General features: G+C 32.5%; 75 protein-coding genes and 3 long non-coding RNA genes across 166 annotated transcripts; 38 read left to right on the top strand and 40 right to left on the bottom strand.

Moving 5' to 3' along the window:
* Positions 1-2,628: 2,628 nt before the first annotated feature.
* Positions 2,629-7,522, bottom strand: Got2 (glutamate oxaloacetate transaminase 2). The gene is made up of 8 exons (XM_085482848.1): positions 7,319-7,522; positions 6,579-6,735; positions 6,249-6,377; positions 5,943-6,164; positions 5,448-5,604; positions 5,014-5,112; positions 4,511-4,827; positions 2,629-3,865 (listed from the first exon to the last, which is right to left on the bottom strand). Exons 1-8 carry the CDS (start codon positions 7,405-7,407, stop codon positions 3,743-3,745), a joined length of 1,293 nt encoding a protein of 430 aa, XP_085338974.1. The 5' UTR covers positions 7,408-7,522; the 3' UTR covers positions 2,629-3,742.
* A 1,527-nt stretch (positions 7,523-9,049) lies between these two features.
* Positions 9,050-11,944, top strand: thoc6 (THO complex subunit 6). Its single transcript, XM_029299977.2, has 5 exons — positions 9,050-9,331; positions 9,566-9,793; positions 10,209-10,376; positions 10,475-10,637; positions 11,024-11,944. Exons 1-5 carry the CDS (start codon positions 9,216-9,218, stop codon positions 11,342-11,344), a joined length of 996 nt encoding a protein of 331 aa, XP_029155810.1. The 5' UTR covers positions 9,050-9,215; the 3' UTR covers positions 11,345-11,944.
* A 537-nt stretch (positions 11,945-12,481) lies between these two features.
* Positions 12,482-28,602, bottom strand: LOC146723219 (uncharacterized). The gene is made up of 9 exons (XM_085482925.1): positions 28,592-28,602; positions 28,289-28,439; positions 28,016-28,091; positions 19,007-19,140; positions 16,723-16,978; positions 16,098-16,276; positions 15,094-15,363; positions 14,197-14,470; positions 12,482-13,853 (listed from the first exon to the last, which is right to left on the bottom strand). Exons 1-9 carry the CDS (start codon positions 28,600-28,602, stop codon positions 13,498-13,500), a joined length of 1,707 nt encoding a protein of 568 aa, XP_085339051.1. The 3' UTR covers positions 12,482-13,497.
* On the top strand, positions 26,301-27,034 carry LOC114928683 (uncharacterized). Its single transcript, XM_029299947.2, has 3 exons — positions 26,301-26,410; positions 26,560-26,644; positions 26,751-27,034. Exons 1-3 carry the CDS (start codon positions 26,301-26,303, stop codon positions 27,024-27,026), a joined length of 471 nt encoding a protein of 156 aa, XP_029155780.2. The 3' UTR covers positions 27,027-27,034.
* On the bottom strand, positions 27,944-34,534 carry LOC114928666 (dynein axonemal intermediate chain 4). 4 transcript variants are annotated; one of them, XM_085482852.1, is made up of 7 exons: positions 34,322-34,534; positions 33,913-34,196; positions 33,211-33,675; positions 32,015-32,408; positions 31,161-31,730; positions 29,637-30,476; positions 28,077-28,439 (listed from the first exon to the last, which is right to left on the bottom strand). In XM_085482852.1, exons 2-6 carry the CDS (start codon positions 33,936-33,938, stop codon positions 29,670-29,672), a joined length of 2,262 nt encoding a protein of 753 aa, XP_085338978.1. In that variant the 5' UTR covers positions 33,939-34,196; positions 34,322-34,534; the 3' UTR covers positions 28,077-28,439; positions 29,637-29,669. The 4 variants fall into 4 exon arrangements, with proteins under 4 accessions (XP_029155755.1, XP_085338978.1, XP_085338979.1 ...); XM_029299922.2 differs by having other exon boundaries at positions 27,944-28,439; positions 33,913-34,534; XM_085482853.1 differs by having other exon boundaries at positions 33,887-34,534.
* Positions 34,397-39,421, top strand: LOC114928667 (E3 ubiquitin-protein ligase RNF185). 5 transcript variants are annotated; one of them, XM_029299926.2, is made up of 6 exons: positions 34,397-34,590; positions 34,698-34,780; positions 36,791-36,957; positions 37,040-37,171; positions 38,106-38,275; positions 38,652-39,421. In XM_029299926.2, exons 3-6 carry the CDS (start codon positions 36,803-36,805, stop codon positions 38,747-38,749), a joined length of 555 nt encoding a protein of 184 aa, XP_029155759.1. In that variant the 5' UTR covers positions 34,397-34,590; positions 34,698-34,780; positions 36,791-36,802; the 3' UTR covers positions 38,750-39,421. The 5 variants fall into 5 exon arrangements, with proteins under 5 accessions (XP_029155759.1, XP_029155758.1, XP_029155757.1 ...); XM_029299925.2 differs by having other exon boundaries at positions 34,397-34,619; XM_029299924.2 differs by having other exon boundaries at positions 34,397-34,780.
* LOC114928702 (selenoprotein M-like) lies at positions 38,873-42,033 on the bottom strand. Its single transcript, XM_029299971.2, has 3 exons — positions 41,721-42,033; positions 41,410-41,480; positions 38,873-41,086 (listed from the first exon to the last, which is right to left on the bottom strand). The coding sequence occupies exons 1-3, from the start codon at positions 41,814-41,816 to the stop codon at positions 40,909-40,911; spliced, it is 345 nt and encodes a 114-aa protein (XP_029155804.1). The 5' UTR covers positions 41,817-42,033; the 3' UTR covers positions 38,873-40,908.
* Positions 41,842-45,596, top strand: Prp19 (pre-mRNA processing factor 19). The gene is made up of 8 exons (XM_029299970.2): positions 41,842-42,077; positions 42,557-42,706; positions 42,788-43,065; positions 43,339-43,533; positions 43,955-44,110; positions 44,176-44,406; positions 44,578-44,918; positions 45,155-45,596. The coding sequence occupies exons 1-8, from the start codon at positions 42,059-42,061 to the stop codon at positions 45,297-45,299; spliced, it is 1,515 nt and encodes a 504-aa protein (XP_029155803.1). The 5' UTR covers positions 41,842-42,058; the 3' UTR covers positions 45,300-45,596.
* LOC114928682 (sulfotransferase 1C4) lies at positions 45,585-49,371 on the bottom strand. Its single transcript, XM_029299946.2, has 6 exons — positions 49,249-49,371; positions 48,545-48,792; positions 48,053-48,152; positions 47,481-47,809; positions 46,720-46,814; positions 45,585-46,570 (listed from the first exon to the last, which is right to left on the bottom strand). The coding sequence occupies exons 2-6, from the start codon at positions 48,750-48,752 to the stop codon at positions 46,271-46,273; spliced, it is 1,032 nt and encodes a 343-aa protein (XP_029155779.2). The 5' UTR covers positions 48,753-48,792; positions 49,249-49,371; the 3' UTR covers positions 45,585-46,270.
* Positions 49,372-50,987: 1,616 nt separating this feature from the next.
* Positions 50,988-57,220, bottom strand: LOC114928687 (uncharacterized). Its single transcript, XM_029299954.2, has 3 exons — positions 56,738-57,220; positions 55,040-55,183; positions 50,988-54,465 (listed from the first exon to the last, which is right to left on the bottom strand). Exons 1-3 carry the CDS (start codon positions 56,870-56,872, stop codon positions 52,552-52,554), a joined length of 2,193 nt encoding a protein of 730 aa, XP_029155787.2. The 5' UTR covers positions 56,873-57,220; the 3' UTR covers positions 50,988-52,551.
* A 1,000-nt stretch (positions 57,221-58,220) lies between these two features.
* On the top strand, positions 58,221-60,986 carry Ufd1-like (ubiquitin fusion-degradation 1-like). The gene is made up of 5 exons (XM_029299965.2): positions 58,221-58,378; positions 58,493-58,613; positions 58,680-58,834; positions 59,057-59,608; positions 59,704-60,986. The coding sequence occupies exons 1-5, from the start codon at positions 58,376-58,378 to the stop codon at positions 59,773-59,775; spliced, it is 903 nt and encodes a 300-aa protein (XP_029155798.1). The 5' UTR covers positions 58,221-58,375; the 3' UTR covers positions 59,776-60,986.
* Positions 60,113-62,205, bottom strand: Vps29 (vacuolar protein sorting 29). The gene is made up of 4 exons (XM_029299966.2): positions 62,054-62,205; positions 61,275-61,466; positions 60,752-60,987; positions 60,113-60,472 (listed from the first exon to the last, which is right to left on the bottom strand). Exons 1-4 carry the CDS (start codon positions 62,054-62,056, stop codon positions 60,355-60,357), a joined length of 549 nt encoding a protein of 182 aa, XP_029155799.1. The 5' UTR covers positions 62,057-62,205; the 3' UTR covers positions 60,113-60,354.
* A 185-nt stretch (positions 62,206-62,390) lies between these two features.
* Positions 62,391-65,306, top strand: Rad9 (cell cycle checkpoint control protein Rad9). The gene is made up of 6 exons (XM_029299962.2): positions 62,391-62,580; positions 62,945-63,147; positions 63,215-63,379; positions 63,609-63,765; positions 64,032-64,203; positions 64,495-65,306. The coding sequence occupies exons 1-6, from the start codon at positions 62,547-62,549 to the stop codon at positions 65,186-65,188; spliced, it is 1,425 nt and encodes a 474-aa protein (XP_029155795.1). The 5' UTR covers positions 62,391-62,546; the 3' UTR covers positions 65,189-65,306.
* Positions 65,307-65,952: 646 nt separating this feature from the next.
* EndoG (endonuclease G, mitochondrial) lies at positions 65,953-68,316 on the top strand. The gene is made up of 5 exons (XM_085482900.1): positions 65,953-66,579; positions 66,863-67,056; positions 67,178-67,414; positions 67,562-67,742; positions 68,033-68,316. Exons 1-5 carry the CDS (start codon positions 66,313-66,315, stop codon positions 68,129-68,131), a joined length of 978 nt encoding a protein of 325 aa, XP_085339026.1. The 5' UTR covers positions 65,953-66,312; the 3' UTR covers positions 68,132-68,316.
* On the bottom strand, positions 68,308-104,494 carry crb (cell polarity complex component crumbs). Of its 3 annotated transcripts, none has more exons than XM_029299949.2 (20): positions 104,447-104,494; positions 102,897-103,257; positions 86,064-86,434; positions 85,464-85,644; positions 84,379-84,552; positions 83,047-83,374; positions 82,193-82,653; positions 81,688-81,929; positions 81,260-81,482; positions 79,649-80,112; positions 79,144-79,415; positions 78,286-78,688; positions 77,458-77,934; positions 76,577-77,320; positions 75,472-76,291; positions 74,848-75,220; positions 74,124-74,439; positions 73,163-73,486; positions 72,663-72,761; positions 68,308-71,677 (listed from the first exon to the last, which is right to left on the bottom strand). In XM_029299949.2, the coding sequence occupies exons 2-20, from the start codon at positions 102,919-102,921 to the stop codon at positions 71,450-71,452; spliced, it is 6,525 nt and encodes a 2,174-aa protein (XP_029155782.2). In that variant the 5' UTR covers positions 102,922-103,257; positions 104,447-104,494; the 3' UTR covers positions 68,308-71,449. The 3 variants fall into 3 exon arrangements, with proteins under 3 accessions (XP_029155782.2, XP_029155783.2, XP_029155784.2); XM_029299950.2 differs by lacking the exon at positions 104,447-104,494 and adding an exon at positions 103,680-103,704; XM_029299951.2 differs by lacking the exon at positions 84,379-84,552.
* Positions 104,495-104,712: 218 nt separating this feature from the next.
* On the top strand, positions 104,713-113,250 carry LOC114928689 (uncharacterized). Of its 3 annotated transcripts, none has more exons than XM_085482776.1 (6): positions 104,713-104,855; positions 105,727-106,773; positions 107,086-107,263; positions 107,348-107,641; positions 107,906-108,148; positions 108,924-113,250. In XM_085482776.1, the coding sequence occupies exons 2-6, from the start codon at positions 105,728-105,730 to the stop codon at positions 110,505-110,507; spliced, it is 3,345 nt and encodes a 1,114-aa protein (XP_085338902.1). In that variant the 5' UTR covers positions 104,713-104,855; position 105,727; the 3' UTR covers positions 110,508-113,250. The 3 variants fall into 3 exon arrangements, with proteins under 3 accessions (XP_085338902.1, XP_085338900.1, XP_085338901.1); XM_085482774.1 differs by having other exon boundaries at positions 108,921-113,250; XM_085482775.1 differs by lacking the exon at positions 104,713-104,855 and adding an exon at positions 104,864-104,937 and having other exon boundaries at positions 108,921-113,250.
* Positions 113,251-114,624: 1,374 nt separating this feature from the next.
* Positions 114,625-268,110, top strand: sick (sickie). Of its 6 annotated transcripts, none has more exons than XM_029300007.2 (23): positions 114,625-114,945; positions 126,350-126,447; positions 165,631-165,748; positions 166,275-166,327; positions 181,877-182,046; positions 196,709-196,872; positions 213,656-213,809; positions 214,138-215,695; positions 216,036-216,409; positions 224,726-225,044; positions 231,708-232,076; positions 232,325-232,552; positions 232,796-233,213; positions 233,413-233,554; positions 236,122-236,360; positions 237,129-237,280; positions 262,019-262,102; positions 262,303-262,962; positions 263,098-263,636; positions 263,829-264,359; positions 264,497-264,699; positions 265,030-265,397; positions 265,727-268,110. In XM_029300007.2, exons 1-23 carry the CDS (start codon positions 114,648-114,650, stop codon positions 265,874-265,876), a joined length of 7,389 nt encoding a protein of 2,462 aa, XP_029155840.1. In that variant the 5' UTR covers positions 114,625-114,647; the 3' UTR covers positions 265,877-268,110. The 6 variants fall into 6 exon arrangements, with proteins under 6 accessions (XP_029155840.1, XP_029155842.1, XP_029155839.1 ...); XM_029300009.2 differs by lacking the exon at positions 114,625-114,945 and adding an exon at positions 116,015-116,090; XM_029300006.2 differs by lacking the exons at positions 114,625-114,945; positions 126,350-126,447 and adding an exon at positions 148,114-149,139 and having other exon boundaries at positions 213,659-213,809.
* LOC114928685 (glycosaminoglycan xylosylkinase) lies at positions 266,789-271,842 on the bottom strand. The gene is given in 6 exon segments (XM_029299952.2): positions 266,789-268,871; positions 269,068-269,294; positions 269,515-269,783; positions 270,028-270,328; positions 270,685-271,065; positions 271,739-271,842. Coding segments are annotated over 5 exon segments (1,407 nt in total). The 5' UTR covers positions 271,739-271,842; the 3' UTR covers positions 266,789-268,642.
* Positions 271,843-272,250: 408 nt separating this feature from the next.
* LOC114928670 (pre-mRNA-splicing factor 38B) lies at positions 272,251-276,153 on the bottom strand. Of its 2 annotated transcripts, XM_029299931.2 has the most exons (6): positions 275,847-276,153; positions 275,116-275,399; positions 273,879-274,030; positions 273,315-273,719; positions 272,791-273,021; positions 272,251-272,579 (listed from the first exon to the last, which is right to left on the bottom strand). In XM_029299931.2, the coding sequence occupies exons 1-6, from the start codon at positions 275,875-275,877 to the stop codon at positions 272,507-272,509; spliced, it is 1,176 nt and encodes a 391-aa protein (XP_029155764.1). In that variant the 5' UTR covers positions 275,878-276,153; the 3' UTR covers positions 272,251-272,506. The 2 variants fall into 2 exon arrangements, with proteins under 2 accessions (XP_029155764.1, XP_029155765.1); XM_029299932.2 differs by lacking the exons at positions 275,116-275,399; positions 275,847-276,153 and adding an exon at positions 274,327-275,004.
* A 978-nt stretch (positions 276,154-277,131) lies between these two features.
* Non1 (nucleolar GTP-binding protein 1) lies at positions 277,132-280,536 on the top strand. The gene is made up of 9 exons (XM_029299959.2): positions 277,132-277,367; positions 277,480-277,754; positions 277,846-278,083; positions 278,149-278,391; positions 278,460-278,714; positions 278,799-279,083; positions 279,159-279,437; positions 279,635-279,778; positions 280,029-280,536. The coding sequence occupies exons 1-9, from the start codon at positions 277,320-277,322 to the stop codon at positions 280,182-280,184; spliced, it is 1,923 nt and encodes a 640-aa protein (XP_029155792.1). The 5' UTR covers positions 277,132-277,319; the 3' UTR covers positions 280,185-280,536.
* LOC114928692 (uncharacterized) lies at positions 280,523-283,103 on the bottom strand. 2 transcript variants are annotated; one of them, XM_085482778.1, is made up of 4 exons: positions 282,845-283,103; positions 281,976-282,384; positions 281,596-281,768; positions 280,523-281,297 (listed from the first exon to the last, which is right to left on the bottom strand). In XM_085482778.1, exons 1-4 carry the CDS (start codon positions 283,086-283,088, stop codon positions 280,921-280,923), a joined length of 1,203 nt encoding a protein of 400 aa, XP_085338904.1. In that variant the 5' UTR covers positions 283,089-283,103; the 3' UTR covers positions 280,523-280,920. The 2 variants fall into 2 exon arrangements, with proteins under 2 accessions (XP_085338904.1, XP_029155793.2); XM_029299960.2 differs by having other exon boundaries at positions 281,976-282,342.
* A 404-nt stretch (positions 283,104-283,507) lies between these two features.
* LOC146723218 (uncharacterized) lies at positions 283,508-285,065 on the top strand. Of its 4 annotated transcripts, XM_085482777.1 has the most exons (3): positions 283,880-284,055; positions 284,140-284,270; positions 284,350-285,065. In XM_085482777.1, exons 1-3 carry the CDS (start codon positions 283,979-283,981, stop codon positions 284,592-284,594), a joined length of 453 nt encoding a protein of 150 aa, XP_085338903.1. In that variant the 5' UTR covers positions 283,880-283,978; the 3' UTR covers positions 284,595-285,065. The 4 variants fall into 4 exon arrangements, 1 of the variants encoding a protein (XP_085338903.1); XR_014924689.1 differs by lacking the exon at positions 283,880-284,055 and adding an exon at positions 283,508-283,587 and having other exon boundaries at positions 284,140-285,065; XR_014924687.1 differs by lacking the exon at positions 283,880-284,055 and adding an exon at positions 283,594-283,840 and having other exon boundaries at positions 284,140-285,065.
* A 2,084-nt stretch (positions 285,066-287,149) lies between these two features.
* Positions 287,150-289,470, bottom strand: LOC114928671 (fidgetin-like protein 1). Its single transcript, XM_029299934.2, has 3 exons — positions 289,287-289,470; positions 289,010-289,186; positions 287,150-288,935 (listed from the first exon to the last, which is right to left on the bottom strand). The coding sequence occupies exons 2-3, from the start codon at positions 289,174-289,176 to the stop codon at positions 287,183-287,185; spliced, it is 1,920 nt and encodes a 639-aa protein (XP_029155767.1). The 5' UTR covers positions 289,177-289,186; positions 289,287-289,470; the 3' UTR covers positions 287,150-287,182.
* Positions 289,471-290,682: 1,212 nt separating this feature from the next.
* Rae1 (ribonucleic acid export 1) lies at positions 290,683-292,644 on the top strand. Of its 2 annotated transcripts, XM_085482761.1 has the most exons (7): positions 290,683-290,823; positions 290,936-291,250; positions 291,390-291,563; positions 291,629-291,700; positions 291,807-292,103; positions 292,196-292,390; positions 292,476-292,644. In XM_085482761.1, exons 2-7 carry the CDS (start codon positions 290,993-290,995, stop codon positions 292,560-292,562), a joined length of 1,083 nt encoding a protein of 360 aa, XP_085338887.1. In that variant the 5' UTR covers positions 290,683-290,823; positions 290,936-290,992; the 3' UTR covers positions 292,563-292,644. The 2 variants fall into 2 exon arrangements, with proteins under 2 accessions (XP_085338887.1, XP_085338888.1); XM_085482762.1 differs by having other exon boundaries at positions 290,684-291,250; positions 291,807-292,088.
* A 667-nt stretch (positions 292,645-293,311) lies between these two features.
* On the top strand, positions 293,312-299,483 carry Oseg6 (intraflagellar transport protein Oseg6). Its single transcript, XM_029299903.2, is given in 20 exon segments — positions 293,312-293,509; positions 293,715-294,094; positions 294,188-294,398; positions 294,496-294,608; positions 294,701-295,118; positions 295,191-295,421; positions 295,509-295,631; positions 295,727-296,024; positions 296,150-296,348; positions 296,424-296,521; positions 296,591-296,873; positions 297,016-297,244; positions 297,326-297,578; positions 297,685-297,995; positions 298,077-298,226; positions 298,390-298,486; positions 298,561-298,767; positions 298,853-299,139; positions 299,217-299,293; positions 299,366-299,483. Coding segments are annotated over 20 exon segments (4,098 nt in total). The 5' UTR covers positions 293,312-293,494.
* Positions 299,484-301,078: 1,595 nt separating this feature from the next.
* On the top strand, positions 301,079-304,771 carry MSBP (membrane steroid binding protein). Its single transcript, XM_029299905.2, has 3 exons — positions 301,079-301,829; positions 302,447-302,596; positions 302,992-304,771. The coding sequence occupies exons 1-3, from the start codon at positions 301,493-301,495 to the stop codon at positions 303,150-303,152; spliced, it is 648 nt and encodes a 215-aa protein (XP_029155738.1). The 5' UTR covers positions 301,079-301,492; the 3' UTR covers positions 303,153-304,771.
* Positions 304,772-308,754: 3,983 nt separating this feature from the next.
* On the bottom strand, positions 308,755-309,663 carry LOC114928700 (uncharacterized). The gene is made up of 2 exons (XR_003819104.2): positions 309,302-309,663; positions 308,755-308,807 (listed from the first exon to the last, which is right to left on the bottom strand). It is a non-coding gene; the product is annotated as an uncharacterized LOC114928700 (long non-coding RNA).
* Positions 309,664-309,742: 79 nt separating this feature from the next.
* LOC114928669 (histone lysine acetyltransferase CREBBP) lies at positions 309,743-332,301 on the top strand. Of its 7 annotated transcripts, XM_085482886.1 has the most exons (25): positions 309,743-310,956; positions 312,458-312,601; positions 314,597-314,802; positions 314,889-315,263; positions 315,349-315,637; positions 316,180-316,443; positions 316,597-316,914; positions 317,617-317,832; positions 318,006-318,411; positions 318,627-318,799; positions 319,101-320,935; positions 321,039-321,196; positions 322,334-322,447; positions 322,534-322,668; positions 322,945-323,421; positions 323,546-323,711; positions 323,976-324,152; positions 324,249-324,479; positions 324,557-324,787; positions 324,864-324,983; positions 325,078-325,379; positions 325,593-326,033; positions 326,208-326,514; positions 326,611-327,046; positions 327,140-332,301. In XM_085482886.1, exons 1-25 carry the CDS (start codon positions 310,878-310,880, stop codon positions 327,619-327,621), a joined length of 8,082 nt encoding a protein of 2,693 aa, XP_085339012.1. In that variant the 5' UTR covers positions 309,743-310,877; the 3' UTR covers positions 327,622-332,301. The 7 variants fall into 7 exon arrangements, with proteins under 7 accessions (XP_085339012.1, XP_085339011.1, XP_085339007.1 ...); XM_085482885.1 differs by having other exon boundaries at positions 318,048-318,411; positions 326,611-332,301; XM_085482881.1 differs by having other exon boundaries at positions 318,048-318,411; positions 319,032-320,935; positions 326,611-332,301.
* A 3,858-nt stretch (positions 332,302-336,159) lies between these two features.
* Positions 336,160-341,626, top strand: LOC114928708 (daughter of sevenless). The gene is made up of 8 exons (XM_029299975.2): positions 336,160-336,258; positions 336,348-336,977; positions 337,435-337,563; positions 337,638-337,818; positions 337,902-338,183; positions 338,256-338,984; positions 339,068-339,210; positions 339,381-341,626. Exons 2-8 carry the CDS (start codon positions 336,897-336,899, stop codon positions 339,624-339,626), a joined length of 1,791 nt encoding a protein of 596 aa, XP_029155808.1. The 5' UTR covers positions 336,160-336,258; positions 336,348-336,896; the 3' UTR covers positions 339,627-341,626.
* Positions 341,627-343,347: 1,721 nt separating this feature from the next.
* LOC114928727 (uncharacterized) lies at positions 343,348-410,978 on the top strand. Of its 8 annotated transcripts, XM_085482895.1 has the most exons (12): positions 343,348-343,769; positions 368,941-368,998; positions 372,557-372,752; positions 376,465-376,693; positions 377,894-378,044; positions 380,894-380,980; positions 381,419-381,502; positions 381,958-381,993; positions 382,792-382,857; positions 405,338-405,398; positions 406,202-407,616; positions 407,980-410,978. In XM_085482895.1, exons 3-12 carry the CDS (start codon positions 372,569-372,571, stop codon positions 408,415-408,417), a joined length of 2,751 nt encoding a protein of 916 aa, XP_085339021.1. In that variant the 5' UTR covers positions 343,348-343,769; positions 368,941-368,998; positions 372,557-372,568; the 3' UTR covers positions 408,418-410,978. The 8 variants fall into 8 exon arrangements, with proteins under 8 accessions (XP_085339021.1, XP_029155847.1, XP_085339020.1 ...); XM_029300014.2 differs by lacking the exons at positions 343,348-343,769; positions 368,941-368,998 and adding an exon at positions 371,134-371,814; XM_029300012.2 differs by lacking the exons at positions 343,348-343,769; positions 368,941-368,998 and having other exon boundaries at positions 371,860-372,752.
* GCS2beta (glucosidase 2 subunit beta) lies at positions 410,300-413,640 on the bottom strand. The gene is made up of 2 exons (XM_029300017.2): positions 412,557-413,640; positions 410,300-412,372 (listed from the first exon to the last, which is right to left on the bottom strand). The coding sequence occupies exons 1-2, from the start codon at positions 413,485-413,487 to the stop codon at positions 411,708-411,710; spliced, it is 1,596 nt and encodes a 531-aa protein (XP_029155850.1). The 5' UTR covers positions 413,488-413,640; the 3' UTR covers positions 410,300-411,707.
* Positions 413,641-414,248: 608 nt separating this feature from the next.
* LOC114928679 (histone lysine acetyltransferase CREBBP-like) lies at positions 414,249-414,918 on the top strand. The gene is made up of 2 exons (XM_029299945.2): positions 414,249-414,478; positions 414,617-414,918. Exons 1-2 carry the CDS (start codon positions 414,460-414,462, stop codon positions 414,898-414,900), a joined length of 303 nt encoding a protein of 100 aa, XP_029155778.2. The 5' UTR covers positions 414,249-414,459; the 3' UTR covers positions 414,901-414,918.
* A 956-nt stretch (positions 414,919-415,874) lies between these two features.
* Rnf11 (Ring finger protein 11) lies at positions 415,875-419,220 on the top strand. The gene is made up of 2 exons (XM_029299920.2): positions 415,875-416,347; positions 417,097-419,220. Exons 1-2 carry the CDS (start codon positions 416,216-416,218, stop codon positions 417,478-417,480), a joined length of 516 nt encoding a protein of 171 aa, XP_029155753.1. The 5' UTR covers positions 415,875-416,215; the 3' UTR covers positions 417,481-419,220.
* On the bottom strand, positions 419,137-424,117 carry lin (protein lines homolog). The gene is made up of 2 exons (XM_029299912.1): positions 423,181-424,117; positions 419,137-422,850 (listed from the first exon to the last, which is right to left on the bottom strand). The coding sequence occupies exon 2, from the start codon at positions 422,779-422,781 to the stop codon at positions 420,838-420,840; it is 1,944 nt and encodes a 647-aa protein (XP_029155745.1). The 5' UTR covers positions 422,782-422,850; positions 423,181-424,117; the 3' UTR covers positions 419,137-420,837.
* A 552-nt stretch (positions 424,118-424,669) lies between these two features.
* Positions 424,670-430,703, top strand: su(w[a]) (suppressor of white-apricot). Of its 3 annotated transcripts, none has more exons than XM_029299906.2 (8): positions 424,670-425,003; positions 425,955-426,124; positions 426,219-426,421; positions 426,507-426,729; positions 426,987-427,066; positions 427,836-428,009; positions 428,113-429,413; positions 429,505-430,703. In XM_029299906.2, exons 1-8 carry the CDS (start codon positions 424,810-424,812, stop codon positions 429,659-429,661), a joined length of 2,502 nt encoding a protein of 833 aa, XP_029155739.2. In that variant the 5' UTR covers positions 424,670-424,809; the 3' UTR covers positions 429,662-430,703. The 3 variants fall into 3 exon arrangements, with proteins under 3 accessions (XP_029155739.2, XP_029155741.2, XP_029155740.2); XM_029299908.2 differs by having other exon boundaries at positions 424,702-425,003; positions 429,502-430,703; XM_029299907.2 differs by having other exon boundaries at positions 424,939-425,003; positions 425,263-426,124; positions 429,502-430,703.
* A 908-nt stretch (positions 430,704-431,611) lies between these two features.
* On the top strand, positions 431,612-445,769 carry Miox (Myo-inositol oxygenase). Of its 2 annotated transcripts, none has more exons than XM_029299914.2 (6): positions 431,612-431,782; positions 433,892-434,072; positions 434,275-434,483; positions 434,691-434,827; positions 435,541-435,771; positions 445,628-445,769. In XM_029299914.2, exons 1-6 carry the CDS (start codon positions 431,765-431,767, stop codon positions 445,659-445,661), a joined length of 810 nt encoding a protein of 269 aa, XP_029155747.1. In that variant the 5' UTR covers positions 431,612-431,764; the 3' UTR covers positions 445,662-445,769. The 2 variants fall into 2 exon arrangements, with proteins under 2 accessions (XP_029155747.1, XP_029155746.1); XM_029299913.2 differs by lacking the exon at positions 445,628-445,769 and adding an exon at positions 435,948-436,391.
* A 4,230-nt stretch (positions 445,770-449,999) lies between these two features.
* Positions 450,000-480,944, top strand: mav (TGF-beta domain-containing family member maverick). The gene is made up of 3 exons (XM_029299911.2): positions 450,000-452,169; positions 470,227-470,347; positions 479,059-480,944. The coding sequence occupies exons 1-3, from the start codon at positions 451,123-451,125 to the stop codon at positions 479,856-479,858; spliced, it is 1,968 nt and encodes a 655-aa protein (XP_029155744.2). The 5' UTR covers positions 450,000-451,122; the 3' UTR covers positions 479,859-480,944.
* Positions 480,945-483,591: 2,647 nt separating this feature from the next.
* On the top strand, positions 483,592-484,649 carry RpL36 (ribosomal protein L36). Its single transcript, XM_029299921.2, has 4 exons — positions 483,592-483,676; positions 483,867-483,993; positions 484,136-484,270; positions 484,501-484,649. The coding sequence occupies exons 2-4, from the start codon at positions 483,868-483,870 to the stop codon at positions 484,582-484,584; spliced, it is 345 nt and encodes a 114-aa protein (XP_029155754.2). The 5' UTR covers positions 483,592-483,676; position 483,867; the 3' UTR covers positions 484,585-484,649.
* Positions 484,650-485,691: 1,042 nt separating this feature from the next.
* Positions 485,692-490,407, bottom strand: Wdr24 (WD repeat domain 24). The gene is made up of 12 exons (XM_029299910.2): positions 490,096-490,407; positions 489,765-489,881; positions 489,277-489,499; positions 488,850-489,063; positions 488,275-488,523; positions 488,028-488,188; positions 487,752-487,935; positions 487,511-487,679; positions 487,265-487,412; positions 486,593-487,097; positions 486,299-486,460; positions 485,692-485,957 (listed from the first exon to the last, which is right to left on the bottom strand). The coding sequence occupies exons 1-12, from the start codon at positions 490,190-490,192 to the stop codon at positions 485,829-485,831; spliced, it is 2,358 nt and encodes a 785-aa protein (XP_029155743.1). The 5' UTR covers positions 490,193-490,407; the 3' UTR covers positions 485,692-485,828.
* Positions 490,408-490,650: 243 nt separating this feature from the next.
* On the top strand, positions 490,651-492,728 carry LOC114928662 (CREB-binding protein-like). 2 transcript variants are annotated; one of them, XM_085482766.1, is made up of 4 exons: positions 490,651-491,012; positions 491,510-491,792; positions 492,005-492,141; positions 492,454-492,728. In XM_085482766.1, exons 1-4 carry the CDS (start codon positions 490,952-490,954, stop codon positions 492,687-492,689), a joined length of 717 nt encoding a protein of 238 aa, XP_085338892.1. In that variant the 5' UTR covers positions 490,651-490,951; the 3' UTR covers positions 492,690-492,728. The 2 variants fall into 2 exon arrangements, with proteins under 2 accessions (XP_085338892.1, XP_029155751.2); XM_029299918.2 differs by having other exon boundaries at positions 490,652-491,012; positions 492,005-492,162.
* On the bottom strand, positions 492,415-493,302 carry LOC146723217 (uncharacterized). Its single transcript, XR_014924685.1, has 2 exons — positions 492,814-493,302; positions 492,415-492,669 (listed from the first exon to the last, which is right to left on the bottom strand). It is a non-coding gene; the product is annotated as an uncharacterized LOC146723217 (long non-coding RNA).
* A 772-nt stretch (positions 493,303-494,074) lies between these two features.
* Positions 494,075-501,719, top strand: l(3)80Fg (dnaJ homolog subfamily C member 16 l(3)80Fg). 2 transcript variants are annotated; one of them, XM_029299969.2, is made up of 13 exons: positions 494,075-494,710; positions 494,818-494,884; positions 494,966-495,159; positions 495,235-495,515; positions 495,615-495,805; positions 495,894-496,228; positions 496,645-496,948; positions 497,050-497,198; positions 497,459-497,683; positions 497,812-498,025; positions 498,088-498,195; positions 498,273-498,405; positions 499,633-501,719. In XM_029299969.2, exons 1-12 carry the CDS (start codon positions 494,448-494,450, stop codon positions 498,396-498,398), a joined length of 2,457 nt encoding a protein of 818 aa, XP_029155802.2. In that variant the 5' UTR covers positions 494,075-494,447; the 3' UTR covers positions 498,399-498,405; positions 499,633-501,719. The 2 variants fall into 2 exon arrangements, with proteins under 2 accessions (XP_029155802.2, XP_085338893.1); XM_085482767.1 differs by having other exon boundaries at positions 494,076-494,710; positions 498,273-501,719.
* Positions 501,025-504,946, bottom strand: LOC114928711 (sorting nexin-25). The gene is made up of 11 exons (XM_029299979.2): positions 504,544-504,946; positions 504,127-504,437; positions 503,883-504,052; positions 503,407-503,801; positions 502,898-503,321; positions 502,507-502,805; positions 502,184-502,441; positions 501,967-502,097; positions 501,651-501,890; positions 501,188-501,470; positions 501,025-501,113 (listed from the first exon to the last, which is right to left on the bottom strand). The coding sequence occupies exons 1-11, from the start codon at positions 504,778-504,780 to the stop codon at positions 501,042-501,044; spliced, it is 2,820 nt and encodes a 939-aa protein (XP_029155812.2). The 5' UTR covers positions 504,781-504,946; the 3' UTR covers positions 501,025-501,041.
* Positions 504,947-505,362: 416 nt separating this feature from the next.
* On the top strand, positions 505,363-508,785 carry Rsf1 (Repressor splicing factor 1). The gene is made up of 3 exons (XM_029299983.2): positions 505,363-505,582; positions 506,253-506,850; positions 507,569-508,785. Exons 2-3 carry the CDS (start codon positions 506,264-506,266, stop codon positions 507,594-507,596), a joined length of 615 nt encoding a protein of 204 aa, XP_029155816.1. The 5' UTR covers positions 505,363-505,582; positions 506,253-506,263; the 3' UTR covers positions 507,597-508,785.
* Positions 508,786-510,600: 1,815 nt separating this feature from the next.
* On the bottom strand, positions 510,601-514,818 carry Zw10 (Zeste-white 10 kinetochore protein). Its single transcript, XM_029299999.2, has 10 exons — positions 514,503-514,818; positions 513,779-513,981; positions 512,880-513,684; positions 512,657-512,805; positions 512,488-512,588; positions 512,142-512,317; positions 511,870-512,076; positions 511,657-511,794; positions 511,451-511,584; positions 510,601-511,009 (listed from the first exon to the last, which is right to left on the bottom strand). The coding sequence occupies exons 1-10, from the start codon at positions 514,537-514,539 to the stop codon at positions 510,797-510,799; spliced, it is 2,163 nt and encodes a 720-aa protein (XP_029155832.1). The 5' UTR covers positions 514,540-514,818; the 3' UTR covers positions 510,601-510,796.
* A 1,057-nt stretch (positions 514,819-515,875) lies between these two features.
* CycK (cyclin K) lies at positions 515,876-518,887 on the top strand. Its single transcript, XM_029299958.2, has 8 exons — positions 515,876-516,039; positions 516,396-516,624; positions 516,713-516,844; positions 516,955-517,060; positions 517,171-517,228; positions 517,313-517,485; positions 517,578-517,724; positions 517,810-518,887. The coding sequence occupies exons 2-8, from the start codon at positions 516,406-516,408 to the stop codon at positions 518,211-518,213; spliced, it is 1,239 nt and encodes a 412-aa protein (XP_029155791.1). The 5' UTR covers positions 515,876-516,039; positions 516,396-516,405; the 3' UTR covers positions 518,214-518,887.
* Positions 518,523-519,928, bottom strand: PSMG1 (Proteasome assembly chaperone 1). Of its 5 annotated transcripts, none has more exons than XM_085482878.1 (6): positions 519,849-519,928; positions 519,487-519,595; positions 519,313-519,392; positions 519,064-519,227; positions 518,807-518,999; positions 518,523-518,709 (listed from the first exon to the last, which is right to left on the bottom strand). In XM_085482878.1, the coding sequence occupies exons 2-6, from the start codon at positions 519,582-519,584 to the stop codon at positions 518,525-518,527; spliced, it is 720 nt and encodes a 239-aa protein (XP_085339004.1). In that variant the 5' UTR covers positions 519,585-519,595; positions 519,849-519,928; the 3' UTR covers positions 518,523-518,524. The 5 variants fall into 5 exon arrangements, with proteins under 5 accessions (XP_085339004.1, XP_085339002.1, XP_085339003.1 ...); XM_085482876.1 differs by having other exon boundaries at positions 519,775-519,923; XM_085482877.1 differs by having other exon boundaries at positions 519,845-519,923.
* Positions 519,929-520,680: 752 nt separating this feature from the next.
* LOC114928720 (uncharacterized) lies at positions 520,681-528,614 on the bottom strand. 6 transcript variants are annotated; one of them, XM_029299995.2, is made up of 8 exons: positions 528,322-528,614; positions 528,063-528,286; positions 526,103-526,208; positions 524,135-524,454; positions 523,101-523,276; positions 522,421-522,835; positions 521,181-521,370; positions 520,681-520,978 (listed from the first exon to the last, which is right to left on the bottom strand). In XM_029299995.2, the coding sequence occupies exons 5-8, from the start codon at positions 523,147-523,149 to the stop codon at positions 520,910-520,912; spliced, it is 723 nt and encodes a 240-aa protein (XP_029155828.1). In that variant the 5' UTR covers positions 523,150-523,276; positions 524,135-524,454; positions 526,103-526,208; positions 528,063-528,286; positions 528,322-528,614; the 3' UTR covers positions 520,681-520,909. The 6 variants fall into 6 exon arrangements, with proteins under 6 accessions (XP_029155828.1, XP_085339000.1, XP_029155829.1 ...); XM_085482874.1 differs by having other exon boundaries at positions 528,326-528,614; XM_029299996.2 differs by lacking the exon at positions 528,063-528,286.
* LOC114928718 (juvenile hormone epoxide hydrolase 1-like) lies at positions 524,945-527,552 on the top strand. Its single transcript, XM_029299992.2, has 6 exons — positions 524,945-525,372; positions 525,486-525,678; positions 525,986-526,334; positions 526,444-526,652; positions 526,745-526,985; positions 527,196-527,552. The coding sequence occupies exons 1-6, from the start codon at positions 525,190-525,192 to the stop codon at positions 527,413-527,415; spliced, it is 1,395 nt and encodes a 464-aa protein (XP_029155825.1). The 5' UTR covers positions 524,945-525,189; the 3' UTR covers positions 527,416-527,552.
* Positions 528,615-528,788: 174 nt separating the features above from the next.
* Positions 528,789-536,956, top strand: LOC114928717 (protein HID1). Of its 2 annotated transcripts, XR_003819106.2 has the most exons (13): positions 528,789-528,984; positions 529,629-529,988; positions 530,102-530,155; positions 530,239-530,462; positions 530,625-530,866; positions 531,324-531,554; positions 531,926-532,051; positions 532,430-532,686; positions 532,976-533,219; positions 533,356-533,504; positions 533,577-533,746; positions 534,098-534,376; positions 534,756-536,956. XR_003819106.2 is itself a non-coding variant. In XM_029299990.2 (12 exons), exons 1-12 carry the CDS (start codon positions 528,919-528,921, stop codon positions 534,318-534,320), a joined length of 2,346 nt encoding a protein of 781 aa, XP_029155823.1. In that variant the 5' UTR covers positions 528,789-528,918; the 3' UTR covers positions 534,321-536,956. The 2 variants fall into 2 exon arrangements, 1 of the variants encoding a protein (XP_029155823.1); XM_029299990.2 differs by having other exon boundaries at positions 534,098-536,956.
* Positions 534,129-540,591, bottom strand: LOC114928719 (uncharacterized). Of its 2 annotated transcripts, XM_029299993.2 has the most exons (7): positions 540,263-540,591; positions 540,037-540,170; positions 539,158-539,387; positions 538,636-538,764; positions 537,993-538,242; positions 537,573-537,771; positions 534,129-537,458 (listed from the first exon to the last, which is right to left on the bottom strand). In XM_029299993.2, exons 4-7 carry the CDS (start codon positions 538,721-538,723, stop codon positions 537,093-537,095), a joined length of 903 nt encoding a protein of 300 aa, XP_029155826.1. In that variant the 5' UTR covers positions 538,724-538,764; positions 539,158-539,387; positions 540,037-540,170; positions 540,263-540,591; the 3' UTR covers positions 534,129-537,092. The 2 variants fall into 2 exon arrangements, with proteins under 2 accessions (XP_029155826.1, XP_085338999.1); XM_085482873.1 differs by having other exon boundaries at positions 540,037-540,591.
* LOC114928716 (GTPase Era, mitochondrial) lies at positions 540,352-542,221 on the top strand. Its single transcript, XM_029299989.2, has 3 exons — positions 540,352-541,069; positions 541,247-541,684; positions 541,797-542,221. The coding sequence occupies exons 1-3, from the start codon at positions 540,839-540,841 to the stop codon at positions 542,157-542,159; spliced, it is 1,032 nt and encodes a 343-aa protein (XP_029155822.1). The 5' UTR covers positions 540,352-540,838; the 3' UTR covers positions 542,160-542,221.
* Positions 542,222-542,552: 331 nt separating this feature from the next.
* DNAlig1 (DNA ligase 1) lies at positions 542,553-548,038 on the top strand. Of its 3 annotated transcripts, XM_029299986.2 has the most exons (16): positions 542,553-542,634; positions 542,834-542,905; positions 543,071-543,154; positions 543,287-543,384; positions 543,559-543,860; positions 543,971-544,184; positions 544,335-544,455; positions 544,537-544,709; positions 544,837-545,060; positions 545,438-545,566; positions 545,621-545,760; positions 545,876-546,077; positions 546,228-546,434; positions 546,560-547,012; positions 547,200-547,397; positions 547,726-548,038. In XM_029299986.2, exons 1-16 carry the CDS (start codon positions 542,615-542,617, stop codon positions 547,894-547,896), a joined length of 2,808 nt encoding a protein of 935 aa, XP_029155819.1. In that variant the 5' UTR covers positions 542,553-542,614; the 3' UTR covers positions 547,897-548,038. The 3 variants fall into 3 exon arrangements, with proteins under 3 accessions (XP_029155819.1, XP_029155818.1, XP_029155817.1); XM_029299985.2 differs by lacking the exons at positions 542,553-542,634; positions 542,834-542,905 and having other exon boundaries at positions 542,912-543,154; positions 543,290-543,384; XM_029299984.2 differs by lacking the exons at positions 542,553-542,634; positions 542,834-542,905 and having other exon boundaries at positions 542,912-543,154.
* A 322-nt stretch (positions 548,039-548,360) lies between these two features.
* Tsp2A (tetraspanin 2A) lies at positions 548,361-550,634 on the top strand. Its single transcript, XM_029299972.2, has 5 exons — positions 548,361-548,666; positions 549,255-549,452; positions 549,905-550,081; positions 550,168-550,353; positions 550,463-550,634. The coding sequence occupies exons 1-5, from the start codon at positions 548,580-548,582 to the stop codon at positions 550,538-550,540; spliced, it is 726 nt and encodes a 241-aa protein (XP_029155805.1). The 5' UTR covers positions 548,361-548,579; the 3' UTR covers positions 550,541-550,634.
* Positions 550,635-551,408: 774 nt separating this feature from the next.
* Positions 551,409-574,891, bottom strand: LOC114928743 (uncharacterized). Of its 3 annotated transcripts, none has more exons than XM_029300070.2 (10): positions 574,831-574,891; positions 560,155-560,235; positions 559,571-559,741; positions 558,117-558,355; positions 557,522-557,665; positions 555,286-555,670; positions 554,679-554,838; positions 553,956-554,547; positions 552,938-553,743; positions 551,409-552,846 (listed from the first exon to the last, which is right to left on the bottom strand). In XM_029300070.2, the coding sequence occupies exons 1-10, from the start codon at positions 574,847-574,849 to the stop codon at positions 552,519-552,521; spliced, it is 2,925 nt and encodes a 974-aa protein (XP_029155903.1). In that variant the 5' UTR covers positions 574,850-574,891; the 3' UTR covers positions 551,409-552,518. The 3 variants fall into 3 exon arrangements, with proteins under 3 accessions (XP_029155903.1, XP_029155904.1, XP_085339052.1); XM_029300071.2 differs by lacking the exon at positions 574,831-574,891 and adding an exon at positions 573,638-573,700; XM_085482926.1 differs by lacking the exon at positions 560,155-560,235 and having other exon boundaries at positions 574,831-574,879.
* Positions 574,833-576,769, bottom strand: Tsen2 (tRNA splicing endonuclease subunit 2). The gene is made up of 5 exons (XM_029300076.2): positions 576,602-576,769; positions 576,370-576,526; positions 575,578-576,249; positions 575,111-575,265; positions 574,833-575,000 (listed from the first exon to the last, which is right to left on the bottom strand). The coding sequence occupies exons 1-5, from the start codon at positions 576,767-576,769 to the stop codon at positions 574,833-574,835; spliced, it is 1,320 nt and encodes a 439-aa protein (XP_029155909.2).
* A 1,374-nt stretch (positions 576,770-578,143) lies between these two features.
* Positions 578,144-584,499, bottom strand: dare (NADPH:adrenodoxin oxidoreductase, mitochondrial). The gene is made up of 5 exons (XM_085482929.1): positions 584,433-584,499; positions 579,856-579,994; positions 579,512-579,730; positions 579,209-579,424; positions 578,144-579,011 (listed from the first exon to the last, which is right to left on the bottom strand). Exons 2-5 carry the CDS (start codon positions 579,973-579,975, stop codon positions 578,184-578,186), a joined length of 1,383 nt encoding a protein of 460 aa, XP_085339055.1. The 5' UTR covers positions 579,976-579,994; positions 584,433-584,499; the 3' UTR covers positions 578,144-578,183.
* Positions 580,293-584,498, bottom strand: aft (cap methyltransferase 2). 3 transcript variants are annotated; one of them, XM_085482927.1, is made up of 4 exons: positions 584,433-584,498; positions 582,225-583,821; positions 581,342-581,885; positions 580,293-580,933 (listed from the first exon to the last, which is right to left on the bottom strand). In XM_085482927.1, exons 2-4 carry the CDS (start codon positions 583,644-583,646, stop codon positions 580,839-580,841), a joined length of 2,061 nt encoding a protein of 686 aa, XP_085339053.1. In that variant the 5' UTR covers positions 583,647-583,821; positions 584,433-584,498; the 3' UTR covers positions 580,293-580,838. The 3 variants fall into 3 exon arrangements, with proteins under 3 accessions (XP_085339053.1, XP_029155905.2, XP_085339054.1); XM_029300072.2 differs by having other exon boundaries at positions 582,225-583,785; positions 584,433-584,496; XM_085482928.1 differs by lacking the exon at positions 584,433-584,498 and adding an exon at positions 584,136-584,422 and having other exon boundaries at positions 582,225-583,785.
* Positions 584,500-584,771: 272 nt separating the features above from the next.
* Positions 584,772-684,030, top strand: LOC114928736 (uncharacterized). Its single transcript, XM_085482880.1, is given in 9 exon segments — positions 584,772-584,813; positions 585,165-585,290; positions 585,384-585,670; positions 586,224-586,288; positions 673,470-673,661; positions 674,046-674,802; positions 677,036-677,638; positions 677,640-678,512; positions 678,514-684,030. Coding segments are annotated over 4 exon segments (3,579 nt in total). The 5' UTR covers positions 584,772-584,813; positions 585,165-585,290; positions 585,384-585,670; positions 586,224-586,288; positions 673,470-673,661; positions 674,046-674,649; the 3' UTR covers positions 680,464-684,030.
* Gasp (Chitin binding Peritrophin-A domain-containing protein Gasp) lies at positions 586,121-597,385 on the bottom strand. Of its 2 annotated transcripts, none has more exons than XM_029300064.2 (4): positions 597,202-597,385; positions 593,421-593,822; positions 591,657-591,870; positions 586,121-586,385 (listed from the first exon to the last, which is right to left on the bottom strand). In XM_029300064.2, exons 1-4 carry the CDS (start codon positions 597,239-597,241, stop codon positions 586,325-586,327), a joined length of 717 nt encoding a protein of 238 aa, XP_029155897.1. In that variant the 5' UTR covers positions 597,242-597,385; the 3' UTR covers positions 586,121-586,324. The 2 variants fall into 2 exon arrangements, with proteins under 2 accessions (XP_029155897.1, XP_029155896.1); XM_029300063.2 differs by lacking the exon at positions 586,121-586,385 and adding an exon at positions 589,012-589,888 and having other exon boundaries at positions 597,202-597,384.
* On the bottom strand, positions 619,266-622,448 carry LOC114928678 (uncharacterized). Its single transcript, XM_029299944.2, has 5 exons — positions 622,295-622,448; positions 621,476-621,850; positions 621,041-621,183; positions 619,552-620,429; positions 619,266-619,401 (listed from the first exon to the last, which is right to left on the bottom strand). Exons 1-5 carry the CDS (start codon positions 622,446-622,448, stop codon positions 619,398-619,400), a joined length of 1,554 nt encoding a protein of 517 aa, XP_029155777.1. The 3' UTR covers positions 619,266-619,397.
* LOC114928739 (protein obstructor-E) lies at positions 635,538-647,124 on the top strand. The gene is made up of 3 exons (XM_029300065.2): positions 635,538-635,730; positions 643,744-644,148; positions 645,646-647,124. Exons 1-3 carry the CDS (start codon positions 635,682-635,684, stop codon positions 645,957-645,959), a joined length of 768 nt encoding a protein of 255 aa, XP_029155898.1. The 5' UTR covers positions 635,538-635,681; the 3' UTR covers positions 645,960-647,124.
* On the bottom strand, positions 647,030-651,760 carry Cpap3-d (cuticular protein analogous to peritrophins 3-D). Its single transcript, XM_029300069.2, has 5 exons — positions 651,620-651,760; positions 650,284-650,502; positions 648,863-649,130; positions 647,877-648,011; positions 647,030-647,720 (listed from the first exon to the last, which is right to left on the bottom strand). The coding sequence occupies exons 1-5, from the start codon at positions 651,672-651,674 to the stop codon at positions 647,705-647,707; spliced, it is 693 nt and encodes a 230-aa protein (XP_029155902.1). The 5' UTR covers positions 651,675-651,760; the 3' UTR covers positions 647,030-647,704.
* LOC114928740 (protein obstructor-E) lies at positions 654,514-658,749 on the bottom strand. The gene is made up of 3 exons (XM_029300066.2): positions 658,308-658,749; positions 655,706-656,123; positions 654,514-655,350 (listed from the first exon to the last, which is right to left on the bottom strand). The coding sequence occupies exons 1-3, from the start codon at positions 658,570-658,572 to the stop codon at positions 655,323-655,325; spliced, it is 711 nt and encodes a 236-aa protein (XP_029155899.1). The 5' UTR covers positions 658,573-658,749; the 3' UTR covers positions 654,514-655,322.
* Positions 660,674-664,052, bottom strand: LOC114928741 (protein obstructor-E). Its single transcript, XM_029300068.2, has 5 exons — positions 663,841-664,052; positions 662,858-663,052; positions 662,360-662,544; positions 661,363-661,595; positions 660,674-660,861 (listed from the first exon to the last, which is right to left on the bottom strand). The coding sequence occupies exons 1-5, from the start codon at positions 663,887-663,889 to the stop codon at positions 660,825-660,827; spliced, it is 699 nt and encodes a 232-aa protein (XP_029155901.1). The 5' UTR covers positions 663,890-664,052; the 3' UTR covers positions 660,674-660,824.
* On the bottom strand, positions 666,155-669,582 carry Cpap3-b (cuticular protein analogous to peritrophins 3-B). Its single transcript, XM_029300062.1, has 4 exons — positions 669,452-669,582; positions 667,683-667,997; positions 666,875-667,271; positions 666,155-666,386 (listed from the first exon to the last, which is right to left on the bottom strand). The coding sequence occupies exons 1-4, from the start codon at positions 669,486-669,488 to the stop codon at positions 666,260-666,262; spliced, it is 876 nt and encodes a 291-aa protein (XP_029155895.1). The 5' UTR covers positions 669,489-669,582; the 3' UTR covers positions 666,155-666,259.
* LOC114928724 (aquaporin AQPAn.G) lies at positions 682,204-693,469 on the bottom strand. Of its 3 annotated transcripts, XM_029300002.2 has the most exons (6): positions 693,152-693,469; positions 687,854-688,111; positions 686,849-687,133; positions 686,322-686,531; positions 685,306-685,345; positions 682,204-685,194 (listed from the first exon to the last, which is right to left on the bottom strand). In XM_029300002.2, the coding sequence occupies exons 2-5, from the start codon at positions 688,109-688,111 to the stop codon at positions 685,307-685,309; spliced, it is 792 nt and encodes a 263-aa protein (XP_029155835.1). In that variant the 5' UTR covers positions 693,152-693,469; the 3' UTR covers positions 682,204-685,194; position 685,306. The 3 variants fall into 3 exon arrangements, with proteins under 3 accessions (XP_029155835.1, XP_029155834.1, XP_029155833.1); XM_029300001.2 differs by having other exon boundaries at positions 682,204-685,345; XM_029300000.2 differs by lacking the exon at positions 685,306-685,345.
* A 5,991-nt stretch (positions 693,470-699,460) lies between these two features.
* On the top strand, positions 699,461-732,150 carry LOC114928712 (aquaporin AQPAn.G). Of its 3 annotated transcripts, none has more exons than XM_029299980.2 (5): positions 699,461-699,867; positions 702,518-702,644; positions 713,703-713,896; positions 728,940-729,083; positions 730,727-732,150. In XM_029299980.2, the coding sequence occupies exons 1-5, from the start codon at positions 699,766-699,768 to the stop codon at positions 731,123-731,125; spliced, it is 966 nt and encodes a 321-aa protein (XP_029155813.1). In that variant the 5' UTR covers positions 699,461-699,765; the 3' UTR covers positions 731,126-732,150. The 3 variants fall into 3 exon arrangements, with proteins under 3 accessions (XP_029155813.1, XP_029155814.1, XP_029155815.1); XM_029299981.2 differs by lacking the exon at positions 699,461-699,867 and adding an exon at positions 701,492-701,701; XM_029299982.2 differs by lacking the exons at positions 699,461-699,867; positions 702,518-702,644 and adding an exon at positions 711,291-711,611.
* A 77-nt stretch (positions 732,151-732,227) lies between these two features.
* LOC114928705 (protein-lysine N-methyltransferase SMYD4) lies at positions 732,228-737,030 on the top strand. 2 transcript variants are annotated; one of them, XM_085482897.1, is made up of 8 exons: positions 732,228-732,329; positions 732,398-733,167; positions 733,379-733,934; positions 734,645-734,967; positions 735,252-735,460; positions 735,611-735,735; positions 736,006-736,215; positions 736,439-737,030. In XM_085482897.1, exons 2-8 carry the CDS (start codon positions 732,858-732,860, stop codon positions 736,758-736,760), a joined length of 2,055 nt encoding a protein of 684 aa, XP_085339023.1. In that variant the 5' UTR covers positions 732,228-732,329; positions 732,398-732,857; the 3' UTR covers positions 736,761-737,030. The 2 variants fall into 2 exon arrangements, with proteins under 2 accessions (XP_085339023.1, XP_029155807.2); XM_029299974.2 differs by having other exon boundaries at positions 732,228-733,167.
* Positions 737,031-737,795: 765 nt separating this feature from the next.
* Positions 737,796-745,361, bottom strand: LOC114928732 (RNA-binding protein 1-like). Of its 9 annotated transcripts, none has more exons than XR_014924695.1 (6): positions 745,189-745,361; positions 744,043-744,258; positions 743,715-743,807; positions 742,218-742,265; positions 740,697-742,157; positions 740,447-740,541 (listed from the first exon to the last, which is right to left on the bottom strand). XR_014924695.1 is itself a non-coding variant. In XM_029300025.2 (6 exons), the coding sequence occupies exons 2-5, from the start codon at positions 744,249-744,251 to the stop codon at positions 742,121-742,123; spliced, it is 387 nt and encodes a 128-aa protein (XP_029155858.2). In that variant the 5' UTR covers positions 744,252-744,258; positions 745,189-745,360; the 3' UTR covers positions 740,447-740,905; positions 742,115-742,120. The 9 variants fall into 9 exon arrangements, 8 of the variants coding, with proteins under 8 accessions (XP_029155856.2, XP_029155854.2, XP_029155855.2 ...); XM_029300025.2 differs by having other exon boundaries at positions 740,447-740,905; positions 742,115-742,157; positions 745,189-745,360; XM_029300026.2 differs by having other exon boundaries at positions 742,115-742,157; positions 745,189-745,360.
* A 618-nt stretch (positions 745,362-745,979) lies between these two features.
* LOC114928731 (RNA-binding protein 1-like) lies at positions 745,980-757,898 on the bottom strand. 2 transcript variants are annotated; one of them, XM_029300020.2, is made up of 5 exons: positions 757,778-757,894; positions 753,291-753,506; positions 752,657-752,749; positions 747,092-747,178; positions 745,980-746,760 (listed from the first exon to the last, which is right to left on the bottom strand). In XM_029300020.2, the coding sequence occupies exons 2-5, from the start codon at positions 753,497-753,499 to the stop codon at positions 746,757-746,759; spliced, it is 393 nt and encodes a 130-aa protein (XP_029155853.1). In that variant the 5' UTR covers positions 753,500-753,506; positions 757,778-757,894; the 3' UTR covers positions 745,980-746,756. The 2 variants fall into 2 exon arrangements, 1 of the variants encoding a protein (XP_029155853.1); XR_014924697.1 differs by lacking the exon at positions 745,980-746,760 and adding an exon at positions 748,349-748,941 and having other exon boundaries at positions 747,126-747,178; positions 757,778-757,898.
* A 2,055-nt stretch (positions 757,899-759,953) lies between these two features.
* LOC114930221 (uncharacterized) lies at positions 759,954-761,928 on the bottom strand. The gene is made up of 6 exons (XM_029301972.2): positions 761,826-761,928; positions 761,514-761,646; positions 761,017-761,229; positions 760,743-760,929; positions 760,467-760,645; positions 759,954-760,248 (listed from the first exon to the last, which is right to left on the bottom strand). The coding sequence occupies exons 1-6, from the start codon at positions 761,871-761,873 to the stop codon at positions 760,028-760,030; spliced, it is 981 nt and encodes a 326-aa protein (XP_029157805.1). The 5' UTR covers positions 761,874-761,928; the 3' UTR covers positions 759,954-760,027.
* Positions 761,929-762,959: 1,031 nt separating this feature from the next.
* MED18 (mediator complex subunit 18) lies at positions 762,960-764,466 on the bottom strand. Its single transcript, XM_029299967.2, has 3 exons — positions 764,146-764,466; positions 763,804-764,060; positions 762,960-763,663 (listed from the first exon to the last, which is right to left on the bottom strand). The coding sequence occupies exons 2-3, from the start codon at positions 764,007-764,009 to the stop codon at positions 763,204-763,206; spliced, it is 666 nt and encodes a 221-aa protein (XP_029155800.1). The 5' UTR covers positions 764,010-764,060; positions 764,146-764,466; the 3' UTR covers positions 762,960-763,203.
* Positions 764,467-764,618: 152 nt separating this feature from the next.
* Usp30 (ubiquitin specific protease 30) lies at positions 764,619-768,851 on the bottom strand. Its single transcript, XM_085482856.1, has 6 exons — positions 768,320-768,851; positions 767,768-767,920; positions 767,380-767,543; positions 766,770-767,201; positions 766,277-766,612; positions 764,619-765,821 (listed from the first exon to the last, which is right to left on the bottom strand). The coding sequence occupies exons 1-6, from the start codon at positions 768,417-768,419 to the stop codon at positions 765,570-765,572; spliced, it is 1,437 nt and encodes a 478-aa protein (XP_085338982.1). The 5' UTR covers positions 768,420-768,851; the 3' UTR covers positions 764,619-765,569.
* Positions 768,852-769,490: 639 nt separating this feature from the next.
* On the top strand, positions 769,491-771,691 carry LOC114928748 (uncharacterized). Its single transcript, XR_003819109.1, has 3 exons — positions 769,491-769,560; positions 770,377-770,767; positions 771,426-771,691. It is a non-coding gene; the product is annotated as an uncharacterized LOC114928748 (long non-coding RNA).
* Positions 771,692-781,115: 9,424 nt separating this feature from the next.
* Positions 781,116-830,041, top strand: Mhc (myosin heavy chain). Of its 13 annotated transcripts, XM_029300049.2 has the most exons (27): positions 781,116-781,171; positions 783,704-784,107; positions 788,168-788,311; positions 790,041-790,197; positions 791,138-791,367; positions 791,773-791,836; positions 792,468-792,566; positions 793,160-793,263; positions 800,065-800,202; positions 800,606-800,875; positions 804,721-804,891; positions 808,337-808,516; positions 808,722-809,140; positions 810,633-810,750; positions 812,797-813,060; positions 816,287-816,496; positions 820,671-821,044; positions 821,281-821,509; positions 821,857-822,140; positions 823,223-823,301; positions 823,673-824,402; positions 824,535-824,896; positions 824,989-825,384; positions 825,842-826,186; positions 826,441-826,689; positions 827,204-827,271; positions 829,090-829,239. In XM_029300049.2, the coding sequence occupies exons 2-26, from the start codon at positions 783,901-783,903 to the stop codon at positions 827,243-827,245; spliced, it is 5,865 nt and encodes a 1,954-aa protein (XP_029155882.1). In that variant the 5' UTR covers positions 781,116-781,171; positions 783,704-783,900; the 3' UTR covers positions 827,246-827,271; positions 829,090-829,239. The 13 variants fall into 13 exon arrangements, with proteins under 13 accessions (XP_029155882.1, XP_029155878.1, XP_029155867.1 ...); XM_029300045.2 differs by lacking the exons at positions 793,160-793,263; positions 810,633-810,750; positions 827,204-827,271 and adding exons at positions 797,584-797,687; positions 811,710-811,827 and having other exon boundaries at positions 829,090-830,041; XM_029300034.2 differs by lacking the exons at positions 793,160-793,263; positions 827,204-827,271 and adding an exon at positions 797,584-797,687 and having other exon boundaries at positions 829,090-830,041.
* Positions 826,450-836,450, bottom strand: Cyt-b5-r (Cytochrome b5-related). 4 transcript variants are annotated; one of them, XM_085482866.1, is made up of 7 exons: positions 835,282-835,428; positions 833,947-834,200; positions 832,562-832,829; positions 831,594-831,885; positions 831,035-831,250; positions 830,477-830,787; positions 826,450-827,333 (listed from the first exon to the last, which is right to left on the bottom strand). In XM_085482866.1, the coding sequence occupies exons 1-6, from the start codon at positions 835,325-835,327 to the stop codon at positions 830,511-830,513; spliced, it is 1,353 nt and encodes a 450-aa protein (XP_085338992.1). In that variant the 5' UTR covers positions 835,328-835,428; the 3' UTR covers positions 826,450-827,333; positions 830,477-830,510. The 4 variants fall into 4 exon arrangements, with proteins under 4 accessions (XP_085338992.1, XP_085338993.1, XP_029155776.2 ...); XM_085482867.1 differs by lacking the exons at positions 826,450-827,333; positions 835,282-835,428 and adding an exon at positions 836,179-836,450 and having other exon boundaries at positions 829,484-830,787; XM_029299943.2 differs by lacking the exons at positions 826,450-827,333; positions 835,282-835,428 and adding an exon at positions 835,435-835,629 and having other exon boundaries at positions 829,484-830,787.
* Positions 836,451-841,068: 4,618 nt separating this feature from the next.
* yellow-b (L-dopachrome tautomerase yellow-b) lies at positions 841,069-854,089 on the bottom strand. Of its 2 annotated transcripts, none has more exons than XM_085482863.1 (6): positions 851,433-854,089; positions 845,240-845,507; positions 844,295-844,707; positions 843,528-843,705; positions 842,711-842,922; positions 841,069-842,362 (listed from the first exon to the last, which is right to left on the bottom strand). In XM_085482863.1, exons 2-6 carry the CDS (start codon positions 845,502-845,504, stop codon positions 842,042-842,044), a joined length of 1,389 nt encoding a protein of 462 aa, XP_085338989.1. In that variant the 5' UTR covers positions 845,505-845,507; positions 851,433-854,089; the 3' UTR covers positions 841,069-842,041. The 2 variants fall into 2 exon arrangements, with proteins under 2 accessions (XP_085338989.1, XP_085338990.1); XM_085482864.1 differs by lacking the exon at positions 851,433-854,089 and adding an exon at positions 849,273-849,383.
* Positions 854,090-855,327: the final 1,238 nt, after the last annotated feature.

The following is an 855,327-nucleotide window of genomic DNA, read 5'->3' as shown; positions in this document are numbered from 1 at the left end:
GACCTGCTCCTTTAGGTGCCTATATGTGTCACTCTGACGATAGGCACGTACCTGCGCATCTGAGAGGAATTGCCAGACATCGATCGCGAGATTCCTCGGATCGACATCCTTACCCAACCCCTCCCAGGTAATGGTCAGCTCGATCAGCTGACCCTCCACGTCCTTCTTCGGCTTGATCCTCGGCGCTGTCGCTTTCCAATCCACGGACCCAGCCGGCAAATCCGTGGACGACCTGTCGTCTGTTGACGACATGGAGGGAGCCAGGCCTGCACCCCCCCCCCCCCCCCCCACGCCGGTTCCTGGTATCCGAACCCAGGACGTTCGCTTTCTTCTCGGAACTACTCATATCTGAAAAGAAAAATTGGTTTTTTCTGTCGGGGGTTTTCCTTCCCCTTAGGAGATTGCCTTGCCTGGCTAACGGGGCCTCCCCCCCGGGTGTTATCTTCGGTGTTTTCCTTCACCTAGTGCAGTGGACAAGTCCTTTTTAGGGCCTGCACGCCCATCGCACCTTGTTCATCCGTCACCACACACTCCAGCTCGGGTACCTCGGGATTGCGACACCCGTACACTACAGGGATGAGTCTGTAGTGCCCCTGAGGGATCGGAAATCACAATCTACCTTCGTCATGCTAGACGCTTATTTATTTATTTATTATTTTGTGTCACCGGTCGACCTTAACACTCGTCGCTTGTCATATATTTTTTATTTCGTGTACATTTTATTTTATATATATTTTAATATTCTTGTGGCATTTATCGCCACAATGTAAATTATGATTCTAAAGTAATCACAAAATTAATTATCACAATTAACGATATAAACTCTTCAAAAAGTAAAAGAGTTTGGTAAAAAATATAAAAGATATTAGCAGAATAGCCCTCTTTTTGATACTTAAATATATACTGAAATAAAAATCATGATATTATGTTCATTTAAAGTATTTACATGCTAACTTTAAAGTAATGACAGAATTAATTATCGCAATTAGCGATCCAAATTTTTAAAAAGTGAATAGGACGTTCAAAATATTACAAAATATTAATAGATTAGTTTTCCCTTCGATAATAAATATATTCACAAAACACATGATCAAACGTTACAATATCAAATAGAGACTTTAAAATAACAAAAAATGTTTTATCGTATTTAACGGTTTAAACTTTTTAAGAAATAAAAAAGCTTGGTTAAACATAGAAATATCACAATAACCGTCTCTTCCATTTTAGCGTCTCTTTCGCGCGTCGCGAACTGAATATTGTAAGATATATTACGAGATATATCTTGCATAGTATAACTATGCCTGCGTGCGGATAGGCGCGCGCATCCTGTAGATGCGCGCGCAGTGGCGCAAAACCTCGTGGTCGACGAGGAAGAAGGCGGCGGTCATGACGGTATCTTTAGCTAAAGTACAGCGAAGGAGTGTGGTCGGGCGCGCGACGTTCAACTACGTCGCAACAACTTGTATGGCATAAGCCTTGTTAGAATATAGAGTCACACGGCGAGAACATGGTATTTGTAAGTACCATGCGCGTGAATAAAGATCAGTTCAGTTAAACGTGGTGTGATAATTATTACAACCATCTCACGAGCAAGACCCCTTTGTTCGCCTCTCCCGCGGCTTTCCTGACACCCGCGAATCCAGGCATCCCAACAAAGAGAGTCCTCTCATTAAAACATCTACCTCCCTCACAATATATTCTTCAATGTAAACGGTACGCGTGAATACATAAACTTGATTCGCTCGGATTAATAAAGTAATGCGTCCGTGCGCGGCGACTATCGAAGACGGTATATCTCGTTATCTAAAAATCTCCTATTTATACCTTGCCTCAAAAACGCCCTTCGCTAGGCTTCAAGAGGCTTCGCGAATTTTCTATCTATTTTTACTTCTTTGTTTCTGTCCTACTCGTCTTTCGTCTCGTCTGTAATATTTTATTTATATTTATTTGTGCCTTTGTCCTTTTCGTATATGTCAGTGTTCGTATTCGTATGCGTGTTTTCCTTATTAATCTCAGGGAAGTATGTGACGATGTAATCGCCACACCATAATAAAAAATATTACAAAACACGTGACCAAACGTCTAAGTTATCTAAATCAAAACTTTAAAGTAAGGACATAATTAGTTATCGCAATTAGCGATTTAAACTTTTTAAACAATAAAAAGAGCATGGATAAAAATATAATTAAGTATTATCAGAATTGCCTTCACTTTGATAATAAAAAAACGGAAAAACACGACCTAACGTCAAGTTAAGATATTTAAATGATGATTCTAAAGTAATGACAAAATTAATTATCGCAATTAGCAATCCAAATTCTTTAAAAAATAAAATGGCCTGATTAAAAATATAAAAAATATTAACAGAATAGCCCTCCGTTCGATAATAAAAAATATTGGAAAAACACGTGACCTGATGTCAACATATGTAAATGGGGACCCTAAACTAATGTAACAATTATAATAATCGCAATTTCTCTTATGAATTGCAATCGATTGTCGGTTAACCGAAACAGGATAGAAAAATCGACGAAGTTAAACTGATTATTTATAATTACAGTTTATTACTAAGATTTTAGTTACTGTAATGTGGGAAAACGCGCAAAAAACATGTTACACATTACTATATATTTTATATTTTGAAATATTTATATTTATAAAAGAAACCTAAGTTTCCATATACATACATATATATACACTATACAATATATTTTTCTTCATATAAAGTTCTTTGGATAGCTATACAGAACAAAAATATATATATATATTGTATAAAATACAGTCGAATTTTTCCACTTCAAATTCACTATTTGCCATTTTATTGTGTTCACAATTTACCTCTCTAAACAATTTTTTTCTAAATTGCTATTTACATTCTAAATCATCACATAATCATTCAAATAAAAAAGTGAATAACAGTATACAATATTTTCTTATGGAACGTTACAATAAAGGTAAGAATTGAAGTAATTTGAAATAAAAATAATGCTCAATTATTGTGACTTTAAAATAGAAGTTATTATCTTATAATTATAAATTTTACAAACATATTACAAATCAATGCGCTTTCTACTAAACTCTATTTTACACAGCTGCAATAAATGTTCGCTTTAATGCAACTCAAGTGGACGATTCATACTAGTATAAGCCAAAGAACACAATTATTTCCACACAGCACAGATATATAATACAAAAAAAACTTTTTTTTTTTTAATAAAATCGATTGTAAATTTTTATGTTCGAATTAACAAAAGTATCCAAAATATTACAAAATAAACGTATTTTTTCATTATATTCCGACCTGCAGAACTATGTAGTACATATACAATATATTGCGTTAAACATATATATTGTATAATCATAACAAAAACAAATTTGATATAAATCTATTTACTGCTATACCAAGAAAATCAAAAATGTTACTTTGTACAATAACAAATAAAATAATCTTATTTTAACGATACGATCAGAACATTACAAAAAATATTTATAAATCTTTACATAAAGATCCAGGTTGCTTACTGAATATCAGAAAACACTTATTTTTATCCATGCTGTGTGATTTCTGATAGATTTGCTATAATATTATACAAGATCCCGATTCAATGCTACGATTGTTCATTCTGATTATAACATTGCATGCGTAAAGTACAAAATATAATTGATTATAAACAATTTTTTATCATTGAGTATTGTATGAAACAATCTCAGATATTAAAATGTTTCATAAATTTATAAAAAATTACTTCGTAACTTCATGCATCGCATGCGCCAGATATTCTACATTCTTCGATGTCACACCGGCCATAGAAATGCGACCATCCTTGGTAAGATAAATACTAAAATCTTTTGTGAGCTGTTCCACCTGTTGTAAAATTAACAACAAAATTAAATAGAATTGAATTAATAACATTGCATTCTTATTTAAAAGAATAATATCAATCCTTACTTATAACTTATAAATGTAGAAATACAAATATATATATATATATATATATATATATAAATGTATTTAATATATCAATGCCAATATACAAATTATACAAAAAGTTATAAACAATTTTTTTTTAATTTTTATCATTGAAAAAATAAATAACATCTAAATTTATATTTTCAACTATTTTTCTATAATCTCCTTTCGACATATTTTTTCCATCGTTCTAAGACTTTAAAGATGCCTTTGTGGAAAAACTTTATTCTTCTAACTGTCCAAAGCGAAAGCATCTTCAAACTGCCAGAACAATGGGAAAAAAATGTGTCGAAAGAAATGAGCATAACATAGAAAAATAGTTCAAAATATTGGCAAATTCATACACACACACATACTACTTCAAGTTTGCTATTTAAATACATTCAAATGTGTAAAAAATAAGCTGGTTAATAAGATATAATTTTTAATATATAATATCTAATATAATTTTAAATATACTTATAACTATAATATATTTAGCTATAAACATAAAAAATATACAACAATAAATTAATCCATATTTTAATGAAAAAAAATTACCTCTTTTGGCTTCAGGCCAGTATAACAGAACATTCCAATTTGATCGGTAATGTGAGACCAATCACGAATGCTGCCATTTCTCTTCAAATTATCACTGAGCTTTGTGCGAACCGAAATGATGCGATCGGCCATACCTTTAACGTCGCGCAACCATTCCTTTCGCAATTCCGGATTGCCGAGAATTTCATTGACTATACGAGCTCCGTAGATTGGTGGATTCGAATACATTGGCCTAATGACAATCTTCAATTGCGACAAAGTACGAGCAGCCTCCTCCTTGCTGTCTGTTACCAAACTGAACGCACCAACGCGTTCGCCTGAGAAAATAAGACAATTTTGCAAAAGTTGTTCTTTTATCTATACATATTTATAAAATCTAAAAATTATACATACATATATATATATATATATATATATAATTACTAAAGTTACTTAACAATTTAATATTTAATCCTATATAACATTATTTTTTGTATTTGAGTCTAAAAATTTCTTATACATACCATAGAGACCCATATTTTTTGCATAAGATTGAGCCAAAGCGATTTTGTGTCCCTCTTTAATGAACAGTCTGACTGCGAAGGCATCTCTTGTAAGATCGCCTGTAGAAAAATAGATCAAGATAATAAAATAATAATTACAATAATGTGTTAATATCTTTAATTTTAGTTTACAATTTTTTAAAGAAAGTTTTCTTTTAAATTTTATTTAATTCTACAGTTTTATGTAATAAATATACAGTTACATTTTATATTAAAGAAAGATCTTTAGACACTAGTGTATTAAAAAGAATTTTTATTTTTATTATATAAAAAAAAAAAAAAAAAAAAAAATTATATTTATAATTTTTGCGCATTATTTTCATTTATATATTTATTTATGTAACAATGCATGAAGAAGAAAGGAATTGTCAGTAATTTTTAAAGTTTAAAAATACCTGAAGCAAAGCCTTGATATGCCATGTCGAAAAATGGAAATAGATTTTTTTTCTTGATCAAAGTGGACAATTGTGCCCATTGCTCCGCTTTAGGATCAACACCAGTGGGATTGTGAGCACATGCATGCAATAGGATAATCGATCTCTCAGGAATGCTCTGTTGATAGACACATCGTATTAATAGTAAAATATTAATTCTTTCAGAATTCTTATAACATTAATAATATGATGTAAAACACTAATATTAAACATGCAACATTTCTTGTAAGTTTCTCATTATTAATTATATATACATTTACATTTACGTATATTTATATATTTATTAAAAAGAAAATTAATATTCAACATGTTTATTCTTGTATTAATCAATATTAGTTATTGTAATTTTATAATGCCAAATTTTTTGGGACTCTGATATTTATCTTTTAAACATTCTCTGTTAATGCAAGTGTATATTGGGAATCTATTTATTAGAAATCTTGTGTGTGTACTAACAGATATGTCTTCAACTACTCCTTTAAAATCCAAGCCACAAGTTTTTGAATCATAGTAACGATAAGACTTTACTGTAAGTCCAGCAAGCCTGAATAAAGGACTATGATTTCCCCATGAAGGAGTTGGAAGATAAACCTCTTTATTACCAGGAAAATGATGAGATAAAAATTGTGCTCCGACAAATAGAGAACCAGTACCAGAAATTCCTTGAACCGTCGCATTCTAAAGAAAGAAGTTCGTATAAAGAAAAAGCTTTATATTATTGCTTTAATATTTAAATAATCTTTATTTTATTGTAATATTTACCAATCCATTTGTAACAACTTCATTTCCATCTCCAAGAGCCAGATTAATACTGTGCTCGCAAAATTCAGCATTGCCAGAGATTGTAGAATATTCCTTGTCCATTTCTTTAATTCGAATTTTTTCTTCTGCCTATCACGAAAAATATACTTTTATTATATGTTATAATAATTTTATTTTATTGTGTTTAATATTTATTATTATATTGTTATTATTTATAATAGATAATGTCTAATGTTATCTTTGTATACATCTGTATTTGCCAATGCATGCAAATGCATTGGCAAATACATTTTTTTTCTTAACACAATTGGAATATTATTTATAACTAACCTTACGAACACTAGGAAGAACATATGGTTTGCCATTGTCATCCCTGTAAGCGCCAGCACCCAAGTTGATCTTTTTGGGATTTTGATCTTTCTTAAATGCCTCAGTAACTCCCAAAATAGCATCTGGTGGTCCCATCTCTACATGAGACCACCATGAGCTACAACATATAAAATTATTTTCTTTTTCCTTTCTCTCTCTCTCTCTCTCTCTCTTTCTCTCTGTCACGTCTTACATATTGCCATTATCTTCAATTTTCTATCAGAAAAATAAGATGCTTATAAGAGCAAATTACTAAAAATCAAACGACACAGATATAGTTATTAAATTAAATAATAAATTTACAGATCACTATAGAAATTATAAAATGATAAAAGTACAAAAATTTTTAATTTTTAACCTCTAATTTAAATTAAAAATAAAAATGCATTTGTACTTATTAAATTCTTTTTTTTATTCTTTTAGATATAAAACTAAATGTATATTTAGTTACTTATAAGAGAGAAAAAGTGAAGAAATATGATAAAAATAGGAACAGTACACTTTTAAAAAAAGAAGTTGAAACAAACATCTCTCAATAATTAAATCTTATATTGTCAAGAATGTAATTAATTTAAATCGTAGATGATCAAAATTCCAAAATAACAAATTTAATTTGATTTTTAAGAAAAACATTCAAAAAAAATTATTTTGCAAGGTCGAAAGGTCATTCGTCTTGTATATCGAATGTTAAACGATTTTACCTAGAGAATCTCACAGCCATCGGCTGTAGATTACAACCTCCCTTCAGAAACTTGCCGGTCATCACGAGGAATCTCGTAGTATGTGCCATTTGGAATATTTTTCACAATTCTGTTAAAATTTCTTTTAACCTAAATATGATTTAACCTCGCAACGTCGAATGCGAACTGGATTCTGCACTAATGTTATCTCTAATCTATGCTCAAGATTAAACTCTATGGCAGAGTTTCCATGAGCGCGTCACGAGTCGCGTCAGCCATCCCATCAACGATTAACCAATCAAAACATCTCATTGTCTGAATTTGTCCGAATTTTCGGACCGAGAAATATGAAATATGTAGTCAATAAAGGTACCTTTTCATGTATCGCTCATTGCTCGTTTTCGGCGATATTGGCCTAGTTTAACATCAAACACTTGATACGCGTATCAAATAGTCAATTACTAGTAAATTGGTTCAGTTATTAGCTGACCAGTTCAAATACACTAATTATATACACATATCAAGTGCTTGATGTAAACTAGGCCATTAACAAGTGTGAAAGACAACTTTGAAATTTATGAATCAAATGGATAATGAAAGTGTAACATATTCAATCTACAAAAAATATTTAATTTAATGAAAAATTATTATTCGCTCGTGTATAATGTTTAAACAATCCGCATATAAGTAAGCGAAAAAATTACGAAAGGATATCTTTTTTAACATTTGACTAATTAATAATTGTATTAACCACTCACAGTGCACACCGAAAATAACAATAATTTCTCGCAAACAAACGATGAAATTTCACAGGATAATTTTTCAAGAACGATCTCATCATAGCGAATACGCACGGATGATAAATCAGACAGGACACAATAGGTTTGTTTTTTGTTCCTGCACTAATAAAATAGTGCACACTGGTGCAATAAGTTAGAGTGAGACAAAATATACTTCTCTCATTTTAACTTATTGCACCAGTGTGCACTAGTTCATTAGTGCAGAAACAGAAAACAAGCCTAAAGGTGCCTTTTCATACGCAGCATGCTGCAGCAGTAAATCAGTTACGTGATCAAAATTTATTAGAGCATATTTCTTTGTTCTCTTATTATTTCGAGGTTAAAATTACAATTTTTGTTTTTATATTCTCACAATAATCTATTTTATTCTTAAAATCTATTATTTAACTAATATAAGAATAACAATAATTAGAATCAACTAGTTGCGTGTTCTTTTGCTTTGCTGCCTTTGCTGTTCGTTCAATTGAATTTCACCAATAGCAACAAACTGCTGCGGCAGTATGCTGCACATAAAATGATACCTTAATGTAATAAGCATAAATTTTCCAACATTAAGATACTCGATCCGAAATAACGTAGTAGTAATAATAATTGTTAAGAATTATGTTTAATTATATGTAATTGTAATACTGAAGAAAACTGCGTGCAGTCTTTCACTTGTTTATCGCTTGTAGTTAGAAAAATCCAACTACAAAATCATGTTGCCAGCGATTACGTGACGTCATTATATCGCCAAAAACGAGCGATGAGCGATACATGAAAAGGTACCTTGAAATTGCTCAACTGTTAATCTGCGAAATGTGGCCAATCAGAATTCTTTATCATTTCTATCCCTAGAAAGAAAATGAACGACTTTGATTGGTCAGTGAACATCAGTTAGGCATTTACTCTAGTTACAATTTGATGATTTCAGCATATTACCAAATTATATTTTTTTCCTTCCAATCACTGACGAGGTACTCCTCGTTAGTGTTTCAATCCAATGTCGAGCAAAAGAGACAACCTCTGACAAGAGTGCAGTCAACACAATAAGCAGACCTATAGTATATACATTATATATGGATCAAACAATTCTGTATTTTTACTATGTGCAAAAACATTAATAAATTGTGGAAAAAATGATAGAAACTTCCGACAAGAAGTTACTTTATAATACTGTATTATCACAAACGTTTTCTCCCGATGGAAATTATCTTTTGGCTGGCAATATTTATGGAGACGTGTCAATATTTGAGTAAGATTTTTATGATATATATATATATATATATATATATATATATATATATATATATATATATATATATATAACAGAATATTACACTAATTTAATAAAAAATAATTATTAATATTAATATATGAATATATAAAATAATTTTTGGTGCGTGCATCGTTATTTTTATAAACTTAAATGAACAGTTTAATTTTTCGATTTATTAATAAGAATTTTTAACTTAAATTTTTTAAATAGTCTATCAAAGACTTTAGGACCTAACAAGATAGAAGAAAATGAATTACAAGGACCTAATTATCGTTTTGCCGCGCATCCAGAACAGGAAATTGCATGCATGCTCTCCATGGAAAATTTCCTCGTAACAGGAACACGTGGTGAAATATCAGGATGGGACTGGAAGACAATTACCTCGAATAAAACTCCTAAGAGTAAAGCTTCTTGGAATGTTCAAATTCCTGCTAATAAGTAAGTAAAAGTGAAAGAATATAATTAAAGTGAAATATATGTCCTAATAATTACCAAATTTACATAAATAATATATTTAAATCTAAATTAAAAATGATACAAAAGATGTATGTTGTTCTATTATTGTTTTACTGCTTTATTATATGCAATGCTTAACTAGTAAATTACAGTTATTAATATATAATAATTTATTGTCAAGTATTATTATTGCAAAATTACTCTATAATTATTAATTTTCACATTTATGTACATGCACACATACATTTGTTTTTCTTTGCAAATTTTAAATTATTAAATACAAATTATGTTAATGAAAATTAAATAATTACAATTATAAATTTATATATATATATATATATATATATATATATATATCTTTTAACTATTGCTTATACAAACATTGCTTATTTTTCAGAAATAATTATGATAAACCAGACATAAATTACATGGTGTATTCGAAAGCAAATAATTTATTACATGCTGGTTGTGGTGATAATAACATATATATGATAAACTTAGAGGATGGGAGAATTTTGAGAAGCATGCAAGGTCACACCGATTACATACACTGCCTTGCTATAATGTAATTACAATTATCTACATTTAATAATAACAATATGTAAAAAATATTGAGCACTTAAATAATTTAATAATTTAAAAAAAGTTTTTTTAAATTTTCAGGGATAATCAACTTGCATCCTGCAGTGAGGATGGTTCTGTGAGATTATGGGATTTACGTAAGAGAGAGAATACAAATGTATTAACACCCCATTTAGTAGATAAAGTTGCTCGACCACGATTTGGAAAGTGGATCGGTGCCGTTGATTTCACAGAAGATTGGTTGGTATGTAATAAAAAATTTAAAAAATTATATTTATAAAAAATATTTAATTTGCACATTTGTGCGAAACAAAAATTTATTGTTTAATTTTAATTGAAAAATATAAATTTCGAAGTATAAATATAATTATTAAATAGATACATAATTAAATATAGAACCAAACCATAGTTGATAACAAATTTTTACTAGAAAAAGATTAATTATTTAATTAGGATTAAAATTAAAGAGGATAAAGCAAAATTATATTTAAAATAATTAAATTTAATTAAGAAGAGATAAAGAAGAATCATAGCGAATGTTATATTCGTTGCAATGTTCTACATATGCATTAATTAAGACTAATATCTTTGGATATTATTCAGGATATTAATTATTCAGATTAATTCTAGCTTTGTGGCGGTGGACCTAGTCTATCATTGTGGCACATGCGGACGATGGAGGCAGCGACAATCTTTGATCTGGCTGATCAGGGAATACATGTAGCGGAAATCTACGAGGAACGCGTGATTGCCGGTGGTGCGGCCACTCATGTTTATCACATGACATACCAGGATGAGATATTGGCTAAAGTACCAACCTCGAGTCTCACTGTATATAGTATAGTGCATCAAGAAACACCGCATAAAGTACTTTGTGCTGCTGGTTCCTCGAATTGTATCGATGTTAGTACGAATTTCAATTATCGCGAGATGACGCTCAAATTTGCATAATATAATATTTATTAGAATATTACAAAATAGGTATTGCGTTACAATTTTATTTTCTTATTGATTAAATAGATGGAACAACAGGTACGATTAACGCTAGAAGTGTTTTTTTGTTTGTAATAAATATATTAATAAAATATACATCTATTTTTTATGATACAATTCTTTTGTACAAATATACAAAGGATACTTACACGACTTCTCTCTGTGCAGCAAAATTAATTTTTTAGTATATTAATTTCTTGAATAACATTTTTTTAAATTTATTTTTTTCCTTCTTTTCTCCAAATCCAAAATATACTATCTGCTTTATTTCGACTTTTTTATTGAAATCTATATTGTATTAACACATTCACGATTAGTAAATGCCATCGATGACCCATACGGTTATATAGTTTTTATTACAGATCAAATGGTTATTACCAAAAATTTGACTAAAGAACAACTAAAGTATAAATTCATAAAAATTAAAATTTAGCTCAGGAGAACACTAGCTTTTTATATAACGTCGCGAACACCGTGTGTTAAATACATATTGTATAAAAAAAATACAAAGAAAAATGTAATTTTTGAAATAATAAAAACCAATATTGTATAAATAAATGCGGTTAAAATTTTCAATTTCAGAGGAATATTGTGAAAATATAACTTAATTTAATTTAGAATTTATTTGTGCATGTATGAGAGTTATTTGATTATAAATTTGAAAATTTTAATTTAAGTGCACATAACTTCGTTTTAATTTTAATAATTAATTATTACTGACAAGTCATCTCGCAATGAATAATTCGAAATATAAAAGTTTAATTATGGATCAAATTTAACTCTATAAAAAACATTATCCATTGTAATGATACATGAAAATATTACAGAAAAAGAGAGAAATCAGATTATTATATTATTAACTCGAATTAAATATCTTCGAAATAGTACCTTAATAATTATCAAAGATTTATTTCACTAATGAATAATTGATTTTATATTTTATTTCTAACTTACAATAAAGAAGAGAATTAGGTAAATTTTAACTTTTCAATGGACAATTCATTACATTGCTAAAATTAAAAATTAATTGAAAAAAATAAAAAAATATAAATTTAACAATGACAATAACAATTCAAATGAATAATAACATTCTAGATTGACAATGCATGAGACTTTATTGTTTTATGTTACATATTTAATGTAACTTTTTTAATAAATTTCTATAATTTCTATAATTAACTTTTTATAATAAATTTCAAAAGTTTGTACTTAAAAAATTTTATATACTTTGATGGTTAATAAGAAATAATTATTTTTCATCAAATGTAATATTTCTGCAATATATGTATGTATGTATGTGTATATATATATATATATATATATATATATATATATATGTGTGTGTGTGTGTGTGTGTGTGTGTGTGTGTGTGTGTGTGTGTTCTATTTTAATTGTACACCCCCGCGTAATATCGCGAAAAGTGGTCGGATGAAAAAAGTTTCAGGCAAAAGTTGTTGGATTTTGAAGAGGACATCCGATGGTGACCCTGATCTTATCGTAGATAACCTTGATCAAGGTGATTTAACGTTAACTTTAGTTCTTCAAATGGAATGATCTAATTTTGATATCGGAAATTGATAGAGCGTGAAAATTTACGTTAAAAACATTTTGCTTTGAAATCACTTTGATCAAGGTCATCAACGATAAGATTAGGGTCACCATCGGATGTTCTCCCAAAATCTAACAACTGTTGTCTGAAACTTTTTTCATCCGACCACTTTCTACTTGATGTAATTGGGGGTGCGCAATTAAAATGGGACACCCTGTATATACATACACGTATTATAAAATCAAAACTGAAAATGTGATTTCGCTCAAAATTACAAATTAAAAATATAAAAAATATTACAAAATTATTAAAGTATAATTTTCCAAAAAGACTAATTCATTCTTTATATTATAGTTATATGAAATAATTTATTAATAAACAATAATTTGGCAATTACGGTACTATTACGAAGATATATATACTATTTCGAGAAAACGATATGCTACACACACACACGTATATGTATGTACATATACATGTGTAATCCTTTTGTGCATTTCATGTCAATAAAAACCGTTATCACGCGCACGCGTTACATAAATCTCATCGGATAAAAATAGTCTCAAAGAAAGCCATGTCCAGCAACAACAGCAGGAATGAATCCCTCCTTACCATCCCTAGAGCGTACCCAGAACCAGTCATTTATATGATCGCTCAGCAAAGCGACTACGTCACCCTTGAAGACAGTCAGAGCATTCGCGGATCCTGCCTCGTAATCACTCCTGATCACTAGCAACGTGTGCCGGGAACCCTTGGTGCGTGCATTTGCCGCCGCCCTTAGATACAACCGATCGACACTACGCTCACCGCATGCCGACAATGCATCTCTCGTACATCGTCTGACCCTACCGCTACGCCCGCGGCTTGCTCCACATTCCGATCTGGTGTCTCGCAACTTCTCTGTATCCGTCATATTGCCTGAGAAAGATGAAAATATTAATTAGGGAAGTTAAGAAATTAAGAAAAATCTAATAATTTAAATTTCTTTGTATAGATCTTAAATTAGAATTATAAATCAAATTAAAAATGAATTAATTCTATATTATTATTATTATTATTATCATTAATATTACTAGTATAAGTTATTTAGAATAATGAATACATTTAAACATGACTTTACATGTAATCTAATTAAATTACACACACACACACAGTATATGCGCATGTGTGTAATTTGATATTCTTACAGTAAATACACATATATAACTTTTTGCATCGTCAAAGTTTCTTTTACTTTTGAACCTTATGAAATTTTGCTTACCGAGAGGTCGGGGAAAAATATCGGTAGAATCCTCCCAACAGGGTCCTCGCGTAGGATGAGGTAAGATTCCTAAAGGCAAACAAGCGGCGTAACCGACGTATCCTTCCTGGCCGTGAGGTGTTTGGACATACAACCAGGCTTGGTTCTTAAAAATAGCATTTACGACTGTACCCAGAGGAAGAGCCATTTCATCTTGAATACCGCCCTGAGTTTGGTATAATACTGATGGAGAAGATAGGACGACTGGAATGTTTGCCGGTCTTTCTATGGATGCCTAAAAGATTATGAGATTTTATAAATGGTATATTTTTCTTATATCTCGTAAAACATGTAAAAGTAGTAGAAAACTAAAAAAACTTTTTAGAGGAAATTGAATTATTCTATTATTATTATTCTAATAAATAAAGAGTTAATTATACAAACTGAATATACATATACATACATACATACACACACACACATACACACACACACACACACACTCACTATTTATCATTTCAATTGAATTTGATTTGTTTTAATAATTCTAGAATTATAAGTAATTGAAAATGTGTGTGCGTATGTGTAAATTTTGTGGAAAAGATAAAAGATAGAAATTTTTTAATTTTATTATTTTATATATTTTACAAATTATATATATTTCATCAAAATTTTATTAATACTTAAAATTTTAATTTAATACTTAATTTCCGGCGTATAACACTAAAAATAACTAATATGTCGATCAATAAATCTTTATCATATTTTCGTTGAGGAAAAAGATTTATATTAAATAACTTTTTATTAAATTTGTCTTTAACATTTTTATGAAATGAATACATTTAATATATTAATTTTAACGCTGCAACTGTATTAAAAAGGATAAAAGTTAAGATTAAGATAAATGATAAAAACCACCTTAGTCAAGAAAGCGTCCAAATCGGCGATCTCGTAACCGAATCTACTGGGTAATCTAGGCTTGTACGAACGTTTGGTTCGTCTATGCCGGTGCTTCTCTCGTCCACTGGATGTTGACATTGACTCGTGAGATACTAAAGAAGGTTCAGATATAGCTCTTTTCACTTTCTCTTTTTCCTTTATATCTTTCAGACCGACAAATTCTTTATCGAAATACTTTTCCAATGTACTGTCCAATCGTCTGTCGCTAATTGGTTCTTTGTTGATAATCTTGAAAAGAAATATTTAAAAGAAAAATATTAATAGTAGAAAAAGTAATTATTATATTCGGAAGGAATAAAATCAGATTAACAAAAATATGATAACATTATAATAAATATCTCTAGTCGAATCATAAATTTTTAATAGATATTTAATAGAAACGATAAAACTAATATATGTATATATTTATGTAACACATGACAAATACTTGAATTATTATTAAATATAAATAATAATTTCCAGATATAAAATTTGCTAATTGTTATAGTTTATGCAAGAAAGATGGAATTTATTAATCCCCTAGAGACATTTATTTTTAATATTTTGATATTGGAGGGGAGGGGAGAGAGAGAGAGAGAGATTCAATACAAATTATACTTAAAAAAATTATTTAATATTAAAATTTTAGGATAAATAATTAGTAGATGTTAAAATTATTCTAATTAAAATATATAAAAAAAAACATTGCTTTTTTATAAAAAAATAATTACTAATAATATAAACATTCTTCTACAAAGAAAAATGTTTATCTTAAAAAACTTTACACAAATTATCCGATACTTTTTGAAAGGAATAATGTATGTGTAGAAGCTGGAATAAATTTTTTAAAACATGAGAAATATCGTTGAACGTTGAAATCACTGAACACTCGAAAGTTTTTCTGCAAGAGAAAAACAGTTTATATATTAAAAGAAAATTTATTTAGATTTAGATCAAAATTATATATGTATATGCACAATTACCTCTTCGATTCTTTCTATCTTCTCGAGTCTATGGAGAATTTTCTTTTCACGCTTTTCAACATTCTTCCTGTTCTCAATATTCTCCTTATTAACGTCTTTTTCTTTGAAGCATTTAAGGCTCCTTCCTGAAGACTTCTCTTTGCTACCGCGCGACAAAAGATCTCGATCACTGTTTGCATCTTCACGAACAAGAATTTGTGTCATTTTATTATTAATATATACATATACACACATATTATATATTTATACACACACACACATATATATATATATATATATATGTATATATTTATACACACGCCACACATGTACACATATAATGTGCAAAAAATAAATTATTATATACATATACACAGGATAATACAATATTACAAAAGATGAGATTTTAGTAATACAAATTATTTACAAAAGTTTAATTTTCTTTTTAAACATTATCAATATTGTTGTTTACATCAATTTAAATTATATAATTTGCAGTTGTGTATGTGTGTGCGCGAATATGTGCGTGCGTGTGTACGTAAAATGTATTTTTTATTTTTTCCTCTACAATAACAAAATGAACTTGAAAAATGTAAAGAATAAAGAAGTAATAAAAATAACGAAATAAAATAAAAGGATTTTTTACTTCCGTTGCCATTAGTGGTTGAATAGGTGCCGTTGGATCCAGATTGCTGTTGACCACGTAGGACCCAGGTCAGCGAAATTTTTGGACGCAATAGAGCGCTTGATCGTTGTCCCATGCTCGTCGCCGATGTAGCAAACGTCGAAAACGGCAAGAACGTAGACAACGTTGAGGATGACAGGGATCTAGAGCTATCTGTTATAATTTGCAATGGGCAGTCCGCCACCAAGTCCACCGTCTGCAACGAACGGCCATGTTCCTAGAAAATGCGTTTTCTGTCAACCAATTGATAATGTGAGACTAACGTAAAAATATATGCATGCCATACATATAAGCTATAATTTAAAAAAAATATGAAGTGTAAATATACAAATAATTTTTAAATCAATAGAAAATAAGTTTTTCTTTGATTTTTACAATTTTTAATTAATCCATAATATTTAATCAAAAGATTAAAAAAGACGCTAAATAAAATAATAAATACAATATAATATGATAAAAATAGCAGAAATATTCTGACAATTTTTTGTGATAATAGTTATTTATCTGTTTCGAGCGCGTAAAGAGAAAATGTTACATGTATATTCAGAATTCACATATAAAGATCACACGTCTCTATATGTTTTCTCGGAGCTTCATCACGAAATGGAAGTTTCTCTTCGTGGAATATTTAACCCCATTGACCTCCTGAGTACATCCTCGCCTGCCACTTCCTCCGTGTATCCTTCCTCTTCGTGCCGAAACGTCCGAAAGTTTACAGTCTTAACTTATCTCTCATTTCCTTTTTGTTCCCCTCCATTTCATTCTTCATCGACCTTTATATCTACCTTCCTTTTCTCTATTTCATTTTTTTCTTTCGTTCTTCCTTTACTTCCGCTCCTTTAATTCACTTTTTCATCTTCTTCAAGAAATTTTTTCGATTTTTCTCAACAATCGATGAACAGCTATGCTGTTCAAAATCTCGGAATTTCACCGCTGCACTGTTTATACTTCCCCCCATCCCCCTCAAATCTACACCATTTATTCAAACATGGACGAAAATAATTATTTCGAATTTATTTATAAATAATTTGCAAATGTAAGTATTATATATTATAGTTATATTTAAAATATACGTACATATAGTAACAATTTGAATTTCTTTTAAGTCCTGTGTAGAAAGTATATATATATATATATATATAATTTGATCCTCTATAATTAACATGCAGTTATATGTATCAAATAAAAATTAAATTTAAGTAACTTTACAAATTATAAATTAAATTATACTTTATAAATCAAACTATATATCGTCTGAATATTGTTCCCATTGTCATTATAAATAATAAAAATTAAATAAATCTTTCTAGAATAATTGCATAACCGGCATTGCATGCATGCTTGCATTTGGCTTTTCCATTTATCTCTTTCCTGTCCCCCCTCTCTCTCTAATATTTTGTTCTGAATTATAAACATCTTTTTACCGTGCATTTGTATAATATAATTTATACTACACAATTCTAGAGTGACGGTTAATCGTAAATAATAATAAAATGTACATTTAAAAAGATAAACAAAAGAGACGAGAAGAAGAAAAATGCTGTGACTTCTTAGCTATTTAACGCAGAATATATCTCAAAATAAGCTATATATATATTAATTTATACAATTCGCACTTCTATTTTATACTATTATACGATCTTTCACCATATTCTTGTCTTACGAGATTATACGCGGGCGTTGCGCGACATGTATAATTTGCATGCCTTGTTTGTTCTTCTTTCAGGAATCAACGATATCTCTCGTTAAATAATACAACAATAATCCATTGGAACTACATCATTAGAGCAGTAATACAAATACAGCTGGTGTAATAATTCTCGTAATACTTGAATAATTGACGCGATTACTTATGTTACATTGCGTTTATTCTATTATACAAAAAATATGTTTCTTATATATAGATAAAGAAAAACTGCGAACTATTGTAATAATTTTTACATTTTTTCATCAATTTTGACAAATGTAAGCGCATTTTATTGCTTTTTTAACATTATTTACGTGCAAAACGTACAAAGATAAAAAAAAAATAATAATAAAAAAATGTATTTAATTAAATCTTCAAAGAATTGTAAGTAAAAACAATTATTCATAGGAATTTTTAATCTTTTTTTAATTTTTAATTCTTAAAAATTGTTTAAACATCAGACACTAATTGTTTTTCAGACAAATTTAATAGATAAATGAAAATCCGACCAAAATATCAAATTTGCCCCAGCATTTTTCAATTTGAAAAATAAAATACCTTGTAGGAGATTCTGTTGTTTTTCGAGAAAACTAAGGAACTCGTAGAGTCTCCTCCCACAATATTTGCAATTTCTGTTCCAACAAATTGATAATCGGTTTCGCTGCTCCAGGAGTGTCGCTTCTTCAGATCCTCTATAACAAATAAATTTAAAATGGATTAAAAGAAAACAGATTTAAAAAGATTAGAATAAAGAAAATTTCTCAGAAAATGTAGAAAATAAATAATATTTACTACTCTTTCACAATTTTTCTCTTATACATATAATAATTATTAAATTAAACAGTAAATAAAATAGAAGAAATCGTCAAAAAGATTTTTTTGAGAATATATCGTATAAAAAAATTAATATAAAATGCACAATACACACATCGATAAAACATTGTGAATCATTTACGTTATATATAGAAACAAAACATACACAGTACTCTCTAATTAGTTTTTAAATTAATATCAAAGTACTTAATATAGGACAAAAATATTTTCCGTATCGAAAAATTTCGTTGACAGTGCAGATATTATCACGAATATGTACATTTCAAATATATTTATATATAAATATTTAAACGATACATAGTCGGGCGACGATCAATTTTCACGTGACAAACACGTGCGCTGCCAAGTAGCAGCCTATATAGTGTGCAATTTTTAATAGAATCGTATATGAACATATATTTTTTATGAGAAAGATTTCTTACGCGTGTATATATGTATATGTATATAATATATATTATTTTGTGTTTTAATATTTTGGAAATTTTCTCGAACAATTGTGTCTTTGTGTATAAATTATATGTATAATTATGAGGAAAATTATAATTATTGTTATTTGCAGAAAGAAAAATTAGATACTTGGTATTTTTAGATTATAAATTCACGAGTCGAAATAAGTCATGATATTATAATTGAAATGCTGACTTTTTATCTTCTAGAAACTGCACTCTCCAAAACAACCCCCGTCGAGAACAAAAGACAAAAATAAGAGCAAGCTACTAGTATACTCTAATATATAATACATTTCATGTAGTCATTTTAATTTTCGTTATTAGATAAAGCTTATAAGATTCGCTTACTCTAGAAGTAGAAGAATAATTGGTGAATAATGAACTCTTCCAATGGCAGAAAGTAATAAATCTTATTATCGAGAAACATTATATATATTTCTGATAATTCTGACATATTTTCTGCGATAAATTATAATTAATAATAATTATAACAATTCTCAGGTCCGATAGATTTCAATGTCATTTTATGCAACCAATATTCTAAAAATCTTCTTGAATTTTCAATTTCCTGATTTGTCTATTTTGAATTCCTTTATACTTTTAAGAATCTTTTTAAACTATATTTTTCGCGCGTTAACGTTTTTGAACGATTCATATATTACACTCGCACTGACTAGAAATCACTATCTTTAAGTAAAAAATATAAAAAACTGAGAGAACAATAACTGTAACTAAAAAACTAATATCGCACTTCGCCTGCACTTTTCATCGATCACAGAATACAGATGGTAAAATTTTGCAGATGCGCTACAGAATCACCTACAGCTCTGACTAGACTAAACGTGCTCGTTGTAGCACGTCGAGTATAGTACTCTAGGAGAGGAGAAGAAAACGAGAGGAGAGAGAAAACGAGATGAGGAAAAAGAGAGAGAGAAGGTCATACCCCGATTGGTCCATGTTTCCCGCGAAAATGAATCGGCCAATCGCCGTGACCATGTAATTGTCGGCTATCAGACAGCGTAAAAACGACCCTGGGCTTGAGAGCTCCAGTCTCACGAAACCTCGTCGTAAACGCCTCTTCGACCCATGCGCGCCTTCGCATCCTGCGTGCTTTTATATCGACCAAAGAAAAATACTATATAGTAATTCTTCTTCCCATAAAATAGAGATCAATGGAAATATAGACGTCGCGCACATATATACGGTGCGTATGATAATAAGATCTCGCTTTGCTAAATTTCAGATTAGAAGCATCATATAACGGGACATAATTTACCCCATTAATGTACGCGTGTTTCAAATTTTTCTTATATAAATTCAAATAAAATAGATATGTAATTTTGTTAATTTGCTTTTATCCAATTTTATTCTCATTTTTCCATCTTATCGATTGAAAATCTCTGTTAAAAAAATAGTGTAAATCAAATTGTTTTAAATTTACAGATATTATACTTATATGTATACATATTGAATTTATTATATTTTTTGAACTTTGATATTTTGTTTCTCTCTCTCTCCTTCCCTTCCTTTTTATTCTAATTTGTAATTTCGCAATTTTTGCAAAAATTTACTCCGACGCGACGCGACGTCTCTCGTGTCATGTCCGAACGAATGAATAACTCTTTCGTGAAAGAAGAAGAAAGGGAGAAGAAGATGGGCGGTTCGTAAGTGGCGGGTCGAAGAGCGGCGGAATGAGGAATCGAGGCGGAGGAGGGCCCACCGACCTCTGACCCCCTTGGGAACCATGAAGAATCCGAGGGCCGCGCGGCCGAGAAAGGGACTCGGGAATCCGGTCGACGAGACCCACCCGGCCGAAATACTTGCACGCCGATTACATCGTTGTCGGCGCAACTACTACTGGCGAATCTCGATCGATTGCGAATTAATTCATCGCGAGAAATCAGTACATGTGTATATGTATTACATATGCATATGTGCGTAAACTATCAATTTCAATTGGGACACATACACATACAAAAGCAATATTATAAAAAATGGAAGATACATATCTATGTCTATCTTTTTTAGTTAATTCGAAACAGTTGGAGGATTTAATCCGAGAATGAAACGAGTGGCAAAATTCTCACGGTTTGTGTCATGATTAGCATGTATTTTCTGGTTGGCGTGTATTTTTTATCTTAATCTCGAATGAGCAAGGATTTAAGAGAAACGAGTGATCGAGGTACAGAAAGCACGTGAGCGTGTAATGGTGATTGAATGCGGCTAATGGCCATTCCGTACAAGACTCGCCAAACCCGCCGAGATATACGTTATGATCGCGGCATAATATTTACCGGGTGGTAAACAGGCGCGTATAAATGTCGAAAATACTTGAGAGAGATAGAGAAGAAAGAAAAGCAGACAGAGTTTGCGTCGCGCTTGCGCACATGTCCATCGCTAATCTAATCCTCCGTCAATTTGAACCGACTTGAAAAATTTGTTTTATAACAAATTTAATTTCTTCTTTAACTTTCAGACAAAGATTAGCAATGCGGTAAAAATTCAAAATTTATTTCTATTTTTTCCAGAAAAACAACCTTATGCAACCTCGAGCGACCTTATTCTCTCATATGACGGAATCAAAATGTAATCCAATGTATAGATACCGATAAACAATATATTATAGATTATAGATGAAGAAAAATTTGTCGCAAAAGAAAGATATTTATATGTATATTTCTCGACATTGAATTTATCGTCGTAGAAAAATTCCACGACGCGGCGTAGCTGATTATAATTAATACGCGATGCGCATTTTACGATTTAATTGCGTCCGGAGTCTAGATGCAATGCGGACCGGTACCCTTTGATTTATGACTTCACGCCACTTAGGTCGATATGTTACGGCGTTGCGAGTTCTGTCGCCATTACGTCCTGACAATTTTCCAGTTTTTATTTTTTTAACCCGAAAAAATATTTCTATATAAATTGGACAATTTTTTTCGAGACAAATTCAAAATTAGTCGCGAGGACTTTTTCGATCTGCGAGTTAATTACTTCGATATTCTTCGGTGGTTTGATTTATCGAAATATTTTCGACAATGGTAAAATGAAAAAAAATCATAGATTAAGAAAAATCGAAAAGGAATTGGTAAGGATGGAAATAGAAGCGAGAGAGGGAAAAGGAGGGGAAGAGGAGCAAGATTGACCCATGACCTGAGAGTTTCCAACGCGAGTCTGATTCCTGAAATGTTTGCGCGTACCCTATAATCACGACTGCGGGGCTGGGACCTTGTCCAGACCCCTTCACTGCCCTATTTCATTCTCTCTCTCTCTCTCTCTCTCTCTCTTCCTTTTAGATTTCTCTTTTCTTCTTTCTGATCCACGCAATGGATATCTATAATTTAAATCTCGCTCGCGCGGGCATAAGTGGCAGGAAATGATTGTAATTAATATGGCGTACATGCACGTATGCCCGTGTAAGTACACAAGAATATGTGTGGCTTAAGTTGAACCATCGAAGCAAAACCAGGACCAGGAGAAGAGCCGGGTAAAGATAATCAAAATTGATCCAAGGAAGAGAAAGAATACGGAAGCTCTTGCAATATTTTGTTTTTCTCAGCTCAAATATTTTTGTAGCTTTTATATTTAGATATATTTTATCGACAATTCAACAACGTTGAGCAGATCGTGTTTAGTTATGTGTGTGTGTGTGTGTGTGTGTGTGTGTGTGTGTGTGTGTGTGTGTATATATATATATATATAATTGAATACACGTGCGCACGCGCGACAGGAGAAATGGGAAATAATTTCCCTTATTTTCTCTCTCTTTTTACGGCTTGATTCGCATACCAATAACTACTTTATAGACGGTATAAATCACGGGTATGTACGTGAGTATGAGTGGGCGGAAAACCACACGGTATACCACACAACCGCACGCTATAAATTTTATACATGTTCATTGTGGTTCGCTGGAACAGCATGAACATGAACCCGACATGAACCAGACGATATAGTTTCTGCGTTCAGTGGCCTCCTCCTTCTTATATAAACTTTCTCTTTATCTCTTTTTCTCTTTCTTATTCTTTTTACATTCAAAATATATTAATATATCATTCAAGTTGATTCCTCCCTCTTCCTCTCTCCTCTTCGAAATATACAATACATCTTATATATTTTGATAATTATAAAATCAGCATTAAATGCATTAAATGAATTTTAGCAATCTATTGCAAGAGAGCTCAACTATTACTATTTGTGATTTAGAGGTCCCTATAATATAATACCGAAATTTAGACGCAATTTAATTTGCAACTTTTTTGCCATACTAACCAAATAAAGAACTAGAGAAGAATTTGAAAGCTGTCCGCAATACTAAAACTTTAGATCCATGGCTAGAAAATCTTGGATTAAACGTATACACACGTAATAGGTTACAGATAAATTTTGCAATTCTCTAGACCAGTTCTATAAATCTTAGAGATTTATGATGCGTATCAAATTTAAAAGTATCTCTCGATATAGAACGATAGTTATTCTAAATAATAACTGGTTTATTCAAGTAAACAAGCGTTAATTAATTGTTATGGAAATTATTATGGAAAAATTGTTAATAAATAAAACTACAAAATTTATCTACTTAATAATCTTCTGATCGTATTTGTGAGATTTAATTAGATGGACGATATACAGAGTGTTAAAAAAAAGCGTAAAATATTTTAAGAGGATTTAGTATGCCTATATAAAAACAAGTCGAAAAGTCTTAATAAACATGAGTCCGCAAATAAACCGTTTTCGAGATATTTTTAATTTTATTTTTTTTTAATATTTTCTTATAATTTTTATTGTTATTTTGAGCATCTTCTTTAAAATAAGATAAAATGCAAACTTATTTTTCTGCATCAATTATAATAAAAATAAAAATTTCAAACAAAAAAGAAAAATTATAAAACAATATAAAAAAATTAAATTAAAAGTATCGCAAAAACGGTTTATTTACAGACTCATGTTTATTAAGACTTTTCGACTTGTTTTTAGGCATATACTAAATCCTCTTAAAATATTTTACCCTTTTTTTAACACCCTGTATATTGCATCAGAACGGAAAAATTCGCATAAAGTAGCGAATATAACCCTTGATTATAAAATATTTAAGATAATCTCATTGAATTAAAACATGAACTTGTATAAATCAGATTTTTTTAGAGCTTACCGTGTAGAGTTTATCTGTAGAGTCTAGCGAACGTCGTTTAGTTTGTGAAATAGAACCTCTTCCTAAAAGAAAAAATTACTTTATGAAATAATACACATATAAATACAAACACAATTTTTACAAAAATTACAAATTATAAGTTATAATGTAGTCATTTTAATTAAAATTTTTTGCTTTTTTTAACTTTAAAGAATATTTTTACAAATTTAATCCTCTCTCGCACGCGCTAATAATTTTGCTATAGATAATATAAATAAATTATATTATAGAATTTATATATTATTAAAATGTAGATTTATAAATGCAAATCCGTGCAATATTCACGCACTATATGTACAAAGTACCGTTACATGTACCATTTCTTTCACGGAATCTTATAGAAACAATTCATTAATTAAGAAATTCTTTAATCTTATCTCCTATTTGATAACTCACAATCAGTTTCAATTTTCAAAGTTTTGATAATTCGTGTTTTCCATTATCATTGTCATCATCTTCAAAAACTATTTAAAATTGTATCCTCTCTCTCTCCCCCTCCCCCCCCCTCTTTCTTATCACGATCAAGCCCACAGTGTCGTAATGAGCAGACTGACAAGAAAGGAAGGATCGATATTAATTTTATTTTTATTTATTTTATTAAGAAGAATTTTTAAGATTATATACTTTTTAAGATTATAGAGTTTGTAGATTATCTTTTTTCAATTGTTTTTATTGATTATTTTTATCCTTATATTATTAGATTCTATATATGTTTTATTATATTTTACAATTAATAGTTTAATATTTTTAGATGTTTAGGTTTATAATGAATTGATTATACATACATATATTTTTATTGTATATATTTTAAACCAGATTATATAAAAATAGTTTTATCTAATTTTTTTAAAACATTGTTCCTCTCTAATGTTTATGTGAAATTTATTCATGAAATTTATTCACTAGAACAACACAAGCGCGCGCTATTCCTCAATTTTATATTTAAAAAATTTATATTAAAAAAATTAATAAAATTTAAACTTCATTAATCTTTTGACAGAAATCAGCTATATTAATAACTGTTATAAGATATAAATGAAATTTAAATAATATATTATTAAAACATATTAATATTTTAAAACTTATTAACAAATTAACGCCTAACATAATTAATGATACGCATCGCATATTTGAAATTATTCAACAAGAAAAAAACAAGGCATTTTTGGCACACGATACTTTGCTTAAATTTTATCCACAATACAATTCATATCACTTAAAAATTTTCTGTTTACTCCGAAAGACATAAGTTAAGAATTTCAATATTACCGCGCGATAACTATAGCAACAATCCAAAGTATCGAACAAACCTCGCGCATGTTTTAGTCGAATTCATTATTAAAGGCTGCGTTCGTCGCATTTGAATACTATCGGAATGTCTGCAGAAAAGAAAGATAAAGAGAGCAAAAAAGTGCCTGAAAGAGTGATTCCTATAAATAAACGTGGTGATTTTTTCAGAAACGAAGTGGTCGTTGATAATATTCGGTAATATAATATACGTATCTGTCATATAGAAAATATGAAAATAATAATAGTTTTAAGTTGATCGTACGCAGAATGAATAATTATATGTATATAAATTCATTATCTAACATACGTCACATTAATTGAGATAATCATTTCGTTAAATTCAGCAAAGAAACGAACTTCCTCGAAAGCGTATCGCAACGGTTATGGTCGCAGAAGTACGAGCATTTGAATGGGCAATTTTTCAAAGAGGTATCTTAAAAAAAAATATCGGCTCTTTGAGTACGGCAGAAAAAAATAACAAACGATCGCGACATAGACAAATTCCAATGTGTTCGATGCGTGTCACTGACCATAGGTGTTGGCGGAAGAATGCAGAAAAGCGGGACTTCCGGTGAATACCTTCGAGCATGACCCGCTGGAAGACGCGATGGAACGTTCACCGATTCCTTTGAAAGCTTCTCCGGCCTTCCCGAGAACGACATCCGCTCAGATCGGTCACCGTTCGTCTCGCGCGGAATACAGCTTGGAATTTGCGGGTCGTTTATTTATCTCGCCAAAGTGGACGATCGAACCCCCCACGAAAGCTGACGAATTACGCGTGACGCAACAAAGATTTATTTTTCTAGGTTGACGCTCCGATTATTTCTAAATTATGTCATATATATTTCATAGTTCAAATATAACGTCTAAATCAAACAAGTCTAAACGAAACAGTGAAAATAAGATAAAAAGTAATGTATACATTATTACAATACGATATTATTTCCCTAGTAATATTTTCATAAGTTAATCCCCCCCCCCGTATTAAAAAAGTATATCATATTTTTTAAAGCAATAATTAAATAGCAATTTTGTATTTGCTTAAAAAAATAGTTTTTATCGAAACATTTTATAAGGGTTAAGTATGTTTTGAGTAATGTATATATTGGAGTTCAGTTAAAAAAAAGTTTTCGACGAAGTATTGAAGGCCGACGGCCTTGCGACATTTTCGCAATTATCAAGCAGCAGTTATCGATGAATGTTGATATTATCGATTATTCTTAGCTCACGGAAATATACAACATTACTGCGTTTGTAAACATAAATAATAAGCTATATACATATATGTTATAATATATATATAATCTCTATAAAGTAGATAGTTGGAACAATCTTATAAATATAACTAGTAAAATTAATAATATAATATAGAATAAAGATTATACACATATAAATAACACAAAACTGTTAACAATAGTTGCTTTCTATTTACATCAAAACTCAGATCAACGTCTATGTAAAAGAAAGACAGAAGTGAGATTTATCTGAGTTTTGATGTAAATGAAAAGCGCAACTAATATCAAGCATACACATATACATATACATATATGTACATATATAAATAATAAGTTATGCCGCCTCTTGAAAATAATTAAAATGATCAAGATCAATTATGATCTAATTTAAATTGACATAAAAACTGGTAAAATTGTAGACAGACTAGCTATTTAAAGCTATAAAAATTCAAAAATCCAATTCAGTAAACAAAATGTGTTTTAAAAGAGTGAGTAGAATAATATTGAATTTTATTACGAAAAGTATCGGCGCAGCTAATTACAGAACAATGAACATTCAGCCTACCTGGCGTGCATAAATTGCACTTTCGCAGCACCTCTTTGCTGCGAAGAGAAGATAACGTGAAAAATACGAAGATGTGCTTTCAATGTAATCCATATCCAGGCAATTCACGCAAATCACGTTGCTCCATAGATATCCGTGTAGGTGTATAACAACGGCACTCGCGTTTAACACAAATGTTTCGAACGCCCGACACTTACGAGAAACATTCGTGACACTCGCGCACAAGATTCACTTTTGGAACACTCACAATTACACTCGCAAAAAATACGGAACAATTTGAATGCGACTTTGATGACCGCGATTGCGACCCGCAACGCGTTTCGCGACTAATGGCGGCTCGAAATATATCGATATGCAATGTTGCGATTCTCGAAATATCGAAGCAGTAGAGACCCTAGCGATAATTTCCTGCCGTGGCAATTTTCTAGAAATAAAGAAAATCAAGACATTCATATAAATATCGCAGGAATAAATGGTCGAAAATATGTAACAATAAATTTACACAAAAATCAATATGCGATCAATTAGAGAATAAAAAAAAAATATATATATATATACATAATGATAATTACGCACCTCTTTCCCATGGTTTATATGATCAAAAAGTAAAAGTGAAATATACGAAAGAGCAATCGCGGTACGCGGATATCACCGATGCAGAAGGGCCCATTGTTATTTGCAATATACACACGGTTTAATATTATTTCTATGCCCGAGACTTTGCGAGAGACATTCGCGATAATTATTCGCACACGAGATTCACTTTTAGACACTATACACTCGTGATAAATACGGAACGGTTTTAAGTGCGACCAAACGATCGCCGCGGTGCGGTGGATATGAACTAAGATGGCGGCTAACGATGTATCGATGTGACGCAAATTGCGATTCTCGAAATATCGAAACAATCGAGACTACTGTATAATGGCAGTGACTATACTTTACGCAAAATAAATAAATATAAATAAATTAGACATTTAAAATGATCAAAAATCGAAATGCATGATAAATTATTACATAAAAATATACTCAATACAATAAAAATTGCAGAATGAAAATAGACATACACAACGATAATTACCTGTTCCCTGCCATGGTTTATTTTTCGAAGATAAAATGTATATAAAAAATAGGAAAATAAAATATACGAAAGAGCGATACACCGATATAGATTCCTATATTGTAATAATGATATAATCACGATGTTTAATATAGTTTCGACGAATGCCCGACACTTTATGAGAAATACTCGCGATAATTTTTCACGTATGAGATTTACTTTTAGACAAAATTCCACAAAAAATACGGAGCGGTACGAGCATGTCTTGCAGTCGTCTCGACGCATTTCTCGTAATAGAGATTCGAGATCGATATGTATAGTACGAGTCGCTAACAATAAGTATCGGACCAATTAAAAACAATAATAATACAATAATCATTCTATCATTATTTTATCTCTACAAGAAATAATGGCCTTCGATACATTTGAGAATCGACTTAACGTGCCTTGTTTATAAAAAGGATATAATCTTTTAATTATAGAAAATTTTTAAAAAATAACATATCATGAAGATTAAACGCAAATCTCTACTTTAAATCTGTTTTGTTTCTTGACACTTACCTCGTTATATACATTGCGTCGAAAATCAAACAATCAGAATGACGAATCAAGCTTTCTCAACTTCCTCAGCAATTCTGGTTTGGTCACTAATGCCTTCTGGATGGACTCGATTAATACTTTTGCTTGATTATACGGCGGAAATGGCATGCCTTCAAGATTATAGACATAAATAACTCCTTCGATATCAGCGACTATCAACTGATTCCCGTTCGCCGTGAATTCAACGGCGACCAATCTCGTCCCATTCGTTGATATGGTCACCGACGACGGAATGTGTATTTTTCTACGAATATCCCACACACAGATTTGGTCGTTGACAATGCTGGCGATGATAGTGGAACATGTAGGACTCCAGCAGGCGCTTCTCACACATGCCATCGCCGTCGACAGAATAATAAGCGGTTCGGTAAGGCCTTCGGCCCAGATCCTGATGCACCAATCGGCGCCGCAGGTTAAAAATAATTTCCGGCAAAAAGGCGAAAACTCGAGAGAATAAATCGGGCCGTCATGCGCCAGAAAACTGTCCACGTGTTGACGTAAATAATTTGTGGAGCATCGATAAACGCAACCTTCGTCGGAGCCGACAAAGTAAATGTTATTGACGATGGGATGCCTTCGAAGAACAAGAGCGCTCGGTTGACGGCTGATGGGCACATCATAAGCCACGCAATGGTCAGTTCTAGAAACTCCAGCCACTTTACCTTCGACTCTATACAAGCGCATGATTTCTGTGGCAAAGAAATCTTCGCTAAAACGATAGCAATATATTCGACCGTCTTGATCACTAGTGTAAATTTGCTCTTGAAAATCGAACTGCTCGTCGCCGCTCCACCACTGCACCTGTAAGAAAGAATAAAGAACATTATCAATGTTATTAAGCAAAATATCCGGATGATGTCCAGTACATTATGCATAAATGTCTAAAAATGTATTATACTGCTTAAGAAATTAAATTCGATGTTTTTAATAATAAAAAAAAATTACAACATATATCACAAGTATTAAAGAATAATAAACAAAATATAAAATATATTTTTATACATATATATATGATATATATCCGATAATAAAATCGCCCATCTATCGCGTGAAGATATCTTTGCAATAATTAATGAGAAATTAATTTAAAAAGATTAACTAATCTGCGCGAGCACGAAGCGTTGGGATACTAATCAAGTTTTTAATTATGTATCGCATCTAGCAACCGTGTAACAATAGGATGTTACTCCTGCGCGCGATGGATAGAACGATTATTATCGTACTTCCTGCATGCATGTGTGTGTATATATATATATATATATATATATATATATATATATATATAATATAAATATAAATTGCAGAATAGAAGCACAATTTTAATTATTCATTAGCGATATAAAAATAAAAATATTCGTCTTCAAATTCGATATTTTGATATAAAAATTAAGATTCGGTGCTTGTACAATACAAAATTAAATAAAATTCACATTTACATAATATCGAAATTAAAATAATGATAATTAACAATTGACAATTTTTTACCTGCCAGTGTGGTGAGCAAGCCACCGATGTCTCCCTGCAACTCTGCCTGATGACATTCATCTTCTTACTGCTGACATCAATGACCTTGACACTTCCGTCATAGAAACCGATCGCTAAAAGATTTGGTCGCTCCTTACTCCAATCGATATCGGACAGCGGACTATCAAACGTATATTCGCGACCAGGCTGACTAGGGTTCTTAGCACACCAGATTAGTAAGAGTCCATTCGTCTTATCGGAACTAATCTTGGCATCGTAAGCGACAGCGAGGAGATGCGGATTGATCGGACTACAACGAAACGCTGCTACAGGACGATCATGCGTCATTTCACACGCGTATGTCCACAGTAGATCAAGTCGATAATCAAACTCCAGATCTAGGGCGCACGGATCACACTTAGTCAAGCCTGTAAAGCGCTTTTGCGCCATTGCGAACACGTTATTGGCGATTATGCGCTCCATCACGCACGCGGCATCTAAGAAACGTGTTTGTCGGCAAATGTGAGACAATTGTTCTTCGGGACTCGCATCTGGGATTGCTTCAGATTCAGGGAGCTTGTATTGAAGTTTCTGTCGCAAACATAAAAAAATTATTATTTTCTATTGACGGATACTTTTCTCCTTTTCTTACTCACCCCCCCCCTCCTCTCACACTCTCTCTCTCTATCTTTCTCCACATTCTCTTCTATTATATATATATTGCAAATGTTAAAATTCTATTAAATATTTTATGTAAAGTTTTTTAATAGTTGTAGAAGCAACATTTTTAATTAAAAAAAATGGCAGAATTTTTTAAGTTATTCATTTTAATTTATTAATCTCTGAAAATATAAATATGAAAAAAAATTTTTTACCTGCGCTTCTCGCATCCGGCTCATCGATTCTCTTGTACGTACAATCATACGCCCATTCTTTTCTGTCATCAATTCTGGTGATGCATAAGTATCATGAATCACCCAATTGTTCACAAATATGCCCTGATTTCTACGAGGTCTCATGCCTAAATAGGTGCCACGCGATTTTGTCAACACGCGTATTGTTTGCGTTTCAGCATCCAGTAGCTTCCGATTGGAACTTGGTCCTATTGTCACGTATTCGTAATTCTTATTCTCCTGTTGAATTATCTTCCCCTCGGGCGTTCGCAAATCTTCGGTCATCTGCGGCATCTCGAAAATGAAGTATGTCTGCGTTTCCTTCAACGTGATCGTCACGGTTTCTGGACGATCCGCAAATATGGTCAAGTCATCGCTATAAGCAAATAAAATCCCCATTATCAGATATTTTTTTAATAATTTTATCTACAAATTTCATAGTTCAAATCTTCATATTCTTAGTAAGTCAAAGAATTAAACATGTATTCTATTTCTATTCTACTTAACTAACTTTTTCTTAAGACTCTAACCATTGACTTCTAATAATTGACACACATGCACAAAATAATATGTCGTTTTTAATCTAAAATCTAAAATGAGAAAGTGAATAAAAGATGGAAGATCCATAATTTTACTATATTTACTATATTTTAAAAATATGAATGGTATATAATAGTGACAAAGTGTAAGACAAAGAGTAAAAATAAAATAAGTTATGCAGTTTGTTAAAAATAAAAATAAGAATTAATAGAACTCGAAATATTAAACATTTGACAATTTGTTTATATTTCTGAAAGCTAGTTATATAATTTTAGAATTTTTCTATAATTTTCTATAAATTTGTACAATTTTTACAAATTTCTATGTATAATTTTATATTCATAAATTTTTAAGTTTTAAATTTAAAAAATTTAGATCCCAACAAAGCAAAAATTTGTGTAATTGAAGTTTTTAATGTAAAACTTTTAATTTTTAATTCTAACTTATCAATTATTCATTTTTATGCTATTTATTTAATAAATACGCGTGTGTCTTATATAAAAAGAGCTATCATAAAATAATCTTGTAATAATCTAATACCTCAAAAATTAAATTAGTTTTATTTCCAACTATATGTCAAAACGTTAAACTACACAGATGTTAATCGTTAACAATAAGTGTATATGTATTTATAGTACCTAGACAGAAAAAATGGCGACGGCGCGACATCCTCGTCCTCCTGGACGGGCAAAGACTCGGAAATTTGCGTCGAAAGCAAACTCTCCATTTGCAAATCGTCGGACGGCATCGAGGAAGATCTGAAAAGAATGGACGAACTAGCTCTAAGACTACTGATTCTCGAAGGAGATGCCATCAGTTGGGAACCGCTTCCCATCTGGAATAGTCCGGTGTTCTCCAAAGCGGTTGTCTGGTTCTCGTCAATGACGCTGAAGGCCGTATGAATTAATGGTTTCGGCGTAACATCGATGTTTTCGTGAACGACACGAAGCGCTTGCCGTTGCTGAAGAAGCACCGAAGCGACATTCCGCTCGCATCCAATTTTCCGAGCTCGTCCAAATGCACCGAGCTTTATCTTGGACGAAGTAACACTGGGAATTCTGGAGGATGTCCTATACGAAGATTCAAAGTCGTTGGCTTTCATTCTACAAAATTTTTGATCGAATTGCAGATATTGAAATTTCTAAACAAGTTTTCTAGTATATATGAATGTTTTTTCATCGCCATTTTCTATAGTTATCCTTAGAGATGTTTAATCAATATAATGATTGTATGTGTGTGTGTGTGTGTGTGTGTGTGTGTATCAATATATCTATTATAATTTATTGTAATAAAGGCATGTTATTATTAACTTACCTTTTTTACTAAGTATATATAGATACCTATTTAGCACCTTTTTATATGTCATGCAATCTTTATTATTCTCCTTCTTCTTTTCCTTAACAGCCTCTGTTTTATAAAAATATTTGGAATCACACGCACATGTACACAATTTCTTTCCTCTTGCAAACTAATGTAAGTTGTTTTTCTTATCACAAATATACTTTTAAAACGTCATTGACATTTCACGTTTTACATTCATCTCTCATCTCGAATTGCGCGAACAAAACTGATCATTGATCGAGATGGAGCCAGTGATCGAACTCATTAGCGTCATCTAACGCGCCTAACAGAAATTTAGATAACATCATAATATATTATCGATAAGGATGCTACCTGTTTTTCCCTTTCGCGTCGCTATAATACTCTTCTGATACTATGTTATACATATATATATATATATATACATACATATATGAACGTTACTACGCTGATCAAGCATTCTCTCAATTGCCATCGATTACCGCAATTATTGATTGTACCTTTCCACATGTAGAAATCGTCACGTCACTATTAAACTTCTTTCGCCAGAAAAACGTCAACCGCGACATTGCCACTTGCCGCTGCTAGATTTCTTACGTGTCTCTATCTCTATCTTTGTCTCTCTCTCTCTCTCTCTCTCTCTCTCTTCTCTCTCTCTCTCTCTCTCTCTCTATTGCCCGGCCAACATCCAACATCCTGTTCGTGGAATTATGCGTCTAGCACGCACGTAACGCGCTGTTCTTGCAGATCATCGCTATTGAATCGTTCAAAAAGCGGATTTTGTGATACTTTATTCTATTTGCAGCAGAAATAAAGACCGTGGTGACAGACGAAGGATCACGATTTCATCGCGCGAGAGGGCCAAGCCCGCCCTCCTCCTATCAGAAAGTGAGTGATGCTATTTTCATCCAGTTGTATGTAGTTGTGAAAGGGAAAAGGATAACATATCAAATTTATCACAAAATATCAAGACATACAGATGAATATAAATAATGATAGAAATAGAGAGGGGTTATGTTTGGTTAGGGAAATTGAGAATTGGATGATGTGTAAATGTGCGAATGGATGATGAGCGGAATGACGTTTGACGTTTGACCAGTTTGACGTACGAGATAGACGAAGGAGAAAGAGAGGAAGAGAGAGAATTAGGAAAAGAGAAAAAACAATATACATAATATCGTGGGATTAAATATAAATATATTAAGTACAGAGAAATATAACATATAGTTGTATAGTCAAAAAAGTGGAGTGAAAGAGAGAGAGAGAGAGAGAGAAAAAGAGGCAGGAAAACGGAAAAAGAATTGAATAATATTAGTAATGTTATATGGAAAAAATTAAAGATTGAACACACACACAATATGTAAGCGTAGAAAGGAATGGATATGAAATACGTATGATAAGAATGACGTAGTATTATTTGCAAAGAGGTAATTGTATTTTGATGCAAGCGTGTATGAGTGTGCATGTATAGTGTCGTATGGGTGTATGTCATGTGTTTTTTGTGTTCAATAGATATCTAACATTACAAAACTACTAAAACAGGTAATTTAGAGATTAGAGAAATAAATTAAACAAAAAAAATCATAAAGGTTGATAAAACAGGCTAATGAGTGGATTAGCGTACATCGATAAAAATTGGAGAAGTGTATATATGCGCGTAATAATATGATATAGTGAGGTTATAAATAAAAACAAAGGAATCGTAATTATTTTTAGGTAGATTTATTGTTGAAATAAAAATTGCAGTCAATTATATTTCGAAAAGATATAGAACAATGACAAAATTATTGTCGATAAAAATGTTAAATAATATAATAACGCATAAATATGTAATGGTGCTTAATGAGTGTTGCAAACAAGATGACGTGGTAAGGTGTATTGTGTGTGTGTGTGTGTGTGTATATATATCGATACATTTATTTATTTCCAATCTTTGGCGTGTTTATTAATTTTTAAAAAAATCTCATCAAATTAATTCAATATCATGAAATTAATATTTTGCATTTTTAAAAAAACTAAAAAAAGTTGTACAAATTAATAAATTTTTGTACATGCCGATTATATATTATTAATTTTATCATTTAATCACATGTTTAATGAAATATGATAAATGACTTAATTTTTTTCAACATTAAAAAATATTTTCTGCATGACTGCATGTGTTACGCCTATAAGTGTTTACTATGATACTGGGTTGATAATTTGACCCTGATATCTCAGAAATATAAAATGAAGGTTTCTAAGTCTGCTGAGTATAATTCTACTTTAATTTTATTTTTGTAATCTACATTTTTTGCATATTTTGATGTTTTTTCTCATCAATGCTGTGAAAATTTTAATCTATATGTTAGAGAAACGTTCTTCTCTCATCAATAATTTTTTCTTACGAACGTATACACGTTCATTAACAATATATTACATATATATATATATATATATTATCTATTTTGTGTACCTCTAGCATTAAATATTTGCATATAAAATGGATTCAAAGATTTTAAAGATTACATAATAAAGTCGAGTCATGCAGAAAATAATCTTTGCATTTTTATCATGTGCATTTATAAATACACCTAAAGTATATATAATTACTATATAATTTATATATTATTTCAATCAAATTACAAATGATAACAATATAGAGTATAGAGCTTTATTTCTACCCATATTACTCAATGCAGTATTGCATATTTTTGCAAATTATATGTACATTTCATAATTATGAATTTCAAACTGTATAACTGAGAATTATGCAAGCTATATAAATATGTTTCTTTTGTTACAAGTTATAATTATGCAAATTATTGTAGACAAATATTTGACGCATCAAACAATTATTCCGTCATCTTTTTGTAATTATGAGGATATTTATGAAATAAAGAACAAATGTGATTACAGAAAACTTGAAAAATGAGTAGAACAAGGGAACAAGCAGGCCCGTCTAAATCGTCGGGATCCGCGGGCTCCGCGGAAGAGAAGGAGAAGGATGACAGGATGTTTGAGTGCAATATTTGTTTGGACACTGCAAAAGATGCGGTAGTCAGTATGTGCGGCCATCTCTTTTGGTAATTATTCATCTGATAACATACAGTGGAAAACAAAACATTATCTATGATAATCTGGATAATACAAATGTTAACGATGCAGTTGGCCATGTCTACATCAATGGTTGGAAACTAGACCCTCCAGACAGGTCTGTCCAGTATGCAAAGCTGCTATAAGCAAAGACAAAGTCATTCCATTATATGGACGTGGTGCCACAAAGCATGAAGATCCGAGGTATAATTTATTCCTTTTGTTAAAATTAGAAATCAGTTATAGTTATTAATTTCTCAATAGTAAGTTGTATTAATTATACTTACAATTAATAAGATATAAAAATTATCCTGTACAATTTTGTTTATTTAAAAATTATATACATATATAGAGTTATCAAAATAATTCATCTGATTTCAATGATTATATATTTTTGAGAAATTTACAAATACATAATGATACATAGTACATACTGATAGATTAACCATAAGAAAAACTGTCCAAGTTTTGTCTTACTTTATAAGTGCTCGATGTAACTTTCTTTAGTTGCACTAATAATAGTCATTCTTTCCATATCCTAGCATATCTTTGTCGTTGACTTCACAACTGTAACAATGCGATTTTTTAATTCATCCAAATTTGTAGAATGTATACAGTTTCTTTTAAAACTATCCTCAAACGAAAAAGTGATAACTTATGATATGCTCTACGGCTAAACCCTTAAATTATTGGAACTTACGTCATACAACTTTTTCTATTGGAACTATATAAAGGATGCTGTGTCATCTTTTTATTATATATGTATTGTGATACTGTGTATGTATCACAATCTTCAAAAATCGCATTGTTACAGCTATGGAGTCAGTGACAATGGATATGTTAGAGCGAGTGGAAGAAGGAATTTGATTATTGTCTCAATGTTATTCATAATTATTGTAATTAAGGGAAATTTCATCAAGCACTTACAAGTCTTATAAGGTGAGAAACCAAACTTAAAAAGTTTTAGATTTTAGTTAATGGTTAATGCATCACTAATCATTATGTATTTATAAACTTCAAAAATATAGTCATTTGAAATCAGATGAATCATTTGAAATAACCCTGTATAATAGGAAAATTAGAGATGTCAAGCTAAATAATATAATTTAGATTTAATTAGTGAAACGGATTATTTCAGGAACAACGTACCACCACGTCCAGCCGGTCAAAGATCAGAACCGGAGGCCAATGTCGGTTTCTCCGGTTTCGGTTTCGGCGATGGTTCCTACATGTCTTTCGGCATTGGCACTTTTCCGTTTGCTTTTTTCACGTCAACCTTTAACTTCGGAGAAGCACGACCAAGCGCAGGTAATATTTGCCAAAAGTTACATAATGTAAAGTCAATGCAACAATGCACAATAGATAGGCATGCATAATATATGCATAACTGCATACATAAAATAAATTGCAATTTTATTTTTAGTTTTAATTTATGTGTAATATTTAATTTCTTATTAGTTTTTGTACATTTATACATATATGTGTGCGCGCGCATGTGTGCGTATAATACAAATTTTCCCATAATTTTTTTTTATATAGAATTCAAAAATATATTAATTAAATTTTAATTAATAAATGAAAAATAATTGTGTAATCCAATATTTCAATAATAATTAAAGTGAAAAACATTTTAGTAAGAATGAAAATATTGTTAGAGAGGCAATTTAAAATTATTTATTTGCAGCTCCTAGAGGTACGCCGCAATATGAAGAAGAGCAATTTTTATCTAAAGTATTTTTATGGTTAGCAGTAATATTCATCTGCTGGCTGCTGATGGCATAACATTGCTCCTAAATTTGAAGACATTAATTAATAACTTGCAATAATTTGTCTTATTTATAATATCGTTTTCTATGATAATCCTAACGCTCCAGTGGTTTCTATCTTCACTTTTTGGAAAAAAAATTTATGTATGTTTCAAAAAACCATCCAATTAAAATTTCTTTCTCTCCACTTTTTCTCTAAAAAAAGAAGAAAAAAAAGATGTCCATATGAGCAGCTTGTTCATGCAAATTTTTTATAAAATTTTGTTGGCATTTGCATATTTCTAACTATGAAATAATTTCTCTCCAATTTTAACAGCTCTGATATTTCAATGTCTCTTTGTTACTTCTCTCCAATTTTAATAGCTCTGATATTTCAATGTCTCTTGTTTTATTTTATTCGTACATGTATATATTATATATAAATATATTATTTCTATATAAGAGAAAGGTGCGCATAAATCGCTTCAATATATTTAATATATTTAAAGCATATACAACGTATAACTTAAACGAGGATATAGAAAAGAAATAATTAATGTACATCATTGAAATATATTATGACGCGGTTTTGCGTAAAACTGCGAATTTGAACAGAATGTGTATATAATCTAGAGTTAATATATGAATTAAAATAATTATATGTATATTGTAATATATGACACTATATAAAATGAATTCTCGCATCAAATTTTTGAACTAGCTGTTTATCCTTTCTTCCATTTAATGATTCTCGCATTTTCACTTCAAGTTTCCATTTTTTATTACAAGTTTGCACAATTTTTACAGATGCTTCGAAATTGTAAATTATTAAATTATATTTGAAAATAACCATATTCTAACATAATATAAAAAAAATCCTTAATTAACAGAAATGTATTTTTGCACGTTATTTTTAATTGTCGATAAAAAAGAAGAAAATAATTTAAAACTATCATTAATTTATACATATACATGATTAGATAAATTATAATTAAAAAATTTTTTTAAATAAAATTATATGGAAAAGAAAAGAGAATTAAAAAAGAAATATATATATATATATATATATGTATAATTTTTTTATATTAAATATTGAAAAATTGAAGAATATATGAAATAAAATATATAATTTTATTTACCATTTATTGTATGTGTGTGAATATATATATATATATATATATATATAAATAATTGTTTTAATTGCAAATTATTGTGTATTAAAAAGTACATTTTGTTTATTATTAACAATTTGGAATTTTTTCTGTAATAATTGCTAAACAATATTATTCTAAAGCTTATTTGAAGTTCAATTAAGATATATTTTTTTAGGTAATTAAGATTTTTTAGAAAATCAACCTTTTAGATTGTTATTTAATCTATCACATACTATATTATATGTATATTATAGTATGTGAAAAAATTAACAAAATCTAAGACAAATATAGACACACACAGTTATAACATGTCACTTCTTTATAAATCCAGTCTCTGCAAAAAACCAGCTGTAATATACAATGCCAAAGATTTGGTACATTATAAAAAGGCTATAATCAGATATAATTTTAAAAATAACCTAAAAATAACTTAATAATAACATACACGTGTGTTGAGGACTAGTTGAAAGATGCTTACTATTGTAAAAAAAAATGTACAGTAAAAAAATAATTTTAATTTCTTTGAGATATGATAAAAACTTTATGAAAATTTGAAGAATTACTAGAAATAAAAAATATAGTGTAAATAAAGAAAGCTTAGAAAATATTCTGTAATATACAAATGTTATTTCCTAGATGTAGTATCATTATCCACAAATTGTAACTTGCAAACGTTAACATTCTCCCTTCTTCCTTTCCTACTTCATTAATGTACTATGGAGATAATAACAATTAAAGGAAGAAAACAATTTGTCAAAAGATTCTAATATCTCATTTGTCACTTTTTTTATCATATATTGCTTATTTTCTTAATACTATGAAAATGATATAAATTTTTTCATATTTTAAATATCTATGTGTATCTCTTCTAAAAAACTATTCTAAAAATTATTAAATATAGTAATACAGACATAAGTTATAAACAAAAGTTGCACAAGCTTTGAAACTGAAAATAACTTTTTTAACAATAATTCTTTTTTCTAGCATTATTTATGACTAGGCTAATGTTTCTTACGATAAGTATACACATATATTTGAAGATTTACATTTCGTCCTTATTGTCTTTAGATTTTTTAACAAAACCTTTAGAGACTAATAGCTCATTACATTCTTCTCGTGTCAATCTAGACAACACCAATCGCTCCACTTCCTCTTCATATTCGTTGAACAGTACAAGCTCTGGTATTGCACCTTGTATATGTTTGAATTCTACATTGTTGCTGTATACTGATTAAGGATAATTATTAAAATTTCCCATTGCAATATAAATAAAATAATTAAATTCAACAGAAATTTTACAAATATGTCTTTCATTCACTATCTTTTCTTTTATGTGCTAATTTTCAGTTAACTTATTTTTAATTTCTTGCATCAAAAAAACAACTTGGCTAATACTTAATTAAAATTAGAAATTGAGTGTTAAATGTCTGCAACAGATATTTATAATTATATATATATATATATATATATATATATATATATATATATATATATAAAGTAATATATGATAAAAAATAAAAACTACACATATTGTAAAGGATACTACTTTGGCAAATCTTCATTGATAAATTGTTTGACGTCCGGCAATCGATTGAGTGAACAACCACTACAACTCTAAAAAATGAACAATAAAGATTGTACTAACATTATAATGCATCGATCTATAGAAAACACAATTACACAATCACAACTTCTTGATATGTAAAGTTCACTTTAAATAATAAATACTTGTGATGTAATAATCACATGTGTGATTATACGTATACATGCAAAAAATGAGTTCGCATACGGTGCATTTTAATGAATGATTATGTCGTTCATTATTAATCGATCTAACATAAACATGAAATTTACCTCGACTCTCGCGAACGCATAATAACTATTCGCGGCATTCGCGAGAAAAACAGAGAAAATTGCAAGTACGAAAAAATAGCTAACAGCGGACGCCATGTTGTTTATCAAATTTCAACTTTAATTCAAAGCAGGAGCAACTGTAGGAAGCAGAGCCAGAGCCGTAGCGGTCTCGGTTTGTTGTGCTTTGAGTGCTTTCCGATTCGATCCCGTGCGCAACAAATCGCGAGCATTCCATTGTTGCCTATTCCCTATTATCCCTCTTTCGCTGCCGCTCCTTGGGATAGCACCCTAATGCTTGTTGCCGGTTGCCGGCAACTTCACTCGTTACAACGAGGAAAATGGCGCTGTCTTGTGCTAGTGAGTGTTTGTGAACACGCAAAATTATTTGTAATCTCTTAAGCTAACTTATCTTTCATTCTTTTGCATGATATCTCAGTTTCCTTGATAATGATTAATAATAAAATTAAATTTATTGTTAAAAAAATATCGCAGTTTTGTGAACGGCAGAATTGACAAACATAACCTAAAAATATTTTTATTCCTCTGTAGTGTATACTAATAAAAATTGGAAAACATAATGAGAATATAAAATATAATATATAATAAGTAGTTTTAGCTATAAGAAGAAAATTTTACAAAACAATCGAATTTATCATACTGTAGATATTATTTTATCAGCATTAATATTTATATTAATATTTCTAATGAAAATGTATATGTTTATATTTTATATATTATTTTAATATTTAGGAAATTTAGACTATATTTAACATATCACAAATTATAACATAATAATTTTTGTGAAAAGTATTAAAAATTATTTGTGTAATTTACAGTTTCTAATGAGGTGCCGGAGCACCCAGTAGTATCGCCTGTCTCTGGATCGATATTCGAGAAACGTCTTGTGGAAAAATATGTGACTGAGAATGGAGTGGATCCTATCAATGGCAAAGAACTTACTATTGAACAGCTTATTGATATTAAAAGTACTGTTAAATTTTATTTAATATGTTAAATGTTCTAATAATCTTTTATAACTAATTATCAAAATCTACTGTTTGTTACAGCAACTCCAATTGTCAAACCTAAACCACCTAGCGCAACTTCCATTCCAGCGATATTAAAAAACCTACAAGATGAATGGGACGCTGTTATGTTACATTCATTTACATTGCGACAACAACTTCAGACTGCGAGGCAAGAATTATCTCATGCCTTATACCAGCATGACGCAGCTTGTCGTGTTATTGCTAGATTGACAAAGGAAGTTACTGCTGCTAGAGAAGCTCTAGCCACTCTCAAGCCACAAGCTGGAATTGTTCAAGCCGCTACAATCCCTCAACCTGTATGTTATCAGATATTATTTATGTCATATATTATATCACATATATGTACACAGACAAACGTACGCGCGTGCACGCACATACATACACAACTACTTTACCACAAATTATTTTAAATGTCAAAAAACGTAAAAAAGTTACATCTGGCATTTTATATATTAATAATTGTAAACGTTCACAGTTTTTTTGATTAATTACTTTTTAATTAGTTGTGTGTGTGTGTATATATATATATATATATATAGAATATATATATATATTTTTTTTTTTTTTAGGCTGTGGCAGTTGAAGCTGGTGGCACAGCAGCTCAACCAATGGAACAAGCTGGCATCACCGAAGATGTAATTCAGAAATTACAAGAGCGAGCAACCGTTCTCACTCAGGAGCGAAAGCGACGTGGACGCTCAGTACCAGAGGATCTGATGCCTCAGGATAGTATCCGATCATTCCAGACTCTCGCGTCGCATCCTGTAAGAATCTTTTTTTTAATGTGTCTTTAAAAATTTACTACCCCCAGTTATTATCTCATTAACACAACTGCTTGATACACAAATATTTATTTGCACTTTATGGATCATGCTACAACTGGCAGGCTAATTTACCTTTGATGTCTTGTCTTTGCCAATAATCTTTTATAGTTCTAGTCTTTAAACACTGTGTATGTTTTTTACATGTTACATTTATGTAAAAAGGATAATGGCAATCATTTGTCATACTCATTTGGCAATGTTAAATATTATGTTATAAATGCATTGATAAACAGTTTTAATAAAAATAGTATTTAATAATACTTATTAAGATTCTAAGAATTTTAATAGAACATAAGTATTATAGAAATAAAAGTACATGCAGAGTATTATTAATAATTGAATATTATGTAATTATTTGCAGGGACTGCATTCTGCTAGTGTACCTGGAATCTTGGCACTTGATATTCATAGTGCAGACACTAGCAAGATCTTAACAGGTGGTGCTGACAAGAATGCTACCGTTTTCAACAAGGATACTGAACAAGTAGTGGCAATTCTCAAAGGTCACACAAAGAAGGTAAGTAATCTCATTTCATTGATCCCCTTCAAACTTATATTAATTTTTTTTCGTTATACTTACAGGTTACACGAGTTATTTATCATCCAGAGGAAGACATAGTAATGACCGCATCACCTGATACTACGATTCGCGTGTGGAATGTTGGCACCAGTCAGACGACTTTGTTATTGAAGGCTCACGATGCTCCAGTAACCGGATTATCTTTACATCCGACTGGCGATTATCTGTTAAGCTCATCTTTAGATCAGCATTGGGCCTTCTCGGACATACGCACCGGCAGATTATTGACTAAAGTACACTTTAAATAGACTTTGTAATATAATTATATATAATAATTCGCAAAGTTGCTCTAAATCCAAAACAAAAAAAAGAAGAGAAAAAGAAAACGATTCGTAATTTCGTAATTAAAAATAGATTGAAACATGCATCTCGATATAAAAAAGATATGCTTAAATTGTTTAAAGGTGGCAGGACAAACAGGACAACCGCTGACCACGGCGCAGTTTCATCCCGATGGTCTAATTTTCGGTACTGGCACGGCAGATTCTCAGGTCAAGATCTGGGACTTGAAAGAGCAATCTAATGTTGCAAATTTTCCGGGCCACACCGGCCCGATTACAGCGATCAGTTTCTCCGAGAACGGATATTACTTGGCGACCGCCGCAGAGGACTCGTGCGTCAAACTTTGGGACTTGCGCAAGCTAAAGAACTTTAAGACTCTACAGTTGGAAGAATCTTACGAAGTGAAGGACATCTGCTTCGATCAAAGCGGAACTTATCTAGCTGTAGCAGGAACGGACGTGAGGTAAGTTTTTTATTTTTGATAATGTCACTAATTATTCTACAATGATAATAATAATGATTGAGAATTAATTAATTACATGTATATTAAGTAATAATAAATATCGAATGTGTCTTATTTTTTTGAAGAATATTTTAATAATAGATTAAATTTGCAATGGAGATATTACCATTTAATATAATACGATTAAATTAATTTGAAGTAGCTCACATATTATATATACATTTTATTATTTTTAGAGTATATCTCTGTAAGCAATGGCAAGAACTGAAAGTTCTGAACGATCACACGGCGGCGGCTACTGGCGTTCGTTTCGGAAAACACGCACAGTACATTGCATCCACCAGCATGGACAGAACTCTGAAGCTCTATGGATTGACATAAATAGAGAACTTGAAATATATATTATAAATTTCACATATTATTTAATATTATATTAGATAATTCTAAATGTATCTAATGGAACTGAATCAATCTTGATTTAATGACTCGATTTGTTGAATTTCTTTTATACGATAAAGTCTCCTTAAAATTAATTTTACTACACAATAATCTGCTGTATGTTTGTGTACGCATCTATATCTGCGCGCGCTTGATTGTTCGTAGAACAAATACTAATCTGCACACTTGGGACGACAGCTCCATATGCGCATAAATACACAATTGGTCTTTGCGCTATAACTAAGATATATTATTAAATTTTTCTTTTCCAGACATTTTCCACTTTTTTCATCCCATAGGACTAACATTAACGAAACTCTGTTGTATATTGACATAAAAAAAGTAAACATGTGCAAGTAATATAAGAATCTATTTTGAAATTTATATCTAAAAAAAAGTAAACTGCAAGTTATAAATTTGTCACATTTTTTCTTTTCACAAACATACACGTACACGAATGAATTTAAATAATTTGACTATTTGAAAAATTCCTAAATTCCTCGCTTTAGACGAAAATTCAAAATATTGCATTATCGCATATTTTTCAATAAGTGATTCTTACTTGTAAATTGATCATACCAAATAAAATATATTTTCAATTATTAAATCATACATATGCGCGACTTATGAAGAATAAATATTTTATACAATTATAATAAAAAAACTTCTCGTATATTTTCCATATACGTATTTTTTTAACACATCTGTAAATATATGAAAACAAAAATATGTCAAATTTGCGAATATATACATGTAATAAAATAATGAAATTAGAGAGAGAAACCTATATTATATAATCAATAAAATTAAGTTAATTGAAGTTTTTTGATAGTCTTTTGATAAAAATCACACATAAAAAATATATATTTATTAAAACTCAAGACTAACATCTCAATTTATTAAATGTTATTTCTTCAATTGTTATTATTGAAAAATGGAAAACGTAGATCGGTATTTTTGAGATTCTTTTGAATCCACATATCTGCTCTAACATCCAGTTCTGGTGTAAAAACGTCTTTCCATCCACCAATGCCACCCTTTCGAATAAAATTTTCCTTTTCGATAATCCCACAAGCTCTCAATTCAGACATATTAACCATGTCATTTGTGCGAAAATTTTCGATGTCTAAGAACTTTGCAACTTTGTTTATTTCTTCGTCGCTGTATGTTTTGCCCAAAAATTCCGCTATTTTTTTTATTGTCTTCGGAAAATCCTAGAAAACATTTAATAATTTTATCTTAGATTAGTAAATGCATCGCACACATAAAAGTTAGGGAAACATTAGAGAGAAAGTGAAAAGGGAAGAATCAAAACTAATAAAATATACTAGTATGATAAATAAGAAATTAAAAATATGCTTACATTCTGCATTTCTTCGTAAAATATAAATAAAACATTAGGATGATCTTTCAAATCCCAGGCTTCAAGAACATGAGCCCAGTACGGAGACCATGGCGCTAAAAAAACAAGTTAAAAGTTACATTAAAAATTCTCGCCACATTTATTGACAGGAAATTATTTAATAATTAAACAAAAAATACATGACGCAATTTTTTTTGTTATCAAATAGAGTAAGATATATGCGTGTGAAAATAGAGAAATTATATTTATACAATATTAGCGATTCTTAACATCTCAACCATCACTCATTTGCCTAATATCTCGAAATATATGCGGTCTTGAAACTAAATTTTCTTTGTGATTCCGAATTTTTTTTTAGAATTTTTAAAGGTTTTTTATCAATTAACTATTATTAATTAACTATTTCTTTTCAAAGATATTAGACAAATATTCAAATAGATTTCTTTTTGTATTTAACACGTTAACTTTATCTAAAATATTGTTATGTATATTAATAAAAAAATATACATAAAAATATTTAGGAGTAAACACAAAAATTGTACACATTTTTTAAAATTATGTAACACAAGTTATAACATGCACAAAAAATAATGACAAAAAATATAAATAGCTATCTTTAAAAATAGAAAAAGAATTTATCTTTTGCAATCTCTTATATAACTATGATTTAAAAAATTTATATAACTATAAACTATTTAAAGACATTTATGTTATAATGTAAAGATCATGATTTTCCGTATTTAATTCTAAGATCTACTTACTAAGGTCGTTTTCAAAATAATTCCAGAATGTTGCAAAATCGCCAATGAAACCTTGGGTTCGAATTGCTTTGTTTAAATTGTACCAGGATACAGCAACGTCTTTCGGATTTCGAGCCACATAAACAATTTTGCAACCAACGTCTAAAATCCCAGGTAACAAGGTGAACGGAAAATGAGTTTTGATGAATCTCGGAGTCGTGAGTGGAATTGAAGCGATAATTTCATAACCAGGCTTAGCTATGTCTCGACATAACTGCTGTTTCATGGCATCTCCTTCATTCATGGTAATAAACTCGCAGGTCACATCGGGATGATTAAATAAACTAAACCTGAAGGGTAAAGATTTGATAAAAATAAAACAAAATTATAAAATTTAACACATCTACATATAATACATATGTATATATTATATATAGAGAGAGAACACAATTTGACGAAATAAAAAGATTATAAAATCATTATGCAATTGTTATACTTTAATCTTTTATCGCAAGATTATAATGCACAAGTGCATGTATCATTAATTTATGTTAAAATTTATGCTAAAAATGTTTCACCCAGTCACCACATACTCTAAAAAAGGAAATCTCTCTGATAAAAAATTCTTTTCGGCTGTCTGAAAATCCAGATCATTTTTTAAGAGCCAAGTTAGTTCCATTGTTAACGTAGTGCCTGCAAAAAGCAAATAATTTTTCATTTTTTTATCTTTATTAAAAATAATAATATTTAATTTAATAAGATAAAATAGAGAATAAATTTAATTAAGAAACACTTAATAGCACACATATATTAACGAAAAATTGAAAAATTAATAAAAAAACAATGGAGAAATATTAAAATGTTAATTAGAGGATAAGAAGACAGAACTTTTTAATCTAAAGATTTCTGTAAAGTAAATATCTTTGCAATGTCTTTTTTTCTTTCTTTTGATTTTTAATGTTTGAATGTATAAAAGATATTGCCACATTAGGTATGTATCAACAAAGCACTCATAATTATAGCTCGTAACAAATTATGATAACTATAAATTATGATACACTTAATTACTAATTGTGCATATTTACCGCTTCTAGGGTATGACATAACAAATGTGTCATTCGGCCTTATTTTAAAATTATAAAAGCCACTACCCTGCTCTACATATCTAAGAGGAAAGACATATTTTTTGGGGCCAACCGAAATCCATCCACTTCTTTCTCCTCGAAAGTGCTCCAACATTTCCTTAATTTTGACCTCTGGCAAGAGTTCGTATTTTGGAATCTGCTGAGTCATCTTCGTCTTTTATTTCTTTGAATTCTTGATCGATTTAACGCTACAATTAGTTACAAAATTTTACAGAATTGCAATTAAAATAAATCGATAAAAAAACTTGATAATTATTATTCGGTATGCGCAAAAAAATTTCAAGAATCTCCGAGTCAAATATGTCAACTCACGGAGAGATCCGATCATGAGCTTTCTTTGCTTTTTGTCAGCGATATCTGTGTTCTGTTCTTTGACATTGTTGATTATGGCTCTTTATTGTTTTTCAATTAAAATACTATTGACATTTGCGCGGAAACGCGTTGCGAAATCTGGCAATAAAATAAATCAATACACACAAGTTTTTCGCGTTTTTCAATCAATGTATTGACCGACTAATAAAGTAAAGAGAAACACTTTTTTTCTTACAATACATATAAGCGACAATAATATTGATACTCAATTATATGCAGAATGAAAATATCAATATAATTTTCATTAGTTATGATAATTGTTTTCTACTCACCGGCGTGTTAAGATATCAATAACTTTCTGACAGCCAGCTAGTGAATCGAAGAGTCTACTGGTAATGACCTCAAATCAAAATTCAGGCCAACCGGTTTCTCCAATTTACTGTGTGCCTTTTATACTTTCTTCTTCCTTTTCAATCTTATTATCTTTTTTCTTTTTCTTTCTCTTGCCTATTTTTTTAGAATTTTTTATAAAATCTAGTTAAACAAAAATTTTTAAAAGTATTAATATACTAACATCGATGATGGACGAGTCTGTGTTGGTCAAATTTGTTTTTTCCTCAAATTTTTCGATAAAATCCTTATTTGATGTTTTAGATTTTATATTACTCTTTGGTAATATTATGTTTTCTTTGTCCTCAACGTTATTATCGTCATTCGTCTTCTCCTTTCAACGAAAAAATTATTTATTAATCGAGCATTATCGAAAAACAGAAAAAAATTATTTATTTTAATCATTCAATTATATAAATTCTAATATCATTATAAAAGTTTTGTTGTGTGAATAGTATACTTACAGTAGTACAGCAGATGAGTTTCTTCTGAATTGCATGGTAGTTGACGTAGAATACACACGTGAAATTTAATAAACTTATTTTCAAGGCTAACAATAAGCCAATTTGTTGCGACATATTATCATCTTCTTTGATCTGAAATAGTTCAATAAACAATTTTAATAATAAATTAATAATAAATATATATCAATTAATAAATAAACTTGCAAATCATTGAAGAAAAAAATATCAAAATTATTACATTTTATCAATATTAATTAGCGTAAATTTGTAATAAATAATAATAATAATAATAATCAAAATAATAATAATAACTTTGCCTTCACATTAATTTTATATTATAATTTAATATGTATATATATATTATTTTATAATAGCAGCATCATTAAAAGAAAATTCGTATTAGGAAAATGCCACAAAATATTTGTCAGATTCAACAAAGAGCAAAAAATAAAAATTGATAATCCCCCCCCCTTCTCCCTCTAACAATACAAATTATTAATTTTCTTACAAAATTAAAATAGATATTAATATGTCGATAAAACTCGCATTATATAAATGCATAAAAATTGAATGCGTTATAAGTAAAATTGATATTAATAACTATAATTTATATTAACTATAATTATTTTATAAATTTATATCATTAATAATTATATTTATAATACGATAAATCTGAAGAGAGAGAGAGAGAGAGAGAGAGAGAAAATTTTATATATATAAATATTTATAATAAATAACATAATATAAAAACGATAAAAAATACATACACACACACACAAATCCATATACAAAGCTATATTCTCAAAAATTTTACTATAGATATGAAAATATTTTTCGGTATAATTTTTTAGATTTACCAATGTCCTTAAATTAAATGCAAAATACCCGAGCCTTTTAAAAGAATAAAGTTTTCCTATTTCTTTAAAAGCTAAAAATAAAATATTACAAAATATTTAAAAAATTACAAAATACTATAAAAGAATTCGATTGTTATTCTTAATACTTTTTTAAAAATAAATTATAATTGTTTTTCATGGACCATTTCGTATAAATACAATAAACATAATTGCTCATAATAAAATTTAATTGTAAATTTAATTATGCTTAAAATTAACGAAATATAATTAAACCTTATATATGTAACACTAAAGTTATTCATTTGATTTTAGCTTAATTTGCTTAAAGTTGCGTGTAGTAGAATAAGATGAAACAAGATGTCCCAAAAATATCGTACCTTTATTGAGGCAACGGTGGAATCGTTAAACAAGCTTTTTATAGGAAATTTACAACCTTACATATGTATATACATATATAAGGTTGTTGAATCACTTATCAATTACGCTTAATTAATATATAAACATTCGTCGATATAGAAAGAGTATCACCTTCTAATTATACACGTATATATAAAATCGCGCGTATTGCTTAATAACTCAACTAAGAATATAAGAAAAATAGTACAGTTAATTATATAAATATCTCATCATAATGCGCACGATTGTATTGTATAATATAATCGTACAATAAAAAGATTTCTCCTTTTAATAACTCATATCTAGAAATGTCTATCCTCTCTTGTTTTATCGCCATTTATTTTTAAAAAATATCGCTTATAACGCTTGCAGCTTGTTTGTATATTATTTTTTATCCAAAACTTGGACCAAGGCACTTGCATCATATTTTTTTTGTACAGTTTTGTATCGTTGCTATTTGTAAGAAAAAGAGAAATATACTATGTACACATATGCATACATTATACCAAAAATATGTAACATTTTATCTAACATTAGTCTGTATTTATAACATGTTTATATATGTTTAACATTTGTTGTAAAACGGACTCCAAAAGATAATGAAACGCACAGATTATCGCAATTTTGTGTTTTTCCATGAACACACTATGTGTAAAGATGTATAGAAAATATCTGCCCTTGTTGTGGGATTATTGATTTTGGAAGCCCTATTTCTAATATATTTCGCGTGCAAACACACACACACACACATACGTACATACATACATACATACATACACGTACACACATACGCATACAACAAGTCATTAAATTTTTAATAAAAACTATGCAATTATTCGAGTAATATTTTTGGCCGTATGACGGTAAACGTATTGTCTATATTACAAAATAGAGTAAGCTTTGCTCGAGTACTCGCTGTACTCGAAAAAAAGGTATTTTAAAAAATCAAGTATGCTTTTACAAACTATGCATCACATTTTGAAACAAGATCGATATTTACTAAAGATACCCCAATAGAAGAAAGATAGAAAAGGTATCATAATGTTCACGAAACTTGACCCGATTATTCAAAAATGGAAAAAAAAACTACAAAAGTGCAAAGATTTATATAAGAAAAGATTATTCATAAATGTTAATTAATGAAAGAAAGTTGTATGTGTAATTTCTAGAAAATAAAGAATTAAAATTAAAAACAATCAACTTTTCCTAGACAAGAGACGAAACGTTTTTCACTATTTTATTGCTATGCGCGCAGGAGCGTCAGCGTCAGGAATGACGTCGAAAATTAATCGGAGCACCAAATATACACAATACGCAATAATCGCCTTCCCTTGAGCAATGTTCCATCATGGATAATACTCTTTCCGAGTATTGAATCTCGAAATTTTTTCTCCTTCGATCTTCCGTGATTTCTGTGATTCAGTCAGTCTATTAGAAAATCTCTCTCTATCTTTCCATTTCACTTCCTCTCAAAACCGACGAGGATCGGAGAATCGTTCGTCTTGTTTCGAATGCTAATTCTTGAATGTTATTTTTCATTAATCAATGCGATCGTGGACGCGACGGAATCGTTATCGTTGGAGGTGCCCTTTTGCTTGCCGGCCGCAGCAGTCTTTTTCTCCTCAAAATGCCGTTTCCGATGCACTTTCATATTGTCGCGACGGTTAAACTTTTTGCCACATTCCGGACAGGCGTGAGTCTTCTCGCCGTGTACGTGACGATGAGCGGCTAGATGACTCGCTTGCGCGAAACTTGCGCCGCATTCCTGACACACGTGCTTGCGCAAACCTTCGTGTTTGAGCAGGTGCTCGTTGAGAAATGCCTTGGACGCGTAACGATTGTTGCAGATATGGCATGCAAACGGTTTGGGATTGGAGTGTTGCAGCACGTGCGCCTTATACTTGGAAGCAACTTTAAAGGTCTTGCTACATGTCTCGCACGTGTAGGTGGTTGCGTGACGGGTTTTGATGTGTTCATTCAACACCGACAAGCTGGAATAGAGATTATAACAAAAGCGGCAGCGAAAATTTCGTCGTTTTTTCATATGAACGCTAGCAATATGGCCAAGTAATCGCGTGCGAAACGGAAAGACTTTACCGCAGTATTCGCATGCGAGATTCTGCGGGGGTAGATGCGACTTCATGTGGATCTGCAACGAAACCTTGTGATGATAGCTCTGTCCGCAATCCGTACAACTATACGGTCGCACGCCTTTGTGAACATTGTCGTGTTCGGCTAGATAAAATTTAGATTTAAATCGTTTTGGGCACTTGGGACATTGTATAGGTCTGGGATTTGTGTGCGAGCATCGGATATGCTTCATCACGTCGGATTTGCAAACAAATTTGGCGTTGCAGACGACGCACGTATACTGCTTGATACCGAGATGCGTTTTTACGTGCACCGTGCATTTGTCTCGACGCTCGTAAAACTTACGGCAGAGTTTGCACGCATAACCGTTCTGCGTACCGTTCACCACATGCTCCACGTTGTCGTCCACTTTAATCTCCTCGCCGTCTATCTTGAAGAGTTCCTCCGGATTCTGCGTCGCCTCCAATTGTTGCTCCAACTCCGCCAGATCTTTCAGCTTCGCCGCTGCACTGCCGTTTTTTGTGGACGTGCCACTGAGGATGCCATTGATAATGCCATTTATCTCCACGCTGTTGTCGTTCTGTAGTAGATTCACGATCGCCGTGTCGACGAGACAATAGCTTTGATCGGGAAAGATTCGTGCTCGCACTGTCGCGACATCGTCATTTTGCTTCTGACACAACTCTACGGTAAAACTGATATCCTCGGCATCGTTATTTCGATTTCTCATCTCTTTTACAGAGACCTCGATGTCGGGTGAATTAGAAACGATGGTCAATAATTTATTCAATGTCGAGGTCGGCAACTGAATCGTCGCTGATGAGTCTTGCTGTTGTTGCAAATGTTGCTGCTGCTTAGGACTCTGTTTATCCGTATTCTCGTTGTTGCTATTACCGTTGGCCGAACGAGCGTTGATATTATTTTCTACATTATTGTGACTTCTCAGCCTATTCGCGATCGGAATCTCCTCGTTGTCCACCGCGAACAACGATGATGAGTCCGCGCTTTGTCTACTTCGAAGCCAACGAATTGGCGATGTTTCTGTTATATTTTGATTGTGTACATTTTTCTCTATATTAGTTTCATCGCTGTATTTGGAAATTTGTTGTTGTTGTTGTTGTTGTTGTTGCTGCTGCTGACTGCGAAGGCTTCTCAAAGTCTTTGAAGCGGTGTTTCTCTTCTTTTGTTCAATTGAGTCCTTGACGATGACAACGACGCTAATATCACTCTGGCTCTGACTCTTCTCTGCTCGACTATCTTTAGTGGAATTAAGATTTGTTTCAATACTGTTGTTATTATCCGTCGACGACGCACCCGCCGGGGAAGTTGGTTCTTCGTTCTTTACTTCCGCCTGGAGAGAGATCGAATTAAAAACGTACAAGAGTGGGTACTAGAATATGCCTCTATAATTCTGATAATAACGCGAGTAAAAGCGATCGTAAAATTGAAAAAAAATTCTTATCTGGATTTTCATTAAGATTTAATCATAAATATTTCTATAGATCATAAATATTTTTTCATTAAGATATTTTGTATTAAATCATATATTTGTCTATTATAATGATATTTCTTAATAAAATAATAGAGTAAGTTTAATAATCGAAAGAATTTCCAGTTGTATTCAAAAGAATCGTAATATAGTTTATTAATATTTTTCAGTAAAGATAAAAACCTCAGCAGTTGCTCATAAATTGCAAAATATATTTTATTTATTCATGTATATATATTCTGTTATATTGCATTTATTATTTTGTAGTACTTAGTATTTGTATTCATTATATAGTATTATATATATTTTGAGAGAGAAATTGAAAAAGATATAAGAATCAAAGGATAAACTGATTATACGATCTAGACTAGAAAAAAGAGCGTGATAAAAGAGCAATAGAGCGGTAGATGAAATATAAATAAATACAGAGACTTACAGACTCTGTTAAGGGCGGTAGATTGTATCGATCGCGTAACACTTGTTGGGTGCGTAGACACTCCTCTTGGAAGTCACAAACGAATTCGAGCTTGCCCAGACATTGAACACAGATCGCCTTGGGCAGAGGATCCCTCTCATCTATCTGTGATTCATAAACAGAAGCAATCTAAATACTAAAAGATGATTGTCTGAGAAAAGACGACATATTTTTATTGTATATCTCGTTGTAATTTTTAAATAAATTCTTATTTTCTCTCTTCCTGTCGTTTAATTTACAAAATATCAATCATATGTTCAAGAATGCAATACTACCGCTCTGCTCTATAGATATAACCAATTTATGACATATATTTACATTCTAGTACCCAACTCTAGTACTAAACTCCACGATAACATCAAGATTGGACTTATCAACAAACTTATAATTTATAACAGTTACATTGTTACATTGTTTGTTACTTACAATTTTAAATAAAGTACACTATATCCTTTTCTCCAAAGAATATTCACATAAATTATTTGTACAAATATACAAATAATTTGTACAATAATCATAGTACATTTATGCACACTTGCACATTTAAAAATAAACACATTTTTGTGTGTATATATGTATATATAATTTCATAATTACTTTACAATCAACAGTAATAAGGATCTTAAAGATTTTATTTTTATAGAAATTTCATTAATAAAGTATTTCGCATAAAAGATAACATCTATTATAGATTGCAATATATCCAAGTAAAACATTGAAATTATGTGATAATGAACAAAATAAATTTTCAATATAGCAACAAAATTATTACTACTAACAAAAAAATTAAATCAATTACTTTTGATATTACAATGTTACCCAATTTTCTCTTAAAACTTTGGTACTAATATTATCTCATTAAATATATTGCAAATATATATTTCTTTCATTAAAGCACACCAAATAAAGAGTACAATTTGTTAATGATGAAGTCTCTTATTTTGTAATGAAGAAAGCAGAGAATGTGTGTGAAGAAAGCTCGACGAGTATACAATGACAAAAGCAAGTTACAAAATTATTTAAATGAATTATAAAAGCCACACAAGTTTCAATGTTTTATTTTTAATTTATTATTTGCAAAATATCAAAAGCTCTGGGTGTATGTATGTGTTTTTTTATATTGTATATATATTACTCTTTATATTTATGTGTAAAGTATATGTTGCGTTATTATATTTTTCTCTGTAATTATTTTAGAGTAGAACATTGAAGCTGAAAGCAATTTCCAAATAGCAAATTAATTTTAATTTGTTATAATTAAGATATAAAAACCTTGCTCAATTACAGATTGCAGTTTGATAACCTTGATATTGCAAACAAATACCTTTTTGTACATATACAACAGTGAAATATACAATAGTAAGATATAAAATAAGTAAAATAATAACTGCCAAGCAAGCATTGTGCACAAACATACAAATTCTGCAAGTTTTGAGGGGGAAAAATGGAGCGAAGAAAAAATAAACGAAAAAAGTATAAGGAGAAATTAATTCTTTCTTTTCCTCCTCGTATTTTTCTTTTTGTAATTTCTATTAAACTATTTTTTCTAATCCTCCAAAAAAGTATGATGAACGATGAAAAATGAACAAAAAAGAAAACAGAGACAAAACTGAACAAATATAAAAAATCCGTGGGATGGTGCAAGATTTAGGAACTTACCAGGATGTTGATTTTCCTGTAGATTTTATGGCCCAGGTATCGTTTGACGCCCTCCTCACCAAACACATCGATGTAAATTCTCTCATACTGGCCGCAAAGCCTGCACATTTTTGCCTCCCCCTCTTCAACATCCATTCTGGTTGATCTTGTCAATAAATGATACACGCTTGAAAATAGGAAACGAGGTAAGAAATGACAATAAAGAAGTTGGGCTCGCCGTTATGTATTGTACCGACGCCACCACACGGATGACGCGATGTCCACACTTTTCTTTCACGAATATTCGTTTCTTTATTTATTTTGCGGAGGACACGGTACGATTTGTTTCAGAGCAAACAGAATTTGACGTTAGAAACGAAAGTTAAAACGCGCGTGAACGGGAAGCTACATAAGGAAGGGGCAAAAATGGAGAATACTACATTGGCGTTACTACTTGCTAAAACGATATCCAAAGCCATGAAAAACTCTCGGAGAATAACCGCATTCGAGCCAGACTAGCGCTTGCGGCGCTTGCGCCACGCACGGAGCATTCACCAATCAGCTGCGCCACTGCGCTCAAACTAAGGGCGGATTCACACCTTGGCAGAAAAGCAGATGCCAATCAGAGTATCGATTCTGGAATTTTTTCCAAAGGTGCCTTTTCATACGCAACGTGCTGCAGCAGCAAATCAGTCACATGATTAAAATTTATTAGAGCATATTTCTTTGTTCTTTTATTATTTTATGGTTAAAATTACGATTTTTGCTTTTATATTCTCATAATAATCTATTTTATTCTTAAAATCCATTATTCAACTAATATAATAATAATAATTAGAATCAACTAGTTGTGAGTTCTGCTTTGCTGCCTTTGCTGTTTGTTCAATTGAACTTCATCAATAGCAACAAACTGCTGCGGCAGCATGCTGCATATGAAATGGTATCTTTACGGTGGAAACACCAATAACCCTATCCTATAATTTTATAGTAGTCGTAGAGTCTTAAGTCGTAGAAATTGACTAATTACAGTCGATTATTCTTCTGAACTTCAACTGTGATTGGTCAATTTCTACGACTTACTACTCTACGACTGCTATTTGTAAACCCCGCATAAAGCTAAGTCTATATTGATCGTAGAATCGTAGATTGTAGAAAATTGATCCAATCACAGTCGATTATTCTCCTCATATTCAACTGTGATTGGATCAATTTTCTACGATCTACGATTCTACGACCAATGTAGACTTAGCTTAAGGCCGGATCTACAACAGGTGTAGTAAGCTTTAAGAAATTCACCAATCACAGTCAAGAATGAGGGGAATAATTGACTGTGATTGATCAATTTCTTAAGGCTTAGAACTTACATTGTAGACCCGACCTAAGACCTCGTTCAACCAATCAAGAGATGTTATGCGGCCATTTGATTGGTTGAACGAGGTCTTGACGATCTTAAATATAAGAACGGACTATGAATACCGCCCTATGAATATCAGCCATAGCGTCAAGGCGTCAAACGTCAGGTGAAAATGCATCCTCATTCACAGTCAAACGTTGTATTCTCTCATATGTTTATCTCTACATTTCAAAATAAATTTATTTATTCCCATAGTGAAAGTTTCATAAAACAGATTACCAGGAAAATTAATTTATTGCACAAACATGGTAAGAAAGATACGAGAAGAAAAATAACCGAGATTAGACAAATGTTTATTACAAAATTTGTTCTTTTGAACAAACAAATCGAGGTTAATGATTTATACTAAAATAACTTTTCAGTTTCAATTCGGGTTTAACATGTTTCCGGAAATTCCGCGGCCTTTCAACACTCAGTACAAATGTTTTTCGGTGTCGATGTTACCCGGGACCTATCGTCAGGATGTTGAGCGTGGTGGCAAGAGTTAGTGAAAATTGCCAGTTATATAAAAACGAAGAAATACTTTGCATTGACTAATTTATTTTTCAGTTATCATGCCGCCGTCCGCTCTTGAACAACTCACCAGACTCAATATTATTTATCCGATGCTGTTCAAATTGACTAATAAGAAAACAAATAGAATCACTCATTGTGGTGTATTGGAATTTATTGCTGATGAAGGCAAAGTCTATTTACCTTACTGGGTTAGTGAGCGATGCAAATTTTACTTTGAAGCCATAATAAGACTTATACTATATTGCAATTAAAATATTAAAATGTTTGTTTTATCATTAAAGAGCAAGTAAAAAAATATTCTTTTTATCTAGCATTTGTATAGCTATTTATGATATATCGGTAAAAAATATATAATAACTAACATAATAAATTTAAAATAATATATAATAATATTTACTATTTTTTTTTAGATGATGCATAATCTTTTACTGGAGGAAGGCGAGTTACTAAATGTAGAGAGTGTGTCGTTACCAGTTGCAACATTCTCGCGCTTTCAGCCACAGTCGGAAGATTTCCTAGATATTACAAACCCAAAGGCTGTGCTAGAGAATGGTTTACGTAGCTTTGCCTGTCTGACTACAGGCGACTTAATCGCTATCAAGTATAATCAAAAAATTTACGAGATGTGTGTTTTGGAAACTAGACCTGGTTCGGCAGTCAGTATCATTGAATGTGACATGAATGTAGAATTTGCACCACCAGTTGGTTATAAAGAACCAAAGAGAGAAATGAGAAAGGAGGAAAATGAGATGGAGGATTTAGCTGATTTGATGCCAGTACCGACCGGTTTCGTGCCTTTTAAGGGTGAAGGCGTCCGGTTAGACGGCAAGAAGCGCAAGGACATACCAAAGCAGGAAACTTTGATTGCTAAACCAACTTATGTTCGAGGAATACCCGATTACGATTATCAGATAGGTACTCTGCGATTTCTACGCAACATGAAACCAACAAATAATAAGGAGGTAAGTATTAAAATTTAAATGATAAAAACAATTTTGAGTTCATTAATGAGATCATTAATTCTGTGTACAAATATATGATTAATGTTTTATTATAGATAAAAGATTCAGATGAATTTAAGGCGTTTAGTGGTGAAGGATTCACCCTTCTGAGAAAATCTAGAAAATAAAAAGATGACACACACATACACAAGCGTTTATTTTCTTTAATTTATAAATTTTTTATGACTGTTTTGAATGAATATTTCTTGTAAGAATGTTCTATTGTGGAATGTTTCTTATTTGTTATAAAAATGTGATTAAATAGTCAATTTTTTACAAGACATTCTTTAAGTGTTAAAATTATATAAAATAGATAGAGAAATAGAGCGAAAGTGTGTTTAAAATCTTTCAAATGTTTTTATTTCAGAGAATGTTATGAATGTAAAGATTGTACCATGATGTTTTGACACTGCATATAAAAGAAATTTCTTTCAGTTATTAATGACAGTTTTTGGAATTTTTCCATTTCATCTACTAATTCATTTTATATTCAAGAAAAAATCTATTTTTACATAATATATAATCCATATTATTTTATTTACAACAAATATACGATTCTGTAATTATGTTTAAACCTTATTTAATTAATTAATTAAATACCTCGAAATGAATTGCAAGCAAATGTTACATGTTTGTATGCGATGTTCGTTTGAATTTTGAGTATAAATCGCAATGATTGACACATGCTGAATATTTTATTTTGAGTCTTAACTTTTTTTATATTCAATTCTCTCCACTTTAACTTCGTCTCCAACCAATTGATACACATAAGTGACCACTGTTGAACTCTGGATGTCCATCAACACAAATGAAGGTATGACTGATCTGAAAGAAATAATAAAAATTAAGTTTTTTTTACAGAAACTTGTATTAAATTAATTATTCGTATAAATTATATTTCTAATAAGTAATAGGATCTTTAGTCGTTTTTTTTAAAACATTTTAATTATAAATTTAAGAAATAATAAAACCTAAAAAAATTTTAGAATAGATAAAAAATATAGTTTGTAAAATATATATAGTTTGTAAGTAACTGGTGTTTTTTTATTTTTAAGAAATACTTTTATATAAAATTTTTGTTTCTATAATTTTTCTCAGCCTTACGTGTCCAAGGGATTATAAGCTCCAGTAGCCGATCCAGGGTTGATGTAAAATTTATTTTCATGTTCATATGCTTCAAATTTATGGGTATGACCAGATATTAGAATATCAACGTCCAACTGCCTTTGTATTAGTGCTAAAGATTCAGGATCACCCCATGGTACCACTTGATGCCCATGAGAAAGCCCAATTCTGAACTGGCCTACAGTAACTACTTTCTGTTCTGGATAATTTAGATTCTGTAATAAATAAAATGTGTCTTTATATTTTATCTTATATATATATTTATATATTTAAAGATGCAATTCTTTAATCAAGATAATTCTTAATAAATATAATCTGTATACTTTAAATGCAATTAATTTCAATATTTATAACTTTGCTTAATTATATTCATTACATTTTATTATAGTCATTTAATTATTATTATTATATATATATATATATTATATTACATATATGTCTAATAATATATATTCTTTAATATTATATTTCTATATAATTATTATTGGAACTAAATGCATACCTCATCAAAATCTCCTCTAACTACATGTACATCACTGGCTAGTGTTTTGAGATAATCGTAAGATTCCTTTGTACAAAGATTGCCAGTGCATAAAATATGCTGTATTCTACCAGGTACTAGCAATTTTTTGAATTTACTTGGAAGACTGCTACATCTGTGTGGAATGTGTAAGTCACCCAATACTAACACAAGCTACAAAAAAACTCGTTTCTGTAAATATCTATTTTTAAATTAAATCATTATAAAAGACTTTATGAATTTAATTAAGTAACACTAAGACTAACTCAAAGCTCTTTAATATTAAATATATAAATACAATAAGAAAGGCTTTAAGAGTACATCAGGCTTAGTACATCAAAAATAATTCGTGCCTTGTGCACAATTGTTTATTTTCAACAAAGTTAATTTTCGTTGAAATGTACGCAGGAACATCCGCGTATGGCTCTTAAGGCCCTTTTATTTAATTAAGTAATTTTTGTTGAATATATATATATATACATTTCAATAAAAAAAAACTATAGGAGAAATTAGCATTTATACTAAGTAAAAATTTAATCTCAAATAATTAAAAAAAATAGAAATAAAATGAAAATAATTTATTACAAAACATTGTGTACATATATACGTATAAACTTGTTTTGTAAAGTAGCACATCTTTAATCAATGGCCTAGTGTGCAAGATATACATATATAAAACTGCTTTTATGGTGAGGTTAGAATATTAAAACGATTAATTTTCAGTTTTTAGTAAATTTACAAATTAATTTCTTATTACTTACCATGATTTCCTTAATTAAATTTTTATATTAATATATTTCGATATATTTATAATCTTTTCTATATCAATAATTATTCTAATGAGTCATAGAAGAGGCAGAAACGTCAAACATCAAAAGTGTATGTACCATGGACACCCATGGATCTCAATATCAATGGTTTAGTTTCCATCGAAGTTTTCAATTCGTAGTTAGTGCAATGTAAAACCAAATTTAAATCAATGAAAATGTGCTTATTGGTCTAATTTATAGTAAATAACTAGTAAACTGGTTTAGTCATTGGTTACAGCAAAAAGTTACGGCCAGTATAAACCTGCCTTTATTCATTCATTTATACAATATTTTCTTTTCTATAATTTTTGTGCTTATGACCGCGCGAAAAAGTATGAACTCTGTAGCAAATTTTTTCCAGGAAGTTATTACAAGGAAAGAAAAAAATTTCTTACAAATATTTTTTATAAATACCAATATTATTTGAAATAACAAGGACATAAATATGAAATGCGTTGTACCTGGAGGAAATGTCAAGGGTATTTAATTCTTTTTTCTTTCATTTTAGGTTATATTTTGTACTACTACTTATTATGTATAATGTAAAGAATTTATCGCTGCTATTTATAATTTATTTTAATTATTTATTTCATGATTAAATTTTTTTTTATTACTTATGCTTTATCTAATATATCCTTTTTCTTTATATATATTATTTGCAAATATACATAAACATACATATATATATATATATATATGTATATATATATAATGAATATTATACAAGTGCTTCTTACGATTTAAATAAAATCTTGTGAAGAATTTAATGTATATGCATATCAGAATTTTTTTCGAGTAATAAATTTATAATGCTTTTGTTTAATTCTTAATACTTCTCAATAGTGTTGGCAAAAGCGATACATATGCTTGCAAAAATTGGAGATGAGATGTATGTAAATCCACAACAGGAATTTATATCTTTTTGCACAGTTAATATGGCAAAATCAGCATATTCCGACATTACATTTCACAAAAATTTCTTCTCTTATTATACACTGGAGGATGTTGAAGAAGAAGAGGCACAGAAGTGTAAAATTTCAATGAGAGTAATATCTTTTCTTCTATTTCAGCATTATGTATTTAAATATCTAATATTTTTTCTATAATTTACAGAGTGCTATGACTGTCTTTAAATCTGCGCACACATTGGACAAACAGATAGAGAATTGTCACATTCATTTAGAGGTAGATTCCTGTAATCTAATATTTATCTTGAAATATAAGAATGGTGTCAACAAATCTCATTTGTCACCCATCCTGGATCCTGAAAAGTTGCAAGTACATAAAAAATATTTTCCACATTAACTTTTGGCATATAAAACTTGTGTATAGTTTTTTTATTTAAATATAACATTAAAGTATGAGTAATTTTTAGTAAAATACTAAAAATTCGGATAGATGTGACTTTTCAATATTGAAAAGAATGCTGTGTGTATCTTATATCTAAATATTTTGTATTATAGTGTCTAATTAATCACTTATTAATAAAGTTACGTGAATTAAATAGGCATCATATTCTAAAGCTGGTATGACCAACGAATTGACATCGCGAGCTCGAACATTGGTGGATGCTCTGCAAAATTTTCCACAAAACCTGATTGAAATAACGCTTGAGATAACACAGCATAAGTTGTTGCTTAGGAATTATATAGATGATGCATCAGGTAAATCAAGTATACATCAAGTGTAATTTCTAACACACTATGCAAAAATCTAATTTAATATAATATTAATAAAAACAAAATAATATAAAATATTAATAAATTGTTGCTTACAAGTTGATTATACCTTAACAAATAATATTCATTCAACAATTTGGCATACAATTTGGATAAAAATATAATGATATAATTATTATTTAAATAATTTAATAACAATTGTTTTTTGTTTTTATTTTTGCTCCTAATAATGTTATTTGATTTTTTTTTAGTCATGGTAAATACAACACGCACTCAATTGGCTTTTGGCATTGGAGAATTTGATCGCTATACAGTGGGCAATGAGACAACCATCACATTTTGTTTAAAAGAAATCAGAGCATTACTCAATTTTAGCGAAAGTATAGGAGTCCCAGTCAATATAAGTTTTGAGACAGCTGGAAGGTATGCATTATAATATATAGGCACTATAAACTTCTCTTTATTAGATATATTTTTTTTAATTCTTTTAGATATTCTGTTAGATAGACAATTAATCACATTAAAAAATAAAATTATGCTTATGTACAATATATTTTAAGCAATTTTACCAAAGAAATATTCTAATTAGTCTTAGAATTTATAAATGTTGATTTTATATGTTAAATAATAATACAATTTTGTTTGTGTATGCCTGTGTGCACATATTTAAATTATATTTTAATAAATATCTATTTTACATATAACATTTTTCAGACCAATGCTGCTTACATTAAAGAATCAGGGATTTGAAGCAAATTTGTTATTATCAACTTTAAGCCCGGACAGTTGTAGTCAGTTGGATTCGTCGACTGTCAATAGACAGGTGCAACCTCGTCGAAGGAAAAATGCTTCTTCGAGAAGTACTTCCAGATGTGTCAATAAATCTTCAAATCGAAATAAAAACTCCACTGTTTCTGCCGAACATATGATGAATAATACATTTAAGAATAAATTAGAGAAAAAGACAAATCAGGCGGACAAGAATCAGACGCTCAATCAGGCTACTTCTATAAGCACTGTTTCTGCAAAAACGAATAATTCCATAAATAGTGCTCGAGAGAAAAATCAGAACTGTTTGTTATCGTTTAATCCTGGCAGCGCAATGTCTTCGACAATTGGTAAGAAAATTCCAAACGATCAGCGAAAATTGGTGAACTCGGTGTTTTCTAACATTGCAAAACGGAAGTCGACAAGCAACGAGGAAGATTGTAGATTGCAGGAGCAAGTCACAGAAGAGTGTGTAAATATGCAAGAAAGTGTGCCGCGTTCACCGCCGCCGTTACGTCAGGCGACCAAAAGAGCCAGGTTAGTGTTCCAGAAATGTTTTCAGAACACTTTTGATCCTCGAATGTTACCTGGTCACGATACCATCTTGGTGGAGGACTCTGACGAGAATAACAGCGATTGAATTATTGTCTCCACATGTATTATATATGTATACAAATCGGAATTGATCAAAACTGAAATTGATTTGTTCAGTATTACAACTGTGTAATTACACGACATTAAAATTTCTAGACAATTAACTGTAATGTTTTGTTAAAAAAAAAAAAAAATTATTCTTTTTCAATTTAATTGATTTTTTTGAACGATTAACAATTCTACTTTTTCACTTGGAAGATAAGAGAATAATTATTTTTCTTTCATAAAAATTTATAATTTATCAATTTTAAAGTATATTATGCTAAATACAAATGAATTACATAAGTATAAAATATATTATTTCTTTAAATTTTTATTTAATTTTATTTATTTATAGAGATTTTTATAGAAAAAAATGTTATAAAGTGTTTCAAAGTTCATTACAATTTTTTTCAATATTTATTCCACATGCAGACATTAATATTGTTATATATTATATGCATATGTATATTTAAACACAAATCTTTCATATATATTATGTAGACAAATTCTAATTCTTGCACTTGTACGAACTTTATTAAATCTAATTTTCAAATGAATTTAAATGTATTATATACACGCATTTAAAATATACACACACAATCAGCAGAGAATTATTTTCAAAAAATAAGTCAATGGAATTTGAATTATTATAAATAAGACCTTTTGCAAGAATTTTGTACCTGTAAATAAAGAAAGTCTTCATATATGATTTAAAATCTAAAGAGTGTGGGTTCTCTTCTTCCCTTATTTTGTTGCTTCACTCTTCTCAACTTCTCACAAATGGATATGTATATTTTATTTTATATATAAATATATAAATATCACAATTACATAAAAGATAATTTCGTAAATTTAAATTATATTAATTTTCATCTGTAATAACAATAAAGATAAATCTTTTTTGTCGAATTTATAGTAAAAATCCAACTCTCGACTTTTGTGCGCGTGATTCCACTCTAACCTTGTGCAACTTTAATCTCGCGCGAAGGATGCCTCTTGAATGCATTTTCTGGTCAAGAGTCAAAAATTCATTGCGGATGCAACTACAATAAAAAAAAAATATATATATATATATATATATAGATAGATATACATAATATAAGGCTAAGGAAGGTATAAAGGGAAAACATGAACGTTCTAAGGCAAGTAACGTTTAACCTGGCCGCCCTGAGCAGCGTAGGTCTAGGAGGCTGGTATCTGGGCAAGTTCTCCGAACAGAGGCGATATTCGAACGAGAAAGACAATGAAACGAGCATTTTATCGAAGATGACAATTCGAAATATGCCAGGATTGCCTTTGTTTGGCACTGTTTCGGCGGCTACTTCTTTGACATCCGCTGAAAGCAACCGCGAAATGGGTTCCAAAGTGTCTTCCACCGCTGCGAGAGTGTCGCAGGTACGTATACATACAGAGTCGAACAAATTTATTCAGTGACATCTAATTTACATAATTTAATCATAATTAAATGACAGGAAGGGGGGAAATATATATAAATATATTAAAAGGATAATGTAAAAATAGTTAAATAATTATACCGATACATAACAATTATACTTAAATATAATTTTGTCATAGTGGTATATATAATAATATAGCGATGTTTAGAGAAACATTAATGATTAAAACCTCATGATAAAAAAAAGTAATGGTAAAAATATTTCACTGAACATTGTGACAGATTATGAAATTTGGTTTTCCTGGATTGGATCATGTCAGATCGTATGAGGATTTTGTGTTGTCGTATGACAGGAAGAATAAAGTTGCTCACTGGGTATTTGAACACTTGGCTAAAGACAGACTACAGCTTAAAACTGAAGTGAATCGTTCAAAGTGCGAGTTCAAGTCTGATCAGAGTATACACCCTTTTTTCAGGTAAACGAGAGAAATAAAAGCACAATTACTTAAAATAATTTTTACATATTAATTGCACAAAAGAGAAAGTTCACTAATTTAATAAAGTAATTGAATCTTCCTTTTGATGAGATGTCAATAGATCAGAGAATATAGATTACAAGGGAAGTGGTTACGATCGTGGTCACTTGGCTGCAGCTGGAAATCATAGAATGGAGCAAAAACACATGGAAGAAACCTTCTTTCTTTCCAATATGGCACCGCAAGTTGGTGTGGGCTTCAATAGAGATTCTTGGAATAGATTGGAAAAACATGTTCGAAAATTGACAAACATCTATAAAGATGTTTATGTATGCACAGGGCCATTGTATCTTCCCAAGTGCGTCTGTTTTCTTGTAATTTCTAAAATTTTGCATTTATTTGTTATAGAACATATTATGATGTAACAAATATTTTTTTTACTATTTTAGCCTGTTTTCCTTAAAATATTAATTTTAAAAATATATTTTATTTTATTTTTTTATAGAAAAGAATCGGATGGAAAGAAATATGTACGTTACGAAGTGATAGGCGCAAATCATGTTGCAGTACCTACTCACTTCTACAAGGTAGTTGTTGGTGAAACGAACGATGGCAAACTGGATATGGAAGCCTTCGTGATGCCAAATGCTCCAATCGACGATAACACACCACTCACTAATTTCCAGGTATGTACATATATGTATTTAAATGTCCAAGTATGATAAACAATTAAATCGTTAATACAATCAATCGGAATGTTAAAATTAAATAAATAAGCTGTAGTATCTATTGCTGTGGTATCTCTATTAATATCTTGTGTATATTGTATCTTATTTATTTAATTCTTTTTATTATTCTATTTAATTTTAATATTCCGATAATTAAAATATATATCATATACTATATTATATGATATAAAATGTAAGAAATGAATTTATGAGAATATAATAAACAAGAACATAATCAATTTTAATAGGTGCCACCAGAGAGTATCGAACGCGCTGCCGGACTCTTATTCTTTGACAAAATATCGCGCAATAAACTAAGTAAAGTAAATGGCAAAAGCACAAGCTGACTTTTGAATTTTCTACAATCATAAAGATTCTTAATTTCTAATACATCGTCAAGTATAGGTCTAGTCAATTAAAAATTCCTATTGTACATATAAGTTTTAAAAGTTTTATCAATTATGACGTCTCTTACGATATATTATTTTAGTTATATTTTATCAAAGTAATAAATATGGAGCTGTTTATTAAATTATGTATGTATTTATTGATTTTGTACATTCAGTTATCCACTTGGAATAATTATATCTACTTATACAATATGCTCTATTGAAGTACCCTTATCGTTTCGACTTGTCATGATCACATTGATTAAGATGCTCGTGTTCGAATTTATATATTTATTCCCTTGTCTCTTTTGTCAGAAGAGTAAGCAAATCTGAATTATTTATACAAGATATGTTTATGAAAAACTCTTTACACAGAGAAATGGAAAAAAGATACTAATTTTCTTGAATTATACATATTTGGACAATTAAACTTTTTTTTTTAATTTTGGCATAACAAAGTAATAAACTTAAAAGATGGATTGATTTAATTAATTTTTATGGAATATATTTATATTTCTTCGTTTCTTTTTATTTCATGTTAAAAATTCAGTCTTGAATAAACGCTTTAAAAAAATGAATAAGATATGAATAAGACATGCTTATAAAAAAAGTCGTTTATATAATAAATTCTTACAACTTAAAATCATCTCGTCGCTCTACTTTGGTCGTGGTAATATAATTACGTACCGATTAATAAGTACTATTCGTTATCATTAAATAATACTAATAGCCATACAAAAATTCTAAGTATGATAAAATCCTTAAGAATCTTCTCGATTTATAAGCTAATCTATGTACAAAATTAACAGGCGCAACGATATGCGTGCGTTTGGAGTTCTTTTTTCTCTTATTCGCATCGAAATTGGGAAACGCTCGACAATGAAATTGTCATTTCTTCACAGTAAGTCTGAATACGTGTCGTTGCTTAATAATATTTAGGATATACCTAGTATATATAATTCACGCGTAAATAGGCAAATTCAAAGAAATTCCATTATACATGATTTATTGAAAAAAAAAAAGAATAAATTTAAAAACAAGAAAAGATTAAAATCGCATTTTATAAAATCAAATTAAAAAATAAAATTTAATAAAACAATACAAAATGAAGAATATTAGAAATAAACTAGAACGAAAAAAATTATATATATCATTTTTGGGAAACGATCTTATTAAAGCTAAATTAAAAAAAAATTATTACAAATTATTATAAATTTAATTAATATTGAACTCTATATGTAGAGGAAAACAAAATTTAATTAAAATTAAAAAATAGCATATATGTGTATAATGAATAATTAAAAGAATGAATAGTAGAGTAAAATGGATAACAAAGAAATATGAAATTTTAATACACAGAAATCCTTTAGGATTTTGAGAATTAAAAATTTGAATTCGCAAATTTCTACATTTCTTCTAATTCGCCTATTCTTTCGCAAATGTAAGAACATCTATACATATTATTCTCGGAGATCTTTCTTATGTTTTACTCGCACGCTTTTTTGGAATGTTGTCTAGTTTTCTCCTTTAATTTTTTATTTTTTTAACAATATTGCATACATCGCGGCTTATAAATATCTCTTTAAGAAAAATTAGGCACTAAAATGGACGGGTTTGTTTGCTTGGATTTGTCTCCTTCGAGTATTGCTTAACATCTTAAGGACACTTTTGAGAGCTTTAAGTACACTTCATTATAATCTACATAATCTAGTATTTTATGCGTATCATCTACAGAGTGTATCTCAGAAAAAGAGAAAGAAAGAGAGGGAGAGAAACACAATCACTCTCCTTACTATTTATAAAACTTTTTTTAGGCGAATACATCATTGAATTCTCTAATATTTTTTTTCTCTTCTATTTTACTTTTAATATTTATAAATTTACAATTTCTTGTATCGTTTAGATACTGAGCTTTTTAAGCTTATTTTCTAGGATTTTTGGATTCATAAATTTTCAAGTTTTCAAATAATTGCGTTATTATTGGTCCCTCGGATTTATTTAAAGAAATTCTCATTCAAGATTCTTACTTTAATAATGATCACTTCCGAAATAGAAATTATTTAAGAAATATGTTAATGCACGTTATATTTTTCCTTAGAGCATTCTTTACGCTATTTAATAATCTCGAAACAACACAATGTTTTCATTTCATTCCAACGTGACGCGGAGTTTTCGAAATCTATAGACAAAACTTGATCAAGAATTATATTTTCTAACGGCAAATATGCCATACGAAAAGTATGTTGCGCGCGAGAATGTTATTATTAAATGAATTATTGATAAATATGCATATATATATATATATATATATATGTATGTATGTATGTAACATTATATACCAATCATCTTAATATATTCGAGATATATTCTATTTGTGATTATTAACATAAATGCTTATAAAAAATGTTAGACATTTAAGTTGCTCTAAGATATACCATGACTTTTTTATTTATCTAATTTTGTATCTTTTTTGTCTAACTTTAATCTTTATTTCATTTAGAATGCTACCTCGCAATATCTCAAAATTAAAATGATTGGTAAAGGATAAGATTTTATATGCATATTTATTTTATTATTAATTTTGAAATCCTTCTTTTGCTCATACAGTTGTCATATAAGCAACCAATGAATTAAAAGGATTTCACGAAAATTATTTAACTAATCTCAAAAGTTCAAGATTTTATCTGTTATATAGTAACTTTTTTCTAATTTCATTTATATCTTTTTGTTTTATAATAAAATTAAACGAGGACTAGAAGACGCGATGAGTAACCGTTTCGATTTGGTCGTTCATCGAGTAATCTGTATTCTTTAAATTGAGAAACTTTGCAATCAAATAATTCGCGTTTTCGAAAGACTAGGCTATACAAACGTATTCCTCGATATATGGAAAGATTTGCTGCGATTGCAATTATATATTTTATAATTAATTAATTATAATTAAACAAACTTACAAATAAAACACTTAATCAATGATATTAATTGTTAGTTCATCATGTTAATAGATATACTATATATAAATTAATAATTAAAATATTATAATAATAAATTCAATTATTTTAATTTATATGTATATATCATAATACAAATTTAATTTTAGAAAAATCTTAAATCTCATAAACTTTATAATCAAAAAAGAATTTTATTGCAAAAGCAATATTTTATCCTTTTTTTGCTGTTATAAAATCTGCTCTTTGGAAAGAAAAAAAAACAGTTTCCACATATCGAGATTCGCCGTCCGCATTGCTTTAATTAAATTCAATTACGTGTCTTTAATTAAATTAATCTTTCTTCTGGTGGAGGTTTCATCACATTATCCATTTCCACTCGTGGATTGCTGAATTCTTGAGCACTGGGACTGTAGGTGCCACGTGTTGCACGCTTCTTTCTCGCCATCATGAAAAACGCAACAAGAGAGCCGATAGCGATGAGGAAAAGACAGCCCATGATCGGGCCCACAATTACCGCTATGTTAAAAGCTTGACTACCTAATAAAGTTTCTCGCTAAAAAATATTTAAAGAAATTTTTAATATAATTATAAATAAATTGTATATATATTATGTATACTCTCCGCAAAAAATGGGTCACCAAATTTTAGCAATTTGTGCTTACATTTTTTATCTTGTGGATTATTAAGAGGAATGTTCAAGTTTTAATTTAAGTTTTGGTTTCTCTCAATACATTTTTTTACTGAGTTATCGCAATTCAAAGATGTCAAAAAATTGTTAAAATTGTTGCTAAAATTGATGGCTTATTTTTTGCGGGTGAATGTGTGTGTGTGTGTGTGTGTGTAAATTATTTACATTGTAATTATTTCAATCTATAAACAAGGAAATGTTTTTTATAAAATAATAGATAATAAAATACATAATGTAAAATATGTTTTAGTTTGTACAAACAGCTTTTTTATAAAAAAAATTTTACCTTCGCATAAAACGCCGATTTTTTGCAGAAATCGAGAAGAAGAAACTTAGACTTTTTTTTTTGTAAAAAGATTAAATTTACAAATAATCTGCGACATGCACATTCATATGCACACATATATTTATAGCAAAAAAAATAGAAAATAATATTTATAATTATTTATAATATAACGATTTGATTTTTTTACAAATAATGGGATAATATTCTAATATAAAAATAATAAAATAGTAAATAATGTTCATAAATTCTAATGTTCATAAAAAAAATTTATATTATAAAAAAGTATAAAAACTTGTATTAATTATTAAATAATACTAATGATATAAATATGTTCGTTCATACATATCGTAAAAATTCGAGAAATAAATACTTGCTTCTTGTTCGAATAACTATTATATAAATGTAATGTAGAATAATGATGACATACATTTCGTGTATTCTTACTGTGTTTATCACGTTACTGACAATAAGAGATAAACTAATTTTTATCTCTTTGTATCATGTATGCGTATATATAATTTTGTATTGTGTACATAATCTAATTTTCTCTCAATTTTATCTTACCTCCAATGTACAATTTTGTCCCATGTATTCAAGAGTGCATTGACATGTATATCCACCATTTTCAGCACATTTACATGTTCCACCGTTCTGACAATAATCCTAAATACAAAACAAGGATAATTAATAAGCTTATGTATACATTACATATATAAGCAAGTAAAAACAAAATTAATGAATATAAATGTTATATTATTTCACTTTCTTATTTTTAAATTTTTATTATAGTTTTATATATAGATATTATTTTATTATTATAATTTTGAATTTTCTCGAATGAGAATCGTAATTTAATAAATCATTATCAATTCCATATTTTTTTCAATTTTCTAAAAGCTTATCTATGAATTTCTTAAAAACAAAGTTTTTGTTTTTTATTCATTAAATTTCCCCAGCAATATATTTTTTTTCTAAATATCTATTATTTATTATTTCTACCATTATGTTTTCTTTCAATTATTATTTTTTTATTTTATTTTATAACAGCATGTTGAGAAGCTTACCTCCTGACAGGGATCCATCATGCCACAATTGTGCCCGCAATAGCCGGGATCGCAAATACACTGATAGGTACCAGGCAGATTCTCACATTTACCGTGTCCACAATCAAATTTGACACTTGGATTTTGACATTCGTCCACGTCAATGGAGCAATCGGAACCGGTGTAACCGGTGCCCTGGCAGTCGCATGTAAAGCTGTTCACTCCGTCGTAACACTTGCCATCGTTCTTGCAAGGTACATTACCCTCAAAATCCGGCGCGCAATCGTCGATGTTGGTCTCGCAGTATATGCCCGAATAACCGAGAGTGCAGATGCATCTTGGCGTCTGTTTTATAACAGTATTAATTACACAATAATTAGAAAACATGAAATTTTAAGAATTTAAACCTGTAAAAATTATATAAAATTTGAAATAAAAATTTAAATTTAAGAAATTAAAGAATTGGGAAAAAATCTTAGAATTTTCAATAGGAATTAAATAAATAGAATTTAAAAAATTTAAGAATTTCATATTTTAGAATTTAAAACTCTTTACAATTTAAAACTCTTTAGAATTCGAAAAAAAACACTTCAAGAAACAATTATATGATTTATACCTATATAGTTCTAGAGGAAATATTGTAAATTTCTTTAGAAGCTCTAGTTTTAATAAATAATTTTAAGAAATTAAAGTGTATTAATAATTAAATTTTTACAAAAAAAACTATATAAGAATTTAAAGTCTCAAATTTTCAAACTTTCAAATTTTTTTTCAAATAAATTTAGAATCCAAAAAAATTTGAAAAAAAATGTTTGAACTTCAGAAATTCAATCCTAATTTCTACTTCTATATAATTACATAATTGCAAAACTTTTTCTAAATCAAAAAAATTAAATTGTATAATAATTTGTGCGTGCGTGCGCGCACACGCAAGAATTTTTAATCACGGATTCTAGAGTACTACTGAAATGCAAAAGATTACCTGATATAAAAATTCACATCTGCCGCCGTTCTGGCATTTTTTATTAATGCAGTAGGGCGTGTCGCAGGTAGGGAGTTCGTAACCGGGCATGCAATTACAGGTAAAGTTAGTGTTCGTCTTCGTATTTGGTATGTCCACACAAGTACCGCCGTTCTTGCATGGTTCGGTCTCACAAGTAATTAGCCGTAAGCTCTCGCATAAGACGCCGGTGAATTGATCCGGGCATTCGCATCTAAAGTGACCTGGCAGATTCACGCAGACACCGTCATGCTTACACGGACTCAACGTCACGCACTCGTTGATGTCGCTGTCGCATCTGTGGCCAAAAAGAAGTCGATGAAAGACAGTGCTCTTTATGATTGTTGAAGAACAGTTTTACTCTATTTGTAGGATTTATCTGACATTGTGATCATATGATATGAGGTTAATATGTGATATCAAAGTGATATGATAAGTGAAGATTGATAAGAATGTTTTAAAGATTGTAGTTGTTGTAGAAGATATTTGATTTGTCTAATATGACGTATGCGTGTTTCTTTATATTTTTAAAAAATTTAAAGTTTTTAAAGAGATTATAGGAGGTCTCATATACAAAAAAATCTTTAATTATAGAAAGTAAAATTATTTTAATATCTTTAAATTTTAATATAATGAAACTAATGTTGCCGAGAAGGAGATTTCCTTTATGCATGAGAGCTAATAATTAAAAAAAAAAAATACTAACAGCCATCCCTGCCAGCCAGTTTCGCATACGCAGGTGTAATTTGCGATACCATCGATGCAAGTCGCGTTGTTCTGACATTTATTGCCAACACACTCGTCGATATTGAAGGAACAATCATCTTCGGCATAACCAGCCGGACACTCGCACACATAACTGTTAGCCTTATCGAGGCAATAGCCATCGTTCTTACAATCCGTGTCGAAACATAGCTGGCAGCCGACACTATCACGATGAGTGGCATTGCCATTATCCTGCAATGCTAAAAATTCTAGCGGCGTAAAGTTTGCATTCTGATATACCTCTTCGTACGTAAAATAATGTAGTAATATGCTGCCGATACGCACTTCGCCCAAGCAGCCCTTAAACGGTTCTCCTGTTTGACAGAGAAGAAAAAATAAACATGATTTTAAGAAAAAGTAAACTAAAAATATATTGGTAGTTTCATAGTAAGAATTATAAACAAATTAAACAAATTGAAAATTAATAATAAAGTACAAACGATTAAAAATTAAAAAGATCTCAAATTTTGAGAATGAGAGGATTCTAGTACACGCTTCGCTATGCATTTTAAAAATTTTAACATAAGTTCAAAAAATTTAAAGACTATTAACAGACCGCACTCACCGGACATCATATCATGCGCCGGCATAGCTGTTGTCAGCTTATGTTCATTGTAATCTACATTATTGCCCTCGATTCCATTTTTTCTTTCATGTTTGGATCCAACAGTAACATAAGTATGTACATTGGACAAGCCACTAGAAAGTCCACCCAGAGTGACCGTTCCTGCCACTAGGAGATCGTACCACAGTTGGAAACTAAAGTTAGGACTTATGTGAGGTTGTTCTTCGGTAGGATTGACGTAACCACATTCTACAGAATTATTGTTCAATTTAATAAGAAGCGAGGTCCAATTTCCATCAGGTTGGCTTTTGCCAAAGGAAACAGTGTTCTGATTTTGCTTATCAAGTCGCCAAGATACGGACACAATATCCTTGAAAACGGATACAGTGAAGTGTTGGTCGCCCACGCGAGGTGCCATATGGAACATCGTGCCGCCAGTGTTGGATCGATAAGTGATCTCAATGGTATCAAGAACAAGGTCATCGGTAACCATAACATCGGCGCGTCCATATACATACATGAAGGCAGTGGAGATTCCATCAAAAGTTGCGTTGGCGATACACTCGTAACCGTCGTCAAGATTCTGGCAGCGTGAACCTGCAGGACAGTCCTGCAGTTGACAAAACTCCATCTCTTGGCAAGTCTTGCCAGTATAGCCGCGCGGACACTGGCACCAAAAATCGTTCCATGTTACGTGACACGAGCCATTGTGGTTGCACGGGTTGCTTATGCATACGTTGTCCGATACCACACCCTCGAGGACTTTCTCATGGTCGAAAGAAACATTGCCGAATTGAACGAGTGTGGGAATGTCATGTGCCTAGAAAAGAAAAGAAGCTGTAAAAATCCTAAAGGTGGAAATACAACGATAATAAAAGATGTTGAAGAATGATGAAAATAATGATTAAAATAATGCAAGATTTAAGATTTTAAAAAATATTTATTTGTGTATTTAATAGAAAAAGCTGTATGTAGATAAAATATATCGTAGAAATGAGAGCGCTTGACGAAAAGATTTTCAAGATCATTGAAGCATAATGGAAAAGATGAAACGACATATGAATGCGATAGTGTAGTAAAAATGAAGAAGAAAATTTTCAATTACCTTTAACGGAAAGAATTCCACGACCATCGTTTTTGTTCCATTCGATACTTGCACGTCTTGGATGACTCCCTTGAAATTAAGCTGCTGCATTTCCATTGGCTTGTTATCGATTTGGCGAATATATCGTGACGTCTGTGGTAGTCCTCCCAAGTAGAGAACGGTCACATTCAGATCTCCTGTAGCGCTGATGGTTTTGCGGAAGTATTCAGTGCCGTTGATCTTTACCTGAACGAGGGTAACGTTCCTCGCTACTTGGATCAGATGATTGTTTCCGTCGTTGAGTTTCACGCCACCGACAGTGTAAGCCTCCGTGCCATTGAATTGAATCCTCACGCGCAATTCTCCGCCCTCCAGCTGCGCCGCTATGTAAGTTTTCTCTTGTGACTTTTGATCATCCTGAGAATCCGGCTCTGTACCTAGGTAGAAGATATCACCACGACTCTCTCTTGTGCGAATGAACATCGAAATATCGACGACCGAGCTGACGGTTCGTCTAGCCGCATCGCTGACTTTTACGGACACATAACCGTCGGTGATATTCTCGTAACCAAACGTAGCAGCCGTCATATTGTACTGGCAGGTGTGACCGAGGTAAGGACGCTCGCACTTGCAATAAAAATCGCGCCAACGATCGGTGCAATGGCCGCCATTCTTGCAAGGATTCGGCGAACACTGAGCTTCACGAGGACAGCCTGGTTCCACGTCCTCCATGTACACAGTTTTCGATGTTGTACCAGAGTAGACCTAAGATATAAATTTAAAGATGTAAAACATTGTTGTACAAATTTTGAAGATGGCTTAATTTAGTTTGATAGTTTAACCTATTGAGAAATTATTTTGATAATTGTAAATTGAAAAAAATAAGTAATCAAAATATATACCCATTCGCCATTAATGACGACATCTTCCATGCAGCCAACGAAGAAAGTGAATGAAGGTAAACGAGACAATCTTCTTAGAAAGCTAAGAGAGCTGATGTGGCTACCGCCTACGAAAGTGGTAGGAAAAGACGTATGATTTGATGAGTTAGAACCCTCGTTAGGACTGATGGGATAGATAGTTTGCTCCTCGTTGGCCGAAAGAACGAGATGAGTCGCATTGATCGCGACGAAGGCTTTTTGCCAATTGGAATCATTGAGTCCACTACCTACGAAAACTCCGTCCCATTTGTTCAATATGCTGGAGTGTATGTTGAGCTTGCCATTTACTAACTGAAGGATATAAATGGTCACCCCTCTGCCGATCGCCAGAAGACCGTTCGGCAGAGTAGTTCTAAAGCGAAATTGGATATCGTAGCCTTCATCGCGTGTGGTATTCACCAGGACATATGAGCTGCCACTCAGAGACATCGTCGTCACCTGTAAATTTTAAGATATTATTTTTAATAAAAATATCAGCATATTTATGTGTATCTTTCTTGACAATTAATCGGAAATATTTTGGAAAGAATTCAACGCGATTGCGATAAAGCATATCTAATTAAGTATATAAATATATATAATTATGATTATTTATTATATATTTTATTGATTGAGTTATTTTGATTTTCACTAAAACAATTATTGTTATATTTTTTATAATTTACGTTAACAACAATTTTTATACATTTTATATTTTATTATACTTTTTGTCATAAAGTCTTTTATTATTACAAGTCTGTTATTATTACAATTAATAAAGGAAAAAGAAAAAATTACATAAACACTTACATAATTGCAGACTTCGCCATGATAACCATTGGGACAGGTACAATTGAATTTGTGAATGGTTTCGTCGACGAGGTAAGGCCAGCAAGTGCCACCGTTTTGGCAAGCATTGCCTTGACAGCCAATCAGCTTTACCGAGCAGTTTTTACCACCGTATTCCGAATCGCAAGTGCAAAAATAGTCAGCTCTGCCATCGATGCATATTCCATGTTCGCAGGGATTGTACTTTTTGCATTCATCGATTTCGTGCTGACAATGATCTCCCTCGAAGCCTTCGTCGCATTCGCACGTATAACCACCGATACGATCCATGCAGGTGCCCGGGCCACAGGGATTACTATCGCACTCATTGATATTTATCTCACAATTTTTACCGGTGACACCTTGCACGCAAAGACACTCATACCTATCGAGATTTTATTAACTCTTAGTCCTAGTTTTGACAAAAGGAATGGAATATAAAAGAATACAAAGATATTTAAAGTCGCGAATTTTAATAATTCATAATCTTGTAAATTTTAGTATTATGTTTGTTATGAGTATCTTAAATATTTTTAATTTGGAGGTAAAATAAAAAGTCATCTCTGTTCAAAATTAATGAAATTAATAAAATTACAGAATTATTACTAGAAAATAATTTCACATATTTCATTGTTGTAAAATTAAAATTAGAATCTTGTGCAAAGTTAAAATAATAAAAATGTCAATATCTTATATATAATACACATAAATATGTATATTCACTGAATGTTAATTCACAGATATTTACACACAAACGGTTTTATATTTATTATATTATAATAAAAATTTAACGTTTTTGCAAAAAGAATCAAAGATTAAAAGATTTATTTAAAAACTCACCCGCTGGCATTGCTATAACTAAACTCCTGATTGAAAATTGCAGGTAAGTTGAGGAGTTCGTTCTTGTAGAGTTCCCTATTTGACCGTTCAAGACAAGTGCCATTGTACTGACAAGGCGAGCTCTCGCATTCATTTACGTCCACTTCGCAGTTTCTACCAGTGTAACCAGCGTAGCATTGGCATTTGTAATTCTTAATGTCATCCACACAGTTACCGCCGTTTACGCACGGCTGCGAGAGGCATTCGTTGATATTCTCCTCGCAATGTGGACCCTTAAAAATTTATAAAAGAATTTTAAACATTACAAAATTATAAAAATTTATAAATAATTTAATGCTTTGCACAGACTAGATACCTATTGATGCGACTAAAAAAACATTGTATTTTAAAGTGACTAAGAATAATATTATCTTTTACAATATTCTATAAACAGGTGATATTTTGTACAGATGAATAACAAAATAAATCTTTTTTCATTGTTATAATAGAATATAATAAATCCTACCTCGAAGCCGGTATCACTGCAATCGCAAGTATAACTGTTTATGCCATCGATGCATTTTCCCAAATTCAAGCAGGGCGACGATTTACACTCATCGATGTCAATTTCACAATTGGCACCCAGAAAACCTGCCGGGCATACGCACTTGTATGACGCTATGCTATTTATGCATCGTGCTCCGTTTAAACACGGGTTGCTATCACACTCGTTTACATCTACTTCGCAGGTTTTGCCGGTGTAACCGGGTTGACACAAACACTGAAACGTATTGATGCCGTCGAGGCACGTGGCATTATTTTTGCACGGGCCACATAGGCACTCATCGATGTTAATGTCACAGTGATCGCCGGAGAAACCCGGCCGACAGAAACAATTGTAACTACCCTCATTATTAAGGCAGATGCCATTGTTGCATAAAGAATTGCCATGTAAGTCGCATTCGTCCACATCAAGATCACAGTATTTGCCTGAAAATGAAGTTTAATGTTTATCATTTGGTTTTTGTCACAGAAGAATGTATATTTTTATAACATATATTTTTTATCTTTCTATTCAGTAATAATAAAAAAAAGACTTATTTTTCAATAAACAAAAGTATTTCTCGAGTTATTTAAAAAAATATATAAAAAAATAAAATAATAAATTAATATAAAAATATTATAACATAACATATATTAAATGTAATTAAGAAAGTATCTGGGATTGTTATACTTAATTTTAAAAATTAAGTATAACAATCCCAGATAGACATATTTCAGTAGATTGCCTGTGTAATGACAACATTAAAATTGAAAATGCTTGCATAACATTAAAAGATGCGTCCTCATATGACATGAGTATTATCAGCAAGTGAAAGGATCCTCTAATGCTGTGAAAATTGCGAAAATATGCTGCTTATTTTGTCAGAAATAAAACTCACAACTACATTATAATAGAATAATGTTAAATTAACATTTTGTCAAATAGCTTGTTGCAATTATTGTTTCTACAAAAGATTACAATTATAACCTAATTTAATATTATAATTTTTTAACATTTTTTATAATAATTGCAGTTGTGCATTTGTAACAAAGTGAAACAATAAAATATACAAAATATATATGTTAACACTTATAGAAATTTAATTATTACTAGTAAGTCCAAATAATCACTTATTTCGAGTACTTAAATTACTGATATACAGTAATTTAAGTACTCGAAATAAGTGATTATTTGGACTTACTAGTGATAAATTTCTATAAGGGAATATGACATAATGCACAATTAAAATTTATTAAAATGATTCGTAAATATATGCTGTTCTAACTACATTACAGAGTATACATAAAATGTTTGCATACCTGTCTATTTGAGATATTATTCAGAATAATTTAAGTTATTATTTTTAATAAAACTCATAGAAATAATAAGTTAAAAAGAAAATACAAATTAAATTGTGTTTTGTAGAATTAATAATAATAAATAATCGAAGAGGTTAACGAATTAAAAAAATTAATGATTAAAAATAACATAATACATGTACGTAATCTAACTATAATATTTTTTCAAATTCCGAAATATTTTTGATCGGTCTTGCAATGGTGTAAACAATTGCTTGGATTTGATAGATGTTACCTTGAAAACCGCTTGTACACTTGCATTCAAAGCCACGTTCGCCGAAGTCGATGCACGTGCCGTTGTTACATGGTTTCGTGGCACAGTGGTCTACAATTAGTGTACAATTGGGATCTCTGTACCCTTCGCGACATTTACATTCGTAAGCTGCAACACCGTCGACACAAACCTTATCATCAGGACACACTACACCTATACAATCGTCGACGTTCACGTCGCATACCTTGAATCATTATCACATTATAAATGTGTTATTATGTATATATACATCCTATATATTATACATATATGTGTTCAGACGGTATTTTCTTATATTTTTTATGTTTATTATGTATGTATTATTATTTATATACGTGTATATTTTACTTATATATTTTATAATTATATTTTTTTTATACTTATAAAAATATCATCATGCTTTACGATACCTTGCCTTCGAAGCCATGTGGACATTCGCAAACGAAATCTCTCTTCGATCTCGATATCAGTGTACAAGTACCATTGTTTTGGCAAGGATTTACAGCGCATGCATCATATTCCCGTTCGCAATTATCACCTATAAAATCTCTAGTACAATTACAGATATATCCATTGACGCGATCGATGCAAATACCGCCGTTTTGACACGGCTGTGACAGGCACTCATCTACATTCAACTGGCAGTTTTTTCCTGCGAAAACATTGCTTTAATTATATCAACTCCAATATTTTATTATATTGATATTTCACTTTTGTTTTTTTTCTCTGAATTTTTAGTTATAATATTAAATTTCTAAAAGAAGAGTTTTCTCTTCAAGATCTACCGAGTGTTTGCTTTTCATTTAGCTAAAAATTTTAGTATTAAGATGAAAGCTAATACTTCACAAAATTAAAGGAGCAAACAAATATGGTTAATAAGATGAGAATGAATAACTTTATCTTTGATATTCTTACCTCTCCATTCAGGTAAACAAGTACAGTCAAAATCATCCCTGGTACTGGTGCAAGTACCACCATTGGCGCAGGGATTGCTGGCACAATAATTGACGGTACAATTGGGCGGATTACCCATAAAGCCAGGATTGCAGACGCATTGGGGTCCATGGGTGTCTTCCACGCAGATACTGTTGGGTGGACAGGCCGCATTCTCGCAAAGACCTTTCAGTTCGCAATGGCGGCCTGTGAATCCTGGGAGACATTCACAGTGATAAGTGCCAACGTCATCGATGCACTTGCCACCGTTGGCGCAAGGTCCGGATAAGCATTCGTTTAAATTGAGTTCACAATTTTGACCTTCGAAACCTCTCGGGCAACTGCAAATGTAGGTGCCATATAAGTCGAAGCATTTGCCATTGTTCAGGCATGGATTTGCTTGACATTCGTCGATGTCCTCTTCGCAATTGATACCCTCGTAGCTGAGGAGCGAGAAATAAAAATTGCATGTGTGTAATGTAGAAAATCGAAGATGGAGAATATATAAAACCAATCTATATGTATAGCGCTTCGTTTCTGCAATTTAAAAACTTTGGAATATTTTGAAATCTGTAGATATCGATAGATCTATATATCAAAGTTTAAAAAAAATAGACATTTAATTAAAAATTTTAGAATATATAAATATCTATTGTATTATGTTTCACGATTTCAATATTACATATTTGAAAAAATGATAAAATACGCAAACAGAATGTGTAAAATAAAATATAAATCGAACAACGATCCGATCATTCGAATTGTACAATAGATCGCAATTAAATTCATTGCCATTATTAAATATAAAATAATTTCTCAATTTGAAAGAGACTCACCCAGTCCTGTCGCATTTACAGGTATAATTATTGATCCCATCAATGCAGATACCACCGTTCTTGCATGGATTCGAGGCACATTCGTTAATATTAATTTCGCAATTTTTTCCAATCCAACCAACTTGACATTCACATTTATACTCGCTATCTGTCAGCGATATACAAACGCCATCGTTTCTACATGGATTCTGCTCACATAGTCGCACTCCTAGCTGAGATTCACAGAGGTTACCAGTAAATCCGGGTTTACAATTGCAGACAAAATCACCATCCTCGTTTTCGCTGCAAATGCCGCCATTGTGGCAGGGTTTGCTCTCGCAAGGTGGACCTATGAAAGACACGCGAAAAGATTCATTAATTTGATCAATGATAATTTTGAAAAAGTCTATGAAAGAAGATACGAAATAACACTGATTTTAATTGATGCTAATATTAATTAATTGTACGCGGAAAAAAGTGAGATTGTACATTTTTAATTATTCATGGTTAATAAAATAATTATATAAATATAGATAAAAAAATTTACTTGTTAGAAACGTTAAGCGTATTTTATATTCCGTTTAGAACAAGAATACAGACTGCGGTATTTCTTTATGCACGCAGTAACACTGATGTGTTCAATTGTGCAACTTCTTATGAAGTAATTAGCTGAACTTTGATTTAAGGCGATTTTCTTGAGAAGCAACATTGATAAAAGCAGGGAAGAGACAATACAATAATATTTAAAATCACTGAGCATGACTTTGAAGCAGATGTCTTCTACGCCTGAGAGTGTTTCTATGATTTTTATATACAAGAATTGTTTCAAAACAAAATAGATCTACAGCTACACAAACGCAAATCAGCAAAGAACGATGCAAATTTCATACCCATTCTATCACACGGTAGTGTATCTCCTCTTAAAACTTTAATCTCTTATAAAAATGTAAGTACTATGTATTTTAAAATTGTATGTGTATATGTGTAAATGTGATAATTAACTATTAATAAATAATTTGAGACTTAATTATGTTACACATACGTATATGTAAACATACGCGTTTTACTATACTATATTTAAAATCGCTATTAAAATTTGCTATTTAATCTTTTTTAGTTAGATGTTTCTTTAATCTAGATTTAATTTTCACTTTTTATAATTCATATAGAGTTCACAAGAAAAGTTCGTGTAATAACTCTACAGCAGGATGATATATTTTCTCATCGTGCGATCATGTAATTACAACGTTGTGACATAATATTTCCGTTTAACGCGCGCGTTGGGTATGAATCCGCTCGTCCCACATAAATGCCGCATAAACCCCACGTAATCGAGATATCGACGAGGTCTACCATTGTCGATCTGGCAGTTGTTGCCGGAGTACCGGGCGTAACAGTGGCATTCGTAACGATCCTGCCGCGACACGCATTTACCATGCATCATGCATGGTTCGTGGTGACAGAAATCCATGGTGGAGGTTGTAACGGAAGTTGCTCCCGTACCACTCGCGGGACTGCTCGTTCCACCTGAAAGTTTCTTGTTTTTCACACAACTCGCATGCAATATCTCTCTCTCCTTCTCTTTCTCTCTTGATGCGCATCTACATATAGCTATACATATTCTACGAACTTTGAAAACAGCAAACATATGTGTGCTTTACTCGGAAAAAAGAAATGTGCCACTACTTTGAACTCGCAATCCAATCTTAAAAAAAAAAAATTATGGTAAAAGATTTTAAGAAACTATCTTAAATAGACTGTCTCTGAAATGATAAAAAAATCTTTCTCCATCCTAATTCTGAAATAAATTTTTTATAACTGATTGTAAAATCCAACACAAACAATTCTATAAATATGTGATTAATATATGTTTATAATTAAAATACCAAAACGACGATATGTACTATATGTACATTAAATGGAAAAAGAAGAAATAATTAATATAATATAATAAAATAAAGTTAAATAAATGTAAATATTCAAATTTTCTAGTAAAATGTACAATAGAATTTTATATATGTAATACAATTAAATCTTATAGTTTATAGTCACTGTTAAATTTTTCTTTAAAAATTCTCCTCATTTATAAATATTTGTTATTTCTCTAGCTCTTGATTTTATTCCAAGATTAATTGATGTCTTATGGTTATCAATTCGTTACTTGCTGCAACTTATTTAAGAAACTAACAATAAAAATGTTCAATTTTCGTCGAGCGCGATATCAATCTACTTTATTACAACATGTTATAGCTTGATAGCTCCAACTAATTTTCCGATCTAAGGCTGTTCTACTTATTCGTGTGATGACTACGTTTATCGATCTATCTTATTACTGAGCGTGCTTATTCAACGTTTTTTCAGTGCAGAAGAATAATCTACCATGAATAACTTGAATAACTTGATTGAGACAAATTTATAGACAAATCATGTATCCTTACATCCTTTGATAGTCAATGGGCAAGGTCCAAAAACTGCTCCGTTATTGATGCTGTCGTTGAATAGGATTCCAGGTCCATGCAGAATGCATCCTTTAAACTCTTCGCCAATTATGAGTGAACTGTTTACGTCGTAATCGGGAAGCGTCAGAATGGCAGAATTATAAGTCGCGTTTGCAATCACCTAAAGAAAACAACTCCTATATATCTATCTTGCTTAAAAATTAAAATTGACTTTTTTATCATATTTTTTCGCATATTTTTCAATCAATAATAATTAAACAGCTATAAAATATGTATATAAACTAATCTTAACAACATTACACACACAGTTTGAAGAAAAAATGTTTAAATGTCGCAAATTTGAAGTTAACAAAATTAAATGTATTTACTTATAATTTTACTTTTTTAAATGTATTTAATTATTATTTTTATCTCATGTACAAAATCTAATGCAATATTATAATGCGTTATTGAATTAACAAGTTATTTAATATTACGTTTATATTCAATTAAAAATGGAACATTCGAAATATAAAATTATTTTATAATATTTTCTTATTATATGCAATTTTTATATTATTTTAAGTAATGTGTATTTACTTGAGTATGTCCTGCGGCATTTAAAGTGAGATTGCCCAGTCTGAAGAAAAGATTGACGTTGTGCCAGATATTGTTGAGCAATCTGGCGTTCAGTCTAGCCCAATACCTTTGCTGATCGACTACAGCAACAAAGAGTAGTCCCTCGGGCGTCACCTCGAGACTGATGGAATCATCGTTGTACTTTTGCAGAAACAACCGACCGGGATCGCATGTGCGAAAGCTGAGACCACTGTGACGATGCACGGACACGAAAGAATTCAGCTTCAGGAACGCTGAGCCATTGAAATAGGCTTCGCGCGGATACTCTTCGTAGTTTCGACGTCTGAGATTCTGGGGAGCTCCCTGAACGATAGCCAACAAAATGGCTAGAACTGTAACAGAAACCAAAGATTCTTTTAGAAAACTATAAGTCATTTTCATACTTTTGGATTTTATGTCACACACTTCACTGTCTCATAAATTTTGAATCCTTTTTAATTTTGATATCATAGTTGTTGCAAAAATAAGTATTTTGTTTTGTAGGAATATTACATATAACAATTTTTTATATCAAAGTCTGCCTATTATCTCGATTATATTAGGGAAATTTACTATACGCATGGATTTTTGCTTCAATTTTCGCTGTCATTTCTGGTTGCAACATGTTACAAGTACTGACATGTGCATTGTTGATGAGAATATATACAATTTTTTTTGCTTTTACTGCAATAATCGCGATAATCGATAAACACGATATTTGTTTTGTGCTTGCAACATGCTGACACAGTTTTAGAATCTTCACAAATATATAATAAAAAATATTACATCTTGATTTAAAAAATGAATTTAAAACTAGAGAAAAAAGTAGTTTCCCTTTTGCTTATTATACTCTTCTTATTAATATTATATATGGTATTATATATAATAATATAATAACAATTTTAATCTTTATCAATATTATTATCTATTTTATTATATAATAAAGTTTTATTAAAATAATTCACAATAATGCAATATATAATTAATAATTTTTATATTTTTATATATAGTATAATCTATTTTTTTAATAAAAATAAATACTATAACTTGAGATAAATATAAATACAAAATGTACATAAGAAGTTATTATTTTAGGAAATTCTAAAAATTATTATTATATTTTTATAATGTTATTCTAAGAGAGGATATTTTCTTTTTTAATAATTAAAGACTGACATCACGAAAAATAAGTAGGTGAAAGAGTAATAATTGTGTAGATAAAAGAGAATGCACTTTCATCGGAACAATTCTTAAAGATGCAATTTTCGTCTGACGACGGAGGCCACTTTCGAAAAGAATATCTCTTGAAAGATTTATTCTTTGCTTATTATTGTTTGCAAAGAAATGCCATATATTTAGAACAAGATGTGTGACGAAATGTGTGATCAAAAGATATTTTTTGTCAAAGATACAAATCTTGCGACGATTGACAATAAGATCAAGCGAACAATTTATGAATCTCTTCTTCCGAAAAGTATAAACTTTGCTGAAAAATTGGAGTAAAATTAAATAAAATTAAATAAATAAAGAAATATAATTAGAATTACATAAAGAAACAAATTTTTTTAAATCTTGCACTTATATTTTTGAACAAAAAATTAGATTAAATAAAAATTGAAATAAACATTGAATAAAAAAATAAGAGAAAAAGCGAAAGAGAGAGGGAAGGGGGGGAAGAAAAGGAAAAAATTAAATAAAAAATTAACAAAGATTATTTCTATTAAGCTTGTAATTATATGCATATAATATGTTTAAGACTTTTTACAAATATTTTAAATCTCTGCCTATTCCAGAGAGAGACTTAAATGAAGCGATTTGTTACTTTCTCGTCCAATTAAAAAAGAAAAAAAATTGAAAAAAAAGAAAATAAAATTGAAAAAAAGATTTAATTGTATATACATATATACATAACATTTCTTTTTAATTTTAATTAGTTGATAAAGCTATTTATTTTAACTATTCTTTGAAATAAGTCGGCATTTGTGAACAAGACTTGCGAGAAAAATGCAGTTTCACATTGTGATACATGCCAAATTACATAACGCTTCTCTCTTGTGTGCCGTTATCTTCAAGGATAAATTAGGATATCATCCCAAACGCTTACGTTTACATTTACGTGAGAAAAGAATCGCTCATATATTCATTCATGCACACAATTTATGTACACATAAAACTTTAATCTCTGCTAACATTGGTTCTTGAAGATTTGTGTTCCTATAAATATAAATTTTACAACATTTCATTCTTAACTTCAACATCCTTGTGTACTTTTATATGTCTAAAATTAAAGTTTCATTAAATTTTACTAAAATTCGATAATTTCTTTATATTAAAATTTATGGACTTTTTCGTACAATTTTAGTTTATTCAAGTACATTCGGTTTCAAGGCTATTGAATGTTTTACGATTATACAGATTTTTGTTATTAAGATTCTATAAATATTCATCCTTGTTATTGTGAAAGAACACGTACAAAATAAAATTGTTTTAGTATAAATTTTTTGCACTACGAGAGCATTTTATGTCGTGTGCGTGTGAATTGAATTCATGCATTATTTATCGGTCATCATTTTCTTCCACTGTCAATACAATACATTTGGTCGCAAACACTAAAAAAATTATGATTAATTACAGATCCACAAGAATTCGGAAAACTATATATATATATAGAAAGAGATTTGGGATTTTTTTAAATTTGAAATCTGACAGTCCACAAGTAATGGAAAAAAAATCATAGAAGGTGTAATAAAGTCTTGAGATATATCGTCAAGTCTTGCTAATGTTTACGATTAAGATCAGAGTTAGTTTTATTTCTCGAGATTTTACAATATATTCCTCTACTCCTTTTTGCGCGATTACTCGAGTAGATCCTTAAGTTGATAAATTCTCAGTACTGTAGATTAAGAACGATATAAATAATTAATTTCACACAATCTTTGGTTTCATAAATTCTACCTCATTATTTGTGTAGAAAAATTGCACAATTGTAAATTTTAATTCAAGTATGATTACTCTAGCTGAACGTCATTAATAGACATACATATAAAAACATTTATATACAATTGCTCCATTCAACAGTTAGAAATAGACTGATTAATCCATTAGTGTCGCTATCCTGTTTTCGTTTAATGCAATCTAAAGTACATAAACGAGAAAAAGTAGTAAAAATAGAGTAATGATTTTTGTTGCGGGCCAGAGATCGCTGTGAGGAATCAAAAAATGTGCGGACCTCGATTCGACAAATCACGAATATACTGCGCATTCTATTCAAAGCAATTTCCCAAACTGCCGTTAGAAAGCATAATTTAATGTGTAATCCGTAAGAATACCGCAGGTGTACATTTACGGGACATCTGCGAGATATATATAATCACGAAAAAATATGCTCAGCATATTATGCTGTGTATTTCAAGTATAAAGATACATTAAGAAAAAATTATGCTTTATGCTTATAGCGGAAATGATGTAATTAAATTATCTGTTAATTTTCTTCTGATTCTTTTCTTCATCTTTATTTTAAAAAAAATTTCCATTTCGTGAAACAAGCAGCTTATAATTACACACGTCCTTTATATTAAAAAAACGTAACAAAGTGTAAAATATTATACTTATATTGCAACAAAATGTAAAAATTTTCAATTTCAATTCATGATTCAATATCACTTATATGATTGACAGTCGTTGGAAATAAAAATGAGAGAATTCACATATTATATAACATCATCTTCAAGTAATCTAAAATCTAAAATTAAAAAATATGATATATTATATAATTTTCACAGCAATGTACCTACATATATTTTCCGTACAATATTCTAAGTAATATGAAAATATGAAATAAATAATACAAAAATAAAATATTTTTGTTTTTTTCTAAAATTTAAAAAATGTGAGATTAATAATTCTTTTATACAAAAATGCGTAGATATAAGATACGTATATACATATATAAACGAAGTTTTTCACTAATTGTAAGAAGCAATATGCTCTCTTTGCACTCCTGTCATATACATATATTGTTTTTTCCTTCAATTAATGGAAAAATATTATTAACAATTTCTTTAAGAAAAAATTTATCAATATAATTAAACGGAAATGTCCAATCCAAACCGCGTTTATTCTTTACAAAATACAAAAATAAAATTCTCTTATATATGGATTCCTCTTCGCCGTTTGCAATAAATTGTTTATTTTACATGATTCATAAAATTTAGAATGTATTTCTATATGTAGAATTTATCTATACGGAATTCTCTATTTATTAGTTCCATATGTATCTCATATATTTTATTTTTTAAAACCTATGTACCAATTATAAATGACAAAATATATGCATGTGACTATATTATACATACATATACATATATATATATATATATATATATATAATAAATTAAAGAGAATCATCAAGTGATTTGCGTATCAAATGATCTACGCGACACTATTTGTGATACACACATAATAATTATAATAGCTGCAATACCTATTAATAATATACTATTCGAATTTCTATTCTGTTAATTCTGACTGTCAAGTTTCTAGTCTAATAGCGAGATCGCAAAAAACAAGACTGTTTGAAAAAGCGGTGTACAATGCAAAACAAAGAGAATTGTGCTCGCGAGGCTCGACGAAGGCGTGGCGATTGTGAGTTGTGAGTCAGTTGATTCATATAACTTGGCTCTCGTAGGTGAATAAGGTGAATATACCGACGAGTTCTGGAGAACGCTCTCAAACTTGCGCGAAGCGACTTAATATGACTGCTGCCATGTAGTACGGAGACGATAAACATCAGATTCCGTCACTACATTGAAAACGATACGAAAACCATTCGTTTGCTAAATGAAAAACAGATTAAATGTAGATTTTAATTTTGTGCGTATACGTGCAGGCACTGATGTACATATACAGGAAATTATATATATATATAAATAAATCTTTAAAGTAATTAATGTACATCATTATATGAAATATCAGAAATAAAATAAATAACACACATTTTTAAATTGTAATTATAATCATATAAATCTTTAAAATAATTAATAATTTTAATAAAAAATTTGTCCAGAAAATTAAAAAAAAATGTTTATAATTGCAAAATATTTTCACACAGAAATGGATATTGATTCTTATTGTTAGAAGAAAAAAAAGAAAAAAAAGAGAGAGAGAGAGAGAGAAAGAGAGAGAGAGAGTTCTACAACTAGAACAGATCGAATCGTTGCACGTGGCCGAGTTAGTTGCGACGCTTTCGGTTCACTGACACGTGGGAATTCAACGATCGTGTTATGCATTGCGTCGTCTATAAACGTGCAACGATCGCACGCGCACATCGTAATAAGAAGTTTCTTTGTTATTGAGGAATGTGATGAGACTGACATGAGTCGTCATGGCAAAACTATGTGATTCCAGAAAGAAAGAAAAATTTTTCTTCATTTTTCTTGCAACTCCTATTTTTATGTCATCAATTCTTCAAGTTATATTATTAATGTCTTTATGCGTGTATATTTAATTTTTTCTTTCATAAATTAGACAAGTTATCATTTTGTATTATATAGGCTATATATTTATGTGAAAATGATAAATTAATCAATTATATAAAGGTTTTATATTTAAATTACTTTAAATTTAATAATTATCAAAAATATTTTATGCAATTTGTACACATAAATTCTGTAAAATTACATTACATATATAAAACAATCTTTCTATGCACATTTAAAATATAGTAGGTTAATAAAAATTATAAATTGTATCTTACAAAGTTAAGAGGTGACAACGAGTCTTATTTTGCCATATGCAAAAATGAGAAAGTATCCGACGATCTAGTTCGCTATATAAAGGCTAATTTTCTCACCCTAATCAGTAGACACTTTTTCCATACTGTAAAAAGTCAGCTTGACTCGTGAGAAACGAGATGCATATGAAAAATATGACACATATGCATTTAGAATTATATACATGATAATATGCTTCGCGCTCTATGCAATTGACTAACAAGTCAGGATATGATAACTATATTAATAATTTCCTACATCTGCATTATTAGTAGCAGTCGACATTTTAAATTCATCTTATGCATATAATAGTTACATACATATGTTGTAATAGTTACATATACATATGTATGTTGTATATCGATATGCAAAATTCAAGTTTAAAAAAAGACGAAAAATATATATACACGCGGCATATATTAATACGTTTGATACTGCAAATAAGAAAATTTGAAGAAAAACGAGAAGAATGCATATTTTGCTTTCCAATTAAATGTTGTCTCGCTATTTTATATATAGCTGCGCGTTTATTTCTCGTGTTTTCAATTTGGACATTTCGTTCTAATGCGAAAGCAAGATACCGCGATGGAGAAGCGGCAGGATGCGGCTAGTTAGATCGGCTCGCAGAAAGTACCGCAACTTGGTACATAATGACGGATAACTGCACAACTGTATTGCATTCTCCTAACGACGGTAAATACGGTGTTCCGCCTTGAAAACGCCAACGCCTCCCTCTCGCTTTCCCACATGTTTTGCATACAGATACATTATGCATAATCGCATATATGACACGATTCTTCCTTTATCACCTTTTTATTATATATCATGTCTTTTTGTTTTCTCATCAAAGTATTATTCCATCATTATGCACATTTCATTTTGATAATATCGAATGATCGAGTTCTTCTTGATTTTACGTCGTCCTAGTCTCGAAATCCTCGATTGTGGATTCTCGTAGGCGAGTCTCGTGACCCGCATGTCTAACGCACAGAATATCGATCGTCTTTAAATCTCATTGTAATATCGTGTTCCACTTGACGACATCGTCGAGCGAGCCAGGCTCGAGGCTTTGTCGGGAAAAAATGCTCGATTTAATTATCCGAACACAATTATCGTACAAGTGCAATCTCCACAGCTCTAGCAAGTTCGGTAATTAGCTCGACGACATGAAACTCTCAAAAGCTGATGGGAGTAAATTAGATATGCAATATACAATATATGTATACCATATCGCTTCTCCCCTAAAGATCTGCGCATAATAGAACAAATTTAAATATTAGGAATATTATACAAATTCATATAGATATAAAGTGTGCTCCCACTTGTTTATTAATCTTTACTAGTCGTATCAGAATCTTGTCGATTTTATTATTTCCAAAATTCTTACTCTTAATATTTTCTCTATATGTGCGCATATGGCCTGAATCATATTTCTCTTGCTTTTTTTATCTTTATAACGAATAGAATTGAATAGTCTTCAAGTATCGTTTATACCTTGTACTTTATCATAATTGTTAAATGTCATTAAAAAAAAGAAAAAAAAACGTATTCTTCTGTAATTATTAAAACTTTGTACTAAAAATAATTTCACAATGATTAGAATTTTATCATATTAATTTTATGTTAGAAACATTACATATTTTGGAAAAATGAAATGAAGAAAATTTCAATTTGAATGATTTGACTTATTATTAGAAAGTCATCACACTTTTATGGCATCCTACATCTCTTGTTGCTTATAGCATATACATTTATACCTCGAGTCACAGCTCTTTTGTTATAGAGCTGTCGTAATAATGTACTGACTCGAGCTCGAGCTCGCAGATGGAAGCCATATTGATACATCAATGCTAGTCTCTCGCTTCACGCTCAGGTGCGTGCCTTGAACAACGATACGCATATGCACACGCATACAGTCGCATAGAAAGAGAAGATTACAACGTTCGTCGTTACCTGTCGGCCGGAAACGCCGAAATCGCCCTTAACCATTTTTCGTTTTAGCAATTTTAGCATCGTGGATAAAACAAGAGCCACCTGCACTTTGTGTTTAGCATTTTTAGTTTCGCAAAAAGATTTCCAAAGTAGAAATTTAGAAATAATAATACAATAAATAGAAATAATAAGTAGATAAGAGTTTGAAGTAATAATAATAAACTCATAAAGAGAAGGAAAGTGACTTTAATAAGCAGACGCTTTCAAGGTAACATGAAATTTTCGAAATCAGATTTATGCTTGATAAAAATGATTGGAAAATGTATAGAACAAAAATATAAAAAGAGACAAGTGTCTTTGATATTTATAAATGCAACGAAAAAAAGTTAATTTGAGTTTTTCGCCAATTGCGATAAATTAAGAGATTTCAAATTAATATTATGTATGATAAAGTCTATAATAAACGTTCGTCGCAACGTTCAAATTATAAACTATAGAAAATAATTGTAATTCATAATTATCTCTATGGTTTAATTTGTACATGAAAAAAACATTGACTACACATTCCATGAAAAATAGTATTCCTCTTTATACGTTAGTTACGCAAATCATTCGTGCGATTATTATGAGAATTATTTAATTTCCGTAAATTTCTTTATCTATACAGGATTACATCAAACGAGCACATTTTTTGGAGAGATAAGAGAAAGCAAACCTGATATAAGTATTAAATAAAATTAAATATATATAATTGTCTTGAATCCAAGATGAGAACAAGGACAAGATGGAATAAGAGAATATTTTCAGTGCAAATCGCTCTCATTTTACGTCAAAAGCTTTGACAAGAACATCTAGAATAAACAGAAGACAATTCTAGCATCGAAATCTTCTTTTCTTTCACATCCCGAGCTATCAGAATTTAGGATAAATTAGCATGTCAATGTATTCGTCATTATTTAATTATTCAAGTCGATGACAATTTTCGGAAAATCTAATTTTTACAGGAGATTTTTGGACAAAAATATAATCCTTGTTAATATTTGTCTATAATTGGAATTATTATATATGTTTGTTTTCTCTTTTACCAAATGTCGTTTATATATATATATATTTGAGATTAATTTTCTTCATTATTTTGCATCTAAGAAAAACTATATGTGTATATAAAAGATGTAAACTATATATAGTTGATTTTATGAACTTTTTACTTCGCTCTAGATTCTTTACGATCTTTTACATTTTTTGAATCTCTAATATATTTTATTATCGTCATCAATCATCTTTTATCGCATTTTAATCGCTTAAATATTTCACGTTGAATTAACTTTCTAATGAGACATTTCTCTCATGAATCTTCGTAATTGGATCAAAATATACTGAAACGCAATTTAATGAACTAGTGTGATTTCGCTTATCACGTACTGTCGCATTGGGAATTTATATACATGCATGTATATGGATATATACGTAACAAATGTACATATATATTATATGTATATATGTACAATCGCTGCGGCATTCCGTGGATAAGCAACATATTTTTCGCGCGTGTATAACGTATGCCTTGTATTCTCTTATTGGTATTGCGACATACATGGTGTATACGTGGCTAATTTTATAGATCAGGCAATCATTGATTACGATATACGAACACACATAATAAATTAATCTTAGGTCATTGTCGTTTATCTCTTTCTCTCTCTCTCTCTTTCTCTCGCTGAATACATTTCTTTTCTAATTTTGAATTGGTCTGTATATAAAAATGAAACAAGATGTGCAATATCAAAGCAGTTCGATTTTTCGATAAATTGATTTTATTATCGATGATGAAAATTTTAAATAAAACAGAAAAAAGTAGTGGCTCGTAATATTGATAGAATGGGTCATATACAGTGGCATCTCTGTTGAGATTATATATCAAATAACGAGAAATCTAATTTGATTTTCTCGTTAGAAACGCAATAATAACACAAGTAAAAATATTACGAACGATTTAGATAATAGAATATAATAATAATTTAATTCAAGAAATCTAAATTAAATTATTATGGGAAAAAGATATAATAATGGTTTACCAATAATCGTTAATTATATCCGTTTAACACTAAAAAGCTTTGTTCTTTTTTTACAAGATAAAATCGAAATAGTGTAGAATAGAAATTGTTATCATATATGAGACTAGTGTGTAAAGTAAATTTTGCAAATAGATAATTAAAAAACACTGTACGCTTTACATTATTATTATAAAATTTAATATATAATTGCAGCCTTAAATAATAAAAAAAATGTTTGGAACTTTTGCATAATAAATCAGTATAAATTTTTTCAACTATGTGTGTGTGTGTGTGTGTGTAAACACACATATATTATTTTTAAGTATAAGTAAAAAATATACGTAGAGAGATTAAATAAATATAAACAATTAAATCTTTCAAAATATCAACTGGAAAAAAAATAAATAGTATTTAATTTTTTTAACGACTTTTTCGATAAATTTTTGTATTTAGGAAAGAATATAAGGAAAACGAAAAGGAGAAGCAAGACTAGGTTTTATTCTGAAATATATCAATTCACCGAGAGAATTGTTAGTTATATAGAAATAGTCCAAAGTTAAATTATAGAATTCTTTGATTTTCATTATAATAAATCATTTCATTAATTAATAAAAATAATAAAGTGCGATGTACTTAATTACCGTTTGCTAAAAGTGTTATCTCAGTGCGTGTTAAACTTGTCGCTTTATTTGAGAAATTAAATACATGGAATTCGAGTTGCAAGTCGAAAAAGGTTCTGTTAATTGTCAAAATTAGACACTCGAGAGTGAATCCTCGGGACCTGTGAAATGTCTTTGGTGATGAAAAAATACTGGACTCCAGGAGTTCTGGCGCCACTCAAGGCAGCCATGTGCCCTCTTTTTACTTGCGACTATCATCTCGAGAATAGTTAAGAGACCTTTATTCTTTCCGAACTAACAATAAAATATTGTATTTCACAGCAAGATCAATCGCTTCTTTTCATTTCTAACTTTTAATTATTTTTCACCTATACTTTTATCTACTCTTTAATATTACACTTTCGTGGAGAAACAATAAGAAGTCATTTTTGTCAAAATAATTATAAAGAATTTACTTATTAATTTTCTTAATTATAAAATATCTTGAAAATATTAAGAGGAAATATATATATATATATATATATATTTAATCTAGGCAATCAGAATTGATTTGAAAAAATTGCGCACCCAAGTTTTGCAGCAATTATAAATAATTTTCCGGCGACTCATTCCGTGAAATAATGACGCGTTTTATTCGACTTTACTGACGAGTCGGAAGGGGCGTCGGAATTTATTTTTCACATTCGGATTTCGCGCGAGCGAGCGAAGCGTAATATTACGCAGCGCGAACCGGCTCTGTAATTTAACGCCGGTATCGTGCACACTCGTGCGGATGCAACTTTCGTTCGATTCGCTGCGTTTTCCAACGCGACCGCGCTTTCGCAATCGGTCGAATAGAAATACTCTCTTGTCTTTATAATTCAGCATTTAAATTGTTTCATACTTGTATCATATGCACATAACACCATATACATGTATGTATATACATATATATAGATGAGAAAGAAAGAAAGATTCTCTTATTTAATCAAATTCAAAAGTATTCATAACAAAACTCATTTATCAATAACATAAATTAAAACTACTACCACTATACAAAAAATAATGTATAACGTAAAAAAGACTTTGCAAATGTAACATGTACAAAAAATATTTGACATTTATACATATCGTTCGCTTTAAAAGCTTTCGAAACTCTTATTTCATGCCCGCTTAAAGATCCGTCCAAAATCACGATAAAAATGCAACTAATAATGTATAGAGCGAGGAGTATTACGCTTGTGGCAGAAACGAGCTTAATATGCTCGAAATATTTCACGGTCGTGGCAAATTATTCGCAGAATTATTCGGGACGACGCGACGCGACGCGACGAGGCGTCGCGTCAAGTACTCGGCATGCTCGATATAAATTGACAGGCGACACGTGGAACAATTGCGTCACACACGTCCGCCTCCACTCTCACGCGAGATGACGTTCCGGTAAATGCTTTTTCAGAGAGGAAATGACGTCTGTTTATGAAACTATCGATCTCTTCTAGTACGGCTATTGATATTGCGTATATATACGAGCGCGCAACAAAATCTGAAAATGTCTATATCTCGAATCCTCTTCTCTACTCTGAAATACTACAAAAAGATACAAAACACAGAGTAGTGTTTGAAAAATATATAAAAATATTATATTTTTCTTCTAGTTTAAAAATTCTCCGATTAATAAACGTTTCCTCATTACGTCAACATTTTCATAATCTACGTTTTTTATCATTAATTTTATATTATAATTTTAATAAATATATACGTCATCATCTTTATCTCTTCTTTTATTATATACGCATGTTATATATTATTCTTCTTTAAACGCGGTTTCTTCAAAAGGATGTATTAATAATATTTTGAGAGACAACATATTCACAATATTCTTAGAAAATTAGATGCATTTCATATATACTTAAAAATTAGTCATTAATTGAATGTATGTGATTTTCAGTATATTTTCTAAATTCTAAGAGTATGAGCTAAGTTGTACATGAACATTATTATACGATGCTTTTACGTTTTAATTTTATTGAAATAAACTATTGTCATTATTTTCAATTAAATCAATTTCAATTATTTATTGCTATTGATTCTTAATAAATCTAGGATTCTAAATTTATTTTAAACTCATGTTTTTATAACAAATATTTCGAGTTTTTAAAAAATTGAATTGACTTGTAACACGAATGGTATTCTCGTACTTTGGTATTCGTATTTCCATACGAAAAGAATAAACGATTTCTATGACACACAGAAATTTCTGAACGGCGATAAGCCACTCGTCTAAAGTGCCTTTCATCTTCTTTAGAGCGAACAAAAGATATTTTCCTGAGCCTTTACCTTGGAAAAATGAAACGATGCCTGTGGCAAGAATCCAGCGAATATATGAAGATTCAGTCACGAATCACGGACAAAGAATTTCCAAAAAGTCGCATTTCTCTTTCTTTACAACTCGACACATTCGTGACATTTTAAAATTTAATAACCAACTTTTTCAATTTTTTTTTTTAATTATTGCGGTTATACAGGATGTTATAAAAGTACCGGAACAGCAAAATAACTCGAAAAATATGAGTCCTAGAAAAAATGCTTAGTACTGGGTTTTATCTAACGTTCAGATAGCCAGGAAAAAATCAGATAACAACCCAGTACTTAACATTTTTTCTAAGACTCATATTTTTCGAGTTATTCTGCTGTTCCGGTACTTTTATAACACCCTGTATATAAGTATACTATAAATTGTATTTTTTTCCCCCTTCGCTAATGATTTAATATCATATCTATCTCTCTCATCTATTCCTTCTTCTTAAATAATAATTGTTATTACAGTAAATTTGGTAGCGTACAGTAGCGGATAAAAAACTCGAAAATTTAATGACTATTTTTGTAAATTCTCGTATAGAGAGAGAGAGAGAGAGAGAGAGAGAGCTCTATATGTATAATATTTAGAGAGAGCTCTATATGTATAATATTTAGCAAAATATTTGTTCTCCCGCGATTGTCCGAAGACGATAGGTCATCATAGTGGCTCTCGGGTCGGTCACTGATCTACACCGGTGATCCCCGAGAGGTAAAAGTTTATACCGTTACGAAAGAGCGCCGTCTCTCTCTCGTGTACGTTCACACGCGGTCAATGCGCGACCGGAAAGATGCGCATAAGAGCGGAAGCTCGCTCACAGCTACGTGTTCAGACGAGAAAAATCGTCTCGGTTGTAACATGTGACGATCGCATATATTTACAAAAGTTATTATACAGAGAGAAAGAAGTATTCTCTCTTTTTCTGAATAAAAATTCCGACTTGAGAAAAAACCCGTGCTGCATGTATTGTTGGCAGTATGGGAAAGTCGCCGGATGTTTCGAGCGACAACATAGAATGTGAATATCTGAATATCTTTTTCTTTCAGAAATGCATTCCAAAAATTTGAAAATAGAATACAATTCTATTAAGTTCCACAGAAACTCTTAAAAATTTTTGAAAAGAATTCATACTTGTATAAAAATATAAATTAATAATTATGATATATATATATATATATATATATATATTTTACATATATATCATAAATTCTTAATATATATTTTTATACAAAAAAGACTGTAGATATAATTTAAAATTTTTATCATTAAATGACGTGAAGGGCAAAGAAATAAAATAGTATAATTAAATTATATGCACAGAGAAAATTTTCTCTTAAAATTTATTCTGAAAATCATGGTAATCGTGGAACAATATAGTATTGGAAGAATTTTATGAGTTTTTCTGATTTATATTTACCACGATAAAAAATATTATTATTTACTACAATAAGATATAAAACTATGTACATAGTAAAATTAATCGAGGATATTTTATATCTTATTGTGGTAGATATTTTTTATTGTAAATATTAATCAGAGAAACTCTTATAAAATTTTTCCAATACCATATTGTTTCACTACCATATTATCCATTACCATGATTTTCAGGATAAATTTGTAAGAGAAAATTTTCTCAATGTGAAACCGATTATATGTATATATATATAATAAAGATTTTAGAAAAATAAAATAAAATTTCATATAAAAAAATATAAAAGAGAGAAAAACTCGGACATGAATAAATCCGTGATACAAAAATAAATCTTCGCTTTTTCATTAGTTAAAAAAAAAACAAGATTTTTCATGACTGCGTCGTGCTTTCAAGAATTCAATGTCATAATCGCTGATTATTTTAATTACTCAGTTTCTTCCGTTTTTGGAACTGATTCCAAATGTCAGTGATAAAATAGTCAAAGTTTGTGTTTGTGTGTGTAACAATAATCATAATAAGAATCGAAGCCAAATAACAATCATTAATAACAATCCTGCGATGGATTTGTAAAAAATGGAGCATTAAAGGCGTTGAAAACAAAAATGGCAAAAGTAAATATTATATCTCTATATTCATTAACTATTTTTTAAAAAGAGTTAAATATCGTGAAATATACAAACAAATTTATTTGAAAAGAAAATTAATAAATTTGTTTGAAAAAATTTTAACTTAAGAAAGACACAGACAGTATTTTAAGAATGATACTATTGTACACAATTATTTATTATCCTTACATTCCTGTACCTTTATTTTAAAAAATTGAAATTTTTTCAAACAACTTTTTTTATTTTTTCAAATAAATTTCGTAATATATTTCGCGATATTTAATTTTTCAAATTTGTCTCTAATTTTGTCACTAAATGTGCGCACGCACGCGCACACACACACGCACGCACACACACACACACACACACACACACACACACACACACACACACACACACACACACACACACACACACACACACACACACACACACAAATGATGGCTTAACATTACCATCGCTTTTTAAAAAATACAAGTTAATGAATAGAAATGTAATATATATATGGATATTCACTTTTCTGATTTTTATTTTCAACGTCTTTAAACGCTCCATTTTTTTGTAAATCCGTTGCAAAATTTATTGCACCAAATAATATCGATTAATAACATCGTATCATATGCAATTAAAATTGTTCATTTTTACAATCATTTGTTTATGATTGCATTAAAAGAAAACGCCCAACTGTGCGTTATCGTATTTTATCGTGTATATTATTCCCTACTACTTGAAAAATTTTAATTGAGAATAGCCTTGTATGTTATAAACAATTAAATAAATTTTAAATAATTGGAAATGTAAATAAAAAGGGAAAGTCTTGAAAATACCATACACGTTGAAAATGATATATATTTAACAAAATTAAATATTATATGTATAATTAAGTAGAAGTTAATGTATAAAATAATAATGTATAATCAATGTGTAATAAAATTCTATCTCAACGCGCTAAGGAAAAGTTTTCTTCGTTAAAGCATCTGGTATCGAACTCACTCGCGGGAGATTTCAATAGATTCAGCATGCTCCGTCTCGTTATCGTGTTGCGGAACATATTGTGTGGAGAACCAAGCAATATCTAAATCTAATAAAAAAACTCGCATAATGACAAAATTGAGAAAATCTGTCGATATAATTTGTAATATTCGAGAATATCTACAAAAGTTTTTAGTTTGAAGCATACATATAGAAATTTGTAATAATTTTTAATTTTTAACTCTCCTAATTGTTTCTAAATTTTATCTAATTTTTCTTCCAATTATCTTTTTTGTTGAATTCTAATTTAAGCAGAGATTTTATTTCTGTTTGACTTTCCCTTAGTGAAAAATAAAGGCTTTAAAAAATATTATTTTCCTAGATTTTTCCACGACATTTTGGAATTTATGTGTCGGCTCTATCAAAAAGAGCTTCTTTATTGACTATATAGGGTCGGAATGCCAAACTCTTTTGGAGAATGCGCTCCCTTCATAACAATGTCAGGTAAAAGTAAGGTGCATGTTTTGTTGTAGGGTGAATTCGTTCCTTCACCTGTCACAATCGTCCCTCGCTCGAATTACTATATGGTTACATAATCTTCAATTCTGATATTTTTAACTTGCAATTTGTTTTATTGTTAAAATGTTGATAAAAATTTATAATTTTTTATAATATGATTCATCATGGGACAAAAATATTTCCACATATATGAATATATGAATCAAATTAATCACAAAGGTTGCTCGAATTTCGTATTTATATACATTCAAAATTTATCATATGAATCAAAACTCTGTGCCAGATCATTATATATAGATTTCTATTCAAATTATAATTATCGTTTTCGATTGAGAATGAAGGAATCGGGATCCACAGTCTAAAAACTTTAGTCATATGGATCAAAATATATATAATAAGTGTGGGTTTGCGTGTATGTGAGTGTGTGTGTGTGTAAATGAATGAAAATAATTGGAAATATTTGAAAATATAACTGGCGTCTAGACGCTTTCAGAGTCCGCGTTGTCTGTGGCTTTTGTCAGCGACGCTTATACAGCGATGGCGACCGCGATGACTCGGAGGGGAACCTGACTCACCTGCTACGACGTGTCGCGACCGCATTTTCCGGCTCCAGATCTCTCTCGACTCCTTTTCGTCGTACTTGTTATCTTTTCACGCATTCAGCATTCTAAATTCTTCTGTATTTTCTCGCTCACTTTGTATTGCACTAAAAAATGTCGTTTCCCGCTTCAGGTTTTCTCTTCTGGTCACCACTCTCACCTTTACACCCTCGCGCCTACCACCAACTTCGACCGACGACGAACGCCCGCCGAACGAGACTGCGAGGTCTGCGAGCCGCATCGCCGCCGCCGTCCACCGTCACGACAGTGGCGGAGAACGCTGCCATCTCGCTCGCTCTACCTGGCTCTCCCTCTCCTTTTGCTCGCATGTTCGCAACTGGAAAATATATTACTGTGTAAGTTCGTATGTATAATCACGGTTACCTGCTCCTCTTGCGCCTCTTAAATTGTTAGGTATATATATAATATATACGAACAAAATATACAATCAGCCGAAATTGTAATCTTATATATCAATATCTTATCGAAGCTTTTGAAAAGTTTGGAGATTAAAAGAGAAAAATAATTTTGAGATATTTAAATTGAATACCATCGAAAAATAATTTTAAATATATTTAAAAACTGAAATATATATATTTTATAAATGTAAAAATTTCGCAATACAAAAAGTATAATAGATAAGGAAAACATTTGATCAAATAGAAAAATAGTAAACAAATAAATAAATAAATATTATAAAATCTAAACTATATTTTTGTACCTTTAAAGGTTAAAAACTATAATATATGTATAGCATACCGAGATTGCTTAAATTTTGATTGTTTGAGCAGGAACGAGCAACGGAATTAAAAGATGTTAATAGTTTTAATTATTTTACGTTACAAGGAATAACTTTTTTCACCAAAATTAATCTGTGAAATCTACAAAAAAGAAGAGACAAACTTTTACCGTAACAATGGCGTCATATAATACTGCAACTTTTAATATAACCAAATTTTACGTGATGTATGGAACGGCATTACACTGCCCTCTATCGAGATAATTGTTTTTTAAAAATTAATTTACCGATAAATGGTATTTGTTCTCGTCGGATATATATTTTACACTACGAGGACGATACAAGCAATTATCACGCAATTAGATTAATTACTTTAGCCTTTTCCTATTTTTGAACAAAACTACTCACATCTGTACTTTATCAGTTTGAATATTTTGTACGGTTACGCTGCTTATATATGTATATAATAATTCTTCGGAAAGTTTGTATGCATGAGTATATATATATATGTATTCGTAATGATTGTGTTGCCATAGATTTGAATTTCCTATAATAAATTATTACGCAAATTCAAGGCAAACAAAATCTTTATAATATATAATAGATGTGTACATATAATATTTCGTAATAAAAAATTTGTGAAGAAACATGATCTCAGTTCATGAGAGACAGTTAATTGTGTAACAATAAATGTCTATACCTTAAAAGTTCGCTCGTATTGCGCACGTTTAACGTGCCTACTCAAACCTATAAAATTCTTTATAAAGTATTATTAAAAGCTACGTACACATATATTCCGGCGAACGTTCGGAATCCCGCGCGAGATGACAAATATGATATGCGACGACTGCAACGACGCGAATAGAAGCGAATATAGAAGCGAATCGATTCGCACGAATCGTATGACGCGCATCGCGCATGTCCACGTTGACTAATTCGCATTTTTTTCGCGCCAAATGTGATATCCAATAGATACATTCTAGTGATTCTCCCTAGTAATATTTTGTGAATCTGCAGCTCGCATCTATGTATTTTGTATGTCTATGTCGAAGCAGCCGCTAGCTTGACTGCCACGAAAATGTCAGCTCGTTCAAGCTCGATGGTGATTCACGCTCGGTTTATAACATTTGTGTAAATTAGCTTCTCGTCTCGTGTTACTGGGACGATCGATCGCGTTTCGCTCGACTTGCGAGCAGGTGAGTGAGAGTGGACGCATGCCGACATTGAGCAGCTCGTATTGTTTCGGATCCACTGATTTTAACTTTCAACAACGAGCAGGTTAAATGCACACTATTGTCGCGAGAGCCTGTCGTCGTCCTCTCCTTGCGATATTAATGTCGAATATTAAACATGTCGCGAATTAACATCTGTGTGCTTTTGACAGTCGAGAACGATTTGACAAGCGTTCAATCAAATTCCGCTTTCGTTGCATCTGTCAAGTACACTTTCTAAAGTATGACTCATCTTGCTGCTAATGAAGGTGTAAAAAATACTGGAATGCCATTCTAGAGAATATCTATCTAATTTATCAACAGTAAGAATTTGCGATAATTTTTAGATGATTTTGTAATGGAACCTGATAAGAATCCGATATAGTTTACAGTTTCATTAGTTTATAATTAATGTGTGTTAGAGAGAGGGAGAGAGGAGAGAGAAAGAGGGGGGAAAGAGAATGTACGTGTAAATCAAATTAAAGATATATTAATAATAATTTAAGATATAAATGTTTGAAATTAAGATAAACATTTATACACTTTTAAATAGGCTACTCTATGTAAATGTAATTCTATTAAACATATATAAACGTAAATTACATTAGGAGAAACAATATATTGAAAAATATAATGAAGGATTATATTTTATATGTAGTTTACGTATAATTGAAAAGTCATATAAACTAATAATTAAATGTTGAATATTACTTATTTTTACAAGACGACAGGTTCTATTACACTGAAGTTATAATGAAAACTAAGGTTTCTATTATTCGATATTTAATGTGATATTTAAAGATATGAAATAATAGTTTGTCATGTGAAAGAGAAGAATAATTTGTGCGCATTACAGAATGATGGAGGAACCACTGAATCAAGACGCTTCGCCGTCCAGCGGTGGCAATTTCTCGGCAAGTGGTAGCGGTGATCTGAATTCGTCTACCATAGCGAGCTTGGACGAAAGAATATTGGATATCACGTCGCGACACACTTTAAACGTTCTCAGAACACCACCCACCAAAAAGGCCAAGAGAGTCCGATTCTTTCGCAACGGAGATAAGTATTACACGGGCGTGGTAATGGCAGTGACGCCAGAAAGATATCGCAGCTTTGACAGTCTCGCGTCTGACCTGACACGTGCCTTGGTGTCGAGTGTAACTCTACCGAACGGTGTTCGTTCGATCTATACCATGGACGGTCGTAAGGTGCAGAGCGTCGGTGACTTGGAGGATGGTAAATGCTATGTGGTATCCGGTCAAGGTGAGATCTTCAAGAAGGTCGAGTATTCGGCGTCCAAGGTCCGGCGGGGGAGCTCTTTGTCCGGACTACCGCAATCACCTGCGGCTAGCAGCAGCGCCGGTGGTACCGGCAGGCAGATCAGCGCCATTCCGCTGTGCGTGAAAGCGCGCATCGTGACGCTGATCCGCCACGGTACTAAGCCGCGCAAAGTGATCAGACTGTTGCTGAACAAGCGTAATGCGCCGAGTCTCGAACACGCGATGGAGGCGATCACAGAAGCGGTGAAACTTGACTCCGGAGCGGTAAGGAAGGTGTACACGTTGTCGGGTCAGCAAGTGACTTCGCTCGAGCAATTCTTCGAGAACGACGACATCTTCGTGGCGTATGGACCAGAAAAGTCTATACAAGAAGACTTTGAGCTAGACTTCGAGGAGAGCAAATGCGTGCAGAGTTTTCGACGATGTCCGTGGAATTCTAAGCGACAGAGCGGCCCGATGCCACGTATGCCCAGAAAGTCCGGCAAGAAGATGCTCACCACCCCACAAGTCAGAACTCCCAGTCCGTCGTCTCTGATACTGCCTCAACCGCTGAGGTTACACTACACTGTGGGCCATGTTATTGGAGATGGAAATTTTGCTGTCGTCAGGCATTGTATTCACAAGTGAGTATAAATACACTTTATACAAATTTTCAAATTTTTTATTCAAACTCAAAAAGATGCGTGTAATTATTATTTTATGAATAATAATTAAATGTGTAGAATGTAAAACATGATTTAATAAGGATTAGTGACATAAAGGCGGAACAGAGAGGAATATCATAATTATATAATTGATATAAAATATAATTTAGTTAAAATATATTATCTTAAATCTTTTTATTACTTTATTGTTAATCAGATATATTTTTTTAACTTTTCTGCTTCAGTTAAGAAATTATATATATATATGCAAAACATGATATATATTTATAGAACTACTGGTGCTGAATATGCTATGAAAATTGTGGATAAATACAAGTGTCAGGGGAAAGAGACGATGCTAGCAAGCGAGGTGGCGATCCTGAGGCAAGTCTGCCATCCCAACATAATCAGTTTAATTGCCGAGCAAGAGACTGCTGATCAGCTGTTTTTAGTCATGGAACTCGTCAAGGTGCATCATCGAAATTGAAAGAAACTTAATAAAACATTTACATTTAATTTAATTTAATTTTTAAGTTAATTAATTGTTTTTTAGGGAGGAGATTTATTCGACGCAATCGCAGCTGCGACGAAATTTTCTGAATCAGAGGCAAGTGTGATGATCGGTCATCTGACTTCCGCTTTGGCTTATTTGCATTCGCATCATATTGTACATCGCGATGTTAAGCCGGAAAATCTCTTGGTTGAAATGGATGGTAGTCACGTTAGATGTTTGAAACTAGGTGACTTTGGACTCGCGCAAGCAGTGCGAGAACCTTTATACACAGTTTGTGGCACACCCACTTATGTGGCACCGGAAATTCTCGCCGAAACCGGATATGGTTTAAAGGTACATTTATTTATTCTAATTTTAACTAATCAAGAGAGAATGAAGAATTATTAACTTGCTTTTTAAATTAATTCAATTCAACACAATTCGCATTCTTATTTTATATACATACATATGTATATATGTAAGAAATATTTACATGAAACAATTTCAAAAGAAATAAATGTATATTTTTGATCACGCAATCTAATATTATTTAGTGTATAATAGATTATATATTTTTTTTCTTTTGAAAACATTTTGTAATATAAATCTTGCTTTCAGATTGATGTGTGGGCGGCTGGAGTGATTCTTTATATTCTCCTGTGTGGCTTTCCACCTTTCGTATCGGTAGATAATGAACAGGAGGAATTGTTTGAACGTATTTTGAGCGGCCAGTACGAATTTACGTCACCGTATTGGGACACGGTGTCGGATTCAGCGAAACAATTAATTTCAAATATGCTGCAAGCACAGCCAGAACTTCGCTTCAGTGCCGAGGATGTGTTGGATCATCCGTGGCTCGCGGTAACTGTCACTAGTATACAATATTATTATCGTATCTTACGAGTTGGAAAAATCAATTTGGCCTGTACCTATGCATGGCTTAAAATCCTTTTCTCATTCTCTTGCAATAACCGAAAATAAGATTAATATCGAATAATTTTTACCTGTATATAAAAAACACGCTATCGCATTTAGTATTTTAAGCACGATTTCTTTAACTCCCCGTTGTGTCACGCTACATGAAAAGATGAGATACACACAGCACATCTGATTACATATATCATGAATAGTATTATCTTTAATATTTTTTAAAATAATTTTAAAATAAAAATATACACAAATTTCTATTTTTAATTAAATAATAATACTTTATTATACAATATAGTAACATATCATCTATATGTCAATTTTTTAATTAAATCCTCGTTTGGAAAATTTAGTTATTTTGAAAGTGATGAATGATTTTACTATACAAAGATGATATATTACTTATGATTACTATACAAAGATAATATTATACTTATGACATGATCTATAAATGTGTGTATATACACACGCATAGTCACACACACACACACACCTTTTTTTTTTTTTTTTTTTTTTAGAACAGAAAAATGTTATATCTCTCTTTTTTCTTTTTTAAATTTGTTGTGAGCGAAAATCTATTCGTCGCAATTTCCCTCGCACTTCCCGCAGCTTCATCTTATTTACAAGTCTAAGAAAGCTTCCGTAGTGGTTTGTTGTATCTGTAGCAGTGCTTTTTCTTTTCTTTTGCCCCGCCTCTGTATATCAGCAGAGCTTTCTAGGAGGCGAGCAGACCGCAGCAGCAACAACCACCGACACATCGACGGAGCAATACCGGAATCAGCAGTGTAAGCCGATAAGATTGGCTACCTTTGAGTTCGACTTCAAGAAGCAGCGCAGTCAACGACAGGAAAACGAGCACGTCAAAACAAGAGTTGAGTGGAAGAACAGAGTGTCGGATCATCGCGACAGACTAGAGCTTATCGCCAACCAGAGAAAGCAAGATAAACAAGATTGTGACGAGATCGATTTCGCTAATGGCAATCACAACGAAAATGAGCCAGTGTTTCTTAGTTTTGACTGTCTGAAAAATATCCACAGTTTAAGTCAATCGATGCACGATTTGATAGATAATTTGAACGACAACAGAAGGTCGCGATGTCGTCTCAAGTCGCAAAGCGCTACTTCATCGCTCAACAGCATTCCGGAAAATTTAAAGACGTATAATTATCGCAGCAGTTCATCGACTCATTGCGATGAAGTCAACGTAAAGACTCCCATTAACCATCGAGGCAAAGAAGAAAAAAATAAAGACTCATCGAAGGAAGCAAAGCACCTAGACTTGAATTGCGAGACACCCAAGTCGAATAAATTTGCTGTCGCGAATCGGCAAAATAAATGCAATCGAAAAAACTTGTACGATATAACTCGCGACGATAATGAGAGCAGATTCAACAATGATGATTTCCGCAACAGTAACGCGACCGTGTCAACATCGAACGACAGCTTAACCGGTGACAGTTCGACCGGCAACGATATCGAGACTTCCGACAGTTTCGTAAACATTCAATTTGCGCGTTTGACACACGGACAAAAATCAAGCTCGACGCAAAGCATGGAGTCGACTGACAGCTTCGAAAATGTGAGCTTCCAATACGTGCGCCCAAATAATTGTATTGTAAATCGTTACTTGAAAATTTCTTCGAAACTCACAGTTAATCAGGATCAGAATAAGTCGACCACGAAGATACTACAGACCCAAATGCAAAATTCAACTGCGCTGACTACATTGAGGTCGCCTAAGCTAAACATTCAGCCTGACGAAAAGGGCTGCAATAGTTTAAGTATTCAAGAAACAGAGAAACACGTGAAGAACGAAGCGGTAAAACTGCGACATGAAAGATATATTAATAGAAAAAACCCGATAGATTCCAGAAATGTTAGAAGCAAAAGGTATAGCTGTTACTCATCGTGCACGACAAAAAGATCGCCCGAAGAGGTGCGCGACAAAGTTTCGACGCGAAAGTTTAGCTCGACGGATGAATTGCGCGATGAAGTGAGGCAGAAGCCGACGACGCGGACCAAGCGGTTTAGCTTATTTTACACTCCACAGCCATCGAGAAAGACGTACGAGGGCGAGGCAAAAACTGGGAGGATCGCGTGCAAGTCGTCGGTGAGTCGCGCCCAGAAGTCTGAGAATAAGAGGAGGGATGGAGAAGAAGCGGAGAAGGAGAGATTAGATAAGAGTCGAAGATCGGTGATTGACGCTTCGACGGTCGCCAGCAGAAGCAAATCCAACAGGCAGAATGTTCACGTGAGACCGAGTGCTTTAGTGAATACAAACAGGACAAAGTGATGACGAGTGATGGTGAAGGATTCAGGTGATTCGTACCGAAAATATGCGAACGTTTAATCGCTGATGCGTGACAGAATCCAAAGTTCAATACAAGCGCTTTAAAAATGAAGCACTAATTGCAACGGCAATGTTGGTTAAAGAAATTGAAACTGTTAAACTGGCCAATACTCTCCGGCGCAAGGCGACCGGAAAGGCAAGTCTCATCTAAATCGATAATTATCTTTCTAATATGTATATGCGCGTTAAAAAGTTTTGCATTATTTTCAATTCGATTGAATTGCTGAAAATCCTGAAATTATGGAACAATAGCTAATATTAATAATCTTTATTTAATCCTTTAAAATATTAGATAAATATCAACAATGTCTAAAAAAAATATAATTATATTTTTATTGACGTGTAAAAAAGGATCTTTAAGATTCATAGATAATATATGCAATATGGAATAATTTGAGTTGATGCAAAACGTTTCAAATGCACATATATTTTCATAGAATTCCATAGAAATGTTGCTGTTGAAAACTGAATAGCTAAAAGAGACCAAAGACAGATATACTTATAATGGCAAAGTGCGAGATTTTTAATAACAAATAATTAGACCAGACTAGATATACTACACGCAAAAATTACACTTATCAGTGTTAACTTTCGGGATTAATCTGGAGTTGCTAACAATTATTCCCGGTTGCAATACGTCCCTTTTTAGAAATATCCTTAATTATAGAATATAAGAATAAAAATATAATATAATTAATATTAATTTTAATGCTAATTATAATGTTCGTACAATTAGTCTTAAATTATCCGGGATTGGAAGGTGATTGTAATAAAATATTATTAAAATAGTAATGGGTCTGGATAGTGAGAGTAACGATGATGATAGAGATTGAAACGGGCGAGCTTCGAATTAAGAACAAAACATGCCAAATGCATTTAAGTAGATTATTTTGTATCGGATATTTGCATACGTCTAGCTGTAAGTAAAACGCATATGAATAGAATATTCTATCAACCCTCCCGCTTTTGTGACGCGAAAGAAATTTTAAGAGACTCTTTTCGTGTAAAAATTAATTTTATGACAGTCTCTAGTGTGATTGTTTATATTACTGATTGCATATTTCGTTTTAAATTAAATTCATCTTGAGTAGGAATGCGAGTTTAGACTAAAAGATATATCGAATAATCTCTTGATAGGTAAAATATAAGATCGAAAAAGTTAAGAAAAGATGCTAAGGATTTTTAAAAAATTTAGAAATGCTAAAGTTTTCAACTTTAAAAGAGACGCGATTGGTATTAATAATAACGCAAGAATTTTCACAATGAAAGACAAAGGGCGATGAATTAGGTGATTTTGAAATACTGTGTAAATGTAATGCATATTAAACTGGAAATACTGCGCAAATGTAATGCATATTAAACTTGTGCTTAAGAAAGAGTGAAAAGAGAATTATTTTTGTAAAAAAGAACAGCGAAATTATATTCTACTAATAAAATGACACTAAATAAATTGATAAACAAGTGTATGCATTGCAAGAAAGGAAGGGAAGAAAGATACTATTATTCAAATTATTTTTATAGATGTTATACATAAAGTGAAGATAAAAATTAACAGAGTCATTTTTATTAAGTTAGTGGAAAACATACTTTAGTTAATTTGAAATTAAGTTTACTAAATTAACGAAACGTATATGTTTTTTAATAAAATAATTAAGAATTTTATGCTTATAACATATCGATTTCATAAGTTATTGCACACAAATTATTTTTACATTTTTATATTTTGTATAACTCATGAAACATATTAATATATTCTAATTTTAAATTTAAATAGTTACAAGTGCATATATTTTAAAATTAAATTATATTAAAATCAAACAAGATACAAAATAAAATTTTTGGAATTTTTGGAAATTTAAAAAAAATAATTCTAATAAAAAGGTAAAAAAGATTTTTTAGCAATATTAAAAAGTAAATTCTTGGAATAAAGATTCTATAAAATTTCTCTAAATAAAGATTTTGGCAAAATCTTTCTTGACTCAATTTAATTTTAATTAAGAAAATCAGGTATTATTGTAACATCGCGCCCTTTGTCACTCAATTGTTAATCTATGGTTTTACTTTGCTGCAGTGATTCTCCGATTACAATTTTTGTAACGCGCTCGTGTGATATTTGTGTCTCGATAAATTGTGTATATAATTGTGTTGACATGTATAAGACTTGGTTACTCGTAAAATAATAGAAATAATGTCGTTACTGTGATTTGTTTGCTCGTCATTTGTTTACTCGCGGAATTCCGTCTTCTAGAATCTAGAATTTATATTTGCAAATTTCTTCATAATTGATAATAAGTATTTTTTTGTTTTTTTGTTCATATTTCATTGTTTTGTCCTTAATATCGTAATGAGCACATTGTGCACAATTTACGGTAGTTTTAAACGTGATTCACGCCAAATATGAAGATGCATACATATTGTGACTCTAGCTATTTATATTTTATTATTATTATTACATATATATTAATAAATATAAATATGGTATTCGCACAAAAGTCTCGTATTAATATCACATGACTCTTTGTGAATCAGTGTACTATCTTTACTTTACAGGAACACAAATTAAGAAAAAAAATACAACACCTTATGTTAGGAGGATTGCAATATTAATTTTGGGTTTCTTTTTTTAAAATACGCACTCTGTATAAATATGATGAATAAAATTTTGATAACTACATTTTTCATGAAATATGTTTCAGTATATGAGACTGCCGATTAATTTTAATTATCCAATTAATCGGAATTTAGCGAAATATACATATTTAATACTTTTTTGCGAAATATATATATATATATATATTATTTTTATGTGAACATTATACTTTCTCTTTAATATGTTTAAAATTTCAGTTGGCATTAAAATGTTCAATAGAATTAAATTTTTGAATTATATGAAACTTTAATTTGTCAGATTTATCGAGACGAAATTACGAGAATTTTCCGTATTTCTAGTATACATTAGCTAATATACAAGCGAATATATTACAACATATATATTGTGCAATCGATTGTATCAATTCGCATATGATGCTTCAGGGCATCAAAAGAGAATTTCTACTTTATTAATATTTTAGTTATTCGAGATTATTAATTAACACACACATACACATACATTATCATAAATGCATTTGCAATGTATTTAATGTACTGCCACACAAAGCTTATTACATATTATATTGAAAAATATAATTATAGAGTTTCACATTTATTGCATCTTGTATGTGTGTGCGAATCTCTATTTACATTATTCTTCCAATCATTCTTTTCATCATTTCCACATTGATCTATATCTATTCTATTGCACAAGCTTTCCCACATTCCAAATACTCTCATATAACAATATATATATATATACATATATAAGTTAGATACAGATAATAATAATTAAACTTTTAAAATTGTTACTGTTTTATTTGATTAATATATTATTTGTCAATTATGCATACATATTGAATAATCAAAGAGTTTAAAACACGCATTGAAACAACATGCATATATTTTTATAATCTAAATTCGATTAGTATGATTAATGATGTACTAGCCAAATTAACAATACTGACAATAATTATTTTTTTCTTATTATCAATATATAACACTAATATTATTGCCCAATTAATTTTATTAATTATAATCGAACAAAGCATTTTACTGTCATAATAATAATATTCAAAATTATAATGGCATATAGTGTTAAAATATGAATATATTGATCATTAAAATCAACATGATAATCATATTATTATATTAATAATTCGTAATAATAGACATATTATATATAAAGATACGTAATTAAAATTAATTCTTAATATGATATTACGTTCAAATATACAGGATAAAGTTTAAAATTAAATAAGTAATTAAAATATGGTTTTCACGAAGATTAACATAAAAGATCATCGGTAGAATATTTGAAACAAAAACATGAATATGTTAACATTCATTGATTTTTCTAGTCATTCTGACAATGAATATATAAAAAAAAATGTAAAAATAATTCTATGTCTTTGATTTTCTTAAAATTCTCAATATACAGGCATCGTGCGCATAATTAAAGCTTCGAAAAGTCGCGGGCAATCGCGATTACGCATGCGCGCGTTCCCCCTCCACTCATACCCCACCTGTCCGGCTCCGGCGCGTGACGGGCCACGGGCGACACAAGCAGCCGGGTTAGGCGCAGTCAACGTTTGCCGCTCGTCGTTATTGGTATGTCGCGGCGCGGCGTGTGAATCCGTCCCGATTTCCTTTACATATCGAGTGCGCGAATTATTTCTTTTTAAACATATCCGTAAAAGTGTACTTTTGTCCATCAAGAATCGTGGGATACTGCACGTATCAACGCCAAAGAAAATCACGCATCGCAAGCACGGCGTCGCGCCTGGATCAGGTGAGTCCTACTTGGATATTGCAATGTTTTTATAGCGATCGTTGAATGACTTTCGATATATTATGTATGTATGTTCATTCCGTGCTCTCTGATTTTGCTGAAACTTTACATCAGAGAGTAGAGGATGGAGAGCTCTTCTTTAATATTACTCCGAAAACAATACCTATAGCGATGCCTTCACGCGAGCGCGTTTTTTTTCGCGCGCTGCGTTATGTCACACTTGCAAAATTAAAACGTAAGAGAACGTGTAAGAAAAGGGAGGAAGACGAGACTGTGCTCAAAAGGTAGAAAATACAGCTCGGAAGAAGAGATTTTGCGTATTCGTAAATGGCGCCATACATTATGAAAGAAACATCAGAATTGTGTTCGAAAATATATTTACCAAAGTGCAAAATTTGATCGACCAATCGAAGATCGAGGATCTCTTGGTCCTGATTGGCCAATCGAGCGCCTCACTCTGAGTGAACATATTTTTGAACACAATCGAAAATACTTGCTGCCCTCTGGTGCACTTTCATATTGTTCGTGATGAAACGTTCGCGCGCTCATCGCCGGTTCCCGGTTCGGTCCGCGAAAGTATACCAGTGTGAATATTAATAAGCGTCTTTACGTCGTTAATAATCGTATAAATCCGATCGCGATCGCACGCGCGAGATTGACCTCGTCGGCCGCGAATATCCCGTAACTTTCGTTCCTCCGAAAGATCGTGTAGCACAGCTCCGACTCGAGCCGCCAAAAGTTCGCGTGCACGAATTTATGAGAGCGGATCGCGAGAATCACCGGGCGCCTTCGACGCGAAAATTTTCCGAGTTTTTCGACGATAAGCGGGCAATTGCGCGTTTCCGGTCGTAATTTCACATCGCGCCGCCATATTTCTGTCATTAAATATCGACGACTCCTGAAGTGCAGCGCGGGGAAAGTCGCCATCGCCGGTGTTGATAAGGCCCTTCGATATATGTAAGTGGGCCTTGAAAAAAGCGGCGCCGCGAAAACGGAGCATCGGTTATAAGTTAAGTTTTATTCGCGCGCGAATAAATTCTCGCGTTTCTCGCATTTTATCGAAATGCGTCGCGCGTCGTGAACGAAAAAAGTGACGCGAGTGAAAAGTGTTTCGAAGCTTCTACAGGACAATTCTCGACGCAGAGGTTAGAGTTTTGTATATGAAATTGTAAAAATATATCTTACTCATATGTCAGAATATTTCTATATCAGGCAATTGATCTTTTTATTATTAAAAAATAAATATACTTATTTTATATAACCATTTATTAATTAACTGATTGTAAAAAGACTGATGTGATTGTCAAATTTGGCATTCGCAGTTTTTTCATGCTGTTATTAAGAATCATTAAGTCAATTGGTGCGTTATTAATTGTCCCGCGTGTTTGATCAGAGAAAGAAAGAAAGCAATCCCTTTTATTCTTCGAGAATCATTAATCTTACCTACATTTCTTTGGACAAAACACTTAACGATCGTAATTAAAAAAAACTCACGTGATACATGCTCGGCATTTCGATTACACGAATTTCAATCATTTAATTTCTAACATATTATACGTTCTATACGTGTTGTACATAATTCAAATTAGTTGAAGTTAATTGCAAATATTAAACTCAATTTTTTTTTAATTACACGTAAATATTAAAATTATAAAAAGTATTAAGAGTGTATTAAAATATTAATTCTTCAAAGATTTATTTTTTCCAATTAATTTTTTGATCAAGTTTCTACATTAATTCATTCAGTAAACGATATTGTATTATATTTTGACAACTTTCTTCCTTTGAGAAAACATTGATCTTGATCTTGAAAAAAATTTGTATTTATTACCGATATTTAACGAAGTATTTTTATGCGTAAATACATATTAATTACCGTCTTGTGCAAACATTTTTATTGCTATTACGGATCATAATAATATTGCCAACGATGCTTTTTTATCATCGCTCGTCTACGGCCTTGTACATTTATATACATATACAAGGTATATATTTTTATTATCTATTCATATGACTCGCTTTTAATTTTTAGTGATCAAATTTTTCCTCTGTTGATTAGAATTGCAATAAAACAGAAATATAACTTGCTAAATATAACAGAATTATTGCGATTTTATATTTTATCGCAATTTAGTTTAATTGCAACATTAATAATATAAATACTTTTATTTTAAGATTTTTAAGATGTAAATTTCTATTTTATCCGATTTCTATTTTAACCGAAAAATATCGTTTTTTAAGATTTTACAAAGATATTTGATATTAAAAATGTTTCTCGAGTTTTTTTTACAAGTAAACAATTAGATTTTCAATTTCTAAATATATACACTGTGTACGTGCGGGTACATATGTGTATTCATAGAAAGTACTAACTCTCATTTGATAAAATTTTAATAACATATTTAAAATATTTTTCTCTGTATATAACTCATATGTAATGATGTAAAAATCAGTAAAAAAATTGTTTATTTTTCCGCAAACAAATTTCTCGATTTTTTTGAAAGAAAAAAATTTTTTTAATGTTTCTGTTGTAATCTCTAAATAGTAGAATTGTATTCTTTATTTAGTTTTATTTACAAGTATATAGAATATTTTAATATAATACATATACTAAAAAATAAAAATTAAAAAATTCTATTTCGATATTTTTGATACAAATCGACTTTAAATTTTTCAAAAAGTTTCTACTTATTTGACCACATGATTCCGAAGCTTCTTATGAATTCATAAACTCAGTTTAATATTCGCAGAAATGAAGATTGACTGATAAACGTCACGGAAATGTACCAAGCACCATGTGGTGCATGTCTTTGTGAATGTGTTGAACATCCCTAGGTATTATAGGCTAACGGGATTCACGCGGCATGAATTGTGACCCCAGCAAAAGATCACAGTATTTTATCCCGATCACGATTATTCCCCGTAGCTATATGTATACATATACGTTTCTTTCCTATAGTTTTTTCTTCCACTTGTATTTATATTACGCAAAGGAAAATTTTTTAAAGATATGTATAGAGCGATTATAATATTTAGAGAGCGGGGGTTACAATATCTTGAGCAAGATTTTTAAAACAGATATAAAATACAGTCACAATAACGCGTGCGTTTGGATAAGAATGATGAAGTATTTGCTAGTGTTATATGATACAGAAATGCAAAAAGACAGATTAATTTTATCACGCTTTTTATATCTTCAGAAATGTCTAGATAATTTGTTAGATACATAAATTAATTATGTAATTACATAGATACTGTATAATTATAAATAAAATAATAATTGTTCTAATAGAGATTAAATAATTCTTGAATTATTTTTTTAATTAAATTTTTTAACTTAACAATAAAGACTTGAACTTTTTATATTTTTGTATATTAAAAATTAAAAATCCGTCGAAAAAGAAGAAATAACGCATAATCATTTTTTCTGATATATTTTCATTTTTTATATACTACAAACAAATAAACAAATAAATAAATAAAAGAAAATATAAAAGATTGATGAAGCAAAGAAGTGATATTGGTTTCAAAATATAGATGAAAAATGAAATAAATTCGAATCAACGAAGTGTCTGATTTTCCCTAAATGACATGATCGGAGTTTCCACATTGGGTTTCGAAATTATTATTATTTCTTTCTGTACGAGATTCATCTTGATAAACAACTCCATTATAATCAACAGCTGGTACTACTCTTGTGCCATTAATATCATGTTTGGAACTTTTTGAGAGTGCTCTTTAGTCATCTTATCATCCTTTTTAAAATTCTTTTTAAGCGAGGCTCTATGAATCAGCTTTCCATTTTTCGTGGCCCGTTAAGATAATATAATAGTTATGTATCTATAGAATTATTATGCATACAGAATAAAATAGGGTATTTAATTTTATTTTAATCTTAATTTCATATTGATTTTAATTTTTCTCTTAATGATAGATTTTTTAAATCTAAAATTTGTTTTTAGAATGTAAATTTTTTACAGAATATTCAGGTATTTTTTGATAAAAAATGATACTCTAAATTTATAGAATAAGTTATTATTAAATTAAAATTGAAATTATGTATAATTTAAAAAATTAGAATTAATATAATAATTTAATTAAAATTGAATTAAAAGTTAGACTTCCTGAGTGTTATTCTACATAGTAATTTTATTATAAAAATAAACATTATATATATGTATGTATGTATTATAATATATTAATACATTATAATTAATAATTTAAAAATGTATTTGTGTTGAAAATATTGAGTATGCCAATAGATAAAGTTCTATTTGAAGAGAGTTGATATATAAGAAAATGCTGTAGTGTATAAATCTTTCAGCAAGACTCATAAAATACCACGTCAAAGACCACTTTACACGTAAAACATCGTGTGAGTAGATCTTTATTTCATCGAGAAATCGACAATAACGGTACATCTAATGAGACGCATAAACAATAGTGACCATGCTTTTCCTCTTTCTCTCTCTCGTGTCAGAGATACACGAGCACACTACTGGCACTTTACGGGTCTCATAAAGCGATAAAGACATCCGTACAAGATGCACAGTAAATAGTATCGCACAATAGTCCCGATGTCGAACAAGTCTCTTTAATGCACGTAGTGTCTCTTTAAGGACTCTGTGACCAAGTCTTTTAGCTGATAAAAGCCATGTCTTTTCTTCACTTCTGTATTTAATGTATAAAACATAAAATTTTATATATATAAAATATATATACTAATAATATTAAATTTATATATTTATATTTATAATTGCTAAATTCTTTTCTTTTAATGAGAAACGCAAATTGTAAATAATTAAAATTTCTGTTTAATTTAATTTTTATTTTATTAATTTATTTTTTATTTTTAATTGATTTAAAATTGAATAAACAATACTGTAAAAAATTGAACTAATTATAATTAGTTGAATGATTAATTTATTACTATTATACGATTCATCTGTTATATTAATTTCATTGTTATTTTTATTATCATTAATTGTTGTTAACAGTTGATTTATAGAATAGTGTTAGTTATTATAATCACTTTCTTAAACAAAATTATCTCTAAAATTATTTCTTTAAAGTATAATTTTTTGACGAAGTTTTTTTTATATTTAATAATTATAAAGTAGAATGTTTAAACTTTAAACTTAACCAAATTACACAAATGTTCTCAATTTTTCAACTCGCACCATAAGTATCATTAATCCTGAAATGATCTTCAGAATCTTCGGTCAATTAGTCTTTCCTTTCCCTCCATTAGAACGATCGAATTATGTAAGTGCATACTGTGTGGTACATCGAGATCGACTAAAACAGAAAGGGAGAGTGATAGTCCGGGGGAATTCATTAGAGAGCCCTGTTTCGTAAACCATCGGGAGATCGGAGGAATGAAGGCTAAAGGGTGTCAAATCAAATTTCCCCGTCGAGTAGGGAAAGGGAAAACGACATCCGGCGCGCGCGGATTTAATTCTCTTTTTCTCATCTTCTCTTTTTTTCTATTTTCGCACTGCTCTCTCTCTCTCTCTCTCTCTCTCTCGATACACTGATTTCACTACCCCCTAGAAGGTCACCGACTGTTAAATAAACTCCGAGATTCTGCGAGCGGACATTCCTGCAAGCAGGAAAAGGAAGTATAGGACGAAATTGGCTTCTGGGGCGGCTACTCTCGCACGGTACCTAGATAAATGGTTTGCTACGTTGAACTTCTCTGATAGAGATATTAATCTTTCTCAGAGGATCCTCTGCTCCCCTCCTCCTCTCTCTCTCTCCCTTTCTTTTTCTACCCGTTATCTTCTTTTGCAAATATCTCCTCTTCACTCTTCAATAGTGTCCTTCGTCTGAAAAGTTTCATCTTTCTCTGCTGCTTTTTTTCCTTTTCCTCTTTACTTGAGTTATTAATACATATTATAGAATTATTTTTATAAAATTATTTTTAATAAGATAAAAGTATTTATATAAATATAAATACTTAATAAAATACTTATTAAATAAATACATTAAATACGTTTTGATTAAATTTAAAAAATGAGTCACAATAAAGTATTTTCAGTTTAAAGTTTTTTCTTTTCTCAAACTCTTTTCATTTGACATATATATGATTTTCTGTTATAATATTTTTATTTCTTAATTCTAATTTATTTTTTCGTGGTCTCTTATATTACAAACATTTTATTTTGGCAATATTTAAATCAAGATATTAAGTTAAGCTTTTTTATTCTCTCTTTATGTTATATATATTTATTTTAATTAAATTATATTATTATAAATAATTAATGAACTCTTTCTTATTCAAATAAATTCTTAATTTTTATAATTAAAGGTTTTCTAAAATATTTAATGTTAATTAAATTAATTCCAAGTATTTTTTTTTCAAAAATATCTTCCGTACATTTTTCCGTTTTTCTTCCTTTTTCTTTATTTTCTTTTTTTCTGGTGCTATAAAAAATGGAATATTATATGTCCATGTCAGAGGGATGGAAATCGAGATATGTAGACACACAACTCTGATGAAAGTCAATTTTCTCCGCGAACTTTTCGCCCTGACAACGTGAAAATAACTTTTGACCTCTCAATACGATACATTGTGTAGTTTCCTTTTTTTCGCATATTACACGTCGGTTGTTCTCGCAGCAAACATATTCTAGCGGATTATACGAGAGAGAAAGGGTGAGAACAGAGAAAAAAGAGGAGAGGAATACACGAGAGCTCTCTTTTCGGTTTTAAGCCGATATACGCCGATAAACAAAGATTTCGCTTTATGATTTGTATCTTTTTCAGGGGAGAGAAAAGGTTTAGTTCCTTTTTTAGTTGTAAAAAGATGTTATGTTTTTGAGATGACTTGTTTTAAAAGAAACATAAAAAATCTTTAACGTGAAATAATTAACCATTTTTTTCTGAATTTTTAATAACAATATGATATAATATTTTATAAAGTTTATAAAATTAAATTTTTTAGAAATTACAATAAAAATACATAAATTAAAGTTTTTAATAAATGTATGTGATTATTACATATTATTTATTATTTATTTAATCTATTTTTAAATTTTCAACGGATATTCACTTTTTACCTTTTTTCTCTTTTAAGAAAATTTATTTTGTCTCAGAAAGAGATTTAATATCTTATCTTGAAAACGAATATTCCTGTAAAATGTCCTTTTATGAGAATATTTAAATAATTTTGTCTGTGTTACTCACAGGTCAAAGATTTAACTAAATTATTTACTTTTATGTATTGTTTGTCTTTAGGCAGGAAACTTGTTAAAATCCTATGTAACTTGTTAAATTCCTATGTAACATTAAAGTCAAATAATATCAAAGTATCAGTAATATTAAAATATCGATTTATTTTTAAGAAGATATACATATATAACAGTAGGTAACAAATTTTCCAAAATTAAACAATTATTAAAATTTTTTTAACCGTTTAAATGGCAATAAGTTGATTTGATTTTATAGATACACAAATTAATATAAAATATAAAATTATATGAGATTTCTTGGAGAAATTTATATTTTTAAAAATAAAAGCAGCAAATCTCTTTGACCGTATAATTGTGAATACAGTTATAAACAATAAAAAAACTTACGAATAGAGATTACTAAAACAATTTTTTTAACAAATATTTGTTTATATAATTTTTTTTATTTTAAATAAATTAAAAAATTTTAATTTTGAAAAAGAGCGTAAAATAATACACCATAAAAGTCTTTGAAAGAATTTTGAAGAATAAAAATAAAATCACATTTGCATATTAAACACATGTTGAAAAATTGAAACGATATCTTCTCAGGAACGAAGCATCGATATTTGTTTGAATATTCCAGAGAAATGAATACTTAAAATATTTGTGCTATTAAAAGTCCTAAGCGTGTCTATCTTGAATAACGCAAATACGACATACCTCGATATTTATATACGCGCGAACGAGTGAGGACAATATGGAGTTTCATGGGGTAGAGAGCACACGGTGTGCCACGGTGCGTAGTATCGCCACTGAGGTAGGGACAGATCGATAGCATAAGGGGCCCTCCAGACCTTATGGTGCCTCCTCCTTCTCTTCGTCCTCTTCCCTTTCCTTCTTCTCATTTCCCTCCCTATACTTCTCTTCGCTTTATTTAGGCCGGCAAAATTAACGCGCGTTTTGCATTACGTGCTTTCTACGGCAGGATGAAGAGCTTCCTGAAAAAAGCAGAAAGAGAAGACTAAGAGAACGCTTTATCCTTGCGCTCTTTTTTATTAACGAGTCATAGTTTGAAACGATTTTATAGAAAATTTTCAAAGCAAAATTATGAGAGACTGATATCTCTCTCTTCTCCCTCTCTCTTGGTACATGGCACTTTATTTTGCGAACATATTTGAGAATATTGATCGAATGAGACGTTTAATTCTTTATTGCAAGATATTTTATTACGGAAAATAACAGTGTTGATTTTGTCGCATATAAAGAACGAATTAACTATTTATATATCTATAGTTTTCAATTCTCTTGCCCAACTTTTCAATATTTACGTCATGGAACAAATCGTGGGAATTTAATAAGTGTGTAATAAGAATTGCTGCATAACTTGTTAAAATTATTGAAAACAAGTTTTTTTTATTGGTAGTTTTTAATAATATTTTTTTCTATAAAATTTTATATATTACATTAATGTGCGCGATATAGTTATTTTAACTATTATATATTTAATTATTATAGTTGTTTTATGTAAGTACGTTATATTATTTAAGAAATCATAGCTAACAAATTATTAAAAAAATATGAGAAAAGTCAAGAAACGTCACAAGTATATATTTTGCGCAAAAATGACATTGCAAAAATGCATAACCGATATTTTGGGTTCCGCGCGAGAACGAGAGACGCAGCTGGGGGAGCCGGTCGGATATAGTGATTAAAGCGATACTTCCGGTGGTCGTTATCGAGCTGCAAAGATAACATCACGGCTTTCGATCACTGTCACAAGGTAAGCAAGTGCTTACTAGAGGAGCAAGCCGTACTGATACATCGTCGGAGGGTCGCGACAAATCCTATTCTCAATTTTCTCTCTCTCTCTCCCTCACCTTTTTTTCTAGAAATATTGCTAATTAGATGCATGATTACATCGACCAGCGATAGACAAAGAATAATTAACACGAGAGGGAAATGGTTCTGTCTGGAGATGATAAGACGTCGTGGTGATAAGAAACTTTTCGAGAATCAACCGTGAAAGATTTCGAAATATAATTTACTAAATTTGCTAAAGAGAGAACTACTGGACCAGATTTTGGGAATGGAAATATAATAGCGGAATATTCTTCTCTTTGTTTAAGTGTGTTTGTTTTTATTAGCCTGAAATATAATAACTGTGTAAATTTCGTAAGTAATGTTTGTGAAAGAAGAGGAAATTTTTCTTGAGTGTTCTTTATATTATATAGAAAAATTGAAGAGCCAAAGTGAGACGGAGATAGTAACGTAAGGTCGTTAGTTTCGTTTCAACCAAACGTTATTCGTAATGTCAAAAGGAGAATATGAATTGATCACGATATACGGAGTATCTATTTGTGAGCTATTTATTGAGCCTCGACACCGTTGAACTTCGATACTCGACGTTCTCGCATTTTAATGCACTTCCTATCTTCTTCATATTACATCGCCACAAATGAATTAATGATACATATGCCGTATGATTAGTTACAGCATTGATTTTATATATATTATTGTCTTTCGCATTATAAATTCAGGAAAGATCAATATAAATTCGGTTTAAGAGTCTATGTATTTATTTTTTACACATTCAACAGACTAATACAATAGTTCCAGACAATTAATAATCCTATTTTAAAATTTGAAAAATAATTTCTATCTCTATTGCATTAATAAATATTTATTTTGCACCTAATATAAAGAATCTATTTGATTAAAAATTATAATAAGAACTATTAATAACAATATAAGAAAATTACTTTACAAAAAATAGATTTGTCTAAATAAAAATGTATATTTAATTGCAGAATAAAAGCTACTGTTTTATTAAATTAAAAATTGAAATTGATAATATTACTTGTTGTGCATTAAAGTTTAAGATTCGTAGAATGTTATATCGATCGTATAATAATGACAAACGGATGCGAGAACAATCGTAATCGTGGATGATGTGCGAATATACGTGAGTACCGTATGTCCATTTGTCGCGCATTAACGGTGCTTATGCTGGTGCAGCCAGCGGGGACAATTCGCGTGCATCGTTAATCACGATGAATTTGCCGTGATTAATCATGCTTTTCGTCCGATTAGCCTCCCTCCCATCTCCTGTCGACTTTTCTCTCTCGCTCTTCTCCATTTTTTCTCTTTCTTCTGATTTTCGTTTCACAATATAATGTCGGACACATGAAATTTACAAAATTAAACATTGAAAAAAAAATTACCTTTAATTTCATAATATATGAAAAAGAACTATATATATTTATTATATATTATATGTTATGATGATTTTTTTTATTCTTAATATGTCTTTTTTTAACCGCGTTACAATTTTTATTTTATTCTAATTAAATTTTGATTGAAAGAAGCTTTTTTATTTTATAATGTTTCAAATTTTCTTTTATTAATTAGAAATAAAAACAAAAATTTAATTTGAAGTATTATGATGAAGTAAATTTGCATAATTATTTTTCCAAATTTTTGGAAATATTTGTTTTGCGCACAGATATAATGTACAATAATATAATAGTTTTTTCGAAAAAGTTTGTTCAATTTCTCTGAATTTGATATACATATATCATAAAAATAATAACTTATAGATATTTTGATGATGAAAGAGGATAAAATTTTTGCTCGATAGCCAACAAAAATAGCTTTAGAGGCTCACATATACACGGTTTCCTGGGAAAAATGTCGGCGGGAAACGGGGTGGATCTTGAAAGAGAGATCGAAGAATGGAGAGAATGGGGGAAGTAGAGAGAGAACCGCCCGGCGCGGCGTCCTCCCTTCGACCGGATATGTCATTTGGTACCTGGGTCACGTACCTCTTCGTATTGACAGGCCAACCAGCAGCCAACCAGGAGGCCTCCATCCCGCTGCTTCTCGTCACTACGCGCGATTCTCAGTTCGAGAGATACCGACATCCTGAAACAATCGCGAAAAACTGTTTATCGACCAAAAATACGTCTCAAAATAGATAGCGATGAAATAGAACAAAGAGAATATAAAATATTATCTATTTTATTTCAGGAATATTTTATTTCATATATTTTTTGCGAAATGTCTTTGCTATATATAATTAATTAAATTTTACTGGATTTTATCTGATTATATATTAATCTTTGTAAATTTTATTTTTAATATTACATATTGCACAAAAGTTGGAGACTAATCTATTACATATTATTGTAGTTATTAATTTATATTAATAGCCAATGTTGCTTTTGTTGCAGCATATCAGGTGTCTCGCAGTGATGGTACAGCGATGAGCTTGCCGGCACAGGCTCCAACTAAGCGATCTGCGAGGTGCTCCCCTCAGGAGACCGTCAAGGTAAGTCTACATTAAGTGTTCTTTAGAATTGTCCAGACGTTTAAGGCAAAATAAATCATGCTACATTCGTTATATTTTAACATTATATATTGTTATTTTGTTATTTAATTATTTTTGCAATCAAGATTTCTGCTGTATTTATAACATTTGCACAAACTTTTTGCATCGAATTTGTTGAAAATTTCAGAAATGACTATAAACGATCGTTTTACATAAAATTCGACATTATGCAACAATATAAGCAGAATTTATTTTTCCTCTTTTCGTCAGACGATAATTAACAGCGGAATTCGTTTTCGCGGTGATAACGTAGTCGCGTGGACTACGTTACAATCTGTCCATGTCGAGATTAATCCCTCACGGCTGACTGTACACAGCTTGTTTCACTTAGCACCCGCGCCATAGAGAACGAAAAAAAAAAAATAAATAGAATTTTATATATATACAATAAAATATTAATTTTATCTTCGAAGTCAAAAGCAACAATTAAATGAAAATATATGAGATCAAAATAAAAAGGATGATTAATGACATATTGATAAATTGGATGGAATTGACATTCTTATTAGAAAAAGTTCCCAAATCAAGTCAGGAAATTCAAAGATTATACAGCTCACATGTATAAATTACACTTTCAAACTATATTAACATATTTAACATAATATGTTTTGAAATTATTGATAATTTAGAGAGTAAATTAATACTTTTTTACACATAAATATTTATTAATTTGCAAAGCGCGATAGCGAGATGCAATCGCATAATTTTTCACGTGGATATTTATTCACACATTGCTATTTCTTAATTATCTTGATTAATATATTCCTCATATCACATATAATTTTATTCTCTATGTGATCGGCTTGCGAATAATTTTCCTGCTTATCGTTGCTATATTTATTTAGTCTCTTTCTGACATTTTTATTGTCCTTTTTGTAAAAGAGTTACCTCATAAATAGAGGATTTCTGATAAGAAATATTTGATTTCCAAATCATATTTGTGATGATAAAATAAGAAACTTGTGTCTTTATAATTAAGTTATTATTATCAATCTTATGCTTATTGGAAAATAATAAGGCTATGTTAAAAGAAAAATTTGTATACATTTTTTATTAAGAACACATACACATACATATACATATACGCACAATAAGAATATGAAATACAATAAAAGTGAATAATATACTTACATGAAATACTAATTATTATGTATATTATTATTTTTATAATTATGTTAATTTTATATAAATAATTATAAATGACAAAAAAGAAAATTTTTGAAAATTATGATTATTGCAGCTACCATTATCGGTTACTTCGTGTGTTTTTCAATCCTTTTCGATCAGATTTACTAAAAAAGAGAAGTCGCGAATAGTTGAAAATTTAGTAAGGTCGCGTGGAAAATTCGCAAGATACTAGGGTGCGGTAAGATTCTGCAGGCGTAAGCCAATTTAGCGCGTGCTAACCTTCTTTTCCCCATTTTTCTATCTTTTCTTGTAAAGTTCAATTTACACTATTCAATTTTAAAAATCATTTCTAAAGTTATTATTATTAGATATTTATTCAGATATTTTTTCTATTGAGAGATTCAACAGAAATAAACTATATTAATATAATATTTAATGTATAATGTGTATGTGTATGTTATATCATCAAGTTGGATTATGTAATATTGCATATATACATAAGTATGATTCATCACAAACATGATCTAAAAACACTTTTTAATTTTTTGAAAAAAATTGAATTAACTAGAATAATGTTAATTTGATTTTATATAAATGATTTTAATTATAAAATAATTCTGTTTATATATATCTCACATTATCTCTATAAAAACTTGATTATTTATACTTATATATAAAAGTTCAACAATAAAATAAGACATTGCAATCTATTTTGGATGATATAGATTTTTATTATGTTATTTCTAATTACTTATAAAATTATTATACTTTTTTGCGAAACCGATATAATTAATTTGTTTATATAGTTTATTTAAAATAATAGAAATGAATCGTATAAGATGGGCTTAATTTCACGTATCGTTGTAACGCGCGTCGAGTTAGGCGTTGTATCTTTAATTACCCACGTAGTCGAGGGACGAAGGAGGACTCGAGGGATACTGCGAGAGCCACCCAGAGGGCTGCAAAATGGTATCATCTCGTCCTCATGGTTGGGGCGTGGTTTTCTCTCCTCCTAGCTATGTCCCGAAAATGTCTTCTTTCTTTTGCTTTTTCTCACGAAATATTTATGTAGAAGACAAGCGTCTTTATTAACATTTCAGATATGACTATATAATAAACGTGCAACAAAATCATATTGCAAAATTTTGAATTTCTTTAGATTTTTTAAAGTTTGGAAAGTTTTGAGAGATAATATTATTTACAAAAGCAAAAATTTAATTGAAAAATAAGCTATAAATGCACAAATGGACATACGAGTTCGTACATTAAAAAATTTCAAATTATGCAAAAATTAGATGACAAAATGATTAAAACTCGTTTTTAGAAGAGGAAAAATATCCTAATTCTTATTAAATTTTTTCTTGAAATTTGTTGAAAAGAATGATTCTGATCGAAAATTGTTTCTAATTGAAAATAATGTGAAAATATATCTGCACTGTTTATGCCTCGAATTCCTTGACACGCAAGAATGCGTGTCGTAAAAGATCCTAGTTTCGGAACAGGAAGCCACCCTTCGGAATTGAGCGGGTGTCAACGCGGAAGTTATTGCGGGAGGACAGAGGGAGTTGGAAAGCAGTCGACTCGAGGGTCGGTACTCGCACGAGAATCTCCCTCGGGCATATTCTCGCGCGCGCGAGCATCGATTAGCCATTTGAGGATCGAGTCCGTATCGTTCTTCCTCCTACCATCGATATACCATCGCGATTTTCTCTCTGTCTTTCTACAACATATTGCGCTCGACCGGAGGGCGGTTATCGCCGATATCGCGTGAAATGAGTTCCGAGATATCGTGAGTCTGACAATGAGTTTTTTCTTTCTTTTGTAAAAGGTCGATTAGGCAATCGAGACTATTTTGTTTTATTTTAACCTCTGGAATATATATGTATATTAAATTATACGTAATTAACATTAAAAAATATTAATTACGATTTAAAAATTAAAAATATCGACAAAGGAAACTCTTATAAATCGTTAATATGTACTATGAATATGCTTTTCGTGGTATTTATGAGCTCAAAACTCCGCAAGCAGTCTTGCGGTTGATTTAACAAGTTTGACTGGCGAAATTCGCGGTTATCGAGGGACGATCGGTCGTTGGTTACCGCTTAGTCCCTTAGAATTATTAATTAGATATGTGAGAAGAGCTAATTTACACTTGCTATTTCCGGAGATTGCAGACCCGCTTATGTACATCTTTATAAGTTTTCTCAATAGGATGATATGATTTAAATGACATTTGTTTTAACATTAAACAAAAACGACGATCTATTATATTATTGATGCACTCTACCTGTGCATTAAATATTTTATTATAGATGTATTATAGATTTAAAATATATCTCGATAAATATTTATACATATTTGAGATATGTATGTACTATTATAGATATCTCTAAGATTTTAATTAAATATTCGGATTAGAGAATTTCTTATAATATATTTGATTATCGATAATGAAATATTTTTTACATTAATAAATTAAATTTGTTGGTAATTTGATATGATAAAGTGTTTAGAATATGTAGAATATTTTGACAGCACGATAAACTTATTATAATATTTTAATATTATCAGAATTTTTTTATAACAAATAGAGTCAAAATATTCGTTTTAATATTTGAGTTTTGATAATAAAGGATGCAAATATTTTGAAAAAAATATATAACACTCGCAAATTAGTGCATATTTCATATTTGATTTTTCTTATATCGATGTTTTAAAAAAAAAAAAGCAATATCAAAATTATCAAGTTATAATAATACATATTATAATTGCGACAACTGAGATTTATTCATGAACCCATTACATTTTCTCGGAATGTTTATACTGTCACTTGAATTAATCGTTTATGAAAGATTACAAAAGGTACATTGTATACCGACGTACACACAGGGCTACATTAAGACCCGTAAATTCGCGCTCGAGATAAGGGGCAACTTCGGAGTTTTTCGCAGCCGAATTTTCCGCACCCTTGGCCACGTGGCACACGATAAGCCTTTAATCGAAGATTAATATTAGCGGGGTTCGGTCGTGGAACCCTCTGTGTTGTCACGCATTGCGATCGACCTTACGTGCCACAGGCTACTACTTTTCTCTTTTTCGTTTATCTGTCTTTTTTCTTTCATTCTTACCCCTTTATTCAATGGGAATATCTGTAAAGAAATCCGACGAATGAAGAAAATAACTGTCGCTTTCGAATTGCGACTTTTTTTTCTGCACGAAGGGGAATGATAAATTATAAACTTCCGCGAGCAATAGCTGGCTAAAAGATGATTGTAAATCAACGAACTTTTAATTACCAGCGATGGAAGAAGTTTACATATGCATCACGAATAAGGCGCGCGCTAATTTCTTCTTATATTAAACGCATTGCAAATAGTTATTGTTAAAACAACTTTGTTCAAACATATGTACATTTATAGTCTTTAATTGGGGATGCCGGATTTTTATCTTCAATGCAATCGCGATATAAATTAAAATGAAATATTATAAATTGAACTATTCAGATTTTCTGCAATTTTCGGTAAAGAAAATGAGGAAATATCGATTAAAAATACATTGAAAGTCTAAAATATAATAATTTGGAAGTACATTTCATAATTTTACGCAAACATATATATAATATCAGATAATCGTGGAATATTTTCTGTTGAATTAATTAAGATATATTTTTTTTATTTTGACATTATGTATGTATATAAACACATGTTATTTTCTTGATATAATTGAATAATTATTAAAAATATTGTAGCTCAATATAATTTCTTTTCTTCTACTAAAATAAAACAAAGTCATGAAAACAATTTGGGAAAAAAGAGGAAGAAAGAGAAAAGCATGCAAACAGTGCAGATTTTCGAGTTTGCGTTTCCTGTCGCGCATTATATGCTTCGAGACTTTTGCAATGGCATTCAGAAATTATTAGTTTAGAGAACGTAAAGTATATGTATAATGTATAATGTCTAAGACGGTAGTGATTCTCTGTCAGTCGGTCAATTTTCCTGTTGCGCCTTTAACCCTCCTAGAAGCTAACAAGTTAACGAGTATATAAGGGATCATTTAGAACACGAAAGTCTTTTCTTAATCAAAAAGTCGAACATCTTCATGTGATTATTATTTTTGTTTATGTTTCTATCACGCATATGAGGCAAAACAAGATACATGCTTTCACATTGTTAATTACTTTAGTATGGACAATATATTTTGCGAGACGCTAAGTAACTACAATATCTCTTAATTATTTATTAATTATTTGTTGGTATATTTAAAATATCTTGTTTTAAACAAAGATCTAGTTTACAAACAAAATTCTAATTAAAAAATTACTTAACATTCGTACACAAAATTGTTTTTTTTATGGGAAATAATACAATGTATTTTTTCAAGTATCAAAACTAATAAAATTATCAACAGTTTATGCAATTCTTTTTTTACGTATATTAAGATATATTTTTCTCATCTGTAAACAAAATTTTATTACAATTTTTTTATTTAAGAATAATTTTATTGTTATTTAGGAAAGCTCTTACTTATACTTATTATACTTGAAGGAATGTAGTGTGTTATATTTTTATCATTTCTAATAAAATAAAAATTGCAAAATTGCGATTAAATTGATAATTTAAAAATGACAAGTTATATACGTAATATGTATAGACATTTCGTTCGCGACTTAAACTTACACATCTTTTCTAATCCGAGCAATCGCATACCTAGAAATCGCATAGATGCCGCAGAACAATCGACAGATTGTCATGCGGAAGGTGTCCCGCGAATGCGTACGATGACGACGCATGTAACTCAGAGAAAAAGTTTTTGTCCTTTAACCCTGCCACCTCTAAGAATTGAGAATCGATACCACCGCGGCGTCGCTCGGTGCTGTGGCAGAGTTTCTGCAACTTTGCTCTGGGAGAAGGTGCGAGGGGTTGGAGAGCGAGGGAGCTGAAGGAGACCTTCAAAGCCTCCAGAATTCAGGGGTTTCGCGATATTTATGTGACAGCAGCTGTAGGCGCTCCAGCCCCCTGGTTCGGGGCTGTTTCAAGGCACGGCCTGTTTCAAGTTCTATAAGCTTCTTCGAGGCTAGGTGTAGCTCGATGAGTACACGAAGAACGTCGGCAATCTGAGAAGTATCACTTATACGGCGCAAAAATTTACGCGAAATCCAACTTCTATTTTAAAGAGAACGAGTCACAGAAAATGGATCCGTTTCGATTCGACTTTAATATTTAACCAAATTATATATTAATTTTAACGAAGATTATTTACTTATAAATCAATGAAAGTGGCTTTTAAAGAAACTTTAATTTTATTTGTTTTTAGACGTTATAAATTGTTTGAGAGTTTATGTCAGTGTTCGTATTACATGTCGTAGTGTGCATTTAAGTGAAATGTAATTCCTTCAAAAAATTGACGAAACATTTTTTTTTATAAATTAATGTAGTCTACATATACATACCTATATTTTATAATGTTAAAATGCGCAATAACAATGTAAACATGCGTTTAATACTTTATTATTTTTTTATATATCGCTAACACCTTATAACATTTAATATTGAATCTAATACCTTATTTAATATCGAATGGGATACGCAGAATATCGTATATATTCTGATTAAAAGTAACGAGGAGGAAGGTAATTACCAGAGTTTGCACTTTGTTTTCATATATGATATAATACAAATTTTAGTGGTCCCACGTGAGAAATAAATAATTCAAGCTTAACTTTTAATCCTCTGCTCTAGGGAAAAGAAAGATTTAATTATTTAAAAAAATTATTTGTTATTAATTTATATAGACTTTTGTTATATAAACAATTGTTGTAGACTTTCATAGTCAAAGTATGTTCTAAGATAGAGAGAGAGAGAGAGAGAGAGAGAGAGAGAGAGAGAGAGAGAGAGAAAATAGTTTCTCGATAATTAAATCTTGGGGATTGAATTCTAATTTTGAGAAGTCCAATGAATAGTACTGTGGAAGCGAGTTACACACGAGTAGAACGCAAGTTATAATAATACAAGTTACGAGTTAATAATAATTTTACAATTTATATAATCTCCAATACGCGCGCTGATAAAATCTGAGAATTTTATTAGTAAAATTCTCAGCATAATTAAAAAATGTTCTTGCTCTCTGCTAATCAAGATAAAAATTTCGAGTAATATATTCCCATGACTTGCATCTTAACGATGTTTGATATATTTTAATTAGCTAGACATGTGATACAGATTAAGAAAAAGTAATTAATAATGCGTCGGGACGTATGTGCCAATGTAATGTATGTTTCTTTTTTGTCGTAAATATTTAATTAGAATGCTTAATAGGAAATTATTAAAATTAATTTTTTTCTTCTATCGTGGATTAAAAATAGTACATTTGCCCACGATTGAAGAAATAGTTTAAAATATAGTTGAAAATACTTACAATCTTTGTAAAGAGTTTAAAAAATTAAAAGTGCCTTTCTCACAATTTTTACGCTAAATTTTATATTAGAAAATATAATATCAATCTGTTATACCAATAATACTCTACTAAAATTAAAGCGATCATTCCTCTAATATTTATCAATGATGATCAACGCATGTGCTTGTGTTTATAACTGCATATGTGGCATTACTTCCAAAGTAACCAGATCGAGACTAATAATAATCGATTGCTTTCAACATGAACAGCGTTATTATTGCTCAGTAAGCTCACAAGATTGATTAGAAACCTTTATACAAACGTGTTTTCTCATTAAAAGAATAATATAATATTTTAATTAAAAAATGTATATTTCCCAATAATGAAGATTATGTAAAATAATATATACAGCTAAGAAAAGTCGTTTGCAAAAAAGGATAATAATCGATTGAAAGGATCGAAACGCTACTCGCGTGTTCAAAAGGACGAAGGGTTCGTATTATTATCACCGATCGCGGATACACGGTTATGCGTTATCGAACCTTGACTCGCGCGCGCGATATGTAACCGGTGACATGCAAAAACTGGTCTGCATGCAAGCAGTCGTGAAAATATGCGTGATAGTATGTGACGTAAGAAGGGCCTAGAGACATAAAAGTGAAGAAATGAAGAATTAAATATTCCGTCGGTAGATAAACACGCAATCGAGATTAATCGAGTTCCTTTTATTTTGTGACAGCGTTGACATACGCTTATTTCAATTTGTCAACATGTTTTAGTCATTCAAATTTGCCCTTTTCTTTTACAAAAGACTGCATTATATCAAGTGTATAAAGATTAAAGTGCATTTAACAATTTTAATTAATTAATTAATATTAGAAAATGTAATTATTATGCAATACAGACACCTAAATTAATTAATTAATTATTTAGGGGCTGAAACTTTTGTTTATTATTATTAATAATTGGTGATTTAAATTATTCAATTTAGTTAATCGCATAACAAAAATGAACAAATTGAGACATAACATTAATTTTTTAGCGTGATGAATAATAGAAATTACTTTAAGTCGAGTTTATCTCGCTTAACTTCATCATTCTCTATTTGATCAGTCGGAAATGATTGGGCATGAAATTGACGTAATTCGATGAAAGTCGTGCGAGGGAAAATTCTGTCTTAATATTGATGATTTTCTCTCGTTTTATAGAAAATACAGACAATCTGGTTTCTCATTGCTGTATTTTTTTGATATTACTACATTAATTTGAATTAATTATTTTGAAAAATAAAATTATTACTGAATAAAATATATATAATTTTTAATTTATTATATTACTAAAAATATTGACTTTTATTTATTATATAATAAAAAAATTACACTGTTCACAAAGTAAAGTATGTTGAATTTTTTTATATAATATTCTAAATGGTACAAATATTGAAGAGTGAGAAAGAGAGATTGATTATGAAAAATGAAATTGACAGAGAAAGCAAGTAGGAAAGCATCCCCTTGAAACTTTAAAGTCAACTTTCGCTTTTCCATCGTCGATTCACTCTCGCAGCCCTCTCGCTCCCTTTCTGGTTTCCCTCTCTACGATCGTTCTCTAGGAGTCAAGGTAATGTTCGGCCGCAATAAACGCGGCTCGTGGACAAAAGTTTCGCCGATGCGGGATGCGCATGATCTAACGGCCACGTGGGAAAATTCACCCCCACAAACATGAGAACGTGGTCGGGGGGTGGTAACCGTTTCCCGCTATCGTGTCGAAAAGGTCCGTTTCCGTTTTTCGATGGCAAACATTGTTACGTCGCGAACCTTCGTTTCCATTTACTCTCCTCACTTGTCATTTTTCAACAAATTTTTTATTTGTTTCTGGCTCAAAACAAAATTATATACCTACAATTTTTTTCTTGAGCCAGAAACAAATAGATCACAAGTCGAATTTGCGCATTGTGCGAAATATTTTTGGGATACTGGAAAATGAATAAAATTTACAATTAAACATTTATTTTTTAGATATACATATAATATAAAGTTTAGATATCTTTTAATGATATAATGTAGCCTTGATTGTCGGTATTAAGAGTATAAAAAACACGAAACATATTATCGTAATTTTATTAATTAAAGAGAGTTAAAAGATATAATTAATTAAATTTAATACAATATATACTTATATATGTATATCTATATTTATTCGCAACTGTGTGTATTATATATATATATATATATATATATATATATACAGTTGCGAATAAATTTTTTCATTAAAAAAATGTAGTTATTCAGAGATCGCGCTGATACAAATCGCGTCGTTGAAGCGTCGTTATTATTTACGAATGTCGCTACGAAAGAACGACAATGTGCTTCTTCTTTTTCCTTTTTTTTATTTTTTTTTTTTTTTTGGAAAGCCGCAGGTAGCTCGCAAGAAGGGTGCAGGACAAAAGTTTCTCAACGACTGAAATTAATGGCAAATCCATAGTGGAGTACTAGCTCGGTTTCCACCCTCGCTACCCTACGCAATGTGCCTCCGAGGCTCCATCTTTTGACGGGGTTGCAACCCTGACCGCTTTGACCTGCGGCTGTTACGTTCATTTCTGACAAACGCGCACGTGTTTACTTTGATTCACTTTTGAAATTTTAAACTTCATTAAATGCAAATATTTAAGGAAATGCGAAACGGAACAATCTGACAAGAAATATTTTTATTTTATATTTCTGAGTTGTTTCAAATTCTTCTTTTTGAAAAAGATTGCAAGATTTTTTATAAATTAAATGTTTATATTTTTCTTTATTATAATTATCTTGTATTTTGCAAATATGAAAATTGCATTTAAAAGATAAGATTATATAATTTTATAAAAAGAAAAATAGAGTATACATATAATTTGAAGCATAAATGTTAATTTCTTAAAATACGAAAACGAAAAAATAAGTTTCTTTTTACATGAAACAAGAGATAAGATAACCTTCTCCTTTTTTTCTCATTATATATTAAATCAAAATTTAATGTTAATGAAGGAATCTTGATACATTACATATTATATAGAAGCAGATAGAAGTTTGAACCACCATATCGAACTTGTCAGAGTTTCATCTACCGAGAAGTTTGCTACAGTCGATAAACTCTTATCCAACCTACTGATAATTATAGAGATGCCTGTCGAAATTGCTTATTATAATTATATTATTATATCATGATCAACGAAATCAAAATATAATTTTTTCGAAATGTTGAGCGATTAATTTTTTAATTATATTTATTATAATTCTAATTATTTATATGTATATATACATATTTATATGAGTAAATATAAATTATTTTATATAATTATATCAATATCAATGAAATAAAAAATATAATGCTTTTGAAATGTTGAGCGATTAATTTTTCAATTATATTCATTATAATTAAAAATTATTATTTATATTCTATATACATATATTTATATGAGCAAATATAAATTATTTTATATAATTATAAAAGAGGAAAAATGGTTTTTAAAAAAATATGCTTATAATTATAATTTGAAATTTTAATCACACTCAATATATGTATTATACTTTTTTACCAAACAACAGAAACAAAATAATTATTTTATATATTTTTTAAGGGTTTCGCACTTTTCATAGTTTCTCACTATTAAGTCGAAGCTTAAAGCCTAATCTGATCAGTCTCGCACATGCAATATTGCGTAGTTGTTGTGCAATCGGCTAAATTATGCGTGCAGTTTGCAACTTAATCCGATACAGACGCAGGATTCGAAATGCGTGCAATGCGGTGGTGTGCAGGTTTAATCTTCGGGTGCGCCACGAGAGGGATGAGAGGGAACGTGGAGTAAACCTATAACGGGATATACCAGGATTATAAGTTGTAATCCTTTCTGAATCGTAAAATCCCATTCGTTAGCAATGCGGGAGCTTGCGGCTGGCTGGAAAGTGGAATTTTGTTGGTTAGAGACAAAAACTTCTCGAGTTACAGCTACGTATTAAGTAGTCAATTTTACACTGTCATTTTTCCTATAATAAATATAATTTTCACATTTTTATAGCCTTGTAATATCTTTGTAAGAATTACGCCAGATTATTTAATACAATATATGTCAAAAAGGAAAATAGAAAAAATTATTTTTTTTTCTTTATATAAAGATATTATTTTCTCAATCTTTGATGATACTTAAGGGTTGTGATACTTAGGCGTTGTCATGTATGTTGTTTTTCAAACCTTTTATATTCGAACATTAACTAATGTTTTATTTTTTATTAAATTGCATGTAATAATTTTCTAATTAAAAAATATTTTTTGAAGAAAAAGATCATTTGCTCTTATGCAAGAAGCATTTGGACTGGGGGAATTATTAAATAGTTGTATAAGTTAAGTTACTTTTTTATCTAGTGATGCCTTCTGCATTTCCATTATTTATTTGAAAATAGTAGTTGTTATCCCTAAACAATCGCAATTTCGTGACGGTTGATTTGCATGAGGGGGGATTTTTACCCTATCCCTTGCCGCCGGCTAAAGCGATGAGATTTTATCCAAATGCTATTCATGAAGCGGTAGTCGGATAAAGCGACAGACGTTTCTATTATCACGAGAAATTACTGATAATACGTTCACGCTTTTCTCATTTGCCCTTTTTATTCGAGAATTTTTTTCGTAAAACCGCGTTATTCAAATATGTATGCTCTAATAAGAAGTAATTTTTTTGGAGAATTGCTGAAATTATAAATATAAATTTAATAATAATTAGGAAAATTAAAACAATTGACTTGCCACAAACGATTCCGTTCATTAATCAAACAAATATAATATTATATTAAAGAATAATAAAGAAAAGTTTTTATAATTTTTGAATGATTTAATAATGACATAACACACACATAACTTATTTAAGATATTAATTTAAAAATTTTGGATTCAAAATTATGGCTGCTCCGCGTGATTGTTTGCGAATGTTGTCAGATAAGGGCGGCATTTTGTAACCATGGGCATTTTAAGAGTTCGTCTCACGGAATTTATGCAACCACATCAGCAGGGCACACTTGCAATATGGTGCGATCATATACCAACCCCGTAGCCAAATGTAATTGGTTTTCGGCTCCGCAGCTATGATACGCGTTTGGGGTTGTCGTAGGTACGGGGGACCACTCTATATAGAATAGTGTACATACACATACACGCGCTTTTCGTGCCTAGTCAGGGTGAGTTCAGTTTGTCTCAGACACCCTTGGCAAGTGCATGGCTATTGTTCGAGTGCAAAAACCCGAAAATACGCTTATATGGTTCGCGGTGTAATTTCCTTTCGCAAATATACAAGATTTTTCCAGAATATACATAGTAAAATAAAATAATTAATCAAACATGTATGATTAAACATAGTTTTTGAAAATGTAGTGAGTGTAAAGTATTATGATAATAGAAAAAATAATATGAAAAATAAAAAGTGCAAGAAAATAATGCGAACAATTTTTCTTAATAAGAAAATGTACAATAATACGAAACGATATCGAATATCGTATATAATATCGTTTCTAAATAATATGAAAATGTATATATATATATATATATATATGTATATAATTAATGTATATTGCGATTGCTATTGCACGCGAATGAATCGATGTCAGGGTTGAGAGGAAAATGAGATGGCCTCGAAGCGAAGGACGTTCCACGTGGATTGGGACTCTCCCAGCCACGAGACCGGCACGGTAAAACGACGCCCGGCATCACTGACAATGAGTGCTTCCTTTTTAACATTGTCAAACAGTCCTTTCGAGAATATTGAGTATTACGAGCTTCGTGATAATTGTGCCGGTGGTTACGATTTGAGGCATCTGGAATTGATACAATCAAAATCCGAGGGCGAAAGCACGACTAAAGATGTTTGCGAGGTGAAGGACGAGAGAAACGCTATCGTTAAGAATAATGGAAATTGCTTCAAGTATGCCCAATCGAAGTACTCTCGTAGAGAGAACACGCCCCGTGACCCGGACGACGGTTCTGAAAAATTCAAGGCGTCAGCGCGAGCGAAACGAGCGTTTGTGGACGAACAAGAACCTTCTCAAGTAGACTCGAGAAGTTTTGGAGTTGAAGGACGGAGGAAGGACTTTGTAGACCATTATCCCGTGAAAAATCGCAACTTTCATATCGAGAAAGAGATCAAAGACAAAGCTGATAAAAGATTGGAAAATGCCGAAGGGATTTGTTTGCACGATTTATTCAACGAAGAAGCAGAGGCAAAAAAAGACTTCGGCTTGAAGTTGTACTGTGAGTCGTTCGAATGGAAGTCCACTGTTAACCGAATGACTAAAATTCGCCGATCGGAATCTTTAAAGTCTAAAAGTTTGATTCCCAGACCAACGGTGGTGAAATCTTGCACAACTCGTAGTTTAGTGAGTTCGAGTTCGGAAAGCTCGGGATTCGGTTCGCCGTTATCGCCATTATCGCCGCATCAAGATTCGTCGATCGGTACTGGTATTACGAAAAACATTATCAAGACCAGCGACAGCAAGAGTTCCGGGTTAGGATCACCAGGATCACCAAGTTCACCTTTATCGCCGGAAAGTCAAAAATATTCGGCTTTTTGTCTTATTCAACTGCAACTGGAAAAATTGCGAAACTGTCCTTGCGAGAAACGCCAGGCCGAGGTAATTTGTACAATTTATTCAGTTTAAGCGTATTGCTGCATAATTTTGAGAAAAAATACAAGATAAATTAAAGTATGTGTGTGAATGTTATTATAATAGAAATAAATTAGGATAAAATTAAATAAGGGGATAAGGTAATAATAATACCTACAATAATTATCAAATTAAAAAAATATATTGTATATTATATATATATATAAAATATTATAATGATTTATACAAATATTATGAAATATTTAAACAAATAATAAGATATAACAGAAAATAATTTGACAATATCATAAAAGTACTTATTATTTTTTGTCTTAATTTTGATAATAGTTACTGTGTGTATGTGCGTAATCTTAATTTTTAATTACAACTGTTCTGCATTTATATTGCTTAAAACTTGTTCACTTTTATTTTTTTTCTTGAATTTTAAAATTTTGTCAAGTGTCATTGTATTCGAGAGCAATCTCGCAAAAAGTAGAGTCCGTAGTGAAAGAGCTATAAATCTTATGAGTCATGAGTTGCGTAGAGCGAGCAAGGCAAATCCCATGGGTGTGCGAGCACGTGGTGTGCGAAGGAATTACGTTCACCCTCACTTGTACGCAGACATGGCGCTCGTGGCGCCCTATTGCATACTATGCGCCACTCATTCATGAAGAAATACCTCTACAGCAAACTTCTATCTTGTACATTTCTCTTCTCGACATTCGATGCTGATTTTCCTTTCGCACATAAAAGTGCGTATCGCTATAATTAAAACATTGATTTTAAAAATATAATAACATTTTATTATTTATTTAAAATTAATTTAATTCGATTATATAAATCGTGAAAAATATAAAATAATATTTTTAATTATATAATTTAATGAGCATTGATATATGTATATGTCATAGAGTCTTTGTAAACTCAGCTTCTAGGAAATGCCTATATACTTAGGCTTCTTTATAAAACGTCAATCTACCAGTACTTTGAAAAGATTAAGTTATTTTTGTAAAAAAATTACAAAAGAATATTTTACAAACAACTTGCAACATATGTAAAGAGAAGCTAGAACGTTTTTATATTATATAAATCTAAAAATAAAGATTTAAGACTTCTAAATCAATTCTTATCCATGTAAAAGCGTATCAAGTTTCTTTTCATTCCGTCTGATGGCGACATATATACATACCAAGAATATAATTTAAATATATTTTCACTAAAATATCAATAAATTAATAAATATCGCAACCGAGATTTAAACAGTTTGATTTTGATAATGGAGTCTTAATCAAATTTCATAAACGGTTCAAGTTATTATAATATGTATATATAATCTGTAAAGAAATCTCTTATGTCTTACAAAATATCTATAATTCTCTATAATCATTTATATATATTTTGTTTCATCTTTATCATTATCAAATATTAATGATTTTGTTATTAATGAATTAATATTTTATTATTCAAAGATATTGGGAACATTTTTTAAAAATTATTACTAGAAAAACTTATTTGTGAAAAATTATTTATGAAAGTAAATGTGTCTGACATCATCAGCGAAGTATTATATTAAGATCTTTTAAAAAAGTTTTACAATATATATATGCTATTGAGAAGATTCGCTGATCAGAGCGATTTTTCTTGAAATTAACGACGGATTTATGAGACATCAAACAGGCCGCAAAATAGTAGGCGGATCAGTCTGGATATAAGGAAAGTAAGGAATCGCTTTTGTATCAATTTTTTGAAGCACGTGTGGAATCTCTCTGACTGCTTATTCCACGTGAATCGTCACCCCTCTGTACGCAATGTATTTTTTTCTTTTCAATCTCTCTTCCTCTTCAGAAATAGGTAAATTTAGTTTCTTTCCAATTCTACTTTTTAATTATAATAAAAATAATATTTTAGAAAATAATATTAGAAAATATAGTCTTGTTTAGTGTTGAATTAAAATTATATAAAAGCATGTGTTATAGCCAAAAACGGATATTTCGTTTTTAATATATAAAGTATTGTAAAATTAATATTAATACCTTATTTTTAAAAATCCTCTACTTATGAGAGCATTTTTTAAGTTTTGTCTTTCTGGTCATGAATGAACAATCTTAAATACTATAGCCGATATCTTGTTAAATGAAATATCTTATTTGATCGCCTGGTCGATCTAATTGAATCGTGATTGCTGATAAGAAAAATAAATGTTTATGAAACGTTGGTGTCTTAAATGGCACTCCTTCAATACTCGATGAAGCGTCTGATTGTAAGCCACATATACAGTTCTCATATGCACATATAATAGTTGAGATTAAATTATTCGGATTAAACATTCGAAGTGTTTAAAAATTAAAAAATAACTTTTTGGGTATATATTTTTGATATATTTTATTTACATATTATATAGATTTGATTAATATTGAGATGTGTATTGAGTTTTAATATAAAAAGTTTGAAATGATTTAATTTTTGTTTTTGCCACTGCAAAATCCTTTTATGTATTTGAGAGGGTTTCACTTTCATGTGGAAAAAAAAAATGATTCGCAATAATCCCGAAGCCAGTGATATAGCAATATCATTTTCCCTGAGCTACCCTTCGCAATAGATTCGACGAATGAGGTTCTTCTTCTTTCTATTTAAAAATGTCTAAATTAGACATATCATATTTTTGAGTTTTATATATATTAAGATTGTATTATATATTTTATTATATACAATATTTAAAAAGAATATAATAGAAACTTTTGTGGTAAAAATGGATATAAACTATAACTTTGCTCTTTATATACATATGTATACATGATACAAATGTATATGTACATAATACAATCTATAATCTTTAAAAAATAATCTTAAAGTTTTTCAAGGAAAAATTTTAGAAATGGATGGTTAAAGAAATTTAAATTGCATCTATGATAATTTTTTTTGCTATTTTTACAATAATATTTAATTTAATCTTATAATTTTGATAATTATTGGCTGAGAACCTCTGGCCTAAAATACTAAGCCAGGCCCGAGAGCGCGGGTGCATTATTATATTGAATTCGTGAAAACGGAAAAGTAAGTCGACAGGAAGACCGGAAAGCGAATGGAAAGCGAGGAGTCGCGACAGCGTTAAGCCCAATGGTGCGGCTTTATTAATTATTGCGACGACCCTTTGGCTGCCATCACCCTGCCACTTCCTACTCCTTTTCCATTTGTGTGTTTGTTTGCGTACGGGGTTTCATATCGATTCGACCGGTTTTGCTAATAAAGAGACATTATTCGTTCGGGCTTACGCGATATTGAGAGCGCTTACAATTTTTTTAAAGCCTTTATTATTTTTCCAATGTTTTATTTTTTTTCAAAAATTATTTTGATTGAAATAAATTATAATTAAAGGGAAAGCTCTATTGTTTTCATGCATTTCATTCTCATAGAGTAATTATTTATTATATGTGTAATAATATGCCATATAATTTACTAATTTATATTGTAATTTATACTTTGTTTAAAACTTATCTTTACATTGAAGCATAATTTTTAGTTTATAAAGAAAAGAAATTTTAAAATCTCTTATATAGAATGTCTAATCAATTTTCTACGAAATGTCACATACTTATCAATTTTATTATATTAATAGTTTTCGTCGAATAAAATTTCATATATCAATGGATCGCGAAGAAAATAATAAGAAATCACAGAATACACTTGGAATGGGCCACTTATGTAGACTTTTAAGTCTTAAAAAAAAACAAATCTAATCGCATATTTTAGCGAGCGGAAAATCTTTTTCGAAAAGAGGAAACTCGAAAATATTAAGTTATTGGTCGAGTAGAATCAAATTAAAAACTTATTCCCTAGTAATTGAGTGATGCGTCCTCGTTATGACGGATTCCTTGTTTCTCTCTCTCTCTCGTCAGTACGCATATCCCCTTCCATGTTGTTCGAAGGGTTATTCTTTAGGGTGATTATAAGTCAGTGAGTGTCACGTTGAAAGGCGGACTAGAAATTATTTCCACCATGAAATTTCGCAATTGATCTTTGCTTTAGGGATTAATGTTGAAATGAGGGTTCTATTCAGGAATGAATTGTAGAAAAGCTATAGTATAGACGAGGAGAAGAGAGGCAAAAGAATTTTTTATATCAAGAGTTTTCTTAAAGTTTTCTTATCTTTAAATGTGTAAGAATCAATATCACAATTAGATATTTCACTATTAATGATTTAAAATTCCAAAAAACTTGTTCAAAGTACCATACCATTATTATATCATTATTGGTCCATTATTATTATTATACTGTTATTATATGCAAGATCTTTGACGTTGTTTTCCGGTTGTTTCTCATCCATACCCTTATCCTACTATCTCAACATCAAACTTACATTAATTAACATCACCCTCAATCCAGCCATGCTTTTACTATGACCCGGACAAGCAGCGTGAACTTATTAGTTAGCATGCATTTGAAATCTTCTGGTGCGTCAAACACTCACCATAAATATGTAAATTCATCCTGGAGGGATTGCGGGAGGCTGCAAGGAGTAAAGGGTGGTTGTGCCGGCACTCGTCATACGGTGTTGCCGAGAGAGGGCTGCTTTTTCGAAGGGTGACATAGCATGGGTGGCATGCCTTTTCCTTCATCACGATGGCGCTTTTATAATATTCACCCCACGTGTACACACGTCGGGTGATTTTCAGTCCCGGTATCGCCGCTTCCGCCATTCCCATGCCAATGTCGGAAAATACCTTGGCAGCCAGCGATCGAAATATCGAATAAGAATTTCAAGAACGCGCTTTTCTTCTTGTTATCGCTCGAGAAACCTGTTTTCTGTCATGCCTCATTTGATCCTCGATGACCCTCGAAAATCTGTGCAAAACGAGATATCGTCGAGGATAGACTCTCTTGATGGTTTCTCGATTGTTGATATGTTTTCGAAGCACTACAGAAAGAAATGTTTGTTCCTCTCTATAGAATAACGTTTCAATCTATTACATAATCGATACACATTAAATAAAATTAAACATTATTTTTTCAGAAGAAAAAGACACTATAATAAAAATTACAATAGTGTTTTAAAATGATATTAATGTGACGTTTTATCTCATTATTTAACGTGATGCATTATATGCGAAAATAGTATTTATATTTCAATAAACTATTTTCTTTCAGAAATCAAGTAGTGTGGTACTGGGATACTAGAAAGAGTTATATCTCTTATTTGCTGTTATCTTTTTGACCTTTTTGATGTTTAATGGTTTTTGTGATCGAGAATACAGAGATCGACGATTATTGTGATTCTCTTTCAAGTATTACTTTTCAAAAGAGATCAATCAAATTTTAGTTGGACACACAAGACCAAGTTTTAATTTATCACAAGATAAATTTTTTTTATAAAAAGAAAATAATGAAAAATAATATGAACTTGAGAGGAAAGTAATTCGGTAATCTCAATTACAGAGTCCCTTTAAATCGTTCATCGTCACGTTTCCTGCTCAGATTTCTCTTCTCCCAAAATGTCGCGCCCGTACATAATCCAAATACGCTCGATTTCCATTAGTATCCGGCAATTAACGACGGTAATCCAATTTTACAGCCAGGTCTGCAAAAAGCTCTCACGCCTCGAAGCAGCCAGCGCGGCGCCGCGACGCGCCACGACGCGCACCACGCATATAACTCGACTGTTCGCCAAATTTACGGCCGGCGTACTACGAGTGAAATAATCGCCACCCTCTTCTCCTCCCTCTCTCCATAGAAGCTTCTCATTTCATTCATCGTATATATAGTGTTTTTGAAAAACGTGTAATAAAATCTTCAATAGATTTTTCAAAGCTAATCGCGAAGAGCCCTTTTTCTTTAGGATTTATTTTGAGCAAATTTATATAATAAATATTAATGTGTCGCAACACACGAGCCTTTCTTTAAAAAAAGGCATGTTAACTGAATGAATTTAATTTTAATTCAAGTATTGAGGACTCTTTTCCGCGATGCTCGTTGATTGTCTTCAAGTTTATCGCTTCGCAGCTTGAATCACAATCAAGTCGTTTGACAGTTTGTTGCGGTTTGCGGAATTAAACTTAATATTATTTTAATTTGCTGAGTTTTCATTATGCACATAATTTTATGTTTATGTCATCAAATTTCTATTATGTATATAATTTTAATTCACCGAATTACTATTATATGCATAATTTTAATTTGCTGAATTTCTATCATGCACATAATTTTATTGTGTGTATACATAATTTATTCTTGAATTTTTATTGTGTACATAATTTATGTGTACATAAAGGGAATTACTGCAGTGACTTCTCTTTTTTCAATTAACTAATATTAAAAACTAATATTAGGGAGAATAAAACTAATCTGAGGAAAAATAAAACTAACCTGAGAAAAAGTAATACTGCTCTGAGAAAAAATAATAGGTACTAATATTATGGGAAAAATAATGCTAATCTTAGGAAAAATAATACTAATATTAGGAAATACAAAACTAATTTTAGGAAAAATAATACTACTTAATATTAGGAAAAATGTATTATTGGCAAGTTCTAATTCTAAAGTATTAAAAGTTAATATAAAATTCGAGAAATGGCGCGCTTTCGTTGATCTAGTATTTATTTAAAAATGCGTGATACGCGCAATAGTAAGCTTGATATTTTAATTGCGAAGAGGGATAAAATGATTTTATAAATGTAGTGCTCTTGTCGAGTAACTGATAATGAGTTTTCATAATATCAAATTCAAACGTAAAATATTCTGATTAGTTTCTTTTAATTTTCAATTAAATTACTCGTTTAAATAAATTTATTAAGGAGATAAATAATTTAACAAGTTTATGCATTATTAGTTGACTATAAAATTACATTGTTTCTTTTAAGAAATTTTATCTTTCTATGGTATACATATTAGAAAATGTATAATGAGTTACTCGTATGCAATTATAACAGACAGGCAGACGAACGTATGCCCGATTATCTCAATACATTTCAAATAATATTTCATTATTAAAAACATTTCGCCATATGTATATAACGGATATTTAGGTGGCAAAGTAAGGGTTGTGTAAGTTCATCCAATATAATCTCAATTGTGCGCTTGCGCACGTTCGTTGTCGCGACGCTTCGCATCGTCCTGCAATGGGCCGAACCGTCAGTCCTGCCGAGAGAGGATGGTCGTATATTCATCTTCCTGTGTCGGTCCGTGATTTCGAACTTGGTCAATGGATATCGATGAAATTTTTCGCGAAAATGACTGATAAGTGCGAGAATGTCGTGCATTAAAATCATTAATTGCTTCTTTTTATCGTTTCGATAATTCTTTAATAATAACAAACGATACTTTTATTTTATCATTACATTCTGTTAAAATTAAGTGTGTGAAATGAAGAATTTATTATAATAATTTACAGACTATGCCATTTTTATTGATAACAGATTCTGGAAATTTCATATCGTGCGCTCGTTGACAAATTTTTATCTATATTAAAAATTCTTTTTCTTTAATAAATCTAAAAAGAAATCCAAAAATACTAATAAAATAAAATAAAAAAAGAATTCATCATTATCATTAAATCAAAGACAAAGAATTCTGTGAAGAATGGTTGTGAATCGCATATCGAATAATGTAATCACTTTTTCTCGCAATTGTTCTCCGTCCGTCGTAACGTAAAACTAGAATTTTCCATGAAATCTAATTAGAAGAAGCGAATGCGATCCACTCGAATCATCAACTCTGCGGATCTTTTTGAATCTCTCCGGATACTTGAAGATATATTCGAGGAATCGCGATTGCGTACAGCGTCTCGAAAAATGAAAAAGAAACAATGTCGGGTCTCAAGATGCCCGCGGGCTATTCACGCACCAGCAATGGAACCAAGCCGAAAAGCAGAATTTGTCGATTGAAATCTTCGCGATCGCTGATACCCTCTTTAGCGGGAAGTATCCCGGAAAAGACCCTGGAAGTAACAGAATCCTCGTCATCGAGCCCAAGTAGGTCATCCACATCGCCGCGAAGAACTTTCAGCGACCGAAAGTCGCCCAAAAGATCGTTGACGGAAGAACGTCAACAGACATATCACAGTCCTAAGCGTTCGCCGAGGAAATTTTTGCCATCCTTGGATGACGATTCGTTCGAGGACGAGATGGGTCTGGGACTCGAAGTATCGTCGACCACGTCAACATGCGTCGGCGAAAAATCTGGTATGTCCTACCTGGAGTTCGAGACTCTATACACCTTGGAGAAAGAGATGTTGACGCAATCGCGATGCAATCAAGATCAAGTAGCCCAGCTAAATGACAAGTGCATGATAGCGGGATGGTTTGGCGGTAGAAGGGGTGTCTACACGGAACTTCCAGATCCCTTGCTGTCCCATCACATGTGCATGTGTGGTGCAGTTGCACCTCAGCTCTCTAACTCGCAGGCGCCGATAGAAGGATTCAGTTTTGCACCCGGATGGTCTTTAAATGCAGATCATTTTTATCAGTGGCAGCATCGCGGAAAAACTACACAGCAGGTAGTTTGTCATTAGATTTGTAATTTCAAGTTTTTAGGAAATTAGGAAAATTAATGAAGTGCAATCAAGTTTGAAAAGGATTAGGCGCATATAATGGAGTATTTAGCGAATTGAGCCACTGATCAAATTTATCTGTAATACTTGTAATGAGTACACTGTTTTACATAATTATGCATAATTTATATTGATGCATAATTCATAATATATTTTATAAAAAGTTTAAAGGATCGATGATTTATGTGTCAAGAAATATTCTTGGGAATGCGCCGATATATCAGATATTATGGATGCATTTGATTGTACAATCATTTCATCGAAATTATTAATAGCAAATTATAACAGTGAAATTTAATTATTTATTTAAAGGCTCCGCAATCGCACACACACTAAAATACAATTCAATCATATATTCAATTATTAAATTATACGATATTGCATATTCGCGGAAGAGATTATATTTTAAAATTGCATTTAAATCAAGTACAAAATATCACATATTTTGTCTTTGCACATTGAATAGACGAAAAATTATATCTAAAGAGAGGTTTGTAATGTTGTATTATTTTTTAATTATAATTATTAAATCATGAATCATATACTAAACATATTAAAATATACAATATTGAATTATAAAGAATTAAATTATATTTTAATACCAATCAAGGAGATGATAAATTATGTAACTATCCTGAAAAAGGCTTTACCAACGCATTAAATTATAATTTTAGTAACTACAATATTGAAAGTGACAAAATTATATTTTTCAAATCTTTAATCGAATACGTACCATTTAAGTATTGGTTTTTTTTTCTTTTACGATTGAAACGGACGATAGCGACATTCAGGCGGTGAATTAATCCTCACCTGGAAATTCGGGGAAATTTGGGAAATTCGGAATTCCGAATGCAGATCTCGAAATGAACTGTCAGCGGCACGCTCTCTTGCACGCGTTCGCTCACGTTCTCGAATTAATCGAAAAACGGAAGCAATTTTGCAAGCGGACGCGGTGAATCGTCGTATTTAACGTGGACTATTTGTCCTTCTTCGTTTCGATAACGTTTCTCTTTCGTCCTATCCTTTCCCCTAAAGGCTCGTAATATTCACTATACCCCATGACCGGCCTCGTCATCCCCTGAGGCGAGCTGATTTTCCTATACACCCTCTCGACGAGCTAATTTTGGAAACCGAGCCGCAAATTCGCGGCGCTACGCATATCGAATTTAGCTCCATTTCGCCGCTGGCGATTCGCGGATTTCACGCAATCGTCTATTGCGAAAATAATCGCGAAATAATCGTTGTAGCGCAGTAATACGACTGCAGCGCATATTGGACAAATAGAGCGCATATTACAAATAAAGTAAATGAAAAGAAGCAAAAAAAAATATTAATATAGGTACAAAATATTTTATATAAATTAAAGTATATATATTCTGTCCTTTTACTGCCCTTCCTTAGATACCCCTATAGATTGTCAAATAATATTATCTTAAAAAGTGCAAAATTATAATAAGTTATGTAAAGGAACGATTCTCTGTAACAAAGTGCAAAGAATAAATTAATTCGTCAAAATTTATTATACATTTACAGAATGCTTTCCTAAAGACAAATAATTTCTGAAAAATTGATCAAAAGTGCATTATCTTTTACGATATGTTGAGGTCAAATTAGTTGAAAAAAATGGAGCATTCTGTGTTGTTCATTTTGCTTTTTTTCATTCTCATGTCGTCCCGTGGCGTTCGTGTTTCGCTTGTAAAGGGCTCTCGAGATTTCTCTCAACGAGAGGATCGATCCTCGCGAAGGCTATCAAATATGCTGCCCGGGGGTGTGAAGGCACTTTGATCAACCCTTAAGAAGTCCCTTGCCGTCCTTCGGCAATGTTTACTTTAAGGGATGCTATCGGCTACCAGCATCCATGACGCAAGGTGCACTGTCGTCTTCTTGTTCCTTATGCGGATATATCGCCAAAGGATTAGCCCTCGGCGAGACGAAAACAAGGATGTTCATTAGATTGCGATCAAAGCGAATGTTGACTTTACTCGTCAAATTTGCACTCAAAATAATATTAATTCTTAATTAAATGATATTTCGAGTCACATCTCGAATTGAAGTTTTTTTTAGACAAAAACTTTATAAAATGCAGAAAATTAATTAATAATGTTTATGTAACAAAAAACACGTGTAATACTATTCGCACCTGGAAAGTGAGAAACATAATATATTTATTTTTTTTTATACAATTTATTTATACATATATGCGTAAGTAAAGTCTAAAGTCTAAATAAAATTACTTGTCTTATATATAGGATGCTTCTATATTTTTATCGTTAGACAATTTACTTAAGGATTAAAATATATTTTTTTAATAATTAAAAAATATGAAATTAAATATGATATATTGTTTTTCTATTTTTTCATTCTGCAGCGCACTGCATGTGTTATCATAAATAAAAATAAATGTTATAGAAAACGTAAACGTAACGTCATGATGATTGATTTTGGTGAATACAGTTCGCGTTTCTTTTCTTCATTTGTCCTTTTGTGATATTTGCCTTGGGGAATAGCACCAGCGTCTTCTTCTTGCAGGAAGGAGGGTGATTCTGTTTCCCTTTCCCGTTACTAAGGGACAGATTGACTCATGCTCTTATTCCTTTCGACAAAGCAAACGTATTCGCGTCATTATTACGTCTCACGTAGCTCAATTATTCGTACGGAAATAAGCGATCTAATTTTGTGTCTTATTGGGTATATCATATATCTCTCTCTTCTCGCGTGTAATTTATACCATACGATGAGAATGAATCCGATATTGAGATGCATCCGATATTCAATGTATATTTACAAAATGAAAATGCGTTCTCAACTTTTAAAATTTACAGATTTTGTACGTTTTTTTATTATATAATATAAGATACGCACGCACACACAAAACGTATATAATTGAAAAATTAAAAATATTTAGACATTCTTATTTTATTTAGAAACACCGTTTGTAATATTTATAATTTCTCTTTAAATTTTATTGTAATAAAATAATCAATTGTTAATATTTTTTTAATTAAAGTTATAATGTCTTTTTTATATTTGTTTTTCGCAAATGGCACACGCAATAGAATTATTGATTTTTCTTTCGGAGAAAAAAAATGTTTATGGCTGGTGAAAATTATTACTGACATCAGCTATTGTTTAGGTATCACGAGTCGATGAGATTTGACATATGTCGCAATATATCCATATTCACAAATCAGCGATCCGCATAGATTGTTGGGGATGATATTGTTAGCCGTATAACAAGTTTATATTACTGAAAATATCGAGGCATTTGCGAGAAATTGCAGCTCTCGTAAAAAAAAAAAAAAAATATGAGCGATAAACGAATTGAAACGCGCTTTTATATGTTAACAAAAAAATATTGTGACATTCAATTTTTAAATATTTTAATTAAATTTGAATCAATTAGTCATTTAATTTTGGTTTAATCTTGTTCAATTTTGTGTTGTATTCCTCTATTATGATTATATATCGTTTTATTAAGGCACGTGGAATCGATAGAGAAAGGAAAAGTTGTAATAGCGCGAAGGGGACGCGCGAAAGAGGGCGCACAGTCTGACAAGAGCAATTTTCGTGGGGCTGCAAATTGGCAATCGGACGATAAATGATTTAGGTCGTACTCACGAATGTCGATACTCATATACTGTACGTACATGCGTTTGTATTTGGCTTGCGATATTCGGATATACGGAGACGAACCTACCCCAAGGCGAAGCGCATATTTCCGCTTATCGAGTCATCTTACCGAGAAAATAGATCTTTAATCAAATCGCGAAGTGAGTCATAGATTCATACGCGTGCGTGAAATACATTTGTAAGCGTACAACGCGTTCTATAAATCGCGAACTGTTTCACCAAGCAAATAAGATTAAAGAAAATTAAATTTTAAATATTAAAAAGGCCGCGTAAAAGAGGAAGAAACAGTCTTTTTGAAATTCTTTAATTTTTACTCGTTTGAAATGAATTAGGAAGAGAGAGAGAGAGAGAGAGAGAGAGAAAGAGTAATAAAATTACATGATTGAATTATAATTATGAAATATTATTGATTAATATCATTAAAATAAAAATGTAGCGTTTCAACTTAGAATCTTGATTGAAAAGAGGCTGGATATCTCTCAAGGATGTAGCTCACATGATAAATATACAGGAACACAAACTTTCCAAATTTTCAAATCATCGTATATTTTATTAATGTTGTGTGTCGCTACATACCGGAATAAATATTTCTCTTTCGAACGCTGTTCTCTGAATACATAAATACTCATAATCCGTTTGCGTGGCAGGATGCAGCAGGATGCTAAAAAAATAATCGAGGTAGACGCGTTTGCAGCAATGGTGTTAAATAAATACGTCGACACAGCGTTGCACCTGGATTATCACGAAAAAGGGATTTCGTAGCTCTATCGGGTTTCGCTTTGCGCGGATTTTTCACTGCTGTTTTGCAGCTCAGCTTCCGTCCGAAATATTCCGCACGTTATTTGCCAAAAAAAGAAAACCAAACAAATTTCGTGTTGTTAAAATTTTTCTAAAAAAAGATTAAATTATATATAAATTATACATTTAATAAATTTAATTTATAATTGAATTAGGATTTTGAACATAAAAACTTAATTTTTGTTTCTTATGTTACGTAACGGATTAAAATAATGAGTTTTTATATTATTTAAAATGTATATTTTTCGTTTTGCATATTTTTTATAGCATATACACGAGTAATATAGAAATAAATTATTGCATATTTGAAAAAGAAAGTGAGAAAGCATACACATTTCTTTCTCTTTTATATATTTGTTCATTATTTCTTATTATATTATCTAACAGTCTTCGATAGCCGTTTTGTGTGTGTCATGCTCGGAAGAAGTTTTGGTAAGCCGTCCGCGAAAGGACACCCGACGTGCAAAATCAATATTCCCCGCGTACACTCTCGGACCTTCCGGAGTCTATGCCACATTGCGTCCACATCAAATGCCACGTGGAAATGCCACATCACACGAATATCGTACTGATACGTTTCACGCGAGAACAAACGTGCCGAACTACATCGCAGAATGTGTCGCAGTTGTCGCCGCCGATGTTGAACCGCAATTATATAAGCCCATTCCGGATCAGTTATTTTCCTTTTTTTTTAATCAAGTTACTCGTCAAATTAATATGTTAATTATAATTCGCGTTATATAACAAATAATATAAAATATATAAATCATATATTTTCTTTTGCTCTTTTTTATAAAAGGCTATAAGTAATTATTATTTACTCGAGAGGTAAAATTAATTCAACGATTTTAGATATTTATTAAAAATATATGTACAGAAAATAATTAGCATTTAGCTGTAATTTTCAGAAACTATTTCTAAAATAACATGTAGTAAATAATATTTAGGTGATAGTATATGGAGTAGTAATTGTCAGGTGTGTGTTATGAAAAAAAGAGAAAGAAAAACGACAAAATATGACTAACACGTTTGAGATACGAAGAGAACCGTCTTGCTCCTTGGGGCAAAAGGATACTGCTTGGGAAGATGGGACTACTCTCGAATCAGGAGCGCGACCCCAAGTAAACGTCGAAGCTCGTTAGAGTGAGTTTCGAAGAGCGAGTTAGTGGTCTCCCGCGCGCTATACTACGTGAGCCGAAAGAATTATAGCAATTTCGACGTGACGAAACCTGAATTCGTAATACGCTTTCTGCGAATGACACGCGTCTGCTGTACAGATCTTGTCGAAAGAATAGAGATTTTCCTTAATGATCGAAGGGAATTCCTTCTTAATTTTAAGATATAGTTTTAGAAGAGTAATCGTAAACTCTCCTAGCATGAATTTAGAAATCTTGACGTACAAAAACATTAGGAAAAATAATATTTTTTTAAAAACATTAATTTATTGAGTTTCATACAATTATGCTTTGATAACATATGCTTGGAATAAAAATAGTAAAAAAAAGCATTCCTTCTTGGGACACGTATTTGGGTATAATAATTCACGTGCTTTATATGTATAATAGTTATTTAATTTTTGTAATACTCTAATTATATATATATTATTTCCCATATATATTTTGGAAAATTATTACATATGTATTTTAGCTTTGGAGATATAGGCGTTTGTATTATTTAGATTCGATGTATGTATAATATATACTAAAGAAAATTTTTTATTCTTTTAATATTTTTTTAAAATAAAATCCCGTAGAATTTTAGTAAAAACTTTGGTAAAACTAACTGTTATTGTTGCATAGTGCATATTTAAATGTTGTACATACATACACTGTACTGTTGACAAAGTGCGTGTCGCAAGATACGTAACTGCTTCAGAAAAGACAAACGAGTGTTGTTATGCAAGGCATCGCTACAAGGCGAAAGTTTTGTTGCACGTGTGCATTTGTGAGTTTCTCTAAAATCATTCTAAGGTCTCATTGTCAGTCTCTCACTTTGTCTTGTGTGGGCCAGTTAGCGTATGCAAAAGGATGCCCACACGAAGGGAGAGACACACAATGGCAGGGTTGGGCCCGGTTACATCGCGACTCAGGTAAATTTAGCTCGTTCTCGCGAGAGTGCGTGTGTACGCACGTGCACCCGTCGTAAATGGTGTGTAGGTGTGAGCCATTCATTCATAAAACATAACCCACGTGGCGCCGACGACGGGCAAACTATACGAAAAAACAAGTTGCGAGCATCCCAAAATGGAAGTTAAAGAGACGAGCAAAAGGAAAAGAATTAAGTTTTTAGCGATCCCATTACACGAATTTTCGCAGAAAATCTTTTTATTCAAACAATTACATAATAATCATTTTATATGATTAATTTAAGTATGATTTATTTTGCATTTTTTTTTCAATCGTTATTTTGTTCAACTTTCATTTACATATCTGTGAGAAACGTTTGTATGTATTAAATTTAAAGATGTTTAGACAGGCTTTAATTTTAGGGAGAAAGATAAAGAATGCTAATCAGATCTTATCGGAATCGTAATGGCGAACGCGCAAAAATAACTTTGTTCCCGCAAGAGAGAGAAGAGAGTTTGGTAGTCATGACGACAACAGAGTTTTCTCGAATTTCGCGAGGGTGTGAGAACATAGGACATGCTTGTTGCAGGACACGTACCCTTCTGAGAGAAGAGGGTGCATGCATCCTCTACCTAGTTCTTGGGGGAATGATAACTCGGTTACAATGGTTCTCAACCGCGTATGACTTTCATCGTCACTCTTATCAATTCCGATCAATTTTTATACAAAGTGCTCATGTTTTAAACAAATTTAAAATTTGTGAAAATAAATATTTAAATTTTATTCATTATCAGACAGATACAATTACAGTAAAATTTGATAGGTTTTTTCCCTTTATATCTTTATTCTATTCTTTTTTACATATCATCTGCATGTTTTTAAATATAAATATTTTTAAAATAAAGCATTTGCAGACATATTACGAGGAGAAAGCTTTTTAATTTTGACATTTCTAATTTAAATTTTAAATTTGATGATTTAAACCAGAAGCACTTTGTATGTATAAACTTTAATTAAATATAATTTTTTTATCACATTTTATTGTATATTGAAAGATGATAAAAAAATTTCAACGAATTGATTAAAATAAAAAACATTCGGATGTTTGTTTAGTCATTAAATAAAAATTTTAATATTAAATTCTGCAGTGTAACAAAATAATTATTTTTCAAGCGTAAATGATTTTTAGTTTGTAATTTCTAAAATTTCTTTAAATGAATTTTTAACTTATTTCTTAAAATTAATTTTTTAAATTATTCATATATTGATTTATTATTGATTATATAATTGATATAAATAATTTAAGATTTAATTTAATTTACTGATTAAATTTCTTCTGAACACATATCTATATTTTATATACATATTCTTTTCCGATATATAATTATGTTTTTATATAACTCGTTAGATGTAATGAAGTTACATCCCATCGCGGTTTACAATATAGATACTATACTATTTCGCGATAGAGGCACGATCTATATTTACGTATCTTTAACGATTCTCACTTGAAGTCGCGCTTTGCCGATCGGAAAATTGACCGCGGGAGATTTTGCTGCGTAACTAAGTGCAGAGTTAATGTGCATCTCTCGAAGTAAAGAGGGTGAAAAATGCAGGGAAGAGAGGGTGTCGTGGTGGCACACGGATCGTTTGTAACGGCGAGGAAGAGGGATAGTCGGGCAATGACCGGCGAGAGAAAACAAAGCGATTCGTATGAGTGCATCTGCTGCATACATTACGCTAGTATATTATCGATAAGTTGCGCATTTTTCGCGCTTATTGTTCATTGACTATATTTTCTCTTCAATCTCTTCAAAAGCTAGACACTGTATAAGTCAGTGTTATTATATGTGTATGTTATCGTTATTAAATTTTTGACGAGATGGGAATAATATCTTACAGTTATTAAAATTTATTAATAATATAATTGTACTTAATTATGATTCGGTATCATAATTTTAATAAATGACGAAAATTTATTGCGCATTTTGTTGTTTTTTTTTTTCTTTTCGACGGGACTCTATTAAATTGAGGAGATCATTCTGATCGGCTTTGATTGGATTATGCGCTTAAGATAGTTTCCCAATTTCGAGGTTTCCCTTTCGTTCTCGATTTTCTCTCCTCCCGTTATCCCTGATACGTCTCGATATCGTTCGAGTTAAAGCACACCTAATTCCGTCGGACCGTTCCATGGTCGGTGGTGTCCGTCGAGTCTCGCTCGCCATAATTGCGCGACAAAGCCAAGGCTCTTCACCCCATTCTCGTCTCTCGTCCTCGCGAGACTCGCAAAATTGTTGCGCTGACGTAATCCAACCCCTTGTCATCATTGGAATAAAGTGAAACTCACTTTCTCCCGCTAGTCGATATGAATTAGTTTCGCAACTTTCGACTTGACATTTTTGTCAAATGAAAATGTATCGAAGAGATTGGAAGATAAAAAGCGACGAAATTGAGGTAGAATATACACATATATATATATATCTATATATTTTAATTATGAAATAACATAACTCTATATGGTCTTATATGTTATACATTTTTATAAACTTTTCGCAAAATAATAAGAATAAAGGCGTTAAAGGATGCAATCAGAATGAGAATTAATAATTTTGCCATGAGAAAATAAAGAGTACAAAAGTATGTATTTACCATAGTCGATTTCGGTCGGCGATTCACCCTCTTCTCTTTGAAAAAAAAGCATATGAAGTTTACCTTTCATCTCGTCCCTCTCTTTTATTCGTGGAATCATCCTCTCGGTTGCATTATCTCACGCAGGATGATAAAAAACGGGCAGGATTACGCGACTAACGAGCCGTCAGACTGCCGTCGGCCATCAGGAGCGAATTAATTATTGTCCTTTAACGGTTTCGTTTCCGGCTCCTGAGCTTTCGGTGTCGCCATCGTTCCGGAGGGATCTGTTGCAATATTCAATTTCATGCACCCCCTTTGCGCTATGGACCTGCCATCCCTGTGCCGAAGGACAATTATTATCGTTTGACTGTTCCCTCTCGAATTTCGGGATGCAAATCATTGTGCCGGAAAAACGATCGTCAAACGACCATCAGAAATTAATTGCCAAAATTTTGCAAACGCGAATGTTTTCAATTCAAGATTTAGGAGATCACGGTCAATTTACATGTGTAAATATATTAAAAATTTCCTATATACATGTATATACTTATTACGGGAGACTGAAAATGTCGTTTCAATGACGAATGAACGAATGAATGGCAGCAGAGACGCGAATAATAACAGACGCATTCCCGACAGGTGCACGGATCGATTGTTATTCCGCGCGACTCGCGTACGAGCAGCATCATTAATTGTAATGCCGTCCGTGGCGTTGCCTTTTAACGCGATGATCGGCGCCAAGTCGAATATCGATCAGAGCGCGTACACGCGGTTCCCACCGGCTTTTATCAGTGCCGCGATGCATTGCGATTCCATGTGACGTCCTCGCGGCTTGACATCTAGAATGGCAGGGATCGGAATAAAGAAGAAATTGCACTCTCGGTCGAACCACCGAACCAAAATTATTGCTGGAAACCTTATTGAGAAACAGAATTACGTAGAGAAATTGCTACACACATCTATATAATTACGGTCAATTCATTTGTTCAAGATGCGATTTGTTTTATAATAAAAAATAGTTGATGAAAAAAAAATAGTCGCCATAACTGCAATGATATATTTTAAATGAAATGATTTAATGAAATTTTCGATTGTTGGAAGATTAGTTTGGATTGCGCTATCGTGTGAAAAAGTTTGAGAGAAACTGTACTATATAGGATCAGCGGTAGCTCGCTGCAACAGAATGACTTGGCGACCTAATCAACGAGACGAATCGGTCGCTGATGAATTTACGGCCTTTCGTTTGATTCCGTTAATTCGTTGATTCAAACGAAGACGCCCACGCAAACGACGACGCTCGCTGATCGCTTTACTCATCGTGCTCTATTTCGACTGTCGCCGTCGCTCGCTCTTTCCTCCCTTTAACCGCCGAACCGCGTCTCTCGTTTTCTATTTCCATCCCCCTTTACGTGTTATTTTCGCCCGCGGAGGAAAGATATTGTCTTCCCGGAACATCGTCGGACGTCTAGCAATTTTTATTACTTCTTCTTCCTCTTTATATTCTCCCTCATTCTCTCTCTCTCTATATCCCACGATACATTATTATACAATTTGCTTACCTCTAAGTAAGTTTAAGAGAGACAATTGTTGCAAATTCTAACGCACATTCTACATTTATTATAAATCAAAGATAGTCGATATATTAGAGAGAGGTATTTAAACTTTGGATGTATACATACATGTATTATGCAATCAAAATGATTACTCTAGATGCTTTCATAATTTTCTTCGCACGTACAACTTTATCAATGTTTATTGAAATTTTTATTTTTAACAGAGGTGACTTATCAGAGAGATTTAACAGAGATGGTTTTTATTTTATTTTATATTTATTATGTTTTGCATAAAATATCACAAAGATATATGAGGCACTTTTAATTAATGTTATATACATTTCTCATTATAAATAAAAATTAATACTTCTTTCTGAAGATTACACAATTCTTTATACATATATATGCAATTTTCTGTTCATTTCTTCTGGTTTTTATTAAAGTTATTAGATAACAGCATTGAAGAATTGCCTATTACATATATTATTAAATTGACGCTGATTTGTTTATATTATTGAGAAATTTTTCTTTTAATTTAAAATTCTTCTGTCATTATTTGACAGTTCGATGCAGCTTCTCTTCGTCGTCGTAAATGCTTAAAATAGCAATCTTAAGATGTGTCACACTTTCTGATGCATGCGTCATCATCATGATTCTTAGTCCTTAATTTCTCGCGAGACTTTTGTATACATAAACATTTTTCATCAGAAGATAAATCTTGCATAATTTTACCATTAAATTAAAAATATGCGCGCAAAAAAAGATTAACATAATTTTATTATACAAATTGTGTATGTGTGTATGTAAAATTAATATATGTAATTTATAATTCTTTTTAAATCCAATATTATTTTGATATATGACTTTGACATTAACTTGAAATTATATTTATGATTAATAAAAATTGATTTGATTTTAATTAGATTGATTAAAATTAAAAATTCGTTAGGTTAGGTGAAAATTAAAATTTGATTTGAACAAATTTAACATAGTTTCCAACATTGTAACAAAATTTAATTTATATAACGTATAAATTAATTTTAATAATAATAATTGAATAAGTGAAAGAGAAATGTAATTATTTTATTCAATACTAGATACATACATTATTAGAAAATATATGATAGTATTTCGAACATTATACATTTCAAAATTTATAATAAACTTGAAGTTTCCATAACTACTCCGAAATTTGAAAACACAATTGTATCAAATGCAAGGACGTAACTTGTTGATATTCTATAGGTGAACTTTTGTAAATAGAGATACAGATATATAGATAGAGAGAGAGAGTGGCAAAACAGGAAAAGGAGGGGGAGATGAAAGAGATGACGAGAAGGAGGGAGAAAATGAGAAGGAGGAGAAGGCACGAGAGATTGTATACCTACGAATAGAGAAACGTGCGCTTCGTCGCTCGCGTATTCAGTTACGTCCGATGCGTCGTGGTGTCGAGGCGCTTCTTCATGTTTCTCTTACAATGAGTCGCGATGTGCAAATCGTCACGTTGTTCTGGAGATCGATCCAGAACGAGAACGGTTCTCTCTTGATTGGCAAATCGAACATTTCAATTACAATATAACAATTTCGATAAAATATATAAAGTGGATAAAGAAATTTTGCATAGCGAGACGATTTTTTTAACAATATTGAGTAGTATGAATGAAATGAATATCAAACTTGTTGAGATTCCGATAAATATCTTAATATTGTTATACAACATCTCGATACCATATATATTATTAATTTAAATGTCGTAGAAAACTAAAATAAAGCATTTTAGAAAAAGAAGAAAAATAAAATCAACGTGCGTGTTGTAGCAATTTCAGAAACGTTTTTCGAAAGAGACAAAAGTGAAAATCCACGAGGTCAGAGATGTGTCAAGGATTGCAATTATAACTGTAGTGCGATTAGAGCACGATCGCAATTATGCGTTATTGTGCGGCAATTCGGTGCAAAGTGCAGAGTACAATTACGATTCGCGAGAGATAATCGCAGAGTGCATTCGAATGACGCTGGAGCATCACGTTGACCACCGGCGGCGTCATGGCGTGTATCAGAGCGCCGAGATCCGTGCGCGGTTCCGTCGACGATATTAAGGCCGATTCCACGCGTAATATCGTGCAGGTAAAAACTTGCTCCTTTTTGCTCGTAATATCTCTCTTTCGCCCCAACAGACGTCTCGAATCTTTATGCGATAATTTATGCTTCCAAGTATTTCTGTCCTCTTTACAAATTCATTTTTAATCATGGGAAGAGAGAGAGAGGTGTCTTTAATGTAATGAAGTGATAAAGTTTTGATTGGACACTAGTATCACGTTACTAAATTTATACTTCCATTCGTCCACTCACAATCAGTGTATATAAGTATGGCAGATAAAGCTTTTATAAACACTCTTCTTATGTGAGTATCGGGCGGGACAAGTCGCAAGTTCATCTCTTGGATCAGACAGGTAGAATGAAATAAAAAAGAAAAAAAAATCAGATTCTTTTACGGGTTAAATTTGCGGAACTCTGGAATGTAACTCTAACAATATAAGGTATAACGCAAACAGACGCAAGATAAAATAAATGGGTTATATTTAAATGTTTAAAATTTTAAATATTTTCAACGAAAGAAGTATAATTTACACTTTTCTCTAATTATTGTTTTATACATATATCTATTATTATTATCATCTCCGCAAATAATAAACTATATTAAATAAAATGTATCTTTTATCTCGCAATCAGTGAGATATATACTTTAATATATGCGTTTCGATATCTTACTTCTGCCTCTTTCTCTCTCTGAAATATCGCGGGAAAGTCCTGCGGGATTTAATCGGAAAAGCGCGAAAAGATTGAGAGAAGCGACGACCCCATCATCGTGGGGCCGCCGTAATAATGGCGACCTGAAATCATGAAGCGAGCCTTCGCCCGCTTCCCTTCCGTTCGTCTCTTTGCACGCTTAAAAATAGTACGCGATGACTAACTCTCTCCTCTCCTCGCTCTGTAGCTCCTGTCTTCCTCTCTTTCTCGTCATGCACCACGTTTGTCTTTCCTTGTGCCTTCCAGCGTCCAGTGTGTTCTCTCTCTTTCTCTGCCTCTTCGGACAGACTCTCGAGAGTCGTTTGCTCGCACGCTTGCACGCGCTGAAAAGCCTGGCGCTTCGCCAGCATGGTAAACGCGTCGGGACAATTCATGCTTCCTGGCGTGATTTATGTCCCCCGATGTTCACTTATGAAAATACGGATAAATACAATTTCAACAAAAAAGATTTCTCGCGCAAAAATTGTTCAAATAATTATTGGAGATAGCTAATTAACGATGTAACGCGAATCAAATTCAAAATGTATGCGCTCGACGGAATGTAAACGTCTGAAATAATATATTGATTTGATTTTTGAACTTGCCAACAAATTTATCAACGTATCATTTCACTCTCGTTTTCTTCCTCTCTTTTCTCGTTCTCTTTTTTTTTCTCTCTCTTTGCCATCCGTTCAAATATCCGACAAATAAATAACACTCATAGTGACAATCGTGCACCTGCGGCACTATAAAATAGCGGGTGAAAGAAACAGAGAGAAGATAAACGGGGAGAAAGGATATCGCGTGTTAATAAACGTAAGTATACATACGAGTATACATACGAGTATACATGCCATCAGGGTTGTTGCAAATAGTAGGAGATAACACCTGTGATGTGACATATATGAATCGCTACGTATATGATGAAAATGCATTGCCTGACGTGTTGTTTTTGCTGAACAAGAAAACGATGAGAAAAGAATCGACAATCAATTGCAGTCGATTTTATTGAATACGGATACCTGTCATATATTACACGAGTGTGTATGTATGTATGTATGTACATTTTTCTCGTTGAAATTCCAGTTGAAACGTTATTAACAACTACACTAATTAAAATTTTGCATCGATTATTTATCATCCGATTGTCTGACGCGATCTATAAGATGAATATAGGTAATTAAATGATATAATAATCGGAATTGTTCTAATTGTAGATATTTATGAAGAAGATGTTGCTTAATTAAATTCTATATATTTAATTAGAAATATAAAGATGCGGGAATTTAAATTATAATTCATTGCATTGAAATAAAGAAAAAGGAATGTTTCGGTAACAAACTTAAACACATTCTTCATCTTAATAATATAAGATAAATTGCGATAACGATGTAACATGTTATGTCAAAGTGCATTTTGCTCATAAGTGCTTGTTTAATGTACTTTTCTGTGCTATCATCTCTTAACAGATTGAAACAATTATGCACGAGATGTAGAATTTCTTTATGTCATACATACGCGACTCTTTAAACATATTTTTTATTGAAAATTTTTTTATTTTTTCTTTATTTTTCCGTAGCTCATTGGAATTTTCTTTATTAAAATTTAAGAAAAATTATTTGCTTATATAATATATAATTTTTTAGTTTAGTTATATTTATAATATTATTTTATTTTATCTGTAACATTTATTGGAATTTTTTCAATATTTATAAAATTATATTAATATTATACTTTTTTCTCTGGAGATTTATAATTTTCTTACCAGAGTTTTTTCAAAAATGTTAATTGCATTCAATTTGTTATATTAAATATTATCACAAAGAAATTTTTGAGATACAAAAAATCGAAGAGCTTAATTAGGGCTCGGCGCAGAGTTAATATTTATGCACATATGTATGGATTAAAGGCGAGACAGACATGCCAGAAAGGCGAGAAGCGAATAAGGAAACATCTCGCGAGAAGATTCTTCGACGTGGAAAGATTCCTATCCCGCCAATTGGCATTCTTCACTTTACTTCTATTATTTCGAGTAGCACAGAGTCAACCGTACAATTTACACAAGTTTGACTAACTCAACATAATAGAAATATTTATTCAAAGATTCTTTTAAAAGTGAAGAAAGAAACTCAATTATTAATTGCAAAAATTTTATTTTATTTTTTTTTTTTTTTTTTTATATAAAAGAAAATTTTTATTTTTATTCATAAAATTCAATACGTATGTGCGTGCCGTATTTTAACAGAATGACATTACTGTAAAATTAATTTCAAGGAATTTTCAATGTGAGAAATAAAAAATTGCGTTGCAAAATATTTGTGCGCACAAAATTTTGTGTAATTATTTATTATTTTTACAATGTAAACGTTTGTAGAGCTTGAACAAGTATAACAGACAAGTAATAATTGGCGTGCAATTGTATTGCACGGAGAAATAATGAAATCGATCTATCGACCATTGAAGTCTACAATATGTTTGCTCTTTACGAACTGTTCTTTATTATTCTCTTTCTTTCTCTTTCGCGATTGCCTTTAATTCACCGAGCTGATCCTGAGAGCCAATCGATCAAACATAATCATTGCCATGAAACAGGACGCAATAATTAAGGGCACATTGCAATTTTCCGCATAGTAGTATTGTGATGAATAACTTCAATTCAATTTACTTTGTGTGTTTTCTCTTTATGAAGACGATGAAGGAAATAAGTCTAATATGAACATAATAATTATATATAGAAATAGATATAATTATTTTTAACATTATAAAATACTATTTTTTTAAATATAAAAATAGATTTTCTTTCTCTATCTCCGATTCTCTTAGATATATTTTTTGAAAATATGAGAGGAAAAAATGTGCTAATTTGAGAAATATCATTAATTTTATTTATTTATATAGTACATATATGCGTGCATGTTTATGAAATAATTTATTCCTACTTTATTTAAAATAATACTTTTAATTTGTTTCAGATCTATACAGATTGGGCGAATTATTATTTGGAACGAGGAGGTTGCAAGAGGAGAGTGACCGATCTTCAGGCTGATTTCTGCGACGGTGTCCTTTTGGCCGACTTGGTGGAGGCAGTTAGTAAGTGTCCCCTCGTCTTTCTCTCTTTTAAAGATCCAGATTTGTCCAGATATATATAAAAAAATTAATATAGTAATATAGTAATTTAAAAGAATGTGTGTTTGCGAATTTGCAAACTAAATTCCATGTTCATAAATATTATAATTTAAAATTCATGTATTTTTAATTTATTGTCTCGATAGAAAAAAATTAGAAAAATGTTTATATATAAAATAAATAAAAGATTTTAGTTGCGGTACATTTTATTAATAAAGTTCGATGCATGAAACTGGTCGGTCGATCGACGCTAGCTAACGAGTCGCTAAATCGGCGATTCGCTTAACAGTACCGAATCGTTTATGGCATTCGACAGTTATTCATAACATAACGCACAAATTGGCAGTAAAGTTCTTACCGCATAGAATACGAGAGTCATGTGCTGTATGTGCGTGCCGTATACAATTCGTCGGGATGTTCTTTAGTCGGTTAAATAAAGAAAAAAAAAAATGCTTTCTAATTTAATTCACGATTATCTCTCTTGTTACAGCTAATCAAAAAGTGATCGACGTAAACCGGAAACCGAAAAGCGTCCAACAAATGGTGAGTGTGTATATATACTCTTTGAAATTAAATATTATATATCAACCGGAAAAGATATAAAACATATGTCGATATTATAAAACATATTAACATTTATACAACATTAAAAAGATGGCTCAATTAATTAATATTGTATGTTATCTATATTTGTCAAATATAGTAACAACGATTACGATTAAATTTCAAATTAATTGCATAATAGAAATGTATTTTATCTGTTTTATTGTTGCAACATATGGATAAGTTTTTATATTCTTACATGAACAAAATATTAATAACCGATCATTAAATGCCCTTTATAATCAAATTCGAGAGAATGCTGATTGCGCTTGCTCATTAATTATATGAGAGGTGAAAAGCTCACATTGTAGATGAAAGCCGAATCGACTCGAAAATTCGTATTCGAAAGATCGTATTTGATGCGCGGAGCTTATTCGGAGAAGCAAATTTAAGAACTAACCGTCCTTTAAAAATAGAGAGCTTACACAAGCTCTCGACGCTTAGGATATGCAGATAAAATCAGTGCAACCGCACATACGATGCACCATAGATCACCGTCCGCGCTCTTCCTCGGTTAGAATAACGCACGGAAAAAATAAACCAAATTGCATCTTGCGGCACATTTCGATTTTTTCCTCGAAAAATATCAAGTACGAATAAGTACGTCTCTAATTAAGATAGTTATCTATTAATTTATTTACATTTTATTTCTTTTAAAATTTCAAGTTTAATTAATATTTTAATTAATTTAATATACAGAGACTAAAATCGGTTTTCAAACTTTTTTCATTTCTTTACAATCAATGATTTCAAATTTAAATATATCACAATACACTGAAACATCTTGATATCGACAATTTATTTCGGAATAATAAATTTTTGAAGCCATGTATCTTTGAAACTATACGTTTTACTATTCTGTGACTTAACACAATATTTTTTTCGTTATAATATATAATATAGTTATGTAAATATTGTCAATTAGAAATTTGCGTTATCATATAAATATAATAATAATCGTATTTTGCAATAATATTGTACTATAAAATAAACGCTTGAGTCTGAGAAAAACGATCGCTTGGATCTCAGATTGGCATTTTACGGAAGTGCTACGGCAAAAGGATTCGCTTGGAATCGCATTTCGCGTAACCTTTGACACGCGCGTTTTATATCCGCGATTAAATGTCTGGTTTCTCTAGGGACTTTAGGGATTCGCGCGCGGTTAATTAAAAGTCATTCGTTATAACGTCTCGTTACATCCTTGCTCGTAAATTACGTCAACTATTTATTGTTTTTTCTCCTAGCGAATACGATACTTTGTTTGAGTTTTTCACATAGGAAAAATTCTAAACTGTCCATATTGTGCTTTCAACAGATGTTAACTTTTGCTAATAATATTTTAGTGTCCTCTGAAAGGAAGATGGTTTAGTATAGCATATACAATACAATATTACTTTAAACAATTTAGTGTTTAATAAGAATTAAAATACAATTGGCATTATACGTGTAGGTACATACAAATTATATTTACATTTTAAATTTGAAAAAGTATTTACTATATTTCTCGCGATTTTTTTCTATTAACCGAAAATATTTTAAAGAATTCAACTATTTTTTACTGCTACAACATTTAACAAAATGTTAGGAAACATGGAATAAACAAGATGAATAGCTTTCTGTCCCATAACATTATAAGAACTCCATTCTTGGAGCCAATCCTTCAATTTGTATCCTTTGAGGAAGAGCATCACACGTTGACTCAGGATTATGCAAATTGAGAACACGAAGAGGTATCACTCTATTCGAGAAAAAAGAGAAATGGAAAGGGGATAGAAGGGAGAGAGAGAGAGAGAGAGAGAAATGTAACTCAACTGCGCGTTCGATCTATACATCCGGATGTGACGTGGCTCGTTTTCTTAGCGAGATGCACTTAGAATCCATAAAACACGCATTTCTCCCCTCTCACCTTGTTTTGTCTCGATCGTTTTCTCTCCTCCTTTTTCTATTCAAATATCTACTATTCAATCTCTCGTAATAAATAGTGACGAATCAAAAATTACAAGTATTCATGTATCCTTGTTGCTTTTAATACAGTGAATTTATTCGTGTCAAAGATTATAAATGAAACTTGATGTACACACACGTATATACACAAAGATATTAAAAATATATAAAATAATTAAATCTTCTAATAATATATTAGTTTATTCTATATTACATTTTATTATATATTTAAAAATAAATATAGAATTTTTGAATATATAATAAAATATAGCTATAAAAAATTAGATATGTAAAAAGCGTATATGTAAAAAGTCACAGCAAAAATTAATTTTATTTTGAATTGAATAGAAAATTCGAAACATTATTTTTCAGTTGTTTGACGGAAACTCGAAAATTAAGTAAGACTAGCAAACTTTGCACGTAACTTTAATAGCTACATAGTACCTACATACTTTATTAAGTGTGCTTCGTATTACTTTAGAATTTAGTTGACGTTGGCACTTTGACAGCATAGACTGATGTAGAGCTCCTCTCGAACTCTTTCCTCGAGTTTTGTTCTTACCCTCAATCGAATGAGTAGCAGAAACAAGCCTAGATAGGTAGTCGAGAGAGAGAAGTCGCCTTTCCAATTTCGCGGTGTCGAGGGTGGACGCTAAGGAAAGGAGAAGGGCTCCGGTCTATAATTAAAAGCAAGCCAAGCACACGCGCCATATGTACACGGTGATTCATAGTGATAAGTGAGGATAATCTATCGAGGCGGAGAAACAAACCCATTATTAAGCGATGCGATGGCTTAATCGAGGCTTTAAGATTTTTCAACATTCAAGAATATCTTTCATGGGAAATTTTATCTCGGTTACTTAAGAATTAACTTTATATAATTTGGGGTAGAATTTTTACTTTTTTGTTTTTTACTTTTTTTTTGCGTCGATTTCGTTGATGCTTTCAGTAATTCGTGAAACAATCTATAACCGGCGCGTATCACAATGTTTTCCTTTCTGACCCGCACGCGACTTACAATTCATCGTTGGTTTACAACTCGTACGCACTCCTGTGATACATACAATAACGTATAGAGGAAAACGTGCGTTCTCCGTGCTTCGCTAAGCAAACCGGAAACGTGATGGTTGCATAAGTCAGCAATATAGCATTATGCGCAGAGATGCGGTCCATTCTCTTATTATCAACCAGCCATATCAATCCTTTCACTTGTCAGTGTCTTCATTTATTGAGAGAAAAAGAATTGAAAATATATTAAAAATATAGTGAAAAGAATCGAAGAAGGAAGAAAAAAGGATTTAATTTTTTAATAAAATTCAGGATCCAATAGTGACCGATAGAGATAATTATAGAGTTCTTTTTCTAAATCTTTTGAATCGGTCAATTCCGATTTAATGATGGTGGCTCGAAAGCGTTAATTTTTCTCGCCAAAAGATTCGCGTTTCCTTTCCAATTTCCATAAATTTGTTACCTGCGACAGAATCCAAGAGTTCGCATCTTCTTCAGTCATGGACGTTGTTTTAATGATTAAAGAGCCGGCTAAACTCGAATTTAAACCGGAACTGACATTACCTCTACTGGCCAGCGTTGGACCATTGCGATCTATTTCTATTTCGCGGAGAAATTCACTCTCTAGAGATAGCAAAGATGAGTCATTTCGTATATATTAGTCAAGCATCGCCCGATCTATTTAACCGAGTATTTAACGACGACTCTTAATTGAGAAATAAATTTTATTTCCAAATAATTTTACAGCGCGTGTGTTGAATAATACACATTAAAATCTTTTTAAATATCTAAAATTATACGAATTTCAAACGTGGAGTACGTATAGAATCGTGGGGTAATTTGTATATTAAGTAAACGCGGCTCGAGCGGTTAAAAATCGATTATTCGTGTGTTTAGATTAGGAAAGCGTGAGAGCAAGTATTAGGGGAGGCATATTGGGTGTTGAACACGATGAAAATGCCGCAGGTGTCCTAGATACGAGTTAGTTACACATTTATATACTATGCGAGTTAAAAGAGGAAGAGCGAAGTGAAAAGGAGGAAATATATATATGTATATATATATATATATATATATATATATATATATATATATACAACACACACACACACACACACGTAGGCGCGGTTTCCCGGTAAGATCGCTTTGTGAAAAAAAAGAAAGAAACGTTCTAGGTCGTATTTCCTCTTTCGGAGACTGAAAAGCCTATTGTATATATTGGGTGTCCTTAAAAACTCGCATTTCTGCCATATCCGAACATAAGTATTTAAAAATAAAATTTTTACTTCTTCGATTATATTAAATTTCTCTTTTAGTTTAATTATAATTTAAAATTGTAATTTACTTTTTTATTATATCATGCAAATTGATTTTTTTAAATAGAATTCACTTTTAAATTAAGAATTAATTACTTTACATTGTAGGTTCTTTTTCTTTACAGTGCAAATATATTCTTTTTCTTATCTCCGAATTAGTCATCAAGTATCTGACGACAATTTTATTTTCTCACGCAAGAATTCTTGTGCAAAAATCATCTCGTTATTCGATTATCTCGTTATTCGATCGTACGTTTTTAGAATAATTAATATCTGCCGTTCATTCATCAAGCTTAAATATAATCATTATCGAGCTTTTATATTTATCGTAAATCAATATAACGACCAAAGTAGCAAAGAGATAAAAGCGGACAACGTGTAATGTGTACTTTCTTAATTATACGGTCGAGTAGAATTGTTTCTCGTGATGAAAATCGTCCAGCGCAATTTCATTGATCGCGGGGATGTCCACGAGTGATTCGGAATGCAATTTTCCCCTGACGTAGCAGTGCATTCTTCACCCTTGCACGTTCGACTCATACTTGATTTTAAAATAATAAATATTTATCTTTCCGCAATTAGAAAATGATAATATCTGCTGTTATGTATGAATTAAAATTAATTAACTTTCACTCTCTTTTTATTTCTTTAATTATACAAAATTATTTATATAAATTAAATCATTAAATAAAAATTGCAAAACAAATATTGTATATATTTTACAAATAATAATCTTTTTAAACAATTTTTTTATTATATTACATTATACATATTTTGAACATTTAAAAATTCATTATTTGATTAACATAATATTAAATTTATTCTCTTATTGTAAAAGTTTTTTAAACTCAGTTTTGATTAAATTTTTATATATAACTTTCTGTCTCTCTTAGTAATTTGAATCATTTTAATATATACTTAATAAAACCAAACATGTTACCCTTAAACCACGGGACTTTAAAATAGTGCATTCTGGAGGGAGTATCGATACTTCCGGTCGTTTGTCAGCGCACGAGCGAGCGGGTTCGTTTTCAAAAGTTAATGAAGTTCCCGTGAAAGCCGATAAATTGTTACATTGTCGACCGACAGACTGGTGTGTTTGTGAAAGATCAGCAATTCGATTCGCGGTGTCTTGGTGAATGAGCCGACCGCGGGAAAAAAAAGCCTCGCCCTCTTTCGGATCCTGTCAGTATAGTAACCTCCTAAATACACAATATGCCGAGTAAATTGGATGGAAATACACAGATCAATAGTGATCAAGTGCGGTCTCTTTTCTCTGGAAAAGAATGCTTTTTTAATCGTGGAATCTCAGATTGAAAAATATTGTAAAAGAAAGCTAACTTTTTTTTTAGATAATTAAATTTCTCGCACGCACGAATACTTAAATCTTTGCATCCTTAAAATTATAGCATTTTTTGACTGACGCAAATCTGGAAACAATTAAACATGACTATGTTTATTTATATATTTGGATATAAGTTGAGGCTGCGACATGTATGTTTCGGAGCAATTTCTTTTAAATTAAAAATTTGTCAAGTTTTGTGGCACTTTGAAATTTGAAAAACTTGAAACTTTCAAAATCTTAGTATTCTGATCTTGACAATTTTAAATCTTTAGATATTTGTGCTTTTTAATCTTTTGTTATCTAATCAATGATAATTTATCAATTTATTCTAAAAATTGTCATACGGGTTAGCAGTATCGTTTGATCGAGGAACGTATTGTGTTGTGTGTAAAATAAATTTGTTATAAAACATTGTTTCAATGACACATCGATAGTTACATAAATGCGATACGATCTGACCACGTGGATACCTGGACTCTCTAGGCTCCCACACTTGGAAAGTGCTCCCACTACCACTTGCCGATTCCTTCCTTTTTCCTTTGGCCTTCTCCGCGGCCTGTTAACGTAGTCTCTGTTCGGCCAATTGCCGCTGTAGCTTACCTCGACCTCGTGTATCCGTGTATGCTCTCTCTGTCTCTCATCGCTGTTAGTATCCCACGAGTGGTCCAGCAGTGCGGATGCTGCACCGATTCTCGCGTCAGAAAGCGCGCCAAATATAATGTGTGCCGATAAAGGAATCGATTCATTTTATCGCAGGGTGGAATGCCGCGATGCTAATTAGCAAATTGGACGATAATTGTTGTGCGATTTATATTTTGTTTTTGTGTTTCATGAGAAAACAAGAGTTATTATTTCTCATAATAAGAGGTAACATTTTCAATTAAAACGATATTCATTTCTAACTCTCTTATATATCTATGTATAAGAATTTCATTCCTACACTCTTATGCTCATTTAAATCTTTTATTTTATTTTTATATTATTTATAAACAATTAAACAGTATATTTTTAATATTAAAAATCGAATACTGCTGACAAACGTGATTTTCATCGAATCTTTTCTAAAAAAAAAAAAAAAAAAGATTAATTTTGAATCGAGCGACACATCTCTCATTTATCGCGATATTCCCTTTAAAAAACTAATTTGCCTGTTTGAAATATAAACAGATTCAGAATACACGGGTATTATCCAGATACGCTGCATGAACATGTGTCTTCTATCTTTTCTCAGTCAGTTAATGTTTCGTAAATGTTCGAGTATAGCACGTGCTGGCAATAGACGGGAGATCCTCGACACCGTTTTACCTTTTATAATCTTCTGTCCCTCTTTTCCGCTTTCTTTCTCTTTTATATACCAACATTCTTGCTGAAAAAAATTATAGATAGATTAATTATTCGACTTGACCATGACGCGCATTAACTTTCATCTCCGCGAATAATTATTGAAATATTAGAATTTATAGTTGGCCGGTGCAGCTGACACAGATAACGATATCCGGGAAATATCGCGTAAATTAACCATGAATTTATTTCTGATGTGAATTTATATAAACAAAAATTCGATGGGACAATCTCTACTTATACATATAATAATAATAATATCTATACCAATATTTTTCCTACAAATATACGAATAAATATAATAATATATTATTACATTTATAAATATTTTTTTCATCAAGTTTTTAATTCCAATGATTTTGAGATTCGAGTTCAATTGAATCTAGACGAGGAAGCTAAAATAGCGCACCATCATCGAATTCACAAAAGATCGATTTGATCGCGACGAACAAACAATGATCCGAGTTGTCAATCAAAGCAACAATGATACTCGCGTACAGTTAATAAAGCGGCCGTTAATCGGCAACGACAACATACCATAGTAAATTAGTGAATTCCTCTTAACTAAATCGGACCCCTCGACACATTCGAAATCGTTACATTCGCTGCATTTGCCGAGTAAACTCTCATCTTCTCTCGTGCAAATGCATTTTCGACAATATACGCAGAAATATTCGAGATCTGTTGAAATACCAGACAAAACCATTAATGAAAATCCTTGATTGAAAGATAATTGCATTAATATATAATACGAATACAATTATACACATTATACACATTATTAATATACAAGGTAAAAAAAATGATGAATAATAAAGTTTAGAAAACTGAAAAAACTCCATGAAAAATAAAAGAAATAAATAATATACATAACTTGTAGATTTAATATAATCAAACTTGTTTACTCATACTTACGTGTTCAGATTCATATATTCTTCAATGTTGAAATTTTTGTTCGAGTTTAACGTGTCTCTGATACATATCTTTCGTCAATTTTTGATACCTGTAGGAATAATAAATTTGAACGAGGGAGAGGAGCATTACCGTATTGTTATATTAAAAAGGCGACGAAACAAACCGTGTGAGCAAATAAAGATTGAACGACTTGGTGTGACCCGCGGGTGCCCGTTTTATTAAATTATTATCAGCATTTACGAGTCGAGCCTGTTTGGGATCGGGCAACGTTAATAAACGACCGCGAGAGATCGGCCGCAATGTCAAATTGCCTCTTAAAACGAGCATACAGCAAATTGCATAAGTGGCAAGGTACCCGCCGACCAATCGTAACATCGTCCCCGCTACTGTGCATGTCGTATGCGCTTATGTATTATTCTTTCTTCATGCATTTCGCATACCTGCTTCCGACCGGGATCTTTCGCGTAAATCGTTGCCGACTTCCGCCGTCGCGGAAAATTGCCAAGTCTTATTATGACGCGGCCTTGGGCTGGGAAAATAGACAATTATTACCGTCGGGTTGCGTTTTTTTTTTTTTCAAAAAGATTACATGATATAATTATATAAATTACCAATAATTACAATAATAATTAGGCTGTCACGCGGCTTTCACAAAAATTTATTTATATATTATTAACTTGCAGCGCGAAGCGCTATTTTTTATTATCATTCAATTTCAATACAATAACGATAATCATTTTCTTTTTCATTCTTACTTCTACAAGACTTGTTGCAAGAAACGGGTAAAATAGAGAGAGAAAGAAATGTTATGTATCTCGTATAAAGAACATTCCATTTAAAGTCAAATCATCACAGACATTTCTTGTACAACTATTTCAACTATTCGACCTCGTAAATTATTCCGCACAAGCATTCCACGCACGTCAAGCAGCGCTCACAAGCATTACTTCGCAGTGTTCGCATTATTCCGTTCTCGATATGCATCAAACGAACTGCAGTCCCGCATTGTCCGGATAGACGTGCGATCGCGATTGATGTATCGCCAATGGCGATTTATAATACTTCCTGGGCAAGCACCGTATTTCGATTTCGATTCGAATACTCGCTCGTTTGCGAAATTTACTCACCCGTTACGTTGCACACGCGCATCTACAATTAGCCGAATCGTTAACTCGGGGCATTTCGCCTATGTGAATTTGTCGTTTGTATCTCGTTGCTTGTGATCGTATTAGATTATTATCGCCACAAGCTTTATCGAGAATCGTGCGGTTTCATCCGATTTCACGGGAATTAACGACATACATTCGTGATATGATCGGCTAATGATACCATAAAAGTGAATAAATTAATGTAGGTATATTAAAATAAATCGATTAAAACACAAATCAATAAATTGGCATTAAAATTGTATTGCGCGATTAACGGTACGAATTAAATTCCGAGAGAGTTGCGAATAAAATTGATAGCTCGCAAATCTTTTTCTCAGATACCGCATATCGTTAGACTTGTATATATGTACATTAGTTTGAACAAGTTCTGGCGAAGAGTTGGTTTTTCGCTGAAAGATCGAGTCATCCGCGCTCTTGCGAATTTCAACGCACGTCCGATCAAATTATTGCGGTGAGAGACCGGGGATAGAAGGGTACAGGAGTAGCTTCTTAACGGTACCGAAAATGGAAAAGACGAAGGCGAGATGTGTCGGCGAACCTTCACTCGCAATCTCTGCGAATCTCTCGAGTATTGTACTTTTGCATACGAAAGTAACGCTGCGTAGATCAGAATTTATATCAAGACACTTTCATGTAAGGAATTACAAGCGAAAGATCTTCAAAATTATGCGAGTGCAAATTATATGCTTTATATGTGGAAATTTAAATAATATTGTTTAAAAAATATCTCTTTGAGATTCGTCTGAAACAGTTTTTAAATGCAAAATTAAAAAAACAAAATATATCCCGATGAGTTTTCAATCGATTAAGCTCGTTTTAATTACAAATAACTTGAATTAATTTTGTATTATATACAAATGATAATTATTTTTGAATAGTTCATGGCGAGAGAAAGAGAGATCTATAACGAAATGAAATGTTTATCGGCACGAAACAGATTCTTGCTCTCGCCATCGCGAGTGCACTATTATAGTTCTCTAGAAAGCAAGGACCCAGCTGAATGACACGTAAGTGCATACGTTGCAATTCGCAACTCGCGGAGTCTTGGTACGGCGAATTGCAGCTTCTGCGATCGCTATCGTTGCTTATTATGCGCGCGGTGCCATTTTCATTGACGTGCAAATTTTTGCCGCAAATCGTGTCGGTTCGAAATCAAACTCAAGGTGAACTTCGATTCGAGAGCACACGATACGACTCGTTTCGGAAGGCAATCTTCCGAAACGAATCTGCGAGCGATTATTGCGTGGGTCCAGAGTCGGAATATCATTCTTATATCTTGCGTTCTTTTCTTTTCTCTCGAAATACACGAAGAAAAGGTTACCGCGCTTTAAATTACTCGATTTCTTCGTAGTCAGATGTCGAGCTTGGCTTGAAATTTTAATATTTGGTTGTGGCAAATTAGATGATGATTATTCTCGAGAATTCAAGAATAAGTATCATTCTCGAAATATTTAAAAATCCGGAAGTGTCGGAATTCCGATCTTGAAAAAAGGTTAAAAGAAAGAATCGTAGACTTCAATATTTGTCATCGTGAGGTCAGAATTTCACGGAATCCATTGAATCTTGAGATCTGAGAATTTTAGATCTCGAGAATATTTCGGAACTTGTATGAATCATACAAGGATTTCTTATAAAATTAATTTTAATCGCACGAAGAGATGAAGATGGAATTTTAATTCTAATTTAGAATATTTTTGTATTTTTTGCTTCGTATTTCTCTTCCGAAAATTACACATTTTCTGGGTGAACTCGGCCGAGTTAATATACGTACCAAGGATTTATGGGCGATTATTACAAGATCGTTCATTTTCGAAGCCATTCGCGTGGACCGTTCATTTTTTGCCACAGATTATCGTGCTCCCGTTATACATTCCGCGAATTCTGCCGGTCGTTGTAACCATTAAGCTGACTTGTTTGGATCTTACCGTGTTACATCGGGTGACTCGAAATTTCAATGAGATTGCGTTTTTCGCACCTTAAGATTCTACATCTTTGAATTTTGATATCTCACATATACTTGAATAAATCTTCGGAATTCAAGATTTTTAAGTCTTTACATTTTTCAAACATAATATGTATTCTATACAGCCTCTAATTGTGACGTAATAAATTTTTAGGTGAATATTCAATACTCTAGATTAATTTTCTAAATATGTATTTCTTCTTCACACAATCGAGAAACGTGAAATTTACATACGAATGCAAAAAAGGATTCTCTAATGCTATCATAATTATTGCTTTATTATGTTTCGCTTGTTTGTAATTTTAATACCGCTTTAGTTTGCCAAGAGTCGAAAAACGACGATTAATTCTTGTGGACAAAAATTGGCATCAGCGATTTTAATTAAAGCCTGCGGGGCGAACGATAATCTATACACTAATCATATAAAATTGATCCGCCACGCTTCAATTCTGCGCAATCTTTAACCTCTTTCTTTCCTTCGCTTCGGACAAAAAGGCCATCGACCTGGCTTTCCGAAAATTTTGCCTGAAAGACTTACGCGATAAAATGCGGCGTTAATTAAATTCCCCTGTAACGTTGTAAACCAATCAATTAGCATGAACGTCACAAGTTTCCGATCTATATAACTGTATTTAATCGAATCGAAGAAGAAATCAAAGAAATATAGTTCAGGTCTCGAGTGTCCAAATGTTTAAAGACAGCAAATTGTATTCGAATTATTATTAAGGTCTACTTTTATCAAACATTTTTTCTTGTCTAAATATTCATATTTCGAGTACAATATGTTTTGCTCAGATTTTATCTTTATATCTTATTGATATCTCAAAATATCTATTTGACGCTTTGAAAGAATTTCGTAATGTTTACATCGTACTCTTCATACGGGTATGATGCTGAATGTTATGATAGCAAAGTTAGCCCGACGGGGTTTAAAAGATATACCTATATACATTTTCGCAATTCTGAGCTCGCGCAGATGTAATTTCGGAATTGCTATGTCCAATTGGCCAGTAGAGTCAATTGAATCCGTTGACCAGGGACTGAATTCGTTTTGAGGCTGAGGGATCGCGCTAATTGCGGATCTTAACGAGCGTCGGTCTGTCCACCTGCTGCTTCCATTTCCGGGATACCGTGCGAACATTGTGCGTCTTCTCTATCTCTTCTAAAAGGTGTCTTAGAAAATCAGGTTAGCTCTTTATGTAAGAATTCCTTTCATTTTCTCTCTTCCGAGCACGAGATCCTGCCAAAGAGCTTCCAACAAATTTACTCCTTTTCTCGCAACCAATCGTGTTTAATTAGCAAATGTATATTTTTAAAAAATCTTCATTCAAACTAGCTTCAATTTCTCTTATTCCGCAAGACGTTTTTTTCAGCATTATTCGAAAAAAATATTGTAATAAATTATTATTACGCTGGTTGTTTTTTAATTAATTAAATTATATGTCTATAATATGCGTTATATATCGTGTAACTTTTGGGAAGTTTTTATTACATGTTTCGATTATTATATTGCGCAGGTTTTTTTTAATTAATTGCAACAACAATTATATTGGAGAAATATTTGTAAAATAAATTTGCGGGATAAATTATATATTATTGCTATTCATTAGCTTCTATTGAATTAAGTTAGAAAATACATATTTAAAAATGATTGGCAAATAATTTTCCAAATTTCTATATATTTCCGAAATCTTTGATATAATCGGAATATGAGATATCGATACACGTGCGGCCTATGAAAACAGCTCGTTTGATGCAGATAAACGCGATGACTGTTTAGATATTAGGTGGAAAAAGTCCGGAAGGCACGAACCATCTAAAAATAATCGGTCCGTTCATGTTGTCTGTTACTACTTTGAGATTGCGGCATTTCCAGAAGATATACATGTACATATATATACACACTTTCTTGCTGTTTTCACCGGACATTCCGCATTTAATTCTGTCAATTTATTGCATGTCATAATTTTTATATACTGTTAGCTTTCTCGCGATTAATTTATTATTTGGCAAGAAAATTTCATGAAGAAGCAATAATGAAACTATATCGTAATTATAATAATGAGAGAAGAAATCTGATTAATTAAATTTATACATTTAATTTTGATATTATATTTAATTGTAATTATTATACATAATATAATATTATAATTATAACAAAAAAGTAGGAAGAATCTGAATAATAATTTAAAGCAATATCTAGTCAAAGTTTTTTAGTAAACTAACGCCTAGTTTTATGTAACATCTTTTATTTCTTTCTTTTATTTATTTTTTATATTATATTTCTTTATTCAATCTTATGATATTAAAGAGAGAGAAGGCATATAAAGAAAAAAAAGGAGAGAATCTTCTCATGATGACACTCCTTTTCTGTTGTTCTGTTTTCTCTTTCGAGAACCGCAGAAGCGAAGACGTTACCATAAGAGGACATCTCTCACCATCTCTGGATCTTTCTTTCTCTCGTTCTCTCTTTCTGTCTCTGTCTCTCTTTTGCCCCCTTCCTTTCTTGTTTCCTTTACTTCTTTTTATTCTGGGACCGCAGATTCGCAGGTCCTAGATGTGTTTCGAAGAAAATTGTCTTGCGGATATTTCGTAAATAATGAAATACAATTGCATCAGCAGTCGGGTTTAACTAATTTCGATTTAGGGCAAACTTGTTTCATTCACTAAATTATATTTTTTAAGCCAATTGTTCAAAATTTCAGTATTTATAAACGCACAAATTTGGACAAATTAGTAACACAAGTAATACAATTATATTTATTATTTTTTTTAAACATTAAATACAATAGATTTTATTTTACACGATTGATATAATTGAAATAAAAATCGAAATTTATTTTTTTCATTATATGTATTATATTAATAAAGTTATTTTAAACAAAAACTTAATTATTTGAAAGTTGTGCTCGAGAATTAAGGTCAAGGTAACTAATTAAATAATTTAATTAAAACAATTTAATTTCTAACTGCTATCTATACAAACTATGTCATTTAGAATGATTGCTAGTGTAGGATATAATTGTTCAATTAATATAAAAAAATCAATAAAAACAAACAAGATGAACAAAAGCATGCTAAAGCTAATTAAGAAATGTGCAGCTCGAGATTATTATAAAGCATGATCGTGTATGCGATTCTTTATCGGTGGCGCTTCTTCTGATGGCAATTCTGCAACGAGGAGACAACGGAATGTATATTAAAAAGCACCATCGCGCCATTTACGGCTGTCATCTCCAGGATAACTCGAAACCGCGAACGTCGCCTTTTGCGGCTTACTGCGGCTTCTTCTGGAGATATCCTTTCTCGAGTCTAATAGGGAGAGCTGAATCGTGATAAGAATTTATTTTCGATAATGCATTCATAGTGTTGCGTTCGATATCTGTCACTTAAAAAAAAAGTACAAGTACATTACTTTCTGGTGTGATGTGAGGCATTTCGATTAAGTTATCAGAAGCAAAAATGTAAACGATTTATATGAATAACGCAGATAATATTGTGTATATCTTTTACTTGATGCAATTTGTACATCTAAGGGTTTATTAAATTAATTTAATTTAATTTTATTTCTAAATTAATTATTTTTTTATTCAATATCTTTGATTCGTTTAATCTGAAATTATCTCTTACTTGTTATTTTCTTTTCACGAAATGTCTAGAAAAATTCTTTCTATTCTTCTGTAAATATACATAAATTAGATACGTTTGTCTCTCCAACTTGATCTCTTTCTAGTTCGCTTACACGACATTTCCCAACAAGATACACGTATAGGGTAATACCTATGCTCTCGTGACTCATCGGCTTTCTCATGCCACCCTGTCGTACCTTGGCGCGGTTCGTTTTCTGGGCAAAAGCTGGGGTCGAGAACAATGGAAACGAGAGAAGTCGGTGGGCACGCGTGTGCAAGGTAGACACGGCTGCGGTGGTCACGTTTCGTTCTCGTCTCATGTGTGCATCGTGGTACACATTGTATAGAAAAGTACTTTTAATCCATTGTATGCACCTCTCACGAAGACATTCTTCCCGTACTCTTCCGCCTTGCCTTTTTCCCTGTTTTACAGCAGGAGAATATCTATTCGCGAGCCCTAATCACACATCGTACTGATTCTCCTTAGATACCAGAAAATGCGCCTCTTCAATGGCCAATTATGCCGCTTTCGGTGAATTAATATAGAGAAATCATTAGAATTTTCTCTCTCTGATCTTGATAAAAAAATCAGACATGTATTATTTAATTATTTTATAGATGAAACGGATAAATGTAAGAATTTAAAACGCAAAAATTAGCTTGGAAATATTAATTTTTCTATACTGGTTAAGTATAAGAGAAATTGCGTACATAATTTTAATTTACTGATTCTAAGATTATTAAGAATGGAGGGTTATAAAAGCAACTATTAAAAAATATAAAATATCGAAGGAGCGACGAGAATTGTATTTTTTTATAGCGAAAAATGACAAAATTTGGCTTTTGTTGTATGTTGCAGATTGAAAACGTGAGCTTGTGCGTGGGAGCACTGCGGGCTCTAGGAGCGGACGTGGGTGCTGTGAACCCTGGGGAATTGGCAGCAGGATCAACCCTTTGGCCAATCCTGGCCTTGCTTTTCGCCCTGTCGCGATACAAGCAACGAGCCAAGCAGCTACAGGACATGCCCAAGTAAGTGGATTATTCTTTTCGGAAAATCACAATTCACATAATGATGAATATTAACAAGTAATTGCAATTTTGGCAAATTTTGAAAATATCTAGTATATAATTCTGAGATGGATGATTGACACTCATTAAATGAAAAATTTTAGAGTGTCAGATCTTTGGATCTACATACGTATACATATGTATACATATGTATACATATGTATGTAGAATATTAAGACTTTAAAAACTATAAAACTGAATTTTTATGAGATTACCTTTTGAAATGTAAATTTTTATCGATTGTGAGAGAGAGTCTGCAAATTTTTGGGAAGTCTCGAATTTTTTTTCTTTTAATTTTGATTTTTAAATTTTTAGATCTGCAGAAATTGTAATACATGAATTTTTATTTCGCAATCAAATTAATTTTTCTCGCATCTTCAAAATATTTGTACCCTGTTCTCCCCGTTATACCGGTTGTGGACAACCAAAGTAGAAAGCACTATAGTTTCCTGTAACAGTTTCACGTCGGTAAAATGGCGTTTCATGAATTCAGTACAGAATTCATGGATACCAAGAGCAGATATCTGAAAGCTCTGCTGTAGTAGGTGTTGGTATCCATTTGTCGTTATCATATTTCGATAAACTATACTCGTAGCTTTTTGTCGACAATCATGATTTTGACAATAATGATACATGGCAACATAAAAGTTTCTCATCCTAAGCATAATTTATATCAGCATATTGATCAGCGACTAGTCTATAAAATTACGACTCGGTCAATCTTTTATGTAGCAGATTAATTTTAACGAGCCAACGAGGATGCATCTCATAATAATTGCGAACAGACATATTTAATGAAAACGTCGAGAGAGGGCTTTGAAGCGGGATTCGCTCATTAAATAAATTAAATTATATTCAGCCCGAAACTCGTTGTTGGAAGAGTTTCCGGGAGTTATTATGATTCGATAAAATCAATTAAATAAAATGATTATGCGCCATCATATGAATTTTTTATTGAAAGTATTATTAACATTCACATACGGTCAGTTTTGATAAGTCACGATAAATTGACGATTCTATACTTGTCAGACACACATATAGACAGATTAGCAGATGTTTTAAAATTTTATTTTAAAGAGAAGATTTTTTTAAATTTAACTATACCTACACTAGTATAATTCAATGTTAAATTTTTCAAATATCTCAATTAGTATTTGAATCATCTATCACATGTTGTAATTGTAATTTTTAATTGCACACACACATATTTTAATTGAATAATTAATAAATGCATTAAAGTAGTACTATATTATATTTAACAGTATAAAATTAGAATTATATTGACTTAAAATTACATTTGAACTAGAATTGATTAATAAATAAAGTAATATAATTTGCATATATATTGTAATGATTTTGGATATTTCGTATTATCAAAAATGAAGAATTTCCATATTTAGTTTAATGTTTGCATCTTAGCAATTCGAGATCCATGTCGAGAGCTTTGTTTCCTGTCGCGCAGTCGAATCGATACCGACGTCCTGTCGGCCTGCAGCAACGGCGTTCATTAACGTCTGCGTTAATCAACCACTAGCATACCTCTCTCATTCTTTCTCCTTGCCTCTTTTTCGCCTACTATCGACATCGAGTAAAGCACACATACTAGTTTTACCAGTATTTCGGCACGCAGAAAATGTGCTTTACAACCGGGAGCGAGGCAAATTTAAATATTTTAATTACTCCGCGGTTAATTGCAGCAGTCGAGAAGAGAGAAAGAGGGAATAAGAGAAGAAAAATGAGAGGAAATAATATATATTTGTGTTACAAAAAAATTGAAAAGTCAGAACACAAATTAATCTAAAAATAATATCTTATTAAAGTATATTTTATTAAATTAAAATAAATGAATATAAGTGCAAAATTAGATAAATAAAAACAAGTTTGAAGTGTAAAGGATCGATAAAAATTAATTTTGCGTAACAATGAAAAAAGATACACGAGAAGCAATAGGATGAAAATGTATTTCTTGAAAGCTAAAAGTCAGGGGTGACTGACTCCACATTCTTATTAATCGCGGTACATGTGCGATCGTACATGCAAGGATGAGGCACGTGGCGAACGTTTCAGCTGTCAAGGTCGATATTTTTAAACCACGGTACCTTCAACTGGGGGATAAATTGCTTGGATGTGAGTAAAATTTCGAAACTGTAACGATTCAAGTAACGCGCAGTGTTGGCGTCTATACCGAAATTATTGCATTTTCGCAGCCCCATTCACAGAAAAAAAGGAATCCTTGATTCAAGTATATTTTTATTCTCGAACGCTATTTGATTGATTTAAGCATAGAATGCTCTTTGTAATCACAAATTTTCATTTGCCTTAATAATAAATATGTTTGTGTAAAGTATATTTTATTCTTAAGATATATTCTTGTTTTAAAAATCGCATATGGTAAAAACAAACTTAGTCACATTTGAACTAAGAATTATTATATATACTTGTCCTTGCAATATTTATAAGTAAATTTCAGCTTCAAGCAAGAATATTTTGCACTTTGTTTTAAGGATAAATTATCCAAAATTATTTATATTTGGCGCTATTATAAGGATAAAATATACTTGAATCAAGGCATATTTGCATTCTTTCAAGAATACTGTGTTTTCAGTGCAATTAAATGATTTTTCACTTGAAATTATTATTAGGAAATGTGGAAAGAATATGTTTAGTTCTAGTTTTTACTTCAATATTTGTCTAGCTCTTTATTACGAAACTAGTACGAGATATATCATTCTAGGAATTGTAGGGACAGAATGTTTGCACTTGAACTAAACAATTGGCCATTTACGAGAGTCGAAATAATGGAGACGAAGAAAAAAATCTGTTTCGAGCAAAAGGGGAATTCGGATCTAATGGAGCGCGTAACGATTCTTCGAGCGGGAGAAACGCGAGGCCGGGCCCTCGAACGGGCCGCGCGCGTACATTAACATATTAACAATGCTCCATTATGCCCGAGTGTATACCTAGTCCCCGCGTAGGCGTGTTATGGACCGTTCTCGAGACCGCGGAACGCATATTCGGAGTCTCGGAACGTATAGACAGCGTTCGAAATGAAAATGCTTCAACGAATGCGGAGTTATTTCGTGTTTCGAATCAAAGTTTTATCACGTTTACACTGTTTTCCTTTATATATATATATTTCTGAATCTTTACCACACTTGATAAATTATTGAATTTATTAAGTGGACTATATAAATTAAACATCTTTTTACGATAATTTTATTGGACTAGAGAGATATTTCATTGAAATTGGTTGAAAAACAAGTTTATCGATTTACAATGTTGATGTTTATTTTGCCGATAAATTTTGGAATTCGCAATCGTTCGTTGTTGAGAAATTATTCAAAGCTCTCTATTGAAATCAAAACTAATTGTTCCAATTTTGCCGTGTACGTTATATGTAATCGAATACCTACATTCTAAAATACAATATATACGTACCAAGAGCGAGAAGAAAGAGAGCACGATTCGATATTCGAATTTTAATTTAGAAACACGAGGTAACATTTGTGGGAACGAGCAAAGGTAAAGAAGGACGAGGGTCAAAGCTGACGAAAAAAATTTCTCATACACTTGCCTGCATGCGCACATCTCGTTGGAGTGTACGCACAATATGTCCGTGGCACACGATCGTGCATGCACGTGCACATCGGGACATTAGCATAAAAATGGTTTAAAAATCCGTCGAGCGTGCTATCGGCATTGGCGGGCTCCCGGGGAAAACTGGGTTCGCCATTGGTTAGCCGCGTACGCGATTGAAGGGAAGAGGGGTCGAAGAGAATGGGCTTTAGAGAGGCTGCGAGAGCTAAAACGAGCGAGGGAGAAAGATGAAGCTGGAAAGGGAGAGAGAGACAAGGACCGATCCTGCGAGGGTGTATTCGAAGGAAAGAGAAAGGAAGAGAGAAGAGGGGATATATGAGGGTGTGAGAAGGTGCTATAGTCAAAGCACAACAGCATTGGAGTGCGCGGCAGAGAGAGGTCCAGCTTAAACGGCAAGAAGGTGCGAGAGAAACAGACCAACGAGATAGAGAGAGATGAAGCAAAGCAGCATGTATCTGCATGGGGAAAGCAGCGTGAACCGAAAGGGGCTAGAAGGTGAACAGCGGAGCGACAGAGACACCGATGGCAAACGAAGAGACGCAGGGTGAAGGACCAAAGCGGAAAAGGGGAGATAGCAGAGCGAGAGAGAAGCACGCACCACGTGCTATGGGAACGGGAATGGCTCTCTCTTCTCGCCGGGCCTCTCGGCGGTTCAGTTCGAAACGGACCATCAACGATGCCTACACACCATCATGACCATCGCGACCGAGTGTAGTGGTCGCCCATGGTCGCCATGAAGCGTCGTCGTCACTCGAGTCGATGACGCTCTTTCGAACGGTTTCTCGGACTCTTATCCTTTCCTCGTCATTTCGCTTCGTTTCGTTTCGAGAGTGCGGAAAGATCGATGGATCGCATCGATCATGCGCGGAGCACAATGAAACGTTGCTCTTCGGCTTCGGGTTCCGCGAAGAATCGATAGTGATCGCGCCTATGGAAGTGATATTATAAGAAAGAGGAGAGATGGATCATGCTTTATGGATTATGTTTGAACGCGTGGATTTATTTAGACGCGTTTGATGCGAGAAGATTGAGCTGCGCAAAAAAGAAGAAAAAAAAAGATTTCATTGTTATTCCTACTTGTCTCAAGAGTTCATTTGATATGATTTGATATGAATAATTATTATAAGATAAATTGTAAATTTTGATACTTAATTTTAATGTAATAAATCGATGGCTGCAAAAATGTAATTAAATTTAAGATTTAATTGCGATATCAATATTCAATATAAAGTGAGAATTTAATGTGATTATGATAGATTAAGAAGTGAGTATATTAATTGTTGTTGAAATAGAAAACCTTTGTCAAAAATTTCAAATTTAGTATGTTGCTTCGAGGAAAAATCTTTATTTTCAAAGATCTAATCTTGTCTCGCAATTAATGGTAAGTAGAGTAAACCGAATTGATTCGCGATAAAAGTGTCAGTTGACATATAGGTATCATCGAGTTGCAGGATTTTCGAAAAAATCCTTATCCTGTTATTCTTTGCGATCTTGGAGCGCAACTTGTTGCAACTGCACGTCCTTTTCTGTCACGTCATAGACAAGGATTGCAGTCTGAAAATATTTTTCTATAATGCTAAGGAAAATATATATCAATTGAAAACACACAAATCTGTGAATCAACACAGTCACAATAACGAGGATTCGAGGATGAGGTAAAATTGATGAAATATACATGAATTTGGAGAGTGAATTATTCAGCGAGAGGCACGAAGAGTGCTTTTGATTTCTCGAGACGATTTTCCCGCGGAGCAACATATAGGTTGAAACTTTTGACAAAATTTTTGTTTTTCAATAAACATAGATTATATATTCGCATTATGAAAAGCAGTAAATATATTGCATTATTAGTAAAAAAGTAAAAATATATCGTTATATCGATAGGACAATAATTGTGAGAAAAGGATGAAACTAAACATGAATTTAACAATTTCTGAATAATGTGTGAAAAATAATAGTTTATTTTCAATAACTTAATTTGTGAAAGTGAGATAGATTTGTATCTTGAATCTTATATACTGAAACACAGATATTGCGAAATTATCAATCACATCGAATAGTATGAGGTCAAGAGGTTCCTTTCTGTAAGCGTTCCATACTGAGTTTTCCACTCTGGAATTTTTCTCATTCAGATTGATCTCGCCTTAGCTTGAAAGATTGAAGAGATCTTGGCCCGAAGCGTGAATAAGATTAGTATAGTAGACAAGAGACGGATAAAAGTACAAGATAAAATAGGATCTGGAATCTGGCGAATAGAAAACGCTGTTCGGTCTAAACAATAAATTCTCCGCCATTCGATCGACAACGAGGATCAACGAAACGATATCGAAAAGCTGAACCGAAGAATTCTTCTATCTTCTATATCCTCTTATTTTACGAGCCTTTATTATAGCGAGGATAATAAAAAGCTCGAGAAGGAGAAGATCAAATCCGTCGAGTTAACTCGATTATTAATTCGTGGCCCTGAAGAAAAGAAAATAAACAAGATTATATTTTGGAATATTTTAATATAATACATTTTAATAAGAGAGAATATAATCGCAATAATTAATATATATTCACCATTGATTTGTAATACACATTTGATAAAATAAAAGTCACTGTAAATCAGCAAAAAGACAAATATGTTAATGATGATATAATATAAAGTGCAACATACAACTGATCGCTTTCGCCAGTTTGAGAAGAAATAAGTTATCTGTGAAAACGTGAAGGAAAAAAAAGGAAATAATCGTAACGGCATCATGGGAAACAGCGGAAGTAGCGGGGGTGGCAACAGCAGGAAAGCACGAAGCTTGCCGAATTCGCCGGAAGCACACAGGTATCCCGACATTTATTTTGCCGAACTTGCATAGGTATATAAAACGAGATCGAGATACGGTAAAAAATGACTAAAAACAAAAATTAAAAATAAAAATCCAATTATATATGTATGATATATTATAAATGTCAAACTGTGCTGGGGAAAGTCACTTTTATCCATGCAATGCTTTTAATTGAATAGAAAATAATTATTAACTTGAAACAGTAAAATTGTGTTATATATAAATAACAGAATTGTTAATTTTTCAATTAATCATTTATTTAATCAGATATATCGAATTGATTAAAAATAAAATGTACAACCTATACGCGTATCTGCTATTTATCTGCTCCTTATATCAACATTGTAGATTGGTTTATCGTGGGTGGGATATTTATTCTTCACTCCGATATATTCCTATTCTTGTACATTATACTCTATCTTGATCTTTATTCTTTCGCTCGTCTTGACAAGCGACGACGAAACCGGTTATTCCGTATACATATTTAGGATTTCCTGGATCGTCCCTTACGTACATTGTTACTACACGCAAGTTGTTCGAGGAAATATATTCATCTAGGTCCTCTTACATTTTCATTTCTTTACATTGATTCAAATTAAGCATGAATTATTGAAATAATAATAAATAATGAAACAAGAATGAATATTTTATTATATTTAAGCAAGAAAATATGATATTTATTTTAAATATAAATAGGCCATTTTATGGTTGAAAATTGGAATCAGTGGCGCTTACTCGCGTATTAACCGAGCCAAATCATCACTAGATTCCATTTTTGTCATATTTTTCTGCGCAAAGTCGAGAGAGCTGCTCGATAATGTTTGATCGCGTTCGCAATTCGAATCGCGTGTCGTAGGTTGAAGGTGTCGAGGAGAACTCGCGCGACCTGTGAAGCGGCATCCAGGCGTTAACCGGTCTTCTCGAGTTCTCGTAGTTGATCGCAACCGACCGGGCGAAAGGATCTGGTTTTGCATTTTTCCATTCTCGATATAGATCGCCGGCGAGCAGTCGACTCGCGATACTTTTTTCTTTCTCTCTCTTTCTCATTCTTCTTTGTCGCATAATTACATTCTTTCGTGTACATGAGGAATCGCAGGAAATCGAATAATGGGGATCGCGGAAGATAAAGCTGATAACGTCTTTTAATAATACTTTTGCACGCTACCAAATGAGAATACAAAGTAGACCAAAATTTAGATTCTTATATTTTAGAACCATAGAAAAGAAATATAGAATAATAACATATTCTTTGAATTATAAACAAATAGATTAATTATGTTTGTAAGAATTTTTAAATTGAACTAGGAAAATAAATATTATTTATCATGAGTATTATTCCTGTAGGTGCAATATTTTTCGCAGAGCTATTGGCGATTGCTCGCAAGGGAACACTGTAAAGAATACGAAATTTTAGAGGCGGAACTTTTAACAGCGATGAAATGTGAAGAGTAATAGGATCCTTTAATTAAAGTGGCTTAAAAAATTCATTCCTCGTCACCAACGCGTGCAGAGAAAGAAAGAGGGAGGCTGAGTTCCCCTCGGACATTTTTTCCAGACATTCTCGACCACCCTTAGTTAACCCACAACGAGAATTCGCGAAAAAGCGAAACTCTCTTTAAAGTCGATAATTATAATACGGAATCGTTGGGGCAGCCGTGTCTTTATTTTTAGGATCGTGGCGAAAAATCGCGATTCGCAATACCGTGTCGTTGATAATCCTCGTGGGTGGACCGGTTCACCATTCGAGTTTCATTTGCATCAAATTTCAACGTAACAAGTGATCGTATGTAAAGTGTTTCCCTTAGGATTTTGCAGACTTTATTGTCCAACTTTATAAACGACTAATTGAACAATTTTTATATTTTTATATCGAAAAATGAAACTCCCATTTGAATAGTTTACAATATTGTATACGTCGTTTTGTGCAATTTAAAAATTTCTCGTCGAATAATTTCCTGACGGTCTTTCATTTTGATTTTTTTCGAGGTTCCTTCCATTCTTTATTTAGCGAACGAGTTCAAAGACATCCTCGGGTCGACGAGTGAGTCAATGTTTTCAATGTGAATGGCCGCAGAAATAGATCCTCGGGCAAGCACGTTTTGATCGCGCGATTCGCAGGCTAAATCCTATGCGCTGACGTTAGTGGAACGAGAGCGTCGTCTCCTAAGTGTGCGTATGTGTCACTGATCGTGCGTATCAAGAGAAACAGAGAAAAACGAAAATTCGCCGTAGTATGTATATAAACAGGGATTATCCCACGTTACCCTCGTGTGTAACGATTGAATCATTTGGACAGCTCATTTCGGAAACTGAGCCAAGCCACTTGTAAATCATCATTTCCAATTCATAGAAACCAAGACCGATATCACAGATGTTTTAATATTATATATGTAAGAAACAACCGAATGAATTATAAAAAAATAAAAAGATTAATTTTATGTAGAAAATTCAAAGTTTAAAAAAATGTAAAGGATTTTTTATCAATTATTTGGAATATCCGAACAACTTTGTTTCAATAATTTTTGTATAATTTATTCAATCATCTAACCGTTGTAAAAATGTTTCGATGAAAAAGAACGAATAAACAATCGTATCTCGTATTCCCCTAAGAAAGATACTCTTACCAAGCAATTAATTAGAATGCTTCGATTAATTAGAATGGCACATTGTTTCCCACTGTATCAGCAATAATCCGTCGTGGCAAGCAGAGCGAAGGTTACGATACCGTTATGCATCGATTGTTTCGGACGTAAAAAGACCGTGCAAGATTAAGTCTACTTTATTGAAATAAGAAAAAGATACAAAATAATTTTATTGAACGCTATTGACTCTAAAATTATTTAATATTTCTTTTACTAATCATTATACTCGTAATCATATTGACAGATTTTCTAGACTAATTTTTATACTTTTGAAAATTTGCATTGTTTATCATTTTTCCTTTTCTAGAATGCATAAGTTTTAATTTTTGTAAATACGTATTTTATATAGATGATTTTTGAAGAGAGTTGAAAAGAATCGAGTATCTTGGAAAAAAATGCACCTCACCGGTCATTTAAGTAACGGCATGCATCCGCGTCCTTGCGTGCACATCGGCGATAACCGGTGGTCGTCTCGAAGAGTCACGATAATAATATCGCCTCGCGGGGAAGAACGGTTCTGGTCGTCATCGTGCTTCTTCCTGGAAACGACCGTTAAGTCCTTCTTCTCTCGAGACTCTCTAAATTTATCCTCTGAAACACCAGCATCGCTCTGCTTCGCGTCGATGCGCGAATTCTCTCTCTTTCTCCCTCAGCTTTTTTCTCCTCTTTGCATAAGATCCGGCAATTACCTCTAATACTTGGAATGAATTATTCGACTCGTTCCGACGAGTCTTATATACGCGCACCTATCTCTCGCTTCCTCTTCCCTTTGGTCTTCGTTAACGCGACTACTCGCGCGCGACGTCATTGTCAATTTGCAGCGATTTATATTCACGCACGAATAATGTCGAAAGTATGGAAATAGCAAAGAAGACGAGATTCGTGGTGATGGCATTTTAAAAATTATAGTAAAATAATACGCATCACTTTTACAAATCTTAAAGCACAATTTTTATTTAGTTTAATATATATTTTATTACATAATTCAACGGCTTGTAAATTACTGTCGGCAAAAAACAAAGTTCGATAATTAACATAATAGCTAATTATGACTTATTTTACAGCGAAGGAAATTTTAAAGTTTCAGTTTTGAGTTTAAATACAATATATTCGTGTAATATTTTCTGGACATTTAAATGCGAGAACTTTCTCTTATCTGCTTGTCTAACTAACGTCGGAGTTTCTGCTTGATTTCACGTCAACGCGTTCGTGCACTTTCAGGATAGATAAGAGCACAGGTTCTGTATTCTTAATCGCAGTCTTATGCGTAGTAGCTTTATCTGAAGCTATCGTGCTTTGCTTTGAAGAGGTAAAATGTTTTTAAGTGTATCGATGCACTAATGGAGATTTCAAGATGCAGTTTCTTGTACGGTCTTTACTAAAATTTCAAAATCGAAAATTAAATACAAAACTTTAATCACATTTATTCGGATATAATAATAATAATAATCAATAAAAAATGTGAGGTAAGAAGGATTGAACTGTACTTAGAATAAGATAATTGAGATGATCATTTGTATTATATTTGGTACGAGTGATTATATTAGTAAATTGCTTTGGAAAGAATGATTCAGTCTCGCAGAAATGAAATGTTGTTTTGTATAAATGATCGCTTTTTATCTTGGCAAAACGGGGGAATCTTGTGATGGCGAGAACATTCTCTCTCTATATCGCGGTGACGGGATCTCTAATTGGCAAGACCGTTCGAAAAATTGCACCGGCCGATCCGATCCCGGCAGTTGGCAATTAGAAGGAATGTCGTCCTGACCGATATGCATCTCCTCGTTGCTGGTCAGCCAACCTAATCACGCGCTCTTGTAGCTCGAGGGCGTCGAAGGGAGCCCCCAGCAACTCTCTTCTTCACTCATTTTGCAACTAATTGGGCATATGGCGCTCTTTCGCGTCTAACAATAAGCTGTTCGCTTTCTTTTCTCATACCATTTTTCGCGAATACCAATTTATCGTACAAATTTCCGATTTAGTAAGAATCTAATATTCAAGCAAAGTAAATGCTTCCTTAGAGATTTTTAAAAATATTTATTTATTGTTGGCATAGAGAAAGGGAGAGAGAGAGAGAATCTGGAGATATAATAGTTAGAAAGAAATGAAAAATGATATTTGGCAAAATTATTATTATTTACAGAAAATAAGAGCTTGCTCATCAGTTTGTTACTTGTAATCTGATCATCGGACATTAATAAAATACATTTCGATTAGATAATGAAAAATTGAGAGAGCTGTCATTTGTAGGAAAAAAATGGAGTAGGTGTCATAAATTACGCCGACGATTAATGAAACGACACGATGTCGAACAAATTGCGTATACCTACCTTACGAGAAATTCGCTTGCGTGCAATTTGTTCTTATAATAAAGGCTCTTATCGAGCGATCATCGAACGCAATTAATCAGACGTCACGATAATAATGGTTCTCGTGTTTTCTTGTGGAACGCAAACATGCAGTAGAAATTATTTAATCCGACGCTGTCATAAATAACGTAACATTACCATGAAACAGAGAGTGCACTTGCAACTTGAAGCAATAATGATCGATGATGATGATGTGAAAATTGCGATATTTAAGAATTTACTTCTATCCATTTGATTATTAATAATACAACTCAATTATTAATTATTTTATTCATGATATTTGTATACAAATTACATTTTCCTATCGTCTGTCTTTCCTTATTACGTCTTCAAAATTTGTTTATTCTTTACAAATTTTTTTAAAAATCGTTTCTTTTTCGTTCAATGATTTGCAATTATGAAGATAGCGCGACATTTAAACACAATTAATGTAAAAGAAAATAAATTGGAACTTTTGGTTCCAGTGTTTTCCGAATATTCGTCGAGCATATTTATCACCGAATTAATTAATAAGAGACGGGTATAATCAGTGCAAGTTAGGGCGAAACAAAGGCGCCGTAGAGGCGCCGTCTGCGGCCGCGAGGCGGCCATCTCGCGCGATATTAATACGTTTGCCGAGGATAAGACGTCGCGTCGCGGCGGTGGCAGTTGCAACACGCGCCGCGGCGCCCAGCCGTGGCATTAATTTTCGATATTGCTGTCGTAAATATTCGCGACTCGCCGTAGAGCATCCTCGTCGGTGATTGAAACATCTCTCTTTTTCTTCGATTCGACATCGCTGGGGGGAAATGCGCGCATCCCCCGTAAGAGGGAGTCATTTTTTATATATTGATCCTCAGGGCCGTAGGTTGCCTTCTTCAACAAGGATCGGATGTATGCATAAAAAATGAATTGTACAAAGTTGCACAGTTGCGAAATTAAACGAGTCAATTAAGAGTTTAACAAGGCTCTGTGTAATATATAAATATAAATTTTAAAGTGTAAGACAGGCAATAAGAGCCAAATCGCGGATGACAGTGCGTTATCCCAACGCGAAACTAAATTTTTTCGTTAGAATTAAATACCTGTGCACCTGTGCACTTACCAAATTTTACTTGGTCACGGCCAAGATTTAAGTAGAGATTATTCCAATTTTAAATCTTGGCCGTGACCAAGTAAAATTTGGTGCCTTGTGCACAGGTATTTAATTCTGACGAAAAAATTTAGTTTCGTTGGGATAACGCACTGTCATCCGCGATTTGGCTCTTATTGCCTGTCTTACACTTTAAACAAGTCTAGAAAATTATTACAAGAGAGGGAGAAATAATCATTTTCTCTCATTTTTTTCTTGTCGCAACAAATTCCATCATGTCTTTCCTTTCTTCTGATGTTTTAGAAATTTTTGTATTCTTTATAAATTTTGTTTCTTTTATAGAGCAAGATTCTAGGATCGTTCTTTAGATACAGTCCTGTAACTCGTGTTTCAATATATTATGGGAGAACTTGGAATAGAAAAGATATCCTAAAACGCATCTGTGCGGCAAATCTGCATTTTGTCACGCGAAATAATGGCATTTCTCTTTCGATAAAAGACTTTTATTAGGAAAAAAACATAACTAATACACAAAATTCGCATGATGATAATTTATAACTCATTTTGATAAGTATTACGAGAGAAAGAGACTTGTCGAAATGATGTCTGTACGTATATATATTTTATTAAAGCACAGATCTTAATCTTCAATCATATATTTCAATCACGATCAGAGGCTGAACGAAAAAAAAAAAATTGAACTAAAAAAATGATGAAGTAGCGTATTCAAAGCGTTTTGATGCGAATCTCGCGACTCATCGTGCAGTCATCGCACAAACGAAATGGAAATTTCTAAAACGGCTTTATGCGTGCATCTTCCCGCGTAAGCTCGCATCTCGCCGCGCATAATTTAATCTCCCTTATATCTCGCTTGCATTGTGCCTTCCTCGGGCATTATTGTGTCTCCGCACGAAGGATCGCATCTCTCGCAGCCTCTCGCGGTTCGAAGAAAGAAAGGACCGCGAGGTGTGTCGCACCAAGTTGCAAGTTGCATGTGGGTGTGCGTGCAAATGGATGCTCAAATCCAGTATATAAATCACAGAGCGAACCTTTTTGAGGCGCGCAGCTTACAAAGTGTGCATTTTCAATTGTATTCTTTTTATTATTAAATATTTCAATTGATTATATTTTATATGCTATCTCAATAGCAGTACTCGATAGCATACTTTATATAGTTATATATTGTGATGCTTGCATATATTTAGCACTATTTCTATTTAATATTATATTATGTGATCTCCAATATGATCTGGATGTTTTGTTTCCCTATTTTTGTTTGCATCTGTCGAAAATATGATTGAGTTTGTACGAGAATTTTGAAAAATTAAGAATCGAAAAGTTGCGATACGAGAACCAAAGGTATTAATTTTTCGCAACATTGAATTGCGGTAGTATTCTGTAGGTTTTGAATTGACAGCCGCATTGTGAATGAACAGCTGCAATGATTTTTATTGCAGCGAAATAGTGGATAAATTTAGGACAAAGCGCGATGATTTACGCGAAATGTGGATATCGGATAGCCACATTTAACGTTAAACGCGTTGTAGGGATACGAGTCAAAGACCATTTCTCTGCCAAGTCAGTTATATTCGTGGTTTATAGACGGTACTCGGTAATTCGAGCACAAGCGTGTACAGAGTACTATATAGCGAGGGTATACATATATGCATTTATACGTATGTCGAAAAGCTGCTGGTTGAAAGGAACTTAACGATGTATTTAAACGTTGATTTACGCGTTTGCTGGATCAAATTAAGTTATTCATTATTTAAAGAAGATATTTTATGCATGTACAATGTATACAATTAAATTTAATATACAAGTGTCCGATAATTCACCTTATTTAGGAAAATCAAAATCTTGTACCGTTTTGCGATCCTTCGCAGCGATGAATGAGAAATCAATTTATACTAAGTTTGCGACGAAGCGTTGGAATTGATTAAAGTTTAATTATATATAATTTTTGTATAATTTGTATAATTTTTTTTTTCAGTTTTCATTACATTGAATTTTTGTCAATATGATAAGATATAAACGAATATCCAACTAATTCTAAAAAACACGAAATCGAGAAGATGGAGAAAAACGTTGAAACGAATGATTCCCCTCTCATTTCAGACTACCATCGCCTTACAACAAACAATCGTCGGGGGTTGGCGGCGCTGGGGGTGGTCCAGGGGGTGGCACGAGCATACCCCTGCCCGCGACCGTCGCTGCCACCAGGAGATGCCCTCCGGACAAAGTCAGACCGGCTCCAACACCGACACATCAATCACAACTCGGTAAGTTCTCCGTCAACTCATCTCTCTTACTCTTCCCCTTGATACAAACTTTTCGCGCCGCATTTCACAGACAACTCCGTAAAAGCTTTGCTCTTATTGCGATCAAATATTCCTTTTATATTATATAATATAATAATTATATCATGATGATTTTTTAGGCTAATTTTTCAGCTGACAAGTTTTTCAATCATTTCTTTCATATTTTAGATATTAAAAATGTTAATTGTGAAAACAATTTATTGAATATAAATTAAACACGTAACAGTAACAGAAGATCTTTATGCGAATTTTGAAATTGTTTTAGAAACTTTTTTCACCTCTTGATATCAAAAATATAAAAAATTCAACAGCGTCTTTTAATCAAGTTTCAATCAAGTAATTTGTGTTTAATATTCTCTTTCGATAATTAATATATTATATTATACACACAGATTTTAAACACTTTTAATATTGATTTAAGTAAAAATTCAAACAGATATTAAATCAAAATTGTTACATAAAATTCAGTTATACTTGCTTAAATAATAAAATATTGCGGCAGGTGGAAGATTGTCAGATAATCGTCCGGATGATCTGATATTTTACATTATTTATCTAAAATTTGTTATTGCATAATTAATGAACGATAAAATATCGTAAAACTCTAAATTTTTAAAAACTCTAGAATTTGAAACAGCAAATCAATAACTGCAGCAAGCAGACGAAATGAATTATTCGTTTTGCGGTACGATCCTGACGGTGTCTGCGCGTTCCGCATTTTTGCGAATGAAAATTCATTAGCGAACGATATCCTTTAGCTAAATCGATCTTTCCGCGGCCGGTTTCGCCAGCCGGTTTCCATTATTTTTTCATCGGGTAATATCGCCTCCGGAATTTTATTGCGCCGATCGTTAGCACCAACTTTCTGCACGGATATATATGGAGTATGCCAAAAGTACTGCGCTTTCTCTTACTGATAATAGTTATTGAAATAATTCAAGAAAAAATTATATTAACATTTCCATTTATTCAAAAGCGAAAAAAATTTTTTCAACGTGAATTCTTTCATTTATTAAGAAAAAATCTATTTGAATTTCTACACTTCATTCTAGATACCTCTATTTTTATATTGTAAGTTTAGAAAGATCTCTAGCTCTATGATTAAAAACATTTAAAGGAAACAGATTAATCGGGAGTATTGCTTGCGACTATTAATTTGAGGTAGATGTGAATTTAAACGTCGGATGATGGATTACCACGATAATATGCAAATTGTAGAAAGATTTTCTTCGTATGAAACAATTAAACGATTTCTTCTTTGAAGTGACGTTTCTTCCGAGACACAAAGAAGGACTAAAGGGCGCGACGAACATCCGCGCGTTAAAAACACCCCATTAGCCATTAGCTTGGTGAATGGCTTTTAGCAACCCTTTGCACATTTCTAACTGTCACGGGAGATCCCGGACCGCTGTGGGAACTAGTCTCCATGGGGCTCTCCTGTTCCGCGAATACACACGGTGGCTTGTACGATCGTATCTACCCTGCGTACGCTCTTGTACGCATTCGTCTCTCATTTATCCCTTTTGTACGTATATGTACTTTTGTATGTACATGTGTGCACGTGGGCAAACTTTTGATATATATATATATATAAGATAAATTTGATTAAGCATCGATTCTCATTTCTTAGCATTTTTCCTGAAACTTCCATCTTCTCTCGTCATCATTCTTTCATGTCTCTCTCTCATTGAACTGCACTTATTTTCCTTTGAAGTGATAAATAATCTTCTTGGTTCCCTTTATATATATATATATATATTTCTCTCTATCGCCTTCTCGCATACGTGCGTACACATTCATCTATTCTCTCTCTATTGCGTGCGCGCTACGCATACGTATGGCGATATTACATACGAAGGGAATGGAGGGTAGAGGTGGTGGAAACTCGAGGGAGTGTTCTCCACCCCTGCGAGATGATGTGGCACCCCATAGTTTATATTTTACTCTCAACTCCCGAGTTTCCACGAGCCAGATGTGCTCGGGCACCCGATTTACAGAGGCGCTCAACTTTGAGCCTTCCCGCGGGATATGACGCAGGGCAGAAAAGGAAAGTGAAGGAGGAGAGGACGTACATATGTATGTATGTATGTACACGCGAGTCTTTCTCTCGCTCGATTGCCTTCGCGTCGCGAAAAATGCAACCGGTCCTCGTCGTCGTCGTGCCATTATTTTTTTCTTAGGGGATCTCGGACACTGCTTGTGCTCGCCATTACGGTAATCAACGGGATTATAAAGTGTCACTCCTTTGTACAGTTGTTTTATTCATTCAGTTCTCGCCGTGCCTGAGATTTTCTTTGAAACATCTCAAAGTAGAATATGATCGAGCGATAATAAATACTTGATGTATTTGTTATATTACGCTTACATCTGCGCTCATTTTACATACCAGGAAAAAATAAAGAAATATTTATCATTTCTCGAATATAACAGATATATTTGATTTCGGAATATTTATGATCACGGTTGTGAGATTAGTTTGAATATTATTTTTCTATCTTACTGTACTTGTACTTTTTCCTGGACAAAATTTGCATCCCCTTATCGCTTATTTACACGGTTGGGCACCGCTGATGTGCGCCTTTACAAGGGGATGCTTTATACTTTCTCTTTCTCCTTCTCTCTATTTCGTCACTCTCGCCACTCTATATATCGCGATATCAAAACGCGCACGTTCGTATATGTCTGGATACAGAATGCGTTTCTCCTTCGTTCAAAATAGACTTTTACGTCGTATGTATGTAGACAAACTAGCCGGCCGGCTATAATGCATATGCGTGCACGCACGCATAAACTAAAGAAGGCTCTTCTCTCGTCGTAGTTTACGATTATAGGAATTTTCCTCCTTTTTTCTGGTTATCTGCTGCTCATCCTCAACTTTGTCACCGTTGATAGTTTAAGCGACAACCTCGTCTAGCCGTCTAGGTCAGGGTCTTGATTTACATAGCTATTTCGCTCTCGATAACATACTTGTGGATTGAAAATTATTTATGGAATTTCTCTTTATTACTGATTCTAATATTAATTATAAAATATGTTGAATTCATTTCTTGCTCATTGTTAGATCACGTAAATGTTCTCACATTATTTTATTCATCTTAAGATTTCTTTTATATTTAATTTATTTGTTATTTATTATTTAATTTATACAATGCAAAATATTTCCAATTACTTGAACAAATAGGAAGACATTTTTTTAATATTTACATATATATGTAACAGCTCTGTAAACGACGTATATATGAATCGAAGCTATTGATTGAGTAATGCGATGTTTACATCATATTATTGCAGTCATAAATGGAGCAGCGTTTGTTTCAATTAACGTTTGTTCAATTTCATGCGAAATTATGCCTGCCTCGTGTACGAACGTATCGATTTTTCTCTTGCTCCTTCTCTCTTTCTGCTTCGAGCTTAACTCAATCCCTGTAATCCACCGTGCAACTTCCCGAAGAGATTTCCGGAACAAGGGAAAGAGTCCCGTATGTACAGTACTAAAAGCCGTAATTAAAGGATGCTGTCTATCTATTGTATCCTAGACAGAAATGATCAAATTATATTAACTTTTTTAAATTTTGCCTTAAACAATTCATTATTTTATTAAAAGATATTGTTTTAATTTTTTATATATTTATCAAATCAGAAAATGTTTGTAAATAATATCTTTGATATTTTTTATTATGTATGAATATTTATTATTATATATATATATGTGGAAATTAAAAGATATGTAGAATTTAGTTGGTTGAACCTCTCTCGTAAGCGAGAGAGATTTAATTCGAGATGTATACGCACGTTGTGAAATCTCCTTAAGCCCAGTAATCCCGCAAGAATCTTCCAAAGAGACAAGCGAAAGTAAATAAAAGAGAAAACAGAGAACGAAAAGAAGAACCGAACGGTTTCGACCATTCGTCAGCTCTGTTATAAACTGTCTTTCGTTTCGCGGGCGTGCGAGAAAAAGAAAGAGACGCTTCCGAGAGAAAGAGGAAGCACGAAAAGATCGGTGTTGGAGAGAAGAGGCTGAAAGAAGGTGGCAAAGGGGAGAACAACGAGAGAAAATTGAAGTCTCGAAGCATATACGTAAGATCTGCTGCAGCCGGTCTTTAACCCCGAAACACTCGAGCGCCTCAGAGATTCTCAAATCTGAAAAAGTCCATTTTTCAAGTTTATAGCTTTTGAAATGTAGAAGGTGAAGCAAATATTTTCATTTAAGAAATTATTCAGATAATGCAGGAATTTTTTTTTTTAAATGGTATCTTTAAGGAAAAAAGTTTTATAAGAACGTAGAAAAAGTTTTTTTCTAAATTTATGAGCTAACTAAATACATATTGCAATATGTACGCATAATAATTTTAATCTTTCTTTTTAATTATTTAATATTTTATTTTGAAACGATAGATTTCTATGAAATTATAAAGGGATACAAATTTTTATTTTTGATCGCACTAGTTTTATATATTTGTATATACATATATTTCTTATTAAATTTTAAAGATATACAATAATTTATATCAAATCAATTATATTTGTTAAATTAATAATTATTAATTTATTAATATTTATCTTATAAAGTAAGAATTAAAATCTCTGTCTGACCAATAATGACATAAACTACTAATTTCACATTTTTTCAAGTATTTATACACACACACGCTCTATCTCAATTTTTATTTTTTATTTCTAACTTTTGTATTTGTCTTATATCTTTATAATTTTTGTTTTAATATCTTGTTTCTTAATAAAAAATATTGATAAATTCTGACAATTCTGCACGAAAATCGGTTGGGCACCGTTAAACGCGGAACCCTTAAATCTTCCTCTTCCTTTCGTCTTTCTTCAGCCTTGTACTAGTTAAAAATATCATTCTACACATACATTTGGATACCGGTTTGATACTGGTTTCGAGAATCGTCTTCCTTGAGCTCGCTATACTTATCTCAAATAGAAGAGAGAGAAGGCTGATGATAGAAAATGCTAAACGATAGAAAAAGTGCAACGCAATCGGTAGCATTTTACCAGGAATTATGTGCATCATCGACGCAAGTCGGAAGAAAGAGGGGAATGATTTAAAGATATAAATAACTCGTACTTATTATTAGCACAAGCGGCGCTTCTTCTCTTTGCAAGGTCTTCGATCTCTTAGAAAGGTCTCGTCTTCTTTTCTTCTCTTTTTCCTGTTCAATTTGAAATCCTCTCTTGAAGTTTCTCTTCGAGAAAGAGCACATTCGATAAAATGCAAACAATCCATGAATACAGTTATTGTTATTTGATAATTACATATTTCAACAATTGATTTAAATATCGAAATCAACGGAATTGATAGAATTGAAAAAAAAAACGAGTTAAACAAATTGAATCAATGCTAAAATAGCATGTAAATATTGAAATTATTTTTATTTAATATTTTAAAAATTGTCAGAAATAAAAAGTACAATATATTCAACGCTCAATCCTTAATGAAAAATCTACTAATTTTTACATGCGATGCACAAACAACAAATAACTTTAAGGGACAGTATTGAATTACAGAGATTGCGATAAATGTATGTTACCATAATGTTGGATAGTGTGTTGATTGGCTTTGTTTCACGATGTTAACATCGACGTTAATATAGACGATTTTCCTCATAATACCATTTGTCGTAAGGAAACTATTATCGATATATGAAGTATGCAAAGGTATAATGAAGTGATTTCGCATTATGTATTAATTTACAAAATTGTCAGTATTTGTAAACATTCAATTTATTTCGATTGAGTTTATTGCTTTCAAAAATAAGAAAAAATAGTATTTATATAAAATTATTATTTATTTTTTTAACATGAGAAATGTAAATATTTTATGACGGTACAATCAATTTCGATTAGTAATATATTATTATTTATTATTACTATAATAAACATTTATTAGTATATGTATAATTTCTGAAAATTTATAGTAATTTTATAATATATAGGTAGTACAGAATTGGGAAGTATTTAGATTTATAGATATATACTAATTCTGTACTATAGATATTGCGAAATTTTGTCAATATTTTTGAAATGAGCCATAAGCAAGAATACTCGCGAATCCATGCGTTATCGAAACATTGGCACGTTTGTGTTTGTGGTATTTCCACCCTTTGTAGAATCTTACCCCTTATCACTCGAAAAGCAAAAGTGGAATCCGCTTTGTTTCGGGGGTTGGAAAACTCACCCTTTGTGTGCCATTTACATGCGGTGTTTTCTACCCTTCGGCAATTTTTAACTGTCACCGCCCACTTTTCCTCTTTCCCAACTTTCCGAACTTGCATCTTTCACAGCTCTACTGCACTATCTCTTGCAACTCCTAACTCTTTTTTGCGCAATTTACAATGTTTTCCTCGTTTTTCTTATTAGGATTGTTTTTATATAAACTCCTTAAAATTATTAAGGAATCAAAAAATTGTTCAAAAAATAAGCAAAGCTTTAAAAGCTTTTAAAATTTAAATTATCATTTTTCGAAACAAAATTACAGCTATTTAAAATTTGCTTATTTTTTGGACAATTATTTTTGATTCCTTAATTATTTTGAGAAGCGCATATATTTTTCTAATATCACAGCAGAAATATCGTTGATAGAAACTCGAGTTTTCAAAAGCAAAATCTCGATATTTTCGGAGTGCAAATATTGTAATTTTCTTCGTGCGGTGCATTCCCATAAAAGACACAAATATACGCCCCAAATATATGCATCCCTCGAGATACACAGCTCGCGAATTTTTATTAATCGCATGCTGCTATCTTGAAAAGAAACTCGTCGGGTTTGGATACCTTTGATCCCTGCATTTTTCCTATACATCCTTTTTGAATCTGTCTCTCTCCCTCCTTCTCTCTCTCTCTCTCTCCTCTTTTTCTCTCGTTCACACACACACACACCAGATACTATGTGTAATGCATTTTCTCTTACATATTCCCTTTGGTATCTTTTTTCTCCAGCATTCTTTTTCTGTACGTATTCTCTTTTTTATTTTCTTTTTTTCTATACTTTACTATTTTTTTGTTTCTTGTTTTTAACAGAAAAACTCTTTTGATTGAGACTTTTTATGTTGAGAACTTATTTTGACTAGACGAAGAATTGTGCATAAATAAAATTATACGCATGTAAATAAAATAATACATGCATCAAAGGAACAAAAGCGAGCTAACAATATTACTTGCATGTATGTTTGTACATACGTATCGTTGTACTAGCTAATGCAGGTACCTGCATAATGGCGAATACATAAACTACATATGACCTACACGTTACGCACGCTGTGATATGTAATAATGATACATATACACACAACAACAAAAAATAGACACCACCATAATCTCAAAAATATTTTGCTTTTTTAAAGTAATTTTTCAATTAATTCTTATAAAAAGTATAATTATTAAACTCAAAAGAAAAGTCTTAAAAAATAACGCGATAAAAGTATTTATACACATTAATTAAAATTTATAATTAAATTATTTACAATAATGTTTAAACATTTTTAATTTATTACTTTACTACTTAAATATTACTAATTAATTTCTTGCTTTTTATTTTTTTTATTTCTGCATTTTTACTGTTTCATATATACATAAATTTATTCATCTTTTACAAATACACGATTTCCATCTGTGTTGTAGAATCATAATACATGTCGCGATCGAGTAATATACACATTATTCAACGCAGACGCGCGCGTTTTCTCTTGCGCATAATAAAGTCTCGCGTGCAAAATGAAAACTTCCGAGAGCACCCTCGATGAGTATCTTCGCGTAGTATTTGTTCATTTGTTGTCGTTTTTATCGACATCACACACCTGCGCATACGCATCTCGAGACAAGCTCCCTGAATAGGACGCGACACGTGTATGTGACAGAGAGAACTCGGAAAGAGGAGGGTCCTGAAAAGAGGACGAGGGTCCTGCAATCGGCAGGCGAGAACGAGAGAGAGAGAGAGAGGCAAGCAGGCACAGGACAAATAATAAGGGAATCTGGAAAAAGGGGAGATCGCAATTTGCGCCGAAGCTTGCTGCAAAACGAGACAGTCTGACGCGGCAGGGTTCGTTCGTTCCGCGCGGGAAAAAATATCGTCGATTGCACGCTATTCTGCTGATGAGCGCCTCTTTGTGATGAAGAAAAAACGCGCGATTCTTGCTGCGTTTATCCTGTACAACTTTGACGTTTGGAAAATATTGCGTATAGCAATAGTGCATTCTTCTCGCTCGAACATTAACGACTTCCTTTTATAAGTTTGACCGATGCTTTTATATGTTGATGTATTTTGCAACGTTATTTTTCTATCTTCTTTTCAGAAATTAATTTCTTCAAAAATTTAAAAATTTGTCCTTTTTTGATGAAATAAATTTTCGATTTTCAATGTTTAAGCCCGCAATCTCGTAATGCGCTGCAGCGTAAATCGAGCAATCGAATGCTATCGACTTTCAATCGAATTCAAAGAACCTCGAAATCCCTTGGAGATTTTTCTGCGCGTGGTCAAAGCATCTTCGCTGCAATTGATCAAAGATGAAACTGCCGGCGTAAAGAGGCGCCTTCGCTTTCATGCTCTTCTCGATCGATCTCTTTTGCCGGTTCCTAATCCTTTTCCGTCGTTCTCTCGAAAGAAACTCTCGATCTCTCAACTTTTACTCGGTGAACGTCCTCCCTCAAAAGTGCGCGACGACAAAAAAATCGGAAGCTAAGATGAAACATATTTCTCTCCTTCTTGAGAGAAACATTTCTTTTCTTTCGCTTCTGCTCTAAGAGATATGAGAATGTGCAGAACATTCATTCATTCACGATTTCAATGTTCCGTGTGCTTTGTCAAACATCCTCGGGACCACAAAGACCTTCTTTTCTTCTATTTAATATATGTAGGAGATTCAAAGGTAAAACAAGATGAAAAAGATGAAGATTCGACTCATACATGTACACACATTTTATTTAGCATTTCCAATCTGTCCCCCTACATCTGACTGATAGGGTGATTTTGTCCTTTTCTTTTCCCTTTCTGTAGAAAAACCAAGTTTTTTGCCGACGTGTCAGCACGCGAGGCATTTGATTTAAAGATGGAACAGCAATCCTTCGCTCAGGAGAAGCGCTCTTGCTTATTTGTTCCGCGGGTACTGACAGCTGTTGCTGACATTAACTCCATCTTGTTTCACCCCACGCATCCCTACATTGTCGTCACGATCAATTCCCTGATCGTCGGCCATTATTAAATCTCCCTTAAGTCGAGATCTGAAGAGGCACACGTGTTCATTTTATTCATGAGCGAACTAATATGAACTTGTCATTCAAAATGAATCTCGAAAGATTCCGTAATGCAAATAAATATGTACAACTTTAGATAATTAAATAGTCGTAAATGATTAAATTGTTTCAAATAAAATGTTACCTACATGTCAATCTCAAATAAAATATAAATCGAATTTTAATTAATTTTGCAATCATTTGTCTCCAGTCCTTACTACATAAATCCACAGAGCATTGTCAGACCGAATGAATGACGACGGGTGATTCCGTTATCGTATAGTTAATGGCGAATCTTTTTGAGGTATATTCGAGGCACCTGGTTCGATCGCTGGGGGAAGAAAGAGAGAGAGAGAGAGTTCGGCACATGCGCTATATAGTATTATATCTTACGGGTCTCGGGATCATCATCGTTTATCATCGCGTCTCATCATCGTCCGACGCACCGTTACGCTCTCGTACGCCTGCGTCGACGTCCATCACGATTTGCAATTTCATTATTTTTCATTAATCCCCATTGTAGAAAGAGAGAGGAAGAGGGACGTGCAATGAGATTAGCTGCGCGCTTTATTATTACATTTTGGCATAAGCGAGCGCTCGTACGAAGACTTGAACGAAACACTTTAGCTATTGTATTCTTCATCACACGCACGCAAATTTGCATAGATGAAGAATACAATTTTATTTATATACGATTAGTTTATCTATGAATTAGCTGATCTATGCAAATTTTCATGCGATGAAAAATGAAAAGAGACAATAAGAACACAGAAAAAAAGAAATCCTTGATTCAAGTATATTTTTATTCTTGAACTCTATTTGATTGATTTAAGCATAGAATACTCTTTGTAATCACAAATTTTCATTTGCCTTAATAATAAATAAGTTTGTGTAAAGTATATTTTATCCTTAAGATATATTCTTGTTTTAAAAATCGCGGTAAAAACAAACTTAGTCACATTTGAATTAAGAATTATGTATTTGAAAGTATCACTTATATCCGATGCACACTTGTCACTTGTCCTTGCAATATTTATAAGTAAATTTCAGCTTCAACCAAGAATATTTTGCACTTTGTTTTAAGGATAAATTATCCTTTATCCAAAATTATTTATATTTGGCACTATTATAAGGATAAAATATACTTGAATCAAGGCATATTTGCATTCTTTCAAGGATACTGTTTTTTCTGTGTCGGCATAAGCGAGCGCTCGTACGAAGACTCGAACGAAACACTTTAGCTATTGTATTCTTCATCACACGCACGCAAATTTGCATAGATGAAGAATAAAATTTTATTTATATACAATTAGCTAATCTATGAAATTGCTAGTCTATGCAAATTTTCACGCGATGAAAAGAGACAATAAGAAACAAATATTGCGCTCTATTCCTAAAGAAGGATCTAAAGAAAGAATTTGTCATTACGATAGCATAATTAATAATACGGATAAGAAATCTCGTTGGGAAACAGAATCTCAGGGGACGAGGTACGCCACATTTGATCTTTCATGTATTCGGATCTTATCAGAGTTAAAGTCTCGCCCAACATTGAATCACGTAGAGTGGGAGGATCGAGGAAGGCAGATTGACAGGCGAAAAGAAAAGAGGCTTCGTTAGTTTGTATGCGGTTTGTGTGAGTCACAGCCTGTTTGGGGCTTAGGTCGATCCCACGGGACGTCTGTGGGGAACACGGAACACCCTGTGCTAATTCGACGCACGTGCGAGAAGACACGGAGAAAAAAGCCCGCGATCGAAATTGAAACGAGCTCTCGATCGCCATTCCCGTCAATTACGAACGCGATATTATCTCTAAGGGGTTCCTTCGTAGACGAGCTTGCTATCTTCCGCTTTACGCTCACTTTGCAATCGCAGTAAAAAGAATGAGGCACTAACTTCGTTAACGACCGCGTGTAATAGCTAAGCTCTTTCTCTCTTTCTCTCTTTTTCTCTCGTGTCGCGTCACATTCATTTTATTGCGAAAGCGTCGGCTTGTTTGCCAGGAAATTGTCGTCTCCCTTTTATTTCAAAGTATATTAATACGACAGAAATTCATTATATATATATGTATAGAACGTACCCAACAGATCATACCCTTCTCTCATTCAAATGTTTTTTCAAATGTATTAAAAGTCTACATAGAAGAAATTTCTATCAATTTAACGATATCGAGTAATTTTTATTATCGCGATATATTGCATCGTGAATTTTTCGATATGCGTCTGTGCCAACATAAGACGTTAAGAAGGGCCAGATGTCCGGATGCACTGCATTTCATCCCGAATTAAGATTCACCCTCTCATGTCCGGACGTCGTTTCCCATTTTACGGATGCGTCCATTCTCTAATCGTCATAATCTAATTTTCGTCCAATTCTTCTCTCCGTCTCTCTTATTTTTCTCTCCTAATCGAGATAAAGGAACCCATCCCTATGCGATATGTACCGACTGCTAATCAGCCGGAAGCCCGACGGGGTGTGATGTAACACGTGTCGGTCGTCAAGCGAATCGATTCGACGATATATAGCCGAGTGTATTCCTTGAAAAAGGCCAGACTTAATCATCGAGAAAACTTCTAAGGATTCTTCTAATCCTCGAGAACCATCCTTTTAAAGTGAGCTAAGACGTACCTCGAATCTGAACCGCGTGTATTTAATCTTGACTCTGCACACGCATACCGTCAGTAGAGGAAATTTTTATTTGCTGAAGATAGAAAAAAAGAGATTCACGAATTATAAGCTTAATTTAGAATAATACCGTATGCTCAAAAAATTTTTGCAAATATTTTTATATTCTATAATAATTGTTTAAAATTTTCTTTCGTTAATTATACATATTTATCATATATCTCTCAATATTGTTTTAGTATTTTGGACTTTGAATTTTTACTTTGTTCTCGATTGCCTTATCATATCGGTTATTCTATTATGAGACGAATGCATTTGTATTTTATTTAGTTCTCCAGTAAGAAGATAGACTCTATCCACGATAAAGGGATGGAAATAGCACTCGCGATATAAAAAAAAAAAAGAAATAAACGCGTTCGACAATCTAAGAGACGCTCGAGGGTAGATCGCATTTATCGCTTATCGCGCTTATGCCCCATAAACGTTTTCTTTAAAGGTTCATGTCTACGGGAAAACCTTGTCTATGCACTCGCGAAGAAATTCGTGACACGCAATGTCGCGTTTCGTTTCATACGTCTCAACTTATGGTCCAGATAAAACCCGAGACGTTTCGAAATTACATTAAACTTATTTTACATATCTTGAAATTTTACAAAATTGAGTATTTACATAAAATTATGTTAAGTATGGTGAAAGATATAAAAGAGGTACGATGCAATTTTATAATAAGATGGATGAGAAAAATAAAATTTTATCAATTGACTGCATGATGAAAATTAAGTAGATTAAGAAATATCAAAATTTTTAGACTTTTTGATCAAAGTTAAATTTTCGAAAATCTTTATAGATTTTTTAATTTTTTTTTTTTTTTTAATCCTTAAATTATACTTCGAATCATGTTGGATAAGCAATTTTTCATATCTGAAATATAATTTCACACTGACATATGTATGATGTAGTATGCGCGATAAATAAATAAAAAGGAATAACAGAAAAGAATGAAGAAAAAAGCTTTTACGGTTGGCGTACGGTACATTGCAAACTTCTAAAGTGGTTCTCATGTATCGACATTTACATATGATTTTATTCACGAGTGCTATATATTATGCGTGTGTGCAATTTTTCAATATTTTCTTTGAATAATATATATTTTTCATATTTATGCACTATGTAAAGATTTAGAAAACTGTATCAAACACCTTCACTAAACGTGTTAAACATTAAAATTATAATAATATAAAAATGTCTATATTTATTAAGCTGTAGTTAACGCAAAATTGGAAATACAAACAAAAGATTAATATATATTGTTGCAAAAATGCATATATCATTAAATCAAATCAAAATTTTTATTTAAATTTGTGAGTTTTATGATTTCAAACTTAATTTAGACACATACATAGTTAATAAATAAAAAATCCAACTTGATAAAACGATGATAAGTTTGAAACTGATAACCGCTGAAGTTAATCTTGGTCTGTCAATTGCGTTCGCGATATACGCGTGTGTATGTGTGTGTGTATGCACGTAGCCGTGCATGCTTCGTGAAATGCAATGTCTTTCGCGTTGCACCGTTGTAGCGCAACGTGGTCCCTCCGTACTCAGATGCGCTCTCGAACGGGAGAAACAAAGGGAGAGAAACCGAGGGGGTCCCAAGAAGACTGTACCGGGAGTATATGAGCTTCGTACAAAGTACAAGTACGAGTTTGCACACGCGAGAGACTGCGAGAGGACGCGCGCGAGCTGCAGCTCTGCAAACGTTGTAATTATTTCTGAACGCCATCAGTATTAACGCGAGACGGTTTAAATTATTGTAAAAATCTTCAACGTTGCGTGTGAATTAATTCTAAGGTATATTTTTTGTGTTTCTAAATATTGGTTAATTGCCAATAACGAACTTTGCAAAATATATAAAAGTTTCCGTTTTATTCGTCATTTTCGGGGCTTTAAAAAAATTAAAAGTTTTGTTTTTAATTCCTTTATCTGTGGAAATTACTTATCTTTTCATTACGAGTCTTAGAAAGTAGTATATAACGATATTTTGAATTTTATTGTAATTTTTTTGTTAAATACTATATATTTTTTGTTAAATACTATATATTATATTTTTTTATATATGATTTCACTATTTAACATAATTTGAATTTTTATATTTATTGCTCTTAACAGCCTTTTACCAAATTTACTATATATTTACTTTGTTTTGTTAAATAATACAAGTTATACAAATTATAGAAAAAATCACTGAAATGAATTAATCATGGAAAATGATATTTTCATATAATTATTAATTGATGACACGCTTATTATATCGATCATGGGAACAAATCAGGTGCACCCATCCCTCTTTGCATTCCCACATGACCGATATTGTCTTATCTCGAACGGAAGAAGCAATGAAAGGATAGCGAAGGGGAGACCTGAACATTAGTATCAGTGAAGTGAGTGAATGAGTGCAGTCACGAATTCTCTCGCAAGAAATTCTCCACACAAGACTGACATTTACAAAAGGTATCGTTTTTAGAGATCAAGACGTGTCTATTTAGAATCCTGTCGCAAGAAGTTTATCAGTGAGAGAATATTTTCCTAAACAAAAAAATTCTCTACAAAATTTATCATGGAAATTGAACATGCTGCCAATTAATATACTTTTGCAAACAATTCTTGATAAATATAATATATATTCTGTTGATGAAAATTTTCTTGTAAAAAAACCGTTGATAATAATAGAGTTACATCTTTCTACATTTTTGTAAGAAATTCTTTGTAAAAATCTATCATTCTGACGAGTAAAAAATCCTCTCCGACAGAAAATGTTTCATATATAATATAGAATCACTTAAATTCAACTCTTTTTTTGATCGACAAAATGTTAGCGAATCGTCTCTGATTCTACCTGTCATGTAACTTGGAAAATTCGCAATACACGATTGTCATTAATATCACGACAAATCGATCGATATCGTACGACTCGCACGATGAATCATTCTTGTGACAGGCGAGCGAATGCCCGGTCACGTTTTAACTCCCCTAAACTGTCCATCTCTTTTCCTCTTCCATTGTGCACTGAATAAAAAAAAGGAATCGAATTTATTGCGACACCCCGTGACTGGCGGTTTTCGATAGGGTCGCTCCGAACATAAATTCGATCTTTATTCAATACTGACGAAACCTCTGATATCTTTGCCTAATATCCGGAATAGCTCTCTAGCTTTATCTCCATAGATTATAAACATTTTCTGAATACCTATATAGTTGTGATCTTTTTCGAAAAATAATATAATTGCAGAATTGTATGTGTTTATTTAACACTTTAATATAGTAAAAGTTGATAATATTTATATATATGTAGAATTTCTAGAGACGTACATATATAATTATTTTTTTTTTAAACTCTCTTTTTTATTTAATTGAATTATCTCTCTTTTGAAAGAGCTACTTTAGTTTCATTTTGAGTCGAATAAAAATTAATTTAATTACGCACACACACGTATAAATGCAGGAAAGATTTCTGTCGTCGCTGAAAACATTGTTAAACAATTAAAGCAACAAGCAATGAATCAATAAAGCAAGGCAGATTATACTATATCGCATTAAGTACGATAAAAGGTCACGTCGGTCATCGTAAAATTTCTGCATCGTCGAGCTCTTTCATTATTCGTCTTGTGTCAACCACATTTGTGTCACACTCGCAGGGACAATTGAGACGAGAATTAGGTAGCCGTAAATCACTGCAAATCGCTCTCAAGCGGGTCAATGAAGAAGAGCGATAACGATTGCGAAATCCATACATGATTTCGAAACAACGTATCGCCGAAGAGTTAAAAATCTACAATTTTTGTTTCTTTCAAGTTCTAGCTTCGTAAATTCAATATTTATTATCCAAAGAAAGTAACTGATCACAAAGAATATAAAAAAAGAAAATATTATTTACAGAAGAAATAATTAAAAAATAAATTGAAAATTATTATTCATGTAACTGTTTGAATTATAAGAAATTAATCTCGATTCTCTTTAATTTCTATAATTTTATAAGTTTTTCAATTTTATTGATGAAATTGCTATCTGCATATCGTTACACGTAACAAGAGGATTCAATGAAAAAATTTATAAAATTTTTCTCATGGATAAGGGCCACTTTGTACGGATTTGAAAATCATTAATCTCGCATGCGAAGCGACTCGTATATAGTCTCGATAATTAATCACGGTTATTTACGGCTTTGAAATCTCGTTCTCTCGCTCGCGAGTTTGCATGCCGACGCGGATTGTTTGACAGAAACAACGTCTACGATTACTCTGGAAGAGCGGATCGGGTGGTACAGTACGATATAGGGGATTAATCTTCTCGCTCTCGGTAAACACGGGCGGTTTATTTTGTCTACGATGCTTCGTGTGCTAGCGTTAGCTGCATTACGCGTATGCACGGTGCATATGCACATGCAGCGAGTCAGAATCACAACCATGCGGCTGTGCGCGCTTAATGATGCGGCCGATCATCGTTAAATTGAGATGACCAATAACAGAGTGCCTCGTGGTGTCTGAATGGAAAATTCACAGTCGTAATTCATTGTTATTAGAGACTCAGTAATGGGAAAATTAATTAGAAATTAATTACAAATTATAAATTAATTATAAATGATTTGAATCTCCCTCTGATGCTATTTTTGAAAGAAAATTTTAAAAAGTAATCGTTAAAATTTAGATTATTTGTGAAACATCTTTAAAAAACATGTCTTCAACAAATTATACTTTGCATATTGCAATTGATGTATTGCAAGACCTATATTATTGTGCGCATATAAATTATTAGATTATTTAATTGCAAAAAATATATTCCGATGTTAATAATTCTTTATATTTCTTTGTTTTAGTAGGTCTGAAACACGGGAACGGCGGCGTGGGCAGCGCGAGCAGTTCTAGGAGCACTAGTCCGAGTCAGCAGCAATCATCCCAAGGCGGTCTTTCATTCATTCCGCAACCTAGGAGTCAGAACACGAGTCGACAACCAGCGGCCACTACACCGAGGTAAGTACATCGAAAAAATTGATATTTCTTTTTTGCAATCATGCGATTATTAATCAACATCAAACTTTATTATGTGTAAAAAATTATTTAGAAGTTTCTCTTTAGGCAAAAATGTACTTTTTCTTATTACAAAGATTGTTGTTTATTGCAAAATTATTATCACATTATAATATATTAGAATTTTTAATTTATATGTTTTAATTAGAAAAAGAAACATTTTCGTGATCTATTTAAATATTGAAACAACAGAAGAATTCTCCAATAGCTTTAGTCTGTCTTTTCCTATTTAAAATTTTTTTTTTGTTTTTTTTTTTGTTTTAATTTGCAGTCCTCGAGCATCCACAGTAGGTCGACCTAACGGGGGCCTAAGGGTTCAACAACAAGCTTTGCCATATACTGGAAACCCTACTCCGGCGCCTCAGCCAAATAAAAATTCTGTGTTAGACAAGTTCAAGCTCTTCAACAACAAGGAGAAGAATCAAGAGCGCGGAAAAGCTTCTTCGGGAGTTTCAAAACGCACTTCGAGTTCATCTGGATTCTCTTCAGCTCGATCTGAACACTCGGACAGTTCAACGTCCCTGTGCGATCAAAGCAAAGCGCAAGCTCAGGAATCACCGAAGAGTCGCGCGCTGAAATCGAAACTGCAGTCGGCCAAACCGGCAAAGCAAGCAAGCCCAAAGTCAAGCAGGAAGGAGCAAAGCAAAGCTCAAAGTAAGATCGCGCGTACGAGCAAAGGCCCACTAAGTTCCTCGGAAAAGCTAACAATGCCCTATAATAATCCGGTCGTGGAGCAAGATGGAAAGATTGCCAGTAAAGTGATGGCTACGAAATTACCAAACGATAAGAAAACACCGAATCTTCAAGAACTGGTAAAGCAACCGGTGGCACAGTCACCAAAGACGAGTCTTCCAGCCCTGACACCGCCTAGACAAATCAATCCCCAAGATATCAAGAATGTGAATTTGAAGAATGAACTTCCTACGACAAAACTTTCGCCCAGACCCAAGATGGAGCTCCCAGGCAAGATACCGGATCAGAAAATTCATCTGCAAAATGTGAAATCGCCGCCAAACGGTTTGAACAAGGATCTATTGATGCAAAAGACCATCTTGGCGAATACCAACGGCATCATCAAGACGTCTGAAACGGTAGAAATGCTTACCCGTGAAAATGACGTCTTTAATCGCACCTTAAGCATGAATCAAGCCAATTTATCGGACTGCAAGGATTTCATGTCAAAGCAGAAAGAACCGGAAGTTTTGGAAGAGCAATCGGAGATGGAAAGTTTCGATTCACCATCAAAAACTCTCGAATCAAACCAGGCCAAAGTTATTTGCGAAGAAGAAGTCGAATCTGCTGACATTTCCAACGAAAAACAGGATTCTTTGACTGATCATATAGATCCAGTAGCTGATGAGAAGCCAGCTAATACTGAAGATGAATCTACAAGTCTTCCCGCGCAGAGTAATCTAAACTTTGGGCCTAGTAAACTGTTAACGGGCTCGAATAGTCCTCTTCAGGGTCCGAATTTGGCCAATCCTGGCCTCAGTCCGAGTTCTAGCATCCCAAAACCTACCGCTCTCGTGAAGGGTACATCGAAACCGTCGAAGGAGAATGGCTTGAGTGGTGGTGTACCAACGCCGACGAAGCCGAAGAGCGGCGACACTCTTCATCGCAAACTTGATCCTAATACAGTTGCGATGGTGTCGCCGATGCCGAGTATCTCGGACCTCATGTCTGAAAGCTCGCACAGCAATTCTAACAGTACCGGGCAAAGTAATTCGAGCGACAGTAGTGTGATTTATAGACCGAGCAGCGAGAGTGGCAGTGAGATCAAAACAATTCCTAATCGGAAGATCGACACTACATTCGAGCAATTGGAGAAGGTTAGTATTTTTTAATAATTTTATAATTAATAATTATAATAATAGCTAATCACATGTAACAACTCGAAATTTAAATTGATGTTTATTCTAGGAAAAAAATTATGTTCTTTTTTAATATCATTTTTAATGCATTAATTACAACTGTAACATGGAATCTTCATTTTTCTCAAATTATATAGAATTGTAATTTTTCTAAATTAAAAAGATATCATAAAATTGTTTTTATATCCGATGCTATTCAAAAGAAAATTAAATGCAAAATTTGACGGATCTTAAACATGATTATAAAAAATAAAAAATTACGTGTCGAAAAAATACTTACTTTTATATTTCCATAAAGGTGCTGTCGGAGAGCTCAACATGCGGCGGTACGCTGGCAGATGATGAGGCTGAGATGACGGTAAAACCTATGCAGCCTCTTCTGCGCGGTTACACCCCCGGGGCCCGGGGCCTGCAGACCCTTCCGAGTCGCACGACGGGCCGACAATATACCGTTCTACACTCGTCGTCGCATCATCATGTCAGTGGTCATCACGACTACGCAGACGTAGACGTCGCTTCCGGTTATCTGAGTGACGGCGAAGTGTTGCGTGGAGGTGGCATGAACGTTGGCAGCAGAACCCTGTCGGATTTGTGCGACGGATACATGTCCGAGGGTGGCGCGTCTCTATATGCACGCAGACTCAATCCTTCCTACAATCATGAGCATGACAGGTAAGTTTCTATTTTTTTTTAGACGCATATTGTGTTATTTTAGTTGCAATTCTCGCCAATCAATTTCTAATTAATTAAATTTTTTTGCGATTTAATGAATGAATTATAGCATCATTAGTTAAAGAATTGCATGAAATAAAATACGTCTTGCTAAGAGGAAATCGACGATAAATCGAGTCAACAAAAAGGGATCGGAGAAGCTTTTTCGCGATTGAACTTTGCATATCAACGTCGGGCACGCGAACGATTCGCGACACGCGTCGCAAAAGTTTTGCTGAATCGCCAACCGGATAGATCATTTTTTATCGAATGAAATATGGATGAGAGAAAGGTGCGAAGGCGCAATGCTTGCGCACGCGAGAGAACGGCGATAAATTAGCGCCGCGTGGGCGACGCCGAGCGCGCGTCGAGTATTGATCAAGAAAGCTCGGGTCTATGCCTGTCGCGAACGCTTTTCGATGAAAAACCCGCATCATTCCCGCCAAGTTTTACGCATCTCGCGTAACCTTCGATAAACCATCATTGCTTCTTCATTCGAATCATCGTTGAAATAAATAGAAAACTTTTGCTTCGTCATTTCGCACCATTTAATTGAAAAAAAACTCGTTTTAGACAGATATTAATTAGAAATTAAAATAAATTTAAAATTCACAATAATAATTTAATTGAAAAGATGATTTTATTTTATTTAATTCTACGATAAGAAAACGACTAACAATAGTGGCTAAGGATTATGGCTATCTGTTTTGGAATGCATCTACCAGAGAAGCGCTTTCTATTTTAGACAACGTTTAGATATTGTCCGACACACAAAGTGGATTCGCGTCGTGATTCGTTCATTATGCTTCATCATGCCCCTGTGCCTCTCTCCGTTCTTGCAATGAAATACACACGACCAACCGAGGAAGAGAGAGAGAGAATGCTTTATTATTAGCTCTGACCTACGTATATTCAAATTAAGATTTTAAGTAGCGAGCCAAATTCATTGGAGAAACGCGAAGGCGAAGCGTATACACGTTCTTTGCCCTTTTTATATCGATCACCCTGGAATTTGTAGTCTCTTTCGTGTGTTACGCCAATTTTTTTTGTACTATTTATTATACGACGATTAATATTCCGATCGAGTCTGCGATACAAGTCAAGAATTTACTAGCCACCGAAATTTGCGCACGAAAAAGTATAAATAATTTTTCCTTTCTTTATGTATAATAAGATTTTTAATTCTTTCAACATGTGTATCTTTTAAGCTAAATTCGAAAAATGTTCATACTTGGTTCGATGACGAAAAAAAGCTTATATAGTATATCACCTGCGATAATCTATTCAGACCGTTTCGCACGCATGTCGGACGAGTGAATCATATACAAGACTCGCGAGAAAGACGCTTCTGCCGGATAGTCTGACTACGTAGTCTTTAATTATGCAAAATTCATGAGGCTATTTCCGGAGATGCGTCCAATTACTCAGCACCGCGTAGACTGCTTTTACGGCGATCGAATAAAAGCGCGGCCGGTCATTCGATTAATTCACGAAAACTTACTGCAAACATTTATCACGATCCTCCGATCGAGTTAAAGTTCTTGTAAGTCACGGAATTTCCAGTAAAAAATTAAATCTTCAAACCGATAAAAAAGAGAAGTAAAAAAATATCGTATTTTTATCTCGATATACTAAAGATTAACTATAATACTGAAATTTAAATGACTATTGTTCGACATTATTTTAATTCCTACACAGAGAGAATTTTCTCTTACAATTAGAATTCACCCTACAAATCATGCATCAATCTTATTATCGTAGATATTAATACTTTTCATTATAGTAAATATTAATCAGAGAAATTCTTATGAAATTCTTCCAATACCATATTGTCCCATAATTATCATAATTTTCATAGTAAATTCTATGAGGAAATTCTCTCTGTGTAATTTTTAAATAATCGAGATCATTCAGATGTGTATATAATTAAAAACATATATTTTTTTTAAATTAAAATTATAATAAAGATTAACTTTCTCTCTTTATAGGGACAATTGACTTAGTCATCGCGTTTTATCGACGTTCTATTTACGTGATACGTATAATTTGACTTTCAAGGGCATATCCGATGATTAAGAAAGATTTCTTCTCTCGGGTCATATCACGTTTTATGGGATATTGTTTGGCATAACGTGGTCCGGAAACGCGCCGGAGGGCACGGCGTGGACCCCTTCGCCTAACTCGCTTTGGCATAATCGAGGTTGCGCGCGTATCATCCGCTTGAAACCCGACGCGCTTTTCGGAAATTCAATATACTCAGCCAAGAGACCCTTCTGCGACCCCTCATCGCCATCGCGTTAAGGGAAACCCCGTCGAACCTTCAACAAAGACTCTCGGCATATTTCGACGATTACCGCGGACTTACGAAAGTATTCTTCCTTGGACGTTAAGAGAGAGAAAGCCCGGCTAAATATATTTAAAAATATATAAACGCATCTATATATGTATATATTATTCATCCGATGATCCAAAAAGATCGTATTCGATATGTTTTTATGTATTTTTGTAGCGTAGCTTTCTTCCTTATGATAAGTATCATGTGGCTGACTCAAGATAGACTTTTATCACTTATTAATTTTTAAGTATACCTATATACCGGATCTTGAAATATCTATTTTTTATTTTTATATTGAATATTTCTGCTTTAATTAATCTTAAGAAAGTTACCTTCTCACTCAAATAATTGTTATAGAATAATGTAAAATTTTGATTTTATTTTATTACATCAAGATAGGTCATACTTGGCGTCGATATCGCATGATTATATATCGCTAATTGATGGCACTTTCGGTTGTATCTTTCGAAGCAGGAGTAATACGTTTCCGCATTTAAGAGGAACGATATACGTGCATTTAGATTCTCATATGCCGAAGCGAGAAATCAATTTACCGTACAAGAAGAAGGCGACCATTCGCACGTTCAATGGTGAACGAAGCTGCGTTATGTGTACTGTACGCAGAGAGATAAGCGCCTTTGTGTCCCTTATAACAACAGTCTCTCTCTCTCTCTCTCTCTCTCTCTCTCTCTCTCTCTCTCTTTCTCCTTCATTGTCAGCATTGTCTTCTCTCTCTCTCTTTGGCCAGGATTCGCACACGATGTGTCTCTTTTCCTCACCCTCGTACCATTCTGACGAGATGAGGATGCTGCCGTGCATCTCTTTGGCGCATCTCATTGCACGACCGCTTGGCACGTGCACTAGATAGACATTATCTAAAAGTGTTATATATATTTATATAAGTTATATAAGTAGGATGTTCATTGTGTGCGTGTCGAGTGTTCGGGATAGATAAGAAAAATAGTTTTTGAATAAAAAAAAATAATTATTTGAAAAACATTTTATTATTTTGAAAAGTACACTAGAATGAAATTTATTGAATTCAAATAAATGTTTATTTCAATACTTCTTTATAAATCATTTATTTGAAACTAATAATATGGATTTGATACGAAAAGATTTTTTTGATGTAAGAAAATCTTTTTTCAAAACAGATAAATGTACATTTGTTTCAAATAAATGTTTTATAAAGCAGTATTAAAATAAATAGTATTTATTGATTTAATAATTTTTTTCAATGTATTAATTTCAAAACTTTTTTAATATTAAATATACGTGTAGGTGTATATAATTTTTATTTTTAAAAAAATTGTTTTTAGAAATTCACTAAATCTTTTTTACATGTTTATAATGAGATAAAAATATATTATCTGTAAAATCTAAATTATTCAAGTGAATAAGTTAGGAGATAAATTAAAGCTCTAATTAAGAATACTAAAAATTGAGTGCAATAATAACTCAAGTTTGTAATTTATTAGATCCAATATATGCACTTAATACGATTTTATATTTAAATTTATTGAAAAGTTAATTATATTTAAAATTATGTTTACATACATAAACACAAAACCTGAGCTTTTTAAATAAGATTCAAAATTTGAAGCAATTATTTGTACAAGCAAATTAATAATAACTTGTTTATAATTGTTTTTCTTTGTATTCTCTTGAGACATATTTATATCTTTTTATACATTTTCGTACTTAGATACTTTTAATTATAACGATATACACATGTATAATATATATATATATATATATATATGCATGTAATATAATATTATTTTTGTTGAGGTTTATTAAATATAAAGTTAAAATAGAAATCTTACAAAATCCGAATTTGATTTAAAATTTGGCGCTTGTATAAAAAAAGAAAATAAATTTATCCTATATGTAGAAAAAACACTTTGTAGAACATTGCAAACTCTCGTTTTGAACATTTACCTTTTGTTGGGTCGACCGTAAAAATTCATGTAATTGAAAGCTCTGTGCAGGATGCAAGATCTATTCATCTAGATGAAAATCCCGGTAGGAAAAGAGAGATGACATTATATTCGCGGCGCAGCAGCCGCGACGCTTGCGTGGACGCGGTGACGTCACGACGATCGATTCGGCGGCGCGACGCGGTGGCGCGATCTACCGGCGCCGGCGCGTTATTATGGGGCGATTTGAGGGAGCATCGCGACCGGGGGTTGCTTTTTCCGACGACGAGGCAGAAGAGTAGATGCCGAGCCAGCGAGGGTGGGGAGTGTGATATCGTCTTCCTCGACATCGTCGTTCTCTCATCGTCCTCGAAAAGAGGCAAAGTTATTCCGGATCGGTAATAGTTTCCGCCCGATTTCATTCTCGGTGATGCCTTCGCTTCACCGGTCATTTCTCTCCGGTTTTCGGTGTGACAGTGTCCCGAGTATAAAGTGAGGGTGGAAGACTCGAAAAGGTGTCCAGAAATCGCTAGAAGAAACGCAGCGGCCCGAGCTGAACGGTAATCTTGTACAATCTTATTTGTCTTTGGAACTTTTTGTTAATTCCTTTAGATGTTGGTTGATGAATATCATGAATACAGCCTGCGAATGGCGGAAAAGTTCGAAGACGAAAGGGAAAGTCTGGCAAAACCTAACTGTTCTCTTGGTATATTCAATGTTTAGTTTTGAAATATAAAATATACCACTCGCGGTTTCTTCAACAAAAATTTATTATCGTCCACTTTTTAGGAAGAAAGACAAAATTTTAATTCCATCGTCATTAAGTAATCTACAATATATGACAATTTTTAACCTCGCCTTTGTCTTGATATTCTTTATTATGAGTAATTTTTTTATACTTTAAATATAATTTCTTTTAAGTATAATGTATATAATTTTCATTTTATCTTTATATATAATATATGTGAAAATTATTTTATTATGATATTATACCATTGTTAATAGAATAGTAACTTTATGAAAAGTTGCTCCAAATTTGAGAGAGAGAGAATTTATTCAAAGACACATATTGACAATGTAATAAGTAAGAGCCAAAAAATTTTTATATCTTTTCGGAAAGAGAAATCATCTAGCATTTATCGAATCCTAAATTTCAAACTAATTAATTTTAAATTAATTTACTCTCAATTTTTTTTTAGATTTAAAATAATTTGATGAAATATGCATGAACTTTTTTTTAATAAGATATCCAAGTTTTAATATATATTATCTAAATTTTTCTTCAATTATTATAACTATGTCGTCTTTTTACGAGACACTAACAGGTTCCTAGAAAATTCATTTATAAATTTTGCAATAACTCTCTAAATTCGCACGAGCTCTTCAAAAGATAGTTTTTCCGTCTTCCTCTTCTTCCTACCTTTTTTTTTTTTTTTTGAGTTTTGTCACAATGCAAGACAGCGAGTATCGCTTTCCAAAGTTAAATTTAAAGTTAGAACTTGATGAAGTTCGTATTCGTCGCGATATCCAAAAGTTATACTTTGCCAGAGATGCTCGACAGATCCCTTGTTAGCAATTTATATCGGTAAATTTAATACGTTAAGACTTAAGTAATGGAAAATTGACAGTAAAGAATTTAACTTAATCTTTAGAAAATTATATCTTTCTTTTTATTATTAGTAGAGGGAAGAGAGAGAAAACAAAAAGTACAATAAATTACAAGTGTATGGAGTGTTCTAAAAAAGTAAGAGAGCTTTGTTCTCACATTTGCAGATAGTTTTTGCGAAATTTTCGTCGGATTTCCTTCGTGTTTTCCGCTATGTAACAACTTTTTAATTATCGACGCTAATTGTGTTCGTAATCAAGAAGTTTTGCGAGTAACGAGTTTAAGAAATGACATTCGAAGTTTCCGCACGCTGTTCAAGTTTCTTGCGAGAACAAAGTTATCATGCGCCTGCTAGAAAGTTACCGTTCAATTCCGACGCCGGTCGAGCTTTCCGCAAATATTTAATCCAAACAAAGTGATCAATGAGTTCATAAATCACAAGATGCGAAAATCACAATCCGAAAGTTAATACAGTGGAAGGAAAAACATATTTTTCTATGCTGTTAGAAATAGAAAGTCCCATTTAATTTTCGATTTTTAAGGCATCATATTTCATTAATAATCTCGAATTAAAATCACAGTTTATTTCGTGCAAAATTTTAAGTCATCACAATTTAAATCAAATAAAAAATTTGCAATTTTTAATATATAATAGATATAGTAATGTAATATACGATTATAATTTAATTAAATTTATTTTTCCGATACATCAATCAATCGAAATAAAAATGTGAAAAATTTAATTCCGCAAATTTGCATGACTAGAATTTTATTTAATTAATTAGATGTGTGTGTAACAACACAATATGAAGGAAACAAGAAAGACAGAAGAAACTTTTTTCAGCCGTTAATTAAGTAGATTTCAGTAATTATGGGATGCGCGATAATGTCCGCATCCTCTTTTGCCTCCGCCGAAATTTCATTTGATCCTTTTTCTTCTCAAGATGTCGAGCTCATGAATCAGTTCAACCTCAACGTGGTACCGGAGTTAAGCACAATTTTTTTTTACGAGGCGCATTAACCCGCTGTAAGGGCACTTAAAGTAACGACCGCCACCAAAAAAGGCACGACTGCGAAGATAAATTTACAAAACCAGGTTTAAAATTGTATGCAAAAGCTTTGTCGTAAATGTGTTTATTATTTCTTTTTTAATGCATTAGTATATCATTTAAATCTTTTCTCCATAACAAAACGAAGGGGTTTTGATGAAATTTAAATTTCATTTATCTAAATTAGTGTATGAATAAAAAATTATTTGATAAAATAAAGAAACTGTTGAGAATTTGATATGTTTATAATTATTTTTTTATTTATTATCATTGCTAATTACTCAAATTTAACACAATTAATTTATATTTGTTTTCTTCATATTGTACAATGTCTATAACATTCAAACAATATTGTGATAAAACATGATATCTCTATTGCGAGAAAATCTGATAAAGAAATGCGCGAAGAATATCTATATAGAATCAAAATATAAATAATTTTTGCGTGTAGCTTAAAAGCAACGGAATAACTTCCGGCTTTACTCGGCCGAAAGATTAATGATTATTATCGCCATGAATCAAATGTAGAGACATGTATCGTCTCTGCATCAATATGCGGACAATAACACGTTCGAAAAAATATTTACACACTTTATGCACCATAAATTCAATCGTTGAATAAAACTGTTGTATTTGCCTCTCGTCATCATGCTATCATGTATTTTTTTTTGCAAGCAAGCAAAAGTTGCTTCGACTACGTTAATCAATTCTTGTTTTTTTTCTAAAAAAATATTAGTATTTATTCATTATATTTTCTTTTCTTTCAGATATTGTAATTTAAATTTCATAATTGTCAATCTTAGATAATTATACGTATTATTTAATATTAGTATTGTATAATTTTAAGAAACTATCCTGTGACAGTGAATGCTTTTAAAAATGGACAATAAAATGTTATAATTATCTATATTAAATTAAACTTGAAGTAAACTTAAATTAATAATTATATGATAGAAGAGAAAAATAGGAAGTCACAAAATTTGTTCAGCAGTCATAAAGGAAACTATGTACAACTAATCTAAATAACTAATCACATACTTGAAATAATCATATTAATTTGTCACATTTTACAAATGTTATTATTTTTCGGATATGGCATGTGACAGTGAATACTTTTAAAAATGGACAATAAAATGTTATAATTATCTATATTAAATAAACTTGAAGTAAACTTAAATTAATAATTATATGATAGAAGAGAAAAGTAGGAAGTCACAAAATTTGTTCAGCAGTGATAAAGGAAACTATGTACAACTAATCTAAATAACTAACCACATACTTGAAATAATCATATAAATTTGTCACATTTGACAAATGTTATTATTTTCCGGATATGGCAATGATAGCGACACCTGATTTGATTCGCAGGTACGTGGGCAGCTCGCGACGAGAGCTGTCGGGGGTGAAGGAACTGGTGACCTCGAGGCGGGTGCAGAAGAGTAGGCCGTCGGGGGTCGCGAGGTCGGATGGCGGTTGCATCGGGAGCGTCAGTCTGGGAAGCGGCAGCGGTGGCGGCGGCGGCGGCGTCGTCGGCGGCGGCGTCGGCGGCGTCGTCGCCGGCGGTCTTCTAGGCGGCTGCAGCGGCGGGAACGACGCCTTGGCGGAGCTCACCATTGAGGAGCTGGCCTCCATTCCCGCCGGAAATCACACCTCCGCCAATCATACGGGACATCCCTCTCATCACAAGGTCAGTGAACCCAACACTCGAAATCGATACCGCGCTGTTTCAGTCAATGACGTTTCCGTCTCTTTCGATAGGGGAGAGAAACTTCATGCATATTTTAAAACAGCGTCTATTCTTATTTCTTTCCCATTTAACTCCATCCGACTGATCATCTGATTGCCGTTTGCTCACCAAGGTATCTTCTGCTAAGCAAAACAATTTTCGAAAAAGAAATCTTATAATGTTTTTTTAATCTAATTCTAATTTTTCCGATTTTGTGATCTTTCGATTAATTAATGCACCTTTTTAAATGTTTTTTTTCCACCTTAATACACGATTGAAATATTATTGGGGATGGTATTTGCTATTCGTGGTTGCACTAAAGACATAATTCAACAAGTCATTGACTCAGTGGTAACATGTTAGATGATTAAAGGGACTAATGATGACAGCCGTATCGAGTATATTCTCGATTATAGGACCATTGGTGCAACAATTGGCATATATGTATATGTGGCTCGTGGTTGGAAACGAGCCAATAATGGTATAGTGATAATTTCAATTTGAAAACGTTCCTGTCAGAATTACTATTTAATACAGTTTCATATAAATTCATGAAAACTGTGCTATTTCAATTGAACGAGAATATCTTTTTTAAACGAGGAGAAAATATTTTAATACAATTGAATATTTTAATATAATTTATTAACATGAAATTAAAAAATTTTCCAACATTTTTTATCTCTTGATTAAAGGAGTCATCTTTTTTAAATGAGTCAAAAATTTGGTATCCAAAGCTCTATCGAATATGAATCGTTATTTCTTCCTTTGATTATATTTTTGAAGCAAAGTTTAATTTCATGCGACCGTGTTGATCAATTTCCTTTTTAATTAACGCTAAAATCAATGTAGAAAGCAAAGAGCGATGATGTATATGCACAAACACGATTCTACAAACCTATACAATCGAGCCACAAAGCGTGGAGCATGTGTGCGCGTCAGCTGTTGCATCGTGCAGCTGTCGTATATTGGGTACCCCATCAAAAAAATGACTTTCTGACTTACGACTCACTGTTTTTTTAAATTGCTCCGTTCTTCCGCATTCATATTTCCCATGCAATTTTTTTCTCTTCACAAAATCGGAATTATCAATCTTGAATTGGTAAACCAAAATTAACAACAAAAAGACTACACAAGTACGATTATAAAAATCTATGCAGTTATAAAAATATAATGACGAATCAAATTTAGAACGATTTCTATATTCAATTATATAATTTTTTAATTTTTTCTTTAAATCATATGTAAAGCGAAGTATGGAGATACATTTTAATATGTTTAAATCTGAAAGTCTATTCCTCTAAATAGAGGTGAATAATAACAGATACGTTGCTCTTCGATCCTTCTTCAGATCCTCTTCTAATTATCTTCTTCTATTTATCTTATCGAAATGTTCTTTTGAATATTATCGGTTCTGGAAAAACAAATTTCGATTTCGTTCAGATCAATTCTTCTCCTCGAAATTATTTAAGATGATAATCTTTTCAAACTTTCTTATCGATATTTATCTGTTCTTATCATTTTGTCTTTTGTTCTTTCCGGTCCTCAAATTCCAAAGATCTGTGAAAATATACAAAGGACCCTCGCATCACGGTCGGCTCTTTTCCATTTCGAAAAATGTTTGATAAAATAAATGCGCACAGATAAAACAAAAGGAAAATGGAAACTAAAGTTTTAATATTTTTATTGTTAAATGTTCCCCATAATCTTTTAAACTTAAAATAATTTTCGTGAAAATACATATTTCAATGAAAAATAATAAAAAGTATCATGGATATTAAGTATACGTAAAATATATATAATATTAATTTCATTATTCTATTTTTCTCAATTATACGGTAGCATGCTTAAAAATTAGAATTATCACATTTTCAGATTAATATAAAAAATTTAATTAAAAAATGCATAATTCAAGAGAAAAAAATGCGAAAAAAATTATTCGCGTTGCGAGAGTTATGTAACCGGATCTCACAGCAGATCGTTGTTGAATAGAATCTATATTTACCGTAAATGAAATAATAAATACTGCTGTTTCTCCTTTTAGTTCTCTTTGTTTCTCTTTTGAATGGAAAAAAGATTTTTCAGAAAAAAGCAACATTGATATTACAAAAATATAATATTTCAGGATTAAATAAGAACTTTTATATATTGTTTTAACTCTTTCTTATTTTGATTGTATGAAAATACGCTACGTTGAAAAGTTACTTATAACTTTATTAAAGAAAAGAGAAAAAAATTCAGACTGCATCTTTATATCGAAGTAAACGTTTCTGCGAGCTTCATTTAGCTCTTTTCGAAGAAAATTTCGCTTGCATTCTTTTAGAAATAATCGACTTTTGTTGAATTAATTCTTAATAGAGGTAGCCGGTGGATAATGAGCGTTTTCTTTTCCAAGATAGAGTGCACACGATAACTCTTTCTTCCGTTAAAAGCCGACCCATTAATTATCCATATGGAATCGTGCATTACTGCACGCTCGCAAATCGACCATTTTAATAGCTTTAAAGCTCATATCGACATAAACGTCCCTTTTAACGATGATTATTATAATGAAATAATAACTGCTGTCCCCTATATCCTCCTTGATTTCTTTTGATGGGCCACTTACCACAATTTAATTGCAATCTCGACAATCGCCGAGCCTGATGATAGTTGTTAATTAAATGTTTATGGCTGCAGAAAATATCAATTTATAAGGAAATTATATTTTTAAGCTGATTTTTATTTCGAAAGTTTAAAATAGACAAGCATTAATTTAGTTACATGTTTTCATTTCGAATCTCTAGTAAATATCAGCTTTATTTTTAATATACATTTTTCCTTACACTTATATATTATATATAATTATTTAATCGATGGAAATAGTATATAATAATGTGTATATACACAGTGTAAAAACTTTCTGAATTTTAAACCAACGAATTTCCAAATTTCAATGCGATGAAATTATAGTAAAAGGATTACGGCGAGAAGGGTGGCTTTTTTTCCTTCGAAGATGTCTTTACGTCGTTCCCAGGATACCTAATCCTCTTTCTCTCTCTAATCCGTTGGTCCTGAAGTATCGACTGGTCGCAAAAGGCCCATCTTAAACGAGAGCTATCGGTGTAACAACCCTTTTCGAACCCCTTCGAGATAAGGGAACGGGAACGTAGGAAACTCGGTTCCTACATGCTCTTCTTATCGCTGATCAAGGTAATGCTTCTCTTTTGTAGCCTTTCGGACGTAAATCAAGTCGATTAAATGGTGTTTTAGAGCAAACGAGAGAGCTCGCAGAAACTCCGCGCTTCTTGAAAGAAAACAAGAATTTTTAAACAATTTTACTCCAATATTATAATCTGACATTTTAATATTTTATTCTCTTTTTGAACGAAAAAAATAACTATTTTGGTTCACTATTTTGCAGGGTTGGGTAATAATTAAAACGTATTATTTTTCAATTAAAGTATTATTAATTTTTATGTTTACTTGTCATCAATTGTAATTACCAAAAAATATATTTCTACATAAAAATCACAATTTCTTTGTTATGTTATTATAAATTTTAAAAGAATTAACAAACAAAATTCTAACTCAATATAAAAATTTGTAAAAATTAACTTTTGATTTAACCGAGTTAATTTTTGGTTAATTATGCAACTGTTAACTTAACTTTATAATCAACTAACTTATTGTTAGTTTAAAAAAACTAATGAACTTACTCGACCCTGCTATTTTGCAGCACTTGAAAAAACAAAGTAAAATATCAGAAAGAGAAAATGCAATTGGAGTCCGACAATGAACGTAAAGTCAACGTGACCATTGTACTCTTATCGTAAGTTGAATCGTTACTCTTGCGGCACCCTGTAGTGAGCGGGTGCAGTATTCGGGAGGGCGAGTATACATTCCCGTTAGTAATATTACACGGTGTGAGCGAGAAAAGTGGGGGACCAAGAGGGCTGGTGAGCTATGGATCGTCGACCCTCACAGTCGGCGGTTAACATTCGGACGCCTCGTACGTTACGTTCGGAACCGTGCCGAAGGTGTGGGGGTGATAAAGTGGTGCCCTTTATATTTTCCGGGCTGAAAATCGCGGTGAACATAAATTGTCTTAATTGGTGGAGTAATATCGAGTGTATCCTCATTAGAGTGGAAACGGTGTCGAGGGTAGTAAAGAACTACCTCTTAAATAAAGTGAAATGAAAAAGTCGAAACTAGTCTGAAGTAGAAGGTTTATCGCTGGATTAAACGTAATCCAATTAATGATTAAAAAATCGTGTGTGACGGAGAATTCATTTTTCCTCGACTTTGTTAATTAGACAATTTATAACTTATTCATTAATCGAATAAAATTTTTGAAACAAAGAGGAAATATTCCGAGAAAGATTGAGACACTTTTAAATTCAAAATACAAAGTAAAGCTTAATTCCAAATTTTTATTATTTAAAATATTGTGAAAGATTATTGTTGGCGACTGAAGGCTGTTGATGAAAATATTTCTAATTAGAGGAAACCACGTGACAGATCTTCGCCGGGTTTGTTGATTATTACAGCACAATCAGCTCCAATGCCAATTAGAATGTTTTACAATTACAATTGGAGTTTAATTCAAGAATAATGATTTATATTGAATCAATTAATTAGACAGTTTTTAATTTACACAGTTTGAATTAATTTGCGTAATAAAAAATGTTATAAAAAAGGAATAAAAGAAAAAGAATGTGAGTGAAATAATTAATAATAAATTAAAATTGTAATAGAGAAAGAGATTTGCCATGTGTGAAAAATAAGCCGATTTGCAAACTTTTTCACATAGAGGAGAAATAATTCATGGTGAGTAATTTCTGTAATTAAAAAGCAGTGGAATAATGAAATGAGTAGCAAAATTATATTATCCTTCAAACTTTGTTGGAAATGCTTTGTTGAGAAAATCCTAATTTTTAATTGTTTATATTCTCTCTGTGTCATATTAATTTTATATAAAATAATGATAGTAGAAATACCTGAGGTAATGTGCGGGTAGTATTTTTATATGAAATTTTCTATACCGAATATGTTATATGTTCGAAAATTGTCCTCGAGACGACCAATCGATATCATTCCAGTCGACATTCGAGGCGTCGTCGCCTTGCTGTGTTTTACGATCGTATATAAAAAATGGGTTGTGTCGAAGATTTCAAAAAATAAACCCCAGACTCTGTGCCGCGAAAGAGTCTCGGAAAAGCATCTACTCGGAAGAGAGGTGCGCCTGGTTTATTTGGACTCTCTGCACCCGGTTCGCGTACTTCAAAGGCACGCGAATGTTTGCTGTTTTCTGTCGACAAGGTTGATTGCGTCTAACGTGGGACGTACCGCCTTCGATATTGATAAAAAATAATAAATTCGGGAAATAAAATGAATTAAATAATGATGGAAGGAAGCAAAGTTCGCAGAGATGAGTAGGTAGCAGAAAAATCAAATCCAGAAAAAGTAAAATTAAAAAGTACATAAGATAAAACATAAATAATAAGATGATAAATGCAGAGATCAAGAAAGATTAAATATAGAAAGCAGAAAATAGGGGTGAAAATCGAAGATCAATGTGACACGAATACAATTGTTTGCGTTGCGAATCAAATGCGTTTAATTGAAACACATCACATGATACAGTAGGATGTAGTTGAAACTTTTTTTTTGTTATTTCTTTTAAATAAGGGAAAGCAATTTGATGTGGAAAAAAAGAATAAATTGATATGTGCGTGTTCCTTTGCAAAGACAGACTGGTAGAAAAAAAACGCGTTTGACCCGCGAATCCTTTGTCCCGCATTTATGGCCTTTCCATGCCCGTACGTTTACGATCCTTTCACCGTAAAAATCCAAAGAGCCTTCCTACTTGCACCCCTGTGAGTCATTTTACACGAATTTACACGTAGGAAGATAGTGGAGTGGCATGTATCTTTATTTCGTCTTGATGATTTCAGAAATTGTTATCTACATTTTTAAAAAATAATTAAATAATATATGAAAAAAATGTGATTAAACTTTTCTTAAAAAAAGATTCTTATTAATCATCAATGATCTAACACTTACTTATATTCGTGCGTAGAATTTTTTTTTTCTAGAAATAAGTTTGCATATTATTTTTGTCACGTAAGTGCTAAAATGTCGATATTGCTTTTATAATTATTTATTATAGACGTATCGCGTTCTATAAGGAAAATAGGATTATAAATAGAGTATCTAGAGAGGATGAGAGAATAGCACAGCGAAAATTTTTGCGTCCCGTTAATTTTAGCGGTGACGCCTATGTTCTGAATCATGCCACAAGGGTTCTAACTTGTAAGCTTGGAAATCGATATCTCTCTTATTATGAGTCTTTAACTGGTTACCCGGATGATGACAGTGACATCGATTTCATTTTAGATACTCGGTATTTTTAACAATTTATTGACAACAAATGTCGATAAAATACGTAAGATTAATAAATAAAAAGCAATCTCAGAATCGCTTTGTTGTATTGTAAATTTGTGTTTAATCTTTTGCAATATACATTTTTTTAAATATCACTCTATAGAAATATAATATATTAAAATTTACATTTTATTACTGAATATATTAAAATATATGACTTATATATGCGATTAACACATGCATTATCTCTATGGGAAACAGAGGGTGCCGGGCGGAGGGGGCGTGATTGTGGGGGGTGGCGGAGGTTCGGCCACCCCCCAAGGGGCGCAGCAAGGTAACAGTCACAACCTAGTGTACCGCGTGGTAGGTTCACGCGGTCATCCCGGCGGTCACCATCCGCATGTAAAGAAGTCCGACAGCTCGCAGCAAACCGAAAGCTCGGCCTTCAAGCACCAGCACCAACAGCAGCAGCAACAGCAGCAACAGCAGCAGCAGCAGCAGCAAGGTTCGAACAGTTCCAATAGCAGCTCCAACAGCCAGCAATGGAAGAAGTACATCGAGGCGGGTGCCGCAAGGGAGAGAGACAAGGAGGGCGCACCTCCCAGTCCTAGTCCCTCCAGAAGATCGCAGGTGAGGTTCTTGAAGAAATATTGAAATTTATTTTAATCTTCGATTCCATCGAATCCATAATCTTTTATTTTTATAGATAGATACTAAAATTGTTTGACTTCTTAATCTATCTTGTATTAATAGTTGAACAATGAACTCGATAATTTTATGAAAAAGATAGGGTTACAATAAGAATATTAATTTTCTTGATCCTATTACATATAATATGTATATTAATAACTTGAACAAAATGATTCAAATATATACAGGATAAGCATCGGAAGCAGGCCATGGCCGAATATGCGAATGGCGAGAAACCACAGAAAGTTTCGTCGGGTACGTCGACCAGTGGAAGTAGCAAGGTTCGCGGAGTACCGCAAAGTTTCGGCTATGTTAAAAGACACAGTGCGGGTACCAGTCCGAGTCCCAACGGCGTTCAAAATGGCAACAAGGACGCCACTAGGACGGCTCAAGTTAGCGCTGTGCCGAGGACCAAGGTAAACATTATTAATCTTTGTGAGTCACAGATTTCAAATCCTTGAAAAAATGATTTGCTTTCAAATAACTCAATTATGATTGTAAAATAAATATAAAATCGCGTTTATTAAATTAAGTATTTTTTAATTAGATATATTCAAATATTTGTGTTTTAATTTAAAACAGTCTCGATTTATTTCAAACTTAAGTTTGCTAACTCAAACAGAGTCGATTAAATTGAGTTCTCTGTCTCTTTGATGCAGGTTAAAGTGTCCGGCGGCACGCAAACGTGCACAACGGAATTGCAGGCCAACTCCTCAGCATCCAGCCAGGGCCATCACTATAAGAGCTACAGTCTCACCGGTCCCAGCGCTAGTCAACTATCTCAATCAGTCCGGGATCGTCTCATGTTGGGCTCTCAGAGTCTGCCAAAGCCTGGCAGTCCGGAATTCACCGCTCTTTTCGCGTCCGCTCATCATCGCGAAAGAGGAACTGGCGTTGGACCGGCAAGTACCTCGTTTTCACCTCGAGTACTGAAACCATCTGACGGTAGTCTCAGCGATACGTGCAGTAATTATGCGGCACCCGATCTTCAGGGTTATTACGGCACGCCCAACAGTCCCTATACTACTTCGTGGATGAGACACAGCAACACCTACACTCCCAGCGGACGATCTCAAGGTAATTTGACCTGAATTTTTTCAGACATTAAATTGAAAGAAATATTAAATTAATAAAATTTTTGGTCATTTTATATTTTTATTTTTTATAAATTATTTTAATTTTTTATCTACAATTTACAGTTTTATTTACAAGTTCTGTTCTTATTTTACAAAATGTGTATACAATTTTTTTGAACTTGAAACCATAATTTCTTTAGGAATGGGCTTGTGCGAGGCGGACAGCGTAGAATCATTAGGCTCGCATCGTGCGAGTTTAACACACGCCCGTCTCCTAATGCACCAAAGGGATTCTACAGGATCTCCGGCACCGCCCAGGTTAAACAGGAGCAACTCCATCAGGTGAGAATTTCTAACATCTTGTTTATTGGTTTCCATTTGCTCACGACTAATTCTTAAAGAGAAATCTTCTTTATATTTTATTTTAATGATAATAATATTATAAAAGATTCCAAATAATATATAACATTTAAAAACTTTACAAGCTTTTGATAACTAAATATTCAGAGAAAGATATTTTTAACAATATATTAAACATATTAAAATAACATTTTTTTTAATTAAAAAATATATATATAATTAGGAACATTATATTTTTTTAATTTTTAATTGAACGTCGATCTTTGTGAGGGCTGATTTTAATTACGATCTGATTGCGATATGCATAATATTATAAGCATAGTATTAGTGCTATAGCATGTTTAGAGGATGCGAACGACTTCAGTATTCGATCAGTATTCGATCAGTTCTCGATCGACTAGTTTTTTCTCTTTTTCCGGCTCTCTTCTCTTACTCTTTAATTAATCAATCCAATCGTGAAATAACACAGGACAATTTAATTGACCGTTCTAGCCATCTGCGGGACAGGACATTCCCAAGGTAGTGCGATAGTACACACTCGACGAGCCCATTTTTTGCGCATAAGTATTAAAAAACAAAGTCGTAACACAAACACATACGCACTCGAGAATCGCTCTCACAAGCACCCGCGGATCTTTCAAGACTCAATTTCGATCGAATTGAATCCTTGGATTCGGAAATTTTTCGCAACGTATGTTATTAATAATCTTAAAATCTAAGAATAGAGTTTTGAAAATTTCAAATTTAAAAAGTAACAAATAAATGGTTTTTGAAAAATTGAGAATTATAAAAATTTTAAAACCTTTGATACACGTCTCTTTTTATTTTATTGCTATAGAATGTAAAAGTTTAGCTTTAAAAATTTTACATTTTTGCCTCCTAGAATTTTTAAATTCTTTGAATTCTACAATCTAGGAGCCTAGATCTGAAATCTGCATGTTTCAAAAGTTTTGTGATTATAGATTTTAAAATATTTAAAATCTCTACAACAAAGAATCATAAATTCTAAAATCTTTGATTCTTTTGTTAGAACCTTTGAATTCTTAGATTCTCCATATTTTCCGAAGACCACGAGATTCACTCTGTCACGCAAATGTATAATTCACCGAGTGTGCTCTACGTGTCTTCGATATATTGTGCTGATAGTTATTCCTGCGGCAGATTCGACGTTGCCTATTATGCCAAAGTCCAATCGTTCAGTCGTGTTGCTTGTGTAGTTGCATGCATGCGCGATGCTTCATCAATATTCTAGGCCGAGATTGAAAGCAGAATATATATATCTGCTGTGTATTTATTCATTATCTGCTGTATACTTGTTCATCATCGTTATATAAGAGCATATATTACATGACTTTTCATCAGAGTTATAATCATGTTTGATTAAGCGATATTTGAATATGAAAATGATGATGAATTCGAGTCGGAATATCAATGCAATGGATCTCGCTCGATTGCCGCGAAATTGAATATACGCGATACTACGGATTGTCTCAGGAAGTGGCCCTCGACTTCCTGTCAAGTGGAAATAAACTTATCTTTTAATTAGAGATTTTCTCTTTCTCTGGGATCGACTAATTGCGCGCACACTCGACTGGTAGACAAATGTATTCTCGTTATCGGGCTTAACCGAAACACTCGTACATCTCTTTTGCCGGTTTAAGCAACCCATGACTGATACTCTTGGTCTTTCACCGAGAGATGCTGTTATAAGCTTTTGCTTCCGAAACGTAATATAAATATCTTTTCAGAGAAAATTATTTTTAATTTGATTGTAATCTTAATTTTCTTTTTTATAATTTATTTATCAATGTTTTGTATTTTAATATAACTAATAATTTTATAAAATTTCTAAAAGTTTATCGAAGAATTATAAAAATTAAATATGAAGCAAAAATGAGAGAAATCTCTTAAAAATTTTATAAAAATAAGTTAATAAATTTGAAAGATGTAATCGTTAAATTAAAACGAAAAATAATTTACATAATATCAGATTTGAAAAATAAAAATGTTTCTTTAAAAAAAATAGCAAAAAAATTGATCAACAGTAAATTTCCAATAGTATAAAAAGATTTTCTTTCGAGCATCATGTTTTACAAGCACACTACAATTGTGTGTGCTTACAATATTAGTATTATATGTAGATATAATGATACATAAAATCCAAATAGAGGACGTTAATGAAAAGTAATAAAATTATAAAAGCAGTGTTAAATTACGATTTGAAATTAATACTTTAATAGAGAATCAAAAGCAAAGTTTCAATGTTGAAAATTGCAATATTAATTTTCCGATAATATCAATGATACGCAAAATTGCAGTATTAATTTTCCAATAATATTGGTTGAAGGCACTCCTTTCAACGCTGAGTGTATTCGATGTCGAGACTTTAACTTTGATATTAGCTAGGTAGTGGTAGTGATATCGATAAAATAGCCCGAGCTGTGTGTGAAAGGCGATCCTCTCTCGAAGTCTGGCTTGATAGGAGAGCATCATTTAAAGACGCCTCGAGGGGAATCTCTAGAGAACACGTTGCGCTTGTGTTTTCGCAGGTCTACAAAGAGCGAGAAGATGTACCCATCGATGTTGGCGCGCGGCAGTGGTGCTTCGTCGTCGGTGGGTGAAGAAGTCGGCATAGGTATGGGTGTCGGGGTGGAGCCGTATTACAGCGTTCCTGTGGGATCGGCGGGATGCACCGGCCAACACTGGTCCCAGCCAACGTCACCAACGCCGACGCACACTTCGCGACAACCGCCAAATTTGTACCAGCACGTCCACAAGGACGATGACAGTGAGTAAAAAAAGGAAAATGAACATTTAGAAAAGTTGATGTCACTTTTCAAGATTAATTTTCTACATTTTTTCTATGAAACATAATGTATATTTGAAACAGGAATAGATCGATATTGCACCGAGTTCTTTCCTAACGAATCTTAAAGTAGATTCGAGTCCAAAGCTGATTATACGATGTTAATGGAAACAAACGGAATAGTTAAGTAGAGAAGTGAAAGTAGCAAAAGGAAACAATGCTCTTTGTAGTAAAAGGAAATAACAAAGAAAAAATAAGTTAATACAGGTTTAATGAAAAGACATTAAAGAGAATAGTAATTGCCAATGAAGAAAAAATAATAAGAATATATGTATTGTATAATTAATATATAATATAAAAAATATTTAGTAATAAGTATACCTATATAACAGCAAAGTGGAGCAAATTTGTCAAAGTTAGCACACTATAATTGAAATTAAATTTTTTAAGAAATTCTCATTTAGCAGAAAAAGAAAGTCGTACAAACTAGCTCAAAGTAACGTAAAAATTGTTAAGAGTTGTGAAAGAAAGAAAAACTTTGAAAATTAATCTGAAAATTATTCTGTACAATTATATATATATAAGAATAACACATACACAATTAATATAACTTTTCAAAATTTAAAATCTTTATGTCAGATCGGATGAAAAAAGTAAAGTTTTCGAAATATCAATATTGATTCTAGACTGAAAGATGGGATCGCATAATTAATGCAATGCAGTAAGACAGAAATGTTGCATTTGTTTCAGTTCACGGCTCTTCGGTGTCGCTGGTGTCTACTGCGAGCAGTCTTTATAGTTCGGCCGAAGAGAAGCAGGCGCACGAATTGAGAAAATTGCGTCGCGAACTGTTGGACGCTCAGGAGAAGGTGCACTCGTTAACCAGTCAACTTTCTACAAACGTGAGTACCACACATACATATTATACGTACAATCGCGATCTTATTTTCGTGTCATTTGAATTTTATACACCGGGCTGTTAACAGTGCTAATTTTGCTCGTTATTTATTACCGCGATTGTTCGCCACGACGAGCATGATGATTAGCGCAAAACGATGTCGCTGCAATTGCGGATAGCGACTAATTAACACGACCGGATCTATCATTGCTGCCTAGCGGAGTGTCGTCGTACAGCAACTGGGCAAATTGGCGTAGATGATTAGTTATAATTAATCGACAATTAGAGCGGATCCACAAGCCACTATTCTCTAATGAGCTTCGAAATCCCTGTAACCTGTTGCAATGCTCTACATGGCGTACGATTATTTATCTATCTATCGAGATTGTCATTGTCCATATCGAGAATCTGCATTCACCAGGTTACACATGAATATAAATATTTTATATTCAGATAAAATTATTTTAATCTTATAGATTTCATTTATCTTTCTTAACTTATTTTTTTATATTTTTAATTTCTATAAAATTAAAAAAAAATGATTCAATGTGTAATTTTAAATATCTATTAATTTAAGAATTTAATTTTTAATCTTAATTTTTTAATTCAATTTTAATTTGATTTCTTATTATCATAACATATCACAACGCACGAAAATACTTGAAATATTTATTTCAAAAATTCAAGGAGGGGAAATGGACTTTTTGTATTAATATATGAGTTTTCTCATTTTATTATTAGTTTGAAATATTTATCCTTAACGAGAAAGACATTACATATATATTCGATATATTCTTTTTTTAATATCGAATAATACCCGATATATCGAGCGAGCAAAAGTATCGATATGGACGAAACGTTTCGAAAAGCGCGCGCTGTGCAGCGCATTCGGTCCCGCGAATGCACCTGCAATCGACTGGTTGCGAGATCTCGACCAATAGGATCGAGCGTCGCGCGGGCCCGTAGCGAGTGTAGCTTGCTTCACGCTGTTCGCTCTCGCTGCTTCACGCGCTCAGTTGGCGTCGCGCAGTGCTCGAAGGCGTACGTGTATTTTTCTGCATCGATCGTGATCTACGTGATTCGTCAATATTTTGTTCGCGATCGCGATGTGATAGTGTAATATGGTATTTAAAGTATCGTCGCTTGGTTTATTAACTCGTGAATGATTAAAATGACGACCTGGATCATCGAACAAGAGGATTAAAACGAAAAAGTAATTGTGAAACGAGATTCTCGTCTGGAGCTATCGAATCCGATGCATCCGGATATCTTCTGATACGTTATCTTGCACGTGTTATCTACACGATGATTCAAATTAAACATATCTATACGCCCGACTAGGATCTGTCTTTATCTTGTACTGCAGGCTAGTAGCATTTTAACAAGAACGTAAGAATAATATTGATTGACACGTGTAATACTCGAAGAGAGTTATTTATTTATCGCAAACTTACGAAATCAAGTGCTTAAAATTTATTAATGATATTATAATGATTAAGATAATGATAATAATATGAAAGTGAATCTTGCTTCACTATATTAAGTAAGTGACTCCTAAACTTATTGAATTTACTAATTTAATATTTCGATTAATAAATTATTTCTTATTAATTAATTTTGCAACAATAAAACTTTACGAAAGCAAATTACGAAAAAAATTACACGTAAACAATCAATCAATTAATCGATTAGAAACTTTATTATTTATTTTATATGTCGTACAGAATTTTTGATGCATTGTCAGCTATTAAGTTGCATCGTGAATGACTTTCACTTAAATTGAAAGCTAAAGATTAAAGTTAGAAAACTAAATCGAGATAAGATATACATCGATGAAATTTTCGATGAAAAAGTTACGTGGTATTCAATGTTTATTAACGGAGAACGTCAGATTTTCAGTTTGAAATTTCGCGTTACATTAAACTCACGGATTCGCATTTATCTCGCTAGATATATCACGATTCTCTAAGTATGCCACATTTCTCTCGCGCGTTACCCGTACAACACAGTAACCTCTTTGCCATCCTCGATATATCGAGGAAGTTTGCACGCGAGAAAATCGATTACTACAAAAATTTAAATTTTGTACACAAAAAGTTGTCAAATCTACCGCGTAACACAAAAAACAAATTATATGCTCCTTTCATCATTTATTTATTATGAAAGAAGGAAAATTAATTTTTGGTCAAGATTCTTTTATCGTAAAAAAATGCAAAGTTTTTTTGAATAATTTTTTTGAATTAATCAACGTCAATAGAAATTACTTAATAGAAGATCTTTCTAAACAAAAATGAGAAATAATTAATAATTTTGTTCCGTTATACTTTGACGCATTAAGATCTTAATGTTGGATAATAATGATGCGACCCCTCAGGTCGAGGTCGCAGGCTCGGGTTCATTGCACTCTTGGACGCGCGTATATATACATATATGGCAGAAATGGAGGGAATCCTAGAGAATCGTTCCTAGGAGTCGCGGATTTTTGCGCGATCGCCGGTTGTGCATCCTGCATTCCCGAAGCGTACACGTCGTCGAGTCTTCTCTTCTCTGTACATACATACATACGTCACTCCCTCAATCCCCGAAGAAATCTCGCGCGAGAACGTCGCACCCGTATATAGTTATTGACACCCTATATAAGGCGGGGTAAGTGCGCTCTCGTGTAGATGCAGGCTGCATCCGAGAATGCACGTGTTTTTGTATCTTTGTATTACTTTTTATATATCGAATTTAATCGGCAATTAAATGTAATAATTACAGGCTTATTTTAATTTTATTTCATTTTTTATTTCTTTATATATTGTGCACTCGTGCACTTATAATAGTGATATATAACGTAAAAAAATTCAATACGCTATAAAACATTCTCTCCTATTTTAGAATATTTTTATATTTTATATGATTTTAGTTGTGACTTAAACAAAATGTCCAATGTTATAGAGCTTTATATTAGATTTTATGTAACATTGATGTAACATCGGCGACGAGAGAGCGAATTGCGAATAAATAATCCTAGACCTCGTCACAAGAAGCCGATCGATCGAACGGTTAACTGATTAGCTACCGTGTACCGATATTATTTCTCCTTTCTTTGACGTATCGCATTGGCGCCAGAGTGAGAGTAGCATACAAACGAATCATAACACATACACACACACAATCTTGTCTAACACTTCGCACTCTAATTGTACGTTTAATTGCTCGTAGAACATAAATCGCCGCGAAACGCTCGACGGAGCGGAAAATCCACAGAACTCGCTCCGAAACGCGAATCCGTTCTTCGCGAGATTCGCCACTTTTCTCTTCTCTCACTACTCGATCGCTAATCGTCCAGATTTTTTGCCCCGAACCGGCGCTAATAGCGCCGTAAACAGACGAGCCGCAAAAAAAAAGCGATATCGCGATTATCTCTCGACTTTATCGGAGGTAAAAAACGGTGAACCAGTCATTTCGCTGCATAAAGGTTTCAAACGATCGAGCTTTGTTTTTGCCAACTTTTAATTAATGCTTTCGCCGCGAATTCCTCAAACTATTTACAATATTTGATGTTATTGATATAGACATTTTTTAACTTTTCTCTCTTTTTTTATTTTAAATAATTTTTAATTAACAGAAGAATAACGAATTTTATATTGCAACAATATTTTATTTGTAAATTAAAAAGTTTTCTAACGCTCGTAATTTTTTTATATTGGATGTTGAGTTGATAAGTCCCAAATTTTGACAAATATATTTAGGAAAAACATTTTTATTTTAGAGAAATGTAAATTTACACATTTTTTTCGCATTAAAATAATTTCAATTCTAATTTCACAAGAACGTTGTTGCAATCAGACGTTTAAAAGAAACTCTAGACATTCTCCGGAAGCTGGGCAACAGGTAGCAAAACTTTGACTTGAGAAAAAATGACCATTCTGTGCCTCAAGGTATTTGAAAAGATGATTGGCCCCTTCATGGAAATTTAAAGCTACCGAGACACCGTGTTCACGATCGAGAATCACACGCTATAGTTCGGTTATAAATTTTTCAGCCTAATTTCTAATAATAGTCCATTCGTGATAGAACGGATATTTATCGCATCCGATGAACAATCGCGATCGATCGATCGCATTTACCGAGATTTATGACGAACACAGTCTTTCCATACGCTTTCATCGTTATTCGCCATATGTAATTTATATTATCGCTTATATTTCCTGTTGATAAAAAGAAAAGCAGCATAATTATACCATTTAGCTTAAATTTCGTCGTCGTAAAAAAATTTTGAAATTATAGACTCGCCAGCAGTTTACATTTCCTGTCTAGTAATACGATCTCGTTTCTTTAAGAGTTTTATTATTTATTTATTTGAAATGGCGTGTTTTCTTCATATTTGTGAATCCACAGCATCAAGTCGTAAGCTCAGAATGAGAGAAATGGGATACTTGAGATAATAGGACACTTGAGTGTCTGACATTTTTATGTGATTTCGTAATCTAAACAAAATAACCTTTTCGAGCGTCGACTAGAAAATTAATTTTTTAAAGAATATATAGTAATTAAAATTATTTTTTCCTCGATTTATTACAATTTAGCATAAAAAAATTAAATAATGAAATATAAACAAGAGTCCTTTCATATTTAGTAAAAGTTTGAACTTTAATCAAATTCATTTTGTTTTATCAATTTATTCGAAAAAACAAATTACATAATCTTCATACAAAGGTTTGAGGCCAGACGTTATTTTTAGACGCAATCTTGAGATTACAAATTCGCTCGCCACAGAAAGAATGTCTCGTGCATCGTCCCATCATAAATACAGGATTTTATGGCTGAAAGTCGATGCTAAATTAGGGGGGGGACAATATCCTGAATCACAAATTCCCGGGGACCTTCGTCCTTTCGACGAATCACCGTCGAGAATTTACGAAAGCGATTAGTGAATGGAATATTCGGGAAAGGAAACGGCAAAACGTAGAAGGATTCAATGCACGTCGTCGCCGTCGTCGTTGATCTTTGCGAGATATTGTAACGAAAGCAAAGAGCAAGGACCGTATGACAATACGTGCGCTACGTTTCATTCTTTTGTGTTCGCGAGGGTCCAAATGTGTGTGCCCAAGATTTACGGTCCCGTCATCTGACCCCGCGATTTCAACAATTGGTCCTAAAGCAAAGGATCTCTGGAATCATTCTCCGAGGGAGTGTACTGTTCTCCCAGATCAATGCCCTGATTTCTTATAGCATCGATCAATTTTCCGGAATAAACATACAGGATGTCTGAAAAATATCTACGAAAGATATTCAAGTTCGTCATTAAAAATTGTTTAAGAAATTTGCACATATCACTAGATATAAAATTATATGATTGTTATTAATATATAATATAAATGTTATTTAGTCAATTTCTTATATCTCTTTATATAGGACTATGAAAGACTCTTGTCTGTATATTTTATTTTTTTATTCGTGCTATTTTGCTATATTATTATATAACTATTATATTTTTATTTTATAGAAAAATTATAGCTTTGAAAAGAATCTGCTGTCATACATTATGAATTTTATTTTATACCATCTGTTATTTGCTCAAAGATATATAAACTGATGAATAACGATTTGCTATTAACACCACGACTTAAACAAGGAAGATTCACGAGGTGAACTTTTACGAGCGACTTTGTTCGTAAATAATTACGTCACTTCGACCTTCGAAGTGCCCGGTATTACACCTTGACCATGTGGCGCAGAAACGTTCTTTGATTCAGATAGGATGATTGAATCTTAGACTCGCATAATTAAACACAGAGATTGTTCCTAGTTGCTAACTAGCCAGCGGGAGAATACATCGATGGTTTAGATAGCGTTTTCCTTATATGTATGTACATATTGTATACATGGGCGTCTGCAGAATTTCTTCCAGGGGGGACATAATTAAAATTTTTTCTTTTTTTTTCTTTTCTCTTTAAATTTTTAAATTTAATTTTTTTATATTAATGAATAAAAAAATAAAATATACAGACAAGAGTCCTTTCATAGTCTTATACGAAGAGATAATAAGAAATTGACTAAATAATATTTATTACATTAATAATAATTATATAATTTTATATATAGTTATATATAAAAATTTCTGAAACAATTTTTAATGACAAATAAATCCAGTGTTTATTGAAAAAGAGAGCAAATGCCCTTTCTTGCCCCTCTCTGCGGACGCCCATGATTGTACATATGTATAACCCATTAGTGATTTTAGCTGTCGTACACATGATGACGTTTTTTCTTCCAATTATTCTAGCAACCAGCGCGCGCTTGCTTGTAATTAAAACACGTAATGAGTCTCTCCGCTTGCTTCATTACAACTTACAACGCACGATTCGTCACTCATTCGAGACACATGCTCGCATTGTCGCCGATGCCATCGGAAATTACAGAAACGCGAAAGTAGGTGAACTAGATTTATTCGAACGAGTTTTCGTTCGGCGAAATTCAGTATTGATTCTGTTTGTAATTAAAAATTCAATTAATTTCTCAATAAATAATTAATTCTGCTAATTTTGATAAATTTCTTAAATTCTAATTCATTTTGAATTCGCAATTTAATTCTCGAGTAAAATATGAACACACTGATCAAGATATTAATTATAGATAATGCAAAGAGAAATATTTTAATATAGTCGGGTATTAATAAAACAAAATTTTTCAAAATTTCATCGTTCAAATATTGAAAAGACGAATTGTTCTTGAGATTTTATTTTTAAACAAAAATATTTTAAATGCAATATCTTATTAAATATATAAGATATTGCATTTATACATACGTTTAGAAAGAAATTTTGTCGTACCTTTAGATTGAAATGTAGTATAGACTATTTACGGATCTGTCTATCATCTAATTAGTAGTTCTGACGCGTATCGAATGTCCTTTTTTTTTTCTTTTTCCACACTTTTACGTGGCTGATCGCGCGATGCATATATTATCATTAATTAATTTGTAATCTCTAACCACACCTATGCTACCGTAGAACAGCATACTAATCAGAAATAGTAATCGATATCTATTCGTACCAATGTCAAAATAGTTCAATTAAACTAATTGTAAATATTAAATATGGGATCATTGAATTTAATATAGTAAATATTTGTTGTATCGATGTAAGAACTTTGAGAGAAAAATTACGAAATCCTGATATACATACATATACCTACTTCAGAAATGTAGATATCGATTGCATATCGATGCAGTTGCATAAACGAACGCTCTTATCGTTGCATTATTATCACCGAAAACCTGTGTGAGGTCCCCAAGAACATCAATTCACACGATTCGTGAACTTGGAACGGAAAACAATATATCGAGAACACGCGTGGGAGTTCCGTTAATCCGAGCGGTAGTTTTACTGGCGTACTCAGTCATAAATTGCAATTATTATTATCCTCGCGCTTCTCTCGCTACGCGATATCCAGCGGCAACACTTTTTTCGTGCGAAATTTTTATAACCAGCACCTGCAATTTTTTATTCTTGAAAAAGTGTTTTAGGAATTTTTTCGCTCTCGCTATTGGATTTAATTCGAATATGTAGCAGTTTAATGAGAAATAAAGTTGACAGTGTGAAAAACTGAACGACCATTTTTTTTAAATAAACGTTGAATAATTGATTAATAGAGAAGAAATGATTTTAATAATTTGAAAACAAATTAATTATAATTTTTTTAATTATATTACAATAATGATTCATTGTGGTGCTCATGGATTTAATTCATAGACTAACGTACACTCGCGCACACATACACACACATGCATGCATTTAATTATATACACAAATTAATAATTAATGAAATGAATATTTTGATATTTCAATGTATTTTATTTAAAGTCATAGAACTGTGATTTTTAAGAAGCAACTATTATATTTTCAAGGACTTTATCAGGGTTCTTCTGTGTCATTGAATTACTCAATGGTTTGGCCCGGATCCTGTAGCCTTTCGTGATGAGTATATATATACACGAGCTCGTCTTTTATCGCTGTTTTTTCTTCACGCACGCGGTCTAAATTTCTTCAACATCTTCGAATTTATGCCCTTACCTTTACGTCCAACTCGAAATCGATATCGCTGTTGAATTAGTCCTGAAATTTTGCCTTTGATCCTTGCTTTTATATCCACGATAGCCAATCAACCAGCCAATTACGCGAAATTCCGGCAGAGAATTCTCGCGTTTTTCGTGAGAGCAGCTGCTTGTTAGCGGAAGTAGATCTTATGAAGATAGAAAAATGTTTTGAGGATATTCTTGTCCTGAAGCTAATCAAAGCCACCGCTCGTAGATTCGCGAAACTTGAACTTTCGACTCATTACTATTTAGGATGTATGTTTCAATATTTAAATTCAATCTGAAAAATTTGAATCTTTAAATATTTAGATCAATATATTTCCTTTTGAATTATTATATGTCTCGAAATTTTATATTAACAGAGTATAAGACAAAAAATCATTAAAACTTTAAGATGAAAATATACAATACAAACTTAAAAATTACTTTTATTCAAAAAATATTATTATACATATTTCTAAATTATATTCTAAAAAATTTTTGTATCAATCAATTAACATAATTATTTTGCTCAATTGCAAATAATATTTGAAAGACACTTTAATATTTCATCTCTTTATACATATAGCATAATGATCTACATTTTATTATCGTCATTATTAATCACTTAAACAGTGTATAGTTTTAATGATTTTTAGACGTTACTTTACATCGCCAATTTTATGGGGGAGTCTACGAAAGCTGGCAGAGTTGCTGGCTTTCGAAGGGAAGACGAAAGGCATGGCAGAGATGCTTACAAAGATGTACGCGCAAGGCGACCAGTTAAAGTTGAACATTAAAAGGAGAGACAAAAGGCGAAACAACAGCGCGACTTTTAATAAACGGGACCGCAGGATTGGCTGGGCAGTTGGCTCCAATCAAGCCCTGGGGTCTCTTCGTCTCCGCATCTATACCTTCAGGGCCTTTGATCGTTCATATGCATGCATGTGTGTGTATGTGTGCGCGAGTGTACGTTAGTCTATGAATTAAATCCATGAGCACCACAATGAATCATTATTATCGTCGCACATATTGTTATCGCTATTCTCTTCATATCTTCATCTTTATCTTCGTTCTTATTTCGGTTGTGTTTTTCTTTCATTTTTTTGTCTTCAATATCTGATAAACTCTCTGAATATTGACAAAATACATTTTATCCCAATCTAATATAAAATATTAAGTATTATATATAAAATTCAGTTTAAGTAAAGTAAATTTAATCTAATTTAATCACTAAATTAACATTTAAAAATTAATTCCAAAAGTATATATATAACTCTATAGTACTCTTATACATATATAACATTTTATGGATATAGAAATTTTCAATATTTTTATTAATAAAATTTTTCGTGCCTTGTCTTCTGAGAATCGCGCGACGAAATCGCATCAAGAAATTTTACGCGAAAAAAACAATGTGAAACGCTTAGAGAAGCGAGATTACAGATTGCACCACATAATGTTAAGTTCACATGATGCGCGTAAAAACACGCTTTGAGCCTACATCTGTATGCATGTCAGAATGAATATCATCGCGACGCAGACTCGTTTCGCTGATGACGCGCACTGATTTTACATTCCATTCTGTTGAACCTGATTCTTTGAATCACGATCAACCTTGACTAAAAAATTTGATTTCTCGAAAAAAAAGAAGGAAAAGAAAAAGCACAAAAAACACGAGCATCTCGTCGGGTTAAATCATCGATCGGTTGGTATACTTAGGCTTCCTTGAAAAATAAGTGGTATTAATCGTCACAACGACGCGATTGCGTCACGTACAACTAACTTGTCATGCAAATTTCACTGTCATTGAAATTTAATGGTCGCAGCGTATCATCTCAAGATTGTCCTGTTGATAGTGAATTATGATCAATTTATAGCTTGAAGATATCTTTAGAGTTGTGTATTCCTTAAGTGCCTCGATATTTTTTTATTTCTCGTAAATTTATTTTTCTACCTTCTTTAATTTACTCTACTTGATTTTAGTTTAGTTTGCTTTATCTCTCATTTTACCTCATTGTCTCTTATTTATTCCTTTTTTTTTTATTTGCTTCTCCTTGTTATATTCTTCTCTGTATCGAAAAACTCCATTATCCTTGTCTGCGTAACGCCTTTTAATCTTATAGATTAATACAAGATTCGTGCATAATTCTTTAGCGGATTTTAGTTTAGATCCGAATAATTCTCAGCCTTATTTCGAACCACTACGATCACTTCGATACGGCTAAAGGCGTGACTTTTCGATCACCCGATGTATCGATCATCAGCTGAAAAAGCGGAAGACGACGGACAGGATAGCAGGTTTTTTTTTGCAGGGATTTCGATTCGATATTCTCTGCTCGGCGCATCGAGATATCGTCATCTCTCATCGTCCGTTTGCAATTTCTTGCCGCTTCGAGCAGTAGTATTGCTCATATATATTTTCCGTTCAGTGACACACCCCGTGATTTATGAAGGTTGTTTTATTTTACGGACTGCCGTATGATATGTTGTCTCCTTGCCGCGTTATATAACGTTGAATCGCATTTCTCGCGAGATACGCCACAATTATCTCTTGCTCAAACGATGCGAAATCGCGCGTTAATGATATACTCCGCTCTATTTGCTACTGATAATAAAGCTATGATAAAGTATATCGCGATATACTCGAGATGCCTAACACAAAAGAAATAACTGTTCTGTAATAACGTGCGTGTGAAAGCAACAATGTAATTATGGCACATAAGATTATGTATAACAATTACATTATTACAATTACATATAAATTATCATTTTAATGTTCCACTGACGATCAAATTTAATCGAACGTTTTCTAAACATTTTATACTAGTGTAATTTGTAACGAATCAAAATTTAAATACAATATTGGGATTAAAATTAGTTTCTTGGTTGTTTAATAAAACTCGTTTTATAAAATTATCCATGATTAATAAAAGTAAAGTGCAGCAACCTTGTATGTACGCATCCTTATCTGATGCAGATGTTGTCCTGGCGCACTTGAGCAATTAACGCGTGTGTACGCTCCTCGTCTTGGCTGCTCCGAAAGTAAATTGCAGACTTTTTCGGTGCGCGCGTGTCGAGATGATTACGTCTCGTCGCAAGAGTCTGTAATCGTTTCGTTGGAAACTACAGGTCGTCGTCCTTCTCGCGAGTTTGTCACTATTATGTAGGCACGAGCCGAATTTCGAGTTTCTCGAATATACAATCGCATTTCGCGAATGCTCGTTTTGACGCGAGCGTTTAACGCGCGTAAAAGAGCTTGAAATATTTGTTAATGAACATTTTATGCGGCTAAATGGAAGAAGGAATTAACGACGACAAGAAGGCGGGGTGGAAGGCGTCGCGATCGACATCTCCGAGGATATTAATATTTATGAGAGGCTGCCTCTCTCTTCCCCCTTGCAGACATTGAAGAAAAGAGAAGAGACGTGATGTTACTCGCGAGAAGCAAGTGCACCTGCGTGACGTATGCGTGTGCGTTCGTACGCGCGTGTGCACGCGTGGAGACAAAGCCGCGGACGTCATTTTACGAGTGGGTTCACCGGAGAAGCGAGGAACAAAGCGAAGGGGAGGAAACTTCCTTCGAACAGTATATATATGCGTGACGTGCGTGTCCGACTTTTATTTGCCTATGCGTTCGCCCTTTTCTTCTTTTTTCCTTTTGTTACATCCATTTTGAAATTTTTTCGAACGCAGAACTCTCTAAATCGCTTTGCAAAATTTCGAGGACATTTCTACAGGATCCTTTGCGGAATTACGTAATTCCTGGAATTCTCACTCACTCGTCTATTGAAATCTCGTCTAGATCATCCAGCTCGATCTACATCCCGGAAGCTACGTTCTCGAGAGGTTACTGCAGTTACTCGCAATAAAGTCGAGCGCGAAATGGGAAATCGTGCGGGGAGGCAAAACGCGTCGCGTTAAGATGGAGAGTGAAAAACAGGAAGTGAAAAAAGGGGGAGAGGGAAGATTTAATAACCGCTAATTAATCGAGAACGACAAAAGATCTGGCGATGACTCGACTATTCTATTTGCGAATCACACAAGATTTCTTGCACTATAAATACAATACATAAATTCGGCTCATGTAGATGCATTATTTCTACAGGAGGTCTACGAAACTCCCGATCTATCTGTAAGATATCTGATTTAATTTAAAAACAATATAATATATTGTAACGCTATGTACGTATATAATATACAAAAAAAAAAGTATGACTTTGCTAGATGATATTTCTCTGTTTCGCTCTCTTTCCACGCGTTCTGGTTTCGCGTGGCACGATCGGCCTCGTAATAGCGATCACGAAGAGCTCTCTTTTGCCGCTGGCTTTCGAGCCGTGTCGACCTCGACAGTCGTTTTTCGACGAAGAAAAGCCATATATCATTTACAGGACGGTTTGCATCCGCCCGAGAATATCCATTTCGCCATAACGTTAATTGAATTGCGCGCTTTAGATATGAGAGTAAATAACATAATCAACTATTTTCCGCTAGATTCTATATCTGTAGAAAAAACGAGAGAGAAAGGAGTCGGATGGATAGTCTTTCAACCGCAAAAAATCTATTCAGAATCTATTCGACGATATAGCTGATAAATTAGAAATTTCTTCTCGTAAAACGGTATTGGTTCTGCATATATCCGCGAAAATTTCACTTTTCTACGAAAAATATTGGATATACAAGTCATTATAAATATCGATAAAATGTGTTTACGGAACAAAGAATTTTAATTCAAAGACATAAATTAGATATCGACTTTGATAGTAAAAATCACACAGATAATTTATCGATTATGTACATACATATATTTATATTTCTAAATATAATATAATTAAAATATATTTTAATTGTTGCACAAGATAATTTATCGATTTTCTACATACATATATTTATATTTCCAAATATAATATAATTAAAATATATTTTAATTGTTGCACAACCGATGCGCCATATAATTGGGAGAAACGAACAATTTCAATTTGGAAAATCAGCCTTTTATCGCACAGAGTCTCGTAAAAATATTTATTAGCAATTTCGCGCGTTGGCACATTCATCATCCTGTTGCCGCTCCTTCTCCGACCGAGGTCTGTAAATCGCTTGTAATGCCCGTCGTTACACATTACACTATGCGCCTACGAGACGCGTTAACGACCGAAAAAACGAGTGACGGCCTCATGTTAATCAACGGCAAGATGAACTTTGATTACAGTCCTCCCTCCTTCTTAAACTGCACGTGGCGTGTTAATAAATATAAATTTGAACGAATATTAATGTTGCTTTTATGCTAATCACTTTACAGTCCCGAAATGACATTGAAAGAAATATTTGACTTCAAATTTCTTATATTCTATACCGATAAAATAACAGTTTCTTCAAGTTTTTCAACTCTTATATTTATAGAAAAAATAATATATCAATATATGTAATTCATTATATATACATATGCATACGTATAAACTGAAATTCGTTACTCAACTATTTTTAATACAAGTAAAATATTGATTGCGCGCTTATAATAATCTATCAATTTTATAACATTTATTATTACAAATACTAAATTTGAATTAAATATATAAGCAGACACAGCAAACAGCTAATTATCCATATATATATATATATATACATATATATATATATATATATATATATATATATTATAAAATCTTGAATTTCAAATTCACTATCAATATGATAATATTAATGAGCTAGTCGATTAATGTTTCCTCATTGCATAACTCTCTCTAGTAATTATCTCTGAATTTCCATGCTATCAAAAGATTCAATTAGCGTTTGGCAAATTTTACTCGATGTATTCCGATTAAACTGAAATGATTGATCGATTAAATGAATTGGACGATATCTGGTATCGCTCGCGCATCCTTTTCTTCGCCATATGGTCTTAATTATTATTATGAGATGCACAGACCGGGCCACGTTCATCATTCGTGATAAGTCAATACGCTCTGAATGATTCCGGGTCGATCTGGGTCATCGTTTCTTATTATAGCGTCTGACTTAGGCATGAGCTGTTAACTCTTCTGGTACCGAATTAACCCTTTAATACGCCACATTTGCTTTCGTTATTTGTCCTTGCTCCTTTCATGTTGAAGTAAATTCAAACGACGTGTTTAGGATAAATAATTCTAAATGTAAATACTTGTAAAACCTCTCTCTTAGTTGGTCTGAATAATTAGAATTCTGAGATTGTTGTAACCGGAGAGAGCATTACGTCACCAGCTCTCGAGACCCAAATGCGTTATCAATGTTGCTGTTACGACAGCAGCTGCTTTGCTAGGCACGACCACGCACATGTAATCTTCTTTAAACTGCTAAGAAATAAACAGCGCATGCTGGGTGTTAATCGATCGCCTCGATTCACGTGTTGATCTCATCAATTTGCTTCCAAATTAGAAACAATTTAAATATTAGGAAAATTCACTTAAAAAGATGTATCAAATATATAATAATTTTATTCCATGTTATAAATATATGATAAAAAATGATGAAATATAATGACGGAAAATTATAACGAAATAAATAAATATTTTTCGCCTGCTTTTTTTCTTTTATAATTTTGCACACTTTGTAAAAAAAAATATAAACGCGAACGTATCAGAAGAACGAGTTTGCATCGATTCCTATATCGATACCCAGACGAACGATCTTGAAGCAAATAATGAATTATTCATACAGAGATCCGTTGGCTGAAATCATGTGTAAAGGTCGCCGATCCGCAATAAAAAAAGACTTGGTTTTTTTTCTAATAGTGTTATGATCGAACAAACTTTATCGGAATATGTGCTTCAAAATATTGCAAGATTTCGATAACTTTGTTGACACAAATCTTACATTTATGTGATCAGTGAATTAAAAATAATGAAAGGAGAGATATCTTTTTTTTTAAATTAGAGATATCAAACGAGAGTTTACGCAATTTCTTTGAAATTTAAAGAATGAGGCATTACATACTCTCTTTATCAAAATTACAAGATAAAACAAGAAAGACGGATATTTCTTTTGAAATGAAAAGAAATGGAAAAGCCTCGATATTAAGAAGAATAAGATAAGAAGAAATGACAAGTTCTTTTTTCATTTTCTTCAAGATGTGCACGTCTTGGAAAATATTCACATTCGCGATGTAAATCTTGACACATCCTGGTAGACATCAAAGGAACGAAAGCGATAAAGATTCGACATCGAAGATGGACGTGAACGTGTGTTCGCGGCGCGTTCACGACGGCTACGCTACCATAAGATCGCGCGGCAGGCCGCGTGCCGTGTATCGTTCCGACTCCGAAGAGTTGCTGAAGGAGACAGATGGCCCGTACGCGTTGCCGCGCCTGTCCAACTTCCGGGTGGTTTCGGAAGACGCGCGGCAGGTGCCTAGATGGGCCGATCTTGGCCGGGACCAGCCGCTGATCGAGAATTACGGCACTCTGCGTGTCGTCAGATCTCGAGATCTCGAGGAGCCGCGAAAGGTGACGCTAAAAACCTTCTCCAAGCGGGATAAACTCGCCGGCACTTCGAGAAATGCGAACGATGCTGCGCAAAGTCTTCAGTATTTGCGGGACAGTAACGGGAAAAATTGCCAAGTGCAGAAGAAAGATGCTCTTCAAACCGATGTCGATGATCTTTGCGATCATTATGGATGGAAGAACGAAGTTTGCGCTCGTTATGGATGCGATCAGCGAGTTTACGACACGGTACCAGTGGAAGATGATTCGAAAATGCCAAAGTCCTTTTACGCCGGTAAGATCTCTCTGGAGAACGATTTCGCTAATATTGATAACAATCAACGCGACGTGTTTAAGAAATCCAGAGAGGATGTCGAGAATCTCAACAATTACTCTACGAAAGATTTGAAAAACAATTACATTTTCCAAAATCATGGTGATTCTCACGTTGAAATAGAAAATGATAAATCAATGAGTCTTAAAGACGAGGAAAACACGCAAAATGATATTGTGAAAAGTTCGAAAAATTCCATTTTCAAGAACGACTTGGAGAATGCGAAACGAGGATTTCCCAAGAACCACCAACCTATTTATGCAGTTCCTCAAGTATTTTCCAAGCCTAGACGAGAACGTCAATTGGTCATAGTTGATGGAAACTACGTTCCTAGCGGCGATCTCTATCGTACCACGGCTAAATACATCGAGGACATCAACCGGAACCTCGCGGAGATCGACAAGAGCTATGAAGAGATGAAGGCGAGTCCCAGAACCTACGGAGTGATCAACAGAATCACCAAGAGTCAGTTGTTGCCGCAGGATCAGTCCAGCAACCTCTTCAGCTACGTCAGGAAGAGAGACATGGCACCTATGCCGCCAATCAACGCCGATATAGACGAGGTTATTGAAGAAAAGAACGAAAAGGACTCTAGAAAGAATATCAAGTATCTTTGTAGACCCAATTCCAAGGGCAGACTTCCACCAAAAATTCTACCGAGGTCCTCGTCCATCGAGAACACATCCAGGCACTCGACAGGATCCACTACCGCTTCCTCGAGCAAATCCACTGAATCTTTATATGCGATCAGCGAATCTTTGACGGAACTACCAAAGATTAACGATCTTCAGAAACAAGATTCAACTTGGAGTAGAATTTCTCAAGAATCGAGAAGAAGCGATTTACAGAACCAATCGAAATCTAATATCGATAGAGATATCCCCAAGAAAATTAAAGCCGAAGGTTCAAAGTCCAAGGACTCATCGTCTTCGACGGATGACGAAGTTTCGATGTCAAAGAATCGATTGCCGGTCACCAACGCGATTCGCAGAAATCGCTCTCGAGTCGACCAGGCGGAAAAACCGTTGTTGAGGAAGGAACGAGCTTCTCACGAGATCTTGGGGAGGATTTCGGGCAAATTGGAGCAAGCGCAATCGTTGGAGAATCGATTGAAGGATCGTCGATACGACACGCTACCCACGCGAAAATCCAGGACTTGTTCGAGATCGCTTCACAAGTCCAGCGAAAACGTGCTCGACGCTGAAAGAATCTCTCGCAGACATTCCAGTCTACAAAGATCCTGCTCGACCAATAATGACATCAGGCGAAAACAAAACGCTGATGAGGGTCCTGCGGAAATTCAACGAAATCCCTTCTATATGATGGATGCTACCGAGGTGATCCTTAAAGGACAATTGGAACGTTCCAATCGCTCAGAGCAGCAGGATTGCTTTTCCCAGGTTAGACATAATTCTTTGGAGACAGACAAGAAGATCCAATCTACCGGTGGTTTCGCTACCTTGCCGAGAAGGGGTAATCTCGTCAAGGATCGGTCCGAGTCTCCTAGAAGATTCTCCGGGAACGGACCGATTCTGGAACCGTTATATGAACATGCAGTTAGTGATCCTGTGAAACCACGAGAAACTCAAAACGTGATACCATGGTGGGAACTGGCCACAAGGAAGTATAGACATCGCAGTTGCCCGTCCTTACAGGTAAATTATATTATGATAATCGCTGTAATTAATGATAAGTACAAAATTGCAATAATATCTCGCGACTTTGAACCAGTGAATTTTAATTTCAAAGAATTATAACGATGATAACAATATAGAGAAATTATTTTATTATAATTGTAATTAAAAACAAGCAAAAACGTTCTGCATTTAAAAGTCGACTTTATGTTAATTACATATATAAATGCAGAATATTGGAAAAAAATGCAGATATTGATTTTTAAAAAAAATTTGTGAATTTTTATATTGAAAAAATTATAATAAAAAAAGTCGCGAAGACAACACATACGTTTATTCTATTCGATATAAATTCACAATAAAATAGATGACATACAGCGTGTAAACTCACGAGATAGATCGTATTTTGCGCCGCCGGGAACATCAGTGAAGCGTGACTGTCTTACGAGGAATTAATTTAACGGAACAGGCCATATTGATTGGTGGTAATAAATAGGCGGCTTTATGAAATCATTCCTTTGACGACAGCCATACAACGAGAATCTTTTAGCCAATGTTCATTATAATTAGCCTCGACATAATTAAATTCTATTTTACGATATGAACGACCGTGTCGTTGTAAAATTATCCTAACTGTATCTTTATCTTGAATATATTGCAGAGTAAATATTATCGGATGTTTTTATAGACGTGCAACTATAATTTATTCAGTTTCTTCAAGTTCATTGATAATTTATATTGAAACAAGATACGATTTATATTATTAAGCGTTTGTCATATTTTATTAGAATAAAAATTTCACTATTAGCAAGATTAAAATATTTATTAAAATGAATAGTATTCAACGGAATGATATCAATATAATATAATAGAAAAAATCCAAGATATTTTATCAGTGCTCTGATCTCTGGACAAATACGTCAATTTAAGTTGTAGCAACTCTTAACGATTAGAGCAATATATGCAGATGTGATTTATTACGTTTTCCTTTCGGCAGACCGTTTCGAATAATTGGAGCAATGAAATAATAAATTCGATAATGAGGCCTTGCGCTGTCGAAATTGAAACCCGGCGTATTCCATCGAAGTATTTAGAAAGATGACAGCGACACTTGATAAAGCGTAGGTCGACAATACCACTCGTAGTCCCGATTGAATAATTATGCATACTTTCGGTGCTCTTTGTGCCTTACCCAACGATGACAATGTAACTTTCATCAATTGTAATCACAGTTACAACTTGCTTCTTATGTAAGATATGTGTCGTGCATTCTCATATTTTATTTTTCGAGACAGGTTCCCTTTTTTTTTCAAAATTGTTGCAAACAATTTTAAAATATTCGTGAGCGTGTTTTAGATTTTTCTTCGAGAAGTGAGATTGGCGAGAAAAGGGACTTGTTCACAATTATCCTTTACGGAGGAACCCCGCGGGAATAATTACATAATAGAGCGGCATCAGATATGATTGACCAACCGCAAATTTTATTCTTTACTCCGTATTTCATCTTCTTGTGCAATTCACTTCTTTACAGTCTCGAAACCCGCAGTTGCAATTGATTGAAACATCACTTTTAGTTGTTTCGTACGACACGCCCCTATTTACTTTCTCCAGCTGTATCGAGACCAGTGCCTAGACTATGCAGTTTATTCAATATTAAGTTTCATATATAAATTCTCTTTTATATATGAAACTTGATATAATTTTACTTCTCAATTTTCATCAAAATGTTATTAATTTTATTTTAATATCTTTTATACATATAATATATTATTACTTTATTTTATTTTCATTTCATATTTTATACTGCGACAATGAAATACTAAAATACTATATTTTTTTAAGTCTAATATTCGATTTAATATTGTAAAATATTTATTGAAGGATTTTAAGAGAGTTCAAAATATATATATTATTGAAGAATTAGTTTCCGTAGAATTTATTTTGTCGGAAAAACAGCTTTTATCGAGAAACTCGATCTAAAAGCAGGTAGTCTCGACGAATTTTTCTGGGATAAACTTTATCTTTTCTTTCCTTTTTCGTCCCTTTTCTCTGCGGGTTGAAACTTTTCAAGATTTAAATTCTATGTGGCAGGAAGATTTAAAACTGTCACCGGGATTTGTGACAGGTCCTCGTTTTATAAACACTCCTGCAGGAAACTCCCTTTCGTCTCATATAGGAAAAAGATTTATGCGTTTCAAGGGTGTACTTTCGACTGGATCTTGTGTATAAACATCTCTCGTAGATGCTCTCATTTTTCTAGTTTTAAGTGAAAGCATGTGTTTCTTCTTATATGTTGTATGTATATTTTTTCCTCTCGTCATGATTGATGACATCACTCGAAACTGGTAACGATATTTTACATTAGTATAGTATAAATTTCGTCCTTTAATTTAATAGTTACAGTGGCTAATAAATAAAATGCAGCATTATTTACAGATGTATATTAAATGCATATTATTTTAAGGAATAATGTTTCCCCAAACGAAAATATTTATATAATGAACAAAAAAGAAAGAAACGGAAAATGTTGCCATTATTTTAAAATAAAATATCTTCCGGAAGAAATTACATACTTTTGAGAAATATAGTATAAAAAATAGTTAAAAAGACTATTCCTTTAAGAGACTAAAAATAAACCAAATGAATAAATTACTGTTAAAGATTTACAAAAGGAATTAGCCAAAGAATGAATCCTTTAAATAATTAATGATTATATCGATTAATTATTAATTTTCAAATATATGACATGCGTGACACATAATAATTTTTGAGAAAGTAATAAAAAATATAACAAGCAGAATATTCTGCATACAATAGATGCATAATAAGAGACCTGAAAAAAATGTGGAATGTGAGGGCAAACAGTTGGTGGAGACCTTGACTCTGAAAATGTTTCATGGCGTTAATTATTAGGTACAAAGCTGACCCTTTTCCTTTTTTTTGCACGAACAATTAGATAGGAGGGTACATGGTGGTGGGAACAACCGAGATAATATACATTACGACAAAATCCTCGAAGCGTTACGATCCGAGTTAACTGGGCTAACAGTTCCCATGGACTGTAAAAAATGCGATACTCGAATGCGATATGTAGGATACTGCAAACTTACTCGAAAAAGTAGCCTTTAGGTACTCGCAACATTTTTTCTATTTTTACATTGTGATTCAATGAATTTTATTCTTACATAATTCAATTACTTAATATTATTAGAAAATTAAATTATATTCTATAAATAACTTCTCTATATAATGGATAAATTCTTCGCGAAAAATGTACATTACTACTTATATATGAAAGAAAATTCGCATAAATTATTACTTTCTTTACTGCTTTGCAATATATTTACTGTACTTCTTCGTATATTTCTAATTAAAGCTATTTTAGCGACGTATTGCAAGTGAATGTAAATCTTTATCCGACATTCGATAAAACGTAATAGGCTCATAAAATTGATTTATTACACTTAACTACATATGAGTAGAGTACATGACTAAGAAGCCGCTAAGCTTTGCAGAAACCTTGACTTATTATATCACAGTCACCTTGTAAGTCTTCTATCAAATATCTCGCGAGTATTCGCGCGAGGAATATGTCTTTCCGTTCTTCGTGAGAAAAAATGTTTAAATTTGAAACACTCTGTACATCGTGCAAACACGCGAGATTTCGAAAGCAACAGCTTTAACCCTTTCACGCGCGGCACGAAAATTTGCAATAATTTGCGCAAGATAGATTGCTTTTTCACGTGACTATAATTACCATTACATCACGATGCTTTGGAATCATGTTATCGCTACGTTTCACATTTTTTTGAAAAATCATTGTCATTTTTTCTTTTAATAGAGATTTTTAAAATAAATTTATCGTGCTATTTCTTCCTTTCTTGATTTCTTCAATCATTATGTTCGCGAGTTTGTAAATATAATTGGGATGCGCTGAAGAGAGAGATGTTTGTCGAGGATTAAAATATCGACCGAGCTGTTTGCCCTCGTCAAGATGATGCACCGACTCTCGTTTTCTCTACAGAACAAGGAACGTCACTGTGCGCGATGCATTCTGCTTCTCGGCACGTGCGTTTTTGCCGCAGGCTTCCGGTCCAGTTTTTAACCCCGTCCTCGTCCTCGACTCTCGTCGACCGACCCTCCGTTAAAAGCTGAATGCACTATGAGTTGAAACCTCTTTTGACTTTTTTCCAAGAGAAAAAAGACATCGACAATATCGTAGATGTTACGTAGAACAATAATTCTCGGCAAGAAAGTGTATTCGATATATTTTTGTTAATATGGAACCTAAATAAATAATATAATTATATTTTTCATTCAGCTTTTATATTAATTTTTATTTTCGACTCTTAGACATAATAATTTAAAATAAATATTAAAATTATATTACTGACATAATTTGAACATTACCTATTTATATTTCAGATTTAATGTCTCAGTTAACATTTCGATAGACACGGTAATTGTGACCATCAATGATAAATACATCGGTACATTTTAACGTGTCGAGCGCAATCTGACATAAGAAACGCCTGAAACAGAGTGTTCGAAGAAGGTGCATAAGACCCCGAGTAAGGCGAGTAGATGACTCTTTTACGAGAATATATATATATCGTGTGTGTACGCACTTCTCGGGTGCATCTCAGCGGTAGGTGAACCCGAGCACATTAGCGGCAAGCGTGGGAGCCAATATTTACGATCCATATCGAATGGACCACCGACTCTCTTCGACCGCACAAGTACCTTCAGCCTCTTTGAGCAAATAATATACAGGATGCTCAAATACCCTTTTCTTTCAATTAGAGTCTTATATATATCCTAACAAATACTTGTTTTCCAGTTGCGTATTCAATCTCGATTTCAATTTATTTTATTCAATTCAGTTTCATTTTATTTTTTTTTGTTTTATATTTTATATTTTATATTTTATATTTTGTGTTCTGTTATCTTATGTAAAAATAAATTTCGGTTAAATCAGCTGGTTTTTTCATATGTTGTAGCTTTTATGACTTGCTGAACAAGAAATATAATAGTTGCAAAGATAAATAATGGGCAATTACATCCAGTCAAACAACTCGCAAAACTCGAGTGTTTGACTGGTTGTAGAAATCAGTAATTATCTATTATATATTTAGCTTTGAGCCTATTCACTTTTTATTCAGTAATTAAAAAACTACAACATATGAGAAAACCAGCAGATTTTAAGATTCAATTTTCTACGGGATTAGTGCGGGATACTTGAAATATATTTTGGAGAAGTCACATACTTGTGTCTTGGATTTTTTATCCAAGAAAGAAAGGGGTAGAAAGAGGGGATATATAATTATCCGTCTGTGTGAGTTTACATGGTTTATTCGGATTGAAAGTTCTCGCTCTACGAAATAAGCAGAGGTCGGTGCCCGGCCAAAGGACCTCGCATCCTAGTACGAGATGACGACGGGAGTCATTCCACGTCGCGCGTTAAAGTAATAAGGTGGGACAATGGGCCTCCAGAGACACTCTCTCGCGGTGGCGAATTACGCGTCCCACGTTCGCTGTTACCGTTTTACGAGCGAAATAATTTCCTCCGGAATTACGCGCGCGACTCCAGAATTGCACTCACACACGCCCGGAGTCCTCCCATCGCGCGATCCCTTTGTTCGCTATCCTGATGAAATTCCACGCTCGTTCCTTCGCGAAGAAAAAAAATAGAGTTCACGCTGATTGTCCTCTTAGGGTTCTTCATGATCGCCCGATTGCGCAATATTTTCGAGAGAGAAGAGAAGGAAGAAGAGTGTTTTTGAGATTTCAAAAGAGATGGTCAAGCCTTTGCCTTCGTGAGAGAAAAGCCTTTCTTCAAGATCTTCTTGTACAGTTTTGTAAGCGAAAAAATCATTAAAATATTTAATTAATGGATATTTAAAAAATAAAACTTGCAAAATTAAAAAAAAAGAATTAATAGTTTATGGTGATGAAGACATTATTAAAATTAGATCCAAAATCTTCTGAACAATCTACATAGTTTTTAATTATATTAATAATTTAAAAGTGCTTTGAAAAAGCATTGGATGAAGACTCACAATAATTACAAAATCAAAAATAAAGATTAATAGAATCTAAAAATACAAATCTTACTATTAAACTGAATTATACAATAATTGAAAATGATTTTAGAAAATATATAATTATAACAATCTATATATAAAACAATTATAATCAGCGAATAATTATATAATATTATACGACTTATCATTTCTAGAAATAATTAATTTACATCCATAGTCTGTTGCACATATAAATAATTAGACGATTCGTAATGTGCAATCAATTATTATCTCGTAATATACAACGTTACGAACAATAATGTTAATATGATATTTTAAGATTAAATAAAATGTAATTATACCGTTAACACTATCCAAGTGTGTCATCGCTGATACTAGTTACAGTCGCTAGTTATAAGTTATAATAACAAGAGTTGAAGAAGAACAGTGTAACAACGAACAGCCGTCGACCATATGGTCCGGAATAGACGAAGAAGATCGGTGAAGCGAAGAAGGAGCGAAGAGAAGAGAAACTGACAGGGAATTTGCATCGCTCCAGTTTAGATTGCTGAGCATTTCGTCGTGCCAGCTTCTTCTTCCTACGCCATAACTGAACATCTTCCTCGCTTCGTGGCATGTAGTGTTGAAAACACGCCTGAGAGACTAATTACGTGACGAGAAACACGAGTTGATACTCGAACACGACATCACGATAAATACCTCATGAAAGAAACTACGATGACAATATTAATCTTCATCCCGCACGTTCGTTGGAATTATTAGGCGTTGCTTGAGGCTTGCATAATTATCATTTGATATAACATGATAATATGTATACGTAATATTTAATTTGATATAATCGTGTCTATTCATTTTCAGTGTCATTATATTGAAAAAATTATATTCTTATAAAATAATAAAGAAATAAATAGTACAAAATAGGATGTTTTTTTAATAATTTCAATAGAAATAAAAAAATAAAATTATATCTTACTGTAAAATAAAATTGTATGATAAAATTACATGTTTTATACAAAAAAAATTATAAATTTTTAAATTTGTGTATATTTTTACTAATACTAGGAATATATATATATATATATAATTCATAAAATAATTACATAAAAATAAACACACAATTATATTTTTATATGATTATTTGGTGAAGATTTATCAGATACTTTAACGAAGATACAAGTATTAAAAATTGCATATTACTGTTCTTGTTTCAGGCACACGTAGTCTCGGCCTTCGAACAATCACTATCTAACATGACCCAAAGATTGCAGCAACTCACAGCAACAGCTGAAAAGAAGGTAAGAACATTTAAAAATATTGATTATCATTAGAAAAATCAAATTTTTATTATTTTTTATTAATTGGTAAAGATTTTTATTTTGCACAAATTTTCACCAACAATCACTGAATTTGATTTCAAAAATTAAATTAATTAACATCCAATGCACACATATTTCTGTCATCAAAAAGAAAGACAAATATGTGAACGATTTTTTAGGATTCCGAGCTTCAGGAACTCCGAGAAACGATTGAAAGGCTACGCAAGCAGAGTGCTGAAGCCGGATTAAATAACGGTCCAGCTGCGAACAATGGTCGCCGTCATACTTTAGGCGACTCCGAATCTGGTACCACCGGTTGCACCGGCAGCAGCAGCGGCGGCAGCAATCATCATCAAGGTGCATCGATGGCGAGACAGTTGTCCGCGGATAGCGTGACGTCCTTGAACTCGCTGAGTAGCGCCTGCTCGGCCAGTAGTAATCATCACAAGAAGAAGGGCTGGCTACGCAGCTCCTTCTCCAAGGCGTTCTCGAGATCGCGCAAGAATCGACACGGTTCGGTGTCCGATGCCGAAGATTGCAAAGAGAGTCCCGGTGGTGATCTGAGCGCTCCCAACAGCCCTAGACTGCCAACCGCGTCCAAACACGAGTCTTCGAGGGGCCAAGCCGCGAGAAGCAATGGCCAGAAGTCACCCGATCATGAAAATCCTCTGTCGGGAAGTAAGAGTAGCTCGGCTCTATATAAGAAGGAAGACGAGGATGTGGACGAGTTGAAGAAGCAACTGAGGGAGAAAGATCTGGTTCTCACGGATATTAGATTGGAAGCGTTATCCTCGGCTCATCAGTTGGAATCTCTAAAGGACACGGTTATCAAAATGAGAGTGAGTGGACTCTGCACACTTCAATAGTTTCATATTATTTTTTTTTTCTAATATTCAAATCAAATATGTTTACATATGCAAATAAAAATGAGTCCATAATTTATCCCTTTTACATTAATTTATTGCTGTTTCTAGTACGAGATGCTGAATCTAAAGCAGAACAACGAGCGTCTCCAGCGACTGGTGACTTCGAAATCACTCACCTCCTCGCAGTCTTCTCTTCCCAGTGATCCAGATCGACGCTTCAGTATGACCGAAGTGGCATCGAGCGTTGCAGCATTGTCGAACGGCGATGCCAGTTCCACAGCCGATCAGCTAGAAGATCTCAATGTCCCGGTAGAACACGACGTGGTGCCATCGAGCACGACAACTTCAGAATCGGTTCTCGAACAGGACACTGACGGCAAGAGGATTAACGTGGCCGTCTACCTCGGCAGCGAGCGGAATTTCAACTACAATTTAGTTACCGGAAGCGGTTCCGCCGATGGTACCATAGGCGAACCACCTCATTGCGTAATTGCCAACGTGTGCATTAGCAACAAAACCAGCTGGGACGCATTGGATTCTGTAGTGAGACGTTGCTTCAAAGAGTACGTTTCCCGAGTAGATCCTGTGACGAGTTTAGGTCTCGGCGTCGAATGCGTCGCCGCGTATCATCTCGGCGAAGCGTCCAGGTACATGCTTACTTTCAGACTTTTAGAGTGATATAAATTGAAAACTTTATCGAAGACTATATCCTCAAAAATACCCAAATCTCTTGAAATATGTAGTGCATACATTTTAAGTTTTATATTCTTAAGCTTTATCATCTTCTACTTTCATTCATAAGATAATTACAATAAATGTTCTCTTTTCGCGTTATACAGATGCACCACTGATTCTCAGCACCCTGAGCTGTTGCCCTGTGGCTACCTGGTTGGCCACGTAAAGACTATCTATCTAGTGCTGTCGGGCTACTCCTGGCTAGCGGTAGACACCTTGATACCGCGCTCTATAGTCCAACGTTTGATATCTCTTCTAACGGAACATCGTAGAGTGATTTTATGCGGTCCAAGTGGTACAGGAAAAAGTTATCTGGCCGGAAAACTGGCGCACGCCCTAGTAGATGCTGATAATGACCCGAAGGACGCCGCCGCCGTTGCAACATTTAATGTCGATCATAAATCCAGCAAGGAACTGCGCCAATATCTCGCACATATTGCCGAAAGATGTGATTCGAGTGCTGCCGATGAATTGCCCAGAGTGATCATTTTGGAAAATCTTCAGCATGCGGCGTCTCTGGGCGAGCTCTTCAGTGGTCTTCTAGGAACCAGGCATTCCTCGTGTCCTGCCATCATTGGTACCATGAGTCAGGCTACTTGCAGTACCACCAATTTGCAATTACATCACAATTTCAGGTATGTTTGTTGACAGATGACCTTCTCTGCAAAGCAAAAAAAAGTTTTTAATAATTAAGCATGAGAAATTAAATGTTAAAATTTTAAGTTAATTTCTGTTGAATGAGAACTGGGTTTTTAATTATGTAATTAAACAGGTGGGTACTATGCGCAAACCACATGGAACCAGTCAAAGGATTTCTGGGACGTTATTTGAGAAGAAAATTATTGGAGCACGAATTGCGCGAGTGCGCCGGAACGAGGAACGCGGAAATGGCGGCAGTAGTAGAGTGGCTGCCACGTGTATGGTTGCACCTCAACAAGTTCCTAGAAACCCACAGCAGCTCCGACGTCACCATAGGTAATTGGTGATATCTAAAATATATTTCTATACATCTCAGGAGATTGTAATATCAGATGATCTAATTCAAATTATACAAAAGTTGTAGACTCTTAAGAGCCCCAGCACAAACAAAAATCTCTTCAACAAAATTTTTCTCATTTTTAATTCTCATTTTTTTATATTAATAAAAAAATGATTTTTAATCATTAAATTTCCAGGATACCTATACTCTTGCAATAAAATTCTATTAGTTTTTAAATTAAATTTGCTATTTTTAATCGTCGATTTTCTTGCTAACTTACTTTTCGATTATTTCAAATATATGACAATGATAAATATTTATCTTAGGACCACGACTTTTCTTATCGTGCCCGATGGAAGTAGCTGGCTCTCAAGTATGGTTTACCGATTTGTGGAATTATTCGGTCATTCCTTATCTGGTGGAGGCGGTCAGAGAAGGCTTAACGTTGTACGGAAGACGCGTGAGTGGAAACGGAAACGGTGAACCCACATGGGAAGATCCAGCGCAATTCATCACGTCCAGCTACCCGTGGCTGTCGACGCATGCTGTACACGGCGGCAGCGATGCTCTTCTACGTTTGAGACCCGAGGATGTGGGATACGACGTCGTCTCCAGTGGACATACTTCTGGCGTGGGCGCCTCCAGTGTAAAGAGTCTTGGAAGTACTCACAGTGACACCGAAGGAGATCCTCTGGTTAGCACACAAAATATTATGATTAGAGAACTCTCTTTAAAGCACCCAGATATATATTTCAAATATAAAATTAATGTTCCTCTCCCAAAAAGATATAGTAGAATATCGTTATGTAAAGAAAATTCAGAAACCTATATATAAATGAAAATCTCGAAAAAATTAATTATATTTTATCACGTTATAGAGAAAATGTATATTATTATTTTATATTATACTAAGTACAGTATACTAATGAAGAAAAATTATTTCTATTGCTTTGTGCAAAACCATTCAATAGTAAATCTTATAGTAATTGATTTAAATGTTGTATTATACCTTTATTTTTGCAGCTTAACATGCTGATGAGGTTGCAAGAAGCGGCCAATTATTCGAGTCCGCACAGCAACGACAGTGACTCGGTGACATCTCTTGACTCATCGCATACTCGTCACTCGGAGGATTTAAGTAGTTCGACGCGAGGAGTGGAATCGGCACTTTAAATTAGCAAGATATATCGTGAAAAAACTCTGCCGAAAGGTCGAGGCATGCGTACATCGACTGCTCAATAATTAAAAAAGATATAAAAATAAAGATCGATAATTCTTGCAATCATTCTGATCGCCGAAAAAAATTCAGAACAAGAATTTATTTATAAATAAAAGGTAATTATAAAAGAGGGGGATGTATCCTCATCATCAGGGAAAATTCAGTGGAATATCTCTAAGATTAAAAATATCGAAAAAAAAATTACAAATATAAATCATACTTTCGAGTCAAAGTAAGAGTTCAATTAAATATTTGCGATAATTGGTTACAATAAATATGTTTCGTGTTTATTAAAACCCCTCTAAAACGCGCAATAAAATGAAAACAAATCCCAAAGAAGCGCCAGCTATTTTAAAATCGCAGGATACCAACCAAGAGCTTCAATAACGACCTAAGAGGGATTTAAGATGCCTATTAAAGCTGGCCTATATTTATAAATTTCTACGTGCATTCAGCACCGAAGGTGTGATATGTAATATTAAATGAACATAAAACGGCGACAACAAATAAACGCGTCGACCCCTCGCTCTTTAAAAAATAAGCGAATCGAGAGGATTTAAAATTAAATGTATACAATTAGAATTTGAAAAATTAGTTAAAATTTTTTAAATTTATTTCAAAAGTATTTTCTGCTAAACAAAAAAGAATTTCAAAAAAAACCGTAAAAGAGATTAATTTCTTAGCAAGAGAAACATTAAAATAAATTACAAGTAAATTTCATTAAATTCTTAATTTAATTTCATCATTGCAATTTATTTTATGAAATAATTCTAAAAGCAATAGTAAATAGTAGAAACATCAAAAATTTTATTTCGCAGAAAGAAAACTAAATTCTTTCGGTTCGGCTCATTTTTTTCGGAGTGTAAACACGCGAATACGATGCAATAATTTCTACGCTGCCGTTTGCAGAATTCTATTTTGATGGGACGCATTTTTTCACTTACGACGAGAAACGAGCGTATAATTAATAAAATGAAAGTCGACTCGTCTCGATCTCGTCGTTTGATATATGCAGTATTAATAGTAGAGCGCAAAAAAGAAAAAAAAAGAATGGCTTCGAATTGAGAAATTTTGAAAAAATAAGAGATTTCTCTTTCTCGTCCGATACATATTTTTTATGTAAAATTATCTGAACACGGACGGATCTCAAGGACGACTAAATGAACAATTCCCTCGCTTTTAAACAAACAAAATAAAAGCGAGCGAGTTCGAAGCAAACGATCGTGGTCTGTGCAAAGATAGTCTATTTATACATACTTTGCTACGAAAGCTCTATTTAATTAAAGAATGTTGATATAATATATATATATATATATAAATAATATATATATATATATATATATATATATATATATATATGTATGTATATATATACACTCATATACCTGAATACGACGATATGGCGCTCTAAATATATTATATAAATATATACATATTTAAAAAAAATAGAATTTTTAACTAGCCTGTAAGGTACGTGAATAATTCTGGTCATGTAACGTTGTAAATATGAGATAAAGCGAGATAGGTTACGCTAGAATGCTGCAAATTCGATTCAAAGTCCCATACAAATGGGCCTCGATATCTCTCTGCGACAGTTTTATCTATCTGCGCTTTCTTATATTTTTTCTAAGTAGTTAAAGTCTAAATCTTCGTCATTTCTTGCAACAAGAAGAAACATTGTATTTTTTTTATTTCATATACATATATTTTTTTAGGAAAATTCTAATCTCTTACATAGAATCAAAAATTCATATAAAAAATTTTGTTAGAAAATAAAAAGTTATAATTATTTATTTCCTTATCAATTTATTTTTGAAGTTCATAGACTAGAAGTTTGTCATTCTAGATAACGCACAATTTCCTAAAAATTAAACAGGTTTAGATATTTTTAGAAAAAAATATAGAAAATAAGTGCATTTTTAATTATGCTAATTAAAAGATTACCGTCGCGGGAGATAATGCGAGATTCACGAAGACTATATATAATGTATATGATTGATGGCATAGTGTTCTCTAATTACGATGAGAGGGAACACGTCAACGTATAATAATACATATATGATAATACAATCGCATTTACAGGTTTTTTTACGTTTGTACCGTATTTATAACGCTGTACGCAGCACTCCAAACTCTATCCAAATAATGATAATTAACTGTGTCATCAAATAAATCGCATTCAAATCTGTCTCGCGCGTTCATCTTTCTCATTTCAATCTCCGCATTTACCTCTTGACAAACCATGAAAAAATCATTATACTTTAAGAAGTTATTTCTAGCGAAAAAAATCATATTTCTCTTTCTCTCGTCAAGTAACATTCTGTGCCAAGATATGATCAAATTTTTAAAAATTGAGAGAAAATATAATAGATATTTATTTTACATAGAGAATGGAGTTCCTAACTATATAAATAAATTTTTATTTGTCAGATATTTAATTTAAAATAAAATATTTTCAAAAATATTAAAATTTCTTTTACAAGGAGTATATTTATATTTTTATATTGCTTAAATTCTTCAAATTTTATTTAATTGTTAATTAGTTAATTCTCAATTCTCTCTCTCTCTCTCTCTCTCTCTCTCTCTCTCTCTCTCTCTCTCTCTCTCTCTCTCTCTTCTCTACCAACTTCACTCTCTCACTTCTATTGATTTTTTTCACGAAACATTTCCATTTATGTAAAAATTCTTTTCATTGTTCTAAAAAAAAAATTATCCTCGGGCTACCGATGATCCAGGATCACATTTGAAACATATTTCTTTTTCTTCAGACAGTTCTCCACCACAGCGTAGATGATAAGTAATCTTCTGTCCATGGCACTTAAATGCGCCTCTGTGATCAATGGAAGGACATTCGATATTTCAGCTTCGTGTGCAACTAGTCTACCCAACGCAATGCTTAAGGATCCACCACTGAATAGTCGCAATCTGTCCCATGTAGTTTTATGAATTCTGAAATAAAATTGACTTTTATCAATTTTTTTCCAACTTTTCATAAAATTTCCAAATCTAAACTACCAAAGAGAATACAAAGTTAGATTTTCAATGCAGTTTTAAATGGTTTTAGAGATTTTAAATAACTTCAGAAGTAACGTCAAAATTAATTATATTTTATTCTACTTAATTACCAATTATAATTTGTACTCACATGCAACATTGATAGAGAGGCGCCAGAATATCGAGATGATCCACGTCGGGATTGCCTAGGCTTTTTCCATTATCGATTAGCAACACCGCGGGATTATGAAAATTATTTTGTGCGAGTTCATAATGGTGACGATCGCCATTATCCATGAGAAAGTCAAAGATAGCTGTATCGATTAAGTCCAAGAGCCTGCTAGACGATTGTGGCGAATAAGTCTTAGAATCCATTACCTGAAAAAAATTCTTAATTTTGCATCTTCAGAGAACATAAAACATCAATCATAAATGCATTTCATAGTGTGAATTCTTTTTGTCTTGCAAGTTGTAATTTTATAATTTTTTTTCATTTTGTGGAAATGTAAAATACATAAATTGTAAGTAATTAAATTGAAACACATCTCATGTCAGTCAAGTAACTTTTAGTAAATAAATTCTATGCTTAATAATATACCTTATCACAGTAAGCCTCGTCGACTTCCCATGCAGCGAGCTTATTCTTTTTGTACGTTCGTTGCCAAAGATGACGGTGTTTGATCAGTCTTAGATATCGTGGAAGCCAAAAAATGAGAGCACCTTCGAGTATGTCCCCCGATCCGCAAACGGGATCAGCCGGAGAACAATAATGGCAAACTCCATACAGGCATGTGTCATTACCCTCTTGATACATGGTTGCGTATAATCCTGGAGTTGCAATTTCGCGAACTTCCTCTACTAGATCAACTACGAATAGAAATAGAGAGACAAAAAAATGACTATTAACTTATAGCAGAAAGTTCAAAAACACTATGCTTTTTCTTTATTGGAGATGGATAATTAATAATAGAGAAAGATAATTTAATTGAGATTTTTATCACAAGAACCTGATAGATTGTACTTTTAATTTAATTGAAAATACTATGACAATTCTACTATAATTCAGATTGAACTCTGTTCAATCCCCTTATTTCATTGTATTTCAACATACGTTTTCGTATGACGGTGAGAGGTACTCTTCGCAATGATAGCAAAGATGATAAATAAAAAGCCACCACTTCGGCATTATGTCGGTCCTTGCCTTGGTAGACCGGTCCATGTATGATAGCATCTCTGGAATACCATTGTGGTTTAAATAATGCTTTTATGTCGTTTTCCAGATTAAGCATGAGTTTCAGCTGAGTACCCAATGGAGCATTATCAGCACGAACTACTTTAGACTTTCGCAAGACTTCCAGAATAGTCCCTAATTCTGGAGCTGCTGGTGGAATCAGCTGATGTGCATCTGGCCACTATACATACAATAAATAATTTATACTTTACTATTATTATTAAATTTATTTAAGTTATGTATTATTTGATTAAATAAATGATCAAATTATTCAACATAATAAAACCTTCAAACATTGTAGAAAAAGAGAAAAGATTGGAAATTAGAGTTTATTTCAGATCTGCTAAATTTATTATAAAATAACATAAATTAAGAAATTTATATTATTAAGAAATTTATATTATTAAAAAAAGGTAGAATCAAATTATTTGTCTTTAATCTCTAAAAAAATTCAATTTCAAAATTTCAAAATCTGTTATAAGTTTCCAAATTACTCAAATGTGACAAAATATACTTTGGAAAATTTTTCTTACTAACATTGTTATTGGGAATATTTCAGATATCCTCACGAACGTTTGGCATTATCCTCAGCTCAGCCAGCAACCGTTCTAGAATGAGCGTATAGCTGCTATTTTGCTTAAAATATTTGGAAGGTAGTGTGCGAACCTCTTCCTTAATCTTCTCACTAATATCCTTTACAATCGATCTCAATTGAGATCGATCTTGTAGATTCTTTTCATTAGACCTTGAAGATGTAAAAGAGTCTTGTCCAGATTTTGGTTCAGGTAAATTTCTGGAGTAGATCCTTCGCGAGGTGGATGAAGTCTCGACAATCATCCGGATGAAGTAGATGTTCACACTGAGGACTAATATTAGGAGGATGCTCAAAGCAAAGAAGGCGCAACGTCGGCCAATCATCTACAATTTTTATGAACATTAGCAATTATTACATAATTGTGTATATAATAATAAAATTAGATTACTAATTAATTTTATAAAGTACTAAGATAATAATAATTTGTATATTAAGTTAAATTTGAAAGTAATATTTCTTTTTAAGTTTTCATTAATATTGAAATATCCCATCTACTTTAAAATTCTAAAAATTATTAATTTTCAATGTCTTGATTCTTCTTGAAACATTAATTGCCTTGACTATACATCTCAAATTATTTTTTACTTAAATAAAGAGTTTAATTTTTACAAATTTACATTCTTAAAACATAACAAGTAATTTTTATTAAATTAAAAATTGACACAAAATAAATTTTATACAAAATAAAAATAAAATTTCCCGCGTTACGTGATGCATTTCCTACTTGCAAATGTCACAATTCATAACAATGTTATGTGACGTTGCTCGTTGTTCGCGCTGGTATACTAATTACCATTAATTATAATTAAATGAATATCTTCTCGCTCCATCAAAATCATAATTGCGGCTATAATACAGTATTAACACAATATAAACACAACTTTCGCAACAAAAATTCCGAATTTTATTTGCACGCAAAAATCGATATTATTGGTATCAGCAGGTCCACTCATAGTTTGACGAACAATAAGTTTAACTTTTTGATCGCTTTTTCACCTTGCCACGCTGTCACCTGGTGACAAGTGCTTCTCTCATGGTTCATCAACTCGCAGCTTTCAACCGCATCCGGACGTCGTCGCCATCTTTGCTCGCAGTGTCGCAGCGACCTATCTCGATAAGATACGTCACTTTATTCATACAGATTCGATCGTATCATACTGCACACTGTTGCAATGTAATTTGCGCACTAAAAATTAAAATTTTGAATTTGGTTTTATAGAGAAAAATTATGAAAAGAAAAATATATAAAAAAAAATTTTCTTGTTTTTTATATATAAAAGATGTTTAAATAAAATGCAATTGTAAAATAGACATTTCACAATTACAATATGATGAAAAACTGCTCGAAATTAATTTTTTTTATTACATACAATACATAAATTTATACATACAGAATAATCTAATATTTCATAATATGAAAAAACTATAGAAAGCAAATTCAATTTTTGTTCAAACAAATCTTTCGAGACATAAAAATATCACAGGATATATACGGTAAGAGACGGCAGTGACAGTGTGACGAGTTTATTTTATAAAAACATGTAAACTACATATGTGTGAATATAGACGAATTAAACTTAGGCTAATACACATTCTTCCTGCTTCAAAATTACATCCTTCTGTGAACACGCACATGATGATAGATATGCGTGCTAGTGTATGATGGTGGATGGCTCGGTATCACTCTGTCTTAATCCCCATCGTTCATATAAATAATTAAATATGTACACAGTATATGCAGAAAAAAAGAAGTTCCATTTTGTCTCATTCTCTTTCCCTTCGTTGCCTTTCACGCTCACGTGCCAGTTCTGTAGCATAGTCATACGGTGAATTTTTTCTAGAATTAAAATAATAACTTTAAAAATTTGCATTAATCCTGAAAAAAATGCAAGAAAAATTTAAATGTAAGAAATTCAAACATGGAAAACATAATTTAGAAACTTAAAAATTCATGCTTTGTTGCAATTATACTGAATTATGACGTTAGAAGTGAAAAATATTGTATGAAAATTTGTTCTTTCTCTTGTAATATCTTTTGTACTTCTCACCTATCCCGATGTCGATCTCTGTCGCGATGACGATCCTTACTCCGATCTCTGTACGACTTGTCTCTACTGCGACTTCTGTAATCCCTCTGTCTTCTATTTCGACTGCCGGATCTTCTGCCGTGTCTATCCCTCTCGCGATCCCTTTCACGTGCTCTATCTCTATCGCGTTCCCGCAATCTCTCTCGTTCTCGATCCCGATCCCTATTTTTGTCCTTGCGATCCTCATCAGATCTGCAAAGAGATACATTCAAACGGAAGTATTAAGACATTGGTTGTCTCGACTGCAAGGTACAATCTATATGTACGCGCGGGAGCTATTACTTTCTCACTTCCTCAATGGCAAACATATATACATATAAGGATAATTTCCTAAGAGTTTTTCCTCGCATTTATGAGTTTCGCCTTGATCTCATTTCCTGACGAGTATCGAAACAAAATCAATGATAATATACATGTACGCAATACTTAAGCAAAGAAATATTAATAAATAACGTGATCGTTGTATTCATACCACGTGGACGCACCTGGCACGCCAGTGGCTCGTACGTTCCGCCTCACCCCACTGAGCCTCATTGTCAGGAATATGTCGGGGCTGTTGGTTGCGCGACATCAGATTACCATTATCCTTATTACGGCTGTCTTTATTGCCATACTTCCCGTGGCTGTTGAGTGTGATCGGTGGCTTTGCGTTACGCGCATTCATCTGCTGCTGCGGAAACCGCTCGGCAAGTCGCAGCTCCAATTCTTTTTGGATCGGAACCGGAATCCGCGGAAACAACGTAGAAAACCACTCGAGTTTTGTTAGAAACTGCTTCAGGATATCGCCCATCTTCATTGTTTGTCCACCGCCTGCCTTTACGTCAAGCTCCTCTTCATCCTCCAGGTAGTCACTATACCAGCTGAACAAGTCTGCTGGTGGTTGCGTATATCTGTAATATAATCGTGATAGACTTATTACTTAAACCATTAGATATTCGTATAAAGAATTATCCAAATTATATTTTTCATTGAAAATTATACGCGACAATAATTTTAATGAATTTTGTATAGAGTCCCTTGCAATATATATTACATCAAGATCAAATCACCTAATATACATAAATCCCAAGGCGCGGATGTAGGGCGAATCCGGATGGTTGATGAGCCCGTTCAGCTGTTTCCTGGTTAGCCTCAGCGTAAAGAGTTTGTACAATAGACAATAAGCCGTGGAGACAATCCCGCCAGCTCCCACGCCTCGTACCTGCATAAACCGCTAAATTTACAAACCCCTCAATCAGTTAAATCATATTTGTCTTACCGTACAACATATGGACCAAATACATGCTACTCTGCAATAAGTGATGCAGTAAAAATTTGATGCAATATGCAGTGATGATAACAATACCAAAACGGTTAAATAAACGCCAATATTGGTAACATTACCATTGCACAAACGAGTGATTATTATTAAAGTTATCTCCATTATCATTAAACTTTTGATACGATATAAGCCTTTGACTTATAGTTTCAATGATATTAATTAAATGATTTTCTTACTATATTGTGATTCCATCTGTAACAAGCGTCAGAACTGTCTCTGCTCCATATCATGTCATTGCATTTATTGTAATATATGATCATCATTCAACAGATCTGTTCTTTTCAGCTGAACTGGCTGTACCAGTTCAGAGTGTATCTTTTTCCTTCCAATAGAGTAAAAAAGATAAATTCTGAACCAAGTACCAGTTCAGCTGGAAAAAAACAGACCTAATGTAAATATATAAATGTGTTATATAACAGACACATTTACATATTATTAATATATATTAATCAGTTTTTACAAATGTAAAAATTTTAACTTTTTATCTTACAAATTGACAATTAAGATACATTTTTTTTCTAAACATTTAAAAGTAACAGGACTATTTAAGCAACATCAAATTTAAAATGTGAAATAGAAAAGGAAAAAGCAAAGACATGTTCTGTTTTGTTTGAAAACCATCTTGCAATAACAATAATCAATATTTCTCTCCACGCGTGGAACGCATCGTTACGTCCAGATCAACGTCAATTATCGACCTGAACGTCTTTCAGCATCAGGAATTTCATCTCTTGTCTGACAATTCGCCCATAAGTCGTCGGTTAGTGCTATAATCAGATTTCCGTGTACAAGCAAATACATGGACGTGCGATTTTGTCTCTTTTTCTCTCTCTCTCCCTCTCACACTCTTTCTTTCAAACCTTATACTTCTAATAAAGACAATAATTAAAAAAAGAAGAAAAAGAATCGAAGAAAAAGAATCGAAGAAAAAAAATTTGATACTTCTTCTGAGAAAACATACTCACGCCTCCACACATGCCGGTCTGGCCTGCAGTCTTTCTGCTGCCTTTTTCCCATGGTTCTAGATGGGAAACCTTGTAGTAAATTTCATCAATCACCTCGTGGTAAGTCTTGAGCTCATACAGATTCACCTTGAAATAATGCGACGATTGTATATTGGTAAGAATCAAAGGATTCAAATTCATAGTCCTCTCGTTGCCCCATAAAGGTAATACGTTTGACTTTTTGCCTTCCTTCTGAACTGGTTTGCGATCCTCGTCGCAGCCACTGGAATTGTTCCATGGCGAACCTATAAAATAAGAAAACATCTATATATTTCATAGCAAATACATTCACTCGTTACATGTATAAATGTAAACGTCACAAATAAATGTAAACAAAAATTGAAAACTTATGACAAAAAAATGTAAAAAAAAAATAATTTTAAAAATATATACACACTCCCTTATATTTATATTACATTTCTGTATATTTCCTCCGTTCGAATCTTTTCAAACTAAGTCAGATGCGCCAATAAAAAATAAACAATGCCAAGAAATTAAGTTTAAAGAATTAACGTTGGATGAATGATCCTACAAAAAGATTCGGAAGTACTTCGAGATGTACGCGAAACAAGGTTAAGTCGTCGAAAGAGACACAAAGTCGCGGAGATGATTTCGTGGAAAATAGTATACTGAGTACAATTGGAAACGAAAATTGCAGAAATTATGAGGACGAGAAACATGCGTCTACTCACCATCCGCACCTTCCGCTTCCTGCGTTTGCATGTTCGAGAGATTTGTGAATGAGACTCGTGTTGAGTCTTAGCATCGGATGTGGCCAAGAAGGGTTGTCGAACTCTTTCAGTTTCGAACTGCTTCGGGACCTTCAAGAAAGATTCTCGATGCGTGTCCTTCCGTAAAAGTGACGTTAACTTTTGCGGCGAACAAAAAACAGAAATTACAATTGCAAGCAATGTGTATATAAATATATCTACTTTGTTACGATCACCGTGGTTTTACGTAGATCACATACACACGCACACATATCTGACCTTTGGCTGTAGCCATAGATTGTTTGGTGGACAAGATGTATATCTTATATCTCTGATAGAGTCCTATATAATAAGCACAATTGGCGTCTCGCTCGCTGATTGGCTGATCGCCTGTTGTGCCCGCAACGATCCCATGTGTGCAAACCATGATCCAGATAAAATAATTAATTAATTTACACTGATAAATATGGCCAGTAATAGGGCTAAGGTGCAATGATACGCGGTTTCTAATACTCTCGAAAATTGATTTTTGAATTATTAGGAGACTATATTCTGCGAAGAAGTCGATAATTCAGTTCGCGAGCGATATAAGTGGGAAAATTGATTTTGGAATGACTAGGAAAATATATTTCGCAAAGAGGTATGCGACCGATCCGAAGGTAGTAGGGTGGTGAGAACATCTCCAAATAATGCATCCTGATTGATTAAACCCCGGACCAATAGAAAATGATCACGTTTGTGATTGGCCCATCAAACCACGCCCTCCGCTCCTATTGATCGTGATCCGGCCAATCAACGTCGATCGATTTGTAAGACTTGAAGCTTGAAGCAAACTTCCGGATCGGTCGTATATGTACCTCTTTGCGAAATATATTCTCCTAATCATTCAAAAATGAATTTTCCAGAATATATCGCTCGCGAACTGAATTATCAACTTCGCAAGATATAATCTAATAATTCAGAAATAAATTTTTGACAGTATTAGAAACCGCGTATCATTCCACTTTAATCTTATTACTGGCTATATTTATCAATATATTAGTGAAAAAATTAATAAATAAATGAATATAGACTAGGCTAGACCTAAATAAAACAAATTCAATCGCTGTAAGCGTCATCATCAAAGTTATTAAGGCAGTCGTAAGAAATTGACCTATCACAATCGATTATTTTTGAAATAATCGACTGTGGTTTGTCAATTTCTTACGACTACAGCCTACGACACTCCATTGTAGAAGACCCTTTACTCAGCGCTACCGCGCATGCGTGCGACGATCCGAGATTTGAGGATCTCATGATTCGGAGCGTTTTGGTTATGATGGAACACGTGTCCGCATTTGCTTTTTGATACTTCCTAAAATTAAATTGTGTACAATTATATTTCTAGACAGAAATATAAGAGAAAAAAAGGAGTGCTTTTATAACGTTAAGGGCAATAAATTAACAATTTGAAAAATGGCTTTATATAATTTCAAGAAGATTGCGGTTGTACCACCTGCTAAGGTAAATTTTGTTATGAAATTTGATTATAATTGATTGCACGTATATTTTATATTTTTTTTGTATTTTCTTATAACATTTTGAATATAATAATTATTTTGTATTTTTCACATAGGACTTTATCGATATAATTTTATCGAAAACACAACGCAAGACACCGACAGTTGTTCACAAGCAATATAAAATCACGAGAATACGTGCATTTTATACGCGAAAGGTCAAATTTACTCAGCAGAACTTTCACGATAGATTATCTCAAATAATACAAGAATTTCCCAAGTTGGATGATGTTCATCCCTTCTATGCTGACTTAATGAATGTTTTATATGATAAAGATCATTATAAGTTAGCTCTTGGACAGATAAATATTGCCAGGCATCTAATTGACAAGTAAAATAATATTTTATATATTATAAATAGATATATACGCAATGTACATGTACATAGTGTAAAACTAATATGATTTGTTTTTTAATTCCAGTGTGGCGAAAGATTATGTTCGTCTATTAAAGTATGGAGATTCATTATATCGATGCAAGCAGTTAAAGAAAGCTGCTTTAGGTCGAATGGCCACTATTATGAAAAAGCAAGCAGCTAATTTAACATATCTTGAACAAGTTCGTCAACACTTAGCTCGATTACCAAGTATAGATCCTTATACACGCACAATAATTATATGTGGTTTTCCAAATGTTGGCAAAAGCAGCTTTATTAATAAAGTAAGTGACTGTTGTTATATTTCTTGTAAGTTCTTATTTTATGTAATATATGATTTAATTTTTAGATTACTCGTGCTGATGTAGAAGTTCAACCATACGCATTCACAACAAAATCCTTATATGTGGGACATACTGATTATAAATACTTACGATGGCAAGTAATAGATACACCTGGAATATTGGATCACCCACTAGAAGAGAGAAATGTTATAGAAATGCAAGCAGTGACTGCTCTTGCTCACTTACGAGCTGCTATTCTTTATTTTTTCGACTTATCTGAGCAATGTGGTCATAGTTTAGAAGAACAAGTAAGTTGCAAGTTACAAAGTATTAGATATCATGATATCTTAACATTAGAATAATTTTGTTCGTATAGGTAAAACTGTTTGAATCCATAAAACCATTGTTTACAAATAAACCTCTGATAATAGTATTAAACAAAACGGACATTATACGTTTAAATGATTTATCCTTGGAAAAGAGAGCTGTTCTAAAATCACTTGAGGATGATACAAACATACCTATGTTAGAAATGAGCACTGTCACCGATTTCGGTGTGATGGAAGTAAAACTAGAGGCTTGTGAACGATTATTAGCTTTCAGGGTTGATCAAAAAATTAAGACTAAAAAGGTAATTTGTCTCGAAAAATCTTTCCTTCCATGTTAGAGAACTTTGATACATAAGTAATACATAATAATTTACAACAATTAATAGGTTGAAGGTCTTCTTAATCGATTACACATTGCTCAACCAAGAAGAATAGATCCCAACCGTGTCCCATGCATACCAGAAAGTGTTTTAAAGAAAAGACAGATTGCTGCAGAGAAATCTGAAAGAAAACGCAAACTGGAGAGGGAAATAGAAGAAGAGATGGGAGACGATTATATACTCGATCTGAAAAAGAATTACGATATCGAGGGAGATGAAAAATACGACATCATACCAGAGATTTGGGAAGGTCATAATATAGCGGATTACATAGATCCTGAAATATTTGAAGTCAGTCTAAGCTTTATTTCATCAAGTTACATGAGTTGATAAATTGCAGTGATAAAACGTTTTCTTGTTTTTCAGAAATTGAATCAATTGGAGAGGGAAGAACATTTGAGAGAAGAAGCCGGTATGTACGATTACAAGGTACCTGAATTGTCAGAAACGATGCGCGAAATTAAACAGCTGGCGAAGCAGATTCGGGAGAAGAAGATTATCATGAAGGACGAAGCGCGGATAATGAAAGCTTCCACGAAGCCAGTTATGCCACGTACAGCTGCAGCCAAGGTCCGCGACCGATCGGTCGCGAAACTGAAGGGACAAATGGAAGATTTGGGTGTGGATATGGAAGATATTGAAAATGTAAGTATATAGAATTTATATAACATATATAGAATTCAATATTTCTAAATAAAATATTTATATATTACGTTATCCCAATTACTGTATATAATATTACATTGTTATCGATGTTATTGTTTAAGTATTTTCATATTATATACATAATATTATATAATACATATAATATATATTATTTATTATATTTTTTCTTTTTATAGGCACACTTTAAACGAACGAGAGCACGATCCAGATCGCGTTCGGAACCTTCTAGAAAACGTATGCGCTTGGAGTCGGTGTCACAATCGCGTGCCCGTAGTATGTCAAGACCACCACGAGATGAAATGGGTGTTAAAGATGTAACGGTATGTTTAGAGATCTTTAAAAATTTAATTGCACAGTATATGGATCCTATTCATATTTTTGAAAACTTCAAAAAATTAATCTAAAAATGAAAAAAATTCCAACTTATATGGATTAATTTAATTCAATTTTTTAAAATAGAATAATCATTCTTGAGTTTATTTTTTATTTTAATTATTTTCTGATTTATGTGAGTCTTGTTTATTAGTTTATCTATAAATAAAAATATAACATTATTTATTTTCATTATAGATGAAATCCAAATTGAAGAATATAGCACACAAGGCATTGAAGAAAAAGATAGCAAAGAAGGGTCTCAAAGGCGAAGCTGATCGTTTCATTGGAAATAAAATGCCGAAACACTTATTTTCTGGTAAAAGAGGAGTTGGCAAAACGGATAGAAGATAAAGTTAATTATTTTAATTTTACATACAAACAATTAATTTTCTTCTTATTCTCCTTTTATATTGTATAAAAACATTTAAGCACAAATAAAAAATGTTATCAGTGCAGTTTTTAGTTCAGATACTGAATAAAAACATCGCTATTTTAAAACAATTGAATTGGATATTGAGAAATTTTCCACCTTTTTGTTTTGACAAGCATACTAATCGAATTTTATTCATAGATTATAATTCTATTATTTATCGTAAATTAAAAGTCGTCTAGCAATAATATCCAAGTGTGCATATAACATAGCGATAACAAATCATAAGTTATAAGTTACTTATATCGAAATAAAATAATACTTTATAATTGATTTATTTGTTCATTGTGTATCACTTTATACAGAATTTAGCGCAGTACCAGATCCATAAGTACGATCCCATTCAATATAAATATTCAGATCTGACTGAGACACACTAGGTCTTACGTTGGAATGAAATGGAATAAATTGAAATGTTTAACTCTTTTCTGTAGTATATTTATCTTTCGACTATTTTATAACAAGTTATTTTCAGATTCTCCTAATGACAAACTTTCCAAATACTCATGTACATCATAAGCCCTTCTCATCTCGAATGGACTCGGATTTGGCTGATTATTTCGTAGACTTGCAAGAAGAGCTAATAAAAAAATATCTAATAAATTATCGCGCAAGAACGACTTGTTAAACAAAAGATGCAATAGACTCAAAGCTAAATTATGGACAGTTACAGAAACACAGCCCGTCAAACTCGTCAAGCTCGAAAAGGTCGTCAAACTTTGGGAATGACTGTATATCAGTAATTGTGTATATATTGTTTAGCTTTGAACCTATTACATTATTGTTGAGCGATCCAGCGCTGCTGTGATAGCAGCCATCTGTGAAGACATGGACGTGCTGCGCGGAGTGTTTAACGCAGCCCGCTCTTGCGAAGTCCTCCCACCCTTGCCAAGGATTGTCTGTATAATAGTCTAAATCTTTAAGATCTGTATCGTCGAACATGAGGTGTGGTAATCGATTTAGGTCCGCTGACGGTTGTTGCTGCTGTTGAGCTTGCAGCTGTTGCTGTTCCATCCGTTTTTGTCGTTTCTTATCTATTTGATTCAAACAATTTTTTTTTAACAGAAAGCATACTCAACTTGAAAAAAATAGCATTGACTATCTATCAGAAGTGAAAAAAACAAAAGTATATAAATAAATAATAAATAAAATAATAAATAAAATAATAAAATTAAAAAATTAAAAAATAAGTAAAAAAATAAAATAAAATAGTATAATTTTAAGAGCAATTATATAAAAAAAGGTTTAAAGTAAAAAAAATTTGAAAATTGATTTTAAAAATTACAAAAAAAAATTAATAAAATATTCAGTCATTCAAATAACGTCACTTACTAAAATATTTTTGAATCTTGTACATCTTTTTAGCCACCAAATTATAATACTCCGATCGTGAATTAGCCATTTCATACATATCACCTTCCACTTTTCTTGCATACGCGACTAATTTGTGCATTCCTTTATCGAGCATGGCCTGAAGATTAGGAGCTGGAATAACTGCTTGTGCCCTAAGAAAAGATACAACGATTGTGTTATTACTTGCCAGAAGAAAAAACGAATTGCAAACAAAAACATGTATTATGTTATGAAATTCTTAGGATCGATATTTTAATAATTTAATAAAACTTAGATTGAAAAAACTCTGCACAAAGCACATGTATGCATAGTTCAAACTTTGATGTAAGTTTAAATTATTATTCAAAATCTGGGCTTACAGTATATGAACAAGATAATTTCTGAGAGATGGTGTAACAGACACGTGCCACCCTTTTGTTCCGCCTTGCACTGGTGTCGCTGTAACTTGACCGGACTGAAGACCGCCTGGAAGCTGCAGATTAGGTAATCTATTCTCTCCACCAATTACGCTGGGTTGTCCGGATTCGCTTAATCCCAATAATGTTTGCATATTGACGGACTGCTGTATATTGGCAGCGGCCGCCGCCGCAGCAGACGTGGGTCCGGTAGCCGATACTGTCTGATTACCAGCTACCCCGACCGTACTAGGATCGGAATTTAAAGGAAGAGATACGTTCGGGGCGACCACTTGTTGCCCAGCACCGACTACGGACTGTCTCGGCGCAGCTGGAACACACACGAATGGCCATCGCATATTTCTTTTCACATCTATACAATAAATATTGTTTTTAAACAAATTTAAAAAAACGTAATATATAATCACTAAGTATATAATATATAATATTTTTACAAACATATACGTTTAAGGCTGCGTTCGTTTTGACGCTTTCAGTGCTATAAGCATCGTTTATCTTTGTTGCATTCTTCTTCGCGGTTTAAAGGGACTGTATAAACCAGACTTGGCTTTGCCTTGCCGGCCATAAGTTTTGATTAGGTCCACAATGGATCAAAAAAGAAAAAAATTTTTCAAACGAAACACGTCTGAACACGTGTCGACGGACGCCAACGGACTCTGTCTTTGTTGCACATTGAATATGAAACAAAGACAGAAGATGCTTATAGCGCTGAAAGCGTCCAAAACGAACGCAGCCTAAATTTAATAGATTTTGCTTTAAAAAAAAAAAAAAAAAAAAATTGACAAATTTTCTAAAAATATCGTCTAACTCACTCTGTGTTTCAGGTTGCGCTACTAATCTAACATTTCCCAGTGTACCTGGAGGACCTGACATTTTTCTTCTTTTTTGGCCAAGAATCACACTAATAATGACGCGCAATCCACGCTGCCAGAGCCAGAGAGGACCTGGCATACCAGGCGCTGGTATTCTAACGCCTCTACCAACGCCTTGGCCAGATATTCCCGGTGTTGTTGTCGGACACTGAATTCCTAAAAGGTTTGTTCGCGTCGCATGCATCAGCTCCTTTTTACTTCAATGCGCTCGTATTGGTCCAATTCGAGGAGCGCACCAATACGGGCGCATTGGAGTAAGAAAGATCATGTTGGGGCATGCGACGCGAACAAACCTAAAGCGGGGTCTACAATGAGTCGGTAGTCGGCAATCTTAAGTCGCAAGACGTAAATCTTAAGGTGCCTTTTCACGAGCCGCTGAAACCGATTGTTTGAGCGACAAAATGATCACGTAACAATTTTTGTCGTTGAACTAAAGCGGGGAGCACACACTTTTGCATAGGCGCATAAGCGTAAGCATAAGAATCTTGATTGGTCTATAAACGTATGCATAAAAAATTCAACCAATCGAATTTCTTATGCATATGCTTATACGCTTATGCATAAGAAATTTGATTGGTTGAATTTCTTATGCATATGTTTATAGGACCATTCAAGATTCTCATATTTACGCTTATGCGCCTATGCAAAAGTGTGTGCTCCCCGCTTAAACAGCGATAATTTTTGTACGTGAAAAGGATAATAGCGCGATAGAATTGATAAAGTTGAGCGTTTCAGCAGTAAATGCATTGTAGTTGAACTGATTCAAACTACAAAATTGTTGATGCTAGATTACGAGCGACAAATCTGTCGCTTTAATCACTTGTTTTAGCAGCACGTGAAATTGCGCCTTTAACCTAAATCAGTTACTACCATTTTTCTCATCTACAATGGGTCGCTAATCGTAAACTGAGTCGCTCAGCTTGACCAATAGGAAGTGTACGTAACCTAACTTAACAAGCATACATGCCTCGCGCCACCTACATGAAGTTAGCCGACAAAAATTATAAAATATAATTATTTTCATTTTCTCTAAATATATTTCGTTTGTAAATCGTTTGATTCGTTTATGATCACATGGGCAAATGGAAACATTATAAAAGTATGGAATTCCTTCGAGATAGTTGCTTACAGAAAAGTTTAATAATGCATTTGTATGATTTCATTATTTTTAATACTAGAAAATTATTTTTGTATTAATTTTTTTATATAAAATAATAAATTTTATTTCTTTACAGTACGATTTCTAATATTAACGATGGAGACAGCAACAGTATTATCGAGAATGATAATGAATTAGATTGCCAAGATGCGAATATGTTAGAAGTTACTAATAATGAAGATAGTCAAGATACGAGTATATTAGGAAGTATTGAATAATTATCACAGTTTATTTTAAAATTTTGAAATTAGAAGAAAATGGTTTTTAAATTATTTTTTTTTTCAAGATCATGTAAGAAAGAGAAGGCGAGCAGAGTCACAAAACAGTTACTTAGAACGTATAGCAGACGCTTTATGTCAACCACCTCCTGACATTGTTCTTCCACCACCCCCTCAAGAAGACCATATAGATGCGTTCTTAAAACTGTTTGGTCATAACTTAAGAAAGTTATCGCCAGAAAAACAAAATGAATGGATGCAACGATATTTAAATATGTCTTACGAAATGTTAAAAGAAAACCAAAGATATTAATGAAATATTAACTTAAATATTAAATTAGCTTAACAAAAATTTTGTACTTTAAATTAAACTTAGTTTTTATTTAAATTATGGAGATAATAAAGCGTGAAATTATATTTTGTTTTATGTGTTAAATACAAAATTTATTAAAATGTTAAAATTACATACAAAATACAGTATAAACGTTATAAAATGAAATATTTATTCCTTTGTTTATCAACAGTGTTGAAATTGCCAAGGTATTGCTCCCTCGCTATTAAAGTATTCACAAAAGTCATCCCGAATTCTTGCAGCTTTCCGAGAACTGTTATTTGTACTACACCTTCTTATATCTTGAAAAGCAGAATTAATGTCTATATTTCTCCTCCAGGAACCTTCTATTAAACCATCGCAACCATCTCGATCAACCATGTTTTCAGTGATATATTCATTGACTCCAATATCTTGTATACGAATATAATTATGAAGACACACAATAGCTTGTACTATTTTCATTGCTGTTTCAATTGAACAATTTATTGGTCTTCTTAAAATTCTCCATTGACTTGATAAAATGCCAAAAGCATTTTCAATGGTCCTCCTTGCTCGACTAAGACGATAATTGTAAATAATTTTGTCCTGATTCAAACCTTGTTTTCCTGGGAAAGGCCTCATTAAATACTCAGTAAGTGGAAAAGCTTCGTCTCCAACTAGCACGTAAGGCATAGAGTTTCCTTCGAAATAAAATGGTTTTGGATCAGGTACATTCATTTCATTGGTTCTGAATTTTTGGCCAAGAAAGGAGTCTCTAAATATTCCACCATCACTGCGACGTCCATAGGCTCCAATATCCACAAAAGTAAAAATATAGTTTGCATCACAAACAGCAAGCAAAACAAAACTGTGACTGTTTTTATAATTAAAATATGATGATCCTGCATTTTCAGGACACTGAAAAAAATAATATAGTGATTATTTTAAAAATAAAAGTCCTCTAAAAATAAAAATCTATTTTAAATTTTTTCAGTAACTTACTTGAATAACAACATGTTTACCATCAATAGCTCCTATACAATGGTTAAAATTCCATACCTCTTCGAACTCTTTAGAAATATTTAACCATTTCTCTTTTGTTAAAGGATATGGAAGAACATGTTTAGAAAGAACAGACCACAATGCATCACAAGTTTCTGAAATAATATTGCTAACTGTGGTTAGTCCGAGGAGATATTGGTAGCTCATGGAAGTCATTGAATCACCAGAAGCAAGAAACCTATAAGAAATATTTATAATAAATATTTTAAATATAAATAACATATTCTAACTTTATTTTTTATTTATTGTGTTTTCAACTTACCTTAATGTCATGCATAATCTTTCACTGGCAGATATTGGTTTTCGAGTTAATACTTGTTTTGTGATTAAAGGTGCTACTTTGTATAATAACTCTTCAAGTTGAATTGAATTCATACGAAAGTAATTTCTAAATGTACTTATTTGCTGTGAAACTGTGGGTAAAATTGCATTATAAAATCCATGTTCGCGTCTCATTTGAAACAATGGATTAATCTAAAACTCTTTTCTAGTATAAGGTCGTTTCCTTTTTTCTATTAAATAAAAAATAACTGCCGATATCGTTAATCTTTTTCTCCTTTCTCTCATATTATGATTATTTATAATTTTTGCACACTCCGTTATCCAATTATATTTTTCTGATTGTGACATTGTGCGATTATATATATTTTGGAGCACCTGTATGGAATTCTTCAGCTGACGCTACTACATTAAAATCGCGTCGCTGGAAAACCCTTTTCATGTTTGATATTAGTCGCTAGCGACAAATCCAGTCACGTGACTTTTTTATCGCTCAAAACGAGCGATGAGCGACGCATGAAAAGGTACCTTTAGAGTAACCCAGAGTCTTTTTTCGTTTATATTTCTGGATCTAAAGAAGCTATTTAGAACTACTTTTTTTTAATCGTTACGCCAGACAGTAAGAAAAAAGAATATGTCGGTACAAATGTCACCATATTTCTACGACTCGAGATATTTAGAAAAAATGGAGTGATCTAAAATTTCCAAAATGACACCCGTTTAAATTTTTTATATGGGTTAACGTAACCCAGGGAGGTAACTGAGAGTTGCTTATTTATATATACATGATCGTTTCATTGGAAATAAAATGTTGAAACATTTATTTTCTGGCAAAAGAGGAGTTGGCAAAACGAATAGAAGATAAAGTTAATTATTTTTTTACACACACACACATACAAACAATTAATTTTCTTATTCTCCTTTTATATTATATAAAAATATTTAAACACAAATAAAAAATGTTATCAATGCGGTTTTTTAGTTCAAATACTGAATAAAAGCATCGCTATTTTAAAACGTTGCACAATTGTATATTGAGCAATTTTTCACCTTTTTCTTTTGGCAAGCATACTAATCGAATTTCATTCATAGATTATAATTCTATTATTTATCGTAAATTAAAGGTCGTCTAGCAATAATATCCAAGTGTGCATATAACATAGCGATAACAAATCATAAGTTATAAGTTACTTATATCCGAAATAAAATAATACTTTATAATTGACTTATTTGTTCATTGTATTACTTTATACAGAATTTAGCGCAGTACCAGATCCATAAGTACGATCCCATTCAATATAAATATTCAAATCTGACTGAGACACACTAGGTCTTACATTGATCAGTGCTTGTTCAAAATCACAACTCGTTATGTGCCTCACTTCTTCCATTCTGATATCTTCCAAATGACTGAAGGGGATACTTCGAATCGGTTCCATGCTCGCTTCCTTGCACAGATTCGTCATATCGGCGCCGGAGTATCCTGCCGACTTTTCCGCGATCTTCACGATATCTGCTTCATCAAGATTGTGGTGCACCGATGACAATAAATTATTAATTATCTGCTTGCGCGCCTTGAGTTCCGGTAGAGGAACGTACAGCCTCTTGACGAGACGTCGTCTCGCCGCCTCATCTAATTCCTGAGGTCGATTGGTTGCGCCGACAATTAGAATACGATCGTCTTCCGAGGTCGTCGCGCCGTCTAACTGTACCAGAAACTCTGTCTTCAGTCTCCTGGAGGATTCGTGCTCCGTTTCCGAACGTTGCGTCAACAGCGAGTCAATCTCGTCGATAAAGACTACGGACGGCTGATGAACCTTAGCCACTGCGAATAGCGCGCGAACCATCTTCTCGCCATCACCTATCCACTTGGAGGTCAGGGAGCTCGCTGAAATTGAAAAGAATGTAGACTTGCTCTGTGAAGCTATGCATTTGCCAATGAGAGTCTTTCCTGTTCCAGGTGGACCGAAGAGTAGAATCCCTTTGGGTGGACGACGAAGACCAGTGAAGATGTCCGGTCTCAACATAGGAAATACTACCACTTCTTTAATGATCTTCTTGATGTACTCGAGACCGGCGATATCGTCCCACGTTATTGTCTTATTTGACTCCATGATTTCGTTTCTAATCAATTCAATCATGTTTGGATCGATGTTCCTTAGTCTCTCGTCCTCCACTTCTTCTGTATTTTTGTTTTGCATTGGATTGTTGTAACTCTGCATCGACTTTTCCTTATCTCGTTTAAACGGACAGACGAACTGAGAATTGGCTGATGAACGACCACCTAGAGTTTTCTTTGGTGCTGATTTGTTCCTTTTTAATTCTTGGATATATAATTCGTCTCTAGCACTCCTGAAAGAGTCGAATGCGCTCTTTTCTATTTTATTATCTTCACTGTTAAATTGTGGAGAAGCAGCTCGTTTTAACTTTGGTGCGTGTGGATTTGTCCGTTCATAACTTTTAGTTGTATCATTTGTATTATTACTACTCAATATAGGTCTCTTTTGTACAAATTTATCCAAATTCTGATAAGAATGTTGCCGGTTTGATTGTATTTGTGATGCATTCTGTTTGATATTACTTATATGTTTACTAGAATTATCATTTCTTTGTATATTTGAGAAATATGTAGATATATTTGGTTCGCTCTTATTAGACTTCAACAAAAATTCTTTATTTGAGTTGTGGCTAGATGCTTGTAATTGTGAAGAAATTTTTCTTTCTTGCATATCTGTGCTTCTCTTTGAATTATTTACTATTTTCTCTATGTCTCTATCATTATAAGATCTTCCTTTACAAGCTAAAGTATTAATTGTTTGACAAGCCAAAGGCTTTATAAGATTCAATGTAGCACTTTCATCCTGTAATTTTGATTTCCAGTTTAATGCATTATTTTCTTGCAATTGAGATTTAATCTGTCTCCAATTGCATCTTTCTATCGTTACGGTATAATTATCAAGACCCTTTCGTAATAATACTGCTGCTGTATCCTCTGCATCACTGTAGAAATTTAAGAAAAAAATATTTTGTATGTGATAAATTTTTAATATGACAGAAAATTATATTCAACTTACAACAATTTAGTTGTGATATTTTTCATAGCAAGAGATCTGCATTCAATGTCTGCGATATTAAAATCTTTATCCTGCTCTGAAAATCTCAACATATGATATGCAGCAAGAATATTATTTTTTTCCACCTTGGAGTTTTGTGAAACATTTATCGCATTTTTAGAATTCATGTCTGGATCCCTAATAAATAAATATTCCATAAATATTAATGAAAAAGTATTTAACAAAATGTAGCTTATTTTAGAATAAGCTTGGACATTATAATTACTCAATTTCATACCTTTTGTTTATAACTATAATTGAATATCCTTTTGTACGTTTGACAATCAATAACAATTATTACTTGTTATAACATATAACTTGAATATTTAAGAAGTACAATCCTAAATATAGTATTATAAATTTGGTAAACAATTTCTTTGATCTTTGATGGAACTTGGCGCGTTTAAACGTAAATTCCATAAATGTATAAAATACATAGACGAGCTTCTGCTATTACAGAAAACGAAACTGGACAATTAGGCAATTCGACCAATCATGAGAAAACTAAGGGCCATTTGATAATAGATTGCAAATATCCTCGTTGCTAGTTAACAATTGCCGATTGACCAATCAGAGCAAAGCAACTTGTCAACTGATTGGTTAATCCGCAACTATCAACTAGCAACGAGGATATTTGCAATCTATTGAGGAATGGTCCTAATACCTTACAGCATATAGAAAGACATCATTTTATTTAAAACAAAAAAGTTTATTAGTATGCGCTATGTAAACATGATAATAAACGTAATGTAAATATATAATGATAAGAAGAATAATATACATGAATGTATTTAGTGAAACTTGGCTTTAATAATATACTTGAAACAATTCTATTCATCGACAATCTTAATCAGAAGAATTTACCTGAAATACACTAATGATATTTGCAAATAAAATTTATATTTATTATACATTGATAAATGTAGCCAATAATAAGATTAAAGTACTCGCGGTTTTTAGTACTCTAATAAAAAAATGTATTTCTGAATTATTAGGAGACTATATTTTGCGAAGAAGTCGATAATTCAGTTTGCGAGCGATATATTCTAGAAAATTGATTTTTGAAATACTAGGAGAATATATGTCGCAAAGAGATATTCGATCGATCCGGATGTTCGCTTCAAACTTCAAATCTTAGAGATCGATCGACGTTGATTGGCCGAATTACGATCAATAGGAGCGGAAGGCGCGGATTTGACGGGCCAATCCTAACCGTAATCGTTTTCTATTGGTCCGCGGTTCAACCAATCAGGATGCATTATTTGAAGCTGTTCCCGCCCTCCTACCTTCGGAACAGTCGCATACTTCTTTGCGAAATATATTCTCCTAGTCATTCAAAAATCAATTTTCCAGAATATATCGCTCGCAAACTGAATTATCGACTTTCTTGCAAAATATATTTTCCTAATACTTCAGAAATGATTTTTCAGAAGTATCAGAAACCGCGATAACATTGCACTTTAACTTTATTGCTAACCTTATTTACCAACGTAAATTAATTAATTATTTTATCTGTAGTTGCTTAAACTTAATTAGATTTTAACATTTTAGGTATTTTTAATTGGCATTTTAATTGGTTGTATGACACGACTACGCATGCATGGGATTTGGTACCCTATCTTTTTATATTTACTAGATCATGGCATGCGCAAAAGCGCAAGTCCAGACTTTTGTTTGGTTACGATTCAAGTGTCGCATATATATTCGTTATTTGTAATTGCATTAACTAGAACATTCGAGTGTTTATTCGCTAATTTTAATCAATTTGGCATAATGTAATATTTTTGCACGCGTGATATGAATATATAAATAATTATACATACTTCAAAGGAGATAATCCGCGAAAGAAAAGTTAACCTCTTTTCATGAACACGGATTTATTTACAGAGAGATTACGCGAGGATATCTCAGGAAATAAGGAGTAATAACCAGAGTTAATTAGAAATGTTTAATCAAAACAACACATTAAGGACGGGAACGTCGAATGCGTCGAATCCCATGCAGGATTTCGAAGTCGTTTCACCGCCGGACGATTCTGTCTCCAGTCTAGCGTTCAGCCCGGCTTCTATCCAACAGAATTTTCTCGTAGCCGGTTCATGGGATTGCAATGTTCGCTGTTGGGAAGTCGAGCAATCCGGCAAAACTGTACCTAAATCAATGCAAAGCATGGCAGCGCCAGTTTTGGCTGTATGCTGGAGCGATGTAAAGTTTCTATCTTATGTTACATGATATTTATATGAAGAATGTGTATTTTACACACACACACACACACACATATATATATATATATATATATAAAATTTTAAATATTAATTTCTATATCATAAGTATAAATTATCAGGATGGAACTAAGGTCTTTATGGCAGGATGTGATAAAACGGCAAAGTGTTGGGACCTGGCCACAAATCAGAGCATGCAGGTGGCAGCGCATGATGCACCTATCAAAACGTGTCATTGGATAAAGGCCTCTACATATTCATGTCTGATGACAGGATCTTGGGATAAAACACTAAGAGTTAATATTTATCAAATTTATTTACATCTTATATCTACTTTTATTAATTAATATTAAATTTTCAGTTTTGGGATTTACGTAGTCCTAAACCTGCAATGACTATCAATCTACCAGAAAGATGTTATTGTGCTGATGTGGTAAGGCATATATATACAATATATACATATATATATATATATATATATATATATACAATAAAATTTATATAATATATAAAATTATTTACATTTATTAATATTACAGGATTATCCAATGGCAGTTGTGGGAACAGCTACACGTGGATTAATAGTTTACCAATTGGAAGGCAGTCCACGCGAATACAAACCAGTTGAGCTGAGCTTGAAGTACCAATATCGTTGTGTAGCAATTTTCAGAGATAAGAAAAAAGTTCCAACTGGTTTCGCGATTGGCAGCACAGAAGGACGTGTAGCAATTCATCATCTGAATCTTAGTACAAAGGAAAATTTTACATTTAAATGTCATAGAACTAATGGTACACCAAATGGATATCAAGATATTTATGCGGTTTGTAGATATTTGGTAAAATTGTCTCAAATTTTTTTAGTTTGAATTTATCTTCTTAAAGAAAAAGTTCAGTTTTTTTTTTAATTGTAATAATTTTTTATGCACAGGTTAATGACATTGCATTCCATCCAGTACATGGCACTGTAGCAACTGTAGGTGGCGATGGCACTTTTGGTTTCTGGGATAAAGATGCACGTACAAAGTTAAAGTCATCTGAAACAATGGAACAACCCATCACACGTTGCTGTTTTAATCACAATGGACAGATATTTGCATATGCTGTTTCTTATGATTGGTCCAAGGTATTATTATCAAAATACAATCAAATAATCAAAAAATCACGTATACTTAATATGATTATTGAGAAGAAAAATATTTATATTACAGGGACACGAGTACTATAATCCAACAAAGAAGAATCAAATTTTTTTAAGACCATGTTATGATGAATTGAAACCGAAAGCTTCGCCTTAGGCTTTGAATCTTAAGTAAAATTTTCATCAGACAATGTATGAGTTCAAATATAATCATGAGGATTCATGCATTTTTTCAGTAATTAGATATTTTATTATTTTTTTCTTTAAAAAATTATTAAAATACATAAAATATTAACATTGCATTACTCGTATAATTTTGTGATTTATAAATTATATAGAATAGTATACTATTTGAACAAAATGTTTGCATAATATAACAGTATTTAATTTTCCATTAAGATATAAGATAACTCATTTCCAGACTATTGACAGCCATATTTTTATTTTAAATAAGCTAATATTGAAATACAAATTTATATGCATTTTAATAAACAAAAAGCTATGTGCACACAATTCTTGACATTTAACATCCTCAATATTCAATATTTTTTACTCTTCTAGAATTGATTGAATAATATATTTTATTGTTTTATAAGACTTTGTGTATTTCTAAAATATTTAAAAAAAAAAAAAAGTTTTTTTTTTTTATAAAATAAGTTTTTATTATTATGAATATATTTTGGACACAATCCATTTCCATTGATAAAATTAATAATTTCATTTAAAAAAATTTAAACTGAAATTTAAATTAAATTGTGATTAAAATTAAAAATTGTTAATTGTGATTAAATTAAATTAAAATTAAATTGATTTAATTAAATTGTGTGTATGATCGTTTGTTCTTTTAAAGTGAACTTTTTGCACTTTTCGTGTTTCCTTTTTTTTTTTCTGTTCCATTTTAGCTAAAAAGTACAAACCTGGTAAAAGTAAACAATATGGCCGGTGTACGCGGTACATTGGTACGAGGAGATGGCTCTGCCTAATAAATCAATATTTCAACTATGAACATCGTAATATTATATAGAGATATGTTATTTAAATATACAGATTAATTAATCTCTCCGTCAAAATCCAATTCTCCGCGTTATAATGTCGTCGGAGAAGGTAAGTTATACGTCATTGACAGCTGCATTCTGCATGTAATTGTTGTAGAATTGTTATAATAAAAATATGAATCAAATGAAAAAGGAAAGGGTTCGCATCGATTAATAAATTTATATCTCTGATCGTTTCTTTCAATCTACTCGCTACGCAAACTTTACTCTGAGCTTTTCTGTCATAAAGAGTTTTCAATCTTATTTAATGATAGGTCCTCTATCGACTGGACCAACCTCACGGCATCGGCAGTGTTTATATTTCTTGGCGTCCTGGAAATAGTACACATCTAGCCACAACGGGTTGTGATTGTACAGTTGCCATTTTTGATAGACAAGGAGATATTCAGGAACGGATACCAATTTCTGGATTATGCACTGGCTTTGGTTGGGATTCTGATGGAGATCTGTTGGCAATAATATCGCAGAATTCATCAGTTATAGTCTTATGGGATGCCACAACCGGCAAAAAGTCTCAGATAGATGCGGGTGTAAGAGATGGATTGACCTGTATGATGTGGGCGAAGAAGAGCTGCTTGCTAGCAGTAGGGACGCAGAAGGGAAATCTGGTGCTTTACGATCACATAAATGCAAAGTATGATTAGAATATCAGTAAAATATTTATGTAATCTGAAAATTGTAAAATGTTTAATTTTATTTAATTATTGGTTTCTGTTGCATAATATAGACGGATACCTATTTTGGGAAAACATAAAAAGCGTATCTTGTGTGGCGCATGGTCGATAGATGGTCTTCTAGCTTTGGCAAGTGAGGACAAAGTTTTAACCATTAGCACAAGCGAAGGAGATACCCGCCGAGAGATAGCTCTTCAGGGTGATCCGTCTCATATACAGTTTAGTGAAATGAAGATGGATCACAGGATAGGTGGAGAAAACACGGTATATGACTTTATGAACATTTATTATCGAAAAATATTTGTAAATTGTTCACATAAATTTATTCATTTTATATATGTAAAAATAAAAAAATATTTAGGTATCTCTTATCGTCAGCAAAACGACTTTGTTTTTATACAACATTTTGGACCCAGAAAATCCTATTGAATTGGCCTTTCAGAAACGTTATGGATCAATTGTAACTTACAAATGGTAACTATTTACGGAGCAATACTTTAGTTAATATGCACACACGATACTTCCATATACTATATTAAATATATATATAAATTTCTACTTTACAGGTATGGTGATGGCTATATATTGGTAGGATTCGAAGGTGGTTATTTTATAGCAATATCAACACATATAAAGGAAGTTGGCCAAGAATTGTTTCAAATTAAGAACCATAGAGATACTTTGGCAGATATTGCATTGAGTCAAATGGCCGGAAAAGTAGCTACTTGTGGTGATAATACATTAAAAGTACATAGTTTGCAGAATCTCGAGGAAACCGACACAATGATTACGGTGGCCGGCGAAAATGGAATTAGCAGTATTGAATGGTCGCCGGACGGAACAATGCTGGCAGTTGTGACTTATGTTGGCAATATATTGATATATTTGATAGAAATACCAAAATTAACCAGTGTTTGTGGTAACAGGATAGCATTATTAACGAGTCTGATGGAAGTAGCTGTACATCTTTATATATTGGACAAGGTATTGATAAGTTTTTTAGTAACATAAAGTGACAAGGTAAAGTATTTTTCACTGGATTTTTTTTTTTTTTAGGAGAAACCAAGTCCACAAATAATTAACACTATAATAGAACCAACGATATTAGCAGTGGGTCCAGTACATTTAGCAGTAGGATTAAACAATAGAGCTCTTTTTTGGGATTTGTCTCTAAATCATTATGACAGGATACATTTTGAGAGAGATTATTTGGCGACGATTGATAGTATGCGTTTAAACGAGAGATATGTATCTACATTATTCGATGGAAAACTGCAGTTGCATTCGGTAATCATGAGTTTTGAATTAATATAAAAGTATATATATGAAATATGAAAGTCGCAAAATAATTTTACTAATTTATATTATCCACAGATTAAGTCTGATGAAGCATTGATAAATAGTGATAAAGATACAAAAATGTTCCCAGATTCAAACTCTCATAGTAGAATAACATGTCACGCTCTTTGTCCGGATTTTTTGATTTATGGTAATGATGTAAGTTAATGTGAGATTAAACTTTGAGATAATATTGAATAATTGATTATAAATTAAAAGAATTAATGTGTATTTCTGATTTTTTATACTTTTAGATGGGTCATATTGTATACTTTTACTTGGAAACGTTTAATCAATGTACCGAATTTATACATAACAATGGAATAAAAGAGTTATATTTGGATGCAAATGGAACACAATTGTGTTTTGTTGACAATAAGTCTGATGCTTATGTATTTGACCCGATAAATGAAGTGGCCATTGCAGTGCCTGATTGTCCTGATAACATTGATTGTATTCTCTGGGATCAGAATATATTCGAACGTGCTATATTTGCTATATACAACAAAAGCATTATTGTAACATACAGTTTTGTAAAATACTTTGTTGAGGGTAAGTAAATCAAATGATTATCTATATTATCATATATTATACACACACACACACACACACACACACACATATATATATAAAATTATATACATATATCTAATTGTCTATAATTATGTATATAACAGGTACTAAAGTAGTGAAAATAAATACAACAAAGTTGCCATCAGACTCAGTGCCTTTACTGATGTATTCCGGAGAAGTTACATTAAGTACAATAGGTAGCAAATTAATACAAATAACATTAGCCTCTCATGAAGAGATAGGGAATATTGTGGAAACAAAAAAAATTAATGAAATTTTAAATAATCAGCTTCTGTGTAGACGGTAAGGATTATACAAAATATAATTAAAAATAAAAGCTTGTATAAAATATTTAAAAAAAAAATTATTATATTTTAGATTTCAACAAGCTTGGAATAGTTGTGAGAAAATAAACGAAAAAGATGCATGGCTAAAATTGGGGCAAAGTGCTATTGCAAATTTAAATGTCGAATTTGGTAAGAAATAGTAATATTTAATTTCGTATTTTTATTAGGAACATTATAAAATACTTAATTTGTACACAGCCATTCGCGTATAGAGACACATAGAAGATGCCTCAATGGTATGGACATTACAAAATATGGAATATATAGACGAACTAGCATTGTTATGTGGCCATGCTTGTATATTATTAGGAAATTATAACGAAGCTGAAAAATATTTTCTACAATCTTCCGAACCCGTACAAGCCTTGTATCTAAGGAGAGATTTAATGCAGTGGGAACAAGCATTGAGCTTAGCACAGAAGTTAAAACCTGACGAAATCCCTTTTATTGCTAAAGAATACGCTCAACAATTGGAGTTCACGTAAGATTTACAAATATTAATAAATATGTATATCATTATTTTAAGAAATGATTAAAAACAAATATAATTTTTCATGTAAGTAATGCGTAAACGTTTTTGTCATATACTGCAAATAATTATTCAACAAAATCTCTTTATATAGAGGAAACTATCCAAAAGCTTTGACAAACTACGAACGCGGTCTTATCGACTCCAATATTTCGTCAGTTTTGACTATGCAAAATCCTCATCATCGAAATCAATGTTTAGCGGGAATAGCAAGAATGTCTATAAGATGCGGTGATAGCAGAAAAGGTGTTGGAATAGCCATGGATAATGAAAGTTCAAGATTACTAAGAAAGGAATGCGCAGAGATTTTAGAATCGATGAAGGTATAATCTTATATTCATATTAGTTAGATTTCATAAAAGTAATTATGTCTTTTTATTGCATAAATTTATATATATTTTTAGCAATTTAGCGAAGCTGCGCAATTATACGAGAAGGCTGAATATTTTGATAAAGCTGCCTCTGCATATATAAAGTTAAAAAACTGGCACAAAGTGGGACAACTTCTGCCACAAATATCGTCGGCAAAAATTAACATACAATATGCAAAAGCCAAAGAGTCAGAAGGTAAATATGAGGAAGCTGCCAAAGCATATGAAACTGCAAAGGATTATGATAACATAATCAGAATTAATCTGGAACATTTAAATAATCCTGGTAAATACTTTTTACTTATTTCTTTCTATATAAGATTTAGTCTAATAAAAAAAAAAAAACATTAATATTTAAATAATAATACTTTATTATTATTGTATTTTTACAGCTCGTAGCGTTGAAGTTGTTCAAGAAACTAAAAGTATAGAAGGAGCAAGAATGGTTGCAAGATATTTTCAAAAGATGAATGATTATAATTCGGCTATTAAATTCCTAATTTTATCGAATTGTCACGACGAAGCTTTTCAATTAGCTAATCAACATGGTAAAATGGAATTGTACGGAGAGATTTTGGTGAACACGATTGATGACACTAATGTTCGTAAGGAAGATTTTAGAAGTCTTGCTATGCATTTTGAATCACAAAAAAACAATCTTTTAGCTGGAAAGTATTATTTTCACGCTAAAGAATATCAGAAAGTAAGTTTTTAATGTTTTATTTCTAATTATGTACAATGAATTAATAATATTTCAATGATTTAATAACGTAATTTTTTTTAGGCTTTGCGACATTTATTAAAAGCTGTACAATTGGTTCCGAATGATGACAGAGCAATCACTTATGCCATAGATACTGTTGCATCCTCTAAGGATGATAAATTAGCTAATCAATTAATAGATTTCTTACTAGGTAGCGATGGATTACCAAAGGTTATTATTATATCTTATAATAATTTTCATTATTATATTTAAATAATCAGTTGAATGCAAATATCAGGAATATATTAATTTTTATAACACTATTTTAGAACTTTTTAAAAATAAATATATAAAAGTGTAGTTTATATAATTTATATATATTTTGTTTTACTAGGATCCAAAATATTTGTTTCGATTATACATGGCTAGAAAACAATATAAAGAAGCAGCTAAAACAGCGATTATAATTGCAAACGAGGAACAAATTAATGGTATATATCAACAAATTTATAATGCTAAATAATAATCTTCAATCTCTTTAATTTCTTTTTTTTTTCAATTTCAGGCAACTATAGAAACGCTCACGATGTTCTATTTGGAATGTACCAAGAATTGAAGAGAAACAAAATCACAATACCTTTAGAGATGCAGGCTAATTTAAGACTTTTGCATTCTTATATTCTAGTGAGATTACACGTGAAAAGAAGCGATCATTTACGAGGTGCTCGGATGTTGATCAGAGTAGCTAACAATATATCGAAATTTCCCTCACGTTAGTATAAAAAAAAAGTAATAGCAATTAACGCGAATTAATGCTCGACTTAAATATATAACATGTAATTTATATATTTGTTTAGATATCGTACCGATATTAACTTCAACTGTAATAGAATGTCATAGAGCAGGATTGAAAAACGCAGCTTTTAATTTTGCTGCTATGCTGATGCGTCCTGAATATCGGGGACAGATAGATGCAAAGTACAGCAAAAAGATTGAGGCAATCGTGAGGAAAGCACCGAGAACGAAAGATATCGAAAATGACGATGAACCTTTGACACCATGTCCATATTGCAAGAGTAGAGTTCCCGAGACTAAAGTAACCTGTGATAAATGTAAAAACACCATACCTTTTTGTATTGCAACGGTAAAAACTTTTTTAATGCTATTTACAAAATAAGAGAAACCCACAATTTTATTTATTTTTACTGTATTCATTTACAGGGACGACATATTGTGGAGGATGATTTCTCAGTATGTCCCCAGTGTGATTTTCCAGCCATCAGAAGTGAATTTCTAAGGTAAATTAATTGGTAAATATTAGTAAGAAAAACAATGAAAGTACCTATAATAATTTGTTATCTATGCAATAGGATTATCGAATCTGAAGAGACTTGTCCAATGTGCTCCGAGAGAGTTAATTCTGAAACTGTATCGTCCATTACCGATATCCGTCCATATCTTGATTATCAAGATTAAAAGAAGGCGTAATTTTTACATATTTAAACATAGAGGGTACATTTTTATTAATGTACGAGAGACAGCTTATAGTTGACACAAACTAGGGAACAAATATTTTATAGATATATTTGCATCTACTTATTGCACGAATCAGAGATGCATTGTTATCATGTCTTAGACGAATACGACTTAATCACGAGTGCAATTTAAATTTGCAAATAATAGGGATAGTAAATAGTGAATATATTCCGATTGAGTTGGAAAAGCGTCAGTATTCGCGATGCAACAGTGCCGTCCATTAAGTACAATTATTCGAGTACAAGTAGATTAGTAATTAATATAAATATACATATAGGAAAAACCAGTGTTATATTAGCTATGCGAGCTATGCGTTTTAATATAGATATAATTGCCATAAATAAAATGATTGACAGGAACTGCGCGTTCATCAAGTATGTAAACCAGAAAATGTGAAGCAAATATATTAATGTTTATCGGTAATTAATCAATCTTATTTATATCGGTAAAAGTTTTCTGCGAGAAATCTTAGAGATTAGATCGATAGATAAGAAGCGCTACATTCCGCAAGTTTCACAATACGTAAAACGAAAAAAGAAAGCGAGGACGATCCATCATAATCATCATAAACGCGTATACTCGATTCTGCTCGGTCTCGTCTCGTGACGTCGCGACTGCGATAATTAACCTAAGGTAACACGTGACTTTGCGTTAGCATGACTTTGAGGAATCGACGCGTATATCATGACTTTTACATTTTCTTTTTTGCAAACGTTTGATGGATAGATATTTCGCAATATATAGGCGACGTTGATTTTACGATAAGTAGCGTGGTGAGAAAATAGATGCGACATTTTTATATTTTATTTGAAAATTCTGAGCCTGAAAAACCAGAGAGCTCCGGTCGACTCTCGCCATTTTGCTTTCTTTTTTTTCATTTTCGCAAAATAACTGTTCCTCGCTCTGGAGAAAAAAAGCAGGAAACGGTACATTGGAATTTTTTTGTTGGGAAAAAGCCGATAATAGATCGGCACAGCTGTATGAATGTGCGAAAGTTGCCGCGACGACTTGCAGCGAGTTTCTTCAAATTAATGAACCATGATCGATTAAATTTATATGTATATATATATAGGTATGTATAGTTGCTTGATGCATAATTATATATACATATATTGACATTTAATCATATATGCAAATTAATATTCAAGGACGCGAGAAATTTTAAGCTCGGTTTTCCATGTAAACGTAATCTCATTTAGAGAAGATCCTTATATATTCGTAATAAGGATTTTTTTTACTTATAAATTCTTCATTATTAATAAAATACGCACTAACAACTCGCACAGACACGACAGATGCGATAAATGTGCAACATTTTTTCTGAGCTCTCCGTTTCTCGTATTATTCATTGCAGATAAAAAATGTGCAGTATAGTATCGAGAGAAAGAGAGAAACCTTTTCATTTAGAAAATAATTTTTATTCAAAATGTTTCGATATTTTCGCGTAGAAAACAAAGTGTCATTCAGAAATTAAAATTCATTTATACATTTTTTCCGTGTAAAAAAAAGGAGAGAAAAAAAAGAGAGGAGGGAGAGCTTGAACCGTGAAGTTTGTCGCGAAAACTCGTTCTCCCAGAGTGCATTACGGTCCTGGGACGCACCACCAGTAAACCAGTAGCAGTACCAGCACCAGCACGGTGCGGCCACGTCGAACGGAATAGCTGGACGTGAATCTCGCGCTGCGCGATTCTACGTCTATCGGTTCTCGCGGGCGTGAATTGGGCGCGCACCGGCAGACTCCAGTGCAGACCCGCTCGTACGTCACACGTCAGTCGTGAGTGTCGCGCGTCGAAGTAAGTACTTGTCCGTCATCGTGCTCCGGAAGGAGAGACCTGGTCGTTTCGATCGCTTCCGGTTACGATCCGAGATACGCGTCGTTGGCAACACGTTTGAATAATCTAGTCGAGCGACCGCGCTCGATCGAACTCTCCTCGTCTTCCTCTCGACGGGGTCTCGTCAAGATGGCCGAGAAGAGCGGCTCGCCGGCCGCCGCCAACGTCCAGGAACAGCAGCCCCCCCAGCAGCAGTTCCTGTCGAGCTTCATCGCCGAGATCGTCAAGAGCCCGCTGAACCTCGTCCTGGTGGGCGCGATCGCGATCCTCGTCTACAAGATCGTCAAGAGCCGCACGAGGACCGAGGAGCCCGTGCAGGAGGTGAAGAAGTTGCCGAAGCTGCGACGCGACTTCACCATCGAGGAGCTGACCAAGTACGACGGGAAGGGTCCGGACGGCCGGATACTCGTCGCCGTCAACGGCAGCGTTTACGACGTCACCAGAGGCGCCAAGTTTTACGGTCCTGGTGAGATTTTTCTTTTTCTTTTTTTTTTCTTTCCTTGTTTTCCTTCTCGTCTTCCACGCTCCAGAGATCAGTTTCTACGAGCGCGTTCAATTTAATGCGAATCAATCCGATTTCTTTCTCCCTCTCTCTTCCAGCGCGCTTTATTACATAGGATGGCTTTATTAGTTTGCGGTCCAAAGGAGCGGCGATGATGATATCATCGCGTCGTGCGTGCGCAAAAATAAAATCGCGAAATCGCACCATCGTCACGACCAATTGTGCCTCTCGGCGTCGCGAGGCTGCTTAGCTGATGACGGTGATAACGGCTTATCGCGTTCCATGATGTACGTCGAGAAAGAAAAACTCACTCGTGAATATATGTATAACAGGTGGAGAAATCACTGGAAACTGTGGAATTAGTTTTTTCATCGAATCTTAAATCAACTGATTGAGTTCAAATCATTTTTAGATTCCTTCGCACATGTTTGATGCGGAAGGAGATTATGTATGTTACGCATTAAAGTTTTTTTTTGCTTTTTAAATTGTGCGTAATCTCTGATGAATGTTAAGGATTTGTATTTATGTAATTTGATAAGAATTTTTTGGAGAAATTGTGCTATCGCTTTTCTTTTGCATAGGTGGACCGTATGAAGCATTTGGTGGTCGAGATGCCAGTAGGGCACTGGCAAGATTTGCAGTAGACGCAGCAACGGATAAATATGATGACTTGAGCGATTTGAATACTACAGAAATGAATTCTATCAAGGAATGGGAAGAACAATTTAAAGGTAAGTGACTTGACATGCGCAGCAAGATACGTGCTAAGTTACAATGATTTCTGATTTATGCACAATGTAAAAAATAAATGAAAAATAGACATTAATATTAATGTGAACATTAATGCAATAGTTTTTATGTAAGTACGTTATCTACATCAATAAGATACATGAGAGATAAATTTATAAAGTTTGAACATAAACATGTAACATTTTTCATACTTCTCCGTTTGAAATAAATTCTATTTAAATCAATGTACATAAGCTCTTTGAATCTCATGAATAATGAATGAGAGTACGGTTCAAGGATTTTTTATTACATATCTCCGTTTTAGCTTGTAAAGAAATATATAAGTTCAAATATACCGAGTCATGACCAGATAGTACATACAAGTCTTTTGTTATAGAGAGGTACGATTACGTCGGAAAATTATTAAAGCCTGGCGAAACATCTACAAATTATTCGGACGAGGAAGACGAGGGTAGTCAACAGGAAACTGAAACAAAATCGGAAAATGAAACAAAAACAGATAACAGTGAGACTGCAGGAAAGTCAAAGAGCGATTGACCACATGATTGTACATTGGAAGCGGAACTTTTTCAGAAGCACATTACGCATACACTGTTGTTACAGAAATTTTTGAAATTATCGCTCATGAATATATTTCTGGACGTTCAACCGAATATTTTATTACTTCATAACGATAATCGGATAAAGAGGCGAAATACTGGCTTTTAATCGAGTTGGAAGTACACAAACATTTTGAAAAAAGCTGGTGATTATATGCAAAGACTTTATTTGAACGTCTAACTTCTAATCAGACGTTTTCTCTCGTGTCTTTTAATGTTTTTATATATGTACAAAAGATTTTCTACAGATTGCTAAGCTGAATCAATGGCAAGTAACAATATAGTATATATTCCATTGTAGTTTTTCATTGAATTAGTTGTATCCTACTGTGCAACCTGCAGTAACGATACACATTGTATATGAGAATAGCAGTACGATAAAGTTTCTGACGTGCATTTGGAATTTAGTTTTAAGTTTATCTATTGAAATATCTTTACGCTGCATTTCCGTGATTTAAAAAAAATTGCAATACCGAATCGTCGGAAAGAATGAAAAAAAAGTTATACAGAAACATAAATTTTTGAACAATTCACTTGTTAATGAAGTTCCGATTCATGCTTATTAATCGGATAAAGATTAATGATTATATATTTATGTTATATTTTTAATACAATCGAGCGATATGTAATTATTGCAGGCATAAAATGTGGTATCACAATATAAAAATCTTTTTCTCATTAACGTTGGATGAGAAGAGCCATTTCAAATTGTATATTTTGTGCAAAACTTAATTGCTAAAACAATAATAGAAGTCGGGTGTGCATAAAATGCATATAAAAACTAACGTTTTATTTTACATGAAAATAATCGATATAAAATTTTTGTTGTAGATTTTTGCAATATATAATTTTGTTATAGCGCTGCAAGAATACAGTCAACTGTATTTGCGTACTTCCGTGTAATGTTGCCTCTCAATAGAAAGGCATAAATGCTACACAGCATCAATTTACTGCTATTTGATGGCTTTATTCATTACAATAAAATAAAAGCATGGTTTGGGTAAATAGTTACATCTAAATAAGTTTATGTGAATAAAAATAAAATAGAGCTATGTTACACACACACACACACACACACACATACATATATATATATTTCCATACACATAAATAGTTTGCATGCATTCCCTTTATAATTTAAAACTTCGTCAATGTATAAAAATCGAATTGTATTTTATATCTTGTTGGCATTTAAAAAGTAAGAAAATTATTTATTGTATACCACACATTTTGTTAATTACATGAAGATGGTGTATATAACTTATCATGGTTAGATATCATAGTATCAATTATGGCAAATAAAGTTTTATTATTGTTTATATCAATTGAATAGTAAGAATGCACATACAGTTTGATTTCAATGTACATGAATATATGTGACATATACTTCCATTTTTCAATTTATTGTAGAACTATCTTCCATTATGTGAAAAACATTAATGTATTATAAACCAGCACGCATATTGATGATATCAGAAACAGATTATAATTTTAATGAAACAAGTTGTGCTAGGAACGCAGAAAAATTGAATACTTGAAATAAAAATTGGAATATCACGATAGACTTATACATATTTCAATTACTCAAAGGAAATATAAATCTCAGAGTAATTAACATGATTTGTGTCTACTAAACAATGCAAGAAGGCGCGAGAAAATTTATTGTTATTTAATCTTTATTTTAATCCGATGAAAATCCTTAGTGAAAATCCGTTTGATAACGCGCAAAGAATTACATTTCATATTTGATTCTATTCACCTATGTAATTATATATAGGTGTTTTATTTGCGTTTATATTATATACAATAAGTTGCAATGTCACTTGTCAATTTTCTATTCTTATTTTTCGAAAGTAAGCATTATACGATCACATAATTAGACCCTAGGATATTAAAGATCATGAATTTGCAGAAAAGATGAAAACTCCAAGTAGTTTTATCATTTCTGGATATCGTACAAGGCCAAGTACAATTATCTAAACAAGTCAAATTATAACGTGCAAGAGTATCATTGTTTAATGATCCAAAAATTAAAAATGTTGATCAGTTTTTGAAAAATGTATAGAATGAGCAATATAGGATATTGTTCAACTAGGGAGTGTCCACGGATATATAGGAGGGAAAGAGAAGGAAAATGAACGGGAGGCATGTTTGATTTACGAGTACGAGCTGGTCGGACGTTTATCTCGCCTCGTTAATGGTCTTTTTGGAATGCGCCGATCCGAGCTCGAGCGAGGATCGACCTTGCTTCTTAAGCTCGATGCAGCGTACGAATCATCGCGTCGAGATTACACGTCCCCCCATGTCGTCTTTCGTGTTATTAAATAAACATATCTTTGAATCTCCCTTGCGCGAGGCTCGCGAAGGATCGATGCTCGATCGACAGACGAAGGACACGAAGGCGAAGAGTTTCATTAATTATAAAGCGCGCGGTGGCTAAAAACAGGAAGGCGTTATATAAGGGAGAATATTATTTCGAAAAGCTATATATATTTTTAGAATCCTTATCTCCAAAGATGCTTCGAAATGCGCGTTTACGTACACAACTCTCGATCCTCGATACAGCTTTATTCGAGCACATTTTCTAAGAGATAAGATAAAAGATAAAGCTTAGAAAGAATTCATTTTCATCAAAAGTTTTCTCTTTCATTCTTCCGATATTTTGGGATTTTTTTAAACGAGAGAGAATAAATGTATATATATAGTAGCATGATTATTTTTTACCGGAATACGGATAATCGAGTTTTTCATAGATAAACGTCGTCCAAAAGTTTTTATATTTATGTGAATCAATTTTTAATAATTAGTTTAAATATGTATATATTTATATTCTCTGCGCAAATATATCATTTTAATCTTTACTGGATTAAATTTTTAAATCATTTTCAGTTAAATAAATTGCAGAATTCTTGAATATTTTACTGCATGCAATAAAGATTATTAAACTTTTTAATATTTTCGAGATCACACGTTTTAAAATGTTTTAAATTCGTAGATAAATGACCAGATGTCATCTTAAAATATATGTTTATCCAAAATTAGTTGATGCTTAAAATGTTTTAAACGATCCAAAATTATCATCTGTTCTCTTTCAAAACATAATTTTAATATGTAAGCAGATAAGATTCATTTTATTTTATACATATATATTATACATGGAAAATTTTACTCAAAAGTTTCAGTCAAATACATTTCCATTTCATTATTTTTTATTGTAAAGATAGAATATATTGACATTATATATTATGCAATATTTGTGAACAACACACTCGATTTTCTGTTCTTTTATATATGTTACTATATCTTTATGTGCTTTATTGTGTCTACATCTAATTATTCAAAATTAATATAATGATTATATATAATACAGACACAATATATAATGTATTAATAATTTCAGCCTCGTGGATTCCAAAAATTCTCTTTAGTTTACAAAAGATGTCTTCATTATATTTTAAACGCCGGCTATATGCCATTAATTATCAGGATGATTAAATATTTACGTGTTTAATTAAGCGAATAATTTCGTGACTCGTTTGAGGAAATTGAAAAGTCGTCTTGTTTATTTCATAATTCGATGACAAATTGAGAGTCAATGTATTGTGATTATGAAAGCTTTACTTTTCTTATCGTGTTACCAGTGATATCAATGACACAATGTTACATGAAAATAATAGTGTACAACCGTTTCTCTTTGCTGTGATGATCGTAAATGCGATTCATTTGCATATATATCTATATATATATACATGTAGTTTTATCATTTTTTCAACTACTTTTATTCCTTCTTTCCATAATCAAACTTTAAGGATTATATAATCGTGCGCTATTTATTGGATGCAATTAAAAGGAAAATAAATGTTTTTTTCTCTTTTGTTTAAATAAAAAAAGATATCTTTTTCGATAAATATGAAGACCTGGCTAAATAAGTACATAGAGTTCTCACATATAAATTTAACTTTGTTTCTTTAAAAAAATATAATAATTACATAAAATTCTGTAACTTTATAGCAAAACAATTTGAATTTTTCTTTCAAAAACTTTCCATATATAGCTTGCGTTTTATTTTTTATTTGTCAAATTAAAAATCAATAAAATTTTCTTGCGATAAAATGTTCATCTGGTTCTCAAAGTTGTTCTTCCAAGAAACAGCTAATGAATATAATAATTATAATAGTTGTAATGATCGCAGTCTTTGATTTTTTGAAAACATGATAATTATATATATAATAATCAAAATCTAGCAAGAGCACATAATAAAATAAGATCTTTAAAGTTATATTAATATATTTTTTTCAAAAAAAAAAAAAAAAAAAAAAAGTTCGAGATCCTCGAGATGATGACGTTTCGTAACCTAAATAAAGGAACACGCGAACGTGTGCAACGACTAGGACACCCTGTATGCAATCTTAATTAAGTTTTTTCGTTAAAGCGGCGAACACGAGGGGCGAGGATGAGGATAGTTTAAATGTTCTTTACGAGGCGCACTCCGCTGCTCGCGTATGTATATATAAGTCTATACATCGCGGCGAGAACCTAAAGAGAGATGGGTCGATGCACCCCGCACGCGGTCGTGCACGCGACACTAGACATAAATCGTAGACTGCGAAGCGACCGAGCGTGCATACGCGCGGGCTAACGATATCGATTACACTTTTCCTGAATTCGCGCGGCGTGAAGAGGCAGAGCAGCAAAAGAGAGAGGGACAGAGAATGGAACGCTTCGAAAGACAACGGAGTTACATAACTATCATCTCGAAAATAATCATAATCATAAATTCCCCTATGGATATATATATATATATATATCGATCTATCCCAGGGAAGATCACGCGTGATGAAGGATCCTCGACAGGATCAGGATGTCTTGGATCTCTCAGGATGTATTTTTGTTGTTTTTTTTCTTAATGAGAGAATCCTGTGCAAAGTATCGGTATACAAAGAGAGCTCGCTCCGCTGTCACAGAAGGCGAGAAGCGAGTGGCTGCTGCCACGCCGTCATCCGCGATTCCCGTCCCATTTCCAGAGAGAGAGAGAGAGAGCGAGGTCCCTCTCTCCGCTTTCCGAGCGTTCACCCGTTTCTTTTCCGCTCTTCTCGTCGGGCGCCAGACGGAGACACCGACAGGTTGACGCGCGTCGGGTCGCGTGCCGTTTCGCACCTCCACCTCCGTCACCAGCGCTCCCCGAGGACGAGCAACGTGTCCTCTTTCTCCCCTCGATCGAGAAAGATCTCGCGATTCGACCATCTTGCTCGCGCGACGTCCAATATCTCATCATTAATATGTCTTCTCTTCCGTCTCTTTTGGGAGAGTCCTGAAAGGACGACGCGGCGATTCGATTTGAAAAAATGTCATATGTACATGCAATTTAATTATATATACAAAAATATGACATTTTAAGATGTATCGAAACAAATTTTAATCTTTCTTTTTCTATGTGTATATATATTAATAGCAAATGAGAAGAGAGGATATGCAAATTAATGAATTGATGTGAAAGGATTTTTCATCATTGTGGGAGAATAACCTAAAAATATAAAAAATTACTGATTAATGAATTTATTTTTTAGCCTCATCTTGTAAATCCTTGATGGTCCTGTGAATAAACGATAAAGTTTATTTCAGTGTAAAACTCATTGTCAGATATTTCAATATTGATTTCGTTGTCAATTGTAAGAATCTTGATTTATTACATATTGTGTTCATGTATAACTGCGTGTTGTAATATGACTTTCACAATATTGATAATAAAGAATTACATGTAATTGTATAAATATAAATGCAACATGGTTTGTTATAATGTAATATGTGTTTATGAAGAAATATATATAATCAAAATCTCTTATTCATTCTCCTCTAAACTGACAGAAAATAAATGTAATCTCTGATAACGATGACAAACAAATGGAGCATAGACATGAAGTTCTAAAACTCGAACGACACAATAATTTAGTAAATAAATCAAGATTAAAGACCATTTTGACACTAATGACAAATACATGCAGTTATATATATATAGACTCGAAAACAATGAATACTTCTCACATGTGCAACCTATAATTAGTATTTCGATAAAACTTGTGAGATTACGTTTGAAAAGAAGCAAGAATCCATCAACACAAAAATACGAATAATTTGGTCGTCTCTCGACGTTTCCCAACTCTCGCGTCACTCCTCCGAACGACGTAAACAAATGTCTCGTTCGACGCTCTTGAAACTTTGGTAAATCGGCAGATTCCAGGAATCGTCACGATTCTAGCAGCGTCCAAGGATCAGCGTCCAGACAGGAAGGACACCCTCGAACAGTCCCGGAGAATCCGTCCGCGCTCGGCGCGGGCGCCATGACGAAAGACGAAACGAAGAGCTCCGTCCGCGGCGCCACGGTCACGGAAACTCCCGAGCGCGCGCTCGGGCGGGTTCGGGCGCCGCGACGTGACAGCAGCCGCGGCGTTCCCGTCGGCCAATCGCGCGCGCCGCGCGCCTCGTCACGTGACCCGCTCGGCCAATGGGCGGCGCGGTCTCCGCTCACGTCCGTGGTCGCCGAGTCAGTAGTCGGGCATATTCTGACAAGCGTAGAAAAAGTCGTCAACAGCGGCCGCCATTTTACGTTAGCCAACGTTAGCCGTGACTCGTGCGGTGCGGTGGATCGCATTTTCCCGTGCGAATTTCTGTGGCGAGCGCGCGTTGGTCGCCCCGGTGACGATACCCGCGTACGCGTACGCGTCCTTGGCTCGCGTACGGATGTACGGGGATAAACGTCGCGATTCCCGCTGAATCGTTCGCGCGCCCCGTGTGTCGCAGTGTGCAGAGAAGAGGAGAGGAAGAGGAGGTGGCGGAGGAGGTGGTGGAGAAGGAGGAGAAGAAGAAGAAGAAGAAGATGGTGGTGCCACAGGCCAGCCTCGGGAGCGACATCGTCGCCGCGAGCTAGCGCCGTGCGCGCAGCCAGTCGTTTGACGAGTCGCCTCGCGGAAAGAAGTGTCGCGCGTCTTTATTATTATTAACAGAGAGGAATCGTAGAATTTCGGGGGGGGGGGAGCTTTTTCTCCGTGTCGCCGCGAATCGAATCGCGCCGAGTCCGACTCCGTCGTCGTCGTCGTCGTCGTCGGAGGAGGAGGAGGAGAAAAAGAAGGACAGAGAGCAGCAGCAGCAGCGGACATTGTTACTCGTCGTCGTCGTCGCCGTCGTCGTCGTGGTGGTGTGCGTGTGCGTGCGGACTCCGTTCGCCGGGGTTCGACGTACCCCAACCCCTACGATGCCCAATGGTTGACCGTGCACCGCCGAGTGCTACACGGGGACGCTTGACGCGCCGCGGTTCCCATTGTTATTGTTATGCTCGCGACGACGATTGCGGTTCGGTGAACTTGTTACGCGGCTCCATCGGCGTTCGGGAAGAGACGGCAGCGCTATTATTATTATCATCATCATCATTATCATCATCATCATCGTCAACGACGACGTTTCGTATCGCGCGTGAGCTTCGAACGGCGGCAGGAAGAACGGCAGGCTCGAGGACCACGACGACCACCGACGTCTTCTAGTAAGAGTGGGAAAACGAGAAAACGACGGATTCTCTTCCCCCGTTGCTCCTTTTTGCGCGCCCCTGCGAGGCAGAGGGAAGAGGTTAGGTTTTATTACGGAAGAAAGATAACAGGCCCGCGGGGGAGCCATGGCCGACCACCTGGTGGACGGCCCTCCGCCGAAGCGGCCGAAGCTAGATCCGTTCCAGGGGCCCTCGGACACGACGGGTGAGCGATTCAGCCAACTTTTTCTCGTTCCTCGCGAAAATCGGATCGCGATTTCCTCTTTTTCTTTCTCTCTCTTTCTATCTATCTTTCCTCATTTTTCCGACTTTCGCTGCAAACCGGAACTACCCTCCGCGGAAGGAAGGCTTCGTTTCCTTTTTTCCTTCCTCTTCTCACGAGACGCGCGCCAACGCGCGTGTACTCACGCAGGCGGAGAAAAAAAATCCCCTCCCTCCCCTCTCCCTTCCCCTCTCTTCCTCGTCTCTCCTGTCCTGTCGCCGTCCGACCGATCTCGGTCCGCGCTCCACAGATTTTCGCGGCACACGGGTGCCTTCTTTCTTACGTCGCGTGCCGACGTCCTTTAATTCCGCCGCTTGTGTTACGCGTCTCTCCCGATTCGGCGTCTCGCAACCTCTGATCAAATTGTGTGCACGACGCGTCTTCGCGCGCGCTCCCGCATGTCCCCGAAGATGCGCTGTGAAATATGTCCAGTGTTCGACGGAAAAATATGCAAAATTACGAGTCAACGATGAGTGGAATTTTGCGTATTTTTTACAGATTTTTTTTTTTTTTTTTTTTTTTTTTGACAGCGCGCTCGGCAGAAGACGATCGCACGCGAAAATAATGTTCAATTTTTTTTTTCTTCTTCTAATTTTCCGAGTAAATTTGCCTAAAGTGTCACATTTTGATCCGACTCCACGAAGACATCACGTAGCCGTGCGATGGATTTATTTTAGATTTGACATTTCGACATTTTTTTTTGTGTACAAATGGTTCGTGCGCGCGTGATGCCGAATTTTGTTCAGAGATCATTTCGATGTGTGCAAATGTAAATGAAATGTTCATGTTTTAAGAATAAATATACATATATATGTGATTTCTCTCCGTATTCGCTGCACTTGTCATCTTCTTCTGTTTTCTTCAATCGCGAGTGTACTATACAAATATACACACGGTTTTGTACATTTTTCTATAGATGTATTTAGATTTAAATATAGTTGTGATCCTGTAGAGAGTGCATGGGACGCATGACATTTTAATGTTAAAGATTATATTTTGCTGGCATGAACAAAATGCGCTACAATAGATCTCTTTTACTATTTTTTTTTTCTCTGAACACATTTTAATCATCTCTTAACAATTTCCAAACTTTGAAAATAATGCACATAACGCTATATATATATTATATTGACTATAATTACATTTTATACTCTCAGATGTAATATATCAAGTATCAAAATTGCTTATTGTGAGAGGGTACTAAGTCGCAGAAACAATATTGCAGAAACAGTTTGTCGCAAGAAACTAGTTTTCACATTTTTCATCTTAAAAGCAAGGACAGCGCAAAGTTTTGGCGCGTAAAAGCGATTGTATGATATTATTTCTATCGAAAACTGCTTCTCAAACTGTTTCTATCACTTAGATACCGCAATCCAAAGAGAAGAAGCCTAAACAATTTTTTCTCCTTTATTCTAAATTAAACAAAAAACTGTGATATACGTAGTGGGTATGGCGCCTTTAATGATGCACCATGCTTATACGAACTACGGGGGAGGTGGCAGTAACATGCAACAAATTCAGGGCCCATCGCAACAGCTACATCTGCAACAGCATCCACTTCAACAACATTGGAACAACAATAAAAGAAGTAAATATCATTATCAGATCAAAAGCGAAAAATTAAAGAAAAATTAAAAAGTAAACAAACATTAAATTTAGCACTGCAAAGAAAAAAAGAAACCGTTTGTCCGTCCAAATCATCTCACATAGTGATACCATACATTTTCTCGTCTCAGTCTCTGGTTTTCAGTGAAAATTGATACATCTTCCAGTTGCGGTTCGCTTTCTCAGAGAGATGCGTGGTAATTTTGGCATATTGTCACTATGGTTCGGTAACTTTAGTCTCTATTGTCTACATTTAGAGAAGAAAATTGAAAGAAATGGATGTCACACGGTAATTTATCTTTGAAAAATGTGGCAGAGCGCAATAGAGCACAACAAAATATGTGGATATATAAACTTGTCTTACTTTGAACACGGACTGATTCACTTTACATAGCAATGGAGAAAAATTGGATTGGTGTTATTAAAGGTACATAAGATTCAGATATAAGCCAGTTCCCCTCTTTTTTCTAATGAACATCGTGAGACATTTATGTATGTGAATCAAACATAACATAACATAGACATGCGACACACACGCGCGGAGCTTGTGGACCCTTGCAGAAGAATTGCAAATAAAATTGCAGGTGAAATTAAATATATATATATATATATATATATATATGTATATGTATATGTATACACATACACTCTATATTTATAGCCCAAAGTTCATGATACGAGTGATAAAATAGTTAAATTGCGGGGGGCCGGTCTGACGATTAAAGAGAGAGAAGCGTAGATATTAAAATTTTTTACAGATATTAAAAACGTTAATAGAATGAAAAACTGCGTGCACAAACACATTTTTTTATGCAAGTCTCGAAATATTTTATTTTATTAATTTTAGGGTGAAGAAAATAGGCGCTCTGTAATACATAGCGTCTCAAGAATTATGATTCGCATAAAACAGATTTCTAGAGTGACTGATTTCTTCGCATGACTCTCTTCTATAAAGTTTGCCATCAGGTAGCTTCGCTGGTTGCTTGTTTAGTTTAGCACTAATTTATTGTGCCGAAAATTTTCATTCTGCTGTAGAATAAGGCTCCTTTACGTTATGCTCATGCAGTGTATGTCTCATGTCTTATTTTTCATGTTTGTTTACATCCATGTATACAGTTTTCTGTATTATTTTTTTTTGTTTTCTTTTTAATATAGGATTTTTCTGCATTTGTATTTTCCTACATAATATTATATGTACACCCTTTTTTTCTCCGTCAATGTATGATCAGTCGTGGATAGATAAGTAAGTTTTAAGAATTTTCATTTACTAAGAAATGTTATATGTGTGAATATTTTTGAAATATATTAATAGCATATTTTTTTAGAAGTGTTTCTTGTAATATATTATAGAAACAAATTAAGCGCTTTTCTCATATATATGTCTCTATGTACATGCATGTATGTACATACATATACATATACATATTTACAGTGTATGTATATATGTGTATATACATATATTTGCAATAGTAATACATGTTCTACATGTATGTATAGAGGGATATAGTACATATATTATGCACATAATGTGATATATATAGAATACAATATATTTATAATATCAAAAATATATATTGATACTCTGCTAAAATTTTGATGCTAAAAGCTATGGTGACGGCGCTGAAATCTTACCTTTGTAAAATTACTAATGATTTCTTGGTATCTACGGTACTTATATCATGCTCATTTTAAGTATTTGAGTCTGTAAACTGGTTATTTCAGAAAACAGTACAATTATCATAATATATTCTTGTCAAATTTGGTCAAAATAGTTTATAAAATAATGTAATTGTTTTAATGTGCAGTTTAAGTATTAAAATAATGCTAAAGTAAATACAAAAAAGAATTACACTTTTGTGTGAGTGTTAAGGATATACTTTTCTGAATAGCCAGTATCCATTATCACGATAGACAAACGTGATGGATATTTTTTTTACAGAAATGTAATTCTTAATTTTTCCTTTTCGTTCATTCTCAGATTACATATCAAACACAGAAATGTTTGATCTTGAAAATGATCTTCCTGATGACTTGCTGTCGTCTGGATCTTGGGGTTCCGCGACCGAGAGCACTAAACCACCGGCGACAGGTCCTGGTCCAGGGCAGCAAAATGGTGCTCTCGACTCAGAACTCAGGCAGCATGTACAGCAACAGCAACTCTCTCATCATCTCATCCAACAACAGGTATGTGTTAAATTACATTTACGGTATATTTAGATATTTTAATTTCGTCCATGGCACGTTATATTTGACAAATAATTATTAAACAGGGCAACAAAAATCTGGTGGCGAATTCCTTGGTAATGGCTGCCGGTACGCTAGGCAATAAAAGTCCAAATATGCAATCGCCACCGAATGTTTCCGTCTCCAAGGGAGTAGTCGATCCACAAATGGTCGTGAGTCTCGGTAATCTACCGAGTAGCATAGCCAGTTCATTGGCAAATAATCAAATGTCCATCGCAAATTCGATGGGCGGTCTACAATCGTCCATGAGCATGGCCGGAAGTAACCCCGCGATGTCGATGCCGGGTGGCATGAATTCCGGATTAGTGATGACTAGTACTGCTAGCGGGAACAACAATATGGGGGGAATGGCCGGGGGAAGTTTGATAGTAACCAACAGTTTGAATAAACCTTTAAATACAGTACGTTGACTTTATAATGAATGTTATGTTTAAAAATCAAGAGCCGATAAAAGATATTTGACTAATGAAGAATAATTTCTTAAAGGTAACCATGATGGGTCCTAATACTCAAGCGATACATCACCCTAGCGGACCTCACGGAGTAACGCCGATGCAAAATGGTCCCGGCATGATGAACACGAGGGCCGTGACGATGCAGCAGCCACAACAAACGCATATGGTCGGTCCAGCAAGAGGACAGAGTCCTCACCAACAAGTGCATCAAGTTGGTATCGTTCCCGGTCAAGTCGGTCCCAGAATGCAGGCTCCTCCTAACATGACGAGTTTACCCAACATGGGACAAATAAGTGCATCGAGCCCATACGGCGGCTATGGTATAACATCATATTTTCTTTTGTCTTATACGTAAGAAGAAATAAACTCGATAAATAGAAATAACAGAAATTTAAATTCATAATGTACAGGTTTTGCAAATATTAGTGGGTTAAAGGGATGCCGGACTGACGGCCGAATTCCGATAGGTTAGCACATATGCACAAAATTTATTAGTATATAACTTTTTTATTAGATTTGTAATCTCACTTCTAATTGTTTATTAATCTTATTCTTTCATGTTATCCCTATTGCGCAAGCTGTAGCTTATGCACAGACAAACTATACAACTTTTTGTATAAATAAGTATTGTTATGAACTGACACAAAAAAGAAGCTAATAACAAAACTGTAATTTTTCACTTTTATAAGATTTATATATGGCATTATAGTTAGCGCGGTCCGTTTTTATAAGTACTTTAATCGTGGAAAAGGATTTATTGATCTGTATAATCAATAAAAAGATATCTCAAAATAATCAATATTCGCATTCGGTTGGTAAAAATATATCTCCGGCATCTCCTTAAGAGTTAATAATTTCGTAGGTGTCGTCAAACCGCAACAAAAGGCTGTGGGAACAAACATGACTGCCATGCAAGCAGCAGCAGCAGCCGCCAACAGATTCACCGGAACGGCCGGCCCTATTGGTACTACGAACGTTGTGGGCGGTCAGGAGGGTGGAACGGCAGCACAACAGACACAACCATCCGCACCGAGTCCGGCTCAACCTCAATCAGGAGGATCGTCTGGAGGAGGACAGCCAGGTCCGCAGCAAAGTGCTCAAGGACAAATGGCTCCAACTCCAACGAGTAAGTGGGGGATAGTCGAAAAGTTTATTCACTATTCATTAACTATAGGTAAATTTTTTTTTTTTTTTTTTTTTTTTCCCCATATCTTATAAATCTTTACTGCTTGCAATTATCTTGCTAACCATAATCTTCATTTTTAAATGGAACTTTCAGATCCGAAATCGACGCCCGATCCAGAAAAATGTAGACTTATTCAACAACAATTGGTATTACTTCTACATGCTCATAAATGTCAACGTCGCGAAACTCAAGCGAACGGCGAAATGAGACAGTGTACCTTACCGGATTGTAAAACGATGAAAAATGTTTTGAATCACATGACGAATTGCCAAGCTGGGAAGAATTGTACTGTACCACACTGTAGTATGTCCCGACAAATTATCAGTCATTGGAAGCATTGCAATCGAGGTGACTGTCCGGTCTGCTTACCAATAAAACAGGCCAATAAAAACAGGACAAACTCTGCGCAAGGTAAACAATCTTGCACTAACTTATGTGAAATTTTAGTTAAATCAGCCGGTTTTATACTATGTTGTAAATTATGATTTGCTGAACAAAAGATGTAATAGCCTCAAAACTAAATAATGGTTAACTACTGAGTTACAGTCAAACAACTCCCAGAATCAGAGTGTAAATCTGGCTGGTTTAAAATCAGTAACTATTTACTATTTAGCTTTAAGTCCATGTCACTTCTTGTTTAGCGGGTCATAAGCTAGAATATATATTAGAAAATCAACTGATTTTCCCGATATTCAATTTTATATACCATTAGTGCAGAGTTAGTTGTTAAGCCTATATGAAATCCTAGATGAAATAGAATCCCGGTAAAATTAGTTGGTTTTCTCATAGGTTGTAATTTTTTATCTGCTCAACAATAATGTAATAGGTTCAAAGCTAAACAATAGATACACAATTATTGATTTACAGTCAATCAAATACAAAAAGCTCTACGAGTTTGACTGGCTGTGTTTCACTAACTGTCCATTATTTAGCTTTGAGACTAGTGCATCTTTTGTTTAGCAAGTCATAAGCTACAACATGTGAGAAAATCAACTAATTTTAATCGAAATCCATTTCACATAAGATTAGTGTGCGCGGAGGGTCTTTTCTTTATATATATTTTTTTTTAATAAAAACATTTGCGCGATAATTTATTAGATATTCTTTTATTAGCTCCTCCTGCAATTCAACCAAATAATCAGCCAAATCCGAGTCCATCCGAGATGAGAAGGGCTTATGATGCTTTAGGAATTCAGTGTCCGACAACAACACCGGGAATCTTATCTGGCCAAGGCGTTGGTAGAGGCGTTAGAATACCAGCGCCTGGCATGACAGGTCCTCCAGGTACACTGGGAAATGTTAGATTAACAGCGCAACCTCAAACACAGAGTGAGTTATACGATATTTTTAGAAAATTTTTTAATTCCGTTTTTTTTTAAACATAAAATATTCTATGAAATTTATACGTATATGTTTGTAAAAATATTATATATTATATACTTCTTAGTGATTATATATTACGTTTATTAAATTTGTTTAAAAACAAAATGTTTATTGTATAGATGTGAAAAGAAATATGCGATGGCCGTTCATGTGTGTTCCAGCTGCGCCGGGACAGTCCGTAGTCGGTGCTGGGCAACAAGTGGTCGCCCCGAACGTATCTCTTCCTTTAAATTCCGATCCTAGTACGGTCGGGGTAGCTGGTAATCAGACAGTATCGGCTACCGGACCCACGTCTGCTGCGGCGGCGGCCGCTGCCAATATACAGCAGTCCGTCAATATGCAAACATTGTTTGGACTAAACGAATCCGGACAACCCGGCGTAATTGGTGGAGAGAATAGATTACCTAATCTGCAGCTTCCAGGCGGTCTTCAGTCCGGTCAAGTTACAGCGACACCAGTGCAAGGAACAAAAGAGTGGCATATGTCCGTTACACCAGATCTCAGAAATCATCTTGTTCATAAACTGTAAGGACCAGATTTTGAATAATAATTTAAATTTACATCGAAGTTTGAACTATGCATACATGTGTTTTGTGCAGAGTTTTTTCAATCTAAGTTTTATTAAATTATTATTAAAATATCTATTATAAGAATTTCATAACATAATGCATGTTTTCGTTTGCAATTCGTTTTTTTCTCCTGGCAAGTAATAACACAATCGTTGTCTCTTTTTTTTTTAGGGTACAAGCAATATTTCCAACTCCTGATCCTCAGGCCATGCTCGATAAAAGAATGCACAATTTAGTCGCGTACGCAAGAAAAGTGGAAGGTGATATGTATGAAATGGCTAATTCACGATCGGAGTATTATCATTTGTTGGCTGAAAAGATTTACAAGATTCAAAAAGAACTTGGTAAGTGATGTTATTTGAATGACTGAATATTTTATTAATTTTTTCTTGTAATTTTTAAAATCAATTTTCAAATTTTTTTTACTTCAAATCTTTTTTTAATTGCTCTTAAAATTATACTATTTATTTCAAATTATACTATTTTATTTTATTTTTTTACTTATTTTTTAATTTTATTATTTCATTTATTATTTATTATTTATTTATATACTTTTGTTTTTTTCACTTCTGATAGATAGTCAATGCTATTTTTTTCAAGTTGAGTATGCTGCCTTTGTTAAAAAAAATCGTTCGAATCAAATAGATGAGAAACGACAAAAACGGAAGGAACAGCAACAGCAGCAACAGTTGCAAGCTCAACAACAGCAGCAACAACCGCCATCAGCGGGTACATCTGGTCCTGGATTAAGGCCATGCGCGCCTCCAAATGTAGGGAATGTAATACCAGGGACATCGAAACCTGTCGGGTCGGTACCTAGTCTACGAAGTCACTCACCCAGTATAAGTCAGTTGGGAACGATACCTGCAATGGCCATCCAGCAGCATAACAGAATGCAATTTCCTCAACAACAACAACAGCAGCCCCAGCAGCAGCAACAGCAGGTTCAACAACAACAGCAGCAAGTACAAGCTCAGCAGCAACAACAACAACAACAAGGGATCCTAGTCGGTCTTCCCGGTCCCAGTCCGAATGGACAATCTACATCCAACGCTAATATGGTATCGAATTCCGGACATAGTCCATTTGGACAACCTCAAATGTCTCAAGCTAATCTCACAACATCCACCACTGCATCTAATAATGCAACGACTAGTCAATTCCCGACGTCTAACGGTACGGCTTCCGGTTTACCTAACAGCTCTCCTATACAGAATCAGCATCAGTTCCCCGATATGATGAAAGTCAGACTAGCGCAAGCTCAGGCTCAAGCGGCGCAACAGCAGCAGCAGCAGCAACAACAACAACAACAACAACAACAGAATCAGCAGCAACAGCCACAACCGACGAACACTCCGAACCAGATTGGCACTCCGGCAACATCGATTCCGCAAGCGCCATCACCTGTATTCAGCGGAATGCAACAACCGAGTACGCAACAACAACAGCAACAAAATCAGCAGTTTCCCACCCGACCATTATCGGCTTCTACACCTAATGACAACGGTATCGCTACATCAACACCGCAGACGATACCACCACCTGTATCTAGTGGACCGAGTCCAACGGGCGGCGTGCCTGTAACGACGACGACGGGTACGACAAACGGACCTCAATCGACTACTTCCACGCCGAATACACCGCTTGTACCGTCGTTAATGACACCAAATCAAACAGTCTCATCCGCGTCCAATCAGACACCACCTCATTCGGGCCCGACGCCGTCCCCCGCCGGTCTTGCGAGCCTTGGCAAGGGTATGACCTCGCAAGAACGGGCTGCGTTAAACACTCCTCGCAGCACGTCCATGTCTTCACAGATGGCCGCTATCACAGCAGCGCTGGATCGCGACAATTCTCCCAGTCCGCCGATGAACAACAACAAGGGTAAGCTGGATTCCAAGGACGAGACGACTATAAAAATGGAAATCAAACAGGAGCCGGAGGAGTCGCAGAATCACAGGATGGACGGTGGTAAGAGCGTGAACAATGAGATCACCATAAAAACTGAGATAAAAACCGAGCCGATGGAGGAAGGTTCGAATGAAGCGACTGTGAAGGAGGAACCCACTGGCATCAAAGAAGAGAGCATGACTCCCATCTCCGATCAAGACGCGACTACCTCCGACATTAAACCCATGGTGCCGGAACCGATTCAACCGAGCGGTACATCTACCGACAAGAAGAAGTGTTTGTTCAAGCCCGACGAGCTACGCCAGGCACTGATGCCGACGTTGGAGAAACTATATCGACAAGATCCCGAATCCATACCATTCCGACAACCCGTGGATCCTCAGGCGTTAGGTATACCGGATTATCCGACCATCGTGAAGAAACCAATGGATCTGTCGACGATTAAGAAGAAACTCGACACGGAGAAATACAGCGATCCGTGGGAGTACGTCGATGATGTGTGGATGATGTTCGACAATGCCTGGCTCTATAATCGCAAGACTTCTCGAGTCTATCGATACTGCACTAAGGTAACATTGATTTAAATCTTGATCTTTGATCTAACAATATACTATCTATAATTTACATATTTATGTATAATTTTTTTTTTTTTTTTTTTTTTTTTACATACAGCTCTCGGAAGTGTTTGAGCAAGAGATAGATCCTGTGATGCAGGCTTTGGGATACTGTTGTGGCAGGAAATATACATTCAACCCACAGGTGCTGTGTTGTTACGGGAAGCAACTCTGCACAATACCTAGGGATGCAAAGTATTACTCGTATCAAAACAGGTCAGTATGCACTGTAGTATATGTATTGATTTAGCTAAAATTTACTCGATTAATGAAAAAGATAAAATGTTATTTTAAAGTGTTAATTTTAAATTAACATTTAATAACAATACTAAAATTTTATAACATTTTATTAGTTTAATTAATTCAGTTATATTAAATATGCGTGAAAAAATAATTTTTTAATTCTCAATTGAAATGTATGCACAATAAGAATACATTTACATAGTATTTCGAGCCTAATAAATTAACAACTAAGTTAAGTTTTATCAAGTAACGATTTTAGAAATCTGTTTAGTTCTTGTTTATATATAAAGAATTGAAACAGTATAATTTTTATATATTCTGCGTATTCATTTTGTTTGGGCATTTTTTTTATTCAAGTGCCTTGTCGTTGAATACGCTAGATTAAATTGGCAGGATTAATTAACCTGCTTTTGAAAATACATGCAAAAGCAGGTCAGTCCCCTGACCTACACTCTTTTCTTTTTCTTTAAATCAAAATTTATACAATAGTTATTCATGCAATTTTTTTAATACTTTAAACTTACACTTAAAGTTTATACATATATGAATTGCGCATATATTTAAGGGATATGTATTCTATTCAAAGTCATAATTGTAATATTTGTAGCAAACTATATGAGAAAAATTACTATATTACGTCATGATATCTTATTGATTTCTCGGTACATTTTTTACATAGCCTTTCGGTATATGCGATTAGAAATTAAAAACAAAAGAATGACGTTTAGATACGCGTCTAACATTGGCACTGTTCTCTTCTTTATATGTTACCTTCGCCCATGGGCTGCGCACGCGCACATAAATCCTTGTTTGCCGCTTTCTTCTTGTGTTGCCTGCGCCCTTGCTTCTTTTCGACTCTACTGCTGCGAAAAACTTGATACTTGGAAAATGCTAATTGAAAAAAAAAAACACCAATGATCTTCCCACGATTTTTTGAAACGAAACTGAAATCGAAAACTGAAAACAATTGGCGATACCATTGCATGCATGTGTAATAATCGAATATATACATATAAACACTTGCCGAAATTGGATACACCGAAAAAAAAAATTGGTCGTCGTTCATCGTTGTTCATGTGATAAAACGCACGCTTGATGCCGATATAATAGCAGTCTAAAGGGATATGGTCTTCTGTCCGACAGATACACCTTCTGTCAGAAATGTTTCAACGACATTCCTGGTGACACAGTGACGTTGGGAGACGATCCAACGCAGCCTCAAACGTAAGTGTATAAAAAAATGAATGAATACATTCTCTGCTAATGTGTTATTTCGATTCATATGACATGTTTATCTTCTTCTTTTACAGTGCCATCAAGAAGGAACAGTTCCAGGAGATGAAGAATGATCATTTAGAATTGGAACCTTTTGTAACCTGTACAGACTGTGGTAGGAGGGTACACCAAATTTGTGTACTCCATATGGAAGCGATCTGGCCGTTAGGGTAAATAATGATAATAATACTTTAATTTTTTTAAAACAAAAATTGGAAAAATTGGAACATTTGCAAAACAAAGTCTAACGCTTTGATTAATTAAACATCTGACAAAAGAAAAATGTACTGTCAAGAGCCAGGCGCGATTAGCGATGAGAAATTTAAATTTTGCAATTTAGATAAAATTCTTCTAATCATTATTCATATTTTATAAGTTTTAAAAAGTACAAATACTACTATTTCGCATATTTTACTTAGAAAAGCTATTCTTTTTCTTTGGAACAGGTTTACTTGTGATAATTGCTTAAAGAAGAAGGGTCAGAAACGCAAAGAGAATAAGTTCAATGCTAAACGATTGCCTGTAACGAAACTCGGCACGTATATAGAGACGCGCGTGAATAATTTTCTGAAGAAAAAGGAAGCGGGCGCCGGCGAAGTCGCGATCAGAGTAGTCGCGTCCAGCGACAAGGTCGTTGAGGTCAAGCCCGGTATGCGAAGTAGATTCGTCGAAAACGGCGACATGCCTGGCGAATTCCCTTATCGTGCGAAAGCGTTATTTGCATTCGAGGAGGTTGACGGCACAGACGTATGTTTTTTCGGTATGCACGTGCAAGAATACGGAAGCGAATGCACGCCACCGAATACGAGACGGGTTTACATCGCTTATCTAGATTCTGTCCACTTCTTCCGGCCTAGACAATTTCGTACGGCTGTATATCACGAGATTCTTCTTGGGTATCTCGACTATGCGAAGCAGCTTGGGTAAGTTTGAAAAAAAAATTGCATTGAGTAGATAGATATTGATACAATACTTTGTATCAGTACGATTGTAGTGTTTAATAAAATATGATTTTATATTTAAAAAATATGATGGGGCGTTTTGTAGATATACTATGGCTCACATTTGGGCCTGTCCACCTTCCGAAGGGGACGATTACATCTTTCACTGCCATCCTGCAGAACAGAAAATACCAAAGCCTAAAAGATTACAAGAGTGGTATAAGAAAATGTTGGACAAGGGAATGGTCGAGAGAATCGTACTCGACTATAAGGTGAGTTGAAAACGTTTTTATTTGTTATTTCGATTTTCAAGAAATAGTCTCTGTGTTGCCAATAAGTGTCGTAGTATCATATTGGGGTCAAATGAGACTTAAATCAATGTCTACTGTATAAGCTAGTGTTCTTGTTAATTAGAGCAACGAACATAGGATGTGTAGACGACATTTTTTCCGCTAAATATTTTTTATTATTTTTTAATATTTTTATTATTTATGCGCGTTGAGAGAAAGATATATAAATTAAACTTTTGTATGCAGGATATTTTGAAACAAGCGATGGAAGATAGACTTTCATCCGCAGCAGATTTGCCATATTTTGAAGGTGACTTTTGGCCGAATGTACTGGAAGAAAGTATTAAAGAATTAGATCAGGAAGAGGAAGAAAAGCGCAAACAGGCTGAAGCGGCCGAAGCGGCTGCTGCTGCGGCAAACGCAGTAAGTTGTGGAAGATATTTATTTTCTTTACTAATGTAATTTTTCTCGTCTTATATATTTTTCGTATATTTATTTTCTACATTTAATTTTTTTTAGATATTTTCGCTATCTGAAGATTCGGAAACTCCGGACGGTAAGAAGAAAGGTCAGAAGAAAGCGAAGAAATCCAATAAGTCCAAAGCGAATCAAAGGAAAAATAGCAAGAAATCGAATACTCCTCAGACTGGCAATGATCTTTCCGCAAAAATCTTTGCAACCATGGAAAAGCACAAGGAAGTATTCTTTGTAATCAGTTTGCACAGTGCTCAAAGCGCGGCTAGTTTAGCAGTAAGTTTGTTTTTATTATACTTTGTGTTCAAAATTTGTTACATGTGATTATTAATCTTTTATTTAAATGCCTTTAGCCGATTCAAGATCCCGATCCCGTGATCAATTGCGATTTGATGGACGGTCGCGATGCGTTTTTGACAATGGCCAGAGAGAGGCATTATGAATTTTCATCGCTGAGAAGAGCGAAGTTTAGTTCCATGTCCATGTTATATGAATTGCATAATCAAGGCCAAGACAAGTTTGTTTACACTTGTAATAACTGCAAGAGTCATGTGGAGACCAGATACCATTGTACAGTTTGTGATGTACGTAATAGTTTATGCTTTGAAAGAAATAACTTTTTATTTAAATTATACTCACTATAATTTTATTTAATTATAGGATTTCGATTTATGTGTGAGTTGTAAAGATAAAGACGGTCATCCGCATCCCATGGAGAAACTTGGCTTTGATTTAGATGACGGATCATCGCCGGCCGATGCCAAACAAACAAATCCACAAGTAATTTACAAAAGCTTTACAAACTCTATTAAATATGTCACTATTACAATAAATCTGCTTTACATTCATATATTTTCTCTTTTTCACAATTTAGGAAGCCCGGAAATTGTCGATACAGAGGTGCATTCAATCATTGGTGCATGCGTGCCAGTGTAGAGATGCCAATTGCCGTCTCCCGAGTTGTTGTAAGATGAAACGAGTAGTAATGCACACGAAGAACTGCAAGAGAAAGACGAATGGTGGTTGTCCGATTTGCAAGCAACTGATCGCGCTATGTTGTTATCACGCGAAACACTGCCAAGAGACCAAGTGTCTTGTTCCATTCTGCTCCAATATTAAACACAAGATAAAGCAGCAACAGCTGCAACAACGGCTACAACAGGCGCAATTACTCAGGTTAGTAGAATTTTCGTATTTTATAACTTTAATATAATTTTACGATATTTTTGATAATTTACATAAACTGAAAAATAATTGATAACCTCAGTAAATATTAAATAAAATGGAATTAATCATTTGGTTATATATTTATTAAGCTTTTATTTATTAGAAATTTTTATATTTATGTATCTATATATATATATTGCATTAAAAAACTTATTTATGCAGGAGACGAATGGCTGTGATGACGAGTACGAGACCAAGTGTACCTGTGGGGATGCCGGCCGGTCAGCCTTCAAACGTCGCTATGGCGACTGGAGTTGCAATGAAGCCCGGCGTCAGTACTTCGAATTTACCATCGTCACATCCGCAAGGCATTGGCTTAAAACCTGGAGGCAACTTGCAGACACCTCCCGCTCATGTGTTACAAGTAGTGAAACAGGTGCAGGAGGAAGCTGCGAGGCAACAAGCACCGCACGGTTATGGCAAAGTGACACCAAGTGGTGGCGTTGGTGTAGGCGTTGGCGTCGGTGTTGGCGTTGGCGTCGGTGTCGGCGTCGGCGGTCAAACGGGCGGCGTAATGCCACCACCGCAAATGCAACGGCCATTACCAGTCCAGATGCCAAACCCTGGCACGCATCTCATGCCGATGGAGCAATGGACGGCAAAGTATATACTAAATTCGTTTATGCTATTATCATATATCATTCATATACCATTAATTTCTAAAAGAAATCACTTATTATCACATTTCTAATTAATCAATTTTCCGCGCTTATTGACTAGTAGATTCTGCCAACCGAAGAATGTATTTGTCAACCATCGCGCATATTCTCCTTATAGCAGGTATCAATCGAACACGGTGATGCAACAAAATCCTAACTTGGCGCGTCAGCAGACGCCGCAACAGCTGATGCAACAGCAACAGCCGCATCAGGCTCAACCAGGGATGGCAATGAGCGCACAAATGCCGCGGCAACCGACTGTGATCGGAGGTCAAGTTGGTCCGCAGACGACCAATATGCAGAAGCATGCACTGCAACAGCTGATGCAGACCCTCAGAAGCCCGCATACCCCCGAGCAACAGAACCAAATACTCCAAATACTCAAAAGTAACCCGCCGTTGATGGCTGCCTTTATCAAGCAACGGGTAACTCTTTTTCTTTAAAAAAAAATATATATATATTTCTATATTATGTGCACAGATTTTATATACTATTATATATATAATCTTCTTAATAAAAAGGCGCTTGTTTCGCATCAGCAACAACCTGGTCAACATGGCGGGGGAGTCGGTCCATTGGGTCCTAATCAACCTCAACAACAACCTGGTTTGCAGCATATGATGTCCCAACAGCAACAGCCGCAGCAACAGCAGCAGCAGCAGCAACCGCAGCAGCAACAGCAGCAGCAGCAAGGCAGATTGCAAATACAGGCAATGTTGACGCAACAGGCGCAACAACAACAGCCGGTGCAACAACAACAGGCGCAATGGTACAAGCAGCAGATGATGCTGCAGCAGCAGAGGCAACAGGTGGTCCAGCAGCAGCAGCAACAGCAGCAGCAGCAGCAACAACAACAACAGCAGCAGCAGCAGCAGCAGCAACAACAGCAACAACAGCCATTTACTCAACCACCAGCGCCGCCGTACGGTCAACAACGACCCATACGGCCGCTTCTTGGTAATCACTCGATCCCTCGTAATTACTTAGAGAACGGGGAGGCTGCATTACGCAACGTCATTTCTCGACACCAACACTTGCCCAACTTCCCAGGTTATGGCGGTTTCAACGAACAAGGCTATGGTCAGCCGGGTCTGAAACCCACTCCACCGCCTGTGCCCTCGCCGCAAGGCGTCATGGGGCCGCCGGGGATCTCCGTGCAGCAACAGCTGATGCAATCAGTCCGTTCGCCACCGCCTATCCGTTCTCCACAACCCAACCCCTCGCCACGACCTGTTCCTTCTCCTCGTAATCAGCCAGTACCGTCGCCGCGATCGGGTCCCGTGCCGTCGCCGCATCACCATCCACCTCATGGCACGCCTACGCATTCGCCGGCACATGAACTCGGTGGCGGTCCTAGCGAGATGATGCTCTCGCAGTTGGGTGGTGGACCAGGTGCGCCTACCGGCCATCCCGCCGCTATGCCTCATCATCCCTCGCCGGCTCCGGCGCCCACGAACGGTGGCGCAGACGCCAATGAGGTGACGCCGATGACGCCACAGGACCAACTCTCCAAGTTCGTCGAGGGATTGTAGTGACTGTTACGGACGATCACATCGGTCGATTATGTAAGTGATTCCTTTAACTCTCCGCCGGCGGGGTCCGGGTCATTCGTGACCCATATCTTAATACTGTTTTATAAAGTTTACATATAATAATTGAAGCAAATATTTCATGCGTATAGAATAACGCAGCACACATAATTATTATTTATTTTTTTATTTATAATTCAAGTATTTTCCTTTTTGTGCTTCAATCATATATATACATACATATATATATGTATATGTATATATATATATATATATGTATGTAAATAAAGCATTTTTTAAAAGAAACAATTAAAAAATATTAACATTAAAATTCAATATGAAATTTCCTTCTGAAATATGTACAAAAGAATTTCTGCTAAGGGTCAAAATTGACTCATGATCCGCCGTGCGCGCGATTGTTAGAGAATTGAAAAAGGAGACGAGATGGCGGCGGAGTTCGTGGACGACTGCGATCGTCTATATCGCACGATTTATAAATAATAACGACAAACGTTTGGTAAATGATGAGGTCGCTAGATAATTAATTCTGATGCTGTTTTGTGCGCATACAGAGAGAGACTGAAAGAGATAGTCTGTGTGTTGCGTCGAGTTTTCGTTGAGCGCTCGAGCCACGTGTTTGGGCTTGGAATCCTCAGGACCGGAGAGAGCGAGGTTCCGATTTTGCGACCCTTGACCCTTCCGCTGCGAGATTGCTCGGGTCGCGCGCGCGAGTACCTTCTCTTTCGATCTTCTACGTTACGCGAGATATCGAAAGAAAAGAGAGACAACGCGACGTTGGTGCTTTTCAATTATTACTCGGCCTGGCTCAGATAGACTCAAAAATTGTTTTCGTCCTTGGTCCAGGAAGGAAAGAAATAGACAAAAATCGGTAAAAAACGATGAATGGTGGAACGAAAGACTAAAGCGAAACTATCGAGAGACTATTATTACGTATACCCCTCCTCCCCTCCCCCCTCGTACCATCCGGAACCCCTTCGATACTATCACTCTTCCACTCTTGCTCATGCAGGATGAGTGAAATCGTACAAATATATATATATATATATACATGCATACATATATATACACATATATATATATATGTTGTGTATATTTAACGTTAAATAATTAATAATTAATAGTTCAAATACTATTAGATGATAATTAGTACGGTATAATTATATGCTAATTATTCTATAAATCGTATGTAAGTAATATATTCGTTTAAGGAGAGAAAATTTGTTATTAAGAGGATATCTCACTTAAGCGCCGCCGAAAAGGTTGTATCTTAGCGCCGTGAAATTTTATGAAAATTAGCGCGAGAGAATCCACATTTTCTCGAGTGCTGACTAAATCGTTAGTCATATTGAATGGACGGCGATTCTCTTGATAGGATGCCTGGATGATAAGGACGTCGTTGCTCCTGTCTAGAGAATCGGCAGTGACGAATTAATGTTGATGCAACCAAAAAATAGAAATTTGCAACAGGCTGCTAGTGTGCGCAGGGGTGGTTTATATAAAAATGCGTTAATTTTGATGAAAGAAAGGAGAATGAAGTCTTTTCCAGTTGAGGGTTTCCACAAGCATGTGTGTACAGTTCAATCAAAATGTAACTATGAATGCGTATTCGATACCGGGCCCTCAAATGTGAAAACCTTGTAAATATTAGGTTATTATTATATAACGATAACGTCCTTATTAATTTACCTGCCGGAATATCGATTTATTATTATTATTATTATTATTATTATTATTATTATTATTATTATATATTATTATATATTATTATTATATTATTATTATATTATTATTATTATTATTAATATTAATATTATTAATATTAGTCTATTACTATGATCAATTCGTACATACATATATAGATATATTGTAATATTTGCATAGAACGAGAGAGGAATTCACACACACGCGTTTTACTACACACGGGTTTGGCAAAATGACCCGCGTACAAAACACACCGAATCACATTACATGACTATGCCAGTGTTGTATCATAGCAAAGAGTTCTAAGTGTAAGTTCCTCCTCTCTCCAAAAAATACCCGCACCCTATTCCCCTTTTCATCTTTTTCTTTGCCACACCTATTTAAAATGACTTAATAAACGGGAATGCGTGAACATATTGTGGTTCAAAGGATCCGTGCCGTCGGATATTTTTGAAGTACATCATTTGTATAATGTAGCTATCGTGTAAAATTAAGCCAAGTGATGATTAAAAGAAAAAGAACGTAATCGGAAGCAAGGAAAGATTAATAACACGTACACACATATAAACATATACATCGGCATAAAGTGAAACCGAAACGTAAGGAAACCAAATTTATATAGCGATTGCGTTTTTCAAAACAATATTGCGTACTAATTGCTAATTATATGTAAAAGAAATGTCATCGATCATCTAAGCTCTGCCGAAAAACACCTACACACACACACACACACACACACATTTTTACATACATATACATTCGAAATTGTACACCGATGCGCTACGAATTCTCGTTTGACCTCTCAGCAGCTCTTTGATCGTGTTTCTCTTTCAATTTATTAATTAGCATGGCTAAACGAGATGAAAATGAAAAAAAGAGAAAATACGATCAAGCTCCGGTGAAACTTGATTAAGGTCAGCGATCGACCTTGATTGGGTGTATTAAATTTTTTCACGTATCGTTACACATGCAATCGAATCCCCTAAAATTCACTGAATGCCTGATGTCAATGTCGTCCATCCGTCTTGCCGCATTCGTTGATATCTCGCAGATTGCTACGCACATTGCGATACGATTCTTGCTTTTCGTTTCTAGAAACCTTGATGAAACAAAAACTCGGGACACATTCCTTTTTAGACTACATTTCGTAGAGAGAGAGAGAGAGAGAAAGAGAGAGTGAGAGAGAAAAGCGCGTGTTTATCATATTTTATGACGTTTTGCTTCTGTAAAAAAAAAAAAAAAAAAGAACGGGTTTCACAAATTTTGCTCCTTTTTTTCTTTATGAATTGGACTCGTTAATTGTTTTTTTCGAGCTGCTAAAATTTTCTCCAAGGTTCGGACGAAATCGTGAGCGCATTGGATGTACGCTGCTTTTCTCTTTTCCTTTCCTTTTTTTTTTTTTTATCGAACAATAGCGAGAAATTAGCGAGGTTTGCTAGCGAAAGAAACGGATAATCGAGTGTAGATTTAAACAAATGATTTTACTATATACATATATAGTAAAAGAAACGTATGTGAAGTAATCGTGTAAACGACAAAACCCAAAAAGTATTTGGCTTAGTATGGCTGTGTTTTTAGGGCAATGTTGTAAATCTGAAAATGGCGTGTACCTTCGTGTAGAACTTTTAAGAGAGAGAAAGAGAGAAAGAATGTTGGAATGCTGTGCGTATCAACGTGCCGTGCCTGATTGATTGTTCGAAAATTAAATATAGTTGAAATTGAAAAAAAAAAAAAGAAAATCCTCTTTCTTGAATTGATCGGAAATGACGTTCGTAGCCGATAAATTGTTGACCATTCGTACTTTTTCCATATAGTTATCACTATCTAATAATGTAATTAATTTGCGATTTTCTTTTTTGGTACAGTTGTTAAATACCTTGATATGAAAAATAAAGAGGAAAAAAAGAAGGCAACGCGTTGATGCGTGGAGCATTTGTGAGATTTATTACACTTGTAAGTGAGAGTGAATGTGTGTATATATATATATACACATAATATATATATATATATATACATAAGCATATTATGTATTACGATTTTTTTTCTTTTTTATATTTATGAAACGTATTCGAGAGATGAGTGTGGGCCGCGGTCTGTATACGCACGTCGATGATAACATTATGAATTAATTAATTATCCGATCTAAATAGACGATAAAACTGCAGACAAACCTATTGGAGTATAATAATTATTATTACAATATTATTATTATATAAAATATCGAATATATATATATATATATATATATATATATATATATATATATATATATATATATATATAGAGTACTACTTTTTATTATGACTTTTCGTAAATAGTGAATTAATTATCTAATTAAAGATTAATGAGATGCATAATGTAACGTTTCTCCTCCGCTCCTTCCGCCCATCGAGAAAAATACCCTGAATGAAAGAGAGGGGACTCTCTTTCTCTCTGTCTCTTTTTTTTCTTCCTCGTGTCGTGTTGCATTCTCGTCCTCTCTGATAGTGCATTCGTGATAAGAGTTGCACAATGACATGATGACGCGTGCGTTTCTTCCTTTTACTCGACGAAACTTCGCCCGTTTTCGCGACTGAATGACTCGAGATCGTGTTATATGATTGATAAAACAAAATATACATCCTTACCTCCCGACGAGAAAAAGAACCGCAGAGTGACTTAGGACAAACTTTAGTTACATTTATGTATATATATATGTATATCATCGTCGTCCTCTCTTTTTTTTTTACCTATCGTTTTAGCGTTAAAAATAATAATGAAACGTCGTCGCACGATGACGTTCACCGTCTGTCAGATTCCGAAACTTTTGCTATTCGTCGTTTTTATAATTTTAGAAAAAAAAAACGCAAAACGCGGATATCTTTTTTATGTAATATTTGCAACGTAGATAAGTAATGTATGTTAATCGTGAATATAATGAGTATTGTTACATGATTATTAAAAGAAAGAGTTTCCAAAATACATTCCATTTTTTATTTTTTTGCCGGCTAGATTATATTGAATGCGCAAAATGTGGGAGAGGGAAAGAGAGTATTCCTTTTTTTTTTTTTTTTTAATAGCATTCGCCCCTTTTTTGACCTACATTCGTTAAAACTTTACATTGAAATCTATACAATACGATTATGCAATTTTCTTTTTTCTTTTATATTTACATTCAACTAAGGTTTTTCTATATTATACTCTGTTCGATACAAATACAAAGACGATTTATATTGCACAATATCATTATCAAGATTACAATATGTTAATTATAGTTTTGGTGGAATATTTTATTCCTCCTTCTATCTCGCAGTAATTAAATTAAAAATATTCGAACCTACGAAAATCATGATAAATGTGATTTTTTAATAGTGTCTCACGAAAGAAAGCTACAAAATATATAATCATGCATAATTATATATAAAATATATCCATATATATATGATCTCTTTCTCTTATCCACTTTATTATGAGCCCGTTTATGCGAGAAAAATAATAAGAAAAATAATAGGAAAATAATTAGAAAAATAATTTTTTTTGTAAAAAAGTTAGCTAGATTATGCAAGTCTATATATAAATGCATATATACATATAATTTTATACATCTATATAAGATTATTAATGGTTATATATAAAAAAAACTTTTTTTCCAAATTTTACTCATTTATTTTTAAGGGATCGTGCAAAAATGATTCTTCTAAAATTATTTTTTAATTATCATTTTTCCTGTACATAGGAACAAAGATATAAGAGATAGAGAACACATGTCGATATATTTTATGTATAATTATATGTTTATATATGTATATATGGATATCATTTCTATGGAGTGTTATTGTCAGAAAAACATATATGCAATTAGTAAGAATATTGGGGAAAAAATGACTATTTAGTAGTAAAAAAATGGTCATATTGACAGATATATTATCTTGTGATTTACTTTAATTAAATGAAAAGGTAGAGGCGTAAAGAGATGTCTGTAACAAAGAGACTATACAAATTTCCACTCGATTTCCGTAAATTGTACAGCTTTTTTCCGATACTCTTGCGCGCACTTTGGTCCCGCTCGTGCTTCTTATTCTTTAATTGCACCCTCGATTTATCGTTAGTCAAGGTTCCTCGAACTTTTCCGCCTCGCGGGCACTTTCTCGAAAAGCTTTCCACTGCCTCGTATGCATACGAAAGTTCCATTTGTCGCGAGAATACGAAGCAAAAACGGGACTAAAGTTCGCGGGGAGTAATAAATTAATAATAATATCTCGCTAGTTCGTTTTTTTTTGTCCATTTTTTTTTTTCGTGCGCGAGCCTCGCTTTTCTTCCCTCGACTCTTCATATAGTTCGTAAAGATTTATAAGACGCGCGCTCTCTCGAACCCCGGCGTGTAACTTATTATAATATGACGTAAGAGAGAGTGAGGAAAATATATACCGTGACGTAAGGGTTATACATATATGTGTATATATTTATACATAAATGCATTACCATTAACGCAACGTGAAAGAATCTGACGAAATAAAATTTATGTATCATTATTCGAGAAACACTGCGTGTGTACCTGTGCGTTTTCAGACACCTTTTTCACGAGATTGACATTTTTACTGTAGAAAGAAAGTGAGAAATTGAGAGATTTTGTGTCTGTATGTTGTGTGTGTGTGTGAGAGAGAGAGAGAGAGAAACACACTTTGTAAAATGTGGATTTCCAAATAACAATTAATCCCTTTCACCACACATAGAGATCTAGTAATTAATAAATATTGAATAAAGAATTATTGGATTTAATTATACATATAATATACATATAATATAACAATCTCTCTCCTGCGTATATGTGTGTGATTACAAAAATACATCTATCTATAGATTTAAAGGAGGAGTGTATAAAAAAAAGAATCGATATTAGAAAGGATACGCGTTCTCTCCGAGAACGATCAAAGTCCGAAATGCTCGAGATTTCCTTTGTTCTTTATTTTAATTATTTTTCCATACATATATCTACATCTACACATACATACACACACAACACACACACGAATTCTTACGCGGTTTGATGACGAATGGCGCCAAAGAAAGGGAGGAAGTTCAGAGTTCCTCGAACATGTGCACCCATATTACATATGTAAACGACACATGTAACGATATATTGTCACACACACATACACCCTACGATCGTGAAGAGCATCACGGCGATACCTCTCTGACGATGCGCTCAATGTATAAATATGTACGATAGAATTAGAATTTGTAGTACGGTTTCTCAGTTATAGCGATAAATGATGAAACGAAGAGGGGCTCTTTTTAGAAGGAAGGGCGTTTTTGGTATAATATATAGGAATTGTACACGCAAATGCGGCGCGGATTAATCCCCCGGAAAGCGGCAAGTAAATTAATAAATCGGAGCGATTTGTATTAATCAACACACTGGCTACAGCTTATATATACGCAATAATAATTTCTACGTTTCTCATCTCTGCGAGACAATGAAGTGGTTTCCTTTTTCGGGAATCTATCGCGACGTCAATATATAATAAATTAAAAAAAAAGAAGGAGGAATCGCGAAGGGAGAATATAAAAATATTTAATAAATATCAACAGATTATCCCTGGCTTTTTCGTTATCGTCGTCACTCGTTTTTTCTCCCACGAAAAGAGATCGATATAGGCCACACGCATATATTTTATCCTCTCACGAATTAAACGACATTATTAATTAAATAATGGCTAAGATACTTAGAACCTCTTACAGATTAATTTGCTTTGCATGTGTATATATTTATTATTAGGCCTCCATGTTTTTTCCTTTCCTTCTTTACGTTTTTCTTTTTGTGTATTTTTTATATATATTATATATATATATATTCTCTTTTTTTATGTATATAAAATGTATGGAATAGAAAAGGATTATGAAATAAAAAATAAAAGGATTTTTTTGTATCTCTGTACCCTCTGCACATATAAGGACATACCTTTAAACAATTATATATTAGATACGAATCTTCACATTCTTCTTTTTTTCATCTTTCTACCGATAATTTTTAATAACGCGCGCGGATCGTACTTATTGTAATCGATATTTGAATCAAAAAATGACTAATCGATATATCGATACAAAATGTCGATTAGAAAAAGTTATTATTTGTGCAAGAGGAAACGCTATTTTTCTGTACACTTTTAGAGTTGACGCTCGCTTGGAATGCCAGATTTGAGCGCTTATTCGCGATAAACGAGGACTGAATTTGAATATCGATCGACTTTTGGTCTCTGGCGTCGACCGAAATTGAATTGCAAATTAAGCGCAATTCGCCGTGTATTACGCGCACGGCTTTGCCCTTCCGAGAATAAATATATATATATATATATATATATATATATATATATATATATATATATATATTATTGCGAATGTCCGCGTTTTCTCTTTGACGTGCGAGAAAAGGATTTAATAAGACCGAAAATAATAATGCCGCATAATAATCCTGCGTATTTTATATCCAGATATGAAGCATATAATAAATAAAGCTCTCGCATTACTTATCTTTTTCACGAACGCTTCGCTTAGGAGATAAGCCCGACAATTTTATGTATAAAAATTTATATCGTTTCGAACAAAATGTTATATATGTTTTTATAAAATAAATATCGCGGGAAGAAGAAAGAGAAATTCATTTTAATATGCGTGGATGATATACACATTTATGCGTGAAAAAAAAAAAACCGTGTCGCGCGCATTGTTAAATATAAATATGAAATTAGCCGCGCCATTGGAAATTTCTCGAATACTCGATTCATCTCGAACGCGTGACGCGGCTAATCGCGCGACTCGTGCCTGCGTTCAGACGATGGCGACGAGCGGAGAAAAGGAATCGACCGGATGCAGATACGATGGCACGATGTATATATGCATACACGCACTGTATATCGCAATTTGCTGCATTAATCTCCCGTACGTATATATCTCGCTCCTTTTCATTTCATTTTTTTTTTTTTTTTTTTTTTTTCATTACTTCTATATTTTGACAATCGAAATTAAAGGGAAATATTAAGAAAGGACAGAGCGAGGCACGCCTAATTAAAGATTCGGACATGCACGTACGTCAGCGCGCTGTCATCGGCGAAGGGCCCCGGAGAGGACACGTTGTGTCACTCGCGCGTGGCTGCGACGTGGTGGGGCGTAAACGAGGAAAAACGATGCCCGCATCTCCCTTTGTGTCCCGTTGCGGAGCCTGCTGTCGTCCCGTCTCGCTCGCACTATTGGCGATTGATAACCGGAGCGCGTAACGCGAGAGAGAAAGAGAAGAGACAGAGAGCGCGCGCGCGCGAGAGAGAGAGACAGCGCGCGCGCGCGCGTGAGAGAGTGGGAGGGAAGAGACCGAACTGGTGGAAAGGAGAGGAACAGTGTGTGCGTGTATGTGTGAGGGCAACCGTCGCAGCTTCTCGAGCCTACTTCGTGTCGAGGCCAAAAATAGACGAATGGACGTCGTCGTCGTCGGCAGTGGTGATTCCCCGCGTGCTCTCGTCCCGCCGAGAGCAGCGTAGATATCAGCGATATCGCTCCGACCGTCTCCGGAGAGGGAAGGAGAGATGGAGGTGCTCAAGACGTCCCAGGAAATCGTCCACGAAGGCTGGCTCATCAAATCGCCGCCCACGAAACTCTGGAGAGCGGTTAGTACATACGATGCATCGCTTCAGCGCTTTTTTATCCGCGTGCCAGCTCTCTTCAAAAACCTGGCCATTGTTTACGTTCGTCGTGGATTGTCAAGTCGCTACCCTGACTCTCCTAGCTTTTGAGAAATGTCGACTCGAAAGTTCCCGAGTAGTTCGTTTCGTCTTCCGCCTCTTTTCTCAAGGTTTTTCAGTTTGACAGCTGTAGTTTCGGTTGACTTTCATGAAACATACCTTGACCTAACCTAATTTCAGAAGTTTATGCATGATTTTATTATATACTCTTCTAATTTTGTTGACACGTTTTCAAAAGATGCTTTTATTAAGCGTGATATTTTGTTTGTTCCAATGTTTATTCGAGTTTTAGAATCAATAAGGGTATTGTAAGATGATGTAATTTGTATCGATATGAAAAAGTAGACACCAGATTGATCGAAGCTTTATGTTTTTCTAATAGCGTTGGAGGAAACGATGGTTTGCTCTTCGTCACAGTGGTGAATTGCCTGGACAATATTTTCTGGAATATTATACAGACAGACGCTGTCGTAAACTCAAGGGTCGAATTGATCTGGACCAATGTGAACAGGTATCGATCGTGTGACATGTCTTTGCATGTTTTATTCTCGCCAACTATGAATGCTTATGAATAATCTGTTACAGGTGGATGCTGGTCTTCGATTCGAAAATCGTAAACAAAAGTATCAGTACATGTTTAATGTTAAGACACCTAAGCGGACTTATTATTTGGTAGCCGAGAACGAAGCAGATATGAACAAATGGGTGGATGCGATATGCCAAGTTTGTGGTTTGAAAGCTTACACTCAGGATGAAGAACAACAAAGTAACGACCATTAATCACTCATATCTCGCGTTAGCCTCTTATTTATATACGTTTTAGTATTAACACGTAAATGATTTTTTTAGTATTTCCATATGAGTCTCAAGAATCCCCGCCAACTTCGCCCACTAGCACAATCTCTGGTCCGTACATTCCTATTAGCGAGTGCATTTCCGGTCGTCGGCTTAACGATACCAGCTCTCTGAATTCAACGCTTGGACAGGGACCCGAGCATTATGATGCTCCGAGAAGATTAGCCCCTTCGCCGCCTCGATCACCCACGACGACGGATGCAGAGAGTGTCTTCACCGACGACGAATGGACAACACCTGTGCCCGGCGCAAACTGGGACACGCTTCCCTCAACTGGTACATGTCTAACAATTAATGCGTAGTAATTCAATTTTTATTTCTTTGTTAACGAAATGTCTAATATAACAGGTGACTCTCGGCAACACGAGATCGGTTCGTGGAGCGTCAGAAAACGCTTCGGCAAGCTCAGCATCGTCGATTCCGCGGTACCACCAGCTGCAGAGAAGTTACCAGTTCCGCCTAGGCCGCCAAAACCGCCTCACATGTTACCCGAGAATCCAGGTCATAATTATCTGAATCTTGACGGTGCTACCGAGAGCTCGAAACCGACTACTCCGGCGACGCCAGCGTCAACGTCTGCTGCTACGACAACGACAGCGGTAGGCGTCGTGACTGACGAGTCCTATGATTTTCCGAGATCTCATCAACCGCAAACGACGACCGAGAGTAGTGTGGCGGTCGATCAATCGTCGAAACATTTTTATTCGAACGCCGCGCCGAGTACTGTCAACGACGAGACGACCACGCCCAACGTATTTCGCTACGATTTTCACGAGGACGAGCCACCGAGTCCGCGCTCCGAGAGCTCTACCACGGCAACGTACTCGAATTTACCGAGTCCTCTCGTGCGAGATGGTTCAAGCGCCGGTTTACCGACCGCCATGGCACCGCCCCCGCCAATGGTGTACAGAGAATTAAAACCTGGGAGAAAAACCAGCGATTCGATGTCTATTGTAAGCAACGAGCCATCACCGGGACCGATAGTACCGGATGTCAGCTCCGCCGAACATTCCCCGGCCGAACCGCCAAGTATCAATAGAAAACTGAAACCATCTTTGAATAAATCGCCGGTGGAAGGTAGATTTCTTCGTACTCTTTCTGTCTGCCTCTCTTTTTACGTTAATGTAAGGAAAATATCTCTAAGCTTTTTCTTTTCTTAGCACCTCATTTGCAATTAGCATCTCCTCCTGGCAGAGGAAGAATGCGAGCGGCACCTAGTCCGACACCTCCATCGCATATACATACGACACGTCATCAGTCTACGTCGGATGAAGACAATAACGCATTCGAAGATAAAGAGGAGGTTCGTAAAACACTTCACACTTCTGAGAACTATGCGTTATCTTAATCGTTGTATCTGATTTGTGCGGCCTGATACGTGATTTCATTTCATTATGTATTATATAACATTTTATATTATGTATTATATATTATATTATAAATCATATATTTTATTATATATTCGATTTCTAGATATATTATTACCAAGATCACAACACATTTATTCCGGCGTCTAATCGTCGCTTGGTGGTGCTGCAATATCTGGATCTCGACTTGGAGGCGACGGAGAGCTTCAGTTCTTCGACATTACCACCCGCACAGTCGCCACCGAATACGACAGTGTACAAAACTGTGGATTTCCTGAAAACCGAGGCTTTCAATCGCACTCGGCAACGAGTAGAGGAAGAAAGAAAGTTGTGCTCGGACGAGTTAGCGTAAAGTACGAATATATTTTATTTGTATTTTATATATAAATAGATTACACACGGATGTTAAATACTTTAAGTAGTTATATAATGAACTTTTTACTATGATTATAGATGAAAGTGGGTCATGTGAGACCTATTCTATTTTAAGCATTAGGATTAGCATATTAGAACACAGTACTGTGTGAAGATATGTATTCCTTTCAATCGAAAGATTGCAATATCAAACGCAGTACTTACCAAAAAGACAGAGTTTACTGTTTTTGCAAAGTGTGTCGTTTTATCGTTTAACTAACGGCGATTTGCTTTAAAAATTGGCTATGCGGTCAAAAGAGGCAATCGAATGTCGAAACACGTTGTATAGCAATATAAAATGGACCAAAAATATAATGTAGATAAGGAAAGTGAGAATGAGAACAGCGGAGTGATGAGCAGAAGTGACACTCTTGCGTCAATTGTGACGCTGCATTGAGGAAAAAATCTTTTCGAAAGAATTTTTCAATTAGATAAATTAAGTATTCAAAAAATCGTGAAGATTCTTATACTTTGATACAATTATATTTCGACATGTTTAGTTTAAAATTATATAGTGTATGTGTGCAAGGTATTTTTATTAGTGTTCTGAATTTTTAAGTGCTTAAACAATTCGAATTTTCGGAATGAACTTTAAATTATTCAGTTCGAACGCTGAAGAATTAAAAGATTTTTAGTTTTCGGAATTTTCGTACAATCGCAATCGCACAACGAATAACTAAATTCGTAGTATTGCTTATTTTAAGATATTCTATTTTTAGTTTTAGGTGAAATGATAATAGTATTTTTTATCATATTGTTCGTTTTATGAAGGTGTGATTAGAGGTGTTTATAAAATGTATTACAGAAATAGTCACTTACTGCATTAACAGGGTTAAAACAATATCGGTTTTTATAATACATGTTATATAGATCCTTTATCTTTTATCAAAAGCTAGTCTGATATAATGACTATAGAAATTATTGCATGCCCCCTTTCTCTTGGTTACGATTTTATAAAAAATGTTGAAATAAGAGTGATCTTGAATATACATATATTGCCATTAAAAAAACAGGTTACATCTTAATTCTTAATATTACGACATATCTATAACTGAATTTTAATTATTTGACACTTTGCAATATATCGCACTTGTATATCCGATAACAAGGACATAATTAAGGAAAGAGCGGGATATGAGAAAATATGTTTTATATAGTTAATCTCTAATCATTTTAAATTGTATATTGTGCATGTTATAAATGTATATGTATATACATGTATACATATACGTATGCGCCCCTATATGTGCAGATAGCGCAATTTTATTTTTATAATTGATGATAATGAATTGTAATTTAAAAGAAATAGTTATATTAAATCAGTTGGAATCAGGTGGAGTTATACAATCGTGTCCTTGAAAAAATATGTCTGGGGAACTACGATTATTATAGCTATATGTTAATAGTTCAGATTAAATTTATATATAGCAACATTCACATTACGCAGAATGTGAAATGCATAAAATGTTTGAGATTCAGGGCAATAACAACAATAATGTAGTTGTTACAATAGTTGCTACAATCTCTCATATATTTTATGTTAAATATATGTTCATTAAACTTAGAAGAAATTGATATGTTTTTAAAAATCTTTCAAAGATAATTGGCTTGTATGATTTATATGGTATTCTTTAAATCGCTCAAGTGTTACCGCAATTATATTTTACATGTCGACGTTGTAATCATATATATATGTATATTTTTTATTATAAAAAAAAGAATTCGTATGAGCTAAGCGATATTTCAAGAACATGTCCTGTAACATTTCATATCGACCAAAAACTTATGTGTGTCACTCTGTGGTACGAATTGTATCCCACCAATGTTTTGTACAATAGATTTAAATAATTGCTTTATCCTCTTTCTTCTTGTGTATATGCATAAGAAGCGTATGCATACACCGCATATCATTAAAGAGAGATACGAACCAAATGTAAACACATTTTAATACTTTAATCCGTAATATGTGTGAAGGGAAAGGAAAATCTATTTTCTTATTTTCAAAATTATTTCCTCTTAAGGCTCTTTAAACGATTTATAATCGCAACAAAATTCAAGAATTCTGAATTTAAATCGTTTATTTTGAAAGTTGTGTAAGTTCACTTTTTGTTTTGACAAGAATTTGCATTTCAATTTGTTCAAAAATATTAATAAGCAATCATAAAATCGGTTTTTTTTGGACTTACACCACTTTTCAAATAAAAGGTTTACTTATAATTTTATGTTTTAATGTATATCTAATTTGATTTTTGTGTTTAAATATTTTTTATATATACATAATATAAAATTTATAAATGATAACTATCTTAAATTTTGTTGCGAATAATAGATCATCGAGAAAGGTTTTTCGAAACATAAATCTAAATCTATGTATTATAAATTAACCTTTAACTATATAATTAAGCTTTAAACTTTGAAAATTTATATTTTTTTTTGTAGAGACAGAGAGAATTAGAAAAAGACATTTCCATATAATATATGTACATATGATTCTAACTGACTTTAATTAAAATATTTATACACTAGCAAAGACATACAAGTTCATGTTTGAATATAAAAATAAATAGATAAAGTTTTGATATATGATACAGTAATGATATAATAAGAATCAGAAAACAAGCTAGACAAAAGAAATTATCATTTATTATTTTTAAAGTATGATCCGTTCCCCCTTTTTGGCTCAACTTCAGCAACTGTCAAAAATTAACCAAAGTTGTATGTTTAAAGAGTTACAAAATTCCATATAGAAAGAAGTAAAAAAAGGCTTGCATGTGAAAAAAATACATATTTAAAAAAAGAATGTGCGTTTTAATCTTCAAAGACTTAATGACTTCTCGAAAGTGTATTTAAAAACATATCAATTTATTTGTTAAATTAATAAAATTTGTTAAATCAATTCATTTATATTATTAATTTGTTAAACATGTATATTTGTTGTTGAAGACACAGAAAGAATTTGTTTAACAAATTCACATATAATTTTGAGTGTTTTGAGATGTGAAAATTGGATCTTAAAAAAATTGTCATTCTTAGCTCACTTTTGTATATGATTACGTTTGAACACAATGATTTATTCATGTACATATATCGTTGACAGATATTTTCTTTATCACAGAGAATAATGTTGATCTTTGTAAATTATCAATTTGAAGAAAAAGTGATTTTAACAAAAAAATTAGATATAGAAAAGAAATCATAGTTTTTATAAAAAATGTTGAAATTTTCAGATACATATATCTGTCAATGTTCAAACGCGTATATATATATTCATATATATAAATAAACTATATATACATATATGAAAATTTCTTAAAAATTGAAATTAATAATAAACGTTCGCGACAATAATTTATGAACATCAAGCTAATAATTTTTCTTAATATTTTGTGTATATATTTGTTTATTTTTACAGATATATAAGAGAAAGAAAAACAACACATCATAAGGATTATTAACAATAATATATTTATAATAATTATGCGCAATCTTCGAGAACGTTCTTCTTTATCGGCCGAGGTCGCGGGAAGGAGACTGTGACGTCAGCCTCCCACCACCAGCGCGCTGCGCGACTCGGAGGAGTGGGGATGGGGCGGCGGTGGGGTGGGGGTGGGACGGGAACATCGGCTGCGTTCGTGCGCCGTCGTCATTACTCGCTCAGCGACCGCCGAGTGCGCCGCGCGGCGTGTCGCTCTCTCTCGCTCGGTCCCGCTTTCGTTCGGTCGCGTCGCGTCGCTGCTGTTTCGTCATCGCGCGTTTCGCTCCTCGTCGTATCGCGCCGTCGCGAAACGCCGCGTCTTGTTTCTCACGCACGCGGAACGTCCGCAACAGTCGCGCGTCGCGACGCGACAAGTTCGCGTGTGCCTGTATCATCGTGTGCTTCGCAGTTTACGTACCATACGTATCGTGTGAAACGGTTCTGTGCCTCAAATTCTGCCCGAAGGAAGAAGTTCTTGTTTGGAGTAACGCCACTCGCGAGAGGGAGAGAAGGAAGGTGAGAGACGGATCTTCGCGGCTAACTTCAGGGCACACGCAGCGTCGAAGGATATTCATCGCGCGCCGAGATTTTCTCCAAATTTTCAAGGTACGTGCTCGCCACATTTTCTATGCGATCTTTAGCCTGCGCGGGTGTACGTGTATTATATGTTGCGTACATGTACGCGTTGTGTTTATCGAATCCCTTTTGGCCGCGTTTCCTCGCTCGCGGAGCCGAGCAGCCACCACCTGTTGGCCATGGAAAAGTGCAACGACTCGTGACCGATGCCTCAAATCTTACCGGCTTGTTTAGTCGTGGTCATTTTTTTCATGCTGTTTTCATTGCGATTCAATTCTTCGTGTACGATTAAAATCAATTTCCATGATTTCGGGTGAGAATGAATTCGTTGCTTTGTCGCAATTGCAAACGAAGGATGTAAGTAAATCTTTTTGAAACTGCAAACCATTTCGGTGAAAATAGATAGAGACAATAATATATATATATATATATATATATATATTGTATATCCGCCATATTGACAAATAATAGATTTTTGTGATTGAAGATGAAACAAAAAAGAGATGATTATTATTTATTTGAAGTTGAGTTCAATTTTTGAAAGTTTTTCCCAATCTATTTATATCTGTTAACAGAATTGATTCGGTAAAAGCGACGCACATCGTAAAAGACAAGTATATATATTTACTATTTATATTATATTACAGAAATATTTAATTTTATTATATTTATTATTTTATTGTAATTAATATATAAATATTTATTTCGTATTTATATTTATTAAATATATATTCTTTATGTAATTTTTTTAGTTTTCTTTGTTTAATTTTCAGTTTTAGTTTTAAGTTTATGAACTAACTTTTTTCAACAAATGCGCGCATTTTGGGCAGAGTAAGAGCTCGCAAAAATTGAATTTAATCGTACTCGCTTCAATTGAAAGCTGTGTGAATATTGCTAAAAATCAACGATGACGAATCTAAAAACATATCTTGTGTGGCAAATGTTATTAGATGATGTCAATGAATCTATTTAATTTTCTGACTAAATAAAATCAATTGAGGATTATGAGCTAAGATGATAAGATACAATCGACGAAGGAATTTCTCGTACCTTTCCTCCTCCTCCCTCATTAAATCGCATTTCATTTATATTCTATTCCGCATAATTGTCGGAGAATAACGGAACTCTTCGAAAGCACTCGCGCATAAATTCTCGAAAATTATCCGGAAATGAATTAAACAATCGCAGAAAGAATAATGTGTAATTAATGAATTGCACGCAACAACGATATATTCTTTATATTCATATATATACATACATTTTATATACATTTATCGAATCCATTTGGACCATTTTACGTACTTCTTCAGTTTCAATGGAGCTTGGAAAAAAAGAAAACGTAAACACATCGCTCGCGTTTGCTCTTATCTCGTTCGCTTCTTCGTGGAATTTTTGACTCGAGCTTTTTCGACGAATCTCTCGTCCGAGTTTCTCTCGTCTGCGACGTATAAAATCTACCGAGGTAATACATATACTTATACGAAGTTAAATGCAGTTTCACAAGTTAAATTTCGTTTCGCCAAATAGATCTCACAATCAGTTTAACTTACTTTGCAAAGTTTATTCGACTAATTTGAATTAAATATACACAGTTGAAAAATTTGTGTTAAATTTAACAGATTTCACATGTTCCGAACGGTCCACAGAAATTTTATCATCTCCACTTATATTATAAAATATAAAATATATTATAAAATAGAAAATTGACACTTTTTTTTAAACTTTAACAGATAAATCTTGTCAGTTAATCAAGCAGAACATATTTATTGTGTAAAATTAAAAATAGATTCACATTTTGTGTTATTTTTACATCTTTTTTCAGTTGTTTAAAAAATTTAATATTTAAGTTCAAATAACACAACAACAATATGTTAAATTAATACATTCATGTGTTAAGTATTTAACAAAATTTTTACGGAGACCGTTTTTAACAAGAAAACACAAATTTTTCTACTGTGTAGCTAGCGTCTTTCGTGTTTTTATTTTTCTTCCGCGATTATAATTTTTCGATATCGGAAATATTTTCCGCGATTATTTTTCTCTTCGACGTTCGTCGATTATAATTATTTGAATTGAATCATTTTTTCGAGATATTCCGACCGATATATAGGTGGGTCGTGTTTACAAAATATGACGCGTTGTAATAACATGCTTCGTCGATTTGGCAAAAATGTTTTACACGATTGAAGATTTATATTGTGAAGATTGTAATGAGGCCATTAAAATCGCACCAGCGATAAGGTTAATTCATCGCAGGTGTTTTTTTACGAAAATATTTGCGTTCATCGCGAACGCGACAAAATATATTTCTCTGGGTCCCTTGATAGAATTTCACATTGCAAATTGCAAAAAACACGACACATCGTTAACTATAAAGTTAATTATTATGAACGCGCAAATATTTTTTCATCGGTGTCAATTAAGGAATAAATATCGGGGGCAATTATAAAGAACACATGCGAGTGCGCGCATAATTTCGCGATATATGGTTATCGTAAGAATTAAAATTGCGAAATAAGAGCGAATATTTATAAACGCTCGCGCATAATTTGAATGGATCGAATAAATCGTCGAATAAACGTCACAAAAACGAGGCGTGTATAAAGTACAGATAATTGTGGCACGTTAATCACGTACTACGGTAGACATGGTTACACAAGGTTACATGATCACTCCTACGACTGATAATAATGAATCGTTACGAAATCAACGATTTGCTGCTATTGTTACTAATGCGCACAAGCGATTGTTGATCACGCATCTTTGATGCGCTTATTTTTATTATGATGCAAATTCTAAACGCCATTCCGAGCATAAAAAAATAGAAAAAGAGAGAGAGAAGGGAGGAGACGGATTGTTTGTATTTTAAAAGCGCAGCATATCGAATTTATATTTACAATTAGCCACAATAATATCGCGACTTTGTACATTTTTTCATTTGTAGAGAATTATTGAGAAAAAATAGTACGTCGATATACGTGATAAGATTAAGTACATGTTAAAAGTTTACTTTAGTTATCATATACAGTATTTAATGCATGGATTAAATCGTACGCGGAATTTTTTTTCAGGAGAGGGTGTAATTAAATTTTTTAGAATTTTTTGTTATTTTATTTTTATTTTTTTATATGAAATATGCAAATGAATTCCAGTGTTTATTCAAAAGGAAGAGCAAAAACTTAATTTTTTTCCTGATTCCAAGGAGGTATAAGCGCGTTTCAGTCAATTGATCCGTGAGGAAGATGCAAATGAAATGACAGAGAAAATCTGACGCGATATAAATTTTTGACGAGAAAATATTTGACTTTAGGGCGCGAGAGATGAATTTAATACAACTTTTTTTCATTTCTCCGCGCAGGGAAGGGACGAGTAAATCCCGGACGTTGATGAAACGTGAAAGCGGTAGCCAACCGGCTCTTTTAGGTCTTCGGCATGGATGGCGCGGGTGTTCTCGTTGTGTTGCATCCGAACAATGAATTACGTAACGCGCTACGCGTTGAAAATACACGGCTGCCTTCCTCTGTCTCTCTCTCTCTTTTTATTTTTTTCTCTGTCTTGCGCGCGCGCCTCTCCTTTCTTTTTACAAACAAATACACAGGCGCGGTTTCAAACCGATATTACATAGTATTACGCGCGCGCGTTGCATTAGCAGGCAGGAAACGCGAAGAAGAGTCGTTCTATATATCGCGCCGACCCGGTTTAGGCGCGCCCTGCGCTATAAACCGAAGAGAGAAAAGCAGAACGCGCGCGCTTCTCCGCTGAAATGTCAGATATCGATGCCGGTGAACGGATACACATCTTTCTCTCTCTCGAGCGCAACAACGATATTCCGCGTTGAACTCCGTTCCCTTGAACGTTCCTTCGATACTTTGGATCGAATACTGATAAAATAGGATGCCCCACACAACTTTGCTATCGCAATACTGTCGTGGTTCGGTAGTATATAGCTATCGTTGAGATCTTAGATATTACGTAGCCTTGCTGTAAGTTCCTTTTCCTACGAGATTCCTTGATATTATATACATTTTTATTTCACATTTTCTTGGACTTTACGAATTTTTCCCTTTCGCGCGAATTTGCGCATCTGTATATAGGTATCTTCGATTTTATATACAATACGTTTGTTTTGCATTTTGTAGATTTTTGGTAGCATGAATTAATGTTGCGCCTAGTAATCTTTACTTTTTTATAATAGAAAGATTTTAATATAATAGAAAACATTTTTAAATATAGATATATTTCTTTCCATAAATACACTGAAAAAATTGTTAACTTCACTAAACCGTTCAACTAAATTACTATTTTGTTAATTAGACATATATTAGTATTTATGTCAAATACACGTTTTGTTAGATTTAATATGTTATATTTAATTTAAATATTTCTATATGTTCAATTAACAAAATAATATTTAGTTGAACGGTTAGTCAAGTTAATAATTTGTTTTTCAGTATGTATATATTTTTCTAATGCATATATAGATTTTGGAATTAACTATGAATTCTTCATTCTGTAATTATAATTATAATTTTTATTTTTATACATATATCTTGAATTACTTTAAAAGAGTTTCTTGCATCGCAGATTTTATAATACAAATACAATTTTTTAATGTTTTAGCATATTTTCATAAATATTTTTAAAATAATTATTGTGAATTCTCGTACCTATTTTTAATATTTATATTTAACTTAATATTTTGTATATTAAATTTTTTTCTATATATTTTGAGTCTCATAGATTGAATTTTCACACATTTGTCGATCTTTGCTTTGCTTCAAAAGTAAAACTCATTTCTATAAATATCTTATAAATATTTGATATTACGAAATTATGTTATAATGCTTTTCACAAATTTAATGTTAAAAATTCTTTCCAATATCTAAGAAATTCAGAATAAAGATTTCCGATAAATCAGAAAAATTCGCTATAACTATGTGCTTTATTATTTATACCGGACATATATACATGCTGTCTGCCTCGTAGATTTCTGGCGCCGTTTACGCAAATTCCTGCGTATTTTAGATTCACGATAACATAAAGCTTTGCGAATATAAATACAGATGCGCGAGTATGTCTAAACTTTATTCAGTAATCAACATTCGTTTGAATTTCGGAGCAGGCAGTCGATATACATAGATAAGAATATCGTTAATAATGACCATCATCTTACGTAAATTTTTTGTGCATTTTTCCTGCGTTCTTTAAAAAAATTATTCTTGTCATATACCGTCATTTTTGCCGGAGATAGAAAGATCAAGATCAAGTGCATGCTTTTTGCCAATTATATTGATCATATTTTTGTCGCAACTATGAATTTTGCAAGATTTCCATTTACTTTTGCGGCAATAATTTAGCCTGAACATCAGGCAAGCTTTCATATCGCGCAATCATGCATCGCTTCGCTCGATAACGATCATAATTGAAGAGATTAACGTCTCCATCACGCGCGTTTTCATCGCGATTCAATAATAAGTGAGAAACTCGTTATTACATCGCAGTTGTAATATACAATTTTGCAATTTAAAAAGAGCGTTGCGCAATTGAAAGTATTCACAATTGTCAATATAAAACTCGCAAAGTTTAGAATGATAAAATTACAGTTAAAAGTACATAGAATTTTACGTTGTCACATAACACAACACAATATGAATTTATTTGTTTACCAAAAATTTTTAAATAATATTTTGTGCATTTTGTTTCATATAGAAAAATTTTAATTATTATTAATGCAATAAATTTTATTTTTATTTTTTTTTAAATGAAATAATAATTTAAAAACTCTGGCTTTTGGACTAGTCACATTCTTTTCTCAAGATGCTACATGTTGATGGCAATTTCATCGCGATAATGATTTCGTTTATCAGGCACAAATTGATTCGTAAGCGGCATTTGTTTAATGAGCGTGCACACTCTAGCAGGGGAAATCTCGGAGATTTCCAGATGGATTCATTGAAACGACGTCATTAGCACGAGTAAAATAGAGCATCTGGTCTAAAGAAATTATCATAAATCGTGATCGAACCGATTCAAGGATCTACTATGTTATACGCACGCATACACACGCATCCTCGTCTCGGTAATATACATGCTTTTCTTGTCGATCGAAACTGGTTCGCGGATAAGGTCTTTAACCTTACGCGTCGCTGGTTTGTTGCTAGAGGTAATTCTAGGAGAAAGAAAGAGAGAGAAAGAGGAAGGGAGAGCAATAGTACGGAAGATGCCGATGATAATGATCGTGTGTTCGTTGACGTACACGCACGTGCTTTTGTCAAGTTTGTCATCGGGGCGCGAGAGTCCTTATATGTGTAATATGTGAAGATAAGGATCTATCAAATAAATATATAGGCCATAGAAACAACTAAGACTCTCATAATACTGCAGACTTCTGATATAGAATTTTACTGAAATATTTTTCATATTTTGTATATGATGTAAGAATTTTTGATCGTTATTCTTATCAAAATATTAAATATTTTATCAAATTTTGTAATATATCAAAACTGTAAAATATATATTAGAAGAGATCAATTTTGATCAATTATACTAATTAAGTTTCACATATAAGTATTTAAAAACATTTTTTTTCAAGCTTCTTTAATTTTTATTTTTATCGCAGATTTATAAAAATAGGTTGTAATAGTTTACTATTGTTAATTTTTCATACACAATGTTTTTTATATATGCATTATATTCTTTTTTTTTCTCTCAGATTGCTTCAGAAACGTTTCCTAGTGCATTAAATTAATGCGGGTCAAAAAAACTTTCTCGTCGTATCTTCTCTTGTCGGAAGGGCATGATAATATCAGGGAAACGGCTTGCGTAAACTCAGAGGTTTTCCTCTTTATTCATCTTACGAACTTAATTGTTTTCTTATTCTAATCGTCGCAATTTTTAATTGCACGCATATGCGTTCTCGTGCAATTATCTCGATTATACAACATAATACAAAGTAATCTGTGTAAAGATATTCGCACACGATTATTCTCATATAAAAAATATCTTCCGCTATGTTCTGATCTATTTAATATCGGTTGTTAATACATCATTATTAATATATTAATTTTCAGTTGATATAATGAGTAAAGCCAACAAATAGTTGAAACACTAGTTCTTTTTTTAGAATATTTCATATTCTATTTGTATTTTTACTTTGCTTATATATGTAGATATTAATTTTTATACAAGATTTTATATACGTAAAATAGAAAAACTACTGATTAAAAAATTATAACTGAATTAATTAAACATAGCAATTAAGTTTCTAATTTATAAATTTATTTTTACGATATCTTTTTACACTTGATAGTGTAGTTAAATTATTTGACGAATTTTTTTAATCGTAATATTCCGTCTTTGTTAGAAATAGATGGAACGTTTCGGAATTTACATTATATGAATAAAGTTAATAAATAGTTGAATCTTTAATTTTATCTAATGACACTAGTTTTTTTTTTTTTTTACAATATTTCATATTCTATTTGTGCTCTTATACTTTGTTTATATATATAGATAATAATTTTTATAAAAGTTTTTATGTATACGTAAAATAGTAAAACTACTAATTAAAAAATAATAACTGAATTAATTAAACATAGCAATTAAGTTTCTAATTTATAAATATATTTTTACGATATCTTTTCATACTTGAGTAATTAAATTATTTGACGAATTTTTTTAATCATAATATTTCGTCTTTGTTAGAAATAGATGGAACGTTTCGAGATTAACGTCACAAGGGTCTCTTACGTGACACAAAATTCGAAATTAAAATAACGCACGCGATCGGTGCCTCAGACTTCGTTATCTACATACGCATGCGAACGAGCTGAACGCAATGGGAGAAAGTTCTCCGGCGACGTTCAAACGCCGGAAACGTCGGTAGTTTAGGCGTGAGCCGGAGATTTCGAGAGATCGGTCTTCGTTTTCACTGACGGAAGACCTCGCACACGCGCGCTTTATATCCCCTCTTTGATGTCACAAGGATTCGTAGCCACTAAATTGCGGTGAAATCGTATATTCGCATGTAGGCGTCCCGACATTACTAAATTTTTATTCAGAAAGAAGAGATTAGAATTTTAAAATATGTGAAAAAGTGGTGATAAAGTTTTGAAGAATTTTATATTTAAAGATTTTTCCTTTTTTTTATTTTAATTTAGAAGTTTTAATTTTAGATTTAAAAATTTTGAGTAAAAAATTTTTTTATTTCAAATTACACCAGAATACGTAAAAAGCATTAATAGAATAATTTTGGAGCACTCCATGTGTGAGTAAAAAAATTCCTGTTAACTCCTCAGCGTTAAACAAAATATAATTTATTTTAAAATTAGGTGTTAATTAAGTGCTGATGTCGGATATTCGGAAATACTTTAAAAATTAGATATTGAAAGGAGTGATATTGATTTAATGTTAGAGCGTCTTCTTCCCTAAATAAAATACAATCTATAAAAATTGAAAAAACGAAAACATGAGTTAAGTACTTACTTTATTTTGTACAGGAAATTGAATGTCGATTTTGATAACACGAATTAGCTTACAAGCGTAAAATAATATTAAAAAATTAAATATTTTAAAGTTATTAAGTATCAAAATATTCGTTTATTAATATACTGTTAAGATACTTAATTACCCAAGAATAAATTAAATTTTTTGTCAAATGATTCGAAGTCTCCTACTTCCGACTTTCAGTACTTAACACCTAATTAATAAAAGCTAACTTAATAGAGATGTGAAAAAGGATCTCAAAGGTTTCTAGATTGATTTATTTTGTTTCTTATTTTTCATACACTGAAATTTGTTTGATCTTACATATATGTTTTATTGAATAAGGGAATAAAAATAAGAGTAATTTGTAAAATTGTTAAATAACTACTCTGGGAATTTCCTACATTTATCGAGGATACTTCTCAAATGAATTATGCATTGTGACAAGTGAATTGATCACTTTGAGATAATGCAAACGAGCAGTTTCTCTTTTGAGATGTCTCTCTTTTTCTACAATGCTGCTCGCAATGCAGCAATATATCATTGTAGTGCAACAGAGAAATAGGCAAATGTACACGGATTAAGATCGTTAGTATGCCTAGACGTGATTTATTGCGTTATGCCTACTTCGATTTATCAGCCGTGACGTTGTAATAAGTTTTAATAGAATTAGGGCAAAAATCGAATAAACTTATTTGTTATGATTACGCACTGTCTATATGATATACAATTCGTATATATCAGTAAAATATTTGAATATACACATATACCATATATGTATGTTGTAATAATCGCCTCTTGCGGTACATATACATCGCGGTCTTATTTTATTTCAGAATGTGCAATATAAATTTTCATTTACATTTTTGATCGCTATCATTTAATCAACATTTCACGCAGCGAATAACTTTCCCGTTTTATTCAATCAAATAATCCAGTATAAATGTGATTTTTAATATCGCTTCTTAATTAAAATTTTTATTCGTAAATTAATAAGTTGCCACGATTTATAATTTATTTGATTGGAAATAGGGTGCACGCGAACACACACACATGCACATGCACATTATATGGCAGAGATCGCGTTTGAAAGGATCGATGGAACATGCATAGCTAAGTTGAATGCAGTTTATAAATGCAGGGAGGTTAATGTGTTCAACGCTATATACACGATGTGTGTCTACATATTTATCGCGATTCTGGGGCAACGCGGTAGAGATTCGGGCGCATCGGAATCAAGCGTATTTCATTAGCGGATTTCATTAAGCTAATTAGGATTTTTCGTTACGTTTTGTAATTACGGCCGCGGAAACGCTTCGCGGAATCTATGGAAGCTGGAAAAGTTGCGCATTCTATGACTTGAATGCTCCACTTTTTGGGGCCTCGATATGCTTTGATGGAAAAAAATCGCCTCGGCGAGCACGTTTTTTTTTCTAATGCATTGCGATAAATCTTTTGATTTTCTAGAATTATTGCCTGCATTTTTATTTCTATGCCATTTGCATTTAAATATCTTCAAAATTTTTACATATCTATAATCTTTTTTCTATTTGTAATTTTTTTAATTGACAGTTTATTTAATTTAATACTTTACTCCTATATTATATAATTAAAATTACTTTGATTGCATATTTATTGCACATATTTATTGTGTAAAATTAAAAATAGATGCACATTGTGTTATTTTTATATCTTTTTTAATTGTTTTAATAATTTAATATTTAAGTTCAATTAACACACACTAGTAGGAATATATTAAATTAACACATGAATGTTTTAAATATTTTACACAAAAATTTTAACCGGGGACCGTTTTTAATAAGAAACCGCATTTTTCTTACTGTTTATAGATTTTCGACAATTCTAGTCGTGACATTTAGTGAAATTATCGCGACGCGACAATGTCTGGCAACTCGTTTATCGTTGCTCGTTATTATTTCGCGCACGGATCGAAACGTCGTTGTCATCGTGGTTTGCCGTCAATTTACACATGGCAATGCTCGACGACGCAGGTGCAGAGAGGCGCGACACATACTGGCAGATGCGAGACAGACAAGTGGTCTAACCCAAATTCTCCGTTGGCAATTACGGCCCGGTTTTCACCGTGACTCGCGGTTTCCCTCTCGCAGGCAAATAGACCGAAAAGATAACAGATAAAGAGAAGAATGCGACCGAAAAGCATCTTCTCACATAGATGTACATATATGTACGATGTATGTGTAACAATGCAATTAACCGCACAATTAACCCGGCCATATCTCATCGCAACGCTGACAGAATCAGTTTTTCGCGCGGACAATACAGATTCCTCGTACAGATCTCACACATATCAGCTGATTTGATTTTTTACGTCTCTAAATTGAGATGTGGCTTAACTTTTAATCGGGATAATCGCGGTTGTTTGTCCGTGTTTAGAAAGCGATTCGCTTACCTGCATCCCTGCCCATTTTCTCTCATAACAATATATATATATATAGTGCTTTCGAGTGCTCTTGATGTCTCTGCAGACGTGCTTCTCGAAAATAAATTGCCTCAATTATATATAAAAAAAAATTCATATAGATTAATTTTGTTTATCACGCACACATATACACAACTTGTAGATATTTTTATATATTTATCAGGGTTGGGTAAGTTAATGATTTTTTAAAATTAAGTTAAGTTAAAGTTAGTTTCTTATAAAATTAATTTAGTTAAGTTAAAAGTTTTATGAATAAAACATTAACTCAAAAGTTAATTTTTAAAAATATTATTTATATTAAATTAGAATTTTGTTTAGTAATTCTTTTAAGATATATAATAACAAATAACAAAGAAATTGTGATTTTTATATAGAAATATATTTTTTGGTAATTACAATTGATGACAAATGAACATAAAATTAATAATACTTTAATTTCAAAATAATACATTTATAACTTATAAAAAAATAATGATGGTATTTAGAGATAAAAAAATTTAACTTGTGAAAAAAGTTAATAAGTTTAAGATCAGAAATAATTGGTTGAAGTTAAAAATTAATACATTTTAAATTAACTAAACAAAGTTAAAAGTTATTAACTTTTTTAACTAATTAACTAGTTATTACTCAACTCTGACATTATATATATATATTTATATTGTATATATTTTTTAATCTATCAAATATATGAAGTGCGCGCGCGTTATTTGTTCAAAAAAATGATCAATGTTCCTATCAACGTTGTTATCGGAGCATTTACGAGAGGTATGGTTCCTTCGCAACAACTGCGTGCGATAATAACGCCATTATTTTCGCCTAACCGACGCAATAACGCGTTATAAATAACCGCGGCCAAACCGGTATTGAAGTTAGGTGGTGGCAAAACGACGGTGTATATATTCTTTATCCCGAAAAAGCGATGATTTCAGTCCGAGTTATGCGCCAGAATTATTCGATCGCGATGTTGTTGCATTTCGTTCGCGCCGCGATGTGCAAGATGCACATGCATATATGTGTGCGAGAGAGAAAGAGAGGATCACGATGCGAGAGATGGCGGATGCGATCACGAATGCGATGTGCACTGGCCCGCTCCGACATGCTCTGCTTGTCTCCGCAAACGCGACTCATTATGAAGCACCTCTCCTCTTTCATCTTTCCGTCTCCCTCTGCCTTATTACTCTGTATAAATGTTACTTTGTCGATATCGTTCGCGTTATATACGGAACGCAGTGTTGAGTGTTATCGCATTTACGGTATTTTTATTCCGTTCTTTTATTTTCGCATTCATTATATATTTATATATTTAGTACTTTATAAATATTGTAGAGATGGACACACTCTCTTTCTCTCGGATGGTTTTGACACGGTTTTTTATATTAGAAAAAAAACAAGAATATAAAGTTGAGCTCGTGACTAAAAATTAAATTCAAATACAATAATAATTGAGGAAGGAACCATACTTCTTGTCAAATATTTTATAAATATTGTGGAGATGACACACTCTCTTTCTCTTGAATGGTTTTGACATGGTTTTTTATATTAGAAAAAAAATAAGAATATAAAGTTGATCTCGTGTCTGAAAATTAAATTTAAATATGTACAATAATAATTGAGGAAGGAACCATACTTCTCGTAAGATATTTTATAAATATTGTGGAGATGGATATACTCTCTTTTTCTCAGATATGGTTTTGACATGGTTTTTTATATTAGAAAAAAACAAGAATATAAAATTGATCTCGTGACTAAAAATTAAATTCAAATAATAATAATTGAGGGAGGAACCATACTTCTCGTAAAATATTTTATAAATATTGTGGAGATGGATACACTCTCTTTCTCTCTCAGATGGTTTTGACATGGGTTTTTGAATTAGAAAAAAAGACATACACTGCAACTTGATTAAACTTTTCAACTAAATTACTGTTTTAATTGAACATATAGTATTTAAGTCAAATATAAGTTTTGTTATATTTAATATGTTATATTTATTTTAAATATTTTTATATGTTCAATTAATAAAATAATATTTCATTGAAAGGTTTAGTCAAGTTAACACATTTTTTTTTCAGTGTGAGAATATAAAGTTAATCTCATGACTGAAAAAATTAAATTCAATAAGTATACAATGATAATTAAGAAAGGAACCATACCTCTCGTAAAGTATTTTATAAATAGTGTAGAGATGGACACTCATCTCTTTTTCTGTCAGATAGTTTTGACATGGTTTTTTAAATTAGAAAAAAACAAAAATACAAAGTTGATCTCATGACTAAAAAATTAAATTCAAATACAATAATAATTCAAACAATTTTCGGAGAATTGAAAAATCCCCGAGGAACTTTTCCAATTTTGTTTGTTATTGAATATAAAATTGTATCGTTATTGCGAATTTTATTACACTGTTTTTCGTTCTCTTTTTTTCGTATCTTTATCGACTGGAATAATCGATATCGAGGATGAGTTTCTACTTTCGATATTTCCTGACATGTTTATGTATATTGAAAACAGATAAGAAGTTTTTGCATTTTTTCTCTCTAATTTGTGTGTTTTTTTTTTATCTATTATTTCAACGGTAGGTACTTAATCACGATCATGAAAAATATTGCTAGGAATGCCTTCTCTTTTTCGAATCTCGCCAGATCTCGCGGGAGGATGTTTCTTATAGGCCCACAAAATTTGCGGCGTGACTTTTAGCAGATTTCCCACGAGAATCGATATCCTCTTGAAAAATAGAGAAGGCGGAAACAAAAGGAATGAAAAGGAACTATATCTGAGATAGAAACAAGGCTTTAACATGACGAGTTCCAATCGAGGAGCAGCGCGCATCCGCTTTTCCGGAGGAAAAGCTTTTCTTTTTCTCGCAGCTGCATAAATTCTGACACGTACGCCCGCGATCGTTAAACTGCAAGAAGCAACGGGTTTTGTCGGCGTTGTAGGAGGAAGCCCGACGAACCGGGCTTCCATTACCGTTGTAAGAATATGGCTCAGGGCTGTATTACGCAAGAGAGAGCCGGTCCGACGAACCTGATCGTCTCGATCTCTATTTCCGACGCCGATGATCCCTACATGGATCTTTCGATCGTAGCTCATGCGAGGGTTCGTCTTGAATTCGTTGAAAAATACGTGAACAAAATATCTGTGATAAAATCATATATCTATGTGATAAAATATCGATCAATAATAAAATTCATACAAGAAGCTACACACTATTTTCTTAATAAGACATAGAAAAAGATATTTCAATATTCAGATTTTAAATAAAACTCGAATCCAAATTGAATTTATATCATTATTATTTTTCTATATGTTTACGTTTGAAACCATCCATCTTTTTTTCTGGGTCAAATTTTACTATGGTTTATATAAATTTTTAAATTATAGTTAATAAGTACAAAAATGCATATATATATGCAGAAATGAAATAAAAAAATAAAGGGGTAATATTAAAATAAAATTTGTGAATATCAAAAAATATATACAGAATAAAATTAAATTAATTCTCTGCTTTCTATAATGTTCTCAAAATTAGGAAACAAATTAATATTAAGAAATTTGAAATATTTTAATGTTTTTATAAAGAGAAATAAAAGTTTCACTCTTCACCTTTATTCTTCTGATAAGATTCAAATAAAATATTTTCCAAAAATGATGTTTTCGTTATTCGTGCGAGTCCCCGAATTATTCGGCAGAAAGAATTCGATGTACTCGCGTGTCAAAGTGGGGCGAATTATCGCTTCGAAGGGAAATGAGATAGCCGAAAAAAAGAGACTGAAAGAGGAGGAAAAGTCGACATATCAGCCGGGTTAACTTGCTTCCCGGACATCGTCGGTGTATATAGCACGCCCACATTCTGATAAGACTGAGAAACAAATCTTTTCATCTTCCTTACGCGTCTCTTGTATAGCTTCCCCCGATGTTTACCGAAGCGATCCTACAATCCCACGTCGTGTTCTTTCTCGCAGGACATGTCCGCCTCGAGTTTCCTTTTGCGAGAGATCGAGGTGAGCAACGTGTGAAACGAATTAAAAATGCAGCTGATTAATTTACGGGTGTGATATTAATGATATGCAGAACATTTGTTGACCATGCACTTTAACTCCAAATTAACATTTAACTAATAATATTATTAGGGAGCTAACTTATTATGAGATGATTTTAGAAAATGATATATTAGACAAATTTATTTTTTTTTCTTATTTAATTTTATTCTGTATATATTTTTCGACATCCACAAATTTTATTTTAATATTATCTCTTTAGCTTCAATTTTATTTCTGCATATATATATATACATTTTTGTACTTGTTAACTTTAATTTAGAAATTTATATTAATCATAATGAAATTTCAGGGCGTCTAGCGGGTGTCAGGGAAATCTGGAAAATCGGGCATTGTCAGGGAATTTTACTATTTATCTGGATTTTTTCACATTATTCTACATTTGTCTTAATAATTTGAAATGTTTTATTAAATAAATATAAATTTTCATCGTTGACAAAAATATCTCAAGAATTTCATGATTTAACATTGAATTGATTTATCATATAGATATATGCAAATGATATATATTTGGAAAAAATAATACTAAAAAGTCAGGGAAAAAATTAATTTCTGGTCTTGGAAATCTGAAAAAGCGGAAATATTTTTCATTGAGCTGCTGGACACCCTGAATTTGACTCGGCAAAAAAGATGGGTCGTTTGAAACGTAAACATAGGAAAATAATAATTGAAATATTAATTGGCCGAGACGTTGAGAGAGCGCAATTCCGATCTCATTGCGATCTCGAAGCAATCTCGAAGCCTGATTTACCCAGCATAATATCGAGACGTCACGCGTCTCTCGAAAGGCAGGCGTGTCGTCGTGCCTTGGAAAGGAGGTCGACGTATTATCGATCTGTAAAATGACCATGATCATTATCAAACTTCGGCCGGCTCTATACAAATACATGTAAACGTTCCTCGCGAGCTTTGCTCGAGTGAATCTCGAGAGTGTCCCGGGAGAGCTAAAGTAATCGCTAAAAGCGCTTTACGCCGCTTACAATGGACAAGCGTTGTAAATTAATTGGCAGGGACGTATTTTTACCACCGTGAAGAGGCCGGTCGTATATACTATATATCGATTGGCGTGCAACACTGCAAAGGACGTCGACCTCAAAATTCTACCGACTAGAGTATACGGAGAAACGATCGATAGTCGTCTACCTTTCAAGCGTTGGCGGTTCTCGCTACTTCCGACCTCGTAATTGTCCTTTATATATAGCTCCGCAAATTCCAACTCGCGAAGGTCTCCTCTATATTCCGTATTATATAAAAAAAAATGTTGAATTAATTTTTTGACCTAAGTAAAACACGTTCCCCGGAGCGATCTCCAGATTCTAATTAAACCCTCGTGCTTTTAATTAAGATTTAAAATTGAAATTTGTTAATCAATTGATTTAACAGAAATGATGAAACGATAATGAATTTATTTGTAATTAAAATTCTACCATTTAAGTAATATTAAATTAGCGACAAGTTAATAATAATTTTTGTACTATAAATTGAAGTAGGTGTGTGTGTGCGTGTGTGTGTGTGTGTATGCGTGTAATGTTTATCTCGCGATACGGCATTATTATAATATTTCATACGTCAGTGCGATGCATCGTAGTCGTTATGGATTAATACGATCTTATCTATGCATTCCGAGTGCGGAATGTCATCCTATACGGGATATATCTCTTGGTACGGATGGAAGCTCTCAGTCGTGTGCAGCTTAGATCGGTAAGGTTCTTTTGCGCCGAAGATAGCCACCGCGAGTTTCAGCAGATTAATGACTTCCTTATGGCATTTACGTTCGTGCATATTCACGCGCATCCCGACTTAAGCGAGAACTGCATCCGATGCATCCCCGATGCGCCCAAATGTTTGAGCGTATTTATAAAATCCATCTAAAATTCATTTTCATAGTAATAGGATATATTGCAATAAAATTCTTCTAGGATATATGTATATTCTAACTTGAATTATTTTTATCGGTTCCAATTTATTTATTTTTTTTATTTTTATTATTGAATATATTCAGAGTGTCTAGCGGTCAGGGAAATCTGGAAAACTGGGCATTGTCAGGGAATTTTATAAATCTGGAATTATCAGGGAAAAGTCAGGGAATTTTACTATTTATCTGGATTTTTCCACATTATTCTACATTTGTCTCAATAATTTGAAATTTTTTATTAAATAAATATAAATTTTCATTGTTGACAAAAATATCTGAAGGATTTCATAAATTAACATTTAATTGATTTATCATGTAGATATATGCAAATGATATATTTGGAAAAAATAATACTAAAAAATCAGGGAAAAAATTAATTTTTGGTCTTGGAAAATCTGAAAAAAATGAGGGAATTTTTTTCATTGAGTCTGCTTGACACCCCGATATTACATAACATTCTCAACTTAAAATATTATTTGATTTATAACACATTTTGATAATACATTAGTAAATAAAATGATGCTATTATACCAATGATTAATTATTGAATTTTTCAAAGTTTCTATCTCCTCGTTGAGTTAAAAATTGTTATTAGATAAACTTTGACATTCAACGAATTGCTTGCGCCGTTGTTCTTAAATGAATTTGATTAATTCTTCACAAGCACAAGTGATAAATCGGCGATCATGTGGTCCAGATGTGATTTATCATATCTTGTACAATGATATTCAACAATCATCTCCCTTCGCGGTTTCTACGACCCCGGGGGTCTCATCTAAATGCACCAATTATTCCTTATTTAGCATATAACAGTGGAAAGGCGTTTTCACCGGAGTCGTATATATACTTAGATTGCTGTTTTGTACGGCGATATACGTAATGATCGCGCGGCGAGGCTCTTCTCGAGGAAGGTAGAAGGTTGAAAGACGAGGAAAAGATTGAGGTGGACGCGATAGAGCGAAATCGCGCGCATTATCCAATCGTCGGGAGTGCTCTTGCGGACGGCGCCTTAAGTCGTGACCGATCCTCCGGTGGGAATCCGCCCTGAGATCAACTCTCATACGCCTCGAGAGAAGCTGTGTGTTTCCGTATCTCTCTCTCTCTTTCTCGCTCGCTGAGCCTTTTTCCTCTCGAGGCAGTGATCCTTGCCGCCGTTTCTCTTCCCTTCTGCATCTCACCGCGTTTCTCTCTTTCTTGCAATTTCTGCAGCCTATGGTAGTACTAATAGTGCACCATCGGTGCACACAGCACGAAAGAAACGATCCCGTATACAATCGGATTGCGTGCAGTACGTTGCATTATTTTCACGGAATCGCCTTCACTCGATCCTATTGTTTAAATTTTGACGGTCGAAATCTATTTTTCAATATAAAATTTTGTAAACTTTGAAACTTCCATATTTGCACAATTTTTATGCAAAGATTGTACATATATAGCATAAATCAAATTATTTATGTAAAAGTATGAAAACAATGAGACATTTACATTTACATATACGTCAATATATTTCTATTTCTGTATACTATATTTTTTTTCTGTATTATTTTTAATGATTAGGAGAGACTACGTTTGTCTATATTTGGATATAGATATTCAGAATGTTACGTCATTGCAATATGCCGGCTTTTACATAACTAAGAGGACGCGTTAAATGAATGAGATTTTTTTCAATTGACATTAGTGAGCAGCCGCTCGCTCGACGTGAACAATCCTCCGAGGAATTTCGAAACAGAGAGTAACGAATTCCTTTCTCCTATATTTCGATCGCTTTGTATCACTCCTTCCCGAGTATTCAGTTGACGTTGAACATGTTTGTGTGAAATGTCCTTTCTACAATTGAGACTTTAAAAATAGCATGAGATTGGTAAAAGAAAGATGTGAATTGCATTGAATATGCATTGAGAGAATCGAATCACTTAATTGCAAATTAGCATAAAATCAGAGATAATAGAAATATATAGATATATAATTATATAGATATATAATTAGAGAGTATAAAAATTATATATATATATAAATGTATTAATAATATATAATTTTTAGTAATCATTGCTAAAAGATTTCATTTCACTAATTACTTTGGTTTTTACATTCTTATAATTAATAGAATCTTGAATTGCATATACTTTAAATCACTTTACGGACTCTTAGTTTCTGAGACACTTCAGGATTCTATTCATAATAATATACATGAAAATTAAAGTAATCGATTACGTGTAATCTTTTCGCAATAATTGTTGCCTTAATTTTTTATTCAAGAAATATAAGATGTATTTATAATTATTTAATTGTTTAAATGAAAATTTTAATTAATTTACTTTCTAGATAAATAATGCCATTAAATACATTTTTTATTTTTTTACAGTTTTTTGTTTCAAGATTATAAAAAATAGTAATAAAAATAAAGATAACATATAAAAATTATTTCCGCGCAATTTTCAGAGACTTATAATTGTGAAATAATTATTGAATACGTTGGATCGCATACTCGCATGCGACAAAAAAGGCCTTTTTTTACATCATGCGATCTTTCGTGCTGTCGGAATATTTCCGCGGGCAATCACATCGAATTCCAATTGTACGATGCATCATTCTGACATATGTCAGATAATTGCGTCCGTGACGCAATAATATATACATCGTACATACATATATTGTACAGAATTTGTGCTAACGTATTTTCTAATGTAAAATAGTAACACATTTTTTTGATCGCTTAAATTATTAATTATTGTAATTTTATTAAATTATTCTTGAGAGACATCAAGGATAAATCTTTATAAATTATAAAAGAGAACTTTAGACACACACACACACACAGAATGTTTAAAAAAACCATTGTTTTTTTAATAACTAATTTTCAATTTCGAGATTATTTTTTTCACCGAAAGGGAGATCATAATTTTTTGCAAGTTTCCAATTTTTTATTAATGCTTCGACATTTTTCTTAAAGAGAAATGATCTTTAAATTGAGAGTATATGTTATTAAAAAAGTATCCGACGATTTTGGAACACTTTGCTTGTATACATTCATAATCATAAAATTTAGTGACTATATAAGTACATATAAATTATATGTAACTTGTCTCTATCATATTATTTAAATTAATTTTCTAGCGAATAAAATAATAAATGTAGAATATAAAACACAGTAGATTAAAACATCTATATAAATATTTATTACATATAATTTTGTGTATATTATATCTGAATAAGAGATTGAATAATTGAAAAGCTCAATTTTTTACAGACGTAACTTGTCTGTTTAAATTTCCTCGCTTCCTCGACGAAATTGTAGGTAAACAAGTTCGGAAGTCTCATTAATTGCCATCCTGTATTAGGGAGAGAGGAAAGGAGGGTAGGTTTTCGACGTCCCGAGTAATCCCGAGCGTTTTGCTGGCGGAATTGGCGGCTCGTTGAAAGCAATTAACGTGTCAATTAGCCAAGTAGTAGGTGGTCGTTTGTGACGATTAATCCGAATTCGAGGATTCTATCGTCGGCGACGGAAGTGAATCGTCGCGGTTCGTCAGTTTTCCTATATAGTTCCTCTCAGACAATTTTAGAATGCATAGACCAAGTATTTTTTTATAAATATATTTGTTGAAATATTATATTATTTTATAACGTTAGCAAGAAATAATTACATTAATTTTTATTATTGAAATATAGTAGTTGAATATTGTATACAATAATTTGCAAATATATCTTCCTTAATATAATCTTATTTGCATCGCTAATATCGAACTGATTGTTCGTAAATAAATAATGCCATTAAATACATTTTTTATTTTTTTACAGTTTTTTGTTTCAAGATTATAAAAAATAGTAATAAAAATAAAGATAACATATAAAAATTATACATATTGTTTCTATATTATTTCTATATTATTTTGGCGTCGCGGGAAAAAAAATCCGATGTAAAATGAGCTGATTTTTCCGAAGTTTTTCCTCGCGTTTCGAGAGATGTTCGATTCGAAACGGGACGATCCCTTATAAGATGCGCCGTCGCTGCTCATCGATTAACCATCTTACCGGTTTTCCAAAGTACGGCCGTACCCAGGTAAAGTAACGGTCCAACTGGCGACCACCGAGAGTTCGGTGACAGCTTAAGGACCGGTTGCACGATTCTCGGTAATTCAACGTCAGGCTATTTTGTAGAAAAGGACATGCTATTGTAGGTACACGATCGACTTTAGGTTACCCTTAGATCTGCATTTCTTCTGTGCTTGGTTTGATATTTCATCATTAAATATTATTATATTTCTACATATAAATAGATATCTTCTGGAGGACTTAATTAATATTTCTCTACATTTTTAAATGCGTTCATTTTTAATGCTTTCAGAAGGATCATCTTATTAATGTTTTTTTTATTTTTTTAAACGCGTTTTTTCATTTTTTGAAGGATTTTACATATTATATATTTATATAATACCAAGATATTTAATTTTTAATTATATCTCTGTAATATTAATTTTATGTACCTATGTTATAAATACAGTGAGTATCAACCCATATAAGTACATAGATTTTTAGAGATATCGCGATTAATTTTGTCTGATGTTTCTGCTTACGATTGCATTTCAAAATTGCGGTTTTCTTTTTTTTTATTATCTGCTATTTTGTATACCAAGAAAAATGATTCCGAAATAAATGAGAGATTACTGGGGCGTGACGTAAATTAAATTTTCGTTGATTGCTGCAAAACGAGCGCAATGATTCATAATAGGACCTATTAAATGCGGAAATCCACGTGTAGCTCTCAATCAATTTGTGGCAAATCAGTTTTCAGTTGAAACAAAAAGAAAATCAATTCTCTGACAGTCGAATAGAACACCTACAGTGTTTGAATGTGGGAATGAAATCTCAATGCGATTTTTGTCGACTCAAAGGTGGCTTTCATCTCCGAGGCGTCAAAGGACACTCGAATAACGAATGATTGTTCCATTCGCGATAATAAAAGACAACGTTTGTCTCTGGATGCAACACGCTACTGATTACACTATACATATATGCATAAACAAATGCTTCGTACTATCTCATATGTAATACGAGATCATTGAATGAATCACTGATGAGCGAGCAACGACGACATAGAGTCGGTCTGAAATTGTACGTATGCACCGTTGCATTTCGGCGAAATGCACAACTGCATCGTGTGTAGTTTACGCTTACGCGCCGGATTTCCCGCTTTGTCCAAACGAGAAATCCCGACACGCGTGTGCGAGTTGTTAATTTGAACGAAGAAGGGCACGAAAGCGACGAGAATGGACATAACAGCTGTGAGTCACGCGGCTTGTGTTTATCTTTGTCGCATTGTCATCCCTGCAAACCGTACTTCGTCTCTTTGCATGTCAAATCGATATACTCACCTTCGAGTTCATTCTGAATAAATTACATTTTTCATTTTTCTCGAATTCAATTAATTATGCAATTTCAGATCCAGTATATATCGATATAAAAAAATTGCAAGATTGAATGAAATTTAATTAAAATGACCTAAATATGAATCTGAAAAATATAATTATACTTCCCGAATGGAAAAGATTTACTTATTGAAATTAATTTTATATTTTCCAAGATTAAAAGATACTTCCTGCAATTTTGCCATTGTGTGTATATATATTAACTACAGTGTTCACACACACACACACACACACACACACACACGTATCTTCAGTTACGAAAATAATAATGAACGTAATCGCTGTCATATACTTTCCAAGCCTTGATGCATCGTTGTTAAAATCCCGCTGAATTGCCGATAAATTATTACATACCGATAAATCGCGCGAAAAAAGAATGTTCAATAAAACGCATCGATTCGCTTCATTTGTTTTCACTTGGTCTTAGGTCATTACACCAGTTTATCTCGCTTTCGCGCGTGATATCATGAGTGTGAGATTTACAATGAGACACGCACCAATAAATAAAAAATATAAAAATATTGGTGTGGACACAGATGTTATTTAAAATCAAAAAAAGCAATAAACTCTCGTGATACGCGTTTTTTTTTTTTTTTTGATTATAATATTCATCGAGGAAAAGATCTTCCTATGAGACATAAATGAGAATATACGAAAATCTTTCTTCTTCTTTTTGTTTGTCGTGATTAGTAGGGACTGGGTCTATTATTCGCAAAGATTACAGTCGCGATCTTTATTATAGAGAGAGGTGGAATTAAATGATACAATGCAAAGAAATCCTGGAAAATCGGTCGCCCGATTTTTGTCTGATCAAAAGACTCTTTGAAGCGCATGAAAAAGGGAAGAGGTGGAATAGCCGGATTACTATTTTCGCTACTTTTTCATCCCCTACGGGACGAGAATACACACGACGCCCAGTTTCAAAGCAGACGGCGCTGGAAATAAGACGCGAGGGAGAAATAGGGTTTGAAAAAGGGAGAAGAGACGTGTCACCGAAATGAGAGACACACTAATCTCGTGCACTACTTCCGGGCTCCCTCTTCGTAACAAGTCCATCTCTCTGTCTGTTTTTGAAAGGAAATTTCCACGAGAGGCGACCGCTAACAAAGCACCGAAAGAGTAATAATGTTGTGTTCCGTAAAGTTAATCAACCTGTTTGCAATTTTTTGCACACGAAAGCAGAAAGGAAAAAATAATGTCAAAAGTATTGGGAAAAAATTGTTCGATAGGAATTAATTGTGAAATAATGGGTCTTTTTTATATTGAGCTTTATTATAAAGGAAAACGTAATTCGATCTGGTATATAAAAGTTAACGATAAAATTATTAAAATCAAATAATTTATAATGTTATTATATTAGAAGAGACGCTAAAAAGTAATTTAAATTTCAATCAATTTTTCAATCAATTTATACTTAATAATCTCTATTTTTTGTAAGAATGAGGATTTGTAAAGTTGAAGTAGGAAATAAGAATTTAAAAACATTATATTTATATTTTAATTCGCAATTTAGTATATAAAGTCGTCTCATATATTGTGAAAAACTTCTTCAACTTTAAAAAAAATCTTGGGGATTTATACCTTTACACTCCTTTTTGTGAATACATTAAAAGATCTAAAAGTACATCACATTATTTCATTTAATATCGAAATGAAATAAAGCAGTAATCTGTATTGCGTTAATAAAATGTGGAATATCTCGGAAACTACTGAAAAATAAAATTCGTCAACTTGATTAAACCTTTTATTAAATATTTTAATTTCGCATGTAAAATTTAATTGATCATGTAACAATGTTTAAATTAAATACTAATATATTGAATGAAAAAAATGGTAATTTAGTTGAAAGGTTTAGTCAAGTTAAGAATTTGTTTCTGTATGCATATCGCGACTGCATGCGAACGCTCGCGAGTGCTCGCGAGTGCTTGCGAGTGCTTGCGAGTGCGAGTGTGCGTGCATTCTGACCCGATGCGTCGTGTCGGGGCTGCCATCGCGTTCGTTCACTCTTTATAAATAGAAGCTTTAAATTCTGTCGCGAGTCTCGGGCGTGGCAAGCCACAAGAGATCTACGATGATCCTAGTCACGAAATACATACATACATCATTCATCGCGATCCGCTCGTTCTTTCCTCTCGTCTCGCGCGGTTATTTTCTTTCATCTTGTTATTTCACATAACATTCACCGCCGAAAACCTCATTAGTCCCGTAAGTGGTATATAGATATAAGTGGCGTAGTAATATATTTTTCATTACCATCGACTCTTTTTTCCTTTTACTTATTATCATCATTAAAAAAATCCAGATTTTTAAAAATACATTTTCTTGAAACAAAGAAGAATACTTATTGTGTACATAGTTGTTATTTCATACTTCAAAGTCATTCATATAGTTCTCATTGAATTAAAACCTACATTAATTAAGGAATAAAATACAAGTTAAAGATATTTCTTCTACCATTATTTAACTATAAAATTTCATGTTTAATATTCTGTTTACTTCGAAGATTGGCGCACGCGCATATGCAGACACACGCAGGTTTTATAATCGCTTTAAATCGAATTCGAGTGCGGTCGATTTAGCGGTCTTTGAATCGAGCGGCTTTGAATTGGCACGTTTGAAATTTAAGCTGGGCATAACTTCTGAAAGTTCTTTGTCGCACGTATCGGTGTTGCATAAATCAGACATTCGCGGAACGTGTAGGTAGTAAAGTTCACGTGAAGCACGATCGGTACGCAAGTAGGATATCATTCATTGACCTGCTCCTCGCATCGTACTTCTACGTATTTATTTATTCTTTTTTTTATTTCTCGCCTGTGCACTTTCTATTTTAACAGACGTCGTTTCTTTGTTACAGACATTCGCCGCGTGTGTATACGAAAACCATACTGACATGCCGAGCCTTCTGCTGTAAGGTAAGACACGAATTTATTTTCAGCTGATGTACTTAATTCTAGCAGAACTGAGGAAGATAATGAAAAAATTAAGAATCCGGCTGTTTACTTTTTTTATTTTTATTCCATTTTTCTTGTGACTCTTTTAATGGATTTATTAATACCTATATTTATTTTTTGAAGAAGTAATTAATTTTAATTTTGTTAACATTTTTTTATGCACACATGTTTTATGTCACTATTTTATTATTATCATTTATATATACTCTATTACAAATAATATTATGATTTAAAAAAAACTAGTTTGCTGAAAGTATAATTTTTGCGACACATCTTATCTTATAATTAATTAATTAATTTATACTTAAAAATTTGGTCCTGCTACGATTGATGTACAATGATATAGATGCTTTTATCTTTAGAAATTATACCTTAAATTGTCATAAAGTTATTATTCTCTGACATAATTATTTGACGGAGAAACATATTGTGAGTGAGATTTATGAAAATTCAAAAATTTAGAGAAAAGACGTGGAAAAATTTTTTGAACACGAAAAAAAAAAATGCGCAGCAGACAAAAAGTTGCCTGTTGTAAAAGAAGTCGTCTTTTTTCCATTCTGCTTCGAAATGCATTGTGTCACAAGACCGATTCATCGCGTATTCTAACGTGTACCTATAGATTTTGTTCTTTCGTATTTCATCGCTTTAAAATGTTATTATGATGAGATAGAAAAGAACAGGGGGAAATATAGGTGGAGAAAAAAGAGAAGAGAATTGATGGCTCGTCGCGGATGGTCGACTGTAATTGTTCCGAGAAACCGGAAGCGCGTAATTACTCCACGTATCGAATGGAAAATTGTGCGACTTCTGCATGCATTCCAGGATGCGTACCCGAACTTTTGCAGCAATTCCAGCCGAATTTATATACCACCGACGCGATTTAAAAAATGCGTTTAAAACGCATGCGAATAAAAATAACTGACACTAAATAAAATATATTTTCTTCACATCTGTTTTCTAAAATCATGCATTATCTTGCAAATATAGAACTCGAAGATTATAAATTGAGATTCACATTAATTGTCATTATCGCAGTTTTAACTTACAATTTTATTTGCATTATTAGCGGTTTTAACTCAATAATTTTAATAACAAGTTTACATATACAATACTTATTGTCAAATGCGTTTCTCGATAATTAAATTAGGAAAAAGATTTATCGAGGATGTGCCAGTATATTATTTAATTGAAAAATGTATATGATATAGTTAATAAGTCTGTTATCTTGCTTCGCGAAGCGGATTTATGATCGTTGAATTGAGCACACCGATATCCGCTTCGATATTTTAACGTATAGATTTTCCCATCGAAGCCTCGATATCTCCCGCGGAGAATGGCAGAAAATTACGCCGATTGCATTCTCGAGTGTGACATTTGCATGCGCAGCTCCTAAATGCACGAGCTGCGAAACTAATTCCGGGTAGTGCGCTTTAGAATTGCAAGAGAAGCCATGTCAAGGTCGTATCTGTTTTTATTGATAAAACTATTTCACGAATAACGCAATCAGTTTCTCAGAACTGTCTCAAAATTTAGAGTCTTTCATTTATCGTTTTATTCATTTTATTTTATATATATATAAAACAAAAAATATAAAATATTACACATTTTTACATAAAAAAAATAAAACTCAGAACTAAAGTTAATCTTTGCATTACTATCAATCAGAGAATCGAGCAAAATATACTTAATCAAATCAACGATTATTATTATCAAATTAGCAATTTTAATTTATAGTTATTGAGTAATCAATAATCATAATTAAGGAACTAAGCGGAGCGAAAATAATTATATCGGTCATAACTTAATGTATCATTTCAGTCATTAATCAGAAAATAATTACGCTCTTAATTATGATTGATGCAACAAATTAATAGAATGTTAAAAAACGATGTCGATGCTCTTTTATGCGATTCTTTTACAATTTATTATAAAAGTGTAAGATTTCTAATAATTTCGTGAAAAATACTTATTCATCATAAAGCAAAAACGCGTCAGAGTTTTTATTTGATAAATTTATTTTATCATTTTATATTTATTTATTATTTTATATTATTTTATAAATTTTTCTAATTTCTCGAAAAAATTAAAAAATCCCGGAATATGAATTCTACAATTGTTTGACGCGCACTTATATATTTTCGACGCGACATATCGCGCTTTATTTTACGCAGTTTAACGCCGCGCGTTAAATAGCCGACGACGTACCTTAATAAGAACCGGCAGCGCTAATTCTCGGGCGGGCTTCCCTATACGTTGTCCCGGTCCGCCGTCATCGTCAGCTGTGCGAAGGTCAGGGTCGCGTTTGCGCGCACGGGAGGGTGCAATCGATGCAACATCGTAGCCCCTCGCCGGATGTAGTTGCCATGGCGACCGTCTCTCCTGACCCCTTTGCCTAGAGAAGAGCGAGGCGGACTGTAGTCTGTCGACGCGCGAAGAGAGACCGAGAATTGGGTATTAGAGTTAGACGCGAGAGAGAGAGAAAGAGAGATGACAGAATGCGCCGATGCGTTTCGAGTATTCTGCGTATCCTTTCGTTCTTTTTTTCGCTCCACGATTCGTTAAAGGCGTACATTCCGCACGAGGAGTTCCTTCCGTGTGTGTTCCTTTCCACTTGTTTCGCGTCCCAACGCGCGATTTGTTTTAGGGTGCGCGAACTTTATTCCTATGCCAGTGCACGCGTATAATTGTGTCCCCCAAGTGACGTTTTCTGCGGTCTTTTTTTAGATTTTGTGTGATGACAAATATATCAGTCGGTGGAGAAAATACATGAAATAAAAGTACGTATGTAGAATTGAAAATTTACACACACACACACACACACATATATATATAATAATGTTAACTAACATCTTAAACCGCTAATGAATGCTAATTAATGTATAATAAATTAAAATAAATAAAATTGGAGAATAATATATGAACTTGAAATTATCTGAATTAAACAATGATTAATTACACTATGAATAAAATTGAATATAAAGATGTAATAATGATATGTTTCGCGCGTTTAGAAGTTATCTTTCAAAATAATTGACGAGTTCTTCTCGCGTGTATCTTTTGACGTTGAAAAATGATTAGAATCGATTTCATGCTACTTTCCTGTTCTTTCGAGACACGTATAATCGTCGTAAAAATAAATGATGCCATGCAAACCGCGCGGGATATATCATTCACATCGAATTAAGTTGCGCAAGGTCGCCGCGAGAGACGAAAGTAAGGTCAGCTGATTCCAAATCAATATCTCCCCGATTTGTGTCGACCATCAAGACCGCACCTCTGATTTTTCATTCGCACGCGATCAAAGTTCGCGAGGAGCGAACTGGAGAAGCTATAAATATTCTTGGACTTTTTCGCGCGTTAAATATCCATTTATATTATTTACGAGACGAGATCTCGAGGAGAAAGAGAGAGATGGATGGCTGGAAGAGCTGGAAAGGATCGGGAAACTGGTTTTTCTTCGCGTGGTACCATCGCGCGAGAGAGTCCTACGCTGCAGCTTGGCTCTTCGGGGTGTTTCAGAGCAGCAGGACAATGTCGACGAGCACCGCCTCCAGCGGAGGCGGCGGTGCCCTTAGCCTGATGGGTTGCGTAAGGGAGGCCTCGCCGCCTCCTCAGAATCATCACCCGCATCATCACTATCATCATCATCATCACCCACAGCTTCGCCCTTTCGGCGAGTTCCCGGCTCAGCACAGCATCGATCCTGCGCCCAAAGGTCGGTACTTGACAACTTATTATTTTATGTATTTATATGCTGAAAATATTATTCTGGATCAAAGTATTGGGAATTTTTCATTTTTAATTCAAGAATATAATAAATACAATATGCAAAGTTGAAAAAAGTTTGAGTTAAGAACTTTTAACTTAGCGCTTAGTTCATTTAAAATGCATTAATTTTTAAACTTCAACTAGTTATTTTTCACCTTAAACTTATATTCACTTTTTTCCCAAGTTAAATTTTTTTTATCTCTGAATACCATTATTGTTTTTTTTATAAGTTGTAAACACATTATTTTTAAATTAAAATATTATTAACTTTTAGGGTCATTTGTCATCAATTGTAATTACCAAAAAATATATTTCTACATACTTAAAAATCAAATTTTTTTTTGTTATTTGTTACTATATATTTTAAAAGAATTAACAAACGAAATTTTAATTTAATATAAATAATATAGTTTTAATGATATATATATATATTATATTAGAAAATTGCGAGATTTCTTATTATTTTTACTTTCTTTATGATTCCCAAGTTTGTAAATGATTGACATTATTTATTTATTGATAATATTGCGATAATGATTAATACTGTTAATAATGAAATATAGATGCACGATATTTTTTTAATAGAAAAAAATATAAAATTCAATGATTACCGAACGTATTTTCCAGTCATCTGTCGCATTATTAAAAAAAAATGTCTGAAAACTGCATTCTGTTAGATTCCTCAAGATAGTCTAAATAACGTTTGCGGCGACAGTCTAGACGAGCTGCAAGAAAAACTTTTTCTTTCTTGAGAATCGGAATCTCGACCTCGCCTTTATTTGAGATCGAAACGCGTGATATTTTCTGGACGTGTATAAAAATAAACGAGGCATATGATAAAACATATACGGATTTATCGGACGATTTATACGACGATTTTCTATTAAAAAATCCGCGGCAGTTGAAAATAAAATCGTTTCTTTAACGTTGAAAATATTTTCGTTTTTCTCTTTTACATATATGTATAATTACGATTTTATTAGTTTTGTATCTAAAGTATATACTTCTTTACATTTTGCATACGTTATAGAGAGAATTAATTTATCCTTAAAGGAGACGTTATAAATTTTAATTCAATAATCTTGCAAATTAGCATCGTGTTACAATATTATTTATAATTTGTAATATTATATTGTATATGTATTTCCCCGAATATACGAGGATGTATCCTCGTATCTCGAGCAAAGAAATGGTAAATCGAGAACGTCGTTAACGGTAGTAAGAAGCGTACGTTACTTAATTAAGAGCGGGCAAAGATTAAAACAACGATGGTAGTTATGATTATGACAGGCGACGAATCATATGATTTTTTTTTCTACAGTGCAGGTGCTCGGTGGCACCATTGTTCGGAAGACATCCGTGGTTATGTGTCATTACGGATGAATTTCCGGGTCGGACGAACAAATCTCTATAATTTGATTAATTCTTCGCAAATTGCAAAGCTCCGGAAAAATTAACTTGGGAGCTAATTTCTTAATCGAGAATACAAAGAAAAATTTGATGAATTCTTAATTAATTGATATATCTATCTTGATCAAAATTCTTGTATTTTTAATGTCCTTAACTTTTGAGAATTTGAACTGTAAAAATTTAATTTAATTTTCTTGCTGCTGCATATTTATTTAAATTTTTATTTGATCTAATAAAAATCTGTAATTTTTTAAAAATGTTTTGTAACAAATCAATATTATTTCACATATTTTTATCGTGTAAAGAATTCTAAATAATTGATCTGCCGAACAATTTTTGTTCTCGTGAGAATCCATCGTTTTTTCACGTGTAGTATTCTGCGACAGATGACATGTATATCTTCGAGACATGTTGCATTAATCCTCGATATCCCACACAAGTAAAGTGTTCTCGTTATGTCTGACAGGTTGCCGTGAACGAGCGACTCGGGTTGTGGCATTATTTTTCGCGCTTCAACGATGTCAAAGCTGTCGCTGAAGCGTGTAAAGTGCAGTCGTACAGAAAGTGTCAAGTACACAGTAAAGATCACTTCCGATCAAGCATTTATTTTCGTCTCCCCTCTTGTCTCGTTAAAGCTGATATTTCATCGAGGAATGTACGTGGATCGACTTTAAATAGCAGCATTATACGGTATCAAAGAACAAGATTGTGGTAGATCGACTTTAAGTGCAACATCATCACGCTGCGCTGCGAATAAATTGGATGCGTAATAATAAATAATATTGGAATAAATTGACTTTAAATTTCGATTGCTCTTTTCATTTTATATAGCGCGTAAAGTTAATTAATGTTCAGAATTTATATTTGTTTCTTTTAAAGTTAACGAATATTAATCGTGAGAAGAGATGGTATCATAAATACATTAAACATGTATATTCATAATTTCATTAAGATCGTTAACATTTATTTAAATTTATTATGCGGAAACATAACGGACCATACTTTGATACAATTATCTTCATAATTTTACGAAGCAGTACCTCATTTTTTTATCTTATTTTTTTTATCATTTTCATTTATTCTCTATTTCCCTTTATATCGCTTCCGCATTTTTATGATTTCTCTATATCAGTATTTATTATTTACCTTCGCTGTAATTGCATATTTTATTTGAGCATTTGTTACCCATTTAATATGCTAAGTTTAATCCGCATAAAATGCGGCACAGGTATTTTTGATCGCATTTAATTTTCTGATACCTGTTACACATCTCGTTTCTCTCTCCAGAGTCCATCTTAAATACTTGTTAAAAAAATCTCAAATCCGTGTATTAACGTCAAAGATATGTCGCATGGTTCTCTCGAGAAATATCGGTGGATGCGTCACGTCAAGTGATAAAGTTAGTCCGGGTAAGAATGATGGAGGAGTATATACAACATATATAGGAGAAATCCATTAGAAAGAGAGAGAGAGGTTTACATTGGTGCTAGGTCCACACCTTATAAGGAGAGGCTCTTGAGCCTCCGATATCAGCCGCGATAGAGTTATCGAGGATTGAATTTCTAATCTTATCACGTCATGACACCGTTCTCCTGTATATCGTACATTATTAAATTTGTAAGATCAGTCAAGTGTATATAGTGCGAATGGAATATGTGAATTCCAAATTTGCAGCATGCGTGAAAGGATGCCGCCTCTCGAGTCGCTCGAAGATTTTCTCGGTAAATATTGTTCGGTCGCATCTCGCACAAATTTTGAACGTGTGTCAATCTTGATAACAATAATATGTCATAAGGCAGATATAAATTATATAGTACGCACATGTTGCGTTCAATATTTTCTTCAACACCTTTTAACGCGCGCGGATGCTTAGACATTTTAATTCATACATTATAAGTTACTACTTTATAATTATTGTATTATTTCGTCTTTCGTCTACACAATTAATTTTAAATATATTTCTATAATTATATTAAATTTAATATAATTATATAAAATATAACTATATTATATTTTTAATATATTATAATATATTTTATATATATATATATTATAATAAATTAATAAATATATTATATTTTTAATATAATATATATTATATATTTAATATAATATAATTATAGAAATTAGTACATGTTATATATATTATATGATATACACAATTATTATTATATGTAATAATTAATCGTATCATAATTGCACGAATTAATTGATGTATATAATTTTTTTTGCGAATGTATCGTTTGCAGAACCAAAGAAGCGCCGTTTTCATCCGCTCCGCGGTCTTCGAAAGATTTTTCGGCGGAAAAGCCGTGGTGCTGCCGACGCGCATCTCGTTTCCAATTCAAGTGATCGAGATGCTGAATTGGCGCGTCTCCCCCGGGAGGAGATCACGATGAGACATCCCGCAGGACGTCCCGAAGAAGCTCGCAGCAGAAGTGCCAGCGAGCTCCTCACCGACGTCTGCGATCGGGAAAGGTAAGAAACATCTTCTTTCGATCTCAACGGAGTAGCTGTTTAGACCGTATTAATCCTAAATTGTCAGTGTAGACATCAATATTACGTGTATATAAATATTTTAATGGTGTGTCTTTATGTTAATTATCAACTTTGAATATATTTTGAGAAACAACGAAAATAGTCGTATCAACAAACTGCTGAGAGTAATTAATTAATCAATTTATATTTTAATTATATGTATAATAATTTAAAATAAAGAAGCTATAAGAGTGCAATATTTGTGGTTTAAGTTTGAAACTTAATAATTGGGGCTATCATCTTATAGCTTAGCACATAACACAATGATATAGTATTAGAATTTGCATTAGTTGAAATCATATTCTGTTGATAATAATTATTGTTATTGATATATCTTTTAATATACAAAACTTTTCTTTTTAATTCATTTATTTTTATTTTAATACTTTTTATGTAGTAATTTATTTCTCTTATATGTATATATATATTTTTAAATTCAAGATAGTATATAATATAGTAATAAAATGCAATAATAATCTCGCCTCTCTTCCTTTAAAAGCAAAATAATTTGATACTTTTCGCGCAATACAAATCGAATCGTAGTATTCGGTTCATTATTAATTTATGATCTTTGACCTCGTTTACTTGTCCCGTTTTCATTTTTAGCCTCGTAGAACTTCATAATACTTTGTAATTTACGTAATAGTACGTCTTAATATGAGTCTTATGTATAGCTATATAATTTCCGTTGTACGATATATAATGTGATCTAAATATTATACAATGATGACGTGGTTTGCTTTATACAAACGATATAGAATTTAAGCGTTTAGAATTTCACATAAGGATGCTATAATTATCTGTCATTATTGCGTGTTACTTGGCAAATCACTCATTGCTTTTATTAAATATTAATGGCAACGAGTAAATTTTTTGTTAAATATTACGACTGTGTTTTCTCCGGCGATAAATGTAGAGTGTCGCGCATATAAAGAGAGATGAAATAATATATCTTATGATTATATGTTTAATTATCTTTATATTTCAGACTTTTTTTTAGAATGATTTCATATTATAATTATTTATATTAAAGGTGTGTAAATCTCTCTCATTTAATTGAAAATAATGTTTATTTTCATATAAATAATGTTGAAAAAAATGTTAAACGAAACTTTGTCTTATATTTTGGTGAACTTTCAGCGTATTTCTCCGGAGAGGAGGAACGGAGGATAACTTCGTCAAGTTACGAGGAGGCGCCGGCAAGTTGTCAGTGTCGCATGATAGCGTTTTCCCCGGAGAAGTTCCTTATACACGGCCTCTTTCCTCGCTGGCCAGCTTGACGACGCTCGAGGTCAGTACTTTATTCTCGTATTCAGATGTCGCATAGACATAATGTTGCCGAGTCGCTTTTAGAACGTATTTCTCAAGGAACCGGTACGTGTCTAACAGACCAGTAGATTATTTCAAAAGAAACGTGGAACGGCAGATCTCTTTTAGAAAAATGTTAAAATCAAATTGAATACTTAAAACGTCGCTAGTGGTATTTAAAATAGAAACGATATATTTAATTCGACTCAAACTAGCCAAGAAAATTTTTATTTTATTTCCACAACGTTTCGACCATCTGTTTTTGGTCCTTTTCAAGTGAAAAATTCCTTGATAAAAGCGCAGTTAGTTGACACTGTTGTCATGATTATTAAACAATATGATTATCGGACTTTTTTTAAAAACATTTGAAAGAACTTTTGAAAGAAAGTAACCGCATCTTATCGTTATGATGGATCGTCAAAAAACTGAGTATGTTTAATAATCATGACAACAGTGTCAACTAACTGCGCTTTTATCAAGGAATTTTTCACTTGAAAAGGACCAAAAACAGATGGTCGAAACGTTGTGGAAATAAAATAAAAATTTTTTTGGCTAGTTTGGGTCGAATTAAAAATGTTAAAAATAAATTTTTTAAATTGTCGCAAAAATTAAATTCAGACAAAATGGGATGAAAATATGTTAAAATAAAAATTAATACAATAGAAAAAGGCTTTTACACGAGCAAATATGAATGAATATGTATAATTAATGTATTTAAATATAAATTTGACAAAAAATTCATGCAAGACGTTTCGTCACTTACTTGTGACTTCTCAATCGCTAAATTCAATACAATTATACATATAATAACAGTCTATAAATTTCATCTTAAAGCTATAGTTGTCTTGTTGGCAATGTAAAATATACTAATATGTCCATGTTCTTCGTATTAATTTTGGTGGTCGGTAATAATTAATGTTCAATCTATGTTAACAATAGCGTACAGTTAAACTTTTATACGGATTTTATTAAATATAATTAATATTAGTTAAATTGCAAATACTTACATCTTTTTATTTTTCGCTTCGATCTCCATAATAGTGTGTTATTCTTTATCGACTATTAGGCTGAATATATATACGCAAAATCTCTCTCTCAATCTTTATATATTATTTAGAAAAAGGTGAAATTTATTTATATTTTGTTTATTTTGTCTAAAATCGGGAAATAAGCCTTGTCTAATAAATCAATATCATCTATAAGGTTCAAACTGTTTTTTGTTGTTTAATGTGTAATAATTGCTTTCACAATCTAAAATTTTAACGTCATTCCAATCCATATCATAATTTGTGTCAATAATATGTCTAGAAACTACGCTCAATTTTTTTCTATTGTATTAATTTTCATTTGATACGAGCTTGATTGTCACTTTGTTTTATAATATGTTAAAATAAATTTCTAAATTTACGTTATTTATATATGCGCAAATAGATGTCACAATTATTATAAAAAATGAAAGCGGTTATTTGAGCATTGATAGATTAAGTGGCGGCAAATTATTTCCTATACATAAAAGTTCGATCCAATGATGATCATTAACGTATAAGGAATACACGAGGAGAGACTCGTCAAGTTTTCCTTTCCGTCAGCTGGTGAAACTCGCGGCAACTTGCGAGAATAATTTTGAAGAGCTCATTAATTGTGATGCAAGTGCACGGCAGCATGTATTTTCTAGTATCATTTACATATCCGCGAATTATATACACGGAGATTCGCGAGTCGTGCTCGCTACCGCGTGAAGCGTGAATGGCCGCAAAAACGGCCTCTTTCTCTCTCTCTCTCTCGTCTCATCTCGTTGACATCTCGGGAGAGTCTGCAGCATTCTAAGCACGCGCGAATCGAATTACGCGATTACACATGTCCACGATTGACTCGTGACTTGTCTTCTGATTTTTTTCAGGAGCGCGCATATGGTATGCACATGCATGCACGTACATATAGGTAGATCAATCGCCGTTATCGCGGAGTTGCATAAAAATAACAACACGTCTCTCGCGGATATGTATAATTGACCGACGAAGCTAATTAACTCGGCATTTCGCATTTCTTCGAATAAGCGTGCGAAGTACTTTTTCTTGTTCTTTCTCTCCTCGCGCATACCGTTACTTTCCTTCATTGATATTCCCTTTGCGTGAATGAGGATTATTAACTTTTTTCGTCTTTATATATTCGATGTAGCACATATCGTTTATTATAACAGTTATCTTCAAGTATTCGTTTTTGGAGTAATTTAGTAATAATAAAATAATAAAAATAATATAAAGAAGAATGTTACTTTTTTTACATGAAAATATGATTTATAGATCTATTCATATATAACAAACGTTGATTTTATCTTGCAAAATGTAATTTATTAATTTAGTTAAATTTTGTTTCGTACTTTTCAAACTTATAACCGGCAAATTATATTTTACTTTTCGAAAATGATGATTATAATTTCTTTGATACGAGTATTAATCCGAATCTGGAGAGTAAATATAATTTATATTTATAAGATAAATTCTATGTCGAAATTTTATATATATATATTCCGACAAATTATATATCTTATGCTTCGATTAGTATCGGCGAGAATTACATCTCGAATGCATCTTAACTGTAATTATCGTAATTATTGCAATCGATAATTATCGGATGACTCGTATCAGAATGCCACGAAATGTAGGACGATCCTTTCTATTTTCGAGAGAAAAAAATGAGATGAGCACGTTCCGTCCTGATACTTGTGAGGAAAGTCTTCTCGAATAGTTTTCACGTTTCGTGGAAAATCCCGGCATGCAAAATGCACTCAGTTTCATTTTACGAACGTTTTCTTTTGTCTTCTTTTTCCAGCGAAGACAGGCTAGGAAGAGTAACGAGATTATCGAACACAAGGAGTGCAATCATCACGCTGCACAAAGGCACCGGATATCCCTGCGGGTAAATTCGCGGAAGCTTTTAACACACTTTTAAAGCTCGTAAATCGATGCTCGTAAAACTCGCGGCTGCTTTCGGACGCTTTTAACGATAAACATTTCACGCGCGAGACGCATATAACAATTTTTATCGTCGTATTTTTTTGTCAGAAACATATTTTCTACCTTTGATAGAGCACTAAAATATGCTGTGTTTTATACGTATGCTAGACACATAAATAAAAAGAAATATACTAAATATTTTCAAAAGAAAATTTCTGTTTTTTAACGCGCCAATTTTTCGTTCAACTGTCGTCAAAAAGATAATAAAAAAAATGCAAAGTCTCGCAGCTTTCTCCACAATTATATTTTTATACGTGAAATTATAATTTTGACAAATGAGACAGTCGCGTATAACAACACGTGTCAAACTATCGATCACTTATACGTGATTTGTTTGCAGGTACTCGAACAAATCAAGACGGTCATAGAGAACCGGAACCAACTGGCCTCCGCGACCTCGCCAGATACGACCAGTATAGTGCATGTAAGTATCTAGATCAATTCGTTAGATTAAAAGCGCCAATCACAATCTTTGCCGACCTGTTGATCTCTCGAACGACAGAGATATTCTCTTTGCGTGCGGTCGTTTTTAAAAAAGAAATTTCGTGCCATTATTATCCGAGAGTTTAATTATTATTTATTATACAAATTACAAAATCCCTCTTGTTATTATAATTATATATTTAATGTAATTTGTGTTAGTTATCCAATTGCACGTTTCTCTTATTATTTGCCAAATGATGAAGCTTGGTGAAGAAACTTCATGATTTTTGGTCCGGCGACGAAAGAAAGTCGGCGCTCTTTAATAAAGACAGAAAGCACGGCGCAGTGATAGCCCCGATGCGCATAATTACCGCGCGTTTCACCCATTTTTCTAATACGTTGTATATATACGCTCGGTCTGTATGAGTGACGTCACGTTTCGCTTTTGCGTTTCAGGCTGCTGGCGAGCGGTATCAGCAGGAAACCACCGAGGTGAGATAAAGCGTACGGAGCGCGAGAGCGTGCTTTTTCCTCGCGGTATCGGCGCGTTAGTGCGCTCGTCGGGCCCGCAGTTTCGATCCACCGTGGTCTACTATCGCCTCGTGCGTTATACGATAGTGCTAGTTAGAGTGCCACATATATCGCCGTCGATATCGTCGGCGATTGCGTTCCTTATCGTATTTATTTCTCGCGCCACTTATCTCAATATCCTCCATTTTTTTTTTTATTTATTTTATTTTACAATGACGCGACACATTCTGTAGCGACTTTTAATCCCGGTGGGATAGGCGAGTGACAAGGAGGGTGTAACTTCTGTCAAAATGAACCGCGACGCCGCAAGTCGGCCGAAATCTTTGCGGAAGATTCTTAATCGAGTGTTGCTCGTGTCTTCGATTGTGTCAACCTTGAGGACCAGAATCGGGGTAAGAGAAGTGGAAGAGTAATGTGAACTTTCTCCGTTCGCCAAAAAAATCGCGATCTCGCCGCCGCGGCGACAGTCTGTCATCGACTTTCATTCCTTACGTCACAATATTCGCGCTTGTAGCCTCTCGCGTCGCGCGCGGTAAAAGTACACGTGCGCATATTCCAGCTCGTAAAATAATCCACGAATAATTTATCTGGTATCTCGCTCGGAAATTCGCGGCGCGTTTTATGATTCGCTCGCGGCGCGACGTCGAGATTACTCGCTGATGTTACTCATCGGGATCGGAAATGAAACGCTTCGCTTTAACACACGATATTGTGATATCAGAGTGAAATAATTAGAGCTTTGTTCTCCATTTTTTTTAGAATCGCTTTGCCGTGTTCGACAAGCATGGAGAGAGAAACAGCGTGGAGGACTGTCAGCAGGCAAAGGTGAGTGCACAAAAAAAAAGAAGCATTCTTTATTCGTTCGTACTTTTTCTCTATCGTTTTCGCCTCCCTGTATATTAAAAAAAAAAAAAAGAAAAAAAGAAAGGCTAAAACATCCCTCGGAATAATGAGGCCGTCTTGTCGGCAATCGAGAACTCAACCGAATTTCTGCAACAGGTGGCGAATCCGATAAAGAGCTGTCAATTTCTTTCGACTGCGTGGAATAATATTTTGTGTATGCATTGCCAACGAATCGAAAACATGGGAACAATCGCTTGCGTTGATTACGAGATATGACTCACAGTCGAGTCGCATTATCATCTCGAATGCGGGTGCACTCGTCTTGTAACGGGAATTTTTTAAGGTCATCGCTCGACCGAAAAAAGCTGTAACATCCGCGCGTGCGCGCGAAATTGTGTCTACTTTTGTTCAACACGTTGAATGTACAGGATGTTAAAGTCCGTCGTTAAAAAAAAAATTATGCGTGACTTAAGAGAACCGGAACATACGTCGTATATAGTTATTAAAATTCTGCGAAAGGTAGGAGTGCGCGTTTTCACGGTCGTAATCGCGACGTTATAAAGAACAAAGATGTGGATCCATTAATGAGAAACTATTAATAGGAAACTCTTTTATGTTTTTATTTTTTTTTGCTCTGTTCGTGCTGCATTAATATTTCTTTTATTGTCTATTTTATCATTGTTATTTTTACTTGACATTTTTATATGACATTTGATACGACGTGTCATATAATTTATGACAATCCTTCATATAGTCTTCTAAACGACCGGAAAATAATTTTATAGTCAATATATGAATTTTGATAAAATTCTTTTGACAATAAAAACTAGTTACCATATTTTAAGCAACAATGTTACATCAAAATTACAATGAAATGGTTAATGTTGCCTTGTTTACGAATATTAATTTGGACCGCAAATCATGAATATTCATAATAATAAGATAATTATGATTGAATAATTAAAATAACCAAGTTTATTATTATCATTTTACTATATTGACATAGAATTCTCTTCAAAAGATTTTTTTTTCCAATGTGAAGAAGCAAATTTATTTTTATTTTTTTTTAAAGAATAAAAAAATAACTATACGCGCAATAAATAAAAGAGAATAAGAGGATTATATTCTGATATGAATATATAAAAATCCCCGAGTTTATCATCGTCTAACGGGAGATATTTTTGGATCGTGGCACGTTTGCGGATCTGTCGTCACAGAAGAGCGAACGTTTTACAAAATATAAAACAATGAATATGGGAAGGACATTGTGAGCGAGTTAAAAGAAATAGGAAAGGGAACGAATGTGGGAATGTGTGTCCCTTTTACGGCATTCTCGCGTTTGTTTCGACTTTTCTCTCTTTCTTTCTCGTACGTTGCCCGCACCACCATTATTTCCATCTCGGTGATGAATCTTCGTCGGCGGCTATTATTACCGACTTCATGACGACAACTGTTTAAAACAATATGCTCGGTTTGTATTGTCCCGAGTCGCTCTTCGCAAAATCACGTTCTCTGTTGTCATCACTGACTCAGTTTTCGAGCTATTAAAAACACGTCTCTATCGTAGCCTCATTTGTTAACGCTGCATTGCTGAAAAGTTGTTAAAAAGTTTTTCTTTTTCTTTTTTTTCTTTTTAAGAAAAAATTTATAACGAGCAGTTAAATTAAATTCTTACTAAAAAAATTTCCTTGTATGCGATTTTAGAGATTATCGAGCATTAAATTTTAAACGCCAAGTTTTTATCTCATTAAAATAATTATCATACAATCATCATTTTAAATGAAACTCGAGAATCGAAATAAATACGATAATGGCATAAAAATGCCATTGTCTTTTTTTCTCTCTTTTTCTTTCACGACGTAAAAAATAGATATCTGTTAAAAATGATAATAAAGTAGCAAAACTCGTATAAAAATCAAGATTCGAATTAAAATTTAGAAAGATAATTTAGATAGATTGGTTTTAAGTGAAAATCTGAACCAAGATTTAACATCAAAAAATATTAAATCAATATAATAACATATTCGTATATACAGAGAGAATTTATTCTTAGAATTTATTGGAAGAATTTTATAAAAGTTGCTCTGATTAAGTATTTAGCACAATAAAAAATATGATTATCTACCACAATAAGTTAATTTTATTATGCACATAATAAAATTTACTATGGTATACATATTCATATTTTTTTATTGTTGGAAATATTAATTAGAAAAACTTCAATCAATATATAATAACATATGCAGAGAGAATTTATTGGAAGAATTTTATAAAAGTTGTTCTGTGATTAAGTATTTAGCACAATGAAAAATATTAATATCTACCACAATAAGTTAATTTTATTATAATGCACATAATAAAATTCACTATGGTATACATATTCATATTTTTCTATTGTTGGAAATATTAATTAGAAAAACTTCAATATTAATTATATAAAATTCCTTTCAGTACCATATTGCGTCACTGGTAGCATGATTTTCAAGGTAAACTCTAAGAGGAAATTCCTTCCGTGTACATTCACATTGGTCACAAATTGATCGTCCATCGATCTAACAATAAGAGATGAAAATGAAAATGACATAATCAAAGGATGCAAGAAAGGGACGGGAATAATGTTTCGATAGTAAGCAACAAGTATGCAGAAGCGAGAGAGACGGTATGGGAAGGAGTGGATACAAAGTTTACTGTTACTTGGCCCGTGGCTTGTGCACAGATCAACAGGCCGAGCCTGCTGTTCCTCGTTGTTGGCTCGTTTTCATTGTCATCGTTGACGGATCGATGGACACGGACAAATTGACAGGATATGATGTCAATTTCTTGCATCCTAGAAAAGAAATTTGCTATCCGATGGGAATGCATTAGTGACAGATCGAAGGTATTTCTTACCATCGTTTATCAATTTGAAAGCGATTTTCCTTAATCAATGTGAAATGTGTCATTTATCTGTCACATATATCGTTTCATTTCTATGAGGAATTAGCATTCATTATTTGCAGTAAAATTTAAATAGAGTAAGAGGAGGTGATACGTTTTATTTTTGTATATTTTTAATTTTTTTTTAAATTTTACACACACATATTGGGAAATATTTATATTAAGATTTATAAAGTGTAGGTATATAATCTTTTATCGTTTGTTTACATTGCAAAGCGTAACGTGTATACTAGATAGAGTATTCGATTCCTAAAATGAAGGTAATTAGTTGACAGAAAAACTGTTAGAATCATCTTTGAGTATTCTCCTCTTTTTTTTTAAGCAACAATCAACAATTTAGAAGTAATCAACATTTTCATTGAAATGAGAGGGAAAGATGTCTTTTGTTGCATAGTTTCTCTGCCAATATACAACTTTATTTAGGGAAACTATAAACTATGAATATTTAATGTAGATATATAATTGACAATATTATTAAAGAAACAATCTTGTTAATAATGAAATAAAATCTCAATGAAGTTTCTCAATGAAATGTCGGTAAAATAGTTTGAGACTATGATCATCTGAGATGTTCTTCATGGTTGTAGTTGTAACTAGCAACTATAGATGGCGAAACTTGTACGTTTATCCAGTCGTCACAAATATATTTAAAGTTAAATCAAAATGTATTAAAACTGTTTGTAAAGAGAGAAACGTTAGTTCATGTTTATTGTAATTGTGATATAATGTGCAGTGTTTCGCTTAGATAATTTCGAAATCAAGATAAGACAGAATGTATGTAAATATATTTTAGATGAAGATAGTTCTGCTTGAAATTTAAGTGAAAGATGAAATAGAGAATTTTACATAACCTTGGCAACAATTTTTAAGAAAAACAGTTTAAGGTATGAAAGAACAATTTATATATTATAAATAGATTGTCATTTTTAAGTTCTTATTTTATAAAATCAACAATTTGTTAAATGTGTCATAAATAATTGCTACATATATTTGTTATCTTCATAACTAAAAAGTGCTGTGATTTAAAAATGAATATTTTAAACATTAAAATTCTATATAAATATGATATATATTGTATACTTAAAATTTTCTAAAAATATTAATATTTACGTTGATGTAGACTAAAGTTGATAAATATTATCTTAAATTATATAGAGAAAATAACATTCCTTTTTTAATTAACAATAAGATAAAGTTGGAGATAATATATTTGATAACGTATATAAAAAAAGAAGCAATAATTATATCATTTAGATTCATTTAATTGTCTAGATATTTTTATTCACATAGTAGGAAACACTCATAACGTCATTATTTTGACGCAATAAAATGTATTTAAAATAAAATTAAATATTTAAAATTTTGAAATTATTTTTACAATTTTTTTTTTAGATTTATTTTTCTCCAAATCTTTAGAAATACATACATTTTTTGCAGTATTGCCATGATAAATATAAACACATACAAATTTTATCAAAATATACCTATAGAAAATAATATAGAAGCTAAAATAATAAAATATAAAGTAATGTGACATTAAAATAATACGTAAATACGTATAATAATAATTAAAGTAAAATATAGAGAAAAATGTGTAACATATTTTTAGCATTTCATAATTGTCATTTGATGTCTATAAGAACAGTTTCAAGTAAGACAATTACAGAAATAAATAATTTTGATTGTTAATACACGGTTTAATAAATAAATAACTAATTTTTGAAACAAGACTAATTCTGTTCTTTGATGCTGAATACGATTCCAGTTTCTAAATTGCCTTATTATGTTACAATTTAAAAAATAAAAAAAATAATTTTAATTACAAATTTTTCAAAATTGTAACAAGAGCAGTTTGGAAACTAGAATCATATATAGCATTAAAAAATTGTAAGTATGATTAGTGAGTTATTTAAAAAGACTTTTTTTGATTGAACCGTGTTATGTCGATACAATTTTAATTATATAGATGGTATGCAATTTTAATTATATCGATTGTATGCAATTTTAATTATATCGATTGTATGCAATTTTAATTATATAGATATTATGCAATTTTAATTATATAGATTGTACGCATCAATAATAATATTACAACAGTTATTGATCTTTTCGGGATCATCGGTTGTATATAATTTATTGATGATACTTATGCAAATCTGTTTTTTGAGAAATATCTAAACGGACTTTCTAGGCATTACGTGAAGCGTCGTAATATTCGCGATGATGTCTCGGGTGCATTCGAGCGAGTACTTGTGCAAGTAGAAAACGAATGGAGCAGTCTTGTTATGCTGTCAATCAATGGATTGATGATTACACGGTGCGCTTAATAATACATCAGATTCTCTTTTTTTCTTCTTTTTTTTTATAATTATTATCGTAAATTTATGTCCCCTGATTTTCGCTGGCATCTGCTATATTTATATAGATACATGTTATATATACTTATAATTTATATATGTATGTATATATTTAGCTTATACATATACTTATATATCATTTACAGCTATATTTTATTTAAATCTAGGGAATGAGATATTGTAATGAACAAATAATGAATTAAGTTTGAAAGAAAATATTTATTATTGAGTATTTTTAAAATTAAATATAAATATAAAATAAAATTTAAATATAAAAATAATATTTAATTAATGATTATCCAATGTAATAAAACATTTCATTCGAAAGATTTGAACGCGTACATCGTTCGTACTTTGTTTTGCTTCATATGTGCACGTAAAGAGTGTACTACATGAATAAGTACCTCGTTTCTATATTTCTCTCTTTGTTCATATTACGGAGGCAGTTTTGAATAATTCGACAAGAGATTTATAGAGGTTACATGGCCTCTAATCGTGGCTTGACATTTGTTACATGAACCCACCAGACTGTCAATCTAAGCCAGTTTGGTATTTGCCTGGCATTTGTTATATTGTCGATTTATCTTAGCATGCCAGCAAGGCCAAGGAATCCTTACAAGTTCTTACGGAGGATCAAGGTGTGGCTAGTTATTTGCTACTTGTCAAATATGATTTCAATTGATTGCTATAATTATCGAAAATTAAAAAAGATATATATCAAAATTATTCGCCGAAATAATCTAATATTTAGAAAATCATATACTTTTATACTATAATTTATTGGAATTATATATTATCGGAACTAACAAGCTTTTGGAAAATTCAATGGAAAAAGGTGACAATAAAATATTTGTTTAATTGTTGACGGCTTATCAAGTTGATGCAAACTAGCACTAGTAAATTTGGATTTTATGTATTGTGATGATTTTTGCATACGTTTATTATTAATTTATTTTAATGCGTCTATTATGAAATTTATCATAAAGTTTATTAATTTCTTAAAAAGTTTTCCAAAGAATATATCTCGCTCCCTAAATTTAAATATATGTATAAATGATCTATATAAACTAAAATAAATTACAAAATAATATATATAAATTGTAAATATATATAACATGTATACTAAATATAGCAGATGCTAGCAAAATCATTATTTATTCTGAACCAAAGTCGTGGTTTTATGGTAAAATGTAACACACTCCACTGAATCTTTCTATCTAAGATTTCTAACATCGATAATGGATGCAATGCATCACGGATTTGTTCCAATAAGCTAGTAGACTATGATTTGTCGTCTACGCCTTTTTCGGTCACGATTGCTTTTTCGTTTCGTGACGATGAAGGAGCAAAAAAGCGCACGCGATTGCTGCACGAAAGTTCGATTCGATTTTTCGCGATTGCAAATCGCTGCGCCGCGACAATTGCTCTATGAAAGGCTCTCATTTTACATCGAGAAAGGAGCAGGAGCGGTTGTGGATGAATGGCGACGATGCAGAGAAAATAGAGTGTTTCTCAGAATAAATATCCAACTTGCAAACATTAAAGAATTGTGTGAGGCTTCGCGTGTATCAGCTTTTAATGTTAACTTAAATTTCGCTCAAGCGTAAAATAAACGGCGACACGGATCTTTTTTCTAAACAGTCGAGCGATACGAAACTCGGTCGATTTCGATCAGTTTTGAAAAAAAAAATATTTTCGACAAGTCACAAGTGTCAATAAACTATTGGAAATTAATAAGCGATATACCAAGTCCTGGTTTTTAATTAAGTTTTAATATTACGGTACATTATTTCGCCGCGTTAAATTACATTCGTGATAAGATATACGTGTATAATAAATTCCGTAAAATGATTCGAGGCTTCAAAAGATTATGTTGGTATTAATTTTTTGTAACGAGATTCTTTTTACTCTTTTTCTCTATTTCGCATTATTATGTGTCGAACGATATTAGGCGAAAGATAACGAATGGAAAAAGAAATCGGAGACACAGAGAGGAGCTTCCCTACTCTTGCTTCAACATCCAACAGCTGGCAAGCAGAGAGATGGATAGCACCGTTAGCACACGATTCCTCATAGATCAGTCTTCTCGATCCTCGCCTTTCTTTACTTCTTGTCAGAGGCCATTAAAGTTTTCAGGGACGTGCGCGATTTGACTCTCCGCCGAGAAGTCACGTTGAAATATAAGCATAATCGATATAAGCTTCGCGTGACTGATTTTTTGCCGAATAAATATGAAATTGATTTTGAGGAAATTTTTGCAACAGAGGTTTGCATATATTTTTCATATCGAAGTTAATTAGTTTTTTATACGAATTGAAATATTTAGATTTAAATTTTCAATAAGACTGCTACTTGGATTTAATCAAACAATAAGATAATATCATTTAATTATTAGTTGAAAAATTAATTCTGTGAAAGCTACACGTTGAAATATAATTAATATTAAGCTTCATATTACTGATTTTTTACTGAGTAAATATGAAATTGATCTTGAGGATATTTTTGCAACAGAGGTTTTGCATTTTTCAAATCGAAATTAATAGCAACAGTGTTTTATATACGAATTGAAATATTAAGATTTACATTTTGAATAAGACTACTACTTGGATTTAATCAAACAAGAAGATAATATCATTTAATTATTAGTTAAAAAATTAATTCTGTGAAAGCTGCATTCTGAACATTGTATACCATTATGTTACATAAAATATAATTGCATGATGTATATTCGTGGATTGAAAAGATTGAATCTCGAATTGAATTTGAAAGCCAGATCCAATTTTCATTATGAATTTCTTAAAATTATTGTATAAGTTTTGCGATATCACCAATTAAGAGCACTGTTCTGTTAATTTTTAAATTTTCCAGCTAAACATTATCTTAACTAATTTCAAGAAGATGAAATTGTCTTACCTCAAATAAATATAACGATAATATATATTTTGATAATTTAAATAAAGATGAAACAATATTTAAAATACTATTTATTTAAAATACTACATAATAAGTATTAAATAATATTATATAATATTTTAAATAAGTATCATTATAATAAGTATTTTTTGAAAATACTTATTAAGAGCTCAGACAAAATCAATTTCATATGTATCTATTTTCCAATAAACTTCGGAGATGTAAATGGCTAAAAAAACCGCATAAATTATGCGATGGCGCATCGTATCTCTGTATACGTTCCTGAGAGCTCTCCACCACCTTGGTCTGATCGGCATTTGCCACTTCTACTGCCGTCCAGGTCTGACGGGACCAAGAAGTCAGGATCCGCGCGACTCGACTCGATTTAGTCGGTATCGTGCCGCGACGCGTTTTCCGCACGCGTGACACGAGTGGAGATACGTCCAGAAAATTACCACATATTCGCCCCGTTCTTCATTATAAGTGAAGGGCTTCTCGTTATATAAATCTCGATTGATCGCACTGACCTTCGCGGGTCGGCGGTGCCAGTCGTTTAGAATTATTGACCGGAATCGCACGCTCCGTTTTTCCAAGTATCGGCTTTGAAGAAATTAATTCATCAGTTTAATTAATTATTAAGTGACAAGAGAACTAAGGAAGAAAGAAATGTCAGTGCCGACAGGGCACATGTGCGCGCTTTCATCGAATCGTTAATACTCCGATAGGAGCGAAAAGTGCATGTCTCTGGAAAAAGAACTTTTATTGAAACTCTCCTGATATTTGACGTGTGTAAAATAATTCATTTGGGATTTTATATGTATATGTATATGCGTTTCAAACATTTAAATGATATATCTCAGTTTTATCTTATCGTCGAACTTAGCTTGATCACTAATTAAAGCAATCGTGTCTCGGATAAATTTTATATTTGTCTTTTCGTAAATTGTGATAAGATAAACTTCAAGTTCAATTTTTGATATTAATTTTTGCACTTAAACATTTGTGGCTCTTACGATATCGCATTCATTTTTTTTTAATACAAATTTATTAATAATTCGCAAGGATTATTTTATTATTATATAATAATAAATTTTTGTTATTACTATATAATAAATTGATATCGTTTATATTTTTAAATGTTTTAAATTTATATATTTTATATTTTTATGATATAATAAATTTTCTGATTATAAAGTAACGTGGCTATAATTAGCTGATCACTTGTTATCGATATTACGCGAGCTGCAAATGAAATAGAGACCGGGAACTGCGTTTAAGACCATCTTTAGCGATCATCCTAGTGATCTCTAAACAACAACTCTCGTTGTCGTTACGAACGAATGAAACGATGGAAATTAGCATCTACTCTGCATTCTCGTACTTCCTCTTTTCTCGCGTCGCTAAGCGTACGCATTCATCGGAACAAACTCACGCTCTTTTTTTTCCTTCTCGCTTATTACTACAGCAAAACTGATATTCCAATTGCAGGAATTGCAATCTCGCGTTTCCTGTATACAGTTGTTTAATCGATCGATCGAACGCACTCGGAGGGAATTTAATCGCCGCGTTTCTCACACGAAGCAGAACTCCTTCTTTTGCACTCTCACCCTGAAAAAATTCCGATATAACTCGAACTTAGGTGTGAAAATAAATTTTTATTTTTATTTAAAAAATAGAAATTAGTTTGGGTTAAATATTTTTGGGGAATTTATTCGCGGATATGGAAAGGCAAAGTTCCTCCCTCTCTTATATGCTATATTTTGTAATGAAATAAAACAAGAGAAGACAAGTTTCTCTTTGCACTCAAATCGCATATCGAAATCTGTTTAATAAATCTGGCAAAAAAATAGGAGAAATTTATTGATGATAGTGTAACAGTCATACTGAAGGCAAAATAAGATAGCATACACAAACCAGTAATTTCAACAAAGAGGCATGAATAATACATAATATGAAAAATTAAATATAATTAATATAATGAAAATAAAATATTGAAAAAGAAGTTAAGTAATAAAAAAACTTAACGTTTTAATGATCATTTGATACGATTAGTTTTCTCCAAAAGATGTTAGGTAACAAAATTCGACAGAATAAATGTAGACTTTATATATTTATTCTAATATATTTTTATATTTATGATATGATGTAAATAATGCTAAATTACAATTTAAAATAATATAATAATTGCTTTACATTATACATAATATTACTGACAATGCAACGACGACGCAATGATCAGAAAAATCTGCAAAGTGTCTTACATTGTTTTAACTTATTTTTGCATTTCCTCTTAATTTACATTAACAAATTCTAGCTTTGTATGTGTTCTTTTTAACACTTTTTCATTTCGTGTTTGAAATGGTCGTTATTAATTCTGTTTCGATCGAGCGATTCTGTAATTTCTTACTTTTCTGGATTGAGAATTGCTATCATAAGTCTTCTCTGTATTCAATAATACTCATATCTTTCTCTTTCTCCTTCTGCGTATTGCAGACAAATTGCAATGCATATACATACATATGCCAAATGCAAATTCAAAGCGTAATGCAGTTTCCTTATAATCTTTCTCTCGCCTTTCCACTCTGCGCAATCTCGCATTTATGAGGGTTACATTTGAATAGTTCCGCACCCATCTCTTCACACCGTATCTTTCTTTCATATAAAGATAATTGCAAACCAAGAATAGATTTACATGAAATCTTTCACGATCTGTTACGTTATTTACAACTTTTTCGTAGACAGAATATGTAATATTGAATGAGACCACTTATTTCATAAATATTTTAATGCAATTATTCATTAAATAATAATAGTAAGTAAATGTTAAAAAATAAGATTTAAAAATCTAATAAAATCTTACATATTAATTTAAAATTTGTATTTACTGTCTAATCAATTCGTTAATTAAAATTACCATATTTCAATGTCTCTTCTTTTCATCAAATATTCAGTATTGATGAATTTTTCGATTTTTCTGTTACCATAATTATGAACTATTAATCACGGTCGTTTCACGATTGTGTTCTTTTTTTCTCACTCTCGTAATTGTTTAGGTATGCGATTAGATTAGACGGAATCCGTAAAACTCGTGCCTTATTAAGAAAGAAACGCCAATCATTTCTTATCATCGCGTCATTCGCACGAAGTCGTTCGCGGTATTAATTAAAAATAACGTGCAAAATGATGCGAAATGAATTATTGAACCAGGTATAAGGTCGATTTGATCAAATCAATTTGTCTCTGTCGCTGAAATACGCGTTGTTTAATTGTTCGTTCGTTCGTTTGTGTTAGTCGTATCCGAATAATTAAACACCTTGTCCGCGATGTGTATATAATGAGCTGCGGTTGTGTTGGTATATATCTCACTCCGCGATCTATTATTTACTTTCTTTATGCATACACGCGTGTCTCAAGGGCAGATATACTGCAGTTGCAAATGCAGAATACAATGCTTTTCTCGAAAATCTCTCTTCATTCCGCGGTGTCTACTAAATCACGCGAATCTTTCACTTTCATCAACTGGTTCGTTCTCTTTAAATATGTGATACCAGGGATAGGTAACAACTAGTTAATTAGTTAAAAGTTAATAACTTTTAACTTAGCTGAGTTAATTTCAAATGTATTATTTTTCACCTTAAACTTGTTCACTTTTTTCCCAAGTTAAATTTTTTTATCTCTGAATACCATTATTGTTTTTTTTATAAATTATAAACGTATTATTTTTCAATTAAAGTATTATTAATTTTTATGTTTATTTGTCATCAATTGTAATTACCAAAAAATATATTTCTATATAAAAATCAAAATTTCTTTGTTATTTGTTATTATAAATTTTAAAAGAATTAACAAACGAAATTCTATAATTTGATATAATTCAACTTCAGTTAATTTAATCTTAACTTAACTTGAACTGAGTTAATTTTTTGTTCATGCAACTTTTAACTTAACTTAGTTTAAGAAAATCATTAACTTACCCAACCCTGATATATACATATGTTATATTGCAAAAGAATCTGACATTTCTATAACGAGGCTATATATAAAGTGACTGATTTAATTATATGTGAATAAAATTTCCAATATATTTAAAATACATATAGCGAGTCAGTCGTGATAAAATCAAAGAGAGATCCGCGTAAATCGTCGATGGCAAAAAAAATATCGATATATACGATGACGCTTGATCGAATAAATCGAACGCTCGACATGAAACGCGATTTTCTTTTTCACAAGCGTTGGTCGTAGTAATACAATATATCTCGGATAACTTTCTCACATCACGGTCCTCCTCGGGATCTCTCGGTTTCTTCTCGGCCGCGTTTAATTTCTCCAAATCACGGACGCGAATCTCGCGAACGCCTTCGATTTCTCGCGGATGATGAAAAGTATCGGAAAGCTGAAAATCTCTCTCGTATATATTCACTTTCCTCGTTCTTGTTCTCCGATTGTTGGTCCTCGAAAGAGAGCGACGAGAGACCAAACACTTCCATTCTATTTACTATAGTAGAAAAAAAAATTTTAATATATAAAAAATATATATAAAAATATAAAAAAATAAAAATAAATATAAAAAAATAAAAACAAATGAAAAAAATAAATACAAAAATATATATAAATGATTTTGATCTCGTGCAAAAGTGCGCAAGGGAATTCGAAATGTAAATCGCGCGATGCGGTTATTTCGCATTGTTATCGCGATTGTGCGATCTGCAAGAGAGTCAGTCACTTTCTTCCTGCGGATACGTCTCGCGTGAAATACGCTCGTTGTTTATGCGCCGGAAAGGCTAACAAACCGGCCGGACCGCGTGTGAATTAAAAATCTGTCGGTCGGTTATGTTAAGCGGCCGTTTTGAACGCGAGAGATTTTACGAGATTCCCCTTCGTTCAGTAATCCCGTGCGTGATTCTGCGAGAAAAGCTCTTGAACTCTTGCAAATCTGATGTAATTTCAACTCTCTAATCTTTATCTCTGATATTTTTATCTGATATATTTCTATACGTAAAGCTTCTGTGAATAGAGGAATAATATAATAATAATAATAATAATAATAATATGTGTGTACATGTATTTCCTGAAAGTTTAAGTATATTAAACTTATTTTCTTGTAAAATGTACGAAATTAAAAAAAATTAATGTCTTAAGATTTATTTATCTTTTATCGACACGATATTGATAATTTATCTATTAATGCTCTAAATTGATTTTCCAGATAGCATTAAAATGTTTAAGATTAAATGGTTTATAAATTAAAAATACTTCATTATGAGATGACCCATTTTAATATATAGCTGCATATTTCTGAATACTTTTATACATTGCTGAAAAGAAACATGCGAAATATGCATACATTTCTACACATCTGAATATATAACTATGCAAATGACTTTATGTTCGATATTAATATATGTGCATGATTCGGTAAATATATTTTATTGTGTGTCCATATACAGTACATCAAAGATATGCCGTGATATCTTATCGAAACGAGAATGATTTTTCGAGCAGAGATAACCCTGTTTAGTATGTTGTTACTTCTTTATTTTAATTGCGATTTTATCGCAAATTAAATATTAATTTTGCAGATTACTTTTTACTGAAAATATATTAAGTATGTTACTAAATATTTTTAACATAACATTTTAAAAATTAAAAACAGCATTGTCGATGTTAATATTAGATATATGCATATACGAAACTTTTATTACATATTTATTTGTATTATTTAATTTTCAAATTTATTATTATTATTTCAATCACACACATTATATCAAGTTAATTAAATAAATTTAAAAAATTAAAAGAACTATGAGTTGGATGGGAATATTTCATAAAAGCAATCAAAAGTATAGTTAATAAAACATGTCTTTCAGATTGAAAGAAAACATTTACTCCAACATTAAATCGACAAATTGAAGTGAAATGAGAAGACATACGTCTCATAGAAAATAAGTAGAAACGATTAGAGGTTTATATTAATGTCACGCTAATTTTGGTTAGAATGTTGATGGCAAAATCGTGAGAACTAGGTGGACCTTAAAACCGTATGTCACTTACGAGCAAGTTCTCTTTCTTTCGAAACGAGTTTCTCGGAACGTGTTGGAAGCGTGACCGTGTCTGTAAAACAGGAAAAGAAAATGCCCATGTAACGCAAGAATATGTAATCATCGTTTTCTTTGCCTATGAATTATATTATTATTTTATTTTCGAACGATACATTAACAAAATCCACGGCAGCTCTCATAATTTCCGACAAGCCGATGATTGAGAATCTCGGTAATTCACCATTTTTAATAGTGTAATGTACAATTTTTTTCTAAGTAGGGAAAGAAATGTTTGTATATCCGTAATTTCTTAAATTTGAATATTGATTTATTATTAGCGTTTATAATTTTTTTCCTTAAAATTTACTCTGAAAATTATAGGACAATATATTGGAAGAATTTTTTATCTATCACAATTTTTAATAGTGTAATATACAATTTTTTTCTAAGCGGGGAAAGAAATGTTTGTATATCCGTAATTTCTTAAATTTGAATATTAATTTATTATTAGCGTTTATAATTTTTTTTCCTTAAAATTTATTCTGAAAATTATAGGGCAATATATTGGAAAAATTTTTTATCTATCACAATAAGTTATAAAATATGTTAGTAAAATTTATAAAATTGACTATGTAAATTCTCAAAGAAAAGAATTCTCTCTGCGTATAATAGTTACAAAAGTTGAAATACTAGAAGAGAAATTGCGTCATATAAAAATATTAATAATCATAATGTTTGTCAGGCTTTTTAAAAATAAATATCCGTGAATATTCAGATTCTGCAGATTAAACATCCAACTTTTCAGTCTTTAACGCGCGTTTGTTTTACGACCTTTCGGCGCAATTGACCCGCATAGCTACATTTCCCTTCTATTTTACTATTCTCTTTTCTCCCCTCTCTTTCTCTCTCTCTCTCTTTCTGTCCCCTTCTGATTTCGTATCAGCTGCCTTTTACAATGCCGCGGAAACGCGAGCGTTGCTTTTGCGCGTGTCGTGCTAGATTTCCAACATCCTCTTCTCTGTGACGCAAAATTGCGCGCACAATCCGTATACGTGCATTCATCAGTATACGCTGTTATTTCGCGAAATTGCGTGAAATATCGCCAAAATAAAGAAAGAAAAAGAAAAAAAAATTGAGAAGAAATCGTTCGATTCCTCGATTTTTCGAAGAAACGCGACTATAACCGTGTCGCTGTTAGGGTTGAGTAATAACTATAATTAATTAAAAGTTAATAACTTTTAACTTAGCTTAAGTTATAAACGTATTCTTTTTAAATTAAAGTATTATTCATTTTTATGTTCATTTATCATCAATTGTAATTACCAAAAAATATATTTCTATATAAAAATCAAAATTTCTCCGTTATTATATATTTCAAAAAAATAAGAAACAAAATTCTAATTTAATATAAATAATATTTTCAAAAATTAACTTCTGATTAAACTGAGTTGATTTTTTGTTCATGCAACTAATTTGATAAGCAACTAACTTTAACTTAACTTAGTTTAAAAAAAAATCATTAACTTACCCAACCCTACTTGGTCCTTCATTTTTTGTTGTTGTCTTATATATGTATACATATATTTCGAAAAAATAAATGCCCGAATAATCTCGCTCTTGATGGGACTTTCACGCGGTTGTTTGAAAAATTCAGTATCGCTATCGCGCGATGAGATCTCTCGCGTGGTTCGTAATTATTTCTAACGATGCACAGACGGCGAGAGAGTGCTATATATGCATGTATCTACACCTGAGCGTTATTATTATCTCGCTCTCCGTCTTTCTGCAAATAATGCATTTCTGCAATTAATAATGCATCGTACGTCGCGGCTCGCATTTGTCAAGTGCACTCGCAGCTGCACGAGGCGATGCTGCGATCGCAAATTGCAACCGCGATTGCACGGAGAGAAACCGAGTTTGAACTGGAGCTCTCCGACATGGAAATAGAGGTCTCGATCAAGTCGACGTAAACGAGAGAAAAAGTTACAAACTCGTCGGAGCGGAAAACACCGTTTCTTTATCTCTTGCCTTCGGCCAAGATAAGCCTCGAAAATTAATTCAGTTATTTAGATTATCACGCTTGCGAACGATTTAAAGGAATTTTTTAACGATGTAATAATTTTACAAAATTGAAAAATACGCTTTCTATCTATTTATTTTTTTAATATATACAATAATAAAGCAGAGAAATATTTTATTAATATACCTATATATAAATTCGATATAAAAACTAATGTTTGAGAAGAGAAAAAGCACCGATGCTTAAAGTATTAACAGACATTGAATTACGCAATTGCCGTAATTATTGATTGCAACACTAAAAAGGTTCTGCCTTGTTTAGTTCGTTTCCTTGGAGTTATCGACTCTACTTTCTCTTGACTGCGAAAAAAATTATTGTATTCCGCAACATTCGTTAGTTATGACATGTACAGGCGCGTTACTACTTACTACTGTCTCTGCTGAGAACATAAATCCTTAAAACTAAATGCTTATTAATAGAGGTGACCAAATTTACAGAATACGGTAACAGATAGCTTGATTATTCGGACGCGTAAAATTTATATTTGTATATGCATATTTAATTAACGTCATTATCGATTTGTCTTCTTTCATATAGATTGAAATTTTAGAATTTGTAAGTAGTACGCAATTTTTTAAAAATATAATATGCTTAAGGACTTATATTTAAAAATCGTTATTTATGAATATAACAATATAAGATGTTATCACGTGATATTTTTGTCCAAACAATATAATCGATTTTTAAAAAATAATTGCATTTTCGATTCGTATAGATAGAAACAACCGTGCGATAAATCGCGAAAATAAATTTTAATTAAAAACGCGAGTTTATTGTTTCGAAAGCAGAGATATTCAAAAAATATAACTGACGTCATATATCGAGGCCGAGGCGGTATTTTGATTTCTCTTTGTATCACGTAGCGCGATGTTATAACAAACGTAAATGTACGATTCAGTGTTTAACGATTGCGCGAAGAAGAATCACGATGGTGATTGAGCAAATCTCGTGGGCGATTCACGTGGGCCTTCACGATCCCTTGATCTGAAACGGCGAATCATCTATCTTCCAGTACGAAATCGGCGATAGGAAATGAAGAAATTGAAATTTGACTTCTTCTCACGCTCGCTCTCTCGTTGCCAAATCGAAATAACGCGATAAATCGCTAATGAGGAAAACAAAACCCGCGTCACTTATTTCAACCAATTTGAGCCAAAAGAGGCGGCCTCGTTAATCCAGTCAAAAATGTTTTATATATAATTATATAGAAATAATTGTATAATTATACATATAATCGTAAAATTATATGTGAAATATGTCCATTTTTTAAATTATATAATTATATATATATATATAAATTTATATAATTATATATAAAAAGCACTTTTGTCTAATTATGTATGGACATATTTTATATATAATTTTGCGATTATATGTATAATTTTATATATTTCTATATAATTTTATATTGTTATACATAAAAAATGTTTTTTGCGCATTGCGTTTGAAGTTAATTAGTGGCACTTGAAATTTCATGAAATATCTACATATAGCGATTTATACGAGGGAGGAGAAAAAAAGGAAGAAAGACAGTTATTTATAGAATATTTTGAGGTCAGCGTGCACGATCTCATCGAAATCGACGTACCAATTTGACTTGCGATCGCGAAGACGAGGACGGGACGACACGAGAGAAAGAGACGATTGCGTGGGAAGCGATCGGGATCGCGCGGATCCTTGTAGGTCGAGGAAACGAGGACGAGGTGCTGGCTGGCTCGTGTGAGAAGTTCTGTGAAAGGGTTAATTGCGAGAAACAGGTAGCCCGGGCGGTGATATCAGTGTTTATTCGTTAATTCGCGCTTAGAGAGGCCGTCGTTTGTATATATGTTTTCCCGATTTCTCCTCGAATCAATCTCGTGGTTACTATAGTTAATTAGTTAAAAGTTTGAAAAAAAGTTAAAAAGTTCATAACTTTTAGCTTAGTTAATTTAAAACTAATTTTTAACTTCATCTAGTTATTATTAACTTTTTCCCAAGTTAAATTTTTTATCTCTGAATACTATTATTGTTTTTTTATAAGCTATAAACATATTATTTTTAAATTAAAATATAATATTATTAATTTCTATGTTCCTTTGTCATCAATTGTAATTATCAAAAAATATATTATTTCTATATAAAAATCATAATTTCTTTGTTATTTGTTATTATAAATTTTAAAAGAAATCAACAAATAAAATTATAATTTAATACATAATGTTTTTAAAAATTAACTGTTGATTTAATTTGAGTTAATTTAATCTCAACTTAATCAATCTAAATTTCATCTTAACTTTAACCGAGTTAATTTTTTGTTAACTTACCCAACCCTGCGGTATTTGAGCATTCGATGGAAAATCTCATCGACGATCAAACAGAAAATCTAATCGAGATGGAGAATAAATTTGCGGTACATAAATTCACACTAATCCGCGAGAATGGCGTTCCTATATTTCTTCCAAGATACACGTGGAAAATTTAAATTCTATACGCGTTTAGAGAGTTAATCGAAATTACGAGTGAAATCGTAGGAGCTACGAATTCGGCATAAATTTGAAATAAAAATTAGAAAATTGACGTGATGTCACATTTTTTCAAAGCGCGTAGAAAATGTTATCGACACCCAGAGAGAATTTTTTCTTATAGAATTTATATCCTGAAAATCATATTGAAAGAATTTTATAAGAGCTTCTTTGATTAATATTCACTACAATAAAAAATTTTAATAATCTACCACAATAAGAAATAAAATATGTTCGATTAATTTTACTATGTACGTATTAATATTTTTTTATGGTAAATATTAATTAGAGAACTCATAAAATTCTTCCAATATCGTATCGTTTCACGATTACCCTGATTTTCAGGGTAAATTCTAAGAGAAAATTCTCTCCGTGTACTTTAATACTGCTGATCATTAAGATTGCAAAATGTGTATACATATACATATAATAAAAAATTAACAGAAAATTTAATTGACATATATATATAATTAAATGTTTGTGTTAATTAAATTTATATACATGTACTATAATCCTTATACATATATGCATATAAAGAAATGAAAAATTAAAATGAATGATTGTGAATACAAAAGTGCGAGATATCAGTTCGACATAAATTTTGGCGATTAAGAAACTGTCGTGACGTCAAAACTTCGTTTTGACGACACACGTGTTTCCAGCCGAAATAAGCTTCGTATATGAATCACAGAAATCTACCGAGTGCACGTGTAATTACGCGAGGAGAAAGCATTGCGATATCCAATTACACGTTTCATTACACGTCATCATGGTGATGTCGCATCGCGAGCCTAACATCTCGTCAAACATACGGGCGATAATCGAGCAGCTGAACTTGAATCCGGTGGAGAGGAGACGACTGATCAACAAGACCAGGCAGGAAGGAAATGCGCGATGCAAGAGCTTTCCGGACGGGATAATGATGGAGTCGCAAGCCCCGAAGATCAGCATCGGGGTTTACGGCTGCAAGGATCGAAGTGCCGAATTCAGGATACCGGATCATCCGATCGCGATGCGAAAGATCGAGATCGAGCGATCGAGATCGAAGCTGGACACGCGACAGAGAATCCTGACGCAGAAGAAAGAAGCGCTTCCTCCTGCGTGTCAGATCAAAATAGAAGCACCTTCCTCACAGGTGAAGAGAGAAGTGAGAATGGACCACTTGACCACAAACGAGGTAATAAATCGATAATATTCATCGCAATCGCGCGGTCGAAGCTCGCTGTGTTCTGGAGAGAGATCGTTGCAATTTACTGCTGATCGTAATTTCTTCGTTTATTTATTAGCTTTTTATATACCTTTAATTTTTATATATAATTGAGTATTTATAAATCGAATTATCGATTGAAAATATCTATTGAAATATTTTTAATATGTAAAGTAGAACTGATTTAGATTTTTTTATATTCGGGATTTTATTAAATGCATCTCCTTTTAATCTAATCATCAAATACGAACACATGATTGTATTGTTTATAAAAAACGCGAATAATATTTAATTTGAATTGTATAAAAATTCAAGGGTAAGTTCGAGTGCCGATCGATAGTGTCTATCGGATCCTTTAAAAAGGACACGATCCTTATCAAGGATGACAGCCGAAGATCAACGTTGCCGACGAAGATGCTTCCGACAGATCAACAAATCATCAAGAGAGAACACACTATTCAAATCGACTCCTGCACGATCGAGGTAATCGATCGAATAAATAAAAATAGCGCGATAAGCATATGTTTTTCGTGCGTGCTTCATTATTAATTATTAAACACGATTAGTAACAATTATATAATCGATCTGTGTGTACGATCTATCTGCCCAAGGACAAGGTCGCGGACGCATCAACAGTGTCGATCAGACCATACAAAATTGAAAATCGTCTGAGATCGAAGCAGCCATATATCTCGATGAACGTCAAAATTCCCCGAGCTACGAAGGAACAGATGATTGTTAAGGAGCAGATTCGCATCGAGGACACGGTCGAGGTAATCGATCAACGTCATCAACGCTCACGATCCCTTAAATATCGACGAAGAGGACAAATCAAATATTATCGTTCGCCGAATCTCAAATATTCTACATAATATTATAATTATGAGAAAAATTAATTATTATGTTTGCCAGATTAATATATAGATTCTATCTTCTAACATTTTATTTTTCGAAATATTGTAAATAAAGAATGAAAGTATAGAGTTTCATTAATTTAATAATTAACGCTAAGAGCGATTGCGCTGATTGTTTATTATATAACACAAAAATAAGTAGAATTATAAAGTAAGATTATTATATTACACTTGTATATAACATACATATTTTTTAATATTCTTTCTCTCGTTCTGTATATCGTGTAATACTATACGCGAGACATCGTGTTCAGCATACAAATAATTTTAACGGGTTCGAGTTGGTTCTCATTTTGCCATCCCGTGCTACGCCCGCGTGACGATCGAATCGCGTGAATCGCGCGCGATCGCCTGCGCCTGTGCTGCAATTACGGTTTAAGAGAGCACGGTCGATTCGAAAGAGAGCTCACCTATATCTCCCTTTCTTGCCCGTTATCATACTTTTTCCCCTCGTGCGATAGTTTTCGCATTCGGGACCGAAAGCAAGTGACGACGCACCTGCGACCGGTTTCCGAAGCCGATCGCGGTTAAGTGGCCGCGCTCGACTCTCGCACGGTGGTCAATACCGTTAGAAAACGATTGGGCGACTTGCCTCGCTCTTTCTCTCTGCCTGCTCGTCGAAAATAACGTCGGTAACGGCGTCTGGAATTATGTTACATCGCATCGAGCGCCAAGTCTCTATCTCATCGCGTAGGAAGGCGGATCGATCAATAAATTGAAAACGATGACTTCAAAAGTCTCTGGAGACGAGCGAGAGTTGCCAGGAACATTCTCGGGAAATCCCAAGAGCTGTCAGGGAATAGATTTTTGGCAACAAAAAAGAATAAATAACGATAAAATTGATGAAATCGCCAGTGATGAGTAAACCCGTACAAATTTATTGAAATTTTGATCTAACTGGTCAGTACAATTTATTAGAAACAGTACGTTTCGACCCTTAGGTACGGGTCCTTTTCAAGTGTAACTGCACAATAAAAATATACAATGATTAAGATACGAAACAATAATTTACAATTTCTTCGTTAACAACTTTGTAAATTATTGTAAATGTTTTTTAATCATTGTATATTTTTATTGTGCAGTTACACTTGAAAAGGATCCGTACCTAAGGGTTGAAACGTAGTGTTTCTAATAAATTGTACTGGCCAGTTAGGTCGAAATTTCAATAAAAAAGAATAAATTAAATCAAATTCAAGTGGAACATTTCAGATATTAGATAGAAATGATTTGACTGATTGATTAAAATATGATTTTTTTTATATTTATTAATTGAGTTTGTTATATTTATTTTATTTAAATTACACATTAATTGTTAAACACACATATGATCATATATATCCTATAAGAATTTTAGAAAAAGATACTCGGGTATTTTGAGCGATTTATGAGTTCTCAAAAACCAGAACCAAAGCGAAAAATTACGGATTAAGATTCGTTGGCATTGCATGATGTAATATATTTTATAAACGCAATCAGATCTATTAGATAATAAAAATGATTTTTGTTACGCAGATTACGAGATCGACGAAAAATACGGTCGACCGAACCGTTCTGGTGGCCAAGGAAGATTTACGTAAGTTTTATTATGTTGTTCGCACAGTGTTATTGCTTCACGACACTTCAATTATACAGCTAATCGCGATTTACAATCTTTAACTATCTAGTTATTTAATTATTTTTATATTTAAGTTTGTAAAAAAATAAGAATTAATATTTTTTTAAAATAATAATATTTATAATTAAATTCCAGTCATTCTAAATATTACAAAACAATATGTCAAAATTTTTGTTAATCTTACATATATTTTTATTAATCTTTACATATATTATTTATAACTACTCGGTATTGATAAATTATTATTATATCGAGTGCACAAATTGAGTTCAAACGAGCGTGAGAATTTTTGAGATTTTTTTACTTGTTATATTTATTTAGCAATCTACTTACCTCTGCAAAAATTAAAAATTTATTTATGAAGAGACACGTCTCATCGACAAGTACATGAAAGTACATGACAAATGAGAAGTAGCTGTAATTAAGCTCATGTCATGTCTATTGTCAAGATCTACCGTTATTCTCTCTTTATCCGGAATTTTTTGTCAGTCATACTTTCAATTAAAATGATTCTGCCTTGTATAAGAACCTCCGAATTACGTAGATTGGAGAAATGTACCGTAAGAGAGGAGATTTCGAAATTCTTTAATGAAACAAGCTTATGCTCTCCATTCGATCTTGCTTGTACCGACTTAGAAAAGATAAGCAGACCTTTTTGTATCACTAATGACTCTCTTGTTATATAAACCGTATTTATGCGCCACATATTGCATTATACGATACTTCGCACAATGATAATTTTTTTTTTTAATTTCTAACAGCACAATTGGAAAGCGCGAGCTTGAACCACACGGCGGCGCATCACAGGATTTCCGTGCGTCCGAAGAACCGACGTCCACCACGTCGTACAGCGTCGACGACGACGTCGTCTGCCGACGTCGGCGTTTCTAAGTCGTCATCGGTACCACCGACTATCGTCGAGGATACCCTGGACAGTTTGGAGCAGCAGAAGCAGGAGCAGCAGCTGCCTCAATCGACGATCAGCAATGGTAGTTCGTCGCCGACAGAATTACCACCAAAGGCTGTTGGCGTAATCAGAAAGTCGTCAAGCCGGTTGTCTCGCAACTCCGACATCTTCGAGGAGTTAGAGTCGAGGTTGCCGAGGAAGACGAGCGCGACCTCGTTGTCGCCAGACAGTCTGGACGTAACAACGACGATATCACGGAGCAGCGCGGAAATGCCCGTCACCGAAGAACAGCAGCAGCCGGAGATCAAATGGATCACTAGGAAACCATCAAACCGGATATCCAAGCCCGACGTATTTGAGGAACTGGAGGCAAAATTGCCGCGCAGAAGATCCTCGTCGAATCGATTGTCCAAATCGCCGGACAGCCTGGACTCTGTTCCCTGGTTCTCCAAATCCACCGAAGAGGTCTTCGACAAACTCGTGGAGTATGAAGAGATTGCGAAGCCGGTCATTTCGGCCAGGCGACCGCTGCTGAATCCCATCTCGAAGTCCACCGATCGCGTCTCCAAGTCGTCGGACAGTCTAGAGGCGATCGAACCGCTGGTAAGCGACGATTCGATCGAGCGGCGACGAAACAGTTTTGATTTCCGGGCGCGCAAGAGCTCGAAATTAATATCTAAATCGTCGGAGAACTTCGACGTGCTCGAGCAAAGCGGCTGCATTGGAGAGGAGATCGGCCAGGAGTTGCAGAAAAGGAGTAGCGTGTCCGATATTAATTTGTCGCGCAGCCAAAGACTGTCGAAGAGCATTTCCAAGTCGTCCGAGAGCTTTGAAAGGATTGACATGAGCGACATGAAGGATGACGTCGACGTAGAAGTGCTGTTGGATGATGATACGCCAAAAGCGGGTGGACGGTCGACCAAGAGAATGTCCTCGGAAAGCTCGGACAATCTAGACGTGGAGGATAGACTGGAGAATAGGAGGGTCAGAAGGACACCCAAGAGAATGCCGAGCACCAGCATAGTGGACATGATAGTTTCTGGGGACGATCACGAGAGGGAGAGGCGACCGACTCCTACCAGGAAACCATCAAGGCTTCAAAAGTCTTCCGAAAGTTCGGAACTGGGTAGTACGGATACTCTGGACTCGGAGAGAAGAAACAAATCGTCGGAGAGCACCGAGACGCTGGACAGTTTGGAGAAAGACTTGGAACAGGATAGAAAAGACGAGGAGATTACGGATAACGTGGTGGACAAGCGTGAAAAAAATGTAAGATATGTGATAAAGAAATATAATATATAATAATAAATAAATTATATATAATAATATTGTAATATAATTTAATATTTTATAATTTTATAAATATAATTTATATATATATATATATATATATATATATATATATATATATATATATAAATGATAAAGATCCTTCTAAGAAGAAATGCTATTCTTTAGAACTTTATATGATATTAAAAAGAAATTTATTTAAATTAAGAGATATTAATTTTTCTTATAAAAAGAATTGTACAAATATATTAAACGATTAGATTCTGAGTATATTTTGTAATGTTCTGATGTTTTCTTAATAATGTTTTATAACAAAAAATATATCTTGATAATTTCTTTCAGGATTCTTGGTCCAGCAGAAACGCGGCAGTGACCGATTCCGACCAAGCATCGATGGGAGATGACACTGAGGACTCTAAGTCGCTTATTTCTGCCGATAACAAATACTATTGGCGCCAGTCCTCTGAGCCAGTCTCCAAGGAGAACTTGGGTATTCAGCAGTTATTAGCTATTACAATAATGACCAGGATGGCCGATAACGGTAACAATCAACGCGGTTCCGTCATTTATCCGAAGAAAAGACAGCAGATGAGTACATCACAACCGACGTCACCGGTAGCCAAGCAGGAGGACACGAAGATGTTGTTCGACAATCTGCTAGTGAGCAGCAAAAACGATGAAGACCTGCAGAACATGCTCAACGGAAACATATCGGAAGTGTCAACCGACACTAAAAGCTTTAAGGAAAAGCTAATCATGTTCGAGAAACTCGGGAAATAAACGCGCGACAATAGAACGATGTGAAATCGTTTTCACCATTTCTTTTTCGAATAGACCACTTGAATCGTGATCGAAGCTTAATGTAGAGAAAGAAGATACGGGAAACCTGAGAAGAGATAAGCGATCTCGTTTAGTACTTGATAAATGTACACATATTGTTGTAGAGTACATCCTAGTGGAATTATACCCTAGTGGAATTATTGAATCACAAAGTCGGTACAAAAAGAAATCAAAAATTCGATTGCAGATAATTATTTTTTGCAGAGAATTTTGTTTGATTATTCAAAGTTATGGAATTGAAATAAAGAAAAAATGCAAAATATAGATTCGCGTGATGAGTGTAATTATATGTAAAAAAAATAGTAAATTAAAATATATTCTAAATACTGATTTAGAGAAGATAAATTTTTGAAGTATTAAATTTTGTGAAGTATCAACGTGAAAATACTTGATATTTAAATTATGTCTAAATAATTTGCATGTTTTGTACGTTAATTTTTGTAACTATAAATGTAATGTAACATCACGGAATCTATATAACTCCAAAAATCAAAATAATATCAGTTCAGGTAGAAATACCTGGATCTACTTTGTTGTCGATGAGTTTATGAAACAAAAATATCAACCCGGCGGCAATTTTCTCGCTCGTATTTTTCTACATCATTAAAATATAATATTTTGTTGAGATTATATCGAATCGTGCATATTAATGCTCATCACAGGGGAATGTATTCTCGAATGCATACATACACGCATACACACACATACATACATACACACATATGCATATTCTCGTAAAAAGCTTTAGCGTTTACTCGCAGATAATTGTATAATACAACAGTTTAGCAATGATGTGATTCTCAGTATGTGACGCATTTATAAATATCGTGTATTATCTCATATCGTGTAAATATGAAAAATATGTGGGCGTTATCATTTTAATTATATCTTGAAAAAAATTATATATATAAAGCTGTATATATATATATATATATATATAGTATACAAAGTGTCATCATAATTCGCATTCACGAAGCATTATTTCTCAATGAAAAATGAATTGAAAAGTCCCGACTCTTTCTTTATCTGTGACTTTTTAACGAAAGAGGAATTATTAGAGAAGAATTGTATATAATTATACATATAATTCCTTTCTAATTCTTTTTGAAAAAATGATTCGGGACTTTTCCACTCATTTTGCATTAAGAAATAATTCTTCGTGAACGAGAATGATGACTCTATATATTAATGTTGATAATTGTAGCAGAGTCACGGGGTATAACGATAATATAAGAAATGTTACGTGTGTGCAATTGTATTTTTTCGATGCTCGAAAACTGTTGAGTCTATATAAAAGTATATATTACTCTAATATAAATTGCCTACGGATTGCCTAAACGTATAATCACGTTAAAATAGGCCTACAATTCTCTTGGTCGATAAAATGTCATTAAAGTGATATTAAGAAATGTTGGTCTCAATTTAAATTAAATGCCTCAGAAAATTATTATTGAAAAGAGAAATAATGTATAAAGAAAAGAGAAGTGGCGATATTTTGTCGATAGTTGAAATATGTGATTACCCCGAAGCTCTCGTTTTTTTCAATGACCCAGAAAGCGCTGTATAATAGCGTCTAATTGTCTTATCACCGCCGAATTTTGCGAAAGACGAATGATTTTTGTAACGTTTCAAGTGCCTTACCGAATCAATCGAAGAAACTGAATTAAACTATCGTCAAATGTAGAGAACGCAGGAACGTTATATCGTCTCATCCTCCTTTTCCCCTTTAGTTATTTAGATAATAAATGTGCGTTTCTTTTGGAAATTTTCCCGAAAGAGATGCGAAGATATTGTCTCTTAGAGTAAATGGATAAAAACTGGATTTAACTATCAAATCTCATTGTAATATTATGTAATAATATACAAGGAATAACAAGAGAGGAATTCCACACGCAGATACACATACGCATATACACAAAATTCACACAAAAAACAAATCTCTTTTCATTGATGTAAATAAAGCTGCCATCACAAATTACAGTTACAACAGAATCTTTTTCTCCCTTTATTACATATATTCCCCATAGTATGGCGCACATTGTTAAAAAATTACAAAATATCCCATTTAAATGCAGTACGCATATATGTAATTAATCGAATCGGTGTATAATTTTTTTTCTTTATCATTTTTCTCAAGATGCAAGTATAAGATAAAGTATGTTTCATTTTGCTTGAGGTTCAGAAACATTTTAGCTTGGCATTTATCTCGATTTTATTTTTAAATCACATAGAAATCACTTCTTCATGTACAAAAAGTGGAATGTAGCAGTCAGTTTCAATACAATGACTTTACGCGCAGTAATGATCTCTTTATCTCGGGACGAGATTAGAATTGCACGGTTATTATTAACAAGCTTCGTTCAATACTGAGTTACTCGGACCCTCCGGATGCAAGGATGAATAATTGATTGCGATCGTAACGTTGTACTTTGTATATACAGCCGGCACATTCAAAACGAGAGAAGTACTTCTCTAATTACACACGCACACAATATATTTCATTTTCGGTTCAAAAAAATTATTTAAGCGTTGCTTTTGAAATGTACGTCATGTATTGCATCGGATTCTATCAAAAAATTGTTTATTAATATATTTTCGATCAATGCATATGCAAATTGACATAATTCAAAGATAAAAAAAAAAAATATATATATATACAGCACACATGGGGTTTATCTCTATTCTAATATATTTATTTCGATCCGTTTAATAATTTAAGATATGTGAAAACGATGTAAAAAAACGATCAATTTTTTGATCAATCCAATACATGACTAGACTGTCAATATGTTTTTATCCTTAATATTACAATTTTACCTTCTTGAGTTTATACAAAGATATTGATACTAAAATACTATACGCGATAGCACCTGGAAACATTTATCAACTTTCTTATCACCTTTAGGTGCTTATTTATCACTAGCTATATTATAGAAGAAAAATAATAGGAAAAAAACCGTGTGGTGTACGTCTTAATTCGAATTAAAAATATCTATTAAAGTAAAGAGGAAAATAAACATGATTATACAACCGCTATTATTGTATATAACATTACTATTGCAATTGTGGAAATATCTGCGAAACGGTTTGTCCAACGTTGCTTTATCGATCCTTGTAACACGTCTCGCAATCCACGAAAAGCAGAAATGCTTGACGATTCACATTGTACGTGCGACTGATCACGTGCGCGAGCGTTTTAATTTTCTTTTTATACTAACGCAGTAATAACTTTACAGTTCGTCGTGCTTGTCCGCGTCTACCGAACTAGGATTACAGAGCGCTGGCGTGGAGAATTCCATCGCGTACTCGCAACGACTCGGTTCCGCCACCGAGATGAGCTTGTTCTCGATCCCGCACATCAGGGTGACGATCGTGGAACGTGCCGGGCCGTTCCAGCAAGTGAGACCTCGATCGTACTTCATCTTTATGTATTTGTTATCAGCCGGTCCTGCCCAATCGTACCAGTGACCCAAATTGACGTCACTACCACCGGACTTGGACTTCTGCGTCGTTTTGCCGAACAAACACAGCTTGTAGATGTATTCTAAGTCGCCAAATTCGAAGCACTCGCCATCGAGCGACGCGAATTCTTCTTGCGGCCCGTAATCGCGATCAACTTTCTCCTCCAGCTCTCTGATCTCGGACTGCAACTCGTTGACTGCCTTAACGGTTTCCTGAAAACGTTCGCGAGCGCTATTGGCCTCGTCGATAAGTGCCTGTGTTTCTTCGTCGTATTGCACTTCTGGTTCCTGCGGTTCCTTCTCCTGCTCCTCTTCAGGGACAGCTCCCTCTTCTTCGTCCGCGAGTTCTCCTTCTTCGTCTTCTTCCCTCTCGTGATCATCCAAAGGCTGTTGCTCATCGGTTTCCTTTTTAGATTCTGCCGCTTTAAACATACCTGCAATTATATAATAAGATTTCAAAAACAGTTTACAGACTGTAAAAGAAAAACAAAGAAACAAATTTCAATATTATCCGCTGCTTTAAATATACGTGAAATTATATAATAAGATGTCAAAACAAAGTTTATTATAGATGGTAAAAGAAAAAAAAACAAACAAACAAACTTCAATGTTATCTACCTTGCTCCAACATTAAGAAAGGTTTTATGTTTGCCCACGCAGTATCTACAAATTCAAGCAGACCGATTTCCTTCTTATTATTAAGGAAGTACAGTGCTTCTTCCTCCGATACAGCTCCATCTCTATCTTTATCAAACGTAGCCCTGGTTTGCAACTCCGCCAGGGTTATCGTGCCACTCGAATCTGAATCCAGTATCTTAAAATAATCCTCCGCTTCAGAAACTTCTTTCGATTCCTCTTCTTCCTCGCCAGTCCTCTCCTCCGTCGCCGTTTCTTGTTGCTCTTGTTCAACAGGCTTGTACTTTTCCAATGCCAGAGTCTCCCGTTCCTCCGCCTGCGTCTTCAGGATCTCCTTCTCCTTCTTCATTAATTCCGCTTCCTCGTAGTCCGTCCTCAGCTTCGCTAGGCGCGACTGCTGCTCCGCTTTAATCGTCTTGCCCCTGGTGACCAGTTCCAGGCGCAGTTTGTTACCATCTCGCGCCAGCTGCTCCGTCTTCTGCTGCTCCAACCGGGCCTCCCGGCCCAACTCGCCGCAGTTGTTGACACAGCGTGTCTTAGACGCGTATTCGTCGCTCATGTCACAGCAGTCGCACACGCCGTCATTTACCCAGGATGACGGAATGTAGATCGGCTTGTGTCCGGCGTTCTCGCAGTAGAACGAGCCGTTGGCGCACGCCGCCGTCCCAGGTTCATCGCTGCTGTCTCCGCAGTCGCAGAAATCGTCGTTGACCCACGTGAAAGGTATCAGCCGGCTACCGTCCAGGCACTCGAAGTCACGGTCTGGTCGGTACAGCGAGTTCTTCGCCACCGGGATACCGCGGATCTGAAACACCCCTGAGCCGGCTACGTGGCCCAGAGTGGCCAGAAGAAGGAGGAGACTCGCCGACATTGCGAGTATCAGCTTACGCAATGCCCGATGATGATTATTCATTCTCTTACCCGGGAGAAAGAGTCTTTCTAAGTCACTCTCTAGACGAATAATCACCAGAGCGGAGTCTTTTTTGAGGTTCGAGAACGTGACACGACACACCGCACGTTCATTCCTTGGATTGCGCGTAAGATAGCAGAATTAAGTATTGCCAACTGTTTAACCACAGTAATCCCCGATGGAAGGACTTATGATAGAGTCTCTCTGTAGAGACATAAAATATATTTTCGATAATTCATCAAACAGGAAAGTTTAGATTATATTTTGCGAATAAGCAGTTAATGAGTAATTAATATTAATATGTCTTTTAAGGGGATGCCGGACTGACGGCCGAATTCTGATGCACGTATACACATACACATGCATATACATTGTACACATATGCATGAAAATTTATTAATATATAACTTTTTTATTAGATCTGTAATTTCACTTCTAGTTGTTCGTTAATATTCTTTCATGTTATCCCTACTGCGCGAGCTATATCTTATGCACAGACAAACTACAGAACTTTTTTTATAAATAAGTACTTTTACGAACTGTGATACAAAAGAAGCCGATAACAAAACTGTAATTTTTTACTTTTATATATGAATTTATACATGGAATTATAGCTAGCGCGGTCCGTTTTTGTAAGTACTTTAATCGTGGAAAAGGATTTATTGATCTGTATAATCAATAAAAAGATATCTCAAAATAATCAATATTCGCATTCGGTTGGTAAAAACATATCTCTGGCATCCTCTTAAGAGTTAATAATTTCGTAGATGTCGTCAAACCGCAACAAAAGGCTGTGGGAACAAACTACCATGCAAGCAGCAACAGCAACAGCCGCCCGGCTGGCCCTATTGGTACTACGAACGTTATGGGCGGTCAGACAGCACAACAGACACAACCGCATCCGCACCGAGTCCGGCTCAACCTCAATCAGGAGGATCGTCTGGAGGAGGACAGCAGCAAAGTGCTCAAGGACAAATGGCTTTAACTCCAACGAGTAAGTGGGAGATTGTCGAAAAGTTCATTTAGTATTGTCCAACTATAGGTAATTTTTTTTTTTTTATATCTTATAAATCTTTACTGCTTGCAATTATCTTGCTAACCATAATCTTCATTTTTTAAATGGAACTTTCAGATCCGAAACCGACGCCCGATCCAGAAAAATGTAGACTTATTGAACAACAATTGGCATTACTTATGCATGCTTATAAATATCAACGTCGCGAAACTCGAGCGAACGGCGAAATGAGGCAGTGTACCTTACCATTTTGTGAAACGATGAAAAATCTTCTGAAGCATATGACGAATTGCCAAGCTAAAAAGAATTGTACTGTACCAAAAACTGTAGTATGTCCCGACAAATTATCAGTCATTGGAAGCATTGCAATCGAGGTCTCTGTCCAGTCTGCGTACCAATAAAACTGGACAAAAGCAGGATTAATTTTTTGATTAGCCCCTTCTGTTGATAAAGGCATTAGAATACCAGTGCCTGGCATGCCAAGTCCTCCAAGTACACTGGAAAATGTTAGATTAGCAGCGCAGCCTCAAACACAGCCTATTGTGGAATGACTATAAACTACACCAGCAACTGCCAGCTGTTGTGTTCTGATTGGTCGACGCGCAACAGCAACAGTAATCGCTAGTGTGATACGGCCTTTAAGGTGATCCTAAACATCCTTGAGAAGTTTGTTTCTTTCCTGTTTTATCGACAAAATGTGAGGTTGGATAAACTATAAATCTATTTATTGGCTATATGGATTGATTTTTTACCTGAAATTAGAACGCTTCGCTATATACTTTAATTTGTACATGAAGATTTAACAATCTCTATAGTTTATATATCTTGATTACAAAATTATGAATTCTTAAGAATCTTAGCAATTTTTATTCTTGAATTATTATTATGTCGCGACATAATAAAATTTCAATGAATTAAAATTATGTCTGGGTATAAAAATATATAATTCACAATTTTTATTATATCTCGACATAATTTTATTCATTAAATTAATTATTATGTCGCGACAAAATAAAAATTCGATGAATTAAAATTATGTCGAGGCATAATAAAAATTGGGAATTATTTTTATACCCAGACATAATTTTCGCAAAATATATTTTCCTATTAGCTTATACATGATTTTTCGCATCTTAAAAAATTCATATAAGAAATATATACCTACAATACCTGTTTTTGATTAAATAATGCTAATTAATTTTTATAAGAGAGAGTAAAATGAGATAATTAATTATTATATAATAATATATAATTTTATACATCGACAAAAACATATTTAGTCATCAGAAAGAAACAAACGTCGCGCGTTTTGTAATATTCCAGTATATGTAAATCGAGCATTATCCGCCGCCATTATGCGCGAACTCTTCACCTGTCCTGCTTGCGCATCATGGCGGCGCTCAGCTGGTAGTGACTAGTGACTTGTCCGATGATACTCAGTGAGAGATATGTGACGTCTAGTGCGTGACGGCCGATATCTCGATCGTGTTAGCCGAGCTTGACATCCAGCTTGATTTTCTGACGAATGTCATCGCGTGACAGTGAACAATGGGCTATAACGAGCAGCGATCTAGCCATTAAAATGACAACGAGCAAACGAGCGTCGAACGTTGTTACGCTGCACAGGCTCCTGTAAATTTGCGCGGTGGGGAAATCGAGATCGAAGGATCTTGCACGGATGCGACACGAAAGCGACGAACAAAGCTGATAGCAGACATGGGCAATTGCTTGAAGCGCGCGGGCGGCAATCAACAGGACAATACGACTTTGCTGAGCAACAATCCCGAGCCCAACGTATCCACCAGTGGATCTTCGCAGGAGGGCCTTGGACCACCGATTCCCTACAACGTAATAAACAGCGTCATCATTTGCGTACAGTCATTCTTATCAGCTGGAAAAACAAGTTGTTTCTTTTGCTTCTTTCTTCTTCGTCTCTTCATTCTCTTTCGAAATCTGAAAATATGCGTTTGCTTCATTTTAAAACAGATTTTAATAAAACGTGATGCAACTCGAAGAATTAAGACATTTACTCACATTTTGACATTTGTTCAATTAATTATGTTGATTTAATTTAGTCTTTATATTTTCTTCATTTATTGCTGTATTTCACTAATTATTTCAATTTTTAATTAAAATTTTTTTAATTAAATTTTTAATTAAAAGAGTAAAGAAATAGACATAGTTGAAGATTAACGTGTCAATTCTTATTGATATTAATAAAACAAGCAAATCTCTCTTGGAGCAAATTATATATATTTCTCTTTAAGCTTTAAAAATCTATATAAATATTATTGGAGATGAAATTGTTAGACTAATTGATTTTGTGATGTTTTACAGCAAGCAGCCTATTATCCATCAATTATATTTTCTTGATTTATCACTGTATTTTACTAATGATTTCAATTTTAATTGAAATAGACAAATAGAGTAAAGAACTGGGTATAGTTGAAAATTAAGTGGTAATTCTTATTGATGTGGAATGAAACAAGTTCTCTATTGAAGCAAATTATATATATTTCTCTTCAAGCTTTAAAGATCTATATAAATAATATTGGAAATGAAATTATTAGACTAATTGATTTTGTAATGTTTTACAGCAAGCAACTTATTATCCATCAATTGCAACAAGGGAACGTCACTTGCAGTCCACCAACTTGAACATTGGTCGTGGGATTGGAGTCAATTTAGTGCAGAGTAGTGGCTCGGGTGGTTTGAGCGAAGAGGAACAACAGGTGAGGATCGCCAAGCGTATTGGACTGATACAGCACCTGCCGATGCGAGAATACGATGGTGCGAAGAAAGGCGAGTGCGTGATATGCATGATGGAGCTGCTGGTAGGCGAAGAGGTCCGTTATCTACCCTGCATGCACACCTACCACGCGATCTGCATCGATGATTGGTTGCTGCGCTCATTGACTTGTCCATCATGCATGGAGCCGGTGGATGCGGCGCTAATTAGCTCATATCATCCGACTACTTAATACCAGAGTGACTGAAATTTTATTTGGTTCGGCCGATCGGCGAATCGGAATTAAATTATCAGGCTAAACGTGTGAAGCAAGCGAGAGAGAGAGAGAGAAAGCGAGAAAAAAAGAAAGAAGGGAAAAAGAAACTCGCTACTTTTACTAGAGCATATTAAAGGCTTCAAGGTTAGTAGAGAGATCGTGTGTTAATGGCCTGACTATATTTCGCCGTTACACTCGATTTATACATGCGTGCTGTTTAATAATAATCTCTTTATCTCAATACACACCTATTACATCTGCAAAAGCGGATTTTTTTTTAGATCGTTTCCTGCGATATAAAGGAAAGTGAAAGTTTTATTTCAATTATATATATACATATATATATATATAATATAATATATAAATTCTATGGAAACACATCACATCCCAAATCCTTTTCCTCGTAGTGAGTTAATCGCTTGTACATTAATTTCTTATATTAAACGAAACAGAGAAGAGAGAAAAAGAGAAAGGGTTAAACAAAGTGAATTGATATAAGAGTGCAATAAAGGAGTTCAGCACGTGCGTACACATACATATATTAAAATATACAAAATCTTATTTTATTTTTAACAGTCAAATGTCTGGAAATTGCAGTTTTAGATAAAAATATATCTTTCAGATATTTGACTATCAAAAATAAAAGAAAATAAAACATCTATGTGTATCTAAATATATAAATGTATGTGTGTGTATGAATATGCGTAGTAACAAGATAAGAAATGCGACAACACATGTGCGAAAATTATATAGTATCCTTTGTATGTGCGATGCTACATCTTCATATACATTTTGGCGCAAATGTTTGACGAATCTGTGTAAATTCTCTTCTTTTGTACATTGTATTCTTTTGATCGCATCTTTGCGTAATCTGTCGGATAAAATAAAATTAGCCGTGATAATTTTAAACTATCGGTGTAAAATTGGATGCCTGCATACTGCGTGTGTGTCTGCAGGCACTTCTTATTTAACAAACCGCGAAAATGTCGAACGGATGACAGTCTGATATGTGACAAAACAGAAGTCCAATAATATTCGCGATATTTTGATTTCTTTATGTCTGGACTGTATCTCGTAATAAAATCGCTTGAACCGCTTCTCTGCCGCTGTTGCGCGATCAACATTGAACATTTTTTTATTTAGATAACATGTACAGAGAAAGAATGCTTCATTGTACGCTACGGACGATTGGTGGTTTATTATGTTGATTAATCTGGTAATAATGTATAGCAACGAATGAATCGGCGAAAGGAAGAAGCGGAAGAAAGAAGAGAAAAAATGTCATACACACTTTTGAACTCGCCGTTAACAATGGGCTACGTAACTTAGATTCTGTTGTTGATTTTTAGTAGAGCTTGTTAAACTAACTTCTGCTGCAGTTACAATAAAGCAGTTGGACATTTCCTGTTTCGCTGAATAAAACTTTACAGATATGTACAGTCTCGAATATAGAGTACATCAGTCAGTGTATAAAAAAATGCGATAGTTTTAACCGACTCGGAGCAAGGCAACATTTTTTGCGCATCAAGAGAGGACGCAAAGAAACGTTTAATTTATATATAAAAGGAAAGGAAGCTCTTAAGAGTATGGTACCGCTAAGTTTTTTGTTTTAAATGTGAAAAGAAAAAAAAATGCTGTGAAATAGTGATTTATTGACAAAATACAGATATATAAATAAATGATTTAATATGCAAATATAAATATTTAGTACAAAAATTTTGTGTTTTTAAAAATTATCCATCTCGACAAAACATTTCTCGATGATACTCGGATCGAACGCGTTTATTTAAATAATTAGAGCTATATTTGCAAATTCTAAATAGAGAGTAGCGTAATTTTATAATATAAAAGTACGCCGAAAAAAAACTGCTAACGTTACTAACTTAATTCTATTATATCTGGTCTTTTTTAAAATAAAAAAATCCAGACACTTTGTCCCGATAAGACAAGCGCGTTACATCGCTCTAATCAATGTATCAAATATTTGCATGATTAATCGGGGCATCAGTGACAATCTGCTGAGCTGTACATTATAATAGTAAGTCTCGGTGAAAATTGTATTCAACTTGCGTTAAAAGACAACAATAAATTTTTGGTTGAAAAAAATCGCTTAGATCTCTTATAATTGATCGATCTTTTCGCAAAAGTATGAAATTAAGTCGCTGCTATATCGAAAACGATGCCACACGATGTCCCGAAAATAAGTCTTACTCAATTAGAAAATTGAATTAAACGACACCGCAATTATAAAAGTACAAATATGAAAATTTGAGTCTATTATACATGTAATACAAAAGGAAATGTTACCTGAATACGTCGCGCGCGTTAATCGTTAATTGTTAATATATTTACTATTTACATACAATTATTGGTTTATCAGAAAGTCTCGAAATAATTTCTGATAATTGCTTCGTTCTTCTCCTTCATTTAGAAGAAACTGACAAAAAAATTAGTTTCTCGTCTGCAATTGAATAATTGCTAACGAAGAATATTCGTAATATCAAATATTTGCCAATTAAATTTTACTAATTGTATAATATTGTCGTGATTATTTGATCAGTTCAGAAGCTGCAAAATGTATTTTTATATAGCTGTATAAAACGTGATCTGATAACAAAATTTAACTTCTTTGTATTATATTTATTGTATGCAATATTAATTATAGAAAAAATTCTTTTTTTTAATTGTTTCGAAATTTGACGAAAAAGTCCAATTTTATCCAGCAAGATCTGTATTACAAAAGTTGGCAAAGATGCGATTACGAGATATGTACATTATTTCTCAGGAATTAATCGAAATACGAAAATAAAAATTACATTTACAGATGTGACTGGCAGCAAACTGTACAAATAGTTCGAAGTGTACATATAAATATTATCCTAGTGGTATACATCATCTTCGCAATGGTGCTTTGGCAGAGGTATACTTCATTAGCACCATACAAATGCAGTTTCGTTTTGAGATAATCGATACGAATTTCGCTATTAATAATTCTCTTCTTTTTCGTACTACTGATTAACTTCTCTCTCAAAACTTTACTGATTCGTAAACAAACGAAAGCACCACCTCCGTCTCGCAATTTCAATTACATTCGAAAATTTTGCTAAGGGTTAATAAATTAAAAAAAAACACGCGCTCGTCTCTCTCTAATCTCCTTTGGGGCTTCAAAGAACGATTGACGATAAATCGATTAAGTCGCTTCTTTTTTATGATGGGACGAAATATGCGGCGATCTGTAGAGCTACACGCGAATATTTTACAGATGACAAAGTCTAGTTAACATTCGGACAGAGATTCGTACAATTTGTACATGTTTGATTGACCTCTTGGCGGCTAATCTAATCTCTCGTATTCTTGCATAATAAACGTGTTGCCGTCCTCCACGTTACTCTCCACGTTACCCTCCACGTTATCCTCCACGTCATCCTCCATGTCACCCTCGTAAAAAGACTCGCATTTCGCGAGCAAACGGAGAACCGGACTGATGTTGTATGGGAACAGGGCCTTGGACACTAATCGATCGATCGCCAATCGCAGTCTTATCAATACCGTCATAGTGTCGTCTAGCTCGCGGCTGCAACACTCGACAAACTCGTCCCAATTGCGTCTAATGTATTTGAGGAATCGCAAGAGATACAGGAGAAAGCAGGTCTCGTTGCTGACGAGCAGATCCAGCAAGACATCCGGATCGTGCGACACGACGTGGATAAATTGCACAAAGGTCAACGTGGGTCTGAGGGGGCTGAGCATCGATCTCGAGACCAGGCTGTACGGTGATCTACGGTGGAAGAGACCCACGGCGACGTCCAGGCAGCAGACCATACCCTCGATGAGAAAGTCGTCCTGATCGTGGAACATCTGAACGACCCACTGGGAGAGCGGCATCTCCGGATGGAAGGGCATCAGCGACTTGACGCATTGATCCAGCTGGCGCAGCACTTCCCGGATACTCCTATCGATCACCGCCATATCCTCGTCGATATCGTCGACCTCGGAGCCCAGGGATGAGTCGCTGGAATCGCTACGGGTCTCCCGCACCGTCACAGCAGCGCTTTTCAGCACCAGTAGAACCATCTTTTGCAACAGCGGACGATCACCGTCGTCGGTGCCGCCACCGAAGCTGCCGGAACCGTGACGATACGGTAATGCGTCGAGCAGTCGATGATCCTTGACGACGCGTACGATCAGGGTCGCTAAGGAACACGGTTCGTCAGGCAATACGTCTTGGAGCGCCAGAGTGCTACCATAGCACAAAACCTCGTTGAACAAACCGAGAAGATGTCGCCAGATCACACCCGGTAGGTTTCTGTTGAGTAACCACACGAGGTCATTCAACTTCGAGTAGAAGGGCTTGGTGTCGATGACGGATAGATTGGCTTTCACCGAGATGATGGTCTCCCACAAATGCAGGAACGTGATGACGAGGGACGCGTGTTGCGGCGTATAAGTCCTGAGAATGGTTTTGAACTTGGACACAAGGATGGTCCACTTGGATTCCAGCGCTTTCACACACATTGCCTTGATCTCCGTGCTGTCGAAGATCTCCGTGGTGGTGATGATGTGCGTGTTGCAGCCGGGAGGCGACACGGACGCGTCTGGCTCCTCCAACGGGTGTATACTGCAGTCCTTGTGCTCGACTACCCTCTTCACCACGTCCAGGGTGAACAGCATCTGGCTAGTCGTCGAGTGCATGTCCACCAGAGATTGCACGAGCCTCTCCAGCCAGGCAATCTCCACGTTATCCCTCGTGAGGATAAAGAAGGATGCGAGCACGCGACTCCCGGCGTACGAGATAAATTTGTTGGACGTATAGGACAGATCGATGATCTGATCGATGATGCCATGCTCGTTTCTCGCCAGAGCGTCACAAACGTCCGCCACTCTTTTGCACATCACACCTCGCACATTCTGCTTGATCGCCAAGTCGAACAGCAACTGTAGTGCGCTGAGAAACTCCAAGGTCTGATCCGTATGCCATTCTGACAGAACGCCAGAGCGGATGCTACTATCAGCTTCTCCCACCGTAGTATTAATAAATGGTTTGCGCAGGCTGCTCTCTGGGATGTGGCACAAACATCGCGTAAGCAGGCTACTTTGTAGTTGCTCGATCTCAGTAAATCTATTCTTGGCATCCTCGCAAATTTCAATGCGTTGTTTCTTCTTAACCGGTTCCTCCATTGTATCAATAGAAAGATAAAGATGATAACGTGCGGAAGCACCATCAACTTTTATCAAGTTAACTCTCTCATGTGGATGACACCACAGAAGGAAGAGCATCTGAAGAACGCTAAACCAGTCGCAGTCAGCCCATTGCGGTTACCAGGTACGTAAGGCCATCGAACACACCTGTTGCAAAAAAATATATTATGTGTAAATCAAATGTGAACGATTTTGTATAAGATTGTTGTTAAAAAAAAAAGTTAGAATTTATTCACGATTCGCAACAATAGTATCACTATATAAGCAGTACTATAATTTCTTATTAATTTCTTCAAATAAATTTTTCTCCGTATTTCTTTATAACAATTCTTCTATTATGCACTTAAACAGCTGTACAAATAATCTCGCGTAAGTATTAACAAATTTAAAACGGCTAACAGCAAGAGATATAGTCGACAATGACTCTGTGTGTAATACCAGAAGCTGTCGAAAACTAAAGCCAGCAGAGAAGCTTACAGCATTAAATTCCCACCGAGGCTATCTACGCAGGGGGACGAAAGAGGATGTTTCCCAGGCTCCAAAAGGACGGGTGTGAGCCAATAACATCCGCGTTCGCGCGCTACGTACGCATTCCTCGGCGAAGGCTACCAAACCACGCTTCCGCTTCGGCAGAGAAATCGACGAGAAATCCGTTACGAGCTCACGAGCAGGTCTGCGTCGAAGAAAAATCGCGGGATGACGAGGGATCAATTGGATCAACTCGGTCGATCCAGGGGAAGAGCGTCCACCAAGAGGTGGATCCGGACCCTGAACTCGTCGCGGCGTCCTTCGTTTGGGAAGCGAAGGACGACGCGAAACGTCACTCGGTCGACCAGCCAGCCAGCCACCGTCGACGAAAATTGTTTCTCTTGACTAGGAGAAGTGACAGGAGGCCAGCGCTCGCGCCGAGGGCGTTCTCGCGGCTTAGGGCAGCCACAGGCACACACGGCACGGCCACAGCACAGCAGCCAAGGCACACCACACACGACAATGCGCTCTGTTGCCACGTATACGACGTGCTACCGAGGACGGCGGAGAACACGGGAGCTGGGGCGATCGGCGAACTGGGTGGGCGACCTGGAGCGCTCGACGTGACGGCCGATGTCGGGCGGCGAGACGTCAAGTCCACGGCCGCGTTGCACGGGATTCCGGTCTGTTAACGGGCATTCTCGGCCGGGCATCGTGCGGAGCTGCGTAACTCGGTAGCTACCCGTCGCGCATTCCATTACGTACTGAGGGGGGGACGATGCGCGCTTCCCAGCGTGAGCGAGCTGCGCGCGAACGGAAACGCGACCGCCGACCAGCGGGGCCGGTCCCGCGGCGCCTGGAATAACGCCGTGCCATTCCTCGCGCCAGGATTAAAGTCGCCCGGATCGGAAATGGCAGTGGCGGGCGATAAATAAGCGCGCGATCATCGGCAACTCAGCATCGAGCGGTGGCGCCCTCTCGCGCCCGCTCCGGGCCCACCTCGTGGCGGGTCATTCGAATCCTTCCTTCGAATATTTCATTTATTCCAATCTTTTTTTCGTTATATATTTTTGTACGTATATATATATATATATATATATATATATATATATATGTATATCATGAATTATTATTTGTGTATATAAGTGCTGGAGAATTAATAATTTACTCGGATATTAACTCTAGTTTTTGGTTTCTTTATTTAAGGAAAAGTTTTGTAAATAACCATGTAATACGTATAACCATGGTGAACATATATTTATATGTATACTGATTTATTAACGAAATTATAATTAATTTTTAAAAAAGAATTATAATTAAATAAAAAAAAATAATTACTTTAAAAAAAAAATTATTATAATAAACTTAAAAAATATATTTAATTTTAAAAAACACTTGAAAATAATATTTATAACTGGCAGATAATGTGAGAGATATGAATTTTATTGAATTCGAAAATGAAATACGTAGTAAATGAAAAAATGAACAATTTTTAGAAGCACTCGAAGGCACGTGCATCCGGGTGGAAGCGACGCTGGCGCCGTGACGTCATCGTCTGGCAACACGCGGCCCGTCTTTCTCGCGTTTATCGAAACGGAAGTCATCCCTCGCCCTCACGACTCACGAGGCAGTCGGAAAATGGCGTCGAAAAACCAACGGTGGATGGTAGACTCGGGCATTCTGCGTAAAAAGAATACCGACGAGGAACCGCAGGAGCTGTTGGTGTTTGGATATAGCTGCAAATTATTTCGCGATGATGACAAGGCGAAAATGATTGATCAGGGAAAACATTTGATACCATGGATGGGCGATAGCGCATTGAAGATAGACAGGTCCGTTTCTCTAACCTAGACAAATTTATCATCTAGGATATTTGTTCTCATGCATACGTTTCTCCGAAAAATGAAAATGATTGACCTAGACAAAAACAAAAAAAAAAAAAAAAAAAAAAAAACAAACCAAATTTGAATCAAAAGTCAACACCAAGCGCCAAGTGCTGCATTTAAAAGCGAAAAAAAGTCCCTCTTTCTCTCTCTCTTTCATCATTAATCTCTGGATAAGCAGACTGGAGACTGTTTAAGGCTTCCGCAGGTGTTGTCTCGGCTGTGAAAAAACGCGCAGTGTGGCAGCGCGATTTATGCGCTCTGCACGGGCGCAGAATCAGGTGCTCTCGTGACGCGGCGCTTATGGCTGGCCGTCTATGCAACAGCAAGGTGAGACACGGTGTAGAGAGACAAATGGCAGCTGACGGTTGTAGGTATTATACGACCGCTCAGCACGGTATGTATTAGAACATTAGACTCGGCTTTGTCTCAGGAGCGCATAGGTCATTCTTACGTACTCACAAGTATACTGTATCAATTTGTCGATGCTATCTAAACACGTGTATACGCATCCAATTTTGTTTGTATCCATACTGGAGTAACACTGAACAATATTTATGCTTTGTTGTATTGATTTTTAACATACTATGTCAGAAAAGATCCGCATATGTTTAAAGATCTCAGAAATTTAAAGATTAATATAAATCATCTTATATTAGAAACAATATACAAGATACTTTCAAGTTTTATATATATTGTTACTTAGTTTGCAAGACAAAACAGCAACGGAAAGAACATTGCGCAAGGTGTCCTCGACAACTCTTATTTTATTTCAGAGAAATTATTTTGGTGGAGTTTACCTCCTCGATTTAAATTTACAGATGCTGTGGCCAACTGTGTCTACATCAATCTAAAACGATATCATCTTCCTTCTCTAATGATTGTATTGTATGTGTATAGATACGATGGACGAGGGGCACTGGCTGACTTACGGATTCATGAACCACCACCAGGTGGTTTCGATCAACGAACGATATTTACCGAGGAAGAATTGAAAGTAGAGCATCTATGTGACGAGGAGCGCTATCAATCTCTCTACAACAATGATGCCGAAGAATCCATGTATCATGGTAATACATTGTTTTTTAAAAAACGTTTTAATTATATTTTAATTGTTGTTATAGTTCAATATATATATATATAAAATATGTTTATATATTGCAGAAGAAGAAATAAAAAGACTACATCAAGCATTGGATTCTGAATCTTCGTACAATCAAGTAGGATTTAATTATAATGAAGATGAGAACAATCAGAAGGCTTCTGGCGAGGACTCTCAGAGTCCAAAACAATCGGAAGACTCGCAAGAGGAAGATCAGGCGTTTGTGCCACCTCCTGAGTTGGAAATCCCCGAAGGAATGATTCTGGTAAGATTCTATTTTACTTATCCATTACTTTTTTATATCAACATTATGTACTTAAATAAAAATAATGTTAATTTTATGTGTTTAGCCAGAAACACAGAAATTGAGTGCCATTATAACGAAAACGGCGCTGTTTATAAGTCAACACGGATGCCAATTGGAAATCTTGATAAAGACGAAACAGGCAAATAATCCGCAGTTTGCGTTCCTATCGATAGACGAGCCGCTCCATCAGTATTACAAGTTTCTCCTCGATGCTATCAAGAATGGAAAATATAATCCCGAAAAGCAGCCTGAGAAAGAAGAAACCGGTACGCATTTTATTTTCTATAAAAGAAATGTCTTATAGTAATTACATGAAGTTGACGTTATTGAGTTGAAGTAATTGAAGCGACATAAAGCAGGATTTGATTACCCACACCTACTTTGATTCTACTTAGTTTTTCTTGCCGTAAGTATTGTCATAAATTTTTGTTAATACTTTAATTGGTAATCAGTATGTATAATCTATCTTAATGATTTTAAGATGTATGCGATTCTTATAGTTATCTTTCTCTTTCACTGATAGAACCTGAGGAAGAGTCAGACCAAGATGACGAATCGTACCTGCACCCAAGTCTTGCGCCATCATTTACCAAGATTGAAGCGGTAAGTTTGCATACATGTGCACAAGCTATTTGCACGCTGTACATTAATCTGTTCTTGAAAATGCATAAGTGATTCCTGCGGAAGAATTTTGCGTTTGGAGTAGTTCGAAATGTGGAAGACCTTTGCTGGACCACACTGAATTACTTTTAGAACGATGCTCTCGAAATTCACGGATCAGAATAGGATGAAATATTAATAATACTCTGCAACACTAATTTATGTGTTAAATATTTCTGCTTCCAGGGCTGATTCTGGTATGCATTGGACATATGTATTTCCATAAATTTTTATTTATTCATTTATTACATCACTTCTTAAAACATTAATTCCGCTCGCGTATAACGTGCCATTGATGATATATCAAAAATACATTTAATACATATAATTTAATACAATTAATATTTTGTAAATCTATTGTTTTAACAGAGAAATAATGGAGTGAACAAAATTTAATGAAGTCAAGATTTTTTATGCATTATATAATGCAGTATATAATATTAATAATTATGAATATTATTATAGATAACAAAAAATATATATTAATGACTGTTGTAATTGTCGTTGTAACTTTGTATATTTAGAAAAATAGGTGTTTTTTTTTAAATAGGGTTTTACTTTCTTCTACTGTCTATGTATAAACTATTTTTAAAAACTATATATCAAAAATGAATTATGTATCAGTTTTTATTTGGATAGGTATTGTAGGAAAATAGGTCTAGGAACGAACTGAACACAGAATTATAAAGGAAAAAACTTTTCATTTTTATAGGCGCCTAGCATACCGAGCATACAATACAAACCATCAGCGGATTGCGCGTATTCCATGCTCGTGAATAAGATTACGGGAAAACCACCACCATCCAAGGTACCACAGATATTAGACCCGACGATGCAACCAATGCCGCCGTCTGCTGGATACTATCCTCCACCACTGCCACCACAGGTACATATAATTTTGGTATCGTTTTAATAATATAAAATAATATATTGATAAAGTTTAGCAAAGTATTCAGTATTATTTTCTTATCATATAATTCTGTTTCTAGAGATATCCTGCACCTCCTTATCCTACGCCTATGCAATACTCGCACGGTCCAGTTATATATGGACCAAATGGGCAAATGCAATCGCCTTCGCAACTCGTCAGCATGCCAACCATATCAAACGAGATGGCTATGACACAAATCACAACAGTTAAAGAAACACCATTGCCCTTGGTACCATATGGGATACCTACGCAAAAGCCACTCAGTAGACCCTCTTTTATTGTACCACCGGCGGACGTGCAAATCATCATCGATAAGACGGCGAGTTATGTGGCGAAAAATGGTCGTGATTTTGAGACAATCGTTAAGAACAAAGGAGATTCTAGATTTAACTTCTTAGAGCTATCACATCAGTATCACGGTTATTATGCGCACAAGCTTACGATGTATGAAGGTGCGACAAATCCGAAGGTGTTGACGGAAGAGGAACTGCTACAGAAGCAAGAACCGCAGGAGGAAAAACAAAAAAAGCTAGAGGAATTGCAGAAAAAGCAGCAGCGAATGGAAGAGGTGCAGAAGCGGGTGAAGATGATACAAGCGAAGAAAAAGAATGGTGGCGACACAAAGACGAAACAGAGCCCCACAAAACAGATCACCACCGTATCGTTTTCTATCAAAAAGCCAAAAGATGGAGAGAGCACGGTGATCGAGAAGAGAAACGCGTTACCGTTGGAGGAGAGTGATGAAGAGATGGACGACGACAAGAAGGACACGAATTCTAAACCCAGTTCACCTCAGAGTAGCAATGCCGACGTGAATGCTTCGATCCCCGCGATTGAAGACAAGGATCCACCGAAACCAGATAAAAAACCGAAGAGCGACGACAAAGAATTGGTGGATCTGACCGATGATATTCTCGAGGATTGTCAGAAGGAAATCAGGCACAAACAGGCGCAGGAAGACAGACTCAAGGACAAGTTGATGGCAGCTGCGCGAGATAAGCTACTATCCAAAGAACGACAGTTGCAACTTGAAAGGAAAAAGAAAGCGGCCATCTTTCTTAGTCATATCCAGGCACCAACATCCAAGACTGGTTCTACTACTGTTACGGTGAATCAAAATTCGCGAAAAGATGACTCGGATGAAGTGCACTCCGTACCGTCGCCGCTTCTCGTCGAAGAAAACAAAGATAGATCTTCGCAGGATACGAAAATATGCGGGAATTCCTTGATGGATCGGCTAAAAAGCGCAGACTTGAGCGGCAAGAGGTCGCGACAGCGTTCCCGGAGTCGAAGCGGAAGTCGTACGGACCGGCATAAGCTGCACAAAAAACATAAGAAAAAGAAAAGTTCTCATCGAAGGTATTTGAAGTTGTTTGATTTTTCGCTTTCTTTAAAACATGTTTAAAAGTATTTCAATTTTTATCAAAAATAATGTGTATGATTTCAGCAGTTACGATAGCTCCAGTTCCTCGCGCTCGCATCGTTCCAAGAAGAGCAAGAAATCGTCCTCGCACAGATCGCGATCGCGCAGTCCCTCGCATAGACACCGACACAATGTACGACGGCGAGGGAGCAACACAAGCTATTCTGACTCGAGCTCGCCCTGATGACACCTTTCCGCTTGATTCAAATAAGTTTGTATCAAGCAATCTTGTATATACGCACACAAAATGAATATATAATAATATATAATATATTATATATATATATATATATATATATATATATATATTTATATATATATAATATACATATAATATATAATTATAATATATAAGAAATATATATTATATATATAATAATATTATAAATTGCGTGCATATTGTGACGACTCAAATTTGATATAATTTTTGTCACAAAGAAAACACAAGGAAATTTATTTGCTCGTTGATTGCCATTCAACGTGTTTCGTATAGACTATATCTTTTATGCCATTTATATATATGCATTTCTTTTCATCATTAATCATATCTTTGGCGATGTATCCTTTCGATGAAATTATCAAACATTTTTGATGTCGCTTATTTATCTATGTCTCAAATCCAACTTATACTTTTCCAAATTTTTCCTAAATTCCAAATTACATAATGTATAAACAGAGATTTCTTACGTTATTTTCCAAAACCAATGATTTAAATCTTTATATAGTTGATTATGTAATAATGCATTAAAATATGAGAGGTGTATGATTGTGACAAAGATATAATAAAATAGGAATTGTATATATTAAAAATTGCTATTCTAAATATGACACATTGTGAGAGAAAGACATAATAAAATAGGAATTATATATATATTCAAAATTACTATTCTAAATCTGATACATGTGAAAAAGTATTGGATGACTTACAGAAATTCTGATCATACACATCCAAACATAAAAATTTCCTGATTATATAATAGTATAGAATGATTATGCAATATTAAAAGGTTTATCAAATCGAACGTTTCCACGCATGATGTTTTTAAGTGTTACATTTATCAAATGTAAATATTACTGTTTTACTTGCGTAAGCATTTACTACAACACTTGTGTGCGGTATTAAAAATGAAGTCTCTAAAGAGTGAAGTACGTATTTCACGCGTAATATGTGTAGCAATTGAATCTATTTGCAGCAGAACGACGTCAATTATATTATATATATTTGATATTATTTGAACATTTTTGTTGTGCGCCAAGTATCAACAGATCATTGTGACAAATCAGTTCAGTTTAACACTTAAGTTAAGTGGACAATTACTATTATCGAAGTAATAAATAGCAGATTTATGGATGGACAATTTAGAAGTCTATTTTTGAACATATTATTATCAACATCTATTTCTTTCGCTAAATGTGTCTTGTTTTATAATAAAAAATAAATTGCTGAGAGAGAAAAAATCATTTGACTTTTCTAAAAAAAAAATTTGTTAATATTTTCTCTTAGAAATATTTAAAATTTTTATTTATTTTTTGTTTAAGACTATTTCATTGTAAAATTCGTAATTTTTCGGAATCAATGAATGAATGAATAAAAATGCACAAGACTTTCATTCAAATTAGATTACTGGAATAAAGAAATTTCAGTCGTGAACTTTTTTTCAAATTGCTCATAGAGAGATACGCACCATAAATCAGTATATAAAGAGTGTCATTCATAACGATGATAAGTGATGGCCTTCTATGTTAGTACCAATCCAATTTCTGCATTATCATGATAATTATCATTATTTTTAATGTTTTTAGTGTGATGATATTTACTTATTTATTAAAAAAAAAAAAAACTAACTTCAATTTCAGTTCAGAATCAATTTCATATTGCCAGATCGATCAAGAGTTATACAGAAAATTCGTGAAGACGTCAAAAAGTTTTTTAACTTCAATGCATAATACATCATTTATTATAAATACAAGCTGCATTTATATACAAAACTATTTTGTGTAATACATAAGTCGAACAAATTCTGTATTGGATGAAAATATTCATAATAAATCGCTCATCTTATTCACGTTCGACAATGTATTTACAGTAGTATGCATTTGTAGCATATAGAAGTGGAGAGAAGGGAAGATATATACGATATAACGATGATTTGACATTTGTGCGTGTGATCACTAATCGGGCGATAAGGGGATCAAGGGTGAATTATCTTCGACTTTATAAGTCAGCTGTACGAAGGAAAGAAGGCGGCAGTTGTATTTTCATTAACAATCGATCAACAGCTACAGGATGACTGCTACGACAGCTGTAAGTATCCTGGTACTTTTGACAGAATTTCGCGGCAAAAATTCAAGCTTGCAATAAAAAAGAAATGTAATATCGCGATAGTAATAAACTTTTCTTTTAAATACATATATTAATTATTTTTTATAAATTAATTTTTTAGACTTTTTAAAATAATTTTAATGCATAACTTAATATTTGTAATATATAATATTTAATAACACAATTAATATTTTTAATAAACTACATTGTACTTGGTCTCTTAAAATTTTTCATACAATTTCTTCTCTTTTGGCTGTAATTTGTTTTTGCAAACATCACATGAAATTTATACACTGAAAAAAATGACTAAATTAATATACATGTATATATATATATACTAAGACTATTTCAAGGTTCTTTAATATTAAATATATAAATACAATTAAGAAAGACCTTTCTTAAAAAATTAATAAATATTTATTTGAATACTACCAAATAAATCATTTATTTGAAATAAATAAATATTTATTTGTTTTAAAAAGGATTTCCTTATATCAAATAAATATTTTTCATATCAAATTAATATTATTAGTTTCAAATAAATGATTTATTTGGCAGTTGAAATAAATGCTTATTCAAATTCAATAACATTTTTTTTCAGTGTACAACACGTGTTTTATATGTCACATTTCGAAATTCTAGCTCTAACAATAAGAAAAAAAACTAAATAAAATTACTGCAATACTTAACATAATATCAACATTTATTCGATATCGTGATTCGTTTGCGTCACTAAATTATTATTACATTCGATTATGTTAACATTATTCGTATATGTAAAATTTTCATAAACACATGTAGTAATAAATAGTTAAGTACTGCAGCATAATCGAAGCAAATTTCTTTTTCTTCGATCTTTCCATTCTATATTAATCGCTAAAAGAGATTAAAATCATAAAAATACATATATAAAGTGCCTTTGAACAAGTTGGATTTTAGAAGCGTATAAGTGTGTGAAATACTATTTCACACATTTTGAGATTTAAAAAAAATGAAAAAGGGAACCTTTTTTGAATTATCTATAATATATTTTATAGGATAAAATACATGTAATTTGTAATATAAATAAAAAAATGTCTGCGCTCTAATCTGCGTATATAAAGATTTATATACTTAGATTAAAAACTTCTGACTTTTTGCAACATAATTATTGTTGTAATTCTTGTTACAAACGGAAATTATTACTTGATTATCATTAGGCTTAGAGAAAGATACAGATACATTAAGAATCTCTGATAAAAAAATCAATACAATACATTAGGAACCGATAGGGTTGGTATATAAACAATTTTATCTTTTTCTATCGTTAACCTATATATATTGTTTCACTTTTTACATTTCGAAAGATATATTATCGTTTTTTATTGTTTTCTTTCATTTTCTGTTAAAATTATCGAATTCAGTTGTTAGAAAATGATAAAATTCTTATAATAATATATTGTTTTTTATCGATTTTTTTATCAGGATTGTTTTATACGTCATTTAAAAATTACAATGAATATTCCATAAGCTATCACTTATGAACTTATAAAATCATTAATTTAATCAATGCTGATTTTAACTCGTTTTTTTTTTTTTTGAAAACAGGAAAAATATTTTCAATGTAAATAAGTTTTCGTTTATAATAGATATGGTAAATCATAATTTCCATATTTATATCATATGATATATTACTATGTATTGTGATTGCACAATGCTAGCAAAGAATAAAATTGCAAATTTATTTTTTACATATGTAAAAGGCAAACATAAATGGATATAAAAAATTAATTTCCAAATTGAATTATAAAACAAAGTATGGTTACATAATAAAAAAATTTTAATATTTTTGTAAAATAACTAAACTATAATTATTTTTTACAATATGTATATATCGTAAAATATAATTAAAAATTAATTTATAAAATAAATGTCGTGACTGTATACATATTTCGAGGATTTTTTCGTATATTACGAGTTTAATAAATAGTGTATATAGACTCTGTGATAATAAGAATAATTTTTTAACAGGCAAGGGTATATAAAAAAAATAATTATAGAAATTGTGGAAATTGTTTGATGGATTTATTAAGAGTGATTGATTTGCTGCAGCAACAAAACCATGTTAAATTGCTGGATCCATCGGAACAGTTTCGGCCCGAGCCGATACATGCTGGAAAATTGCAGAGTGAATTCCGCAATTTCGAGGAAGATTTCGAAGATCCTATCAAAGAACGTGTTCGCAAAACTTACGAGGCGATGCATACCAATCAAACCGTCGAATTCGTGAAATGTTAGTAAAAAGGATATATCATCTTTATACCTATTGGATTATAAATTGCATACTTTATTTGCCTTGAATGTTGATTACTGAATGTTCACCTCTAATTAATTTGAACGATTGATTAATGTCTCGTAATTATTTACCGCTTCGAATATAATCAAAAAGACGAAAACCAGATAAAAGAATGATAAAATCATTACTTTTCTTATAGCTCGCATGAAAGATTGGCTGCAGTTTAATAAATTCAAGATGACGATAAAGGATGCCCTGCTGAAACTAAACGATCTCATAGACGAAAGCGATCCGGACACTGATCTGCCTAATATCGTTCATGCATTTCAAACTGCAGAGTCTATCAGGAAGGAACATCCAGATCTGGATTGGTTTCATCTCACCGGCTTAATTCACGATCTTGGAAAGGTAATGTAAAATACATTGAAAAGAAATGTATTAACTTGACTAAATATTTTGTTAATTGAGCCATATAAGAATATTTAAATTAAATATAACATATTATAAATCTAACAAAACGTATGTTTGACTAATAATTCGAAATAATTTACACGTGTGTCAGATTATCATTCGCTCAACATGCAATCGGATAACAAGGTTGATCGTTCGTTGCAGGTGATGGCGTTTTATGGAGAACCTCAATGGGCAGTAGTGGGTGACACATTCCCTGTTGGTTGTGCTTGGGGTGATTCTATCGCGTACAGAGCAACGAGTTTCGACAATAATCCCGATGGCAAAGACTCTCGCTACAAGTATGTCTCAATGTTATGTGTATATATTATGTTACTTTTCATTTTGTCTTCGAAATTCACTGTCAATACTGGAAATCTATATACTGAAAAAAATATTTATGTAAAATTACATAATTATGCTAGGTTTTTTTCCGACCTAGCATAATCATCCAATTTTTGCATATTTAATATAATGTATTTTCACTTTAAAAAAAATGGAAAAATAAATTACAGTGTTAGGCAAGTAATTTTTCAATTCTAAACAAGTAATTTCCATGTAAAAATACATGGACCTTTTTCAGTGTAGAAAACTTTAGGAACCGATAAGATTTGTAAACAATTTTATCTCTTCCTATCATAATCTATTTGTTTCACTTTTTATATTTTGAAAAAAATGTTATCGTTTTTTATCGTTTTTTTTTTTCATTTTCTGTTAAAATTGGATTCAGTCGTTAGAATATGATAAAATTTTTATAATAATATATTGCTTTTTATATTATCATATTTTTAATCAGAAATGTTTCCGTCACAGATATTATATATATATTTTCAGTGTATTGGGCAGTGAACTTCAAAACACAGCTCTTATTAAATTTAAATTAAAACTCCAAAGTCGCAAAATTTTAAATATTGAAAGAAAAGGCAGGAAATATATAGGATAATTTAAATATATGAAAACTAAATATATATAATTGCAAATATGTCATACACTACTGCATTATTTTTTGTTGTAGTACAAAATATGGTATGTACAAAGCCAAGTGCGGAATAAGTAATTTAATGATGTCGTGGGGCCACGACGAGTACTTGTATCGTTTACTCGTACACAACAAGAGTAAATTACCGGATAAGGCTTTAGCTATGATCCGTTTTCACTCCTTTTATCCTTGGCATGCTGGCGGCGATTACATGTACTTCTGTACTCCGGAAGACATCGAGATGTTAAAATGGGTCTTGGAATTCAAGTAAGTATAGAAAATATCATTACAATTTGTAATAAAATATATAAAAAATTATAAAATGTTATTAATTAAAAAATAATCCATGATCATGAATTACTATCTATTTAATTTAAAATAAGTATCAAAAAATTAAGGAGATATGTGATTAAATTAATTTAACATAATGAACAATTTTGCAGTAAATTCGATCTTTATACTAAGAGTGACGGCGTACCTGATATTGAGAAATTGTGGCCTTACTATGAAAAATTGATCGATAAATATATTCCCGGGGTGATCGAGTGGTAAAGAGTTAATATCTATACCTTCTTGTTTCTGATATATATATATATATATATATATTAACAATTACTTTGATATTTTATAAATAATAACATTATATAAATAATATGCAATTATTTTATCGTTAAATTTATATGTGTATGTGTGTGTATTTATGTATATATATACATACACGCACACACACACACACACACACACATGTATGAATACATGTACACATGATAGAAATAATTTTATTTAACTTTTATATATATTATTTTTTAATGAATTTATTTTTTATAATTTTATAATAAAATCAATATGTAATTTGTTTATAATAAAATCAATATCCACCAGCGTTATATCGCGCGATGATCTTATATATGTAACACACACAATTATATATATTATATATATTATAAATTATAATATACATATATTGTGTATAATACGCATATATTATATATATTTCTTAATGTGAAATTTAGTGAAAGTTCTGATAAAATATAATATATAAATGTCTATAAACAAATCTAGATTATATTTAAAAATTTGAACTAATTAAGCCTATATAAACAAATCTAAACTATATTCGAAATAAATGAATATCCAAACATAAAATCGAATCGTATATTTAATTCAAGAGCTTGTTGAATCTCTCGATATATTTAAAATTTAAATAACGAGACTACGAAGAAATGATGTATAAACATTGCGAATTCATGAATTATACCTCATTACTTCATTCTTTCTGCGGAAGAAATTCTTCTCCATGCATAATCTGAGTTCCAAGATTCTGGTACATAGTTCGCGGAGCGTTTAAATTAACTCACGCGTAATTCACTTCCGAAAATTCGCGTTCGAGTTTTTAGTTTCATAAAATTGATTAGGCCTCCGCGCTGGCTGGGCGCGATGATGAAGTTCGCGGTTATCTCGATTAGGTGAGTAATCCGTTAGTTAAATGATAGGGGAGCTTGATTCACCCGGGCCAGGCAATACTTCGAACAAAGGATTTGTTCTCTCCAGGAACTGGTTTGTTCATTTTTTTTTATCAGTGTATTTGCAAAAGATAAATTGTAAGGTCACGCGTTTGTGGGATATAATTCATTAATTATTCTATAATTAAATGATAATGATATAAAATTCATTTATATGATATGAATAAATTGTTTTCTTGTATACGAACATCAGTCATATCGTATAATGATTATACGTAGATCGTTTGTAATAATCAATTAAAGTTGAAATAATATTTTTCAATCAGATCCCTCGAAGGGGAATTTTAATTTTACTTTGTGTTCCGCGTATAAATAAACAAACTGTATTACTTTCGATAAATTGTTATAATGTATTTTGTAATGTCTGTTGTTTTTTGCGCCACATACATGACTTTTTAGTTTGTTCTTATAATTACAATTACGAGAGTGTAATCTAGGACGTTATAGTTAGCAAAGTCCTGGTGGTACAGTTAGTTAACGACACAAGCTTTCCCGCTCGTTGTCACACTTATCACATAATATGAATGCGATAAAAGCTAAAGTTTTGGCATTCGCAGTTGTTCATCGATGTGTAAAGATGCCTAGGAAGTTTTCAATAAACCGGAACAATCTACTATGCTAAACGACACGCCGATATACTGACAGTGTCAAATGCTACTATAATAGGGCGCAGCCTCTTTATCATATATTGGTTTCACCTCGTATATATATATATATATATATATATATATATATATATATTATGTGAGACTATATATATATATATATATATATATATATATATATATATATATATTATGTGAGACTATATATATATATATATATATATATATATAGTCTACATAATATAATAACTCCTCTTGCATTTATATTTTCGCGGTATTTGCTTTCGCATGTTGAGAATTTAATCAAGAAATTTTTAAATTGCGCGATATTGTATGTAATTAATAAAACACATGAAGGCAACATGGAGAAAAAACAATATAGAAATAAAAGTTTGTTTAGGTAATGGTTTAGAAATTGCAGATAATTATACACAAAACTACAGTTAACGTGGTAAAAAATTATAGCTTACAAGACCTTATATCATGAAGTCTTTTGCATTACGAAAAGTCTTATATTCTCGATACATTTTAAAAAAGGTATACGTATATATAATTATTTATTTTTAGTTAAATTATCCAGTTTATTAATCTATTTTTCTAATTCTATAATTTATTTTTAATTTTATATTTTATACTGTTTTTTTTTTGTTTATTTTATTTATTAACTTTTTCAATTATTTATTATTTTTATTATTAATTTAATTTATTTTTAAAAAGTTTGTTTAGGATTAATTAATTATTCGATGAGAGAGAAGAGAGAAGTCTTTTATTAAAAGCGCTACTATAATTTCAAGACGCAATTCTTGTAAATGTCTAAATCATTTACATAAGCATTATATTCATTTAAATCTATATGAGGTAACCTTTATGGACGAATGTCTATATACAAAAATGTGTTTAATGCACGATAACCTTTCGATAAAAGTTATAAAAGAAATTAATCCTGGGGTAGAGTACCTCTGTGCGAATCTTGTTAGCGAGTTGATCGATCGTAAACCGTTGTTTTGTATGGGATAATTGTCGGTTATGTTTAACAAGCGAGTGCGCACACATAAAATATATGCGAAACGTGCATTCTAATTTGATTGTTTTGCAATTAAGTATACCGTCGTCGATCTTTCGCAAGACGTTTAAAAAACACACGTGCACAATTTTTATCTATCTTAATGTCATATCTTTTTTATTTAGATCTCGAATTAATTTACAGTTAATACGTGTCAGAAATTAATTGTGAGAAATCTATATCTGTGTATGTAAAAGAAGGGGATGTGATAAATATTTATTAACTATGATTTATGATTCTGCTTGAAAACTTCACCTTAAATGAAAAAGTTTATCTTTCCTAATAATAGGAATCAAAAATTATTTCGCTAAAGGAATTTTTCATATTTATTGCGAAAGAATTATGAACCTTGATGCTATATGGATGTTCTCAGTTTTATTGATCTTTGATCGCCGTGGAAAAAGAGGTCCAAATAGCTATATTATCTAATTAATGATTGCGCGTCTCGTTAACGAGGTGGAATTATTCCAGTATAAAGCTGCTGTGCGCGGCATTTATTAAAGAATCGACCCACCTCGAGAGTAATTGTTGGTTTTTTATTCTGCATTCACGATGTACATGTACATACTTTTTTAGAGATCGCGAAGGGAGAAGGGATTGGATCCCTTCACCAACCTCTGGAATATGTGCAATGTAATAAAAGACTAACAGGTCGCGTGTAGCCATGTAGTTACTCAATCTGAAATGAGGTTGCATCGATCTTTCAATGCGTAAAGGTATCCTGGAGTCGCACACATTTGATCATAATATATAGTATATAATACATAATATTAAAATAGAAAAAAATAATTTATATTTGAAAGAAATATATCATTTTTCGTAATTTTATTATAAAGTATCTGTTTTTTAAGAACAAATAAAAAATGTAATTATATAAAGTAATTAATACTATAAAAAATAATTTTTATATTCAACTACATTTTTTATTTGTTCCTAAAAAAACAGATATTTATAACAAAAATTACGAAAAAAGATATATTTCTATCCAATAAGACCTTCCTATCATTTCAAATATAAATTACTTTTTTTCATTTTAATATATACATATATATTCACTATAACGGATCCTGACATCGATAACAGGGGATTTTCTGCAAATTATTTAATTGGTATTTTTTTATTTCATACTACTTAGCTTTTACTCCAGAATCAATGACAAATTTTTTTAAATTTATATAATAATTTAATTTAATTTATATAATAATTATAAAATAAAATAATTTCAATTATAACATTAACATTACAGTAATATATATAATTTTATTTTATTTTTAATATGTCAAAAATTTTTTTTATATTTCTGAATTATAAATATGTAATTCAGTATAATTTTTTATTATTTTCCTAAAAATAACTAAAAATAACATTTACATATTTGTAATTTAGAAATATAAAAAAAATGTTTGACATTAAAAACTAAAATATTATATATATTATTGTAATGTTAATGTTAGAATTGAAATTATTTAACGTTTATCTTATGATAAATGATAAAAACATAGATTAAATTTAGCAACTGACAAGAAATTAATTTGATCATTATTTTCCGAACAATCAAGTTCACGTAGGTATCACTTTTAATTAAGTTTTGCCTACGTCTAAAATTTGATTAATTTGTCTCTTTTCACGTCTCTGTCGAATTTAGATGATACATTTATATACAGCTATTTATTTAAAGAGCTAATGAAAAATAAGTGTTTTAAAGGCTCATATAGGTACTTAGTAGACGTATAATATTCCATATTTTAAAATATTTTAATAATGTTCGCGTCAGGATAGTTTTTTCGATTATAATATGAAATGTAAAATTCGTTGCAACAAAATGTACTCTTGCGTTTTCTCACGGCGGTCCCTTACTTCGAAGATGCGATCGGTCGAGTTCGTTACCATTCTCCGGCGAGAAGGGGCTTCTTTATTTTTAGTGATTCATCGAGGCATTCGCTGCCGGCGCTTCTTCATCTCTACCTTACAGGATTCCGATATTCGCAACTTCACATGATTTCCGCCTCGTGGGTTTGCCACGGCATTACTTCCTTTCACCAGGACCGCCGCGCAATTCATCCTCTTCGAGATCTCCCTGTCCTGGTTAAGTTTGAACAACTTCCATCATTTCGTTTCAGAATATTTGCAATTTTTTTTCAATATAAAATTATTCCATTTTCACAATTACGTTGACTTATAATTTTCATTGCATAATTATAATACTTATAATGTACTTATAATAATTATATTATGTATGTTTAAATAAGGGTTTTACAATAGAAACTCTCTTCTAAATCATCTTTCGGCAGAATTTATCTTTCCATCATTTCGTTTCAGAATAGTTTTAATTTTTTTAATATAAAATTATTCCATGTTCACAATTACGTTGACTTGTAATTCTAATTCAGGGTGTTTAGCGGTCTGGAAGATCTGGAAAACCGGACATTGTCAAGGAATTTTTTAATCTGGAATTGTCAATGAAAAATCAAGAAATTTTACTATTTATTTGGATTTTTTCACATTAATTTACATTTATCTCAATAATTTGAAATTTTTTATTAAATAAATATAAACTCTTCCTTGACTCCCAGCACGCTAATTTTTTGTGTTGAAAATCGATTCATCTACAGCGTGTTCGTTAATTTATATTTTCATCGTCGCGTTATTTTATTTCAATGTGTTTGATAGAGACAAAACTAAAAAAATTTGATACAATATAAATAAAAAAGGTGATTATTTAAATAGTTTATAGTGACACGTTTGTTTCGATTATCGCACATAATGCAGATTGTATAATTGATTTAAATTTTTGTTTCAACTTCCGTACTTTTTCAATGTTGACAAAAATATCTCAAGGTTTTTATGATTTAACATTTAATTGATTTATAATATAGATATATACAAATTATATATTTGGAAAAAATAATACTAAAAAGTCAGGGAAAAAATGAATATCTAATCTTGAAAAATCTGAAAAAGTCAGGGAATTTTTGTCAGTAAATCTGCTGGACACCCTGTGATTGCACGTCATAGACATAATTTATACGATACATGTTCTATTATTATAACACAATAAAAATATTTTTAATAATTTAAATTTATTGTTAGCGTATTTCGCCTTTTAATTTTGACATAATTATTTAATTTATTTCGACATTGTATTGCGACTTTTTATTAGAATTTTTATTTATATTTATTTATTTATTATAATATTTATTGCGCACTGAAGAAGACTGAGTACAGTTCGAAACGTTTGTAATTGGTTTTTTTAAATTAAAGTTTTTCCAATAAGATTTATAATAATTTTTTATTTGCTCGTTACACATGGCCTCGTAATATTTAATAAGTTATCATTGTGTCTATTATTATAATTTGTATGTTGAAAGGGTTTGAAAATAAAATCTCTCTAAACTGTCTCGACAGAATTAATCTTCGCGTTCGGGGTTGATATCAGGCGAGCAGGGAGATGGGAATCGTGACGAAGCGATAAATCGTTCCCGAGGCGTTCTTCTATGGAGAACAGGTGACTTACCGAGAAGTCCAATTAGCGGCGATTCCGCGACCGAGGAGCGAGCGAGGCGCGCATATAAACGCGAGCTCGCGGCACGGCGCGTTGATTAAAATCGCGAAAGAAACCTCCCGCTAAGCGAGCGGCGGAGCTGCGTGTCGACGAAATTGGCTTAGTCAGCGGTCGTATTACAGGGCATTACGGAACATTAACGGGACATTATTGTGCCAGCATCAGCTCGCATCATCGTCGCGGCTATATATCCCTGTATGTGTGCGCGCGTTTCTATGACAGAGAAAGAAGGAACGCTATAGGTCACGTAGCTCGTGAATCATGCAACCTTACCTTTTACCTGGTAAGCGATCGCGACTTCTCGGAAATATTGACTCTGCATACGCAAACGTAAACGCCCACGCGGCCTCACGTAACCGAGACCCACACACGGGACATTCAGTTCTTCTTTCTCTCTCTCTCTTTCTCCTTCTCGTATATAATATCCAAATAGTCAACGCAATCTCCAGATAGTCAACTCACGTCGAAGGTCGCGAAGGTCTTCGGTATAATGAGGTGCAGCGTAACTGATGCTGGGGCGCTTGCTGCGATAGGGAATTAAAGTTCGTGGAAATGGCACAAGGTTCCTGAAACGGAGATTCGTAAGATCTTAATTCGTTATGCGAAGACATTTTAGAGTTTGTAGGAGAAAATTTGTACATTATTCAGATTCGCAGGATTCACATCCAAGTTCCAGTTCGAGTTAAGTAATGAGAGATCAAATCGAGCATTATGAGCAATGTTGGTCGATCATTTTTGCAATATGAAATCAATTTTCAAATTTTTAAATAATCATAGGAGGGAGAATAAAAGAATCGTCAATTATATCGTTTGAGTGAAAACGTTTATTAAAAAGGGAAAGGAATTCGAAAAATCATTTTGCACCATGACATAACAGCTGGCCACACATTGCTTCCGCGACTAAGAACTAAGAATACCTTACTGGAGCTTGAATGAGAAGTCCGATCACACTCGGCATATATCCCTTCCGGTTTTCATCTATTTCAGTCAATGCAGAATTAACTCTCTGCTGTACGATTTAGAAACGAGGTCGAGGTACGAAAATGCTTTGACGAATTTACATATCGCATCGAAAGATGTAACTACAGATAATTTATACAGCAATTTGCTCCATTGTATTTTTTGATTGAGGAATCGATTTGTTGCTTAAAGATAAAGTGTAAAAATATAATAGAACAAGCAAGAGAAAATATATTTTGATTAAAAAGGAATTCAAAAAACTAAACTCATGCACATACACAGACCTAATACACATATAATATTTATATATATTTTAATAAATATATTATGTAGTTACAAAATTTTGGCGAATGCAAATTTTTGCACAGGTGTCGCAAATTCATATACATAAAATTTTGCAATGATCTTAATCTACAGATAATTTACAGCAATTTGCCATTTGTCGTCCACTTTCTACTTAACGGTACCTTAATAATTTGAAAATGTAACGCAAATAAGTCTCTTTTTGACTCGTCCTTGTTTGAAGAAATTCGAGATAATCGTCCCTGCTTCTTTTTTCGCAGCGCGTAATATGAAATATAATGCGATGATCGGAAGATAATGTGACAGGTGAAATTTGTGTCCCTTAATGTAAAAAAAAAAAAAAAAAAAAAAACGGAGTTCGAAACTGATGTAAAATATTTGAACATTTTGTCCGGAAGCACCGAACAAATTTTAACAATTTTTATTCACAATATATCTATCGTTAATAGTTAATGTATAAATCAATACTTTTTTTTAAAAACCCGATAAAGACATTTTTTAATCTTTCTTTTAAAAAAAATTTACAAATATAATACATTGTGACCTAATGTAATATGTTATTTAGAATAAATTATTTTATGATTATTTTTGCAGAAAGATATTCCATTTTTTCGTGACACTAATTTTTATGGTACTATATATCAAGTTCTCTCGTGTGGGTGATTATTAAGGTGTTTCTCTTGTCAGGGAATAATGTGTTTTAATTTAAGAGAAAGGTGAAAGGATATGCGGAATCAGGATGCGTACATATATGGGGGTGGTGAAATATGACAGTTTCACCTCACATCGGGGTTGTTCTTCTTTGTCTACCTGAGAGCGCGATTACTCTTCACGTTCATTATACGTCCGTTCCAGGAATTCGTAGGTTTCTCCGTAAAATGCGTCATAGGATCAGTGAATTATCGTCGCGGTACAAAATGTAACAACCTACATTTTTTCCTCATTTGCTTTTATTAATTTGACGGTTCCGGTAAACAGCTCTCCAGGATATTTTCCTATGAACTGGTTATATCTTTGTTTCAAATACATGGCGATAAGAGTGTTTCTCGTTAGTTTCAATTAAAAAAACAATGCTAATTATTCTTCTATATAATAATTTGTATCTTTTTAAATGATCTCTCTCTCTCTCTTCACATCACGCCCATTACATTTATTATATATTTACATTATATACCTCTCTGGTAATTTTTCCATTTAGATAATAGTGTATTTGATAAAAACATATATAATTATAAGCATTTTATTTCAGGTTTCATCAACTAATGCTTCCTCGGAAGTGCCTTTTGGATCGCTCTCCGTTTCATTATTTTAACATTCGCGTTACTGCAATTCACGATAACGCGTCACATTGCATATCAATCTTCCGCTACGGCTGCTTCCGAGAAACGCTGTATCCCTGCATACCGGTGCAACGGGTGCGTAAGTACGCCCCAGAGAAAAAGCAGTGAGTTATGACATATTTGTGGTCGAGAGAGAAAGAGAGGAGCCCTCTTTTATCCACCCCGGTGCAGGATGAGGCCTTTCGGCCGAGCTCTTGCAAAGACCCTATCACGCGTTTTATGCGTCCCAGACGCCGCAACGTGTAGTCGTGAGCATGTATTCTTGATGTCTTCCTTACGAGCGGAACACCGACAGCGAAGTCTTGCCTTGTATTAAGACCACTCCCACAATGTTCGGCGCCGTTAACTATAAACGATGGGTATACGAGGTATACGAGGTGTCCAGGTGTTACTCGTCGCCGCAAGTCTTGTCTCGAACATCATTATACTTGCGATGTTATATTCGCGGGTTTTTTTTTGCAAAAAACTGGAGATTCAGAGTCGATTTATTCTACGTGCAATCGCGAGAGAAATGATAGGTATAATAAGAAAATAATAATAGTAAAGTTGTAATAATATTAAACGCGCATCAATTAAACTTTAATGATTTTAATGAGGCGTTTGAAATGACTTCCAAGAAATTTAAAATTTATGCGAATTTAAAATTGATCGACTTCTATTAAATTTAAATTTATTATGTCGCGATAGTTTACGAGTGGCAATTAATTTCTTAACGATACGATTTCTTAACTCGAGAACATCTTGCATTCACTTTTAATTTTTTACAGCATCCCCCGGACAATTCGCTTGCAATCGTCATGAATTATATTTTCGTGACTGCATGCAGTACATAAATAAATTCTGACAATCTGAGAGAAGGAATAAGAGACGCGGCCTAAAAAAGTTGGACGACGAAGGATGAACTTTGAGGTAATTGATTTTTTTATTTGTATATTATTTTTTATTGATCGCGTCTCAACCCTGTATTTATTTGATTCGTTTATTTGGATAATTTCAACAAAAATGAGAGAAAAGGCTTTTATATAATACTAGAGATGTGTCGAATAATAAAATTACTGGATACCGGATACCGGATTATTCGGTATCTTAATTTTCCGGCCGGATACCGGATATTTCCCGAATATCCGGGCACATCCCTATATATAATACTATTCTATTCAAAGCTTGTATTTAAAAAAAAGGTCTTTTGAAAATTATTATATAATTATATACTAATAAGTATTTGTTTATTTGATTACGCATATATAAAATCAAATATAAATTTCAATGCAATTATATACAATTTTTTGAAATATTCATCGATCATGGTTTTTTTATTTCATACATAAATTACAAATTTTTAGCCTTATACTATTTCCTGATATTCTTACTTTTTGTATGCATCCCTCAGTCTCTTATGCAACCCGATATGTGTCCGATAATATACAGAGATTCTCTGTTTCTCGGAAAAGTATTATCAATTTTATATCTCCTCCCTTTTCTCTCTGCAAATGCGAAATCAATGTATGTAAAATGAATAAATTCGGCGAAAGTATTAGTCGCGATGGTTAAATTTTCAAGTTTTATTGTCAATTCTCATCTGGGGATTTCCGGGAGATAGCGATTGTCTTTCTCGCTTTTCGCGACATATTATATATTATCGGGAATCTCACTAATGCATTTTCGAGATTAACGGATTATCACGCGAAAACAATCCTTCCGCGAAAAAAGGCGAGGGATTCACACGTGTCGCATTCGCGCGACCGTAGTTTCCCCGAAATCGATCGGCTTCCGGGAGGTGACTTCATTCGGGGATTCCGTCGCGGTCACGCTTTTATTTACGAGAGAAAGGAAGACGGAGAGAGGTTAAAAACATTACCTCACCCAGGTAACCAGCACCCTACTCTATTCGTTCGTCACGTGCACACGTAAGAACTTCGATCCTTGTTATACGAGGACGCGCGTAAAGCCCGAATCGTCATCTATTCAAGCCGATCGATAGACCAGTCTCGCTTTTGTTCACATTTTTTATGATTGATTTTCCCGCTGACTTTCTCGATGATTAACAACTGGAATTGTACGGTGTACGATATCTATCTTATACAGGCCAAAAATTCGCGAGAATTAATTAAAAAATTAATCGTTTAAAATAAAATTCGTAAAAAATATGAAAATTAAAATAAGATTGATAAAAGTCTTCTATTTATTTTTTTGTTTGTTGTAGAAATAAAAATGCAGCTGTTTTAGAATCTGAGATGTTAATATATCAATCGTTTTAGGAGCGAAAGTTCACATTTACTATTTTCAACGTGTATTTCATTCTGAATTACATAATTTCCTGCATCTCACTGCAGAGAAATCGTTATTATTCTAAGAAATTTCTTATCTTATTATATAATAATTGTAAATTCACATTTCAAACTTTTGAATTAGTTTCTTAATGCTACTCTAATAAAATAAAATTAAAATAGAATTATATATATATGGTATATATATATATAAATATATATATATATATATATATATATATATATATAAATTTGTTATGCAAGTATAAATTATTACTTTTTTACTTTAAAGGTTATTACTATTTTTTAATTTCTAAAATAGCTCTTCGGAATAATATTTTGTATATATTCGATATAAAGCTCATATACGAGAGAATCTAGACATTGTAAGACGTCAACGATTATTCTCTTCTTGACGGAATATATTTTTCATAATTGATAGAAAAACAGTTGTCAGAGCGCGCAGATAAAGTGATGGAATTTGACGAAAGCCGAGAATGTGACATGCTTGTTATCACCGGAAGAAAAGCTAAGTGGGACGCTAACGAGAAAATCGAAGGCGCGGGGTTACGCGATTGGAATAATCGCGGGTCAAAAGTCACAATGCGGATGTATCATTTTTATTCCGTACCTCCGTGAACACGCGAACGAAGATTATACATATATAAATACGAGGACGCATTACCCTGTTAATTTTATTCTTCAATTATCACGATTCTATAATTGTAAGGCTCCTCATCTTTTTTTCCCCAATATATGCTGAACAAGATGAAAAACTTAAATTACATATGTATTTATCAACTAGATTTTTAACTCTTTCGTTCATATATTTTTTACTGTGTTTTACCTTCCTAGAGTATTGCTAGAATTCTAACAGAAATGAATTTAAAGAGTAACAAGAAATAGGCGCGCGTTAGAAAAATAAAAGATGGAAATTATAATATCGATTGCCAGCTGATCCTTTTTGATCGGTGCTTTAAAAAAACTCGTTTACGAATAAATACGATGTCGCGTTCTTGAGAAACTTAATACACGAAGCCTCGTCCCGCCGTCGAAGAATAAATCAACAGAAGGTCGCCGTCGAGACTCGATTACACCTCGCAATTAAACTTCAAACGGCAAAGATGAATTTAACGATTACAGGACGACAAGGGGGAATGAAGAGGGAGTGGGCGACGAGTATTCGATCACTTTATACTTCATCTCGTGCGTAATTGAACTTCAGCCGCGTTGCACTTAAGGCACCGCGAGAAAGTCGTTCGCGCTCTCGGAGAAATCGAGACTCGATGAGAATCGAAATTTGACGGTGATCGACTCGATGGGAATCATGGAGATGATCGTCGGTTACGAGAAAGTAGCGAAACCTTTCGCCTTTTTGTTGCGACAGAATGTAAGTGACCAGGAGTGGAGAAGTTTGAATTATCCCATTAAATTTGCATTTTAAAGATAGATTTATTCTAGGCTTTTTTGTACATAATTATGAAAGCCTAGAGTAAATCTTATTATTTTTTTACGCATTATATATTATATATTTATATATAATTATTAAATATAATTTATATAATATAGCGACATAATTTTGAGCGATAAATTTTTCATAAAGCTTTGTTTATGCGGTGCGTATTTTAGCTTCTAAGAACAAAAGGTACATTCACAGGTCGAGACAAATCACTTGGAATTGTTCTTTATTCGAAACGCCATTCGTCGATTAGGTACTTGGCTTGATACCTGAACAGCTGATTAAAGCGTATGAAATTCTGGGAAATGTCAGCCCTTTATTTAACGCAAAAAGACGAGTTCTGAACTGAGAAAAAAATTGTTAACTTGGTTAAATCGTTCAACTAATTATTATTTTGTTAATTGAGCATATACATATAAGTATTTGAGTTAAAACACGTTATGTTAGATTTAATACGTTGTATTTAATGTAAATATTTCTATATGTCCAATTAACAAAATGGTAATTAATTGAACGATTTAGTCAAGTTAAAATTAATAAATTTTTTCTCAGTGTGCAATTATGTAAAAACGTAAAAATATATTCGATATGTCAAATTTCTCGAGGTTTAAATTTGACAATTGAATTTTGTCGTAATTTTTAACAAATTACACTATATATACAGCAGATGCGTGAAAAATTATGCTTTATTTTAACGAAATTTTATCTCAAATTTTAAACATTATTCTTGTGATACATATATAAGTGCAAATATATTATTGCTATGGAAAATATGTATTTTTTTTTTTTTGAATGACATTTACAAATATTTCTATAATATTTTTCGTATTATTTCATAACGAGAATTAAAGATTGTCAATCTTTTATTTTATAAAATCGAAATTTAACGCGTAAAGATGTTCAATAATTAACCTTTTACATCAAAGAAATTATCTTTTTGCATCGTATATTATTTTTTTTGCACGATATCTATATCTTTGGTCATCTTTGAATGATAAAAAATTGTATGATAATTTTATAACAACAAGGATGATAATTGCTAAATCATTTTCGAAGAAAGTACAAATTTACATATGGTGGATACACAATAAAGCATTCAGGGTTGGGTAAGTTAATGATTTTTTAAAACTAAGTTAAATTAAAGTTAATTGCTTATAAAATTAATTTAGTTAAGTTAAAAGTTTTTTGAACAAAAAATTAACTAAGTTAAAGTTAAGTTAAGATTAAATTAACTGAAGTTAAATCAAAAGTTAATTTTTGAAAATATTTATATTAAATTAGAATTTTGTTTGTTATAATTCTTTTAAAATATATAATAACAAATGACAAAGAAATTGTAATTTTTATATAGAAATATATTTTTTGGTAATTCCAATTGATGACAAGTAAACATAAAATTAATAATACTTTAATTTAAAAATTATACGTTTATAATTTATAAAAAAACAATAGTATTCATAGATAAAAAATTTAACTTACAAAAAAGTTAATAAGCTTAAATTAAGGTCAAAAATAATTAGTTGAAGTTAAAAATTAATACATTTTAAATTAACTAAGCTAAGTTAAAAGTTATGAACTTTTTTAACTTTTTTTTAACTTTAACTAATTAATTAGATATATTATTCAACCCTGAAAACATTTCATCAAATTATATTCTATTCTGTATAAAAACTTATCGATATCGAGTACGGACGTCTTTCGGAATTGAAGATTAGTAGAACTGAAGTACCGTGTTACGCGTATCATGTGTTTTACGTGGAAGAAGAATGCGCTGCTCCTATTTACCCCATTCGGATGACACCTTTGACGTTCGCGCTCCGACTCTGTCTCTCTCTCTGTCTCTCTCACTCGTTCGCTCACTTCTGCGCACTGCGCGACGCGCCGCGGCGGGATATATACACACGCGCTATCGCGGCTGGCTTCAGTCGACACGCGGCGCTCGTACGAGGTGGATCTTCGCGCGCTTTCCTTCCCGCGGCCCGAGAGGGAGAAAGAAGGAAGATAGCGATAAAAGCAAGAGAGAGAAGTGAATCGTGAGAGAAGTGTTTTATCTTTAATCGTCTCCGAGGAATCTCCGCGAATGTTATAACCGAAATTAGATTACCTCGCTATTAATGATCGTGATCGCGATGATTTCGTCGTCGCCGTTGTCGTCAATGGAAATAAGAAGAAGAGGCACGTCGCGACGAGATTTCCCCGTCGAGGATCCGGCTCGCGTACCGATTTTTTCATCGCGAACAGCTCCTAGAATGCCACGTGCCGGCATCTGAAAGAGATAGATCGATCAAAAGTAGTCCGAATTTCTCGAGACACTCGATTTACATAAACCAGCAAAAATCGGAAAGATATTACTTTGATCTTCCTCCGTTATCCGTGAAGTTGCATCCGGGAGTTCGATAGCATCGAACGACTGGAAGATCGAGAAAGGAGAGAGTTCTAACGAGCGACTAACTTCAGAGGAGACGCGTGTGCATTCCTCGCGCTCCTACAAGAAGTAGCCGGCGTGAGACCGGCCGCGGAGACGTTGTCCCTGGCTATGGGCAAGCTCTCGATAATCCCGCGAAGTGATACTGTTCGCGACTACGCAAGGGCGAGGAACGGCGCGGAAGAGGCGAGAACAACGGCGGCGCCTGTCCGAGGGTCCAGCGCGACGAGTGGCGCGATCGCCGATAGCGCTGCCGCCGATCGCGATTATTATCGATTCCTTATCGCGTCGATCGGCCGCAACGATGACGTGCCGTCATCGAGGGAAGGTGAGTTTCTCGACGGTTTTTCGGCGAGCCCGAAAGTCGTCGGCGGTGACGTTTCGACGAGCGATCAGCTGGTGATCGCCGCCCGTCAAAAGCACCGGGTCTCGATTGTCGCGCGATTGCGCGAAAAAGACACCGAAGTCGAACCTAACCTTCTCGCGCGGGATCACGATGATGACGATGTCGTCGAACGGACTTGTTGCGCTACCTTACTCGCGCGGAGACGAGCTCGCGAAGATTTTATTGGATTTCGTCGCTCGAGGAACGACGAACGACGAAATCGTCGGCGAGCTGTCAACGGCGGATCTGTCAGTGCGGAAAGATCAGCTGATGTAGTGGATGATATCGCGATCGGGCGGGAAGACCGAGATCGACTCGCTGGTGTCACGAACCGAGTTTCCAAGTGCGATGTTGGCGTTAATGCGAGAAACGATAATATCTGCAATTTTCCTAGACTGACTGGGTTCGTCAAGCCCTCGTGTATCTTCGCCGAGGAGGTGGCGCGAAGAAATACGTCGTCTTCGTTGCGATTCCCGGCGAGAATCGAGCATCGTGGAGGTCAAGTCTGGCGGATCAAGACGTGTCGAGGATTGCCAAGGATCGGATTTGTTCTGCGAGCTTTTCTATTGGGACTACTCATGATGAGTTTGCTCTGCGACCTAGTGCTGGCCGCGCCGTCGTCGTCGTCTTTGGAGGCGATGGACATCTTTGAAGATGACATCGAAGAGGAGCTGGTGATACCGAGAAACAAACTCGGCGAGGACGAGTTGCAAATTATCAGAAGGAGCATTGTGCAAGGTCTCGGACTTCAGAGAATACCTGATGCTTCGAAGGTGAGTCTTCATAATTGTCTGCAAACATAGAAAGCATTATATAATTGCACTTTTAAAAAAATATAAATTTTTTGTTATATTTAATGTGTACGAGAGCCTTTACTTGATTTTATTATTTTTATAGTCTTTCCAAAAATTGTTTTATCAGTTCAAATAATAAGAATTATAATGATTACAAATAGAATTTTTTAATATACTGTATTATTAATTGAATAGCATTGAAAAACTTGATCAAAACTAACAGTGCAATTATATATATATGTATTGATTACGAGAATATATATCATAGGAATTTTAGATATCATAAATAGGTAGGATGTAACAACTCGTGTGTATAAGGATAAAAACGACTGAATGCACTGTCTTTTTTGTCTGAATCAAATCAAATCGATTGTATAAAAAAACAAGACCTCACTTCATTTATACCGATGATCCCAGACGGTAGGAAAAAAGTCGATAAATTATAAATTATTACAGTGATATGATAAGAGACGGGAATGCGGTGACGAAAAAAACGTCTTATTCGCGCCTTCGAGTTCGTTGGTCGAGATCAACGTTGGTTGTTGAGATAGACACAAGTACAATATAAAAAAGTTAAATCAAATATAATAAATATTTCTCTCTCGTTTCCGGGGGAAAAAATTCACTTTTAACTATTAAATTATACTTCAAAAAAAATAAACAATTATATATCTTTTTACGTCTTGCGTAAATAATATTATTTGTCTAGATTGAATGAGACTAGACTTATTATTGTTAGCGCGATTCGCGCGTGCGCGCTTTATATATATACATATATATCGCCTTTTATAGATTATAATTATATCTCTATGATAAAGATAGAGGAAGAGAGGGTTTTTTCTTGCTCAAAGTCAGCGCAACGATGATCCGAAAATAAATCTTATAAATTATGCTCGTGATATGCACATACAATGTTCTGCTTCGAAATTCTTTAAGGGTAGGTGGTATAAATTCAGATGTCCTTGCACGGGGCGATATTTGCACGTATAAACGCAAGTACTTCATATCGATTATTCGCATTCACATCGGATGTATTCCGGTATATCTAGAGATGAAGACCGTGTATATCATATCATATATATGTATACGGCAAAGTCGCTCTCGACCCGAGATCACGAGAAAATGATCTACGTCCACGAGCGGACTTCAGCGAGGCTCTCGCCGAGCCTCCGAGGTTCGTTGACATCGGTTAGACTGAAAAAGGTTTGCACACGTAACCCATACACACTCGCGTTCTATCCGAGCGATGAAAAAGCACGACAATGCCATTCCAGGGGAACACGTGACACGTCGCGTGGTCGGTCAGATCATTAGTCTCATAAATTCTCGCACGAAATATACCCTCGCGCGCTTGGAAAGCTCAGATTCTTTAATCCCTCGACTGCTTCTCCGACCATACGTTTTTATGACACCCTGAAGACTGCTCGATCTCTCGCGTGTTTCGCTTTCATTTCAGTTTTATTACATTTTATTTCTCATGTACGTGTTACATTATTAATAATATACAAGTGATATACAAGTTTTGGTAAATTCTCATGCATATTTAAGATATTACAATCTTAGAGAGAGAGAAAATATTTTTTAACTTTGCCATGTTTCCGATTATGTCTCAGAAATATGATAACGCTTAATAATTAATTATGTGAAGAGAACATTTCGTTAGAGTGTTTCAGTGATAGATACGATGACCATGCCTCCTTTATTTTACAAGACAATTTTTTATTTCAAATAGTTGTTCTTTAGATTTATTCACTTTTTTCAAAATTCAATTTTGTCCTTTATATTACAATTTTAGCCTTTATTTTTTATTTAGCATTTTAATATCTAATATTGTTGTATATTAATCCGAAATCTATTTAAGAAACTAAGAATTTGTTTGGACATAGTCGAATCAATTTCAAAAATACGTAGACTTCTGATAGTCACAAAATTATTTTTTTTGCTCGTCGATCTTTACTTCGGTTACAAATTAATTTGGAAACAAAGTTCTACAATTTTCCGTAATTTCACCTTCTCTTCGCACAATAAAATATATGTAAAATTACATAAATCATTCAGTGTAAAATTACACGATAATTAATAAAAAATGTATAGGTATACATTTTCATTACTCATATATTTATGGTGTAAATCTATATTTATTATTTATGTATAATTTTACATATTTTTCTATAATATATTACACATTTTTTCGATACACGATGTAAATATTATATAGTATATGTACCGTATATTCGCGGAAACGCGCGATCTGGCACATGTATGCACGCTATTTGCTATGTAGACGCGACTAATAATCGCCGTCCCTTTGTCAAATGCCGACCAAGGTAAATAGTCTTACGACCGAATGCAGTTCCTGTCGTAGATAACGTCGCCGTTGAATTATATGTGCGAGCGATCTTTATCTTCGCACCATGAACGACCTCATCTCGTCTCTATTGCGTACGACAAGAGTCCCTCGATGTTATACGCGGTGTTGTACGCAACGCCGGTCATAACTTCAAGTTGATTTACGTCTCATTAAAAACTAGCTATTGCAGGGCTCATCTGTTTAAAGTCGCGATTCGAAAAAAAAAAACAACTGCGTGTCTCGAGGGAAGGAGTTAATTCATATAATTTCAAACACAGAGTGTCTTATATAAATAGAGTACAAATCTATATATATTTATACTGTTGCATTCCTTGTCAAAAAATATTAAATATTTTTTTCTTTAAAAGATTTCAGGAAAAGCACCGTTTTCGAGATATCTTATTTTTTTAACAAGTCAATATATTTGCTGTTTCTTGATTCTTTGTAAAATTTTGTCAATTCTATACTATAATTAAATTTGATATTTATGTATTATGTATTTATGACATTAACATCTTACTTTATATCAGAGCCGAAAAGCGTATACTTTTTTTTGTCATAAAGGAATTTATTTCACAACTACTTAAATAAGATTTCTTCAAGTGTTTTATTATCAAAATAATTAGATATAATTTTAATACAATTTTTGCACGAACACTCAAGAAACAGAAAATATATTTTAATATATTTGGGATATTAAAAAATGAAAGATTTTGAAAACGATGTATTTTCTTTGTAAATTTTCGATGCAAATTTACCATAAGAAGAAGATGCTTTATGTATTTTGACAAAAAATACAATAGTTTGTACTCTATATCTATATATAAAATATTTTGTGTGCATCGCAAAATTACCAATTGAATGAAAATAAAGATAAGCATAACAATTGAAAGAAAGATATGTCTTCAAAGATATTTTAATGTAGTTTCAATCTTATCATGACTCCCTATTTTTAAAATTGAATGATTTTGAAATTGAAAGCTTTAATGCTATCTAGGAAAAATAGGTCGTTCAGGACATCTTTCGAATATTAATTAAGATGAAATACTTATATAGAAACTATGACATCTTTTCAGAAAGATTTATTTTCGGAACTTTATTCTCATTCTTGCTCTCTCAGAATTAAGTACCTCGAAATGACGATTCGTTGAATGAATTATACAACTTCCAACGTATATATCATTTGTCAGATTTGTTTGAATGCTGATTTTTGAATTGCACAATTCTAGGACATTGTCTCATTCTTTTGATCTCGCGTGTCCGCTAAAAGGAGCCTAATTTGTTGTACAAAAGAGTAAAAGGGAGATCAGAAAAAAGCCAGAGGTGAAATAAAGAAGACAAACGGGAACTCGATCTCTCTCTTTCTCTCTTCTATGTCTTCTCAGACATCGCTTCCACGTCGCGTCGCGTCGTTTCGCTCGAACGCTCGTCTCGAAGGGTTCGCTGCTGTGTGGCTTTTGTCCTGCAAATGCATCCGAACAACGTCAACGGCGGCAAATGCAGCAAAAATGAAAAAAGAAGCCGAAGACGCGAGAAGTGTCATTACCTACTTACTCTCGAGCGTAAGCAGGTAGACAGGCGGTTGGCATCTCTATGTCGCGTATATTATCGTGGATATATATCCCATCGCGTAATTAAGTGTGTCAAGGAATACGCCTAGGCGTCTCCAGAGCTCGGACCGCATTCCAGGGAAGACATTCGCGGAGAGAGAGAGAGAGGGAAATATAATACCGTGGCAGGTACATACCCGAGAGAGAGAGAGAGAGAGAGAGAGAGAGAGAGAGACGCAATTAACTAAGGCCAACTTTTCGTGCGGGACTCGCGCGAATAATCAAGATAACGATAAATCAAGAGTGCTCTCGGAGAATATTTTATTCCGGTTCTGAATCCTCTCGAGAGAACGTTGTCGTGCAATCTCCCCTCCTTGACCGTGTAAATTAAACAATTTGATTAAACATCGAGCAAATAACTCGTGACTTGCACTGTAATCAGTTTCACTTACTTTAATGTCATCTAATTGGTTCTAATGCCGGCTAGGAATTTGTAGACTACGTTCTAATGGTAGAAATGAGTGTAATAATACACGGAAAGAATTTTCTCTTAGAATTTACCCTGAAAATCATAGTAATCTTGGGACAATGACAATATGGTATTAGAAGAATTTTAGAAGAGTTTCTCTGATTAATATTTATTACAAGAAAAAATATGTAGTTTATTTACAACGATAAGATATAAAATGTTTGATTAATTTTACTATGTAGATATTAATATTATTATTGTGATAAATATTAATTAGAGAAACTTTTCAAATTCTTCCAATACCGCATAATTGTCCCACGATTACCATGATTTTCATTGTATACATTATCATAGATAGAGAATAATATATTTGAATTTAAGAAAAAAATTTTTTTATTTGAGAAAAATTTAATTAATACACAGTCAAATGGTTAATTTTTTATGTATATTTTCTGCTACAAATAGGATAAAAACGGAGTTGAATAACATAAAAATCGCAGACTTTATCTCATCTTTGCATTTCATCTTTCAATTAATAATTAATCGAACCGTCATGACTTTATGATTACATCCCCATGAAAAATATGGCTTTCTCACGTGGTGAGATTAAAAAAAAATGTGAATTTTTTTTGTTTGTTAACACTGTTATTATGCGGCGTCGCGGAAAGTCGCGGTGATGACTTCAGTGCATCATTGCGCTTAATGGCGTTCTTCGTGCCAACCACGGCATGCGGTAGCATGTGCTGACAGACTGTAGTATAAGTCCTCGCCTTCTGTGAAATTACCCCGCGAGGCGGCTTGTCATTATCCAATCCTGGGCGTTTTACTCGACCCGACCATTTCGTGCCGATGCTGCCGAACGCGTGCATTGAAAACGAAAGCGGCGCATCCCACCGAGTCTTTCCCTCTCTCACTAATACGTGTCTCCATTTTACATCAGGTGGGTAATGGACCTTCAAAGTATTTTGTAGATAGGCGAATCCTTCCCCGAGAAAATCGATGAGACGCGAACGTGAATATTAATTCATTAACATATATGGGCTTTCCTATAGTTACTTCAAATTACTATTTTTTATAGAAATTGTTTTCAAAATATTTAATTAATATTTAATATTTTAATAAATATTTAATATTTTTTTTCTGAATATTGGAGTTGGCACTATCATCTGAAATATCATTTTTCTAATGAGTAGGAGCAATAAATTCTTAGAATATACTAAATTAGTAAGAAATTAGCATTTAATTATCCAATAAGTATATATCTGATTTTTTGTGAATGTGCAGTGCCAGACGGATAAAATACGAAGCTCTGACGCGACGTCGTTGACGTGCAACAGGTGTCACGCATCCACGTGGTTGCACCGGCTTTAGATAGAATTAACTTGTTACTATCAGTTCTGACGTAAGTGATGTAAGAACGTGCATAAACGAATTTAAATTAATGCCATTAAAAATTACATAGTCGGTCATGTCTATAAATAGATAAATATATAGAAAGTATAAGATCAAAAATATGCAAATATTACAAAACGGTACAAAATTCACACCTATCAGCAAGATTTTGTAACTTTATTAAAACTCTTGAATTTTTTTCAATAATATAGAAGAGAAAAAATTATAAAAATAAATCTAAATATGAGCAGTTTCACAACATTTATTATTTATTGATTATTAATCGTATATATAGTATATATATATATATATATATATATATATATTATATATAGAAGCTTGTTTTACTTGTAAGAGAGAGAGAGTGATTATATATAACCATTCAATTTCGGATCGTAAAATTATTAAGATCTCGTAAAAATTATGCATACATTCGCATTGTTTTATTTTATTGAAAAATTTTTTCGCTGACGAATCAGCATGAATTACAAATGAAAATTTGACGAATTCTCTCTCTATAGTACTATACACGAATCTTGAATAATCTGGCGCTACAGCTTTACTCTGTAACATTCGCGAAGATTGATTTCACGGTACGGCTTTTTCTCAAAATATACCGTGATTTAACAATAATATTTTGTGAAATAACAAAACCGTGAAAACGTTCAATTAAAAATTGACGCGACTGCTATCAGCTGACTGCATGATCATCGGGGCGCATTCTCTCTATTTTTATGCAGCCATATATGTATAATATAATTAGTAATTTAATATAATATAATATATAATATAATATATTATATATAGATATATTATTATTAATATACAATAATATTATAATATAATATATAATATAATCAGCTATAGCTGATGCACACTTTTAAAAAAAAAGTGTAAAAAACGTGCTCATGGGACACGCGTGCGTGGGTGGTCCAGTCTTGTTGCTTCACTTTCGTTTACGCATGCATAAGCACATGCTGCCGGGCCACATCATTGCTCCTGTTGCTCTCTCGCAGAATAATAAGCGAAACGAGCTCTCCACGTGCGCGATATACACGCATTTTCGCGTGCACATTCGCTGCAGCTCGCATGTAAGTGATATTTAATACATACGGCCAATCTCCAGTCTCTTTTTGCGCGCGACACGTCTTCCTATTGTGAAACATGAAAGCCAAAAGACCGCAGTCAGTCACCATCTGTCGCATCGCGATGAAATGAGATAAACTCTCAAATTTTACAGTGTTCAAACGTTGTACACTGTAATCACAAAATAGGATCATTTCATTTTTAATAAAAAAATAATTAATTGCAATAGAAAATTAATTAATTGACTGCTGCATAAGTTTTTATCTTGACTACTTTTTATATACTTTCTAGATTCTAGAGTAACAAAAATAATTTTTTTTTAAATTTTTATTTTTAATTATAAACAATTTTATGCGAGTAACAGTAAAATTCAATCTTTTAAATTTTTTTAAACATTTGTAACTTATTACATAATAAAGATAAAGAACTAGGCGCTTCAGCACATATTTTAAAACTTATTAAAAGTTAGGATTTTAAACATGTATGACTTTTAAATAAAATTTACTTATATAATATAAATATTGTAAGTCTCGTATGTATAGTAGAAATATTTTTGTACTTGCTAAATATTTGTTATTAATCTAGTTTCACGCTTGTGATAACAGTTTAAGTTATATTACAAGAGATTGATATTAATAGAAGTGCTTACAAGATATATATTTATCCAAAGAAAAGTTTAATCAAATGATTACACATATGTATAAGAACAGATTTAATGCCAAGATATACTCGGCGCCTTCAAGCGCATTAATTAGACGTTGAAACGTTTTGCAAGGAAGTCTTGCTCTCTACAAATACAAACGTTACGCGTGACATTATCGAGAGAATTACACGATTCGAGATTCCGCTATCAAGGATTACAACAATCTTGTAATCTTGCAAACGCATGTCAGACAGTTACTTCGTCTATATATATGATTCCGTGAAAAGATTAACCTTTAAAATATTACCCAACGTTAGCGTTCTCACGCATGCATGCGTGCAACGCGTGCTTAAAAGAGAGAAAAAAGAGGAGAGACCTATCTATTTTATTTCATTTTGTCAAATACCGAAATAAGCCTAACAAGAACAATAGCAACGAGGTGTGAAGCGTTTTACGAATTTCGGTGTGTCAACCGTGGGATGTCGTAATTCTTTTTGTAACTCTTGTCGTCGACTTCTCCGATGGGTGTTCCGTTGCTGACGCAATTGCGTTATCCTGAAATAAGATATAGATCTGTAAGCAATTTATTAAAAATAATTTAAACAAGGGAAACAATAATAGAACTTCCTTTTGTTCTCACAAAACGAGAAGTCTTCATTCGTAATTACAGTTTTTACTTTTAGAGTATCTTTTACACTTTATTCTTTCACACTTTGATCCGATCTATTCCGACTCCGATATTTTAATGCTTATCTGATTCTCGATTGCAGTGTGTATTTGGTTTTAATAATTCGGCATTTTAATATTATGTCTGCTTACAGATCGTTTATATATTATAATTTCACGCAACGTGTCTCTAGAAATAGAAATAAATCACATATTTAATGTAACGTGCGCGTTGTAATAAATTATGGGCGTGTAACAGAATGGACAACGATTTTTTAATTCGAAAGTCCCGATCATAATTTTAGAGGTATATATGTCTATAAATAATATCATATATCAAAATTATTAATATCGATCATTAGTTTGAACAAATTTTAAACGGATTCTTAATTTAAAATTACACCGTTCAAACATTTATCTTTTGACCTCAAATTCAATCTAGGATCTTCGATAGAAGAGAAGAAAAGTGAATTTGCATTTCTATATGTTTCTCAATGCTTAACTGGCGGGATTAATTTTTTCATCGATTATTAATACGCTTTTGAATAATTACAAGTTTTATACTCGTGTAATCTGTCGAAGGATAGATGAATAGAAAGATTTATGATCGCGGAGAACGTGTTACAATAATGATACATTGAAATTGATTTGAATTCGATCCGATTCAATTATAAACAATTTTTAATTTGTTATATTACCTAATTATTTAATTTTTAAATATTTTTTTATCAATGATAAATTATTGAATTAAGGCCATGTGTAACGAGCAATACGATATTATTTTATTATTTAGAGGAAAATTCTTAATTTGAAATAATAATTACACAAACGTTTCGAGCACTACTTGCTCCTCTTCAGTGCGCAAAAAAATAGTGATAATAAATAACGATAATAAATAAATACATAAAATTCTAATAAAAAATCCGCAATACATAGTCAATATAAGTTATATAGTTAAGTCATAGTTATAACGCAAAATATATTTACAATGAATTGAAACCATTAAAATAGTTCGACAAAGTAAGACCCCAATCAGAAGCAGAATGATTCGTCCGGTTATTCATAAAGTATTTTAGAATTATTAATAAAAACTCGGAGTGACACTTATACATTACTCCAAACGAACCACTTATCGTTATTTGACGAAAGTCAGAATTGTTTTTTTATCAATATAGAAATATTTCAAATTTTATGTATAGCAATTTGAAAAAGATGGAAAGAGAGAGAAAGAACTTTCTATAATTGCAATCACGTTTGACTTATTATCATTATTTCAAATTATATTTCTTGCCAATCATTCATTCTCTGGAATTTTCATAATTATATGTTACGCGCCGCGCTGAATTTTTCTGAACTTGTCGAAATGATGACTATAAATAGCGGTCGCGAATTAAAATGTCGCGGCATAAATAACGATTTCGTCGAATTATTTAAGTTTCGCCGCGCATGTGTCGCTTTCTCCAAAAATTCCCTGCGCTTACTAAATATATAAAATTCCGGTTTACATCGGCGCGATTCGTCACAATTGTTGACGTAAGGACAATCCCGGTCGATTCGAAAGTATTTCTGGGTGATGATAGTAAAAGATTTCGTTCTGCAGTTGAATCGAAGATTTAAGCGATTCAATCGTTCAAAAATTCCTCATTCGCCTCGTGAAATCAGATATGGGACAGGAAGAAAAATTATACCCGATTCGAGGGGAGTTCCGGATATAGATATTTGAAAAAGAGAGAGACCACCCGAAGAGAAAATACCTAAATCGTCATCTGTTGTTGCGTAAGCACTGCATTTTCGTCGACGAAGACTGACAGAGAAATTAGGATTGGCTCGAAATCGATTAGTGCTTTCTGCCTTTTCGACGGAATAATTCATTGCGATTTTATATCTTGTTAAGAATAAAAACAAGTCTTTATCATCGTCGCTGAACAAACGACATTTTGCATATGCAATGTCTGATAAAGCGTGTAAAATAATAATTATCCTCTTTTTAAATACGTATAAAATATGACAGCACTAGAAAGCAATACAGTGTTTCAACAAATATGTTAATTTTAACGTTATATCATATTGTGAAATCTTCTTTGATCAATATAATAGTATTATTTATATAGATCTATTTATAAATTTGTACGGGTTTATATATTCTGCATTATTTTTTTATCGAGAACTAATGATTCAATGAAAATGTCGAAGCATCAATAATCGGGTTAATCGATTGAAAATGACTCCTCGCGAACTAAACTTTAGGGAATTAAATTTACCGTTAACAAATTCGCTGTACAATCTTCAATTTATATAAAATCTTACAACACACTGTACATATGATTAATATGTTAATGAATAATAGTTGAATCATATTTGAAGAAATGAACAATATATCAACGATAAATACGTCACTTATTATATGGAATGTTAAAAAATTACGCACATGAAAAAGAATTTGATAAATTAGTGTCAAGTGGGACTAGCAATCAGATAAAATAACAACGCGAATACAGAGATGAATTAATACATTATATAGTTGAAAAAAGTCAGCTTAGAACCGTGAATAACAAAGGATCTCGCGTCCATATATTCCAAGAAAAGATTTTTCTAGCATTTATTTATCGAGGAGGCATAAACGCTTAATTAATTTTGTATAACTTGGAGAGGCGACACACCATCATTCAAATCAGCGAATGGATTAAAAGACAAAATTTACGATGTTTACCTGCTGAATAACGAGGCAATATCGCCACCGTTTCGAAGCCTCGAGGTAAAATCCGGTCGCAGAATCCTTGACGCAGTTCCGTGATTAAAGCAAGAGTGCACAGAGAACCGCGGCAAATTAGTTAAGACGGGGAGATTAAATCTCGTGGGAACCGCTAATCGGATCTCTGGTACAGATTGTCTTCGCGATTTCGTTTTGCTTCGCTCCTTCACGGTGGCCGATCACAAGTAAACCGGTCGATCGCGTCGGGGCCGTTAATTGTTTCTAGTTATAAATTCCTTTTCCTTACAACGTATATATCGTTTATCACAGTTCTTCATGTCGTATGCGATTTATCGTTGTGTAATATATCCCATTATAGACGTCCTCGTGCGTATGCTGTTGGAATTTACAAACGTCATATGCAGCGTTGTTTGCAGGAAAAATTTAATTTTAGCGCATCAGACGAACGATTAATATAATACGTCCGGGTAATACCCATGGTAAATTTATCGTACGTAAGCCTATCATATTTACAACATAACATGTAACTATTAAAAAAATTGCATATATTGGGAAAATTAGTTTAAATGTAATTAAGTGATATAAACTTGGGAAACATTTTAAAAATAATTTGACGTAAATCAACTTGAAAATCATTAAATTGAATATAATACGTTCGGGTAATACCCATGGTAAATTCACGTACCTATCATATTTACAACGTAATGTAACTATAAAAAAATTGCATATATTAAATTATCATATTTACAATGTAATGTAACTATAAAAATAATTGCATATATTATATTATAATAAATTTAAATCTAATTTAATTATTTTTTCAATTATTTTCAAGTTTATTTATTCACGTCAAATTATTTTTTCAATTGTTTTCAAATTTATATTAATAAATTTAAATGTAATTTAATATAAACTTGAAAACGCGGATTGAAAAAATAATTTGACGTAAATAAATAAACTTGAAAATAATTGAAAAAAATAATGACGTGAATAATAAACTTGAAAATAATTAAAGAAGATACAGATATATAGCGGAACGCATAAATTTCCGAAAGATAAAACCTGGCACAATACACGCAATGTTTATGAGCGAGCCTGGATATTTATGGGATTTCTGGGACGATAATTCGGCGACATTTATCGGAAGCACTTGCTATGTAATCTCTCTTTTTCGCTCTCTTTTTTTCTCTTTCAGAACTTTATAACATAAGTTAAATAGAACTCTCTGTGCTTTTTAACTCGCGTCTTATTCTCAATTTTGATAGTGTTATCAGCAAAAAAGTTATCAAATAAATTGAAAAAAGAATTGTGAAATCTCTATCGTATGATGACAATTCAGAATAATCCGGAACACACGTTGAGATTTATATTTACAGTAAGATAATTCTTAAATAATTGTACGAAGGCAACTAAAATAATCGTGAAGTAATTTTTACGAGAGAAGTTCAAGTTTGACACTTTCACTCGTAAGAGATTGAACAAGGAAACAATACGGTATGAAATGAAGAATCCTTTGGAAAACCAGAAATCTATGAATTCGGAGAATATGTCAAGAGATTTGTTGTTCGTATCTCGGCTCAGAATCTTTTCGAGACTAATATTTATCGAGCCGGACTCTGACCAATAAATTTTTCGACATTTTACGGACGGAATAGTACAGACGAAGAAGAACTTTAATCGTTTCTAAACCGTTATTTACAGCCTAGCTTTGTAAACATCACACGAGAAACTTATGCCACAATCTTTATTGTATGACGTCTTCCTCGATAACCCCGCGACGAACGAATCTATCGATCGGTTTGACATTTCTGAGTTGTCATTTAAAGTGAATTAGCCTACAGACATTTTTTCTTCAAAAAATTCTTCAATTAGAACAGCCAATAAATTTCTCCAAAACACAACAGTAATTTTATTTTACAACCAGTGCGGGGTAAAATAATTATATTAGTAGTTTAGCTTTTTAAAGCGCATCAGTATATATTTTGTTGGATTAAATTTATTGTGTGAGAAGATTCTATATAATATTTTATAGAGGTATTTAGAAGAAAATATTTAATAATAGCTATGAAAAATATTATATAGAATCTATATAATATTTTATATATATAGGTATTATTAAATATTTTATTCTAAATACCCCTATATTTATAATAAAATAAATATTTAATGATCGAATTATCAAGTTATTAAGTCATGTTGAGTTTCTCAGAAATCTCTTAACGTGTTTCACTTTAATTCACATCTCGCTAACAAAATATACCTTATTTCGATACAGTACAATGAGCCATAAGTTTGTCCCTTGTTCACGAGCGAGAGAAAGAGAGTAGTTTGACTGAAAACCTGACGCCGAGAAAATGACACAAAGGCGAGCCGAAGCCGCGCCGCGACAACAAACACCATGATCGCACGGTTTGAATCGACGCTAACGAGATTTATGATTGGCTTAAATTTTAAGAGAAAGCAGCTTTCGACGACGACGACGACGACGACGACGTCGACGACGTGCCGGAATCTTGTCTGGACGTGGAAGCCTCGTTAATGCACGCGCCCAACGCGGTGCTGATGCATTCTATACCTTCGTGTTTATTCTCAAAACGTCGTCTCTCGTATGTACACGCGTTTCTCGACGCGCACACGCCTATATAAAAAATAAAAAAAAGGAAGGGAATTAACGCGCGTTATTGCGTCACTAAAGCGGACTCGTGAGATCGCGTGAAAAATTCTCACGTCGTTTTTTTTTTTTTGTTAACGCGGCGGAAAACGTCGGTAGCCGATAATGTGGAAGGACTCGCGATTAAATGAATCGAGATGAGATAAGGATAAAAAATTTTTTATTTGCGATAATTGCAAATTGAAACTACTATTATATATATATATATAGATTGACGAGCGCGGATTAGACACGCGAGCCGCGTTTTCGATCTCTAGCGAAACTCTTTTAAATTTTTTATTTGTAAAAAGTGAATATTCACACTTTCTTTTATATAAGATAAAAATGAATTTTTTTATTCTCCGTTCGTTCTTAGAAATGTACGACATTCTTTTCCACGGACGGAAAAATGCGAGGCTCCGCCTTCACGTTTTTTTTTTTTAATGATCGTTAATGGTATAGTAACAGTATGTAGAAACAGTAGATAATAACTTAATAATTTTCTAAGGCATGCGATATTTGCCGGCGACTGTATTTTATTATCAGGGTGTCTAGTGGTCAGAGAAATCTGGACAACCGGCTATTTCAGGGAATTTTATAAATCTTGGAATTGTCAGGGAAAAGTCAGAAAATTTTACTATTTATCTGGATTTTTCACTATTTTCTACATTTGTCTCAATAATTTGACATTTTTTATTAAATAAATATAAACTTTTCCTTATTTGCTTCGATTATCGCACATAATGCAGATTGTATAATTGATTTAAATTTTTGTTTCAACTTCCGAACCTTTTCATTGTTGACAAAAATATCTCAAGGATTTTATGATTTAACATTGAATTGATTTATCATATAGATATATGCAAATGATATATTTGGAAAAAATAATACTAAAAAGTCAGGGAAAAAATGAATTTCTTGGAAAGTCTGAAAGAGTCAGGGAATTTTTTTCATTGAGTCTACAGGACACTCTGATTATTTGTTGCATTCGGGACATTCGACGCGCCTCTAAAATATCCGAGACATCCGGATATCTGTCATTAATCAATCAAAAGGCCCCGCAATTGAAGACATCCGGGACATACTTGTTGCACACAAAATTGAGACCTGGCTTCTGCTCGGAGATCCCAGAACGAAAGCAGACACTTTACTCGCATCTCGAGATCTACGCGAGATCTTGTATTTTACACGAGCAAAATAAATAAATCCGATTTGCGTGAAAACGCTCTCAGGTATCCCAAGTATGCAAATATATACTCTTCAGATTCTTCAGATCTGCGCATAATAGCATAATCGAGAGATAAACAGTATATATATTCGAGACGATCAATTGTTCATTAAAATTTCAATAAGATATTCTTAGCTTTCTCTTTCTTTCTTTTTTTTTGTATTCTCCATAAAATAAAAATAAATAAAAATTGATCGAAAGTAGACAGCTGCGAGTTGAAAATCTTTTCTCGAAGATGAGCGCCTTATAATATAATAGAAACATTCTCCGTTATATTGCAGATACGTTGCATAAACGTGTGAGAACTAGCATTGATAATTTGCACATTGATTGTTGCACAATGTCGAAGGGCTACCGTGAGGAATTAAATACTATTGCATAGCCATTAATATTGATGGGTGAATATTTGCGGTACATTATTGCACATTGCAATTCGCATATCAGCGAATAAAAGTTGCATACACGCAAGTTTTGCTTTCACGCTAATCGGTGCATAGATAATTTACAATCGGTATTGAAATAACTTTGAAGCATTAATATATTTTTCGCGGGAAATATTAATATTCCGTGAAATAAATTTATATATATATTACTTGTAGAAATATTTATTATATAGAGTATTAAGATATTTGTAACGAAATGTAAAACTTTTTTTACTTAAAGCGTTTTCGCACGGTTCTTGACAGATATTTCTCATTTAAAATACAGCTCAGCAATTTTAAGAATGCACTTTCTACACATTCACAATCGTAAATTGCTTTATTTATTAGCATTGATGAAAAGATATGTATGTGCAAAACTCACAACGTTCTCATGATACACACATGATAAGTCTTTGAACTACATAATTTCGAATTTTTACAGAGTAGAAGAAACGATAAATCATTCTGTAATAGTGATCTTTTCAATCATTGTGATATATGTATATATATCGCGATAATTTTACACGTCTACGTGTACATTAGCATAAAATTTATAGCGATATCCAATGATTGCACCACCAAGAAACACGATAGTATGTTTATTCTTAATTGGCGCATTTTTTCACATCATTATTTTTGTAAAAAAAACACAGATTTAAGCAATAACGTAATATATACATCGAAGCAACGCTTCTTTGTAAAACTGTTTTTTACAAAGGACAAAATTAAAGAAATTTTTTTATAAAATGAAATCTTATCAGTTTTCTATAACGTCTTACATATGTCAAATATGTCACGTATTGATGAAGAGATATGCTCAATTATTATTTTTTATAATATTGCTTATCTTTCTCTATCAGTGGCCTGTGTTTTATGCAAGTTGGTAGCTGCGACATTAGCATATAATACGCGAGATGTTTGATAGCGATAAGGATAACTGTTTTTTTCCTTTTCCGATGTCGCTGATTCACGACGATATTAATTCCTCGTAAACGAAATGTGTCGATCATAAAAATTAATTCGGCGATTTGTAATAGGTAAATTGAAAAAAATTGAGATCGTTAAAGAGAGGGAGAGAAGCCCCTGAGCGTTTCTCGGACTCCATGACTCATTTCGCGATGTAATTTACATCCACCTTCGCTCGCATCATCGCGAGTCACAAATTTGTTTTCTGCGCGTCAATTGCAACCGGAACCGACTGCTGTCTGCGAGCGCAGTTTAGCTACTCTTAAGAGAGCAGTTAAGTCATTTTAAAGGGACTGCGGAGGCGCCGCCGCATTGCGTCTCCTCGCAGATCATCATGATGATTCATCCTGCTCGCTTCGACGCCACTACTTCCGGTTGTCACCGATGACGATGCAATTCTGCGTTCGTCATATTTTTCCGCGCTGGAGAGATTCTCTAGAATATTTAGATATTATTTACTACAAGAGATTTGATCAATTTAATTGAATGCACAAAAAATGATTTATTATATTGTATAAATTATTTAAAAAAAAATAGTGTCAGGAAATCTGGAAAACCGGGTATTTTAGGGAATTTTATAAATTTGGAGTTGTCAGGGAAAAGTCAGGAAATTTTCCTATTTATCTGGATTTTTCACATTATTCTACATTTATCTCAATAATTTGAAATTTTTTATTAAATAAATATAAACTTTTCCTTATTTGCTTCGATTATCGTACATAATGCAGATAGTATAATTGATTTAAATTTTTGTTTTAACTTCCAAACATTTTCACTGTTGACAAAAATATCTCAAGGATTTCATGATTTATCATATAGATATATACAAATGATATATTTGGAAAAAATAATACTAAAAAGTCAGGGAAAAAATGAATTTTTGGTCTTGGAAAATCTGAAAAATAAGTCAGGGAATTTTTTTCATCGAGTCTGCTGGACACTGAGTGTTGGAATGCACACAATTTTTTAAAATACTAATTTTTTGAGTGAAAAATCATTTATTTTATTTGTGAGGTCGTAAGTAAAGGAAGCTTTGATTTAAAATTGCTTTAACAAATTTTCTCTGGAAAATAAAAAGTGTCTCCACCGTAGGATCTCAACTCTTTGAGTTCTACGAGAGACTTGAGAGAGTTCTCACACCCTCTAGTGGTCCATTATCCCTCGTCTGCTAGAACCGCGTCAATGGTTACGGTTTCAACGAGCTAATTTTACGAGCACCGACTCGTCATCGTCTGGTCTTTCTCATGGTGAGAAGAGAAAAGAATATATTCGCCAGATTCATCGCCGCATGAAACAGTAGCTTGGAGTGGACTCGAAGAAGCCGGTCGAGTAGTAGATGAGGAAGAAAAAGGATTAAAAAAGACGAGATATACAAGTAAAAAATATTTAAAAAATAGAAGAAGTAAGAGAAAGGAAAAAAGTTCTTGAAGCAGAGAACGAGAAAGAAAGAGAAGAAACGAGGAAGAACCGAGCCGAGAAGCCCCGGCGTGACCCCAGAAAATTAGATAAATTCTATGTTACATATGTCATTATCGCTCTTTATTCGACCTCGCTGGATCTTATATATGTTAGTTGAGAATAATCAATTAAGCTAATCGAGAGTTCAGACAACCTAGTGAACGTTTTGCGCCTTGCTATATTTTTTAAAAATAGTTTTTACTTAAAAATATTACAAAAATGCAAAATGAAAAGACAAGGAGGGAACGACAGAGAATGTATATAGGTGCATATAGATACTATGTAAAACTTTGAAGAAGAGTAAGAATGCATTTCCAAGAGTAGATACTATATATTTACCATATATGCGTATATGCGTTGTCATTATTCTGCCGCTATTATACACGCAACGTTACATAAACGATTGAGTCTTTAAAGAAACCATTACGATGTTTTGTTTTCAGGCTAACGTGAGCCAGGCCGAGTATGAAAGAGCACATAGAGAGTACCTGAAACAAGTGCAGCTGTCGCACGACGAACAAGAGTCTAGAAGACGACGGGATCTTCGCGTATTTCAAACCGCAGGTAAAGTCACTTCAATTTTTGCCGAAATCGTCAATTCAAATTTCAAACGCCAAAATTTAATTTTAATTTTAAAACTGGAAATAATTTAAAAATGCAGCAGTACATCTCTCGCAAAATCACTCCTTTACTTATGTTGTTGAATAATTAACATAATGAATAATTAATACACACAATTAATAAATACAAATATGAATAGATATAGGTATCATTAGAGATTTATGTATATACATTACGAACATATTTCCAACGAAGATATAATTTCCATTCTAATCGCGACTGTTTAAAAATTTCCGAAATTTAAGTTTACTCCGAAAACAAGCTAGGTCTAGGAAATCGGCGATTTCGATTGATCGGACGATTTCGCGTTTTTCCACTTCTGCGAATTAATATGTTTGCTCGTATATAGACGAGCCGATTGCGTGTGCGAATATGTACCGCGTATATGATACGAGTGAAAAACCTTGCGCATATATACATTCGCGGTACAACGTATCCAACAAAAATAAATGCGAAAAACGAAGTTGCACGCGGAGAAGAGAAAGCGAGAAGGGGAACGCAATAGTTGTCCTGCGACCTGTCGATACGTCACTTCGATCGACGCGTTGGAGAACGCATTCAAGTCCCGCGCTTGCGGTTTCACAGAAGCTCCGGATCCTCCTCCGGATGGATCGATCGGTCGAACGGAGCAATAAAAGTCGCGCTTCGAGGAAGAAAGGAAGCGGCATCTCCTCGTCGGGAGAAAAAAAAAAGGGGGACGATCGGTTAATATTTATTTTTTCGGAGTCGACGAACTCTCCGAAGCTCTAGAAACTTTTTTTCCACAAATTCTTCGAGTCTCGCGCGTCTAAAAGCACGATATTTTTCGCGAAACGAGGAGCCGCGCCTTTTGACATCGGTCGATCGATCGATTGATCGCGCGCGCGATCTCTCGCGCGGTAGGAAGAAAAAGAAGCTTGCCGGAAGCGAGATCTAAAAGCGTGTTTCTTCAAGGATTCTGGGAAAATATACGTGTGCTATTATTGGCCGTTTACCTAATTTCTCTCGCGGCATGGCTGATATAGAGAAAAGATACCTACTTCGCCGATTTATACTTGGCGAGGAATGAACAGCATTCATTTTAATTAAAATACATTATTTTTTTATGCGTCTTGTTGAAAGATTTCGTCGACGGTCTTTTTCGGCGAGACAGCTTGTAATTGAAGTCGATGATGCTTCAAAGGTTGTCAATCTTGAAATCATACTTGCCGAACTGATAATGTAATTAACGCATGATATTAAATTTGACTCTTGTCATCTATGAATTATTTATTTTAGATTAATTAAATTATAATTTTTTTCTTTATTACAAAAGCGAAGAAGAGTTTACTTTTCAAGCTATTTCTATCAATATAATTAAATTTTAATTCTAAAGGGAATTAAAAGAGCCAATCAAATATTAATAACGCGAATACGAGATAATGTATGATCTACAATAATTCGCGGTGTGTCCAAATTAAATTTGTCCTTTCGGAATTAATCTTTCCCAGTCTTGTACAAGATTATCCTTACATCGGGCCTTCTATCTTCTTATCCGACTTGTCTTCTATATAAGGATAATAAGACTCATTGTCAGTAATAGGACTCCGCTTCGCTGCGTTCAATTGTGTCAAGCAATTAACCGAGTCAGATTCGTGAAATCTGAACAATACAAGGGGAGGAGCACTGTATACACCGATCCGACAAATTAAGACGTGAGTCTCGCTAATGAATTTTGCGACGACTCGAGACTCGGCGCTCAATTACAGACACCCTAAAAATAATGGATCAAAGAGATCAAAGTCGGCAGATCTAGACAGACAGACAGAAGTCGGTGACCACTACGACTTTATGTTGGGTTTAACTTCAACACACACACACACATATTTATGCACATCGAGTGCACTCGAGTTCGTCCATCGAGTCGAAACCAGTCTGAAGTGGACACTCGTCTAAAGGTGCGCTACACTAGGCTAAAGGTGCGCGAAGCAAAAGATGATCTCTTCTGGTGGGTCCCTCTTTCTCTTCCACTCTTTCTCTCTCTCTTTCGTGCGCGCCAAACTCCGTCGTGCACACAGCATGTTATTATGAAATAGAAATTCCGACCGCGGCGGAATGCCGAGCGACGAGTTCCCGAATGCAATAAGAACAAATCGCAGAAACATACCGCGAGAAGTAGTCTGCCTTGCTTTATCCGCGAAACCCGGACGAAACCGGGAACGGTATCATTGCAGAGCATAACCGATACATGAAGGATCGCGAAAAGCCCTCCCGCTCTCACGTCTTCTGGATCTCTCGGGAGAATCCCGCTCTTCTCTTCGGGATTTATTTCAATTATCCGACCAGCATCGAGGTACTCTCGCCGCAAGTACAAAAAGTTTAAATGAAGATTATAGCCTTATATGATCGAAAAGTCATCTGTGGAAACGATAAATTTGTGAGATTATCTTCTCATTCGTGGAACAAAGCATATAGCTAAATTTTAGCTGTCCCTTAATTACACATGAAATTTAATTGATTGGGTGTATATCTTAATTGATATATTGAGTGTGTTTAATCATGAAATTTAGTTATCATGCCTCAATTTTAGCTATATGTAATAGTTTTTTAGCTATTGTTTAAGAAGAATTTTATAGCTAAGACATATTATATTCCAGTTAAAATTTAGGCAAGATAATTAATTTTTATGTATAACATAAGGACAGCTAAAATATAGTATATAGTAGCTAATTATTTTTCGTGTTTATTTCTTGTTATCAATAAAATACTATATAAATGAGAGGAAAGAAAAAGAGTTTCGCTTTCGAAATGTCAATGACATTGATGATTCGACGAAGTGATCCCGATTTAATTTGGGCATTGAGAGATGCGAATGCCGCCAGTTATTTTGTCAAAATATTATGAAATGTCAAAACGAACCGGCTAATCTTAGATTTTCTAGGCTGAAAATATCAGTGCTCTCTATTATTAGTTTCTATTAATTTTTATTTTATCTTTCCATGAATTAATCTATAAGAACCAACATTCTTATCAATCCCAAGTTATTTGTCCAAATATTAATTACAACATTATATTTATTTGATTCCACTTTTTTGAGATCAGAGCTTTTCTAATGGATTTGATGGAAGAGACGTAGAAGAAAGATGAACGATATTTTTCCCCAATTCCCCAGTACAACAGGAAACATTCCTCGTTTGATGTTAAAACTGTAATGTTCAATGATGATCGCGATCTCAATTCCGAATCATCTCCCAATGATGCATCCTGAATGTATTGTATACACGCGCGGTCCAAAGTTAACCCACTTTAACTCGGCGTGTTGATCGGATTCCGGGCGCGATTTTCGAGAAATTCCGCGGCTATATAGCGACGGTGGAGGGTCACCTGTGCGTACATACACATACATCGTGGCGTTTATTTTGGGACGCGTGTGTCGACTCATAAAGCCTATAATAAGCGCGGCACGCGGACCAGCTGATTGACGGACGCGCGCGTGGCGCGTTATATTTGGAGAAATATATCGCAAGACGGGGACTGATTCATCTCTCTCTCTCTCTCGCTCGCTTTCGCGGTTGAATTCTCGTTGAATGACGACGGCGAGAGGATCCAGGCCGCCTCCGTTCTGGGATACGCAAAAATGTCCGGATGCCGTGGATTCCTGGGCTATATTTTGCGCGTATACCGATTATATCTGGTCAATCGCCAAGCGAGAAATCGTCTTCGGGCGTATGTGTATGTATATTTTTGTCGATTCATTGTCGAGAGAGAGGCTGATTGAATGAACGGTCGATGCGTCATCCGCGTATATCGTACCAGGATGCGACGACAGGACTTGAACTGTTCCGCGCTAAAATTGACGTACTCTCGGAAAAATGCGCGCGTGTAATCCTCCGGATATAGAAGTCCAGTTTCTGAAGAATCGTTTGCGGAATAGTTGCCTATTCTACAGGATATTTCATGTATACATTCGCGATTATTTCATATATTTACGACTGGTCTTCGCTGATTTCGAAAATAAAATAAAAAGGTGGAAATATAAAGAAAGATTGCTTTCATATTTTTAATAGTCTTAAGAAACTTTAATTTTTGTTTCGAGACACGATAAAAAATGCGTTTTTTAATATATTTTTGTCATTTTATATACAATGATGCAATCTTAAAAACTGAAAGAATTTCTGCAGGATAAAAGGAGGATTCGCAATATTTATTTTTATTCTTTTATCTTAATAGTAACTAAATGTTATAATAAAAGATTTGTATAAATGTAGACTTGCAATTGTCAATGATAAATATATATACTTATCGAGCATTTCCCGTTCACATTATCAATAGATTTTTGCTAATTTTAACTACAATAGTTTCTTGATAACGTTACAAAGAAGATATAAACAAGCGTCACATCGCATTAATGAGCAAATTTGCTTGTGTTTAATCGAATAAAGAAAATCAAATTACCCGATGTATCTAATTAGAGAAGATAAATAGTACACAAGATTAATGACTCAATTCGTTCTCGATTGAGCCATCATTCACACAATGTGTATCACATAAACATGATACTCTAAAAGTATCTACATCTCTCTAAAAGTAGATTTTTTCGTTCTGCCATGCCTTGAGAAAACAAACCCGAATGATTTCATCGAAATGCACGTACGTTGAAATTATTCGACGCACGTGTTTGTTAAGAAACATCTCTAGGGAAACATTTAAGTGTTAGAATGATGGATTGATTTGTCGATTGATATGCAACATAAATCCAATTCATTTTACATTCACCGAATACATTGGATTTTGAAAGAGTAAACGTGTCAATTACAAATCAAAATAAATAGATTTTCATACAATTTTACACAGTGCTTAAAAATTAAATATTCTCTTAATTATATGCATAAAGGTTTAATTATATACAGAAAGATCTCTTTGGCTTAGTGACTATAAAATCCAGGTTTTTAGTGAAAATTGTATTCCGTATAAAATTGATTGCGATATATAATAATAATTGAAAAGATTAAGTTAAAGTTCTTTTTTTACAAATTTTTGTTTTAATATAAATAAATGACAAAAGTAGATATATATTTTAATTAACTGAAATGCACAGAATTATTAATTTGTTATAATTATACAAAAATATAAAGTCATACTTCTTCCACTTCGTCTAAAATTCGTAAATAAGAATCCGCAATTGAGAGAACATCTGGTACTTTTAGTATATTGCACGTGTATGTATTAAATGTTTACAAAATCCGCTTTTTTTTTTATTCGATTACGTGAGGAAATTTGCAGAAATAGACGTCGATCTATTTGGAGAACGGAGGATTAAAAAGTAATGCCCTCGTTTTCTAAAAATGTAGAGAATTCCGTGATGCCGCACGAAAAACAGACGGAAAAAAGGGGAGGAAGAATAAAAATGGTAACGCGGACAATTCTATACCGAACATGTGAAACGACGAGGCGGCGGTGTGTTGGCTCGTCGTCGGATAAATTATTCGAGGAACGTGATAACCGAGCCGAGGGCAGAGTACATGTATATCAGGCCCTAAAAGTCGAGCGGCGTCACGAATTTTCTTTACGCGGCGATGCAGCCCTCTAATTGTGCGACACCATAAATAAGAGCGTTAATCAGTGACGCATTCTGAGTATGCGGCGAACCGTGTGAAAGAGTCTTACTTTCTTTTGTACTACTCATTTTTTATTTTTTCACATTTTTACATGCAAAAGAGGTTTATATTATTATTCAATAATATATAGCGCATAATTATATTATGAATTATCATATGATTAAATCGATAGAAATTATATATATATATATTTCTACAATATACATATATCTCAGTTGTGCATATACATTAATAAATTGCGCGTGAAAGAGTCTTACTTTCTTTTGTACTACTCATTTTTTATTTTTTCACATTTTTACATGCAAAAGAGGTTTATATTATTATTCAATAATATATAGCGCATAATTATATTAGGAATTATCATATGATTAAATCGATAGAAATTATATATATATATATTTCTACAATATACATATATCTCAGTTGTGCATACATTAATAAATTGCGCGTTTATTATTGTTGAAATAAAAGTGTTATACGTTCGAGAGAAATTTTGTTAAAGTGTCGCCAATTGATTATTTATTTTTGAAATTTCACAAAAAACGCGGATTTCGAGGAATATAAACATTGTTTTTCCACAAATCGTGCCAATTCTTTATTCTTGTAACTATTCAAAAATTTCACGCGAAAAGAATTATTTGAGATAAATAAAAGAAACGCATACACTTTAGTAGATTCTTCGTTTTAATTTATATATACATATTTTTTCACAAAATAAATTTAAATAAAAAACAGATAAACCCCAACACAATCATACTTGTAGTATTTCGGACGAAAGTGTGGCGTAATCATGCTATCGCGTCGCTTTAATTATAAGTACGTTGCACTTCCTTTTTCTCACAATGCGCATGAGACTCTTCCGTCCTTTATGACGCCCAAAATCCTTGTAATTATCGCGGCATCCGTAATAACGACACCAACCAATTAAACATGCCGTGACAAGCTCGGAAAACGCGGTGTGTGATTGCCGGTGTGTATATACATATATCGTGAAGGATAATTAATGACTCCGCGAGAGTTTTCCTAAGGAGCCGTCCGGCCCTCATAAATAAGATTTAATCAGTGCCCAGAGAGAGAGAGATAGAGAAAGAAAGGGACGATGTGAGAGCCGAGTTTCTTATTCTTTCTCTTTTTCTCTCTGAAACATTTATCTCCTCTATCCTATTTTAGATTCTAGATTCGATTCTCGCACGCTTCAGAATGTGACTTTTACTGCCGCCGAAATGCGAGCGATTTACAAATTCTTTCTCGGAGTAAATCTTATTAATTGTTAGAACGTTCGTCCGAAGATGTGTTGTTTACAATATATTGGCGCGCGATCAATTTTTTTCGGCGATATATTTTAAGAAAAAATAAAATACGCGTTAGAAAAATGAGGATATATTCAGGATGAACTAATGGTTATTGTGAAATTTATATTCATACAAGATTTTTAATTACTCTTGACAAAATGAAAGTTATTTCCCACATAAACTCAGAAGCGAAGTGGAACAGAAAAAAAAACAAACTTCGATAAATAAATTTAATATTAAAGGTTTTTTTATAGGTATACATTACGCGAACGTCAAAAGGGATTAAATTTGGGTTTTCTCTGTGTCATCTCTAAAACATCTCCGCGTGATCGGCAATAATGCTTCTTATACATGCCGATTTGGTCGGAAGGCCGAAATATACCGAATAGTTTCGTGACTCAGAGATCGAGATTTGTTTATGCGCGACGAGTATTCCATCCGGTAGGCGATTTGCGAAAATATTCCTTGCCAATATACGTGGGCGATTATAGAGATATCCTAGAGCAGGAATGCAGAACGTCGCTGCAGAATGCGAACGGGTGCATCTGCAGTCGCAAATACGCGTGAGAATTGTTACATGCTCTCGCGAGAGAATCGACGGGAATTCAACAGTTCCTGTCGTTATTTAAGTAATATGCTTTTAAAATGCCCCGGCTCTTAACACACCGTAATTTCTCTTTTATTACTCCCCCATTAATTAATTGCTTGACAGTTCACGTTCCGAGTTAGTTCATTCCAATTTAATTTCGAAGAATTTGTACGATCAATAATTATTTATATTTATTACATGTAGAAGTGGTATATAATATTATATATATTAATACTATATATGTATTATTACATTATATAGAGATCTTTTATACACAGATTTATTATTTTATTGCAAAAATATTTATAACATTTATCCGAAATTTAATATTAAAAAATAATGTGTAAAGTTTTTTTTTTCAAAAATCATATAACTGTATAGAGGCAAAGTTTCTCCGTAATTTCGATTTGTTTGGGAAAAAAATATAGGATGATATTTGTAAAATGTGTTACATATTCTTGAATCGAATTTAAATTGATTCATGTTTTTTCTCGAGCTTTTCTGCATTTTTATATGTAAGAATCAAGGAAAGATTCGTTTCCGTTGTGGCGATATAAACGACAGACAATAGACGAATTGTTGTTCGCTTTCGAAATTTACCGTGGATATAATCTGTAAATCTCTCGAGGTATAGAAAGAACACAAACGTTGACAATCGCGACAAAAAGAAACTGAGTCACGCTTACGAGCAAAACTCTTGCGCAGCCTTCCGTATCATTTTGTTGCGAGAATTAAATTACAATCTAAATGGATCAAGAATGTTTTCTTCGTATCAATTAATATAGACAATCTCTTATTCTGTATGATTCTTTGAATATTTTATAGCGTTTTTTTAATTATATTATCATGTAATCAAAGTTCTACATTAAGATAGCTATTTTTCTCAACTTTTACCGCAACATTCTCAAAATTGTATAAGATGAATGAGCAAAACTAAAATTTTATTCAGTGTCAACAAAAGATGACATGTTTTTTTATTCGAAAAAAAAATTATTCTTTGCTGAAGTGTGTAATTTGTAATATTTCATACTATTTTTACACACATGATATATCGTTATTAAAATTCTCTAATAATCGTATACATATATAAAATTCGTTGTCCAGTTTAAAGAAGTAATCGCCTAATGACGCGAATAATTTTTCATTTACGTAATACTCGTGTATAATACATTAATGGATTTGCGTTTCTTGTTGCAGAGCATCCGGGGAACAGATCAAGCGTAAACTGGAAAGGAGGGAATCACCGTCATTTCCTGTACTTTCCTGTCACGGTTTCCCATGACACCGAAGAAGACGTCACGGTCGATCATGCGTCTTTAAGATTCCTTCTTCAAGGCGATCATAGACGCCCGCGTGATCTGGAAGTCCTAGTTTACATCCGCACGCCAATCTCCCAGCGTCTTCTGCTACGGCACAAAATTTCACAGAGACACACGACGGACTCCCGATGGCTCGAATTGGATTTCACCGAAGCGGCCGCTAGCTGGCTCGAGCGGAACCTGGACAACTACGGTCTCGAGCTGGAGTTCCTTCACGACGGCCGTCCGACTCGGCGCGATATCTCCTACACGACCTTGAACGTGTTCATCGCGTTTGAATCGGGTGGCAGGAGGAAGAGATCCACGCTCAAGGAGCTGATGCCGCTGCACAAGGGTCGGCGTAGCAAGTGCAAGGGTGACAATAACAAGAAGTGCTGCCGGCACGAATTGACGGTGATGTTCAAGGACTTGGAGGGCTTCGAATTCATCGTGTATCCGAAAGGTTTCGATGCCGGATACTGCAAGGGCCGTTGCCCGCCTCGCTACAATCCGGCGCATCACCATGCGCTATTACAAAGCCTGTTGTGGAAGGAGGACCGGAAGAGGGTACCCAAGCCATGCTGCGCACCCAGCAAGCTCGATCAACTGAGGATCGTCTACTTCGACGAAAACGATTCGACGCACCTGAAGGTGTCCTACTGGAAGAGTATCCAGGTGCTGGAGTGCGCCTGTTCGTGAGGAAGAGGAAAAGAGCGATACGGTCTATCATCTCTAGAGTCTACGCTCTACCATCACCGAGGACTCACCAAAGAATTGCCCGAATTACGGTTCGGTGGTGCCACATGTGGTTGCATCAAAATATATATATATATACATATTACTAATAATCATTAATAAATACATTAAGTAAAGGCGAAAATATAAAAATATATTATAATAATTTGAGTAATTTTCGAATTTTTGTGTATCTCCGCGATATTCTTTCAGATTTTCGTTCTTTTTCTTCCTTTAGACTCGTACGATGATTCGAGGCATTACCGAACACGTCAGACTCTGTAACTCGTTTAGGGTCTCGCATTGACTGTGATACTAACGATATTTACTCATCATTATATTCCTTATTACGTAACGACCGCGTATTTTATATCATTAGGATATCTTTGCTATGTTTGGACCTGGTTTAAAAAAAAAAAAAAAAAGAAAAGCAAGTCGCTGTAACAAACTCTCATTGCATTTTTGCATGCTTAATATTGTGGACAATTATAGCGATGACGACGATGTTGATTACGATAATCATGTTACTTCGTTTTTTGAGAGAGTGTCCTCTCTGTACGAAACGCCATCATTGTATATCTATAACGCCTTATATCTTATATAATACCTTTTATCTGTTAATTTATTACAATCACGCAAATTGTTGTGCGAAATAATTTGTAGATTACAAGTCGATGTCTATTAACATAAAATGTGACAGAATTAAAATTCTTTATTCTACCAAACTGATTTTATATGTTAAGGTTTTATTAGTTCCTATATAGTATTACGAATAAAATCTCGAATATTCTTTAAACTCTTCCGCGAATGTAACTTAACGATTGCGAATATATATGTCACTTTCTTGCAAAATTTCAATGTTTTGTACAAAATCTTCGAGTTAATTGATAACCGCCGTAAATCAATTTTATGCATGTTGTAAGCATTTCAAGCTCTCTATCTGTGAAATAATATTTATTTTAACTACGAAATATAACATATCGTGTATATTTAATCGAACGCGAAATAAAATCTATAATAAAAATTTGTTATTTACGCATCAGTATCAAATTGTGTAAAATTGTAAAAGTGTAAAATTTATAATACATTCTATCCGTATTATATATGCACTCTATTGTAAATTGTAATCTAATTAATCACCAACGGCGTTATATTATCGTCATTATTCCTCTGTCTCTTTTAATCGATTATCGACAAAATATCTGATGATGAAAATCTATTTATAGCAAAATCTTAAATATATATAATCTGTCAATTTTTTCAATAAAATGTGTTTATTTTTTTCTTCTACTTTGCAGTGGCATTTATAAACAAATTATAATTAAATATATTAAAGTTATATAATAATATAATTAATACAACATTCTTATTAATTTACTAATTCTTCGCAAAAATCATCAAAAGAACTTTAAAATCGATATCTCAGTAATTAAATAAAGTGTGTGTATGTATGTATGTATGTATATATATTTTAATATTTTATTGTATACGCTATTATTTTATTTTATTATATTGCTTTTTTATATTAAAAATTATAGAATTGTACAATTATAAAAATCACACTTTGAATCATGTGTTACAATTTTATGAATAGAATGTAACATGAAATTTACTATCGGCGCAAAGGGTTATCTCGATAGTAATAAAGTTACATTGAGCGTGACGCCGCTTACCCCGTTCAAGTTCGAAGGTTACATTGTATGTACATTATGTAACAACGCACATTCATGCCATGTCGGGTAATTATAAAAAAATGCTATCCTTAAACCGGTGACACTGGCTTAGTCGTCCTGATAACGATTGGAAAATGAACGCTTTCTTTGACTTTCTCTTTCAACAAGCATACTGGAAAAAATGTCTCATCACAGTTTCACAAATTATAATCATATCTCATTAATCATAATTTACAAATTGGTCAGCAACAATATTATTTAAATGTGCAGCATTTTAAGAAATGAAATCAATCACTGTCTTGAAATAAAAACTACTACATTTACAAACATTTATGTTTGCTTAAATAAAAATATATAATATAAAAAAAGAAACAAATAATATATAATGAGATAAAAATAATTAATTTTATCTTCTGTCTGTTTCAATTTCCCTTTTATCAGAAAATAAGTTTCGGCATTTTTTATCAATGAATAAACGATTACCTTCGTCCTTGAAAGTTTTACTTATATTTTTATATTTATAAAGTATAACTTATATGTTTATATTTATGCAAAATAGATGCAATAATTAACAAGAATCGTAAATCAAAAAATAATTAAAATAAAATTGAGTTTGACAATAAATGATTATTTTACTTTGAAAGAATTGAATAAATAAATCTATGTGCAAATTTAATTTTTAATTTCAAGATTTATTTTCTGGAAATAGTTTTCATAACTATATTTCATACAGTACCATATTTTTAATCTCCATTTTATCTTGCAATGACATTTACGCTGATTTCAAACACATACGTTTCCTGCGTGTTCTGAGCGTTAATTATTGTTATCTGAATCATATCCTCTCGTTCGTTTGCAATGTAAGCACCATAAAAAATTGTAATATTGCAAAACGATAATATATAATTAATAACAATATGATTGAAGAAACATATACAAAAATTAAAAAAGTCAATTTTATAGGTGGAAAAGTGTCTTAATCAATTATACATATTGCATCAGAAATTTACACATTTATTCATAATTAAATATTTAAATAATTTTCTCTGACCAATCAAACAAACATCTGCAATAACATCCCGATTCTCCTAAGAATTAGTTCAAATTTCACCACCAGGTGGCGCGCAACTAGGCGCCGACGACGCATTCTGGTGGTGAAATCTTGAACTAATTCCTAGGGGAATCAGGGGCAGAAATATAATAACTTTCAATATGGCGTCTCCATTCTTGTCACCTGCAGTGTTCCTATTAGGGACCAGCTGTACGCGCAAGCGCGCTTTTGCGCATGTGTGGCTAGAGAGATACAGTGACGCACATATACGCAGTTTGGCGGGATCGTGTACGATAAGGTATTATAGCAGAATATTATATATATTATTTAATATATCTGTGATACATAAGTAATATTATGCATTATTATTTTTTTATTAATGATTTTAATTTAAGAAGAAATATGCAATTTTTTTTCTAATTAATAAGTGCAATTTTATTTTTTATAATTATTGAATATACTGTACAATATTATTTCGGTTTTTATAATTTAACAAAAAAAATTATAATTAAATTTAAAATAAAATATAATATTTATAATTTTATAATTAATAATTATAACTTTTATTTATTTCAATTCTTATTATAATTTATTAATTTTATTATTGTTAATGAATACTGATAAGATTTTTGGCCGTTTTCATTATCCTTGCAATAAATGTTGGTATTCTTTGAAATTTCTGCCAAATTAAAGATTTTTATTTTATTTATGTATAAAGTGTTTTATTTTATATCATCTTTATCCTCTTCCTTTTAATTCTTTATTATAATTTATATATATTAAATACTTAAATTTTAAATATTTTTTAAATATATCTGTATATATATATTTCATTTTTTAATATGTTGAAAATTTTTTTTAAATATTTTCAATGTAGCCGGGTAACGGTGCCTCTTTTTTCTAGTACGACATACTTCACTGTGGCCGCGTGCTCGCGCATGCGCCGGTCTCTAATCGAAACATTGGTCACGTGATCGATTTTAGTTCGCTCCGAGCAAATAGGTTAGCTTCCTTTCCAAGAGAGAATTTGCGCATTCCGAGCGCTATTTACCGTGAAGGTGTGTAAAATATCGAATCCAAAAATATTCTTATGATCCGCGCAAAGTCGAATAAATGCGAATAATATTCTTGTTTCAGCAGTTGAACTAAATTTGCAATTTGTGATATTAAAATGCAATTAATGCTCGTTTAAATGTAATGTTACTTAACAATGAGGTAACCTACAAAAAGAATTTATGTTTCACGCAGGATGGCTCCGCGATATGAATTGGCTGTTGGCCTCAACAAGGGTCATAAAACAACGAAAATTCGTGTGGCGAACAGCAGATCTGAAAAAGAGAAAACTGTCTGCATTCGGCCAGCTAGATTAAAAGGGGTTAGTGTATTAAAAAATGTATAACTCTCCTATTGTTATTGTATGTTGTAAAACTTTCAATGTGTAGATATTTTATAATTTCGTAGATAAATATTCAATATTCTCTCATGTACTAATTTAGCTTTCATTTATTTTATTTCAGAAACAAACCAAACACAGCAAATTTGTGCGAGATCTGATCCGTGAGGTCACTGGACATGCTCCTTATGAAAAACGTGCTATGGAGTTGCTGAAAGTGTCGAAGGATAAACGTGCTTTGAAATTTTTGAAGAGAAGGGTAAGCGTACAATTTTTACTTTTTAGATAGGTAATCATTTTTAAGAACTTATTGAATTTCTTATTTTTCATGTAATTCTACTTTATAATCTGAATTGTTTTACAAATGCATGTACCATAGTAGGAGAAAAATACATAAAAATCTTTATATAGATTTGAGATTTTCAGATATACGTTTTATGTAAAAGAAATTGCATATATTCTTATAATTTTTTTTTATTGCTTTTTTAGCTAGGAACACACATCCGTGCTAAGAGGAAGCGAGAAGAGCTTGGAAATATCCTGGTACAGATGAGGAAAGCAGCTCATCATTAACTTTTTTTAAGTATGTAAAATCTACCCATTACTTAAATAAATCAATATTTCAACAAAAAGATAAATTATTTCAGGAAGATCAAAGTCCTAAATATACTCCTTTTACCATCTTCAAACAAAATGAAATTTAATTGTAATAACTTTATCTTATTAGTTATCTTTTACTATATGTATTAAAAGTAAAATGTATAGGATGAGATAAATAGTGCATTAAAATAAATGTTTTATAATTAAAGCAGAAATAGATGTGACAGAACTAAGAAGATCAATAATTTGATTATTATATCAGAAAACAATGAAAATAAAGATATATAAAAAACAACGAAAATAGATTAAAATTTTTTTATTTTATCATAAACTAATCATTTCAAATATATTTGTAAATGGACAACAAGATTAGTAAAATATTTAGACATACAAAATATTCTGCAGTTCTCTGCATAAAATTTTAATATTCTTTAATATATTCAAAGAATTTTGTATACAATGAATCATTGGTGAAAAATTAAATGAATTATATAATATAAAAAAAATCTGACAAAATCTTATATTAATTATAATACTCGTGATAGTATTATATATATATATATATATATATATACATATAATAACAATATTATTTGAATAACATTATATTATAATACCATATGGATATTATAATACTTATACATGACATATTGAATACACCATTTACATTTGCTTAAATTACTTATTACAATCAATAACACTAATATTTACAGATGTGACCACATTTATACACGTGTCAATTCTGACATAATAATCTAGCAAAAATCTACTCTTATGTTCCTCCTGTACTCTCACTGTAATATTGAATTATGAAGTCAAAAGCAGAAAATTGTTAAAATTTGTTTTGTTATTGAATTGAATTACTTTTTTTTATACTATACATTATTGGTATTTGGAAGTATGAATTGATAAAATATATATTGAATATTCCTTTTCTTATTTAACATTAGTAAATGCACATTTTATTCAATCTTATATCCTATATTTCTAGCAAATATCGATTTGATGAAAATCGATTAAAATTTATAAAAAACCGTAAAATATAAAAAAATCTTCAATATATTTTATCAATCTAAAAAATACGAAAAAACTGATTTATTTCAATGTTGCAAAAAATTTACATGAGATCCTGCCTCTATCATAATTTAATATATTTTGTAGTAAGATATTATTTACAATAAATTACATATTAATATTAACAAGAAATATAGAATTTTTTAATTGTATTCACAAAAATGTCCACAACCAGCAGGACATTGTCGATTGCCATTAAACCACTCTCTCATATGATTTATATGGCCTCCATGTGCACAACCTTGACACCACACATACATCCCACGTACAACCTGTGTATAAAAAATAATAAAATAATCGTATAATAATTCTTTGTCACATCTCTTTGACGTTTTATTATTTATTCAATATTTGTACTAATTAATTGTTGCAATATAAACTTTAAGAAATTTATAACTAAGATAATCTAGACTTTTAAAATCAAATGTAAAACTTATTATCATTCTTGTTGTTTATATGATAAACCAATTAAATCATTGAAAAGAATTAAAGAAAGTACGTCAATGACTAACTGATATTTTACAAGAGAAACAAAATAATTCATGACAATACAACAAACAATGGTAATCATAATTTTCTGATTTATTTATTTAAATTTCAAACAATCTCTCACCTGATTACAAACGGAACACAGAGCATGTTCAGATGTATGACAATGATCGCATAACCATGCAGAGCGCTGCAATTGTTTTGAGCATGCTGCACAAGATACATGTATCTGGGTTGATTGTTGATTCAATTGCGATATAGAGGGAATCCATGCCAATTGTATTATCTATACAAATAAAATTCTTTATAATAATCAAAGCAACAAAATTTTACAATTCAACTTGCATTTTCGCAAAAAATAATTCGTAAAAAGAAATATCGTTTATTAAGAAATAATATCCTTCAATTATAAACAAACCTGTGTAGCTATATGCCAAAGCTTAAATTTGCCAAGCATGTCCAAGTACTCCAATATCCAATGTTCTTGTAAAGCTATCGGAAGCATCAAATTTTTCCTCTTTTCTCCCAGGGCAATGAGCATCGATACTGTTGTTTGTACGTCTCTCACTGCCGAATGATATTCCAATGCTTCCAAGATCACAGATGTAAAATCAAACAGCAATGGCTTAGGTAACACTGGTACTACTAATTGAGGTTGATCCTCGATTATAACAGAAGCTGGATCTTCGCCGAGTTCAGGAGGATGATTAGGAAATTGTTCTGGCGGTGGAGATCGATCCTTTATCTCGTGCCGTAAGGGAAAAGCTTCTTTCTGCAATTCTTTGGTCCATTCGTCATCCTCCATACGCATAACAGTATGCCTATTTTCGGCAGGATGTTCCAATGACACAGGCTCATATTCAGTTTCCCCAAAGATAAAATCACCCTTTGATGTTGAGGGCACATCACTGAGCAATGGTCTTCTGTAAATTGTTATCAATTATCCTCCAGATAATATCACAAAGTTATATTATAATTTTAACATTGATAGAAATCAATTAATCTTAGCATATAAACAGAAAAAAATTAATTATAACGATATAATGATACATATTACTTTTCAACTATGTAAATAACAATCATACGAAACCTTGGCAGGACAGTTGCTAAGTTAGTCGATGGTCCTGTGATATTTTGATTCTCTGGAGCGTCAGTTTCTGTTTCAGTTTCGTCGTCGCCACCGCTAGCAGCACCAGCCGGATTTTCCCCCTGAAGAGATTTTGCATCGTGTTCATGACCTAAGAAAAATAATAATTCATTATTGCAATTAAATTCATGACAATAGTATAATACTAATGATATTGTTAATATTCTACTTATCATATTTCTCACTCACTTGATTGTTTGCTTGCATTTGAGTGTTCCATACCAGAATTCTTTGTTGCTCCTGGTACTATGTTTGAAGTATTAGTTATATCCTCTTTGGGTGCCATTGGCGACATTTTTAAAAGCAGCTCGAGAGGATCTCCATACATTATTTTCAGAACTTGCCATGCTATACCAAGCTGTAATAAATGTATAAGATTGTTATTATCAAAAATATATGTATACATGCAAGAATATAAATATATTATTACAGTTGTTTTGCCAAAACCGATTGCGACACGTGCATTGTGATCACAGATATCATTTAAATTCCCAGAAAGCAGATAACCTTCTGCAGCTATCTTAAACCAATTTGGCTGACGATTATTCAAAGTAAATCTATGTGTTACACTTGAAGCCACGCAAAAAGTATCATCATTTGTTATAAGTGGTCTCCTATAAAGGAATAAAGAAATGATAATTGTATTCATTATTCTATAACAAGACATTATAAATATATTATCTTTTGATGCAATATAATAATTTACCTCATTATGCTAGTCAGTTGTCTTGCAGTAGTAGCTGGTTCATATTTTACTTTACAAGCATATGTAATTTCGCCTTTTAAGCCTAATGCAACACTTTGTGGATTTGCTTTACTGGCTGGTCTTACTGCATCATCAAAAATATGATGGTACAAAGTGCAATCCTAGAATAATGAAAACAAACAAATGATAATTGTATTTTACATTGCAATTACAATAAAGTGTTATAAAAAATGGTTAATAGCATTACTCTGCTTGTCGATAGAAATGACTGTGGATTGCCTCTCCATGCCACACCTGTGGGAACATCTTTATGCTCATTGAAACTTGCAAATGGAATGTACGGTCTGCGAATGTCCCATACATTTATACTGCAATCAACCACTAAAGCACAACTTGCTATATGATACTTTTTCTGAGGTCTCCATTTTATGCGTCCCACTGATGCAATAGTGTGTATAGCATAATCACAGCTTGGTTTACCTGATAGATCCCAAACCTGTAGCATTCATACAAAGAGCACAATTAATATATTATTGAAATTTTTATACTAGTATAAAATGATATACAAATAAATAAATCACAAAAACGCTTTAATAAAAATTAAGTAATAAAGAATAGGAAGCTGATAAGAGCCAAACAAAAGTACATACATTTAAATAATTTATTGAAATCTTCTTTAATTGTAATAAACATTTACTTTCTTTTTCTTGGCTGTATTATTCAAATTATTATTTGAATTTTTACATAATTTATATATGTAAATATATATATATATGTGTGTGTGTGTGTGTGTGTGTTTAGATGCAATTTAAAATAATATACCTTAATACTTTTATCTCTAGATGCAGTAGCGAGCCAAGTGGCTTCAGGATGCCAATCACAAGCAAATATCGGTCCACTATGTGCAGTAAAATGTTGAAAATAACGATCTGGCTTTCTCATGTCCCATTGTTGTACATGTCCATTTTCAGATACAGCAGCAAAAGTGTGTGGTTGTTGTGGGCAAAATTGGACATCTCTCACTGATTCTGTATTACTAAATATATGAGTGATAAAAGTAATACCAAATTAGATATTAAATTAAATCAAATATTTCATCTATTACATAGCGTAAAGAGAGAGTATACAATAAAATTAAATATACAAAATCTTAAAATACCAAAAAAGCATTTTGCATTATCTTTAACACTTACACCAGTTATTTACATATACTAAGTTATTTATATATATATACCAAGATATAATTTACCTATAAAAAGTTTTAATAGCTTCTTTTATTCGTAAGTCAAAACACTTCATAGTACCATCTTGTGAGCCAGAGATCAACCACATAGGCTCTGTCATATGAAAGCTTACTTTATTCACAGTTCTTTTATGATCTATAAATACATGCTCCTGTTTTGATCGAGATTGTTTATTTAAGTTCCAAACAACCACTGCACCATTTGTTGCTGCCGTTGCCAGTATATGATCTATAAAGTAAAATAAAGTAATATGAGGCAATTAATATATGATATAGTATTATACAGAACTTTTAATGTATTGCATATAATACTAGAGAGTAAATAAATTAAATATATAAAATAAAGTTGTGATATAAACTAGAAAAAATTCAGACATCTATTTTTTATATTTAGAAAAGGATTATTATCAATTCTTTCTCTCAAAATAATATAATAAAATATATAATAAGTTTATAATATATTTATATTTATATATATGATAAAATTAAGTTACCATCATTGAGGTTCCAAGCAACATCATTGCAGGAAAAATTGAGGTTCAAATTTTTTCCAACCCGAAGATTGCAGGCTTCCTCAAATTTATCCTCCAGTAGAGTAAATATCTTAAAAACTGCAATACAATCCATTAGATTATAATTCTTCTATATAATACACTCATGTGTCAAGAAATATAAAATATAAAATTTTATTTAACAGTATTTCAGAAGATTGAAAGATTAAATAAGAATATGAACTACATACATCTATGTTTTTATTTAAAAATCATATTAAAGAATTAGAACATATCCTTCAAAAAATAATATATCGCACTAAAAAAAACGCACCATTACGACCGGCTATTACAACCTGACTATTTTCTTTATTAAGGGCTAAGGCATTAGCAGGTCCTTCTTGAGTAATGCATATAGTTTTTGATGTCATATTGCGTGCTTCTTTGAAGCAATTAAAATGAAATGATTGTCATAATAATTTATAAAACCATCAAAGTTTCAAATCTCTGAAAAAATATTCTCTCTCGTACTATAAACACATATAATAAAACATATACGTAATAACACTTTCTATAGCATACATCATAATAGGTTTGTTCGCGTCGCATGCCCCAACATGCTCCTTCTTACTCCAATGCGCTCGTATTGGTGCGCTCCTCGAATTAGACCAATACGAGCGCATTGAAATAAAAAGGAGCAAGTTGGAGCATGCGACGCGAACAAACCTAATAGGTTTGTTCATGTCGCATGCCCCAACTTGCTCCTTTTTACTTCAATGCGCTCGTATTGGTCCAATTCGAGGAGCGCACCAATACGAGCGCATTGGAGTAAGAAGGAGCAAGTGGGGGCATGCGATGCGAACAAACCTTTTAAGAATTCAGTGTCCGACAACAACACCGGGAATATCTGGCCAAGGCGTTGGTAGAGATGTTAGAATACCAGCGCCTGGGTACCGATTTTGTAATTTCTTCTAAAGTAAAAATGTGAAAAGTGAAAAATTTCCGCCAATCACAAATTTAATTTAAAGTGAAATCGATATGCGATTGGTGGAAATTTATCACTTTTCATGTTTTCACTTTAGAAAAAGTTAAGAATCGATACCCTGGCATGCCAGGTCCTCTTAATAATCTGGCAGCGTGGATTGCACGTCATTATTAGTGTGATCCTTGGCCAAAAAGGAAGAAGAAAAATGTCAGGTCCTCCAGGTATACTGGAAAATGTTAGATTAACAGCGCAACCTGAAACACAGAGTGAGTTACACGATATTTTTAGAAAATCTGTCAATTCCGTTTTTTTTAAGCATAAAACATTTTATTAAATTTAGGCTGCGTTCGTTTTGGACGCTTTCAACGCTATGAGCATCTTCTGTCCTTGTTTGATATTCAATGTGCAACAAAGACAGAGTCCGTTGGCGTCCGTCGACGTGTTCAGATGTGTTTCGTCTGAAAAATTTTTTCCTTTTTGATCCATTGTGGACCTAATCAAAACTTATGGCCGGCACGGCAAAACCAAGTCTGGTTTATATAGCCTCTCTAAACCGCGAAGAAGAATGCAACAAAGACAAACGATGCTTATAGCGCTGAAAGCGTCAAAACGAACGCAGCCTTATACGTATGTTTGTAAAAATATTATATATTTTTTATTGATGTGATTATATATTACGTTTTTTTTAAATTTGTTTAAAAACAAAATATTTATTGTATAGATGTGAAAAGAAATATGCGATGGCCGTTCATTTGTGTTCCAGCTTCGCCGAGACAGTCCGTAGTCGGTGATGAGCAACAAGTGGTCGCCGGTAATCAGACAGCCGCTGCCAATATACAGCAGTCCATCAATATGCAAACATATGAATTATTGGGACTAAACGAATTCGGACAACCCGGCGTAATTGGTGGAGAGAATAGATCACCTGATTTGCAGCTTCCAGGCGGTCTTCAGTCCTGTCAAATTACAGCGACACCAGTGCTAGGAACAAAAGAGTGGCATATGTCCGTTACACCAGATCTCAGAAATTATCTTGTTCATAAAATGTAAGGACCAGATTTTGAATAATAATTTAAACTTACATCAAAGTTTGAACTATGCATACATGTGTTTTGTGCAGAGTTTTTTCAATCTAAGTTTTATTAAATTATTATTAAAATAATGATTCTAAGAATTTCATAACATAATCCATGTTTTTGTTTGCAATTCGTTTTTTTCTTCTGGCAAGTAATAACGCAATCGTTGTCTTTTTTCTTAGGGTACAAGCAATATTTCCAATTCCTGAATCTCAGGTCATGCTCGATAATAGAATGCAGTTAGTCGCATATGCAAAAAAAGTGGAAAGGGAAAGATATGAAATGGCTAATTCACGATCGGAATATTATGATTTGATAGGTAAAAAGATTTACATGATTGGTGAGTGACGTTATTTGAATGACTGAATATTTTATGAATTTTTTTTGTAATTTTTAAAATCAGTTTTCAAATTTTTTTTTTACTGCAAACCTTTTTTTAATTACTCTTAAAATTATGCTATTTACTTCAAATTATACTATTTTATTTTATTTTTTTACTTATTTTTTAATTTTATTTATTATTTATTTATATACACTTTTATTTCTTTTTTCACTTCTGATAAATAGTCAATGCTATTTTTTTCAAGTTGAGTATGTTGCCTTTGTTAAAAAAATCGTTCGAATTAAATAGATAAACAACGACAGTATCGGAAGAAATGCCAACTCAAGCTGCAAGCTCAACAACAGCAGCAACAACTGCCACCAGCGGGTACATCCTATCCTAGATCCAGGAGGCGCGTACGTCCTTATCCAAATGTAGAGAATGTAATACCAAATCCGAGTCCATCCGAGATGAGAGCTTATGAGAATGTATTTGAGTATTTGGGAAGTTTGTCATTAGAAGAATCTGAAAATAACTTGTTATAAAATCTTCGAAAGATAAATATAATACAGAAAAGAGTTAAACATTTCAATTTATTTCATTTCATTCCAACGTAAGACCTAGTGTGTCTCATTCAGTTCTAAATATTTATATTGAATGGGATCGTACTTATGGATCTGGTACTGCGCTAAATTCTGTATAAAGTGATAAGCAGGGAGTACACACTCTTGCATAAGCATATGCATAAGAAATTTGATCGATTGAATTTCTTATGCATATGTTTATAGACCAATTAAGATTCTCATGTTTACGCTTATGCGCCTATGCAAGAGTGTGTGCTCCTCGTTATACAATGAGTAATCGGTGAGTCAGTGGAGTTGGCCAATAGCCAACTTTTACGACACCGACTACCGATTTGCTTACGAGTGACTAATCAAACGCTTCACACGTTTGAAGCGAGACGCGAGGATCTACATGAAGCTAGCCGACAAAAATTATAAAATATGATTATTTTTATTTTTTCTAAATATATTTCGTTTGTGATCGATTGTGAGTCTGTTTTTAACGTTTGTGACAAATTAGGTTTTTTGTAATTAATAATTTTTTTTAATCGTGAAGTTAGCCGACACTTTTTGGTAATAAACAGATTTTGTAATAACTAACAATTGTAATCGATAGGAAATCATTTGTGATTTACAAATATATCAATATAATTGTTTGTGAGTTGATAATTTCTTTATTATTTGTAAGAAATAATTTTATAATTATAGTACAATTAGCGACTCATTGTAGATAAGAAAAATGGTAGTCACCGATTCAGATTAAGGCCAGATCTACAACAGGTGTAGTAAGCTCTAAGCTTTAAAATTCACCAATCACAGTCAAGAATAAGGGGAATAATTGACTGTGATTGATCAATTTTTTAAGGCTTAGAGCTTACTACATCTATTGTAGACCCGGCCTAAGATTTACGTCTTGCGACTTGAGATTGCCGGCTACCGACTCATTGTAGACCCGGCTTTAGGTTTGTTCGCCTCGCATGCCCCAACATGCTCCTTCTTGCTCCAATGCGCTCGTATTGGTGCGCTCTTCGAATTGAACCAATACGAGCGCATTGAAGTAAAAAAAAGCAAGTTGGGGCATGCGACGCGAACAAACCTATTATATCCCACCGGTGGCGCGAACCGTCAGGGTGTCCAAATAATAAAAGATGCGACGCGCAGAGGCGCAGTCTGCTCTGCTCCCCTATTGGTGGAAGCGTATCGCTAGGGTGTCCAAATACGAAAAGATGCGGTCTCGGATTTGGAGCATGTTGATTAAAGTGGAGGCATAAGCAAATGAACCAATCGCCACGAAATATTCTTCCTACGTTAAAAAGACACGATTGCAATTGGTCGATTTGCTCAGCTTGCAAGTTGCGATTGAAATTTTTCGTGTCACGACCTTTACGTCTATTTTCTCGCCCTCGTTTCTCACCCTTCCTCCGTCAGTCTCCCTTTTACCCCTTTCGGGCTTCGGGCAGCTAATGCTCCGGCTATAGATTTTATACGTCTATGGAAGAAGATGTGAGACTGATCGCCGACGTATCGACGCCCCACGTGACGACAAGTGGACGATGATCCGCGCAAAATATGCCCGCTAATTCCGAATGCGACGAGTACGCGAAAGCGACAGTTGGAAGTAAATAAATAACGATTTGACACATACCCACGTAACATATATATAATCACGAATAATTGGCTCGTGCACGCAAGGGAAGATCCCCCCTCCCCCGTAGGAATTATCGCTGCGTCACGGATATAATGTTATTGATTGATTTTTTAATGACTCACGCGTCGACAAGCAAACGACAACATCATCGGGACGACTCTACTTGGGATAAGAATATCGCTCTCTTAATGAGACACGCGCTCTTGCTGCTGAGCCTTCTTGTTATTTTCCAATCAACTCCGTCGACTGTCGTCGCGGTTGATACCTTGGGAGACCCATACAAGATCCTAGGTGTGTCAAAATATGCCACCGTACAGGACATTAGAAAGGCGTACAAGCACCTTGTCAAGGAATGGTGAGGAACGACATTCTCAGTTTTTAGATTAGGAGCATCGACAATACTGCATGGACAACATCATCAAATATTTCAATACACAAATACTCTGCATGTTTTTCTTTTAGGCATCCGGATAAAACCGATCATCCTATGGCTGAGGATAAATTTGTAGAAATAACAAAGGCTTACGAGGTATGTCTTGCTTAAAATATTGTTTGACGCAAGAAGCACCGTTGAAGGATTACTATTGATTGTTATATCGCATCATTGTAGCTTCTGACAGATCCGGAAAGAAGGAGGAAATTTGATAATCATGGGATCACAGAGGAAGGTATCCCTAGACAAAGAAGGGACAATAGTCACTTTAACGTTCTTGATCCATTGGAAGAACTATTCACCAGTAATTTTAAGTTTCATTATCAAAGTAGAGATATCACACTGTTCCACAAAATGAGTATCACTTATCGGTTTGTATATTTCTTGTGTGGAATAATTTATGATTATTATCGTGAATATTGTATTAAATATCATATAAATTGCAGATCGTTCGAGAATGTGATAGTACCCAAAACTTATCGTATGCCATATTTAATTTTATTTTATTCCGATTGGTGCTTTGCGTGTCTACAAGTGGAGCCTACTTGGAGACGATTGATTGATGAGTTGGAACCTTTGGGACTTGGCTTGGCTACAGCTCATGCCAAAAAAGAGTCTACCTTGGCAAGAAGACTCGGCATTCACTCGCTTCCATGTCTTATTGTTATTCTAGATGGGCGCACTAGTGTCTACAAAGAATCTTTATTTAGTATTCAAAAAGTTGTTGGTATGCTCTTATTTTTATTTCATGTCATCTGGCACATTACATTTGCTGTCTCTGTTTCATAAATTCTTAGATTTCAAATTAATAAACATTTATTTGCAGAATTTGTACGAAGTAGACTACCATATAAATTAATAAGTGCTATTGATAATACCAATGTAGAACATTTCCTATCGGGATGGACGGATAATAGAATTCGCGCATTGATATTTGAAAAGAGAGACTTTATTCGTTTGCGGTATTTACTGATGTCTTATTACTTTAGAGATCGAGTAGCTTTCGGCTTTGTCCAGGTAAACATTAATTTTTTATATAGACATATATAAATCCTACACACATTTTTATTATATATTTAAATTTAATATGTTTATTCTTACACAGGTTGGCATATCTGAAACTGAGAACATAACGTCGAAATATAAAATCTCGGGAGAATTAGATACTTTACTGCTTTTCAATGAGAACTCTGAGAAGCCTATGGCATCCATTAGTATGAAGGACATTTCCAGCGAGACCATGCATAATGTTATCGCTAATAATAAGTTTCTTTTATTGCCAAGACTTTCAAATCAAGCTATGCTGGACTCTATATGTCCGCCTGAATGGTTAAGGCCGCAAAAGCGTCTATGCGCCGTTTTAATATCACAACAAAATAGTCCTTTGCACGATATGGCCAGGCACAAATTTAGACAAGTCGCATTGGAGTCTTCTTATAGGTAGATTCTTTATATTAATTAATAATATAAATTTTTACGTTTTGTTTAATATATACATATTTGATCGTAAACAATTCTTTTTAATACATATTTATAATTGTGAAATATACATATGTATTTGTATAATTTTTAAAGCTATTTTTTATATATTAACATCTAATAATAATATAATAATTTATTTAAATATTCATTTCTATATATATTACATTAATAATATAAATTTTTGCTTTTTATTTAATATATACATATTTAATGGTAAAAAATTATTTTTAATGCATATTTATAATGTTTAAATATACATATTTTTATAATTTTTTAAGCTACTTTTTATATATTAACATCTAATAATATTAATATAAAGGTTAATTTCTATATGTGTCTCTCAAATATTTATTTATTAATAATATTGTTTACAGCACGGACCGCGTTAGATACGCATATGTATTCAAAGATACACAATCTGAATTTGTATCGGCATTAGCAGCCGGTGAAGGTAGTCCACTGGAACCTTTATTACACATTGTCATCATCTGGAGACGAGATGCTAATCACTTGAAATACGAATGGCTTCCTCACGGATGGATCGAAGCCACTCAGGATGATCGTATATGGAACGAGACGCGTAGACATTTAGAAAAAACCATACAGAAATTATTACGCGCAACTGAAGCTTTACCTTATGCTGCTGTCGTAGGAGAATTAGCGGATGAACACGCACAGGTGTTTATTTTGATAATATATTATCTTCATATATTTTTCTCATTTGTAAATTGTTACATTCTTTGTATACTGATACATTTCAATGTTTCTTTCTGTCACAGGGTACTGTAGACAGACTGATAGGAAGGGCGTTATTAGCAGTAGATTATATATCTGATAATCTGACAAAAGAACAAATTCTGCCTTTGATATCAGTCCTAGCAACTCTCATGCTAATTGGAGCTGCAGGGTACGGAATGTCATATCTAGTGTGAGTAGAATTAAATTACAATAGTATAATCTAATTTCACTGTTACAACAGAATTAATTATTTGAAAACCAAATGCTAATATTATGAATCATTAACAAACATACTGTGTACATAAAAAATGATAATTAATAATTTTTTCAAACACATACATCAAGCAACATACATTAAAAATAATTAGTTGCTTAAATAACATACTTTGTATTATATTAACTTGTTAATAAATATAAGTATAAATTATATTTTTTATTTTTGATATGCAGCAAGCTAGAAGAAGCAAGTGTTCAGGCTGAACGTACTCAATGTAAAGATAATGCCAAATCACTTCCATTGCAACCACAACTACGATTACATGAATTACGTGCGGAGAAGTACAATGGATTAGTTCGACTTTTAAAACCAGGATGCAGAACTGTTATTCTGCTAGTTGATGCTCAAAGTCGATTAAAATTATTGCCAGCTTTTCATAAAGCTGTGTGGCCTTACAGGTATGCTACATTTCTGATCATTTATTATATAACAACTGTATAGCAAATTGTTTTATTTATTAAAATTTAAGATACAATAAACTGGGCAGAAAATATGATTAATATAATAAATTATTTTTTATTCTCAGAAAGAATAAAACACTCATGTTTGCACATATGTCATTAGAAAAGGGTCTTGATTGGTATAAGAAACTATTGTCACTCACTTTATCTGAGCAGAAAGATTTAAACATAAATGCCAAGAATTGTGTTGGAACTGTCCTGTCTTTGAATGGACATCGAAAGTATTTCTGCATGTATCATGCTAAACATCCAGAATGTATAAAGAATAAAGGCTCTAAGGTATGTATGAATACTTCAACAACTAGTCATTAAAAATTATTAATACATATTATTATATACAGCGTATTGAAAAGATGACCAAACAGCTTGCCCAAACACCGGAAGATCCGGAGGCTGGCGCTTTTATTGGTTTCGACAGTTCTAACGATTCCGATTTGTCTCAAGATGAGGTATATAATAAAAAATACATGACTCTGATTTTTAACAATTTTTTCGACAATAATTTCATTTATATATGTTTCTGTAGGGTGGAAACAACGTTTTATATCAGGACAATCTTTTAGATGGCTTACCGATGTGGCTCGATAGATTATTCGAAGGATTAACACATCGTTATTATATAAATTATTGGCCCGAGTTCACTGCCAAGTAAAGAAAAAGTGAGATAAAACGGTTCTTTTTTTATGTGTAAAGAAAATTATGTCACCTAGGGACACATATCTTGGAAAACATGCTTTCTACTTTTGTAATACTAGCAGGTATTTGTAAATTTGGCAGCTTGGTAATGTTACTTTAGTCGTTGCTTGTTTATAATTTAATTAACTACATGTTTCACACAATTATTTAATTTTGGCAAAAACACAGATGTCTAAACTAAACAGATATGGGCGAAAAACGATTTCTATCAGATCTATTTTTTTATTATTTTTTTAATAAAGTTTTTTTTACAAATAAGTTCAAATACGTTGAGAGATTCTGTATATATATATATATATAATTATAATTTATTATTATTTTTATATATATATAATTATATATTTATATTATTCAGTATTATTTATAAAACTATATTTTAATAGATATATTTTGAATGTTTATAGGTGTATAATATATTTGACTCTTCTTTTTTTTTGTAAATTTTGTTTTACATAGAAAAGAATATAAGAATCTTAATTAATTAACCAAAGAGGAATAATATGTGATGATAAAAGAAATATATCAATAAGATACTATCGATTTGATGAATCATATTTATTTATTTATATATCATTTCATGAATATATGTCAAAAATAGAAGTATTTGAGGTATCATCGTACTAATATATTTAAAAACATCTACTCAATAAAATTATATTTGTTTATTGTGCTCGATTGCCAAGCTTAGTTTATTACAATTCACATTCAATACAATAACATACTATCTCTAAAGTCATAAAATAGAGATATAACCAAGTGGAAAAAATAGATGCAGTGATGTAAAATGAGAGGCAGAACTGATAGTAGAAGTTTTTCTTATCTAATTAAACAAAAAAATAAAAATTTTCAAAACGAGGTTTAAAATGTTATTTTGAAAAACTGCAAGATATTACTTAAATTCTAGAAGAATGTTATATGTATATAAAATTAAGAAGTGGCCAAAAATTATTGAAATCAAAAATAATATGCAAGAAGAGAGTCCCTAGGTTTCACACAATCTTCTCTACATCTATATTCTATATAAAAATGATAAAAGAGTAAGGTTTATCTAGTCAACACAGAATATTGCCATCAGAATATACTGTAATTTGAATGAATGCAACCCTATATAAAGACAAAACATATTCATTATTTATTCTAAGTATTGTTTATAAATCTATTTACTGTTTCTTGCATTTTAATGTTTTTAGATTGGTCTTTAAGTATTGTTAAAAAAAGTCTACTATAAAAAAGTTATATAGCAAAGAAAGGAATATATATTATCACCAGATAGGCTCGATCTGGACATAGGTCAACATTTTCTATATACTACTTCGTCTGTTCCTATAACTATCAAAATACTCTTTTTCCTCGAAATTGCTTGTAATTATCTAGTCAAAACATTACTGAGAATTTAGCGGTATTTATATTGCGCAGTACAAGTAAATAGAATATTTATATTTCCGCAGATAGGATAACAGAATCGTGATCGATCTATCGCGACTCTCTTTACGTTCGAAAATATTAATTTTACATATAGTAATGATCGCTACTTTTAATGTCGTAAATAAAAAAATCTGAATAAGTCCGTATGTTTACATACCCTCTAAGAACTCGTATCTCTATCGCTTGTTCATAATGTGTTTATTATGATGTTCTCTTATTGAATACATTTTTTCTCGAATCCGAATATATATTAATAGTACATATCTCTACTTGCAGGATTTATATTTTATCTATATAGAGTTATCCTAAAATCGATAATCGTAAAATCAAAACATATATTAGTGTGAGAATATATATGTAAGAAAAGAGATAATTGCCCTTATCAAGATTTATATACGTCCATTTTATTTCGAATTATTCTACTTTTGTGTTCACATTTATATCATTAGTTATTCAGTATTATTTAAATAATACACATATAGTTAATATGTATTATTCTTCATAATATATATAGTTCTATACAATATTATTTAAATAATAAATATTCAACCAAATAATTTGTTTTAATAAAATTCGCTCGCTGATGTTCACTTTTTTCGGACTTTTTTTTGCAAAAATAACAAGTATAAATATTTCGTATTATAAGATATATGCCTGCTATGAGAAGCTATTAGAAAGTACATTGAATACATATTATAGAAATATGAGATATCGTGTTACACGAGATAATGCTGTTAAACGTTATATGCGTTAACTCAATTGTTTATACTTTATATCCTTATATGATGATTAAAATCGATGAAATAAACACGTACGGTTTAATAACTTCTACCCTAATGATATTAATCTCACTCACATTGTTTTGTACAATTTTTTACAAAAAAGATTTAAGATTAAAGATTTACATTTAAGTAGACATTTTGCTCTCTTAGATACAGTATTATTAATTTTGCGATGCTTATAATATTTTATATTTCTTTTCAATATTATGTAATTATGGTTTCAAATTAGTTTTTCAAAATTATCTGTATTAATATGCATAATATATCTTTCTCAATAACTATGCACTCAATCATTTAATTTATGAATAATTTTATTGTATCTAGAAATTAGGATAAAATCGTCTAAAAGGAGAATAAAATGAAGTTATATAGTCATATGTCACATTGATGATTTATTTCGTTAAAGAACATTGTTTTTGTTGCAATTCTGGAAATACTTCGTACATTAATACTTCAAATATATCCTGTAAAAATATTCATAAGATAGAAAATAAGAAATCTATACGCATATATTTAATGTAAGAATCGATCGACTTACATAAAATAATTGTTTGTTCAGATTCACATTCTGTAGAGAATCGAAAACTTTAGTCGCGCCACGTTGAGCACTCTGCGCTCCAACCAGATTTGTCAATACTTCAGGTACGTTATTAAGAAATTGCCTGCGTGCTTCGCCTCGCGTTTTTAGCTTCTCCTCATCAGTTCGGAGAATCGTCTCGGACACAAGTTGACCATTCGGCCACCATGATTTCATGAACAATTGTATGTAGTAATGAAGCATCGGCTCAGAAAACACCCAAGCTACAATATCTCTGATTTGTCTGTGAATCAAATGAAAATGTTTTATGACAAATATTGCTTTATAATAATTCAAGCATAATAATTAAAATTTAATCTTTCTCTGTTCATAAAATATTAAAAAAATAAAATATTTCAGTCTTATTCTGTATATAAAATTTAGTTTTACTTAATATAAACATTATTTGTTTTGTATACTTCACCTATTTATGGTGCGTCCATAAGTAATTTGTACAAAGGTAATGAGGGATCGCCTAAGCCAACGAAATACTCCTCGCAAATCAAAAACTTCTCCTAAAAGCGTGTACAATGGTTCAGCGATCGCATCCTTGCTAGCATTTAGATAGCTATCCGTGCTGGTACGGCCTGTCTCATTGTCATCCAACAACAACGAATAATCCTCTTCATCTTCTTTATCGCGTAGCTCGTGACTACCGACAGATCTGTAATAGAAATTTACTTACATGAGCAAATAAATAATTTAATTAATAATTATGTAACAAATTTAATGATCCATACGTTTTGAATAGCATTGACAAAAAGCGATATTTTTTGGGAGATGGTGCCACGGCTTTAAGATGCTCCGAACTTGGACTAAGAAAGGAGTATAATGCCTCGCTTTGATTAAGTCTTTCATCCTCCAACACAAACTGCAAGAATTAATAAACAATGAATAGTATCAGTGTGTTTCTTTAGTATTTTGTAACTAAAGAGAATGTAAGTTGTGTTAAGTTACATTCAAATATTTTTGTATCTGCATCTTAGCCTTGTCGAGAGTGCTCTTATCAGATTTCCCGAAAAATTTTAAAGGCTGCGATGGCAAGTCCAAATTTTTAACATCAGAACATAACTGACGTAGCTTTCTATGGAGATCTTGAAAGTCTTGTAGTTTTCTTAACACCACCCATCCACTGGATATACTCTCGTCGTTGTTCTCATCTTCCGCCATATGGACAACCAAGACAAATTGCGGAGGATCCCCGTTATCAGGCATCTACTCAAGGCATAAAACTATTCTGTTTAAATACATACGGATAAAAAAGTTAGACAGAATCATACTTCTGCGTTTTGCACGTCGGCTCTCCAACGACCTAAATGCTCAGCCCACATTTCTGTATGATTTAAATGCGCTTCCAATTGTCGTTTTTCGCCTTGCAGCCATTCGACCTCTTTCGCCAATATGCTCAGTACTTTGCTTTCAGGTTTGAGGGAAGATTTAAGCGCCTGTAAAGCTTGCATTTTATTGTTCAATTTCTCTTGAAGTTGATCCAGTTTGCTGCGAGCGTAATTCGATCGTTCACCAACGAGCAAAGTTGAAGAGTCTGATGTACCAACGATTCCATGATCTTCAGCTAAACCTAACATATGATATAAAAGTTTACAATCAATCACATTATAATTTCTCTCTAGATAAAATCTGAAGATCTCTAGATTTTATATATATACTGACCTTCTGCTCTTTCATTGAGTAACGCTTCCTGCATGTTCTTATATTGTTCACTAACAAGGAACGATGGATAATATTTGTCTTGGAGCGTTTTGACGACGCTATCTTGAACTTCGTAAAAAATACTAGGTCCAGTATCGCCCAACAGAAATGCTTCCATTCGCTTTCGGACATTCTTATCCACTTTAATCTCGGCGGTGGGTGATCTGATATAAGTATAAAAAATTTCAGCTCCCAATTGATGCCAATTGGATCGATCTGTAGTGCGTAATTCTTGCACTGCCGCCCAGTAACCGATCAATCCTTGACTAGCGACCTGTTCTAAAAATTGAGATAAATATCGTCGACCAGTCACATTGTCCAGAATTGCTTGCAGCGGAAGTATCCTGCCTTCTGCGATTTCTGCGGCATCGCAGATCTCCATATCCTAAAAGACATTAAGATATGCATATATATATATATTAAAATAATATTAATATGGAATTCGCGTGAGGGATATATTTCTATGCAACCTGTTGAGGATATCCATCCCATCCCAATGTTTGCATGTGACATTCGCATGTGTTCTTGGCGTACGTCAGCTGATTGATGTATCTTTTTAGTTTTCTCGCTCGAATAGCATCGGAATTTCCGAGCGTGTTATTCTCTGGATCTAAGCCCTGAGCTCGTTTAACGTTCTGCATCGTGGTAGCTTGCATGATCTCGGTAACAATGTTATATCTAATATGTTTGAGAACTTCTAAATCCTTAGTACTCTTGATCATACGAATAAAGTCCTCGAAGGATTCTGCATATTCATACGTTTTCCTGTGCATCGCTTCGGCGAGTTGCTGCTGATCAATATACGTTAAGATCTTTTGATTGATGTAATCAGGATCCGTGATTAAATCTATCGCCGGTTTCAGGACTGAAATGTAAAAAAAAAGATAAATATATATACATATAATAAATCAATTTTTTTTTCATATAAGAATGTTAATAAAATTACTTTTGCATGTGAGAACTTCTCTTAAAAGAAACTTGATTGGGGAAAGAGAGTAACTGCGTGGTAACAAGAGTAAGATATAAAGTTCACTAATCTTCCTTAAATATTCCAGTTCAGCGACAGGTGACATCAAATGTGCTGACAAAATAAATACAGGATCTTCTCCTTCTGACCTAAGTGCAACAAATAAATGAAATTGTTCTTCTTATCTTATTCCTTACTCTATATATCAGAGAAAGAGGCTTACGAAGCTGCTTGAGCTATCCTGATCTTTTCAAAGTGAAAGGTAAGCTTGTTCACAATATTGCAGACCACTAATTTAGTATGATCAACATGCGACAAGCGATCATGAAGACTCTGTATCGCACCCCATACATCCTGCTTCATATTATTTATCAAATGTTCTGAACCAAAGGCCAGATCATTCAACCAATAACCGACAAAGTCCTGAAAGACTAGATCCAAAAGATTCTGTAAGGCACCATCAACTAAACGAGTAAAAATCACAGGATAACGCATATGCTTTTTGCTGGTGGCTGATCTAGGCTCGTATCCTTTCTATAAAAAAAAAAAAAAAAACAATCAGGGACAAAGGATAATAATAATATTGTATCACCATACCATTGTATTACTATATCAATTGTCACTTGAAAAATATATATACCATTAGCATGTTATGGAAGGCATCCATCTCAGCCATAACTTTAATGGAACCAGAGCCAGTCTGGTGCTTGGGGGACAGAGCTATGTTAATCATTATCATAATTAACGGGCCAACAAGCAGGCAGGAACAAGTCAATATAATATAAAGAAAACAACACTGAACGCAGGTCCAGCCCGTAATAATTCCCAGGCTCATTACGGCTAATGACATAAAGCAAATGACAACGGGGGAGACCATGTTTCTTTTTAATAATAAACTCTTTAATAATAATAATAAATTCGATAATAATAATTTACAGCGAGACAATAATATTTATATCCGTAAAGATATATTCCCAATAATACTCTTTATTCTTGCCGCGTTAATAACACAAAACAATACCGAGTGCCTCGCCATTTTTAAATGCCGGTGATATATTCATAGAAATAAAATATATATAGATAACCGTCTATTCTGAAAAAATTCATCAAAATGGCTGCCAGAAAACTAATCCAGAAAATAGCCAATCAGAAACGCCTATATACCTTCAACATTTTCTACATATTTTGCTCATCTTAAATTTTATTTAATCTATGCCCATAGTCAAACATCTATGAATGCTCGCCTGTGATTGGTCGGATTTGTTTAGCCGATTTTACGAAAATTATGGAAAATTTTTCGTAAGCATATGCAATAATTTGACGTGACATTTTTCTCAATGGCCTCGTAAAATTTCCTTTTTTCTATTAACTATTTTTTTTCAATTTTGCAAAATATAAAAAAAACATGAAGTTTCCCATCTGTAAATTCTTCAGAGCCGGCACGTCATGACTGAAGATCTTTTGGCGTCTGGGTTGGAGACGCGAATATAGCCGACATGGTTTCTGTGCGCTGTGAACCCCGATAGATTTGGCTCCTATTGATTGCGCGACAGTGTGTGCACATTCTTCCGAGTAAATCGTCGCATAGCGATTTTTTCGTGTTCTTCGCGAACGCTTTCAAGAGCGATTCACGGCGATCGGTGACGTGCTGCGAGAAAAGCTACGCCAAGCGGGAACGAGTGAGTAGTGTAGCGAGAAAATCCTTTCATCCTCTGACGTGCCCGACAGCGGCACAAGCCGCCGTTTGTGTTTATCTCGGTTTCTATTGATAATTTTTCTTGACAAATGACGCCTCGAGCCGTTTCGTGCCGCGAAACGACTCTAAATAGCGGAATTATCGTACAAAGTGCTCCCTCCTCGGCGATAACAGTTCATTTGCATACGGCTTTCTCACGGAGATAAAAATGCCGCCATAGCGTTGTTGTGATCGTATGTCATATATCTTCGTTCAAGTTCGTGGGAATTATTTCAGCTTGTTTGTTAAGATTGGGAAACGCATTTGTTTCACTTAACTTAGCGAAGTACGAATATCGGTTCTGCGATTAAAATGTAAAGTATTTTTTGGGGTAATTTTGGAAAATTTATTGAAATATGTATTATTTATAAAGACAATAATTGTTTCTTAGCTCTATAATCACAAATGATCACCCTTTCATATTTGTTATTTTACTTAAATAAAAATAAAAAAATCTATATCATCATCTCTATGATCAATGTCAATTATTTTACAAAAATTATAATTAAATGTAATTATTGACTGAATAATTTTAGGAATTGAATTTTTAAAAATGTTTATATTCGAAAAATGAATGTATTACTATATGTGAATAAAATTATTCTATTCTTTAGGGAAGAGCAAGATGACGCCAGAAGGATATACACGTGTTTACGTGGGTGGATTGAATGAGAGCATCAAAAAGGAAGATCTGCAAATGGAGTTTGAAAAGTATGGCAAGTTGAACAAGGTCTGGGTAGCCTTCAATCCGCCAGGCTTTGCCTTTATCGAGTTCTTCAACATGAACGAGGCTGAATTAGCATGCTGCAATATGAATGGCATGGAAATCATGGGTGCAAAATTAAGAGTAGAGATTTCACGGGGTAGAGGTCGTGGCGGCGGGAGGGGTGGAGGTTCAGGTGGTTTCAGAGGAAATCGGGGAGTCGGTAGTAGGGAATTCGGTTCTCGAGGCGGTAATTCCGTGGGTTATAGAGGCAATACCTATGCAGATTACGGAGGCAGTTATTATGCAGGCAGGAGTGGCACAAATAGAGGCAGAGGCCGTTACGGAGAAGACTATATGTTCAATCGCAGCAGTGGGTATGTTACGCGAGACGGATATACGCAAGATGTCTATAGTGGTAGTAGCGGAGACGCTGGTGCCGACTACTACACCGGGAAGGATACAAGTACAGCGAGGTATCGAAGCCGTTCCCCCGCTGGCCGTGGCAGGTATCACGATACCTATATATCATCTGATTTTAATCTCACATGACAATTATTAGCAGAATTGTTAATTTCATTCTAATGATATTTGAAAATAATGGGTAAATTATATGCCTTGAAAGGCTTCTTACGATGTATCACAATTCTACACAGTGCCATTTTCGCTCACGGATAAATACAGTCTGAAAATATTTGTATTTTCACATTTTAAAAATCGTATCATTTGTAAGAGTTTCAGAAAAGAAAATTTTTTGAAGGAGATGGCATCTTTATGAGGAGAAGTTTAAGAATATTAATAATTATGATAAACAACTATAAGAGAAAAATACACAATCTGTTTACATGGAAATGTATCATAAGTAACAGACAAAAATTTAATTAAATATTCAAAATATTTATCTTGTTCAAGTAGAAAAAGACTGAATTAATTTACAAAAAACAATTGGGATGCAATTCCATATATTATATATAAATAATATTGCTTCATACCTATTATGAATCATAATTAAATGAATTGCAGAGAAATTCTATGAATTATTAAAAAAAAAAAAAAAAAAAAAAAAAAAAAAACATTTCAAGTGCATGAGAGCCCATTGCTATCATTGAATAAATTTCTTTAATTGCATGCATAAAAATATCAAGCTACTATTGGCTCTCGTCTTAATGAGAGTTAAAAGGGAGCAAAAGTAATGTGACATCCTATTTTGCATTTCCATGTTCACAGTCATCGTCATCTACGTGAATGCACATAAAAGAACTACGCTGCGTCTTGCCAATCTGAACTGCGGGTTCGCCGATCAGCCACCCGCCTCGACGACTTCATTTCTGTCCAATCTACACACAGCGACCTGTATATAGACAAGAACTACCATTGCAGTTTGCGCTGTGCAATATTTTCCCTGCATTGTACCACTTCCATGCAACTTGTGGTCGCTGCTGGGATGCTATACTTTCTATGATTAACAGATCCGAGAGTTCCCTTAAATAAAAGCGCTCTTACGCGAAGTGAGAAATGCGATGAAATATAGAATAACGCGGAATACCTTTGAATGATTAATATTTAAAAAAGTAATTAATATAGGGCTGTAATCTATAGGGAATGTAACACTATCTACAATCACCGTTTTATGTTTAGCTGACGCCTTATTGGGTTGTTTTAGATCTCTTTATATATTTTCGACATGCAGAATTTTTGTGGCTTTTGATTTGTGATTATACAGATTTTTCAGTGATTATGCAGAGATTTGCTTATTATATATAATATATGCATTATGTATTACATATTACGTATTATTTATATATATAATAATTTTGCTTATTATATATAATATATGTATTACGTATTACATATTACGTATTATTTACATATATAATAATCTTGATTGCATTAAGAATTATCTTGTAAAGTATTTTCACTGGATTTATTTGGTTTAGCTTTCATCGTTTTCAATTTTTTGAAAGTTTAAGATTATAATATAGCGGTCCATAATCTTGTGAATATCATTCTCGTGTATTTAGATAAAAACGTGTTCTCGCTTACACTCTATGAATAGTAATGAATATAAATGATTTTATATGGGAATTGGAAAGAAGAAATAATAAGTCGCGCGCAATACTAGCCAAATGCAAGTTGCTCGTATATAACAATTAATTTATTGTGCTAATGGATGAAAACAAAACAGTTTTCGTAAAAATTTCGATGCACAAATGAGATCAAAATCTTGTGAAGCAAAAGCGATTGAATTCTACATGATATATCTTCTATATTTTGTTTTTCTGATGTATGTGCAGTACTGCATTTGGAAAGAGACACGTTCGAGCATTTGCTTTTATCATTACAGAAATGCTCGTAAATAAGAAAGTGATAAAGTAATGGTATATATTACCTCCACTGTAAATGATATGGAATTGGAAATTAAGATATTAAATGATTTGCGCTCAGTACTGCCTGCCACCCTGCCTGCCTGTCTGCCTACCTATTTTTTCACAGTTTATCATGACTGGTATTATAATCCGACGTCGTTTTTATTTAATCACTTAAAGCTAATTATTTTGATCAAATATGGTTGCTTATTTAATGGTTTTTACAGGTATTTCAAATTCATATATTATCAAGGTTTACAGGTAAATTTCAGTATTATTAGTTTTATGTTTAATATTATTATATGGTTACTTTTTTTTAAAATAATGCTGATTTTTTTATTTTAATTTTTTTTATTATAAAAAGTTTTTATGCACACACAAGCCTTTAGTGTGTGTACGTTTCATCATGCTTGAGTTGTAAAAGAAAAGATGAAGAATATGAAAAAAAAGAGAAGATATAGAAGAAAAAAGAATAAATGATATTTAACGGTTCTGATCTCTTTGCTGTCATCATTGAATTATAACATTAAAAACGAAAAATCGTATGAATCTTTGTTTTGTTAAATAATCTATCGAAATAAATATTTTAAATAATATTTTTTAACTCTGCATTTAATAGTTTGAATTGATAAAATACATTAAACTATCTTCTCGATTTGTAAATTAATATAGCTGTAAATTTTGCTTATATATATATATATATATACATATATAGTTGTCATTAAATCTATTTTCATTAAAAATGTAAAACGCATGGAAAATAAATTATATGTGCATTAACTAATACAAGATAACAAAAAGGAGAGGTTTTGTCATCTTATCAATTGATACAATTGAATGCAAGTGTATAAAAAAAATTATTTTGCCATATTTTATCAAAAAATTCAAATAATTTCTGAATAATTAATTTATTGTTTCTGACGTCATAATATGTTTTTGGAAAATCTTAATTTAAAATTGAAATTTTTTTTCTCTCTTTTGTAAAATGATATATATAATACATTAAATTCTTAATGTTCTATTAAAAAAAATAATAATATGTAAGGAAAAAGGGAGATTCTTATTTTAATTTTTAAAATAATTTTTAACAACAAATAACGTTTAAAGATTAATAAGAAGTGATAAATTAAGTATTTTTAAAGCAGCAACGCATTTCCGGTACTGTGTCGCGTTTCTTTCATTTGCGAATGATGTATATATGAGCTTTCAAAAGTGAGAAAGTTCTATATATGAGAATATTGTCCCATATATAACAAATGGTTTTTAATTAAACATATTGAGACTAAAAGCTTAATACTTCCATCAAATTTTTAATGAAGAGGACATTCTCGAAATTTACATTTGTTATTTCAATCCCAATACATAATTAAGACACAAGTAAGTTTATTGTAACTTAACAATAAACAAATATATATTTATGTGTTTCAACAAAAGAATTTAGCATTACAACATTGATTGCATAATTCTTTAACTTTAAAAATTAAAACTTTGAATTTTTATACACAATTTCTATAAATAAAAAATTAGTTGATTAGAATGTAATTAAATTAGAGATTGAACATTTATATTATAAATACGTATTTTTTATGTTAAAGTAAATTTTAATTGTTAATATTAAGTAATATTTTGATATTTAATTCTTAATGTTCTGCTAATTGTGCTCTTTAAATTTATTTAAAATTAAACAAAATTATATTGATTTTATTTTATATTAAATTTAATTTACTTTATAATATATTTTAATTTTTTTATTAGTACTTTAAAATATATTTTATACAATATTTCATTTATATATATAACATCAAAATAAAGTATTATAAAATTATCTAATGTACAATATATAATATTTATAATAGAATATTATAAAAATTATATTAATTATCACAACAAATATATACATGTAGTTATATTTCACTGCTTATTTTTAATAGATGTGTTCCATACAATATTATTTAACATTATATGACTGTATTTTGAATAATGACCATTGGAATTTGAAGATTTTATATGTTTTTATGTGGAATGATACAAACTTAATTATTTATTATATTTTTATATATTTCAATTTTTTATATGTTCGATATTTATTTTATCTTATAGAAGCTAAAAGATTAGATCTTCGATCAGTATTCTGAAATAACGCTCGAATCAGTTGTTTAACTTGTGGAGCAGTGAACTCCTGTGCCAATATTCCTTTCCCATTTCCCCATCTAATTTCGATTTCTTTCAATGATGCACCAAGTATCTTAATCAGTTCCAAAAATTTCTCCCATTTTTGTACGTGCTGTTGTATTTGTTGATCCTATGAATATGTTTGCTTAATTAAACAAAATTAACATTCTCATTTAATATCCGCAGATAGGGGAAGTAGGCTAATCTTTTAATCTATGTATTTTTTGACAATTTTTTGCTAATTATGGTCTACAAATCTGAGATCGAAAAGTTCAATAAACAATATTTGAAAAAAAATCTATTTCCACATCTTATTCTCAATTAGCCTCCTTTTCCTTTCTATGGATATTCAATATCAGAGCTACTTCTACTTTATCTTTAATCTTATTTAACTTTAACGTTTAACTTTTACAGGGACCAGTTGGAGTACTACTACCTTGAACAAGTTTTTATTTTAAATGTACTTTCACGATAGTAAACAACAAAATTTTTTAAATATTTTTCTTTCTTTTTTTCTTGTAAATTTTCTTTGTATCTTTATACTATAACTTGTTATGTTCATTATACTTACAGGAAATATCTGTGGTGTTCGTTTTACAACCATATTGAATAAAATTACCAATTCTGTCGCTACATCAGCTGGAATATCTTCAACAGTTATAACCTTTGTCACCAAATCGTCAATCATAGAATTCGTTATACATCCTGTGATATTAATATAAGAGATTAAAAAATATGTATGTTGTTGAAATATAATAAAACGAAAAATTCACTAACCAACAGCTTTGCAATATATATTTATAGGTAATACTTCTATCCAAACAGTCTTCAATAATTCCAATTGTCTGATGCATTGTCTTAATGCACGTTCAGTACTAGGATGTAACTCAGATGTTTGCCCCAATCCCGAAAAACCTATTCATAAATATAAAATACTTTTGTTACATTTGTTTAAATTTTTCATGTATAGCTAATAAGTTAATTATAAACCTGAGTCCTTGATGATGTCAAAGATTATATTTTTTTGATATTTCATGTGTTCTAAAAAATACTGCGAACCTACTTCTCGGAATATTGTGACTTGATCCGAGAATGTTAAATTCAATTTGTGTAGATTTTTTGGGACTTTGTCTCTATATTCGTGTGCCAAAGTAAGTAGATGATGAGCAAGATACATACAATTATTATGAAATAGAGCTAAAAATAATTATATATTTTTATTCATAATAAAATTAGTTTATTTTGTTATGTAACTTTCTTACCAACTTGCTGTGGTATTGTTTCTAAAAATTTTTTATGATGTTCTGGCACTAAACCAACATACATTTCAAATATATTTCTGCATGTATAAAATAATCTAACTGCGCACGCATCTGAACTATTGCAAGCCTCTTTTAATGCTTTCCTTGTTAATTCCAGTATTTCTTGTGCACTTTTGCTAAAATGCATTTAATAATAATTATATTAAATTTTTTGTATAAGATTATATTGTGCTAGAAAAAAATTAGCAGAATTTATAGAATTAATAAATTCAACAATACATAGAATTATGACAAGTAAGAAATCATACAAATATGAATCAGAGATTTTTAATTAATTGTAATGTACCTGATTTGACACTTTGGTAAATGAAACGACATATCTCTTAACGTTTTTTCATTCAATATATAATTATTTTCGAATGTTTTATCCATAAGCATAGGTGATTCCTACAAAAAAGAATAATTAAAATTAGATAAAATCAGATACTTTACTATTTTTGTAATAAAATAAATACCTGTGGCTCATATCGAACAGAATCATGTAGGTCTTTCTTCATTATATTTCTACCTTTGACTAATAATTCTTGACACATTCTATCGATAAAAAGTTTGTCAATATTGTTTGTGTATTCTGATAAAAAGAGCTGATCTTTAGAAAGAAATTCTGAAATTTTACATTGTTAAATTATTGGGTATTATAAAACAAATTATTTTAACTCGAAAAATAAATATAAATACCAATTTGTACTAAGTAATCTTGAAATTCATTAATTGCTTCTACAACAGGCTCAAAATTCTTTAGATTTGCATTAGAAGTTGGAATGATGTATGAGATACAATCTGTTGTTAAAGAATGTGATAATTGCTTCAGTAGATGTGGTTGCATTCTTTTCAGAAAAGTTTCGTTATCCATAATTGTCAGATTTAGGTGTTGATGAAGAAATTTAAAGAGCAACTTTAAATTGCACAGTACACTTTTAAAACATGGCATCTTTTTTTTCTCCAATATTTCGATGGTAAAAACTTTCTCTTCGATAACATACACTGAACAGTGATCATGAATGATAGGATTAATTATATGATTTATTAAATTCATTAAAAATGTTTGCAAGAAGTTTTCAAGATTATTAATGATATACAATCCTTGTATTAGTTCCTGTATATTATCATATTCACTTTTAATAATAAGAGAAGTAACCATTTTGCCATCTTTCATGTCATTATTCCAACAAATGCAATCATGTAAGAGTCTGGACACTTCTATCGAATACAAGCGGAAGAGATTGCAATATTCATCTTTGATGGTCGCATATATTTCAAGATCTTGCAGAAAACTATGAGGATTATCCAATAAAGATTGCATTTGCGATAGAGTCTTTGCAGTATCAATATATCGTTTTTCTTCTTGCATCTCTTTTATAGATTTTATATATTCGTGTAAGTTTATCAACTGATGGGATAATTTCAAACTAATGTTAGACTCTTTTAATTTTTGAGAGAGAGTTTTCAATTCTTTTATCAAACCAGGTAATTCTATTTTGACCTATAATAAAAGCAATGAAATTTCAATTCATTAAACTTGTTTTATACATTTTATTAATTATAGTAGATACACATTAAATATACTGATTATATACCTGATTATTTATCCTGCTTTGCAAAATGTCCATCTCTTGCAATAGCATCTCAATCCTTTTTACTAAATACACATCTCTTTTCAATTTTGCATTGAATTCAAAAGAATCGTCATCCATAAAATCTTTAACTTCATATTCTAATTTTGTTATTTGTTTCTGTATTTCGGCAATATTTTTTTGAAAATTTACCATTTCAAGTTTTCCTGCGTGGAAAAATATTATTTCACAATTACAACAGTATACTTATCTTTATAAATAATATTTTACAATTGCTACTATATATATTTATTAATATTATAAATAATATAAATATTATAATCATAGTTTGTTTGACCATGTATAATTTTTCTCAAAATAAAAAAAATTATAAATGTAATATTAAAAAATACATAATTGCTAAAGACTTGATTGTTTACACATTTGGAGGAATAATTATCATAATTCTAATGTTTTAAACTTTAATGCTATAACGTTATTCTAAATATTATATTGTATTAAGTAATAGAAGTTGTTTTTATTTGTTCAAAAAATGCTACAAAATTATTTTTTATTTTTATTAATTTAGAAAATATAATTAAAATTTAATATTTATAAAATTTTTAGAAATTGTTACATATTATATATACATGTGACATTTCTAATAAAAATACAGAGTGCACTAATGACATTTTCACAGGTTTTAGCAATTTATTTAAATACACACACCATTACATGTAAGCATTACCTGCTGTAGTCAGCACATCTGCTACGAACGATGTCATATTTGATATATGAGAAATTTGATACAAATGTCAAATATCAAGAACTATAGGTTTTATGAATATGGTCTGATATATAAATTACAATATATTTTTTGTCTTATAAAAAGGAGCTGTCAATTCTTCTCAGCATCAGCTGATAGGCTATAGAACACTAGACCATAATGTAAATTGTAAATATATAATATCATAATGTATAATATATAATTATATTTGCATCATGCCTCCACCATAACCAAAATGCTCCGAATCGTGGAATCCTCGCACACATGCGCAGTAGCGAATAATAGGCTTATGTGTACATGAATGTCTCTAGCAGAGAAAAATAATGTATCTAGTGGAGAACGCTTGGAACAATTCTATTCATCGATTCAATTCGTTTTATTTATTAATTTTATTTATTTATTTATTTATTTAATGCTGCTTTGAATTTGCAATCACTAATTAATGGCCAATAATAGGGTTAAAATGCTTTGATACGCGGTTTCTAGTACTCCTGAAAATTTATTTCTGAATTATTAGGAGAATATATTTTGCGAAGAAGTCGATAATTCAGTTCCCAAACGATATATCTTGGAAAATTTACTTTTGAATGACTAGGAGAATATAATTCGCAAAGAGATATGCGACCGATCCGGGAGCTCTAAGCCTGAGAGATCGATGGATGTTGATTGGCTGGATCATGAGCAATAGTAGCGGGGGGCGTGGTTTGATGGGCCAATCACAAGCAGAATCGTTTTCTATTGGTTCGCAATTCAACCAATCAGGATGAGATTTCAAATGCCCCCTCCATCCTACCACCAAATCGGTCACTTACCTCTTTGCGAAATATATTCTCCTAGTCATTCAAAAATCAATTTTCCCACATATATCGCTCGTGAACTGAATTATCGACTTCCTCGCAAAATATAATTTCCTAATAATTCAAAATAAATTTTCGAGAGTATTAGAAGAGTGTATCATTACACTTTACTGTTACTGACTATATTTGTCTGAATAGATTTTCCTCGTAAATTTCGCCAGTTTATAATTAAACGAATTTTGGTGATGAAATTGCAAATTCAAAGCAGTAAATTAATAAATAAAACGAACTAAATCGATGAATCGAAATTGTTCCAGACAATAAGATGGCTGCACTGTGAAATTATTTATTATTATTAAATATTTATTAATTATTAATAAATATTAATAATTTTAATAAATATAAATATCAAAAATGAATTTTCGAGAATTTTAGAAGAAGCGTATCATTACACTTCAACTTCCGGTTTAACTCAGGATTACCAACTCTGAAAAATAAATTTATAATCTATATGGTGTCCTTTGACTATAGTCTATAGTCTATGGTAAAAGATTAGAGTATCATAAAGAGAATATCATACATGTGCACATATATTTTTATTTGTGTACATGTTTGATGCGTTATAATAATCAATTTATATTGTATATTTAACCAAAGGAAAGAAAGACAATTATTTTATAAAATTATTAAATATTTACCGAGTAAGTATACCAAAGAAATACCGGTATATGGCGAGTGTTATTGAAGATTAAAGTGTATAAAGCATTACACAACGTTGCACAATTAACAAATTTGATATTGTATATACAGTGTAAAGAATTTTAATTAACGTGTATGTGTGTGTATCAACGACAACAATCACGATTTTACTTGATATCATTTTAAACGCTATTATATATATATATATATATATATATATATATATATATATATATATATATATATATATATATATATATATATATATATATATATATATATATATATAAACGAATAACCACAAATTTTTTGTGTATTGATGTACATCTATTAATATTGAATTCCTGTACATTGGAAGTGGTTTAAACATGCCGTGCTGGTACTATGAGAAGAAAGAGCTACGCAATACACCCTCTATTCAGGATGGTATTGATTATGAGACGGAATGTAGATATCGAAAAGAAGGTGCACGCTTCATAATTGACACTGGCACAAAGATGGATTTAGGTTACAATACAATGGCAACGGGTGTCGTTTATTTCCATCGATTCTACATGTTCCATTCATTTAAAAATTTTCCACGATATGTAAGTACATATACAATGTATATACACATATATATGTTTAATCTTAAAATATTGTATTGTGTATTAATTGCATTACTATGGTACACAGGTAACAGCTTGTTGCTGTTTACTCTTAGCTGGGAAAGTTGAAGAAACTCCAAAAAAATGCAAGGATATTATACGAACAGCTAAGACTTTAGTGTCCGAACAAAAGTTTATGACATTTGGAGAAGATCCTAAAGTAAGTTATTTAGCAAAAAAATATTCCACTGTATCAGAAAGCATATGTAATGTATATAAAATTATAAATATAGTATAATAGTATCACTAATGTATACTATTTGTTGACAGGAAGAAGTCTTGACTTTAGAAAGAATTTTATTGCAAACTATTAAATTTGATCTGCAAGTTGAACACCCATATAGCTATTTATTGAAATATGCAAAGTGTCTTAAAGGTAATCTACATTGTACATATTATATTATAGAATTACAAAATTTGTATTAATAATAAATCTTGTTAATTAAATTATGGATATTTCTAAAACAATTTTTATTTCAATTGTAGGAGATAAAAACAAACTGCAAAAAATGGTTCAAATGGCTTGGACGTTTGTTAATGATAGGTATGTAATAACTTTATAATGTATGAATTATTAATCACACACACACAGTAGTTTGAAGATTAATTTTTATTATTTTTTGTTTAGTTTATGTACCACTCTGTCGCTACAGTGGGAGCCAGAAATAATAGCTGTTGCTCTAATGTACTTGGCAGGAAAGCTAAGTAAATTTGAAGTAGTTGACTGGGTCGGCAGGCAACCAAAGCATTTACGCTGGTGGGATATGTTTGTTGAAGATGTAACTATGGATCTTTTAGAAGGTAAATTTGCAAACTTTTGATCTCAAAATATTTTATATCTTGCTGTTATCTATTATAGTCATATCATAATCTAATATCATGTATATTTTTAGATATTTGTCATCAAGTTTTGGATTTATATTCGCAAGCTAATAATACGAAACCGCCAGATTCACCACCCATGATACCATCCAGCGAGCTATGTAGAGAACGACCCGTTGCTACTACTACCACAGAATCTGCATCTAATACACCAAATGGTAAGTAGTAAATGTAATTATCAAGTTGATAATGTGCATTAACACATATTTAAAAATTTAGAAATTATTGACGATTATGTTATAGTGACGCCTGGAAAATCTTCTAAGATAGAAACGCCAGTTTCTGCAAACGGATGTCCAACCACGGATATTGTGGAGACGATAAAACCAATAGACACTTCAACGGCACATTTTCCCACATATCCAACGAATTTCACAGCATCTAACAATACGAACTATCCGCCGGCGTTTCCACCTACGAACGTTTCGGTTCCACCGCCTCCTGTGAATACAATGAATCATATTGTACCAACAATACATCACATTGGATCCTCTGCTACCATTCGTCCTACGCCACCGCCTGCACCAGCTACTAATCAAACTGCTTTCCAACCATATTCCTATCCAACAAATGCATCATACTTCCCAGCGAATAATCCAATTCCACCAACTGCACCACCACGCAGCTATTATCCACCACAGCCATAACAAAAGGCAATATATCATGCATTCAATAAAAATTGTATCAATTTGAACATCATTATCTTAATTAATAATGAAAAAAAAATTAGCAGAATATAATTAATTTAATTGTAAATTTTGTATATATGTTGTACTTTTATATTTACTGTTATCACACACATGTACTTATAAACTTTTTTTCTACTATAAACAAAATGTTTCCGCTGTAATTTTTTCTGTTCTATCATTGATACATATCAAAGAAAATTAATATTTGATTCATAATATTAAATTTCAAAATTAATATATAGGAAAAAAATGACAAAAAATTAATCATTTTACATGTAAAGATTTCCTTTACTAAAGAAATTTTCAGTAGCTTTTGGATGTTGTAGTTTACAATCTATTTCATTAGTCAAAACTTGTAAAAGTGGTTCTGCACATTTAGAATCCAGTACAAAATTGTCAATATATAACATGTATAATTTGGCTGATATGCCTGTAAGTTCAGCATAAGATAAAACTGAAAAAAACAGATAAGTTTCATTAATTCTCATAAAATATTTTTAATATCTAACATATTTTATATATATATTTTAAGTATTAACATAAATACCAACCTCCTGCGCCAACTCCAAATACAATATTTGGTTGTTCTAATCGTTCAATTTTATACTTGGAAACATTTGCATTTTTGGTAGTCAAGATTCTTAAAAATGATGGTGTTTCTGGAATATTTGTACTCTGAAACTGTGATACATGACGGCACACTATTGAAATTGTGCTCTCTGTGTTTAATAATAAGTCAGATATCTGTAAAAAATGTAGATATTCTTTAGTATTAAAATATATACATTATAGCAAACAAATTACTTGCCTGGTTTACAAGCATTCCTGCATATTTTGTATCAAACTGTTGTAAAATTAGACACAGATATATTTGTTTATCAATGTGGTAGATGACAGAAATTTTTTTATGATTTTCATTTTCAATGATGCATACTTCTTCTGTATTCTGACATAAGCATTGCTTTACAAAAGCTAAAATAAAATAATTAATAATTAAAAGTATGTCTATGGAATCTAAAATTATATAATGTTAATAATATTGCAAAGAGATTATTACGAATTAATGGCTCTCCCTCTATTACGATAAACTTTTGCATCCGTTCAGGCTTATTTTTTAGCCAGCTAACGTGTAATTTTCTAAAATCGATTGTTTTGTATTATTTTATTTTGTAAGAACATAAAGTATAATCAGGCTGTAATAATAAAACTTTGTCATGAATTCTCAACTTACGGACAATGTTCTAAATTGTCAACTGGTTCATATTCGTCTTCGTCATCCCAAAATGCTCGTGATGATGGAAATATTACCTCCCCAAAGTGACTAACCATTTTAAATCAAACTATAGAAAAAAAGAAAAATGTAAATATCTAATTATAATTTATATTATTGCTTAATCATAAAAGTTTGTTTTTTTTTCCACGTTATTACGTATTATTAAATGCTTATAGGCTACTGACAAATTAATCAGCACAAATTTTATATATATTTATTTATTCTTTATAGCTGCACTTCGTGTACTTTTTGTTTTTTTCTTCTCTTTTCCTCCAATTTCTAAATATTTATTTATTTCTTTTTTTAGTGTACATACATACACTGGACGTATATACACTTGATCCTAAAAGTGACACATACGCAAATGTTAAAAAATACTTTGCATTTGAGCAGAGAGATCTCTCTGCCCTCTGGTGTACTTTGCTGTTGAACTTAGGGCGCATCCTCACGATATAGCTCGAGCAGCCACAAAGAAAACTATTGGGAGAAACTTATTTAAATTTTAATAATTTGACATTAAAATAAAGTATATTAAATAGATTACAAAAATGTCCAGAGAGGAATACAAAGCTTGATCGTCCAGGTAAATAAAATATCTTTATCATTTTTTTTTAAATAAAATTAGACATTTTTAACAGTACAAGAGATATATCTACACAGACAGATAATTGTAATAATAATGATAATATAATGAAACTGCAAGAGTAAGTTAAATTCCTTGAGAGGATTTATTTTGCAAGAGTTGTGTAGCATTCTTATTCGTGTTTTCAGCGATATTACTAGCAACTAGCAAGAGACGTATTTATAGTAGTGAGAAACCTCTCTGGCCTCTCTCTCATTCAATGAATAAGATATTCTTTATTTATTGGCCTCATTATATATATATATATATATATATTAATGAGTTTAAAAATATTATTCTTTTGGCTCGTATTCATTATGTGAAAATAAATGAAAACCTTGAAATATATTTTCTATAGAATGTTTTTTACTAAAATTTTAATTTAAAAAATTTTTAAGAATATATTAACTTTTTACTTTGAAAAACAATAGTAACATATCACATATAGTATGTATATAATCACACTTATTATAGAATTAAATGACTATACTAAAAGAATTTTTCATTTATCTTGACAATCAAGAAAAAAAGATTTTATTTAATTTACTTTATTTCTTATATATAAAGCATATAAAATAAAATATGAAAAATTTATTTTGATGTTTCATACTTCAAATAAGTAAATCGTTACATTGATGTACATATAAATATATATAAATATGTGTATAAATTGTAATAAATACAAAAAGTCAATCTATATATATACAAAATATAATATATATAAATAGAAATGGTATGAGAAAAAGTACTGTCATATAATCATACGGTTTGACGTTGGCGATTGCGATTAAACGTATTTTCTTCATCCTCAGATTCTTGAGTTACAGTCTGACGAACAAACAATTAAATTAAAAACATTGTATCTAGTAAAATTAGTTGATAAGCATAAAATGTATGTATGTATAATGTATATACAATGTATCTCAGATCAGCAAATATTTTTTCAAATTCACACTTCTTTGCGATATATTTTTTACTTCTTGTGATTCGCAAATATTTTATATATTCATACTTCATACATTTTACTTACATAATAAAGTATCGTTCTCAATGCTTGCCGTTTTCTGCGTCTTGCGAGCATTTGATTGTATGCCTGTCTAGCATCCCAAATACTACCCACTTCAATGTCATTTGGTGTCATTATATACAAATGTTGACGAAGACATATCTGTCGATAGTATTTATATATGGCACGAAAGGGAGGGTACAGTAAGTTGGTTCTATAAAGATAACAGAAAGTTCAAACAATTAATTACAAATAAAATAATTTTTACAGATAATCTAGCATAAATTGAAAGAATAAAAAATCTAAAATGACAGTAAAATATTATCAATGTAGCACATATTTAGCACACGCTAAAATTTTATAATTAATTATTGATAATGATCGTTTTCCAAATTTACTTGAATATATTCGATTAAATAAATAATTTAATTAAACAGAATTATAAAAATAATCGATATATTAGAATATAGTACCAGCAAATTTTTGCTAAAATCCAATACATGTCATTAATGAAAAATGTAGCGCTTTTACATCAGCTAAATTTCGAGATTACTGTGCGAATAAAGATATTGTATCAGAAGATAACACATTATCATTATGAAGCATCAAGAATAAATAAAATGAGCGAATAAATCGCAAATTTTTATTTGGAAATTAGCGTTTGCTAAATTAATGATACAAGAAAATAGAAAGCAAAATGTAAAGAAATTTGAATATTTATTAAAATAGAATTTATGATACATGTGCAAAACTTTGATTGGTAGAAATAAAAGGTCTCATTGATACCATGCACAGTAATAACTTTGATTGAACAAGTTATTCAGCTTAAAAAAGAAAAACTTTGCGTGAATTTTATAATTAAATAATCATTAAAATATATTAAGTATTCATTAGGTAGGAAAATTAGATATGATAAAAACTTTAAAGCTTAAACTTTTGTTGATCTACAAAGGTGATAGAAGCATATCCAGTTTGATTCTGAGATGAATTTGAATTAGATCTAAGACATAGATAAGAAATGTTTAAATCTTCATATCTTTGTAATATAAGTAGAGCAAAATAATTGATTGCGTGATAATTCACAAGAACAAATTTTTTGATGACCAAAATAATAGAATGCAGTATGATAAGACAGGTGCATTAATGAAATAATTATTATATTAAATTAAGAGATTTGAGAAAATTAAAATTTTACATAATTTTTTAATGTATAAGATTAAAAAATATAAGCGTGCATATTATTATATACAAAGAATCAACTTACTTCACATATTTATGGTTAACACCCACAATGATGACGATTAATAGTATGACTGCTATTATTATGTTCTGTATTATAGCTTGTGTTACAAATGTAGTATGTTTTTTCCATATTTTATATAAATCTTGTCTGGTGATATATTGTTTCAGTAGAATATGATGAGTGTCATTTTCATGCTCTATACTTGTAACATTTAATAACATCATATTCTGTACGGTTTTTAATTCTGTAGAATTTTTCGTATTATTTGCGGTGTTTAATTCTATAATACTTTCCGTATCGGTTGCGATATTTAATTCTGTAACATTTTCTCTATTGTAGATAGTACTTAATAATTCCATATCACATATATTTAATACTGTATTGCATTTTGTACTATTTGTTGGTAATGTTTTCACACTTCTCAGTCTTATAATATCTAGAAAAAAATTAGAAGATTTAAAAAATAATTAATAATTCGCAATATATACTTATCATTAATTTTATTGATAGTAAAAATTTATTATATATAAACGTGTGTTTTATTATTGATATAAATTAAGATTATTAATAACAAATTAAGTTCGTTAATAAGTAATATATTAATCAGCAGATCAATTTGTCAGGTACAAAAATTTGTTGTTAGTAAATTAATTTTGTTTATTAATAAATCAAATTTCGAATGATATGAAATATCATCTTACCAGGAAATATTCTTAAGATAATAAAGATGATAATCCACACTTTTTGCATTATAATGAGCAAATGACTTAACAATTTCTTGTAAAAAAAACTTTGAAAGACAACACTTGTAATTTTGTACTTTGCACTTTGTTTTAATTCGATTGCTATTGTTAGTATCGCGATACCAATCAACTATCTGAAATTAAAGATGTAATCATTATATATGTTGAAATTGAATGCATAATAATTTTATAGTTCACATACATTTTTTGCGAATGTTTGGCAAATAAAATAAATTGTCGCTTAAAGAATGTAAATGTTGAATGGAAAAATTATTTCGTAAAAATATTCCTTAAATATATAAATCAATTGAATGTAAACAATAGTATTTGCAAATTTTTCATCTTATTAATGAAAAACTCAAATTTCTATTTTATATTTATAATTTTATATTATATTTTATATTATTTTATGCATTCTTTAGGTCTTTTTATTAGTATATATTTTCAGACAATTAATTATTTTTGTCATAAATATGCATTTTTGGGTTAATTTTTTGATATTTTAATTAATCAATATTATACATATTTATCTCTTGGTATTAAAAAAAATGAGATATAATCTCGGTTGCATAAAAAAAAATCAAGTTGTTTATATTTTCTATGAAGCTCAAAAACTTAGTGCACGCGTCATAAATTAATAATAACCCAATAATATAAATACAAAAATAATAATAATAATAGTAGTAAAATGATCAATATATGCAAGATTAAATTTTATCAATATTATTTTACTTTTAAATTTAATTTGCAATTTTAATATTATATTAGTCGATAATTATACTCTTTAAAGATAATCAATTCTTTATCATCGATATTATTCAGGAAAAACAAGTATTTAATTGCAATCTGGATAGAATAATAGTGAGAGACCCGCATCCTTCGACTTATATAAAATGAGAGCAATATCAAAACATTCTTGTAAATACGTGGGAGGTCCTCAGTCTCAAATCGTCACATAAATTCTACTGTGGCTCTATTAGTAACAAAATTACCTTATCCTTAAACATGCTCGTATTAAATTTTGCTTCTACGTCCCGTTTGCACTCTTCATTTTGCCATGGATCTTGAAATGATGCGAAGGTTCGTTCCATAAGCCAGATTTTCTCAAGGTTTGGACAAGGATAAGTCGCTTTTCCGTTTCGCAATCCGATTTGGAAGCTAACTGATTCAGTCCCAAATTTTTTTTAGCCAACAGCCGATACCTGAGTCAAGATTTGGCCCTCTATGTCATCTATTGTTATTGTGTACAAAGCTGATGTCCCGCCGAATTTGCGGCTTCAATCGTTCTGTTCCTGATCAGTATTATATAAGCCTAGAGAACATTGAATAATTGTTTACTTTACATTGTTAATATTTTTAATATATGATTGTTTATGAGATGATTTCATAAGTAAATATTCAAAGAGATAAGATCTCTCTGACAATTCCTTTCTCTTCAAAAGATGTTTGTTCAACAAACGTTGAACTTTAATATATGTATATTTTTAACGAAATTTATTATTATATATACTAGATTATTTTATTAAATTATATAAAATAAAATATAAATTAAAAAAGAAGAAGAGATACAATATGTCGCTAAATATACATTTATAAAATCAAAGTCGCAGCTCAAATAAATAAAATAGCAAGTTTAAATCGCTTAGTCATTTTACGTATGTGATCACATATACTTTATTAGTGTTGACTACACACACATACGGGAAGAGACAGTCTGAAGACAGGTTCTCCCCTCTCTCTCTCTCTCTCTCTCTCTCAGTATAAACGCCTTATACTGAATAAAGTGATCTCTTTGAATGCTTTTTATTTAGATTTTCTGTATACAAAATATACTTTCTCGAAAATTGAGTAAAAAAAAATATAAATATGAAAATTAAGAATATGAAATGTTAAGAATAAGGTCGTTGAGAATACAGGGACATTTATTACAAAGTTGCATAATATATATGCCAAGCAAACAGTACAAGTCAGCATATATTGAGATATCACACAAGTGGTATCTCACACGATTTTCCGACGTCGAAATTGAGTAAAGTGTGCCAACGAAATGGATTATCCTCTAATAATTACGATTTCTGTCGGTTGCTGTTCAGTTGTTTATGCTTTAATAAAATACTATTCATCTAAAAGGAGCAAATTGATAGAGTTATCGGAGACTTGGTGGACACCCGGTACCGAAAATTCTGTCAGCAACGATATCAGACCATACAAAATCATTTTCTCTGAAGAGGTAATTCGTTGTTAATATTCGATTGGACACAATTATACATTAATTTAATAGGCAAGCTCGAATTAATTTTATTAAATATAATTTTATTAATTTTATTAAATTATTATTTCCAGCTAGTGAAAGATTTGAAGAATCGATTAAAGAACACTAGACCTTTGACACTGCCATTGAAGGACGTTGCCTGGAATTATGGCACTAACACGATTGCTTTAAACAAACTTTTAAATTACTGGGCTGATAATTATAATTTCCAGGAACGTGAGAAATTTGTAAACCAGTATCCACATTTTAAAACTAATATCCAAGGTAAAGAATATATATAATCCTTTTAATAGAAAAATAAAAGTAAATCATTCTTTCATAAAATACAGTATTTTATATAGCTTATTGTTTTCAAAATTTAATCTTCAAATCATAATTAATAATTTACATCTTCTATGTATATGTACTGATGAAAAAAGAGGGAGAAAGAGAGCCTAATAAAGATAATTTTTACATAGACGTCTATTGTCGCCACATCATGATTATTTTTCAACATTTTATTGAATAATATAAATTGTAACTACATTAAATTATATATCAATTAGTATATATACAGTATTTTATCAAACAGGATTAGACATACACTTTATTCGCGTAAAACCGACTAATGTGGGGGAAAAACGAGTCTTGCCGCTTTTAATCTTACACGGATGGCCCGGATCTATAATGGAATTTTATAAAATCATACCTTTGTTGACGACACCGAAAGCGGAGTATGATTTTGTATTTGAAGTGATAGCACCTTCCTTGCCTGGATTCGGCTTCTCCAGCCCAGCTACGATACCTGGCCTCTCCTACATACAAATGAGCATGGTTTTAAAAAATCTCATGTTAAGGCTCGGGTACGATAAGTTTTACATACAGGGCGGCGATTGGGGAGCGATTATTGTCAACGCTATGTCGACCCTGTTTCCCCAAAAGTAAGAACATATATTTTTATCTAATCTAAATAACTCACTAACAAAAGCTCATAGATTTCCAGTATCACAAATCAATATAGACATAAAAAGTATTGTGTAATTTTTGTAGTGTACTGGGTATGCATTCCAACATGTGCTCAGTAATGAGAAATGAAGTTATAGTCAAACAAGCGATATGTCAATATCTTTTTTCCTTCTTACCTTGGACAAAAAAACCACGACAAACTGAGAAAACCTCCAGGAAGAAATTTTCACTCAAAAGGTACCTATCAGAAACTGGATACTTCCATATCCAAGCTACAAAGCCGGACACGGTTGGTACGTATTACAGTGTAATTATACACGCAAAAAATAAATAATTTTTGATATATTTTATTGAATACAAATTGATATCATTGCGTGTGTTCCAGGGGTAGGTCTAACCGATTCACCTGCTGGTTTGGCAGCATATATTATCGAGAAATTTTCGACCGGCACGAACTATTCTTATAAATTCAGAGACGACGGTGGATTTCTGGATAAATTTACGTATGATGAATTGATTGATAATTTAATGATTTACTGGGCATCCAACAGCATTACTACAGCGATGAGAATATACGCCGAAATGTTTACTGAGTCGAACATACCGTTGGGAAAACTCATAAATTCGTACGTATAATAATTATTTTTCTCGTGATTATTATAAAATATATAATGATCCTATTATATATCACAATACTGATATTATTTGTAATATAATGATCTTGATAATAAGCTACAAATAATAAACTATATAAATATTAAAATTAAAATTATCAAAATTAATAGATGAATTAAAATATTTTAATTATTAATGTTAAAATTAAAATATTTTTACAGAAATGTGGTAGAAGTTCCCACTGCTTGTTCGCAATTTCCTAATGAGATCACAGAGCAACCTATAAGTTTACTCAGAACGCGATTCGTGAATCTCTTACGTGTTACTAAAATGCCTCAAGGTGGTCATTTTGCAGCATTAGAGGAGCCTGAATTACTTGCAAATGATATATGGGCTTCTGTTAATGAGATGGAAGTGTGGCATAAAAATCATAATAAATAAGACTTGTAATTATTCAATTTATCATGTTTGTACTCATATGTAAGAATAAGATAAGTTTAAACATGTATTTTTGAAGTCCTGAAAAACTTTTAAAAAAGAATTAATAAAATAAGAAATATGTTTTCATACAAAAAATACATTATATTTTTTCGCTGCTTTCAAAAAGTCATTATTTTTATATTCTGTGTATAAACATTAAATTAATAATAATCTACTATATTATGCAATAGATATAATCTATACTAAAAGATATATATGTATATATGTTGCTCTTTTATAAAATATATAAAGAAGTTTTATTATATGCATATTAGCTGTATATAGAAATTCTCATTTATATACAATTATAAAACGATATATACTAATTTGTTATTTATATATATTTATATACATGATGCAAGATTTATATATAATTATATATAATTAAATATTAAATTAATGGAAACCTGTATATACTTATACATACAATTTATAAATATCATATATAAGTATGCATACAGTATGCACATATATAATTATATACAAGTCATTGCACTTATAAATATATATACATCTTATATGTTGCCGTTATAATTTACAATATTTTTGTATATCTATATTTTTACATAATTCTATTCTGCATGAATATATAATAAAAAGTTTTTTACCAGTTTTTTTTACTAGGTATAATCTTATACTTCATAAATAATCATATTTTTCACTGTTATGTGTGTGTGTGTGTGTATTAATAGAAAACTATGTTTCAATAATCTGAAACAAAAATCCGTTTTTTACCAGTTTTTTTTACCAGGTATAATCTTATACCTCATAATCATATTTTTCACTGTTATGTGTGTGTGTGTGTATTAATAGAAAACTATGTTTCAATAATCTGAAACAAAAATCCGAATAAATAATGTTACTTACGTACATTTTTGTAGTTTTATGTGTTTTGTATGATTTTATGAAATGCAATTTTTGTTTATAATTCTCTCGCATATTCTGTATGCGATATGCGATGTAAATATTTTTCGAGATGTATTTTATAAAATATATACACTTCTCTCAAAGTTTTTTGTATCTTAAACGTGACGTATCAAATTATAAATAGAATTCTGTTAAAACTTATCAACTTGATAACGATAAGGAAAGTAAAAATCTATCTCAATTAATAACGATAAGGAGAGATTGAAAAATATTAGCAGTTAGGAAACCGGCGAAGCACTACGAGCATAAACTATAAAAATCTAGTGCGTCCTTGAACACTATTTTTTGTACTTGAATGTGTTCGAAAATCTTATCTTTAAAGTGAAGTAATATTTAATCGACCAATCAGATTCCATCGTTTCACGCGTGACGTATGACAGATAACACAATGTTGGCAGCTCTGCCAGCTGTCATCAGCTATCTGTCACAATACAAACATGGCGACGATGGTGCTCGTTTAAAGAGACAGCGACGCGTTTTTACTACCCTTTTGCTACGACGAAACTTTATTGTTATCGGCAATAACGAAAGTGAATCATGGGCAATGCCGACACAAAGTTGAATTTCCGAAAGGCCGTGGTGCAATTAACGTCGAAAACTCAGGTAAACATTAAAAAGAATAGCCGCTTGTTTATCTGCCCGATCAGATAACATATGATCGGTTGACAGATCGATAGGGGAGCTCAATTTTTTTAACGAAATTGTTTAGAAAGAATTTATCATGAATTTAGATAAAAAAATCAGCATTTTTATTATTGCGTTTATATTAAATTTGTGATTGAGCTTACGATTAAAAATATTAATAAGCGGAATTATGTTACTACTTTCTTCTGCAAGAAATGAAAATTTGGGATTCTGAGTCGAATATGGCTATTTCTCAGGATATTTCGTTATATACATTAAAAAGAAGGTACAACACATGTAGAAGGATTAATACTGCTAGTGTAAAATTTATAAATATGTCCTAGTGCTTTCACAAAACTTGTAAGAGCATAATGCAATAGCGAGTATAATAATAAAATTAAACTTATAATATATGATAATAAAAAAAATTAGCCTTATGTAATTTATATATAAGCAGTATTAATTATTTTAATTTTTACTTTGCCATAAATAGCTATAAAAAGTTTTATTTCTCTTTTAAAATATTTAAATTACTATACACACACACACATATATATCAAATTATATAATTTTTATTTAAAAATCACATTGTACCAATATTTATATCTATTGTATATTAATAGGTGATTGATTCATCGGACGACATTTTCTGGGATCAATTCTGGTCTGAGAATGTGACTAATGTTCAGGACATCTTCACTTTAATCCCAGCTCCAGAGATTCGCATATTAAGAGAAGAAGCACCTTCTAATTTGGCTACTTTATGTTACAAAGCAGTTGAGAAATTAGTTAAGGCGGTGGACAGTAGTTGTAGAACTCAGCGGGAGCATCAAACTGTCTTGAACTGCTGTCGTTTGCTGACACGTTTATTACCCTACATATTTGAAGATACAGATTGGAAAGGCTTTTTCTGGTCTAGTTTACCTGGCAAAGATGATGAAGAGAGTTTGCCACTGGCGCATTCTCTGTTGAATGCGATTTCTGTAAGAAATAATTAAAGTAGATAATTGAATATTCTATAAAGTGTATATACATGTATAACTTAAAATTTAATAATAAAAAAATTAATAAATTAATATATATGTTTTTGTTTTAGGATTTGTTGTTCTGCCCTGATTTTACAGTAGCTGCAAATAGAAAATCAGGCCCGGTGAGTTTCTAATTCGTAGTTGGAGTTTTGATCATAAAAAGAAAGGGCGGAACATATCGATTACATATCCCTTATCTTTCTAGGACAAAGTCGATGAATTGCAATCAATAGATAGCTGCGAATATATATGGGAAGCTGGAGTGGGTTTCGCGTACTCGCCACCGAGGTATCCTATTCTGGATTCCAATCGCACGGAATTGTTAAAACTCTTGTTGACATGCTTTAGTGAAACCATGTACAATCCGCCGATGGATTTATCAGTCACGCCGAATAAATGGATTCAACATTTGACTAGCAGTGAAAACAGGTAATTCATCTCTCTTTGATTAATTACTACACTCTAATCACATAATATGTATAATATACTCTTATTATCAGTTATAGTTTTTATTTATAATATATCATATAATGTTATATATTTTTGTTAACGATTAATGATTATTTATTAACTATACATAATTGTTCGCAGACACGCATTGCCGATGTTTACCTCGCTGCTAAATACCGTATGTGCATATGATCCTGTTGGTTATGGGGTACCATACAATCATTTGTTGTTTACCGATTCTCTGGAACCGCTGGTTGATGTCGCGCTGCAAATTCTGATTGTAACATTGGATCATGATACTACTGGCGGAGCACCATTGGAAGAGGGGGCAGTTGGAGACAACTTGTTCATTAATTATCTGAGTCGAATTCATCGTGATGAAGGTAAATCTTATAAACTTTTACACAGTTTTATGTATTCATATATTTTAGATTTTTTATTTGCTCGAATTCTTTGCTTAGTTTTTACACAGTAAAATTATTTTTCTGCAACACTTTTAATATCCAGTTTTTCCAATATTTTTCTGTGATTAGATATCGAATTAAAAAGTTCTACACAAAAGAAAACATCTGAAATTAAACGAGAAATAAAATTTTGATTTCTTATATCCTAAAGATTACGTAATTTATGTATATTACATATATATTTTCGCAAAAAGAATAGATTTTTAATTATTCATAATTAAGGAAATTATTAAAATTTTTAAATTCTTAAAAAAAATAATTTTTAAATGGAGAATGAACTTGTACAAGTGCAAAAAGATACAGAGAGATTTGAGTGTATTATAAAATAATTAAAATATTACTTCTAACTAAATATTACTACTTTTTTCTTCTGTAGATTTCCAATTTGTCTTAAAGGGAATAACCAGACTATTGAATAATCCACTGATGCAAACATATCTGCCAAATTCGACCAAGAAAGTGCATTTTCACCAAGAATTGCTGGTTTTCTTCTGGAAGATGTGTGACTATAACAAGAAGTTCTTATATTACGTATTAAAGAGCTCTGATGTTCTCGAAGTTCTTGTACCGATTCTTTATCATTTAAACGATTCACGCGCCGATCAATGTAAATTTTTATTCCCTATTTTTTCACTCATTTATTTACATCGATGATTCAATTCAATATCAAGGAATTTCAAAAAGAACTTTATATGAAATATGTTGCAAGAAATATTCTTTAGAGATAAAATATAATACGAATAGTATCTTGGACAAGACACAGTATAGAGACGTTAATTAATTTGATTGTTTTTTTAAGTCATATATTTTAATTGTAGATAAATAAAACATTCATGTTTTCTTCAGAGAAAATATTTTTAAAATACCTATTGAGAGAATTGAAGCAACGATTCGTTTTAATATGAATTACATTATATTTTTAATTTTTTTTAAATTAGTTAATTAATTGTCTACTTCTTAGTTTTCCCAATTTTTCAGCACGAGTTGGTTTGATGCATATTGGTGTGTTTATCTTGCTTCTTTTGAGTGGAGAACGCAATTTTGGAGTGAGGTTGAATAAACCATATACAGCTACAGTGCCTATGGACATTCCAGTTTTTACAGGTATGACAATGTGTCATTTGTATTATATCATCTTCCATAATTTAAAAAAATAATCAGATTTTTTAATTCTTTACGTTTCGCCTTTTCAATTGTAATGTCAATCATTGTAAATATAAATTAGTTTTTTAAATTTAATTTCTTTTATCAAATTTTCATTATCTTTATAATAAAACTTTTTATCAAGTTTTTGGTTTTTTAATATTTTACACATATTATAACATAGTTGCATGCATATACAATGTGTTAAGAATATATTTTTTAACATTTTTTTTTTGTTTCGAAAATAATTTTCTCACGCAATTTCTAGCCACAGTTTTGTATTTTATAGCACATTTAAATTGTTGATGCCAAAGAATGCAATTTTGCTCTTTGTTTCAGGAACGCATGCTGACCTTTTAGTTACTGTATTCCACAAAATTATCACGACTGGTCATCAGAGACTGCAACCATTATTCGACTGTCTACTGACAATTCTAGTCAATGTTTCACCGTATCTCAAAACTTTATCCATGGTAGCCAGTACAAAACTGTTGCATCTCTTGGAGGCATTTAGTACACCATGGTTCCTTTTCTCAGCACCCACCAATCACCACTTGGTGTTCTTTTTGCTCGAGATCTTTAACAATATTATCCAGGTAATGCGTTTGTGTTGTAAAAACCTCTTTTAAACATATATCAATCAATTTTCCTCAGTCGCATATACAAAAAGGCTTAAAATAAGTAATTTGGAGTAAACTTTCCTTTTATTAAGTTTGCAATTTATTTCTCCTTCCAACACATTAACTTTTAAGATTTGCAAAAACATTTTTTGGAGATTATATTTTATTTTATTCTCATGTATTCTTACTATATGGAATGTCATCAAGAAAGAAGTGTCGGAATACTGTATGACATATTTTATTCTATCATTTATGTTCTTTTCAGTATCAATTTGATGGGAACAGCAATTTAGTCTACACTATAATACGCAAACGGCAAGTATTTCACGCGCTCGCAAATCTACCCAGTGATTGCAACACGATCGCAAAGTCCCTCAGTAAGAGACAGCGTCGTCACGTGCCTGCAAGCACGTCCAACGAGAACGTCAGCGAAACCGCGATGGAAGGATCGCATCCTGCGCAACCCGCCGAACCCGGCACTTTAAAGGCGTCTCTTTTGGAAACTCCTGGTGAATACTCTTTATTAAACGCACTCTCTCGAAATTAAATTTAAATGCTCCTTTTTCAGACTATTTACAATATACCATATATAAAATTTAAATCTTCAATCTTTATATATTATAATTTCAAGCGTATTGATCGCAGGTATTGAGAACATGACGGAGAAAGAATCAGCGCATCCATTAAGTCCGTCAGCCAGCGTTGATATTGGTAAATCTATTGGAAATCGATCGGAAAGCAAGACTGATATCACGGAGGAATCGATAAACGCGACCAAAAATTCTGTGGTTCCGGTAAGAAATAGAGGAACAAAAATTAATATCGATAGTAATATTAATAAAAGGTTTATTTTTCTCGACATGCAGAAGGGTGGCATCCGTGTGGCCGAACAAGCGAACGCTAATATGGACAATGTGAAACAATGGGTGCCATCCAGTGACTGGGTATGGCAATGGAAGAGCAAGCTTCCATTGCAGACTATTATGCGACTGCTTCAAGTCCTTGTGCCGCAAGTTGAGAAAATCTGCATTGATAAGTGAGTTTAATTTTTATTTAAGAAAAGAACTAGCAAAATTCTCATAAGAGGAAATACCTCATATGATTTTAATCATATACTTATTATCAATAACTATCTATTTTTAATTTATTCTTTTATTTTCCTTTTTATCTTGATACAATCTATTTGATTCAATAATAAAATATAATCAAATCTGAATTATAATTATCTTAAGTATTATCCTTTTGCACAAATATGTCTCATATTTTTTTATCATATTGAAAATTAAAACATTCGTAAATTAAAAAAATAGTTGGAGAATTTTCGGTTTGAGAAACAAACGCTTATATCATTTTTACTTATATTCTCTTTTATTGATCTTATTATTAGGGGACTGACAGACGAGAGTGAGATTTTGAAGTTCCTGCAACATGGCACTCTGGTCGGCCTATTACCAGTTCCGCATCCTATCCTCATCAGACGATATCAGGCTAACGCTGGTACGACAGCGTGGTTTCGCACATACATGTGGGGCGTTATATATCTAAGAAATGTCGAACCTCCTATATGGTATGACACGGATGTCAAGCTATTCGAGATTCAAAGGGTTTAGAGAAATGCGTTATCGTTTGCGCTCGAAATACTATTTTATTGGCAGTGCGCAGAAAGGTAAGTCTCGTCGAACTCATTATTATATTACGATACAGAATCGTTCCTATGAACATTAATTAAATTTTCAAGAATGAAGAGTGTCACTCGCTCTTGTATAAGAACTCGAAGAAATATCAATATAATTTTTTCATGCCTTTCAAATGAGTTAAGATAAAAAGATAAATTAAAAAAAATCTGAAATAAATTTCTTCGAGATCTTAAAAAAATATTTAGAATTTCAATTGATTGAAATTCAACTAATTGCCCGTCTCTTTCGAGATTATTTAAATTGTTACATTTAAATAATTTCAAAAAAATTATAACAATTGTTTTTTAAAAATATATTTTTAATAAACAAGAAATGGAAAGAAATTGGAATCAACTTGTGTTTATATAGACATACAACGAGCGGCGAACATTCAGTGCACGCTTCATCTCGTTTCTGATTACTTTTTATACGGCAAGAGCCTCCAAAGTACTTTCATCTTGATGTAACATATGTGAACCGCAAGATTGTAAACGTTTACAATCGACATCATATGATTTATTATTATTATATCCCGAAGACTGTAATTTTTCATTTGTATCATAGTAATAATATATACCATTAGTTATAATGTGGAAAAGACGTATATCATTGGTCTTAAAGAAAAATGCATTAATTAAATTAGTCTAATATAGATGAGATTATAAATAAAAATTTGTATTTTTAATTTTGCTTTTACATTTGGCATTTTAATTATATATATATATATATATATACACATTTCCCTATTATAAATTATTTATACTTTATATTCTCTACATGCTTTATATCATTAATATTTTAAATGAGAAATATTTAAGAAAGATTTTCTTACGATTATTTTCAAGAAAAGAATCTTCGATAACGATTGTTCATTAAGACCAACGATATCGTAAGACTCAATTATATCATTAACGGAGCTAGTTAATCAATCTTTTGCGATGTGTACATAAAGTTATGTTTTACAGAGGAAAAAATCTTTTATTCGCATTTATGCACATCATCATATATTCCGCTATGTACAAGTGTAAAGATAAACTGATAAGATAAACGTGAAGATCACACGCTTATTTATAATTGATAGAATACTTGAACTTCACTTCGCTCTTTCGCGAAAAATATACTTATATATATCTGTAATCGTAAGTTGAGCGAACACTTTCGGGTTTGCTCTTATTATACTCATTATGACACCACGTGGCCTTTCTTCTTTCTTTCACAAACGTGAGTTTATTTTTAGAAGAATGTAAATAATAAGAGCAGGCCCAATGAAGAAAAAGATTTTTTTGAACTTTTTAAAACTGTGCGCGGCAAATCGACTGCGATTTTCTTAAATTATAACGCATAGAACAGATCTTATTGTTAGATCTATCTGTTCTTTCTAGCTGCACTCTCTTAGTAGACATTCTATGATTAGAGAAAAAAATGAATGTATATTCAGGCATGTGGAATGGATAGAAATGGCTATAAATATCTTAGGAAATAAAAAAAATAGCAACAGAAATATCATAAAAATACGTATTCGAATTTATTTAAAATTTTTAGGATTTTTAGAATTTGCTTTTAAATTATTTTACAAAGTTGTTTTTTCAAGTGCAGTTAGAAAGGATTATGATTTTTATATATTATAGTACAATTATTAGTAACGAAAAACGTTCACAAAATACGAGATCTCAATATGTATTATATGTACTTGTCCTTAAATATATACAGAGTTATAACATAAAGAATCATTTACAGGCATGCATACACATATTTTCTTTCCTTTTCTTTCTCTCTCTCTCTTGCATTCTTGGAAAAAGAAATATAAAATCGTATTACATTTCACGCTCATAGCTTGCTAACATCATAAATTATCATGAAACATCGCATGCTTACGTATTGTTCGTCGTGAAGCCACGAGATTTAAACCGTACTTGTGTATATGATATTCGGTAACGTTCGTGCACGTTTGATGAACAGGTCGTTGAACACCTGCTTGAAAACTGATACTGTACGTCAAACGTGCCTATTATTAGCTGCTTATTGTAAGTAACGTCGATCGAGCCGTGTGTTTTGCAAACTCGATACGTCGACTCGAATCGCATGTTTAAATTTGTGCGCTTCTTTTCTTTCATATCGTGAGTGTCTGTGTATATGTATGTCTGTACGTGAGTAACAAGAATAATCCTCTCCATCCTTATAATATAAGTGACTCATGAAAGTAACGAGGTAATCGAACGTAATGATTCATAGCGAATTCTTGGAATAATTATATGTATTTAAGGAAGTCCTCAGAACCGGAAGAATCAATAAAATTGATCAAATGGAATAAGATCGCTCGAGTTTGCGCTGTTTTGCGCCAAGCTAAAGCTAAGCCAAATATATCACACAGTATCTCGTAGTATAAAAAGATTAGAATAGAGTTTACCCGCACTGTAAACGTAAATTCGGTGGAGGAGCGTGGTTCCCATCCTCTGCTCCCCCACTATAATGCCCACTAGAAAATATAGCTAACTTCTAAATATAACTTCTTTTTTTCCGAATCTCTCAATCTCCCGTTGTGTTGTCGATGTGTTATCGTCGATTGCGTTCCTATCACAGACGTGAAAGTTAATCCTAATCCTAAAGAGAATTGATTTGCGGCCACCTCTTGCGTAAGTGTAAGTGGAGACACGAGAATGTCGCGAAGGAAGAAAGATTTTCGGACGAGTCCGACCTTGAAGAATTTCACGCTGGTCCGGCGATCTCATCGCATACCTTGTCGTAACTGGGTGGCGGCGCCTCGTCCGAGAACGTAGGTGGCAGCGGCGGTATCAGGATGGCGATGTGATAAGGTGGCGGCGGTGGGTTCTGTCTTATCGCCGTCGCCGTTGTCGACACCGTCGTTGTCATTCTGCCGACGACGGTTTCGCCGATACCAGACGCGTTCGTCAAAGCGGCCAGGTGATCCTCCTGCATGCGAGCACTGTGCTCCGGTCGACTGCCGTGGTGATAATGGCTTTGATCGTGACGACGACAGAAGATCGAGTACAGACATGCCGACAGCAGCAGTATCAGCAGCCCGCAAAACATGAGTATCTCCAAGCCTGGCCCCTGATTAATATAATATAATATTCCTTTGAAATTTCCTTCTTATATTCTGTCTCGTTATATATTGGCAATGGATTTTCTCGAACTTGTAAAATTCTTTTAATATAAGATACTTACCCTATAACCGAAGTAGAACTTAGCGGCCGCCACGAAACCCGTCGCCAAGACGAACGTGATCCAGACGGCGCAACGTAGTCGGTAGCCAGCCAGTTCGGCGTCGCTGAATTCAAAGAAGCCCAGTAGATTTCTGTTGGTGCCGCCCGCACCAGTCGTGTTAGATAGAATCAGCTGATTGTTGCTAGCGTCGGTGACGTTGCTGCGAACAATGCGTTAAACCAGAGACGGTTTAATACAGCCAGCCATAATTTCATGAAAAACTCGCAAAATCGAGGGCGAATCTCTTATAAGTGATCTTTCCGCTGATAGATATGTATAAGTGAGTCACCCTGTGTATAAGAAGTGCATGTTCCTCTCAGAATGTCTCCTCTCTTTCTCTCTTTTTCTTAGTGTAGACCTTTTTGTGTTTTCATTAATTACTTGGGGATGTTGTTCAGCTGAGCGAGTTGGGCGGCGCTGAGCGACGTCGACGAACGGTTCTCGTTGTTGTGGATTCGCGCGGATGACGTCGTCGTCGTGGTCGACCGGGCGACGATGCTTCGGCAGGAATTATTGATATTACTAGGCCCGGCTGACGATGCGTTTCCGGCTGCGAAGTTACCTGCGAGGCCCTGAAATCGACGCACCGGAGTCACCATTTGCCTGAGCTCGCCGCCGCGCCGACATTGGCCTGTAAAGATTAAGAAAATAAATGAAGCAATCGATAGAGAAATTAATCTCTCAGAATAGATGTGCGATATTTTCTGAAATTTTTTCTTTAATTTGTTTATATTCATTGAAACTTATCTTTATTTCATTTACTCTATAAAATGATCTCGAAATTATGATTCCCAAATTATTCTTGAATGTTGTATGATATAAAAACTCCTTACGATGTGTAACATAATTAAAGTAATACTTGTAATACACATAAATAAGAATTGAATTATGATTGTTTACTTTATATGTTAGCATCTTTTATCGTCTTATCTTGTATATAAGCTCTTATATATATTCCTTTATTAGCTAACTTTGGTAACAGTAAATGTTGAATTTATACTATTTATTCCAACTATACACTTACTGCGTGTTTTGGGCACAGGTGTGGCGGGGTATCGGCGGCCGGTGAAGCCGTAGTACCTGCCCGCCGGTTTGTTGATCCAGAAGTGCATCAGGGTATCGCTGTGCAATGAGCTCAGAGATTCATCGTTGCCTAATAACAATTATAAATCTTCATGTAGTCACAATATACAGCTATTTCATAACTTTTATGGAAGAAAAGAGATGACCTGAGATGATTTGATTAATTAGTATACGATATTCAAAGTTTTTGGCAGAGAAAAAGGAATGGGACTGATAAAGTGTGAATCCTCTATTAACTCTCCTCGAAAAAAATGAAATCAAATATAAATAAATTTCTTTTACTCCCACTATGCTTGGAAACTGAAAATCTTGCAGAAATATTTTAATGGATATAAACATTTTCCTTACACAATATTGCGAAATCAAACTCATCTATCAAGACATCTCTTTTCTATCTTTATTCATAGAATGCTTATAAATTATAATTTGAAAGAATTGTAGAATCAATTCTAAAACTGTTTACCCAGTAATGCTTTCGCAACATGCAATTTATGCAGAATGCTTCTTCAACATCTTCAATGCACTTTCCTGCATTTCGAGATTGACTCCAAGTCTTATCACATGTATCTTAAGTAGATGTATTGTATTAGTTTTCTGCGCATATACTTCTCATCGTCTTTTACAAGCATTATTGTAGTCTGTGATGCACATTAGATCCATTTTCTATCTTAAGATTGTCACACTCGTTGTTCTCTGAAAAACAAATCATTTGTTAAATAAAACTCTATAGAGTGACTGATGTTTTTGTCTCAAACTTGGAAGCAAAATTTCTGAATATTATGTAGCAAAAAATAGCAAAAATAAAGTTAAAAAATATACATTATACATATTTATTTGATGTATAAAGATATTGCAAAACATATTGTCATATCTAAATTATTATATCGCAACTATTATTTCTATTTCAAACTTTTGTTTGATAAAACTTAATTGTTAGATGTATATATATGGGAAAAATATCTCAAAAGAAAGATAAAATACAATAAAAATGTAGAAAAAGAAAAATAAATTTCTCAGTGCTTATATCCTTTGCATTTAAAGTATAACTGCATATTTAAAAGTGTTATAGAAAAAAATGATATGCAAACATATTCTGTATGAAAATAAGAGAAAAAGTGACATAAAATTATAAAAAAATGTAGAAAGTGCAAAGAGAAAGTAAAAAGAGACCTGATCCTATTCATTACTTGATCCACCAAACTCTCTGCATTTAAAATAAAAATCATTCAGAGATTCTGGTTGAAGAAAGAGAAGAAAAAAAAGAAGAAAATCCCTTCAATAATATAAATTATACAAAAAATAAAAGCCAAGGAGGACATGCTTGTACACTTATCATACTCACTTGAATCTCATTCAACATTCCCCCTCCATCAACGTGTCACAGGAGAAATCAAGCATCTTGTTTGTAGATCGAACTCTTGGATCTACTTATTTATTTGACATCTCGGAAACGCGATGAAATATGAAAAATCCGTCCTTTTTTTATATACGCATATGTATATATATACATATATATATCTATATATATATCTATATATATATATATATATATCTTTCTACGCTCTCACTTTTTCTCTCGTCCTGTTGAAACTGCACATCTTCGAATCCTCCCCTTCACCTCTCTTCCTCATCTCCTTTTCGAGGACCTATTTTTTCGTACAGTCTCCAAATCGGAAAAGCACACAGGAGACGCAGATAATTGCGTCAATAATAATAGACACCTATTTCTCGCACGAGACTTGACACTTGACGCGGAGCAGACGCTCGTTTGCCGGCGACGTCACGATTTTCACGACTTGTGTATCGAAATGGGAAGAAAAATGATAACAACATGGCGCGGCCAATCGGATTCGTCCATTCTCCGTTCCGTTCCTTTTTACTCGCATTTTTTCGCAGTCCACGCGACACACGAAAATATAAACATATATCTCTCGTTTGTCGAGTGTCAAAATTTATGTAAATTGCGAGGAAAAAAAAAAGAAAAATCTAATACCTTATAAGTACAATATCATTAATTTTTTTTTCTTTTTTTTTGTATGAATGTTATAAGAAGTTGATGATGATATTAGATTAGGTTAAGTTTGCAGAGACAATTTTGTGGATCCACATAAAAATTGCTCTGGGAAAAAGGAGCTTCTAAGAAAATGTTATTTACAATTGAAAAATATGTGATTAGGGTGGGTTCACGATATTTACGACGATATTTTTCGAGAACTGTTGATGCTACAAAGCTTGACTCGCAAACATTTATACGGCAATCCGATGACACTTCTACGTCGATACGTCGAGAAAGTCAGAAATCTCTGAGGATCGCTATCTTGGGTGCACCGAATGCTGGAAAAAGCACTCTCGTTAATCAACTTATTAAAAGAACGGTAAATAAGCATTAAATTATATTTTTGTTATCTCTTTCTTCTGTTTGCGAGGAAGATTTAAAAATTATCTTGTTAGAATTTATTATAAAATAAAGTATAATTGTTTCTACTTTATCTTATATTTATTTATCTAATTATAAATTTATTTTCTCTATATATATCTTTTTCTTTAAATAGGTATGTCCTGCATCTTCCAAAGTGCATACCACACAGACTAAAGCAGATGCAATTTATTGCGAAAGTGATACTCAGTTAATATTTATGGATACACCTGGTGTGGTTTCCACGACTGAATGTAAACGATACAACTTAGCCAATACATTTAAAAATGATCCAAAAGTCTCCTTGGCAGTGGCAGATATTGTAGGGATTGTACAAGATGCACAGAATATGTACACTAGACACAACATTAATTCAAATATATTAGAAATATTGACAGAGAAGATATTAAAGAAGATTCCTATGATTTTGATCTTGAACAAAATAGATAAATTGAAAAAGAAAGAGGTGTTATTGCAGCTTGCAAGCACTCTGGTAAAAAAGAAGGACTCTTTAAAATTTTCCGATGTATTTATGGTGTCTGCTTTGACCGGAGATGGCATTGATGATTTGAGGGTAAATATATTTATAAATAGATGTATGTAATGTAACATAAGCAATTATTTTTTGGTAATCAACATTTTTTTAAATTACTTAAAACCTGTAAAATATAAACTGTGTTTTGCAGACTTATTTGCTGGATTCAGCTAAACCACGAGACTGGCAATATGAAGAACACATGTACAGTAATCACAAGTGTGAGGATATAATACAGCAGACAGTGCGGGCAAAGCTGATGGACATGTTACCACATGAAATTCCATATTCCTTGAAGGTGAAATTGGAACACTTTGAGCCAGGACCTGAAGATAGTGTTATGGCGATGGTGTCTGTTGCATGTCCCAAAAAGAATATTGCTAAACTCCTATTGCGCAAGAATAAAACATTTGGTAATAGAATAAAACAAGTTGCTGTTATGTCAGAACAGGAACTGCGTCATGCCTTTCGAACACCAGTGAGATTAAAACTAATAGTGAACTTTCCAACATAATTCAATTCGCATTTGTAAAATAAAGTTATTTGTATAATAAAGTTGATAATTACAGAATCGAATTCAAATATTTTCATTAGCTTCCTTTTTTCCATCTAAAAAGTTTTTCCATTTTTTTTTAAAATGAAAAATTCAATAGCTAGTGAATCAGATTAATTTATTTGAAAACGAAATTTAAAAGATAAATGATATTTGTTAAAAATGATTAAAATAATATTCTATAAAAAATTATATTCTTTTACTATTCAAAACATTCGAAAATTTTCTTTTTATTTAATCTTTCACATTAGAAATTTGGAGTTTAGTTTCTTATCTATGTACACGTTTTTTTATAGCTCTAGTTTTATCATGCCTTTTCCTTTCTATATACGTTCAAAATTCTATGATGTAAGATATAAGGTTATGGTGTAATAAAGGCGGGAAATCTGTCAAATACGTACAAAAACGGCGCAATAATGACGCAGCGTCGTATAGAGTGAGTGAATAAGTGAAACAATTGTTTAAAAAAGACTCTGATTAAATATTTCAATCATCAATAAGTCTAATAATCTAACATAATTTATTCGATGATATAAAACTCATAATTTTCTTATCATATAATTGACATAACTTTGACAATGTTTTCTTCTACATGTCATCTTTCGAGGAATATCATGTTGTTTTTATAATTACAGCTCCTTCTTCACAAAGATATCGTCCAAGAAGGAAAACTCTAGCGAGGATAATTCAGAGAGGTACGTTACGTTGTAAGTCGTTAATGATCTGTCTTTAAGTACTTTCATTATGCTAAGAATCCTCACAACTTGCTCGCGCTTGAACTCGCTGACTTTACCAATTCGACGTTTCGAGTTCGCGAATGCAATAAATAGTCGATTTGTTGTTATTTTTAATTGGATACATGCAACCAACAGCAACAACTTATCCGACAAGGAGAAGAATCAGGATGCACCGGGAAGTAGCAAACGGAAGAGAAATAACAGCAATGGATTTGCTAGGTAATCAAACCTAACAGTTTTTTTATTTATTGTTACAATCTTCATTTTTATATAAGAGAGGATTATTTTATAATTTATTTCTTTCTATTTTCTTTTTACTAATATAATTTTTCTAAATTGTTATTCTTATAATAGCCCTCCTTCAAAGAAGGCAGACAACAAGCTTACAAAGCCAAAGGCAATTTCTAAGACTCCTTCCCCAGGCACAAAGCTTTCTTCAAAGCTAAAAGGTAATTATAGTTGCTTTCCATTTACATCAAAACTCAGATAAATGTCATTTCTGTTAATATGGATGTTGAAAGATAGAAGTGAGATTTATCTGAGTTTTGATGTAAATGGAAAGCAACTTATATTGCTAAGCTATTGTATATTGAATATATTATATATTGTTATTATTTTTTTAGAAGCCACTCCAAAAAGTAAACCAAGTAAACTTTCACCTGGAGCAACCAATAAAAAGAGAAAATTAACTACTTCAAAAACAAAAAAGAAAGACAAAGTGAAAAATGTGAACGGAGCTGAAACAATGAAAAATGCTGAAGTAGAAAATGATACAGTTGAAATTGATCAAGAAAAAGAAGAATCTGTTCTTTCAAAAGTAAAACTTACCTCTGATAAGGAAACAAAAACAAAGAATACTGTGAAAAAGAAACGAGCCAGAATAATTCAATCACTTGATTCAAGTGACGATGAGGATCACTTACCAGTAAATTTTAATTATTCTAAAATTGATTGTTCTCTTACAAAAGATTATATTTTTGATTAAATTTATAAATTCGTACATCTTTGTTTATATATCTGAAAATTATTTTTTAGTTATCCGAAAGTCCAAAAAAGGAATCGGAAGCTAATGATGAAGAAAAGGAGATTGAAAGCACAGACGAGAGTAATGAAATAAAAAAAAATGCATCAGATAATGAAACAAACCAAAATATTTTGGATAATAAGGAGAAGATTGAAAATCCGAAGAAGGAGCATACACCAGAAAAGAAGTCACAGACTACTTCTAAAAAAACGCATAGTTTTTTCAGTAAGTATTAAAAAATTTCAGTATTTTCAGAAGATTATTAATTAAAATTTAAAACAATATATTTGAATAATGTAAAAGTATAATCTTACAAACTTTATTGGACTCTTACAATGAAATCACTTATTTCTATTGTTAATTCTATTGTTACAGCATCTAAGCAAAAAGACACAAAGGATAATAAAGCAGAAGTAAAAAGTAGTAACCAATCTTATAATCCCAGCATATCTGGTTACCATCCGATAAACAATGCGTGCTGGAAACAAGGAGATAAGTAAGTTAGAATTATTATCGAAATATAGAAACAAACTTGGGAATACTTAAATTTCTTTCACTTTTTGAAATTTATTTACAGAACTCCATACAACGCCTTCACGCGTACTTTGGAACTTATCGAAGAGACAAGTGCAAGATTGAAGATAGTAGAAATATTGTCAAATTACTTCCGATCTGTCATAGTCTTAAGCCCTGTAGATTTATTGCCAAGTGTGTACCTGTGCCTTAATCAGTTAGCACCAGCATACGAAGGTTAGTAATTGAAACTTTGTTATTTTTTAAAGAAAGTAGTACTTTATTTATATAAAAAGATATATAGTTATTTAAATTTTGTTACATGATTAGAGATTGTATAATGTTTAATGTTTATTTATCCTAGGAATTGAGCTTGGCGTTGCTGATATGAATCTAATGAAGGCGATAGCACAATGCACCGGTAGGACATTGGCACAAATTAAAGCTGATGTCCAGGAGGTTGGCGATTTGGGAATTGTAGCAGAAAATAGCAGATCCAATCAGAGAACTATGTTTCAGCCCGCACCGTTGACAGTTTCCGTTGTGTACTCTAAACTAAAGGAGATCGCACAGATGACGGGTCACGCGGTAATTCACATAATTGTTATAATTAGAATTTATATTAGTAATATAAATATAAATTAGGAAAAATTTGCAGAACAGTAATATATAATAAAAAATATTTTTAAAATGATTTAGGAAACTAAAATATTATATGTATATATATTAATTTAAAATTGTATAATTTACATTAAATTATTGATTTTAATTTAATTACTAAAAATTAGAATTAATTGTATTTGCATTTTAAATAAGAATGAAAAAGATTGATGTTTATATTTAGATTGAAATAAAAATTGAATAATACATTGAAGAATGTATTTTAGAATATTTATGCAAAAGTAAAACTTAGAATCATTTTGTGTTATTTGTATATAAAATAAGTTTTCTTTAAATTTATATAGTCTCTGGCAAAAAAATTAGACAAGATTCAGACGCTGTTTGTGGCATGTCGCAATACAGAAGCAAGATACCTTATTAGATCATTGGCTGGAAAACTTCGCATCGGTTTGGCCGAACAATCTGTTCTGCAAGTAAGTTATCGTGTTGCTTCGATCGATATTAGATATTAATCTGCATTTTCTTAGGCGTTGGCTCTAGCTTGTGCTATGACACCGCCAGAACAGGATTATCCACCAGAAATTTTGAATGCGAGCAAAAAAATGTCAAGCGATCGTTTTAAAGAGAAATATGATGAAATAGCACTTATACTAAAAACAACGTATTGGTAAGTTATTAATTTTAATAGTTAATTTAAAATTAAATTTTAATTTCTTTTTAAAATAATGAATATTTAAATATTAATTTCGTATTTTATGGTAATTGAAATGGTTTATTTGCAGTGAATGTCCGAATTACAATCTCATAATTCCCGTTTTACTGGAGGATGGAGTTCATATCTTGCCGAGCAAGTGTAAGCTCACTCCTGGAATACCTTTGAAACCCATGTTGGCACATCCTACCAAGGGTGTACAAGAAGTCCTGACACGATTTGAGAATTTAAAATTCACATGCGAGTGGAAATATGATGGAGAGAGAGCACAGGTTCTTATTTACTTATTGTTAGCCTTGCAAATTACACGATTTTAAATTCGATCGTATAATATATCGTATGCAAAGAATATGTCAGAATCAATTAACTAAAATTGCGATAACTTTAAGATTCAAGTCCATTATAATACTATAATTCAACAGATACATGTCGCGGACAACGGAACCGTCAATATCTATAGTCGAAATCAAGAAAACAATACTAGCAAGTATCCGGATATCATTAAGCGATTCAAGAATACTCGCGGTGACTTGGTGAAGAATTGTATACTTGATTGTGAGGCAGTCGCCTGGGATAATGAGCAAAAACAGATTCTACCGTTTCAAATACTTAGCACGAGAAAGCGAAAGGTATAATACGATTATTTTAATTTTAATTTTCAATACTGATTATAATTGTTATAATTGCTTATTTCAAAATAATTATATAAACATTATAAACATTATCATAAACATTATCAACATGCTGTTCTTAGGATGCCAATGAGGAGGATATCAAGGTACAAGTATGTGTATTTATGTTCGATCTGTTGTACTTAAACGACGAGCCGTTGGTGAAGGAACCCTTTGCAAAACGTCGCGAGTTGCTGAAGCAGCATTTCAAGGAGGTAGAAGGTGAATGGAAATTTGCCAATAGCATGAACACTACAACGATGGAGGAGGTTCAAGTCTTCTTGGACGAGTCTGTGAAAGGAAATTGCGAGGGTTTAATGGTAAAGACATTAGAAGAAGATGCAACATATGAGATAGCAAAGCGATCAAGAAATTGGTTGAAGCTGAAAAAAGATTATTTGGACGGTGTGGGTGATACGCTCGATGTGGTTGTAATCGGTGGTTACATCGGCAAAGGAAAGAGAACAGGCACTTACGGTGGCTTCCTTTTGGCTTGTTATGATCAAGAAAACGAAGAATATCAGAGCATTTGTAAGGTATGTAAAGTTCCTATATTTTGTCGATGTTATGGAAGTGAAGAGGAGTGGCATGTAATTAATGGAAATTTTTCTTATGTTGAATAATTACATATCGTTACACATTAAAATTTACATAAATATTTACTTTTTCTCATTTTATATCGTAATTTTAGTATATTAATGTACATTGTTTCTTTGCAAATAGATTGGCACAGGCTTCAAGGAGGAAGATCTTGAGAACCATACAAAGTTCTTCAAGGATCATGTGATACCCCAGACGAAATCGTACTATCGTTTCGACAGCAGTCATGAGCCCGATCATTGGTTTGAACCAGTTCAAGTATGGGAGATTAAATGCGCCGATCTCTCCCTATCGCCAGTTCACAGAGCAGCTACCGGAATAGTGAGTTTCAAAAGTTTCAAAAATTTTAAATTTTCTATATTGCATCAAGCAAAATTAATATTGCTTGACAGAAATTATTTAACTTCAAAATTATCTATTTAAAAAAATCTATTTAATAAAATGTTATTTGTATGGAAGAATTGATATACATACATTATTGCAGAATTTCGTTATTGTAAAATGTCCTTTTACACATGTAATACATGTTCTTTTTCTACTGAATAAATTGAAATAATATCGTGATAATTGTCTTTGTAATTTAAATATTGAAAAGAATGATATAATTAGAAAAATGATATCGTTATATATTAAGTTGTCTGCTTTCTAGGTTGATCCGGAAAAGGGTATATCCTTGAGATTTCCGCGATTTATTAGAATACGTGAGGATAAAAACTGTGAAGAGGCCACTTCCGCTCAGCAGGTGGCAGATATGTACAATAATCAGGAACAGATCAAAAATAAAACATCGACGAAAGCTACGGAGGAAGATTTCTATTAAAATTTTTCTTTTATTTATTTATCTGCATATTCAAATTAATCTGATCTTGGTATGTATTTTTATATTAATTATGATTTTACAAGGGCTACTGTGTAAATAAAATGCATCATTGTATGACGTAGCATTAAAATTATTATGACTATGATATTTTATTATCTTATCCAATCTTATGTTTACTTATAATGAAAATTTATTGAAAAATGATCATATTTTATTTAGATTTAAAAAAAATTTCGTATATATTAACATTTTATTATTATTACATTATATATCAATAACTTTGAAATGTTTTTGAATTAAACAAATTTTAATGTATTCACTATATATTGTAAGCATGATCAAAATATTTATAAATAATTAAAAATTGATCATTAAGTAAATATCACAGCACTCTGTGCTGATTAACAATTAATAATAATCTTTAATAATTTTATACATTTATCTCGATACTATGAAAGAAGTGATTCACCTCGCCAATGCGTGGCATTCTTTATCTAGGGCTCTTATCCAGTTATCTTATATTTGTCATGATAAAGCAGCGACTAGGTGATGATACTCAGGTACCTCGACGTTCACGATTGACTAATTACGTTTTTGTCTGCTCGCGCTCTCAAAATAGCGTCTCATTCATCGATAAGACGTGAATTTGTGCCGGAGGATATCTTCTGTGAGGTGACAAAAAGATGGTCGCCAAGAGTTCTGGACCGCTGCTGGAGAAGCAGATCGGTTGCATCAAATTTACGATTTTTTGCTTGAACGCAATAATATGGGTGGGTGCACGAAGTTATCTTGATGATTGTGTCGTCTTGCGAAGTTAATTATGTGCTAGTGAAATCATATATGATCTATTTTAAGCGTAAATTTGAAAAAAAATTTAAGAATTAAACACGTTCTATTATATCTATTATATTATTAGAAAGAAATTTCAAGTTAAAATTAAATTCATAATTACAAAAATTAGCTGTATGATTTCGCCAAATAAATTATTAATATAAATTTAATTTATACTTGTATAAATAAAATGTATATAGTTATAAAAAATGTAATTTATATATTTATATAAATTTAGTCTGGAATAATATTCTAAAAATATTATATATATTTTTTATAAATTATATTTTAATATAAATTTTATTTTTCATTTTTAATTGCCATATAATTTTATAATTAACTTAATAAATTTTAAAAGACATTGTCTTTGTGCTCTATCTGGCTATTACATAGTTAAAAACGAAATATTTCTCAGAGAGAAAGAAAAGCATTTATATTGTTTATGCATAATATGTTGATTTAATTAATGTATCGCGAATAGACATGTATATATTAAAATTATAAAATTTTTTTGTATGTGTTTAAAGATCCTGGGTTGTGCAATGTTCGGGCTATCGATATGGATGAGATTTGAACCAATGTTCGAGGAATGGGTGGAATTTCTGGACATGTACGAATTCTACATTGGAATTTATGTGCTAATTGCAACTTCGGTGTTCGTCATGGCCGTTGCCTTTATTGGCTGCGGTGCTGCTCTTATGGAGCATACACTGGCTTTATACATTGTAAGAATGTTCATCGCACACTTTAATTCAATTCTGAAAGAGATCTTTGAAGAAACTAATTTTCAAAATTGTTTGATTTCTTTTGAATTATTTTAAATTATTTCAATTATTATTTCAATATTTAATAATATTATTATTGAAATTATTTCAATTAATAATATAATGCAACATCTGAAGATATGGAAAATATTTCATAAATTATTTTGTTGCAAATTCATTTTTATTGAATATTTAATTCAAATGTTAATTGATACAATTCAATATAACATTGCCTAAACAATTGTTTTTTTTTATTAAATAAAATTCAATGTCTTCTCAGAAAATTAATTTTTCAAGATATTCTTTTAAGGATTAATTTTTTTCTCGTTAAATTGAATTTTTTAAACTGAAACAAATATTTTTCTATTATTAAACTTTTGATAGATTCAACAAAACGATTTTCATGATTTTAGCACGTGGGCCTTCAAATATTTAGTTTTATCTGCGGTTTAGCTGGGGCGGCGGTAATTCTTGACTATTCAACGTACGACAGCAAGATTCAACCTATCATTGAACGATCTATGTATAATCTTATCAGTAATTCCCACCAAGAAGCGCCAAGCTTTATCCTAAGAATAATTCAGGAAACTGTAAGATATACAAGATAGCTCCAAAATGTTTTCAGGAAGAGAAAGGTACTGTAGTATTATATATCTTTTTGATCAATGTTTAATAGGTCGGATGCTGCGGAGCTGACGGACCCAGGGATTATACACGGCTGCATAAACCGTTGCCCACTGAATGTAGGGATACTGTCACCGGAAATGCTTTCCATCACGGCTGCGTGGAGGAACTGTCCTGGTTCCTGGAAGCGAGATCAGGATGGCTCGCTGGTCTGGCGATGGCGTTGTGCATGCTTCACGTAAGAGAAGCTTTGATTCTTTACTTATTTTTTCTTCATCCTTTTCAAGAGGGAAGAGTATTACGTACACAATTTTATGATTAAAATTTTTTTATCCTAATTATTGCAGGTGATTATAGCTGTATTAACATTGACGCTTGTTCGAGCGATCAAGAAAGAAGAGGAATCCATTTCATTCAAGCGTTAGATGTTAATTCATTGATATACGAGATGCGGCAGTAAAATTATTAAAATGATTTTTCATAAGAAAAAATTGAATATATTCTGTGTTGAATTGCAAATTTTTCATCGAGCTTACATTTATTTCGAGAATAACATTCATCTCAAATATAGCGAATATATGTACGTAGGTTCTGGTATGCTTTTAATTTTTTTAATTTTTAGAATTTTCAAGTTTGTTAAAACAAAAATAAGTTTATTTTTAATTTCGCGAACTTCTTTTAATTATAATTTATTTTTAACTTTTTTTTTTAAATAATTTTTTTTTGATTCGGAAATTGATTTTTTATTGAAATAAACACATAATGTTCATATCATTACGGAATTATAATTGCTTTTAATTTGTGAAAATTTCATCCATTTTGCTTGAATATCACATTTTATCATGTATCATTATCTATATCGTCTCATTGATCATAATTATATCATCATATCTATATCTAATAAGCATTTATTTAATCTTCTCATTTTATAATTTTATATACGTCTGATATTTACTAAAATGTTTACAATATAGTAGCTACTTTTAGAAAAAATACTTTAAAATAATGAAAAGCAGGATGTATAAAATAATTGAATTGTTATTTCTAATAATTACGAAACAAATTAAATTGAATATAATAATTTTTCAAGGATTGATGAGGAGGATAAGATTATCTCTGATATTTCATGTACAAAAATTATTATACTAATGTATCATATATTAATAAATAAAAAAAAAGAAAAAAAATATTGAACGCATAAAAAACAAATCAAATGTAAAATGCATAATTATGATGATTAATGAATTATACTTGTCTTTGCAGAGAGACGATAATAATAACATAAATTATAAATTTTGTTTCGTAAGTAGCATACAGTATATTATGATTCACATAATTAGATCTTTCCAAGATTTCAGAAAACAGATTAGTATCTCATTATCACTTATACATTAATATTGCTACGTATATATCCTGTACATATCGCAATTAAAATATAAAACTAAAAAAATTATAATAAATTTCGACAAAAAAACTATAACATAATCTATATATAACTAGAAAATAAATGTAAATTTGCATACAAGATTGCTTGCACATATATATTCCCTATATAACTTATATATATCTTTAAAATATATACATATTTATAAATATGATAACATGGAAATTAATAATTATAAGATTTCGTAGCAATCTTTAAAGGTAATAATTATTTCTTTATCTTAATTAGAGTCCAGATATATTTTGTCCGATGCTTTTCGACTGATCTAAATATAATTCGGAATGCTCAATAAAAGTGCGTTTCAAGATCTATCATCATGATATTTGTAATTTAATGCATTAATTGTAAAAAGATCCTTTATGCAATCGCAATTGATATCAGAAAATTGTTTTCTATGATAAAATTATTAACAAGTTATTATAAATTAATGAGTATGTAAACTACATTATCATTCAGAGACAAGTATAATATCATTAATTATCTTATTATAGAAAATAATTTTCTGATATAGTTATATTTATTAAAAGATCGATATATCACAGAGCTTGTCGTTATTTTAATTATTCCATTTTGTAATTAGATTGTTTTTTCACTCTTTTTCAATTCAAATTATACATATTCAGATCGTCGAAAAGTCGAACAATAAAAAGAGAAAATGAAATAATATGTTTGATTTAAAGCATTGCCGAAATACTTTACATACTATTACACATATATTAATATATTATATCAGAAAACTTCTCAAGCTCATTATAGAAAGCCACTGAATAAATAAAATTATACCATTTGTGTTTACAATCGCATTATTGTTCATAGCGTTTATCATAAAAACTAATATTCATATGAAGAGAATTATTTAAAATTGCCAAATTCATCAAAATTAAAATTTAATAGCAAAAGAACAAATTTACTTAATGATAGCAATTGAACCGCAAAAAGTTCGACGGTCAGATCGAAATTTAACCGAGGAAGGGGAAGGGCGGATAAGGCACTGGCGCTGGATAATAACCTGGATACGCCGGTACCGTTGGCTGTACTGGCACTGTGTTAGTGATGTAGGTGGTGAGTTCCGTGGGTACGACTCTCGTGGAGAAGAGGGTGGTGTAAGCAGTCTTAGCACCGAAAGTGAGTTTTAACACCCGAGAATCGGATATGGTCGCAAGGGTCTGAGTGACCAGTGGCGCGCTCGTCACCGTGAATTGTGGCTGCTGCGGGAACAGCGGTACTTGTGGCACCTGCGGCTGCAGTACCGGGCTCAGGGTGGACGTGCCGTATTCGTAAGAGGTCCTGGAGGAAGCAGAAATGCGCAAAATATATATAAGATAATAAATGTATATAATTAACGCGTATAATTTTATTAAATACATTTTATACCAACCTAGGTACAGTGCTAATTGGCCTGGACAACGTCGAATAAATGGTATTTCCCGCGCTCACTACGGGAATCACATGCGATTCATACATCGTCTCTAGGACGACCACCGGCCTAGATGTGGTGATGACTTGGGGTTGCGGCTGACCAAAATATTTTAGCAGGGCCAACTGTTGAGCTTGCTCCGGAGTAAGCTGAGGTTCGGCGTTGCTGCTGGTCGCAACGTCGCTCTTGACCTTGGACGGTGTTGTGGACTTGAAGATATCTAGATCGGAATCGGGATCGTTGCTAGGCGCCACCACTCTTTTGGGTACATCTTCGTCATCGCGATCGTCATCGCCAAAGTCGAGCTCGAGATGCAGTTCGCTACCGGCCTCGTCGAGCTTCGAGTTGAACTCGTTCAGCGTCTTGCTCGGGATGAATTGGTAGATCTCCATCGGCGGTAGCGTCTTCGTCGCCGTCACCACTCGAGCGATGTTGTACGTTTGCACCAAGGTCAAGCGAGTGGTGCTGTTGCCGCCATAGATCACCGGTAACATGTGCGTCTTCAGCAACGTCTGCGTCGTCGAGAACGTTTCCGTAAGCGTCTCTAACGGCGGCGTCGCCTGGCTGGCATCCAAGGAAATTGCTGGTAGCGTCGCAACGGATGAATCGAGCGGCAGAGTCGATTCGTAGGCGGCCGCCGTGTTCGCTAGGATATTCTCTGTAAGCGGTTCGGTGGGTGAGATGGTACTAGTCGGTTCGGCCGTCGCGAAGGTCTTCTTGATGGTAGAAGTTACTGTGATGTAGCGGGTGTTCCGGAGCGTTCCCACCTAGACAGAGAATATTTTAGTTATTGCGGTAATAAGGAAATACAAACGCATACTTTGCTGATGTATAACTTTCTAGCTAATTTCGAGCAAAAAATTTAACAAATTAAATACCAATTTTCGGCATAGTATACTTTATATTTATTTAGAATAAGATTCTTTTTTAATTTTTTGCTCAGATAAATATATATCAAGATAGAATCGAGAGAGCGCACCTGGAAAGAGTACGGCGACTTTATAGTGGCGATTTCGAAATACACGTTGTCGAGATCCGCCGCGGTGGAGATTTCCACGTTGAGTGTCTCCATCGGGAGGATCTGCTCTGCGACGTGCTGCTGCTGATCCAGTTGCACACTGACGCTGGCTACATCTTCGCTCTCGCTGGGATCTAACTCGTCTTCTACGAAGGACAACTCCTTCCTCTGGGCGACGTTGATGCCGCCGGACGAGATCGCCGCGTTGCTCGTCGTCGCCGTCGTCTTGCTCTGTTCGTCCGCGATTACCACGAAGGACTCCGACGTGTTCGGCTCGGTCGTCGTAGACGTTCGCAGATCCTCGTCGTCCGCTTGCTTGCGAATCATAATCCTCGGCTTCGGCGTGGTCTTGTACGACCAACGACCTTGCGTTCTCGGTAGCTTCACCTTCGGCACCGGCAGGCTGACCGTCGGTGATGGCTGCTGGTCGTTGCCCTTCGACTTGGTTGATTGCTTCGAGAATGAGCTGGGAGACTGATTGTTTGGTCGGAAACCGCTGCGACGACGACTGATCGACGCCTCTGTGGTGCTGGTGGTAGTTATAGGACGATTCCTGAAGAGAAGTGAGTTTTTTTATTGGAAATTGAATCAATAATCGTGATGAAATATAGGTTTCGTAAAATATAATAAATTTTTAATTAATTCTTCTCTTCTGATCTAGTTATTCTCTCATAAGACACTTACTTATAATTTGGACGCGTCGTCGTCGCGCGATTTTTCGCGGTCCTCGTTTGTTGTTGCGGTTCGTTATTCTCGTAGTCATCGGGAATCTTATTTCGGAATTTGGGCCTGACGGGCTGATTGCTGGAGATTGAGTGTCTTCGTGTCGTTCGCACTGGGGTACCTAATTCGATAAATCAAGCATCTCAAATTAATTTTTTCACTACTGTAAAGAATAGAAAATTTTTCAAGTAATATTGGAAAATATCACAAATATTATTAAAAATAAAAAATTAACACACGAAGAATCTTTTGTGTCGTAAATTAATAAGACAACTAAAGCTTCTGATAAATATTTATCATTAATCATCATGTAAATATTAATTAGATTATTATCTTGAAACTAAAATAAATTAAGGCCGATAAAATTAATAGAAAGAGTAAAATATTGAAAGTCATTTGTGTCTAAAAATTCAAACATTTATTTATGAGAAAATCTTATTAAACATAAAACAACTATATAATTTATATATTTTGTAAAATTTATTTTAAACTATGTGTATACATATATTAAACAGACAGATATAAGATATTCATTAAAATTAATTAAAATTCCAGCTGAAATACTCACCCGAGGGTCCATTGAAGAGAGCTTCTAAAGGCAGCGAGGACTCTTCCTGCTGCTGGTGGGCAGGAGTGGGCTCCAGCTGAGGCTTGAACTTGCCATGCTGCGGACCTATGGTCTTCAGGATGCGATTCGTGCTGGTCGGATGAATCTTGTCTTCGATCACTGGCACGTACGGTTCCGTCAGGATTCTGGACGAGCTCTGCAACACCTGGGCGTATTTGCCGTTGATGTAGGTGCCGATTACGCTGGTCTCATGTACGGTGGTGAGACCATCCTTCACGACAGTGCCACCCAGCTTGGTCACCAAACCAGTCGGGTTCTCCTTATCCCTTCGGGCAGTGGCTCGTGGTTTGTGATGAGCCTTCGACGAGGGTCGCAAGTTGATCAACTACAAAAATCAAAATTACTAATGAAACATGGTTGATTATCGTGAGATTATATTGGGATTATATACAAAAGTTTTTAAAGATATAATTCATATAAAAAATTTTAATTTGATAAAAAATACATTTTTTAAATTTTACTACAAAAGACACTAAAAAAAAAAAGAAAAAAGATATGATAAAAGTTATGAATATAGGAAAATATTTAGATTATAATTATATGCGGAAAATAATTATAGTACAATAATTATAGGATAATTAATCTCCAAATTTTCAATAAAACTGAGAAAATAAATAAATATTAAATTATATAAATAAAAAAGATTCATTGTGTAATATTTATTACTTCAATGTTATATTAATGACAATATATTCAGTATTTTTCGACAAAAAAGAAATATATCATATCTAGAGTGTCGATTTTAGGTTTTCCAATTTTTGAGATATTTTTCGACGCATGTTTTTATGGAAATCATAGTTGGAAAAACAAGGCGCGTTCGTCGTGCTTCGCGAGTGAAACCGATTTATCGGTGCGATCCGATCCGGACTTTCACACCGATCTAAAACTTACGGAGGGGAGTAAAGGTAAGCTGGAAAGGATCGGCTAGGAAATCGATTACGGCACGCGGAAAATTACGCCAACGCAATTATTCCGAACAATTTTGTGGCGGTTTCGCGAGAGTTATCGTGAAAGTTGTTTATAAAATGTAAGCAATTGCGCAATATTATGAGAAAAACTACGAATAATTTTATTCCACGACTGTTTTTCCATTACGCGCTGGCTGGATAACCCATTTTCCATCGTTCGATTAAAACGATTTACAACATTTCACTGAACTCGTTTTAGCACCTGTAATGATTGTTCGTTAACTACGTGGTCCGGTTTGGCGATAATCAGAGATATAGAAACCAGATCCTCGATTTTCGTATCGCGGGTTTCGTTCACGGACGAAGATCAATGTCGCTTTTATAAACTGGATATTTGAATTTCCTGGTTTGTGTAAATTAATTGCAAATTTCGCGAACGCAAAACTGAATTCCAACAGAGCCAATATCACGTTTTCAATCTTGAATCATAACTTCAATATGTTTTCTATAAACTTGGACATTATATTATGTGTGAAATATATATCATAAAATTCATAAAAATATCTTTCTAAAAATTTTATTTTGTACATAATGCAATTATAAAATTTTAATTATTAAATATATGACAATTATTTTATGTAAGAAATGTAATTATTGTGACATTTATAAAAAGAATAAAGAATTTTATATATACTATATGTATATGAATTATAAGTGTACAAAAAATATATTAAATATTTTATTGCACAATAAAAGTTGACAGTAGCTCTTTTAGAATTAAATAAATTTATAGCGAGAATTTCCGATGAGTCTACTGGACAATTTATAGAAGAATGACTAATGCAATTAAATATCACTTTGTGTTTAAAATATCATTGATAATTTGGAAAGAAGTATTGTATATATTTATATAAAAAATATTATATATATATATATATATATATATATATATTATATATTAAATAATACAATATATATATATATATATATATTACACCAGGATCTAATTTTTTTTCTTTGCTTATCCTATAGAGAAAGTAGAGCTGAGATATTGATCGATCTAGTTTTAAGATATCAAAAAAGTCGAGAAAGCCATTCAAAAACATAAATTATAAATGATTACAATAAGGAATAGAATTTATGAAAAATTAATACAAAATAAGATAGAAGATAGTGTAAATGATGAAACAATTACATACTATGAAACATGTTTCTAGAGCGGAAAAATAATAGTATTGTGATTTCTTCGAATGTTACGTTTTACTTACCCTGTAGGTTTCATCGATCACTTCCGTTGGCTGTTTCGAGAGAAAATCGTATTCCGGTTCGGCGAGATTATTTTTCACACCTGGAGTTTCATCCTTGGCACGTACCTCAACGACTGACGACAATACTGGTGTCTTCGTTGTTGCCTGTTTATTTGAAACAATTCTGCTTAATATTTACTTTTTTATTCATGTGTACAAAATGCCTTTATTACATTACATATATAGATACATCTTATTTTGTTAATTATTAATTTGATTAATTCTAATATTATTCCATTATTCGGAAAAAGAAATTATTAGATCAGTAGAATCATTTAATTTCTCTCCAAGAATCAAACTGTTATAAATCAGAATTATATGTGTGCAATTTATAATTACAATTTTAATATATAATTATAATATATAATTTATAATTATATTATACGTAAAAATTATTTGAAAATTATTTCTCACACATATATAATTAAATTTAAAGAGACTAGCAACATATGAAGAATAAATTTCATACACAAATTAGTCGAAAAATGAGATGTTACTGTAATAATGAACAATGTTACATATATCCGCTATATAGCGATATATCATTCTAATTTACCTGACTCTTTGTCGTTTTCATTGCAGCATTCTCGGACGGGTTCACCACGTTCTGCTCGACCACGGAATTTACGACAATTTTTGTACCCTTTATCTGCTTCTTCGTCTCACCATCCTGTGTTTCGACCTTGTGAGTCTTGCTGGGCTGGATGTCGGGGACATTCTTCTTGTGCTGCTGTTCCGTTGGCTTCGTGTGAATCGGTGGCGTGGAGGATGTGGACTTCTTACCGGAGTCTCCTTCTGAAAACAAACGACGCATTTGCATACTCGAAGACTGCGTCGAGAATAAAAATCGCGATTCCGCGAGGAGCCTCAAGGATCGGAAAAATGGGAGTAAAAGTGCGCTTCTTGACAGCCAATTTGTGCTGAACATTCTTTGCTAAATTTATCCTTTAGAAGAAATGAAAATGAAAATGTATAAGATGTGAAAACATATTTTTTCTCGAGTCAATATTAATCAAGATGATTTAAATTTAATTAGATTTTTCAATTGCTATACATCTTATTATTTTATTTTATTTTAATTATACTGGTCGAAGAGTATGCAATATTATTTTGTTTTATTTGATTTTAATTTTAATATCGATAAAATAAGATTTGGATTAACTGTGTTGCTTGCTATGACTTCTGTCATAATTATTTGACAACACCTTCAAAATATTTCTTTGCATTTGGAGAAAAAGAAATCACTATACTATACATTGTGTAAGTAGTTTAAAAAGTCAAGGAGAGGTGATGACAGGAGAGTCATAACAAGTGAACAATGGGCATCATTCCGTACGTGGACGACGATATGCAAAAGAGATTGGTCCCTGATACCTCGCCAAGGTCCACCTTGTGAGTGTACGTATTCTTCAGCGTTTCAAGGTCTCCTCGAATAATCGGACTTACCGTGACTGAGCACAGCGTAACAAAAAGGTGTCGATTGCGTTTAGAAAGTAATTCTTGGCATTATTTTCAAATTCACATGACACTTCATGGCTGGGGTCATTTGCGAATCCTCTTGTTGATGATTGCGCAACACAGCTTTCGCGATATTCTCATACTTAAAGACATCAACAAAGCTCTTTACTGAATGGTGATTGATAAACATGACACGAATGACACGAACATTTTTATATTGAATGTAATTATGCTTATAAATAGATACAAATAATAATTTCTTTAGTAATCACTCGCACTTTGAAAAGAAGAAAATTTGATATGAAATTATATTGATAGTTTTGACAGAGAGAGAATTTAAGAAATCTGATATAATTGTTGAGACGCGTGTAATAATTAAATTTAAGATTCGAACCTCTTGAAAAATAATCACTCGTACTTTGAAAGGAAGAAAATTTGATATGGAATTATATTGATAGTTTTGACAGAGAGAGAATTTGAGAAATCTGATATAATTGTTGAGATGCGTGTAATAATTAAATTAAAAATTCGAGCCTCTTGAAAAATTCTTACCTGGGGGAGCGCTTTGAGGACTAAAGACCATCACCGTATTGCCGATTGTTGTGGTGAAATCCAGAAATCCGTAGACTGTCTGCGTGATGAAATCATTATTCGTGGCTGGTTCGATCGTTGCGGCTGGGTCCACCGAATAACTCTCGAAAACTTGTGCACCAGACACTGCAACTGTACAATCGCGATCTCACAAAATCCTCTATTTTATCTTTATATTTAGATATAATTTCATAACAGAGAAATCGCGAGTTATAGAAATAAATATAAATAAAATAAATAAAATAATATAAAGATATGAAGAAAAATATATTGCAAAAGAATTGGTTGATTTATTCCAGAGAAAATTTTCAACTATATTAATAACTATAACTATATTAATAACTATATTTATAACTATATTAATAACTATATTATTAACTATATTTATAACTCAATAAAATTGATAAAATTGTTAAATCTTTTTTATCGATAAAATCTGTTCGCGACGTAGTTGGTAAAAGATTTCTAGCTAGAATAAATATTAAGACGAAGAAATTTTTTATCTAAAATTCTGCATTTATTAGCAATGACATCATTTAACTTACCATACGCTAAAGCTACAGCAAACACGAAGTATCTCGATGTCATTGCGCTCAATCTGATCTCATCATATAAAATCTCGGAATCTGAAAGTATAAATAAGAAATTTAAAAAATATACAAAAATTATGTTGTTATATACACTATCTTGTGTGATAATCTTGCATCTGATAGAGTTTAATTTACATGTAACAGCCATTACTCAACTTTTTTTCATGTTATGTGTGTAGTACGAATATATACATATAATATTACGTATTTATAATTTTTAATGCGTCGAATAAATAAATAAATAAATAAATAAAAATATAACAAATATAAAAATATAAAAGAAGAAGAAACAATGCAAAAAATATTTTATGATATTATTAGTCCGTGTAATAACTTGATTTATGAAATTGTCATATTTGTCGCACAGTATAAAGTAATTTTTTTCTACGATCGTGGGAGAATCGAGCGACGATTCTCAGACGATTACGCAATTATTGCAGTTGTACGTGCAGTCTGCCACTTATAGCTGTATCTGCTCGAATGAATAAAAACCGCGTGTTGCATCAAACGCGCGAATGTGACAAATTACTGTGTTATTTCATGAAGCACCGTTACTTCCTTTCTCCCCTAACAATTAACAATCATGTAAAGAAATATTCTGCTTCATTAAAGATGTCTTGTCTATACTATCCGCGCTTGTCTTCCGATGAGAATTGCTAATTATCTGTCTCCTATAATTATCTATGTATCTCCTACGTGAGAGAATCATTCTCGGATTTACATAGTTACATCTCGATTTCTCTACGAAGCAAATATTCAAATAATAAAAAAAAACATCGTACATTTTACCCGGATCCGGATATTTTATGATATCCAATAGAAATAGCTATATAATAGCGTAATCTCTTGGAAAAGTAATTTCCACGCGTTTTCCACGAGCGAAATGTTGACTTTATCCTTGAACGTTTTCACATCCACTCGCGATACACGAGCGTTGTAAATCATTGTTAATCATTTTTCTACAGATAGATATATGCTGAATGATTTTTATTTGAAAAAATCTAAAGAAGAAAATTAAATCTTTAAAAAAGATAAATTATAGAATTACAAAAAAGATACTAATTATAGTATCTTTTAATTGTTTGATTTTTCCTACGGTGTTAATCATTTGTATGAGAGAGAGGGGGATTTATTATCATTCATAAAGCATTGACATTGTCAATCAACTCTGATTCATTGCAATTCAATGCCGACAAGTGAGAAGGACAAAAGGAGCGATACGGTTTCACGATACGCGTGAAGTAATCAAGTGTCGCAAGTTAAAAAAAAATTCTTTCTCGCTCGATCTCTATCTGTCTGAGCATGAAACATTGTGAGACACGAGCTCGCTCGGGAAACATCCCGTGTGTGAGGCAAACTCAACAAGACATAACGTTAACACAATCGCGTAGAGCTGAAATCGTTGCGTAATCGAGTGGGTGGGTTGTCCGTAATTGCTTAGCTCGGGACAATAGAAAAAGCCGCCTTCGGTGAAAGAATAAGAGAGACGGAGAGAGACGCAGAGGGAAAAGCTATGACTGGAATCTATAATTGCAGATCGAATATCGCGCATAGTAGCGCGAGTTTCTCCAGTATTCCCGAGAGTACGTCGCGTGCCGTTTCAATGTGCGTCTTTACTACTGTCAGTCACTACCCGGACTTTCCTTTAATCGCATAGCTTCCTAGAACAAGTTGAGCAATTTTAGATTTGACAAAAATGTTGAAACACAACGCTATTTACTTTCTGCAATTAGGCTTCGAATTCAAATCCTATTAAAATAAATTAATATATTATTATTTAATATCCAAAAATATTATGCTACACTAATAATCATTTTTATTTCATTAAACAATAGTTTATCATTGTTTAAAACATGTCAACCCTGATATTTAATAAAAATGTTGAAAAAGAATGCTATTTCTGTAATTAAGCTTTGAATTAAAATTCTATTAAAATAAAGCTCGAAATTAATTGAGGAACATGATTTTATCATTGATTTTTTCCACTGAGATTCGGTCCGCGAATTTTCCTTCAATCGCAGCTTCCTACGACTTGAGAAATTTTATATTTAACAGAGTTGGCAGAAAACTTGTTTAGTTTTATAAACAAGCAAAAAATATATTGATTATTATTTAATATCCAAAAATATTCTGCTAAAATAATACTCATTTTTATTTTATTAAACAATAGTTTAAAATTGTTTAAAACACGCTAACTCTGATATTTAATGAAAATGTCGAAAAAGAATGCTACTTCTGTAATTAGGCTTTAAATCAAAATTCTATTAAAATAATCGAAATTAATCGAAGAACATGATTTTATCGTTGACTTTTTCTACTGAGCCTCAATTCGCCGGACTTCTCTTTAATCGTAGCTTCTTAGAGCAACTTGAGAAATTTTATATTTAACAAAAATGCCCCCAAAAAATACTATTTCTGTAATTAAGCATGGAATTAAAATAATATTAAAATAAAACTCAAAATTAATCGAGGAACATGGTTTTATCATTGACTTTTTCTACTGAGGCTCAATTCGCCGGACTTCCCTTTAATCGCAACTTTTTTAAACAACTTGAGAAATTTTATATTTAACAAAAATATCGAAAAAAGATACTATTTTTGTAATTAGGCTCGAAATTAAAACCCTATTAAAATAAAACTCGAAATTAAGGAACACGATTTTATCATTGACTTTTTCCGAAGCTCAGTTCGTCAAAAAAGTTTCTTCAATTCTAATCTTATTAATAATTTATATATATTTTTATTTATATTAGAATTATTCAAATCCTCTTAATTTAGCTGAAGTAGGAGATGCAGAATTGCAACCGAGAAATCGGAATATAAAGATAAGCAGCGCAGCATCGCGGAATCTGCTCCTTTCACCCGTATTCTCTCACGACTAATCTACGGTGAGTCGTATAATGATTGCGAGCTGTAACTGAAAAGAGCACGAACACACGACTCTTCTATCCTGAGGTACTTTTCTAATGATAGGATACGCGGTGCATTACAGCATTATGAGGAATATGGATGAGAGTTCGCGGATTATTGCACAATCTGTCGATCGGCGAACTAACTTCTCATTACGGGATTAATCGATATTAATCTGCCTTCGTGGTATTTATATATTGAAAGCGTAAAGAAAAAATTGTAAATAGCGGTATAAACAAAAATAAAATGACAAATGTGTAGAAAGTTTTTCTTTACTTGAAAAAGAAGAAAGAATAAAGATATAATATTGATGCAGAGCAATCAAATTTCTGTCTTTCAGAAAAAGTCGAAAGTGACGTTGATATTAAATGTTTGTTTGACTAATAAAACTAATTAATAATATAATGTTAACAACATTATAAAATATTAATATTGTTATTAGCGGATGAGAGATAAATTAATAATATAATTCTATATTGTTCTGTATCTTTCTCTGTTATCTGTGAATATTAATGGAAAAATTTGGTGTGGATGTTTTCAACTACGAATGAAAATAACAAAGGCTAAGACAATTAAAGCGGTCAAAAATAATTAGCGCAGAAATTCAAGGTGTACAAGATAATGATAATAAATCATTTCTCGAATCAAGCGCGAAGGTAAAAAGGAGTGGCCCTATTCTTTCGTTCTATTCTCCTATCATATACACACGTATATATTTATCATATACAAACACATATATGCGCATACAAAGTAATGACCTGAAAAAAATGCTATGCTGCAACACGTATTAAATCTCGCTCAAGCGTTCTAGTGAACTCTTTTCTGCGCATGCAATTCGTTTTTGTTGCGTTTTCTTGCAGAAAAAATAGAATATACATACTGTATATTAAAAATAATATGTATATCTAATCACACGTTTATGTTTATTTTGTGCAGCATATAATTATGCAAATTGTAATATTAGAGTAAAATATCCAAGTAATATTTTACTTTAATTTATCTAATTAAATTGATGAAGAAATTGTAAATTATTGGAAATACGTAGGAATAAAGCAGACTCGAAGCAAGTGGATGCAGAATATGTATGTATGTTCGCGATCAGAAAGCGAAGATCCGTTTTACTTGGTCGAGTTTCGGATCATGCGTCGTAAAAGTCGCGAAGTCTCCGTTTTCGGCGAAAATTCCTCACCGAATCAGCCAAAACGATGCGTTGAGAAACTGACTAACTTTATTACGTCCGTGAGAGTAAATTTCATGGTCAAGGGTAATGATCAAGCGATAGCGCGTCTCGAGAGAGATATGCTAAAAACCGGTCATCAACGACACGATTCCCGCTCGATCTCTCAAGATCACGGTCAGTTTCGAGAGACCATCAACCGCATCCCGAAGATTCAACTGCCCACGCATCTTTACGGTTTCATTTTCGATTTTACTTTTCCCTGTGTGTTCATTGATACAGCTTCGTTGCTCCTCGCATCCTTCGATTGTTCTTCGACTTACTTTAGACTTTGTTTGTGATGAAAAAAGGTTTCGTCATTTCATCTTTTCTCTTTCACACCATTTTCTCATGACCAGTATTTTTTTAGAATTAATTGATACACAGAGATTGAGAATTTTCTCTTAGAATTGATGAGACAATATAATATTGGAAGAATTTTATTAGTTTCTCTGATTAATTTACTACAAGAAAAAATATTAATATCTACGCAAGATAGATTTAAAATATGTTCGATTAATTTTATTATGTACATATTAATATTCTTTATTGTGGTAAATATTAAACTTTAGACTTTGTTTGTGATGAAAAAAGGTTTTGTCATTTCATCTTTTCTCTTTCACACCATTTTCTCATGACCAGTATTTTTTAGAATTAATTGATACACAGAGATTGAGAATTTTCTCTTAGAATTGATGAGACAATATAATATTGGAAGAATTTTATTAGTTTCTCTGATTAATTTACTACAAGAAAAAATATTAATATCTACGCAAGATAGATTTAAAATATGTTCGATTAATTTTATTATGTACATATTAATATTCTTTATTGTGGTAAATATTAATCAGAGAAACTCATAAAATTCTTCCAATACCATATTGTCTCACGATTATCACAATTTTCAAGATAAATTCTACGAAAAAATTCCCTCCGTACATTTTTTGATAAGTATCTATTTTTAATTTACGATAAGGAATTTTTATTTCCGATAAATAATCAATATACATATAGAATATCAATGTTAAATATATTAAAAAAAAATAGTTCCTTAAAAAATAAGATCTTAGCTTATACAATATATAAATTACAGAATTAATATATAAAAATAATAAGACAACAAATTTTCTATCTATGTTAATTTATTTAATATTAGTCCTATTTGCGCAATGTCATGCATTTCAAAATCAAAAGAGAGTGGAAACTTTTCGTCGTTGATATATCATGGTACTTTAGTCGATTCGTCATAGTGTGTAAAGTGTTCTCTTCGCTTTCGGACGGCTCTTTTCGTTTATCATTCAAACGACGACGTATGCTAATTAAGTAGTATCCGTTCAATCATTTCTCCTCTTTTGGAGACACCATCGTGCGGTCATTGAACGATAATGTTGAAAGCAGAGGTGTTTCAGGTTCCCAAAAAATGCAAAAAAATCATCGATAACGCTTAATATAAGCAACGTTGAAGAACATTAGCATATTCGCGTCTTCAAAGTCTTCAAACGCATAATGTATTCTTGAACATCATAGATTACATCCGCATATTTGTTCATTTGAATCCGCATAATGGCCATGAACTTCGTAAGTCTGCGAATGACATGATAATAATTTTCTGCCAAGCTAGAATTTTCTGTTACATCGCATTAAAGATAAAATAAATTGAATTCATTAAAATAATTGAATTAAATTTGAAGAAGTTGAAAAAAATCTACACAAAGAGAATTTTGTCACAGAATTTACCCAGAAAATCATGGTAATCGTGGGACAATATAGTATTGGAAGAATTTTATAAGAATTTCTCTGATTAATATTTATCACAAATAAAAATATTAATATGTGCATAGTAAATTTTACTATGTATGTACATAATAAAATTAATCAAATATTTTATATCTTATTGTGGTAGATATAAATACTTTTTATTTTGTGGTGAATATTAATCAGAGAAATTCTTATAAAAGTAGTCCAATATTGTCGCACGATTACCATGCTTTTTAGAGTAAATCTTAAGAGAAAATTCTCTCTGTGTAGATTTTTGTGTCTGCTAGAACTAAGAGAATAATGAAGTTAAACTGAAAGATGATAAAATTTGCGGCTTAGATGTCTTTGACGGGGACATCTCCACGTGGTGATTAAGTTTCCAAAGTGGATGGTAATTTCTACGCGAAATTTACGTACGTCTGACGCAAGCTAGGCACAATCTACTTGTGCACGCGTCTCCTGAGGCAATCCTAGGCAAGCCTAATCACAATCTAGCGGTTAGGCGAACTCTGAGAATTCTCGGGAAAGCACTTTCCCAGCAGCATGTGACTTTATCACCCTCTTCTTTTTCTTTTTCCTCTTTTCCGTCAGATGAAAAAGGTTAAACTTGCATTTTAAATAAATATCATTTTTCCTAGGAATAAAAAATGCTGTGCTGATATATTAATTTACCTGTTTATATTCTCTCGAATTATATACAGTCAAGCTCCTTTGTCAACGTTTCTTCGTTACATCCAGCCGTGAATTTTTTTCTTTCCTTCGAGGGGTAGATATATCCATCGCGATAAATCGTCGACAATTGAATCATAAGATTCTCATTTCGCTTGGAATACAATTAAAGTTAAATAAAGGACAAGATTTCACATTGTGTGTTCTCAGAGTCGCGATGACAAATGGTGAACGTTGACCCTAACTTCTTCGCATATCTGGCAAGGGATCACGGTCGTTCGCGAGGTTTCGCTGGTTTTATTGCAGCGACTTTTCGCCTCTCAAAAATACCTGAGGATATTTTTATAATCGGACATCCCGCATCGCGCGACCTTCCGTCTGATTCCAGCTGCGAGATAAAGGAATCCAGAGCCCTTCTCTCTACAAGATCTATGGTTCGTGTCTGCGGTTGTTAATTCATCGCCTGTTAATTTATTCTATACAATCCCCGCCTTCTATTATCTTCTTGATCGACTCTTTAGGTCTCGAAGCTCGATGAGTGTTTCTTGAGTTGCAGCAAGATATTAATCGTATTATTTATATAACTGATGGAAGTACTGAATTATTAACAAATCATTATTTAATATATGTGCATTTAAAAAATAAAAAATTATCAATTATTCCAAATGACTATTGAATACTTTAATAAATTGTAATACGTAATTGTGATATACTTACTAAATAAAGATAATGAAATTCGGATACTATTACTCAAAGGAAACATTAAAATTCGCTAACGAGCTGTGTGTTGCAAGTTAACACCTTTCTTGCCGCTGAAGTCTAATTCGCCCGATATTCGCTTTGGAAATTTGCCGAGTTCACCGCAAAACCGCGTCGAATTGAATTCCGTCATTAGATTGCCGCACTTGCGAAACCTGTAAGAATCGTTCGCGAGAAAGAGAACGCGAAGCTTCGGCAGCTAAGCTGGTTTTACATCGGCTCCCTCGCTTGCATATTGGACTGGCAAACGGGAACGAGTTTATTTTTGCAGATGACACAAAGTGCTTAAAGGCATTATGCGAAGCCTTGAAACACGATTTTATGTCTCTGGTTTTGGTTGTTCGTTTATCGTTTATTTTATTGCAACGGAAGGAGTATCGCGAGTCTTTCACCTTTGAAATGACCGATACAGTTGTTCACCAAGCTATGAAAATTCTTCAGCAAAGTGGTATTTTTTTTAACAAATGAAAAAGTCAATATAAATAATATATATTATTTTGTATAAATGTTAAATAATAATAAAAAATATTTCTTTAATAAAATAAATCTATTAAAATATATTTCTACCTCTAATCATATAATTTAGTTTGAATTCAATTTAAATTCACGACTCTGCAAGTTTTATACGCGGAGAGAATTTTCTCTTAGAATTTACCCTGAAAATTATGATAATCGTAATGAGACATATTTTATATCTTATTGTGGTAGATATTAATATTTTTATTGTGGTAAATACTTAATATTAATCAGAGAAACTCTTATAAAATTCTTCCAATATCTTGATGATTTTCAGGGTACATTCTAAAAGAAAATTCTCTTTGTGTAGGAATACCGATATTAATTTTACTTGTGTATACGAAAATATTTCCAGAAGCAAAATAATTATAATAATAAAGCTTTTTCTTGCGTATACATGACTGCATATAGAATGTTTAAAATTATATTAGATTCTCCAGCAATTAATATCTTTCTTCAACCAAAGGTCTCAATTTATTGAAATTTTTCATCAATTAAAGAATAAGTTTCGTTATTTATTTTCCATGAAATTTAGTTCATTAGGGCAGGATATCTCGTAAGATGATATGATGGTTCGATAAAAAAAAGAAAAAAAAACCGATAGAAATATACATATATGTATATGTATCGGGGTAATACAGTAAAGTTGCGGTTTAGCAACACAGGGTATATAAGATTTCCGTAATTTATGGCAAGCGCAGCGTTATTTCTTTTGATTGCTTCCTGATCGCGCAGAATGCGCAACCTGATCGACCCAGATTTCTTTTTCTTCTCAGCCCGCGGATCTAAAGCGGATCCACGACGAGATACGGGAAGAACAAAGTCGGCAGGGTCGGAAGCGGAAGCAGCCGATTTCACACGGAAGCGCGTGTATTCTATGCGCGAATTTATTTTACTTTCCATCCAGTGTAAGTGGATACGTAACATAATGTACGCGCATATAAAATGCACTTGCACGCTCCGGTTCCTATGCGCGAGATCATCGCGCTAGAAATGCACTCGCCGCAATCCACTAATCACACTTATATACTGTCTAAAAGTTTCATTTTTTTGCAATGAAAGAACTCTATTCAGCGGTATTAACTGTAAGATTATAAGTTACCTATATTTAATAATAATTAATTATAATTTCTCAGAATTACACATGAAAGATTTAGAGTCATATAAATTATAAGAATCTTCTTCTCACATGGAAAAGAAATTAGCAACTATAGCTAAATTTTAGCTGTTCCTATATCATATACCTTTTTAGCTATGATAATTAGGTACTATTTTTTAGCTGTTGAAATTTAGGCATAATAACTAAATTTCATGTGTATAGGGACAGCTAAAGTTTAGCTATAGTACCTAATTTTTTTGTGTAGCTTTGAAAATTCTTATAAATTATAATCGTATAATTTATGTGACTTTAAATCTTATTTCATGTGTAATTCTGAGAAATTATAATTAATGTAAGGACATAAAATTTAGTTATGGTAGTTAATTTTTTTCCGTGGCAAAAGCTATTAATATTATAGAGCTACACACAACTACAAATTATATAAAAAAAATATGAATCTATAACTATAAATTATATAAGTTTTTCACTCTCTCTTCTCTTACAAAATTTCATATATAATAAATTAAAATTAGAATAGTATGCATATCAATGCATATCATTTTAATTTGATTTGCATTAATATATATTATAGAAGATATAAAAAAATGTCTAATTTACAATAAAATAACGTCATCAGATTATATATGATGAAAGAATTCCCCCAGAAAGGGGAAAGAATTTAGTGTGTGCAGCATGAAATATTATATTATCTCTGAAAAAAGGGAGTATTTCAGCGCGCTTCTGATCAATATAAGCTAATGCTATTAATTATAACAATCAGTTATAATTAATGAAAAAAAGTCTCAACTCTAAATATATAAAATTCCAGATTGCGTTCAGGGTTAATGAAATTGCGAAATTACTCTGTTCTATAATTATGCCCTTCGCGCCAATCATACGGTACATTAACACGATTACGTTAAACCGTGAGGCTGCGGCAAAAGTGTATCAAAGTGCGAGCAAAACGAGAGCAGTGAACGTGCTTTTGCATATATGTTGCTGGTCACGCGTGGACCAACCATATAAAATCACGAGCGGACAAGCGGTTGCACGTGTCAGATCAGAATTATCCGGGGTCTCGTCGCACGTGACCGGGGACCTCGCTTAGAAAGCAAGCCTAGGGTTTCTCACAGGAATGCTCATTTAGCAATCACTCTACTCGTTGGCCCCGAAACGGGCGTCGCGATCGAGTAAGCGCGAGTTGAAAGAACGAAGCCGGGAATAACTACGAACCGCCAAGTATATTTGAAACTTTTTCTAGAACGTCGGCTTAAAATTTCATCCACAAGCTATGCATTGCAATCTATCGTCGCTTGTCACGTTTAAAAATAATTTATTAATAATAATTAACGGCTCTGTATATTCTATATAATTTATGTATACTTCTATATGTATTTTTATGAATAATTTATTGTACATACACAATTTATTAAATTTTATATTATCGTAATATATGTAATTTTATACACGGAGAATTTACTTTTAGAATTTACCCTGAAAATCATGGTAATCGTGGGACAAGTGGGTATTGGAAGAATTTTATAAGAGTTTTCTCTGATTAATATTTACAATATTAATATCTACTACAATAAGATATTAATATTTTTTATTGTAGTAAATATGAATCAGAGAAACTCTTATAAAATTCTTCTAATATTGTCTCACGAGTTACCATGATTTTCAATGTAAATTCTAAGAGAAAATTATCTCTGCGTATAAACTTTTGTTTAGTAAATTCATATGAAAATAATTTAAACTATATTTAGAAAAAAATGTAAAATGTGTTGCTTAGAAGATCTGTAAATATTTCATTATAGAATTATTATTATTATTAATAAATAATATATTTATCATTGTTTATCATATATAGTCATTACTATCAGCAATCATCATATTCGTACTTTAGAAATTTTGATTAAATTATGATAATTAAATAATTTAGACAAATTAATTTTGAAATATTCTTTTATGTAAGAGAAAGCTTTTTCATTTTTTCTTTAATAGTGATTTAGTTTGAAACTTATTACTAATCAAGTTATTTCATGTAGAGAAATTTATGAAAGATTGTGAATGAAATTTTTTTGTATGTAGGTATATCAAATGTGAAAGAAATTTATTCTGAAGTATACTTCCGAGTGACTCTCTTTTTTTTAAAGAATACCTCATGTACCGAGCACGTAATGTAACGCAATAATATAAGCAATATCCCAATTATACAAGCAGAAGTCAGTACAAGGATGCCGTAGGGAACGTATAGACGATGCAAACAGTTATACACTTTCACTTGAATCTCGTTCAGCTTTACAACTAAGATATACAGGGTGTTCGTGTGGTCTTTTGTCGAGGTCATATCTCGAAAAATTATGCACGAAAGATGACAGCAAACTTTTTTGATTTTAATTATAACAATAAATAAAATAATAATTAATATGTACAAAAATTAATCGATCCTTCGAGTGCAATTCCTGACAATCTTTGATGCCAGATCATTTAACATTCGTTTGAATGTTGTTTTAAATATTAGAAGATATTAAATATAATTTAATATTCATTTATATCCTATATAGCATGCATATCCATAAAACGTTCAGAAAATATCACAAAGATAGCTTATCACTTAAAAATATTTTCGAGATATCTTCTGCGAATGTCTTTGGATATGCATGCTATATGGGATGTATAATAGAAAAAAATATTGTAATGTAATTGCAAAAATATTGGAATATAATTGCATTTTAGTCTCTTACAATTAGATTAGTTTATCTTTGTAATGTATAATACTTAATTTTTCAATCAAGTTAGGATCAGTTAGTCAATTAATTTGGGATTTTTTCTTTCCTCCCTGTAATGGCAATTAAAGATTAATACGATTGACAATCATTAAAGGTCAAAAACGACTCTCGAAATTTTGCTTCGGGTGATTTTGTTGCCGGCAACAAGATAATTCATCGTTATGCACATCGCAGCGTTGGATGCAACTGAATTCCCAGGCGTATCGTGAGACAAGGATGACATTCACTCGTCTATTTACGATGCGCAAAGAGTTTATAAATGATATTTCTAAGATACGCGTGTCTCGTACAATTTTTTCACGTCGTTAATTTTTTTAATTAATAAAGTAAAACTAAATTTTAAGAATTACGCGTTTCAGGATATCGTATAAAATAGGTAATATCTTTTTTATAAGTTTCTCTCACCTTTTATGTTGTATTGGATCTTTCTTAATTAATTTTAAATTAATCACATGTACAAGATTGGATATTCATAGAACAGTTATCAATATTATAAAGTTAATGAATATTGAATTGTGTTTTATAATTGAAATTTTATATGAAAAAAATCTATTTTTACTGTGATTCTTTTGAACATTTAGAATTAAAAAAATTAAGCCACAAAAACGCGCAAAATATCCCTTTCTTAAACCGAGATCATTAGGTTTGAGAAAATCGAAACACAAGTTTGAATTAATTTCATTGGATTCTTAAAAAAGTGGGCTAGACCACACTATTGCGTGGATGCCCTCAATTTCATCGAAAGTTTTTATGAAACGCTAGAAATTCGTTTCAATCTTTCTCTTGCAACTGGATTCAAATCAAAAGAATTCGTCGCATCATCTCTCTTCCTGTAAATTATAAGCGCAGATACGGACGAACATTCTCTCGCGAAGTTGCGCTTTCTCTCGTGTTCAACCTATATGAAAGTGACACGATTCCTTACTCATTGATTGCTCTGATCGTTTGTTTGTTTTTAAACATCTCTTATGAATCAGAAGATACAAAATGTATATATGTACATATAGAATAATAAAATAAAATCAAAACTATACTTTTTAATTCTGAGTAATTAATGATAAAAGTTCTTCCATATAAAATATTATATTATGATAAATTAAAAAAATAAATAGAATTAATGTTACGATTTAGTCCTAAAAAATTTAATAAATAAAACACGAAAAACGTGCACTTTTTAATCCTGCATCATAAAAATAATTATGAATTATTATATAAAACTATTATAATATTTTCATTGAATATTCATTCTAGGGCTCTTCCCATAAACTTTGAATTAAATTAATTACATTTATTCTAATTTCCTGATTTTTTTATAGACGTAACTAGAGAAATAAAGAATTATTTCAGTGTTAATTTCATTAGCTAAAATTAATATTGATGAGAGGACAGTCGAAAATATAAAACTTTTCATTTTAAATTTAGTAGATTAAAAAAAAAATATTGTAAAACAAATATTTCTATAAATATATAAATTAAATCGATATCTTTATGAGAGAACATAAACTAATTAAATTTCCATAAATCATAAAAGAGAAAATAAAACATTGGAAAGTAAGCATGTGCTCTTATTAAAAATCAAAATACTATTACTTATATATTTCGAGCTAAACACGTAGATTTAAAAAATGACAGCAGAAAAATTTTTGACACTTATGCTGTCACGTGGGGCAGGATTGACAGGAACTGACATCAAGGAATATCCGTTTATTCTGTACGTACCGGATCGCGCGGAACGGGGTGATTATCCCGGGTTTGCGTGATTTAGGGATGCTGACAACTCACTGACAACTCGCGGTGCACGGCACTCGACATGCCAGCTCCCAGCTCACCTCGGACTGACTGTACGGGCCCGAAGACCTGGGACCACCGTTGCGGGCCCCCGCGATCGTTGCTTGCTTTCACTTGGTGAGTACCGCAAGCGGTACCGCCGCGTGAATCGCCGATCGCTGATAAAAGACACGGATTCGATGCGGCTTAATGCGCGCTGCTACTCGCGCGATGCTTTGTACAAGATTCATGTTTCTCATGAATCAAGTTTATATATATATATATATATATGTGTAGTAATGTTGTTCAGTTATGTCATAGATATTATATATGTATATTATATATATTTAATTATATGTAACATTCAAGTACTCTTGATATTTTCTTGATATTTCCTATGGGATTTCTGACATTTTATCGCTAAAAATAGTTCTCGATATTTCGTAATAATTTTGTACTTTAATATTGACATCTAACAGTCGAGATACCGAAATCATTTTAGAGAGAACGTCGTAATATCTATACAATTCTTTTTTGTATTATAAAAATGTTACATGTTACATATGATTATTGCATTATTATAGAGCACACACAATCGTGTATGCTGATATTTCATTGCTAAAAATATAATTCTCGATATTCGCGTAATAATTTTGTATTTTAATATTAACGTTAATAGTTGAGATACCGAGAAATTATTTCTATTATTTTAGAGAGAACGTCGTAATATCTTCTACACAATTCTTTTTTTTGTATTATAAAAATAGTACATATTATTATTGCATTATTATAGAGCATACACAATCGATGATTACTATGACATGTTGTAAGATGTGAAAATCTCCCATACGATTATATCGCGAGATTGAGAAGAATTGCGAATTTATTTTAAGAAGAAACTTTTCTTACTTTTATATGATGAGATATGATTACACGCAATCCGCATGTTACGTTTTAATGCAACGTGTATATATACATTTAAGCTTTTCGTTAAAAAAAAAAAATATATATATATAGGTATATATATAAAGTGCAATATTACGCGCAATGCAGTAAAAAAGTCGATATAGAAAACAAAATATAGATAAAAATAGAGAGAAATATTATCGTAAAAAAATTGTTTAAATATAAAATATTTAAAAAACCTTTAACATGAATCCTCATCTTCGGTAGGAACGTCTTCACGGTGTTGTTTCGGATTCCATCGACGCCAAAGTAATTCTCTAACTGTGAATTCGGAAAGTATTTCAGGACTAGTCGTACTAATATCCTGAGGCACCGATGATGGCCATAAAACTTGTGCGAAGAGTATCTCCTGTTGACCAAATAGTAATCAATTAGAAAATGTTTAAGAAAAATGATATGTGTGTGACTGTTTATTTATATCTCTAAATACTTTTTAAATGAATATGCAATTGCTTATACCTTGGCAGCGGTTTCGGAGAGCCTTTCCAATCCAAACAAACTGTTCCATGTAGATCTCATGGAAAGAGGATCTATTATTAAGGAGTCTGCATCTGCTACTTCGACTATGACAATATAAGAAGCGTGAAAGAAAGGTGGTCCTTCTTTATACAGCACTGAAAAATTAGATAGCTCAGAGGAAAAAAATATTTTATATATATATATATATATATATATATATATGTGTATATGTATAAAAGTATATATGAATAAAAATCTTTTGAAAAAAAAATATTTGTAAAAATATTTATAACTAATTAAAATATTTTATTAATACCTCTCTAATATAAAATAATTAAAGTTCTTTTATAAGACAAAAATTAAAAAAAGCAACAAGATAACATTATACATATATGATATTTTTAAGTATAGAAAAAGTAAAATATTTAAAAACATTTTCAAAAAATACTTAAACAATGAATACTAACAAAAGTCGCCGCCGTATTTCAGGCCAGGTTTGACCACCCATCCTTTACTCCTATAATAATGATAAACCACATATTTCTGTAAAAAATCTGGTTTCTCCTTGCAAAAGTATAACCATGCACTATTAATGTCCAATAGACTGCCGTCAAAGTGAATCACTTGAAGGCAACCCAATCCAAAGAGGAGGAAAAAAGTCTCCTCGAAAGTAAGATGTAGAGCTTCTCGAATCGGAAAACCTTCGTTTTCGATTCTTGGCTTAATATCTTTCAAATAATTATCGGTATCCGAATCGCTGTCCGGCAAAACCAACAGCTTTCCATGTTGATTATCGTCCTCATTCGCACAATCGCTTTTGAAATCGTAATAGTTTAATTCACAAAGTTCTTCCTCTTCTTTTTTCTCTTCTGAGTTTTTATTATCGTGAGTTTTTGGCGAATTCTTTATATTGTCAGATTCTTGATTATTAACAATAACACAAACGTCATCTTCCTCTGCAGAATCAAGAACAACCTCATCAATTTCTATGTCATCTTTGACTTCATTTATTTCTTTATTTTCATTGCAATTCAGTGGAATTTCAATAATATCTCCAATATTTTCTTCCTTGCTATTCGAGATATTTTCTTCTTCACATTGAGCACTTGTTTTAGCATCTTCAATATCACAGATTTTCACTGCAATTTATTGATATATATCTTTTATACCTTCATTTTATTGTATACTGTTTATATTATATAATTTATTGTATTTAATTTACAATGGTTTTGACTGAAAAAATGTAATATGTAGCGCACCTTCATAATTGGAAGAGGTAGAATTCAACTCCTTGACTTCATTCAGCCATTCTTGCCTATGAAGCCACTGTCTGTTTCGAACTACTGGAGGTGTTCCATATCTTGCTTTACCAAAAGATGGATAGCTGCGCGATAATGATCCTTTACTAAAAAATCCCTGTAGATAGAAATTATTTATTCTTCATACACATTGCTACTTATATAAAAAATTAAATTTAAAACTTGTTCTCACCATAGAATGCACTGCACTGATTTCTTTTGGTTCGATTATGCATGATCCCACATCTGTGAGATGTGCTGTATACACTGGCCATTCTTGAGTTTCATCCAATGGAATGGGAAATGGAAATTGTGATTTCAATTTTGTTCTTTTTTTCTTCTTTGGTTCTCGTAAATTCATGCTTGTGCTGTTTTAGCTATATAAACAAGAGTATAAAATTTAGTATACATTTGTTACAACTTCTAAATATCTCGAGTAAATCCTAAAAATTTTGATCAGTGTTTTATTGATTCTTATTAACAATTCATATTCAAATTAAGTTTGAATTAAAAATCAAGATTATAGTTGTTGATAACTAATTTGAAATTGATAAATAAAATATAATCTTAAAATACTAACAAAATTAATCAAAAATTATTCAAATATATATAATTTTTACACCAAACATATATGTAATTAATTATAATTTTTCTCATATACAGAGATAAGATACTTAACCTATAAAAATAGAAAATAAAACTTACACAATACTGTTACACAGTATTCCTCTTACATAAATTAAAAATATATTTTAGACACAACATAGAACAGAAATGTTCTCTATATAAAAATTGGTTTATATTATTTATCAGTCATTAAAAGATGTATCTTGTCAACATAATGATTGTTTGACTACCTAATTGTTGTCCAAATCCAAGTCAGGTCAGGTCATGTTAGGTTAGATAAGTTAGGTAGTGGTAGTGGTCACGTGTGTGTATACACAACCAGTATTTAATTATACCATTTGGTAAAGTTTGTTTTTAATCCTTTACCTTACTTTATCAATTTCAAGCCATAATTATAACAATAATTTACAGTAATAATAATAATAAAGCGCGACCTTAATATAAAATATATAATTATATTATAAATGTATATATTTATATTATATATATTATAAATTTTTTATTATATTATAATTATATTATAAATGTATATAATTTTATATCTATAAGATTCAGGGATATTCTGAAGAATTTCTTTTTGGTCATAAAATCCATTTTTCTATTTATACCCCATTATATGTGTATATATATATATATATATATATATATATATATATATATATATATAAAGCATACATATTTTGTTATTATACGATAAATAATCATATTTTGCAATAAAGAAATCGAAAGATTTAACATAAATTGAGCAGGTTCATTATAAAAAATAGCTTTGCGAGTTCATAAGAATTAATTTCCTCCTCTTAAAAAAAAAAAAAAAAAAAAAAAAAAAAAAAAAAAACCTATTTCCCTCCTTTTTTATATCAATTAGGCCCACATAATTTTCATTATATCAATTCTTCTAAAATATGAAAAAATAAGACATATAAAAGACATGACCTAACATGTATCTAATAAGTCTTAACATGTTTGACATATAAAAGAAATATATTAATCTTTTGAATATCTTTTAGAAATAAAAAAATATCTTTCATTTCTAATAATTATGGATACATTTGTATAATTTTTGAGATATTTATAAATGCATACAATGAAAACCATGTTTTTCATACCTAATTTTTCAAACATCCTTTAAATATTTTTTAGTTTGCTCATTTTGCAGCAACGTCGAGCATCTCCGCCACATCGACAATCTTCTCTCGCGTCTTTCCCAGTTGTTTACCTCGTTCCTGTTCAACGCGATCGATCTTTTGCCAATCCCCATAAGACACGATCTGGATTCCCTTGGAATTCAGGATCTCACGTACACCATCTGATCCAGCTTTATTCTCGTTCGGGGATGCTAATTCTTTACACACCAAACTGCCAACTTGAAAAGCATTCGTCATGGTTGATAGGATAACGCCAACCGGTCCGGTGGCTGCCCATCCAGCGCTGTAAAGACTGTCTTCGACCTTACCGCCTACATTCACCACGCGTCCCTTTCTTTCATCAAACGGAATCGAACTATCTATTTGAGCGGATTTATAACCGATGCTACGGAGAGATAGACCACATGGGATCACCTCGAATTCATCGGTCATTTCGGCTACCTGATTTTGAATCGTATCTCCTCGCAGACGACTCACTGCGAATCTGACGTTTCGCAGTTCATCGTCGCCGAGAAACTCGACGGGACTCCGCAGGAAAATCGGATTTAGCTCTTTAGCGTGCGTTGAGTCACTCGCGGATTCTTCCAAAGACTTCAACATCAGCTCCGTCAGTCGTTTCCGCGGTCTGGCTAAGGTTGGTACGATATCTCGTACACCCGCGAAGTCTGGCGCTCGCCAGAGTTTCTTGCAGGTCTCCAACTTGAGGAGTTCGCGCAGTTCTGCAATCGTGAACGCGGCCTGCAAAGGTCCTCTTCGTCCAACCATGGAGACTTTTCGTACTCTACTATGAGATAAACGTTCCAGGGCGTATGATGTGATGTCAGTGTTCTGAAATAATTGAAAGAGATAGCTTAACATTTCAAATTAAAAATTAGTTTCATTTTGCAACCGCTAAAACTAAATGATATTTTGTATTTAAGTGTATAATTTGATTTTAGAATCTCTTTTTCACGTTATTATAAATTGTAATTATTCATAGAACTTCTAATTTTAAAATAAATTATTAGTTAGGAACCAGGAATTACCTTAAGCTTATCGATAGATGTCAAAAGAATTCTTGTGATATCTATGGCTACGTTGCCTTGACCTATGACAACCACTTCCTCTACGTCTAAATTAATCTTCAGATCCTTGTCGGTTGGCACTCCGTTATACCAACCAACGAAACGTCGACCTGATATTACATTGCTTAAGTTTTCACCTGGTATATTGAGCAGTTGGTCTTTTTGAGCTCCATAAGTCTGGGATAAAAATAAGAAAAACAATTGTTAATTAAACTAAGATATTACGCCAATTTATTATATAATTAATAAATATAGTATACGTACCAGCAATATAGCATGATAAAAGTTACGTAACTGATCAATGGTAACATCTGTACCAACATTAACGTTGCCTAGAAACTGAACACGTGGATTGTTTGCAGTTTTATTGAACGTATTAATGACATTTTTCACTTCTGGATGATCTGGAGCAACCCCAAAGCGCACAAGACCAAAGGGAACAGGCAGTTTCTCCAGTATATCAACTTTCACGTCGCCTGAACTCTGTTAATCAATTTGATATAAATATTTCAATTTTATTTTTTTTGTGGGATATAAACTAAATTAATTTCTTTAACAATTTATATATATATATAATATTATTATTGATTATAATTAATTGTTATTACCTTCAACAACTGCTGGGCTGCGTAAAAACCTGCTGGACCTGAACCAACAATGCATACCTTCGGCATGTGTTGTCCAGTGGATAGGAAGCGAGTGCAATTCCTGATAAGGTAAAATCTCATCTTAACGTGCGGTGGCGATCTAAAACGTGGCTAGATTTTTTACACAATTACAATACGCCTCTGCAAAGACTTCGCCGAGACCTCGCACAACGCCGTTTTGTTATTCCTATGAAGAAATCGCTCTTTTCTATAAAGCGAAATCTCGGTCACGTCCTATGTATCAAACATGATCTCGAAACATTGATTATTCTGTTACAAAACAAACGCGATCCACAAGTGTCGATCTTGAATCTGGAACTATTTATTAAGCAGTATAATTTATCGTTAAGTTATTATTGTACAAATATATCAGATATGAGAAATTACATGAGAGCAAATTTAGATTCTCTTATTTTATATATTGGGATTTTGAACATCATTTTTGTACATATTTACAATATTAAAGCTGTTATATATAAATAATTAAGATCTTATAAACTAGCAATATACGAAAAAGAAGATAGACACTGTTTCTTTTGCCACTAAAAAGTAAAGAAAAATAAAGATTATTTAAAGATAAAAATAAAATACAAAAGTTTCTATACTTTTCGAAACATTTCACATTTTTAGTCTCTGAAATAAATATGGTATTAATATCTAATTATCACTTTTGTTTTGCCATGCATGCAACCATTTTTCCAATAAGTATTAACCTTTTATATATACAGTTTGTAATATTTTACAAAATTTTGCATACATAACACATATTCACATATATGTGTTACCCATAAGTAAATTGTACAATGTAAATTGTACAATGTAAATTGTATCTCTAAAGATATAAATTTACAATTATTTACAATTGTCTTCAAGAGTATATAATTTTCATTAAAAAATATAAATATATTATATAATCACATCATGTATATTAAATTTCTTTGTTGTTATGTCTTACTATTCTCTATCATACTGATGTAATGAGCATATAGTTTGATCATCAGATGATTAAGTTGTACTATCACGGGGAAATGGTGACATTCTAAAAAAAAAAAAAAAATTGCGTTATAAATAATCGAGTGCACGTTAATAAGTGCAAATAAGTATATCTGATATAATTGACAATATTTTTTATTAAAAATCGAAATAATTTCTCGTTAATAAAAAAAAGTTAAACTTGCAGACCTAAATATATTTAATGCAAAAACTTTAATAAAGAATTGAATACTAAATATTAATTCCACAGTTGTTAAATAGATACGTATAAACATGCACTTTTAAATAGAGATTAAATTTTAATGTAATTGACAATTATTGGTGATTATTTCACTTTTAACGATGAGTTCACCAAATGCTTTTGACTGAATATTTTATAAATGTTAATGAGAATTTGTACATTAAAACTAATGAAACTAATTTTTTCTTATTTTTATGTGTTTGTAAATCTTACCATATAAAAACGTTATAGGTATTACTGACCAGATCATATTTTGGTCACGCATATTATTCGACGCCCTGAGTATTTCAAGCAAATTATTCAATATTTTGTCATTACGTCTATACTTCTCCAATTTAATGCGATAGCCTTCATTATCATGAACCTCTACAATGATGTTATCGAAGAGATCACCCACGAGATATAAGAGTCCGACATTCAACTGCGTTAGCAAAGAGTAGCCGATGAGAACGAGTGTTTGTCCGATCTGTAGTTGTTCTAATCGATCGTAAATTTCAGCAATCGTCCGATGACTATCGTAATCGCGAAAAAATTGGAAGCTCAGTATCTCATAAGTTGGATCAATTCGCTGCTCTTGTATCATTTCTGCCGATGGAAAAAACAAAGCTTCATAAAGTGCTTTGGAGCGTGTATCTCGTAGTTTGTCGTCAATTTGGTTTAACATCTGTAGAATTTTTGAGTCACAAAAGTGCGAGCTGCATACTTTGTTAAATGATTTTCCCCCTCGTATTTCTAAATCTGGTGCTTGTAAATGCCACTACAAAAGGAAAATAATCATGTTGTAGATATATCCGTTATTCTTTTTTTCCAGAAAATGTAATAAATAAAAATATATCTTTTCAAGCAATACTGTACAAACTCCTATAAAATTAAATTATTTTTTCACAATAGTAAGCATAATTGTGATATAATTAGCATTACTACGATTATTATAAAATAAAAATATATTTTTCAAACTATTCTTTCAATTGAGTGAATTTAATTTTCGAAAATTTTACGGAAGATACATTTTTTTTAAATTTCACAAATTATGAGATATATCTTTTTCCGACTTGCAATTCACATACAGAAACACGCAGTTCAAAAGTTTGCTTACAGTATAAGATTTTTCCATCGATAATTCTATTTTCTTCATTTTGTTACATATCTGCAATAATTGTTCTTGCGGTGTTAAATCTTGCTTCTTGCAGCGCTCGTTGTAAGATTCGTCATGCCATTGTCTATTTGTATAAAAATTGTTGCTCATCTCTAATATTTGCCGACCGACTATCTCGTTCGCAGAATCTATTTGACTTAATCTGCATGTCCTGATATACTTCTGAACAACTTTCCGCTTGATATGTTTTAGTTCGGAGAGGATATTGTTGTATCTTTCTGCGCGAAACGTGTTTATATTCTCTGTGATGACTAGACATTGATGATGCTTGAAGAATTCATTGCATTCTTGGAGTTTGCACAAAAAAGGCATCGGAATATCTCGCAAATTAAACATTGCTTTTTTAGGCGACACGTTGCTACAATAATGCCTGAGTATATTCAAATATGGTGCAACATAATCTTTGCCCTTGAAATTCGTACACACGAGGTATATTTCTGAATTTCCAGCTTTGCTAGAAGCTGGCTTTGTTGCGGTGACTTGATGGAAGGAGCAGGAAAGCAGATATATCAAACATACAGATTGATGTTCGAACATGGTGAAGAGCTTCAGTAGAAAATTACCGCCTTCTTGCAAGAGGTGCATACAGGCCACTGTTTCGCATAAGTGCAATTGCGCCACAGCACTTTCTTGTTCTCCTGGTATGTCTTTGCAATCTATACTTCCATCTGCAGTGACCAGTAGGACTTTCTGGTTCCTCTGTTTGAATCGTTCCACCATAATATCTAGATTTCTAAGATCCATCACATCGCCCGTATTATCGACGCCGAAGTACCAATGTTTCAGAGTATGCCTGATGAATCTGTCATCGGGTACCATCGTGTTGTACGAATGTCCCTCGCAGTAAGGATTCAATGTGGTGGCCGTCCAACTCCATTCTACATCCGGTGCGTTTGTCTTTAACCAGTGATTCAGGGCGGTTATAAAGGCGCCTGGCGCTTCGCACAGATGCACAGAGGTAAAACTCTTATTCTCTTCGCAATAAATCTCGTTTAATGGAATGAGGAAAAAGGTAGAAGCAATCTCATAGAATTTACACCAGGCTTGAGTCACGAGTTCTGCTTGTATGTTCCTTTTCACAGTGTTCACAATGTCGCCTGCTTTGTTCATCTGATTCGTATGTTGTTGCCACTCACATAGATCAAAGTTGTTGAGACGACTCTTTATTTCATTTAGACTGGCCTTTAATGTTTGCAAATGTTCTAGATGCCATGGCGGCTCCTTAAACATCGACGTGGGATTTGGTAATGTATAAGTTTCCATTTGTCCACTACCCGAGATTAGGAAGTTTTTTTCGAACAATGTGTCTATGTTGTTATCAACTAGAGGTCTTCTAGTAAAACTGTTTTCCTTCTCCATCATTATATTAAAATGTACAATTCAGAAATATAAAAAATAGTTGTAATATACTTTGACCCTTGTTTATAATTATATAATTTTCTTATATATACTCAGTGTTCTTCTTGCGAGTCATTATCCTTTTTTTATCGCTTTTTTGATCCTGGAAGTTGCAGTTGTTTCATATCAAGATACAAATCTGTTACAGTGTAATATAAAAAATTGAGAAAATTATTTTGTTAAAATAACTTTGTACACACAATATGCGGAAGGTAAAACTGACATGCATGCAGTGTTTTTCTATTCAAATGAAATCCATGTTAAACATACATGATAGAATTTATAGATTTATAAAGCTGATCAATATGTTACATATAATACATATAATACTATAAATTCATTATGTAAATTAATAGTAAAATTAATATATTTAACTGTACATTGTTATTGTTCTTCTGTTGCATTTTTGAACTTTTAGTGTTTAAAATAAATGTATTTATATGCATTTTTTACCTCCTTTCTTTCCTTCTGCTTATTTTTATTAAAAAAAAAACCTGATTATACTTTTGTCTCGAATTCAATAGAATGCAAAAAGATGCATTCTATCTCCAACAAACAGGTTATATGTTGAAAATAGAAGGAGAAAATAACGCGCGAATAAAGAAAATGCAACTAAAAGAAATCAATTAAATCTCACGAAATCTCATTCAGAATTTTCATTCAAAAGAACCTGTTGCTTAAATCGAAGGTTACTTAGAGGTTAATACCGGCGTTGTCTCGGCTGGCGAACGAGAAAAAAATACGACTCACCTTTTCAAGAAGAAGCCATATATGTGCGGAATATTCCTTCTAAACTAGGTCGGAATATTATCGTCCACTACTTCGGAGAATTATGCAAAAAATATTATAATATATACACATGCTATTTAAATAAATACGTTTGTTATTATCGCTATCATTGCGGCGACTTCGCGACGTCAACGTTGCGATGTCAGCTGTCAGATGTCAGCTGCAAGCTGGGCTGCGTTCGTAGATTCGCTCACCGCGTGAAGCGCGACGCTCCGCCGACCAATCAGGAGCGTGGACTATTAGCTCCCTCTCTCTCGAAGACAATTTTCGAACGCGACCTCGTATGCGCGGCCTTTTCCATCTAAGATGGCGTCGGCGCCGGAGGACGAGGAATCTGCGCAGGTACGATTTAATCAAAAATATTATGTAATTATAGTAATCACGTGCTAATCGTGTTCGATAATCAATCTAATTAGATATATCTTTCGTTTGATATAATGGGTTTGAGTATAATCCTCGCGATCGTCGCGATGGACGATGATATTCGAGCGGGGTGAAAAAAGGGAGAAAGTCGCGATTTCTTCGTCTTTTGATACTAGTTTTCGAATATTCATATCGCGTGTTTCTCGCAAATATGACTCCTAAAAGTATACTTCAATACGGTTATCATATATTTCGTTCATATTTCGCGTTCTGAATGCAAGATGCTTGTATTATTGTGAGATGTTGATTGTTTCAATTGTCGGGTTTCAGGTTCAAAGAAACGTAGGCGCGCGTCTTGCCTGAAGTTAGAATCGATTCGATAGCGAGAATTCGATAGCTCGAGCGAGATGGCGGCTCGAGTCAGCCCGAGTGCAGTTTGCGAGTTACGGAGCTACGGTATATTTCGAAATATCTCTTTAATTTTATAATGCGTGTTTGACAATCTATTCTTGTATATAGTATATATGTATATATTTTTTTATTTTGCAGGAGTTTATATAAATAATCGCGCCTGCAATGAATTATTCTCGACGCTCAAAATTTAGTGTATCGGTTTTGGTTAGGTTCGCGAACGCGAAATAAAAGTATTAGTGGTTATTGTAATGTATATATATATATATATATATATATATATATATATATATAAGTAAACATATTTGAATCACGATCGTTTCGAAAGTTCAAAGAAATTTTTTTTTTTGTGTGAAAAAGTGCTTCACTTGAAGAGTTTGAGGACTTCTGAAGGATCGTCAAAAATGCCAGCGTGTTACTGCAAGGTGCGTAAAAATTATTTTGTAATTATGAATAAATTTTAATTTGAAATTTAACACCAGCTTATACTTACTCAAATGAAGAAAGTATTAAAATAGTTATCGAAGAAAAAACACTACATTGTTTATTTTTAATTGACTTTACTAATTATCTTATTTTATATATATATTTACTTACATTTATTTCAAGCGTATATTTTTTACTTAAACAATTTTCAAGTCTTATACAATATATGAATTAAAATTAAATTTATTATATATTTTATCTTAAATTATTTTATTAATTATAACATATAATATTTAAAAATTATTTATATATATATATATATATATATATATATATATGTGTGTGTGTGTGTGATTTTTACATATATGAGTATATCATTATTTAAGTTTTTCTCAAATTAAAAAAATTAATTAAATTTAAGGATAATAAAAAATTCAACATACAACATATATTGTTTTTTGATTATATTTTGGATATTTTTGCGACTTGCGATCGATTTATTTACATGATGATCGAAACGACAATGATCTAATGTAATTTTATTATTTGCAGGAAGCTTATCGTCGATCTGGTGCCGCTATTTTCCTGCAGTAGTAGATGCGTTGTTTTCATCATTGGTAAGTCGTAAGTGCAACGCTTGCATGCGAATGCTTCTATTTTCTGTAGCCCAGTTTGCGTAGGGCCTTCAGGTCCACGTTACCATAATAATCTTGGCTGAGAAATGCATAAAAATATTGAGTATGACTTAATCGTAACATATAATTGCCTTCAATCGGAATTATGATCTCTGAATAAATTTTTTATGAATTTAATGATGTAATTAAAATTATAAAATTATGATTTCATTAAGCATAGATTTGCACATTAATTTTTTATAATTATTTCTTCCTTTTGGATAACTAAATTCATTGAATAAATTTGACTTAAAAAAAATTGAAAATTTCGGTTGAAGGTTGTATTAGAAATAAAATAATTTAGCTTTGCGAAGAGAGACACAAGCAAATAATAATCTCGTCATGTTAGTTACATAAAATTTTTTACACAATTTTTTTTCTTTGTATTTCAGATAAGATTTTACAAAAATTTAATTTGTTTTTGTATTCTTTATTCCTTAATAAGATATTTTTTAATTTTAAATAAAATATAAATAATATATGAATGTGAATAATAAAATAAATGAATAAAAAATACCCTATTTATCACATGCATGCATACATACATTTCTTTCATTCAATCGCTGTTTTTATTATGATGATAAAGATTAATGCGATTTTTATAGGATATTTAATGTGTGTTAAAATGCCATTTTCCAGTTTTTAAATAACATTGCATATGTTACGATTAAGTTACACGTATTATTAGATTATTTAACATGCAGCAGATAAGTACATACAAGCTAAGAGACAAGTAAGTACTAATACACTATAAGAATTAAACGGAAATTAATTGTGGACCCTTAAGGTCATTGATCAATAGATATCGATAGGGAACAGGACAATCAAATAAAAATTAACCTATATTTTCACCACATATTTAGTATCATTTAGCTATTTGATTTTATATATATATATATATATATATATATATATATATATAAATACAATTATAATATTAAATAAATAGGTCTCACATTATAAGTAATTTCAATATTAGATCTCAGAATCAAATAAAATTTCTCTTTCGCGCTAATTATTCCATAATTGTAAAATTATTAAATTTTAAATATTAAATTTAAATATTAGATTGAAATGTTAAAAATGGATTTTTAAAAATATTAGTATTAATTAGCATTAAATATGCGATGAAAATACGATCCAAAATCTTTGAAGAATTTTTTTTATTGTACGAACTTTTCACTTTACTTAAAAATACATGATAAAACGCCGATCGTGTTTTTATATTGGCGCCAAGAGTTTGAAGAATTTCCGAATTGCAAATCGTGGATCGAATACAAGTTTATAGACTCGATCTCATATTTGATATAAAATCGAATACATTTTGCTTTTTTCTGTTTTAATCATGCGTTTTATATAAAAATGAAAATTTTATTGAATTTTATATCTTATGCTATACATGCAGAAAAGTTAGCCTTTCTAATCAGTATGATTCTTATAAAACTGAATTATTTTTAAAATTGAAAACTTTTCGGGAAATATATTTTATTCATTATTTGATGTAAAAATACATCATTGAAAAATGCATACAAACTGTATGTTATTTAAATGAATTAATATATGAGAAATAATCAACATGACAAGATATACATACGTAAGTACATAATTTTAGATAAAATAGAATCAGTAGAACGTATTTTTAGAAAATTTTCGATCGCGCAAATATGTATTTTTTATCTTCAATTATTTCGTGTTTTTATTGTCACGAAATTATAAATTTTCAATTTCAATCTTTATGGCGAAGAGAATTGAAAAAAGACAGAAAAAGATAGACTAAAATAGATAAAAGTATATATATATATATATATATATATATATATAAAGTATTTAAAAGAGAAGAGAGAATATTTTTAGAGAGAAAGATATAGAATGAAGAAGAGAAAGAGAGAGAAAGATAAAGAGAGAAAATTGCCGATGAGGCGTCACGATTAATATAGATTTTGTATAATAATCGTTTGAGCATTTTTCAGAAAATTTTCTTGAAATACGTTGTATTTCATTATATTAATCAAAACGTTATTAATATTGATTATAATAAATTACATCGTACTTGATCAAAGATATTAACGCGCTGCAATTTTGCGCGCAATATTATAGCAACAATAGCAATTTGGGTGGGATTTTAATATATAATATATGTATATATTTGCATGTAACTCATGATTAATTATGTACAGTGTATATATATTAGAAAATTATAGGAAAAAGAAAATCATAATAATTTTGAGATCTCTTAGAACTCTTGCCAATTTTTCTAGAGAATAATTTTAATAATTAAAAATTGCATTATTAGGTTTTTAAACAACGATATATGTATTTATTGTAAAATGCGATTTACATATTACGAATAAAGAGTTCACGTAATTTTATGAAATTCGCGATTACATTATTTGTCATGCTATAATCGGTAATACCTTCGTCCTCTTCCTTCTATTCTAGTAATTACAAAAATAATGATACAATCTGTGCATTAAGATTGCGTGATTAGTACGACAAAAGAGAATCACGCGAGAATTCTCAGGCACGAAATTTTGCGACAGTTTGATTGCACCGCTCCTCTTAGAATCTCGCGAATTTTGTTTCGAGATCGAGCCATATATTTATGCAACGCGAAGTAGAAAATCGACACATAATTTAATCTTTTGAGGGTGGATTTCTTCTTCTTCTTCTTTTTTTTTTTTTTTTTTTTTTTTTTTTAGTCTCTTGGTTTTCGGCGTCGATTACTTCCTTTCCGGAAAAATCCTTTTTATGCAATTAAGGCTGGATTTTTGTCGCCTTGATTATGTATGTGTGAGTCTGTGTATGATAGAAGAAATAGAAATAGAGAGACAGAAAGAGAATAGAGCAAGTGAATGTAGAAGATAGGAAAAGAAAGAAAGGAAGAATAGGAGAAGAAGAAACAGAAATAAAGATGATGAAAAAACATACTTTGATACAATTTATTGGTGTAAAATCGATATAAATTTAAACATTAAAAAATAAATTAAAAAAGAGATAATATCAAAAGATACAAAATCGGATATAAATTTTTGCAAAAAATTTTTATAACTGAATTATAGAATTAAATGACAATTAGAAAATTAAAAACTTATTTAATTTATGTTAAATAATAGAGCACGAGTTTGTTAATTTTTTAGAAATATTTAATATAAGGATTTTTATTATTAAAAAAATATATTATAATGTGTGTGATTATTACTTAAATTGAAGATTATTATATTTAAAAGGGATCTTTTTGTTTTAATTCTGCATTACAGATTTTATACCAATAACTTGTATTAAAAAATAGAATTTAATAAAATTAAATGACAGCAAGAAAGAGAAAGATAGAAAGAAAAAGAAAGATAGAGACAGTGAATGAATGAAGAAGTGAGGTAAATTAGGATTTATTCCTGGAGAGGAGAGGAAGGCCTCGCGGGGCCTCCTGTTGGCCTGGGTTTTAGGGGCGCCTGGTTCGATGGTTTTCTGGGCTCGCTCTGGATTCCGGCTAGTAGTTCGCTCTTTCGGATGCTCTTCAGGTCCAGGTCGCCATAGTAATCCTCACTGCGAAGCAGAACCGAGAAAAACCCAAAAGTCAGGACATGCTCGGTGCGCGTTACCTGGCGTGCTCTTCAAGTTATACTTGCAGATAAGATTATACATGCATGCACATATAGAAAGGCTATATTTGCACTTATTGTTAGTCACGAATATTTACAGAGGATTTTACACGGATTTTTTTCAAATCTTGAATCAGATATTGGCAGAGTCTATCAAAATCGACTTTTACATATATCTAAAATAAATTCTTTGTAAATTCGTGTAAATTACAGATATATTCTAATTGTAAGCTTTTTAATATTTTTAGAAAAATGGAAATCTGAATATAAAGCAATAGTTGATATTATACCAAAATATTAGAAACAATAGGAAAGTTAACATAGACGTTAGCCACATGTTAGGAGATCATCAACAAACATAATTATTAATATTAATATTGCGTTGATTAGCGGATATAATCATTAGCTAATTCACAATCAAACGTATAAAATAATTCGGCCTTCCTAGGACAAAATCACGACGCAACTTTTCAATTTTTATTGCATGACAGAAATTTCTCCGGCTAGATTACTTTTCATTTTTTATACAGTAGTTACGCAAAACGTCATTAAGTACCACGAAATCGTGTTGCAATGCAAATATCTCTTTAATTACAGATCATCTGCGAAATGTAATTCCGCGATTTTGTGTCCGAAATTGTCTCGAATATACATAGTTCCATCCTCAGGAAAACCTGAAATTTCCTGCTGACGACTATAATTACCGAGATAATCGAGTTCGAATAATTTTATAATTATTTGTTACACAATATATTGCGTCTACAATTATTTATTACACAATGCACTCTGTTATCGTTCTTTTTGCCTTTAGCCGACTTTTCATAGTATTTTATTACGACTTAGTAATTCAATAATAATTTGACCTAATTTCGGTTCTGATAGCGAAAAATAATATGAAAAACTATTTTCCTTGAGACATGTTAAAAATATAATATATAAAATTGATTAAAAAGAAAATTAGATTTTTCAAAAAATAAAATAGAAGAGATTCAATTTTCTTGTTTTCGGACATATCAATATATCGGCATTAATAATTATTATTTTTATTCTTCGGCGACGCAGCGTGTGTGACATCTCCCCATTAAATCAGAAATATGTTGATTGCAAGAAAAATAACTTTTACAAAGAATTTTTTTAATTCTATAGTTTTAAGATAAAAATAGAAAATATGCAATATTTTTTTTTAATTTTATATTTGTTAAAAAATATTTTTTAATTTTTTTAGACAACTTTATATCTAGTTAACAATTTACAGCTACGTTTTCGAATTTTATCTGCTCTTAAAGCTATGATTTCCATAGCAATTAAAATTTACAAATAAAACTGATTATTCATTAGCATTTGTGTGAAATTAGAAATATTTAGAATCACATTATGTCGCATAAATTGGATTAGAATTTAAATATTGAAAATGATATTACATAATCGTCTCATCGAAAATAAGCTGTGCAGGAAGAAGCTAAGTAGTTCGAGAAAAGATTATTCATAATAAAGTACAAAATTCAGAATTTTTTAAAATATCTTTGAAAAAAATGTTATCTCTTGTTCTTAAAAATCCCTAATACTTTACTCTTCATACTTATTGTCAATTTTTTCAAAAAAGTTTTTTTTATGCAAAATTTCGAAGTTTACCCTTTCTTTTATAAAATGGAGTACAATTGGTGGTTTCATGAAAAGATCATATATATATATATATTAAAGACAATACTCACCATCCGGGGACATCCTCGGGATCCTCGCAGGCGCCGCTACCGTCGGCATCGCCGATCTTGAAGACGGTGCCGATCGGACAGCCGTATTCCCTGGCGATGCCCTCGAGGCATATGTAGTACTTTCTGCAGTCCTCCGGATGGGCGTGTCTGCTGAAACTGCCGGATGCACCACTCACTTCGCCCGCGGCCGGACACGTGAAACCTCCAGCGACCTCTGCGTAACGCAATAAATAGGGTACAGAATGTTGAAAGAGACAGAAAGAGAGAAAGGGATCTTGTTTCTTCATGTTTCATCGGTCTAGAGTTAGAAGACGGAAGAAAGAATATGAGATGTGGGGAATCAAATGTACATATATATTTTGAACTCTCAATAAAAATATTACAGGGAGATAATTTTCTCTTAGAATTTACCCTGAAAATTATGGTAATCATGGACAATATGATATTGGAAGAATTTTGGAAGAATTTCTCTGATTAATATTTATTACAATAAAAAATATTAAAATGTACATAGTAAAATTCATCGAATTATATGCATATTTTATATTTTATTGTGGTTGATATTACTCAGAGAAATTCTTATAAAATTCTTCTAATACCATATTGTCCATGATTACCATCATTTTCAGGGTAAATTTTAAGAGAAAATTCTCTCTGTGTAGAATATTATAATTTTTTTTAAATATAAAAGGAAGAATTAGAGTTTATATTTCAATGAATATATAAGTGAGAAAGTCAGAATAGTTTGAAAAGAGAAAACGTTCTCGTTTCTGAAATTATAGAGAATTTATTGATCGATTCAATATAGCGAATTATAAATTGTAAATAAAAGGAAAGTAAAAGATTAGCGTAGGCAAGTAGAAAGGAGGTAGAAGGATTTGTAGCAGTTGTATTGTAGAAAGACTAGTTCGATAGATTATCACGTTCTACGTACATATGTTCTATTATCCGTGTCAAATCGCGCGTGACTGGACCAGAAACCCGCGTATATAGACATAAAAGTCTGCATTACAATGTTCGATCTAACATAGAATTTAATTTAAAAAAAATAAGAATTTAAAATTTTAGGCTCCTAATTTTATATAATAGCTAGATTTTATTCAAGCTGGCGAGAAACTAGAAATCTTAAATAAAATATAGCTATTATTAAATACTATTGTCATTTGAGTATATTTTTGTTCAAATTTGTTCTCCAACTGAGTTACTTCGATTAACAGCGGTCTGGGAAATCTGGAAAATCGGGCATTGTCAGGAAATTTTATAAATCTGGAATTGTCAGTGAAAAAAGTCAGAAAATTTTACTATCTGGATTTTTTCACATTATTTTACATTTGTCTCAATAATTTGAAATTTTTTATTAAATAAATGTAAACTTTTCCTTGACTCCCAGAACGTGTTATTTTATTTCAATGTGTTTGATAGAGACAAAACTAAAAAATTTGATATAATATAAATAAAAAAGGTGATTATTTAAATAGTTTATAGTGACATGTTTGTTTCGATTATCGAATATAAAATGCAAATTGTATAATTGATTAAAATTTTTGTTTTAACTTCCGATCCTGTTCATTGTTGCCAAAAATATCTCTCTAAGGATTTCATAATTTAAAATTGAATTGATTTATCATATAGATATATGCAAATGCTATATTTGGAAAAAATAATACTAAAAAGTGAGGGAAAAAATGAATTTCTGGTCTTGAAAGATCTGAAAAAATGAGGGAATTTTTTTTCATTGAGGACATTCTGGAAAACAATCGGTACCTTCGTTTCTGCATTCGGGCACCTGGTCGGCCCACATGCACACCCTAGCCTCGCGATCGTAGGCCAGTCCGGGGCTGCACTGATAGCGAGACGCTTCGCCGTTCCAGCAGTTCCAGAAGACGTCGCATTTCTTCTCGTCGGGGAAGATGCCGTAGAGACGGGAGCAATGCGGCGTGCTGATGGGCGGCTCGAGCTGCGTGCGTTCGCCGCATTCCACGTTGTGCAAATAGTCGCAGTTCTCGGTGAGGAACTTGCTGTCACTCGCGTCGAACGCGAGACCGTTTCCGCACGTCTTCAGTTCCGCCGCGTTGTTGTCGCATTTCCAATATTTGTCGCACGATAAATGGTGAGGATAGAACCCGAAATCATCCGGGCATTTGAAAGATTCCTGACCGTATGTTCCTGAAATCATCGAGTAAAGATTGTAAATCTGATGGGAAAACAAATATATGTAGGATGAATTTACTCAAATCTTTTTGTGGACAGTCCTGATTTTCTGCTAAATTCGTGTTAGATTTTTGTGAATAGTGGTTTTGAAAGAGCTTTCTCATGAAAGATTTTCAATTATAATAACTTTTAACTAGGTTCTAATTTTATTTTATATATGTATGCATTTCTCTAAACTTTTATAATAATAAACATACATACACTACCAAAATAAATTTTAATTTTAAATAAAATTACAAATATAAATAAGTTAAGTCATCAATAAATTAAATTTTCATTAATCAACACTTTTTAAATAAAAAATTAATAATCTGACAGCTATGTCTTGCAATGAGTAAACAAACAGAAAATGCACAGCCATATTTTTTTTGAATTCGAAGATATGACAGAAAATACTGTAAAAGATAACTTTGTTTTTCAATCTTTTTACTACATAATTAGAAAGAATATTACTTTGTTTTCAAATCCACGTATTACTACTTCGAGTGTCTCGAATTGTGGTTAAATACAACTTCGATTTTAACTACACAGAGAGAATTTTCTCTTAGAATTTACTCTGAATATTATGGTAATTATGAGACATCACAATAAAATATGTTTAATTAATTGTACATATTAATATTTTTCATTATGGTAAATATTAATCAGAAAAATTCTTATAAAATTTTTCCATTATCATACTATACCACGATTATTATGATTTTTAGAGTAAATTCTAAGAGAAAACTCTCCGTGTCATATCATCATTCTCCGTAAGAAATTACAGGCTATGTAAAATGAATTATTTCATAATGCATTATTCACGGACGACCGTGAAAAATGCATCAACTAAATCGATCGACATAAAAAGTTGGGAAAAAATAGGGAGTATATAAATAAAAATCTTCTTTTTTTCATCCCTCTTTTACACGCATTAATTATGCGTCTCTCTCTCTCTCTCTCTCGCGCGCGCGCGCGGGCGCACGTGGCATATGACGCCTGAATAAGTTAAGATGTCTTATGTAAGGGGCAGTATGGGACGGTAACTTTCGCCGGGCGCTTTCACTTTGGGCCCGCGGCCAGGCCCCGGCCGCAACCGGGCCCTCCCAGCATCCCGTTCACCCGGTTCGCGTCGTGTAAGTCTCAGCAGCGAGTCTGTATTTGAGTATGTCGTGGAACCAGCTGTATTCACTTTCGTTTTCCATTGGACCGGTCCAGCCGAAAGCGACTTCGAAATATTCATTCGATCAAAAACTGCAGATCGCAGTTCTTTACATTCTTGTTTTTCAAAATAGGCGACATTAGAGTCTTATGTAATTTCTCGTTGTAAAGATTATGTAAAGTATCGCGAGAAATATCAAAGTTTTGCGATTATACCGAAAAATTATTTCATTATGCTTAATGATACTAATTTGAATAATAGTGAATTTTATTTTTGTTTTATGTGAGTTCATGAAGTAGAGAATGTATCATATAAAGTCAGAGATATTTGCTATACTTTTAGAGTGTATTTTTGTTCATAAATGTGGAATAAATAACGTTGAATATAATGATACAAATATAAGACACAGCTCGACAGTTTCGAATGTTTAGAGGTAGCGTTACAGCGATAATATTTATGTTCACGCGTAGTCGTGTTTGCTTTGTGTGATTCGGCTCCGAATTCCAATGGTTTTGTCAGGACGGAGAGTCGTCCTCGAGCGATGAAACGATACAGTTCGACGCGTACTTTTGCGAGGGAACGAGCGGAGACTTCGTAATTCCGATTCTGTATTCATCTGTATCCTTCATAATTGAAATACATTACATTACACTATAATAATATTTAAATTTCTTTAAAAATATTTCAATAACATATTTTGAAGATTTTTAAAAATAATTTGTTAATTTTTAATGATTCCATATGTCTCTTTATCGATGAAGTTGATTGATAAAAGATTTATTATGGATATATACATATATGGATCTATGTTATATATGATAATTGATTACGTGTTTGAACTTATAGTAAATATTTTATACATAACACACATTTATATATTGTAGAAAAAATAGAAAGATTTCTTCCTAACACAAATATGAGATTCTAATATGAATTTCTTTTCAATAATTCTATTTTCATTAAAAGTAGTTTGGTTCTTATAATTGTATTATGATAATGGTTCGATTTACATAGCATATAAAAATATTAAATACGAATATATTTTAAATTGTTTTTTAATTAATTTTTCAATTAAAATATTATTAGTATTTTCTCATTAAAAATTCGGTTTTTTCAAAATTTTCACGCGGTTAAAATTCGATAATAGTTTATATTATCGAGAAAGTATTGACATAATTTTTGTTGCGACAAATCGTATCCTTGAACCTTCCTATCATGAAGAATGAATAAAAAAAAGGGTCAAGATCTGGGCCAAGGTTATACCGCGGCGGCGAGAAAGCATGACTAAAATTTCCAAGCCAGAGGCGGATTTTAATAATCTCGTTGCTTAATTAATACGGTTGCAAGGAGATTGATGCGGAAACTTTAATTATTTTTTGAGATAATTAAAGAATGTGCGTGATTTTATTTAGAGATATTTAAATAGTTGAAAGAAAAAAAAATATAATATCATAAAAAAATCTTGGAGCATCCATATAATTAGAAAATATTTTTTATGCGATTTTGAGAAGAATAGTAACACATAATTATAAGCTACGCTATGTTTAATTAAGATTGTAGTTTCGTACGAATAATTATTATATACTTATTTCTCTGCATTTTCTTAAGACACACATAAATAAAAAAAGTAACATATAACCGAAAAAATTGTATTTATATAAAAAATATTTTCAGTCTAAAGAAGTATATTTTCATATAATTTGAGCTTTCTCTATTAAGAATATCTACGAATCTATACAAATTTTTTAAAGTCTTTTTTTTTCGAAAATTATGCAATTGCGTTCAACAACGTCAATTGTTAATCGATATTTAAATGCAATCTAAAAAATGATATTTAACTAAGGAAAACAATAAAATGATATTTGATTTCTAACTCGCACATGGGAGCACGCGAAGATGAATCGATTCGCGAAATCGAGTTTCAAAGTCCAAGAATGATTTCCTTCGCTTTCCGGCAAGGTTCTGGGGGATTTGGTCTCGATTAAATCCTGCTCTCGACGTAAGGCACGTAGGGCTCACTGCTCGCATGATCACACACTGAGATCCCGTCCACTTTCCATGCATTTCGTTCGGAGTCGAAAACATTCGCATCTCACTCGCGACCTTCTGCATTAAACTGGCCCAGTTTAACTTCACCACCCTTGTTGCGCCTTCAGCGATGAATGGATTTTTTTTTTGTTATTAATTACGTACCGACAATCAGTATGACGGCTATTATGAAGTACGTCCTCATGGTTCAACTTGAAAAGGTCAACTTGTGTGACGCGGAGGTAAACGGAAAATGAACGAGAAAAAAATGATCTACAGGCACACTTTTAAAGACACCGCCTCCGCTTTGCCGAGAGACAGAACTCTGTGTTTGGGCCCTGTCGTTCGCCACCTTTATATAAGTCATTGGTCACGTGTCTATATTCCTCTCCCCCCTTTTATAGTTGCCACCTCTTCCTTCGGACACTTCGAGAAAAGGTGCACCTCTCTACTTTTCTTGTATTTCTCTGTCTCCTTTCTCTCGTCTCTGTCTCACTTTCGGGCTTTCCGTCTTCTTTCCCTTTATGATGCTATCCCCTCTGTCTTTCGCTCTTTTCTTCTTTCTCTATGTTACGAGGTAATGAAATTCCGCATTGGATGTTCGATGCGTTTCCATTCTTGTCAGTCTCGGTTGTTGTTCTATTCAGATTCTTGAATGAAGGAATTCATCGCATGAAAAAGAGCGTGATTATAAGAACGGTATTTCCAGGGAGAATAAATTTCTAATAGTTGGAGAGGTGAATAAAAGAGATGAACAATATATGTGTGTGAACCATATATGTATATAAAATAATAATCTGAAATTATATAATAGTTACAACGAGAAAAAAGCTGAAAGATGGAAAGTGATAAAATGATAATTAGTTATAAAATATAATTTTTATCGGCGTGTAAAACTAGATTTGTTTCGGTTGCCGAGTTTGTTATGGTATTGAATTAAACTTTCCTCTACGCAATTATATGGATTTATTCTGCACCTTATTAAAAAACACTTTAACACTATCTAATATCAGCAAAAATAATCACACATTAAGTAATGAATTTTCTACTTACATATATAAAGTATTGAAGTATGAATTATTATCTAAGACGGCTACATTCTTTTCTCACTGCGGTGCAAAGCTGTCTTTGTAAGAATAAAATAGCATTTTAGATTTTTGATACACTGGGATTTAATAATCTGTTATATAGAACAGAGTTTCCAGTAGTATATCTAGAGAAAGGGAAAGTGAAGAAAGAAAGATGTGGTCAGACGAAACGAAAGATGTGGTCACAACTTCTCCTTTCTTTCTTTTATATAGACCTTTAAAAGGAAACTCGAAAAGAAAAGTTGTACTTTCCATACCATTTTGCATATTTTCTTCCGCTGAAATATACGTACGCATTATTTTTAATAAATGTTATTATTGTTAATGTATATATATATATATATATATTTTATTTTTTTACATAACAATTTTATTTATTATTTAAACATCTTGCTTTTGAGGGCAAATTTTAAAAGCTAATATAGTAATACATTTTAATTATTATTTATATATTATAATATATAATTATATATGCTTATTTAAATCTAAGAAAGTAAAGAAAAATTGACCTAAAATTTCTTTTATTTTACGCCATAGCTTTCACGATGTTAAATCTATTGAAAAATAAAATTATTTTTTCTTTCGTCTGTAAATGCTATTTAAATCCTGAGATACCTTTCGCCGACGAATCCCCAAAAATTGCTAAAAGGTTGCTTTTAGTATCTTTTAGTGTCTATGGGCTCATTCGTTTTTTTTCTTATCCTGTTATCTATCATAAGTCGCATGACCAGTTTCGGTCGGCTGGTTTTTGCAACAATTTTGTCAAAGAATAGCACTTTGCGAATCTTGAAATGTCTTATCCCTTTCGAGAGTCGCAAAATTCCACACTAAAAAAAAGAAAACTGTTGGCCTTTTGAAATGAAAGGAAGGTTAATCCAATAAAAATCTTTTATCCGATTTCGTCGCCAATAAAGCATCCTAATAAAGCATCCCTTCGATATTTTTATCTTTCGAGAGACGAGTCACTATATTTCAAATTATTTTTACACATGTTTATTAATAAAAATTTCCGAAATCTTTGGAAAAGATTTTCGATAGACTTTAATTTGCTGCTTAAATAATAAAATTTCGATATACAGGCGCAATACTTGCATTAACTATATTACACAAGAAAACGAGACGACTTTGCGAATCTTGAAATGTCTTATCCCTTTCGAGAGTCGCAAAATTCCACACTAAAAAAAAGAGAACTGTTGGCCTTTTGAAATGAAAGGAAGGTTAATCCAATAAAAATCTTTTATCCGATTTTGTCGCCAATAAAGCATCCTAATAAAGCATCCCTTCGATATTTTTATCTTTCGAGAGACGAGTCACTATATTTCAAATTATTTTTACACATGTTTATTAATAAAAATTTCCGAAATCTTTGGAAAAGATTTTCGATAGACTTTAATTTGCTGCTTAAATAATAAAATTTCGATATACAAGCGCAATACTTGCATTAACTATATTACACAAGAAAACGAGACGACGGGCGCGCATTTGCATATCGATAAATTCGTCGAACTGCTTTGGTACGCGTCCGGCGTGTGCTGGTGGCCATGGTCGTGCGATTTACAGAATACCGGTCGGCTCGTGGCTATAATAATAATTATACAAGAATACGATACGTGGCTATAATGACGATCGTAAGGCCGCGATCGATTGCGGTGCGATATCAAATAACGGGGAAGGCCTTGCTCGCGCGAGAGACAGGTGAGTCATCATCCCTCTTCGGGATTCTCGTTCGAGTTCCCACGTCTATAAGCAGTGTTGTGCTTAGATGATTTTCAATCTTATATCATTGATTTATATCTAATCAATTTTATATTGCAAAAATCCAAAATTTGCCATGCTTCGGCAAAACAGTGCAAAATTAGTTGGATAAAGATGAGATGAAAATATGCAAATTTATCTTAGATAAGATGAAGATGATTTTGTTTTAAATATATCTAGATAAAAGATAGAGAGAATTATATGGCGACTCATCTAGATAATTTCCAGATAATATTATTTTTAAGACCGCTTAAAGAATTTTTGTATGCTATATAATTAAATCAAATTATCTGACCATTACTCTAGATAATTTAGTAAACATAATACTTTTTTTATCTAAAATGCAGATATAGGTAAAACATATTTTTATTATTTATATAGATATAGATAATACATATTTTCATTATCTATATATAAAATAAGAAAAGATGAGATGACGCCAAAATTTCATCTAGATGATTATCTAAATAATTTTATTTAGATAATGGCAAACACTGGCTATAAGGTCAGTTCGATAATATATAGTCTTAATGCATTTCCTTAATATTTAATTAATTATTATATCGATATGCGACCTTTCCATCTGCGATATAACATTGAAAATTTGGCAAATTAATTTTTTTTTCATTTATTCTATTTCTTGCTCTCTCCTTAAAAGTTTTTTCAAATATTTCGCAGAGAAATATTAATATTATGAATTACAAAAAAATGAATTTTAATTAATTATATATGAATATAAATAAATAAATATAAATATAAATATATCTAAATAATATATATATAGATTTGTAAAAATATAAATGAATGACAAATTATATTAATTTGTGATACTTCAAATATAATTGAAATATATATAATATATATAAGAACAAATATATGCATGTGTGAAATTTGCTTGCCTGAAAGTAAGCTACACATGTTTAAATGTTTTCGTCACAGTCCGTAATCACTCTCGCCGACTCTCAAGAGTAAAAGTTTCAAATTTACATTAATATCGCGTGCATGCGACACGAGTCGAGAAAAAAGAAATTTACCTAGATTTAATTCAACTTTGTTACTTGATTTTGTTCTCTTGCTTAAATTTGATTCTCTTCTAAATTCTCGGAACACTATTTTTCTCAAACTTATCTTTTTTAATATCTTTTTTTATTTACATTTTTAATTTTGCTAAACTTAGAATATTAGCATAACACGTATCTTATAACACATTAATATTGCAATGTTCTTTTTCTTTTAAAAATAGAGAAATATCGTACATTCCATTTTTAGACACTAATGAGCATAAAGTTGTTCTTTTGGCTAGGTATGTGGAAAGAAATTGAATGTCTAGCTTATTTACAAATGGAAAAAGATTAACTGTAAAAACGGATTGTGCAAGAATCGTACTTTGTCCGGGAAAAAAGCGGTTTTATGTGAGTTCAATTTGCAATTCTTAAAGCGTAATTTTTGAAAAAAAATAAAATGTTGTAAAAAAATAAAATAAAAAAGGCAAGCAATTAAGTAAAATTCAACTCGCAATTTTTTTCGTTCTGTCGTTTCTTTGATAAGATTGATTTATTATGTTCTTTATATGAACATAGAAATTGCTTTATTTATGTCTCGATCCCAATAAAATGGTCAATTGAGATTCGCTTTAGAACCTAAATGATATAAATTCTACACTAGCTATTTTTGCTTTCTCATAGAGGAAGCTTTGTTTTTCTATCATTTTTATATTTCCAATGCGATTTTCTTATACAAATGTTCTAATTCATTCAGAGTTTATTTTTCTCCATTTATTATTTTGTAAAAAAGTATCTTTTATAATTATTGACTCTTTATGAACTTCTTTTTTGCATTTTCATACTTTGAGACATTTATTTTTATATTATATTAAAAAATTTCAATAAGACAGAGCTTTTTCATTTAAAGTTTTTATTTTGTGAATAAAAAGTAAAGTAGAAAAATAAACTTATAAAGACTAATGGGATTAATATCTTTTTAGTTTATTAATTAAGATTTTCTTAATAGTATGATGAGCTTCAATAATTTACATATAATTAATATCTTCTGATACGATTTAATGGCAAATTTTAAATTATTTATCATTTACATGAATGATACATTTTATCTAAGATTTCTATCCGTTAAATTTATGCAGAACTTTAAAACTTCATCTCCTAGTCTTTTAACTCTTTTAACTTTTAACTTGAACACTGTGAATTTTTGCAATATTACGAAAGGTCGCATGTCGCATCGATAAATCGGATCGTGCTGTATTGATTTACACTTATACCATCCGTTTATACATTTCCGGTATCTATTTGTCACGTAAGAAAACAGTTTTGCAACGCATTTCGCCACTTCTCGCGACAATCTACTAGTTATTTCATCATATATGAAAGTCTTTAGATAGGAAGAAAATACTTAAAAAAAACTGGAAATAAAATAACAATTATAAGAGATTTATATGGATTTGAGAGATAGAGTTTTTTAACAATTTTTTTTGAGAGAGTTTGTCATAATTCCACGGTATTTAAAAAGAAAATATAAAATCGAACTAAATTTAAAATCAATATAAAATTGTATGTATGTACTAAAAAATATATTTCTATTTTTGAAAAAAATTATATATAATTTTTTTGTGTAAAATATTAATAATATAATAATAATTCTTATTGTCTCATTAAAATTCAGTATAAAAGTATTTGTTTTATTTTATTCACGAGATATTCTATTTTATAAATTTTTAAAATAAAAAATTTTGCTCTATTGCTGGAATACTATATAATTGACAGTCTGGAAATACTTTGTTGAGATCCTTCGAAACGAGAATCGATCCGCATATTTCTTCTCGAGACCAAGGACGATTTCGATCCAAGGCAGACACGCATGTTAATACAAAACGCTTTCGACAACGACGACGACAACGGAACTTTCTCGCTCCGTTTAATCCAGTTTCTCGAATAAATCGTATTGCCATCGCCGCTTGTCCGAGTGAGGTAACGAGCGTGCACGAGATTTATAAGTACGTTCAATGAATGGCTGCTGGCTATCGAGTAATCTCTATCTAACAATAAGTAATAGATGGAGGTAACGTCTGCATGTTTTTCTTATCCGAATGTATTTTAAATTTAATCGTTGACAATTTTTCATAGTCGAAATAAAAATATGGTCATAGTAAAAATTAATATGACAACTCTACACAAAAAGATATATTAAATATATTATATTAAATATATTATATATTAAATATATTAAATTAAATATATTATATTAAATATATTAAATTAAATATATTATATTAAATATATTATTTACATTATAATTCAAATATAACGTAACAAATAAGAATAAAACACTAGTAAATATATTATACATAATTCTTTCGATTGTAATTAATCGCGACATAGTTTGAATTATTATTGGTGCTCAATTTTTTCCACATCAGCTCTCACATTAACTGCCTTGTGTTATTTTCTTGTCACTTATAAAATTTGATTTGTTAGTTAATTGATTAAAATCTATAATCTACAATGTACACAGTGCACATTCCATACATTTTTCATGTACATTATCACGCGGCACTTCCGGTAAAAGCGATTTGATTTGCAGCTACCCGAGCAAGTTTTCGCGGCGCCGAATAACTTTCTCGTCTTACGAATTGTAAACAGTATTGTATTCCGAGTTAACAATTATTAGATCACTAGTCTCGAAGATATTATCATATCACAGTGCATTGAAGTTATCGAATTTTTTATGCGCTTTGCACGACGATTGAAATGATCGTAAATTGTCATTTTGTGTCGTCGCGTTTTAAATGAATAAATTAATTCAAAAAATCTTCGAGTTTTCTTTAAATAATATAAAAGAAACTCGCAGTTCTTTGAAGGGGAAAAACACGCAGCGCATGTAAATTAAGTAAAATACGAATCACGTATTATTATGAATGACGTCGGTGGGCCGTGAAGAAAAGATTTCTTTACGACGAAAAAGGCAAACCCTTTTCCGCATAACGGTATCGTTACGTCGCATACGGTATATTATTGCGGTATACTGTTCGGTATTACGTGTTCAACGTGTCAAAGATGTTTATGCCACGCCCCGGTGCTATTAATATTCGGCTTGACCTCTCTCCTTTTTTTTAGAAGACTTGTCGTCCTTCCGCAGGATCGCCATCCTCTTACACTGTCCGTGCTTGTCCCACCTTTTTTCGTAATTTTTTTTTCGTCTTACGAATTATTCTTCTCTCGTAAGAATCTCGTTGAAGATTGAGATTCTTTTTCATAGCAGAATATGCTCGAGATTCCGATAATAGAACGTTTGATTATAACGTAATTGAAACGAAAGTGCTATGATGAAATTCTTAAATTAGAAATTGATTAACCAGTTAATTGCTGCGGTGGTAAATTATTCGACGTGTTTACAAAACTGCTTTCTTCTGCGCAGCTATTTATTTTTATGAAGCAATAATACATTTATTTTTTATATACGTATATATTTTTTTATTTTTCTTTATTGTCTCTTTTTTATTTTCCTACATTTTATAATTGTAATTTTTTGTGTCATGTTTAAAATATTATAGTTTTGTTTTCTTTTTCCATAAAATATATATAAAATATATATATATATATTTTTTTTTTATATAAAAAATATATAAAATATATATAAGACACACGAAATAAATCGGCTCGTTTTCGCGCAGATAGATAGATTTCGTGGTTTTTTGTCTTTTTTAATATGCCATAAAATTTAATTTTCGAATTTTCTCGCTTATTAGCGATTTTGCGCTCAGTGCGTTGGCGGCTTCTGCCAACAGGGTGAGGTAACATCTCCCGGCTTGCGTAATAGTGTCATTCCGGAGGAGAAGAGGATGGTCGATCGCGCTGCGCCAGTGTAGCTTTTACGATTTGATCTGCTGGTATCTGCGATGGCATGTCTATCATACACGCGGGAGTGAAAGTGAGGCGCTCCTCGCTTTCGACGGATCCTCTGCAGCATTCACGTCTGCACCCTGCTCGCGTTGTCTCCAGAGGATCGCGCGTCTCGCGGGCGATGTCGTTTAAAGGACAAATCGCGAATTATTTTTTATCCAAATACTTACAAATAATTCCATCAGAAAAAATTAATCGTGTGTGTGAAAAATATATATGTCATAAATTGTATTACAAATATATATATGTAAAACATAAAATATAGAATATTCATAGCAGCCAAAAGTAATTAAAAATGCGTTTAAAGAAATTGAAAATACATAATTTTAATTCTTTTTGTCTTTAAGAAATAATATATATGTATACACTGAAAGTTTTAAAGATTTTTTAGATTACTTACCGAATGCGAAAAAATGTTTTAAATTTAGACAAGAGCAAGTTAATTGATCGATAAAATCAGGTCATTGAATATTGACGACTAGAAAATTTTATAAATATTTCAAAGAATATTAAGAAACTTGTGAAAGGTTGTTCAGGCACAATTATAGCTTCGGTCGGAAAATTAGGTCGAAGGATATTGAAGAGATGAACGAGATCTTTACTCACGTGAAAGGAGGAGAGGAAACTGGGCCCCGCAGTCTCACGCAATCACGATTCAAATTTATTTTTATTTATAAAATTAGACTGAGTGATTCTGAAATAATGATATATAGATTACAGCTAGAAAATTTACAAATTGATTTTATTTATTAACAAATTTATATAAATTAAAATTAAAAAGTAAAAATATTGAAAGTTCAGTCAGAATTAGAAACAACGCACTATTATTTTCCGTATTTTTTGAAACAAATAAAATGTTATTTAATTTTCTTCTCTTTCTTTCTAAAAGATTTTTTTCATAATTTGTGATAGTTTATTAAAATATTTTAATTAAAGATTTTTGAAGAAATATTTAAAACGATGTTTGTTCAGTTGAACTTTATCATAGTGACGCAGAAATGAATATTAACATATGAATGTGGTTTTTTTATGCGCATAAATTGCATAATTAAATTGCCAGTTTTTTTTAAATACACATAAATTTGGACAAGATGTTTTATGCATGAGAAGAGAACTTTACAGAATTCTTTCTGCATTTTTCAGTTACACAATTTTTTACAACAATTACGTAAATTTAATCGAAATAATCATATAAATTTACGAATATATGTTTTTATAAAATATAATTTTTAATGAATACGTGAAATGCATTTCAAAATTGTGACGCGACAATAACATTTGTTCTTAAAACGATAGTATTACATTTTATATAGCTGAATATTCAAATATCAAAATACAATATTTAAATCTCAACAAAATAATACTTGTAATATTTTTGTCGAAACAAACGTAATTGCTTTCATATAAAATATAAAAAATATGCTTCACATTTTTTTTTAAATGATCAATTTTCATGTGTTTCTTGAGAAAAGAAGCTGCCTTTCAAAGAATAAGCTGAAAGAAAGTTCTCTTGCGCAATAACTTTTTCAGATCAATGAAACGAATTGCATCAATCGACTCGTCGAAAGATCGATGCACTCTTTCTGTGACGAACAATTATACATTGCATTATGCCGGTCGTCTAAAAGGAGGCTTGTCGCCGAGTGGCGCGTCGGCGATGAGACGGTGTGGGAGGTGGGAAAAAAGGCGCAGGTGGAGGAGAGTGTCGCGAAAGGTTGTTGACACCTTCCTTCTCGCGCATATATACATTTCTTCGTGCGTTTTGCCTCTCGCGTATCGCGGTACGTGCGCGATGCACCGCGAATGCCAATCAGCTGACTGCTCCTTCAAAAGCGCGCGCGCACGCGAGACTTGCATTCCCTATTTCGCCCACAGATATACAAGATTTTAATGCATCCGTCGTCGCTCCAAGGTCCTCACTTCCGTTCTTCCCATTTTTTCGACGCGATGTATTCGCGTCAAGCACATTCGCGAATGCGAATTTTCTCAAGTAAACCAGCTGATACGATCGCTGACTGAGAATCACAACTAAAGAAATGCGATTGTACGTCGCAAGGTAAATAGTATAAAAGTTATGAAAAAACACATTATTTTAAATTTTAATTTTCAATTTCAGAAATATTATAATTTTATTCTAAAACTTTTATTCAGTTTATTCAATTTTATAGTAATATGTATTTTAATTTTCTTAAATAATATAGCTATAACAAAATCGTGTGAATAGTTTATAGAATTATAGTTAATAGATTTTTTTGCTAGTTTTGTACGATGGTAAATGTCTTTGAAATCAATTGATTTGCCTGATTTCGTTTACCTATGTCTAAAGCAACGTGCTCAGTCAAAATTGACATCATCGGTCATTCGCCCTTCCGAAGAAAGTGCGATTTCGAATTCAATCAGATGTTCCTTTTGTCAATTCAATCTTCTTCCTTTCGTGTGGACTCGCGACTCCTTTTATTCAGCAACGCACCTCTCGAGAGCAGTTTTTTCTCTTCCTTGACGACCTGACGAGACGTTACGTCGCGACTTTTAAATACCGCCTAGTTTTTTGAGGGTCTGGGCCTCGTTGGATTCCGTTTCGCATAAGACAGACGACAGACAGATTGTCTCGAAGATTGGTCACGTTGCTTATATCATTCGTGTATGACAAAGACTGAAGATATTCCAATTACGAAATTTCGTCAAATTGCTATTTTTTTAAATCAATATCGCAACTTGGGAATAAAATGTATTTTTGGGAAAATATTTAAAATATAATTGCGCATTTTTTAAAATATAAGTTCAAAAAGAAATTTTCTAATGTGATTAATGTAGTTGAATTGATATCGTTAATGTCGAAAGATTAAGGAAACGTAAAAGAAAATAATAAGAGCATAAAAAAAAGAAACTGACAATACAATTAAAGAGTATCTCTCTAATCAGTATCGCTAGTGCATCCTGCCGTGAATTTGCAATACATACATATATGCAGTATATACATAGTAATTTTTAGTAGAATCATTGATTCTTTGAACAATGACTTTTTTAGTCAATTTGGATTTTTTTGAAAAAAATATTTAGAAAGATTAATTTTTAATTTCTCTTTTATATTTCTTTGCACTCAAATCTGAAATTAAAAAATATAATTTATTTCAAATTAATTAATTAAATTAATTATAGCCTTTGAAGCTCATTATTTAAGCGAAAAAAATTAACTTCTCAAGAAAATATTTTCGTTAAAGAAAATGATTTCCAAATTAGAGAATCTGTCATTATAGTAAGTTTAAGGCTGTGGGTTACCGTGTATTCGCACGCGAGATGAGTAGTATCATCATATAACTCGTGAAATCGTTAGATCTCATGTGTGGGTAGCGTCGAGACAACATCTTTCAAATGGAAAGGAGGATTTCTTGCGAGATGGATGCATCAACCAGTCGGTCGATCGTGCTGCAATCTCCCTCGTTGCATTCAGAACGGAACCGAGATATCGCCTGTTGTTTTCGGGATCTTCTCGCCTCCTTTCGCCTCTTATTCCTCGCGGATTTTCGTAAGGATAATAACCAGATCTCACTTCCAACATGTAAACCCTCGCTTTTTTCTTTCTAGTAATAATTTATTAAGTATTTCTGAAGAAGAAACAATTATTATATAGAGGAAAAGAATCCTATACAACGCATGATTATATTATTCACGTGTATTAAAATAGATTCATTTATATTTGGATAAATTTGTGTTTTGCGTTGCATCAAAAATATATAAATGTATGAAAAAAATAGAGTCCGAATTAAATAATAATGGAAGAGAAAAAAGCGAGAAGAAATTTGAACAAAATCGTATTACGGATAATACGTAAAAAGACAAGTCTGATTTTTGTTGAAACGAGTCTTCCTCGTTAGGCTCGTTTGTATACTCGATTGGCCATAAATTGTAACTCATTGACGGACACGTCATCATCCGAGGAAGGGGTGGCGTGGGGAAAGGGGCGCAATAATGCGGTGTATTTAGCGGGATTTGTAATGCGCCGTTTTCCGTCGCCCACGTTGCAGCTGCGGCGCGGAAAACGGCCGCCGAGAGAGGAGATGCATGCGAACCGGAATGCGGCATCGAAGCCCAAGGAGAACCACTTCTCGCCGCTGCACCCTACATATATTCGCCGGCTATCTCCTCGATTCACGAGCCTAACTGCAACCGGTCGACCGGTAACGTTGTTGGCCGACGGCTATTCCCGCGAAATCGCGTTCATTTCTGTTTCCTTCCTCCTTCCGTCAGTTTCTTTTCCTAATATTATGTTATCACAAACGTCCGCAGGATTTTTTCCAGGGGCGACATGATAAATATTTTTTAATCTACAAATAAAAAGGCAATAAGAGCTAATTAAGTTCTATACTAGAAATTTATTTGTGAAAAGATTTTTAACATAAAATATTAAATAATAGATAGAAATAAATTCGTTCGACATTTTTATTTGTAGATTAAAATTTTCTAAAGAGCTGTTACAAATTATATTAAACATTTTTTTTTCTTATTACCTTTTTAATTGTTTACATTATTTTGTTATTTTAATATCTAAATCAATTATAAATCAATTCCAGTGTTTATTCCCAAGGAGAGCAAATGCTTAATTTTTTGATTGATTCCAAGAGCAGACTCTTCTTGCTCCTCCATATGTATGTATCAGAAGAATGATTCTTCTCTGTAAATTAATTTGTTGCCAAATAGATTTATCTCATTAATTTTTTCCAAGGGAAGACATAATTAAAAATTTTTTGTTTCCTATTACTTTTTTAATTTTATTATTTTGTTATTTTAATATTTTTATGTTAAATAAATCCCAGTATTTATTCCCAAGGAGAGCAAATGCTTAATTTTTTGATTAATTCCAAGAGGAGACCCTTCTTGCTCCCCCATGTACCTATGTATCAGAAGAATGATTCTTCTCTTTAATAAATGAATTTATTGCTAAATATATTTATCTAATTAATATCCCCCATGTACCTATGTATCAGAAGAATGATTCTTCTCTTTAATAAATGAATTTATTGCTAAATATATTTATCTAATTAATATACGCATATTTAATTCGATTAATATTAATTGCGGGAATTGGAATTTTAAATATAAAAAGAATGTTATTTCGTCATTCACCTTTCTATGTCCGACACGTTTTCCAACAAGCCTGTAATTCCTTCATTCATGACATTTGAAATTAAATGTTTGATCCTTGCATTCGCGGGCCTTCGTTCGCAATGTCGTAAGAAATCGCAGACGTAAGGCCCAGACACGCGCGCGAGCGTTCACGCGCAAGTGAGTTTGCTTTTAATGCACCGACGAGACGAGCCGTTCCTTCCGCGATCGAATGCTGCGCGAAACGCGGCCAAAGATTTTCCAATTTTCTACTTTTCTTTTGCAATTACTCATTAAATTCTGCAATTTCTAATTTAATTCTGCTATATTACTCAATAATTACGGTGGTACACTCAAGTGTAATTCGAAATAGATTCTCTGGAAACTTTATTAGTCTTTCACTTATTTGATTGCTTACTCTTGTAAAAAATGACATTATTTTATACTTATTAACTATTTCCTCGGATGCTAATAACGTTTATTTTATATTTATATGTATATATATATATATATATATTGAAAAATTTATTATTATTGTTAGCACTTTTTCTTGCGTTGCTTTGAAAGGGGACGGAATGTACTTCCTTATACGGTGCATAATAACGTGCAGCTCGCTTGCATGTCCGAAAAAAAATTAAAAGGAAAACCTCGGAAGAAATACAAGCAATGCATTTACCAGGAATACATTTACATAGATGGAGAGGATTATGCATCGCGCCGTTCTTATTTTTGAACGAGTTTCTCGCTTTCTCCATAACGCTACCTTATCGCGATGCTTAGAAATTTCGCCGATGACACGCAAAACTATAACAAATAAGATAAATCTTAGGTATTATAGCTAAAGATTAGCCTTATTTTAATTTAGTTGAACTCTTTCAATTGAACTACTTAATACGCCATTTCTCATTTCTTAATCAGTGTGTTTGCTGTTATCTAAATAAAATTATATATAGATGATCATCTAGATGAAACTTTGGCGTCATCTTATCTTTATATAGATAATAAAAATATATATTATCTATATCTGCTCCTTAGATGAAAAAAAGTATTATCTTTACTAAATTAGCTAGAATAATTTTCAGATAATTTTGGTTTAGAATAGCACATAAAAATATTTAAGCAGTAAAGCGATAAAAATTTATAAATAAAAATATGAATACATATATGTTTTATATCCTTTTTACAATTTATATTTTTTTTATAACTGTTTACGTAAAATTAATATCTAGAAAATTATCTACATGAATCATATATAATTTTATCTTTTATCTAGATATATTTAAAACAAAATCATTTTCATCTTATTTAAGATAAATTTACATATTTTTATTTCATCTTTATCTAACTAATTTCAAAATCATCTAAGCACAACACTGTTCTTAACATTGCACTGTTTTTGTCGAAGCATGGCAAATTTTGTATTTTTGCAATATAAAATTCATTAGATATAAAAATATAAATTTTTCAATACACATATAAGAATATATTTATATCTATATTATATCTACATCTATATTATACTTTTGGTGTATATTTAGAGCGTATAAAATAGACAATTAAAATTTTGTGCAATATTTTTGAACTCTATTTTGATCTCTCGAATTTCGTATATTTTTCTCTATAATTACCGCGAAATTGGGATCACGGTTGTGCAAAGTCGCGAACTATGTATTGCGCGTAAGTAAGTAGTAAGTACTATTTTGGATCAGACTTAGTCGCGAGCCGCGCCCTAAACTATTCGCACTCGTCGTTGACAACAACAACGAAAAGCCGAAGAAAGCAGCCGTCCCGCAGCTGTGCTCGCACGGTGAAAGTCGTCCAAAATGTCATCGGAGTTTAACCTTTCTGCAAATATGTGCGCACGTTCGTTGATAAAGAAAAAAAAGAAAGAAAGAGAGAGAGGGAAAGAACGAGAGACATTGGGCGCGGTATAATCTGCCATTGCATAATTCACCTTCTGGCAATTGAAAAAACGCATTAGGATGATCGACGCCATTTAGGCGAGGCTGCAACCGCAGCCTTGATCGCTCGAAATTTAGGGCAACGGGGCGTTGAAGGCCGCAAAAATGCTAAAATTCAATTCAAAGTTGAATGTCCAATACTATACACAAAGCAAACAAATGTAAATACTTGACAAATACACATCTCGGTACCAAATATTCTTTCTATTTGTCAGTTCTCTAGTCATTGCGAAGACGATATTTTCTTAATTAATATGTTATCTTAATTTAATTACACTTAATTGATTCGTGATACACGCGACGTCTTATATGTGACATAATTGGTTATGCATTTTTTTAAACATTATCGCTTTTACATAAGAATTTTCTTACTCACATTTTTTTTATATTAAATCATGAAGATGTATTAATCTTAGGAAAATTAAAAAAAATCTTAGCTTAAAGTAGAAATCAACTGTATGAAAAGAATTTACTGATTATTTCTTCTATATCACGTTTTCGATATCATTGAAATGCATTATTAAAAGACTGCAGCTTTCTTTCTGGCCGTCGTTCAGATATGTGACATCCTTTCTCGAGTCTAAAATTATACGCATCGAGGACGGTTAAATGCGTTCCGAGAAGTCTGAGAAGATGGCTTTATTCATCGCTGCACAAAGAGCGAAAGAGCCCAGCCCCCAAAGACTTTGCTGACGGGACCCACCTGAGATCTCCCTCCGGTTGTTTTCCCCAAACCGGATTTTCAGGCCGCATTTCGTCCCCTGTTTCGTTTTTTGAACACTTATCTGTCTTGCAAAGTTGCAAAATCTCGAACAAGGTGACCCACTTATATCTTCGATTCAATCAGATTGAAAAAAATTCCCGAAAGGCTTTGATTTCTCGGTTCACGAGTAATTTGTGCAAGAAACAAAATCTTTAGGAAAATTTAAAATGAAATCTTTAGGAAAATTGAAAAATGTAAATTTGACAAGTTCTTGAAATAATCTACAACTCTAACTGAATTGGTGATAAATGTAATGGAATTCTGTATTTAATTTTTCTTTATTCTCTGATTGTGAGTTAGTTAATTTTGCATTCGATCCATGCACATAGTATTTTACTGAATGAAATAAATCGATAGTAGAAAACAATGTATTTTAAAGCAGCAGTTGAAAATTTATAGATGACATTTTTTTACTTATATGACTTTTGCATATTAAGTAATAATAAATCAATAACAAAAATTAATGTATTTTAAAGACTATTCGATTAATTACTTTAATTAAAATATTTAATATTCACAAACAATTTTTGATATTATTGTTAAAGTTTAAAAGGCAATAAGAATTGATTATATAATTTCTCATAAGAAATTTTTTGTACAAAATTTCTCGTAAGAAATTATATAACTAATAAAAAGTAATAATATAAGAGAAGAAGAGTCATAATTGAAGAGAAACACATATGTTCTATACATTCGAAACTTAAACATACGTTCGATAATTCTATCTTAAAGCTATCTCACTAGGATCTTTCACTAGATCACCTTTCGCGCTTAATTTTTTCTCGCAACGAAACTCGCGGATCTATATGAAGATGTATAACCGAGTGTATTGCAATAGAAATAATACACGTTCTCTTTCTCTTGGGTGCAGTCGACCTGCGGGAAAAGTATAACGAGAGAGAGACAGGGACATAAAGTGACAGGTCGAAGAATTCGAGTCACACCTAGAGGACCTTCCCTGTCGATGCGAAAAAATGGTGGAACGCGATGACGAAACGTAAGCCGAGAATTCCTCCTCCGGGTTCCTCCTCCGTATTTTCTTCGTCCTCGATAATTATATTGTATAATTTTATATTGTTGATCTCTTACTCTCTCAAGATAAATTTCTTTAATATTTAATATCTAAAGAATTTTAAGTTCTCTGTGTAAGGAATAATTATAAAAAAAAATATCATATTTATATCGTGGATTTATATACATTTTTCAATTATTACTCGAATGAAGCACACTTGCAATAAATCGTTTGTGACACATACACACGAATACCACTTGTGATTTCGTTATACAATATTTAAACGTAAAACTTTCTGAAAGACAGTAAGTCTCGTTCGTATATACACGTTATGAAACTTTTCACCGACGCATCGTTTCACGACATTTCATGAATGTCTCGCGGATTTAATATATTCTCATTACATTAATCTTTGCATAACGATAACGTAATGAGATATTTCGACGGCGTCATGTGTTACCTGCCTAACGGGAACTTGCATAATATTCTATTTATTGCACCGATTACAACGCGTATATAAATAGAATAAAGTCTTTGACTGCGAAATGCGTTCGACTCGCACAATTCGCCATTATCGTCATAGATGTGAAAAGGTCCGAGCGGAAAGGTCACTGAGACCTTTCGTTGAAATTGTTCGCTAATCGGTTCGCTTATACGTAATCGCGAAAGGAAAGCATCCGCGACAAAATTAGTCCTGTCTGGAAAATTCATAACTTCGTTTATTATTTTCGTTTCTTTTTCATTTTTGTAATAATGTGAATTGCAAGGTACTTGTAATACCTTGTAATTTATAGTTATAAAAAATTTATTAATGCAGTCTAATTGGCAACTTTAGATTCTAAAATGACGATGAAGAGGATTGAAAAATGTGAGATTCGTAAAACGGCAAACTTTATTTTAGCTGAAATATTGCATGACTCGAGTTAACATTTAACCGTGTGCCGCTTTGTCACCGAAAGGACATTGTCCTTTGACACTCATTAAGATGAGAGAAAGGCGATTCCTTGGTGACGGAAATTTCGTAACGATGCACTCTAATTTTCCAGCAGATTTAATTTAACTATCAAAATATTATGACTTTATAATTTATTAAATTTTATCGAAAAGTCTTACTCCTTTTTTATTTACAATATTTTCTAATTAATTATTTACATTTTCTACTAATATAAATATTGAAAATCGCACTTATATAATTATCCTTATACAGTATATTTATGCATCGGTATTTTCAAATTTTTATTTTTCAAAAAATTAAATATCTTAGAAACATTTCAGTTTTTTAAATTTTTTACAGGTTTCTGAATGTTTATACAGAGTGTCTAGCCGTTCTTGAAATCCTGGAAATTCTTGAAATATTCTGGAATTTTGTTTTTCCTTTAAAAATCCTGGAAATGTACTTGAATTTTTCGAAGATTTTTTTGATTTCTTTGTTGGTTCTAAATATTTAGCTAAAAAATTCAGCTGAGAATTCGAGTAAAAAATGTTTAATCTTACTTCATAAATAATATAATATATTTTTTATTTACGGAATTCAAAATGTGTTATGCATAAATTGTTTGTACACGGCGAGAATTTTTTCTTATAAGTTACCCTGAAAATCATGATAATTGTGGAATGAAATTTTATAAGAATTCTCTGATTAAATATTCAAAAACCGCGATAAAAAATATTAATATTTTAATGTGGTAGATATTAATATTTTTTATTACGATAAATATTAATCAGAGAAACTCTTATAAAATTCTTCGAATATCATATTGTTCTACGATTACTATGATTTTCAGGGTAAATTTTAAGAGACAATTTTCTCTGTGTAGATTTTAAAAATTTGAAATATAATATAATATAAAAAATATTATATGGAATATTTGTAACGCATATATATTAATTTTCATTAACGTGCAATTTATATCGACTTGATAAAAAAAAAATAAAATTTTCAGTTCCTTTTACATATTTATCATACAAGGTATCCCATAGGAAATTGCTGAAACTAATTTTTCATTACTTTTTTTCAATAAAATAAACTGATCTACAAACATTTTATTTATATTTATTAAAAACTGCAAACTTTCCTCTTTTTAACACAATTTTTGTTTTCTCAAAACTGCATGCATTGAAAGATGACAGCTGATTAGTTTCAGCAATTTCCTATGAGACACCCTGTACTATTCGAAAATCGTGCAAATTTCCTTGAAATGTCCTGGAAATGTTAAATGACATTTTCAAGTACTGGACACCCTGTTATATTTCGAATGTAAAGAAAATACATTTGTTCGCGCGTAATAAACGGCGGCAGAGATTGACACGCGTTTGCATAGCACGTGGTAGCCCCGAGCGGAAGGCGTTCATCGTTGATCTTTCACGCGTGCCTAATCGCAGGGCTCGTTGACGGCAAGTTTTTCTGGAAAGGTCGAGGCCGTACAGCTCGCGCGGCCAGCTCGCAAATACCTTCCTTTCTAGACTGAACGGACCTTCCGTAATACAGGAATTATCTCTTTCTCCTTCTTTCCTTCCCGTTGCCGCAAATTATTATTGCAATCATTTCGCGAATGTGAACGTTCTTACCTTATTTGCTTTACATTTTATTGCTTCTTTCGCGATATAGGATAAGTACTTATTTCAAATAGGTTTTATGCGTCGAAAGGTAGAAACATGCAAGAATTAACTTTAAATATCTGTGTTTAAGTATAGCTACATTTTGTATTTTTCATTTTTCGTCCATCATGTTTGAAATCGAGCGTTCTTTCGATCTCTCGCAGAATCGCAAATATACACGGGTGTGGCAGGAGGAAAGCGGCATGAAAGCAACGGGAAAGTGATATCTTTTCGCCGTCCCGTTTAGAACTCATTTTCTCGGTTACTCTTAAATTTTGAAGAAAATATATACCTATAATATTTCAATATTTAATATTTTGTAATATTTTCATATTATAAAATATATTTCAGTATTTGAGAATGAAATCGACTTATGTCGAATGTTTAAATAACAATATGATATTAATTATCTATTTTTACTCATTACAAAAAAATTTCTTTAATTTATAAGTAATAACACGGAAGAATTCTGAGAAATATTTACTTTTTCTTTCCATGTTTACTCGTTTTATATTTTTGAAGAACTGATGGTTACTTTCGCCATTCTCATTAGGGATAGCGATTTTTATCAAAGTTTTTTAAATTATAATGCTTTAATTGAATTACTGGCGTTCGTTGGCCGTTTATGTATTCGATGACTTCCCCACTTCGTCACAATCGATTCTCCATGCTTTTCACATTTCACCGGGACCTTTTGCCGCTTCACATATCCCCTCAACGTAACACACACGTCGCGTATTATTACGTAATTATCAAGTTTTGCGCCACCGAGTTCGAGTGAAACGTACGAGCCTCTACTTTCGATGTCCGATCATCCGTTTCTAAACGATTTCACGAATTTTGATTGGGTCAAAATCATCCTGCTTAATTAAAAATGTTTTTTGTAAAAAAAGATTAGATATTAATGACACAATTTTTATTTAATAACAAAATACTTTTAACTTTAACTTTCTGCGAAATTCTTTAAGCGTAGAAGTATTTGACGACAAAAATCTCGCAATTATTATTTATATATTTACATGATTGACGTATAATCTTGAGACAGTTATATAATCATTATGTTACAGCTTTATGGCGTTGCCATTATATAATATCATCGCGTGATTACATGGGCATTTGTTTATATAATTGTTACACAGTAACTTGAATACATATATATGTTTCAATTTTATAACTCATTAATTGTAAGTATATTGTGATACACGTGTATGTGTGAGTGCGTGTGTGTATGGATATTGAAAAAATATTATAACATATCTGTCTGAAAGTTTCTTCTTCCGTTTCTTTTTTGTTGTTTCCTTTTTTATTGACAACAAATTTTTCATCGATGCTTCTGCGCGATCAAGCACAAAATTCCGATTGTGAAAAAAGACCTTAAAAAGACCGCTGCGATTATAGTCCTCTCTTTGACGTGCCATCTTTTTTTTCGACAATGCGCCATTGAGAGGAGAGAAGAGAAATTGATCACGCAATAAATACTACTTTGAAGCATATTGATTGTAACATCAACTGCTTTATTTTATTTTGCTAGAAATATTGTTAAATGAAATTAATACTTTAATTACTATCTACTTACTAAATTAACTAGATATTTACTAAATGTTATTAATTAAACTATTAATTATTATTAAATAAAATTATAATATATATATAGATATAATGAGGTGTGTGTGTATGTATGTGTGCAAAATTAATTAACTGCTGATATCAATTAAAAATTCAAATTGATACATCTTCAGCTTTGCAATTTATTATATTGCTTCAAGAATTCCTATTTTTCTTCTCAATCATTTGAAGTCTTTGACATTAAAATCTTTGATGAAAATTCGATAAGCTGTCGCGACATTGGAATTTTTAAAACTCAATTGGAAAATGTTTTATTATTTTAAAAGATTCGATTTTTTAAAAATTTATATTTATATAAAATATCTTTATATCATGAGTTTCCAAAGCGAAGACTGCATCGCTTGGATAAGCGTGATGTCGAAGTAATATATTAAACATATATTGTAGATTTATCGAATTTATCTATTAAATTATACATGCTCTTTAATTCTCGATTCATAATCATCGGCATTATTATTGATGATGTACATTAATAATCATATAACATGAAATAACGTTGAGATTAGTAGTATTTATCTTTATGAAGGCGTGAAAATTAGGACGAGCTACTCGACGTGAAAAACGCGTATAGTCACGATCTAATAAATCTGTTAAACGGCGCAGAAGATCGCTTACCAGATTGTCAGAAAAAATTCAAGAATATAATGTCTTGGCGCACTCGATCTCTCTAGAACAGTAGAAAAAATGCGTGTGTTCCAGTTACGTGCCGATATGTCGAGCAGTGGGAGCTCGTCGGCCATTTTAACGCTGCCACGGAGTGTCAAACGTACGTGTGCGATGTATTCTGTAACGAAACATTTCTCTTCGTGAATTGATCACGCTCTAATTCCTCATAATGATCTTCTTTGATCGCTAGAAACGCACCCCTCCGATCTTCCCTCTCGTTCATCGTTCTCTTCGATTCCGCTCTCCTCGTCCTTCGAGTGACCTGGAGAACGTGGAGAACGCGTGCTGCAATCTGGTGACTTTGATATAAACCGTCAGAATTGCATGATTTTTGCGAACAATTTACCATCGATGGCAATTTTCCATAAAAAGAATTTCTCGGCGAGACTCTTTTAATTTTAGCGATTTTAATTTTATGTATTTATTTTAGCTTCGATCAAAACTTGATTTTCTATTATTAAGTATCTTAAATTTAAAAATCAGAAATTTTTTATTTACTTATATTTATTTAAGCATTGAATATAGGATAATTGGGATTAAAATATAAAAAATATATATGACAGAGACTATTGTGGGTTTAATCAAAAGTTATACTTTAATAACTTTACTTAAAGGAGTAAGAAGTGAATGCAAAAATTGCAGAGATACTAAATATCATTAATGATTTATTTATATATTTATTTATTTAGTTTATATTAGACGCTTCTTATCCTTAAGAAATTGCTTATTGATCATTTTCCTCGGCTACTGCTGCTTGAACTCGGATTTTTAATTGAATATTGCACTGATAGAAAATAGTTGACATGCTGTTTTAGTAAAAATGCTATACTTTATTGAAGTACGCATCCTTAGCGCGCATTCTAAAGAGCTCGTTCATTAGCTGAAACAAAGAGAAACATATTTTCTTAATTGATATCAATGTGTAAAATATCTATATATATAACATATATATTTAATTAATATACTACGACAGTCGTTATATGTAAAGTATTTGAATATACCTATAATACGTAAAAAAGAGTGCTCATACCATTTGGCAATGCTGAAAGGCTTGCAGGAATCTGACGGCTTATCATATGAGAAGCCCGTTGAACATCTCACTATCTGAGGCTTATTATTCCTGCAAACTATAACGTTGGTGCAGGCATCATTGAGTCTATGCACGTCATCGTTGTTACACGTGGCGTTCATCAATTCGCTTGGAATCACCTGGAACAGAGTCCACGGGTTCACCAGACTGGGTGTTTCCGTTGCGACATGCATGGGCTGATTATCTAATAATTGATTATCGAGCGAAATTGCTTCCTGTTTGTGTTCTTTGTTGATCTCCAACTGAGGTGCTTGCGATCGCGGAAGCCAGGGATCAGCCTCGATCTTGCTTAACCAAGGATTCCCGGAATAAGAGGGTGATGGTGGATAAGGTTGATAGATCGGTGGTTGAGGATTCATTGGTTGAGGATAAGTTGGTGGTTGTGGGGGATAAATAGGCGGTTGAGAGGGATAAACAGGTGGTTGAGAGGGATAAATAGGTGGTTGAGAGGGATAAACAGGTGGTTGAGAGGGATAAACAGGTGGTTGAGAGGGATAAGTGGGTGGTTGTGAAGGGTTGGTGGGAGGAGGTTGCGAAGCTTGAGTTGGTGGTTGCGAAGGTAGAGTTGGTGGCTGTGAAGGTAGAGTTGGTGGTTGTGAAGGTAGAGTCGGTGGCTGCGAAGGTAGAGTCGGTGGTTGCGAAGGTAGAGTCGGTGGTTGCGAAGGTAGAGTCGGTGGTTGCGAAGGTAGAGTCGGTGGTCGTGAAGGTCGAGTCGGCGGTTGCGAAGGTCGAGTTGGCGGTTGCGTAGGCTTCGGTGGTTGCGGCGTGGCTAAGCCTTTGCAGTCCACGTTGTTTAAATAATCGCAAACATTCAATAGCTGCCAGATAAAATTATAATTATGATATATTTTAGTTATTTTTCCCTTGATAAAAATAGATTTGTTACATAGGTATTTATAATAATTTTATATATAATTTTCTATAAATACATATTTGTATGAAATATATTTTAGTAATCTTTATTTTATAATTTTCGTCGCATTTTCTAATTAAACTACTTTTTAGAAATTGATGTAGCAGAAAGTATAAAGAATGCAGAAATAAAATCAAAATATTAGATTTTTTTGATTAAACAAAATTTTAAAAATATTTTTTTATTTTTATACTGTTATATTTTGAAAATATCTAAAATGAGAAAATTTATAACTTATATACGTATAATATTAATGTGTTAAAAGATAAATGGTATGATATTTAGACGGTTATTATAATGTCAAAATAATCATAAAAATCTAGAACTCATATTCAGCTTATAGCTATTTTTTTTAGCAACATATTTTATGTTAAATAATTTCTCGTAATGTTTTAGTATAAATAAAATTAATCAGATTTTTTTTCGAGATTATTATTTTAAGCAGCATGTCACAGTGTTATTTCGCTACTTAAAATTCCGCGTGTTCACGTCGCATTATTTAGCATGTATTCTTACGTCATTGTAGACCAGACTTGGAGGACAGCAGAATTTGATGGGTTTGCCCGTAACGCACACGTAGAATTCCGAACAGTTGGTCGAGCTTCTATAACGTCCGTTTAGATCCGGACAACGTTTCGATCCCGCTGGCAATGGTGGTTCTGTCAAATAATCGAATTATTTCTTTACTTCTCCAATTATTATTATTATTAATTTAATTTTCTTCTTTCTTTCTTTTTTTTTCAATTATAGCATTTAAATAAATTACAAAAGCCATCACTATAGATTTTTTAGCAAGGGCATTAAAAAATTTGATCTAATATATCTAAATTATTATTACGTCATACTGATATTTTTTCCCAATTTTTTATTTTTCGCAAATAATTCTACTCTGAGAAAAAGACAATCAAAATTAACGGGTTGAAAGTCCTTCGTGATAATTATCGCACTTACGTTGCGTGGCGGGCGGTCGATCGCCGCATTTGACGTTGATAGGGAAGTCGCAGTAACCGGCGGCATCGTTGAAGAGTAAACCTTTCGGACAGGTCTGTTCGATCACGACGTCGTCCCAGCAATTCAAATAATTAGCACAGCTTTTCGGACTCGAGTACTGACCTCGCGAGGCCAGGCAGCCCGGTGGAAGATTATGCGGCGGCGATGTCGGCGCCGGTGTCGAGATAGGACTCGGAAGTTCATTTGTGTCACCCGGATTGATCGGAAGTCCCGGATATTGCCTGGGTTCGTTATGATTTACCGAGACATTCTTCCAGATCTCTGAACGGCTGTCTAGTTTCTGGATGTCAAAATTATCCCACAGAGTCTCTAATTCTGAAATTTCATATGGCGCGTGAAATTTGTTTAACGACAGTCTGATATAAAAATATATTTGTTTGTGCGCGAGATAAGAATTCAAAGTTGGAGATAATTAATAATAAATAGTCATTTGAATAATTTTGTAAAATATGAGGATAGTAAAGAAACAAGAAAATATAATAATTTGTAAACAGTACTAAATAGTTAAATAGTTCAAAATGTTATCGTAATTAATTCTGCAAGTAGCACAAATATATATAATTCATATATATATATTCATATTTTTTTACAAATATTCATATTTTTACAAATATATTTTTATATATGCACAAACAAATATAACCACATATACACTCTGAAAAATTAGAGACATTATATTAATGTTACGTTATCGTTATCACAGTTACGGAAGCTCTCGCGCAACTCGAGACCTTCGATTCTGAAACCGTCAGCACTGACCTTCGGGCTGTTCGGCGAAGGCGAACTGTCTACCGATGAACGACGCCGGCGTCGTCTTCACCACCGACGCCGTCGTGGATCTGACTCTCCTCCTGGCCGCGTTAACGATTCCTAGAGTAAGGAGCACAACGACTAAAGTCACGTTCACTTTCATCTTTCTCGCGGTATTATATTCTTTCTCTGTTGCACCGACGACAGTTGCGAGGGGTCGGTACCCTCCACCCAGGATAAAGGAATACTTTTCGCGAAAATGATTTCTTCCGACTTTGGATCTTCCTCGCGGATGTCGAAGGGTAATCGATTACTGACAATCGACCGCGCGAGTCCTGACGCTCGATGGAGTCCCGATGCTGGATGGGCTGGACCTGGTCGCTTCCAGGGCCTTACATAGGGCAACCCCCACCGCTGCCAACACTCTGTAGGGTTCGTAGGACCTCAATTACAAGGTGGTGCCGCCGCGTAGGACCCTCTTCTTGTTGCTCAGGAAGTGCTCGCAACCGTTGCTTTCGCACATCCTTCGTTCCTCCTTCTCTTCGTATCTCATCCCTTCTCTGCTTCTTATTCGAGAACTCCCCATTGGACGAGATTTAGGATGCACCCGAAGGATGCATGCACACGAGCGATGATCATTCGTCCTGTCCCCGGAGCTGTTTTTTTTTTTTTTCGTTGGTCCTTGCGGGTAGGATAGGTGCTGGATATTGTTACCGGAATTTAGGACTTTAACCCTTCCAGGTTGGCTGTTTAATTCATTAAACATGCATTCCAAAAGCTTGGCCGAGGTTTTAAAAAGTCTTCGTCTGTGACATTGTCACGGTGGTTTTGACAGTATTAAGAATAGCTCGATAGCTTGCTGTCATCTTTTTCTTATTAATCTTATTTCTTGGAAAATGAAGAAGAAACGGATATTAAACAGGAGATCTTGCGGATACAATTTTAGGACTTCTCATTATGTCGACTTACTAAGGCTAACTCATTTGTCTTATTCTATCTTTTTTCTATAAATTGATTTTGATTTTTGAAACTTTATTTAGCAATGAATATATTATCATCACTTTCCAAATACCTTTTCATCGTTGACAAAAATATCTCAAGGATTTCATGATTTAATATTTAATTGATTTATCATATAGATATATGCAAATTATATATTTAGGAAAAATAATACTAAAAAGTCAGGAAAAAAATGAATTTCTGGTTTTGGAAAATCTGAAAAAGTAGGAAATTTTTTTCATCGTTGACAAAAATATCTTAAGGATTTCATGATTTAATATTTAATTGATTTATCATACAGATATATGCAAATTATAAATTTAGGAAAAATAATACTAAAAAGTCAGGAAAAAAAATGAATTTCTGGTTTTGGAAAATCTGAAGAAGTAGGAAATTTTTTTCATTGAGTCTGCTGGACACCCTGATAATTATTGAATAATATAATGTGGTTGGTTTCTATGTAAAAAATCAATCACGCGAATTAGTTTCTGCGAGATTCTCTATGTGACCAAGCATCTTGTCGCTCGGAAGAGACGTGGAAAAAATTCCACACCTGCGAGATTCGCAGGACGGAGAAAAAAGAAGGGATGAGGCGCACCGGTATGCAAAAGGTGGACGCACTCTCGAGAGGACTCGTTACGCACTCGTTACCGAAAGTGTTCCGCGAGTGGGTCCTGCGTATGGATGCCGCGTGGCATGCAGGAAGTCGCCATCGTCCTCCTCGGGAGGGCTCATCGTCCTTTTTATTATCGCTTGGATAAGAGATTCGGCGGATTCGGCAATAAGGAAGAATCCGGTCGAACGGCGAGAACGGCGGATGAAAAAAGGAATGGGTAAAAAGCTGATCGCGTCCACGTAATCCTGGAATCCGTCGAGTTCTCGAATCTCCTTCTGCCTGTGAATTTCACGTTGTATTTCCTGAGTCACGCGCGATGACCTCGCCGTTGCCTTCTTCAACATGTCAGTGAGATCTGCGATATTTAAGGACTCATAGTATCACGTAATCGTCCCTATCTTTTTTGCATACATAATATCGAGACTTTTGCAAGATTGGAAAAGAATTAAGTGTCTTGTGTGCTTTTAATCTGGCTTAAATATTGATGGATTTTTAATCGTCTTATGCTTCGATTAGAATATTATTTTATTTTATGAGCGACAGATATATATTAATATTAATTGAATACAATATTAACTTTAGTCAAATTCAAGTTTCAAAATTTAACAATAATCAAATATATCGTAACTATTTTCAGACAATTCAAAAATTAAATATATATGTAAAAGAAGATCTTTAATCTCCTTGCGTTATATCAATCTTTAATGCTAACAAAATCTTAATTATGATACTTGTACATATAGGTAGACTAATAATAATTATTATTCTGACTAATAATAATTCAGTTAGAATATATATAATTTAATTTATTAAAAAACAGAAAATATTATTGCGACTTAATTTTTAATTAAATTAACAAATTTACATTTTCGTTTTTTTTTATTTTTGGGATATTTTTTCCTCATGTACTTGACTTATCACGAAATGATTTATACATGAAATGCTAAAACAATTTTATAAATTATTTAAAAAGATGCATTTAATTGATAAATTATCGTTCAGTAATTTTTGAAATTGATAAAATTTAAATAAGAATCTAAATTTTCTCACGATAGAGTTACTCCTAGAGACATACGACCTTGCGATCAAAGTCACACGAGAATGATACCTAATATAATCCTTCGTCTAATTCTGGCAGAGCTGATATTTACATCGCGCGTTCAACGAAGCGGTCACTTCTTCGGTTTTTGTTGTCTTCATTGTTCGCGTCCAGTCGAGTTCTCGTCGTTGTTTTATCTCGAGCGGTAGTTTGGTTCAATATTAAACCGCAGGTCCACAGATTATAGGGGGATCTAAGATGGAATGTCGACAGGAGAGAGAAATGAGGCGGGAATTCCCGTCTGCTGAATCGCGAAAGTGATTCAAATAAAAGAAGAAATAATTAATCCTTAACTAGACCATTGTGAAAAATGCAATGGACCGAATCATAAATTGCAAAACAAAATAAATCATCAATTGTGAAAGTATTTTATTAAATTACTATCTATTCTCTAATTTAAATTTAATTCTCTTTTAATCATAATAATTATATTTAATAATAATAATATCATACAATAATAACAATTATTTTATTATTACAAAATATAATTCATCTGTGCTTTAGTTAATATGTTATTATCATCTGAAAATTATTTTTATTCTCGTCGAATGTTACGACCAGCGTAACATTGTTTTTCGTGTGCGATGTGGTGAATCGAATATTAAATCACTTCAACTAAATTTAAAGTCGTTTACACAGCACGCCACTTAGTTAAGTTCAAATACAAGGGCGATATATTTGCTGAGAACATGCGTACGCGCTTTCTTTGCTCTAAGTTTTTTTTAGCATTAAAAAGGTATAAGAGATTTCTCATATTTGCATTACAATTTTTTTTATTTATTTAAATTATTGTTTTTATATATTTTTGTTTCTACAAATGTTATATATTTCTATTTATTTAATTGAAAAATCTTTATTGTAAAAAAATTAACAAACATTTATCACTGTGTTTAACTTTAAAATTAAATTTATTTAACAGATATCAAATAATGATTTATTGAATGCATTTAACGTGATAAAGTATTGCGAAAAATTTCTATTTTTAAAATGTCTCGTGTTGAAATATAGATCTCGGCCCAGCAGGGAACAACTAAATTTAGGTTCTCTGAAAGCAGGATGATTATAATATGTATAAATAGGAGCAAATTTGGTGAATGCTCTAACATAGATATAGGCAAGAGAATGTTGGAAATATTATCTCCCGTTGCTTATAAAATTGATGGATTTTGATGTTTAATTACAATACAAAATTTCAATTTATTATTAATACAAATAGAAATATGTGAGAGAGATCTATATCACATTAATTAATGTAACAAAACTAATATATTTTAATATTAATTTTCTGGTTTGACTAAATTTGCCTAATAGGAAACACTTTATCCGTTCCAAACGTACTTCAATAAATTCAAATATAATTATAAGAAATTTTTGACGCTGCAATATTTGTTTAAAAAATAGCAAAAATAAATATTTTTTTAGAATTTTTCTTAAAGCTTCGAGTGTCGAATTGAATTAAAGCTTTGTTTCGTTTGTGTCGAATGCAGTTTGTGCAATAAAACTCGAAAAATAGGTTGGGAAACACGGGTATTAAAATAGGAAACATCCGAAATAATGTTGAAAATGCAGGCGTTGACACACAGAATACATCTGTCTGACATAGGTGGTCTTTTACTACTCTTACGCGTTCATAATTCAGCGCTCAGTGATAGAGCGCAACCCGGAGGATTACAAGCACTTAGCGCAATCGTCTGGCGATAACTGCTTTAAACGGTGTTATTGCTATCGAAGTAAAACGCATGCTGGCCAATCGTTCACGCGATTACGCCGAATAATTTTTGTAATTCTTTACGGACTTTTTTGCGATAATTTGGATAATGACGAGTAAATGTCTTACACAATTATCATTAGATTTCAAATCCCATTAAGCAGCATATTTTCGAAGATTTTAGAATACATATATAATTACATATATACTATGCATATATAATATTATATATTTTATATATGTATACATAATATGTATGTACATATATTGTACATACGCACAACCAAGAAAAATATTTTTCAATCAAAATATTTAAAGTTAATGTTTAATTTTTTTTGTATACAAAAAGTGTATAATTAAATTTCTATATAATTGATGCAGAGATTAAAAGACATATTATGCTAAAACTGTGATATATTTTTAGTATTAATTGGTTTAATCGATAAGTAAATTTTACTGAGAAGATCAGTTTGAAATATATGCAATAGATAGTAAATGAAGGATTGAAGGGAATGATTTTAAGGGATCGAAATGAGAGAAAAACACAGAGGCAATTTGGGAAGATCGTTTATTCTTTCCCTCGTAACCAGTTTTTCTGACTAATGTCGGGGCACAATAACGTCAAAATCTGTTCGGGGCCCGAGGGCCAAATTTGCATAAATAACACAAGTGGTCAAAAACGAATAACGCGTTGCAGGATTGAAGATAAATATCGCCCGTAGGTGGGATTTAAGTAATAAATCCGCATAGCTCTCATTATTTTTCTATATGAAATCTGCGTATAAAAATTACTTCAAAATCTTAATTTAATAGATTTATGTGATTTATTAAGTATTATCTTTTAATTTGTTTTTTTATGTAATTTATCACATTTTTTATATACTTTTTAATTACGTAAAAAGTGTATTAATTGCTATAATTTTTAAATTATATGAGAAATTTTTTTAGAGACACGCGATTTATTTCGGCTTCTTTTCAGTTCGCAAATTTTGTTTTTGATACGTCTTGTATTGAAACGGCCTTTTATTTTGCGTTTAGATATGTGTACCTCGCGAAGATTGTCGACGAAAAATCGGCTCGTTAGAAGTATCTCTTTTAATTGCGATACGTGCTCAGAAGATATACGATCGAATAACGATACATGTAGACTATTGGCGGTGATGTAGAATGCACATTCTAAAATACGCATTACATCGTCACAGCATAGGTATAAATTTAAGTAAATATATTGCATCTAAAAGTATCTTAGAAAAGTTGCACGATTTTATTTTAAAATTAAAATCTACAATATAATTCTTTCAATAGCAATAATTTATGTTATTTCTTCTCTTTCGATGAAATATATTTTTCGAATAAATCAATTTATGCAATATATAATATGGTGAAATTTTTGGAATTAACTTCTCGTTATCAAAAATCATGATCTTGTATTAAGTACTTTGTAAATTTCTAAATTTAATCTTTGCAATGTTATACATAAATAACAATAATTTTTTCCATCTTCACTCGTGACATGAAATATTTTTAGAACAGGTCAATCTCACATAACTTAAGAAAACATATTTTGCAATAATTGAAAATGTACGTATATCTGTATAAGTTATTCAAGAATAATCAGTGTCCCACGTAACTCCCGATACGGGATATCCGCGGGCGTTTATTGGCTAAGAACCCTAATGAATTGAGTACATTTCGAGGAAAAGATCGTTGGAGGAAAAAGCGAGGAGGCAAAAGGAGAGAGAGAGAAAAGAAGCGCGAGAGAACGACGATAAAACAATTAAAAAGGATCCAAAGAACGGGGCAGGATGAGACACAGCCGCGAGAGGGTCCGACAAAAAAGGACGATGCAACAAGAGAAAATAAAGGGGGAGAAGAACGCGGTGGACTCGAACGTGGGTCCAAGGACCAGAGGTCCTTGCTCTCCGGGTCATAGCGGCCTACAGACTCCTTGCAACATCTTCCTCAGGTCTCTTTCAGAGGCTCTCATGTCTGCTCTATTCGGATCCGCGAATCCATCAATATCAGTGTGGACACATCGGGTATATAAATAGATAGGAATATACTTTATATATTATGCGAATCCATTAATATCAGTGTGGACACATCGGGTATACATAGAAATAGATAGGAATATACTTTATATATTATGATGTTCTTAAAAAATGATTGCCGATGAATGGATATTTATTTCTGAAATTGTTCATCTATATATAAATCTGAAGAGAGGGAAAGAAAGAAAATAAGAGAGATTTAATTTACATTTTAATTTGAAAATATTCTAAATGTGATTTTCTGGAATTTGGTAATATTATATACATTTTTATCGCAATATTTCATAAATTTTGATCGAATCATGCTTCTACTTATTTTAAGAATTTAAAATTTTTAGTAATTTTATTAAAAAATGTAAAAGGTTAAAATAAATATTTTAAAATTTACAGAAATGTAAAACAATATTCCGGACTTTTAAAATTGTGTCTTTAACATTATATGATATTTTTCTTGGTTGAACGAGATTGTTAAATACACGAAAGCGTAGTGTAATTTTTTGGAAAGTAATTTAGTTCTGACATTTCATCTAGTTTACATAATCGCTTGATGTATTATATATAAAATGTTTTATACTAACGAAAGATTGGCCGCACCTCAATTGGAGATATTAGAAAGCACGAGACATTTCCTCGTTAATTACTTTCTCGTCGAGACACCTAGAACATTTTACGTGATTACATGTGACTGTAACTTCTCCGCATTATGCGCAGTGTTTCGTAATTTTGCATCGTAAAAAATGTTCGTGGTTTTAAACAAGATTTTAATCTTTGTCATTGACACTGATATGACATGCCGAGTGCACATATATATTCTTAATTTGAAACTTAACGTCAAAAGTATACATATCATAATACTACGAAATATTAAAAAAATTTTGTTAGATTAATTATAAAATATTAAATAGTAAAAAATACTAATGTTATATAAAATATTAAACATAATCTATATCTGTTCATATGTTTTTCTTTATATAGTTATATATAAATAGGCTAGAAAATGAGGAGATTTTGGGAGAAATTTAAGATCCTATATATATCTTGAAATAATAATATAATCTCTTTCTCTCTTTCTATGATTTATAATATAATTATAATATTCTTGAAATGATTTTGAAAACTTTCAAACCTCAATGCGCTGTTAATTACGCAAGTTCGGAAAAATAGAAGTTTCTATTGGCACTCATCCTGCTGTTGCTGTATCCAATCAATTATAGTGATGCGCAACACATTAATGCGATTGCATTGCAGAAAGTTTCACTGTCACGGAATTTTGAGGCCAAAGTGTGTGACTAATCTTTAAACTTATATTTTTTCAATTATATTGTCGTTAAGTCTTTATTGACGCATTTTACTTTTATTTTTATCTTATTTCTCTCACACATGTGTGCAAACACATAATAGCTAATAAACATATGATAGCTTTATAAATATATCATAATTAACTCTTACTTAAGATTAAAAATTAAATTCCATATTTTTTATCTAAAATAAAATATTACAAAATTACATGCAATCTTTTAATACAAATAAAAAATAAAATTAATTTTAAACTAAATTAATGCTTAATAGGCAAATAAAGAAAGATTTATATGTATAACGAGTCTCATTATATTATAGTAAATTAGATAAATAATGTATTTAATTTTTAGTTAGATAAAATCTCTGTCAAGATGTAACCGGTTTTACTTCAGTGCAATACAGCTTGCCACTGCTTAGGCGTTGGGATGTTTTAATTTTAAAACAGTCTCGGGAAATATTTATTTCTATAAGAATTCAGAAATATTATATAAATAACAATGCAACATATTTAAAATTTATAAGAGTCTTGCTTTACATTCTTATTATTATTAATCTATATAAGAATTTATTAATTTATATTATAGAATATATATTATATTTGACTCTAAGCATTGTCGATATTTTTTATGTAGTAGGTATAATATAATACAAAAGATTAAAATACAGAAAGATTAATTATTTATTAGACGATTAATGTATCACAATTCCTTATCACTCGATTCTGCGATTCGATCATCATATTTATATTGTCGAAAAGTCAAATAATAAATCATCGGACAAAATATATATTTATCACTATCATTAAAGAAATAATTATTTTTCATAAAGATCGCAACTAATCAGCTTATATAATTTGAATTCCTGTTGCTTTGATTCTTCGATTCTTATTTGATTCAATGACAATGCATTAATTAAATTACGAAAAATGCATTGAGATTTATAGTCGCGATGAATAACATGTTAATTACAAATGTCAATTACTCATTAATAATATTATCAAAACAAATAACTTTCCAGTATTTATCGCGATCACATTTAGAAAAGAAATTCACTACAACTTTACTTCAAGTCGGCGCGCGAATGTTTACAAAGTTGAAGCACGTCAATAATAAGACGATACCAAAGCCGAATATACTATGTTATTGATAGTTAATTGCCGAAATATTTTATGCACTGTAATACTCATCGTTATTTGCACGGTGAAACTCGAGCGAGAAGGTGTAGCAATATATATATAGACGCATATTCATATATTATCGTTTTATCATGCATTATATCATGCGAAATCATTTTATATAATTATTTAAAATTAGCAATTATCAGCCCATGCGATTTGATTGATTAATGATTCGAATAATTGATGTCTATAATTAATGTGCAACTACACACATATATGTATATCGCGGCGAGAAGTAAAAAATTTTATTCGTATAATTTATTACTTACATAATTTAATTTTCTACATACATAATATATATGTCATATAAAATAAAAAATATTTTATTATATAAAATGTTTTGACAATACTTAGAGCCAAATATAATATAATATATTTTTATCATTTTGATTAGTCTCTTGAAATTCATATCTAATCTAAATTAGTCTCTTTAAATTTATATCTAATCTAAATTTGTTTAAATATTAGATAATATGAATATTGAATTAAAAAAAAGGAATAATTATTATATGCAAATTAATGTTACTTATTTATTTATATGCTTTTTGAAAATATAACTTCGCTCTTTTTAAATTTATTTTGAATTAAAAAGTTTTCCTTGAAATTTGTACAAATCTGTAGAGTTCAATTGCAGGATTCAGAACACAAACGTTCGCGTGATCGTGCAATTTGATACAATTGACCTCTTCTTTTGTGAATTGAGGGTGGGATTGCGAGAGACTTGCGAAACTAGGTTCCCCATTGTCTTATTCTTATGTGTCTCGTTTCCTCTTGTGACCATTCCCACTGAACATCGTGATAATTTTATCCAATAAACGTCCATTTTTGTCTCCTTTGTCGTTACCTTCACTTGCATAATAGTATCCGATGAAAATCCTTGAAGGATTATATCAGCTGCCTCGAGTGACTCCTTCTTCTTCCGGAAAGTGTCGTCAGTTTTTTAATGCAACCTTTTTCTAAAATCTAATAAACTATTGTCTTTAATATTATAATCAGCATTAACTTTCATTCTGACATTCCAGAGCCAACAGCATCTTTTTTTTGCGTTAATTAAGCGGCTTTCTATTTTCTAAAATTAGGAGATTCTCACTATTTGCAATTCAAACAATCGATCTGCACTCTGAATGCGCTAATTTAGCATTGGAAATATAGTTATTCAGTCAAGTTTTGAAGTGAGGGAAAAATGCTTGACATTTTCAGAAAGAATTTCTCTCTAGCTCACTAACAAAATTTCTTCATTATCGACTTTATAATAATAAAGCAGACTGTTTTGATTAAAAAAAAAACTCTGTTTGTCCTCGAAACAAGTCGAATTCTTTCGATCTTAAATTCCAGTCAAAATTAGAATGTTGTTGCACACAATCAGGATTCTTTAATGACCAGGATGCAACAGGTCTGAGTGCTTTTGCAAAAATTCGTGGATCGCGAGAAGTCGAATAAAAAGTGACAGGAAAGAAATCGCGCGCTATTCTATATTTCTTTCTACTTAATATTATAACTAATTAATAGAGATGTGCGAATCAAGATTTTCTAATTCGAATCGAATCGAATCGAATTTGCAAAAAAACAACTTGAATTGAATCGAATCGAATCACCCATATTTCGAAGTCAAATCGAATCAACGCGTATAGAATTAAACGATAGAATTAAACGGATTAACGACCTTCTTACGCATTCTTTGATTCGAATTCGAATTGCAGTGATTTTACGTTATCGAATCTTTCGATTTCGAACTACGTCGATTTGAATTCGAATGCAATCGAATATTGCCAGATTCGATTCGATTCGATTCGAATTCGAATAATTCGCACATCTCTACTAATTAATTTGTATATGTATAATCTAAAACAAATAATAAGATGCAATTTAATTCGACCAAAAACTGGCTATTCATTTATTGAAAATCTCATCTTATTATTTGTTAAAATTTTATCACTGGCGATCAACAATTAATTGTGAAGATTTTATAATCTAAAACGTTTTATAAAATTATGTGTCATGAAGAAAAGAGAGAGTGAACAAAATTTAATGTTATATAAAGTTCGTTTTGATGATTAAAAATTACATCTTCTTAGGTAATGTTTTTATCGAAAGAATAGAATTATACATATATAAATGACTATACTATTAGTTACGTAAACGCATATTGTCACATTGTGACACATTTTGTATGAGAAGTAGGCATTTCATCGAGAATGTTTCTTCTTTATTTTCACCATCTCATCGCGTGAAGCTGGTCACCCGGAGAGGGAAAGAAACCATGAAGGCCTCGTCGAGGCCGTTTATGCACGCAACATAAACGTCATGGTTAACGGTGGTACTTCGAGATAACGGAAACGATAGGCGCCAGATCCTTTCGAGCGCTTCGATTCGTAATATATCGCGATAATTATAATTGTAATGATGATACATCATTTGGGATATAGAATCTTGATTTGCATTTTCCGAGCATTGTTTGAAGTTTAGATGAAAACAGTTTGCGAAAACAATGGAAATTTAATCGTTGTGACTGATGATTTAAAGTTATAATTGTTAAAAATTAAAAGCATATATTATATTATAACAAAAATAGTAATAATAATATTTTAAAAAATATAAAAATATTAGCTTAAAAAAGTCGACTAAATTATAATATTAAACAGTTCTTTTCATTCTTACTCGTTTCAAAATATATATCATAATATAATATATAGGAGAAAAAATGATATAAAAATCTTTCTTTTATATACTAACAAATTAATTTTTTTTATTTTTTCTTTAATTTTTCGTTATCAATTGACTTGTACTGAATAAAATTTTCTGTCAATTGTCGAGCCAAATTTGTATCGTTTTCCATGACGATTTCATTTTTCTCGGAACGGCATTTCACTTTCCCTCTTCGGAAGCTTCTTGATAGCGGAATACTTCTTTTATCGTAAAAGAGTTTGCATTGCAGGTTGAAATCTCGTCTATTAATTAGTTCCGCTTTGTTGAACCTGGTAATGTTTCTTCACGGGAATTTATATCTAATGATTAATTAGACAGCTCTAAAACATGCAAGCTATTGATACCGATTTGTAGTGTTCCGATTTGTACTTGATTTATTCAAGTTAAAGTACAAAATTGAATTATAATTTTAGATAATGAAAGTTTATGATTAATAAATTTACATTTTCTAATGTTGGTGATTAATTGTTGTTAACGTGACAAACATGTTCGAACATTTGTTTCCAAAATGATAATTGCACTATTATTTATTATCAAACTTAATGGAATATATTATCATTTACAAATTTAGAAAGCTGATTATTTAATAATCAAATAATAATAATTATTATAACTTAATACAGTTATCAGTTATAAATATGTAAATCTATTTTTATTAGATTTTAATGAATTAGATGTACTATTTTTAATTGAATACAAAGTAGATTTTTTTCAATAAATTTATAGAAGAAAGTTGAAAAATATGTGATTTTCAGAGCTTAAAAAAGTTGATTTTTTTCAATAAATTTATAGAAGAAAGTTGAAAAATATATGATTTTCAGAGCTTAAAAACAACGATATTCTACATATATATATATATATATTTTGCATAGATATATCTCGAGCTATTAATGTTGCTCAATTAAGCTCTTATCGAATCCAAAACGACTTGTACGATAAAGATTATTTTTGATACTGCATAGGTTTATTTATTAATGTATGTATAATGGGGATCAATAAAATTTTTTAACGACTTTTAATTGCCGATGGCTTTTGTAAGATATTTATTAATTGAAATGTTAGTGCAATCATATAGAAAACACATTTGCATTTCTTTAAAAAAAAATATCTCGATACGGTTGAAGCTCGTCCTTAATTCAAGTCATGATCGAGAAATGCAAATGAAACGGTAAATAAAATCGTCAGTCGTGTATGCAAGTGCCGTTATTCCCAAGGAGACATTATACCATGGACATGGCAAACGAAGCGTTAAGCATGATTCTATTATAGTGGCCTTTCTTAGTACACGTAATCAATCGCGGAGTGTAAATATGTTATTACTGTTATCGCATTATTATTATTATTATTATTATAAGGACGTGTGTCGCCTCTTCTGTGTGAACGATGCGTAAGGAAATCCTTTGTAACGGGTGTGTTTTATGACGGTATCGTCGGTCGAGTATCTCGCGGAGCTATTAGCTAGAACTCTCGATAGACGAAACCAGGTGTGTTCTCCAGGTAGAACCTTCCTATGCGGCCCCGGAGATCGGCCAGTGACAAAGAGTGGGGAGCTCATATAAGATACCGGGCAAACGCCTCTCTCAGTGAACAGTCTCGACACGAAAACTCATCAGCCGAGCTTCCTCGGCTCACACATCGAGAACGAGAGAGTAGATTCTTTCCAGACATATATCGGGATATTTCGCTGACTAGGGATTGACACATTTCGAGCTCAATCCGTTTCCCACGACGTTTTCTCAGAATGTCACAGCAAATCTTTGCGCTCGTCCTAGTGCTCCTGGCTGTACAGGGTGAGTCTCTTTCTGCATCTTCTTCTTCTTCTACTTCTTTAGGTTCTTCTTCGTCTCGCTTTTTTCTTACCTCGCTTCTTCGAGACTCTTAGAGATCGATTCATCGATTCGTGTTCACTGTGCAGGATGATCTTTATGTTAATCTGTTTATTGGTATAGATTCTCAATATATACACGTATTTTCAGATATTTATATAGTTCATATTTTTGCGAGATAGTTTTTTGGGGAATTTTTCGTATTTTACGTTGTCTTTTATTAATATTTTTAGCGAGTAATCTTATTAGGTCAGCTTTATTATATTTAATAAAAATTCAAATGTTCAATGGTTTTTTTGTATATAACTAATAATATAAATTAATATATGTATATATATATATAAAATGTGGAAATGAAATATGTGGATATATATATAAGATAGTCATATATAGTCATACAATGTGTTTTATAAAAAATGAATTATGATATTTATTTGATTAAAAAATGAGTTATAATAAATTTTATTGCAACAACGTATTAATAATAACGTACTGATAAATCTATTTAATTATTGTGTAAAATACAGATAAGTATTTAATGAAATATATATATATATTTTTGTTCTTCTTAAAAATAAGGATTATTCTTTTAGTGGATAATGGCAATCTTTTATTTTTTTATTTTTATTTTTTTAATTTATTATATTTTTGATAATAATCTGGATTTAAAATAACTTAATTGTTTGTATAAAATACAATGTGTACATGTACATATCTTATAAATATTCATGTTTTTCTCCATAAAAGTAGATTGTGATAATTATCGTACTTTCTCTAATTATGAGAGATTTATATTAATCGTATGATAATAAATCATACATATGTATTTATACATACATATGAAAATCTTGACAATATTATTTAACTTTTATATTAAATAATGATATAAATATATAATTATGTAATTAAATTTATAAACTATTATCAATGACAAATTAATTATACTTAATAATAATTTATCTTGATAATAACTTTCCAAAAATTAAAAGTTTCTATCAAAAAGTATTTATAAACGATTTTATATCTCGATAATTGTCAATAAAATATTTAGTAATTATTTAAAATTGAAATAAAGAGCATATCGATCGACTTTAATAAGAGAATCGTCTTTGATCTTGATTTGATCTAACGATCGTTCGGCTTTCACTTTCGAGATCGGCACGTATGTAGCTATATTTATAAATAATAAGAGACGTTTGATGAAAAAAGCGAGTCGAGCTGAGCGAGCGAGGTGCGAGAATGAAAACGGTGAAATTTTCTCGCAGCCGTCGCCATTCACAGTGAAACTGAAAAACAGTGCGGACCGTTCTACTTTCCTTCGTGAATCTTCGCAATGATCGCGAACATTGTATCGATTAAAGCAATCTTCTCGTGTCCTACGCGAAATCCATGATAATTTACAAGAGCGATTCATTCCGTTTTCACACTCTAAATGGCCGGATTATCGCGTTTTATTCTAATGATGCTTATTGTAAATGATAAGCTTGTTTATTTTTATCATTAGAATTATTCCGTTTCTAGCTGTATATCGATGTACACAAATAGTATAAGAATCCAAGTAATCACTGTTTAATTATTCAGTTACTTACAATCTTTGATAGTGAAGGGAATTAGAGAATGAATTTATCCTATAGGATAAAATTATATAATATATAATATATATAATTATTATTTTTTTAGAAAAATATTAATAAATAAATTATATTTTATTATGTAAATTAATACTAATTTTGCGATAGTATAGGAAACTTTAGCCACAGATTCGATTAGTTTCGCACATTAAAATTACATAACTACTAATGTGATAAAGAAAATTAGATAGAATAATCGTTGAGAATTAGATAATGAGTTCGATTACAATTTTCGTTGCACAATTCTCGCGACATTCGAAGCGCAGAATCTGTAATAAGCAGCAGGTCTTCTGCTCCGTAATTATTACACGCATCTTCGTAAGAACAATAGTGGCCATTCACCGGGTTTCACACATCTCGAGAACTTTCTCTCGTGTGTCAGGAGTGAAAATATGAAAGTAGCTCAGCCTGTGCAGTTCACTCTCTTTCTCGCTCTTTCTCTCTTTCTCTCTGTTTCTCCCTGTCTTTCTTTCGATTTCATATAACGATATAATTATTTACGAACACCCTTTATAGCAAAAGCACATTCCGTATAGATCTCATTATCCACTCAAATTTCTAAAGTCTAGATTTTCAAACATGCAAAAGCATGTCAAAGTATCTCATTTTCTACTGAAGAAGAGAAACGGTATTATTTTGATTATTACTATGCACGAATTTTTATTCATAATTATATAGTTCCAAAAGTTTATTAGTTTACTATAATGAAATTAATAAAATCTTTTTTTTAATTATATTTTTTTCTTTTTGTTCAACGTGTTTTCAACTATATTTTTTATTAATTTTTCTATATAATACTTCTTTATTATTCCATCTTCATTAGCCTAGTTTCGTTTCTATATTTTATTATTTTATCATAATTTAATATTTAAACTCTTCTCACATATTGTACTAGTTTTTACTGCTTTCTCTTCTCATTTGAATGTATAAAGAAAAAGAAAAATTTCTTTATTGCATTACATTTGATCGTGTACATTTAATTTAATTATATATTTTCTAATTATGTATAAAGTCATTCAACTTTGTTATTTTGACAAAATTTACAACACTATGATATTAGGTGATAATTATATTTTGTAATGATTTAAAATATTCTCTTCCTCTTGTCGCAATTCGAATAGATTGTGGACGATAGTGGTGTTTAAAAAAAATATAATCGCCGATAACTCAGTTCTGCAATGCTTACGCAAGAGATTCTACTTTCTACGGCGACATTTGAAGATATTAATACTTTGAAACTAATCGGTTGTAACTGCGCGTAATATTTTTGCGGCGAAAAATTTATTCATTCGTTTATTTCTTCCTGCTTCCTACGTCCGCTTTCGCGACGCCGAATCGCCAAACGTTAACGTTGACCGGTTCCGGAAGCGGTATAAAATAAGAAGAAGGCTGGGCGTTCCGCTTAGCTTCATTTGTCGATCAAACGATGCAAAAAAGCAGGCGAGGAAGAAAAGGGTCTTATTAACACGTTGCGGCGCTGTGGGCTTTTGTCAAAGAAACACGTTGCACGTAGCAAAGCCTGAGTTAAGGTGGAGCCTCGCCTCAGGCTCTACCGGTTTCGAGAAGAACCGAGAAGGCGGGCTTTGCTCATTTATTCGTTAAGAGAAGGGAATGTGGCAAGAGATTAGAAAAAACGAGAAAGAGAGCAACTCGTATTTTTGCCTGTTGTTTGACAATTTTTAGAAATAAATCAAATGTCATTTTTTTATTTAGTCTAAATAGATTTTTACGCGACACTTCGTCCGAACAAAAAATTTATCCTCTTGAAAATTTTTTTATTTCAAGTCTGCTAGTGTGATACTTATCAATGAAAAATTTATCTAAAAACAAAATAAATATTAATTACAATATTTATGAATAAACTGAAATCTGTCAAAAAGATTGCAAAACAAAGTTAGTGTAATTCAAAAATATTAATTTAAATTTTTTTCAAATCAATCACAGGCCTAGTTTTATTCTTCAATCATTTTTGTCCCGAAAAAAATTATACTTTATAAATGAAAGCAAGGAAAAATTATAAAGGAAAAGTAATTGAATAAAATTTCATTTAATTAATAATTAAAATTTTCTTTGCAAACTAGAATATATATATATATATGCATCTTTATTATAATTTAACATAATTTTTCGAAATCGATAAACTCTCATTGTTTTTCTTGTTCGTTCCAATAAATGGCTATCATTATGAGAATTTCTCCTGATAAAAAGTCGATTCTTCGTAAATCTGGAAAGCGAGAAATTTTCCGAACTGTCATTCATTCGAGGCGTGTGTTTTCCGCGGAGCGTGAACTCCTAAGGTGCAAAGCGCGACCGCACCTGCTTTCAGTGACGAGGAGAGTAACGGCCGCCGAGCCATTACTACTCACACACTACTTACTCTTTACGAGGAGTCTTAAAGGAAGGGAAAGTAACCGCGTGTTAACTAAGCGTCTCGCTTGCATAATCCGCTACGACAACGTTCCAGGGATGTCTCCACCTTATTCGCGCTGCCGCGCCGTGACGACCGCCCGCGCAAAATCGATTAATCGCGCCGGTTTCGCGAGACTAATCGGATTTATTTTTCGTCGCTCTTCGTGCGCGAGATGCGCCCTTACGGGTGGTCACGGGCTCTTATTACTGGTTCTTGGCATTTGCATAATTCTTCGTAATCGTATCAATCAGTACATCGCAGTCATCAACATCATTGATTTAATGAGAATTTTATGTAATGCATATTTTTAAATTAATAATATTAGAGAAGTGCAAATAGATAGCATTTATATATTATTAAAATATACATTAAAATATATTAGTACACAAATTTTTTAATAGAAGAGACAAAATAAAAATATATTTAATAATATTAGAGAAGTGCAAATAGATAATATTTATATATTATTAAAATATACATTAAAATATATTAGTACACAAATTTTTTAATAGAAGAAACAAAATAAAAATATATTTAATAATATTAGAGAAGTGCAAATAGATAGTATTTATATATATTATTAAAATATACATTAAAATATATTAGTACACAAATTTTTTAATAGAAGAAACAAAATAAAAATATATTTTTATAATGAATAAGTATAGACTAAATAAAGCATCTTTTTAAATTACAATGATGTCATCGAGTGCTATATTTGTTCATTCTAAATAGTATTACGGTGTTTCTTGATAATTAAGGCCACGATTTTACGCAATTCCTGCCTGGTGGAAAATCGCAATCTTTAGACGTTCTTTCTCAAGACGGGCGAAGCTCGCTTCCCCACGAGATTATCCGTATCGTGAGATCTATCGTGCTTGGCTTTCCTTCCCTTATCTGTTCGGACCAGTTGGCTAACAGCGTGCAATCTTTTCGCGAATAAAGGCCCGTAACACGAATGCATTTATAGTATATTAATCGATCTCTGACATGTAATTATCATCGAGATTGTCATATTGTTTCATAGAAATCGCGATCGTAGCTTTATTTTTTTATTTCTACATTTTTGCAAGTTTGAAACATTTTTTGAAGATCAAAAAAGAGTTTTATCTTGTTTCTAAATGCACATTTTTGATGAACTTTTATAATCAAAGGCTACTATCATAACATACATTGACGTATTTCAAGCATTACACGATTAGAATTACTTTAAGAATGTAATCAGGATTGAGACGAAAATAAAGAATTTGAAACGTGATATCATTAGGAGTTTCTTGCGAAATGATCTTAGAGATACGATCGTGACTTCTCATCTCGCTTCGAGCACTGAGAAATAATACCTGTCGAAGATTTTGGTCGGTCGCTCTTTGAAGATATCTTATTTTCATCTCAATCTCGATCTACGATTGAAACGGGGTGGTTAAACAAGAGTGAGGGCTTCATTTCGTTTCCAGATTAAATCTTTCGAGAGTGAGCAGGCGGTACAATGTAGCATACTCAAGTGCTGAAAAAGAGACTAAGAAAAAAGAGAGAGAAATAGATAAGATTGAAATTCTTGGCCACAAGATTGATCATATTGAGACAATTAGGAATTCGTGCTCTTGTGTTTTATCAAACAAAATGAGTAGAATTAATAGCCTTTTTTATTCGAGAATTTAAAATCAATTCTCGTCGCCGCAAGAAATTTTATAACTAATTTTATAATTAGTTTTTATATTACAATATTATATTAAATTTAAAAAATTTGACACTACAAAATATACAAAAAATAAAGAAATTAAATTGAGAAAAAATAAAGAGGAGTTCGAATCTTTTGAATCGAGACCTGAAATGACAGAATGACATTAGACGAGTCAAGTGGTCGATGAAATCTTTTGTGCACTCTAAGGGGTCCAGAAAGGTGGAGCAGGGGTGTGGAACAGGACTGCCCCCGAAGGTTGCAAGTCAAGGCTAGGCACTTTCACTCGAGAGCCGTCTTGGGAGCGCGTTTCATGCCGGCTTCCCACCTTATTTTACTATTTGCTTTTCCGACGAACGTGCGCGGGCCGAATCATTAGCGAAACGATCGGACATTATAATAAACTGGTACCAATATTGTATGCATAAAAGTTCGAGAACGAAAAGTTCGTGATCGAAAGTCGAACGGTGATCTTAGTGCAATTTTTATTTTATTCGAATTGAAAATATAAAAAAATGAATTATTAGGGTCTTTATAATATTCTTTGAAGCTACAGAAAAATATATCGAATTTTTTCAAACGCTTATATAAGTTCAAACATTCCTTTTAATCTTCTGAAACAATTTACGACACTCTTCCGGTATAAAATGCGATAGTAAAAACAATATTGCTATATATCTTCACGGAACAGAAATATTACGAATAAAAATCTCTAGAAAAGACGACGTCATCGGCGTCTGGTTTTAACTTTCCACTTTCAATGTGTAAACAATCTTGTGCAAGGAGTCACGCATAATTACCTGCGAATCGGCGAAAGAAATTGATGACATCATATCTTGTTGGGAATATTAAGCATACTTCGATGCGGAAGAGGGATATGCATTCCAAGTATTTCTCATCGGTTAGTCGAGTATCCTTGAACAACGATGTCATTCTGCGCGCAAGGATATGGGCATCGTTTCATCTTGACTTTCGAATTGACTTAACAGATTTCGACTTGAAAACTGCACGCGTGAATAAAATCAACATTATACACTCAGGTATATCCTTGATATTCGCCTCGCCACTTAGTGTCCTTCGACGAGAACACGCGCAGGTGAAAATTATCATTTCGATACGTCAGTCTCGTGCTCCGATATTTCGTAATCGCGGCTCATTCAGAACACGCGAACGAGAGGGAAAGGAGAAGATAATTAACGCGGATTCGGAGAGGATAATGACGCGATAAATTGACAGCAAAGCTCATTAAGAAGGATAATTAGTATTCTAGTTCGATTAACGTCGAGAAAGCAGAAAAGTAGATAGATAGAGGAAATATTTTTAATAATCAGCCTAATTATCGTGCTTAATTAAGCACTCGTATATATAAGAGGAAAAGAAAACTAACATCTTGCACAAAAAAATTCAGCTTAGTCAGAAATAATCATTTTAATTCTCCTGAATAATCTGATTTCCTTTCCATCCGAAGAGGGTCCGAATCCTGAGAAGAATAAACAGGAATAAAGAAGTTCAAAGGAAATATTTTAATAGTCTATTTTATCGTCTTTAATGAAGCACTCGTATATATAAGAGGAAGAGGAAACTAACATCTTGCACAAAAAAGTTCAGCTTGGTCAGAAATAATTATCCTAATTTTCCTAAATAATCTGGCTTCCTTACCGTCATTCTGATCACTTTAAAGAATCCTATCCTGAAAAGAATAAAGAATAAACAGGAATAGAGAAACTCAAAGGAAACATTTTAATAGTCGACCTAATTATCCTTAGTGAAGCACTCGTATACATAAGAGGAAAAGGAAACTAACATCCTGCACAAAAAAATTCAGCTTGGTCAGAAATAATTATCCTAATTTTCCTGAATAATCTGGCTTCCTTACCGCCATTCTGATCACTTTAGAGGATCCTATCCTGAGAGGAATGAAGAATAAACAGGACTAGAGAAACTCAAAGGAAACATTTTAATAGTCGACCTAATTATCCTTAGTGAAGCACTCGTATACATAAGAGGAAAAGAAAACTAACATCCTGGAAAAAAAATTGATCCTAATTCTCCTGATCAAAGGAAACATTTTAATAGTCGATCTATATATCGTCCTTAATGAAGCACTCGTATACATAAGAGGAAAAGAAAACTAACATCCTGGAAAAAAAATTGATCCTAATTCTCCTGAATAATCTGGCTTCCTTACCGTCGTCCCGATCAATCCGGAGGATCCCATCCTGAGAGGAATGAAGGATAAACCGGAATATCGCTTGCAGGCTCGCTGGGCCAGAAGCAGGAGGATCCGTGCCAGACGAAGTCGCGCGTGGTGGGCGACATCGAGTATTGCGATCGCTATTGGGAATGCGTGAATGGTCGACCGGAGCTGTTCGATTGTCCGAACGGCCTCGTTTTCGCCGGCAAGCATCGGGGCGTCACCGAGGGCTGCGATTATCCGTGGCGGGCAAACTACTGCGACGGCAAACGCCAGGCTAATCCGCCGATCCCGACCGAGCACTGCGACTGGCTGTACGGCATCTTCGGCCACGAGACCTCCTGCACCAGGTACTGGACCTGCTGGAACGGCACCGCCACCGAACAACTCTGCATAGGCGGTCTGCTTTATAACGAGAGAGCCAGATCTTGCGACTGGCCCGAAAACGTCGAGGGATGTCAGAAGCATCGTGAGTACCGTCGTCGGACAGGAGATGGATTTTATCGGGCAATTACTTGAGATTTATTCGTTCATTTTCATCGTCAACTCTTTGAACTTTTGATTGGATTTTTATCTATTCTTGCCTAACCGGAATTGACTGCGGAATTCGCAGCTTCAATTTAATCGAAGCATCTCTGAAGATCGTCGGTGTATTTATCGATCGGTAGATTTTATCGAAGATTATTTTCACTTTCGAAAGTGGACGGGCAAGACGCGCGTTTCCTCTTCGATCTCTTCCAGGAATTAGTAGTACTTCGAAGAAAAAGGGGCGAGGCATTTAATTAGCATTTTATTAGCATAAGTGAATTCTCGTCGCGCCTTTCTGCCTCTCTTCGCCCTCAGAACTTTAGATGAAACGCTTATTATTAGTTCGCGATAACTCTTTGATCTTTAATATCAAATATCGCTCGACGCATCATAGGCAAAAGATTATATTTTATAATTATATAATATATTGTATATTTTTTCCTAATTGATATTGATATTCAATTAATAATTAGTAAAAAGGTCTTGATGTTTCGGGACTATTTTAGAAGTTTCAGAAAGAACGTAGTAATAACTTCCACTTATTCTTAAAGAAAAAGGAGATCCACGAATGTAGATGCGTGTTTACACTCTGCATAATTAAATGTCAAGTCAGTCCATTATTAGCGGATCGAATCCAAACGAAAGTTCTCCACTTTCACTCGTTGACCGCGGCCAATTCGCAACGAAGAAATTCATTATAAAATCGCTCGATGAGAGTTCGCAACGTGCATATATTTTTCAAACACCTTAGCTTAAATTTTAAGCAGATGGAAATTACGTACACAGGGTGTCTAGCGGTCAGGGAATTTTATAAATCTGGAATTGTCAGGGAAAAGTCAGGAAATTTTACTATTTATCTGGATTTTTTCACATTATTCTACATTTGTCTCAATAATTTGAATTTTTTTATTAAATAAATATAAACTTTTCCTCGACTCCCAGCACGCTAATTTTCTGTGTTGTTAAAAATCGATTCATCTACAGCCTGTTCGTTCATTTATATTTTCATTGTCGTGTTATTTTATTTCAATGTGTTTGATAAAGATAAAACTAAAAAATTTGATATAATATAAATAGAAAAGGTGATTACTTAAATAGTTTATAATGACACATTAGTTTCGATTATCGTATATAATGCAGATTGTATAATTAATTAAAATTTTTTTAACTTCCAAACCTTTTCATTGTTGACAAAAATATCTCAAGGATTTCACGATTTAACATTGAATTGATTTATCATATAGATATATGCAAATTATATATTTGGAAAAAATAATACTAAAAAGTCAGGGAAAAAAAATGAATTTCTGGTTTTGGAAAATCTCAAAAAAGTGAGAGATTTTTGTTCATTTCGTCTGCTGGACACCCTGGTACTAGCCCCTCGAAGGCTAGGGAAATCTAGATCTGTAGCTCGGCGTAAGACGCAGCCTGCTTCCAGCTCTTTGCAACGACGACGCCAACGGCAACGTGCCTCTCGGCAAGTCGTGCAACCGCTACTGGCAGTGCCAGGGTGGCTACCCGCGGCTGCAGCGCTGCCCGGCCATGCTGGTGTTTGACAGGAGGTCGCTGAGGTGCGTGGTGCCGCCGACGGAGGACTGCGACGTTCCCACGACGCCGCCGCCCACTGAGGGCGAATTGTCCGAGGGTCGCAACGAGCAGCAGGAACCGGAAGAGGAGAATCTGCCACCTGGCGTGCCGCCTCTGCCGGCGGGCGCGTTGCCGATTCAATTGCGCGCTCGAGCCCGAAATTAAAAACGGCGATCCGGAACGATTCGGATAACGTCCAACCACCAGGAAGGACGAAGGAAATCAGGTGTCATCCCTTGCGCGACGAGCGAGATCCCGGAGATCGAACTCGTCGATGGTCGGTCGGTTGGAAGAAGTCTTTCTCTATTGATCTCGAGTTTCTCCAGAGATCTTTTTCTCTCTTCTGTAATTCTGTTATTTTAGAGGTCTATTGGTTGGTATCGAATTCGAGATTTTTTATAAGTTTGTAGATTTAATGTGTTGAAATTAGCCTCGATATTGGAGATTAATGTTCCATGATTCCTTGAGAATGTCGAGAAAGTTTTGTCCTCTTTTGTAATAAATAAAGGTTTTATTTTATTTTATTTTTTTTATTTTATCTCTCTTTTGTTACTATGAAAATTTATTTGTGTAATTATGAAGTATAAATTCAAGCAGTAAAGTTTGAGTATAATTATATATGCTTTAGTTCTTTTTATAATTCTCTCTTTTTATGAAGAAGCAAACAATTGATTTTTATTATTTTATAGTTGAAATATGCATATATGTATATGTAATGAAATAATTAATTAAATGATTATGTTAATTTGGAATATATGAGATAAGTAAAAGAATTAAAAAAAGCTCTTGAGAAACAGAATAAAATTTCTTAAAATATATAAGTTAATTGAAATTAATATAAATCAAATTCAAATACGAAATAAAAATTGATTTTAAAAATTTCCAGGGATATACAAGTTTGATGAGAGAATAACAAGATGTTGCATAAATATAGGAAATTATTAGAATTACTAAAGAATGTAGAATATCTCCAAGGATCGAGATTCGTCAATCTATCCATATCTTTGACCGATCAGGATCCCCCGCCTTCCGAAAATACGGAGAGATTCGTATTATTAATTAATAATAACGTTCATTACGAACATCTCGTTTTTCCGTTCCAGGATCGTTCACCATTCGCATTCTGTCACATTGATCGAGATGTAAATATCTTTCCCTCACTCTTCCCTTTCCCTCTCGCATAATCGTAAGACTTGTATCATTTATATGTAGATCGATTGCAATAAACTGTGCGTTGTATATTTTTTATACACATGTTCAGATTTTATTCTACAAGTTGCCGGGCTGTACATTATTCTATTTATCATAAATACATACACATTGTATTATATACTATATGTATTACATATCGTATTTGTCCTTCACGAGCTATACATGCAATTAAGTAGTTCTCTTTAAACATTTATTATTAATAATAATAATTTATGTTTCATACTTTCTATCGTCTATTGGCAACGTTCAACAAAAATGAAAAAATGTTTATTTTTTATTTCACCTTGTTAATTATACGTTTACTTGATTATATGTTTTATTCATTTTTTCGAATTATTTTCTGCCTATAAACAAGTGTGCGGCTAATTAATAAATAATGTCTCGTGATTTATTTTTATAATTTTCTTTATTTTTATAATTAATTTTTTGTTTTTCTCATTTTCAAAAAAATAATCTTGTCCTGTAATGATTAAATTTTTTATAATATAAAATTTGTATCTTGTACGCATTTGTACATTTTAATTTTACATATAAATCTCAGGCTAATATTACGTTATGCTTTTATATATCACCAAGATAATTTTTAATTTTTAATTGGTCGTCAAATGTATAGTTTTTTATTGTTTGATGTTTGTTGTCTTTTGTCGTCATTTCTTGATTTATGATACCAGGATTGATTGTCAGGAACGTTTTTATTTTTAAACACCACTAGAACTGAAAAAAGACATAAATACATACTTAAAAAATTAAGATATTTTTTCTACATATTTTTTTGTTTAGCAATAGTAAAAATTAACTGATAATTTTTAAATTAATTAAAAATCGAAATAATTTACGATCTTGACTTTTAAAAATGCAAAATATACAAACCAGTGAGGAACTTCTTCTGGGTCCAGGCAAGTTAAGCTCACTGAGTCGAATAATTTTCCATCTCCGCAAGTGAGAAGTCGCGGATTACCGTCCACGCAGGTAATCAGTCTTCCACAATCACCTGGTACAGGGAATCTAAAAATTGCAAACACGAAAAATACTCATTTTTTTACTGCATTAAAAATATAATTAAATATATTTGCAATTCTAGAGCTGAAAAATAATAGTAAATTATAGAAAAAGAATGTCCTTATTTTTCTAGTTTAAACAACATTCTCGCTAATTCTTAAAATGTCTGGCATACAAAACATCCCATTGAATTTATTGGCATAGAGAATATAAAGACTATAAGGATAAAAATAAAAATTTTAAATATATAACAGTGATTTTGTGTCATACATTGAGACGAGCATCAGTCGATTGAGAAAAAGCTAACAAGAGCTTTTTATTATTATTGTTCGTTATTGTCTAAAACTATATATTGCCATATTTGAGAGAAAATTAAATATTTGAATAAAATGCGTGATGTTGGCGTTCATCACGTATGTTTCTCTCTCTCTTTTTTCTCTTTCTCTTGCTCCCAGTCTCTTTTTGGAAGTCGACCGGTTCTTAAATCGAGATACTACGCATAAACGCGAACGGTCTGACATTTAACGGCATTGACTCTTTTTACTCGTACTCTTATAATCTTTCGGTGGTTCGCAGTATTTCCTTTCTACGAATCTTTCACATAATAAAAAAAAAAAAGAAAAAGAGACGTGATAAAAGATCGAGATAAAGATTTTTATTACATCCTGCGACTGTAGTAAAAGATTGCACGCATAAATCGATAAACGTGTAACCAGACATTATACAGGAATCATTCGTTGAAATCTGATATAAATGTTTTGCAGGAGAAAATAATGTGCGCCCGGGGTGCATCGGTCCCGATTTTATTTCCGCGTGATTTCTCGGAAGTGTGTCTTTCGTACAATGAAATACATTACCTCGGGTAGGGCCAGAACTTAGCAGCGGGACTGTTGTGGGGTAACTTGTGCGGACACTTGAAGCCTACTATAGTCTCGGGGTTGCAGAAGGGGATGAGCTCGTCAGGCCAGACACACGTGTGGGTTTTGGCATTGTAAGCCAGACCTGGGTCACAATGAGCCTGATGCGGTTCGCCATAAACGCACTTGATATAACTGGTGCTACAGCTGTCACTCTCCGGGTACATGCCGAATTGATACTCGCAACCCGGACTTCCAATAGGCGTATCTGCGACAAAATTGCCGGTAGATTATTATTATTATCTGATAGGATAGAAAACTGCAAGGTGGATTTGAAAATAAATTAAATAAGAACGTAGATATTTGAGAATCGCCAGACAGAATTTAAAAAAAGGTAAAATTCTTTTCTCAACCGTACTGGCAAATATTATTTATTCAATCACAACGTTTCGACCCTTCTTTGAGTCCTTATCAAGTGATCTAGATATACATAGACAGAGATTAATACAATAAAAAAAAAACAAAATTACTTCACTAACAATATACAAAATGATAAAAAGAAAAAGAAGCGAAACATACTTGTAAAAATAAAAATAAAATTATAATTTTAAGATGTCAAGAACGAACATAGTGTCGGTTTGACAACACGTCAAGACTCTTAGACGAGTTATTGGAGACGGAATAAATTAAATGTATATTATTTAATAAAAGAAAAGAAATTCTCTAAATTGTATTATAATAATAAAAGTAACGGATGTTGAAAAGGATTTTCTCTCTACCTCAGACATGTTTCCAACAACATTTCAAATTAGCTCTATTATTCTAGTTTTATTTATATTGTATAGAGCAAAATACATTTATACTGATGATTGAGAATATATAAAATTGAAAACTGGAAAGTCACGCAATTATATCGAAACGTTGAATTGATTGAGAGATATTGCCATCCAAAGAGATTTGCTTGAAGGCAAAATTATGATGATTGGCGTTAACGCGACCTACTAAACCGCCGCCAAAATCGTTCGTTTCTCACGACTTTTACTTTCACAACAATATTTCCTTCATACGAGCAATGCATGATTTTTATTTTCACATATAATAAATTACATGGTTTGAACGAAAAATTAATGATGTGAAAAAATAATGCAAATAATATTAATATTCCTGACATGTATAATTGTAACAATGAAATTTTGTAGACATCAACTTTATTTTTATTTTATTTAATCGTCGTCTTATTTTTTATTTGTTTTGTCATTTTTATTTTTATTTTACTACATTGTATATTATTATTTCAGACAACATTTCGATTACATCATTAATTTTTCTCTCATTGTCAAATGAAGTGGATAAAATTTTAATGTTAATAAATAATGGATAAATAATGGGTTTACACGAATAACTGGTAATGTAATACTTACAATCGGCCTTACGATTGCCGCAATCGACAGCCCAATTATAATTGCAATGATTGTGAACATCACCGTGTCCGTCGAACAGAAGTCCGTTTTCGCAATACTCGTAGCTTAGGGTACCGTTCGTACATAAAAAGAAGGCTCCACAGTCTTCAGGATGAGCGTAAGCATGAATTCCGTAAGGATCAGGACATGATGGGGCATTGAATAAAGCGATGCCCTGAACTGCAAAATAAAACAAAGTTTTTTCGTCACAAAGACAAATCATTCTTAATTGATAATAAAGTTCCATTTTTTTAATGGTAATTTAAATAATGTTAATATTGAGTTTACACCAATATTTTGTACGCTATATTGTTTATATTATTTAAAATATGATATAATTTAATATAGCATTATAAAGTGAATAATTTGTTATGATACATATCACGTATTAATTGAACTGTGGATACAAGTATTTTCAAATTTAACTTTTATATTTACCATATATACATTTTGATAAAAATTTTTATATTTATATATACAAATAGATAGTTGATAGTTGAAACAAATAGAAAAGCGGAACTGAAATATATTTCATTACAACATGCAGACGAGACATGAACAAATATAGGAAAATTATATACTTTCTCTGAAACTATAACCAGTTGTTTAAAAAAAGTTAATTCCTTGTTTCATGAACAATGACAGTAAAAATTTGTGCCGATAAAAAACGAGATTTCCTCGATCAAGTTTGGTCGACTCGATCGTTTTTGATTCAGAAATACATGATTCGCATGACGGCTTCGGGAATGTCCGCTTTTCCAAACTTTTCCAATAAAGTGAAACGAAGTGTAACCAACACCGTACATTTAGAAATGCAAAAGAAATATGACAAATCAAGTCTGCTATAACCACGCAGAACCGATTTACGAGAAAAATAGATTTTTCTACAAAGTGCGAACAGTCAAAAACTTTAATATAATATTCAAAAATAAACCGACAAACGTAAATCAAGCCACTCGAGTATTAAAGGTCTTTTTTTCGTGAAGAACTAAGATGCGAAAAAAAAATTAATCCTATTTCACGGACAAAGCAGCGTCCAGATTGCAGTCTCATTATACCGTCCTAATGTCCGCCATTATGTCACACACGTCGATCTTAACATATGGTATCTCGGCGGTGAAAGCCTCGCGAGTGGGTGATGTCGCAATCCTTCGGAGTCCGCTTCTTCGGAAAGAAGAAGAAATCGCTTCGCATAGAGAGGAAGAAGAGGAGCGCATCTCGGGTGGAGATGGGACGTAAGGTGTGCGAGAGACGAGGCGAAGGTGAACCCTCGCGGATGATGGTGGTGGTGACTTACCACGTGCCAGGATCGCCAGGAGCAGCGGCACGGTCGCACTCCTCAGATAGCTCATCTTCTTCCGCACTCTCGTCGGCTTGACAGCGTCTCTGACTACTGACGGCGAAGTTGGCGATTGGCGCGCACTTTGGGTGTCGGCCTCGGTACACCTCGGGGACGGTGTCTCTCGGCTCCCTTCACTCCCTTCACCGTCTCTTGACCGAACCCCACCAGGATGTTCCCCCGGTCTTGTCGCTGGTTTGCCTACGTGTCGATCAGCGACGTCGTTTTGCTTGACGAATTGTCTGGGAATTGCGGTTGCGTTCTTCGCTGGCGAACGCGCGTCTCTTTAAGTCGAGGAATTGTTCGGGAGAAGGAAAAGTTTGGAAAGCTTTTTAGAATAGGCACAATCTAATTAAACAAATTCGCGGCAAGTGGATATTAGAATGAGTAGGCTGATTCTGCGAAGATTGTAGAGTAAAAGACGAGGAGAAAATTTCTCGTATCCTTTAAGAAATTTATTTTATTGTCTTTAATAAAATCTGAATTTAAGGAAGACGCAACTCGAATAAAAATCTGAATAAAAAATGTCGTGCTAATTATAATACACTATAATTAGATTTAAAAAGTTAAAAACTCTATCTTGCGTAATAACGTTGTACTAAGAGATTATCATTTTTCTAAACGTTCTAATCTCTTGCGATTATCGTAATGCATCATGCATGCATAAATAATGCTAATATCAAAGCACGAGCGGCAGTTTGCACTCTCGAAATGTCTAAGGATGCAAGTCTCGAACGCGTATGATCTGCAACAACTATGTTGCACAAGTACGCTTATTATTTTTCCGTATACTTAATACCATGTAACATTTCTGCGTTCTTGATGAAGAGAACGGCAAATGTGGAATGGCTATCTTTCAACGCGCTTCGCGTCAACTGCGCAATTCAAGGAATAACGTAATTATGATAGATGTACTTGAAAGATATTGTTTTGATTAATGAAGAACTCTGACTAATTAAAAAAAAACTATAATCATAGTGAAATTTTTATTTCGGTCCAATTAATAATTGTCAAATTTAAATAATTATATTTATTCAAATTGTTCATAGAAATTATCCTAATTATGGGAAGAGAGAGTATCTTTTTCAAATTCTTTTAAATTTTTAATTATATATATATATATATATGTCCAATTTCTCTTACGCGCTTCAACTAGTAATACACTCCGCGTCGTTGCGGAGAAAAGCGAGTTTCTTGCACAATACGATAATTTAGTAAGGACATGTTGCATTGAACGGTTAATGCCAAGGTACGATCCTTCTGCGGTCCGTGACATCATCGGCCGCAATGTAATATACATACTCGCCTTTAAGTACATTGTAATCGATGAACACGTGTTATCGTACAACCGAAACGCAGACAGACGTTCTTCGTATATCATTAGCGCGGCGCAAACACGTGATTTCCTGCGCGAACACCAAGGCATGTTAGTGGGGCCTTAACCGGCCTTACGCAAGACCCATCACGCTGGTCCCGAGAAGGAGGGACCAGATTGTCGGATAGTGAAAGCAGTCGAGGCGAACCAGACAACTTGATAGATCGATCAGACATTCGGGGCTACGTTGTGATGATAGTTGATAATTTCAGTGGTACTTGCTAACTTTCTACGGACAATTGTCGAAATATAATATATCATAGCAGAGTAACAACAATATGTATCTCATTTTATTTTAAATTATTTGATGTCTTCATAGAAAAAAAGAATTAACTACCATATATTTTTTAGTTTAACGGAGAATAGCTAAGAAATATTAGCTGCACCGGAAAAAATTATTTTATTCGAATAAGAGTATTTATTTTAATAATATTTATTTGATATAAAAAATATTTATTTGATATAAGAAAATCCTTTTCAAAACAAAATAAATATTTATTTGTTTCAAATAAATGATTCGTTTGGCAGTATTGAACTAAATATGTATTAATTTAGTCATTTTTTTCAGTGTGTCATAGCTAAAATTTAGGCATGATAACTAAATTTTATGTGTAATATATGGACAACTAAAATTTAGCTATGGTAGCTAATTCTTTTTTTCCGTGTTGCTTTATTTCATTAGCACTTGAAACGAGAAAAATATTTTATTTTAATTTACTTAATTCGTGAGGTAATAAACCCGTTTGAAATAAAATCTTGAATCACTTTATATTTTCCAATATCTTTGTAAAACATAAAATTTTTTAAAAAATTTAATTTTTTTAATTTAAAAAAAAATTTTTATATTTTATAAAAATAATAGAAAATATAAAAGGATTCAAGAGTTATTTCAAACGGGTTTATTGCCCCATGAATCAAGTACAAATTAACCGTTAAAGTGTAACTCGCCGAGCGCATCGCGGATTATGTAAAGAGAAAGGTTGCTATCAGACGGATAAGAAGACAGGAGAAATTGTTTGTTAGCTAGGAAAACTATGTTATTTTATGGTGTACCGCGCGTAAGTCCCATCGAATCGCGAAACATGTACAGCTTGTCCTGTAATATTCGGCATTTAACAAAATACGATGAAAGTTAAGAGAGTACATTATATTATCTATATCAATTAGTAGCTATATAAAAGGATATGATATTATCTATAATGAAACTTATGTAATTTGAGATGCAATGCAATTTTATAACAGATAGGTTAATTAATTCTTATGCTGACATTTGATTTACCGAAGTGAAATCCTGTCGAAATGTATTCAAAGAGATGCAATTTCGCGAACGCATTTCGCGATGCATTCTGGAACATTGTGGGGTGAGGAGATTTTTGACGTCCGATCTCTCATGTCAGAGAAAGCCACGATTATCGTAACACGCGATAAATATTAACGATCTAAATTACACGACACGAACATATAATACAACATAAAATACAGTATAAGATGCATTTTATTATGAAAAAATTAATGCAATGACATCTACTTAATTAGCGCTTCCGAATTTCGGGATTTCTTATTTGAATGAAGTATTTTCTCTTGATGCACTTTTTATTTTAACAAAATTCTAAAACTAATATACAGTACTTTTCTATAATTAATAATTTTTTTATGTCTTGCAATATAATTTTATTTATTTTATATTTTTTATATCTTTAATATTTTGTTGTTTAAATAATTTAATATACTCACTGAATAAATTCAATATTTAATGTACTTGTTAAAAACATATATAGAGATTTTAAATTTGTAAATATTTTATTTAACAATTGAAGTATTTTGCTTGTTTGAAAAATATTGTTTAACAAATTCCGAAATATAATAAATGATCTCGTGAATTATTTAATCGCGGAATTACGAGTTTATGTGTACGCATGTTTTTACAATAAAATTCCACCTCGCGCGCATATAATCGTTAATTACATAAAATTGGACCGGTTCAAAGGCGGAGAATTTATTTAACACAAGTTGCCATATAGTTGATATTTTCTTTTCGCGGGTTAGCGACCGACGATTGCAGTGCGGATTTTCCGAAGGCAAATTCGTTTACGTAAAAGGAGAAAGGGGTAGTATATGTCGCGCGCGAGCAGAGAGAACGAAAGCGCATACACTCTCTCGTAAGGACCACGTGGCGGCATTTACGTAAGCGTGCATATCACATGCGTTTATTGTGTCCGCATTTAAAAAGATGAGTGTGTTATACATGTAGCTGCAATTACTTGCGACGCCTTCGGTCCGTCTCGTTCAGTTCTTCCGCTTGTAATAATCCTCGCTGAAATATTCAATTGCATTTCGTCATTAAGAGGTATTCCAATATTTTTCAAAATCAAAAGAGATCAAAGAAAAATTATAATCATTTTTTTCTAATAATTTTTTATTTTTTTTTTATTTTAAATTTCTTAAACATTTTAAATTTAAAAAAAATCTTTTTTTTTATTAACTGTATATCTACATGAAATATAGTTTTAACTGAAATGACAAACAATAATTATCCATATAAGCAATAATGATTATCAAAATCATGCAAATATTCTAAAATTAAACTTCAAATTATGCCAGGGAGAAAAAGAGGGAGGTCTAAAAAATAAAAATAAATAAAATAGAGAGAAAGAGGGGGATGCACTTACCATCCTGGCACATTTTCCGGTTCAGTGCACCTGAAAATTTCCTCATTGTACACAGTATCGGGGTCGCACTGGCCTTTTTGCGGTACCACGCCGTTCTTGCAGATGTAGAACTTGGCGCAGTCCTCGGGATGCGGATACGTGGGATGCGGCAGAATCCTGCCGGACGGTCCAGCAACGTCACCGTCCGGGCAGACGAAGCCGTCGTCCAGGACGTCACGTTTGACATTCTCGCATAGACGAGTGGCATCCGCCGGCCAGACGCAACTTGACATTTTCGACTCGTAGATCAGACCGGGTGGACAGGGTACCACTTGCGCTACTCCGTCGATGCAGTTGACAAAGCGGTCGCACGCGGTCGGATCCTCGTGGCTAAAGATGCCGTTTGCACGTGGACAGCCCTTGCTAGGCTGTGGCTCCTCTGAAATAATCATTGCCATAATTATTATGCAACATGCAATTTATTATATTTTTATACCAATACCATAGATTATTTTTTTTTTTACATTTTATATAGACTTTTTTAAGCTTGATATTCAGAGAATCTATAATAAAAGTAGAGTCTACATTAATTATATAAGAAATATGAAGTTTTGCATTGAATATTTAACAAGTTAAATTTAAATTTGTTATCTATTTAATTTTTCAATTAAAATTTCTTTTTGTTAGACACAAAGAATATGTGGCTCCTCTGAAATAATCATTGCCACAATTATTATGCAACATGCAATTTATTATATTTTTATACCAATACCATAGATTATTTTTTTTTTGCATTTTATATAGACTTTTTTAAGCTTGATCTTCAGAGAATCTATAATAAAAGTAGAGTCTACATTAATTATATAAGAAATATGATTTGCATTGAATATTTAACAAGTTAAATTTAAATTTGTTGTCTATTTAATTTTTCAATTAAAATTTCTTTTTGTTAGACACAAAGAATATGTGGCTCCTCTGAAATAATCATTGCCACAATTATTATGCAACATGCAATTTATTATATTTTTATACCAATACCATAGATTATTTTTTTTTTTTTTTGCATTTTATATAGACTTTTTTAAGCTTGATATTCAGAGAATCTATAATAAAAGTAGAGTCCACATTAATTATATAAGAAATATGAAGTTTTGCATTGAATATTTAACAAGTTAAATTTAAATTTGTTATCTATTTAATTTTTCAATTAAAATTTCTTTTTGTTAGACACAAAGAATATGTGGCTCCTCTGAAATAATCATTGCCACAATTATTATGCAACATGCAATTTATTATATTTTTATACCAATACCATAGATTATTTTTTTTTTTTTTGCATTTTATATAGACTTTTTTAAGCTTGATATTCAGAGAATCTATAATAAAAGTAGAGTCTACATTAATTATATAAGAAATATGAAGTTTTGCATTGAATATTTAACAAGTTAAATTTAAATTTGTTATCTATTTAATTTTTTAATTAAAATTTCTTTTTGTTAGACACAAAGAATATGTGGCTCCTCTGAAATAATCATTGCCACAATTATTATGCAACATGCAATTTATTATATTTTTATACCAATACCATAGATTATTTTTTTTTTTGCATTTTATATAGACTTTTTTAAGCTTGATCTTCAGAGAATCTATAATAAAAGTAGAGTCCACATTAATTATATAAGAAATATGAAGTTTTGCATTGAATATTTAACAAGTTAAATTTAAATTTGTTATCTATTTAATTTTTCAATTAAAATTTCTTTTTGTTAGACACAAAGAATATGTGGCTCCTCTGAAATAATCATTGCCACAATTATTATGCAACATTCAATTTATTATATTTTTATACCAATACCATAGATTATTTTTTTTTTTTTTTCATTTTATATAGACTTTTTTAAGCTTGATCTTCAGAGAATCTATAATAAAAGTAGAGTCCACATTAATTATATAAGAAATATGAATTTTTGCATTGAATATTTAACAAGTTAAGTTTAAATTTGTTGTCTATTTAATTTTTCAATTAAAATTTCTTTTTATTAGACACAAAGAATATATCTTATTATATGTGTGTATGTATAAATATTACTTATCAAAAATAGTGAAACTGATTTGACATGAATTATGTATCACTGTATATTCGAGAAAGAATGTGATTGTTCGTTCGTTGAGAAACCGGTTCGCCCCAAGTTCTATTTTCGTGACACTATCTAGTCAACTATTCTTTTGGTTTGCCGAGTTGCAAAAGCACCGGATGCAAATACAAGAAAATAAAATTAAATATAGTTTTAGCATTTACATCATACTCGTATGTATATGATTCGAAAAAAAATTTCTCTGCCAAATATACATTTTTTAAGTCGAAATTCTTGACTTAATAATATTAATATATCTTTTTAATTAAAAATACAGACTTTTCTTTAAGTACGGAATTTTTTTTACCCACGAACCTATTTGATTATCTCGAAACATTTAATTTCGCTATTATTTTCTCCATCTGAAACGAGAATCTTAATAAGATAAAATAAAATATATATTGCGCGTAAGAAGAATTATAATAACTTTAATGAATTGAATTGCAATAATTCTATAATAAAGACCCGGGGAATGATTTGAAACTTACGCAAAAGTGTGCGATCGCCGCAAGGCACATTCGCCGGAATGTCGCAGAAGTCTTTCTTGGGATTATCATCCCTGAAGACGAGCCCATCCTTGCAAAGTCTCTCCTCGGGCTGATCGTCCACGCAGGAATAATAAAGATCGCACTGTTCCGGGTCGGGAAAGAAGCCCTTGGGCTCGGGACACCGGAACTGCGCCCAGCTCAAGGTCACGAGGGTCAGAAAGGGCAGAAGAGAGCGAAGAACCGCGCGCTTTCCCATCTTGGACATCCTGAAGGGAATCGCGAAGAAAGGTGTGAAAAATTTGTCAAACCGCTATTTTCAAGTTCTGGTCTCGAAAAGATTTTTTTTCTCTTTTTCTTCGTCCTTTTTGCCTTCTTCTTCGACTACAGCAGCGCGTCGCGACGTTGATAAAATGTGACTGCGGGCCCGAAACGGGTCCTGTTTCATTCGCTGGCAGCCTCGCCACCACTTTGGCGGGTCCTTGTTGCTGCACATTTTCCGATCCTCCCTTCTCTTAACTTCGCCCCTCTTTTTGCCGAAAGTTCTCTCTCTTTCTCTCTCTCTCTCTCTTTCTCTTTTCGATCAGACCGTAAATCTATGGCTGCCCTCTTTTCTCCCGAATCAAATGCATTCTAATGGGTGCACGAGCGTGGTTTTATTGCACTATTATCGGTACAAAACAGATATAGATTTCAGATATACACTTCCGACAACATGTTGCTGCCGTTACTACCGTTTCGTGTTTTCCCACTTACAATTAGCTTGAAACTTGCATTGCAAACGCGACTGCAGCATTACGTTTATGATATACTTGGGTGTTTAATTAATTCTAGATCGAACCGAGATATTTCCGAAAGCGGAACGGGAGAAATTTTTTCATGTATTCATCGAAACAATTATTTATTTAATAATTGTGTGAACAAAGAAGGGCTATAAGAGCTATTAAACGTAATACATTTGACAGTTGATATTAATAAAATTCATTTAAACCAAATAATAAATACATAAGAAATAAACATTTTGCCAACGTTTCGGCTGACATTTTATTTATCTAAGATTATAAGGAGCGATCACGTTAATTAATTATCTTTCTACATTTTGCAATGCTGGAAGCAAAACGAGAAAGAAACGATTTCATGTGTAGATATGTATCCGATAATTATTCGTTTAAATTAGTGCATCTCAATTACGTCCCAATTAATTACTTTCATTAACAGAACGTTAAAAATATGATCTCATGAATTTCAAAATAATGAAAATAGAAGTATAAAAACAAGAGTGATCTCAAAATCATTATTTTAATTAATTTTTGTAATTAGCATCAAAATGTGCTGTTGTAATATTAGTTTTACATTAATATATATCTTATGTTATTTAAGATTATATCTATTAGAAAGGAAGGAAACACATATCGCAATTCACGTAATCATGATCAAATTGAACATCGTTAAAAGTTGCAGAATTTAATTCTATGCTTAGATATGCAAGGTGTAAATTAAATTTTTAAAAATCTTCAGCAAGTGACATTTGCGATAAATGTTTGTGAATTGAAAAGTTGAATGAAAAAGTACCGTACATATGTAATAATTCAACCTGTCATACGAAAAAAAGAAATTAATTTTTTTTCCGTGAAAAGAAATAAATAAATTTTTGAGTTCTAAACGTGTTACGTGAATAAATAAATATTTATTTAAAGAGAACGTAATTTTATCCTAAATTGATGCAATATGAGAAAGAAAAAGAAGAGAGAGAGGTAATGGAAGATAATGAATTATAAAACGAGAAACAAGCAAGTAGTTCGGGAGAAAGTGACAGTCGGCTGATCTCATAACGAGAACGATTCAAGGCCTTTACACGATGTTCCTCGAGTATCTCGAGAACTTATAAAAAATGAAGTTGTATTAATTATCTTCTTTCAAGAAGATTAAAACGATTTAACCACATTGTATTGTGTATCAGTTAATTAATTTTCATAATTTTACGAATAAAGTTCTTTCCCTCTTTTCTTTTATTTAATATCAATTGAATTTCATTCAAAATTGAAATTTATAATTACTTGATTTATATGGCTGAATTAAGTAATACTATTAAATTTATTAATATTTTGAATACTTTTACATGTTTTCCGCAAAAAATATAATTACAAATTACAATTACAAATTATTATTGATGTAATTGATAATTATTGATTTTTTTTATTAACGACATATTAATCAAATATTCAGGATCACCAATTTTTTTCATCAATTATATCAACTGAAAGATTTTTTATCGTGAAAAAAATTATCTTAATTTTAATTCGCTATAGTTCGTTTTAATAAATTGGAAAGGGAGGGGATCGGGACTTGATTAAAAAAAATAAAAGACATAAAGTAAAAATAATATGTATTCGAAAACATTCAAATGGCTAAACACACACAATGGAATTACTCGTTGAGCGAAGAGGGTAACACGTAATTAGAGCGAAACATGGAACGTCCCGATGCGGGACAGATGAGCACCTGATGACATTTTATGACTTATGGCTTCTTGTCGTCGTCTTTGTACCAATCCTCGCTGTAAAACAAACAACAATTAATTAAATTATTCAAGTCTTTAAATTAGGCATAAGAATTATAGAAATATAGAAGTTAATAATCAATCTAATCAATTCAAAATTATATACATATATAATTAAAATATCAAAAATTGCGCAAAGTATAATAATAATAATATAGTAATCTAAATAATAATTAAATAATATTAATTATTAATATTAATATTAATATTAATTATTATATAATATTAATATTAATATTAATCATTAATATTAATATTAATATTAATTATTAATATTAATATTAATTATTAATATTAATATTAATATTAATTATTAATATCAATATTAATATTAATTATTAATATTAATATTAATTATTATTATTTAAATAATGATTTTTTATCTATCGTTGAACGATTTCAGAATATGTGGCAATGCAATTACTTAGCTTTTGCTAATAATTCTTTATTATACATCAATATATAAATAGAAATAATAATATAAGGATTGATTCGTACCATCCAGGGACGTTTTCGGGCGCGTCGCATTTTTGTTGCTCCTCATTATAGACGGTGCCTTCACTGCAGCCTTGTTCGCGTGGTGTCACACCGTTTAAGCACACGTAGAATTTTTGGCAATCCTCGGGATGTGCAAATTTCGGATGATCGACTAACATACCCCTGCTGTCCACCTGACCCTCGCTCGGGCACTCGAAACCGTCCTGCAGTTTCTTACCCAAGACTCCGCAGCCCTGCATTATACAATTTATCTTTGTGTTAGCATCACTAATTAAATTTTTTAAGTTTAAAAAATTTTTTAAGTTTTTTAAATTAGGATTATTAGATTTTATTTGTAAATAGATTTTACTGGAGGTAAATAGAGATTTATTTATTAGAGATAAATTTCCAGTCGATATATTTTCATATATTTTTGTATATTAGCATTAGACGATGCTTTCTAGATCTTCTTTCTCTCTTTTTTGATTTTGATTTTTAATTGTTTTCTATTTTATGTAATAATAGGAAAATGTATTCTCTAATGTGCTAAATGCAGAATTAAAATTCTATTAATCACATATCTTATTAGCAGTAGAAAAGCTGTCGTACTAAGGTTTTATTATCCGTTCTTATAATTCTTAAATGAAAAAAGGAAAATACCAACGTTTTAAAATCGCATTATTAAATTTCGATAATTGGGCGAAGAAATATTTGAAATTTGTCGGAGAATCTGTAAATGTAATTGAGAGAAAGTACATACTATCTACAGATGTATTAGAGAAATGCGATGTACTTTCTCCCAATTAAAGATTTAGCGGATAAGTTCGCAGCTTCGAGTTTTGAATATGTTCTTTCAAATTTCTGTCTAAACACTCGAAAACTTTTCACATCGCGCTCTTATAAAATGTTGAAAATGTAGTTAACAAATTTTCTCTCTTCACACCAGTTAACTTGGAAGATATCGTTAATGTTTTCTTCCATAATGGCTAAACACATCAAAAATCCAAGGCCTTTTTACCTCGCGACCCGCGCTATCAGGCCACACGCAAGTTCCACTGTATTCATCAAAATGCAATCCAGTAGTGCAGGTGATCTCGATCGCCTCTCCGTCGATGCAATTGTAAAAGACGTTGCATACAGTCGGATCGGGATGTGCAAAGAAGCCGTTTCGTCGTGGACATTTCTTCGTCGGTTGCGGAGGTTCTGTTAACGAGAATCATTCGTTAAAAAATCATCCGAATTTTATTGATATATAGAAGTTTATTATTTTTCATTTATTAACACAAATATGATGTTTAACTTTTAAAACCGTGATGTGTAAAATATATCAAAAATGTCTGTATATTTTAATATATGTATACTAGATATATTAGAAAATACAGAGATTATTCAACTGAAATCCATTAATTAAAATTAATATTATTCTATATATCATAAATTAATTATTATTGTACATATTCATTCTCTTCCAAATATTTCTTTACGAAATATTCTAATTTTATCGATATTGTCTTACGCAATTCGAGTCGATCGCCGCAGTCGACGTTAAATACGTGGTCGCACTTGTTGACCTTGCGATTGAGAGGATCGAAGACGAGACCATCTGGACACAATTTTTCCGTGGCGTAGCCGTCATTGCATTCGTAATATTTGTCGCATTGCTTGTTGTCCTCGTATTGACCGTCCTTGTTGGGACAATTATATGCGGCGTCTGTAACATATTTTGTTGGTATTAACGTTTTGACGAGTCTTCTCCGGAAATCGCGCGGATTTGTGGGAGTGCCGGCACTTCCGGTAGTCCAAGACATTCAAAAATATCGAATTCTTCGATCGACATTATTATATTTCATCGTTATGTAATTTTGTGCGCTCGACCGCACTTATGCAACCCACCGATTGAAAGAGAACTGACATTTACGCTTTAGAAAGTTCGCTCTCTCGCACTGTCTCCGCATTTCGAGTTCTAGTTCTATTAGACATTTCTACAAAGTCCGAGCGTTGCTCTCTTTCACATTCTTCCCTCTTTCCTTGCTGTCAAAGCATAAATCATTCACTAACATGCACACATACATTTGATATTTCAAGTAGTCCAGAAATAAAATTCTCTACATGAAAAACAATATCATAAAGTATATTCTATATGTATCTTTTTATAAAATAATTCACAAAATTTATTTCTCTTTTCGAGAGTTTTACTTTTGCAAACTGAAAATTTTCTATAAAAACTTTAAATTATAAAGAATAAAATAATTATGAGTAATATTTTAGAATAAAATTATATACAAGATGGCAATATAGTGATAGTTTATGATGTTGATATCATGATATATTTCACGAATTTATTTATGAAAATAATAATAATAAATCTTTTAACATCGCAAGAAATGATATAAGTTTATGGTATTTTTTTATAACAAGGCGATGCAAAAATTAATGTTTATGATTAAAAAAAAAATGATTCGTTTTTCCTTGTTTGATAATTCAATAACTGATACTCACGTGACAACACGATCACGCTTAGCAACGTGACAATTCCGGCCGTAAGCATTCTTCCGGTCTTATGCTTTTCTGTCGCGAGATGATCCTAGACTGCACTGAGATTCACTATAACGGACGTACGAAAATATTAGGCTATCTAATTTTTGGTCCCTCTTTGGAATGACGTTGCTCTCGCGAAACTGCAGTTCTTCGGCTACTCGCCGGCTGGCTATACCCTATGGATCCCCACTTATCAGACAAATCCCACTTTCGCCGTCACATTTCATCGACGGACACCGGCCGAGAATGAAAATCGAGGTGACCAGAGAGGGAAGAGAAACGAGAGTGAGAGAAGATACATTTTTAACTTCACTGTCTCTCTTCCTCCTTTCGGCGCTCTCACCTCGACGTCCTTCGTCGCGTTTTTCTTCAAGGAGAAAAATGTCAATCGCAATACACCCGACATTGACGAATAAATGGCCGGAAGTAGCGTTAAGATAAATCCCAATAAATGAAAAAAAAAATTAATTTTGCCAATATTTCAATTACACTATTTTTCCACGGGGATTTTGTTAATTTTTTACAAGTCAAATAGACAAACGGTAAACACTTTATTATACTAATGGAAATAAAAAAAAAGGATTTTATCTTTTTATATTATTTTCCTGTAACATTTCGAAAAATCAAAAACGCAAGATATGAAGAGAAAGAACATTTCTAAGATCTGAAAAAGCATTAGTATTTGAAAATTTCCTTCCATTTCTAACGACTATAAAAGGAAGGCTATTATAAACTACGCATCGTTGATTGCGGTTGACCAGGAAACAGTCTTTTGTTAGACTTTCTTCTTTTATAATTACTGTTTAACATTCACCTTCACTCTCGCTTTGATTGTTCGGAAAAAACTGAGACACTCTTATTATTGTCTGTTAGCCGAGATATTACTCGAGAAAATTGTTAGTGTTACACTAAAACATTAACAATAAATTGGAGCTACATGCGCATCTATGAAGTTTAATAATAATTTTTTATGTCAAAAATTTTGCATGTGTAAAATGTCAAAAAAGTAGAAAATTTTATGCAACATTTTTTAAACATGTTTTACAAGATATATAATACGAGATATAAAAATATAAAATATGAATTTTAATTATTTGCTTATTTTACATCTTTTTCCATTACTTTTAATTATTGCTTAGTATCTTATTTATTAAAAAATTATATAATGAAAACCAAATTGGACAATTTTGTTTTTCCTGTATTTCTCTCCTTTGTTTCAATATTAACATATAAACATATAAACTCTGTGTTCCTCATTAAGTTAATCATATCGATTAGAAACTTTACATACTTATTTTAATTATTTTATGTAAGATGTAGAATTAGTAATTTTTGATGGGATATATATCGTAACTATAATATTTTATTGCAACGATAATATTTATTGCAGCTATAATATTGCATTTAATGTGTTTTAACATTGCATCGGGTTTTTTTTTGAAATGTAAATGCTCTTCCTGTTTTGCTCTCTACAATATTTTTCCATGGGAAAATGAAAATTGTAATGATTTGGTTAAAGTGTATGAGATTTTATCTTATCTTAAATATATGCTAATGAAACAAGTACAGAATTAAATTTTATTTTATAAAAAGTTAATAAGATAATATATACTATATAATAATAAAATTATATTTCATTTCATATTTATTGTTACGTTTAACATTGGTTTTTATAAGTATTTCCTTGTCCATGACATTTCGCTCGCAATTAATGTCAATGATTTAACATGCTCTTCGGTTTACGTAAATAATTTTCATCTCACTATCCTTTGTGCTCTAACGATTGCTGGATTTCGGAAACGTTTCCAATGCGAGAAATGCAAGGAACGTCAGTCAATATTGCACTTTCACTGGTCGCGCAAATTCAACACACGATCGGAATTTATTTATTTACGGAAGAATTCCGAATTTCTTGATTTTATTATAATCCAAAGGCAAATGCATTTATTAGCGGAATATCGATTTTATAAGAGAAAGAAATAGAAAAATATTTTGAAATCGAAAAAGTAAATTTCTTGAGATAAAATATTATAAATATAATAATAATTATTTTTATAGACAGACAAAAATATAATTATTTGCGAAAAATATAATTAATTTTTATATATAATTGATTTCAATAAGGACTTTGAATAAAAAATAATCTTTGTGTGTGTGTTACAATTATAATTAATATATTTTAAATACTTGCAGTGCGAAGATCATGATTTTTTAAAATAAATTATTTAAAAAATGTAGGATTTAAGATTAAATATATACTTTGAAAAAAGCGAACTTATATAGTAAAGAGTTTAATAAGTTTATTGTACAACGAAGCGTTTAAAGGTGAAAAAACTTAAAAACCTATACAAATATGATCTAAGGACATAATACTCTACTCTTAATTTGTGTGTGTGGGCCTGTTGCCTTTTCTTCTACTTGGTCCACCAGTAGGTTTAGGCTTCGGTGGTGGATTTTCCAAGGCGTCTAGTTGTTCATCAGTCAGCTGATCTTTATACCAGTCTTTGCTGTAATTTAATTGTATATATATTTATTTATTATATACGCCTATATATAATTAATTATGTGCGCTATTTTTAGCGATAAAAAATGAGAAATATATACACATGCACGGAGAGAATTTTCTTTTAGAATTTACTCTGAAAATCGTGGTAATAGGATAATATGATGTTGGAAGAATTTTATAAGAGTTTGTCTGATTAATATTTACCACAATAAAAAATATTAATATATACATAGTCAAATTAATCGAGTATATTTTATATCTTATTGTGATAGATATTAATATTTTTATTGTGGTAAATATTAATGAGAAAAACTCTTATAAAATTCTTGCAATACCATATTGTCCCACGATTAGGATGATTTTCGAAGTAAATTTGAAGAGAAAATTCTCTTGGACTTAAAATTATCGCACATCACATAAAGTTTAGGATCATCTGTTCTCGTCACTTGACGTGAAAGTGAAATTCTGTAGAATATCTAATTCGTGTACCATTCGGGTATCTTCCTGGCCCAGTCGCATTTCCCGGTGCGCTCGTCGAACGCCTGGCCGAGCTTGCATCCGCTTCTCCTCGGTATTTCACCGTTGACGCATACGTAGAAGTACTGACAGTCCTCGGTGTCGGGATAACGTGGATGCGTTGCGGCCACGCTATCGTCGACCTTCGGGCAGGTGAAATTGAAGAGCTCGCGAGAACCGCAACCCTTCTTCTGCGCCTCGTCCGGCCAATTGCAAATGCCGGTTTTCTCGGAAAACACCAGACCGTCCGGACAAGTGATCATGTTGAACTTGCCCTCTACGCAGTAGTAGAAGGTGTTGCAATTTCTAGCGTCCTCGTGAGCGAAGTAGCCGTGCATACGGGGACAGTGTGGCGATGGTTGTGGCTTTTCTGTCAGGTGGAGAAATATATAGTAATAAAATAGTAGTTCTCTAATAGAGATACATTTTTTAAATGTATTTATTAAATTAATTTAAAAAATGTATCTATGTAATAAATACATTTAAAAAATGTTAAATGTAATGTTAAATTAATTTAAAAAATGTATCTATGTAATAAATACATTTAAAAAATGTATTTGTTACATAGATACATTTAAAAAATAGAAATAGGATAAATATTTATAAATAAGATACATTTTTTAAAATATATAGAAATAGGATAAATAGTAGTTTTCTAATAAAGATAATTTTTTTTTAAGTATGACGTGTGAATTAAATTTTTATAATTTGTATAATAAGTGTGTTGATCTATTTCGCAAATGATTATATATTATAAAAAATAAAGTGGCTCGCAGCTTACGTAATTTAGGCCTCTTCGAGCAATCGATACCAAACGGCAGATCGCACTTCTCGTGTTGCGGGCTGAAATCATTGAAGACCAGACCATCCGGGCAGAGTTTTTCCGTTATTTTGTTGTCTCGACAGTCGTAATACTTGTCGCATTGTTCCGCGTCAGGAAAATAACCATTAGGTTCAGGACACTGATCCACGAGCTCTTCATCATCTTCATATTCCTCTGTGGTCGATTGCTGTTTCTTCGTCAATGTCGCCAAAGAAGCCCTTCGGCGATTCTGCTCAGCAGCTTCTTGCTTTCTTGACAGAGCAGTAACGGCTCCTGGGAGGAAAACAAGAATAAACAAATTATATCATTTAAAAGATATATCACGGAACAATGAGAAATTGCTCGAGATGTTTAAAATTATTTTTTAATGCTACTTTATTTTAGTATGCCGAAAAATTAGAATGTAATCCATGTGATTTGCATTATTGTTTGTACTATTTTTATTGCAATTGAGGTAGATATATTATTATCTCTTAAAAATTAATGGTACGTATAAAATTAGCCAAAAAATTAATATAAAATTATATAGTTTAGAGAACTATCATTGATTAAAATTTTTCATATGTTCTCCAAATGGTTTGAATTCGTTGACTGCTTTGTGTCACACGTTCAGTGAAGAAAAAAATAATAGATATATTATTATCTCTTAAAAATTAATGGTACGTATAAAATTAGCCAAAAAATTGATATAAAATTTTATAGTATAGAGAACCATCATTGATTAAAATTTTTCATATGTTCTCCAAGTGGTTTGAATTCGTTGACTGCTTTGTGTCAGAAGTTCAGTGAAGAAAAAAATAAGGGGGAGTTGAGAAAGAAAAAAGAATATGAATGTTAAGGCAGAGGGTCGACTGGTCTCTTGGCGCATTTTCAAGGCGGCACATCGTCTGCGTCCCTGAAGAAACGCCGGTCGACCTCGCGAGCTCGAGCGAAGAAAGCGAGAAAGTGGCCGAGCTTCCATATGTACACTCGATCGCCCAGAAACTTTAATGTCGCTCAATCGGTTCAGCCTGATGGCTTTCGAACGTGGCAGATTTCAACTCGACAAACGCTCGTAATCAAGTAATAATAGTAAGTGAACAATCCTGAATAGACGCGTCTACTTTCAAAAATCTCTTTTTTTTCGTATCCCTTTTATTTTTCATTAAATTACATTAAAAAATCTTGAAGCTATTTTAAAATTATTTGATCAATAATATAAGATACACCTAAATAAAATAAAAATAATACAAAATATAAATAGAAAGTATATTGTTTGTTATCTTAATATATAATATGTAATAATATATTTTATAATATATATTATCTATATATATAAATATTAACATTGTTTTCTGTTACTATTAATTTTTTATTGTAATTTAAAATTATATTTATTAGATATATAAATAAATATACGTGAAATGATTTATAACTTTTTATCAATATATATGTTTTACATAAAGCACATGCTAAAAAATGTTTTCTTTCATATTGTGCAAATTTCAATTAAAATTATCAAATAATTAAAGATAAAAAAGAAAGACACAATCTCTTATATTTTGCAGAGAGAGAAGTAAACAAATGTTATTATAATACTTTTATGTAGCCGATTATAACAAGAAAAAGAAATTTAAATAGTTACAAAAAATTTAGGTTTGTTTCAAATTTTGTTTTAACAATACATAATATAATACATATCAAGAGTTTGATTTAACTTGATGGCATAAATCATTATAAGAGCTCACCGAGGCAAATTAAAAGAAAAAGAATCTCCGTCTTCATCCTGACGAAGGATGACGTTGATATGGGAGAAAGAGAAAGAGTGACGTCACTTTTGTGTGATGATCCAGTCGTGGTAACGCGGTTGAATTGATGACTAGAGGCTACTGGGCCCTGTTGGACAGTCGTCGGGGCCTTATATACGTCTCCCACTTTACTTTCCATGAGGTTACAACACTTGGTGACTACATAGAATTCTATGAAGAACTGCCAATCTTTTATACATACACATACGTGTTTGCTAGTGCATTCAACTTCTAATGCGCTAATCATTTTTCAGATTATCTTGAATTCTATATTATATACAAATTATACACTGGCCAATATTTCGTCGACTATATTTTTACTGACATCGAGTTTAATTCAATAGTAGCCCTCTAAATAAACATTTATATGAACTCATTTTTGTACATCGTACATCAATGTATAACAATGCGTGTTCGTAAAATATTTCGCGAAATTTTGATGATGTCGACAAAATCTTTAGCGTTAATTTAAAAATATATAAATAAAAACGTAGATATTTGAGAATCGTCAGATAGAATTTAAAAAAGTAAAACTCTTTTCTCGACCGTACTGGCAAATATTATTTATTAAATCACAACGTTTCGACCCTTCTTTGAGTCCTAATCAAGTGATCTAGATATACATAGAGAAAAAATACAGTACAGAGATTAATACAATAAAAAAAATTACTACTAATACTAATAAAATTAATACTAATAAAAATAAAATTATAATTTTATTTTTATTTTCACAAGTATGTTTTGCTTCTTTTTATTATTTTGTAATATTGTTAAGTGAAGTAATTTTTTTTTATTGTATTAATCTCTGTACTGTATTTCTTCTCTATGTATATCTAGATCACTTGATTAGGATTCAAAAAAGGGTCGAAACGTTGTGATTTAATAAATAATATTTGCCAGTACGATCGAGAGAAGAGTTTTACTTTTTTAATAATATATATTTCTATATGTTATATGTATACATAAATTAATTTGAATATATTTGAATATATTTCTTATTTTGCTAAATTATTTTTAATTAAATTACATATACGTCTTGCATATATAATTCGTACTTTTATATAGGAAAATATTCAGTTAAAAATTTTACTAAATCTAAATTAAAAATTTTAAAAATATTAAAAATTTGTGTACAATGCAAATTCAAAGAAAAATGTAAACAACATATCACATATGAAGAATACTTTATTTATGAAAATAGTAGTCTCGAAAAAGCAAGATAATCTTAGCATTCATTTGCCTTTGAGATATTTTTAGGATGCCAATGTCTCTCGAAAAAACAACGTGAAATTCCAGTTTCTTCTGTTCTTGCTTTCAGTTTTCGTATTCATATCGTTACTTGTCATGTAACAATTTTGGGATGAACGAATTATAAAGTTTTTATTCTTTATTCTGAAATTTATTTAAACAGAATTTTTATTAACAATGTTGAGGTATTTTTATTAACAATATCGTCATCATTAATTCATACTTTTGTTGTCAAACTTATTGAGCTTTTAATATTAATAAATATAAGACAACATAAAATATTAATCAATTTACTTTTTTCATTTTTAAATTATTTTTAAATGATGGAAAATTATTCAAACATATATTTTGAAATATAAATGTTTAGTATTTAGTAATTTAATGAGGCAATTCATTTACATTAAATATTCGAGCTTATTATTTGCGGTAATTTATTTAGAAAGGTAAAGAGTTGCTTTCATCGTGCTCTCGAGTATGATCACGACTATGGAAAATATAGAGTCGCGAAAGGTTGCCATTTACAAACAATTATTTTTTGTTTGATGCATCATGTCATAGAATGTAATATTGCAACATCTCTCTTACATCTCTCTTTCAACAACATAAATAGATCTTACTCCTTAGATACTATTTATTCAAAAATAATTCGTAAAAACAAATATTAGATTATAATTGCGTCAATATTTCAAAATTAAACAAATATTATCAAATGTGCAGACAACAATTTTTATAAATTAAAAATTAAAACACAACATTAAAAAATCATTCTATTATATTAATGATAATTTTTTCAATTATATGTTTCTAAGATTTCAGATCAAATATGTTTGAATTGTTGGAAGAGATTAGATTTTAATTCTTTATTTTTTTCGATCTCTATTTGTCTCTTATGTGGCATTTTTCTATTATCTCATCAATTACGAAGTTTCTCTATCCCACCAGCTATCCGGGTTTTTTCTGATCCATTACTTTCTCAGCTCCTTGTAAATCAACTGATAGCGTATAATATTCCGGGTAGCCACTGGTTTCACAGGATACGTCTTCAGGATGTGGTCCACGTAACACGTGGACGCAGGATTAGTAAAAAATTGTGTCTACTGCATAAGAGTGCAATAAGAAAATAAATAAGACGTGAATATGTGACGATTAATCCGATAGAATACTAATTGATATTACAAATATACTAGAATAATTACACACACACACACACACACATATATATATATATATATATATATATATAATATGAATAAAGTATAATATTATAATATTAATCGTAATGTATAAATGATGAAAAAATGAAAATTTTAAGTGCAAAAAGTGGAAGAAAATAAATGAACCGATCTACACACAGATATATTTTATAAAAAATTGTTCAATATAAAGAAAGAAAATCGATCATACTTATTTTGCGTGAGGGTCTTGTCTCTGTAAATAATCGGCAGTGTATTAAGTTTCGATAGCCTCGAAACATTTTTGCCAAGTAGTTCTTGTTGACCTCTTGGCGGTCAAGTTGTCAAACTGATCGGCATCATGGTGATAATACCCTCCGGCATGTTCACCATGATTATGCCGGTCAGAAACACGATTGAGTCAATCCAATTGTAGTTCATTGCTATAGATATATGCAGAAGAACGAAAGTCCTCTAAAAAGACGGCCCAGCACGAGATTATTTTTATAAAACGATGATTCTGTTTTTTTGGAGAACGGCGTAAGTCTAGAAATTAGCTTGGCCGCACTCTTCTCATGTCACGGTACACTGAAAAAATTATTAACTTGATGACCTGTTAATTATTAACTTGATTAACTTGAAAAAAAAATTATTAATTCGAAACCGTTCAACTAAATTATTACTTTGTTAATTGAACATACATTAGTATTTAAGTCAAATACACGGTTTGTTAGATTTAATATGTTATATTCAATTTAATGAAATGTGTTTTTATATATGTTCAATTAATCAAATATTATTTAGTTGAATGATTTAGTTCACGTTAACAATTTTTTTTCAATGTACGATCGCCATTACGACTCCTTTTCCGATACCCGTTAAATAACAACTAACTTGACAATGGTGAAAATTAATTCAAATTGAATCAAATAAAAACGTTTAGCAACTAACTTGATAATGGCGAAAATTATTAAGTTGGATTAAATAAAACTTTTAACGAAATAAAAATTACCCACCTAATTAGATTGATTATTTAATACGCTTATTAAAATAAAGTGAAAAAGTAATAGATTCTCTTTCTTTCCCTTTAAATTATTATTTATTTAAGTAAAAAACGTTGATTTTTTTTATATCTTCCACGACGTTTGTGGAAAAGAATATCATATTTTTCACGTGAATATTAATATATCAATTCGTCCGCAATCAATGCATATTCTTGACCTTCAAACCTTCGTTAAGACAAAAAGTATTAAATTAATTAATTAATTACTTACAAAAAGTTGATTAACTCTCTCTATTGTGATATTATCAATAATTGGAAGAATATATTAATTCTTTAAATTTCGCGTTTATATACCTATGTAATTTTTCTGAATAATAATCTTCTCCGTCTTTTTTGGATAAATAAGGACTTGAATAAAGCGAGAATCGATCGTGCGAGGAGAAAGGAGACTTGTTTTTTTCTGCACAAGAAAAGAAGAAGTTTCATGCTCTCTATGCGGTGACAGAACACACCTCACCTCACCTTGACATTCCAGGATTCTAATATCAGCGGGCACCTGGTCTCCAGCAGGACGATGTCCCCGACCAGCAACTCCTTTCTCTCGCCATCCCGCAGGACCTTGGCCCATTGAGGACCATTTGCGAAAACAAGTCCGTGAGCTCTTCAAGTCAATCAGGATCGGCAGGATCAGGACCAAACCAAACCAGATATATGCGGCCGCCTCGCCGTAAGTTATTAATTCCAAAAAATAATTAACGAAGCATAAAATCGCAGTCTCCTTGAAATTCCTCACATTTTGAGGAATCTTTCAAGTTCTTTCTTTTATTTAATTTTTACATATAAACCAGATTTTTACAAAATAAAGGATAAATTCATTTGCTTGCATAACATTTTACAAAATATTGTTATTTTTTCCTTAAAAATATATACATATATTTTAAATATGAATAGAAGATATATAAAAGATACATATCAATATCGTAAGATATGAATTAAATAAAACTTTTTATATTTATATTAAATAATAATTGTATAAAATATCATTGTTACTTTATCAATATAATCATTAACTATACATACATAAATAATGAATAATCATATAAAAAAAAAGTGTTTACTACGTATATACGAATCCGCAAATATCTCCGGCGTGCCGCAAAAAGACTACGAGCGCGCCATCTCTCGTCAACGAGAATCACCGTAACTCCCGCTCGCTCGATCAGCGGCAAGCGCAGTTGTCACTTTGCCGAGCGCGCAGCTCGTTCGCTCCTCGCTATCCGGCGACGGTCGCTCGGCGCCACTGGGCAAAGACCTCCGCAATCCGAAGTCAGTCACGGCGTCTTCTCTACGCAGCAACGTATAGCAGCAGGAGAGGCAGCACGAACATTTGGCCAGTCTGTTCCGCGTTCGTCCGCCATTATATAGCGCCGTGGTGCCACAGCGGTTGCTCGCTATTCTCCGGTGAGAAGAGAAGCGCGGCGACGCGACGCTTACCGACGCTCGGCGTCGTCGAGCGAGTCTCGAGCGAACGAGCGAGTCTCGAGCGAGCGAGCGCGAGTCGGGGGAGTGACCAGCCGCGAGTCGCCCGCGCGAAAACAAGTACGGGCGAACGAGTGAGGTTCCTCCGAGCGAGAGTGGACTAGAGTCGCGAGGGAGAGAAGGCGGGCCACGCCGTCGTCGCCGAAGCGGGTAAGAACCGGCGCCGAGGGAAAAACATGGAGAACAGACCTTCGCCGCTGCGCTCGCGGCGCGTCTGCCGTTTTTGCCTGACAGAAGCGGAACCGCTGAGCTTCATCTACGAGCGCGACCACAACAAGCCGTTCCAGGTGCCGCTCACGTTGCAGATCATGTCCTGCGTCGCCATCGAGGTGAGTGTCCCTCCCTCCTCCCCCCCTTCCGGATATGTGTAATCTCCTTCGCGACACCGAGTCGATATCTCGACTTTTTACGACCGCGCTTTTCGCGCTGCCTGGAAAAACCTCGGTTCTTTTTTCGCGTCCGTCTCCGTCGAGAATTTCGTTAATGATGAATGGGATTTGGATTAGCGGGGTACGAGCCGAAGGGGGGTGTTTGTGTTGTGTTAGGAGCGAATAGGAGGATATGGGGATTGCGTGGTGACATCGGTAACGTGGGTAGTAAAATTGCCGGCTGATCCGGCGTCGTGACGTCAGCGCTCGCGAGGAGAGGACGCGACGCGTGTTTCCCGCGCGAAATTATTTTCCTTCTTTATCTTTTTTATCTGGATGCACTCTCATTTGGTTTTACAATTGGAGTTTTTTTTTAGGAAAGTTTAGATTAGTGAGTAAACGGTTTGAAGGGAAATTCATTTAATGAAGTTTTTGGCATTTTTACTCATTTTATCTTATCAATCCTATATTAGTAAGTTATATATATATATATACAAGGTTTATAGTTCTTTAATTCATTTTATTCAAATAAATTTTTATAATCTTAAATTGTAATATATTATTTATTTATGATTGAATATATTGCAATCTCATTTATTCATATGCATATACACAGAAAATATTTGTTGATTTAACTAAATCTTTCAACTAAATAAAAATATTAGTTTGTTAATTGAATATATAAGAATATTTAAATTACATACAACATATTAATGTTCAATTAATAAAATAGTAATTTAGTTGAAAGGTTTAGTCAAGTTAACAAATTCTTTTTTCAATTATATATTTTTATATTTAAGCAGTTACTCAAATTTTATGCAATAAATAGAAATTTTATTTTATCTAATAATTTGTTAATGAGATATTTATTTTTATCTCTAATAATTTGAACCATTTCTTACATTTCATTAAATGTATATGTATCTGTTGATTGAATATTACAATCTTATTTATTCATTTGCATATTCATCACTTTATGATATTCTTATATTGAAAAAAATTTGTTAATTTAACTAAATTTTTCAACTAAATAAAAATATTAGCTTGTTAATTGAATATATAAGATTTTAAATTAAATATAACATATTAAATCTAACAAAACGTATATTTGACTTAAAAACTAATATATGCTCAATTAACAAATTAGTAATTTACTTAAAAAGTTTAGTCAGTTAAGAAATTTTTTCTTTTTTTTTCTGTGTATATTTTTATATTTAAATAGATACTGAAAATTTGCGCAATAAATAAAATTAATAATTTTTTACTGAGATATTTTATTTATCTCTATTAATTTAAACCATTTCTTACATTTTATTAATGTGCGTTTGTTATTATAAATGTATCTGTTAATTGAATGTTGCAATCTCATTTATCTCTATATCATTTTTTAACTGCTGCATATGGTATATATTTTACTATATTTGATTATTGATATAATACTTGATCTTTGATATATTGTACTTGATTTTTTATGTATAATTTAATGGAACCTCGATAATATAATTCTTTGATCTTTATATTTGCATAAATTTTTATATGTATTTTATATGATATATATGATGTGTAATATATACGCATAATTTTTTAAGAATTACACATTTGTGTATTCTATACAATCAATTTATTATTATAAAAAGTTTTATCTGAATAAGAGGCAAATAGAAATTATAACGTTGTAATTTTCTTTTTGTTTATAATTCCTATTTGTTTCAAAATTTTTACTTTGATAAAACTTTTACAATAATAAATTATTTTATTCTTTAATAATCAAATAAGAAAATAATCTTTGTTCTTTTATTACTGTATATTTTAATTTTACATTTATAGATTAATGTGTAATACATATTATTTCTCATAATTTTCTAAATAAAATATCTGTACAAATAAATGAAGTGAGATCAATCTAATTAATTTTATATGTGTATTATACATGTATTGTATACAGTTTTTAATATAATTCTGTACATTGTATATTATATATCACTTAGGTAACTTTAAATTTATAAGCTTTACGAAATTGATATGCTCAGCACTGAAACCTCTCCTACGTCTCCTGAAATTGATAAAGTTTTACGAAATCGATCATCAATGAAACCTTTCCTGCATCTCCAATGCCGAAGAAACTCCTTTCCGGATTTCCGACATATGAAGATATCTCATCGTTAACGAACTTTCGCAAACTTATTTTCGACAGGTCTACGCCGCGGATGGGATGCCACAAATGATATGCAACATGTGCCGCTGGAATCTGGACCGTTCGTATAAATTCAAATTGCAATGCAAGAAGGCTGACGAAGCGCTGCGAGACTATCCTCTATCTGGAGTATTGCCCAGACCTTTCCCACCTATTCCCAACGATCCACCAGAGATCGGTACTAAGAGACCTGCTGAAGGTAGATCGCAACATGACAGCGCCAAGAAGCCACGTTCTGATAACGATAACCAGAGAGAGACCAGAGAGAGACGCGAGACTAGAGAGAGGGATAGAGAAAGACAGAATGAAAAGAAAGAGAAGAACGAGCGCCATGATCTTTACGAAGAGGAACAAGACGGAGGCAGCGAAGGTGAACAGGAGGAACAAAGGTCAAACAATATCAATATCAAGGAAGAGAGGAAACTGGAGCCCGGAGAGATCAGAGTGCACGCATGTGATCAATGCGATCGCACATTTCCCCTGCGTCAAGCTCTGGCGTTGCACATTCAGCGCGCTCATCGCGATCGCAATTACAAGTGCACCGAATGCGAACGGCACTTCTTCACTAAATATGATCTTGGCAAGCATATGACTACACATTCAGGAGGAGAAGCCGTTCTCGTGCTCGATCTGCCAGAAGCAATTTTCGCGGCTGAACTTGCTGCAACGTCACGAGAAAGTGCATCGAGATGAAGCTCGCTACGCTTGCCAGCATTGCGATCGCGAGTTCTTCACTACGGAGGAACTCGAGAAGCACGAGGACGCGATGCACAAAAAGGACAAACCGTTCCAATGCAACATCTGCAACAAGCGCTTCCAGTATAAACAGGGCTTGGAGCGGCACGAGATGCTGCACAGCGAGGACAAGACATTTGTTTGCGACTACTGCAAGGAAGCCTTCCACACTAGCACTAAATTAGCTCGGCATCTGTCCACGCACGCCGGTCACCGGCCATTCATGTGTAAACTATGCCCGCGCACGTTCTTGCTGTCGCATCATTTAACGAGACACATGCGCACCCATTCCGTCGAGAAACGTCACGTGTGTGAGGATTGTGGTAAGGCCTTTAAGCGTAAGGAAAGTTTAGAGGTGCACCAGCTGACGCACACGAAGCGCACGGGAATGGGTCTCACGTGCGACGTCTGCCAGGAGTCCTGTCGCAATCGCGCCGATTATGTCACTCACATCAAGCAGCACATCGAAGCGGGCGAGAAGATGGGCCCGGACGGTCTGGCGCCTGACACCAAAAAGGCTGTCGAGCTAGATTCGGATGAAGAGGAGGAAGAGGAGGATCAGTACTCGGACGGCGACGACGATTACACCCCGCCGGCGTATATCGCGAAGAAACTGCCGAAGCCGCAGCCTAAGCCTTCGGAGAGTGACGAGGAGGAGGAAGAAGAAGAAGAGGATAGAGACGAGAAGGAAGAGAAACCCGAAAGGGCGGAAAAGGAAGAACGCAAGGAACACCAGGTGGTCTTTCGTGCGCGGCAAGGATGGTAATATGGTGAAGAAGACCATCAAGACGTTGATGCCGATCCAACGTCGCGATATTCAAGAGCAAAAGACCGTGAAGAGAGAGGTGCAGAGCCCTGTCACCGGTTCTCAGAGCAATTTGAAAGGTTCTACGTCCCAGAGCAAGGATGATAATATCAAGACCGGTCGCGTAGATGAGACCGAGGCGCAGGTGCAGAAAATCGTTGCCTCGGTATTTAAGGAACACAAGATTCCGTTGAAGCATCAACAAAACGCTGGCCAGGATCCATCTAAGGACGTAGCACCGGTAACGAGATCACAAACCGCAACTCAGGACATTCGCAAGGATAACGATAAGACGGAGATCGTTGCGACTACTCCGAAGGCCGTTAATACGGTTAAAGTGATTAAAAGAATCGTGCTGAGGAAACCAGCGGCAGGAAGCAGTAACGAGGGAACACCGATCAGCACAGTATCTAGTATCAAGGATGGAGACACCAGCGTAACTAGCACTCCGGGCTCGCACAAAGTTAAGCGCGTGATTGTTCGTAGAATCATTCGGCAGGGCGATACTACCCGCGAAGTCATCATGAATCCGGACGGCACGGCGATAGATCCCGCAGAATTGGCGAAATTGCCGGCCGGCAACGTAGTGAAGCGAGTAGTGATGAAACGACCTTTTGACAAAAGTCAGAGTTTGGTGCAAGCGGTACTGCAATCTGCGGAGCAACGTCAAAAAGTAACCGATACGAGCATTCTGAACGAGAAATTTGAACTGAAGACCTCCTCTTCGCCCAGCAGTGGATCTGTAAGTACGCCGAAGAGCTCGATCTTATCGCAGAAGACGCAAGTGATTTCCCAGGGTCAGGATCAGGAAACCAAGGAGAAACTGGAACAACTGGAGAAGCGAGTCGAGCAACAGAGGTTGAAGATCGAGGAGCTTCAGGCAAGGAAGGCGCAGCAGGATTACGAGGCGATCGATGAGATGTTGCCGGAACGGCACGATGAATCCGAAGATGAGCAGCAGCTGCCGCTCAAGAGAGTATTCGTGAAACGGAAACAGAGTATATATGACGAGGAGCGAGAATACAATGACGATGTGGAAACAGAAACGAAGACTAATCCGATTCAAGAAGTAAAGAATGAAGTTAAGGAAGACTCAATGAAGGAAGAGGAAAAATCTGTCGAAGAAGAGACATTGGAGAATGTTGAGAAGGAAATCCAAAGCACATCGAAAACAACGGCGACAACCACCATCACCAGCAGCAGCAACTCTACTACCATAAACAGCACACCGTCCCCGAAGAAGGGTCCAACGATTTCGAGCAACAAGGTATACTCGAACAAGCGCTACATGATCGTAAAACATGGCGAAACGTCGGAAGTGGAAGAGATGAGTCGCGAATTGTGCAACATCTTGGAGACTACCGACAACGTGATGAAGATGCAGGAAACTGTGCTGAGCAACCTCACGCAAATTTCCGGCGTCGCGGCATCAGCATCAGATATAGACGCGTCAAATGTGCCTGCGAAGCTGACGACAGTCGATTCACCGATGGAGGTTGACGAGCAAATTGTTGGCCAAGAGTGCGAGATGCAGGTGGATAACGTGGACGGCACCAAGGAGGAGACTGCGATGGAAGTTGAGGTCATGCAGGAGACGGACGTTAAGTTGGAAACCGAAGTGGAAGAGCCTGCGCAGGTGAGCGTTACGCAAGCAGAGAGTCAGCCTGAGGGCGCAACTTTGTCGCTGGACACCCAGGATCTTTCCGAGGCCGCCTCGATTTTCGAGTCGTCGGAGGACGTGATGGAGACCGTGGTGCAGAAACCGACGACCGATACACTGAACGAATCTGTTATTGAGCTGCCGCAAGGTAACGACACCATCAATCTGAACGATACCAACGACAGTCAGGACAGTCTGGAAGATAAACTTTCGCAAATGGAAGGTTAAGAGAGGTTTGATTCTATTTTATTCGTTTGTCTATTTTATTGAAGTGCTGCGTCAAATAAAAAATCGTACTCTCGAAATTTGCTAGGTGTCCTATTATTGGTAATTAATTTTGATATTATCAATAAATAAATTGCGGTGTTCAGTTTGAGTAACGTCAATATTAACATCTTGATTATGACGTGTATTATTGCTGGATTAATATTGTTTACGTAATAGTTGTACAAACAAAATACAAAACTAATAATATTGTATTGCAGTTATGAAGTAATACAACATTGCAATGAAATTAATTTTGTATGCAAAGGATATCTTAAAATCACTTTAAAAATAAAATCTAAAATTATGTTGAAAAATACTGTTATTAAGAAATTTTAGACTCTCAGTGTGAAATATAAATTTAAGTTTTCATAGATCGAAAAAAATTAATTTAATGAGATTTAATTGGATTTAATTGATATTGAAACAAAAAATTATATAACTAAATACTATAGTTTTAATGAAAAATTAATTTTTCTTGAAACTGATGCATTGCTACCTAGCTCTTTCTAGCTCATTGAAATTAATTTGTTACTATTACTTTTTTTTTGTTTAAGATGTAACTCGATTACATGCGTTATTATTTTATTATTACAAATTATATAATTTTATCTTAATTTAATGTAATTTTCTCTCCGCTTCTGCAAAATGTTACAGAATATCGATATAACTTTACAATAAATAATTTTGAGAATTATATTTAAATTATAATTTAAAGTTTTAATAATTTTAACATTTTTTGAAGAATTGAATTCTTATATTCAAGTTAATAAGAATATTGGTCGAAAAATATTCTTTTAATGAGAATTGTTTCACTTTCGCGAAATCTAGAGTTTTGAAGCAAAAAACTTAAAGATGCTTCAGAAAAATTTTGACATAATCTTAATGAGATTGACACGATATTATCATTCGTTCACAATCATTGAAACGATCGTAACAATAAAATCATAAAAAGTGATTGTATATATGTATTTGATTTAAAGAGATTCTTCTGTAAAAGAATCTTTACTTGATCTGGTTATAATATTATTATTAATAACTTCAGTGAGGTTATATTGAATGTTATAAAATTTATTTGTTATCAATCCATCTTTTGCACGATGGGAAAGAGATTAGAATTAAAAATAAAACATGATTATAAAAAAATTCTATAGATTCAGTATAAAAATTTAAATATAACTTGCAGAAGTATTTATTGTAAAGATCGATATTCTCTAACTTTTGTGGCAGGGATTGAAAGAGAATTATATTGAATTATAAAAATAAAATTATATATTTTATAATAATATTTTTTATAAATAATAATTAATATTATATTATATTATATAATAATACATTATTATTAATAATAATATATAATAATATTTTTTAACATAAAGCAATCTTTTGCATGCAAAATGAATTTTATTTATTACTTGCTTCGTAATTGCAATGTTATATTTATCTGATTTTATTTTTTAATTTTCCCTCGTGCAGGATGAATTGATAGTAATGAAAATAACTGGTAATTAAACTTCAACATTTTAAAATCGAATCAATCATGTGAAGATGCTTTTACAGAAGGATTTCACATTTTTTTAATTTGAATAAATGTCACTTTTTAAGATTTGGTTTCGATGATTGTGGCCGGGAGATAATCGTGTCAATCCTATTAAGATTATGTCAAATTTATTCTGGCGCAGCTTCAATATTTTTGCTTGAAAATTATAGACTTCGTAAAGGTAAAGCGGTTCTCGTAAGTTTGAGTCATTTATTTCGAGACTGGCGAATGTTGATGCTACTTTAATAATTTTATGTATCAACACATCAAAAAATCTATTTAAGAATTTTATTTTACATTTTTTCACAATTGTATAATTATGTTTCTAAAAGAATGGTATGCAAAGAGAATTTCTACTCTTATGATGCTTTCTTGATTTCGTCTCTTATTTATTTCTTACATGTCTCGATTTTTCAAAATTCGACTTATGCTGTTTTCGAAATGAAGAGATCTCTGTAGATTGAAAAGAACATTGATTAAACTTGTTCGTGATACCTTCTGATTTCGAGTGTTATCCTTTAATTTGGCACATTGCAATGAAAAAAATGTATATAAATATATAGACAGCCACTGGATGGTTTTATCGGCTCCCATTTTCCCAAAATTAAAGTCATGAGAAACGTATACATATATATACAATATTTTTTCTTTTTTACACATTTGTCTTGACTAACGAAGAAATCTCATGGTTCTTACATTCGTCAAATTTGTCTATTTTTCAACATTAAAATTTGATATGCAACCAGTTGTATCAACCGGTTGTTTGTTATTCGTCAACCCTCTTTTATCCTTCAAATTAAATCATGTTTTCTATCTTTAAGAATGATCAATATATAATTCATTTATAATCCATAGTATATGATTAAAAAAAGATATCTGTATTAATAAATGAAAATGTGTTAGAATAATTTATATATAAAAATTTTCTGTTGTAGATATAATTTTGCTATAATTTTCAAAGTACGGCTGCAAAATTGCGTTAATCAGATTTTAGTACTGACTGAAATTAGTATGAATCGAAGACAATTGTCACAGTCCACATTGTCTATTAGCATAATTAAACTGATCATTCTTTTTGATTTATTATTTTTTTGAGTATCATAATCGCAATTTTTTCTTTTTCATAATACGTTATTAATGCAATGGATTCTGATTTTGCGCGAATCAGTATATTTATAACGTTGGGAACATAAAAGATAATGAAGTACTAGCTATACATATGACGACAGTGTAATCATATATCCAAAATTATTTCGATAATTAGTTTTGAAATCGATAACATGTAGGTTATCCGATACTTTGTGCAAGATATTTGAAATGTATGAAATACAAAGTATATGGTGTGTAAATGTAAGAAGAGCCCTCGACGATTTTGTATGCCTGTCCTCCATCCTTTCTCTTAACATTCTCTTAACATTCATCCAAATATTCAAATAGGTAAGAGAATACAAAAATTATATATAATATGTATACACACAGTATAATTATCTAATACAATATTTTATTAGTTACAAAAAGATGAACATATAATTAGAAGAATTTATATAAAAAAAAAGAAACAGACTTTATTCCGTACACATTACATATAATTCTTACATTTAGGATAATATATGTATTCTGGGTCATATTATTACATAAATATATATCTATTAATTATATATATGTATAAAATATATAATGCAATAACTATACTTTCATTTATGGAAGAAATGCATATTGTTGCGAGTGTATTAAATATATATGTAGATGAATTAAAGATCACGTATGCGTGATCATGTTTGAGAATTAGTCATATTTTTACGACGTGCTTTTACAAGATTAGTGGTTTTTAACCAAATATTAGCTCTCATGCATGTAGGTATGAAAGATTCTCAGAGAACATCCACGGTGAATAAGTAGGAAATATCTTTAAAATCGATTATAAATTCGCGTGTAAACTTGCGCGAAATGGTTACAAACATGCATCTGTATTAATCTAACATTAAGCGAAATGATCGAAAAGTCACGCAAGCGCAGAAATTAAATAAATATATTAATAAAAATAGATATGGTTTATAAAAATATAATGAATAATTCCATTGAGGCAAATTTTTTTTATCCACACATTGTTTAATATTAAAAATAAAATATTTTTATACGTGTGATTAAATTAATTAATTATTAAACTATTAGAGAATCATTAATTATTACAACATTGCGTGGTCAGTCTTAATTAAACAAGAATAAACATTATTAGAAATTAAATTAAGTCTTGATGATTTTCACTGATGATAAGAGAGCAATGAATACTTAAAAACATGTTGAAATAAAAATTTTGAAAATTGTTTACTTATGTTTATATTGATGAAAAGAGGCGATATATATACATTTATTGAAGTGCTCTGATTGTCATAATTAAACATAAAATCAAATATCGAAATATCAAATACATTTAGCAAATTGCGTGATTTTTCAATTTTATTAATGAAGCGCGGTAAGAATTTAGTCGAATGTTTCATTTAATTATTGAAATACATACAATTGTAATATCAAACTGCATGCATCACTTAATTATTGACAAAATGTCGGTATTGTAAAATATTTTATAGCAAAAAATTTCTTTCGTTTTCTTCATATATTCGTCCCTATATTTATTTTTATACGATTCGAGAGACGATCTAAAAATGTATTATATAATTAAATTGTAATTAATTATTTAATTTATGTAATTACAATTTTATGAATATTATAAAAAGAATTTTCGAAAATTATTATATTTTACATTCTATTGTTTTTTTAATTGAAATTAAATTAATGCTTTATAATTTAAATAGAATTGTTAATATAGACAACAAAAATGTGAAAATTGTATAAAAGAAATTGTACTTTTTATTTCAAGATTAATTGTGGTTGCAATAAAATTGCATTTCTAGATTGTCTTCAGCGATTATTTATAGGAATCGACATTCTCAATATTCTTTTAAAAAATAATACAATTTAATTTTACAATTTTAAAATGGTTTTGCAATTTGCGCTTCGTGATATTTACAATAAAAGCTGACTAATAATTCTTATCACGTTATCGATAAGACAATTGACGAACTGACAAGACTGTTAAAGTTGAGATTAGAGCATCAAGCGGGATTCACGTTTTTCCTGGCGGTAAGATTCTGCAACTGTAAAACAAGGATGTTCGGTTTTCCCTTTTTTCCATATATGCGAAAGTATTCTTTATTCTACAAGCGAATTACTAAATTGTTTTCGTGTATGTCTGGGCATCTTCGTACCTTAAAGTCCGTTATGTCCGCTGTCAATATACTCGAACCTCTGTGGGACAGAGACGATCGTACTTATTGTTAGAAATGAAATTTTTTCTTATTTCGAAAAAACTCGTGCAGATTTAATAAGGTAGTTGTGAGATTTTATAAAGAACAAATAGGAGAGTAGTCAAAAAATAAGTAAGAAAATTCCACTTAAAAAAAACAAGGATTTGACTTTTGCATTTCATCATTAATTAAAAAATTTCTGAATAATTATTGTTTCGATTTTAAGATTTTTGATGAAAAAGATAAAAGTATAATAGATAAAAAATTACTTTATATAAATTGGTTCTTGTATGATAATAATTTTTTGTCTCTCGATTTTTTTAAATTTCAAAAATAAAATCTATTTAATTTTTTTATCTATTGCATTTTGCAATTATGCATTGCGAGGATACATGCATTTGCTATATATGTATATACATATATATTATAGATACTTTTTGTCCCATAAAAAATTGGATAAATATTTGAGCTTATAAGATTTCAGAATTCCATCGATAATGAAAAAAAAATTGTAAATTATAGCAAATATTAATCTAAGAAAGTTAATGCGTGCGTCAGAGTGATTTTTAAGCGGATTAAATCTTGTTAATGCTTAGGAAGATGCCAGACTTACATTATAAATATATATTTAGAAAATTGTTTAATTAAGCCAATTGTAAAATTAAGCCATTTTCCAGATATTAAAAATCAAAAGTTCATATATAGCATAATATTTAATTTTTAATAATTATTGGGAACTTCTTTTAGATATTATGTAAAGAAACTTATAAAAAATAAAATTAATTTTACTAAGAAAAATGTAGAAAATTAAATAAAATTTAAAAATTAACAAATTAAGAAATTTATCGAAAATAAATAATTTTGAAAATTAATTCTCTTTTTGCCGAAAATTGAGAATTAATTATATCTTTGATTGGCAATGAAATATTTTATATTCATGTCTGAAAGTGGCTTCACATTCTTGTGGTATAATGTACCTCTTTCTCCTCGTTGGCAACGGAGGCATAAGTCCTGGTGGGAGCTTCCGGTTCCTTGGCGGGCCCAACTGCATGCACATAAATTAACGCGCCGGCGATGCCACCCATAATTGGGCCTACCCAGTAAACCCAGTGATCATGAAAAGCACCCATGACCACGGCGCTTCCCAGTGAACGCGCCGGATTCATCCCGGCGCCTGTTCGCGGTATCTAATTATTACAAAAATATTCTTATATAGAGGTATAAAATAATTTAATTTGATCGAAGGAAGAACTAATTTCTCCTTCATCGTTGTATGTATCTATTTTAATAATGTTTTATTAATTACAAATTTCGCATTTTATAATGTACAACTTTAAGTAAATTTTACATTAACATTATTGTAAAAAATATAATTTTAGAATATACATTAAAGTGGAATATAATCTTAAATAATATAAAAATGTTGAAATTTTGAATTTAAAGGTCTAATTTAAAATTTTTGTTAAATAATAAAATGCGCGTTTGTAATTATCGAAACACTTACGCCGACAATATGACCGACGGTGACTACCAGGCCGATTAAAAGTGGTGCGATGCCTTTGCTGTCTGGTTTTGCGGCGTCGCACGCACCGCAAATCACCAGAACCAAGATCAACGCGAGGAAGAACTCCACGCCGAGTCCTTGGACCGGGGTGATCCCGTGAGAGAGCTTTACTACACCTAGAGAACTTTCCATCGAATCCGCCGAAAGAGCCCGCAGAATCGCCGAGCCAGCGATGGCACCCGCACATTGTGCAACGATATATAAGATGCCTCTGATGATTGGCACCTACCGAGAATGTAACAATCAGAATCTTATCTTAATAGATAATCAGGATAATAGATAACAATATAGGATATAATCAGGATAATAGATAATAGATAACTATTCAGGTTTAAAAAAAATAAACTTGAACATAACATCAAGATAATTAAACACACACACAAATTATGCAATTAATGCAATTAGTATTCAATCAAAATTCAAGATTTATCAATGATATGATTATTATTGAAAATTCTACTAATGCATCATTTCTTTATTGAATTTTATTTATAAGAATTGATTAATTTAAGGAGGAATTGATCGTCGTTCCTTTTTATTTTTTTATTTAGACGATTCCACGGTTTGTGGATCAATTTTCATCGCGTAATATCGAATTCCTTGGATGAGTATTAATTTCATTTGTGGAATAAAATATAGCTGATTCTCGGTTACACAATTTATATACATCGGATTTATAGCGACTTAGAACCATATTTAAGAAAACTTGAAGTAAAAATAAATAATAATAACGAAGAGCAATCTAAGTATAAAAAATGAAGAAAAAGTTAACTTATTTTTCATGAATCATATAAGTTAAGTATGACAATTATTTTGACATTTAATATAAATACCATTTACTACAAGTGTTTTTATATTTTATACGTTTTGCTATTTTATTTAATTTTTGCAATTAAGGGTAAACATTTTGATCAAAGTACACAAATATACGATTTGTCACTTTACCTTGCCAATGATGATAAGACCACACGTGACCGCCGGGTTGACGTGACCGCCAGAAACGTGACCTATCCCCTGAATTGCGCTTGCCACTACCAGACCGAAGGCCAGACCGATGGCGACAACATTGTCAGTTACCACGGCACCGCAGCCGAAAAAGTTGAGCAACAGGGTGCCGAGAAATTCTGCCAAAAGACCTCGAGGGAGACCAGCCTTCTTGTCGGTAAGTTCATCAGCGCCCAGGGCGTTTTTTAGATTCACCATCTGCGCCAAAAATTTCAGAAAAATTAAGTAGAAAATAAATACAAAATAAAATATAGGGAAAAAAGAATAAGAGAGAAAGAATAGAAAGAAGTATTGTGATAAGAATCATTTATTTGGTTGTTGAAACAACCAAAGGTTTTAATACAAATTTGGAGTAATGGAAAAAGTTGGAAATATTTTTGATGTTTATTAGAAAATACATATATACTCATACAAAGATGTTTCCTTATATTTTTACATTACTATAAAATAATAATTTTTATTAAGATACATAATTGCTATCTATAGGTAGCACGAAAGATGAAAGTAAAGATATTCTTTTTGAATATATAGATAAAAAATATTCGATTTTTATGTACAATATGAATGAATGAAGTTCTGTAGAGGAAGTGTTCGTTTTTCTTCCTTTCCGGATTCATATAAAATTTAATAGACTTTTTTTGCGTTGTGTAACACTTTCTTAGCGATGTTTAGCGATATTCTGTCGATCAACAAACTGGCGGATCTAGATCGAGGACACGCGTTTTACGAGCATATAGCCGCGACGAAAGCTTCAACAGACTGCATTACGTATGCAGATCGTCATATCCTCGTCTCGAATTACTTAATCGCTCTAAAGCTTGATCATCACCTACACGTCTTGATTAAGATCAGCTTTTCTTCTGTGATCAAAACAGCGAGATCTAAATAAATTTGCTTAATGAAGTATTTCTCATTTCAATAAACATTTTATTAAGCAACGAATTGTGTTATATAATATTGAAAAAAACAATCGGTTTTGTTTTCTTCAATATTCCATATAAAATCACGTATTATCTTAATCATACACTGAGAAAAAAAATTGTTAACTAAATCGTTCAACTAATTATTATTTTGTTAATTGAACATATAGAAGTATTTAAATTAAAATACAACAAATCTGATATAACATGTTTTGACTTAAATATTTATATGTTCAATTAACAAAATAATAATTAGTAGAACGATTTTGTCAAGTTATCAACTTTTTTTCTCAGTGATGTTAATTAAGTTTATTTGAAAGACAAACACTATTTTGTGTTTTACATATAATTTTGAGATATTAGTTTTTCTTTTCTTAATATCTGATTAAGCATAAAAGAGAAACATTTTCCCCCAAAAATATCCCATACGGTAGAGAGATTACGTAATTTCATGGTCGTCATTACTAAAGTCGTAAGCTGAGATGATCGGATCCTACACATGATGTCACAGTTTCAAGATTGTTCTTCCTTCGCATCCGTCCGTATATGTGTCATAAAACTATTTGTCGCTTTTATGCGACCGATTTGCTAAATCGCGCGTTACGAAATCACGATAATTATTAAAGGAACCGAATTTATTTGTTGATTCTTTTATGCGATTTGCGCGATCGATATTTTGTTTTCTCAGCCTCGATGTGTATTTTCGCGAATGTTTAGATTGTAAACAGCAATGAAGCTTAAATTAGGGACCTGCAGAAATTTTCAGGTCGAGCAGTATTTTTACACAATTTATACTGTGTAACAACACTGATTTTATTTAAGAAATATTTTGCAAAATTTAGGATGCAGTAATTATTTTTAATATTTATTTTACATAAATGTCACATCGCAAATATTAATTTTATAATTCAATAATCTTAAGTTTATTAACATTAATATAATTAATACCAATGTGTTTATTGCAAATTATAATTGTAAAATTTTTCATATGCAAGATATCTGAAAATTCGACATTTTAAAAAGACAAACTCTCAACATCAATTGTCAATCAAATTTTTTCCAGCTAAACATTTTGAATATTTTGAATTTATTTCTGAAAATTCCCTTAAAGTTTCGTGGAATGTTCTGTTCATTAGCTTTGCATTTTCTCATATAGCGTAATTGGCTAAATTAATGAATTCCGCCTGACAATTTCACGGGATCGTAAAAGCGACAATGTTCGCACATTAATACAGCGGTCGACGTACGACACCGTCGGGAAATTCTGTGAAAGTACGACCTCCGATCTTTATTTCCATCATTTATTTACCTTTGCCTCCATTTATCCGATTGCTTTTAACAGAGTCGCGGCCGCGGCACTAATTTAACAAATGCGTTAATCACGTTACAAGTACGATTTCACGTTGTTGAGAAATCGCCTCTGCTAATGTTTCAAACAATTATTTATCATTTGCTCTAGCAAATCTCTGTACGTTAGAATTATAAATGTTTTACAAGAGCCTGAAAAATCACTTGACATTTTTTTGAAAATCCAAAAACTATTATCTAATTTTAAAAATACAAAAAGCGTACTTTTATTTATTTAATTTACATATCGTTTTGCACTATATTATCAGTTACATATTTTTTTATTATATTATTATTATTATTTATTAATTTAATATCACATATTATATATTATATAATTTTGATATTTCGCAAGTATTTGATGATAATTTCTTTAATTCGAGATATATTTGTGTTTGATCATAATAAATGATTATAATTATTTAATAAAAAATTATAATAAGTAATAAAATTAAAAGGTCAACTTAACGAGCTAATTGATTAAGTGTTAAAAATTTTTTTTTTTTATTCTACGTCATGAAAATAATACAAATGAAAATTAGTAAACGTTTCAACTGTACGACAGTCTTTATGAATACAAATATCGCCTTGCTAACATATCAATAAATTAAATAATTTGGAAAGGCAGAACTTATCATACATGTAAAATATATAGACTTATGAAAAAACGCAGTATAACACATCATACTTGTTGGCTTGAATTACGGCTGTGATCGTGCGAATTAATCGTTAAAGAGCCTAATCTCGAACATCAGATTTCTGTAGTTCTTTTTGAATGATGTTCGAGATTAGGCTCTTTAACGACTAATTCGAACGATCAGCTGTAATTCAAGCCAACAAGTATGATGTGTTATACTGCGTTTTTTTATAAGTCTATATATTTTACATGTATGATAAGTTCTGTCTTTCCAAATTATTTAATTTATTGATATGTTAGCAAGGCGATATTTGTATTGATAAAGACTGTCGTATAGTTGAAACGTTTACTAATTTTCATTTGTATTATTTTCATGACGTAGAATAAAAAAAAAAAAAATTTTAACACCTAATCAATTAGCTCGTTAAGTTGGCCTTTTAATTTTATTACTTATTTTAATTTTACACGAGCCGAAATTTATTTTTCATTATATATAAAAAATTATAATTTTCTTGTTATGTATATATGAAATTACAATCGATCCAACATTCGCGACAAAATATTCAAACTTTTATAAAATAGTATTTTTAATATGAACTATTTAAATTAATTTCTCAAAAAACAATTGTCAAGTATTAGAAATAGCGCATGAATGAATGAATCGTAAACTGCAACTAGCAAAATCTCGAACTAAAAATTTTTTGGCCTAAAACTCGCCTTTGTTCCTCGTGTCTTTTTTGTCATAAGTTTTTTTCTATTTCTATTTACGCCCTACTTGCTTTTCGCACGCTTTACTACATTCAGCAGCGAAGAAAAGAAGGTCCGTCCTTCGCGACGCGATTATCGATATCGGTGTTCCACCTGGCGGCAATAAAATCCCCTCTTTCTATCTCACCTGAGAATCCCCCTCGGATTTCCTCCTCTACGAGGAGCCTATTGCCGTTGATCGTTCCGCGAAAGCAAAGACCGGTCGATTCGGAAACATAAATCGCCCGTTAGATCCTCGGCGATTTATCGCCGACCGTTAGAGAGATCGTTATCCCTATATGGTCTCTCAGGATTTTTCCCCTCCATTTATTTGATTTTTCTCAACTGGACACCGTACAACTTCTTCGGGATCCCTTTAAAGGATCGCTCGACCATGTCGGGCCGGCGATCCACTCGTTCCACTTTATAAGCCATGGCTTTTTCAATGCATCGTTAATCGGCATAGGTTTAATTTTACTTCAATTCGTTTAATGGTAGAATTGCACATTTATATAATTTCTATAGATATACAATTTAATTCTTAAATTAAATTTTATTTTACTAAAAATTTGTGTTAATCCATATAAATTTTATGATACTTTTTATCCTTGTATTTTGTCATTATTTGCATATGATTGCATTTTTAATATAACTTATATTATTATTTTAATTTAATTTCGAATTTAATCTAAATGCTCATTTATTTCTTGAACACTTTGTACGATTGATATATTTACAATCACGTGTTTGATAGAAACAAAATATCTTATTGAATCATTTATTTTATGAAATAAGATTTTTAAAAAGTAAAATTATTTAATACGAAGAATCTTTATATATTTATATTAATTAATATATTTCATATTTTCTTTCAAAATTAGGATCTTATTAATTGTGTATTTTAAATGAGCACTGCGACACGTGTTTATTCATATGGTTGTATATGGATGGAAAATTGGGAGCAATATAAATCATCGCGTGGCTTCTGTGAAAACAGCGCACGATAAAAGCAAAAATAGTTAAAATGTTCGCATAAATGTCACGTATCTACTAAAAATAATCACAATTTACATTACGCATCTCGCATGCATCTCACATTAAATCGCTAGTCTGATTTGAATCGTAAAAAGCTTGGTTTCGCATTTAAAGCAGCGCAATTGCATTTCAACCTTTTAACCGCGATAACAGTCTAAATATATGTTTCTCTGATTGGAAACCCACGTGTTTATTACCATACTACATTGAGCTTTTCCGGCCGATTTTGCTATTTATTGTACAATGTTGAAACATTGAATATTTTCATTATAGTAAATGTTATTGAATTTTCAATTTTAACAATCAGCTACGTTATTTGTTTTTAATTATACCTATGTATATTATTAAACCTATCTAAGTATATATAAATAATTAATAAGTAAAAATTATAAATATATACTCTCTAAATTTCTTGGAGTGAAAATCGAACAGTCTCATTCCAAAAGATTGAAATTTTACTCCAAGTTCCTGTTTGATTTTAACTCCAAGAAATTTAGAGAGTGCGCAAATATATATACAAAAATTGAAATAAATAAAATGATCTCGACTCACCCTAAATCTCGTAACTCTGACGTTGATATACTAAATCCTTTCTAGTTCTGCCAAAAGCTGCTCGCGAGTTCTTGAGAGTTCGTCCAGAATCGTTGAATGGTCCTTTGATAAATCCTCGAAAATTTGTTAATTGCGGGTATTATTCGAGAGTTATTTGAGATTCTGTCGAATTTTTCCAAGAGCCTTTGAAGCAGAGCTGATTTACGATGAGGCCGAGATGACTCCTTGAGAGCGACCGAACGACAACTGTCGCAAGTAAAGCTCTCAGGCCGGTCGGGTCTCACGTAGGTAGGTATCTGTTCTGGTACTCTACCGGCTGGCTGGCTGACAGCAGAGTAGAAGGGATATCGCGGTTAAAAGTGGCAAATGCAGGCGCGTAAACAACGATGGATGAGTCCGCGCGCGGAATGTACGCGGATATTGTGATGAATCCAGCGGCTTAACTTTGAAAATTGCCATTGATAAGATTGTGAAAAAGATATCTCGACATTTTCGTTACGATTAAATGTGTGTGATTTAGGGATTTGACATTCCGTATTCAAAGATTCGCAATTCAAACTATTATAAGTATTTAAATTAAAATATTGAAATTCGAAAATTACATTTTATTATAATAATAATTAATAAAAAAATTATGAAAATCGTGATATTAAAATTGTAAATATTTCAAGAAAATTTCCATGTTTTAAACTTTCTAAAGGATACTTGGATTTTTCGCAATTACTGTGAAAGTTCTTGACTGTTTTTAAAGAGAATGTATTAAGGACAATTTATTCCGTGCTTGTACTTGTTTCCAACTTACCTTTTGACCTCTGTGTTGCAATCTTTTCTCTCCAATTCTCTATGCAATGCGATTGCTTTAGGAAGTTAGAAAGCAGACAAGAAACTAGTTTGAGTGACGATATTGTCTGAAATAATCGAGAATTATTTCATTTAAAATGATAAAATTTTAGAATAATATTTTGACAAAAATATATTCTTATATACATATATTTCAACAAAATTTTAATAATCTGTACAAATAACTTCTATTCGGAATACAAAAGAAATGTCGTGATGCAATTTTTCTCGTAGCGAATAGATTTCTTTCCCTTCGAACTTCTTTCGATTGTAGTTTTTCCGAAACGTGTAATCGGAAATGGCAGTTTCCCGGTAAGAAAAGAAAAGTTTCAACGGTACTTCCTTGCAGAGCACGCGATGCATAACGAAGGGGGAATCATCTAACCGCAACGACGACTACTCTGCTAAGGATGATGAATTCATTCTAGCCTTCACCTTTGCGATTAAACGCGTTCTATACGCGTTATAATTTTTCTTTTCATTTATTTCAATCATTTTTCTTTATTTCGATTTATTTCTCATGTAGACTCTAAATATTTTTAAATTGGTCTGCGATAAATTTATTTTACAAAAGTAACAAAATCATTCTTTTACGTTTAAATCTTTATTTAATTTTATTCTTTATTCTTCTTTTTATTTTTATTTCAAACTTTTTCTATTTGTCTATTTTACTTTGCTTATTTTGATTTTATTTTCTTATTTAGCTTGTATATTTATTTATCTCAAGTATATTTTTATTTTACTTTAATTTTCAAATTTAATCGTTTTCTTTGTTATTTCTCTCAGCGTGCTTGAGTTTACTCTCCTAGATTTAATTAGTCGTATAATTTGCACAAAACATAAAATCTCAAATGAAAAAGATTTCGAATAAATATAAAGATTCGGCGGTAGCGCGTTAATATCTTTAAATTCGAATCATTGGTCCTGCTGTCTTTAATGTTCTTTTTATCTTGTTGAATTAGTCGCGCAAGCAAGTCGAGTGTCATCGCGACAATCGACGTATACCATAAATCAATTGACGACATTCAGAAAATGCGGAGGCGGAATCGGAGGCGCGAGCGACGCGAGAAAATGTTAAGTAGTTGTTCGATCAATTCGTGTAACCCGAAACGCGATTCATCACGCACAATCATTCTTATATTCAACGATGATGAGTCCCGCGCGTATAATAAAAATAAATACATGCAGATAAAATGTGCAAAAATACTATTAGAGTTATTGAATATTGCATGAATTAATGCATGAATTTTTCATATTATTGAACGAAAAATATTTACCTCACTTTTAAGAAAAATTGTTTTAATTTATTTCGCTAATTAGCGACTTTTAAATGTCTATCTCATCAAAAATATACATATATAGTTGCAAATAATAAAAATTAGAAATTTTTAATATAAAAAAATAAAAAAGTTAAATTTTATGTAATTCTTTTGCATCGATTTTATGATTAATGCAATAAGAATGAAGAAGTATGACAAGAATTGAAATATATTGCGTTTTATCTATTATTTTTACCATATATCCTGATGCACAAGGCTACTATAGCCAATTAACTATTGGACGAATGGAATAATGACAGCTTCGGACAAAGTGTTTTTCTAGTGTAATGTTTTGTTTAGAGTGGAACTATAATTATGCCACATGTTGGAAGTTATCATAATTGAGTAACAATGAGCAGTTTAGAACAAACGCGAATATTACGGCGCATATATTGTGAAGGAGAATCCTATTATTAGAAGATTCTTTTCATTCAAAATAGCTCTTGGCCGCGTTGTTATTCGAATAGTTGTTTACGTGATTTAAGTACGCGTATTTATTATGCATTAGTTAATACTCTTTGTGACAAGGACGATTAATAAATACGGAGAAAATTGTAGTAAGAAAATATTGAAGAATTTTATTAGACTTTATTAAATTTTATTAAATTCTTTTGAAAGAGAAAGAGTTAATTATTTAAATATATATTACAAAAACTCATAAAATTCAAGAAAGTTAACTTCACAATTTTTGAATTAATTGATTTTATAAAAGAGGTTTATTCATCATAAATTAATTGTCTAAAGATAAATTTGCATTTGTTATAATATATTCGCGTTTTATAAAATTTTGGTCGATATATATAATATAAGATGATAACGTGGGTTCAACGACATAGAGACAATCTTGATCTGTCTCGTGAAAAGCTGATGAATCATTTCGTTCTTTACTTAAGTCTGAATATTTCACATAGCAGTACAACAGGATCGTCATTGCCAAGTCATTACCGCTTTTTTCACGTGATCGTCGCGCGCTGTCAACTACCTCGTCGCTTTGTCCTTTTACTTAAAAATATGCATGAGACGTATCAACGTCTCCATATACCATATTTAGCAGATATCTATTTTTAAAGTATTCGTTACAATGATAAACATTTAGAAGGAAAAAAAGCATTAAACTGTAACACAGAAGAAATAATATTAAAACTATATACATAATTAAATAATAAAAATTTATTTTATTATTTAATTATATGTAAATAGTTTTAATTATAAATATATTTAAATATAGGCTGAAAGGCTTACAACATAAGAATTGAATATTAATGATATATTGATATTGTGTGTGTGTGTGTGATAAGAATGAAGATTAAAGTTAAAATTACATAAAATCATAATTATATGTTATAATGTAGGTCATTATTATACACTATTGCCGATTATTAACGCTCATAATCGACAAAGAGTTTCCTTTTTTCACTTTGAATTGACCTCGTCACATTATTTCAATTTCTAGATCGATTTGACGAAAAAAGTCGCCTTGATCGTAATAATAAATCCAAGATCGACATTTTTTTGTAAGTTAAGTATTGTAGTTCGTTATTCGTAGAGTCCGCGCGTTACGGAATATTTAGAATATTTTATTAAGTTTTACATATCTAATGTAGACAGAGTAATACTTATTTATAAATTTTTTGACACTTTTATTATACTTACAATCGTTTTTTATAAGCAAATTTGTGATTAAAGTACAATATTTTCTTCATGAATAATTCAGTGACCTTTAAATTCGTAAATTTGTGTATCTTGCGTTATATAACGTAATTTATTTTATTTTTATATTTAGAAATTCTATGACTTCATTATATCGCGTTTCTAATTCGAATGTAAACGCAGATTGATACAGATACAGATTAATAAACGAGAAACAGTTTCAGCTACTGTTTCATGTTAGATTTCAAGGAGACACCGGAAGAAAACCAGACATTTAAGCATATGTCAATTTTCGTTTTATCTCAAGTAATAGATGCACGTAATCGATAGATTGATATATGCATTATTCTATATAAATTGCATCAACAAGAGAAATCTAATTTTAAAAATAATTTTCCAATTAGAGCAGCGATACAGAGAAAGAGAGAGATTGATTTTCCAACAAAATTCATCTATTATTCATTATAATATTTGAAGCTATATAGATGGATTTAATTTTTATTTAAATGTATTCGGAGAAACATATAATAAAGATATTCTATACCAGAACATTCGGTGCTCTCGGATATGTATAAATAATTCCGCAAAATATATATAATTAAACCGTTTTAACACGTTTTAACACGTTAGATATCGAAAATCCTAAATAATATTATATAATAATATAGTTTCAAAATTTGCATATTATTAATTAAAAGTCACAATTCTTGTATCAAATACAATCTCTTTTTTATCATATTTTTATATTTTACGTACGTTTCAAACGTTTCTTGTGTAATTCCGACTGTCTCTAAATTCGTTTCTAAAAATCAACGAGATAGATCAATTTTGGCGAGCATAGAAAATTTTTTCTGACGAGAAAAGTGACACGTAGCATTTTTAATAAATTGATATGATACGATTATGCAAATTCTGCGACGTCGCACGTGGCAAGCCGATCGTTACGAGCGGGCGAGTGCAAGAAACTGCAGATATGACGTTCCCTCATGTTCATCGCGTCCATCGGCTGACCTCACGTATGCTAATTGTTGCGGTTTTATCTGCACGCGAGCTCACCATCGTCGTAACATCAGTTAACTGCCGCGAAATAGAACGCTAGGAAGGATTCGCCGAGGGAGAGAATCGAGGAAATTGAAATGACAAATAACTTAAACAGCGAATTATCTGACCGGTCATAAATTCCGTAAAAAAGAAACACTGAAATAAATTTTAAACGCAGCTCGGTAATATCAACAATTATTTAATTAATTAATTAAAATTATTTAAAAATTATTTAATTAATTAATTTTCATTATTTACGAGATACTAAAAAGGATATAAAATTGGTAGTTTTGGAAGAAGACGTAATCCTGCGTGCGCGTGAAATTAGATTAAATTAAATTAAATTAAATTATAGTTTAATGACGCTCCATTAAATTACATTAGGATAATAGCTAGTTAAATATTTGGCTTTGTAATATTATAAATTATCATCAGTTAATTAATTTTTGCCACTTAAAAGATATTACAAAGCAAATTAAATTAGTAGTTTCGAAAAAAATAACGTGAAATTAGATCAAATTAAATTGAATTATATTAACTTTATGACGCTACATATAAATTAAATTATATTACGATAATAATTTGTAATTATTTATAGATCAATCAAGATAGTTCCGCATAATAGTTATCAGGATAATAATATATGATATTATAACCGAATTTTAGTATTTTTTCATCACAAGATTCTAGATACATGTAATCTTTAGCTTCGTTTGAGAAAGTTTCTTCCGCATTATTAACAATCGCGAGAATCGCGTAAAACTGTCGACCCATTGTAAGTAATATCTCGCAGACGAGATCTAATTGTAAGTAACCTGCGGCAGAGTAATTGGTCGTTGCAAACGTTGACCGGAAGTCCTCGGTCGGATATTCCGGGCGCAAAATCTTACTTACGGAATCTTATCAGCGGCCTTGGCAGTACCCATTGTATGTTTATATTGGTCGAAAATTTATGTCGAAGGCCAAAGGTCATAAGATAAAGAGGAGCGTGAACTAAAATCTTTACGTCTGTCAAATCTTACCTAGATTTATAATTAGTGAAAAAAGGGAAAGAAGATAAAATATATTTTATCACATATATTTTATTATTTATTATATATACATATAATATATATTATATATTTATTATATATTTATTATTTATTATATATTTATTTATATATTTTATCATTTATTTATTTATTTATTTTATTATTTTTATCATATATTTTTTCATTATAATGAAAAAAGGAAAATAAAAAGCAAAAAAAAAAAAAGAAAAACAGAATTGAGAAGATGAAAATAGCAAGAGAAAAAAAGAAGAGAGAGAAGATATTATCTAATTTATTCGATTATAAAAACAATGATGGATTATTGAACTCTCGAGAAGACGACATGACTCCTTCACTTGAAATACTCGAATATGATTTTCTCCGCCGTCGATTTTGATCGGCCTGCTCGATTTTTCTAGACCTGATCGTGTGACGACGACAACAATATCGAGGACGGCGTAAGCAGACCGATGCAACCGGAACGTGTAGAAGCATCGGCGTCACGCAACTCGACGAGGTCGCTGCCAAGGTCGTCGTGTGCTCCGCTACCACCACCAGCACCCTCTCATTGGATCGACGAGGGTAAATCGTGGCGAATCCTCCCAGTGATCGCCCGCTGCTGGTCGCCCGCTTGTCGTCGCGAAGGTGATCCAGAGTCTCGGTGACAGGTTGATGGCCGACGAGAGGGTCGCAGGTCCTGGCTCGCAGATCGCAGAGCCTGGCCGCAACTGGAATGCCGCGTTCCGACGAGAGGACCTCCTACTTGAACCTGTGGCGCGAGTTCCTCGTCTTCAACACGGCCGTCAAGAAGTTCAGCCTGAATCGCCGTCCGGGGGTGAGCTTCTTCTCTTCTTCATTTTTTAGGAGAGATCCTTTGACGTTTGAGCGCGTGTGACTTGAATGACAAAAATCTACGGTGTGATTTTTCAATTGACATGAATTAAAAATAATTCATGATTTCGTAGCGCTAGTAAATCGAGGTATTTTTAGATAAATTTAACCAATACTAGCTATAAATTGTTGATTTATTACGACAGTATTATTTTAACTGTACTTGAAAAGAACTAAAACCGATGGTCGAAATGTCGTAATAAATAAACAATTTATAGTTAGTATTGGTCGAATTTATATAAAAATATGATTGATATAAATTAAAATTGAAAATTTATTCTTCTTATACCTTTTTTAAAAACAAATTTTGAATTTTTGAAGCAACTACAGTTTAATTTTTTAGCCTTTATAAGTTTACGAATAAAATAAAATTGCGAATAAAATCTTCGGAATTATTTGAGAATTCGAAAAAAATATATTTTATTTTAAAGGATATGTGGTGTTTAAATAATCTTTTGGTTAAATAAAATACAATTCTCTCGGTTCGCGCGGAAGCGTATGGTAGATTATAATTTTGATAATAAAAGATATAAGATTGGAAACACATGTATTTTCAATTACACATGTTTATCGTTGAATGTGTGTAATTATAAATATAACTTATCTCATATCTCGTCATATAAAATATTGCTTTTATCAGTTTTTTTATTGTTGCGCAGTTGGACGCGATTTCCATTACTTTCGCAAACGAAAGATAAGTTACTCTTTTGTTCGAATACCGCTTTCGTAAGCTATGACGCTGCCGAGATAATTATGATGCAAAGATAAGAGTAATACATATGAAGCATCTTATCATCATACCTAAGTGGTGAATCAGAATTTGTCGCAATGTATATATGCTTAATTACCTGCAACCGCGAAGATTATAAAATAAGCCGAAGAAAGTATTTTCCTTGGCAGACGCTTATGCAAATTTTCAACAAATTAGTGCAATTTTGAAGATTTACACATTTATGCAAATTTTTTATTTTTCATTTCTCATACATTTCATGATAGAAACGAAAATTTTCGAACCAGAAGATATACGTTAATTAGATTTTCACCAAGCAACTAATGAATTCTAAAGTCAATCGAGTATGAATAATGATAATTTTTATGACAATAAAGTAGAACAAGGATAATATATTTTACAGGGACAAATAAAACATTTCTCTAATTTTTATTTTTTATTAAATACGAAATACTCATTATTATTAATAATTAATTTTTATGTTAATTTTGCAAGTTGTTTTAATGATTTCTTTTTATTAATTTATTAATAGAAAAAAGAATAAAACAAGTTAATATTTCATTTCACTGCAACACGTCTCTTTAAAAATAAAAGATGATAAACACGTTGCCACTAAATTAACATAGAAAATTACTTATCTTTTATTATTTATATAATTAATTTTTCTCTTATTTCTTCTTTCATTATAAAAGAATCCTTCCATCTTTTACGACGAACTTTACGTGTTGGATACATGACAAGGTTGACAGAGACGCTAATGCGTCGAATTTGACGACGAATTAGCAGCTATTCTAATATACGATCGAGACCTCGATAAAGAATGCAGTTGCACCGCGAAAGACGCATCGAAATAGTCAAGATCGTTGTTCAAAATTCCGATCCGCGACAAGAGTCTAAGAAATCTACGGTTTCTCGTTTATTATCCATATCGTTTTGGCATTTTTATTTGCATCGTTGAATAATGTATTGTTCATATCCGTGCAACATTCCGCATCGCAATATCGACAGAAACAATTTGAATATCATGATTCGCAGGAATGAAGGATGGGTAATGACATATAATAGATATCAAGAGATAACATTAAATAATATTTATTACGAGTAATTTATGAGTTGCCAGTGAAATAAAAATAAAAATATAAAATGTGTTAATAAACCGATCACAACTGGCAATGTTATTATTTAGTTATTTATTCAAAATTTAGACAACGTTTCGACCTTAGTTCAGGTCCTTATCAAGTCTGCTAAAAAATAAATTTTAGTACGAATTTTATTATGTAGAAGTGTGTCAATTTATTTCTCAATTTATTAATTTATTTAAGAAATAAATTGACACACTTCTACATAATAAAATTCATACTAAAATTTATTTCTTAGCAGACTTGATAAGGCCCTGAACTAAGGTCGAAACGTTGTCTGAATTTTGAATAAAGTCCTTATCAAGTCTGCTAAGAAATAAATTGACACACTTCTACATATAAATTAAATAAAAAAATAAAAAAATATATATAAAAAAAAATAATAAAATTCATACTAAAATTTATTTCTTAGCAGACTTGATAAGGACCTGAACTAAGGTCGAAACGTTGTCTGAATTTTGAATAAATAACTAAAGAATAACATTGCCAGTTGTGGTCGGTTTATTAACACATTTTATATTTTTATTAAATAATATCTTCAGTTTTTCTGTAGTACACACTTTGTGCTTAGAATGTCTGTTTGAATTTTTATTAAAATGAGGAATGTTTATCCTTGTGAATAATGTTTGTAATCGGAAAAAGATAAGGAAAATGAGAGCTGCTCGAGAACTGCTGACTCAAGGGAATTATATATTATTAATCTGTATTAAATCTGAAAATTCCAGAAACCTAGCGGGATGAATGTATCTACGGTGTTCCCCGAAGGATACGTGGAAAATGAGCGAATACAGCGTCATGCAACAGCGGCGCCTAAGGAGGAAGAAGGAGGATTTGATATGGAACGATATCAACGTAAGTAGATTTCAATGCTTCATTTTGTATGTTAGATTTTAGAATATAAAAGATATAAATTTTCTTGGCTATAGTTTGGGTCGAATTAAATATATCGTTCCTATTTTAAATGCCACTAGCGACGTTTTAAGTATTCAATTTGATTTTATAAAAGATATAATTATCAGAAGAAAAATAAATAGTATACATTTCTTAAAAAATTATAATTTACATTTAATCATTTTTTTTTATTCTAATTTTAAAATTGTTTTATTCTGCTCGACTTTATTTCACTTAAGTCATGTTCTGCAAAATTACGTATTGAAAAAATATTATCACTCCTAAATCTAAATTAGGAAATTATCTTGTATTACGCTTTTACATATCACGAAGTTTTATCTGCTGTATAAATCTATAAACCTATAAAAAATTATATAGTTTTTATATTACTTTATTTTATGTCTTATATAAAATAAGATATTAACACTAAGTCTGCGTGTTTAAATTAATACGATCTCATAGATATAAATTTTGTTCATCTAATGGCTAATATCTGACAGAATTTTAATGTTTTATTTTATTTTTCTTCAGAAAATTATATCATTTATTAAAATTTTCGTGGAAATTTTTCGAAACGATTATGTGCTTTATCAAAACAAGAAGCGCATTTTTATTGCAGAGAAATATCTTGTAAATGTTGCTTGATATCTGTATAAATGCATCGCTGCATATCGTTATGCAATTATGAAAATAAAACTAAATAACGTATTTTATCGCGTGTCATCATGTCCCGAGAAAGGGATCACGAGACAATTCTCTGTTTAATTAATTTCTACAATCATTTCTGTTGAGGAAATCCTAACATGCAGTGTTATACCAGCAATGACATTTATTATAATCTTGCTGAAATTCTTCATTCTTGCAATCATATATCGAATTACGGATATTAAAATAGCAACTCTATTTCTATAATTAATATTGAACGAAAAATATAATATCAAATAATTTTAATATAAATCTCTTTTATATTTATACGTAATATTTTTCGAGAAGAAAAATGACGATGGTGTTATTTGTAAAAAAAATACTTCGATTTTTATTTATATTACAATTATATTTTTTCATCATTTTTTTTTCTAAATCAGTGGAATGGAATTTCAACATTCTTTTGCAACAACTTTAATTATTTATTACATGATTGCAATAAATCCCTATTTTATCGACGGAAAGATATAACTGGATATCAACTCTACACGCGTTTAATTTTATATTGCTTTAAATCGCTCTCGATAGATTGCGACTCATGAAAGGAACGTGAAAACGTATAGGCTTTATATATTTGAAAATTATTTGATATAATTTAATATAATTTTATTCCTTGTCTTTCTCAAAATAAAATTTTTAAATCACAATTTTTTAAGTAAAATAGTCTTTCTACAAATTACAAATTTGCAACGTTGAATAATAAAGAGCAAATTTAGATTTGATATAATAAATTAGAGTATGGAAATAATTATTATAGTCCCAAAATATATGGAGAATTCAGATTTTTTTCTGGATTTCTTTATATTTTTTATTCAAAAAAGTTATAAAATTTTTGCTTGTTATTTTCGAATAAAACTGGTGATTTACAAAGCGAAAAATTCTGCGTTGTATTGCGCATTGCATTCTAATTATTGGTAATTTTCTGTGCTTATTGCGCATAAAATTTGCTTATCTTATATTTTGCAAACGTTACAATATATATTTTTTATTTTAATTACATTTTTCTTGAATTTTTAAAAATATGATAAATTAAAGGTTTTTATTTTTTTCTCGAATATCATATAATTTCATATAATTATACAAGATGTATCGATAATTTCTACTATTTAAAAAAAAATTGCAGATTACTCATTTTATTGATAATTTTGCTTATTTTATGAAAAATTTTGTGTATTTGTTCTATTTTATTTTCATCTCTCGAAATTGTTCAAAAAAACAGATTTTCTTTTTATTCGATGAAATAACCGCGGATTGAGTTGTGAAACGGAAATAAACAAATTGTACGGAACGGAAATTTTTGCATTCCGTAGCTTTGTTGACGTGCCTCATTTTCTATGCGTCGACAATTATAGTGTTCTCGACTGTATAACTCCGCGACGGCGGCTTCCGCGCGCGCGATTAGCATCTGCCGTTAATGTTATCCGTTCGAGAAATTGTGCCCTAACGATCTCCACATGATCGCATCGCCACAATAATGCGATGATCGGCGATACGTGTTTACGAGTCTTTGATTCATCATTCAATCATTATGTGCGCAGAAAGAAGGCGCTCTTTAATCACGTATTGCACTCCCGCTATTCTTCTCGCCGACATACTATTAATTATCTCCCTGAACAACAGCAAGGAATATTCTCAGAACGTACACAGACAAAATTCTTTTTTTTTTTTTTTTTTATGAATTGGACATTTTTTGCATTCTTGCGTAAGTTCGTAGTAGTTTGTTAATATAAGTAAGATTTAAAAGTTTAAGTATCAAATGAAAATTTATATTAATTTTTCTAATAGACTCTTTTCTCGACTTATTGCGTTATACTTATCTTATTATTATTGTTCTCCCTGTTCGCGCATAAACTTGAGTTAGATGTGAAACTACGATCGTGCAAAATTTATTTTACGAGTCTTCCGGGGACGCGATGCAATTAAGTTTTATGCATTTATGGCGAAACGAAGAGTCTCGCGACAATTCTCACCTTGAATTAAAATTTAAAATTTGTGAAATTTATTTGTGAAATTGCGCATGAAAAATAACCTGTTGTTATTTAACTACCGTCCCTGAAACGCAAGATTTGCCCAGCATAACGTACACGTATAATAAATTAAAATACAATTAATTAAATAATTTTTATAATTTTTAAATTATGATAATAAGCGTGTGATCTTTAAATTAAAAAAATAATTAAAAGTACTAGGATTATATTATTTAAATGTATTTTAAAAAGATTGATACCGCTAATGTTCGTTCGAGTAAAAAATTTTAAATCATTACATTCCAAGACGATTGTTTATGCAGTCATTTTTTGTCATTACATTTTTTATGCTTTATACGCATTCTTTTATCATAAAAGTTGTATTATAACATATGAATTCTAGGATTTGTTTTGAAGATAAATACTTTGAATATCCGTCAGGATTTCTTTAGCTAAATTTGAACATATCTTTTTCATAACTTTTCAATATTAATAAGACCTAAAATTAAAATACATAAAAAGAAAATTTACTTTAAATCTTAGACATTTAAATTTCTATCACATTGAATATTCTGTATCTTATATATCATGTCTATGTTTAGAAATTTGTATTAAATATATTTAAATTAATTTACAATATTAAATCAATTTTTCTCATCTTTAAAATTTATATCGAATTTATTTTAATATTATATAATTATTAAATCTAATGCACATAATTTGTGCACGCGGTTTAACACATTACAATGTTTATTATTATACTACGATAAAGCATTATTAATACTTATATATACAATATTTTTCTATGCTGACATTCTTAATAGAAGATTTTGTCATTCACGATCAATCTGATAGAATCGAGATATTCTCGACTGAAATTTAAATTTGTCAAGATTATACGGACTTTGATGCTGAACATCTACGCGATAAATGTTGTTTTTAGTCTCAGGCACAATAAAACACGACATATTTTATTCACGATAATAATATTTATTGCAAGTCATAAATAATTAAATTGCTACCGGACTACTAAATATTCTTTCCTGGTTTAATTATATATCAGAGGATTTATATATACATTTTAATATTTAAAAATTAATTTGAATATTATTGAAAGTTATTATTATACATATATAAAAATCGTATGAACATTCGATAGCTTATGATAATTGCGCGCAAAGGGAAAAATTCGAAAGCAGTTGTTAGAAAAAAAATCTTTCATCGTTAAATATAAATTATAAAGATCTAATCACCCGAATGATTAAGAATGATTATGAATGATTTTCCTTTAGATCGGTTACACGTCACACTTTTGCAACGCTAATAAGTCGCGAGAGCAATTGATCAGACTGGCCGACAGCCTGATTATGTGAGATACATTTATAAATGTCGTGCGCAAAAGATATGCGATCCGATTCAATTAATGGAACTTATCCATATGGTATTCTAATGATTAATAATAATACATAAATTGTCTATTGCCTCAAGCGAAACAAATCGTTTTTATTCGCACGTACATATATCGCATAACTCGCGTAAACATAAGTTATATTACCTCATCTGTATAGTTAACATACGTAGTTAACATACATTACTTAACATTCTCTTTCGAGAATTTTAAATAAATTAAAATCAAATATATCGTTCTAATAAAATATTCTCTAGGAATCATGCTCGAGTTGAATAAATCACTCTTATATATATAATTGCTTCCGAATTCGATGAATTTGTCCTTTTACTGTATGTAGTAAAATACATACGCGTTATTGAGAATCTTGTTGTTAGAAGTCATTACGGAAGGAGTTAAATAAAAAAACAATCAATGATCTCAGCTATGCTAAATCATTCTTCAATCACGATGCCTTGTTCCCGGGCATGTCATTAAAGCGTTGTAGTATGTTTTGCATTGAAATGTCATGATTTCCGATCCTGCGAATTCCCGAACGCGTATTGCATAATCGTGCGCGTTTTTCCGTTTCTCAGAAACAACGCATAATCAGCCTTCATTCGCGCTATCGCGACGAATCTACTTAATCGCTCGTCTAATTTTGCATATACGGGTAGGCGATTAAATAGAAATGGGTTACTATTTTTGATCTTTTTGCTAGTTAAAAAGATCTCTTTGCTGGAGATGCAATCGCAGTTATTCTATGTTGCCCCTTATGCACTCGAGCGATCCATTAAATGCGCAATAAATCTAAATGACTCATAATTACTAATTATGAGAATAATTATTCAAATAGCCAATGTCTATCAAATAATATATTAAGCATTTTAATTATGCAAAAATTTACAATTTCTAGTTTAGAGTTAATAAGTGTTTTTTTTATGTTTCCCGAATTGCAAATATTTCTTTTTAATTGAATATATTTTGAATATATATAAATATATCTCTTATTGCAATTATTTTCTTTCCTATAAATAAATTGTCTAAGGAAATTAATTTATAATTGAATTAATTAAAAATAATATTAATATTAAAGTCATAAGGAGTTTTCTATTAAATTTTTATATTGTATTATATTTTTGTTACATTTTTATTATATTCATTATTATACTATTTTTTATTTTCTCTTTCTCTCTCTCTCTCTCTTTCTCTCGGATTATTTAATTTTATCTATTAAATTCCTGAATTCAATAACATATGAATAAATATGTTTCCAATTTCTAGAACAATTTCGATAATCATTTTGATATCAAATCCATTTGCTTAAATAATGACATTTTTTGAATAATGTAATAAATGGATGAGAATTCTTCTATAATTGATAGCATTTTTACGTTCTTGAATGCGATTTATGTTTCGAACAACATCTCGTTGATTTTTACAGCAATTTCCGCGAGATATCCAATAAAACATTAGATCCGTGTGTTCGCGATTGATATCTCCGATCAATCTTCTGATTAATGTGTGACTCAATATTCATTGTGTTTTATTATATATTTTAGTGTTAGTATACTTTTTTAAATTATATTTTCGGCTTGTTAAATATAATTTAATTCTATATTTATTTCCAAAAAATTAATCTCTCAGATTTTTCTGCTCTACTCATGTGTTAATTTTTTCGCAATCGTACATACTACGCATTAACTGCGATAAAATAAAATACATTTCTAGTTCACACATTACAAAGTAAATATACTCCTCCATCGATATTGTAGATCTGAGGGAAATTTTCTCTCCGATTTTTCTGCTCTACTCACGTGTTAACTTTTTCGCAATCGTATACTACGCAGTACATATACTGCGATAGACTAAAATACATTTGTGGTTCACACATTACAAAGTAAATATACTCCTCCATCGATATTGTACAATTTTCATTAAGTTCCCCTATCTAAATCAACATGGTAAAGAACGAGATGTATTTAATACACGCAATATAGCGTGTAACGAGCGCGCATGTGATGTGAATTCTTTTCGCGGGTTACGTATGTAAGCAACACAACAGATGTAATTATTCTCGTTGCAAGTGCAGCGCTCAAGAATGCAACGCGACGACGAATGACGAATGCACAACGCTAATTGCGGAAGCTATTTACAACCGAGTCGCTTCGCCGCCGCATAACGACCCAATTAATAGCGTTTAATTACCGTGTCTATTGACACTGGGTTCTGGCGAGAAGAGTGAGAAAAGAGAAAGAGAAAGAGAGAGAACGCAAACTTCTCGACGGCGTAATACTTATCTGCCTCAGGTAGCGTTGATAAACACTGATAACGCGCTATGATGTAAAACTACGCGCCTCTCATATCCTTTATTTTCGACAGAGTCATAAAAAGAGATTAAGAGAAAGAAATGACTTTAATTTGTGAGTAGAATAAAAATTAGAAAATTTATTCTTTAGACAGCGTAAAAAATGAAACTATTTTATTTTCCTTAAATTATAAAGAAATAAATTTGTAATGTAGAATTCTCAGAATTTTTTAATTTTTGTTCCGTGAAATTTTTTTAGAGACTTTATATTTTTATTTAAATTATTTTCATTATATAAATATATAATGAACAAAGGTGTATATAATATAACATTTCTTTCCAAGCGTTCTAGTTTTTGGCTTACTCAGTATATTTATTTTTTCTTTATCTCGAATTCGCCAAGGACATGATATCGACAAAGTTTGCAGACATTTTTATATCGCTCCGCTGCATTACGGCAACTCGTTGACTTAATATACATCACGTTGAATTGAATTTTTGTACTTGAAAGAGATCGCCTCTCGTCACGCCCACGCGAGAGCGATTTTTCAACTCGAGCATTAAAAGCGAGTCTTTTTATTCAATGAAAATGAAAGTGAAAAAAGTGAGAGAGAGACAGAGAGAAGGTTTGAATTACACGAAATCGAATTTGACAGTTTACTGACATATCATACTATTCATTATTTATTAACGCAGACGAATCTCTATATATTTAAAATTTTAAATCTATTTTTTAAAATATGCAAATTTGATTTATTATTTTATATATTTACACATATTAAACCGATTTAATACTTTATGCAAATTGTGTGGTTTAATTTTAATAATTGAATTGTTTAATCACATTTTTCATTTGCCATATTTTAACATGCAATTTGCTAATTCATTATCTCTTAGTCACATTTGTATATATGTATATAATAGATTTTTTTATTCTTTTTTATATTCTGTTTCTTTTTTCTTTTGCTCTTCTGCTCTTATTATTTGCTTATGCTTATACACTTAATTTTTATTTTCCCAATGTACCAATTCTTTTTATAAAATATATAGCTAAAGAAATTTCGATAAACAATTATAGAAATGAAAAATAGCTAGTAAATCGATGACGAATGTATGCGAATTAAAAGCTGCTTCTCTCGAACGTGTTTTCTATGAATTCTCAAAATTAAAATTTTAATGCATTATGTAAGAATATAAATTACAAATTAGTATTGGCCGTTAAAGGTCATCTATCTACTAAATGAGATCCGCGAATTCATGAATGACAGTGTCCACGTGTGCGTACGGGACGACGCACGTGGGTTACACATGTCAAACATTTTCGTATGACACTCACGAATGTTGTTTTACCATGGTTGTTTTACCATATACAACACATGTTATATGTTTCTACAGTTTTCGAACCATTGCTCGATAACGTAGCTTTCGATGATTAATTAGATAATTAGTGATAATTAATTAAAACATATACGCGCGAACAGAACTTGTATCAAATAAATCTCAAAAATGCAAAAATGCATTTCAAACCTGTTTAGACAATCTTGAAAAGATTGATCGTGAAAAAGTGTTGGAGAAATATTCTAACCCAGAGAGAATTTTCTCGTAGAATTTACCCTGAAAATCATTTCAGACAGCAGGATTTTATTAAAGTTTTTTTGATTAATATTTATCATAATAAAATGTATATATCTATCACAATAAGATATGAAATATGTTTGATTAATTTTACTATGTATGTATATACATATACATATTCATATTTTTTATTGTGGTAAATATTATATTAATCAAAAAAACTTTTATAAAATATATATTCTGCTGTCTGATTTTCAGGGTAAATTCTAAGAGAAAATTCTCTGACTTTAAATTAATGCAAAAATTCCAAATAAATTTCATACATAAATTTCACACAATAATAGGATCTTCTATCAAAATCCTTCGATATCATAATTCATATCAAAAAATAATTGAATAAAGAGCTTTCCACCGCGTTGTCAGGGATACCCGATGACAGGTTGGGTTTCGCATCCTGACAGATCGTGAACGACAGGATAGAACTTCAGTTGTGCCCCGAGCAATTCCCAACTTCTTCCTTCCTCAAGAAGTTTTCGCCGCACGTTCGGTGGGAGGCCCTGAAGAGGTGACAGGAGGGCAACAGGGAGATCCGCGCGCGCGTCCGCGTTGTTTGGAAAGAGGGAGGAGGACCCCGTGGTCGGCGAACGCAAGCGATATATGAAGGCGCACGTCGCCCAGAAACTCTCTCACGTGGTGTGCACTCGCGATAGCGCAGGAAGTGCCGGTCCTCCGCTCTCTTCGCGCATTTTTTTCAAATATATATCTTTCGATTTTCCACATTTTTTCTCTACCGTTTTTCTGATAGCCTTGCAAGTTTGTGACAAGTTGAGGAGATTGATTTCTGCCTGGAGAGGTCGTCGAACGCGATCGAAATCGATTCGTCGACGTGTTCAGCTTCCTTGAGGAGATTTTAAGGAAATTCGAAGGGGTGGTAGAGTGAATTGTGCTAGAGAAAGAGAGAACAATCATGAGTAAACAGTGGAAAGGTATGTGGTACGGAATTATTGAATGTCAACGAAGAGATTGAAAAAGGTTTCTTTGCCTTTTAGAGAATTATATGGGAGTTGTGAATGAAATGGGATGAAAATTTACTGAGCGGAAAATTGACCATCTATATTATCTTTATAATATCTCTGTCAGAATTCTTCAAATTTATTATATCATAAATTATCTTGTTTTCCTAAGATATTTATTTAATTTTATAGATTTATCGTAAATTATCTTGTTTTTTTTTCAATGCATTATTTTTGTACTTTTTTCATAAACATTTTTCTTAGAATTTATCAAGAAAAGATAAGATTTCGCTAAGAGGCGCCAGATAGTAAATTTTTTACAGGTCAGTGATTCGAATAATTTAGCAAAATAATATTTCTATTCTATATAAATAAAATATACATAAATACAAAGTACTTTTATTACACTAGATAAGTAATATATTCTTCTCAAAATGCACTAACGATGAATGTCAAAAATGGAATTAAAGTTGCTTAAAATTCAATGTATTTTGAAGTATTTTGAGGATACGAAAAAGTTTATTAACATAAACGATGAAGTTTTTATCCCGATCATACATATAGAAAAAAGGAGGAAGTAGTTGATCAATGAAAATGATAAGTGGAGGAATACGATTCAAGGTAGTATTCGTCGTGACGATGCATGCAAACGAAGATATGCGTCGTTTGTTGACTGGCTAGTAAATTACATAGGCAAACCGCACACACTATTATTACGATCCAAAAGTATAATCCGTTTACACGAGGTGTCGTGAGAAAAAAAAATTACCACTGTTATTTGTTTAAATCTTACAAAATCATGATTCCTCTTTACGAACATTTTATCTGTTATACGTTAAAATTTATACAGGAAAAACAAATAATGTTATCGATCGAATAAATAATATTGAAAAATCAAATATTAAAAAATATTTGAGAAATATATATATATATATATTGAATGTAGTATAAAAGCAAACTCTTCAAAAATAGATTAAAAACTGAAATCTAAAAACTATGAATTAATGAGTATTAACATTTAACAATCAGAATTTAATGAAATGTATTATCACTTGTATATGAATATTGTTTCGTAGTGGGTCATCGGTATATTTAAAAATTTTTTGGCACTCAAAGATATTTGGGAAATTCCTCACGAGGACGCACTTAACTGTCATCTCTAATTTATATTGTACGTGTGTTTATTTTGGATATGATATCATGTGGACACCTTTTAATCACACCTTTTAATCAACTGTGTAAATCCACTCCAACGCACTTCAATATGCGATGAGACACATGTTTCTTACATATCGTTTGATATCGTGATAAAAAATTATTATAAAGTTACGATAAAAAATGTTCCTCTCGTAATTCTATCTTTTCAATATTTTTCAAATTCTCTAATTTAATCACCAATTAATATGAACTGTGTTTATGAAATAAATTAATAAACTTTTAATAAAAAATATAACTATAAAAATCTCGATTGACTGTGAATAGAGTTTGAACTAAATATAGAAATTAATAAATAAATTAAATATTTTCACAAATGTATAGCGAAAGCTCTCAAATGACGTATGAATAACCATGTAATTAAGAGACACTTTCTTTATTATATTTTAATGAGTTCCTCCAAGTTCGCGATTTAAAAAGAAATATTCTTCGAAACGTTCTAATCAATCTCGCCATTAACAACAAACAAAAGGTATTAAATGAAATAATAGTAAAGAAACGATATCGCAGAAATTATCTCTGTTATGCGCGACTGCTGCTTATGGCGAACTGCCTATTGTTTCTTTGCCTATTATTTCATTTAGTACCTTTTGTTTGTTAATATAACAAGTCATGAAAATATTGATTCTTTTCTTAGATTATTTTAAATACAAGATATACAAGAATTGTGAAACTGTGAAATCTATAGGAATTTTCTAAATCAAATAAATTACATTATCATTGCAGAAATCACAGTTATAGAAATTGAATTAATTTTTTTCTTTAATAAAGAAAAAATTGATTTTTTTAGAAAAATAGGACGGATCACGAGTTGGATTCAATTTTTTGATTTTTTTTTTTTTTGCGCAGGTGTCAAGGAGTTCGTCGGTCTGGAGGAAGTCACCAAGCTCGACTTCCTGGTGATGCTGTTTGCCGAAATTCTGGGCACGTTTCTGTTGGTCCTCCTAGGCTGCGCCTCTTGCATCACATGGTCTTTGGATACACCACCGACTGTTTTGCACATTGCGTTCACCTTTGGCCTCGCCGTGGCAAGTTTGGCACAGGTAAGTGCTATTATAAAAATAAAAAATTGTATTCGAACATATAAAATTGAATAATTAAAACTCAAGGCACAAAATTTTTAATCTGACATTCTTAAACTTATTTAAAACTTCTATGTTAAAGAGAAGTTCAACTTAGAGATTATACAAATATATAATTTATTTGTCTGCGATTTAATTAATTAATTTTTGAAGTAAATAAAATAATAAATTTAATTAAAATTAGAATAATCAAATGTAAATTATTATTGAATTTTAATCGTGATTATGAGAAATAACACAGACGAAACGATAAATTATTTCGCGATAAAAAAAAGATTAATAGGGTAAAAGTATTTCTCTACAAATTTAGAAATGTGGAGAACGTGAAATATCTATCTCATATAAAAATGTTACGATTTCTTTTCTCTTCCTTATATTATCCCGTTTTTTGGTGTTTCGCTTGTTTGAATATAACTACCGAAATAAATTCGCGAGTTTATATACTAAAAAATTGTGATATGAATATATAACGATATATACGAACTAAGATTTACTTGTCCAGAATATTTTATTATGCTCGCGCAAATTCTTATCTTTGCGATATCTCGTAAAGAGCGTGTTGATAAAAAGAGATGTGAGCATTCTTCCATTTTACTTTGTCGAATATTTTCTACTCTCTTTTGATGCTTATTATTTTATATTAAATGTAAGTAAGCTAATATTTAATTTGTGTTGATTAATAATTAATTTATTTGCAATAATAATTTATTCGCATTTCTATAGTTTCGGTATTTTTGCAACACGTGACAATTAATAGTAGAAAATTTAATTTTCTACATAATGTACAATTTTCACACAATTATCGACGATATATTTAATAGGTATCAAATTTCTTGCAATGCGAAATAATGCAATTTGCAATTGTAATTTATACATTTAATTAATCCACAATGCAAAAATTTATGAGAAAACAAATTTTCCTCATTCAATTCGGATTAATATAAGATAAAACGATAGTTTCGCAAAAATGTTCACGAACCAAAGGACTTTGCGAGAGATTCTAAAATATGCCAAATAAAGAGGATTAGCATTATCCTCTCGACGATGTCTTAATAATCCGCTCGGATATTTGCATCAACAAAGACGCACGAAACAGAAGTGCGTTTTGTCGTCTCACCTGTTACATCATGATTAATAATTAATTAGCATCTTGTGTGAACCGTTTTCCTATAGCATCTCTCGTAAAACCTGCTCTTGCAGGTTGCTAAATGAGCCACATCGATCACGATTACGTTTCGGATATTCGCTGAATGGATCGGAGACACGCGCTTCTTAAAAGATCGTGTGTCTGCAAATAAATTTTGTAGAAGTTGTAAAACGTGCCTCTTGTATTTTGTTGTTCCAACAGCAGCGAATAACAAATGCAGTAACTTACATTCTTGACGCTAATTGCGACCATAAATTTGTGAGATTGACAACTGCATAATTATTCATTCTTTCCACAATATTTAAAATTGCAATTTTATAATTATGATTGCACATTTTATTATTTTTATTTAAAATATCTGTTATTCGCGAAATAGCCACACACAATTGTAAATATTTTTTTTGGGACGCCCTGTCTTTCAAACAGACAGAACACTCTAAAGAAAGAGAGTGGGGAGTCCATTCACTTCGCTCAAGTTTTGCGACTCAGCCACCTAATCACTCTCACTCTCGTTTCGTGAATCGATTTTTTTTTCTTATAGAGAATAAGAGGTTTAATTCGCCGCGAAACGACCTGCTTTGACCTAGCTCTTTCATTAATATATTTTAATTTAATATCTCAATACTAGTGAATGAAAAAGAGAGAATATCGTGATTTGTATCTCATAGAGCATTCATGCACTAAAAATAAATTTATTGAATTCGAATAAATATTGATTTCAATATACTATCTTATAAATCATTTAAAACTAATAAGATTGATTTAATGTGAAAAAATATTTATTTGATATAAGAAAATCTTTTTCAAAAACTTTTCAAAAGATAAATATCTATTTGTTTAAAAAAAATGATTTATAAGACGGTATTGAAATAAATTATTATGTTAATAATTTTTTTCAATGTGAATAATTTCCCGTGTGAATCTACTTATGTAAAACGTCAGATACGTTATTCTATAATCGATATGATAAATCGATGTTCCGCATAAGGATTACAGGACGAAGATAAGATAATCACTCATAAAAATGATCTTTAATCGTGATTGAATCCAGATAAGACTAAGATCGGATATCGCAAAATAATCGTTCGCTACATAATTTTGATATTTCCGATCCGGATTCTTGCGCGTGATTAATTCTTATCAATGGTGATCGCTTAAATTGTCTCATTACGAAATTACACGATTGTCAAATCAAATCTCTCTTTCTTCCAATCTAATCTTTGCAATGTTCTGCAATTTAGCATTTTCTGCACACGTTGCTCTATTATCTTATTTTATTCTTATATCTATCTATGAATCATGAAAGAAATAAATTTCTGATATAATTCTATTATTCTATAGATAGAATTTATTATAAATAGAAGAAGTATCTGGAATTAAAACGCTGAAAATTTTCGCCTTACAACGTTTTGCAAATTTCCATTTTCCGTTCATATTTCTAATATGAATATGCACTTTTTTGATAAATGATTGCGCAGCAAAAATAAATCATTGGTCATTCGTTGAGGCGGTTAAATAGATGAGAAGGAACGAGGGGATCTCATCCTTAAATCACGCTCGTCCTTTCGAATTCGCGAGTTGGCCTCGTCCTCGAAACAATTTATAACGCAGAGCTCTGTCGACACGCGAACTTTCGGCGAACGGTCGATTTGCGAAGAACACTCGAGCGGCCTCCTTTGTATCAATCAGAATTCGCGCGACGCGATCACGAGATGAATGGTTCCCTCGTTGACCTACACGAACATTTTCAATGTAGCTATTTTCTATATAGTCAAATGTTGTTTGGAACAAATTAAAAATCAAGCATATGAATGTTACAGGAAAGGAAAATTAATTATAGCAAATAGTTTTCATAATTAATAACATATTGACGAACATTGCTGGTTGGATGATATTATTTATATTAATTCGATAGTTCTTTTTGAAAAAAGTTTTAAATAAAAAATATACAGTTCATAAGTAGTTTACCATATATTATGGAGTTCGTCACGGAGAGGATTTTCTTGGAATTTACCCTGAAAATCATGGTAATCATAGAACAATATGATATTAGAAGAATTTTATAAGAATTTGTTTGATTAATATTTACCACGATAAAAAATATTTAATCGAACATATTTGATATTTTATTAGTAGATATTAACATTTTTATTGTGGTGTAATTATTAATCAGAAATTGTTCCACAATTATCATGTTTTTCAGAGTAAATTCTAAGAGAAAATTCTCTCTGTTGTATTAATGGTTTCTATAAAAATTATTAATGGTTTTTTAAACAAATATTAATACGCAATAAATTAACAACATATTTAATAAAATCGATAAATCATACGTAAGAAAAATATAGGCATATAGTGACTCCCATCTCATTTCATTAGAATGTCTGTCGATTAACATAATAATTAAATGTAAATTTAATTCACTCCATTTTTCGAGATTAATATTCTCTAATAGTAAAAAATTAGTTGTTTATCTCGTAATGATAATTTTTGCGTTTCCAATCTGCGTTTTCCGCTCTGCACTTTTTTCTCGTGAAAGGCTCGGATCGTGAACTTCGCGCTTAGTCGCGGTAAACACGTTTTAATTGAAGCGTACACGACGAAGCATATACGCGCGTGTGGGCCGCCCGGGCCCAGCATAGTGGAAGGGTAAATAAGGCCGCCGGTTCGCCCAAGGGGGTCTAACTCCGGAGATGGTGCAACTGTGCCCCGGAGGCTTCTGACAACCTACTCGAGAGCTACGGAGCTGGGGAACTCGAGAGACTAGCGTTCACTCTTATTCCGCTCATCGCCCTTTTGATACTTCACTTTCCGACAGCCCGCGGCACGGATGTGAACGTCTACGATGCTTTAGAAGTCGCGTAATTTTTACTTTTCTTTTTTTTTAAGAGAGTGGGAGGAGAAGGGAAGGACAGATAACGAGGTCCTAAATTGAAAAGATTAATTGTTTTCGTCTATTAACATTTTTTGATTGAATAATAAAAAGAAAAATATATATAACTGTAGTCTAGTCCTCTTTACAATCTTTAACAATTAATAATGTCTAATTGTTGATAATATTATCTATGATTATATATATATTTAGGATTATGTTTATTTTTTTAATTTTTAATTTTGGCTTCTTAAATTTTTTTTAACTTTTTTTTTATTAAATTTTTTAATTATAGTATACATTAATATCATTATACATATACCTAAATACAAAATTTATATTATTAATATTAAATTATAATCGTGTTTTTTTATATGTTATTGTTTCTATTTAATACGTATAATTTGTACAATTATAGATTCAGAAATTTTTAAAACTTTAGATAATTTTTTTCGGAGTCAATTTTATATTTTATTCTTTTTAAAAAAATCTTTATTGAAAAAAATAAATTAAAAATTAAAATTATTCATTTCTTTCACAAGTTAAAGATTGACGCATTTTTCCGTGAGATGATTCACATTTTCTTAGCTAATTGTTCACGTTAAGCATGTCTTTTTTAATCGTGGTAACAATTTGTACGTTTATGAGATTGAAATCAATTGGTATTTTGACACTAGAGTTCAGATGACATCAGATGTGCGTGTTTCTTCCCAACTCTGATAGCCAATTACATATATCTCAATCGTGATATAATCGTTCGTAAGCGCGTTTGACCACGCATCATCTCGTTAAGACACGACTCAATCGAAAATTCTTCGCTCGAGATCGAAGACACGTCTTCGAGTCGACGGTCCCATTCAAGCAAAAATTGAATACTAAGTCTCTTTAACGTCTCATTCTAACGAACGGGCAACGATAACGATATTGTCTCTGGTGTTGACGATCGCGCTTTATTGTGCCAGTCGCCTTTGCACAGCCGGTGAGAGAAAAAGACGAATACATCCCCAGATGACATCTGTAGCCGCATTATTTATAGATCCGACTCTGTCCCTCTGTCCTGGGATGAAAAAAAGTCATAATTTATACAAGTGGGCATACAGAATCGCGTTGTTAAATAAAGCCGCTATTGATAGGGAAATGTCAAGTGACTTTTCTCTCAATGATGGAGAAAGAAAAAGAGAGAGACTTGGACAAAGGAGATATTATATACGAGTAACGGTGGAAAAATATTTGAGAGACTCCGCCGCTCGTGTTTATCCAGATGAAATAATTGTCCAAGATAATTATCGCGGATCTAGTGCGCGACAAGAGATGTCCTCATAACGGTTAGCCAACATCGCACATCACACTGGATGTTCTCACTAGGCTCTTAGAGTGCTTATGGTTATTAGACAAATTACTCATTAATAAGAATTATTAAGAAATGTATTATCTTCTATTTTAATTTCTATGCGCAAAATAAAATTTAATAGACATTAAAATAATATTATATTTAATTTGATGGAATTTTAATTTAAATAATGAATATTTTTGCGATCTTCTCTTGATATTAATCACACATTTAATTAAGTAACATTTAAATTTAATTAGTATAAGTTTAGATATATTTTTAAACAATTTTCTGTCGGTATAAAGTGATTTTAGATCGTTTATTCGTGTACATGCTGTTAATTTTTAATTTTTTAATAAATACTCGTAGAAGATGTTATTTCTTCGACGCGACTCGACTACAATGAGAGATCTCGAGATGCAGACCTGACAAAAAGCACGAACACCGGGCGAGCATGTCGCACTTTTCATTAGCTTGCGAAACCCGCAATTCGCCACGATTAAAATCGTGCAACCTTGCGTCGTCGGCGACACAATCGTCTTTCTCTTCTCTCCTTCATCGTCTCAAATTTATTCAACAGACATTTTACGTCAATTCTTTTTCTCCGTCCTAAATTTTTCACAACCTCTTTTAAACTAAATCAAAGTAAAAAATTAATTAATATCAATTTTATTTGTCAAAACTTTAAATTTCTCTAATATGGCCTTAAGATAATTAAAATAGGATTTTAATTAAACACTTTAATTAAATTAAAACATTTTTTTCTAACCAGGCTTAAAGAATTTTTATTGCCTAATTTTAACTTTAAAGATGTAAATTTTATTAAGTTTTTTATAGTTTAAAAGGAATTATTCTACATTCGCTCGAAAAAAAGCGGTACGCGTAAAATTAGGAAAAAATCACCAAATTTCAAATGGCGATAATTTCGTAAATAATAAAGATAGGAAAGTTTCTAAAAAATTAAAATAAAGCTTGGAATCTCTACTTTAAGATTCTATTAATTTCAATTAAGCGAGATAAATGTATTAAAAATGGCGGGTGATAAAACGAGATTATGCAAAATTGAAAAGTAATGGCCATGTTTGCCATGACACATGATGTGAGTCAAATGTCGCAACTCAATGGGATATAAAACATATAATAGTACAGAGTCTCTCCTTTAAAATCCTTTTTTATTCATCTTGATACGATGAGTTTTCGCCGAGATATGTGCATTTGAATAGAAAGGTAGCGTTTTACTTTAAATGCGAATAACTCTGCGAAAAATCATCATATCGAGATGAATAAAAAAGCATTTTAAAGGGAAAACTCTGTACTATTGCATGCTTTTTATCCCATTCAGTTGCGACATTTGACTCACACCATGTTCCGTGGCAAACATGGCCATTATTTTTTAATTTTGCATTATCTTGTTTTGTCATCCGCCATTTTTAATAAATTTATCTCGTTACATTGAAATAAATAGATTCTTAAAGCAGAGATTCCAAGCTTTATTTTCATTTTTTAGAAACCTTTCTATCTTTATTATTTACGAAGTTATCGTCATTTGAAATTTGATGATTTTCAAATTTTAAGTCTATCACTTTTTTTTGGAGTGAGTGTATAAAGAAAAATTCTATTATCTATTAATATAATATTTTATATATAATTATAACAGAACCTAGCACTTCTTATCAATGGCACAATTTGATTAGATCAATTTAAATTAATCCAAAAAAATCTAAAATCTATTTTACAATGACTAAGGATTGAGAAGGTTGTTTGAATTCAATTCAGAATCTATGCTTTATAAAAAAATAAGTTCAAAGATAAAGAAGAGCAACTCGCGAGTCGAGCTTGCGCAAGTGTTATAAAAAAAATCCACCCGTGCACTTGCAACTTTGTGCAGTTTGGTTCATTTCTCATTTCGCATTCTGCCATCTCTTTTTCGCGGTCCGGTTAAGGATGGCGGTATTAAAAATAAAAAGAAAGGGAAATTCACAAGGGAGGAGGACGAAGAACTTGAAGCGAGATAGAGCAAATGGGAAGGGCGCGAATAAGAGGGAAAAAGAGAGAAAGGGAGCGAGAGAAAGGGAAGAAAAGGAGGGAGATGTAGATGTGCAAAGTCACAGTCGATCCTGTTTCGAATGCAAATCGCACGCATCTCGCCCTGCATTATACGCAAATGCGCGGCTCTTTAATATGCGAGAGCAAGAGGGGCGAGAGTGCAACGCTTACGCAACGCGAGATGCAACAACGAGAGATGATCGTTGGAGAACATCGATTGTTGCGCCGCTAACTAAACTAGAGGAAAAGATTCTAGAGAGGTTTCAACCTTTCAAATTAATATTCGTCAACGAGATCTTGAATAAATGTAAGCATGTCTTAAATTTGTTTGCATATCTTTCGAAATGTAGAATGTTTCGAAAATTCTCATTCACGAAATCTTCTTCTAATTTGAATATTTAATTTGTCTTATTAACCTAATTATATGTATAAGGTACTTTAAACAATAAAATTTAAATTACAATTTTATTTATTTAAGACGTTGACTTCCATATACATATTAAATTATATACACGTTTTAGTAAAATATTTTTAAGTTGAAAGAATATTTTCTTAAACCGCGAATGCAATATTTCAATAATTGAGATAACAACGAATGTAAAAATATTAATTAGAATTTTATGATTGAAGATATTTTTTGTTAACTTAGGGATGAGTTTACCGTTCGGGGCGTTGGCAATTACACGTCAAATTAATTACGTCTCACTTAGTGAAATTGATTATCACCTTCATTAAATTTCATATTCATTTAATTTGCCAACGTAATTAAGTTAGTGAACGAAAAATATGAAAGTGATAATTAAGTGGAGTAAAAGGGCTCCTTTTTTAGAAATCACCCGCAAGGGAGTGTCTTATTAATCATCCCGCGAGCGTGAGATAAGCATCTGGGTTTGCTCACGTAATCGCCACAAATGTCTTTGCTATTATCTCGCATCTTACAAATTAGATCGCGATTTGCGGGCGCAAGATAAATGAGCGCACGACTTAGAGTGCATTCTTACTCACATTCTACGCTTATGACGTTGAATTAATAATCGTCCCTCGCTGTACGACGAACGCTAATTGTTTCGTTGAAAGATATTTCTCTCGTCTAGCACTTTGCCTCGCGTAGTTCTTCATCTCTTCTCGCGGTTTTACCCGTCCCACCAGTTTTGTGCAATATGTGCCGCATTGTTTTCTTTCGGAAGAATTTGCATAAAACTCGTGTGCTCGCCAATATTGATTTTAGAGCCGGGCCAAGGCTCTTTCGACAGTTTTTTTTTCGATACTTTATTTTCTCCCGAGCCTAAGAAACTTACGTCATTTTTATGCGACTTCTTTAGCCAATTCGGAGCTTGCTATGTTTCCTGAAATTTTATGTGGGACGACATTAGAAATATTATACGAGAAACGATGAATTTATGTAAAATTGTACAAATAAATTAACATTGACGTTCTCGTGACAGTTTTTAAAATTATAAAATTAATAAAAATAAGAGAAAGCTTAAATTTCGATAAAGTAATATTAATCATATTCGAGATTATAATATTTTATAAAAGTATATATGAGTGTGGCTTCTAAATCTTTTGTCTTTTGTCCAAGATTTTTTATATAATAAAAAATAAAGAGCCGATAAAGAAATTAAACGAAAATCCAATATCTTTTTCTGTACGCGCATAGAATTTATAAAATAAAATTGATCTAAGACAAAATCGCTTCTGCGGTAAGAGTGTCCCTTGGCAAACATTAGAGTCATCCTGCTGGGGGCCTTTTCGGGCCCCGAGAGATACCGCTCCCTCGTGCACGCGCTATTACGCAAACAGGCCCACAGGCGAAAGATCATTGTCCTATGTCTTGTGCAGCTCGTGTGCGTCACGCAGCCCAATTATGTCTATACACACAGGCCCGCATTGGAAAAAATAAGAACAGATCGATGGGCTCGATATTCTCCGGTTAAGTTCTTAAATCATTTAATTATGTTTGATGCACATTTGAAGAAATTTAAAGTTCAAACATATAGATACGTCCCACAGTTAAATTTTAAATTTATACTGCCAAATAATGAATTACTCTGCACAATATATTTAATTAAAAAATATAAATTATTATGTATACATAATTATAAATTATAACACATACAGTGAAAAATCTCTCTAGGTTCTTGTTAATGAATAATTATCAACAAGTTTTAATGTATGTTTAATTGCTGTGTTATATTTGAAGAATAGCGAAATTTTAATACGCTATAGCATATTGGAAGAAACTCTCAAGATTAGAATTTTTCTGAGGATTTTGCGAATCCGATCCTGCGCCTCCGCACTGCAGGAGCGCCGCAGACAACGTGTACGAATTTGTAACGGCGCGACGAGCCCAGACACCTTACGGTAATTACTGACAATACGTCGGCAAAGCCCATTATTTAATGCTTGCTCGCAGTTGTATTTAACGCTCGAACGAGTCGACGGACGATGACGGCTCGTCTCGAAAAGGAGGAGAGACGTAATCTGCCGTCACAAACTGCTCGCATCTCGTTAATGCTGGATCCCGATATCCTTTTCGTTTTATTAGCGTGAAATACTTTCTCAACATCTTAATCCCATTTCTTCGCTATTATTCATATTATCATTATTGCTTCAGGTATTCCCATAAATCGCTTGTCACGATTTTGATCCGAGTTAAATGATTATTTCGACATTTCATTTACAATACATCAATCGCTTCGAATATATCTTAATTGCCTCTTTCTAACATTTTAATTATTTTTTTAATATTTAGCTAGAAAATTAAATTTTTTATATATAACACAGCTAATTAAAATGATTGTATTTTGAAATAAATTGTATACACACGTAAAATTTACCCAAAAATTGACCGATAATTATTATTCTCTATAATCATTTATTCTTACACGGGAGGAGAATTTTTTCTTAGAATTTACCCTCAAAGTCATGGTAATCGTGAGACAATATGGTATTAGAATAATTTTATAAGAGTTTCTCTGATATTTACTAAAAAAAAAATATTAATTGGAGAAACTCTTATAAAGTTCTTTCAATACCATATTGTCAACGGATGATTTTCGGAGTAAATTCTAAGAGAAAATTCTCTCTGTGTAATCATGTATATATTATACATTTGTAGAGACATATATGTAAAATATTATATAATTACTAATTTATTATTATTAGTTAATATTGCTGTATTATGTCACGATTTTACTGCTGTCAAGTTTTCTTAAAAATATAGTAAATAAAATATTAAAGAAGAAAAGCTCGGCAACTTTTGTAGAATCGGACACTTTTCTCATATTACACTCGTGTAATTTCGTAAGTTCGTGGTTTTACTGCGATTTTTTACTGCCGAAACAAGAGAAGAAATCTTTGGTAGCCTTCAGTTTACTCAGTAATATGGATAACAACTAAGATGATCCATCTGAAAAGATAGAAAAATGATTCAAGGCGATCAACTTTACCTATCGGGCGAATTCTAGAACAACTTGTTGCGCTCGTGTGATTCTTGCACCTGTTGCCGCTAATTCGAGATGAAGTTTCAGCAACGCGTATGACACGTGCACGTTCGTTCGCACGAAAAAGGAGCGCGGCACGTGTGCAGTAAACGTGCATCTTCAGGTTCGGATTTATTCCGTTCGTGAGAAATTTTATTAATTTCGAAAGAATGTATTTTTTTCGCAAAGTTAGATATATAATTTTTAAAATAATTTATATTTTTTAATTAAATGATTGTTATATAAAATATAATTGATGTAATTGATTTAATTAATTGACTATATACAGGATAAATGCAATTGCGATATATATTTTTAGCTCAAAGCTTTTTTTCTTCATTTTATTGGCTATTATTTATTATATTAAATACTCTCTTCGATAGTCGATATATTGTTTCCTTCGAGTCCGTTCCTGCGCGTTTTGCACGCGGCTTATGACTGCGGGCTGTGGGTCGTGAGGCCCCGAAGGCGCGAAACGGCGGGATAATTCGAGATCGTACGATCTATCAGCAAACCGGAACGGATGTTGGAAATTAATTTTAATTTTAATTTTCTGTTCGGTCTCGAAAGAATGAAATCGAGCGTAAGATTCATACGAAGGAGAGTCCATCTCGCCAAAAAGAGAGACAAGCTTGTCACACTTTTTGTTTAACTTCATTCGAGGATAAACATTTGTAAAAAATCTTCGAAATTAACGCGCGAGGATCTGCGCTGACCCTCGAACCCAAAGAAAAAAAAAATACGCCATTTCGGCCCGAAAATATCGCGATTGCTCCGAGATAGGATCGCGCGCGAGTCCCCAAAAAGGAGACTCTTATCGAGATTTGGCGCGCGGGCGTCCGCAGAGGCCCGTTTATTACTTTTCTCGGAACAATGTTGCGAGCGAAGGCCGATGAGTCGCGGAAAGTATGCACAACTTTCCCCTTTAGAGCCTGCTCTTTATTATATGTACGTATATATACATATATACACCATGGATCTCTTCTCCGAGACGGACATACGTCGCGCGAGCACGTGTCAATTAAAGTCCGTGCAACAGTCCGGGGATTTTTCATTTCACCTGGCAAGCCGCAAGGCCACGTCGCTCGGTTCTCTCCCTTCTCGAGAGATCGACACAAAAGAATCTGTCTCTCTCGATTGTCGATCTCGCCCGCTTCAATTGCCCGAATCAAAAATTTCTTCGACCAAAAATCTTTCATCATGAAATCCGTCATTAAAGAGTCTCTCTCATTAAAATTACGATATAGATGTTTCAAGGATCCTCCCTTCGTACATTCGTTCCCGATTTTTTCCAGCGATAAGCTCGATTTTTGGTATATTATATATTACACGAAGTCTTCGGTGAATTTTCGACGAATTTGACGATCGCGCGTTTTGAAGGGCAACTACTTGTTCGGGGTCAAAAAATCGGTACGGTGCGAATCGGCGAAGTTCGGCGAATTAGCGAGCGCGAATTGACGAGAATCGAAAGGGGAGAGATAAAGGGACAAAAGGAAAGAGAAAGAGAGAACACTTACGTAATCCTGGTCGACGCATATGTATGCCGATCGCCCGCGGCGAGACGAGACCTTGCCGGCGTGCATGAGAACTGGGCCGCGTCGGGCCCAACGAGAGCCCCGGACTCTGAACCTAGACGAATCCTCCGACGCCGCGGAGTCTGCGCGAACTGGATTTCGCGTGCCGGATTCATTCCAATGATTCTGATTGTGAGATCGAGATACCGCGTGCTCGCGTCGACGTGAGGAGAGGATACTTACATCGATCGTGTCGGGATAATTTTATTGACGTTACATATCCGATATGCATCAAATTTTATTACAAAGAGTCTGCGATTGTATAACATGTTTTATTATACATATTTTTTTAATTTAGTTAATTATATATATATATATATATATATATATATATATATATCCGTAATTTTAGAATTATATAAAATTTACTATTTTTTTAAATACTCTAATTTATTTTATCGTACACACGTATAATAAAACTATAATGCTTACATCGTATACACATGGATATTTTTAGGTAAATTGAGAATTTACCTTGAAAATCATGTAATCATGGAACCAATGTGTATCATGGAAAAATTTTATAAGATTCTCTAATTAATATTTTTATCATGATAAAATATAAAATATGTTCGATTAATTTTACTATGTACATATTAATATTTTTTATTATGGTAAATATTAATCAGAGAAACTCTTACAAAATTCTTTCAATATCATGATTTTCAGGATAAATTCTAAAAGCAAATTCTCTCCGTGTTTAATTTGATAGATATAATTATGATGTAAAATGTTTGCGCCAATATTATATTGGATCTATAGATATTTACCAGCAGTTTGCAAAATAAGTTTACAAGCAATTTGCACAGTAGAATTAGAACGATTTACTTTTATCTATTGCGATTATCATCAGCTGTCGATTTGCTAATCGAAGGTTGCTACCTTCACACGCAATGCTATTATGAATCCTACATAAACTGTTCTAGGTTCACATTTGCCTCAATTTAAAAAATTATATATATTAACAAACGTCAAGCTATCATAAGTTTGTAAACATATTAAATCACGACATATTAAATCATAAAAAATAACAAGTTGTCAAATGAAATTGAAGAATAATATACTATTATGTATACTAGGAAAAATTGTGAGTAAACCTATAGATAAATAGAACGAATTAAAAAATTGATTTTACATGAACATTTCTAGGTCTCTCGGACACGTGTATATTGATTTGTATCTATAATTTATAACGTGCATTATTACATACACGTGTGTATTTGTGCAAATTTTTTGTATAAATATATCGTAAGATATTTAAATGACATTTGTACATCGTCATTTAAATATCTCACCATATATTCATACAAAAAATTTGCACAGATCGCTGCCATGCGATTGTTTAACTATAAAATGTAAGATGTTTCTAAACTTGTGGAAGATACTGTATATATGTATTTATGCACACGTGTATGTAATAATGTACATTATAAATTATACATAGATAATACAAATCAACATACACGTGTACGAGAGACCTAGATGTAAAATCAATTTTTTAATTCGTTCTATTTATCTATAAATATAGTGTATTATATTTAAATTGTATAATCACATATTTTATAAATAATTTAAAAAATAGCTTTTTCTGTTAATTTAAAACTTTCTCTTTTATAAAATGAAATATCTTTGATAAATTAACTTGTGTGTGTTTTTAATAAATACAAAGTAAATATTTCAATATATGAATTTACACGATCTTCGACATTCAGTCTCTAATAATTTTTATATTTTATTTATTTGATTGTCCAACTATTTTTCGCCTCATTAGTTAAATCAATTTAAAAATAAAATATTTGTTACATCACATATATTATTTTTATATTTGTAAAATAGATATTTTCGTATAAATATTCTTAGAGATGTTCTTAGAGAATAAACAGATGTCATCTATCCGTCTATCTACGAGAAGGTCGGACGTTTCGCGAGATCATTCCGAATCGTTCATGCGATCTCCACGTAATTACATGCCGGGTACGTAAGAAGAATTTACAAGCAGGCGTTACACGCAGTGACACGCTGCGAGATTGTCAAAACGCCTGTCGCGGCGACGTTGATCGTTGGGAAATCGTTCGAGATAAATCCGAGAAACAAATTTCATCTCTCTTTCTCTCTCCTTCTTTTTGCGGTAGGCGTGGGACCGCATGATGATTATGAAACAGACTTTAGAAATTTTCTCACGGCCCAGACTTTTATTAGTCACAAGTTCGCCGATCGAAACTCGAATCGTACTATACGTTCGTCTAATAAGGAATGAAACAATAGAAATATAGCAAAAAATTAATAGAAGGAAATTATTTAAAAAATACATATTATTACATACACGTAAATGTAATTTTATAATTCATCATAATAGTATAAACAATTATTAATTTACAATGAAAAAATGTTACGTTATTCGCTTTCTAATTGATATTTAATATTTATTTTTATGTTAATTAAATTACGTGTAGTTATTAATATTTTATATAAATATTATTATGTACTCTAAATTAATTGTAATAATTAGTATAAAAATTTATTAATGTTTGATAATAATTTTTGAATTTTTAGGTTTTAGGTCCGATTTCCGGTTGTCACGTAAACCCAGCTGTATCACTCGGTCTGATGGTCAGCGGAAATTGCAGTCTTCTTAAAACAATTAGTTATGTGGTCTGTCAATGTTGCGGTGCTATTGCGGGAGCTGCTGTTCTTAAGGTAAGACTATAGATTTAATTAAAATTCATTGCAACGCTTATACTTCACTATTTTTTTTTCAAGTTTGCCAAGTTTATTTTTTGTAAAGTTCAAAGAAAATTAATCTAAATTTTAAATTAACTTTTATTGATTTTTAAAAACTTCTTCGATTAAAAAGAAGATGACAAAAACTGAATGTAACACGCGCTTTAAATTAATGTAATAATTATTTAAATGTCGAAGAGAAGAAAACGGATAAGTCAAATTTTCTTTATATTGTCATTTTTAAGAGATTTAATCTTTTTAAAATTAATTGAAATTATCGCGAATTTATTGCTAAATCGTATTGTATAAGTAATAAAATGTATATGGGGAGGTCAGCGGGTCATGTACTCGATACTTTCATTTGAACGTGCCTTACGTACGTTCCTTTACATACGCGTGCAATCGTAATGATCGTCCGGCCGAAGCGTGAAATCGATCGTTGATAGGCTGTCATTTCGATTTGGCACGGAGCTCCGTCTTGTTCGTATCAATTAAATCGCTGTTACGCAAGGTCAAGGTCCTCTCCTTCTTCATCAATCGCACGCACACCCATTACATCAAAAACTAGTCGCATAACCGATCTCCGGCTGGGTCATTCGTGAGAGAACACGTGCGATACCATTTTGCGTATTCTTAATTAATTGACCGTGACCGAATAAACCAATTATTAAATTCCTCATCATCAATTTAACGCTGTCAACGTAGCTGAATATAGGAAAGATTATGCAAATTTCACGAATCTGTGTTCTATTTATACAGAGTATTTTCTCTTTAAAATTTATTCTGAAAATTTTGGTAATCATGAGACAATATGGTATTGGAAGAATTTTATAAGTTTCTCTGGTTAATATTTATCACAATAAAAAATATTAATATTTATCACAATAAAATATAAAAAATGTGTTCGATTAATTTTACTATGTACATAGTAACAACAAAATTCTTTTAATACCGTATTGTCCCATGATTACCATGATTTTCAAGATAAAGTTTAAAAGAAAATTCTGCGTATATAATGCTGTGATTTAGTAGTAATTAAAAAATTGTTTGCCATATGGCTAATGAAAAAATGTTATCGATTTATAACAATATATAATAAAACCACCCTGAGAGTTTTACCCATAATATAATATACTCTTATGCAGGGTGTATCTAAATAAGTGTAAAAAATTTTAGGAGATTATTTTCTTTGTCGAAAATTAAATAGGTTTTTTTATACATATAAACATATACATTTCAGACAAATTAAAAGAATGAAACTTGGTGGTTTCACTTTTTTAATTAGTCTGAAATATTTCAGAAAAAAATAAAAACTTAATTTCTACCTCCCTCTTTAGAAAAGTGTAAACTCTTCAGGGAGAAATATAAGAGTATATGTTTATATAAGAAATCTCTTTAATTTTCGACAAAGAATCATCTCCAAAAATGCTTCGCACTTATTTAGATACACCTTGCATCTGAGTCTCTCAGAAAGGAAAACCAATTAACTTATAAAAGATCATTTACATTTTTTAAAGAAATTTATCATATACATAGATCGAGCAATTATAAATACCTTTTCTCCCTCGCGAAACCTCCTCGAGTCATCTAATCGAATCGCTTCGTCAATTTCCATCCAGCTGATAATACCCGGGACGCAGCCCGCGAACGGCCTCGGTGCCACCATGCTGGGTCACGGCGTATCGGTGTCTCAGGGTGTCGTGATGGAGGCCATCATCACGTTCCTCCTAGTGCTGGTGGTGCACGCAGTGACAGATGCCAAGAGGTCCGACACGAAGGGCTGGGCCCCGTTGGCGATCGGTCTGACGATCGCGACGGCTCACATGGCAGCTGTACCCATCACTGGCAGCAGCATGAATCCCGCCAGGACTCTGGGTCCAGCTGTGGTGGAGGATGCGTATCAGAATATATGGGTCTACTGGGTGGGTCCGCTGCTCGGTGCCCTCTTGGCCGGTGGCGTGTACAGGATGGGTCTGAGGGCCCACAGGGATGAGGATGAGGGTTCGTACGACTTTTGAAAGGGTTGCTTAAATCCGTGAGACGGATCCTAATAATAATATTTCGCGAAAATTCGGATCGAAAGTCTCCCAGCTGTAAATAAAGAGATGAACATGTAGTAAAGATGATGATTTTTTTATGATTTTTGTTGCAAACGTATGACAACTGTAAAAGAATAGAATTTTGCAGAGAATATATATTTGTAAGTAAGATATATATATTGGATCCACTGCAGATTAGAGAGGATCGAAATGCTAGATACGAAAAGTTCAGAAAATTGGGAGCTATTGATATTTGAATCGAAACTGTTTCATAATCTGTAAATGTAGATTCAACATATGCACACGTATTATGTGTTTTTTATGTGTTTTATTTTCTCGAAATGTATTAATCTTTATCTATTTATACGTGAAGATCTTCTCATCATTTACCATCTATTAAATTGTATTTGTCTAGTTGTTTTTTATCTTTAGAAATTTTATAGCTGATGGTATATAATAATTTATCGAAAAACATAGTCGAAAACATATCGACATTATTGTATAATACTGTATTGTGTATACAAATTAAAATAGTTTTATATTATATTAATATTAAATTGATATTATATTATTAATGATTTTTTATATTAATTTTTCATATTATATTTTACGGACTAAAAGAGAGATACACATATAATTATTATACAATAATGCGTATGATATCAAATCGATGTCTTTCCTTTAAAAAATTATCTTTTCATTTTAAGAAATTAAATGCATTCTTCTCTAGAATGCATAGAATAAAAGATAATTATCAGCTATAATCTCATCATAATTGAGGATCATTATCAATCGCGTAAATTCTATTTGTCAGTTTGTATATCGCTTTCCATTGACTCTGAATTTTGTATATATTGTACTTAAGTTAGCTTGTATCGAGAGATAAAATTTTTATTAGCTTTTATTGATCTATAATATAATTTAGCATACTCTAGAAATTAATTAGCTTATAACGCACAGATACAAATGAGAACATTAACAAATATATTCTTTTATTATCGATATTTTCGCGTTTATGAGTTCTTATGCTTGCTAAATATTCCCTCTCTCGATCTTCCCTTCTTACGATGATAATAATAACGATATTTAAATTTCTAGAACATGTATAATACCAGTACATTTGAAAATCAACAAGGATTGTAAATGTAACAACAAATGATAGTAGCAGATGATCCGAACATAGGTAAATTTACATTGTCACTTTACCAGAGGTGTATTACAAACACATTAAGACCAACTATCTTAAAATAGCGCACACCAAAATAGTCGTGCATAGTTTCCTGAAGCCAGACCACCAGAAGTTAGTGCCTTTGAGTTATCAAGCGGCGAACGTGCGACCTAAACGTGTTCTCTAATTGGTTAATTAATTTCACATTTTGCAAAAGTATAATCGTCTGCACGATTAGTTTTTGTCATCTGCTGAATGATTTTGTGGTGGACTTAAAAATGAATTACAACGGGAATTAATTCCAAAAGTATATCACATCGTAATGTTACTAAAATAATTTAATCGCTAATTAATATTAAAATATGTTTTAATTTAATAATTCCAATCAACGACTGTTATATAATATTCTGTGTATTTAGAAAATAAATAAAAATACATAAATGTATGATATAATACTACTATAAAATCATCTAAACACCGTTAACTACTATTATGCTTTATTAATTTTTAATTACTATACACGCGTAAAAAAATATTTAAAAAATGTCGGAAAGAGAATTGGAACCGGAAATCGGCGGATTTTTCCGCTCGAATTTGCTGGCTGTGCAAAAGGCGATTCGCCAACAGGACTTCAAGAAATTCGTCGCTCTCGACTCGAATGCCGAGAGGGTGGCTTTCGTCCTGAGCTATCCCGAGGCTCACCAATTATCCTTGGCTGTGGAGAAGCCTATGCTTAAGGATAGTAATGGTGCTATTCAATTGAAGGAGACTGGAAACAAGCATTTCGGTCGGGGCGAATTTTCAATGGCCTTGGAGATTTATTCGAGTGCGGTTCTTTTAGCACCGTCAACAGGTAAATATATGACGTATATCATAATATTGATATATTATTTAATTCAATTATACATGTGAGATAAAATAATGTTTGTTAAATTTTTTCATTATTTCTTCATAATCTTATAATTTATTTTAAAATTCTCAGATATTGCGATTGTTCGATATGCTATATATCATTAATAATTACGCTTAGTAATTATCTCGATTGAACAGGTGTAAATGTTTAGAATTAAGCGTCATCCTGGCGAATCGCTCGGCCACGTTGTACCACCTGGACCAACACGAGCACGCGTTGGAGGACATGGAAGAAGCTTCACGACTCGGTTATCCAAAGGAACTCTTTTACAAACTCGAGGAACGACGGGCCAGATGTTTGTTGGCCTTGAAGAGGCATGACGAGGCGATCGAGGCGTTCAGACGGGCTCTCCAAACCCTGGACGATGCCAGGATACCGTTGGAGCGCAAGCAGAAGTTCGAGATGGACATCAGGATGATGCTCGCGGTGATTGACAAGAGTAAACGGCTCAACGAAACCGCCCAGAAGAATCTCCCGCGAGTTAATAGCAAGCAAAGTCCGTGCAGTCGGCGTTCCGAAGAGAATCGCGGCAAGTTTATTTCCGAGAAGCAAAGGAACCCTCGGTATCCCGCTTGCAGTAGCGCGGTGGAGATCAAGAACAACGGAGATGACGCGGGTAGACACGCTGTGGCGACCAGAGAAATAGCACCCGGGGAAATCTTAATCGCGGAACGACCGCATTGCGCGTTTCTGCTGGCGGAGAACAAGTGGGTCCAAATATTTTCTGTAATCTAGTTCTATATTTTTTCTCCATTTATTGTTAATACTTTTCTATATATTTTGTTATATTTTTATATAATTTAATCATCAACAATTAAGGGTGCTATAGAAACTTCACAAGGATTCACAAACTTCTTAAGAGGAATTTTGTATGAGAATTTATCATTTCTGCGCTGGTGGAGAACAAGTGGGTCCAAATATTTTCTGTAATCTAGTTCTATATTTTTTCTCCATTTATTGTTAATACTTTTCTATATATTTTGTTATATTTTTATATAATTTAATCATCAACAATTAAGGGTGCTATAGAGACTTCACAAGGATTCACAAACTTCTTAAGAGGAATTTTGTATGAGAATTTATCATTTCTGCGCTGGTGGAGAATAAGTGGGTCCAAATATTTTCTGTAATCTAGTTCTATATTTTTTCTCCATTTATTGTTAATACTTTTCTATATATTTTGTTATATTTTTACATAATTTAATCATCAACAATTAAGGGTGCTATAGAAACCTCACAAGGATTCACAAACTTCTTAAGAGGAATTTTGTATGAGAATTTATCATAAAAATCTTTTTTTTTTCTAATTATGATTGCACTTTTTTATTATTTATTTAATTTTCTCATAGATTAAAATATATAGATTTTAAGTGTACGAAATTAAACAGTATTAAAATGAATGATATTCGACTTACAGGTTTACACATTGCCACTTGTGCTTCGCGAGGATAATCGTGCCGATTCCAGCAGCTTGTTACACTTGCAGCTGCGTCGCGTACTGCAGTCGTCGTTGCAGAGATGCGGATGCCAAAGTGCATCTGCGGGAATGCAAGCTGCTACCGAGCTTGTGGCACTCGAAGGCTTCGGTGACGTGTTTTCTAGCTCTAAGGGCGATCACGCAGAAATCATTCGAGGAAATTATGAAGCTGAAGGACCGATTCGTGGATTCCGGAAGAGCGTTGAACATCTCCGCGAAGAACCCGTATCGAGGAAATGATTACATGACTGTCTATAATTTAGGTTGATTAATAGACTAGAAGTATAAAAATATATATAGTAATTTAAACAAAAATTATAAAATAATAGTAATTAATTAAAAAAAAAACTTTAATTAAATGAGCACTCTTATGACATTTTACAATACATAAATAATTGCGTTACGTGCAATTATTTACGTAAAAATGTTGCTAAATTTTTCATTTCGAATTATCGTATAAAATTTTAAATTATTTGTTAATGACAAGTTTTTTCGATATAGATAATCTCTTTATTTTTGCACTGAAACTTTTTTGTATTTTGGATAGTGACCCATGAAGACAAAAGATTGCCAGAAGACATTTTTCATAGAGCTTATATGGCTGCTTGGCTGTTTAGACTGCTAAAAACCAGCGAGTACTTACCAGAAAATGTGAAAACTGCCGATACAGCGAATAGCAGATTGTCCGAAGAAGAATTGTTCATCGCGGAGCTATTGTTACATAATTTGCAGTTGTTACAATTCAACTCGCATGAGGTAATAAAGCTTCACATATGTTATAATTTATCGCGAGTAAGTGCGATTAGGAGTTCGGGTAATTGTTATCGTAAAGAATTATTTTTATTTAAATTAAAACATTTTTCATATATTAATTTTGCATAATAGACTGTATCGTTTGTTTTCTAGATTTCAGAACTTGTAAGACCGAAAGGGGAGAAGACACTCGCTAGGGCCAAGAGTATATTCATAGGTGGTGGTGTTTATCCTACAGTAGCAATGTTAAATCATTCGTGCAATCCTGGCGTTATACGGTAAATAATTTAATTAATGAATAATTAATGTCATGCGTTTTACATATATCATTAAAATATTGTTAAAAGCTGAATTATTTTTCTAAATATGAATATATATAATTTATATAATTGAATCAATGTGTAACTCTTTTCAATTTTATTAAATATTAACTTGGATTGATTTTTTATTATTGAGAATATATATTAATTCTTCATTTAAAAATTATTTTATTACTAATTTGTAATAAAATAAATAATTGAAATTTGATGTGAAAAATTGATTATTAGGTACTTTATCGGTACAACTATGGTTGTTCGTGCCGCTCGTACAATCAGAGCAGGTGAAGAAATTTCGGAAAATTATGGTCCAATCTTTACAACTACGCCCGAGAACGAACGAAAACGAAGACTGAGATTACAATATTGGTTCGATTGCAATTGCGAAGCGTGCTCGGGACATTGGCCGCTTCTGGAAGAATTAGATCCTACAGTACTCAGGTATTTATCAACACAATCAGATGCTAATTAAGCTAAGTAAAATTAAATAAATAAATAATTTCATCGTGATTATAATAATTCTTATTAATCAAATTATAATGAAAATATCATGTGTTAATTTATAATGTATTAATTGTAAAAATATTTAATATATTAAATTATCAAGTCATCCCATCCCAAAATAATATTGACATCATATTATAATGTATAATTTTTTCTTCAGATTTAAATGCGAAACCGGACCGTCTTGCGGCAATGTATTGCTGGTTAGAAGTGACACGAACGAGTTTATGATTGGATGCGCAAAATGTGGCAAGAGCATCAACATATTGAAGGGTTTGAAAGCTCTCCAAGACACAGATGCACTTTTCAAAGTCGCATCGACTAATCTTGAAGAAGGCAAAAACGAGTTAGCATTAAATGCTTACCTTGAGATCTTGAAGCTACTAGATGAGACTCTGGCGTTGCCTATCAGAGATTATCACATCTGCCAACAGGGAGTCAGATTATGCGTCCTCGCTTTAGGCAACACAGCTCGCATTTGATCATTATGGACTCCTAAAGAATCTATATATATATGTTATCTATATATTTTTTAAATTCAAATTTTTATTATAAAACTATATAACTAAATATCCTATTATTTTAATATATACTTTTTCTTTAAAAATCTCGTTAGAGTATAAGATGACTCATTTTTTCGTCGTACAGAATCTTGGCCTATAAAAGATTAGTACAATTTTGAAACTGTTTAATATGAAAGGAAAAATATATGAAATATTTAAATCGTACTGTTCATTGATAAATTAATATATATATATATATATATATATATATATATATATATATATATATATATATATATATATATACACACACACACACACACATATATTTAAATATATATGAATATATATTTTTTTAAATGTGTTCAGTGCTGATTATATTATATCCATTACATTACATTATGTAAAGAAAAAGATATGCATTTGCAATATGTAAAGAGAAAAATTATTGCAATTTTGTATTTGCATTATTATCTATAATATTTATTTGTCGTATCATAAATTCACAAAACAAAATACAAAATGATTACATCAAAGCAAAACTAAATTTTCCTTCGTATTTTTATCACATAATCGATAATTATTATTACCCATAATAATGGACATCACTAAAGTTATGATCGAATTTATTTTATAGATAGCATATTTTGACACCATTAATCTAACGTACGCACTTGTTCGTGATATAATGTACGTAAATGTATATATGTATGTGTAGATGTGCAGCAGTATAATTCGGCTATGTGTATATTATGTGTTTATACGCTACATATACATAGTAGTGTTTATGAGAAGAATACAGCTTATACACTAAACTCGCATAACTCACAAAGTTCATCCAGTGTCTTGTTTTGCTTTTTTGTCACATTTTTGTCATAATCAATAGCAATTCCGAACGCAAGCACGCGTGCGCGTACGTGTATATATATTATATATATGTATATATATTATATGTAGTTAACAATTAATTTTATATGACACTGTTAGCCAGCTCAACCTTATCTTTATTTCTGTGTTCCATCCGGGCGATCCATTTTTCTTTCTCTTTCTTTTTCTCTCTCTCTCGAACTTATAGCATTTAACTGTAATTAGATAAAAAATACAAAGCTTAGAAAAAAAACTTATAGTTAACTGCTTTCTCGTATCTTTCTTTTTTCGTTTCTATCGCCAAAAAAGATGTTGCTGTCTTCGCGATGAATTTTGATCACATGAATGTAGAACTGTCGCTGTGTCGCACAATGACAGGATTTTTTTATCCCTCTATCCAATCGCGTCAATTCCACAAAAGCCCTCATTCCCTTGAAGATGTATTTGAGCATTGTAATTTTGCTTTACTGTTGCATTAATTTTTTTTTTTGGTTTTCTCAGTTTATTGGAAAAATAATTTCTTTCTTTTTTTTAAATTAGCGGGATTAATATATTAATACCGTCTGTCGCGGGAGTCCGAACGTGAACGGCGATCACGGCTGCGGCTCCGGGTTAAAGATCTCCTGCGTGGACTGCGAGACCTCGATCTAAAAGATTAAAAACAGTTTAGATATCATTTTCATTTTAAGATTGCAAGTGATTATTAGAACACGCTTCTCCGCCCCATTGCGAGCTATAGCAAATCGACATGTAATAATCGCTACATAAACAAGTAATATATTAATATTATTGAAAATACGTAGCACAATCATTGAAAATATAAATTGATTGTTAAACTAATTTTTCTATGATAAAGTGTAGTATTTATAAATTGTTACAATAATTATATTAATAGTAACTATTTATATATAATAAAAAATGTTTTCATATTACTGATTTTTCTTTAAAGAAGAATTTATTCAATTACTGATTACTTTTATTTTAAATGTAAAAATAATTAATGTAAATTAATTTAGTTATTATTTGATATTATTCGTGTATAAAATGTAATTGAGGAATGATTGCTCATTTATCGCTATACTTAAAATTGAAATTTCTAAAAAATTAATGTTGATTTCTTTTCGAAATGGAGCAGAGCGGCGTAATAGAACACGTACGAAAAATCATCGCAAGGCAACTGCAAGAGAATTAGGATTATCTAATTTCTATTTTGCCTATATATATAGATATATTATATATATAAAGGGTGACAATAAAAATTATATAGTTAGACAGGATTAATAATGAATTAATACAAAATGATGGCTCACCAACCGAATATGAAATTAATCAAAGAAAGTAGAGGATTAACTTTAATAATCAGAATATTAAATATTTATCAGTAAATGTGACATCTCTTACTATATATGTGTACATATATGTATAAAAGAGATGTAACAGATACAGATCGCTTTGGATTTATATTATATATGAGTGTCGGCTTGGAGTTCTCTGATTCAATTAAACATTGATTAATTCATTTATAAAAAATTCGATTAAGAATAATTCGAAAAGTTGATTTATTCAACCTCAATAAAAGCCTAATTAATTCCTCATTGAAGCAGCCAGAATTCCTCACCGAAACAATAATAATAAATCCAAAATAATAGCTATACATATAATTGAGAAAATAAGAAAAAAAAAAATTGACAAAAATAAAAGATAGAAATAGAGAGATAGAGATAAAAAATCTTTGAAAATCGGTGAAATACCAGGCAACTGTGAACATGTAGTGGTTGGTGGTAGTTGGTTGGTGGGTGGTGGTGGGATGGTGTGTAGTAGGTGGTGATCAGTTCGTTTTTGCGTTCGCTCTCGAGAAGATCTCTCGGCAGCCAACTCTCGCGCGTTCAGTTGTCGTCGTGGCTAAACACATGTCCCTAAGTGATGGTCGACGAGTAGGAGCAGTAGCAGTAGTGGTAGTAGCAGTAGCAGTAATACTAGTAGTAGCAATGGTGAAATAGAAACGTCGATATCGAAACGACGTACAGTCGAGAAGACAGTCGTCCGTAGTCGAATGGAGAGACGCGCCGGTGGATAGAATTACTGTGTAGAAAATCTTTTTTTTTTTTTTGCATCGCGTGATTAATTCGTTCAAGATGGTGGCGGCCGATGAGTGGAGTTTTTCTCACGGTGGCGGATTTTTTTTGTGGCGATTAACTCGGTGCGTACCACTGCCCCCCCGGGCTAAAGCTGAGACGAAGTCGAAGAAGGTAGATCACAACAACAGCCGGTGATCGGTCGATTGGTGGTTGGTAGTGGTGATGGTGGTAGTGGTGGAAGAGTAGTAGTAGTAAATAGTAGTAATAGTAGTAGTAGTAGTACTAGTAGTTGTGGTGGTTATCGAAGGGGAGAATCTCGTAGTAGAGCGACGGACGGTTTGTTTTTGCAGTGCAACGACGGCGAACGGGGGGACAGCAACAAAAGAGGTGTTTTTTTTTCTTTTTTAAAGATGGCATATTCTCGGCACTGACGGTACTCCGGCAGCACGCGAACGTTGTTTCAATTGTTGCATCATTGTGTGCTGTGTGCGCGTTGTTGCAACACCACAACGCACAACTTCGACGGGCGACGTGACGTGACGTGACAGACGTACGGACGGCATCCTATATACTCGGTGACTTGGTGGTGACTGATGGTGACTTGGTTGATTGGGAAGTTAGTGGGCAGGCAGGCATATATATATTTTTTTTGTTCAGTTTTGTTCGATTGGCGACGATTGCGAGATTGACAATTTTGCTTTTTTTCGCGTACGAATACGCTTTTTCACGGTGGCTGTAGTAGTGGTAGTAGAAGAAGTAGCAGTAGTAGTAGTGGCGGGGAGACGAGCAGAGCTAGGAGCTGACGCTGGTAGAATCTGCAAACGTCAGTTTTAGCAATATAATAATCAACGTTATCATACTCCTGGCCACTATATCGGGTATTTTCCTCTTTTTTTTTTTTTTTTTTACTTTTATCACTTTAAGAAAAGAGCTTTACGAATCGAAAATGAAATTGCATAAACATGCTCGCCTTTCGCCGTTATCACTGATTAAGTTTTGTATTCTCCTTTGTCCTAGACTGCCCACTCGAATGCATACGAAAAAAAAAAAAAAAAGAAGAGAGGACTTCTCTGTGCTTCGTGCTCATCGACTCGGATCTATATGTGATGGATCTATATCGCTCCGGTATATAAGTTCTCGCCGCGACGCACCGAGCATATGCTGATTTATCAAGTATAACTGCAATTTTGACAAAATAAACAATTAATGAAAATTTGAATTTGAAAATTCTTCTAAAAATCTAAGATCAATCATTATACTTAAATTATAATTCCCTACTCTATTTATACTACGGTACGTGCACGACGAGAAGTGACAGACACAAAGTGTTTGTCTTATTCGACTAACATCTCTCGGTATCAGAAATCTTAAGAACAGTTAACAATTGCAAAAATATAAAATTTTAAAATAATTACTGTCCAATAAAATCAAAGCAATTAAAAAAAAATCGATATATATATATTATCTTCTTATAATTGCAAAGAAATATTATTAATTAATGAAAAATATCAGATACCAAGCAATCATTCAGAAATTAATTCAAGAATTGATATATGAGACGTATTATTTTGCATTAGTATTATTAAGAAAATATTAATTAATTGGTTATTATTACTAGGTAATAATTTTTAATCTTTCCACAATCTTAATTCCTTTATCATGGTATCTTTCATTATGTATCATTGAAAGTAATTAAAAGCAAATGCAATTTTATAAAACTGTCACTTTAGACTTGAGATATCGAAAAGATCCTTCCTTTTGAAGCATTTAACATTTATAATCAATAATGATGATACGGCAAATTTACGAAATGCAGAACTCTGCAAGTGCAAAGTGTATCTCTATTTCTCTCGAAGATATCACGCGCGTTGACATCATGCGTTCTAGAATTCTCTCGATCTCGACTCTCCCTATGCTATGTCTATTACATTATTATTATCCTCCTCGTTTTCATTTACTATCGCATAATTTGTTCACAGTCCTATTTTATCTATTCAACATAGTTTGATCAACTCGATTATTGATCAAACTACTTATTTTTTATCTTCGAGTGTCTACGATCAACTACCTCCCCCATCTAACAAATGATTCTTTCAATTATTTTGAATTAAAAGAGAGAACGATGATGAAATTAATTATTTAGCGGAACCAATTTTCAGAAATTTTATTAAGTTGTATATATGAAATATAAACGCTATTTTTTTCATGATCAATAATTTAATTCATTTATTAATTCGTTTCAACATCGTACTCCAAATTATGCCTCTAAATATTTTTACTAATTATAGTAACTACATATATATTTAATGATAGAGATAACAGCGTAGAATATTGTACATACATGCGTAAGCTACGACAAATATAAACTCGCGAAATGTGTATACTTACAGATTATTATCCGATTTCTTTTGCCAGATCCATCATGTAGATTCTGAAAACTTGCATGAAGTGAGATACAAAAAATAGTTAAATAGCAAGAAGAATCAATTACCTGGAGTAGCGATTACTCGACGATCTCTGCGGGCTTCTAGACCAAAATCTATAAAAGATTAAAAAGATATATGCGTGTTTACCAAGTGTTTTGCTGATGATGGTCTCACGTATTGAATTAAAAAAAAATTTTTTTTTAATAGTACCTGAAAACTGATTAACAGCAAGTACAAAAAAGAGATAAAAACCTCGGGTTAAAAAAGATAAAACCTAGATTATTACCTCGAATAACAATCTAGGGATTTCCTATAGAGGCTGCATGACCTGGACTTAAAAATTTGTAAAAAAAAAAAAAAGTAAATCCAATTCGTTGCTAAAGCATACACCTAAGACATTGAGAAAGAGAAAAAAAATGGAAGTGATAGAAAAACATAAAAAAGCTAAATGATAATCAAAAATAGAAATCATTATCTCGACTTTCATCATGCTAAGATAAAAGATTGTATATCTTGTAAAAAATTGATTAGCGTACTGTGATAAAAAATATTCGCTTTTTATGTATAATATATACGTATAATTAATTTACAAATACATTAATAAAAAAAATTATTGTAATTTATAAGTAATTGCAAGATAAATTTTCAACTAGAAATTTAGATACCTAATATTTAGATTATTTAGTTAAATTCATAAAAGGAAGTAAAAATATATCACCATATATTTTTCTATTGTGATTCTAAAAACAGATTTAAAGCAAGAACTTTGTTCCAATGAGTGTATTAAGTTATTTAAACTTTGACATTTTGATTTTTTATGGAAACAAAATCATTTTGCAGAAATAAAAGAGTACTTGCTGATATTTAATATTATAATTGTAAATGAAATTAATATTATTTGTGTTTAATATATTTAATGAATTCTTAAAAATGAAATAATTAGAAATTTGATTTAGGCTCTCAATATCTTGTATACTTAGTACACTGGAACAATAAATCCTAGTTCCCAATATCTCTCTGTCCACACAAACATGCAGTGTACATTTAGCCATGCTCTGATTAATTCCCAGTGTTGACCTTCAACCATACTCATGCATACTTAACAGTTTAATCCTGATATATTTCTACATAATGCAATGCATATTTGAATGGGAATTATTGACTATTTTGAACTGCGAACTCACGATCATAAACGAGGAGGAAGATTAACCAGACATGACATTCAAAACAGAAAAAGAGGAAGAAAAAACAAACACGATGTATAAATATATAATACTAAATATGTTTATCGGCATTCCTATACACAGAGACATAAGAAAGGAAAAATATCGAATATCATGGTAGTGATAATGTGCATAAAAATATTCTTTGGAAAAAAAGAACCCGTGCTTTGAAACGTTTTCCTTGATAAAAGCGCGGTCCTATTAAGATAAGAAAGAGATGTTCATCTCCATCATGAATACTTATGTTGTCAAGGGCACCTAGTCAGTTTCTGTCGCAGCTTTAACACTTTTCTCGCTGTAAAACTCGCGGATGCTACAAAACAGCGCAAGTTTTCTTACCTGGAATATCTAGGACCGGGTCTGCGACCACCACCGCCTCGTCGACTTCTCCCAGATGACATTTCTACTCGCACTCTGGTGCCACACAAGTGTCTGAAAAAATATATATATTTAATATACTTAATATTTTCATTCATCAATATATTTAATATACTTAATATTTTCATTCATCTAAACTTTTTGAACAATAAATAATTACACAATTTATCCTACTGTTTATAATCTTGCTTGTCTTAGTACTAGTATATTTTATTACAGTTCATGATTTATATATAATTATTAAAAAATTGATTTATTATTTTAAAAATTACTAATTATTTAAACTTACATTCCATCGAGTCCTCTCACTGCATCTTCAGCATCTCGTGGATCCTCAAATTCCACAAATGCAAAACCAGGTGGATTTCTGGCTACCCATACATTTCTCAGTGGACCATACTTACTGAACTTACCCTCTATTTCGTGTTTGCTTGCACTACTGCCCAGAATACCAACATATACCTTACAGGACAGATCCCATTCACGATAGCGCGACATTTTCTACCTGCAAATTTATTATCAAGTACAACATAATCTAAAAACTCATAACATAATATATAATATGTATGTACAATATATACAAATACAATATAAGATTATATATTAATTTTCTTTGACACAGAGTTATAATTAACTTTTGGTAAAATTAGACGAACGTGTAACATTATATGCAGAATGAAAGAACTGAAAACTTTCAATTTGCTTGAAAATATTTAACAACAAGGTTTTTATTTATTATATTATTATAAATAAAACAAAGTAATAATTTATCTTTAAGTATAGGAATACCAAAAAAATAATGATTCATAATGTGATACGAATATTTTCATTAATATGTAATTAAAATAAGACAAGTCATTCCATACTAATATATGCATTTATGTAATTCCCAACTTTATTCTCCAACACGCCCAAGCTCATTAAAATGCAATCAGAATAATTAAAGTATTTCGTTAATAAATAACGAATACCCCGTTCTATTGCACAGATCAACAAGCGCGATGTCATAGAAAAATTCTGAAGATAAGAAGAATTCTACTATTTCGTTCAATCAATCGAAAGCCGCGCAATCGCCCTAAAATTCATTAATTATTATTGAGATTGGGAATTATAACGTCATGTCGCTTACGTTGTCGAATCTTCATTTTATCCGCTCTAAACCTTCTTTGAAAAATTATTCTTTCACGAATATACATGTGACGTTTTAATTTCAACATTATTAAAGTATTAAAAAAAAATAAATAAATAAATTCTTCTTTCTGAACGGTAACTTTTTTCCAATATTTTGATTGATCAGTCGAAAATGGCGTACCTTGCCGAACGACGCCTCGAGAACTTGAGGCTCTCTTTTCTTTGCACCGGCAACTTTTCCCTGAACGTCAAACGGACGAATATAACCTAAAAGTATCTTCGAGAATGGTAATCTGATAAATACCTTCGTAAGAGTCGCTGTTTATCAAATCAGCGCAAATTATTGAGGTGTCTACCTCTCGGACCAAACTAGTGCGTAGAATGCCACAAAACGCCACAAAACCACACAAAACAAAATGGCGTGTCAAGCGAGACATCCAACCTATCTAACCCCCACCTTAATCGTCCTCTCTCACTCGACGGCCATAGACGAATAAAAATAAATAGACTAGAAACTATAATTGAAAGCGAGATTTATCAAAATGCGATCCTGCCGAGATCTTCGAACACACCTCAAAAATTTGATGCGAACACTATTTGATAACAAATTATTCTTACTTAATTTTTTTAAACTAATTATGACAAAATAAATTTAAATCATGATTTCTTATTGCTTTTATATATATATATATATATATATATATTAAACTTTTACTTGATCATTCTGTAATGTATCTAAAAGAAAAAGATATTATATCTTTGACAACTTTATATATAAAGTTATATATAAAATTCAATTTTCTAATATGACAATTCCGAACAATAAAAAATTCATCTATTTTATATTCTGCAGTATTTTCAAAATACTTATATAATTTATATAATTGCAAAAAGAAATATATATATATGTCCTTCCTCTAAAGTTTAAAGTATTTTAAAAATATTTCAGAGAGAATACAAAATAATTGAATTTTTCATTGTACAGAATTTTGTTATATATTAGGAAAATAAATTTGCATAATTTCTTGAATCTGTTACACAAGAAAAAATGTATATATATATAAAACATATAGAAGCATCAATTATTCATTGGTATACTAATTATGTATATTATATTTAATTGCTAATAAAGTTAAATAAAAATGATGTTCATAATATACAAAAAAGCTACTACAAATGCATTACAATTTTTGCATTTGTGTCATACCTTAAATAATTCAAAAATAAAATAAATACAAAATTATTAATACGTGAAAAATAAATTTGTTCTCTCTTTTTTCATCATTATAATCGACCCCAAAAATAATCACGATTTTTACAAAAGTAGTGATCACATTTTATTTCATAAATTTATCGACGTACTTCGGCGCATTTAATTATTCACTCAAATAACACAATCAATCAGATGTACGTAATTGTTTGTAACGTGCATAGATATATAAGAGTAGATGTGCCACAAAAGATGTGTATTAGTATAATTCATTTGTGTATTTATAAGCTACGTATAGTATATATGATAGTACAACTTAAAAGAATACAATTCATATTCTAAAAGATGTGAAAAAACTGTGAAGTTACCAGATGATAATTAAAAAATGGTAGTAATTTAATCAACGTTTGGTTGTTTGGTTGCAAAAAATTGGTTAATTAAATTACTACCATTTTTTCATATTCTAAACTTGCATAATTCACATTTTTTTTATCATCGTCATTTATAGTCTCGAACGTGAGCATATGTGTCTGTGTATATATGGAAAATTAACAAATTGTATGTATATACAAAATTGCCTCTCACTCTATCTCTTGTTGCTCTCTTATCTTCTGTTCAGCACGTAAAATCGGTCGATTCCTTTCTTTGCCCCGTTTTAGCATCTAACTGTAATTAGAGAATACAAAGCTTAGAAAAAAGATTTGTTTCCCTTTTTTTTCTCTTTTCGCTCTTATCGCAAGAGAGGACATCGCTGGTTTCACAATAAATAAATTTTTATTAGAAAAATACAGAATTCTTGCCATGTCGCAAAATGACAAAATATTTTTTTATTTAGCCTATCATGTCAATTTCAAAGTTTTGGTCCCCTCAGAAAATACATTTGAGCATTGCTTTTCTGTTTACTGATACTGTATTTTTTTCTTCGTTTTTCCCTTTTATTTTTCAGGATCATTTTTCCTCTATTTCTTTATTAGTGGGATGAATATAATTAATATACCGTCTGTCGCGGGAATCCGAACGTGAACGACGATCTCGGCTGCGACTGCGAGTCAATGATCTCCTGCGAGGGCTGCGAGATCTCGACCTAAAAAAATTAGATAATTTAGGTATCTTGAAAAGAGAAACAGATGAGATTTATATTAAAACCCGCTTCTCCGCCCCATTACATTTATTACATCACTACTATAAAAATATTAAGTACTTATATATCATAGAAATATATTAATATCAAAAGCTTATGCATTTAACGCTAATTATAAAGCAATTGACATTTGTCAAATTATAATGTATTCTTTGTGCGAAAAATGGGGCGAAGTGGCGTGATAAAACACAAATATAAACAAAATTATCGCAAGACAACTGTAAAAGAATTAAGATTATCTAATTTCTAGATTGCCTATATATATATATATGTTAATATATATATATATATTAACAGTGATATATAGAAATTATATAGGTAGAGTAATAATAAATATATAAAATACTCAATTAAATTGAATGTGAAATCAAAGAAAGTAGATGATTACTTTTAGTGATCAAGTTAATCTTTCGTCAAATAAATGCTATATCTCAAAGACAAGATAAATATGTATCGCTCTATAGTAAATATGTTGATTAAAAATTCTCCGATTCTAAGATTCAATTATATATTTATATGAAAGAATTTATATAAAAGAAATCTATTAAGAATTCAAAGGCTTCATTTATCCAGTCTCAATGCAACATTAATTCTTTATCAAATCAAGCAGAATTCCTTGCTGAAATAACAATAAATCTAAAAGAATAATATAAATGCATATAATTGTGAAAAAGAAAAAACAAACAAAAACAGAGAAAATAGAAATAGAGATAAAAAATCTTTGAAAATCGGTGAAGTACCAGACAACTGTGAAATGTAGTAGTAGTGGTTGGTTGGTGGGTGGTGATGGGGTGGTGTATAGTAGGTGATCATTTCGCTTTTTGCGAGTTCGTTCTCAAAGAGTCGAAGGTCGAGAAGATTTCTCGGCAGCAATTTTCACACGCTTATAGTTGTCATCGTCGCTAAACATATGTCCCTAAGTGATGGTCGACGAGTAGGAGCAGTAGCAGTAGCGATAATACTAGTAGCAGTGGTGGAATAGAAACGTCGGTATCGAAATGACGTACAGTCGAGAAGACAGTCCTTCGCAGTCGAATGAAGAGACGCGCCGGTGGATAGAATTACTAAAAAAAATCTTTTTTTTGGTATCGCGATTAACTCGATGCGTATTACCGTTCCCCCAGGCTAAAGTTGAGACGAAGACTCGAAGAAGGTGGATCACAACAACATCTGGCGATCAGTTGGTGATGGAAGAATAGTAGTAATAGTAGTGGTTATCGAATGGGAAAGTCTCGTAGTAGAACGATGAACGGTTTTGTTTCGGTTTCAGGACGGTTTGTTTTAGCGATGTAACGATGTCGAACGGGGTGACAGCAACAAAAGATGGCATTCTCGGTTTTGGCGGCACTCCGGCAGCACGCATACAGGTTGTTTCGCTGTTGTGTACTATGTGCGTATCGCAACATCGCAGAACATCGACGGACGACGTGACGTGACATACGACGTACGGACGGCTTCCTATACTTGGTGACTTGGTGGTGACTGATGGTGACTTGGTTGGGAAGTTAGTGGGCAGGCAGGCAGGCATATATATTTTATGTTCAGTTTTGTTCGATTGGCGACGATTGCAAGATTGGTAATTTTGCTTTTTTTCGCGTATGAATACGCTTTTTCACGGTGGCTGTAGTAGTAGTAGTAGAAGTAGTAGTAGTAGTAGTAGTAGTGGCGGGGAGACGAGCAGAGCTAGGAGCTGACGCTGGTAGAATCTGCAAACGTCAGTTTTAGCAATATAATCAACGTTATCATATTCCTGGCCACTATATCGGATATTTTCCTCTTAATTTTTTTTTGTTTTTCATACTTTTATCACTTTGAAAAAAAAAGAACTTTACGAATTGAAAATAAAATTGCATACACATGCTCGCCTTTTGCCCTTATCACCGACTGATTTTTGTATTCTCCTTTATCTTAGACTGCCCACTCGAATGCATACGAAAAAAAGAAGAGGACCTCTGTGCTTTATGCTCATTGATTCTATATCATCATTTACGGTATACACTACATTTTCATTGCAAACAATCACAAAAAAATCGCAAAATGTAAAACTTTAAGATATTTACTGTTAAAATAAAATTAAAATACTTGAGAAACTTTCTGTATATATTATCTTCTTATACTAATTGGTATAAAATATTATTAATCAGTAAAAAAATATCAAACATGAAGCAATCATTCAGAAATCAATTCAAGAATTGATATAGAACATATTATTTTACATTAAACTGTCAATAAGAAAATATTATTATGCGATTGAAAGAATATTTAAAGAATAAAATCGATGACAATTTACAATAATTTAGACAAGATTTTACAAATTCAATTCTGCTTTTTTCTAAGCTATAACACCTCATGTGTGTTTGAAAGTTTCGATTCTAATCTCCTATTTTCTGTTTTATTTTATTAAATTATTTTCAAATTTCCTTCATTGTTATCTATTATTACACAATTTATTCCTGTCCTTTTCCTGTACTCGATTATTTAATTAAGCACTAATTGTTTTTCAAATTTATCATCTTTCGAATGTATACAATTTATCCCACACAATTGATCATCATCTTAAAGTTTCATCATCTCTCAAAGTTTCGATCGCTTAAAAGAACGATGATAAAATTAATTAGCGAGAATCAATTTTCATAAAAATGTTAAAGTAGATATAATGTAAACTTTTTTTCATGATTATTGATTAATTCGCTCATTAATTCGTTTTCAACATCGTCTTTCAGATGTTTCTTGAAATGATTTAGCGATTGTATAATAACTATCTGTATCTATCTTAAGTGATATAGATAACGCACACATGCAATATATATTTAAACATGCTATGATGAATACAAGCTCTTGAAATATCTATACCTACTGATTGTTATCTGGTTTATCATCAGATCCATCACGTAGATTCTGAAAATTTTTACGAAGCGAGGTAATACGAAAAATAGCTAAGCAGCGTGAAAAAAGAATCAATTACCTAGAGTAACGGCATTCTACGCGAGCTTCTCAACATAGATCTATAAAAAATTCAAAAGAACTAAATGTACGCGTCTGCCAAGTAATTTGGCGGTAATGGCCTCACGTATTGAGTTTTTATTTGTCTTACGAGAAGAATACCCCAACTGCCAACCGAGTTTTTTAATGAGCTTTGGTGTGGTGGTAGATTAGGAAAATATAAGATTACGCCTCCAATATTAGCCGTAGATACGCAGCCGTTTTCGAGAATGTGAGAGTTGAAATTAGGCGAGCACGTTATCTACCTTAAATTTAAAGATTCAATCGTAGCATTTCGTCAGCCGCGCAACGAACGCACTGGACTCACAGTCCAAAGATCATGCGTTCGAGCCTTGGCACTGTCAAACGTGTTATTTTACTTACAAATACAATTTCAAACATTTTATATTGTGACCTCGACTATTAACATTTTGTTTTTAAAAAGTGACAACAAATAAAATATAAGGTCAGATTCTATCTTGAAACAAATGATAGAGACGACCGTTTAAACCTAAAGATCAACCGTTTTTCAGGTATAATATATTATTATTAATAAGTAAAATAAATTGGCGTTTAGAGAGAGAGAAAGGAAAAAAAAAGAAAAGAAAAAAAAAGAAAAACTGCCGAGGCTCGAACGCATGATCTTTGGACTGTGAGTCCAGTGCGTTCGTTGCGCGGCTGACGAAATGCTACGATTGAATCTTTAAATTTAAGGTAGATAACGTGCTCGCCTAATTTCAACCCTCACATTCTCGAAAACGGCTGCGTATCTACGACTAATATTGGAGGCGTAATCTTATATTTTCCTAATCTACCACCACACCAAAGCTCATTAAAAAAAAACTCGGTTGGCAGTTGGGGTATTCTCCTCGTTAGTAGTTCCTAAAAACTGTGATCAATTTTAACATTAAGGAAGATAGAAAGAAAAGATAGAAATAGAAGAAAAAAAGCAAGGTGGATCTTTTGCAACAGGATGACGGGAGACTAGGAGAAGCAAGAAAATCTTACCTCGGATAATGATCCAGAGATCTCCTGCGAGGGCTACACGATAGGGACCTACACATTTGTTTAAAAAAACAGAGAAATATATATCATACAGAAATCAGATTGTTTGCTAAAGCATATTTACATGAGGGCATTACAATGGGTAAAAAAGAAATAATGAAAGGAACAGATAGAAAAATAGGCGCTAAGTGATAACCCAAAACAGAGATCGATTATATCCAAGTTTTCCGTCGTAGTAAGATAAAAGACTATAAGAGATCTTTTAAAAACGAATAATCCTATTGAGATAATATTATATATAATTAATATATACACATTAAAAATTTTATTATAGGTGACTAGCAGTATGGAAAGTTAGTAGAAAAGTTGTTAGATTGAAATGATTCAACTGAGTAATTTAGAACAATAATTTAATTAAATTTTTAAGTGAAAATTTATGCCTCTGTATATTTTTAAAATAGATTTAAAGTTTGAACTTTATTTCATTATGAGTGGCTTAAGTTAAATAGAAATTATACTATTAACATTTAATTTCTTTAAATTGTGAGAACAAGATATATTTACCATAGACATAGAGTAAGAATAGACCAAGCGTGTCCTCTTGTAAGAAATGAAGCTCAGGTAGAAAAGAACAGAATGTATAAGATAGAAAAGGATAGGAATCTCTAATAAGTGAAGAAGGAAAGAGTGAGAGAGAAAAGGGGCGGCATCTACTCTCCTATCCCTTATCCTCTTCTATTTGATCCTTTTCTACCTGAGCTTTCGATTTGGCGCCTGACGTTCAGTCTATTCTTACTATGTCTATTATATTTACTGACATATAATATTATAATTATAAACAAAATTAAAATTTGTATTTAATACATTTCATAAATCATTGAAAATAATTAGGAATCCAAATTTTTTCAGTGTCTTTTATTTTAGTACGTAGGAATTAAGTCTTAATATTTTAACATATTCCTGTTCATTAATTCTTCACCATTCTCATATGGACTTACCATCTAATCCAGGTATATCTCTAAGAAAATTATATCGTACGATATAATTTAAATTGGAATTATCAATCATCTCGAACTACAAATTTGTAATCACGAGCAAGGATTAGTCAGACATCAAGAGAAAAAAAGAATGAAACACAATGTATAAATATATATAATGATGTTTATCAGCATTTCTACACACAGAACATGAGAAAGGAAAACTATCGAGTCTGGTAGTGATGTGCAAGAAAGAATTCTTTGAAGAAAAGAAAGAAAAAAAAGTGCATTGTTTGTTTCTCTAAGAGCACTCCTGTTTTTGAGGCAAAAGAAAGTTCTTTTCCATTAATACTTACATTGGCGAGGGATGTCAAGATGTCAGTCTTTGTCACAGTACTAACATATTTCTCACTGTAAAAATTTGCAATTGTTACAAAATACTATGGGTTTTCCTTACCTGGAATATCTAGGACCAGGTCTGCGACCACCACCGCCTCGTCGACTTCTTCCAGAGGACATTTCTACTCTCACTCTTGTACCACACAAGTGTCTGAAAGACAGAAAATAAAATACTAATACTTTAAGCTATAAAAAATTACAAATTGCACTATCTTAAATTATTTTTTATCCCTTTGGAAGGGTAAAAGTTATAAAATGTAATTATATAGTTGTATAAAACAATAATTATATATATATATATATATATATATATATATATATATATATATATATATAAGCATCAATTATTTATTTGCTATATATATATATATATAGCAAATAAATAATTGATGCTTAATAATTATTCCATATTGTAGCTTTTTAAATAATAAATAATTTATTTATATAATGTAAAATAATTTATCTGTAATTTATTTTTATAATTTTATTTATCTTGATGTTTCTCATTATTACTAGTTATTAGCTTATATAAGGTCTGTTCTTCAGAGTTGAACTGGTCGCACTAGTTTTTTTTATTCCACATTGGAAAGAACTAGCACCCAGTTCAGTTATAAAGAACAGATCTCTATATATTGTAAAGATTATTCTTTTTGAACTATTACTATTATTATAAAATTGATTTTTAAACTTACACTCCATCTAGTCCTCTCACTGCATCTTCAGCATCTCGTGGGTCCTCAAATTCCACAAATGCAAAACCAGGTGGATTTCTGGCCACCCACACATTTCTCAGAGGGCCATATTTACTAAATTTACCTTCTAATTCATGTTTGCTTGCACTACTACCCAGATTGCCAACATATACCTTACAGGACAGGTCCCATTCACGATAGCGTGACATTTTCTATCTGTAAGTTACAAATTAAGTACAATACATTCAACTACAATGTAAAGGTACTATTTCACGTGCAGTATGGTGCCGCAACAATTTGTTGGTATTGATGAAGTTTAATTAAACGAACAGAAAAGGCAGCAAAGCAGAAGAACACACAACTAGTCAATTCTAATTATTATATCAGTTAAATAATAGATTTTAAGAATACAATAGATAATTATGAGAATATAAAAACAAAAATCATAATCTTAAAGTAATAAAGTAAGAACAAAAAAATATGCTCTCATAAATATTGATCATGTGATTTGCTGTGGCATGCTGCGTATAAAAAGGCACCTTAAGACTGCAAGATCATAATAAATTATTAATAAAAAAAACCTTTTTTTCAACAGAAAGTTAATTTTATTTAAATTTTATTTTTGATAAAAATTAATGTGTAATATTAAATATAGAATAATAAATTCGAGATATAGTTACAAAAGCTTTTGATGTAAATATTTCTTACAGAAACAGGAAACAACTTTTTAGAGGACATGGTGGTAGTGTGGATCAATTATGCTGGCACACCTTCTATCCAGAATTATTGTCCACAGCGAGTGGAGATAAGACAGTTCGTACCTGGGATACAAGGACCCAGAAATGTACAGCAAACATCAGTACAAGAGGGGAGGAGAATATCAACATATCGTGGTCCTTAATTTTTAAAAACACAATCTACACTTTACTCCTCTCAGCCATAGAGCCACACGCAATGTTATTGCGATATTAAGAAAGAAAATTTGGAAACTAAGGAATTTGTATCCTATGGTTGGGATCTCAGAAATTCCCCTTGTTCCTCTCTTAACTTCCCCTGTAAAGAAATAGGTGAGAAAAATGGAATTTGGAAACTAAGGAATTTTTCTCACCTATTTCTTTACAGGGGAAGTTAAGAGAGGAACAAGGGGAATTTCTGAGATCCCAACCATAGGATACAAATTCCTTAGTTTCCAAATTTTCTTTCTTAATTATCGCAATAACATTGCGTGTGGCTCTATGGCTGAGAGGAGTAAAGTGTAGATCGTGTTTTTAAAAATTAAGGACTACGATATGTTGATATTCTCCTCCCCTCTTGTACTGATGTTCGCTGTACATTTCTGGGTCCTTGTATCCCAGGTACGAACTGTCTTATCTCCACTCGCTGTGGACAATAATTCTGGATAGAAGGTGTGCCAACATAATTGATCCACACTATCACCATGTCCTCTAAAAAGTTTTCTTTCCTGTTTCTGTAAGAAATCAAAAGCTTTTGTAACTATATCTTGAATTTTAATAAATATAGGAGCCGACTTAATATTTTTATTATAGAATAATAAATTTTTGTAAACTTTCAACTTTTTAAAAAACTCCATCTTCATCTCGACTAAGAGCCAAACGCGATGTTAATGCGACAAATTAATATTTAGAAATTTTTGGAAACTGAGGAATTTGAATCCTATGGTTGGGATCTCAGAAATTCCCCTTGTTCCTTCTCTTAACATCCCCTGTAAGAAAAAGACGAGAAAAATATTGGTCCGAAAGTCGGCTGAATCGGGAAACGAACCCGAGACCTTCCGCTTGCCGGGCGACTGCTCTTCCAGCTGAGCTATTCAGACACTTAAAGTGTCTGAATAGCTCAGCTGGAAGAGCAGTCGCTTGATTAGCTCAGTAGTCTGAGCTATTCAGACACTTTAAGTGTCTGAATAGCTCAGCTGGAAGAGCAGTCGCCCGGCAAGCGGAAGGTCTCGGGTTCGTTTCCCGATTCAGCCGACTTTCGGACCAATATTTTTCTCGTCTTTTTCTTACAGGGGATGTTAAGAGAAGGAACAAGGGGAATTTCTGAGATCCCAACCATAGGATTCAAATTCCTCAGTTTCCAAAAATTTCTAAATATTAATTTGTCGCATTAACATCGCGTTTGGCTCTTAGTCGAGATGAAGATGGAGTTTTTTAAAAAGTTGAAAGTTTACAAAAATTTATTATTCTATAATAAAAATATTAAGTCGGCTCCTATATTTATTAAATTCAAGATATAGTTACAAAAGCTTTTGATTTCTTACAGAAACAGGAAAGAAAACTTTTTAGAGGACATGGTGATAGTGTGGATCAATTATGCTGGCACACCTTCTATCCAGAATTATTGTCCACAGCGAGTGGAGATAAGACAGTTCGTACCTGGGATACAAGGACCCAGAAATGTACAGCGAACATCAGTACAAGAGGGGAGGAGAATATCAACATATCGTAGTCCTTAATTTTTAAAAACACGATCTACACTTTACTCCTCTCAGCCATAGAGCCACACGCAATGTTATTGCGATAATTAAGAAAGAAAATTTGGAAACTAAGGAATTTGTATCCTATGGTTGGGATCTCAGAAATTCCCCTTGTTCCTCTCTTAACTTCCCCTGTAAAGAAATAGGTGAGAAAAATTCCTTAGTTTCCAAATTCCATTTTTCTCACCTATTTCTTTACAGGGGAAGTTAAGAGAGGAACAAGGGGAATTTCTGAGATCCCAACCATAGGATACAAATTCCTTAGTTTCCAAATTTTCTTTCTTAATTATCGCAATAACATTGCGTGTGGCTCTATGGCTGAGAGGAGTAAAGTGTAGATCGTGTTTTTAAAAATTAAGGACCACGATATGTTGATATTCTCCTCCCCTCTTGTACTGATGTTCGCTGTACATTTCTGGGTCCTTGTATCCCAGGTACGAACTGTCTTATCTCCACTCGCTGTGGACAATAATTCTGGATAGAAGGTGTGCCAGCATAATTGATCCACACTATCACCATGTCCTCTAAAAAGTTTTCTTTCCTGTTTCTGTAAGAAATCAAAAGCTTTTGTAACTATATCTTGAATTTAATAAATATAGGAGCCGACTTAATATTTTTATTATAGAATAATAAATTTTTGTAAACTTTCAACTTTTTAAAAAACTCCATCTTCATCTCGACTAAGAGCCAAACGCGATGTTAATGCGACAAATTAATATTTAGAAATTTTTGGAAACTGAGGAATTTGAATCCTATGGTTGGGATCTCAGAAATTCCCCTTGTTCCTTCTCTTAACATCCCCTGTAAGAAAAAGACGAGAAAAATATTGGTCCGAAAGTCGGCTGAATCGGGAAACGAACCCGAGACCTTCCGCTTGCCGGGCGACTGCTCTTCCAGCTGAGCTATTCAGACACTTAAAGTGTCTGAATAGCTCAGCTGGAAGAGCTAGTCAGCTTGATTAGCTCAGTAGTCTGAGCTATTCAGACACTTTAAGTGTCTGAATAGCTCAGCTGGAAGAGCAGTCGCCCGGCAAGCGGAAGGTCTCGGGTTCGTTTCCCGATTCAGCCGACTTTCGGACCAATATTTTTCTCGTCTTTTTCTTACAGGGGATGTTAAGAGAAGGAACAAGGGGAATTTCTGAGATCCCAACCATAGGATTCAAATTCCTCAGTTTCCAAAAATTTCTAAATATTAATTTGTCGCATTAACATCGCGTTTGGCTCTTAGTCGAGATGAAGATGGAGTTTTTTAAAAAATAGGAGTTTCAACTTTTTAGTTGAAAATATTTAATAGTACAATTTATTTTATCATATTATTGTATAAATATAAATAAAATAGATATAAAGACAACATAATAATATGAATACTTTTATCACTCTTTTTATTATGCAATTATAATAATAAAGTAATAACTCGTTTTTAATATATACAATTCTAAAGCTTATGTTCCATCAGCAAAGGTGAAGGGTAAAAATGTAACTAAAATAATGAGAAAAAAAAAGACTCATTAATAATGACCATTCCAGTCCACTGTGTGCTATATTTCACAGGCACGGTAATGTGCTCTGGAGAAAGATTTTAAAAAGAACTCTACCACGTTTGATCAATACAAAGCTGCATAATCGAGTCCGAATCAATTAGAATAAAAACCGTTGTATGAGCGCCATATTGTACTGTATAATCAAGAGAATCTTCGTCTTTTTTAATCTCTCCCCATCTTCGCGTTATTTAATTTTTCACAGAAATATATCGCCTTAAATTTTGTCATCTTTCATTAAAATGTTTAATCTTTCCTCACGTTTTCACGATAACAATCTTTTTTCACCGCCATTTAAAGTTATGTTGTAAGGCGTTCTCTTCGGTTTCACTGAAACGACGCCATGGTAATTTTGATTGTTTTCTCGCACCGTAAAACTTTTCTTTTGATACTAAATGCACGAACATAATCTAAAAATTGCCTCGATTGATAATCTATCAGTTAAATGATCAATACCTTAAACAATTGTAGTATTTAATAGAGGTTGGCTGTGTTAAAGTCGCCACAGGCTGCACAGGTCACAAAATCACAGATTAATAGACAGATCGCCAAAGGTATGGATGAAGGAGAGACCAGCATTTCTCACTGATTTCAGCGCCATATCGTAGTAGTGGTCAATGCAGTAACTATTAATACGTTCCCAAGATAAGAGCGTCTCAGGGTACGATTACATGGACGCGCGGAAACGCGGAAACGCGGAAGAGAAAGTAACTAAACTTTACTAGAGTCCCGCATTTCCGCGCGTTCCGTTCCGTCTGTTTTGATTGCCTTATATTACATGGAGCACATTTTGAGCGGAAAAGCGGAACGGGGAATTATAAAATATTAATATTTAACTATATTTATTGATTAAAATGCTTGTATTCAATAGATAAGTTGAAAAGATGAACATATTAAAAGGAATTACAATGAATTAAGTAAATATAAATTTAAAAAATTAATACAAATGTCTATTTGTCACTATACCGTTCCGCTGTTCCGCGGAAATTGTGCTCCATGTAATATAAGGAGAAACAAACTCGCGGAACGACCGCATCAAAATCTGTTGTCAATGAAGTGTGTACCATAAAATTTCGGAGTCGATTGAAAAAGAAAGTTTTCATACTTTGATTCTTTTAAAAGTTGCTGTGTTATATGGATCCAAACTTGATGTTGATGATTATTATAAAGTATCTCATACGATCAAGGAATGAACCGATGAGATATGCTGAGATAAGAAAAAAAGTTATTTCAATGTTTTATTTGTATTTGCGTTATAAAAAATTGCAAGACAAAAAAGATCGTGCAATGTGGGTACGGCCTATTTTTATGCAGAGAAGAAGACTTCTGCAAGGTGCCAGCGACAATCTAGTTGTGGAAATGCGATTGACAGATCCGGAAAAATATTTCAATTACTTCAGAATGTCACCAACAATATTTAACGAATTACTCAATATTGTTGGTCCACTAATTGAAAAACAACATGTAGTTCGAAAACCAATACCAGCCAGAACAAGATTAGAAGTGACTCTACGATGGTTGGCATCTGGCGATAGCATGACATCGCTATCGTACGCTTTTCGCATTGCCCAATGTACGCTATCACAAATTATTCCGGAAACATGTCAAGCAATTTGGATCTCTTTACAGGAGAAAGTTATGATTGACCCGACTGAAGAAAACTGGAATACAATTGCAAGAGACTTTGAAGCAATATGCCAATTTCCAAACTGCATAGGCGCTATCGATGGAAAGCATGTCATAATTCAGGTATGTATATTACAAATAATAATATTAATTTAGGTTTAATATATTATATTAATAATGTAATGATGTATGATTTGGAATGAGTAATGTGTTCATCACAATGATGGTTTTCAATTGCAGGCACCGCCTTGTAGTGGTTCGTGCTACTACAACTATAAAGGAAATCACAGCATAAATCTGCTCGCAGTAAGTGATGCCAAGAACCGCTTCGTCATTGTTGATATTGGAGCTGAAGGAAGGCAAAGCGACGGAGGCGTTTTTGAAAACAGTGGATTACCATATATACTTGAAACAAATGCTCTTCATATCCCTCTACCAAGGCGTTTGAATGATACAGATTTGGAATTTCCGTACGTTTTGCTGGGAGATGAGGCTTTTCCTTTGAGCACATATATGATGCGACCATATCCTCGTAGTGGGCGACTAAATATTAGTAGAAAAATTTTCAATTACCGCTTGAGTCGAGCAAGGAGAACTGTTGAATGTGCTTTTGGGATTTTGGTTGCAAGATGGAGAATATATCGTCAACCTATTATTGCAAACACATCTACTGTCGTAAAAGCTGTGCAGGCAACGATTGTCTTGCATAATTTTATTATTAATAAGGAAATGGAAGTAGAACTTGCAGAAAGAAGATACAGTAATATACAAGAACATGACTTTCTGGCTACAAGTAACGGACTTAGACGTGCAAGTTATACAAATTCTTCACAAAGGTCTATAACAATGAAAATTCGAGACAACTTTACTTATTATTTTGAGCATGTCAATCCTTTATCGTGGCAATTGGACAAAGTTCTAAATAACGACTTTTGACACATTATGTATAAATTATAAGTTTTAAATATTACGTAATGACTTGAAAACTTTAAATAAAATTATGTAATAAATAGAAAAATATATTTTATTTTTACGAAGTAATACAAAACATTAAAAATTTATAATATTAAAGAAATATTTCTAATTAGCATTCTCCCTCTCTGCAAACATGGCATCCTCTTCTTCTATGGCAATATCGAGCATTTTTCTTTGTAGGTTTCTGCGTCGTATATAGGGCAATCGACGTAGTATGTCGCCAAGCTGTTCTAAATAACTGTCGACTACATCACGTTTTTTCTGCGACAATTCTTCATCAATCATGCTTAAAAATTTCTTTTCTATTTCAGTTTGCTTTTGGACATCTGTAATTAATAATATATACGTATACATGGTGAGTGTCTAAAAAAATACAAAACCAAAGGAAAATCAAAAAGACAAGATATAGGACTGTGAGCCAAGCAAGGTCTTTAATGTTAAAATGTTGAACAATAAATGTTTAATATTTTAGCATTAAGATCTTGATTAGCTCGTAGTTCCATATCTTATCTTTTTAATTTTGAAATAAACAATTGTCACTTACTGTTCTTTTTAGTCCGTGCCGAGGAACATGATGAAGTTTGTGATGTTTCTGATGGTGGGTATGCAGAATCCATTATAGAATCGTCAAAACTGTCAAAGTTATCGTCTTGCATAGTATCCATTTGCACATCATTATGAGATGAAGGCATTTCTAAAAAGTGCTGAATGGAGCTGGCAGTTCTGAAATAAAAACGATTTTAAAAATTATTAAATTCAATAGCACACAATTTGAACGTTTGTAAAATCTCAGTTAAAAACAATGTAAATTAATACTTACGGAGCTATCTTTTCAATATTGTCGAGAAATCTCATTTGTTCATAATGGTAGAAAGAACTTTTTAATGGATGACCTGATTCCGCCCCCGATCCACTTCGTATATATCCTCGCATTTTCTTCTTAGCTTTCATATATGAATCTCGAAGGTGTTTCCATCTTTGTTTTACTGTTTCTAAAGTGAGGGATTCTACAATTTACAGAGAATCAGTTATCATTTATTTTTTCACGTGGATAAAATATTTCATATAAGTAATTAAATAAAAAATGATCTTACCACCAAATGCGTTTACAATCTCTTGCCACAGATTATTTTTTTTTAACTTCGTTCTTTCGCTAGTTGGAATGGAATGATCCCATAAAGCTCTTCGAACACGAACCAACTCAATCAGCAATTCATTTTGTGTGAGAGTGTGCGTAGAGTGTGTGGACACACGCTGTTCAGCTCCAGCCTTTGAATGCTGTACAACTTCAGTTTCAAGTCTCTTCCCTTTAAAATAAATACGCAATGACTCAAGTTACTGTGAAATGTCTTAATTGGCCAATATGTTGGATCAGTGAGACATTTATATTTTTTACGACCTTTCAATGCTTGATGCGCACCTTTAACAGTTCCTTGTATTTTTAAGTCATATAACACTATCTCTCATGTATAAAAATATATATTATTAAAACTAGAAATTGTTAATGTGTAATTGCTATTAATAATAGCAAGTGTATCAATAATAGCAAGCACTGAAACGTCAATATCATCAAGCATTATTTTTAACGTACTCATAGTGACGATGGCATTTTCGTCAACACTTATAATGTCAGTATCTTCATTGTATGCGGCAAAGCAATCATGATCCAAAATTATTCCACACGACCCTCGCAAAATGAAACCACAGTAGCCGCACTTTGTTGCCTGCGAATAAATACAATTGTTCAATTATCTTTATTTCAAATAAAGTGAGGTTATGATTTCGTTCAGTAGGTGTTATATCACATATAATTTTGAAAAGTATAGAAATTACAGAAATCTTTCTGCAAAAATAACAGAACTCTTATTATTCACTACCTACTGAAAATTATTTAAATACTTACAGGATTATCCATTGGAAACTCGTCCGGCAAAGCGATCTCGCGACTCATATATAAGAATGTATAAGAAAACAACGGATTCCGCTTTTCCGCTTAAACACGCGAGAAGAAACGACGGAAACGCGGAAACGCGGAAGAGAAAGTAACTAAACTTTACTAGAGTCCCGCATTTCCGCGCGTTCCGTTCCGTCTGTTTTGATTGCCTTATATTACATGGAGCACATTTTGAGCGGAAAAGCGGAACGGTATAGTGACAAATAGACATTTGTATTAATTTTTTAAATTTATATTTACTTAATTCATTGTAATTCCTTTTAATATGTTCATTTTTTCAACTTATCTATTGAATACAAGCATTTTAATCAATAAATATAGTTAAATATTAATATTTTATAATTCCCCGTTCCGCTTTTCCGCTCAAAATGTGCTCCATGTAATATAAGGCAATCAAAACAGACGGAACGGAACGCGCGGAAATGCGGGACTCTAGTAAAGTTTAGTTACTTTCTCTTCCGCGTTTCCGCGTTTCCGCGTTTCCGCGCGTCCATGTAATCGCACCCTTACACGTTCCGCGCAATATGCCCTGTGTGAATGCCGTCCTTCAGAATAGCGTAACCACGGCGTATCTTTTATTAAATCACTAGATTAGTTACGCCTCATGTGACGGCACCCTTAAAGTACTCACAAATATAACTATATAGCGTAACCACGGCGTATCTTTTATTAAATCACTAGATTAGTTACGCCTTATGTGACGGCACCCTTAAAGTACTCACAAATATAACTATATTAGCGCCACGTAGTGGCATTTTGTAGTAAATCTTGCTACACGTAAGTCAAATAAGGTATTAATATTTAAATTAACCAATTAATTAGAAAAGTTATTTAATAATAAATTACTTTTTTACGAATTCTTTTTCACACATGAGTTAATTAGTGTTTTTGAGTAGGAAATAAATTAAAGATTATGATGATATAAGTGAAGAATAACAAAAAATTTGAATATTTTTAGAAAATAGTTATCGTGATTTGACTTACACTTTCTATTCTATTTAAAAATTTGTTTAGAAACTTAGCATTATTATTGTATTAGATATGTAATATTAGGAGTTTTAGAGAAAAAAATTGAACAAAATATAATTTTAATATAATACTATATTTCTTTGCTTGTTCTTTATCATATATTTAAAGTCATTATTTTCTGAGATATTTATTTAAATTAGTAGCTTATTCTTATTCACTGTTTTGAGCTTATATTAATGCTATGAAATTTATAAAAGATAAAATACATTTTTTATTAAGTTTTATTAAGAAGATTTATAATGAATACAGAATCTTTAATAATCTACTCTATACTCTATAATATTAGAAAACTTTACGACTAATGGACCAGTCTCTTATAATCTATCTTTTCCAGTTGCACCAAAGGTCGTAGCTGCTCAGCAAATACCCTCATGTCCTCTGCTATGGCATCTTGTCCACTGGGAGCTAATACACTCAGCTCCACCAAATAACTCTGCGATATCATCTCTGACGTACCTTCTGGCATCTTACCTTGGTTCACCTTGAAAATCTTTGATACTGTAACCTTCATTCTACCTTTACGGAACATGTAACCACGAGTAACATATTCAAAGTCCAGCTTACAGCCAAGCTCGGTAAGAAACTCTACCACAGTATTACTAGTTGCTATATCAATGCTACTGCGTACAACTGTTGGCCGAGATTTATCACCTAGTTCAGGTTGGCCAATATATCGTAATTGCCATGGCATATCTGCATGAATCGGATCTAGAGCACGTCGTACTCGCAGTAGCAGTGGTTGTTCCTGCGGTGAGCCTCTAAAACCAAACAAATTCTTACAATTTGGAGCAAATTGATGAAATGTGTAATTATATTTTTCTCATAATCATCTTAATTTGTTAGAATTAAATTAGAGAAAAGGAAAGAAAAAAGAACAAAAGAGGAAATAGAATTGTACCTTCGAATACTAAAACACATCTCATGATCATAGTAGTGTTCTGGTCCAGTGTCCACATTGTCGCATAAACCACGAAGTCTATGCAATAAGACTTCTACTGAATTATCTAGTACAGAACCTTGTAGCAAATATTCCTGGTTGGGGATTATGTTGGATTTTAGAGCAGCACTCAAACTATCCATGGCTGTGCTGATTGGAGCAGTCATGCTGACTTGTGAGAATTTTCACGAGAAGTAAATAAATTCTTGGAGCTGATTCTAACAAAACAAGATATGAAAGGCTCTTGTTATAGATGACATTATTAATATTTCTTTTCTGATTTTTTTTTACATAAGCACGTACCTCTTCTCTTATTGTATTTTATTATTTGCAATACAATCACACTTTATTTCCATATAATTTTTCTCAATAAGCTGCTTTTTATATTTTTCGTCTAACCTCAATGAACTGTTTTTTCTTCCAATTTATAGATTTCTGTTTTTCGTTTTGAGACACAATATGATATTCTACAATTCTTTACATTTATTATCACTATTTCACATTTTTATCACTCAATCATACATATGTGAATTATAATATGGAAATCAAAATACCCATATAATGCTTGTGATAATGTTTGGAAATGAGATAGAGTAAGGTTACGTTTTAACGTGGATTAGACTTGATAGTTATATTAGATTCTATACTTCTTTCCAATTTATAGTAAAAAGATATGAAGTATAACAGTTAAATAAAAAATTGTAATTATTACATATTTTTAATTAAATTTATTATTTTAATAAAATTATATTTTATAAAAAAGGGAAAAACTCATATTTTCATTTTGAATAAGATTTATCATTTTTGTTATTTTATTTCAATTTGATACATTTTCTATAAGATTTTAAATTACATATATTACGTATTTTATGTTAGTTCTTAAAGTAAATTTATTTCTGGTGATTAGCATGTTCATTTATGCCAACCAGAAAGAAAACAATTCTTTGATATATACAAAAAATAAGATTTACAGTCTTAATAATTATAGTAATATTTTTAACAATTGCACATATTGCAAGAACTTGAAGAGCTCTTTAAGATACAAACTATAATAAAAAAATACAAGATTTTTCGCTTATCCCTCTCAATAAATTTAATTCAAAGAGATTTTTTCATTGGCACAATCCCAGTCCTCATTAAAATGAAGTTTAATGACGATGAATTGATCAAAAAATGATTTGTAAGAATTGATAGTCTCTTCCAATAGAAATCTACTATCACTATGTATCAGAAGCAAGAAGTTTCTCTTTCACAAAACTAACTACACCGTTAGATTCGTCAGCGTTTAATAATGGCAATTATTATCGCATCTGTTAAAATGCTCCTGAATTTTAGATTATTATACTTGATATACTTCGCCACTGCTATAAAATATCACCTAGGGACGCGCTTTATAGTCGTAGATTATAACAAAGTATTATCGCAATTACACGTCGCGAATATCGAGCGATAATTACTAAACTAATTATGGAAAATTCGACAGTCTCTTGTATTTTGCAAATCTTATATTCTTTTCCTGTTCTTTTTCCAGCTGCACTTTCTACACGCTTATTTGCAAATCTATATGATTCTATCTTTCCATATTACTTCCATCACTGCATGATCGTTATACTTTCAATGCCGAAAGCGTGAGAGAGCGTAGCTAAAAAGAGCAAGCTCTCATTTCTCATTGAATTTGCGCAATTATGTAATTCCTATAGATTGCCTATCACTTCGAAAATTTGTTCCTAGCTAGGACAAACGCTGCTGATGCGCTCGTAGAAAAGCAGGTACGGGCTAGCAAGCAGCACCTGCGTCAGGGACACGCTCTCGACGATGATATCGGACGTGTACAACCATTGATCCGTTTTATTTCCGCGTCTAAAGCAAACAAAGTGACCGGAATCCACCGGGCCACGGTGCTCGATCACTGCGCATAATCGATACTTATGTTTACCCTGTATCGTCGTAAAACTGCTATCGAGAAATTTCACATCACCCTATAAATATAAAGATTTTAAATTAAATTAATTGAAGTATTTATTATTTTGAATTTAATATTATTAATTGTATTATCTTGGCTAGAAGTTTATACATATGAATTAATTATAATTCTTAGGTTCCCAAATTAATTAAATTTTGATAAATCTTTTAAATTCAATTTTTTAAAAATAAAATTAATAAATTAGTAATAATTTGATAAATTAATTTAGAAACAATAAAAATTAAAAGATTAAGTAAGTATTTAATATTTTAATAAAAATTAAAAGATAATTTTATTGATTATAACGGTGTTACACTTAACTTAATAAATTGTCGTACAGTTATAATTAATAAAATTATCTTTTAATTTTTATTAAGATATTTACTAAATAATCTTTTAGTTTTTATTTTTTTAATTATAATAAATTCAATAAAATTTTTCCATTTATTAGAAGAGAGTTGTAACAATTACCTGTGCATTTCTCTTTTTTGTCTCTGTGTAAGTGTAAGGATCTAGCACCAGAAGTTCTGGGAACGTAATCTGGTCGTCCCTTTTAATTGGCACGCCCGAGGAACTCCATGTAGTCCTCGGGATGTGCAAGCATAAGCACTTGGGCAATTTTCCAAGAGTGAGAGTCTTGACAGCGGCACAGCGCGACGAGCATCCATCGCACTGCACGTCGCGTACCATCTCGCTGTCTACGAAACGTGACAGCAGCCACTCCAAAGTGTGATGTTGCGGCATGAACGAGGTGAGCGGTGGTAATGGTAACGATAAGGTCTCGAGCTTGTCGTAACGTACTGAAGACTGAAAACAAATCAGATTGATATCAAAATTTAGTACATATTTTTGATAAATGTTTAATTCGATAGTTTAAATTTAAAGGAAAAATTATTTGTGCGAAGGAAATTATTTTTGAGAAATATCGATTACAAAAAGTGTTTTATCTTTCACTTTTCTGTACCTTCCAGAAGCAGCTGCTGCACTGAACTTGGCTGGTGATCAGGCCTGAGAACGGATGCGTCTCTATCGAGACCGAGGGAATGTTGATGAAGGGCATGGCACATAGGGACTTCCACGATCTGAAGGGACTCTTACAATCGCCATTGCTTTGAACGCTTCGCGACAGCAATTCCGAAGATCTGGCGAGTATCATACCGGGTTTGCACCCGATGCTCGGAGACATACTGGCTACAGACGAGGTTGAGGTCATCATTTGATTGTTACAGTTCTTATCGAAGCCCTTTGGAGTATCGGTCTCAGTTTTCACCGATGCAATATCATTGCAGGATGCGCTTCTGAGATTTAGAACCTGAGATTCAGGAATGTCAACCACTCCTCTTATATTTGATTCTATATTCGGACTTGGTGGCAACGCATCAGACAAACAACCTTTCTAAAAGTGCGAAAATTAATGATTAATTAGTAAGTTAAATCGTAAAAGCCAATTTTTATCTGTTATAAACATCTTGAAGATATGCAATTTTTTCTTTTAACTACTTTAACTAACTGCTAAACAAATAATTATAACAAATGCTACAAACAATACTGGAACACTCTTTAATATCACGTACTCTATTTGCAGGCTGCATTTCAGCATCTAATGCGCTAAGAACTACATGGAACAGCTCGTGAGCATCTTGATGACCAGGCCCAAAATTCCACAGCGAACCAACAGAAGAAATGATTTCAACAGGTGTCACATTGCCATACATGTCATCCGCAAAACCATTAATCTCTATAAAATAAGTACAAGAAGTATAAGATATTAAAGTATAAAAAAATTACAATAGTATATATAAATAATTTCCAAAAATTTGCACAATTTAAAGTTGCTTTAAGATTAAAGATTTCAAATTTGTCGAGAAATAAAAAATAATTTTGAAAAAATAGAAGAACTTGCAATTTAATATATTTAGAGATAGATATTAGAATATTAGTATTTGATCACAAGAAACGTACTCTTGAGAACAGAAAATAGTGTATCAGCAAAATTTCTATTCTTTTCCTGTTGTCTTTGAAGCCAGAAAATAAATGTGGGGCAAGCAGCCAGGGCTTGCAAGAGAGAATTCAGAAAACATGTATATCCCAAATTATTGATCCCGACAACTTGGCCTAGAACAGAAATAAGATTATAAGTATCAGAATGTCGTCTCTATACAAAAAAATTTATAATTAGATAAAATTAATTATAAAAGTATTAAAAAATTGAAGAGATATAAAATTGAGAAAAAGCTACATTCAAATAAAAATGCAAAATAAATAAAATCTTTGATAAAAGATCTAGAAAGAAAAATTTTAATTACTGTTATTTTTTTTAAACGTTGTAGCTGCAAAAAGAGAAAAGATAATTGACAATGCATAACTAATATTAGTCTCATGATAATTTTATTATTGGAAATGAAAAAAATAAACAACAAAAGAGAGAAAGAAAAAAAATAGAGGGTATGACAAAGAAATAATCTCGATTTTCGCTTAACACAGACACTTGGGGTTTTAAGACTCGGACATCACCTTTTTTTCTAGGTTTCGGCGACGGGCCCCACAGGACGAATAAGCCGACGGCGATGGCGAAACCGACGCCGGCGAACATCGCGATTCTCTCTACATCCATTGCGTACAAAATCACTTTTCAGTCGGGACGACGTTTTAACTTACATACATTACAGCTCGCGTAATTCTCTTTCCGGCCGTTTGTTCGAGCATGCTTCCGAAACGACGAACACTGTTCTATGAAAACGTCGACCGGAAAAAACTGGACGTGGACGGAATCTGACTTCGACGAGAAATTTCGAAGTGACAGTGACGTTACTCCTTCGCGAGTCGCGCCGCTCGGATGAAGCGATTTAATAGGTTATTCGCGAATGACAAATATAACATATGATGAAAAATTTAGAGGGAAACGAATAGGAAAAAAATAGAAGTTAAATATTAATTAAATTTGGAACGAATGTATGAGGCGCGTTTTTTATTAACAGAGAGCTGTCATGTTACAAAGTCGAAAGTATATGCGCAGCTGCAACGAGAACGATAAAAAGTGCATAAAACGCATTCGTATTTGCATATCTTGAAATAAATAGAATATGTTTTTTCCTTGTACCACACATATTTTTCTCTATTTCTTTTAAATAAAAAATAAGAATCAAATTTATAATATATTTGAATAAATGCATTTATATTTCGGCGCGTTAGAGAGAGATAGAAAAATATAAAAATCGCGAGGCAAAATTTTGAAGTGCAAGAAGTACAATTAAAGGACAAAGGTTAGCAATAAATGCCTGTTGCACGTAGAATAGAGCGGGAATAATCGAACAATTTTTTATTTTTTTTTTTATATAATAAAATCAGCTGTCAATGTCGCGTTGACAGCTATATGTGCGCATTTTACTTGTCATTCGCAACATCATCTGTCCTTGTTTTTGAAACAACAGAGGATGTGTTCGAAGTAGCATTTAATCGACCAATCAGGACAAAGAAATAGTTGCTCCTGATTGGTCAATTAAACTTCACTTTGCCCTAGGAGTAAAATTTTCGAACGTTCTCCAGAATGAGATGAAGCGTCAAGTGGAACGATTTAAAATTAGTGACGTAATGATTTGAAAACTTGTCCGTACGGTGGCTCCCTCTTCAGGAATTCAGAGAATTAACGTATTTGAAACAAACACGCAGGGTGATCGCGCGTGAATTTACGGGCGCAAAATTCAGAAAATATACAATTCTGCAAGCAAAAAAGAGGCAAACGCAATAGGAAATAGGTGCGTATAGCTGTCTACGAGATATTGAGACAATTGTTGGTTGCAAAATTGAAGAATTGTAAATTATAACCTTATATTTATATATGTATAACCGTATCTCTCTCATGGTGTTTTTATATATCATCATGCACTTTCTTTATACATATATTTGTATTATTCTCAATCTCGTACAAAGTTTTTGAAAAAGATGAGAGATATATTGATATTTGATTTGGAAATACTCTGAAAAAATAATCGTTCTATAATATATCTTTTACAACTCTACTATAATTTGTTCGATTATTACTCTGCACACATACACAATTGCATACTACTACATTTTTTTATTATTGTTTCAAATGGAATCGTTTTATTTAGGTATTGTGAGATATAAAAAAGTTATATTAAGCGGGGGATATAATTAATGATTAACAAAAAAATGTGCAATTTAGTGTATGTTTTACACTAGAAAAAATTATTAAATTAATAAATATTTATATACTCTCTGCCTTATATATAAATCATTTATTTGAAACATGTAAATATATATATTTATCTGTTTTGAAAAGGATTTTCTTATATCAAATAAATATATTTTTACGTTAAATCAATATTATTAGTTTACAATTAATGAGATTTATAAGGAAGTATTGAAATAAATATTTATTCGAAATCAATAAATTTTTTTTTAATATATAAGATTTTAAAAAATAATATTTCCAAACAAATATAAGAGAAAATTGATGAAAATTGCGCAATATTATTTCTTTAAGTTATTGCAACTATATCTTATCGATATCAAAATGTCGTATCTAATACTTGATTTACGTATGACAGAATTATACGAGTGCAGAGGAAGATGCTACGCGCCAAAGTGCATCGCTGACGAGTGCATCCGGTCTTCAACGCCCACATATGCGAAAAATACGTCAGCGCGTATTGATGACGACGAGGATGGCAGGAAGGTCATGAGATTCACCTGCTTCCCCTTGCAGGGTGAGGAAGGAAGACAGGATGAAAGGAAGACGCATTTTGCGAGAGGGCGAAGGAAACAGCGGGTCGAGGAGGAAATTGCATCTCTCGACGATGACTGTATTTGACGTCATCCGCTCGTGTGAGGCGAATGCGTTGCGTAGATACGCAAATACGCACCGCGGGAACGAAGAAATACACGAATAAGGCGACGCTCACATCGCGAGACCGGCGGTGATCTTCGAGAACAGAAAAGGTAAGTGGAATTTTGAAATAAAAACAAATTTGACACGTTTTGTCCTAAATATATATTTTCCCGTTCTACATTTCAATATAATTTTTATAACGAGAATTATTCAAAATCCGCCTGTAAAATTTATGAGTAACAGTACAAGAGAGATAAAATACACTGAAGAAAAAAATTATTAAATTAATAAATGCTTATTTCAATACTGCCTTATAAATCATTATTTGAAACAAATAAATATGCATCTGTTTTGGAAAGGATTTTCTTACGTCAAATAAATATTTTTTCAAATCAAATCAATCAAATTATTATTAGTTTCAAATAAATAATTTATAAAGCAGTATTGAAAAAAATATTTATTCGAATTCAATAAATTTTTTTCAGTGTACAAACATTTAAATTTTGTTCTCTCGTTATAAGTTATAATTAATACATAAATAAATAAAATTATTTATGGCGCCCTGAACTCGTTTCGGAGATTGTACTCACATTTTACGAGACACATGCGTGCACAACTAAATATGTCGTCGAGTTGCTTCAGCGTTTTATACATATATCATTAATTAATAGATATATTAATAGAGTGATTGATTGAAAAGAGACAGTAGGAAAAAATAGATAATTTCTGCAGAGATCTCTCATAAGTAAGAAATAAAAAAATCGCTAGGTCTAGAAAAAGAGAGGTGAGCCAAAGCTCGGCTTAGTAAGAGCGGCCTAAACGGTGACTGCTATATTGTCGCTGGGAAACGAAAATAGCTGCTGTCAGCCTCAGAGGCAAATTGTGGTGACGAGGGGGCGAAGAGGGCGAAGGAGGGTGACGATGGAGAACTAAGGTAGCATGGTGCACGACGACGATGAAGAAGGTGGGACCAAGAAACGCGACGACGAAGCGAGTCGAATGAGGGTGTTATGTGGGATCTGGAATATGAAGAACCCGGCCGAACGAACTCATTATGTAATTCTTCTTCATCTTCTTCTTCTTCTTCTCTCCTTTTCTTCTTCTTTTTCGAGTTTCAAAGCTTCGACTCTCGAAATTTGTCCTGCTACGCGTTATTATGGTATCACTTGAAAGAAAGATTGAAATCCTGGCACAATAAAAGTGTATATAATCGTGCATAAGACTCGATGATTGAAAATAGAATTCTCGAAATAAATGAAAATAATTTGTAAAATGATATCTGTTGATTTCGGATGTTGAGTTATTGGGGAACATTTTTTGCAGCTCGAGACTCGTTGACGAAAATAGAGATGTAGAATTTAGGGAAAAATTTTTAATTGAGGGAAATTTATGAGATGTTTGAGAGAAATAATTATTCATTCGAAAATATTGATTAGACATCTCTTTTTTTTAATTTGAATTTTTAGTCCAAACTTCAATCAATTGTACAAAAAAATTGATTTCTTAATTTGTTTGAAAAATTTGACAAAAGTTAACGTGTCATATTTTTCCGTCAGATCGATAGTCCCGGACACGATAACAATTTTATTCGTATGTAACGTAATACAATGTAATTTAATCGCATGACTTATCTCGTCTCTGCGTCATTTGGATGCCAACAAAATGCACCCGCATAGCCGCATTCATTGAGCCGTCATCTCCCGACAGGATTAATTATTGCAGTTTCGAGAGGATCTCGTCCAAATATCTTCGCTCGAATTAGATCCCGGCGTCGGCTGAATTAGCGAATATACACGCAAATTACACAACATCGTATAACTTGTAATTATTATCGTGGCGGGACGTGGATGACGGATGCCAAAAGATTTTCGTCTCTCGAACTCTCGAAGAAGGAAAAGCGTTGACGTTTCGACGTTTTGTGGACAGTCAATTAATAATATCAATTGGTGGTCGCGAATTTCCCTCTACTTTATTTCCGGTCAGGTGTGTTCTAAAAAAGCGAGAAGAGTGCAAACAAAGGGATTAATGCACACGCGGTTCCGGTGAACTTGCACTTGATGCTGCGAATGTCTTCGATTGCATATGATTTTTCTTTCGATTTTTTACAGAAAATTTTATAGATTTATTTGTATAGAAAAAATAAGCACCGTATCTCGCAATCTTCCTATTATTTATCAAACCAACAGCAAAAAGATTAATTAATTTTATTATTATTAATTATCAACATAATTTTACTATATTTTAATTTCCGAAATCTGCAAATTATTTCTTTGTATAATTAAAATTGATTCTCATTTCGTAGCACTAACGATCTCAGTATATTTTACGGAAAACAAAAATTAACTATTATAGCTAAATTTTAGCTGTCTCTGTATTACACATATGAAATTTAATTATCATGCCTAAATTTTAGCTATGATAGTTAATATTTTATAGAATTCTCCCTTAAAACTATAGCTAAAAATATTAATTACCGTACCTAAAATTTAGGTACCTGTATGATAACTAATACTTTTATCTATAGTTTAACACACGAAGAATTCTATAGCTAAAAAATATTAGCTATCATAGCTAAAATTGACAAACACAATAACTTAAACATGAAAACTAAATTTCAGATTGTAATATAGAGACAGCTAAAATATAACTATAGTGATTTATTTTTTTTCCGCGTTGTGCCATTTCGCTTGAGCTGTAAATATTCGCGTTCGCGAGACAACGTTCTGCTCTTTTCGCATAATTTTTCTTCGCTCGAATAACCATTGAATGTCCTCGCTTTTTCGAATGTATCAGCGACCGCGAAATTCCTCTTCTGAAAATTCCGTTTCGCGTCACGGACGGCCTTGCTTTTCGATCACCGCGCGACCATCCCTCATCCGGTGCCGTCGTCGCGTCGGTCGCCTCGACGCCGATGCGATCGTTCCTGGCGCGAGATAGCCACCAGGGTACAGAACAACAGCCGCGGAAACTTGGCATCGAGACGGAATACCAGCGGTATACCCGAGTACGTCCTATTCGTCGTCGTCTCCGGGGAGATGATGACTCGTCGCGGATCGCCGTGTCGCGTTTCGAATGAATAACGATTGTCGGGGGAAGCACAGATTTTATATTACACGCTCCGCGATAGCGATAGCACGCATTCCTGAGCGAAGCTTTGGGCCGAGGGCCGAGAGCCATGCGCTTGGCACGATTATCGGATGGTTCAGCGATAGTATTCTTGGTTTTTCATAGTAGCTTTTATAGGTCGTTGTGCGAGCTTTCTCGTAGAAATATCGCAAAGCTTAAGAAGCTTGACAGAATTTTTATTCCAGTGAATATTAAGATCAATTCAGATATATTTTTAGGTAGGGAGAAATTTAATATTTAATTATAAATTCCGAGATTTCTTTAAATATAGATATTTAATGGAAAAAATTATATTTGTTTATACATATTTAATTTTTCTATTTATTATTTAAAATATATTGTATATATAATTTTTCTATTAAGGGAGGACATACACTCAGAGGCGTAAAAAATAGCTCTATATTTATGAATTTTTTTTCAGAAAATATTAGGATTATTAAAATAAGGTTTCTATCAGTCTATTATATATATGTATATTTAGTTATATAAAGTAAAATTTTTATTGGAAAATATTTAAAAAAATGTAGATATCGCTGCTGATGTCAGATGCTGTTGCGTTTTATGGTACCTAATATACATATATAGTTTATCTGGAAAAAACTCCTAAAATATACAGATAAATCTAATGTTTGTAGAAAAATTAAAAAAAATTTTTCAATTATAAAAATCCTACGACAAAGACTGCCTTTTGAGTGTATGTCTCCTTTGAAAATATTTATATTAGTTTAAAAAATATATGTATAGTTTTTTAGTTATATAAATTCTATATAGCTTTTTAAGTTCATATTCTTGAGTTGATATTTTCATGATTCTTTTGGATAGGATATTTCGAAATTGGGAAAAAATTGTAATTCGTAAAGACGCGATCACGTGGTTTGAATTTTGAATCTTGCTTTACTTTTATACGTTCTCAAAGTAAGTGCGAATCGTTTAACGAGACACGCGGCGCGCTACAACAATTTCTAATATTTTCCCCAAGTCGTTTCGTTTCACGTTTATTGAATCGAGCTGCATCGTAAACTCTCGGACGCTCTCCTTTATTGGTGAGCGAGGCATTCGCTCGCACATGAGCTAAGATCATCAAATGCAAATATAGCGGAAATATACGAAACGCGTAATAAACCAGCTCGTGCATACGGACTCGCGACTGACCAGCGTAGAAAGAGAATTTCATCGTTTGAATCCGAATCGCGAGATTTCGTTCGTTTCGATTTAGATTTCAAATTCGACAATCGCGGAAAGTAATAATAAAAATACTTGAGCGGTCATAAAAATACTTGTCGTCAAGTGGGTCGTGTATACATGTGTAATGCAAGCCGGTCGAGCACACGTAATGCACTTAACATGCAATACTAATCCCGACCATTGTACCTCTTGTACTGCAGCCAAATCGTTATTTGCGATTATAAGAAGTTCTTTTGAAGTAAGTTACTCTGTGCTCTCATTATGAATTCTTGAATCGAAATTTCAGTTAACGTATGACGAGATTACTTGAAGAATTCAAATAAAAACGCAATAAGAAAATATACATATACATATAAATATATTTATATAATTACAAGATATACACACAAGAAAAATAAGAAAATAAAAATTATATATTTATTATACAGGAAGAATTATAATATTAGGTTTATTGTATATATTTATATGTGGTACTCTCTCTTATATAATTTCTTAATTGCTGCATTTAAGAAATTCAGAAAACGTTGTAGAACTTCAAAACTTATATTATATATTTTAATTTATTTTAAAATAATTTATATGTATTAAATTAAAAAATTTTTCTATACGTCATGTACAAAAAAAAGAATACCCGTTTCTAGCTTTTATTGCTTTAGATTTATTTTGTCGAGTATTTATACGTTACAGAAGCTTTTAATATCTTCTGTCCGTAATTGAGAACGATCCAAAATTAAACGATGCAATAAATAAAGCACCGAGACGTCTCAGATTAATGACGAATTATTTGAATTAAATTTAATATTTAACTGTTTGTCTACAATAATTTTATCGCTCCCTTTTGGTGCATTTAAATTTTCACGAAGTCTACAGAAATAAAATAATAATTAAACATATATAAAAGTATAAATTTTAACTAAATTAATATAAAGTTAGAGGAAGAAATTGTCTCATATACTTATATGTATTCAGATATTTTTATACTGTGTAAGAAGTTTGCATTGAAAAAGATTTTAGAAATATTTGTTCTTTAGGCATTATAATTATAATTCGATGCACATAGTAAATACGGTATGATTCAGATCGGCGATACACTATAAAGAAAAGAATGCGGCTATCCAAAAATTTGGACACGCTTGTTGTTACGTGCTTGTATAATATGCGAAATTCGTAATTGTCTGGACGATGACGATGACGGGAGGACGACGATGACTCAAGCTTCAAGGCTCACGTCGGTGAGGCGAGGCTCGTTTCGTTCGTGTCCGCTGTTCCATCTCGACGTTGGCCCGGTTTATCTCCGCCGATCCCGAAATAATCTTAGATTCGGTCTCTTCTGCTCGCACTTCTTCTCGCGCTTCGGCGTGTTTCGAGAACTTCCCTTCGTCTCTTTTTCTCTCCATCGTCTTCTCTTCATCGCGCATACCTGCGATCTTTGACTATAGAAGTGCTGTTAGAACATCGGCCAACATCCACCGACGTCAGCTGGACCGATCGCTCGTAGAGTAAAGTGAAGCAAATTGCCGAAAAATTACGAAAGATATTAAATTCATTTATTTTAGATACACCGGTATAGACTTTTGAATTTTCTGAAAAATAACTGTAAGAATTAAGAGTATAAAAATTAAGCAGAAGAATTTATTTCAACGTGCTGAGAGATAAATATAATAAAAGAGCACGAGAAGAAATAAAAATTTAAATAGAAAAAGAAAAATATGAAAATAAAAAATATATTTTTAATATTAAACTTTGAGAATTAAATATTTTGGCGATTCGGCGTCGAATTAAATTTTTTTATAACATCTATTTCAAATTATAATTTAAAAGTAAAAATATTATTTGCATAAATGCCATATATATACATATACAATAATATTATTATAATTGGAAGAGATTAATGTAAAAATAGTCGATGCTTTTGGGGTATTCCGTACAACTGGATCGTTTTACGAACTCTGAGTCGTTTCCGCAATTTCGGTTTTCCGTTTCGTCTGTCGGGTGAAACTGTCAAGTATTTATTTAGCTTCGACCGCGAAAAAATGTATCGCACTAATTTAACGGGTGGCCACCATCCGTTCGAAACTCTCTGAATCCGTGCCAAACATCGCGAGAAAACTCATCGATAAATTGCACCTCGCACGCGTCCGCAAATTACCGTTCGCGAGATGATTTAAGGTCTTAGTTATGCAGACTCTAATTATGTTTATTTGCCAAGCGTAGACGACGCTATTTTTCATCATTTTCAATTGAGCTTCGATACCAAAGTGCATTTTAACTAAAATAAAAAAAAATAAAAAAACATACGATGTATATATTTTTGTAACAAATTGTCACAGTAACAAATCACAAGATAAGAATTCAATTAAATAAAATATACAAGCAAATTATAATTATCTTTCTTCGAAATATTTTTCACTCTTAAAAAAATATATTAAAAACAATATTCGAATGTACATCAAAGTCCTCTTGAAAAATTTTTATGATTAAACGATTTGCGATTCGTGTCTTTTCTAATTTTTTTTGCCAGAAAATACGCGTAAGACTGTGTACTTTATTCGAAATAGAAACTTCTGAATTCCTGTGCTATCTTTCGCTCGCTAATTTTGCACGCCTCGAGATAAGTCATGCGACAACGGGATGATTAAAGATGGTCGGGGGTGGTTTCGAATTTTAAATGATTCAGAGACTTCGCTCTTTTCGCCTAGCCTCGCCTAACACATACGTTTGGCACGCGCCGGCTGTTCGATCGTAACTATCGTAGCTTTCTTGGCACACTGAGGTAGGTCACCCACGCCCGTGGAATAAGCGTGTCCTAATGATGCGCGATCAACCATAATAACCTTACGTAATAATCGAGGGACGATAAGCATCACGTGAATGAAAATTCGCGGATCAAATAAAAATGCGTTCAGTATTTTAGAAATTCAGTTTCAAAAATTAATTTCTTTCATTAACAGAATATCTCTTTTAAATATACTTGAGTTATTAACATTGTTTTAAAATGAAAAGCATAATTTTTTTAAATATAAATCAATTTCTTTTTTTAAATTCCGAAAATAAAGCTTCACTGAATTATAGACTATTTTAATCTTTTAACACCGAGCAACTTAGTTATTTTATGTTTTACAACATGTTTTAGTAGATCTGGATTTAGTAGATCATTACGAGTTGAAACGGAAAAGACAGAGTTTTCTCAATCGACTCTGTAACACATACCGTGACACACTCGACATACTGTTAGGTCGAAGAATCATCGTCCTCCGCGTATTTCTTCCTGTCATTAAAGAGGACTGGAAGAGGTCCAATTTCTCCTCGAGAAAATTGCATTGCTATATGTATTACGCTGACCCGTTGAAATCGTATAAATAAAAAAAATCTCGTAGCTCACCACGGATCGGCAAATGCTAGAATGTTGTACTCAAATTTATTAAATTTATTTAAACATTTATTAGATATTTTAAAATTTATTTAAATTTGGAAAGAAATATTTTTATCGGCTCTCAATATTAAGAATATAAATATGATGTTTTTTTTTTTAAATCAGCCAACAGAGCCAAAGCACGAAAAATTAATTATTCGGAACTGTATCTCTTGGTTTGAGATCACTAAGTTCCATATATAAATTAATCTCGAAACTTACATATGGAGAAATAGGCGCAAAAAATATAGGTCCAAAAATATTTATTTAAATTTATTAGATAATATGTAAGGATATGTTTTTATTCTACAAAATATTTAAAAATTAAGGCAAAAGATAAGATTAAAATTTTAAAGAATCTGTGATTTTAGTATAAAAGAACAAAATTATCAATTTTTTTTCTTAAAAAACAAGAGAAAACATTTTTAATGAGACAAACAGGATTCATATAAATATTAAAAAATATAGAGTGCATATATAAATAATATTTTATTATACTGACGTTACTAGAAAAAAATTTATTTCGCTTATATCTTTGACAGTATAGTTTCAATACGACGAAAAAATAATTGCAACGATCATGAGTTCCGTTGGGATTCTCCGGTAATTCTGCATGAGGAAAAACAGACAAGAAAAAGAGAAATTGCAGAAATGTTTTACATAAAAAAACAAGGAAAAAGTATTAATTTACAGAAAGATACGGAGAATTTCAGTGGGATTTATGATCGTGTTCTTGACGTTATTTAAGTCGTTTTATATTTATTTTTACTTTTAATTTTATTTTTATTTTTATATCCACCTATTTATTTATTTTTATTTATTTGACTTTATTATGACGATTTAAATTACGAAAGACACATTTAGTTTCGTCTCTATCTTCTTAACGCTTAGTGACTAAGATTCTTGTGAACAGTTAACATCTATTTAATATGTGCTTACTTCTGTCAGTCTTACATTGTTCATCAAAACAAGCGTTAACATTGTCTGTAGTTTGCATAGAAGTTGATTTACTGTTTTAAATTTGGTATGTAACACATTTTTGTATTTAAATGTATAATTAATTGTTGCGAATAAGTGTATTAAATTATAATTATTTTGATTGAACTTTTATAGATGTACTTGAAAAGGGCTGCAATGACAGCCGAAACGTTGTTGTTGTATTTCAAATAATTATTTATAATAAATTATTGCCAGTCTGGTCGACTTTAAACATTGAGGAGTGGTTTTTTATGAAAAAATAATTGTTCAATTGTATTATTTGACATTTTCTAATTTCTCTGAACATTGCAATAATAGTACACATCAGCGATGTGGATGAAAAATTCCATTTATACTACTAATATTTGCTTCCCATATATGCCTTCCGTACGGCGTCTATTTCGATGTACTTGGGACGCAACGAGGGCGTGTTACGATGGTCGAGACGATGACGAGATGGAATTCGTTTTACGACGCTGCTCGGGGCAAGCGTATATTATTTCTACGGCGCGGCGATTTCGAACGCGAAAGATTCGCGCCGCGCCTTCGTCTGACCATAGCTCGTCCTCGACCACTGCGCGTCTACTGGAGCGCGTTCGGAGGCTCTTTCGGAAGGGAGCAGAGCGTTTGATCCCTTCGATTGCGTATAAATAAAGACGCCATGTGCACCAAATTCTCATCCATCGACGATCTTTTAATGTGTATATATATATATATATATACACATTAAAAGATCGTCGATGGATGAGAATTTTTTTCTTAAAAAATAAGAGAAAACATTTTTAATGAGACAAACAGGATTCATATAAATATTAAAATATAGAGTGCATATATAAATAATATTTTATTATACTGACGTTAGTAGAAAAAAATTTATTTCGCTTATATCTTTGACAGTATAGTTTCTAAAAAATGATAATTTTAATATACTAGAATACGACGAAAAAATTATATATATATACATTAAACATTTACATAAAACAAATTTTGTAAATGTTTTATTCTATCGATTGTATCGTATATTATCACATACAGTGCTACGAAAATCAATAAAATTTATACATATATAATTAAATCTGACATATGTAATAAAGAAAAATATTTCAGATATTTTCTTCTAGTCTGATCTGATCAGAACAGAGGAAGAAAAAAAAGAATAGAAAGAAAGAGAAAAACACTATATCCATTATTCTTAGGTTGAAGAAGTTCTATAAAATTCAATCAAACTTTTTGGTTTCAATTTGAAATGATCATTTAAAATACAAGGATAAGACATCATCATGAGAGGGTGGCTCAAACAAGCCAGCATCGATTAAGTACAAGAAGAAAGCACGAGACAAATATGATTTAGATATAAAATCCATCGATCATCCATCATTCCAATCAACTGTCCGATCTGTTTTGACATAACCGGACACGCACCCCGAATAACGTTCGCGACCACGTGCGCCCTCCACGTGGCGTATTCCTCCTTCCTTATCTCCTCTTCTCATTTAGTTAGTCACTCTCTTCCTCTTTTTCTCGACGAAGCGAGCGAAATTCCGCCACCTCTTTCTTCCATTTCGACTAGGCATCAGCGTCTCGCTCCGATGTCTATTTTCATCTCACTCGGCGGCTTCGCGGCCAACCCTTGTCGCACCGCGTTCTCGGTATCATCGTCCGCCTAAAAAGGTAGATTGACCGTGGAAGTAACGCGATCCGCGATTGGTCGGCCAGGTCGACGAATCGCTCGTCCCGTTATACCTCAGGATCACGTTGCACGCGCTTATATTGGGAGCCCCCGCGCGTTTCCCCGACAGAACGGCTCTCTAACGTAAGTGCATCACGTCGCGCGACTTCGCCGGTCTTGTTTCTTTTTTTTCCACTTTTCTCTTTTCTCTTCTTAAGACAAAAAAAAAAAAACGGCGGAAAAGAACATCCGGACGTCGCAACAATACGCTGATCATCTATCGGATCGCACACTTACAGAGGTCGACGTGTGTACACGCTAAAGCGGATATTGGTGATAAGGAATGGATTTCTATATCGGCGATGTAGGGGGTGAAACTTAGGTCCACAGGAATTTGGTGGAACTCGCGAGAGCGCCGAGTTTTGGGTGGTCAAGAAAGGACTCTTCTTCGGTTAGGATCGCGTGTGCGTCTGTGCCGAATCTGTCCCGGGAAGGAAGTCACCCCCAGATGGGCGGAAAGTGATTGGCGAACGGGTGGTTTTCGAAGGGAGTGCTCTTCCGTCTTCGATCTCCATTCTTAGTGACGTACTCGTGTGAGAATCCGAGGTGAATGCGAGGATGTGCCAGGACCCTTTGGAGAAGCCCTTTATTTCTAGTGTGTGTTTATAATTTTTCGAGACTTTCGGTGAACGGACATTAGTGTGCATTCCCTCTTCGGTTTCTTCTTCTTCTTTTTTCTATATCTTCCATCTTCTTTCTCCTCTGTTCCGATTCGATCAAATTGGAGGGAAGTTTCCGGGGGTCGATTAAATCGATCTTCAATTGTGTTTTTTTCTTTCGGAGCAATGAGATGTATACGGCAGGAATATATCATTGTGCGACGCCATTAAGTTTTAGGCATTTAACTCATTTTTTTACGAGCCCTCGAAAATTTATATGTAATATATAATATTATAACAAATATTTTTTAAATAGAGCAAGAGAATTAACTTTAAGATATTGATTGCAAAAACATTGATTTATTTAAAGCTAGTTTTCTTAATTAATATTATTTAACTTCAGATTTGCGAGTAAAAGTTCGATTTAATTTTCTTAGATATGATTCAACAAATTATAAGTTGTATATAAAATACTCACTTTAATTTCAAAATTTTATAAGTAATATCTTATTGTAATATTCAATAATTTTTTATGCGAGTTATTTCGCCAAAAAATTGAGTAAAAAAGTAAAAAAGCGTATAGAAAAATTAATTTGATTATTATTTTCTCTATGTAAATAAAATCTCTGCTCAGAAAATTTATTTTATATGAAAAATTGTACATTTCTCTATCTATTTTTAAATTTAAAATTTTCATATTTTCTTCTTTATTATATATATATATGTTTATTGTCTTCTTTATTATCATCTTTATTATTTATTATATATATTTTTGTATTTATTCTCTTTTTAAAGATATATTGTTTCTTTCTTCTCATTAATATTATGATTTATTGTGTTCGATATCTTATGACCGACTTGATGTATCATTTAAAGTCGATCTTCCAGCATCCATTAAGTCAATAAACTTACGAATGTCTTCTATATACACATTCCTTATATTTGTTCAAAGGAACGAAAATATCAGAGTTCTTGTAACGCGATATACATCGCTCTTTTTGGTCCGATCGCCAGTGCCGCTTCATGGCTGCTCCATTTTGTATTCTTATCTGATTATGCAATCGCCTATCGCGTTCTTCTTCGTGATTCTTCTTCGTGATTCACACACAATCGTCGAGTATTAGTGCCAGTGACATTGTAGCAACATCATATAAAATTGATCGGAGGTGAAGCGTATTGGATAAAATAAAATTGTATTATATTAGAATACTTTTTTTTTTAATATTTGAGTGAAATTAGAAAAGAGAAAAGTCGGCGGTTGTTGACAACAATCTTAAACATTTTTTTTAAATTTCGCATTACGAAATTACAAGACTTCTAGTATTAGAATAGCTAAGAAATATTACATCACTCGATTTATTTTATAAAACATTTTTGATTTTAAAACTAATTTTTAATATTATAAATAGGTGAAATAATAGAAGAAATACATGCATTTGTTGATAGAATGTTTTTGGATATTTTACATTATAAATACCTCAGCTAATCTGAGAAGAACATATTTTTTTTTAAATGTGAATATGTTGATGATCTAATTATTCTTAAATTATAAATATTTGAAAAATAAAAAGTTTTTGAGCTTTGAGGACAGATGTACAAATATGTACATATGTTTTCTATATTTTTTATTATAAATATTTTTTAATTCTTAAATAAATATTATTTAACCAGAGATTTTTAAATTGCAAAATGGCTATTAAAAAAATTCAAAAACATAAGAAATATTTAACATTTTAAGAAAATAAACTTCAAACTGAAAATACATACAGAGTACTGATGTACCAGTGAGAACAACTCATAAAATATATTTTCTTGGCTATTGTTTATCATTATTAAATTCACATACAAACGAGTGTTTATTAAATAAAGTTGCAAATTAGATTAAAATAAACGTAACTGATTTAAAAAAAAAGATATATGAAATCTTTTGCATATATGCGATAACTAGTTGTAGTTTCGTAAAGCGAACTTTGGGCAACCGGAAGCAATCGAGATTTTCTAATCGATTGTTCCCCAGGGCCGCCCGGAACGTGCCGCCAGAAGTAGTCCGTCCGCCGCCGAACCAACAACAAGCCCCGTGGGCAAAAACGATAGGAAGAAGAGGAACAGTCCTCCCCTCCTACCGAAAAAGAAGCCAGACCTCACGAAATAGCCCGTGAGTGCCACAGCACAGCATCAGTGTACCGCCAGTAGAGCCCAGAGGAAGCATCGAGGATGCCAGCCGTGAAGCCCCAGGAGGGAGAGGATCCCGACCCGACCCCATATCTCTTCGTCTCTCTCGAGCAGAAGAGAATCGACCAGACGAAACCCTATGACGCGAAGAAGGCGTGCTGGGTACCCGACGAGAAGGAGGGCTACCTTCTCGGCGAGATTAAAGCCACCAAGGGCGACGTCGTTAGCGTCAGCTTACCTGGCGGCGAGGTATGTCCTTTATTTGGGTGCGAATCATCCCTCTTTTCATCCTCATTATCCTAGAATGGCCGAGTAAGAGAGACTTGATTTTTTATGGAATCTTATATTTTTAAATAATTTTTTTTTTTTAATTTTTATGGCAAATGTAATTTTTTCAAGAAGAATTTAATAAGAAATCGAAATTGTTTTAAATCGAGAGGAAAATTGGTTTTAATTATTGAGAATGCAAATTGGTATTAACAAAAGTGATTATACTGAAAGTTCGGAATTTCAGTATTTGAAAATTTTGGATATAATTGCACTTTAATAAATGATTGTTTGTAAAGCAATTATTTTCTATAGTCGGTGCTTCAAAATATAATTGGATAATTCATAACAACATTTATGATTCTCTTACAATATATATTAATATCTACTTTAATAATTGAAATATCTCACTCACAATCAGATATTTAAGAGACTTGACAACTTTTTAATTTAAATTTTTTATGAAAATTGTTTTCAATAATTATTAATGAAATTACAATTACATCACATGAATACAATTACAATTACATTAATCATAACTTATTAATCAATCTCACGAATGAACGTGCCATATCGAAAGCGTAATCGGTCTGACCATACGTCTTCCTTTTCTACTGTCTCTGTCATAAAATGATTTTTTTCTACTGTATAACTTTCTTTAACGAAGAAATTTGTTCTTTAACTTTTAAATATGTAACTCTAGTTTACTATTTGAAAACATCAACAAATTTTTGCACTCAAAATAAATCTGATAATAAATATAAAAAAGAAAACTATACAAATATTTATTTTATATCAGTATGCAGCAAAGACATAAATCATTTTCAATCTAAAAATATATGGATTATTTTTAAATGATATAAAGACTCGCTCCGAATATTTGCCAAATTTCATTGTAATTGCCGCCTCTTTCTCTCTCACTCTTTCGAACTAGACCTCGAAAGTGACGTAATAGGTACTTTTTAATATTACGTCGGGCATCCGCCCGAGTTTTCGATTACGCACGAAGAAGGCGTCGACGCGTTCCGATTTCGCCGGATAAATCCGTTCGCTCGCATAAATTTTTAGAAAGGGGGCGAGAGGATGAAGTGGGAACGTCTGTTTACAGAGCAATTTCCGCACCGCAATTTCCATCGATCGCCATGGAAGGCGCGATCGCTCTGCCTTGGCGATTTTTTAATCGACTCGGTCGACCGAGAAAGAGAGAGATAGAAAGAGAAGGAGAGAGGGAGTTTGCTCGCTTCTATATATATATATATATATATATATATAAAAAGAAGGGGGAGAAACGAGGATCTTGCTGGCGATCTATTTTCGGAGAACAGAATACCGGCCGCGAACCGCCGCCATCGAGCACTCTCGACCTTCTGTCACTCGATCGCTCGAAGGCTCGTAGACCTTCCTTTTCAAATTAAGTTCCAGCTTGAAATCTGTGAAAAAATGCATTATGTAAAGGGCGGCTTTCTGTCTCTTTCCTGCTGGTTCAAAATAACTAATGACAATATATATCTGTCTTTGAAGTAAAGCGCCGGAATCTCGATAACACTTTCTTGTCTCTTCTCATGTGACGAGAAAATATTTGGAATCAATTTTAAATAAATTTTCAACAATTTTTAGATAATAGGTGATTACATTAGAATTGTCATTTCACAGAAAAGTGTATATAGATTTAAATTTTGCGTGCAAAAGTATATATAATATATAGCAATAGTAGATAGTCAATGCATTTTCATAAAATACGAATAATAAAAATACAGAATGAGGAGAAATATATTAATTAGCGAATATTAAAATTCCTAAGAAAATTTAGAACTTTTATTTTTTATTCTACAAAAATTTTCATTAATTTTTATAAATCTCTGACTTCACAATTAGTATTGTAATTATTTCTGATCGAAAATTGTGATAAGTTTCTTCTATCCAAAAATCATAATTAATAAAGATTTCTGACAGCAATTTCGTAAAAGGAAGATGTATAATCAATCTTATTGCTAGAGTATTTTTCTTTTAATTAAAATTAATAACAATTTTTCTCGATGGTTTCTGATCGATGACTATCAATATTTTGAAATTCTTTCTTATAATTTTCTTTATCGCAAAAGTAAAAGCCAAAAAATTGGGAAATTTTTCGAAAATCAGATCTTTTATATAAATTTGCAATATTGTTTTAAAGAGAAAATTATAAACACAAAATGATAAATTTGAAATTTAACAGATTTTGTATTTTCTCTTTCTCTTTTTTTACACTGTGAGAATTTTGTAATATTATATTTTTCAAGAGTGCCAAAATTTTGAAATATCTTAAAATTATATTATATCATCCACTCCTCCTATTCTCGTCTCTTCTCTCTCATTTTTTTCTGCCATTTTATTCTGCGATTAGAAATTAAATAAACTTTGCGCCGGGTGTTATTAGCATTTCACCGATCGTAAATCAATCTCGTAAATGATTTCACTTACAATTACTGTCGCTATTAATTCCGATCGCGTATGATTTGAAATGTCTAAAGCGCGACGTCGCGTTATGAGATCGTCGCACACATTTTCCATACGATTTCGAGGAAAGTGCGCTATTTTCGCTCACGAAGGCCCGAATTCCGGATTCACTCTCGAACCAACTCTCGGCCTCGTTATCCATGTTCCCGTCGGTTACATAATGGTTCAGCAAACCCGTGCTGCCTCGCGCATCGCCTCGTTCCGACAGTAAGCCTAAACGCTATTGTTAGCACCGTCGTTGCTAGCGCCTAGCATAATAATAAGTCGAAACGCCACTTCTCGAAACGCGGGTCAACGTATTTTTAGAGCAGCAACAGGGTCCACGAAAAAAGGAGAGAAAGAAGGGAGGAGGTGGGAGAGAAAAAACAAAAATTGTCAGCAGTTGTTGCCAAAAAGCCTTCTTACGTGATCGTCGAGAAAAATGTCTCGTCTCTTTCCATTATGCTGATTTTTGCACCCCTTCTTTGTGTTATGATTAATCTGTTGAAATTTTTTTTCAATTTTAATTTTGTAGGAGTTAATTTTTCGAAGATTAATGAAATTATATTAATGTATCCATTGATATTTAAAACATTTATGATATATAATAGGGTAATATATTATATAGTTACATTGTTATTTTAATTTTCTCGATAGTATTAATCTCACTGATAATTAAAAGTAGCAGAGAAATAATTATTACAATGTCAATGAAATATAAGAGAGGATATAATTTCTAATATAATTCATTAAGCTCTTCAATATAATAAATTAATTACATAATAATATAAAATGTAATTTTTAAACGCTGCTATATTTCGATAAATGTTATAGATACATTTTTATAGCATAAATAATTGCAAAATTGCATTTTAAAAAAAAGTTAAACTACAAGATTAAAGAGTCGCCGAAATAAATTATATATAATTATTATGAAGGATCTAAATGATTTAATTATAATGCGTTGATCTAATAAAATTTTATATATTTATTTTTTAATTTTTATTTAAAATTATTGCACAAATATTTTCTAATTAATATATTAAACATATTTTTTTATTAAATTATTGTATTATAAACAGTACCATATTTAACTTCTTTTTATCTTTATCTTTAAAAATTTAAATAATTGATATAAAAATTCCTTCTTCTTGATTTAAGAGAAAAAAATATATTTTTCGAATAAAAGTGATATATTTCACATACAAGAGCTTCGGAATATTTTTTTAATTTTTTTGCACGTAACTCAGGAAGATCAGTAAAATTATTAAATGCAACACACGTGATTGCAAAATCGCTTGTAACAATAACGGAATCGAAAAGAGAGAGAAAAAGACTTTGCAATGCTCGCGCAGACGAAACAGTTCCGCAAGGACCAGCTGTCCCAAGTGAATCCACCGAAATTCGAGAAAGCCGAAGACATGGCCGATCTGACCTATCTGAACGAGGCGGCGGTGTTGCACAACTTGAAGCAGCGTTACTACGCCAAATTAATCTATGTAAGTCGAATATCGTGATCTATCATTACTAATCGGTCCTTTCTTTCTCTCTCGGGGCCCGATGACAGACCAAGGACTTCAAGAAGGACCAGCTGCAGCAGGTGAACCCGCCTAAGTATGAGAAAGCCGAAGACATGTCCAATCTGACCTACCTCAACGATGCTTCGGTTCTCCACAATTTGAAGCAACGTTACTACGCCCAGCTCATCTACGTAAGACAGACGGAGAATTGCTCGACTTCTTCCCTCGTTTTCGAGGACGAAGAGAGCTTCGTCTAGCTTTGTCTGGTCTCGAGTGTTTTTCTTCTGTTCGCGAGTCACGATCTCGCATTTTTCTTGCAGAATGATGGTGTTTCGAAGGATCGACTGGTCGCTCAAAACGCTAAGACGCGTCATGCGATGTTCCTGGGAGATCCTTCGGATTTTTATTTGTTATCATCCACATTCGTCATCCGCGATGAAGAACTCGCTAGGATGAGAATCATTTTAGAAACACGACGTCTCCTATAGTTTTTAGATCTCCAGCTTTCATCGATGATCCTTTTTATCTTACAAGAGCGATCATCTTTTTTCCATTCATTGTTTTAATTTCTCCATCAGAATCTCCATTATTGGAAAATGCATGATCCTTTTTTCTACCTTTTATGCATTCCTTTATTTAATTTTCGAATTAGAGATTAGAGGATGACATCGTCATAAAAAGCATCATGACGTGCCGCGATGTCTCCTGGCTTTTTATCGTTGTATATAATCCTTTTCCCGCAAGGACAATTACCAGAGGATGCATGAGTTTTTGTTTTAATGAGAGGATGACGTCGTTACAAAGCACAATGACGTGACACGACGTTTTGTGATTTTTTTTAATATGGACATTTTTTTTCTTTGGATCGATAATGATATATGTATATTCCATAATTTGATCGTCATGTTGACATTTTTCTCATGTTGAAAAGATATGAAACAAGAAGTATCATTCTTATTTCATACTTTGTCAATTGTCGCTGAAAAATAAATTCTTCACGACATTTTTTTCCTTTTAATTCGCAAAATATGCGATCTTTCTACGTCATTCTACGTTTAGTCTTACATTTCTTCTCTTTATAAATGTTCTATCCATTGTGTTTAACTGAGTGCGCTCCAAGACTTGCAAAGTGCTCACAAAGTGAAGATTCCAAAGGATGCTCTCGTTTCGAGACGCGAGTTGCATCCGCTAAGATGGAAGATGGACTGTTCCTGTATCAATCTGTGTTTTTTTGTTTTTATTTTTGATTATTTATTTTATGTTATGTATTATTTGATTATTTTATGTATCTTTCATTAGTGTCATCGATATTGCCTGATTGATCTATTAAACTCCTCTATTTATTATTTTAAAAAATATTATATGCATATTGAATTAATATAGATGTTTTCTCATTTTTCTTTGCACATTTAAATCTTTATATTATTAATAGATGATATTTATTTATTCATGATTTCGTAATTTTTGTTAATATGAAAATTTGATATATAATTTTGAATGCAATAATCAGACATTATCGATATTAGTATATTTTACAGACAAATCTCCGCTGTCCAAAATTTAAATAAATCTATATTATTATAAATAACTTTCTATTTATGTTAAATTTTATACTATAATTTTATTAAATTCGTCTAGAGATCTATAAAATTTTTATAACACATTTAACTCTTATATTTTATTAATTAGATAAAAAAAAACTCATGCATAAGTTGTGATAATTGAAACAATCTTTTTTCGATTTTGAAATTTCGGACAGCAGAAATGTGTCAATGATGTTTTGTGTACATTATCGGGATGTGATCTTCGTCCTGGCAAACCGCAAGGATCGGTTGAGCCATAAAACGTTGTTCGAGGTCCCGAGCTGTCGCGTTCTACCGATAGATCTTTAAACGGATGTCGATCTCTCTACCTTTGCAGACCTATTCCGGCCTGTTCTGCGTGGCTATCAATCCCTATAAAAGATTCCCCGTGTACACGGGAAGGTGCGCCAAACTGTATCGTGGTAAGAGGCGTAGTGAGGTGCCACCCCATATTTTCGCCATTTCTGATGGAGCTTACGTCAACATGCTTACCAGTACGTTAAAATATAATTATGCAAGACAACTTTAATATTTAATATTTAATTAAATTACATATTGATTAAAAAATAAATGAATTAAATAAATATGATAAATTAGTGAATGAGGTAGGAAATGTTATATTTATTTTTTAATCAATGTATAATTTAAATGTTTATTAAATTTAATATTTAATTAAATTACATATTGATTAAAAAATAAATGAATTAAAAAAATATGATAAATTAGTGAATGAGGTAGGAAATGTTATATTTATTTTTTAATCAATTTATATAATTTAAATGTTTATTAAATTTAATATTTAATTAAATTACATACTCAGGTAGAAATTTTGTCTGGAAATAATCAGGGCTCCATATATTCTTTTAAAAATATTTCTGGAATCTACGTGAAAAATCTAACTAGAACCTGTGTAAAATTTGAGACATCTAAATCGTACAGGCCCTATCGCAGAATCCGAGTGGGCTCAAGATTACGCCCAGAATTTGTAGAAAAATTATTTGGAGTCCAACTAGGACCTATAGTTTTTTTAAATAATTATTTCTATATAAGCTAGATTATTCAATCCTAGAACCCATGCAGATTTTTCCGATCTTTTTCCTTGGTAAAATGAAGGTAAATTTCTATGGTGTATTCTGGACTTAGACAGATATTTCAAACTGGATTTTTTTACCTAGGTCCTTTATTTAATCTTGGCAAATCGAGGCAGATTTCTACTTGGGAATATTCAGTGCAATAAATTTTACAGTTGGGAAAAGTCGTATTATTTTTGATAAAAAATCGGGACTTAAATCGACTTTTTTTTAACAATAAACTAAATTAATTTATCTTTAAGTTGATACACTTTTTCTTAATTTTGAGAGGTAGAATAGTTAAAAAAAATAATTTTGTCTATCATACGTTGTGTAAAATCTATGTGTCTCTTACTCCCAACAGACAGCGAGAATCAGTCTATGTTGATCACTGGTGAGTCTGGTGCCGGAAAGACTGAGAACACGAAAAAGGTAATCGCGTACTTCGCCACCGTCGGTGCCTCGACCAAGAAAGAGAAGGAAGATCCGAATAAGAAGAAGGGCTCCCTGGAGGACCAGGTCGTACAAACCAATCCCGTCCTGGAGGCTTTCGGTAACGCCAAGACCGTCCGTAACGATAACTCCTCTCGTTTCGTAAGTGCTTCTATTTTAACTCTTAAGTACGTAGCGTCCAATAAGACAAAATAGCCATTACTATATTTGGCCAAGATCGCGTATATACACAAGAAAGTCTATAATAGCATCTCGGAAAATATAGATGAGATGAGAGGAAGAAGAAGCTTCTGTATGAAAGTCTTATTTTAAAACTCACAAATTTAGTACTTTTTTTTATTAAATTTAAAATTGAAATTGTGAATTAATTTCTTATTTTGCTTTAATTAAAAAATTTATGAAATAAATCTATTTTATGAGAACACATAAGATTGGAAATTGAGAAAGACGCATTTTGATATGATTGATTTCTCTTATAAGCTTAATAAAATTTGATTATTTCAACAGATGAATTATAATTATATACTTTCGTCTTCTCTTGAATAGGGTAAATTCATTCGTATTCACTTCGGTCCCTCTGGAAAACTGGCCGGTGCTGATATTGAGACTTGTGAGTATCGATTTATTTTTGAATATCACGAGAGAGAAATTACGGTTGTTAATTTTTGCGCAGTTAATCGCGATCGGTGTTTAGTAGTCACGCCAAGGTGACGGAAGAGGAACGTGTTTATTATTGTCACGACCTAACACATATACAGAGATGCAGTTGGCTTCGATTTGCATGTGCACCATTCGAGCTGTTCTTCGATTGCATTCGGTTAATTTTGTTCGACTGCTCCGTTTCGTTTCATTTGGCATAAATTTCGCTCGCGTCATCACATGGCACAATTTCCTTACTCAATTTTGCGCTATAAACATCAATGTATCACGCCAGTCTTTTTTTATACAACAGTGTTTGCCATTAATTTTTGTCGACAGCAAAAAATAATTATATTATTTTTATTTACTCTTATAAAGCAAGTCAAATTATTATATTAATTTCCAACTGTCATCGCTATTTTTAATGATGCGATTGAAGTAAACTCTTTAAAACATTTAAAAAAAAGATGTAGTGTACAAGCACTTTTATTATTTATCATAAAACTATTATATACAAATTTTTATTCGATACTTTTGCTGAAATATTTTGTTCACGATATACACGACGTATTAAAAATGATCCTTTTTTTTTCTTCGTGTAGATCTGCTGGAGAAGGCTCGTGTCATCTCTCAACAGACTCTGGAGCGTTCCTATCACATCTTCTACCAGATGATGTCCGGATCAGTCAAGGGACTGAAGGGTAAGATTATTAATATTTCGCGAGAAAAAACATTAAAGTTTGATCGAAATTTAAATAGGATTCATACGTCGATTTTTATAAATTATATTTTCCGTATTGATAAATTATCGCTGCCTCGAAAAATTAATTAAGTCTATATATTTCTGAAATATAACGAAATATAAACGAAAAATTAAGCAATCGAATTAAATTAAATTAGATTAATTAAATTAATTAAATTAAATTTAGTTTAATTATTATATCTTATTTCGTGTATTTAAGAAATTAATCATAACTTATTATACAAGAACATAGCGCTTTTGTGCTATAATCTTAAAGACAGCATAATTGAATCTAGTGAATTATTTTTGAGATGAGAAATTAATTTTCTCGAGGTAGCGGTGATTTCTGGGACGGGGTTTGCGACTGCTATCCCGATTCCTGATAACGGTATTAGGATCAGGATGAGACAGGTGCTGTGGAAACTGGCGAGAGAGAAAGGATCCGCACGTAAAATCTGAGGCGTGAATTCGCCCGGAAGGTCGCCCTTCTTCCTCTCACGCATCTCAGTAAAGTTTCTCATTGCCAAATTATGTGTCCCTCGTTCCATGCAGACATATGCCTCCTATCGAACAACGTCCAAGATTACTACTTCGTATCTCAGGGCAAGACGACGATCCCGAACGTCGACGACGGCGAGGAGTGTCTGCTGACCGACGTAAGGACCTGACGATGACGAATATCGCAGGATTCTCGCCTCTCGTTTATCTTTGCCAACCTCTTGCCCCATGTATATGACACCTTAGACTCGACTGCTAGTCAGTCGACAGTTTTCTTGAATTAACCGCGTATATGGTTGCCTGAAACAATTGTAGCAGATAATTAATAATGCCTCTAAAACGAGGTCATCATGGGAGAGACGTATTCATTCAAATCGAATTTCTTCTCAATCAAATGGCGCAATTTATGCTTTACACGTATTAAATTATTTTTTTAATTAACATTCTTATTAATGATTTTAAATGGAACCAGATTTTTATTCGACGTCTTAATAGTTTTAAAGTGACAAATTTTAATCGATAAAAAATTCTAATAAATTTTATTAGTAATTGAAAGAAATTTTATTTGATTAAAATTTTTATTTGGAACAATCGTTTGCTTTTATTTTCCTTAAAAAAGAAATTAGATTAAATTATGATATTTTTCCAAGAAATTCGATGCCGATAAATACATTTCTCTCGTGTAACGTATCAGTGTGCTGGTAGACATCTCTGCTACGAGAGTTGAAACATCTTGTATATAATATTCTCCTAGCGCAATCCGCAGAAGGAGTAGCGACATTTTGCAGAGCTGTACTGTAGAAACATATTTTGAGAGAGTAATTTAGTATCGAGTTGACATCGCAGACGAGAGAACCATTTTAAATTGTTTGGCTTTTTCCCAAAAGCTTTCGGAGAAAAAACACGAATAAAAATTAATTTACAGAAAATTATATTAGAATAATGTAAGACATAATTGATAAAAAATTTAAATGATTCATTAGAAATATTATAATACGGGACGAAAGGCAAATTCTTAGATTGTCGAGTTTAAAAATTTAAATTTATCATAAATTTTTAAAATACATGTTCCTATAAAATTTTGTTGACGAAGAAATGCAAACGGTTTGGTGGTTTCCTCGTCGAGCTAACTCCTGATGAGTACAGGTAGCTCCACCTTATAATTGTTTGTCCTCCCCGGTATCTCTGCCTTTTTGAGACGCAGTTGAGAGAACCCACGAACTCACAAGGGTTCACAGATTCCCTGTAGATAGGACTCCCCATTCGGTGTAGCACGATGGAAAGCCAGCAGGAAGCATGGTCCACCATCGATTGTTCTAACCACCCGCATGTTTTTTTTCCACCCGGTCATCCTGTAGAGATGTTGCTGCTGTCCAACAACATCCACGACTACTACTTTGTGTCGCAAGGCAAGACGACGATACCCGGTCTCGATGACGGCGAAGAGCTTTTGGTTACCGATGTAAGTGCAACGACCGGGTAGAATCAGCCGGCGCGAGATAAAGGAAACTCTATTTTTTTTTATTTAGACTACTACTTTTCTAAACAATTTTATATTATTAATATAACGTAAAAAGTACGTATTCCTTTTAATATATTTTTCAAGTTTTTCACAGAAGCTTTTTACGTTTTTCTGTCAAAAATCTTGTTTCTTGTCATCTATAAGTAATTTGATTGTTATTCCTTAAAGTGACTGGTTCTGTTAATCGGTTCACTTTCTACTCGAGATCTATCCGACTCTCTAAGCACTAAGTCCTTCGTACATATAATTGTCGCTTTTTCGTATTTGAGAAGTGATGGCTTCCGGAAAAGTATTGTCGCTCATTGAGTACTACATCGAGCAACGATTCTTTTTCATACACTTTGAACCTTTGCAGCTATTATTTGCATATTTTGTTTTTTGTGAAATGTTATTGTATTATTATCTCTCTCTCTCTCTCTCTCTCTTTACGTGTTATTTCCTCTATGTGTTATTCTCTCTGTGTTTCTCTCTTCTCTTTATGTGTTATCTGTATATATATATATATATCTCTCTTTTAGATAGTTTCTTCTTTTTCTCACTTTCTTCTTTTCTTTATCTCTTTGCTTTTCTACATTTTCATTGCAGCTCTTCAATATGTCACACGATTAATACTAGATTCATATTCTTACAGCATCACATACGGACATCTGTGTTAACTTCTCTTCTCTTTTCTCTCTCTTCTTCTTCTTTATCGCTCTAACAGTTTTTCAGCGAGTACTCTCTGCCAAAATAACCTTCTATGTTTTTTGCAAATCGTCGCGAGCACCGACGACTTTGTTCATTTTTGTCAAAAGTATTTAAATTAATTAATTCTCTGATTATATATATGTTCATTTAATAAGTCGTAAATTAAATACAAATTTTTGCTAATCAAATTGAAAAATATTTTCTCAAAATAAGAGGGGATAAATTCTTTTGCGATGACAAAAGGACCGAAAGTGTCGACGGTGATCGCTCGCGATCGCTCGCTTGCCGATTAGAAGATCGAGCGTTGAAAACAGAAAATGTGACTAATACAGAACTGACCATGCTGAGCAGCCGGATCAGCAACTACACGTTCATTAACCAGGGTAAGACCAGAATTCCGGGAGTCAACGACGGTCTACAGATGGATGAAACGGATGTAAGTCCAGCCCCCAGGGTGTCTCTGGACCTCGGTAAAATTCAGATCCCCTTGGCATCTTTCGTCAAATTATTTAACAATATTTTAATTTACATTGTGGACCATGTTTTGCCACGAAAAAAAAATATAAAAGTCTTAGAAGGATAATTCTATTGAGATCTGTCGGATGATTAAAATGGAATTTTATTTTAGTGATTATTTTTCATTAATAATGCAATTAAATTACACGTGCAGGCAAAGTGGCACTTTGTGTGCGTGTTTTCTGTACGGAAAGCGGCCGATTTCCCACGCCGCCATCTAGCGGCGACGCGGTGAGTGAATAAGCCGCATTCAAAGCCATTGCCTACGGCTGAGCCGCGTTTAAAATTATTGCCCACGGCTAAAGTCATGGGCAATACGTTGCCCACGGCTTCAGCCGTGGACAATGACTATTCCCGCACCGTGCCGTCGCAAGATGGCGGCGTGCGATCGGCCACCTCGCGCACAGAAAACGTACACAAAGCCACTTTGCCTGCACTTGTAATACAAAATAGTATGTGTAATGCACAATATACTATTCTTCTATAATTAATGTCTCTTAATTACTATTTAATTAATATAAAGTTACAAACGCAGTTGTATTTTTATTTAAACTTTATTAAATGACAGTAGATGCTCTTTTTTGTTGGCTCACTTTCTGTAAAAGAAATTATTCTTCTATTTTTCCTTTTTTTCTTTGAAACGATAAGCAAAGTGGTGCTGAGATTTGCTCGAGGATTCGTCACCTCCTCGCCCCCCGCCTGCGAAAGCTGCTTGCCGCCGCAATCGGGGTGCGGGGAGATTGGGGGCGCGAGGCTTTTTCACACTAAAGGAGTATTCTCTTTCGTAGAAATATGATTGTAACCGATCGCCCCGCTCCCCGATACGCCCACCTCAAATTTATCGTCCATCCCGTACATGTATGTGCCAGGCTGTTAGAAACGCACAAATGCCGATGATAATCTCTGTGTTTCTCTCCTCCCTTTTGAGACTCAATTGTCTTCTTAATCATTTTTCTTCAAAAGCGTCAAATAGAATTTGACAGAATTCTCTCTCAGAAATAAAAGAAGTAACGTTTAAATAAAAATAATATTAATATAATTTGTAACAGCTCTTTAAAAATTAATATACATATAAAACGCAATAAGAGATAATTAAGTTCTTTCATTAATATTTATTTGTGGAAAAAGATTTATAACAAAATATTAGACAGAAATTAATCTTTTATTAATCTTTAATTTTAAATGATGCGCTGAAGAAGGTTGAAAAAGGCAATCGAAACGTTCAAATTTATTTTGTGTTATAAATCTTTTTCCACAAATAAATATTAATGAAAGAACTTAATTAGCTCTTATTGCCTTTTATATGTATAAAAATAATATTGAGAAGAAAGGAGATGCATTTTTGAAATACTTTGCAAATAAATCATCATCAAGAAAGGAAACGTTTTTTTCTTGCAAAATATTGCAATAATTAATTTCTCAGAATTGCTACGTAAACTTTTTGTGGGGAAGAAAGATATTTTTGTGAGATAAGATTATTCTAAAAATATATATTGGATATTATTAGATATTTTTTTAAAAATCTAACATAAAATTCTAAAAATCTTCCTGAAGACAATATAATTACACAGAAGCTTTGAGTCCCAAAAATTGACAGCATAATATTGATCAACGATTGAAGCTCGACGTCGCAAGTCGATGGCCGCTATTAGATCAAGGACCAATAATCAGAATCCTCGAATCAGAAACGAATCCACGTCGAGATCAAAATAATTTCTGAAATTGCAATTTTGTTCTTCGAAATGCTTCGCAGAAAACTGTCTCTTGTCCAACAACATATACGACTATAACAACGTATCTCAAGGAAAGATCACGATCCCCAACGTCGATGATGGCGAGGAATGTATGCTGACGGATGTAAGTCCCTTTAGCTATCACCCTGGTTGTGGAGAAACGTTGTTCCCTTTTCTCCCATGAAATTTCGACCTCGTATCTTTAAATCATTTGAATATATGAACTCTTCTAGTACAGCGATGTCGGTAACATCAAAAGAGTTTGTCAACTATTTAATTAGTAGATGGAAATTTAGATAATTTTATTATAAATATTAATATTATAATTATAAATAATAATTATAAATTATAATTATAAATTATAATTATAAAACGATAGTAGTTTAATGGCGAGATAAAAATAATTTATCTTTTGATAATTGACGTCGCTGTTATTTTTCTATCTCAGATTGGTTTATGATATCAGAAGATACATATAACACGAATGATAATAAGCAGCAATAGTATATTTTTATATAATTGTGTAAAGTTATTTTCTTAATATTTTAGTCGGATTAATCTCAAAAATTAATTTAATTATTAATCTTATTATTATATAATCTTAATTATTAATTTATTACTGCCTTTAGTGTTTCAAATTTTTTTTTACTTTTATTTTTCCATACGTCAATATAAATTTTATTTTAATCTATTAAGTTTTATGGAGAAATCTAAAGATCCTATAGAAATGAATGTAATTTGAAAATATAATGTTAATGATGGAAATATTATATTATCACAAATTTTATTTTAATATTAATTAAGAATTGAAAATAAAAAATTAAAATATATAAAATTTAATAAAATATTACATTACATATTATGCGTGAACAGACATGCACACTTACATATATGTATATATATATATACACGTGTTACATACACGTATTACATACTTATTAAATACGTATTACATGTATACATATATAAGTCACACATAATTCTGATAGAGATATTGTTGCTTTATTATCGATCTCTATAACTATCATTGATCACACGACTACCATGTACATATATTAGTACGATATTTTCACCCACTTCCGGTAGTACTATTGTTCCCCCTTTGATACCGACTCCAGTTCATTCACCTGGAGAAACTTGAATTATCTCGAGAGAAGTTCTTTTCTATCCCGATTGAGAGATTCAATGATACTTCGAACGTTACGTCCCAGTAGTTATTGGCCCTGTTGATCCCCCTGGTAAATATTTCTCCCTGTTGAAAGATCCTCTTCCCCAGGTTGAAACTTTGGTAGATTTGGAGACGCAGCCTCGAGGAAGCGATTCTTCATCGATCGAGGGCGACGTCGAGTAAAGAGGAACGATCTGTTCGAGTTGCCTCTTGAAGGAACAGAGGTGCCGAAATCGACACGACGAGGAATCGTCCAGGCTGACCCTGAAGGGCGATCTTATTCCTCTTTATCAGAAAGGAGGCACTTTGCGACGAACGCGATCTAGAGATCCAGCTCGCAATCTCTCGTCGTCTCTTCTTCAAACTCTTCTTTTTCTTCTTTCTCTTCTTCTTCTAGCAGAGTAGTCATGAGAGCCCTAAGTAGACGGTGTTAATTTATGTTGACACCAGCAGCTCAGAGAAAAGGGGCTATTGCCACGTAACAAGAGCTTTGCTTTTGCTTTCCGGCTTGCCAATATATTGCTGCGAGATTTAATCAACAATCAGCTGATTTCAATCTTAGGTCCGATTGATTCTTCGTTTTTTTTTCGGAATTAGAAATGAACGACGAATCGATCGATCCACGATTGATTAAAGTTGAACTTTTAAGGTCATTTCTTTTTATCAACGTCGCGATTCAATTTCATTCTGGTTTAATTGATTAGAACTCAATTAATCCAGGATAATATAATTGATTGACGTTTAAGAGCTTAAAAGAACTTCCTTCCGAATCTTTTCAATATGGAAAAGGAACGCTCTTCAAGGTTCTTCAATTATCATATAAATGATCTTAATTGACATTGTAGTGAAATCGTGCTTGATGCTGCGCTCTAGCTTTTATTCTTTCTCTCTTTCTCTCTTTTCTTTTTTTTTCCGCAACTTCCAACGCGCGAAGCCGAATGATGTACAATGTAATAAATTACATCGATCGTTTGCCGTTCTTGGAAGTATAACTATTTGTGTCGTCCCTGTGTGTTTCTACTAATTGTCGCTTTCGTCTATGTAAATTTATCGAAATCGATAAGAATCACGTCAGAGAAGTCTAGGATTATCATCCGTTTTTTTGTTTGATAGAGAATAGAATAAAATTAAATCGTTAAATGTATTCATTTTTTATTTTTAAATTTCTGAAGCAATATTTCAAATGGTATAAGAGATTCAGAAAAAAATGTAAAGCACTTTCGAAAAATTCAGAACATTTTCCGCGAATCAATTCCTTAAATGATTTCAAACGATCTCTGACGTGAGAGTGTCGATTAAGTGAAGATTTTAACCAAATTTCTCTCTATAACAGCAAGCCTTCGACGTGTTGGGCTTCACCCAGGAAGAGAAGGATGACATCTACAAGATCACCGCTTCTGTCATGCATATGGGTGGCATGAAGTTCAAGCAAAGGGGTCGTGAGGAACAGGCTGAAGCCGATGGCACTGAGGTGAGAACTTTGAATAGCTATTTCAAACTATAACTATTATACTTACAACATAATTATTTTTTATTATTTCTCACTATTTTCGTCACTTCAATAGTAATATAAATATGTAGATTATTTCAACATTAAACAATTTATTAATTTTAAATTTCCAACAGTTTTAACACACTATTTATTTTTGTTTTTGAACATTTTTTATAACTTTGAAATATCTTTCAAGTATTATTACCATCGATATTTTTCAGATATTTCATAAAATACTTAAAATATGTTTCTCTCTTAATTAAGAATTAAAATCTATTTCTCTTGAAAATTGAATACATGACATTTCTTCTCAGATTAAAAGGATATATTTGAGACCAGAAAGAACATTGCGGAAAAAGAAGTATCATGTTTTATATTACAGGAAGGTGAGCGCGTGGCTAAGTTGCTTGGTTGCGACTGTGCCGATCTTTACAAGAACTTGCTGAAGCCAAGGATCAAGGTCGGTAACGAGTTCGTCACCCAAGGTCGTAACAAGGACCAGGTAGCCTACTCCGTGGGCGCCATGTCGAAGGCGATGTTCGACAGGTTGTTCAAGTGGCTGGTCAAGAAGTGTAACGAGACCCTGGATACCAAGCAGAAGAGACAGCACTTCATTGGTGTACTGGATATCGCTGGTTTCGAGATCTTCGACGTAAGTTTCCGCGATTCACAAACGTACAAACACAAACACAAACATACTCTTATATATATCAATACGTGATTGTCGACAATTTTTGCATACAAGTTTTATTATCAATTATATGTCTCGTGTATAGACATTAAAATAATATTTTTGTAGTAAAATATCGCTGTTGTGTATTTTACATAATATTTTCTATCAATATAATTGGCTAATTAAAGGAGCGATCAAATCGTACAATTATTCTGCATTAAGATTTTAGTTTTAGACAGAGATTGAGATCGAATTGCATTTGAATTACCAAATATTTAATGTCAAATATTTCGATGGAAAAGAAAAACAACAGCCTTATTTTCTTTTTTAAATCGTCGACATGATCGTGATAATGAAATCGATCACACGGAAAAAACTGACGCCGAAGATGCGAAGAATTCACGCCTTCGATCTTTACACGAACCTTACTTTCTCCCACGACGAAATAAAATAGGAACGAAAGAGACTCTCGAAATCGAGAATCGGGATTCGTATGATGTTTCGAATCGGTCGTCGAAAAGATTCTCCTTTAGAATCCGTAATTATACCTCGGTATCTCGCAGTACAACGGCTTCGAGCAGCTCTGCATCAATTTCACCAACGAGAAGTTGCAGCAGTTTTTCAATCATCACATGTTCGTGCTCGAGCAAGAGGAGTATAAGAAGGAGGGAATTGTCTGGCAGTTCATTGACTTCGGCATGGACTTGCTAGCTTGTATCGAGCTGATCGAGAAGGTGAACGATCGATCTGGCCTCGTCCCCCATGCCTTTTGTGATCTCTCTAGGAGATCTATAGATCTTTGTAGATCCTTAGTTAGTCGCACGTTGTCATTAACCGTTAATTTCGAAGTATGAATTTCTCCGAGGATGATTTAGATTTTTAGATCTTCACAGACACCTGGATTCCCCGAATGTTGTCATTCTTTTGGGATGCTGTGACATGCATTTTTAGGTATCTCGTTATGTATTCTCGAATGGGTCTGCATTATCTAGAATAATATATTGACAATTTGAATATTTTTATGGATACTTGTATATAATTCCTTGAATGTCACCGACTTTTATTGGCGTTACATTAATCTCCCGAATGAATTTATATTATCCGGAATGAATTCGAGAATTTTTATCGAATACTTTTGTGATTTCTTAGACGTTCATTGCCCCTTTTCAGGTACTGTAAACCCAGCATAAATTTAAATGTTTCGTTAGTTTTCTGAATAGTTCTGTATCATTCTGCATCTTTACTGATTATTTATTTCTATTATTTTTCCGAGATATTCCAATTAGATTAGTCATTTCCGATAGAAAGAAACGCATGACTCCGAAAAATCCCTTCTAGTCGCCCCAAATTTTTCTTGAAATGCACGCCGCGATAGAATAGCAGAATTTCTCCGATTACGAGCTCTAAATTTTCATTGAAATGCCATGATTCGATAGGAATCGCTTGATCGAAAAACATACTCTTAGCTTTTCTGAGGAACTCATTCTCTCTGGTCAAAGATTCGAAGAAAGGCAGCATCAGAGGTAAAGAGATTAATTTTTTCACTCAGCGATCGAAGGAATATTCCCATTGTCATTATTATCATGATCGAAACAGTGGACTTCACGTTAAGTAGACATGGTGGTTTAAAGATGATTCATCCGTCTACCACATTCTTTTCTTGAATCAATTATTTACGACGTTTAACTGTCCATTGGTGAACAGGACGGTCAAGATTATTCAAAAACCCTCTTACGTTGGTTTTCCCTCTTGAAGTAATTTACACAATTGGTAATAGTAGTTGTTGGAAGTAGACTAATATTGTTGGACCTCCTTCGCCCCCACAAATTTGATACTTACAAAGATATATTTCGTTTGTGATCAGACAGTTTACGTCATTTAAATCACAAACCTATGTTCAGAATAATCGATAATACTTTTAATTTGCATAAAAATATATTCTAACAATTCTCTTCTAGTGAAACTAATTAAACATCATAAAGTTTTAATTAAATTTTTGAATTTAATAGTTTATTTAATAGTATGAAATATTATTTAGTATTGAATAAATTTTAAATTTGAATCATTTTTTGGGTTGCATTTTCTGGATAAATATGCATAAATGTATCGATCGATATTCTGTACATGGAAATTAAGGCACTCGAGCAGCATACACATTTGAACCTAAAGACCTTGTACTAGGTCATGAGGTGAATTAATCCCATCGATAAACGGTGCTATACCACCGATTCGTACTATGAGGATGAGGACACCCTCATCCTTCTAGATAAAATCCCATCAAGTACTGAGACCTTGATCAGCCTCAAATTTTCAAAACGATAGATAATATGAATATTTTATGAATCTGATTTCTTATATCTTATAAAAATATTTAAAAAAATTAGTGTAACTAATTATAGTGCATTAGTGTAACTACTTAGTGTAAAAATATAAAAAAAATGTGTGTATAATTTCATATATATCAATCGTTTCGAGACAAAACTTGAGGTAACTTCACAATTCTGTAAATGTGAAGTAGTGTAAGAAACCCTTTTGTAAATTGATCCTCACGTGTGTAAGAAAGGAACAGGACGGTGAAATCACAAAAAGCACAAAAAAAGACGTGTCAAGATGCGGAGGAACAAAAAAGGGAAGAAACATATAAAATGACATATACACATATGCATGCATGTTTCTTGCTCTCGAACAGTTCAACGGCTTCGAGCAGCTCTGCATCAACTTCACCAACGAGAAGCTGCAGCAGTTCTTCAATCATCACATGTTCGTCCTCGAACAAGAGGAGTACACGAAGGAGGGCATTGAGTGGGCCTTCATTGATTTTGGCATGGACCTGCTCGCATGTATCGATCTGATCGAGAAGGTACAATAAGATGACAAACGACGGATCGATCAATGGCCAGCAAAAACCCGACAGACGGGTGTTCGGTCGGAAATAAAAGAAATAATTCCAAGCTGAATAATGAACGAAACTAGAGGGTTGAATTATTAGGCAAGCGGAAATCCCTGGTTATTTATCACAGATCAGAGGAAACCGCCACACTAACGCTTATTCTCTTAAAATTCAACAAAGTGATCGTCCACTGTTCTTTTTTTTTTGTATGATCGTCAACTATTTCCATTTATTTTGATTTTCCTCGCCAGCCACTTTTCATCCCTTGGCTCTTCTCTTCCTTTCTTTTCTTGTCATCTGTGTCGTCGATCTCGCGATTTCGGCCGCGTTTGTTGATTCGATGACCGCGTATTTTGCTTAGGCTAGTTCTATTCATACGTTCAAAAATAAAATTGATTTAAAACATTTAATACCGAGAGATCGTGCAATTAAATTTTTACCGAGGAATTATTGATTGTCAATTTCAAAAACATATATTTTGCTTCGCACATTTTTTTTTATTCAATATAATTTTATGAAAATTTATAAACATTTTCTAAGAATTGAAAGCCTTAGAAATTAAATAAAAATATATAAATTATGAAATATTAAAATTAAATTATATAAATTATATTGAAGTGAACCTTATTTGATTTACTTAACTTTGCAGAGATTAAAGTTAAATAATTGAATAAAATGCATATTTTTAATTTTTTAAACATAAAAAAATCTATTTTTCTCTAGATTAGATTTCTCCGAATTTTGAGGTAGATTGAAAAAGTCAGACTCTATATATAATACATATGACACAAACATTGATATAATTTCGTAAGAGCATTCGTCTGATTGATAATAATTTTGATATCTCTTTCCTTTCCTCCACCCTTTACCTTTTTTCTGTTCGTTGCCGTCTATCCACGTATTCCTGTCGCACGTGCAATTGCAAAAACGACAGTACAACGGCTTTGAGCAGCTCTGCATCAACTTTACCAACGAGAAGTTGCAGCAGTTCTTCAACCATCACATGTTTGTACTCGAGCAAGAGGAGTATAAGAAGGAGGGCATCGATTGGGTGTTCATTGACTTCGGCATGGACTTGCTAGCTTGTATCGAGCTGATCGAGAAGGTATTATTAGTTCAATTCCGCGAATCAAGGTTTAAAGCGGCAATTTCCTAAGAACCGGTGCGAGAGATATCAAACCAGGACTTGAACGAGGAGCCGATTTCTCGCAAGGAACAGGACCTGTCAATCGCTGAGAGTCAGTTGATGTTGCTTCGCCGTTCAATTTTTAGCTGATTTTTCGCGCTTTTGCGTCTATCATAATCTTTCTGCGTCGGCTCTTCGACGATGACGAAGAAACGCCGATCGCAACTTTTCAAGGTACTTAGTACAGGTACCTAAGCCACTTTTCTCCCTTCGTTTCTTTCCTCGTAATGTCTCATTCCTGTAACGGCACTGATTCGTGTCCGTGAAGAATGCTCCTTCAGGATCAACGATTATAAAGATTCAACGATTAGGCAGGCATTCATTATGTTTTCTTCGACAATCCACTGGGTCTGGTTCGCAATCCTGAAAAGACTGGAACGAACCGACATTTTTTTTCGATCTAGCATTTTTAATCAACGAGTTTTAGAATAATCAATTAAATATGAAATTGTAGCAAGACTGAAATTAGGGAGAAATTAGCTTTACCAGAAAAATGAAAAGTGAGAATTAGTTTGTATAATTGAAATAGTGATAATATTAATGACCCAGTATAACTGCGTCCCTTATCCTCGTTACAAACTCATAGAGTGTCGATCCCGAAACTCACCCTGAAAATTTGTCCAATTAATCAATTTAATTAATTGGATAAAATTAGCTAACACGACAAATGAACTGTCGGTGTTTATTATTATATCACACATAACTTTATCACGTAACGGCACAAGCGAGTGTCTTTTCCTTTCATGCGACGAACTTGAAAAACGTTCATCTATTTTTATTCTTTTATTATTATATAATAATGTTAATCAAAAATTTTACACAATTAATTATCTATATTTAAAACATTTAATATAGATAATTAGTGTAGTATTAATTGTGATATTACATGATAATTCGAAAAATATTTGAAACAGCTAAACGCATCGCTATTTAATTTTTAAAATATCATAAAATCAATTTTTTGAAAAATATATTAACTTACGAGAATCTGAAATTTTTTCGATTTCGTCGCACAATCGAAGATAAACTGCAATGGTACATAGAATGCACTTTATCGACGCCTTTTTGACAATGCGTCGATTACCCTCTTCTTATAACCGTCCTTTTCTGCCCCCGTAATCGAGCGATGAAAGTTACGAGTCAAAATCATCGATCGAGCGTTTTTTCCTCCCAAGTCATCAAACAGCATTAATGACGGCTGTTCTTCCCTGTTTTTTTCTCTGTTCTTCGCTTAACCTTCCCGTTCGCATGGACTCCCCGTTGCTGCACCACTCGGTCTCGAGCAGTTCAACAGCTTCGAGCAGCTGTGCATCAACTTCACCAACGAGAAATTGCAACAATTCTTCAACCACCATATGTTCATCCTCGAGCAAGAGGAGTACAAGCGCGAGGGCATTGAGTGGACATTCATTGACTTCGGCATGGATCTCCAACAGACTATCGATCTGATCGAGAAGGTACCGCCAGGACAGGTCGACAGATCGCACGAGAGGAGACTCGTCGTTTCTCAAAATCACACACGCATCTTCGCTTCCTCGTCTTGCCTGTCTGCTCGATCAACTAACTCCACTTCCTGTTCCGTCACACTTTTACTCGAGCACTGTTATTCATTTCTCGTGGCATCGGTCGACAGGTGGAGCACAATTTTCCGGGAACTCGGGACGAACGATCAGCTGTTTAACGTCAACGTATATTATGAAAGAATTTTTTAAATTTCTTTTCCAATTGATTAATTGAAAAATCTCGTTTACTCGTCACCACCTTTCGACTACGCCGTGCGAAAGTTTCAGGATCAATCAAGGGACACGCCCGATCGGACACGGACGGTGTCCTGCGCACATTTTGTTTTTTTTTCTGTGTTTTTCCTCTTCTTATTTCTCTTTCTCTTGCTATCTTTCTCTTCGCTGTGTGCCTGTGTGCGGCGTGGTGCATGAACAAACTTCGATGCAGTACAACGGCTTCGAGCAGCTGTGCATCAACTTCACCAACGAGAAGCTACAGCAATACTTCAATCATCATATGTTCGTGCTCGAGCAAGAAGAGTACGAGCGCGAGGGTATTGCTTGGACCTTCATCGATTTCGGCATGGATCTCCAACAGACTATCGATCTGATCGAGAAGGTAAACCGGTCCGAGTGGGACACGGACTCGAGCCTGGATCATCAGGCTGTTGATCCAGTAACTTATCTAGCAAACTACCGCTTCAATCCAGCTTGGGCGTGATTGTTTGTCCACGTTGTGTGTTTTCTGTCAATGTTGTTTGCCTGTATGTACTTAATTACGTACGTATTATCTTCTTTACATCAGGATGTCACGGATCTAACGCGTAAAAATATGATTAGAAATTCTTTGCAAACTCCAGAAAAATAATTATTTTTTTTATCTTCTAGGCTGTTTCTGTAAAAATTTGCACAACGTTGAATGGTAATTTAGATTGACATAAAATTTAATACATTTAGTTTAATGTGAAATAAATTAAATATTTAAACAGTTATCTATAAATTAAATAAATTAAGCATCTGTATTTTGTCCTTCGTTTAAATAAATGTTTCTTGAATTATAAAGTTTGCTTACAAGGTTACAACTAAAAAATATATGTATATATATATATATATATATATATATATATATATATATGTATATATAATGTTTCTCTTAAAAAACTTGATATAATTTAAATATCAGTATTCTTGCGACTGTACAAAAGCGCGATAGATTCAGCACATCATATGTATTTGTATATAATGGAGAGTTTGATGTGTCGGAAAAAGATGATTGCACTTTTACAATGCAGAAACATTAACAGAAATGTTAGTGAAGTGCAAAAATCATTATCGAAGCATTGCTCCAAAATATATCCTTACTGTAGAATTATAGATAACGCAGTACTAAGAGTAGCGTCGAAGTTTTTTGTCTTGTACGTAGTTTACAAGATTAATTATATCATTAATCGGCAATTAATCCATATACAAATCCATATATCTTACATTCAAGAAAGCGATTGATTAACCGAAATAAAAGTACATTAATGACACAGTATCAAGTAGATAACAAAGTATATCAAAGAAGTATTTAGCAATTTGTTTTCAGTAAAAGTTGAGACACTAACGAGATTTGCTACGCGAAATATATTTTACAAATATTCTGCAGACATTTCGAGATCTATCATCTTTTTTTATGTACAACTCTGATGTAGAATTTATCACAATTTATAATAGATAAAATATTTACATAATTAATTCGACGAGAAAAAAATTAATTATTATTTATATTCCTTTGCGTAACGCTACTCTTGGAAAATGCGAATGTTTCGAGGTATAGCGAATTCTAACACATTTCTTCGTTCCCTTCCTCGCGTATATAGCCTATGGGTATCCTCTCCATCCTTGAGGAAGAGTCTATGTTCCCTAAGGCCACAGACAAGACCTTTGAGGAGAAGTTGAACAACAACCATCTCGGCAAGAGTCCCAACTTCCTGAAGCCCAAACCGCCTAAACCAGGCCAGCAGGCAGCCCACTTTGCGATTGGCCATTACGCCGGCAACGTATGTAACGTTTTCTCTTATTTTTTACTTTAGAAAAAATATTTAACATATATACAAAAAAGAGATTCACATTGGTATGTTTTTTTTAAACGAGTTAATTTTATAAAAAAGAATTCTATAAAATCCTATTAAAAAATGTTCATCATTTTTCACTCATCAACAATCGTCTCGATTTCGATATCAGTAAAGTTTCCTCGGATCTCAGGTACCATATAATATCACCGGCTGGCTGGAGAAGAACAAGGACCCGCTGAACGACACGGTGGTCGATCAATATAAGAAGTCTACGAACAAACTGCTGGTGGAAATCTTCGCTGATCATCCTGGTCAATCTGGTGGTGGTGACGCCGGTGGCGGTGGCAAGGGTGGACGTGGTAAGAAGGGTGGTGGTTTCTCTACCGTATCGTCCTCCTACAAGGAGCAGCTGAACAACCTGATGACTACCCTGCGTGCCACGCAACCCCACTTTGTCCGTTGCATCATCCCCAACGAGTTGAAGCAGCCTGGCGTCATCGACTCTCACTTGGTCATGCATCAGCTGACTTGTAACGGTGTGCTTGAAGGCATTCGTATCTGTCGCAAAGGTTTCCCCAACAGGATGGTGTATCCTGATTTCAAGCTACGGTAAGAATCTCTTTTTTCAGTTTAAAAACATTTCAATTATCTTTGCGGAAGATCGAAAAAAATCGATGATTCAAGGAAACGAATATATTTTCTTGTTTTTTTATATATTGTATATGAACGTTAAAAATATTAATTTAATTTTTTAATTGCTAATATTTGTAACATTTCTTTAATTTTTTTATAATTAAAAAATATGGTTTTGAATTTTATTTTAACAGATTTAGAAAATAGTCACCCTCCAGTTTTCTCGAGCATTCGCAATGATTTCTGATTTTAGAAAAATCTGCTATTGCTTAATCATATCTCTGGAATTTATATTAGAGAAACTTTATTATTAGATTTACTATATAATCTCTTCTCAAGCATAATAGCAGATTTTTTGATAATTATTAAACGATTTCTTATTTAATACTTTTATTAGATGGTTTAGCGAGGTTATTTAATAATAATGATTAAATCGTACAGAAATGGTAAGTTTCGAAATATTTTAATGGAGAGCTAGAATAATTATTTATAAAATACATTTGGAAATATAAATATGATGTTTTCTAAATCGGCCACTTTATATTGAGAGCCGATAAAAATATTTATTTTCTGACATTTAGAAATGTTTTAAAAATTTTATATTCTTTGTGTGTTATAAATTTTTCGATTAACTTTCCCAAAAGCATCTGGGAAATCTGAAATATTGGACATGCATAGTAATTGAATTTTTATGTTATATTATGTAGTTACATGATCCTAGCACCGGCCGCAATGGCGGCCGAAAGCGATCCCAAGATCGCCGCGGCTAAGTGTTTCGAACAGTGCGCTCTCGATCCGGACAGCTATAGGATCGGTCACACCAAGGCTAGTTAATGATAATTTAGGTTGATGATAACCCCTTTATTTTTGACAATTTTGTTGTTTCATTATCTCTAAACAATATTGAACTAGTCACCCCACATTCAAAAAATCAAAAATAAATCTTTCCACGTGGATGGTCCGAAATTTCTCGTTTTACAGTCGTCGCAAAAATATTTTTAGCATCGGTAAAACTGTATAATAAAAATGTATAATTAAAACCAAAGATTAATTTTAAATTAGCGAGATTTAAAGATGATCCACGCTGGAATCTGTATAAATTTACCACGTCGCCCCTCTCATTGAGTGCAATATCATCGAATTTGAGTGCAACATCATTATCGTATTTGACCGTGTATTCGAATCCCACCCGATTGATCGTTCAGTTTTCCCCGTGATTCGTTTAGTAAAAATAGTTTGGTACCCAATTAGATTAGAGTATCAATCCTCGAGAAAATAATACTGGATGCTAAAATAAATCTCAATCCTTTAAAAAAAAAAATAAAACAGTAAAGTAGCGAGAGCCGATTGGAACGACAAGAAGATGTATATAAAATCTGTGAATATTCGTATCTAGAACCCTTGTATTAATTAGTATGCACGTTTGCCTCCCCCTACCCTCTGCCCTGTACACCCCGACACCCTGTAGGTACAAGATCTTGGCTCCGGCGGCGGTCGACAAGGCCAAGGAACCCAAGGAAGCGGCCGGGGCCGTTCTGGAATCAACCGGTCTCGACCCTGATATGTACCGTCTTGGACATACCAAGGCACGTTGTCCTCTCTTTTTCCCTGCCTCCAACGATCGCGATGGTATTTGACGCGTAACGATGACATCTGTCTCGAAACGCGATCGACGACGGTCGATGATCGAGACTGCTGCCTTTCAATTTGGTAGAAAATCTCAATAGTAAATATAATATTATATAATCTAAATATAAATTAAATCGTAGTAAGTCAAGGCTCTTATTAAATTATAATAAATTTGATAAAAGGCTGTTAAGAGCAGTAAATATAAAAATTCAAATTATGTTAGAAAGTGAAGTCATATATTAAAATAATATTTTTTAATTTAATGTCTACTAATGAATTACAATAAAAGGTGACAAAAAATAGAAATATTATATAATCATTGAATGAAATGTAAATAAAGAATATAATCTGGTGAAATGCAATCTCGATTACGCGAACATTGTCGATCGCAAATAATAATTATCGTCTATTGTCGTTGGTGGTGGATTCTTAATTCATGACACGTCAATGCTCCTATAGCGACTGGGTGGTAGAATGACGTAAAAATGACGATATTAAAGCGTGAGAATTCCAAGAGAAACATTATTACAATATCTTTCCATTTTTTAAATTATTTGGAAATAGTTCTTTTTTGTCGAGCTTTTAATTTATGTTGGAATTTTATAAATTCTTGAAAATTCTCCTGGTAAAGACTCGCGCTTTAATTCGTCGAAGAGATCAATACCAAGAGGATCTCCCTAATTGAAGTATCCTGGATGGATACTACTCGTTACCCTTTGCTTCTTGCCCTCTTTTCCCCCTAAAATATATTCTCGATTCTACAGCAACGAGAACTATAATACAATATAAGTCTCTAACCTGGCGTGGTTCTTTGTTTTCTGTCTGTTTTTTGTGAACACACACATGACACCATCAATATGTATATGAATACACCAAACCACATATACTTGACAACGATGGTCGGCTACGAACGCAGATACAAAATTCTGTGCGCCAATGCCGTCCCAGAGCCTTGCGACGCGCAAAAGGCCACCCAGATCATCTTGGACACGATCAATCTGGAGAGTGATCAGTATCGCCTGGGTCACACCAAGGTACCAGACACCTGTTGTGGTCCACGTTGTGACAATAATGTCACGATGTACTAAGCACTATTGCAAACGAGCAACTTACAAATGTCACAAAGACGTCTGCAGGCTGTATCGAATGTCATCTGCAAATGTCTTTTGGACACTCGTATAATCTTACATCGTCGACGATTTATTTGCCAACATTTATAATACCAAAATTGGAAGAATTAAAATGTTAAAAGTTTTTAAATTAAACAATTTGACACATTGCAACTAATTTGAAAACAACAGTTTCAAAATGGTAAAAAAATTCGACAGATATATTTAGAAAAATTTTAATTTTAAATAAAAATAAATTTGAAGATTCGATGCTTCGAGATTTCTGGAATCCTAGAATACTTTTTATATTGTTCGAGCAATTCGTGTGGATGTTGGCTATTAAATGTTGCCGAGAACTAATTTAGTATTACGCGGCTTCGGCAATTAACCGTTTTACAGCCTCATTCGAGTAACGACAAGCTAATGAGGAGCTCTATCATCAGTTACGCTAACAAAGGATACCTTTGCCAAATCAATTTTCAGCGTGGTATAATCCCTCAACAAGTGTGAGGCAATCTCTGTTCACCTCCTATCGTCGAATAACGTCCCTCTTTCTAAGCTAAAAGTGGCATAGAAGGCCAGTTTGTGGAAATTAATTAATACGATGTACCATGATTATCTCTCTTCCAATAAGATATCATAAATTAAATAAAATTTAAATCATCTATCCGATTATCTAACTTTTTCCTAAAACATATTTCTGAATTTTAATTTGAATCATGAAAAAATCTTCAAAGAGAGATTATTAGAACTCTTTAAATCGACTATTATAAAATATAGATCGAATTATTAATCATGACATGGGATTGATAATCGAGGTACATCATCTCGAAGGATCGTCGTGATGAACGATATCTCAATGTTTCGTTTTCTTTTCATCTCCGAAAAAAATAGGTATTCTTCCGTGCCGGAGTTCTGGGTCAGATGGAGGAACTTCGTGATGAACGTCTCGGCAAGATCGTATCTTGGATGCAAGCCTACATCAGAGGTTACTTGTCTCGTAAAGACTACCAGAAGCTCCAAGAGCAACGCCTGGCCCTCCAAGTCGTCCAGAGAAACTTGAGGAAATACCTCCAACTCCGCACCTGGCCGTGGTGGAAGTTGTGGCAGAAGATCAAGCCTCTGCTCAATGTCACTCGTATCGAGGACGAGATGGCCGTAAGTGTTTCTCCGACATATCCTTTGCACACGAATCGTTTAGCTCAAAGAACATTATTATTAAGACATTGAGTTTCATTGATTTCTTTTGTTCAAATTTTTTGCAATTTTTGGGCATAAAATATATTTGATTCAATTTTTATTTTAATATTCCTAAAAAATATTATAATATTGCAAAAGCAAATTAATACTTGATTTAATTTGAGAAAAATCGAATTTTTTTAAAAAATCTCATAAAAAGATTTTTTTAATGTGTTTACGTAAGTAATTATAACAATACATTTATGATAAATTTTATATATATATTTAAGGCAATAGCAATTAAGATACTCGATCAGCACCTTAAGGCTTACGAGACAATAAACATTTTAATTTTCCCTTATTCATTCTTCGTTATATTAGTTAGTCCAAAGTAAATGCTATTTATATTTTTCCTCATTCTCAGTTTTGAATATCTATTCAATTTTAATTTTATTTTTATATACAATTCTAAATATATATTTACCTTGATCAATTTAATTTAACTGTTTTTTCAAGTCTGTAATTTATAAAGTTTACTTTGGATATTTTAAGTGAATTTTCTCTTTCTTTAAATGTCCTTTCTAAATTATGCAATTTTTACTCTGAATTTTTTAATTATTAAAAAATAAATTGTTAATAGTTGTTAATATTCACTACTTCAGAGAAAGTATTGCAAAAGAGAATCGTTCATTCTGCGAAAACCAATAATTCACTGAAGGCTGCGAGAGTTTGGCAAAATAAAGCTTCAACTTGATGCTGATTTACAGCTGGAGTTTCGTGCTTAACTGTGCCATCCTGCGCTCGAATTCGCTCGTGGAATTTGTTTCTTCTTTTGCTTGGCTCATAACGGCTCCAGTTTCCAGACGTACGCGTTTATTTATTCGCCGCCTGGTCTTCCCGTTTTCGCAGTTTGCCCTCTCGCGCAAACTCATGTCCAGCTTCAAATAGGCGATTTCTTTGAAATCGAATTTTTTTTCACTTATTTCGTTTACTCTCGTAATACTTTCGTAACTCGGATTTATAGCACACTTTTTTCCTTTAGATTTTTTTATACTTATAACTATATAGATTTTATTATACTTATAAAATACGCGATATATTTGTCTTTTTTAATTTATTTTTTTAGGTGTAATTTTAGAAGAAAGGAAAAAAGTTGTGTCGAATTTAATATTTTGAGATTTATACTTAAAAATTGTACATCTCTTTAATATATATATATAGTTTTTAATTCAGAGAAAATTGCCACATAAATTTATCACATATAAATTGCTTTAGCTAATTTTATTTGGCATTCAAAACGTATTATATTTATTTTATATATCGCGAAGTCTAGGCGGCGAAAAATTTCTCTTCGATCTTGGAAAATCTGCAAAGAAATTTCAAGCCACCATTTGGAACATCGCTTCTAATTTTGTCAACCTTCTGGTTTTCCTCTACGTCTCCTCTTTGCGCTATGCGCCGAACTGTTTATATTTTCGACTTTATATTCCCGAATTAACGGGAAGATTAGAGAAATCCGTGTAAGTTTTCCTTCTCCAGTTCGGTTCACTGATATCGCCTAAGATCCCGAATTAGAAGCATAATAAAGGCAACCAGTGGTGAATCAACGTTCGATCATGTTACCGGAGCGGTTTCTTATTAATAGACACGGCTCTTCCGAAAAGAATTACACAATTATTCGTCCTTCAGACGAGACCTAGGATACACGCGATCCCCACATTTTTCGAATCGCGTTTTGACTCCTCTGGAATGCCGTCGTTTCTAATTTCGTCTGTAATGTGCATTCGTTCTTATGTCTCTATACATTTGAATGTCGATTTTTTTTCGCCAAAATTGAATCGATCAAATCCAACATTTAGCTCAATAATTTTTTTCTTAAAGAATTTCTGTGAACTATTATTATTATTATTATTTTAATAATTTATTTTATTACTTATTACTTTTAATCATTTATTTTAACTTGGGTCTATTTGTAGAGTGTATTAGTACATATATATATATATATATATATATATATATATATATATATATATGTGTACTAATACACTCTACAAATAGACCCAAGTTAAAATAAATGATTAAAAGTAATAAGTAATAAAATAAATTATTAAAATAATAATAATAATAATAGTTCACAGAAATTCAAAAATTATTGAGTTAAATGTTGGATTTGATCGATTCAATTTTGGGGAAAGAAATCGACATTCAAATATATAATTTATATAACAAGATTTTTGTTACAGTAATATTTTTTGAAGATAAAATTTTCATTTTGAAAAACATCGAACGGAATCTGGATAAAAATTTGGTGACAAAAGAAGTTCGAAATAGAAAAGTCACAGTTTTAAGCGAGCTCGAACATCTTCGCTCGCACTCGGTGATCCACTTATCCACTTTACACTTCTTCTGGAGCCGCCAAAAAGGGGGTGGCCGCTGGAGAGAGTCCGGAGCGGTCCTTTCAGATCGCTTCTAATTCGGTCCAAGACCGATCCCCTTCTCGAACGCAACTCGTTCCCTTCCTCACACCTCAAAAATACCGGATCGGTTATAAATATTTTTACGCACACAGCGTGCGTGTGTGCACGTGTGTGCGATGAGGCGCCACTGGAGTGGGGACGCCCACGATCAGGATCGTCGCTCTGTTCGCTCCTTACTCGCCGCCGGAAACGGTCTCACGGGTAGAGGGACACGGGTAGAAAAGTTGGGCTTCGACCGATGCCGGGACCAGTTGGACTCGCGACCTCGCGCCGACCCCTTCGAAATTTACGCGAAATCCATCCGACGAAACAAAGAGGGAGCCTCGCACGGAGCTCTCTTGCATGCCTCGCATTTTTCTTCAGATTTGTCGCATAAATTACGGTCAGGTGTGTCCGGGTCTGTCTCGATACCTCGAGATACGAAAGTAGGGACTCCGAGTCTCGCGTGCTGTTTTTTTTCCCTTTCGTTTTATTCGAGCGATCGAGTCTCTCCCTCGGTCGAGATCACTCACGACGTTCGATCGATCGAATCCTGTCGGGGATCCTTTTCCCCGTCTTATTCTCGTTTTCCCGCGGGAATAGGAAATCGAAATCGAGTGCAAATCGCGTGTGCGTTCCTCGGTTAATTTCTCCGAGGGTGAGCAATTATGGGCGACACGGTGCTGATCGAGAAACCAACTCCGCTGGTGAACGGCGGCACGTACGAAGATAAAATGGCTTCGTTGCAGGCGCTGGAGGAGAAAGCCAAGAAGGCCCAGGAAGCTTTCGAGAAGGAGGAAAAGCTGCGCAAGGAGCTGGAAGAATTGAACGCCAAGCTTCTCTCGGAGAAGACCAACCTGCTGCGCCAGCTGGAGGGTGAGAAGGGCTCGCTCTCCGATTTCCAGGAGAAGGCCTTGAAATTGAACGCGCAGAAAGCCGATCTCGAGTCGCAACTTCACGTAAGAATCATTTCTATGGATTTTTTTCTAATTCAAATTTGTCGAATCAAAATTATTTATATGTCTAGCAATTTTTTCAAAATTTATTATTAATAATTATAAATTCAAAAATCGTCTCTAACAATTATTAACTTGGACCATATTGCAAATCTGAAAAGCTTGTCTATTGAAATTTTCGTAAAAATTTGTGTAAAATTTTGATTCGCGTTAACGGAAGATCGAAAAATATATTTTGAAAATCAATGATAGGATTTTTAATTACAGTGAAATCTCTTCATTAAGATATTTAAAAATTTTGATTATTATAATTTTCGACAATCGAAGAGAGTATATATATATATATAATACAAAATAAATGATTTTATAATAATCATATTTTTATTAATATTTGATAATGTGTATATAATTATTAACTACGGTGATTAAAATAGGAATAACTCTATATGAAAGAGCTATTACTTGTAGAAATCGCGAATGAAATTATTTTTAAGTTTATTTGCGAGTGGCGCAAGCTATAAGTTAGTTAACTGCGAAGGGCAGAAAGTAATATAATTAGCGGCTTAATTAGCACAGTGGCGCAAGCTATGCGATTAAATTAATATCGAAGGGCGAGAAGCCATATATAATTAGCATCATCGTACATAGACTATTCATTCACTTGCGTCAATTAAATTATATATTCGATTATATATACATATACATATATATATATATATATATATATATATATAATAAATTTCAAATTAAATTAAAATACTAAATAATATACTAATAGTAATAGTAATATTAATAAAATACAGTAATATTAATGAAAAAGAAATTTTATAATGAGACAAACTCATAACTATATAGCTTAAAAATGTTTTCGATTGAAAAAAAGTATTAAGAAGTTTCGAAACTTGATAAAAAAAAAAACGGGATTGAAATTCCTCTCTTTCTTTCCGCCGAGAATTCATAGTTATATTAAATTATCGCGAGTCGCTCGAGTCCTCCCCAGAGAAGCGGGAGATATTTTTCAGAAGAACGTGGTTTAAATCGGGATGCCATTAATTGTCAGCGGGAGGGAGTGTTTTCGTGATTTAAATCGGCTCGAATTACGCGGCGGATTACGGCTTCCCAGGCGCGCGAAGTAGCGCGACAAAGTAGTGGAGGCGCGGAATTAGTCAGACGCGCTATTTTTCTTCGTGCCGAGCGCGACGCGGACGCGTCATCCGGTTACGCGGACGACACTTATATATATTCGGTCATATCGAGGCTGCTAAAATTATTATAAACGTACGTGAGCATTTACGTGATTTTATTACATCTCCCCGTCATTTAATATCGCTTATACAAATGACGTTTGTCGAGAAACTTCAACAAATGCGTTCTTCCCTCTCGTATCTCTCTGGAGATTTCAACGCCTCAACGCTAACATTTTCAATCTCTCTTTAGGGATATAGGAATTTTTTAATAAATGATAATTGCTCGTGATAAAATTCTTTCTATTCTCAAGATTTTGTTTAAAGAGATTGATTAAAAATATCAGTATTTAGAAAGTAGTGCAATTTTTTGAATATGATAATTATATTCTTTTGTGCGATAAAATTGATGAAAAAATTTAAATTTTTAGAGGCACATCTGGTATCCACTTTTCTTTTTACGACTTAATTAATTCGTTATCTTATGAATATCTCTCCGCGCAGTAATTAAAGCTCGAGCTTTAAATAACGTATGATCATTTTGGGAACTGGCTTCCCGAGAATTTCCTCGCATTACGTTCCACGATAATTTGATATTTTCCTCGCTGTTTCTCTTGGTTGTAAATACACGTTAGAGGAAGCTGAGAGAACGCCGAAATTTTGGACGATCGCGTCGGCGTGGAAACGCAGTATTTATATCCGATAGTAAGCACGCATACAAACGCGCGCTGGAGAAGAGGTCATAATTTCTGGAAGGCGTCGCTCGCAGAAAATAGACGAGTCGTGATCGTGACTAGAATTTCAGATTCTCTCACTCTTTCTCTTTCTCTCTTTCTCTCCAGCCGAATTCCAGGCTGGACTATTTTTAACGATGCCTTTTAAATATTCACTTGAGACTCGCGGCTACTCCGACCCGTCATCGCCTGTCATCGCGACGCTCGTCGTCGTTTCCTAACATCTACCGTTCTTCAACGAGCGATTTAATACTCCATTCTCGATAAAATTAGATGGAAAAAGATTTTAGATATGAAATATTTTCAAGTCACTTAAAACATTAAATAAGAAATATTACATCTAGCAGATCATGATACAACGTATAAAAATATAAGAGCGATATCACAATTATAAAATCAGAATATAATTATTTATAATTATAATATCTAACTCTGTATTATCTTTTTGTAAATTATTAGCTGTTAATAGAGATTTTTTTTAAACATCCAGAATGTTTGGCCATTCCATCGATATTATAAGTATTCTTCATTTATTTAATCTCGAGTTATTTACTTGTCATCTCATTTAATTTTTGTCTTTCCTTTTTAAATATTTTGTTAATTTATTTCTATTATTGTTATCAGTGCTTGAAAAAAATGTAGTGTTTTCCGATTAGTCTCTATGAAATTCATAACTGTTAAAAGTGGCTGTTTCACTTTCGTTAAGCGAGCTAATATCGCGATCGCCTATTAAAAGCTCGTATATCGAGTTCATCGCGATTGACCTGGTCGAGAGGGATCCTCTCGCGATCATAGAAGCGGAAGGCTACGACCGCGTTATGTTCGGCACCATTTACGGTCAGGCGATGCAGGAAGAAGGAAGAGGGGAAAAGAACGAAGAGAGAGAAGAGAGAGAGAGAGAGAGGACACGTGCAGCAAATTTAGCAGATCCCAGATTCCAGGTTATTAAAAGTGGGCGGCGGCTTTAAAAGCGCGCTGGAGAGTGCAGATGAGAGAAAACGAAGGAGGTAACAGGTGTACGGTATATTTATATGCATGTTACCTCGTGCATAAGCGTGCGTCATAATCACGCAGCCGTATCTCCTTCACTGCCAGTGATCTCTTCATCATCGCCGACGAGGCCCGTGTCATCATCAGCGATTTTTCCATCCACGTGGTCGATACTTTGCACCGGATTATTTCTTATGTATAGGAAAGAAGAGAAGAGATCATTTCTTTTTCGATATTTTGTGGAGTATCTTTTCTTTTTTTCTCTTCCCGGAGTCTCTTTTGCCAGACTTAATTAAAACGATTATTTCTCTTTTTTTCTTCTAAAATGTATGTTTTAATTTTTTTTTCAACATCGATTAAGAAGACACAAACATATGTTCATATTTCCCATATTTTCTTGTTCATTAGATTCCTTCAGGTTTTTTTTTTCTTAGGACGTTCATACTTCGGCGATATATGTAGAAGAAAGAAATTTGCGAGAAATAGCAAATTTTTCTTTCGACAAATATAGATTCGGCTAGCCGAATCAGCGAACGATGAAGAGATAAGCGCGATGAACGAGGAGATTGATCGCATCGCGTCGGCTGGGCAAGACGTCGTGCCAATATTCTTTGCCCCCGCATTAACTAATATTAGGCGTTCGTATGTGTGTAAGCCCTGCAATTGCACGTCATTGCCAATTAATTGCGAACTCGAGCAAGAAAAATGCGTTCGACATTCTCGATGAAGGGGACTTGGCGCGCATCAAAGGATATACTCCAGCGAGATTAATCTTACACGCGAATCTGTCATCGACCTAAATACTACTTCTGCAAAAAAATCTCGAGATTATGTCATCTTAAAGAAATAAGATAAAACGTGACTCTCTGATAATCATATCATCTTTTTAAAGACATGTTGGATCTATAATACTAATATTAACGAATAGGAATAAAGTGAAACGTTAATGGAACATTAATAAACAAAACGGAATAATAATGTATGCAGAGAATAATATTATAAAATAAAATTATCAAAAAATCAAACAATGTAGAATATTGAATAATAGAAGATGCGACATTAAAATATTAAAATATAAATATAATATGTAAACTATAAATGGGAATATTTACAGAATAAATAAAATCGAATATATCTGAAAAAAATAATAATTAAACATTGGAAATATGAATACATAAAATCATGCATATGTATACTACATAATAATTACTACATAATATTGGAAAAAAATATTGTCAATATTTATTTGGATATTTTTCAATCGTATAGGACCTCAGCGAAAGATTCAAGGAAGAGGAGGATGCGAGGAACAATCTCTTCCAGAACAAGAAGAAACTCGAACAGGAAGTATCTGGCCTGAAGAAAGATATCGAGGATCTCGAACTAAATCTGCAGAAATCCGAACAGGATAAAGCGACGAAAGACCACCAGATCAGGAATCTAAATGACGAAATCGCTCACCAAGATGAGCTCATCAACAAGCTCAACAAAGAGAAGAAGAACCAAGGTGAAGTCAACCAGAAGACCGCCGAGGAGCTCCAGGCCGCCGAGGATAAGGTCAACCACCTCAACAAAGTCAAGCTCAAGCTCGAACAGACCCTTGACGAACTCGAGGACTCCCTCGAACGTGAAAAGAAATCACGGTAAGTGAATTCGATGCATTTGATAATCGAAAATCTGTCTACAGAATGTCCAAACATAATTTATTTTAATTTTTTGATTCACTTTTCTGAAAGAAAAGTTAATTAATAATCTATTTTTATGCGCGTAAAATTAATTTTATAGTAATATATTACAAAATATTTCTAGAAAAAAGACAAAAAATATCGCAGTGTTAACAAGGATATTTATATTGTTCGTTGAAATTGAATTTATACAGTGCCGACGTCGAGAAGGCAAAGAGGAAGGTGGAAGGCGATCTGAAACTCACACAGGAAGCCGTCGCTGATCTTGAAAGAAATAAGAAGGAACTCGAACAGACTATTCAACGCAAAGACAAGGAACTCTCATCCTTGACCGCCAAGCTCGAGGACGAGCAATCCCTTGTCGGCAAACTGCAGAAACAGATCAAGGAATTGCAGGCTCGAATTGAAGAACTTGAGGAAGAGGTATGACAAGAAAAATATACTTTATTTTCCAAAATTTTTAATTTTGAAAAAAAAAAAAGAAATAATTCACTGAATTTTAAGTTTATCTCTTTTAATTATTGTCGAAAAAAAATTCATCAAAATTGACATTTTCTAATTTATCAAATTTTTAATCTCTTCTTTCCTAAAAAGTTCAAAAAATATATATATAAACTGAAAATAATTAAAAATTTAAATCAAAGAAAGCTAATCAAAAGATACTAATAAAAAAATATCAGATTTTTGTCTCTTATACGATGATTTGAATGTATATCACTATCGGCATAATTGTGGAAAAATGATAAAATCTGATTATTTTTCTCTTGAAGATCGAGGCGGAACGCGGTGGACGCGCCAAGGCCGAGAAGCAGCGCAGCGATCTCGCACGCGAGCTCGAGGAACTTGGTGAACGCTTGGAGGAGGCCGGCGGTGCTACTTCCGCTCAGATCGAGCTGAACAAGAAGCGCGAGGCTGAGCTGAGCAAGCTCCGCAGGGATCTTGAAGAAGCCAACATCCAGCATGAATCTTCCCTGGCCAGTCTGCGCAAGAAGCACAACGACGCTGTCGCCGAGATGGGCGAGCAGATCGATACCCTCAACAAGCTTAAGGCTAGGTGAGTTCACCAGACTTGATTCACTGCTTTTCTTACGAAGAGAAATAATAGTTTTTCATTTTTTATCTTTATCAATTTTTTATTTTTATCATTTTTTAAATCTTTATCGATTTTTTAATTTTTATCATTTTTTATCTTTATCAATTTTTTATTTCTACATTTAAGTTTGATGGAGATAGATTGAGAATTGGTTGTTTGATCATTAATTATAATTTAAAGATTTTTCAACAAATAATAAATTTAGAATTTTTTTATTAAGAGAAAGTTATGCTGTGTTTTTAAGCGATTAGGAAACATCGATGATTGAATAAGTTTGAATTTTTTTATATTAACGACTGTTAGATTTTCATTGAAAATAAAAGTGTAAGGGCAAGAATGGGGGATTTTAACGTAATATTTGCGATAGAGCCGAAAAGAGTCGACAAGACATCCACGCCGATCTGAACGGTTCGCGCGCTCTCACGGATCAAGTTTCGCGAGAGAAGGTATTTGAAAATGAGAAAGAGATATGACGAGAGTGTTCCTCGTGCATCTTGTAGAATTTCTAGACGTAATCTCGGACTTCCTGTACGCCCCTCGTGATAATTCTCTTCATTTATAAAACATATGTGATTACCAGAATGGAATGTATTTTTGAAAGACATGTCTTGTTGCCTGAATTGTCATGTTGTGTCATGAATGCTGGATTAAATATTCATTGTCTATTAAAACATACAAAAATATATTAAATTTCAGATAGAAATCACATAAAAATATTTAAAGGAATAAATAAATTATAAATATATTAATTAGACAAAAATAATGTAGATAGTCAAATAAATATATTTGCAAATAAGTAATTAATTTCTCGAGTTTAGATTAAATTAATTAAAATTTTTACTCTTACTCCATTTAAATACTTAATTAAAGTATGAATTTTATTTATCATTAATTTTTTATTATTAATCAGATTACTTATATTTTCGTTACGAAAAATAATGCAATAAGACAATTTGATCCGGCGTTCTGGAATGCAAATCGAAAATAATTCGCGTTATTGTCATTCATCTGTGATCCCTTCAACTGTTTCCGTCGATTGTTAGGGTTGAGAAGGAGAAGGTGCAATACTACAGCGAGTGCAACGACTTGCGCACATCTTGCGACCACTTGAGCAACGAGAAGGTAAGCCTTCGGGCTCGACCCCGTTAATAATATCCGGATTAATGCGACTAACAGCTTCCGCTAGGTGCAGAGACGCAGCCACGACTCTTTCCCCAAGATCATTCGTGAATCATTTGTCTGACGAGTGAGTCGATAGTCCCCGCTTGCTCAGCATCGCTTGCCACCTGCGTGTAAACGATGCGAACTTGCCTTTGGTGTCTCATTTATCACGGTTAAAAAAAGATATTTTTTCATATTTTTTTACTTGATTTTAATTTATTTTTTATACTGGAAAAAAAAGAAATTTTCTTCTTTGACACTATCTAAAGGCGAGCTCGACGTAAAAAGATTCCGGCGATCGTTCGGGCGCTAAAATTCTTTTCGAAATCCAGGCTGCTCAGGAGAAGATCGTGAAGCAGCTGCAGCATCAGCTGAACGAGACCCAGGGCAAGCTTGAAGAGGTGAACCGCACTCTGAATGACTTCGACGCCGCGAAGAAGAAGCTGTCGATCGAGAACAGCGATCTGCTGCGCCAGCTTGAGGAGGCCGAGTCCCAGGTCAGCCAGCTGTCGAAGATCAAGATCTCTCTCACCACGCAACTGGAGGACACGAAGAGGCTCGCGGACGAGGAGTCGCGCGAGCGCGCCACCCTGCTCGGCAAGTTCCGCAATCTGGAGCACGACCTGGACAACATCCGCGAGCAGGTCGAGGAGGAGGCAGAGGGCAAGGCCGACCTTCAGCGTCAACTCAGCAAGGCCAACGCCGAGGCGCAGCTCTGGCGCACCAAGTACGAATCCGAGGGCGTCGCCCGGGCTGAAGAGCTCGAGGAGGCGAAGAGGAAGCTGCAGGCCAGGCTCGCCGAGGCGGAAGAGACCATCGAGTCTCTCAACCAGAAGGTCATCGCTCTGGAGAAGACCAAGCAACGCTTGTCCACGGAAGTGGAGGACCTGCAGATCGAGGTGGACCGCGCGACCGCCATCGCCAACGCCGCCGAGAAGAAACAGAAGGCCTTCGACAAGATCATCGGGGAATGGAAGCTCAAGGTCGACGATCTCGCCGCCGAGCTCGACGCCAGCCAGAAGGAGTGTCGCAACTACAGCACCGAGCTCTTCAGGCTCAGAGGTGAGAGAAATCGGGCGATTTCGATTTTTCCCTTCGAACTTGTCGAGATCAAAATATATAAGAAAGATATGCAAAATCATTATTAATTATGGTAATTTTATTTAATCATAAAATGAATTATTGATTGAATAGGTGCCTACGAGGAAGGTCAGGAACAGCTGGAGGCGGTACGTCGCGAGAACAAGAACCTCGCCGACGAGGTGAAGGACCTGCTGGACCAGATCGGCGAAGGTGGCCGCAACATTCACGAGATCGAAAAGGCCAGAAAGCGCTTGGAGGCTGAGAAGGACGAATTGCAGGCCGCTCTCGAGGAGGCCGAGGCCGCTCTTGAACAAGAAGAGAACAAGGTGCTGCGCAGCCAGCTCGAGCTCAGCCAGGTCAGACAGGAGATCGACCGCCGCATTCAGGAGAAGGAGGAAGAATTCGAGAACACCAGGAAGAATCATCAACGCGCCCTCGACTCCATGCAAGCTTCCCTCGAAGCAGAAGCCAAGGTGAGCTGTGCTTTTCAAAAATTTATCTCAATGTCATATTTATATTCTTACGAAAGAATGATGTCTATATAATGAAAAAATTCGATTCTCAGGGCAAAGCTGAGGCACTGCGCATGAAGAAGAAGCTGGAGGCGGACATCAACGAGTTGGAGATCGCGTTGGACCATGCAAACAAGGCGAACGCCGAGGCGCAGAAGAACATCAAGCGATACCAGCAGCAGCTCAAGGACGTGCAGACCGCTCTCGAGGAAGAACAGAGAGCGCGCGACGAGGCCCGAGAGCTCCTCGGCATCTCAGAGCGTCGCGCCAACGCCCTGCAGAACGAGCTTGAGGAGAGCCGCACTCTCCTTGAACAGGCGGACCGTGGTCGTCGCCAGGCCGAGCAGGAGCTCGCCGACTGTCACGAACAGTTGAACGAACTGAGCGCCCAGAACGCTTCCATTTCTGGCGCCAAGAGGAAACTCGAGGCCGAACTGCAGACTCTCCACGTGAGTGTTGATTAATGTCTACAATTATTTTTTTTTGTATTACACGTGCAGGCAAAGTGGCACTTTGTGTGCGTGTTTTCTGTGCGGAAAGCGGCCGATTTCCTACGCCGCTATCTAGCGGCGACGCGGTGAGTGAATAAGCCGCATTCAAAGTCATTGCCCACGGCTTCAGTCGACTTTGAACGCGGCTATTCCCGCACCGTGCCGTCGCAAGATGGCGGCATGCGATCGGCCACCTCGCGCACAGAAAACGCGCACAAAGCCACTTTGCCTGCACTTGTAATACAAAATAGTATGTGTATCACGTGCGGATTGACAATTGTTCACTCGTGTGGGGTGGTCGCACTTGTGACCAATTGTCAACTTTCTGCACTTGATACACAATATACTATTTTTTTCATACAAGTTGTATATTTATGTGTGTATATATATATATATTTTCTTTTTTTTTCGTTAGTCCGATCTGGATGAGCTGCTCAACGAGGCGAAGAATTCGGAGGAGAAGGCGAAGAAGGCGATGGTGGACGCGGCCAGGTTGGCGGACGAATTGCGCGCCGAACAAGATCATGCTCAGACCCAGGAGAAATTGCGCAAGGCTCTGGAGACACAGATCAAGGAACTGCAGGTGCGCCTGGACGAGGCCGAGGCAAATGCTCTCAAGGGCGGCAAGAAGGCCATCCAGAAGCTGGAACAGCGCGTACGCGAGCTGGAGAACGAGCTCGATGGCGAGCAAAGGAGACACGCCGACGCTCAGAAGAATCTGCGCAAGTCCGAGCGTCGTATCAAGGAGCTGAGCTTCCAGGTAAAGTCCCGTCTTCAACTAAATGTCATATTCGAGTTTTAACTATTCATTAATTTTTAAAGGACAAAATTTAATTTATATATTTCTGTTTTATATTCACGTGAATTAAATTAATTATTTTATAATCAAACAAATTGCTTTTATTCTATTAAATTATTAATCTTATTTTTATTATTCGACCAATTCTTTTCGTTTTTGTCAATCGAAATTTTGACTCGCACTTAAGTAGCCGCGTTTGCGGTTTTCTTTTTCAGGCGGACGAGGACCGTAAGAACCACGAGCGCATGCAGGATCTGGTTGACAAACTCCAGCAGAAGATCAAGACATACAAGAGGCAGATCGAAGAGGCGGAGGAGATCGCCGCGCTGAATCTCGCCAAGTTCCGTAAGGCGCAGCAAGAACTGGAGGAAGCTGAAGAAAGGGCGGACCTTGCCGAACAAGCTATCACCAAGTTCCGCACCAAGGGACGTGGCGGAAGCGCCGCACGCGGACTCAGCCCAGTGGTAAGTTACCGGATCTCTTTATCGTCATCTTAGAATTTTTAATCTTTAATGCTCGATATCGAAATATGATATGTATCTCTTTTTTTTTTAATTTTCTCATTCTTTAATAATATCGACGGAGTATTTGTCGAGTAGCGTTTGATTTTCATTTTATCGATGGAAGCTCTCAACTTTTTTATTTTGAAATTATCATACATTTCAATTTTAATTATAAATTTTGTGGATTTATTCGAGCGATTTATTTTGTAATATGTATATAAGGCAATCTTTTAGATATGAAATATCGCATCCTGTCAAATATCAAAAATTATACCAGGCTTCGGTTAAGCATTATTACAAAAATCAAGTAAGCTCGTGAAAATGATCGATCGCGCTTGCATTCGAGTTACAAATTGATATCGGGAACGCGAATCGCCTCGGAAATCGTAGAGGAATCGGAATAAGAGAGCGCGCTGCGAGGGTGTAAAATTTGCGGATGGTATCTAATGAGCGATCTGTGTATTCCTGTGTGCAGCCGCAACAGAAACGTAAGGCGGCGCCCTCCATGTTGGAGTAAACGCACACACATCGCGCTTGGTCCATGTAAGTCCGTGTAAAGCACGTGTCGTAAGGCGCGTGCGTGAGGTGTGTGTGAGGATTATCTTCTAGACAGAGAGAGAGAGAAATTAGAGCTAGATACAGATTAGAAAGAGAATGAGATCAGGGGTTTACGAAACGCGAGAGGAACACGCGATTATGACTCTCCTTCTTCCCCTGCATCCGTCAGTGTCACGTTTGCACCTGTGTAACGCACCGATAACGCTCTCTCGAGTGGTTCCGAGCTTGTTCTTCGTTCATTAACTCTCTGTGTATCGCACCTCCTCGAACCTTCTCTCTTTTAGAAACTGCGAATTAGACGTCAGTGTATAGACGACGTTAGAGCAATTTTCTCGAGCTCTGTCAATAGCGATTGGAACCGGAAATTATTTCCTCTACAGGTGCAATCTGGTATTGTGAGAAAAAAAGAATGACTTCCGAAGTCATTCAACATATAAGAGAAAAAGAATATTCTTAATCGGTTCTTAATTGGTTTATTAAATTGATAATTGAAGAGAAAGTGTTAATTATTCCTACAAATTATTTTCGATATTCTTGCGTTAATTTTCTCAATATACAGGGTGTTCGGTAACTAACGGACCAATGATTAAGGGCGGATTCTCTGGCCAATTTGGAGACGATTTTTCCTTAGCAAAAATGTTGAGAAGTCAATAATTTTCGAGTTATAAGCAATATAAAAAAATGGATTTTTTGAAAACTAAATGTTTTGGAGTTAAAAGTCTAACATAATTACAGTCTTTAGTTAATTTCAGGTAGAGTTTACTATAATAAAATTTTAATTTGAGGCTTAGTTATAAAGATACGTAATGACAAATATTGGAAAGTTGTAAAAAATAATGACCTTTTTCGACATTTTTGCTGAGGAAAAATCGTTCCCAAATTGACCAAAGAATCCACTTGTAATCGTTGGTCCGTTAGTTACCGGACACCCTGTATATACCCCATATTTTTGCAGTTAATTTTTATTTGGCGCAAAATTATTAAACCGGTTTCAATCTCTAGCCTAGTAGTGTTTAGCGCATCTTTTGCAGTTCTTTGTGATCTCGCGCAGGAATCAATCGCGAAATTTCACGTGGATGATCCTCTTCAGAATAATTCCTGAGAAATTTTATATATATTCCCCTAGCTTACTCAAATTAAAATATTTCAATTATAAATTCGTTCCCCTCTCTTCGAAGTTTTTCGTGATTTATTTAATTTTCTTTTATTAATGAGATAAGTACGTGTTTACTCTGGTTCGAGAGGAAAAAAAGAGAAAGTCTTCATTTATTTCATTTTCTTTCAACCCGGAAAGATTCTTCCTTTTCTCCCCAATATACATTATTGTTGATTTTTGTTTCTAACAGTTCAATATTAACACAAGAACTGCAATCAAATAATTATATAAATCGTGATTTCCCGCAAAGAGATAATTGTAACTAATATTACGAGAGAGTTACATGTCTGAGATAAATTCCTTCTGTTGTAAAAATAATTACCAGATATCGTGTTGTTTATTCTATATTTAGCAAAATAGAGGTGTCACGACCCTCGTTACGTCATCTCGATTCTATTGACGCATTCGGGTGCAAATGTCAAAATGAAAAAAAAATATAAGCAAGAAAAATTGGATCACGAGCAGGAACGACACAGAGAACGTGTCACTCGTCTCCTCTTCCCACGCCTCGTTAATCATTATATCAATGTTTTCTAAATCCGTGAGGAATTACATATTTTTATATTGATTAAAACCCGCAAATACACTCCCGCATATTTATAGTTATTCACGAGAGATTAATGTTTCACGTGTCTGTCTCCTTTCAGCCACACCGACCTGCGTTTAAACCCCTATTAGATGGTTCCGCATTCCCGCCACGCTTCGACCTGCAGCCCGATGGTGATCTGTAAAGCTCCTTCCGAGGAATTCGCGTAAATAATTATAAACCGACAAAAAGGAAAAAAAAATAACAAAAATTTAACAACAGAAAACTCAAGCAAAATTAAAGAAGGGTAAGAGAAGAAGAAGAAGGAGGAGGAGGAAGAACATCCATCGTCCTCATCGAGTCCATCGTCGAACGAAGACACGAATATATATATATGCAACGAATCCGAGAGCTCGCTCGGAGCTCTCAACGGCATCGTCATCTCGCAATCGAGCGATCGATCCATTATTACATCCTAGAGATCACGAATTCGCGATCATTTTTCTTGACAATAATTTTTACGTGTTCGGTCAATAAAAGAGAAAGACAAGATAAAATTAACGTTCGCTCAGGAAGATCGAAGGAAAAGATGGGGATGCGAGAGAGGGTGTGTTTTGATTCACCACGCGAGCTGACGGTCGAGGGAGAGAAAAAGTGGCAGAATGAGAGATATCGAGCGAGAGGACGATGAGAGAGCGAGAGCCAGCGAGAGATATATTAATACGTACACATATACACATATACACGCAGAATAATAAAGGGGAAAAATAACAGAGCGATAAATACACACATATAAACATTTACGTCCTCGTGAAATGCACAAGGTAACAAGCAAAAGTGTTGAAGGTAAATGAGAAAAAAGTTTAAAAAAATATATATCTATATATAATATATACTCGCGAGGAGAAACGCGAAATCGCGAACAAAACGTCAATCAACAGCGCGTATCATTACATGTGTCATCCAAATGATATCGTATCCTACAAACTTAATTGTAATTTATAAAGAGAGATGAAGTATGTATTTATTAAAGTAAATAAGCAATAAATAAAGATAAGAATTAAATCACCTCACTTATATCGGATTATTTTATCGTGAATTATGCAACCAGTAGAGATAAGAGTCTGCTTATTGCATTGCGTTATATCATTAATGCAGGAGCATTATTTAATGGCAATCTAATTGTCCAGTTTATTTTACGTATAATATAATTTACAGCAGTGCGAAACAACGATAAAAGAATGTTTATTTTGAACAAAGTACATATCTTCTCTCGAAGTCTTTTATTCTTCGAAAAATCTTTGTTTACTTTTAAATTAATTAATTTTTTCCATATGTTATATTTAGATTAAATTTAAATTTAATTTAAAAAAATTTGATCTTGTATTATAAAATTTCTTATTGACTTACATTACGATGAAAAAATTTCAGTTTATTTCATTTATCATTATTCAATGAGATATTTATGTCAAAAAAGATGATACAAAATAATATATAAAATGTCTTACAATTGAATGAACTGTCTCGTGTCGAAGATGAGAATCATCTGTGATTCTTCTTTCCTTCGGTTCGCGTGAGTTGCCTGAATTGTCCCTTGATGAGCTCCCACTGCGTCCATTTGCCCGAATCGACGCGAAATTCCTTGCAAGTTTGCAGAAAAGCGGGCATGCACAGTTCCAGATAATAATGGTCCACAGTAGGCAGCAGATGGTGCAGTGTGTGCGAACCGAAGTTGGTAATCGCCAGGAAGATTGAATCATCGATCACCTTGCGATCGCGCACTGCGTCCATCTCGAGCAGACCCCAGTCCAGATCATTTCTTTAGCATATTAGAAAAATTATGGTATAATCTTAATAATTAAAATTTTATAATTTAAATCTTAATTAACATTTTTATTTAAATAAATATTGAATATTATATTTAAACAATAAATATAAATTAGCTAAAAATTAAAAAAATAAAACTTTATTATTATTATTACTTATTTATAAGAAAAACAATGTAAGATTAATCAATAGAGCGATTCAATAATTTAACGAAGCGAAGAACAAATGATATGTGTAACCTGTAGATATCACCGTCGTGGAAAATATCGGGATGATGATGGGCTGCGTTGAAACCAATTAAGCCAAACAGAGCGCTACTCATCAGCAGCATTATTAGCCATAGCTTGAATGCGACGAGAATCTTGGGTGCCAGCAAACTCATCGTCAAAGGCAGCAAAAAGGGGACGAAGTCGCGAAATTCAAAGACTTTCCATTCCATAAACACCGAGTAGTATCTAGAAAAATTAAAGCCTTCAGTACAATATCGAGATCGTAAATAAAGTTTTGACATTCTATTGAACAAATTTTTAATATCAAAAAACATTGCAAGTATATGTATATATTCAAAGTTTAATTTAATTTTTATAATCAAATTATACATACAACATTTTACAATTAAAAACAAAAGTTATGTAATAAATAACTTTTTATGTAATAATATTGAATCTAAATTCTAAATTAAAATCAGAATATTAAAATTAGAAAAAATTAAATTAGTGTATAATTTTCAAAATCTAGATTTAAAGTAGAGTTATGAATTAAATTTTTTTATTTCAATAAACTAATGTAAATTGTTACCGTTTGACGCCTTCGACCATAAACACAAGCATCCAGACGATAGGACTGATAATTTTACTTATTATTCCCGCGAAGTAGGATTTATCCTTACGAGGCATCCATTGGAGAAATGGTTCGAACGCGTAAATTTCATAATCCCACAAAGTATTAGTATACATATGGTGGCTCATTGCGTGCGAGATACGCCAATTCTTCGAGGATAATATACTGAGATCGAAATAGTACATGCGAAAGTTGTCTCGCATGTGGAAGTAATTGTGTGCAGCAACAGTAGTCCATGTCAGAAAAATGCCTGGAATTAATTATCGTCAAATAATTAACGAGATTGGTATACAATTATTTAATAATCAGAAAAATTAATATAGCATTATACTAAATTTTATATAATTAACTCCTTCTCTCTCGATCAAACTGGCAATGACATTTATTAAGAAATCACAACGTTTCGATCATTATTATATTTGGTCCTTATCGAGTGATATGGTTCGTTATAATCATAAAATCGAACTTATCTCGAATTAATCATGTCATATCAGATAGACAAGTTTTTAATTACTGTAATTAAAAACTTGTCTGTCTGGTATTACGTGTATTAACCAAATATAATGATCGAAACGTTGTGATTTCTAAATAAATATCATTGCTAGTTTGGCCGAGAGAGAAGGATGAGTTGATTATTTTTTCTTTATAACACTGGCGACCCTTAATATCTTCCACATCTACTCTAAATTTTATATGCATATATATATATATATATATATACTCATTATATATACAGAAACCCACATTTATAATGTTAACAATCATTTTAATTTTTATAGTTTATTTTATGTAGAAATTTTTGTTAAATTTCAGTATTGCGTTTTACTCCTTGGTTAACGAATGTTTCTAATCATATTTTGCTTTTAATCATATTTTATATATATATGTTTTTAATATTATTTATAACTTCGCGCGAGGATGCTCACTGGCGAAAAAGACAATTATGTACGAATTGGCGAAGGCACCCGCAAGACTCAATGCAAATGTCATGGCCATCAAGGAATCGATAATGAGATTCGTTGTCGTGGATGGCCGATGAAAATCGACGCTCTTTAAAGCCTCGGCTGCCCGTCTCTTGAATGTACGATAAAAACCGTCTGATGAGAAGGTCCAAGGTGCAGATCGCGGTGTCGTGGCTTCCCGAACATAGAATTTCGGCAGTAGCCGCTCGGCCTTATCGGTAAGATGATGGCTCTACAACATTAAAATTGGGGAATCTCAATTAAAAGTACAACAGTAAATCGTAGATGTTTTTTAAATATTATAAATTATAAAATTATGACTATTAAAAAGTAATTATATATTCAAAATAGAGAACGCAAAAATTGAATCCAATTTTATATTTAATATGTTAAAAAGTGACAGAAAAAAATCTGTAGCTTTACTTTTTGAGAATATTCTTATTAACTATCCTTCTCGTTACAAAATTTAAATGCTTTTCATTATTAGTATTACATTTTATTACAACTATTACAACTATTAAAATTAATCTTAAAATTTATTTTAAAATTGAATTAATTTAATTTAATATTTTATTATTAATACATTACCAAATTTTAAATTACAATAATTTCGTAAATAATAAAGATAGAAAGGTTTCTAAAAAATGAAAATAAAGCTTGAAATCACTACTTTAAAAATTTATTAATTTTGATTAAGCAAAATAAATTTATTAAAAATGGTGGATGATAAAACAAGATCATGCAAAGTTGAAAAATAATGGCCATGTTTGCCACGGCACATGGTGTGCGTCAAATGTCGCAACTGAATGGGATACAAAGCATATAATAGTACAGAGTTTTCTTTTTAAAATACTTTTTTATTCATCTCAATATGATGATTTTTCGCAGAGTTATTCGCATTTAAAGTAAAAAGCTGCCTTTTTATTCAAATGCGAATATCTCGGCGAAAAATTATCGTATCGAGATGAATAAAAAAGCATTTTATAGGGGAGACTCTATGCTATTATATACTTTTTATCCCATTGAGTTGCAACATTTGACTCACAACATGTGCCGTGGCAAACATGGCCAATATTTTTCAATTTTGCATAATCTCGTTTTATCATCCGCCATTTTTAATAAATTTATCTCGCTTAATTGAAAATAATAGATTCTTAAAGAAGAGATTTCAAGCTTTATTTTCATTTTTTAAAAACCTTTCTATCTTTATTATTTACGAAGTTATCGTAATTTGAAATTTGGTGATTTTTTCAAAATTTTATGTGTACCACTTTTTTGGAGTGAGTGTACACGATGACGTCGGTTTAAGGTGAATAATTTTACATAATGATATATTTTTGATTCGATACCTCGAATAATTCGGTGATGTCAGTTCCTTTTGTGAGCCGAAGCCATTCTGCACCACCCGGATGCGATTTCGTAAAATTCTCTAAGTCGTAGAGTTTGTTTTCAATCCTCCACAATCCTTCTGCACCGTCGATTTTTCTTTTAGCCTCCAGAAAATTAGCCCCAGTTTTTAGCGTTAGGTGCTCTCTCGCTGATAGATAAGCTAATCCGGGCACTGTACTAGTTTTTGACATATTGAAGGTTTTCTTAATCTCCGCTATAAAAAAAAACATACAAAAAAATTTGACATAGCAGGTCTCTTAATATGTTATTAAAGTCCAACTTTTTTCAGGAAACTAAATTATAAATTCTTCCTCGATTTGCAGTCTTCAATTTGAATTATTTTAATTTAATTTTGACTTTAATTTTTAATGTAATTTGAAGTTTATTTTTAATTTTTATTGTGATGCAATTTTAAACAATTTCCAGCCAACAATATTCTTGTTTTTATTTTAACTCATACTTCTGAAAACGTTTCATTATTTCTGTATTATAAGAAAATAAATATAGTTTATAAATATAAATGATATATTTAAACTTTATATACATATGTGCTAAATATTATATATATATATATATATATATATATATATATATAAAATTATATAAATAATGAATATATAAAAAAATATGTATAATACTGTTGTTTGTGAAAATTGCAACACCATAAAGAAATAATGATATTAGCTGTAATTTTCACAAACAGCAGTGTCTATAAAATACAAACATATAATGAATTAAATGGAACGTGTTTACTATCACTGCTAGCTGTATAATCAGTAATGGAGAGATAATGAATATGTATGATACATTGAATGATTCACTTATAAAATTTACTCATAACACATTGCTAAGTATTCAGGCCGAATATTTATTGTCTATCAAATAACTTGTATATAACTTAACAGTAATTCGCAGTATTAATCTAAATAGTTGCGCCTATTTAAGTCATTAAAAATCAATGAAAAGATAATAATTACTAATTTAATAATTGTTAAGACACTATTTAATGACTATATCTGTCAATGACTGTCATAAGATATTTTACAAACTATTGTGTTTATTATATATTTACCAACTATTGTGTTTGTTACAAAATCAAATAATATTTATTAATTTAATAACTATATATAATGCACATTGAATGACGATCGTTAAGATGTATCACAATGACGTAAAACTTTATCATATAATTTATCATTATCGCAGTTTGACCTTACAAACGAAACAAGCATCTTCGTACACTTGCCCGCACTTGTGATAACAAAACGTATTTATCACTGTATATTTTTACTCACTGCATAATGCATTGACGATATATCCATTAGATTTTAGCGAATCCATGTTTCGAGCGCGCGCTACGTGATCTCTCGATTGAATATGATTCTTTTTCACATTTCATCCTTCAATAATCTGAGACACGGTCGATGCAAGGGTATCAAGATACGTACCGTGGAAGGGATATTGAATAATGAACGGAGTAGTGTTCTCTCTCGCGTGCACCGGGCCTTTCACGGTAAACAACAATTGATAATGAACGTCGTTTTTAATATCACGATTCGTGGTCCACGGATGCAAGACTTTGTAGCTCAACTCTGGTAGTCGCAATGAATGCACCACGCGTTTAAATAATGGCCGGATTAAATTATTTATGCATAGATAAAATTATTTATGTCAATAAAGTAATATATCAACAATGCAATAAATTAAATTCTTAGCAGTTTATATCTTTAAATAAATAAACACACTATTTCTGATATGTGATATTGTTATCATCTCACTTCTACGACTTATCTAATACTTTTTAAGACTTTTTTCCAGAATGATAATATTTGATGCCAGATAAATTTAATTACTAAGATAAAAACTATTCCGTCAAAATTAAATATTTCCTTTATAAGGAATTCGGTTAACAAATATTATATACAGTCGGAAAATGTAATCATTAAACTCTTAAAACTATTTTTAAAATACTTTAAAAAGCTATTCTCCCTCCCAGCTATTATAAAATATATTATATAATAAAATTCAAAATAACAAAATCTCAAATTATTTATTAATTTAATATCTGCTTTTTCGTATTATTTTATGTTTCTTGTAATAATTGAAAAATTAATGTTTTTAGCTCGCACAGTACATTAGATATTATGTATTTAGATTCATCAGATCATTATTAAATGAAAAAACATACTTACACGCGCAGGAATAAAACACTTTAATAAGATGATACGGAAAATTCGCGTTTTTATATAACTATTAATTGCGCCGATATTGTTTCTTTCATCTTACAACAGCACAAAACACTTCGCTTAAATATTGTAATGATGAATAAATTCTCACTGTACTAAAAACAATAATTCATGTAAGCGTCGATTCTTTCGAAAGACTGAAGAAAACTGTTCTATTTATTATCAGAGAAAGTGATAATTTTAATGTATATATGTTTGTACGCGAATAGCTGTGTGATTGGAGCTACGGATTATACATTAAATCTGCTCTTTAACCCCGACAGTAATGAGTTATTTATAAAGTGCGTAAGTTTATTACATATGTATGTATTATCGAGCGAACGTTTTTAAATTTTATAGTGTCGATGACTCCTTTTTCATTTGTGTGTTTATATTTTTTATTTAAAATATTGGTGGTTTAAAAAAATAAGAATATAGAAAAAATAGCGAAATAAACGTTGATACAGAAGAGAATCAGAAAAGATTAATCTTTTTGATTAATCAGAGAGAGCGCAATATTCTGCACAATTTTAATTAAGTTGTGCAGAATATTGCGCTGTTTCTTTGCAACGCGATATTATTTTTGTGATTCAAATTGATCTTACATTGGACTAATATACGAATTATATAACATTTCTTTGCGTCGTATCATTCGCGGTACATTTCTTCTACATTAATTCTCTTTTGCCAACAGTAGGTTTAAAAAGAAAATGTATTGATGGAATAATCGATCATTTCGTGGAAGCACCTTTTTATGCAAACATATATTAATTTTTTTCTACTTATCAATATTTATATGCTGACGCAAATTCTAAATCGATATACTTATATTATTCCTTATTCTTTTTGCAATACAAATTCAATCAAATTGCGTCATAGTTAAATGTTTCGATCAAAGATATTTTAGTAAAAATAAATGTTATATAGATGCTGTATAAATTTAATTTTGTTAATAAAATTTTATGCGGATAATGCCGCCCGACTTCTAGTCGCTCGTAAAGAGAATTTAAAAATAGTGTGAAAACTGGAGTTAAAAACTTAAAAAAAATTACACTGACAAAAATGTGTGACAGTTAAGATTTTATTTTTAAATATAAAATTCGTCGGAAATAAAATTATATGGATAGATTTGTTAAACACAGCTACGATATTTTGCTGAGGAATGGCATAAAAATAAAATTAAAATTTTGTTTAAACAAAGATAACTTGAAATTGATCGAAAAAGCGTTTTCTAATATGATTGATTCTATTTTTTCTGATAATGCTTGATATCATTTAATGATGTACTAATTTAATTATATGCATCAAATAATACTAAATAATTCAATATTCAATATTGTTCGAATAATCACACAATAATTTAATAATATAATATCATACTAACAAGGGACATGTCACAACTGTCCGGAACCGATTTGATTCTCCTTGAAATATGTTGTTAAATACACAAATCTAAAAGACACGTATTTTTTTATACGTGCGCAATTTGAGTTTTAAGGGGTGAAACACCCCTTTAAAGAATAACGGTATTTTTCTTTAGGATCAAATATCTGCTAAACTATAAGAGATATAAAGAAAAAACGTACAACAAATTTTAATGGCTTGAAGAGTACTTTAAAGTTATATGAACAAAAATTTTTTTTTTTTTTTTTTTTTTTAAAAAACCCTCACCACCTAATTTTTTTTTTCAAAATTAAAAATTTTGTTTTACCTAATTTAAAGCTTATTTTTTTCCAAATTCAACCATGTGTAATAAAGTTATGTTACGAAATATCATTTTCGAAAATTAATTATAAACGCTCCCGTATATACGCTCATCCGTGCTATGTGCGTAAGTAATTACCGTCGAACAATAAAATATATAAAAATGTTTTTGTATAATTCTTATTTATGTTTTCTATGTATTTATAACTGCGTATTGTGTATATTTAGATTTAAAAAAAATTTTTAAATATAATTAATAAGAATTTTTTAAATATACCCCCTGCTTTCTTATTATTTCTTTAATATTTAATTTCTTCTATAAAAATTAAAAACAATTATATTTTATAATAAAATTATTTTTTAATTGAATCTTGCGAATACCAATGTCGCAATATTTGGCATAAACAAATTTTATATCTTACGTTAAATGAATCATAAGATAAGATTATGTGTACGTGTTCCAGATAAGTTATAATTTTTACAATAAAATCTTTAATACGTTAAAATAAATAATAAAATAAGATTATGTGATGACGTATTTCTGATAAGTTAATATAAATTGTTCATGTAGCAGCATAATTCTCACAGTCGGTGTAGTCTTTTCGTTGTAATAATATCTGTGTAAACTGTTCTTTTATTGCAATAGAAAGCAAAATATAACATCTTTGAATATGATTATCAATCCGCTTAACGTTGTTAGACTTTTATTGGTGTCAATAAATTCAATATATTTAACAGAAACGCCAGTAACTGAAGCAGAAGTGGAATTAAAGGAAAACATTAAAAAAATATTACTGGATAGCGTTTTTCATTATAATGGGGTGGAAGTAACGGAAGAAATATATCTCGATTATGAAGAACCTTATAAATTACATAGTTTTGAAATAATTGAAGATGACGAAGAAGCATGGCATGAAGATAGTTTAAATTCTCATCCTCATTGTTCAAATGATGATACAAATTTTGATAGTTCTTATAAAAGACGAGCTGTTGAGTATTGGCGATTTCGGGACACTGATGAAAACAGTAATGACAGAAAAAGGAATCGTCCTCTAAGAGTAGTACAAAATAAATTTAGAAGAGTTTCATCTGAACGTCAGTTAAGGCGATGGGAAGAACAAATACAATCAGGTGGAAGTCGTACAGAAAAATTATCTTACATCTCCAAATTTACACATGATAAATTTACTAATATTACATTTGAACAATGAGGATGAGAATTTAAACTATCTTCATGCCATGCTTCTTCGTCATCTTCAATTATTTCAAAACTATGTAATTTATAAGGTTCTTCATAATCGAGATATATTTCTTCCGTTACTTCCACCCCATTATAATGAAAAACGCTATCCAGTAATATTTTTTTAATGTTTTCCTTTAATTCCACTTCTGCTTCAGTTACTGGCGTTTCTGTTAAATATATTGAATTTATTGACACCAATAAAAGTCTAACAACGTTAAGCGGATTGATAATCATATTCAAAGATGTTATATTTTGCTTTCTATTGCAATAAAAGAACAGTTTACACAGATATTATTACAACGAAAAGACTACACCGACTGTGAGAATTATGCTGCTACATGAACAATTTATATTAACTTATCAGAAATACGTCATCACATAATCTTATTTTATTATTTATTTTAACGTATTAAAGATTTTATTGTAAAAATTATAACTTATCTGGAACACGTACACATAATCTTATCTTATGATTCATTTAACGTAAGATATAAAATTTGTTTATGCCAAATATTGCGACATTGGTATTCGCAAGATTCAATTAAAAAATAATTTTATTATAAAATATAATTGTTTTTAATTTTTATAGAAGAAATTAAATATTAAAGAAATAATAAGAAAGCAGGGGGTATATTTAAAAAATTCTTATTAATTATATTTAAAAATTTTTTTTTAAATCTAAATATACACAATACGCAGTTATAAATACATAGAAAACATAAATAAGAATTATACAAAAACATTTTTTATATATTTTATTGTTCGACGGTAATTACTTACGCACATAGCACGGATGAGCGTATATACGGGAGCGTTTATAATTAATTTTCGAAAATGATATTTCGTAACATAACTTTATTACACATGGTTGAATTTGGAAAAAAATAAGCTTTAAATTAGGTAAAACAAAATTTTTAATTTTGAAAAAAAAAATTAGGTGGTGAGGGTTTTTTAAAAAAAAAAAAAAAAAAAAAATTTTTGTTCATATAACTTTAAAGTACTCTTCAAGCCATTAAAATTTGTTGTACGTTTTTTCTTTATATCTCTTATAGTTTAGCAGATATTTGATCCTAAAGAAAAATACCGTTATTCTTTAAAGGGGTGTTTCACCCCTTAAAACTCAAATTGCGCACGTATAAAAAAATACGTGTCTTTTAGATTTGTGTATTTAACAACATATTTCAAGGAGAATCAAGAATAAATGAAATAATATTGGCGAAGTAATTTACAGTAAAATTCTATTTTCAATACTTATTAATTATGCGTTGAAACAGTATCTAGAAAAAAAGAGTATATTATTTTTCTTAAAAAATCGCTTTTCTCTGTTGAAATTATCTATTGAAATATCAAGTACTAGAAGTGCATCTTGATTCGTTCCTCGAAGATTCTGTATGCACAGAACGCACCTTGAAGAGTGCAGGTGCAACAGGTCGATGACTCGCATCAAGTGCACGATGACTCGCATGAATCATTTCAATCGTCAGAGTCGATCTTCAAGAAAAATTTGTAATACTCTTACAAATGTCATTGCGCGGCAAGAATTTATCTCCTCGTGTCATTTTTATAACATTCAGAGAGATACGGATTTTATAATAAGTGTCTGGTAATGATCGACAAGTTGTTTTTGCAACATCTTGCATAATACAACTCTATCGCACGGACATCCAAGATGCGCGTGACGAATTCATGTAGCAATGACGCAGAAACTAGAATAGAGACGCTAGAATCATGCAAATAACATGTGATGAAAAACAACATAAATATATACATTAAGAATTTTAAAATATATAAGACATTATAATCACTGTAATTAACGATGATAATGACAAATATAAAATTGTAATTACATTTATAAAATGTTTATGAAAATAAGGAAAATAAGGGAATTGTTATATTCGATTAGAGAAATATTTTCTTTTTTACATGGTATATATTACATTCCATTTTGATACATAAATATATAATGGCAGTTCCAACAGTATAGTATGAGTATAATAATAATATTCGTGGTCTAAAAGAGGAAACTATTTCTTAGACAGATTTCACAGTAAAAATGCGAGAAGAATATTTATATCTAATTGAAAAACCGATTGTATTACGCACGTGAAGGCCATGTCCAGTTATTTCGAATCCATTATTCATTAACTCGCATAAATCGAAATTTCAGACAATCGAAGTTACATTTAGAACCACCTCTCCGCATAAACGTTCAACTAATCAATTTTTTCTACAGGAACACTACAATAAAAATTATTCGAAAAACGTCTTGACAATATTATCCGGAGATCATTTTTAGTCTAAAAATAAGTATAAAGTAAAACATTGTTTTACATATAATTCTATATGCAATCTTTTATGGAATTCTTTGTGCATTATCAATTTTTTTCCAGCACAATTCAAGCTTTTAAAGAAAAAATATAATTAACCATAATCTTAAAATAATATTATAATTATATGTAATTATTAACATGATTATATACTAACAGATTTTTTGGGAATTTTTACAAAATAGGATCAAGCGAAGCAATTAATCGATGAAATAATAAATTTCCAATATTAAGACTAATAATAAACTTTAATTTTGTGCAATTGCAGTTAATTTATATTTAATTAATTAAATATTCATCTTTTATATATTTTTGTAACAAATTCTGTTCTTGATAAAACTTTATTCGATTGTTTCAATTACTTCACTTGAAGTTAATCTAAATGATGTAAATTAAAATTATTACAAAAATACTGATAACGTCACCTTGAATATTCGTAAACTCTTTCTCCTTCTTCTCTTTCTTTCTACTCGTATCTTACTATTGATATTTTCATTTTGTTTTTCATTCTTTTTTTTTCAAATTCTACTTTTACATCTTCAAATTTTGTCACTTCTCAGATAAAAGCTTTGATTAGAAATGTCAACAACGTCGTTATTATGAGAACATTGGTCTCGATCTTCATGAAACTGGCAGAATTGAATCTGCCGATTCTGGGTGTCGTGCTCGTGTAATCTTTGTGGTCCATATGATCTCTATGATCATGCATCGTCGTGGGATAAATCGAAGACGATGTTGATGCGCAAACCGTATCCATGACAAGTTCTTCGACCGATGCCGTGAGTATCCTAAAGTTATAGTCGTGCACGTCCAATTGCGAATACATGAAGAGGGGCAATTTGTCCGAAAGAACCCACAGATTGCCATTTCGATCGATCTGCCGAGGTAAAAATGCAATATAACGCGAGCAAAATTCAATTTAATGACAAACGTCAAAAATTATTATGGCTATAAAATTAGAGTTTCATTAATAGCTTTTATATTTGCATAATAGATCATAATCTTACGAGCAAATAAGAATGCAAAAGGAGCAAGAAAATTGTATTTACTCAATTATTGTTTAATCAATTAATTAATTTAATAATAACAAATGGTGACATAAAATATTAAAATTTGCATTTGCAAAATATATAAATATAAATAATTTAATGAAACGACATAGAAAAACAAATTTTTAGACGACTAATCAATAATGATGATCACAATTCGATAAATTCGCGATTACCTTGAGATCGTTGGGGAAAATCATGGTCACGTTATCCTGGTATACGTAACCTTGCTGTTGTACAAAGAATTTATTTTGCGGCCTCCAGCAAGCGATGGTGTTTAGATTGGTGAGCGCGTAGAAGAGAATTCCGGTTTTCGGATCGAGGAAGCTGACGCTGCTCTGGCCATTGGGACCACGCGAGCCCAATGTTTGAAATTCGTGAGACGTTTCTGTGACATGTGTGTAAAATAAGTTAAAGTCTGGATAAACGCCTCATGTAGTTTGTCCTTCACACGTACAAGAAAATGACTGGTTCTTGAAAGTCTTTACAACCTCTTTTCGCCCGAAGGTCGAGACAATCCTTGAATGTTTAAGAGCTCGAAAATCAAGTTTTCAAGTAAATAATAAAAAGAATGTATCTTCATAATTAAAATATGTTTTTATAACTTTAATTCGAATTGTAATAAATATATTAATAAAATAAATTAGGAAGCAACAATCCCAGTAATTAATCATTATTTCGATTGGAAAATATGAGAAAGGTTTAGTTTGGATTTTCAAATATTTACATCAAAGTAGATTTAAACAAACAAATCACTGATACGCGAAATAAAATTCTTGCGAGGATTGCTCAATATTATTAAGAAACGGTTTAAAGTCCAAACACGATGGATAATTTTCAAGGTCCTTGTTACGACTAATTACGCAGAAGATAAATATATATGAGAACCAAAATAAGAACTTGCTCATTATCGCAACGCGATGCATGTTAGACGAAGGATTAGGCTGTTATTGTGTCACTTTTCCACGCAAACATAATTCCTTTCAAACATACCCGCAGCACCGACACGCTGAGGATCGCGCAGCAATCTCGTAGTGACAGAAAATTCCATGCCACTGGAGAGTGGATGATAATACATGGTGCTATATCCGTCACCAGTCGGCGCAAGAGCCATCCCGAACAAACCATCGTTCCATTGGAACGATATTCCCGACACCTTGAACTCGCCGCCCTGAGAAAGAGACAATTCACCGTTCGAACTCGCCATAAAACTCTGCTCACAACGATCCAACAAATCCAAGAAGCTCTTCATAATTTGTTCTCTTAAGAAAAAGCATCCCAGCAAACACAATATATAAATGTTATATACTCAAGCATGTTACATGTAACGTATATGTTAGTTGTAATTTCCCACTCATAGATGTAACATTTTTAATATTACATATATTACATTGTAGTTATATTGTCATTATATCCCAAGATAGCACTGACTTATCAATACATCAATGTGCTATTTGGTATATAATTACAATATAACTACAATGTAATATATGTTATATTAAAATGTTACATCTATGAGTGGGAAATTACAATTAACATGGATGTTACATGTAACGTTATATTACCTGTTATATTCCGTTTTATTATAGCAATGTAACAATTATATATCGGTGTTTGCTGGGATCTCTCTCAATTTAATTGACAGCCAACTAACGTAGAAAATGATTGACGTTAACAAGATAATAAAAAGCTACCGAAATAATTAAGTATTATTTAGCTGTTGGATCGAATTGCCTCACACTTTCCGAAGCTTCACCTACCATCGGATCCGGATGGAAGGAGTGATGTTTGACGAGCCAAGAGGAATGCAGGCTCCAGGAGTACACGACAAGCCCTGGTCCGCCAAGATCGCCCAGGTAGCCGTACGAGTCCTCGCACGAGTAATCCTCGACGGCGATATTGGCGAACAGGGAATCGGGAGTCCTCTGGTCCGTCGGTATCACGTGTTTGCGCAGCATGCGATCGGTTGTCAGATCGTAGATGATCAGCGCCGGCGGCGCCTGCTGCTCGGGGCTGCCCAGGATGTCCGTGAGTCCTGTGTCCAGGACCCACAGCCGATTGCAACGATCGGCACGCACCCGAAACGTCGAGACGATCTCAGGCACCCCAGCAGCACCGTATTGATGAGCCTCCCAGGACGGGTAAGGAATTAGAGGTGGCGATTCGCGGGTGTCTAAAAACCAACGAACCGATGATATATTTAATCCCCGGAGGTAGAGAAGAGCTGATCCTTGCAAATTTGTTTCTTTGTATTTAAACTTTTCTTGATTTAGAATTTTCGTATATTTGGAGCTACACAGAGAGAATTTTGTCTTAGAATTTACTCTGAAAATCATGGTATTGGAAGAATTTTATGAGTTTCTCTGATTAATATTTACCACGATAAAAAATATTATTATGTATTATGGTAGATATTTATTCAGAGAAATTCTTATATATAAAATTCTTCTAATACCATATATTATCCCGCGATTCTCTCTGTATTTTATATTCATTAATTTATAGTTAAATATATAAATCAATAATTAATGGAAATAAAATCCTGGTTTAGCAGAAAGTCGAAAGAATAAAACAGTTAATAAGAAACATAGCTAACAAAAAAATAAAAATAATTATTTTATAATATATATATTTAATAAATATTTATTTTTCAGTCTTTTTGCGAATGAATCTTTCAAGGGAGAGGGAAAGAAGAAATTAATCACCGTTAAGTCTAATATAATTGAGACTAGCGGCGACTCCTTGTCTCCATCTCGGCACAGTGATGAAGATCCGGTCGCCAGCCACTTCTAGACCCAAAGGCAAATTGTCCTCCTGCTTGTAATCCGGGAATAATCTTTTGGTGTCATCGCTCGGCCAATTGTAATCGATTTGCTTCCAGCGATAGGCGACCCGCAGTCTGCCGATCGCGCCGTCCAACAGGACGATCAGAAGCGCGATGACGATGATCGATGACGTTCGGTACCGCATTGTCTGATATAAAAATATCGATTTATCTCGTTATATCTCTATAAGAAGTGTCGAGAACTTTTAGAATGAGATGTTTTATAATTCGATGACAAATTCTCGAAAAATACCGGAAAGAGAATTAATTTTTTATACAAAAAAATTATGTAAATTTCTCAAAATTAATTTGTTAAATATATTTTATTTTAACAACTAAACATTAAATTTTTATTGCAATCGTGTGGATTTTAAATAACATTTAAGCTCGCGAATTACTGAAAGATTTATATGTTACTGTGCTTTTTATTGCATTTTATTTAATTTTATATAAGTTTTAAAGAAAATCGTGAGAGAATTGCGTATAAGAGGGGGTGTAGATTATCGCATATTATATTTCCAACTGGTTTTTCCTTGAAAGGCGGTGGCCTTCGTAGTAACTACGGTTCGCCAATTAATTAATACACACGCGTGATTCTATTGCAAAATCGCGGAAAATATGGTCTGTCTCTGTCTCTCGTTCACGTGAGAAGTATGTCGCGAGACGAAAATACATAACTTATGAATAATTCATAATAGTATTATTTAATTCGCGTTTACTATCTACTTCACATTCATCTATTTAATATTCATTTTCTTGACTCACTCTATCAAAACTAAGGTTTATATAATAAATGAGCTTGTTTAAATTATTTTACGATATGCGATTTTTTTGTGAAACTAAGATTTTTAAATATTGATAGAACATTTTATTATATATTATATTATATCTTTTATTACATTTATTTCTGTTTGGTTTTGTTCGAGTTTAAAATTTAATTATTTATTCAACTTATTATTTAAGATTTGATTCGTGCGTGTTAATGTTAGTTTTACTTTTTTTTCACGTTAAAAATCCTTTATTATTCTGACAGCGGATCGGTAATCTCACATATGTTTCGCAAGTGTCTCAACTCTTTTCAATGATGTAACGGGTCGTGGAAACAACGGTACTCATGATGGTACCTATAGAAATTGGGAAGTCTCCAAGTTGCGAGGTAGATTATGAAAGAGTAACAAGAACTGTATACCGAAGCACGACTATTGAAGAAACTTCTGTGACGCAGATCGTACAATTTATTTATAGTTTAATCTTCATCAAATTCCAACTGTTTCAATATTACGTAAAGTGTTATCAAAATCTTAAACCCGATTATTAAAAGGAAAGTTTAAAATAAGAGTAGAATCTAACATTTCTCTCTCACAAAATATTAAACAAAGATTGTTAGATTTCAATTACACAATTTATGTTATTTAAACAATTAAATAATATGATTAGTTAAGAATCAAATTTAATTTCTGATGAAATAAGATCGACTTGAAGTAAAAGAAACGAAAAGCCTAATTATTTTAGAAATTATAAAAATATTTATAAATTTTTAATCACTTGAAGATAGGATATGCTTTGATATAGTTTAATTGCAGGAAAATTTGAATCAGATTAATTAAAGGAGCGCGTAATAATTTTTTAATAAACCTATTTGTCCCCAATAACTCCATTTCAAAATTAATCTTACAATTAGAAATAGTGTCGATTCAAAAAGTGATTAAATCTTTTTTGAAGTTTGTTACCGTCTTATCTGTCAAGGTATATCTTCAACATTAATATGCATAAAAGAAAAAAAGATTATTCGATGATAAAACGCGTATAAAATGATTTAAACCCGGACATGACATTTATACTCGAGAAACTGACAATTCACTACCGTTGTTGTATTTGCCATCATCGAGTGACGGGGATCTTCGAAGGTCACTATTAGAAAATAGCCCGTACCGGTTTACGTAGCTCATCATTTGTAATTTTAAATAACATTACATACTTATATAATAACAGAGAATAAATAGATAGCTATTGTCATCGAAAATCGTTCAAGCTTATCATTTTCAACATTCTTTTCTAGGTTTGAATATTTTTGCATAGAGTCAGGTTTAAAATTAAAATAGATTTTTAAAAATTAATAATAAGTTCAAAAATAAAAATCTAATTACTAAAATTAAATTTTATGTGAAATTAATGTAAATTTAGAAATTATAAATTAATATAAGTAATATAAATTCTTTCACAACAAATAAATATAAATTATTAACAATTGTCAATTTTTATTATAAGCTGCTATTGATATATTTGTAATATCTAAATTCATATATAAAAAAATTTCGTAAAATAACGCCATATACTCGTTCGATAAAATAATGCATTTTAATCTAGGCGAAATTACTCGTATTCCATCAAGAATACGAATTCGATGCCCTTTCTCTCTTCGAGAGAATGCAATTTTGTTTTAGTGGAACGCGGCTTAAATCACCGAGACAGATTTTCTATGTTTAACAAGCGGCTAATAGCACGTAACACGGTTAACGGAAAAATAGAAAGCAATCAATTTTTTTGACCGCTTTATACTCAACCCGTTAAATGAGACAGCAACAGCACAGTCTTTTATACTGAATATAATATATATAATTCTACACGTACATACATTATTTCATGTTATACTGTACTCAATGTTATATGTAATGTTTTAATTTGCATAATTATTATACTTATATTCATTCAACCATTCACCTACGATCCGATACTTCCGAATATCAAATTTATATTTACTCGATAAAAAATAATTGCATCATTTCATTATTTTTTTCAAACCAAATTTTTTTCAATATTAGTTTAATATTAATTCAGATTTATTTATACATTTTATATTCTAAATTATTATTAAATAATAAATCAATTTATTATTTTTTTTATTGTATTTCGATAAACAATCGCGGGCTTTTCGATTATCGCAGATTACTTTCTTCGAGAAAACTCGCGCGTATCGAACAGCGGTTTCACGTCGCTTGAATTTCCTTCAAATCACACGCGCAATTTCTGTCTTGAATAGAAAGCACGTCAACGATGCACGTATGCACTATAATAGTATCCCCTTGTAAGGTAAAATATTCGCGATAAAGTTTTCTGTCAAGTCACAAGAGTTTCCCCGAGAAACTGCATATTTCTGCATGTTTTGCACCGAACAAAAACGAGCGACTTTGCAGACTCGTATTCTGAACTCTAGACACGCTGCTCCTAATTAATACTAATTTACGCCGATTAAGCGTGTCCCATTTTCCAAAGGAAATAGAGCCGATCCAAAAAATAAAGAAAAAAATCCATCGCACGGAAATCAAATAATTCAGCGTTTCCCAAACTTTTTTCCGCGGCCCAGTTATTTTTTTACTTCTCCTTCGTGACCCACTCAAATTTTTTATCGCCTATACTAGTTTATAGATCAAATAAAACCGAATTATGAAACATTTACTTTTACAACAATGCAAAATGTAAAGAAATTAAAACCAAATAATTTATTAGTGAGAAACTGAACTTGAATTATTACTTATATTTTTTTAGACAACCTGGTATTTTGCTTTCGCACCCCGGTACCGGATCGCGACTCATCACCATTTGGGAAACGCTGAAATAATTCATCTAATTACTTTTAGTTTTCATTCGATTTATTTGCAAATATAATTTTTTTATAAAATCATGTTAGCTTTTCTAAATGACATTTTAATTGAGTGTTTAAACAACGTTTAGAACCCCCATTGTTCCAACTATCTTTACACGTTTATTTAACGATGCTTTACGCGCGTTTTACAGTCATTTTACGAGTACTCAATGTTTCAGTAATTTTATTCTAATGGGTATTTTGAAGAGCATTCGCGAACATGAGTGTAAGACTAATGAAAATGATGTTCGAAGATTATTAAATGATTTACACTGAATCTGCTTAATTCTGGATCGCACAGCACAGTTCGACTTCTCGCAGCGCGACAGGTCGGACCTCGCGCGCCGGTTAAGCGCGACAAACTGGGATTTGGTCGGCGTGGCGACCTGGCCGTAGCCGCGGTAGCTTTTCCCCTAGGTACATACGCTGTACGGTACCGTTGCAGATCCGGTCGACAAACCTGCCGGCCACGTCGATTCATCGCGACAATCGCGCGGAAAGAGACGAGAAACGCGAGCGATGTCGCGAGATCTGTTGAGATAGACTCTAATGGAGTCCGTAGAAAAATTATATAAATAATAATATCCCTTATCTCGGATATATAACGACACCTTTCCATGGAAATTCTATTGTTCTATAGCTAACGAACGGGGACGCTGACAAGAACGACCGCAAAAAAGTCAGTCGAACGATGATGCGGACAAATGATATAACTGTATAAATAAATAGAAATTATATATTCAGTCTTTTTAAGATATCTGATAAATGATAAATAAATAAATAAATATCTAATTAGTTGTAGTTAATAAAGAGTAATAGAACATATAAATGATAAATTGCCTCTGACATATCTGTTAAATATCTTTTTAGAATAAAAATTGGGAATTTCTGGAATAATGTTCAAGTTGAAGAAAAATATATAACAATTAAAAATACTTCTCCATAAATAATATTGATAATATCCAATTTATTTAAAAATTGCAATTAATGATGGATTTAGAAATAATGTATATGTATAATATACAAAATATATTCCTCTTTTTCTGTCATATTTTGTAATATATTATAAAAAATTTTTAAATATTGCCGTAAACGCATAAGTAGTATACTTTATATATATTTAATGCATACTATGATTAATTTATTAATTTTAATTATTAATTATTAATAATTATCATTCTAAAAATAGTCACTTAGTACAAGTAGATTTTTTAAAAAATGATTACACCTTTCTTTAATTAATTTGATAGTCACAAAACAATCTTGTAATTGAATTATTAAAACATACCTAATCTTCAAGTGATTAAAAAAATTAATTTTGTAAATTATATTTCTAAAATAATCCAAACTTCTCATTTACTTCACTTCAAGAGTCAATCGTAATTCGCCAGAATTAAAATTCAGGATTCTTAATAATTATTATTTAAATTCTTTTATATTAATAATTTTTTTAATTTACTGCTTTATTTTATTCGAGAAAAAACGAATTACAATTTAAATTGTTTGCTTCTAAAATCTCAATCAAAGAGCTATTATATTTATTTCTTCCTCAATCATCCTGCTGCCACGTTTGATTATTTAATAAAAAAAAATGCTAGGATAAATAATGAAAGAACGAATAGAATTAAGACAGACGCGCGAACAGATGTGCGATTCAAGAAAGTCTCCAGATGCGAATCACAATACCGTGATCTTCTCATCCGGGTGAGCGAATCCGCGAACGATTATCCAAGAATACAATGAAGAAAACGTCATCGCCGTCGTGCGATTAGCGTGTTATTTGCATTTTGAAGCGAGCTGGAGGCTCGAATCTACGAGGCGAGAGTATATAAGCGAAAACGAGAATTGCCTCTCCCGGGCATTTTTCTAGTCTCTCCTATCATGCAATCTCTTTCTGCTTGTGCCGCTATGAGAGTGTTACGCGTTTTCGAGGTCGATTGGTAGGTAGGTAGGTAGGTAGGTGCATTACACCTAGCTTTCACTTTCGTGATTTCCAGTGCCGTATAATCGTCATTCTGTGTCTCTCTGTCACTTCGTAGAGTGTTAGTAGACATTTAAATTGAAGAAAAATCATTTAAATGAAAAAGAAAAGATGCCACGTTAGATTTAATCTTAATCAGTTTGTCTTCGGTTGGGATTTGCTATTATAATTCTATGCTAGAAATAATTTGAATTCAATCAATATTGTCTGAATCTCATTTTCATCAGATAAAAAAATCCGAGTCCTTGAATAAAATTCTGATGTCACATTTCCGATTTAGAAAATTTACAAAATATTACTTGAAAATATATCATTTGACTTGACTATTCTATATCATTATATTACATCATTACATCATATTAAAAATGAGAAAATTTATAATATTACAAAAAATGAATAATGTCGATTTTGGACGATCTCTTTTCCGTGTATGAAAAAAATAGATTTTACCTGAAGATTTCTGACTTCTTTCTCCGAGATGATTCCTGCGAGATGGAACGTTCGATACGATCCTGATGATTAGCTCGTCCTGCCGTTCACCGGTGATCGATTGGTTCACCTATTCACCTGAATCTGCCTTGTGAATTCCAAGACCTTGCTCGTGCTCTTCCTTTCGCGAGTTCTTTGTTTACTGATCTCATTCGAGCTTTTATTTTATTCTCATTTGATTAGTAGCTCTAATAAAGATTAAACCTAGTATTTCTAATTTCATCTTTGTCGCAGAATGCGACTCAATTAGTCTGAAAAATCCGAAATTTCAAAGTGGACCATGAAATTCTTATCAGTGATATCCGGGAAATTCGCGACCGCTATTCGAAACGTATATAATTATACGATTTCTTGTTGGTAAAAAAAAACTGATAACATCAACCGCAATTACGTCATTATTTATGCGGATAACCGGTTTGCTTCGCACGACGGCAGATAAATATTAATCAAAACTGAAAAGCAATTCTGTCTTCTTCTCGCAGCCATATAATTAATGCTGTCAATGTCGTCGCATTATTCGGATAATTATCGCAATCGAGTAGTCTACGCGAAATATATCGTTGCGAAGTTAAAAGCATCGTTTTACACTCGTTACGAAACAGAGCGGAATAAACCAAGATGATAAATCAAGCTACGCTCAATTAATTATATAAATAAAAACATTGATAACAGGAAAGTATATAGTCCAGAAGGAAAAGGCACTTCAAGGATGTAATTAAAGTTGAATGAAAAGAATTACGCGACGAATTTTTTGTGTAAGAAAACGTCGAAAAAAAATTCGAATAATTTAAAGAGAGATTTGAACGATTATTAAAAATATCAATTGTTCCCGGAGAAAGTCGGAAAACACGACTTCCGTCAATGTAGTACATCGCGCGACGACAAAATTGCAGAAAGCAACTCTCATACGATCGCTTTTATTCGCGTTTATCGAGCAGTTTACGAGCAGACGATTGCGATATGCGAATATCGTTGTACAACATAATACTAGATATAATACCAGATATCATTCACGCGATCGATGGGTACCGCATAATCGCGGTCGTTGACCTCCGACGTCATTACGTAGGGCGTGCGCGCACTGAAAAAATTACCGGATGTCTATTTAACCGCAGCTTTCGGGCCCGCATCGAGGTGTACGTATGTTTAACGATTATATACGTACGTGCAATCGCAGGGGCTGTTTCAAAAAAAAAAAAAAAAAGAGAAAATTTATTTCGCGCCACGAAATCGACCGATCGATCCGAGGAGACTTTCTCGACGAAGCGACTATTATTGTTCGCAGAAAGGGCAACGCGACGTTTGAACTTTCGAACTATGCCATCGGCATTCGCAGGTGCGCCCGAACGATTCGCTCTCTTGCCTCTAGACGTCCTCCTTCGATCGTGATATTAATTTCCGATTAAAGAGTTAAATTTATTATTTTCTGAAACTCTTGTCCTAAATCGATATTTAATATACGTAAATTATGGAGATTTAGAAAAAGTTGGAAAATAATTTCTTCGATTGCAACATTATTTAACTATTTCATCAATTTGTATGTCTTTAATTGTTTCACATATAATTTTTTTATTTATCATATTTCCAATTATTTAATTTCTTCGTGACTATAATTAAATTTCTATGTAGAGTAAATAAAATTTGCGACATATAACTGAAAATTAATATCGGAAATGAGCGAAATTATAATATTCCATAAATTTTTCGTAATCGCGGAGATTATTTTCTCTCGAGAAAGGAAAGGAAATGAACGCGAAAGCGATGAGAAACTACGCTTCATAGAAAGTTACTGGTGAACCAGTTTTCGCAGAGATAAATCTATTTAAGTTATATCAAGTCGAGTTATCACAGAGAGAACGATCTTTTTCCCGAAGCTCCGTAACAATTCCATGTGCGAACTACTGCAGACTATACGTAATAAATATTTTTATCTGTGTGACGATAGACCAGAGTCATTGGAAATTCAATTCTTGTAATTATGAGTCTGATGTAACTCGTCCAATTTAATTCGATTTCCTTAACCATAAATGCAATCATTATATGACAAATGTATACACATTTAATTTTTTTCACATTAGATTAAATTAAATTTTCCAATTTTAATGCAATTTTATAGCATTTAATTCACTTTTCTTAATTATAAAAATAATTCGATTCTTCACATGGAATTTTCTTTTAGAATTTACCTTGAAAATCATGGTAATTATAGGACGATATTGTAGTATCAGAAGAATTTTATATAAGAATTTAATTTTTCTAATTAATATTTATCACAATAAAAAATATTAATATGTAGATAGTCAAATTAATGGAACATATTTTATATCTTACTGTGGTAGATATTAATATTTTTTATTGTAAATATTTAATCCGAGGAACTTATAAAATTCTTCCAATACCATACTGTCCCACGATTACGATGATTTTGAGAAGAAATTCTAAAAGAAAATTCTGTCTGTGTATAAAACATGAAAAATACTGTAGATCACTTTTATTGCTTTCAGGATTAAGTATACGGCTAAAATAAAATAGATAAGCGTTGTCACAATCGAAGCCACAGCCAGATTTTTTTCTAATCTTTTTTTTCGATTAATTTTTTTCTTCTATATTTTTCAATCGATTATGGATCTTCCCGATTGCACGACTTTGATTGTGACAAAATCGCTACGATGATTCGACACTCTCGTTTTCGAATGACTTTATTTAATCAATCTGAATGGATACACACATTCGTGTCACTTTTCGCTACTTTCTTTTATCCCTCTCTTTCCTTCCTCGATCATTATTGTCCGTTCTGCTCGTACGCAGTCGGCTGAAAACAACAAGGTTGTAGAAGGATAGAAGCTACGTCTAGTGTACCCGCGTTCGGTCCTCGCTTCGGAAATAAAGCGCCGGCAAAAACGAGATCGCCTTCCTCTTGAAACACGATCGATCGATCGCGTTCGCGAAAAATCGGTCTCGCTTTCTTGCGAGGCGCCGTTTTCTTTTTAGCGCGCCTTAAAGGTTCTTTTCAGCGGTGTTAAGACGGCGTGTAGTCGACGCCCTAATTGTCGTTGTGTTCATTAAGCGATAGTCACTAAGCCACGTCTAATTAAACATCGTAACCGCCTCGTCGATGCGCGTCGTTAAGTCGTTAAGTCGAAGGAAATTGCACGCGCGATTCGCGTAAATCTCTTATTTAAATCACGAACAAAATAAACGAAAATATCAAATTTATAAAACATTCATTAAAATTGTGAAGAAGTGAAGAAATGAATATTTTTGGCAAAAATAAAGCTACATCGAATTCATAAATATCGAAGCGGTAGATTATATAATAATAATTATTATCCAGATAGTATTCATTAATTATTATAAAAATAATGAGATTATACGTGATAATAAATATTTGTACACAGAAATAATTTTCTCTCAGAATTTACCCTGAAAATCACATAATAATCGTGGGACAATATATGATATTGAAAGAATTTTATAAGAGTTTCTCTGATTAATATTTACCACAATAAAAAATATATTTCAGTGTTTTAATATTTTTTGTGGCAAATAATTATCAAAGAAACTCTTATAAAATTCTTCCGATATCATATTGTCTCAGGATTACCATGATTTTGAGGGTGAATTCTAAAAAAAGATTCTTTCCGTGTATGAATAAAAAATCCGAGATACAAGATCTACATTACAATGGATAAGATTTTTATTTGAAATTTCGTTGCAAAATAATTGTCCTAAATCGCTAAGATTTACCAGGATAGGGAAGCGTCGAAGCGCTGCCGTCGAGAAGGCACACTTTACTCCCGAATGGACCGAACCACGAGATGATAGTATTAGGATGACAAAGAGCGACCGTGTTACC

This window comes from Nylanderia fulva, unplaced genomic scaffold (assembly GCF_048542155.1).
Source record: "Nylanderia fulva isolate GAGA-0341 unplaced genomic scaffold, ASM4854215v1 Scaffold22, whole genome shotgun sequence".
NCBI lineage: Eukaryota > Metazoa > Arthropoda > Insecta > Hymenoptera > Formicidae > Nylanderia > Nylanderia fulva.
This window is presented reverse-complemented; position numbering and strand designations above follow the sequence as displayed.

Coding starts and splice junctions, on each gene's coding strand:
- Got2 (XM_085482848.1), bottom strand. CDS start 7,407: ATGGCACATACTACGAGATTCCTCGTGATGACCGGCAAGTTTCTGAAG. Junction 6,736..7,318: donor ATGGCTGTGAGATTCTCTAG/GTAAAATCGTTT, acceptor TATATGTTGTAG/CTCATGGTGGTCTCATGTAG. Junction 4,828..5,013: donor AAAAAATATGGGTCTCTATG/GTATGTATAAGA, acceptor TTATTTTCTCAG/GCGAACGCGTTGGTGCGTTC.
- thoc6 (XM_029299977.2), top strand. CDS start 9,216: ATGATAGAAACTTCCGACAAGAAGTTACTTTATAATACTGTATTATCA. Junction 9,794..10,208: donor GTTCAAATTCCTGCTAATAA/GTAAGTAAAAGT, acceptor CTTATTTTTCAG/AAATAATTATGATAAACCAG. Junction 10,638..11,023: donor ATTTCACAGAAGATTGGTTG/GTATGTAATAAA, acceptor GATTAATTCTAG/CTTTGTGGCGGTGGACCTAG.
- LOC114928683 (XM_029299947.2), top strand. CDS start 26,301: ATGTCTGCAGAAAAGAAAGATAAAGAGAGCAAAAAAGTGCCTGAAAGA. Junction 26,411..26,559: donor GTGGTCGTTGATAATATTCG/GTAATATAATAT, acceptor CGTTAAATTCAG/CAAAGAAACGAACTTCCTCG. Junction 26,645..26,750: donor ATGGGCAATTTTTCAAAGAG/GTATCTTAAAAA, acceptor CACTGACCATAG/GTGTTGGCGGAAGAATGCAG.
- LOC146723219 (XM_085482925.1), bottom strand. Junction 16,979..19,006: donor ACAACAGAATCTCCTACAAG/GTATTTTATTTT, acceptor CGCATTTTCTAG/GAACATGGCCGTTCGTTGCA. Junction 16,277..16,722: donor AACCACTAATGGCAACGGAA/GTAAAAAATCCT, acceptor TTGTTCGTGAAG/ATGCAAACAGTGATCGAGAT.
- LOC114928666 (XM_029299922.2), bottom strand. CDS start 33,938: ATGACATATAAAAAGGTGCTAAATAG. Junction 32,409..33,210: donor TCGCCATTTTTTCTGTCTAG/GTACTATAAATA, acceptor ATTTGCTTATAG/CGATGACTTGACCATATTTG. Junction 31,731..32,014: donor GCCGGATGCGAGAAGCGCAG/GTAAAAAATTTT, acceptor TGTTTGCGACAG/AAACTTCAATACAAGCTCCC.
- LOC114928667 (XM_029299926.2), top strand. CDS start 36,803: ATGAGTAGAACAAGGGAACAAGCAGGCCCGTCTAAATCGTCGGGATCC. Junction 36,958..37,039: donor ATGTGCGGCCATCTCTTTTG/GTAATTATTCAT, acceptor TTAACGATGCAG/TTGGCCATGTCTACATCAAT. Junction 38,276..38,651: donor AGAAGCACGACCAAGCGCAG/GTAATATTTGCC, acceptor ATTTATTTGCAG/CTCCTAGAGGTACGCCGCAA.
- LOC114928702 (XM_029299971.2), bottom strand. CDS start 41,816: ATGGCGTCCGCTGTTAGCTATTTTTTCGTACTTGCAATTTTCTCTGTT. Junction 41,481..41,720: donor ATGCGTTCGCGAGAGTCGAG/GTAAATTTCATG, acceptor TTCATTTTTTAG/AGTTGTAGTGGTTGTTCACT. Junction 41,087..41,409: donor AATGAAGATTTGCCAAAGTA/GTATCCTTTACA, acceptor ATCAGTATACAG/CAACAATGTAGAATTCAAAC.
- Prp19 (XM_029299970.2), top strand. Junction 43,534..43,954: donor AGACTCTCGCGTCGCATCCT/GTAAGAATCTTT, acceptor AATTATTTGCAG/GGACTGCATTCTGCTAGTGT. Junction 44,111..44,175: donor TCAAAGGTCACACAAAGAAG/GTAAGTAATCTC, acceptor TTATACTTACAG/GTTACACGAGTTATTTATCA.
- LOC114928682 (XM_029299946.2), bottom strand. CDS start 48,752: ATGACTCAGCAGATTCCAAAATACGAACTCTTGCCAGAGGTCAAAATT. Junction 47,810..48,052: donor GAGAGATTTCCTTTTTTAGA/GTATGTGGTGAC, acceptor TTTACCCTTCAG/GTTTAGTTTATTTAATCATC. Junction 46,815..47,480: donor TTATTTTGAAAACGACCTTA/GTAAGTAGATCT, acceptor TTGTTTTTTTAG/CGCCATGGTCTCCGTACTGG.
- LOC114928687 (XM_029299954.2), bottom strand. CDS start 56,872: ATGGATGTTGAAGAGGGGGAGGCAAAAATGTGCAGGCTTTGCGGCCAG. Junction 55,184..56,737: donor ACAGGAAAATCAACATCCTG/GTAAGTTCCTAA, acceptor TATGAATCACAG/ATAGATGAGAGGGATCCTCT. Junction 54,466..55,039: donor TACCGCCCTTAACAGAGTCT/GTAAGTCTCTGT, acceptor ATCTCTCTCCAG/GCGGAAGTAAAGAACGAAGA.
- Ufd1-like (XM_029299965.2), top strand. Junction 58,614..58,679: donor TGTTGAGCGTGGTGGCAAGA/GTTAGTGAAAAT, acceptor TTTATTTTTCAG/TTATCATGCCGCCGTCCGCT. Junction 59,609..59,703: donor AACCAACAAATAATAAGGAG/GTAAGTATTAAA, acceptor GTTTTATTATAG/ATAAAAGATTCAGATGAATT.
- Vps29 (XM_029299966.2), bottom strand. Junction 60,988..61,274: donor TTAGAGGAGATTTTGATGAG/GTATGCATTTAG, acceptor TATTTATTACAG/AATCTAAATTATCCAGAACA. Junction 60,473..60,751: donor GCTTATAATCCCTTGGACAC/GTAAGGCTGAGA, acceptor TATTTCTTTCAG/ATCAGTCATACCTTCATTTG.
- Rad9 (XM_029299962.2), top strand. CDS start 62,547: ATGAAATGCGTTGTACCTGGAGGAAATGTCAAGG. Junction 62,581..62,944: donor ACCTGGAGGAAATGTCAAGG/GTATTTAATTCT, acceptor ACTTCTCAATAG/TGTTGGCAAAAGCGATACAT. Junction 63,380..63,608: donor TGGATCCTGAAAAGTTGCAA/GTACATAAAAAA, acceptor TGAATTAAATAG/GCATCATATTCTAAAGCTGG.
- EndoG (XM_085482900.1), top strand. CDS start 66,313: ATGAACGTTCTAAGGCAAGTAACGTTTAACCTGGCCGCCCTGAGCAGC. Junction 67,057..67,177: donor AGTATACACCCTTTTTTCAG/GTAAACGAGAGA, acceptor AGATGTCAATAG/ATCAGAGAATATAGATTACA. Junction 67,743..68,032: donor CACCACTCACTAATTTCCAG/GTATGTACATAT, acceptor CAATTTTAATAG/GTGCCACCAGAGAGTATCGA.
- crb (XM_029299949.2), bottom strand. CDS start 102,921: ATGCGGTCGCGACACGTCGTAGCAG. Junction 80,113..81,259: donor GTGTACAAGCGGTTTTCAAG/GTAACATCTATC, acceptor CTTCATTTTCAG/GCAAATACTGTGATCTTGAT. Junction 73,487..74,123: donor GATGTGAATTTTTATATCAG/GTAATCTTTTGC, acceptor GTTATAAAACAG/ACGCCAAGATGCATCTGCAC.
- LOC114928689 (XM_085482774.1), top strand. CDS start 105,728: ATGATGGAGGAACCACTGAATCAAGACGCTTCGCCGTCCAGCGGTGGC. Junction 106,774..107,085: donor GTCAGGCATTGTATTCACAA/GTGAGTATAAAT, acceptor ATATATTTATAG/AACTACTGGTGCTGAATATG. Junction 108,149..108,920: donor TGGATCATCCGTGGCTCGCG/GTAACTGTCACT, acceptor TCTGTATATCAG/CAGAGCTTTCTAGGAGGCGA.
- sick (XM_029300005.2), top strand. CDS start 148,450: ATGTCGGGTCTCAAGATGCCCGCGGGCTATTCACGCACCAGCAATGGA. Junction 232,077..232,324: donor GTCCCTCCAGAAGATCGCAG/GTGAGGTTCTTG, acceptor AAATATATACAG/GATAAGCATCGGAAGCAGGC. Junction 263,637..263,828: donor CATCTCGGCGAAGCGTCCAG/GTACATGCTTAC, acceptor CGCGTTATACAG/ATGCACCACTGATTCTCAGC.
- LOC114928670 (XM_029299931.2), bottom strand. CDS start 275,877: ATGCAAACGCAGGAAGCGGAAGGTGCGGATG. Junction 274,031..275,115: donor AGACCGGCATGTGTGGAGGC/GTGAGTATGTTT, acceptor CGGTTTATGCAG/GTACGAGGCGTGGGAGCTGG. Junction 272,580..272,790: donor AGAGATCGACATCGGGATAG/GTGAGAAGTACA, acceptor TTTTAATTCTAG/AAAAAATTCACCGTATGACT.
- Non1 (XM_029299959.2), top strand. CDS start 277,320: ATGGCTTTATATAATTTCAAGAAGATTGCGGTTGTACCACCTGCTAAG. Junction 277,368..277,479: donor CGGTTGTACCACCTGCTAAG/GTAAATTTTGTT, acceptor TTTTTCACATAG/GACTTTATCGATATAATTTT. Junction 279,779..280,028: donor TGGGTGTTAAAGATGTAACG/GTATGTTTAGAG, acceptor TTTTCATTATAG/ATGAAATCCAAATTGAAGAA.
- LOC114928692 (XM_085482778.1), bottom strand. CDS start 283,088: ATGCATGCGACGCGAACAAACCTTTTAGGAATTCAGTGTCCGACAACA. Junction 282,385..282,844: donor AGCGCAACCTGAAACACAGA/GTGAGTTAGACG, acceptor TTTATTGTATAG/ATGTGAAAAGAAATATGCGA. Junction 281,298..281,595: donor CAAGATTCAAAAATATTTTA/GTAAGTGACGTT, acceptor TGAATCAAATAG/ATAAGAAACGACAAAAACGG.
- LOC146723218 (XM_085482777.1), top strand. CDS start 283,979: ATGGGCAAATGGAAACATTATAAAAGTATGGAATTCCTTCGAGATAGT. Junction 284,056..284,139: donor AAAAGTTTAATAATGCATTT/GTATGATTTCAT, acceptor ATTTCTTTACAG/TACGATTTCTAATATTAACG. Junction 284,271..284,349: donor AGATACGAGTATATTAGGAA/GTATTGAATAAT, acceptor TTTTTTTTCAAG/ATCATGTAAGAAAGAGAAGG.
- LOC114928671 (XM_029299934.2), bottom strand. CDS start 289,176: ATGAATTCTAAAAATGCGATAAATGTTTCACAAAACTCCAAGGTGGAA. Junction 288,936..289,009: donor AATATCACAACTAAATTGTT/GTAAGTTGAATA, acceptor AAATTTCTACAG/TGATGCAGAGGATACAGCAG.
- Rae1 (XM_085482761.1), top strand. CDS start 290,993: ATGTTTAATCAAAACAACACATTAAGGACGGGAACGTCGAATGCGTCG. Junction 291,251..291,389: donor TGGCTGTATGCTGGAGCGAT/GTAAAGTTTCTA, acceptor ATAAATTATCAG/GATGGAACTAAGGTCTTTAT. Junction 292,391..292,475: donor TTTCTTATGATTGGTCCAAG/GTATTATTATCA, acceptor TTTATATTACAG/GGACACGAGTACTATAATCC.
- MSBP (XM_029299905.2), top strand. CDS start 301,493: ATGGCCGAGAAGAGCGGCTCGCCGGCCGCCGCCAACGTCCAGGAACAG. Junction 301,830..302,446: donor CGCCAAGTTTTACGGTCCTG/GTGAGATTTTTC, acceptor TCTTTTGCATAG/GTGGACCGTATGAAGCATTT. Junction 302,597..302,991: donor ATGGGAAGAACAATTTAAAG/GTAAGTGACTTG, acceptor CTTTTGTTATAG/AGAGGTACGATTACGTCGGA.
- LOC114928669 (XM_085482881.1), top strand. CDS start 310,878: ATGGCCGACCACCTGGTGGACGGCCCTCCGCCGAAGCGGCCGAAGCTA. Junction 314,803..314,888: donor ATCATCTCATCCAACAACAG/GTATGTGTTAAA, acceptor ATTATTAAACAG/GGCAACAAAAATCTGGTGGC. Junction 322,669..322,944: donor GAAGCGATCTGGCCGTTAGG/GTAAATAATGAT, acceptor TCTTTGGAACAG/GTTTACTTGTGATAATTGCT.
- LOC114928708 (XM_029299975.2), top strand. CDS start 336,897: ATGGAGGTGCTCAAGACGTCCCAGGAAATCGTCCACGAAGGCTGGCTC. Junction 337,564..337,637: donor ATCTGGACCAATGTGAACAG/GTATCGATCGTG, acceptor AATCTGTTACAG/GTGGATGCTGGTCTTCGATT. Junction 338,184..338,255: donor GGACACGCTTCCCTCAACTG/GTACATGTCTAA, acceptor CTAATATAACAG/GTGACTCTCGGCAACACGAG.
- LOC114928727 (XM_029300012.2), top strand. CDS start 372,449: ATGGATGGCTGGAAGAGCTGGAAAGGATCGGGAAACTGGTTTTTCTTC. Junction 380,981..381,418: donor GGCACCGGATATCCCTGCGG/GTAAATTCGCGG, acceptor ATTTGTTTGCAG/GTACTCGAACAAATCAAGAC. Junction 381,503..381,957: donor ATACGACCAGTATAGTGCAT/GTAAGTATCTAG, acceptor TTTGCGTTTCAG/GCTGCTGGCGAGCGGTATCA.
- GCS2beta (XM_029300017.2), bottom strand. CDS start 413,487: ATGAATAATCATCATCGGGCATTGCGTAAGCTGATACTCGCAATGTCG. Junction 412,373..412,556: donor TTTCTTAATGTTGGAGCAAG/GTAGATAACATT, acceptor ATATAATTGCAG/GTATGTTTAAAGCGGCAGAA.
- Rnf11 (XM_029299920.2), top strand. CDS start 416,216: ATGGGCAATTGCTTGAAGCGCGCGGGCGGCAATCAACAGGACAATACG. Junction 416,348..417,096: donor GACCACCGATTCCCTACAAC/GTAATAAACAGC, acceptor AATGTTTTACAG/CAAGCAACTTATTATCCATC.
- lin (XM_029299912.1), bottom strand. CDS start 422,781: ATGCTCTTCCTTCTGTGGTGTCATCCACATGAGAGAGTTAACTTGATA.
- Miox (XM_029299913.2), top strand. Junction 434,828..435,540: donor GGCAAAGACTCTCGCTACAA/GTATGTCTCAAT, acceptor TTTTTGTTGTAG/TACAAAATATGGTATGTACA. Junction 435,772..435,947: donor AAATGGGTCTTGGAATTCAA/GTAAGTATAGAA, acceptor ACAATTTTGCAG/TAAATTCGATCTTTATACTA.
- mav (XM_029299911.2), top strand. CDS start 451,123: ATGGGCAAGCTCTCGATAATCCCGCGAAGTGATACTGTTCGCGACTAC. Junction 452,170..470,226: donor GAATACCTGATGCTTCGAAG/GTGAGTCTTCAT, acceptor TTTTGTTTTCAG/GCTAACGTGAGCCAGGCCGA. Junction 470,348..479,058: donor TCGCGTATTTCAAACCGCAG/GTAAAGTCACTT, acceptor TTCTTGTTGCAG/AGCATCCGGGGAACAGATCA.
- RpL36 (XM_029299921.2), top strand. CDS start 483,868: ATGGCTCCGCGATATGAATTGGCTGTTGGCCTCAACAAGGGTCATAAA. Junction 483,994..484,135: donor GGCCAGCTAGATTAAAAGGG/GTTAGTGTATTA, acceptor ATTTTATTTCAG/AAACAAACCAAACACAGCAA. Junction 484,271..484,500: donor TGAAATTTTTGAAGAGAAGG/GTAAGCGTACAA, acceptor TTGCTTTTTTAG/CTAGGAACACACATCCGTGC.
- Wdr24 (XM_029299910.2), bottom strand. CDS start 490,192: ATGACATCAAAAACTATATGCATTACTCAAGAAGGACCTGCTAATGCC. Junction 487,098..487,264: donor TTAGCAACTGTCCTGCCAAG/GTTTCGTATGAT, acceptor AACAATTTACAG/AAGACCATTGCTCAGTGATG. Junction 485,958..486,298: donor TGTGTTCCGTTTGTAATCAG/GTGAGAGATTGT, acceptor TTTTATACACAG/GTTGTACGTGGGATGTATGT.
- LOC114928662 (XM_029299918.2), top strand. CDS start 490,952: ATGTCAGGTCCTCCAGGTATACTGGAAAATGTTAGATTAACAGCGCAA. Junction 491,013..491,509: donor AGCGCAACCTGAAACACAGA/GTGAGTTACACG, acceptor TTTGTGTTCCAG/CTTCGCCGAGACAGTCCGTA. Junction 492,163..492,453: donor TAAAAAGATTTACATGATTG/GTGAGTGACGTT, acceptor CGAATTAAATAG/ATAAACAACGACAGTATCGG.
- LOC114928711 (XM_029299979.2), bottom strand. CDS start 504,780: ATGGTCTCCCCCGTTGTCATTTGCTTTATGTCATTAGCCGTAATGAGC. Junction 504,438..504,543: donor CCTTCCATAACATGCTAATG/GTATATATATTT, acceptor TTTTTTTTATAG/AAAGGATACGAGCCTAGATC. Junction 501,471..501,650: donor TATGGACGCACCATAAATAG/GTGAAGTATACA, acceptor TTTGATTCACAG/ACAAATCAGAGATATTGTAG.
- Rsf1 (XM_029299983.2), top strand. CDS start 506,264: ATGACGCCAGAAGGATATACACGTGTTTACGTGGGTGGATTGAATGAG. Junction 506,851..507,568: donor TCCCCCGCTGGCCGTGGCAG/GTATCACGATAC, acceptor CCATGTTCACAG/TCATCGTCATCTACGTGAAT.
- Zw10 (XM_029299999.2), bottom strand. CDS start 514,539: ATGACATCGTTCGTAGCAGATGTGCTGACTACAGCAG. Junction 512,806..512,879: donor AGATTACTTAGTACAAATTG/GTATTTATATTT, acceptor GTAAAATTTCAG/AATTTCTTTCTAAAGATCAG. Junction 511,585..511,656: donor TATATATTGCAAAGCTGTTG/GTTAGTGAATTT, acceptor TTAATATCACAG/GATGTATAACGAATTCTATG.
- CycK (XM_029299958.2), top strand. CDS start 516,406: ATGCCGTGCTGGTACTATGAGAAGAAAGAGCTACGCAATACACCCTCT. Junction 517,229..517,312: donor TGGACGTTTGTTAATGATAG/GTATGTAATAAC, acceptor TTTTTTGTTTAG/TTTATGTACCACTCTGTCGC. Junction 517,725..517,809: donor TGCATCTAATACACCAAATG/GTAAGTAGTAAA, acceptor ATTATGTTATAG/TGACGCCTGGAAAATCTTCT.
- PSMG1 (XM_085482878.1), bottom strand. CDS start 519,584: ATGGTTAGTCACTTTGGGGAGGTAATATTTCCATCATCACGAGCATTT. Junction 519,393..519,486: donor GACAATTTAGAACATTGTCC/GTAAGTTGAGAA, acceptor AATCGATTTTAG/AAAATTACACGTTAGCTGGC. Junction 518,710..518,806: donor ATTTGGAGTTGGCGCAGGAG/GTTGGTATTTAT, acceptor TGTTTTTTTCAG/TTTTATCTTATGCTGAACTT.
- LOC114928720 (XM_029299995.2), bottom strand. CDS start 523,149: ATGCAAAAAGTGTGGATTATCATCTTTATTATCTTAAGAATATTTCCT. Junction 522,836..523,100: donor TATCTTAAGAATATTTCCTG/GTAAGATGATAT, acceptor ATTTTTTTCTAG/ATATTATAAGACTGAGAAGT. Junction 521,371..522,420: donor GTTAACCATAAATATGTGAA/GTAAGTTGATTC, acceptor TTATCTTTATAG/AACCAACTTACTGTACCCTC.
- LOC114928718 (XM_029299992.2), top strand. CDS start 525,190: ATGGATTATCCTCTAATAATTACGATTTCTGTCGGTTGCTGTTCAGTT. Junction 525,679..525,985: donor TTTTAAAACTAATATCCAAG/GTAAAGAATATA, acceptor TTTATCAAACAG/GATTAGACATACACTTTATT. Junction 526,986..527,195: donor TTGGGAAAACTCATAAATTC/GTACGTATAATA, acceptor ATATTTTTACAG/AAATGTGGTAGAAGTTCCCA.
- LOC114928717 (XM_029299990.2), top strand. CDS start 528,919: ATGGGCAATGCCGACACAAAGTTGAATTTCCGAAAGGCCGTGGTGCAA. Junction 531,555..531,925: donor CGATTCACGCGCCGATCAAT/GTAAATTTTTAT, acceptor CCAATTTTTCAG/CACGAGTTGGTTTGATGCAT. Junction 532,687..532,975: donor TCTTTAACAATATTATCCAG/GTAATGCGTTTG, acceptor TGTTCTTTTCAG/TATCAATTTGATGGGAACAG.
- LOC114928719 (XM_085482873.1), bottom strand. CDS start 538,723: ATGCACTTCTGGATCAACAAACCGGCGGGCAGGTACTACGGCTTCACC. Junction 537,772..537,992: donor CAGCTGAACAACATCCCCAA/GTAATTAATGAA, acceptor CATTGTTCGCAG/CAACGTCACCGACGCTAGCA. Junction 537,459..537,572: donor AGTTCTACTTCGGTTATAGG/GTAAGTATCTTA, acceptor TATATTAATCAG/GGGCCAGGCTTGGAGATACT.
- LOC114928716 (XM_029299989.2), top strand. CDS start 540,839: ATGTTATTTACAATTGAAAAATATGTGATTAGGGTGGGTTCACGATAT. Junction 541,070..541,246: donor ATCAACTTATTAAAAGAACG/GTAAATAAGCAT, acceptor TTCTTTAAATAG/GTATGTCCTGCATCTTCCAA. Junction 541,685..541,796: donor ATGGCATTGATGATTTGAGG/GTAAATATATTT, acceptor TGTGTTTTGCAG/ACTTATTTGCTGGATTCAGC.
- DNAlig1 (XM_029299984.2), top strand. CDS start 542,943: ATGCTAAGAATCCTCACAACTTGCTCGCGCTTGAACTCGCTGACTTTA. Junction 545,061..545,437: donor CACAGATGACGGGTCACGCG/GTAATTCACATA, acceptor AAATTTATATAG/TCTCTGGCAAAAAAATTAGA. Junction 545,761..545,875: donor ATACTAAAAACAACGTATTG/GTAAGTTATTAA, acceptor GTTTATTTGCAG/TGAATGTCCGAATTACAATC.
- Tsp2A (XM_029299972.2), top strand. CDS start 548,580: ATGGTCGCCAAGAGTTCTGGACCGCTGCTGGAGAAGCAGATCGGTTGC. Junction 548,667..549,254: donor GCTTGAACGCAATAATATGG/GTGGGTGCACGA, acceptor ATGTGTTTAAAG/ATCCTGGGTTGTGCAATGTT. Junction 549,453..549,904: donor ATACACTGGCTTTATACATT/GTAAGAATGTTC, acceptor TCATGATTTTAG/CACGTGGGCCTTCAAATATT.
- LOC114928743 (XM_029300070.2), bottom strand. Junction 554,839..555,285: donor TCTCTTCAATGGACCCTCGG/GTGAGTATTTCA, acceptor TTATCGAATTAG/GTACCCCAGTGCGAACGACA. Junction 552,847..552,937: donor CCAATTAGCACTGTACCTAG/GTTGGTATAAAA, acceptor TGCTTCCTCCAG/GACCTCTTACGAATACGGCA.
- Tsen2 (XM_029300076.2), bottom strand. CDS start 576,769: ATGAATTTACGAGAACCAAAGAAGAAAAAAAGAACAAAATTGAAATCA. Junction 576,527..576,601: donor TCAGTGCAGTGCATTCTATG/GTGAGAACAAGT, acceptor TTCTATCTACAG/GGATTTTTTAGTAAAGGATC. Junction 575,266..575,577: donor GAAATACGGCGGCGACTTTT/GTTAGTATTCAT, acceptor CTAATTTTTCAG/TGCTGTATAAAGAAGGACCA.
- dare (XM_085482929.1), bottom strand. CDS start 579,975: ATGAGATTTTACCTTATCAGGAATTGCACTCGCTTCCTATCCACTGGA. Junction 579,731..579,855: donor CAGCCCAGCAGTTGTTGAAG/GTAATAACAATT, acceptor ATTGATTAACAG/AGTTCAGGCGACGTGAAAGT. Junction 579,012..579,208: donor CATCTATCGATAAGCTTAAG/GTAATTCCTGGT, acceptor CAATTATTTCAG/AACACTGACATCACATCATA.
- aft (XM_085482927.1), bottom strand. CDS start 583,646: ATGATGGAGAAGGAAAACAGTTTTACTAGAAGACCTCTAGTTGATAAC. Junction 581,886..582,224: donor CGATGGAAAAATCTTATACT/GTAAGCAAACTT, acceptor TTCCTTTTGTAG/TGGCATTTACAAGCACCAGA. Junction 580,934..581,341: donor ACCTATAACGTTTTTATATG/GTAAGATTTACA, acceptor TTTTTTTTTTAG/AATGTCACCATTTCCCCGTG.
- Gasp (XM_029300063.2), bottom strand. CDS start 597,241: ATGAGGACGTACTTCATAATAGCCGTCATACTGATTGTCG. Junction 591,871..593,420: donor GCCCGAATGCAGAAACGAAG/GTACCGATTGTT, acceptor TGCGTTACGCAG/AGGTCGCTGGAGGTTTCACG. Junction 589,889..591,656: donor CCCGAGGATGTCCCCGGATG/GTGAGTATTGTC, acceptor TCTGCTTCGCAG/TGAGGATTACTATGGCGACC.
- LOC114928678 (XM_029299944.2), bottom strand. CDS start 622,448: ATGAAAGTGAACGTGACTTTAGTCGTTGTGCTCCTTACTCTAGGAATC. Junction 621,851..622,294: donor CTTCGCCGAACAGCCCGAAG/GTCAGTGCTGAC, acceptor ATGAAATTTCAG/AATTAGAGACTCTGTGGGAT. Junction 621,184..621,475: donor TCGACCGCCCGCCACGCAAC/GTAAGTGCGATA, acceptor ATTATTTGACAG/AACCACCATTGCCAGCGGGA.
- LOC114928739 (XM_029300065.2), top strand. CDS start 635,682: ATGTCACAGCAAATCTTTGCGCTCGTCCTAGTGCTCCTGGCTGTACAG. Junction 635,731..643,743: donor AGTGCTCCTGGCTGTACAGG/GTGAGTCTCTTT, acceptor TATCGCTTGCAG/GCTCGCTGGGCCAGAAGCAG. Junction 644,149..645,645: donor CGAGGGATGTCAGAAGCATC/GTGAGTACCGTC, acceptor GCCTGCTTCCAG/CTCTTTGCAACGACGACGCC.
- Cpap3-d (XM_029300069.2), bottom strand. CDS start 651,674: ATGAGCTATCTGAGGAGTGCGACCGTGCCGCTGCTCCTGGCGATCCTG. Junction 649,131..650,283: donor CGGCAATCGTAAGGCCGATT/GTAAGTATTACA, acceptor ATTTTGTCGCAG/ATACGCCTATTGGAAGTCCG. Junction 648,012..648,862: donor AAGTTCTGGCCCTACCCGAG/GTAATGTATTTC, acceptor TGCAATTTTTAG/ATTCCCTGTACCAGGTGATT.
- LOC114928740 (XM_029300066.2), bottom strand. CDS start 658,572: ATGTCCAAGATGGGAAAGCGCGCGGTTCTTCGCTCTCTTCTGCCCTTT. Junction 656,124..658,307: donor CGGCGATCGCACACTTTTGC/GTAAGTTTCAAA, acceptor TGATTATTTCAG/AGGAGCCACAGCCTAGCAAG. Junction 655,351..655,705: donor CCGGAAAATGTGCCAGGATG/GTAAGTGCATCC, acceptor TGAATATTTCAG/CGAGGATTATTACAAGCGGA.
- LOC114928741 (XM_029300068.2), bottom strand. CDS start 663,889: ATGCTTACGGCCGGAATTGTCACGTTGCTAAGCGTGATCGTGTTGTCA. Junction 662,545..662,857: donor CGGCGATCGACTCGAATTGC/GTAAGACAATAT, acceptor TCTCGTTAACAG/AACCTCCGCAACCGACGAAG. Junction 661,596..662,359: donor CTGATAGCGCGGGTCGCGAG/GTAAAAAGGCCT, acceptor TGTATAATGCAG/GGCTGCGGAGTCTTGGGTAA.
- Cpap3-b (XM_029300062.1), bottom strand. CDS start 669,488: ATGAAGACGGAGATTCTTTTTCTTTTAATTTGCCTCG. Junction 667,998..669,451: donor TTTTCTTTTAATTTGCCTCG/GTGAGCTCTTAT, acceptor TTTTCCTCCCAG/GAGCCGTTACTGCTCTGTCA. Junction 666,387..666,874: donor GCCAGGAAGATACCCGAATG/GTACACGAATTA, acceptor ATTAAATTACAG/CAAAGACTGGTATAAAGATC.
- LOC114928724 (XM_029300000.2), bottom strand. CDS start 688,111: ATGGTGAATCTAAAAAACGCCCTGGGCGCTGATGAACTTACCGACAAG. Junction 687,134..687,853: donor GTCTTATCATCATTGGCAAG/GTAAAGTGACAA, acceptor CATTCTCGGTAG/GTGCCAATCATCAGAGGCAT. Junction 685,195..686,321: donor TTGCCAACGAGGAGAAAGAG/GTACATTATACC, acceptor CTTGTTTTACAG/TTGCAGAATCTTACCGCCAG.
- LOC114928712 (XM_029299980.2), top strand. CDS start 699,766: ATGCCGCGTTCCGACGAGAGGACCTCCTACTTGAACCTGTGGCGCGAG. Junction 699,868..702,517: donor GCCTGAATCGCCGTCCGGGG/GTGAGCTTCTTC, acceptor TGAAAATTCCAG/AAACCTAGCGGGATGAATGT. Junction 729,084..730,726: donor CGGGAGCTGCTGTTCTTAAG/GTAAGACTATAG, acceptor ATTTCCATCCAG/CTGATAATACCCGGGACGCA.
- LOC114928705 (XM_085482897.1), top strand. CDS start 732,858: ATGTCGGAAAGAGAATTGGAACCGGAAATCGGCGGATTTTTCCGCTCG. Junction 735,736..736,005: donor TGCAATCCTGGCGTTATACG/GTAAATAATTTA, acceptor ATTGATTATTAG/GTACTTTATCGGTACAACTA. Junction 736,216..736,438: donor TTAGATCCTACAGTACTCAG/GTATTTATCAAC, acceptor TTTTTTCTTCAG/ATTTAAATGCGAAACCGGAC.
- LOC114928732 (XM_029300021.2), bottom strand. CDS start 744,251: ATGTCGCGCTATCGTGAATGGGATCTGTCCTGTAAGGTATATGTTGGT. Junction 743,808..744,042: donor GTGAGAGGACTCGATGGAAT/GTAAGTTTAAAT, acceptor ATATTTTTTCAG/ACACTTGTGTGGCACCAGAG. Junction 738,296..743,714: donor CCCGGTCCTAGATATTCCAG/GTAAGAAAACTT, acceptor TTAATCTTTTAG/ATCGAGGTCTCGCAGTCCAC.
- LOC114928731 (XM_029300020.2), bottom strand. CDS start 753,499: ATGTCACGCTATCGTGAATGGGACCTGTCCTGTAAGGTATATGTTGGC. Junction 752,750..753,290: donor GTGAGAGGACTAGATGGAGT/GTAAGTTTAAAA, acceptor TCTGTCTTTCAG/ACACTTGTGTGGTACAAGAG. Junction 747,179..752,656: donor CCTGGTCCTAGATATTCCAG/GTAAGGAAAACC, acceptor TAATTTTTTTAG/GTCGAGATCTCGCAGCCCTC.
- LOC114930221 (XM_029301972.2), bottom strand. CDS start 761,873: ATGAGTCGCGAGATCGCTTTGCCGGACGAGTTTCCAATGGATAATCCT. Junction 761,647..761,825: donor AGTTTCCAATGGATAATCCT/GTAAGTATTTAA, acceptor ATTTATTCGCAG/GCAACAAAGTGCGGCTACTG. Junction 761,230..761,513: donor AAATGCCATCGTCACTATGA/GTACGTTAAAAA, acceptor TTTATTTTAAAG/GGAAGAGACTTGAAACTGAA.
- MED18 (XM_029299967.2), bottom strand. CDS start 764,009: ATGACTGCTCCAATCAGCACAGCCATGGATAGTTTGAGTGCTGCTCTA. Junction 763,664..763,803: donor ATGTGTTTTAGTATTCGAAG/GTACAATTCTAT, acceptor GTTTGGTTTTAG/AGGCTCACCGCAGGAACAAC.
- Usp30 (XM_085482856.1), bottom strand. CDS start 768,419: ATGGATGTAGAGAGAATCGCGATGTTCGCCGGCGTCGGTTTCGCCATC. Junction 767,921..768,319: donor GCCGAAACCTAGAAAAAAAG/GTGATGTCCGAG, acceptor TTTCTGTTCTAG/GCCAAGTTGTCGGGATCAAT. Junction 767,202..767,379: donor AAATGCAGCCTGCAAATAGA/GTACGTGATATT, acceptor TCGCACTTTTAG/AAAGGTTGTTTGTCTGATGC.
- Mhc (XM_029300045.2), top strand. CDS start 783,901: ATGCCAGCCGTGAAGCCCCAGGAGGGAGAGGATCCCGACCCGACCCCA. Junction 791,368..791,772: donor ACGATAACTCCTCTCGTTTC/GTAAGTGCTTCT, acceptor TCTCTTGAATAG/GGTAAATTCATTCGTATTCA. Junction 822,141..823,222: donor CTCAACAAGCTTAAGGCTAG/GTGAGTTCACCA, acceptor GTCGATTGTTAG/GGTTGAGAAGGAGAAGGTGC.
- Cyt-b5-r (XM_085482866.1), bottom strand. CDS start 835,327: ATGGATTCGCTAAAATCTAATGGATATATCGTCAATGCATTATGCA. Junction 832,830..833,946: donor ACATCACCGAATTATTCGAG/GTATCGAATCAA, acceptor TTAATGTTGTAG/AGCCATCATCTTACCGATAA. Junction 831,251..831,593: donor ATGGTCGAAGGCGTCAAACG/GTAACAATTTAC, acceptor TAATTTTTCTAG/ATACTACTCGGTGTTTATGG.
- yellow-b (XM_085482863.1), bottom strand. CDS start 845,504: ATGCGGTACCGAACGTCATCGATCATCGTCATCGCGCTTCTGATCGTC. Junction 844,708..845,239: donor CAATTATATTAGACTTAACG/GTGATTAATTTC, acceptor GTTGGTTTTTAG/ACACCCGCGAATCGCCACCT. Junction 843,706..844,294: donor CCTTCCATCCGGATCCGATG/GTAGGTGAAGCT, acceptor TCTCTTTCTCAG/GGCGGCGAGTTCAAGGTGTC.